General features: G+C 37.0%; 1 protein-coding gene, 1 long non-coding RNA gene, 1 other non-coding gene and 1 pseudogene across 13 annotated transcripts; all 4 read left to right on the forward strand.

The window, feature by feature from the left end:
• Positions 1-43474: 43474 nt before the first annotated feature.
• On the forward strand, positions 43475-876431 carry NAV3 (neuron navigator 3). Of its 11 annotated transcripts, none has more exons than XM_045463549.1 (40): positions 43475-43745; positions 279270-279678; positions 620473-620590; positions 621251-621303; positions 639869-639941; positions 642665-642848; positions 665438-665506; positions 668706-668845; positions 679077-680103; positions 696104-696219; positions 713602-713710; positions 714432-714815; positions 727024-727143; positions 783459-783591; positions 784511-784781; positions 785941-786649; positions 788711-789199; positions 794522-794563; positions 795962-796122; positions 801417-801605; positions 805125-805177; positions 810947-810970; positions 813533-813610; positions 821084-821167; positions 828479-828590; positions 835674-835795; positions 836804-836824; positions 837510-837682; positions 839296-839449; positions 840656-840830; positions 845521-845618; positions 848356-848451; positions 848721-848889; positions 850147-850382; positions 860796-860950; positions 861988-862059; positions 862665-862861; positions 864057-864175; positions 868922-869125; positions 873845-876431. In XM_045463549.1, exons 2-40 carry the CDS (start codon positions 279607-279609, stop codon positions 873962-873964), a joined length of 6921 nt encoding a protein of 2306 aa, XP_045319505.1. In that variant the 5' UTR covers positions 43475-43745; positions 279270-279606; the 3' UTR covers positions 873965-876431. The 11 variants fall into 11 exon arrangements, with proteins under 11 accessions (XP_045319505.1, XP_045319510.1, XP_045319512.1 ...); XM_045463557.1 differs by lacking the exons at positions 43475-43745; positions 279270-279678 and adding exons at positions 515555-516246; positions 837977-838042; XM_045463554.1 differs by lacking the exon at positions 788711-789199.
• LOC123592277 lies at positions 262088-262194 on the forward strand. Its single transcript, XR_006709675.1, has one exon. It is a non-coding gene; the product is annotated as a U6 spliceosomal RNA (small nuclear RNA).
• Positions 876432-919144: 42713 nt separating the features above from the next.
• Positions 919145-950204, forward strand: LOC123591879 (annotated as a pseudogene).
• Positions 950205-1099640: 149436 nt separating this feature from the next.
• LOC123589935 lies at positions 1099641-1128620 on the forward strand. The gene is made up of 3 exons (XR_006708520.1): positions 1099641-1099875; positions 1128184-1128247; positions 1128485-1128620. It is a non-coding gene; the product is annotated as an uncharacterized LOC123589935 (long non-coding RNA).
• Positions 1128621-1153433: the final 24813 nt, after the last annotated feature.

Consider the following 1153433-nt stretch of genomic DNA (forward strand, 5'->3'; position numbering starts at 1 on the left):
TATTCCTAAATACATTAATTTTCTCTTTTGCTATTCCAAATGTTCAATTAAATTCTTCAGCCTCTCCCCCCACTTCCCCCCTGCCCCCCACCTCAACCCGCACCAGGAGCATAACTTGAACATAGAATTAGTTCCATCTGAAGCAAGACTTTTAACCTGTTGTTTCTTGGGCTGCATTTGTACATTTTATATACCAGTTTTAAAATGATTCAATAGTGAATTTGCAAATCATGACATAAAGTAATACTATTAGTGCACTGAAATATGTGGCTAAATGAATGCTGATTTTTAAACCAGGATTATCTTTTAATTATCTTTCAATTAAGTTTTTTTCTAACTATAAACTTTTACAGCACATTTTTAGTCTGTATCTATTTTCATATTTATTTATGCTACTGAAAAGAAACTGCACTAAATGGAAAAAATTGATTTAACATAAAGACCCAGGTAGAGCTATGCAAATTGGAGACATAATAAGACAGTATAAATATGTATCCTTTTTTATGGAGATAATGAAAAGATGTTGGGATTTTATTGTGCTTTTATTTTATAAATTAATGGACATTGTTATCATTTGAATCGTACTTTGGAGAATGCTTACCACTTTTTTTGAAATGTCTGTTTCCTACAATATGTCTCTATTAAGAGTTAACAGATTTATGTGGCACTAAAGGAGTAAAAAATAATGTAATGAAGAGCCATCTATCATTGAAATAGACTCTCCTTTTGAAAGCTCATATTGGAAAATCTGAGGCAGAGTGATGTAAACAATATCTATAAACCTTGAACTTACAGAAATGATGAGTTACCATTTTTATGGAATCAAAATCAAAGGCCAAAAAGGAACAATTTGAGGCCATCAAAAAATCAGGGTCACTGCTTCATGTGCCTGCCCTGTTTAGACAACGGGTGAACTTGCTTCCTTTCTTTAGTCTTTGCTGAAAAAATTTCAGTGCTTTATATAGGAATTTGATGCTCCATGCAACCAGAAGGTTTTTACTTATATATAAACAAAGTAAAACATCTCTTTATAATTTAGGTATGGAAAATAAATTTATAATAGTAGTGCATGTAATTATATATATGTTATGTAAAGCAAAAATACCTATTAAGATTAAAGGAATCTTCGCAGACATACTACATGTAATGTGTGACTCTTGTTTGGATTCTGATTCAAAATGAGGTCTGAAAGGACACTTTGAGATACTGGGAAGATTAAACATAGTTTAGAATGTAGACAGCATTAGAAAGACTGTATTAAATTTTTTGGGTATCATAATAAAATAGTGATTAAAAAAATCCTTATCTGTTAGAGATAAGTAATGATGTATTTCTAGAAGAAATGATTTGGTGTGTGGGATTTGCTTTAAAATACTCCAGAAAAAAATCTGGAAGAAAGTTGAGAAGCAGGAACAGGAGAAAGTTGTTGGTTCTCAAAGCCGAGCAGAAACATCTGAAATCTTCCATAATGAAAAGTTGGGGGAAAAAAAAGCACTCCTGTCAGAATATACATATTCAAGGGAGTATTATCTTAAAAGTCATCTTGGAAGGTTGTATGCTTATTAAATAGTTATTCCAGCAGTAACAACACCAGTTAAAACAGCTCTGAAAAGCGTCATTTGAAAATGTGCTCATGACAGTGGAATTCTCAGTATGTGGCCCACATAGCTCACGTCAGGGTCTGGGTTTCCCCGGGGGAGCAAGGTACAGGAGGGAGTCCTGTGTCAGCAAACATACTGCATCCAAAGGTAAGAGGGGATTTTTAAGTCAGAGTCTATTTGGAAAAAGAGTAGTTCAAACATTGGAGAAATCATTGCTAACTTTCAGTTCAAAGAGCCAGAAGCGGAATCCAGGACTGGATTCAAGATCTATGCATTGGAAACAGGGTGGAGATGGAGAGAAAGTTGAGAAATACTATTGAACTCAAACAAGCTAAGTAATCTAATGTTACTAGATAATAATGAACACCAGTAGGGTGTCTGTTGCCCTATTAGGTGTGCTGGTGGATGGGCGGGGGATAAACAAAGGAGCCAGCATAGGAAAATTAGACACACTCCTGTAGAACTGCACTTCGCTTTGGAGCTCAGGGCATATCACCCAGTTTGGTCATCTACTTCTGATCACTGAACTTAGCTCTGAATGACTATTGTCAATTTTCACAAATTAGACACACCCTGAAGAGATGAAGCTTTGCCAGTCTGCACGATATTCAAAAGAATATGCCCCAGGTTCTGAAGTCCATTCCCAAATGAGGGTTTGCAAAAGACTAGAAAATAGAATCCTTGCAATAAACATGCAGCTTCTTTCCTTAAAGAGAACATAGCCTGTTTACGTAATATAAAAATTCCATTATGATTTTAGAATTCAGCCCTATCACTTTTAGTTATAGCTCATATTTGTTATTTACTGTAATTTCTAATTTAAAGATGTTAAGAGTGGGGTGCCTGGGTGGCTTAGTCCCTGCATCAGGTTCTGTGCTGGCAGTGCAGAGCCTGCTTGGGATTCTCTCTCTCCCTCCCCCTCTCTCTCTGCCCCTCCCCTGCACGCGCATGCATGTGTGTTTGTGTGTGTGTGTGTGTGTGTGTGTGTGTGTGTATGTGTGCGCACGCGCGCACGTGTGCGCACTCTCTCAAAATGAATAAATAAACTTAAAAAATAAAGATATTAAGATTAACTAGCATAACTAAATTATAATAATTCACAGGAAAAGTGTGTGGGTGTGTCTGTGTGTGTGTGTGAGAGAGAGAGACAGAGACTTTTACTTCATTGTCTTTGAACAGCTGGGGAGTTCTATCCCCTTACCTCCTACTCTAAAGGAGGAACCTATCTTGGTTCTTATAACCTTGACTCTATCATCAATTCATGTGAGAAGCAACACTAACTCATCTAAAAGGTTGCCATATTCATTCATTAAATGTCATCTGCCTTGCCATATATCACAGCATGAGAAACCCTTACCTTCCGGTTGGGAACAAGAAGGATAAATATAGTCACTTCCTTTCCTTCCCTTGGAATCTCTGACCACCTAAGCAAAGATGAGGGTGCAGCTGATAAATACAAAGCTTATGCCGACACACATCCCCATTAACACATTAGGCAGATGAACAAGAGCCCTTATGACTGCAGTCTAGGCAAATCACTGCGAAGGTGCCCTTGATCCTACAGGTCCCTCTTCTGTCGCCACCTACATGAGCTGGAGACCACTTTGCTAGTGACACTACCTTGGGGAAAGGAGGGAGGAAGACATTAGCAAGAGTTGCTTCTTCTTTGTAGTTCTCACAGTTCTCTTGCACACCTGACATCTGACACAATGAATGCATTATCAAATCATTAGCCCCCATCAAATAGGAGGTGACTGCATCTTCTGTCTGTCAATGCTGTATAGATCCAGAAGAGAAGCAGTTAAGTGTTAATGGATTTGCTTTAGGCATTTTACAACCTATTGGTCCTAATTAGACTGAAAAAGGGTTGCTATAGACAACCTGGAATTTAAATAATGTATTTATTCTCCGTTATTCTTCTTAAACATTTCATCGAGAACTTAGGGGAAAAAAGAGAAATATTGTGAAACAGTGTAATTTTGCTTTTTCAAAACAGAGCCTAAACCTCACTGAGTTATTCTGTGCCATTGATGACGTGGCTTAGCAAAATTTTAAAATAGTATCTTGAGCATAGTGCACTCAAGAAGCTTACGTGAAGTATCACCTAAACAATGAGGTTGCAAGAGAAATTTGAATTGATCACTAGAAACACAAAGCCAGTTGTAGAAAAGCAGAGATTCTCCAAACAAGGACCAGGGATGGTATCTGAAAGCAGCATGGGTCCAAGTAGCGTTAAGCCTGAAGAAGTAAGAACAGAGGGGTCACTTATTATACGAACTTTAATGAGCTGTCTTAAAGCAGCAACAGCAGAGGTCCTTTGAAGTACCCAGAACCCTCAGAAGACAACATTTGGAGAGATATACAGACATTTGCAATAATCAATAGGAACAGTGGCAAACGCATTAATTAAAGCTGTTGCAGTTCCTTGCAATCCAAGGAGGTTGAGGTTTCAGATAATTGTAGTACAGTAAATGGAATAAGGAAGCCAGAGCTCTTTGTCTCAGATGCAGGCCAATTTTCCATGCACAATCAAATTTTACTTCTTATATCCCCTAACAGCTGCTCTAAACCCACTGAGGATTTGGAAGTCATGATACAATATTAGTAAGAAAATTAGAGTGGTAGCAAATCACAAGTTGCTTTCTGAGCAACACAGTAGGAGGTCAGTTAATATTAAATATCCATAGCCTGTGTGTACACACTCACATTTCCTAGGAGACTCTAAGCAAAATACAGCCTTTGGGGATACACACTTAGTAGCTTTTGCATAACAATAACCAAGATGCTGATACCAGCTAATGAAATTCTGATGCTGAAGAAGGGCCCCAAAGGCTCAGAACAAAGGCCTCTAGGAAAATAGGGATAAACTTCTTATTTAAACAGTAAACAACCAATCTCATATATTTTTTCATTTAACATATATTTATCGAGGGCCTTCTTCCTATCACTTTGGATAGGCCCCAGAGAAGTCATAGTGAGAAAATACAGACTCTGTCCCTGACCTCAAGGAGTTTAAACTTAGAGGGAGACAGATTTCAATGAAACATTCACATAAATAAGTGTATATTTACAAGCTGAAATTACTTTGAAGTGACGGTACCTGGTGCTATAAAAGCATCTAACAGAAGACACTGACCTTGACTATGAAGGGTGAACAGGAAATATGAGGGATGACCAGGAATTCTAGAAGAAGAGGAATTGAAGAGAGTTCTTGTTTGAAGGGAAAGTATGTGCAAAGAACCTGTGGTCTGAAGGAGCATAATGCTTTAAGAAACTAAGATAGGACATTTGGGGACAGAGAGCGAAGAGTAAGATGTAAAATGAGGTGGAGACACACAGGTAGGCACCAGACCATGCAGGGCATAAGAATATTCTATCCTGTAATTACAGCAATGGGAAACCATTGAAATTTAGGTAGATAGCTGTTGTGAGCCTTTTGAAGTGATCACTTAGGATAAAGTGTGAAGAATGAGATGGAAGAAACCAAGAAGATTGCTATAGGCAGTGGCTCAAGAAAGAGGATGGCAGTCTGGACAAAGATGGTAATGAAGTATGTGGAGAGCCATGAACAATTCATGGAGAGATATTTAGGAACTAAAATAGACAGGAATTAAAGTGTTAGATATGAGAGGTAGTAAATGAGAGGGAAGTGTTGAAGATGAATCCTAGATTCTGACTTCCTTAATAGGATAGACAAGGCATTATTTCCTTGAATAGACATCCCTGGAAAAGTAACTGGTTCATTACAAGTTCATAAGTTTATTACAAATACATTGAGTTTGGGGGTAACTGATACACATAAGTGGAGATTTTTCATTCCTATTAGATATTTGGGTGTATAAATTTGTGTGTCATTGATATGAAGCTAGTAATTGAAGTTAGGGATGTACATGAAATCATCAATAGAAAGAGTAGAAAGTAAAAAAAAGAATATGGCTATGACCAAGTCTAGAAGAATTGTATTATTTAATACAGTGGCCCTCAAAGCGTGATCCCTAAACCAGCAGCATGGGAATCACCTAGGAATCCATTGGAAATACAAATAGAAAATTCTGGGGGTGAGGTTCAACAACATGCCCCAAACATGTCTTCAGGTGTTTCTGATGAAGTTTGAGAACCACTAATAATGGAAGGGTGGAGGAGACATGTCTGTAAATATTACTGAGATTGAGATGCTTAACAGATGATAAAAGGAAAACCAAGAAAGTCCTTAGAGCCAATGGGAAAAGGGAGGAAAGTAGTTCAAGGAGAAGATCAAATTCAACAGAGTCAAATGTCATTGGGAGATCAAGTGAAATGGAGATACTTTTGACTCTAGAGAAAGCTGTTTCAATCAAAGATTGAGATGAAAATATACTGGAGAGATTTTGAAGCATGAGTGAGAGGGGAAGAAGGGGATAAGTATAGACAACTCTTTTTTTTTTAAACTTTGGATAGACTGAATCTGGAGGAGAAAGTGGAGATGTGTTTTAAAATAGTGTCATGAACATGTTTTAATGCTGAGTGAAATGATCAGCTTGAAAGAGAATGCAGAGGAGACAGAGGTAGTATATCAGTAATGAGGGTTCTTAAGAAGGCAAAGGATGTGGGTTCCAAAGCACAGATGGAAAGACCGTATTCAGATCCACTTTCTTATAGCTTACAGATGAGTAGAGGACACTGTCTCATCCCATTCTCCTTCTTGCTTACTCTGTTCAAGCCACATAGACTTTTTTTGTTGTTCCTGAACATGTAATAAAGTTGTCCTTCTTCAGGACCTTAGTTCTTGCTTTCCTTCTTGATCTTCCCATGAATGACTGGTGTCATGTGAGTCATAACTCAAATGCCACCTCCTCAGAGAAGTTTTCCTTGACACTATATCTTATGTTGCCATCCTCTCTCACCATCTCTGATCAAAACCTCATCCATTACCCTATCTCTTATTCCTCACAGCACTTTTCCCTCTCTGAGGGTATCTTGGGTATTTGCCCACTGTCAGGGAACACCATGGGACAGAAAGACTTCCCTGTTCACGGCTATAGCTCTAGAGTTCAGGACAGCACTTGGAGTGTGGTGGGCATTCTATAAACATTTGTTGAAGGAAAGAATAAGAGAATGGGTGCAGAAATATCTATCTGTTTGTACATTCGATAGAAGGAGATGAGGTGAAAGGGTTTCTTTCCACTAGATTTTATTTTCTCTCCAAGTATGTAAGGGAGGTCATCTTCCAAGACCAAAGGTCAGAGGAAATAGAGGATGTTGATTTGCTGAAGAGTGGAGAATGTTTTAGCTAGTCCAGTCGGTGAGAGACTGAGTAGACTATATAATCCAGGAGTTCCAGGTGGTATTGAGAATCAATTTGAGAATGATAACCATGAACTTAGAGCGGGACAAATTGCTCTGCTGAATGACTTTCTCCAGTGATACTCAGATAAATGGGAAGACACAGGAAAAGCTGATAGTACATTGGGATTGGTGTTTTCTCAGGTGGGGCCAGAGACTGTAGAGTATTAGCAAGAATGTTACTGAGTACCAAGGACTTTAAAGGGTTAGAGAGTTTAGCAGGAACAGTTGATCAAGAAACATGGAAGTTGGGAAAGTTGTAACCAAAGATCAGGATGCCCAAATTAGACATGTTCTGAGTCACGCTTTCATGATGACAGGAAGAGTGTGAGGTTGAGGTGGATGTGGGAGAACTCATTAGAAATAAAGGTCAGTGAACTGAGTTTTTCACTTCTAAAATCTTTTGAAGGCCCGAAACATCTTATAAACCAACCAGATATTTCAAATCATAATACAAAATACTTAACTAAAAATAACAACAGGTAAAAAGTGTCTTACCATAATGCTACCATGCCATTTTTGTGTTGGTCTTAAAGTGGCATCTCTGAATTATGAATGATAAAGTAAAACCTCATTACCTCATTTCACTAATTAATAATTAGTGATAAATTATTTAGCTGGGCTGATACTTTATTTCATTAGTAAAAGCTACAGAGTAAGAAATGGATTTGTATATTGATTCTGTCACCTTTCTGTGGGTGTGTTGGCCTTGGGCTAGGTTCCTAACTACTGAGCCTCTGTTTTGGGATTTGTAAAAAGGAGGAAAAATTAAATGTCACACAGCATTATTGTGAGGTTTAAATGAGAACATGTAGGTAAAAATGTCTATAAATGATAGTTGTCATACAATTAGAAGGCCTTAGACTCTATAGAAAAGATATTTGTTATGGAAATAAAAATTATAATAAGACTCAGCCAGATGCTTATCTTTCTTACAATTTTTAAACCTTCTTAGAAACATTGTTTACAAATAATGCATATAATAATTATCATTCTTCATGAAAAATTTAAAGTGGACCAAAATAACTGTCCTGTTTGTCAACTGTACCTAAAATTTATGAAAATGTATATATTAAAAAATACTTTATAATCCTGATTTTTCCTGATGTCAAAGAGGCTTTTTTTCTCAGAATATACATTTATTTTGTTATTCTAAAATATGGCAATTCTAGCGCTATGCCTATGTGTGGGTAGGGGTGTGTGTGGGTGAAGGGCGTGGGTGGGTGTGTGTGGGTGAAGGGCGTGGGTAGGTGTGTATATATGTATATCGTATCTGTGGCTTCTATAACTCTTTTCTTTTCACATCAAACTTGATACTCATAATTTTTATTCTCATCTGGACTGGTTTAATTATGGAGGCATCAATTTTCAATATCAATAAATAGAATAGATCGATACAATGTGTTTACTCAAATCTATGGTCTGACCAGCTCTTCCAAATCAGAACGTGAAACACTTAACTGAAAATGAGAACACAGCATTATTACGTAAAATAGACATGGGATATTTTATTGCACTTTTGTAGTACTTTTTTTTTTTAATTTTTAGGGAGACATGCATTTACCCAAACCTAGTATTTGGTGTTGTGAGCAGAAAGAGACAAAAGCAAAAGGTAATTTATTGTTTTATCAAGGGATGAGGACAAACCTCATTTTTACAATATGATCAAGATTCTAAAATAACTCCAAATTTTCTCCTTACTGACTTGACAACATGTGCATACCTCCCCCGCACCCTTTTTAGTTGGTAAATCAATGGGATAGAATTGAAAGCAGACTAATGACTCCTATGTATGAAAAATTATGTCTGTCTGCTCTCCAGTGTGTGTTGTCCACGCACTGCCAAATGAAGATGCCACTTGAAAGTTCCCATGAATATTTGTTTTGATTACTTACACTTAGGTTGTCTCAAACTATTAAGAGCAGGAAGCTGTTTTTTTCCACATCAACTCACTAGAGTCTGAGCTCACCTATCCATCAAGTGAAAATGGTATTTAATTGGCAGCTGCTGAGAAAGTTCAAAGAACAGTCATCAATACAATTTCCCATGCTGTAGCTGTTGCCTGAATGAGACTTGCCAGGATGCCGGCAAATGTGAACCAATTTTCAGTAAACATTCTGTTATTTTAAAATCCTTGGTGAGGAAATTCTTAATATATGTTTTTTCCTCCTCTTATTTTTGGGAAATATCTCACTCGGGAACAATACAAATCTTTGTATCGTAGGTAGGAGTAAGGGAAGTAGAATATTTAAATGTTGACAGAAGGGAAAAACAGGTTGAACACAATAATATTTGTAACAATGATGCGTGTTTTTCTTTTTTCCTTTCAAGTTGAATACAAAGTAGGAAATGTAATTAGGTGAACTAGGTTAGTTTCTTATTAATGCTGTCTCGCGATTGAAAAAAGCAATGATGCAAATTCTCCTTCATGTTTTTCCAGCTTGTTTTGGAAAATCCTAGTATCTTGTCAAACATCCGTGGTGTTCCAAAAACTGAAACAGGATAGGTGAAGAGGCCTGTAGATAGGCTTCACTGTCCTCCAGGCCTTACTTTAAATGACTCTCTCAGCAATGCTTACTTCACTTTGGAATCTTTTTCCACCCTCTTCAGGGAAAAGAGCCCTTATGTGTCTGATATTCCCGGTGTCTGGCATCCCTACTAGAACATAAGAGGCATATAATAAATACCTGTTAAATGGATGAATGAATGAGTGAACTGCAACAACATATATACCATCTAACCTGGAGTTGAAATACAGCCCTGTTTCAATCATGAAGTCACATCTGTATTGATAAAACATCAGAGCTACAATGGCAGGGGAAGGTCCATGTGTCTTGTTTTGGTCTAACCATTGACTAGGAGGCCTTAAAATGGGACTTTACAGGCTGATTAAAAATATCTATGTGATGACTTGGTTATTATTTATAAAAGAGTAAGATGTACATGAATGATGGTATGAGTTATTATTTATGCAGCTCTAATTTTCCACAAATATTGAGCATTTGTGGCAATGAGTAGAAGTTTTAAAACTGAGAACAACAGGTTTTTTTTTGTTTTGTTAAGTCTGAAATAAATAGGGCATCAGCAAAGCCATCTGAGGATGCCTTGCTGCCTGAGTAAGAGGCGGTGGGAAGACACATTCTAGAATTCGTATCACTTAAGCCAAGGCAGGAGAAACTCCTGCCGAGGATCAAGTTTGGATTTAAATTTGATGGGAGAAAATAAATGTTGGCAAAGCTCAGAGAGGCTAACAGTCATGGATTTGGGCATCCCTCATAGATCCCCAGCAGAGGTTTGAGTATCAACTTTGAATAGGATAAAGGATTTTTATTTTAATAATTTAATAGTTTGTCAGACACATAGAATTTGGGGAAAAGTACCATTTTCATATTTCACCATGACGTCAATACCTCTGTTGGATTGAAATGTCTCAATCATGTTAATGTTACCAAATAGCTCTTTAATATAGTGCCTATGTTTATCTACACTGCTTTTGGTTTGTCCTCCTTTATCTCTTTTACCTGGATCACTGGGTAGCCTTCTGACTGGCTCTTATTTGATTCTCTTTTTTTCATTCTTCAGTAAATTTGCTGCACTCATTGATGTGATCATGTAAAACAGGAACTGGCAAACTCTTCCGACTGCTGTTGTAGTGTGTAAGCAGCCATAGACAATACGTAAATGAATGAACATGGCTGTGTTCCAATAAAATGTTTTCTATGGGCATTGAACTTCATATAATTTTCCTGTGGCACAAAATATTATTCTTTTGATATTTTCCAGACATTTAAAAATGTAAACAACCCATCTTGCTCGTGGGCCATATACAAACAGGAAGCAGGCAGCCTTTGGCTGGTAGACCATAGTTTGCTGATCCCTGTTGTAAAGCAAATTTAATTATAACTTCTTGACTTTCTATCTTTAAGTGGTAAGTTAGGTTATTAAATCACCTGCTGTGACAGTTGGCCACTATACATTGGCTTACACGGGGTTAAAGTTGATATTTATTTTTGTGTACCAGTCTAAGTGTAATTAGGCCAGGGTATGTGTGGAAGCCCTATGGAGCTGGGGACCCAGGCATCTTCACTCTAGTTGGTCCTCACTGTGCTGCCCTCATCTGCATGGTCCAAGTTGCTCCACCATCACTAAATTTACATTCCCAGTGGGAAGGAGAAGAAGGGAAGGAGAGGGCAAGTTTCCTTTTAAAAGCATGACTTCAAATTGCACATATTACTTTTGTTCACTTCACATTGGTTGTAACTTGGTCATGTGGCCACCGCTAGCTATTGAGGGAAGCTGGCAAATACATTCTTTATTCTTTGCCTTGAAGTGTCCAGTTTACAATCGTGCATGCTAATAGTATGAGAAAGAAGAAGGAATATGGGGGAGAGGGCAACTAGTGGTATTTGTTCTCTCTCCATTGTATTCTGAGGTAATACCCTGGCTTTACTAATATGGCTCGATTTCCCATTCCAGTGCAATTTTCCATCACTTCCCAGTTTGAATCTGTCCCTTGCTAGAATATGAGCTGCCTGAGGGCAATATTTTATTTCATCTTTGTATTCCTACTAGTGCCACTTAGAAAAATCTCCATCTATATTTGTTGAATGAATAAATGACAGGATGCTTTTGTCCAGCAATATTAAGCTGGACTTCGCTGGCTGTCAGGAGTCTATTAGACTGTGTGAAATGAAAAGGAAATAGGATTAGTTAGGGTCCTCTGGTTGGAAGGAAAGAAAATTCAGTCTCAAAAATTTAAATAAAGTAGAGCTTATCAAAACTACACTACCACACTCACAAAATCAAAAGAAATGCTTACAAAAATAACCAGGCAAGAAAGAAGCAAAGGTGCATGGAAGATCTTCGAGAGTTCTAACAATGGGTGCCCCAGCTCTAATGTCTTCAGTCTCTGTGGGTCTTAGTTCAGTTTTCAGACACCTGGGAGAGGGAGGATGACTGGCCTAACTTGAATCAAAACCACCTTGTGCGTAAGATACGGTGGAATATTGTCAGTGATATTTCCAACAAAGTAGAATGGAGTGGGTAAGGGGAAGTTCCTTAAAGAAAGGAGTTCATTGCCTAAAAACAACAACAAATAGAGGACCATCATAAAGGTTTTGGGCAGCAATGACATTTCTACTCCACCACTGCTCCTTGGAGATGCTACTCTCACTCTGCTGTAGAGATAGCGTATTGGTCTTGAAACTCTATTCTGAAATTGTGGCATGGGGGCTGGAAGGCAGTAGACTTTCCTTTCCTAATTTGTCATAAGAGTCTTAGCTTATGGAGATGAAAAGCTCTGTCCCCGTGAGTCTTGCCAGGGTATCCATTGCAAAAATTTGCCAGTCTCTCTACTATACTATCCAATACAAAAGAAGGATAAAAATGTAGAAAAATGCCTGATGACCTCCCAAGGAGAGACGAAATGCAAGAAATGTAGACTTCTTTTTTTTTTAATAGTCCTTCTTGGATCTAGTTATGAATCATTGATTCACCTTTTTGATTCGTTGATTTCTCCAACACAGGGAATAGAGACCATACTGAACAACCTTATTTTTGCTGCTGTGTTGTTATTGTTATTCTTCTTCCATAAACTCAAAGAAGAAGGATTTATTGTAAAATTTATATTTATCCAAGATAAAAAAAGAAAACTATAACTTCATCAAAATTGCAGAAAATATATATAACAAAATATCTTGAACATAAAAGTGACATCAGGATTGAGACAGAGAATGAATATAAGCAGGAATTTAGCAAAAAGCATGAGAGACTAAGCTAAAATTCGACTTCAGAGAGGAGACTCTTGGACAAAGATGTCCCTAGAATTTCTTGGACAATGACACAAGGTTGGTTGTAGAGCTTTGGAGGGGACCAAATTATCCTGAGGGAAATTGTGGGCAGACTCATAGGAAGCTGCATTAGGTGTAGCAGATACAGGCAAATGGACTACACAGAAAACGATTGAATACACTGAAAAATTACATAAAATGTCATCCATTGATCAGTTAGGGTTCATTCAGTGCAAGGAATTAAACACTACATCCCTTTAATTAGCAATCTATGAAATACATATGATTCTCAAGGTTGTTAGAAGGAGAGAAGAAGTAGGTTCTAGGATGGGCCTCCAGGAATAACTTCTGGAAGATTTCATAATTTGTTTAGGGGAGCTAGAACCTTTAATATTATAAGTGGTGCTATGAGTTCAAGAACACACCCCATAACTTTGATACCAGATTAGTCATCTATAATGAACCAGTTCTGTAATGAAGCTGCTGCTGTGGACAACTTTCTGTCATTATCCAGGAATCTAGAGAATGGGCCCACAATTTTGATCCAAAGATTAGAATGAGATGACACGATCATTTCTTAACAACTGTACAGCTGGTAAACAGATTCTGAATCATTGTTGCAGAAAGCAACTTCCTTTTCCATGACATTGATTGCCAATAAAAAGACCTAAGAAGGAACAAGACAATTCTTTCACGTGACTTTGTCTCCCAAATTTCACATAGGAGCATCCAATTGACATAACTGAATTTGCATGAAGAATCTTAGATTCAAAGGAGTCTAAATATTTTAAGTTTTCCAGCTTCTCCAACTAAAAGGAAGATAGAATGGAGCTTGAAAAAGCTAAAGCTAACCTCCAATACCACATACCTGTGATGTTTACTTACCTGTATTTATGTATACGTATTTGGTCATGTGGATGTATCATTTGTACCATGTGAAGCCTAACTATGCCTTATATGCTTGTGCTCTGTGTATATGTGTGTAGTACTTAATTAACCTATAACTGAAATGATTTCTGAGGAAAATAACACCTATAGGAAAAAAATATATATTTGTAGCTAAAGAGAGAAGTGAAGCAAAGTTGACTTTCTGTGTGGCTTAGTAACTAATGCATTTATACATAAAACAGGCTAATTTTTAAGAAGAGCTTCCAAAAGTCAATAACCTCCACCTTCAATGATTCTTTGAGTCTTTTATTTATAGATTGTCTTTCCCACTCTCATTTCCCCCTTACATCACAGGAACTCTGGCCTAATGTAAAGTGCTTCATCCTTGTGAGGTATCAGCTTGCCCTTTAGTTAGTCTTCTCCTTTATGCAGCAATACAGAGCGAATATAACCACAATGAGCTAATTTTTACCTAATTTCCTTCTCCCAGGGAGCAAGACAAGGGATTGTAGTTTGACCTCAATAAAACAAAATGGATTTGTATTAATGGCATACTAGTGAAAATCCATTAAAGTCATTTTAGATAAAAAAAAATTGTTGAGATTTTCAAACCATATTAAGGTTTTTAGTATAAAATAACTTTATAATTTTTCTTATCACTGAAATAAAATTAAAGTGGAGTTCTCATTTCTCTGGTTGGAAAAAAAATGCGAAGGGTTTGGGTTAACCACCCTACTGAGCTGAATGTACACAAATGCAAGTGAAGCTTTTCAAGATGCTAGGGGGCGATTCATCCAGGAAACAGAGATTCATTTGAGGCTATTCTTTAGCAGTACTTTTTGAGCCTAGGGAAGCAGTACATTGGGGAAGGAAGAATCATGCGTGAAGAGTAAAGGTTCCCAGATGTCTCAGATAAACACAAATAAACAAACATAAATATTAATAACTTTTTGTAAAATGAGGTGATAAAAGGATTAAGAAGGAATGCTTTGTGGTTGTTGCCACTGTGGGGATTTTTAATTGGCTTTTTCACTCAATGGAAGATAAAGGCCCTATTTAGCTCCTTTTCTTCTGCCTCAGAGAATGTCTCAAGACCCTTTAGTCACTGCAGAGCAAGAATATGTATCAGGCAGACTGACCGCAGAAGGGCAGAAGGTCATCAAAGCTAGAACAGAGAAAAGCCATTCCAGGTTAATAACTAATTCATGGCCAGCATTTTATACAGCACATTGGTTGGAGAAAATATACTTAGGAATAAAAAAAAATGGGTAAATAATTATAAGGCAAATTTCAGCAAGTCCACAAATGGAGATTGAAAATGATATCCTCAAGGCAAAAGGGTGACATCCCAGAATAGGGCAATGTGGACCAGTAGATGCAGGACGCTGTGGCAGAAACTGACTAGATACAGCTGTTTCAAATTCTTTCCCTTGGTATTTTGCTTTTCTAAATCTCTCTATCCATTGCATGTGATTGAGCTCTGATCAATGCATGCGGATAAAAGGGGTTCCTGCCATTATAATAAGAATGTGCAGATCCCTTTCAAATTTTGCTCATTAGCTGGTGTGCATCTAGAAATTCTATTGATGGGCTCTGAGGTTTAGTCACTACTAGATAGAGCCCAGCAGAGCCACCAGTTGGAAGGAGCCTATAATGGTGTGGAGTGGAAGACCCTTCCATCTCATTCAATCTGTATTAATTGTGACCCAAGAAAGAAAGACACCCTTCTTGGATTAAGCCACTACAGCCTATGGGTTGTTCATTGCAACAATCAGCCTAAAAATAAATCTAATAATTAATAATTTGATATTATTATTAAATTTAATATAATAAATCTAACTAATAAACCACAGAATAGCAGAACTTGGAAAGATGCAAGAAGAGATGTTCAGACAAAAATACAGAATAGAAACTAGAATAACCGGAGAGTTACCTGATAAGGATTTTCTAGCAGAAATCCTTGGATAGTGTTCACAATCACTAACCACAAAATTTCATCAAATTTATTAAGTTCTCATTCAGCTTTTAGGTTTACTTATTCTCACTTGACATTTTGTATTCCCTAAAGTGTTCCAAATTGAAGACCCTCTCCGGATTTTATTAAATAATTAAATCATTCTACCAAAAGTGGAAATTCCCTGAAGTGAGGTTCTGATGCTCCCAGTAGAAATATCATACGAGTATAGTATGCATTATGAATGCATGCTAAGATGCCATCAAAATCATTTGTTCATTCATTTGTTCATTCATTCACTCAATCAACAAACAGAAATGAGGAATCAGTTTCCAGGCACAATTACTGAGTGGGTGGGAGAGAAAGGTGGTGGCCCCAGTACCCCACCTGTGTTCCACACCCCATTATTAGTACACTTTTTCATTTCAATGTAGCATTTTGAATGGTTGCTTCTGAGTCAGTGACAATAATTTTGCTCACTTTTCTCTGCGATACCCATGTCTTTGACACACAGCAGTTTCATAGAAAACAAAGAATATAAATCCTAAAAGACTTCAGTGAAAAGCTAAGTAAAGATTGGTAACCCCAGTTTTCATCATGATTTTTTTGTTTCTACATGTTATTAGTCCCCTTAGATTATTATGCTTACTTGAGTAAAAGAGGCCAGCTCAGTTACCTGTGCTTTCTAGGATGTACACAAATATGATATACAAATAGGATGTTTATTGGTCCTGAGTAAGAATGCAAGTCAGAGGATAATATCTTTCATTTGCAAGATTGTAAATGATTTCTTTCAAGTTCAAATGTTGAAGCAACAATTTTGCTGCAGACATTTTTGAATGTGAGATTGAGCTTTTATTGCTTGAAAAGAAGGAGTCCTTTTTATACAAATAATGGAGCAAAACACCAGGAAACTTGATACAGAATCCCCAAATCAATTTTTACACCAGTTCTTCTCCCCACCAAGAAAATATCATAATTTTTCTTCTTTAGAGTCAGTATTAATTAAATTTCCCTTTAGCTTCTACTAGTGCTCTCCTCCAATGTCTACACAGGAAAAACAAAACAAAACAAAACATTTCTTTATATATTGTAATTACTCTTGCTTAGGATCTTCCTCACTAAAATTTGTTTTATGTTCTTTATGTAAATTGCGTTTAAAAATTCAATTCCTTGAATAAATATCTTTATTGAACACTGTGTGCCAGGAGGGGTGCTGATGATCATTAAAAACGCTATGGCTTTTCCTCATGGAATGGGGGTGATGATATTTATCAAATAGTCACATAAATAAAATGACTACTTTGATAAGTATAATGAAGGGGAAACACATGAAAAAATGAGAGCTGGTGAGTGAGCTGAGTGCTTTCCTGAAGGATGTGACCACACAGCTGAAATCTGAAAGAAGAAGGAATAGAGTATCCTTAACCACTTGCAAGGTAGGGTACTTCAGGAGTCAGGGGTGCAGACAGATTTTCACCATGTTTTAAGTCCTTGAAGTGGAAGGAAACAAGAACCTATTGGAGAAATCAGAGGAAGGGGCATATAGTAGATCACAGAAAGCTAGATAAGGTGGGAGGCTCTGGAGAAGGCATTTTCATAACGTGGAGGCACAGAGTTGTTTCCCAACCTCCCAATAATAATGAAAAAAACCATTGATATGATTAAAACTTGGGGGTGGGGGTCCACCATATAATTTGTCTTTGGCTTATTTTCTCAGTTCAAGATATTACTTTTAGAAAATTAATTAGAGTATTTCCTGTCATAATATATAGTGAAACACACAAATATGAGCTACCCCAGACATAAAAATAGGGTCAATTTCACTCTCCACAGGAGCAAGAGTATTCTTTTTTCAGAAACAACAGGATTCGGAATTGAAGAATCAAGGCACAATTTGTGCATACTGAAACCTTACCAAAAGCAGAGATAAGCCAGTCTATTCTAAAAAGTATTATTGCTTACTCGAAGGACCTTTAAGGTCTTTTCATTATCATCTTGGGTAAGATCATTCAGCTTGATGGGAGATTGAGTGTTGTGCCTAAGAAAATACTGTGAAGATGGTAATATTATATTCCCAGTGGATTGAAAGCTGCAGTTTCCATGAAATTATGTAAAACATATCAGGGAAGCTCACTCTTTATGGCGATCTATACTCACAGATTAAATTTTGTTGATATATGTGCAATAGAATGGAGAGATTGAATAATGAATTATTTCTTGATATTTCACATAGAAAGAGAGGGACTTTTAACAGTTGTCTAAGTGTCTGAACTGAAAATGTAAATGTGGATTGGAAAGACAAGATTGGCAGGATTTCTACTCAGAAGAGGAAGTGGAGAGTTTCATTTCTTTTCTACCCTAGAAAAGGACTCTTGGCTATATCATGGACAGCAACCTGGCAAAACTAATGTCTTCAGTCAAATGCCTACTCTGATACAAGGTGAGTAAAAGCTCCAATGCTTGGGAACACAATAGCAATGAGATTGGCAAAGAACCAAAAGGAAGAGCGTGACACTGTTAGGGACAACCTGGAGTTGTATGCATGACCAAGAGATGATTGGCCTTTCCTGACTTATTTTTTGAGCATTGATTTATATGTGTGGTACATAGTTTTTTCTCTTCCTGTTTTTCTCTAAACTAATTTATATTTCTAGATTCTATTTTTCCTAGAATGCTGTTATATAGGCAATTAAGGTACTTATATTTTCCATGAAAATGACTTTCCCTGAACTTCTCTCACCCACTAAGAGTAGAAATCTGATATTTGTGTTGTTGGAAGAAGGGAATGTGCTCAAAGGTGTTTGGATAGGCTCTTAGTTTTTGACAGACTTCATCCGTGGGAATTTTTTACTCATTAGTACACCTCATGGATTCAAGGATTCAGATTTCTGTCTTTGGTAATTTTAAGGTGCTTCCAGAGAAAAATGCTGGTTCTTTTCCTGTAAGGCTTGTATTAAGTGCAAACACATGGAATCCTAGCCTTCCTAAATTGAACAAAATCTTAGAAGTCATATCATCCAGCCTCTTGGTTTTAAATTTTTGAGAAAAATAAGGTTTTGGTATAAACAGTCTAATGAAAAGATAGCTGAACTTGAAGCCAGAATAGTTGTTTATGACTCATCCATTGATTCACTGTGCACTGCTTGCTTGGCCTTTAATCTCTACTATGTTTTGCAGTAAGCATATTATGGGAAGACCCACTAATCTGTGTAATCTCAGACAAATTATGTAAACAGAAACTCTGTTTCTTTATCTTTTAATTGGCGATAACAATAATAATCCCTTGTGGCCAGATTGGGTCAGAGGGAAAAACAAACAAGGTGGACAAAAGGTCCTTTGCAAATCCCCTATGTTTCTGAAACAGCGGATGGCACTGACAGAGACCCAGGGCAAGGTTGATAAAAAAGAGTTGGTGGTTTCTACCCTCCTTTCTGCAGTAAGTAGAGAAGAGTTTGCAACTGCATCTCTTAGCCTCTGGCCTCTGGCTAAAGCTGAGGTTTCTCTAGTTTCTTCCAAACTTTGGAAGTTTATTTGGGGGAAGGACTATTGGTTTTACTGTAAAAGGAGTGGAGCTGAGTTTGAAGTTTGGTTGTACCTATCAGCTGTTTGACCTTGAGCAAGCTTCAATATTTCTTGAACTTTGTTTTCCCATCACTATAATGGGGTTTTAGAACATCTGTATGCTTTAGCTAAAGCAAAGAGATATAGAAATGCTTTCTTTCTCAGGGCACCTGGGTGGCTCAGTCAGTTAAGCTTCTGACTTCAGCTCAGGTCATAATCTCACGGTTTGTGGGTTTAAGCCTTGCGTTGGGCTCTGTGCTGACAGCTTGGAGCCTGGAACCTGCTTCTTCTGTGTTTACCTCTCTCTCTGCCCCTCCTCTGCTCATGCTCTGGTTCTTTCAAAAATAAATAAACATTTAAAAAAATTTAAAAAAAATGATTTCTTTCTCTTACCTCTGCTGGGGTTAATCTTTTATTAGGTAAAGTTAGTTGGGTAGTATGATTTGGGAGAAGGTCTAAAATATCTGAGGGGCCCTTGAGTGGCTCTGTTGGTTGAGCATCCGACTTTGGCTCAGGTCATGATCTCATGGTTTGTGAGTTTGAGCCCTGTATTGGGCTTGCGGCTGTCAGTGCAGAGCCTGCTTCAAATCCTCTGTCCCCCTCTCTCTTTGTCCTCCTGCTCATGCTCTCTCTCTCAAAAATGAACAAATATTTTTAAAAATGTTTAAATATCATCTGATATTTCTCAAACTTCCACAAGTTAGGGAATATAAAATGGTACAAACATCGGAAAACTGTTTTACTAGAAAGTAAATATACACCTACCTTATGGCCCAGATTGATCCCCCAAAAGAAAACATGTGTCCACACAAAAATTTCTGCATGAAAATTCAAAGCAGTTTTATTCATAAAAGCCCCAAACTGGAAGGAGCCAAATGTCCATCAACAAGTGAATGGATAAACTATGGTAATTCCATGCAATGGAATACTATTCAGCAATAAAAAGGAATGAACTACTGAATGCATTTGCAACAGCATGGATAAATCTCAAAATACTATGCAAAGTGTAAAAAGGTCAGATGCACAAAAAATATATCTTGTATGATTCCATTTATACAAACTTCAGGAATAGCTGCAATTAATCTCTGGTGATAGAAATTAGAACAGTGGTCGTTTAAAGGAAGGTTAGAATTGATTGAGAGGTAACCTGAGGAAACTTTCTGGGGTAGTCTAAATCTTGAGTGGGATGGTAGTCACATGAATGTAGTTAATACCAAACTCTTCATATTTTGCATTTAAGACTTGTGTATTTTGCTGCATGTAAAATTTACTCAATAAAAATGTATCCGCCAGTAAAGATTCATTCAACTTGGCGAGTTAAAGAAGAGGAAGCAGGAAGCAGGAAGCAAGAAGCAGAGTGAATCGTTCCCTTCCTAGTGTGGGTTAGTTTATTGTTTTTGTTATTGTTTATTGCTTTTTATTATTATTGTTATTAGTTTATTGCTTTTATTAGTTTTATTGGTTTTGTTGACCAAGAGAAAGTTTAGAACTTGAAACACTTCTGTTGAGAGTAAGCTTGGAGTTGGTGAGTTATGCTGAAACTCTGAAAACAAATATTTTCAGTTTTATGTGTATATGGCTCTAATGATCATCCTAAGGTATGTTTGGAGCGACAGGTCTCACCTGAGATGGTGCGTATAGGTTAGAAGCTTGTGAGATTTTTGGATTGCCAATTACAGGGAGTATAATTAACTGAGGGTCGCAGGTGTCAGGCTCTGATATTCACCACCAAGTTTGTGCTGAGGCCATGCCTCCCACAGGCTGTGCTCAGCCAATAATTAAACACACCTGGGATGTTAAGGCAGGTCTCTCCCTGGGAGCGATGGGTCTCCTCTGATAGGCAACTTTGGCTTGAGGACCTTCCCACCCATCTCCCATGACCTTTCCAAACTTCTTTTTGAATGTCCTGCTAAGACACATCCTACCCTCCTCCCTTCTTTCTCTCTGCTCTCTTTCCACTGGGGCACACCTATGTCAACGTCTCACTGCCCTCTCAGCCTCTCCCCATTTTCTCTTACAGGTGGGTCCCTAATACATTTCTTAAATATGCCATTCTGTCATGGTGTCTGCTTCTTGAAAGATCTGACAAAAGCATGTGTGTTATGTGTATGTATGGGTGGAGGGAGGGAATCAAAATCTTGTGGTATCTTCTAACCATTCCCAACCTCCTGGCCCATTTCTGTTGGATACCCACAGGTTAACAGAATCGTTAAATTTCAGACACTGTGACAATATTGTAAAACATTCACTAAGCCCTCTCATGCTCTTTCTTACAATAAATCTGTAGCAGAAGGCCAAGAGAAGCTACAGCTAAAAAACAGTTCTTAGGCCATTCATAATATTTAATTAAAGCTAAATTTTCACCTGTTTTAAATTTTGCCTGCTTTCTTTCAGGTCCTGTGTTAGCATATGTAGTTGTATTGTGTACTTTTATTATGTGCTACTGTAAATCTAAATCTGGCTTATGTATACCTCTATATTTTTTCCTTAAAAGATAATTATCTTTATAATTATAGTGTACATATATAATAAGATACATTATTTCTCTCTGAGAATAAAATTTAAAAGGCCCTCATAAGATAAATCTAAATCTGGCTTATGCATACCTCTAGATTTTTTCCTTAAAAGATAATTATTTTTATAATTATAGTATATATATATAAAATAAGATACATTATTTCTCTCCAAGAATAAAATTTAAAAGGCCCTCATAAGATAAAGTTTGAGTGAGCTGATTATGGTACACAGAACATTAAGAGTAGGGCTTGCTGAAGATTATTCATTAGTAAGCTATTTTTAAAAATATGCCTCTTTTTCCAAGCTGTGAGATGATACCTACATGAGTCAAATGACTTGATTAAATCCACTCAGAAGATTTGGAGCAGGTTAGGGTTAATCCTGTTGGAGACCATAGTCTAAAAGAAAAATGGGAGAACTCTCCTATTAAGTATGAATGATTTGTGCTTTAATAGAAAGGGCTTTCTTTAAAAGGAGACTTGAGGTTATGTAAAATATTTCTGAAAAGGTACCCTCAAAGCTATTAATGCTGAGTGCTTCTGAGGACTGAAACAGAGACCTGGGCTTGGGAAGAAATTTATACTTTGCATCCTACACTCCTGTTTGCTGTTAAAAAAGAAAAGAAAAGAAAAGAAAAGAAAAAGAAAGAAAGAAAGAAAGAAAGAAAGAAAAAAGAAAAAACAGAAACCATGTGAATATCTTTTTAAATAAAAAAAAACTATTCAAATAAAATCTAAGACATGCAACAAAGGATGTAATAAGGATACAATTTTGGTGAATTCCGTTTACAGTTGTAAATGGAGATCAGGAAAATGAATAAGTGACTAGACATCTTCATGCTAACGTTTAGAAGAAAGAGTATGACTATTGCTAGAGAAATCAAGAAGGGGATTGTTCATTTATGATATATTTAAAAAGGCTTTTTACACAAATCATGGTTGTAATTCTATAACTGAGTCATTTGGTGTCTACTGGTGATTCATAACTTACTGGATACTCTGGTTAAAATGTCAACACTGCTTAGAATGAAAATCCGGTGGTACCAAAAAGAGAACTGCAATATTTTGGGGAAACCAGCAGACCATTACTCTGTGACCAAGCTCTGTTAAGTGAGCATGATCTCATAGTTTTCTGTGGAATCAGTCTCAGTATGTATGAGCGTGATTAATATCATGCATTATGAAAGCTAATGCTGTGTATCTCTAATGCTCATGACTCTATAACCACAGATTTAAAAAAAATTAACATGCAACACATATACAGGGATAAATTTCAAAGAACACTTACACATTCAGGAGCAACTTTATTAAATGGGTGTCATGTTTGTTTTCTTTCACTAGGTTCCAGAAAATCTTGATTTTAGAAATCTAAAGTTGATTTTTTTTTTAAATCAACAAAAGGATCTGAATATCCAGCTGTGTTCTTTTTTGCTTTTCAATTTTCCACCAGAACTCAACTGTGAATTGTATGGTTCCTAAAGCAGGATGTGATTCAGCTGGATCTTTCCACCAGCCTGCTATAGACCCAGTGGGGAAGGCCCTGGACAGGGACTAGAAGATTATTTTAGTAAATCTGTAATTCGCAACCTAATCTCCTGATGCCTCATTTTCTTCCCTGCCCTTTCCAGAGCATTTGTGAAACTAATGAGGTGATAGATTATCCAGGAAGTGTTTTACATTCTTAGGAAAAGGGTCTGATCTGTGAAGTGAGTAGAGTGGTAGCCCCGCAAAGGATGCATCCACACCCAGGACCTATGAATAGATTTAATTTTTTAATTTTTTAAATTTAAATGTTTATTTATTTTTGAGAGAGAGAGACAGAGAGCACGCACAAGTGGGGAGTGGCAGAGAGAGACACACAGAATGTAAAGCATGCTCTAGGCTCGGAGCCTGATATGGGGCTCAAATCCATGAACTGTGAGATCATGTCCTGAGCCGAAGTCAGACTCTCAACCAATTGAGCCACCCAGGTGCCCTGAGACTTTTTTTTAAAAAGGATTTTTGCAGATGTAACGAAGGATCTTGAGATCATCCTGGATTCTCCTGTGAGCCTTAAATCTAATGACAAGTGTTCTTATAAAAGACAGAAGAGGAGGGGTGCTTGGATGGTTCAGTTGGTTGAGTGACTGACTTTGGCCAAGGTCATGATCTCATGGTTCAGGAATTCAAGCCCTGTGTTTGCAGAGCTTGCCTGGGACTCCCTCTCTTTCTCTGCTCCTCTCCCACTTGTTCTCTCTCTCTCTCTCTCTCTCTCAAAATAAATAAATAAGTAAACTTAAAAAAAAAAAGAAGAGGACACAGAGAAGACTGTGAAGATAAAGGAAGAGATTGGAGTTCTGCAACCATAAGCCAAGGAACACCTGGAACCAGCAGAATTGGGGAAAGGCCAGGAAGGATTCTCCCGAATCCTCAGAGGGAGTGTAGGTCTATTGACACCTTGATTTTGGACTACTTATTTCCAGAACTGTGAGAGAATAAATCTCTTACTCTAAGCCATCAAGTTTGTGGTAGTTTTTATGGTAGACACAGGAAACCAATACCCTCTGGTCCTAAGTTATCATTGTTATCTGACATATAGTGATGATTAAGCATGTGAAAATTATTGGAAAAACTATACAAGTGCTATTATAAAGGTGGTATGATGTATGACAGGTTTTAAGTCGGGGTTGATTTTGCCCCTAAAAGACATCTGGCAACATCTAAAGACATTTTTGTTGTTATGGTGGGGGAGGGGCGCTGCTGGTATCTAGTGGGGAGAGCCAGAATGCAGCTAAACATTCTGAAATGCACAAGACAGCCCCTTCCCCAAGTAATCACTCAGCCTACAATGTGCAGGGTGCTAAGACTGAGAAATCCTCATGTATGAGAAAGCCTAGCATTCTGAGATTAAAACCTTAGTTCTGCTCTGAATATGTGAGCAAGATGATTTAGTCTGGGTAGTAGACCTTTTGGAGCTTTGTTTTTCTCATCTGTGAAACACTGTGATATTGATACTTGACAGTGCTGTATCAAGTGCCAATGAGATAATGTCAAGTCTTTAATAGTAATGGAGAGGATTTCATTATTGTTCCTGTATATCTTTCGTACTAACAAAAATAAACCTTTGATTTTTAATTAATATAGCTAGGAAGACCACAATGAATGGATTCACTGGGCCTCAGGGGACTCCCTTTTATATGTTTATGGTTATTATCTCAAAGAGAATAGTTCTCAGAAATTTCATGACTATTACTGTTTAATGATGTTTTTCAGTGGAAAAGATACTCTGGAAGTGCTCATAAAGTTTCTCTGGGGAGCTTATAGTTTATGTCAGATGAATAACAAAAGCGAAGCCAAATTGAGGGTTGGACAGAATTTTAATGTAATGCATATAATAAAAGCAGAGATAGCACTATGTAGCTTTTAGTGCTTTTTGGTATATTTCTTTCTAATAATGATTACTACAACAGTCCTGCAAAGCTAGTTGGACAAGAGTTATCTTCATCTGACTTATGAGAAAACTGAGGATTGGGGGAGTAATGTGCATAGTCAGCAAATGGTGGAGTTATAATTAGAACTCCTCTCATCCTTACTCCACTGCAGAGTATCCGTAAACACCAGCCCTTTAGAATATGGTTATGATAATAATCACTGAAGTGTGTCCAGAAAAGTGGATATTTACCTGAGAATAAAAGGCAAGAAATTATTTGATAGACATTTCTAGGAAGAAAGATTTAGTCATTAAGACAGACAGAAAAATAATTAACCTTGTTTTGAAAGCAGGCTAGGAAAATTTCTGTGATGACCAGTTCTGGACCTTCTTAGCAGAACGTTTAGTGAACACCTAAAGTGTAATGCATAGTGTCTCAGACACAGTGGAAGGGCAGAAGGGAGAAGAAATAGGCACAATTTTTTATTCAGAAGGGTTATATACTAACAAAAAAAAATCATTTAGATCAACTTAGGCCAAAAGGGAATGGGATATAGAGAATGAATACATTTAAGGTGGTATTTTTCAAAAATAAGATTCATGGGACTTATACCTTGAGATATAGTTCTTTAAAAAGTGAAGGATTCTTCTTTGGTTAGACAAATTTGGGACTAAATATATTGCCATTGATCCTAAGAGGAAATGTGTGTGCATGTGTATGTGTGTGTTTGTATGTTTTCAGTTTTAACATCTCTGAATTCAAGATGTGTCTTACAAATACAATCAGCTGACTGGCAGGTTCTAGATATGCAATATATTTGAATTCTTGGCTGTTTCCTAAAAATTTCTTTGACATCTAATAAAGAACATGCCAACTTAAAAACTTCCAAAATAGGTATAAGTGTCTTAGAAGCATATTCTAGAGATAATAGTGAAACACTTTTAAGAAATATTGCATTAGGAGAAAATGTTGTCTGGAAAAATGATAGTGAAACTCAGTTGAAAAGTGCTTCAGAGGGGCGCCTGGGTGGCTCAGTCGGTTGAGAGACCGACTTCGGCTCAGGTCATGATCTCATGGTTTGAAAATTCAAGCCCCGAATCAGGCTCTGTGCTGACAGCTCAGAGCCTGGAGCCTGATTCTGATTCTGTGTCTCCCTCTCTCTCTGCCCTTCCCTCACTCATGCGCTGTCTCTCTCTGTCTCAGAAATAAATAAACATTAAGAAAAAAAATTTTTTTTTAAATAAAAAAAAAAAAAGAAAAGTGCTTCAGAAAAGTCAGACTTGGAATGTGAAGAAATTTGTTAATAATGTGATCAGTAACTTTTCCTTATACTTTCCTTTTTATATATGTATGTGAATGATATATGATCAAGGCTACCTATAAATCTAGAAAAACTCAGTCAGTATTTTAAAAATCATAAGTGACTCAAAAAACATCATTTCCTATTTACTTGGCATTATTATTACCTGTCTAGTTGTACCTAAAGTGATACGTGTTAGCATTAGATGGCATTTAGATTCAGTGAAATGTGATATATTTCCTTCTTGGAATACATAGAAGGGTATATACTTTTACATATTAGCATACAGAGATGCTAATGATTAGTATATTAAAGACTCTAAGAAGTTTTAGAGTAGAAAAATTAATTTTCACATATATTTTATGATACCTCTCCTTTTTCTATAAAACTTACATCTTGGATGACTTAATTTTGTGTTTTCCTATCAGGTCGTAATACAACTTTGAAAAATGCACCTACCTAACTTTTAAAACCGGATTTTTAAAAAAATGTTTATTTATTTTTGTGTGAGAGAGAGAGAGAGTGCGCAGGGGAGGGGCACAGAGAGAGGAAGAGAGAGAACCCCAAGCAGCCTCCACACTGTCAGCACAGAGCCTGATGCGGGCCTTGATCACACAAACTGTGAGATCGTGACCTTATCCGAAATTAAGAGTTGGATGCTTAACTGACTGAGCCATCCTGGTGCCCCTTAAAACTGTGTTTTTGAGATAAATATTGCCTTCTTTAAGTAAGAAGGAGTATTTTTATTAACTTTAAAGGCAAGTACTAAAATCAATCAATGCTATTTGTCTCCTTAATTTATTATGGGTCAGGCTTGTAATAAATTAGGAGTTTGAAGTAAGTTATTTGAAATTATTTTAATTAGATTATTAATACCTGGCCGAAATAAAAGAACATATATATTAGAGTAGCAATAGCACTTGTGATGTTTAATGTTATGTGTCAAGTTGACTGGGCCATGGGGCGCCCAGATATTTGGTCAAAGATTCTTCTGGGTTTGTGAGAATGTTTTTGAATGAGATTAACCTTTGGATAGGTGGAATGAGTTAAACAGATTGCCTTCCTTAATGTGGGTGGCCCTCATCCAATCAGTGGAAGGGCTGAATAGAATGAAAAGGCTGACCCTCCCACAAGTACAAAGGCTCCTGCTGCCTGACCACATGAGCTTGGACATCAGTCTTTTCTTGACTTGGGACCCAAACTGAAACAAGACCTTCTTCTTGGGTCTTGAGCCTGCTGGTTTTCAGATTGGAGCTATACCACTGGTGCTTTTGGTCTCCAACTTGCTAACTGCAGATCTTGGGACTTCTCAGCCTCCATAATCATGTGAGCCAATTTCTTATAACCTATCTCTCCCTCTTTCTTATATATGTATATATGTATGTATATATGATATATAACATATAATATATATGTTTATATACACGATATATCATATATATGTTTATATATGTGTTATATATATGTTTATATATGTTATATATGTTTATATATATAACCAAGATTATATATATGTTATATATATATGTTATATATAACCCATATATATAACATATATATGATTATATATTATATATATGATTATGTTATATATATATGTTTACATATATAAATAACCAACAATTGCTGCTTATATATATATGTTTATATATATAATATAATGTTTACATATATAATATATGTTCCTGCTACTCAAAGATTGGCCCTGGATTAGCATTGACATCTTTGGGAGCTTACTAGAAATGCAGAATCTCAGGCCCTCAGGCCCCGTCCCAGACCCAGTGAAGTAGAGTCTGCATTTTGACATGATCCCCAGATGATCTGTATGCACATTGAATGTGAGAAGCACTTCTTTAGAATATTTTGAAGTCTTGCCTATAATTTGTGTTACTGAAGAAGAGTACAAGAGAACCTTATAATTATTTGACATTAATACTTCAGGAGAGACATAATAGGTGGATTGTAACAAGAAATTTTTTTTAAAGAATTCTGCATAAGATTTGATGAACAATTTTGCAATGACAAAAAAGAAAAAGATTATCTTCGAGGGTCGCCTGGGTGGCTCAGTCAGTTAACAGTCCAACTCTTGATTTTGGGTCAGGTCATGATCTCACGGATTGTGGGTTCGAGCCCCGTGTTGGGCTCTGTGCTGACAGTGTGGAGCCTGTTTGGGATTCTTTCTCCCTTTCTCTGTGCCTCTCCCCCACTCAAGCTTGCTCGTTCTCTTGTTCTTTCTCTCAAGATAAACTAATAAACATTAAAAAATGATCTCTGATTTTTTATTCTTAGAAAATTTCTAGATTTATCAGTTTTGAAATAATAATACACTGCAATGGACACCTGCTTATCTTTAAGGATTAACAAGAAGATGTCTGAAATTTGTTTTACAAAGAAACCTTACAGATATCAGTCTAAGCACCTCCAAACGTTTTAACATTTATTTAGAGTAGATTTCGTAACTGGCCTATGATGATGTGTGGCCAATAGTCATGACCATTTACTAATAATATCTTGAATTTTCCAATGCTAAGAATAACACTCATACAGCACTCTATTGTTTTTAAATCAGCTTCACATACATCAATAGCCCAAGAGATTCTTTCCGTAAGCTTGTGGAATAGCTATAGGGTATTTCTTCTGAAATACTTTTACAATTACTCCTTCACTTGTATTTTCATCTTTTTAAGTCAGAAAAGTCAGCTTGAATTTAAACATCATAAATATTTATTGACACTGTTTGAATAATTTTATTATTTTCAATTCTTTTTAGTTCTGCGGCCCACCAAGAGTAGACTGGCTTGTTGTTGACTGAATTCTACTCTGCTTTATATTTAATGTGGCAACGAAACCAAGAATTGCTGTCTTCCTTTTCAGTCTACCTGTCTCCTTTCGGTGTGCAATAGGGATATATCCACGTGTGATTCAGTGGCATCTCTGCTTCTGGTTTCTGGGGAAGTAACCATACTTAGTAATTATCACCCAAAAGTGACTGGCTATTGGGCAGAGATGAAGTTGCTGTTGTATCTGTACATCTAGGATAGGATTTAGTTGTAAGAGCAAATCATAGCCTGTCACACTGTAATTTTATCTTGCCCACGGGACATTTAGGCTCAGGAAGTTACCCAGGGATGCCAGGGAGCAGCTGATGCAGCTGAGACTGGTTCCCTGTCCTAGGGAATTGGGCTGCTTGTGTTTAGGGGGGATGACAAGGATGAGAAGGTACTTGTCTTGGTTTAGATAAGGCAATATTTTCCTCTGCATACAGGAAATAAACTGCCAGTTTAGAATGTTGCATTATTGGGGTACTGGGGTGGCTCAGTCGGTTTAAGCGACTTTGGCTCAGGTCACGATCTCATGGTTTGTGATTTCAAGCCCCGCGTTGGGCTCTATGCTGACAGCTCGGAGCCTGGAGCCTGCTTTGGATTCTGTGTCTCCCTCTCTCTCTGCCCCTCCCTCACTTGTGCTCCGTCTCTGTCTCTCAAAAATGAATACATGTAAACAAAAATTAGAATATTGCATTATAATACTTGGTATTTAGAAGAGCTTAGTAATGCAAGCAATGAGGAAATTACTTGTTGGTAGCTATTCTACTTCACAGATAGATTTTTATACTTTTTAAGCATACATCAGTGTGGTATGAGGCAAAATGATTTTGGGGGAGTAGGAGTATCTCTGCTATGAGACCAAACCTTTAAAAATGTTTTATTATAATAAATGATGTGAACAACATCTGGTTGTTTTTTAGAGAAGATTTGAAATTCCCTGGTGGATTTTTAAAAATAATTTATACACATAGAAATGGGTCAACAATTAGGCTGATTACTCAGAATTTATATTTCTTTGTAAAACCAGTTAACTGTTCACAAGGGTATAATGGAATGAAAAAGACTATGATTTACAAATGCAAAGCCATAAAAGCAAAGGGCAGGGAGACAAGGAGAGCTGATAAAGACCATAGACTCATTCCATGCATAATTATATGAAATTAACTCTTTGAGAGAGAATATAAAATTGCAAATTATTTTTAATTAATGTTAACATTTCAACTTTTTTTTAAAAGGTTTATTCATTTTTGAGAGACAGAGAGAGAGAGAGCATGAGCAGGGAAGGGGCAGAGAGAGAGGGAGACACAGAATCTGAAGCAGGCTCCAGGCTGTGAGCCATTGGCACAGAGCCCGATGCGGGGCTCGAACTCAGGTACTGTGAGATCATGACCTGAGCCGAAGTTGGATGCTCAACCGACTGAGCCACCTAGGTGCCCCAAAACTTCAACTTTTTAACACTTACCATTGTAATCACTCAGGTTCTATCATAACCCCTCCAATCTCTCTCTCTTTCTAGGTTTCTTCCCACTTTTAAGTAAGTACTTTGCTCCACCTTGTTACAATAGAATAAAACAAAATAAAAAAAACCCTAGCTTGACCCTACTGTTTCCCGAGGTACCGCTTTATACTGTTCAGTTCTTTCCCTGCCAAATTTCTCTGTCTGGTTTCCACACCCTAGGACACTGCCGGAAATTTTTCTTGAAACATTTCATGTAAGTAAAAACACCTAGCACATAGTTGGCATTCAAACATTTGTACCTTTTCCTTTGCATAAAATCCAAGGGTTTACTTTCAGACTCTGTCTTCTCTGATCCCCCCACGACATTCAATGCTATTGACTTCCATGTGGTTGAATTTCTCTTTAGGTTTTCCATGTCATCTCTCTTTTCAGATTTCTGTGTTTAACTGGCATTCATTTCCATTTCCAAGTCAACACTGCCCTGTCTTTTCGCCCATACTTTCTTTGACCTCTTTGATGACCCATCTTTTTCATCCTACTCTTTACCCTAAATAAGCTCATCCATGAGGCTATAATCCTCTAAAAGTGAAATACTCCCAATTCTGTGTAGTAACTTCTAATCCTCAACCATGCTCTAAAACTGTCTATTAGATATTCCCACTTGCAAGTTCTACTGTTAACTCAAAACTAGTATTTCTCCAACTGAATTAATAATTTCTTATCCTAAATCAGCTACATTTACTTAATTCCCACTCATTCATAGCTTCAGCATTACTCTCATCGCTCAGACTTAAAATTTTATTTCACACTTGACTTTATTTTTTTCTTCCCTTGTTTTTATTTTTTGATCTGTTAAGAAGTCTAATACATTTTTAGGTTCAGTAAAGCTTTTCTTGAGAAATGACTCTATATCAACTAGAGTCGATATACCATCGTTTCCACCCCCAACACCAACGTTAATACTTTCTCTAGTATTTGTTAAATCACAAGACACTTACTTGACAAATAGGAGACACCTTTCAATTATGTTAATATGTGCAGAATAGAATATCATATTTTACTTTTTTATTAAATCTCTTTCAAGAGAGGTGCCAAAATTTTGCCTTGGAATCATAAAAGGTGTCAACAGGCTTCATCTTCCTACAAAGATATAAGGGTTCTTCAGTAGTAGGGTAAAACCACATTTGATTCACAGTGTTACCTTCCTCAGAAGAGTATTAGCTTTGTGTTTGGAGAATATAAGATGAAAAACCGCCTGACACCTGGGGAGGGAAACTGAAGTGGTCTCTGGGTTGCTGACATTGAGCCAATCTGGACATGAAAATGTTGAAATGAAAGCTACATGCGGTGGGAGCTCAAGTAAGGGCACTTTATTCCCGTGTAGCATTGAGGGGGTAGGTTCCTGCTTCCTTGCAGAACCACAGTGGCTTGCACTTGGATCTGGATTGTCATTAATTCAGTGGTGGATTGACATTGACTCTGGAATTTTGTAGAACCTAGCTTCAACTGGGCCAACCATATAGCAGCGAGAAGCAGTGCACATGACTTTAGTGTTCTTCCTGTTCAGGTGTGCACATTGGGTTGTATGAACACTGGGGGTTATGGTTGATGGGGCAAGGGAGGGTTCTAAAGAAGGTACATGACTACCTATAAATAAAGACATTAAGGGCTCAAGATATTATTTGGAAAAATGGATGAGATTTTATTGTATTTACATTCCAAGTTTTTAGGGCATTTTATATTAGTTTCTTGTGCAAGCACACTATAATTTGTCAGGAATACAGGTTTGCTCAGGATGGTCTTAGTTTACAACAGTTAAACTGGTGTAGTTTTGAATAATTTTCTCTTTTACCTTCAAAGATTTCCTACATTGCAAGATACAGTCTTACCCTCTCTAAAAATCTCCAATTCTGTGGGCTTGGGTTGAGGAGTGGCTTTTTACATCCCATAAAGTCTCTAGATCTTGGGACTTCGGTCCTCAGACAAAAAATGTCTTGTATATTTTGAGTCTGCATGCATGATGAAAAAGTTATACTTGACCAACAAAAACCTACCTAATTAACGAGCTTCCCACCAAGGACCAGGTGGCTGCCTCACATGTCCATTTTTAGGCAAGGCAAAGAAGGAAAGCAGGTTTCCAGCTTCTTCCATCCCACCCAATGGGTGGGATGTGTGAACTCTGCTCTGAGGTGTTTATTTCACAAAAACAAGAATTATAGGATAGTTCTGTAGTGAAGGGGTGGGCAGGATAATTCATGCTTTTGAAAAACAGAGTTAAGGCCCACTAGCAAGACACAGCTCAATGAATCTCAGGCTCTCATCAACTGGATTCACCTCTCTCTTTTTTGGGTACATGTAAGAATGTTGCCTTTAGCTCTTTTTCCTCACAGGAGGAAATTTTATGGACAGTCCCCAAAATACATGGTGTATGTTCTTCAGGCTATGGTTTCCTGTTGGTGTCCTTGTTCCCCATATATCTCTTTTCTGATATAGTCTATGCTTAATCACTGCAAATGTAAAAATGAATTCAGTTGAATTTTCAGGGCTCTCTACTATTTAGACTCTATTTATGACCATAATCTCACCTATCTTGTTATTATAGGCCCTGAGCAAAGAGTGCTTTTTTCCTACCAGTACAGTCTCAAATTTCATGGGCATGGAATTGAGCTTGGGATCTGGTGAAAATGAAGATTCTGATTCATGGGTCTGGCTTGAGGCCTGAGATTCTGCATTCGTATCTAGTTTCCAGGTAATGAATTTGCTCCTGGTCCTCTGTACTACATTTGGAGTATCAGGGCCGTATATAGCCCAATTAAAAGCTCATTTTAAGCCCATTTCCTCAGAACATTCAAATTAAGTGTTGCAAAATTGTCTTTGGTTGTTCTTAATGGCAGACTACTCATTTGTAGTATATCTTCTCAAGTATTACTATTTAAGTGCTTCATTTTCACATGCTGTCACCCCCGGTAGACAAAAAGTTTCTTTACAGCAAGAATTGTTCTCTGTAACTCTGGCAATCTCTTCTAGTGGGGGTCACACTCCCACACAGTAGGTCCACAACAGATTTGCTGATTGATTAATCATCCTTAAGGAATGCCTTCTTACCATTCCATCCCGTGAGAACTCCTGAGATATATTTAAATTTACACTTTGGCAACAAAAAATGTTTTAAGCAAAATTATAAACTATAGTAAATGAGGAAATCTCAGAATACAGAAGAAAATGTATATTTGAATTATTAAATTACAATGCTTATGCAAGAAGTAAAGGCCTTTGTTATATTAAAGATAATATAAGTCCAAATAGGCTTTAAACAGGACGCCTGGGCGGCTCAGTTGATTATTTGACTCTTGATCTCTGCTCAGGTCATGATTTCGTGGTTTGAGATTGAGCCCCACGTTGGACTCTGCAGTAACAGTGCAGAGCCTGCTTGGGATGCTCTCTCTCCCCCTCACTCACATACTCTCTGTCCCTCTCAAAATAAATAAATAAACTTTAAAAACAAAACCAAAACAAACAAATAGGCTTTATGGACAAGGCTAGGGGAAAGTATGCATTAATGTATTATTGCTTTGATGACTTGATATGTACTCTGGAAAACTCACAAATCATGAAATTATAGGTTATAATCCTGATGATTATTTCCAAAATTATTTTAACTGATTCTTAGACACAAATATGATCAACTTGTGTGGGTAGATCACATCCTTATGGAGTTCCTGTTAAAGAGTTTTGAAGGATTTCAATAGTTAGATGGTCTACAGAAATAACATGTAAACTCTCTTCTTTTTAGAATTTGAAACAGAGTTGGAAACCTCCCACAGACATCAGGATATAACAGCCTGTAGAAGGGCTGGTGAAAAGTTTAGGGGAAAAGAAAAAAGTAATAAAATGGTCATAAATCCTGACTACAGACTTTGGATCTCAGTTTTCAAATGAATATATTGATTGAGTCATTTCCTATAACTCTCAAAGGTAGTCAGATGCTCTTGAGTAAATTTTATGGATATATGTGTTTCAAAATAAGTGCTTTGCCAGGGGTTTACACTTGCCTTCAGTAGAACAAATATCTGTCTGTGATAACTTTAAGCTTTTCCTCATCACTTCTTAAGGATCTCAGAGTTCAGGAAATAAATTGGAAGAACGATATATTTTCTTATCATTTATACAGCACACTCTATGAGATTTTTGTTCAATTTTGCTTCATTTTTAAATTAATGAATATTCCTTGGGCATGTGCCAAATATTCTTTGGCATAAGAATGGCCAGCAGTCCATTTATATTTCTGCACTCGAGCCCTGTTTGTAGCATTGGTAAGAAAGAACTGGTTCTTTTCTAGATGTTTTCAGATATATTAGTACAGATTTATTGTAAAGGAGATAATCATTTATCTTCACCAGCACCAGAAGCCATCATTCTAACTGGATACTGTATACAATTAAAGGTGGGAGACTTGAATAAACTTTGATTCTTATGCAGATTGATGATAACTGGTATTAACACAGAACAAACATAGTTGTTTGACAGGAGTAACTGCCACCTTTTTAGGTAAGACTCCTGATTAAGCTGGGAATAAAACTGGCTTCATAAGTGCTTATGACTTCAAGTTTATAAATTACTAGAAAAACCTCACTAGTCTGCAAAACATCAAGGAGACAGACATTAGCATTTCACATCTGCTCTCCTATGACAGTTATTACAGGAGCTGAGATATGACTCCTCATTCCCTGTCACGTGATTCAGTCCCTATCCATCCTTTTAGGATCTCGGATTGCAGATTGTGACTTGAACCAAGTGTTTGTGCAGAAGAGCTATGCTTTGAGTAAAGTGTCCGGGGTTTCAAAATGAAGTATCCGGGTTTGTCATAAGCAGAAGTGGGGTACTTATTAAGTTAAATAATATGTTCCTTTTAAGAAAAAGGAAATATTTAAGAATTTTTTGAGAACAGGAAGTCAAAGCCCATGTGTACATACATTCTCTCATACACATGCTTATGATCCTATTTGGGGGTCAATAAGGAAGCATTTAAATAGTGGATTTTAATGAAATATATAAATCAGAAATATAGCTCATTCTCATCAACCATGTAGACTGAACCCCACGTGTAATATATTAGAACTCAGGCTTAAAAGTTTTTCATTCAGTAAGTCAGATTTATATCTAATCTATACTATATAAAATGTAACATGTAGGTTGAATATTTTGGGATTGCATGTAGTGACAGGTAGCTGTGGAGTAGATGAAGTTAAGGAAACAAGATGTCTTCATCTTATATTTAACTTATTATTTTGCCTGAGGGCTGTATCCTCTATTTGTCTGTTATTCATATTTTTTTATAATAAGTTAATTTTCCTATGTTTGACTTCCTAACAGCTATGGTTAAGAGGGCATTTTGAGTGGAAGGAGCAAATCAATATGCTGGTCTGTGCTGGTGTTTTAGTTCCTAAAGGCACCTTGCCAAAGATATCAGAAAAAAACCAATAACCCATAAATGAGAGCTAATGAAATTCCTCCCCAAACTGGCCTTAGTCAATCCCTTGGTATTAGAAAAAGTTATACTCTTGTCACCATGCTTGGTGGAATAAAACTGAGTACAATTTTACTAATATCTGTCCACACTCAGTTACTACAAAGGTTCAGGACTCTTCCCCCACCCCCCACCCCCACGTCCCCATTCCATATAACTTCCAGTAGGACTTGGAACTCTAAAGACATAGAAATAAACAGGGTTCCCATTAGGGGAAATGAATTTTGCAAAAGATCTGTTGATTTGAAGGGCAGCACTCTCATGTTTCTGAGCTTTTGACATATTCAACTAGATTCTCTACAGGGCTGAATAATTAAGGGGTGACACAACCTTTTCATTTAGGACTTATTTTGTACTTATTGAGCTTTTCTTGAGAATGCAGCTCTGTATTCACTGATAAGTGCAATTCAATGTATGATTCCTCTCCCTATATATTGAACTACTCAAACAGAAATTCCCTTACCTGATTGTTTCTGAAAGGAAAGGAGAACACTCTTCTCTTGGTGTGTCTACCTTGCAAACACATCTTGAGATTTGATTTGCACTGTTAGTGTGAGGCAAGAAGTGGGGAACTTTTTCTAACTTTATCTTTTCTCTATATCCTCTGGCATGTAGAAAAAAAATCACTCTCTGTTCCATTTGATTTTCATGCTACCTAATTCTTCCATTTTTGCTTGTTTCCTCCAAAAGATAAGAAATGTGTGCAAGTCAGGGTTGACCAAATACTGGAAATCAGAATCTCTTTTTTTTTCCTCCCTCCTACTTAGAAAATCTAACAGAAACAGAGCAGGTGCCTTGAAGAAATTGAATACACCTGGTTTATTTTGCTTCCATTTTTTATTTGTTATTTATGGGAATGTGGGTCTGCTAGGGAATTCTAAGTCATAAAGCTTAAGGCAGGTGCCAACTTCCTCTTATTCATGATCTGGGTGTGACTCAGGGGTAGGGATTGATTGTTGCAGGGCTTTTTAGAGGAAACCTTACCATGGGTTAGTAGGATCAGCATCCATGCAAATGTAGCATTAGGAACGACATTTTTATGGGTCAAAAAATTCGTGAGAACAAGTAAAGGTGACTTAATGATGGAAAAATACATTAATACCGTGGACATAACATGGTTTTAAGGGTTGTGTACATTCTACATTTTCTAGAGGTTGATAATTTTACTGTCATAGTTGGCAGTGCAGAAAAGTATAAATCTGATACTGGTATTCAACTGAGTACCTCTGAGAAACTCACACAACTGCCGATAGCTCTTAAACCTGTCCTTAAAGAAGGTTCTTGGTGCTGCTCGTCTCCAGACCAACAATAAAGGTTGTTATGAGGCCTCTGGGAAAGAGAAATGTGATTCTGAGCACTGATGAGCACAGAAATGCAGGACTCACAGCTGGCCAGTCTTGCTCATTTTCTTCTGGGCAACCAAGGCTATAAACAAGGGGGAGTGGGAATGGCCTGGAAATCAATTTGCGGAATATTAAAAGGTCACCATGGTGCAGAGAAATATGCTGCAATACTTGGAAGATATGATGGGCTAGACGTGTGTGCCACATCTTTAACGACAATAATTGTTACACAAGAGGGGGACATGTCGCCAATCTCCTGTTAATGGTTCTTCAGAACAGACCGAAACCTATTTTCAGGACCTTCATTTTGAGCTCTTTTTCTATTGTGACTTTGGGTAACGTATTTTGCAGCACTTTTGTTAATCAATTCTTTTTCAAATAAGCTTTTTAGTTTGAAAAAATTTTAAACCCACGGAAATGTGACGTCTATTACAACTCGCATCTATTCCCCTATGTCACCTTTCATTAGCGTTTGTCACATTTGCATTTTCTCTCCTGATTATATCTATATCCAATCTATATATCTCTATCTATCTATCTATCTATCTATCTATCTATGTGGTGAGACACTTTCTTATTTTCATGTACAAATAAGAAACAAACCATCTTATTCTTAAATATTTGTTGTTGTGGCCATGTCCGTGTAAGTTCAACTGACTTCTCTTAAGAACAGGAACACTTTCTTATGTTACCTCACTGCTACTTTCAAATTCTATTTTTAAGAGTCGTCTGATTTGAAAATTTAGCTTTTTATTACCTTTTCCAAGGAGATCAACTCAAAAATGAAACAACCCCAGGTGTCTATAAATGACACTGTCCAAATGAAGCCCACCTTGTCATGCACAGCAGTCTCTTTCCCCAATATTCCTACATGCCTTTTCTTGTCATTATCTTTATCTACTTTTTTTTCCTTCTACATTTCCTCATCACAATTGATATTTTTAAAGGCTACTTACTGCTGTTCTCCATTCACCTAAGCAACTTAATTACATTTCTTGGAACTGCCTTGCTTATTTAAGTGTATATGCCTATAAAAAGAAATCTATGTGACATTTTGCAGTTTGGCGGTGACTATTATTTCCTTCAGCCTGGGTAGGAGGAGACTTCATTCAAACTTTAAGAGCTTTCCAGAGTAAGCAGTTCAGTAGCTGATGTAGTAATTAACATTGTGGCTATTTGAAAAAGCACAGGCAAATACAGGCTGGTAGATCACCCTTAGAAAGCCTTTTCTCTTGTCAGCAACTCGGCACCTGATGTTGTGGCTGGCAGCTCTTTCAGGACCCTCTCCCAGGAGCTCTCATTGGTTAAATACAGAAATGCCACTGATCCTAAAGAAGTCTCAGAAAGAAAATGCAGTTTAACAGTCTATTTCAGAACTTTTCAAAAGCAATTGCCAAGTAGAGAGGCAGGGTCTCCTACTCTAAAAAAAGAGCTTATCCCCAAAAGAGTCTCTCCTAAAGGATCCAGGTTAGTAGCCTGAAATCAATTCAAGCAGCTAAAAGGATGAAAGGAGATTTCATGGTCCGGGGTGTCTTCTTTTGAGTCTCTGGTTGGGGGTTTTCTTTGGCTGCCTGACTAGAGGCAAAGATTAGTGACACAGTGCTTGCTTTCAGTGATCTGTGCTTCTATGCTTTTCCCTGGAAGGAAGCCCAGGCTGTGGGAACGGGGGTGCTTTTAACATTTGTAGGTTAGGATGGACAGGATTTACATAGCTACATTCACACCAAGGCACCAAGAAGAAACAGTATTTACTTTTTGAGAATGACCAGGGTTTTCTTTCTTCTTAAAGCTACTACAGGAAGAGTAGCCTCTTTGGGGAAGGTAAATGGGCTGATTGGTGTAGCCAGAGAGGGCAAACTCTTCATCGGCTTTTATGCTCTAGATCTGGTGGTTTGGTTAGAGGAGACAAGGGATCATGTTTTTTTTTTTTTTTCCCTAAAGTTTTTGTGCAATTTAGTACAATCACTGAATTCTTCACAGCCGTATCTATAACTGTGGTGCCTGTACCTTTTAGTTCTGAATACTGATTTTTTTTTTTACCCAGTATGTAAGAGTAGGTAAAAACAAAACAAAACAAAACAAAACAAAACAAAACAAAACAAAACAAAACATGTTGTATACACAATCATCCCATAACTTTATACTTTGGGGATTAGGTACAAGAAATTTCTTTTAATAAGCTTGGTGCGGCCCCAACACATTGGTTTCATTTTGGGATAAGTTCTCAGGGAGAGCAGAATACCTGCCCCCAAAATGTGCCACTTTGGCATGTGGAGGATTTTGAGCTGAAGGTAATTAAGACCCAGCAGACTCAAGGAAAACTTTTTTTTTTGCTTCTCTTTTTTAATTGAAAATAATTTAGATAGAGAGCTTGTACCAGGACTGTATATGAAAGATAACTTTTTACATTAGAAATATTTATCTGTGTGGCATGGCAAACATTTGTTTACCAAACATTTGCTCTTCTCATCTTCCTGTGAATTGTCTTCTTCCCCTTTGAAGCCCCAGATCCCTAACCGCTTCTCCTTAGCTAGTGCCTGTCTAGCTTATACCTTTGGGGCTCCCATACATATGAAATTTGTTTTTTTCTTGTTAATCTGTCTTGGGTCGATTTAATTATTAGACCCACCTAAGAAGCCAGAAGGAAAGAAAGGAAGTTTTCCACCCCTGCAGTCCCTTTTGAAAACAAAAAAATGAAACAAATTTCAAGATTCCTAATAATTATAGGGATTGGCTCATAATGGGACAGTGGTTCTCAGAGTGTGATCCCTGGAACCACAGCATCCTCATCACTAGAAACTAGAAGTGACGGTCAGGACCACCATATTTAAGAGCTCAATAGAAGTTTGCTAAAGGTAATGCTGAATTCTTAAATCTAAAGGAGAATGATGCCACTAATACCGTGTTATAAGGCAGTGGGTCCCAAAGTTCAGTGTGTATTAGAATAAATAGGAGGACTTGTTGAAATACAGAGTTCTGGAACTCACCACAAACATTTTCATTCAGTGGGTCTGAGGTGGGAGGGAGTCAGAATCTGCGTTTCTAACAGGTCCCCAGATGGTGCTGCTGTTGTGGGGACTCTGCTTTGAGAACCATTGCTCTGAGACAGGTTTTCCTCAATAAGAACCTCTGCAGTTAGTGTGGGCGTGGTAGCCATTACAATTTCTCAGGTGATCTCATGAATAGCCAGCTTTGTGTCCCACTGCACATCATCTCAAAATAAGTGGTTCTCGGCACTGGTTGCCCATGAGAATCATCTGGAAATCTTTAAAAAAATCCTGACACATAGGGGCACCTGGGTAGCTCATTCGGTTAAATGACTCTTGGTTTCAGCTCAGGTCATGATCTTGCATTTTGTGAGTTCAAGTTCCGTGTTGGGCTCTGAGCTGCTGGTGCGAAGCCTGCTGGGGATTCTCTCTCTCTCTCTCTTTAAATAAACAAACAAAGTTAAAAAAAAATTCCGACATCTAGATGCCAGTCCTGGAGGTTCTGATATAGCTGTTTTGAGATGCAACCTGGGCACTGAAAGTTTTGAGAACTCCCCAGGTGGTCCTAGTATGCAGCTAAAATTAGGAACCACGTCCCTTAAAGATACCCTCCAACTGTCAGAATTTCATGATGTTAGCATAGTCCTATGTAAAGGACACAACACTCAAGGAAAACAAACATCCCTCTAGGGACACAAACATTCAGTCTATAGCAAGCATGCAAAGCGTTTAACCTAGTATCTCATACATTCAATAAATATTAATTCTCTCTTCCCCTCTGTCCTAATATTATTACTACTTCCCTTATGTCACTCTTTTGTCTTTGAACATCATTAGAATCATCAGTGATGAAAAATGTCATCTCTCCCTCTCTCCCCTGCCCCCATGTATTGAGCTGCAACTTTCTGACCAATGTGCTAGGCACTTGGGGATACAGGGATAAATAAGCTACAGTCCCTGCCCTTAGCTTACCCAGTCTAATGAGGAAGGAGACAAATAAATATGTAAGTATTATACTTAAGGTGTGAAAAGTGGGTACAGAGGCAGCACAAAGAGTGAGACCTAAACTCAGATGTGGGACCCTGGAGTGTTTGGGGAGGCTCCCTGAAGTTGTTTAGTTTTAGGGGTTGAGCAAGTTACCTAGATGCTGTACTGCGGGCATGGGGGAGAGTGGAGGGGAGAACATTCCTGGCAGAGAACAGCCTATGTAAGGTGGGGCTGAGTAGGTGCTATTTGGGAAAGCATAGCATAAGTTAGTAAGTTCACCTTGTTTGGGAACTGTGGGGCAGGTGTGAGGGATGAAGCAGGAGAAATAAGCAGGGGCCAGATCATCAAAGATCTCTGCCAGTGCTTCTCAAAGTGTGGGTCCCAGACTGACAGCATCAACATCACCTAGGATCTTGTTAGGTTTACGCATTCTTATGCCTCACCCTATTCCTTATTGAAAGGGAAAAGTTGAGCATGAGTATGGGGCCTAGAAATCTTTTAATAAGGCCTCTAGGTGATTCTGATACATGCAAAAACTTGCGAAACACTCTTCTATTCCATAATAAAAAAAATGGCCATTTTCCTTGAGGAAATGGTGAAGTATAGAAGAATTTTATAATTTTAGATAGGACTACTATATTTTGAAGGCTTGCTCTGGAAGTCAGGTAAAAGACAAGATGCATGTATGGAGCAGGTGTGAGTCCTGGGGGTAAGATCGTCTGGAGAGGTAAAGAAGAAATTTAAGACACTTGAGTTAGAATGTAGCCTCCGTGTTTGTGTAGGGCTCATAAAAATATATAAGGTCTAAGATATAGGAATAATATATGACTCCTGCCCACAGGATGTTGGTAATTTAGACTTCGATTTATTCCTTCTGAGAATACTTTCTATCAACCCCAAAGAGTGTCATTCACATTTATTGACACCACAGGGAGAGCCTCCTTATTGCCCCCCTCCCCCCAGGAAATTTGTGTTGAACTGGTACCAAAAAAGGCTGTTTAGTATATGAAGCAGTGAAAGGTGATTGTTTGAACAGCAAAATAAATTGATTGGATCATAATTTGATACTCCAAATAAATATGTGTACATTTCTAAACACATTCTTTGGGCTGTATGTGGGGAGCAGCACAAATGTGAGCCGCATTTGCAACGGCAGTGAGAGAAGTGGCCACTGAAAGCTGGTGTAGCTAGGGATAGCAAAGGGCCAGACTCGATGCTTCTTTCTGCTAGATTCTTGCTTATTCGCAGCAACAGAAGCAAGCTTGCATTCATGGCTGTAGAGAAAAGGTGCCAACTGGAGGGTGATCTGTCGGAGGACACTTAACTAGAGGCTGGAATATACATTCAAGCCTGTTCTCCAGGGCTCAGAGGGAAGAGAAAAGGAGAGGCTTCCTTGGTTGAGAGAGGAAGAGAGAGAGAGAGAGAAAGATTTTTCAAGACAGTTGACAGCTGTATCTTCCCGCCACCACCTTCGCTCCAAACCCATGTGTCTCTCTGCTTGGTGTCTGACATAAAACAAGGAATGAACCCGCATTTGTCTCTGTGCTTTCAATGAAAAAAAGTCGGTGCACAAGGACGAAAACGAGCGCAGCTGAAAATAGGTGCATGACTTGTTGAGCATACAAATCATTTCCCCCTTAGTCTCCAAGGGAGGGGGAAAAAAAAAGCCCTCTTACTCTCTCCTTGCAGCCTGTGTTCTGCATTCTGGAGAGGAGGCCGAGGCAGGTCTTCACGCACTCCCGCCGCCGTCCCCGCACGAAACTTTTCTCTCCCGGCCTGCTCTGTTCCTCCCGCCCGGGCAGAGACGGTGGGCGCCCAGCGTGCCCCTCTGAGGGCACGGGCCCCAGACCCCGAGAGGCGTCTGTCTCTTTAAATTCCAGCTGCGCGGTCGGGAAACAGCGCCACTCGGCGCCCAGGCCGGCTGGTGGCTGCGAGCTCGCTCGCGCTCTCGCTCCCGGCTGCGCGCCGCGGAGGGCTCGCTCGGCCCGCGGGCTGCTCGGCGGCGGCGGCGGCGGCGGCGGCGGCGGCGCGGGGCGGGGAGGCGCGGCCCGGCCGAGGAGGGAAGAAAGAGCGAGCCGGGCCGGGAGAGGCGCCGCGCCCGGTCCCGCGCCCACGCTCGGCGGCCCCAGCAGTTTCCTTCGGGGTGACGAGGATGTGCCTGGGCTGCGGTTTTTTTTTTTCCTTCTCAAGACGATTTCCATAGTAACCTGATCAAGTGGCTCAGTATCGCAAACCTGAGGATTTCCGCGGCCCGCCGGCTTGACCTCAGTCAGGTAACGCTGGGCTCCCGTTCTCTTCCATTGCAAACCGCTGCGCTCCTTCCAAACTTCCTTTTGTGGAAAATCGCCCAGCCCGACGCAGCCCGGGGTATTTGCAACAGCGTGTTCCTTCCCAGGTGCCTGCCACGGGTCTCCTTCCCTGTGCTCCCCCAGGACCTATGACCACATTATTAAAAAAAAAAAAAATTTTTTTTTTTTTTGGTCGTCTCCCTCCCCTTTTTGATTTTCCCATCTCTCGGCTTTTCCCTAGACTAGTGATGGGGGCGCCGGGAGCAGTCGGGGCGGGGGTGGCTAGCGCGGTCCAGGGAGTGGCGGGCTCGGCTGGGCGGGCTGCTGGGGGCTACTTGGGGCATCTCGGCGTGGCCTGCGCCGGGCTGGGGTCGCGGGGAGGGCTGTCCGCACCAGGGCGGCGCATCGGGGGAACCCCACGGCTCCAGACGAGAGAGCGAGGGAGGCAGGCTTGGGGGCGATGGAGCGCTCGGCTGGGTGGCTGGCGAGCGTCCAAACATCATAGCTTTCCTTCCTACTCCCCCGCCCCTCTTCGGGTTTCTCTCTTTCTCTTTCCCCGTTCTCATTTCTTTCTTCCTTTTCTCATCATCAGCTCCATTCTGTTCCCTCCCTTCCCTGTTTTTCCTCCCCTCGGTTCCTTTTTTCGTCTCCCTCTTAAAAGAAAGGGAATCGTTGGTAACCCTTCCCTTCTGCCAACATGGGAAGAGCCGTGAAACCTGCAGCGTGGCCACCTCAGCCAGGTCGTTTTCAGACTTGTCCTCATCCATCAACATATTTGTTTCCTGAGTCTATTGATCTCCCTCGATTCTGCAGAAATGCATTCTAAGCTGGGCTGTATGTCAGAATCAGAGTTCTGCAGCTCGCTTCCGTGCTCCAAGTATGACATGTATTGTAAGGGCTGAATATGTTTTTAAATCCTCCTAAACCATGGCTGTAAAGAAATCTTACGTTTTTAAAAATACGATCTTCTACAGAAAGTCTCAAATTATTGATCTATACGTACTCTTCTTTGAATTTTAATTTTAGGGCACTTGAGAGATACCCCCCTCCCCCAGTTTATGAGGAACATGCAACTTCTGTTGCCTTAATTACCTCCTCTTTAACCCTCATTCAGTTTTACACTTTCCAGTTACATGAATGAGTGGATCATAATTAAGGTTTAGAACCTTGCTTCCTAAAGTCCCAGCTGGCTGAAGTGGCATCCTCTGGTAGAAGGTGTAATAGAGTCAAGCGGGTAGAGGGTTCAGACAGACCATGCCAAGGAATAGAGAAGGCATAGCAACTCCTGTGTGAAAGACATGAGACCTAAAGACTAGATTCAGACTTTAGTCCTGAGGACATGATAGTACAATAAAACCCGACTTTTGCTTTGGTTCTTAGCATGTGTAGAGCTGTACTAGGTAGGTCTAAGTTAAAACTTATTTAAAAGTGGAGCCGCTCTAGTATGGAACCCGTTCTGCCTTGTTTATGTTTGAGGTACTTCCTCACTATGGTTTTATTTCTCCTTGAAACATGAGATGTCTGTATCATGTGGAAACAAAGGGATAAGACAGGAGAGCTTCCTTTTAACCAGAAATAGAAATTTTGTGGATTTTTGTTTCCCGAAAGATCTAGTTGTTACGCTCTCAAGTTTTCCTGAGGTCAAAAGATTTCATGGGTGAAAACAATGCTAATCAGTGGTTTTCCTCTGGTCTGTTTCAGTGGTATATAGTTCATATAGAAAAAGGTCTCTGTTTTAGTGAGGTCCCCTTGCCTCCTTTCCTTTGTCTGCACATTTGTTTTTAAATTCAACTATCATTGGATCTTGGGGCAGAGAATGGATCAGGAAGAAGAGAAACTACTGATATATTGGGAAGTATAACCGATAATTCTAATCAAGAAAAGATCATTACTGCCATGCCACTCCACACTGTTGACTTTTTTACCCAATTAAGAAGCTGTAGGTTTTAAATGTATTTTCATCTTCTTAATTCTACATCTAATACTTTTCATACCGTAGGTCATGTTTATCCAGTTCAGATGAATATTTACAGAAGACTTAAAATTCCCTTGCCACTGAAATCCAAAAGAGCATGTTTTTTCTTTCAACATTTTCTTCTTCCTTCTAGTGAGCAGCGATAGTAGTAATTAATGCTCCTACGTTGTTGTTTTCACCTGACTTCTGATGTTTGGTGTTTCCTGGTTGAGTGGGTTATCTTGACGTATGTACAAGATGTTCCTGGTGGACTGCATGGCACTTGAATGCACAGTTAATTATAGATTCAATGAAATGTTCATTTTTCTTGCCTTTGGTTTAAGAGATGCCATGCCCTCTTGTACATTTAATATTTTCATGTGACCGCTCCTCTTTTTGCATGTGTACGTGAAGGATTTAACGTGAAGTCTGTTCTGATTAATCCTTGCATGATTTGAAGTTAAATGGTGTATTAGGGACACATCATAAATTATTTACGTATTTTGAATACATTGATCCCCAAACCGTCTTTCCTCCTTGTGATTGCATCTATATGTGAATCATTTAATGAAAGGTTGGTAATAATGAGTTACCTGTTTTATGAAAGGGGGAGAATCCCTCAAGTTTACTTACTTCAAGTCCCCATTTTCCTGCAGAGGGATTAATAGATGTTTTTGATCTGATATTTTAATAGACTGTATTGCTGAGCACTGCTAATTACCGAGAATATATTTTGTTAATTCTGAAAATGGTACAAGATAAGACATCTTTCAAGTTGTCTGGAGGGCTTCAAGTGACTCATCCTTGTTACCCATGGCAACAGGAAGTGGTTGTCCTGGGTGCAAGCCGAAGTGTGGACAGAAATCCACACTTTGTGATCATTCAGGGACTTGATAGGAAAAGTGTGTTGGCTCCTATGAATAGTCTGATGTAAACTTTCTGACTTCACTCAGAACACTGATTCCCAGGCCTAGGTTTGCAGTTCTCCTTAGCTCCTTATTTACTTGAGGAGTGTTCTAAAATTCTCAGAAAACACCTGAGTTTACTGTTATTTTTGTAAGAGAAAAGAATTTATGGAGACATGTGCATATGTGTCTGACTTTGTGTGTAACTGGGATCATTAGGGTGAGAATATCACCAAATCAAATGAGAGTCTGTGAACCTTAGAAATGCTGGGAGTCAGGGAGCTATGCATGAAGTAGGAGCCAAGAGACCAAGGGTTATATATTCCTACTTGTCACTGGATCACAGTTACTCTTGGGATCGTCTCCTTATTCACAGATATCACTTAGTTTTGTTTTATCCAGGGGAAAAATGGGCACAATAATCTTTCTTTTCCTATTTTTGAATTCTCCAATATATGCGTAGATGACATATATACACAGGTGTACCTTTGTAGCCTGGTGGATGCTAGAAGATACACACTGCACACATTGAGAGGCAGCAGACAAGTGTTCTGAATAAAGGAAATCTTTACTTGTGCCATTGACAGATGGGTAATGATGGTGAATATTTCTTTCCATTCAGGAGAAGGTGATTACTCTCTATATTCTATGGATATGGGTAGTAGATGCTTAATGGCTAATCACATAACCTGGTATCCAGAACTGAACAATCCTAGCAGGTACCACCCTTTTACTTCAATGCAAGTAAGTAATAAATTTCTCCCACCTTAAAACAAAAAACAGTGTAAGATCTCCTCTTCCAACACCAACCCCCACCCTCCCATTTTGTAAGGAAAAGTAATTTTCTGTAAGGTTAAGTGGACCTCAGGGTAGGAAAAAAATCCCCAGAGGTATCTTTCTGCCCAGACTTCATTTTTCCTCCCAAGTCTGACTGTCAACAATAATATCTGATATGAGCCTCTGGTGGTGATATTTCCGTAGGTCATCATCCTTCTCTGTCCCAGATGAAGTCTCAGGACAAGCAATGCAGTAGCATAGATTCCGAATTTAATGCATCATTCAAGGTGGTTATGTAACTCAGCAGTCTTGTTAAAAACAAAAAAAAAAACAAAAAAACTCCCAAGTCTTTAAAAATTATACGTGTTTACTATTCTCTTATCTTAAAATGATTTTACAGTGTTCAGAGAAAATAACCCTGGTCCCTGTAGGGATTCAAAAGCTGCTTGTTCATGTCATTATATTAAACAGCGTTTGTACAATGATATTTTTTGTTAAACTATGCAACGTTTTCATAAGAGCATAGCGGTTGGGACAATTGCTAGTTGTGCTTGTTTGGATAAGTACTTGACAGAATGGGGACCTCGAGATTTCACGATCTGGAAATGCTGCCAATGCACAGGGCCAAAGTTTTTTTGAGAAAAGAAGGTAAAATCCGTGTTTTGACAAGAAGTAATTTGTAACACTTCAGGTGTAGTCGGGAGGATTTGAAACAGACTCGTGTATTTCTTTAGTCTTGATTTGTATATATTTTTATGTAGTCCATTCATATGTTGAACCATGGGCCTCCTATCCAGCTTTCAGTTTTCTCTACTGGGGAACATTAAAGTCTCTAACCTTACTTGGTACCTTTTGGTAGGTTTGTAGGGGTAGCACTGAGGAAGAAATGGTACCTTTTTATATCCTAATGTTGCAAATACAAGTGAGACCGCAAAGTCGGACCTTGAGGACCTTTTTCAATCAAAAGAAGCATTGTTATTGAACACCTTCTTACATTACCTTATTATAGGGAACCAAACATGATGGCTACTTGATTTTATTGCCCCATTTTAAGGCAGCACTGCACAGCACTTAAAGATGTAGCTTCTGGAGTCAACTGCTTGAGTTCGAATCTCAGCTCTGCCACTTACTGTGTAGGTTGTCACTGGTAATTTTCTTAATCTGAATCTGTTTCCCCATTTGTAAAATAGTTGTTTAGAAGGATTTTTGTGAAGATTAAACGAGAGCCTCTATTAATTTAATATTTAGGAGTGTTCCTGGCATGTAGTAAGTCTTCATTGCACATTCACTATCATTATTGGTGTTGCTGCTGCTGTGGCTGAAATGTATCAGAAGACTGTAGTTATTTTTATTAGATTTGTTTTTCTTTCCAAGTCTGATATGACGCATACAGAACACGTATCCACATAGGAGCTGTGCCACTCTCTTTCTTTCCCTCTTCTCCCCAACCCCAACTTCGCTTTTCCCCATAGTCTTAAGCTGAAAATACTGACCAGGTGCCTGGGAGAAAATAATACACGTTTTTGTTTGTTTGTTTGTTTGTTTTGGATCCATTCTTCAAGTTTCCAGAAAAGTTTATCCTATTCTTTTTTTTTATATGTAGTATCCAGATTATCCATGGGTTTTTTAAATTCAGTACTTGAAACCTGAAATCAGGATTAACTCCAGTAGTAGTATGTCCGTTAAACAACTTAACAAGCATAAAATTCCTACCTTTGGTATACAGTGCTTTTTAGTCACAATGACAACAGACTACTGTTACCCTAATGTAATCCTAAAGCAACAAGCTTTTGCTAAAGAGAGTTGCTGGACAGTTTTTGTGTGTGAAGTTATTTAAGGTCTTATGGATGAGAAGATGTCACTTGTTTAAAGATGTCCTGTTTCATCTTGGCTTTTTATCTTTTGTGAGTTCCAATATTAAGAGCTGCATTGAATAGGTAAGTTTCTTTATATGGTAAGGGAATGTCTTCATCTGTAAAATGAATGTATTGGATTAGTATGCTTAATTTTTTTTTATTATTATTATGGACTGTTTTGAATAAACACAAAAGTGGAAAGGATGGTATACTGGATTCCCAAGGACCTGTCATTCAGCTTCAACAAAGTAGGTGACCTCTTAAGATCCTTCCTGATTCTCTGACCATGGAAACTAACTTACTCAGGTTTTGAGAATCTAGAATATTTGATTTTAAAATAATATTGTTACTACTATCAATAATATGAATTCTGAGATAAAAGTTACTAGATTACAGGACTGAGCATTTAATGGCAAGTCAAAATAATAGACATATCATATTTAAGAATAGTTATTAAGGAATTGGGCTCTATAAAACCAGTCTGAAACTATATTGAGTGTTATCTTTCATTTGGAAGCTTATTTCAAGATTGCAATAATAGCCAGCCTGCAGATGGTCCCCAGTGGTCATTGGTTGTTGCTATTCATGCCTTTCTGAAGTTTCCTCCTACATTGTACCAGGGTTGTTCTGTGTGATCTATAGGATATGACGGAAGTGATGGCATTTGAATTGTGAGGCGAAGTCATAAAAGCCATTGCCACTTTTGCCTTGTTCTCTTGGATAACTCACTTTGGGAGAAACCACCTGCCATGTGGTGATGACATTCAAGCAGTCCATAGAGAATTATGTAGAAGTGAGGCCTTTTGCTAATTGCCAGCAGTTTTTCAGTTTACCAGCCATCCGAAAGGGGTCCTGTAACCCTGGGGAAGTACCAGATAACTGCAGTGCTGGGTAACACACTGTATACTCTTGAAAGACCACAAACCATCTAGTTAAGGCACTTCTGAATTTGTAACTCACAGGAGCTGCATGAGTTATTAAATGTTTACTATTTGTAATGGCTAAATTTTGGAGTAATTTGTTATGCAGCAGCAATATAAAAACCTTAAACTGCTTTAGGATTATTATTATAAATACTAGTTACTGTTTTATAGATACAGCTAATAGAGTTCTGGTCGACAGAATGCTGTTTAAAGTCTACACTTACCACAGTGAGTTATTGGCATCTCACCCTTTTATACTTTAACTCCTCAGAGTGACTCTTTTGTGGACATTATCCATAATTAAAGGAGCAGAAGACACGATGTTTCTTCTTTCATTAGTTGCTAACCTGGAACTTAATCCCAGCCCTTCCTTTTGGCAATCGTATATGTTAGCAATTCCACTGTTGTGGAATTTTGAAAGAAATCAGGGCTGGGGGTTGAGTACTCGGACATGTTTTAGCTTATATTTAGGTAAATTTTGAGATAGTATCATAGTCTACCTTCAGGTTACCCCCAGCACACACTAAGTCCTTAATGATGTAAGCTTTCATTGTCCTACAGACTTTTTTTCTGTTGCCTACTAAATAAGGTAAGATTAAAGTGCCCAAACTATAATATGCCCCAAATGAGACCCTGGTAACATTGTCTCTTGTAGCCATTCTTTATGAATTTGTATTTCAGGCTTTTGTGTGTATTGCTGGATTTCCCTTTTTTTAAAATTTTTTTTTTTCTTTAACGTTGATTTTTGAGAGAGAGAGAGAGCAAGTGGGGGAAGGGCAGAGTGAGAGAAATACAGAGTCTGAAGCAGGCTTCAGGCTTTGAGCTGTCAGCCCAGAGCCGGACACAGGACTTGAGCCCATGAACCGTGAGATCATGACCTGAGCCTAAGTCAGACGCTTAGGCTTAACCCACTGAGCCACTCAGGTGCCCTTGGGTTTCCTTCCCTTCTTAAGTGTGGTTCTGGATCATATGTATCGATCTGTTCTTCTCATTGTTTATCTCATTAAAAGTTTAATGAACTCTAAAACGTGGATATTTATCATAGGTAGAATAGGTTCTATGTAAGTGCAAGGTTTTGATATATCTGAAAATGTATGGATTAGAGAACCAAGAAAAGACAATTCCGTCACTTTTTACTTAATCTGTTTTATCTATGTAAATTACCATCCATAAAAATTTAAAAGGTGACTGAATCCTTAATATGTATAAGTTGGTGCTAGGAACCTTGGAGAATAAATACTAGGAAGTAAAGTTTTTAAGACTTTAGATTGGTGTGAGTGTTAGGCTCTTTTCATAAATGAGCCACCAGTCTTATGGTCTGGAGCATCAGGTGTTAGTACTTTTGCTGTGTGATTTGTTAGGTAGTGTAATTAATAGGATTCTTGCTCCTGAGAATTTTTCAGAGCCGTGGTTATCTTGGGATGAAACAGTAATGGTGTTCACTGACCTACACCAATATCATGCTCTCTGGGAATTGAAATTGATTTTTTTTGGGGGGGGGGTTCCTTGGCTATTTGAACAAACTTCACCTGGGAGGACTCAGAAAACCACTAAGCAGCCATTCAGAAATTAGTTTTTAGGCCCTCGGAAATAAGTTGCATCACCAGCCTCAGGAGAAAGTTAATGAAGTTACTAGTTTTTTATGTTTGAGCACAGTGTGCAGTAAGAACTACCTTTAGAATTGAGAATAAACAAACAGATCTGATTTTTTTGTTCTTTGTGAAATGTGTAGAAATTCAACCACTCCATGTTGCCAGTAAAAAGGATCTACAGCAGATGTGTATAAAGTCTGGGAGTGTTTTCTTAGATGTCTTTTGATAAGTGTGCTTTTGTGTATTTGATGGATAATGTGTCCCATCTTGTGTGCTTGTTTTATGTGCTATGCACATGTGGCATTGCATTAATTTACCCTACCCCATGATGTAAACATGATGTTTAAACAAAAGTAAAGTTTATAGATATACATTAATTGGCTTCTATGCTGTGATGAGGATATCAGGGGTACAGAAATGAGTAAGACAAGGTCCCTGCCCTGCCTTCGAGGCAGTTGAATGTGCTTAATTTGAATTTATTTTATTTTTTTTATTTTTCAGAGTGTTTAGCTGCTTATTTATAGCTAGACTTCACAATTTATAATGGTGAAGCCGCACTCAACCTAAGATCAGGTTGAATTATGTTACCATAATTGAGAGTTATCCTGAGTTCTACACTGTTAATGAATGCTAATGCTCTTTTGAAGGTCTCCTGTATATGGCCTCAGTAACCACAAAGGCTTTTCTGCCTCCAGCAGATAAACTCTCAATAATGTCACAGGAAGTTGCTTTAGAAATTATGCCATTACCTATAGCTTTTTCCTTTTTTGCGAACTAACTAATAATGTCTCTTCAGGGTATTCCCTATAGGGCAAATGTCTGTATCATACTTTGGAAATGCATTTCCACTCTGGTAGGGAAAAAATACATCTCATGAACTTTTAAACTTCCTGATGTTAGTGCTTGTTAAATGTAGAGTTTAAGAATTGAGGTGGGATTTCTTTGGTAGTATGTTAGGGTCCCAGAAATATCTGAATCGTCCTTGCCCTTCCCTCCATCCCTGTGCAAGGACCCCAGGGAAGATCTTTGCATGCAATAGCAGCCGAATGGTAATCAGAATACCATTTTATTAACGCCTTGAGATGGTGCAATTTTCCCTTGATGCAGGCTTCTTTGGAAGATGGTTTAGAATACATACTTTAGTCTTGAATCCATATATGTATATATATTTAGTCTTGATATGCTCTGGTCTCAACACAGTTTAGGGAGTGGACGTCAAAAAGAGAAAGAGGGATCCTAATTTAACTCAATAGCCATATAAAACCCAGAAGTCAAAGGAGAGTGAGAGGGAGTAAACCTTGGTTTTGTGCTCTTTAAAGCATAATCACTCTGCCCACTAATAATTAAAGTTAAGTCGCTGTTTTTGGATCTTTCCTAATAGAAGAGCAATTCCTCCTTTGAAGGGAGTGGTCAGAGGTGGCTTTGCTGAGGAAGGAGAGAACAAACAGTATGGATAAATTATGGCACAGGTCAGAATCTCTTACTGAAACCCTAGGGATCAGTATTTCAGAATGTGGACTTTCTTGTATTTTAGAAAGAAAATAGTGTGTGTGTGTGTGTGTGTGTGGTGTACACACACACGCGCGTGCACACACACACACACACACACACACACAGTGCATTATGTAACAATCTGACCATGGCCTGGGGCAGTGTCTCTTGGTTCAATAAATGACTATTTCTGTAAGGAAATCCATAAATAATCAGAATAAGTGGAAATAGTAGACAGAAGAATGCCCCTCTCCCAAAATACCACATCCCAATCCCCAGAACCTGTGGATATGTCCCTTTTCATGGCAAAGGGGACTTTGCACCTGTAATTAAGGTTTAAGGGGTTTGTGGGCCCAATCTAATGACATGGGTCCTTAAGAAAGCAGAGAACCTTTCCCAACTGTGGTCACAGGAGATGTGATGATGAGAACAGGGACAGAGAGGTGTGACCTGTCTTTGAAAATGGGGAAGAGGAGCATGGGTGAAGAAACACAGGTGGCCTGTAGAATCTGAATAGGGCAAGGAAACAGATTCTCACCTAGAGGCTCTAGAAAGGAATGCAGTTAGCTCAGTGAGACCCTGGTTGGACTTGAACTCCAGAACCTAAAGACAATACATTTATGTTGTTTTAAGCTGCTAAAACTATGGTAATTAATTATAGCAGTGATAGAAAATGAATATGGTGAGAGAGACTATATAGCCTTATTTTACTTTCTAAAGTGAAATGGGTTATAAAAACCTTGTTGATTTTCAGAGCTTTCACTATATGAATTGGATTTAGGGATTGTGGACCAGTAGAGAGAACCAGGAATCTTGATGTTTTTACTGGATGACTTGACTTTGAGGTTTCCACTGGATGACTTATTGGTGTTTGAATTTTTAGCAGTGGGAAGAAGAGCTTCTTAGAAGAAAGCCTTTTAATTGTTACCATCCTAATCTTTGAGCCTTTGCTGATTTCTTTGTATTCATTTCTATTGCCTTCCTGGATCTTACAATGGTTGATGGTTGATGATGGCTCTGGTTCACTGTCAATCAGATCAAGGTAATGTAGGTGAAGGAACTCAAACTCCAAGGTACTATGCAAATGCACATTGGTCCTTGTTGATTGTGTTCATTATTATTGAGCAGCTGCCTCCTGTCCTTCCTTCGTTCTAGCCTGGTTGCGGGGTAGAGGGGAAGAAATACTGCAGGATGATTTTGTGAATGTGGCAGCAGCACTGTCTCTTCCTCTGGGCTGCCAGAAATCCTCTCCCCTCTACTATACCTCAAGTTGCCTACAGTGTGTGTGGCTACAAGGTAGGCGGCACCTGGAATGAATGTCTTATCACAGCAAGGGTGGATACCCTTGGGCTCATCCATGTACCTCATTGTCAGCCATTTACCTTTAATTACATTAAAATTTTAAGTAGAAGAACTCTCCATATTCTGCTTCTTCTCATGGCAGAATCCAGGGCAAAGTCTATGTGTAGATGGTTTCTAGAAAATCTCCCACAAGGTATATAAAGTGCATTTTAGAACATGGGGCAGCAGTTTACGTAAAAATACGTTGTTTATTTTCTTATGATGTTGTGCTGTTGCATTATATCCCATTATTATGAAATGATTGTAGTTGTCGGATTCATGTTTGAAGGTTATTCCATGAAATCTTTCAGAATAATGATACTAGATCTGAGTCAAATTAAGATGCTTAACTTCGAGCGTGTCCCTTGCAGTGTCCTTGATTTGTAGCTGAATCTTTAGGATCATCAATTGTCCTATTGATTCTTTTGATGTCCAAGTGCTGGGAGAGTGAGTCTTACTTTGTTAGGTGCCTGGTGTATGTGTGTGGTTGTGTGAGGTTGTGTTCCTGTTTGATCTTCATTTTCAGTAAATTGGTAGGTTTTGAGCTGTACTTAATGACCAAATGTGTGAATCCAAACCTTATTCCTTAGTAAAGACATATCTCCTTTTTGCCCCAGTGCCTACATTGCCCTTATCAATAACACAAGACTTTTCTTCATCAACATTTTCAGTAGGACATTTTAAATCTTTTCTTAGCTTTTGGCAAAAGTGATTGCGATTCAAATACAACTTTGCAACTTGCTCTACACAAGTACCTGTTTTGAGACCTCATGTCTATGTAATCAATAATAAGATTTTGCTATTTATGCACAATTTTAAATAGTTTTATTTAGATCAGGGCCTAAGTGAAAATCCGGCACATTGGGAACTCTGGAGAGAAATTTTGTCCCTTGAAATCTATCCTGTAATTGCTATGATACATAATCATAAGTTTGTTTCAACACTTACTGAATACTGAATTTTAATTCAAGTGTATATTTAAAGTAGTTTCAGAACCTAGAGAGTGCCTTATTCTTCATGCCACGATGTATTGGGCTCTGGGCTATGTGCTAGAGATGATTGGGGAGCGAAGGATGTAGCCTTTGCCCTTAAGGGAAGGGAAGGGAAGACTTGTGGAAAGGAAAACGTGGCAAGTTCTGTAGACAAGTATAAGGATCCATGGAGGGGAACAGATAAAGGAGGGGAAGGCTGCTTCTGGATGGGGAAAATGCAGTATGCTTGATGGATTAAGTGGCTTTTGACCCATGAACACATGCAGAAGTACAAGGATGGATATTGTCATTGGGAAATGGGGTAGTAAAGTATGCAAGTAAACTTGAATCTGCTCCATGGCATACGGATCCCTGGGATTTGGCCCTGCCTCCTCTTGCGTCGGGTCATCTTTATCTCCCATTGAAGGCGTGTTGAGCTATTTGTAATTTCCTATAAGTGTCCTGCTCTTTCCACTTTGGATCTGTGCTAACAGGTACAGTTGCTGTACAGTGAGCTTTCCATATTGAGTTTTTTTTTTTTTTAAAAACTCCCCTTAAGATGTAGGCAATACTCCCTGTAAATCACATCTTGATAGTTGTTCAGTCTTGGGGTGCCTGGGTGGCTTGGTCGGTTAAGCGTCCGACTTCAGCTCAGGTCATGATCTCACGGTCCGTGAGTTCGAGCCCCGCGTCGGGCTCTGTGCTGACAGCTCGGAGCCTTGAGCCTGTTTCGGATTCTGTGTCTCCCTCTCTCTGCCCCTCCCCTGTTCATGCTCTGTCTCTCTCTGTCTCAAAAATAAATAAACGTTAAAAAAAATTTAAAAGATAGTTTTTCAGTCTTGCCAGCTACAAAGTTTAAGAGTTCCAGAGTTCGTAGTAAGGGATGTTTGTTGTTGAACACCACTAGTGCCTTTTATGTATTTGTTCCTTTGTTTTTTCCTGAAGCTCGTCTATTGCTGAAAAGGCACTGATGGCAAAGTAGCTGCTCTTAAGGATCTCACTGCTGGCGAGACCCTGAACAGTAGTTTTAATGTGAAACTTTCATAGCCAATCTAGATGTGTGAAGAAGATGCAGGGGAAAGCACAAGTGGGAGTGACCATTCCTCCTGATGGCAGGGCGTCAGGGAAGGATGCCCAGAGCGGAGATGCTTGAACTGAGTCATGAGAGATGAGTGGGAACCTGCCAGATGGACAAAAGGGAGTAGGATGTTTCAGCATGTGACTCCACAAGTGGAGAAAGACCTAGGGGAACATGAGAAGTTTGGGAACAGTCAGTCCCCAGGAGCAAAAATGCGCGCATGGGTCAGGTGCAACATGGTGAAGCTGGAAGGGGAGGCAGCCCAGAAAATGTATAATTCTAGATGAAGGAGTTTGTACTTTATTCTGGAGGTAGAAGCGATCATTGAAGAGTATTGAACAGGGATGCCATGTATAGAATTCTGTTTGAGAGGGGATATCACAATTACAAGATGGTAAAATTGTTTAGTGCAGAGCAGTACCATATAAAAAGTCTAGTCTTTCAATATGATAACACTTCTTAGAGACTTTGTGTATGTGGACAAGTGATTCAGTTTCTCCAGATCTTAGTTTCTTCATCTGTAAGTGGGAATGATAATAGCACTTGTCTAAGAATTGAGGTGGCAATTAGGTGGACTATTGTTGCTAAATAACCCAACAGCGTACTAAGTGTATAATAATTAAATTACATTTATTATGCATTTTGATTTTATTAAGAATAGTGAATAGGTGTCCAGCGAGAGGTTGGCAATGTAGAAAAAGAATGTTTCATTAGAAGTCAAATGCAGTGTGTATTATTGTAACCTCACAATAAAGGACAAAATCCATAAGCTGAATTTTAAATATTTTTTGAAATCTGAGATTGTCCTGTTTACCTGCCTGAGGAAAGAGCATTGGAAAATGAGATGTGGTATAAATTAAAAAGGAATTGCTAATGTGGCCAACGGTGTGTGGAACCCTGACTGGAATTAGTCAAATTTGAGTGAGGTTATTGCAATCTCATCCCATAATTAGCATTATTGTGTCCCTGTATCAGTAATGTAGAGTCATTTCATGAGGCAATCTACAAAAAACAGGGGATGTTTAAGGTTGAAAGAGTTTCCTCTGCCATGACTCAGTTGGTCCAGAGAAATGTGAGCTGAAGCCTAGGGCACCAAAATGGTATAAAGGTTGGTCATGGCTTCTGCTGGCCTTTTAAGGCTGAATAATTGTCAGTGACTTGTGGATAACCACAAAACTGTGTTTGAATATTCACTCGAAAATCATTCACATTATGGGTCAGCAGATAGTAACCATTTTTAAATGTAATAAAAAATATTTAGGAAAGAGTAAGACATAGATTTAGTGGTTCTGTTGGTAAAAATGTGTGTATCAGTGAGTACAAAGTATTTCATAAACAAAAACATTCTCACAATATCAGTACTCTTGTATACCAAGATGTATTATATGTATCATTGGTCTTTCTGTTAGTAAAATACCAAATGATATTTTTACAAAATAGGCTATGAAGTATCAATCTATGGTTTTATTAATTGATAATTATATTTTCCTTGCTATTTTAAAAAGTGTTTTGGATTATCTCCCTATTACCATAGCAAGATTTTTAAGGTAATTACCATGATAATTTCTTTGGCTGAGTGTGGTTTTATTTCACTGACTTTCCAAATGATGTTGAAACATTCTGCTTCTAAACAGCAGGACTTTTTTTTTTTTTTTTAATTTTTAGTGTTTGTAACTTCTTATATAATCTAATAGAAAGGTGAAGTCAGACCTTGGTCTTTTTTGTTGAGCAGTTACTAAAGATTGAATGATGAATGATTGTTACTCTCTCAGTCATGTGAATCACCAGTACCCAAGGAAGGCACAGTCTAGAGAAGTTTTTAATGATGAGTTGGTGCCATTAATGAAAAAGAAGTGGGTGGTAAATTATAGATCCAAGCCCTTGAAAATTAACCTCTCGCTCGTGTTATTAGTTGGATTTTTTGCCTAGAGCTACAGTTTAATTTTTTTGATAAAGCCATTTATTGCCCTCTAAAACATGTTTAAATTAGAAAAATACTTCTTTTGTGTTGCTTACCCAAAAGGAGCAATTTACCAGTGGCCATGATATAGTTGTTTTTCTCATTTGCATTCTTAACCCCCTCTTAGGGCTCTTGTTTGGAGCTGGTATAGATTTATTTGTAGAGGAGGACACATTGAATTGGATTTAGGATTAAATGAATTCCATGAATTAGAAGGATGACCTTGTAGACAGAAAAAGATTTCATTACACGTCTTCCCTGCTTCCACTATATTAGAATTTGTGTTGCGTGTCTCATGCTTAAACCTTTCGTGTGTGTGTGTGTGTGTGTGTGTGTGTGTGTGTGTGTGTGTGTATGTGTGTGTTACATCAAAAGAATAGATGGAAATTCAGCACCCAGGCAGTGGACAATAAATTGACTGAGTTCTAATTGTGAAGATTGTAGTACTGCATTTCATTTTCCCTCCTGTCATTCTCAGCAAATAATTCTATTTACATTTCAGCCTCCAAACATCTTTGTTTGGGCATGATGGGAATACCATGCGGGCAAATGGTTTTATGGTTAGAATGCTGGTTATATGGATTTTTGTTTTTTGTGTGTGTAGCCAAGTAGTGTAAAGTCTGGTGTTTTGCTCAGGTATTGAAGCTTTGCAGGACTGAGAGAGGATAAAATAGAGGGGGATGGAAGAGTGGAACTGCCCGTGTCTTTTTCTAGCAGAAACACGGTTCATGGCTGTATGCTAGAAGGGGAGGCTTTGGAAGCTTCAAAAGGATCAAACCAAATAGCAGGTTCTAACAATTTACTGCTAATTGATGAGCTTTAGGTATAAAGGTGTGCAATTACATGCAATTGCAGCCAACTGTGGGTTTTTTATTTTTTTAATTTTTGTTGTTGTTAAGTTTATCTGACTTTTAAACCAGATTCATTTGCTGTCTGTTCAAATTGGTTTTATTCTTCACGAGGGCCTGATTGATTTGACCAAGGACTGCACCTTCATGATAGCTAGCTGTTGACAATGGGGGGTAAATTAAAATAGCCTATGGCCAGGTCAGACTATCTCTGAGACGTAACTGAAGAGTCCTTTAGGCCTGGTGACTCAAAGTGCTCAAATTCTATTTTCTACTCTGGTTAAAAACAATTTTAAAAATGGTAGCCTTTAAAGTATGTGAGATACAATAAATTGCTTCCTCTTTCTACAAATTGGTTTAGAAAAAATCTTTAGGAAGTATACAAAAAAATATGTTCCCATGGCGGTTTAATGTTACCAGGAAATCACCTAGTTTGTATTTGTTGCATTGTTGCATTTATATGGTTAGTTTGGCATATAATAGTTTAAAGTTTGGAAGGATATAGTACCTGTATTTGCTCCCAATTTATAGGCAACTAAACTGAGGCTCAGAATAAAATTCAATCGTTTATTTGAAATCACAGAAGTGATTACAGTGGAATTAGAACCCTGTTTCACAAACGTCTAGACTTTTGAATTTGCGACTGTGATTAAGCAAGGCATGTAGTTAGTTGCTCAGGCAATGGCGCAGGGATTCTATTACAAATTATTTCTGGGGCCTTCTCAACCATGATAGGTCTTTAGTTATGCCTCTGCAGCACTGAGGGAAGCCAAACATATTTTAAAATCAGTAATGACAGTGGAAGGAGGAAAACAAGAAGCCTGATCTGCTTATTGTACTAGGCACAAACGGAAGGAGCTCTTCTTTTAAAACACTTTTCTGTTTGTGTTTTGGGATCAGTGTGTCTCATTTGTGACATAGGCTTCTGTAAAGTCAGTAGTTTGAATGAATGGTGAATTATAGTTACACAATGCAGTCTCTTTCTTCTATACATCATAAATCGATCAAATTTGACAATTTTTGTTTCCATTCTTGCTGAAAATGATCATTGTGGATACTTTGCTCAATTTCCCCAAGAGTATATGACTTAATATTATCATTTTTTTTTTCATTCTTGAAAGGAGCTAATAAAACCTGCCTCTGGGATGAATAAATACATTATTATAGGTGTTGAAATTGTTTAAATAGGAAATATTTATCCCCTCCTTGAGTGAAGCTATATTATCCCGAACATAAACATTGTCAGTGAAAGAGTTTGAATGTGCCCTTCAGTCAACTCAAGATCACTTTGTATAGCTAGGGCTCAGTCAAATATCACTTTTAATCATTTAATTACATAAAGGAGATCAGGTTTTCCTGCCAAACAAATGACTGGGGAGGAATAATTCTGTAAGTGGACAGTCCTGCATGCCTCCCCTCCCCCAAACAAAATAGTTTTTTGAGGAAACAAGGCTCACAAGGTTAAAGTTGTATATGCCTTAAATTTTGGAATACTCATTACTTTAGAAGGACCATGGGAACACTTTATTGTATTTAGGGAAGAAAATTAGTTTGGCATTCTGCCCCTTCTCTCCCACCATCCCTGCCATTAAATTCTTGAGTCTCCATGTTTCCCTTTCTGTATTAACCTTTCCTCTCCAATTCTTCCAGGTGTCCTTAGGCTCCGAAGGCCAAGAACACAACCTTCTCCTTGGTGGCAACATCAGTTTGTCATAGGGACAGTATCCTGTGTCTCCTAGAAAACCGTTTTCAACTTCCTGTGGTTCTTTTTTTCGAAGCCATATGCTTGCATAGGGCTTTAGATATTCACAAAACCTTATGCAGTTTACACAGTTAGTCATATGTATGTTCACCTCATTGAGGCCCAGTGAGGCTAAGAGATTTGCAGAAGCCATTTTGGAGTGGAGATAGGAGTGCTGGTCTGATCTTAGCATTTAAACTAGGAAATTCAAAGGTAGAACAATTGCCAGGGTGAAATAACCTATTCATCTTCCTTGTTACAGCGTGGTCTTGGTTGCAATAGGAAGTCCTGTCTCCAGCATCTATTACCCTGAGCACATGCAATAAATATTTTCTAAAGCTGCAAGAGTTGGGAAAGTAACCTATTGTTCCACTGCAGGGACTATTGAAAAACATGCCAGAGCTTTTCTCATCACTGCTCCATTGCTTATTGCCTACTTCTACTGTTGAGTTTTTCTTCTGTCACTAGTAAGGTTTCAGGTAAATATTAGGAGATGAGTAGAGATTGACAAGATTTTTTCACATCAGCATGTTAGAGTATTGCTGGGAACCTGAGAGTGTACGGTATTGGGAGTATATTGGTAAGGGCCTTGTAACCCTTGTCCAATTCTCTCTGCATTTGTGTTTTCTAGGCAGGCCTCTGGAGGTAGCAGGGCTATGCTGAGGTGATATGGCTGGGTCAGCATTTCCAGGGTACTGCATGATTTCATCCTGACTGAGGTTCAGAAGTCTCTTTCCCCTAGCTAGCAAGAAGTCCTGTTGGGATGTTAATGGCCCACATAGGATTTGTTCCTAAGGATTGGGTGTAAAAACTGATCCCTTTTCAGGGAGGCACGAAATAAGGGACGCCCCATACACATATGAGGTCACGTTCTGAAAGGCAAGGATAGTGACCATGCGGCACGTCAGGACTATCAGCCATAAAGAGTGGTGCACCTGCAGAAACATTTATCAACTCACAGTACTTTTAAAGATGGGAGAAGACTGTAGTAAATGTGTGCCCCGAGGTTCATGGAAACCGGTAGGAAAGTGCTATGAAATCTCACCTGTCATCCAAAATCTGAATGCAGGTTTTGCTTTCAACTTCATAATTTTTGTGTTATTGGTTACATTACTCAAAAACATAAAATTGAAAATGTAGACATAAGAACTGTTGATACTGGAATTCTCCTATCCTTTGGTGCATGTTTCTGGATCATCTTCAGACAGTGTTTATACCTTAAGTCCTAACTCTACTGAAAAAAAAATCCAACACCTGGCATAACTTTTCGAAAGGACCATACATGCAGGCTCTATGGTGTTTGGTTAATACCCAGGGTGAAGAGTCTGTGTGTTATAAGGGAAAATTTCCATTTAAATTTTTTCTATGCCCATTATTAGGTTATAATGGAATCATTTCCCCTGTTGGTGAAACATATTAAAACAAAAAGCAAATAAAACATTTATTTGATAAGAGAATAGTACCATACAGGAGGAAGACTTTTATGAGCTAGGTTCTGATACTGGCTGAACCATGTGAAAATGTGGGGTCTTAGGCAGATCTATGACCTTTCTGTTGTGGGTGACTGCATCATTTGTTGTCCCTTTGTGGAGGTGCTTTTCAAAATTACAGTGAGTCATCAGACATGAACCAGGACTGTCCTGGGCAAACTGATTACCCTTGCTTCAGTTTTTTTTTTTTTATGTTTGTTGGTGAAATGAGATGGGTGGATTAGGTTAGATGTTTTTAAGCAGTTTTTCCTTCAAGAAGCCCAATTATAAAACAAATAAGAGGCAAGTTCAATTTGAAGCATGGGCAGGGGGCAGGGCTCCAGTTCCCCACCCTCCCGCCCCTGCATACTCCGCCCGAAGATCCTGAGGGATCCCTGGAGCAGTTTGAAAACTCTCACACTCCAGTGTATCCCACCCATCAGTCGCCTCTCGCTGGTTTCCTGTGCCCCATCTTCAGGACAAGAAGGCAAACGCCAAATCTAAGTATTGGGCCAGTGCAAATCCTAGGAAGAGAAAGGATGTAATCTCACCTGAGGCAACAAGGTATACCTTTTGGGCTTCATCATCTTCTTTCTGCTTCCCCTTAACTATTTGCTTTTCTCAGGGGTAGGAGCTTGGGCGAATTTTGTTTCTTCTAAACTTACTGTTTTTTGTTGGAAACGCCTGAACCTTCAAAATGTAATTTTAGGGGTGGAGACATAGATAAAGCCTTTAAAAACAAATATTAAATGAGGAATTCTTCTGTGTGTGTAGGAAAGTGATTGGGCCATTCCCTGACCCTCCACACTCATCAAGAAGAACATTCCAGTGCTGAGACCACAGGTCAGACACAATGTAAGTAAGCATAAGGCTATTTTCAGGGAGGTGTATGAAGGTACACAAGAAAAGTAATAACCTTGACTTGTCTACTAATTTCCCCAGTGCAACTAATGAGTTAATTCTATCATTTGCTCTTTATCTCCTTGTTTCTCTGCTGTATTCTTTTCTCTTCCCAGTTTCTTTATTGCAGACATCTCCTCCATCTTCCTGCACATCATTTGGAGTGTTGTTCCTAAGATCACCCTAATCGCTGTGTCTCAACAGTTCTCTCAATTAAAGCTGCCTCTCCTCTATGCCTGTAACATCCAGACAGTAGGAATCCAAGGTCCTTGCAGAGGGTGGGGAATTAAGTCCCCCCCCCCCCCCCACCACACCACTGTTGTACTAGCAGATAAGTGGCTGAGAATGAATGTAACACTCCATCCACACTGGACATTAGCTGTAACAAAGGGGAGCAGAAACCAGCTTCTGATCACTCCTGTATTTGTATTCCCTCATTATTGACTGGGGCAGGCTCTTGCATTTTTGTGTGTCCTCCCTTCTCAGTGATCATTGGGAGGTTCCTTCACATGAATGTCATCAGATTCGTAGGCTCAGTGGTCTTAGACCTGACCTGAGGCAAGTGGACATTTTTTTTTTCTGTTATTTCTTTTTAATGTACTATGTTTTTTTTTTTTTTTTTTTTTCTGATTTAAGTTCTAGCACTGCCTTGGGCTAATAATATTCCCATCTAGGTTTGCTCATCTTTGGAATTCAGCTGCTTCTTGGTTGATGTTCCCTCCCTTTCCAGTGCATTTAGTTGTCTGGACTATTGCAGGGGCGATTATCTGAGAATGAACGGCTAGAGGATGATCCCTATCTATAACTGTTTGATATGTGGTAGGAGGCATCCATATTGCTACAGATAACAGACATGATCTGCAGTGGAAAATTAGATAACTTTGGTTTCTTGGAGAGGCATGAGATTGCCCTGGTTATGGACATCTCTCCAAAGTAATTCAGCAGCCATCATTTATTCTGTGTCTAATGTGTGCCATGCTTTATTCACATACTTTCCCACTTAGTATATCGATATCAGTTGTTGTTAGTATCCTGTTGCTGCTGTAACAAATACTACCAATATAGTAGTTTAAAACAACCATAATATGTCACAGTTAGGAATTGAAAAGGTCACAAATTTCTTCTAGTTATGAAGGTCAAAAGTCCTAAAATCAAGGTGTCAGCAGGGCTTTGTTCCTCCTGGAGGCTCTAGGGGAGAGTCTGTGTGCCTGCCTTTCCCAGCTTCTGGAGGCTGCCCACATTCCTTTGGCTCATGGCCCCTCCTCCATCTTGTAAGCCAGAAGTGGGTCATCTTCAAATCTCTCCTCTGACCCCTGCATTTGTCCTCACCTCTTTTTCTCTGATTCTGGTTCTCCTTCCCCCTCCTTCTCTTAGAAGGACCCTTGTGAGTCCACCTGGATAATCCTGGATAATCCTCCCGTCTCTGGATCCTTTATTTAATCACATCTGCAAAGTCCCTTTTGACATATAAATGACCACTGGATTAGAATGTGGCCCTTTTTGGGGGACCATTATACTGTCTGTCACAGGAGGAAAGAGCTCCTACCACTGGAACAGTAGCAGTAGTTTACAAGTAGGAAGTTCCTACTCTTCATCTTACTTAATTTTCATCACAACCATGGGAGGATGGCATCTTATGGTAAGGCACCGAGGCTTGGTGAGGTTAAGTGACTTGTCTAAAGTCTTGCCACTTGCCACATGGCTGCAGGCAAAGGATTGTGGTCCAGGCTCTTTGATGCCGGCGTGCATACTCTTAACCACTCCGCTATTCCACGTTTATTACCTTTCGGTACAGACAGGCGTAAGTGAAAACAGGGTGTTTTCTCTGGCTCACCCAGGTAGTCGATAAACAGGGTCACTATTCAGACTGGATCTCTTCGATTCCAAAGCCTCAGTCTGAAATGCTGTTGGCATGTGCTGATATTATACCTTTGTTCTACCAAGATTTTTGCTTTTAGCTGTGGTTCCCATGACCTTTGTTTTGTTTGTTTGTTTGTTTTTTCCTTTCCGGATTGTGCTTATTTATTGGTGAAGTCAGGTGGAGAAGGTTGTCACTTAGGTCATGATGTCACGGTGTTGACAGTTACTGGGCAAAGGCCTTTGGCCTGAAGCCGCTGAGCTATCCTGGTTTGTGGCTGCCGCCTGCTCTCTTCAAGTGGAGTTCTCGGACTGGCTTATAGGTTGAGGTGACCACTGCTGCCTCATTTGGAGCAGAGACCCTGACTTCCATTGAATTTTAAACACCGTCTCTGCAATGGAAAGCTAATGTTTTATGGAACCAGCCCCAATTTAGTTACCATAACAACTTGGTAATACTCCTTCTGTCTTGGCTTACTGCCTCAGAGTGTGATGTACAGCAGTCATTCTGGCCAGCTGAAATGGGCTCTCACCTTATTCTTGTCAGGCATATTGATAAATAGCTCTGTTTCATGACACATTTCAAAGTCATCACTTTTTTTTTTTTTTTTTTTTTTTTTTTTTATGTTGCTGACCTTCCCTTTAAGCTTCAGGTTGTATAAAGAGAAGCTGCTGGAGTCACACCATGATTGTGCTGCTTTTTTGTTTCTGAGCTATTTTCTCACAAAATCCTATGTCCGTGTGGTGGGGGAGGGGGATAAGGAGTGAGATAAGTAGATGATTGTGTTCATATTCTTGGAGCAGACTGTCGTAGAATCATAGCGGTGTCTTTATGTCATCTGCCAAAAAGAAAAAGAAAAAAGCTTGAAATAATGTTCAATTTAATCTCATTCTTTATGCAGTAAATTTGATGTCCTCTGGAAAAGGTGTGGGCAATACAATCAAAGAGAGGGTTCATTTCTTTCATTCAAGCATTTCGTATGCACTAAACCATTCATGTCTAGTATTGCCTTGATAATCAGTAACCTGTAGCAGAATTTAAATTTTGCATAGGAGAAATAGATGGGCTGGGGGAATTTGAGGGGAAGCAGACATAAGGATTTTGTCTTGTATTCTAGTAGGTAGGAGAGTGTTCTCTGTTTCAGGAAGGATTAATAGGTATTCCTTGGAGAGGTGGGGAGGAAAAGGCAGAGTAATGAAGCATTCTTTATTCCTCTCTGGGAGATACAGAATCTATATTCACATTCCAAGGCTCTGAAAAGTCCAGCAGCAGAGAAACCTATTTAATTAACTGTTTTATTCAGCTGCGGGGGCTGTAGGGGCCCCGTTTCCAGCAGAGCATCTGTGAATATCTCCTAGAGCACCGGGAAAATGGTGCTTTAGAACAATAATGATAAAGAGGAAACCAAAGCCAGGATTTCACCTTGTGTTCTTAACCATTTCTGTAGTGATTCAGCTATGGGGCAGACTCAATAATTTTATTCTTCGTTATGAGCTGATGTGTTGTCTACTCCCCTCTCCACATGTTTAAAATGACCTTTCCTGTGGTTTGTGCCTTTCAGGATTCCATATATGCATTGATTTTGAGCAATTTGTGTAACATTCTGTTCACCTTTTCTTTCTCTAAATATGCAGGTTTATTGTTAAGGAAGATTATGAAGTTTCCTTGGGAGAATTCTAAGAAAAAGTACTGACCATTTTTATGGGATGGTTAGAGTTGAGGCTTCTAAGAAACAAGTAATACATCTACTGAAATCTGTATTTTTATCCTAATGATTTCATGTAAAAACCTGGAGATCTAATGGTTAGTTATAAATCCTAAGCTTTCTGTGCTTTGGAGAGAATCTCAATAAGTTAGTTAATATCTGTCTTCTAATGTTGCAAAAACCTCATTACCTAAAAACCGGAGTTCTTCAGTGTCATCAAATAGGAAGACTGGCTGTAGAACTTGGAACTCTTGATTTCTGAGGAAGGCATTTCCTTGTTTTGTTATTGGTAATTTTCAGCAATTGAACTAAGCAAAAATACTTAGCGAAGACATATGAAAACCCTCTTCATGGCATCCTTTCTTGAAGAGACAGGGTGGAAAGGTCTGTGTCCTCCTTGATGTTGGTTCTTTAATATGTTGACTGTTTAAGATATTTTTTATTGAGGAATGGAGTTTTTAAGATGATTTTCACTGTATATGCCTATCCAAGTGTTAGTTTTTTTGTTGTTTCCATCCAAAAGATTGGAAAAAAGCATATTTGAGTAACTGGGTATGCAGGAACAAAGTTGTTGTCTACTATTTACTTCATAGATGTTCTGAGATCCATTCCTGGCCCAGCTGGCTTGCTGGATTAATTGACCACAATCCCATGAGTGCTAGTGGTCAGTGTATTGTATGTGATTTAGCAGAGTCAGTAGCTTTTCTAATTCAGAACAGCTTTTGTGTACTGTGTTGTCTACCCATGGTTCACATTATCCAAATAACAATGCCACACCATGGTTTTGAGGCAATTGGTAATCTCTGTCTGATGAAGCTTCCCTATGTCTCATTTGTTTGAATTTAATGTGCCTCTTTGTTCCTTTTTAATTTTTTTTTCAACAACAGCATTGTCTGGCATTTTTAGGTAATTGATTTTTGCATTTGCATTTTGGTTAGAAAAATGGCTGTGGTTCTAAGCAAGGGGGTTGGATTCATCCAGCACTGTCTATATTGTTAGCCAAAAGAATTGTACATTAGAGTAACTTGATAATAGAGCACCCAAATGTATACTTTCATTGAAAAATTTCAAGTAATTTCTCCTTTGGTGATACAAAATTAGAGCTAGTGACAATCAACGGATGATAACCCAAAGTGTTAACCCGAGATGTTTTGAAATATTTGGGTTATTATACACAGCTCAGGGAAAAGAAATAGCCATTCGTGTGTGTGACTGCTGAAATGCTGACCTTGTTTATTCTCAATAAACATAATAACTAGTTTCATATGAGTACATAATTTCTTGGAAGAAATTTGGAAGAGCTGTAGTAAAGTGGAATGTACATAAGACCTATATATTTACCCACCAAAATATACTTCCTGATACAGTCACTCAATTTTTATTTTTAGGAGGGAAATCAGATAAAGACAATGTGTTAAAAATCTTCCTTGGCTTCAGGAATGTTAGTAGTTTGCATATTTTTTTAGGTGCTGTTAGCAGGGTTACTCATTTCCTGGCATGATGTGGTGCAAGTATGTCTTCATGAAGATTAAAATGAGAAGGAAAAGAGATCTAAGGATTGGGCTTCTTGGAAATTATCTCCCAAGGCACGGGAGACAAAGAAATTCTCTATGTTGCTTCAATGAAGCTATAAAAATAAGACTTGCTGTGGGCATGAGTAGGATCAGAACCCAATGAGAGTCAGTTAGATGTAATAAAGACAAGAAAGAATTTGTTACATTGTCATTTCACATACTTTATTTGTATTTTTGTCTTTCCTGATTAGATGCTGGGAGAAAGCATCTGATGTATGTCATTACATCTTTGTGTGTATGTCATTGAATCTTTGTCATTTAATCTTTGGTTAATAGGAATATGATTTAGCTTTTCCAGTCTGATCAACATTTTTTGTCACTGATAGAATTGAGCTAGTAAGAATCATACCCTGGATTGTGGTGAAATTCACTGAGTTTTAAAGTATGCCCTTTGGGTGGGTAGCCAGCCTCTCCTTTTCAACACTCCATACTCTCCCAATAACTTCCAGAGAAAGGGTATGCACTGTGGGGGCCTGAAGAGGGGGGGAAAAAAAAGCCTACGTTTTGACTGTCATTTCTTGATAGGTGGTGGTTTCTAGGGTGTGGGTAAGGGCCATAGTAGTTTTCAGAGATACTTGACTCTTGTAGGATTTGTCAGAGTTTTCAGGAGGCAAGCAGAGGTGAAGCAGGAAGGCATGTGTAGGGTACTAAAATTGTGTTGGGAGTGCTAAATTGTTGGAGCCTAGAGCACATGGTTGGAAAGGACAATAGTTGAAGTCTCCAAGGGCAGACAGGGACCACACAATGCAGGGTCTCACCTGCTGTGCTAAGGATTTAGGGTCTGTAGCATTGGAGAGAGAGTGATAGGCCTGCATTTCATAAAGATACATTTGGGAGATGAATCCAAAGAGGGCTGAGGCTTGAGAGTAGGGATTTAGTTATGACACAAGGGGATGGGGGTCTAAGTTAAGGTCATAGCAGTGGAAATGGAGAGGGAGGGAATGGCTACTGAGAAATTTGGGTGCTGTGATTCTAAAGACTTCGTGATGTATTGGAAAGGGGGAGTGAAAGATTGTGGTGTGAATTAAATGAGATAATATATTTTTCATGTATTTAACACAGTACCTGGCACATGGGAAGCACACAGGAAATGGGAACTTGTAATTCTGTTATCAACACAGACAATAAGAAACCTGTTGGAGGTTCCTGTTTCTAGTAACAATAATACAGGGCTTCTACTCTGTATAGTCCTGCCTCCAAATATGCACGCTAGCAGATTTCATACTCTTATTTTTTGCTTGTTAGCGAGACTGTGGCCACATTGTATTCACTTTACCTGATGACCTGGCAGTAATACCAGTGCGTGCTTGAAATCCAGCTCGACTGTGGAGCACATCTGTTTACCTTTATGCTGTCATTAAGGGAGAAAGGCCCAATCCCCCAGTCCTATTTGATTATTTGTCTGAGGTTTTATCCTGAAAGTACTTTCTTTCCCTTCATGTCTTCAGAGTTATATTTTCATTCTTATTTCAGATAGGTTTCTTCCAGTTTAGTAAGTTAGGAGATGAGGTTATTCATAACTCTGTTGGTAGTTATGGCGAACAGTTCTTTGATAGGATGTTTTTGGTGTAAAACTAGTGAATTAGTGTAATTGGACTGCCATAACAAAATACCATAGACTGGCTTATACAACAAAAACTTCTTTTGTACAGTTCTGGAGGTAGGAAGTCCCAGTGAAGTCCAAGATCAAGGTATCCAGGGATTCTGTTCCTGGTGACGACTCTCTTCCTTGCTTGCAGACAGCTGCCTTTTCCCTGTGTCCTCACATAGAGGAGGGTGCTCTCTCTTTCCTTCTTATTATCCCTTCATGAGGGTCCCACCGTCACGACCTCATCTAACCTTAATTAGGCCTTCCAAAAGTCCTATTTACAAATACCATTATGTTGTGGGGGGTAGGTCTTCAATGTACAGATATTGGGGGCGGGGGGACAGAGTTCGGTTCGTAGCAACTGGGATTCAGAAATGTGAACTAGGGTGTTTGGAACTCTTATGCCTTATTTACTTTCTACCTTTTACAGATTTGCCTTGATGATTGTCTTAAAGCTGGTTGTGTTGGCTGTTTAAGATGTCTTAAAGACTCATTCATTAGCCATTCATCAGATAGTTATAGAGCTAGGATTCAGAAGCCAATAAGATAATTTTGCCCTTAAAAGCTTTTAAAGCACAGCTGTAGTTTCTTAACTGGAAGGAAACACAAACAAATGTGCCGATTGTTATGGGAGTAATTGTCTCTTAGGGGGTGGGAATCAGAGAAGGTACAACATCAGGATCTTGGCAAGAAGGTTATTCTCTGGAGATCGTTTTCAAGGCCAATGTGGTACTTTATGTGCTGCTAAAAATGATATTGTGTCATGCTATAGTTGTGTCCTGTGATTAAAGTAATGATGGAATTAATCTTCACTACAGGAATGGATAATTTCCCTTCAGGTGTGGCCCTAAATTTAAAGGAAGCTGTTAATTTAATTACTTTGTTAGTATAATTTTTCTTTAATGCCAAAACACATTTTCCCACATTTTAAGATCTCTGAAATCAAGATGTATATTACACTCAATGATGCATCTTAATTGGCACTTTTCTCTTTCCTGTTAGAGTATTTTATTTCTTTTATGTTGTTTCCTCTTTTCTTATAATATTATAGTACATTTTATGGTTGACACCGAATATTCATTGAAATACAATTGTAAAAGCTAGACTAACTATCTCGTTTAATGTTTACAATGACCTTATGAATTGTGTTTAATTTATAGAGGATTTGGTGATATTAAGTTACTTGTTGAAGGTCATTTTTTTCTTTAGTGGTTTAAATTATTTTCTTCATGAAATATATACAATTTTTTTTCTTAGCAAGATCACAAATCTTCTAGTAATTCTCCAAGACTGCATACTTTAAAGGAAAATATTGATGAGTTTTGCTCTGAATTTCATATGAATTTAAACGATGTAGTTTTCTGGAGGGGGAAATTCTATCTCCTTGTTTGTATTTGCAGATGTTCCACACACAATACAATACAGTAGTCTTGTCCTTCAACTCTATTAGAAGATGAAGAGTTCTTTCAGGACAGCTGGATTGACAGCCCTGGACCCTGGCTTCCTCCAATTCCAATCTTAATTCCATAGCTGGAGTGGGGGGTGGTGAATGGCTCAGTCGATTAAGCGTCTGACTGTTGATTTTTGGTTCAGGTCATGATCCCCGAGTCCTGGGATCGAGCCCCATGTCAGGCTCCATGCTCTGTTTAAGATTCTCAGTCTCACTCCCTCTGCCCCTCTTCCCCAATTGCCCGTGTGTACATGCTCTCTCAATCTCTCTTGCTCTTGCTCTCAAAAAAAAAAAAAAAAAAAAAAATTCCATAGCTGGGACTCCCCAGCTCTTGTATGTAAGATTATTTTCTTCCTAGTCTCTGAGGGGATTCTCTTTCTTAGAGGGAATTTCAGAAACCTAGGCAATTATCTTGTTTGGCTTAGCATAAAATTAATCATGATTCTGGTCTTGCTGTTTACAGTGGCCGTGTTCTGTTCACTGGGTTCTCTTGTGAACAGACTTTAAACCTAGTATAAATAGCTTGAGTCTACATTTTCTCATTATGCTGGAGCTTCTGTAATGGTTCTTTGAATCTTCCAGGATCCAGGGCCTCCCTGCCTTGATCCTCCCTGACTAAGGGCTGTGTCTCCTGTATCTAGACCTGCTGTCTAATGTTGAATACTTGGATCCGTATTCTGCCTTTCTTTGGGAAATTGCCTAGGGAGCCCCTCTGGGATTACCTGGCCCTGTTTCTGGTGGATGGGGTCTGGGTCTCTGTTCTCTCTATTACCTACCCTGGGCTCTGATTCAGATATCCGAGACCATGCCTTGAATACTACATAGATCCGTCTTAGTTATTCAAGGTTTTCCAAAATCTGTCTCTTGCTTTTCTTTCCAACAGTTTGCCCAGCACTATCAAACTTCTTTACAGTAATTTGTTTTTACTGTATTATGATTTTTGTGTTTGTACATTTGTCTAAATTTGTCTAGTATACTCTGAGCCCCTTGAACACAGGACCATGTCTCTTATATATAAAAGATAAAAAAGATCCCCCCATAGTACCTTGCATGTAGTAGTAAGCAGAATGAGTAAAGGGTAGAGTTAATGACTGTTGGGCACCCAATGTTTACCTGATGACTAAAAGCTTGTAATAAACAGAAAAGCATTCATAGGAAGTGGTCCTTGATCACATGATCTGTGCTTTTATGGGGCCATATGTCTGGATTTTGGAATGGTGCTCTTTAGCTTTTAAGTATTTGCTTATTTTTGATCCATCTAGTGTATAATTTATTAACTTTCATTAGAGTTTGGTTGTTTTTTTTTCAATGTTTGAGGTCATATTTTACCTATGATTTATACATGAAGTATATATGTTATATAGCCTTTCTATATAAATGCATGTTTAAAATGATTTAAGCTTTTCAGAGTTTAAGTACTTTAAGAACCTTTTATTTTTTTTTATTAATTTTTTTTAATGTTTATTTTTGAGAGAGAGAGAGAGGGAGAGAGACAGAGTGCAAGTGGGGGAGGGACAGAGAGAGAGGGAGACACAGAATCCCAAGCAGGTTCCAGGCTCTGAGCTGTCAGCACAGAGCCCGACATGGGGCTGGAACCCATCAACCGTGAGATCATGATCTGAGCCGAAGTCAGACGCTCAACTGACTGAGCCACCCAAGCGTCCCTTTAAGTACCCTTTAAATGTGTCACTAGAATATAAGCTTATGAGGGCAGTGGCTTTTTTAGTTTATTTCTACATTTTCCGTTCCTGGAATAATACCTAGGTACTCAACTATTGACTAGTAGGTGGCCCATAAATTGTGAATAAATAATTATAATAATCTCTGCTTTCCTGAGAGGAAAAAATCAGTGTTCGAAAAATTCTTCAGATTTCATATATTGCTTACAATTTGATTCAGCTTTAATTTCCAGGTTGTATGAGTTTATAGACTCTTAGGTTTGGAAGGGAACTGAAAGCTATATATAGTCCAGCTTCTCTACTGTGGATCAGGTAACAAGTGAGTATCATACATGTCAGTAAGTAGAATATTTCGTTCAGAAATTGTTACTGGAAACCTAGGACTGTGACACTAGTGAGGAAAGACCAATTCCTCAAGCACTTTGCCCCTGTGCCCCCCACTTAAAGGATTGTTTATATGGGGACTACAGAAAATTACATTATATTAAAGCGATTTGTGATGTCCGCTAAAGGTGCACAAAAGTGGCTTGTTGCTGATTTGAGAGATCAGAAGCAGTTCTTCTGTTGTGTTTATTCTGTTTCTGTTCCATCTTTTCTGCCAGTGGAAAATGGCCTCAGGACTAGGAGAAGGAAAGGGATATGAAACATTTGAGCTGTGTTTGGTGCCATATTGAATATTTGGAGCATTTATTTGCTTTGTTCGTTTGCTTAGCCCTATTTTGATTAAAACCATATTTCTAGAAAAAAGGAAATAAATACTAATAACTTTTGTAGTTGACCAGTTGGCATTGGCACCAAGTAACAGGGTAGCTAATTAGTCCTTAGAGTGTTTGAGAGTAGAGTATATCATTTTTCTATTCTTGGTTAATGACATTTCCAGTGATGAAATACAGTCTCTCTGGTCCAGAAACACCTGCAGTGTTATGGAGTCATTTCTCTTAAGCTTGAATTTTCTCTATAACCTTCTTCTCAGGTGTTCTTTCAAGATGATCCTTCTACACTAACTTGCAAAGCTTTCTCTGTCTTTAAATAATGCTAATTTTTCAAAATAAAAATTTCCCTTATTTTCATTGTCATTTGTTTGCAGAAATCTCTTACCCATTGTTACTAGTCTGATGTCTGGTGCTATCAAGAGCTTGTCTAATTCCCCTCACATATAGCTCCTTCCTTGAGTTTCTTGGTTTCTGGAGAAGCCAACTACAGACCTCCAGCTACTTCTCACATTCATTTGCTGGACCCCCTTAGTTTCTTAGTATCTTTAGATTAGGTATATCTCTTCTGTTATTTATTTTTGAGAGATTAAAAAAAAAGGACGACATGAGCACAGAGTCATTATGTTCTTGGATATAATCATAAGGGTTTTTCTTGAAATAAGTGAAATTTTGTGTGTCATGAAGTAAAAATTTTCTCTTAACAAATGAGGCAAACATCCTTTTCTTCAATTTGTAGTGTGTTTGAAAATGGTCTCTAGGCCTCTGTCCGTATCTACTCTTATGATCTTTACAACAATTCCGTGATCATGGGTTTTCCCTCAAATATAAACATTTACAAACAGAAGGGACATAAACCTGAAATTGCATAGCTGAGACTTAGTGCTAGAAAGATTGTTTAATAATGTATTTAGCATACATAAATGAGATTAAAAATGAGAAGCTGTATCCTTTGCGTTTGCTCCAGCCCAATTCTTGTTTGTTAAAATGAAAAATGGTTCAGTCTATTTTGGAGCATTGCCATTATAAAAATAAATGTCAATATGTTGCGTACTTGCAGAGTTTTAGCACTTGTCTACAAAATGCCAAAGGATGACTACACCAGTACTTCTGGGTGTGGGCAGTGTATTCACAGAGGAATGACCTCGATTACAAAAATGTAAGCTTGTGCTTGGCCTTAAAGGAGTTTCCCCGATGGGAAGTTTATTTGATGATAGCAAATGCATTCTTGATTGGTGAATTCTTAGAAGAAAGATAGGAACAGTTTAGGTGGGGAAGTATTTGGTGGTTTTCTCTCTACCACTTGCTGGCATCTAGTTCCCAGTCTTCTTTCATTTTCCCTCTGGCTTTTCTAACTTTCTCTTCAATCCTTTTTTTCCTCCTGCCTTGCACTGAGCAGTGTGGGTATTACTTTGTCCCAGTGGTGGCATAGGGATTTAATAAGATTGCTGACCTCTGGGCCACAATGACTCTTGCCTGGATGACAGTTGTTAACTCCTAGTGGGCTATGTAGGTAAGAAAAGTGAAGTGATAGAATTCACAGGAGCTGCTGAAACAGAAGGTGTTGAAGACGGGGGACCTCTGTCAACACTTTTTTTTTTCTTTTTTAGCACTGGGTCTGGGCGGGTGGTGATGTAATTCGTTCAGAATTAAATAACAGGAAGGGATCGGTAGATGTGCCTTCCATCTTGCTTTTAATCACATGTCTTCACTACACTCAAGGCCTTACATGTGGCAAAAAGGAACGAGAACAGGATAAAGAGGTGCTGAAAAACCATTTGTGTTTTTCTTGTTCTGTCTTTGGAGAAAGGTTTCTGGTTTTGGGTGTGGAGGTGGAGCTGCTATATAAGTGATGAGAATTGGGACCTGGAGGGTGGGTTTGGATGACCTGGTCCTGGGAGTGTTGGGGCTGAGGCCATAACTTCAAGGACATGAGCAGAGTGGAGACCTTTAAGAAAATATGAGTTCACTGTTTGCACGAATAAAGTTAAGCCAGCTTTGCAAATTATGTATTTCCCTAACTTAGTCCTGTTGACAGTAGAACCTGCTATGAGGCATACCAAAATTTCTCTCTAACTTTGGGAATTCTTACTACCAAATATATGGATACAGTGTTTTTAAATTAAAGATTCCATTCTAGAGGCTGATATCTTGTGACTTCCTAATACCTTATAATATGAATTCTCTCTCTTGTGTACCTGATTCAAAATAAAAAGCTACTACAAGCTATCCTACAAGGTACCTGTGAATTCCTAGTTGTGGCAACAGGCAGACCAGAATCAGTTAAATACTGCTTACTGATAGGTAACCATTTTCTTTTTTTTTTTTTTAATTTTTTTTTTTTTTAATTTTTGAGAGAGAGAGGGAGGGAGGGGCAGAGAGAGAGGGAGGGAGGGAGGGGCAGAGAGAGGGAGACAAAGAATCTGAAGCAGGCTCCAGGCTCTGAGCTGTCAGCACAGAGCCTGATGAGGGGCCTGAACTCGTGAACTGTAAGGTCATGACCGGAGCCAAAGTCAGACACTAACAGACTGAGGCACCCAGGTGCCCCAATAGGTAACCATTTTCTATAAAGAACTGGGAGCATAGTGGGTAAGTAGGTAGTTTTCTATAATCAATGAGTTTCTTATCCAGCAAAAAATCAAATAAGTAATCAATTTCTGTCCCTCTGCCCCTTCCCCCTCCAAATACTTGATTAGGATATATGATTTGAAATTTGAAAATAGTTCCTGAAACTATTCTGGAAATATTTCTATTCCAATTATTAAAAATGAAAAGTCTTTTGGTTTATTTGATCTTCCTCTCTGTCCCATTCACCAATAAAAAAATGAAACTTAATATCAAGTAAGCATTTGATTAAGTTAGCAGTGATTTATGGGGAGCTCATTAACGTACTGCACAGACAGGAATTATACAGATTTGATGAATCAACAAAGCAGAAAATGGAAAATACATTCCACTCCTGAATTTTTTAAGTGAGGAAGAATATATCCTTGGCCATGGTCATGCTTTAATATCAGTCCTACAAAAAAGAAACAGATTTTCACTTGCACTGATCTATTATGCTGTGAAAATACTGTGTGCATTTTCATCCTTAGAAAAGATTTCTGCAAACAGAGTTCTAAGAACTGAACATAAGTGATTGTGGAGATTGTTTTATTTATCCCTAAAAGCAATATTCTTCCTGTTAGAGCAAGGGATTTAGATGGCAGAATCAATAACTTGGCTGCCGTATGGGACTTGCTTATACACAAATTAATGTATGATGCTTATGAACTTGATAAGCTTGAAAGGCCATATTCTCTTGGTCCTTTATTGCCATGCAGTCAAATGAAACATTAGATAGAAACAATGTAAGGGAATGAAATGATATGTATCATAATCTTTGAGGGATGTTAATTCACATGTGTAGTGACGACAGCTGATATCTTTGTACTAGCTAGTTGCATGGCAAACTCTTGAGACAAATCACTGGTATAACGTGTGATGTGTTTTCCTAAAGCAAAAATCAGATAAAACCTGGTAGTTTTTTTTTTTTTTTTATAAGAACTCCTCATTCTTTGGCATGTATAATTGGAAAGCATTGGCAAATAGACACTATGAGATTCATTTCCTGAAATGCTCTTTTCAGAGTTCCATGTGAAAGGGTTAGCTGTGTCAATTAGTTGAGATGAAATGACATAATTTATTGACCTGTGGTGATAACTTCCTAAATACATTGAACATTTGGCGCCATATAACTGAATGCCTTGCTAATTGCTCAGATGCATGCCTGCTTTCGTAATCAATGCGCTACTTGGGCTAACCTCAGCAGATTTATTGCCTCATTTTCTGTTTCAGACTGCTTAACTATTCACTGGGTGGTATCCATGAAAATGACAGTCCCTAAGGATCAGAATCTGCGTGTCAGAGGGCAGAGGTCTCTCTGTTTCATGGCTTTGGAATCACTCTTTCATATTCTAAGGGGAAGGCAGAATTGGCAATTTGCATTTAAAGCACTGCTCTCCAAGGTTACATTCTGTTGAGTATATATTTCAGATAGTGGACATTTATCATAGTGTAGCTCTCAAACCTGAAATTGCTGCTGAAGGTATAGCCGAAGAGCCATCACAGTCTTGGAGAACAAGGTAATAAATCAGAAGCTGCCACATGATCACTATGGTAACCGTCAGGCCCTGTCACACTGCAGGCATTATTGAAGGGTAGGTTCAATGTTCAGCTCATCAAGTGTTTGTGATCATAAACCTATTGACACTATAGATTTGATATGACCATATTATTGTCTTTGTGAATTGAAAGGGACTGCTATCATATTTAAGGTAACATTTTATGACTGTAGATATGAATCTGGTTGTCAATGCCAATTGGTTTAATACAATAGTATGTAGTTTTTAAAGGTAAAACCTAGTTTTTCAACATTGTGAAACTAAACTTTTTTTTCTAATGAGACCATTCATGCTGAGCTGAACCTGTAGACCTATGTAATTATGTATCCACATTGATTCAAATCACTTAATTGGAACATTTTAAACAATATTCAACACTGTTATTTGACACAATTTCTTTATCATAATTTTCAGAATTTATAAACACGAAATCTTGCGATAATGATTTATGCTTTATTTTTAAATTCATGCACATAATTGTGTTTTAAAATTTTATAACGTGACATTTAGATATAGGTAGCATCTTGATGAACTTGTTGGGAACCATTAGAATACAAGGCCAACATCCTGAAAGGTAATTATTTTTGTTTATAAGAACTGTGCATTCCTGAAATCATGACAGCTTTAAGTAAATACATATGTTCTCTAAGAGCAGAGTTCATGTATCCAATATATTTTATATGAATTTAGTGAGTAGTAGTATTTTTCAATTACATTTACTTATAATAGAAGGTGATTCCTCAAAGTAGTTTTACCATAAAATTTTTTAGCATTTTATTTAAGAAAATAGATTTAGAGCTAATCAGAGTTGGGGGGGGACCTCACATGCATTATTATAATAAAGTTGTTAGTATTTTCATAATTATTACTGCATTTGAGCATCTTTCTTCAAACTGAACCAAAAGGGCATTACTAAATGTTAAAGGCAGTAACTATGGTAATTCCCTTGCGAGAAAGACAAAAACTCATTAAGATCATAATAAGGTAGTCACTTCTATACATTCCTCAGAAGGTTTTGAATTTTCTTCCTTCTCCTTTGTTTTAAAAGAGTGATCGAACATGAAGTTGGTAGGCACATATCCATCATGACATGTTGAAAGCCTCCTATCCAACTTCCCTATCCAAGGATACACATTGTAAAGTTTGTTCTGAGGATAGTACTTAGCTCTCTGTGTTGGAAGGCAGGAGGAAATGAAGGACAGTGGGAAGGGACATTTGAACATTTCCTGTCTCCTTTGCTGCACAGTGCAGGAGTTTGGAATCACTATATTTAGTGACTAGTAGAGGACGAGGCACTGCAGATATTTAGCAGTTTTCAAAAAAAAAATTTTTTTTTCCTGCAGTCCTTCTTTTTATATGAACGGCAACCTATGGCAGGGGCCTGTTGCTACTGAAATGTAGTGCAACTCGGTGATATGGCCTGTGCAGTAGAGTGTGAACTAGATCATGAGTGCTGCTGTTTCATGTGGGATGCTGAGCAGCTGGCAGATAGGAACTACTTTGCACCATTTATGGGCTGGAGTTAAAGTAGTAGGCTGGAGAGGAAAGACTTAGGGCCAGTCGGCTAGCTTCTGAAGCTCTGTCTGAAAGTGTTTATAAAGGCAGCAGTTATGTCCTATTTGTTATCTTCACTGAGTTCACTTTTCCTGGTCTCTGTGTCCATTATTCTTATTACATTATTACATTAGGTACTCAGAGCACTTGCTCTAGCATTTTTATACATTTTGAAGAAGTCCAGGAAAATTACGCACTGTAAAGGAAGAAGACTAACACTTCTCCCTTGCCGTGTGCTAGGTACCATGGTAGGTATTTGCATCCACACTTTAATCCTGAGAGCAACCTTAAGAAGTGTTACAGTTCCCGGTTTTAGTGATAAGAGGGTTGGGCCTAAGAAAGATTAAATGTGTGGGAAGTGGCGGAGCTGGATTTTCAACACGATATTCTTTGGTGCCAGAGTCTATATTCCTTCTATTTTTCCTGTCCTGTTTGCATGAATGTTCAAGAAGGCATAACTTCTTCCAATTGCTTTTTTATATTCTTTTTGTTATTGTGGCAAGAGCACTTAATATGAAATCTACCGTCTTAACAGTTTTTTAAGTATGCATTACAGTATTGTTACCTACAGGTACCATATTGTATGCCAGATCTCTAGAAGTTCATTATTTTGTACACCTGGAAATTTATACCCGTTGAATAGCAACTCCCCGTTCCAATCTTCCCCTAGTCCCTGGCAACCACCGTCCTACTCTCTGCTTCTAGGAGTTTGACTACTTCAGATACCTCAAATAAGTGGAATTGTAGTGCTGTGACTGGCTTATTTCATTCAGCATAATGTCTTCAGGGTCATTAATGTTGTTCTCTGTGGAAAACTTTCCTTTTTTTTTTTTTTTAAAGGCTGAATATTATTCCATTGTATGTACGTATCACATTTTCTTGATCCATTCATCTCTCAACAGGAACTCAAGTTGCTTGCAAGTCTTGGCTATTGTGAATGGTACTGCAGTGAATGTGGGACTGCAATTATTTTTTTTCAAGATCCTGATTTAAATTCCTTTAGAGGTATACCAAGAAATGAGATTGCTGATCATAGGGTAGTTCTGTTTTTTAATTTTTTGAGCAACCTCCATATGGTTTCCCATATGGCTACACCATTTGCATTCCCATCAACAGCACACAAAGGTTCCAGTATCTCCATGCCCTTGCCAAAAAAATCTTATTTATTGGTTTGATAATAGCCATCCTAACAGATGTGAGAGATGATATCTCATTGTGGTTGTGATTTGCATTTCCCTGAAAATTAGTGATGTTGAGCATGTTTTCATGTATCTGTTGGCCATTTGTATGTCATGTTTAGGGAAATGTCTGTTCAAGTGTTTGGCCATTTTTAATTGGGTCATTGATTGATTGATTGCTATTTGGTTGTTGGCATTCTTTATCTATTTTGGATATTAACCTCTTACCCAATATGTGGTTTGCAAATATTTTCTCTTCTCCCATAGGTTGTCTTTTCACTATGTTGATTGTTTCTTTTGCTGTGCAGCAGCTTTTTATTTATTTATTTTAAAAGATTTTTTTTAATGCTTATTTATTTTTGGCAGAGAAACAGAGACAGAATATGAGTCGGGGAGGGACAGAGAGAGGGAGACCCAGAATCCAAAGCAGGATCCAGGCTCCAAGCTGTCAGCACAGAGCCCAACGTGGGGCTTGAACCGTGAGATCATGACATAAGCTGAAGTCAGACCCGTAACTGACTGAGCCACCCAGGCACCCCTGAAGCAGCTGTTTAATTTGATGTAGTCCCACTGTGTGTTTTAGTTTTCATTGCTTGTTTTTGGTCCTATCCAAGAAATTACTACCTAGACCAATGTCATAAAGTTTTTGCCCTATATTTTCTTCTAAGAATTTTACAGTTTCAGTTTGTTTAAATCCTTAATCTATTTTAAGTAAATTGCATGTGTGTGTGTGTGTGTGTGTGTGTGTGTGTGTGTGTGTGTGGTGTAAGATAAGGATCCACTTTTATCCCTTTGCTTGAAGATGTCCAGTTTTGCCAGCACTGTTTGTTGAGGAAACTGTCCTCTCCCCATTGTGTATTCTTAGTACTCTAGTTGAAGATCAGTTGATAAGTATGCCTGAGTTTATTTCTAGGTTCTGTCTCCTCTTCAGTTGGGCTATGTGTTTGTTTTTGTGCCAGTGTCATACTGTTTTGATTACTATGGCCTTGTAATATATTTTGAAATCAGAAAGTATGATGTTTTCATACTTTCATACTTTCATACTTTCAAAGTATGTTTTCATACTTCATAGCCAAGATTGTTTTGGCTATTCAGAATCACTTGTGGTTCCATATGAATTTTAGAATTGTCTTTTCTATTTCTGTAAAAAAAAAAAAGTCATTGGGATTTTGATAAGGATTGTAGATCACTTTGTGTAGTATAGACACTTCAACAATATGAAGTCTTCTAATTCAAGAACATGAGAAAAATAAAAGGCATCCAAAGCCAAAGGAAGTAGTAAAATTATCTCTACTTACAAATCACATGATCTTATATGTATGTTGAAATCCCCAAAGATTCTACAAAAAAGTGTTAAATTAATTCAATAAAGGTATAGGATACTAAATCAGCATATAAAAATCAGTTGGGTTTCTATACACTAAAAACAAACTATCCAAAAAGGAAATTGAGAAAACAATCTAAGCGCCATAAAGAATGAAATACTTAGGAATAAACTTAAGGAGATTAAAGGCTTATACACTGAAACTGCATAACTGAAAGATATTGAAGAAGACAAGAATAAATGGAAAAGCTTCTTTTAGCTTTGTTAGTGTGTATTTGGATGTTTCTGCTGTTCATCAGTTCTTAGAATTACATTCAGACATTGTGTCTGGTGCTAGAAAAATCTGTCCAAATTGAGTCCTCTGTACTTTAATGGACTCAGACTGGGGTAAGAAGATCATGACCTGAGCCAAAGTCAGGCACTCAACTGACTGAGCCACCCAGGTGCCTCGTAAGCCAAAAAGTTTTAGATGAAGGTTAGTATTCATTTTCATGCACCTTCATGTATATAATATATTCAGTGATAGTGTAGGTGACATTCATACTAATGATATTTATATCTTCTTTCCTATTAGAGATTAATTGCTGTCTTCATTTATGCATTTAAAACTGAGCTATTACTTTGACCATTGGATGCAAATATGGAAAAGAAAATGAGAATGCACATTCTCCCCAAATCTAAATCTGTGCTACAGCCCTGAGGGTCTTTCACCATCGATCCTGGTGTCTGTGAAGAAGAGAATCCTGCTGATCAGAGTCAGGAAGACAGAGGCTAACACGCTAATCTCTAGTATTTCTCCAGGAATCGGTCATACCTCTGTGTCTGCTTTTGTTGATTTGCTTGCCTTTGTTTTCCTGTCACTCTCACTCTGCAGAACAACATCCTAAGATTTGTACTTTGTACCTTCTGTCACAATAATGCAGTATAAACCTTGCTATCCAGGGAGGGGCACTTGTGTCATTTCGTCTGGTTTGGTACTGTTACGTTGGCCTTATAAATGGCAGCCTCCTGATTTGTCCAGCCCAGCTCCTGGTGCAATTCGGGAAGCCTGTAGATACGGGCTCACCTCTCCCCTGGTGTGGACAGAGGCAGCCAGCATACTGCTGAGGGCCGCTACACGGAGGCGTTACGGTTACAATCATGCCATTGCCAGACTGTTTAGTGTTCTTTTGCAATAATGGCAATCATTTGATTAACTGAAAGATCATTCTCATAATAAAGGATTAGTTTTTTTTTTCCAAAAAGCATATTAAAATGTTTCAATCTTGTATTAACTTTTATTTGTTCAATACTGTCAATAGTGGCTTCTTTTTTTTACAACAATATTTAAAAGGTTTCAATTTTGCAATAACTCTTATTTGTTCAGTGCTGTCAGTTGACTGTTTTGGTTTTTTGTGTGTGTGCTTTTTATTTCAAAGGCTTCTGGATGTGTGTAGAAAGCAGATAAAATTCTGTAGGTTTTGTTATCTCAGGTAATGCTTAAAACAGAATTGCCATGGTAAGTCATGTTTGGGTAGAAATTCTGATGACATTGACTTTTCTTCTGTCATCCCTATTCGGCTCTCAACAACAGGCAGTAGCTTGAAATTCTTGTTCTCTGTTAGATGAGAACTCGCCCTTTTTCTGAAATGTTTGATTTACCTTGGCTTTGCCTTTCCAGTGGTAAACAAATAAGCATTACTGTTTGCAGAGCCAGACTAAGATTAAAACAGGCCTTTTACATTTAGGCATCTTGATCCTTGTTATACTAATACATACATTTTGCTTCCCTGCTTTCTAAGAAGTTGAAACAGAAATATACATAATTGATGATCTAGGGAATTGTGATTAAGTGCTTGATGTGTGTGTGCTTGCCTATTGGCTTCCTTGTTTCAAATGTAATTACTGCATTTCCTTATAAGATTTGGAAGAACTATAGCTTAAATGAAAGGCAACAGGAGGCTTAGGATATAAAAGCTACTTAGTTTTGAAACTTCTATATATTAAAAGTCACTTTTTTAATGTGTTGATTTATGAATTATGACAAATGGCATCAGCACAGTCAAGGTTCAGAACAGCTCCTGGCTTTGCCAAACTCCCTTATGCTGTCCCCAAATTCCCTTTGTAGTTCAACCCTTCTCCTGCTCCTAATCCCTGGTAACTATAGATTTGTTCTTCCCTATAGTTTTACCTTTCTCAGAATGTGATACATAAATGGACTAATATGTAGTGTTTCAAGTTAGAGCTTTTTTCCACTTGGCATGATGCATTTGAGATTCATCTAAGCTGTTGTATCAATGGTTCCTTTTTTATTGTTGAGTAATATTTCCACTGTATGGGTGTACTATAGTTTGTTCACTCATTTATCAGTAGAGACTTCTAGAATGTTTCCAGTTTGGGGCAGTTATGAATAAGGCAGCTGTAAACATTTGCATATAAATTTGTATGTAAATGTAAGTGGTATCTCTCTTGAATAAATACCTAGGAGTGTGATCGTTGGATCATATGGTAAGTGTATATTTACCTTTGTAAGAAATTGACACTTTTTTTTTTTTCAAAGTGGCTGTAACATTTTGAACTTCTCCAACCAGCAAAGTAATGAACTTCTCAGTTTCTCTGCCTCCTTGTCAGCACTTGGTCCTCCTTCCCTTCTTCCCTCCCTTCCTTTCTCCTGCCCTCCCTTCCCTTCCTTTCCTCTCTTCCAGTTTCGCTATTGCACTGGGAATGTAGTGTCTCATTGTAGTTTTAATCTACATTTGTGCTTTATTTGTGCTTCTTATCTGTATATCCTCAGTGAATTGTTTGTGCAAACCTTCTGCACATTTGAAAACAACAAAGTTATTTTCTTAACAAGTGCTGCTCCTATATACCCTGGATATAAGTCCTCTGTCAGTTATGTGACTTGAAAATACTTTTTTCTCGGTCTTGGCTTGTCTTTTAATTCTTTTAACAGAGGCTTTTGCAGAGATAAGTTTTAAATTTGAAGTCCATTTTAACCATATTTTCTCTTTTAAATTGTACTTTTGTTGGTATATCTAAGGACGGTTTGCCTAACCTAGGGTCAAAAAAAAAAAAAAAAACCAAAAAAAACCTCCTCCCATGTTTTCTTCTAAAAGTGTTTTATAGTTTTATAAATTACATTTAGGTCTGATCATCCATTATGAGTTAAGTTTTGTATAAGGTGTCAAGTTTTTGGGAAGGCTTTTTATTTATTTTTTTTTTAATTTTTTTTTTTCCCAACGTTTTTTTATTTATTTTTGGGACAGAGAGAGACAGAGCATGAACGGGGGAGGGGCAGAGAGAGAGGGAGACACAGAATCGGAAACAGGCTCCAGGCTCTGAGCCATCAGCCCAGAGCCTGACGCGGGGCTCGAACTCACGGACCGCGAGATCGTGACCTGGCTGAAGTCGGACGCTTAACCGACTGCGCCACCCAGGCGCCCCTGGGAAGGCTTTTTAAATTTATTTTTGTTTTTGTTTTGGATGTAGATGTTCACTTGTTCCAGCACCAATTGTCAAAAAGGCTCTTCTTTCTTTGAATTGCCTTTGCATCCTGATCAACATTGATTGTATTTGTGTGGTTTTACTTCTGGTGTCTTTACATTGTTCCACCTAAATGTGTCTGTTTTTGCAGTGTGATATTCTCTTTATTACTATAGCTTTAGAGAAAGCCTATGAATCCGGTGCTATGAGTCCTCCAACTTTGCTTTTCAAAATTTGTTCTTGTTATTTTGGTTCCTTTGTCTTCTCATGGAAATTTTAGAATCACCTTCTAGACAGTTATAAAAAAAATTCCTCCTGGGGCTCCTGGGTGGCTGAGTCGGTTAAGCGTCCGACTCGGCTCAGGTCATGATCTCGCAGTTTGTGAGCTCGAGCCCTGTGTCGGGCTCTGTGCTGAGAGCTTAGAGCCTGGAGCCTGCTTAGGATTCTGTCTCTCTCTCTCTGTCCCTCCCCCACTTGCACTCTGTCACTGTCTCTCTTTCAAAAATAAATAAACATTAAAAATAAAAAAAAATATTCCTCCTGACATTTTTATAGGAATTACATTGACTCTATAATGTAATTTCTATAGATAAATTTGGGATAGTCTACATGTAAATAACATTGAATCTTTTTAATATTTATTTATTTATTTATTTGAGAGAGAGAGAGACAGAGCATGAGCAGGGGAGGGACAGAGAGAGAGGGAGACACAGAATCTGAAGCAGGCTCCAGGCTCTGAGCTGTCAGTGCAGAGCCTGATGTGGGGCTCGAACCCATGAACTGTGACATCATGACCTGAGCTGAAGTCGGACACTTAACCGACTAAGCCACCCCGGCGCCACAACATTGAATCTTTCAATCCATGAACATGTTGTATCTCATTAAAAATGTTTTATCTTTCTTTCATCAGTGTTCTATAATTTTCTGCACATAGATACTCCATATTTTGTTAAACTTTCATTCGTCTAAATATTGTGGAGGGTGCTGTTATATATGGTACGTAAAATTTTTTTTGATTCTAGTTACTCATTGTCACTTAGGCTATCAGTAATACCAATATTATTGAATTTTGCATTTCTATGTTGTTTCAGGTGACCTTATGAAAACTCACTAATTATAGAAGCTTCTTATGAGGATTTTTTGAGATTTTTCTACATAGACAATCATGTTGTTTACAGATAGGAATAGTTTTATCTCTTCCTTTCCGATCTGTATGCCTTTTCTTTTATTTCCATCTTATTGCACTTATTAGGACTCTGAATGAGATGTTGAGCACAAATGGTGAGAGCCAGTATCTCTATATTTTTCTCAGTTTTAGAGGAAAGCATCCAGTCTCTTAGAAAGATTGATGCTAGCTGTATATTTATTTTGTGGATGCTCTTTGTTAGATTAAGAGAATTCCCTTTTTTCATATTCTGCTAATATGATTTTTTTTCTTAATTGTGAGTGGGTGTTAAATTTCGTCAATTTTTTTTTCTGTATCTGCTGATGTAATAATGGTTTTTCTTTACTAGTCTGCTAATAAGGTAAATTACTTATTTTTAGAATGTTGAAGTAGGCTTGTATTGTTGGAAGAAGCCCTAATTAATTATGAAGTAATTATGAAGTAATGTATATACACACATACATACATACACACACACATATGGGGTATGTGTGTGTGCAGATACACACACATAATCTAATATTTGCTTGAGAATTTTTGCATCTGAAGAATATCTGTACTTTTTTTCCATGTCTTTGCCTGGTTTTAGTCTTTGTGTAATGTCAGATTCCTGTAACGAGATGGGAGGTGTTCTTTCCTCTTCCATTTTCTAAAAGAAATTTGTGGAGTTGTTAGGACTTCTTCCTGGAATATTTGGTAGAATTTTCCAGTAAAACCGTCTGGGCCTGGAGTTTTCTTTGTTGGAAGGATTATGATTATGAATCGAATTTTAAAAATAGTTTCAGATCTCTTCAGGTTATCATTTTCAGTTTGATAGCTTGTCTTTCAAGGAATTATCCATCTAATTTTTGCTTTTATTAGAATTTGTCTTATCTCCTCTCCCTCCAGGAGTCCAGTGACACAAATGTTTGCCCTTTTGGTGTTGTCCCACATGTCTTTGAGATCTGTTCATTAAAAAAAAATCCAGTCTGAAGAACCGAGAAGATAATTTCTATTGCTTTGTCTTCAAGTTCACTGACCATTTCCTTTTTCATCTTGATTCTACTCTTGATAAAATCCACTGAATTTTTGAATTTCAGAATTTTACATTTCAGGGTTTTTGTGTGTGGATGTTTAAAAAATTTTTTTGCTCTTGGGTCAACATAAGGAGATAAAGAAGGAAAAACAAAACTAGTAAATATGCTCTCTTTTTTATGGTTTCTTTCAATTTCATTTCAAGAGTATGTTCATAGATACCACAGTTGTAATTGCCTCTTTAAAATCTTCATTAATTTTAAGATCAGGATCATCTTGGGCTGACCCCTATGTTCATTCATTTCCTTGTGAATTGGTCAGAGTTTCCTGGTTTTTTATATGTTGAATATGTTTGGATTAAATTTTGGACTTTTAGAATATTTGATGAGACTCAGCATCTTGTTAAAATCCTCCTGAGATTGGTGACTTCTTTTGTTTCTTTGTTTTAGCAGGCAGTCAATCCTGCTAAAGTTGTACCACTTCATTGGGTGATTTGCTCTATGTTCCATTTTCTAAGCCATTTCTGTACTGTTTTGGATCCATTTTGTGCATTTCCCATTCTTTTGGGATGTGGGTGGTAATTTTAATCTTAGCTTAATTCTCAAAGCCTTTGTTAGGTTTCTTTGTGTCTGTCTCACGAAAGCACTGGTTGGGGTGGACCTGGGACTCGTATTTACATACCGCATTAGGGGATCTCCTTTCCAGTTCTTTCCTCATTGGACTTCTCCAGTACTTTCGGACTCCTAGGATCTCTGTTTCTTTGGCTAAAAAGGCTAGTGTTTCTCTCAGTTTACCACCCTTTGCTGTTGTACAGTTCTGACTATCTGGGCTGCCTTTGGGATTGAGCAATGGGGGTGTGGTGGGAAGTTTGGGGGAAGACAGGGACCAGAAGAGAGATGCTGACATTCTCACATTCTTAAGATCACTTGGTTGGGTTCATTAGCTCCATTCCTTAGAATCAAGAGATAGGCATTTAGAATCTGGAAAGAAAACGTGTGTCAAAGGTGTGGCAGTAGTGCAACATCGTGGCTGCAAGTGGTCTCTAAGCAGGACTGGGGGAGGGAAAAGGAAGGATTCCCTCTACATTCTTCTGTTCCCAGGGGTCCCTTTTCCAGTCCTCTGGAGAGAAAAAGAGAGGCTTTCTCTTGAAGTTCTCTGCCATCTGTATCCACTGTATATTTCAGGGACTCAGGCCCAGCCTTGGGTCAAAGCCAGAACATAGAAGATCTAGAAACCATCATTGGTCGTTTCTTAAGTTTTGACTTCGCTCCTTAAATCATTTGCTCTTGTTAATTTTTCAGAGTTGTCAGGTAGCATTTTGTGTATTGTCCAGAGTTTTTAGTTATAATCAGTGGCGGGGAGAGAGAGTATAGTGGACTTACTCTATCTTAGCTGGTATCAGGAGCCCAAAAGAATGTTTTTAATATTAAATGTTATTTTATTTGCCAATCATCAAATAACAAATTACAGTAACAATATGGGAAATCTGGGAAATACAAAATTAAACTACCCATAATCTCACAACTTAAAATTAAGTACTCCTAGCATTTTTATGTATACCCTGTCTGCTCACTTTTAATGTATACGTAGCTGTTTTTCAGAAGCGACTATATTCTATACATTTGTGTATCTTTTTTCACTCATTACAAAGGAAGATTTTAAATGTTATGAAAATTACAGTGAGTTTACAATGAGTTCATTGAATAAATCCCTTATAGTTTATTCAATTTTTTCCCTATTGTTAGACATTTGTTTTTGAAGTATTTGCTACCGTAAAATTGCTGTGATTAACATCTTTGTGTATAAATATTTCCCTAAATTGAGATCATTCTTTAGGTTGGCTTTTTGGATGTATAATTAAAAACTCATAGGATATGAATGTTTTTGAGGGATTTGTTACCTAATTGTAAATTGTACAATACTAACTATCCCGCTGGCAGTATTTAAGAGTGCCTAATTCCTGGCAATTGAGGTAGCCCCACATATCTTCTAGAAGTCTTTATTGGGGCTCTGTCCATTCCCTTGAACCTTATGGACTTAATCAAGACCCCATTCACTATCCGGAACACTCCTATTCCGTCTTTTTTTTTTTTTTTTTTAACATTCATTTTTTGATAGAGACAGAGTGTGAACAGGGGAGGGGCAGAGAGAGAGGCAGACACAGAATCCGAAGCAGGCTCCAGGCTCCGAGCTGTCAGCACAGAGCCCGTCATGGGGCTCGAACTCATGGACTGTGAGATCAAGACCTGAGCCGACGTCAGACACCCAACCGACTGAGCCACCCAGGCGCCCCCGAACACTCCTATTCTGAACACTGTCTTACTGCTGTGCCTTAAAACTTTATCACATGTTGCCCTGGTGCCATAATGACTTATGCAAGACTTGTGCTATTTGAGACAGTCACTTGAGAAGCTCAACTGTAATCACCTCACTTTCTTTTTTAAAACCTATTAGTCCTCTGTTGCCGATGGGAAAAAGTCCAAGTTTCTTAACATGGCACAGAAAGCATTTCACTATCAGCCTTGTTTATTTGTGATGCTCCATTTCTTACCATTCTTGCATCACAAGTTTGGTTTGAGGCATACTCAACTGTTTGTTCATATGTTCTTTCTTGCCTTTGTATCTTTATTCATGGTCTTCGTTCCCATGTCCTGCCACCTTCTTCCTTCCCCTACCCCTGCCACATGATTCTGATCCCACACAAATAGAAGCAGACACACACACTTGCAAGTTCCTTTGTCTTGTATAACTTAGTTGGGGTGTCACTTCTTTCTTCAGAGTGTTTTTTTTTCCTGAACAAACCTCTGTTCCACTCCACTCACTACAGTCGTATGTATGTTTGTTTAAGCTGTATTCAAATTATTTGCCTATAGATTTTTTTCCTCTTCAGTAGATCATGAACCCTGTAAACTAGAGACTTTTTTTTTTTTTTTTAATACTATCAAAACCCAGCACAATACCTGATGGATGCTAGGACTTTAAGAAACACTGATTAGTTGAATGAATGCATATATGCATGCATGAATGAATGAATAGCTCTGAAATATCCTATTGTTCATTTTTCACATTTATTTAGTGCTTTAGAAGAACATCTTGTTGTTGTTTTGGTTCTCAGGTGTGAATATTTGTTACTGGCGATGATGGTCAGTGACATGAGGAGCCCTCTCAGCATTGCCCCATTGTGAACATAGTTCTTGATTCACAAAGTTCAAATGGAGACCGATTCTTGAGCACTTATGGCTCTGGAATATGGCAGCAGTACACAAATCTTTGTATATTTTGTGTTAACTGATGTTGTGTGCCATGGAGTAAATGCTTTTTGTTTTTCTCTTTTTTTTTCTCCACACTCCCCCTCCTTCAAGTTCTATATTTTGTGTCTGTGAAAACTTCAGGATGTATGGTTAAAATTATTTTAGAACTAGTCTGTTAAAGAGCTATGAGAACCATTTGGTTTCACTCTTGCAAAGTAAAAACAGATTAAAAATTATAAAATGTGTAAGTGGTTATTTAGGGAAGGGCATTTGAGACTGTAAAATTATTTACGTGTAAAAATATTACTTAGGCTTTCTGATTTTTTTCTCTCCTTAGTTCACTAGGACCCACCCAAACTCCATTCAGTACAGATTTTCATACTTTCAAATAGGTATTCAGTTTAAGGTAATAAACATCCCATAAAATGAAATGTAGGCAATTAAATAAAGCAAAATATAAAGCAGGAATAAAGTGAGAACAAATCTCACCTGACTGTCCCAGTACATGCATTTTCTTTGGATCTTAACCCCTTAATATGGACTGTAAGGTAAAAGTCGGAATTGTCATTTTCACTATTCCTTTTTTTCTGGTATTGTTTGTCATTTTCCCCTGTTGATAATTATCCTTCCGCATCCTTCCAGAAACACCAACATGGGACAGACATGTACTGTTTTCTTTGCCCACTTCCTAAAATATATTATGTGAGCTTGGAATTGGTGTTAGGTGGTCCTGAGTTCTTTAGGCGTGGACTCCAGCTCCTGTTATCTTTGGACCCCAAGGTGAGGTTAGATTTAGCATCCACCAGCTGGTTTGGTCTGTATTATTCATTCATTCACACACAAAAAAGTGTCCATTACTGTTTTACATGGTGAAAAGGCACAGGGTCTGCTCTTAGGGAGCTCACATGGGAAGCAGCCCAGTGATGAATTGACCAAATCAACGGGCAATTGTAGATGACACTGTAATGTACAATGTACTGGCAGAAGAGTGAATGGAAGGTTCTTTGAGTGCATCTAGAGTAACTTTGGTGGATCAGGAATAATTTCTTGGAGGCAGTGAGAACTAAATGTTGATGTTACTGAGTTATAATTTGGGATATAAAAAAAATCCTTCTGTGCTTTTGGATATGGGTGTTTAGCTCTTAGCACTGGGTTTCCAAGTATGTCCTTATTAGTCTGTACCTTACTACTCTACCAATCTGTCCTCTCTCTCTTCCTGGCATTGTATCTTTAACACGATGGAGCATCCGAAGAACTCTTCTTGGAACAAGTAACGAAATCCATAAGGCGCATTTATGCAGGGCACCTAGCTTTATCCCTCCCTCTCTGTATTTTTAGGCCTAGTGGGAACAGTATTGCCATCAGTGTTTGCCAAGTGCAATTGCCAGGAGGAATATTGCAGGGGGCTTGTTGTTAAGGTGAGGTTATGTGAGGCCCAGCTAAGTCTTTGGCTATTGACAAGTTGTAATTTGAATTACTCAGGGGGAAAAGAGGGAACTTTTGTCAGCAGTTTTGAATACAGGAGGAAGTGTTGTCTCTAGAGAAATTACAATTTAAAGCATGCTGTTTTTCATTTTGGAGCTGGTCCTAGTAGCTGTGTATATTTTTCCTTCCTCGCTGGGTGAATGACACTCTGTAGCACTCCAGCAAATTGGGGTGAGGCTTTTAGATCCATTCCCATGGTTCTAGCTGGCTAGCTGCAAGTGCCATGTTGACCACACATTCTCCCCTTGAACCGTACAAGTACGATAGGAATTGACATCACGAAACAAGCGAGGATATGTTGGCCGTGTAGATCACTTCTAAAAAGGATTCTTAAGTATAATTTTTGGGGGGGTACATTTAGACAGTTGTAATCTGTTCATAATTTGGTATAGTCAGTGGTAGTGTAGACTGTAGATCTACATTATCTGGGTTCACATTCTGGCTCTGTGTATCCTTGATAAGTCCATTATTTTACTCATGTGTAAGGTGGGAACAGTAATAATGACTTCTTGTAAGAATTAAATACATGAGTATATAAAGCACTTAAAATATTACCTGGCCTGGAAAAGTGCTCAAGTGCCATTAGAAATCATTAAAAATTAACGAACACTGAATTATATGGCATCAGAGAATGAAGAGCAGTGGGAATGCTTAGGGTTTTGTGATAAAGATCTGCAGAGCCATTCAGGGTTGCTTTGTGGGAGGCATTGTATAAATGGGCTGAAAAAATACCGGAGTCAGAGCAGTTTCTTTATCCACCGCTATCATTCTGGTTTTTCACGTAAGCCTCCTTTGCTCCATATCCAAGGAAGCATTTTTGTCCCTTGGAAATAGCTCATTCCTTTATCACCGTTAGTAATCATATAAATTAATTGGAATCACCTTTGAGGTGTTTGTCCAGCGGTAGCCTGTGGCAGCCTTTCTGGAAGAGTCTCCTCTTAAAACAGGCTTTATAAAATAAAGCTTGTTGCAGAGTGTTTGTTTGCCCTCTCCTGCATGTTATTTATGTACTTACTCTGTAATTTCTTTGGAGTGCCTTCTTCTTTTTGCTTGAAGTATGTTTTGTGAATTGAAGTTCTCCCTTTGTTTATAACCTTGTATTGTGATGCATTTTGTCCTTCGAGTTTTTCCTGTCTCATTCCTTTACCAATTGGAGGAACATTTTTTCTCTCAGTAATAAAATGAGTCTTGAAGTGAACGTAATTTGGTTTTTACATTGTCTTGTTCTTGTGTTCGCATGTGAGCAGTGAGTGAAGTTCAGGTTCAAGGACAATTGTTGCATTGCATGTGGTGTGCAGCTTTGAAAGCAGTATAAAGCATAATTGCCATTTGGTGAAATTTGACTGTAGTCCTCATCACTACAAAAGTTCTTTAAAATCACCAGGTTAGGTTCTTTACTGAGTGCTTTGTTCTATATATGGGTTCTGAATGTATGACAAATGTTTTTTTAATTTTTTAATGTTTATTTATTTTTGAAAGAGAGAGACAGACGGTGAGTGGAGGAGGGGTAGAGAGAGGGAGACAAAGAATCTGAAGCAGGATCCAGGCTGCATGCTGTCAGCACAGAGCCTGACAATGGGGCTTGAACTCATGAACTGCATGATCATGACCTGAGCTGAAGTCAGATGTTTAACTGACTGAGCCACCCAGGCTCCCCTATGATAAAATTTTTAATGACCATGTCTCATTATATATATTGCCTAAACTAAAAGGAACTTTTTATTAGGTGTCATTTTGGTCTCTATTCAGGGGAGACCAAGAAATATGCCCTTATGGTTGGCTTAAACACACCTCAGATCAAAGTTATTAAGCTTTCCCTATAATGTCCTTCCCATGGCATATATGGAAAATCTTACTTAAAAGGATTCTTAGTAAGGGAAAACATTCTGCAGCAGCTAGTAAGAAAATTTTGGTAAGGGTTCATTATGTAGGTACAATACAGTCTCATTTTTTCTGTATATAATGGAACTCACAGTTTATTTATAAACTCATTTCTCCAGTGTTTTCAGATACTGGCCCCTTCCACATAAGTATATTCTTACGTGCGTCCCTTGGTATGGACTTTTTCTGTTGAGTCCCCTTAATTTTATACCTTTTTTATTGATCTGGCAGCTTTGAACACACTCAGCTTATTTTGAATGATCCTTGGTTCTTCTAGTATTTTTTTTTCCTTCCTGAGATTCTGTAGAGTATAGATATTGTTGCTGAGTTGTGAGATATCAAATGGGTTGTTAAACATGGAAGTGCTTTGTTTTGCTGTTTCATTTACCTCAGCAAACATTTATTAAGTGCCTATGCTGTGCCAGGTTACCTAAATACAAAAGACAGGTCCCTGCTTTTGAGGTTCAAAACAGTGGTGGAGATCTCTGTAAAGGTAGAATTTCTGTACACAATGGTAATTATAACGATGGAAACATGTGGCAAGTGCTCTACGAGCTCAGAGAAAGGTCGCGCATGTAGCCAGCTTGGTCAGCCAGGAAAGGCTTGTCTGGATAAGCTAAGTCTTAAGGAGGACTAGGATTTAACTAGAGAGAAGCAATGAGCCTGAGCCTAAGATGTAGGACAGAACTCTAGTCAATGGGAATGATTTTACATAGTTGTGTAAAACATGAGAGTATGTATGTGGTCACTACAGGATGCAGTTATTTCTGTTATAATGGGACCTATGCATTCTTAAAAATCACTATTGCAAAATTACACAGTGAAAAGCCCCAAGGTCTTATGAGGAAAAAAGGGGTCAGGGACAAAGCACTAAAAAACCTTGTGTCACGGAAGAAAAAAAGCTAGAACCTAATAAATCTGAGCACAGTTTTACACGTTCAGTGGTTCAGAATTGTATGAATACTTCAACAAACCTGGTGCAGTGCCTTGCAGAAGATCTGAAAGATCTGAAATTTGCCTTTTGAAGCTGGCCTGAGAAGAGCTGCAGCTTGGGAATGATGGTGAGGCCGCGGCAAGAGGGCTTCTGCCCAGGAGTGAGAATTGTAATACCAGACAAGTGGCTCGTGAGGTGGCAGCTAAGGGGTGGTGGGTGTCGAAGTGTGCATGTGTGTGTGTGTGGGGGGGGGGTTGGTTTTTTATTTATTGTATTTATTGTATTCCTGTGTGGCTTGGTTTAATTGGGTACCCTTCTCTTTGTTCACCCAGTCTTTCCCAAAGATGAAATTGCACGGAAGCAAATGCAAAATTTGGTTATGCTAAATTATTTCCTACTATAATCTGTCATGTTGGGACACATTCGTGTTTTCAAAGCCAGTGCTGTTGCAGAAGTGACTGGCTTGTACTGGGGGAGGGTAACAACAGATGTCTGCAGTGGCCAGAAAGGTAGGGTGCGGCTCTGGCATAGGGCTTCCATCTCTGTGTGTGGCATCTTTTTAATATTTGCAGTTGAAGATTGTTGTGATTTCTTTAAATCTCTAGCAAATTCATCATATGATCTTTCATGATGCTACTGGCTTTCCTGTCCATTCTTTTCTCTTCAGTATCTTCCTTGCACCCCACTGGGAATTTTTACTGTGATCATATTATCTGTTTCTGACCCTTGTCGCTCCTGAGAGTGGCCCACTTTGTTGTCAGTGGCTGGGCTTTTTCCTGGGCCTTCCATCATCTCATGTCAGGCCTTTTTTACATTAGTGCAAGGGCTGCTGGGAATTTAGTTCTGTCCTACAACCACCACCCAGATCCTGCTTTCCCCTGAGTGACCACTTTGCTGTGGTTTGGTTTCTGTGCAGATTGGTTACTTGTACTTAATATGTCGCTGCTGGTATGTTTCGTGCTTTTTGAAAATTTACCCTCATGTGCTCACCGCTTGAAGCTGTGCTTAGCAATTACAGTGGACCTGAGGGGAATTAGGAGTTCTTTTAGATCATATACCTATGTAGAAAAAGTGAAACCTTGCATCTCTGTCAGCTGATGATCATTTAATTTTCAATAAGTAGTTGCAAACCTTTCCTGAATGTATAGTGTAAAGACAGGCACAGCGTCACATAGTTTACCTGGATACTTTTCTTTCATCCTCACAGTGGTCCTAGGACGTAGGTCCTATTATCTTCTTTTTTACACATAAAGCTACTGAGACACAGAAAGTTAAGTGAATTATCCAAGGTCACACAGACACTTGTTCAAGGTCACATGGTAGAGTGCCTATAGGAACCTGGGTAGTTTGATCTAGACCCTACGCTTTAAATTTTTTTTTTTTCAACGTTTATTTATTTTTTTTGGGACAGAGAGAGACAGAGCATGAACGGGGGAGGGGCAGAGAGAGGGAGACACAGAATCGGAAACAGGCTCCAGGCTCTGAACCATCAGCCCAGAGCCCGACGCGGGGCTCGAACTCCCGGACCGCGAGATCGTGACCTGGCTGAAGTCGGATGCTTAACCGACTGCGCCACCCAGGCGCCCCTAGACCCTACGCTTTAAACCATCATTGCGTAATTGACTTAGTTTCTGTCAAACACTACTGTGGGCACCTTGAGCTTGTACTGGGAAGAAGGCCTACCTCAGTGTAAAGGACCATGATACATGGATAGTTTACAAATCAGATCTACTAGCAGCTAAGTCTCTGCCCTCAGTTACATAGATGGATCGTTCATCACTTTATATGTTGGGCATTCATTAGAATATTTTAATAGTACTTCAATAGTTATTGGCTAAATTTTTCACCTGCATTTTTTTAAAGCATTTTTGTTGTTGTTGTTAACTAAACTCGGTTTGTAGTGGTAACATAGATGGTGAGGGAGAAACATGACCTCTTTCCTATTATGGGTTATAGAGCCCTTTCATGTATCAAAGCGTAAAGCCCTAATGTACATGCTGAGGTGGGGTTGGGGGCATGTGTGCAAAATAATCATAAGAAATGTGCTCAGATATGAAATAGGGGAGTTCATAACTAGAACTGAATCAACTACTTGGTTCTGTGTTGATAAGCAAAATGATAAAGATGGAAACTGAAAACAAGGAAGTTCTAGCGCCATCTTGTGGAAAGATCACTGCAGTCAGGTTCTGCCCCTTTGCCTGTGCTTCTGCTGGTGGAGTGTGGTGATGGGGTGGTGTTACCACGTGGATGGGGATGTCGTGGCATGCCTGTGCTGAGCACCTATGTTTCTAACCAAATGTTGGGCTTCTAAGAGGTAGAGATGATGAAATTAGATATCAAGCATACTGGGTAACCTTGACTGTTTATAGTGCCCTTCTATATGTATTATTTTATTTATTGCATATCTGTAAGGTAGGCAGGGAAGCTATTATTCTTACTTAATAGGTGAGGAAATGGGTTAATTGACTTGCCCAGGGTCACAACCAGTAAGTGATAAAGCTGTGACTTGATATACAATCTTTTGTGTCCTAACCCAGGGGATTTTCCTGTTGTACTGTGTTTTTCATAATGCGTGAGACTGTTGTATGTGCAGGCAGCGGCTGCTTCAGACAATTGCTTTTGAAGCTTCTTTTCCTTATTATTTTGTAGTATTTTGATGCCTTCATTATTTTCTGTATTACTGGAGGTCTGGGATCTGAGGGCTTCAAATTCTTGTCAAGAAGGTCCTAAATCTGTTCTTAGAGTTAGATGCATAGAAAGTGACAAGTCCTTAAATATACAGAATCTTTGTTTAGAATTTGCCGGGCAATGATTTTTAGCAGGGAGAGGGAAGCCCTTTCTATCTGAAAGGGAGAGAGAGGTTTCATCTTGATTTTTGACAGAGCAGAGGACTCAGCACGTGATGAAACCATGCTTTGCACTAGGCTTTTGTTTCTGTTTCAGCCTTGTGGACTTCAGGCGTTGGTTGGAGTCTTAGGAAAGTCTCATACTGCAGATTCTGTATCCCCACTAGTTTCTTAGTCGACTGAGATCAGGGCATCTGTGGGTCCTGTTGGTTGCTGTGTTCTCAGCATTTAGGAGGCACTCAAATAATTGAGTGACACATGAAGGAACTTTGGTTGTTTTCTTTCTCTTGGATCAGTGCTCTGATTCATTAGGAAGTTAGTGGGGCACAAGAGTTGAAGCTAGACTCTGGAGTCAGACATACTTAGATTTGATTTGATTCCTAACTGTGGTCCTTCTGATTAGTACCTATCTCTCTCAGGTTTTTCAAATGAAGTACAGTTGACATACAATGCTACATTAGCTTCAGTTGTGTAACATGGTGATTTGACAACTGTATACATAATGCTCTGCTCACCACAGTGTAACTATCCTCTATTTCCATACAATGCCATTAAATAATATTGACAATAGTGTCTATGCTGCACCTTTCATCCTCATGACTTATTTATTTCATAACTGGAAGACTGTATCTCCCACTCCCCTTCACCCATGTTGCTTATTTGCCCATCTTGATTCTCCCCTCCAGCAACCATCACTTTGTTCTCTGTGTGTATGGGTTTGTTTTTGCTTTCTGTTTGTTTGTTCATTTGTTTTGTTGTGTAGATTCCACATATAAGTGAAAACATTGGGTAGTTGACATTCTCTGACTTATTTCACTTGGCATCATATCCTTGAGGTTCACCTGTGTTGTCACAAATTTGAGCCTTGGGTTTCTTAATTGTAGAATGGATAGTTTATAATGACCACATAGTACTATGCATGTAAAGAATTTGGCACATACTTGGTACACAGTAAGTTTTAAATCAAGGCTAGTTGATATTGTCATAATCATCTGAATTCATTTGGACTTCCATACTTCTCATAGAACGGGCTAAAAATTCCAAGGTTATAATGGTAGCTTTTATTACATCTCTAAATATGGTTCTTAAGATTTTAGTATCAGTCTAACCCATAATTATTCATTGTGTCAAATCACTTTGCATGTTTGAGTGCCACTGTACTGACTCATGCTCATTTTCTTTGGTCAGTTGAGGATGAAGCCTTGGATATCAACTAGAGCCTTTCACACTAGTATCTACATTTTGGTATTGACAAAATTTTCGGGAAAACATAGGCCCGATTCTGGGCTGTGCAGATGAGCAGAAGCAAAGTGAAATCTCTGGTAAACCTTTTTGTACCTGGTAAGAGAACCTTGTTTGATTGTTCCTGCAGTCATTTTCCATATCTGACAGAAGTCTAGACCAGAGTTACTCAACCTCAGTATTGCTGGCGTTCTGAGCTGGATAATTCTTTATTGTGGGTGGCTGTTCTGTGTGCTGTAGGATGATTAGCAGCATCTCTAGCCCCATCTGCTAGGTGCCAGAAGCATTCCTCCCCTCCCTGTTGTGACAACCAAAAACATCTTCACATTGTCCAAATATCTCCCAGGGAACAAAAATCAGCCTGGTTTGAGAACCCCATATGTAAACCTTTCTATGTTAGTGTCTTGCCAGATACTATCTCCTTTCAACTAATGACTGACTTTTCTCCTTTAATTTTTTCCTTCTTCCTGTCATTCATTCTCAGCGCACTTCTTTTCCCTCTAAGAGTACTGATTTGCTTAGGTTCAGGGAATTACTAAAGTGCTCTCTGTGAGTGCAAAGGTTTTAAATTCAGAAATGCTCAGTGATTATAAGTCTCAAGGGTCATGTTTCCCAGAAAGTAAAAGTAGTAAGTATTTCTGCTTCTCTTTAGCAAAGGATATTGTCCTTTTGAAGGAAGGATAACATTTTGTCAACATGGAGGCAAGTGACGTTTGTCTTGCTTTCTGCTCTTTCTTTTATTTCCCAGTGCTCCCTTTCCAAAACTTCAAACTTAATCCTACTTACTTCTTGTAGTGTACAACCTTTAACTGTCCATCTTCAGTATATAAGGAGTTCCATATGTATTGGAAATCAGTTAATGATTAGGAGAGCCAGATGATCAGTCAAATTTGTTTGAAATTGGAAATAATTCATAGGAGTCACTGTATTGGGCCTCTTAACATTTGCATTTTCTTAAAAGCATAGCTTGCTAACTTAAGTCTCATGGGCTTTGCTATAATAAAACAAAGAATTGTCAGCGGACGATATTTTCAGATACGAGTCTTCCCTGCACTTAGTAAGTCATGTCTCCTCAACCACCGTTTTTTTTCTATATACAGACAACCAACATACGTTTCAAGAGTTTTCAAATAGAAGTTGTCCCACTTTCTGGCTACCCCTGTAACTTCTTGGGAGTATTTTTTTTTTGCTCTTGGTGGTGGAATGCTCTTCCATGTTCATGGTCTGTGAGTAGATAAGGATGTTGAGCGGAGGGACACGTTGTATATCCATGCAAGCTGCTGGAAGATAGAAAACCAAATTTTAAAATTGTATGTAAATGATGTGGCAGGCTTTGTAGAGGGTAGGGGTACAGTTCTGGTTCTGGGAATGCGTGAATTTATTCTGAAGACTTAAATAACTCTAGAGGAGAAAAGACAGCTGGAAAAATATATGTGGCCGAGTGGAGGACATTATAAGGAAGAAGAGTGGGGGTAGACTAGACAAACATTTGCTGCCTTGCATATAAGAAGAGGTCTATGAAGATTTATGTATTATCTGTAGAAGGAGAATATTGGCCTGCTTCCCTCTGAGTCTAGCACTCTGTTATTACTAGATGACATTCTTGAACAGCTGGGAAAGGGGCGGTGTTTGCCATTTAATACCCAAAATGCAGTAGGAGCTCTCTCCTCTCTGTACCTCATTACAACAACAATTATGTAGCAGAGAGAACTGCAGAATGAGAGTTGTCTTAGACAAAAACCTGGGCCTACATCCTCCTCTCCTTGGGTATGGTCTATGCTTGAGTATATTCTGTGCTCATAGACTTGAGACCTGCACATATCCGAGTTAAATTCAAAAGTGAATCTGTCACTTACAGTGTTTTCATGGGTTAATGAGGTTTCTTAGGTCTTGCTTTACTTCTGGATGTCCTAAAGTAGCCTATAATAATATAGCCACATTTAGGATCAATATTGCCTTTCATTATTTCTGAAATTTGTATAGGACTATCTTCAGGAACATGGCAACAGAGTGGGTACAGAGACAGTCAGAATAGCCTACAATCACAAATGGAACATTACATTAAAAAAAATAATTCTTCAAAAACCCTCTGTTAAGTGCATACAACATGCAATGTATTTTGCTATGTGCTGGGGCTGTAAAAGAGGAAACAAACAATCAAACAAACACAACAGCAACCATTTCCAAATTATAGTTTGCTTTTCTCAGTTTGCAAAAGCATGGTGATTAGAATAGAACCAACGCACAATACTAGAAACCCTGAGGCTTGGAATACAAATGCTCTTGAGGGCCCTTTTCTCTGGACATCTCCACATTGGGTCAGCTGCAGAGGAAGTTACTGAGGGCAGGAGAAGCGGAAACCGCTATGTCCATGTGGCCTCGAATGCCTCTGGATTCATTTTATGTTGTTCTGGATAGATTCTTGGAACCCTGCCCCATTTAAGCTTTTCGGAAAGCTTGATTTGGGGTTCAAGTGCCATATGCGAGGGGTGTGGTTTTTGGATCTTCTCTGGAATGTGGGAATTGACAAAAACAGATGAAAATTCTGGGGCAGGCGTTGCTGTCCTAGAGGGTCCTCCTACCGACTAGTGGTTCACCTGCATGCTTTTGCTCTTATGGGTTTTTCAGGCCAAAGTCCACCCTTCTCAATCTTCAAGGAAGTTCTGGCAATCCCAAATGGGCCAAGGTTGGGAGAGGGGCTCAGGACAGGAGGGTTAGATGCAGTTGTTAATGATGGTTTAATATAGTCAATCTTTAACCTGGTGGCAAAATGTCTAAATGGCAAAGGGATTGATTTCTTTCTCTGTCTTGCAGCCCCTCTGTGACCTTGGGCAAGTCACACTTCCTCTCCAGGACTGTTTCCACATCTATAAAATAAGGGAACTAGGGGGCGCCTGGGTGGCTCGGTCGGTTAAGCGTCTGACTTTGGCTCAGGTCATGATCTCACGGTCCGTGAGTTCGAGCCCCGCGTCGGGCTCTGTGCTGACAGCTCAGAGCCTGGAGCCTGCTTCAGATTCTGTGTCTCCCTCTTTCTCTGACCCTCCCCCGTTCGTGCTCTGTCTCTCTCTGTCTCAAAAATAAATAAACATTAAAAAAAAATTAAAAAAAAAATAAGGGAACTAGAGTAGGAAAATTTCTAAAGTTGATCAAAGGAGAAGTACCTCTAATTCTATGTCTTCTTGGTAATTCTCTTTTGAAAGGATAGGAATGGATCTAAAGCTGTCTCCTAGGACCCTATACTGACTCTTGCTTGTAAAAGTTTTACTTGTTTGCACTAAAGAGGGTAGCCTTTCAGGATGAGAACGAGCACCCATAAGGTACATCAATCAGTTTCTACTGCAAAGAGCAAGATTCTTCTTGATTCTTCTTGACTCTTCACTGATTCTTCTTATCACTGGTATCCAGAATAGTGGCAATGAAATGGGAAAGAATGAATTGGGTAATTATTATTGCTGCTTGAGCAGACAGAGGAGTATGGCTTCAGAGTTCCTGGATACCATTATTACTGTCTTGTCATTGTTGCCAGAGCTGTGAAGAAAATGCAGCTAGGGATAAGAGGTGTTAGAGATAAATTTTTTTTCAGACACAACTTTATTATTTTTTTCTTTTTTTTTTTTTTTTGTTCTTAAATTCGTAAAAGAAAGTGGGTTCTAGAAGCTGCAGTGATCTAAGCAGCAGCAAGTTTGTGCGTTCGTCTTTTTTTGGTTTTCTTTAAATTCGGTTAAATTTCCACACTGCTGGCACACCTCACTTGCATGCAGTTCCGGACCCTACATACTGAGTGTAGTAAAAAGTTACCCGCTCCCCCTCTGGGGTAATTACTCTGGAATAATAATTTTCACTGAAATCTAACCTAACTTCGTTAAGGGGGCTGTGACAAGATTATAAACGATATGATAAATAATATCAACAAGTTATTCTTTCTGTGTGGAAATAAAGGGGTAAAAATGGGGAATGGTATCCAACTTGAGAAAATGCAGGACTGGCTCGAGATGAAAACACCACGATGTCCAGAGAAATGATTATGTGTAAGTGGTAAGTTCTGACTGAAGTTGTCATCAGCCAGTGTTTGATGCATACCTTTTCTTTTACAGGAAAAATAAAAGATTAGTACACATTGCTGTTGGCATCAAAGAAGTAATCTGAATTTAAAGAGCTGGAATCTTTTTTTCTTGCATTATCTCCAAAGCTGTCAGTGATGTAAATTATGATTGCAGAACTTCTATTATTGTGGCAGTTATTATAAGCAGGAAGAATATAGCAGTATTTTCAGATCCCAGGTGGAATATGTCTGACTGGCACTTACAGCCCAGATTTTGATTTATAAAAGCAAGAACAAAATCATGAAGGGAGTGTACGTGTTGCCCCACCTAATCTGTCATTTTTTGAGTTACATCCAATTTTATAACTTCAGTAAAGTTTTTTCTGTTTCCCTCTTATTTAGAAAAAAATAAATGCAATGCTATCATTTTTAGAAAGAAAATTCCAAAGTTGAGGGTCATGAATGACTTATTTACTTTAAGAATGAGAGTTTCCAGAACAGTGATTAGAAAGGTTTCTAATTCTACATTAGAAATGTGGGAATTTTCTTTTGTGCTAAGCATACTTGAAAGAGTTATAATTGTACAGTTCATAGGAACCAATTAAAATTGGGTCATCTGAGTTTTATTCTCTTCATGGCAGTAGAAACCTTACATGTTGTGATATTTTGATTCTTCTTTTTTTTTTTTTTTTTTTACTTGCAATCAGAATGCCAACCATTATCGGTTTTTTAAAATAGTAGTGTTCCCAGACTTAATGTAGTTGAAACCATTCCCAAGAGACACATCTCTTAGCCCTTGATTAAACTCAGTTTTACTTCTACCTTGCTCAGACGACTGAAATGGAAATAGGGATGTTTAAACAGGAATGTAGCATCCAGTAATCACGAGTAATCCTTCTCCAGTAGTTTTTGCTGGAAACATCTGGAATATGACTAATGGTTTGGGAAATAGGACCTATGAGTAAAAGTTAACAGGAATTGAAAATTATTTCACATGTGGATAAATAAATGGTGATTTAAATACAAATTGTCAGTTTATGAGGAACAGTTGGAAGAAGGACAGTAAATGTGATCTATTCTTCTAAATAATAAAGAACATACATAACATCAGGAGAAATTTGTATTAGGACTAAAGACGAAGATTTGTAGCAATGGCCCAGAGAGATGTTAACTACTGTAGTGCATTAGAAAAAAGACCAATAGTTAACTATTAATAAAATATCAGGATTTGATCTTGGACAAAATTATTTCCAAGATCAGTTGGAAAAGTTTTTTCATTTATCAGTGAAGTGGTAAACATGTCCCCATAACCCATTTCCTTAACGTTTGTATCGCTTTTTTTTTTTTAATGTTGATTTGTTTTTGAGACAGAGAGCGTGAGTTGGGAATGGGCATAGAGAGAGGGGGACACAAAATCTGAAGCAGGCTCCAGGCTCTGAGCTGTCAGCCCAGAGCCCTATGCGGGGCTCGAACCCATGAACTGTGAGATTATGACCTGAGCTGAAATCGGACGCTTACCCTACTGAGCCACCCAGGTGCCCCAACATTTGTATCACTTGTATCCATTATTCTGCCCAGTTGTGATAAAGATCAGGTATTCTTGGAAGCACATCTGAGGTCCATAGAATGGTTGTTTTAGCATACAAATTTCGGGGGTCAGATATTCTCTTGGGTCCTGAGCTGAGTATGCTGGAGGTGTTCTGGCAAGAAGTAAACCACAGTAAGCTGTTTGTAACTAGAAGCAGTCACTAATGTCATGAGGCATGAAAATATGCAACTAAGGGAGGCATAATTTGATGTAGAGGAGTTGTGGGCAAAGAGAATTCATTGGTTTGAAAAGTATCATTGGAAATGTATTTTTTTTTTTTTTTTTTTGGTAATCAGACTTCCACTGCTTACAAATATGGTACACGTTAGGAGCTCAAATTAAAATGTATCAAGAGCAGTGTGTTGGACACAATGTTCGTATATTCTTGAGAAAATGTTAAACTCCTTGAAGATATTTCTTGGTTTAATGGCATTCTTTTTATTTCTTAGGATGATATTTCATGATGCACTTTTTTTTATTCCATAAGCACCTCTTTTCTTCCTCTATGCTTTTGTGTGGGATTGAAATAAAATAAAAAAATTTAGAGCTATACAATGCTGTCAGGCCCACAATGAAATCTAGCCTTATTTATGTGTGCTTCAAGGGTTTAGAGCAGTTTGAGCTGCTAACTGTGGTGTTAAACATTGTCTGATACTCCTCTCCCTTAAATCCTTTGAAAAGAGCAGATTTTTTATGTTCATGCAAAAGAGCCCTTAAAGGATAGTGAAGGAGGCATGTGGTTTGCTCATATATGGGATTATTTTATTATATGTAACCTTTGCAATTGTTAAAGGAAGAAGCAGCCATGGAGTAAAGTAATACTGAGATGTTTCCCATAAAGTCCAAGGGCTGTACCATTTAGGAAATTTGCAAGAAACCTTAATCATGCCTATAAATATGTGACCGATGTATTATGGCATAAATGAGATCATAGTATGAGAATGGAACCCAGATTATATCTCTCAGTGTATATACCTAACATAAATTACTTTAATTGAAATGACTGGGCAATTTAAGGTTTTCTAATAGCCCAGCTATAGATGATGAGTAGAGTGAAGATTTTTTAATGGGGCTTCATGACCTAAAGCATCTGAACTTTTCCCATAGAGAATAGCTGCCTTGATCTTACATAATCACAGCCTTACATTTGTATTGGGATGTTGTTTGTAACATGTGGGAAGGGACAAGGGCACCTCACATTTAGTCGGAAGAGTAGACACTAGAAGAGCAAGTGAGGCCTAACAATTAGAGGACTGTTAAGGTCCAGGAAACTAAAGGATGTATAGGAAAATGCTCTTCAAATGAGCAAGACCTGTAGCCTGGGCATCACCTGGGAGCTTGTTAGAAATGCAGAATCTGAGGAACAACCCAGACGTAGTGATTCAAAATCTGCATACACACACACACATATGCATGCAGATTTATATATATGTGTGTGTGTGTGTGTGTGTGTGTGTGTGTGTGTGTATACACACATATATATAAATATAAATACTTAAAAAGTTTTTTAATGTTTATTTTTGAGAGAGGGAGGGAGGGGAGGAAGGGAGGGGAAGAGAGAGACAGAGGCACAGAATCCAAAGCAGTCTCCAGGCTCTGAACTGTCAGCACAGAGCCTGACGCAAGGCTCGAACCCATAGGCGGTGAGATCATGACCTGAGCCAAAGTCTAATGCTTAACCGACTGAGCAATCCAGGTGCCCTGCAAAATCTGCATATTTAGCTCCTCAGGTTGTTGGTATGTGCTGTGTAGACTGAATGATGTCCCCCTCCCCCTGCCACCTGCCCCCGACACACCAAATTCATATGATGAAACCTAACCCCCCTTGTCATGGTGTTTGGAAGGGGAGCCTTTGGAAGTAATTAGGTTATGAAGGTGGGTCCTTCATGGTTGGGATTAATGCCTTTGTAACAGAGGCCCCAATTGGCTCTCTTGCCCCTGCTGCTGTGTGAAGTTATGGTGAGAAGATGCTGGTCTATGAATCAGGAAGCAGATCCTCATTAAACCCTAAATCTGCTGCCTTGATCCTGGACTTCCCAGCCTCCAGAATTGTGAGAAATAAATTTTTTATTTATAAGCCTTCTAGTCTATGGTATTTGGTTATAGCAGCCTGGACTAAGGTAATATGTACATTCAACTTTGAGGAACAGTGATCTACAGAATCCCTCAGATGGAATGGGCCTTAAATTGAAACTGAAGTTAGTGTATACAGAGTGGGGCATCTTGAACCTAGGATCAGGATCAAAGGGAGGGTGTGTGTGTTTGGATCTGTTTGTTTTAGTGGTGAGGAGGGTGGGTTAAGGGAAAAGATGGTATCTTGAGTGATTGCCATGGTTAAAACCTCCATTATTGCTTGGCATTTGGTTTTATGGAGTGTGCATGAGGGACCTTGTTTACAGATAGGGGTGAAACACACACTGGATGATGATGGAGTCTGGCAGTTATTAAATGTCAGGATAGATCAGAGACTTGGAAGTCTAGTGAGAGCAGAAGACCCCAGCTGAGTCAAGTTTGGGGAAATGAATGCTGTTAGCTGAAGGTGAGGCAGCCTCTTGGGGGCAGAAAACCAATCAAATCTTACTCCCAAGAGAAAAGGCATTTTACTGGTGGGATGTTTCCTGAGTCTGGCTTAGCTGTGTCCATCTCTCAGGTCAGATGAGGCACTATTGCATGCACGTGTTCCCACCAGATGCCAGTAAGCCTGAGACTTTGAGGCCAGGTCCAAAGATGGAAACACTAGTAACGCACGAATTAGGTTTTGCTAAGTTGATACATAAGAAACAAGAAGACATACATTTTCTGTCGGAAATAATAGGAAGCCATCCATCTCCTCGTTGGAGAAATGTCAATAATTTTTTTAATTTTATAGTTTTAAATTTTAATTTAAATAAAGGTGTAATTTTTATGTTGATTTTTGTTAATTTTGCTTAAAATTGCACACGTGTTAATAAAGAAATTAAAAGAATAGTGAGTAAAAATTTAAATCAGTCTGTACTATAGTGTGAAAATATTTAGTGGGTTGTTACCTCTTTATCTACATTCCTTTAAATTTCATTTACTTTTCCTCTCCATTGGTGACCATACCTGAGGCTTTGTATGTAGCTTCCCATATTTGGGGAGGAAAAAGAATCTTATTCATGATAGCATTTGAAATTTTCAAAAGAGAACACAAGAATCTTTTAGTAACAACAAATATTTTGAATAAAACATGTACAGGACTTCTTAAAACTGTAATAAGGACCAAAAGTCGAGATCTTTCTATGAACTTCTAGCAGTGTCGGCAGGAAATGAGGAGCTGGGTTGCAGTATATTTTGGTCTGTGCCAATTATGTCAATGAGATCAGAGGTATATATAAAATATATTTTTAGTGGTTGCACAGCACTTAAGCTGTGGCAGTCCTTATCCTACACTCTTGTGGTTTAGGTTGGCAGATCTGAGATGGGATGTAAGCCACAAAGGGCTATGGTTCTTAAGACAAAATGAAGTCATACGTTACAATCAAGGATAGGGAGGTGGAAAATCAACATTTCCCAATAGCCAAGCCCTTCACATAGAAATTTCAGATATATTTCACTCTTTGTGCCTTTATAGCCTATTATAACTCTGTAAAGATTGCCTTAATTTCTCTACCTGTGGATTTATGGGACTAAGTGTCTTGCCTTTGTTCATGTTCAGGGGGCTACCCGGTGCTGTATGGAGTCCTCCGAGGCAGTGACCTCTCACTCTTCCAGGTATATAGTGGGTGTTACATGAGTAATTCTTTTGTTGGGTGCCCATGGTGCAACTTGTTGACAGTGTAGCTAGGGAGCAACTACTGAGGTCATTCAATTGACCGGAGTAGGGAGTCTGGTTTGAGAGAGAAATATGGAGAAGTGAGGAGACTGTGGGTAAGACTCCAGACAAACATGGAGGCTGACTCTTACATCATTAGTGACCAGGCAGATGATGGCTCCACCTCTCTGGTGCTCACTACTTGGGATGCCACAGTAGAATATGGCCATAGGAGCTCTTGGACTATGACTATGTAGGATGACTGGGAGGCTGCCTTAGGTAAGTTAATGTTTCAACTTGGAAAACTGGAAAATTGTAAAATTTATCACTGGATTGTAACCATCCCTGGTAAAGGATGCTTTGTTGAGATAAGTCAATCTTGTTTGTGTTCTAATTACCTGTAAGTGTTAGAATGAGAAAATGCATGTGGTGATATAAAAACGAATGGAGATGTTCATCTTATGGTTGATTTTATTGTGCTTTCCATTCAGAATCATAATTATGCTTTGTTTCTGGGACCTGATTATATCAGAAAAGGTCATAATATGAATCCCTTGTAGAAAATGGCTATTTTTTTAATGTGAAAACATATTGGTCTTTTTCTTCTTAAAAACAAATTTAACTTTAGAGAGCAAGAATGTGCAAGTGGGGGAGAGGGGCAGAAGGAGAGAGAAACCATCTAAGCAGGCTCCATGTGAAGCATGGAGCCTGATGCAGGACTCGATCCCATGACTTTGGGATCATGACCTGAGCCAAAATCAAGAGTCAGCCATTCAACTGACTGAGCCACCCAGGCACCCCGATATTGATCTTTTTTAAGGGATAGATTGGTTGATAAAAGAAAAAAATACCCAGGGGTGCTTGGTGGCTCAGTCAGTTAAGCATCCGACTTTGGCTCAGGTCACGGTCTCACGGTTCCTGAGTTTGAGCCCCGTGTCAGGTTCTGTGCTGACGCTCAGAGCCTGGAGCCTGCTTCGGATTCTGTGTCTCCCTCTTTCTGTGCCCCTCCCCGACTCACGCTCTGTCTCTCCAAAATAAATAAATGTTAAAAAAATTAAAAAAAATGCCCATCCATTTGAGACATTTTCTTCTTGCATGTTTCTTGTTTTAGCTTCATCTGAGCCAGTGTTCTGTGCCCTGTGCCCTGTGAATTTGTCTATTATTCCCTCTGATCTGGAGGTACAGTCCCAGGTTTAAATCAATCTCAACTGTACACATTTATTATAGGTTCAGGAAGGGGAGCTGGAGACTATCCTCTGAATAATCCTGAGAGGTTTTTTTAAATTGTTTTTTTTTTTTTTTAAAGACACTAAAACATATCCTAAATTATCTCCACTAGGATTGGCTTTTGTTTCTGGTCATAGATAATTGAAAAGTAATCCAATTGTTATTTAAAGATGGGTTTGTTAAGATTTACCTGGTGGTGTTTTCTAAGAGAAAAAAAAAAAAAACATGTCAGCATTAAATTTGCTATTTAAGTATCCTAAGAATATACTGCACATTACATACTAAACATATGTTTGTATGTTAAAAATGTCTAGACTAAATTTGTTTAAATGCATATAAATATACAATTGTTTTATATTAATACCTCTGATTATTTTTGGTGCTCATGCTTTGAGCCACTGTTTTTGAATTAGTTAGTTACATGTATATTTGTTTTTTTAGAGACAGATGATTGTTCATGGGAAAGAGGCACATAGCCTTTTGTCTTTTGTAAGTGAATTCATATAATGCATTTTAGAAATGGATTTTCTGTGGCAAGACTTTATCCGACACATTGTTGAAACTTGTATTAGTCAAGCCTTACCAAATTTCCATTTAGCACATTTATCCCTCCATTTAAACGTTAGGACATGAAGAGAATTTAAATAGCCTAGAAAATTTACATATATCTATTCAAGGAATCAGGATACTTCCTTAAAAATTTCTTACTTGACCTTGTAATGAAAATTAGGTGGCAAAAGGTGATAATTTGTTAACAGGATAGTGTGGAGTAATGGAACTCTAGGGCACCAGTGACCGGTACAAAGAGTAACGATTTTAATGTGGATTTATTTTTTGGAGAGAGAATATTTAAGGTCCCGTCTTTAAAAACTGCCTTGACACTAGCTCTTAATTCAATTATATTTCTGCCTAAAAGCCCTTCATGTAATAATCAATTAGCAGGCCAAGCTGGAGGAAACCTCGCTGTGTGTAAATACAAAGAGCTCGTGTCTCTGTGCTCTACATGCCTGTGTATCAGTGGAACGGTGGAGCATGTATATGTGTGTATGTATGTCCTTGACTGTGTGTGTGGTGTGTGTATCTGTTGGGGGGAAGGGAGGGTCTTTGCTCCTGAAGATGCTTTGTAAATGTCTTTTGTTTTCATGTATTTCTCTTTCCCTTTGTGTGCAGTCCCTTGGATTCTCCTCTGCACCAGTGCCCTAAGTGACAGCCACTGGCAGTAATGAGGCTGCACGCTCCACTATAATTGAACCCTGTCAGCGCTGCCCATTAAGGCCGTGGTGTGCATGCCAGCTCTTTAATCCCAGACCCATTTCTTCTCTCCGTCATTTCCCTTTTACTCATGGCACCGGTTCAATTTCCTGATCCCCTCATTGTGCACGTGGAGGTTCAGGAATGGAGAGTAATTGGTGTTGTTGCACCCGTCTTAAGAAGCAACCCTTTCAATAAAGACATGTTCACATCTGCAAACTAAGATCATTGTGTCATGATTGAGCATTGTTTGGGCTTCCTAGATAGTCTATTTGCAGTTAGATTTCTTTATTTTTGGTGGATTCAGATGCAGCATCTCAGACTCTCAAAGTTGTGTGATAAAAAGACAGGTCTTTATGATGGAAAATACGCACACTTAATTTGCTTTTATATTAAAACTAATTAGGTATTGTGAAATCCCAGTATAACACAAAACTTCAAGGGATCGTTAGTTTTCTTCCACATGCCAGCATAAAAATAACAGGCTTCTTGATTAATACACTCCTGGTTAGTCACAATTTCTGAGAAAAACTTCTTTCTTCAGATAGTTTGGTTAAGTGTTACAATCTCAACATCAAAATAGTAACAGAGGAGTACCAGCATACTTTCATCTTTACTTTTTTTTTTTTTTTTTTTTTTAAATTTTTTTTTTCAACGTTTATTTATTTTTGGGACAGAGAGAGACAGAGCATGAACGGGGGAGGGGCAGAGAGAGAGGGAGACACAGAATCGGAAACAGGCTCCAGGCTCTGAGCCATCAGCCCAGAGCCCGACGCGGGGCTCGAACTCCCGGACCGCGAGATCGTGACCTGGCTGAAGTCGGACGCTCAACCGACTGCGCCACCCAGGCGCCCCACATCTTTACTTTTCTTATACAACGTGTTCAAATTTTGTCATTGTTTTCGTGTTTGTGCTTTGCGTATGTGATCCTTTTACATGTTCAAATTCTCTGGTACGAGCAGAGATGACTTAGTTGTCACACAGTAACATGTGTAACTCTGTTTAGAGTCCAACTTTCATCTCCTTATGCTAAATACACCCTTGTTTACACTCAAAATGTAATGAAATGAAATCCCTTTTTGCATAATTTTGAATCTAATCTAATTGGGGCTTATCTTTTAATGTGTTTTCTAAGTAGGAATCAAAGGAAATCTACTTTGGGCCTTGGTAAGGGAGGCAGTTCAACTCAAGTATCACCTAATCGAAATCCAGAAACGTTGACAATGATCCAGCCTCTATAGAGATAGTGAGGGGAAGGGTGTAGGAAGGTAAATGGGAAGAGGTATTGACAAGAATAGTTTAAAAATTCAGGTGACTATTTCATGTAGAAATTAATAGAGTCAGATTTATCAACATTATCACTTGCTTCTAGATAACTTTGAAGTTTTGCTTAATGAAGTGGGAACACGTTTTTAAACAAATGGAAATTCTTGATATTTAGTACATGTTGTTATCTGTTATTTTGTTAGGCTAGCTCAAGTCTGAATAGTCTAGGACTCACTTTCTATAAAAGTAAAAAAAAAAACAAAAAACCAGAAATAGTTATCAGGAACAACAACAACAACAAAACCCAGAAGTCAATTGCAACTTGAGGATGAGATTTGTTTAATGTTCTGTATTTAATGTTCTATATTTGCTGTAGTTGAGTGTTTGAACACGGTAAGACTTTTAATCACAATTTCGTCTAAACAATGAAAATTCTGTGTGGGTAGAGATTTTTGCCTCTGTTGTGCTTCTAGTTCTCAAAATGGCAGAAACAGTGCTCAGTAAATTTTATTGAATTTATTAATTGATTCATTTTATAATACAGACAAAAAGATTACCGTTACAACAAAGGTTTTCAACCTAGCTTCCTCATGGTAGAAAGCAAAGAGGAAGTTGTAGCAGAATAACCAGAGAAGATACCCTTTTATTATCAAGAAAAAATATATGTCCAGGATGAAACACAATCTCTAAAGTAAACTTTTAAGCTTTCCACAACCAGCAGACTTTGGAATTGTTTCTGTCCTTAAAATCACATGTCAACATTGTTTTGAACTCTATACATTTTTCTGATAATTTTTATTTGTTTCACTAAATGTTGTCAGCAAATATTTTTTTAAGTGTATTTTTTGAGGATGAGAGAGAACACGCATGTGAGTGCATGGGGAAGGGACAGAGAGAGACAGAGGGAGGGAGAATCCCAAGCAGGCTCTGTACCCTCAGCATAGAGCAGGATGCTGGGCTAGACCTTGCAGAACCATGAGATCAAGACCTGAGCCAAAATCAAGAGTTGGATGCTTACGGGCGCCTGGGTGGCTCAGTCGGTTAAGTGGCCGACTTCACCTCAGGTCATGATCTTGCGGTCCATGAGTTCGAGCCCCGTGTTGGCTCTGTGCTGACAGCTCAGAGCCTGGAGCCTGTTTCCGATTCTGTGTCTCCCTCTCTCTGACCCTCCCCCGTTTATGCTCTGTCTCTCTCTGTCTCAAAAAATAAATAAATGTTAAAAAAAAAAAAAAAGAGTTGGATGCTTAACCGACTGAGCCACCCAGACACCCCTCAGGTAAGATATTTTTTAAAGGTAACAGTAATAAAAATCAAAATTTAGTTATGTAATCTCTGTTAGAGGCAGCATAACATGTACTTGATTTTTTTTTCTTAAGAAAACACAGTTCAGAAAAGTCTCTTTAAGATGATGCAGTTAGTTGAGCAATGTGAAATTGGCACATTTTTACATGAAACCTACCAATTTATATCTTATTTCTAGATGATGAGGTCAGAGATATTTTTCTCCTGCTCCTTTCTCCTTCCCCCCACTTGCTCCTCTGTGTGTTTGTGTGTGAGTTTGTGAGTGTGTGTGTGTGTGTGTGTGTGTGTGTGTGTATGTGTAATGGGTGGTGGTGAAAAATTTGAACATGGAATAGGGAGCCCAGCACTGGTCACATGGTTCTAAATAAATCAACAAAAAACAAGAGTGCTTCAAGTCTCTTTTTATCCTAAAAGAGGAGTTAAGGTGGCTGTGGGAGTCCAGTGGACTCCACCCTCTAATTTCAGGGCTCTCATTGATTTTGGTGTCATTAGCAATTTGACCCTTGATTATAACCATATGACTGGGAACTTTGACCAAGATAGAGAAGTGATCCAATGTTTTTTTTCTTTTTTTTTTTTTAAATAAAGGCCCAATTATAGTGAAAGGAAAATAAACATATGTTATATGTCTTGAAAAATGCTTGAAGAGTTTATTGTGGGAGTTACAGATACTGTTTAAATGAAAACTCCGTATTGAAATTTGTTGCATTTTGAATACTTATGTGAAAGAAGTCATCAGCAGATGATTTTCCTGACATTCCTTCTCCTCCACATTTTTTATCCCAAATTTTTGAAACCAGCCACTATTATATCTGTTGCAGATGTCACAGTTATGCAAGGGTCCTCACACAAATGGGTGTTTCAGTGCCTGAACCTCTTGGAGCCTTAGACCATGTTGTCATAGGAGTGGATGTATTCTCTCAAGGCAGAGGCCATGACTTTTGCAGAAAAGATAATTAGACTAAAAAAACCCCAACAAAAACAGACAAATGTACCTATCTTCCCCCTTTTCCTGCCTTCATTTAGGCTCAAGAAGACTAATACCACCAAAGTCTCATTGAAATCCAGTTTTTTTTTAATATATGAAATTTATTGTCAACTTGGTTTCCATACAACACCCAGTGCTCATCCCAAAAGATGCCCTCTTCAATACCCATCACCCACCCTCCCCTCCCTCCCACCTCCCATCCAAAAAGCTCATCACATTCCTCTGAGACTCTCCCTTAAGACCTTGCTGGCCTCCTGATTTGCAAACGGTTATATTTTTAACAAGAGCGTGACCTAGACTAGGGTCTGTTGGAAATATCTTATAAATCAGAATGTAATTGACTGTCAGTAACTTAGTTGGGTGGACAAGTTGTTTGGGGGAATCTAAGGTCATGTCTGTTAGATGATGACTGACATTAGGTACAGTGGCCACTAATACACAGATTCTCTGTTGACAATTTGTTTATCATATCTTACTTAAAGAGCTGTCATTTCCACTGACATGAATGAGCTCACCATCCATTGTATACATTTATGCATTAAAAATTGATGATCTTATGAATCTTAAAGAACCTTGTTTACTGTGCTGGGATTGTTGCCCATTAAATTAATATGATATGACTGTTTTTGACTTGCCTACGTTTTTATTTATAATAATATTTTTGAAATATTCTCTAGTAATCTTTGCTAAGAATATTACCCATTGTATGGTCCTTCCACCTCAGAAAAGAAGGAACATATTGCCTTTTTCCTCAAGCACCTCACCTTTACCCCTTCAAACATTGCTTAGAACCTGACTTCTGAGTAAGATAAATGAGTCACTTTTCAGTGCATTATCATATTAATACTGTCGTTAGTACAGTATTAATTACAAGACCAAAATTTTACCTGATGAGACTCATTCTTCTTAGTTTTTTCACACATTGTGTTTTTTCTTTAGTATTGAGCTCTGGAATTCTTTTTTTTTTTTTTTTTTACCTTACTGGGTACTTGAGAACAAATCCTTGTTGTATGTTATTTGTTTATATGGTTGGTTTCGTGAAGGAAAGGTTAAATTTTGAAAATTGCTCTCAGTAGCCATTGCACCAGGTTGTTATTTAATGGATGGTATTTGTTGATGTTGAGGTATAGGGTAAAAATATGAGAATCTTGAGTACTAACTTCAGATTTGTAGTTAAAAGTCTGTATATTAGTCTTCTACACTACTTTTGGGGTAGGAGAGGTTGTAGCTTTTCTCAAGGACAGTTTGGAAAGGCTTTAAAATATCCAGGTTTTTTCAGAAATATTTCCTAAACTTTTAAGAATATGCACAAAGATTTGACCAGAAGAATGTCTCTCCAGACAGAGAAGAAAATGAAAGGGAAGGAAGAGTAATTTAACTCTTTAATAGTAGAGCCATTTCTTAATTTTTCCATATTTATAAAATGAATGCCCACATAGCCATTCATTATGAAGCTGTGTATTCTTATTTATACCAATAACATTAGGGAAAATGTAGCCTAGAGTATAATTCTATGTTTATTGAAAAAACAAGCATCTTGAAGTACATGCACCAAGGTACAAATGGACATTACATGTGAACCGTGAGGATTATGAGCATTTTTTGCATTTGTCTTTAGGTGCCCTATCTTTTCTAATCTTTTTACAGTAAGTGCATACTCAGTTGGTATTAAAATGTTGTTTTTCATTTAAGAGCCCTTCACATTATTTAAAAACATTTATTGAACGCTTCATATCTGCCAATTCTGTTCTAAGTGCTAAGGGCATGTGAAATAACAGCTGACTTTCCTGTCAACATTATATAACTCTAGCGAACTTGCTGCACCGATTAGCAGCCATTCCCTAATGAACACGCAAAAAGGCTATTACTTTTATTGTCTTCACAAAATGAACATGGGTATTTTCTACAGACTTGTGATTTTTATGGCCAAAGGTATTCCTATTGTTAGTGGTGGTTAAAAGATGTGGAGAACCATCTTTTATTTTCAGTGTTTTATTTGTAGAGTTCAGCCTTGTTCCTTTCTGAAATTTTAGGCCTGGAGGTTAACCTTGTCAAGACCTTGAGTGTACAGATCCTACCCTCTAACTTAGGCATAGTGTACACTTAAAAATCTCTGATTGCTTTTAAGCAAGGAAGTATGATTTTGTAAAAAGAGAACCGAGCCTAATTAGTAATTTCGTATACCAAGTAGACTGGTGATGTATTTCATCATGGATTTCATTAGTGGTGAGAAGGAGCGCTTCGCCAATCACAAAACCTTATCTAAATTAAATTCTAAATTAGCTTTATAATAAAATTGTAAATGGTATTGCTGTAAGACTCTAAAATACTGTGGTGTCCTGTCAATGTTTTATTTTTTTAAATTTAAATTACGTCTTATACTGATGTGTTTGAATGGCAAGACAACCATTCTGCTGTTAATAGGCTGAGTCTCATCTTAGAGAAACATAAATAACTTCTTGCAAATGAAAATTACTTGAACTATTCAGTAATAGTTGTAATAAATGTACTGCAGGTTAATTTTACTTAGTACTTAACGGTATTTTTCAAATGGCTGAAAAAGCAAGATCTCTTGATTAAATGCTTTAAGAGAGTGATTTCGTGCACTGGTATTCCACAAAGCACTATTTCTTGAGATGTGGTAATGGTGGTGATGTACAGTGAGGGGTTTTGATACCAAAAATAATTGGGAAATACTATATGCTATGTTCTCTTGGAGATCCAAAAGCATACAAGCCTTGAAGTCTCTGGGAAGTCATGCAGTAAAGAGGCCAATTTCAATTTTGTTTAATGTTTCTTAAACTTATGTATCTAGGAAGTTTTTACATTTCCTAATATGCCGCACTCTGGTATTCTATGAACCCTCTTTGGCCGGGATGATTTAAGTTCTAGAGTAGTGCTTCTGAAACTACTATGTTTAAGTGTCAACTTTTAACATTCTAATCTGTCATTGTAGACAACTGGTGATGACTAGTATATATATATAGCTTCTACCACGTGGGTCTGACAGTGTTTGAACTGGCTTATATGCTGTTTAATACGATGAGTCCAGTGATCCTGTAGTTGGATGTTACAACAATGTCAAGTCACAGTAATATTTTCTAAATGCTCATTGTTACTTTCCTCAATTCTGTACCTCCCTCATTTTAGACTGGTAACGCACACTTGCAGACCAGCACCGGTCATCATAGTACACTTAGAGTAGTGTGTGTCCAGAGCCTCACTTAAGGTTAGGTCTGCAGACCAGCCATATTGGGATCATCTAGAGTTTGTTGGAATGCCATACCTCAGGCTTTCACCCATACGTGTTGACTCAGGAATCTGCATTTTAAGGTCCCAGGTGAGTCCATGCATATTAAAATTTGGGAAACGTGAGTTTAGAACTGTGCTCTAATAGAAGTAGAATGCAAACCATGTATGTAATTTTAAATTTTCTAGTAGGCTGGTTAATTTTATATTTTTTACTTTTTTAACTTTCATATATCTCATTTAACTCACAGATAACCAATAATTTTAAGTTGAGCATGTCTGTATGTAACGATGATAAGATATTCTATATTTTTACAAAACATGCCTTTGAAATTTGGGTATTTGCATTTACAGCACATCTCAATTCCTGCTGGCCACATTTCAGGTGTTCAATGGCTACATGTGGTCCGTGGCTGTCTGTATTGGACAGCTCAGGACCTGGCATGATATCTGCTTAGGAGTTGGGAGAGAATGTTGATTGAAGGTCAGCTATGTACCAGCTGCGTTGCTGCCTCATAATGTGTAGTAGGATAGGTAGTTTTGACAGAACAGCACTTAGAACCAGGTCTCTGACTCCTTGGTTTACCACTTTCTCTTTAGCTCTTGAATGCTTTTATATTTTTATTTTCTTTTATTTTTTTGTGCGTCTCTTTACGTGCTTTCAGTAGAATTAAAAAAAAATGTTTATTTATTTATTTTTTTTTTGGGAGAGAGTGAGAGAGCAAGCATCTGTTCATGAGCAGGGTAGGGACAGAGAGAGAGGGAGAGAGAGAATCCCAAGCAGGTTCCATGTTCTCAGCACAGAGCCTGACCCGGTGCTCAATCTCAGATCTCACAAACCATGAGATCATGTCCTGAGCTGAAATCAAGAGTCAGATGCTTAACTGACTGAGCCACGCAGGTGCCCCTTTCCCAAATGTTCATAAGTCTGTTTTAAATCCTTCCTGGAAAAAGTTCAACTTTAAATAGATAAATAATCAAGACTGAGTTTATATTATTTCTTTGCCCCTCTGATAATTCCCTGACTATATATTTTTTGTTGTTGTTACAATTTGTAATTTAAATCTACCTTGGGAAAATTGTTCAGATAGTTTTCCATTCTAGAAATTCTTTCTCCAAGTTTGGTGGAGAGAAGGATTTGGAAATTGAAAGCAGCTAGTCAAATGAACTATAAATCACAGCACTTTTCTATACCACGTGGACCAGTGTGATTAAAAATACGGTTGATTCCTGGTGTCCAGGAGATGCAAAACCTGAGTGTCCTTGGACAACAGAACAACCACAGGATGCTGAGGTTGATGCTCTATCTACAGAATTCATTACCACAGGTTGTGTGAGAGTGGTAATTACAAGGTCTCAAAGCACAAGAGCATGAAGGACAAGTACTTAGTTATTTTCTCCTTATGTGTGCTGATTGGGTTTCTGAAAGAATCAAGAGAAAATATAAATTATTTCTTGTACTATCCCCTAACTTCTATTTATGAGGCTCATAAAATCAGAATATCGACTCTCTGCACCTCTTTTTTTTTTAAGTTTATTTATTTATTTTGAGAGAGCAGGGGGAGCCCATGAGTGAGGGAGGGGTAAGAGAGAATCACAAGAAGGCTCTGCACCATGGGCTCATGACCTGAACTGAAATCAGGAGTCAGATGCTTAACTGACTGAGCTGCCGAGGCTCCCCTTTGTGTGCCTTCTAAATAGGAATTCTACAGCTACTATTGCATCTGTTACCTACTGCTTGCTTTATTCAGTGAAATCTCCCAAGACAGGTGGTGGGATTTTAATGAAGTACCCATACTATGGGGCACCTGGGTGGCTCAATTAGGTATGTGTCCAACTCTTGATTTCAGCTCAGGTGCTCATCTCCTGGTTTGTGATTATTGACCCCTTTGTCGGGTTCTATGCTGACAGCATGGAGCCTGCTTGGGTTTCTTTCTCTGCCCCTACCCCTGCGCGCTCGCGCGTGCTCTCTCTCTCTCTCTCTCTCTCTCTCTCTCTTTCTCTCTCAAAATAAATAAATAGAGCTAAAAAAAAAAAACATACTATGCTATAGACTCACATGGAAATGTAGCAGATTGGAAAAAGATTGAATCTAGGAACTCTGGGCATCTCAGGTTTTAATCTTGGTGTTCCATCAAACCAACTTTATAAAATCTGGGGCACCTGGGTGGCTCAGTCGGTTGAGCATCCGACTTCAGCTCAGGTCATGATCTCTCAGTTTGTGAGTTCGAGCCCCGCATTGGGCTCTGTGCTAACAAACAGCTCAGAGCCTGGAGCCTACTTCGGATTCTGTGTCTCCTTCTCTCTCTCTACCCCTCCCCTGCTCATGCTCTGTCTCTCAAAAATAAATAAATGTTAAAAAATTAAAAAAAAATAAATAAAATCTCAGTTTCCTGATCTGTTAAAAGGAGGATAATACAAAACTTCCAGGATTAAACTGAGAGGAGTAAATGAAACAATATGTTTTAAGATACTTGGGCCAACAGAAATTAGTTATCCATGCTTTTTCCTGAGGAAGGGAGAGAGAAATGGGAATTTTCACATACCAAGGATTGGTAGAAGGTTAACCAGAACATGCTTTTTGGAAGGCAGTTTGACCGTCTTTTGACATAGCGGTATTGCCATTCATGTACTTGTGTAGCAGAAGAGTACGTTCTTGGGATCTATGAACAAGGGCGCTCATGATAGGATTGTTTTAGATAGCAAGTCTAAAACTGTAGACAACCGAACTGCCAGTACATTAGGAACCGATTAAATTATGGCAGATCCCTACAGTGAGATGTACAGACATTACAACAACTGACAGAGACCCTTGGGAAGATGTCCAAAACCTATTAAGTGAAAAGAAATTGCAGGATGCTCTTTTTTTGCACAGAAAATATATAAAAGAATATGCAATTATTAAGTGGGTCACCCCTGAGAAATAGAAATGGGGTCTAGAAGAGAGGAGGACTTGATTTTATCCCTTCTGTATGGTCTGAGAGTTTTCTTATGAGCAGGCATTACTTTTCCAAAGTACTTATATCAATATTTGTAATAGGGAATGTATTGCCTTCTAGCTAAGTACTCTGATTGTTGGATGAAAAGGCAATTTGGGGGAGGGAGCTCAATATTACAGTGGAGTAATTTTGAAATTTTGCCGTGCGAGAACTAAAAAACCAATTCAAAAGCCTGTGTACTCTGTCGAAGTTGATTCAGTGTGTCAAGTTTGGTCTAGGGGTGATTGTTCTGGAGCTTTTATATTAAACAACCCGGTGTTCTACATTGTGATTCAAGCGTTTTTGTAATGACTTAATTTGGTATTTTGCAAGGATTCAGATGATTAAAGTGGATGCGAAAAATGCAGACTTAAAAAAAGTCCTATCAATTCAGTTTCTCCTCACCCATCAATGTAATATACACTAACGAGGCCTGACTTCATTTTTCCAGAGGTCAGTTTCTAACTCATTTTATTTGCACTGCATAAAGAAAAAGGAAATTCAAAATAAATTCAAATTGATTTATTATAGGAGGGGCATACTCTGAATGAGTTTAGCTAAGTAGATGCTAAAACAAATGTGGCTTACAAAAAAATACAATAATGTAAGGATTTTTCCTAATCCTGATTAGATTTTAAATTGCCCTTTCAGTAGTTTGCATAATTATAAGGCACTGCCATACAGTGAGTAACAATAGAAAATAACTCATTAATGCCTGTTTCTCTTTGGCATTGTTCCAGGCTATGCAGCTTGATGTTTACCGAGCAGACAGTCTGTAGCATTTCCCTGTCTGATATGGAACATCAAAGATTGCTTGGATTTCTCTGTACTCAGACATTCCTGATTTTGTCTGAAGTGGTAATATCCCGAGAAGCCAATAGCAGCATGAAATTTAGAGTATTTTGGCACTTCCTAGTTCTTGTATTATTTTCAAACGCAGTGATATTGGAGAAGTAGATTGGGATTTCTTGGCTTTTAAACAAAGTGAACTGTTACAAATGTAGTTTCTGAGCCCAAGGTCATAAGGTCATTACAATGCTGGTGACAGAACTGAATCACTTTCCAGAGCTAGGTTTTTAAATATCCACCACTGACAAGCCACAGTGTTTGTTTCATTAGCATTAGCGCATTTTCAGTGGTGCTGAGACATTAGATATGCATCTCTAATAAATAATGAGATGTAGAATCTAGAGTATTGGAATTTTATTCTTCACTGTGCAGTATTTTTCAATACAGGTTGTGCTTCGCCTTAGTGCATCAGGAAATAGCTGTAAATATGGCTGATGCCTTGCAAATACTTACCAAATAAGCAGTTCCTGTCTTCATAGTCTTAAACCGTTGCCAGCCTCTATGGGGTTTAGACTGATCAGCCCACTTAAAAGGAGTGGAACCGAGGGTGCGTGGCTGGCTCATTCAGAAGACCATGTGACTCTTGACGTTAAGGTTGTGAGTTTGAGCCCCACATTGTTTTTAGAAGCTACTTAAATGAACAAATAAAGACTTAAAGAGTAGGACCCATTGATATATGGACCTGAATCCAAATGTGGGCCCTAAAATGTATATTCTTCATGGGACAGACTATATGGAACCAGTAAAGATGCTCTTCTTCGAATAGTTCAGTACTAAGATAGGGAGTAAATAGACAGTCTTAACCAATCAGCCATTTAACATATAAATCTTTCCACTGTTCTTTACTAGTAAATGTTTCATTTATCTATTTGAACCACTCAGGAATAATTATTCCTTAGATCTCTGCATATTTTTTTTTTTTTTTTTTTTTTTTTTAGAGTTAGCAAGCATGTGAGCAGGGGAAGGGCAGAGAGAGAGTGAGAGAGAGAGAATCTTAAGCAGACTCCGTGCCCAGCACAGGGCCCAATGCAGGGCTTGATTTCATGACCTGAGCTGACATAAAGTCCAATGCTTAACCTACTAAGCCACCCAGGTGCCCCAATCTCTGCAGTTTTTAAAAGTTCTTTGGTTGGTTATGTCTGCTTAAAAAAATACATTCATGGGGCGCCTGGGTGGCGCAGTCGGTTAAGCGTCCGACTTCAGCCAGGTCACGATCTCGCGATCCGTGAGTTCGAGCCCCGCGTCAGGCTCTGGGCTGATGGCTCGGAGCCTGGAGCCTGTTTCTGATTCTGTGTCTCCCTCTCTCTCTGCCCCTCCCCCGTTCATGCTCTGTCTCTCTCTGTCCCAAAAATAAATAAACGTTGAAAAAAAAAAATACATTCATGTTGTCACTATCACCCAATGATGGTTGGGCATTCAACAAGAATTACATAGTTGTTAGATTTTAAGTTTTTTTCTCTTATTCTGAGAAAGAGAACATGCACATGCGAGTGAGGGGGGGCGCAGAGAGAGAGGGAGAGATAAAGAATTCTAAGCAGGCAGTGCAGAGCCCGACATGGAGCTCAAACACATGAACTGGGAGATCATGACCTGAGCCGAAATTAAGAGTCAGGCACTTAACTGACCAAGCCACCCAGACGCCCCATAGTTTTTATATTTTTATGAGCGAGTAAGATATATATCATAATGAGATAATATGTGTATGTATATACACTCATAGACACTGCCTTTGTACAATAAATGTTATCAATATTAAATGGTATTAGTAGTAATAACTTCAATGTGTTGGGTATAGATAATTAGTTTAAACTTTGTTTTATTCAACTGGAAGAAAAAAGTTCATCCTTTCTCTAACTTTTGACCGTGACCACCAGGCTTAGACATTTGTGCAACATCTTCTTGGGAAAATTACCCTCTATGTTCCTCATCCAGATGTGTGCTTCCCCATTGGCATCTGCATACTTTCTGGCCCTAGTGGGTATGGGCCCTGGATAGCCATGATGACCAGGCCCCTAGTTAACTTATGTCTCCCTAAGGATGGAAGTCACCACTTCTGAGGTAGGACTGGTAAGAGGAATACTGCCCTTTTGATGATACCTGATTACATGGAAAGGTAACCAAATTCAAAGAGCAGTTTTTCTTCTGGGCCTCTTTATTTCTGAATTGTAGAATCAACTTTTCTGTCCACATACATGGATCCATGGATCCATCAGCCACTATGTACCTTTCTGACTTCTTAATAACTCATGCCCTTAGTTCACCCTGTGAGGAATTGCATTTTGTGCATTAAGAAAGTGAAAAGAAAAACCTCAATCAACACAGAGTAGTATCTCTTTAAAAAACATATGCACACTTGTGGCTCGATATGTAATTGTTTTACTCTTGTGACTGTATTTGTTGGCTTTAAAACAAGCTGACCATGACCTAGGATTTCAGAAAAGGATGATTCTATCAGCATTCTGCAGTAGCTACTGTGAAATATGGAAAGACTAATTCTTGTACGTAAGTTTTCCAGATGTGTAGAGTATCAAGCATAGTAAATCCAATGAGAATGTTGTGAGATCCTCTCTGTAGAGTTCTTCCATTTCAGAGTAATGCTCATCAGACATTGATAAATATATTTTCATTATTTCCCTTGATTTTTATATATTCCCCAAAAGATATGGATTTGCTAAATGAAATCTAAAATTCAACTTGTTAGGGGTTCTGGGTGTTTAAGCTTCTGACCCTTGATTTTGGTTTAGGTCATGATCTCATGGTTGTGAGATTGAGCCCCGTGTTGGGCTCTGTGCTGGGCATGGAGACTGCTTAAGATTTTCTCTCTCCCTGTCCCTGTGCCCCTCCCCTGCTCATGCATGTGTGCACATACCTTCTCTCTCTCTCTCTCTCTCTCTCTCTCTCTCTCTCTCTCTCTGAAACAAAACAAAACAAAACTCCACTTGTAAAAACAATATATAAATGATCCTGTTATGAAAGATGCTGTTAAAGAAAGTAATTTATTACTGGCATAGTTCATTATATGAAACCAACATACAAGAAAAGATATAAACCATGTGTAGATGTACCATCTGTGTTAGTTTCCTAGGACTGCAAAACAAGTATCAAAAACAAAGTACCAAAACCAGAAATTTATTGCCTAGCAATTCTGGAGGGTAGAAATCTGAAATGAGGGTTTTAGCAGGCCCATGCTATCTCTGAGTGCTACCAGGAACAATTCTTTATTGACTCTTCTAGCTTACGGTATTTGCCACCATCCTTGGTGTTTTTGGCTTCTAGATGCATCATTCTAGTCATGTGGCCATCTTTTCTCTTTGTGATTTAAAAAAAAATTTTTTTAATATTTATTTTTCAGAGAGAGAGAGAGACAGAGTATGAATGGGGGAGGGGCAGAGAGAGGGAGACACAGAATATGAAGCAGGCTGTAGGCTCTGGGCTGTCAGCACAGAGCCTGATGCAGGGCTTGAACTCACAATCCACGAGATCATGACCTGAGCCATAGTCAGATGCTTAACCGACTGAGCCACCCAGGCACCCTTTCTATGTGTTTTTACTTCATCTTTCTGTGCATGTCTTTTTCTTTGTCCAAACTTTTTATTTTGTTAGCACACCAGTCATACTGGCATACCCTAGTGACCTCGTTTTAATCCTATTTCCAAATAAGGTCAGGTTCTGAGGTATAGTGGAAGGTTAAGACTTCAGCATACCTTTTTTTTTGGGGGGGGGGGCGGAAATGATTCATCCATCTGCTGCTAGAAACGTGGATGGTGTTTATTCATTTAGAAACTGTTTACTGAAATTAAGTTATAGGATACAGACGATAAGCCAGGTAGTTGTAAACAAACCTCTGAATAATCTGTATTACTATTCATTATTTATTCAATTATTTAAATAAGATAGAGAAATCACATAAATTAAAGCGGGAGCAGAGTTAGCAGAAGCGTGTGTGTTACGAATACCGGTGCCATGAACTAATCAAACGAAAAATGGTATCAAATGAGAAAATGTTTCAGTGCCTAATAAATCTATAGAATGCTGGGTTAAATAGGTGACGAAGGGTTCTTTACTGAAAGACTGTTCAGAGCCTCGACTATGCTATTGTGCTTTGAGAATATCCAGCAGGAGGGTACAGTGTTTCTCAAACTTACTTGACCACATAACTCTATATTATCAATCATCTCAAGGAATTAAATTCCTAGGAAAACACTGGAAACTAATTTAGTGTCAAACCAAAATTTAGTTTAGAGAGCAGATCACTTGCTTTTAACTGGATTTTGGAATACATCAAATTTTCTGGATCAAAGACAGAATTCTGTTCACTAGTAAGTATTTTCTTGAATCTGTCATGAAAGAATTTGCACTCTCTTCACAAAAATTGAGTAGATTTACATGAGAGTTTTGTAGATTTCTGTGAAAATCTTTGGTCTGGTTTCAAGGGCTCTGAATTATATTTGTAACTATTAGATTACTACACTTCTTTTTTTTTTTTCAACGTTTATTTATTTTTGGGACAGAGAGAGACAGAGCATGAACGGGGGAGGGTCAGAGAGAGAGGGAGACACAGAATCGGAAACAGGCTCCAGGCTCTGAGCCATCAGCCCAGAGCCCGACGCGGGGCTCGAACTCACGGACCGCGAGATCGTGACCTGGCTGAAGTCGGACGCTTAACCGACTGCGCCACCCAGGCGCCCCAGATTACTACGCTTCTTTAATGATGTTTTAAATATTATTCCGAGCCTTGAAAACCTGTATGTCTTGTATACTTTTGAGACAATACCACATTACTGTTTATATCAATGTGAGGAAACATGAAGCTGTGCACCAAATTATATTAGGAAAATCTTACAGCAAATACACTTCTATTAGCAACTTAGAGCAGGAACAATATCTGAACTCCTATTCACTAGGATAATTTTGGAAAATGAGTTGGCTAAGTGGAAATCTTAACAGCATTAGAACCACAGATAGGCTGAGAGATGCTTAAGTGAGCAGCCTGGCCCTATGCAATTTGGATGGGATAGGAGTTATGGATGGGATAGGATTGGGGTGTTTCTAGCTCTTAGAGACAATTGTTTTATTAAATTTTTCCCCCTACCTTTTGGAAACCCATTTGGAGTCATGAAGTTATGGCCAATCTGAGGAATAGTGGAGACTCTGAGACCTAATTACCCTCCCAGAATATGGGATTGATGGTGAAAATTTCGTATGGCTTCCCAGGGACTGAATCCCCCAAGAATCACTAAATTGCTCTGCGCATGGTTTCTTTATCATATTTCCTGTCCCCTAATTCTTTACCTTCAGTGTTCCATACCTATGCATAGAGCTTAGTGAGGCCACCCCACCTCAGTGGTTCCACAAAAGAGGAGATAACATACCTTCTCTTTAACCACGGGTCAAATAACTGCAGGATTAAACATGAATTCTTTTGACGTCTAAGCCCCAGAGTAATGATCTTCCAAACTTCCAGACTCCAATATCTCATTAAATGTGTCTGTTTTGAATTTTGTGAACGTCATTGCTATTAAATAAAAAAATCCTCCTCGTTGATGTTTGTTTTGTAGTCAACAGCATAATGGTCAAAACATTCTATGTGCTGGCACAGTGTTGGTTGAATTGAGTGAAAGAGTTCCTGGAGAAAGAGAGGGAGAGAGAGGAGGAAGTGTGTGTGTGTGTGTGTGTGTGTGTGTGTGTGTGTGTGTGTGTGTGTATATTCCCCCCCCCACACACAGGAAAGCTATGTGAGTGCTCTGTGGAGTCAGACAGCAGTTTCAAAGGTTACAATGTTCCAGAAATTGAAAGCCACTGTAGTAGACAATGGTTCTTGGTGGCTTTCTTGGGGCTTCTATTGAGTCATCCAGCCTTTGGTGTTCTTTGGTTGCTGAGTAATTCTGGAGGGCTTGTTGGGTTCTTCTGTTCCACCTTAATAATGTCTCAGTTTCAAAAATGAATGTAGAGACTTCTGAATTTTCTAAAGAGTTTTATTTTATTTATTTTGAGAGAGCAAGTGTGAGTGAGAAACGGAAGAGACACAGAATCCTATGCAGGCTCTGTGCTGTTAGCTCACACCCCCAGGTGGGGCTCAATCTCATGAATCGCCAGAGCCTGACCTGAGCTAAGACTCCTGTATTTTTTTTTTAAGTCTGTCTCTTCAGATTAACAGCATAGAAATGTAAAGCATTTATTATTATTGATGATCATCTTACTCAAAGCTACCCCCTGTAAAGGGAGAAAACCAAGAACTTTCTATTCATTAAAAAGCTTCTTAGGGAAAAGCAGAGGACATGGAAGCAAACTGCCCTCCACTGTGACAAACCAGTATTTCCTCTCTACTGAGCTCCAGTAGCAGATTGTTCTTAATATCTGGCTGATAAATGGAAATGCAACTCATTTCAAAAACGCACAACATTGACTAGTGTTCAAACAGTAGTGACTGGGTGGAACACTTATGGATTACAGGCATTTTCTGACATTTTGTAAAAGAAGGTAGATTTGGGGGTTTATTGAAGAATACCATTGTAGTGTGCATTCAGCTTCTGGGAGGAATGACCATGTAGTTGATTCATTCCCGAGCATGAATCCACAAGACACTGTTGTTTTTATTGAGATCATATGCATAAGTTTTTGTTTACTTAAGTTATCCTCATTTAATTGGAACAGCTGTGGAAATGTATTTTGTTCACTCAGCTAAGCTTAGAGCAAACTTTTCATTAGGAATCCCATTGAAGACTGGAATTGCTCTTTTCCCTTAAATCAAGACTTGTAATTTTGAACACAAATCATTAAACGGTGATGTCCAAAGCTTTAGGTCTTCCATTTTGTATGTGCAACTCATCGTTACCCAAGGCAGTTGTCATTTTGGGCAACGAATTAAGATGCTTAGCGTGGGCGACTTGATGTGTCTTCCGCCCAATCCAGAATGTCTTGAAGGGTTCCAAAGTGACTTCTGTGGAGAGGTAGTACTCTAAGTCATACCAAATTGTGAGATAGCACTTTTGTTTGGCAGGACTAAAACCATTTACACATACAGAAATTTTTACCAGAAAAAAATATATTCTGACGTGGCCTATAAATACTAACGGGATAGAAAAAATAGAGCTGACCATAGTACGTCTGAATGATTTGTTGTCATTTCAGGCCATGAGTTCCTTGAGGACAGGGATGTCAGAGACTGCTCATGTTGCTGACTCAAGTAGTTCAGGTTGAACAACATCTTCAGTAATTTTGAGGGGCTTTTTCAATAACTAGTGAAGTTTTGCATCTGATGCATTACAACTTTAAAACCTTAGTTACAGACTGAAGTGGTATGAATAAAATTTGACTGCGATGGCAGTCACAACCCTGTGAAAGGAGAAAGACAAAGTTTCCTCTCCGTGTTTCGTGAGAGAAAAGCAACAGGAACAAAGAGGGTGCGTGATATTTTCAAAGCTGCAGCTAGGATTTACCTCTAAGAATCTACCACTCTGATTGACCTCATACACTTTATGAAAAGAATAAACTTTCCAACAGTCGTTAATTCTTTGCAGTTACCTGTGAACTATAAGAAATGAATTCTATGTGGCTTACCGGTTTTAAATGTATTAAAACTTGGAAAAGTAAAAAGACACCAAATAGGAATTTTATTAAAAATGTTTCAGTTTTGATAAGTTTAATTACGTATTGATTTAGTTAATTCTCTGGATATTTTTGCCTGCTTGTACTTATGAAGTATTTGGATGACAGTTCTACTTCCTTTACAGAATTGAAGTAAGTGAGGTATAATGTGTATGAAAACAACTGGAAAAATATAAGGCATGTCAACATGGCTTATTTCTAGGTGATTGGAACACTGATACTAGCTTTTGTGCTTCTCTGGATTTATTTATTTTTTTTCCCATTAGAAAATAAAAAAATACAGCCATGTAAGCCATTATTATTTTAAAAACTGAGTTAGGTAAACTGTCTAGACCCTAATGCATTCATCCATTGCAGTGTACAATTCAGTGCTTTTTTTTTTTTTTTTTTTCAACGTTTATTTATTTTTGGGACAGAGAGAGACAGAGCATGAACGGGGGAGGGGCAGAGAGAGAGGGAGACACAGAATCGGAAACAGGCTCCAGGCTCTGAGCCATCAGCCCAGAGCCTGACGCGGGGCTCGAACTCACGGACCGTGAGATCGTGACCTGGCTGAAGTCAGACGCTTAACCGACTGCGCCACCCAGGCGCCCCTACAATTCAGTGCTTTTTAATAAGTCTATAGAATTGGGCCACTATCACCACAACTCAGTTTTAGAAAATTGCCATCAACCTCCAAATCCCTATGAGCATTTTTGTAGTCCATCTCAGTTTAGCCAATTACTGATAGACTTTCTGTCTTTATAAATTTGTATTTTGTGGATATCTCATATAAACGCTATCATGGAATGTGTATATCTTTTGTGCCAGGCCTCTTTCACTTAGTGCTACCTCAAACATAATGCTATCAGTAATTCATTCCTATTTTACTATTATTAAAAAAAATTTGTTTATTTTTAAGAGAAAGAGACAGAGTGTGATGGGGGAGGGGCAGAGAGAGAGGGAGGTACAGAATCCGAAGCAGGCTTCAGGCTCTGAGCTGTCAGCACAGAGCCCAACATGGGGCTCGAATTCACAGACCGTGAGATCATGGCCTGAGCTGAAGTTGGACGCTTAACTGACTGAGCCACCCAGGCGCCCCTATTCCTATTTTATTATTAAGTATTGCTCCATTTTATGGATATGTCACATTCACTTACGTATGGACATTTGGATTATTTCCATTTTGGGGGCTATTACGAGTAATGCTGCTATGGGCATTTGTGTACAAGTCTTTGTGTGAACACGGGTTTTCATCCTTCTTGGATTCCTAGGAGTAGAATTGTTGGATCGTATGTCTGTTGCACTTTTAAGAAACGGCCAGTCTGTTTTCCAAAGTATTTAGATCAGTTTCCACCAGAAACATACAAGTGATTCCAGTATTTCCACATCCTTATCAACATTTGGTATTGTCCGTCTTTGATTTTAGCTATTTCAGTTGATGTATGGTGGTGTTTCATTATGGATTTAATTTGCATTTCTCAATGAATATTGATGTCGATCACCTTTTCATATGCTTATTAGCCATTCTTCTTTGGTCAACTATCCATTGAATTATTTTGTCAATTTTTAGATTGTTTGTCTATTTACTGAGTTTTAAGAGTTCTTTGTCTATTCCAGATACAAGTTGTTAATCAGATATGATTTACAAATAATTTCTCATAGTGTCTGGTTTGTCTTTTCATTTTCTTACTGGTGTCTTTTGAACTGAAAAAGTTTTTAGCTTCAAGTCCATTTTATGAATTTTTTAATTTTAGGGTTTGTGATTTTGGAGTCAAGTTATTATTAATTGGTATTATTATGTATTTTGAATTCAGCATCCCTAGTAACTTCTGTTTAGGTAATTAAAAGATAAAAAATGAAACTTAATAAACTAGGGCATGAAAGATGTCCTGTGAGAAATTTTCTTTATAAGAAATATTAAGGGAAAGAAATCTGAATTGATACTTAAACATGATTGTGAACTCTGTGTTGGCATCTGGGAATACTGGGTACCCGTGGAGAGTGCTGGTGCCCAGGGACTGTCCTGGCTTCATTAATGACCAAGTCCTTGTACTGACATTGGTTTGCATGAGAAAAATGATAAAAATTCTGTGGGAGACATACCCACTATATGCAGTCACTCATAGCATGAACACTCTTATGTTCTAGTTCTAACACATATAAGCTTACTTTTTTGTTTTTTTTTGAGAGAGAGAGAGAGCATTTGCATATGTACACATGTGGGAGTGTGGTGGAGGAGCAGAGTGAAGTGAGGAGAGAGAATCCCAACAAGGCTCCAGACTGTTAGGGCAGAGCCCCACACTGGGCTTGATCTTATGAAGTGGGAGATCATGAACGGAGCCAAAATCAAGAGTTGGACACTTAACCGGTTGAGCCACCCAGGCGCCCCACACTTACTTTTATAAAGAGCAAAATATGGGGTTTAACACCTTGCATAGATTATTCTGGTAAGAATGTGTCTCCAAGAAGTGTGTTTTAAAAGTCTTCAGGGTTTGTATTGTTTTCTTAGTTATTGAAATAAAAGAAAAGGTAAAAGATATTAATGATTCTCGAAGCTCCTTTTCAAAAGCAGAGTCTCATATAATTTAATTTCTTGCATTTCTTACACGCAGTGACACTATACTGTAGACTTTATTTTTCTCTCACTCTTAACCAGCATGCTGGTATTAATTAATACCAGGATTGAGTGATGCCTGTGGCAGTCGTGGCAGAGAAGTGTGCTGTTAGGGCCTGTTGTAGAGGATGCTGCTGCTGAAGAGATATTAGCATCAGGACAGAGGTAGTGCAGGGAAGAAAAGATCTGTCTTCTCGTTGCTTTTTCTGCCTTCTTCTATTAGGCCCACATCAAAACTTGTCTAACCCCTTGGTCTTTGGGTGAGGGCTTTAAGCTAACTTTGATTTGATTTCTAGCTCTTGTAGTTACTAGCTGAATGACCTTGGACAGGCTATTCAACCTCGTAAGCCTGCGATTTCATTGCTTGTAAAACGGGATTGCCAGAGCTACTTGCATTGAGTTTTTTTAAGTAGAGAAAATACACATAGATCACCTAACATCGTGATTAGCATATGGTAGATACTTTATTGGAAATTGTTATTATTGTTAATGTGTTATTTTCTAGATTTTTGATGATCCAGAGAACCCTTATGTACAGAAATATGAAGGAAAAATGATCATATTGGAGGTAGAACAAATAGACTGATCCCTATAATAAAACTTCAGTTTTTTTTTTTTTAAAGAGGTGTTGCTAATCTTTCTGTTTTTCCAGACATGAATTCATGCAATTCTTTTCTCAGGATACATATTTTTCTTTATATCCTTATAAATAGAATCTCTAAAAAGTTTAATTGGGTGTCAGAAAGACTCTGGCATGAACGTAGCCTATACTGATATTAGTCATTTGTAAAAGCTGTGGAGTCTTATGAGGTCTATGGGATTTCTGTATTTGAGTTATTTATTTTTTCTACACAAGGACCCTCAAAAATTACAAGGTCAGGGGAGCCAAGACTCCTGTATTTGCTTTTCTGAAATAGCACTTCATTTGATACTGAGTACGCGACATTCTTAAGCATGAACATGAAATTCTCTCTTCCAATCAATTATAAAAAAGGTGCTAAGATTTTGCAACTTTAACATAAAGTTAAAATTCTATTATATTGTGCTAGGCAAAGTTCAAACATCATTAGATAACTTAGACATGAAGTGAATAATTTCTCTCTTGATATGTGTGTATCATTCATTATTAAAGTGAGTTATTTAATTAACAGCTGCTCAGAGATTGGTTTTTCTGTCTTTTAATTTTATCAAAAGTGTAGGAAAACTATAAGATAAAATGACTGTGTGTTCTCATGCTTAAAATTCCTACTTTCTCTCCAACATATATTTCCCCTCATAATTACATGTCTAAATTTCTGAGCTTAAGTACAGATTTATCCATACTAATAGAAGTAAATCTTTCCTTTTGAATTATTGCTTCTTGTTGAATATTGTAAGATATTTAATTAGTTCTCCTATCTACCATTAAAAATACTGCTGAGATATCTTGACAACTAAGCCACATTACGTATTAAAAAACACTCCCAATTTATATGAATTTAATGTACGTGCAAGTATTAAGTATTAAAATTAGTTATTGAGACATGTAATCCATATAAGCAGGAGCAGACCTTGTACAGGCACTACTCCATAAATGGGGTGTAGACCTTGCTATGGCTCCTTCAGGAGAACAAGTCTCTCCCATTAGCCAGAGGATCAAATCTTTGCTTATCCTCACTGGCCCAAGTCAGACTGTCCTTCCATTGAAGGACTTTTGTTTTTTGAAGGATACTTTTGATATTTGATCTTTTTGTTAATGTTTTCAGTATTCACTACTCCAGACAAAAGAACTGGGAGTCATGTCATATATTTCTGCTTGTAATTGAGATGAGACAAAGACAGGAGAGATGTTGGCTGTTATAAGTGGAGTGATGGACAGTGTTCTTTCTTAATGCCTCATCAGCAGCAATTATAACAAATTACTTAATGCACTCATTAATATACTCAAAACATGAATAGTATTGCATGTCTGTTTAAACACCACCTGGTGGATATCAATAGACCACCAATGATCCTTTGACCATATTTTGATAATCACTGGTTTAGAACTTCAAATGCTTTGGAAGTGACACAAATAATTTAATTTTGATTTAAAAATATTCTAATGAGCTATATAAATGCCTGCTATATTTGCAAGTAGAATTACTTTCTGGGATGTTTACAGAAATAGGAAGCCATTCATATTTCATCGTTGGTGCAGAATTTTACCTTTATGATATATTTATTTTTTGGAGTCAGAGCCAAAGATTTTTCTAGTTCCTTTTGAATGATCCCATATACTTAGTTTCTTCCATTTGATCAGTATTGTGTTGGTTAAATTTCTTAGGTTGACTCCTGAGAAAATTGCAATGAGCTGAGCATTTTAATGTGAAAAGGCAACTGAGAAAACTATGCAGTAAATAACATTTAGGATATAATAAAATGGCTCCAAGAATGGTTGTAAATGCTTTCTATTTATTTGCCCCTATGTAGCTGAGATTGAAATACATCAAGCTTAAGCTGGAATCACTGCTACTTTAGTCATTAAACTACAACATGTGGATGCCACTTTATTAAATGTCCTTTCAGAGAAGACATCCAAACAATTTTTGCACTATCAAGCAATTTTCAGACACATAGAAGCATCAGATAACTTGAAAATATTTTTAAGATTAGGAATTTTATTAAAATGGCCCAATGGAGCAAATCAAAACTCCACAAATTTGGATCCGCAAAAAGATGAGAAAGATGAGTAAGATAATGTTCTATGTTGAAAAAGTATTTGGCCAGGCAGTTCACAATGTAGATAGGTAAGTACAACCTTTGGGGTCCTGAAGAAGAGAGTATTAGGGAATAAAAGGATAGTGTCTAAAATGAGATTTATGGTTTAATGAGCAGTTAATATTTGTTTTGCTTTTAAAAGCAGAGCCATATGCTAGAATTTATGTATTATGTTAAAATAAATTTTCTGGAAATGCTCGCTAAGTTTCTTCAAGCCATTTTGGGGGAAAAGGTCAATGTTTTTCTGTAAAGAAAACACCGTTTGCATGAGGATGCTACTTCGTAAACACCACATTTGCAGCGTTAAGTAGGTAATCAGAATGACAGTTCATCCAGTAATCATTGTTCTCTAGGCTACATATAGGAAAAGAGAATAAAACTCCTCCAGGCATTTAAAAGACAAGCTTAAACCCCATGTACTCCTCTCTTTTCCCCAAGGGTGGATTCCTAGCAGTTTTAGATTTTTGCTCTAAACAATTTGAGGAAACTTACAGCACATTATACTTTTCCAAAGAAACAATGCTTTCAAAGTGTGTTGAGTTTCTAAACAAGGACTAGATAGGTGTAGCAAACAAGGATGTAATAACATTGAGTTTAAACTAAAACACTATGGTCTAAAATACTAAAATTACACTTTTCAGCATGTGTTTTGGATTTTAAAATAACCATATTTCTATCGTGTAGGGAGTTTTAATACATTATAAATTAAATACATGCATGAAGTTTGATATACTTAAGGTAAATATTAGCAGGTATAGTTGTTAAATAATGGATTGCCTGTAATTTCCTTGCCTGAGCATTTAGAAGAATGATCAGTGATATGACTTGATTCCTTGAAATTTCTTTAAAATTGGTCACTCCCATTTGGTTGCACGTATTCACATTATTTAAATTTTTTTTTTCAACGTTTATTTCTTTTTGGGACAGAGAGAGACAGAGCATGAACGGGGGAGGGGCAGAGCGAGAGGGAGACACAGAATCGGAAACAGGCTCCAGGCTCTGAGCCATCAGCCCAGAGCCTGACGCCGGGCTCGAACTCACGGACCGCGAGATCGTGACCTGGCTGAAGTCGGACGCTTAACCGACTGCGCCACCCAGGCGCCCCGTATTCACATTATTTAAATCTCACAACCACGTGAGGATGTTTTTTAATCCCTTTGACTGTTCAGGAGACCCAGGCTCAGAGAGTAATTCATTTACAGCACATATGTTTTAATTAAGGTATTTTTGATTCCACGTTAATTAAAAAAAAAAAAGCCCTCTCAATCTATCATAAGAGATGTTTGTGGTGATGCAACCTCATGTACACTGAAGGCTTGGGAATGAAGTCCATTTGGACGATCCTGTGCCTGGCTTTGCAGACTGGTAGCTGATTGTCTCAAGTTATTTGAATGAAGGTAAACCATTCACTTGTCACAAACATGGCTGTAAGGGCAGTAAGATGAGGTCAATTCCTAATAAGGGAGTGTGGATAGGATTGGCATATCACAATAGAGCTGCTTGGAGCAGGACCAAAATCCACCTGCAGGCCATCTCATCCCAAGTCAAGGCCTCCCTCCCATGTACTTGGGGTAAAAGTGAAGTGATGAATGATTCATTTGAAGTACTTTGAATAATTTCATGGATCCTAGAATTTAAATTTTGATCATCCTTTTAAATAAAATATAGGACCTAAATATTTGAAAGCTTTCAAGATTTTAGGTGTGGAAGTTTGAATAGGATTTATTTTTTCTTTGATTTTTCCCTCTCCTCATAAATAACATGAATAAAACTTAGGAAAGTTAAATAAAAACATCATAAGAGCAGAGAAATGGAGTCAGACTTCTTTGCTGCAGTATTCTGGCTGTAGAGCATGTGTGTATGTTGTGAAGAGGGTGACAGAACCATAGGATGCTTGTATATTTATTAACCTCCAAAATTTAAGCTCTGATGGAAGCATCCTGTATCAGCATAGGCTACCGTATGCTGCACTAACAACCCTCACATCTTAGCTCTTTTTAAAAATAGAAGTTTATTTCTTAGGGAAAATTTCTGTTGTGATTCAGCTGCCACATGATTCCACATTGTCTTCGACTGATTCCCTGCCTGAAAGGCAGGAGAATATTGGTGGCCTTGGGGCAAGAGAAAGGGTTAATGCGCAATGCGCGCTGGCTCATAAGGCCAGAGATGGTGTCTGTCACTTCTGCCTAGATTTCATTGGCCAAATCAGATCATGTAACTGTGGATGAGTTAAACTGGTAAACCTTTTTGCAGGAAGGGGCATCACAGAGGGTGCCACAGAGCAAACATGTAGATGAACAGAAATCCCATCTGCCACAACCCCCTTCTGACATCTTCCCTCACACCCCAGAATCACCAGAGACAAGGGGGCCTTCACTGACCTTTTTTTTTGTAAAGTTAGTCAAAAAGAACATATAAAAGCTTATATACTTTTATAGCATGTATACATGTACACGTATATGTGTATATACACATTTAAAAGCTACATTTGTAGTCTTGAGATTTATATTTTTACCCTTATCAAGACTTCCTGCCTCTAGAGCGCCTGGGTGGCTCAGTTGGTTGGGTGGCTGACTTCAGCTCAGATCATGATCTCAGGTTTGGTAGGTTTCGGCTCTGACACAGGCTCTGTGCTGGCAGCTCAGAGCCTGGAGTCTGCTTCAGATTATGTGCCTCCCTCTCTCTCTGCCCTTCCCCTACTTGTGCTCTGTCTCTCAAAAATAAATAAATGTTAAAAAAAATTTGTTTAAAGACTTACTGCCTCTCATCATCAATATTTATTAAGCATTTGCAGTGTACTAGGCACAATAGAACATACAGACAGTATTACCCCTGCTGTTGAGGAGCTGATGTTCTAAAAGAAATACACACACACACACACACACACACACACACACCTCTTCATTTTAAAAACAGGCTTTACTTTTTGGAGAAGGTTTAGGTGAACAGCAAAATTAGAGGAAGGTGTAGAGATTGCCCATATATCTCCAGGTGAACAGCAAAATTAGAGGAAGGTGTAGAGATTGCCCATATATCTCCTGCACCCATAAATGTATAGCCACCCCCGCCATCATCACCATCCCCCATCAGAGTGATAGATTTATTGCAGTTGAGGAACCTACACTGACATCATTATCACAAAAAAATCCACAGTTTACATTAGGATTCACTCTTGGAGTAGCACATTTTGTGGTTTTGGACAAATATATAATGACCTATACCCATGTTGTAATATTATAAAGAATAGTTTCTCTGCCCTGAAAATCTCTGTGCTCTACTTTGTTCCTATCCCCCCCCCCCCCATACCTGGCAACCAGTGATCTTTTTACAGTCTTCATAGTTTTCCCTTTTCCAAAATATCATATCATTGGAATCGTATAATTTATAGCCTTTTTAGATTGTTTTTTTTTCACTTACTAATATGATTTTTGTTTCCTCCGTGTCTTATTCATGGCTTTATAGCTCAGTTCTTTCCAGCACTTATAAGCCTTGACCATTCGCTTATTGAAAGACATCTTAGTTGCTTCTGATTTTTGGCAGTTAAGACTAAGGCTTGTGTAAACATCCGTGTTCAGGTTTTTGCGTGGATGTGAATTTTTCAACTGCTTTTGGTAAATACTAAGGAAGGTGATGGCTGGATCGTATGGTTAGGGCATGTGTAGTTTTGTAACAAACCACCCAGTAGTCTTCCCAAGTGGCTGTACCATTTTGCATTTGCACCGGAAGTCGATGAGCGCTCCTGTTGCATCACATCCTTGCTAGCATTTGGTGTTGTCAGTTCTGGATTTTGGCCACTCCAACAGGTGTGTACTGGCATCTCATTGCTTCAGTTTGCATTTACCTGATGCCGTGTGATGGGGAACATTTTCTTAGGCTCATTTGTGATCCTTATATCTTCTTCAGTTAGGTGTCCGTTAGGATCTTTGACCCATTTTTTAATTGGGTTGTTTTCTTATTTTTGACTTTTAACAGTTCCAGTCCTTTAGCAGATACATCTTTTGCAGGTGTTTTCTCCCTGTCTTTGGTTTGGTTTTTTATTCTCTGGACAGTGACTTTTGCAAAAAACAAAAAACAAAAAAATGTGATTTTAATGAAGTCCAGCTTTATCAATTCTTTTTTTTCCCCATGGATTATGCCTGTGGTGGTACATTCTAAAAAGTCACTGCTAAACCCTAGATCATCTAGATTGTTTTTATATTATCTTCTAGGAGTTTTATAGTTTTGTATTTTACATTTAGGTCTGTGATCCACTTTAATTTTAGTGATGGGTATAATGTAATACCTAGATTATTATTATTATTTTTTGCATGTGGATGTCCAGTTATTTCAGCACTATTTTTTTGAAAAAACAAACTTTTAACATGGCATTTTTGTTAGATGTTTTCTGCAAAGTTCTGAGGAAATATTCTGGAGGGTGAGCTTTGGGTATACCTTAGCCCCATCGTTATTTAGAGAGTAGAGGAAAAAGAGGATTATTGAATGCTAATTCTGTATTAGTCATTATACTATATAGTCCATACATGTTATTTAGACTTTGTAACAACCTGAGTTGGGTATCGATCTACTCATCTACTCATACACTATAATTTGAGATGCAGAGCTTGAATACTGCTTCTAGCCGGGTTCTCTTAGTACACACATGGCAAGAGCACAGGCTCTGGGAACAAGCCTGGATCTGAATCTGAGGCTTGCCATTTTCTGACCATGTGACCTGTCAGGTTATGGAACTCCCTGTTTTCAGTTTCTTAGTAGAATGTGGGTAGCAATCATGTCTATCCTGTAGGAGTTTTGTAAGCATTAATGCATGGGAAGTGTTTACTGCCAGGCCTGGTACACAGTGATTGTTCAATAAACTAGACGTTAGCTGTCACTCACTCCCAAACATGCCCATTCTGTCCATCTGGTTATACTGGTCCTGAGAAGTGAAATAGCAGTGGTGTCATAGGCCTGGTTCTGTGGCTCGGGGAGAAACTGTCCAGGTTACATCTCGGGAGCTCGGACCCGGGCTCTTCTACGTGGAGACATAAAGTAATAAAAGTGGTATAAAATGCAGTAGAACACTTTTAAAACATATGTTGCCATAATGAAATAGTAAAGAAGATACCATGGTAACTGCAAATGGAGGACTAAAGCTCAATGTCAATATAAGACAACATCTGTCAAGATTGTAGCAAACTCTGATTAGCCTATTTTTCATAAATGAAAATGAACCCATATCTGCAAAGGATTGCCAACTGTTAATACACCATTTCACGGAAGCACTTTGTTTCATAATAGACTTGTGGAAGGATGTCTTAATCTGATGTTTTGTTTGGGATTTTTTTTTTTTTAAGGAAGACCTTAATGTAGTGGTTTCATCCGTAGCCAGTCAGACCTCTAGGAGTCTGTTGTGTTCAGATAGTTTTAGTAGCTCATCTTTGTGGAGGACTCACCAGGTGCTGGGTTTATCAAGTATTTGCTCATTTAATCCCTCCCAACAGTCCAACGAGGTAAGTGCCGCTGTCACACCCATTTTACAGATTAAGAAACAGAGATACAGAGAGGTCGAGAAACAGGTCCAAGATCATACGCCTGATTGGTATGTGATTATGGCTGAACTGAGATTCATATCCAGGTGGTTCTGCTCCCAGAGCCTGCTTTTAAGCACTCTCTAAATCGTGTGTAAATCGTTTTTATTCTCGAAACTCTAAGAGGAACTATGTATTTATCAAAGTTACTGCTGCATACGCTATTTAAACATCCTTTACTTTGGGCTGAAATTACTGCAAATTCTTTTGAAATACAGGATCTAAGGGGGAAAGGAACAAATGGGAAGACCTTGCTGAGGAACTAGGAGATAAGACTAATTGCAGGAGGAGGTAGGAATTGACGGGCACATGAACTGAACTCAGTCTGTGTAGGTGTTCGTTTACATCAAACGTGTTGTTTATTTATTTTTTTTTTAATTTTTTTTTTCAACGTTTATTTATTTTTGGGACAGAGAGAGACAGAGCATGAACGGGGGAGGGGCAGAGAGAGAGGGAGACACAGAATCGGAAACAGGCTCCAGGCTCTGAGCCATCAGCCCAGAGCCCGACGCGGGGCTCGAACTCACGGACCGCGAGATCGTGACCTGGCTGAAGTCGGACGCTTAACCGACTGCGCCACCCAGGCGCCCCTCAAACGTGTTGTTTAAAAAAACTTCAAGTTTGGATACATGTAGTCAAGATGTGCATTTAGCATCCTACCTCATTTCCTATCCTACCCGCGTCCTCTTCATTGAGGGTGTGGTCCCTGTAAAGAGAGGGTCTAAGTCAGTTTTCCAAAGTCTTTGTTGGTATTAGTTTTTCATTGAAAATAGTTCAGCATTTCTTTTGTCCTAGTTTTTCATTTACTGAACTTTTTGAGACAAGGTAGCTTTAAGTACTATAGTGTTTGGTCCTTGAGGTTAGGAAGTTGTGTTCACTGTACCTCTTTTGCCTATAATGTGATGAGCCAATTAATATCTTGATTAGTTAATCCATTCAATAATAGTGGCTTGTAGGTTCTATAAAGACAGATACCTTACAAAAGGGGGCTAGGATTCTAGCAGCTGAAGTTGGACAATTAACTCTTACATTCTAGCAGGAAATTCTCCGCTAGACCTCGTTCATCACCAAAGTAGTTTAGTAGAATGTAAATATAGCACTAAAATTTAAAAAGACAAAAAATGATGTTTACCATTGCATTTTTAAAAAATCCTTGCATGTACTTTGACTTCTATGTGAAAATCAAGGGACCTGGGCAGCACTTACTGCTTTCATCAAGCATTTTGAACCTTGTTGCCCATAGATATCGTCACATCCTGTGGGGGGAGGTAAGACCGTAGATATTTATATGAAATGTGTGTTTCATTGCCATAAGTTCAGTACATAAAGAAGTTGCTGAAAGGCTCCTAATTTTTTAAAGTTTATTTCATTATTTTGAGGTGGTGTGGGGGAGGGGCACAGAGAGAGGGAGAGAGACAGATCCCAATCTTTATCAGCACAGAGCACGACTTGTGGCTCGAACTTACGAACTGTGAGATCATGACTTGAGCTGAAATCAAGAGTTGGATGCTTAACTGACTGAGCCACCTGGGTGACCCAAAAAGCTCCTAATTTTGATTATAAGAAATTGTTACCTTGGTACCCCGTTGAAGCTTCAACTTTATTGTAGAACTGTTGCTAAATCGCCTCACAGAAAATGTATCTTCAGGAAAGAGGTTGAGAAATAAATACTGAACACTTTTAGTTCTAAAGAAATTTTACTTAAAATTTTTTTAAATGTTTATTTTTGAGAGAGAGACAGAGTGTAAGCAGGGGCAGGGGAGGGGCAGAGAGAGAGGCAGACAAAAAACTCGAAGTGGGATCTAGGTTACGCATTGTCAGCACAGAACCCTATGTGTGGGGCTTGAACTCACGAAGTGTGAGATCGTGACCTGAGCTAAAGTCGGACGCTTAACTGACTGAGCCACCCAGGTACCATGCTGCCCCTCAAATGCATGGGGTGCATTTGAGGGGCAGCATGGTATTAAGGACACAGACTCTAGTCTCACACTGCCTGAGATTGAATCCTGGCTTGGCCACTTCTTTGCTGTTAGTCTCTGTGCCTCAGTTTCTTCACCTGTACAATGAAGATAATACAGCACCACTCCTCATGCAGTTGTGGTGAGGTTAACCTGAGTTTAATATACGGAATCTGCTTTGAACAATGCCAGGCACTCACATATTAAAAAGATATGAGTGTTAGCCTTTATCATTAATGTTATCCTCAATGAGAACATCCTTTATTCTTTAATACCAGAAAAGAGAGACAACACTATAAGTATCTGTACAATAGAAAATAATTTATTTTCACACTCCTCATAATGAAGAGTCATCAAGGGAAGTAATCTCTGCAGTCCTTGAGAAGGAGTTTGTATTTACAAGCCCAAGTTATTTATGAAGTTCAAGCATCTCCACATTGAGGTCAAGGTTTCTGACTATGAAAGCATTCCTATCACATTTAAGGAGTACTCAGTTATGCAACTATTTTGAATGATACAGAACTGGATTGTCATCTTTTTATTTTTTTACCATAATTTTCAGAAGTAAAACGTGATGGCAAATAACTCTATAGTTGATAAATGAAGGAGAAATGAATGTAAAGGTTTTCATACCCCACGTATTCTGGAGCACTGATACGTTAATTGTTCCACACTGGCACAAAGTGCTGGTGTCATCAGTAAGAGCTGAGAGTAGGTCCAAAAAAAGAATGAAGCCAGTATAAATTTTGTAAGTGCTCACTTCTTAAAAAAATGTTTAATGTTTATATGTTTGAGAGAGAGAGAGAGAGAGAGAGAGAGAGAGACAGAGAGAGAGAGAGAGAGAGAGAGAGAGAGACAGCACGACCAGGAGAAGGGCAGAGAGAGAGGGAGACACAGAATCTGAAGCAGCTCCAGGCTCTGAGCTGTCAGCACAGAGCCCGACATGGGGGCATGAGCCCAGGAACCATGAGATCATGACCTGAGCCGAGGTCGGATGCTTAACCGACTGAGCCTCCCAGGCGCCCCTGCAAGTGTTCACTTTTGAATGGTAATCATTGCCTAAAGTTCACAGCAGAACTGTTAGCTTTGCTCAGCATATCTGGAGTTCGTGATTGAGTTTCAAACAAAAGTCCAGTTTTTGGATGTTGACACATTGAGAAGAGTATGCAGTGAGCTAAGGATTGACAGTTGTACCTGAGGATTGACAATAGTCATTACACAGTTATGCAAACTCTGTAGCTTCCTGTATCACTATAATTGCTTTGGGGCCACAACATTGCACTATAAAGTGCTCTGGTGAAGAACTGTAAATTTGGTATTTACTTTTGGCAGGAGGAATCCATGAGTCTGTGTTTTTCTCTGGGCCCAGGAGACAATGGATAGGGTTAAGTAAGATAGAAATAGAGAATAAGTGGGAGTTTTCTGGCTTGTGGACTCAATGGGGAAAGTGAAACAGTTCAGGCAGGAGTTAATTTTTCTATGGTTTTTCTATAGCAAAACTGTAAGTGGTCTGCGTAATAGGGGAAAGAAAAAAAAAAGTAGCTCTATTTTCACCACCTCCTCAAGCAGCTTGTAGACTCCTTATAGAAACAAGGTACTCGGGGCGCCTGGGTGGCGCAGTCGGTTAAGCGTCCGACTTCAGCCAGGTCACGATCTCGCGGTCCGTGAGTTCGAGCCCCGCGTCAGGCTCTGGGCTGATGGCTCAGAGCCTGGAGCCTGTTTCTGATTCTGTGTCTCCCTCTCTCTCTCTGCCCCTCCCCCGTTCATGCTCTGTCTCTCTCTGTCCCAAAAATAAATAAACGTTGAAAAAAAAAAAAAAAAAAAGAAACAAGGTACTCACTAAATTCTACTTACTATCCTTTGCACTCACTCCCTACTTGTCCCGTTTGGGTGGAAGAGGTGTGGAAAGCCATGAAAATAACCATTATTAAGTTATCTTGCATTAATAAACATTTAAAATAAACTTAGAATGTTCTTTTCCTGTTGATTTGTATGATTGGAATTCTCTGTGATGGACTGTTAACATTGGTTTCAAGGAGATATTTTGATATCTTAATGTAGCTTGTGTGAGATCTTGTCAATGTAAACTTTGACAACGTTTCATGCTCTTCCAAAGTAGAAGCTAGATTTTTTTTTTTTAGAGCAGTTGCTGCTTGTGCTGCAATTATTTGCAGTTCCTTACCTATGAGCTTATTTCTTGATTATTTCTGGCCTTGTTTCCTCTTGCATCTAGCAAGATATTTGGAATAAACCTTATTAATGTCCTGTGGGCTACATAACATGTGTTTGATTTCTATTTCATTACCCACAATACCTGGCAGTATTGGGCACTTAGTAGGTGTTCAGGAAGTATTTAATTCATCATTTATACTTTCTGACTATTCAAAGAGGAATTAGGGATACCTGTTACTTAGATTTAATCCCAAGAGAACTTTTTTCTTAAGGTATCTGTGGTAAATGGGGTTCCCATCTGCCTCCATTGTTGGGGTGTAAACCTTTTGCTTGTGATTACTAGCCTTTTCTAATTTCGAAAGGATTGGACTCCGTTCCTTATGGTTAGTCAGTTGCTTGTTTTAGCAGAGGCAGTATACAGTAGTGGCTGAGAACATAGGCTAATCCTGCTTCTGTCACTTAGCTGTATGACCTTGGAGGTCTTAATAGCACTTGACCTGTTGGAAGAACTAAATAGATGTAAATAACTTAGAAAAGAGCCTGGTATTTGTGTTAGCTTTAAGATTTTTCTTTAAATTTTATTTATTTTAGAGAGTGCCTGAGCAGGGGAGAGGGGCGGAGGGAGGAAGGGAGAGAGAGAGAATCTCAATCAGGTTCCACGCTAAGCCTGGAGCCCTCCGCAGTGCTCGATTCCACAACCCTGGGATCATGACCTGAGCCAAAAGATTTGGACACTCAACTGACTGAGCCACTCAGGTGCCCCTGTGTTAGCTTTTATTGGTAGCTTTTAAAAGCTGAGTTTGTGACCGTCATTTACTTTTATAAGCTATTGGAAAAATTGTCTGGAAATGCAAGTGCCTTTTTATTTAGGCTAGTTAGAGTCTTTTGCAGTGTGTTTAATTTCCTTGACCTTGGGTTCCTTTCTTTATCAGAAGCCTTTTTCTCTAAAGATTTAACTCCCAGGAAGGATAATAATATTTATGTTTAGAGGAGACAGGCTAAATTACAGAACATTCCTGATGTTCACCAGGTTTTTCCAGCACTTCATTGAATATAAGTTGATATGACCCTTGATAATACTAGTATGTAACCAGTTTAGACTTGAAGATTAGGAATTGTTGTTGCTTTCATGAAAAAGGAGTTTGGGGTCTTTTTAGCTAAAACAGTTTATTTTCTACAAGGAGAGCACTGCAGCCTGCTCTTTTCTTTTTTAAGCACTTTTAGACTATTTGATCTTTCTTAATTCTTTTTTTTTTTTTTTTTTTTCAACATTTATTTATTTTTGGGACAGAGAGATACAGAGCATGAACGGGGGAGGGGCAGAGAGAGAGGGAGACACAGAATCGGAAACAGGCTCCAGGCTCTGAGCCATCAGCCCAGAGCCTGACGCGGGGCTCGAACTCACAGACCGCGAGATCGTGACTTGGCCGAAGTCGGACGCTTAACCAACTGCGCCACCCAGGCGCCCCATGATCTTTCTTAATTCTTAATATTGAGGTATCATAAAGGAATTCATCTGGCTTTAGTGAGTATGATAACATTTAGCCAAGCACTATAGAAAGCCATTAAACATGACCTTCTAAGGGTCTGTGTAGACCATTAGTTGAATATTTTAGAAATAGATTTTATAGGTTAAAAAGTACCTTTTTCCCCCATTGGGTCTACACACATTTTAAATGACTTGGTTTTCATATCCTGATATTTTTGAAGTGAATTGATTCAGATCCATTATGAGGACTAGGGTTTGTATGGCCTTTCTCTTTAACTCCAGGGAAATCTGCCTAACTTTACAACTCATCTATGATGCCAAGTTATCAATTAACTGCCAAGTTTGCTGCTTTAGAAATCAAACAGCCTCTAAAATCCAACTCTAAATCTCAATAGATTTCTTTCTAACCACATCTGAATCATGGTCCACTGTTCTGAAGTGCTGAATTAAATCAACCACTGACTCTACTCCTCACTGTCAAAATGAAACTTCTAGTGGATCAATTAGGAAATGTATTGATTTTTTTAAAAAGGCTCTTATCCTAGTTAGAACTTATAAACCACAAGAGTATCTCTATATATTTATGTACAGACTTGATCTGTAGCTCAGATGGTTTCCCAGCCTTTGCCAATATGATTCTGGAGTACAATTTGCAGTGAACTATGGTCTGTTTTTTCAATGGGCCACCCATGAGTATTCACTGCTTAATGCAAGCAGGAAATAGAGGCACCATATTTATAGTGGGCATTTATTTTTGAACGCTACATTTCAAGATTAGAGATAGTAAAGATTTTAAAATAAATCCACTTTGCTTATTTACAATCTCTATTGGTTCTTGTCTCAATAAATTAATTCAACAGGTATTTTAGGTTACTCATAGTCCAAATTAGAAAAAAAAATCTATGTTCTGTGATAGTATTTACTAAAAGTTTTTTTCAAAAGCATTAATGACTCAATCATATTTGTGTTTTACTTAAAATATACCTTATTCTGAAATAAACATATACATAAAATGCATAACACAGTTGGATTGATTCCATATCATTTTATTTATATTTCAGAAGTGATGCTTATGACTTGTTGCCTTTTCCCCTGTGAACTCTGGCTTTATATAATACAACTACTTTTATAATGGACTGTCAAAAACCAAACAAATGAATATGGCTTTAAAATAATTATCACGTGGAAGGCCACACACTTTTTCAACAAATGTTGCTATCTCAAATGTTTTTGTCAGTGTTTTGGAATTGCCTAGAGTTTGAGTATACCAGTTAACTTCAAAGAACTGATTAACTTTTTACTAAGCTGTGGTACCAATCTCATTCATGAACTTTTGTTTGAATGACTTGGCTGTAACCAAATGTTAAGTCCATTTTGAAATATGCAACAGTGATATATGGATTCTACAGATAGTTCAGCTTTGGGGCCATAATTATTGATGACTCTGGAGACTTTTATAAATATAAACAGCTTTGCCAGTGTTCAAGGAGGCCAAAATTTGGAAAGGGTGCAAGTTGGCTTTTTGCTGGATAGGATAGGAGAGGGGGATATTGACTGAGCACTTGTTACCTTACCCCTGTTCTGATTATTTTCACTTTCTTTCCTTCTTTTGAATTTCTTAATGGTGTTGCCTAAATTCTCAGAATTGATCTCAGATCTCCTAATGAAATACCAGATTGGCTTTATTTCGGGGGGAGAAGTGGGAATGATGGAATAGCCAAACAATCTTTCATACCAAATTCATTATCTGGACAAATGCTCATTTGCAGGAGAATGTAAATTTATTTTTAGGTAGTTGACTCTACCCAGGCTTTAAGGGAAAAGAACATTTTTCTGTGTAATTAATGGCTGTAGGAAGATATTGAATCTAAAGCTGAATTAACCTCTCATGCAATGGTTGTGATTTAAGAAGTAAAGTAATTAAACAAGTAAAAAAATATTTATTAAATGTGAAATTGTCCTGGTCATTGTTGAAAACTCAAAATCTGGGCATTCTCTTTGTCTTCATATAATGAAGATGTGATGGGGATGTGAACATGTAAATCACAACATAAGAGCTAAATAACAAGAACTATGAAAAATAGCAGAAGGTGTTTTACGATTTATTGATAACACCTTACATCTCTTTTGTGTTTTGTAATTGTTGGACTACTTCCGCATACGTTATCTTGTTTGCTTTTCACAATTACCAGGTACACAGGCTAGATGTTATCTTCATTAGATAATAAGTAGGCCTGAGAAATAGCCAAATTATGGAAAGAGCCTAAATGTCCATCAACTGATGAATGGATAAAGAAGTTGTGGTTTATATACACAATGGAGTACTACATGGCAATGAGAAAGAATGAAATATGGCCCTTTGTAGCAACATGGATGGAACTGGAGAGTGTTATGCTAAGTGAAATAAGCCATACAGAGAAAGACAGATACCATATGGTTTCACTCTTATGTGGATCCTGAGAAACTTAACAGAAACCTATGGGGGAGGGGAAGGAAAAAAAAAAAAGAGGTTAGAGTGGAAGAGAGCCAAAGCATAAGAGACTCTTAAAAACGGAGAAGAAACTGAGGGTTGATGGGGGGGTGGGAGGGAGGGGAGGGTGGGTGATGGGTATTGAGGAGGGCACCTTTTGGGATGAGCACTGGGTGTTGTATGGAAACCAATTGGACAATGAACTTCATATATTGAAAAAATAAATAAAATAAAATAAGTAGGCCTGAGATTAAGGAGATGTACATGAAGTCATAATTACTAAATGTAGTACCAGGGGTCAATTCAAGATCTTTAAAAAACGAACTTCAGTGTTCAGACTGACATGTGCAGAAAAAAACTTTTAGAAATGGGAATATAAGGTGGATCTTGAAGAAGATACAAGTAGGATATTCTGCCAAAATATGAAAATGAGAAACTCTGAGTAATATCCTAGAATACAGCTGCGAGTCGAGGTAGATCAGAAGCTTTACTTTGGGGCCTGTTGAGAGAAGATTTCCAGAAAGGTGATTTGGGCCGAGAGCAGTGATTTTCAACTGTGGGTGAAAGTTAGCAGTGTCTGGAGAGGTTTTTGCTGTTGTAACTGGAGGGGAGAGGTGGGGCTGCTGGCATTTGGTTAGTGCGGATGAAGATGCCCCTAAATATTGTGCAGTCCACAGAACAGAACCACATCACAAATGATCTTCTGGCTCAGAATGTCAATAGTGAGGCTGAGAAATGCCGAACTAGATTGCAGAGGACCAAAATGTCCATTCAACGACTTAGAAGTTACCCCATATGTATTAGGGGGCCATTGAATTTTTTGTAGTTTTAACTAGGGAGTGCTGTACCTAGTGGAAGTCGGTCAGAAATGGTAATCTATGAAATAGATTGGATTTTCTAAGTTTTTCGACAGGAATAAAACTCTAAACTTCCTTATGCACACAGGTCTACAGAGGAGACAACAAAATCATTTTATGATGTTTTGCAGGGAAGAGATGGGTCTTGAAAGGTACTGAAACCTTACAGACAAATCCTTTCGAGGTGTGTGAGATAATGAGAATTCAGCTCACAGAAAGATGGGATTGAATAGCCAATGTAGGTTTCTTTCACTGAAACGACGAGGGAGGCTGCTGTCGCGCCCAGCAGAGCTGAAAGGGCACCATCAGGCTGCCGATGCCTATAAATCACAGAGATGGTTTATAGCAAGGGCAGACTGTGCTGACGTGATCGATGCTCTCCAAACCATCAACGGGTCATTCCTCGTTGTGATGAGATGTGAATGCTGCCAGGGGTCATGAGAATCTTGGATTTATCCAACCATCCTGGATTCTGAATAGCTTCATCAAGTGAGACTTCTCACAGTCGCAGCCCCCATTTTTAACCTTCTGCCGCATGAAATTTCACATCTATGAGCTACAACATGATGAAATGTAGAGGCAAGCATCTGCTACTTCTGTAATCATCTTCCAGTTTCTTTTCCAGCATTTACTTTTTATTTGCAAAATGCTAGATTTCATTGTCATTCAGCTTCATGCCAAAACTTGTTCCTTTCTTCTTTGCTGTTACATGCATTTCTCTATAAGACATTGTCATGGGAAAAAATCATATACTAACAATGTAAAGGTGTCTGTTGCTTTAATGGTATAGCTAGAAATGAAAGATAAATGCCAGGTTATCATTTGATGCTGTGCTCGATACCAGGATTAATGAATGTGTTGCTATACCTAAGCAACTCCCCTTTGGGCCTGCTCTCTGGGAAGACTGTGATTTATGTGATACAAACTTCTCCCAATTTAAAACCAGTGGGTTTTCCATTATCTAGGATAGGCTACCATTTGCTTTAAGCAAAAGTACACATTTACTACAGCTGTAAACCACCTTGAGGGCCCAGAAAATCCCAAACTTTATAGATTGCTTTAAACTAATTTAATCCTAGAGAAAGGTCAGTCTGCAAAAATTTAATTTTTATGTTTCCAAATCAGAAGGCAGAGAATGTCTGTGTCCTGAGGCATATGCATTAGCTCTAGGGCTGGTGGGAGTGGGGGGGGGGGAGGTGCGGTCATCATCTTTTATTAATATTCTCGGTTTTCTGTGGCTTTCTTTCAAGTCTGGCCAAATTCATCTCTGGACCAATGCTCATTTGCAGGGGAATGTACATTTACTTTTAGGTGATTGACTTTACCCAGTCTTTAAGGGAAAAGAATATGACCATTACTCAGGAAGATACTTTAAACCTTTTAGGTTTACTCAAGAAAATCACAAATGCAGGTGGACAAATGACTTAGGAAAGCATGGAGTGAAGTAGGTGACCCTTCTTTTAGGTGCATCAACTCAGAAGAAATCTATTGTAAATGCCAAACATACACCATGTGATAATGTGAGTTTAACACAAATTTAGCTATTAGAATAAAATGGCTTGCTGAATTTTATCAATTACACTCTTATTGAATACACACCTATAGTTATTAAATATCCTTTGAATGTCAATACATATTGCCAATTGAATGTTTTCCTTAATATGATGACTATGACAGTTCTCTCCTATTCTGAATAAATATTAAAACATTTTAATACAATCAGCCTGTATGGTTTATGGTTAGGTTTAAATTTTCTATTTTTATTTTCTCACCTTCTACTTCAACAAAAGTTAAAGGGTTAGATAAAAAAGAAATGTAACTAAAAATTCACAGTCACATTACTACTTGGCAAACTTCAGGAGTTCTGTACATTGCATAGTCAGTTTTGGGAAGACCATTCCTACTTTGAATATGCTTGAAAAAAGACGATAATTTGATTTGGAGAGTGTAGGTTTGCTCTATGGGAATTTATAACTTAGAAGAAAGTAAAACATGCCCAGGAAAAGTCTTAAAACTTCTTAAGAGGCCTGACATTGTTTTGATATACTTTTCAAAATTTTGCTGAAGAGTCTTGTATGAATTTTACGGCACTAGACTTGATGAGAAATAGAACTGCGGTTAAACAGCACCCGGGTAGTATTAAATGATATGTAATGGGATTGGGTACTGAAGTTTTTACTTGTGTGAAATTTTTTATGCTCTATATTACTGAAAATGGTTAAATATAGTATTGTCATTTCTATAAAAAGGCATTTGAACCTTGAACATAAGTGCAGTCTCCAATTACAGAGTAATACTCATCTTGCTTAAATGATGCTTATAGACTCTTCTTTCTTTTTTCAATATATGAAATTTATTGTCAAATTGGTTTCCATACAACACCCAGTGCTCATCCAAAAGGTGCCCTCCTCAATACCCGTCGCCTACCCTCCCTTCCCTCCCACCCCCCATCAACCCTCAGTTTGTTCTCAGTTTTTAAGAGTCTCTTATGCTTTGGCTCTCTCCCACTCTAACCTCTTTTTTTTTTCCTTCCCATATGGACTCTTCTTTAGAAAAACAATTAGCCAAAGGAGTATAAAAAATGTATTTTTCCTTTTTCTTTTGGTTTTGGGTTCTAAAATCTAGAATCAAAGGAGAGATCAATATTCTTAAACTGTGTGGGTTTGTATAATTTAAATTATAGTAATATGATCTGGGGCTATTACATAATGAGGTAATTATCAACACCATCTTCTATGTGTCTTTTAAAATTCAGTAAATGAGGGGCACTTGGGTGGCTCAGTCAGTTGAGTGTCCCGCTTCAGCTCAGGTCATGATCTTGAGGTTTGCGGGCTCAAACCCCACATTTGTGGGTTCAAACCCTGGTGATAGCAGAGAGCCTGCTTTGGATCGTCTGTCTCCCTCTCTCTCTCTTCCCCTCCCCTGCTCATGTTATCTCTCTCAAAAATGAATGAACATTGAAAAAAATTCATTAAATGAAAACAAAGTTTTAGGCAATTCATGCTTGTTGAGACATAACTTAGGTATGCATTGAAGTCCAAATTATTGTCAACATCTCATTTAGATAATCTTAGTCTTCATAAATAATATACTTAAATAATCATTTGCTAAATGATATTTAAATGTTTGCTAAAATGTAAGTCAGTTTGAATGACCCCCTTTGCCTTTATACTGCATTGGTTTATCTTTGATATATGCTTTGATACATACTTAAACACATGCTTTTCACTGAGACCTTTTCTCCCCATTTATTTAATTTTAAAAATCAGTTTGTGTAAAAGAATCATGATGTTTTAATGCCTACTGACGGTAATACCATAGATATTAGAAGAATGGAGCTTTGACCTCGAATAATAGAAATAATTTATATAAATTTTAGTGTACTCTGCCAGCATGTAATAGATAAGAAAAAATATTTTGGTACATTCAAATTGCACTTTACTATAGCCAAATTTAGTCATCCCTGTTGCTTTCTTGTGTTTACTTCACTGTGAGTATGCCTGTACTCATGATGGCTCTCTCTATGGCCAGCCACCCATTGGAGATGGTCAATGTTGCTTTTCACAAAGATGGTTGTGCTAGTTTTCTATTAATGCCATACCCCATTACCACAGATTTAGTGACTGAAAACAATATCCATTTATTATGTCACAGTTGTACGGGATAGAAATCTGGTTACAGTATGGCTCAGCTGGGTTCTTTGCTTACGATCTCATAAGGCCTTGTGTGTCAGGTGGGCTCTGTTCCTTTCTGGGGATGGGTCCACTTACAGACTCACTCTGGCTCTGGCTCTCATTAGAATTGTAGGATGGAGGTTACTCTTTCCTTTCTGGCCATCATCCAGGGGCCAGTCTTTGCTGCTGGAGTCTGTCAGCATTCTTTCATGTGCTTTCTGGGTTCCAGGTGTCTTTTCTTAGCAACAGTGGGTCCGGTCTGTCTCATACTTCAAATCTCTCTGACTCTAGCCAGAAAAAGTTCTGTGTTTTTTAAGAGCTTGTATCATTAGATTTGGCTCACCTGGGTGATACAGTTTAATGTCTCCCTTTTAAAGTATGTGACCTTAACCACATCTGTACAATCTCCTTTGCCATGTAACATATTCACAGGTTCCAGGGATTAGGGTGTGGGCATTCTTTGAGTGTCATTCTGCCTAGTGGGATGACAATACTAACAAACCAAAGAACTACCTTAGGTTCTCTTCAGTCTCCTTCACTAGCCAGTTGTATGAACTTGATCTTTCAGTTTGCTTATGGGTATGTTATGCCATGAACTCTTAAAAGTCCCTTCTAGTTGTTTACACCATGAAAGCGTGGACCTATCTCTCCACTTGCCTTCTTTCATTGTTTATTCTTTTTTTCTCCTTCATATCATTAAATTTTTGCTCAAACCATTTTATTTTCTCTATTATATTGGTTTTCACATTCCTTTGCCTTTTTTTTTTTTTTTTTCCTTTAGTGGTTGTATGCAATTCAAGGGACTCTTGGCTGGTAAAAGATTTTTTTTTCTTCATACATCATTTAATTGTAATATCTAACCTGAATCAGATGTGACACTCTTTATAGCCTTTATTCCAGTTGATGTATGTTGTAAGTGTTGCTATAGGATATTAATGTGTTTGGCTGTAGCATGATACTCTAACCTTGCCAAGAGTTGTGTAATAGATAGGATATTACCATATTACCTTCCTAAGATCTGAAAACTTTTGAGTTCTACAACAATCTGACCTCCCATCATTTTGGATAATGACAGCTTATTGGGTGCAATAGTCCTGTGTTGCCACAGAATGCCATGTGGTGTTATGACCTTCTTTCCCTCTTTAGGATGCCAGGTGTCAGACACTTGTGTTAAATTAAAATCAGTCAGATTTGTGTTTTGTTTAACTTACTTCTGAAAATTGCCCACCCCTTGTGCTAATAACACATGTTGCTTTTGAGAAGTAATGCCACAGAGCCAGGCCAGAGAAATACTCCAAGAGTCTGTTGCCAGAAACTATTGAGACACACAATGTGCAATAAACCATGGAGGGGAGGGGATCTTTATCTTTCAGGGATACGCTTGATTTTCAGTTAACAAAAAATTCGGGCATTGTTCCAGAATTTAAATTTACAGTGTTGATAGCCACACATGAATTTGAAAGTTGGAAGATTGTGCTAATCATGGTAGATTGCCGTAAGATGCACTGGACCTCTCCTATGCTAGATAAAAATTGTGATGGGAAAATTTACTGTGTATATATAGCAGTCTTGCTAATTTACTAATTTGTTTCATTTAGGATGGTGAAAATAATGCTTTTCTTTAGCTTATTCTTTTGTCTTGTATTAGCTACTGCTAACCCTTCATCTACTTAATTTCCTCACTTGATTTTTATTATATATTTTTTTATTTTTTTAAAGTTTATCTATTTTGAGAGTGAGAGAAAGTGCACAGACACACTTGGAGGAGGGGTAGAGAGAGAGAGAGAGAGAGAGAGAGAGAGAGACTCTCAAGCAGGTGGGGCTAGATCCCATGACCGTGAGATCATGACCTGAGCCAAAATCAAGAGTTGGACCCTTAAACCAACTGAGCTACCCAGGCTTCCCTCTTCACTGGATTTTTGAAAGCCTAAGAAAAGCTCATTCAAAAATAAATCTGGCTGACTTTTAGATTGTTAATTTGCAGATAAGTAATTGCATTTATTTTCTGGCAGTGTTACACAATTAATATTTAAGCCTAGAACCTTGTATGTTGGAGCTGTTGATACAGAGTTAAATATCTCCCAGAGTAAAGGCCACTGATATGTAAAAATTCCCTGCCCCTACCCTTATCCTTACTGGAATTTTATCTGATAAGCTCCAGGTTAGTTTTGTTATCTATAAGCCTCGGGCTCTTGTATTTCTATCAGGATTTATTAGGATCTGGTCCTGAGAATGTTGCTTGCATACCATGAGGTACAGACTACAGGATGAGAATGGACTATGAACTTGTAGTTTGTTATTTATGATTCTCCATGATTGCTGTGTTTTAGTTATGGTTCTCCCTGTCCTCCCCTCAGAGTACTAAGGGAAGGGGATAGTGGCATGGTTGCTATTGTTACTATTTTTCTTTTCTTTTTTTTTTTTTTTAATGTTTATTTCTGAGACAGAAACAGCATGAGTGGGGGAGGGGCAGAGAGAGAGGGAGACAGAATCTGAAGCTGGTTCCCGGCTCTGAGCTGTCAGCACAGAGCCCGATGCAGGGCTCAAACCCACAAACCTTGAGATCATGACCTGAGCTGAAGTCGGTCGCTCAACCGATTGAGCCACCCAGGCGCCCTGTTACTATTTTTCAAATAACCTGTTGACTGATTTCTAGACTGAAATAACCTTATTTGGATATACAAATACTCCTTTAAACGATACCCTCTGTGGCAAATGATTATTGTCTAAAATATGACTAATCATAAAGTTTTGTAACAGCATTGTAAATAATTTGATATTTTGACTTTCCTTTTCTTGGATGACTTCTTTTCCATAGAAAGCAAATAGTAGGTACAATGAAGAAATATTTTTTGCTACTTGTCCAGAACATTTTCACTTCTTTTGGGTACAGAACATTTATGGGGATTGAAATGTTGCTGTGTTATCTTAGTCATCATGAATGTATCACCTATTAGTATTTCAAAATGTCGTTTGAATCAAAACTATCTAATTCCTTTAAAAATGTTTATTTTTTTCACCTTCTGTATATTCAAGCTTAAGTTTGTCATCTAATGATAAAAGTAGCACTTTCTTGTTTTTGTCCAAAAACCTTTATCTTTTAAACTTCAAGATGCGTGTGTAGTACGGGTGGAAATTAGAGTTCTGGTGTTCTATGATTTGAGTGGTCTTCAGGTTACCAGATAATTCATTACACTTTTGATCAGATGTTTCTTCAGTTTTTGAGCATAAAGAACCGCTCCTCTTTACCCCAGTGGTTCTCATAGTTTGGCCTGAGGATGCCTGGAGGCCCCTTCTCCCCCCCCCCCCCAAATTTTTCTGAAGTCCACAAAAGCTTTCCTTTTGCAACTACATATCTCTGTGAGGTTAGATTATCTTCATATACTTCAACGAAAACAATATATCTCAATAGAATCCAGCTGGCTTTTATGAAGCCAGACAGTAAAAAGATTTACAAAAATGTAGAACAAAACAGCTCTTTTCACTAATTATTTTTGTTTTAGAAAATGTACTTTTCCCTAAAAGATATGTATCTACATTTTAACATGCAGTGGGCATAATATTGTTATTTAAAGTGCATTAACAAATATTTAAATGCTTCTCACTTTTCATATTTATAGCAAATGTTGATAGATAACAACCCATATAAATAAAAGATTGCTGTGGTCCTTAACAATTTTTAAGGGTTTACAAGGCTTCTGAGACCAAAAATTTGAGAAGGACCTGCCTTACACACTTTCATAAGGCCTCCTAAACCTGCATTTCCTTGAATTATTTTGAGTTCTAGCACTTGGATATAGGAGGCTTTATAAATATTTTCTCTTTAGTGTCTGATACTTTTATGTAGTTTTCTGATCTAAAAAAAAGATCAGAAGGGCAATGCTCTGTTTTCTGATAGATCCCCAGGAATATCTGACTGGTTTCAGGAGTTGTAATGGGGAGGGGAGTTAGCACAATGTTGGATCTGCAACTCTTCAAGTCAACAAGGAGCAAAGGAAAGAGAATGTTGCATACTCACCTCTCAACTTTACAAATCTCAAGATTTTGCTATATTTGCTGTTTGACTCTGACTGTTCTACTTCTTTCTTCTTGTAAGGACCCTTGTAATTACATCAGGCCATCTGGATAATCTCCCCATCTCCAATCCTTAATCAAATCTGGAAAATCTTTTTTGCCGTGTAATGTAATATATTCACAGTTTTCAGAATTAGAGGTAGATATCATTGGGAGGCCATTATTCTGCCTTGATATCAAGGGAGTACATGTCTTTAACTTTACTAGGTGTTACACCTTGCTCTCGAAAATTGTTCAGCTAAGTTTTTCTCCCACTAGCAGTTTAAGAATCGGTCACATTCCTTGCAAACAACTAGCTTATCAGAATTTAATATTTTTATTACTTTTTGGTATAAAAGACTTTATGTTTTCTTTATTGTTAGTGATATATTGTGTAATCATTCTCTTATATATTTTTTTTTCCAACGTTTATTTATTTTTTTTGGGACAGAGAGAGACAGAGCATGAACGGGGGAGGGGCAGAGAGAGAGGGAGACACAGAATCGGAAACAGGCTCCAGGCTCTGAGCCATCAGCCCAGAGCCTGACGCGGGGCTCGAACTCACGGACCGCGAGATCGTGACCTGGCTGAAGTCGGACGCTTAACCGACTGCACCACCCAGGCGCCCCCATTCTCTTATATTATAAATCACTATCTTACAAGTATAGTTTGAATTATTTTGGCTAAGATGTTTTTTTGTTTTTGTTTTCTTGAGAGAGAGAGAGCGAGCAGGCATGATCAGGGAAGGAGCAGAGAGAGAGGGAGATAGAGAATCCCAGGCAGGCTTCATGCCTTCAGCACTGAGCCCAGCGTGGGGCTTGAACTCACGAACCGTGAGATCACAAGTTGAAAATCAAGAGTCAGATGCTTAACTGACTGGGCCACCAAGGTGCCCCATATTTTGGCTAAGAATGTTGGCTCACATTTCTTTGCACTCACATAGCCTTGTGCAATCTTTTTGCAGGTTATTTCTGTGATTGACAGTTTACTAGCCAGAAATACTTAGCATAGTCTGCGAACAGTAAGACATTCATCAAGATGAAAAATAAAACCAATCTCAGTTTTAATGAAAATTGAAATTAATCCAGAGATTTACCAGAAAACTACCTCTTGTAGAATGCTATTGTTTGTAAGTGTCTCCTTGGTGATTTGAAATATATACATTCGTAGACCTATTATAGCTATATACATGATTATAGTAAGGACATTGTTGCTTATTGGTCTTATTCAGCAGGAACTCTTCCTGTGCTGCCTGACTTACATGAAGTCTGTATCTTTTGTAGCCTGGCATTTCCCATAGTCTCTTATCTGATTTCCCTTCCTTTAGTGTCATGCACTGTCTGCCCAATCTATACATAGTCCTGGTGCCAGAGTCATGTCTCCAAAGCATACCTTGAAGAAATTCCTCCTGCGGATATCCCCAACAGATTTCATAACATTTTTTAATTCATGGACCCTTTTAGAATTTAAAAACAGTTGTAGATCTGGGGCACCTGGGTTGTTCAGTTGGTTGAGTGTGCGACTTCAGCTCAGGTCATGATCTCACGGGTCGTGAGTTCAAGCCTCGCATTGGGCTCTGTGCTGACAGCTCAGAGCGTGGAGCCTGCTTTGGGTTCTGTGTCTCCCTCCCTCTCTGCCCCTCCCTTGCTCACACTCTGTCTGTCTCTCTCTCACTGAAAAATAAACACAAAAAATTTAAAAACAGTTGTAGATCCTTTCCCAGTGTGTATATATGTGGGTGTGTATACACACCCACTCCCACACCCACACACACACACACAATGTAATGATAGTCTCAGAGTGTTCAGAGACTACATGTAGGGTCTGTGTGTCCCAAATTAAAACATCTGACTTGAAGGAGAAAAACGGAACTGGCTAGCCCACGATCCTGTCAGGATGCCATTTATGATCTGATCCCTAGATACCTGCCTCTCCAGATCAATTTCCTACCACTATATCCTGCATTAACATTTTACTACTTGAAATTCCTCAAACATTCTGTTCTTATCCGTTGAAGCTAGCTCTGGATTAGTTTATAGGATCCTGATAGCTATTTCTAGATGTCTGATGGCCATATTAATAGGTAGAAAACTTTATGCCTTTGCCAAATGCTTTACGTAGCTTTCAGTGATTTTGTTTCCTCACTTTTTACTCTTAGTAGCTATTTATCAGTATGTTAGATTTAAATAGTTTTCATGTCAGCAGCTTTGGGCAATGGAAGACTTTTTCTTTCATAACAAGTAAAAGACTCTTTGGGATAATTATTTATTGCTCATTGTCTTCCTTCCTCCCTCCCTCCCTTTCTTCCTTTCTTCTCATTTCTTGATTTCTTGCAGTGCTTCACAAATCATAACTTTTATGTGCTGGACAATGGGAAAAGTGAGAGCTAGTATAGTTAGTCGTTATAAAGATGTGTTCTAGGGGCGCCTGGGTGGTTCAGTTGGTTGAGTGTCTGACTCTTGATTTCGGTCAGATCATGATCCCAAGCTCGTGGGATTGAGACCCGTGTCGGGCTCCACGCTGAGTTTGGGGCCTGCTTAAGATATTCTCTCTCTCTCTCTCTCTCTCTCTCTCTCTTCGTTTCTCTCCCTGTCTCCCTCTGCACCCCTCCCCACCTTGTGCACACCCAGTCTCTCTCTCTCTCTCAAAAAAAAAAAAAAAATAAAGATGTGTTCTAAAGCCAGATGGACTATATGAATCCGCATCCTGACAGTTGCAAGTTTCAGAAAATGCATTGCAGATTGGTTTAATTAAGGGCACTTGTTTTTACTCACGTAACTAAAAGTCTGGTAATATGTTCTCCTTGGGTATGGTTTGATCTCAGCTATAGCACCATTTATCTGCGATTGTCTTATCTGTATCCTTATTTTTGAAGTGTCTTCTTTGAAATACTTTCTTGTGTAGAAAAATGGCTGACCTAGTTCTGGGCCTTACACCCTATACCATGCAGTCTGAAAAAGTACAAAATGCTCTTTCTCAACCCTGGAATGGAAGTCTTAGAATTTATTTTATTTGGAACGACTTAGGCTATGTGCCAACCCCTGTGGTTAAGGAAATCTCAAGTACTAGTTGGCTTATAAAGGGATTAGTGCTCATCAATAAAACAATTGTCTTTGAATAAATAAGTAAAATTAGCATATTTAACAATGAATGTCTGGGCAAGAATATTTGAAATCAAATTAAATGAATAGTGTAAGACCCTACACTTTACTTGGTAGACTCTCATCAGAAAAATGTCTACCTCAGATGGTTATGAGTGTTAAGAAATGTGAACAATCTGAGATTCTACCCTACTTGGCCAGCTGATAAGTTAGCCTGCCACAATTCATGTTTGCTGGAAAAAGGCACAAGACTCCTGAATCAGATACAAAGGGTTTTATTACAACGATAGCAGTGGAGGAGTTTTAGGATTTGCACGAGTTACCTCAGACCCTGTTCCCACAGGGCAGTGCAAAGAGGGCCAGATGATACCTGCACATGCAGTGGGTTGCATTATATAAAAGGGACACCCCAGCCAAAATTAGGGAAACTGAATCTTTTATTATGTTCTCTAAGCAAACTGCCTGACCTTTGCCTTGGACAGAGTCATTATCCTTATTATACTGGACAGTAAACAAACCTGCCTTTTGCTCCACAGAGAGATAATGTTTCTGTCTTCTAAGGCTGTTTTCTTTACAAGCATCCTTGAGAAGATGCTGTGAAAAAGCGCTGTGAAATGTATCTCTGACTTGAGCCGAAATGATCAATGATACCAACTAGGCCCTGGAAAACATTCAGGTCAGCTGCAGCTCACTGACCAAGGCTGTTAGGGATGACAGAGCTACCCTAGACTTACTCATTTTGGGCTAAGGCATAGTATGTACAACAAAGGCTGCTAGAACAGTCTAGAACAAAAGCTGTTAGTGCCTCTGCTCGCAAGACATGCGTAAATGTAAGGGACCTGTGGAAAACCGTTTCCCAATAATATCTATCCCGCATTTCTGCTCTCTCTCAGGTTCTGGAGACTTGACCCATGAGAATGCTGCACCATGGGCTATTCTAATCTGGCCAACAGAAGTTGCCGCAAATCTGTTTAATTCATCTTATGTGGTATTTAATTAAGTCTGCTCTGAACAGGATTCCAAGTAGGGCAACCTCACCGTCCAGGGGTCCAACCATACCCTACAGGGTCTGAAACCTAGCTAGCTGAACAAATCCCATAAAACATCAGGGTAAATGAAAACCTTGTGCTTTCTCCTTAAGTTTCTGTATTGACCTTTCCACTTGATTTAGCATTGATTCAGGCAAGGCAGGATGTATTGGTGATTGTATATACTGTGCCTTAGCCCAAAATGAGTAAGTCTAGGGTAGCTCTGTCACCCATAACAACCTTGGCCAGTGAGCTGAAACTGACCTGAATGCTTTCCGGGGCCTAGTTGGTATCATTGATCACTTCAGCTCAAGTTAAAGATACATCTCACAGCACTTTTTCTAATTAGATGGCTCCTGGGAAAACTGGCCCCAGAGTGTGCATAAATAACATGTCAGTTATGCCTCTCGGCCACTCCCCCAGGTAATATGGATTTCAGCAGTTTCCTGAAGGTTTTTTTTTTTTATTTTTTATAATTTGTTTTTGAGAGAGAGAATGAGCAGGGGAGGGGCAGAGAGAGGGACACACAGAATCTGAAGCAGGCTCCAGGCTCTGAGCTGTCAGCACAGAGCCCAACATGGGGCTCGAACTCATGGGCCGTGAGATCATGACTTGAGCTGAAGTCGGACGCTTAATCGACTGAGCCACCCAGGCACCCCTCTAATGGTATGCTTCTAGAGGCAGTTGTAGGGTTGCTTAGAATCTTCTGTGGCTTCCCATATTTAATAGATTCTTTGAATCCTATGTGATCTGGCCTTTGTCCAACTTACCAGCTTTATCTTGTCCTAGCTTCTCCCTCACTCTCTGTATTCTCTAATTCTCTTGTATTTGCCATGCTCTCTCTTCATACATAGCCCCTGCACCAGCCAGGCCTTACATATAAAATGCTGTGAGTTTCCACTTAACTCTATCCTCTCCCATCCCCATTATCCTATTGTACTAGCTCTTGTACTTTTGAGGTGTTATGTATGTACTGCTTCATAGTACTTATCACAGTCTCAGTTTGCATCTATTAGAATTCTGTTAGTGTCAAGTCATTGCTAAACTATATGCTCTGTGATGGCTGGGAATGCATTTATTGTTGCTTATCTTTATATTCCTGTAGCTTCCTAGAACAATGTCTGGGAAGTGGCTAGTATTCAGTAAATATCTATTAAGTTAATTAGTGTTTTTTTTTTTAATTTACAATTAAATATTTGGAAAGGATATTGGTGTCAAGCTGTTGGGCAATAATTGCTCATGCATCAGACGTGGCTCACCATACTTGGCTGTAGCTTGATTGGTCAGGAAAGGAGATCCAGTCATAAGACACCCAGTAAAATACAGGATGGCATGATTAACAAAGAAACAATGAAGGTGGGCCAAAGAGATTTTTGCATCACTTAGGGAAACAGGGCTTAAGCTTGAAGAGTATAGAATTTGCTTCCTTGAACTCCACAGCAGTTCCCCAAATGTGCAGACAACAGTTAATGAAGAGGTGACCTAATACGTAACTAAATCCCAGGCTACTGGAAGTGTTAATAGAGAAGTCCTTTAAAGACCTGTCCTGCCAAGTACAGGAAATGGATGTTGGATGATTCTGTTCCTAAGCTGGTTCCTCAAGGGGTTCTGGGTAGGGAAGGTCTCCTGGTGATGCCTAGGAGTTGGATCTGTTCTGTTAAATGAATGATAGTGATTTTGTTCACTCAAAGCTGCCATTCCAAATTTATCTGGAAGTTCTTTTCGTTTTACTTGCATTTCTAGTTTTTTTATTAAGGTAGTTTAGGGAATTGATTAGATAGTGAAACAAAATGTTTACTTTCAATTGTTTGTCCATGTCTCTGCAAGCTGTTCCAAGTCAGGCACTCTTATTCTCTGTGTCTCATTTACCTGGGATAGTGCCTAGGACATACAGAGTAGTGACTCCATGGACTTGTGTTCTGGGGGGCTCCAGAGAGAGACTGTCTAGTTTCATCCAAGCTCTGCTGCTTCTTGCTGTGTAGCCATGGAAGTTGACTGAATCTCTCCTAGCTTCAGCTTCCTCATGGAGATAATAAAGCTTAGAGGGTTCTTGGGAGAACTGAATGGCATAATGTATAAGAAGCACTTAGAAGGTGCCTGGCATATATTTAACGGTCGATGAATATTAGCTTTCATTGTTAGGAACATAGCATCACACATCTATATTTTGATCAGAGTTTGGGAATCTTAAATCAGTTGGAATATTAATACCTACGTTAGGACAGGCAGTGGTAATTGGAAGGTGAGAGGCTTACCTGGGCTGTTCTTCTTCAAGTGATGACTCAGGGAACCAGAATCTTCTCTCATGGTTCTGTCTACTCTCTAGAACCTCCTTGGAATTCTAGCTGCATCCCCCTATGCAGCTGGCTGATGAGTGAAGAGAGAGACTAAGCAGGCCGATGTAGGGGCCAAGTGTAGCAGTGACAGAATTCTCCTCTACCCATGTTCTCTTGGCTAGAGTTCAGTTACAGAGCCCCTTGGAGACGCAAGAGTACTGGAGATTGGAGTCTTGGGTACCTAGGAAATGCTCTGAGGAACTCCCTGTACTTCTACTACAAGCTTTTATGAATAATCATCAAATATCCATAATTAGCTTGAAGTAATATCATTTTTACTGAATGTAACCTAGTTTTGTTGATGTTCCTCTTGTTGTTTTTATTCCATTTGTTTTCACAGACTGCCTGGTATGGCCATGTCCTGGCCATGGGCAGATTCAGTTTGACAGCTGGAAAAACAGTAGGAAAGCTAGAAAAAAGAGGGGACCTGCCTCCAAACAGGCACCATGAAATTGTTGAAGCCATTTTGTGTCTTGGGAATCATAAGAGCTGCAGAGAAATATCTTTATGTCTATTGATTTGCCATTCAATTCTCCTTTGACTATAGTTTTACATAGATCCCATTTTATACATTAATAAGCTCTAGCAGCATTATATTTGACTTTGAGATTCTAGTTAATCTAAGGCTTTGGTAGGAATATATATATATGCATATGTACATATATATGTGTGTGTGTGTATATATACATATATATACATATATATATATTTATGGTATGTCTTATTTATTAGCTATATTATATGCTGTTAGCAGTTACTTTTCTATAACTTTTGCTCCACAGGTCAGATACTATCTCCACTCCACCAAGTAGAGGTACTTAATTCTTACACTAAGGCATTTAACCATGTTAGTTTGACATCCACAGGCTCGTTGGCATTATTTTTAGTCATTCTGTATTCTCTCTGTATCCTTATGCATTTGATGAAGAGGGTTTTGGATTCCCCAAGCTAAGAAACAAAAGTGGCTGAGTGTCCTCCTTATTGCTTTTAAACCTGAGGGATTATCAGATACATTTCAACTCCGTAAAGCTCAAGGCAATTTAATAACTTGCACACTCCAAATCATAAGAACATATAAAACAACTAGGACAGTGACAGCTTAAGTAGGACATTTCCTTTCTAAACACTGAGAAGCAGCAGCATTAGACTGAGTCATAATGGAACTGAAACTCTGCTTCTACATCTTGAACGTTTGCAATCACTGAAACTATTTGTAGCAACTGGCTAGTGTACCTTTGAGTCTGACTAAGTGCTTTTCTTATATATCATCAAAAGTATATGTGATATATTGATAGTTAGAGTGATATGTGGGAAAACTTAGATCTGGGTCATAAGGTTATGTTAATATTTCTGCCTCTTAGGGACACATGCTTTTATTGATGTAATCCCCTGCTGTGGGACCTCTGCTCTGGGAGCAGGAAGCACACCAGAGTTGGGTGCAAGCCTTAAAATTTCTCTTCCTTGATGTTAGAGAGCTCTAAATTGAGATCATAAAACTGCAGTGTGCCTGGTGAATATTTTTGTGTTAGGATTCATCATATTAGGATTAAAGGCTCTTATGATTGAATATATTTCCCTCTAAGCCATATTCTTTCATATTCTGGGTCCCAAGAACTCCTAAAAATGGGCTGAAGTTGAAGTTAAAGTATTGTAGCTTTTATGTCCATGGTATCCAAGTAGCTCTTTATTCAGCGATATTTAGTGACCACATCCAGGAGCTGTTTCAACCAACTCTGTGTAACTAAGATCATCTTAAAGGGGTTTGCTTATCAGCAGGAAACTTTCACTATTCAGTAAGATGTCAAGGGCATGTTTTTGTTGGTGGGACCTTTCTAAACCTTGTCCGGAACCTGAGGATTCAGAAAGAATGGCAGTGTTGTTTTTCTTTGATTTATTTTTTTCTCAACTGTTGTATTTTTGTGTTTTATGTGTGCTTAGCAGCTCTGTGCACAGTTTTATTGACTTCTAAACTAAGCAAATAGAACAAACTCTGGTGGTATAAAGTGCTAAGTGAGTGAGCCACAGGGAGCACATTATAAAGGCTCTTCACTCACTCGGCTCTGGCTGCCAATTTGCTTTCAAGTGCAATTCAGGAAGCCGGTTATGCTCTATCAAGCCCTAAATAATCTAGGCCTTGTTCGCCCCAGAAATTAGCTGCTTTTTATACCATCACCACAATTAATCGTGGCCCATCATCCTCATATCCTATGTGGGGAGGTTCTGTAAATACTTTATTTGATGAACTCTTCCTACACCCTGTCCCCTTGTTTATAATGAGCGGTAGTGTAGAGGAGAGTTTAGGAGTTGGTCTATTTGAGACTGGGGTTCAAGATTCAGTTTTACTACATAATAGCTATGGGATGTTGATCAGCATACTATGACCAATGTTGCCAGTAATTTTAAGAGCAAACACATACCACTGTGTGTCAGATACTGTTGTAAGTTTTAACATATATTCTTTCAATTGTCGCTCCCAACCCTATCCTGTAGGCGTTACTATTTTCCCCATTTTGTAAATGAGGAAACCAAACATACTGAAACTCTGATTCTCTGATTCCTCAACTGGAAAATGAGAATAATAGTATTCATGTAATAGTAATATGGTAAGGATTAAATGAGATTTTGTTTATAGTAGTGTCTTTCACAAAATATGTACTCAGTAAGTATTGGCTACTAATATTATGGTCACAGTTGTAGTAGGTTCTCCAGAGTAACAGGACCAATAGGATATATATCTCTATATTATATAACTGATTAATATAATTAAGATGTATGTATGAATATATTGTGAAGAAAATAAATACATGTACGTGTGCATAAATTTATTGTAAGGAATTGGCTCATGTGATTATGGAGGCTGGGAAGTCCCATTTCTTCAGAGGTGGGCTGGTGGTACGGGACACTCAGGGAGAGGCGGTGCTCCAGTTCAAAGGCTGTCAGGCAGTAAGAGTCAATGTTGCAGATGAAGTTTGAAGGCAATTAGCTGGAGAAATCTCTCTTACCTGGAGGAGGCTCAGCCTACAGTCTGTTCAGACCTTCGACTGATTGGATGAGGCCCACTCATGTTATAGAAGGCCATCTGCTTTACTCTGATTAAAATGTTAATTTAATATTAAGGTGTTCCCATTTAAATGTTAATCTCACCCAAGAACACCCTCATAGAAACACCCAGGATAGCATTTGATCAAATATATGGGCACTTCATGGCCTAATCAAGTTGAAACTTAAATTGACCACCATCACAATAGTTTATCTAATTTAATAATCAATATGATGAGTATATTTTTCCATTACATATAATCTTCTCAAGAGACTGACCATGTCTAATGTATTGTTGATATTTTAGAGCTTTATTCTTACCTGAGATAATGTCAGGGGTGTGTGTGTGTGTGAATTTTGTTTTGAATCTAAAATCATCCATTTCATCCATGCGGACAAGGAGTATCCTTCTTAACTCCTGGATTCCTGGGAATGTGGGTATCCATGAGGGAATTTGAGCAATGACTCTATTTTGCTCCAGACGTGACTATTGTCAGGAGAGGATGTACCTGTCATTAGTATGAGTTTTCTAAGGCTGAGACCCAATAAAGCACTCTTGGATCAAAAATATACTTGACCAGGAGGTGGTTTTATTCATTTACCTTAGTATTTGGAAGAACTCAGTTGAAGTCCACACTTTTCAAACTGTAGTTTGATGCCTCTATTTTAGTTATTATTTATTTATTTATTTATTTATTTATTTATTTATTTATTTAATGTTTATTTTTGACAGAGAGACAGCATGAGTGGGGGAGGGGCAGAGAGAGAGGGAGACACAGGATCTGAAGCAGACTCCAGGTTCTGAGCTGTCAGCACAGAGCCCGACGTGGGGCTCAATCTCACGAACCGCAAGATCATGACCTGAGCCAAGTCAGATGCTTAACCGACTGAGCCACCCAGGCGCCCCTAGTTATTTTTTAAAAAGGAGAGGAAATGGTCCTATTTGTCAAGCTGTCCATGTTTTATGATCTCTCGTCACTGGAACAGCATCTAGTTATTTCAAGGCCTTGAAATGGACCCTGGAAGATGTAATTTAACTAACATTGTGTACAAACACGCAGCAACCATAACGAAACATATTTTGTCTGGTTCTCTATAATCACACAGTAACATGTATCTTTGTATGCAATTGGAATAATTTAAAACAAAACACCATTTAATCAGAAGACATCTGATAATTAATCACTTCTTATATCTACATTCCCCCCCCACCCCAGACTTGTTTACAAAACCCGGGCTTCTAAACATTCACTTTTATTCCATTCGGTTCACTGTTTTTTAGTACCTTTTCAATGCTCAAGCCGGTCTTGAATTTAATCTTTCATATAATAATAGTTACATTATTATCAATTATAATGTAATTATTAATATTATATATTAATATTATATATAATAATAACAATTTTTACCGAAGCTGTTTTTGGACCTTCAGAATCATGCTAATACTGAGATTGTGGATTGTAAAAAAAGTCAGAAGCAGGGATGAAATATTGAAAATTTGACTCCATTTAGCAGGTTGGATCTCTCTATTTAAATAGAACAATAGGATATAGTGAATGGAGATGTCACTATCTTACATGGAGGAAGCCAGGGTAGAAAAATTGTAAAGAGAAACAGTAAAAACAAAAACAAACACCCACAACATCTTAAACAAAAGACTAATAATAATCCTGCTCTTCTGTCAGTCTCTATTTTACGCAAAATAGGTCTGCCTAATCTTCTACTGAAAATTCTTTCAGTAAACAGCTGTAGGAAGGGAAAAGGAAAAAAAGAAGACCCTGTTACTAAAGAAAGTTTCCTTCTAGCAAATATAATGCCCAATCTCTCTCTCTTCAAAGCAATATGGTGCCCTATCGTGACTTTCTCTGTGTTACGGGATTTGTGTGTAAGGATTCCCAGTTGATTCCATTTTGTCAGTAGTCAGTAAGATGCCCAGTTCATTCTGCTTTGTCTTTGGCCAAAAAGAATGTTGCTTTCTTACTCAGAGACTGGCATGATACAGATTTAGATACAGTGCCTGCTGACTCTTGAAAGGATGCATCTAATAGTTCTACATCCAGGCAGTCATTCTGTACAGAATGTGTTTAGAGTTTATCAGTGGCTCATTATGACTCCTTAATGATGGGGACCCTCTGGTGTTGGGGTCCATAGTCTTGAATAAGGACTAATTTACCTGGTTAAAAATAAGCAGGCAAGCGGGGAGAAGATCAAAGGGTAGATAGAGTAGAATCTATTTCTGTTAATCTGGCTGGCTGGCTTGCTTGCTTGTTTGCTTGCTTTTCTTTCTCTTTCTCTCTCTCTCTTTCTCTTTTTCTCTCTCCCTTTCTATTTTTTTACAACAATGTCCAGATATAGTGACCCTGCAAATAATTTCACAGGTTGGCTTTTGCTGTTGACCTCAGGAGTCTTCTTGACAACTGTCTCTAACAATGAACTTGGGGGAAAACTTAGTGGTTTCCACCCCATTATTTGCTTGGATAAAGTCCCAGAATGATGATTGTCTAAACTTAAATGTGATAGCTACATACCATGATGAGAAAAAACCCAAATATTAACTGTCAGCAAGGTGAGATTGTTGCAGGGGTTTGAGAGAATAGACAAATATGGCAGCGCATTTTTCTATACTCCACCACAATAAAGAATGCCTGTGCTAAGTGATGGATGTTCTTGACTGAGCCTTACAGCTTCTGTACAGCCCTGAGAAGCAGAAACCTCTCCCTGAAGATTCATGTCGCATATTAACAAAATAGTTTCTATTGGTACCTACTCTTCTGTTATGATAATTCTGGGGGAGGAGCTATTCCAAAGGCCCTTGGGGCTCCTTTCTGCCTTAGGGCCTCTGAACTTAATATTCTCTTCCCCAGAAGCTGCTGACCCAGATCTTCTCTAGGCAGGTAGCTTTCTGCTGTTTGGAAATCAAATATTTACTTTTCAGACTCCTGGCCCCAGACAAAAGCGGCTCTCCGTGTCACTCTGTCACTTCAGCTCTGTTTTATGTAGCTTTATGTTAAAATGTAACAAAACATGTTTTAGCAGAACATTGTCACTGTTTGTGTGTCTATTGTCTATCATTCTCCATGTCACCACTAGAATGAAAGATCCAGAAGGAGGGAGCTTGCCTTTCTAGTTGGTGCTGCGTTCCCTATATATTTGTATAGTAGGTGCTTTAAAAATATTTGTTGAATGCGTTGTTGACACAAGGAAAACAGAGCCACCTCAGGGTTTTCATTTGTAGCCTTTCTTTAAAGATTTTGTTTTCAAGTAATCTCTACATCCAGCATGGGGCTCGAACCCATAATCCTGAGATCAAGAGTTGTGTGCTCCACTGACTGAGCCAGCCAGGTGCCCCTCGTTTGCAGCTTTTTATGAGTAACATGAATAGCACTAGCAACAACACTCTTTAATGTATTATGAGGGCAGCGTGCCAGGCGTTATGACTCAGCACAGTGCCTTACCTATATTTTCTTATGTCAACCTCAAAATAATCTGAAAATTTAGACAACGTCATTATTTCTGTTTTATGGAAGCAGAAACGGAAAGGTTCCTACCACTTGGCAAAGCTCCTGTAGCTGGTAAGCAGCAAAGCTAGGATCTGGTTAAGTCTTTGCAGCTAACTGCATATTTCAGGTCCAGAGGCATTTTTCTCTGGAACATGACACAGTTTATGAGCTTTGCTTTTATATGAATAATTAAGAATACTTGATGCTTGGCAGCATGATGTGCTATAATAGTTTCAGAATTTCATTCTGAGTTATACTGAATGACAGGGTCTCTGACAGTGGCTCTTTGTTCCCATATAGACACTGCAGTCCACGTTCTTAACCTTTTGTAGACTGTGCGAATGGTGATTTTTATTGTTTGGGGCATATTTTGAAGCAAATGTTTTCTGTCTTCTGTCTGCTGGCAAAATTTTTCTGCTCGCATGTATCAATGATTTGCATAACAAGATGCCCCTGTGCTTTTTGAGGCTTGTAGTGGTCTTAGCAGCTTTTTAGTTGTTCCCACATTTAGTCAAATGGGGTTCAGCCAAGAGCTTTAGGAAGAGTTTACCTGTGATCTTCATATGTAACCCAAACACAGGTAATATATTCTGTTAAAAATCCCTCAGATCTCACTGTTGAGACATTTGCCAGGTTTGTGTCAGATATACGTTGCAGCACCCTGTCTATAAGAACGATACTGTGGAATGGAAAATGTACCTTCGTTTGACCCGTAAAATCACTGCCCTGATATTCTGTGATTAGGGTGGTAAGGGGGCTTAACATGGCGGGTATGGGATGGACTCTCAAAAAAACATCAAAGTAGGTAGCTCCTCTGTCTCCCTTCGTAAATGTAAAGATGGTGAAAATACTGCATTTCTGTATATTCTGTAATGAACAGAATTCCCATTTGTGGAATGCAGTGGTGGGGTGGGAAGTTCCAACTCATTTAAAAATTCCATGTGCTTTCCTTTCTCCACAGTTGTGCAGAGCTCCCAAGGTTATGTACGCCAGTAAGATAATGATGTAGGCCCTCTTGACCCTGGCGATTAGTATAGTGGCAGTAATTAGAGGGATACCCGCATTTCTAGGCACATGTTTCCTTGGGATCCTCGCTCCATGAATTCCATACTGTAATTTGGGGTTTAGGAATCTTAAGCAAAGTTGAGAATCCAGGGGCCGTGTTACACAGGACCTCTTCTCTTCTTATGTTCCTCACAACAGTTCCCCTACTGAACCCTGCCACGTCCCTAATGGAGAACATGCTGCCAGTCACCAGACCTCTGTCCCCATCTCGGTCTCAGGAAATCTTCCTTCCCCACTTCAGGTCTTCTCACATTTACTTTCAATGGGCCAATCCGTATTTCCAGAATAAGGAATTACAAAGGAACACACCTAATTTAGTATTTCAGTGGATTATTTTGTCACAGTAAACTGAACACCTTCTAGGAAATGAATCCCAGGAAGCAGTGTGTCTTATGTCCACCTACTTTATATAACAAAAGAGCCATTTTTTTTTTCAACGTTTATTTATTTTTGGGACAGAGAGAGACAGAGCATGAACGGGGGAGGGGCAGAGAGAGAGGGAGACACAGAATCTGAAACAGGCTCCAGGCTCTGAGCTATCAGCACAGAGCCCGACGCGGAGCTCGAACTCACGGACCGCGAGATCGTGACCTGGCTGAAGTCGGACGCTTAACCGACTGCGCCACCCAGGCGCCCCAAAAAAGAGCCATTTTGAAGAGAAAGCTGAGGTCGACGTGATAACTAGGATGGAGATTTTAGTAGGTTTTTTATCCCCAATTGTTCAGAACAGGGTTCAAGATACTGCCTTGAAAAATGCTCTTGACATAGGAGCCCTGTTTTCGTCATGAGGGAAGTTATATTGGGTAGCACGAAAACACCAATGAACAAACCAAGGAAAGCATGTTTCTTTTACCGGGAAGGCCTTTGTGGCTCCCATATTCCTTTGGTTGATCCTCCTTTCCATGAATGAACAGACAACTAAATAATTCAAAACGGCAAACATTCTGTAGTAACACTGAACCACAGAAGTCAGTGACATGTGTCATAGAGCAGGTGGGTGGTAAGATGGAAGGAGAGCACCATTATACCCTTTCTGGTCTCCTCAGAAATTCCATTCCTTGGAGGAGCAATTTCTCCCATTTAGAGGATTGAAAAGGCAAGGCTGGCAGATATTTGACCATTATAATAGCATAAGCACCGGCTGGCTATAGACTCATATAAAACATACCTAGAAAGACGGCTTTTTATTGGTATTCATGTACAATTGATGAGAAAATATCTCCTCCCCCCCTTTTTTTTTATTAACAGCATTCTAAATATTGTCAGATGTGTTTGGCATTTGGATAAGAATTAGTATCAGTCACATTGTTTACTTGTGACTATTCTCTTGCCTTGCTTCCACTGTTATTTAAGCCTTATTTCTAATTTCACTTTGAAAAGCACATGAGAATGGAATTAATTTTGCTTTGATCTGGGGCCTTCTCTGATGACTGAATACTATAATTTACCCAACGCAGTGACTTTGATATGTTTTTCTTGGTTAAGCTTACATAGGTATTACATGTCACAACTGGTAGGGCTATAATAATTTTACTGTTCATTGAATGTCAAATTAAAAATGTATATGAGATAGCTAAGGATCCTATCCCATTAATTATTCTCTTAGGATTTCTGAAATTCTGTGTTAATGAGCTGTAACAGTCTGAAGACCAAATGCCTGAATGTATTAAAAGGAAGAGTGAGAAAACCTGCAACCTGAAAATTGCTCATGAAGAAGAATAAGCTAAAAATAAATGTGGTGCGATCATTTGACTTTTTTTTTTAATGAGGAAGTTGGTCACTTTTGGAAATGAAGATCACTCTTGTATTCATAAGTACCAATTTGTGTTGGTGGCTGTAAAATCCTGTGCATTGTAAAAACAAATCTATTCTCTTCATTGGAATTCAGGACCAATGAATGAATGAGTGAACGAACGAATGAGCCAGTAGATTTTTTATTCTGTTGTTCTCCTCATTCTAAAACTGGGGCAAGTTATTTGTTTCCCTGAACCACTATTTCCTCATTTATAAAATAAAGAAAATGGCTCCTACCTCTTAGTGGCTGAGACCTGAATAAATTGATTTACATATAATCGTTATATGTTTTCTAAAGTGTTTCTTGCAATATAGTTTTTTTTTACCCTCCCATTTGTGTTTGAATACTATTAAAATTTCCCGGAAGTCTATAGCCATTCTGATTCAACTGGAGGAACTTTGTAGAGTATGTTTATTCTCTGTGTTGGTACTCTTCTAGTTCATTGAAGGACAATCTGATAATTGCTTTTTCTATTTTTGGATAGGACTAGTTTATTGTGAAGTGTAGCTTTAACAGTTTATTTTGGGGGATGTCATAAGAATCCCAAAGACATTATGGAGAGTTTGAGCTCAGTAGTCATGGTGACATGATTTTGCTGTAAGCAGCCAGGTGGTCCCATATGGCAAAGGACCACTCTAAATGAAAGCTTTATCTTTGAAACTGTAAAGAATCTTCATTTTTAACCTCTCATTCATTTTCTCATGTGAGTCCCCAGAAGCTTTACTCAGAAATTTGTAGATGGTTATGCTTGCCTGGATTTCTCAATTATACGGAATTAGGATATGTGGCTTTATTCTGAGAATGAATTATTGCAGAGGAGTTACATGATGTAAGCCTGTATTTACTGTTGGAGGAGCAGTGAACATTTTCTTTTATTTCATCTTATTTTTGTGAACTCTGAAAAACTAAGAGCAAAAGGATGGCAGGAAAGTTACATGGGCTAGAAATGATGAGGAACCCGGGGTCAAGGCTGATGGATTCTTAGATATCTGCATTTTCTTTAATGAATCTTTAAATGAGACATTAAAGAATTAGACATTAAAGAAATTTAAACTTGAGGACACTTCTAAGCACAATCCAAATTACTTGGAAAGATGAGCTAGTACTCAGACTTCTTTTACGTTTTGAATAATGAAGAGGGAGTACATTCTGCAGGTGCACCAGCATGGACTGCCTTTCAGTGACATTGTTATATTTTTAGCTCTGTTCTTGCCTCTGTGGCATCCCTACTCCCTTACCTTTTGGCTCACGTTAAATTTTTTGCTGAATGGTACTCTATCTGATCTTACATCTTAACCAGAATATACCTGTGGTTACCATGCAGTTTCTTTTCTTTCGTTTGTTTAAAATGTGTTAAAAGAAGTTTCCATATTCTTTTATTTTTTAATTTTTTTTAACATTTATTTATTTTTGAGAGAGAGAGTGTGAGTGGGAGAGGAGCAGAGAGAGAAGGAGACGCAGAATCTGAAGCAGGTTCTAGGCTCTGAGCTGTCAGCACAGGCCTGATGCGGGGCTCGAACTCATGAACCGCGAGATCGTGACCTGAGCTGAAGTTGGACGCTTAACCAACAGAGCCAACCCAGGCGCCCCCAAAGTTTCCATATTCTTAAATTTCACTGACACTGTGCATCCATTTGAAGGCAGATTTTCCATGAAACTACCAAAGCTTAAACATCAGGGCCTCCTGTTTGTATGAGCCTTTACCTAGGCCTTCATAAGGGCCTACACAATAGTGTATTCACAATTTATTTTTATTTTTGTAAGTTTATTTATTTACTTTGAGAGAGACAGAGACAACATGAGCGGGGGAGGGGTAGAGAGTGAGGGGGAGAGAGAGAGAATCCCAAGCAGGCTCTGCACTGCCAGTGCAGACCCCACAAGGGGCCCCAAACTCATGAAACCATGAGATCATGACCTGAGCCGAAACCAAGAGTCAGATGCTTAACTGACTGAGCCACCCAGGTGCCCCATAATTTTCTTCTTTTAAGAATTAAAAAAAAAATTAACATTAATTTATTTTTGAGAGACAGAGAAAGACAGACCATGAGCAGGGGAGGCAGGGAGAGCAGGAGACACAGAATCTGAAGCAGGGTCCAGGCTCTGAGCTGTCAGCACAGAGCCTGACGCGGGGCTCGAACTCACGGACAGTGAGATCATGACCTGAGCCGAAGTCAGACGCTTAACCGGCTGAGCCACCCAGGTGCTTCCATAATTTTCTTCATTTAAAGGAGACTCTAAAATTGCTTAATATTTATGCCCCACAAGATCTGAATATGCCCCAAGTTCTATTGCCAATACTACTGAAACGTGGTTGCTAACATTATCAGTAACTACAGGATTTAAGGTTTTGCCTAACTGGGCTTCCTTGTATTTTATACTATTTATTAATCTCTTTTTCATGAAAAGCTTTTTGCTTTGGTTTGTATTTTTCCCAGTTAGTGTGGTTTGTTGAAAGTTCCTCCCCATCTGAGATACAGGCTGTTTTCTTATCATCTCTATTGGCATTATCCACTTCTAGTTCTCCCTTCTTATTCAGTTTATACTTTCCATGTAACACACACTTTCTCACGTCTTCAACCACCCCCAATTCTGTAGTGTACAAGACAGTAGCCACTAGTCACATATGGCTACTTAGCGGTTGAAATATAACTAGTGCCATATGCTGAAAAAATATTTTGGATACATTGGTTAAATAAAATATAACTTTATTTGTTATAAATATGTTATAACTTTAAAAAAATGTAGCTACTAGAAAATTTGAAATTTCATATGTGAGATGCATTATATTTCTATCTGAGAGCACAAGAAGATGCTGATGGCTGCCAAATCTCTGTCTCCGGTCCAGACCCCTCGATGGAGTTTCAAGCATGAAAACCCTGCTGGTATCCTTGTGGCCAACTGAAGAGGCCTCAGACTGAACCTGTCACCTTTGTAGTCAGATGCTCCAGTGTTCTTTATGTCCGCTGGAGGAATGCACTGTCTGTTAATTCACCCAAACTAGAGACCTGATATCATACTGGATTCCACCTTCTTGCTCATGCCCGTAACAAGTCCGTCAGAAGTAGTCAGATCTTAAAATTCTATTTCAACTGTATCTTTGTAATCCTCACCGTATCTATCCTGGTTTGAGCACTCATAATTTTTTTTACCTGAACCATTGTAACAACATTCCAAGTGTGTTTCCCATTTGGTACCTCTCATATATCCTCCGGTGACTGATGCTTTGTATAGGAGAGGCAATAGAGGCAGACTGTTGAAAAAACCAAAAGCCATGAGGCTTATGAGAGATGGCCATAACTGTGTGAGCGGAGAAGCACATGCTTCTATTATAAGGCAGGTGCTTTATGTGGAATGGATTGCTGTATCAAATCATTAATCGCTAGCCTCGAATTGCCAATCCAATCAGAAGATAGGCAGGTTTCTCCAGTCTCATGACCCAGCAAAGTGACTCTGAGTGCATTTTTTCCCCTTACAACAAAACTTACAAACATTTTTACGTAGGCTTTGCTCTTCTCTTTGCCATGCTCACTGGCAGCTGCTTATGTATACCACAACCATTATGTTAATACCTTTCTGTTGCTCCTCTTCTACGATGTCTGCTTTGGTGACTATTTAAGTTAAAAGTGCCTAGAATATTGAAAGTGAATTGTTGAAACAATTGTGTTGGAAATTGAAAAAATTATTATGATGATGTCATATTAACCTTAAGGCAAACACTCTGAAAAGCGAACATTAATTTTCAAATAGTGGAAGGTACTTGGTGAGAAACATTGAGTAACAAATTAACCAAGTATCTTCTTTTTTTTCTTTTTAGTGTTTATGTTGAGAGGGTGCATGCGTGCATGAGTTGGGGGAGGGGCAGAGAGAGAGAGAGAGAGAATTCCATGCAAGCTTCTCAACATCACCTCAGAGCCCGACACAGGGCTCCATCCCACGAACTGTGAGATCATGACCTGAGCTGAAATCAAGAGTCAGAAGCTTGACTGACTGAGCCACCCAAGTGCCCTTAACCAAGTATCTTTTAATTTGTTAAGTGTTACATTGAAATTCTCCTCTTTTTGGGCAATGCATGAATTCATCAGTACCTTCACTGATTTTTTCCTCTTCTGGATCTTTACATTTTGCTGAGTAAAATTGTTACCTGGCATGTAGTGATCCAAAGTGAGGTAGAAATACTAGAGACTCTACACTGTCTTTACCTGACTTGGAGAAGGAGGGTTGCTTTATGCATAGAAAATGCTCAGCCTAGTAAAAACATAAAAGGAGCCTTTATCTTTCAATATAAAAATAAATGATCTTTGCTATAAATCATGAATGCAGTGGTACATGGTTGTAATCATGCTTTGTCTTTCAAAGGTATAAAGGATCTCTGTTCTCTAATGATGACCCTCTACTCTGGTGCTATCCACTTCAATTTAAAATTTGTATCAAATATGCATTCAATTATTTAGATTTCAATACAACTTAATAAGTATTCTTATTAACGTTCTCTCTTGCAAACCCTTCAATTTTACTTCTGTGCTAAACCAGGCTTGCTGGGATGATTACATTAATAATACATCTCTATCCAAAACTGAAGTGCCGAGTAGAGAACATGCTAATGGGTTTCATTGATTTCAACTTGGAAATGGGTGCAGGCAATCAGAAAGCAGGTGCAAAACCTGACTAGCACTGAACGACTGGGAGAATATTGAGCCAGGATCTGTGGCAAGATTCATGGCTGTGATTTGAGTTGGAAAAATGTTAAACATAATGAAGTTAAAGCGATTAACGCCTTCTGGGAGAAATGTGAATGCTTCATTATGCTTTTCAGATGGTGGCTTTGAGGGATAAGAGTTCTACATTCTGTCTTAGTAATTTTATTAGTTTTCTTCTATTTTTCCTTCAAGTTAGCTGCATATAGACTCACTCTTCGTTTTCTAAAAACTTGGAAGATGAAGTTAAGGACACAGCTTAAAACATTCAAACAATCATACTACCCATGCACTTTTCTTTAAAATGATCTGGAGTTAATGTCACTGTTGGTAAAACTGCTGTGTCATTAAAGCTAATTCTGTACTTGAGTGTATACTCCTTTGTATTTATTCCTTTATTTCTGGCCCTAAAAATGAAAGAATAGATGATACTGTGCATAAAAAGTGATTTTAGAGTAAGTTGGAGAGAAGGGCTTCTTAAAATGCAAGGCAGAAACAGTAGTAATACTCCTAATTTCTCTTGTGTTTTCCTCAGTCCTGGATTCTCTTCTTTTTGAAGTGTGCCCCTTCTGCTTCATATACACACTTGCAGACACTGTACTTCTCTATAGTTTTGCATGGGTAATAATTCAAGTGATGATCATCAGAAACCTTCAGTAACACATAGAAATGGACTCATTCACTGGAAATTTAATAGGTTCATTTGGTTTCTTCAGACAGCTTATGAGAGGTGCTTGGAGGAATAGACTAATAAGGCTCAGGCCTCTGTGTTCTCTACCTGGAAATATCCCATACAATTCAGGGACTGCTATATGGGCATGGTCGTTGTAATTTGGAGCACATGCAGAGAATCTGCCTTACCTGGGTATTAATCCCCGCTCCAACGACTTGCCGGCTCAGTGACTTTGTGTCTTACTTAAGAAATGGAGCTAATATTAATACCTATTTATAGAGTTGTTGTGAGAAGGACGTGAGTCAATTCACTTAGATCTGTTGGAGCAATGCCTGGCACATGGTAGGCACCCTGTGACTGTGAACATGTGTGGTAGTAGTTGTTGCTGCTGTTACTGCTGCTGCTACTATAAGATCCTCGTTTCTCCTTTACCAAAAGTGGCCTTACATCCTGACCCAGTTCCCACTGTCATTCATTCTAGCTAAGTCTCTTTGTTTTGCACGCCTGCTAAAATACCATACTACATCTACATCACTTTTCATTCCTGAGAAACTTGAATTTGACATTTTGACGCTATCTACTCAATCCTTATGAGGGGATATTGATAATGCCAGGTAATGCATTGTATTCGCTTTATTGAATGAGAAGGCTGTCTGGCTTGAGCAAGGACCCAATCTACCTCAATGCTTGATTCTTACACCGGGAATGTTGGAAGTATATAAAAAAATAATTTGGGGGAGTGCCTGGGTGGCTCAGTTGGCTAAGCGTCTGACTTCATCTCAGGTCATGTTCTCGTGGTTCTGTGAGTTCGAGCCCCACGGCGGGCTCGCTGCTGTCCACTGGAGCTGAGCCCTCTTTGGATCCTGTCTCCCTCTCTCTACTCTTCGCTTGCTCACGCACACTCTCTCTTTCTCTCAAAAATAAATAAACATTAAAAACAAGAATAATTTGTTCACAGACGGGATTATCACTCCCGAGGCTGCCTTCCTGAATCTTCTCAGCTATTATTTTACTGGTATAATTTTAACTTTTGATGGTCGCGTATGTATTGAAAGAAAGAAGGTCTCTTTGGTTATTCATGCCACTTCCAGTTTGTGTGGTTTTAATCAGGTACCTTAACCTCTCTATGACTGTTTCTAATCTGTAAAATAAGAAATAGTGTCTACTTCATAGGATTGTAGTTAGGTTTTACCGATTCAGTGAATATTATGTCCCTGATACATGACGTGATCCTAATAAATTGTCACTAGTTACATCAGCCCAGAAAGAAACATATTTCATAGCTCTGTTCTTGCCAAGATTTGCCAAGTCCTTCAGGCTACTTCTCACTGTAGCACTTGGTGAACGAGCATTAGAGCCACAAATGGGAAATCTATGTAGACGTACCCCAGACTGCAGTGGGTGCACAGTCTGTTTGGTGGACCACACCTTCTTTTCTGCCACCTATCCATGGCTGAGAATGATCCAGATCCCTTCCACTTTTTCACACTTGATTATGAATATTAATTTGTTAATGTGTTCAACTGTAAGCATTGGTCTTGGTGAGCCAGTGTTCAATTGTGGCTTTCTTCAGAAAAGGGTAGTGGGGTGCCTGGGTGGGTCAGTTGGTTAAGCGTCCGACTCTGGCTCAGGTCATGATCTCACGGATCATGGGTTTGGGCCCTGCGTTGGGCTCTGTGCTGACAGCTGGGAGCCGGGAGCCTGCTTCCGATTCTGTGTCTCTTTCTCTCTCTGCCCTTCCCCCACTCATGCTCTCTCAAAAATAAAATAAACATTAAAAAATTTTTTAAAAAGGGTAGTATTTTAATATGTAATAACTAGAGCAAGAAAAATGTGAAGAGTAATAGTAGATGAAGAGGTAAAAGACAAGCATGATACACGGTTGCCAGTATCTTTATTCTACCAGAGGAAGAGTAGCAAAGCAGATTCTCACAGATCCACATTCTTGATTAATGACCAGTTAAAGCCTAAAGCCATCCTGGTAAAACCTTTCATGTGGTTCTCCTCCTGCTGATAACTAAATAAAAATGAAGAAATTTAGGCCTATTTCCCTGTGTAAAACTTTGACTGTAACAAGGGCAAACCCAGAAGTTCAGCCATTAGGTCATCGTACTCAAATTATTCCCTTGTGAATTTGTCTTCCATACTGGAAAGTTCTTAGTGTCATTATTAAGCATCTTATGAAACTCTATGTCATTGTTCCTTAATTCACTTGATCATAATGTTCATCAGAGAGTTGGTGAGGTGTAAATGAAAGGTGAAATTATCTGTGGTTAAGCTGCCAATACACATGCTACGATTTTCAATTATATAATAACTTCTCCAATTAGTCATTTTAATTTCTAAAGGCAAGGGTCACGAGAACCCATTTTCCTTGAATGAATAAGCACTAGGAATATCATTTGAGGCCACTGCATTAAACAGTAGTAGTCCATTTTTCTACCAGTGCAGAGAATCCAAGAAGCTTTGGGAAATAACGGTTTCATTTTGTTATGGCTGTCTGAAGAAGAAAAAGCTTGCGAAGCGTTGCCACATATTTCTTTAGCTACATTTCGGAAAGAAATTCAACTTGGTCAATTATGGATACGTATACTCTTCACAAATATTGTTCCTCTTTTATTAGATATTTGTAGACATGTTCTTAATTTTGTAATACTATAGTAGATTAAATGAAATGGCGGAGAATACCTTAGTAATACCACTATTAGAAAAAAGATTTACTACATGATTATATGCATACTTATTTCTAATTTTTCTCTTGCTACCATGAGTGTGTGTATGTGGACACATGTGTATGTATTTGTATTGACTCAAACACTTTGTCTTGGATTCCCCTCAACCATATTTTAGTTGAGGGACAATCTGTTTCTTATTGATACTTGACTATAGTTTTCTATTTTTGTGACCTCACTGGTGTTTGTAGTGTCTCTAGAAAGTATCATATGCTAAATTTGTTTTCCTTCCAAATCATTAAATTAAAAAAATGAAACAACAGACCCACGGCTGATTTGCCCAGTGAGCTGATTGTTGCTACAGGAAACAGATATTATCAAACCGACTTGATGAATTTTCCACCCTCCCAGTCTCTTCTCCCTTTTCTCACCCATTGATCTTCAATTGAATATATTTTGGGAAATTTTCACATCTCATTGTCTGGGGACAAAGAGGCCAGTGAGAGTCTATAGCACAAATAATTCATAGTTTTAATAAACACTATTTAAAGAAAAATCCAGAGTCCTGTACTTTGGCATTTGTTTATCATTCATTCATTCAACAAAGAATTACTGAATACCTGTGTTCAGATAGGTATAGCATAGATAAAATCCTGTTTATGGAATGTAACTACTTGAAACTCTTTTTAGTGTGTCCATTCTAGATTTGTGTACAGTACAGTAAACATACTTTCAGGTATATCCTATATGTGAAAAAATACAGAAATTAGAATACAGCAACACAGAATATAGAAAAGAATTCATGTGTATAGTAACAAGTACTATGGTACTGTCACATTTTCCTGTCCAGCAATTTTCTTTTATACACACACACACACACACACACACACACACACACACACACACACATATGATATTGTTATTGCTCTACACATTTCACATAGGCTTCAAAAACTGGAAATAATTTATTATGTGCTTTTATTTATCTTGCAAGGTCTAGAGTTTTTGTTGCTGTTGCCTTCATTTCAGTTGCTTTAGTGTATGTCTCTTGACAACTACTGTTTCATTTCTGAGTATACAGATATAGATCTTGTGCAGACTCTTGCAGGTACTTCCAAATGAATATAGTGAAAACAGGAGGTGATGTGTGAAATGCTGCAGCAGTATCGATTGCCCTGCCACACGAACAGGAATAAACCAAATTACTGCTGTTATGCAGGCCTTTTATAATTATGGGCAAAGGCCAAGGTTAAGCTGGAAAGTGAGTTGCTTTCAGAATACTGTATGACATATGGATTTTTCAGAAAGGATGGAGATTGAAGACTTGGAGAGATTGTGAACTTTGCCCTGTTACACGGAACACATTTGTTTGACCAAGATTAAAAATCGGTGGTAACAGGCAGACATACCTTCTTATTAAATGCTATCCTTTGAATTGTAAACAAGGTGGTTAAAAAATCATTACCAAAAAAAAAAACAATCACATAGTTGGTGATCAATACATATTACTGACAAAAGTTTGTGAACTGACATAAGTTGACTAATTTTAAGATACACCAAACAAAATACTGGGAAAATATTCCAACCATTCAGGTTGATAACAGTTTGAACTCTGGCTTGTATCCTTCTAAATATCAAATAAAAAGTTTCCAGTTTCCTGCTTTGAAGTTTCCTCAGGATTCTTTTAAGTTCTCAGGAATCTAAATTCTTCATATGTAAACATTGCATTTGCTTGCAAGCAATAAAAAAATAATCATGAATTTGTATGTGATTATATGATACCCGAGATATTCAAGGCATTGCTTCTAATCATCAAAATGTTAAGTCAAATATTTTTCTTTTGTTTTTCTGTAAACCGTTACTTTCCCATTTTTTTTTCACATTTTAGTCAAATGTATTAGAACAATATAGAGATAACCTTGTTGACTCTGGTTCTAGCAGTGAGATTTGGGATGGAAAACTTGATAGGCAATAATTTTTACTATGTTTTTAAAGGAAATCTTTATGGTTTGTGGTTATGGCCCATCCCACAAATGTCATCATTTGATTGTATTCTTCCTTTACATTTGGTCTTATGTTTTATATTTAAATGTCTTATACATGATGGTAAACTTCTTCAGGGCAGGGATCATAGAAAATCCCAATAATTGTCAGCTTTTCTGAGGCCAGTGCTCAATAATACAACTTGTGTCTTGCTGAGAGAGAATAAGAAAGGAAAAGAGAGAACAAATACCAAGTCCAACACTGTTTCAAAAGGCCACGTGGCCCAGAATGAAGGGGCTCTGGGGTAGGAATATTCCAGTCTCCAGTGCTGGACATTAGTGACAGGGGCAGTGATGGAAGAAAAGGTCACATCAGGAAAGCAGAAGAGGCAGCATTAGTGGTATAAATGGAGGAGGAAGGAAACAAGGCAGTGAGTAATAGTAGTTTTTCACATCCATAGATCGGAAATGCACTCTAAGTCAGGTACGTATTGCCTGTAGGTGAAAGATTATGACAATACAATACTATTGTAGGATTAGCTATATAATGAATAGCTATTGATTTACATTATCTAGACCAGCACTGTCTAGGAGAAATATAATACAAGCTACATATCTAATTTAAAATCTTCTAGTAGCTGTGTCTTAAAAGCAAAAGGAAACAGAGGAAACTATTTTAGTCATATAATTTACTTTACCCAATATTTCCAAAGCATCATTTCATCATATAATCAAATGGAAATTAGTCAACTACTTTGTATATTTTTTGTACCAAGTTTTAGAAATCTGGTCAATTAACAGTGTGCATCTCCATTTAGACTAGTCGCATTCCTAGTGCTCAGTATCTCTACACGGCTAGTAGTGACTATACTAGACAGTGAAGGTACATGTGTGTGTGTTTTAAATAAAATGTGTTCTTTCTTATATTCTAAAAATGGAAGTGTACAGTTTCTGGGCATTTTTCACATTTGTATGTTTCCATTTAAAATCTTAGGATACTTTCATATATAGGATGGAAGTTTATAAATTTTAACAGAATAGGCCCGGTGTTATTGAGGTCACACTGTGTCCTTGGGGTCTTACCCTGGCCATGAATAATTAGGAGCTCTGGGTAATCCCTGAAATTATAGCTGAAATTCTTCATGTGGATGTATGATATGTACATGCAAAGGTTCCCATCCGCTTCTCCTGGTGAAGGGGGTCTATACCTTTTATTCGTCTCTCAAAGGGATCGTTATACTCCCATCACCCCACCAAAAAGAGTTCAGAACTTTTGCGTGTTTATTTGCTTCAGGTAAAGAGACCAAATAGTAAATTGAAGTTGGTGAAATTAAAATCAGGACTGTGGTTGATACTGGCTGGAAAGCCTGCCGTGACTCTTATACACATTATAACAAATATATAATTAGGTCTATGGGTCTGATGCACAGAATGAACAAATTAAATTATGACATTCTACAATATTGTATTCATCATTAAAATTTGACAAGTAATTGTTTAATCCTTTACAGTTTTTAATGAGGTATTTACATAACTTGTAAATGACACATTAATTAACATAACTTATCTGAGGGATCCACAGTTTTGTTCTTTAATGACACATTTCTGGCAAGGCTACCTATTCAAAGAGCGTGATGAAAGTCACTTCAGTTCATCCAGGATGCTTCATTTCTGATTTAGCGTATGCTATATGCTTTCAATCTAACTTTCCTGTGGGAGAAAAATTGTAATTCTCTAGTTCTATCATCTGTGTTCCAAAGTCTCTTATTTTGACTTAAATAAATCAGAATTATAGTCCCACCTTGATGGAATTTGGGGTGAGGCGAGGTCTGTATTCCATTTAACTGCAAGAGGTGTCAGGCGCTAAAGTCTTTATCCCTTTATTTCCCTTTTCCTTTTCTGAATAATTCCCCATTTGTAAGTGCATTTGAATTGCAGAGACTGGAAAAAGGTTTTTTAGCAATCTGTAATTATTAATTGATTACCTTTATATTATACAAGCTCCCTGGTGACTTGGCTGGAGAGAACTGTAATAAATCCCAGCATTAACATAAATTAATCATGAAAGAAAATGTGAGATATGTGAAGAGCTGGAAATGAGATTAGAGGTAACATTTTTTTTTTTTTTAAATAAAAACAAGAGCAAAGGTTTTATCTCCCATGCAAGGAGACACAAGAAGCAAAGCCCAAGGATTGGGTAGTGTGAATGTGAGGAATGGGTAGAGACAAGGGTCCAGGTTGTGTGGACAGACTGCCAGGGAGGTGGAGGACAGTGACAAGCCAGTTAGCAGATCAAAAGATGAGAAGTGAAATCTAGTACAAAGCCATTTGGGAAGAATTAGAATGTAGTAGAGATCATTGTAGTAGAGAAGAAAGGAGGAGATTACACAGGATAAAAAAGGGAAAATTCAAGAGTGGAGCTAAGCCCCACAACCTGACAAAGCTGGCTGTCCCAAAGCAGAGCTCTGTCAGGAGGTTTTGATGAGCTCTCTTCAGGTGGCATCTGTCTCCAAACCTCCAAGGGATAGAGGCTATAAAGTCATGGTCGTAATTACGAGAAACGGATTTGGAACAGTAATTGTATCTTAGTCTGTTTGGGCTGCTATAACAAAATACCATAGGATAGGTGCCTTAGAAAAAAAAACAAATGTATTACTCAGTCCTGAAGGCTGGGAAGTAAAAGACCAAGGTGCCTGCAAATATCATGTCTATTGAGGGTCCACTTCCTGGTTCACAGATGGGTGTCTTATAATTGTGTCTTCATGTGGTGCAAGAGATGGGAGTGTAATGTGGGGTCTTTTATAAGGGCACTAATCCCATGCATGAGGGCTCTGCCCTTGTGATTTCATCACCTCCAAAAGGCCCTACCTCCTTTTTAAAAAAAAAAATTTTTTTTAATGTATATTTATTTTTGAGACAGAGAGAGAGCATGAACGGGGGAGGGTTAGAGAGAGGGAGACACAGAATCCGAAACAGGCTTCAGGCTCTGAGCTGTCAGCACAGAGCCCGATGTGGGGCTCGAACTCACGGACTGCGAGATCATGACCTGAGCCAAAGTCGGCCGCTTAACCGACTGAGCCACCCAGGCGCCTCTAGGCCCTACCTCCTAATGTGACATTGGAGATTAGGTTTCAACATAGGAATGGGGGGCACTGTTGGTCTATAGCAATTTCCTTCTTTCTTGTGATTCTACTGCAGGGGTTAAGTTTGGAAATCACATTGAATATGTGGGTGCACAGTCACATGCACAAGACTAAAATCTTCAGGGGTTGAATGTCTTGGAGGTGAGCATCACCTTGGTAGTGCTGCCATGCCTGAATCTGACAGATTTCAAAGGAGTCCAGAAGCTGATGTGTCAGGGCCTCTCCTGTAACTCAAGCAGATAGGTTTATGGAATGGGGGCTATGGGTAGGAATTTAACTGTAAGGTGGTCAGAATCATTAACAAGGAGATGGGGTTGGTTGATAGTTTAAACATCTTTAACACCATCACTGTCTTTCTCCTGCTGACCATTCCTTGCACGCGCGTGTGTGTATGGTGTATGTAGAATAAATAATGGCTCAGAAAGGGGAATGTGTTGCTACATTTGAACTAAGCCAACATTTAGATATATGGACAGTCTGCTTGAGAGTTGATTTATTAGAAGGCGTTTAACAGGTCTGATGCTCATATTTTTATAGCAAATATTGATGTATTAGAAGTAGAGCCAGAAAATTCTGAATCCAGACAGTTCCTGCAAGAGCAGTTAGAAATTGCTTTGTGCTCCAGAGTAGACAGAAAGGAAGGCTGCTGTCAAAAGCTCGGTAGTATTGGCCTTTCCCTTACATTGCAAAGACTGGTTTGCTTCCTTTTGATAAAGGAATTCATCCAGGATCTCAATAAATTGTTCTGAAGCTCTGCACTGAAAGTTCTCAACAAAACTTTGATCAACTTCTTCCCCCCTGCTACAAGCATGAGAATCTTCTCTAGCCTGTAGTACTTCTAAGACCACTGCAGTAAGATTCTAAGAGACAAGATAAGTAGATAACTTGTTACAGCTCCTTTTTAGCATTAATCGACCTGGCTTCTCACATCCACAACTTCCTAGAGACATTTGTAACCAATAAGTTTTAGAGTAAGTACATCATTACATTTTGAGTTCTTTTTTTTTTCTTTCCAGTTTTATTGAGGTACAGTTGATACAGAACAATGTATAAATTTAAGGTGTACAGCAAGATGACTTGATTTGGGGCTCTTTCTTTGGTCATTTATTTATATATTTTTTCTAACTGCATATCTTTTTTTGAAATACAGACTCCACATATTCTGGAAGTTGGAGCAATGTTGAATTGCCTACTATAACATGGATATGTCAGTCATTCCACCCACCATTTATATATTTGACTGAATGTCCCAGGGGGATAATAAAGCTGTGTCTTATTTTTAGCTACTATCTGGCCTTTCAAGAAGGAAAATGTGTGCTGATGAAGTCTATGGTTTTTAAGAACATTATAACAAAGTAGGTATACAAGTTCACATTTCCTGGCACACAGGAATAACTGACCTCTGACATAGCAGAAACTTTTTTCCCCTGGTCCCAAAGCCTGATGTCACCAGGTAATGTGCATAAACTTAAATGGTGATCTAAGCCATAAAATGCAAAACCTGTCTATGTCATCTTTACTTCAAGATACTAAGTAAATGCCGTGGGGATTTGTTTGTTTCTTGTTACTTGGAAAATGGAATCTTAGTAGAATATAAGGAATCTTAATAAATAAGATTAATGAAAGTTGGTAATCAGTGTATCTTATTCTGGGTAATAAAGTTTACCAACAGAAAAAATTTCTCTCCAGTAACCTTGTCAACAGTAAAATATTTATTAGTCTTCCTCATACACATGGTTGTATTCATTGGGAAAGGATTTTCTTCTGTTCAATATTTCAGTAGGTTACGTATTTTCTCCTCTGCATGTGGTATATTTTAAGAGAATATTGGCTTTGTTGTCTTAAAATATTGTGTGTCTAGAAGCAATATGATGCTTCAACTTCAGCCAAAATATTTGCATTTGAGAAACAGCCCATTTGTTTTATTAATTGTCTTCTATTTCTTCCTGTGTTTGGTTACTTACAAGCTCAGTCAAAAAATATATTAATGGTGCTAAGGTCTTGGATGTGGTATCTCAAACCAGTTGGATTTGTGTGCATTTTGCAGTGCTTTAGACCTACTGTTTTTGCATGTCCAATTGTAGATAAAGGGCTGAAAGGAATTTTAAGGATGGCATTCTCCTTCTAATTGAGACAGAAAACTGTGTGATCACTTATTCAATCTTCTTTTCACTGAATAAGGGAAAAACATATTGATTGTACTCAAGGTCTGAACAACTGCTCATCAGAAAAAAAGTAAAATTACCTTTTCCTCTGTGTTTCCAGATATTTTATGTGGCGTAGCGTATTAACAATCGTACCTGCCGATGTAAATTTAGAGACACTTACCCAAAATGTATTCTAGGAGTTGAAATGTATTGAGTGTACTATATTTTAAAAAGTAACTAACAATTTGGAAGTAACTTTTTCCTGTGTTCCCAACTCTTCATTTACATATATACAACTATGTTGTGTGTGTGCGTGTATATATATATATGTATATATATATGTATGTATGCATATATACATATACATGTATATGTATATACATACATGTATGTATATATATGTATGTGTATATGTATGTATATATGTATGTATATATATACATATATACATGTATATGTATGTATATATATGTATAAGCGTACATATATATAGCTATCTATATATATACAGCTATATATATGTACGTTTATACAACTTGTACATATATGCAACATATATCTTGTACATAAATACAACTATGTTTCTTGGTACTGCAAAGTTGGAAGATACAACTGAATGCTACTGATTTAGATAGTATGTGAGACAGAGTGGTTTCAAGAGAATTCAGGTTTAGACTGAACCTAAGTTAAATAAAGTTGGGGTAGCATCTAAAGGAGTATTTCTTCTGTATCCAATCGCTCATATACTTGCATCCATATTTCCTGCGTGTTCTACTCAAAACCATTTAACTCCCTACAGTGCGATGCTTCCACATCCCCATGGCTGTGCTTACTGTTATGCCCAGAATTCGTGATCCCCAAATACCGCCAGGGAGCCGAGTCCGATGCAAAAGCAAAGAGCCCTTATTCGAGCTAGCTCGAGCTCAATCCCCTACCTGCACTGACGCAGCGGTGAGATACCAGGGAGAGAGAGCGAGTTTCAAAAGCACAAAGGTTTTATAGGGGTCTAGGGGCAGTTGGTGAGGTAATGGCTGTGGCCTCAGCTGATTGGCTGGGGAAGGGTCGGAGTCCTGTTACGCAGGTCGCTGGGCGTGTTTTGATCAGGAAGTTTGAACGGGTGAGCAGGAAGTTACTCAAGGGGAGGAGGTGTGGTCTAGGTGAAGGACACAGAACAAGATGGAGTCGGCAGGCATAGGCCCGCCCTTTCACTTACTAGTGAAGTTCCACTGGTCTATAAATGTACATAGAACATCTGACAGCAAGACATCCAGCAAAGTAGCTTTTATGGAGCCAGAGATAATTCAGAAAAAGAGTATAGTCAGAAATTAAAGGAGCATCCTGTTCTCTGGGCATGAATATAAATTCTAGGGAGAGGGCCACTTTTTTGTGCCTCTTTTGATATACTCAAAGGAAATGAAATTAGTACCTTGAAGAGATACCTGCACTCCTGCGTTCATTGTTCCATTATTCACAAGAGCCAATGTATGAAATCAATCTAATGAATGGATAAAGAAATTGTGATACATCTATTGTGTCTGTGTATCTATAATGTTTATATATGTCTATATAAATATAAGTATATAGATATGAATAGACATATATAGATATGTATATAAATCTAGAATGTTATTAGATATAGAAATGTATATAAATGTCTATATTGGTGTGTATGTAAATAAAGATATTATGAAATATTATTTAGTCTTAAAAAAGAAATCCTGTCTCCATTCCATCAGTTGCCTTTTATTTTGGTGATTGTTTCTTTAGCTGTTCAGAAGCTTTTTATCTTGATGATATCCCAATAATTCATTTTTGCTTTTATTTCCCTTGCCTCTGGAGCCATGTCAAGTAAGAAGTCACTGTAGCCTAGGTCAAAGAGGTTGCTGCCTGTTTCCTCCTGCAGGATTTTGATGGCTTCCCATCACACATTTAGGTTTTTCATCCATTTTGAATTTATTTTTATGTATGATATAAGAAAATAGTTCAATTTCATTTTTCTTCATGTTACTGTCTGGTTCTCCCAGCACCATTTGCTAAAGAGACTGTCTTTTTTTCCATTGGATACTTTTTCTTGGTTTATTGAAGATTAGTTAGCCATGTATCTGTGGGCCGATTTCTGGGTTCTCTATTCCATTGTTCTGTGTGTCTGTTTTTGTGCCAGTACCATATTGTCTTAATGATTACAGCTTTGTAATACAGCTTGAAGTCCAGCATTGTGATGCCTCCAGCTTTGGTTTTCTTTTTCAACATTACTTTGGCTATTCAGGGTCTTTTGTGGTTCCATACAGATTTTAGGGTGGTTTGTTCTAGCTCTGTGAAGAATGCTGATGTTATAAAGAAGATGTGGTATATATAAGAACAATGGAATACTACTCAGTGACGGAAAAGAATCAAATATTGCCACTTGCAACAAAGTGGATGGAACTATAGGGTATTATGCTAAGTGAAATAAGTCTGTCAGAAAAGGATGTCATATGATTTCACTCCTATGTGGAATTTGATAAACTGAACAGATGATCACAGGCGAAGGGAAGGAAACATTAGATAAAAAACAGGGAAGCAAACCATAAGAGACTCTAAAATATAAAGAACAAACTCAGGGTTGTTGGAGGGGAAGTGGGTGGGGGGATGGGCCAAATGGGTGAGGGGCATTAAGGAGGGCACTTGTTGGGATGAGCATTGAGTGTTATATGTAAGTAATGAATCACTGAGTTCTACTCCTGAAGCCAAGACTATGCTGTATGTTAACTAACTTGAATTTAATAATAAAAAAGATTCTATCATTTGCAATAACAGATAAATCCAGAGGACATTATGCTAAGCGAAGTAAGCCAGACACAGAAAAATGCTGCATGTTCTCGCTTGTATATGGAATCCAAAAAAGTTGAATTTATAGAAGCAGAGAGTAGAAGGATAGTTGCCAATGGGGAGATACTGGTCAAAGGGTACAAAATTGCAGTTAGGTAGGATGAAAAAAATCTAGAGACATAATGTACAGTATGATGAGTATAGTTAATACTGTACTCACCACTGGACATTAGCTGAGAGTAGACTCAGGTGCTCTCACCACATACATAAAAGGTAAGAATGATTGAAGCAGGTGGATAAGTTAATTAGCTTGCCTATAGTAATCTTTTCACTATGTCTATCAAAACATCATGTTGTACACCTTAAATGTATACAGTTTAATTTGTTTTAAAGAGTGAAATCTTCGATTCTTGCCAAATTAAAGGAAGAAACAAACTTCAAGTTCACCAGGAGTCTCTGAAGCTAAGTTGCAAACTGTAGTAAGCTATACAAATCGCAGCTCCAGCCACGAGGCAAGGGACCACCCGCCTGGGCCTGTCTTTAAATGTGTGTGGATCATATAAGAGATTCTGGAACTTCCTTATGTTCTTTTAACAAATGGCATCATTTCCAATAGAATATAACTTGGAATTTGGAAACAAGATTTCCTCCCAGTATTTTCCATCTATTATCATTTTTAGATAATAAAGATATTTCCTTAAAAAGAATAAATATTTTCATGTCTTGCCAATTACCCTATAGGCCACTTACTCAGGTAAATGCTAATGTTAAAATCAGCAGCAGTGGGGGATGCGCCTGGGTGGCTCAGTCCATTAAGTGTCTGTCTGACTTTGGCTCAGGTCGTGCTCTCACCGTTTGTGGGTTGGAACCCCACATCAGGCTCTGTGCTGACAGCTTGGAGCCTGGATCCTGTTTCAGATTCTGTCTCCCTCTCTCTCTGCCCCTCCCCCACTCACACTCTGTCTCTCTCTCTCTCAACAAATAAATAAATAAATGGTGAAAAAAAAAAAAAAGAAGAAAAAATCAGCCAGCAAGTCAACTGCAGCTTTGTAAAGAAATATGAATAGAGTTGGCCCAACAAAGAAATTTGTAAGAGGAACTGTAAGACATCAGACCGTCACCCTCCTATTAGGTAGGTGCACCAGATCTGAGAGCCAGGTAAATACCAAATGCTGCTGCTAAGTTAAAGGGATATGTCATGTAGGATGAGTCCAAGAAGTATCTTTTGCTCCTTTTCCAGAAAAAGAAAATTCTAACCAAATCTTTCTTACTGGTGTTTAGTTGAAGATGTGTAGGATGGCACCCTTTGGGATCATACTTGTTTTAAACCAGAATTTGCAAACTTGAAGTCAAGAGATTCAGCTTGTCTTACAGAGATGCTTAGGGAAAAAAAGTAAGCTGACAGTTGAAATTGAGAGGTTTTAATTTAAATACTTGGGTTTTTGACTTCCTAGAAGACTTGGAAGATGAACCATGCAGAGCCTGCATTCCTACATGGCAATATTTTCCTGAAACTCAGTATTACTGCCATTTTTATTTATTTAAAAATTTTTTTTAATGTTTATTTTTGAGAGAATGAGAAAGTGTGAGCAGGGGAGGGGCAGAGAGAGGGAGACACAGACTCTGAAGCAGGTTCCAGGCTCTGAGCTGTCAGCACAGAGCCTGATGCGGGCTCAAACTTACAAACTGCGCTACCATGACGAGAGCTGAAGTTGGATGCTTAACGGACTGAGCCACCCAGGCACCCCAATATTACTGCCATTTTTTTTTAAATTTTGTAACGTTTTATTTATTTTTGAGACAGAGAGAGACAGAGCATGAACGGGGGAGGGGCAGAGAGAGAGGGAGACACAGAATCGGAAGCAGGCTCCAGGCTCTGAGCCATCAGCCCAGAGCCCGACGCGGGGCTGGAACTCACGGACCGCGAGATCGTGACCTGAGCTGAAGTCGGCCGCCTAACCGACTGAGCCACCCAGGCGCCCCAATTACTGCCATTTTTAAAGGGAACATGCCCCATAACTTTCTGTAGTTTCTCTAAAACGGAGGCCGTGTGTAGTGGTGTGCTTGCTGATGTGTCCTACTTGGCTCTTCACAAATAAAAAAACCCGATTTATAACATTTTATGATTTTCCAACATGGCGGATTTTAGGTTACCAATGCTATGTCATTTAACAAGGAATAGGGAAGACAGCCATACAGTTTGGTATGAGCTGGTTCTAGAATACCATGGGTAGTTTTCACATATCACACTTAGATTATTTTTCTTAAAGTAAAGAAATACTTCTTTATTCTTCCATCAAAATTGGAAACATAAAAGACAATTCAAAAGACTACATGTTTCAAAAAATAAAAAGATGTGTCATTGTGATTTACTATCCAGATAGCTGGCACAATTTATTAGTTTGTGGTTCCTGTATGGGCCCTCTGGGCATTTGCTACCTATGTCTAAGGGACCCTGAGGACATTTTGTGGATTCTAGGGAGTTTTAGGGAGGCTGTGCTGTAGTGGAAAGAACACCAGATAAGCTCTAAGGGGTTCATATTTTGATCTTCTACTAACTTGGTTGTTTGATCTTCAGCAGGTTATTAACCCCCCCTGGGATGTTTTGTATCAGAGGCCATTAGAATTGGAGGGAGCATAAGAATCCTTGTCTAACCAGCTGTATTGGACGCAGCTCTGTGCCTCCCCAGGCCTTGTTAACTTGCCTAATGGAAGGTCTCAGCACATTGTCACCACTTTATCTCATAATAGTCTGCTGGGATAAGGCCTGGCCACAGTAGTCCTGACACTCAGGTCTGACTTCGGGGTCCAGGCTAACAAGACCCCTGGAGGGTTCTCCTAAAACTTCCAGGCTTAGAAGAGGTGCTATGTAAACAATTCCTAGGTTTTGGCTTCTGCTCCAGCAGTTATGCAGAGGGCAGGATAAATGAAACAGGAAATATTAGAGGGTTTTGACTTGGGGCTGACTCAGACCAGTGAGTGAAAAATGACTGGAAGAAATATGTAGACAAAATGCTCTCCTATCTGATTGACCTAAGGGGCTGTGTTTCTACACAGTATCCATATCTGAGGGCATCTCTCTACTATGCTGGAGTCATGGCTGTGTTTTCTTGAGAAACTTTATATAATACCTTCTCTTCCACCTTGTATTTTCTTTCTCCTCTTCCCTACTTTTTCCTTTGCCTTGGAATCCTACTTTCCATTTAAGCTTGATTCTGAAATATTTACCTCAGACATGGATTTTTAAAGAATTAAATATTTATTTTTAAATTTTATTTTATTTATTTATTTATTTTATTTATTTATTTATTTTTTCAACGTTTATTTATTTTTGGGACAGAGAGAGACAGAGCATGAACGGGGGAGGGGCAGAGAGAGAGGGAGACACAGAATCGGAAACAGGCTCCAGGCTCTGAGCCATCAGCCCAGAGCCTGATGCGGGGCTCGAACTCACGGACCGCGAGATCGTGACCTGGCTGAAGTCGGACGCTTAACCGACTGCGCCACCCAGGCGCCCCTATTTTTAAATTTTAATTCCAGTGTAGTTATCATACAGCGTTACATCAGTTTCGCTGATGTGTGTACAATATAGTGATTCAACAATTCTATACATTACTCAGTGCTCATTGTGATAAGTGTTCTCTTAATTCTCTTCTATTTCACCTGTCCCTGCATTCACCTTCTCTCTGGTAGCCATTGGCTTTTCTCTGTAGTTACGAGTCTGTTTTTTGGTTTATTTCCTTCTTTCTTTGTGTGTTTTGTTTCTTAAATTCAACATATGAATGAAATCATCTAGTATTTACCTTTCTCTGACTTATTTCACTTAGCATAATATACTCTACTATCATCTATGCTGTTGCAAATGGCAAGATTTTGTTCTTTTTTATGGCTGAGTTACATTCTCTTGCCGTCTTCTTTATCCATTAATCTTTTGATGGACATGTGGGTTGCTTTCATAGTTTGGCTATTGTAAATAGTGCTACAAAAAACATTGGAATGCATATATCTTTTTCTAGTGTTTTTATATTCTTTGGGTAAATACCCAGTAGTGGAATTACTAGATCATATGATAGTTCTATTTTATCTTTTTGAGGACCCTCCGTACTGTTTTCCAGTGTCTATACTAGTTTGCATTCCCACCAACGGTGCACAAGGATTCCTTTTTCTCCACATCCTCGCCAATACTCGTTGTTTCTTGTGGTTTTGATTTTAGCCATTCTGACAGGTGTGAGGTGACATCTCATTGTAGTTTTCATTGCATTTCTCTGATGATGTGTGATGCTGAGCATCTTTTCATGTGTCTATTGGCCATATCTTCTTTGGAGAAATGTCTGTTCTTTGTCTTCTGCCCATTTTTAAATTGGGTTGTTTTTTTGATTTTGAGTTATTTCATTTTTTTATATATTTTGGGTACTAGCCCTTGTCAAGTATGTCATTTGCAAATATAAATAATGAAATATTTAAAAGAGACTAGTATCTCTCAGGATTAAGATACTAGTCTCTGGGGCACCTGAGTGGCTCAGTCGGTTAAGCAGCTGACTTTGGCTCAGGTCGTGGTCTCGTGGTTTGTGAGTTTGAGACCCGCGTCGGGCTCGGTGCTGGCAGCTCAGAGCCTGGAGCCTGCTTCGGATTCTGTGTCTCTGTCTCTCTCTGCCCCTCCCCCACTTGTGCTCTGTCTCTCTATCAAAAATTAATAAAATGTAAAAAAAGATACTAGTCTCTTATCCAAACAAATTCTAACAGATGACTGGGTGACTTCTACTTGAGTAAATATTTACTCTATTCTAAAAACTAATTTAATTGTTAAGTCAGGATTTCAACAGATATAGAAAATAAATGTAATTCCTATTTCACATGTGTTTAAAGATAGAGGAAGTATTGCACAAAAGGTTAAGAGTAGGGACCTCTGGAATCAGAGAGACTTGGGATCAAATCCTCTTTCTTGTACTTGCAAGGTGTGTGATTTGGGCAAAGGTACAAATTCGCTCCCAGCTTCAGTGTTCTTAAAATACAGGTCTATGACAATTTGATTCTGTATCCCTGGGCCTTGTCTGACACTGTCAAGGTATTGAGGGACTTGGCCATTGAGTGGAAAGGAGGGGAGAGATTGGAGGTGGTTGGTGAATGTGTGGTCCCGCTTGCTGCTAAGCACTTTGGTGTCAAATGGGTTCAGGTAAGGAGATGATCAGACAGTAGAGTCTGTGGTTGAGACTGGAGTTAAAAAGATTACGGTCAAAACTGGAAACTGCAGTTGTGCTTTTCAGATTGTCAGCTGAAAACCAACTAAGAGGTTAGTAAAGGGCAAAAGGGCATCCAGGAATGTAAGATAAGATGAGATATGACAGCTTTGCCAGGAGGTCGTCTTGGGGCTGTGGGAAACGTAGAAGTGGAAAAACACATTTTGGTTTCTCTCCCCTCTTTTTAGCCGTAGCCTGGGGAAAGCCTGTAAGTTGGAAACATCACCTTAAATATTGTGTTCTGTTTCTTCCAGGCAATTTAGTAAGCCCTGTTTTTCATTTTGAATTACTGAATATTTCATTTACAATATCCAAAATTCTAAGAGGAGGAAAGAGATGAGAAGGAGGAAGAAAGGAGGGAGAGAAAACATCTCCAACAGAAATTCATTTTCTGGCTAGCTGATGTCCATTAAAAGGAATTTTTTGTTTGTGGAAAACTACCCATTATCGTATTTTATCAGGTTATTAAGTATGATGAAGTTGGAGCTTCGTGACAAAAGACATTTGAGGTTAAACTATGTTTTAGAAAATATTTATCTCTGTAGTAAAACATGATCGATGCTGTATAAAATTTTTAGAACTACTCTCCATTATGTAGTATTTTCATTTTACAGAGAAGCAAATTAGTATTAGCATACTTTTGCATAGCTCTATGTGATTCTTATTCATGTTTATATGACTTTAATTTATCAGGACTTTATAGAGTCATAACAACTTACTTTACGTGAAATATATCTAATGGACAGGTTTGTTAAGCTGAGCTCTTAAATGAAGATGGGGGAATGACAGAGACTTTTAACTTCGTATATTGCCAGACTAAAAGTTTCCTCTCTTATTGCACCATAAAGGCGAAATCTCAATGTTGTATTTGGGAGTGGGAATAAGACTTGGAATGAAGCATTTGTGTGTATGTGCTTTGGTCTTTAGGAGTTTAGAACTACTGGTATGCTCTAAATTCTTAACTATATTTACAGTGATGGGGAGAGGAGATGATAGAGCATATTGAAAAGCCCTTAATCATTCATGCATTCATTCATCCATCCATCAACTGCTTATCAAGCAACCATTTTGGAATTTGGAAACCGTTGTTCTAGTGACCATTTTTAGGCTTGAATTGAAAAACAAACAAAACAACAACAACAACACATTGCAGAACTGAAGTATTCACGTATCATATATGACTTAATGTTCAAAGGCAAAAATCAAGTAAAATATTTAACACAAAATAAATGGCTAAAAGCTTAGCCAGCCTTATTTTGTGGAAAAGAAAAGAATGATATAATTTGAGGATCTATTTTGGGCCGAGTTCATTATTAGTAATTTTTTAGAAACGGTTTCATTTAATCTATAGACCATGAGAGGTAGGTGTGCTGTATGATGAGGACTGGTGGAACAAAGCTGATGAACAGGCCTCTGCCCTTGCCCTCAAGGATTTTATACTCTAGTGGGGACAGATAGGGATAATTTAAATGTAACATCTCAGTCCCACAAGAATATTAATCCATGCCTGTTGATCTATATGAAGTGAAGGAGGTCACATGCCAGACACATCTGACTCAGCCCAGGTCAAGTCAGGGACACTGTATTTCATCAGAATGTGTATGTGTGGGGCTAAGTAATTTGTCCATGGTTAGTGTCTTAAAGGGATATTCTGCAATTTGGGTGCTGCAGAATGGGAAAACTGAGATCAGCAGATATAGGTATGTTATTCAATATCTGAAGAAGGGTTAAGAATGAAGGATCAGAACTACCCAATGGCGTTCCCTATGGCCTTGGAATAATAATAGTATTGGGACATATACCCAGTACAGGGGAGCTAGTGAGAGTTGTGGGGTACCTACCTGCCATGTTTTTTGGACTTAAAACTGATGAGTAGGCACCCTGAGACACAGAGATAAAGTAACAAGACAAAGGTAACACAATTATTAAGTTGTAGGGCCAGGATTACTCGAGTCCCTGCTCTTAGCCATAATATTAAACTGTCCTTTTAACAACTACAGGTATTCTATACCCATTTTATAGGAAGAGAAACCTGAGGTTTACGGAGATTAAGTATGACTTCTTGCTTGAGGTCATATAGCTCATAAGTGGAACCCACTGGGCTTAATTCCATATTGAATTTGCTCTGAAGCCATACCACACTTTGGTTAATTATTTTCAGGAAAAACATTTTTTACTTCAACGCTGCCAAGTGTAGGTTATTGTTTCTGGCGTATAAATTGTCCAAATTCACATGAATAAGATTAAATAATTCTTTTCAACGGTGCAGCTGGGAAGACAACTTGAATATCATTTTGGGGGCTAATTCATTCTGGCAGGCCTTTCAAGAGGTGGTATTGTGTGCTAGGGGGGTGATAATAAAGGATGTTAACGTTTTCCTGGCCCAATTCAAGATTTGTTTGAGTTCTCTGGTACAGAACTGTGTAGGCTCAGCTTTGTACTGGGCTCGTCACTTGAGTGATTCCTACTTTTATTCCTTTAGAAAAACTTGAGCCTTCTCTCCTAAGGCATCTTGACAGCTTGTTGAGAGCTGAAGTGACCTTTCATTTGGGTGGAATCAGATGCCACAGTTTTGGGGTAAAGTGCCTGCTCGCCTCTTCCCTCTCTTGTTTCTGAAGGCTTTTACTCTCTTTCCAATGGATAGTATTATGTTTGTTCTTTGGGTACTCACTAGAAACGAAATCCTGAATGTACTGCTAGGTAGGTTACTTTGAAAATACAGGATACCCACAGTATTTTGGGCAGTATTTCTGAATGCAGGCTCTTATGAGATTGCACAGGCTACTTATCCATGAAGCTGGCCCTGATTTTAGAAAAATTATCTGAGGTAGTGATCCCAAATACCTGTGTTCTGGTGCTATTCTGTAGCGAAACTTTTACAAGTTATGGCAAATAGGAAAAACACATGTTAGAACAATTTGGTGATCAAACATTTGATAAAATTTACTAAAGGATTAACCTTTTGACTTAATATTCATACTTTTTTTCTTTTTGCAATTCAAATAGCCCTTCTTTTTAAAGTAATCATGATAGACATAAAAATATCCCTGTCAAAAGTAACACACAGAAACCCGTTCTACTTGTGTTCTTTTCTGAATTTACTCAGTAGAAATTCCTAGTGTCTTGAAATCACAGGTCAAAAGTACCTACAGACAATATTTCTTTGCATTCAGTAAATTCTTAATCATATATCTTTAAAAAAATTTTTTTTAACATTTACTTATTTTTGAGAGAGAGACAGAGCATGAGCAAGGGAGGGGCAGAGAGAGAGGGAGACACAGAATCCAAAGCAGGCTCCAGGCTCCGGGCTGTCAGCACTAGAGTCTGACATGGGGCTTGAACTCACAAACCGCGAGATCATGACCTGAGCCGAAGTCTGACGCTTAACTGACTGAGCCACCCAGACACCTCTTCATCAGGTTATATCCTAAGGAATATATTATTGAAACTTATGAAATTATTTACTGTATGTCTTTAGTCTTCATCAAACACTTTTATAAGAAATGGCCTTAAAAAGATAGTTTTCCCATCCCATATTCAAAAGATATTTTTTCATTTCATTTTCAACATCCCCCTTACATATAAGGATTCACAAAATGCATTCTTCCTAGGACTCAATGCCAACAAAATCTGCCTCTCAAATGAACTTGCCTGCAAAGAGTACTATAAAATCCATCACAAAATTTTAGCCAAGTGCTACATTTGATCGTGAATGGCAGAACCGTTTTGTACCATTTTCCTAGTATCTTTCTTCACTTCTTTTATTTATCTTTTTTTATTTTTTTTATTTAACTTTATTTTTTTTAAATTTACATCCAAATTAGTATATAGCAAAGCAATGATTTCAGTAGATTCCTTAGTGCTCCTTACCCATTTAGCCCATCCCCCTCCCACAACCCCTCCAGCAACCCTCAGTTTGTTCTCCGTATTTATGAGTCTCTTTTGTTTTGTCCCCCTCCCTGTTTTTATATTTTGTTTCCCTTCCCTTATGTTCATCTGTTTTGTCTCTTAAAGTCCTCATATGAATGCAGTCATATGATTTTTGTCTTTCTCTAATTTCACTTAGCATAATACCCTCCAGTTCCATCCACATGGTTGCAAATGGCAAGATTTCATTCTTTTTGATTGCTGAGTAATAGTCCATTGTATGTATGTGTGTGTGTGTGTGTGTGTGTGTGTGTGTGTGTGTGTGTGTGTATATACCACATCATCTTTATCCATTCATCCATTGATGGACATTTGGGCTCTTTTCATACTTTGGCTATTGTTGATAGTGCTGCTATAAACATGGGGATGCATGTGTCCCTTTGAAACAGCACACCTGTATCCCATGGATAAATGCCTAGTAGTGCGATTGCTGGGTCGTAGGGTAGTTCTGTTTTTAGTTTTTTGAGAACCTCCATACTGTTTTCCAGAGTGGCTGCACCAGTTTGCATTCCCACCAGCAGTGCAAAAGAGATCCTCTTTCTCTGCATCCTCACCAACATCTGTTGTTGCCTGAGTTGTTAATGTTAGCCATTCTGACATGTGTAAGGTGGTATCTCATTGTGGTTTTGATTTGTATTTCCCTGATGATGAGTGATGTTGAGCATGTTTTCATGTGTCAGTTGGCCATCTGGATGTCTTCTTTGGAGAAGTGTCTATTCATGTCTTTTGCCCATTTCGTCACTGGATTATTTGTTTTTTGGGTGTTGAGTTTGATAAGTTCTTTGTAGGTTTTGGATACTAACCCTTTATCTGATATGTCATTTGCATATATCTTCTCCCATTCTGTCAGTTGCCTTTTAGTTTTGCTGATTGTTTCCTTCGCTGTGCAGAAAGAAGCTTTTTGTTTTGATGAGGTCCCAGTAGTTCATTTTTGCTTTTGTTTCCCATGCCTCTGGAGACGTGTTGAGTAAGAAGTTGCTGTGGCCAAGATCAAAGAGGTTTTTGCCTGGTTTCTCCTCGAGGATTTTGATGGCTTCCTGTCTTACACTTAGGTCTTTCATCCATTTTGAGTTTATTTTTGTGTATGGTGTAAGAAAGTGGTCCAGGTTCATTCCTCTGCATGTGGCTGTCCAGTTTTCCCAGCACTACTTGCTGAAGAGACTGCCTTTATTCCATTGGACATTTTTTCCTGCTTTGTCAAAGATTAGTTGCCCATACGTTTGTGGGTCCATTTCTGGGTTCTTTATTCTATTCCATTGATCTGAGTGTCTGTTTTTGTGCCAGTACCATACTATCTTGATGATTACAGCTTTGTAGTATAGCTTGAGGTCTGGGATTGTGATGCCTCCTGCTTTGGTTTTCTTTTTCAAGATTGCTTTGGCTATTCGGGGTCTTTTCTGGTTCCATATAAATTTCAGGATGATTTGTTCTAGCTCTGTGAAGAATGCTGGTGTTACTTTGATAGGGATTGCATTGAATATGTAGATTGCTTTGGGTAGTATTGACATTTTAACAATATTTGTTCTTCCTATCCAGGAGCATGGAATCTTTTTCCATTTCTTTGTGTGTTCTTCAATTTCTTTTATCAGCTTTCTATAGTTTTCAATGTATAGATTTTTCACCCCTTTGGTTAGATTTATTCCTCGGTATTTTATGGTTTTTGGTGCAACTGTAAATGGGATTGATTCCTTGAGTTCTCTTTCTGTTGCTTCATTGTTGGTGTATAGGAATGCAACTGATTTCTGTGCATTGATTTTATATGCTGCAACTTTGCTGAATTCATGAATCAGTTCTAGCAGTTTTTTGGTGGAATCTTTAGGGTTTTCCATACAGAGTAGCATGTCATCTGCGAAGAGTGAAAGTTTGACCTCCTCCTGGCCGATTTGGATGCCTTTTATTTCTTTGTGTTGTCTGATTGCACTTCTTTTAAATGGTTTCTGATCTCTCAGAAATTTTTATTTTAACTGCTCTTACTCCATTTTAAATGTTCTGACATTTAAAATTTTTCAAATCTATCCTTTTCTTAAGCTTTAGGTTGACTTAGGTAAGTAGTCAAAAAAGAGTAGATACTGCGTGACAAGGGCTGTGAGTGTAGAGAAACATTTTGATGAGCTTGTAGAGGCTGGGTAATACTCAAATCAAAGTTACATGCGTTTCCTTCCTGGCACCTCCTGTATCTGCGTCATTAGCATTTTTCTCATATGGTTGTGCCAACTAGTAGAAGGAAGGAAGGAAGGAAGATGAGGATGAGTTAGCTTCTTGGGGTATGTGTGAATTCCAGGTGCTGAGACATTGATGATGAGGCTGTCGTTCTTTTTCCTCTGGTTTGGAGTCAGTGTGAAGTGTGAAGTATTATTTCTTTCTTCTCTGGAATTTAAGCTGCTTCTCTAAATTGTGATTTCAAACGTGAAGAGTAATCCTGGGTTCAGCTTGAAAATGCATGGGCAAAAACTGATGTGCCTTGAAGAATACTACCGAAGGGAGCCTCCAGCTAGCCTGGTGTTACCTCACCTACCTGCATCTTAAACATATGACCGTACGAGTGTTTCCTTTAGGTTTTTAATGGTGACCTATAGTAAAACAGATAAAAATTCAGTGAGAAGTTGTCTGTAATCTTAAGAGAGGCTGATGTACATTTTTCCTTGAATTTTCATGGTGGATTGCCATGCGATATCCATTAGGAAACACTTAGAATAGTGGTTATGCTTTCCAAAAGAGAGGGAAATAACTTCATTCAGTACTGCATGTGCTGAATTGTCAGGAATTGTCCATCAAGAATTGTCCATAGATTATTTTATTTAGTTTTCATAACTTCATGAAAATATATTGTCTCTAGTTTTTATGTGTTGGAAAAAGAGGCTTGGAGAAATAAATTGCCTGATCTGACAAGGCAGAACTAGGAATTTCTACAACTATAATGTGACTGTAGAGCTCTCGAATTTCCTCTGATTCCAGAGACTGCACACTTGTCCTTTAGAGTAAGGTGTAGCTGAGTTGGACATATGAGGCCTTTAGGCAGCTTGCGGGGAGGAAGTTGATGATGTTGGCTATTGTATTACAGATCTGTTGCACCAAGCCATACTTCACTGCATAAAGACTTACCTACCAGAGCCAGCCAGCCCTCATTAGAACTGTCAAAGCTCTTTGGAAAGCATACTAGTCATCTTTGAGAGAAACAAAGTTAGGAAGGTTTGGATTTAAGAGGAGGCATCTTTCTCCCAATGGCCTGTATTTGTGACCTCTCCTACCTTCATTTGGAAGAAAAAAAAAATCTTAACTATGTGCAGAGTACTGTGCCATATTACAGCATCCTGAAGATACTGTAATAAGAAGTGCATGGTCTCATTTCTCAATGAATTCATTGTTTATTGGGATAAATTAGTAAGCTGATAATCACATAGATAATTCATTAATTAGAAGTGTGATGAATGCCGTAGTGGAGAATGACAGGATGTTATGATCATGTAAGAAGTCTGACACTGAGTAGTGGTCAGCTGAATGAAGGGAGTGGGAGGAGCTGAGCATTCCAGCCAGAAGGTCCAGATAAGTTGGAGAAGAGCCACATGGAAATAAGCAACACATCTGGTAGGTTGCAAGATGCCAGAATAAGAGGATCACGGTTACATGGGCCATCAGACACTTTTAGTTAATACTTGTGGTAGCTCTGAATTCCATCCTTGCCCCAAGTAGTTTTGTAGCACATAGTATAAGCTAGCACAGTACCTGCATATTGTAGGGGTCGCATGTGTTTTACCTGTTACCTATTGCTGTGTCATAAATCTTTCCCAACCTTATTAACAAATAATTAACCTTTTATTAATCAGCTCTCAGGGTTCTGTGAGTTGACTGGGCTCAGCTGGGTGGTTCCAAGAAGCCCATGTAGAAGCTGCAGGACTTTTTCTCTGGTCTTGTAAGTTCCAGAACTTCACTTCTGCCATATTCTGTTAGAAAAATCACTAAGGCCAGCTCAGATTGAAGGGAAGGGGAAGTAGACTTCACCTGTTGGTTTAAGAGTGAATAGGTCACATTGCAGGGAAAGCATGCTGGCGGGAAGATACTGTTACCACTATCTTTGAAAAACACAATCTGCCAAGCTGAAGAAAAGAATTGGATGCTAGTCAGGACTGAGATACGCCCAGGAGGCTGGTTTGTCTGCTCCTTATGGTCTCAAGTTTCTGATCTGATTCATATTTTAGGAACTGCCAAGATTAGATATGTCTCCCTTATTTAATCAGATCCTACTCTGATTCATTTAATCCCTATGAGATGGCATTACAGCATCCATCCTTGCCAAGTATTTTTGATCAGCTTATATTATTTCTCTAAGTTTTTAAAAAGATGCTAGTGAAATCTAGACTATCAGAGTTCTTTATCTGCCACATTAGGTTGTGGTAAGGTTGCCAGTGATGTACTCATTTTTCAGCAAACAACATGACAGCAAAGGCTTAGGGTGCTTACTTTAGCCTGAAGCTGTTCCACTACTTTAAGGACTATATATTCAGTAGTACTTTTTTTTTTCTTTTAAAAAAATAATGTTTATTGAGAGACAGAGTGCGAGCAGGGGAGGGGCAGAGAGAGAGGGAGACACAGAATCTGAAGCAGGATCCAGTCTCTGAGCTGTCAGCACAAAGCCCAATTCAGGGCTCGTACTCAGGATCGGTGAGATCATGACCCGAGCCAAGGTTGGATGCTTAACCTACTGAGCCACCCAGACACTCCTATTCAGTAATCTTTGATAGCAGGACTGAGGAGCAGCTGTGTGCCAAGTAGCATATTCGTGCTGAGGATGTAAATATTAACAGAAAAATGTGCAGTGCTGCCCTTAGGAGTTTCTAGTTTCAAGACTGGTTAAATGTTCACACAAATGTGAACTTACATCTCAGACACAAAGGCATGTAGTGAGAAAATAACTTGATTTAACAAAGATATAGAAGCACCTACTTTGTGCCAGGCCTAGGTTAATTTAAATTGGTAGATGATGGTTTCTACTGTGGTTAATGTGTAAAGGTCACTAACATGTTTCAAGGAGTTTGGGGGGTGACCTGAAAAATTGTAAGATTCTGAATAGGTAAACTTAAGAAAGAAGCTAAAATAGGGATTTTATAATGAAATATTTTTGAGTGCTTCTGAAGAGTTTGCTCCTCATATTAATTTTCATGGACAGCTGTGACTGAAGCATCATGAAATTGCTTAAAAATGGTGTTTCTTAGCAGATTCTGTCATTTTTATGACAAATCTGCCCACTTTTCCCCCTTAGAAAATAAAAGAAAATAAAGTTGTCTTTCTGGTCCCATAACTTAGAAGTGTTTCCATCCCATAAAATAAGTAAAGCTACTTCTTTGGCCTTTTGCTAAAAGAAAAAAAAAATGCTTAGGGATATTCTTTAAAAGGCACAGTGGCACTGTTTAGAAAACTAAAACTTTTCTATTTGGAGCCTTGAAAATCTGGCTTTGAATTTCATCTCTACCTTTTCCTAACCAAACATCCTTAGATGAGTTACTTAGCACTTCTGAGCCTCTATTTCCACTGTCTGTAAAGTCAGGTAGTAAGATTTTATTTATTTATTTATTTATTTATTTATTTTTTTAAAGTTTATTTATTTTTGGGACAGAGAGAGACAGAGCATGAACGGGGGAGGGGCAGAGAGAGAGGGAGACACAGAATCGGAAACAGGCTCCAGGCTCTGAGCCATCAGCCCAGAGCCCGACGCGGGGCTCGAACTCACGGACCGCGAGATCGTGACCTGGCTGAAGTCGGACGCTTAACCGACTGCGCCACCCAGGCGCCCCAAGATTTTATTTTTATATAAACTGCACGACACTATGTAAAGCATTACAGTGTCACACAATTATCATTTAATACTACTTGGCACCAACTGGGACTGTAGAATGTTAGCCTTTGTATCTCCTGTATGTTCTATTTTATTTTAAGGTCAATAATTGATTTCAAAATAATACTGGACCTCGAGATCAATTGATGTTAGGGCTGGTGGCCATTTTGCATGTGAGATCATCTTTAATATGGTCTTTGGAGTAACATTAATTTGGTCATCTGTGGATTCAGTGACTAATCAGCTTATTTTTCTTTATGGTCCTAATACACAGAGAGTGCTTGATATCCATATATAAAGTTGGGTCGAGAGCAAAAATTGGTATACTATTAAGCTCTTTACTGATTATTATCTTAAAAAGTAGTCTCCATTCAAACATCTCTTACGCTTAATGATGCCATCTTTCCCTACACCTGGTGTCAAATTCTACAGTGGGCAGTTACTTGCTGAAATCTAATGCAAATTCAGTGTGGATTCTTGGGAATGGAAATGATCGTTTTTTTTTAAGTGAATCAGAAATGAACAATGCTTTATAAATGTTTTCACGCATTTTTTTTCAGAAAAAAATGTCTCTGAAATTTATATCTGATTTATTTTTGGTCAATTAAAAATATAGGACTTATTTTCCTTATTCCCCCCCCCCCCCAAATATTTTTAATCACTAATTAAAATATAAATTTATTTATATATTTTAATTGACTGCTTTTGGTAACATTATCCTGTAATACAGAGCACCTATTCTATACTAAATTAGAAGCTGGCATTGGGGTGCCTGGGTGGCTCAGCTGGTTAAGCGTCCAACTCTTGATTTCAGCTCAGGTCATAATCTCACAGTTCATACCCTACTTTGGTCTCTGTGCTGACAGCATGGGGCCTGCTTGGGATTCTCTCTTTCTCTCTCTCTCTCTCTCTCTCCTTTTCCCTCTCTCCCTCTCCCTCTCTCCCTCCCTCTCTCCCTCTCTCCCTCTCTCCCTCTCTCCCTCTCTCCCTCACTCTCTCTCTGCTCCTCTCCCATTTGCTTTCTGTGTCTCTATCTCAAAATCAATAAACTTAAAAAGATAATTTAGAACCTCGCATCCAGTTTACCAGTGTGGTAGAGGGATGATAGGGATCAAGAAACGAAATTTCAAAGAAATCAAAGAAAGAAATTAAATTTTGAAGGATAAGGTTATTTTCAGGAAGTTTAAAAAAATGGATTTCCTTTTCTTATTTATGTTAATTATATTTATTTATTATAGTTTACTTATATTTAGATTATTTATAACATATACCAAAAAATAAGGCAGCTTCTTAAAAATAGTTATTGGTTTACTCTGAATTTTTGTTACTGAATTTGGGTTGTTCAGTCATCAGTACTTTTAGGTCAAGACTCGAATTTGAAGAAGACTCAGGGAGGATTGGATAAAATTGGGTTTCTTATATCTTGCCCTTGTTGCAAACATTTCAGTTTAAATTATACCTTGATCAGTATTTCCTCTGACCCATGGTTCACAAAAACTTCAGAATCAACTGGGGAACTTCATAAAAGTTCTAATCCCCAGACCTCACCCAGTCCTTTATTTATTTATTTATTTATTTATTTATTTATTTATTTATTTATTTATATTAATTTTTAAAATGTTTTTATTTATTTTTGAGAGTGAGAGAGAGATAGAGCACAAGTAGGGCATGGGAAGAGAGAGAGGGAGACACAGAATCCAAAGCAGGCTCTAGGCTCTGAGCTGTCAGTACAGAGCCTGACATGGGGCTCGAACTCATGAACTGTGAGACCGTGACCTGAGATAAAGTCAGATGCTCAACTGACTAAGCCACCCAGGCGCCCCTCACCCAGTCCATTTAAATCAGCATCTTTGGGGGGGGGGAGGCCTGGTTGCTTTTTAAAATTTTATTTTATTTAATTTTTTTTTCTGTTTTATTAATTTTTGAGAAAAGAGAGAGCATGAGCAGGGAAGGGAAAGGAGGAAGGGTGAGGGAGGGGCAGAGAGAAAGGGAGACATAGAATCTGAAACAGGTTCCAGGCTCTGAGCTGTCAGCATAGAGCCCTATGCGACGCTCAAACCCACGAACTAAGATCATGACCTGAACTGAAGTCAGATGCTCAACCAACTGAACCATCCATGTGCCCCTAGGCCTGGCTACTTTTTTTTTTTTTTAACGCTTATATATTTTTTAGAGACAGAGACAGGGCTTGAGTTGGGGCGGGGCAGACAGAGAGGGAGACACAGAACTCTAAGCAGGCTCCAGACTGAGCTGTCAGCACAGAACCGGATGTGGGGCTCAAACCCACAACTGTGAGACGATAACTTGAGCTGAAGTTGGAAGCTGAACTGCTTGAGCCACCCAGGCGCCCCTATGCCTGACTACTTTTAACACTTGTCCAGGTGACTCTAATGTATGACAAGGTTGGGAAGTACCAACGTGGCAGATCCTGACAGTGGAATCACTCCCAAGGGGCTCTGGGATGGCAGTTAGTAACCGACCATTTCCTGGAACCCATTGTTCACAAATGTCTGCACCATTATTCTGTTCTCTGCTCTCAACTGTTCTTCCCATTGCTCCCACTTAGAAGATGTAACTGCCATTATTTAGAGCACAACTGGCCCCAGGATGCAGTTTTAGCAAGATTCCAGCTTGGCTGCCATTATTGACTAGAATTACTTGCGATAGAGCCAAGCCATTTTTCTCTCAAACAACTCAAAACTTAGTGTCATTGCAGCATGGTGAGGATGAAACAGCTGTCTAATGTTCTTTATACCCTCAGACCCTGATGTAGCTTTTTAGCTATTATATATTGCCCTTGAAATGGACCACTATGAGGTCATGCTGGGAATTTTGGTGATTTTATATCAAGGAGCCGCCCAGACAGGCTGTGAAGTGAAAAGACCCAGCTGCTGAGGAGGATGAAGCTGCCAGTAACAGCTTTTGGTTCCGAAGCCTGGAACCTGGTCTGTCTTGTTCACTGTGGGGTCCCTGGCTTCTAGAACAGTATCAACCACAGAGTGGGCACATGATGAAAACTTGTTGAAGGAAGACATGAAGCATGAAAAACCTAAGTGCTTAATGGCTTTGGGAAAGGCTTGTAGATAGTATCTGTCAGCCTCCCCCCATACTACTCAATAATAATAATAATAATAATAATAATAATAATAATTGTTATTACTGGGACTTTACATATACTGGACAATGCACTAACTTATATGTACACCTACATATACATAGGGACCCAGAAGTACAAGTATGTTACTTCCTCTTTACAACTCATAATAATCATCTTAAATAATTGTTACTATGTATTATTGTCCTGCCTTGTTTGGGGACACTGAGACTTAGGCCAAATAACACAACCAATTAAAAGCAGAAGTGGTATCAAATTTCATATCTTCCAATTCCAAGGCTGCATGATAAAATCACCAAATGAGGCTAATAAACTAGGTCTCTAGCTTCCTTAAACATTTCCTTTCCAGTTTCCTTAAACATTTCCACAGGCTTCAGCCATTCATGGCAGTTACAAATCCACTCTCAGAAGTTACCTTATTCCTACATCTGTTCACTTGCTGCCTCAGTTAGCTTCTAAGTTCAACAAGAGAAGGAAATTGGTTTTGTTGTTCACCACATAAGCATCTAGAGAGTAGTTAAGTGGGTGTTGGATGAATGAGTAAATGAGCCCACTCTCCTCTATGGTCCGTGTTTGATTGATAAGCCTCACCGTCCAGTTGCTCAATCAAGACAACTGGAGATTATCTTTGATCCATTGTTCATCCTCATTGATTGCCCGTGATTGGCCAAGTTATGTTTACTTCTCAAATGTTACTCAAATCTGTCCCTCCTCTCCTTCATTTCCCATGCTACTGCATCAATTCTGGCACTTAGTGCTTCCTCTTTTGTGGTAGCATTCTGATCTCTTGTCTGGACTTGAGTCAGCTTCTGATTCATGAAGCTTCCAGTGTGGTGCTTCTCAACTGGGGAAAATTTTGCCCACCAGGTGAGATTGGGCAATGTCACAAGACCTATTTTGTTGTCACACCTGGGGATTTGCTACTGGCATCTAGTTGGGAGAGGCTATGGATGTTGCCGAACACCCCACAATGCACAAGACAGTGCCCCCAAATGAGGAATTACCTGGCCAAAATGTCAGCAGTGCAGATGTTGGAAAACACTATTCTAGAGAAGGTTACTAAAACTTCTTTCTAATTTATGTATAGTCAAACCCTTTTGATGACTGGTCTCTGCCAGTAGGGTAAAATACAAAGTTCATAGCATGTAGAGTATAATTATGATTTGCTTCCATCTTACTACTTCAGCAACACCTCTCATTCTTCTGCCATATGTGCGGTGAAACTCCAGTTACTTTAAGCAATTTGCATGTTCTTGAAAGCTTTCAAGTGTTTCTTATTGTTGATTTGTTAAAACTCTCAGCAATCTTCTGAGGTGTCCTCTTACACTATCCTAGTTACAGTACTTGGGTTAACACTGAGTGCTCAGTGTGTGGACGCTATGGTAGGCATTGAGGATTACAGCAGTAAATACAATAAACGTGGTCCCTCACTCTTGGAGCTTCCCATCTGTATCTACTGGAGTTAGCTTAGAGTTGTGTAGCACTTAGAACTATCAGTTTACCATTATTAAGGCCATTAAATACAATTGAGTTGTCACTTCAGATAAAATGAGCAAGACGTAAAAGTCATGCTCTGTTCACAGCAAAATCACATTTATTTATCTTAAAAAATGTGTGTATTTTAAGCAGTAAATTTCTTCAAATCAGGTTTCAAACAAGATCCATTCTTTGTATTGGGTTATGTCCTTTGTCTGTTGTAAGTCTTTTGGGTTCTTTTAATCTAAAGACCAATTTCTTTCCATCATCCCTCATTTTCTCTCCTTCCTTCCATCGTTTCTTCCTTTCTTCCTCTTCATCTCTCTCTTCATTTCATTCTTCTTTTCTTTCTCCCATTCTGCTGTTTTGTAGAAGCCATCGGTCAGTTGTCCTATAGAAAGTCCCATATTTTGGAGTTTAGATTTCTGACTGCTCCTTTGTCTAGGTACTTAACTTATTCCTCTATTCTTCATGTTCCCTTGTAACTAGATATTAGATAGAAAAGCTTAATTAAACTTATGTATCTTTTTTGCAATTATATTTATAACTAGTGCTGTGTATTTCACAGTTCATCATATAGGTGGTAAACAATGTGTGGTTGCTGCACCTTTAATGATGCTTAAATTGGGTTTGGATGGTGACAGGTGACAACCTGATATCTTCCTTATAAACTTTCCTATCAACTTTGCATCTAATGGTTTTACCATTCATTGAAGAGCATTGTGTGAATCAGTTAATTAGATATTTTAAAATGTTGGCAGTCTAATTCTTCTATTCTGTTTGCTTTTATTAGGTAAAATTCCTTTATGTAGAATTTGCATCGTGGTTACTGTGAAATAGAATTTAAACAAGATCAGCAGCATAGATTTTAATTTTCCTCTTCAATCATTAATTCTATGAGAAATAATTTAGTACCTTAACATTCTCTGGTGGTATCTAATTAACTTTAATTTGTTTTTTTCTTTATCCTTCCTATTTATTTTCTTCCATAAGTATTATTATGAACTAATAGCCTCTTTATGCCTATATCTCTTTTTAAATGCATGGGGCTCTAATATTTAGTACAAAGCTTTGTACATAAGCAATGGATATTTGTGGGTTTTTTTCCCCTGAAAATTAAAGGAATAATCATTGTTTTAGAATTTGGGTACGAGTTTATTAGGGGATGAAATAAAATAGTTGTTACTTAAGACAGTAGATCTTGTGCCTGTTTTCTTGGATCCAGTAGACCCACTCTGACATGTACTAGACAACAGGCTAGATACTATTTTTGTCGCAGATTTACTTTTGGTTATAATATCTGTGAATTATTTACAATCAAATACCACTAGACTGTGCAACTTACTACATAATTTAGAGATGTCTCAGAAATTACACCCTTGGTGGGAGCTCTGGGGGATGATTGTGGGACACTGTGGAATCTTTCTCACATTATATAATTCCCTTGTGTGAACAAGCATTAGAGGACCTTGGTCAGTGACATTTTCTAGATGAACTGATTATAAAGGATCTAGCCAAGTTAAAACAGGACCATGAATTCAGAGTAGTTGTTTGAAGTTTTGGTTTTGCTGTTGATTTCCTAGACATGCTTGATCAAATCTTTTGATCTCCATTTCCCCCAATTTTCCCGCATTTAACAAATGGTGTTTATGACAGTCTACTTACCTTTCAAAGGTGTGGTATAGTTTAATCAGTGTTATAAAAATGCATAAGTTTTAATTGAGTTTCAGTATCCTAGTCCTGTATATGTTTTGCTGCCAAATAATTTTACCTGGCTGGTACACACTTGAGGTTTTTCTGTGCTGTTAGTGGACTGTTACATAGTTGATCACAGCTTAAATTACCTTTAATTATTGGAAATTGGAACACAAGGAATGATGTGGCTTCTTTTATTTGTCACCTCTCAATTTAAAAAATTATAATGAACGTAGTTATGTGAGCTGGCAGTAATAATGAGCTTACTGAATGCTCCCGGTCCTTGTCTGACAGCTTACACCAGTGATATTTTCTTTTGTATCCAATTATTTTCTCTTGACTAAAGTTGACTATGTCTTTGGATTATCTGCTTTAAAATATTTTTAAGAGCGATACAATTATTTAAATAAAAGTAACTTCAATTGATTGATTACTTACTATGTTCTTGGTCCTATGATATTGTACCTAATTTTAAAAATATGCCTTATAATTAATTAATTTTAATTTTTATAACAGCCTAATGTGTTTCCAGAATAAATTTAAGTATTATAGAGATTTAATAATTTTCCTAGTGTACCATGTATAGTTAGAAGTAAAGTTGAGATTAACTAAAGTCTGCTTGACTCTAAAGTTTATGCTCTTAACTATAAGCTACTGTCATCTTTGAAAAAGACCAATTCTTTTCCCACAGAGAGCTAGTAAGTCATCTTTTCCAACCATAATAAATGCTTGTTTATATAAGTGAGCATTTTTTTATAATATGCACATATTATGTGGCCCTTGATAACTTACACACCCATTCCTTAGTATCCGAACAGCATGGCATAAAACAAAGTGTATGGCCCAGGATCATTAACAATACATTCTACTCTTAACTTGCTTAACTTGCTCTGATCTTCAACAGACATTGAAAGAACCTAAAGATATAGCCCATAGAATTTATTCACTTTCCCTTTTCTCTTACAGCTCTTTTCTCCAAATCCCCCAAATTCCTTGTCACAACCTGCCTTTTAAAAATATTCCCTCTCTTCTGTTTTGGTTCTTTCAGTTTGGGAGAAAATTCCTTATATTTAGGAAAGAGGTAAGGGAAAATCAAATTTGTGATTTCAGCAGTGACTTGCAAACTTTGTTGACTGCATATAATAAGTGAAAAGTGTTGGAAAATAGTGCAGTGGCTTTAACACTTCTATGTTATTCCAGTCCATTCTGCTGCACCCTTACCCTGCTCTCTATCCCTTTCCCCCCGCCTATTTAAAAATTTCGGTTATGACCCATCCACTTGATTTTATGATTCATGAGTGGGTCATGGGCAGAAGTAAGAAACTCACTTAACACAATTATCTTCTATTGGAGAAAGAGAGAAGTCTATGAACATGGCTCAATTACTCATTTTGCTCCTATTATCCATATACATGCATGTCACATTAGTTGTTTTGCTAAGAATTACTTCAGTGGGAATTTATATTTTGAAAAGTCATATTAAAGTGATTATTAAGAAAAAAAGGATAATGATTAGGTCAGAGGGGAATGAAGTAAAACACTTAGAAAATAATAGGATTAAAGATGGATTATGGATTTAGTATATTTTTTTTCATTTAAAATGTGTTTGGTAGAGTTGTTTGACAACACAGGAAGGTCCATGGGAAGGAGGGTAAAACACAGTGAACAATTTTAATGGGGAGTAAAATGACCAAGAGAAATTATAAGTATTAATATGCATGTTTTATGACAGATAGTGAGAGAAGTGTTGGTGAGAGAAGGTCGAGAAATTGGAAACCTCACATATTGCTGATGGGAATGTAAAATAGTGTAGCCACTTTGGAAAACAGCTCAGTACTTCTTCCAAAGGTTCAATGTAGACTTAATATTTGGTGCAGTAAATCCACTTCCAGGTATAGTGTTGACAGCAATGAAAATATATGTCCACACAAAAACTTGTTCACAAATGCATGTTCACAGAAGCATTATTCATAATAGCCCCAAATTGGAAATAACCCAAATGTCCATCAAGTGATAAATAAAATGTGGTATATTCACTCGATGGAGTATTATTCAGCAATAAAAAAAAGGAAGTGGTGATATATGCTGCAAGATGGATGACTTTTGAAAGAATTATGACAGCTGAAAGAAGCCAGTCACAAAGGGCCACATGTCGTATGATTTCCTTCTCAAGGAATGCCTAGAATAGGCAGATTTATAGACATAGAAAGTGGATTAATGGTTGCCAGGGCTGAGGGTAGGGTGGGGCATGAACAGTGGCAGCTAAGGGATATGAGGTTTCTGTCTTGGATGACAAAAATGATCTAAAATTAGATCATGGTAATGGTTGCACAACTCTGGTAATAGACCAAAACCCACTGAATTGTGCATTTTAAATGGGTGAATTTTATGGTATATGAATTATACTTCAGTAAGGCTGTTGAAAAAGGAAATACATGTTTTAGAACTGAGTGGAAGTATTAAATGAATGGTATCATTTGATGAATCAAGTGATCATTTTTATGTTTTTGAATATTGCCTACTTGTTTTTCATAGTAGAGCCCTTGCTCAAGGTGCCTTCACATTGTAAAGAGAAAATTCAGCATAGCAGTTTGGCTCAAGTTTGTATAAAATCTGCATGCATAAGAAGAGAGGCAGTTAATAAAAAATGATATTTTCAGAAGGATATTTAAAACTAATTCCAATAAAATGGCAAAAATAGCTCAAGAGCAGAAGGACAGAAACTGTAAACTGAATTGTTTTCACAATGTAGACAGTACATCTCATGTTGCTAATTTTGATCCAAGATTTTTATAACTTCAAAATTAACTTTTTATTTTGTTCTCATAATTTAACTGGGGACTGATTGCTTCTGTCTTGCCAATAGTTTAACTGCGATCTGAGGTAATTTGGAAAAAGACATTGGGGTTTTTGTATCATTAAAAACAGTAAGTTTAATTTTAAATAAACTTCATTTTTTTTTTGGAGTAATTTTATATTTGTAGAACAGTTGTGAAGAGAGTGGACAGTTTCCTTAAACCCTTACTGATGTCCCTTAAGGTTAGTCATGGTATAAGTACTGGTCAAAACTAGGAAATTAGTATTAACTAGCACACTGATAGTAACTAAACTCCAGAATTTATTCGGAATTCAGTGTTTTTCCACTGAGTCCTTTTTTTTTTTTTCTGCCATTCCTTCAATCTAGGTTACCCCGTTGCCTGCAATCATTATGTCTTCTTAGTCTCCTCTCATTTGTGACATTTTTTTTAGTCTCTCCTTGTCTTTTGCATGACCTTGACATCTTTTAGGGGTAGTGGTCAGTTATTTTTTAGAGTATTCCTTCACTTAGTTTGGTCTGATACATATTTTTTATCGTCATTAGCTCTGAGTGACAAGGGTTGGGGAAGAATATCAGAGAGGTGAAGTTTTTTCCTGGTCACCTCGTGTCTGGAGATACATGGCATCAATATGACTTACTCCTGGTGGTAGTAATCTTGATCCCTTGGCTAATGTAGTGTTTGTAGGGTTTCTTTACTGAAAAGTTACTATTTTCCCTATCCGTATCCTATTCTTGGGAAGTGAGGAACCTAGTTTTATATGATAAATGGACTGCTTCATTTTTATTTCCCTGTATTTTATTTAGGCCCCAATATGTCTTTTGAATCTGTGCGGTAGGGTGGTTCTTTTTTTTTAAATCTCTACTTAAAACATCTTATCCTTTTTGTGACAAATTACAGTGCTTCTTAATCAAGTGAATTTTGATTTTCATAACACATAAAGATTCCACTCTAAGTTAGGTAGTTTTTTACAAGTGACAGTGAAGATATTAATATAAGATGAAAATTCCTATACCAAAAGGAATATATTTTTAGGGCAATCCAATACAAAAGCTTTTGTGTGAGTGCTGTTTCATACAAACACTAAGGCAAAAACACTCTACCATAAATGGCATTTTGCACTGTGTTTGAGTAGATAGGTAGCTCTAATTTTCATGTACATTTTTTCATTCCATTCATGGAATTCTGTTCTTCAAAATGGGAGTGTTTCAGTTTAATTTACTCTGTGCACTTTATAATATAAAGTCCTGCATAAAAAATTGTATTTTTTGTCCCAGAGACATGATGTGTTAAAAACCTGCAGGACTTCTATACAAGGTTAATTCCTCTTAGTTTGCTTGCTTGCTTCCTTCTCCAAGAAGGCTCAGCTTTAAAATGAGCATGTGTGGGGGTGCCTGAGTGGCTCAGTTGGTTGAGCATCTGACTTCGGCTCAGGTCATGATCTCACAGTTTGTGGGTTCAAGCCCTGCATCGGGCTCTGTGCTGACAGCTTAGAGCCTGGAGACTGTTGCGGATTCTGTGTCTCCCTCTTTCTGCTCTCCCCCCACTCATGCTCTCTCTCCTTCAAAAATAAATACACATTAAAAAAAATTAAAATGAACACGTGTGCCTGGGTGCCCGTGTGTGTGTGTGTGTGTGTGTGTGTGTGTGCACGCATGCACACACATGCATTCTTGCACTTGCACTCTTGGGAACACACACACACGTCTCTTGAGGCTTAACATCCCATGGTTTCTCTGTCTGTCTCTGTCTCTGATTGTATCTCTACTTTTTTCATTCTTCTCCTGAATCTCTTCAGAGGTTACATTTATACTTCATGTCACTAAATTGTACATTTAGAAATCGGTTAAAAGGGTAAATTTTGTTGTATCACATTAAAACCTAACGTAACCAACAAGAGGTTACGTTTATCTCTTCTTTGTCTTTATTTGCCATCTCTAACCCACTTTCATTCTGAATTGTACTGTATTCTCTCTGCTGAAATTATTTTGTCTGTGCCACCAGACATCTCTAATTTCCAAATCAGATGGGCTTTCTCCTACTGGACTTTGACAGTTACTGACATACGGTGTGTATTCAATAAATATCAGTTGATTGGGTGTTAAAGGAACTTCTAACTCTCCATAAAATATTGGTATATATAGAAATACCTCTCACAAATGTGCTTTCCTCATTTGTTTAATTTGTAATGACTAGTTTCCCCCATTTCTGTGTGGTACCTACTCATGTATGTGAATAAAACAGGAATATCTGGTATAGTCAGCGTCACAGCTTTTGCAATATATATTTGATTATTGTGAACTTTTTGTTCTCCACTGATAATTTTAGTAACTGCTTTGGGGCCCGTTTGGTTAGTCCTCAACAACAATATCACTTTCCACTTTCCCCTTTGGGTCCCCAAAGGCAAATATGTGCTTGTTTTGGACCAGGAGGAGTATACCAGAATAGCTATGTATTCTCTTCCCAGAATAGCTCCCTTGTTCTCTTTCCTAGGAAAGCTCAGTTAGTCACCTGAACTAAGACATCAATACTTAAAAATGAGGCAGTAGTTGTATCCTAGATCTTATAGTGGAGGTAAAGTAAGGTAGGTCACAGAAGCATAAAGAGTAACCAGACCTAACAGGGTAGGGTTTTTAAGCAATGTTAGAGAGCCTTTCTCTGGTCAGCCCTTATGTTGAGAAAAATTTCCCCAGGCCCAGATAAGGACTCATAATGGAAAACTTGTGCATCTTTAATATAAAGCCAAGGTGCTTTTCACAGTGAAGTTGTATCTATGTTTGTAGGGTCCTAGTGGGTCTGCTCAGTGGTTACCTCCCTTTCTTCTCTCATAATTATATCCCTCTTTAAACTTCTTTATTTCAAGACACATTGTAGAGAGAAATGGAATTATATATTCCTATTGGAGAGAGGTGCTTAGCTCTAAGCTCAGTATTGTCAGCATTTGGCTGGGCCAAGAATAATACTAATATATGTCAAAAATAGTAGCAGCATCAACAGCCATTTATTGAACCCAGACCATGTGCTTATGAAAGTCACCCAGGCATTTTGCAAACACTCTAACGTCAGGGATCATGTCCACTATATCACCGCTTTCGGCAGAGTCACTGGGACATAGAAGGCAAAACTTTTCTCACCTTCAGAACCATCCTGAACAGGTCTATTATAGTTTCTCTTGTATAGAAGGAGAAACTGAAGCTTACAAGTAAATAACTTGCACAATGCCATTCACTTAGTAATTATAGTGTCAGATTTGAGCTCAACTATATACAGCTTCAAGGCCAGGTATGTTTGCCCTATTTCATGGTGGCAAGTGAGCAGATGGTTAAAATAATAGAAGAGTGAGTGAATGAATACATTGCTCTAGCCCTATTTATTTGGATTTATTACTCAGCCATCCCTAGGCTACCTTTGCTTAGAATTAGAGAATTGTGCTTGCCACTGTGTAGAAGACGGCTTTGATTTCTGCTTCCTTGTTCTTAAGATCCAGAGCATCTGTGGAGGTCAAAAACAAAGACAAAAACAAAACAACAAAACAAAACAAAACAAAAAAACAGTGGGACCGTTGGACTCCAGGAATGTGCTCACACTGTGGAGGACAGACTTCTTAGGTAGCTACAGATATGGGAGCTCTCTGTGTCTCAGATATGGGAGCATGTTCTGAAGGTGCTCAGAAATATTTTATCACCAAGGAACTGGGTAGGGATAGTAGTGGAGGCGGTGAATGAATGGTCCTTCTGTCGGGTGCCCACATCACTCTTGGTGCTCTGTGAGTTCAGCTTCCAAAGAGTAATTCTGCTCTTTGCTTTGTCTGGCCCAGAATCTGGCTAACTGTCCAAACCTGGGGAGCTCACAAATCAAAACATCAATTTCCAAGAAGAGTGGCCTATTTAAATTCAATTCCAGGAAGGTACCGGAATCAGGTGGTGCTTAATAGGGCAGGTCTGAAAAAAAAGACTGAGATAGGCAAGGACAGGAAAAGGGCATTTCCGGCAGAGAATAATGTGTTTATTATCACACTTGGGTAACTTTAAATTTTGATCCTTCTATTTGTCTTTCTGGTATTTTACTAGAAATTGCTAAGGAAAATTGGCCAGAAAGTAGAAGAAGAGAAAAGGCCATACATCATCTAGAAGTTTAATAATTCATATTTGAGTCTGAAAACTTGCCTAATTAAGATATTAGATAATTAGATGGAATCAAATATGGAAGCAAAACTAAAGTAGCCAACACTCTGAGAGTGCTTTTGAATGACTTGTTGAGTGAGAGAGGCTTTTGTCTCTTGGAGAATCTTTTGCAGATTTGCAGCCCAAGAGAGTTCTGGTGCTAACGAGGTTGGTCTAATATTACTTCCCATTTGTTAGAGGATTGTAGTTGGTTAGCTGGAATACAGTATTTCAGTTGCTAGGCAAAATACGTCTGTTGTAAGCAGTAATGCTTTTACATATATTTATCTGAGATTTTGGAAGAAATTAAATTTACCCTGTCCTCATTTACATCTCTAATGCATGCCTTTTGACTGTGCTGATTCTAAAGCATTGGTTATGATGCTGTGTTATGTTGTTAATTTATACAGTAGCTCACTGTTTATAGACCATTGGCTTCTGGGATTTGAGGCAGTTTATGAATAGAGTATACTGCTATTGTTTCTATAACCTCTTGTTTAAATCAGTAAATATTTGAGATTGCTGAAGGAGGATTTTTTTTTTGAAGATCACTGAATGTACCTTATTTTATATTAAATCATTGGCACTTTTCTTTGTGTCTTTCTTTATATGTAATAACAAACACTTTACGAAAAACGTGTTCTCACAGATTTTCTTTTGTATCAGTTTTATGTCTATTCAACTTAATAACTTTATGAAAATGAAATAAGGCTATGTCTTTTAAAGGCATCAGGTCCTCATTAATAGTGTTTTGGAAGCGGTTAAAAGTATGTATGTTCTGAAGCTGAGCTTTCAGAATTCTTATACAACTTTAATAATTTACTGGCTGTGAGATTTTTAAGCAACTTAGACATCTTTGTGCCTTAGGTTCTTCAACTGTAACGAGATTATAATAGTACCTACTCACTAGTCTTGTTCTGAGGATTAAATGAGATCTTTTTGATAATGTGCTTATGTAGAACAATATCTGCCACATAGTAAACACTATATAATCACATGTCTTTGAAGTTTAATAGTTACTATTTGGTTTTGATTGGTAAGTATATTTCTAGTAATCAGAGTATTTGAATTAGACTATTGGATTATTGATTAGCAGGTTTTCATTTACTTACTTGAGATCTTATTTCAACAATTTGTAAAGAATATTTTTTGAGAAATTCCAAAGGTATTGTGCATGAAGATCAAATATCAAATAGAAATATATACATGCATGAAATCATTTAGTCATATTGTATTAATTGGAAATGTTAAACTATTTCAGCCTATTTCATCTTTTTGCAAGGTTTTCAGGTTAAAGTGCTTCCCTTGGAAATTCTTGTTTAAACTGTATGCTGTATTATTTTCTTATTTTCCTTGTTAATCTTAGCCATGTCCTTAATAGATGGGCACTTTACAATGATAAAATCACTGAACTAGAATCATTAATCTTTTATTTTGGTAATTTATGTTTTCATATTTGTGCCTGCTCTTTAGAGGAATATTAGGAAAGTAAGTTGTATGTTTGAAACCTATAGAGTCTATTTTTTTAAATGTTTATTTATTTTTGAAAGAGAGAGAGTGAAAGGGGAGGAGCAGAGAGAGAGGGAGACACAGAATCTGAAGCAGGCTCCAGGCTCCGAGCTGTCAGCACAGAGCCTGATGCGGAGTTTGAACCCATGAACCATGAGATCATGACCTGAGCTGAAGTTGGACGCTTAAGTGACTGAGCCACCCAGGCGCCCCATATAGTCTATTTTTAGGTATGTGATATAAAGTTCTGAGAAATGGTAATACCTTGATTTTGTAACATGTTGTTAGGAAATGATGTATTCTAGATACACATATTTTTAAGGTGATTTATTCCCCTTTAATGCATCCTGTTTTCTTTGTCTCCTGAAGCAGTGTATAGTGAATATAAATTTTTCCTTTAATACAGGGTCATCATTAGAAATTTTTATTATTATGCTGCCCAGTGAAAAAACACTGTTCTCAGGATATATTAAAATATGTAGTTCTGCTTGACCATGTACTAAATCAGTCCAGACAGCTGTCTTTTTGTGAATTCTCATGTCTACTGTTTTTCCTTACCATTGGCGATACGCTAACTTCTAGAAAGCCAGTCCTCTTTATTTGTTGGTTCTGACTATAAGCCATGCTATCTGGAATTGTGTCTAAAATAACGCTAGAATAGAGCTTGAGTAAGGACTTGATGTTTTCTCCTCAAGTGCAGTTCATAGGATGAGGTGTTAGTGTAGGTAGAGGAGATAATAGCTCCCTTAGAGAGCTCTGCTGGAAAAACTGCTTTTGATGTCTGGTACACTATCTAACATACAACCAGAGGACCTTTATTTATTAATTTAAATGTTTCTTTATTTGAGAGAGAGAGAGAGCACGAGTGCGCGCGTGCGGTGGGGAGGGACAGAAAGAGGGAGGAACAGAGGATCCGAATAAGGCTCTGTGCTGACAGCATGGAGCCCATTGCGGGGCTGGAACACACAAACTGCAAGATCATGACCTGAGACGAAGTTGGATGCTTAAGCAGCTGAGCTACCCTGGCGCCCCCTGATTTATATTTTAAATAGATGGCTAAGTGATGAACTTGAGTATAAATGTGAACATTACACATATATTGAGTAGATTTGCTAAGTCTGTAAATAAGAGAAACAGAGTTCTGAATTCGTAAATTAAACATCTTAAATATAATTATGCTAAAACTAGGAACAGGTATAATACATGTTCTAGAGGAGTCCCTCTCCCTGGAGATATTTCACGGCATAACTCAAGAATTACTGTCTGTTATTTTTAGCCAGCACTTTGGTGGTGGAGGCTTTATGGGTCAGATGACTATTTGAAAACTTTTTGGCTCTGCCTTTGTTCTCTATGTTGGATATGAACATTGACAGATTGATTCATTCAATGATTTTTCATGATTTTATCTACTCAATTAAAGGTAGTGTGGGAGGTACTGGAGAGGTAACTAAAACATATATGGCTCTTGCCCTTCTGAAAAGGGGAGGAAAATAATCACGTAAAAGAATCCATATTTATCAATTGTAATAAGTCTTATAAAAGTATTGGGTGCTGTGAGCTTAAATATTAGCAAGAAGAGGTAATTTAGATTGGCAGTTTAGGGATGAGTTGGTGATCAAGTTGATATCTGACAGGTGAAGAGAAACTAGAAAAAACAATGCTCCTAACAGAGGAAGCAGTGTGGGAAAACTCTTAGAGATGAGAAAGAGCTTGGCCCATTGTGAGATCTGAAAGAAGGCCCAGGAAACTGGAATGCAGTGAGCAAGGAAGAGTATCCTTTATGAGATAGAGATGGACACGTGTGTCAGTGATGGGTTGTGAAGAACCTTGGAGGCCATTGGAAAGGTTTTGAATATTTCCCCAGTGTAAAGACATTGAAGAGTCTTAAGTAAGGGGATGGCATCATCAGAGTTTAAAAAAAAACAAAAAATTTTCTTCTCTGCTATTCATTGATTAATGGAAGTTGGAGAAGGTGTGAGGAAGTGTAGAGACTGGCATAGAGGCTATGGAAGTAACAGAAGGGTGGCGAAAGTGATGATGGGCATAAGTGGACAGAGCCAAGATACACAGACCAAGTCCTCAGTTCCATTATCTGCAAGGTGGGGATAGTTGCTGTGTCTGGTACAGGGTTCCAGGTTCAGTAAATGGTAGCTTTGTTGTTATTTGTGTTATCCAGTGGAATTTTACTAGTTGATTAGTTAATTGAAAAAGCTGGCTAAGGAAGGAAAATAGTAAATAATGCATAAACACATTCTGTATTTTAACTTAAAATATACAAATACTCATTGCTAATCTTTGAATGTAGTGTTGGGATCATTTGCTGAATATAAATCTGTGAATTGCAGTTCTCAGTTGATTTCATTTGGTTTGGTTTTGTATGATGCAAACCCGTAGATATATCCTCTGATTTACTGGTGTTGTTCACTGATGGTCCAGCAAGAATTTAAAGACATCTGTAGATGTCTTTAGAAAGCAAGGATGAGGACAGAGAACTTTCTATTTTTTTTTCCAGTGTGTGATTTAAAAACAATTCATAAAATAATTTTTCTTGGAAGTTTTTCAAAATATTTTACATAGTTTTTGTGGAATTAAACGTTTTAAAATTGAAATTTTACCAGTTTATATAGTATTTAATTAGAATATATGATTTCAGTAATAAGTACATACTGATAGAAGCAGGTTTGGAAAAAAAGTATGCTGACTTCTGGCATTGATATCATTTGACTGTAGGGAATAATAATGTAGGGTGATACTAGAAATTAACTTTGTACTGGTGCAAACATTCCATGTGCCATGGCCATTCATCAGTGTCTTTTTATAGAAGTAATGGAGAATATCAGTAAATCTCACAAGTAACTGGAGAATAGTTAAGAGTGCTTTTACCAGGTTTTGGAAGTACTATTGATGGGACAGACCTTGATGAGGTGAGGGAAAGGAGAGTTCCAAGCATGTCTCCCATACTTCTGTGTAAGCAACCATTTTGAAGAAGGAATTATTTATCAAGATGGTTGGGAAGTTGGGGGATAGGCTCCAAATGTAGTTTCCAACTTAAGATGCCTGGAAGACATTCAAGTAGCATATTAAATAGGCCCTTGGCAGTTCAGCCCTAAATTTTAGAGTGATCTTGGCTGGCTTTGCTTTCGGAGCTGATGGGGAAGTGAGAGGAAGGCTTGAACCAAGACTGAGTGGCCCATGTGCCAGGCTGAATTATATAGCATGTGGAATCATGGTGGCTGCAGGCCAAGTGGTGAGAAGGAAGGTCTGAATGGTCCTTGTGTAACGAGGCAGAGTGACGTAGCTGCAGAAGTGGATCTGACTGCCGGGTACAAGGGTCAAAGTGGAGCTTCAAATGCAGAAACTAATCAGAAAATCACAAGTCTGCAGAATTAGTAGATAAGAAAGTGCGGCAAAAAACAAATTAAGGTAAACACTTCAGTGGTAAGACGTAAAACTGCTGGGGTATTAGAACACCACTTTTTTTGCATTGTGGTGATTGAACAGTGTGTAGGCCAATATGAGAACACCTCATACACAGTCAACAGGCATAAACATTGATTTGATTTCCTAAAAGTGTCAGTGGACTTTTCATAGTGCAGCCTCGATGCAAGGCTGCTCTTATAATCAGTGGTATGTGTTTATGGACGTGTTAGCTTCTGCTAGGGGTGCTAGATAAAGAAAGCAATTCTGAATTCCCTAAAAAGGGCCTATGCTCTTAACCTTGGTCTTATTAACATTATTCTGTAACAAAATAAACAAACTGATCCTACTGATTTATTACTCTGCATGTGCAACAATACAGACGTTTGTTATCACCAGTGCCTGAGAATCATGCTGATGTCCAAATCATTCCATTGTGTCGGAATTCATATGGAAAACACAACATATTTAGAAACTGGTGGAAATTATAATTAGATCTGAAAGTATCTTGTCAATCAAAATAAATATTGTGTTGTTTTACCCAGCTGAGTTAAGTGGCAAATTGTGGTAAGGAAGGAAGCGATTATTTTTAGTCGATGAGTATAACTAATCTAGCCTCTCAGTATAGGGTGGTTGGGCTGTGAGATGAGAGATAATTTGGCTGACTGGCCACATGATGGCTTGTTAAATAATTTCAAACACACCAGATTGAAGATTTTCATTGATTTCCCATTTCCTGGAAGACTAGAGAGCTGAATCTGGGTATCTTTTCTTTTTGAAGAGGCAGTCTCTTAAAGGATGGTTTCTTCTTCTGATGTGAATATTTATGTATTTAATGTTAAAACTGGAAATAGCCATGATTGATTTTTTTTGAAGAACTTGATATCTTACCTACATAGTGAATTTCTTAAATGTTTTAATCTTTACAGATACTTGATGTTTATTAAATTTTTTCTTTACCTATTTTAAAAACACCCCTGAAGAACTGTATTCTGTATGAAAAATCTGTCAATATCTCAGGTTTATAATACATTTTTTTTCCATTTTATATTTAGAAGGAGCCACACATCTCGTATGAATTAACAGCTCTTCTTGATTCCCTTTCTTGGGATCTGGTGCCATCATTCAGTCCCTTGCCCAAAGTGGAAAACTGGCCTTCATCATTGACTCCTACTTTGCTTTCTTCTATACTTAACTCATTCTAGAGTCTGCTCAGTATTCTCTGTCTTCATAGCCCCTACTTAATTCAGCCCTCTGCCTCTGCCCTACATTGTTTCAGCGGCTTTCTGGATTCTCTCTGCCACTACTTTTCAACTGATCCTTTCTCCGTTAGACAGCATGATGTATAATCATGCCATCTCCCTGCTAAAACATCAGTGGTGTTGCCTTTAGGGGAAGACACAAACTACTTAACATGTTGTATAAAGTGTTTTGAGGCCTGACCACCTCCTGTTTCTTCAGCTTCAGACTCCCTTTTTATTCCCTCACATTCTAAGCTCCAGGCATACAGAAACTTAGTTTATGTTCTCAAATGTTACATGCCTATGTGGCAACTCCATCTTCACGCATGATCTTCCTTTGGTTTACTGTCTCCCTACCTTCTGGCCTTCAGTGTAGGTGTCACTGCACAGAGGAAATTTTCCTTGAGCAACACAGACAAGATTATGTATTCATGTTACGCATACCCAGTGCAACCATTTCATCCATATTGTGGCACTTTTTATTCTTCACTGCTGTTGCGTCTTTACTTGTCTGTACCTCCCAATAGACTGTAAGAGATGAGACCATATCTATTGTTCTGGTTATCTGTTGCCACATGTTTTAGTTTTGTTATGGTGGCATCCCACTTCTGGGAACCCAAATCTGTTCCAGTTACTATTACAACAAGTAAAAAACCCTTCAAACTTAGTGGTATACATCATCCATCATTTCATATGTTCATGGCTTACATGGATAAAAATTTGGACAGGGCATAGTCCAGCTATGGAGATGACTGGTCTCTGCTCCACAGTGTCTGAAGCATGAACTAGAAAGACTAGAAGGGCAGGGAGTACAGGATGGAATTGTGTGAAGGCTTCCTTCCTCATGTGTCTGGTACCCAGACTGAGAAGACTTGAAGATGTGGTTCAGTCAGGGTTGTCAACCACAGTGCCTACCTGTGGCCTCTCAGTTTGTTCTTGGTATCTTCAGAGATTCAATTTCAGAATGCCAGATATGTTACATGCCCTCTCAGGGCCCCAGGATCAAGTCAGAAGAAAGTAGAAGCTGCATACCAATCTCAAAGCCAGCTGATTGTCAACCTTAATCCACCAACAACTTGAGTTTCCCCTTGTCATATAACAACATATTTATAAGTTTTGGCAATTGGAATGTTCACGTCTCTGGGGACTATTGCAGTCAATCCCACTCAGATTCAAGGTGACTCTTACCAACAGGGACTAGGTTTTGAGACTTGGCACTGGTCAGAAAGTCCTCTCATGAGTGGACCCAAAGTCCTTACTCACACAGAGACTGAATCATCGCTCTGAAGAGATCAGAGCCTGAGACTGTATTCTCCCCTCCATTGGTTAAGGCAAGAGGATATAAATTCACTCGTTGATAAAAAGAGGGTCAAGTAATTTGTAGCCATATTTTTAAGTTACCACATATGTTTTGTTCATCATCATTCTGCTTCATTGTTTAACAAATAATAGGTACTTAATGAATGCAGGGCACTTAATGTTTGTATCATGATTGAATTGAATAATGTTAATTCTTATGAAGGAGTACCAGAAAAAAATGAGCTATGAAGACTAGGAAACAAGTTTGTGCATCTAAGGAAATGCAGAGATTTTCAGTGGTTATCTCTCTAAATAAACAGATATGTTCAGTGACTAGTAATGAGAAGCAATGATGTGTCAGAGTTATTATTGTGAACACCCCAGGGAGGCATGCTCATTTATGTGTTGTGATATCTCTGGTCTATAAAAAACTTAAATACATAAGACGTAGCGAGGATATATGATAAATATAACAAGTGTAAGTTTATGGAAAAGATGAAATAAGAGAGGAACCAAAATGGACATAAAACACTATGGAAGTTTTAAAATTATGTCATGGGCTGAATTATCCCCCTGCCCCCAATTCGTATGTTAAAGCACTAGCCCCCATTGTGACTGTATTTGGAGACAGGGCCTTTGAGGAAGTTATTAAGGTTAAGTGAGGTGTAAGGGGTGACCCCAATCTGATAGAACTAGAGTTCTTATAAAAAGAGGAAGAAACATCAGAGAGATAGCTATGTCTGTATGCACAGAGGAAAGAGCATAGAACGAAACAAGAAAGCGGCCACCTACAGGCCAGGAAGAGAAGGCTCACCAGAAGCCAAGACAGATGGCACCTCGATCTTGGACTTCTAAGTCTCCAGAACTGAGAAAATGCATTTCTGTTGTTTAAGCCACCCAGTTGTTGGTGTTTGTGATGACAACCCAAGTAGACTAGTACTTGTATTTAAAAACTAAATGAATAGATTGAAGCTAAACTTTCTAAAGGATTAAGTCAACTTCGAGGACTTCATTAACTGGTGATCATAGAATATGTTTACTATATGGTGGTGATTGTTTCTTTTTCTTTTGTAGAAATGTGGCTCCAGGAAGTAAGGAATTTGAATCTTTAATAACTTTGGAACTTGTAATCTTATGGCAATAGGTCACTTCATCAGGTTAATGTGGTAGTTCCTGCATAGTGGGCCTCCATTCACAGTATTTGGGCGGGGAAAAAAAAACTTGTTAACTCAAAATTTTTTCTTATCTTCAAATTGAAAACACATGCCAATATTCATTTGTCCCCCTGGTTTTGTTATCCTCTATGATTAATGTTCCCTTGACAAGGGTGGCAAAGCAGTTTGGCTAACTTCAATCAGAAGTGTCTAAGTAATGTACACATGTACAGAGTTCTCTTAAAGTTAGTGGGGTGGTGTGTCCCAGATAAAGAGATAAGTTATGATATTAATGATATTAGAAACCACCTGCTTAAACAGGTTCACTAAATCAAGCAATTGTGTAATTTGTCTTAACCCAGCTACTAAACAGACTCTCAAAGATGATCAGTTTTTATTCATGGAGAAATCATACTAGAAAACAAGATCAAAATCGCTGGTAATGCCTTTGGAATTAACTATACAAATGAGGGTTCGTTTTTTTTCAAGCAGTGAATTACTGTGGTTAACTCAGTAAATAAATGCATTTATTTGAAGTTTAGGGTATAGTTCCCAATATCGAAAGTGATAGTATAAACCAGGCTTTAGATAGAACCAGGCATACTTATATGGCTCATGGGAACAGCAAAATTTCAATCCTCTTTCTCTGGCAGCTTTATGGTATAGGTGAACTTAAACTGCTTACCTGCCTTTGTACTCCCTTACGTGAATTTTTTTTTTTTTTAGATTTAAATTTTTTTGGGAGAGGGCAAGTGGGGGAGGGGCAGAGAGATGCTATGAAGCAGGCTCTGCCCTGACAGGCTGACAGAGGTGAGCCCAATGTGGGGCTTGAATTCATGAACTGCAAGATCATGACCTGAGCTGAAGTCGGAAGCTCAACCGACTAAGCCAGCTAGGTGGCCCTCCCTTACGTGAATGTCTAAGAGACAGAATTTTAGTTTGCCTGACACCTTACCTGTATATAGATGGCAAGAAGAAAGAATCAATGATGAGACCTTGAGGCATACCTTGGGAGTCCATAGTGGAAGAATCACCTTGATTTATTGTTCCACTGAAATATCACATAGGGAAGGAAACTTGTTTCCTAAAATGAACTAGATACTATTAGCAAAGCAGATGCCTTTCAGACAGCTTCAAGGCAAGAGCTATTCACTATACTGTTTCATTTGTTTGTTTTGTATTTATTTATTTAAATTCAAGTTAGTTAACGTACAGCATATTAATTTCAGGAGTAGAAGCCAGTGATTCATCACTTACATATAACACCCAGTGCTAATCCTAATATCTGCCCTCCTTAATGCTTATCACCCATCTGGCCCATCCCCCACCCATCTCCCCTCCAGCAACCCTCAGTTTGTTCTATTAAGGAGACTCTTATGGTTTGCCTCCCTCTCTGTATCTTATTTTTGCTTCTCTTCCCCTGTGTTCATCTGTTTTGTTTCTTAAATTCCACATCTGAGCGAAATCATATTTTTGTATTTCTCTGACTTATTTCACTTAGCATAATACACTCTAGGTCCATCCATGTTGTTGAGAATGGCAAGATTTCATTCTTTTTGATCACTGAGTAATATTATGTTGCATATATATGGCACATCTTCTTTATCCGTTCATCAGTCGATGGACATTTGGTCTCCTTCCATAGTATGGACCCACAAATGTATGGCCAACTAATCTTTGACAAAGCAGTAAAGAGTATCCAATGGAAAAAAGAGGGTCTCTTCAGCAAACGATGCTGGGAAAACTGGACAGTGACAGGCAGAAGAATGAAATGAGACCACTTTCCTATACCATACACAAAATTACATTCAAAAAGGATAAAAAACCTAAATGTGAGACCAGAAACCATCAAAATCCTAGAGGAGAAAATGGGCAGCAACCTCTGTGACCTCAGCTGCCGAACTTCTTAATAGACATTTTTCGTTTGTTTGTTTTTAATTTGAGGGCTTAAAGGTAATCTGGCTTTGCATAAGTAGTCCTGCTTTTGCTCATGGATCCCCTTTAAAAGAGTCAACGCCATAGTAGAACCTATAAGTAAATGAATACATGTGCTTTAGAACTTTCTAGTAGTGTTGTGAAGAGTCAATATATTATGGTTAGCACAATACCTAGCAAAAAAAATTAGACTTTAAAACAAGCCTTGCCTTTGAGATGAAAATTGTTTTAGGGTTCCTACCAGTTTAAATAGAAGATTTAGGGATAGAACCACAAAAAAATCTTATACAAATGAACTATAATTGTAAATATATTTAATAAAATAATTAGAAAACTCAGTTACAATGTCAGTTCTATTAAGGAGATACATTTGCCTCTAAGAAGATAGTGTTTAACAAGGGTGTCAAGATAATTTAGTGAGAAAAGAAGAGCCTTTTCAAGAAATGGCGCAGTGACAACTGGATATCTACATATGAAAGAATGAATTTGAACATTATTTCATGCCATATACAAATATTAACTCAAAATGGATCATTAGACCTACATGTAAAAGTGAAAACTATACAATTTTTTTTCTATAAAACTCTTAAAACATAGGAGTAAATTTCCATGATCTTGGGTTAAGTGGTGGCTTCTTAGATTTGACATCAGAAGTATAAGTAACAAAGGGAAAAATAAATTTGACTTACCAAGATTAAAAATTGTGTTTTTTTTTAAAAAAAAAAAACACCATAAAGAAAGTGAATCCACAACCTACAGTGTGTTTTACTTACTGTATTTTCTCCCACAGAACTATTCCAACTCAATAAGACAAATATCCCAATTGAGAACAGGCAAAGTACTTGATATTTTTGTAAAGAAGGTATGCAGACATCCAGTAAACACCTGTATATGTTATGAGTCATCAGAGAAATGCAAATCAAAAGGAGATACCGCTTCATGCCCAGTAGGATTGTTAAAATCAGAAAGATAGACAATAACAAGTATTGTGAGGATGTGGAGATACTAGAACCTTCATATATTGCGGGTGGGATTGTAAAATGGTGCAGTCACTTTGGAAAACAGGTTAGCAGTTCCTCAAAATGTTAAGCAAAGGGTTACCACGTGACCTAGCCATTCCACTTCTAGGTATATACCCAAAAGGAATTTTCCGCACAAAAAACTGTACATGAATATTCATGGGAGCATTATTCACAGTAACCAAGAAGTGGGAACAACTCAAATATCAATCAATTGATGAATGGATAACACAATATTATATGAACCATACAATGGAAGTTTATTTGGCATTAAGGAATGAATTAGTGATACGTACAACAATGCAGATTAGCCTTGAAAACATGCTAAGTGAAAGAAGACAGTCATAACAGGCCACATATTATATGATTATTTACATGAAATGTTCACGTTAGGCAAATGCTCACAAACAAAAAGTAGATTGGTGAATGCCAGAGACTGGAGGGATGAGGACATGGGGAATGAATGACTGCTTATGGTTACAAGGGTTTTTTTTTGGTTTTGTTTTGTTTTGTTTTTGTCTTTTTGAAGTGATGAAAATGTTCCGAATTATGTAGTGGTGATGATTGTACAGTTCCATGAATATTCTAAAAACCACTGACTTTTGTATGCTTTAAAAGAGCAAATTTTATGGTATGTGAATTACACGTTAATAAAAGTGTATATGAAAAGTGAGTTTAGCCAATAATAAAGGCTCCATGCTTGAGATTCTTTTCAAAGAGAGTTTGAATGCATATCTATTTGAATATTTTGAGAGGGATGTAAATGTCATTCTGTATTTTTAATTCATGTGTTGTATAATTTCTTGGATTCAAATCATGGCAATAAGGTATCACAAAATGTTAAAATGTAATGCTGTGTGTCAGCTATGCTTGAATTTAAAAGTGTTACAGTGAGGAGTTAAGTAAAAATACTTAATATTTTTTCAACGTCATGGGCACCTGGGTGGCTCAGTCAGTTAAGTGTCTGACTCTTGATTTTGGCTCAGGTCATGATCCCAGGGTTGTGGGATCAAGCCCTGCATTGGGCTCTGCACTGAGAGTGGAGCTAGCTTGAGATTCTCTCCCTCTGTCCCTGTACCCCTCTTCCACTCTCTCTCTCTCTCAAAAATTAACATTTTTCAACGTCAGTGCACATGCATAGGAGTGAAAGGATGTAGAAGCAGAGACTGAAGGAAAAGGAGAAAGACGGATTTTGCTAATAAATCTTCATTTGGGTTTAATATATGTCTACTCTACATGTGGCGGTAAGAGAGACTTATTATAATTTTTGATATAATGTTTGGTAGAAGCCAAAAAATTTAGTCCAACCAGCTATGTTCAGCAATATTTATGTTCACTGACACTTAACATAAAAGTGAAAGAGGAGGTGAGTATAGTCCTACTTTTGTATTTGCTTTACCTAGAAATTGGAAAATAATTGGTAGGAAAAAGAAGGTATACTATGACCTATTTAAGTGCATAATGTAAAGAAAAATCTTATGCCACGATTACTGCATATCTTTGCCACAATTGGCATACTATTTTCAGGTAAAAACATGGATATTGTAAAATTTCTGATTACCAAACAATACGTTACTAAATTCCCATTCATAATTTTTTTTACTGTTTATATAATCAAGATTTATTGGAGATGCACAAGAATTGGAAACAGAATTTTGAAGAGATATTTGTGCACTCATGTTCTTTGCAGCATTATTTAGAATGTCCAAGAAGTGTCCATCAATGGGTAAATGGATAAAGAAAATGTGGTATGTATGTGTGTGTGTGTGTGTGTGTGTGTGTGTGTGTACAATGGAATATTGGAAGGAAGCCTTTTTATATGCTGAAACATGAATGAACCTCGAGGACTAAGTGGAATAAGTTAGTCATGGAAGGATAAATACTGCATGATTCCACTTATATGAGATACCTAAAGTAGTCAAACTCAAATAAATAGAAAGTAGAATGTGGTTACCAGGGACTGGAGGAGAGGGAGAAAAGGGGTGCTATTCAAAGGGCATAGTTTGTTTTGCAAGATGAAAAAGTTCTAGGAATCTGTTGTACAACAATATGCATATAGTTAACAGCATAGTTAACTATAGTTAAGTATTTTATAGTTAAAAATAGTTAAGGTGGTAAATTTTATGTGTTTCTTTACCACAAAAAAAATTCCTAAAATAAATGTACATCTGGAGCACGTAGAAAAGGTATGACATTGTATTTAGAGTCTTTCTTTCTTTTTTTTTTTTTTTAAATTTTTTTTTTTTCAACGTTTATTTATTTTTTTTGGGACAGAGAGAGACAGAGCATGAACGGGGGAGGGGCAGAGAGAGAGGGAGAACAGAATCGGAAACAGGCTCCAGGCTCTGAGCCATCAGCCCAGAGCCCGACGCGGGGCTCGAACTCACGGACCGCGAGATTGTGACCTGGCTGAAGTCGGACGCTTAACCGACTGCGCCACCCAGGCGCCCCTAGAGTCTTTCTTTCTAATGGTGGGTGGTAGGGATATTTTCTCCGGAAACTTGGATTAAATGAGATATTTTATAGGTAAACAATAAAAAGGGTATATGAGTAAAAACTTCATTATGAAAATTTAGAACTGCAAATTTTGAGCTGGAAAAATTTTACTTTATAGAGAAACGGCCAGAAAGTAAAAATTGCTATGCTTATTAATCCAGGAAATTTTTCTGTTATGAAAGTCTGATCAATAGGTAATATCTTTATGTTTAAAAACACTGGATATGGATGGACAGGTAGAATTCCAGACTGACTCTGTCTTAGGTAACACACCATCTAGTGTGGGGAAACAGATGCCTAAACAATTAACGGTGCTCGCAGCGAGGGCACAGAGAGCTCAGATAGAGATACAGTCCTGGAGCAAAGAGGACGCAGTGATGGACTCTGCTCAAGTCACAGGCAACGGAGTCATTATGGTAGAGCTGGGATTGAAAGAATGAGCAGTCTCTTCCATGGTAGGGAGGAAAAAATGCCCTTAGGTAAAGCCCTGGAGTCATGAAAGTAGATCATGCCTTGAGGATGATGAGAGGTGCAGTGTGTGTAGAGTTTGAGGTGCAGAAATGAGAACATTTGGAGCCAGAGTATAGTGCCCTCCAATGGGATATCCTGTGCACTTCATAATTGGCTCTTTAGGTGTTGAGGAACTGTGCTATCAGTGACTATAATAGCTGCCATTTACTGAAGGCTAACCATGGACAAAGAATTAAGTTATTTGCATATATTATCTTACTCCCATTTGGTAGACAAGGAAGCTAAGGTGCCCGGAAGTTAAGTAATTTAATGTCACGTAACAGATGACTTGGAGAGCCGGGTTTGGAGCCACATAGTGTCAAATTCCAAAGATTCTGTTCTGAAATTATATAATGCTTGACAGCTTTCTGTGGCAGTATTTAAAGAGGGGAAATGTAGGTGAATGTGAGATGTCTTTTTGGAAGGTATTGCAGCAATAATGTGGAGAAAGCCCTGGAAGAAAGGAAGGTTACAGCAGTAATGCAGGTGGAAAATCGTGAGTCTGAATAAAAAGCATTGGTGGGAAGTTGTTGAATCTAAAAATGGTACAGTTCTGAGACGTCACTCTCTTTAGAAGCTAAGAGGTTTGCCTGTGAGGTAATGTGTGCATATATATATATGCTAACAGAAACACGATACCTCTGAATGAGAGAGAAGACCATTTCCTCACAGAGCATTTTAGCAGCACCACTCCTCATGCTGCAATTCTCCATAGGGCAGTGAAATGCAGACTAGATATATCTGTGCATGCAGGGACTGCACCAAAGGAAAGGAACCCCCCAAATTATGAAACTCAGAGTTTATGTAGGGCAGCAAGCATATCAGCCCTTAGTCCCCCACAGAGAGCTAAGTCCTGTCTGGGGAGGGGAGGGAAAGGTCCCTAGATTTTTATTACCCTTTAAATGTACGCAAGTGGCTCTGAGGGAGATAAGCCCTTAAATCTCTCTAGAAAAATTTATCTCTAACTTCCAATGTGTGGTTACTGTTCAGGCATCCTTTAGCCTAGCTGCCAATAATTTTTACTCAAAAGGTTCTGAATGTGCAGAAACGTGAAAATATTCATGGAACATAGTTTCTCAACAGTGGTATGAACAACCTATTGACAGTGGATAGAAGTTTTATACCTTTTATAAGATACTTCCACAAGCTTTAAAGAAATCCTCTTGATTATTCAAGTTATAGTTGTTGTATGTATATTCTTAATTTGAGTACCAATAAATTATGTTTGAGAAGAATCCTATTTCTTCTCTACTTTGAAAGTTGCTGAGGCCATACTGATTAGTGGTCCAGAGAAGGACCAAGGAACCCTGCTTTTATTGAGAAACCCAGGCAATTAACACAAGTTGAGGAACACAACAACATATCTCCAGAATAAATTGCATGTAATAAAGTTACATTGGATGTGAAATTTTAAAAAGAGAGTTTCCCTATTTCGGCTGATAATGTATATCATAAACTCTTTTCTAGAACACATAGTGGCACTCAGTTCTGTTTTCCTTAAAAAATAAAAAGATGTGAAGATGAATTCTTGTTTCATAGAGATTGTCTAGGCAGGTACCAAAAAGAAGAAATTCAATAACAGCATTAAATCAAGAGCACATTGAACCAAGCTGAGTCTGACATTTGAAGAGTTTAAAAAAAAAATCAGTTTCTAGTATAATACAATGATCTTTCATTTCCGACTTTGTGTGTGTGTGTGTGTGTGTGTGGATGAGGGAGGTTGGTTAAGGCATAAGTATCAGGGAGGGAATAGGATGGAAGTTGGAAATAAGCAAGAAATAAAAATGAAACTTCCAAGGATTTTTAAATCTTGGTTTGACAGCAGGTAACTTTTCCAACTCGTTACATGCAAAATAAAACTGTTAGGTTTTGTTTGTTTGTTTGTTTGTTTTCATGTTTCTCCCTCCTTTTCTCATTGCCAGAGATGATATTAGCCTTGATCCTATCACTTACATGTTAGAGAGGAGAAGGATATCAATACCCAAAACCAAGAAGTGCATGTTGGTTGAAGACCAGACTTCAATGTGTAGATCTTTTTTGCTTTTATACTTTTTAATTGATGATAATTAATACTTTTTAATTAATGATAAAATAGCAGTAAGTGTTGTTTTTTTAAATAAAAAGTTATACTGTTCTGTCACCATCAATTTGCTTTTCTGTATTACCTTGCATTTTAGATATACACACACATCCACACACAGCAGAGTTTTGGTAGTTATTAAGTACTTAATACATCTTTCCTATTAGCATTGTATTTGTTTTTCAAGGAGGTACAAAAAGCTCAAAATTGAATACTGAAAATTTGATTCAGGTGTACTGAGTGTTTTTAAGTCTGCCGGAGTAGCCCTAGGCTAACATTAGTCCTGCCAGTGACACGTTAAAGTAGTAATAGGCATAAAATGATCTCTTGCCACAGCTGTTAGGCAAGATGAAAGTGCCAGTTTTACATTTTTATGTTTCTAACCTCATAATAGTAATTTTATAAGATGCATGTATAAGCTTGATTGTTGCTTCATCAGAATAATTTATAGTTTCTTTAAATTATCAGTTATTTTTGCATGTGTATTCATACATGAATAACAATTGGAAGAGAAATGATTTTGATCTGTAAGTCAGAAGATCCTAGAACTGTTAAAAGCACTCAGACCTCTCCTGTATCTGGGCAAGTCTCCAATTTTGGTGCCGAGCCCGGGATGCTGCTTTAAAGTGGAGGTTCTTACCCATCTTGGAAGAATCTGGTTTAGTAGGTCAAATGTGAGGCCTACTAAATTTACATTAAAAAAAATTAATATTTATTTTTGAGACAGAGAGAGAAATAGAGTGTGAGCAGGGGAGGGGCAGAGAGAGAGGGAGACACAGAATCTGAAGCAGGCTGTAGGCTGTGAGCTGTCAGCACAGAGCCCGAGGCGGGGCTCGAACTCAGACTGTGAGAGCATGACCTGAGCCAAAGTCAGATGCTCAACCGACTGAGTCACCTGGGTGCCCCCTAAATGTGCATTTGTTAATTTTTTTTAATGTTTATTTAATTTTGAGAGAGGGAACATGAGCAGGGCAGGGGCAGAGAGAGAGGGAGACATAGAATCCGAAGCAGACTCCAGGCTCCGAGCTGTCAGCACAGAATCCTATGTGGAGCTTGAACTCAAGAACCGCGAGATCATGACCTGAGCCGAAGTTGGATGCTTAACCGACTAAGCCATCCAGGCGCTTCAAAATGTGCAGTTTTTAAATGTGCCCAACTGATTTTGATGCATGTGGTTGTTGGACCACATTGAGAAAATACCAGCTTAGAGCTCATCTTTTCAAGCACTTAAGAGAGAAAACTGTGGACTAGGGAGAGTAAGTGACTATCAGGAAGGCTGCAGGTGGCAAAACACATCTACCACTGGGTTAAACAATAAGAAATTTTCCTGTCTCATGTAAAGGGAAATTCAAAGGTACAGTGAGCTTGAGGTGCAGTTCAGTTAGGGCCCCAGCCCAGATTCTTTTTGGTCACTGAGATTTTTCCTTCTCCTTGTGTGACATCTCACAGTGCTTCTCGTAGGGGAGCGAGATGGTACATTTGCCATGTTTCCTCATTCATATTCTGCAGTCACTTCCTTTGATACTTTTAACCTTTCTTGAAACTTCCCATCTTATTGGCCAGAACTGGGTCCCAGGTCCATCTCTAAAATAATTATTGATAGAGGAAATAGAATTACCATGATTGATGTATACTAATTCTTTCTTAGACTTGGAGCTGAAGTCAGATCCGTGATCTGCCTTACCTACTACTCAGTGGGCAAAGATGGAATAAATGTGGTAGCATTTCAAAGCTAATAATGCCTTGTTTAAGAAAAGAAAGAATTCTCTTGAACTTAATTTTTGATTGAAAGTATACAAATAGTAGTGTATCTCTATTCTCGAAACCTTTACTGTTACCATTCTTGTTCCTTTTCCAAACATTATGCTTGGTAAATTTATTCCAGGATAACAATATTTTAACAGTATTTAACAAAAGTTCCATTAGGAAATTTAATTAATATATCACACCAGCTTGCTATTCCTATTAAATTTCATTATTGACTCTATTGATATGGCAGAGACCTTGTCAATGCTAAGACTATGGTGTTGAACCCAGATTTTCACATCCTTGTGCCCATGGAGTGTGCTTTTCAGTCGTGGGTTCCCACATGTATGCAAGTAATTACAATGTTGTTTCAGTTCAGGCTGCTGTAACAACACAAACTTGGTGGCTTAAATAACAGATATTTCCATTCTAGAGTCTGGAAATCTGTGATCAGGTTGCCATTGTCAGATTCTTAGTAAAAGTCCCCATCTTGGTTATATCCTCACAAAGCTTTTCGTTGGGGAATGTACTGAGAGAGAAATCTTGTCTTTTAGTATTTCTGTTAGGGCATTAATCCCACCATTGGGGCTTCATGACTTCGTCTAAACCTAATTACTTCCCAAAGGCTCCACCTCCAAAAGCCATTATGTTGGGAGTTGGGACTTCAATATATGGATTTGAGGGGTGGAGACACACACATTTAATACATATGAAGTATAATGTAGTAATTGCTATAATAGGAAGAAAGCAGCAGGTGCTGTTGAAGTTGCATTAGGAACACCACACCAAGAGTGAGAGGTCAGTGTCAGGAACCTGGAGGGAGTGAATTTAAACCAATGCCTGACCTTTGAGCAGAATTTAGGTAAGAAGGGATAGAATAGGGAGTTTCCAGGGGAAAAAAGGCAAAAACAACATGGTTTGGTTAAGGGAATTTGGCATTCAACATTTCACCATGTCAGTGTGTTTGGAGCAGAGATGGAATAGGTTAAGGTGTGGAGTAACCAGTGATGAGGGTGAAGAGATACTCAGTGCCAGATTCTTAAGAACCTTTGTAAGTTACACTGCAGAGTTGGGTTTCATCTGAAATAGTGGATTTCAGAAGGGTTAGGTAAACCATTTGGAACGTTCTTAGGGATTTCATCTTGGGGCAAATAGGGAGCCAATGAATGCCACTTAAAAAGGGAAGTGCTGTTATGGAATCTGTATTTAAATTTTTTTTAATGTTTATTTTTGAGAGAGAGAGGAAGAAAGAAAGGAAAGAAAGAAAGAAAGAGAAAGAAAGAAAGAGAATCCAAAGCAGGCTCCAGGCCCCAAGCTGTCAGCACAGAGCCTGACACAGGGCTTGAACTCCTGCACCACGAGATCATGACCTGAGCCCAAGTCAGCCACTCAATCGACTGAGCCACCCAGGTGCCCCTGGAATCTGCTTTCAAAGGTGACTCTCTGTGAATAGTGGATTTCAGAAAGGTTAGGTAAACCATTTGGAAAGTTCTTAGGGATCCCTGTGAGGAACGAAGGGGGCTTAAGGTCAGTCTGAGGCAGCAGAGCCATAGAGAAGTTAGGCTGAAGAGGAATTTAAGAGACTGACTCAGCAAGCCTTTGTGATTAAGTGGATATAGTAATTTGGGAAGAGGAAGCCTTGCAGGATTAATGCACAGGTGTCTGATAGGGAAAACTGGGTAGCTGTTGGTGCCGGCCACTGTCATGGCCATAAATTGAGTGATGCCTATGGATCCTTTCCAGCCCAGTGGTATCTTTAGGACTTGAAGATAAACATGAATGGGCCAAGTGATATATTTTGCATTATGTATCTTTTTTGTTCTTAAGTTTCCAGTTTTATGTCAGTATTGCTAAAATATTACAAACATTAAAAAAATATTCATACATGTCTTTTCAAACCTTCCTTGAAGCCCTTCTGATTTCTGTCACTGAAAAAACAATTATTAACTTTCTCTTTGGCACTTGTGTATTGCCCCATAGGTATGTCAGTTTTGAATTGTGTTGGGGTTTTGCTTATATTTTCTTGTGTCTTTGTTTTTGATTTGTCCTTATTGCCTTCATTATTAGGCGCTTGGGAATGCCTTATCTTGTATTCTTTCTGTGTCTTGTTAAGATACCTGATTGTTTTGATTTAGTAAAGGTTTTGACCAATTAAAATGTCTATAATATAGATTATGAATGTGGATTTTGGCAAGGATAAACATTATGTAAAGTTAGAACAAACTTATACTCCAGACCTGGGAGGTGAGATATGCTGGAAATTATTTCTATTCCCATTAATGTGTAAAGAAGCTATCAGAAAATTATTGCATGTGTAATTATTTGTTACATACCAGTTATATACAGAGGACCTTGTTGGAAGTACTTGTTGAATGAAGTATTTGTTGACAAAGGCTTTTGCATAGTAATTATTTTCTCATTACTGCAATGGAGAGAACTTTCTGAAATAAAATCAGGTCTCTATCAATAAATCCAAGCCAATCAGACTCATCTCACTCAGGTGTTTCATGCTGCTGATGGCGATCTTGAAATTTCTTGTCAGCTGTGAAGAATTTTACTGTGGCATCAAAAAAACGTTATGAAGGAAATGTATGATAATTCTTTCAATTTTCTAAGTTGAGCATAAATGTTGTGTCCTACATACACAAGCTCTTCCATGCTCTGATTTAGTATTCAAACCCTTCGAATCTTACGTTCTCAAGTTTTGCAATCATTTTTTCCTTCAAGGATCTCTTTTTTTGTTCAGGTTTTTATAAGGTACCTGGGATACCACTGTAGTTTATGGTCTCTAATGTTTTTGACAAAAAATACATAAAAAGAAAGCAATTAAACTCTTCCTTTCCTATAAATCCTATGAATATTTTCACTTTTAGAAAAACTTGCATTATGAATACCGTTTGGCTGAGTGTTTAAAGTTTTGAGCCGCAAGGCCGTATTGGCTATCCTTCTTATTTATTTCTTATCTGTTGAATGTATTATCTCAGAGCCAGTGTCTGTGGCCAGATTGCTCTTGTTTTTTCTTTGAATGTATCTTTATTGGAATGATTCTTTTATCCAGCTCAGCCCCATTGTTCTGTCTTTTATTATTGACGTGTATGTGCTGAGTCATTTCAACTGACCCTGCAGGTCATTATTTAGCTTTGTTTAACAATGTGTTAGGTAATTATATTTGTTCTATTTGTCTTAGTCTCTTCATCAAGACCATAATGAGTCTCATCTATATGTTGAAAATCAATTATCTTTAATTTTATCATTAACTCTTTGTTGTAGTCAACTTTTGTAATTTTCCTTTACATTTTTGGAAAGCCTGTCGAATTTGATAGTTGTTGATTTGAATTTTACAGCATTTATTACTTACTTTCTCTAATGTTCATTTGAATTGCACTGTGGCTTTATAAATGACTTATCATTCTTTTATCTAGCCCTGTGAGTACATTATTTTGCCATGTTAGCATTTATACTAATTAGGATGGATTAGCCTATGCAGTAGGAATAAATAACCAAACCTGTAAGTCTGTAGCTCAATGAAAATAGAAAGTGTATTTTTTTTTCTCTTGCTGCACTTTATCTGAAGGTGGCAGTGTGCTGTGTTTCACACAGCCATTCCATGACCCAAGCTGATGGAGCCCTACTGCTAGTTACCCGCACCATCTGGGATATGTTACATTTTCCGTCATAGCACTGTGATTGAGTTTTTCTGTCTCATTGGCTGTAAGCAGGCACTTAGCCCAGCAAACTATATGTACCTGGAAAGAGTGGAGAATTAGATGTGAGTAACACTAGACATCTCAACCAAAGCATAGGAAATTAATGGCTATTTTAAAGTCTGTTTGTTTGTTTGTTTATTTAGAGAGCATGCACATGAGCAGGGGAGGAGCAGATAGAGAGGGAGAGAGAATTCCAGGGAGGCTCCCTGCTATCAGTGCAGAGCCCGAAGTGGGGCTTGGACCCATAAACCATGAGATCATGACCTGAGCCAAAACCAAGAGTTGGAGGCTTAACTGACTGAGCCACCCAGGTGCTCCAGTGATTATTTAAATATCTTTTTTTTTTTTTTCAACGTTTATTTATTTTTGGGACAGAGAGAGACAGAGCATGAACGGGGGAGGGGCAGAGAGAGAGGGAGACACAGAATCGGAAACAGGCTCCAGGCTCTGAGCTATCAGCCCAGAGCCCGACGCGGGGCTGGAACTCACGGACCGCGAGATCGTGACCTGGCTGAAGTCGGACGCTTAACCGACTGCGCCACCCAGGCGCCCCTCCAGTGATTATTTAAAAGAAATTGTTTTGGGTGTATAAAGCAGATAGTGTCTAAATCTTACCTGTGTTTTGTGTTTCTGATGGTAAAACTTTTTTAGAGGTATGATTGTCTGCTTTGGCAGAATCTAGAATACAGAGTATGAGAATATCATGTTTTAATCAATGTATTTTAATATACTAAAATGACAGATATAAATATTACAGACATCTTAAATTGTTTTCCCAGGTTGAGTACTAGCCAGTCACCCCTATACCATTTATCGGGTTGTTTCTTCTCGCTTATTTGAATTGAATGAACATCTTTGTATACTAAATGCTCATATATTTTAAGCACCTGGTAGGGAAAAGCATTACCTTTTTTCTCCTGAAGTTTTCTTACTATTTGTATATATTTAACCTTCAGGGGAATTTTAGAATTATTTTCTCAGTCTAAGCTTTCTGTAAAGATGCACGAAGTGGCTGCACCTCATCAATATTCATAATTAGTAGAAAGTCGTAGAATTATCTTTTGTGGAGTCAGATTCCTAGGTTCTGATCTCAGCTTTGCCGCATAACAGCCATATGACCTTGGGAGAATACTAGACTCTATATCTCAATTTCCTCATCTGTGAAATAGGGATGATAATATCATCTATGTTATAGGGTTATTATAAAGGTAAAGGGTCAGTAAAGCTCTTAGTACAATGTGATATGTATTCTGTGTTAGTGGTTTTTTAAGTATAAATAAAGTAAAATTAAAAATGTTAATGCTGGAGCACAATAGAAATATGTGAGGTTTTTGAGAATACTGTGCATGAAGAAATACATTTGTTCACCCTGGAGGAAAAAGACATCATGTGTGAATGTAGGCAGTATTGTTCTTTCTGGTGTTGGTTTTCAGGGCAGATGAATTGTCATTGTACCTGATGTGATATGTGAAGTCTAATCTGAGATTAGAACATTTGATATACCTGAAATACTAAAATTCTTGTCAGCAGACCCATACATTCTTGGGGAAAGGCTACCCAACTCCCAGCTTAAAAGCATTGTTCTTTATAGTAAAGTTTGCCTCTAGAGGTCTGTAAGTACTCATCTTTAGCAGAAATAAACTCGTAGGTTGTGAATTTTTCTGACCAAAGACAGCACTTTATTAAAAAAAAAAATTACTATGTGCAGGCAACCTCTATATTATTTTGAATGTTTTACTTTTATGTCTGTTTGTTAAGCTATGCTAGAAGTTTTATGTGATTGTAAGATTGTTTAAATATAGGGTTTTTAAAAATCAGACTTTATCTTGAAGCATCATGAGATTTGCAAAGGCATAGCAAGATCGGACTAATGTCCTTTTTACATTAATATTAAAATACGGAGGTGTATGAACTGAAATGTGGCTATATTATTTGCATTGGCAACTGAGACGTCACATGAATCATTTTCATTTTTAAATGTTAAGAATCCTTTGCCTTCCACCGAAATAGCAAGAAGTATAGAGATAAACTGTTTATTGCTGTGCTAGCACAAAGCAATATACCTTTTTTATTACAGAATCAGGCAACAATCCTCTGAGATTCTTATTGAAGTAGAATGGAGTGAATTTTTATTGATTTGTTATTTCATTTAAGACATCATTTTGCCCTCTTGCTTTCTTGTAGTATGAGTGTTCAATAAATAATACATTCTCTCTTGTACATGGTGCCACCTAAGAATTTGTTTGGCTTGAAATAAAACAGGTGTTTCTACAGCCCACTGTTCTGGCTTCTCTGTCGTTTTGCATACCAGCTGTAAGGACTGATCTTCTTAATTATTTTATGTGATGTGAATTCAGGTTTTGATAATGAAGGTGGTCTGGGGTCAGTAGCTGAATGCCCTTTACTCGATGGCCATGTTGTGGACATGTGCTGCTTGTATTGTCCCTGGCTGATGTGTGGTGATGGTGGCTGACCTCTGCCTGTCGTGCGTGCCTGGTAGCCGATCGATGGAATCACCTCAGAATGATGATCAGTAACCGGGCCTGACAGCAACCAGATGTAAAAGCAGCTTTGCAAGTGAGACCCACGTTTCATGGTTTGATTCAACAGGGAGCATGGCTGTGATACAGCTGTATTTTCATAATCCAGAAGACGAGTGACAAGACAGGTCTTTCCAGAGAGGGTTATTCATACATTTCATCAATGGTTCCTTTTGGTTTTAATTAGAAATCCTAGCAGTGTCACTTTTTGATAGTTTCAGTTGGATTGAGAAAGAAGGCAAGAGGATGCAATTCTAAATTCTTTTTTTTAATGTTTTATTTATTTTTGGGAGAGAGAGAGAGCGTGGGCACGCGCGGAGGAGAGCGGGGGAGGGGCAGAGAGAGAGGGGACAGAGAATCTGAAGTTGGCTATGCACTGAAAGCAGTGAGCCCAACGTGGGGCACGAACACACAAATTGTGTTGTCGTGACCAGAGCCAGTCAGATGCTAAACCTCCTGAGCCACCCAAGTGCCCGAAGAGGATACAATTCTAAAATGGCAGATAGTAGGATTTCAGTGAGTATTTAATTCAAGTCAGGATTAGATTAGAAAGCATCTTTGGTTATTTCATGAAGCTCATTCCTCTTTGAAACTGTGAACACTGGAACTACCCGATGAAAATGAATTTAAATGGGAGGTACCACACCCATGTCAGGTCTTCTGATGCCCCATCTCAAGCCTTTCTTCAGGTAAAGAGTGCTGCTTATGGAGAACGGTATGTGGTTTGTATTACACTGATTGCATTAAACTAGGGGTCAGATTTTTGTTGTTAGCTCTCAAAGTTTTGGAGAAAACATGTTCATTTTTATTAATGTATCCCACTTGGTCCTTCACTTTTTAGTTTAATTTTATTTTTTAAGTTCATTTACTTTTGAGAGAGGGCACACGAGCCAGCGAGTTGGGGAGGGGCAGAGAGACAGGGAGAAAGAGAATCCCAAGCAGGCTCTGCATTGTCAGCATGAAGCCTGATGTGGAGCTTGAACTCACAAACTGTGAGATCATGACCTGAGCCGAAACCGAGAGTCGGGACGCTTAACTGACTGAGCCACCCAGGTGCCCCATGGTCCTTCACTCTTAAAAGAACCTCAGTTTACTATATTCCATGCTTGACCCTTAACACAGGTTGGCCCAAGCTGGAAGAATACCATTGAATACAGTGAAAACACATGTCTTCAAAGGTGCATTTGGAATGATGGGCCTCTCTGGGACCCTACTTACTACAAATCACCTTTCGTTTTCCAATAGGTGGCTGATAATGGATTTATGTAGTAGTTTTAAGTAAAAGCTCATTTTACTTTCTGCTTAAGATCTGAAATTAAAAAAAAAAAATTTATTTTGGGAGAGAGAGTGAGCATGCATGAGTGGGGGAGGGGTAGAGAGCGAGAGGCTGAAAGAATCCCAAGCAGGCTCCATAATGTCAGCACAGACCCTGACATGGGGCTCAAACCTATGAATCATGACATAATGATCTGAGCTGAAATCAAGAGTTGGATGCTTAACTGACTGAACCACCTGGGCACCCCTAAGATCACAAATTTAACATGATTATTAAATGGGTCACGGCACTGGGGTGCTTGGGTGGCTCAGTCGGTCAAGCATCGAACTCTTGATTTTGGCTCAGGTCATGATCTCACAGTTTGTGAGATCAAACCCCGTGTCAGGCTCTGTGCTGGCAGTGCAGAGTCTGCTTGGGATTCTCTCTGTCCCTCTTTTTTGTCCCTCTTCCACTTGTTCTGTCTCTCTCAAATAAGCATTAAAAAAAGGGTCATGGCATTGTAACCTTTAAAAAATAATGTATATTTCAATTAACAAAAAGCACTTTTTAACAAAATACATATTTTGAAGCTACACTGTGAATTGCGCATAATTTTCATTAGTCTTTAAATACGTAAATACCTTAGATCATAACTCCTTCAACATTTGAATTCTTTTTGGATTGCACAAGGACGTGCTAATGATGCTAATGGTGATACAAAACAGGGAAAACCGAGAAGACAGAAGGAAACTAAACAGCCAGGTATTGAGGAAGAAATCAGTATTTTAATCCTTATTTCATGTGTTGTTTACTGTCAGAGGAAGGCCTGTCCATTCTCCCAAGTTGAAAACAGAAAGATAATTGAAACAAGCAGTGTTAGTAAGAGATCTCTAATGCCAAGTCAGTAAGTATTATAATCATGAGCTATATTTCTTATTAATATTGGTTTACAATTTCTATTTAGTTGTTAATGGTCTCTTGGTACTGCCTTGGATTCCGTATTTTTTTGATAGCATTTACTGTTTTTTTTTTCCGCTAATATAAAAGAAAGAAATTGTTATGTTAAAAACTTTGGGAAATATTTACAAGAAAAAATTAATGAAAAGCATTTGTAGGAAAATGATAAATGATGAAATTTGCTTCAAAATGATTTTAAATGAGAAAAGAAGTGGGATCTAGTTGAAACTGTATTGGCCATGATAAATTTTGGGTACAAAGAGATTCATTATACTGTTTGCTTTACTTCTGTATCCTTTGAAAGTTACTATAAATAAAAGCACCTTTTGTCCCATTTCTCAGACATAAATGTTTCTTCTGCAGATATACACATTCATAAAAGCACATTATACATATTCACAGTTTGCAATTTAAACAAAATTGGATTCCTGCTCCCCCAGCGGGTGGTATATTCAGGAGAGACTCCAGTAGAAACTCTGAGTCTGGTAGAGATCAGGTTGCTCTTCTTAAATGTTCTTGGCAGCCTTGTGTACAGAGCATTCATTTGAAGCTTGTGACTTGTCATTGGATGGTCAGGTTTAGCGAGTGACTTGGGTATTCAGTTCTGTGGGTTCAGCCCTAAAACACCATGAACGGCTACATACATTGACAGTGAACTGTTGGAAAAACTTAGAATTTGCTTGTGTTTGGTATTGCATTTAGACAGCTTGAGTATTTTCCATAAGGTATGTGGGAAAAAATTAAAAAGCACGGAGGCTACCTCATTCTCATCATGTCTTCCTTTGTACTGTGTACTCATTCTTCCTCTGAAAGAAATGGAGGGGAAACTGAGTAGAACCTTAGAATGGTTTAACTCTGAGAGCAAGGTATGAAAGAATTAGACTGCCACCTGCTTCGCCTTTCCCCAGCCCTCCATATCCTCCACCCCAAGCCCCAGCATGTGTCAAGTTCATATGTACAAGTTCATTTACACAGTCCAGGCAATTAAAAAAAAAAGTATTTTCTGAAACATAACATTTCCAGGACAGATCTAGGTAACATGACTCAAGGGATCCTCTAGGTGCTACTGATACTTCCAAAATGATAATCCCTATACAGACATTTAATTATAAATCTTTCATTTGCTTCCAAAGTATCTAAAGTATCTTAACTTAGCTCCTTGGAACATATTCACATTCAGTTCATGCTTTGCATGAATGGTTTTATCTTCTGGAGGTATGTGAGAAGCATTCTCAGTATATTTGGCCCTCGTCGATGCTAATTTGCAGAACACTGAAGGAAGGTTTAGGTGCAGGTGTGGAAAAGAATCACATTGATTATGGGAAATTCATTTTGATTCATGATGCAAATGGCTGCATAATTTTAAAAGCCTTTTCTCAGTGGAACTCCTGTTCCTAGGACTAGCCTTCCTTTGCATGGGTAGGCATGGGTAGTCTTTGTTTCTTTTTCTTTTTAAAGTTTATTTTGAGAGAGAGACAGAGGATGAGTAGGAGAGGGGCAGAGAGAGAGGGAGAGGGAGAGGGGGAGACAGAGAGAGAGAGAAAGAGAGAGAGAGAGAGAGAAAGAAAATCCCAAGCAGGCTCTACACTCAGAGCAGAGCCTGATATGGGGCTCAATCCCAGGACTGTTAGATCATGACCTGAGCTAAAATTAAGAGTCGAACACTTAACTGACTGAGCCACCCAGGTGCCCCTGCATGAGTACTCGTTCTCGAATACTTTTTTCAGTACATTAGGCAAATACAAAGTTCTCACCATGCTAAGTATACCATTCCAGATACCATGAATTCTCCTCATGCCTATTTATTTTAAACATTTACCCTTACTAAATTTGTGTGTTTCCACACTGTGATGATAAGGTTTGATGTAGCGCTTGTGAAGCAGTTCTGGGCACTGAGCTCTGGTGGCAAGACACAAGAGAAACAGGGAATATGATGCTAAGGGAACAGTCTACACTGCAAAAGCATTGGTGAATTGCATTGTAGAATTTTGGAGCAAACAAGATTTGTGTGTCTTTAACAAAGTCAGTGACCCATGTTTGTTCATGGCATAGGGCAGAACTTAGGATATTTTAAGTAATAGCAGAATATTTTAAATCCTAACCTGGGTTTTAAAAGCCCTATATTTTTAGATTTGGATTTATTATGAATTATACTCACAGGTTAGTTTGGTTTGTGGCTTGGGACTATTAAATGACATCAGTGAACAACCAGAATTTATGATTAGTGATTTTTTTTGTTAATGCCTACTTTAAAAATCTGTGCTTGGTTGACTACAACTAAAAACAAAGTGTTTTTTAGTAGTGTTATATTCTATCATAATTTATATTTTTTGCTGTAATTGCAGTAAGATATGTCAGCATTTAGTAAAAATCTTAATGTTTCCTCCAAATATCATTTAATGTTGTCATTGTTTTGTCTACTTGTATTTTAATTTTCCGACTGAAACCCTGTAAGAAATTAGTAAAATGATCATGAACTTTGAATTTTCAGTTGTTATACAATAACTAAATTTCTGTTGAAAATTTTTACTGATTCCTGGACCCAAGTAAAATGTAGAAAAAAAAATTTTTTTTTTCGTTTATTTATTTTTGGGACAGAGAGAGACAGAGCATGAACGGGGGAGGGGCAGAGAGAGAGGGAGACACAGAATCGGAAACAGGCTCCAGGCTCTGAGCCATCAGCCCAGAGCCCGACGCAGGGCTCGAACTCACGGACCGTGAGATCGTGACCTGGCTGAAGTCGGACACTTAACCGACTGTGCCACCCAGGCGCCCCGCAAAATATTTTTTTAAATTATTGCCAGATTCTTTTGTCCAGATCCTGTGAGGCCAGCAGACCTGGACTATTCCCAGCATTAAGCTGGTAGCTTACTAAAAGTAAACGCTTGGTTGAATTACTTCTTGGAAATAAGGAATTTCCATTACTTCAAAAGGATTGTTTTTTTTCTTCTTTTTCTTCTTCAGGTTTTTATTTAAATTCCAGTTAGGTAACATATCATGTAATATTAGTTTCAGGTACAGAATTTAGTGATTCAACACTTGTATACAACACCCAGTGCTCATCCCAACTAGTGCCCTCCTTAATGCCCATCACACATCTAACCCATCTCCTGCCCCCCTCACCTCCAGTAACCATCAGTGTTTTCTCTGTAGTTAAGAGTCTTGTATGTTCATCTGTTCTGTTTCATAAATTCCACTTATGAGTGAAACCATATAGTATTTGTCTTTCTCTGACTGATTTATTTCGCTTAGGATAATACTCTAGCTCCATCCACGTCATTGAAAATGGCAAGATTTCATCTTTTTTATGGCTGAGTAATACTCCATTGTATATATGTATACACACACACACATGCATATCACGTCTTCTTATCCATTCATCAGTCACTGGACATTTGGGTTCTTTTCTGTAATTTGGCTATTGTTGGATAATGCTGCTATAAACATTGGGGTGCATGTATCCCTTTGAATCTTTCTTTCTTTCTTTCTTTCTTTCTTTCTTTCTTTCTTTCTTTCTTTCTTTCTTTCTATCCTTTTGGTAAGTTTCTGGCAGTACACTTGCTGGATTATAGGGTAGTTCTATTTTGAAATTTTTGAGGAACCTTCATACTGTTTACAGAGTGGCTGCACCAGTTTGCATTCCCACCAACAGTGTAAGAGGGTTCACCTATCTTGCATCCTTGCCAACACCTTTTGTTTCCTGTGTTGTCGATTTTAGCCATTCTGACAGGTGTGAGGTGATAACTCATTGTAGTTTTGATTTATATTTCCCTGATCATGAGTGATGTTGAGCACCTTTTCATGTGTGTGTTACCCATCTAGATGTCTTTGGAAAAATGTCTGTTCATGTCTTCTGCCCAATTTTTAACTGGATTACTTGTTTTTTGGGTGTTGAATATATTAGTTCATTATAGATTTTGGATGCTAACCCTTTATCACATATGTCATTTGTAAATATCTTCTCCCATTCCATAGGTTGCCTTTTGGTTTCATTGATTCTTTTGCTGTGCAGAAGCTTTTTATTTTGATGAAATCCCAATAGTTTCTTTTTGCTTTTGTTTCCCTTGCCTTGGGAGATATATCTAGTAAGAAGTTGCTATGGGCAATGTCAGAGAGGTTGCTGCTTGTGTTCTCCTCTAGGATTTTGATGGTTTCCTGTTTCACATTTAGGTCTTTCATCCATTTTGAATTCATTTTTGTGTATGGTGTAAGAAAGTGGTCCAATTTCATTCTTGTGCATGTCGCTGTCCAGTTTTACCCAAACCAATTGTTTTTTCCAATTGATATTTTTTCTTGCTTTGTCTGAGTTTACCATATAGTTTTGGGTCCATTTCTGGGTTCTCCATTCTGTTGCATTGATGTATGTGTCTGTTTTTGTGCCAGTACCATACTGTCTTGATCACTACAGCTTTGTAATAAAACTTGGATTCTGGAATTGTGATGACTCCAGCTTTGCTTTGCTTTTTCAAGATTGCTTTAGTTATTTGAGATCTTTTGTGGTTCCATACAAATTTTAGGGTTGTTTGTTCTAGCTCTGTGAAAAATGCTGGTAGTATTTTGATAGGGATTGCATTAAATGTGTAGATTGCTTTGGGAAGTACAGACATTTTAACAATATTTGTTATTTATGGGGTGCTTTGGTTGCTCAGTTGGTTGAGCGTCCAACTTTGACTCAAGTCATGATCTCACAATTCATGAGTTCGAACCCTGCATCGGGCTCTGAGTTGACAGCTCAGAACCTGGAGCCTGCTTTGCATTCTGTGTCTCCCTCTCTCTCTGCCTCTCCCCTGTTCATGCTCTCTCTTTCAAAAATAAATAAACATTAAAAAATTAAAACAAAAAAACCAATATTCTTTCAATCCATGAGCATGGAATGTTTTTATATTTCTTTTGTCCTCTTCAATTTCTTTCATCAGTATTTTATAGTTTTCAGAATACAGATCTTTTACCTTTGGGTAGATTTATTCCTAGGTATCTTATTAAGGTTTTTGGTGCATTTGTCAATGTGATCTATTCCTTGATTTCTCTTTTTACTGCTTCATTATTGATGTATAAAAATGCAACAGATTTCTGTACGTTGATTTTTATCCTGCAACTTTACTGGATTTGTATACCAATTCTAGCAATTTTTTGGTGGAGTCTTTTGGGTTTTCTGTAGAGCACCATGTCATATGCAAATAGTGAAACTTTGACTTCTCCTTGCTGATTTGAATGCTTTTAATTTCTTTTTGTTGTCTGATTGCTGAGGCTAGGATTTCCAGTACTATGTTGAATAAAAGTGGTGAGAATGGACATCCTTGTCTTATTCCTGATTCCCGGCTGTGGGTTTTCCTATATGACCTCTATTATGTTGAGGTATGTTCTCTCTGTCTCTATTTTCTTGAGGGTTTTCATCATGAATGGGTATTATACTTTGTCAAATGCTTTTTCTGCATCTATTGAGAGGATCATGTGGCTCTTATCCTTTCTTTTATTAACGTGGTATATCACATTGATTGATTTGTGAATATTGAACTACTTTTGCAGCCCAGAAAAAATTCCACTTGATCATGGTGAGTGATTCTTTTAATGTACTGTTGTTGAGAATTTTTACGTCTATGTTCATCAGGGATATTGGCCTGTAGTTCTCTTTTTTAATGGAGTCTTTATCTAGTTTTTGAATCAGCATAATGCTGGCCTCTTTGAGTTTGGAAATTCTCCTTCCATTTCTATTTTTTTGGAATAATTTAAGAAGAATAGGTATTAACTCTTCTTTTATTGTTTGGTAGAATTCCCCTGTGAAGCCATCTGGCCCTGGACTTTTGTTTGCTGGGAGATTTTTGATTACTGATTCAATTTCTTTGCTGGTTATTGAACTGTTCAAGTTTTCTATTTATTTCTGTTTCAGTTTTGGTAGTTTATGTTTCTAGGAATTTCTCTTTCTTTCAGATTGTAAGTTTGGTGGCATATAATATTTCATAATATTCTTTTACAATTGTTTGTGTTACTGTGGTATTGGTAGTTATTTCTCCTCTCTCATCTGTGATTTTATTTATTTGGGTCCTTTCTCTTTTCTTTTTGATAAGTCTGGTTAGGAGTTTACCAATTTTATTTTATTTTATTTTATATTTTTCAAAGAACCAGCACCTTATTTCATCTATCTGTTTTTTTTTTCAGTTTTTATATCATTTATTTTGCTCTAATCTTTATTATTTCCCTTCTTTTGCTGGATTTAGGCTTTGTTTGTCTAGCTCTGTTAGGTGTAAGGTTAGTTGTATATTTGAGGTATTTTTCTTGCTTCTTGAGGTAGACCCGTACTGCTATATACTTCCCTCTTATGATTGCTTTTCCTCCATCCCAGAGGTTTTGGAGCTTTGTGTTTTCATTTTCATTATTTATTCTTTAATTTCCTGGTTGACCCATTCATTCTTTATGAGGATGCTGTTTAACCTCTGTGTATTTGTAGTCTTTCCAAATTTTTTCATGTGGTTGACTTCAAGTTTCATAGTGTTGTGGTCAGGAAATATGCATGGTATGATACCAATATTTTTGTACCTGTTGAGGCCTGACTTATGACCTAGTATATTGTCTGTTCTGGAGAATGTTCCATGTGCACTTGAAATGAATGTGTTTGCTGCTGCTTTCGGATGTTTTGCATATATCTGTTAAGTCTGGTCCAGTGGTGTCTTTCAATGCCATTGTTTCCATGTTGATTTGTGTGTTCCAGACATTTTTCAGATTGCTGTTTTCGTGCTGTCTGTCTCTGGGTTGCTTCCCTGCCTGGAGCAGCACAATGCAATTTGGGCTCTGTCTCAACCGGGTCTGCTGACTTTTAATACTCCAAACTTTAGGACCTGGTGTGGGGGTCCCTGTGCTGGTCTTCTGGGAGAGTATCTTGCTGCATTGGGATGGATGCAGGTTTGACTGAGAAGGACAGTCCTGCCAGAGCACAGGGGCATGGAATTTGGAACAAAGCAGGCTAGTAGTGCTTGGGTGGCTCAGTCGGGGAAGTGTCCAACTTCAGCTCAGGTCATGATCTCTAGGTACAAGAGTTCGAGCTCTGCATTGGGCTCTGTGCTGACAGCTCAGAGCCTGGAGCCTGCTTCAGATTCTGTGTCTTCCTCTCTCCCTGCTCACATTCTGTCTCTCTCTCAAAAATAAATAAACCATTAAAAAAAACTTAAAAAAAAAACGGGCTAAACAGTTGGTGTCCAGGTTAGCCTCCCTCATCAGGTGTCTCTGATCCTATACAGGAGTGGGGGGTGGGGTGGGGAATGGCATCCACTGACTCCTTTACCCCTGGAGAGGTGTCTGCAAAAACCACCTCTCACAGATGCAAGAGAGAACAGTCTCTCCTTGTGCACCTTAGGCAAACCTCAGATTGCAGTGTCTGCCCTGGGGCAGCGTCCTCAGGGCTTTATGCCAACCAAGCCTGCTGACCTCTAAAACTCCAGTCTTTGAGCCCTGCTATTTGCAAAATCTCAAGAAAATCAGACCCACTCCTTTTCCCAGCCAATGGCTTGTTGGGTAAGTGTTCTCCTTATGTGTATCCCTGTGCCCTACACTTGCTCTCACCTTTCTCCCTGACCAGGGTTTCCCTCCCTCCATAGCACCTGTGATCCATTTCTCCTCCAAACCAGGTCTCCCCTTCTACCTTCTTTGATGTGGCTTTTTCTCTCCTTCTAGTTGTGCAGTTTGTTCTGTGAGTCCTCAGGTCGATTTCTTGGGTATTTGATATTCATATATAGAATGATTTGATAGTTATCTAGCTGTGTTTGAGGGATGAGGTGAACCTAGGGTCCTCCTCTGCAGCTATCTTACTCTCTCAGCCCTCAAAAGGACTGATTTTTAATCAAGGTAGAATTCTAAAACATTTTTTCAGGATTCTGTGTTTGATTTCCATGAATTTGGTTTCTGAGGCCTTTTCCTTTTAATAATCTTCCTTTCTGAATTTGGTTTTCCTTTACCAAGGGGAAAATATTGCTTTCCAGATTAAATGATAATCTGAAAACCAGAATAATAGAGGAATAAAACCTTCTATTTCTCCAACTTGGCTAAAAGAACTCCTTTACTTTATTGTATTTGAATCAATAAAACATTTGTTACTTTTTTTGAAAACTGAGCATGCTTACTTACTGAAGAATCAGCTTGGAGTTAGTTCTCCTTAATTTGCTCAGACCAGGTACTGGGAAAAGTCTTTTCAGAGATGTGGAAGGTATACCATTTGTTTCATAAAATTACTTTGAGTTTCCTTGGGGAGGCAGGGATTTGTTGTAATTTTCTTTTATTTACTTGTGTTCTACGGAAGTTTCAGGAAGGGGAATTGGAGCAAATATATGGGATTATAAGAACCTAGAAAATGAGACAAACTACATCTCTTGATGACAGATGCAAGAACTTCATACTGGGATGTTGCTGAGTGTTTCTAGGAACCACATTTGGGATTATAAAAAAATGGGAAACATAAATGAGTAAGAAGCAACAGCATCTACTCTCAAGAAACTCACAACCTAGTGAGGCACCTGTACTTGCTGTTATCCCCCATGGGGCCTATGTCACCACATTAAGATGATACACCGTCACTTTACTGACTGCAGTCTTTCTGTATCTGCCAATTATAGCAGATGATAAAATGATATTCCTCAGGCCCAATAATATCAGAGCCAGTAGTTTGGGCTCATCCAAAGCATTGACTGATTAGTGCATACAAATTTAACATGGTTCCTAGCTTTTATGACTAATACACAAATACTAAATGAACACATGAAAATATATCTATTAAGGTAATAAGAAAGATATTATATAAGGAAAAGGTGACAAGTGCTTACATGATTTAATTCATTGTGGTTTTTTAAATGTTTTTACTTATTTATTTTGAGAGAGAGAGAGTGTGAGTGAGGGAGGGGCAGAGAGAATATATAAAAATGTCCCTTGGGCATAGGAAAAAGGGTTCAGATTCACTGATGATTTGGTAAATGCCAATAAAATAGTACTGGGATACTATTTCTGAGCCATCAGGTGAATGAAAATGAAAAAGTGTGATGACCTATCCCATTGGTGAGACTGTAAGTAGGTGCTCTCAAACATTGCTGATGGGAATGTAAACTGGTAAAATGCTTCTGAGTGAGAATTGAGAAATACTTGGCAAAATTACATATGCTACTACCTTTTGACCAGTAACTACACTTTTAGGACTCTCCCTGGTAACTACATCTACAGCTTTTTGGAAATACCTATACAAGGTTACTCAGTGCAACTTAAATTAGAATTGGAGAACACTGGAAATGACCCAGATGTTGACAAATGCAAGAATGGTTGAGTAAGCAATGGTATATTTGCCCAGTGGAACACTATACAACTGCAGAAAGCAAAACAAAAACGAAAAGAAAGTGCAAAAGACTGTACTATGCAACTCTTTGTATCAGAAATGGGAAGTATAAGAAAATATAGTGTGTCTGTTTATTTGTCCCAAATAAATTTAGAAAGGATAAAGCAGAAACTGAGATTATTACCCACAGAAGATGAGTGAAAACAGGGTTGAGATGAGAGTGATCCATTTCTTAATATAGATTTTATATATAGCTGTGAGTCTTGGAAACATGGTAATCCTTCATGTATCTTCCCTGAGATAAACAATTAAAATTAACAGGACGTGGGGAGAACCCAAAGTGGAGTTTAAAGAGTAACAAATGAATATAAGCATATTATAGATGAATGACATCACTACACTGATGATGGGGAAGGAAAGATTTAGGCAAATTGGGAAAACAGTATTTGGCTATGTACTGCAGGGTTTGAGACAAAAATGAACATAATTCAAATATTATACTGCAGTTAATTGAGACATTTCTCAGAGGCATCTGGGTTGGAAATTCTAAACTACTTCATGTGTATATTAGAACTGAGTTGGGGCGCCTGGGTGGCGCAGTTGGTTAAGCGTCTGACTTCAGCCAGGTCACGATCTTGCCGTCCGTGAGTTCGAGCCCCGCGTCGGGCTCTGGGCTGATGGCTCGGAGCCTGGAGCCTGTTTCCGATTCTGTGTCTCCCTCTCTCTCTGCCCCTCCCCCGTTCATGCTCTGTCTCTCTCTGTCCCAAAAATAAATAAACGTTGAAAAAAAAAAAAAAAGAACTGAGTAAGTGAAGAAATATATTGTGGATAAATAAGAGCCAGGTTTCTTGGAGAAAGAAAATAGAAAAGAAAAAAGATACATCTCATATGAACCCATGGTTTTGGTGAGAATCAGAGCTATCAGTATGATCTCATGGTTTTTAATATATAAGTAATTAGAAAGATGGAGACATAAATATAGATGCATGTATATATGTGTGCATGTATGTTGGTGTGCATACTTATATTTCCATGCTTCGTCTGCTTGAAAGTGAGACTAAAAGTGGGAGAGAGATAGAGAATCCCAAGCAGGCTCCGTACTCGGCGCAGAGGAATCCAGGACCCTGGGATCATGACCTGAGAGCCGAAGTCAAGAGTTGGACACTCAGCTGACTGAGCCACCCAGCCGCCCATAAGATTTTTTTTTTTAATGGGAGTATAGTTGACAAACAGTGTTAGAATAGTCTCAATTGTACATAATACATAGTGATTCAACAACTCTATACTATATTCACCACAAGTATAGCTACTGTCTGTCACCATTCAGTAAAGGTAAACTATTTTAAAAGCTTTTTTAAAATTTTATTTAAATTTTAAATTTAAGTTAATTAAAATTAAATTAAAAATTAAATTTATTCAAATTTCAGTTAGCATACAGTGTAATACTAATTTCAGGTATACAGTGTAGTGATTGAACACTTCCATACAGCCCCCACTTCTCATCACAACTAGTATACTCCTTAATCCCTATCACCTATTTCACATACCCCACTCCCTACCGCCCTTCTGCTAACCATCAGTTTCCTTTCTGTAGTTAAGAGTCTGTGTTTTTGGTTTGCCTCTCTCTCTCTCTCTTTTTTTTTTTTTTGCTAACTTGTTTCTTATATTCCACATATGAGTGAAATCATATGGTATTTGTCTTTCTCTATTTCGCTTAGCATAATACTCTAGCTACATCCACATCATTGCAAATGGCAAGATTTCACTCTTTTTTATGGCTAATATCCCATTGTGTGTGTATGTGTGTGTATATATATGTATATATATCTCTTCTTTATTCATTCATCAGTTGATGGACATTGGTCTGTTTGCATAATTTGGCTATTGTAGATAATGCTGCTCTGAACATCAGGCTGTATGTATCACTTTGAATTAGTATTACTAATTAGCATTAGTAATTAGTATTAGTATTACTGGGTAAATACCTAGTAGTGCGATTGCTGGATCATAGGTTAGTTATATTTTTAACTTTTTGAGGAACTTCCATACTTCCATACTTTTCTTCCAGAGCAGCTGTACAAGTTTGCATTCCCAACAACAGTGCAAGAAGGTTTCCCTTTTTTCACGTCCTCACCGACATCTCTTGTTTCTTATATTGTTGATTTTAGCCATTCTGACAGGTGTGAGGTAATATTTTGTAGGTATATCTCATGTCTTCTGCCCATTTTAATTGGAATAATTGTGTTTTGGACGTTGAGTTTTGGAAGTTCTTTATATATTTTGGGTACTAATCCTTTATTGGATGTTTCATTTTCACATATCTTCTCCGATTCCATAAAAGCACACTTTTAATTCAGAATCAAGCTGCCTGCTTGTACCGTGTACTAAACAGATGATCTTTGGTAGACCTCAGTTTCCTTCTCTGTAAAATGGAGAGAATGAAAATCTCAAATTCGCAGGTTTCAGTGAGATGGTAATGATTCTGGTACAAAGCATGCCTTATAGAAAATGCTGTATGTTTGAGCTATTATAATCTCCATTCCATTTGAAAGGAGAACTTAAGGCTGAAAAATAACTCCTCCACTGGCAGCAACAGTACATATTCTTCTATAGGATCACCATTGAAGCACCGTTTCAGTCAGAATTCATGTTTCTTCCTTTGAGCTCACTATGTGTTTTTAGGTCCTGGAAGAACACTAACTAGTCCTTAGAAGCAAACCACAGAATTATGTTTATTGACAAGCTAAAGAAATTTTGTGTAGCATTGCTAAACAAATTGAGTGAGAAATTGCCTTTATGAAAGGCCAGCAAAAGAAAATGTATGTAGTACCTTAATATAACCATTTTTTAATCAAAATGGTACTCTGCCATGTAAGCTAATGTTGCTGAAATCATTTATGTAAGTAGAATGTGTGTTCATATTTTTACAGAACTAGGCAGATATTTCTGCAGTGTTTCTTGTTTGCAATTAGATATACTACTCATTGGAACCAGTGTTTTCCTCCAGAGAATAGCATCAAGGTCACCTGGTTTTGGTTGTTCTTTTTTTGTTTTGTTTTTGTTTAAAAATTGTATCATGCTAGTTGCTCTCTACAATTTGACTGTCAGGGTTAAAGCCATGCCATTTAATGAGGAAAGTGATGGCTTCGTTTTTCAATGAGTGGTAGATATAAATTTATTCATAAGTTAATACAGGTTCACCACTGATGTCCAAATAAATAATTCCTTCTGCCCCTGTCCCTGTACTGGAAACTTTTTTCCCTTTCTCTAGCTCTCTGTGTCAGGGGTTGCAATGTCAAGTGCATCAATCATGTTTAGAGAATAAGTAATTATAATCAATGTGTGGATGACTAGTTTTAAGACAATAGCAAGTGGCATAAGCCGGTTTATGGCAAACTGAGAATGCATGGTTTGCCTAGTGACGATTAAAAAAAAGCAAGAAAATAAAACCATAGCACCCTTCCTGACATCCCCACACCCTCAACACACCCTCTCTAATACTTAACCTTTGGGTCAGGTAGGCTGTCATTTTACAAGCCTTGCTAATGTCCTTTTTCTTTCTTTAAGCTGTAGGTCTATCAGTCTTCGTGGACACTTTCCCTTGGTTTCTTCTCATTTGAAACTACCCTGGTTTTACCAAAATGTTACTAATGCAGATAATTGGGATCAGAATTAATTTCACCATTTTCAACTCTTTTTTTCTAGAATACATTTGAGAACGTTTCATTTTATTGTGCATTTATAAAGTGAAGTTAATTCCTGGCATTTAGTAGGTGCTCAGTGCACATTCATTGAATGAAGAAATACCTGACTTGCTTTTATGAATAACAAGAACCATTTGTAATCAACACATTTATTACTTGTAAACAGATTACATGTAGCTGAAGTGCTTGGAAGCAGCTAGTTCTTACTAACATACTTTTTATACTGTTGATTTGCTCTGAAATCTTTTTTAAAAGTATTAAAGAAAAATTAAGTCCAGTATAATTCTAATTTCTAAAATATAAATTCTGTATCATGTGGATGAATTAATGGTGATTCAAAAGTTTTTAAACACTCTGTTTCCCCTTTATCAGGTAGTCTTTCTTGTTCATTATCTTGACCTATTACGTGAAGAGCCATATTTTCAGAAACACAAGCGTAGCAGAGGCCTTTACAAAAGAAATAACTATTAAATTTCTTTTGTTGGATAATGTATTCTTCCTCTCTCCCTTCCCGTTTCCTTATTTCCACAATCATTCGTTAAATTATGTGCTAAGATAACTTACTCCTGAAGAGTGAAAATAAGGTAGTGTTAACTGTTTCTTAAGTGACTCATTGTCTAGAGAGGTAATGCAGTGACTGTGAATATACTTATTTGATGATATTTCATGTTTCTCAAAATATTTGTTTTCAATGGATCATGAATGTTTGTACACAAAAGAGTGTATCTTCGTGTGTTTTTTTATGACTTGAGACCTAATGTTTATAAGCATATTAAAATGAATTATTAGAGTTTATCGAAAACTATTTCATAATGAGATTAGAAGTCAACGTAACACTAGACCATTTGAAAATCGACAAATCATTTGAAAATCGGGGTGCCTGGGTGGCTCAGTTGGTTAAGTGTCTGATTCATGGTTTTGGCTCAGGCTACCATCTCACAGTTTGTGGGTTAGAGACCCACATCGGGGTCCGTGCTGTGCAGAGTCTGCTTGGGATTCTCCCTCTCCCTCTTTCTTGGCCCCTCCCCCCACTTGCACTCTCTCTCAAAATAAATAAATAAACTTAAAAAGAAAATTGATGAACTGCATAAAACATACAGTTTATTGACTACTTTGTGCAGTGGCATGTTGTATATGCCAGCAGGCGCCGAAACTTTTATTGTGTTTTCTTTATTCAGACGTTACCAGTTCAACAACATTTCACTGATGTATGCGAAAACAAAACAGATAGGTTTTCAACGTGTGGTGATGACATTCCAGTAGAGAAGCAGAGTAGTGTGTGGTGCTATGGGATGATGGAGCCAAGGTATCCTTCTTGTATCTGTCAAGATAATGTGGTGATCAGAAATTCCAAATGGCTTAACAAAACACAGGTGTTTGTTTGTCTGTTTGTTTTTTCTCACTTGTATCATCGTCTGATATGCGTCAGGCCACTTTCCTTGTTGACTTTTCTTCAACTGTAAACTGAGGGATTCAAACTCTTCCCGTGTCAATTGCACGGATGGGAAAGAGTGATCAGAACTCGCACTCATCTTGGACTGTCCGCTTCCAGAGGTGAAACCTCACTTGTGCATCGGTGAAAACTAAGCAACGTATTCCCAGCCCTGTGACTGTGAAATGTGGTCTTCCTGTGATCACATGAGAAGAAACTGCTGTGAATGTAGAGATTCTACAACTGCGAATAGTGAGCTACAAAATTTTCTGCTGTTATCAAGAAAAAATATGCACAAAGAAGTGGTTTTACTAGACACCAAATACTACTGACTGTTCACTAAAGGGTTTCTGTCCCATCCTTTTATAAATCTCATCACATAAAGGAGTGACTCTCCATTGAGTGCTGGTCTTTCTTTGATAACTCTGTTCAAAATATTCCATTGGACCCTCTAATAGAAAATTTCCACAGTTTTATAGGCTGGATAGACTTTTGATTCTCTAGTTAACATGCAGTTTGTGATATTTAATAAGATAGCATCTGTTCCTTTGTGTTGCACTAGTGTCCAAAGATAGGATATTATAGAAATTAAAGTGTAGACCATTGGGCTATAAAATGGTAACAAATCTGGTTTTAATGATCTGAAATCAGGGAGGGCTCAGAACACCTCTTAGCAAGGAGAATGTCCTAAAAGTTGCAATGCACTGATCAAGACAGCCTTGGCTAAGAAAGTGGCAGAAATTAGGAGGCAGTGTATGAAATCTTAGAATATTAAAGTTGTAGGTGTCCTTGAAGATTGTATATTGTACCTTTTTTATTCTGAAGATCAGAAAATTGAATTGAAACCATGATGAGTTACACATAAAAGTTTTGAAAACTTTTAATTCCCAGTTTGTGAAGTGCACATTGTTTTCTGTGTCATCAGTATTCTTTTCAGTATTGTATGTTGCTTCAATAATGTTGCCCAACTTCACCCTATGCCCTTCCTCCCCAATTCAATAGCTTAGAAAAATAAGCATTTGTGTTCTTGTTAATGGAATGGCCATGCCTCATCTGGGCTCATGTGGTTTTGGCATCATGGTTGGTTACATGGACATGGGTCTCCCTTACATTTCCCCTTTTTTCACGGACCAGTGGCTACCTGAGGCATGCTCTTCTCATGGAAGATTATAGGAAGGCAAGAAGGCAAGCTGATTTAAAATCTCTGCTTGCAGTGCTCTCTTGGGCAGCACTTATACTAAAATTGGAACGATACAGAGAAGATTAGCATGGCTTCTGTGCATGGGTGACACGCAAATTCATAAAACCCCTGCTTGTGTTAATTCTCTCTCTAGTGTGCGCTCGCTCTCTCTCTTGAGCAAAGTCGGTTACTTGGACAAATTCTAAGTATTTGGACAGGGGAGATGAGAGAATATTCACTGAAAACAGTCCAATCTATCATGTTCTCTATAAGGCCAAGATTTCTGAATTTAGGGTAAAGGAGAATCTGCTGTAACAAAAGTACTGTGGTTCAAACAAGATTGATGTTTATTTTTCACTCTCATAACAATTTAGAGTAGGTCAGTGTTCCAGGGAAGGTTAGAGGTTCTGTTCCAGGGACCCAGATTCTTTCCATTTCATTGCTCTACCATTCCATAGGGTGGTGTCCTTGTCATATGACTGAAGCTGTCTGACTGGTACAACATTACATTGTAGCCCATGGGAAGGAGAAGAGAGAAAATCACTACACAAGCAGTATCCTTTTCAAGTCCGTGTTTGAAAGTTGGTATGTGCAATTTCTGCTTGCATTCCATTGACCATAGCATCATAGAACGGCAAGACCTAGCCACCAGGTAAACTGGTTAAGGCAGTCTCTGATTTCTGCATAGAAAGTTACAATGCTGCCTACAGTTAGAACCTTGAGGATAAATAGAGCGTGGACCTTGGGTGACAGCAGTCTTTGCTCTCAAGATAGTTTGAGCTAATTACGTATACGATGGAATGAGCATGGGTGGAAAAGATGAGGAATGCTCCTTTTGCCTAGGGGGAATTATGTAGGTAACTACCTTCCACAAGAAAAAAAACTGGAAAAAAAATTTAAAACTTTTTTTTAGCTCACCAATTCTCAGTATGTTTACTTTTATGATTACCTAGAAAAAAATGATTGTCTATTTGCTGTTGTAACCAGAAACAGCCATTGTTTCACATCTCCCTTAGGCGAGCCTGTATTCTGTAAATAACTGAGTCCATGTACAGACTAAATGTAAGAACCTGATTAAATAAAAAGCTTGATTAACATTATAAAATAAGGCACTGGATTTTTAAGCATACATTATCATTTTATGCACATAATGTGTGCCATATCATATGGGTTATGACCTGAATTATTGCATGTGTGTGTGTGTGTGTGTGTGTGTGTGTGTGTGTGTGTGTGTGTTTCCTTTCTCTTCAAGGCTTAGAAACTCCCATTTCAGAACTATTACTGAAGATCAAATTGATGTCAGCCAGGAAACTGTAATTTCCTGTCACTTGGCCTTGAATTACTACTTTGTGCAGACAATAAACAATTTAGCTAAAAGATGCAAGCTTTTTTCCTACTTATCATTAGTACCTAAGAATATGAATGTTTTGTACTGTTCCATCTCCATTACACATACACTTATTGGCTCAGAATGATGTTCAACCCTCCTTGTGTACTTTTATCTTGAACTAATCAAGTCCAAACTTCCTGCTGCTGAAAACCCATGTATGTTCTTTTAAAGTGGGCTACAGAGCCAATTCATCTGATAAAGCAAATAACCTACCATTTCCAGTACAGAAATGAAGCAGAGAAGCCACGTTGCAAGGAACATAATGTTTCCCCCTGCTGTTTTTATTTGTTCTGCATATTTCAAGTGAGAAAGATGGAATTTTACAAGAACTTCATTTGTGAAGGATGCAAGGCAGTTATGTTTCTTTAAATACTTTCCCCGAATACTTGGTACACGAGAGAGAAGCTTGTTTTGTCTTACATAATTGGGTTGCAGTTTTCTGAAAACTAACCCACAAAATTTGTGTTCTATTAGTGTTGACTTTCTGGTTGTCAGTTTCGCTACGATGCCACAAAAAGGGATTTATTTATTTGTTGGGGGCATTTATGGGACAACCAGTAGCACCAAGTCTGTTTAACTGTGTGTAGCTGAATCAAGTGAGCTTAAAGATTTCATGGGGTTAATGTGATGGGGTCCTCGGCTGAGGGGATGAACTGGGAATTCAGCTTAGGGGTTGGGACTAGGGCAGAACCTCACACATCTTTTCTCTCTCTGGTCCAGGAACAATCTCTGACACCTAGGAAGCTCAGGGAAAAGAAAAAAAATGTTATTAAAGCCAGCATACCAAGGAAGGAGGCCATCGTTTCATGAGAAGGGACTTGAGCTGACACTGTGGTCAAGTCAGTCATGTTCCAGGGCCACTTGGTATGGTGACGGTAACTGTCCACAGGAGACGTAGGGACAATTTTTCTTTGCTCTGGATTGTACCAATGCATTGTAAAGCATTTATCATTCTTCCCCTTCCTCCCAATAAATGCCAGCAGCACTCTTGGGACAACCAAAAGGAACCCCTTGTCCCCGACCACATTGTCAGATGCCACGTATGAGGAGGTCATAGCTCTGCAGAAACTTACTGGCTGTAGTCCCATAGTTACTTGTTTGGTTGATCGATTTATCTATTATAAATAAATACTTTAATAATGTCTTTTTAAAAAAAAACATTTCTTGTTTTTATTGTGAACTGTTTTCAGTGTTAGGAAAACCAAAGTGAATAATAATGATTAACTCTTGTGTACTCAACATCCAGCTTTACTTCATTTTAACATATTGCTTTAGACACTTTTTTTTCAGTACATGGAATACTGCATCATTATTAAAGCTTCCTTGGTAATCCTCCCCAACCTCATTTCCATGTCTTCACCTCAGGAAAAAACCTGCTGTTCTAATTTTGGTTTCATTACTTTTAACATGTTTTTATGCTTTTACCATACTTGCATGTATTTCTAAGTGGTATTTAGTATTTCTTTATATGTTTTAAATTTCTTATAAATGGTATCACACTCTATTCCTGCATAATTTCCCTACTTGATGCATAAGTATGCTACCAAGATTTGTCTATGTGGATATGTAGAGCTTTGGTTCATTCATTTTAAAAGCTACAAACTATGTCCTTATACAATTATATGCCATAATTTATCTAAATTTCTGGTTCTGGATATTAAGTTTATTTTTAATTTATTATCAATGCCAAGGATGCTGTAATGAACATTCTCATACACATCTTTTAGTGAATGGGTTTCTCCCTAGGAATTCAATTGATGCATAGTTGAATTTTACTAGATTTTGCCACATTACTCACTACAGTGCTTGCACTAAACCAGCACACCAGGTACCTACCCACCATCAATTCATGTAAGTTTTAGAATCATCACTTCTTTTCCATCAGTTGCTGTTGGTAACATTTAAAAAATTTTAACAATTTGTGACGTGGGACATAGCATCTTTTTTAAAAAATTGTATTTTCTCACTTTCTATTTCTCATGCGTATTGACCATCCATATTTCCTCTTGTAGGGAATGTCTATTCATATACTTTGTTCTTTTTTCTATTGGGTTGGCTGTCTTTTTGATTTTTAGTTTTTTAGTGAGAATTTTGGTTTTCATTTCTACACACACACATGCGTATACATATGTGTTGTAAATATATTTTCCCAGTCCCTGGCCTTTCTTTTCTATGTCCACTTTTTGTTGTATAGATGGCTTTAGTCAATTTTATCACCCTCTTTATTAGAGTTTATATTTTTTATATATTATACAAGAAATTTTTTAATGCTAGCTTTATTTTTCCTCATGTGGATAACCGATTGTTCCAAAATCATTTTTAAAATTGTCAAGTCTTTTTTATTGAATTGCATGTTAATATTTGTAGGCATATCTATTTCTAAGCTATATATTTTATCTCAGTAATTTGTCACTTTCCTTGTCCCTTACTTTGTCATTGTTTTTTTTATCAATTATGTTATCTTTGAAAGCATCCATTTTTAAAAATTATCTTGGCTAGTCTTACCCCTTTGTCCTTGCATATGAAGTTAACATCAGCTTTTTAAGTTACATAATAAAGTTATATATTGACATTTAGGTTGGGAACTGAAATAAATAAACTTATGAAATAATTGGAGGACAACTGATATCCTTATGATATTGAATCCTCCTACACATTAACATGTATTATCTCTCCATTTATATAGTTTGCATGTTTTTAAATTAAAATGATTTTCTATGTAAAGATCTAAATATAGTTTACTAGTTTGTTTCTCTGAGGACATTGTATTGTTTGTTTTTCTTACTAATGGAATTTGTTTTGAAATTATATTTTCTGTCACTGTTTTTATTGTTGCTGATCTAAAGTTTTTTTTTTTTGCTTGTGCATTATAAATAATAATCTTGTTTAATCTAAATAATTTGTTTATAATTTTTCTTAATTGCTCTTTGTAGTCAATATTATATGCAAACTTTTTTCCTCCTTTCTTATCCTTATATTTATTGATTTTTTTTGCCATACCATGGCAATGAGTGCCTATAATATAGCAGTTTATTGAAATGATGATAGCAGGCATCTTTATCTTATTTTTTTATCTTTATTTTATTTTTTTAACTTTGTAATTTAACTTTATTTTTTATTTTTTAAAATTTACATCCAAATTAGTATATAGAGAAGCAATGATTTCAGTAGATTCTGTACTGCCCCTTACCCATTTAGCCCATCCCCCTGTCCCACACCCCTCCAGCAACCCTCAGTTTGTTCTCCATATTTATGAGTCTCTTTTGTTTTGTCCCCCTCTCTGTTTTCATATTATTTTTGTTTCCCTTCCCTTATGTTCATCTGTTTTGTCTCTTAAAGTCCTCATATGAGTGAAATCATATGATTTTTGTCTTTCTCTGACTAATTTCACTTAGCATAATACCCTCCAGTTCCATCCACATAGTTGCAAATGGCAAGATTTCATTCTTTTTGATTGCCGAGTAATATACTCCATTGTATATATATATACCACATCATCTTTATCCATTCATCCATTGATGGACATTTGGGCTCTTTCCATACTTTGGCTATTGTTGATAGTGCTGCTATAAACATGGGGGTGCATATGTCCCTTTGAAACAGCACACCTGTATCCCTTGGATAAATACCTAGTAGTGCAATTGCTGGGTTGTAGGGTAGTTCTATTTTTAGTTTTTTGAGAAACCTCCATACTGTTTTCCAGAGTGGCTGCACCAGCTTGCATTCCCACCAACAAGGCAAAAGAGATCCTCTTTCTCCACCTCCTTGCCAACATCTGCTGTTGCCTGAGTTGTTAATGTTAGCCATTCTGACAGGTGTAAGGTGGTACCTCATTGTCATTTTGATTTATATTTCCCTGATGATGAGTGATGTTGAGCATTTTTTCATGTGTCAGTTGGCCATCTGGATGTCTTCCTTGGAGAAGTGTCTATTCATGTCTTTTGCCCATTTCATCACTGGATTATTTGTTTTTTGGATGTTGAGTTTGATAAGTTCTTTGTAGATTTTGGATACTAACCCTTTATCTGATATGTCGTTTGCAAATATCTTCTCCCAGTTTGTCGGTTGCCTTTTAGTTTTGCTGATTGTTTTCTTCACTGTGCAGAAGCTTTTTATTTTGATGAGGTCCCAGTAGTTCATTTTTGCTTTTGTTTCCCTTGCCTCCAGAGACGTGTTGAGTAAGAAATTGCTGCAGGCAAGTTGGAGAGGTTTATCATTTAATATATGAAATTACTTTTACTATATTTATCTGTATTTATAAATACTACCTAGTAATAATTTTAAACTTCATATAAATAGTATTCTATGTATTCTTCTTATAGTTCATCATTAAGTATGATATTCTCTGTTAGAGCTACTTCTTTCTATTTATATTTTCTTTTTATATTTTAATCATGAATGGGAATTGATGTTTATCAAAAAATTAACATTTTTTGTGAGTCATATTGTTCCAAAAGGTTTCTATTTTTATAGTGCTGGATTCCTTTAGTACATGTAACACTGGAGTCTTTGGTCTGGGACACATTAGTGGAAGGGCAAGGAGAACTTCTGACCCCAACATCTTCTTCTGCTGGAACAACTTTTACCCTGAAGGGTTATAGGATCCATCCTTTTCTTTGGGCCTGGATCCTCTTCTTTACACTTTAGATCTACTGATTTAGCCGTGTAAAGAATATGTAACAATTCAATACCAGAATTTAAAGAGCAAACAATGACCATTCACTTCTAATACTTAAAATTCCAAAAGCAATTTCTAGTCATTTTTGAATGGTTTCTGGATCTGTGATTTGTTACTTCGTCGGTAGTCTGGCACAGGAACTGTTGATTCTTCTTCATTCTCTTGGACTTGAATAGAGGTTCCAGAGCCTGGGAAAAATATGTGAAATAAAGCAAACTTTCTTATTTTTCTATTTGTAAAAGTGAAGAGTCCAGAAATCCTGAATTAGGATACTGAGCTTAAGATAGTTAGAAATCCCCCTGTAGAATTGGGTTTTATTTTGGTCAGTTACATGAATTGGGATCTGTAAGAAAACCATCCCCTCCATAGAGCAAAAGAATGAGTTCCCTAGTGCTACTTAAAATTACACAGATGGATCCTCCAGATTTAATGTTGAAAAAAAAAAAAAAAAAGGAAAAAACGTACAGGTACATGCTGTATAATTCCACTTAATATGATAATTTAAGACCAAATAAATCCACAGTGATAAAACAGAGTAGTTGTTACCTATTAATGGAGGGAGGAATAAAGGGGTCTTTTGGAATTCTGGAAATTTTCTCTTTCTTCATATGGGTGGTGATTAACTCAGTATATCATATGCTCTACAATTAATATTTTTGTGACTTACTGTATGCATGTGATACCTCAGTACAAAAGAGTATGGCTAAAATCAGAAAGGGCTTACTCTTCCTTCTAAGTGATACATATGTTTTTTCATAGGATGAGACAATTTTGGAATAACATTTTTAGGTTTATGAGAGATTGTTAGAATATGTGTGTATGTGTGTATGCATGTCATATGTTTTCTTCAGAATCACATGAATCCTTTAATGAATGGTGAGCAGCTTCCAGGTGTTGTGTTATAACTTGGGGATTCTAAGAAAGTATATCGGGGCTGACAATCTAGTGAGGATAAGTAATTAAGGATGTGTGAGAGCAGGGGGAAGTATTTAATGCCTCCTAGAACATTGGGGAAAAAAAGTGCCTGACTTGTTTGCAGTGGACTTGGGGGCACAGAGTGAAACCTTCTGAAGACATAGACTTGAGTCAAATTTTTAAGGATAAATAGAAGTCTAACAAAGTGGATTGTGTAGCATGTATAGATATGTTAGTGCTGAAGGTATGAAATGGCATTGTGTCCTCAGGTCACAACAAAATGTAGAAGCTGAGAAGTGTTAATATATTAAATTAGAAAGTCAATTTCATTTTTATTTGAGAGAGAGAGAGAGAGAGAGAGAGAGTGAGCGAGCAGGAGAGGGACAGAGAGGGAAAGAGAGAGAATCCCAAGCAGGCCACATGCTCAGTGCAGAGCCCGATGAGGGGTTCAGTCACACAACCCTGGGATCATGACCTGAGCCGAAATCAGGAGTTGGACACTCAACTGACTGAGCCATCCAGACACCCTTGAAATTAGAAAGTTTAAAAGGGATCATGATGGGAAAAGTTTTGAATGACATGCTAAGGAATTTTTATTTTTATTATTATTTTTTGGCTTTAGATGGTAGGGAAGCATTGAAGATTTTAATTAAGTGGTGTGATTGGGGTTAATTTTGGCTGTATTTGGCAATTTGGATCCTCTCCCTGGAGTTCTTTCCTTGGTGCTTTTTATTACTGTAACGTGTATGCATCATCTCCTCTGTAGACCAGTGATTCCTAAATCTACATCTCTGTTCCAAACTCCTCTCCTATGTCTTCAGACTCCTTAGCGGAATCAATTGTTTCTCTGTCCTTGGATGCAAATTTCAGTTGTTTCTTATCACTCTATGTCACAAAACTTCACCTTACAATTTACACTATTTATTCCAATATATTTATAAACATATGTTTCTTCAAAAGCTTTTTCCTCTTGACCCAAACCAAGACTGACTACAAGTGCTTCTTACTACTACATTCCTGCTGTTTGGAAAGGACCTTTGTTCATCACCTCCAGGCGCAATAAGGTCTCTGTAGGAAATGGGGAAGAGGAGAGGTACAGAGTGACATTTTCTTATTGGCTGATCCTGTGGTAAGGTGGCTTCATCCTCTAGGCTGGGGGGATATTTAAACTGACTCATTGTTATTTGCTTGAGATATTTGGAGATTTCACTGTAGGGTATCTTTGATCTTCCCTGCCTTGACCTGAGTAATCACATCTCTCCTCAGTTTCTTTCCCCAGTGGTGCCTAGAGCTGCCTCCTGGAGGAATCACTCACTTGGCAAATTATTCTTTCAAGCAGAGCCCCTTTTATAAAAAGATTCAGGCAAACATTCCTACCACAAATTCCATATCTTGTCTCTAAGATTTGTACATCTTAGATCTACAATCAGAGAAGACTGTGGTTTACTTCTCAGATGATTATTCTAGCCTGCTGCCACAGGTCTCTTTACCTTGCTTAGGTACTGGACTTCTTTGTCTCGTCAGCTGCAGGGAACGTACATCGGTTGCTCCGGACGATACAGAAACCCCATAAGTTCTCTAGAAAAATAAAACTATTTATATTTAGGCATTAAGAGACTTGATTTCACTACCGAATCCAACCACTGAGTTATATTGAGTAAGAATGGCGAAGAATTAGTATGATATATTGACCATTAACTTCATATAAGAGAATAACCTTTTTGAATCATTTTAATATACATAAAGTCACTCTTTTTCTCTCCACTCCTTTAGAATTTTTTAATAAATGTTTTTTATTCCACAAAAGTAAGAGGTCATATTATATTCTTTATGCATTTAAAATGAATCAAAGCCATATTCAAATTAATTTTTATTTGTACAGTATTCCATTAATTAATTCTATCCACATGAAATTGATTTTTATCCTTGATATGAAATCATCAGTATTCTAAAGTGTTGATGTTGGACTAAATTGAGGAGTATGCTGATACTCATTAGTTTTATTTATACCTGACTCCTTACTAAACTGTAATTTCCATAAAGACAAGGGATGAATTTGAAAGTTGACTGTGCTGAGTGCATATTAGGCACTCAGTGCTATGTGTCTTTCATATGTCTTTAGTGTTATAAGGCAAGATATTAGCTAAGGTGGATAAACTTGAATAATGTAGAGCATTCGTGATGCTTTGGCAATATTATTTCATATCAATTTCAAGAAATGTGCATAACAAGTATGGTCAATAGGCTATAATAACTCATTAAGGAAAATGGGAGATATGTTGGAAGTCTAGAGATGAATACATTTCCTGACACTTGATAGACCATGTATTTGTAAGGTTGACATTGTTCTCAGGCAAAAGTCTATGCCATAATCAAACAGTTGGTCATAACCTTAAAAAAAGAATGATGCCCACTAATAACAGGTTCCATGAGTCTAGGATACTTATTTGTTTCTTATTGGGAGCACTGTTAAAGGGAATACTAAAGACAGGATATATCTGAATTTTTTTCTTCCCAAAAAAAATACTAAAGACAGGATATATCTGTACTTTTTTCTCCCAAAACATACTAGACCTCAAGAAAACTGCACAGAATGTAAATTTACAGCTCACTGAATTGTTACAAAGGTAGCATCCATGTAATGCACCCTCAAGTCACAAAATGGAACACTAATAGCAACTCCAGTTAAATTCCAGTCAAAACTGGAATTTTTTATCCCCCTCACCAAAGGTAACCACTATCCTGACTTCTAACCCCATAGTTGAGTTTTACGAATTTTTTGAACTTCTATGAATGGAATCATGCAGTATATATTCTTTTGGACTTTGAATTCTTAAAATTTTTGATATTTATGTTGATAAGTGTCTCTAGTTTTCTCATTTTATTTAATGTGTGTTTATCTCTTGTATAAAAGTGCCACAAGTTACTTACCCATTGTAATGTTGGACTTTTGTATTCTTTCCATATTTTTGGCCATTCTGAAGGAACTGTCCTGCACATTTCTCTTCATGCACTATGTATACAGTTTTGAAAACTACAAGTCTAGGAGTATTACTGCTGGGCCATACTGTATGTGTACCTTCAAACTTGTTAGATTTGCAGTTAACAATTTTTGGTAAAAAAAAATTGTTACCATTTTTGAGTGTGTGTGTGTGAAATTACTGTACAAATTTATATTTTGGCCAGCATATTTATGTTCTTGTTTTTCCATGTCTTTGCCAGTAGTTGGTATTGTCATTTTAAAACATTTTTTCTAAGTTTTGAGTTTCAATTCCAGTATAATTAACATATGATGTTATATTAGTTTCAGGTGTACAATATAGTGATACAACAATTCTATATATGACTCAGTGCTCATCATGATAAGTGTACTCTTAATCCCTTTCACCTATTTCACCCATTCCCTCCCCCACCTCCCCTTTGGTAACCATCAGTTTGTTTTCTATAGTTAAGAGTCTGTTCCATGGTTTGTCTCTCTCTCTTTTTTTCCTTTGTTTGTTTCTTAAATTTCCCCTAAGAATGAAATCATAGGACATTTGTCTTCCTCTGGCTTACTTATACCGCTTAGCATTAGACTCTATAGCTCCATCCATGTTGTTGCAAATGGCAAGATTTCATTGTTTATGGTTAAATAACGTTTCATTGTGTGTGTGTGTGTGTGTGTGTGTGTGTGTGTGTGTGTGTGTGACACCATGGAATATTTATACACACACACACACACACACACACACCCCACCTCTTCTTTATCCATTCATCTATTGATGAACACTAGGGTTACTTCCATAATTTGGCTATTGTAGATAATACTGCTGTAAACATCAGCGTGCATGTATCTTTTTGAATTAGTATTTTTATATTCTTTGGATAAATACCCGGTAGTGTTGGGATGCCTGGGTGGCTCAGTTGGTTGGGTGTCTGACTTCAGCTCAGATCATGATCTCACGGTTCGTGACTTTGAGCCCCATGTTCAGCTCTGTGCTGACAGCTCAGAGCCTGGAGCCTGCATCAGATCCTGTGTCTCCCTCTCTCTCTCTCTCTCTCTCTCTCTGCCCCTCCCCCATTCACACACACACACTCTCTCTCTCTCTCTCAAAAATAAATAAAGATTTTTAAAAAATTAAAAAAAGTACCCAGTAGTGTATAGTAGTTCTATTTTAATTTTTTGAGGAACCTCCATTCTATTTTCCATGGCAGCTGCAGCAGTTTGCATTCATGCCAACAATGCATGAAAGTTCCTTTTTCCCCACATCCTTGCTGTTGCTTGTTGTTGTGTTTTTGGTTTTAGCCGTTTTGAGAGGTGTGAGGTGATTTCTCATTGTAATTTTGATTTGCATTTCCCTGCTGGTAAGTGATATTGAGTATCTTTCCATATGCCTCTTGGCCATCTGTAAATCTTCTTTGGAGAAATGTCTGTTTATGTCTTCTGCTTATTTTTAATGGATTATTTGTGGGTTTTTTGTTTGTTTTTGTTTTTAGTGTTGGGATGTGTGGGTCTTTATGTGTTTTGGATACTAGGTCTTCATTGGATATGTCATTTACAAATATCTTCTCCCATTCAGTTGGTTGCCTTTTAGTTTTGTTAATGGTTTACTTGGCTGCACAGAGATTTTTATTTTGTTGTGGTCCCAATAGTTTATTTTTGCTTTTATTTCCCTTGCCTCAGGAGACGGATCTAGAAAAATGTTGCTATAGTCGATGTCAGCGAAATTACTGCCTGTGTTCTCTTCTAGGATTTTATGGTTTCAGGTCTCAAATTTAGGTCTTTGATTCATTTTGAGTTTATTTTTGGGTATGGTGGGAGAAAGTGGTCTGGTTTCACTCTTTTCCGTGTAGCTGTCCAGTTTTACCAACACGATTTGTTGAAGAGACTTTTTTCCCTATTGCATTTTCTTAACTTTTTTTTGTTGAAGGTTAATTGATCATAGAATCACGGGGTGTTTCTGGGTTCTGTTCATGTGTGTGTCTCTTTTATGTGCCAGTACTATACTGTTTTGATAGCTACAGCTTTGTAGTTTATCTTGAAATTGTGATACTTTCAGCTTTGTTTTTCTTTTTCAACATTGTTTTGGCTATTTGGGTCTTTTGTGGTTCCAAACAAATTTTAGTGTTACGTGTCCTAGTTATGTGAAAAATGCTATTGATATTTTGGTAGGGATTGCATGAAATGTGTAGATTGCTTTGGGTACTGTTACCATTTTAACAATATTTGTTCTCCTAATCCATGTGCATGGAATATCTTTGATTTGTGTGATCCTCAATTTCTTACATCATCAGTGTTTTATAGTTTTCAGAGTACAAGTCTTTCACCTCCTTGGTTAAGTTTATTCCTAGGTATTTTATTATTTTTGGTGCCATTGTAAATGGGGTTGTTTTCTTAATTTCTCTTTCTGTTGTTTCATTATTGGCATATAGATATGCAATGAATTTCTGTACATTGATTTTGTATCCTGGACGTTACTCAATCCATTTATCAGTTCTGATAGCTTTTGTTGTTGGTATTGTTAGGTTTTTCTGTATTTAGCATCATGCCAATTGCAAATAGTGAAAGTTTTACTTCTTTGTGATAATTCAGATGTCTTTTATTCCTTTTTTTTTTTTTTTTTTTGTCTTACTGCTGTGGCTCAGAATTCCAGTACTATGTTGAATAAAAGTGGTGAGAGTGTCTTGTTCCTAGTCTTAGGAGGAAACCTTTAAGTTTTTCACCATTCAGTATGACCTTAGCTGTGGGTTTTTCATATATGGCCTTTATTATGTTGAGGTATGTTTCTTCTAAACCTTTGTTGAGGGTATTGCCATTTTTGAAAATTATAAACCTTGGTTTACACTAGCATTTTCCTAATATAAATGAGGGTGTTTACTTTTTCATGCTTGTTGGCATTTGTGCATCCTCTTTTCTTCTCACTTTTTATTTTTAAATAATTTCAAATTCATGAGAAGTGGGGGGAAAAAGTACAGGGAAGTTTTATTTCTGTACCTAGTTTCTCCAGTTGATAACACTGTGTGTAACTATAGTACGTATCAAAGCCAGTAAATTGACACTGGTACACTTATAAGAACGTATTCATATTTCACCAGCTTTGCACTCTTTTGTGTGTGTGTATAAATTTATTGCATGTATAGATTCATGTAACCACCTCCACAATCAAGATAGAATTATTCTATTAATATAGGGCTTCCTCACATCACACATCCTTCTCCCCATCCTTCTCCCCACCACTAATCTGTTCTCCATGTCTGTGACTTTTCTCTTTTTGGAGCACCTATTCAAATTTTTTGTCTGTTTTTTTTTTTTTTTGTCTTTTCTTAATTTTTAAATGTTTTTATATGTAGTTATATGTATAACAAGTACCTTTTCCTACTCTGGGTTGCATTTATATTTTCTTATTGGTGTAATCTGATGAATAAAAGTTCTTGATTTTAATATTATCTTAGCTACCATGTTTTCTTTATGTTTAGTGCTTATGACCTCTTGTTTCTCTTCCTTCAGATCATTAATATATTCTTGCAGAGGCATTATTATCTTGTCACAGGTATATGTACACTCCACCTGGAATTGATTATTGATGTGAAGCAGAGGTCAAATTTCACTTTGTACCCACATGAATGTCTAATTGAGCCAGAACTCTATTGAGAAAACTTCTTCCTTTCACTTTGCAATCCTACCTTTGCACTGAATCAAGTGACCCATATGTGTTAAGAGTTTGTTTCTGGGCTTCTGAATCCATTGGTTAACTTGTCTATCCTTGCATCAGTTATATCCCATTGTGTTTACTGTTGGTTTATATTTCTCAACATTTGGCAGAGCAGATAGTTGAAACTTGTTCTTCATAATGTCTTGGATTTTCCTGGTATTTTGCTTTCCCATATATATTTTAGAAGCATCTTCTGATGTTATAAAAACAAAACCGGGAATTTTGTTTGGTAATGGACTGTGTCTACAAATTTTTTAGGCATGAATTGGTGTTTCTGCAGTGTTAAATCTTACAGTCCATGAATATAGCATAGTGCTCTATTTATATTTTGATTTTTTGCTGTTTTATTGCTTCATTATAAAGTTTTCAACCATCTTTTATGAGATCTACTCCAAGATATTTGATATTTTTAATGCCACTGTAAATAGTATCTTCTTAAAATTTCATCTTTTTGAATATTTGTTGCCATTATAAAGGAATATAAAGGGATGTTATGCATTGATTTTGTATCCAGGAAATTTGCAAACTCAATTATTAATTCTAGTAATTTAACTCTTGATTCTTTGATATTTTCTGTATACATCATCATAACATTTCCAAATAAAAGTTATATTTCTTCCTTTCCAGTGCTTTCACTGCATGCCTGTATCCCTCTCCTTCCCTTTTTCTTTCTCTCATATTTTCTTGTATCACTGCATGGTAGGACTTTAAGTACAATATTTACAATATTGAAGAGAATTTACATTGGTAGTTATTTATGTGCTGTCCCTGAGCAGATGGAAAGTCTTTAATTTTTTACAAGTATGATGTTTACTATAGATATTTTGTGAATACACTTTATCAGATAAGGGAAGATTATAGAAATCCTTTTCTAGTCCTCCTTTGCCAAGGGTGTGTGTGTGTGTGTGTGTGTGTGTGTGTGTGTGTGTGTGTTTGCGTGATGAATCAGTGTTTAATTTGTCAAATTATATTTCTGCACCAATAGAGATGGGCATATCATTTTTCTTCCTTATTTCATTACTGTGAATTTTACTGATTCATTTTCAAACCTTAAACCAATCTTTATTCCTGGCATAGGACCAACTTGGAATTGGTGTATGATCCATCTTGTACATTGTTGGATTCAGTTCATGTTCCTTTAGGAATTTTGCTTCTGTGTCCATCGGTGAGATTGGCTTGTAATTTTCTGGATTTTAGCAAGCATCTTTTGTGTGCTTTACAAGTCATTTTATCCAAAGTGCTTCTCTTGGGGGATTTGCTGTTTTAGATAATGATATTATCCTTCCTGTGCTAATAGGAATAATGCATCCTTACATCACACACCCACACTCATGTCTAATCAGGTACCATTTCCATCAACTGTACCTTTAAAATATCATATTACTTAGTTTTGTCATTCCATTTCATCAGCTCCTGCACTAGTTCAGGATGCTACTGTCTCTTTATTTGATTGTTGAAGCAGCATCTATAAGGTTTTTCTGTCACAGGTTTTGTTCCCTCCCATCTATCTTGCATATTGCAGGTAAGATGAACTTTTAAAACCACAAATTCTATTATGCTTCATTTCTTCTTAAGAAATTTCAGTGACTCCTCATCGAATTACTCTGAGCTCATATGGGCCATGTGTTCTCTCATGTCCCAGACTTGGCCCATGCTGTTTTCTTTGCTGGTAACATTCCCATTAGTACATAAACTAGGTGTACCTCTGCAGCACATCAGAGGACTTGAGGAAGGAACAAGACTTGGGGAAATAATGGCTAGACAGGAAACTGTATGGAAAGGTACAAAAGGCAGTCAGGTGCTGATTTTTCAGACAGTATCTATTTAGTTTATCATTTATTTTATGCTTGGCCTGGCATGTTTTGTGGGACCTGGCAGTGAGGTTCTTAAAAGGAATACATCATGCTGAACCCTGGTGCTCAGCTCTTGATAGTGTAGTTAATGAGTCATGTAAAAAGTGAACCTCTTAAGTAAATAACCAGGGTGATGGGGAATTGGTGAAGGTGTAGGGATGGTTAACCTGGCTAAGGTGCTACTTGAAGACTTGTCAGATACAAGGGGAAATTAAAAATGTTTTGTGTACATTGATGACTACAAGGATATAAATAACCACAAATATACAGAAGTATTTAGGAATGCAGAATTGATCTCCAAATTAGGAAGACTTATTTCAAGGCCAGAAATTTAAAGACTGCTTCCATATGGAAAGAACTGCCTCCCAAGATAACTGTTTTCTCTTGTGTAATGTACTTAGGCAGTTGTTGGTCAATTATGTTAAGGGATTTTATATATTAGGGCAGTGGTTTGAAGACTCAGGCCATATACAGACTAAATAAGAGTCTTTGGGATGGGACATAAGAATCAGTAATTTTTGAAGCTTCCCTATGACTCCAAAATGGAGACAAGTTTGGGAAGCCCTACAGTAGTGGGAGGTCTCAATTCCTCAGTGGTTTCCTACATCAGGAGTGTTTCAAGGAAATGAATAAAAAAATGTACATTTCCAAGCACTCCTTTATAGCTTCTACGTTAGTCATGTTGGGTGGACCCAATAAATCTGTGTAATTAAGATTATTTCCAGATTATTTCATTTTCTAGCAGGGTTTGGAAACCACTGGCTTATATGACTTTTTAAAGGAGAAAATTGTGCATTCATAATTCAGCAAGGCACCTGACAAACTAATTTATGGTATGCTTGTGGACAAAATATATAATATGAATTGAGACATCTATGTCTAGGACAAAGAATGGGTTTTGTGGGACATCTGGCTGGCTCAGTCGGTTGAGTGTCTGACTCTTGATTTCAGCCTAGGTCATGATCCCAGGGTCGTGGGATTGAGCCCCAAGTTGAACTCCCTGCTGAGTGTGGAGCCTGCTTACGATTCTGTCTCTGTCTCTGTCTCTGTCTCTGTCTCTGTCTCTGTCTCTCTCTCTCTGTCTTCCTCTGCCCCCACTCACATGCTCTCTCTTGCTCTCTAAAATAAAAAACTTAAAAAATTAAAAAAAAGAATGGGTTTGGGTTCAAAGTTATCTGAATTCTAATTCTAGTCCTGTTACTACTTACTAGACTTAAAAAATTTGCTTACCATCTCAGTCTCTTCATCTTAAAATAGAGTAATAATAACAACTTTATAAATTCATTTTGAAATTTAAGTTATTTATGAGAGCTGTCAGTCTAACATCATGTCTAAGTATATTGGGCTCGTTTTAAATTCTTTAGTTCTGTGAATACTGAAATTAACGAGTGGATCCATGGAGCATATATGCATGTTTGATGAGTGTATATGTATTCCCTATTGACTTTTAGCTTTGATGTGCTGTGAATCCCTAGTTTTAATATTCTGCTTTGAGTCAGGTTGTAATTGGTATTTTAAAGGCCAGAGGGGTAAAGAATAATGCCTTTCACCAGCTATTGCTTTTATGTGAAATATAATCCATGCCTACATTGTTTTTCTAAATTGCACATTTTAGGTAATTTTTCATTAATTATACTGTAAATGATGGGGGTGAGAATTAACTGTGTACTTTTTTTTTTAATCACAGGTTAAGGGGAACTGTGTAATTATTTATTAAAATGGAAAACTGTGAAGAAAGAAAAAGATAGCAGTTGGAGTTAAAATTCCTGGATGAATATTTTGCTTTTTGAGACATCAACATTTAAAAACGATATGCTGATTTGGAAAGTCCTGGGAGTACATTGCAAAATTCATCTTTTCCATTCAATAAATGGACTTTTTAATCACTCCTTGGAGTTGAGGAAGTTCAGAGACAGTGTGTGATGGGAAATGTGGCATGCCGGTGTTTTCCTGGTGATTGCATCTTGGATTAGGTTGCTGCCTATTTGAAGAGATTCCATTTTGAAAAGCAAGAACCCACTGTGATGGATGTCTCTTCAGAGATGAGCAGACATGGGAAGAATCCAGTGAGTCACAAGCTAGAAGATCAGAAGAAGGTAATGCAATACATTTCTTTTTGTTTGGTCCTTTTTGTTTATGCTTAGTGAGAATTTTCTGAATTGCAAATGAATGTGGTTTAGGAGATAAAATAACATACTATTTCATGGAAATAAATCCCTCCATATAGCCATGTATAGCTTTGGGTCTGGATCTCATTACCAGTTGGTGGTTTTGTTTCTGAAATCTTCTGAATTCATCCATCCAATAGGTTGGCAAAGGATTCTGTGATGTTCTCTCACTCTTGACTGTGTTCTAGTGACCTGCTGGCCTGACCTCGTGGAACAGTTTTCTGAGATCCAGGATTAGGTATGAGTCATGGGGCATTGCTAGAGTAATGGAGCAAGTTAGAGTGCTCCTAAAAGAGAACACCTGCCTTGCTGCCAATAGAAGGTGTAGTTGGCATTTGAAATTCTCCGATTTCATGTCCTTGGGGCACATCAACTTAAGCCTTCTCATTTTTACAGCTGGCCTGGAAAGAGAGTCATGAGGAAGCTGTGAGCTTTGGTTTGACTCTTCATGTGTGATGTCAAAGGAACTAATGGAAAATATCAAAATAGTGCTGTGCTAATATTTATTTTTAAATGGGGTTAGAGAGGTTCTGAGTGAGAAGCTGGGAATTCAATGCTGAGGTTTGCACTTAAGCCTCATTTTTCTACCTTCTTAGAAATTCTTACCTGCTAAACTGCTGTGCTATAGTGAGAATCATCCAGAGAGTACTTACTAGAAGGGTCAAAGATGGTACCAGGAGAGAAATCCCACTCTTAATAAAATATATTCTCTTTTGTGGTGCTTTCATTGATTCCATTAGTATAGGAGAGGTGTGTGGGGACCCAGTGGCTAAGTCACAAAATCAAGGAATAATGAGATAATAGAAAGGATATTTTTATTTACACCTGGATCTAAGGGCATGATTAAAGTTTGTGTTTACATCTGTCTTAGAAATTTGTTGACTAGTCCTTTTGTACTCCCAGGAGACAACTAGCTCTTTTGCAGTTTTGGAGGTAGAAAGTTTCGAAGAGGCCATGTAGACAATAGCTTGTTAATTTGTTCTGACGTTTTGACTAGTGCCACTAGAAGAGGGGCTACAGTGATTGCTGTGCATCAATCCGGGCAGAAATGGATGGATTATTTATGCCCAACTGGTTCTTTCATTGGGTTTACCTGCAGTATAAGTAAGTCTTGGAAATACTAAGTAGCATAAAATCCAAGATGCCTAGAGTCAATTTCGACTTCAATGTGGATATAAATTTCTGCACAAATAAGTGTGTTACCAGGAATGTTGTTGGTGTTTCAAGTGGTCAGCATTTTTTTCTTCTGCTGATACTAAGGGTGTTATTCCAAATAGATGGCAAGATTAGTTTCCATCTAAACCACTCTCTGAAATTTCTTAACTACGGAGGGGCTGTTTGATCATTTTCTCTATCTATAATTTTTATTTATTTAAAAATTTTTTTCAACGTTAAAAATTTTTTTCAACGTTTGCAGAGAGTGCAAGCGGGAGAGGGGCAGAGAAAGAGGGAGGCACAGCATACGCAGGCTCCAGTTGCTCTGAGCTGTGGGCACAGAGCCCAACGTGGAGCTCGAACTCAGGAACTGTGAGATCATGAACTGAGCCGAAGTCGGACGCTCATTTGACTGAGCCACCCAGGCGCCCCTCTATCTACATTTTTTTTAATGTCCTTAACTATGATGGGTAATTTGCTTACTGTATTAGATTGGTTAAGAGGGAAGCAAGTAATAGGTAAGCGGTTGATAATACAAAAATCTGACTTTTGGAGGAAGTCCTGCTTTTCTGGCGGGAAAGAAAAGCACCCCTGCAGGTGCTATCATTTTCTTTCCTGAATAAGAGATTCTTTCTGCAAACACAGAAGGGATTGCAAGCTGAAGAATGGAATGAATTCTTCAAGTAATTCTGAAAATTCCTTGTATGAAACTTTAAACAATGGTCTCTAATGAGGCTTCGTTTCCCAGGCCAGTTCACAAAGGACTGTTCAGCTCATAAATAATACTAATAGAGTTTAGGCAAACTATGGAGAGCCATGGCTCTGTGGGAAAATTAAAAAGACCAGTGTGGTAGTGTGGGACAAGAGGATCCCCATTCAACTGTAGCCTTCTAGTCGGTAGGGAGATGGGAGGAGGCATGAACATTTTCAGTGAGCATTATCAAGACAGAAAATGGGATACTAATGATTTCCTGGGTGTCCGATTTGTGTGAGCATTCACATTGAGTCAGCTAGAAATTCAGATGTTGATCGATTAATTGATAAGGACTTAAGATTCAGATTGAAGTGTCAGCAGGAACCCCTAGTCTCAATGACAGTTTTTTGAGTTTGCATTGAGGAGAAAAATGAAACGTAACATTATAAATCTTCGTAGACTAAACTCTGGGCACAGCCCTGCCACCCACAATTGCCAACAGAGATTATAAAATCATTCATGCAATTACTTCGAGTGTTTGTAGTCCTTTGTGATGAATTAATTTAACAGGCACAGTGTTTCACAACAGTGAAATAAAAGACATTTATTCCAACTCGTGACTTAATCCAGAGGTGAAGCATCTTTTTGATACTACTGAAAAAATGTGTTCTTCTCACAGTGTTTGTGGCCTGCGGTAGATATTTAAAGCAAGATGCATGGAACTGACTTCAATATAGGCTCCTATTTTGAACACTGCCCTGCTGATTTTTTTTGTTCAGTCTACAAATAACTCGTTAGATTTTTGTTCTTTTTTTTTTCTTTATTTATTTTGGGGGAGGACAGAAAGGGGGAGAGAGAATCCCAAGCAGGCTCCATGCTGTGATTGCAGAACCCAATGTGGGACTCGATCTCATGAACTGCCAGATCCTGAACTGAGCCGAAATCAAGAGTCAGACACTTAACCCACTGAGCTACCCAGGCACCCCACTAGCTTTTGTTCTTGATTTAAAATGTATGAATTTGTACTTAGTGTGCTCTACTTCCAAATAGAAACCGTTAGGATACTGGGCACGTGAGTTTGTATGTGTGCGACTCTGGTGAGTAGGGAATGTCCTCAGGGAAGAGGTAATTTATGGAGTGCTTACTATGCCAGGAGCATGCTTGGTCCTTTCCAGTTCATGAAGAAAGTGTCTTTCTATAAAGATGAAAGGTGGTTTTACCTTTTCCGTCTCTCCTTAAGAAATTTGGTCCTGTAAAATTAATGACAAGTTCCTCAAAAATATATATACAATATATATGTATATACAATATACAAAAATAAAAATAAAATAATATATATACCATTATTCAAAATTAAAGCTTTCAAGATGTGTGTGACTCCTTAGGCTTCTTTAAAATAATGCCCCATCACCTGACTAAATCTGGAAAACATAGATAAAGTTAAAAGGTATATCTACAAGTCCTATCTGAAGAACTCTTCATTATGGATAAACCAGAGATGTGGATCTTATAGGAGCTGAGAATACTTCTAAGAATCTCAACTCAACCTGGATTAGTGTAGGGGTAGGTGGAATTCAATTCTCTTTTTGATTCCTGTGATTTTTATCAGTAGAATGGTCAGTTAGCGTTGGCCCATTATCTTGCACTTGGCATTCTCTTTCTGGAATGTCCCAGATGGGAAAATGATCCTGGCATCTCAAAGCTCCTGAATGCCCATAATGAGGTGTTTTATTTTTGAAAACTTGACCTTTTGACCCATGTTTGCTCCTTGTGCCAGTGAGTTCGGGATATTGCTTTCCACTAATTTTATTGCTTTGTGGGATTCTTTCTGCAGAAGCCCCTGGAACAGTGAAAGCCCAATAGGTACAAACGTCACTTCTATTTAATTAATTGTGAACTTGAACTGAAAAGCAGAGCTCAGTAGGTTTTACTGTCACTCAACTGCAGCAGTTTGCAGTTCAGACAGCCCTGGGACACTGCTTTATTGGTCCATGAATATTTTGTGTATTGAAACAAAGCATTTGTCATAGTCAACAGTTTGCTAGGTTGTGCTGAAAAAGGTAACAGGGACACACATTTTGAAATTATGGCAATGAAATGCAATAAATATTTAGTGACCTGTTGGAATAACTTTGTTTTCCTGTTCTCTGAAGCAGAAAGGGATGAAGAGTATTACTGAATATATGCAGAGATATTTACGTTTATGGAAATGTCTAAGATTGATGTCATATGTTTTTACTGCCTAAAATCATATCTTTTACATATTAGCATTATTTTCACACTGCCTTGCAAAAAGCTCGAGATAAATTCTAACACATCATGTCTTCTTAAGAGATGGCAAGGGGCGCCTGGGTGGCGCAGTCGGTTAAGCGTCCGACTTCAGCCAGGTCACGATCTCGCGGTCCGTGAGTTCGAGCCCCGCGTCGGGCTCTGGGCTGATGGCTCGGAGCCTGGAGCCTGTTTCCGATTCTGTGTCTCCCTCTCTCTCTGCCCCTCCCCCGTTCATGCTCTGTCTCTCTCTGTCCCAAAAATAAATAAACGTTGAAAAAAAAAATTAAAAAAAAAAAAAAAAAGAGATGGCAATTATTTCAAAAGTAACAATCTGAGTGTAGTGAATGGGAGCCTGAGATGTGGAAAGTCATGTAAAATGAGAGAAATGATTGTAGTAATTAAGAGAAAAGGGGATGCTGATATGGACAAAGCTTGCTATTTGAAGGGCAACTCCAGTGATGTTGTGGACTTAAAATCAAGTTTAGATAGGGTTTAGAAAAAGCATCATCTGCAAGTGCCATTGAGGGCTTCATCAGTGTCTCTCCCCATAGACTAGTTTTGTTTGTTTTTCAGTTGACATCAAACAGAAGAGTGTGGTCCAGGTTCATAACTGCAGACAACTATGTTAGGCTACTCCAATAATTTTACTGAAAACCTTGCTCACAATGATTACCAGTGCTTTATAGAGCAAAAATAATTTATCAGTTTAAATCTAGCCCAATTTTTCATTTACTATTTTTCTTTTAGTGTGCTGATTGGGATTATCCTCACAGGTGTTGAGAACTACTTGAAATTGTTGATGTTGGAAGCTGATTAAAAATCTGTGTTCTTAAGAGAAAATATGAAGATAAGTCCCTAGAAAAGGCTTAGAATAGATCTAGGCTTTTCATTCATTCTTTGATCTTCTTGAAGGATGGACTCATTACATGGTGCTTTATTTTCATAAATCTGCCTGACTTCTTTTTTGTTAGTATGTCTGAGATATGTTAAAAGGTCCGTAAGGGAGCACGAGGTTTCTGAAACAAAGTCACATCATTTATTAATCATCCAATGTGAAGCATGACTGCTAATATGAATCGATTATCTGTGGGTTTCAACAAAATTGATGAATCATCTGGTTGCTGATTAGCCAAATTTTTAATTTTTGAAATTCATTGAGCAGGTATTCGGCAATGATATTATATAAATCTGGAATCCATGTGGAGACACAAATATGAAGGCCACGTTCACAAAGAAACTAGTACTGGAATTGTGGCATTCTGTGATACTGCCCCTAATTTCTGCCCCTGTTGTGTGTCTTAAAAAAGCTGCTGCAAACAGCTGTCTCCCAGCCATTTTACCTGGAGTTCTCAAAGAATGAATTACATAAGGTGGGCTCTTTTTCTGCTGAGCAGTGATTCTAGAAACTTCTCTCTCAGATGTGAACTTGGATAAAACTTCTTTTAAAGCTTCTTCTATCATAGCATAGGTGGTCCTCAAATAGACCTCTTCTGAAAGTTTATATGGCCACTTGCCTTTTTGGTCCTGACCACATATGTTTTCAGTGTAAACAGTATTTGTGCTAACAGGAAGAATTGGTAATAGATAAAAGTGAATATTGTGTACCATGCTTAATGGTTCTACTCCTTGGTTCTAAACTAGACCATGTTCTGTTTCCTGATTGGTGAATTTTAGATGTCAACAGGTGTAATGACTGCATAATCTTCATAAGAATAAACAGATACAACAGGCCCAAGATGGATGGATGATACTTGAGTGATGTGATACACATTTTGAGCATTTTGAAGGCAAAATTACATGTTAGTTGTTGTTTGGTTATTACTTGTCATTAATTATGTTCTCAATGATAATAATGATTACTAAGATATAAAGTTTAGTAAGTTTTAATTCCTGTTTATTCTTAAATACTTTTTTCTGTTTTGGTATTAACATGTGAATTCTGGCTTTTATCATTCCATAAAGGAATGACTGAAACTAATTTTTTCATCTAAAATATATTGGAAAAATGTGACCACATGCAATACAGAAAACTTGGAATACATCAATAGACTGACTTGCTCTTACCTTTCAATACATATATTATTATATTTTTATGTGTTTATATCTAGTGTGTGTATGCATACACATACAACTTTTTAAAGCAGATATTATAATATTGTGTGACCTGTTTTGAATGGCCAATCATATCATTGTCAGTTTCTCTTTAAAATTATGTTCCCAAAAGGATTGAGACTTTCCTCCATTTGACCATATGGATAAATACTTTTGAACATAGCACAGTCATTTTATTTTTTAATTTAATTTTATTTTTTTAAAGTTTTTAATGTTCATTTTTAAAAATTTTTTTTAACATTTATTTATTTAAAAATTTTTTTTTTAACGTTTTTTTAATTTATTTTTGAGACAGGGAGAGACAGAGCATGAACAGGGGAGGGTCAGAGAGAGGGAGACACAGAATCTGAAACAGGCTCCAGGCTCTGTGCTGTAAGCACAGAGCCTGATGTGGGGCTCAAACTCACGGACCACGAGATCATGACCTGAGCTGAAGTCAGACACTTAACCAACTGAGCCACTCAGGCGCCCCACGTTTGTTCATTTTTGAGAGACAGAGACAGAGTGTGAGTGGGAGAGGGGCAGAGAGAGGGTGAGGCACAGAATCTGAAGCAGGCCCCAGGCTCTGAGCTGTCAGCACAGAGCCCTACGCGGGGCTCGAACTCATGAAGTGTGAGATCATGTCCTGAGTTGAAGTCTCTTTTTTTTTTTTTTAATTTTTTTTTTCAACGTTTATTTATTTTTGGGACAGAGAGAGACAGAGCATGAATGGGGGAGGGGCAGAGAGAGAGGGAGACACAGAATCGGAAACAGGCTCCAGGCTCTGAGCCATCAGCCCAGAGCCTGACGCAGGGCTTGAACTCACGGACCGCGAGATCGTGACCTGGCTGAAGTCGGACGCTTAACCGACTGCGCCACCCAAGCGCCCCGAAGTCTGACTTTTAACAGACTGAGCCCCCCAAGCACCTCATAGCACAGTAATTCTAAACTAATAGTTCACCTGTGTCCACTTGCCTCCTTCGAGGTTCCAGGTAATTATAAAAGGGTAGACTGAGATTTCTACAAAGCTAACCCTGAGGTAGCCACATGGACAAAAAACCTATAAATGCACATAAAAATACCATTAAAAAGTGCTGAACATCAAAATTGGGGGCGGGGGGGGGACTTGCTCATTTCCACGGGTCAAAGATTTGAGATTAATCATGAAATCAGAGTACACGTTGGCACCAGAATGGAGTGGGAAGCAAGAACATGTGTAAGCAGAGAAGAGTCAGAGTGGGATGCCATGAGCTGGGAGTGGGATGATACGGGGAGTGCAATGACTTGTCTGGTTTGTGTCTTGTACAGCAGGCTACTTGCTGGTGAGCAGAGCCATCTGATTTAATCACATGAGGACAGGGTGGCAGCATTTTTTGTTTTTTTTCCTACATGGGGACTGACCAGATGTCTCCCAGACATGATACTCAGTGAATACACAAATGCCCGGGACAAGAGTTACATGAAGCAAAGCAGATTTAATGATATGTTCTAAAAGCACCGGACATAAGAAATTCTGTCAGTTTTGTATGCAAAGTTGGGCAATTTTTATGAGAAATAAGCAGAAAATCATCAAGTCTTCTAAGAATGTTCTGAGGAACAGTAACAGTATTCTAATCAGAAATGTATAAGAAATGCGGAGTCTCGGGCCCCACACCAGAACTACTGAATCAGAATGTGCATTTGAACAAGATATCCAGGTGGTTCATTAATGCACAGCAGTATTGGAGAAGCACTGCCCTAGAGATCATGCCTGAGAGCTTCTCAGTGGGACTAAGCTTTTTTTTTTTTTTTTTTAAATATATTGTATTTATTTATTTTTAATTTGCATCCAAGTTAGTGAGCATATAGTGAAACAACAATTTCAAGAGTAAATTCCTTAGTGCCCCTTACCCATTTAGCCCATCCCCTCTCCCCTCCCGTAACCCTCTGTTTGTTCTCCGGATTTATGAGTCTCTTCTGTTTTGTCCCCCTCCCTGGTTTTATGTTCTTTTTGCTTCCCTTAAGCTCATCTGTTTTGTATCTTGAAGTCCTCATATGAGTGAAGTCACATGATATTTGTCTTTCTCTAACTAATTTCACTTAGCATAATACCCTCTAGTTCCATCCACGTAGTTGCAAATGGCAAGATTTCTTTTTTCTTTCTTTCTTTCTTTTTTTTTTTTTGGTATCTCATTTTTCTTTCTTTTTTTTTTTAATATATAAAATTTATTGTCAAATTGGTTTCCATACAACACCCAGTGATCATCCCAAAAGATGCCCTCTTCAATACCCATCACCCACCCTCCCCTCCCTCCCACCCCCATCAACCCTCAGTTTGTTCTCAGTTTTTAAGAGTCTCTTATGCTTTGGCTCTCTCCCACTCTAACCTCTCTCTTTTTTTTTTCCTTCCCCTCCCCCATGGGTTCCTGTTAAGTTTCTCAGGATCCACATAAGGGTGAAAACATGGTATCTGTCCTTCTCTCTATGGCTTATTTCATTTAGCATAACACTCTCCAGTTCCATCCACGTTGCTACAAAGGAGCAGATTTCATTCTTTCTCATTGCCACGTAGTACTCCTTTGTGTATATAAACCACAATTTCTTTATCCATTCATCAGTTGATGGACATTTAGGCTCTTTCCATAATTTGGCTATTGTTGAGAGTGCTGCTATAAACATTGGGGTACAAGTGCCCCTATGCACCAGTACTCCTGTATCCCTTGGGTAAATTCCTAGCAGTTCTACTGCTGGGTCATAGGGTAGGTCTATTTTTAATTTTTTGAGGAACCTCCACACTGTTTTCCAGAGCGGCTGTACCAGTTTGCATTCCCACCAACAGTGCAGGAGGGTTCCCGTTTCTCCACATCCTCTCCAGCATCTATAGTCTCCTGATTTGTTCATTTTGGCCACTCTGACTGGCGTGAGGTGATACCTGAGTGTGGTTTTGATTTGTATTTCCCTGATAAGGAGCGACGCTGAACATCTTTTCATGTGCCTGTTGGCCATCCGGATGTCTTCTTTAGAGAAGTGTCTATTCATGTTTTCTGCCCATTTCTTCACTGGATTATTTGATTAAGCTTTAGTTACCCACTGTTGGAGTAAGATGCCTTTTATTTTCTGTGTTCTGGTTCCTATCTCCCTTCCCAACTTCTCTCCCAGTATTTCCTGGCATCATCAGCTAAGTTAACTACTTGCACTTGAATTATTCTTTCAGATTCTACTCTGGCAGAAGCCTAAACTAAGACATTCTGTATCTGAGGTTCTGGACCAATATGGTGTATTTGTTTCCATCAGCTAGTGTTGGACTCTAAGTTAACACAGTTATTTGGAATTTAAATTTTTCAGGAATTCTATCTCGTTTATTTATTCCTATTTTATTTTTGGATATCCTAAGTACACACCCAGATAATGGTGGTGTGCTGGCCCTCGCTTGTACAATATGGCTGGCCCTGACTTATAAACACTCAATTAAGAGATGACCCACTCACAGGACAGCTGCTGCCACCTCCCACCGCCACCCCATTGTCAACGGCCTCTGCAGCACAAATTGTCCTAAGAAGTTGTTGAAGGAGCTGTGAGCTCCTTTCCCCATCTCTTGCCTTCTTCAACCTATTCACTAAAAACCAAAACACAATTATGAGACATTTACTGAATCTATTGTTTGGCATGGGTTTTTATATGAAATCTTCCTATTCAGTCTTCTTTTCCTTTAGGGTTCCTTGCTGGGGAAACTAAATATACACAAAACAATGTCTAAGTGGGAACAAAGAACTAGCTTTATGAAAAGAGCATGCATGTAAATGCTCCCAAACTCTCCTAAAAGTAGATCTTCTCTTAGATGCTATGGTGCTTCAGTTCCAGAAGCCAAATGTGGGTTTCCTACTACCCTCAAAACTTGGATCACTGCTCCAGTGAGCTGACCTAAAAATACTAACTATGTTAGTTGTGTGGATGAAGATGGACAGAGAACCTACCCAAAGAGGAGGACCGTGCGGGGGGGAGTTTATCACAGATGAGCAATACAGTGGAAAAAAAAGAAGTGATGATGCCCATGATCTTACCTTTAGTAGAAAGAAACACTGCCCAATAATAAAACTTGGCCCAATATTTCACTCATGACCTCACCCATCAGGCTAGCAACGTCTTTGGGAGGATCTAGTAAAAAGTAGTGTAATAAACAGTGAAAAGCAAAGGATCTAGAATTAGATGCCTGAATTTGATTTCTGGCACTTACTGAAATTACTCAACTCTGTCGTCTCCTAGTTTTCTCATTTGTGTTATTTTATAAAATGAGAATATTTAAAACAATTATATATAAAGCATTTGGAGCAATGCCTTGTACCTACAAAACACTCAATAATTGGTAGCTTTTGGGGTGAACTAAAGAGTTGGGCATGGTTTATTTTCCCATGTGCATAGGCCAGAATGTGAGTTAATGGGCACAAGTGTTCCTCCCTTCTCATCACTTGACTTCCTATGAGGTCCGGAAATGCTGGTCCTGAATGACTTCCTGGTTAGTTGTAATCACAGCAACTCATTTTAGACTTCTCTCTACCATCTGTGTTTAACAATTTAAGCACTCATAACATTAGCCTTCCCAAAATGTGAAGGGCTTCTTTATTAGGGAGTGGGAACAAACTCTCCCTCCCTGCTCCCCAAAACACCGAAGTGGAACCAACCAATCCTGGATTATGCACTAGAGCTTAAGGTGGGTGGTGGGTCTGAGCATTGTTTCTTGACTTATATTAAACTTGGTGTTAGTAGTTCATGTGAGTCCAAGGCTTAGTTTGCCTGTTTTCTGGAGAGAGTCTGAGGATAGTTGGTACCGAGGGAATTTCATCTGAAAGTATGGCTATCAGGTTAACTACGTGTGACTAGAGATCAACCCTAGAGCCAGCCAGAAAAGATGTCTGTGAGTTCAAAGGCTTTAATTTTCTTAGGATGACAAGTTTGATAAACCAAAATATTTTCTGGCCATGACATATTGATAAATACAGTTATCCTTAGCTCATGGTACATTTTAAATAAAAAAGTATTTTCTAAATCCTACATATTTAGGATGAGTTTTGTTTCTGTTTTCAAGAGGATATAAAGAACATTGAACTTGAGGAAAATTCTCAGTTGATGCAGGCTTTATTTCTTTCATTACCAATGTGAGATTGAGAGTGTAAAAATGTATGTAAATTTTTTTAACGTTTATTTATTTTTGAGACAGAGAGAGACAGAGCATGAATGGGGGAGGGTCAGAGAGAGGGAGACACAGAATCTGAAACAGGCTCCAGGCTCTGAGCTGTCAGCATAGAGCCCGACGCGGGGCTTGAACTCACTGACCGCGAGATCATGACCTGAGCCGAAGTCGGCCGCTTAACCGACTGAGCCACCCAGGCGCCCCGTAAAAATGTATATAATGAAGATATGTGATGAAGCAAACATGGTAAAATGTTAACCATACGTACCAACTAGTGGTATGTATAAAGGTGTTTACTGTAAAATTGTTTAAACTTTTCTGTATGTTTGAAGATACATATAAGACAACATGGGCAAATATATTAATAAGTGATGTTTGCCATCAAGGTATTAACATTCTAGTAGCATATGTATAGTTTCTGTGCTTTACTTCCTTGAGCTTGATTATCCTCCTCTGTGTAACTTGGGGATCAAGGGAGCTTAGAGGTTTTTTAGAGGGAGACTAAGGACTGCTATTTTATTAGTCTTTCAGCTGCACTAGGTAGTTTTTTCAATTGGCCTGGGTCCTAAGCAGTGTTTCTTACATGATATATACAGGAAATGCACTCACAATTTTCAACAACTGACTTAAAACTCATTTGGAGGATCCATCCCCATATGTATTGATTTTCCTTGACTTAAAACTAAGTTCGGTATATTCAGTCATTTGTATGTTTCATAGACATGCACAGTTATTGTGCTTTAATTTGAATCTGGAGATGTCCATTCCAAGCATTAATACAGTAAAAATAAATACCTTTTTCTCATTTTTAGAATCATTCTTTATGACCAATTTTTCATATTTCATGGAATAAATGCTTTTTTTAATTCTTTTTTTAATGTTTATTTATTTTTGAGAGAGAGCACGAACAGGGGAGGGGCAGAGAGAGAGAGAGAGAGAGAGAGAGAGAGAGAGACAGAGAAGACACAGAATCCAAAGCAGGCTCCAGGCTCTGAGCCGTCAGCATAGAGCCCGATGCAGGGCTGGAACCTATGAACTGTGAGATCATGACCTGAGCCGAAGTCGGATCTTTAATTGACTGAGCCACGCAGGAGCCCCTGGAATAAATTATTCTTTATAAATGTTTCTTGACACATATTACAGCAGAGCATGTACTTGTTAAAAATCCATTAAAAATGTTCAATGTTACATTGCTTGTTTAGAAGCAATTTCTTATGAGCATTTTTGCATAATGGTAAAGTGGTTCCTTAGTGCCTAATGGATATACTTCTTTTTTTTTCTTTTAATTTTTTTTTTAATGTTTATTTACTTTTGAGACAGAGAGAGACAGAGCATGAATGGGGGAGGGTCAGAGAGAGAGAGAGGGAGACACAGAATCTGAAACAGGCTCCAGGCTCTGAGCTGTCAGCACAGAGCCCGACGCGGGGCTCGAACTCACGAACCGTGAGATCATGACCTGAGCCGAAGTCGGCTGCTTAACCGACTGAGCCACCCAGGCGCCCCCCAATGGATATACTTCTACAGTGTATGTAGAAGGTTCTACATATTGCTTGCTATCTTCCAGGTTTTGATAACTCATCAGGTTTTGAGAAGTCATTGTTTCAGAGACAGAGATGGAGGTTAGTGGATTCAGGTTATTAACGTTGCTCTTTGTTTTACTATATATTGCATTGTAGCATAATATTTTGTTTGATGATGGAAATTATCAAAGAATCAACCACAGATTTAAGAGATATTTTGCGATCTTCAGTGTGTATTTGTGTATTTATGGAGTGCCTACTAGTTCTCTGTGGTAGGCAACAGTAATACAATTTACTTGGTTAACTGCATTACTAATGAATGGATGTATCCATTTGTATCTATCACCTCCTCTTTGCATAAAAAAGTGGGTTAGGCTCCTAACTAATATTTGAATAGCAAGCAATCTGTAGTTTGCAAAGAACTTTTACTTGTGTTTCTGTCCACCCTCACAACTCAGTGGAATTGTAGGTCCAGTAATTTTATGTCCATTTTAGCAATGAACTGGTCTCAGATGAGAGAACTCACCGGTTGCATCTTTTTATTTTGCTCAGTGATTTATTTTTTATTTTATTTTTTAAAGATTTTTAAAATGTTTATTTTTGAGAGAGAGAGAGAGAGAGAGAGAGAGAGAGAAAGCCAGCACAAGCCGGGGAGAGGCAGAGAGGGGGGGGGACAGAGGATCAGAATCAGGCTCTGTGCTGACAGCAGAGAGCCTAATGTGGGATTTGAACTCATGAACTGTGAGATCATGCCCTGAGCTGAAGTCGGACGCTTAAGTGACTGAGCCACCCAGGTGCTTCAAAAACATGTAACTTATTGATAGGTTGTTAAAAATCTGTTTGAAAAAATATAAATTTATGAAGACTTTTTGTTTTCATGTTAAATTTTATTCTAGGTGGGTGTGAGTATGATACACTTTCTTTAAGCAGATGTTTTTCGAGAGCTACTCCCAAATGACTTTGAAAAGATGTGAAAAATGAGGGTCCAGATTTGGGAACTGCAGTTAACCTGGTTTAGTCACGTTAGACTTGTCACGTTTGGGAAGTTGCACTCAAGGTTCTCCATCTATCTTATTAAAGGTGACTGATTTCATTAAGTCACATTAGGAAGCTTCATTTAATTGTTAGGAAAATATGTTGTAAGGGACACAGGTCATATTTAAATTTGATAGGCTACATGGAGAAAAATTATTGCCAGTCTACACAGGTGGGGCCACACTCCCTCTCAGCTTCTCAGTTTTGCCAGCCCATCAGCCACCAGCTAACCCATAAAGCTTGGCTACCTGGTCCCCTGACTGTGCCAATGACACATGTGAGTACACGCAGGTATGTAAGCCACCGAGCTCTCCTGCAGTGAGGCAGGATGTTCTGTTGGACCGCATTCACATTCAGAATCTGCTTACCAGGGTGGAAATGAATGGGAAGTGGGGTCTGTCCCAGACATACGCCTGCTAGCCATTTTAAGCCATATCTACATCATTTTTGAGAGAATATTAAAGAAAAATGGTTATCTGCCCATCTTTGGATCTAATTTATAGTGTGTTTGATTTATCTGATGCAAAATGAAGATGCGAATAGTGTTTTATACAAACGGCCCTTCTGACTTTCTACTTTGATAAATATCTTTCAACAATGCTACAGTTACGACATTTTCCTAATGTTGTTGTTTTCACTCATGCTAATGGCTCTAAGGTATTAATCCAAATGGGCACGTTTAGTTCTGAGGCAAGAATGTGACTGAAACTACATGAATTCACCTGAATACTTTCCACTTTTTGCTGCTGATCGTTAACTTTATACTTTATAGTTTTTATTAAAATTAGGTGTTTCCTCTGAAACTCTTACTGGCTGCTTGATTAAACAGTATTGTTAGGTGCGATGTAGTAGTTTTACTTCATGCTGTCTCGGTAAGAAGGGCTTGTATCTTTTAACAGTTGCTGGTCTTGGCAAATTGTAATGCTTGCAAATAACAGATAAACAACACCTTGTATGTGCTTGTTATTCTCTAATTAACACTGGGAAAGGATTTAGGGTTAAACTTGAAAAACAACATAATGTCTTTTTTTTTTTAATTTTTTTTTTCAACATTTATTTATTTTTGGGACAGAGAGAGACAGAGCATGAACGGGGGAGGGGCAGAGAGAGAGGGAGACACAGAATCGGAAACAGGCTCCAGGCTCTGAGCCATCAGCCCAGAGCCCGACGCGGGGCGAAAAACAACATAATGTCTTAATCTGCTTTGCTTTGTAAAATATTTTCATAGAATCATGAACCGATGCAGTGATTTCCACATTGCTTTGGGGGAAAAGTACAAAAAAAACGTTAAATAAAAATGTGCCTTTACATTTCTGTAATACTTACCATTTTAGAAATGTCTTTCATATCCTTATCAGGTGCTAAATTCGTGTTCCAGCTAAATATACGATACTAAGAATATCCATGGGTATAGCCATGATTTTCTTTTTAACACATCTAGATTTATCACTTACCTTCCTAATACCCTCCAGTGACCTTCTGGTGCATTTTGAGTACAGTCTGAACTCCTTAACATGGCCCATAGGGCGCTGCATAATATTTCCATTTTCCCCCCAAAGTCATCCTCTGCCACCTTTTCTCTCCCTCATTCTGTCCAAGGTGTGTTGGTGATCTGTCAGTAAGTTCTTTGAGCAATCAAGGGTTTTCTCACTTTCAGGCCTTGGCATTGACAGCTCTTTCTGCCTAAAGTACTCATGGCTCTATTTTTTGCGTGAATGACTTCTCATCATTCAGGCATAGGGTATTAACGTAATTTCCTCCAGAAAGTGCTTTCCCATCCACTCCATCACTGTGTTCTGTTGATTTTCTTTCTAGTAATCCTTTCAATATTTCCTTCTTACCCACTTAATGGCTTGCTTGTTTATAATCTGCCTCTATTAGGTTAGGGACACTGTCTGTCTTGGTCAACATTGTGTGGGAAACCTTGCATGTGATACAAACTCAAGAACTGTTGCTGTGGAACAAAGAAGAAAAATCTATATGAGTACTTACCAAATTGGGGTGCAATTTTTGATAAAAAGCTAAAGAAGAAAGCTATAAATCCCTGTATTGCTCTCAGGCTAGTATATTGTTAAATAAGAAAATAGGAAAACTTTAACTCACGACAAGGGCTTTTGGGTTAGAGTAAATGCTTCTGAGTATTATCTGCCTAAACACCCTCGTATCTTTATTTCTCTGAAGGAAGAGTGGAATTTTCAAAGCATGACTCTCTGTGCAGGTCCTTTATTTTCTACTAACTCTCTGAAGCCTTCCAGCTCTTGAAGATGAAAGAAATGATAGGTTTAAAAGTTGAACAACTTTCATTCCAAATCATCTAGCTATTTGTTTATGAGTTAATCCACGATATTTTGTAAGCAAAAGAGATGGCATCTCTAGGATTTAAAATTGCTGAAAACTGGTAATACACGTACTTATGTGATATTTGGACAATCTCCAAGCAGTGTCAAAAATTAAGGCTAACATTAGTTAATATTTAAGGTTTGATTGTTTTTACTCACAAACATAGGGTAAAAGGATAGTCAAATTTTATTTAAGTTTTGAAATGATTATAAATGCCCTTATCTATCATATTATCACAGACACTAGTTATCAACTTCTGAGTAGTATTCGAGAATTCTGATGGCACATTTGAAAGTGGAGGAGGGTAGGGGCACTCCTCCTTACCCACCCAAGTAGAGATAAACCCCAGTCTCATCAGTCTATGGCTTTGTGTTTTACTGCCAGATGGTGCTGACAGGTGTTTCTTCATTGCCTAACTGGTAATGCCTGCCTATTGGTGGTTCAGGATGTTTTTTGACAGAATATGATCCTGCTTCCTAGGGCCAAGCTGGACTGTGCTTTTGCTACTGTAGCTGTAGTATTCGACGTTCCTCCTTTTCAGGTCACATTCAAACTCACCTCCCAGGTGTCAGCCAGCACCAGGACCCTGCATCAGATCTGTTTCCAGGGTCTTTCCTCTCTAGGCAGTTACCCGTAGACATCAGCTACCATTTTCCTTTCCTACCAACAAACACAATTTGCTTGATTAGGCACTCTTTAGCTGGGTAGTTGGGTTCTAGTAGAACTTCCTTGGACCCTAGATGGAGTCGGTTTCAATGACTCCAAGGTAATTTCCAGCAGTTCACTTGCTAAGAAAGAGAAAACACAGATATGAAAAACTAAATTAAAATACTCTTTAATTAGCCATGCTACTATATAAAGTACACAAGTTAATAGGTTTGTTGATTTACTTATCTCTGTAGTATTAAGCATGTCCATTCTCAAAACTTCCTGTAATATTATAAATATATTGGCCACCAGCTCCTTGTACATGAAGTCTATTCTGTAAATTCTTATACTATCATTTGGCCAAAAGTATTAATATCTTTCCTTGAAGAAGGATTTTATTTTCGGCAGTTAGGAGAGCACTTTCCTGGATAAGAAAATATAATTATCCCTTTTTATGCTTGTTTTATATGGTTAGTTTCTTTCCAGTATTCAAAAAGACTGGGAGTCCATTAGTGCACAGTTTTGTTTTTGTTTTTTGTTTTTTTTTTCAGAGATAATGGGCTTTTCATACTCTTGTTTACAAACATAATTAAAAATAGGCTTTTGTGGAGAGGAAATTAATTCTAATAGAATGTTGATTAACTGAAGTGTTTAGTTTTTTCTAAAAGTCTTAGAGAGCACCTGATATAAATTTAGGATTATTCTAAGAGAAAGTAAAGTTAGAGCAGCTACTACAAAATAGAAACTAGAGCTTAAAAATTATTTGAATGCTCTGTCTGTGCTTGCTGGTGCAGTATCCACTAAGCATTGTAATTATTACAATTTAAATTAATAAAAATTAAATAAAGAATTCAGTTCTTCACTTGCACTAGCCATATTTCAAGTGCTCAGTCATTGCTTGTGACTAGTGGCTACCCTACTACAAAGTATATTTACATAATTACAGAAAGTTCTGTTGAATATTTCTATTGAAATATTGTCCTGGTTAGAATGTAGCATAGAATAAGAAGTTAGGGGAATCCAAGAGTTGGACTTCTTGTCAGAGGAACAAGAGCAGTAATGGAGGCATTTTTTCTTCTTTTTAGTGCATAAAATTGGAATGGGAAGCCACTGTTGTTCCATGATAAAGGAACAATGATAAAGGGGTCAATAACCTTTTTGCTTGCCATAAATTTAGTAGAATAAAGTGTTTGCAAAGATCTTAAAAGTCAGACCAATTACCAAGTTTATCTTTGAACTGTTTATCTTGTTTATTTTTGCTTAGATGGATTGCTTCAAAGCACCTTACCTTAAGAAGCAATATACATTGAGCAATGAGTGGGATAACCAGTTTTGTATTCTATATAAAGAAAAAATGTGAATTATCACAAGTTAGTATCCATAATAAATTATTTGACAGTAAACTTTCACTACTGAACCAACATGAAGACTTTCCAAAAATGCTTTCCATGACCCCGGGGGGGAATTGAATATGGTTTCAAATCTTAGGACATGATAAGGTTGTCAGGCAACAAATTAGCATCCAGGCAAAAGTACTGAGGTCAAAAAGAATCTTAAAGTACTTGCAAAAATACATGCATAGTAGTCTTTATCATTTTAGCAAATGATTTAACATCACGATTGTGTCCATTTATATTGTAGTTCAGTCGGCCATATATATTTTATTGTGTTCTTGCCAAAAGATAAGATCAACAGAGCCATATGTTTCCTAAGCTCCTCTTGGACAGAAATTTTACTAAAACCGGACCAAGTAAAATATTACCTAGTCAGCAAAGGGTATCATTAGTTAAATTTGTGTTTCAGGCAGTGCTGTTCCAAAATAGGTATTATCAATAAAAGAAAAATTATGATTTAACACAGCATTGTTTTCTGTTTGATGAGAAAAACAAAATTAAGTAACTTTGATACTTAAAAATTTTTTTCCAAATTTTATAAATTAAAAAAAATTAATGTTTATTTATTTATTTTTTAATTTTTTTTTAACGTTTATTTACTTTTGAGACAGAGAGAGACAGAGCATGAATGGGGGGAGGGTCAGAGAGAGAGGGAGACACAGAATCAGAAGCAGGCTCCAGGTTCTGAACTGTCAGCACAGAGCCCAATGCGGGGCTCGAACTCACAGACCGCGAGATCACGACCTGAGCCGAAGTTGGACGCTTAACCGACTGAGCCACCCAGGTGCCCCTAATGTTTATTTATTTTTGAGAGAGAGAGAGAGAGAGCAAGCGCGAGCAAGCAGGGGAGGGGCAGAGAGAGAGAGAGAGAGGGAGGCATAGAATCCAAAGCTGGCTCTGAGCTGTCAGCACAGAGCCCGATGCTGGACTGGAAGTGATAAATCATGAGATCATGAGTGAGCCGAAGTCGGACGCTTAACCAACTGAGCCACCCAGGTGCGCCTCTCCAAATTTTAATTACCTCCTCATCTGCTCAATGTCCGGAGAGCCAACTATAACAAATTCCAAATTTTAAATCCCTTTTGGAATGGAGTTGTAGTTGGCTCTCTGGACACTAAGCAGAAGAGGTGGGAATTGGGCTACAAGTTAGAATTGCGTACGACAAAGTAAAGCTTCGAGGTGATTGGTAGGAGCAAGCTAAAGACACTGTCCATGTGGGGGATACTCCAGCGCTTTAAGGTAAACAGCCCAACATCCAGGAATCTGAGTGACTCAAGGTGGTGTAGGAGCATCAAGCCCCATCAAAATCAAGTAGCCCAGGTTACCAGGAGGCTGGAGATAAAATATCTAAAAACTGAAAGAAAGATTGCTTTAGGAAGAAACTTTTTATAATTTTTCCCCTGTAGAAAGGTCTTAGTGGCATGAAATAGTAGGAAAAACATCGGCCTTGACAAGAGGCAGATAATAGTTCAAATCCTGGCTCTCTCACTTAGTAGATCTGTGAATTTAGTTCAGTGACTTAAACGTAGTGAGATTCAACTTTCTTCATCTGTAAAAATGGGTTTGTAATGTTAGTTCCCCTTTCCAGAACATAGCCTGCTTAGAGACTACTAGTCAGCAAGCATCATCTTCAATAAGGAAAATGTGGATGGTCTTTTTAAATCACTTTTATTATCTTTATTGTATAGATGACAAAAGTGACATTAGGAGTTCCAACAAATACATTGAATATCCTCATAGAAAAAAGAAATCTGCAAAAGTATACTCTTAAAATTTGCAAATAATATTTCTCCATGCTTGGATCAACAGAGTATTTGAGTGCACGTGGTATGGGGGTGTTTACTGTATTGTCCAGAAAGTACATTTTATAGATATCATACATACTGCACAGACACATACACATACATACACTCTGTAGTTGTCCAGTTGGGAATATCCGAAAATGACAGGTAAATTTATAATCAGAGAAATATCATATGTTACAAAACTCTGCTCCCTTAAGATATAAAAGTATTAACTTATATGGGGGTCATAGTTCAAACAAAAATGAAAATTATACTCTTCTTGAAGTCATGTGCCGGTGTCCTCATGGTGAGAACTTAATTTTGTTCCTATTTTTTGGACTCTTGTGACTCTTAGTTGAGTAGTGTGTAGGGTGTTGAGGGATTGCTGCTGCTGAAATCCCATAATTATGGAAGAGGATAATTGTCCACAGGTTACTGAGAAGAGCCACAAAACCCTGTCCCTGACAAAGAGGTCAGTGGACTTTGGAGAATAGAGTTTTGACATAGTTGATGACTTTGAAGTTTACCATCAACGCATATAAAGTCCTTCACTGAAGCCTTACCCAGTTTATTTTTTTTACACAGAAACTGTATGAAGAACCACAATAGAGGACATCTTAAACTGACCCTGAATTTAGTCATCTACTACGTATGTTTTACAAAGAATAGAGGTTAAGGCACAGGCTTTGGAGTCCGACAGGCCGAGCGTGAACACCGGTTATGCTCTTTCCTAGCTGCATCAACCTGATCAGGTGGCTTAATCTCTTCATGCTTCCGCGTCCTCATCTACAAAATAGGGACAGTAATAGCCTTTCCTCAAATGGTTGCTGAGGACATTCAGAGAGATAATTCACATAAAATTGGAAAAAGACTAAGCATTTAGTAAAGATTAGATTTATTGGCTACTATAATTCCTGAGTGATACAAGATTAAAACAAACTTAAAGCTCTATGGAGAAGAAAACATTAACTATATGGCAGTTATGGGAATTACCAGAAGAGGTTGTGTACCCAAATCTGCATCTGGCATTTTAGGTCAACCGATGGCAGGACCTACAAAACTGGAGGACAGGACCATGGATGGTTCGACAGTGATAGGGTAAGCTCCTGGCCTTCCTTTTGCTTGGGGCCTCCATGATTAAGATGAGAAGACCCAACAATAGATTCCTCAGCAGGAGGAATGAAGTTAAGACCTCACACTTGTGGTTTTAATTATTCACATCAGTGTGCTCATTTATGGAGATTGATCGTCAAGGTTTTATATATAGAAGCTTAGATGGAATTTGTGAATAGACAGATTTTGCAGTGATTAACAACCTGTTGTAGAGTCCTGCAGATCTGGATGTGAGTGTCAAGATTACTGCATCTTTTCCATGTGGTCGCAGCTCCTTTAGCCTCAGTTTATTCATCTGGAAGAGGGGGGCTTAGTAATATCCACCTCGTTAGGTGGTTGTGATAATAAGGGTGACAGGCCATGTAAGTCCCGTTGTATGATGCTCGCTGCTCATTTAAATCACTGTCTTCTTAACAAAGTCCCTCAGTGAATTATTTTCTATTTGAAACCTTATTTCTTAAAAGGAAAGTGGTTATTAATTTAGAAATCTGTTACTTTCATCCACCTCAATCACTTTGGAAGATATTTGTCTATTTTATTAACTCTTGTGGACAATGGGATAAGTCTTATCCACCAGATTTCCTCTGTAGGTTTTTAGGATTATTTCCTGTGGGAAACTTTACAGCATGGGAAATACTTGTGATGTTCCTTCTTTAATTATTTTGTGCCAACTCCGAAGTTGAAGATATTCCAGGAAGATGTATAAAATATATAGTCAATAGTATTAAACTCTACACAGATGGAAGAAGCTGATGCTTAGAGAATTACTAGCTTTTCGAAGCAGCCAGTGTAGATAAATTGAGTGATCAGGAAGCCTTATACATAACAATTTGATTAGTCATATTCAAATGTGTCAGTTGATTTCAAAACCATTTAAACATATAGCAAATTATTCTAGGTTTGCCTATCTAAAACTGAGTGCACCAGGAGGAAATCCTATATAAAAATATATTATTTAAATATAAAATAAAAAATATATTAAAAAATATATATGAGCTTGGATTTATGTGTGTGTGTTATATGTCTATTTCTATATGTATGTGTGTGTTTGTATGTATTGAAATGTATTCATACGCATATAAATACACCATCATACTTGATATTAATACTAATAAGAAAGTCTCCCCAATTTTTAGTAACATAAAAGGAATGTTACAAATTTCTGAGATGTTTTATGAATTATGATATACATTTTTCATTCTGTGGGAGCATGTCTTCTGAAATAAGATTCAGTGGTAGATTGCTGTGTTGTTGTTAGAAACTAGACATTCTGGGCCTCTTGTTGGGCAGGCTCTGCAGGTGCTTTGCATGGTGTCTGGCTCTAAAACCAGCTTTGGATCCTGCCTAGCTCATTGGGCTTTCCTCCCAGGTTTTCTGATCAGAAAACTGAAGGCCAGCTGCTGCCTGTCATTAGGAAGCTTAGTGAAAGTCAACATGGGACTGGAGGCTGGCTGGGGGCAGATGGGGCACTGTCCACACTCTGACTGAAGGTCACCCAGAGAAAGACTTTCTAATGCTGCCTAGGACTTGCTGCATAATGTGTCTGCTCTAAAGCAGCCCCAGAGAGGTAATAGCTCGTTTTCAGAATGTTCTGTTGTTGTAGATAGATGTTATATCTGGAGAATTTTGAACAAGGTTTGGAGTGAGAGAGTGGTCACTCTTTGATCTCATGTAAATATTATTATAGCTGAATCAACAGATTCCTTTTGTGTTACTCTAATTTTAATTGAAGTATCTCCCTATCCTTCCCCTTTCTCACCATGCCCACCCAATGTCTTTTGTAATATAGCCTTAAGGGCTGATTTATTTTCTGACCTTCCTTAATGAAGATAATCAGATTTTGCCCTGGAGCCTAACAGTTGTTCTAGTCTTTGGTCTGATATCTTGATTGGTGCTAGGACATATGTTGTGCTTATTTACAAATGCTAAATTGCTACACTTTTCTAAATTCCTCTAAATATTTTGGCTGAGTGATTTCCTCTGGCAGTTGATTAGCCAGGTTGCCCATATACTGGGTATTGTGAATTTGTTCTCCTTTTATCAGACTATTTTATACAGTGTTATGTGTTGTGTAGCAAAGCCTATTGAATGAAAAGAAAATGCTGACATTTGAATGGAAAGCCCAGAGGGCTCGGGAAATGCCAGAGGAATTCTACAAATACCCTTTCTCAGTGGCCTACACAATTGGGATCTAATTCTTCCTGGGTAGCAGATGGAGGTGGTAAAAACTGAGCTTCTAAATGGCCTGAGTCTCTGAGTTAAAGGGCTTGGTGCGATGCCATGCAAACAGCCCTGCTTTTTTCCAGCCTGCAAAGAGGATGGAAGCCAGCTTTCAGACAAGACTGGGCCTCTGAGAGAGAAGAGAAACCCAAATCGCCCTTGGGTGTCTAGAAATGATTATAGTTTTAAAAGTAATGGATCTGTTGAAAAGGAATGCCAGTGTTACACCAATGCTATTAACACTCATTACTCTGTGGAGTATGCATGTGTGCATATTTTTATCCCTTAGGTTTTAAACAGTAGAAAGCTGATTATATTTTATTCTAACACATTAACTTCTCTCTCTCAATCTGTCTCTCTCCCCCTTTCCCTTCCCTTCCCTTCCCTCTTTCCTAATCTCTTCCCCATCTCTCTTTTCCCCTCTCTTTCTCTCTCCCAAAAAGCCAAAAGGTATTTTTGTATGTGTGATTCTTTTTTTTTTTTTTTTGGTGGGGAGGGAGTATTTGCGGCAGGAGGAATAGAAATTAGGAAATTAGGCGTTTATAGCTTGTTTAAATTGTCTAATGTCTTAATGCTCTTTTCTCAATATTTTACCTTCTCTGTAACGTCACATGATTATTCTACCTTTGTAAGCTTGAGCACACAAAACTTACATATATACTGGCACAGCGTCTGTTGCATGTGTAGTTACTAATTTTTTTTTAACAAATTTTACATAATTTTTATCTCTTCTCATTTTCAGCAGATCTACTTAATGCCAATGACTAACAAATTCATAAAAGGAAAATCTTAGTAAGTCCCCTTGCTGTTGGAACAACAATAAAAAGATGCTAGTAAATTTTGCCTTTGAGAAGAGGAATTATGGGTATTGTCTCACACATTTACAATTGCAGACATTTTATTTAATCGTTTCTATTGCTTACAGGGGAAGAGGGGGTGGAAGGGAGTAGCTGGTATACACTATTGAAAATATTGTCATGGAAAAGAGAACAGCCACACAGAATTTTATAATCATCTTCTCTAATCATCTATCTGTGCTAAGAAGAAAGAAAAAAAAATAGCTTACCCTTTCTTCCAGTGCTTAAATAAACGTGCCCAATTATTTTAACCAGTTTCCACTGACTTGTCAAAAATCCTTGTGTACAATAATGGTCTGCCGGCGGCAAGACTGGACAGAAATACTGTAGAGTAATTGATTTTGTTAGTGAACATCTGGCAGAACAGCCTGGATATTTACTTGGAAGGAATGTTCCCCAACCGGAGTAAGTTCACTATTGGGTTTTAGGGCACTAAAGTGCCAGATCAGGCTGCACCAGGCATAAAACACATAGACGACAACAGGCAAGTAAAGCAGTAAAAGAAATGAGGAGAAGAGAAATAAGGAGAAGAAAATGAGGAGGAGAAGGAACACTTTGCACACATGGACTACAGGTTAGAGGACATGTTTTCCAGGACTTCCTGACTAGAGTTCAAAATGGAAACCAGGCAATATATAGTAGGATGATTGTTTTACTTCATATGATTTGTAATTAGCTATTCATTTTCTTAAATGGGAGTGTTTCTTTAATAAATGCCAGTAAGGAAAACCCAACTGTGGGGGAAAGAATAATTTACCATTAAAATATAATCTTTGTGGGGCAACTGGGTGGCTGAGTGAGTTAAGCATCTGACTCTTGATTTTGGTTCAGTCATGGTCTCATGTTTCTGTGGGATCAAGCCCTGCATTGGGCTCTGCGCTGATAGCACGGATAAAATAAATAAACTTAAAATATAATACTTACAAAATATAATACATCTGCGATGTTAGATACTGTTGAATGCAGTGTGGTACTGATTATGATAAACACCATCATTTGGTTTGTTTCCTGGCTGACACGCCTGGCGTGTGTATCTGTCCTTTTTGTGGTTTAGTTGTTATTCTCATAAGTGTATGATTTTGACAACCATAAGAAGTTCACAGTATGTTCTCTCTCACCCTATCTGATTTCTTTAAGCGGACTATAAGTTACAGATTGTGCTTCAGACCATAAAATATTGCTAGGGATATTTTTGTTGTCTATTTAATTCTAAAGATCATGTGGTAGCATATATATTCTTCTAGGACATTAAGAAAAAATGTTTTCCAAGGAAGTGGTCCCTTGTGCTATGCACAAACGTAGGATATGTTGGCATGACCTCCTTATTTGTATTCCTCTAAATTGCAGTCGTTAATTCATTGTACCTACTAAGATGGACTCCCCAGTAGATTGAGATTGCCTTGTGGGTAAGAATGTATCTTACCAATTTTTATACTCTAGCCCAGTTGCTGACATATGGTAGTTATTAAGTGAATACTTATTGAACAAATTCCTCCATGATTTATATTTATTTTCAGCACATCTTTTATCATGCCGAACAATCATATTACAAATGTGAAGTGTATTTGCTTTGCTAGGTATATGTATAATTTGAATATTTGTCATATTCCCATAACTCTAATTGGCTCTGTGACAGCTACATTTGTTTGGCGGATAAATAATAAAGAACATGAAGGTAATGCACTGAGTTTTAAAAGGATTTGTTTCACGGAGGGGGAAATTTACTTTAACGACACTGGATATTCACTGAATGTATAGTTTTACTCACTTGGTGCATTCTGGGAATCTCTGAGCAATGTGTAATTTCAGTCCTATAACTAGTGACTAAAAGGTTGGACTCTGGGGCCAGACAAGTCTGAGTTCAAATCCCAGCACTACCACTCTCCTGGTTATTTGGCATCAGACTGGAGGCTTAATCTCTCTGAATCTCTTGCAGTCAATGGGCATAATAATAGAATCCGTGGATGGTTACTAGTTAGATAAATGAGGCAATGCATTTAAGCCTTTAGAAGTGCATGATGTATGGCAACATCTTGAAAAATCATATTTTTGATCACTTGAGCAGATTAAAAAACTGGTTTTATTTTGTAAAGACTCCTCATTTGATCAAAATGTAGCCTTTTATCAAATAATTCTTAATATTTATTGGTTGGTATGTTATATCATAAATATTTTATGCTATAAATAATAGTAAAATAAAAATTTAAATGTAATGCTACCAAGATATGTAATTCACAGCTTAGATCCCAAGTAAAATTGCATAAAATCTTATTCTCAGATTTATTTCTGAACATTACATGTTACTCCAGTTTCATAGGCTATAGAGCAAGTCAGAGTATTTTAGCATGTCTTTGTATTTTCTAATTAAAGATTAAACAGTCTACTCATGAAGCAGTCATTTTAGATACAGCACTAGACGTTGAGAGCAGAGGATGCAATTGACACTTTCTCAGCTTTCGAGGCACATACGAGGAGAGAAAACTGATTTAATAGAGTAATCAATGAAACTAGACAAGCTTATATAATACACGGAGGTAACAAAGAGAAAATAGTGATTAACTGCTGAAGGGGTGGACATAGGTGGCTATTTTGTTGGGATACAAGTCAGAGGTTTTTTTTTTTTTAATTTTTTTTAATGCTTATTACTGGGGGGGGAGGGAGGGAGAGAGGGAGAGGGAGAGGGAGAGAGAGAGAAAGAAAGAAAGAAAAAGAAAGGAAGGAAGGAAGGAAGGAAGAAAGAAAGAAAGAAAGAAAGAAAGAAAGAAAGAAAGAGGGGAGGGACAGAGAGAGAGGGAGACTCAGAATCCAAAGCAGGCTCCAGGCTCTGAGCTGTCAGCATAGAGCCCAACACAGGGCTCGAACTCACAAACTGTGAGATCATGACCGGAGCCAAAGTCAGACGCCAACTGACTGAGCCACCCTGGTGCCCCAGTCATGGTTGTTTTTGAAGATGCAGAGACATGAACCAGGTTGGTGTGTTTGTGCCTCCATGTGCAGTATTACTTTGCCAGAAAGTAAAGATGATAGGTGGGGTGGAGAGAGAGAAAATACAGTTGTTGGTAAAAATGAAATCGTGAAGGGTTTCTCAGACAAGGTGGGCGTGGCTACTTCCCTGTGCAACCACCGATTCTGTTCTGTAATTCAACAACATGGAAGGATGAACACTTTTTCAACTCAAAGAGCAATATGCTGGTAGAGATCTGTGTCCATCATTAGTCTAAAATTGGTGAGCATTTGCTGGGCTCACGATAGATGGTGATATGTAACATGAAATACAAAAACCCCGAAATGACAATTAGTCCGTGTTAATGATATTTAAGATCTAAAGTGACAACTTTCTTCAACCTGTTCTCTATGGGGTAAGTTTGACATTTCTGAGGTATGTTATTGTTGACTTCTCTGTTTTCCCATATCAAGTTGCAGTGGCTCCTGTTCAGTCCTGGCCATATGATATGAAATGATTTGTTTCTATTCCTGTCTCTTCCACTAAGGCAGGAAGTTTTGAAAGCTCCAGCATACAGAGCAGGTAATAAATATGCAAATTCTTTATCTTCAAGGGTTAGTAATTTTCAGTGATACTACGAAAAATATCACTTTTAATCACTTGAATAAGATTTTGGCGAGCATAGACATTATGTATGGGATTACATTTTAGAGAATCTTGAGTTACTCAGTTGTATTTTCAAGGAGGAATTTTAATGACTTTTGTTCAAAAGTCACTGAACAGATTTTGGGTATTGGGTGCTGTCCTGAATGGCAGGATATAAATATGAAAATATATGTTTTCTGATCTCAGATAGTTTCCAGTTTCTGCCTTCTGATACATGCAAACAATTGAAATACAGTAAGAAAACAGGTGTGTTCAAAATGCAGGAAGATAAAGCTGTGTCCAAGTTAACCTGAGAGGAACAGAAAACTTTGACAGAGGATGTAACATTTGACCTAGTAGCGAGATAATAGTTTTCAGGTGGGTATGCGGGGGACAGATTGGGTTGCAATTAGGCTTGGCAAAGAAGAAAGCCTCCTCCCATCTCTGACCAGGTAGAAGAAGGGAAAAGGAAAGGGAAAAGGTGGGAACAAGATAGGTGCAGATGTGATAAATTTATGAGGAAGGCTGTAAGTACTGAAGAAATGCATGCCTGGTAACCATTGTCTTTCAGTTTTATAAAAAATCATGCCATCTTCCTATAAATAGCTTAATTTTTTTGTAAGTTATATAGCCACATACATACATTGTGGAAAATTAAATCATTTTTTCCAGAATGTTATTTTACCTCCTATTTTGTCAGTGGAAATTTTTGTTTCATGATAAAGTGGCCATTTAAAAAATATATGTGTTAGTCTATAGTATCGTTTTAAATAGTTGAATAGTCTTCTTTTTATGGACGTATCCCGATCTAATAACCGTTTCATTATTGTTTGGAATTTGATGGTTTCAACTTTTATTTGTGACAATTATGTATTATACCATTGACATTTTTCATAACTAAACATCTGCTAAGTATTTCAACATATCCTTTGTTTTTAGGATAAATTTGTAGAAATGGAATCATTAGGTGATAACGCATACATATATTTGAAGGACTATATCCTTGCTAATTAGTCTCTAGAAATTGCGTAACAATTTTAAGCATAACATTTTATTAATTTGTTTAAAATTAGCTTTATTGCAATATTTTTTTTTATTTATTTTTTATTTTTTAAAAAAAAAATTTTTTTTCAACTTTTATTTATTTTTGGGACAGAGAGAGACAGAGCATGAACGGGGGAGGGGCAGAGAGAGAGGGAGACACAGAATCGGAAACAGGCTCCAGGCTCTGAGCCATCAGCCCAGAGCCCGACGCGGGGCTCGAACTCACGGACCGCGAGATCGTGACCTGGCTGAAGTCGGACGCTTAACCGACTGCGCCACCCAGGCGCCCCAGCTTTATTGCAATATTATACAAAGTACATATTCAATGTATACAATTTGAATTAGGTTGTATCTATTCATACACCCATGAAACTATTGCCACAATCAAGGTAATAAACATACCTCCAATGTTGACTCATGCCCTTTTTTGTTTATGTGTTAAGAACACTTAATATGAGATCTGCCCATTTTAGCAAATGTTTTCATTGCATGATACATTCTCATTATCTATGGCATAATATTGTACATCTGATCTCTGGAACTTCTACTCATCTTCCATAACTGAAATTTTATACACACTGAACACCTTCCTCTCCACCCGCCCCTGGCAATCTTCATTCTTTTCTGCTTCTATGAGTTTTATTATTCTAGATACCTCATATCATTGGAAATATGCAGTATTTATCCTTCTGTGACTGGCTTATTTCACTTAGGATCATGTACTAGAATTTCATCCATGTTGTCACATATGGTAAGATTTTTTTCTTTTTTAATGGTGAACAATATTCCATTGTATGTATATACCACAATTTCTTTATCCATTCATCCACCAGTGGACATTTAGGTTGTTTCCTTAGCTTGGCTATTGTGAATAATTTTGCAATGAACATGGAATGCAGATGGTTCTTCAAGATTCTGATTTCAATTCTTTTGGATATATATCCAGATGCAAGATTTAAGCATGACTTGTGCGTATTCTACTATGGGACAATTTATTTGGTATACTTACCAGTAAGGTGAATTATAAGGTAATGCTCATTCCTTTTACTAAAATACAATTTGCATACCCCAAATTTTTCATTAGTCTAAAACAAAACAAAATTTTGTAGGCTGAAAACCATTCCAAGATAGGATATTTAATGTTTTGGTAATGGTGACATACATTGGTTCAAATATTTTAAAACACTTGTTTTTGGGGTGCCTGGGTGGCTCAGTTGGTTGAGCATTCGACTTTGGCTCAGGTCATGATCTCAGAGTTTGTGAGTTCGAGCCCCGTGTCGGGCTCTGTGCTGACAGCTCAGAGCCTGGAGCCTGCTTCAGATTCTGTGTCCCCCTCTCTCTCTGCCCCACCCCTGCTTGTGCTCTGTCTCTCTCTGTCTTTCAAAAATGAATAAACATTAAAAGTTTTTTTTTTTTAAAACACTTGTTTTTATCATCACTTTCCGTATCTCATACCTTTCTCAGCTTTTCTTATTTCTTTAAACATATTAACTATTATTTTTAAAAAGACTCAGATCAGGTTTCCTTCTCTAATAAAATGTTGTGATATACACTTGAGAGAAATTTTTAATTTTTAATCTGGTTAGTCTCTAGTTTATAAGGAGCCAAATATGAACAAACCTTAAGGAATATAGAGCAGGAAGGCACATTAGTGATTATCCAGTTTAAAGTCCAGTCCTTTTGCACTGTGAATAGAAAGTCAATTTGCAGAAATATTTTGCCATTAAGCCGGTAGAACAGCTTTTTAATTATTAAAGAAGCCTGTCAGATCTTTGAAAAACTACACAACATCACAGATTTTCTTCTCCTTTGTAGCCGTACTTGCTGTTGGAATATATTTAGAAACATTGATGCTTAAGCAAATGTGTAATACATGTGGTCAAAGTAATGCAGCCTAAGTGTAAGTTTACCCCAGGGAATGCAAAACTAGAGTTTTGATGTTTGTGTTGAAATATTTAGTACCCAGGCCAGCTCTAGGCAGAATCGGTAAAGCTTATCTTGGGCATTCTCATCTTCTTTCAGCTTTCTACGTAGGATTCCTGATGTACTGGGTCTCTTTTCTGATCTAGTACTGATCGCTGCCCCAGTACATCTCAATTCTCTGTTTGACTGAAGTTTCCAAAGCAGGTCCTTCTGCCCTCCTAACTGTCTATTCTCTCTAATTAATCCTGCAACCTTCAAGGCTTTCCCAAGCTTCAGATCCAACCTGTGAAGCAGGAATTTTGTAGGACAATGGGGTATGGGCTGTTCAGGGATGGGGGGAAGCCATAATGTAGATAAGGTCTTGAGATCAGACCAGAGACAAGAGAATTTAGCAGAAATGCAACCAGAGGGTGCATTATCTCTGAAGGGGTAAAAAAGCGTCATAGATCAGGGAATGAGTATGTAAACTGAAAGGTAAAAGAAACGCATCCATTGGATGGCAGAACTGGAGAGAAAAGGACAGAAATTTGGCCAGGGAGATCACTCTGGTTTATCCCATGATACGTGGTGATAGATTACCTTTAGATAGGGATGAATGTGTAGTTCAGGATCCATCTAGCAGATATTGGGCTCTGGCTTCCAGTATCTTTACAGGTATCTCTACAGGTTTCCATATGCTGGGCCTTAAAGTGGCAGACTTCTGCCAGCCATCCTGTAACCCTTAAAACTGAATAGATTATTTCTGTACCTATTACCCAGTTTTAGAAAGGTATCCCTATCAGATAATAGTGAGAAAAAAATACAAATAATTAGCCATCCTTGCTGTTCCTTCAAGTAGCCTAAGACCCTTTTTAGCTTTCTTTTTTTTAATTTTATTAAAAATGTTTTTGAGACAGAGAGAGACAGAGCATGAATGGGAGAAGGTCAGAGAGAGGGAGACACAGAATCCAAAGCAGGCTCCAGGCTCCGAGCTGTCAGCACAGAGCCCGATGCAGGGCTCAAACTCACAAACCACAAGATCATGACCTGAGCTGAGGTTGGACGCTCAACGCTCAACTGAACCACCCAGGCACCCTGGTCCTCCTTAGCTTTCTTTTCCCTTTTCTTTTTGAAATGGTAATAACAGCTAGCCCTTTTATAGTGCTTAGTGTAGAGGTTTCTGTTTTAACTGCATTGTATGTAAACTTATTATCTATTTTCATATTTATAACTTACTACAAATCCAAAGTCATGTTATCCTCACAAATACCATATGATTAAGAAAACTTATTATTCTGACTGCAGATGAGGAAACTGAAGCACAGAGAAGGTAAAGTGATGTGGCCCGGTGAATGACATGCTACCGGTTTGTGGCAGAGTTAGGATTGGAAACATGCACTGTGGCTTCAACGCTCATGCATGCGCTTTATGACTTTTAGGCCACTGTCTCAATTAATGCTTTTCCCTTTTATCACCAGAATGAGAGAGTATGATGGGAGGAGTCCAATCTGAATGTAAGGGAAGGCTCTCACCACTGTACATTTTTATACTGGTAGGATGCTTCCTTATGTTTATTACATCAATCTTTGCAGACGTACTGAACTATTGAAGGATTGATTCAGTTACTCCAAAATATTTATTATTGTCCAATACATGCCAGGGTGACCAAGTTACAAAGATGAATAAGAAATGCTTTCTATTCTTCAGAAATTTAGAGTAAGTCGGAAATGCTTTCTCTTCTTTAGAAATTATAGTGAGTCAGACATGCAGACAGGTAAATTAAAATATGATTTATTGCTGCTGTTACATAATAGAACACAGATAATAGAGCAATAATCACTACTGGGAGATTTCGAAGAGTCTTCATTGAAGATAAGACATTTATAATGGGATGTAAGGGTTAAGTAGGTGTTTTCATGACTAAGAAGAAAGGGCAAGGGGCATTTCAGCCGAAGAGACTCCATGAGTAAAGGCATAGTGAGGGTTGTAATAATTATGGAAATAATGGGGACCTCTGTGTGGCAGGAGCATGTGGTATGTCGTGAGGAATGGTAACAAGTGAGAAGGATTTCAAAGATCTGTGTATGCCACGCTAAGAGATTAGGATAGTATTTGGTACATATTGGGAAACCTTCAGAAGTTTTGATGCAGAAGAGTGATATCAAGAGATTTGTTTTATAGGAAGATTATGTTACTGGCTGTTGGAGAATAGGCCACAATGTAAAGGGTATCAGGTACGAGACTTAGAAAATTCTAAGCCAGACCCTTTTATATCTAGAGTTTGAGCAGGGTCTGTGCAGTTAGAAAAGAGGAATTGAATTTGAGATATTTTTCTATGATAGAATCAGTACGATTTGATAAATGATTAGAGGTAGAGGATGAAGTATATTGAGGAACAGTGCCTTTGAAATTTCTAGCCTTAAGAAAGAAGGAAATCCTGCCATTTGGAGCCATGTGGAAGAACCTAGGAGACATTATGCTAAGTAAAATAAGCCAGTTGCAGAAAGACAAATACTGGTATGATCTCTGCTATATATGAAAAACTAAAATATTCAAGCTCATAGAAGCAGAGAATAGAATGGTGATTGCCAGGGTTTGGGGGGGAGGAAAATGGAACGATGTTGGTAAAGGTGCATGAAATTTCAGTGATGCAAGATGAACTTACATACAACAATACAGTTACCAATACTAAATTGCATACTTGATGTTTGCTAAGAGGGTAAATCTTAAGTGTTCTCACCATAACAACAACAACAAAAAGAATGAATAACTATATGAGGTTATAGATATATTAATTAGCTTGATTGTGGTGATTATTTCACAGTGTATACATATATCAAATTTCTATGTTGTATACCTTTAGTATATATACTTTTAATTTTGAATTATTGGAAAAAATGCATACATTTATTTCTCTTTCAGCCAAACAGTACAGATTTAGCAGTCTAGAGATAATATGGGCTTCTGTGGTATTACGGATGTAGATATATTTTTGTTGGTTTCTCTCCCTTCTCTCAGGGTGATAAAACTCCATCCATGCGGTTGAAGAGGTCTCATTGCCAAGAGTTATCTCCATAATTCATGAAGTAGGAAAGAGCAAAGGGAGAAGTGGCATGGCCAGGAAGTCTCCTCATATTCCATTGGCCACAACTTAGTCACATATTTCTAGAAGTAAAAGAAGGCTGGGAATGGTTGCCTTTATTTTGGATGGCCATGAACCTAGCTAAAAATTGGGAGTTTCATTGTTAAAGGAAGAGAGGGAGAATGGATATTGAGGTACAATTAGTAGTTTATCTACAGAGTATCTGATGACCACACTAATAGCAGTCTGAGATGAACAAGGGAGAACAGGTTTAGGGAAATAATGAGTTCCATTTGGATATATGAAATTTTAGGTGTTTATGAGACCATCTGATAGGAATTCTTCTTAGGAATTCTCATTAGGATGCTCTTTCAGAGTTGTGGAGCCCATTTCACTATTCCTGTAACAGCAATCTGCAATATCCTGCACATATTACTGTGGCCATAAAAGTGATTCTACCTATCAGAAAGCAGCCTTCAAAATATGAGGGTCCAGTCACAGTGGCCTTCATCCATGGCCTCAGTCTATTGCTTATTTTATTCATGGAAGCAAAGACCACTGCAACAGGGGATTCTAAGCAATTTTGAAGCACTTAGTGCTCAATTCAGAGAATCAAATGATATAATATCTTTCAGTTTCTTGCAATAATTTATCATTTAGCTTCCTCAAACAGAGTCAACCCCAGCAGGGAATGTACACGTTATGTCGAGATTGCCTTATGTTATATTTCTATTTATTGTCATTGAGGAAATGGGAGAATCAATGCTGTGAGATCCCAGACCTTCTGATGCTGTACATGGTGGTTTCCAAGGCTGGTAGACTTTAGTATGACTCACTGGCACTGGCCCTCAGGTTCACCTGTAAGTACAACAATTTGAGCTTATTGGCATGTGAAAAGCAAGGATGGAGTGGTAGTTGAGAAGTAGGAAGTGCTGATGAGAGATCAAATAAGGTGAGAACTAAAACTACGGAATGGAGTATGACATTCATGAAGTCTCTGGTGATTTCAGCAAAAGACACTCTAGTGCATTGGGATTAGTAAAAGCTGAAGGATTGTTGGGAGTAATGCACACTGAACTGTGGATTAATGAAAATAAAAAAAAGTGATAATATAAAATTTAGGTTATGCTTCCATAGATTTTGCTGATGAACAGAAGCTGGAGGGATAGTCATGATGAAGGGGGCGAGATGTGATAGACCATTGAATCGAGGGCAAATCTATAATGAATTATATTTTTCCTTCTGACTTCCTCCTTCCCTTACTTATTTCCATTCAGAGTTTTTTTTAATAAGTTTATTTATGTATTTTTAGAGAGGGAGTGTGCGTGTGAGTGGGGGAGGGCCAGAGAGAGAGAGAGAGGGAGAGAGAGAAACCCAAGCAGGCTCCACACTGCCTCACAGAGCCTGATGTGGAGTTCAGTCTCATGAACCGAGAGATCATGACTTGAGCCGAAATCAAGAGTTGGATGCTTAGCCAAATGAGCCATCCAGGCGTTCCTTCCCCGTGTGGGAGTTTTACATGTATTTACAGGCTGATAGGAAGAAGCCAGTGCAAAGGGACAGCTTAAAGTATAGGAAGGAGATGTTTAATATATAGAGGAAGTCTTTCATAAGAAAGATAGGAGCAGAGGGTGTAAGAAAATAATCTGTAATGGGTAAGTTTAGAGATGGGGTTTGAAAAGATAAGTTGGGAGAGTTCCTGTTTGATATTTTTTTTCTCTGTGAATTAGAAAGCTGGCTAATCAAGTGAGTATATGGGCCGGTTGGAGTGGAGAACCTAAGAAGAGTGAAGGGGCTGTAAGGAGATGCAGAACTCAGTGCAGACAGAAGTGATGAGTCAGAGCAGTGCTCTTGGCTTACATGGAGGTAGAAACCATCCTACAACCAAATGGCATAGATGATATTCTCCAACACTTTCAATTGCAAGCATTGAGGACAGAACAATTTCCAGGGCATGCAGGCCAGTGTTTGTAGCAGAAGGACAAGAGAGAAAGCGAATCAAGAATGCTGGAAAATTTGTGTTTCTATACCTACTGATACCTTAGTAAAAGTATAAACAGAGGTGTCAGTACAGTACCTACAACAGTCCCTGGCACAGAGAAGTCACAAGTAAATATTCTTCAAATAAATGACTGTTTTTTCCCTCTAGGAATCATAAATTTATTCTTATATATTTTGGGGGGGGGACGCATTTTGAGAAAAATAGCTCTCTAGAATGCATTTGAGATGCACATTGGGCATTGGATTATGTGTGGCTTTTTCTTTGATGACATTTCCTTCCTGTTGAGTGTTTACTAGGCTGTTTAGCTTGTGCTGCTATGGTCCTCAATTCATTTATGTTTCTGTTGCCCTTATTTAGATAGACAGGTTTAAACTCTGTCTATAAATGGTGCTTATTGGTAAAATTCCAAGTAGGTTGGGGTATGTTTAAGTAGCATATTATGAAGATTTACTCACTATCTCTCACAGAACTAGACTCTTACATTAACAGTGCACTATGTGTAGACCTAAACTTTCTTCCTTTAAACTATAAATAAAGACTTGTTTAACTATTTCAGATTGTGCACTTAAAAAATGGTTGTTTGCTTTAGGATTTGACCTATATTGCTCTTCTTTATTCAACATTTACTGAGAGCCTAGTATTTAAGTTAAGTTATAATGTAAATTATGAAAGATGGATTGAGGACTCAATACTTAGGGGAGAAAGAGAGAAGAGTCTGTATCATCACTAATGATGAATCATTTCAAAAACAGTTCAGTTTTCTCTGCTGTAGAAGTGTCTCCTAGCTATAGCTATTCTAATATTAAGAAATTCTAAATAATTATAATAATTTATGAGATAAATTAGAATCCTGCCTAGCAAGATGCCTTATAGTCATTCATTTGGTCAAGTATTTGAGCTTGCTTAGTCTCAGTCTCATCATCATCTGTAAAATGGGAATAATCATTCCAACAAGATAGTTAATAACACCCTATGATAATTACCTCTAAATATTAGTTTTCTTCCCCACTTTCTGGTTATACTAGAAGATTCAGTCAGCCAATCCATTGATTCTCATTATATTCCCTTCTCAATGAAAAAAAAAAAAAAAAAACCAAGGGAGCAAAACTCCAAACTGGTTATATTTGTACAAATCCAAATAAGAAGAGTGGTATTACAGTTCTTTATTGTAGCACATTAATTTGTATTGGGACTTCTTTAACATGTTCATATTGTGCTCTAAGTTTAAAGATACAATCTTTTCCTAGAGGTAGGTGCATGAAATAATTGTATTTCCTGAAACTCTGATTACTGTAAAAGTGCACACTCTGGAAAAATAGCAATAACCAGCATTTGTCTTGAGTGCTTTATAATCTTTAACTTGCTTTCATATCCTGTATTGGATGTGACTCCACAGGGAACATTTCTGTCATACAGAAATGTATTTTAACACCCAACTATTTTACCACCTTCACTTTTTAAAATAGCAGTTAATTTTTGCCTCACTGAATTTGTTGACTTTCAGATCCTCGGAGATTGCTTCTTAAACACACCACAGGTAAAATAAATTACCTGGTTGTGGCCTCAGAGTCAGTACTTTGCATTTTGTCCACTGCAGTGTCCTTTCATGCCACACAATAAATGACAATCTGTTGCAGGAATGAGTTGGTGATTTCAAGGGGCTAATATTGGGTGAAAATATTAATATTTAGCATTTAAGCCACAGGCATGTCACATTGAGTGCAAAGCAACTAGCCACACTGCTGACTGGCAGATGGTCATCCATAAACCAGTGATGGGGTTTAGTCTGATGTTTGGATATCAAGTTTTTAAACTTGTTTTTATTGAACCAGTGCTGGAATGGATGCCCTTCCTTTTTAGCATTCCATTATCCTATTATAGTGTTTACTTTTTTTTTTTTTTTAATTTTTTTTTTCCAACGTTTATTTATTTTTGGGACAGAGAGAGACAGAGCATGAACGGGGGAGGGGCAGAGAGAGAGGGAGACACAGAATCGGAAACAGGCTCCAGGCTCTGAGCCATCAGCCCAGAGCCTGATGCGGGGCTCGAACTCACGGACCGCGAGATCGTGACCTGGCTGAAGTCGGAGGCTTAACCGACTGCGCCACCCAGGCGCCCCAATAGTGTTTATTTTCTTAATTCACTGCAACACTACTGATTTAGTCTTTTTATCTTTTTAACTTTTCTGCTAGAATATCAGCAACTTCAGGGCAGAAATTATGTCTCATTCCTTGCTGCAATCCTAGAACCTAGCACAGAGCATGTGCTCAGTGAACATTTACTGAATTCATTAGTCGTATGTTTTTAGTTGCAGGGAAAGGGGAAGCCCACTAAAAATGCCTTGAACAGTAAAATACTTTGACTTAATAATTGAGGCCCAATTTGATCAAGACTGCCTCCACCTCTTTTTGCAGTTTATTTGGCCCTTTACAGCTCCAAGCCAAAACTTCAGTCTTCTGTAGGCTTCTCTCAGGGAGTGAAAAGACTGAAACATGGGACCTTCCATATTTAGAGCAAGACATAGTCTGCCCCAGACTGCTAGAACAGTCCTAAAACTCACTCCAACTGGACTCTTTTAGGTCACATGCTGTCCTTGAACCAATAACTATCATCAGATACAGAATACACTGATCGGCTTTGCCACGATTATGTGTTCTGCTCCTGAAAACTGATTGCAGTCAGGGGACAAATGAATGCAAAAAAAGCTATAAAAAAATTCACTACAATTAATTAATGGATTTCCAAGTCTCTAGTGTATTTTAATGAAGTATAGGGGAATGAAACATTTTTTAAAAGTTTTAAATCTGAAGAATATCACCCTTCAATCATTTAAAATAGTTGCACCCCTGTTAAGACAAGTATATTTCAGTCTGTCCATAATACTTCTGCCTGCATATAATTACCTGAAATCCAAGACTTACCTTAGTAAACGTTAGAGTGGGCAATTGTCTTCATGCTGCAATTTAGGAAGAACCTTTCACTGCTCCCAACTCCTGTCAGTCTATGTCCTTGAATCTATGAGGAATTGTAGCTTTCAACAAGGGATGCTTTTTTTTTTTTTTTTTTTTTTTTTAATAACTAGATGAGGGAAGGCAAATCTGGGACAGGGAACATTGAGGGAATCAAACTTGGCAGACTCACATTTTTGCCTAGACCTATGCCAGATATTTCTGATTTCTTAAAAACATGATTTTGTGTGAGCATTTACATTTTGAAGGAGATAGATGAATGAATGAAGTGTCTAAGAGAGGGGATTGTAGCCAGGAAGCCAAAACCAATATTGCATGGTAGTGCTAACTTTATATAAAACTGAAGTCACACACATCTTCTTATAGACTGTGTGCTTATCAAGCCTTTGCCTCCATGGCAGTCCCTCTTTCTTCTGTTTCAACCCCATGCAAATCCTATTGCCTGATCCATTTTTCTCTTATTCCCACATTGCCTTGCGGTATCATTTAACTGTTTTCATTTGCGTGTTTTGTCTCCCTAAACAGAATGTAAACATTCAGAGAGCAAGAACTTTGTCTTGTCTTTCTATGGAATTAACTCCGGCATTTCGTAGAGTTGCTCTGTAAATAACTGGTGCTGAATAAATGCTTGTGGGGATTGGCTTATGTCATCTATTGTGCAATGATTGGGGCAAAGATGATTGGACCACAGTGATGTGAAAATGTTTGCCTAACATTTTTTTTCACTGTGAAATTCTGATTAAAACTTAAATATTGACATGCACAGAAAAAGATCCAATAAGAAAGGAGACTATTGAAAGGCTTTCAAAGGGAACGGAACCATTGAAAATACATTCATTGGTTTCCTGATGCCAGGTTTCTAATGACTTTCAAACAAATAGATAATAAAGGAAGACATTTTATGGGTGTGTCAATGCATTTATATTGCTTCCATAAATCTGTAAAAATGTTGAGATATGGACAGACTATAATGTTATTCAGACATTTTTCTTAAGCAGATGCAGGGAAAGGAGGAAAGATGGTACAATGTCATTATTGTTCCCATATTTGTTGTAAACTGCGAAGTCCTTGTCTTTTGTGAACTGTCAGCTTAGAATATTCTGCCAAAAACCTTCTAAAGCAAGTCCTTATTAGAATTAATCACAAGTGTCAGCTGAGACAGTATTTTCTTTTCTGGGTAATTTAAACAGACTCTTATGTACTATATGCAAAATACTTGCTTTGTTTTAGATGCAGAGTTGGGCCATAACAAGATGCTGGTATAAAAAAAAGAGTATCTTTGGCCCTGCTGGGTCTCAAAATGCTAAGCAGCTGAGGTCACTCCTTCTTGTATGTTGTAAAGATATTTTCTAGGTCTCCGACTTAATTTGTCCTGGCTGGTAGTAGCATTTCTGTAGTCACATAGACCTATGGATTGCAGAGTAAACTGGGAATTCTCTATTTTATTCTCTTCATAGAGTCACTGGCCATGTACTATCAGTTCTTTCTTTGAAAATTCTGGCCATCTCCTTTTCTGATGTGTAGTATGAAATACTGGGGATGAGGTATATACCCGGGAGATGTATGACCTTGGTTAAGTCATCTACCACTTTTTGGTCTCATTTTCCCTACTCTTAAGGTCCTCCAGCTGACCTTCTCTGAATCCTCTACAAACATCCTACCTGTCCTTTTGCTATATTACACTTACAGGTGGTAGTAACCTTTAATCTGGTACCTTTGCCCAGATCTCTGCCTCCTATAAGTGAGGGCTCCTGACCAATGGCATATAAATCTTTCTGAAGCATTGCCTTACCTGCTCACAAAATCTTCAATACTGGCTATTTTGCAGTAATTCATTGAGTTGGCACCAGTATGATTTGTGCACATTTCTATACCTGGATGTTATATGTCAACAAAAAGGTTAAAGAATCCCAACACTGAAATGGCTTTTTGTGACTCCCCGCTAAGGTCTGACACCTCAACCTTGAATTTAAGGCTGTCAGCAACCTGGCCTCAACTGAAGTTTCCATTTAAGCCTCCACTACTTCAGTAGTTTCCGAACCTTGCTGCATAGCAATATTACCTGGAGAGTTTTCTCTGCAGATTGAGAACTTCAATATGGAACAGAAAGGTGTTTTTCTTTTCTTTTTCTTTCTTTTCTTTCTTTTTTTTTTTTTTTTGTAATCCATTCTAGATGATTCTGACATTGTGAATCCACGGTTAAACATTTGAAAACATTGGTTTTGCCTCATTATACCTTTACTTATGATTCTCAAACCTCAGTCCACATCAGAATCACCTGGGATGATTATTAAAATTTAGACTGTAAGGCTTGTCAACATTAGGATTTCTGACTCAGTAGCTTAGGGTTGGAGCCCAAGGATTTGTAGTTCTAATTATTTCCCATATGATGCGGATGGTGTTGGTTTGGGGGCCACACTGTGGGAACCACTGGTTTATGCTAGTCCCTTGCCCTGGAATGCCACAATGCCTCTTTCTTTCTTTCTTTCTTTCTTTCTTTCTTTCTTTCTTTCTTTCTTTCTAAGTTTTTAAAAATGTTTTATTTATTTTTGAGACACAGGCAGAGCATGAGCAGGGGAGGGGCAGAGAGAGAGAGAGGGAGACACAGAATCCGAAGCAGGCTCCAGGCTCTGAGCTGTCAGCACAGAGCCCAATGCGGGGCTTGAAGTCACAAACCGTGAGATCATGACCTGAGCCGAAGTCGGACACTTAACCAACTGACCCACCCAGGCACCCCTAGAATGCCACTTTCTAACACTAACATCTTTACCTACCAACATGTTCATCAACGTCATGATACTGCCTTCATAGATCAGTTCTTGAAGTCCCAGATAGAAGGGATCTCTTTGGCTCATATACTGCCAACACTTTATTCTTGCCTTGATTTTCACTATTACCATACTTGGATTATACTATATTGTAAGCTCCTTGAAACTTTATCTCATTTCCGTAAAACCCCATATCTGTGGTTCAATGATTTGCACAAGAGAGGGAAATTCAATATACATATTTGAATGAGTGTCAACCACTTGAACATTTCTTTTTCCACATTTTTTTTCCTTCTTTTGCTCATGGATTTATTTTTTTAATCTAATAAGGCATTCTTGGAGTAATATTTCTGTTTAAAATTTTAAAAGGCCCTGCTGAATACTATTTTCAGGAAGATAAACTATGCCATTGAATTATTGATTTCTAAGATACACTAATTATTGCCTACATTTTAAAAAGAATGTTTCTCTTAGTCACTCTTAATTAACCTCAAGTGCCATCACTTACAATACATTTTGTTTGAAGTTATCATTTGGCCATGGTCCTGCTACTGCCCCCCTCCCTTTTAAACTACACCTTTGTTCTCTGTGTTTTCTTTGTCAGGTATCTGGATAGGTAAGTAGCTTTGGTATTATATGGTATTTTGTTCAGTCTGTTTGCTGGTGGACGAATTACAGAAAGTGGCCATCACTGACACAGTTCACTCAAGGCTAGAATTGTAATGTTGGAAGAGATCTGTAGGACATGGAATCCGTTTCACATTTACAGATAAGTAGGCTGAAGCCAGGTAAGATGGAAAGAGTTGCACTGGTCACAGATAGAATGGATGACGAAACTGTAACTCTGTGGTTGAGATCTCATCCTAGAACTCTTTCTGGAATCACTTGGATTCCATTTATTGAGACTCAGAGGAAAATTTCAAAGAACATCTCCTAAGTGCTTGGAACCAAGGCTTCCTCCCTCCTGACAGCCTGGAAAAACTTTGTCAAGTTCTGCAGATAGAACTGGAAATGGGATCCTAGTCTCCATGGACTCAGAAGAAAAGCACCTCTTGTTGGCTTTTTATTTGGAAAGTAGAATATTTTAAGAGGCAAGTATGTTAGATCAAAGATGTGTGTGATCTGTACACTTTTAGAAATAGACAAGAAAGTAGAACAAGAGACAAGTAAAGACTAAACTCTTGAGAATAGAGGATGTCCAATTTTCAGATGATTTTTATTTTTTATTTATTTTATTTTATTTTTTTTCAATATATGAAGTTTATTGTCAAATTGGTTTCCATACAACACCCAGTGCTCATCCCAAAAGGTGCCCTCCTCAATACCCATCACCCACCCTCCCTTCCCTCGCACCTCCCATCAACCCTCAGTTTGTTCTCAGTTTTTAAGAGTCTCTTATGTTTTGGCTCTCTTCCACTCTATCCTCTTTTTTTTTTTCTTCCCCTCCCCTATGGGTTTCTGTTAAGTTTCACATAAGAGTGAAAACATAAGGTATCTGTCTTTCTCTGTATGGCTTATTTCACTTAGCATCACACTCTCCAGTTCCATCCATGTTGCTACAAAGGGCCATATTTCATTCTTTCTCATTGCCATGTAGTACTCCATTGTGTATATAAACCACAATTTCTTTATCCATTCATCAGTTGATGGACATTTAGGCTCTTTCCATAATTTGGCTATTGTTGAGAGTGCTGCTATAAACATTGGGGTACAAGTGCCCCTATGCATCAGTACTCCTGTATTCCTTGGGTAAATTCCTAGCAGTGCTATTGCTGGGTCATAGGGTAGGTCTATTTTTAATTTTTTGAGGAACCTCCACACTGTTTTCCAGAGTGGCTGCACCAATTTGCATTCCCAAATTGGAATTTGGGGTTCCTGTTTCTCCACATCCTCTCCATCATCTGTAGTCTCCTGATTTGTTCATTTTGGCCACTCTGACTGGCGTGAGGCGGTGTCTGAGTGTGGTTTTGATTTGTATTTCCCTGATGAGGAGCGACGTTCAGCATCTTTTCATGTGCCTGTTGGCCATCCGATGTCTTCTTTAGAGAAGTGTCTATTCATGGTTTCTGCCCATTTCTTCACTGGGTTATTTGTCTTTTGGGTGTAGAGTTTGGTGAGCTCTTTATAGATTTTGGATACTAGCCCTTTGTCCGATAAGTCATTTGCAAATGTCTTTTCCCATTCCATTGGTTGCCTTTTAGATTTGTTGGTTGTTTCCTTTGCTGTGCAGAAGCTTTTTATCTTCATAAGGTCCCAGTAGTTCATTTTTGCTTTTAACTCCCTTGCCTTTGGGGATGTGTCAAGTAAGAAATTGCTACGGCTGAGGTCAGAGAAGTCTTTTCCTGCTTTCTCCTCTAGGGTTTTGATGGTTTCCTGTCTCACATTCAGGTCCTTTATCCATTTTGAGTTTATTTTTGTGAATGGTGTGAGAAAGTGGTCTAGTTTCAACCTTTTGCATGTTGCTGTCCAGTTCTCCCAGCACCATTTGTTAAAGAGACTGTCTTTTCCATTGGATGTTCTTTCCTACTTTGTCAAAGATTAGTTGGCCATCCGTTTGTGGTTCTGGTTCTGTGGTTTCTATTCTATTCCATTGGTCTATGTGTCTGGTTTTGTGCCAATACCATGCTGTGTTGATGATTACAGCTTTGTAGTAGAGGCTAAAGTCTGGGATTGTGATGCCTCCTGCTTTGGTCTTCTACTTCAAAATTACTTTGGCTATTCGGGGCCTTTTGTGGTTCCATATGAATTTTAGGATTGCTTGTTCTAGCTTTGAGAAGAATGCTGGTGCAATTTTGATTGGGATTGCATTGAATGTGTAGATAGCTTTGGGTAGTATTGAAATTTTGACAATATTTATTCTTCCAATCCATGAGCACGGAATGTTTTTCCATTTCTTTATATCTTCTTCAATTTCCTTCATAAGCTTTCTATAGTTTTCAGCATACAGATCTTTTACATCTTTGGTTAGATTTATTCCTAGGTATTTTATGCTTCTTGGTGCAATTGTGAATGGGATCAGTTTCTTTATTTGTCTTTCTGTTGCTTCATTGTTAGTGTATAAGAATGCAACTGATTTCTGTACATTGATTTTGTATCCTGCAACTTTGCTAAATTCATGTATCAGTTCTAGCAGACTTTTGGTCGAGTGTATCAGATTTTCCATGTATAATATCATGTCATCTGCAAAAAGTGAAAACTTAACTTCATCTATGCCAATTTTGCTGCCTTTGATTTCCTTTTGTTGACTGATTGCTGATGCTAGAACTTCCAACACATTGTTAAACAACAGCGGTGAGAGTGGACATCCCTGTCGTGTTCCTGATCTCAGAGAAAAAGCTCTCAGTTTTTCCCCGTTGAGGATGATGTTAGCTGTGGGCTTTTCATAAATGGCTTTTATGATGTTTAAGTATGTTCCTTCTATCCCGACTTTCTCAAGGGTTTTTATTAAGAAAGGGTGCTGGATTTTGTCAAAGGCCTTTTCTGCATCGATTGACAGGATCATATGGTTCTTTTCTTTTATTACTGTGATGTATCACGTTGATTGATTTGCGAATGTTGAACCAGCCCTGCATCCCAGGAATGAATCCCACTTGATCATGGTGAATAATTCTTTTTATATGCTGTTGAGTTCAATTTGCTAGTATCTTATTGAGAATTTTTGCATCCCTATTCATCAGGGATATTGGCCTGTAGTTCTCTTTTTTTACTGGGTCTCTGTCTGGTTTAGGTATCAAAATAATACTGGCTTCGTAGAATGAGTCTGGAAGTTTTCCTTCCCTTTCTATTTTTTGGAATAGCTTGAGAAGGATAGGTATTATCTCAGCTTTAAACGTCTGGTAGAAGTCCCCTGGGAAGCCATCTGGTCCTGGACTCTTATTTGTTGGGAGATTTTTGGTGACTGATTCAATTTCTTCACTGGTTATGGGTCTGTTCAAGCTTTCTATTTCCTCCTGATTGAGTTTTGGAAGCATGTGGGTGTTTAGGAATTTGTCCATTTCTTCCAGGTTGTCCAGTTTGTTGGCATATAATTTTTCATAGTATTCCCTGATAATTGCTTGTGTCTCTGAGGGATTGGTTGTAATAATTCCATTTTCATTCATGATATTATCTATTTGGGTCATCACCCTTTTCTTTTTGAGAAGCCTGGCTAGAGGTTTATCAATTTTGTCTATTTTTTCAAAAAAACCAACTCTTGGTTTCGTTGATCTGCTCTACAGTTTTTTTAGATTCTATATTGTTTATTTCTGCTCTGATCTTTATTATTTCTCTTCTTCTGCTGGGTTTAGGCTGTCTTTGCTGTTCTGCTTCTATTTCCTTTAGGTGTGCTATTAGATTTTGTATTTGGGATTTTTCTTGTTTCTTGAGACAGGCCTGGATTGCAATGTATTTTCCTCTCAGGACTGCCTTCGCTGCATCCCAAAGCGTTTGGATTGTTGTATTTTCATTTTCGTTTGTTTCCATATATTTTTTAATTTCTTCTCTAATTGCCTGGTTGACCCATTCATTCTTTAGTAGAGTGTTCTTTAACCTCCATGCTTTTGGAGGTTTTCCAGACTTTTTCCTGTGGTTGATTTCAAGCTTCATAGCATTGTGGTCTGAAAGTATGCATGGTATGATTTCAATTCGTGTATACTTATGAAGGGCTGTTTTGTGACCCAGTATGTGATCTATCTTGGAGAATGTTCCATGTGCACTCGAGAAGAAAGTATATTCTGTTGCTTTGGGATGCAGAGTTCTAAATATATCTGTCAAGTCCATCTGATCCAATGTATCTTTCAGGGCCCTTGTTTCTTTATTGACCGTGTGTCTAGATGATCTATCCATTTCTGTAAGTGGAGTGTTAAAGTCCCCTGCAATTACCACATTCTTATCAATTAGGTTGCTTATGTTTGTGAGTAATTGTTTTATATATTTTGGGGCTCCTGTATTCGGCGCATAGACATTTATAATTGTTAGCTCTTCCTGATGGGTAGACCCTGTGATTATTATATAATGCCCTTCTTCATCTCTTGTTACAGCCTTTAATTTAAAGTCTAGTTTGTCTGATATAAGTATGGCTACTCCAGCTTTCTTTTGGCTTCCAGTAGCATGATAAATAGTTCTCCATCCCCTCACTCTCCATCTAAAGGTGTCCTCAGGTCTAAAATGAGTCTCTTGTAGACAGCAAATAGATGGGTCTTGTTTTTTTATCCATTCTGATACCCTATGTCTTTTGGTGGGCGCATTTAGTCCATTTACATTCAGTGTTATTATAGAAAGATATGGGTTTAGAGTCATTGTGATGTCCGTAGGTTTCATGCTTGTAGCGATGTCTCTGGTACTTTGTCTCACAGGATGCCCCTTAGGATGTCTTGTAGGGCTGGTTTAGTGGTGATGCATTCCTTCAGTTTTTGTTTGTTTGGGAAGACCTTTATCTCTCCTTCTATTCTAAATGACAGACTTGCTGGATAAAGGATTCTCGGCTGCATATTTTTTCTGTTCATCACATTGAAGATCTCCTGCCATTCCTTTCTGGCTTGCCAAGTTTCAGTAGAGAGATTGGTCACGAGTCTTATAGGTCTCCTTTTATATGTTAGAGCACCTTTATCTCTAGCTGCTTTCAGAATTTTCTCTTTATCCTTGTATTTTGCCAGTTTCACTGTGATATGTCACGCAGAAGATCGATTCAAGTTACGTCTGAAGGGAGTTCTCTGTGCCTCTTGGATTTCAATGCCTTTTTCCTTCCTCAGATCAGGGAAGTTCTCAGCTATGATTTCTTCAAGTACACCTTCAGCACCTTTCCCTCTCTCTTCCTCCTCTGGAATACCAATTATGCATAGATTATTTCTCTTTAGTGCATCACTTAGTTCTCTAATTTTCCCCTCATACTCCTGGATTTTTTTTATCTCTCTTTTTCTCAGTTTCTTCTTTTTCCATAATTTTATCTTCTAGTTCACCTATTCTCTCCTCTGCCTCTTTGATCCGAGCTGTAGTTGTCTCCATTTTATTTTGCAGCTCATTGATAGCATTTTTTAGCTCCTCCTGGCTGTTCCTTAGTCCCTTGATCTCTGTAGCAATAGATTCTCTGCTGTCCTTTATACTGTTTTCAAGCCCAGCGACTAATTTTATGACTATTATTCTAAATTCACTTTCTGTTATAATATTTAAGTCGTTTTTGATCAGTTCATTACCTGCTGTTATTTCCTGGAGGTTTTTTTGAGGGCAATTCTTCTGTTTCCTCATTGTGGATAGTCCTTGGAGTAGTGGGAAACTGCGGGCCACTTCCCCTGTGCTATCTTGAATAACTTGCATTGGTGGGCAGGGCTGCAGTCAGACCTGATGTCTGCCCCCAGCCCACTGCTGGGGCCACAGTCAGACTGGTGTGTGCCTTCTCTTCCCCTCTCCTAGGGGCGGGATTCACTGTGGGGTGGGGTGGCGTGGCCCGTCTGGGCTACTTGCCCACTGCCAGGCTTGTGGTGCTGGGAATCTGGCGTATTAGCTGGGGTGGATCAGAAGGGTGCACAGGGGCGGGAGGGGCAGGCTCAGCTCGCTTTTCCTTCAGAGATCTGCTGTGGGAGGGGCCCTGCGGCACCAGGAGGGAGTCAGACCCGCCAGAGGGATGGATCCGCAGAAGCACAGCGTTCGGTGTTTGCGTGGTGCAAGCAAGTTACCTGGCAGGAACTGGTTCCCTTTGGGATTTTGGCTGGGGGATGGGCAAGGGAGATGGCGCTGGTGAGCACCTTTGTTCCCCGCCAAGCTGCGCTCTGTCGTCAGAGGCTCAACTCTCCCTCCCGTTGTCCTCCAGCCCTCCTGTTCTCGGAGCAGAGCTGTTAGCTTATAACCTTCCAGATGTTAAGTCCCGCTTGCTGTCTGAACACACTCCGTCCGGCCCCTCCGCTTTTGCAAGCCAGACTCAGGGGCTCTGCTTGGCTGGCGGGCAGCCCCTCTGCCCCTGCTCCCTCCCGCCAGTCCATGCAGCGCGCACCGCCTCTCCGCCCTTCCTACCCTCTTCCGTGGGCCTCTTGTCTGTGCTTGGCTCTGGAGGCACCGTTCTGCTAGTCTTCTGGCGGTTTTCTGGGTTATTTAGGCAGGTTTAGGTGGAATCTAAGTGATCAGCAGGACGCGCAGTGAGCCCAGCGTCCTCCTATGCCGCCATCTTCCCAGGATCCCCCTCAGATGATTTTTAAAAACGTCATTAAATTTTTTAGCTCTGCTTTGTAGTAATATTCATGTTTGGTAATTTTGAGCACTTTAATAATATTTGGGGGCCACCTGGGTGGCTCAGTCAGTTAAGCATCTGACTTCGGCTCAGGTCACAATCTCCATGATTCGTGAGTTTGAGCCCCACATCCGGCTCCATGCTGACAGTTCCAAGCCTGGAGCCTGCTCCAGTTTCTCTGTCTCCCTTTCTCTCTGCCCCTCCCCTGCTCATACTCTGTCCCTCTCTCTCTCCAAAAATGAATACACATTTGAAAACATTTAAAAAAAATAATTTTTCATTTTAAATGCCAGTGTGAGAAACGTTTGTCTTATACCTAATAACCCACATCAGAGGGTGAACACAAAATGCTTTAACCAGAACATCCTGCAGGGCAATGGTTGCCAGTGAAGTCTCCCTCCTGACAAGCAATTTTGCCTTCTAATTTTCTGTTTATTTTAATGTTCCATTTTGTTTATCTTTTCCTTGTGTCAGAAAGCTTTTCTCTTGAGTTGGAGAAAATTAGTTGCAATGTATAGATTTTTATAATTTACTTTCAGAGAAAAAGGAATTATAATTTCAATTGAGTTTGATGAGACTGCAAGAAAGTGAAATACTAAAAATAAGTAGTAGCTATTTATCCTCCTATAAAATGTTTTCTTACTTTAAAGAAGTTTAAATTTTATTTTAAAAGAAATATGTGCAAGTGCATAAAATTATATAAAATGAAAAGTCTTTTAAAAATCCTTTGTCAAGCCCCAGTTCTGCCTCCAGAAGCAACCATTGTGAACAGGTTTTTTTTTTTTTTGTATCCCTTCAATTTATGTAGTACGCACACACACATACACACACAGCCGAAATTGAATCATACCATACAAAACCTTGATTTTTCCTGAAATACTTTGAGAATGCATACTAAAAAATGATCAACAAAACTGTTATAATTAAAGGAAAGGAGAAATAAATAATTGAGAATCACTTATCAAGTATACTTTTTTTTTTTTTTTTTTTTTTTACCCCAAACAGATTAAAAATACTTTATCCATTGGGAGAAAAGGGACTGAGCTTCTTTTCGTATTTTAAAATGTTGATTCAGGAAGTTTTATTTATTTATTCAAAGACATTTGCTACCACTCATGGCTTTTCAAAGGTACATAAATGCTGTAAATGAGCTAAGGAGATAATGATCCCAGAAACTTCATATCAGATATTTTGGATTGTATTTATTGATATGATTTCATTGTACATTTCTATTTTGATTCTTATTTAAATATTAAAAAATCATTTTTAGGTGATATTAGAAAAGATTAGACATTATCATTTCATAATCCCATAGTAAAAAGTATGGACAGGCTTTTAGAAGCGTAATTGATAGAGAAACCATTTCATATTACAGTATTATTGTAAATATACAGGACTATGTGAACTGGGTGGTTATACAGCCAATATTTGACCCTCATTGAGGAAGAATCACTTTTCAATCACTCATGTGGATAGTGCCTCCAATCACGATCTGCACTTGTAGAAAATATGCAATTTTGAGTTTTAATAGAGTGAAACTTACGTATCTGATCCACTGTTGGATAAACAAGTAATGTCTGTCAGTATGCCTTTCTTCCTGGTAGACGTGGTTATGTGAAGGCGCATAGTGTGTGCCTTCTCACAGGTCAAGGACCTTGTCACGTTCCCCTTGCTTTTGCAGTCTCTTGTCCTCTGAATTAGTGTTTCCTTACCCACCCTGGATGTGGGAGGCAGTAGGAGAGACTGGGAATCTCCTTAGTTATATCATCGTTACTTTTCCAATGTAATTTGGCTTAATGTGGACATGCATTTATTTAAATTTATTGCTACTTGTAGATTCAGAAGGTACCTCAACAGATTTTGGAGCAAGGAGATATTTTTCTCTGATGCGACTCTATTCATACAATTACAGTTTTCCAGAAATAATATTTTCTTTCTTTTCATTTTTAAAAGTACCACCTCTGCAATTTGAAGGAGCCTTCTTTAGCAGCAGTGATCAATCTTTCATTGACCACTGGACTTACCTTGCTTGGGAGCAGAATAAGTAGATTTTATTAATCTGTTTATTGGTTAGTTATTTGCATACTTTGCTCAGAATAGAGTTATAAAGAATGCAATGAGTAGATTTTATGCACATATGAGTCTTCTACTGTTTTAAGTTGTTCTTTGTTTAAAAGGAACTCAACAACTTTCATTTCCCTTTAGTGGTGTTTTTGGTGTTGAAGGAAATTGATTAAATTGGTGTCTAATTAGGGAGCATTGGGAACATTGCAGTAAAGAGGGAAGTCTGGAAAATGGAGTTAGTAACCTTTAGCCTCAGGGAGGTGTAAGCAGCCTTTTTTTTTTAAAGGGATTCTCTGTTCTTGAAGTATGCCATTTCATTTCCCATTTTTTTCTTTTGCTATTATTTGATGTTTACAGAAAATTGTAGAGGGAAATTCTTGGTATTAAGTGCATCCAGTATCTTTCCAGTACTTTTAAGTTAGAAAAGGATTATTGTTTTCAGTATTTGTGGGTGAGGCTGGAAGAGTAGTTTGTGGAAAATAAATGGCCTTTTCACAGTATAAACCCACACACACTGTCATTTGTTTTTATATTTCATACGGTAATTTGCTGAAGTTTTAATACTTCTTTGTAGGGTTGTCTTTTTGTGTGTTAGAAACTTCAGGATTTTTCTTCAAAGAAACCATTTATTTAACTGCAAATCAAATTGATCTGATAGCTATTTATTCACTTGATAGGTGTCCAAAAGAACTAAGTGGCCTGGTTCTTTTTTTCTTCCTCCTGCTGTAGGCTTCTTCTGTATAAGTTAAGTGTATTATCCTATAAAGGGGAGCCTAGGCTTTGGACCAGGCTCCTGCAGTCAGGGCCTTGCTACTTTATTGAACCTGGGACCTCAGCAAAGCTATTTTGCCTTTCTAAGACCGTTTCTTTTTGAGCAAAACATTATAGTATATTGATTGGGATGTTTCTGCATTTCTTACCAATGGCCTGAACTAAATAGGTGTATTCAGTAAATAACTCTCCTTCCAATCAACCTTTGATTTTTATGTTCTAGTGTTCTCTGGGGTCAGTGTTCATCTTCCCAGGGATCATATTTTCCAAAGTATTGCTATCTCTCTCTTGCCCTTTGAATCTGTGTTTAGTTTTACTACTACTTAGGATGTAAAACACTATGGAGTTTGGAGATTCCTTAAATATTAATAAATGTATTAAAGTTTAGGAGGAGATAAATATTTCAACACTAGCTTGGTTTGTAACACTGCTGATATATTAGGCTGGGCAATGAGCTGTTGTGGGTGGCTCTTCCCCACATTATGGAACGTTCAGCAGCATCCCTAGCTTCTACCCACTAGATGTCAGTAGCATCACCTTTCCAGTTGTGACAGCCAAACATGTCTCCAGTCATTACCAAATATCCTTTGGGAAGCAAAATCACCCTTAGTTCAGAACCACTAGTCGACAGGGAAAGTAAGTCTGGGCATATATACCTCTTAAACACATAGCCTGTCATTATGCAAGTGTCATCCTTTATTGTGACATTGGGAACACCATGTCTTTTTTTTTTTTTATTTTATTTTTGATAGAGAGAGTGCTGGCAGAGGAGAGAGGCAGAGAGAGAGAGAGAGGCTCCATGCTTAGTGTGGACCCCAATCCAAGTCTTGATCTCATGACCCTGGGATCATGACCTGAGCCAAAATCAAGAGTTGGACTCTCAACCGTCTGAGCCACCTAGGTGCCCCAATCCTTTGTCTTCTTGAAACTTTTTGTCCTCAGTCTGAGTATACTAGTGTGAAGCAACTTTGTATTAATATTTACAATTATCTATCAGTAGACTATATTTCAAATCAGTTATTTTAAATATAATATAATATATATATATATATATATGTGTGTGTGTGTGTATGTATATATATGAGCTCCTCTATAAATCAGCACTGTCCTATGTAATGAGTATTCTGATGAATATATAGGCAGTGTTAATTTAGAAGTTAGGAGCTTAAGCTCTAGAGTCAGACTGCCTGAGTTCGAAGACTGGTTGTAGCATTTCTGGCTACATGATCTTCAACAATGACTATCTCAATTTAATCGTAAATGGTAGTACCATTTACTTTCATATACTTGCTAATAAAATTAAACAAAAACATAGATATAAATCACTTAACAGTACTTGATGCATAGTAAGTGCTTAAAATATCTTAGTTGTGTAGACCTTTTCATTATCTGCATCAACAGCATTATTATCAAGGGTGCTGTGCTCATTAAAGAGAACAGCCCCTAATTCTGAGTACAGAGGTGGTAGCAACATCAGAAGGCTTCCTGGCAAAGATAAACCCTGAGGTGTGCCCTGTAGATCTAGGTGAGCCAAAAGATTAGGAAGTGAAGAACAGGGTGAAGGGCACGCTGGCAAAAGCATTACATTTTCTTTTATGCATAATCTGATATAGAAACAGGTGAGTATTATTTGTTTCTTTGAAATATTTCAAAATGCAGTAATTTCTTTCAACTTTTATTTCTCAGCTTGCAACTCTTTCTAAGTTTATTTTGCTATTAGAAAAGTGTTATCAAGTGTTTTTTACACCAGTGAAGTATTGATTTTAAATGAATCCTTTATTTTTCCTTGAGAACGATATGATAGTCTTATCTGATTATAGTATTCCTTCTGAATCCTAACGGTTCAGACTGAGGGGAATCTAGGGTTACAGACTGAGGAGAGCCTGGTTATTTCCTACTTTTGTTTGCTTCTTTACAAATAATGTTAAAGCGTAGGTTTCATCTGATAGAGGTTTTTCTGTCTTTTAGCTACCTTATTTATTTGTGAACCTATAAGGGATCTAATTGGTGGGTGTTGGGGTGATGATGGGGTTCAGAGCCTACAGTCAAGAAAGAATTCTTGAAGACATCTTTGGTGCAAAAAGGTGATTTTATTAAAGCATGGGGGCAGGACCCATGGGCAAAAAGAGCTGCAATGGGGTTGTGAAGAACGGCTGATGATATACCTTCAGGTTGGGAGGGGGTTAGGGACAGCATAAGTCTCTAAAGAATTTTGGAAGCAAGGTTTCCAGGACCTTGAGGGAGCCAGCTGTTAGGAAAATGTCATTTATTACCATTTAGTAAAACCTCAGTCATGAGATCCTTCAGATATATATTAGGGACCATATGCTTGGAGTATAATTGCCAACATATACTTGGGGGTTAAAAATAAAGGAGGTTTGCAAAGGAATTTTTATGTGTTTAATGAGACTCACAGGATCCTGGGGGGGGGGTGGTCAGGATAATGTTAAGCCAATGTTCCCTTTTGCCCCTAGCAAAGTGTCATCATCGAGGCAGCTGAGCTCCTAGAGGAAGGTCACTCTGCCTCTTTCAAGGACTTGTCAATGGGCTGTAAGCATTAAGGAAATTTAATTTTTTCATTTTCCTTTGTTTCCCACATCACCATGGCAAGCACTTAAACCCCTTTACATCTTGATAAAGGTGATATTAAGGCTTCAGAAAACGGAGTCTGTAGGTTTCTGGAGATCAGGCTATGGATAAAATTGCCTTTTTCTTGCAGTTTCCTAAGTTATCCGTAAACTGAAGGAGACTCCTGTCCTGCATGACTGTGATCTCTATCAGTCAACAATTTTGTTTTCTTTCCTTCCCTTTGTTCTTGAGCAACAGAAGTGTCTGAGCAATATCATACATATCCCACCTGGGGAGGGGCAAGGTGCTGTTAGCCTGTACTTTGCCCTCAGTTTGCCTTATGCTCCCTCATCATTATCATCATTGGGCAGTTGCTGATGAATGCTTAGCTGCCCTCATGATTCAAGGATAATATTCAAAAACAAGTCATACCCCTTCCTAACATTTATATGACATGGTGCTCTCTCCAACATATGTGTTGGCTTCTGTGACCCATAACTAACCCATGGATTAGGTGAGGGCAAGTTTACAAGTGAGGAAATTGGGCTCATAAATGTTACTTGTCTAGGATGATGCGATGTCAGAACTGGGCAGGGAAACCAGGTCTACTTGACCCCAAAGCCTGCTATTCCTATTACATATGCAGTTATGTTCAAGTGTGCTCTATGCATTCGTATACCTCATTTTCAAAGACCTCTTATTAGCTATGAAGATAGAATGATGTTCTGAAGAACAGTTCAATATCTATTCTTCATTTCTTTTATATTTTATAATGCTAGGCTATTATTGAAGGACTAAAACTACTGATTATTTGAGCTTGTAACTAGTTTCATTACTTTATAAGTCAATAAGAACAGTTAGGATCCATTGTAACATTGACACAATTCCAAATAATCATTTATCTTGCTCATTCTAGTGAGCTTCCTGAGGACATCTGTGACTTTTCTTTTTTGACACATTTCATAGTTTCTCTCACCAAGTTCCATACCTACTAGAAGCTCTTTGGACAACTGGCTACTGGATTTACCAGAGTGGACCAGATAGTGTTAAAATTCGGACCGTCTTGTAAATTAGGTGATTGCAGTGTCCAGCCTCCAGATATTCCCCAGTAATTCCTATTCCCTGATATTTAGGCCCTTGAGCAGTTTCCTCCCATATGGAATAGGGATGACTCATATAACCAACAGAACAATGCTGGGTTGTAAAACTCATTATAAGCTTCCATCCTGCCGTTTTGGATCCCTTGTTCTGGGGGAGGTCAGCTGCCATCTTACAAGGTATCTCTGTGGAGAGAAGCACACTGAGGCCTACTGTCTAGACCATGTAAGTGAACCGTTAAGGAAGTGAATCCTCCAGCTACCGTCAGACCTTCAAGTGACTGTGAACCCTGGCCTGCACGTTGACTGTAGCATCATGACAGATACTGAGCTAGAAGTGCTCATCTAACCTGCTAACAAAGTCATAACCCACAGAAACCACCAAATAATAAATGTTTACTGTTTTAAGCCACTAGGTTTGGGGATCATTTGTTATATTGAGCAATAGTACTCCTATGGAAGGATTTTAAACTTCTTGATAGTCAGATACTATTAAAACACAGGTGGAATATTAAGTGCTCTGCAGATTATTTTGCTTTTTGAAATGGAATATGATTTTTGTTTATCTGTGCTCGATATTATAAACAATGATTCTATAAATTGGTTTTTTTATCATTAGTCATTAGTGTTTTAAATTTAAAATAAATGAGATATATGGAAAGCATTTATACAATAAAAATGTTAAACAATTGTAAATTATCAAAATAAAGTCACTTTAAACTCTTGTAATGTGTTTTTATGTATTCATAGGATTTCTCATAATATTAACAAAATAACTTGAAGAGATCCCCCCTTAAAAATGGTTGCAATTGTTGAATATTACTTGTATGTTAGTATTTTGTACAATTTGTTCATTAATTTTGTAATGCCTAAAAGAAATACAGGCAGAAGAAAAAAGGAAGAAGGATACTACAGTAAATATTATCAGCCCTTGTCAACCCATTGAGAATTGAAAGCACATCGAGTCTAAATAAACCGATTGTCAGTAGCCTAGAAGAGGTACCTTCTAGTGTTAAAGAGGCTTTTCTGTCTTTAAGTTGTATTGTCAGGCTAAGCTTTGTGTTATGTAACCAAGAACTGTGTTCTTGGTATCTAAGGAATATTAACTTTTACTCGGGAGATGGCCTCACAAAATAAGAATCTTCACATAATCATTGAAAATACATTTTTATAAATCAGTTTAGTAGTGTATTGAATACTCTTAGCATGAAACACTTCCTTCATAAAAGAGTTTTATTATACTTTGCCATCTTTTGAAAAAGTGGTTTATCACACTGGCACAACGTGATCACGGCCAACCATGATTCTTCATGCTTCCTCAGAAAATAAAGCTGTCCTTATCCCCACCCCCTTAAGTTTATGAATGCTATTAAAAGCCACAACGCTTCCTGAAATACTTAAAAATAGTGCACATCGATCAATAATATTTTTTAGATTCTATGCACTTCTGCTGATGAAGGTCATAAACCACATCAGACAGATCCAAAAAATCAGATTGTCTTTTCTACTAGCCCTTTGTTCTGACCAGAGCAGTTGCATTTTGTTATTTCCTCTTCCTCGACAATTTCCTCTAGTGGTAAAGTAAATAAAGCACATGTATTAAAAATATAGCTGTGAATCTGAGCATAGATTCTTGTCTTGAGCTTTGATTGCAGGTGTGCATAGCCTTCTAAATGGGCATTCCACAGTTGCTACAGATGGTGTGTCGGTCCTGTCAGCTGCGTTCACACATGATGTATGACATTAATTGTTTTTGGACTATTGAAGGAATAAATACTTTTGCTATCACAGGGAACACGTGGGAAAGAAAAAATGAGTAAGTAGAGATGCCATGGGGTGAATTACTTTCTTTAAATCACCATTTTTATGCATGTGTACCTCTTTTTCAAAAAGAAACACGAGGCATTCCATTCTCAAAATGACTTTGGAGTAGAAGAATTTTTAAGGGAAGAAGGGAATTGCAATTTTTGGATAAGAAAAATGTCCTAAGTCTGTCTGTCAGCCTGTCTCTGCTTCTTCCTTCCTCTCTCTCTCTCTCTCTCTCTCTCTCTCTCTCTCTCACACACACACACACACACACACTAATCTGGTTTGGAAGTTTTCAAATGTTTAAACATCCCTTTTGGGTAAAGAATTTTTTTTAAAGGATGTGAAAGATAATTCTGAATTTACTTTTACTGTTTGTAATTTAAAATTTTTAATATAAAATTAAGGGTGTTTCTCATTCAGGAAGTAACTTTTAGGCCATATCATAAAAAAAAGTATAAATTTTGGGAACACTTCAAACGTTACAGTCCAAAGCTGAAATTCAGCCTTTCTCACCTCCTGTTCCTAGCTTTGCCACTCCCTGGCTATGAAACCTTGGGAAACTTACTGATTATCCCCATCTCCCTGAGCCTCATCTTTCTGGTCTCTGTCATGGGGTTTTATGAAGATTATGGCTGATGAAGACTGGTTGTCACATGTTAATATCATATGTAGTTAGTTGCTCAATAAATATAGTTGTTTTTGCTAATCATGATAATGTTAGCAGGTGTTGCTGAGTCAAAAGTGCAGATATACAAATGGAATCCATTTACCCAAAGGTATACTTGTGCTTGTGTTCTGTCTCCAAAATTACACTTCAGATTTTGAACATCCATTTTGTGAAAAAGGGAGAAGGTAGCTAGCTGTTGAAAGAGTACAAAAAGAAAATATTTCGGTATTTATATCAAAGAATTGAACAGTTGAAAATTTAGCAAATTATGAAAACCTGAAGTCATCAAATATTGGAATCAGTTAAAAGAGTTGAGAGACATAAGTGACATATAAAAGTTTGAAACAGGCACAGATGTGGCAGCGTGAAGGGTAGAGAAGTTGGAGAAAATGAGGAGGAGTGAAATGGATGGCTCAGATTTTCAAGGCTCTATAGATAAGCTGTTCTTGAAGGATTGGATTTTTGATGTATTTGAGTTCATTCTGAAACTTAGTCTTTCTGTGAGATGTATTAGCAGACAATAATCTTTTTCATTTACAAGTTTATCACTTATAAAATTACTCCATATATGTTTCATATGTGTGTATATATATATATATATATATATATGATATAGATTAATATATATATAAATCAATTGCTACAAAATCCTAGGGGTTGGTTAGTTAAGAAGTCTTCCTACAACTGTTGGGCCCTATTTTGTTGCTGTGATTATAGACTCACACATATAAGCAATGCCCTCCTATTCAAAACATAGAACAACCAATCAAATCTGAGAAACGAACCACTGTAGCCTCCAGGTATAATCATCATTTTGTTTAAATCCTAAGGAGGAGGCTAGAAGTATGCAAATACAGCACCATTACTTCTTGCTCTCGCCACAAAGCTCCAATGCATATGCCACCTTTGAGCTCAACGAGGCTTATCAAAAGATGACCCCCCCCCATTACAATCACATAATACACATTTCACTGTCCGTTACTATTCTTTATATCTTAGAACCAGAGAAATAAGATGCGGTGAATACCATATACGGGCTTCAATGGGGATGGGGAATGATAGACATATTCAGATTTAAGGTTCATAGTCTGCTGACAGTAATATTTTGGCCCCCTTGTCTTTGCAGTATATAGTGCTTTCCCCAGTCATTATTATTATTTCATTATAAAGATCAGGCAGTTGAATAGAGGAGGCAGGAGACCCTTGCACCCAATTTCAAGCCTTCAGTGGTTTTCCGCCAAATCACATTGATCAAGGTCCATTGTGCTTTGTGTGATACTCAACCATATGAATTTTTCATTGGAAGTTGGAGGAGAAATGATCATGCAAACACTGAGAAAACATCATGCATCAGCTAGTTGTACTAGTTCCAGAATATTTAGAAAAGCAATAATGTTCTTGTATTTTAGTTCCTGACTTTGACACATTGTGTTATATTAATCACATTAAGTTTTAGATAGAGAATTTATGAAACAAAGTTAGATGATATGTATGTGTATATATATATATATATATACATGTGTATCTATAATTTATTAAGTTTAAAAAATTTATTTTTCCACCACATTATCGGGTGTTATAAACAATACTGAGATTTAGATGCAGATGTAGCAATTCTATTATCATCTAGATAGGTACAAAAGTGCATATTTGTATGTGCCAGAGAATGTGATTTACCGACCGTGATTTTTAGTCAATAATGTTTGTAATGCAATTTCATGTTAGGCAGTGTCATAATAGAAAGTGATGGATACAAAACTATATTGATGGAAGTGTGACTTGGCAAACATTGAGGAAGGGAGAGGAATGATTCATCAACATGTCTCCTTTAGATGTCTTTGTACACGATGGGCTTTGAGGTCAGAACACATTAGCATGAATATGTTCCTTTCAAATTAAAGTATAGTACTTTTCTGTTACTGAAAACCGATTTTTTTTAATTCTAAATTCTGTAAGACCAAAAATAAAATAACAACAATAAATTTAAAGATACTAAAGGTTTGTTTTTACCCAGTGTCTTTTAGGCACCAGAGGACCAGGGACATCTTGATTAGAATCACTTCAGGAGGTTAATCTGATGATAATATATACAATAGATTAAAAGGAAACAGAATTAAGTCAGACTGGGAGGAGAATATTCCAGAAAGCCAAAAGTGAAGCTCAAGGTCTTGTAATCTATCACAGATTCTTAACCGTAGGCATGTGGAAATGTTTGGAGACGTTTTTAGTTATTACAATGCCTGGGAATGCCTCTGGTATTGAATCTGTGGAAATATGGAAAGTGAAACATCTTCCATTAGGAGAGGTCACCTGCAGAACAGAGAGTTTTCCATTCCAAGTTCAGGCATAGCCCTACAGTGAATGGCGGAACAGAGTCAGTGGGGGTTTGGAGGGTCTACTCGGCAGCATAACTAGGGATGAGAAAGGTCACGACACTCTTGCTTTTTTCTGTGCACCATTATTAAGGTCTAGCATTTCCATAGACAAAGGGGTCTTATGCACTTGTTTTCACCTTAAAGAATACTCAAATGCCAGGGTTTTCCTTGAGTTTTCTGTTGGAAGAGAATCAGGATAATTCCTATCAGTAACATTAAGACAGTTAAACCTTTAAATATCGACGACATTTTCCAGAGGAAAATTATAGATAAGAGTATCTGTAAAAAACTTAGTGCAGAAGTTTAAGGATCATTCTCCTTAAAGAAAATATGAAGACAACGAATGAGATGGATTCCCTTCTACACTAGAAAAACGATTATGAGAAGAAATTTTGTATTTGACTTCATCCATGCTTTCAACAGATGTGTTCTCAGCATCCGTTGTGTCAGGCACTGCCCTAGGATTGAAGCAGGTAGCAATGTCTTCTGCGAACTTACATAATAATAAGGGAGACAGTAATAAATAATGTCAGGTAGTACAATGATGGAAAGCATTATTTTAAATGGGCTGGCCAAGAAAGGACTGAATGGGTGACACTTTGAGTAGAAACTAAATAAAAGGACACATGCCAGCAAATGAATATGTGAGGGGAACACAGTTCAGCAGAGATTAGTGAAAGCTCTAAGCACAGCTGGTCATGGTGAGGACCAGTAAGGAGACCACAGACCAAGGGGAAAGCTGTAGAAATAAAGTTGGAGAAGCAGCCAAGCTCCAAACATGCAGGAACTCCATGGTAGCCCATAAAACAGCTTTTATTCAGAGTTACCTTAAAAGCCACTGGGGGATCTTGAGTGTAAAAGGGATGCAATCTGACAAATGTTTCCAAATGCATCACTCTGTACTCTTTGTGGTTTTTGTGGTCTGGCCAGAGTGGAAGCAGAGTCTGTGACCATAGCCGATGAATGATGAAGGTTGACCTGGGCCAGATGGAAGGACAAAGTTGTAAGGTGACTGCTGAAGGTAGAGTTTTTGGGATGTGTTGATGGTTATAATGTAGGCTGGTAGAAAAATGAGAAGAATGAAGACTTGAAGGTTTAGGAATTACCCTCAGTTTATGGGATGCTCACTTGAGAAACACCGTATTACAAAATAAAAATGATTAACTCAGTTACATTATCTATCAGATTGAACTTCCTCAGGCCTTTCCAAATATTGCGCTATTACTCAAGGCAGTCATCCCTAATCCTCAGGGCTGTTTTAGTGACCTCTTCTAGATTGAAGATTTTTCTAACCTTTGACTTTGGTTTTCCATAGATTGGTAGTAAAATAGGCAATATGTAGGATGAAGTTTAAAATGCATGTAAGAAATACTTTATTGGGGAATGAAGTATAAATAATAGTGAAGTTGTTAAGAGTGTGAGTTCTAGAAACAGACTGTCTGGGTTTAAATGCTGACATCACTGTTAATGAGCTTTGCAACTTTAAGGAAATTAGTTACTCTCTTTTTCATCATCTGTAAATTAGAAATAATAATATTGGAGGATTGTGGTGAGGATTTAGTGCTTTCCTACATATGTAATGCTGTGAGCAATGCTTGGCACATAGTAAGCTCTTAATAAGTGTTAATTATTTTTTATTATCTGTTAATACTATTGCTGACAAGAACAGATATGTAGTGATTCAAATAAAAAAAAGGCAGCTTCAGAAACAAAAGGAACAAATAATCCATGAGCTGAAAAAGCCAAATGAAAAATTGAAACAGAGCTCTACATAAAAATAGTAAAAAACAGACTCAATAGATAAATTCATAAACAAAAAGTTTGAAATTATATCAGATTATTGGTGCTAACAGCATGGTTTAAATTTGTAACCTGAGAAAAGAAACACAATATCAGCAAAAGACACAATTTTTCAATTATTATTTGTATCATCAAACTATTATTATGTTACACATTGCTGGGTTTTTTTCCTTGTTTTGAAAATTTCTTTTCAGGAATCCAAAATCTAAATGTACCTTTTGTATTTTCCAGGATTTTAAATTTCCTAGTGTCATTCTCAATTCATGGGGAGTACTAAATTGAATGTACAAAGTAAAACTTAATTGCTCATATGTTTGAAAATAATTTTATCATTTTAAAGAAAGTTCTTAAGAATGCGTAAAACAAGAGTTTAAGATCTCTATTAATATCTATAGTACTTAGTAATAATTTAATCCTAGCGTAGAAATAATAAAGTTGTGAAACATGAGGCCTGGCTTATTTTCAACCTCATAAATACTGTCTTTCTTTAGAGTCTTGTCACAAGATTCCAAGTGGCTGAGATAGAAGTATTCAATAAATATTTGCAGTTTGATTAATGTTTAATTATGAGCTTCATGTGCTAAATGAAGTAAAATAGAAATTTTGAGAATGCTGTATGAATCACACAAACAGCAGAAAGTAATGTGACTTTTAAGTTGTAATTGCAGTAAGTGGCCTTTAGTTTGACATTTTGAAGGTGACCTGACAACATCGGGATCATCTACCAATGTTTACCATATACATTATTTAATGTGCGTTGTGATTGGACCTTGGGAGTTTCACTTGTAAAGTTGTAGGTAAATAGGGTTCTTCTCTGGTTCTCTTGATCCCTTGCTTAGACTGTCGCAATACATTTCTTTCTCATTTTTCCCTAGAATACATTTTCAAACATTAAATATTCCATAGGACGTACCAACTTCCATTTCTAAGTATTATGCTATTTATGCAGTAATACTCTATTTTACTGTCATTATATACTATATTTGTTAAATATATGCCATATTAACTTTTGTACATCAGTTAAAAGCTCACCTTTCTGTTTAAAATGACATTCTGCTTGTTACTCTGAGTTTTGGGTATGCTAGGAGTACCATGCTGAACAAAGCTGCTTGGGAGAACACAGGAGGAACTAAACTGTAGAAAGAATGACTGCTTGACAGATTGTTGCAAACAATAGTACTAGCATTGTCCAGTATTGTTAAAAATTTCCATTTTGGCATAACCAAGGTCTTTTTAAGGGAGTCTGTGTTGGGACCAGCTCGTGACAACAATGGTTCCAGAAGGGGTTGTTGGAGGAAGCCCCCTAGGTTTCACATAGGAGGTTATGGAACCTAGATGAGAGAAAAGCAGCAATCACAACCTGGACACAACTCTAGGACTCAACTGATGGGGGTCACAGATAAGGAAGCTGATGCCAGATTCTCTTTCAAATACTCTGTGAAGTTCAGAGTGTGAACAGCAGGCCATCCAACTCCAGATTCCTTTCACTCATGGTGATGGAGCCTGTTCACTCAGTGTCTGTACCATCTTATTGGTGGAGTTCAGGGATGGGGCTGCGCATAAGGATGAGTGAGTCATTACTTGTGGCAGCTCTGTGCACCTCAGTCCGCTGGGGGATTTACCACGCTTCAAAGATGCCGGCTGAAAACCATTTGCATCGGTCTCCTGGGCTAGATTTCATCTGTTTATCTTCTGTGTTACCAGGATCCTGCTTTTTTCCCCTCTTTTATGGTACTTAGTAGAGTTGGCTTTGCAACAGAATAAAACCATGTACCTTCAGATCAGGCCTCCACTTCTCCCCAGTACCCCTCTCATAGCAAGCACTTAATACGTGACTTTTGAGTGTGTTGGGTGTATGAAATATCTTAATAAAGTGAGGAAAGACCAAATTTTTTTCTTGACCGCGTTTTCCGAATTGTCTTAACTGCTGGTCTTTGAAGTTTTAGGCTTTAATAAGCCTATCATTCATGCTAAGATATATGGGAGAAAGATACATCTTTTATTGCTTTATTTCAATAAAATTTGCACATTCACACCTGATGATTTAATCATCCATTTTCAGGCCTCATTCACCTTATGCATGCTGGGTGAACAACTTGCTGCTCATTAAACAGATTGTACATTAAAAACTATAGAGTACAAAAGCAGAAATATCATACATTTGGTGATAATTAGTAGTGTTCATTTCCTTACTAAGTACTAGGGCATACCACACTGTTTCCATAGCAACTTCTATTCTGTTCAATTAACTGCCTAATGTGAATATATGAATAAGTTTCTGTGTTTAAGGAAAAAGCCCCCAAACAATGGGGTAATTTAAGAGTTTACAGTTACGGATATAAGCTTGTTGGTTTTATGTTATTTTCTGCTTTACTTTTGGAATCATATTTTTAATGTTTTCAGGTTCTGGTCATAACCAGAAAAAGCATAAGGAATGAATGAATTTTAATGAGTTTCTAAATGGCCTACTGAACCAGATTCTCCTAGTCCCTAGCTACTCCCTGGTTGTAAATTATGCAAATATACAAGCTGCCTTAACTCTTTCAGGACACTAGGGTACCATTTGGCAAATAGCAACTCCAGGGAAGTAATCCATCATGGGGGGTAGAAATAAAGAAAGAAACAAAGGCCATTTCATAGCGATTAAATATGTGTTGCTTTAATTTATTAAATGTTCCTGGAAAGCAGGATTTGCATTATGTTAATTTTTCTGAAGAGAAAAGCAGCTTAGATATTTTCAGCAGAGTCTCAGACACTGTGGCTGACAGTATGGTGTAGGAGGGCCAGCAATGACTTTGGAATCTAAAATCTAAGTTAGAATTCTAAAACCATATGCTAAGGCTGAGACTGGAAACACCAGCTTCCCTCATTGTGAGGATGATAATGATATTAACCCTGAATAGCTTCTTACTGTATACCAACCACCCTGTACATGATTATATCAAGGTATAATAATTATGAGTTAAGAACCATTGGCTTCTTGCTTTTATTTGGTGGAACCTCAGAATTGATCATTTTGGACCTTAAAGAGAGTAATTTCATACAGTTCAGTTTAATAGACAGGAGAGAGACACTGAGGCACAGAAAGGTCAAGTAAGGAAGGCATCTAATGTCATAGGGCCAGTCATTGTATGCCAGGGCCCAGGGCCTATTCTGTTCTCCTAAATCACTAAAACATCCTGTTTGTCTAAATAGCCAGTATAACCTGGTACATTGCAGTCACCCCCAAATTGTTACACTTTGTCCTTTTCTAGTCATTGGCTGGATCATGAATTGAATGTAGAAGAGAGCACAAGTAATGATCTGCTTTGCCTGTGTGATTTGGAGCTTTGTGGAAGGACTGAGATTGTTTTGGGAGTTGAGAAATTTGTTTCGTATCCTACTCATTCCATTAAGAAACACACCTGGGAGCTTAACCATGTTATTCCTCCATTTATCTAACTGTAATAAGGATGGCAACATATGTGTGTTTTTTTGAAAGGGTTGTAATCTTTTGATGTGCTTTGTAAAAAAGTCAATAATAAGTGTACATTTTCCGTACATTTATATATATCGTTGTCAAATGTTTATTATTATATCTATTATCTTTACTGACTCTTTCAAAGAAAAAAAATCTAGGGGCACCTGGGTGGCTCAGTCAGTTGAGTGTCCAGCTTCGGCTCAGGTAGTGATCTCACTGTTCATGAGTTCGAGCCCCGCTGGGGCTCTCTGCTGTCAGCACAGAGCCTGCTTTGAATCCTCTGTCCCCTTCTTTCTCTGCCCCTCCCCCCACTTATGCTCTCTCTTTCAAAAATAAATGAAACGTTAAAAAAATCTAAAGTCCATCCTTTATCCTACCAGTAATGAAGAGGCTTTTAAGAGCAATATATAAAGCTTTCCCCCTGTTCTATAAAGCTTTATATATAAACTATATTTGTGTGTGTGTCTTGTTTTATACATTAATAGAAGACTTATATATTAAAATAAGGCACATAGAAACGTTTTTGGATAATAATATACTGAATATATCTTGGGAAATACAAACACGTATATCCCATAATTTAAATTTTTTTACTAACATTTAGCATTAAACCTACTAAGCACTCAGAAATGTTAGCTCATTGCAACTGGTCTTCTTTTATATAATGATACTAATTTGAACAAAATTATTTTTCTAGAGAGTTCCAATTTTGATGTAGAGGTTCATTCAGAGAGAAATGAAAACATGTTTCTGTCAGAATAAACACACTTATTAGGTGAATTTTATCAATTTTTTATAATATGCTAGGCAGTATGTTAAATGTTTTACACATATTAACTCATTGTATTCCTAAAGGTTGTGTTTCATTGTTATCTCCATTTAGTATCTTAAGTCCAGATCCCAATTGTACTACTCTATGAATCCAAAACTATTTAACTATATATATATTTTTTAAGCAGAGAAAAGGGTTCAAAGAATTTGTCACCATTATAGGAATTAGACTCTTAAACACTTTTGTTCTTAATGCTTATTTTTAAAGCCAGTATATACCTAATAAGGAATAGCATTTCATTTTCTAAAGATAATCTATAATTGTTGCATATCAAGTATTCTTAATGAAGAAATTAAAATAGTCATTTTTCCTTTAAAAACTGATAATTCTGATGAAGTTCATAGAAAATGTTCATCAAAGGTAACTATATATTTTTCTTGACACTATGCTAGAAATAAAATCTAAAAGATTCAAAGCACTTTCCACATGTTAAATAACCTGCTTAAAAAACTTAAAGGAGAAACTAAATAAATTAATTTGCATCCCAGAATAACATGTTCTTATTGAGGCTGGAAATTGTGGAGTTAGCATTGAGCAGTTATTTTTAAAGTGTTAGGTAGTTCTTGTAAACATGAAGTTCTGTCAAAAAAATATCTCAAATATAAACCATTATTTTATTCATGAAAGCGTTTGCAAGATAACGATTTCCATTTGCTACGTATTTCTAAGGATATGTTTACATAAGGTAAAATATGCTTATTTTTTTTTAAAGCATTTTTTTTCAACGTTTATTTATTTTTGGGACAGAGAGAGACAGAGCATGAACGGGGGAGAGGCAGAGAGAGAGGGACACACAGAATCGGAAACAGGCTCCAGGCTCTGAGCCATCAGCCCAGAGCCCGACGCGGGGCTCGAACCCACGGACCGCGATATCGTGACCTGGCTGAAGTCCGACGCTTAACCGACTGCGCCACCCAGGCGCCCCTTTTTTTCTATTTGTAAAACAGTATTATTGGAGTGCTAATTGGAATCATGTCAAATTTATTTATTTTGAAAACATAACATTTTCATAGTAAATCTTCCCATTCCAGAATATAAAATGAATTTCTAATTGTCCAGATCTTGTTTTAAATCCTTCTAAATTATTTTGATGTTTTTTTCATATAATTCCCACCTGTCTCATAAAACTTGTTTCTCAGTGTTTAATGGATTTGTTATGTAAATGGAATATTCTTCTGTTTCTTACTTTTTTGTGTGTATTTTAGTCTTGTTTCCAGCCACCTTGGCAGATCTTCTTATTAATTCACCTTGTTTTACAAGAATCACCTTTTGAGAGATGTAAAATGAGATATATTGTTACAGAGCTTGACTGGTACTTGGTTCTGAGCAAGTCCTCAGTGAACAGTGGCTGTCGTCATTACCTGAGGTTCCACTTTCAGTCTGCATGGCCCTTATCTATATAACATCCTGTTCAGCATTAGTTGCATACATTGCTATTTTGATCAATTTAATTTTACATAGCATTTATTGAATATCTGTGATTAAATGCTAATTGCTCTTGCATAGATGATTTTTATACTTTCATGAAATAACACGAGCAGTATGTCCTTTGTTCTAGTCACTGTCATACCATAAACATTGCTACGAGGGGGACCAATCTGTAAAGTAATCTTGACTTGGGTCCACAACTAGTGTAATTAAGAAGGTTATAAAAAATGTTGAAAAAGAAGTGCTCTTTTCTTTGCAGCTTGTTCACCTTTAATCAGTGACAAATTTTGCCTTCTTAAGTACACAAAAATATGTTTTAATATGTAAGATGAATCTCGTGTGAAATTTTGTAATAAGTGTGACCTTTTTTTCTATCTTAGACTTGCTTTAAAAATATTCTGTTTATGTCAATGATGAAAATTCCATATTCTATTCTTATGCATTCTAAGGCTTTAGCAGTAATTAACAGAACACATTATCTCTATGACTGATAAAATTTACTAAGACAATAAACGTCTAAAAAAAGAAATGAGAAAATATTTCATCTCTAAAGACTTATAAGCAGTGATCTTCATAATCTAACCCTAGCAAATATTATTCTAAGGATAAATTTGCCTTCTAAATGAGAGGAATGGTTCTATAAGAATGAGAAATATAATTTAAGTTGGGAAAATATATGTAAATAAAATTTTCTCCTGAGTTGTTTATATGACAGCTTTGTGTTAATGGCAGTTGTTCATTGACAACAACAGCAGCAACAACAACAACAAATATGAAGGATGTTCTCAGATGCCATAAGCTTTCATAACAGTGACTTTACCTAGTACCTCCTAATAAGTTGGGATTGATTAACTTCTCTAACTTACTGAAGAGGCACCTTAAAATTGATTAAAGAGCATTTGACTGTAAAAACGAATACTGTCAGCTAACATTTATTGAACACTTAAATTTTTCTAGGCTCTGAGATTGAAAACTATGCTTGAATTAAGCGCATTTAATCTTCTCAACAAAAACAGTGTGAAGTAGGAACAATCACTATCCCTATTTTGAAGATAAAGATATTAAAGCTATGAGAATTAAATAAACTTTGCAAAGTTACAGAATTAATATAATGCTGCTACAATACTCAAATCTTAGTTTAATCTGGTCTTCCTCTTGCCCTCTATTCTACTACTTAACCACAGAAATAGTGACATACTTTTCATTTAAAAATATTCTACTAATTTATAAATATGCAGGGACTCATAATAGACTTAATATGTAAAATAAATCAACTCTATAAATGTTTGACTTTGAGATATTATGCTTGTGATAAAACTTGACTATAGAATTATAATATTTAAACCATCACCAGGATGTAAAAAATTATTAATGCTACTTTCAGTTGTAAAGATTAAGTATTTATTAGAATTTTTGCAGGAAAACATCCCAATGATCAGGAAAATTGTAACATTTCTTCAGTTTTTGATGTTCAAGTCTAGAATCAAAGCAATTTACAATATTGACAGAAATACAATGTTTTTCAGAGATGCAGATACTTTAGGTCATTTTTATCATACGGATAGGTAGCAATTTCTGTAGTCTAGAGACTGTCCTAAGCACTTTAAAAATATTAACTTATTTAGGGGCGCCTGGGTGGCTCAGTCAGTTAAACGTCTGACTTCAGCTCAGGTTATGATCTCCTGGTCCCTGAGTTCGAGCCCCACGTCAAGCTCTGTGCTGACAGCTCAGAGCCTGGAGCCTGCTTCAGATTCTGTGTCTCTCTCTGTCTCTGCCCCTCCTCTGCTAACACTCTGTCTCTCTCACTCAAAAATAAACGCTAAAATTAAAAAAAAAAAATGGGGCGCCTGGGTGGCTCAGTCAGTTAAGCGTCCGACTTCCGTCCAGGTCATGATCTCGCGGTTCGTGTGTTTGAGCCCCATGTCCGGCTCTGTGCTGACAGCTCAGAGCTTGGAGCCTGCTTTGGATTCTGTGTGTGTGTCTCTCTCTCCGCTACTCCTCTGCTCATGCTCTGTCTCTCTCTGTCTCTCAAAAATAAATAAACATTAAAATAAATAAAAATAAATATTAACTAATTTAATCCTCCTAGTCACCCTCATGAGGTAGGTATTATTATCCCCCTTTTAAAGAAGAGAAAATGAGAAAAAAAAAACTTGCTCATGTTCATATGGCTAGTAAGTATGGCCATTGGATTTAAATCTAGGCTAATTCCAGAATCTGTGCTGAATTCTGCCTCTCATACGTGTCTTCCAAACACCTAATTCAGTAGTTCAGTCAGTGTTTTATTTTAAATATATTGCATATATTTCACAGTGTTCTATGTTCTATTAAATTCATGTATGCCAGTTATAATTTCAAATAATGTCATTATTTTTTAAATTATACTGTGATAGGGCAGAATCAAGCTTTTTAAATAGTATTTCCTTATTTGACTACTGTTGTAGAAAATTTTTGAATTGACATTTTAATTAACAAGTCAAAGTTTCTCAACAGACACTATTTGCTGCATCATAAAGCAACCTTTGTGGTATATACTTTGATGCCATTTGTCATCTTATTTGTGCACTAGAGCATAGAACATAATGTTTCTTGTCTATGGGGATTTCTTTAGCAATTGATCATTAATTGAAAAGCATAGCAGAGCTAAGTCTTATGAGAGAAATTAATGTCTTGTCCCAATTAAATGCATTAATTAAAATAATAGGATCTTTGGATGATTTTTATGAATTGCCAAACTTCATTAAGGCAGTCTCTTGCCAAGAATAATGGGGAATTGTTTCTCCTGCTTTGTTTGAAAGCAAAGGACAATTTCTTGGAATTTGGCTTTATACATCTTGCCAGCCCCAAGAAAGGATAGTTCTTTGCTTTACTACGTCATTATTCTCTTTAAAGTCCAGGGATCTATGTAGTATACTTATTTTTAGCTCACTACCACCTCACGCCTATTCTGTTCTTCATACCTTTTCTTTGCTGTTGCATGTAGTGTGGGAGTCTGCTTCCTATAAGAAATTATGGGTCTCACATGTGTAATGAGTGTGCTCAGTCTTTCAAACAGAATCTAGAGACCATACTGCATGAGCTGCAATTCTCTCATTTACTAAGTACCTTCTCAATATTCTGAAAATAATGATTGAAAAATAAAGCAACTTAAGAGGATTCTTACACTATTTTTTGAACTTGAGACATGTTTATATACTAATAATTTTGCCGCCATACTTGAATAGATTCAAACTCTCCAAAGAACAACAAAATCAGTGATATTTATAGTGCTACACCATAGAAATGTCTGCAATGGCTACATTGTAGATATCATGAGCTTGTTTAATCTTGTATCTCTATTTGAATAGAACCATTTTTTAACCTTGAACCTGCTTTTTAATGTACTTATGAGGCAGTGTTTTCATACTCTAGAAAGGATACAATATTGATTTGGACCAATGCTATAAATATATATATTCTTTACCTCCACTATATTCCACATAGTTCTATTTAAAGGTCATTGATGTAATGGTATGAATATTCAGAAAACATTTTTTTTCACATGAAAAATATGTGAAAACTTTTTCACATGGTGGGCATATGGCACAATGAAACTTTAGAACCACTGAGGTAGATTCAGCAAAAACCCCTGTTGAGATAAAGTTTGGGATAGCTTTATCCCATGTCTCTGTGTGGATGTGGATTTCTAGCAGATGTAGGATCTGTAAACAAGTTTTTGTTTACCTTCATGTGTAAACGACTATGCGAGATTTCTTCATTTATTAATTTAGTCCGTTAAGCAGTTTAGTCTAGATGCCAGGCACCTGTCTAGGTACAAGTGACTCAGAAATGAACAAGATAGAACCACTCTGCTCTTTTGCAATTTACAGTGAAACACTGAAGCAGAAACTGAGTGATTCATTCATCCATTTACTTAATATATTTTATTTTTCTCTGTAGCATTCTTTATGATCTGATACATTGTAAATTTACCAGTTTGTCTGTGGACTGTCTCCTCCATCCAGACTGTAATTCAGCGAGGGTGAAGATTTGTCTACTTCGTTCATTGCTGAAATGTCACTGCTAGAACAGTAGCTGCCTCATGATATGAAGACAATGTCAAAGGAGAAAAATGATATTACTATTACTATTTAGCTATTTATCTATCACTATTTATCTATTAAGTATGAGGGTGCTCGGTGCCAGGTGTAAAGATGAATAGGAACCACAGGGATTAGGAAAGCCAATGTGACAACAGGCATCTTACTGAGAGGTGGTTAAGTGCAATGGCAGACAAATAACTCAGGTGCCTGGTGAAGTGAAAGGAGGAATAATAAGCTCCCATGTCAGAGGTGAAGAATAGCTTCCTAAAGGAAATGACGTCTGACTGACACAAGCAATCAGTGGCCTCAAAATCCAAGACTCTAGGTTTAGTGTTAATTCCCTCCCTACCTGCACACCCCATATACAGCCTCAGTTGCACACATAGAAATGCAGCGCATGCACAGTTGTTCGGTTGTCAGACAGAAAGCAGAAACTAAGTCTGGCTGGAGGCATAAAAAAGACCAGGAGAGCCGTTTGACCCAAGCATTCAAAAGGGGGCTCTGATTATATAAAAACAAGTTGAGAGTAACCCCCATGGCTGAAGGAATGGCACAGGCAAAGGTACTTGTATAGCATCTCCCAGACCATCATCTAAATTCTTAGATCCACATCTTAAGAGATTAAGGTTTGTTGATGATTCTTACAGCAGGCACCTTCCCCATTGTACAGATATGCTTCCTTTGTTTCCTTTAACTAAACATTATGTTATTAAAGTGTTCCAGAGAAGCAGATGATTATAATTGCCAAATACACTGTACAAAAGAAAAGATGTATTTGGAACGCTAATCACAGAGACAGAGCAGAGAGAAGAAAGGGACTTATTTTGCAACACACAGAAAGAAGCAATTCCTTGGTGGGAGATGAGTAATCATTTTGTAAAGGAGACTAGAGTAAAACAAAACTTTCTTCAAAGTGCTCCTGATGAAGAAAATATAAATTGCAAAAACATTTTGGAGAGAAGTTTGGTAAAACCCAGTGATCCTGAAGTGGCCCACGAGTTTCACTTCTATTAAGTTGAACTGTCTGAACCTGCTGATATGTAGCTGTTTTTAAACTTCAAAAATGGAAGTTTCCTGTGGCTTAATGGATAGGTACATAATCATTACACGTTCCTGTATACAGGTATATATCTTAGAGAAATTTATCCATGAATTGTGGCAAGAAATACAATTGTGGAAGCAAGACATTGGAAATAATCTAAATGCTGTCAAGAAGAGAATACATAAATTATGGCATAATCATACAATAAAAAGAGTTAAAAGGCTAAGTCTTTAACATCTTTACAGTAAAAAAAAGGAATTAGGGGAATGACTTTTTTTTTTTTTTTTTTTTTTTTTTTTGGTAAAGGGAGAGAGGCGCCTCTATGCATTAGGAAGGCTTTAAATGTCTTAGCTGGTACACCAAATTATATTTTGTTCTGTGTCTGCATCAGCTAAAATCACAGTAAGCTGAAGTCATTAGTCTTCTGTTCTGCAACCAGCTGTAGACTTGTAGCACGTCTTTCTTTGCTGAAACTGGATAGACAGTTTTTTTTTTAAATCTCAGAAATTTGAGAAAGTTTGGGACATGAGATTTTATCTACATTTACCCTTATTCCATCCTTCTAGAAACACTTGAAAAGGCACGTGATCAGAATCAAGTCACTGCTTGTTTAGTGCTGTTTCTGATTCTATTATATTTGATATAAAATGAAGTGATTTATTAACATTTTATAGCTCAACCTATTGTTAAACTGTACTAACTTTAAGGGATGGAACGAAGCAATATAGATACACCACTATTCCTACTAATATTACTACTGTATTATGTTTTACTACTGCAGAAAAATAAAGCCTGCAGTCAGGAAATTGCTTGATTTAAAGGCACAGCTCTACCTTTCCTATGCCATATAAAAGAGAAATGTGGTTTTCTGTACCTTAATTTACAGTGTACATCCCAGCTTCTCTTAAAACAGATGGGGGAATGCAATAATATTACATTTGGGGCCCCCACAACCAAGGAGAAACCTGGCAGCTGTTCAAAAATAATGATATAACAAAGAGAAGAAAACAGATCCTGATTTTTCCCTCATGTCGGACTCTGTATCACTGGCCAAACAGAGATTTTGGCCTATTTGAAAAATTATGCCTATTTGGAAAGGCATACTAAATAACATTAAGTGTTTCAGCTTTGTCCGGTAAAAGTAAGTCCTGATTTCAAAGGAATTTCTTTGGAACAGTATAAAAGCCAAGAAGCTGCTGGAATTTATTATCAAACAGGATCTGATCTGGAATTATGCTATAATTCAGCTGTAGTTTGAGACCTGATCCTTATTACTTTTTCAGAAATAAACACAGGCCCCCTTACATACATAGACACCCCTAATCTTAATTAATTGAGCTCTTGGTTGGTGTTTTAAGTCAGAAGCATCAAAGGTGGTGAACACTACAGACAAGCAACTTAATAGTAGTATTTATATTTCACAGCTTGTGGAGTCTTAGAGTATATTACTGACTGGTTATTAAATGGTAATAGTTGGATCAGGGCCAACGTGATTATTCAAGCCTTTCTGCTTCTTGAGTAGGAGCATGACACTAAGGGAAAGAGATATCTTCTGAACTCACTACTGTTCATCCAGTAATGAAGAAACTGTAGAAATCTACACCCATCAGGGCCCCTAATATATGTCATAAACTTTTGGTGACAGTTTGTTTTCAGTAATTATCTTACTTTGCCTCATGCATGAAAGGTAGACCTGATGAGACCTGCTCTACTTTCTCTGATGTGAGCATCCAGAACTTTCTACCTTTGCTGTAAGGTCCATTGGTTATGGTGTCTACTGGGGAAATACATTTTTTTTTCTTTTGGAGTTGATTATAAATCCTCTGATTACACCATAAATTGTCTCTGAGGTCATTAATTCTTCCAGCAAGTCATAGAGTAAGCCATTCGGGAACTAGGAAATTACAGGGAGGTGGTCTAGATAGAATCAGGCTCAGATGATCTGTTGTAATCATAGATTATCCCCAGTATCTGGGTTTCCTCCTTGCTGTTCCATCCTCAATTTCCTAAATAAATTTCAGAATTCAATTGGGATTAGACCCTGTTTAAACCAGTGGCTCTGCAGAGAGACCATTGCCACAACAGTGGACCGAGAAAGGAAATGAGAAGGTCGTTCATTCATTCAGTCAACAAATATTTATTGACCACCTACTATATGGGAGCATTCTAAGTACTGAGGACAATTTAGTGAACAAAACATAGGTTATTGTTGACCTTAGATTGTTCAAAATCTGATGATATTTATGTTAGTTTCTATGTTGAGTGTTAGTAATGAGAGAGAGATAATTGGTTAAATGTAACCTCTGTGTGGTAATACACTATATGCTATGTTATCTTTTGTTCAATTGTTATAATTTCAGGTTTTAATTTATCTTGTTTAATTAAAAGGCATAAATTAGCACATAGTGTTTTCATCAAATTATCAGCTGAGTTCTTGGATTATCTTTGATTCACAAAGTGCAATTCAACATACAGGCAGAGTAAATCAGAAATATAAATACAAACTTTCAATGTGAATTTTAAAATAAAAGCGAAATTCATGTGCATTGTAACTATACATTAATATGATCTTATTATAATCTTGTTTAAAAATGACTGTTACAATAGACTGAATGTGAGCGGTCTTCTGTAGTATGACAACAAGATCATTTTCCCTATATCATTTTCTCTCTGCTCTATGTTGTATGACTAAAGATTTTTACATATGCCTTTGAAAATGAATGGTTTAATAGTTCTTTCTTTTAAAAATGGCAGTCTACACATTTGTTTTCCCTTGCAATAGTTTTATTTTCTTTACCAAGATGACCTTGAGTTCCTCTTTTATTTCACTTTGGGCTCCTTCATGAATCATTTAGCTGGAATATGCCAAAACAAAGATCTTTTTGTTGAGATATAATTAGAGATGATGTTTAATTTCTGTGGCATGGCTCTGGTATCCTTCCACCCTGTCTTTGTCTTGTAAGTGTGTCTCCTCCATATTTGGCTCATGTCAAACCTTCTGTTTCTATCTCTCTTTAGGTATTTTCTAAGTCCAGGCTTTGTGTTGGATTCTAGGGATACAGCAGTAAACCTGTTAATCAAACCCTTCTTGGATTTGATGATAAAACAATGTTCCTTACATAACTAATTACATATAGTAATTTAATTTCTTGTTTTAGTATCTTTTAATTTTTTTTGAGACAGAGCATGAGCAGGGGAGGGGCAGAGAGAGAGGGAGACACAGAATCTGAAGCAGCCTCCAGGATCTGAGCTGTCAGCACAGAGCCTGATGCGGGGCTCCAACTCACGAACCATGAGATCATGACCTGAGCTGAAGTCGGGCCCTTAACCGACTGAGCCACCCAGGTGCCCCTAATTTCTCATTTTAATATCTTGAAAAAAGCATGAAGTATATTAAGAGGTGTACTGGGGAACTTACCCTAGGCTGTAGAGAAAGGGGTGGATCAAGAAAGTCTTTCCTGAAGATAAATCATTTAAGCTGAACCATGAATATTGGAAACAATAAAGAACCCTCCCGATGAGAAGAATCTCTGATTGTCACTCCTCTGCTGTCAGGAGATATTTCACTTGATGCTGAGTTTCAAGTACAGCTGGAAACCTTGTTACTGGGGATGCTGAAGTAATCTAATGAATGATTTGAAGAGAAAAGATTTAAGTGCAAAACTCCGGTGGAGAGAAGAGCATTTTGTCATATATTATGAACTATTATGTATTTCTATATGTCCTTGATATGACTTGTTTAGTGTGGCTTATTACTTCAAGTTAAAATTACATAAATTGTGACTCACTTTTGTAAAAGGATATTTAGTTTCAGGGGGAGAATAAGCTTGAAGATATTCTTGGAGGATATCAGTTATAGGTAAGCATTAGTTAATGACTTAAAATTCTAATTTATGGTATTGCTTAATAACAAGCTAATAAGGATCATAGAGATGGACTTCATAGTACGTATGATTAGGCCAGTGAAAAGGATTAAAAATCAAAATAAGCGTACTGATCATGATAGGCACTGCCTCCAAAGTTTCCACCAGTTTTCAAGTGATCTGACCCAATTGAGTAAGAGCACTGAGGATTGAAAACATTATATTCTTATAAATTTTTAGCAGCCATTGTAAATTTAGATGAAATTCATCCAGATAACTAAGACTGTTATTAAAAGTGGCAGGTCCTGGGGTGCCTGGGTGGCTCAGTCAGTTTTGTCTGACTGCATCTATCTATCTATCTATCTATCTATCTATCTATCTATCTATCATCTATTTAATTCAAGTTGGTTAACATATAGTGTAGTATTAGTTTCAGACATCACTTATATATAACACCCAGTGCTCATCACAACAGGTGCCCTCCTTAATGCCCATCACTTATTTAGCCCAACCCTTCACCTACCTCTCATCCAGCAACCCTCAGTTTGTTCTCTGTATTGAAGAGTCTCTTATGGTTTGCTTCCCTCTCATTTTAGCTTATTTTCCTTCTTTCCCCTATATTCGTGTGTTGTGTTTTTAAATTCCATATATGGGTGAAATCATATATTTGTTTTTCTCTGACTGACTTATTTCGCTTAGCATAATACACTCGAGTTCCATCCATGTTGTTACAAATGGCAAGATTTCATTATTTTTGATGGATGAGTAGTGTTCCATTCTATGTATGTATGTATATACACACACATACATACATACATACATACATACATACATACATACACCACATCTTTATCCATTCCATCAGTCCATGGACATTTGGGCTCTTTCCTAATTTGGCTACTTAGTTGATAGCGCTGCTGTGAACATTGGGTGGATTTGCCCCTTCAAATGAGCGATTTTGTATCCTTTGGATAAATACCTAGTAGTGGAATTGCTGTGTCATAAGATAGTTCTATTTTTAATTTTTGAGGGAGCTCCATACTGTATTCCAGAGTGGCTGCACCAGTTTGCATTCCCACCAACCTTGCAAAAGGATTCTCCTTTCTCCACATCCTCACCAACATCTGTTGTTGTCTGAGTTATTAATTTTAGCCATTGTGACAGGTGTGAAGTGGTATCTCATTGTGGTTTTGATTTGTATTTCTCTGATGATGGATGATGTTGAGCCTCTTTTTATGTGTCTGTTACCTATGTGGATGTCTTCTTTCAAAAAGTGTCTATTCATGGCTTTTGCCCATTTTTTTTTTTACTGGATCATTTGTTTTTTGGGTATTGTGTTTGATAAGATCTTTCTATATTTTGGATACTAACCTTTTATCCAATATGTCATTTGCAAATATCTCCCATTCTGTCAGTTTTCTTTAAGTTTTATTGATTGTTTCCTTTGTTGTGCTAAAGTTTTTATCTTCATGATGCCCCTGTAGTTCATTTTTGCTTTTATTTTCCTTGCCTCCAGAGACATGTCTAGTAAGAAGTTTCTGTGGCCAAGGTTATTTTGGCTCAAGTTATGATCTCAGGGTTCATGGAACCAAGTCCTGTGTTGGGTCCCGTGCTGACAGCATGGAGCCTGCTTAAGAATCTGTCTCTGCTTCTCCCTCTGCCTTTCTTCCTGCTCATGCTTTCACTGTAAGTAAATAAGTAAGTAGATAAATAGTCAAAAACTTAAAAAAAGTGTCAGGTCCCATCTTAGGCACATCAAAGTACAAATATATTGCACATTGCTGATACATTTTACTGAAGAATGCCTGAGAGGACCACAGTACCTTAGAGTCAAATGAATCATAAGACCTTTCTACTTTTCTGCCCAGATGCTTGCATAATTACATACTGGCAAACATAGCTCCATCAATTTCTTTAAAAAATTTTGGCCATTAAAACCCATGGGAATTCCCCATCATATTTATATTGACTTTAAAAAATATTGAAGTAAAATTTCTGCTTTTTTCTCTGTGACCCCTTAATCCTTTCATACCTATGCTGACTGATAGATTCTTGGGTTTTCTCCTCTGTGTTGGTGATTAGTTTGCTACTCCCAATATATTTTCCCATGCTTTTTCTTTTAATAGTTATTGCTGCTTATGGGTGATGATTGCAGTAGATTATATTATAGCCATAGGGATTTTAAAATACCTTCAAATATACACATACCTCCCCCCCACCACCACCACCAAAGTAAAACCTCTGAAACCGGGTCTCTGATTAGGGAAGCCTTTGCCCTTAACCTCCTGAACCCACATCCTTAGATGGTGTATATGTGCATATGAACAGGTGACTATCACTTCAGTGTTGGCCAGCGTTCCTTACATATGTTAAGGCTCCAGGGGCTAGAACTGGAGTATCAGCTGAACTGGTATTTATTTTTTAGACTACTGCAGTTACATACAAGAGAATACAATGTGGCCATTTAAACAAAAATTGAATTTGTGGAAAGGATGTCTGGTAGCTCATGTAATAAAAGGAATAGCTGAAGATCCAGGCTTTGAAAAAGAAAGGGTCAGAGATGCTCTGGGCTTTATATCTAGCAACTCACATCCAGGGCTTGCAAATCTAACTTTAGGGAGAATCTAGTTAACTTGTATTCAGTCAGCTCTCTAACTGTGGCTGGACAGGTACTAGTATGGAAAGAGTGGCTTTCAAAGCAGTAATGAGGGTGTGATGACCAGAAGAAAGCAGAATGATACAGGGAAGGCAAAAATGGTAGCTTTCTGCTTTGATTTCTGGGATTAAACTCTCTGGAATGTCCTGGTCTCTAATACGGGAAGAGTAGTACCACTTACTTCTCGAGTTGCTAACAGTAGTGAAACTAGAAGCACTTAGAACAGTGTTTAACAAATAATAAGCACTCGATTTCATTATCATCTCCATTTTATAAGTAAGAAATTATGGTTCAGAGAGGTTAAAATAACCTGCCTAAAGTCACGTTAAGGGAGTGCTTGAGGTGGCATTCAGACCATCTTATTACAGAGAATTCACTCTTTTTTTTATGTTTGTTTATTTTTGAGGGGGGGGGAGACAGAGAGCGAGAGTGTGCACAAATGGGGGAGGGGCAGAGAGAGAGAGAGAGAGAGAGAGAGAGAGAGAGAGAGAGATACAGAATCCCAAGCAGGCTCTAGGCTCTGAGCTGTCAGCACAGAGCCCTATGTGGGGCCTGAACTCAAAAACCCAAGATCATGACCTGAGCTGAAGTCGGATGCTCAACTGACTGAACCACCCAGGCACCCAGAGAATTTACTCATCAACACCTTGCCACATTGCTTCGAAGTCCAGAGAGCTTACTCCTGTAAGGTCAACTTTCTCTTTATTGTAGTATTTCTTCTAACAGCTGTCATTTTTTTTTGTAATTTTTTTTACATTTATTTATTTTTGAGAGAGAGCACAAGTAGGGGAGAGCCAGAGAGAGAAGGAGACACAGAATCCGAAGCAAGCTCCAGGCTCTGGGCTGTCAGCACAGAGCAAGTAATGGTGGCAGCTGAGCTTTGAGCTGAGATCTGCCCTATCCCGGAGCCTGTTGCTTTGACCCAGCTTTACTGCATCCTGGGAAACAGAAAAGTGCAAGAGGGTCCTTTCCTTTCGACTAACAAAGAACGATCTAAATAAAAAGAGCATCTGTTCAAAAAAGAATATGTAACCAGCATACAGTGAAGAATGGAAGCTTCTATAGCAAACTAGCATTTGGATATGTGTTTTGAAGTTCCAGACAGTATTCTAGGTCCTTGCACCGTAAGATACACATTAAATCCATAAGGTACATATTAAAATTATCTTTATTTACAGCTAGGGGCACTTAACACATTAATTTTGATACTTCCCCAGGATTATTTAGTATGTAGGTTGTGGAGCCAAACCTGTAGGCTCTGTGAGGATAAATCCAGTTACCTAATTTGTTTACCACTTTATCAGGGTACTCAATAAGTAGGTGTTGAATACATGAATGTCTTTAGGCCACAGATCCCAAAGTTCTGAATTTTTTTTTTCTTTTTCAGTCTTGTCAGAAGCAGTCAAGATGTGAGCAATTAATAGGAGTAATTGAAAGTCAAACTAGAACACCAAAAAGATGTGTGTCTGGAATACCAAGTAAAAAACACATACCCATCAAAAGGCACCCAAAACCATAGGCTCAAGGCCTTGTATTAAAAGATTAGTCAAATACTTGAGACAAAAATATAATCTTTGATTTTAGAAAAGGATCAGAAATAAACCTTAGGGCTAGGAGAAAGTAAATGTTATGTCCATCTTTGATAAAAGAATGATTTGTGAGATTATAGACTGTTCAATGTAACTTCCACACCAGCTGGCAAAATAGTAGAGCCCATTAGCAAGCAATCAGTGTTTGTCAAGCCACAAATGCTGTAATCAGCTTGACACTGAGAAATGAAAGCAATGCTAGAAATTTCCGCTTTTCTTTTATGAAAGAGTTACAGATTTTATATGAGGAATCCCAAGGTATTAGTATTTTTTTAAAGTGTGCTCAATGGATGTTATTAGGATTAATGGCTGAAAAAAATTCATAGTCAAATTTTAAGAAACTCTAGAACATAAAAGGTGAAAGTCCTCTTTACTATAGGACTACTCAGAACCTTTAATTTTGTTTATTTTCAAAAAGGGTTGTAGAATGCAGCATTGCTAAAACAAACCCTACCATGACTTGAGAATCTTATGTACCAAATTTGCAAAATACTTAGGTGGACTTATACAAACCCTCCATTTTGGACTCCTTGGCTGCTTTAGGGCAGGTGCTGTCCCTGTTCCTCTATCACTGATACCTAGCTTAGTATCTGATACACACAGAGTATTCATGGGGTATTTATTGGCTGTATGAATCACTGATAAATACTGAATAGCATCCTAAAAAAAATGATGGGCTACTTAATATCTTGATGATATGATCTAACATATATTTGAAAAGAGGAAGCTGACTAAAAACTGGATTAAAATTACTCTTTGTCCTATTAGATTTGAGAATGGAAAGTCTATTTTCTAATTATATTTGATAATAAAATTTAGATTAACTGAAAATGTATAAACTTCTTGATATTTTCATGTATTAGAAATATCTTCAGAACCAACTTTTTTTATAGTCATACACCCTTATTGATATGTGTAAAACAAAAGTTATAGCACCATTTGTTTTGAGTTTCTTCTTGACATGGGATATTGCTGGGAGGAGCCTCCAGAAGGCACTTTTGCCAGAGAATAGGTGTAGTGTTTTTGCCTGAATACCAAATAATGTATATATTTTATATTTATAAAAATTATATATTTATATAACATTTAATACTTAAAATATTTATATTTTATATTTGCAAACATAATTTTATTGTACAAAATATATGTACAAAATACATATGCATAAATGCATTATAGCTCTTTATGCATACATACATTTTTATGTTTGAAAACACGTATATGCATTTATATGGGAAGTATATTGGAAAAAATTTTGGTTTTCTGAGTGAAGAAAAACCATGCAAATGTCGCCTGAAGTAAGAAATGTCCGATAGACATCTTATTTTATGGTAATTACATAAATAAAATTAATGCATCAGAAATTACTTATAATGGGTGGAACAAAGTCTAATTGAAGTTTTACAGTCAGCTATCACCATCGTTTTAAAGATATGGCTTATTGCATGGGATAGAAAAATTTTACCAAGATGATTCCCATTTTTTCATTTTGAATTTAAGTCAAATATTGTGATATCATAAATATCACAATATTGGGACTTTGGAAGAAAATTGGAAAGAGTCACATCTGTGAACCAGTTCTGTATTTTTCAAATGGATTAGATATTTCCTGATTTTTTTAATGTTTATTTATTTTTGAGGAGGTAGGGAGAGAGAGCTTGCGTGTGCAGGGCATGCTCTCGCAAGTGGGAGAGGGGCAGAGAGAGAAGGGGACAGAGAATCTGAAGGGGGCTGTCAGGGAGCCTGATGAGATCATGACCTGAGTCAATGTCTGACATGCAACCAACTGAGCCACTACAACGCCTCGATATTTCCTCATTTTTAAAGTTTATTGATTTATTTTGAGAGAGAGAGAGAAAAAAAAAAGCATGAGTGGGGGAGGGGCAGATAGAGGGGGAGACAGAATCCCAAGCATGGCCCACACCAGCAGCTCAGAACCCAGCTGTGGCGCTGGAACTCCCAACCGTGAGACCAAGACCTGAGCTGAGATTCAGAGTTAGTTGGCTCCACACACTTGGATGGCTCAGTTGGTTTGAGCTTTGCACTTTGGCTCAAGTCATGATCTCACCCTTTGTGAATTCCAGCCCCACAACAAGCTTGCTGCTCTCAGTGCAGAGCTGGCTTTGAATCCTCTCCCTCCCTCCCTCTGCCCCTCCCCCACTTGCATGGTGTGTGTGTGTGTGTGTGTGTACGTACTCTCTTTCTCTCTCAAAAATAAATGTTAAAAAAAAGAGTCAGTTACTTAACCAACTAAGCCACACAGGCGCCCCTCCTCATTTTTAGACTGCAAGGTTTGTATGTGAATGCTCTAAAGATATTTATTTCAAACAACTTTGATAAGAGTAACTTACATACTATAAAGTTTGCCACTGTATTTGCAGCTTGACCCTTTGGAGGAAATACATACAGTCATGTACCATTACCTCTGTCCAATTTTAGAGCACATCTGTCTTTGCCTAAGGTTCCCCTGTGCCCATTTGCAGTCAGTCCTCCTTCCCATCCCTGGAAAATTATTTTCCAAAGTGGGCGTACCATTGTACATTCCAACCAGCAATGAATGAGAGTTCCAATTTCTCCATATCCTCAACAAAATTAGTTATAAGTCTTTGATTTAGCCATTCTCCTGTGAATAGCAGTATCTTATTGCAGTTTTAAGTTGCATTATATAATGACTAATGCTGTTGAGAATGCTTTTATGTACTTACTAGCCATTTATATGTTGTATTCAATGAAAGGTGTATTCAGATCTTTTGCCTCCTTTGAGTTATTCACTGAATTATTAGAGTTATTTATATATTGTAGATAGAAAAATTTTAGTAGATATATGAGCTGCAGTGTTTTGATTCAGCTTGTGTCTTTTTACCTACCTAATGGTGTTTTTTTGAAAAGTTTTTAATTTTGCTGAAGTTCAATTTAACAATTTATTTCTTGGATGAATCATGCCATTGGTATAACATGTAAGAAATGTTTGCCTGATCCCACATCTAAGCATTTTCTCCTAGTTGTCCTCTTTTCTTCTATTTCTTCCAGATGTTTTATAGTTTTTTTTTTTAATTTTTTTAACGTTTTATTTATTTTTGAGACAGGGAGAGACAGAGCATGAACACGGGAGGATCAGAGAGAGGGAGACACAGAATCTGAAATAGGCTCCAGGCTCTGAGCCGTCAGCACAGAGCCCGACGCGGGGCTCGAACTCACAGACCACGAGATCATGACTTGAGCCAAAGTCGGCCACTTAACCGACTGAGCCACCCAGGTGCCCCTATAGTTTTAAGTTGTACATTCAGATATATGACTGATTTTTTATTTTTTTTTTTTATTTTTGAGAGAGAGAAAGAGAGAGAGAGAGAGATAGCAAGTGAGGGAGGGGCAAAGAGAGGGGGAGACACAGAATTCGAAGCTGGCTCCAGGGTCTGAGCTGTCAGCACAGAGCCCGACACAGGGCTCAAACTCATGAACTGCGAAATCATGACCTGAGCTGAAGACGCTTAACTGACTGAGCCACCCAGACACCCCTATGGTAGATTTTTAGTTTATTTTTGTATATGATGTGAAATTAGAATCTAAGTTTATTTTTTTCATCTAAATATCCAATCATCCTAGTATCATTTACTGAAAAAGCTTTTATTTTTCTCCGCCCCTTGAGGTGCCTTGGTGCCTTTATCAAGAATCAATTGACATAATTAGAGGATATATTTCTGGACTTTCTATTTGGTTCCATCAATGTGTATGTTTATCTTATGAAAATAGTATCCTGTCTTGATTACTCTAGCTTTATATTGACTTTTGAAATCAAACAGCATAAATCCTTTGACTTCAACCTTCTTTTTCAGAATTATGTTAACTATTCCGAGTTCTTTGCCTTTCCATGTAAAATTTAAGATGAGATCGTCAATTTCTACAATAATGGTTACTAGGATTTTCATAGAGATTCAGTTAAATTTTACTGAGATCACTTTGGAGAATTGCCACCCATGATCTTGATTCTTCCGATTCGTGAACATGGCATGCTTCCCTTTCTTAGGGGTCTTTTAAAATTTTCTCAGTGATGTTCTATAGTTTTCAGGTACAGGTCTTGCATTTTTGTTAAGTTTATTCCCAAGTACTTTATTCTTTTAATGCTTTTGTGAGTAATTTGCTTTCTTAACTACATTCAGATTCTTTGTATTATAAAAAATGGATTTTTTACATTAATCTTGTATCTTATAAATTTGCTACATTATAGAACAAATGTCCTACTAGATTTTTTCATCAAACCCTTAGGACTCCTTAAAAGATATGAATGTCTCTTAGAAATAGCCTGTATATGCTCCTTGGGAACAGATACCCATGTCTGTCACATAGTGATTGTTGAATATGTGCTTGCTGAATGATGGAGTGGATTTTTGCATGTTTCTCCAAAGTATTATGGTTTCTCTAACTACATTTAATAGGTATTTTAGCTTTATAAAAATGAGATTTACATAAAAGCTTGATGATTATATATTTACATTTCATGACAATTAGATTGCATATGTTTTTTTGTGTTAGACTTCATTCCTAGGCTAAAGAGACAATGTGAAAAAAAAGAAAAAAAATCCTCAAGTTGGCAATAAGATAGATTTATTTTATCCAAGAGCATTTTGGTGATAAGAGCCACCTTTTACTTTTTTTTCCCAAAAAGGTGAGCATTTTAAGTCCATATGTGATCAATACTAAATGCATTAAGAATGAATTCCTTATTGTCAAGTTTTGATTTCATGAAAGAAAAATGCTTATGCCTTATCACGTTTATTGCATAATTTGCAATTTATAGCAAAAATGTATCTATTGAATTTTCACTTAAATGTTATAAATTACACTGGTTAAGGACACATTGAGTACAAATCTTTTTTATTCACTTGGTTTTTTTCTTTCCTGAACTAACATCCTGAGTCAGTTTAAACATCATACATTTTACTAAGATAATCTTTTTTTTCTTAAGTTGTGCCTAAAGATTTTTAATTACATAAAACACAAACATCTGTTTTCTACACAGTATTAGTTGGTATAATGCTAACATAGATCATAATCTGACTATGTGAGATATGTCAAAATATACCTCACTTTTCAAGCCAAAGACAAGTTTAAGGAGTTTTCAATTTGTCAGCTCTGAAACTGCATCAATTTGAAAATGAAGGACACAAAGGAAAAAGTAAACAAACACAAACAAAAACCTACAAAGCTATCTTTTTCAACTACAAGTAAGGCTTGTATTACCTGTGAAGCAACATCTCTTTCAAGTGTGTGGAATGAGCTTACACCATGAGTACATGGGTGTATACCTACAGCCGTGCTCAATCTCTTCTGTGTTCTAATATGATACCCAGTGTATAATCAACATTAACTTAAGGGCTTTTACCAGATACATATCCCTTCATGTCACCATTACTTCCCAACCCATTTCTCCTTACCACCTGCCTTACGTATTTGTTGCCACTGCTCCCAGAGGCACCTGTAAGCAACAGATAAGAGCCAGGACTTTGGATGGTATTAGCTAAGTTCGCATTTTGGCTCAGTCGCTTCCTGGCTGTGTAATCATGGGCAGTTTATTTACACTGCCATGTTTAATGCCATGTTTCCAATCTGCAAAATGGAGATAATAGTAGTACCTAGCTCCTCAGGTTGTATGAAGATGGAAATGTGTTTATCACTTTAGCCCTATGTGATATGTGTGTATGTGTATGTGTATATACCTATATACATATATATACCTGTGTATATATGTATGCACGCACAGACACAATACATATGCAGAATACATGTGCTTGTATATCTGTGTGTATATGTATAGATAGGTAGATAGATACTGTTTTGAATAGCAATTACTGGTACATAATAAGTGATTAGTATATCTTAGATATTATTAAATCTGGTTGCTCTGATGTAATATCTCTCAGAGTTCCTGCTGTGTAAACCATTTTTTAATTAACCTGTTGGCTAGTCTGATGATAGTAGACATATGGGAAATGAAGTCAACCAAATAGACAAGCAATGAAATTATTCAGGTTTTGGTCCTTGCCAATGGTAAAGTACATACATGCAATAGCTAGTAATATGTTTAATGAAGGTTTTTGATCCAAGTTATTTTAGCAATGTAAGAGCCTTAAAATTTTTAAATACCCATGAAAATCATCCTGCTGAACATGTAATTTTCCAGGCTTGCACCAAATAATTGTGATATTCAGTGAACAATGAAGTTCCATTTAACTTATTATTGCTTTTATTTCCTTAGAAGAGTTGGCTAAATAGTAGATTGGCATCCAGTGTTTCTTCACAATTCTTGAGGATATTTTAAAATACTTTTTTTCTTTTTGACACCTTTAATGTGCACTTGTAATTATATTAAAGAAATAGGTAATTTGACAGTCTCATTAATGAAGACAAATATGATCTAGTGAGAATATATTATTTTAATAGTACTCTGCTAAAGTCACAGATGACACTGTTCTCACAGTGCTATTGTGTTTGCTAATTCATATTATTTGTTGAACTTTAAAAGTAAAGCACTGTATTACTTGATGAATCTTTTTTCAAACTTATTTATCAGTTAAGATTTGATATCTTAACTGTCTCCACTTACATATGTTTATTTAGGTTAAAAAACAAAAATTAAAAAGCACCCTGAAATCTTGTTAATCTCTGTAGATTCTTGTCTGATAACACATTATCTTTGTACCTGAAAAATATTGAGTGACAGTTCCTGAATTCAGGTTTTCAACACTGTGCTGTATTGTACTTCACAGTTGTAACTTGTGTCAGCACTTCTGGAGTGGGGATACCTGAGGTTCTGTGGTTGGTTTGTGGACCCTTTTGAAAATCTGTGAAAAAATGTGTGAAAACCCTTGACTTTTTCCTCTCAAGCATATAGACACGCATGCAGATAAAATTTTACGTCACTTTACATCACTGGACCCCTTAAAGCTCAATCAAGGACATACTCCATAGTATACTTCTTACTACTTTATGAAGCCCAATTCTATTTCTGTGTAAATCAGAGACATTTTTCAGTAATTCACAATTTCTTGTATTTAGTCAGTATCGCAGAAATTTTACTGCCTTTTTGGTTTTACATTTTTAGTACGATGGAACAAATGATTATGGACGTGTGTCATTTCATATTACAGTTTTTTTGTTTGAAGATTAAAATTTTTATTTTTTTAAATTAAAAAAAAAAAACCAAACACTTGTTGATTTTTGAGAGAGCACAAGCAGGGGAGGGTCAGAAAGAGACAGAGACACAGAATCTGAAGCAGGCTTCAGGCTCTGAGCTGTCAGCACAGAGCCCAATGCGGGGCTCCAGCCCACAAACAGTGAGATAATGACCTGAGCCAAAGTCAGACGCTTAACCGACTGAGCCACCCAGGTGCCCCTGAGGATTAAAATTTTTATTAAAAAATTGTGTATTACTCTGGAAAAGAATAGCATCCTTTCTGAATCATATTTTCCTTATCTGCAAATAATTTGCTTTTCCATCAGGAAGTTGTGAGGAGGTCTTTGTTATTGGTCAAATATCCCAGTATCTTGGGAAAATGAAGACTGTTTAGAGTTCACATATCTTTCAAATCTTCTATGTTCTGAAATTAAGTTGTAAAATAAATCTTAACTATTACACATCGACTGCGTGCCAGTCTTTTATACTTGGCACATTTTTGACATCATTGCATTCATTTTCATAAAATCCCTGGAAGTATTGTCTTAGTCTGTGCATGCTGTTAAAATGAAAATGTCATAGCTTGGGTCACTTAAACAATAAACACCTATTTCTCCCAGTTCAGAAACCTGGCAAGTCCAGGATCAAGGAACCAGCAGGTCCAGTATCTGGTGAAGACAAGCTTCTTGGCTCATACACAGCGATCTTGCTGTGTCCTTACATGGCAGAAACAAGAAGAAAGCTCTTTGGGGTCTCTTTTATAAGGGTACTAATCCCATTAATGAATGCTCCACCCACATGACCTAACCTCCTAATACCCACCTCCTAATACCATCACATTGAGGTTTAGGATTCAACAAATGAATAGGGAGAGGGGGGATAAACATTCAGTCTATTACAAGTGTACATGATTAATCCTATTTTGCAGTTGAGGTAACCGAGGATAGGTTGAAGTAACTATCCCAGGATTACTCAGTCAGTAGTTACTCAGAGGACAGTTGGGGATCCCAGCCAGTTTGTCTGAATTTTTTGGCCCGGATTGTAAACATTCCACTGTAAGCTAAACTGATTTGCCTAGAATTACCGAATTGATGTTACTTTCATAATTTCTTAAGTCAAAAAAGAAATACACATCATATGATATCTCAAAGTCCTTGTAATTTCACTTTAATTCATTTATTCAATAAATATTTAGCTAGTTTTTGGATTATCTTACGTGACATTAAAAAAAAACAGGAATCTATGAAATTAGGTTTATAATTTATTGCTCATAACATAGGCACAATTTTTGTTTCTAATGATCTCTCTTTCTACAAATTTCCATATTCTTTCATATATATTCATGTAGACACACCCCAGGTGGCTCCCATCACCTGCATGCTTAGTTTATTTAAGAGACTTCTTTATTGTGTCTTTCAAACTACCCATTAACAATTTCTTCTGAAATTACTGGCAGAACAGTCGTCTTTGATTTGTGACATCAATAACTTCTGTTAAACCAAATGCCTTATACATACTAGACAGAGAACAAATAATTGTACAATTAATGAATGAATTTATAATGCTTAGATTGCACAAAAAGTCAGATTACTTACATTAAATGAAGGGACACAGTAGTTTAATCTGTTGTGTGTTGAAGAGGCCAGACGTCTTGAATATTGTCTGTTAGGAATATACTGCACAAGAAAATGATAGTTTCAATTTAATGTATTCTGAGATTGAATTCAAAGATTGTAGACCCAATGGCTTGTACTAAGTAAGTCTAAATATTCTGCTAAAGTATTAAATTGAATTATGAATTAAATCCTCTTACTTAAAGATATCTATTGTACTTCTGTGAAGTTTATTCTGTCTGGATTAAGGATTTTTGTTTGATATAGAATTCTGCCTTGATATTCACATCAGATAGGAGGATAGATTCTGTTTGAAAGAAATTCTTGTAAGGTTGATTTGATTCATTATACTTCTGTTGAACATATTCTATACTGTCATGGTTAGGTAACAGTGGGTTTTTCATGGAAGTAGATTTGTTTTCTGGGTGTTTCCTAGTTAATTTCTTTTTTTGTTTTAATTTTTTTTTAACGTTTATTTATTTTTGAGACAGAGAGAGACAGAGCATGAACAGGGGAGGAGCAGAGAGAGAGGGAGACACAGAATCTGAAACAGGCTCCAGGCTCTGAGCTGTCAGCACAGAGCCCGACGTGGGGCTTGAACTCACGGACTGTGAGATCATGACCGGAGCCGAAGTCGGATGCTTAACCAATCAAGCCACCCAGGCGCCCCCTTAGTTAATTTCTTAAAGAAGTCAAAATATGTAACGGTCACCTTAAAATGAGGGTATCCTACACATGAAGAGTTTATTAAGCACAAATTATGTAAGCTAAAATGGAGTTTGTGAGGATTGAGTACTGAGTTACTTGGAAATAATAACCTCAAGTTTAATTTTCAGAATGCAAAGAGGGTTTGTTAAGTTTCCATTCTCATGGATCATGTGAAGTGAGGACACAAGGAATTTTGCAATACTAGTTGTGGTTAGTGTGAAAATGGATTTAAAAATTTTATGACTACTTTGAAAGGTAATAAAAAAAGTAAAAACTTCCAAAAAATGCATGCCTTTTCTTTTTCCTGTTCTTTTCCCCACTTTAAAAAAATTGATATGTATTTGAACATTAATGATTCTTAGCTTTGTACAAATGAGTAGTTATTACTTGAAAGTGTTTTCTTATATTTAGTATTAATCAAATATATTTTGCTATATAAATTCTATTTTTAAAAACATTTTTTACACTTACTAAATCAGATATTAGTTTATCGACCTATTAAAAAAATTAAGTTTATTTATTTTGAGAGAGAGACACAGAATGAGTGGGAAAGAGGCAGAGAGAGAGGGAGAGAGAGAATCCCAAGCAGGCTCCACACTGCCTGTGAAGAGCATAATGTGGGGCTGGAACTCACAAACCATAAGATCATGACCTGAGCTGAAACCAAGTCTGACACTTAGTGGACTGAGCCACCCAGGTGCCCCAGGAACATCAATTTGTTTTTAAAAGGAAGCTTGATTTTGTTTGTTTGTTGTTTGTTTTGAGAGAGAGAGGGAAAGAGAGACACTAGGGGGGATCAGAGAGAGAGGAAGAGACAGAAATACCAAGCAGGCTCCAGACTATCAGCGCAGAGCCCGACGCAGCCCTAGAACCCACGAACCTTGAGATGATGACCTGAGCCGAAATCAAGAATCTCGTGCTTAACTAAGCCACCCAGGCACTTGGGAATATAATTTTTTTTTTCTCATCTTTTTGTTGAAGGATGTTTCTCTCTTCGAGATTAAAAAAACTCCATCGATAATGAGTTTTAGTTTCAGTGTTTATACATATATTGAATTTAAAATTTACTCTTACAATCAGATTGCATTGCAAGAGCCTTGTATTAGTGTGCTGGATGAATGATTCAACAGAGGTTAATAGCTGTAATAGCAATTTATTATGATTCATTGAAAGAAGAAGCATTAATAAACACTACTGGTAACTATTAAGATTTTCTTTTATACCCAAAGTATAACATATATTTTCACATTCCTATGTCAACTTTTAAGCATGAAATCTTTCTTGAGCCAATGAAGGTATTTATCTCAGAGAATATTAAAGATGCAATAATTTATTGAACACCCTTCCAAGTAATCTGATTCACACACAGCATCAAATTTATTTGGAAGTGAATATTTATTCCTGTATTTTTGTATGGTGTGTTTGTTTTCAGCTTCTCCTAAGATTAAGCTACTTAGAAATAAGTGATGAGGTAGTTGGAGATCCTTTTCTCATGGGAAGGATTTCATCAGGGAAGATTCATTTCGTAAACTGAAATTCATGGAAGAATTTTAAGCAAGTTCTCTTTCATATCTATTTTTCTTTCTAATATACTGTAGTCAGTACCTAATGTAATTGTGCTCTTTAAAATGGTATTTGATGTTCATTTTCAACCTTTTGTGTCAAAAGAACAAGAATTTGGTTAGCCTTAGATTGTGAATATAGGTTTTTATTAAACATATTTACAACTCCCTATATTCTCATTACCTAATTTTAACATCCAAATTAATATCCCAAGTCATGAGATGAATCATTATTTCCAAAGGGATCTTAAAATACTATTAAGAATGTCATAAAATGTTGTGCCATTTAGCTGTCTCAGAGAACCATAAAATCTATGTTTCTACATAAATGTAAAATTGGTGAACAGATTTATTAGGTCTTCATCTTGCAGCGTTGGCTTTAGGCCATCTTAGTTCATGTGATTTGGGCCCTATTAACTAAAAAAGAGTTTGCGATTGTTATGGTCTGACTGTATCTCTCCCCCCACTCCCCGAAATTCATATGTTGAAATCTAACCTCTAAGGTTATATATTGGGGATAGGGCCTGTGGGAGATGATTAAATTAGAAGGATGTAGCTTTCCTAAAAGGGATTAGTAATCTTATGAAAAAGGTCCTAGAAAGATCCCTTGCCCCTTCCACAATCCGAGGATACAAGAAGTCTGTAATCCAGAAGAAGGTCTTCACTAGACCATGCTGGCACACTGATCTCAGTGTGATCTCACTGATCTAGAGACTTCCAGCCTCTAGAACTATGAGGAATAAATTTCTGTTGTTTGTAAATTACTCAGTCTGTGTTATTTTGTTATAACAGCCCAAACTCACAAACACAGTGATATTCAGTGGGCTGCCAACACAGGCAAAGCTAATAATACCTGTATTTCTTACCTCTCAATTTTACATTCTAAATCCTACACAAGTTTTCTTTGGACAATACAGCTAAGGGTCAACTACCAAATGCAGATATTTTGAAATTATATTCAATTTTGGAATATGTGGGTTTTTTTAATCTATATTCTTTTATGCCCATACACATTTGTTCACTTAATATTTTTTGAGTATCCACTGTATGTCCTAGACAGTATGTTTGATAATGAGGCTACATTGGTGACCAAGTCAGACCTGGCCTCTGTGTACATAGAGCTTAAACTTCAAAGGGGAAGATGAATGAATGTTGAATAATTAAACATTCATTTCAACTGTAATAAGAGCTACAGGAGAAGAACAGGTGTCAAGAGCAGATCTAATAGCAGGACCTGAATTTGATGGGTGGTCAAGAAAGCATTCCTGCGGAGGCAGATCTTTAGATGGGTACTTGGAAGGAGAGGGAGTAGGAGAAGAGCATTCCAGGCAAAGAGGGAGTATGCATGAAATCCTCCAGGTACGTAGGGCTTATTTACACATACTAAATTATTCATGCTACAAACCACATGTGAAGAAAAATGTAGTATTTTATATCTTTCATCATTATTGTGGTCTTTTTTGTGAGTATCTGATTATATCAATCTGAGTTCAGCCAGAGATACGTATTAAGAGATTTATCGCATGTAATTGGCTTACACAGTTGTGGGGACAGGCTGGGTAAGTAAGGCAAATCCATAAGGCAGGCTTTCAAACAGGGCAGAATGAAACTCTGAAGAGGAGTTAAAGCTGCTGTTCAAAGGCAGAATTTTCCTCAGCTCTGCTTTTACGACCTATCAACTAAAAGGCTCACCCAGAATAGCTTGGATAATTCTTCTTACTTAAAGTCTACTGATTATGGAGTTGAATTATATCCCCCAAATACCTTCACAGCAACACCTAGGTTAGTGTTTAATTGAATAACTGGGAACTCTAACCTGCTCAAGTTGACGCATGAAATTGACCATCACACCAGTACAATTTAAATTTGTCCAATTAGAACATTTAAATGGTCCTTTTAGGTAAATTTTAGCCTCTCATTTAGATAAAAAATGTACTCAAACTACCTCCCTCTCACCTACTTCTGTGTCTGTGGTGACATCCAGGTGTCAGGGGGTGAGTGTTCTGGGAAGGTTGTGCCTTATGAGATGTGGGGGGGTGTGGGGAGGTGTGGGGAGAAGTGTGAAGTTCCCTCTCATGCTTGTCTGTGTGTACATGTGTACACTAGCTGGAGTTTGTCACCTCCAGGTTCTTGTTCCCAGTTTATGGGGTTGATGCACGCTCTTCTGTCCTGTATAAGGGTCCTGGCCAACGGTTCTAGACTCCTCTCAGAAGCTAGTAATGTAGACCTCAAGACCTCTCGTTACTTGCCATTTGGCCCTTGGTGTGGGAGTTTCCATAGTCCCTCACTCAGCAGAAGGGGTCAGTGGTAAACCGACTGGTTCTCAACATATCCACTTCACCTGAGAAGCCGCTTCCGAATGCTGGCTTTAAGACTATCCTTTGTCGGACGGGACTGCACCACCTTGATATGGTTGCTCCCTCCCTCTACAAAGGGAGCCAGCAAGGAGGTATCCTCCTATGGCCTCTTTTAGGCAGATGATAGCTATCCTTAGCGCTTTCCCCTGCAGAGCCAACTACATATCTTATTTTGGTTTTTATTTTATTTTACTTTTTCCTTCCCACAGTCTCCTAGGGTTAGAAAGGTGTGGGCTCTCTCGCTCACTCGCTCTCTCTCTCCCTTTCCCAGGACTGTTCTTGTGTGGCTTGCAAGCCTAGCCTTTTAATGTCTTTTGAAAGGCATAATTCAAATATCGATTATGTTATCCTTCACCTGGGGATGGATTGAGGAGAAAGGACTTATTTTTCGTCTGTTGGTAAACTGTTCATTAGGGTTAAGGAAAGTTAAGTACGTAGAGGTGAGATGAGGATTGAATGTATTAGAGGTGGGAGTAGGGGAGTGAGGAGTGCATTCTTGAAGGCTTTGCTTAGAGCCCCAGCATTTAAATGTCAGCTAGATAGAAATGTTAATTAGATTGTAAAAATGATTTCTCACAGCCATAAAAATTCCTAAACCAGCACAGATGAACGTGAAGTATTTCTACCAGTGGTGCGCATGGATTCCTAATGATTCATTTATTTTTTCTTAATCCATCCCCACATTTAACCAAAGGCATTTTCAGCCTGAGTTATTGAAGAGAGGGGTTTAGTTAGCGGCCAAGAAGTAAGTTTATTTATTCAACAAATATTTATTGAGTGTATCTAGGTGCAGCCTATAATATGAAATCTGAGTCTTCATTTATAATTGGCTAATTAGCCATTTTACAAAGACTTATTCTTTTAAGAATGTAATTTAGATAGATGAAAAAGATAGGATTTCACATATTTTGTGATCTGTTGGAGCAGAGGCAGGGCTGACTCCATGGGTGTACTTAGATGGGCCCACACTTTAAAAAAAAAAAAAGGTGGGTTGTGCCTGGGTTGCTCAGTTGGTTAGGTGACTGACTCTTGATCTTGGCTTATGTCTCAATCTAAGGGTCATGAGTTCAAATGCCCTCTTGGGCTCCACGCTGGGCATGCAGCTTACTTAAAAAAAAAAAAAAAAATACATACAAAATAAAAAGAAGGGACCACACTTGGTTTAATGCTCTGCTGCTGCCATCTTAAAGTTCTCCATCTTTGAATAAGGGTCCCCACATTTTCATTTTGTGCTGGTCCCAGCATATTGTGTAGCCTGTCAAGGGCAGAGGGATTGATCTTTTAATCCTGATGACACTTGTGAGCACTTAGGTTGCTTGGCTAAACTAAACCTTATTGCCTCATCTGTGAAATGGGGATATACCAGCACCTTCTCAGGATTGCTGAGAAGATAAATGTGTGACTGCTGTGATTCGTGCATTGCTCAGCGGTTACCAAGCTTGCAGTAAACCTTAGCAGCTGCTACCACTGTCACTAATACATAAATGAATGTGTTTTGGAGCCAAACTACGTTTCAGGTCTGAACAACCTACTAAAGTGACAAGTAAATTTCATTGCTCTAAAGTAGAAACAATATAGGGACACCTGGGTGACTCAGTCTGTTAAGCGTCTGACTTCAGCTCAGGTCATGATCTCATGGTTTGTGGGTTTGAGCCCCACATCAGGCTCTGTGCTGACAGCTCGAAGCCTGGAGCCTGCTTCGGATTCTGTGTCTCCCTCTCTCTGTCCCTCCCCTCCTCATGCTGTCTCTTTCTATCCCTCAAGAATAAATAAACATTAAAAATATAAAAAAAAATAAAGTAGAAACAATATAAAGTCTTTTAAAAAACATCCGTGGTATTACCCTAATATTGCCAACCTCTTTATTTACTGCTCACTGGTTAGTTTTTGCATAGCAAGTAATAGGCCTTCCCCCCCCCAACAGATTTAAATTAAGTTTAGAATTGTTTTTCTTGCAACTTTAAGATTGCTAAATAACATGGTTTTTTGAAGGAGAGGTAGCAGGCTCTGATATTAGGCCTCAGCACTGGTTTGCTGTTAGGGTTTGGCAATATTGCTTGTATCTTAAGGAATTAATATGTGATATAGATTTATAAATAAATTATACATAAACTATAAATAGAAAAGGACAGAACTAGTGGACAAATTGGAGTGGTAGATTAGGAGGAAGGAACAGACATAAAACAATAATGCTATATATTAAAAAAGTGTAAACTATTTGAGAAATGATTAGAAACAGAATACTTAACCCATGCAGGATACTAGAGGAATGGATAAATGAACTTTTGTCACCACTGAAGCTTAAACATTTAAACTTGCAATGCTTGCTTTAACATATTTTAATGGAAAGTAATTGTTTCTATGGAAATCTTAAGTATTACAGACATCTGATTCAGAAAATAGAATGTGTTAAGCAATGTGTTTCTTTTATGAGTTACCTCAAGGTCATCACTGGCCGTGCTTTATTTTTATTAGAAAAGATTTTTAAGTTTATTTTATTTATTTATTAAGTTTATTTATTTTGAGAGAGAGACAGAAAGAACGAGCAGGGGAAGGGGAGAGAGAGAGGGGGAGAGAGAGAAACCCAAGGAGGCTCCATACTGTTAGCACAGAGCCTGATGTGGGGCTCAAACTCACCAACCGTGAGATCACGACCTAAGCTGAAACCAAGAGTCTGTGCTTAACATTAAGCCACCCAAGTGCCCTGGGAATATCATGCTTTAAAAGTGTTTTCTCTTCTGTTTTCTCCCCTCCCTTTTTTTAGTGTTTTGTTTTATTTATTTTTTTAAAGTATATTAACATACAGTGTTAGCTTCAGGTGTACAATATAAGTGATTCAGTAATTCTATACATTGCTCAGTGCTCATCATAAGTGTACTCTTATTCCCCTTCATCTATTTCACCCAATCCCTCTCCCCCACTCTCCCCTCCCCCCCCCCCCAACCTTCTGGCAATCATCAGTTCTCTATAGTTAAGAGCCTGTTTTTGTTTGTTTGTTTTTGTTTTGTGTTAAGTTCTTAAATTCCACATAGTTTCCTAATGACTCTTAATTGATGCAAGTGGGTCTGTTTCTTCTGCTTCTCCCTTTCTCGGGATTTTTAAATACACTTGATTCTAATCAGTCTCTTTCTGGGGTTAGAATTAAGAGAGTTGTGAAAAAGCAGGAGCAGTACCTTAGCCATCTCATACCATATGGTACCCTAAGAAAGAGAAGTCTCCTCCCAGAGAGATCAGAAGTAAACAGAAGAACAAGGAGGAAAGAGAAGAGATGTAGAGAGTGTGCCCAGATTCCTGAAGGCTTTCTGGCTTCTGTTTCTAGAGCCTTGCAAGGTCCTGCTTCCTTTGAGCTTCTTTAAGTATCTCATTATCTTTTAAGCAATTGCAAACTTTAAGAAAACATATAGTTTGAATTTGCATTATTTTATCTGTGAACCAAAGGCATCTGAAATGTGATTATATTAGTCTGCTAAGCAGTTACTATTCAATGTTAACTCATGTGAATTTGCAATTCACTAGCTCTGGATCCTTCCTTCCTTCCTTCCTTCCTTCCTTCCTTCCTTCCTTCCTTCCTTCCTTCCTTCCTTAACCGAATTCAGCACTTTATATTTAGTTCTGTTAAATTTCAGTGTTACCAAAGTGATATATTTGAATATTGAATAGTCTGAGATGATGAAGATGTCCGTTAGTGTTAGGGCCCTAATAGAGGGTCTGAGGAAACTGAAGGATAGAATGAGATGAGGAAGACTTGATAGGACTTGGTGTTAGCTGGAAGTGATGAGATAAATGAGATAAATGAGATAAATGAGAGATTGAATCCTCAGGAGAACTTACAACTGAATGGGTGGAGTTTGATGACATTCACTGAGACAGTACATGTGAACAGGACGATAAGTTCTTTCTGGTCATGTTGAGTGGCTTCACTTGGAGGAGGTAAGCTTAGGAGTCTGGAGCTCAGGAGAGAGACCCAAAAGACAAAATAGCCCAAGAGCTACCCACGTTTAAGTGATTGTTCAACCCAGGGTGGTGAATGAGCCTGCTCAGCAGATGTATATAGTGTGAGAAGAAAAACGTAGAGATGCAACCGTGAGGAACACCACAGTGGAAAAAGAGGACCAAGTGCTGAGAAGTAGAGAAGCAGTAGCCTGAGAGGTATGAGGTTAGGAAAAGACAGCATCAGAAAAGACAACAAAGAGACGTGCTCAAGAGGGAATGGTCAACATTGTCAACTGACATTGAAGTCAAGTGGGATAAGAGGTGATACATGCCCATAAGCTTTGGTTACCCAGAGGCAGTTGCTGACTTTAGATACAGTAATTTCAGATATCAGCAGGAGGAAAGCTGCAGTACAGAGGACGTATAAGTAATGGGCAGTGTGGAAGTGAACATCACGCTATTTGCTCTTCAGAAGCTCAACTGAGACTGGAAAGAGAGGATTTATATATATAAGAGGATTCCTGGGTGAAGGAAAACCTTTTTCACGATAGGGATTATTGCTACTCATACTGAAGGAGGAAGGGAGCTCAGAGGTACAAGGGAAAGGGGAGATTAACTGATGGAGGGAGAATATAGGTTCTGGAAAATAACAGGTTCTGGAGATCCAGTGTCTGGATGAACTTCTGATAAAATTCAAAACACATACTTTTTAGGGGCGCCTGGTTGGCTCAGGTGGTTAAGCGCCTGACTTCAGCTCAGTTTAGCCAAACTCACGGTTCATGGCTTCAAGCACCACATCGGGCTCTGTACTGACAGCTCAGAGCCTGGAGCCTGCTTCAGATTCTGTGTTTCCCTCTGTGTCCCTCCGCAGTTTGTGTGCGTGCTCTCTCTCTCTCTCTCTCTCTCTCTCTCTCTCAAATAAACATTAAAAAACAAAACAAAAGACCCCACATACTTTTATGTTATTGGGGAGGGATGCAGCGGGCATGGGGGGTGGGAAACAAAAATATTCTCCTTTCAGCCCAATGGTGATATTTTCTTCCATGAGGAAGGAATATTAGAGTAACAAAGCTTCATTCTACCTTCTTACCCATACTTTCTCAGGGAAAGTGGGAGGCATAATTTAGTTAATTTGTGACTCTGGAAAAACTGGGTGTTAATAGCCCACTTTTCTTCATTCATTGCTACTGTGAAATCTCTCTCTGTTCCTAAGTTGGTAAAACTGCTTGGTTTTGGTTTTCTTTTCAGTAAGAACTTTTAATTAAGAACTTTGAGTCTTACATTTCAGCCATGGTTGCCAATGTTAGCTTCAACAATAGGAAAAATGATAATTTTTGGACTTCATTGACTTAATCTTATTTCTCAATTGGCTCAGTATTAAGACTGGAAGTATCCCTTCGTGCCCCTTATTGATTTTTTAAAAATATAATTGATATACAGTGTGACATTAATTTCAGGTATGCAACTGATTCACAAGTTTATATGTTATGCTATGTTCACTTCACGTGCAGATACCATCTGTGTGTCCTGATACATTGCTATTACAGTATAATTGACTATATTCTTTTTTAATGTTTATTTATATTTGAGAGAGAGACAGAACACAAGTTGAGAAGGGGCAGAGAGAGAGGGGGAGACAGAATCTGAAGCAGGCTCCAGGCTCTGAGCTATCAGCACAGAGCCCGACATGGGCTTGAACTCATGAACCACATGATTGTGACCTGAACCAAAGTCAGACACTTAACCGACTGAGCCACTCAGGTACCCCTCATTGACTATATTCCTTATGCTGTGCCTCTTATTCCTGTGATTTATTCATTCTATAACTGGAAGCCTGTATCTCCTAATTCCCTTGACCCATTTAGTCCATTCTCCACCCCCCCACCCTCTTCCCTTCTGACAACCATCAACAAATTTTTCTTTTAAGATGTGTGGAAAGCGGTTAATAATTGAAGATAAAATATTTCCATACATATATAAAGGTAACAAAGTCTTGACCCTTCCTAAGAGGAGGGGTCAGAAATGGAGTAGAATCTGAAGAGTGAGACAAATGTGGACACATAGGAAGAGTACTGATTGGCATTTTACATCCAGCTGAGAAAATTTATTAAAATAGTTTTCTCTTGGGGCGCCTGGGTGGCGCAGTCGGTTAAGCGTCCGACTTCAGCCAGGTCACGATCTCGCGGTCCGTGAGTTCGAGCCCCGCGTCAGGCTCTGGGCTCATGGCTCAGAGCCTGGAGCCTGTTTCCGATTCTGTGTCTCCCTCTCTCTCTGCCCCTCCCCCGTTCATGCTCTGTCTCTCTCTGTCCCAAAAATAAATAAACGTTGAAAAAAAAAAAAAAAAATGTTAAAATAGTTTTCTCTTTTATTCTTTACCAGGGTGACCAAGGTTATAAGATAATGTTTTTTTGTTCTTTGTTTTTAACTTTTTTTAATGTTTATTCATTTTTTGATAGAGTACGAGTGGGGGAGGGGAAGAGAGAGAGGGAGACACAGAATCCGAAGTAGGCTCCAGGCTCTCAACTGACAGCACAGAGCCTGATGTGGGGCTCGAACTCACGGACCATGAGATCATGACCTGAGCTGAAGTCAGATGCCCAACTGACTGAGCCACTCTGGCACCCCTGTTTTTGTTTTTTAAGTGACATTCATTGCCAGATTTCTGGCACTGGGATCTTCTCTATCCTTTCTTTAACTTTTTCTGAAGTTTTGTTGAATATCTAAATATTCCTGGAATTTCTTTCTTGTAATTAGCTCCAGAATAGCCTGATCAGCTCTCTGACAAGCTCGTTACTTTAAACATCTTTTCATTTGAAAATATTTAATATTTAATTTTGAAAATATTTCCCAGCTTACTTCATCTCTCTTCACAATAACATTTAAAGTCTAATGAAGAATAACATTAATTTCAGTAAACATACTTTGGATGCCTTTTGGTGAAAGGCAGGCAGGTAACATTTATGTTGACGATATCAAATATCATCACAAAAAATACCTTTTTGTGAATGGCGCAGGAAGTCCTTGACGTTCCTTTTGTGTCCTGTAAGTGCAATGGACAAAGAGCATCAATGCATAAGGACAGTAACTAGAGTGTATTTGCAGTAAGGTGAATGCTTATTTTATTACAGAACTGTCTGTTTAAAAATTTAATTCAAAAGAGAATCTTGCCTGGATTTAATCACCTACATTTGAGTGGCATTTGCAGTTGCGAAGAGGTAAGAGTGACCAGTATAACATGTTAAAAAATTAGCTTTTTTTCCCCTAAATAGATTTCTGACCTAAGGTGTCATGTGCCCCTGGATATTCTTTTTCTTTTCCTTTTTTTTTTTGGTGGTATAATTTAAGACAGTCAAATTTACAAGATCCTAGGAATAGTTCGATGAGTTTTGATAAATATATATAAACCATCTAACTAACACCTCAATCAAGATACAGACCATTGCTGCCTTTCCAGTTTATCCCATTCTCCCCAGAGCAGTGACATTTCTGATTTTTCTTTATAGAATGGTTTTATTTGTTCCTTTTTTTTTTTTTTACATTTATTTATTTTTGAGAGACAGAGCACAAGTGGGGGAGGGAGAAAGAGAGAAGGAGACATAGAATCTGAAGCAGGCTCCAGGCTCTGAGTTGTCGGCACAGAGCCTGATGTGGGACTGGAACTCACAAACTTTGAGATCATGACCTGAACCGAAGTTGGACGCTTACCTGACTGAGCCACACAGGTGCCCCTATTTGTTCTTGAATATTGCAACAATGGATTATACATTAGGTATGCTTTTATGTTTGGCTTCTCCTAAGAATAATATTTTTGAGATTAATCCATTTGCTGTAGATCAGAAGTTTATTTTTTAAATTTCTGAATAGTCTCTTATAAATAAGTTACAGTTGTCCTTTCTATTGATGTATATCTGAGTTGTTTCCAGTTTTAGGTTATTTTGAATAAGATTACCATGAATATTTGTGTTCAGTATTTGGGAGACATCTGTTTATTTATTTTGGGTAAATACATTAAGAGTAGAAATAATGGATCATAAGGTAGGTATATGCATAATTAAAAAAAAAACCTGCTGAATGATTTTCCACAGGTGTCGATTGGTTTCATGCTTCCCCCAATAATACCTGAGTGGTCCTGTTGCTCTGGATTCTCTCCTACATTAGATGCTGTGCCCCTCTTGAATTTTAATCATTCTTTTTTTTTTTTTTTTTTTTTTTCAACGTTTATTTCTGGGACAGAGAGAAACAGAGCATGAACGGGGGAGGGGCAGAGAGAGAGGGAGACACAGAATCAGAAACAGGCTCCAGGCTCTGAGCCATCAGCCCAGAGCCTGACGCGGGGCTCGAACTCACGGACCGCGAGATCGTGACCTGGCTGAAGTCGGACGCTTAACCGACTGCGGCACCCAGGCGCCCGAATTTTAATCATTCTAATGAGCATGAAAAGATATCTTGTTACGGTTTTAATTCACGTTTCTCTGATAAGTGTGATGAGCTTGTTTGCGTATGTTTTTTGGCATTCTGATACACTTTCTTCTAAAGTGACTCTCAAGTCTTTTGCCCATTTTTAACTGGCTTGTTTGAGCATCGTCGTCATTATTTATTTGCAGGTATAATTTAGATAACCTGAATATCAGTGTGTGATTTGCAGATACTCTTCTTCTATTTTATGGTTTGCTCTTTTGTTTTCTTAATGGTGTCTTTTGTTGAGCAGAATTTTGATGAAGTCGTATTTATTATACTTTTTCAATGGTTAGTTTTCTGTTCTAAAGAAATCATTTCAGACTGGTCACAGGATATTTTCCTGTAGTTTTGGGGCACCTGGTTGGTTCAGTCGGTTGAGCTCCCAGTTCGTCATTTTGGCTCATGTCATGATCCCAGTACTCTGCACTCAGCATGGAACCTGCTTAAGATTCTCTTTCTCCTTCTGCCCTTCTCTCCTATATGCACACATGCTCTCTCTGTATGTATGTATATATATGTGTGTGTGTATATATACGTATATGTATATACATATACGTATATGTATATATACGTATATGTATATTTATATATGAGAGAGAGAGGGAGGGAGGGAGAGAGAGATAATATTTTCCTACGGTTTCTTCAGTGAGCTTTATGGTTTGGCTTTTACATTTAGGTTTATAGTCCAGACTTAATTAATTTTTACATATGGCCTGAGGTATGAAGTATGTTCAGTTTCCACCCCCCATACAGATATAGTTTAGCAAAACGTGTTGGAAAGACTTTCCTTTCACCATTGAATTACAATTGATACCCTTGTCAAAAATCATTTGGATTTTAATGGACTCTTAACTGTGTTCCATTGATCTGTTTGGCCTTGTGTCGGTACCACACTGTTATAATTATTTTAGCTTTATGTTGAGTCTTAAGATCAGAAAATGTTAATCCTCCAGTTTCATGATTCCTTTTCAAGATTCTGAAGCTATAATTTTTATTAAGAATCACTTTATGCTTAATGTAGATCCTATTATTCTTCTAATTTTATGAATGTGTTACTGAAGGTAACACATGTGTAAACATGTATGAATCTTTTCACCATGTTCCCGAGAAGCACTATGCGACATGCCATGAGATTTGTAAAGTGTCTTAGAGCCATTCTTTTGTGCAGTGAAACAGGCTTCCTGATACGTGTGCCATCTGCTGATCAGTGTTTCCAACTGCATTATCTGGTGATGAACTCTTAACTGTCTTTCATCTCTTTGTTCACCCAGCATCTTCAAAGACAGATTCTCCAGCCCAATATTTATCACACTCCAAACACACACACGCACACACACCCACTTGCACAAATTTGCTGCTGTTTCTATATCTCATTTTTATCTTTGCTTCCTATTTACTTTTACCTTTTCCACCCAGCAAACAAGTTTAAGACTTTTTTTTTTTTCCCCACTCCCTTCCCAAGAGCCTTTTGGAATGGCCCTGAAGATTCAAATCTCCTCTGAGTAAGCTTCAGAGAACTCTAAAAATGCCTTTTTGTCAGGTCATTGCCAATTGTTTTAAGCCTCATTAAAATGAATTAATTTTAGTGTTTTTAAAGCTACTCTATGCAGTCTGAGCCTAATGGGGAGTAGGATCCATTAACAACTTTGCAAATTGTTATTGTATATAATAATTTATAAATGGAAAAAGTTAACCACATTGAATATATTTTTCTTCCCAGTACTCTTTCCATTTAGAATGCTTAAGAGACTTGAGAAAACTTTGACGATGTTTACTAGAGGTATGGAGCTATTACTGACCAGGAGAGTAGTGTTTTTGTTGTTGTTGTTGTTGTTGTTTTTGTTTTAGCATTGTTAACTAAATATAAATGTCTAGTTTTTTAAAGTCACTATTTAATTGGAGAGAAAGATATTTATTTAACTATCTGGATGTGGAATCCCTCTTGCTCCAACATGCCTGATTCTAAGTGTTCTGACATATGACTATCCAGAGCCTACCATGATGATTAAGCTCAGCCATAGTGATTATTAAGGATTGTTTATCGCATAAAGTTAGAGACTTTGTTCTAAAGTTGGTTTTGTACTTTGTCTTTTCTTAACACAATTGTTTTATACCATATATATGTATATATATATATATGTGTGTATATATACATATATATATATATTCATTGAATTATCAGATTTTTATTTGTAAGGCTACTTTGCGATTCAGAGTTGGGGTGCCTGTATGGCTCAGTTGGTTAAGTTTCTGACTTCGACTCAGGTCATGATCTCACAGCTCATGAGTTTGAGCCCTGCGTCGGCCTCTGTGCTGACAGCTCAGAGCCTGGAGCCTGTTTCAGATTCTGTGTCCCTCTCTTGCTGTGTCCCTCCCTCACTTGTGCTCTGTCTCTCTCACCCTCTCAAGAATAAATAAACATTAAAAAAAATTAAAAAAAACTCACAGTCAATGATGAAGCTACACATAGCGTCCCTGAGTGCCGAGTACTTTGCATGTATTATTTCATTTTATTATTAACCTCATTTATAGAGATTACACAATGCTTATGTGGCTGATGTAACTTATCCCAAATCATAAGTACATGGCAGAGGGAAGCCAGTGTTTTAATCAGGTCCATCTGACTTCATAACAAGCCCTTACAACACAATACTGCCTGTTTCTCTTTTTTAGACATTTATTCTCTTAAAACAACTTTCCATATAAAAGCTCTGATGAAGTTTTTAAATCTCAGTTCTTTTCTAATTTTTATGTTGTAATATACAAGCATAGAGTTGTAGGAGAATAATAATTTTTAAAAAGCCTAGTTGTGTATACATGTCCAAAACGCAATGCTGCCTCTTAGTGGGGTCTTTTTCCATAGCAGTCTTCACATCCTCACTATCCATTAGCCACTGTACATCTTACATTAACTACGTTTATAATTTCCTGAAAATATTAGCATATGCATAATTTTATTTTTATTTTTTGAGTTAATGAGATATAATTGACCTATAGCATTGTATAAGTTTAACATATACAGCATAGTGATTTGATACAGGTACAGAATTTGATTTTTCTGACATTTTCTCATGTCTTATCTTTGGTCAGCCCAGTTTTCTACTTCAGTAACTTCAGACTGGAAGAACATGAACCGTTGACATGCAGTATTCCCTTTTTTAATATGACATATAATCAGTTTCAAAAACAGAAAAAAAAAAGTGAGCTGGTGCGTTTTATCATCCCAGGTCTAATATTTGATTTTTATTAGGGATATTCTTCATTATTTGGATATACTTCATGTTCATATGTGAGAGTGTGTATGTGTGTGTGTGTGTGTGTGTGTGTGTGAGTGAGAGAGAGAGAGAGAGAGAGAGAGAGGGAAAGCTGTTTCAGAACACTTATTTATCAGTGAGTCCTTTAACGTGCACTTTATCCTTCCTCTGAGTCTATACCAAATGCATTTCTGAGAATCCAATATATAAAAAGTCCTCAAATGTCTGAATCTGTAGACAATCCAGGGTTTGGAAATAGACCCAGGAAATACCTAGGGGTAATAAGAGTGACTTAATTAATCAAGTTTATATCTGCCAGAGATTTATGTGGGCTATTTAGTTGCCCCCAAACAGGCCAAGTATGAGTTAAAAAGAACAGCACATGGAAGCATTCTAGCATAGTAAAAAGGGAAAATCATGAGAAAAACTGGCTTCTTAGGCTCTACCACTGAACAGTAATGTGAATATAGATAGGGTCTATGAGCTGTCTCTACTAAAGCCGTGCTAATGCCTTTCTTGATTATAAGCTACTTGGAGGTCAGGACAGAGTCCCATGTATCACCTTATTGCATAATAACAGCTTGTAAAAACATCAGTACGTCATACCCATTTTTGACTGATTATTTCTTCAAAATTATTTCTGTATATAGTATACCACAATCCATATCTTGATTTTTCCTTGTATCTCCAGAAGGATCAGATTTTAAGCATATTATAAATACTGCTTTTACATGAAATGTTTACACACTTTTTACTATTTTTTAATGTTTATTTTTGAGAGAGAGCGAGCGAGAGCGAGCGCGTGCTTGAGTGGGGGAGGGGCAGAGAGAGAGAGAGGAAGACACAGAATCCCAAGCAGGCTCCAGGCTCTGAGCTGTCAGCACAGAGCCCGACACGGGACTTGAACCTGTAAGCCGTGAGATCATGATCTGAACAGAAGTTGGACACTTAACCGACTGAGCCACCCAGCCACCTGTTTACACACTTGTAATTCCAGTGGAATATAAATATTGTAGCAAATTGAAACCCACTGATTATCACTTAAATAGTATATCTAAAAGCTCAATTTTAACAGATGAAAATTTTAAGTTATGTTTGCTTCGTCAAATTTTCCTTCCAATCTACTTCCCCTCCCACAATTATTATCAGTCCACAAAAGTTCAAAACAACATTAGTATATTGATAGATGCACAATAACTGTTTGTCAAGTTGATTTTTATTAAGGACTCAGTAAGGAAAGACAGAGTAAGAGCTGTCAGATACGTGACTAGAAAAGTAGAGTATCTATAAAAACCAGTGGTCAAATAAAACACAATTATTATAAGAAATAATTTATTACAGTTAGTTGTATAATTGTGGAGAATGAAGTTTCGGTGGAATGGAGTCAATGGAAGTTAGATTATGGAGAATATTAAAGACTGGTGGTTAATGAAGAAGGAGAGGCAGCAGAGGAAAAGAGAGAGTCACTGAAATTGAGATTTGTGAACATGGGGTTCTGGGAGGGAAGTGTAGTGAACTGTTCTGAGCAGTGTGTTATATAATCAATAATTTCTAAGAAGTGATAAGCAACCAAGTGAAATAGGAAAATCTGAATTATTGGTGGGCCAAATTTACATAGTTTCCTAGCTTTTTCCAAAAGGGCTCTACTGAAGCCAGGATAATAGAGAAAGTGGAAAACAGGGGTCATCCAGAATTTAAGACTGGAATAGCAGGGTTGAGGAGGCGATGAGGTTGAGGGCGTTATTAAAGACCTCATCAATAAGACTGAATATGGAAGATTTCAACACACACAGCAGACTATTTCCAAGTACTAACAAGTCTAAAAAAGATAACATTTCCTGCTGAAGCTGCTGCTTCTTTTCCAAGCAAAATATGTTATTCTCATGTCTTGAACATCTGCTGCTAGTAGAAAAAAATCTAAAAGCTCAATGCTGTATACCAGTGTTCAAGTCAAAGCAGCACTAAAATCTCTGAATGAATCAAGATGAGCTCATCCAAGAGTCCGTTTTAGAAAATATCTAGTCTTCTACCAGTGGTTGGAGGGCAATAAAAATTGTAAACTAAAAATAACAACCTTTTTCAATGCTGTACATGATGTCATCTGCTATGTATAACCAATACAGGAGAGCCCAAATTTCTCTAGGCAGTGACTTTCATGTCGTATGTTTCAGGAAGGTGGGTTAAGATGTCTGTGAACTTGAAACTTTTAATGAACTAGCAGATGGTGGTTACCTTAGCAACTGTAGCCCTGCACTATACTTAGATGTTTTTCTCTGAGAGCTGATTGCAGAAACACTATCCTGGTGTTCAGATGTAGTAAAGTGAAGAAAGAAATAGGAGCCTAAACTGAGGTAAGGGTTTATTACAAAGGTCAACATTTCCGCATGGCCATTGCTAAAGTTGAGCTTCTTCTTTTTTTTTTTTTTTTTGCTATTTTTGTTTAATTTAAGAAAAAAATGGTGAGTCAACATTTTTAGGAATGCCTTTATTTGGTACTATTAGAATTTTATTATACAATTGAATATTTTAATATTTTCAGAAATCACAGTAGGGCTAATTATCAGCAAGTCAACAATTTCGACTTTAGAGTTTTATGTATTAGTAGCAGTCTCCATCTCCAAGAGTGATGATCACATCGAAAATAAGTATGATCATGAGCAGGTCTTTTCTCCATTTGCCATTCTGAAATAAAATTGAACAATTATCAATACTGAGTTGTTGTTGTTTTTTTTTCCTGTCATAGGTAAGTGGTCCTCACACTTAGGGGAATATTAACATTTAGCTTTAGTAGGTTTTTCAGGGGCCATCTATACCAGAGTGATTTATGGTGTTTGATAAAATGCAGATTTTCAGGTCCTTAAGCACTCTGACTCAGTGATGCTGAATATGAATACTTTGTGATTTCACAAGTTATTCTGATACAGATGGTTCCTAGATAACACTTGAGAAACAAACTGTCTCAGCTTGATGCCCCAGGGAAGTCTTGGGTCACTTTGACAAATGAGAGACTTCACAGGAGGGAGGTAAATTTAGTGTTGATGTTGTGAGCCTGGAATATAAAATCGCTACTAAAATTTTTAGAAAATTCATTGTTTAAAAATGATAATGCTTGACTGCCATTACCAACAAAGTAATTAAAATACAATAAATCCTTTAAAATGTTTTGGTCCTTTGTAAACATCATTCTGATACAAATATATTTTAAATTCCTGAAACTTACATTTTTATTTCTTTCTATCTTAGGGGCATTCTTATCTTATTCTGCTGTGTATGGGGCAGTGTGGGGGAATGGAAAGAAGCTGGGTTACGCGTCCAGATAGCTATGCATTTCATTTCTTATTTTTTCTTCCTTCCAATATTTTATTTAAATTCAAGTTAGTTAACAAATAGTGTAGTACTGGTTTCAGGAGTAGAAGTTAGTGACTCATTTACTCCAGTGCTCATCACTAGTGGCCGAAGGATGTCAAGCAAGTTTTCTAACTTTCTAGAGCCTTAGTTGTCTCCTTCATTAAAGTAATTGTTTGGGAATAATAAATAATAAAATATATGTGTGTCTAAAATAATATTCACTCAAAAATTGCCTCTTTTTCCTTCTTTCCTCATGTGAAAAGGAGAACTCATTCAGTGTTAGTTTCTTAAATTTATTCTTAGTAGGTTCAGATTACTAAAATTAAAGCAAAAGTCTTAAACCATGCCTAAATATTATCAATAAATTGTTTCTAAATTTGTTTTGTCCTATTTTTAAGTTATATCCATTATTTTCCTTATATTAATCTTCCAGTTCTAAGCTCAACTAAATATCATTATTTTTATGTTGATAATAGAATCATTAAAGAAATAAAGATTCTGGATGAAATAATACCAGAAAAAATATTATTAAATCACAGTTGTCTTACAGACAAATAAGAAATAGATAAAATTTCATGCAGTTAAGGTAGGATCAATCCATTACTCTTTGTTTTCCTAGAACCTACCAGATTGTTTTGATAAATGGTTTGAGTGAATAGTCAGTGAAGCCTTGGTAAATGACAAATGAAATCAGATTAAATGGAAACCTCAATTTAATGAAGTAGAAAGTTGACTACTCTGTGCGTGTACTGAAAGGAAACAAGTAACACTATCCTGATAAGGATTACGTGAATGAGTATCTTTCCTATCGTGTCTTTTTTTAAATTCAAGAACACTTAAAATAGTACTTACAAATACAAAATTACAATTTTGAAGTAAAAATAAAACAGTAGCAGAGGAAACCAAATAGTTAGAAATCATAACATGGAGCAGCAGTTGGGAAAGCTAGTCAGAGAGATTTGATCATTCTGTGGCAAGTTCCTTAGAGCCATTAACAATCCATGATTGCCGTGAGTTATGGTTTCAGAATTCAATTAGTGTATGACATTCCCTTATGAATCAAATCCTTTGTTTTTGCTTAGTTTATTTGAAACTGCATCTTTAATAATTTAGGTATTACAATGGAAAGTTAGATGGCAGGATCTGGCATCAGCTCTGTAAAAGGTTTAATAGTGCTATTTCCTAGGAGGAAGTACCTACAAAACATATGAGATTGGATACATAGGGCACCGTTATGAAGCTATAAGTGAGTTTCCAAAGAAAATAAATAATTTATCTTGTAAATTTAATCAAAAATCATGTGATATTTATGTTTTGAGTGTTTTTTAAAGTTTATGTAATTATTTTGAGAGAGAGAGAGAGACAGCGAGCATGAGTAGGAGAGGGAAGGGGAGAGGGAGAGAAAGAATCCCAACCAGTCTCCATGGTCAGCACAGAACCCCATGTGGGACTGGGTCCCATGACTCTGGAATCATGACCTGAGCTGAAATTAAGAGTCAGATGTTCATCTGACTGAGTCACTGAGGCACCCCTATGTTTGTGTGTTTTCATTTGTTAATACAACTTTGTATGAATGACCAGACATTAATAACTGACCCTTTATGACAAATGTAATTTTTCTGTCTTCAAATTTTCATGTAATCCTGTAGCTTTATTATTTATTGTATTTTACTACTATTTTCATTTCTGAGTGATTAGTTTTTTAAAAATTGTTTTAAAAATTATTTTGAGAGAGGGGAGAGATAGAATCCTAAGTAGGTTCCAGGCTCCTCACTGTCAGCACGGAGCCCAATCTAGGGCTCGATCTCATGAACCTTGAGATCATGATCTGAGCTGATATCAAGAGAGTAACACTTAACTGACTGAGACACCCAGATGTCCTGAGGGATTACTTTATACTAGATAATACTCTGAGGTTGGTATCATTATATCATAATTTACGTATGAGATCATTGAGGCTCAGGAAGTAACTTGCCCCACATCGTACAGCTAGTAAATGCAGGATCCTGGATTTGAAATCATATGTGTCAGAATTGAAACCACTTAGGCTCTTATATCACTTTCCTACATCAAGTTTAAAATTAAACTCTTATCCTGTTTAAAGATAGGTACTATACCTTTCTTGCTATGGTGTCACTTTCAGCAGTGTTTCTAGATGCTTATCCATAGATGCCAAATGTTACTCCGTATCCAGCTCTCTCCAGTGATGCTAGTACACAATTTAGTTGGGAAGTTCCTATGCCCAAGATTGTGTCTCAGTAAACATTGGACTAAATAAATGAAAGACAAGGATAGGAGTACTGAGAGTACTAAGGGTGAAATATATTCATTCATACAATGAGTATATTACTTCATGGGGATGCATTGATTAACTTTTAATGTTACATGAGAAATCCATAATGAAATATTTTACATTTATGGTTGTACTATATGTATAAGGACTTATTTTATAAATATTGCTATTTTGAATGGATTAAGACTCCAGCAACTTGAGTCAGAGGTGCTGCTCCATCATTTAATAGCTTTATGGCATTAAGTAAATCATTTCTGGTCTAAGCTTTAGTGTTCCAGATTTGCAATAAGGAAATGTTATTACCAATCCTTACAGGATTGTGTTAAGCATCAGATGAACTCATTGAAGCTCTTTATTGAGCATGATATACTATATTCTTTGAACCTAGCACTATATACTACTCATACTGTGTCCAAAAACTCCTTTCCATCACCACCCAGCACCATTATTTAGTGATCGTTGTGAGCTACAGTGAATGCTTAGAACAAAGAAGCAGGTTTAGCTATTTATATAGAGGTATAGTAATTATATTTCCTTCACTCATTCAGCTATTCATTTTTGGTTGTTTATGAATGATATTATGGTATAAGGCAAAATGAGAAAATATGTGATTTTTTAAAAAGACAAGAATATGTTTCTGCCCTTATGGAGCTTCATAATCTGTTGGGAGAAAGAGATGTTAATTAAGGAATCATAGAAATTATCTTGTAATTATGGTAAGCCTATAAAGAAGAAGTACATAATTTTAAGAACATAGCAACAGGGAGACCTGATCTAATCTGGGAGGTCAGTGAAAGCTTCTCTGAGAAAGTTATGTCTGAGTCAGAACCTGAAGAATAAAATTTAACCAAGCACATATGGTGGCAGAAAATTAGTGGCATTCTTGTTAGAGGAACAATAGATACAAAAATCCTCCAAATGACAAAACGAAAGGCAGAGTGTCCAGGTCATGGAAAAAGAGAGGGTAGGGAGAGGTTGTCTGGGTCCAAGCCATGGAGAATTCTGAGGTGTGGCTTCTAGATTCCTATATGCTATGAGCAAGTACACTATACCAGTGTCTCAGCCCAGGAGCCCGAATATCAAGCCATGAGAAAATCATGTCCTCCTTTACATCTATAACCTTCTGTCCCGTATAATCCATTCTGTAATCTAGAAATCACTTGGACCAAGATCATTATCTAGCATCAGTTGAATGACTATGTTGTGAAACTGCCATTCTATGCTAAACATGAAATCACCCCTAGGTGGGAGTGCCTTTATTGACAACCTGATACTTATTATGCTTTCTAGTTACCTGCTGGGAACTCTGGGAAATCCTACTAGAGTTAGCTCTTCATACTGTTTTGGTGGAATCTTGGGACTGAACAACTTATTCCACCCTTTCTTCTGACATGATGCAACACCTGTTACCATCTGCTACATAGCTGATCAGCGCTGGTGATACCAGGCTCATAGACTTACTCTTCTCTCAAACAGTCATCATTCCCTATGACTTTTTGGACCACAGAAGTCCATTCATTTTCTTTTTCTATGTGCCCTTTTTAATTTAATGTCCTTCAAATAAGAAGGCTTACAACCTTTAATCCCAACTGACGCAATTGTTCTAATTTCTAAGAAATTAGAATTCTATTTCTAAGAAATACTTAAGATGCTCTCTTATCAGCAGGATAATTGGGACACCTTGCAGGGCCCTGGGCTTTTGCTATAGCATCACAATCCCCTATTCCATTCTTAATATCAAGATTTTTATGGTTCCTATATATATATTCCCATTTTCTTTTCTATACTCCTAGGACCTGAAATAGAATTTTCTTATTGAATGTTGTCGTGGCCAATATTTTCTACCGCAGGAATGGTTGTAAATGGAGTCCCTTTGTCTTTTGAAGCTCTAATGTGTCATGCACTCAAACCTTTACAACTAATTTCAGTGTCTGGCCCATGTGTTGACATTTGAAAGCCAACTGCCAAGCAACCTTTAATATGCATGGTCTTTCCTTGAGCTGTCTTCAGTTTTGCTAGACGTCCTCTGTAGTTCATATTTATTAAAGAAAAAAATATTCAGACACTTTAAAATGGTACAGAAGACTTCAGGGTGGACTAATGCAGTAGGTGTCAAGACTGTTGCAGTAAAGGACAGAGATAGGGCTTAGCTTTTATTATTTCTTTTAATTTTTTTGAGTTTATTCATTTTGAGAGAGAGAGAGAGCACAAGTGGGTTGGTGGGGGGGCACAGAGAGGAGAGACAGAATCTTAAGCAGTCTCCGCACCATTAGCACAGAGCCCAATACAGGTCTCTAACTCCCAAATTGCGAGATCATGACCTGAGCTGAGATCAAAAGTCAGACGCTTAATTGACTGAGCTACCCAGGGTTCAACTTTCAATGTAACAATGGCAACTGGGGATTTACAGCCAAGGAGCAGGGCAAGGGATCAGTGGATGAAAAAGACTATGAGGAGACATCAAGGGTGCAGTGATTCTTGTTAAATGGACTTAGGATTCTTTCTGCACCTGGACCAGGCAGACTGAAGGCAGGCACCAAGGATGAGTCCTAGTCGAACAACAGGCTCAGAGCAGCCTGTCTAAAGTTTGGTCAAAGGGAGTCTTTGTCAATGTCTAATCCTTGGTATTTTTTTCTATTTGTATTCTTTTTTTGCTTATTTATTTATTTTTGAGAGAAAGAGTGTGAGGGGGCAAGGGGTCGAGAGAGAGGGAGACACAGAATCCGAAGCAGGCTCCAGGCTCCCAGCTGTCAGCACAGACCCCGACATGGGGCTTGAACTCATGAGCTGTGAAATCATGACCTGAGCTGAAGTCAGACACTTAACTGACTGAGCCACCCAGGCATCCCTTTCTATTTGTATTCTTGTCTTTCCCCAACTGATAGCTTTCTGAGCTAGTTAAAGTTGGGGACTTTGGAATCAGAAAGACCAGTGATCAAAACACATACCCACCACTTATTCCACCACTGACAGTTTATTGCAAAGTGGATATAAAATAGTATCTAATATACAAGGTTATTAAATTATATAATGTATTCAGTAGAAGAGTTATTTAAAGATAAAATGCATGCAAAGCACTTAGCTCATTGACTGGCAGGCAGTAATCATACAGTAAATGTAACCTTTTATCAAGCCTCCAAATCATCACAGAAGCTCTCTCTCTTCCTGAATGTAAGGTTTTTAGAAACAGGGCTCTGTCCATTTGGATGCCAGTGTATTTCCTAAACATAAAGCAACGCTCTTAAAACAATAAATATTTGTGAAATGAATGAATGTAAAACTCACAAACTCACATTTCATCCATATAGAAATTAAAAGGAAGAAAAACTTTGGCCACTGCCTTCTGAAAAGATTTGCTACCACTCCATATAGTCTGAGCCTATAGCCTAAAAATATATCCTTTGCCCATATACCATCCTTCATGGTACTGTTTTGAATTAAGATACTCCTATGCTAAACCTCATTGGGTTTGATGAAACAAACCACTATGTTAGAAAGACTCATGTGGTAAGCGAGGCCTCTGGCTGGCAGCCAGCAAAACATGAGGCCCTCAGACTAACGGCCTACAAGAAACTGAATTTTGCCAACAACGATGTGAGTTCAGAAACAGATTTTTCCCCAGTTGAGCCTTCAGATGTGACTCTGCCCTTGGCCAACACAGCAAGGTCTGTCAATGCAGCCTGGTGAAAGACCCTGAAGGAGAGGCCCCAGTTAATTAATTCTACCTGGTCTCCTGCCCCAGCGGAATTGTGAAATACTAAACATGTGTTATTTTAAGTCACTAAGGCTGTGGTAAGTTGCAAGAGATGATGAATACATCAGGTTAGCCTTTGGCAACATTGGGAGGTTAAGTAAATAGCGTAGAGTTCTCTGTCTTAACTTGCTCTCTCACATTTTCCCCTAGCTGTGCCTCTACCTCAGGTCCCATTCTCCATGGCTATATTATTCTGAGTAACACATGCTGGAACAGCCTCCTCGTCCCTAGAGTGAATTCTTTTCTAGGCAGCTGCCTTCTTAAACCACATCCTGGGATTGGAACTTTAGGTGTATTAGTGGAAAGTGAGGGTTACTCATGGAGCTGATGTATTTTTCACAGAATGAGAACTCTAAGGGGAATTTTTATTTTATTTTTAATTTAATTTTTGAGAGAGAGAGAATGAGCTGGGGAGGGGGCATGGGATAGGGAGAGGGAGAGAGAGAATCTTATGCAGGCCCCATAGAGTTCGATGTGGGACTCTGTCTCATAACCATGAGATCATGACCTGAGCCAAAATCAAGAGTGGGACACTTAAGTGCCTGAGCCACGCAAGCACCCCATCTAAGGGGAATTTTTAGATGATTCCATGTCTACTCCTCAACATAAGCCATGACACTTTCCATCAAAGAGCTCAGTATCTAATATAGTAAATGAGGGCTTGAGGGCCATTTAGTGCTCTCTGAACTTTCTGTAGGAGCTGTGGCCAGCACAGAGGGCCCCTTAGCTAGGTGCTTCCTGAGTTTAGAAACCTTCTCTGGCTTCCTAATCAGCAGCACTGACTCCATCCTAAGTAAGAATTTTCCGTAAGTCATAGCCCTTGTACTGAAGATATTTTTCAACATTGTTAAACATACCTAAAGTAGCCTTTCTCTCTTGCTGTTGAGTAAGAATCTTCTTCCTCTCAGAAGCACATGATTGATGCTCTTATTCATTCTCCTTTCTGACATGTGGCAAAGTGCCGAGCTTCTTTAGTGCAAGGGTGATGCTGCTTTCTTCCCGTTATCTCTAGTGACTGTCCTTGTGGCTGAGACGTGATAGATACAAATGAATTTGCTGAATGAGTAAATAAAGACAAGGAGTAAGGCTTCCTTACACTTAATCTGTTCACCTGTTTATAATCGAATGCCGTTTCAATATACACATGTTAGAAATGAGTGTGCTTTATCACTAACTCCTCCTTGGTTATAGATTTTGGCTCATGCACATTCTCTAATTATTTCCAACCACTACCAGTTCAAAATCAGCATATGTTTAGCTCATTAGCTTCATCTTTGGTGATATAGTTGAAAACCTCTTGCTGGTACCCTACCTCTCCAGCAGCTGGGCTTTTCACCTTTTGCTGAGCTATATCTCTCTGCGTCTGACCCAGTTTCCTTCTCCCAGAGGAACAGCACATGTTGGTATCTTGTGTAATTCTCCTGGCCTGGGGTAGCATGGAATGAACTCCCACAGCCTTCCTACCTACCAGTTACCTCTCTCTTAAGGCTTCCTTGAGCCCAGTACTCTCCCAGCCCTCTCTGTGCCTCTAGATCACCATCAGTGTCATTGTCACCATCACCATCATCCAACTCCTCTTCCTTCTCCCGACAGCTGCCCTCAGTCTTGTCTTGGGGCATCTCCAGACAGTGATGGACAGTTTGAAATGGCTGCAGCTAAATGACTAAGCACATTAGCTAAAATTAGGCACATCGGAGTCAGACTGTCCTAGATACAAATCCTGATTTCTTGTCACTTATAACCATGGCTGTGTTGCTTAATCTATCTTTCTCAATTTTTTCATCTGTAAAATGAAGATGATAATGTTTTATTTTTGTTTTTTTTTGGACTCAAGTTCCTGTTTCCCACATTTTAACCTTTCAGGAATATCCTATTAATTTCATGTTTTTGTTGTTTCAGAATCAGGTATACTCACGGACTTGCATTCCACTCTCATTCCCTTAATCACTCATGAATTAAATAATTCTTTATAAGTGCCTATATATGGCAGATCTTATGACAAACACCATGGATAATAAGAATAGTAAGATATTATTCCTGCACTCAAAGAAGTTACAGACTGAATGAAAGGAATGAAGTTATATACGGTGCAAGAAGAAATAAAACATGTGCCAGAGCTTGAGAAGAGATGGGAACAATTAACAGGGAATTCCCAAGGCCTTCCCAGAAGAAGCTATCATTGAACTTGACCTTGTAAGATGGGCATTAATGTAGAAGTTAAAAAGTGGTGGAGATGATAGTCTAGTAAGAGAAAACAATTTGCTTTAGGTTGCTTATTTTTCTAACTTCTTCAGTTAGAAACCATTCATTTTTTCCAATATAAGCATTTAAATGTTTAAATTTCCCTCTACCACTATTAGAGTTGCATCTCACAATTTTTCTCAAGTAGTATTTACATCATCCTTGGGTTCCAAATATTTCCTAGTTTCCATTGTGATTTCTAATCTCTTTTTTTCTGTTTTTTTGTTTTTGTTTTTGTTTGTTTTTTTGAGAATGTTGTTTAATTTCCAAATTTGAATGGTTTTTCTCTATGTATCTTACTGTTAATTAATTCTTAAAATTCATTTATTTTAGTGGCCAGAGAATATATTTTGTAAGATTTAATTTTTTTTTTTTTTTTGGAATTTATTAAGACGTTTTATGGCCTACCGTATGGTTTACTCTGGTGAATGTCCCATGTGAGTGGAGCAAAATATATATTCTTTAGTTATTGGGCGTTATGTTCTATATATATCAGTTAAGCTAGTTGATAATGTTGTTCATTCTTTTTATATCCTTATTGACTTTTTCTAGTTCTGTCAATTATGAAGATTGGGGTATTAATGTCTTCAAGTGTGAGTGTGAATTTAATTTCTCTATTTTACAGTGATGGGTTTATGCATTTTTGAGGTTCTGTAATTAGGTACGTGAACATTTAGGATTTTCTGTCTTTTTGATTAATTGACCCATTCATTAGTATAAAATATCCTTCTTTAACTCCAGTGATCCTGTCTTGAAGATTACTTTGTCTGACATAAATATAGTCATACTTACTTTCAGTTTGCATATTATGTACTTACTATTTGCATAGTGTAATCTTCCGATTTATTTTTCTTTCTTTACTTCCTACCTTGATGTTTTTCTGTTAAGAGTCTGTCTCTTGCAGGGGCATCCTGGGTGGCTCAGTTTGTTAAGCATTGGACTCTTGATTTCAGCTCAGGTCATGACCTCATGGTTCATGAGATCCAGCCATGCATCAGGCTCTGACTTAACAGCCTGCAGAGTCTGCTTGGGATTCTCTCTTTCCCCATCTCTCTGACCCTCCCCTGCTCGTGCACATGTGTATTCCCTCTCTCAAAGTAAATAAATTAACGTTAAAAAAACTGTCTCTTGCCAAGAATATAGTTTAGGTTTGCCTTTTAATCCTGTAGGACACTTTCTGCCTTTTATTGGAATATTAAGTACATTTACCTTTATTGTATTTATTTTTACACCTGAGGTAAGTTTATTATCTCTATTTTCTTTTTTTTTAAGTTTATTTATTTCTTTTGAGAGAGAGAGAGGGGAAGAGAGAGAGGCAGAGAGAGAATCCTAAGCAGGCTCTGCATGGTCAGCATGGAATCCCATGCAGGGCTTGAACCCATGAATCGCGAGATCATGATCTGAGCTGAAATCAGGAGACAGGTGCTTGACCGACTGAGCCATCCAGGCACCACTTATCTCTATTATTTTCTATTTGTCACTTTTATTTTGTCAGATCTTTTCCTGGTTTCATTCAGATTAATCAAATTTTAATACTTTTTTACTATTATAATTCATTTACTGGCTTTTTTAAAATTATAGTTTTCTGATTTTCTTTTTCTAGTAGTTGCTCCAGGGATTATAATATTCATCCTCATCTGTTACAGTCTATTTATGGTTAATATTGTATCACTTCACATAAAATGTAACAGCCATATAAAAGTATACTTCTACTTATTCCTGTTCTTTGTGCTATTGTTGTCATATATTTTAGTTCTATAAACATTAAACATTCCACATACAGTATTATTGCTTTTGCTTCAAATAAACAAGTGCCTTTCAAAGAAATTAATGAGAGAATAGATAATAATTTACGTTTACCTGCATATCAGGAATTTCCCTTTCTCTGTAGCCTTTCTGTAATTTGAATTTTCTATCTGGTATTATTTCCTTTCAGCCCGAGGATTTTCTTCCAAAATTCTTATAATGTGATGGTCTACTGGTGACCAAATGCCTTCGATTTTGTGTATATGAAAAAAATGTCTCTTTTTTTTCCTTTTAAAATACTTTTTAACAACAGGTTTATTGCTATATACATAAAAGTCATTCTTTTGACGGTATAGTTTGATAAGTTTTGGTTAATATACATAGTCAGATATCTATCACAACAACCCAGATATAGAATCCCTTAATCCTGAAGAGTTTTCTTATGCATCTTTGAAGTCAGTCCCATTCTCCCCTTCTAGGCCCTGGCAACAGCTGATATATTTTCTGTCCCTGAAGTTTTTGTTTTTGTTTTTGTTTTGTGTTTTACTCCACAGTGTTATGTAAATGGAATCATATACTGTATAAGATCATGTGTCTGTTCTTTCACTTAGCATATTTTTGAGATTCATCCATGTATTGCATATATCAGCAGTTTACTTTTTTTGTGGAATAATATTCAGTTTTTTTAAATTTACTATAATGTATCCATTTATCAGTTGTGGGTATTTGGATTGCTTCTGAGTTTTTAACTGTTCTGAATAAAGCTTACATCAGCATTTCTATACAAGTTGTTTTGTAGACATGTTTTTACATTTACCTTGATAACAAACTAAGAGTAAGCTTTGTGGGTCACATGGGGACACATGTTTAACTTTATAATAAACTGCCCCAGTTTTGCAAAATATCTGTAACATTTTCTATTTCCACAAATATTGATGGTTCAGATTTTTGAGAGAACCATTTGGCCTGCTTTCAGCCATAAGTGCATACCTTGGTCAGGACAGGGTAGAATTCCCTTTTGACATTTCCACAAAGTTAAAATCAATGAGAAGGCAGTAATTCTCCAATGAAAACAAGATCCTGTCAATAGAAGAATGACTGCTGAGCAGGTAAAAATAGTGGTATTTTCTGCAGTGTAAGCCACTGAAACATGCCACAGAAGTAGACTGTTGGCTCACTGGACTTGACTTTGATACCACTCCTAGACTTCCCAGTCATCATTTGCATAATCTTCCATACCACGTTTGACTTCTCTGTGTTACTTTTCTCTCCCTTGTGATACTAGAGGAATGGAATGGATGATGTTGATGAGATCAGTGCCATTTTGAGCTGAATCTGAGCCATAGAGATGAATTAAACATGTATTGAATGAACAACTTTAAAAGAATGTGTAGCTGAAGGTCTTCTCTATTTTTATATCTTTGGTTCATTGTCACTTTTAAATTGGATAAAGGACTTTTTTCTTATTAGTTTTAATATATAAAGCTATTAAAAAGGTCTAAGGTTCGAAATCTGTGTGTGCCTGTGTAATACTTTAAAGTAATTGGCAAGTGATTCATAGATTGGATTAGTAGCAATAGTGCCAATCTGGAATTTATAAGATATTGTTAACAGAGCTTCCATTTTGAAGCACCAAGGAAAGCTGCCATATCTTACGTGCAATTCGGTCAAGCAGCCCTGATTCCTATTTGCTTGATTTCCAAACTAGTATTGGGCACACATGCTCTGAAAATCCCACAGTCATCCGGCAATCGTTGCTCTTCAACTCTTTAAAAATTTTATGCCATTCCACAAAAATTGCCTCATGGAAAGCAAAACTTATCATCTTTTTTTCAGAGGAAAATTGTTCCTGTTAATGAGAATTTTCCCATCATTGTTAATTACTAAGGGCATTAATAATAATGAAAATCCAACCTTTGATATTTGCTGAAGTGGAGTGAACTAGACTCCACTTTAACAAACTGTACATTAGTAAACTAGACTAGATGAAGCTGTATTACCAAAAAAAATAAAAATAAAAATAAAAAAATCTAATGCCCTAAAGAAGATGTATAAGAACTTTTTTATTTCCAACATTTTGAAGATTTATTCATCTGTCTTGCTTCCATTCTGTCCTACCAGATCAAAGACTTTTAGCCCATCTAGTAATTTTCAACTCAATGTGAGTTTCTGGAATAGCATTACTTTTTTCTATTTGAATTTCAAATCTGGTTTATGTTTGTGAAATAAAAGATTTTATGATACTATTTTATGATACTATTTTAGAAACTTGATAGTGAATAGTAAGTCATTTTTAAGGTGCAAGAGATAGTGATAAGCAGAGTGGAGAAATCTTATTGCTACCCTGATATTACTCTAACCCTATTTCTTATACAGATAAGGTGAATGGATCTTTGTCATATCTAGGTGTGTATTAAACAGGATCCTTTCTCTCATCATAGTGAAAGAAATGACAGCTCATTCTAGCTTGAAATTGAGAGGGAATATATTAGCTAACAAAACTTAGAAATTTAAAATTATGAAATGGCTTTAGACCCAAATTTCCAAAATTATATATTTAGGATACTGTCTTTCCAATCTTAGGATTACTTTTCTCTCTGGTTCCATTCTTGGGCACAGTTATTTGGGGGCGGTGGGGGGTGGTGGTGGAAAGGATATATATATATATATATATATATATATATGGTTATCAGCAGCTCCAGCCAGATGGACTTCATTAGTTAGTTTCACCTGGGTCATTTGGTGCCCCTGGGTTCAAGGATGGATTTAGTCCCTCTGAAATCATGGGTACTATTCTGAATTCTGAGAACAAAGAGTCCAAATTTATGCCATCATAGAGCTTCTGTCTTAGCCACAGATTGAGGAAGTAGAGCTCTCTGCTATTAATAATAGAAATTTCTTAAAGCTGGATTAGAGTTGCTATTTTTTTCCCTTAGTCTTATGAATTTTCCGACACAATAACCATCTCACTTCTGATTTTAAGTTGCATACTTTTTCACACGTATTTATTTTTTCAATTAGAATGAATCTTTGATGTGTTTATCCACTGTGATTGGGTTTTCCTTCCAGAGCTATTATGATAGAGGGTGGCCTTACAGTCCATGATATCTGTAACAGAAAATATGATTCTTTTATAAAGACAAGACAGTTATTATTAAACAACTTCTAGCTTTTATGATTCATAATTCAAATCAAAGAAGATTACCCTGTAGTGTAGCTAAGAGATATGAATTAATAAAAAGTTAATGAAATTTCAGGTAGACCTATCAGTGTGCAAACTACTCCAGAAAGCCTGGTTAATCATTTTGGGAACTAAATTAACAACAGATCTCCATTACAAATGCTGAAAAAAATAATGTGACTTTATAAGTACACACTGTATTTCCCAAAAGTTGTTCAAAGAATTTGAGATACTTTTCTTACTACACATAAAGAGGCTTTCTTCAAAGTAGGGGCCAACTCAACATGTTGACCTCCATTCACTATTGAGACCTGCTTTGAACCTCTACTTTTACTGTGCAGAGTCAAAGACCTGCTAGTAATAAGTTACCGTGATTATCTTGATTAGTCCTGATCAGTTTTTCCTAGAAAGCAAAAGATAGACCCAGAATGAGAAAACCTGGAAGAGAAAAGGAATGATCTTTTTGCATACTGATTTTAAGCAGATCTGTATATGTATGTTTTACCTGTTTGGGATGCTTTCCTTTCCTTTGTTTACCTACTAAACTCCTACTCCATTTTTCAGGGACCAGTTTGAATTCTACCTTTTTTCTTTTACTGCGAAGTAGTTTTAATTTACTTTTCCTCAATGCTTCAAACCCCTTCATTTACACTGACTATGTGCGTACTGTGAATCTGCTCTGTAAGGCACTGAGTGTATAAACGTCAAGCGCCTTTAAGAGTCATGCAGAAGAGAGGAAGGGGAACAGTATTTACAGGTAGACACCAGAGATACTGTGGGCTTAGTTCCAGACCACCACAACAAAGTGAATATTGCAAGAGCGCCTGGATGACTCAATCAGTTAAGTGTCTGACTTCCGCTCCTGTCATGAGCTCACGGTTCTTGAGTTTGAACCCCACGTTGGGCTCTGTGCTGACAGCTCAGAGTCCAGAGCCTGCTTCAGATTCAGTGTCTCCCTCTGTAACCCTCCCCTGCTCATGCTGTGTCTCTCTTTGTCTCTAAAAAATAAATGAACATTAAAAAAACTTCAAAACAAAGCGAATCTTGCAATAAAGTGAGTCAAATGAATATATTGGTTACTCACTACATATAAAAGTTAAGTTTATACTATAACATCTGTTAGGTTGTTATATGCAATAATATAACACAATAGTGTTATAACTAAAAAAGAAGAAAAAAAAAGTACTTTACCTTAATTTGAAAAATACTTTATTACAAAGAAATGCTAACCATCATCTGAGCTTTCAGTAAGAATCTTTTTGCTGGTGGAGGGTCTTGCCTCGACCCTGATGGCTGCTAACTGGTCAAGGCAGTGGCTGCTGAAGGTTGCAGTGGCTGTGACAATTTCTTAAAATAAGACAGCAATGACGTCTGCCACATACACTAACTCTTTCTTTCATACTAGTGATTTTTCTCTAACGTGTGATACTATTTGATAGCATTTTGCCCCCAGTCAAGTTTCTTCCAAAATTGGAGTCAGTCTTCTCAAACTTTGTTGCTGCTTTATTGACTAACTTTATGTAATATTCTAAAACGTTTGTTGTCATTCCTACATTCTTTACAGCATCTTCACCAAGAGTAGATTCCATTAAAAAACAAAACAAAACTCTTTGTTCATCCTTAAGAAGCAACTCCTCATCTGTTAAATTCTTATAATGATAGTTCAGCAATTTAGTCCTATCTTCAGGCTTCATTTCTAATTCTGTATCTCTTACTCTTTCCACTACATCTACTTTCTGCTGAAGTCTTGGACCCCTCAAAGTTCTCCATGGGGGGTGGAATCACTTTCTTCCAAACTCCTGTTCACGTTGTTATTTTGACACCTTCCCATGAATCACAAATGTTCTTAATGGCATTTGGAATGGTGAATCTTTTCCAGAAAATCATCATTTTACTTTGCCCAGGTCTATTAGAGGAATCACTCTCTGTGGCACTTATGTGGCTTTACAAAATGGATTTGTTAAATAATAAGATTTGAAAATTGAAATGACTCCTTGACCCATGGGCTACAGAAAAGATGTTATATTAACAGGCATGAAAACGTTACTGTTCTTGTACATCCCCACCAGAGCTCTTCAGTAACCAGGTGTATTGTCAAGGAGCAGTCATATTTTGAAAAGAATCTTATTTTCTGAGCAGTAGGTCTCAACAGCAGGCTTAAAATATTCTGTAAATCATGCTGTAAACAAATGTGCTGTCATCCAGATTTTATGGTTCTATGTATAGAGCACAAACAGTAGCTTCAGTGTAATTCTTAAGGGCCCTCTGATTTTCAGAATGGTAAATGAGCATTGTCTTCAACTTAAAGTCACCAGCTGCATTAGGCCCTTATGAGTGAGTCAGCCTATCCTTCGAAGCTTTAAGGTCAGGCTTTGACTTCCCCCTTTTAGTTATGAAAGCCCCAGATGGCATTTTCTTCCAATATAAGGCTGTTTCACCTACATTGAAAATCTGTTGTTTAGTGGCGCCACCTTCACAATTATTTTAGCGTATCTTGGATAACTTGCTGCAGCTTCGACAGCAGCACTTGCTGCTAGACTTTGCACTTTTATGTTACGGAGGTGGCTTCTCTGCTGAAACCTCATGTACCAGCCTCCGCAGCTCTCCCCTCTCTCAGCCTTCACACAATTGAAGGCAACGTTAGCTCTGGCCTAAGGGAATGTTGTGGCTGCTTTCATCATATATTCCGACCACTCAAACTTCCTCCGTTTCAGCAGGAAGGCTGCTTTGCTTTCTTGTCATTTGTGTGTTCACCGGAGTAGCACTTTTAATTTCTTTCAGGAACCTTTCCTTTGTACCCACAACTTGGCTGCCTATTTGGCACAAGAGGCCCAGCTTTCAGCTTGTTTGACTTTCAACACGCCTCCTCACTAAGTGCCTTCATGGCTAGGTTTTGATTGAAAATGATATGTGTGACTGTTCCTTTCACCTGAACACTTAGAGGCTATTGTAGGATTATTAATTGAATTAATTCAATATCTTGTTCTGTCTCAAGGAATAGGGGGCCCAAAGAAAGGGAGAGATGCAGGGAATGAGGTGGAGCAGTCATAACACGTGCAACGTTTATTAAGTTCATTGTCTTATGCCCCAGAACAATTACAATAGTAATATCAAAAATCGCTGATCACAGATCACCATAACGAATATAAGAGCAATGAAAAACTTTGAAATCTTGCGAGAATTACCAAAATGTTACACAGACACAGGAAGTGAGCACATGCTGTTGAAAAAATGGCACTGATAGACTCGCTCAATGCAGGGTTGCCACAAACCCTCAATTTATAAAAACAAAAACAAAAACATAGTATTTAACTTGGATGTAAATTTTAAAACACAAATTAAAGGCAAATTTAGAAAAATGCAGTATCTGTTAAATGCAATAAAGCAAAGTGTCATAAAATGAAGTAGGCTTGTGTATAAATTCAATGAAGTATATTAGGTGCCATAAAGAGATTTGCTTCGTACAGAAAGGGATCACATCAAACATAGTGTTTTAAGCTATAAAAACTCCTTTACGTATGAAATTTCTGCTTACTTACAAATGATGAGTTACTTACATATCTTTTTGATAATTTAAAAAACTGAGGTATTGAGAAATTAGGTAACATGCCGCTGTCCTGGTCTGGCAAAGGACTTTTTAAGGCAAGTACACTGTCTTGCATTTATCCAACCTCCTTGCTAAATTGCAGCCTTCAAAGTGATTTTGTATTTCTGGCAATTAGCATTGTGCCTGATATGGAGAAAACGCTGAATAGATTTTGTTTACTTACAAGGTTTCTGTTTTCCTTCCATATATATTTTCAAGCTCTCTATTAATTTGTCTCTGTTCAGCTTGCCACTATTGAAGACTCAGCCAAACCTTATAGATAGAGTTATATGATAAGAATCTAGATAAACTATACAGAGTCTTGAACCTTCTAGAGGACCTACTATGGGCATCAGTGGAGACCAATATCAGCTTGCATTACTCTTTAAAGTGACTTGTTTTCATAGTAGTGCATGTCTTAGCTGCATTTTGAAAGCCAATAGTTATTTAATAGTTCCTAGCAACAACAACAAAAAAATCAACCAGTGATTATTCTTATTAGGGTGTGCATTTTTTCTTTTTAAATATCCTAATGTATTCCAAACGTACCATACTTCAAATCATTAAAAGTTTAGCTCTCTCCAAAACACTTAAAATCACTTAAGAAATGAAATGCTTGTGTATGGACTCTCTCAATTATGACCCCCAAATTACAAATCTGATCATAGATTTAGCTTGTGAATCTAAAACTTTTGAGTTTTCCTGGACTTGATTTTGAGCAACTGTTACCTGTTTGGAGCTCTTGAGAAATAATTAACATTTTGGATGCCCTGTGCTTTACCAATTCAGTGGATTAAAAGCAGAAGTGGAAAACTGAGTTCAAGTTTGAATTTGCCAATGTTCTTTGTGAATTTGAAACTCATTCGTCCCCTGTACCAATTTTTACATCTGGAAAATGGATGTTAATGTGATTTATGCTCCCATAGGTGCCAGTAGAAATCACTTAAAAGTGATTGGAAATATATTGCACAATTGTAATTTAATGAACAAATTAGGAGATGTTGTTCTGTACTTTTTAGAGAACAAAGACCTGAAAGAGTATCTCTGACAGGACTTGAGTTCTTTGTTTCTGCTTTCTTGAATCTTCATAGAATTCCACTGACATATTAGAAAAATAGCACTGAGTGTTACTTATATTTCTAGAAACAATCTAAGTGTTTTCCTTGTTCTAGCTCTTGGCAGTGGATTAAGTGAACTAATCTAATATGCTTGGCAAAATTTCTTTGAGTAGGGTTTTCCTTTTTTGGCAGCTGCCTTTAAACATAGTTTAAAAAATTATTTCTAAGAATTTTTATTCAATTTTTATTGGTCAGAACTTTTGTACCATGACATTTCTTGATTCCATCCCAAACCAATGACCTTATAAAACTACAAGCTGACTTACAACACTTTTCAAATACTGTGTCACTTTGCTTTTCTCAAAGAAATGAAGTAACTGAAAATTGTGTGTTTTGGAAATAATTGCTGGTTGAACCGGTTTGGTACACAACAAAATTATTTGAGTGCTTTGCATTTTGTGAAACATCACGCCCGCTTAGAATGGCTAAGTCATGTGCATCCCTTTTGTGATTTTGCATTGGAAGTGCTAGTGTGAGCCACAGAGACTCATAGGGACTCACAGAGACTCACTTTTGTTAATGTGGTCTAACCCCATGCTTCTGGATTGAAGTAGAAGGTGTTTGTTTGTTTGTTTGTTTGTTTGTTTTAAAGCTATGGCCTCTGCCCTGACTTTCATTGTCTGTGCATCACTAGTCTCAAGGGAAGTTCCTAGTCTTTCTTTGTTTTTGTATTATGATTTTCCCTCCCTGACTTCAGGGGTCAAAACTGGAAGAGTATTGTGCCAATTTTCTTTTCTCATCTCCATACTTCTGAAATCTGGGAGAAGAGGCAAGCACTTTGACCTTGAAATTATAGCTTAAATACTGGAAGGAATTACAACTAGGACCTGGCCCTTTCGTGGGTGTGGCGTCGAGTATGTTGTCAGGGACAGGTGGAGGAAGGGACAGGCGCTCCTGATGGCTTGCCAGTCTTGTTTCCTCAGCTGCCTGAAGGAAGTGAGTCAGGATGTCAGTGGCACAGAGGATCTTAAAAGGAGGGAGGTATCCACAAACTGGAAGCTTTTGTCTGGAAAGATGTCTTCTCATTGGTGTGAATCTAGTGATCACTTTTTTATCACCATCAGCTGGGAGCTGAAAGAAGGCAGCTGTCCCTCCATGCTCTTGGTGCCTGTGTGTGCTTTTTTTCTGTCTTTTCCTCCCAGGGGTCCATGCTTTAAGTCCCTGGACCTTTCTTCTCACAGAGGGAGGACATCACAGCATGAAAGCTATATTTGCTTGTAGTAAATCAGACACAGTTATTTGGTTATACTTAGATGCAGGCATGCAATGTTTAACAATATGTTTGGGGACACTGCTCTCATTCCCACTTTCTCAGTTCTCTCATCTTGAACACTACTCCTGAACTAAGCTCTTTTCCAGCCCTGGGCTTTGGGAAGAGAGGCCTTCTTTCCAGTTGAAGTATCCTCTTTTAGCTGGTGGGAAGCTGCCATCCCGATAGCCACTAGGCAGCCACTAAATGAGCTCTCAGGAAATTGTCCGCTTAGTCTTCTGTACTCAGCCTCTATACCAACCAATAGATCTGAGGTTCTTTCTCCTTCAGTTTGATCTTCCTGTTTCCTATTCATTGCCTCCTGTATTTGGTTTTACCATTTCTCTGGCGGGCTATTTCTAGAGCCCTCTATGTTGAGTGAACTCAGTCTGTCTTCTCTCTTTTTTCCTCAAAACCCACAACTCTATTAAAAAGCTTTTAGTTCTTTGAATTAAGTCTGTCTGCATCTGTCCTTCAAACCCCCAGGTTATTTAAACCACCTGTAACTTGTAAAAACAAACACTGGTTTTAGCCATCCTGTGTTATTTTCTATTATTGCATTTTGTCATGTCTAACTTCGGTCTATTCCTTAAGCTACAGTCTTCTTTTCAGAAAGAAAGAGATACTCTTGTGAAAGTAAGCAGCAGAGACTAAGGGGAACCCAAGAGAGAAAAAAAATGCTGGACCAATGAAAGACATTGGAGGTTAAGGAGAAGGGGGCTATCATTCTATGTTTGTCCCTCATGAATTTGTTCTACTTGTGAGAGCAGTCAGTCATCATTTCCAGAAAACACCAGTTTAAACGCACACAGGCTCCCTTCAAAGTGAAATATACTAAAAGCCCCATTCTTACGTTAAAACTCCAGAAACAGGAAGATGCCAATCACTGATGAGTTAGGAACCAACATATTTTGAGATCCAAAAAGTGTTCTTAGTGAAAGTCCGCTTCTAATTAGAATTAAAACTCCAGTAAAGTATATATTAACCTAATGTCCTAGCCAGAATATATTTATAAGGAGCCAAAGGTGCCTACAACCTTAGTTTTGCCTGTTGAATTCTTACTCACTGATGGTTGTAGTGAGTCCCAGCTATGGATATTTCTTTTCAAATGGAGTTCATTTTAATTCACATAAAAGGCCAAACAATGCAGATCTCTCTGAGATAGCAACCATTGCCTTGCGGTTCTGTGGACTAGAGTTTGCATGGAAACAAAACGAACTCATACATACAAATTACTCATGTTGATGAACAGGCAAGCAAGTGGATAGAAATCACTTAACACAATTACTCACAGTTATATTTCATAAATCATGCTCTATGGCTAATAGCTGGTTTTCTCAACAAAGTGAACAATTGGCTCAATCCTGTGTGGATGTCTGTTTCTGTGATGGTTCCAGAGTTCACAGTTGCTTGTGGCTGTGGCCCCAACTGCCTTTAGTATGATATCGACTGCCCTACCGCCCCTCTGGAGTCAGGGTCCTAGCTGCAGCCAGCAGGGCTTTGTTTCTTCCACTTAAGACAGTGCTAGGACCAAGAAATGGCCTTTTCAGTTGGTTACATTTCATCTAAGTTGGCCTACCCATACATACCTATGCATATTTGCACGCTTATTTAAGTGTAAAAAAAACACAACTAATTTGATCATCTTAAAGAGGGAAGTTGATGTATGTATGCATTGGTTTCTGATTTTTTTAAGCATTTGTTTTTCTATTCATTCATAAAAACCATATATCTTCAAACAAAAATCTTCTACAAGATTGTATATCTTCTACAAAAATAAGGTGTGTTCAGAAATTATCCAGCCATGCTGTATATCTGCACCTATCTATTCCTTTAGTGATGGAGGTTTAAAATTTGGCTTATAATGTATGTTCATTTTACATCCTGTTTTTAACTTGTAGAGTGAACAGTTTGCCAACCTAAAATATTAGTCTGAAACTTTATTTTAATGATATGTCTGTTCTTAATTTCACATTTAGGTGAAAGTGGTGTTTAGTGAAATATATAGAGTATATGAAGCTCATGAAATGTTAAGAAGCCCTCCTGTTTATTTTGTTTTACTGTTTATCGTGTTTTAAAGCTTCATTTAATGATCTTCCTTAGATCTTTTCTATATTACCTTTTGAGGTTTTTATTTCCCCTGTTCCATCCTTACTTTTTTATCCCTTTCCATCCTAAGATGAATTATGGATTTATACAAGCCAGAAATGGAAATAAAACAAATGTGTATAATATCTTGTGGTGGCTAATGGCATGCATGGTCTTTGCAGTCAGACGCCGTGGATCTGAATCCCACCTCTAACATTTACCAGTTCAGTTGATGTTGTGGACTACGTAATTATTTATATTTATTTATTTAATTGTTTCTAAAATGAGAAGGGTAATATTTCCTAGCAAAATCAAGTGCTCAGTTGGTGTTGCTATTAATAATAATAATAATAATAATAATAATAATAATATATTACAACATTTTTGTATGAAGGAAATACTTTATCTTTTTCTGCATGGCAGAAAATATTCAGTTTTCTAGAGATAAAAAAGATGTATTTCTCTGTTTTCTTCTAGGAATATAGTTTGTTATATGTGTAATGCATGGCTTGTGATTGACATTTGGAGAAATTCCAAGTAAATTGATGTTACAGGCTCTGCTTCTCAAAACCTTGCTCAAAAATTGAGGATAGAAGGCATAGAGATGTCAAATTTTTGTAACTTAGAAGTGTGAGAATTGAAGCTCTGAAGAAATAGCCAGAATAATACCACATGAATGGGTGGAGAAGATTCAATGCAACCCTAAACCATACTCAAATTTACCCTTGGAAATTCATCAGTTGACACTGTATTTTGTTGTTCTTTTCACTTGCTCGATGCATGCTACATGTGCCAATAAGCCCTCTGCACAATCACTGCTTGATAGATCTAGTTCCTGATCTGTTGGAACTTGTTCAACTTTGTGCCCTACAGCCTATCAAATCTTCTTAGAATTGAAGGCACAGGCCCATGTGTGGGTTAGATTCCATTCCTATTCCTCCCATATAGATTTGAATAAGGCTACTTTAGAACATTACTGTAGTACGATTAGTAATAGGCATCTGTCCATTAGATTTTGAAGAAAATGTTAAAATATATTAGTGTCAATATCATTTACCTATGGCTTTGTTTATAATAAAACTTCTAAACATCTCTGAATCCAATTTTTTTTTGTGGGATTGAAAGATTTTGCTTTCAAATATATTATGTGCTGTCTAGAGGGAAATTTTCAGTTATTTAATTCCCTCCTTTTATAAAGTATCCCTTACAATTTGGGAATCTTTACTATTTGAAATAGACTATAGGAATTAAGTTTATATAAAGGTTATTAAAAGTTCCATTTGGCATAAAGAATTGAATAATATTGGGGCACTGGGTTGACTCAGTTGGTTAAGCATCCGACTTCGGCTCAGGTCATAATTTCATGGTTGGTGGGTTCAAGCCCTGTGTTGGGCTCTGTGCTGATAGCTCAGAGGCTGGAGCCTGCTTCAGATTCTGTGTCTCCCTCTCTGCCCCTCTCCCACTTGTGCTTTGTCTCTCAAATATGAATAAATGTTTAAAAAATTAAAAGAAATAATATTTATATTTATAACATACAGATTTTTCAGATCCCCCAAGTATCTTTACTTAAAAATATATTTACTTTTCATGATTTAACCCACAAGAATTTAATTTATATTAAGAGCCATATAAGTGTTGATAGGTGGCAAGTCACTCTTGGTAGTAATTTGGCTCTCCCACTGAAATTGTAACCACAACAACTAGAAGACATGAGTTATAATCTTGTCAATAGAACTGTTTTGGTAACCTGGCAATTGTGATGTTAAATCCATAAGAGAAAAAGGAGCATCATAGGAAGTATGATTTGAGGATTAAATTTGAGTAAAATGTATCTTTTTTTTTAAATAGATACAATTGACATAAAACATTGTGTTAGTTTCAGGTATGCCATATAATGCAATTATGCTACTAGGTATTTACCCAAAGGATACCAAGTACTGATTCGAAGGGGCACTTGCACTCTGATGTTTATAGCAGCATTATCAACAATAGCCAAATTGTGGAAAAAGCCCAAATGTCCATTGACTAATGAATGAATGGAGAAGATATGGTACATATGTAAAATAGAATATTATCCAGCCATCAAAAAGAATGAAATCATTGCCATTTGCAATGATGTAAATGGCGCTAGAATGTATTATGGTAAGCAAAATAAATCAGATAAAGATAGATACCATATGATTTCATTCATATGGGGAATTTAAGAAACCGAACAGATGAAATAGAGGAAGGGAAACAGAGAGGGAGACAAACCATAAGATACCTCTAACTATAGAAAACAAACTAAGTGTTGCCAGAGGGGAGGTAGGTGGGGGATGGACTAAATGGGTAATGGGTATTAACGATGGCACTTGTGGTGAGCACTGGGTATTATATGTAAGTGATCAATCACTAAATTCTACCCCTGAAACCAATAGTACACTGTATTTTAACTAATTAGAATTTAAATAAAAACTTGAAAAAAATAAACACACAATATAACAATTCAATATTTATCTATATTGCAGAATGATTCCAGAATAAGTCTAGTTAACATCCATTATGATACATAGTAACACATTTTTTTGTTGTAATGGGAACTTTTAAGATTTACTCTCTGCACACCTTTGAAATATGCAATACAGTATTATTAGCTAAAGTTGCTATGCTGAAAATGTACCCTATCTTTATTACACCATTGAAAATGACATCTGTAGTCAATGTTCATCAATATATAGTTGATATAGAGTGGAATCTAAATTTTTTAATGTTTATTTATTTTTTGAAGGAGAGAGAGAGAGAGAGCGAATGAGCAGGAGAGGGGCAGAGAGAGAGGGAGACACAGAATCTGAAGCAGCTCCAGGCTTTGAGCTGTCAGCACAGAGCCCAACCGCAGGGCTAGAACTCAGAAACTGTGAGATCATGACCTGAGCTGAAGTAGGACACTTAACTGACTGAGCCACCCAGGCGCCCTTGATACAGAGTGGAATCTAATCCTAAGTAAAAATGTCCACATTTCAGCTATTAAAATTAACTTTGAAAGTTTTATTTCTTTGTTTTATATTGTATCTACTTCCTATTTTTATTACTTTTGAATACAAATGCTCATTATTTTAAGAAATGTTTAGAACAACAAATATTTATGTCTATTTGTATAAGGTAGTTATTAAATTATTAGAATATTTATTTAAAAATTTATATTTATTTCATACAGTATTAAATATTTTTAAAATTTGTAGCTGGTGAAATATAATTTTTACCCAAAAAGAAATAGGGTTAATAAATTGTTATAAAATAGATGTTATCATGAAATGATATCAGTGAAATGAAATTGGCCATTACTGAGGACACTAATTTTTAGATACATTAAACCATCGATGATATTTGCAGTAAAGTCCTTTTGCCAATCTTTTGTTACTATACTGCAGGATGTCTTATTAATTAAGTAGACACATATGGGCTGAATATCAAAGCTTTGCTGACTCAGCTATTTTTTACTTCTTGTTGTGTATTTTCTCTGCATAGTATGCTATTTTTCTGAGTGAAGAAAAAATTATGGTAGACTTTAGTCCTTGTTGTCAGATGCCATTTGTTTGTATTATGAGGGCATGAGGTCTTTATAAAATTATTATTTTTTTTAATTTTTTTTTTTTAACGTTTATTTATTTTGGGGACAGAGAGAGACAGAGCATGAACGGGGGAGGGGCAGAGAGAGAGGGAGACACAGAATCGGAAACAGGCTCCAGGCTCTGAGCCGTCAGCCCAGAGCCCGATGCGGGGCTCGAACTCATGGACCGAGAGATCGTGACCTGGCTGAAGTCGGAGGCTTAACCGACTGAGCCACCCAGGCGCCCCTATAAAATTATTTTTTAGGTACATTTATAGGCACTACTTTATACCTATGCTGCAGATTTTCAGAGAGATGTAGAGCTGAAGCCATTATCCAGGTTTAGAGGCAAAAGGAAAATCATTGTATTTCACAAGTACAGTATATTTACAAGTTATATGTACAAGGTGCAAACCTATAACTGTAACTTTAAACTTCTTAGAGTTTGTCAGACTCTTATAATGAATTTCAAACAATCTCATTTTTCAAGTTTCTTTCCAGAGTGGAATCTTGAGGTCATCAGTATTTTTTCTTCTAAATAAGAGTTTATATACTGTAATATCTATCGGTTTTTAAAATAAGTTTTGCACTTCAAGAAATCTAATTGCATTTCCCAAAAAGGAATAATAAGATTTTCTTTTCTTTACACATCTGAGCAATTGCATTTGTCCAATCTAGAATATAGTCACTGATTTAGAGGAATAGAAGAAATAATCATGGCCTTTAGTTTTCCTGCACATTTTTCAGTTATGACATAAAAATTTATAAACACCTTATCTAAGCAACTGAAATCATTTCTCATTTATAAGTTCCCAGAGATAAAAAATGGCAGATTCATAAATGCTGGATGTCATTGGGAAAATGATACATCACTTTCTCAATGATAGAGAATTTTAATTTGGGCAGTAAATTGTGCTTTGTAGAAACATGTACTTTATATGAAATATTTATTTAAAAGTACATTAAAACAAAATTATGTGTAACACTATACTTGTACCACAGAGAAAAAGAATGGGCAAGAAATGTTATTGTTCTCAAGAAACTTGTGTAATGGTTAGGGAGAAATTACTAATTATAAGTTATATAGGGTTGGGCAAAGTATATTGTGCAAAATAATCACTAATTCTTGTGTTTCTATATTTTTTCAAAGGATTAATAGTTTTAAAAATTCATTTTTATATTATTACCATCATATAACTAAGTTTATATATTACTCACATTTTATGAGCTGTAAATATAGAAGTACAAGTGAAATTATTTTTTTCCCCAGGATCACATAGTAACAAATCGATTTACCAATGAATGAATCTAAATGCCCAGTTCTTCTCATGGACTGAAACCGTGGATAGAATCCTAGACTTAACAGAGTTCAACAGATATAACTTAATTCTAAGCCACCCTAGTTACTATCTCCTTACTTAAGAATTCTGTGCCTTAATTTTCTTACCTGCAAAAATGGGTATATATACAATTTATCACCACACCAGATTTTGATGAACATTAAATGAGATATGATTGAAGGAAACTAATGTGTCAAACAGATTAGACACTTACACTGACAGCAGAAATCTTATAGAACAAAGCTTTTAGGAAACTGCCTCTTAAGTTCATTATCCAGAAAGCATTGTAGTAAAGACTAAAGCAACTGTGCTATGCAGCTTGCTGAAAATTAAACACATGTTTGTGCATGAATGTGTGCATATGTGTGAATGTGGGGAATTATTGAACATCTAATTTTTTATGCTTCCTTTTTTTTAATTGTAGTAAAAACACATAACATGTAATCTACCCTTTAAAAATATTAAGGGTACAGTATGCTATTAACTATAAGCACATTATAGTACAGAAGATGTCTAGAACTTTCTCATCTTGAAAGACTAAAAGTCTATACCCATTGAACAGCAACTTTCCCATTACTCTCTTCCTCTAGCCCCTGTCTACCACCAATCCACTTCCTGCTTCTGTGAGTTTGACTGCCTTAGACACCTTGGGTAATTGGAATGATACAGTATATGTTATTCTGAGAGTGGCTTATTTCATTTAGCATAATTTCTTTTTTTTTTCAACGTTTATTTATTTTTGGGACAGAGAGAGACAGAGCATGAACGGGGGAGGGGCAGAGAGAGAGGGAGACACAGAATCGGAAACAGGCTCCAGGCTCCCAGCCATCAGCCCAGAGCCCGACGCGGGGCTCGAACTCACGGACCGCGAGATCGTGACCTGGCTGAAGGCGGACGCTTAACCGACTGCGCCACCCAGGCGCCCCTCATTTAGCATAATTTCTTAAAGGTCCATCCATATTATAGCATATGCCGGTGTTGGTGGTATAGTGGTGAGCATAGCTGCCTTCCATATTGTAGCATATGTCAAGATTTCCTTCTTGTTTAAGGCTGAATAATATTCCATTGTATGTATGCGTCACATTCTCCTTATCCATTCATCCATTGATGGATGATTGGAGATTTCTATCTCTTGGATATTTTGAATAATGCTGCAATAAATATGACAGTGCAGGTAACTCTTTGAGAGCCCGCTTTAAGTGTTTTTTGGATAAGTACCTGTAAGTGGGATTGCTGAGTGCCATGGCAATTCCATTTTTTTTTTTTTTTTGAAAGGAAGCTCCATACTGTTTTCCATAGTGGTTACACTAGTTTGCATTACCCCAAACAGTGCACAATGTTCTAATTTCTTCATATCTTCATCAACATTTGTTATTTTATTTTGTTTTATTTTTATTTTTTATAATGGCCATCCTAACAGGTATGAAGTGATAGCTCTTTGTGATTTTGCTTAGCATTTCCCTGATTATTACTGATGTTGAACATATTTTATATACAGGTTAGTCATTTGTGTATCTTCATTGGAGAAATATCTGTTCATTTGTCCAATTTTTAGTAGGGTTATTTGTTTATTTACTGTTTTATTGTAGGCATTTCTTACATGTTTTGGATATTAAAGACCGTGACAAATACATAGTTTGCAAATATTTTATCCCATTCCATAGATTGCTTTATAATCTGTTGGTTGTTTCCTTTGCTATGCAGAAGCTTTTTTAGTTTAACATAATCCCATTTGTCTATTTTTGCTTTAATTGCTTATGCTTTTGATGTCATATCCAAGAAATCATTTCAATGTTATGTTCAGGCTAGTGTTTAAAAGCTCTTTTCCCTGTGTTTTATTCTAGGATTTTTATGGCCTTAGGTCTTCTTTTTAAGCCATTAATCCATTTTTGAGTTCATTTTCATGTATGGTATAAGATAAGGGTCCAGTTTTATTTCTCATGTGAATGTCTTGTTTTCCCATCACCATTTTGTTGAAGACTATCCTTTCCCCATTGTTATATTGGCACCCTTATCAAAGATCATTTGACCAAATATGTGTGGGTATATTTCTGGGTTCTCCACTCTTTTGCATTGGTCTGTATGTTTGTCTTTATGCTAGTACCATACTCTTGATGACTTTTGCTTTGTAATATGTTTTCAAATTAGAAGGTGTGAGGCCTTCAGCTTTGTTCTTCTGTCTCAAAATTGTTTTGACTCTTCAGGGTCTTTGGTGGTTTCATATTAATTTTAGGATTTTCTTTCTATTTCTGCAAATATACATTAGAAAAAAAATAAACCGGGTCTCTTATAGATAGCAAAAAACTGGATTTTTTTTTAATCCACTCAACCCTTCCGTGTCTTTTGTTTGGCAAGTTTAATCTGATACCTTTGATTATTGTTTGGTATGGATTTGCTATTGCCATTTTGTTAATTGCTTTCTATCTTACAATTATTTTGTGTCATTTTCCCTCTCTTGCTTTCTTCCTTTCTGATTTGTTGGTTTTTTTGAAGTGATATGCTTTGATTCCATTTTCTTTTTCTTTTTGTGTATTTTCTATAGATATTTTCTCTGTGATTCCCATGACACTCCATAAATATCGTATAGTTCTAACCATATTTTTCAAGCGCATAACAACTTAACTTTTTTTTTTTTAATTTTTTTTTTAATCTTTAACGTTTATTTATTTTTGAGATAGAGAGAGACAGAGCATGAACAGGGGAGGGGCAGAGAGAGACGGAGACACAGAATCCGAAACAGGCTCCAGGTTCCGAGCTGTCAGCACAGAGCCCGACGCGGGGCTCGAACTCACGGACCGTGAGATCATGACCTGAGCCGAAGTCGGATGCTTAACCCACCAAGCCACCCAGGCGCCCCAACAACTTAACTTTAATTGCACACAAAAGCTGCTTTTTTTACTCCTCATTTTACCCACACTTTGTTACTGATGTCACAAATTACATCTTAATACATTGCATATCCATTAACATAAGTTTGTTGTTATAGTTATCTTTTACACTTTTGTCTTTTAACTTCTCTATACCAGAGTTAAAAGTGATTTATGTATCACTATTACAATATATTCTGTATTTGTATAAGTTTCATAGTGTGGTCTGAGTCTGATTTAGAGATTGGTGTTTGTTTATTGTTTTGTTTTGTTTAGTTTTTTTTCTAATAAAATTAGAGGACTTGACCCAAGGAATTCACTGTATGCTAGGGAGCTAGGGACAGTCATTCAACATGTCTGAAATTCTGTTCTGTCATTTGTAGAATTTGAACACTAGTCAAATATTCACCATTACTTTTGTAAGTACATTGTAAGGGTATAAAACACTAAATGAATTGTACTGATTGTGTGTAATGACTGTAGGATATATCCTGAATATGTGGATTTTTTTTTTTCCAACCTAATTCATACAGTTCGTTTTGACAGCTGCTATTTTCCCCTCAGTATTAGCATTGCAAAGACATTCAAGTCTACTGCAAATTCTGAGTAATTGAAATTTCATTGTATCTTCTCTTTATGTTTGGCTTACTGTCCTCACATGTATGAATGCATCTATATCCACTTCAGATATGTTAAATCCTAAAATTCAGTAATTTAGGTAGATGTTTTACATTTAAATTAGTGCTACCTGTAAGTAAGAAGCATGGATATAAAAACATGAGGCATTGAATCAAAAGTAAAAAGAGTAGCTTTAGTTATTTGTTTATCTTTGCTAAATCAGTAATTCTTATTATTTTTCCTTTATCTTAAGATAATTAAGTATTACATTCAGGATCTGGAATGCTGAAAGCCATATTAACTTCTACACACCCATTTTTGGAAAGTGCTCTGTAGGAATGTAGCAATTACCTAGTACATTTCCTCAAGGAATGCAAAGCAGATTGTGACTATTATCTGATTCATGTGAGGTAGCATACATTTTCCTTTATTTAAGATCGCAAAGTCTATTAATTGAAGGAAAATTCTCTTCAGAGGCTTTTCTGATTCAGGAAAACCAATCCAAACCAGGTCTGAAAACTGCATTGTTCTGGATTTTTGTGGGTAAGACATGGAAGAATAGCACACCTGAAAGAATTGTGATTTTACACTGTAGCAACAATTGCCAGTTCTGTGTGTTGAAAAGGAACTGAAACCCAACTCAATTTTCTGTTGGACAAATGTTTGCACTGAAGAAAACAACGATGAAACCCACGAACAACCCTTTCAACATGCATGTCTTTGTGTGTTCTCTTGTTTTAAGAGTGGGATTTCTATAGAAAATGAAAGACATGGCAATTATTTCAGTCATGTTTGGTAGTATTTTTCTACACTATCTACTGGCCTGTGACTGACATAGGTCATTTGATAGGAATTATAAAGCACCCTTCCTTCAGAAAAAGGGATTCAAGACTTCCTGTGATTAATATACTTGTACCGTTTTATGAAAAGTGTGTGCTGTGGATTTATATATTAAAGCACCAGGTAGTATAAAAATGTTGATATGGTATGTGATAGCTTTCAGATTTAGAATATTTAAAACTTGCTTCTACAAAGCCTCATGCTGGTAATGCTGTTTAGCAATAACTTTTGATTACTAAAGGGGTATGAGAATTTTCTGTGTTTTAAATGGGCAGTATTCATATTACACATAAATTGCAGTGATGGAAAAAAATGAAAACTATTTTGCTATAGTCTGGGAGAAATTTTGTTAAATAATGTTATTATATGGGTCATTGAGTCCTTTAGAGTCTTTTGAAGAGCATCCAGGCTATTTCCATGCTTTGTTTATATGGGGAAATGGTTTAAATAAAAGAATGATCTGAACTATTTTTGAATTAAGCCAAATATTTATCTTATGGCATTATTGATAGAAATTTTGTCATGTTCCTTGGAAATCATGAAATGTTTATGGGGATAGCAATTTTCTAGCCAAAACCTTACTCATGAAGTTCAGTTCTCTGACTTTAGGAATGATTGTGCTTTTTCTACTGCTTTGCCATGCATACTTGGCATAGACCTCAATGAGGCTCGGTCCAGATGAATGTATACAGTCTTTCTTTCTGCTGTGACTGAATACACGAACATTACCGTAGCTTTTGTGTGACTGGTTCTAGTGATTTTCCGTGTTTCTGTCTTTCAGATTCTTACTCAGTATTCTCTTACTTTGTGGTCCACTCTGCAAAATATGTAGCTTTGTATGTATATTGTTGTCCATTCTTCAACGGATACCTGATTGTCTACTATGTGCCACACACTTCGCAGAGTAGTAGGATGCAGAGGTGACAGTGGCACGGTCTGTCCCTCTTGGAGATGGTGTGATAGACCAAACCATCTTTTCTCAGTCCCCTTCCTTTCCCTACCTTTTATTGAAATGCCCATCAGTAAACTACACTGAAGGGTAAATTGCTGTATGCCTTAGCCTTTCGTCTTTACAGAATTCATGCCATTTAATTGTCACAGTTAGTGGTATCAGGAAGTTTTGAAAATGTTTGGACATATAGGATAGTGCTGCGCTGAGGGATTGTGACGAAGAGATGTCCTTAAAGAGGCTGGCAGGATGCTTCGGCCATATGGAGTCACTGAGCAGATATTTAGCAAGTCACACACACACTGTGTGCCCAGTACTCTGTAGGCTGTTGGGAAATCAGTAATAAACAAGGTAGAGATGATCTCTGTCCACTTTATGTAAATAAATTTCACATTTCAAATTATGACAGATGCAATGAAGGGCTTGAATCTTCTTGTTCATGCATCTTATCCCAGCAGGAAATCCAAGTACAAAGGCAAATTATAATTCCTTGGTTGCTTAATGATCATGGGAATAGAGGATTAATGCGATTAATGGGCAGATTCTGATCACTAACCATCTGATGCCCTTTCTGTATCTTCATATACATTTAGAGGTTATCTTATTGGTGGACTTAACATTTTGTACCTATATTTCAGTCACAACAGATACCATGATAGCTTGATTGTTTCATTTCTGCTTTTTGCATACATTGAATCATACAGTGAATGCTTTCAATATAGTGATAAGTCTTTTTCATGCTAAATTCCCAATGTTTAGTCCTTGATATATACATGATTTTAAGTAATGGATACATCCATTCATTCAGTTATTCATTGAATATGAAAGCTCATAGTTGTCTCTGACTTTAAAATTTTTCTATTTGTTACTTAAAAATTTGCCAAACAAATGATTACATCTTGGTATCCATTCAATGGAGATAATAATACTTATCTCATTATCTTACTGTGTAACCAAATAATATCATGTGTATGACATATTTTAACATTATTGCAGGTATTCATATAAGATCTCAAGAAATGTTATATATTAATGACACTAAATAATACCACATTCTAAATCTAATGAGGAAAAGTTTGGCACAGTTCTTATAAAAATGCTTCCTTTATATATAATCCCAGGCTGAGGCTGTATATATGGGTACTTGTGTATTTGTGTATAGTCTTATAATATTTGATCCTGCTTTTTTCCATTTTTTTTTTCTTTTAAGAGCAGAGGTTGAAAAACTCATGATGCCTACAAGTAAATTAGCTCAAAGATGTTCAATTTTGGAAGGAGACTTTAAAGTAATCCTTTGTGATATGCTCGTATTATGATTGCATACCTGGAACTACAGAAAAAGTTAAAAATGTATTTAGGCTGATTTAGAAGCAATAAAGATGTTGAGTAATACCTTAAGTGTTAAAATTTGCAGTAAATTATTTCTGTCAGTGCTAAAGGATTCAGCAATACACTGTGTTTGCCACCAGAAGGGGCTGGAGGGAAATGAAACCAGCTTCAATGAATGCTTTGCACTAGGTTTTTCCCTTTATTTTTGGTGTTCTCTCTCTCTCTAGGTAATTTCCTGTGCTCAGTGGCAGATTTTCATATGGTTTTGATAGGATATTTATGAAGTTTCAGGGAATTGGTCATATGCACAAACAAAAACAGATTCCTAATCTGTTAACCAGGAAATAACTAGAAAAGTCTTTAGGGAAAAAAAAAATTGTATGAGTTATTTAGGAACATGACATTCACATAATTGATAATATTTTATACTTCCTAAAAATTCTTTCATGTCAAGTTTGTGAAGAAAGCTTATGTTTTATGCTAATTTAAATTTGAAATCTTTCAAAGGTCAATTTGTCTTGCACTCACACTATGATGGAGATGAGAATGGTATTGCTGAGTGTATAATTGTGGAGTGCATTTCCTAATCTCATAAGTGAACTCACTATCCTTAAAGACTTTGCTGTCTTCCATCTTTCCTAAATATAAACTATCAGGTGTCCATGTGTATTTTATTCACACAGTATATTTCAGACAGTTTAAGCATCTAGGAGATGCTGGTAGTATTAAAAAAAATCATTGTGGGGCACCTGGGTAGCTCAGTCGGTTGAGCGTCCGACTTTAGCTCAGGTCACGATCTCACGGTTCGTGAGTTCGAGCCCCGCGTCAGGCTCTGGGCTGATGGCTCAGAGCCTGGAGCCTGCTTCAGATTCTGTGTCTCCCTCTCTCTCTGACCCTCCCCCATTCATGCTCTGTCTCTCTCTGTCTCAAAAATAAATAAACATTAAAAAAATTAAAAAAAAATAATTGAGGATTTGCCTTTTCTTTCCCATTCAGTAACTATGACATACTTCATAGATTCCAAAATCCATTGCTTGTTTTAGTACTGCTCGAAAGGTGCAAGAAAATGTTAAAACCGTAAAAGGACAATAGTATTATCCTGGGAGCTATTTCTGTCTTTCAGTGCTAAAAGTCATCAAGCTGTATAGACATTTTCTAAAGTCCTTTTGTAATATGAATGTACCTGATGAAAATGTATTCATTCATCATTTTAGCAAGAAAAATTATGAAATTTCTCTGGATATGTTCTGTCTACATTTTTACTTAACATGTCTTTGGGGAAAAAAAATGCTTGCGTTTGTGAGCCAGATAGTTTCTCCAGATTTTTTTTTTTTATTTCATGTGTTGAGTAGAAATATGGCAGTCTGAAGCACAGTGTTAGAAACTATACTGATCAGATAGGACAAAAGGTAGAGAAAATACAAGTTGCGGAGAGCTTGTCCGCAAAACCATATAAAATTTGAAAAGGAAAAAATACGTGAGAAGTCTCCTCTTCACAAATATTCTCTTATGTTAGCTTCCTGTTGCTGCTGTAACAAATTAGCTACTGCAGACTAATGTGTTAAAACCCAAAAGTATTTTCTCTTAGAGTTCTGGAGGTGAGAAATCCAAAATGGGTCTCATTGGGGTAATATTAAGAATGCAAGGCTATGTATTTCCTGGAGTTTCTGGGAGAATTTATGCCCTTGACTTTTTCAACATCTATAGGCTGTCCACAATCCTTGGCTCGTGCTTCCCTTGTGTCTTCAAAGCTAGCAGTGGCTGCTTGAGTTTCTCCCATGCAGCTTGACTCTCAATCTGACTCTTCTGCTTCCTCTTCCAGATTTAAAAGACCCTTGTGACTATATGGGGTCCAACCAAATAATCAAGGATAATCTCCTCATTTTAAAGTCAACTGATTAGCAACTTTAATTCCCCCTTTCCCACATAATGTAACATATTTACAGGTTCCAGGGATTTGGGGAAGGAGCCATTTATCTACCTGCCACATCTATCTTCTGTTAGAGGACTATGTATATAATTTGTATTTTTGTATTTTTCACCTGTAGTTCTGATTTGCATTTTCACACATCGACACTTTTTAGTGTATATTTTTTCACAGCGACAGAATACTACATGACAGGAATTTACTCTAATTCATTTGCCCACTTACCTAACGTTGGCCATTTCACCAATTCAAAAAATACCTATTGTGTTCCAATTATGTGAGAGATGTTCTGCAAAGAAATGTGGGTTTAATTATAAACACGAAAAAGCCTCTGCCTTTGAGGAATTTATGAGAAAATGGAGGAGAAAAGAGAGTAAGAAATTAATTAAAATATTATCAATTAAAATTCCAACGTAGGCATGAGAATAAAGAATAGGATTCCATAAAAATGGAAAGAACATTGCTCATGTGGGGAGTCAGGCATGAGTTCATGTGACATTTAAGCTGGGACTGGAAGAATGGATGGATTTATACAAGCACAAATAAAGACCACAAATCAGGAAGTAGCTTGGCACGTTGGAGGAATCTGAAGATGTCAGACAAGTCTCCTCCTTGTGAGGACGAGATCGACTTAAGATAAAGATAGAGAGGTAGACAGAGTCCAAATCACGGTAAGAATACTGAATTTTGTTTTGTAGACGGGAAAGCTATTGATTCCTTTTAAACAAAGGAGAAACCCAGTAAGGCTGCATTCAAAATGATCCCTCTGGCTGCAGCACTAACTAATCATGAATTAAGGAAACAGAAGTAAAGGGGTAGCAGGGGACTGTGTTGAGAAATGTCCACAGTTTGTTAATGGAATGGATAGTGACAGTGGCAAGAATGACCAGTAGGTCATTTACTTGAATAAGTATAGGCAGGGAAGAAGCAGTTGTGGTAGGAAGATTGGGTTCGGCCTTGAATATATGGAGTTTGAGAGGCCTTCGAGTCGTAAGCATGGAGGTTCAGTGGTGAGTTTAAGAATTTATTCAAGATCTCAGAGCTCACTTTGGGCTCGAGCTACATTTGGGGGAGTCTTTAGTTTACAGAAGGCAACAGTAAGCATAGCACTGAAATTAAGAGAGGGAGGAAAAGACATTGCTTCCTATTTTAGCTCTTAAGAGGAACAAAAAACATTTTTTGCAAAAATAATTGTGTTTTGCATCATTTAGAAGTAATATTACCAAATTGAAGGTATAACTGTTTCAATATTGAACTGAAGCTTACACGGCCAATAGGCAGACAAAATTAGAGAAAGGCATTCCAGAGAGAACAGCATAAGCAAAGGCCATGAGGCATGGAGAATGTATATGGTTCAGCAGAGTTTGGAAGACTCAATATGAGGAACGGGAGAAGAAATAATACTGAAGTATTTAACACGGGCCTGTTTGTAATGGGTTCTGTTGGTCATGGTAGGAGAATTCAGTTTGCATATACATGAATAATATTTATTTAATACTTATATGGAGATGAACTTGTTCTAAGAATTTCCTGCTTATTAAATTGACAAGTCTATGAGGTAATTAATGTCATTACTCTTATATCTTAGATCACTAAGGCACTCAGAAGTTAAGTAACTTGCCCTAGTTTTTTTAATTGACTTTTATTTTTTTTAATATTTTATTTATTTTTCGAGAGCAAGAGATGGAGTGTGAGTGGGGGAGGGGCAGAGAGAGAGGGAGACACAGAATCCGAAGCAGGCTCCAGGCTCTGAGCTGTCAGCACAGATCCTGATGCAGGGCTCAAACTCGGAAACTGTGAGATCATGACCTGAGCTGAAGTCAGACACTTAACTGACTGAGCTACCTAAGCACCCTAACTTGCCCTACTTGTATAGCTTCGGAGTTACTGTGCTGGAACTCAAGTCCAGGGAGTCTGTATTACATAGTGGACAGCCACTGTTGCCCAGCATTCTTACAATTACTCTTTTTGGGGGGAAACTGCTCCCTTGTTTATACTGCTGGCAATGATTTCCATTCTCACTGGCTATCAGAATGGGCAATGAACTCTAGCCGGCCTCATTGGTATCTTACTGTAGGATTTTAAAAATTAGAAATAAAGCAGTAGAGATCCTTGCTTCCCCAGTAGCAAAGCTGGTGCAATGTGCACTCCAGTTTGCAAGTGACTGTCATTCCAGTGTTGGGGACATAGTGTAGTTCAAATACCTAAGACACACCAAGAAAAGCATAGAAGAGATCTTAGAGAGTCTATTGAAGTTTTTTCGAATGAACCGCTGATTCATTCCGGTATGATGGGGGCAGGCATCCCTTCCAGCAGTTGGGTCATATGAATTAAAAAAAAAATGCCTAAAGTTGCATGAGTTGGTTACTATGGCTTGTGAGCAAAAATGTTTCATTACTTTTCAACATGCAACAACGTAAAAATTGTTTGGGATGGCTCTCACTTGTAGTAATATGGAAAGTGCAAGACTAGAGACAGAAAGAATATAATTGGACTATTTCTGTAGCCTAGGTAAATTGATGAAAAAATGGAGTAAAGCATTAGCACTGAAGGTAGAGAGGAAACAGATATATAAAACTCATTAATTCAGTCATACCTATTGAATTCTATTTTAATTTAAATTCAAATTAGTTAACATACAGTTTGGGAAGGGTAAGGGACATGGAGGAAATACCTAGATCTTTGGCCTAAGTGGTGAGTTGGAGGCAGTGATGGCTTGAGGGTGGATGAAACAGCCCAATTTTGTAAATAATGCCCAGAACACACTTGTATATGCTGATGTGAAGAGAGGCCCAGGCTTGATATATATAGGTTTGGACAATTATCAGTATATTGGTCTTAGAATGTAGAATGCCCTTATTGATCCTTGCTAAAACAGTTTTAGTGGCAAGAAAGAGATAGAAGCCTGATTTCATCATTGAAAAGGAAGAGGAAGTCTTCTACTTAAACACAGAAGATTGAGTTCATACGTTTACTTTTACTTCCTCTGAAATTCCGCTGAAGTGCAAGCAAAGATAAAAACCTACAAGGTAAAGAGATGGGGGGACTATATGAGTGAGATCTATGGCATGTGGGAAAGTGAAAAGGAAACATGGTCAACAGAGTACAGAAGTTGAAATACAATTCGTTGAAGAAGGGAGAGCCAACAATATACATCGTTTTACCTTAGGATGCTAAAATGGCTCAGGAATTGCAGGTCACAGGCATCACTGAAAAAGGGGATGAAAGATAGCTGAAATTCAGACTGAACAATTAGTCTCCTAGACTTGCTCCACAGAGATGTGATAAGTCCTCTTCAGTCCTGTAATAAGGAAGGTGGTTTACTCACAGGTGAAATTGAACCAGAAATAATATGACTTTAGGATATCACACACAATACAAGGCCTGAAAGAAGGTAATCCATTGATGAGGTAGATCCTAAATAGAGAAACATAAAATCCTTCTTTTTCCAGGATGCAGCATCCAAGCTTTTAACTCCTTAGATAAAAGAATGATAGAATTGTTTCTCAAGAAAGGTGAGTGAAGGATAGAAGAGATTTCTAGATGTTGACATCTGGAGCTTGTGTGATGAAAAGATACAGACTCTGCTCACTTACTTTCCTATAAGACCCATGAAGCAGTAAAGTCTACTCATTCATATTGACCTCTCAATCTACTTTTATATGCCTCACTTTAACATAGACTGCCAAGGAATCGGGTATTTGTGAAATTCCTTTAATGTGAAATAAAATATATGGGCAAAAATCAGGAAAAATAGTTACGGAGAAATGAAAACATTTGTAATACACATAGCAAAAATAAATAAAAAGTTTAGATAAAAAATAGAATATACATGAGAAAATAGGATGAGATTTTTTTTAAAGAGCATTTAGGGGTGCCTGGGTAGCTCAGTTGGTTAAGGACCCAACTTTTGATTTTGGCTCAGGTCCTGATTTCACAGTTTGTGAGTTCAAGTCCTATGTAGGGTTCCATGTTGACAGTGTAGAGCCTTCTTGGGATTCTCTCTCCCCCTCTCTCTGCCCGTCCCCCACTTGCTCTCTCTCTCAAAAATAAATAAAAATTTTAAAAGGAGCTTTTAGAGAAAAATAAGATTTTTAGAAATGAAAATGTATGATTCTGGAAATTAAAAAAAAAGAAATAGTAATGTGAGGTTTAGTAGTTAAAAGTGAAGAAGACACTTAGAAAACCTAAAAAAAATAACAAAAAAACCAACAGCAACCCAAAAGACATAGAATCATAATAGGAAAAAAAAAAAGAAAGTAAACTAAAAAGTCTAGTATCCTAATTGACATATTTAATCAATTTTTATCAAGCATCATTATGTGCCATTTATTGTTCTAGATGCTGGGGACATCTCAGTGAATAAAATAAAATCCTATTATCAGGAGTCCCAGTCAGATGGCATTCAGAAAATACAAGTGAATAAATTAGGAATGAAATAATTTATATATTGAAAAATCTGACCTAAATATTAAAGTTCCAGATTGAAATTGCACATCAAATAATGATTTTTTAAAAGGCGTGTCATCATGAGATTTGAAGAATCAGGATAAAGAGAATATCTTAAAAGCTTTCAGAAAGGAGGATAACTTTCAAAGAAGAATGTCTTAAAAGCAACAATGCTAGCAGTATTTATAAGGAATTTGATATTATGCTAATTTCTGAATTATATGAGGATTAAAAACAAAAGAAAACTTACAAATAATAAATCCCATAAGGGGTTAATATCCAAGATACATAAAGAACTTACACAACTTAATACTAAAAACTAAACAATTACAAAATGGGCAGAAGACCTGAACAGACATTTTTTCAAAGAAGACATACAGGTGGCCATCAGGCACATGAAAAGACACTCAACATCACTCATCATCAGGGAAGTATAAATCAAAACTACAATGAGATATCAATATCACCTTACACCTGTTAGAATGGCTAAAATCGAAAACAAGAAATAACAAGCTTTGGCAAGGGTGCGGACTAAAAGGAATCCTTGTGTACTGTTGGTAGGAATGCAAACCCGTGCAGCCACTGTGGAAAACATTATGGATGTTCCTCCCAAAGTTAAAAATAGAACCACCATATGATCCAGTAATTCTACTACTTGGTACTTACTTGAAGAATACGAAAACACTAATTCAGAAAGATATATGCACCCCTATGTTAATTACAGCATTATTTACAAAAGCCAAATTATGGAATCAACCTAAGTATCCAATGATAGGCAAGTGGATAAGGAAGATGTGGTATAGATATACAAGAGAATATTATGCGCCATAAAGCAGGATGATATCATGCCACTTGTGGCAACATTGGATGGATCTAGAGGGTATCATGCTAAATGAGATAAGTAAGACACAGAAAGACAAATATCATATGATTTCACTCCTATGTGGTATCTAAAAAAGAATAAACAAACAAAAAGCAGAATCAGATCTATAAATAAAGATAACAAACATGGTTGCCTGAGGGAAGGAGGTGGGGGGGTTGGCAAAATAGATGAAGGGGAGTGAGAAATACAAGATTCCAGTTGTGGAATGAGTAAGTCACAGGAATAAAAGGCACAGCCTAATGGATATAGTCAATGATATTTTAATAGTGTTGTATGGAAGATGGTAGCTACACTGATGAGCATAGCGTAATGTAAAGAATTGTCAAATCACTGTTGTACACTTGAAACTAATGTAACATTGTCAACTACCAACATTAAGATATTAACAAAAAGAATGGTGTTTCAAAAAACATGATATTGAAACTTTACCACTCACAATATTTACAGTCTATAAAATGAAGGGATTAGGTCAAGAATGAAGATAGCATGGTGTTCATGAATAAGGAGTCCTAACACAATAGGGGAGTGAAGGTGATTTCCAGGAAAAGGAAGTTCAGGACAAGGATGATGCCTGCATACTAGGCTTGTGCATTAGCTCCTCTTGATTGTTGGAGTAGGAGGGAGGGCTCCAGATGAAGGTCTTTCAGAGGAAAGAGAAGGTGGAAATGTTGGGTTATCTATCCTGTGTGCTGTATCCCAGAGATTTACAGAAGAATTAGGAACATAGAAAACTATGCAGATTTTTTTAAAGAGGCAATTAATTCCAAGAAAAATGAAACGGTGTGTAACAGAGTAAATGATTTTATGATGTCATACATGACCTAGCAGTAAACACAGTTACTTGGTTACTATAATATAAATACTGAATATAGATTTCTATCCAAACTATGATTGGAGAAAGCTCATCAGGGAGTAAAATTTGGACTATGAGAGAGAATCATCCTCATCTTCCATATAGGAATTCAAGAGATGGTTGAACTTTGAAATAGTAAATAGCCTGGATATTGTTTGTACATTTGAGATAAATTCTAGAAGAATGACTTAAAAGAATTAAAAAATAATTAAAATAGTTACCTTTAAGGAACTGAACTCAGTGATGATACAGAGGACTGTTGTCATTAAAATATTTCAAGTAGTATTTAATTTTTTAAAAGGTTTGCATGTAATATTTCCAAATATAAGATGTTTATATTATAATAATTAAAAATTAGAGAATGGCTGCTTGAGGAAGTGGAGACTGCAAATATAGCACAACTATAGCTAGAATTAAGTTACGAGGGGCAGAAGAAAGAGACATGAGAAACCATTGCTGCATTTAACATTGAGGAGAAGGTTGATTTTAGTATGGAGAGGTATGAACTGGGTTATAGGATACAGAGACAGAAACAGAAGTGAAGAAAAGAGTATGCAAACAAAGCAAGAAATAAAAGAACACACAAATTAAATTTCCTAAGTAGTAAGGTTTGCATTGAACCACCAAAAAGGATTGGGGTTACTGCAAATTTCTTCCTCTTTACCAGGGTTCCTAGTGCCTTCTCCCTGCTTCCCCCATCCCAAATTCAAGAACCTATTCTGCGGCCATGTGCAGGAGTGATGAAGTAGGGCTATATCAGTTGATGAAAATTTCCTGAAAAAAAAATATGGCCTTGAAATGGAAAGAAGAACAGATGGGGAGGGATTTATGAAGCTTGACATTAACTGAACTTGAGAAGAATATGCCCTTACAGAGGACATTCCTATACAGAGGGAGATTTAAGGAGAGGCTCTTTTCACTGCTGCTGAAGGTGTTTCCATGAGTGAGTGGTACTAAGCTATAGGACCTCAGCATTGCATCTAAGTTGCTTGATTATTTTTGTGAAGTACTCCCCAAACTTAGGTAGAGTTCAGCACTTCCTATAGGTATTAATACATATAATTTTGGTGATTATTGCTAACATTTACTGTGAGGCTACTTCTGGTCTTATTTTCATTGCTTCATATTGATTGTCTCATGTAATCCTCACCACAACTCTATGAGATAAAAATGGATTTTTTTTTAGGATTTATTTTTTTTTTAGTGAGAGAAAGGAGGAGAGAGAGAGAGAGAGAGAGAGAGAGAGAGGATGAATGAATGAATTAATGAGTGAATAAATGAATGAATGAATATCTTAAGTAGGCTCCCTGCTCAGCACAGAGCCCGATGCAGGGCTTGATCCCACAACCCTGGGATCATGACTTGAACCAAAATCAAGAGTCGGATGATCAACCGACTGAGCCATCCAGGTGCCCAGAGATAAAAATTGTTTTTATCCCCATTTTACCAATGAGAAGAACAAGGCACACAGGGTTTAGTTGGCAAATGACACCCAGCTAGAGAATGGAGGAGTTGACATTTAAATCTGCGTGTCCTGACTCCTCAGCCTGGTTAGTGTGGCTAGTCATTATCTATGTCACCTATAATTACATTGTCGACAGAGGAATAGCAAGCACACAGGGCATGAAGGTGAAAGAACAGAGTATACTTGGGGAATTGAAAGTAATTATGTAGAGTGAGAACACAGGATGTTTTGTGCACACGTTAAAGATGTATGTGGGAAAGTGGTAGAGAAAATCAGTAGACATCAGAGAAACTGATTCACAAAGAGCCTTGTTGTCATCTTGAAGACCTGTAGGCTTTACCCTGATAGCTAGAAGGATCCACTGAAAGATTTTAAGTGAGAAAATAATGTGAATGGAGAAAGGGTTCTCTGACATTGTAGAAGATTGTTGGAAAGATCTAAAGAGGGGATGCAGTGATGAGAACATTGAAGAGACTGACACTGATTGAGGTAGAGTTCCAGTAGGTGTAAGAGGAGGGAATGGATATGAGTGACAAGAAAATGATATAATCAGACTTAGTGGAAGAATGGGTAGGGGAGGAATAAGGGTATGACTCCTTCTTTTTTGGTTTGGGTAGTTAGGTGGGTGAAACACTATTCACCTGTATAAGAATACCAGGAAGAAGAGCATATGAGAGATAAGGAAAATATCAGTTCAGTTTGAAATGTATCAACTCTGTGTGACCTGGGAAACTTCTAGATAGAAATGTGACCAAAGGGGTGCCTGGGTGGCTCATTCGATTAAGTATCCAACTTTTGATTTCGGCTCAGGTCATGATCTCACAGTTTTGTGAGTTTGAGCCCCGCATTGGGCTCTGTATTGACAGCATGGAGCCTACTTGGGATTCTCTCTCTCTCTTCCTCTCTCTGCCCCTCCCCCACTCATGTTCTGTCTCTCACAATAAATAAGTAAACTTAAAAAGAAAGAACTGGTCACAAGTGCATCAGGATGAAAGTCAGAACTTGGTGCAGAAAATCTAGCAATCTGTCAACTTGATAGATTCTCTTTTTTTACATCCTGTCTTCCGTGAGCCAGTCATTTTTTTTCCTCTGAATTCTTGCTATATTTGTGTTTTCATCTGCATACTTAAATTGGTTCTGAGACCCAATTTCAACATGTGTGTGTAGAGGATTCTCCCCATACCTGCAGCAAGTAGTTCTTGCATCCCAGCAGGACACCAGCCGGATGTCCAAAAATTCAACTCAGTTCTAATGTTACTTACCCAGAGATAGCATCAGATTCCACAGGTTAAGAATTAAGTCTCACAAGACTATCCCACCACCCCACCACATGCACACACTTCAGAGGCAAGAGCCCAGGCTCTTACCTGTACTTCTGACCTACTCACTACAGACTGGAGGTTCCCACGACCCCCTCCTTAGACTTCAGAAATCGGTTACCAGTCTAGGTTGTTCTCTCTTATTCTGCGTGACTGGCTGCAAATTAGAGGTTCCCATAACCTCCTTTTTGGGTTTAAGTAATTTGCTAGAGCAGCTCATAGAATTCAGAGAAACTTTCACTTACTGGGTAACTGGTTTATTATAATAAGACATAACTCAGGAACAGCCCGATGGAAGAGTTGCATAACGCAAGGTATGAGGAAAGGGGCATGGAACTTTGCAAGCCCTCTCCAGGCATGCCATTCTCCCTCATCTCCATGTGTTTACCAACCCCAAACTGCTTCCTTTTAGGTTTTTATGGAGGCTTCATTGCATAAGACACGATTGATTAAATGGTCATTGATGATTAATTCAACCTCCCTCTCTCCCCCATAGAAGTCAGGGGGTAGGACCTCTAATCACATGGTTGGCTCCATTGGAAACCAGTCTATCAGTCTCTCCTTCCACGCTTTGGAAATTTCAAGGATTTAGGGAGCTATGGATGAAGACCAAATACATATGAGAAATGTATTCATTCGTATGAGCAAATATATATTTCTCATAAATCACAAGATTGCAATACTTTTTTTAAATCTTCATGATGAACTTGAAATTACAGGCCATGTCCATTTGTCCTTCTAATTCCCTAGATTCCATGTGTATGCTACCTGCCTGATAATCTCTAGGGAATATCTTGCTGATAGCTGGATCTATACATGTGAAATACCTGGCATAGAATGAAACAATTTTTAAGGATTGTCTGATGACCCTTATAGAAGTCAGAGTTACAGTAACTAAGTTTGAGGTTTTCAATTTGCGTACTTGGATATAATTTTGCAGCCTGAGCAGATGATCTACAACCTGGCCTCAAAGATCTGTATGCAGTAAATTGTAAGATGTGCCTTATTTTTTTTTTTTAACCTCCAAATGTGGAAGGGATGAGTCAGCCTATCTTGAATTTTAAACTGCCAGTTCCAGGGACACTGCACAACCCAAAGCCATGCCTCCAGCAAATTACTATTAAATATATTCTCTGCTAGGCAGGACTGCCTAATATGTCAACTGTGGCCAGTTCCTTTAAGTAAAAGCAAACATCAGGAAGCAAAAACAACAGAATTACTACTGAAGAGAGTGGGAAGGTTACTTCCTTCATTTGCCTTTGAACATCTGATGTTTTTGTTTTTGTTTTGTTTTCCTGCTGGCCTTGATGTTTTATAAGAAGAGGCATAAGTAACTCATTTTACCAAGGACAAGATGAAGGTGAATCGATTTTATCTCTGAAAAAGCAAATAGTATGCAAATCGATGTCTAAATGTCAGTGAGTACACTGTGTTTGTGCACTTGAATGGTATCATAAACCTTCCTTTGCACAGATACCAGGAACATGAGATTATTCACCTAATTACATATATTTAGGCACAACAGGATAAAGAAGATATTTTAAACAAAATAAATGGAAAATTATGCAGAATGTGACAGAGTCTTTTAAAGTCTTATTCCTATTGAAAATGAGTGCCCTGGAGATTTGTTTACAATATCATTTTAATAAGAGTGCTAGAAAATGATATTTACCTTTGAATATAAACACTTAGTTTAATTATTCTTAAATAGGATTTGTATGTCAATGCAAGCGAGTGTGTGTGAAGAATATTATTAATAAATAAGTTACCCTAAAGGAGAGTGCAGGTCACCATTCACCATAGGAGCTCAACAATGGTTAGCTGAATTTGAAGGATGTAAAAATAAGAAAAACATGTTAAACTCTCCTGTAAGCTGAAGATGCCCCCTGGCAGGAGCCCATTTTTTTTTGTTTTAGGTTGATTAAAGACTTTCTTAGTATTCAGGGTGATTGTTTATCTTGTAAAAATTTTTCTGTAGTTTCTGTACTATTAGAAATTATTTTATCATTAATATCAGAAATATATATATATTTCGATTTTTGAAAGACAGATTATAAAAACCTACTTCCTTACTTTGAAGTTTGATTTTTCATACCTGCCCTTTGAATCTGCTATTGTAACTCCAAACACAACTGTTCATAAAAGGAGGTGCTATGTGCAATGAATGAGTGAATACCACTACTTAAAAATGTAGCAAAATGTAGCATTTGCTTAAAAATGAAGCAAAATCTTTAAAATGTTTAAAAGAGTTATCAAAATAACAATAGAACGTTTTTAACACCACCATTCCTAGGTTTGATTAGTATGCCTGCATCCCTCTGATGTCTACACTTCCCATCTGCTACCCAAAGACAGATTCTAAAATGGACTTACCGATCTTGTTAGCCGTTCAGCTAACTATGTCTTCTTGCAGTGTATCTTCATTATATTTTGCAAAGACACTCTGGAAAATCTGTAATGCTTGTAGTTGACCACTATTACATTCTGTATAACGGATCCAAGTAAACATTGTTCAGGTCATATGGATTAGAAGCTATTTCAGAAAGAAAGGAGGGAAGGAAGGAAGGAAGGAAGGAAGGAAGGAAGGAAGAAAAGAAAAGAGAAGGGAAGGGAAGAAAGAAAAAAAAGAAAAAAAGAGAAAAAAACCTTATTTGTTCAGTCTTACCAAATAGTCAAGTAACGTTAAATCAGTTTTCTCCTACTGACGGTCAACATATACCACAAATAGATGTGAAAACCCTTTCCAGATCCAGGAGCTGTTTTATATTTTTGTTGAAATATAATAAATACCTCAAAACTTAATATCTTCAAAAAACAATCATTTGCTCGTGATTCTGCAGTCTGGGTTGGGTTCAGCTGAATGGTTCTTCTGCTGGTCCTGCTGGTAGTAACTAATGTGGATTTATCCAATTTACAGACTGGGACCTGGGATCCACTGGGCCGGTGAGACAACATAGCTTTTCTTTCTTCTATGCAATCTCAATACCTCTTCTCTCCATGAGGTCCTTCTGGAGGAGGTAGATATACTCCTTACATGTCAGTTAAGAATTCTCAAGAGTGCAATTTAGGCTTAGGACAGATTATAGTTAAAGTGAAACATAAGTTCACAGGGAGAGAACTCTGACAAAAGCACAAATACTGGAATTTGTGAATCATTGGGGTCCACTAATGTAATACTATTCTAAAGAAACTAAATTCAAGATGCAGTGTGTATGCTCACAGCCCCTAGGTGACACTGTAGGTCACTATTAGAGTCTTGGCTTTTGCCCAAGATTTAGGTCAATGAGTGACATAGTCGGGTAAGTCTCTTGGACAGTGCTGTGGAGGATGGATTTTAGAAGAACAAGACTAGTGTCAGTGAGGCCAATTCGAACGTAGTGCAGTAATCAGGTAAGATGTGCTTTGAGCCCAAAATTAGGCTACTTTTTTTTTTCTCCTAAAATTTCCTTCAGCCTTCTTTTAACTCTGGGAGAGGATGAAGAAATAAAGATGTGGGGTGAAAGACAAATTTAGTATGGTTCTCTGCGTGTTAACACTATCCAGTCAGATCAGGGAGGCAGAGAGAACATTAAAAAAATCTCTTGGGGTGCCTGGGTGGCTCAGTTGGTTAAGCATCTGACTGGCTCAGGTCATGATCTCGCAGTTCGTGGATTTGAGCTCCATGTTGGGCTCTGTGCTGACAGCTCAGAACCTGGTCCCTGCTTAGGATTCTGTGTCTCCCTCTCTCTGTGCCCCTCCCCCGCTCACTTGTGCTTGCACGTTCTCTCTCTCTCTCAAAAATTAAAAAAAAAAAATAAAAAATTAAAATCTATTGACTTTGATGTTTCTTTGGAGGTATAGGCAGAAATATGCACTAGGCACATGACTATGTGGGTTTGGAAGAAGAGAGATCTAGAATGGTGATAAGACTTAGGAGTCTTTAGCACAGAAATGTTTTTTTGAAGGCTCAGGAGAGATTGAGCTCACCCAAGGAGCTGTCACAACGGGAGGAGGGAAGTATATCAGGATTCACTAAGGGTCACTTATAAACTCTACATTCTAAAACTCTACCCTGTCTCCCAACATCACAGGAGTGGAGAAAGGAGCATGTGTACTTTGAAAAAACTCCCAGGTGCTTCTTTTATATTTTCTCCTCTCCCTGGAGATGTGGGCATTGATACTGTTGTAAAATCACTTCAGGAGATTCTGATATATGCCCAGGATTAAGAACCAAAACTAAAGGCATATAACAAGGGAAGAAGGGTGAGTATTCCATCTGGGGAAACAAAAGTCAAGGGAGCAAGGCCAGACTTGGTAACGTTATCTACAGATTGCAGGGACAACTAAAGAATATTAGCAACTGTCACAAATTTAAGGCTAAGCTTTGTATATGTTATTTCTGGGAAGGACTTATAGCGATTAATTGGGCTCTTCAGCTACTAGTAAACCCTCTGTCTTTTAGGAATTCAACGGTCATTGCTTTTCTGAAAGAAGTGTTTCCAGTATTTTCCATTGATTTGATGATTGAATCTGATCATTTTCTAGAAAGGTTCAAGCATGCTTTCCCGTGATTTTCTAGTCCTTTTCAGGTTAAAGTTTCAGTACTTCTCCTCTGAGCCTTTGCTCAGAGCCTGGAGCCTTTTCTGTCTTGTCTTCCCTTGATACCTTGCCCCATCCCTTTTAATGTGGGCATCCTTTAAGATTTCCTGTCTTCAAGTTAATCTTCCTCCTCACATTCCTGAGTGTATGCTTTAATTTTAGCTTCCTTCTCTTTATTCTGTAGTGAATCTCTCATGATAGGGAGTCTCATCTGCTTGGATTCTGGATTGCAAATCAAATTTAAACTGGTGATTATGGAATTCTTTCTTGGGCTTGAAAAGTCTCTCTTAATATTCATCAATCTTGTCATCTCCTTTTACGTCTTTACCTTTTAAATTTTCTTTTAAATGTTTATTCTGAGAGAGAGAGAGAGCGCGCGCATGAGAAGGGGAGGGGTAGAGAGAGAGACAGGGAGGGAGAGGATTTCAAACCGTTTTCATGCTCAGAGCAGAGCCCAACGCGGGACTAGACCTCAGGAACTGTGAGATCACGACCTGAGCTGAAATCAAGAGTCAGACACTTAACTGACTGAGCCACCCAGGTGCCTCTACCTCTTTACCTTTTGAACTTCTTAACTTTTTACTTTTTTTTTTTTTTTTTAAAGAGCCTAATTCACTCAAAGAACCAGAGCTCTTTAATATTTTTTTTTCAACGTTTATTTATTTTTGGGACAGAGAGAGACACAGCATGAATGGGGGAGGGGCAGAGAGAGAGGGAGACACAGAATCGGAAACAGGCTCCAGGCTCTGAGCCATCAGCCCAGAGCCCGTCGCGGGGCTCGAACTCACGGACCGCGAGATCGTGACCTGGCTGAAGTCGGACGCTTAACCGACTGCGCCACCCAGGCGCCCCAACTTTTTACTTTTTTAACTCTGCACTTCAGATCCTGATCTGCAAAATGGAGACAGTTGTACTGTCTTCCTGGCAAGGTAGTTGGGAGGGTTATGGAAAGTATTAGGTATAGAGCACCCTCTACGTTGGTGGTCGCTTAGCAAGTACTCTGTAAATATTAGTTATCACTGGCTTCTATTGACACTTCCTTTTTTCTCCAAGTTTATTAGCTTTTCTAAATAAGTTAGCAAAAGTACAATGAACGGGAGCTGGACCTAAAAGTGTGCAAGTGGGTGCACATACACACACACACATATACATACACACATATATCTTGATTTGGGTGGCGGTTGCCCAGGCATGTACATAAGCCAAAGTTTACTGAGCTTTATATTCAAGACTTGATGCATTTTCTAGATGTAATTATACCTCAGTAAATTACTTGGGATAAAAAGTGTAATTGGAAGTAGAATAGCAAAGTGGCTCATGTTGTGGGTTCTGGAACTGGGTTTAGGTTCAAATCTTGGCTTCGGTACTAATTGTGTGATTTGAGGCAAGGAATTGGCCTCTGTATTTCAGTTTCTTCTTTAGTTAGATTTTGATAAAAATACCTGTCTGATAGGGTTGCTGTAAACATTAAAGGGGGTAATTTAAAGTAGTGCTTGGCACATCTTACATAGTACAGAAATGTTAGCTTTTAATTGTTTTTAAATATATTTTCTTAAAACAAGGGCATTACATATTTCTAAATATGTATCGTGTTCTGTGTAATCCCATATCTTAGCATCTTTTTTTAATGTAGAGAATAAGGTTTTATACTGTTTTGTTACCTCTGTGTATGTTCACCAGTGAAGCATGAAGCTACATTTACTAAGAGGAAACTCAGCATTCATTGACTCAGTGGATATTGACAATTAAGGTCGTACCAGATTAAAAAAGAAGACAGTTTTTATTGGAAAAACTGATTAAATTGGGTGTTTCTAGCTAGTAGTAAAAATTGTATCTTAGTGATTTAAGCCAAATCCACCCAAAGCATAACTACTCCTTTAGCAGCAAATTTAAAAATGATACAAAAATAAGTTTGTGAGAAGTAAACAGATTTTATTTTAACCTCAACTATTCTACTCAACCTTTCAGATCCCAGAAAATTACAGTAATAATAAATTGGAATAATGTCAGATGATGGAAAATTCAAATCCACACGGATAATTGTCTCTCTTAAGTAGTGAGTGGCTATGGTTCTGGAGCTTTAAACATTGAGTCTAAAAGACAAATGTCCTAGCGTTTTATAATGAGTCACACAGTGACTTTTTTCACTATAATTTTAAATTGTTTAATCAAATCTTAATAATACAAAGTGTAAAAGCTGTTTGAGTCATTTGTATGAATTAGAATAATGTCATCAATGCCTTAAAAGAAAATTTATATTAATTTAAGTTGATAATAACCATATTATCAATAATAACATTATCTATTTTTTCAGTTATACAATCAAGAAAAAGATGCCACTTTATTTCTAGTTTTGGGTTGGGAACTTATAAATACCTTTTATTATTGCCTACCAATTATTTTCAGTTCCTATTCTTGGTAGATTTTGCATGTCTTTCTAAAACTTCCACAATGTAGTTATTATCTCTATGTAGACATGAGAAAACTAACATAGCACTCAGTTTAATGCTTAAATATGTTTCATTGGATCTGTGGACATTTTCCTCTTTAACATTTCTAATATGTAGAAAACTGGTACAAAGTATCTGAATAAAGACTAAGAAAATATCCATTTAGAAAGTGATAAGATGATATATAACAGAATAAAGACCATCAAAGAAGTCAAAAAACACATTATTGGTTGGAAGAAACCTGATTTTGCCAAAAACAAATCTATGGGAAATGTATATGCTATATATTGGGCTAGGGGTTGCTCTTTTATAAGTTAACTTTGAAAAGGTATGTTAAATAATTCATTTTGGAACAAAAAACAGGATAACAATGGAATTAGAACTCATCATACATTAATAAAGGCATATTTCCAGCTAAAGGAAGTATTTCACCTGTCATAATATACTGTTAAATCCCATTCTCAGGTTAAGACCACATCTTAACCTGCTAAAGGAAGTATTTCACCTGTCATAATATACTGCTAAATCCCATTCTCAGGTTAAGACCACATCTATAGTACTGGATGCATTCACAAGGGACATTTTCTAAAAGAATAAATGGAAGGGTAAGAGGTCTTGAATGGTCTTCAGTGGAGAGAAGCTGCCGTGATTACCCTGAAAAAGGGAAGGCTAGCCAGTAGACTACAGAAGGCAGAAGTAGAACACATGAGTGAATAATGCTTGGAGGTGAATTTCGGCTCCTGGAAGAGAAGCCTCAGCTCTTTTTGGCACTCTCCAACCATGATGCAAGCTTGTGTGCAAAGAGGTGAACTCCCAAATGCTGTGAATACTTTAGTGGGGTGAGGCCGTGTCAGGGATGTGAGGATCAAGGTTGGGAGAAAAGGGCCAGAGGAATCCTGAGCAACTTTTCTGGCCCTTGGTTTTTCAGATAAAAAGAAGTGCCTGGAAGTTTGCCAGGTGGATTGTGTGTTATTAGATTAAGAGAGTCCAATATAAAAAAAAAGATAGTTTATGGGGAGGGGTGCCTGGGTGACTCATTAGGTTAAACATCTGGCTTTTGACTTTGCCTCAGGTTATGATGTAATGATTCATGGGGTCTAGCCCTTCATGGGACTCTGTGAGGAGTCTGCTTGGGATTCTCCCTTTCCCCCTCGAACTCATGCACTCTGTCTCTCTCTCCCAAATTAAATAAATAAACTTAAAAAATAGTTTATGGGAAAAGTATTCCTTAAAATGTCATTCCTCACTGGCTGTAAAGATTGGAACTAATATTTGTTGATTTTAGAAATAATGTTAACAGGGGCTCCTGGCTCCTGTTATTAAAATGGTGTGGTGTGGATGAAAGCACAGATATATACATCAGTGGAAGGGAATAGAGCATATAGAAACAGACCCACACATGGTGAATTGACTTTTGACAAATATGCTGAGGCAGTTGATAGGATAAGGAAAGGTTTTCAACAAATGTTTCTCTAACAATTGTACAGTCTTTTGTTTTGTTTTGTTTTGCTTATAGAGAACCTAGTCTTCCCAAGCTGAAAACCCTGGTATCTCTCTCTCAAAAATGCCTGTCTTGCCCTGGTTTTCAAAATCTTAGGTTTCTGCAAAAGGGGCTATAGAAGTGAGTGAGAAGTCACGTGTATAGCAAAAGGACTTCTCTATTTAATAAGTGGAAGCATATACAGGACACTGAGTCTTTCTCCTGACTATTTGCAGGGAGCTTGTAAGCAGTGGAGCTTCCTAGGATTCTATATATCTCTTTGTTATGCTCAGATTTTCATTGTGGTGTGGGATTTTTTTGTTTGTTTTTGTTCTTTTTTCCCCAAGTGTTTTTAATGGTATATTTATTGATTTAAAAAAAAGTAGGGGGAAAGGTATGTCACAGAATGAATAATAATGTTTGAAATATTTAAATATTTATTATCAGAAATCATAATGGATTTTTGAAGATAATGAACTTAAAAGAGTGCAGTGGTTCTAAAATAAGTCCTCAGAATGTCCTTTGATGCTAGATAATTTCATCTGTCTATGTGTGATTTGCATTTCAGGGGTGAACAGTAACTATATCTCTGCATCTTGTTTTGGACAATGAGGTGTTAAATAACTGTGATGAGAAACTCTCTAGTATAACCATATTTAATTTTAAAAAAACTAGCAGTCTAGGACTAAGGTATTGTCTTTTGTTTAAAAACAAGTGTTGCAGTAATTTTTCTGATTTTCATATTATTGGAATTTATCAGACAAGTTACTAATTAAAACAAGCGCTTTATTAATGGTAAGTATTGTATCATCCATTCTTCATGAAACTGAGGCTATCTTCTGCCCTCTTATTATCCCAGTAGGAGTTTGGACCACTTAGCCAGGTGGAAATCATTGGTTCTTTTGAAAGCTGGAAATATATGAGTTAGTTGGATGGGTGAGAAAGACATGATGATAAAGGAGCAAAGTACAATTGATGGAACAAATTGCCTAGAAGACTGGGGTTAAGCCCAGGAGCGTAGATAAAATATGTTTCCTTGGAAAGGAGCTGAATGAAAGGATGTGTGCAGATGAAGCCAGCTATATCTTCAAGTGGGGAGAAAGGAGCTTTCAAGGTGTTATCTACAGAAGTCATGATCTAAATCAAGAAGGAGAGTTGTATGCTTAGTAAATAATCCTTGAATGAGTTGAGGGCACTTAGGGAGGAGAAGACTGAGAAGATTTGAGGATAGTAGGAAAGTTTGGGCTCAACTATGGAGGAGAATGCAATCAAGACTCCATTAGGACTGAATCAAAGGCTTGCTGACTAATCATGAGGTCTATGTGGAGTTACATGCATATTCTAAGTGAAACAGGATAGCATTGCACCTTTCTGGTAGTCCTTGATATAGAAGAACAAAACATAAATAAATAAACTTCTAAAATAAATGGGACCTTGATGAACTCTCAAGGAATACGAGAACACGGATCTATATGGGAAAATGGATTAGAGATCAAGACAGCCCTACTCTGAAAACTTACACTAGACATCCATGCAGACCCCACAAGATTAGCTAAAGACCTAAGGTCAAAATATAGGAACATACCCTAGGATCCATTAGTAAAGAGCAATAGCCTGATTCCCAATTGGCAAGCTGATAATAACAGTAAAATAGCAATTAAAAGAAAACCTATTGCTGTAGTACAGCTTCTATTACTCTTTGTTGAGATCTACTCTGTGTATTTTACCTACATCACGGGTTGATGAACATTTTCTTATAGAACTAGGTAGCATATATTTTTGGCTTTGTGGGCCATATTTTCTATCACAACTGCTCAGATCTACCATCAGAGCATGAACACAGCTTTAGTCAATATATAAATGCATTTACATGAAAACTGCAGGAGGTTGCCCAGAAACACTAGGAGAGCCCCATTAGAAATCAATGCAAAGACATTTCCGTGTAAGCTGTGATGTAAATCCTTGTAAAAATACAGTTCCTAGCCTGTGTTTTTTTCAGTCTGTGTACAGGTATGTATACTACTGTGTAAGTGTGTGTGTGTGTGTGTGTGTACATTATATTACATACCTAATACTGTTTCAGGCCTTATAAGAAATACATAGAAATAAAGGAAATGATTTGTCCTCCAAGATATGTCAATCTATTTGGAGAAGGAGTTGGAGAGAAGAAGATTGGGGAAATAGAATTATAAGATATCAGATAGTTGAACAATGAGTTATTGCTAAAAAATGTGACTAATGACTTTGAGTGCAAAGTGCGTATATACCAAACAGGAAGAAGATTTCTCTGTTTTTGGACTTAAAGTTTAAGACAGTACCCAACTGGGAACTCTTTTTCTCACATACAGCATTTCAGTTACTCTCGTGCTTTGGAAAGATGAAATGATGACTCATTTTTCCAGGATTATTATTTCTACTGCTTAGTTCTGCGAAATGCCGTATAGTCTGAATTGTTATTAAAGTTTGGAAAAATCTAAAAATTAAATAGACACTTTTCAGACTCAGTTGCACTTTGACACCCAAAACATTTGATGCCTTGAAAGTAGTGTCTTGCTATATATTGTAGACTCTTTTATGTTTTTTTAAAGTAAAAATTTATTGAATTATGAGATGCATTTATGTGACAATAGATTAAGTCTGTTGATTACATTCTGTCAAGTTTTGCCTAAGAAAAATAAAGATAGTAGATAAAATCTATGTAGTGTTTGTCGGATTAAAAGAAAAATCATTCTTGTTGGGATGAACACTGGGTGTCATATGTAAGGGATGAATCACTGGGTTCTACTCCTGAAGGCAAGACTACACTGTATGTTAACTAAGTTGAGAATAAATAAAATTTAAAAAGTTGAAAAAAAAAGAAAGCAGCATGTAAAAAATAAATGACAGTATTATAAATTTTCCAGTGCTATCACTTCTTACTAGTGATTCTTCAGTCAAACACAATCTGTGATTCTTAATGGAAAATTACAGCATCAAACATTCAGTGTCATGGTGGTGTCTCCACAAAGCTGCCTGAGCAATCTGGTTGTCACAATCAATATACACGTTCCATCTCCATTTGTGTTTTGCTTTATTCATTGTCAGATCCAAGATTTCCATTGTTATAGATGACAAAAAAATTATATATCAAGATTGTGGGTAAGATTCAAATTGGCCTTATAAGTTGATGCATGGGTGGCTCAGTCAGTTAAGAGTCCGATTTAGGCTCAGGTCATGATCTCATGGTTTGTGGGTTCAAGCCCTGCATCTGGTTCTGTGCTCACAGCACAGAGCCTGGCTGCTTCAGATTCTGTGTCTCCCTCTCTCTCTATGCCACTCCCCCACTCTTGCTCTGTCTCTCAAAAATAAGTAATAAACGTTAAAGACAAAAACAAACAAACAAAAATTGACCTTGTAAGTTGAGATAATTGTGATATTAAGCGTTTGCTAGAAACCATCCCACGTTGTTTACAACAAATTCTATGTTACAAAGTGAAATGGGAAAGATTCTCCCACTACAGTCTTACTGAGAACTCTTGAAAATAAATGTTATTATTTAATGATGACAGGCATGATGAAGGAAAACTTGATGTGAACTCCATTTCTAAAGAGTGATTCTCATCAGACTGTGCTGATGGACATCAGATGAACAGAGAAGGAATATAAAGGGAACATTACATTTCTAACAGTTCTGTTATTTTGAGGGATATCTAAACATCAGACTGTGAAGGCTTCACCCTGAGACTGGGTTTAACATTCATTTTTTTAAAATCTATTAAAACTTAGATAAAGGCATAAAAGATATTTAATCAGCTTCTGCAGATGATAGAAATATAGAAGGGAGCATTGATATGATGGGTGAGAAAATCAGGGCACAAAGTCAATAGCTTAAGTTGACAGACTGCATCAAATTATGGGATTAAATTTAAACATAAATATTTATTTTAAAAATCAATTTGGGCAGTTTTAAGATGGTACAGGCAGAGCTTTCTAGCAAATGATGCTTTTTAAAAAGGTTAAGCTGGGGCTTTTTTATATGACCAGAATGTTCATACGAGCCACTAGTGTGAAACTGCTGCTAAAAGTAAAAACCTTAGACACAATAGAAACATGGGAAAGATCAGAAGAGGTTATGGACACACTGCACTGGATGATATTTAGGCTGCATCCAGAAGGTTCTACTGTTGTCTGTTTGCCACATTTTAAGAGACTCCTAAGTAAACAGTTAGTCAAAAGGAGGCTGACCAGTTCTTTTCAAATATTCAAATTACCAGTGGAACAGATGCTGGAATATTTTCTTTCAAATAAAAGCTCCAAGAAGCCAACTTGATTCTCCCAAAAGTCATGGACCCCTGCCAATTGAGAGATACAGTAAATTGGATTCTTTGGTTTGGTAAAGATGAAATGGAATAGCTTCTGTTTTCCCCTTAAAAGTCAAAGATGCCATGATTATTTTAATACAGGTGAAAATTTTGAGAACGCAAAAAGAAAGATGGCCCTGGCTTATGTACTGAGGTGAGTATGACTGGGGCTCTCATTTTTAGTGAGATTTCTCGGTGTACTAAGTAAAGCAGGTTGTGTGGACCTCAGGTCTCCAGTTAAAGACCGGAATGGCCTTCACTAATTGTGATACACAGTGACAAATGATAGACTAGACTATCGCAAGGAATACCATTAGCATTAAAAAGGTGTCAGAAATACTTTCACATGGATTTTATCACAAATCAGGTAAACAAAAAAGGTAAAACAAAAAGCTCACAAGAAATGATAGTATATCCACTTTGAAGGTTTTCGAAAACTAACAGGCATGCAGTTTTTTACTTTATAGTTCACTTAGAATTGAAAACAAAGGTGCCGCTGGCTACATGAACGCCCTTCTAATTTGCTTAGTGATTGCTACAATCTCAAGACTAATTGTAAGAATTGTCTGGAATTCTCTTTTTTATTTTAGGGGTGATGGGCTAAAGAGTTCTGTTGTTTGTAACTTCCCAAAGAGACAGTAAATTTTAGTTTGAGCAAGTTGATTGTGTTATTTCTTTAGAATCTATTAAGCATATGAAAGTTGAGTTTGGTGTGGGGGTAGGGGAAAGTAAACATGGGACGCTTGACAACAAAGATGACTAATGTCTTACGCCCTAATAAGCCTCCCGACTTCAAAAATACCAGTCTTGTAGAGAGCTGTCTTTGAAAGGATTCTTTTTTCCCCTCTCTCAAACCCAAATCCACCCCAACCAGACACACACACAGATATATGTATACTTTACTTTCATGATCTAGAAATGCTATAAGAAGCTGCGAATACGTGTTATATTATTAAATCACACAGTACAAATAACACATTGTTCACGTTTTATTTTTCCTTTCACAACTGAGTTTATAGTCAGTCGTTCTGTGACATTAACACATTGCAGTTATTCTTAGTTTGTTATTAAAGAAAATCTTGGAAATATTAGATATCTTCAGGGAAGTTTTTTTAAAAAACATATTACCAGATGGGTGGACATTTATCCTTTCCAAGAATATAAAATTTGTGACTCATTTTTATCTTTGGTTTTCCACTGTAAAGAATGGGTGTCAGCTTCCTATGTAATTTTGATTTGTTTATCCAGCAGTTTTGTTTGTCCGTGCAGTCTTCTGTGTGCCAATTGTGGTCAATATTTGGTTTCCATAAAAGGTATGAGTTTTCTTTGAGGCTATCTTTCCTTGCCATTGCCAAACCCACAACTGATGCACCATTACTTTGACTTTTGTTCTTAATTTAAACTTGGCATAGACCCTCTCTTTGGTGTAAAACATGAAACAAACTCCATTTTGACATGGAATCTGGGGAGGAAATTATTTGCTTGACATTCTCTAAAGGAATAGATAGACAGGATGTTTGTGTTGCTCTTACAGGAACAGAACTGCTACCTGAATGTGCTGTTATGCACAAATTCAAGGGTTGGCACTGCTATTGAAGAAAAAAGAAATCTAGGCAAGAGTCCATTTTCCTTAGTTTTTAGGTAAAAGCAGATAAATGCAAAATGTCTCAGTTTAGTGGAATGCGCAACAATGCGGGAAAGACACTAAGTGCCCTTAAGTCCAATGCCTTTCCATGCTGCAATCCCACAAGACTGAGTCAGTATTGTATACGATTCAGATACAGACGGCTTGAGTTTGAATCCTGGTTCTACCACTTCTGTGCCTAGACAAGTTGTTTCACCTCCTTGAGTCTTTGTTGTGTGAACTCTAAAATGAGGTATCAAAAGTTTCGACTTCATGGAACTGTTGTAAGGATTACATAAATTAAGTGACCTAGCACAGTGCTTGGCACAGAATACCATCTTCCTCCTCCTCATTTCTCAAAACTGAATGTGTGAGCTACATTCCGTTTTGAAAAGACTTGGGATTAAGGTCTTTAGAGAGCTAACTTTGGCTTTTCTGGCTTCATTACCACCCTGCTCTAACTTCCTAACTCATTGACACAGTCTTCTACTTCTTCTATAGCAAACTGAATGATGACCTTGTAGCTTCAGAGTGCTAATACACTTCTAAGATGTAAAGCTCTGAATTACATTTTAGGAATAAGTTAGGTTTGGTAAGCTCAGTTCATCCATATTTTGGAAATTTTTAAAACTATCTTTAAGACCTATGGTGAAGCTAGAAATTGAAAACACATAGAAATAGTAAAAAACGAATTGCTGTCAACCTTTACCTGTCAAATCAATCCATTTATTCATATTTATTGAGTGTCTAGAACCTACGGGGTGGAAAAAAACTACTTATCATTTTCATGAGCTCCCTGCCTTGTACATTGTAGGCACCTAATAAAATTTGTTTTCAACTGAAGTTTATGACCAAGGTTTTCACAGTAAAGGTTCCTTTTAAAACATTCTCTAAATCTCTTCTTTGTAAAGTAGATAACCAGTCAGAAGTGGAGAAGTAGCAATTGCTGAGCTTAGCAGTAGCCAAAAGCAAACTTCATCCCTAAGTCTAATGACAGCTTCTTGGATGCAGCTCATGTGTGTTTCTTCTCTCTCTTTTTAAAGACAATCCCTAGGTCTGGATCTACTGCTGATTCTGCAGTTTTTACTGGTTAGGTCATATTGAGAATGATGATAGCATTAAAAATGAAGTGTTGCATTCTTTTTTATCCTTTACCACAGTTTAGTAAAGGGAGAGAAAAGGGGGAGATCTATTGGCATTGTTCTACAACACCAGACTCATAGCTTTTTAAGAAAAGGCACCAAAGTTGTATGCACTACATAAAAAAATTCTTGTCTGAAGCAAAATTGCTTTACAGATGGGGTGCCTGGCTGGCTCAGGGGGTAGAGCATGTGACTCTTGACCTCATGGTCATGAGTTGAAGCCCCACATTGGGTGTGGAGCCTACTTAAAAGAACTGTTTTGCAGATGAAGATAGTTAGTGATTACTAAGCTAATAATGCATTGAATTATATTTAAAGAAGAATTGAGTAAAATATGTTTTGCCATTCTACTCATGGATCACTAACCAGGATGTAAATTTCTACACATTGATCAGACTGCCATATTTAGTGCAATTAAATTTCACATAAGTAACTGTGATTTTGAGTGTGTGTGTGTGTGTGTGTGTGTGTGTGTGTAAAAGAATTAGGCTAGGTACACTTGAGTTTGTTTCAGAAACAATGATTTTAGGTTTATCACTGAAATTATTTAATAAATACTTCTGAATGAGCTTCTCCAAAGGCATCTCATAGACATCTTATCGGCATCTCCTCCTTCAGTATCACCAAAACTTTCTGTCAGTTTTATTCATTTCAAGCTCCTATTTTAGCCATTTACTAAAGGTTCTTCACTGTCCTCAAGTAGATGTTGACATAGCATGAGTCTACAAAGCCCACAGTCTACATGGAACCAGTATCAAAGAAATGAATTGAATTATCCATTGGCCTAATTCCCCATTTATGCTCACATGGGAAAGGGATAACAATATATGTGAAAGTCCTTTTAAAGCTATACCCCAGTACAAGCTATGGCTGTTATCGTTTTCCCACATTGGATTACTATGATGACCTTCACTGCTCCTAAAGAACTACTTTACCTGGTCTTTCTTTTTCATGGTCTCAATTCATAGCACATAATTGTAGCTCTCGATTTTTGTATAGTCTGGACTTTGAGGTTAATTAAGTATCTAATTCTTATCCACTAAAACTTGGACAGCTACAGAAACAGGTTTCTTAATCATAATTTCTGGTTTCTCGCTGCTGCTAAAACAGGCAGGAAGGCAACTCTGTTGACTAGTATCAGTGAGACTTTGTGAAATCCTAGGAAAATGTTAATGTTCCTTTTGGCTATGCTTCCAATGAATTAGCTGTTTATGTGAAACTTTGCCTGAATTGCTCATGAGACCAATGATTCTATGAGGTTTTTTTCCCCCTGCCTTGGAGAGCAGTGCTACTGAAGTCATGCTCCTTCTCCTTCTGTTATTTTCCTCCTGGTTTTACACTAAACCCAAAGACATAGTCAGATAATGGTTGCTTAAAAAACAAACAAACAAACAAACAAACAAACAAAAACATACAATTGTTGGCATGAAGAGAGAATCTTTTATCAGGAGACTTAAATATGATATCCTGCATGATTTTTAAAAATTTTTTTAAACTTTTTGAGAGAGAGAGAGAGAGACAGAGTACAAGTGGGGAGGGCAGAGAGAGCGAGGGAGGCACGGAATCTGAAGCAGGCTCCAGGCTCTGAGCTATCAGCACAGAGTCTGATGTGGGGCTTGAACTCATGAACTGAGAGATCATGACCTGAGCTGAAGTTGGATGCTTAACTGACTGAGCCACCCAGGCACCCCTCCTGCATGATTTTTATCAATATCAGGGCAAGTTTCTTTCCTGACTTTAAAAACAAAAATCTTGTAATTTAATTTTCCCTCATTTCTCAGTTGGTTGTGAAGGTAGACCTTTTGATACAGATGTGAACCTCACCATCTTGATGTATTTAAGTCTCTTCCTTTTTTCCCCCTGAAATCTACCCTATTCACCAAGTTTCTTTTTTTTTCCTAATAGGCTATTTCTGACATAGATACAGTCTCTTATATCACAATCCATAATTTTCAGTTTATATTTTCCTAATAAGTCCCAAGATATAAATGAAATGTACGACTTTACTATAGACTTTACTATAGATATTTTGACCCCTTTGCTCATTCACACCTACTATGTGCCAACTATGTGCTGGGCACACAAAGGGCACAAAGCCCTCTATGTATATCTGGTGGGAGTTACAGTCTCCTCTTTGAGAGACTCTTGGATAATAAACTTCAATAGTTTTAAATAGTCAAAATTTGAAAGTATTTTATAAAATATTTAAAAATAAAACGATGTCAAAAATCTTCATATGTTTATTTACTTAAAAAAAATTTTTTTTAAGTTTACTTGTTTTGAGAGACAGAGCAGAGGACGAGCAGAGAGATAGGGAGAGAGAAAATCCCAGGCAGGTTCTGTCCTATCAGTGCAGAGCCTGGTGCAGGGCTCAAACTCACAAACCTTGAGATCATGACCTGAGCCAAAATCAAGAATTGGACACAACCGAGCCACCCAGGCGCCCCTAAAAAATCTTCATATGTTTATAGGAAAGCATAGGAAAAAGTCTAAAATACTTAGAATGGTCTTTGGAACACAAATATCAACTTTTGGGGTTCCTAGTTGGCTCAGTCAGTTAAACGTCCAACTTCAGCTCAGGTCATGATCTTATGGTTTGGGAGTTGCAGTACCGCGTAGGGCTCTGTGCTGACAGCTTGGAGCCTGGAGCCTGCTTCTGATTCTGTGTCTCCCCCTCTCTCTCTGCCCCTCCTCTGCTCTTGCTTTCTCTCTCTCTCTCTCTCAAAAAATAAACATTAAAAAATTAAAAAAAATAAATATCAACTTTTGATTCTTAGCACCATTACTTAACAGGGACAAATCATAATTTTTCTATTCTCAGTTTGTTCTCTTTGAAATATAGAGGTACCAAAAGTATTCTCATGGGATTATGTGAGGACCATGTAAAATTATGTGCAGAAAGACTACCACAAAGTACGTTCCTAATGCAGTGTGCCTTTTATTATTATTCATGTTATTAAGAACAAGAGCTTATGGAAATTAAATAAAGTTATAAAAATTTGAAAACCATAGGATAGAATAATCTTGTGCAATGTTGGCTCAGATGGTTTTTGAAGTTTATTAATATCCTGCTTAACTGTTAAATTTATTTTTGAACTTTCGGTTCTCTCTCCTATCTCCAGGAAGCATGTATTTTTATTTTTTCACCCAGTATGTCGTCCTACTTATTATTCTGGATGTGAGAATAAAGGAGTGCTTGGAAATATCTTGATTATCTTGGCCATTCTCTTGTTACATTCAGTGATGTCAGTAAAACAAGCTTCTGAGTTTGGAATGCCGTATAAAAAAGAAATATCCATAACTCTAGGTTTTGGCTAAAGATTATGTAAAGATTCTTGGTTGGCTGTTTTTCAGGGATTGAGTATTTCAGTAATGGTTTAAAATTGATATTCTGAGTTATTCTCATTATATTATGTTCTCATTTTCTTGCTTGAAAGTAAAGTGTTCCTAACAACTAAAATGTAGATGTACTTTGGAAGTCTTTGAGATACACGATATCCACAGATTCTCCCCATCTATATTTAGTTGGTACATTGTAGCTAGGCTAAAGAAGACCTTTCAATTTTCAAGTTACTTTACTTCCCCCCTTTACTTCCATTAGGTGACTTTGCAACTTTACAGAGTGGGAATGAATTAGTGAAATCTAAGCTTAATTACTTGCCCATGTTAAATATTGTCTGAGGTTCCTCTTCATCCTGGGACTCCCGCTGAGTCCCTTATCTGGGCCATGCCCAGATTATAATAAAGGGAGATTGTAAGACTACATCCTGGCTCTTACCGGCAGGCATATGCCCAGCAGGCATGTGTCTCATTGCTCTTTACCTCATGTTTTGTTACCCCAAATCAGTCACATTGCCTGAAGACAACACGATGGAAGGTATAATCTTCCTGCAGCCATGGGCCTGGTGGGATGGTAATTGGGGACCTTGTGGGGGGGCAGCCGCCTAAACATTGTTATCTTTACATGTTGAAATGTGCCTTCCTCTAATTCTAAGTGGTCATGTACTTATTTTGTGAACATATATCAGATATCATCTGCTATCTGTTCCCCATAGTAATTGTATAAACTTTAATATGAAGGATCATATAGTATATACTTTGTATAACTTTGTATAAACTTTAATATGAAGGATCAAAAACTGAAAGAAAAATCTATCGACATTCTTAGTTCTTATTCTCTGTTATTTCTATACATACTGAATGATTTTCTTGTTTTCCTTGAAATTTTCATCTCATCCACATTTTATGATGCCAAATTTCAAATGACTTGGATGTTTTTAAGTGAGAAGAATAGGATTGGAATTCTACCCCTTGATTTATTAGCTATGTGATCTCGGTCAAGCTATTTATTCCCTTGACCTTCAGTTTGGTCAACAGTAGAGTGGAGATATTAGAACTTTTGGGATTAAATTACATAAGAAATATGAACCACTTGATGGGATGTGTGATGCATTAAAAATCCCTGTGCAAGTGATATCTTGTGTACTTCCATGAGAACCCTGTAAGATGTCTGATTTCGCTCAGAATTAAAACAGAAGTCCTCTTTGTTTTACACACTCTGAAACAATCTGGCTCTATGGCTCTCTCCCTTGCTTACTTCACTCCAGATATCTTGGACTTCTTGATAACCCAAAACATGCTCCAGGCTTGGTGCCTTTGCCACGATCCTTCCCACTGGAATGTTCTTTTCTAAAAAATATGTATGAGGCTTATCTTATAATTTTATTCTGCTTAAATGCCATCTCATTAGAGAGGCCTCTGACCACTCTGTATAAGATATCAATTCTTCTATCACTCGGTCCTCTTACCTGGACATATTTTTCTGTTTTGATTTCTCATCACTTTGACATGCATATGTGTTTGCTTATCGGTTTATGATTTTTCCTCCCTACAAAATTTAAACTTCTTAAAAACAGAGACTTTTTTTTTCTTTTTAAAAAATGTTTATTATTTATTTTTGAGACAGACAGAGCATAAGCAGGGGAGGGGCAGGGAGAGAGGGAGACAAAGAATCTGAAGCAGGCTCCAGGCTCTGAGCTGTCAGCACAGAGCCCGACACGGGGCTTGGACTCACGAACTCATCAGGACAGATGAAGTCCTGAAGTCAAACACTTAACCAACTGAGCCACCCAGGTCCCCTGACTTTTTTTTTTCTTTTTTTACCATTCACTGTAGCATCAACAATGGTACCTGGCCCGTAACAGGTACTTAACCAATGATCAGTAAATAAATATATCTTACACTCTGTCACTCAAGAGAATATATAATAAAACTGACCAAAGAAAGCCAGATAGGAGCTCCACATCCTTTTATCATTGTATGCACAAAAGCTGGCCTAGAAAAGATCACTGAGACACACGAATTGAATGTATATATTTATGTCCCAAATCACTAACCAATTAAATGCAGTCTAAATAATTAGAAATTGCTTGCAGTATAAAGAACTATAAAATATAAATGATTATAATACTTTCTATAAGATTTTATTTTACATGTTCTTTCCTAGGATAGAAACTGATTTGTTTGGAATGGAAACAACACTTCAGCCAATGAGCTAAGGATAAGAGGAAAATTGCTTTTTTTCCTTGGAAAACAAATGAGAGAAAAACATCAAATAGTATTTTGAATTCAGAGCAAAAAACTCAATAATAGGAAAGTTGACTTTATGAGATTTGAAAAGTTTAATAATCTAAGGTTTTTTATTTAATAAGCTAAGATTTTTCATGTAAGCCAAAGCACCATTTCAACATATCATCAATATAAAAATTGTTAATGAAGTCATTTGTATTTTTAATACTAGTTCTTTGATATCCGATGTGTATTTATACTTGCCACATATCTCAGTTTGGATTGACCGCATCCCAAATGATTAGTTGCCATTTGCGGCTGGTAGCTACCGTATTGAATATCACAATTCCAATCCAACCTGCCTTACCATTATATAGGATGATTTTTATAGGGTGGCACCTTTAATCCACTGCCAGCTTGTTCTTTTTCCCTATAAGTTTATAGGCAAAAACAGTGTTTCATCATTTTTAAATTCCAGTTTGGACTAGTAGGAAAATTTATCATAACCATAACCTCCTATGTACTAGGATTATAGTAGTTGCTTTATCAATGTTCTCTAGCTCTTCACCAAAAAAAAAAAAAAAAAAATGAGTGTTAAAATGAAAATGGGGAACAGAAACATTGTAAATTTTCCTAAAATTGCATACTTTAAAATGGTGGAGCTGGGATTCAGTTTTGGAACTAGCTTACTTTTTGACTGGTTTAGGTATGTGTGTAGATCCAGGGGTCTTGAAATCCCAGAAAGATATAAATTGAACTTAATTTGATAGGTAATAAAACTATGTTAACTGAAATATACGTGAGGCTCTGAATATGATCCTCTGACTCTTAGAGGACCTCTTATTCTCAGTAAAGTAGTTGGTCTGCCCAGTATTGCTATTTTTCTGGAATCTGGACCTCTGTCATGTAACTTCTACTTAAAGTTTTGCTTCAGTGTCCAGTGGGTTTCTGCATGTAGCAGGTACCCAAAGCACAATTGCAAGTTTTTTTTCTGTGTGTGGACGGGGGGGTTTCCTGGCATCAGTTATATGTCCGAGGGAACTGGAACCTTTCTAATGGTGATTTGAACATCTTAGACTTTTGAACATTGTGAACATCAGGAAGGTCTCTAGTGTAGAATATGTTTAATGTTTTGAATCTTGATTAGAATCAGTATTAAATCCAGATATGGCAGGAAATATCCATGTTTATGAGGAAAGCTATGTCTTTTAAGTCCTGAGTAGCAATGTAAAAAAATAAAAAAGACAACTTTTGAATCTTACTCCAAAATATTTTTCCTTTTGTCAGGATTTTAGTTACACATTCAGGTGGAGATAATTTTTAGGCTGAGCAAATATCTTGGCCTTGCTCCCCATGTCCCAAATGGAGTAGGAGTGGGCAGAAGGATTTCTGGGGAACCACAGAGCAGCATGCAAGTTTGCTTTGGAGACAGGGTTTCTTGCCATAAATGTGAATTTCAAAGTAAAATGTTAACCTTCATTAGCATCTCTAAGCCTTCTTTGTTGATTTTGGCTATTGTTTAGTGTCACTTGTATTAGCAGCAGTTGAAGAGCTTGAAAAGGCATTAGTAGTCTGGTTTTTAATATTGCTTGAGCTGTCAGTAAGTAGAACTTCAAAGACATCATTATGAAGAAGTTGTATTGAAAATGAATTCCATTTTAGATGAAATTCTTGGTGAAAGCAAAAGAAACATTATCAATCATAATAAGGTTTATTATGTGATTTTTTTTTTTTAGTATTGACTTGTAGGTTGATCTTAGTACAGTATGAGTCCAGGACAACATAGAGCATACAGAGAGAGAGAGAAAGGTAGATGATCATAGCACTGGACCATTAGAGTGCCACAATTTTACCAAACTCAAGTGTGAATCAAGCAACTGTGAGTACTAGGAGGTAGGACCATAATTAGTTCAGAGGGACAGGGTTTTCCCAGAGAACTGGACTTTTAGAAAACGATTATGTAGTGGCAAGCGCTGACCACTTTAAAAGCAAAATTGAACACACCCCTCTACTTGCTGACTCTCTGACTTAAGCTCACCCTCAGGCATCTAAAATTGCTAGTCTCCTCTCTACGAGGGGTCCAATCGATTGGGCACATCAGCAGGAAGTAGGTATGCAGCAGGTGGCAAGTACTCTGTGTAGAGTGAAGATGGGGTACATACAGAAGCAAAGTAGTCTTCCACAGAGAGTGCTTTACGTAAAGTAGAAGGGTTTCTTGGTGCCCATCCCTGGATGCATTTCAAAGTAAGGTCCTTGTCCCAGAATGGTTTAAAACCTTAGGAATGGTAATGAATCAGGGAAGCAGCACAGGAAATAGGGCAGTAGCCCAGTTCTTTTTACAGACTGCAATAGGGAAGACCAGGAAAATTGTTTTCCAATGCATAGGTCTTGGGTAATGGAAGAAACTATGGGTAATTTAGGACTCTGTATGATATAAAGAGCACTATATCTTGGGAGTGGACCGTGGGACCATAGGCAAGTACTGATGAGGTGATGATAATCTGAGCGAAGATTGACCCAGGCACAGAACCTGCAAAACAGATGTAATAGTGAATTTGCTATGATTGGTTACTATGGACATAAAGGATACATTGGCTCTACATTAGACCTATTAGGGAGACAGAAGGCATATATCTATAGATCACCCCTTAAGGCTGTTCCTAAATACAATGTGAAGAAGAAAAATAATTTACCATTAAAAAAAAGCTTGTCAGAGATTATATTAGTACAGTGCCTAACACGTTGACTTAGCCTTCCTTTCTTTTGCTATTCTGGTCTTCGCTAGGTTGATGCATGTCAAGAGAATAATAATAAGTAGTGGCCCTCTTAATAATCCCATTGAATTCACATTCTCTTAGAAGTCAAACAGAAGTTAAAAAAAAGAAGAAATGGAGTAATTGAGAATATCTTAGGCTTATTAATAGTAGCAGCAGTGGTGGTAGTAATAGAGTAGTGATAATAATAATCGTTTTGTCCAGAATACTTATAATTACACCTGTAAAGTGATTAAATTACTGGATTTTTCAGAGGAGAGAAGAATGAAGGAAATAGAACCCAAGTAATTTTTCAAACAATATTTAACATAGTTTCTCATGTGAAGTAGAATCACACAATGTTGGCACAAAGCAATGTGGTTTAGTTAGCATAACAGTAATGAAAGAACAGAGACTGTTTTAAAAATTCTCTCAAGGAGTTTTTTTTTTCAAAATTGACAAATACTGATATTTGAAATTCATAAACTTCTATCAGCTTCATGTTGATTTTGAGAAACACTAAGCAATGCCTTATAGAAACCTGGAGTTATATAGAAACCTCTTTGAAACCACTTTGGACATTCCACTGTCTCTCATTGAAGAAGAAGGTATCTAAGACCATTATAATTTAACAACACCTTAAAGATCATCTATTTTAATCTGCTACATGGCGAAGCTATCATATCCCAACATTGTTGATATTTGATCAGTGTTGCCTGAACTTTTTTAGCATGGAAAATGTTCGAAAGATGACTATTCTATGTATGAACAGGGATATTTGTTACAAAGTTTTGTTTTTTTTTTTAATTCAGCAGAGCTCTTCCTCCAAATTCTACCCATCTCTTCATGTTCTTTATTGTTAAATGCACAATTTCTGGCTAATTGATTATTTCTCACTGTGAGAAAGGGTAGCAAGGCTATTATTACCTTCAATCCCACAAATCTTCAGAACCAATTTGTATTGAAACAGTATGAGTCTTGCTTCTGCAGCGCATGATGCCATTCGGTTAATGATAGTTAGATCATTATTCATGACACTGTTTTATCCATTGTTCTTCCTATGAACATTGGCTTCTAGTGGTTCCCTCAGAAGTTATTTCCATGTACAATGATAACCATGAAAGGATGTCTTATTCAAAGTATGGAGGGAGAGGTGAACCATAATTTATGTTCTTGTCATGTTACATTTACTATTCAGATAAAATTATAACTGGGGTTATATGTATATATATATATATATATCATATCATATATATATGTTATATATTACATACACACAACCCAGCTATACTTTTATTAAACAAACAGACTTTAAAACAAATACTGTAGTAACAGACAAAGAAAGGTGTTGCATAATGAAGAAAAGGTCAGTCTAACAAGAGGATATAACATTTGTAAATATATACACCCAACATAGGAGCACCTCGATATATAAAGCACTTATTAACAGACCTAAGGGGAGAAATAGACATTGAGACAATAATACCAGCGTCTTTAATACCCCAGTTACATAATGGATAGATCATCCAGACAGAGAATCAATAAGGGAAAATTGTCTTTAAACAACATGTTAGACCAGACGATTTTAATAGATATATACAAAACGTTCCATCCAAAGGCAACAGAATACACATTCTTCTCAAGTGCACGTGAAAGATTTTCCAAGATAGATCACATGTAAGGTCATAAATCAAGTCTTAATAAATTTACGATTGAAGTGATATCAAGCGTCGTTTCTGACCACACTGGTATGAAGCTAGAAATCATTTCTACAAAGAAAACTGGAGAATTCACAAATGTGTGGAAATTAAGCAACATGCTACTCAACAACCAGTGGGCCAAAGAAGAAATCAAAAGAGAGATCAAAAAAAACCTTAGGCAAATGAAAACGGAAATATAGCATACAAAAATTTATGGGATGCAGCGTAAGTAGTTCTAAGAGGGAAGGTCATAATGATAAATGCCTACCTCAAGAAACAAGGAAAGTCTCAAAAAAACAATCTAAGTTTACAACTGAAGGAACTACTAGAGGAAAAAAGGAATAAACTGAAGGTAAAACCACTAAAGGAAAAAGGCAAATGAAGCCCAAAGTTAGTTTATGGAAGGCAATAACAAAAAGTAACTTTGTTATAATGGATATCACAAAAATAAAAAGGATCATAAGAAACTAAAAGGAACAATTACATGCCAACAAATTGTAAAACTTAGACAAAAAATGGATAAATTCCTATAAACATACAATCCACCAGGACTGAACATGAATAGAAAATCTGAACAGACCAATTATTAGCAAGGAGATTGAATCAGTAATCAAAAGCCTATCTGACAAAAGTCCAGGGCCTGACAGCTTCATGAGTGAATTCTGCTAGACATTCAAAGATGAATTAATACTAATGCTTCTCAAACTCTTCCAAAATATGGAAGAGGAGAGAACTCTTCTAATTACAAATCCAGCATTACACCGATACCAAAACCAAAGATACCACAAGAAAGTAAAATTATAGGCCTGTATCCCTGATGAACATAGATGCAAAAATATTCAGCAAAATATTAGTAAATCAAGTTCAACAATATAGTAAAAGGATCATACACTGTGATCAAGTGGGATTTATGGTCTGCAAATCTGTGAATGGCATACAACACATTCACAACATGAAAGATAAAAATTACAAAGGATGCAGAAAAAGCAATTTGACAAAAGTCAATATCCATTAATGGTAAAAAATCTAAACGGATTATTGAGGGAACACACCTCGACATAATAAGGGCCATATTATGACAACCCCACAGGTAACATCATATTAAGTAGTGTAAGTAAACCTAAAAGGTTTTCCTCTATGATCAGGAAGAAGACAAGGATGCCCACTCTTACCTTCTTATTCAATGTGGTACTGGAAGTTCTAGCTAGAAAATTAGGCAAGAAAATGAAATAAAAAGCAGATTGGAAAGAAAGAAGTAAAACTATCACAATTTGCAGATGGATATTGCATACAGAAATGTCGTATATAGAAAACTCTAAAGACTCCATCTCAAAAAGCTTTTGGAACTAATAAGAGAAGTCTGAAGTTACAGCATACAAAATCAATATGCAAAAATCTGTTGCATTTCTACACTCTATTAATGAACTATCAGATAAATTAAGAAAACAATCCCATTTACAATTCTGGTACAATCCTATGAAAGAAACATCACACTGAGCAGTGGAGGGGTCCCTTACCAGGCTGCTCGCCCATAACTACCATGAGATCATTAAGCCCTGAGATAGATGTGAGTCCCTAAGCTCTTCAGAGCATCTGGTTGACCCCATACTTGGGATAAAGAGTTGGAGAAGACCTTGAACAGAAGAAACAGGAATGCATCCCATGTGGTCCGGGGTGAATTTGGAATGCCATACCCAGATAGCACTGCAGACCCTAGTTAAGCTCAAGGCACTAGAGAGGAACTTAGGTTAATTTAAAACTAGAAAATGTGTTTTAGTTTTGCAAGATGAGTAGTTTCTAGAGGTCTGCTGTAGTACATAGTACCTAGAGTTAATAATATATCTGCATTTGTAAGTTTGTCAAGATGATACGTATCATGCTAAGTGCTCTGACCACACACACATAAACACACACACACACACACACACACACACACACACACACACGCGAAGGAAACTTTTGTAAGTGATGGGTAAGTGGTGGTGATGGTTTCATGGGTTTGTGCATATGTCCCACTCATCAAATTGTATACATTAAATACGTGCAGATTTTTTTATATGTTGATTTTATCTCATAAAATGAGATAAAACTATTTTAAAAAGAAAAAAAAAAAAAACTTCAAGGAAGTAATTTCAAGTGTGGAAGCCCATGAGGGCTTGGGCCTGTCTTGTCCAGCTGTAAAAGGTGGTATTACCCACGATAGCTGTTTAATTATGTGACAATAGTTTTCTTTCTTCCCTAAGTCATCTTTTCTAAACTTGTCCTCCTTGATTTAACTATTGCCACAAGTGGATGCACGCCTCCTGAAATGTAGCAGCATTTTAGATGCCGCTCTTTTATATGTGTGACCATCTGTGCTCATGCATTGCCTTTTCTAATTAAGTTGTACATAATATCATCTGCGCTGTTTATGTATTTGTTTGGCATTCATGTACAGAGTAATAGAATCCATTCAAAGTCAATAAAATCACCCCAATTGTCACTTATCAAAGGCAAATGTTATCACATAGGCAGTTGTAGAGATTTTGGTGCATGCTTTAAAATCCACTCATAGGAGTCTGGCCATTTGGTAATTGACAACAGTCATTGAAGATTTTGAAAGGAAGATAAAAATTACTATTTTTTTTATCTATTTAGGGATTTAAAGACAAATTTAACCCTGAAACGTTTGAAGATCACTTTAATAAAGTTCCAAAATAGACTTTAGCCACATTTAAGTTGATATTTCAGTTATTTAAACATGACATTAATTTTTTTTTATTACTTCATGGCATTAAAAAAAAGAGACTCTTTTTAAATTGGTTTTGCTCTGGTTTTAAACCCAATAAAATATTTCATTGTTGTTAGAATTATTGCATTTTGTTCTTTATTTTACTCTCTCACGGGAGGTCTATGCCTCTGAATTACCTACAGGATCTCTCATTTATAAATGGAGTCACTGGGTGCATAAATTACTATATATTCATGTCAGTGTGTGAGTGACATTTGTAAAAGCAAGTCTCATTGTTTTGGAAGGTATCCCAGTTCATGTAATGTATACCTCATCCAGGAAGTGTTTGCATATGCACTAGCAAACCAGTCCTCCTCATGCCCTCTTGTAAAATCTGTTAATGGTGTGTTGTCAGTTATGCTAGGTTAAGAAACCTGTTTAAAAGTTTTTATGAACATAAAATGTTATGAAGGCTATTAAATTTAAAAATGGTGTTTGGAAAGTGGAAATCCCCAGAAATCCTAATCTTTTAAACTTTCTTCTTTACTCAAATCTTGTTGGAAGAGCATAGTATTTTCATACCCTGGGTTGAAGGAAGCTTTCTGACATCGGTCTTGCTGCCAGACCTGAATTCCTCAGGCCCCAAAGTTCTCTGACCTTCCTGAGGCCCTTAGCCACAAATCCCTTTTTCAGCCACTTTGGCCTCAGCTCTGTGCTGTATTGCCTCTCTCAATATCAGTGTCGGCTGCTTGTTCCCATAACTGCAAATTTGCTCACTGATCACACTATCAAAAATTGATTGTGGGAGGGTCTCTGAATTCTAGGTACCATAACAGTTACTGAGGTGATGACCATAAATGATATCTTTTGAGATGCCTTTGAAGAGATTCTACTGGAGAAGAAGTCCAAATTCAAAAGAATGTGGTAGGTGCTGCAGACTCATGAGGACAAAGAAATAGCAGCAGCTGAGACTGTTTCAGACATTCAGTTAGGATGATTTTTAAGCTAAATTGCCAAGAAGCCAAAGAAGAGAAGGGCCATCTGAATAAAAGGAATAGCAGGAAGAAAGATCTGCAGTTCCAAAGGAGCACAGGGTATTGGAGGAGCAGTATGGCTGGAGTGTAGAGTTCACATGTCAGGTGGTAAGATCTGAGTCAGGAGAGGTAGAGACAGTACAGTTGAAGAAAAGGAAACAAGTTCCTCATGCAGACTGAGAGTAGAAAGAAGGCAGATGATGAAACTTTGAGGAAACTGACTAGAAGCGATGAGGGTATCAAGATCAAAGAATGAGATAAGGAGAATCAAGAGAAAATTATAACACAGAAATAAGAAGAGAGAGGCACTTGGGTGGCCCAGTTGGTTGACTGGCTGGCAGCTGACAACATGGAGCCTGCTGGGGATTCTCTCTCCCTCCCTCTTGGTTTCTACCCCTCCCCCACTCATGCATGCACGCACGCAGGTGTGCACTCTCTCTCAAAACATAGAAACATCAAGAAAATAAGACAAAAATGTAACAAGGAGGAAGGAATCAATGGTGAAATTTAAAGGAGGGACATCAAGGGGCGCCTGGGTGGCTCAGTCGGTTAAGCGTCCTACTTCAGCTCAGGTCACGATCTCGCGGTCCGTGAGTTCGAGCCCCGCGTCGGGCTCTGGGCTGATGGCTCGGAGCCTGGAGCCTGCTTCCAGTTCTGTGTCTCCCTCTCTCTCTGCCCCTCCCCTGTTCATGCTCTGTCTCTATGTCTCAAAAATAAATAAACATTAAAAAAAATAAAAAAAATATTTAAAAAAAAAAGGAGGGACAGCAAACCAAATGAAAAATGTGAAATGATTGTCAAATTTCAGAGCAAGATCTATCCCAGATGACTGGTTGGGAGAGAAAAAATTGCTTTAGGGTGGGAAATTTAAGAGATGTGAGAAAGAAGAGATGTTGAGTGGTCTCATTTCTTGAAGGAGGAAAGAAAGGAAATGGCAACTGAACACTTATCTAGGCAGGCTTGCATTGTTGTTGTTGCGCCCAGATAGAAAAATTTAGATCACATTTATCATACAAGAGAAGAGAAGGAGCTGGAAGAACGGAAGACAGTGAAGACACAGGAAATAGAAGAAATTATAATTGCTTTTAAAGGAGGTGCGGAAAATCTGTCAGTTCCTTTCACACATCAACACTACCCTTTTCTCTCTCTCGTTATTTCCTTTCCCAGTGAAATTTAACTCCCCTTTTGGCACAACTGTAATTCACCGACAAAGCTATTCTTTTATCTCAGTCTCAGAACCTGGCTCACACTTTGCTTAGTGGTTGGCCCATTTTATTTCCCGGTTATTGTAGCCTAATACATATTCATCTGATTACTGTCTACTATAGGTAATGGCCAAGATAATGCTTTTAACATTCAAAAAGGATGATTTTAGTATGAAGAAATATATTGATAGCTGAAGAAAGAAAAAAAAGGAGAGCTACATGGCCTCAAGACAAGATACTTGAACACACTGAGCTTCAGTCCTCTCCTATTTTTTTTACTTTGTTATAAGTTTTTAGGTTTGTTTCAGGTTTACAGTAAAATTAAGGAGGTTACAGAGATCACTCATATACCCCTCGCCCCCACACATTGATAGCCTCCCCTCATTATCAACGTCATTCACCAGAATGTACATTTTTTTTTTACCAAGGATAAACCTACATTGACACATCATAATCACCCATAATCAATCCATAGTTTGCCTAAAAGTTCACTCTTGGTGTTGCACATTCAATGGGCTTGAAAAAATATATGACATATATCCATCATTAAAATGTACAATATTATATCATTGCCCTAAAATTAAATGCCCTCTATGCCTTGCCTATTCATTTTCCCTACCTCTGCCCCCTGGAAATCACTTTATCTTTTTATTGTTCCATAGGTTTTGCTTTCTCAGAATGTTATATAATTGGAATTATATATAGACTTATCAGATTGGCTTCTTTCACTTGGTAATATATATTTAACTTTCCATTATGTCTTGATAGCTCATTTCTTTTTATTGCTGAATAATATTTCATTGGGTATACCACAATTTCATTTTTTCATTCACATTCTGAGGGACATTTTGGTTGCTTCCAAGTTTTGGCAGTTATGAATAAGGCTACTATAAACATCTACCTATAGGATTTTGTGTAGACATAAATTTCCGACTCCTCTGTGGTAAATACCAAGAAGAGTGATCACTGATTGTATGGCAATTGTATGTTTAGTTTTATAAGAAATTTCCGAACTGTCTTCCAAAGTGGCATATCATTGGGCAGCACCAGCAGTGTTGAGAGTTCTTGTCACTTCACATCCTCATCTGCATTTGTTGTCAGTATTCTGGATATTGGCCATTCTAAGTATGTAGTGGTATCTCATTATTGTTTTAAATTATTTTCTATTTTTTATAAGCTTATTTATTTTAAGAGAGAGGGAAAGCATGAACAGAGGAGGGCCTGAAAGAGAGGAAGTGAGAGAATCCCAAGCAGGCGCCGTGCTATCAGCACAGAGCCCAATGTAGGGCTCGATCCCAGAAACCGTGGGATCAGGACCCAAGCTGAGATCAAGAGTCAGACACTTACTGAGACCCTCATTATTGTTTTCATTTCTGCGTTTCTGTGATGTCCTATAATATGGGGAATGTTGTTATGTGTATTTGACATCTGCATATCTTCCTTGGTAAGATGTTTATTAAGATCTTTGGCCCATTTTTCTATTTGGGTTCTTTGTTTTCCTGTTGTTGAGTTTTAAGATACCTTTGCATGTTTTATGTAATAGACTTTTATCATTATTTTTGAAGATTCTCTTTGAGTGTGTAGCTTGCCTTTTTATTTTCTTGGTACTGTCTTCTGCAGAGTAGAAGTTTTTCATTTCAATGACTTTTAGTGTGACAATGATTTCGTTCATGGGATGTGTCTTTGGTGTTGTGTCGAAAGCATCACCATGACAAAGTCATCTAGGTCATCTTCTAAGAATTTTCAGTTTTGTGTTTTACATTTATGTTTATGATCCATTTTGATTTAATTTTTGTGAAGGGTGTAAGTTGGGTGTCTCCTCCTACCTATAGAAGTAACTATTTTGATTACATTATACTTAAGCAGTATCCCAGCTTAAAAATTTGAGGATTCTAAAATTTGGAAATTAAGAATTTTGTTAAATGGGAAGAAATTACTGTTAAGAGGTATGGTGGAAAGTCAGAGAGGTAGGCTCCAATCATGGCTTCTGGTGTGGTGGTTTTATACTCCTATCTAAGTTAATTAAACTCACTAAATCTTAATTTGACCTCTCCATAATGAGTAGGTGTATAATTTCCTACAGGACTATTATAAGAACCACATGAGATGATCTCTGTAAAATAGCCAGCATAAACATGGCACGTTGTGGTGCCGGATAGTATTTGCAACACTCATCTTCCTTAAGTTCATTTTGCTCATTGGCATTGCTTTATTTAGGAAAATACTAACAGGATACATGGAATGAAAATTTACTATGAATTAATATATGTTCTACATGAATTAATATGTCTAATCCTCATTAAAAACCAATTATTTCCATTGCCATCTCACAGTTGAGGAAGCAGACATAGAGAGGTGAAATAATTTGCTCAGGGTAACTCCTACAGTAAAGAACTGAGTCCCAATTTAACTTCAGGCAAGTCAGTTCTAGAACCTTTGTTTTTAACTACCACATATAGTTGCTGTATATTTATGAAATAATTCTTAGTCAAATCTGTGCTTGATATAAATTACATTTGATACAAAGCTCAGATATATAGGGCTTCCAAGCTTTCCAATATAATTTCTACTATAACTTTAGACATATGTAAAATGCACAGTTTGTTAGTAATAACTAACAGAAGAGCCCAGCTCCCAGAGTGGGCATGCCATTTGTCAGAAGCATTTTCTGATAGTACAATAGTTACTGTATTTGAAAAGAGGAATGTTGATCTGTTTTGTATAGTTAGTCAGATAACTGCTTTGACATCTGAAACTTTTTCTGTACATTTCCTTGCCCTGAAAGAGTATATTGTACATTCACATCAAAGAAAAGTTATAGGAATTCTTGATGAGACATTCTGATTATGGGATAATAAATATAGGTATTGCATTCTTATAAATTAGTAAGGTAAAACCTGAATCATTATAATCATTTAGTAATAATGTAAATTAAAACAACTTATTTTGTAATTAAAGTAATGTTTTTGATATTAGTGTTTTAAATATACTGCCATTATACAAAGTCAGCTGACTCAACAAGGAAGTGATTTTTCTTTTCTTTTTTTTTTTTGAAGTTTTATTTATTTTTGAGACAGGGAGAGACAGAGCATGAACAGGGGAGGGTCAGAGAGAGGGAGACACAGAATCCGAAACAGGCTCCAGGCTCCGAGCTGTCAGCACAGAGCCCGACGCGGGGCTCAAACCCATGGACCGGACCGCGAGATCATGACCTGAGCGAAGTCGGCCGCTCAACCGACTGAGCCACCCAGATGCCCCAGGAAGTGATTTTTCAAAATAGTTACCATCATTTTTACAAGACATTAATTGAGCGTACCCTATATTGATTTTGTTTCTAGTTAATCTGATAGTGAATATTGTTAATTTAAAGAAAAAACCCTGCCAGTTCCTATGTTGAAATAGTAGCTTATCATCAGTATGTATGTCTAGTGAAATGAATGTTTGATCAGTAACTAGGATATTTGAGTTACTGGAGTTACTTTCTGTTAAAACAGAGTTAAGGAAATAAATAAGAAAGGGAAGTTGCCTTTTTAGAGAAAGTGATGGCTTTGAATTTGGGTATGTTGTATTTGAGATGGCAGTAGTCATATGAAAATGTAAGACACAGAACATCTGTTAGGACTAGAGTTATAGATTTGGCTTTGTTTTGTTTGGGAGGGGGGCATTGGTAATATCAAGAGTCTTAGGATGGGGGTTGTGTTTTCTGGTTTTTGACAAAGAATAGTGGCCTTGAGGAGAACATTCATAGTGAAGAAATCAGAAATTAGGAAGCTAAAATGCCTCTGGCAATAGAGTAGATTGTCAGCTTACAGCCTTAAGATGGAGCACTTCTAACTGAAGACAAGTCTGAGTTAGAGACCTCCAGAGGTTTGCCACTGAAAGTAGCCTTGGAGATAGATGTCACTGTGGTTGAGCATGTCATGGAATCAGGCTAATCAGTGAGTTGTCCTCCCAGGTAACCAAGAGAGTATTATTTAGTAGGGACTTTTTCCTGAACTGCTCTAGAACTCTTGAGAACTCTTGAGAAAGTTGAATTTGATTTAGAGGAACCTTGCCCTAGTGGTTGCCCAGAGCTTCAGATCTGAGTCGTTAACGATAGAGTGTAGCGGCCACGCCTACAACACAACTTCCGGGGCTTGTCTGCTCATTCCTTGCTTTTATCTGAAGTCTAAGACTTCACCATTTGGTTTATATTAGCCCAAAAGTCATTACATATGACCAAGTATGAAAAAATTTATACCATTTATTCAACATTGGTATCTATTAATAATAGCTAATATTTATCATCCTTTTAAGATGTACCAGATACTGTGCTAAGGACTTTGCATGATGTAGAACTTAACATCAGCCTTGAATTGGTTAACATTGTTAACTATCTGCATGAGGATGCTGGGGCTTGGAAAGGGTATGTAAATTGCTTCAGGTGACAGTGCTAATTCTGGACCAAGCCAGTATTCAAACTTAGGTTTGTCTGATCTCTAAGTTACACTGATATTTCAAGAACTTTGTCTGCTTTGTACTTTCTGAAAAACAGATCATAAAATGATTAATGATTTATTTTTTATTAAAATTTTTTTAACATTTTTCATTTATTTATTTTTAATTTTTTTTAACATTTATTTATTTTTTGAGACAGAGAGAGAGAGCATGAACAGGGGAGGGTCAAAGAAAGAGGGAGACACAGAATCTGAAACAGGCTCCAGGCTCTGAGCTGTCAGCACAGAGCCTGACACGGGGCTTGAACCCACAAACCGCGAGATCATGACCTGAGCTGAAGTCGGACACTTAACTGACTGAGCCACCCAGGTGCCCCAACATTTTTCATTTTTGAGAGGCACAGAGAGAGCGTGAGTTGGGAGAGGCAGAGAGAGAGGGAGACACAAAATCCAAAGCAGGCTCCAGGCTCTTAGCTGTCAGCACAGAGTCTGATGTGGGACTCGAACTCACAAACTGTGAGAGCATGACCTGAGCCGAAGTTGGACGCTTAACCAACTGAGCCACCCAGGCACCCCTGGATGATTTCAAAAGAAAAATAGGGGAGATTTTTAAAATTTTGAAATCTTTTAGTTAATTATGAAAAAGCAATGACTTATGATCAAACTAAATCTTTTTATTCATTCCATTTCAACTCTACTTGTCACTTATTTTATGAATGTATGTCTTTGTATAAGGAAATTTCAGAAGCAGATCCTTGCTAAGCCTAATGCTAGTGTTAACACTGACAGTGACTTCTCTGAACAGAATTAGTAAGGAGATGCTTGCAGGTAGGGAATTTTATATTACTTGAAAACTGAACTGAGCTTTTTGGTTTGGTTATCCTTTTATCTTAAATTTCAGTTCTTGGTTTAAGAGGTTCTATTTCAATGGATAAACCTCACAGTCACATGAGAAGCTGTTTTAAAAGGAAAATCCTTGATGGTTCAAGCAGTTGGAATCTGTGTTGAATTCTAACTGAGGTTTAGGATGACTGTTGATGGCCAAAATGTGCTCGTGGGACACACATGTTACATGATAGCACCCAGACTTGACTTAATGCACTAAACAGATTGCTAGTCTTTCTTACCAGCTGTTCCTGTCTCCTTTAGTTGTTTGCATTATGACTATTCATGAACAACAGATAAATCTGTATGTTTCAAAAGCTTATATATTAAATGAAGACATTGTAATAGTGAAAAAATAGGCTGGTTTCTGAGACTCTGTCGTCCTGAATATTTAATCATCCTTGATGACAGAAACAGGTGAATGCTCCTATTGGCTACAAAGGCATCCTATAAAATAGATGACATCCTTACATGATATATATCTAGTTGGCATGCTCTTCAGTAACAAAACAATCAGAGATTTCTTTTCTTCCCAAAGTGTTGATTATTTACTGTGGCATCTTATCAGAACTCCCTTTGCCACAGCCATCAGTTTTGTACTGTTTTCTCTAGTGATAATGCTCAAAGATAAGAATGTATTGAAATTATTGTAGACAAAAGCCAAAAGACTATGATCATTAGCACCTAGATTTCAAAAGAAAAGCAACATAGAAAATGTCATTTATATTGGGAAAAAATCTATTTAATGTCTCTTTTATTTGACTTTGGTTTTTGCAAGATCTTTTATGCATTTTAAAGAAAATTCACTGCAAACCATTCTGTTCATTCCTTCACAGATATTTATCAAGTACTTACTAAGTGCTAGGAACATTTCTACACACTGAATATATAGTCTCTGGCTTGGTGGAGTGGGAAAAAAATTCTTTGTCCTAATAGAGTTTAAAATTCAGTAAGGGAGTCAGATTATAAATGAGATAAATAAAGTAAAATACATAATATGTTAAATGCTGCTGATAAGAGCTATGGAGAAACACAAGACAGGAAAGGCAAACAGAGCATGCTACTGGGGGGCATGGGGAGGTGCAATTTTAATAGAAGAACTCTCACAAGTTAGTTTTCAAATATGTATTTTGACAACCTCATATGTAACTTTGCCTAGTGTATACAGTATATAGCTTTGATATTTCACCTACTTAATTTTTTTCATTTATTTATTTTGAGAGAGGGAGGGAGGGAGGGAGGGAGAGAGAGAGAGAGAGAGATTGAGAGAGAGCGGAGGAGGGGCAAAGACAGAGGGAGAGAGAGAATCTCAAGCAGGCTCCATGCTGTCAGTGCAGAGCCTGACCCCAGGCTGGACCTTATGATGCAGGGCTTCATCTCATGACCGTGAGGTCATGACCTGAGCCGAAATCAAGAGTGGGATGCTTAATGGACTGAGCCATCCAGGTGCCCCTCACCTATTTACTTTTGTAATTACACTGTATCTTATTCTAAAATCTATGTCAACCAATCATTGCTGTCATGTTAATGAGTTAAAAAAGACAGTAGAATTTGGCAGATTCACAGGCTACTTTTCTACATTAGAATCTAATTGTCATCAGATATGATTGTTCTATTAATCACTATTAAGTTTTTTTTATTTTAATGCCACAAAGTCTGTTAAGTCTTTGCTGTACTTACCTTGCCTGTTGAACTCATGATAAGAAATGGGTCATGGGTTAAAAAGGCTTGAATGTGCATAACATGTTTATATTAATATTACCAAATCATTGTGAATGAAATGGTTTTCTGGAAAGTTACGTAACACGTTCCGGTTGTGATTTTAATGCTCAGGTGAACAGCATGCACGGTTGCTGATCTGCAGAAACTAGAAAGAATAAACTTGTCATCTACTCAGATGCTCAGATGGTAATACTCTTAAAAACTGCACAAGGACTAATAGGAAGTGACTTTTGTTATCTAATAATCGCTTTGATCCACTTCTGTTAAGAGTTAGAGTGGACTTTTTTAGCCTCCCTAAGTTGATGCTGGTCCTATCCTTGCTTACCTTTTTGTATAATCACTTCTCAATCAGGAACACACAGTAGCTGGATTCAAGGCACTTCTCAGAGGATATTATTTTGATACTACTGCACCAAAATGCTTGTCAGAACTGGAATGAGAAAGTATTTACGGACAATTCCTTGAAGGAGATACAGGTCATCCACTCCTCTAGATTGAGAATTATAAACTAAAAGGACTAGAAAGACCAAGGAAGTATCAAAATTGAATGAAGGCAACCATGTGACCTGTGGCATGTCGGAGGTCACATGCCAATCTAAGCAACAGTTATTCTTCACCGTCACAAAACAGTCTTGTAGGTTGACTCCTGCAAAGCAAATGATTGCTTTGAAACTCTGCATTCAATAGACTGTAATCCCTCTCTGATTAAGAGGGGTGGCAAAGGACTATATATCCAAACCACAGTATTCTAATCTCTGTTAAAATATAATTTTCTGAACATAATGTATTGTGAATCCAACAATCTCCATTGAAGAAGTTAAAAGATAAAGATTTATGAAACATATGGTTCTTTTTACTATATTTATATATCACAGTGTCCTCCTATGAGGACTCCTGGGAGAAATTTCTGTCTAGTCTTAGTAGCAGGATTAGTTGTGCTTCTACTGTGAATAAAATAAATAGATTTGCAAACTGCCATTCCATATCAGGAGCTGGTGGCTTTAGGCGTAGATATTCTCTTGAAAGTGTCTATTTGCTCTCTTGCAAAAGTTAATCTAAATTCATGATCAAGCTCTAGTCAACAGATCTCACTGCAGTGCATACTTGTCTTTAACTTCACTTTTGACCTTATCTTTCTTATCCTCATTTTCCTTCAACTTAATTTCTGTATTCATTTATTTAGAAATGTATATCCTGTTTTATTATATATATATGTGTATATATATATATACACACACACATATAATATACATATAAATATGTATATATATTCCATATATATATTCATATATATATATATATATATATATATATATATATATATAGTCTAAAGACCACCTTAGAATTTTGGGAACAGATGAGATTAAAAATAAATTCAGAAACAGCTTCCAAAATCTATGTTGGTAGACATATTTCTTTCTCACAATAGCATTGCACTCTAGTGTATTATGAGGTAGGTCACAAATGCCAATGTTTTTGTGATCAAACATAATAAAACAAGAGGAAGGTGTTTACATTTTGACATTAATTGGTGATAATTGGGTGGTTCTTGTAATGAGATCTTTAATAAGAGCCTTGTTCACTTTCTTCAATGTGATAGAAGAGGTACATTTACATCTAATGCTGGGAGTTACATGTAAACAGAAGATAATCCTTTTACACTTGATGGTTACTAGTCCTTGTGGTACCTTTGCATGAATTAAAAAAAGGACATCTTGTCCTCCCAGAGGATACAGCTGAAGGTCAGGACTTGTGCTTTGTGTTCAGAGCATGAAAAGGATTGTAGGCCCCATCTCTCTTTGGCCAGGAATTATTGGGGAAAATACAACTTGCTGGACCATTCACAAAAGGTCTGCTAGTGTGTTACATGTGAATTTCAACTGCCACCTGTGTCTGACCCAGGAAAACAAAGACTAAAAGCTGATGGGGTAAATTCTAGCTTGGCAACATTTTATAATCATATAAACAAAAATAAGCAGCCCTAAGCTCACAGAAAAGGAAGATAGGCAATAGGTTGCATATATATTAGAAATTACATTTTTTTGATATGTATTAACCTCTTCCTATATTTAATAGCTAAATCCTTTTTGTGGATCACAGACCTTTTGAAAATCTGATGAAAGCTATGGTCCTTCTATAGGAAGACACATGAAGGTATAAGCTTATAGACTTTTTATTGAATTTCTGAAAGTCATTGAATGCAGGAGACCAACTCAGTCTATTGATAATGGAGAACTTCATTCATTCAACCATTTGTTCAATACAAGAGTGATGATGACCTCCTTATGAAGGTACTGCACCTTTTTGAACTTACGCCTCAAAATCACCAATCCCTAAGCTCATTAAAGCCACGCTGTGTGATTGCACCACATATAATATGGCTTCTGTGTAAGTCTAAACAAAAGCAGAGAGTTTTACACCATTCAAACAGAACTTAATAGGAATAAATGTGAAGATTCTTTTCCTTATCCGTCTGGCCCAGTAGTTCAGAGTCGATTTTGTATATTCTAATGCTTAACAATATGTTTAATAGGAAAGCAAGAATTAAATAAACCATTATACATTTATTCCTTGAAATATTATGTGGTCATTTAAAAGGATATTTGAAAAGAATTAGTAATCACCTAGGGAAAAAAAATGCTTTGTCAAACTGTTAAGGTAATAAAGCTGATCCCATAAGAGTTTCAGCAGTATGATTACATTTTTTTCTTAAAAACAAAATTACCAAAAGTATTAGTGATTCTTTTTGGTAAAATTATAGATCATTTTTGTTATTTATACACTTTTCCACACTGTTACAATGAATGTGTATTATTTTACATTAAAATTGGGAAACAAAGTTCATTTAAAAATTATGGTAAGTAGTTTGCTAGAACAAGGAAAGTGTATTAGTCAAGTAGAAAATTTTCTTTAAGCAAAAGAATTCTGAATCCTCACTAATAAATGTGTGTGATTATATAGCATCAACTATCCTCTTTGGGACAAAGGAGACAGAGTCAATTTTCCTAGTAATTATTGAAATTGGATGTCTCAAATGACTAAATTAAGTTGTGATATAAAATGTGTGTTGTATTTTGTAATTTTCTCAAATTATTAATAAAACACATGTAGTGTTCATAGGCTTTGAAAATATAAATTAAAAAAGTCTCTTAGGTACAAGCCTGTGTCATTCTATAAAAGTGAGAATGTATTATTGGAGTCCATACTTAAAGTTTGTTTTTGTAGGGACACTTTTATGGCAATTGGTCGCATTGTTTCTGCTACAAGTGTCAGTTTTGGATAAATGTTGTGCAATCACTGAAATTTGTGGTTTGGGGTTGAAATTTTGTCACAACCCTGAAAAATCACACCCAGAGGGTATGGATTAAATTTTTGGCCTTTACTCATGAGTTGGGTGAAACCAACACTAAAATAACATCTCAAGGGGTATAAAAATAACCATTCCAATAAAATGGACATATTCTGAAATAGAATTCAATATAGCCTGTATATACTCAGATCATCCAGGACTGCTGAAGAAGAGAAATTTCAACTACTTTAAACTTCTCATTGGTAAGAACTGTGTACAGCTGGATCACCATGTATCACAATTCCATGAAGTTCAATGTGAATAAATATGAATGGTACCTCTTGGAATTGGGCAGACACTGGATGGAATTAAACAGACAAGGAAGACTTCATCCATAACTATTTCAATAGGGGACATGACTATTGCGATAAGGTCACAGACTATTTAATAGAGGAGAGAGACTGTTTTAATTCTGCTGAAAGAAAAGATGATAGAATTTTTTAAGCTCTGATCTGAGCTAGTGGAAAAATCCTGGAGGATGTTAGTGGAGAAGCTGGTCACCATGGTTGCTAAATGGCAGCCTATCTAAATTAGATTCCTACCCTCCCCCAGAGACTGGGAGATTGAGGCTCAATCCTTGTTGATTATGTTTCAAAGGTATGGCTCCCAGGTCCTTGAGAAAGACACTCTTAAGTAGTAGAATAGGCTAGTGGCTGGGAAAAAGGTTACATCTAAAAGGGGCAGAGAAAGAATTTACAATTGTAAATTTTCTGAAGTAAATTATCTAAGAAAAGAGAGGACAGAAGAAGAAACATGTCTACAAGTTTAATCAAGCTATGGGGTTCCTTTGAGCCCTCTTGGTCATATTCATTTTCTCTGGAAGCAATGTGAAGATAGAAAATTTAAACCATAAGAATTGGCCTTTATCCTTGACTCTGTCTTAGGTATACTTTTTGAGTGTTCGTTCTTCTCTATTAGTTGTTCATACTGCATAAAAATTGCCACACACTTAGTGGCTTAACATAAATTTATTTATCTCATAGTTTTTGTGGGTCATAGGTCTGTTTAGGATCTGTTGAAATCACTGTGTTGACCAGGACTGTGTTTTCTTCTAGAAGCCTGAACTAGGGAAGCATCTGCTTCCTCTCCTTGCCTGTTTCTTGGCAAGATTCTTGTCAGTTTTCTGTAGTTGTAGGATTCATACCATCTTGGTTCTTCAAAGTGAGAAAGGGGAGTGAGAGATACTAGGGAAAATTGGCTAGCAGGAAGTTTTGTATATTGTAATCATAGGAACGACATCTTTGCTGTGGCCTGTTGGCTAGAAGTGAGTAACATGTCCCATGCACACTCAGGAGAGGTTTTTACACAAAGATGTGAAGCCTAAGAGGCCAGCCTAAGTCTATGTGCCACATCCTACGTTTGTAAAATCAAAGCAATTCACTTATACTAAACTTTTAGATCCATAGTAGTACTGCAAGTTGCTTTTGGAGCAATTTGGCAATGGATGGTGAGCTCTGTTTTAGAGCTCTGGTTCTCTATGCCTACTCTAACCTAAGCAGCATGTTGAGATTTCTTATGAACTTACTCTTGTCTTCCCTTCCCTTCCCTTCCCTTCCCTTCCCTTCCCTTCTTTCATGAAGTTTTTCTGTTCCCTTAAAATATATTTTAACAATGCATTAGACCATGTAATAATTATGATCACCTTATTTGGAAAAGTTATGATTCAAATAAAATGTAAAATGAAAACTTGCTTCATTGAATTAAAGCTTCACCTCATGAATTTGACCATAATTATGATGTGATTCATCCTAGAAAGAATTCAAGATTCCCTGTCTTGAGTGAACAGCCTGTAACCTGGTAGCTTACTTTGCACAGAGACACATAGAAACATTTCAGTCAAACTTTTCTGCACGGTTTTTATCCTCTGCACACCCTTGAGTTTTTCATAGCTGTATCTTCTCCAGAGGGATCATCTCATTTGCAACAGGAAAGCCTAAGAAACTCCTAGTGGCACTTAAAGGAGTATCCAGATGAAAAGAGACCAAGTCACATGTTGCTATCATTCTAGAATATTTATTACATAGTTGAGCTTTCCACATCTGAGAACACACTTGAATATTTTCCTCTTTTTATTCGCAAAGTTATCTTTTCCATCTTAGTGTGAAGTCCTTACTGAGACGCTGACGCAATGTCCCATGCTGTGTTTACAGACTCTCTGGAGGTAAAGTGGAGGTGGGGAGGGAGCACGGGAAGAAGCAGTTCCTTAGCAATTGTTTTTCTCATTATGTTGTTAGGCGGCCCATCACAAATTATCCTTGGAAAGTATTTTTTTTTAAATTCATTTATATCATCAAGTCTTTCTATATATGATTGTTTATCTGTTTTTCAATTTGTAATAGGAAGGACACCATTTGAAATGGTGCTATGTTAACTTCAGTTTTTGGCTCTAGATTCCAGCTGCTGTTTAATATCTTGCTTTTTAGGGCTCTTGGAGCCAATCCTCCCCTTTGTACTTGTAAAGTATAAACACATGACCTTTCTAGGCCTGGTAGGAGAACCTCCCCAGATGGAGCACATGAGGCTTGCAATTAGGAAGGAAGAAGAGCAGCTGCAGATTTGGTGGCTTCGGATGGCCAGCATCTGACAACCACACCCCCTTCCCTCAGGATGTGCTGGGAATATGATCAGGCAGGGGTGCACTGAAGTGAATTCAGCAGTTGAACAGTTGAGCCTACCACAGAAGTGTTTGATACACAGTGGGCATATGGAGAAGAGAAGACCACAATGTGAGCCTCTGAGGAACTCAACATCTAGTTGGGTTGGAGAGGTATAAATTACGTAGCAAGAAAATAAAGTGATGCAGGAATTAAAATAAGAGGCAAGTTATTTCACAGTCAGGGATTGTGGCAGGCTTCATGGAAAGGTATGCCTTTGATCTGGGTCTTATAGAAGGAGTAGGACTGAATATGGAGTTTATAAGGGTGAGCGTATTTTACATTAGAGGAAATCACCTTGATAAAATGATTGCCATCTAAGTGTATAGCTTGTTTGTAGTTACATGCATTTTAGTTTGCCAGGAGTTCAGATTCCATGTGGCTGAGAGAGGTGAGGACAAAGGGAGGGATGAATCTCCAAAGGCATATAGAGGCAAATTATGGAGGACTCCATCACCAGCTTAAGATTTGCTGACTTTTTCATTGCTGTGTGTGTGTGTGGCGGGGGGCGGGGGGGCAGAATGGAGTCCTACTATAGTCATTAAAGTAACAGATTTTGGGTTCAGAGTAACTTGGTTTTCTATTCTGATTCTGTCATCTGCTGGTTATGTGAACTTGTGAATTTGTGTAGTATATAATGCATCTGACCTTAAGGGTGTTTTTTTTTTCCATCAATAAATGAGGACAGTAATGTCAATTTAAGAGGGAAATTCTGAGGATCGAATAAGATCCTGTACCTTAAATTCTTAGGCTAATACCTGCTGCTCAACACTCTGTGAGCTGTGATTTTGATAAATAGAAGGATGGCAATGCAACAACCTCAACACAAGTATCTTCCTCAGTTGTGGATGTGAATGTAACATCCCCTCTCTCCCAGATAAGTAGGAACTGACCCTGCTCAAACCAGCTTATTGCTAAATGGATGAGAACACTGGACTGATCAGGGAGTCCAATGATCTCATGGAGAGCAACTCAAGCCAAAGTCATATAGAATGTGTAACAGAATTATCAATGAAGAAAGGGAGAATCTAGAAGGCAACAAGAAACATAGGGAAACTAAAGAAGATAGAAAGTCTGTGGAATTCAGCCTAGAATGAATTCCTTGAAGTGACAGGGCTGAGAGAGATTTTTATGTACCTACCATTCTGAGTTGCTCAGGAGGGAATAGGCACTTTGCTGGTCTGGACAGAGGGAATGATGGCTCTTCATTTCTTCTGTTAACCTGTAATAGTCTTTCTGAATATCAGCAATGACAGAAGATTGAGGAACTTATTGACATATTAAGATACACACCATGAATGGAGGCTCAATCTATATACTGATTAGAGTCAGGATCCGAAAGTGTTGGTAGCTGGGTAGATAAAACTGTCAGAAGTTAGGCTATGGAACACAAAGCCAGGACACCATAACTAAAGGAAGAACAGGGGCACCTGGGTGGCTCAGTCGGTTAAGCCTCTGACTTCAGCTCAGGTCATGATCTCACAGTTCGTGAGTTCGAGCCTCATGTCAGGCTCTGTGCGGACAGCTCAGATCCTGGAGCCTGCTTTGGATTCTGTGTTTTCCTCTCTCTCTGCCCCTCCCCTGCTTGTGCTCTCTCAAAAATGAATAAACGTTAAAAAAAATTTAAAGGAAGAACAGTACAACTAGTATCATCTAAAGCAGAAAGTTACCTGCTAAGGGTATGTTAAGGTTAGAGGTTAAAGACGAGAGTCAGCACTAGAACTCAGCTCATGCCCAAAATTAGTTAATTTGGTCATGAAGCAGTTCCTTGCATTAGTGTCTTATGTTATCTATGGTTTTGTATGGCTGGAGGAGCAGTAAGTTGGAAGGATCAATTTGGGTGCAGTTGATACTGGGAGAGGTATCAGGGAATCTTAGAATCAAGTCATAGAGGCTAACTCACAAAAGCAAAATGGGAATTAATAAGGATAATGCAAGTTCAGTGAGTCAGTGGGAAGCTGGAGGTCCAGACTTGGAAAATGAACAGGAACCACAGGCACAGCAGAGGGGTGATCAGAAGGACATGTGGTTTTTATGCCTCCACTCTGACCTCCAGCTGTCCCCATATTAATTATGGTATCACTTACTCATTTAAAAACCTGGGAGAACCTCAGATTGACCTCTGCTCTTGACTGGCCCCTGTCCTGAGCAAGGTAATGAACATATTACTGTTTTGGCTTCCTTAGCGAGAAGTAAGCACCATTTCCCAAAATAATGTGAAATGAGAAGAGATCCCTTAGACAGAGACTGGGATGCTAATTGGAAAAGAGTAGTTGGGGTGTTAGATGTCTTCTTAGAGGCACTGAGGTAAAGAAGTACGAGGAGGGGATGGGGGAACAAAAGAAGATAAAGGGATAAAGAAAGAAGATAAGCTTCTCAGAGACAGTTTTCAGTAGTGTTAAAACAGAGCTGTATTACAGATGGGTTCCACGAGAAGGTAAAAACTGAGCTGGTCCTGAAGGGTCAATGGAGAAATAAGAAAGGGGACATTCCACAAAGCAGGACCAGTGTAAGTAGGAGCTCAGTCTGATGACAGTTACTACCTTGTTTCTAAGTATATTAGTATGTTTGGAGTGCTGGGTATGTGTGAACTATTTACTCTTTGGCTTTTCTTTTCTTTCTTTTCTTTCTTTCTTTCTTGCTTTCTTGCTTTCTTTTTTTAATGTTTGTTTATTTTTTATTTTTTTTTAAATTTTTTTAACGTTTATTTATTTTTGAGACAGAGAGAGACAGAGCATGAATGGGGGAGGGTCAGAGAGAGGGAGACACAGAATCCGAAACAGGCTCCAGGCTCTGAGCTGTCAGCACAGAGCCTGACGCGGGGCTCGAACCCACGGACCGCGAGATCATGACCTGAGCCGAAGTCGGCCACCCAACCGACCGAGCCACCCAGGCGCCCCTGTTTGTTTATTTTTGAGAGAGAGAGAGAAGAAAAGAGAGAGAGAGAGAGGCAGAGCACAAGCAGGGGAGGGGCAGAGAGAGAGGGAGTCATAGAATCTGAGGCAGGCTCCAGGCTCTGAGCTGTCAGGTGCTGGCCTCGAACCCACGGACCACGAGATTATGACCTGAGCCCGAGCCACTCAGGCACCCCTCTATGGCCTTTCTAATGAAAGGAATAATGGTAGGCTGGTGTAGTACCTTCAGGATGCCTTTTATTAGGGGCAATTTGCAAGGCACATACTTTGGAAACCCAAGAAACCTGTGGTTATCTCTCCTCTTTTACTTCTGGTACAAATCTCTTACTAACATAGCCTGTGTATACTGAGATGAAGAGATGTTTGTCATATTAAACCTTAAACAGTTGAAGGTTTAGGAGGAGCTGAGTGACTTATTTGATGAGTGTAGATTTATAAGAATTTGGGCTTGGAGTATGGAATCAAATTCTCTCACCTAACCTGTGGGAGCCCATGAAATCTTTCCAGGAAAAATGATTGCAGTTGAGATTTTTGCCAAATAGTACCTCTTAAAAAAATCTCTATTTAAGTCATTCCTCAACAATAACTGAATATGTCTATTTTGTTATGCTTCTGACTGCTATGTGGCACTATTTATTTCTTTTTGAGAAGTATGTGGTAGAGAATAAGATAATTCTGATTACAACGAAGTGAGAGGACACTCATGTTATTTTATTTGTTTTGTCCCCTCAGTTGAAGCTTTGTGTTTTTGGATTGTTCGTCATATACCCCTTTGCCTGCTATCATTTCCAAATGGTGACTCTTATACATGTATTTTAATATTCTTCATATGTCGTTTTAATGTTGTTCATCTGTTAAGGCTGAAGTGACTTTTTGTCTTTGTAACACTAGGATAATTTAAAGAGAATGTTTCTGAAGCATCATTTTATTTCACTGTAAATTGGGCCAAATAAAATATTTTTGTTCATTTGGGCAGCATGTCAACAGCTATGTATTTCAAACAAAAAGTGTGATTTCTTTTAACATTTTCAAGCAGTTCAGATGGAGAGGACCCTTGAAAAAGTTCCTGTTAAAAGTGATGTTGAGAGTTAGTAGTACAGATTGGAGGATAATATGGAAAAAAATCTCTGAATGTTTAACCTTCTCCTCTTTCCTATCCCCACACTGCCAGCTTCTATCCTTTCTAACTGCCCAGGGTCTGTCTTTTCCAGTGCTATGATTCCATGATGGAATTAAGGTCTTAGAGAATCACATTTTCTTCTAAAGGATGTCTTGGCCTTCAGTCTCTCAGCACACATCATCCACAGTTCTGTCACCACCTGTTGTACCTCATTACTTACAAATATCCAAGAAGAACTTTGAAGTTTTAGAACTATTCATTACTGTAGGTTGGTTAAGAAGTACAGTAAAACCTTGGGTTGTGAGTAACTTGTTCTGCAAGTATTCTGCAAGATGAGCAAACATTTCTAATGATTTTTAAACATTTTTTAAAGTTTATTATTTTAAAAGAGAGAAAGAGAGAGAGACAGAGACAGAGACAGAGAGAGACAGAGAGAGAGCATGTGTGAGCGGGGGAGGAGCAGAGAGGGAGGAAGGCACAGAATCCGAAGCAGGCTCCAGGCTCTGAGCTGTCAGCGCAGAGCCCGACATGGGGCTTGATCTCCCAGACCGCAAGATCATTACCTGAGCTGAAGTCGGACACTTAAGCGACTGAGCCACCCAGGTGCCCCTCTAATAAAGTTTAACTTGATAAATAAGTGATGTCTTGCAATACGTGTAGTATATGACACCAAATTTCACATGATCACAACTGAGCCAAAGGTTCTTGAAATTATCTTTGATATATGAGTGCTTTCGGTTACAAGCATGTTTCTGGGATGAATTATACTCACAAACCAAGATTTTACTGTACACCCTTTATCCTCCCATCTGCTTGGACAATGACATCCTGAGCCAATGAACACCAGTGATAACTAAGGAGGAGAGAAATTCTTATTTGTGTGGCACATATGTCCCACCTGTCCTTTAAGACAGCAGCACCTGGATAGATGTTCAGAGGATATCTTACCATAGACAGTGTTGTGATCAACATATTTTATTGGCATTTGCTGCTTCCGCCATATTTGTTGTCTAATGGATCTGAAATCATCAGCCTCCACCTGGTAGCAATTCCTGCAGCTAAGTTAAGTAGTTTTTAGAAACAGTCTTTGTGGAACTATTTATCTAAATGTAATTTACCAAGTTGGTTTGGTAGATTATCATGATATTAATATCAAGTGTACAGTTCAGTAGTTACATGTGTATGTATATATGTACATTCACACATATATACACACCAACACATTTTATTTTTTTAAGTATTTTTAAAATTTATTTATTTATTTTGGGAGAGACAGAGACAGCATGTGTGGGGGAGGGCCAGAGAGAGAAGGAGAGAGGGAATCCCAAGCAGGCTTTGAGCTGCTAGCTGCAGAGCTAGATGTGGGGCTCGAACTCATGAACTTGTGAGATCATGACCAGAGCTGAAACCAAGGGTCGGATGCTCAACCGAATGAACCATCCAGGCGCCCCACATATGCACACCTTTTTAAATTATTCATGGACTTACCTTGATAATGCTTAGGTCTACGTTTAAATGGCAACATGTTGAAAATATTTCCTGTATTATAATAATGTTTATTAGCGCTGTTATTTTGAGGCAAAAAGAACACAAAACATAAGAGACAATGTATTAGAGTTCAAGAATATAGACTCTGCAGCTAGATTACCAGTGTTCAAGTCCTGATTTTACAAGTTATTAGTTCTGTGACCCAGAGCTATTAGCTCTATAATGTTTTTGTGCCTTGTTGGCCTCAACTATAAAATATAAAGTATGGATAATCATCATGGAATTGTAGACCCAAATAATGTCCTTAGTGTGGATTTTATGGAGGTGTATTACATGAGCATATATACATCTCTTTTTTTTTGTTATTAGATAGTGTTCAGAATGTTGATGTGTTCTTAATAGAATTAGAAATCCCAAATGTCAGAAAGAAAAACAACAGGTGAAAATGCACCACATTCAATTCTCATTCTGTAATAGTCTTCACCTTAAGTAAAAACTGAGTATGGATGGTCAGCAGAGAGCATGCTGGGAAGACCCGCCCCGTGCTGGTCTCTCTTGTGTGGTCTTGGCCAAGTTCTTAACCCCTCTCTACTCCTGTTGCCTCATCTATAAAAATGCTCCCTTGGATTACATGATCTCTAAGGTGCTTTCCACTCTAAAAGTCTGTGAATCTTTCAGTATACTTTGACATAATGAGTTTTACACATGGAATACTCTTGAAAGCATTTAGCTTTTTTTTTTTAACAAAGAGTTTTTCAGGTGTTTCCTCTTCTTCCTTCCCACCTCCCTTTTCCTTCTCCTTCCTTCTATTATGTAGAATCTGTAGAGATTCCAAACATGACTACTGCTTTTAGGATGGTGAAATAGTAGGATTTCCATTTCTAAGACACAGTAATTGAGATTCCATGAGATGAAATCCTTATAGTAGGTTAAAGCAATCTTAAAACACAAAATTTAATGTTCCTCCTCAGTGATTCATTATCCTCTCTGTTCCCCAAACTCAGTCCTTCCCCTACTTTCCCTTACCTGATGGACTTCTTTCCTACATCTTTCTCAGCCAGAGTTCTGGTAGCCATCAGACAACTGTCCCTCTTACCTCCTGCCGCATCCACAATAATTCAGTAACAGAAGTCATGACTATGTTACCTAACTTATCTGATACATTATCCTCTCCTTTCCCTTTCTATTGCCACCACCTTAGCTCATGCTCTAATCATTTCTTGTGTGCATTATTTCAACTAACCTATTTCCCTTATTCTGATCTCAGATAGCCCCCATAAATTCTCTACTTCTCTGCCAGAGTGGTATTTCCTGGAATGAATGTCTGATTATCATATCCATCCCCTAATACACTTTTCTAGTTTCTTACTAGCTCTTCGTTGAATGCCTCTTACCAAAGTTGTCACTTGATTTACTAGTCATTAGCCTCCCCTTCCCCTGACCCTCTCCCCTTTAGCTATGATAGCTATTACTGAACTACTTTCTTTTCTTTAGTACTTTTTTGTTTGCTTGTTTCTGGTATCTACTGCCCAGCTGTATCCTCCTGTTCCTACTCTCAGGAGTACTTGTCTTCATCTGCCATGTAAATGCTCAGTTAGCTTTTCAAGATTCAGCTATTTCAAACACTTTGTGAAACTTCTTTTCCTGCTACACCATTTCAGGCTACCAGGAATAAGCTTGTCTTTGGTGCCTCTGCTGTTATTTGTAATAGAAATACCCATAAAAGAAATGATGGCAAAGTTACTCACAAAACAGCTGAGATGCACAGTGGACACAATGTTTCTTTTGTGGTAGTTTTTTGTTTGTTTGTTTTTAAGTTGGGTTCATCTCCTTCGCAAAGGCCCACAGTGGAAAAAAAAAATAGGTAAGCTATATAACAGTGGCTATTTAAGTGATTCTCAGCATCTCTGGGAGAAAGTATGCAGTCTTGGATATTTCAGTCATCTGCCCCTATTTTAGGGGCAATTTTTCCTAAACTAGTCTGGGTGTAAGGTGTTGAAGAATGAGTGAGTTGCATAATCTTATGGGTAAACCATTGGGGTTCTTGGGTACTAAGGCTTCTGGTTCCTCTGGTCCCTGAAGGAGTACCCTTGTTCACCTGGTTGCTAGTCTTGCAAGTGAGGACAGCTACTAGCATAGATTGCGGACTGGCTTTGTGACCCACCTTTGTACCCTGGTTGGCTAGACCTTCCTTGTCTTAGAGACTTGCTGGCCTTTGAGGCTTTGCAGCCTCCTCTCTCTGGATCTGAGATTCTGGACTTTTACCCAGTCTATGGGATTTACCTCCAAGAGGGCCCTTAGCAGGCCCAGTAACTTAATTCAGAGTCCAGGCAATGCAAGAATATTCAGGAGTGCAAACTAGAGCCTACTGCACTTGGCCACACCACTCTGGGAAACCTCTGCTGACGGAGGCCCACTTTATGTTTTTCTCCACTTATTTCATGTTTTTAAAGGCATTCTTCTCCACCACCCCCTTTTCCACATATACCCTTTCAGTGTGTTCCCAAAGAGAAAAAAGGCAACAACCTTGATCTCAACATAGTGCTTTCTTGGTTCCTCTAGGACGACAAAAAGGTCTTTCTTTTGTGTTGTTACTCCTTCTTTCTTGACTCCTTCTTATGGAAAGGGCTTAATGGTGGAAAAGAATAGAATGGTTTCTTGTATTACAGAACAGATTCTACAATAAGATTGAAGCTTATCTCTTAGAAACTTACTGAGTGCTTTAAATATATATCTCATTTAGTTTTCATGACTCCCTATGACATAGCTGCTATTATTATTATTGTTATTATCATTCCTATTTTACAGAGGCTCATAAAAGGCCATTAGTATCCCATGGTTCACCACAGGCACATTGGTAGCGCCTAATACCTGTATGGACTACTCTAAAAGCCTCCTAAGTACAAGGTACCTTACATGATTTCATCAGTATTATCCAGCACTATTTTCAGTGTCACTCTGTATGCTACAGCCAGACTCACTTTTTTTTATTCCCCCAAATTGTCTTAATTATTTTCTTTTTTATCGTTATTATTATTTCTGGACCATCTGCTGTTCCTTCTATTTGGAATTCTTTTTCCTTCTACGTGCAGCAAGTATAAACCTCAGCGTACAAACTCGGGTGGCAAGAAATAAAAGTCTTTATTTTATAATTCAATTTTGTTTATCTTTTAACCAACCTCCTGTCAAGCCTGCAAAGAAATAGTTTTCAGCCTTTCTTGGGGCCCCACCGTGGTACGCTTACCTACCATGGTATCCAAGTAACATGTAGGTCTAAGGCATTACATGTGGATCATAGTGGTCATGAGAATATACTCTCAGACTACAAATTACAGGGAGCATTACTGACCAAAAGCCCCTACTGCTGTGGTTTGAAAGCCACTGACACATTTATACAAGTTTCCCAGGGGCTTCTCCCAGCCAGTGAGTAAGTGTAGCAGGGATATTCAGGCAGACCTATTTCTGGAAGACATGGGATTTCTTTGATAGCCAGATTTGGTTCACAGACACCCGAACAATCTTGCTGAACCATTCTTCCATAACACCGCAGTCTAAGGCATTGCTTCTGTCAGCCTTCCTTCCGTCTTTCCTCCATTGGGAGATAAGACTTGTATTACTGTCTGAAGATAGTTACAATCTTTAAGGCTCCCTCCCTATTTTCTCTCATAAGTGTTTCCTTTTGTAAAATGTTGGCATATTTAATCCTGTCTTGGTATCTGGTCTGTTTCTAAGAAAACCATACTAAAATATATAGTATTTCGCTATCAAGTTGTCCCTTCCTACCAGAAACTACTAAGAGACCTGTCTCTCAGTGGACATGTTACCATGGCCCTTCAAATCTGCTGGCTCTTGGCTGTTTGAGTCAATGATTCCAGTGCAAGAATCTTCTGAGAGGTTACCTATGGTCTTCTGTGTCTAGTTACCCTAGGAAGTTAAAACCTTTCTTAGGCTTTGCTAATGCCAAACTGCCCTCACCAATACATCAAATGAGGCTACCCTCTATGAGCTTATATTTTACTGGGGAGAAAACAGACAAAAATGAAATGAATGACTGAGCAAATAAGTAAAATAGTTATAGCTAGTAATCAGTCTTATGAAAGAAAAAAATATATAAGTGTAATAAAAATAATTGTGTAATATTGCATTGAAATCAAGAAGGGTTTATTGAGAAGGTGGTATTTTGCTTAAGATTCAAAGGAGAAGTGATAATTATTTCTTAATATCTTCTGTTTAACATATAAAGTTATAGTTTCCACCTTATATATGAAGAAAAACATTGAGCTTGAGGTCAGGAATGTAATACTAGCCAAGTCCTCTTTTCTAAGTATCTATAAAATCTTCAGCAAATAAATAAAATTGTTAGGAACTCCATTATCTTATTGTTACTTAAATTAAGTGGTTTTTAAGATCCTTTCACCTCTAATAGTCCCTAAGTCAAGATCAATCAGCCACCCAGCTATTGATCTAGAAGATTGATCTTGCCAGCTATCTATCTAAAACCATGCTCTTTAACATCAACCTTTATATTTTTCAGAGCATAATGCAGCAAGGTCAGAGGTATTTGGGTTTGAGTAGTGGTTTGCTTTCATATATAATGTGTGAACTTGGTTCAAATTTTCAACTATAAAATGAAAATAATAGCCCTTTCTCATATTGTCTATGAGAGTGGAGATTATGTATGTACAATTCCTAGCACAAATGAACTAGATGCGAAAAAAACATTTTAAAGTATGCAGTTCAGAGACATTTAATACATTCACCTTGTGCAACTGCCAATATGATCTATTTTTGCAATCAATTTTTTTTTTTAATTTTTTTTTTTCAACGTTTATTTATTTTTGGGACAGAGAGAGACAGAGCATGAACGGGGGAGGGGCAGAGAGAGAGGGAGACACAGAATCAGAAACAGGCTCCAGGCTCTGAGCCATCAGCCCAGAGCCTGACGCGGGGCTCGAACTCACGGACGGCGAGATCGTGACCTGGCTGAAGTCGGACGCTTAACCGACTGCGCCACCCAGGCGCCCCGCAATCAATTTTTAAAATGATTTCTGTAACTCTGACAATCTTCTATCCTCTATTATGTACTTAGAAGAAATTATTTTTATCACTTTCTGTGTTCACCAGGATATATTTGATTTATCTAATTTGGGAGAGCAACACTGGTATATAACATTATAAAAATTTTCAGGTATATGACATTATAATTTGATACTTGTGTATACTGCAAAGTGATGATCACCATAAGTCTAGTTACCATCCATCACCGTACATTTGAGCCCCTTTACCCATTTTGCCCACCCCAAAACCCTTTCCCTTTGGTAATCATCAATTTGTTCTTTTTAATCCATGTTTTTTTGTTTGTTTTTGTTTTTGTTTTAGATTTCACATATAAGTTAAATAATTCCGTATTGGTGTTATTGGCCTTTCTCTTATTTCACTTAGGATAATACCTTTGAGGTCCATCCATGTTGTTGCAAATGGCAAGATATCTTCTTTTTTTATGGTTGAGTAGTATTGTGTGTATATCTATTGTCTATCTATACATTTCATATCTTCTTTATCCATTCATCCATCATTGGATATATTTTCTTTCTCTACTTGGCTATTGTAATGCAGTGAACATTAGGTGTGCATATGTTTTCCAATTACTGTTTTGTATTCTTCATATAAATACCCAGTGGAATAGCTGGATCATATGTTAGTTTGATTTTAACTTTTAGAGACACTTTCATACTGTTTTCCACATTGGTTGCACCAATTTATGTTAGGTGATCATAGGATTTTTATCTTTTGTTTGTTGATGTGGTGTATCACATTGATTGATTTGTGAATGTTAAACCATCCTTGTATCTCTAGAATAAATCCTACTTGATTACAGTGTATGATCTTTTAAATTCATTGTTGAATTTGCTTTGTTAATATTTTGTTGAGAATTTTTGCCTCTGTGTTCATTAAGGATATTGACTTGTAATTTCTTTTTTTGTGGTGTCCATGTCTTGTTTTGGTATCAGGTAAGGCAGGCCTTATAAAAAGAATTTGGAAGCATTACCATCTTTCAATTTTTTGGAAGAGTTTGAGAAGCTTAGGTATTAAGTTTTTGAATGTTTGGTAGGATTCACCAGTGAAGCCATCTGTCCCTGGACTTTTGTTTGTTGGGAGGTTTTTGATTACTGATTTAATCTCTCTTTTTTAAAAATTATTATTATTTTTGAATTCTTTTATTGTTTACTTTTGAGAGAGAGACACACATATACATGCAGAGCATGAGTAGGGGAGGGGCAGAGAGAGGGAGAGACACAGAATCCGAAGCAGGTTCCAGGCTGTCATCTCAGAGCTGACATGGGGCTCAAACCCACCAACGGTGAGATTATGAGCTGAGTCAAAGTCAGACGTTCAACCAACTGAGCCAACCAGGTGTACCTAATCTCTTTTCTAGTAATTGATCTGTTAAGATTTTCTATTTCTTCATGATTCAGTATTGATAGATCATATGTTTTTAGGAATTTGTCCATTCCTTATTAGGTTGCCTTATTTATTGGGATGTAACTGTCATAGTGTTCTCTTATGATCCTTTGTATTTCTGTGGTATCAGTTGTAACTTCTCTTTCATTTCAGATTTTATTTATTTGAGCTCTCTCTCTCTTTTGTTTTTTCTCTTGGTTAACCTAGCTATAGATTTGCCAATTTTGTTATCTATTCAGTGAACCAATTCTTCGTTTCATCGGTCTTCAACATTGTCTTTTTAGTTTGTATTTCATTTATTTCCACTCTGATATTTACTGTTTCCTTCCTTCTACTAACTATAAGCTTCTAATGTTCTTTTTCTATATCTTTTAGATGTAGAGTTAGATTGTGTATTTGATATTGTGTCTTGAGGTAGGCCTTAAGATACTTTCACTTTTTAAAAATTCTTTTTTCTTTTTGCTGCTTGAACTGAGTAATTTCCACTATCCTGTCTTCCAGGTTGCTGATGCATTCTTCTACTTTATCTAATGTGCTTTTGAATCCCATATATATATATATATATATATATATATATATATATATGTTTTTAGTTTAGCTCCTGTTTTCTTTAGCTCTTGGATTTCTGTTTGGTACTTTCTGATGTTTTACATCTCTTTTGTTTAAGTTCTCACTTTGTTCATCCATTCTTCTCTTGAGTTTGGTGAGCATCTTTATGATTATTACTTTGAACTCTTTATCAGGTTGATTGCTTATTTCTCTTTCATTAAGGTTTTTTGTAAGGCTTGTTCTTTTTGTTTGGAATGTTTTTCTCTGTCTCCTCCTTTAGCTTGATTCTCTATACTTGTTTCTGTGCATTAGGTGAAACAGCTACCTCTCCCTGTCTTGAAGGAGGGGCTGTGTATAGATGAACCTTTATGTGCAAACTTGCCCTAGCTTTTGGTTGGTTCTTGGACCTTTGTGATTATCTAAATCTTGATAGGTCCCAGTTGTTAAGGGTTTTCCAAGACCTGTCTGTGTTTCAAAGGAAGGGGTCTCAGAAAATGCCTACTTTCAGGCTAATTGTAAACCAGATTCTTAGGCAGCAGATTTTAATGTATGTAAATATAAAGTGTCTCTAGTTGATTGCAATTGTAAACCCTGCTGATTTTCAGACCAGGGGGTCTAGAGCTGTGCCCTGAGTGAAAGTTGCAAAAATTATGGCTTTAGATGTGTATATAAGCTCCTTTTTTGGAGATATCAGGGAGCCTTGATGGTGCCATAATAGGGCACTGATATGATATTTTCCTGCCCATGTTTTCTGGGGGCACCTCTGCAGCCTTGGGATTTGTGGCAAACCTGAATGTTGTCCCTCAGGCATGATGATGAGAATATAGGCTCTTTTCATAGGAAGACTGGGGATGTGTTTCAATCTGCTCTTTATGCAGTGCCCTGGAGGTGGTATCCTGCCAAGGACTCTTTTTCTGATTGTTCAGACCTGTGGGTCACAGAGATACACTCACCCTTGGCCACCACAGTCAGGCAGTCAAGGGGCATACCCTGTGTGGGCTATTTGTGTCCACTGGCTGTGTCATGCTGAGGCTAGGTGTTCCCCAGCTAGACTAGGGTAGGGCATGCTCCCTCAATGGTTCATGGGGGCTGGGCACTTGCTACCCAACTGCAGAATACAGACTTTTGATTATTGTACTCTACAGTCTCACAAATGTGCATATATATGTATCTTAAATATTAAATGATTATAATATCTTACCTTATTTTTAGTTATTAATTATAGTGCTATTGCATTGTTTGTCTGTCACAGAATCTCCACATTAATCTCAGGGAATACTGGGAATCAATGTCATAAAAAATTAACGCACAACCAGATTAATGTGCTAATAGGTTTGTTCTCACCATCACATCCACTTGCTTTCTGAGAGTTATAACTTAATTAAAACATGTCAAACTATGGGTGAATAGTAGTTTTATAATAATGGACTTGTAGTCTTGTGGAACATCAACAGCAGTGTCATGAAATGGCTTTTGAGGCCTTGAACTTGGCAGCCACTCCAAAAATTCAATTTGGCTTGCTAAGTAATGGAAAAGCCAAAAGTGAAAAGGGTAAAGCAGGAAGGGACTAGCTGTATTTATGGGTGGGCTTTAGAAATGAAACTGTTCCCAAAGCAGAAATGGAACATGGAACTCAACTCCCAAAGCTAATAAACTGAGGCATTCACATCTACAAATCACCCAACTTCAGTTTGGCTGCTTTTGTAGGAAAGTGTTTTCTAATATGATGTGAAGTAAATGGGTCCTAGTGAATGTACAATGGTCTGATGTTCTTGGGACTCATGTTTCTATTGAGGGAATGTGAAAATTATGATGGTTTCTAAATATTTATAAAATATTGAGAGCTTTTGCACCTCTACTCCCAAAGTCATTAGCTTGATATCAGCCTTAGTTTTATAATATTTACTAACAAAGAAAATAGGCATTTTTGTCTTTTGGTTAAGTGCAATAGGAGGAACTATGGTTTATAAACAATTTATACTTTTACTTAGAAAAAATTATGTAACTGTAATTTCAAAATATAAAGTAAAAACACAGTTTGACATGTGTTGAATTGGCCTATATATTACAGTTTATATCAGATTAAGTTGTGAAAAGTTAATTGGGGGAATATTTTTAAGATCTGCTTTTTAGTAAATACAGATTTAGGAGATAAAACCCATGAATAGAAAACTTTTCATTTATTTCTAATGCTTTTTATGGAAGTTAGATGCTAGCACTTATTAGATTTTTCTGTACTCTTAAGTCCTTTTATTCATCCAGGATTCTCCTCATCACTTTTTAGAACATTATGATTATTCAGAGATTATTCTATGATTTTGTTAAAGAGATAATTATGGAAAAACATGACAACCATCTTTTCTCACCAACCCGATACCTGTTTCTTTGCTTTGAGTGTTAGAGCATTAGAGTACCTGAGCATTAGCATCTGGGAGTGCCTGGGTGGCTCAGTTGGTTAAGCATCTGACTTGGGATCAGGTCATGATCTCACGGTTCGCAGGTTCGAGCCCCCACATCAGACTCTGTGCTGACAGCTTGGAGCCTGGAGCCTGCTTCAGATTCTGTGTCTCCGATTCTCTCTGCCCCTCCCCTGCTCACGCTCTCCTCTCCTTCCCTCTCTCTCTCCCTCTCTCTTTTTCTCTCTCTCTCTCAAAAATGAATAAATATTAAAGAAATTAAAAAAGAATCTGAAAAATATGTACTTTTAAATCCAGATTCTAATCTAGATTGACCTTGGGTACACCACTTAATCTCACAGAATCTAAGTTCCAACAACAACAACAACGACAAATATATAATATTTGATACAACCTCCCTCAGAGTGTGGTGGTGAGGATTCTGTGAGCTAAGTACATGAAAGCTACATGGCAGGGTGGCTGTCACATAGACATTACGCAGTAAGTGTTAATATCTTTCTCCCAATTATATGATCACATAACATACTGTATATATCATTTCTATCCTCACATAGCATACATTAAACAAAATGTGAACAAAACTAAACCTTAACTGAAAGCAGTTTTGGATGTGTTATGGATATTAAATTATTATGGGAGTTTTAATTTCCTCTCCTATTTTGCAAATCCACATCTTCACCATTTCTTTGTATTTCTCTCACACATATGTACATCCAGACAATGCGAAGGATATTTGTTCTTACCACGATCTCAGAATCTCTGGAAATTTCTGTTTTGAGAGCGTGTACTTCTACAATATGGATTTTCAGAGACTTAGAAAGCATTAATTTGTCTTTTTCTCCTATTATTTCCTTAGCGAATAAAAATTAATCTTGGGATATTTTTTCTTTACACTAAAACTCTGAAACAGTAATGCGTTCCATCCAAATTGGAAAACTAGGTATATAAAACCTAAATTTTACTTTCTTGGGTTTTGTTCTTACTAATACAACATCTTGGTGTGCTCACTGTAAGTTGCTTCCTATGACTTCAGGTTATTACCTGGTAGAACTAAGACCTGTCCCTAATGCCCTAGTTACTCCGTTCTTCAGCCTTTTGTGTCTAACACCCTTGGCGCATCAGAGACCTTCATGTTCCTCTCAAATGATTTCTAAATGAAAAGGCCCTTATCTTCACTTCCTTTTCAGTTAGTAAGTTACTGAGTGAGATATGTTATCTTTTACATCTCTCACAGTTTATGGCACTTTTGTTCATAGTTGCAGACTGAACATTTAATAAATGAGCAAATGTATGGATGGCCCCTATTGAACACAGAGATACAAAAGTAGGCTAAAACATTATTTAAAATAATCCGTCTTTTAAAAGAGGCCTCTGTACTTACAGTTTTTGTATAAATATAAGAATATGAGAAACGATTCTTCCCCATAGGGCTTGGGATATATTTTGATGCTACCTGTATATCACCTTTTTCTTCTCTCTTTGCCCAACTTAGCCTAGATGTCCAGGAGTTACTGGACAGGAATCAGCTAAAAAGACGTGCATAAATTTTTATAGCAAATGTAGTCATCTCACAATAATTGGCTAATAGAAAAATGAAACGTAGGAGATTTGAGAAGTTAAGTGTATCATAAGTTTTATATTACATTAATTGTGTGGTTTACATTTATAGCTCAATGAATGCTATCTGTGATTTTTTAGGAAGGAAATATGGAAAAAGAAGAAATGTTTTCGCTATTATCCCCAGGTATTCAAAAGAAAAACAGAACTCTTCTCTGAGAAATTCAAATAATTAGTTTCTAGAAATGGATCCTAGAGTAATGTAAATGTGCTTGACGTAAACTACATTAATGAAACCTAAAAAGAACTTTAAAAGCTACATTCTTCTTGTGAACTCAATACTTGAAAACCCCTTACGATAATTTAAAAGGGTACATTTATTATATAAAATTCTATGTTCAATTACATTTTAATAACAAATATCACACTGGCTAGCTCTCTTCCTTGCTTTATTTTTTATGGTTTAGCCAAGGAACCTGAGGAGTTAGTTACTCTCTTGTTTTTGTAGTTATGAAAAAAATTGAGAATAAAACATACTTTGTTGATGTGAGTTGTTTATTCTTTATATTTGAACTCTGTCATTTAAATTGGGTTAAATAGCTAATTTCCATTTCACAGCAAAACCACTGTTGTGTGGCTTTTTCCACGGTGAATTACAAATCATTTTGGCTTTAATGTTTGGCAGATATGTACTTGGTTTTTATATCAGATCTGCCTTTGGTTGGGTTCCTGGTTGCTCCAATGCAGCAAAAATTGAATTGCCAAATATTTTTATTGGCTTGTCACCTTTGCTGTTGTAAAAATATTAAATCAAGGATCTATTAAAACCAGATTCTGAAATGCCTGACTATTCAAACTGTTCTGCTCAGGATTGATCTGGGTTTTGCCTTCTTTTTCAGCTTAATTTTATTTCTGTTGGTCTGTTTTCTGAATTTATTAGTCATTTTATACATTTTTGAAATAAAATCTGTTACATGTTTTTATACTGATCAATAATCTGATCTGTTCTTAGTGAAATAAGTGATCGGTTTAAAAGGATATTGCATGATTTCACTAATAGACTGAGAACTGTTTTCAAATTAGAAAATATTTTAAAAATTAGGGCAATGTTGCAGCCCAACAAGGGTTTGAACAGATGCTCATTTCCAGGATTAAAGAGTGTTTAGAAATGTTAATTGGTGTAGAAGTAAGAAATTTCAAGTACAATGTCAGCAGTGCACTTCATAAAAATGTTTTAATTCTTTTTACTTAACAAATATTTCTGCCTAGACACTATGAAGAAGAGTAGGGCAATATTCCAATCAAGTTGTTTTTTTTTTTAATTGTCACAAGATTTCTTTATGTTAAATCAGTTTTTTGAAGTTTTTAAACGTTTATTTATTTTTGAAGGAGAAGGAGACAGAGAGTGAGCAGGGGAGAGGAGCAGAGAGACAGGGAGACACAGACTCCAAAGCAGGCTCCAGTCTCTGAGCTATCAGCACAGAGCCTGATGCGGGACTCAAACTCACAAACCATCAATTCATGACCTGAGCCATGTGAAGTCAGTTCCTCCAGGGACTGAGCCACCTAGGTGTTCCAATGTTAAGCCAGTTTTCTTATTTTAATTCAAAATACCTGCTCATTTAACAAAACAAAATATAAACACCCTCTCACTTTAAAACATGCAAAGTTTTAATATTTAAATAGCTTTATAATCACATCCCCTTGATATGACTACTGATAAGAAAAATTCAAAGCAATTAGATTTCTTAAATGGAAAAATTTAACCTTTTCAATTTAAAAGATGTGTCTCAAAAATGACATGGGCACCTGGGTGGCTCAGTTGGTTGAGTGTCCAACTTCAACCCAGGTCATGATCTCACAGCTTTAAGTACAAGCCCCAAGCCAGCTTTAGCTCTTCTGTCCCTATCTCTCTCTGCCCCTTCCCCGCTTGTGCTCTCTCAAAAATAAATAAAATAAAATAAAATAAAATAAAATAAATGACATGAAACACATATAGTAGATGAATTTTTAAAACTTTAAGACTAAAGTGTTAATTAGAATTGTAGTTATTATCTGTACTATTACAGATTTCTCTGAGTACAGTTTTTCATCCTCTGTTCTTATTGTCCATGAACATCTATTAATCATTTATTATTCTTTCATTCTTTCAGTATCACTTAAGAGCAGGATAATTTACATATTTTCTGGCCATGTTTTCTAGTATATAAAAGCTCCTGACCTACAGGATGTTATAAGCTAATTACAAAAACTGATTATAGTTATTAATAATTAAGAGAGTATAGGGCTGCCTGGGTGACTCATTCGGTTGAGTTTCTGATTCTTGATTTTGGCTCAGGCCATGATCCCAGAGTCATTGGATCAAGCCCCATGTCAGGCTTTTCACTGATGGTGCAGAGCCTGCTTAAGATTCTGTCTCCCTCTGCCCCTCTCCCCTGCTCGTACATGCTCTCTTTCTCTAGCATTAAAGAAAAAAATGAGAAAGAGTATATGATAAAACACATATGAAGAGAAGACTTTCGTGACCACCATGGTGTACCCAGTCTCAGGTTATTTATTTAGTTTTATGTCCTCAAGTAATGTTTCTTTTTATTAATGTGCTTTTGTTGATTTGGTACTAGGCTTTCTTTAGCTTGATTAAATAATTCTTTCCAGTTGTCAGAATGAGTTTACCAAAGTTTTTCCAATGCCCAGCATCTAGTGGGGTCTTAATAAATATCTGCTGACTGAGTGACTGAATGTGAAATACAACATAAACACTCAGGCAAGTGAAAGTCAATTTGGATTTGGAATTGACAAGGAAGGTCTGAATAAGTAAGTGGCATTTGAATTGGCTCTAGAAGAAAAAGACATGGATAAGTGGAAAAAATGAAGAGCGACATTCACTGGGGTGGTAGAAAATCAGATAACACAATGTTAACCATTTTAAAGTGAACAATTCAGTGGCATTTAGCACATTGACAATGTTGTGTTACCAACTCTATCTAACATTTTCAAACACTTTCATCATCTCAAAAGGAAACCCTGTATTCCTTAAGCAGTCCACATTTCCTTTTCTCCCCAGCCCCTGGCAACCACCAGTCTTCATTCTGTCTCTATGTATTTACCTATTCTGGATATTTCATAGAAGTTGGAATCCTATGCTATACAACCATTGTGTCTGGCTTCTTTCACTCACCATAATGTTTTCAAGGTTCATTCACATTGTAGCGTATATCAGTGCTTCATTCATTTTTATGTCTGCATATTTCATTGTATGTATGTACCACAATTTGTTTTTCCATTCATCCATTGATGCACCTTTGGTCTGTTTCCACCTCTTGGCTATTATGAATAGTGTTGTTATGAACATGCATGTGCATGTGATTTTTTTAGTATCTGTTTTTAATTCTTTAGGGTATATGTCCAGAAGTGAAATTGCTGGATCATATCTTATGACATGATAGTGATTTTAGGACAAATTATGACCTAATATTTATTGGGTATCATAAGAAAAGATTATTTTGTGAATGTTAAAACTATATTGAGTTTAAATTTTTGCATTAATGGAAAACTTGGTTTCAAGTTTATGATTGTTTCTTTCATAAACATATTCCATTGTAATTATTTTCTACTGCATATGAGTTTAAAATAGAATTTACTTCTTGCTTTGTTTGAGCCCTTAAGCTTTTTTTCTTAATACTCTAAATCAGCCGTCTCTTAAGATAATTCTTAAGTTAGGAGATGCTGATTAATTCAGTTATGAGTCCTGATTCCATTGTCATTATATTTTTATTTACCCTCAACCTTGAAATTTCTTCGTAATATTCAGCAAATTGGTAAACATAAGCATAGAATTTTTTTCCATTCTCCTTGGATTTTTTCATTCGTGAGATGTGTATTTTCCATTGTTTTCTTTTACTGTCCCTAGCCTGAAATAACAACTCATATCCTGTTGCTAAACTCCATGCAATTCAAATTCTTTAATTGGAACAAACAACTTCCAGTTCTATTCCTTCCACTTTCCTTATACCCTCCTTGGACTGGAAATATCTGGAAATCTATTCTGATGGAAACCCAACCAATTAGTCAAACATGAAGATAAATAAACAGTGAAGTGCTATTTAATAAATGACATTTCTTCCTACCCTGATTTCCATGATCACTTCAGAGATCAGAGATTTAGTCGCAATAAAGTATTAAGGAACTTTATTTCTGATGTAACAAAAATCACATTTGATCACTGAGTAAAACTCAAAAATTGATACGGGTATTCTTTGTAGATAAAGTTACCAGCGTCTTATTGGTAATGAGATTCTCTCAGCCATTGGCACCTGGGCAGTTTATGTATAAGCAAGGAACCTGTGTGCCTTGAACAACTTTTGTTTCCACCTGCCCCAAAGAATTTATTACTAATTCTTTTGCTGATAGTACACTCATTTTGCTTTTGGAGACCAGCCATTGCAGTTAGATACTGTCTTGGTGGGATGATATATCAAGGAACTCGACTTTCCTGGCTGAGGGATAGGAATGTGACCCACGTTTCGAGAATCAAATTTCTTTCCCAGGAATGTGATCTTTGAGTAGAGTAAAAAACAAATCTGGAATTGATCTTAGGAGGCCCTGAAAGTGCCCATTAGTTCCTGCCACTCATATCAGCAGGCTTGATTGATTTACTTTTTCTGTCAGTTTTGTTAGCAACTAACTCTGCATCCTCCTTGCAATAGTTATATTCCCACATGAAGGGGCTATTGCAAATTCTACAGCTATCCCAAAGAAAATAGCCTGGGAGAAAGAAGACCCCATCCAAACAAAAGGCTTTAGGGAAGACCAAATAAATTTGTATCTTAAGAGTTGGTTCGTAAAGAAGTATTAGGATATGAGTGGTCAGCAACCACATGGCCGGTACTAGTTGGTTCATATGACTAATACCAAGCACTCAAAAGATTAGAGGCTGGCGCTAATCAAAAATATTTCATTGAAGAGAGACAAAATCTAAAACTTCAATGTCCTCATATCTTTCAGTATTTTTTTTCGGCATTTAATGTAAATACATCTAAGTTATTGTCAAAAGTAAATCCTGTTTCTTGCTCTTCTCTTTATGGCACACGAAAGCCAGCGTAAGGTCCTGAGAGCAGCATTTAGGAACTTACTATCAAAGCAAATCCTCAGGACCCACCCATATCTACCATTTCAGAGACTCCCGGGGGGTGGGGTCCAGCCGTCTACGCTTTAGCAAACCCTCCAGCTGATTCTGAAGCCTGACACCATTAAAGAACCACGGACCTAATATCACGCAAGAGGTTCATGGACACTCACAGGTCTAATCTTTCAGAGGCAGTAATGTGTCAATGCCTAAGGAGACTCATGGTCTTTCATATGTCGAAAGAAATGTGATTTTGGGAGAACATCCCGACAGCTCTTAACATTTCCTTCCTATGATGAATTGCTCAATAATCCTTTGGGAAGATGTGGTCTCCAATTCAGACATTCTGCTTTCTCTGCCATGGTCTGGCATTGAACTCTGCTTCTACCAAACTCTACACCATGCAAATTAAAAGAGAAATAAATAAAGCAACACCAAAGCAATGGAGATCTTCATTTGAAATGTTATACCAAGAAAACAACAACTGGGAGAGGAGGCTGAATTCAAAAGGATCGGCTGGGTTAGAGCCAATAAAAACAACTGATGTGTAGTAAGCAGAGGCAGTTGCAGAAGAAGGGGAAAAGACAGGGTTTTGTGGAAAGGACTAAAAAACTGTGGGGAAGCAGTTTGCAACCTGAAAAAGGGAGTCCTCAATAAGCAGGCCTACTTTCCTCCTTCATTAGACTGGAATTGCCCATGAGTGGGACTCACCTGTGATTAAAAACCAACAACAGCAAAGTGGTAAAATACTGGATGTACAAGCTTTGAAACAAGACTATTTCTAAACTTGTTCACGATTATAATTCTGCTGCTGGTGCTGTCAATCAGTGAGGTTGAAAACTTTGAATACCTTCTTGAGTGTGCATCCCCAGTTTTGGGAGAGGAAGAGCAATTTTTATTTTCCCGAAGAGTTGAGATGTATGCAGTAAGATGTACTGACTTTGCCGTCATTTACATTGGCGCTGCTAATGGAAGGGTCCTTGAAAGCTGTCAGGGAGGGGAATCGTTCTGAGCATCAGAGTATAACAGTGTAATAGACAAGGTGGTGAGGACGGCTGTTGGAAGGATTACACGTTTCTTGAATTTTAGTTCTGGCTCTATTCACTGCAAGTCAGATGTTCTTCATTATCTCAAAGTAAAATTTTAGGCTGAATAAATAAATAATGCAAAAGGCAGATAAATGGCAGACAGTAACTTTAGTCATAACTTACTATTTAGTTCACTGCAGTCTTGTTATTTATGGCATTACAGTTACTTGTGTTGTTTATTTAGAAGCAAATGAAGATATCCCTTGATCAGGAGGATCCTAGAGTGGGCAGCGATGCAATTACTTTAAAAATCCAAGTGGTAACTTAAAAATCTTGTTCTCTGAAGATACGGCTATGTGATTATGCTACTGTTTTCTCATTGCTAGGATTACAGTGTATGTATTTTCTGGAACATATAGTAAATATTTGCCTTGCCTTTTCAATGTTTGGTGAGGCTAAGTGTCTCTACTATGATTATCTAAGTTAAATATAATGCATTAAAAATTCCTGGTATATGCCCTAATGAATAGCTTTCCAAATTATCATGAATATCATCGCCAGTAAGTTGCAGCTTTTAAAATTATGTCATAGTCTCATATAATTATCACTTTATATTAGAACTAAAATGCTCTAATATAAGTGTGGTCATGGCTTCCTGAGATGTCATAATTCATCAGATCTTTTCTTTCGTACATCTCATCTCCACATCCTTTTTGAACTGTACACTGTAATTTTTAGATTGCCAAGTATGATCTATCAAAACTAGAACTTGGGTGTGGTACTTAGCAATTTGTAGATATTTCAATAAAATAATCATCTGATGGCTAAGGAAAACTGCATAATTTTCTAATGATAACTTTTTGTATTTTGGGACCTCTTAATATAGAAGTGTATACCAGGGGAGGTGAGAAGCTGAAATGCACTGTATTATATGTTGAGCTAGTCTCATATATCAAGTGATTTTAGAGGACAGGGAGTAAAAGCAGCAGTATTGAGGAAATATAAGATAGAATTTCAAAGGCAGGAAGAAACTTGAGGCAAGAATAATTAAGAATAGATTGTTGGAGATTTGTGGATAATTACGACTCGATACGGAGGAGATGAAAATGGTAGTCCTTGGAAAGGGATTAAGAATAAAGGCTCTTAAATATTCTTGAAGCAGAAAGTCTGGTAACAGACTGGTATTTTATGATCTATCATAATACCAATATATCACCTAATGTATTCATCTATGTTTTCAGATGTGTCAACCACCCTCTACTATGATTAATAGGTAAACAAGTACGTTAGCTCCATCAGAGAAGAAGGTGTACTTTTGCAAAGAAAAGGAATTTGTCAGCCTTTTGAAAGGTGAATATACTAGAAAATCACTGTTCTTATTTTCAGGAAGGAATTGGTACTGGGTCTGTGTTTTCAGATAGGCTCTAAGATGTTGGAATTTATTTCCTTTTGCTTCCTTTCCTCTGAGTGTTTGTATCATTTAGGACTGTCCAGGAGTCCCACATCTTTATTCAGTGAAAGCACAAATGAATAGAAAAATGGAGGGTGAAAGCACCAGGTAGCCTCTGAGAAACATGATTACCTGTATCAATCTTGTACCCAACTGCGGACCTTGCAGTCCCCTAGCTGTGTTCTTGCACCCCTCTGTACATGGCGGGCTTTGAACATTGCTTACAGGCACGCTATCTTGTTCCACTTTGCTTTATGTTCACTTTGTTTTATTATTTACCACCCTTCCACTTCCTTCATTAGGCCAGGATCGGAGAAAAAAATAAATTTTATATTAATAGGCAAATATGTAAAAACGTTTGAAATAAGTAATGTGGGTTCAGGGCTTCATGTTTCAGCTCAGTTGTAAACATCTTTATGATCTCTAAACGAGGGAGAGAATGTTCATTGTTTACAAGTGAACTGTTAAAGCTAAAAGTTCAGAGAGAGTGGTAAAGTTTCATGGATGTGTTACAACTCTCTGAATTTTTCTGATTAGCAAACCGAATTGGGCAAAAGGAGACCTCCAGAGCTGGTATTTTACCTACTACTATCAAACTGCGGTTCTTTTATTTTCATTTTCTTCACTTCCTTTCCAATTTATTCAAATGCTCTTGCCTCTTCTGATTGGCTATTTATTGACCCTTAATCCTAGTTTACCACATATACTTTGGTGATACATTTATGGAATTTTTGTAGGGGCTCAGATGCGTAGGAAAAAATGGCACCAGTAAAAGGTAAATGGAGAGAAAGAGAAGAAGCAAACTTTAAAGCTCATCTAAATGGAGCTCACCATTTTAACATTGCCTGAAATTGCTCTACTCCCTTTAAGATTTACTGGTAATTTCACACTTATATTGAATATTCTGTGAAGGAATAATAAGCCTCATTCTTTGTCAGAGATGCTTTGTTTAAATCAAATTCTCTAGAGAAAATCTCAAGAGGAAAAGCTGCTGAGTTTACTTAATATAAAAAAAAAAAGTCTTTTTTTCCCCTTTACATTACTTGTTGATTAAAATGCTCTGCAAAGTTCTAGTGATTCTGTGAAGACCACACTGGACTTTCTTTTTACTGCAGAGGCAAATGTTAACCTCTCCTGAGGTTTTTCTAGCAAAGCATTTTCTCCTTTTCAGTTCTTAGCTTTGCCAGATGTGCAATTAAATGGCCATTTCACCTTTATTATAGTTTTCATGGTGTGTTATTTTCATTATTTTTCTTGTTTATGTACACTGTAGCAGTTATGGTCTCCACATGCTTGCTATGTATGATAGCTCTTAAAACCCAGTTGAGAGATACAAGCTGGTGGGGAAAAAATCAGCACTGGTTTCCCATTTATCTTATTTTAACCCTCAGAGGGAAATTCAGCTGGGTAAATGTGTTTCTAAGAATCTTTTAGTGATCAGGCAGTATTTTTGTGTACTTCCTCAGCAGTATGAAGAGGCCTACATCTGTAGAAACTGATTTTATCATTTAATAGCCTCAGGCTATTGAGAAAGTACAAGTAAGATGCAGTAAGCAGGTGAATTAGAAGCTGAGGTGTGGTGAAATGAATGTGTAGAAACTAGGGTGTGTGTGTGTGTGTGTGTGTGTGAGAGAGAGAGAGAGAGAGAGAGAGAGAGAGAGCGAGTGAGCAGGAGAAAGTTAAGGATTCCTTCTTGATGAATATAAACAAAAGGCAATTTCAAGGGAAATGAGAGTTTAATAATTTAAGTAACTCTTAGTAAGACATACAGTTGAATTTATTTTTCCTAATGTTATTCTCAGAGAAATCCCAAATATCTTGTTTCATGAGAATCTGGAATATGTACAGTAGAAAATGCAAATATGCCATTATTTCAGAAAGAGTTACAGATATAAAACTTCTAGAATGCACATACTTTCAGGCATGGTTTTTAAAACTGTCCTATGAAAATGATATATTTCTAATGAGCAGTTTTAATGTTTAACAGGAAACAGGGAAATTGGCTTTATGGGAGAAGAATCTATCCCATCCAATTAGAATTATGAAACTTTCCATTTATGTTTGTTCAAAGAATTTTGTTTTGCTTTGTTTGCCTGTTTTTTGTCAGAAAGTGTGGAAAGTTGGCTGTGTTGTCCCCAGGAATGAGAGTATATGAATGCTAACACCATTTGTTTTCAAAGGTCTCATGTAAAAGTTATCACTTCTGTTAGGAAAGTCTGGAATAAATCATTATATTTGCAAGGATGTAGGTTAGTATCTGATGGTGTCCATCAGCAAGTGTTGATAGGAGAGGAGAAATAATAGATTTTTTTTCATTTTTGACATTTCACCTTTCATCCTACATGCATCTGAAAGAAGAAACTTTTGTCCTGTCAATTCCAGAAATATATTTTTACTTTACTTATGATAAAGAGTATGAAAATAAATATACCTATTAGTAGCCAAGTTTAATTAATGAAAAGCTATATTATTTTCAAAGTTAGCAAATTGCTTATTTTCCTAAATCTATATTCCAAGTTCACATGTGATCTGTTTTGTACCCATTGTTGATAGATTTCAGCCCATCCCATTTTCAGCAAATCGAATGGTACTTTATTTCATTTTATTTTGGCTGTGCAAATTTCCTCCATATCCTTAAAATCCATTGCAGGCCTTTCCAGTGACTAAGGCGGTATCTGTCAGTGATAGTGGAATTGATTGATTTCAAAGCTTCTTGTTGCTATTATAGAACTTGGCAAAGAGAAGACTCATGGCAGCTATAGATGTATCTGGGAACTTTTTATGAGGCCAGTGGGAATCTTCTAAATATTTTTAGTGGTTCTCCCTCACCTCACTCCTTTTGCCTTCATGCCTGAACTGAATACTAACAAAACTATGGTATACATATGCTACTCATCCTGAAAGTACAAGAGTTGACTAATCATGAGAATTTTAAGCTGAGGTTAGTAAGAGTTGAACTTCCTCTTGTATTAGATGAAAATCTAGTTTATCACCAGCTACTTAATAGCAGATTATCAGCATTTTTTTTCTTCATTTTCATTTCTTGTAAGTTTGTGGACTCTCTCCAATTCATTAAAAAATTTAACTATTGAATAAAGAAAAATAGACTGAAATTTTGGATTACCAACCTTAGTTATCCATTTTTTTTCTATCCTCATCCTTGCCCACCCTCTAAAGCTTATAAATATTTTGTGGAAGCATTGTAGGGGAATAAGAAACAGAATGTTGTAAAAATATATAGCAAGCAAATATGGGTGCAGGGTAAAAAATTAAGAAAACAAAACAAACAAACAAAACTCATAGTCTTAGCCTAAAATTACAACTTTGTTAAAAACTCTATATAGAATGAATATATTTGAATATATATATGTGTATATATATATATATATACACATATATATATTCATTCTATATATCTTATCTTGATAGTGATAAAAATTTCCTCAATTAAAAGTCATCTTTACAGAAATGTCTCATATTTTTTCAACATTATTCTTTTCAGTTATTTTTACTTTTCAAGCATTTAAAACAGGAAAGAGGAAGATATTTTAGGTTAACATACGTGTTGTTCATAAAACCAATAAGCAAAGTATATATAAGAAAGAGACAGCAGTCTCTACTGCTGTCAGTAATCATCCTTTCTTTGTGAAATTTCAGGAAAAGAAACCCTTGAGACTCAGACAATATGGAAACGAAGGGAATGTATATATGTGGACATCAACATTTTAGTGAGAAAACTGGCAAAGAAAACAGATGGCAAGGTCAGGATGATAATAATGTCAGTAAAAAAAGTCTTTACAGACAACTATTCTGGTGAAGGCAGATGAAAAGTAAGAGGAAAACTTTGAATTCATTCATTCATTCAGATTTTTTTTCTTTTAAGGGTATACTTGAAGCTTGCATCTTTTTATGGTCTATTTTCTGCATATTTCTAAATCTAATGGATTAAATGTTCCTGATAGAGAAGCATGGTTCTCAGTTATTGGTCTCATTTTCTTTCTGGCCTATTGAAAATAAGTCCATTGTATACAGCTGAGAATAATGTGCCCTGCACCACTCCAGATGTAGAAGGTACTAGAACCACAAGTGGTGGCCTTGGGTCACTATTTTTACCCAGTGGAATAAACATGCCTATAATGTATTTGTAATTTTATGTTGCTGACCAAGCAGCTGAATAAAACACTCAGAATAGTAGGAAGTTAGTTAGTAGACCCCATGCTTTCCTTTTCACACTTTCTAATCCCCCATTCTTATTTTCATGTCTTAGGTAGGTTGAATAAGGAGTTATCCTGCTGAATCTCTCAATAGCCTCCTCCTTCCCCACTCTTCTGGCCCCATGCACACAGCTATTTTGAAATATCCCCAGAGTTCGCAGGAAAATGTTGCATGAGTTGATAAAGACCACCTTTGTGAAGCTGTTGGTTTGAGTGGGTTTTCTGGGTGGTCTTGTAGAATGGATATGAATGTTAGCAAACCTAAAATTCCCTTTGCTGCAACTAAGGGAAATATCTTCTGATCACAGGCAACAATTCATTTAATTCATCTTTGGGGTGGAAATTACAGGTGATTATATTCCTACCCTGGGTTAAAACTTGAAAATAAATAGCCTAAAAAGAAAACTTAAGAAAATATTTCTTTTCAGTTCCTAAAAGGAACCTGAGGCACCGTCAATATATCTGAAGTGAAACAGAATAGTTAACATTTTTACTCTGAAAGAATAAGGGTGATGGTTATATCGCCTGGCCTAGGGTTCTTGGGATGTGAGAATGTGCAATGTTCCAAGTGATTTTCCTAAAAATTCTTCACAACTCTAAGGTACAACCTTTGCAACCAACACTTTTATTTTTACCTTTTAAGCAGTTATATTTCGTTGTGTCATTCCTTTTTATTTTCACCAAGTCTTATTTGTATATAATATTCAAAGCCAAGCTAAAAATAATAAAAGTGGCAAGGGAACAGTAGTGAAAAAGATACTTTCATAAAACACTATTTTATATATTGTTATGGCTAAAACTATTTGGCTGCACTTTCCAGGACCAAGCTCTCATGATTTGGGTTAAGGTGCTCTTATTTATCTTTTTAGTGCAATGTATTTTTGTACATATATGCCAACAAGAATAGTTCCTTCAAGTGTAACTATTTTAAAAGTTGTCAATGTCCTTTTTGAGAGTTTCTTTAGATTTGTAAGATCTACTGCCTTGTTGGGGCCCTGAAATTTATCTGGCAAGACTATCGAATAGATTTTGTTTTAATAAAATAGCTGTCCTTTCTCCAGATGTATGTATTTTTGACTCTGGGGGATGATATTCTAAAAGAGAGAGTATAACATGCAATGCCATTTCAAAGCTCACTACATTTGCTTTTCATTATGCTTCATGGTTAAGCGGCCTTCTGAATTTGATGAATTTTATTTGCTCAATTAACTGCATCAGTAGCATATTGTAAGGAAGCCTGTAAGATGGTAAATGTATGCTGTAGAGCAGATATAACCAGCTTCCACCTTTCCTGAATTGTTCCTCATTTTAATGGGCATCATGTGCATTTTCAAATGCCCATTAACTGTTTTATTATTGGCTTCTTTGTATTCATCACCTGCCTTTATGTTTTAGACAGCTGGCTTACCTTCTTTCCCCCTGCTCAATACTATAATAAAGGCATATCTTGGCTTATTGCCCCCTTAAATATACTGTATGGCTAATACTTCTCTATGTATCAAATTTTTCCCAGATCCCTGAAAAAAAATGATGCCAATGGGGGTTCTGGCAAGAGATATTCTAAAATAGACCTCAGTGTTTTAAGTGTTTCAAGACAAGTCTGGAGAACTGTTTTAAATCCATGCTCACTATGTCTTATATTATTTTTTTTAATTTTAATTTTCTCATTAGGTTTGGAAGGCTATCTGATTCAGTCAGTCAAACACTTTGCACGCTGTTAGTACAAAATATTTCTTCTCTAAGGTTTAAGGGAAGTTCTTAGCTAGGTGAAGTAAACTAACAAACCAATGGAGGTTTTTGAGGTCTAAAGTGAAAACTAGTAACACCCAATGTTTTCAGGATGGATTGGAGAAAAATAAGAATTAGGAGTATAACTCTTTACTTATGCTTCTAACCATTGTAGATTAACAGGGATCTGATATATTCTCATACATTAAAAAACTAGCATCTGGCCAAAGTATATAACACAACATTATGCAGCCATTGGACAAAAGATAGCATAGGTCTATGATCCATGAGAGAAGGATAATAAAAGGAGAATCCTATTATTGTATCAGCTGAATTTCTGGAGACACTATCCAGATCACACAGTAGGGATGGAAAATTTAAATGGAGTCCAGGAGTCGTGCTTGAATATAGAGATTGAAATCAAAGTTAAGGGTGGTCTAGAGGTCTAAATTTTTTCAGGCACATTACTAGAAAAGAAGGAACTGTGGAGAGAGGGAGAAAGAATGAGAGAATGAGAATGAACACTCAAAACTTAGATGTTTCCTCCACTGTTTCATAGAGGACATAATTGTACATGTCTGAGAGGAAATAAGAAGACCAAGGAAGAAAGCACCAGAAAAACAGATGATAAACCATTCCAAGAACTCACACAAGTCTAGGAATACGTGGTATTTCCCCTAGCTAAAGTAGAGAGACCAATTAAGTCTTCAGGCATTTGTTAGAGTTGAAAAAAGTTTATTTACTTAGGAGTGGAGTTACATTAGCTCTAGACAATAAGCTCCTCTATGCCTTCTTTAACATAGCTTATAAGAAGATCTCAATAGTGGCTGAATTGTGTACTATTACAAAGTCAAACACACCTTGAAATCCAGCACAGAACATGCAGTAAAAATGCCTAACATGCAATAAAATATTACAGTGTATCAATGATTCATATCCAAAAGGGAAAAAGAAAGAAAGGAAGGAAGGAAAGAAGGAAGGAAGGAAGGAAGGAAGGAAGGAAGGAAGGAAGAAAGAAAAGAAAAAATCCATTAATAGAAACGTGTGAAAATTAAAGAGATGATGAAATCAATGCACAAGAAAATTAAACACATAAATATGCCTCTAAATTCAAGAAGGTAGAAGAGAACATAAATATGATGAGAAGAGAAATGTTAAATATAAAAGACACTGTGTAGAGCTTCTAGAGTTTAAAAATGCATTATCTGAAATAAAATTCACTAGATAAGCTTAAAACAGATTAAGTATTATAGAAGTAAATATTTGAAAAGTAAAGTGAACTTGAAAACATAACAGCAGAAATTAATGAATGCAAAATGAATAAAAGAACGTTAAAAAGGTTTAAAGAATAAACATAATATTAGTAACCTATGGAAGAAAAGCAAATGGTCCAACACATGTGTAATTAGAGCCCCAGAAAGAAAGAGGGAAGTAGACCAATATTTTTAGAAATAATTGTCAAAAATTTCTCCTATTTGACAAAACTATAAAGAAGTTCAGTGAACACAAAACATAAGAAATATATAAAAATTAGGTAAAGAAAAAAATATTAACAGAAACTGGATAAAATAGCCACAATACATAGAGAGGAACAGAGATCAGAAATACAACAGACTTCTCATTGGAAACTATGCAAGTTAAAAACAATACACTGGCATCTTTAAAATACTGAAGAAGGAAAATTGCTAACTTAGTTTAAAACACTGAGTTGATCCAACCCAGAAATTGTCCCACAATGATATGGTAAACTAATCTTTGATAAAGTAAGAAAGAATATCCAGTGGATAAAAGACCCATCTCTTCAACAAATGGTGCTGCGAAAACTGGATGGTGACATGCAGAATAATGAAACTGGACCACTTTCTTATACCACATACAAAACCAAACTCAAAATGGATGAAAGACCTAAATGTGAGACAGAAACCATCAAAATCCTAGAGGAGAACACAGGCAGAAACCTCTTTGACCTCAGGCAGAGCAACTTCTTACTAGACATCACCAAACACAAGAGAAACAAAAGCAAACACAAACTATTTGGACTTCATCTAGACAAAAAGCTTCTTCACAGTGAAAGAAACAATCAGCAAAACTAAAAGTCAGCCTACAGAATGGGAGAAATTTGCAAGGGGCATATCTGATAAAGGGTTATTATCTAAAATCTATAAAGAACTTATCAAACCCAACACCCCAAAAATAGATAATCCAATGAAGAAATCGGCAGCAAACATGAATAGACACTTTTCCAAAGAAGACATCCCAGAGGGCTAGAGACAAATGAAAGGATACTCAGTGTCACTCATCTTCAGGGAAATACCACAATACCACCTCATACCTGTCAGAATAACTAAAATTAGCAAACAAGAAACAGCAGATGTTGGTGAGAATGAGGAGAAAGGGGAACCCTATTGCACTGCTGGCAGGAATGCAAAGTGGTGCAGCTACTCTGAGAACAGTATGGAGGTTCCTCAAGAAACTAAAAATCGAACTACCCTATGATCCAGCAGTTGCATTACTAGGCATTTACCCAAAGGATACAAAAATACAGATTTGAGGGGGTATATGCACTCCAATTTTTTTAGCAACATTATCAACAATAGCCAAACTATGGAAATATCCATCAACTAATGAATGGATAAGGAAGGTGTGATATGTATCTATCAATGTGTATCACGCACAATGGAACAATGCTCAACCATTGAAAAGAATGAAATCTTGCCATTTACAATGATGTGGGTGGAGCTATAATGTATTATGCTAAGTGAAATCAGTCAGAGAAAGACAGATACTACATCATTTCACTCCTATCTGGAATTTAAGAAACAATACATGAACATATAGAAAGTGGAGGAAAAAAGAGAAGAGAGGGAAACAAACCAAAAGAAACTTCTTGTTTTTAATGTTAATTTTTGAGAGAGAGAGAGAGAGAGAGAGAGAGAGAGAGAGAGGAAGTGGGGGAGGGACAGAGAAAGAGAGAGAATCTCAAGCTGGCTTCTCACTGTCAGCCTAGAGCCCAATGTAGGGCTTGAACTCACAAACCATGAGATCATGACCTGAGCCTAAACCAAGAGTCAGATACTTAGCTGACTGAACCACCCAGGCACCCCAGGAGTGTAAATGATAGAGAACAAACTCTGGTTTGATGGAGGCACTTGAGTGGGAGATGGGCTAGATGGGTGATGGGTATTAAGGAGGGCACTTGTGATAAGCACTGGGTGTTGTATGTAAGTGATGAATCACTGAATTCTACTCTTGAAACCAGCATTAATTACACTGTATGTTAACTAAATACAATTTAAATTTATAAAAAAAGAAAAAAAAACACATTGAATTGATCAAAAGAATAAAGGGGAAAAAGAATAAAAACAAATAGAAAACTAATGGTATATGGTAGACTTAAACCAATCATATTCATAGTTACACGAATTTGAAATGGCTTAAGTACTCCATTTAAAAAGCACAGATTATCAGAAAGAATAAAAGAATAGGATGAAGTATGCATTATCTACTGGAAATCCACTTTTAAGTATAAAGATATATATTTAAAGTAAAAGGATGGAAAATTGATACCAAACACTTATGAAAAGAAACATCATATATTGCCAAAATAAACTTTATAATAAGAAATATTAACAAATATAAAGGAGGACTTTTCATCATGTATGTTAAAGGAGTCAATTCATCAAAAGGAAATAATAATCTTAAATGAGTATAAAGCTAATGATAAAGCTTTAGAACACATAAAGCAGAAACTGACGGCATTGTCAAAAAAAACCAATATCAACATGTCAAAAACTATGAAGGGTTTGAGATTTTACTCTGTTTGCAAACTAGTAAGTTAATGTGGTATATCTTCACAAAAATTGCCACTGACTCCTGAAACACTCTACTTGGCAGAAGGGATTAAAGTCCTCCCTTAGAGACCAGGGATGATTTATTACTTACAGCAACAGCGGTGGCCAGAATATCACATCTTTTTGTACAGGTTCCTCAAGCCCCAGTTTCTATAGGACAATGTGACAAGGACTAGATGATGTCTGCACATGCACTGCATTGGGTTATAGAAGAGAAACTTTGAGTCTAGGGAACACAAATCTTTTATTAGTTATGAGCAAAGCTTCCTGACATTTTTATCTGGAGGGAGGCATTATGTTTATTATAATGGGCAGAAAATAAGCCTGTTCTTTGCTCCAGAGGGAAACATCATTTTTATCTTTCAAGGCTATTTTTGTCTATCTTCCAAGCTTATTTGCTTGAAAACAAGCAAAATTCATGAAAATATAGTTCAGCATAAAAGTACAGTTAGTTATGGCCTCTGGTAACACGATTGCAAAAATGTGAGAAATATACCGAGCATTTTCTCTTAAACAAGACAATCTGCAAACTGGGAGAAAATATTTTTGAAATGTATATCTAAGAAAGGATGTGTATCTAAAATATGTAAAGAGCTGTTTAAACTCAATAATAAGATAAAAAAAAAAAGAGCAAACATTTTGAACAGACATTTCATGAAAGATGCTATATGGATTACATGGCAAAAAAACATAAGAATATACTCAACAGAAATAAGTTATTAGAAGAGTTTAAATTAAAACTGTTCTTATATACCACTGCACCTCACTAGAATGGCTAACTTTAGAGACTTACAGTATGAAGTACTGATGACTATGTGTACAACTGACAACTATCCATTGCTAGTGGAAGTTCCAAATGCCATGTTTTGGAAAATGGTTTGGCAGTTTTTTATACCATTTAATATATACTAATCTAATAAGCCAGCAATCACCTCTGAATTATATATCCATAAGAAATTATAAATATAAATGCAAAACATATTCAAATATTCATAGAGCTTTATTCACAATGTCTCCCATCTCATAAACAAGCTGTGCCATATCTTCACAATGGAACACATCTCCTCCATACGAAAGAAAGATCATTGATACACATAGTATGGATAAATCTCAAAAGCATTATGCAAAGTGAAAAAGGCCAGACACTAAAAGACTGCCTAATTTTAATTAAATGGATTCCTATAAAAAACAAAACTTGTGTCCGAGCGTATCTCTTTGGTTGCTTGAGTTGGCACTGGAGCATTGCCTATAAGGGGACATGAGAGATCCTTTTGGGGATGAAGGAAATTTTCCAATCTTGCTGTGGTTCTGGTTAAATTGAATTATTTCTTTAGAATTGTTGAATTTTACATGTAATTTTTACTTTAGTCAAGCTGTTAAAAATAGGAATGTGACTCTCTTATTTTAGCAAACATCTGAGTTGACTAACCAGTCCTATGTTTTTCTTTTAGCAAGAATTTTCTTGATGTTGTTTGATAGTCAGTTATTTTTTCTCTCTTATAAATAAATAGTAGTTCATAAATTGTAATTCGTGAGGTTTTGTTATTTATTTTTAAAATAACTCATGTTAAAGTTTAGCCAGGTTGGAATTCTCTTATTGCCTAAAACTCTACCTTGATTTTGGAAGGTCGTATGTTTTGGGAAAATGACAAGTAATTTATCTCATTTTAATTTTCCAGATTTCCCCCCTGAGTTCAGTTCTGGTGACCCTTATGATCCTGACAAAATTTTTTACTTATGCTTTTTGACCTTACCTCAGTAATTCTCAGGGTCATTATATGTCTTACCACATTAATGGCCAGCATTTATTGGCCATTTTTTATGTGGTGGATTCTGTTCTAATGGCTTCATACATTTATTTCTTTTAAGTCTCACAGCTATGTTGTAAAAGAAGCAAAATTATTTTTTCCCATTTTATAGATGACGAAACTGAGGCATAGCAACTTGCAAGTTCATATAGCTAGCAGGTGAGGAAACAGGGATTTGACTCCAGGCAATATAACTTTAGGCTTTTCCCTGAACTGTCAATCTACTAATCCTCTAAAAGAGAGATCTTGAAGTTTAGTGTCTGGGAAAATCAGTTTATTTAAATTCTATTGTCAGATTTTCTCCCTTGCCCTCATGATTCTTATTTGGTGGGTTTAGGATGAATCCAGTAATCTGTATGTTTAGCAAGCACTCCAGGTGGTGGTTTGTTGAACCCAGTTTGAGAAACCCCTTTTTCTGTGACTTTAAGCTAAGTGTCTAACTTTTCTGGACTTTTGTCTCCTATTTAAAGGTGATGTTCTTTTAGGATGGAATGTGATGACTACTCCTGGCATGCAATTCATTCTCTAGAATAAGTTAATTTGCTTTTGTTGCTCTTGGTGTAGGTGTTATTTCATAGAATTAGTCAACAGTGGCAACTGTTTTCAACCCTATCTTTCAGGGAAATGATATTATCCAATAAGCAAAAGGTGTTTCAAAGTGAAAAGACATCTTATTGAATGTAAATACTTTTTTTCCAATTTGATTATATCGGGAATTATAGCATGTTCTGCTCCAGCATATGTTTCTAAAATACCACCGAGCTCATTTGCAGTTGGTAAATAGAATTATGCTGCTATAATGTAGAAGTTGCATAGCCTTAACTATGATTAATTCTAGTCCAAAGGAGGCAGAATAGAGTTAAATTATAACCTTGGGCAGGAAAAGAAGTCCTCAAGTTTGATACTGAAGAGTCAACAGGAGCCCTTTTGGTTTTGTTTTAAGAAAATTAAAAACAAAACAAAACAAAACAAACAAACAGACAAAAACAAGTGTCTGTGCATTTGGGGCTCCCTGGCCAGAGGTACATACCCCTCGTCTTGTGTGGTTCTCAAATATTTGCAGACTGTACTGCCCCCTGTGCCTGTTTCACAGGGGAGCCTATTGGCTCAGAGTTTGCCTTCCACCTAGATTTTTCCCACCAATTCTAATAAAGTATTATCATCACTTCTTATCAATTGTATTTTTTTAAAACTCTGGGCTGGACTGCTTGCTTGGGTGGCCCAAATTGTCTTCCAAGGTACCAATATTATTTTTGCTAGTGATCTGTTCCCAAAGTTGCATGTTTTAGTGGTCTTCCCAGAACCTATTTTTCCCACAAGTTTTATTATTTTGGTTATGCCATTTTGTCTGCAATGTGGGGATTTCAAGATGCATATACCTTTTTCTTAATGTTTATTTCTGAGAGGGAGAGAGAGAGAGAGGTGGAGACACAGAATCTGAAGCTGGCTCCAAGCTCGGAGCTGTCAACACAGAGCCTGATGCAGGGCTTGAACTCACGAACTGGGAGATCATGACCTGAGCCAAAGTTGGACGCTTAACTGACTGAGCCACACAGGCGCCCCACAATACATATATGTTCTTATTTACTTTAAACCCCTATTTCAGGAACATGAACATCTTCAGCTTTGCAGTATTTTATAGTCTTTGGAAGGGACAGTGTGTTAAATGGTTTGTTAATTATAAAGTAACTTACTTCCTCAGAGGGATCACTTCGTTTCTCATTCCCACTAGTGTTGTATTTGTTTCTTATTATACCATTAAATCCCACTTGAGTTACTTTCTTTTTTAAAGTTGGCAAGATTTCTAACTCATATTTGAATTTCTTCTATGCTTATATCAAAAGAACATATAAATTCAACTTCAGTTATTAGCTTTTATCTGTAAATTACTGCTTCTTACTTAAAGTTATTTAATATTTTATAGAGCTGGAAACAGTAGAGAAAGAAAATAATTGACTATAAAGAGGTGTTTTCTACAGTAATAGTTACGATTCTTGTAATTGCTACCATTTATCGAATGTGCATTAAATGTCCACACATTTTTCTATGAACTTCTCTTGCAATATTACTAATTCTTAATATATTTAATGAATAGAACAGAGATTTTCTAAATAAAGAAAAAAATGAAGGGGCGCCTGGGTGGCTCAGTCAATTAAGCATCTGACTTCAGCTCAGGTCAAGATCTTGAGGTTCGTGGGTTTGAGCTCAAGCTCAGAGCCTGGAGCCTGCTTCAGATTCTATGTCTCCCTCTCTCTCTCTGCTTCTACCCCACTTGTACTCTGTCTCACTCTCAAAAATTAGTAAACATTAAAAAAAATAAAAAAAAAAAAGAAAAAAGGAGTCCACCTGTGTCTTTTAGATTCTTCAACAGAAACATGAGGAATATGAACTAAGTGAATTCCTATCGCTAGATAGGAAATTGCTGTTGAAATCTCAACACCGTCACATAAATATTATGTTTACGGAATGACAGAGAAACTTATCTAAGTGCAACTACTTTACAGACGATAATGCATTCATGACAGATGTTTTCTTAAAAACATACCCCTTGCTTTTGTTATAGTTCCTGACATGTTTTTTTTTTTTTCCAGAAATGGAACATAATCTAACCATAGTAAAATAATTTTATGGAGAGAAGCAGCATTATTCGTAGCCACAGAATATATATTTGGGCATTTATTACCTTAGGATTTTAGTTTGGACCTGAAGAGCTCGAATAACAGCATTATTTTAAGTTGTTTCTATGATGTTTTTTGAAGTTACTCTAAGTAGTAAAGGCTCTTCTAGTTCCTAATTCTATGACTTTGGTCAGATTATTTAAGAGAATCTGAGTCTTGGTTATCCTTTCTATGTAGTGGAGAAGACAAGTGTGTGTTCTTGAGTCATTTCATTGGCTGAATGTGGTAATACATAAAGTACTTGGTCCAGTAACTGCTCTGTAGTACGTTCCACCTACATGGAATAGCTGTGAATTTTTTTTATCACTATTGGTGTTAAATTTAGAAACAATGATTACTGATAGCAAATATGATTGCTGTCCATATTTACTGTGTTTTCATAACCTAGGCAGGTATAGTCTGCTGATTTAACAGCTTTGGCAAGTTGCACTATTGCATGAATTTAACTTGATTTCATGGGATAAAACAGAATGAGCACCGTGGTTCATGGCTGTCAGTAGTGAAAAATAGCTGGAAATCAGACAAACAGCTTCATTGCTGAGATTGTTTCCGGGCTAAAAGTTCTTCCAACAGCTGTTTGTTTTGGCCATTAATCGTGTTCATTCTTTTTTTTTAAACTGGGGGAAATATGATTTTCTTTAAAAAGAGAAGATAGGCTGGTTATTTCTGAAGTCAGGAAGGACTCCTGTCCTTCCACTATTGTGGTCTTTTGGCTGCCTTGACAGTTGGACTGAGGACGTTTCCTTTTGTTTCTCTCCACTTCTTTATTCTCAGTGCTCAGACTCAGACTGCCGTGGTAGGAGGGAAAAAAAGCAGGAGCTCTTTAATCCTAGAGAAGGAGCTTTGTAGCAGTTACCTTCAAGAAAAGTTTACTCCCCAAAGGAGTATTTAATATTACATAGACACTGACTCACTGAACAGAGAGAGAGAGAAAGAGAGAGAGAGAGAGAGGTTGAGAGAGAGATGAGAGAATATGAGAATTCAAGCCAGCAAGAAAGAAAGATACTTAACTGAAGATGAAGGGAAGTTTTGCCTCTTCCTGGAAGTTATATTATTAGGTTTTTTTTTGTTTTTTTTTTTTAAATCATGATGACTGCTAGTTTTGTTTAAAGTATTTGTTCTGGAAATACTAAAGTTGGAGTCTACCAGACTGAGGTTAGAAGCATTTTCTTTGGCAGCAAGAAGATACTTTTATAGAAGCCATGCCTGTACTTGGGGTTGCCTCAAAACTGAGACAGCCAGCTGTTGGGTCAAAGCCTGCTCATACTGCTCTTCTGATACCAAATCTTGGCACTACTGGGTCACAGCCCTGTTCTTCAAGACCTTTGGAACTTACTGAACCGGAGAGCTCAATGCTTTCTTGTCAGCTCACATTAAAAGCAACCTGTGAATTTGGAGAGAAGAAACCCCTCCAAGAGAAAGCTAAGGAGACAGAAGACAGTAAGGTTAGTGGCTGAAGGTTACTTGCAGACTTTTGAATGCAAATTTCCTTTTAGGTGGGATATAAAGCCTGTTGTGAAATGGGGAGTGGTAGAGGAAATCCGGAGTAAGAAAGTAAGTAGTTTGCATGACTGAACAGCTAAATATTTAGCATATGTAAAAGTGTATTGATAACTTACAGTTGTAGAAAAGTCATGAACAAATTTCTCTGAAAATGCATGTTTGTTATCACTGAGTACTTCTTGATAAAGCCCCTACTTAGTCCTAGATATCTTTTTTCTTCATTTCTAATAACCATAACCAATCACAAATATGAGAAAAGAGGGACCTATTTTTCATGCATATTATAGTATAAAAGAAGGATTTATCTGTAAAAATCCATATAGATGCCATCACTTTTTTCTCAATGTCATTTGCAGTTTAAACACTTTCTGCTTGAAAGTATGTATCTCAGAATGCTTAATTCATTGCATTATGAAAAAATGAAATATTGTTTTCCTTGATATTGTACATTTGTCTGGATTTTTCACTTGTAAATTGAAACCCTACTGTTTTACTTATTACTAACATCTTTTTCAGTCATTTAATTTATGATATTTTGGGAGCAGTGGCTCCTAGCTCTTGGTGTGTAAGCCATCCTGCACGTTTTCTCCAGATGCTGAGGGGTAACAGTGTCCTTCAGTTGCTGAACTTTAGGGGGATTCATTTGTACCTTGATAAACATCACTTTTTAATGCAGCGTTAATCAAAGTCAGCATTCTCACCTCTGGCTTAGGAAATGCTTTGATTTTACTTTCCCACCCAAATGTAATTTTCAAATGACTTCGGAAAAAACTAACTTTATATTGAAATAAAATCTACAAGTTAAAAAGAAAGCCATCCCGTTTGCCTGAAACGTCCACCTGTTCAATCAAATCCTCTAAGGAATAGCCAAATGCAACTTTTTCCCTAAAGTCTTTGCTAGCTACCCCTTACCCTCCTTTCCTCTCTTGTGATTCTTTGCCTGTCGTAATCCTTAAGGCACATTTATTTACATTGTGTTTTAATTATCTGGATAATTTATTTCCATTCCCACTGTGAAAATATGTAGATGGCAAGGCCTTATTTATGCTATGCTACAGCTCCCTCTGCCTAGTGCTTTCTGCCTAAGATTCAATAGTATTTGAATGGATTAATACATTAATGGATGAATCAATGAATGAATAATTATTCTGAGAAAGATTTGGTTAAATTCATTAGTCTCTTTGTATCATTTACTCTATAAAATATAGGGTTTAGAGTGAATGATTTTTAAAGTATTTGTAGCTCTCAAGTTATGTTATTCCTTCTGTGTTTTAAGAAAACATTAGAAAGTCACACAAGAAAAATCAGTTAAAAAATAATTGATTGTAGGCTTATAGTTCTTAGTCCAATATAAGCAATTCAGGGTAAAAGTAGAGAAGTATAAGTTATCAACAAAAGACTAAAAATATCTACCTTTATGCAGATAATTAAAAGCAAATACCGTATAAGCCTGTTCTAATGTTCTGTGTACCCACAATGACTCCTCTGGATTAGATGGAAAGAATAGGTAGGCCCTTTTTCTTTGCTGACCATGGCTATCATCTGCAGGTTTAGTCAAACTTCCACTTTGCTAAATGGCCCGGCCTAAGACTTGTGCACCATAAGTACTGTTTTCAATCCAATTTGGTTGACCTCTTTGGTTAACACACATATCAATCACACATCTGATATTCCAATAAGACTCTGGTAAGCAGTGTTGTATTTATGGGATGTTTCTTAACATGCTACTTATGAGATTAAAAACTTTTTCAAACAAATTTAAAGAATGACTTGTCAGCATTTCAGAATATTTCTCAACGTTACAAAAAAGTATATTTAAAGAATTTTATAAACCTTGAAAAAATAGAACTGAAGAAAAGAGCAAAAATGATCAAGGACGTTGTATTAGAGATAATTAGATCTGACTGCAAAGAGTAGAAAACATAACAATAGGATAAACAACATAGTAGTTTATTTCTTTTTCATGTAAGGAATATTTGGAAGTAAGCAGTCCATAACTGATAAAGTGGCTTCATGCAATTGCCAGGGAATCCATCTCTGTCTTTTGCCCATCATCACCAGTTTGTGGCATCTATCTCTCAGTCTTTTTTTTTTTTCTTAATTTTTTTTTTCAACATTTATTTTATTTTTGGGACAGAGAGAGACAGAGCATGAACGGGGGAGGGGCAGAGAGAGAGGGAGACACAGAATCAGAAACAGGCTCCAGGCTCTGAGCCATCAGCCCAGAGCCTGACGCGGGGCTCGAACTCACGGACTGCGAGATCGTGACCTGGCTGAAGTCGGACGCTTAACCGACTGCGCCACCCAGGCGCCCCTATCTCTCAGTCTTGAGTGGATAATTTGAGTTTTGTTCAATTAGAAGGACACATACTGTTTCATTAAGGATTCTTCCACATCCAGTTGGCCTGTGTACCATTCCCAGGCCTTATCTAGCTGCAGTGGAGACTGAAAAATGTAGTGTTTATTCTAGGTAGCCATGTGCCCAGCTAAAAATTATGGGTTCTATTTCTAAGGAAAAGGAGACACTGTACGGTACCCACAGTAGATGGCTATCATTAAGAAACATTTATGTAGTGCACTTTGCTAGTTCTTGCACCAAATAACCTTATGGTATGGTTAGAGGAAACAAATCTATATGTAACTGTCAGAAATGCGTCTTCAATCCAGCACTCCCTTCTCCTATTCTTGTTACTGATTAGTGTAAATACCACCATTCCAGTCACCTAATCTTGAATTCCTAATCTAATATCTGGCAATATACATTCTATAACTTGCTAGAAATTGGGGGGGGGTTATCTCCATATTAGAGCTTGGGTTTATTCCTTTATACACAGTCTCATTTACTGGCCCTTGTTACATTTCCTATTGATTATTGCAATAATTCCATAGTGATCTCCCCTCTTCTTGTGGCTCTCCACTACGTACATACAACACATTCACCATCCTGCTTACTGCTTGGTAAATTTGTCACTTCTGGCGTCTTAGAATTCTTTCATTCAAGCATTCCATTCTCCAATTGTTGACACCTCTTCTTCTTCTATTGTAGTTCCATCTAGCTACTATTTTCCAGATGTCTCCTTCCTGGGTGTCCCCAGTTGTTCAGAATGCTTAGTCTCACTATCCTTTACCAAATAAATAACATTAGTTCCAGATTCCGTGCCACACAAATTTGGAAACTCCATCACCCTATCTCAAGGACTTATGTTTTCTCTAGATGTCTCTTGTTCTGCTTTCTTCACTTCTTTGAATTTTCCAGTGCCTCTCTTCATATGGATTGGTTTTTCCATTCTTCCTGGGCATTCATCCAAATAAGGAAGAGAGTCACTTGCTTTGGAAATTTCACTTAAGAATCTAGAGATTAAAGCTGAGAAAGGGGGTTCTATTTTTGTCACAGCTTAGCAAATCACATGTAATTAAGGATTAGACACATGCTTGTTCTTCAAAGTCCCCTGGCCATACCTACCACTTCCTTCAGCCTCCTTCCCCCTTGGTCTGCCACCTCTCTTTACCTCTCATTTTTACTCTCATTTCAGTTTCTTTCTAGTTCTGGGCTCACTTACCTTTTCCCTCTTGAATTACCTATGCAAACTCAAGATTCTTTACATTACTTTCAAAACTAATTTTTTGAACACCTACCTTGTGCTTTATGGGAAATTTCTTTTTTTTTCCCCCTCGTGACATTTCAGAGAAGGCTCATATATTATCCACATTGACAGAGAAATAAACTCAGTGGGAGACATTCATAAGATCAGATGGTTAACTAGTACCAAGATCCAGAATTTGAATCTAGGTTTGTTTCTACAAAGGTTTTATTTTTTTACTTTTTATTTTATTTCATTTGTCTGTTGTGTTATGCTCTCTCTTCATGATGTAATTGCAGTAGTTTTTCTAGATATGCCCTACCTGCCAAATCTCACCCATTCTTCAGTCTGTTCAAAAGTCAAAGAAAAGAGTAAACAAATTGTCGAGGAGGTTAAAGGGAAGGAAAGTTTACATCCAGTTGGAGAGATCTAAAGGAAATTCTAAAAAGAGTAGTTGCCTTTATGTCCATGTTAGTGTGGACATTTTTAAGGACAATTAAGGTAGAGATATATTCTTAACATTTCATTCATGGAGTGCTAGCACTAATGGTTTAAAAACAGAAGATACTTAAGGCCTTACATTGAATATTAAAAAAAACATGAAGAGCAATATAGACGAGTAAATATATTATATGAATATTGTTGCTAATGAGGGCAATATGTTTGTCATATTTAAGGGATGAAAGAAATCCAATTTGGATGGAGCATTCAGCAAAGACTTCATCAAGTATTTGATATTTAATGGGCAGAGAGGACCCAGATATATGGAGAAAAAAGCATTTGTTGGAGAAGATGTTTGCACAGAATGCCCAGTGAATAAACCTTTATAACTTGAGGAGACTGTTTATGGAGAGGAGCAGGTTCTGGTCAAATTATACATGGAGGCAGACTTCATTAGTAGACATTGGGTAAGGCTCTTATGTAAGAATAGGACAGAATTACGCTGGCAATGATACTTAGGATAAATCATTACAGAGAAGGACAAATATTAATTAATGTTTACAGAGGTTTGTTATATGCCTGGTAGTGGGCCAAGCACTTTATGGAGTATCCTGTCAGTCGTCACAATAGCCTTATGAAATAAGCACTATTGACATTTCCATATCATAGATAAAGAAACTGAGGCAGAGAGAAGTTATATTACTTACCAATATCTCAGTGCTAGAGTGTGGTAGAAGAGGGATTCAAAGCAAGGCTGTGTGCTTCCAGAAGACGTCACTTTAACTACTAACACTGCAACAGTGAAGATTTTGCTGTGTCAGGGGGAGGAAAGAAGGGCTATTGATTGACTTGATTTCTATATAGACGAGTAAGGTTTGTTTTAAGTATTTTGTTAACACTGCTAGTGAATTGCAAATACATCATTGGTGTGCCCAAGTGCCTAGAATTATCAGGAGAAGACAATTAAATTGACACATGGTCTCTACCGAATTGCTCTAATAACAGAAATAAATATAAGAAAGCCCATGATAGGATTATAGCAGCAGATGTCAATAGAGTCGAATCTGGCTCTGGCCTCCAGCTGTTTCCTTCTTGGAGACGATGCCTGATTGCTAAGGACTGTCGACACTCCTGTTGGCTGGCTCACATGGTAGCACTTCCAGAGCTCGCCAGGCCTACAGCTGCACAGGTCAGCCCTCCGCTCCCTAGATGATTCCGCCTTCCTTGCCTCTTTCTGCTGTGCTTGCACATTTACTTATTTGTACTTCAAGAAACGTGGTTGTTTCTTTTTCTAGTTATGGCTCATGTTCCAAGTTTCACAGTTAAACTGTTGATGGTCGTTTTAATTGTTTTTGCCTTTGCGGTAGCAATGGTATGCAGAATGTTGTAATGATCCTTGAATTTTAACATTTTCTCTACTGGAAAAATGCTAAGCTTTTCAATATTGTACATTTATTTCTCTTGAGTAACCATTCGTAGAAATGTAGCAATTTAATGCTCTTGTCTGTTATTTTAGTTTGTGCTTTCCAGTCTTTAAAGAATTATATCTCATGCTTTAAACTACGAAATTACTAAATATTCTTGGGTAAATTAAAAGTGATTAAGTGTTATTAAAAATCCCATACAATTTTTTTTCATTGTTCTTCAGGTGTCAATATTGAATATATATTTGATGCCAATTTGCAGAACATGTCCTTCTGAGTTACTTAAATGTTTATAGGACTATAGATATGTTTCTCTTCTTTAATATAAATAAAGGCACTAAGCATGTTGTAGTAGAAATATAAAATCAATAGACATTTCATTAATTTTTAAGCAAAATTGCTTCATGGCTGCATGCTATCACATCTCCAAGAATTATCCTCAATCTTGAACTTAATGTATAAGGTGGCATAGTTAAAAGAACATCACATTGGGTGCTCAAAGATTTGAATGAAACTTCTGCTAGATCCTGAAAGGATAGCAGGATATCCTGAAAGGATAAGTCATTTAAACTCTCTGAACTTTAATCTCTGTATCCTCTAAAATGAAGTTAATATTTCTTGATAAATATTTCTTAAAGGTAACATGTTTATCTATTTCCTTTCTCCTTCTTACCAATTTTGTCCTATCCGTTATCTCTTTTCTCTTATTTTTTTCAATATCTTCCTCTCCAATGGATCCTTTGGACCAGGATTTTTCAAACTTGGCACATTTTGGACCTGATAATTTTTTGTTGTGGGGGTCATTCTTACTATTATAGATTATTTAGTAGCATCCATGCTATTAGTGATTACATACCAGTACCATTCTTCAGTTGTTACAACAAAAATGTGTCCAGACATTGTGAAATGTTTCCAGAGAGAGGCACAAAATCAGACTCAGTTGAGGAAACAGTATTTTACAGTCAGCTTCCAAAAATACTCATGTGGTCACTTTTTTGCCGTTGTTTAATACTGTAGTGTGATTGACACATTACATTAATTTCAGATGTACAACACAGTGTTTCAACAACTCTATACTTTATGTTATGCTCACCACAAGTGTAGCTGTCATCTGTCACCATACAGTGCTATTATGATATCATTAAAATATTCCCTATGCTGTATCTTTCATCCCTATGACGTGTTCATTTCATGAATGGAAGCCTGTACCTTCTAGTTCCCTTCACCTGTTTTGACCTTCCCTCTAGCAACCACCTGTATTTATGCATCTGTTTCTCCTTTTTGTTTATTTGCTTATTTGTTTTGTTTTCTAGATTCCACATATAAGTGAAATCATATGGTATTTGTCTTTCTCTGTCTGACCTATTTCACTTAGCATGATACCCTCTAGGTCCATTCATGTTACAAATGGCAAGATCTCATTCTTTCTTATGGATGAGTAATATTCCATTATATATATTATATATGTATATATATATATATATATATATATATATATATATATATATATATATGTATATACACACACATATACACATAAACACACACCCCATCCTTTTTATCCATTTACTGTCGATGGGCACTTGGATTACTTCCATATCTTCACTATTATAAAATAATGCTACAATAAATACAGGGGTGCATCTGTCTTTTCGAATTAGTGTTTTCTTTGGGTAAATACCCACTAATGGAATTACTTGATCATATTGTCTTTGTGTTTATTTTTTTTTACATTTTTTAACGTTTATTCATTTTTGAGACAGAGAGAGACAGAGCATGAATGGGGGAAGGTCAGAGAGAGAGGGAGACACAGAATCTGAAACAGGCTCCAGGCTCTGAGCTGTCAGCACAGAGCCCATCGCGGGGCTCGAACTCACGGACCGCAAGATCATGACCTGAGCCAAAGTCAGACGCCCAACCAACTGAGCCACCCAGGCGCCTCTATTTTATTTTTTTTGAGGAAACCCTGTACTGTTTTCCACAGTGGTTGCACCAATTTACATTCTCACCAATAGTGCATGAGGGTTCCCTTTTCACATCCTCACCAACACTTGTTATTTCTTGTCTTTTTGATCATGTATCTGTTGGCCATCCGTCTGTATGTCTCTTTGGGAAAATATCTATTTGGGTCTTCTGCCTATGTTTTAATGGTGTTGAGTTATATAAGTTCTTTATATATTTTGGATATTAACCCCTTATTGGGTTTGTCATTTGCATATATCTTTTGCCATTCATTAGTTTTCCTTTTTGTTTCATTGATGGTTTCCTTCACTGTGCAAAAGCTTTTTATTTTGGTGTAGTCCCAATAGTTTTAGTTTTGCTTTTGTTCCCCTCGCTTGAGGAGACATACTGGAGAAGTGTTGCTAAGGCCAATGTCAAAGAGATTACTGCCTATGTGTTCTTCTAGGAGTTTTATGGTTTCAGGTCTCTACTATTTTTTAATATTAGTATTATTTCCTTCAATCTGTTGCAGATGGTCACTCCTTTTTTTTTCAACTTTGCAAATATATTTCTTGAAAGGGTAGTTTGTATTCAATGCCAAGCTTTCCTGATTTCTGACTCCCCTTCTGTTTTCCTAGAGGTTACCAACAGGTTTTGAAAGACATCTCTTCTCGGTTAATATTTCTTTTGTATGTATATATGTATGTTAACATTTTAGCTCTTGTTTTCATCCTGTTTGCAGCACTTGACATCTGCTAAGCACAATTCTCTCTTTGGAACATTCCAATATTTACTAGCTCAGGGACCTTGGTGAGTCAATTAATACTGAAGTCTTAGTTTCTTCATTTATAAAATGAGGATAAACTGCTTCATAAGATCATTTTGAAGAATAAATGAGACATTGCATATAAACTATATTCCAACAGAGCACCCAATATATGGTTGGTGGTGAACATTCATTACCTATGATATAGTGTTATGAAAACATCTAGCAGTTTCACACAAAAATTCATGATGTTAAGAATTGGTAGTAGAACAAAAGAGGCAGTGATTAATTGTCCATGCACAGGGAAACTAATGTGTCAGCCATATTTTGCTGAGTCAATTTGTTTAGCCAAATATATTTGGAAAAAAGAACATTTTAGGTAGGCTAGCATTTACAAAGATGTATAATATTGTGCTGTGTTTAGAACACTACAGATTATTCACCAGTCCTAGAATGCAGGATGCAAGTAAGAGAGATGAGGTTGAGTTGAGGCATGAGGAAGATGGCCATTAGATTCCAGTAAGCTGTTTGAACTTACTTTTTAGCAGATGGGAGGAGGGTGTCAACATGAAATGAGTAAGTCTGTATATTAGAAAGATAATGATGAAATGAAACTTGGGAAGATTTAGTTAAAGGGAGAGAAGTTCAAAAATACAGAAGAGGAGACGAGTGCGGATAGAGCAAAATCTTGACTAAAATACAGAGCTTTAGAGCATTGGAAGAGGGTCAAATCTAGTACAGGAAGCTATCGATGTTTGGATTCATTTATTAATTATCACCAATTCACAAAAGTTTAAGGCTTGAAGGATAAATGCATTTTTTCAAACAAAAATTTACAGTGTACTTGGACATGATAACTTGTGAGCTTGGCAGCAAGTAACAATTAAAACTAATGATAAGCCCTAATACTTTTTGAGTACCTACCACATGCACATCCTCTACACAGTTTATTATTACTATGATTGAAAGCATATGGGAACTGAGTTCAGATTGGTGCTAAAGTGTAGCAGGAATTTCAACCTAGGTGTATTTGAGTCCTATGTCAGTCTCCCTCTCTGTTTCTCTCTGATTAAAATTCATAAATTAGAGGGGCGCCTGGGTGGCGCAGTCGGTTAAGCGTCCGACTTCAGCCAGGTCACGATCTCGCGGTCCGTGAGTTCGAGCCCCGCGTCGGGCTCTGGGCTGATGGCTCAGAGCCTGGAGCCTGTTTCCGATTCTGTGTCTCCCTCTCTCTCTGCCCCTCCCTCGTTCATGCTCTGTCTCTCTCTGTCCCAAAAATAAATAAACGTTGAAAAAAAAATTCATAAATTAGAATTAAAAACCAATGCTATTCTTTTCTCTCTTTGTGGATATTGAGTCACATATGGGGTGAAAAAAAGAAAGAAAACTATGGATCCTTGCCAGTAGTAATGAATTAATCTTTCACAAGTTTCACTCTTAATTCTTCCTTTCCCCCCAGCACCCACCGTTGCTCCATTTTGGCTTTAAAATGTGCTTTTCTTTGGATTTCTAGTCACTTGGGCCAATAGGGAAATTCAATATCTGTGGGAGAGTTCATTAACTGGATACATGGCAGGAATTCCCCACTGTTCCCAGTAAATGGAATGATTTGTTAAAAAGTGTTGCAATTCTGCCTGCAGATAAAGTCACCAGATGAGACAGCATTGTCAAACATTTACCATTTTCCCAATAAAATAACATGATGTAGTCTCCATAAAAGAAAAGAAACAAAACAACAAATCATTACTTTTCTCTATATTTCGATGTTGTAAAGAACTCTTTTGTAAAACTGAAAACCTGAGGGGGGCAGGTTCACAATTTTCCATCATGAAATGTGTTACATTTTATAAACGATCAACATAGCATTGTGTTAGTTAAAGTAATTCTAACTGCTCTAACACATGAGCTCAAGGTCTTAGTGGCTCAACACAGTAGGAATTTACTTTTCATTCATTTAGCTGTTACATATAGTGGGGGCTTGAGAAACTGTGGTGCATAGGTCACATCTGGGCTGGCACCCAAGTTTATTACGTCAAGTTTTATTGGAACACAGCCATGCCATTGGTTTGTGTGTGGCCTATGGTTGCTTTTGTGCTTTAACAGCAGAGTTGAATGGTTACAACAGAGACTGTATGGCCTGCAAAGACTAAAATACATACTATCTAGCCCTTTACAGGAAACGTTTGCTGACACATGCATCTGATAATTCAGGAAGCCAGATTCCTTCCAACTTTTGGTTCCATCATCCCACTTCTAGCCAGCCGTCAGTGAAAGAGAGAAAATAGAAGATTGCTTAAGAGACTTAGAAATTTCACATGTCACCTCTACTCAGTTATCTTCCACATTGTCAAGGTGTCCAGGGCACACTGAGTAACTGGAAGACCATCATTACACTCAGGTTACTAGGTGTACAGAAGGAAGATCTTGTAGTTAACTCATGTTAAAAAAAATAGACCAGGCACATCTAGATAAAAGTATCATATAACAAGCTCACTGTGGGGGTGCCTGGGTGGCTCAGGCAATTAATCATCTGACTTCGGCTCAGGTCATGATCTCATGGTTTGTGGGTTCGAATCCTGCAACCTGCTTCAGATTCTGTGTCTCCCTCTCTCTCTGCCCCTCCCCAGCTTGCACTCTGTCTCTCAAAAATAAATAAATGTTAAAAAATTAAAAAAAAAATCTCCCTGTGTTCTCATGACTCCTCTGACTGTTCCTTACCTTACAATTTTGTGAACTGCCTTCAATTTCTCCTGTTCTAATCTGCTGTTTCAAACTCAGATCCGGAAAACAACTCTGCCTTGGTTCTGTGCCCTTGTTTCTATTTGCTTTACTACTCAGTTTTTAGCATTCTTCTTTTGCTGGTTCTGGAAGCTCTCTATCAGTGCTGGAAACCAGAAAGACTAAGGCAGTGTAGGATGCGAATTCTAGAAGTGACCTTGAAAGAATCCAAATGGAGTCAGGCATCACAGCAGGAGGGAGGCATTTGCTGGCTTCTAGATATGGTCCAGTGGGTGGCGGCATAGTTGTCTGAGGGAGGATCTGCTGTCTTGGCCTAGAGATAGGATGTAGCTTTGGTCAGCACATTGCAAATTGGTTCCAAAGTGGACCTTGTGGGAATGTGTGGATGGGTCATTGACAAACCCACCACCAGCCTTGAAAGAAGCAACTCACTGATCTTTCGGACCAGGGTGAGCAAATATAAGAAGCAGTACCTGTAACAACCTCTTTTCAAATGAAAGATAAATTTCTAAATTACTTAATCGGTCTTTAGATTTAGTGTTGCATATGGGACTATCTCTACTCAGTTTTCTGTTTCTGTTTGACAATCAATTTAAATTGCTCCTTTTTTAGACTCTAAGAAATACACAGGTTGTGTATTTCTCCTCATTGCCCCTGAATGCTCTCATTTTTAATATAATTTTCTGTCCTTTCTTTTTTGGAAAATTTATTGAATTTCTACACAGTGATATTTTTGTCAGAACCTTTCATGTTATTATTTTGACCCATATATTTTTTTGGACTGTATTTCACATTTCCTTTGTCTCTAAACCATCTGCTTTTTATAGCTGTTTCTTCCTTCCTGTGGCTGACTTTTTGATATTCACACTTGTGAGTCGCTTTCTTCCATTGAACACAAGGTTTATCATCTCCAACAATATGTTCTCTCTGTTTTTTTCCCTCTGATTCAGGCTAGACCCATTGTATTCTAAAACCAGCCTGCTATTTCACAAATGTAAATCCCTCAATGGCTACTTCTAGGTATACCTCATGGATTCTAGGTGGCTTTTCTTGTGTTTGTTAGTCATTCATCCAATCAACTATTTATTGTCCATCATTACCTATTTATTGCATACTTGTCATGCAGAAGGCAAAGTGTGTGTGTGTGTGTTTATGTGTGTGTGTGTGTGTGTATAAACTGAGCTTACTTTAGCGTGATAGGCTTTATGGGAAATATACTTGCAACAACTAGGACTCTTTTAGAAATGTATATTCATTCTTTTTATGGCAACATTAAATTTTTAATTAATATTACCTAGAAATATCAATTGATTATAATTCCAATTTTCAATAATCATTACTTTTATTATACATTTAGAGTATGTCTGTTTTATTTAGGATAGATTTGTCCCTTCCAGTTGTGACAATTAAAAATGTCTCTAGACATTGACTTTCCCGGGAGAAAAAATTGCCCCCCGTTTAGAACCACTGATTTAGATCCTGCCTTGTTTGAAAAAGGATTTACTAGAATTTAAAAATGTATGTAACATAAAAGATTTTGAAACATATGCAAATAAAATGGGATTACAAGAAGAAAAAAATAGAAAAGGATAATGATACAGAAGAGGCTGTTGTATAAAATTTGTGCTGTGATGTGTTGTATCATTGCTGGAAGTCATCTACGCATTTGGATCTTAGCTTTTGAGTTACTGATACATAAAGGTTAAGCAAGTGATGTTTTAATCAGTGCCCAAAGCATGAGCTAATATTTGCTCAGCAGAGTCACATCTTTGTTTCTGGGTGAACAAAGAAATGTTTCCTATGGATAGCTATAGAGACATTCTTATGTAATTTAGGTAACAATTATCTCAACATTTTTATTACAGATTTTAGTTATTGTTTTCTGTATTTATCCCTACCTTCTATACAAAACCATTAAAATAAAATTTTCAATTAAATTCACTTAGGATGACCAATTTTAATGGTTTTCACAAGACTGTCCTGATTTTAGCATTGCAAGTCTCTTGTTCTGGGAATCTTGCAGCCCAGAACAAACTGGGATGGTTAGTTACTTTCATCCTGAATCAGATTTTCTTTTCTTTTCTTTTTTTTGGTTGTTGTTTGTTTTATTCTGTTTTTTTTTTTAAATTGTTTTAATGTTTTTATTTATTTTTGAGACAGAGAGAGACAGAGCATGAGCAGGGGAGGGGCAGAGAGAGAGAGAGGGAGATATAGAATCCGAAGCAGGCTCCAGGCTCTGAGCTGTCAGACAGAGCCTGATGTGGGGCTCGAACTCACAGACTGTGAGATCATGACCTGAGCCAAAGTCGGACGCTTAACCAACGGAGCCACCCAGGTGTCCCATTATTCTGTTTTTTTGAATTAATTATGAATTTTAATTTTGTAGATGAAAATATATTTTATATTAGTCTATTTTAAGATATTGCCTCATTTAATTAAGAATTTATCTTCAGACATTGTCAGTTTTCTATTCAGACAGAACAATCTATCTTTTGTTTAACAGCAATTATTCAGATTAGAAGTAATTTCTATGGAAGTTCTGCTTTTCAAAGAATAGTGATTTTTTTTATGAGGCTCAAATGTTTACATCTGTTCCTTCCTTATCCATACAATATTGTAAAAAAAATGTTTATTTACTTACTTTGAGAGAGAGGGAAAGCATGATTAGGGGAGGGCCAGAGGGAGAGAACGAGAGAGAATCCCAAGCACTCTCCATGCTCAGTGTGGAGCCCTGAGCCTTAAAACTTTCTATTATATTTAAGAATCATAATAGCATAATATCATTCACTGTAAGTTTGTGGAAAGCATTTAGTAAAATATTTAGCTTGTTGGAAAACATTTTTAACTTTTATTTTTAAGTTTGTGGTGAAGCGTAATAAACACGAACCAAAAGATATACATATCATAAATGTATAGCTCATGAATTTCCAGAAACAGAACACACCTGTGCAAGTAGCGCAGAACAGGAAACAGGCATTGCCAGCATCCCAGCTCAATACAGGACCCTGGGATCATGACCTGTGCCTAAATCAAGAGCAGGATGCTTAACTCACTGAGCCACCCAGGCGCCCCTTATCCGTACAATTTTAACTCATGTTGACAATAATGAATGTCCTCTCTTCCGTTTTGTGTGAAAGACTTAGAGCTGTCAGTAAAACGAATTTCCAACGTAATTTCCAACATGAGTCCTATGGGTCCTGAGTTGAATAGAGTGATACCTTGAGGTATGTGCAGTTAGTTCTTTCTACACCACAAAGAACAGGACTTTCATCTTTCTGCAGCAGCATACTTCTCCTCTGTAAGACAGACAGGATGTGGTCTGGAAGAAAGTCCCCACTTTAACAATAGACCATTGACAGAATGTTTGGGAAGCTCGAAAAGGAAGAGAGCATCTGTCTACACCCAGAATTATCAGAAGCATTTGTGTGTGTGAGAATCTTAGGTTTCAGAAATATGTTTGTTTAAGGGCACCCATTTTCCTTCTCTGTTTTTATTGGACAAGAAGAGTTGCCTTCAAGATAACAAAACATTTTAAAATCAAGGGAGGAATTGCATCACATTTTGTCTAGTTATCCCGGGCAGAAAATTAATTCCCTCAGGCACGAAACACATTTTGTTTAGCCCTTATGTATGGTCTATGTGAATCTAGCTGAGCAAATTTGGAGGGAGAAGATAAAATGCAACTGAAAGAGAATGTTGGGGAGAATTCAAAGGGAAAGAAGTCTTTCTAGGCAGAGTAACCTAGGTGCTGACTTTACCTACAATTCATTCTGCTTGCAGTAGGAGAAAAGATGCACAGTAGAGTGTGGATGTCACAAGCACTGACATATCCTTTTCTTCTTTCCAGCCTTGAAAAATAGTAATTCAATTTAAATCAAATTTACTACCTTAAGAAGTTGCAAGAAAATCTTTGTCATTTTATTCATGTTCATGCTTTTCCTTTTGTAGCTTATTTTGCTTCCCAGAGGAAAGTTCCTGTATACACCACCCTGTCACGATGTTGATTTGCATGAACGTATCCATTTAGTGTAGCTGCCATTAAGTTGAACATAGAGTTAGAGTGAGTGCCAATGCCTGCCTTGTCTTTGGCTTTCTTCTTTTCAAATGTGGTTGTGAAAAACTTTTGTTCAAATGTCTTACCACCTGGCTCCTCTTGTGGATGTGTTGCTAGTCTCCAAAGGACTTGGCAGTGGGGTACTTCCTGTTCAGCAGGCTTTCATTTACAGGACATCTGTAAAACCACAACATGAATAGTCAGAATAGCAAAAACGGTCTTCTAATGAACGTAGTAAAACTTCAGAGCAAATTCTTGAGCCAGGAGAAAGTGTCCCAAAGAGCAGATGTAATTTAGGATGAGTAAGACATAAGTCAAGGTGTGGGTCTTTTACTCTCCACCAGAAAATGCTTGGATTTCCTGGCAATGCAATTATGTAATGACTGTGGTTTTTTGTGGTGTACTTTTTTTTTTTTTTTTGTCAACTCTGTCTCAGACAGGGAGGAAGAAAGAACCAATTGGGTTGTGTAACTTTATAAATAGAAACAGCCATATTGAAATAACAAGACTGCTCTGAGTTAAGCTGATGAATTTTGCTTCTTGCTGCAAACTCAGGCTACTGAATGAATATAAGATCCATCCTGTGGAGTAATTTCTCAGGTTTGACCAAGAATGTTTAATGGGAAAAATCAGCAAGAAGTTCTTACCCTCCTTCCATTATACTCCCAAATATTTTAGTCCAAATAAATCAAAACCATTTCTCTGTTGGAAGTAGTCAAGTTGGAGACACACAAGAACTTTGTCCTCTACTACAAATAAGGAATAATGAGCTCATACTATTTTTAATACAGCCCATAATTTACTAAACACTGGGAACAGTTTATCCTGGCAGTGGCATAAAGGATAAAGAGGTACCTACCTTATCATCTGTGGAACAAAATGTGTCCTACATTTTTCATATGTTCTGGAACAGTAGGTGATTTCAATTCTATTGCCTCTTTAATTTAGAGGGCAGAACCCAGGTAAATAGAGAAAAATCTCCTTGAGAAGGTCCAAAAACATTAGTCTTCCCAGCATGATTCCATTCAATTGGATATATGCTCCGAAAGAGAGATTGTGCTATGTTTGCCAGTTAGCTGAGGTTTATAGATCATGGGTTCTGAACCTCTCAGTGATTGTATAACAGTAGTATTTTCTTTGAGTTTTGTGGCTATGAAAGTGATACCAGTCCTTCCTAGATACTGTTGAGAAATTAGTCTTTCCTAGCACAGCTGCAGTCTTGGTAATTTCAAAGTCCTCCCTAATCTGATAGAAATGAATGTTCTCATTTAATCCTTTACTGTAAGGAAAGGCCTATTTGATTCAAGTTGACATCCACTGAGATGTCGAAAGCAATGTATTTTTTGTAATTGAAGTTTCAAATGGATAACATAGTGATTAGACAAGTCTATACATTATGCTCTGCTCATGAGCATAGTCACCATCTGTCACCATACAACCCAATTACAATACTATGGACTCTATTCTCTACGCAGTACCTTTCATCCCCATGACTTAGTCATTCCATAACTGAAAACCTGTACCTCCCACTCCCCTTCACCCATTTTGCCCATATCCCCACTTCCTCCCACTTCCAACCAACCAATTTGTTCTCCGTATTTATGAATATCTTTCTGCTTTTTATGTTGGTTTCTTTGTTTTGTTTTCTAGATTGCACATATAAGTGAAATTGTATGGCATTTGTCTTTCTCTGTATGATGTATTTCACTTTACATAATACTTCTAAGTTTGTACATGTTGTCACAAATGGCAAGATTTAATTCTTATGGCTGAGTAATATTCCATTATATAAATTTTTATCCATCTTCTTTATCCATTCATTTGTTGGTGGACACTTGGATTGCTTCTTGACTAATGGACATAATCATGCAGTAAACGTGGGGAGGGATATCTTTTTGAATTAGTGGTTTTGTTTTCTTTGGGTACATACCCACTAGCGGAATGACTGGGTTGTATTGTTTTTCTATTTTTAAATTTTTTGAGGAATCTCTGTACTGTTTTCTATAGTGGCTGCACCACTATGAATTCCTACGAACAATTTATGAGCGTTCCCTTTTCTCCACATCCCCATCAACACTTGTTATTTCTTGCCTTTTTGCTACTAGCCATTCTTACTAGTATGAGGTGATATCTTTTTTTTTTTTTTTTAACGTTTAATTATTTTTGAGACAGAGAGAGACACAGCATGAACGGGGGAGGGGCAGAGAGAGAGGGAGACACAGAATCAGAAGCAGGCTCCAGACTCTGAGCCATCAGCCCAGAGCCCGACACGGGGCTCGAACTCGCGGACCGCGAGATCGTGACCTGAGCTAAAGTCGGACGCTTAACCGACTGAGCCACTCAGGCGCCCCAGGTGATATCTTATTATGCTTTTGATTTGGATTTTCATGACAATTAGTGATGTTGAGCGTCTGTTCATATGTCTGTTGGCCATCTGTATGTCTCTTTGGGAAAATGTCTATTCAGGTCTTCTGCCCATCTTTTAATCAGATTGTTTTTTGGTTTTTGGGTTTTTTTTTTGGTGTTCAATTATATAAGTTCTTTATATATTTTGGATATTAACCACTTATCAGATATATCATTTGCATATATCTTCTGCCATTCATTAGGTTGCCTTTTTGTTTCCTGATGGTTTCCTTCACTGTGCAAGAGCTTTTTATTTTGGCGTAGTTCCAGTAGTCTTATTTTTGCTTTTGTTCCCCTTGCCTGAGGAGACATACCTAGAGAAATGCTGCTAAGGCTGATGTCAAAGAGATTACTGCCTGTGTGGTTTCAGGTTTCACATTTAGATCTTTAATCCATTTTGAGTTTATTTTTGTGTATGGTATAAGAAAGTAGTCCAGTTTCATTATTTTGCATGTAGCTGTCCAGTTTTCCCAGTTCCATTTGTTGAATCTAGTACAATGCCCTGCATGCAGTAAGAATTTAAACATAACTGTTGAATGGAAAAATTGACAGTGATGTTTGTAACTTTTTTTCTTCTACCCCATGGTTTACCTCATGTCTGTATTTCACAAAGAGCTATCCTAGATTTTTTTCATGATGGCTTGGATATAAATTTTGGCTCTTCTATCCTGGTGTATTTCTGCTATTTCAGTGATTCAAGGCCCAAATATTTATAATTTTGGCCTCAGTGTATTATACTAGTCCTTCTTGAACAAATCTACACTAATTCAATGGTGGTCTCCTATGTCTCTAAATCTGCCTCACGAAATATTACATATTAATAGTGGAAGGGAGAGTAGAGGATCTCCTAATCCAAGTATCTCTTTTTTGCCCATTGGTAAAATTAAGTCCCAAAAAATTGAAATGGACTGTCTTAAACCAACTTCATCTTAAAAAGTGAATATAAAAGCCATGATCTGAGAGTCCTATTTGTTGATAACTATTACTTAGGCTATTCTAACAAACCTGTTTAGGAAAATGAATGTAACTTTAACATCAGATCCGAGACTCATAGTCTCAATAGCAAACCAGCCATGGCTTTGTGCTGAAGAACCACTAAGGAGATGGAATGTGTTCAAGTCATGCTTCAACACCTAAAGGCATCTTGGCATTCTTTGATATCCTTTTCAGTTAGAATATAAATGGTGAGATCACTTTATTCAGTAACAATGTCCATGTGCTATTGCCAGGGTAGGTTTATGGATGTTAGTAGAGTTTTTCTTGTCTAGGGTGATGTATGGTCTGAATCTTCCTCTAAATAATCACAAATCCATTGTACTGTAGTAAATTCAGCCAAGTGTATTGTAATTTATATGCTTTACTTAAAGGGCTTTAAGACCGTACTTCTTAGATACACAAGAAAATATAACTCAGTAGTTTCTCCAACATATCTCTTCTTGCTCTCAGACCTCCATTCTTGCTGATGATGATAGAAAAGGAGATTGGTAAGGATGGGAGAAACCTAATTTGATCTTTTTTTGGGGGGGGAGGGTGGTGGTAAAAAAGCCTCATTAAAGTAAATATGTAGTAATCTGAAGGTCAAACTTCTTGTCAGTGCTGTTTTCCTTTCTTCATGAAGTTTCTCATCTTTTTTCTTATTTATAAAAGGTCATCTGTGGATGTATGGATGCAGTATGTTTAGGGAAGTCTGTATGTCCTCGGGGCAATTGGTGCTGGAGTGAGAGAGATACTCTGGTTTGCTTGCTACCATCTGGATCCTTGCTGTTCTGTGCTGAGATAGTCCCATATGTCTGGTCACTGGGCATGCTGTATTATTCTTGGTTAAGACTTGGCCTTTGGGTACTATGTGGACACCCATTGATGGCTACCATTGCCCAAGTTCTCTATCTACCTGTCTTCATGTCAGCTCTCTTTGGGTACACTAGTCTGCTACACTTTTGCTTAACCCCACTGGGATACATAGAAACTTCTGCATTCATATATATCAGGAATGCTTTCTGCAGCTCCACTTGCCTAACCGTGCCCTGTTGCCATTTTTCCCTTTACTGTGGCTATTCACAAAGGGCAAAGGGCACGCTGCATTATAGATGGGAAACAAGATACAACTACTCTTAGGTTTCTCCCTGATCTTCATCCTACCTGGGAATTTTTCTTGTTCGATAGTCATGGGACGGAGTCAGGGGTAGTTCAATAGCCGGGTACGGAGACATCAGATTCCTTCTCAGATTCTAAAGCTGTTTTATATGAGACATACCCCTTCTGAATCTCTTGTCTTCTTTTCTGCTATTTGTACTTTTCTTTATCTCACCCTCATAGTTAGCTTCTCTGAAAATACCTCCTGCATCCTCTGTGTTTTGTTTTATCATACAACTCTGTGTTCTGGTTTTCCATTTGATAGGTAAAGGTTACATTTTTGCAATATGGAAAACACTTTTTCTTGTTGAAAGAAATTTGTTGAAAAGCCTGACTTTCAAGACTATTTTGTCACTATGAACTTAAAAATATTTGATATAAAGTTGAGCCATGAGTTTTGTTGTTGTTGTTAGCGGCTAAATTGTGTCTTCTTGAAATAATAAATGTCATCCTTTCAATGGATGGAGGAACCAAAGATCAGCTAAAAAAGATAAATAAGGACAAGAATATGATGTTTTATGTCTCAAAAATATATTCCCTTTTATATAAATATAGGGATGTATACATCATGATATGGTGAAATTCACAACTTATTGTATTTTTCCCCAACTTGCATTGTAGAATATTGAAAGCATTTTTTAATAGTGGTCTCAATATCTATATGTAACTCATGAAACACCACTGCTGATACTGGCTATCACTCATTAAATAATTCTCTCCAGACACTGTTGGGGATACTTTAAATGCATTTCCATTTAGGCTTTTTGTGTACTATTAGGCATGTGTTACCGACAAGGAAAGCAAAGAATAAAGGAGCCAAGTGACAGGAGTCAAATGACCCAGCTACTACTGCCTTTTATGTAATTCCTGTGGATTGTATAGAGGAATAAGAACTATTACTGTAGAAGCAGGAATTGAGTGAAAACTTCATCTGAAATAATCAGAGCTAGAGGATAAATGAAACGACTCTTAGGAAATAAGAGGTGATTTTTCAAAGTATGGGTAATCACGTAATTCAGGTTAGCAGTAGACTCACTGATCTTCAAAATGGAATAACTGTCCTAAAACTTTATATTCTATTTAAGAAGGATAATAGCCTAATATCATTCACTGTAAGTTTATGGAAAGCACTTGGTAAAATATTTAGCTTGTTAGAAAACATTGCTAACTTTTGTTTTTAAATTTGTAGCATAGTAAACACATAAATTTGAAGCACAGTAAACACAAACCAAAAACATGTATGCATATCATAAATATATAGTTGTTGAATTTTCAGAAACAGAACACACCTGTACAACTAGTGCAGAACAGGAAACAGGCATTGCCAGCATCCCAGAGCCCCCTCATCCCTTGAGTTCTAGTGATGGAATCCACTATCCTAATTTCTAACAGTGTATATTAATTTTTGCCTGTTTTGTCCTTTATATACAAGTAAAATTATGAAATATGTATTCTGTTTTACTTCTTTTATCCATCATTATGTTCACATATGTTTGCACATTGTTGTATCTGGATTTGAATGGTTTGTGCTAATGGATTCATGTTATTCCAGAGCGTGAGTTTCTGCCAAATTTATTTTTTTTTAATTCTGGCATTAATATAGCCAGTTAGGTGGTTTGTAGTTTAGGCTTTGTGAATAATGCTGTGAAAATTCTTGCACATGACTTTTTGTGAACATATAAGACAGTGTCTGTTGGGTAAATACCTAGGAATGAAATTGCAAGGTCATAGACAATGCATATACTCAACTTTAATGGATACTACTTAACCACCTTGCATTACCACTTATTGTTTCACATCTCTGCTCATACTTGATATCCTTATGGCTATGACACCACAAATTCTTAGTATCTTGTGGGTAGTGGGATTTCATTGTAGTTTTATATATATATATATTTTTTTTTTTTTTAACGTTTATTTATTTTTGAGACAGAGAGAGACAGAGCATGAACAGGGGAGGGCAGAGAGAGAGGGAGACACAGAATCTGAAACAGGCTCCAGGCTCTGAGCTGTCAGCACAGAGCCTGATGCGGGGCTCGAACTCACGGACCGTGAGATCATGACCTGAGCTGAAGTCAGACGCTTAACCGACCAAGCCACCCAGGCGCCCCTATATATAAATTTTTTAATTTTATTTATTTATTTTGAAAGAGGCAGAGACAGTGCAAGTGGGAAGCAGCAGAGAGAGAGAGAGAGAGAGAGAGAGAGAGAGAGAGAGAGAGAGAATCCCAAGCAGGCTCTGCACCGTCAGCTTGGAGCCTGATGTGGGCTGGAAGTCACGAAACCATGAGATCATGACCTGAGCCAAAACCAAGAGTCAGGCGCTTAACTGGCTGAGCCACCCAGGTGCCCCTCATTGTAGTTTTTATCTACATTTTCCAGATGTCTAATGGCATTGATCATCTTTTCATATATTCAATTGACCATTTGGATATCCTATTTTGTGAAGTGTTTGTTTAGGTTTTTTTCCTCACTTTTTTTTTTTAATTTTTTTTTTCAATGTTTATTTATTTTTGGGACAGAGACAGAGCATGAACGGGGGAGGGGCAGAGAGAGAGGGAGACACAGAATCAGAAACAGGCTCCAGGCTCCGAGCCATCAGCCCAGAGCCTGACGCGGGGCTCGAACTCCCGGACCGCGAGATCGTGACCTGGCTGAAGTCGGACGCCTAACCGACTGCGCCACCCAGGCGCCCCATTTTCCTCACTTTTCTAATGAGTGATGAGTCTTTTTCCTTAATGGTGTGTAAGATTTCTTCATATTTTCTGGATATGGCTCTTTTGTTGGATACACATTTTGTCAATATCTTTTCCCACCTTGTGGATTGCCTTTGCACTCTCTAGGAATGTTTTCTTTTGAAGGACATAGTTCTTAATGTAATCCCATGTATCAATTTTTCTGCATCTTGTTAAGATTCTGCCTATTCAAAGGTCACAAAGCTATTCCATGTTTAAAAAAAAAAAAAAACATTTGAGATAGAAAATTGAATATGTATAGTATATTTGATAGCTACTTTTATGTATTTACATATATTTACTAAAACATGCAGAATTATTCATGGTATAGAATCGAGATCATCTTGTCCATATTTCTAAAAATTAATGTCCATTCTATTTTGTCTCATATTATTTCTGAATTCGTGAAGTAATCTGGTGAAATTTCTTATATTAATGTAGGACCCCTTCAGTTAATTTGACAGAATCCTTCTGATGAAGAGGGGTTAGTGTCTCATGAAGTACATTTTTTCTTATACTGAGGTAAAAACTGCCTCTCTGTAATTTTCATTTACTAGTTCTCCTTCACTAATGTATTTTTTTCGTTTATTTATTTATTCAACAGATATCATATGAGTCATATTGCATCCCAGACTTTATAGGTGTCAGGAATACAAAGGTGAATAAAAGTCTGGAAGAGTGCGGCCTTTGACTTGGGAAGCAGGCATGTGAAAGGACACATTTTTTACAGCTCATAGCTTTACAGGGTGGTGGAAATATGAACATGTCTCAACTTTTTCTCCTCCTTTTGGGGCGAAAGCCTTTAATTATTCCATACATTATATGGATTCTTTACCATCCTGGTAATTCTGCTGTAGAAAGAGCCTAATTAGTTATTGACATCTTTAAATTTAAAATTAAAAGTTAAAGAAAGCTCCAGTCCCAGGATTTTTTACCAAGAAAGACACCATGATTCCAGCCTGTGTGGGAAATCAGCCTGTTTCTGTTGATTCAACCTAAGGAAGTTTTATCATCTTTTCAGCAGTGTTTCATACTATTTGTACATACTAAATTGAATTTAAAAAAAAAACCTCCTAGATCTTATGATTATTGTCAAGCTGACCTGACATTTTCAGGTAATTTATGGACACACAAAAGTTACTTGTCATTAGAAACTTTGCTTTCCAAGAATATTTAATGATGTAGGACTATATTTTTAATATAAAGGTAAATGAAAAAGGATATAAAGCTGTCTGATCACTGTAACCCAATTGTGTGCATGTATGTGTTGTCTATGTTGAAATAATTAAAGTTAAATCACCAAAATATTCATAGCATTTTTCTTTGGATAATAACATGGGATTTTAAATCCAAGTATGCTAAGTTCTCTTTGTTTACTTATCAATCATGCTAGCCATTTCTACTACCTTTTCTAATATTTAAACTGAATGGGATGCCATCTAATTCTTTTAAGTATAAGCATCTATTACTTAGAAACACTAATTAGTACACCCTTTTGAATGTTCCCTAAAAATATTTATGTAGACAGTGGTCTATTAGTCATCATTCTTTAATTATAATTATCTAAATATTTTTGAAATTATCCAACTCTTACATTGTATAGACTGAATTTTAGTATGTTTTTGTTTAAAAATAAATGATATCATCATCAAAAATTTTTGCTGAAATCAAATTATTTATGTCTTTGTCACTTCCTTGGCTACCAGCTTTGTAACACTGTCACAAAAGGAAATAAGTTTAATTTGCTAGAATCTGTTCTTAGTAAGTCTGTGATATTCCTAAAAATATTACATTATTTTTTAAAAATTTCTCATAAAGTGTTTGTTTAATGACATTGTGATAGAAAACATTCTACAGTACTTTGCAGCTCCCTCCTTCAAGGCAGGGTACAAGAGTCTCTTTATCTGCGTCTTGAACCTGAGCTGGCCTTGGGATTTGCTTTGAGCAATGGAATGTACTTGACTGACGAGATACTGGAAATTCTGAGCCTCGGTTTCAAGCTAAATTCTTTAGCTTTTCCACTTGCCTTTCTTGGGAACTGTATGTGAGTAAGCCTGGGCTAGTCCACTGGCTAATGAATGGCATATGACCCAGGGCCCTACCTGACAGCTAGCTAATGCTAGACATATGACAAAATCATCCACTACCCAGCATACCAGCATATTGTAGTTACCTGTGTGAGATTGGCCAAAACCAAGTGAATGACATCTGAGATGATTATAGCCCAAATTGTCAACCCATAGTACCATGAACTAAAAAATGAAAAAAAAAAAATCGTTGAAGTCACTAAATTTTTGATAGTGTATTATACAGCAAATGCTAACATACAGATATGTACTGGATTTCCATAATAATGCTATGAACTTTATTTGCATTTAAGTTTTATTATTAAAATTCTTTCTCATAAATTTTGGAATATTGTTAATTTCATATCAATATAATTTTTTCAGAAATCTGATTTATTCTGGCACCTGTGCTATGGAGTGAAAGGAGCACTATATAGTTATTTTTACCTTTCAGAAAACGGTAGGGCTTACAGGTTTTGGTCTTCTATTTACTAGAGGATTCTTCCTATTATTTCTTCTTGTAACATGTAGCTATTTAAATCTGAGTGAAAATACCACTTTATGAGGTGATAATGACAGGGTGAAAATTAGGAGGAAATACTGATAAATTGTTCATAAATTCTGAATGTTGGCTGTTGGCATCCTCTGAGTCTTGAGGGCTTTGTTCTCACACAGGATTCTTTGCCTTTGTTTTAAAGTGTAAAAATACACTTTGGAAGCTTAGATTTATTTGAATTAAGACTACATTGGGCTTATTTTCAGCTTACTATAATCTTTCAATTAAAGTTTTTAACTCCAGAAATAATTTAAAAATATTCTCTTGGAATATTGTCTAGTAGAAAAATGTCACAGGTTTGAATTGATGTAGCAAAAAGTAAATTAATAAAAATAATATTCTCACGATTAAATTATTTTATAATGTTTGGGAATATATAACATTAAAATGTTAGGTTGAAAAGAGGGAAAATATAGTTAATTATCCACATCCTTTTTCTGAATAGCATTAAATAATTGAATATTAGGGAATGCCTTTTTAAAAATTTTCCCCCAGATTGTGTGGAATTATGTGTTCTACGGTCTGAATAGTTTTTTTATTTAAAAAAAAAATTAACATTTATTTATTTTTGAGACAGAGAGAGACAGAGCATGAACAGGGGAGGAGCAGAGAGAGAGGGAGACACAGAATCTGAAACAGGCTCCAGGCTCTGAGCTGTCAGCACAGAGCCCAGCGCGGGGCTCAAACTCACGGACCGTGAGATCATGACCTGAGCCGAAGTCAGACGCTTAACCACCCAAGCCACCCAGGCGCCCCCGGTCTGAATAGTTTAATTTGGCAATAAGATGTGATATTTTCTGAATATTAGCTTTACACATCTTGAGTGGTTCTAAATTTTTACTTACTTTGGACAATGAAAGGATAAAAAGGATTAAATTCTAATTGTTTAGACTTCACTTAGCATTGTTGAATATTTAAAACTATTTTTCTGGCTTTGCTTTGAATAAATCTTTAACGTTTTTAAAACAAATATATTCATTTGATAACCTGAAAAATAAGATACCAATTGCAACATTCAAACTTACTTGTTTCTGATAAATTTGAGGAGTAATTCAAGCATGAATGTTGGAACCAGACAGTATTATATACAAATTCCAACCCTGCCACTTATTGAGGGAGTAATCTTGAACATATTTTTTAACCTCTCTGAGTGCTTGTCCTTTGTCTCCAAAATGGAGCTTATAATATGCCTTTTATGAATTTTTGTAAGGATTACGTATCTTTTTACAGGGCCTGGAATAAAGTGGCCCTTTAATAAGTGAGACTATTGTCATATACTTCAAGACTGTGGTTTCAGTTTTCTTTGAAATTATATGATAATCATGGAGGGTTTTTTGTTTCTTTTTCCTTCCTTTTTTTTTTGTTGTTGTTGTTGTTGTTTTGTTGTGATGATGGTTACATGAAATAGGAAAGTCGAAACTAAAACATTTCAAAAATATTAGGTCTCATTAATTCAGCTACTAAAATTAAAGTGTAATCAATTCTATTTCTTTCAAATATTCAGCAATACTTGTAATGATGAATATTCAGGTTTCATCATTTTGGTTCCCAACAGTTCCTTTTCTCTGAATTTTAAACTATTGTCTTTAGTTATATATGATATTTCTTGGATTTTTTTCAAGGACAAGAAGAAACAAGGTTTTGGGAAAAAGTCTGCCTTGTGTAATATTTTCCTCAAAGGAATTAATCATAGTTGAGGGTTGCAAAAAGTTTAATTAAATCCTCATATATAAAAACATGTCTTGAAACTGGGATAATAAAAATCTGTATTACACAGATGAAATATATAGATGACAAGTGACCACCCCTCACATGTACATACTTAAATTTGCTATGGAGTTGGTTACATTTTTATGACACAGACTTGATGTGTTTTGTTATTGTTGTTTTGTTTGTTTATTTGTTTTTAATATCTTGTAAGGATAAAGATTATATGAGTGATAAGAAAATTCACATTACATACCAAATGCTACCCCTGTAATTTGCCAAGAATAAAAATACAGTTTGCATTTGAGACAAAATACAATCCATATTTATTTCATGGGCTTAGGAATTTCAAGGGGTCACTTCTATAGGAGAGTTCCAAGGGAGTTAGGAATCTGGCCTGTGATTTTTACTTTTGGCAGTGGCTTCTAAAATAAAACACAATAGCTTATAATATTTCAGAAAGTTATCCATCATCCACATTGTAAAGTACATTGCAGTATTTTAAGCTCTGGAGTATGGCTTGAAAAATTCACTATTCATGGGAGGTGGAAAACATGAAAAGAAAATGAAAATGGGAGACAGGAGGTTTAGGGGGGGATTGGATTCCATGTGGATGAAGAATTTGACTCTGAGTACATATGTTACAGGAAATGTTTTGTGAGGACTGTGCTGTTAATTAAGATTTCCAGAGGTTCAGCAATACCTCAGGTTCTCAGGAAGTATACTGTTTATACCCTCCACGTTAATATCTAAGACTCCAGTTGTTTACATACATGATTTTAATAGAGATTTACCAGAAGCGTCAGTGAGAAAGCAGCTCTGTTGAAGAGAGATCGGGAACTTACAGCCATATTTTATTACCACTATCTCATTGTGGTTTTTCACACTGTGGGAATTCGACTTCCAGAAATAGGGGAGCCTCTCTACTTTCACTGTAGTATGACCACTTTTCTTCAGGGAAAGCAAAAGTTCACAAACCAAAAGTTTGCTCATGTTAAACCCCAGGAAAATATTTAAAAGGAAAATCCTGCACCATAAGCATGCTTATCCATATAACAATAGCTGCTCTACCAAAGCCCAAACCAATTGGAATAAAATCTAACAAAACTTCATTAAGTATACAATTGCACGTGCAGTGTTTAGAGAGGATATGTTACCTTGTATAAATTCTGTTAGTTTTCTACTGAGAGAGATGCACGTTTCTTTACCCCATATGATTATAAGATAAGGTTTTAAGATTATAAACCCTTTATGTTGATTGACTGGCATTATGTGTTCACAAGTATTTCTTCTAGTTTATTTTCATTACAATTATAAAAAATGTAGACCTTTACTCTATTTTTAAATGTGTTAAGGGTGTGTCATTCACAATGATGTAGTTTCAGCCACACTATCAATGAATGAGAAGTACAAGTCAGTATCACAACTGTTCGAGATCTCTCTTCAATCTTTTAGAGAGAGGAGAAAAAAATATCAATTTAGTTGTCATTATATTTAATTCATGAAACTCTTTGTATATTTTTATCAGACTAATAAACTTCCCTTTGGAATCGGTTATGCTCTTGTTACCACCTTAGAAATTATATTGTAAATCCCTGAAGGTTTTACTGCAAACGTATCTCAGAAATAACCTGACATGTGATGCTAGTCTTAGAATTATTCAGTTTTGTCTAAGAGAAATACATAGTTCCTTGAAATATAGCTTTTGGCCCCCAGGGCGAAGATTGTCTGATAGAGTAAGTAATTTTTCAGTCTTAAAGAAAATCATTGTGACTCTATTGAAAGAACAGGTTTTTTTGGTGATAGCAAACACTATATTGATAACCTTTTTGCTGTATTATTTCTGCTTTTCAAGAAAATGTTTAAAATGATAACTTTGCCTTGAATTTGAACTTTGACATGCCTCATAATTCTTACATTTATCCTATTCTTCTTTTGCCTACACTGTCGCCATTTTCATTTATTTTATGCTTAGTTCTATTTCGTCATAATTTAGATCAACTTCTATTAATAATAAAGCACATTTAAAATGTTTTGCTGTTCATTAAAAAGAATGTGATTGACCTACACGTAGTAATAATGAATGAGACTCAGGTCTCAAGTGGAAAAAGTAAAGCGCAGAACATGGTGGGAGTATACTTCCATTTTTGTAATCAAATACACAAAAAATATATTTATACGTACAGGTACATATATATTTATTTATGTACAAACAAGCTTTGAAAAGATACCTAAGAAAATAGTAGGGGCGTCTGGGTGGCTCAGTCGGTTAAGCATCTGACTTCAGCTCAGGTCATGATCTCACCATTTGTGAGTTGAAGCCCCATGTTGGGCTTTGTGTTGATAACTCAGAGCCTGGAGCCTGCTTCGGATTCTGTGTCTCCCTCTGTGTCTCTGCCCCTCCCCCACTTGTCCTCTGTCTCTCTGTCTCTGTCTCTCTCTCTCTCTCTGTCTCTTTCTTTCTCTGTCTCTCAAAAATAAATAAAATGTAAAAATAAAATTAAAAAAAAAAGAATATAGTCGGGGGACCTGGGTGGCTCAGTTAAGCCTCTGACTGGCTCAGGACATGATCTCACAGTTTGTGAGTTCGAGCCCCGTGTCGGGCTCTGTGCTGACAGCTGGCTTTGGATTCTGTGTCTCCCTCTCTCTCTATCCCTCCCCGACTAGTGCTGTGTCTCTCTCTGTCTTTCAAAAATAAATAAATGTAAAAAAAAAAAAAAAAAAAAAAAAAAAGAATATAGTAACAGTGATTACCTCTAGGGAGGAAAGGGAAACCGAGAAGCTTAGGGATCAAGGGTAGAGGGGTGCTTACTTTACTTTTATATATCTATAGATACACATATGTCAAACATATACATAAAAATACACATATATTTGTACATATAACACATACATATATAAATGTGTATACATATTACTATACATATAAACAGATATACACATATATAATATGTATTGTTAACCTTTATTATGTATATTAGTTAAAATTAAATAATTAAAATGTAGCTGATGTTTAAATAATAACTTTTACATCCTTTTTTATACTTGAATTAGAAATAACCATATCCAAAGTAGTGCTACACCAAAATTGATAATCATAAATATTCAAACAAAATAATACTTATATTTATTTTTCTAGTTGCTAAACAATATTTGTCTTTTTTCAATGTTTTCTGAATATAGGGCAAAAATTGCAATTATTCAATAAAGCGTTACTACTTTGAGATTGCAATAAATTGGCAGTCTTTTATTTGAATAAAATACAACACTCCCAAGTCTGTATTTGACATTTAAAGAAAATAAAGTTAGTTTTTACTGTCAAAATATTAGGTGCAGATGTGAATGCCTAAACTCAGGTTTAAACTTTTATATAGAGCTCCATATGGGTTTACAATCAAATGCAAAGGATTGCTGGCAGTGTCTCATACAATTTTGAATGGCAGTGAACTTAGTATTTCAGTAATCCTTAGTCAAGCTGTTTTAATTGGCCTATTGAAGGGAAATAAAGGGCTTGAGGATCAAAACTATCCTTCACAGGGTGGGTAAACTTGATCATTTCGTCTGAATTATTTGGCTCTACTCTACAATATTCATCTGAAGCATGTTTGTGAAGAAATGATGAGTCATTTAAAAGCATGGCATTGGAAAATCCCATTAATTCCTTTTTTTTTTTTTTTTTTTTTTTATCATGGAGACATTTGTTCTGAGCATTCATGAGCTCAGTTCATGAGAGTTCAGCTGGATGCCATAACCATGGTTGTCTCCTATGTAGTAGAGATAAAATTAACCAATGAGCACAAAATCATATAGCTCTGTGGTATTTACTGGGGTCGTGACTGATTACATCATTTTTCAGCTTAAAAAGAGAAACATTCTTCTTTTTTTATCTTTTTCCTTCTGTTTTGTACAAATAACTATGTACATCTGTCTGCATGAGCTCTCTTATTTAATCAAGGCTGTCTAGAGGTTTTGTGACTTTTTTCTCCTGTCCTCCTATTATATGGTGTCAGTCATGATTAGAGAGGACAATGTTTAATTATTGCCATTTATGCTCTGGTCAGATACCAAGGAATCTGGAAGGAAGTTCCAATGAAACCATCTTGTATATCTCTCTTAAGAGCACATTTAGAAATGCTTCAGCAAGTAGAGTTTCTTGTTGTATTGTGGAAAAATAAAGCAGATAAATAATAAATGAAGTATGGCCCATGGAATCTCCTCGACATTTGCAGCCTGCTATGTAAGCAAAAGGATGTGTGTCTTAGGATTCCTATTACCTCCTAGCCAATATCATAGAAGCCTACTGAGTTTTAAATTGTTATGGTTGGGGAGGGAGTAGATTATGGGGAAAAACAAACAAACAAACAAAAAACACCCCAGAATCTTGGAGGAGGCTGTAAAGAAACTTTCTGAGATCTTAAGTAATTGTCTCAAGCTTGTTTACTATGATATATTCTATCATATAGTATGTGTAAATTCTGTAATTGTAAAAATGAAGTTCATTCTTTTGAGCCATTAGAAAAATAATCCTTCTCTTACCAGGCTAATATTAATGTGAATAAACATTAGGTTGGATTTCAATCATTTTTGTCGACTGACATAGAAACTGTGTCTAAGTACCTTTAAAATATACAATCAAAGGTCAAGAAAGAATTCCACACACGAGAAAGATAGTGTTCTGCTGTCTCATTTCTGACATGTTCTCTAATTTTTCTAGTGTATAATATTGTGATGATTGTTATTTTAAATAATGGGCAAATATAGTTCTGTTGAGGTTTCTCCAGATGTGGGACACACATTAAAATGAATTATATTTCTGTTCATGGGTGTTTGGAGGAGTATTGAATAAAGTAACAATTCATTTTCTTTTCTATATCATTAAAATAATGTTTTTTAAAGTACTTTTAAGTGAACTGTAAAGAAAGGAGCAATTTATCAGTTGTCCCTGACAAGACTTTGGTCCAAAGGAATTTGGTGTGCCACTTTAATTAGTTTCATGACAAAGGTAATGAGGTATCTTGCCCTCTTGAATCAGTTCTGCTTGTCAATAAGATGAATTTGTTTAGCGTTTTTTGATGCCAAAGGAGTTTGTGGGGAGGTGGAGAGAAAGTTGGAGAATCATCTAAAACTGATTCTGGATCCACTGTGGCCAGCCTATAGAATCTGTAGAATAATTTGAGAGTATTTACTTTGGCTTGATGTTCTGTTTTTGAGATGGAACCAAATGAGAAAACATTTATTAAATTAATAATCCATTCTGTAATCCTTCCTAGCAAGCCCTAATGAGTATACTAAGTGAACGATAAAAAGTTATAAAAAAGACATTATTATTCTCTTTCTGTTTGAATTGCATTAAGTAAATGCAAGTACAAAGGGAAAGCATTGTTTCATTGGGGTGATGTGTGACCTTTTTTTTTTTTAACATTATTTTGATTAAATAGCTTATCTAATGTTTCCATATTAATCAGGCAGAAGTTTCTTGGATGAAGTAACTATTTATTTTAAAACTTGAGTGGGGGCAGGATGAAAGGGGATACTGTCACACTCAATTTTAGAAGGTCGTGAAACCTTTGCCTTCTTTTTTTCTCTCATCTTGAAGAAAAAACTGAACTGAAGTATTCCATTTCTTTATTTCTATCATATTAAACACTGCATGTTACCATTCCGAATTCCCTTTCTTCTTTGTTAATGAAAACTCTCTTTTGCCAGTGACTTGATGAACTGCATGCATATACTTAAGAAATTGACATCTTGAAAATCTTTGTTAAATTATTTGCAGCTGCTCATACCAAATACAACAGGTTTCTATTTAAAATGGGAGGGCTGGCAGTGCGAACTGTCCAAATACTGGAGAAACAAAACGTGAAGTGTAAACAAATAACACTTCTGCTCAAGATAGGTATATCAGAATACATGCTTATTTGACAAGGTTAACTTTTAAGTAATTTTCCTAAGGATTGTTACGATGACTCATCTGTATTTAAGGTCATAGAAACTCAGTTCTCTTCACCAATGTCAGTATATATGTGTGGAAGACCCTCTGGGTATTGGTTAAACTTTTGCAAACCTTCCAGGCATTGTGTGTGTGTGTGTGTGTGTGTGTGTGTGTGTGTGTGTGTGTGTGTGTGTGACAGAGAGAGAGAGAGACAGAGAGACAGAGAGAGAATCCCAAGCAGGCTCCACACTGTCAGTGCAGACCTGGATGTGAGACTTAAACTCACAAACCGTAAGATCGTGAGCTGAGCTGAAACCAAGAATCTGACGCTTCACCAACTGAGCCACCCAGGCACCTTCACCCAGTTATTTTTGATCCTTTCATAGTTCCTTCTTTATAATCGCTGTTCAGTGGACAAATTAAGTATTTCAGCTTTTTTGTTGTTTTTTTACTGGCATAAATAATAGCATAAGTTATTCTACCGAACATTTTAGCAGGTATTTTTAAAATCTGTTGGTTTGGGTCACGACATATCTAACTCTTTAGTTTTCTTTTTACTATGATTCTTTGCATTCATTGACATAAATGCGTGTAGGGTTTATTTTAGTTAGCAGTGTTCCTATAGTCTTTAAAGTATTCTTTTGGTTAAAAAAGTTTAAATTGCATGTATAAGGAAAAATCCTATAACCACAACAAATCATGTTTCAAGGCTACATTAAGTATCTGCAGACCTTTGAAAGTAAGGACATTTAGAGCTAAGGTTAAAGCAGTTATAGACCATTTCTTCACAATTCAGTGTTTATTTTGTTTTAAATAATAGATCTATTAAACCATAAGAACAGGAAACAAAAATCATTTAAAAGAGTCCTGTGGGACAATCAAGTTAATAGCAACAGATCTCCAAACACACTCACTCATTCTCTCTCTCTCTGTGTGTGTATATATATGTGTGTGTATATATATATGTGTGTGTGTATATATATGTGTGTGTGTGTGTATATATATATATATATATATACACATATATACATATTTCATTTTTTTATGTATATGAAAAAGATGCCTTTATGTATGTGTATAAGATGCCTCTTATAGCAGAGCCTATAATATAAATGGGACAGGACTGACACATCTTTGGTACATCTTAGAAGATATGTAAACAGAAATATTTATTTAAATACCATGATCAGGGCATCTCTAATTTGATTTGTGCTTTCATCCTGCTACAGCTCCTTCATGTACCCCTTATTTATATCTTCTTTTCTTTCCATTTTCAGACCTTTACTGAAGGACTGGCAAGTTATAGTATTTCTTCTATCCTTTTCAGTTACTCATCTTCTCAGAAGTAGGGCCCAATGCATCAAAGTAGGTTTCCAAACTCATCAAAGATGTAATGAGTTGTAATTTCTGAGATGGCCAAGAGAACACAGATTATATAAATTCTGTGGCTAATCTGAATCGAAGCAGACTCCTCTCAGAAATACATTCCAACACCGTCTCGGCTCACCTCCTGAGCAACCCTTTCCTTTCGGAAGTCCCCACCACCCATCCAGTGTATATCATGTTACCCTTTTAAAATTTCCTTCACAGTAGGTATTTCAGTCTATAATTCTCTTATTCATTTTGTTGAAGAATGTATGTACTATGAGGGGGAGAGGCCTTCCCTGTCCTATTCTTTTCCAACCCTGGCCCCTTTATGTCCTAAGTAGTGTCTTGCACAAAGCCGGTGCTCAATAATTTCCAATAAATAATAAATGAAGGAATATATGAATGAGCTAACCCAGGAGTAACCCAATCAAGGTTCAGAGCACTTATTACTCTCCGTGATTAGCGTTGCTGGCATCAGGCATATTTTATGATTTATTTTAATTTATAATGGACACGAAATGTCTCATAATAAGACCTATGAGAAGGGTATTTGTATTGTTTACATATGATGAATTTAGATGAAATGTGAATCGTTGGTGAGGAAATCTAGAATATGTTTATTTACATTAGCCTCTTGTGTAAAAATATGATTAAATGATAAGTTATTCACTCAGCAGTTCAAAACTCTTTTGTAGTTAACATGAATGAGTCTGTATGTTTTTATCCTATTTTGCTTTTGTGTGAAAGGAAAATCTGATATGTGAGACATTTCCAATGAATAAGAAAGAATAGATGTTTCCCTTTACCCTCATGATGTCTGTGTGACCACTGAATATTTCAAGTCCTTTTCCAACAGGCATAATGGAACTTGTTTTTGTTTTCTAATCTTCTATTATTACCAATATCTTTTACAAGGGAGAATTTGCACTTTGGAATTATGACTGTCTTTGAAGTATATCTGAGATGTGCTCGTTGGTTAATGTTTGATCCTTAAAATCTATTTGGTTACTGCTCTTGGTGGTAGTAATAAAAATTGTGTTCTGTTTAAATTTGTTATGTATTAAAATTTAAGAAAATAATGTTCAATAATAATATTTAGGAATGTTTATAAGTTGTAAGATAAATTATTTTTTTAAACTTTAAAAATGTTTATTTGTTTTAGAGAGAGACAGAGTGAGAGTGGGGGTGGGGCAGAGAGAGAGGGAGACATAGAATCAGAAGCAGGCTCTAGGCTGTCAGTGCAGATCCCAGTGCGGAACTTGAACCCGTGAGATGTGAGATCATGACTTGAGCCAAAGTCGGTTGCTCAACCGACTGAGCCACCCAGGCACACCAGATAAATTATTTAACAAAAACAAGTGAACAAAACTTCTGCTCTATAACTTCCTACAATATATAAACAACTGTTCTCTTCCATATGCATATTTTTTGTCACTCTAATCTGTTTGCTTAGCGACCACTACCTACTTCTCCCTTTTTCCTAAGTTTTGATGTCTCTTAACTTGTGTATAATATAGGTGATCAATGTTTGCCTTTATAAATGCATAAAAAGACAACACGCTGCTCTTAGGGATGTTGCTCATTGACCTCACATTATACAAGTTTGTCAGCCTACCACTAAAACAATATGTGATAACATTTCTTCTATTATTGTTTACTAAATGGATTTTATATAATGTAACAAAGTTCTGAGCATATGGTTTGAAGGCAGAAAAAGCAAAAATCTATATCCATAAGAAGAAGAATTTTTGAATGTAGTGAATTGAAATTGAACAAATGAGGCTTAAGTTTCAATTAGTCTGGGTTTGAGCATTCATACAATGATACCAGATGCAAGAAAGGAGTCTTTTTATAGACCTTGGTACAGTAGGAATGAGTTAGCTTCAGTGGCTACTGGCTCATGCAAATTCCACAGGCCTCCTGGTCTATGCAGCCACAGGGGAACTTTGATTTGAATCAGAGAAGGAAGATGATCCAGCAACCACAGGATGCTGAAACAAACATTTTTTTTTTATCCCACATCAAGACCAATAACTAAGATTTTATACAGTTTTAATTACTATCATAGAAAAACGTTGAGAAGTGACTTGAGATAGTTTTACTATGCTGGTTAGTTACAAAAAGTTTGCCTTTTTTTTTAAAGAAGAGAGTACTTTAAAAAATTTTTTTTCATGTTTATTTGTTTTGAGAGAGTACTTGGGTATACACGTGTGCACAAGTGGGGTAGGGGCAGAGAGCGAGAGTGAGCGAATCTCAAGCTGTCTGCGTGCTGTCAGCACAGATCCCGAGGTAGGGCTCGACCTCACAAACCATGAGATTATGACTTGAGCCAAAATCAAAAGTTAGATGCTTAACCACTGAGCCATCCAGGCGCCTCAAGAAATTTGCCTTTTGATTAGAATTTAAAATCTTGTAAGTTTGAGGCATAAATGATATATCAGTACTGTATATTCCTGAATAACTTAGGAATAACTCCTGTAATAGTTTTAAATGGAAAGAAATTCTCTTTATATCCAATCCATGCTTTGGTTTATAGCTAAATTATTCCATCGAGTAACCAGAAACATCCACCCCCAATGAAGATAAATTGTGGAAAACCTCTCACCTATACTTAGCTTCCTTTTCAATGTAACCAAATAGAACTATGAAAAGATGAACTTTTTCTTTAGAACATGCAAATAACTTGGTGTAAATTAAACTCAGTAACGTGACAGTCAAAGCAAGTAATAACTTTAACAGTTTAAAAGATAGCCAACATTTAGAAATGACAAATGCAAATATTGAAGGTGGAGATGGATGAAATCCAAGATAGTATAATTATTCTTTGTTCTGCTGGACCATTGTATTTATTACATGTTGGTTCCCATTAATCTTTTCTCTAAAAGTGTGTCTGGCATATCTAAGCTGAAAAACATACACAGGGCTTAAGTCATGTTAAAAATATGTAGAAGTTGCTATTAAAAAACAGGTTAGTACATAAGGTCCTACAGTTATTTAAACTAAGTGAAATCAGCATATAGTTGAACCTGATGGTTACAAGGAGGTGAGTGTTGAATGGCCCTTGAAAGTAATGAATAGATGGATGTGAGGAAAGGAGTGAAACAGATGTGCTTTTAAATAGGATCAGACATGTGGAATATTCTAGAGTATAAGAATAAAATGTGACCGTTTCCAAGCCTGGTAGCAGGCCATTCCTAGAGCTGTGACACTAAACCCTTGAGCAGATCCAATGGTGTAATGAACACTAAAGCAATTAGTTAGAGTAACTAGTATAGCAAAACAGAACAAAACACCAAACATTTTTTTAATGACAATAGAGTAGATGTTAAGGTACTATTGTGAGCCCACTTCTTAGGCCAAAAACAGTGTAAAAGGTATGTAGTCTGCAATTTTGCACTAAGCTGACCTAGTAGATTGCAGGGTGCTAAGGCCACTCAAGTACGGACGTGTGTCGGTGAGACACTGGAGAAGATTACAGTGGAGTCTATTCACACCAGATACCATCCTTCATCTCAGCCAGACCCTGCATTGTGGATTCATCAGTTCGATGGTAACCAAAGTTTGAGTCATTTTCTTTTAGGCTTCAAACTTTGCAGAGAGCTGTTAAAATTAGGAAGAATTGGAGGAGAATAAACAGCATGCTGAGATCACTGAATTATAATGAGAGAAACAGAGCCAGGGGAGGCATTCCTCTGGACTAAATATAGGTCTTCCTAAAAATTTCAACTCTTGGATGAATCCTCGTCAATTAAATAATTGTATGAATGCTTTAACATCACTGTGTGAAAACTACCCTTGCAGGTCAGTACAAGCCATTTAAAGTGATCATTTAAGAAGAGAGGGAATGTTCTTCTCTATTAGCTGAGAATGTGGAATACTAATTAATATGGGGGAAATGAGGTCAAGCGGGAAGAAGCTGGGCTTTGGACAGGGATGACTGAACCAGGGTTGCCCCTTATCAGCCCTGTGACCTCGGGCAAATTGCCTAACCTCTATAAGCATCAGTTCCCTAGCTGTTATAGGATTCCATTAAATAACGATATTAAGTTCTTGACATATAGTACGTAAATACCCTATTTGGGGCCATAAATATCAAGTAGAAACAATATTGTATTGAAAAACATGTTATGGTGGTGATGTTTCTGGTGAAACTAATCATCCAATGTAATGACAGTTTATATTCATGATCATTTACTAAGTAAATGAAAATTTGTCTTATTAGATGTGATCCTGGTCACGTGTGCCATTTTGAACATAGTATGCCCCCACTTCTTTCCTCATGATTTTTGGAAGTGCCATTATTATTTGGAGATTTCATCCCTTGCTTTTGACTTGGTTAACTCTAAGTCATTTTCAGATTTTAGTTCAGACTTTACTTCCTCAGGGCCAACTTCCATGACCACCTGCCTCCACCCTCCAAATCCAAATCAGTTTCCTTTGCTTTGTACTCTCTTTTGATATCATGTTCTTTTCATTCAGAGTCCTTATCTCGTTTTCTTAAATTTTGTTTCATTTCTATTTGGTTTACATACAGTATAATATTAGTTTCAGGTGTACAAGTTAGTGATTCAACACTTACGTACAACACCTGGTGCGCATCAGAAGTGTACTCCTTAATCTCTAGCGCCTATTTCACCCATCCCCCCATTCACCTCCCCACTGGTAACCATCAGTTTGTTCTCTATTGTTAACAGTCTGTTTCTTGGTTTATCTCTCTTTTTCCCCCGTGATTGTTTTATTTCTTAAATTCCACATATGAGTGAAATGATACTGTATTTGTCTTTCTCTGACTGACTTATTTTGCTTACCATGATACTCTCTAGCTCCACCCATGTCATTGCAACAATCTTTAATAACATACTGATTATAATTATTTGTTGAATATCTTTTTTTCACACTAGGCCGGATGCTTTATGGGTGCAAAATTTGTGATTTTTTTGCCCAAAAATATATTTCCAGTGTTTAATGCATACTAGACATACAATGTGATGAATGCATTAATGCATGATGTGTGCCTTCAATTCTATTTTGCGTATCATTTTTGTAATGGATATAAAATAACTAAATACACATATAGTCTTGTTACCCACTTCAAAGTTTATGTCCATGACAATTTACTAATAAAATATACAAATATGTACTGAAAAATAATATATATAAATAGTATATATAAAAACTTCTAATAGTCATCACATCTGTGTACTTTTCAGGAAAGAATATATAGAGGTAAAGTTTATATATTTTAGCTGATCAAATAAGTCAAAATAAAGCCTAGAAAATATTTTTAAAGGAAATTTCTACCAAAAATTTTCTAGAAAACAATTAGCTCCTTATTTGTGAGACATTAGGAATCAGAAATAGGGAGAAATATTGGGACTGAAAGTGAGATTTTTAACATTTTTAACAAGTCAGTAAGTTCATCATGGTGCTTCTGTTACTGATGCCACAGAACATGTGGACAGGGAGTGTATCACACACTGGGGAACGAAAAGGAAGGGAGCAGACTGGAAAAAAATAACCAGTGTTTAAAAAGAGTTGAGAAGAGAAAGCCAGACAGTGGCAGACCTGGCAAGAAGAAGCTAATCCATGAGGATCTAACAAACCAAGCAAGGAAGAGGGTTTAAATTAAATTCTGAAAACAACAGTCATTTTTCATAAAATTCAAGTACATTGATCATTTTTACTTAGAACCAAGGTGAAAGCCTATGTAAACATGGCTTCCTTTTCAACATTTTCACATTGCTTCTGGATTCTGTCCTATCCTTAGGGTTTTCTGGGGAAAACGGGGATAAAAAAAAATTGCACACCTGTGCATGGGCATGCCCACATGTGCACCAAACGGATGTGAGAAAGATGAAATAATCTAGCTGCAAAAGCAAGTGGTCCATGCTAGAGGTCCATTTATGGTAGTTTCAGCTCTTGAACCTAAGCATTTACGAGGGTATTGGAAGTGTATATGCCCAGCTTCACTAAACCTTAATAGCTTGTAGTCCATTTAAGTATGTGAAATACATTTCAATACAGATCTAAGCAGATAGAATTTTATATAAGAAATAACATTTATAAATCAGCATGCAAGAGGAGAATCAACTCTAGAAAAATTACTTTTGAGATTTTCCTAAATTGAAGGATAGCACACATGATAGTTTTGTGTACTGTATTTGCTTGCAGTTTATTGATCACGTTTTTTCTCTAGAATGGGAACAGATTGCCATTTCTTTAACTGAATATGAAATAAGGTAAGCCTGTGTTTGAGATCAGCTAATAAGGAAAAAAGGAGTCCTACGTGTTGCTGCCTAACTACAGTGGAATATATGTTAACTTTACCTGTATTATAACTGTAGTGTACGTGCTAAACTTCGGAAAAACAAAAAGATTTAGAGAATGAAGAGACCATTGAGTCTGAAAAATGACTGTTGTTTTCAGAATTTAATTTAAACCCTCTTCCTTGCTTGGTTTGTTAGATCCTCATTGAGTTAGTGGAAATGCAAACGTGAGAGCTGAGAGAGAACCTTGAAATGTTAGTTGTTTGGGGAAAGAACAGAGGCCTGCGACAGAGGCCTCAGGTACTGAAAAGCCGTGGTTGAAGATTCTAGGACCCCAGGCCAAGTTCTGGGATAAAATCATTAGTTCATGACATTCCTGCTGAACAAGAAAATGTATAATAGAGGCACAGATACTGAGAAAAGTCAATTGAAACATTTCATTTGTTTCCAGCTGAGGCCTTGGCCACTTGCATCTTAGATAATGTTTGCTAAGATTTTAGTATGTCTCCTTTATATGTTTTGAAACTTCTAGAACCCTCTAAATAATGTAATTATGGCTCTGGTTTAATCAATATGGAGTTGATTTTTATATCATGTTTTTAATTCTCCTATTGTGTCGAGTAAGTATAATGTATGCTCATTTCAAAGAATTTGAAAAGTATGGAAGAGGGGCGCCTGGGTGGCGCAGTCGGTTGAGCGTCCGACTTCAGCCAGGTCACGATCTCGCGGTCCGTGAGTTCCAGCCCCGCGTCGGGCTCTGGGCTGATGGCTGGGAGCCTGGAGCCTGTTTCCGATTCTGTGTCTCCCTCTCTCTCTGCCCCTCCCCCCGTTCATGCTCTGTCTCTCTCTGTCCCAAAAATAAATAAAACGTTGAAAAAAAAGAAAACTATGGAAGAAAGTTTAAAAGGCCTGTAACCTCACTTATCAGATACTAATCTGTTTTAACATATTAGTGTATTTTCAGTTTTAATATCTATGAAGATATATATCTTGTATATATCTTATAATATCCTTTAATATTCCTTAAATGTTTCTGCATATCCATTCATATTTTGAGGAACTTGATTTTAAATGATTGAAAGTGTTTCTTCCATAGATCTGTTAAAATTTATTTCATTAGATGGTTATTATTTAACATTTCTATTATATGTAATTTTTGCTTACAACTTTGTATAATGTCTTAGTAAAGAACCATTGTGGATTTTTTTTCCTTTACGGTAACTATCTAGAAGAGCCACACCGTGTTAACATTTTTAAACATATAAATTACATTGTATTATATTATAGTATATTAGATCATACTGTATTATGTGAAATTTCTCTCTATTGTATCAATTTGTTCTTTCAGTAAAAATGTGTAAGAGTGTTCATTTCTTTATAGCCTAGTCAATACTAGGTGTTAACATTACTTCTAAGTTTTGCAAATGGGATGGGTAGATTTTAAAAACACGTAAATTTACTTGCATTGTTTTAGTTCCTAGTGAATGCTTCTTTGTGTCTAAGATAGAAACTTAGGGATCTTCCAGAATGGCTTCATACTATAATTATAATTTGGGAGCTACTCTGAAGCAAGTTACACTAACCTGTGAGGCTTTAGATGTATGATCTATAAAATGAGGCTAATATTAGTAGCCTATCGTACTATATTATTATAATGAGTAAAGTATACATTCGGAGGTACCTGGCCCAGTAAATGATTATTTCATTCTTACCCTCTATCAATTTTGTTGCTCTGTTTGGAGTTAATAGCTTCCATGAAAAAAGACAAAAATAGGGGTGCCTGGGTGGTTCAGTTGGTTAAGTGTCTGACTGTTGATTTCAGTTCGGGTCGTGATCTCATGGCTCCTGAGTTTCAGCACCACGTGCTCAGCATTTATGGTGCAGAGCCTGCTTGGGATTCTTTCTCTTTCCCTCTTTTTCTACCCACCCCTCGCCCTTGCTCTCTCTGTTTCAAAGTAATGAATAAACTTAAAAATAATTTAAAAATGGCAAAAATATGTGTAGAGAAAATTAACCAAAGTGACACAACAAATTTATATTTCATTATAGGAAAAACACATTTATTTTAACTTTATAAATAGTAGTTGTTTCACAAGAGTAAGGGTTTTTGTTTTTGTGTGGCAAGATTTTAGCTGCCTTCAATAGAGGTAAAAGGGAGCTCTTTGTGGTTGTTTGTTTTTATATAGAGGAAGACATTATAAAGTATATTTTCTCCAAAAACATTTTTTTGGAGATCCCCTTCACCTTTAAACTGCCAAAAGGTTATAAACATTAGAATTGCTATTCTTGAACATTCCATACATAGTCACCTCTGGACCTTTGGACTGATTATGTCTGGACCTTTGGACTTAAGTGTCTTGCCCACAGGGTGCCTGGGTGGCTTAGTCGGTTAAGCATCTGACTTTGGCTCAGGTCATGATCTCCTGCTTTGTGAGTTCTAGCTGTCGAGCTCTGTGCTGACAGCTCAGAGACTGGAGCCTGCTTTGGATTCTGTGTCTTCCTCTCTCTCCACCCCTCCCCTGCTCACACTCTATCTTTCTTTCAAAAATAAACATTACAAAATTTAAAAAAATTAATAAAATGTCTTGCCCTTAGCTGTTTACAAGGTTCATTCCTTTATTTTATACAGTTTTCTGTACATTTATTTATTTAATTTATTAATTAATTAATTATTTATTTAATTTATTTATTTTATACAGGTTTCTGCTCAAATGGCATTTTTTCTAAAAGATCTTCTCTGAGTATACTTCTGAAAAGAACATCTTATCACTCTTCAACTCATTATCCTACTTTATTGTTCTTCATAGCACTTATAAATACATTAAAATTATCAATTAATTTTCCAATTACAACGTTAGTTCTGTGACAGCAAGGAGTTTGTTTCATTCACTGTTGTGTTCTCAGTGCCTAAAACATTGGCTGGCATAGAGAACATGCACAATAGATGTTTATTAAATGAATCTATGAATAAATGAATAAATTGAATCTAGTAAAAATGAATAAAACAGGTATCATTTGATTATCTAAATAGATACTATTTTATTATATTCCTGCTCATAGGAGTTATATATTTTATTGACTGGAAATATTTAGGCTGTGTGCAAATTACATGCTAGTTAATACATTTCAAACACATTATTAATGAGTGGTCCACAGTGTGCTTTTATGTCTCCATTTATAGTCTTGTCCAAATCCATTATTAATAAGTGGCCTACAATATTCTTCTGCCTCTATTTGTGTGTTCCTGTATCGATAAGCAATACTTACAGCAATCCATATGATTTCCTCTTTGCCTTCATAATCTTTTTAGAAAAATATGGCGTATTGAGGATGCAACTTGGCATTTCAGGTTTTAGTCTTTTTCCAGGACATAATGGCACCACGTTCTGTTATTGGCCTTCTTCCCATCAAATTCTAAAAGAAATAATGTAGGTATGAAAACAAATATGGAAATATAATTGGTTTATGGTTCTATCATTATTTTATAGTCATTGTTTTATATGTTATATAATTTTTTTTTTTACACTTTATTTATTTTTGAGAGACAGGGAGAGACAGCGTGAGCAGGGGAGGGGCAGAGAGAGAGGAAGACACAGAATCAGAAGCAGGCTCCAGGCTCCACACTGTCAGCACAGAGCCTGATGCGGGGCTCAAACCCACGAACCGTGAGATCATGACCTGAGCCGAAGTCAGACACTTAACTGACTGAGCCACTCAGGCGCCCCCCCCCCCCCTTTTATTTTTCTAAATTTTTAATGTTTTATTTTATTTTATTTTTGAGACAGAGACAGAGCATGAGTGGGGGAGGGGCAGAGAGAGAGGGAGACATAGAATCTGAAGCAAGTTCCAGGCTCTGAGCTGTCAGCACAGAGCCCCACGCGGGACTTGAACTCACGGATGGTGAGATCACGACCTGAGCTGAAGTCCTATGCTTAACCGACTGAGCCACCCCAGCGCCCCATATATTATATAATTTTACTGTGTCACAAATGGTTTCATAGTCAATTGTTTTGGATACAAAAGTTATACTAGTTCACCAAAGTTGAAGTTGGACCTTCCTACCATATGTTATGATTATGCAGATTGGCCATTACCCTTCTCCGTCTTTAACACTGATGGAATAGAGGAAAGCTAATGGGAAATAAATAATCCATATAGCTCTAATTTAAAGACCACTCAGAGCCCTCATGGTAGTCAGGGCAGGAAGATGGGAAAGTGGGATCAACATGATAATAATTTGAATTTATTCATGAAAGAGATGAATGGCCTGTTTCATGAGGAATGAGTTATTTTTTATTAGTGTGCCTTTAACCAAATTGAAGAGTTGTTCATGGTTTTCAATAATGCATACACACATGCATTTAACTTAGTTGGAAACTGTCACGAAGTATGATGAATCTATTTGTAACATCATTTAAATATAAAGAGGAAGATAATTTTCCATTAGCAGAAACTATTAAAGACTAAAGAAAAAAATCATAGTTAAAAGCGAATATGTTTTTAACTGCATTTCCTGTGATCAAATTTAAGAAATACTGATTATTTGGGGCACCTGAGTTGTTCAGTCAGTTGAGCATCCGACTTTGGCTTGGGTCATGATCTCCTGGTCCTTGAGTTCCAGCCCCACGTCGGGCTCTGTGCTGACAGCTCAGAGCCTGGAGCCTGCTTCGGATTCTGTGTCTCCCTCTGTCTCTGCCCCTCCCCTGCTCACACTCTGACTCTCTCTCAAAAATAAATAAAGATTAAAAAATTAAAAAAATGGGCGCCTGGGTGGCTCAGTCAGTTGGGCGTCCGACTTTAGCTCAGGTCACGATCTCACGGTTGGTGAGTTCGAGCCCCTTGTCCGGCTCTGTGCTGACAGCTCAGAGCCTGGAGCCTATTTCAGATTCTGTGTCTCCCTCTCTCTCTGCCCCTCCCCCGCTCATGCTCTGTCTCGTTCATTCTCAAAAATGAGTAAATGTTAAAAATTTTTTTTAAAAATTAAAAAAAAGAAATATTGATGATTTATAAGTCATTTTTTGACTCTTGGGTTAGTGTAAAAGTTAATATGGTGAACCAGTTTGTCAAGGCTTGTCCGAACAGTAGGTTTTGGCTGCTTACTTTTTTTTTCCTGCTTTATGTGTTTCTGATGAAAAGTCCTTTTTCTTCCTTCAGTTCTCCATGAAAATGATCATGAATTCTCTGTGCATTTTGAAAGATAAGAGAAATCATCCTCTGTGTCCATCATGACCGTGCTTGAGAATTGTCTTAATTTGGTACTTTGGGAAGATGGAGGAGGACCCTGAGTTCAACTCGCCCCTGGATACAATTAGGTGACACTCACATCAGTGTAAATAACCCAGAAATCGACCGGAAGACTGGAAGAACAGAGTCTCTATAGCTAACTGAGAAAAGAGCCCACAGTAAAGAGGGTAGGAAGGGCAGATATACGTTTGGAAACTGAATTGACCCATGGGACTGTCCATGGGATGGAGGGATGTCAGGGGTGCTGAGAGGGCGTGAAAACAGACCCTCAACACCAGGCACAGGGAATCCACATGGGGAAGACAAATCCCCATAACATTTGGCTTTGAAAACCAGACAGGCCAAATTTTCTGAGTTCATATAATCAGCAGGGCTTAATACCAAAAGTGGAACTTTAAAAATCAGCAGGCTGGTCTCAGGAGAGCTGGGAGGGCAAAAGGAAACCGATTCCTCATCCTTAAAGAGACACCACAACAAACAGCCCACAAAGACACAGCATAGAAGTAGCCGTTTGAAAGTGCCTGGAGTATATGGGAGGGAGACTTTTTTTTTTTTTTTTTTACTAATCTCAAAGTGTTCGTTAGGAAGGGCAGAAATCCTTGGGAGACTTCTCTTGGAACAAGGAAGCTGGCTGGTGCATTTCCTTGCCTGCCTCCCAGCCTAGACACGCAGACACATACAGAAACCAGTATCATACCACATTCCCCACTTAAGTTGTTAACAGCACACTCTCCCCCTATGTTCTTCTGCAGAGATACCTCTTTCAGCCAGGCCTTAGCTCCAGATCCCCTCCCACAGCAGACCCAAGCAAACCTTGCCAAAAATGTGTACCATATTCCCTCATGCTTCTGTGGATCTGCCTCATCCAACTCAGGCCACCTTGGTCTCCAGGGAAAGCAGGTCCCCTCCTGCAGTGTACCTGCATGGACTTTGCTGGGACTATGCCCTGCCCCCACGTTCTCCTGCAGACCTGCCCCCCTCCAGTATGCCCTTGGCCAAAGCCCATCCAAAGCTGAGCCTCAAGCCTGGTGGTGTGCAGTCAGCCCCAGCAGGGGCCAACATCATTCCAAAGTGATCCTGTCTCAGGAAGAGGGGAAAATAATCACACACACCAGTCTGTCTGGGCCCCAGCACAGGATTGGGGGCCAGATGTCTGGTCTGACTGCAGGCCCCACCCACCAGCTAAAGTTTCTCAGGGGAAGTTCCCCTGCAGTTCAGAGCCACCACGTCTCTGGCAAACACCTGATCTGACTCAACTTAAACCCAACGTGGCCCCAGACTGGCTCACTAACAACCCAGCGACCAAACCCTGCCCACAACAGGGAAAGAGAACCACTGCAGACAAATGGACTGAAGGCAAAAGTATCTCAGCCACAACAGGAGGACTCACACAACCCACATGGGAGACACCCTGAAGTGTCAGGTTCTAGTGAACAGGGGACAATGCACTGCAGGGCATCATAGGGTCTCTTAGAGTAATCAAAATGTATGATACTAGCACAAAAATAGACAAATAGATCAATAGAACAGAATAAGGAACCCAGAAATGTACCCGTAATTATATGGTTAATCTTTAATAGATGAGTTAGGAATATGCAATGGGAAAAAGATAGTCTCTTCAATAAATGGTGTTGGGAAAACTGGACAGCTCCTTGTAATATGTGAAAGTGGACCGCTTTCTTATACCATACACAAAAATTACTCAAAATCGTTGAAAGATATAATGTGAAACCTGAAACCATAAAAATCCTAGAAGGGAGCACAGGCGGTAATTTCTCTGACATCTGCCGTAGCACTATTTTTCTAGACATGAGAGGCAAGAGAAACAAAAGGAAAAATAACTATTGCAACTATATCAAAATAAAAAAAAATCTGTACAACAAAGGAAACGATCAACAAAACAAAAAGAGACAAGCTTTTGAATGTGAGAAGATAGATGCAAATTATATATTTGATTAGTACCCCAAATTTATAATTAAGTTATAAAACTCAACACCTAAAAAACTCTACAAACCAGTTAAAAAAATGGACAAAAAACATGAACAGACATTTCTCCAAAGAAGACATACAGATGACCAACATACACATGCAAGGAGGCTCAACATCACTCATCAAGGAAATGCAAATCAAAACTACAATGAGATATCAGCTCATACCTGTCAGAATGGCTAAAACCAAAAACTCAAGAAACAAGTGTTGTGAAGGATGTGAAGAAAAAGGAACCCTTGTTCACTGTTGGTGGGAATGCAAACTGGTGCAGCCAACCACTGTGGAAAAGTATGGATGTTCCTCAAAAAATTAAAAATAGAATTACCATATGATTCAATAATTACACTAGTATGTATTTATCCAGAGAATATTAAAACAATTTGAAAAGTAAATGGACCCCTATGTTTATTACAGCATTGTTTATAATAGCCAAAATATGGAAGTATCCCAAGTGTCCACTGATACATTAATGGATAAAGAAGTGGTATATATATATATATATATATACACACACATACATACAATGGAATATTAGTCATAAAAAGGAATGAAGTCTTGCTATTTTCAACAACAGGGATGGATCTAGAGGATATAATGTTAACTGAAATAAGAGAGAGATAGACAAATACCATATGATTTCATTTGTATGTGAAGTTTAGGTAACAAAACAAGCAAGATAAGACAAAAAAGAAATAAACCCAAAAACAGTCTCTTAACTATAGAGGACAAACTGATGATTACAGAGGGGAAGTGAGTGGTAGATGGATGAAATATACGAAGGGGATTAAGAATACCCTTAAGAGTAATGTATAGAATTGTTGAATCACTATAATATACACCTGAAACTAATATAACACTGTATCTTAACTGGAATTAAAATTTTAAAATAAATAAGTTAAATAAAAAAAGAAATTGTCTTAATTTGAAATTGTCTGATTTGGATATCTCACGAGATATTTAGTATGCTCTGTGAACCTCTACAACCCTTTCTCAACAGTGTGCAGAAAATTCACTGAGAACTTTTAGGTGCTATTTTACATTTACTTATCATAAACTACTGCTGTTTTATATTTTAAGTTTCATAAGAAATGCCAGAATATTTTAAGCTGTACAAAGTTTACAGTATATACATTATGTACATGAATGAATATGTCCCTATTATTTTCTCCCTACTCCTGCTGATTCCATCTCTACATCAGTATCTTTGGGATTTTAATTCCACTTTTTAACTATTTTTAAGTTAGTAAATGTATTAAACTTAATAATTCCAGTGGTCTTTGGTCACTTGTATCTCTTTTAACTCTTTTAATCAGTTTTTAAAATATGAGAATACATTTTCTACTAATTTATTCTAATATGGTTAGTATATTCATTAGCTTTGCATATCTGGAAATAATTATGAGTTGCCTTTATATGTAATTAATAGCTTGGCTGGATAGATATAAAAGCCTAGATTTATATACTTTTTTCTCAGAGCTCTAATGACATTGCCAGGTGTTTTCTTACATCTGATTTGCTGGTAAGAAACCTGGTAACAATGAATTTCATGCTTCTATGTAGATAATCCATTTTCCTCTAGAAGTATGTTTTCTATATAAATTGATGTTTCTTTTCATTGTTTCCATACAGTGCTTAAAACACTATTTTATTTTGATTTGGGTTGTATTAGAGGTATGCTCACAATCCTATGTGGTATTTAGTACATTTTGTAAACCCAGAATATGTCCCATCATTGTTGCTGTTGTTTTTGCTACTTTAAACCCCCTTGTAGACTGTGACATATGTTGTTGCTATGCCCTGAACATAAGTGAGATATATCTAATATTCTATTTATTGAAAATAGGTCCCAGAGCACTCTCTGTGACACCTGGCACCTGTGATGACCTTAAATCCTATAAAACCAGACTAAAAAACCTGCCAAAACTCGTCTGTTATGAGACTTGTAACATGGTAAGGGGATAGATTTCTTGCCTACAGAGGTTGCCTCCTCGCATATAGAACCTAGGAAACAGAGCAGATTCCATTCACGTTGTGGCTGCACCTGGCACATCCATTTGTAGGCATCTGGGGACTTTCAGAGTTACCTTGAATATATTTTCAAAGATTCCATGATCGTGTTAGATGCTGGTGGTGGTGACAGTGACACTAAAATTTGGGAATCAAAAATTAATGTGATCTTGGACTCCTGGGTGGCTCAATGGGTTAAATGTCTGATTTCAGCTCACGTCATGATCTCATGGTGGACGAGATTGAGCCCCACATTGGGCTCTGTGCCGACAGCTCACAGCCTGGAGCCTGCTTCAAATTCTGTGTCTTTCTCTCTGCCCCTCCCCCGCTTTCCCTCTCTCTCTCTCTCTCTCTCTCTCTCTCTCTCTCTCTCTGTCTCTCTCTTTCTCTCTCTCTCTCTCTCTCTCTCTCTCAAAAGTGAATAAACATTAAAAACAAAGTTAATGTTGGGGCGCCTGGGTGGCGCAGTCGGTTAAGCGTCCGACTTCAGCCAGGTCACGATCTCGCGGTCTGTGAGTTCAAGCCCCGCGTCGGGCTCTGGGCTGATGGCTCAGACCCTGGAGCCTGTTTCCGATTCTGTGTCTCCCTCTCTCTCTGCCCCTCCCCGTTCATGCTGTGTCTCTCTCTGTCCCAAAAATAAATAAACGTTGAAAAAAAAAAAAAAACAAAACAAAAACAAAGTTAATGTGATCTTGTCAGGTGGGAATTTTTAGATAAACAAGCGGATAGGCTAGAATAATCCATACAGTAATGGATTATAATTGGAGATACCCATTTGAATTCATGTGTAGCTTAACATAAATACAGATATTTAAATATAGAAATATTTATAGATACACATAAAAACATGGGATAGTATACACACATACATATTTCTTTGCTCTGTCAGTTGAGAGGATCTGAATGCAAGGACATCCCAGTAGTAAAGAGCATACCTACCATGCAGATCTTGGTTTTTCACACCATTCTCTAATCAAAGCATTGGTGAAGTGGCTGGTTTTAGAATAAGAAACACATACGATGATGGTACAGTATCTTGTAGTGCCATAAAATAAGGAAGTCGCCAAAACCCGAAATGAGTATATCATTGGTGGGAGTACATTAAAGCGACATACAAAAGTCAACTAAATGAACCTCCAATTACCAAAATTGAAATAATTTGAAGAATAAAATAAAGTATTGTTGTTTGATAGCTTATAGCACAATATAAAATACCCATGAGCCAATGCTAATATAAAGAATTGAATAAATAAATAAATGGGGAGAATAGACAACTCTTCTATGCATAAGAATTCTAAATAAGTTACATAGGTACACCATGCTAAAGTGAAAAACATAACTCCCACCTTCTTAATTGTGGGCTAAATGTAGTGACTACCTCCCAAAGAATAAGGTATGGGAAGTAGGTGGGGAAGAGGGTTAGGAAAACTTAACAGTGGAAAAACCTGATGAACACTACTTCAGTTAGGTGACTAAAGTCAACATCAAAAGACATCAAAAGTCCTAATCACGTTGGTAGTATTAACCTTTGATATGAGAAATATAGCACTTTTATCTTTGTGGTCTTTCTCTCCCAAACCTTCATACCAGTGTAATTATGAGAAAAACATCAGACAAGTTTCAATAGATGAATATCCTATAAAATGCCTTACCAGTGCTCCTCAAAACTGTCAAGGTCATCAAAATCAAGGGGAGTGTGAAAAACTGGGAAGAACCAAGAGAAGCCTAAGCCGACACACCATCTAAATTGTATCATAGTGTGCCAAATAAGATCCTGGAACAGAAAAAGGACAATCATTCAGAGCTAAGGAAATCTGAATGAAATATGGATTTTAGTTAATAATAATGTAGCAACACTGATGATTCATCAAATGTAACAAATATCCATAGTAATCTAAGATGTTAATAGTAGACAACATTGGGTGCTGGGTATATTGGAGTTCTCTGTACTATCTTCTCAATTTTCTATAAAACTAAAACTGTACTAAAAATAAGGTCTTTTTAAAACAAAGTTAATTTGATCTGTGATGTCTCTGTTGGATGGAGCTTAGACATGCTGACTATATTTAATCGCATAATGGTTTTCAGAATTCCCATTGTTTCTATTGTCTTTGCTGTAGAAACAGCCTTTGTCAGAAAAGACCTGAATTGCTTTCTGAGAATGGCTGAGAAAATTTAACTATATTAACCTCATACAGTTCAATAAGGTGTTTATAGGAGGGAGACCCCTATTTGTAGATTTCTGTTCCTGGTTGAGCATATTTGTGTCTATGCCTACGTACCCTTTGTCCCAGATAGCATTTTCTTCATTTTTACTGACTCTTGCAAGAGAGAGCAGCCCTCGAACCGAAGAATTTAACAGTGCCTCGAGGTCAGTTGTTCTGTGCCACCCACTATATACAGTTGATGCCAGAGGAGCTATTTATAAGTTAGGAAGGGAGAATTATAACAGTTCAATTAGGCAAGTAACTTTCGAAAGTCCCCAGGGTCAAAAATTTCTCCTCCACGCTTTCAGGGAACCATAGGGTTTTAGCAGGTATCTAAATCAGCTCTCTACGTGATGTAAAATTCATGTTCACAGAATTCATATTAAATGGGAATTAAAATAATATTTGCCCCACAGAGCTATATAGGCTAAATGAGATCATGATGTGAATGTTATTTTACAACTATAAAGTGCCTGTATGTAGACACACATAATTATTATGTGTAGTTATCAGAGTTCACTGCCTCACAAGCCAGTTTGGTTCACTGTTGGTTAGCTATAACTTTTTAAAAAGCACTTTCTCATGTTAAGTCAAAGTCATCTTTTCCATAATTTGTAGTACAAAGCAAGTGATAATGAAGTCCCATGGGTGTGGGTTCAAAAGCTGGCCCTCTTGCCTACTAGCCAGGACCTTGGATAAATTACTTGAGTTCTGTGTTCTTGGTTTCCTCATTGATACATAATGGTGATAATCTCTTCCTTTCAGGGATACCATAAATGAGATCATGTTTGTAAAAATGTGCCTAGCTTCAGTGCCTAATAAATGGTAGTAGTTATTATTAATATGAGTTTTCCTTTTATAATTCTGCAATGGGTTAAGAGTGATTAGGAGTCCCAAGCCTTTCCAACTTCCCAATGAATGGCACTTCACAAAAACCTGTCTGAACCTCCATTTCAAAGTAATAAAGATGTAATAAGTGGAATAATTCTGTTCCTTTTACTGTATTTCTCATTCTGGGAAGACATCAGCAGGGAGCCTGAGGGAGGAAACCTTTCTTTAGCAAATAACAGATGTCTCCTAGTGGAGTCGTGTCATGTAAAATGTGATTCCCCCTAATTGTGAAGAAAATGGGCAATTGTGAAGAAAATGGGCAATGCAGTTACTTTATAGAGACTCTTTTTTAAGTAGAAGGAGGAGAACCCTGAAGGCAAGTAAGAATCCTTTAAACTTCTCTGTCTACAGTCTCTATGAAGCATTGCTTAGACTGATCACTGTACAACTTTAGTAGATATTATCTACATAGACAGCATGTGAATGGCGCCCTCTGGATTCGTACAGTTCTTGGATGCTGTCATTACCTACCTTGCCAGTTAATGATATTTAATAATTATCTTTAAATCAAAATACCTAGATACTTGTGCATGCAACTTTCATTCAGGTTAATCCAGTGAATCTCAGGTAGAAATATGAGTGCATAAATATGAGTATATTATGGCCATAACATTTTTCAAAGGAATTTTTATTGTAGTGATTTTGACCTGAGGATCTGGCTTTAAGATTGTGTTTTCTCCCTACCCCACTCCAGTGTTGACTGCACTGTATTCCCAGGTGAAACCTCAAGCCACTACAGTGTTTACAAATACTTAGTAGCTCAGCTGGACTCTTCCATGAAGTCTGAGGATCATATTTAATCATCCATTAGCATTCGTTAATATAGCTGTCAGTCATTAACAGCTTTCCCACTGGTCAGCAAAATAATTTGAAATTATATTTCATTTGAAAGCTATTTTATTCTAACATGTTTGCCAGGAGAGAGCATGAAAGAGAGAGCATGTGCATGGACTAGCATATTTCACATTAAAGAGAATTAATTTCCTTTTTCTTTTTCTCAAAGATGGTATCGGTTTTGCTGTGACCTATATTGCTCAGTTTGTTTTTCTGTTTCTCCTTTCAATTTATCACAAGGAAATCAGAAATACAGGTCTAGCTGAAAATCTTTCCTAGAAAAGATTGGTTATTGTTTCCTGCCATTATTTTATTTAAAAAGTAGAAAACAAATTACATTTGGCCACCTAAAAATTTTTTTTTCATGTGATTTTATAGTAACTTCAGATAAAGTCCAAAGCAACCTTCTGGGAAGCCCAGCCCTCACTGTAGCCTTGATCTTTTTTATAGCTCCTTCAAGTCATGGAGACACATCTGCCTTCTAAGACCAGTCAGTTCAATTAAAGCTGGGTGCCCTTTAGCACGGTGCCTAAGAGCAACTATACGTCTTTATAAATGGTAGCTCTGATTATTTCCTTATTTCTTCAATTCTCAGATTTACCATCAGTTTAATGAAACTTTAGAGGGAGGAAAAAAGTATTGAAAACGCCAAATAATTATGAGATGTTCCCATTTTCCGAAATGATATTGTGAAAAATTATGTCTTATCACAAGTATGGTGATAAGGATGAGAATGATGATAGATGAAGCATTTATGGAATCTTACCTTGCTGTTGGAAAAAGTTGCATTCATAGAACACAACATCTACCGTGACTAGTATATCATGTCAAATTTTGTGTCTTTTGCTTTAAGGTAAAGGAGTCTAAACATCTAAGTATTTCATCATTGTTTCTGAAAATATAAGATGATTCCTATACAGATTAAGAAAGAAAAAGCAATTATAATATTAAACTTTCTAGAAGTTAGTAAGTGTTTTGTTATAGTGAAGTATGACTGGGTTTCCCCATATATGTCACAGGGTTGGAACAGCTCTCTTAGAATTCAGTCATCTGATTATACAAAAAAGTCAATCTGAAGTCTAAGAAAACCAAGAAATTTGCAGAGGTTGCACTGCTATTTGTTTTTGTTTTTTTTGTTTTTTGGTTTTGGGATGTTTTTTTATATAGCTAGGTATGTATATATGGTGTCTTATTTTCAGGAAAAAAAAATGATAGTTCACAACACTACCTGGTGCAGAGAAGTGCTCAATAAATGTGTGATAGTTTGTTGTATATAGAAATAATAGTCATGTTTGTTATACATGGAGGTTGCTTGCTTTTTATAGTTTGTATCTGCCGCAGAAGAGTATTTTCATGGGGGCACCTCAGTGACTCAGTCAGTTGAGCATCAGGCTCTTGATTTTGGCTCAGGTTTGTGGGATCAAACCCCACGTGGGGCTCTATGTTGACAGTGCAGAGCTTACTTGGGATTCTGTCTCTCTCCCTCCCTCTCTGTCTCTCTGTCCCTCCCCTTCTCATAGTCCCTATCAAAATAAATAAATAAACATTAAAAAAAAGAAGAGTATTTTCATGAATCAAAAATATAAGATGATGCTGTGATGTTCACTTCAAAGTGACTGCTAGTATTCATTCTAAATTTACCTACCTATGCCCATTTCCTTCATGTTAACATGAACTTCAATATATCAGAGGGACCACATTCCTAAAAGAGCATTGCTGAAGCAAAATGGGTCATCTCCTAACTGTCCTGTTGCCTAAGACTAAATTTAATCCAGACTGAGATACAGCTCTAATTTCATGATCTTCTTCACCTTTCCTGACAATGGAAGCAATGAAGTGTTTTCATTTAAGAATACTTTTATTTAAAGAAACAATCCATATTTTTTTTTTTGCCAATTCCTCCTCCCAGTTAAAAGCAACATCATTTATGTATTTATGTAAACCAAATATCTAGTCTTATTCCTGGTATCACATCAGTCACCAAGTCCTAGTATTAAGTATTTTTTTCAATCCTGCCCTTCCCCTTCTATCTCCATTATCACTGCCCTAGTTTCAGGCATTATCATTTCCCATCTTTACTCCCTAAAAGCACCTTTTTGATAGTCTCAATTCGGTCTTACTACTCCCAGCCAATCTTTCACCTGCTGCCTGAGAAATGTAGATGTGACCATACCACATCCATGTGAATGTTCCCTCTTGCCACAGGTGAAGTCCCATCTGCACAGCATGGCATCCAAGAACGCCATGATCTGGTCCCTGCGTTCATTTACAGACTCATTTCCCTGCTCTAGTAACACTGAATGGCTTCTCACACAACCTGCTGTTTAGTGGTTAAAACTTCCCAGCTCTTCTGAACTTCCAAACCTTCCCCTACGATCATCACAATGGATGTGGCTCTATCCTAGACTTATGTTATACTGAATATGCATTATCCATCTCTTAGTCTAACACAGTAGACTATAGGAGACCATGGTTTATTCATAATTTTCCAATAGGTGTAATTTATTTATTGTAATTAAAAAATCTCATAGTATAGTGGAAGAAAATTATAGTCTTCACATGAGCATAAGAAATAGTGCCTAATAGTTATACCATTCGTATGCATCTGGTATCTTCTTCAGAATATACAAAGAACAGGTGTTATAAATTTGGATTGTGTATAAATATATGTAGTAGATACCTCTCTTGTCCTGTAACTATCTGAGGCCTGGCTTGGGTAGCTATTTAAAACTGAAACCATACCTAGTGGGAGGAGAAAATAAGAGGAAAAACCTAAGAATGATAACTAAATCTTTACAATCCTTGTAATTTTTAACTGTATGTGTATTAGTCTCATATGGCGTCATTTTATGAATTATTGTTCTAAACAAATTATAATTAAAATTCAATCAAATCTCAGCTTTGACTAAGTATTTTTTGATGAATGAACTTTTTGTGTGAGAACTTTGCTATTTGCAGCCTATTTTTATTTCATTAGTTTCAAAGAAATTACAAAATAAAGAAAGATAAATACAGTTTTATGCCTTAGCTCATGTCTCCTTCATATCTGGCTATCCATGGTTGGATTTTTTTTTAAATGTCTATTTTTTACCTTTCCTTTTTAATTTCGAGAATATCTGTTTTGCTTTGGAATTTATACAGTACTTCTTAGGGTAAATAACCTGCTCTATTTTGACCTAGAAAATATTCCTAAATCTCACGATACGAACTAGAAGATTAGTATTTAAACCATGTAGATAACTTTTTGCACAAAGTACTCCACAATAAATGTTCATTGGATATATCCCAAGGTGTCTTTTTTTTTTTAATTTGTTTTAATGTTTATTTATTTTTGAGGCAGAGACAGAGTATGAACGGGGGAGGTTCCGAGAGAGAGGGAGACACAGAATCTGAAACAGGCTCCAGGCTCTGAGCTGTCAGCCCAGAGCCGACGCGGGGCTCGAACTCACGGACCGTGAGATCATGACCTGAGCCGAAGTCGGACGCTTAACCGACTGAGCCACCCAGGTGCCCCTCCCAAAGTGTCTTAAAGAGCTATATGTAAACCTTGAAAGAAAGCTGCAAGTTCTTATGAAAGTATCTTCAAATCGCACCAACACCTAGAATGCCTGTAACATTTCAGAAACTAATTCAAAGGGAAGTGGTGGTGCCCAACACCACACACACACACACACACACATATATATACATATACATATATATATGTATATGTATATATATGTATATATACACATATATACATACACACATACATATACATATATATGTACTTTATTATATTAATAATATAATAAATTATTTAATAATTTAGACACAACATGGTTCTCCAAAGCAAGGGTGGTTAGTCAAATATTTTCTACCCTCTCTTAAGCAAGATTATCCCATTTTATAAGTAGGACTCCTTGTTAAGTTAGTGTTTGTAATGAAATATTAGAACTTTTTCTTAGTATTATGGCTTTAAAGATAGGTAAGTGAAACCAAGTGAAATGACAAAATATATTTTCCTGGTAATTTAGATATGGTATCTTGTGTATCTATGTTGTGATTCAGTATGAATTTACTGCCAAAGTTCATTTTGATATTAACTCAGTAACTGTTTCTGTGGTGAACATTGTTTGCATATTATGTTGGACTCAAAATATGCCATAAAGTGCCTTGTCTCATATTTCCTTGCTTATATTCTTGACGGGTAATATATGTCTATTTGGCGGTAGTGGCCATCTCACTCTCAAATGTAGGCCTATTTTTTTTTTTTTTTTGAGGACTCTAACGAATTTCCAGTCTTATTATTTGTGACTTGTTACTTTTTTTGAAACAGTAACAACCTAATTTAAAATGATTTAATATGATTCACTATTTCATGTAAATCACAAACAGATATAGCAGTTTACTACCTTCCATGAAACAAGTTGAGGTGAGGGATCTGTGTGCAATCCCAAAAGTCAACAGCTGTATACAGATGACATTGAAGTCTAATGCAGTTCTTCCAATCTAATGCACTCTGTTAACACTGTGCTGCCTTCCAGGGATGAACCATGTATCTTAAGTCCATTTGTTTTTCTTCAACTTAAAGCTGTCATTGATCCCGTCATTATCTCCTCTTTGCTGCTCTGTGACCAGCAGGGTTGCAGGTATGATTTCTTAGCTAGTAGTCTAGCAGAAGCCTTTGAAAGGGCAAGTCGCCCACTCTGTTGGGTTCATGGGTTTAGAGGAATTGATCTACATGCAAGGGTTTTCAAACTTATCTGACCATGGAACACTTTAATGATGATAATATTTGGTCAGGGTATTATATTAACAATATACCCGCAGGTGATAAGGAGAAATGATCCAAACTAATCTTAAAATAGAAAGCAAAAATGGTCTTATTAAATAATTGCTTAATAAATTATCACAATATGACTTATGTTTAATGTACAATAGAGATGTGGAAGTTGTAAGCCAGTGACATAGCCTATAGTCACTGAATAGAAGAATTCAGTGCAAAGTTGAGTTCATTAATGCTGTCTAGATCTTGCTGGTGGAAAATTATTTCTTGTTGTATCAAATGATCGTGAAAGACTTCCCTAAGTTATAGAGGAGGCAAGCTCAACAGACTCTGAATTCATTTCAGCTTTACAATTCATTATCTGTATGATTTGAGAAAATTATTTAAATCTGTTAGTCCCCATTTTCTTTATTTCAAAATAGGAATAATATTGAGAAATTAGATGTCAAGTGCTTAGTACATTACCAGGTAAAATGCGAAAATATATGTTATCTATTATAAAGGTAAAGGAGAGGGAGGTGATAATTATTGGATAGATGACTAACTTGAATATTAGTTAAGTCACTAAAGTAGCGGTGTTCGTAAGTGATGAGTTTCAAGGTAATCATTTACTGCCTTTCAGTGACTATTAATATCAAACTGGGTGTTAGTTTACTGAAGAACAGTGTTTGGAAATACCAACATGGTTATAAGAAATTACTCTTGGGGCGCCTGGGTGGCGCAGTCGGTTAAGCGTCCGACTTCAGCCAGGTCACGATCTCGCGGTCCGTGAGTTCGAGCCCCGCGTCGGGCTCTGGGCTGATGGCTCGGAGCCTGGAGCCTGTTTCCGATTCTGTGTCTCCCTCTCTCTCTGCCCCTCCTCCATTCATGCTCTGTCTCTCTCTGTCCCAAAAATAAAAAAAAAAAAAAAAAAAAAAAAAAAAAAAACATTGAAAAAGAAAAAAAAAAAAAAGAAATTACTCTACATTTAACTGTAGTGTTTTTTGTTTGTTTGTTTGTTTTCTTTACATGGTGTAGAAAAGGTCTTTGTAAATATAAAATAGGATTCAAAGGAACATGCAGGTACTAATCAATGAAAGTTAATATCTTTAAGAAACTCAAGAATGAAGTAAATCATACTGTAATTTTTTTTATAAATTTTCTATTCTTAAATTTTACGGAGGTCCCACTCTATCAAATTAAATATTTTCTTAGGAGTTTACTATTAAGTCATACTTCCTCTGCTGTTCAATAGGAAGTTTTTCCTCAAGCATAAAACTCAGGAGAGTGACTAAGATAGTTAAGAAAGAAAAAAAAAAAAAAAAGAAGAAGAAGAGACACAGTTGAAGTCCATAATACTAATACATTTTTATTAGAATTGAATTGCATAGAGTACTTATAATGACATTATCTTATGCACATATTAATACACAATCTTAACCAAAATGAATTGATAAAAATAAATCTATTAATATAAACAGAGAATCAATCTAATAGGGTAATTTTTAATTAAAATTGTGTAGGCAAGCTTAATCTGACTTGTAAAGGGTGAGATTTGCTCAAAGATAAAATCTAGGGTACAAGATCATAGAGTTAAAGGGCAAGAATGATACCTTGCTCTGATAATACTTTCGAGTAGTGACTTTGGTAACTTCAATCAGATTTTTTCCCAGGGATGTTTAAAGCGGTGAGTTTGTCAGAGGCAGAGAAGCATCTTCCTCTTAATTGTTGGTATAAAAATGAAAACTTCAACTGTAATCATAAGTCTCCTCTAGTTATACTAATGCATTCTTTAAAAAAACCATAGACCAGGGGTGCCTGGGTGGCTCAGTAGGTTAACGGTACAACTTCGGCTCAGGTCATGATCTCGCTGTTCATGAGTTCGAGCCCCACATCGGGCTCTGTGCAGACAGCTCAAAACTTGGAGCCTGCTTCGTATTCTGTGTCTCCCTCTCTCTCTGCCCCTCCCACTCATGCACTGTCTGTCTGTCTGTCTGTCTCTCTCTCAAAAACATTTTTTGAGTCTGTAAGTAAACATTTAAAAAATTAAAAAAAAACAACAACATAGACCAAGAACTGCTTATTTCCTACAAAAAGTGCCTAGTATGATGTAGGGCAACTTATTTTTGCTCACCACTGCTGCCTTCTTCCTCTAACGTCTTGACACTTTACCTGGATTCTCCTTTCAAACATGTGATTTGATCTGAATTCCAGAACTTCAGCTTCCTATTTACCTCCTGACTTCCAGAAACTACAGCAGCTTAATTGTAGTCTGGTTGACATTGGAGCTTTGCCCAGGTATTTTTCCAATTAACTAACAAGAGGGTGTTGTCACTGTCCTCCAGGATGACAATTATGAACACAACCTGGAAAGGTTTCTATCCCTAAAATAAGACTTAAAGTTCATAAGCCAAGATAAAAGTTATAGAAAATATACATCTGCTATATATTTTTAAATCTCGCTCTAAGTGTTATTTCATGTTAAGATAAAAATTACAGTAATTTGGGTTTGGAGAACAATAATCTGCTAGAAAAACAGGCTTGGTTATTAGGGAAAAAATTCTTAGGACCTCATTATTTTAATCAACCCTACCAATTGCAGTTAGTGGAGTTAGAGAGAACAAGGCGATATCCAGCACTGAAATTCTAAACTCAAAGAAATGTCTACAGTGACCAGACAAGAAGAGTAAATGTGTAGAAAGCAACCAGGGATGTTGAAAAGAATTGACCAACTGACAAGTGCAGGCTCCATATTAAAAGAGCAGCTCCAGCTCTGTATTGACATTCAAGAATATGGGCCTGGTGTTCCTAGAAATTCCTGGTTCTCAAAAGAAGCCAGAAATCTGGAATTTTATGTGAAATATTCTGAGTTTTAAAAACTAGCCCAATTTTTTTTTTAAATTTCTTTTTTTCAACGTTTATTTATTTTTGGGACAGAGAGAGACAGAGCATGAACGGGGGAGGGGCAGAGAGAGAGGGAGACACAGAATCGGAAACAGGCTCCAGGCTCTGAGCCATCAGCCCAGAGCCCGACGCGGGGCTCGAACCCACGGACCGCAAGATCGTGACCTGGCTGAAGTCGGACGCTCAACCGACTGCGCCACCCAGGCGCCCCTAGCCCAAATATTTTTAAAACACTGTGTTTGTCAAACATGGCATCTTGGGAGGGCTTAATCCAGTTTTCTACCTCTGGTCTAGTAGCAGATAGTTCTCACATATTCCTATTTTCTCGTCATCAAATGTCCCACCTGTAGAGGAGTAACTCATTAAAGTATTACCAAATATTTGAAATAAAATAAGATCATGAATTCTGATAGAAACAAGATAAGGATAGCAATATTTCCTGAAAAGTATGTATTTTCACAGATTTATCCACTGGGGCCGTGCATATTTAGGACCCTAGACACAAAGTACAATGAAGGGAATAGAGATACAAATGCAAACAAAGCCAGTAGTAGGAACAAAATAGGTGAAGAGTCAACAGAGAGTTGCTGGTTTGTCTGGGGCTGACCGGATTTTAAAATAGATTTTAAAAAGAACGAAATTGCGGTGCACCTGCATTTTGTGGGAAGAGAGGAGGAAGGGAAAAGTAGATTGTGGATGGTAGAATTTTCAAAACTTGCCAATCATTTTATGGTAAACAATAAAGGGAACATTGTTTTGATTCTCAAACATGCTGTAGCATAGAAAACTTAAAATATACTCTCCGAATACAAGATAAGCATTTTGATTAGAACCTGCCTTCATATTATTTTGGGTTTGATTGTGGTTGTTAATGTTCTCAGCAGTTCTATTCTCAATGCAAAAGTTTATTTCTGAGCTTTTGAGTTTTATATAAAATATATTAACAGTTGCATATTTTCTTAACTTTTTAAAAGTATGGGCTGTAAGCAGGCATTATGATTTTGTTTCAAATCTGCCTTCCTTCATTGCCATTTCACTCTATACCGTGTATATATAGATGTAAAATTCTGTCTGGAAACATTTACCTAAATGTTTCTTTTTAAATAAAATGCTCAGATCTGATAAAGGTCATATGTCATTTTTCTTTGCAAAGAGCTCATAAAAAGTATAAATTATGATTTACAACTACTGAAAGTGGGATTTAATTTTATTCTGATCTTTTGAGGCAAATTTAGTTTCCTTTTTTATCTCAGTTTCCAGTAAATAAGGAAAAAAAGACACTCTTCTATGCATTTATTTGTTTATTTATGAGAGAGAGAGAGCTCACGTGAAAAGGGGAGGGGCAGAGAGAGAGGGAGACAAAGAATCCAAAGCAGCCTCCAGGCTCTGAACTGTCAGCACAGAGCCCAGTGTGGGACTTGAACCCACAAACCGTGAGATCATGACCTGAGCCAAAGTCGGATGCTTAACCAACTGAGCCACCCAGGCGTTCCACTTTTATGCTGTTTTTTAGGACAATGGAAATACGTCAAAATCTGAGAAAGTGCTAATGTTAGAAACTTAATGAATTAAGCAATATATGGTAAGGTTGCACTTTTAATTTTATCATATCTGATGCCAGTAACCATGATCTTTTCAAGAGGCAGTTCACTGTAGCCCCATCTAATATTTCAGTTCTTCAGTTTACAAAGTTCATCTAAAAGATTGTGAACTTAGGGGCTCACTGTAGGTAGATATATAGTACATGGATCTGCCTGCACGGGAAAACCAGTTTTATGGTGGAAACATTAATGTAACAAAACAGAGCACCACTAAAGGATTCCAAAACAATGCCCTTGATACTGAGTCTCTGTTTTCCATTAGAAATTCATTTCACATTATTGTTTGCTGGGCTGTGTCTTAGGTACTCGAAATCAGTAGTTGAAATAGACCAGGTGTTACAAAGTCAAAAATTTAAAGGGGATTGACAGATAATATAAATGATTGATACGGAAAATGTCTACAACATGATACAACTTGGATAAAGTTTATTTTCTCAGTTTTGACAGAGACATTTATTTCTCTACTGAACAAAATTAACCTAACAATTGCATGATGCTTAGCAAATGGCTCCTGGCTCTATCAGAGATGTATTTGGTAACCAAGGGGGTTGTGGGGGATTGGAGGGGAACATGCCTTCTCTAAAGGGGTGACTTTCACTCGGTTCCAGCTGACTGTTGACGTGTAACACTTCAGACCCAGTGATGCCATCTCTCCTAGTATTTTAAACAAAGCAGGAAACCCAATCTTTGGGTGAAATCTGCTTTTCATTTTTATTACTACTTTCCAATGTTTATTTATTTAGTTTTGAGAGAGAGAGAGTATGTGTATGCATGTACACAGAGTGGGGGAGGGGCAGAGAGAGAGGGGGCCAGAGGATCCAAAGTGGGTTCAGTGCTGTCAGCACAGAGCCCGATGCAGGGCTCAAACCCACGAACTGTGAGATCAAGACCTGAGATGAAGTCGGACGCTCAACCCAACTGAGTTACCCAGGAGCCCCTGAAATCTCCTTTTTAAATGTGGACTTTAAACTGTGTGGATAAAACAGAGGAAAGCTGCAAGAGGCCAATGAACAGCCACAGAAAACCCCTTTAGGCTCTCAAGTTGCTTATGCACCAGAACCTCACTGATTAAACTGTGGTCACTGGACACTGACCAGAGCATCACCTGTGAGTTTGTTAAAAATACAGAATCTCAGGGGCGCCTGGTGGGCTCAGGCAGAAGACCATGCAGCCCTTGATCCTCATGGTCATGAATTCGAGCCCCGTGTTGGATGTAGAGATTACTTTAAAAAATAAATAAATAAAATAAAATAAAAATAGAGAATCTTAGGCTCAGCCCCAGACCTTCTAAGACCTGCATCTGAAATGCAGATTCTGCACTTCAACAAGCCCCTGATGATTTATAGGCTCATAAATATTTGACAAGCTTCAGTCTAGGAAGGTATCAGAAAGAACAAATTGATTTTTCTCTGAAGGCTGTGACTTTGAATTGTAGGTCCTTCCCTTTTTCTTCTTGTGCTTTACCCATGCCCATTATTGATTGTCACTGATACTTGGTCTTTCCTAGACAACAGCTCATCTAAACTCTCATGGAAATAAATCTGAAGCCATTACAGGGTGTTTCATTAAATGACTAGTGCATACTGTCACATCACATCCCTCCTTTAACTTGATAGAAAGTTTGAGTATTTACTGGCATTCTTCATGCAGTGTTAGAGCTCTGACCTCATTCTCTCTGTTGTCCTTTCTTGCCTTTTTGCTTCGTCTCTGCTTTCTCATATTTCTTATACCCTGGAACAAAGGGGTCTTTTCCTAACTAGGCTTTGGTTACACCTTTGTTGATTTCAGTTGCAAGTTACTTTGTCAGAGCAATTCAAATTGTAAGCCTGTAGCCCTGCTAAGTACTAATCCGGCTGTTGTGGCTCCTTCTTTTGCATTATTTCTCCATGAATTGTACCTGTAGTTTTTATCAGTGAATTCTGGGCTCCTATTTCTTATTTTTGCTTTATGTTGTCATTTATGTGTGTGTTTGGTGGGGGAGAGGGGATTTGGCAGGTGCGTGTGGGGTATGCATGTATAAATGTCTGTGTTAATTAGTATTCATGTTATTGAGAACACTGGGAATTGTACAATTCTAATGAAGTCTCAGGGGAGGAAATCTATGTATTTGTTATGTATTCTCCTCTTGTTGAGCTCACCTTCCTGTTTTACACCCCTTTGCTTTTTCATAACTCTTTCACCAAGTAGTCCACATTTGACCTAATCCTGGGGTGCTTTAAATCACCAATATTTTTTTAAATGTTTACTTATTTATTTTGAGAGAGAGAGAGCATGCATGAGCAGGGGAGGGGCAGAGAGAGAAGGAGAGAGAGAATCCCAAGAAGACTCTGTGCTGTCAGCACAGAGCCCGATGCAGGGCTTAATCCCACAAACTGTGAGATCGTGACCTGAACCGAAATCCAGAGTCAGTCGCGCAACTGATTGAGCCACGCAGGTGCCCACCAATGATTTTTATTATAAATACCTAGTTTCACGTGGCATTTTATTGATTTTGAGATTTATATTCCATTTATTTCCTAAAACAACCATTACAGATTGGATAACTGTATTCCCATTTCATAGAAGAGATTATGTGGATTATGGAAATTAGCTAAGTAGACTAAGACCACACACTCTTTAACCGACACTAGATTTCTGGCCCTTGGTATTTCCTTGTGAGTGAGGGGATCGTATCCTATCACTCTTTCTCTCACAAGCATGGTAAAGAAGGTTTCTTATACTACATTTACATTTCATCTGTCATCAAACTAGTCAAACTCAGTGAATATCAGTTTTTTATTCAGTTAAAAACATGTGGTAAATATAAATTAAAGCATCAAGTTACTAGAATTTTCTGACACATCATACATAGAACGTAAGAGTAAAGGGTAGTCAAGGATGACTGCTGAGGTTTAGATGGACCAGTTGGGAGGGTACACTTGCTGTAAAATGAGATGGGAAAGAATGCATGACGAGCCAGTGTGACTGAAGCAAGGCTCAACAGCTCAGCTGTGGAAATGTTAAGTCTGAGATGTATGCTATGGTTCTTGAGAGAAACAGAACCCAAAGGCTATAATGATATCTGTTGTAAGGTGTTGGCTCATGATGTTAGCAGGCTGAGAAGCCCCTCTGCCAACTGAGAGCTGGGGACCCAAGAAATCTGATGGCATAGTTTGAAGGTCTGAGAGCCAGCCAGCCAGTGGAATAGGTTCCAGTCTGAGTCTGAGGGCCTGAACCAGGAGTCACAAAGGCAGCAGATCAATGTCCCAGCTTAATCAGATATGCATAGAGTGAGTTCATCCTTCCCCTCTTTGTTTTATTCAGTCCGTCCAAAGATTAGGCAATGCCCACTCACATTGGAGAGGGCTATCAACTCAAAATTCCCTCTGGAAAAATTCTCACAGACACACCTAGAAGTAATGTTTTAATAGGTATCTGGGCATCTTGTGGCTCCATCCATTTATCACGTGAAATTAATCATCACAATATGCTTTTTGGATATCCGAGTAGAAATATTGGGTTAGCAATTGGAAATATGCATCTGGACTTTGGGGTGGGGGAGGGTGATAACTATAGTTAATCATTTTGGAGTAATAATATACGGGTACTATTTAAAGCCAGGCAACCTGATGAAATCTCCAAGGGAGAGAGTGTTAATTGAGAAAAGGACAGGTTCAAGTACTGAAACTAGAGGAATGTCAATGTGTAGGGATCAGAAAGATGAGGAAAAAACATCAGTGGAGACTAAGAAGCAGGGGCCTGGGAGGCAGGAGCAAAACCTAAGAATGTGTCATCCTGGAAGCCAAGTCAAGAAGGAGCTCAGGGAGAAGCAAATGATCAGCTGTATCAAAAGCTGCTGACAAGGCAAGTGGATAAGAACTGGCCAGCAGATTTAACACTTGGAAGTCATTACTGACCTGGACAAAGGCCGTGGATAGGGAGGGGTGGAACATGGAGTCATAAAGTGCACGGGCAAGAGTTTTGTGAGGATTAAATTCTAGGGATGCAGGATCACTTGTCCAAGGCTTCTTGAGGAAATAGATTTGAACTGATTCTTCCTGAAGGTTTAATGTGAGTTTTGGAGTAGGGAAGCATATAAACTCTAAAATTTTCATAAGAGTTGAATCACCAAGGGAGGCATATTTTAGGTGTTCACAATTTTAAATTTTGTATACTTTTTCAAAACAAACTGTTCATTTCCTAGCTACCAGAGACCCATAACTTAATTAACTTAATTTCTATTCCTAATATCTTTTTCTTCTCTGTGTTCTGCTATGTGGTAATTGACCTTCTTTTCGTTGGCTACCCTCTTGAAATCTTGACCATCATTTTGCTCCCTTCACATCCAAATTTGCTAAATGGACTTCTCAGTACAAGAGCCCATTTTGTTCTCATCCAATTTCTTCTAATTTAGAATCTCATTAAGGCTTCCATGCGGGTTGGGCCTGGTGCCTGCCTCTTTGCTTCTTTATGGAAAGAAAACCTGGCAGTCGTATTGCTTGATTCCTTTGAGTATTTTTATTATTTATTATATAGAGAACAAATATATATATGTATATATATATGTGTGTACATGTATGTATATATATATATATATATATATATATATATATATATATACACATATGTGTGTGTACACACATAACAAATATACACACAGTAGTACTTATTAGACTTACTTACTTTAGAACTACTGCCAGATTTTCTTAATTCTTCCCTAACTTATTTTGGGCTCAGAGCCAAAAGTTGTTGTCATGACTCTTTCATTATACTTTTATCTGCTCAAATTTTCCTTCTATACTTTATCTGCCCAAGAGCTGTTGTTCTTCTTGTTGTTATATTCCTTGTCTCTGATGCAGATTCAGACTCAGCTGTAGCTGCCCTTTTCTACCAGTCTCAGCTGAGCTACCCTAGTTCCTTAAAGAGGCAGCTTCTTTTCTTTAGTTTCTGTTTGGAGTCCCTGGATTTTCATGAATATGCAGCTCTGAAATTCTCCAGTAATGTCTTTCTCCTTGGCACATGGAGTCACCGTCTGGCTTCACCAATCGTCGTCCACCATATGGATGTCCATACGGTGCTTGGAGAAGAAGGGCTGGGGCTGCATCATAAGTGATCTTATCATAATTGTCTTTACCTTCAGTCCTGTCTCTGAAACAAGTGATTTCTATTCTTAATTCTTATTTCTTGTATTAAATTTTAGTTGTTCCAAATATTACCTTCTGGAACTTTGACTAGATATTTTATTGATAGTGAAACTTCTCTGAATTATCTTTATTACTTCATCATTAATTAGGATGGTGCTACGACTGAAATTGGCTTCTGGACTGACCGTGCTGACTCTGTGAAATTGTTCCATCAATTCAGTTTCACAACACCAGTAGTTTGACGAGCTGATCAGCCATTAGATGGAATGAACTATTTTGTTGTTTGTATGTTGTGTAGACTTTGAGACTGGGGCTATGAAAAATGCAATAAAGATGATTCCAAAAGGTAGGTGGTCACAAAAAACAAGCAATGGGGAATAGAAAGGCACGGCAGTACTTATTAGATTTACTTTAGACCTGCTGCCAGATTTTCTTAATTTTTTCCTAACTTATTTTGGGCTTAGAGCCAGAAGTTGTTGTCATGACTCTTTCATTATCCTTCTATCTGCTCAAATTTTTCTTCTACACTTTATCTGCCCAAGAGTCAGTGTATGTTTTCCTTCTCTGCTGGTATTGCCATATGGTTGCATTAGTTTGAGCAAGTACCTTAGTTTTAAAAATACTAAGAAAGGGGCACCTGGGTGGCTCAGTCAGTTAAGTGTCTGACTCTTGATTTCCACTCAGGTCATGATCTCATGGTTTGTGAGTTCAAGCCTGGTGTCAAGGGCTCTCTGCCCCTCTCCCCACTTCTCTCAAAAGTAAATAAACATTTAAAATCCCAATGCTTAAGCAATGCCACACCAATTTAAAAAACATAGTAAGAAAAAGATCTGAAAAAATTATGTATTTAATGCACAAGTCAAGGAATGAAAAATTATTCTCATACTAACTTACGGTGATAGTAAATCCAGTATGCTCTTTCCCTGGTCTCTAAACACCTTTGGATATATCTGAAATTATCTCATTAAAAACTCCCCTTTTGGCATAACAAAATGTTATCTATGTCTTCAGGGACCTGGTTCTTTTTATTTTTTTTTTTTCAACGTTTATTTTATTTTTGGGACAGAGAGAGACAGAGCATGAACGGGGGAGGGGCAGAGAGAGAGGGAGACACAGAATCGGAAACAGGCTCCAGGCTCTGAGCCATCAGCCCAGAGCCCGACGCGGGGCTTGAACTCACGGACCGCGAGATCGTGACCTGGCTGAAGTCGGACGCTTAACCGACTGCGCCACCCAGGCGCCCCGACCTGGTTCTTTTTAAATGCCAACTGGAATCTCAAAATTCAGTTTAAGATGAATAAATGTATTACAAGCTATAGAAATTACTTTGGGGAAAAAAAACCCAAAATATATCATTTCTATTTCTATTATTTACTGGTAGTGTACAAGTGGGAATATGTTTTTCTTTTCCATAGATTTTTTTTTATGTAGTCAGTGAATCATTTTGTTTGAAAGAAATTATCTTTAGATTCTAGATCATTTCCTCAAGTACTATACTTATAGAAGGGAAAAAAAAGTGGCATATAATTTTAAAAGTAGAGAGGCCTTCAAAATGTATAAGTCAAATTATAGGATGGCAAGAACCTAGAAAACCTGAATGATTTGTCCAAGTTTGGTGCCATAACTACTTGTATTTTTTTTTCCTTTTTCATATTGACTTTCAGATAAACTAAGTTTATATTTTCAGTTTACATATTCAGTTATATATTTACATGCAGTGGATTCTGTTTCCTCGCTTAATGCATGTCTCACTCTTGGGGGTTTTTGAATTACTCAGAATGCATTTCAGAATCTAGAAATAATAAGTTTGTCATTTACAACTTATTGTTTAATAAAAGCTATATTATCTGTGACTGCCCAGACCCATAAAAATGTAAGCACAAATATTACCACAGTAATTAACTTAAATTTTTTTAAAGTTTTTATTTATTTATTCATTTAAGTAATCTCTACACCCATTGTGGGGCTCGAATCCAAGATCAAGAGTTGAATGCTTTTCTGACTGAGCCAGTAGGTACCCCTACAGTAATGTAGTTTTGTGTGTTGCTCACAAAGGAAACTTTCTGAGCTAACTGGAACATTTGGGTTGCTGATAAATTCTGGAGTAGACCTGTCATGGGTGCCTGTTTGCTTCCTTGAGTTCTCTGAGTGCTTTTCCCACAGTCTACTCAATAGGTAGCATGCTGTGCAACCTTACCCACTCTGGTAACTTCTGATTAGATAAAGGGTGGCTTTTTGATGCAAGCCCATTCTATTTCTTTTGTCTAGAAATTATGGACCATGAGTGTAAGTATTTAGGTAGAGTTACTGGTATATTAGTTCAGAAATATCAGACCTGGATTTGCCATGGATGTTAAGAGTAGAGAAGCCAATTTAGGCCCATCAGCAAAGAATGAAGATGGGAAGATATTAGAAAGAGAAACAGAAAGAGAAAGAGGAGAGCAGAGGAGAGGAGAGGAAAGAGCAAGCTTTTATTTCCAAGGGCTTTCTAGTTAATTTCATTTACCTGCTTATGGGTTTTCCAGACCCAGCACAATGACCTTAGGACAGACCTCTGCATCTTCATAATAAACTCCCTTTTCAGATAAATCTTTGCATGAGTTTACGGTTATTGCAATCCGTATAAAAAAGTGTGTGTGTGTGTGTGTGTGTGTGTGTGTGTGTGTGTGTGTGTGGTGTATTTTGTTTTGTTTGTAATTTGAATGACATATTAGGACAACCATCAATACTGCCAGGAAGGAATGATTACTTGAGGGAATGGACTAGGTTTAAAGGATTAAAAATTAATCTTGTAGCAGTGTAGCAAAGTATTAAAACTTTGAGCCAAACAGCCTGGGTTCAAATCCCATCTCTACCATACATTAGGTGTCTGATTTCAACAGTTTGTTTGTTTGTTTGTTTGTTTTTACATCCCTCTCTGTGTAAGACAGAGATAAAAATAGTACCTACCTCACAGAGTGGTTGTGAGGACTTAATGATTTAATTCATATAAGGGTTCAGATGATTATTTGGCTCACAGGAAATCAATATAGATGTTAGCTATTAAACTATTATTACTATATAACACTTTAATAACTGGAAGTAAAATAGCTAGCATTATATAACTTTAAAGAGAATAATGATTTCACAGTGATGAATAGCTACATAAAGTTAGTGGTCTGTGTACTAAACACAATGATTGCCACATAATTTTTTTCCATAATATCCTGGAAAGCCAGAAATAAACTACCCCCATGTCGAAACTATAGAATTGTGGTTAACCATGGTTTTTGGCATATTTTCTTATATTTTATTCTTATTTTAAAACATAATGAGGTTTTGTAGGTAAGTACCAATCACAGATTATATGTTTATTTGTCAGCAGGATGTTTCAAAATAACTTATATTCAGAATTGCTGGTTTCCATATAGACTACTAATTACATATTGGAAAATATACATAAATAATTGCCATACTGTAAGTATAAAACCACTGCATATGCATCTAGAAAGTATTGAAGCTGACATATTTTTTATGGCTTCTTACGGGCTGAATATATTGTGCTTCACTGAAAGCGTAGATATCTTTATTTATGTATTTATTTATTTCAGAAATAATAAAATGTTTTCCAAATGGGCATCACTTATCAAAATGTGCATGAACATGTTCGTTAGAGGAAAAAGAAACAATGCAACAAATATTTTTATGAGCGAGAAAATGCAGCTTAAAAATAATATATTCTTGTTACTTTCTGGCTTCTGGTGTCTAAATAGTTTTTGGTGATCATATCATTTTCATTTCATAATAATGGTTTGATTTTACACTGTCTTTTGAAAATGGTATTCATCATAAAAGTGTATGCTTTTTCTTGATAACTGGCTTAGATATAGCTAAAATACCTTGATTAATGGATGGATTTTTTCCACCGCCTCACTATTCACAGTGTTTCAGGGAAACATTCAGCACATCATTCTAAGGAATTTTCTCCTTTGCATAATTTATAGATCAGATTGCTCCTTATGTATAATAACAGCACTTTATCCTTGCCTGTGAAAATAGATTGAACAGTTTATGTTTAAAGACTTTGAAAGTAAAAACAAGCCCTAAATTCCATAGTTCAGTGAAAAGAGCATAGATGTGAAAATGGCAGACTGGATTCAATAACAACACTTCCATTTGTTGTTGGACACTACTCAAGATACTTACGTTCTCTTAGCTGCTGTTTCCTTATCTGTAAAACTTGGATAATAATATTTGCCTGAAAGTTTTGTGGTAAGCATTAAATTAGGTACTAGACATAAAGCTCCTAATATAAATACTAACAAGGGCTTATACTGTCATTATAAGATTTACATTTGTAGGTGCAGGATTTTGCAACAGTTTGATAATTAAAGATGACATAAATTTTAGAACAGGAAATAAAAATCAGTAAATGTATCAGAACATATTTGGTTGAAAAATTTTCAGGGACTTTTTTCTTTTTTGGCTTTGCTGGAACATCAGTTCAGAGAGGCATGTTTCCATCTATGTAATGACTCTATTTCACCCTGGTCAAGGTCGGTCAGCATGAATAGTGTGATAGGAGGAAGGATCACAAGAGATGCCAACTGAGTGTGTAAAAAGGGAAATCATGTTATAAGGAGATTTTGGTACTACCTGCTGGTGCTTGTAGTCACAAAAGGAAAAGCGGACCAGCTTGTTAGTTCTCTTATAAGTAGAACTTGTTCTTTTTTGGAACATTTTATTGGAACATATGACATACTTTTCTCTTTTAAAAATCAGCTACTGGCATGAAGTTCAGCCACCTTTTGTATGCATCATCCATTATCTAACATGATTCAATGGAAACGGAGAATTTATTTTCTACTTTTCTTGTACAAATAATTTTTCATGAATACTTTAGGTACAATTGTAGTAATTGGAATAATTGCACCAGTTTTTATGACTTATCACAGATTCTGTTGAAATGATTGGATTAGCCTCAGAGTCTACAGTTACAATGTATGTGTTTAAAGGTATCACAAGGGGCGCCTGGGTGGCGCAGTCGGTTAAGCGTCCAACTTCAGCCAGGTCACGATCTCGCGGTCCGTGAGTTCGAGCCCCGCGTCAGGCTCTGGGCTGATGGCTCAGAGCCTGGAGCCTGTTTCTGATTCTGTGTCTCCCTCTCTCTCTGCCCCTCCCCCGTTCATGCTCTGTCTCTCTCTGTCCCAAAAATAAATAAACGTTGAAAAAAAAAAAAAAAGGTATCACAATTTACTTTAAACACACAAAAATGAATGCCTAAAAATAGGTTTAGTGTATGTTTCTCTTGGTGGGATAGATAACTTTAGGGACAAAGATGTATAATCATATTTAATCATATTTAAACAATAATTTAAATGCCTTGTTGTCATTCTTTTTTTTTAAATTTTTTAATGTTTATTTATTTTTGAAAGGGAGACAGAATGTGAATGGGGGAGGGGGAGAAAGAGAGGGAGACACAGAATTGGAAGCAGGCTCCAGGCTCTGAGCTGTCAGCACAGAGCCTGACTCAGGGCTCAAACTCAAACCATGAGATCATGACCTGAGCCAAAGTTGGATGCTTAACCAACTAAGCCACCCAGTCGCCCCTTGCTGTTGTCATTTTTGAGACATCTTTACAATGTTCTTACTATTTTTAAGGTTCATTTTAGAACACCACTATTTTATTATTAACACATTCTTAAACTATGCTCCATAGAGAGTTCAATTACAGAGGACATTTGGGGTATTATGTTTAACAGATTGCTAAAAATTTAGTACAATCTAAAACTCTCTCTTGTGTTTGCCTAAATATATGTTTGCCCTTAACTTCAGCGACTTGCTAATGTATGGCCACAAGAAGCATTAAATCTTCCTATCAGGGAAACTATAGTTTTAATGACTTGCTCTGCACTTGAAAGTAGTGACACAGAAAGCCCAGTGCACGCAGACAAGTGACCTCTATGGAAAGATAGAACTGAAAGCACACAGGCCATGCCCTATAACAAATATGTTCAGAAGGGTCCCCTGGAGGTCAGAGAGAAAGTGTGCATCCTGATAGGATGGTGATATGCCTCCAAAGCTGTTTTACTTGAAAGCTGAGGCAAGGGGGAAAAAATGAGAAATGATAAAAACCATGGAGAGAGAGAGCTAGAGGGCTAGACAGTGAGGATACTTATAGATGCTAATAAATAGAGACAAACAACCGAAGAAGTAGAAGGAAGATCCCCCAAATATCTGTATTTAGGATAGAAGTGAGTGAGTGGCTGGCTCTCTTTTTATACTTTTACTAGCCTGTAGCATATTACCTAGGAAATAGTAGAGGCATAATAAAGAGACTGTGGGTGAGTGAAAGACTAAATGAGTACCCTTAGGGCAATGTGGTGTCATGTCAACCAAACATTGGCTGTAGAATAATTAGGTAGCAATGTGTCTGTGGAGAGAGCAAAGAGCCATCTTAACGAGAAAAGTGATCCAGTCCCTTAAGACTTCATGGTAAAAGAAAGTCAGATGGGTGGTCTGTCCTAGATTTTGGAAGATGTAGAGTTTCCTTGAGGAAATGGGATTAGAATCTGCCATTTTCATAAAGTGTACCTAACCTACTGATGACTGAGATCATGAAATCTTGCCACGAAATAGTTATAAAACTGTTGAACTATCTTGCCAAAATTAAGATTTCCAATCTCAAGCCTGTGTCTGTGCTTCTGTTAGAAGATAAACTAATGAGGACAGATTATGGGATATTTTGGTTTATTATCAGTTTCAATTCAAAGAGTTGCATCTTATCCTGGACTTTGTCCATAACAGCTTGGCGAATGATGTTCCATCCTATATGTGAAAACATATAATCATTCCAACAACACTTCTCTAATTTCTTTTTAACCTAAACATCATCTATAGACTCATGGAGTGAGTATTCACTCTATTGTTTGCCAAAAATCAGTCCTTTGGACTTGAGAAATGTATTTGAAACGAAAATTATTTATAATCCCCCTGAAAACTTTTCATTCCATTACAAAATGTTTTAATTTTAATATAAAAGTAATGTTTTAAGTCACCTGTCAGTAGATAAAGTTGATTTCCACAGAGGATGGACCATGTTAACCAAAAAGATTCTTATACCACTGATGACTGTATGTTTTATAACTCCAGGGCATTCATTCCCCAGTTTCAGAAATATAGACTTTGTAATCAAGTCGTTCCATTTTTAAATTAAGACTGCCTTTTACTTGCTGTGTCATTCTTAAAAAAAAAAAGACAATGTAATCTTAGCTGCATCCCCCAAAAGAATATGCTGTAGTCCTAACCTATTGTACCTGTGAATGTGACCTTATTTGGTAATAAGGTCTTTGCCAAAGTAGTCAAGTTAAGATGAAATCATACTGGATTAGAGTGGGCCCTTATCCAGTGATTTGTGTCCTTTTGCAAAGAGGGAAATTTGGATACAGGCACACAGGGAAAGACAGTGTGTCCATGGAGGCAGAGAATGGAGTGATGAGTCTACAAGCCAAGGAACACTTACTGACCCAAGTACAATAATATGGTCTTAATTTGAATTGACTTGTTCCTAGTAAAAATCTGATTGCTGTATACATCTTTTAACTTGCAAATGACAACAAATCAGTTGTTCAATATTTCACACATCAAGCTAGTGATCTGCAAGACATTTTCCCCGGTTTTGAAAACTGGATCGATCTCTATTTCTTATACTGGGCTTCATGCTTTCTATAGAGATTTTAAAAGTATGTTTCCTCAGTTCTTTCTGTTGATTGTACATATCCTTTCTGAGTCTGATGTGGATCTTGGGTTTTTCATACAGCTTTTTGTTTTTCAGCATTGTGCCTAATGTATAATAAAGATTCATTGAATTTTGACTTTTTGTTCTTAATTCTTTGTGATTCTTAATCATATCTAGACCCGAAGTTCCCCTCCACTTCTGAGCCATGACATGTTAAGAAAGCCAAGTTGAGGTTTTATGATGCTCTGCTTTTAATTGAATGAAAATTTCAGCAGATGTTTAGCTGGTTAATGCTTCCCATAATTTTTACATTTTGTATCTATGCCAACTTTTTAAACTGCTTCAAGGGAGAATCATCTAACAATCTCTTCTATAGACTAGTACTACTTGGTCTTATTGGCATGTAAAGACTGCGTGCCTTTGATTCCTAGAACTTCAAACATTTACTCACTCATCAAACAGTCAATCAGTCAATCATTTGAGAAGGTGGAAGATGTTTTTGGAGGTACACAGATGACTGTACTGCCCGTACTTCAGCTGGCCTCTGAGTTTAGCGGTTACTTTGATACCTTAGTGAGGAGTGCTCTCTAGTGTTTTACTGCAGATGTTTTGAAATTGCATGAAATTGCAAGATAAATGATTTTGCCTTGATCTGAAAATTATACTGGAAGGACAACTTCTTGTTTTGTGATTCCATTAAAATAAATTATGGTCCCAGGAATGGAGTAAATTTCCTCAAAGGATTTGTTGGTGCCCAGTGGGATAACCTGTGTGTCTTGCTTGTTTCTCATCCCCTTGCACGAAAATAGAGATGGGGTTTTGCCTAGTCTGTTGCAGACTGAAGTGAATAGCTTGTAAAAAGAAATTTTCAGATATCTGCTCACATTCAGAAAACAGATATTTTTAACTTAAAACTATACATGAAAACCTGTTACCAGTGAGGAAATGCATAAATGTTTTGTCTTTGTTTCATGATCTGGAGTTTTCCATTTTATGCCTAATGTGTGTGTTGTAGCATACATATTATTTACAGAATAGATTATTTGTAGGTTTTAAAAAATCCAAATCAAATACAGTTCATTAACTTCAGAGATCATTGAGTTTAGTTATGTAATATAAGTTCAGGAGCTAGGATACATCTTTTTCATTCCAGTTGTTAGAATCTTGAAAACACTATAAAAAAATCTAAATGTCTTCCTTCATGCCTTACAATCCTTCTCTCTTCCTGAGCTCCACAAAGATTTCTCCACCCTGGATTTACTTCCTGACCAGCTGCAAATTTTCTTTGACTCTTGCCTCCTCCCAGAGTCAAGTAGCTTACTTTCAATGTGTAATTGATTTTTATTTTTAAATGCGATAGCGAACGCATCACAGAATTTCCCATTACGTACTTTGTGCAGAAAAATGCATCACTAAGTTGCCATGTGTGTGGATGACTGAATTAAACCTCACACTTCTATGACAGTTAAAACTTCTTCCTGGCGTTGCATCGAGCTGCACGCAGAGTTTGTTTAGGGCTTCTATGAAATTTCCACTTGTATGGCCCTCTGGAGACTTGTCAAATAAATAACAGATGTAGAGATTATCAGTTACTGTTGAATGTTTGACAAAAACAGACATGCAATCCAGGCATTTCCCACTGGGTCTTTTCATGTTAAAAGAAAGAAAAGGTTTTCTAGCCAGAATCAAGTAATTCAACTAAATACTGTATTGTTTGCATCTTTTACTGTAATTATTGCCGTTTTTTTTCTGCAAGAAAATGTCAGGATCAGAAAGGTAAATTTTCTATGATCTTTGGAGATAATTACTTTATCTGGAAGAAATAATCACATGGACTGCAATGTTGTCCTCTCTGGTAGAGCTGTAACAATAAGGACGTTGTAAGATCGGTAAGATCTTTACTAGGTGTACTCTGTGGTGTCATGCATTCCTCATCCATTCATTTTATCCCATCAATATTTGTTTATCCCATCTTGTTCAAGCCGCTGGAGATACAGCAATGAACGAGGCAGAGTGACGAATGACGTGAAGCTTACATTCTACTTGAGGGGATGGAGGGAATTGGGAGACAAGTGTATTGTGTATCAGGTGATGGTAAGCACGTGAAGAAAATAAAGCAACATATGGTGTTAGGGATAGAATTGCAGTGGGGAAAGTATTTTATCCAGGAATTTCAGGAAGGCTTCCCTGAGGTTGTGACATCTGAACACAGACGTGAATGAAATGGTTACGCGAACGATGTATTGACGGAAGCATTATGAGGGAATAGAGGGATCAGTGAAAGCAATGCCCTGAAGCTAGCCTGGAGTTATGGAAATTGTCCATTGCACAGGTTTTCTTAATGCAGAAAATAAAGAACTATCTACTATTTGAAGATCATTGGAGGGGCGCCTGGGTGGCGCAGTCGGTTAAGCGTCCGACTTCGGCCAGGTCACGATCTCGCGGTCCGTGAGTTCGAGCCCCGCGTTGGGCTCTGGGCTGATGGCTCAGAGCCTGGAGCCTGTTTCAGATTCTGTGTCTCCCTCTCTCTCTGCCCCTCCCCCGTTCATGCTCTGTCTCCCTCTGTCCCAAAAATAAACGTTGAAAAAAAAATTAAAAAAAAAAAAAGATCATTGGAAAATATGTACAACTGACTTAATACTTCATTTAGAGAAGAGGAGAGAACAAATACAGAGGACTGTTTAGAAGCAGAAGACTAAAACCTCTTTCTGATTGCACCTTGTAGGAGTCCAGCTTTCAACTGAAAGGCCCAGGAAGCAAGGAAGAAGAAATTATTAAAAGCCTGCCAAGAGAGGGACCTATGGTGTAGAGACCATATTAGAAACAAGAGTAAATAAGTTCAGGCATCAGTTGAAATAGGAGGAAGGCGGGTTTTCCATACATCTTAGTATACATTTCAACGAAAGTACAAAAAGCACAAAATCAACCTCGTATCTTTTTTTCTGTTGTATTAAAAACTATTTTACTCAGTGAGTGCTTTTGGGTGGCAGATTTGCATCTTATGCAGTGGGTGTGTCTCATTTTCTGTGACCTTATATCCTGCCAGCTCTAGCTTCCATCACTTACATTTTGCTTCTAGGATTCAGAATACCACACTTAATTTCCCTCTTGCTGAATGGCTTCCTGCTCTTGCCAACACCTGGCTTAAACGTTCCCTGTTTGTCTTCATGACTGTTCCATCACGTTTGTCAATGGCCACAAATTTAATTCCTTCTATGTAAAGTATCTAGTGTGGATTCTGTTTTCCTGACTGGACCCTGACTCATGCAGTGATTTTGTTTTTTGCATCTAAACGCAGGGACCAGGTTGCCTTGCTGGCTCAGTCGGTAGAGCATGTGACTCTTGATCTTAGATTTGTGAGTTTGAGCGCCATGTTGTGTGTGGAGCATACTTAAAAAAAATAAAAATAAAGGTAGTGATCAAATGGATCCTTTCAATTGATAATGTCTATTATTTTTTTAATATTCATTTATATTTGAGAGTGAGAGAGAGAGAGCACGAGAGGTGGAGGGGCAGAGAGAGAGAGAGGGAGACACAGAATCTGAAGCAGGCTCCTGGCTCTGAGCTGTCAGCACAGAGCCCAACACAGGACTCGAACCCACGAACCGTGAGGTCATGACCTGAGCCGAAGTCGGATGCTTAACCAACTGAGCCACCCAGGTGTCCCGATATTTTCTATTCTTAAAGACGGAAGGCATGGGATGGCATTTAGTAAAGCTTTCATTCACCTATATGCAATCAACAGCATTGTTTTCAGACAGGAAGATCAACAAATTATATAAAGTCCAGATTGAACTCATCAAAATCAAACATTAGAGTCTTATTCCTAAAGAACAGTGTTCTGGCATGTGTCCTTCCATATGGAATGGTCAGTTGTGATATTTCTGTCTTCTCTCTGGACCCTAGGAATTCCCCTTGCTTTCATTGTTAGAGTTCTTCCTAAATGAAATATATTAAACACCACTTTGCAACCCTTCCTTTGGATAAGTTTTCATGGTCAAGGCGACTTTATTTTAGGAACTGTATTAGCAAGCTTATTAGATTGACATTCTGTTAGCCAGTGATCCATAAACAGAATCCATTTGGCTGTTACAGTCTATATTATGGAGATCATTTATGCCAGCAAGTCCAGAGCTATTAGTTACTGATTCTGTTAGTACATCCACACCTATTTTGAGTTATTAGAAAATGTATTAGGTAGCTTTTGATACAAAACCAACCGACCCCTAACTCCCTATCTTAGGACAACCACCATCTGTTTGGTTCACAACTTTGTGAGTTTACAGTTGTGCCGGCCTCATGAGGGCAGGTCCTCTCTGCTCCATGGGCTCATTCATATTTATGGTCAGCTGCCAGCCAGCTGGGTAACTGTTTCTAAGGGTGGTGTTTGATGGCTTCATCTTCTAGAGCTGGGGTGCCTGGGGCTTCTTGCCGCATGGTGTTTCCTTCAGTAGTCCAGACTTCTTCACATGGCAGCTCAGAGTTCTGAGAGTAGCAAACAGGCAGGGCCCATTGCACAGGGGTTTTCCAGGTTATGCGTATGTCATGTTGCCAAAGTCACACTGAACAAAGCCAGTCAAAAAGCCAGCCTCAATTCAAGGATGGAGAAATAGACTCCATATCATTATGAGGAAAGTGACAGTTGTGCCCATTATTGCAAAAATTACCAAAGAAAACATATACAATTAGCCAAGTGATTTATTAATGCCAGGTGAAAGAATGAGCCAGAGGGCTGGTTTGTAGGGACTATAAGAGAAAGGATATTTTCACAGATAATAAGAAGAAGAATTGGAATCTTCAGTGATTGAACTGGGGAGAGAAATTTAGGTTTGGAATGAGTATGACCATTACAGAAAGAGAACAAACGGAACAAATATTTGGTGCCCATGGGCAAAAAGAAATGGATGCATGGAGAGCAGGATCTTAATCATGGATTAGTCTGAGAGGAGATTCAAAGTGTGGTCAAAGATTTCTTTTTTATGCTATTTTGACCAGGCATCCACATGAATTGAAACATTGGTCAAACCAAATAGTGTAAACATAGATGAATGAGCCTGTGTAGAACTTTCGTATCAGAAGACTCACATGAATGTTACTGAATTAGACTTCAACTGTTGGGGTACAGGTAGAAAAGGAGACTTCATCTATTGGGGTCCAGCTTAGCTTATGAAAATGCTCACACCTCATTATCACCAATATGCTTAAGTGGCATTGGGGATAGCAAGGACTATATCATGTCAAATTAAGCCATGACCTTGTGTCTCATTTTTTAACCCCCTGTTTTATGAGTATAATTAAGAAAAATACTCTAAAATCTATGATTTAGCTTATTTTGTAACCTAAAATGTTACCTAGCAACCACTGAAGGACATCTTTGTATATTTCAAGGCAAAATAAATCATGTTAATTTAACAAACATCTGTTTTCTTATAAGAATAGATATGTTTTCATCCAGACAATCTGCATGTACACTGTGCTTAGTGGCAGTTATACTCCCTTAGCTTAAATTTGATCAGATCAACAGAATTCGGGCTCTCAGAGGGCCACTGTTAATTCGATATGAAAACCTAATTGAGCTTTGATTGTCTGGTGGCCTTTTGTCACTGTTGGACCTATGTGATTGCAATTTGAAGGGAACAACCCATGGTTTCTGTAGGCGACGGAAAAATTATTTATGTTTTATTTTGGAAACCACACTGTAAAATGGCAGGTGGAGGACTTACCACCATCTAAAGCAATATTCACCGAATGCCTTTAAAACAACACGTATTAGGAAGAGCTCCAGAGTTTGTTAGACTTGGTTAATAGTCTAGGCTCAGCCATTTCTGAGCACTTCTATATCGACCACTTGCTTAATATCTCTAAACTTAGTTTCCTCATCTGTAAAATAAGAGTAGTGATAGCACTGTTTTCAGTGCTGTCGTTTTGAGGATTGCATTAACTGTACCTGTTAGAGCATAGCACAATGCCTTCTACGTGGTAAGAGCTGAATACACTTTATTGTTACTATTACTATTGCTAATGGACACATATAATTGACGCTCTTAAACTCATAATTAATATTTAAATAAAGAATACCATGCTACATAGTGTACTTAATTTTCTCAATTGCTTCATCCAACTCAAACTGTTTTCCTTTATCTGAAAACATTGGATTTTGTTTTAAGAATGGTTTAATATTGGACATGAAGAAAATGGAATTGATAAAATTAAAAATCATACAATAAAAAGCCCAAAAACTATAAAATGAATTAAGTCCTAACTGACCTTTTTACTTGCAAATTTCATCGAGTAAATAAATAACTTCACTGAATTTTTCTTGAAACACAATTGACTTGGTATTATGGGAACTTAAAGTTTTATAGACATGTATACAGTTGACCCTTGGACAGTATGGGAGTTAGGGGCCACCCCCCTCCCATACACATTCTGAAATCCACATATAACTTTTGACTCTCCAAAAATCTAATAGCCTCCTGTTGACTGGAAGTAGTACAAGGGCAAGACAAGGACAAAAAGAAACAGTTGATTAATACATATTTTGCATATTACATGTATTCTGTACTGTATTCTAACAGTAAGGTAAGCTAGAGAAAAAATGTTAAGCAAATCATAAAGAAGAGCAAATGCATTTACAGTACTGTATTGTATTTATTATAAAACACCTGTGTAAAAGTGGATCTGTACATTTCAAACCTGTGTTGTTCAGAGGTCAGTCCTATTGTGAAAATTAGAACCGGCTGAAAGACAAATACAAATTGAACTCGCTTTTATGCCCCATTACTCAAACGCTTAGCTCATGTACCCAAATATTCGTCATCATTTTAGACTTGATTTGCAAGCATAAATCCAAATGTTAACCATCAGTGTTTGTCAAAAAAGTTATATTTTAAAAATTATACTTGAGATGCTACTTGTCTTGGGAAAGAAAAGATATCAGAGAATAAGATGGCATTAATGACCATTTTTCCTTGTGAATGGAAAGAGTATGAGACCTTCAAATATCACCATTCTATATTCTTTGGGGTTATCTTCCCACACCCAGGTCAGCAAAGGGAACGGAAGGGCTGTTGGTAATTCTGAGTAGAGAATTTTTGTTAGGAAAAGTGGGTTTTTAATTATCTCATTATAAAAACATGAAAAGGATACCCATTTTCAAGGCTCAACTGCCAGTGAAGAAGCTGAGATTTAAGGCTTGAGTTATGTGAAATATTCAATAGACATCTTGACAGAGGCTTAACCTTATATTTAGACGAGTTTGAGAAAAGATGTGAATTTTTTTCTCATTATGAATTTAGTAACTGAGGACATGTATCTTCAAGAAAAGATGTGAATTTTTTCTCATTATGAATTTAGTAACTGAGGACATGTATCTTCAAGATATGGAATTCTATAAACGTTAATTTTTATTCAAATTATAATTCGGGATTTTAGAGACTAATAAATGTTCTTCTGCTAAATTAATACCAACTGCAAATCGCTTATGGAGTCATAGAGATGATGATCAACATTTCATCTTTATTATGCACAGAACTGTTGGAGAACTACAGCCATGGGACAGTAGGGCCCTTTATAATTCCTACAGCCACGAATTAGCTCTCCATACCCAGTCATAGAGACTGGCATTGTGGAATAACCAATAAATTGTTACTGCTATTAACCCAAATATATTAGAGCCAGAAACAAAACAAAACAAAACAAAAACAAATGCTGTTTTTAAGAGCTGCAGCTTGGAACTGACTTGAGAAAGATTGTCTAACAATAAGTTTTTTCTCATAGCTAAATACCTTTACCTTGAATTTAATGAGGTTTCTAATGTGAAAAGATGGAAAAAAACTACTGAAAAATATAGGGTTAGAGTGACATATTCTTAGGGAAAGCAGTTATTCCACAGGCATATAAAGGGCAGTACAAGGACAAACACCTTGGAAAATGTAAAGTTACCTTTTTTATTGTTTATACCAACAGAGAAGATAGTATGGTGTCGTTGAAAATGCATGGGTGTTAGAGAGAAGCTGTTTCTAACCTGGCTCCTTGACTCACTGTTTGTTCACTTAGGGCCAGTTGGTAAACTGATCTGATCTTCAGTCATCTCCTATGTAAAATGAATAGACAATGCCCATCTCATAGGATGCTTTGGAGAATAAATGATACAAAACCTGTAAAGTGCCTAGCACGTGGGAGTAAATGCTATACTGAGGTGGGGTGCCCTTCATGACTTAGTGGGGACTGTGGCAATTAGATCAAAGCTGTATCTCTGAATCTTTGTGTCAGTAAATTTGCAGTGCAAGAGCTTCTGGTCCTTGGCTTAAAGGAAGCTGCTGCCTCCGTTAACCCTGAAGACACTCCTTAATTCAGCCATCAGTTCCAATTACCTGCTTTCCCTGAAGATGCCAGAGTAGCTACTCTGGGGTGGCTCACCGCCACTGTGTTTGAAAATCTTTGAGCTGTGAACCACTGCTTTGCATTCGATTCTCTAATTGCTTTTCTGTTCCCTGGGCTCCTGTGAACATCCTGCTTCTCATGTGATCCTTTGATCTTTTAGTTACTCACCTACCTCTGCTTTCTGCTTCTGGGAAAATCTCTCCTCCGTGTTTGTTCTCACTTAGCAGTCCCATGTGCCTGCTGTCTGTTGTTATCCTACAGAAGTATCAGTCTGACTTTCTTGACGTCAATGAGCCACCCCCGAGTACTTTGCCCTTGCAGGCCATGTGCCAACTTTGGCCCCTACCTTTGTCCAGAGTTGGCTTATCTCTTGTCAGCTTGACAGGAGTACCTCAACCTATGTGTGGTCCAAAACCATCTTGTTACTTGCGGCTCTCTCTATGGGAATGATGGTAAATAGAGTTCATATTACTGATTTGAATTCAAAGTCTCACTGTATAATTTTTCCCCCTAGAAAGCCAAAACATACTATAAAATATCCTCACTGATTTCTTGGAATACCTGAATGGTGATGCTTAGAAATCAGTTTTACTTATTTATGAAATATAGCATTACAGAATTTTCAAAATATAAAATTAAATATAAATTAAACATAACAAATTAAATATAAATAGCATATACTTATAATAAATATACTTATAATAAAAATAAAATTAAAATCTTTAAAAAATTCCGTACACCTAATCACCTTCATTCCAAATAGTGGTATACCCTGCATTTACTTCTAGTATTTTTTATATGCATATCTGAAGATGGTTTTATAGTCTACTTTTTTTTGCATCCTCCTTTTTCAATTTGCTGTACAAATATCATAAGTTTTGTTTTTCTTGGCTACTCAGTATTTCATAGTGTGAATAAATAATACTTAGTAATAATTTCCCTATTATTGGATATTTCATTTTTGTTTTTAAATCCCATGATTAATCTTTTTTTTAAATTTTTTTAACGTTTATTTGTTTTTGAGACAGAGAGAGCATGAACAGGGGAGGGTCAGAGAGAGGGAGACACAGAATCGAAACAGGCTCCAGGCTCTGAGCTGTCAGCACAGAGCCCGACGCGGGGCTCGAACTCACGGACCGTGAGATCATGACCTGAGCCGAAGTCGGCCGCTTAACCGACTGAGCCACCCAGGTGCCCCAATACCATGATTAATCTTATCAATGGTATTTTCTTGGCACAAAAATGCACATAAAGAGGAGAGTAAAGGAATGTCACAGGAGGATATGGCAAACATAAATCCAGTTTGAGAAATTAAAAAATACATTCTCTATCACTGCAGAATTCTACCAACTGGACTATGACAGTGAAGAATTCTGAATTTTAAAAGCCACTCTTTGTGGGGCACCTGTGTGGCTCAGTCGTTGAGCTTCTGACTTAATTTCAGCTCAGGTCACGATCCCAGGGTCACGGGATTGAGCCCTGCACCGAAGTCTGCACTGAACATGGAGCCTGGTTGAGATTCTCTCTCTCTCCCTCTGCCCCTCTCCCCACTCAAGTTCTCTGTGTCTCTAAAATAAAAAATAATAAGAAATTAAAAACTGATTTTTTGTGTTTACATACATTTTAAGCCATTGAATTTAATTTCATACGCAGACGTCAGAATTAAAATAGAAGAGAGGCAGCGATGGATTTAGAAATTGATCATCTTCGGGGCGCCTGGGTGGCGCAGTCGGTTAAGCGTCCGACTTCAGCCAGGTCACGATCTCGCGGTCCGTGAGTTCGAGCCCCGCGTCGGGCTCTGGGCTGATGGCTCAGAGCCTGGAGCCTGTTTCCGATTCTGTGTCTCCCTCTCTCTCTGCCCCTCCCCCGTTCATGCTCTGTCTTTCTCTGTCCCAAAAATAAATAAACGTTGAAAAAAAAAAAAAAGAAAAAAGAAAGAAATTGATCATCTTCCAGGGGTGCCCGGGTGGCTCCGTTGGTTAAGTGTCCAACTTTCGATTTTGGCTCAGGTCATGACCTCACAGTCATGAGATTGAGCCCCGCATCATGCTCTGTGCTGACAGTGCACAGCCTGGGCTGACAGCCTGCTTGCGATTCTGTCTCTCTCCCTCTCTCTCTGCCCTTCCCCTGCTCACATACATTCTCTCTCTGTCTAAAAATAAATAAATTAACATTTTTCAAAAAGAAAAAAAAATAAGAAGGACTATGATTATAACACCTACTCTGTTCAACTCAAAAGATTGTGGGGCGCCTGGGTGGCTCAGTCGGTTAGGCTACCAACTTCAGCTCAGGTCATGATTTCATGGTCCGTGAGTTTGAGCCCCAAGTCAGGCTCTGTGCTGACAGGTCGGAGCCTGGAGCCTGCTATGGATTCTGTGTCTCCCTAGCTCTCTGCCCCTCCCTCTCTCTCTCTTTCTCTTTCTCTCTCTCAAATAATGAATAAATGTTAAAAAAAAAAAAGAGTATTGTGAGGAACAAAAGACGTGATCCATTTGTAAATTCTAGAGCAATTAGATGTAGAGATATTAGATGTTTAATACTTCGTCCTGTTTTCATCATAATTAGTTGAAATAAGAAAAACACCAAAATATTATACCAAGTTTCAGGGATCCTGGATAAGAAAATTTAACCAATCTATGCCCACACCCCCACCCCAGGCCCAATAGTAACAAACTGAATAGAACTGCTGTGGGGGTCCAATCTTAGAACTTCAGAAAGAAGAGAGAGGAGTTCCTAGTGATGAAGAGCTTGTGCCCAAAAGATGCACATTCAATGAATTAATTAGAAGATTTCCAAGAATGAAGAGAAAGTCCTTGGTAAGGATTGTGGTTCCAGGACGTTGGTCTCTGGAAGGGAAATAGCAATATTGGGAATGGAAGTTAGCCCTCTATTGGACTCATTGTGAATGCTTGGACATAGGGGAGTGGTTCTTCAAAGAGTCTTTGGCTGCAAAGAGAGTGTCTCTGTAATTTAAATTAATGCCAGCCATGGGGTGCCTGGGTGGCTCAGTCAATTAAGCATCTGACTCTTGGTTTTGACTCAGGTCATCACAGGTCTTGAGCTCAAGCCCCACGTTGGCTTTGTGCTGACAGTGGGGAGCGTGCTTGGGATTCTGTCTCTCTCTCTCTCTCTCTCTCTCTCTGCCCCTCCCCCTCTTTCTCTCTGTCTCTCTCTCAAAATAAATAAATAAACTTAAAAAATATTAAAAATAAATTAATTATCGCTAGCCTGTAACAAACTCCTAGATTTCAGTGGTTCCTCACAATAGCTGTTTATTTGTCATACACACAGTCCAAGGTGTTTCCTGGTTGTTGGGTGTGGAGTTGGGATGTTCTGTTGTGTAGGGTCATTCAGAAACTCACACTGATGAAAACTGCCATTTTTATTATGTGGCTTTTATGTCCTGTTTAGGTATGTGTTTCCAGCCAGCCCCGAGGGCAAAAGGGATGAAGAATAAGGTGTGGGGTATTATATGGGTCAGGCTTGGAGGAGATTCCTATCACTCCAGCTCACATTCCATTGGTGAGAACTAGTCCACATGTCCCCACTTAAATTTTTTTTTCAACGTTTATTTATTTTTGGGACAGAGAGAGACAGAGCATGAACGGGGGAGGGGCAGAGAGAGAGGGAGACACAGAATCGGAAACGGGCTCCAGGCTCCGAGCCATCAGCCCAGAGCCCGACGCGGGGCTCGAACTCACGGACCGCGAGATCGTGACCTGGCTGAAGTCGGAGGCTTAACCGACTGCGCCACTCAGGCGCCCCATCCCCCACTTAAATGTAAGGAAAGGAAAGCTAGAAATGAAGTCCCTATCTGAGAACGGGGCACTGGGTGGGTGAGGGGGGGCTCAGTCGGTTGAGCATCTTGACTCTTGGTTTCCGCTCAGGATTGAGCCCTGTATCAGGCTACGTTCTCAGCGTGGAGATTCTCTTCCTCCTTCTGCCTCTCTCCTCTGCTCATGCTTGCTTTCTCTCTCTCTCTCTCTCTCTCTCTCTCTCTCTCTCTCTCAGGAAAAAAAAAGTCCCTGTGTGAGAAATTCCTTGCTAGAAATGTTCTATGCCTGGAAGGTAGAGCACAGATTTTGCCAAACAGCAGCTAAAGTGTAATAGGTTCTCTGACAAGGGGTGGCTGTGAGAGGACTGCCCGTCATAAGGAGGCTGGAGGGGCATTCCTGATTGGATCAACTCTTTATAAAATGTGAGGAGTAGTTGTACAATCATCCATTGTCAAAATACACAGATGAAACATTATAACCTTTCTTGAAATAGACTAGGTAATACATCAGAAATGGACAGGGAAGAAGTTCAAGACAAGTTTATTTCATGGTAACAAATTAGTTTCTGTGTTTCATTAAGGCGATTTAAAAACAAAGAGTAGTCTCCCTCACTATGCCTGTGCAATATTAGTTGAACTTATTGTATGTTTATTTTGGGGGAATGTGGTTTTGAATGTTATTCATGGGTAACATGTTACTGATTATAATAATGATGCCTTGCAATGTGTAACACATTTTGCTTTTGCAAATGTTTTTTACACAGTTAATCCTCATAACAATCCTATGAGAGAGGCTGAGTAGATAAGGATGTGATCCTTGCATGAAAAAAGAGGAAGCTCAGGATCCTATAGTAAGAGGTGAGACTGGGAAAGGAGCCTAGAATTTCTCACTCCAGGCTCCGTACTTTCCACTTCTGAATCCCTTCACAATTTATCTTTTTTCTTGGAGGGGTTAGGAGCTGAAGAACGTCAACTTAGATCAGCCTCCCTTCTTAGTGAGTTTAACTGACTGAGTCATCCATGTTGGATGAATGTTTCACACAGCCTTTCACATACCTCTTAAGGAACAACTTCAATCACGGGAATAGGTTTTATAAGGAAAACAGACTGTAAAATTTGGTTTATGGGCTTGAACTTAAAATACTGGCCGATTTAGAATCTTTCATTGTTATTTGCTTGCATTTGTATACAAATACAATATAAAATCACATGGTGAGAAAACTGTTTTTGTTCTCTTTTTTCCCATTTTATTTAATGTAGTGCTATAATTACTAAGGGCTTCAAATGGAATCCTTAGCAATCTGGCAATGGGGGTACATTTAAAATGAAAGAATTTCAGGAAGAAATACGGATGCTTTTAAGGTGGCTGCTAGTGTGACGATTTCTAAAGTCTTGGTGCTCTCTTAGTTGTCAGGAGACTACTAACGCGGTTGTTTGATTCTGTGAGCTGTTTTATTTGCACTGTGACAAAGCTGCACAGTCGCAGCCGTTGGCTGACGGTCTTGAGTTACGTGGCTCTCTAGCCCCCACCCGTGGTGATTTGGAGCTATAGCATGTCACTGCAGGAAGAGAAATCACCTGCAGGAAGCGGACAGATAATTGTGTCTGAATGGAGTGTAACTTGGATCTATCGAAGTGTCTTTATTTTATTTATTTATTTTTTTTAAAATTCATTTTCCCCTCAGAGTGTCTTTAGAAAACAGCCAACTGGATGGCAGATCTCACCATGTGTCATGCATGTACCTGTGTGTGTATTTTATTATAATTTGTGATAGCTTCAAACGTTTCAAATTATTTATGGAAATAGAATATGTTCTAGTAAGGGTCAACAAAATCTTCTACCTAATGTTGCATTTGCTTAGAGTTACATAACAAAAAAGGAAAGAAAGATGTCAAGAAAACAAATATTTTGAAAGGTCTCCTTTTTTCCTCCCAGAAATGTTACTCCTGCTGCCTCTCCATGGTTGGATGGATGTATTATAACCCCTAGGGTACTGCCTTTGTATTTCCATTACTTTCCACTGTGGCTTTTTAGCACAGCAGGGAGTGTGTTCTCTCTCGGCTTCCAAGTTGTGTGTTTTCAGCCTAAGTAAATGTGAACTGCTCCTCCTTCACCTCTTTCTAAATAAAGAAATGATTTTCTTTGGAAAAAAAAAAAACTTTGAAATAAATGCCTACCTCGATCTCTAATAATTTAAAGGAGTTAAAACATGAGGATGAATGTTTTGCCAAGAGCATTTATAATCGGTATTTTATGGGCTCCATGTGTTTTTCTTGGTAGCAAGAAACATTTAGGAGGTAAGGGGCAATAGTATATAAGCCATTAGTCTTTTGTTATCTTTCCCTTACAATGAAATAGCATTCTCTTTACATTAAAATACAATTTAAAGTGTTAGAAATTTGTGAACAGCATTCATTTATACCTTTGGTTCTTAAATACTAACACACAGCAGAATCACCTGGAGGCCATGTTAAAACTCAAATTACTGGCCCCCTTTCCAGAGTCTCTAAGTCAGTAGATCTGGGGTGAGGACTGATAATTTGCATTTCTAACAAGTTCCTACAGGACTCTGATGATGTTGGTCCGGAACGACACTTTGAAAACCATTGGCTTACACTAAGCGTTTTTCTATTAGTCAATTCCTCACTGCTAATTATTGGTATGCGATTAGAAATGCCCAGTTCAGAAGTCTAGAAACTCTGAAATGCTAAGACTTAGACATATTTATTCTCTCTTAACTTGATGTTTCATTAACATTATCTTCTCACATATTTTCTGCCATGTTATTTGATGTTTGAAGAGTGGTTGTTACTATTTACCTTGAATTCATTTGCATTATCAATTTACATCAATTACAGAGTGTGATAAAATGAAAGAAAAAGCAGCTCAGGGCGCCTGGGTGGCTCAGTCAGTTAAGCATCAGACTTCAGCTGATGTCATGATCTCAGGTTCGTAAGTTCGAGCCCCACGTCGGGCTCTGTGATGACAGCGCGGAGCCTGGGGCCTGTGTCAATTCTTTGTCTCCCTCTCTCTCTACCCCTCTCCCACTCGCACTCTGTCTCTCTTTCTCTGTCTGTCTCTCTCTCTCTCTCTCTGTCTCCCTCTCTCTCTGAAAAATAAATAAACATTAAAAAATTAAAACGAAAAAACTAAAAACAGCAACAACAAAAGAATCTCAAGTAACATGCCCCCCTAGAAAAGTGTGAGTACTAAAAATTCTTTTAACTGTTTTTCTAAAATACTCTTTGGTACAGTTTAATATGCAGATTTTAGCTCATGTTGTCACCTGCATTATTAGAATTTTGCAAGCTGTTAGGATGCATTCCCCATAGAGCATTCTATAAATGCCAGATGTTGTGGCAGTCAGATAAAGGAGGTTTTTCACCATATTTTGAGATAGATGTCAGAAACATTGGAAATAACTGTAGGAGGCTGGAATTAAGGAAGGCTCATAACTGAAATATTACCTTTTGTTTGGGCTGAGAGTGTGGCTTTTGAGCCAGAAAATCTGGGATCTATGCAGCGCTTACTGTTGTGACGTGGGGAAAATACTTCACTTCTCTATTTCAAGATCCTCATCTCCAAATGGAATGGAGCTCGTAGGGATCTTTGAGGATTGAGTGAGTTAAATCACTTTACATGTTTAAAACAGTGCTTTACTCTCAACACTATTATAAATAGATACTACATCTTGGAGAAAGAATTCTGTATAGCCCCTCCCCTCAGTCCTTTTTTTGTCATACTGCTGGTAGCAGTAGAAATGCAACTGAAGTTAAATGAAATAAAATCTAAGTTAATACTAGAATCATGCTACATAATTATAATATTCAACTCCCTTTTCAAGAATTCCCACAATGCCATGTTGTCTGTAGAAGAAAAAGTCATTAATAGGCACTGTGCATTTAAGATAGGGTAGATGGTTCCTCATTATATATTTAATTTCTGGTATCGTGTTTGATAGATTGTCTATACTGGTAATGAAATTGCCCAGGATGTTTGTTAACACTTAAGGTTAGGGGAGAAAATACTGACTCAGGAGCCAAAGTATTCATTACATTTGGAGTAGTAAGGATTAGAGAGTGACACATATGTCTACGGCCATACCACCCTGAACATGCCTGATCTCATCTGATCTCAGAAACTAAGCTAAGCAAAGCAGGGGTGGGCCTGGTTAGTACTTGGATGGGAGAGTGCCATACATGGGCTCAAATGAATGCTGAGAAGTCTTCGCAAGAATATGGGAAGTGATGATTTGGATAAAGAGTCTGGTGGGTGCACTACCACTCAGTAGGTGAGATGGGGGAAGACTAGGCAGTCATTATTGCAGAGATCTAGTAGGTCCTCAAAATTGGCTAACCTGTTCCCTTTCTCCTCCCGCCTTCCCTCCTCAAGGACAAACTATGCGTCTTATCCTTTTAGTGTTGCCTGTAATACCCAGCATAGCTCTGCTCAATCATTGTTGGCTGGTTTGAGTTGCTAATAGGATGCCACAGTTTATATATGGCCTCAGTTATTTTTCTCTGTAAAGAAACCACAGGTGAAAAAGATTAGAACATACTATAGTTTGCACAATAAGCCCCATCCTTTCTTTTCCTACGAGCTTACACTGAGGTCTATATCTGTTCATCTAACAGATCTAACATCTAACATCTATTCATTATAGTCCAAGCTAATAATTTGTGGCTATAAATTTAAACACATAAATATCAATATAATTTTGGTTCCAGTAAAATCTGAAACTTGAATTAAGGGATGCATTTTATAGCCACATATCAAGGAAGAGGATGGGTAGGATTGCCTGCATCAGAGTTGAAAATATTGATGTTGATTACTTGTTCCATCTGGCTTATGGTCACAATAAGTACAACAGACAGTTTAGGTGTATTCTTAGATAGGAATTAACTCAAAGAACTGGGAAACTTAAATGCACTAATAATGGAAAGTGATATTTATGCATGTAAATGAAGTTCAGTCATGTTTACTTAAGACTGGTAATCCCTTCACAGGGAATATATTATTAGTACTATATGTGACGTGGACTGGAATTTTAATATATTCATCAGCATTAGGGCGTTTTCATCTTTGCAAATAAAATCAAACCCTTTTTAAAAAGTATGAAAGGTATTGGGGTCCCTAGTTAGCCCGGTTAAGTGTCCAACTCTTGATTTCAGCTCAGGTCATGATCTCCCGGTTCATGGGATGCAGCCCCATGTCGGGCTCCATGTGGAGCCTGCTTGGGATTCTCTCTCTCTCACTCTCTCTCTTCCTCTCCTCTGCTCATGCAGGCTCGCTTGCTCTCTCTCTCCCTCTCTCTCTCTCTAAATAAATAAATATTTAAAAAATTAAATAAGAATTAAAACATTAAAGGATTACTTATATTTTCTTAAAACCTAAAACTGAAGGCATCTTTAGAGTACTATTATATTAGTCTGTCAAGATCACCACACACAACTGTACAACTCTAAGCGTATCCTTAATATCGATCACCTAAAGATGGTCCTATTATAGGCTATAAGCCAGACTTTTTTTTTGGAGCCTAAGTAGGAGACACCATGATTATAATTTTCTCATATGCCTCCCAATTTTCCTCTTTAATTGTATTTACCTCCTTCTGCAGGATCAAATTACCAGCCAGGGAATATGTGCAGTCATTCTTTTTCTCTGCTTGCCAAGTGGCATTTTATGTAATTGTCCCATATCAGCTTCTCTAGCCCACTCTCTCTTACCTGCAGGTGTGAGGTTCTGTGTCACTTACGCAGGATATTCAACTGTCAGGTAAACTGAGTTATTTCTCTAGTGTTAAAAGTTACTCTTTTCTCATTAAAATATACATTAAAAAATAATAATTTTCTTGAAGTTTCCTTTTGCCCCTGACTTTTGCTCCATTTTATTCTGACTTTTTCATCTGTTTATCTAGTACCGACAGTTTATTTCAGAGGCTTTCATAAAGCATTTGGTAACCCGCAACTCTGTTCATACATACGCGCAATCCTTAATGTCCTGGGGGATTCACTATAGGCTCCCCACTGGCCAGCTGGTTGATGGACTGGGTACCTTGAACTTCAGTGCCTGTTGGTCTTAGGTATGATCATTGTAGTCAGAGAAAGAGTTTCCATTTGGGGCTGGAATGAGGGTGGGAGATACACCACCCTGCATTTCTGAAAAAGAAGGAGCCTAGAAGGGAAGACAGTTGCTCAAGTCTTTATATCAGGAAGCATAATTTCACTTAACCTCCGGTTTTCATTCCCATGTCTCCACCTTCCTGTCTGACTGGTAAGTCAATGCTGGATTTTCCCTGGTCAACATTTACTGGCTCTTGATGGAGCGAGGGGGAGGCACGTAACCATAGGCCTCTTCACTCTGGTCCACCCCACCTTCCATCTGGTCTGATGCCCACACTTCCTGAGCTCTTCTGGGGTTCTGTGGGAAAATCTGTTTACATTGCTCTGATATCTCCCTGTGGTTTATTCTTCCTTTGTTCCCCTTTGCTAAATCATTTATCATTCTTTCATCGGTTTTCTGTGTCCACGTATTGTGGTCATGGGAAATAGAGTTTGAGTTTTATTTACTTATTTAATTAATTAATTAATTAATTTATTTGTATTCTGGCTGTCTGGAGGGAAATTTTCTAGAAAATACAGGGCAGAAAAGTACTGCAACTTCTAGAAAGTGGAAGTCTTACACTAGCCTCTTAAGTAGGCTCCCTTTGTTCAGTTTTTCTCTGCTCGAAACTATCCTCCATAGCGGCACCAGAGCGGCAGTTAGAAACACGGCCAGAGCTATTATTTTTACATCCCTATATATAAATAAGCTAACATTCACCTAAAAATATTGAGGCATCCCTCTTATATTTATATATGACTCCACCTGATTCCTATTCTCTTACTTCTAGTCTTTCTATGTGCCTCTTCCCCATGCTGTGACCAAATGGAATTATTCAATATTCAGTGAATTCTGCACGCTGTTTCATACCTGTGACCCTTTGTAGATTTCGTTATTCCTGTATCTGTCGGTAGAATATACTTTCCCCTTCTTACTGCTTATCAAATATCATCGTTTTGTGTGGCTTTCCTCAATCTTCATTCTTCTAGAACCTTCATAGCCGTACCTTCCTCTTTTCTTTCCTTTTCTTTCTTTCCTTTTCATTTTTCCTTTTCTTTCTTTCTTTCTTTCTTTCTTTCTTTCTTTCTTTCTTTCTTTCTTTCTTTCTGTCTGTCTGTCTGTCTTTCTTTCTGCCGCTTTTCTTAAAGCCAAATCACTTTTAAAAAGAATACATTGGCTTCATAAAGAGGCTCTTTTTCTGGAAGTAAATGGAGCTATTGGGTGATTTTTAGGTAGGAAGGTAAATTACTTGATCAGATTTGCATTTTAAAGTCATCACTAGCAATAGTGTATAAAGCAGTTTATTGCTTAGCCTGCCTACATTCAGACTGTTTTTAGGACTGGTAAAGCAATTTGGGTGAGAGATGATGAAAAGCTGAACCAGGGTGATTATAGCAGTAATGGGGCAGAAGGGTCAAGAGGCATTCAGGATATAGAATTAACAGAACTGGGTCAGAGATTGGATATGAGAAATAAAGAAAAAGTTAGAGGAAATTATCAGAATCAATTTTATGTTTTCTTTAGAATTTTCTTGCCTTTATAGACCATTCACGAATTTTCTGGAGTTGTTGAATCTTTAATAGTAATTTTTTTTTTAATTTTTTTTCAACGTTTATTTATTTTTGGGACAGAGAGAGACAGAGCATGAACAGGGGAGGGGCAGAGAGAGAGGGAGACACAGAATCGGAAACAGGCTCCAGGTTCTGAGCCATCAGCCCAGAGCCCGACGCGGGGCTCAAACTCACTGACCATGAGATCGTGACCTGGCTGAAGTCGGACACTTAACCGACTGTGCCACCCAGGCGCCCCTAATAGTCACTTTTAAATCAACCTTTAAACTTGAAAAAAATTTTTTCTCACACAAACTTAAAGTTTTATTTTTTTGCAGAATTCCCAAAGATTTAGATGGAAAAGTGAATGCTTTTCAGTACTTTTGGGGGTTATAATTAATGGTTATAAATTTAATGACCCCTCTAAGAAGTTGTTTTATATATTTTATTCAATTTATTTAAACTATACAGAAACTTAATTTTTTTTTTAATTTTTTTTTCAACGTTTATTTATTTTTTTTGGGACAGAGAGAGACAGAGCATGAACGGGGGAGGGGCAGAGAGAGAGGGAGACACAGAATCGGAAACAGGCTCCAGGCTCTGAGCCATCAGCCCAGAGCCCGACGCGGGGCTCGAACTCACAGACCGCGAGATCCTGACCTGGCTGAAGTCGGACGCTTAACCGACTGCGCCACCCAGGCGCCCCCAGAAACTTAATTTTTTAAAACAATTTTTATTACTGAAGAATAGCTGATGTAGATTGTTATATTCGTTTCAGGTGTATAGCATAGTGATACAACACATTTATACACTACTTGGTGCTCACCATGACAAATATACACCATGCAACATTATTACAAATCATTGACTATACTCCTAGTGTAATACTTTTTATCTCTGTGACTTATTTATTTCATAACTGGGAGTTTGTACCTCTTAATCCCTTTCACCTATTTTACCACCACCCCCCCCCCACTGTTTTCCCCTCTTGCAACCACTAGATTCTTCGCTGTATTTGTGGGTTTGTTTCTGTGTGTTCTTTTGTTTTGTTTTTTTAGATTTCACACATAAGTGAAATCACAAGATGTTCGTCTTTCTTTATCTGACTTATTCCACTTAGCATAATAACCTCTAGGTCCATCCACGTTGTCTCAAGTAGTAAGATCTCATACTCTTTTATGGCTGAGTAATATTCCGCATATTTATCTATCCATCTATCAACAGAAACTTGAGTTGGCTATTATAAATAATCCTGCAACAAACTTAGGGGGCATATATCTTTTGAAATTAACATTTTCATTTTCTCTGAGTCAATACCTATGTGGAATTACTGGATCATATGGTATTTCGATTTTTAATTTTTTGAGAAACCTGCATACTGTTTTCCACCGTGATTGTGCCAATTTACATTCCTACCAACAGTGTATGAGGATTCCTTTTTCTCCACATCTCTGCCAGCACTTGTTATTTTTTGTGCTTTTGCTATTAACCATCCTGACTGGTGTGGTATCTCATTGTGCTTTTGATTTGCATTTCCCTGATGTTGAGGATATTTTTATGTCTCTTGCCATCTGGATCTTACCTTTGAAAAAGTGTCTATTCAGGTCTTCTGCCCATTTTTAAATCAGATTGTTTTCTTTTTGATGTTGAGTCCTACGCGTCTTTATATATTTTGGATATTAACCACTTATCAGAATTAATTTGAAAATGTCTTCTCCTGTTCAATAGGTTGCCTTTTTATTTTGTTGATTTTTTTCACTATGCAGAAGCTTTTTATTTTGGTGTGATCCCAATAGTTTATTTTTGCTTTTGTTCCCCTTGTCTGAGGAGACATATCCATAAATATGTTGTTAAGGCCAGTGTCAAAGGCAGAGATTACTGCCTATATTTTCTTCCAGGAGTTTTATGGTTTCAGGTCTCACACTTAGGTCTTTAATCCATTTTGAGTATATTTTTGTGTATGATGTAAGAAGCTGGTCCAGTTTCATTCTTTTCCAGATAGCTGTCCATTTTTCCCAGCACCGTTTATTGAAGACTGTCTTTTCCCACATTTCATATTCTTGCCTCATTTGTCATAGGTTAATTGACCATATACACCTGGGTTTATTTCTGGGAAGTGGATCCTGTTCCATTGATCTATGTGTCTTATTTTGTCCCAGTACCATACTGTTTTGATTAGTATGGTTTTATAGTATATCTTGAAATCTGGAATTGTGATACCCCCAGCTTTGTTATTCCTTCTCAAGATTGCTTTGGCTATTCAAGGTATTTTGTGGTTCTATACTTTTTTTAGTTTAGAACTAAACTATATTTGTTTTAGTCCTGTGATTTTGATATAGATTTCACTGAATCTGTAGTTTGGTTTGGGGAATACAGACATTTTAATAATACTAATTCTTCTAATCCATGAACATGGTATATCATTCCATATGTTTGGGTCTTTTTCAATTTATTTTATCAGTGTCTTAAAGTTTTCACAGTATAAGTCTTTCACTTCCTTGGTTAAATTTATTCTTAGATATTTTATTCCTTTTGGTGCAGTTATACAGAGATTGAGAAACTCCATAAAGAGCCAGCATTTACCTTGATGTAAAAACAGAAATAAATCAGCTGAGTTCAACCATTTACTTGGTGAATCTGTTACATATATTATGATGATCTCAACATTACCAAAAGCTTTGAATGGGTTCACTTCCTACTAATACCACGTGGTCCTCAGTATTGAGAATTCTAGGTCTGTAAGGGTCATGAAATTTGACTCAGTGGATCTGGTGGTCATGCTAGTTCTGTAACATCAATGAAAGATTCAGTCTCTGATTGGCTTTTTAAACTAAAAATAGCATGTCTTATGTCTTAATTCCATGTTGTAATTTTCCAGCCTTCTTTATCCAGTATTGCATACATTCATGAGTTTTTGAGTACTAAACTTAGATGTGCAAAATTACAACTTTTAAAAATAATAAATATGTAGGTCCACCACCCAAGCCTTTCTTTATGTGAAGTAGTAGAAAATTTATTTCTCCAAATGCAAGATAATTCAGTCACTTCTGGTTTAAAGTTCAGTCTTGAGGAAAAAGTTCATTCAGTTCCAGATTCTTCCCCTTCCCCTGTGCATCTTTTCTCCCTGGAATGACTGGTTCAGGTTGGTAAGCATGGTTACTAATGATCATAGCACCACAATAGTTTTCATCTTTGTGGGAAGAATACTTATGTCACAGTCACATTTCCCTGATCTATTTATTTGTTAACTTTATGTAATTTGTCTTACACTGCTTTCTAAGATATAGAAGCCTAGTTATTGCCATTGAATTTCTTTGTTTTCAACCCAATTTCTATCTGTTAAAGATTTAAAAAATCCTATATGATTTCTCAAAGTTGATAATTTGAACATATCAGAGAGTAGTATTTTATAGGGATATATAACTACTGCTTGAATGTTGGGAAAAAAAACTAATATGTATAAATATGTGCAGGGTTAAAACTAGCTCAGCTAGTATGTAAAAATCATGTGACTACATTTATAATATTTTCTAACCAGGTTATAGATTTGCGTCTTTCTATTAAAACAACCTCTGGGGTTAAATGAAGTCTGTTTTTCTTCTACTACTTCTTTAATGTCTTTGATCATTTAATACTCATTAAAATATTGTATCTCTTTGAAATATTTATATATCTCAGAGTAGTATATGCAATAACAAAAGTACTCATAATTATTTTTATATTGCGGTTAGGTTATTTATAATACACTCATCAAATGCTAAATTAAATATTGGTTTTAAAGTTCAGGGGCAGCTTGCTGTGATATACAGATGCTGTTTGTTATATTGTCTGTAGTAAAAAAAATACTATAAACAAAAGCTTAGGACTCTGTGGAAAATTAGATCTTCTGATATTGTTTTACTATGACAAGTTCACTGGACAGAAGCAATATGGTGTCACATATATTGCCTTCTATTTGAACCCATTGTTTTATAATGAGAAAAAAAAAAACACTGTAAAAGAAATATAAGAGCAAATGGCTAAGCTAAGGGATCATTACATTTTGCAAAAGTTTTCCTTAGGTTAACTACATTTGGGCAAATAGCTAAGATTTAAGCATTTGAAATGATAATCGTTCATAATCATTATATTTAATATAAACTCATTATAATTAATATAGATGTAGTTTACATTAAAATAGTAATAGTGAATAGTAATATTTAACATTTAACAAGTACTTATTAAGTGAAAGGCTGTGTTCCAAAACTATAAATTCATTCAATCCTTACAATAATCCCATTAGTATGTAATACTATTGTTGCCATTTTACAGAAGAGAAAAACTCTGGAACTGAGAGAAAATAAACATTCAACCCATGTTCACACGGCTTTTAAGAGTGGGGCAGAAATTCCAACAATATGGAATATTTCTCAAGGAGTACGTAGTCTTGCATAATAGGCCTTAAAATTCATGCAGATCAATATGAAATATAAATTATGCCATGGTATCTTTGATTTTATCATAATGAATTACTGTAAATGAATTAATACATATATAATTTTACCTGAACTGAGTATTCCTTTGTTAAGTCTAATCTCATTAATTTTCTGAATCTCTAAAATATAATTACCATATCAGATAACATTATATTTATAATATTGCAGTTAAAACAGGTGAGGAAAATTGACTCCACATATTTAGAGATAAGTTATATTTAAAGCTTCAGCCAGACCTAGATGACTGAACATTAATTTATGATTAATTTGATATTGTTCCCCATCATATCAGTCTGTTCACTAAAAACCTATAGTTACTTTATAGCATAATCCTACAAAAAACATTACCACTCATTTTGTATCTCAAGTGAAGCTAAGTGGTTAAATATTGTGATTGTGTGTGTGTGTCTGGTAATGAACCAAAGGCAACTTTGGAGTTCAGATCCAAAATCTGGACATGATTTTGCCATTCTGTTGTATTTATTTGAACGATAGATTCTAATGTGACAGTTGATGAGGTTGTTGGTATCCTCTCTCACTGGAGTAGTACAGGAAGTTTATTGATGTGTTTTGCATATATTTAAATGCCATGTGTCCTTTGCTTGAAAACTGTCTCATTAAAGATACATCTCATATTTCCACTTATTTCTTCAATTTACATATATAAAATTTTAAAAGGCAAAAATAAATGTATGTGTAATATTAAAGATATACTTATAAGTTAATTTGTAATTGTTTTATATTTCATCTAGATAATAACATCCTTTCCAAAGGAAAGGTCTCAAGTAGGGTCTTATAGGGTCACAAGTATCTTTTACACATGTTTAAGAAATATAAGTAAAGCATAAGGACTTTTTTTAAATGGAGTTTTTTTTTTTAGTTTATTCATATAGTCCGAATTGATTTTGCTGATTGCAACTAAAGTCAGAGATTGTGGTCTGAGCAATGTTTCACATATTAAAGATGGTATACAAGTCAAAGCACTTAGGCTTGGGATTCCTCTGGAAGAAATCTGGACCAAGTGAAAAACATTTTATGAGCTAAATGAGAGGCTTTTCCAGTCAGTCTTGAAGGCAACCAGCTGGCTTCCCATCTGTTTCCTTACCTAAGTCCAGGAGCAAGTTGGATATAAGCTAAGGCACTGTTGACATGCATTTGGAGAATGAAAGTATTCTTGTTTTCATTTCTAATATATCCCATTCTGTGTATATTTAAATAAGTTTTTTTTTTTTTTTTTGCCTAATTTAATGCCATCATAAAACAATGCATGTAACCTAGAGTTTGATGGGGGTGGTGTCACAATGGAGGCATTGCAAACCTGAATGAAAACATGCCAGCCTGGATACCTTCCTCTGAGTTTAGATGGCAGACAGATCTGTGGCCACATTGAATTAGAAGGCAGGAGGTGTCAGAGATACAAGTAGTGGCAGAATTAACAAGGAGCACATTTAAAAAAAGTTTTTTTAAATGTTTATTTATTTTTGAAGTAGATAGAGAAAAAGAGAGAGAGAGAGAGCATGAGTAGGGGTGGGGGGAAAGGGAGGGAAACACAGAATCTGAAACAGGCTCCAGGCTCTGTCAGCACAGAACCTGATACAGGGCTTAAATTCAGGGAACAGTGAGATCTTGACTTAGGCTGAAGTCAGACTCTTAACCGAGTGAGCCACTCAGACACCCTAAGGAGCACAATTTTTTCAGTCTTCTGCCAATCCTCTAAAATTTTTAGCCTCTACAAAACAATAACCTTAGTAAATATTTGTTGGGAAGCCATCATAGCAAAGAAAACTAGATGCCATAATGATGATAATAATAGCAGACATTTCTTCAGGGCTAATTCTGTGGTGGATACTTTACAAGTGCCGTCTTATTTAATCCTGCCATAACCCTCCAATGTAGGTATTAATATTATGTTTATTTTGCAGATGAGGAATTTGAGGTTTAGAGAGGATAAGAAACTTGTTCAAAGGTCCCATGGGTGGTAAGAGGTCTCCTGGGCCTCAAAGCCAGGTCTACTGACTCCAGAACTCATGTTCTTCATCTTTGAGGGATCCTTTAAAGTCAGCCAACCGGTCCTTGTAACTCACTGCCGATGGAGACAATGGCACAAATCAAGTCTGACTCAACCTGAAATTTCTAGTAGAAGGCCAAGCAATTAATGTTATCATTTGCCTGGTGTGTAGAGGGGAAAGTCCTCAATGTTTTAGATTTTCAACAGTATACATCCTTGTAAAAATAAATTTTCCTATTGCAAAATAGTAAATACAAGTAGAATAAAATTTTGAGGAAAATGACCCCTGAATAAAAAAAAAAGTGTCTATCTAGAAATTGTGTGTTTGCTTTCTAATTGAGCAGTTATGCAAGTATATTTTCTTATACTAATATCTTTGGTATAAAGATTATGAATATGGTGAAAGGAGGTGTAACATTGCCGTCTCATTTATTTTTCTTATGCAACTGGATGCTTCCAATTGTTTATACTCTTTTAGGAAACTTAACACTGTGTTGCATTAAGATTCTACTTTATATTTTCTAAAATAAACATCTTCTTTGACTATACTGTATTTTGGAATGTTTGTACCTAGGATTCATTAAGAAAAAAAAAAAAAAAACCTAACAGCCCCACTTAGGTTTGGGTCCTATAAAAATAGGAGCATGAAAGTGTGAAAGATACATTTTTAAGGTTCTCTCTTATAACTTTATATGTAGTAGAGACAGATTTAAGCAAATTAAATATCTTTCAACAGGGGTATTGATATGTACAATATAATATCAAAAATAGTGAGACATTGGGGTACCTGGGTGGCTCCATCAGTTAAGCATCTGACTTTGGCTCAGGTCGTGATGTCTTGGTTCATGGGTTCAAGCCCCCTGTCAGATTCTGCACTGACAACATAGAGCTTGCTTGGGATTCTCTCCCCCACCCCTCTCTCTGTCCCTTCCCCACTCTCTCTCTCAAAAATAAATAAGCATTTAAAAAATATCTAAAAAATAGCGAGACATATGTATGTAAAATGGTTATAGCAGTGTTACTAAAATACTGTTACATAGAAAGTTGAAAAGTGCAGAACGATAAGTGAAATTTGAGACATTTTTGGTTAAAAATCCTATCGTGTGTGTATATATGTGTGTGTAATACGGTGTCATGTGGTCCAGTGTGTAAGCATAAAACAAAATTCTAGACCTATTCATACCAAATTATTGAAAAGCGGAAAAATTATTGAAAAGTTGTGAGGAAACTTTTACTTCTTAGTTTCTACACTTCTGACTTACTTTTATTTTTATGAAAACACGTATATTGGTTTTGTTAGAAGCAAAAAAGTAGTATTTTTTTCCAATTTTCTTGGCCTTCTAAAAGATGCAAGTTACCTCTTCAGTCTAATTGTCCTCATTAAGGCTTGCCACCTTAATTACAGATTTTCCAACTGTGCCCGATTCCTTTGCCACTCTGCCCTCCTGTACTGGTATTCTCTGTGGGGAAGGCCCTTCCCTTCCCTTCTTATGCCCAGGTTCCATTATGTTCCCTGTTCTAATTCCAGTGCTTCTCTAACACACTTTTATATGTGTATTTCTCAATCAATTCCCCTCCTCTGTTATCATTCCAGACACTGTGTTCTTCTGTTACATATTACATACCATAGTTTGCCTTGTAATAAACTTGACTAATGTATCTGAAAGAGCCGTCTGTAAAATTGAAACATCTTAATGCTTATTTATTTCCTTATACTTAGATTACATTACCTTAGGGGTGTCCCATAACATTTGAAAAATTAGTAGATTTTTATTTTTGTGCCATTTTTTGAACATTTCCAGCTTTTCTTTATATCGTAATTTACTTTCAGTCACTTCTGCTTTATGACAGATTGCCAATCTTGAGATTTATAATCCACTCCTACACTCTATGTTGCAATTTCTATGTAATAACTATATTTGCTTCTTCTATTTTCTTATATAAACACATTTCAAGAGGCTTAAATGGGAGATGGCAGTCCAAATAAAATAACTTTGGCATTTGCAATTATTTTATAACACGATGCCAAAATATTGTCACATGCAGTATCTCACATGACAAATCTAATAAAGTGTTAGAGAAACAGAAATTTTTATAATAGGTTCCTGTATGAATCAGTACAGGTGATTTCCTTTTACAAGGACAGGCAGGATTATTTTCGATAGGACAGAAGCAGGGGAAAGAGTGAAAACCCAACTGACTTGCAAACAGGAGTTTCCTGGGTAGTCATTGGGGAAGGGAGTTTTGCTGTGTCACAAGTGACTAGTCCCTGGTTTTAAAAGAGAGTGACTCATCCTCCTTTGAAACAAGAGATAAGTGGGAGAGAGAGCTGTATAAAATTATTTTACAACTATTTCCTTTTGAGCTATGACTTCTTAAACTGGAATGTGATCCAGAATAGCTTCCCTTTGAATCCAACATTTGTCTTAAGCATTTTTATTGTCTCTATTTTCTCTCACACCATCTCCCTTCTTCTCTCCCTCTGTTCAACAGATTTACACTGACTGGGCCAACCACTACCTAGCAAAATCAGGCCATAAGCGGCTGATCAAGGATTTGCAACAAGACATTGCAGATGGAGTGCTGCTAGCCGAAATCATCCAGATCATTGGTAAGACCTGCCCTCTGGGAAAAACCATGAAAGTCTCTCCCCCACCCCCCACCCCCACCCGCCTTGGTCAAACACAATTTAAGTTGAATGCATATGAACTTAGTCCCTGTGTCTCTGAGATTAATGTAGCTCTCCCGTGATTTAATTAAAAATGTTTATGTGAGAATGTTTGAAAAAAGCAGTTTGGCTATACTTTTAAATGGCTAGAACTGTATCTTTACATCCACTGGATTGTCAGAAATGAACGCTTCATTAAACCATATGTCTCCCATGTGTGCATTTCGTTAGCTAGGGCAACTCATACACTCTGAGATTCCTTGAAACTGTATCCTGATCCAGCAGGGACAATTGTGAAAGGTTTCATGTCAGCAGTCATTTGGCACAGGCTAAAGAATTAGCAGCAACTTCCTTCTCACTCACTTTTTTTTTTTTTTTTTTTTTTTGCCTGATTTGTGCATATGGAATTGGCGGCGGCTAACAAGTGTGTCCTCTTGTACGCGGCTGGGGAGACAGAGTGAATGTAGCAGCAGCATTGTGCTTGTTTTGGTTTTGGTTTTGGTTTTTGTGTTTTCTTAGTCTCCTTTTTTTTTTTGTGTTTCACTTCATTGCTTAAGCATGTCATTCTTTTTTTCTCTCTTTTATTTTATTTCTTGGCTTTAGCAAATGAAAAAGTTGAAGATATCAATGGATGTCCTAGGAGTCAATCTCAGATGGTAAGAATCAAATTTATTTTAAAATATAATGCTTACCTTCACTTTTGATTACACTGCATTTGTAAATGGACTAGAAATTTCTTTTGCATGCCTTCCTGCTTAAGAAACCATTCGATCACATTCTATCATACGTATTTCTTTGGGTGCAGTTTATGGGCAAATGATAGCATCAGCACAGCTGAATATGGATGACTCCTGAATAACATGTCTCCAGGTGTTTTATCAGATCCTTGACTTTTTGTTGTTGTTGTTGCTCTGATGGCTGAATAATTTAATACTGGTTTTGCTGGCAGTAAATCCCATTTCCAATTTTAAGTGGAGCCTTTTTGTCTGAACAACTGGTTTGAAGAACAGAGCTGGCCATGTGCATCTGAAAAATACATAAATAGTATTTTCCTTGTTCATAACAAAGTCCAGTGTAAACACAGAGACTCTTCAGCACTTTTGGAAATAGCTCTAAAGGCATGCTGCTGGACGTTTTCTGAACAGTGACTGATCATGAGATATGATTCATAGCCTTTTTCAGAAAGCTGTTGATCTAGAGGTCTGTGCCTTTCCCATCTCTCTTTTTATCTTTACCAACTGGTAAAGTTTATAGTTTTATAATGAAAAAATAGATTGATAAACTCCTGAGGTAAAAACTTACCCCTCTATTTATTAAATAGCCACAACTGAAGTTTCTAGGACAACCTGAAATACAAATGCCTTCATTAAAGTTATATCAGCAGATATAATCAGGAATGATAGCCAAAATCCATCAGATGAGGCTTCCTTCAAAACTCTAGCACAAAATAGACATTTTAAGTGAATGTAATGACTTCTTAATTGTCAGGGATTGGAGAATGAAAAAAGAGAACTCTTTTGATGTGCTGACTTGCTTTACTTAATGTCAGAAAACTGAAATCCAAAATAATAAAAGGAATTTATTCTTAAAGAGTGATTAACTAGCATGTCGTGTGTGTGTGTGTGTGTGTGTGTATGTATGCATGTGATTAATAAACACTCAAAGGCACTATTACAATACATAAACCCTGCATAACTGTTGTGAAAAAAAATCTCGGTAAAAAACAATTTTCTGTAAAATAATTCAGTTTTAAGGGGACTTCTTGATCTAATTATTCTGGGCACAAGCATGGCACTATGGAAATTAATTATAATTTTACTGAAAGCAATTATAATACCTTCAGACCCTGCTAAAATAATAGCTGTGTGATATTGGTAAATGATGTAAGCTCTCTGAGTTTCAGCTTTTTCATCTGTATAATGAACCCTAATTAGGATATGATAATGACCTATAATTATGGATATTCTTTACTACCAAAACTGATATGGAAATATAATAGTGCTGCTATAAGCTTTGTTAAGACATATTCATGAATTAACACATGTTAAAAGTTTTTTAGAGCTTTATATTAAAAATCTGTATAGTCCCTGAATATCATATTTTATGTTTCTTAAACTCAACACTTGGGTTTACTTTCATTATTTCAATTATAAGGAGGTGTTGGATAGTAAAATAGGTCTTCTCTGTTGTCATTCCAGTTTGATTCTGATTACAGAGAATCCAATAAACAGCCAAGCTAATATTTCATGACAGAAAAAACAAAACAAACAAACAAAAAACTATGAAGTTCATAACTATGGATAGGAATATAGTCCTTATATATTTATCTGAAACATCTGTACCGAAGATTCTACAAATCTGTGAAAACATTCTCATGAGTATTAGACTCTGTTAATTTTTTTTTATTATTTCCTAATCCTTATTAGCCCCCAAATGTCATGTAACATCTAGTATACATGTCGTGTTGATATTTCTGCTTTTGATTAACACACACACACACACACACACACACACACACACACACACACAAACACCAGAAAAACCAAAGCCTGAGGGATGTAGATGCTATGAAAAAGGTAGTTTTTCCAGCCAAACAGTATTAGTTGGAATCACTTTGGATTTTGAGTTAAGAATGACTTGTGTCCTCATTTTTTTCTGATGTGGTTGAATTTTGAATCTGAAGTTGACATGCCCTCCGTGTGTTGATTCAGAATAATGCATATAACAAAAATAGAGCTTTTTAGTTGAATTACTTTTGCCTCTATTCCTAAGAATTGGCATTGGCACTATATTATTAATGGATAAAAATCCAGACTTTAACTGAGACAAGAAATTAGGGAAAAGAGAATTATGACAGAGTATGACTAGGCTTATGAAGTTCTTATAAATTTCATATATCTATTCCAAACAGGATGTTGCCTGTTTCTTTATTGCTTAACAACCAAGAGGTGAAACATTAATAACAGTGAGTGCTATCCTTACTCACAAAACTGCTTTGACCACATCCTTTTGAATATCTGATTTTTTATGGTGCTTGCTGTTTGTGTGGAATACGGAAAGGTAAAGTAAAAACTAGGTATGCTCCTGTTTGTAGTCACAAATTATTTAAATTTCAAATTTGATAACTTTTATTGGATTGTTTTAAACCTTTAAGAATACAGAGTCTCTTGTGGTATGAATCTATAATATATTGATGAATATTTTGATGAATAGTAGTCAGGTAATTCATATTTAGCCAATATTTGCTGAGCACCTGAGCTACCAGATTGAGGGACCCTTGAGGATCAAAGGAGCAAATATTGAAATAAATAATAGCAACAGTGTTGCATAGATAAGAACAGAAGTACTGTGACGGGAGTCCACTGTGGCTTGAGTGCAGTGAGGTGTTTGTATGGGACGATGGAAGTCTGATCACACAGGGCTAAAGTATGGGGTTGGTTGAGGAGCCTTTTGAGGACTTTTAAAGCTGGATGTGGCATGATCTGATGTAAATATTAAAAAAATCATCCTAGGTGCTTTCTGGGAATTGTAGAATATGTGTTAAATCTTCATTTGGATGTGGGAGATGACGAATATAGGGAGGATGAATGTTCCCACAGTTTCTCCTGAGAAGTTACTATTAGACGTGATTACTACAGAGGGAGAAAATAGACTAAAGGTAGAAGGGGGAAGATGACAAATTCATACTTTGAAAGTAAAGTTTGACCTATCCATTGGAACATCAAGTAGGAGGTGACTTCAGACAATTAGGCATGTGTTCCTGAAGGTCATAATAAGGTGTTAGGTAGAATATAGCTAGTGCACAGGTAATGATTGAAGTCATGGATAAAGGATGAGATTTCAACAGAAGGCCTGTATAAAGTCAGGAAGGGAGAGATTTGAGGTTCTCACACTGGGGAATATCAATATGTATGTGGTGAGCAAAGGTGTAGGAATCAGAAATAGGGAAGAGTAGTGAGAGAATGAGCCCATCTTTAAGAGGATGGATCCACAGATGGGGATTATTGATCCTTAGGGTAGCTAGAGTAGCTTCAACTAGAGTACTTGGACTAGCCCAGTGAGATGGGGCAAAGTAAGATGAGCAGAATGCGGTGGATGTTGTCAAATGCTACTTAGCCAACTAGTTGGTGTACCTCAACAAAGAAGTTGGTTCTAGCAATTAGGCAGGCATTAATGACCTTGATGCAAATGTCTTCTATAGGGTGACCATGTGTTAATTAAGGAGTAAGAGAGATGCCCCTGTCTATTGAGATTTGGATAATCTTTCTAGGAATTTCCTGTTGAAGAGAAAAACAAAAATATATCTATAGTTTGAGAGGAAGGAAGGGTGAGGGGAGCTTTTGGAAGGGGGGAAATAGGGAGAGGAGGAGGAAGCAGTAAGGAGAGAGAAGAATCCAGGGGACTGGGGAGACAAAAGATGATGCCAAATCCTAAAGCAAGTGGCAAAGGAATAAATTTGAAGTCTGTGTAGAAGATTAAAATTTTTTTTAATGTTTATGTATTTTTGAGAGAGAGAGACAGAGTGCTAGCAGGGGAGGGGAAGAGAGAAAGGGAGACAGAATCTGAAGCAGGCTTCAGGCTCTAAGCTGTCAGCACAGAGCCCGACACGGGGCTCGAACCTGTGTACCTCCAGATCATGACCTAAGCCAAAGTTCGATGCTTAACTGATTGAGCCACCCAGGCGCCCCCTGGGTAGAAGATTTAATGTTGGAAAAGAATGAAGGTACATTTTCCTTTGTGTCATGTCACAAGGGGATATGATTGCATGAAATGAAGGTACCTGAAAATGGATTAAATAGAAATTGAAGGAGTTCATCAATAACATAACTGCAGAGTATTAGAGAATAATAATGTGCACTTTTCCGTGGGATTCTCTAATTATAATACCTTATAGAAAAACTCATGTATGTTGTCTTGAAATAGATGAAGAAAACAGTAATTCTTTCAAGTGGGCCAAAGAACATATGTTTAAGAGAAATATGAGCTAGTCAATGCACCAATTTATTAGTGTAATTTTTGGAAGATTTTGATTCATGTTTATTCTAAGTCTCAAAGTCATAGTTATCTTCCTTAATGAGCTGAGACTAAACTCATCCTGAAAAACAGAACTCAGTTTGAAGGAGCTTGTTCAACACTATATTTAACCTTATCCAAAGATGAAGTTACTGATATGGATAGCACCTGTTGAGTAATTTCTAGGTGGGTGGTTTCAGAATTCAAAATATATGCTGCATGCCACACTTTGGTGAGATTACGCGAGGAAATAAATTAGTAAACTATAAATACTAGGAATGTCCAGAATGCCTAGCAGATTAAAAATAGCAGAAAAATGCCCAACATGTATTTGAAATGCTGAGGCACAAGTGCTAGGTTCTTAGACAAAAATGTAAGACACGTTGGGGAAAAGTTGTTTTGAAGACAAATTTTCCTTTAGTTTAAAATAGACCGTTACATTTAAGGATCTTCACAAATGTGGTAGAGGGATTAGAAACTGTGTTTATGTGAAGTAAGCCAAAATTCTGATTCTACAGTATAGCTGAGGATGTGACAAATGTGCTTCACAGCCTGTCCTTCCTTTTTGCTGGCTCCTCCCATTATCTCACGGTAAGAGCTCCATTGTTTTCAGCCACAACTTTCCATCTTCTTTTGAACATACCATGTGGTTTAAAATTTTCTGAGATGGTGACTTGGGGAATGTTTATCCCTGTGCCTCTTACCCCTTTTTGTTCCTAGAAGATAAAAAAACAAAAACAAAAACAAAAACAAAAAATAGGTTCATTCTCCCTTAACTCTCCAGTTCCAAGTCCCACAACGTTGTGACTTCCAGAATAATAACATGATGGATTTTATTGGCATCTTTATTCCATTTCAATAGTTTGCACTCATCTGTACAGTGAAACTATTCTTCCTAGTAAACATATTTGGTGCTTTTATCAGTATTCTGTCCTTTAAAGTTTTAATTATTTTAGCCACTGCTTGTAATTGGTCCTCTCATAAAGGACCTATTTAGGTAAGATAGGAAGATGAGGTTTCTAACCAAATAGGGAAGAGATAAAATATTGGAATGCTCTTAAAGGTTTAATAAAATCTTATAAATGGCACACTGCAGGATTCTCGCACTATGACTCAGAGGAGTGGAATATTGCTAAGTTAGTCCATTCACATGATCCCCTGCCATTTTTGAAACTGTTCATCTTCTGGAATGGCTGGAAAAAGATAGCTTAATGAAGACAAATGCTTTACTACAAATATAACTCTGATCTCTAACGAAATGCTAAATGGAAATTTCTACTTTGAGGTTTTCTATTTAATTTCATTATTTTCATATAGGCTCACACTTTGGAACAAAAGAATAAACTACCAGTGTTAAGAAATGTATGCTTAAGTTATTACAATATCCTGATGATTTTTAAAACTGAATGTGTCTCTAGAAGTTGCTCTGTGTACTAGCATTTAAAGTTCAAACGAAGGACTTGAAAGATTGAAAGGAGGGGTGTTACACTGAAAGGACAGTAGTCACTGGAATTCAGTTGTGACTCTGTGACTGAGAAAAATATCCAGTGAAGGCTCAGTTTCTGGTCATTTCTGCATTGAGGAAATTAGACCAATAGAACTCTGACTTGCTAGATTGATTTAAAAACAGCAAACACCATGGCTCCTGTTCAGTGTTTTAGAGGTATATTTGGGGTTTAACTCTTTATAGCTTTTTAAAAGTATATTCATAGTGGGGCGCCTGGGTGGCGCAGTCGGTTAAGCGTCCGGCTTCAGCCAGGTCACGATCTCGCGGTCCGTGAGTTCGAGCCCCGCGTCAGGCTCTGGGCTGATGGCTCAGAGCCTGGAGCCTGCTTCCGATTCTGTGTCTCCCTCTCTCTCTGCCCCTCCCCTGTTCATGCTCTGTCTCTCTCTGTCCCGAAAATAAACGTTGAAAACTATATTCATAGTAAGGTGAGAAAGATATTTCCTAAATTATATTAAATCCAATTTAAAAGAAAAACGGTAGTATCATGAGAATTATATTTTTATGGGAGTTGTCTGGTCTGCCATTAAATTAAATAAATGTTGGGGCACCTGTGTGGCTTAAGCTGTTGAGCATCCGACTTCAGCTCCCACGTCCTAATCTTGCAGCTCATGACTTCCAGCTGTTCATCAGGTTCACTGCTGTCAGCCTGTTGGCGTGGAGCCTGCTTCGGATCCTCTGTCCCCTTCTCTCTGCCCCTCCCCTGCTTGCTCTTGCCCCAAAATAAATACATACTAAGGAAGTTAAATAAATGTTGAAAATACAAGAATGCTTTTCTGTATTAACTTTATATTATGGAATACACATTTTAAATGTTCTCATGAATATCAATATTTAAATTGGTTTGTGCTATTAGTAGGACAAATAGAAATTGGAATAAAGTGGGGTTCCTGGGTAGCTCAGTTGGTGAGGCATCCAAATCTTGATTTCAGCTCAGGTCATGATCTCACAGTTCGTGGGATCGAGCCCCACATCAGGCTCTGTGCTGAGAGTGCAGAGCCTACGTGGGATTCTCTCTCTTCCTCTCTCTCTCTCTGCCCCTCCTCCACTCATATGGATGCTCCCTCTTTCTCTCTCAAAAAGAAATAAACTTTAAAAAACAAAGGAATTGAAATAAAGTAAGTAACTTTGCAAAGAATTTATCTATCTATCTATCTATCTATCTATTTATTTATTTAGAGTGTGTGAGCAGGGGAGAGGGTCAGAGGGAGAGAGAGAATCTTAACACAGCCTCCAGCGCAGCACAGAGCCCAACTGGAGCTCTATCCCATGACTCTGGGATCATGACCTGAGCTGATATCAAACGTCAGACCCTCAACCAACTGAACTACCCAGGCACCCCATTTATTTTTTACAAAGAATTCTTTTTAAATAAAGTAACAATTCTGAATTGGATTCTGGATTCAGTATAATTTGTTTTTCTTTCTTTTTGGAGAGAATATATGTTTTTTATTTTATTTGAGGAAACTTAGTAAGCTTTATATATGTATGTATAATAACCATTGTGAACTATAGTTAATATTTCAACTATATATTTGAATATCAACCACTTTCTTAAACATTTAGCATGTTCTTTATCCCGACATCTTTAACTTAATTGCTGTTAATTGTATCCTACCTCTAGGCCAATATCCCAGTAAACACAAAGTACAATCATACCTAGTGTTAGAAAGCATATTTTGTAACAATCCTTTCATAAATTCAGTTTTTATTACCTTCAATAATCTGGTCTTTTTTAAAAGGACTTTCCCCTCCATGTTTTTCAATCCCCTTCTTGAAATTTATTAGAAAATTACCACTTACAGGGGCATCTGGGTGCATCAGTCAGTTAAGCATTGGACTTCGGTTCAGGTATGATATGATCTCACCGTTCGTGGGTTCAAGCCCTGTGTCGAGCTCTGTGCTGACAGCTCAGAACCTGAAACCTGCTTCAGATTCTGTGTCTCCTTCTCTCTCTCCCTCCCTTTCTCACTCACTCTCTCTCTCAAAAAAAAATTTTTTTTTAATTATCACTTATAGTAATCAGTGGTAAAATACCTAACAGTGGAACAATTTTATTTTTTAATTTTAAAGGTTTTTTTAGTGTTTTTATTTATTTTTGAGACAGAGAGAGACAGAGCATGAGCAGGGGAGGGGCAGAGGGAGGGGAAGACACAGAATCTGAGCTGTCAGCACAGGCTCCAGGCTCTGAGCTGTCAGCACAGAGCCTGACGCAGGACTTGAACTCACAGAGTGTGAGATCATGACCCCAGCTGAAGTTGGACACTTAACCGACTGAGCCATCCAGGCACAGTGGTTAATTATTCCAACAGTGGAATAATTTTAAAAACTGGTAGTTTGGCAAATAATATACTAAGATATGAGACCATTTTAAATAAGAACTATTTTTAAACCTATTAAAACCTATTAGATTAAATGATGCTCTAAAAATTACTTCTAGGGGCGCCTGGGTGGCTCAGTCGGTTAAGCGGCCGACTTCAGCTCAGGTCATGATCTCGCGGTCCGTGAGTTCAAGCCCCGCGTTGGGCTCTGTGCTGACAGCTCAGAGCCGGGAGCCTGTTTCAGATTCTGTGTCTCCCTCTCTCTGACCCTCCCCCGTTCATGCTGTGTCTCTCTCTGTCTCAAAAATAAATAAACGTTAAAAAAAATTTAAAAAAAATAAAAATTACTTCTATAAAAAGAGAAAAAGGAAATGAATTAGGGAGAATCTTATTCATCTGATCTCAGTATAATCATTTGAAAAGTTTATCTTGAATGAGATAAATTATTGGAAAGTCAGTAGATACACCCAAAGTAGCTGCTTTATTAATTATATTTAAATGATTTTAATATAAAGTCAGTTAAACTGACAGATGTGGATAGACATAGACAAAAATACATGGAATGCCTCTGAAAAATCATATTGCCCAATTGATTGTGTTAGCCATGTTTCAAACCTAGCAAAACATTTTGTGAAATCATATCATAGAAACCAAATTATACAGCATTCAGCAATATCAGCATCACTTACTGATCGACATGAATGATTAAATGTCAGTCATGTATATTGGGTGCTATGCTAGATGATTGGCTTGCAGTTTTTACGTAGTATTTTAGCAAACAGACAAAGGAATGGGGTCTCACTGAGCCTGCCTGGAGAAGAACCAGTGTTTGGTCTCATGTTTACCTGAGTCAAGACCAAATTGCTTAAACTTACTAATAAATAAACTTAACAGAAGAATTCAAGTCTTTGGATTTTCAACCCCTCCACCCCTCCTCCTCCTCTTTCTATTCTTCCTCTTTGTCTTCCTCTCTCTCTCTCTCTCTCTCTCTCTCTTCCTTCTTTAATGTTTTGGTCCCTCTTTCTTCCCTCCCCCCCCAAGCTTATAATATACATTATTTTTCTTTAATACCATACTTATTTTTCCTACATATGGAAGGAATATAAACTTTGGTTAGTTTGGGAGAGGGTGTGGGTATGTGAGCTAAATAAGAGTGCATAGATTTGTGGTAACATGCATTTGGCAAATAATTAGTTGTTCTAAGTAACTTTAGTCCTATATAGAAGTATGCGTTATTTAAGTTTAGAAAAATTTTATAACCTCATAGTAAGATTCTTTGTTTTGTTTTGTCTTCTGAAACAAACTGAAAAGTAAGAATTCATTAAAACCCACACAGTATATCTTCAGCTCAACAAATACTGCGGTAATATTTATAATTTTATATTTGTAAAAAAATATTAAACAATATTTATTATTCTCTAATTACCAAGCCAGTTAGAATAGTAGAATTTTAAAGAAAAAATAATTTTTTATCTGATAAAATACTAATGGATTTTCCATATCTGTGTCCATACCTATATATATGTATATATATACACTATACATATGCATCTGTCTAATCACGCATACACACATAGATTCTGTTACAGAATATATATGTTTACATAAAGCATTTCTATTATGGATATAATATATATATTAGATATATCCACGTATATGTAGATATATACACATACACACATACACCGATGCCTAGTATGGAACTCGGCTCTTTATAAATATCTTTAATCCTCGTATATTATGTGGAAAATATTTTTAATCCCATGGATTAAAAATCCCATGGATAAGGAAGCAGAGGCTTCAGGAGAGTAAAAACTTTGCAAATTTTTTACCTTGTATAAGTTGCATAAGTAGGATGCTAACCCCGTTTTACTTGACTGAAAAACTTTCAATTATTATACTCACTGCTTAATTAATAAACTGACTCCTTGAATCTAACCACAGACCACTCAGCACAAAAAGAAAGGGATGAGTGAAACAAAATTACTATCCCCTCTGCCTCTCTCTATCCCACAACACAAAGTAACTTGAAATGGAAAAGGGAAGTGGGTGGGTTAGCATTGCGGTGACAGGAGGCAACTATCCAAACTGCATGTTTTACCTTCCCTCCCCAAAGTCTTAACAAATCAAAACTCAGAGGGCAAAGCCTGGAAATGTGCCTGCTCACGGATCCCAGCTCATCCTTAGCTTTGCTAAAGTTTCTTTATGTCTACTGCTCTATCGAGTAGAAAATTGTTTTAATTACCTCTGGTTGCTGTTACAAATTATCACAAACTTGGTGGCTTAAAGCAAAAGAAATTTAAGCTCACACAGTTCTGGAGGCCAGAAGTCTACAATCAGTATGACAAGGCCAAAATGAAGGTATCAGCAGTTCTGTGCTCCCTTCTGAAACTGTAGGAGAAATCCATTCCTTGTCTCTTCTAGCTTCTGGAGACTGCCAGTATTCTTTGGCTTGTGGCCACATCAGTCATTCTATATGTCAATATGCCAGCATATAAAAGTACATTGGATATTTGAGAATTAATTTGGAAGCATTTAAACTTTGTGAACTTAGAATTTATACAGAACGAGTGGATTTTGCATACTATTTCTGTCTTTCCCCTCATACTACACAATTTCATCTTTACATTCAACCAGATATTTATTGAGCACTTATTTTGTGCCAGGCGCTGGGTCCTGGCTATCTGTCAGTCATGTAGAGAGCTTGAGTCAGCGGCGGGAAATGTCTTAGTCAGAATGTCTAAATGACATGGAAGTGCCTGGGTGGCCCAGTGGGTTAGCATCTGACTTTAGCTCAGGTCATGATCTTGCACTTTGTGAGTTTGAGCCCCACATCAGGCTCTGCGCTGATAGTTCGGAGCCTGGAGTCTGCTTCAGTTCTCTGTCTCCTTCTCTCTGCCCCTCCCCCATTCATGCTTCTCTCTCTCTCTCTGTCTCTCTCTCTCTCTCTGTCTCAAAGTAAATGAGCATTAAATTTTTTTAAAAAAAAATTTTACCGTTTATTTATTTTTGAGAGAGCGAGACAGAGCACGAGCAGGGTAGGGGCAGAGAGAGAGGGAGACACAGAATCTGAAGCAGGCTCCAGGCTCTGAACTGTCAGCACAGAGCCCAACGCGGGGCTTGAACTCACAAACCAGGAGATCATGACCTGAGCTGACGTCGAATGCTTAACCAACTAAGCCAACCAGATACCCCTAAAAAAATTTCTTTTAAGTGAATGTCTAAATTATAGTGGTAGAAAGCTTAGTGTGGAAGAAAGCTCAAGTTCATTGGAGACTGGCAGGGTTGAATTTGAATTCTGGCTCTGCTATTTTATTAAATATTTTTATTAAATATTAATATTAAACTTATTAAAAGTAAGTTATCTTTCCAAGTCTCTATTGAATAGGAAAAACTGTATAAAATTTACTGGAGTTGATGGTGAACATTGAAAGGGTTTTGCATTTGGAGTAAATAACCTATGTGCTTAAAACTCTGTGTGAACTCCCTGTGCTAGGTCATTGAGAGGTGGAGAAAAGAGGCTTCTAAGCCATTTTCCCTGCTTCCATTCGTGACATGTAGTATAGAGTTTTTTCCAAATGGGGCTTTTTTTGCCTAGTATGTTGTAAAGGCAATATGTTAAAAATGACATTTTAAAATGAAATACACTGAAGTATAATTTTGAAAAATCAGAGTGCATTGCAAAGAGTATAAATAGAAAATGATGTGTGAAACTTTTATTACTATCAATAAATCTGTGTATGTGCTGTGTGATCATGTCTTCAAAGCAACACTGCGCATTTCTTTCTTTTGCATAAAACACACCATTAGCTCCCTGGGCTTTGAGATGAGCCCAGACTCCCACCAGGGCACGGCACATGTTTTCCAGCAATGCTCTGTCTATCTCGATGGCCTTCTCTCCTGCCACTAGATTCTCCAGATTTCAAGATGCTTATGCCTGGAGTCCCTGCTGCATGATCTTTCCTCCTACTTTGAATCTTGAAACGGATTGAAGGTTATCACCTTTTGGAGCAGCCTTTATTCACATTGGTAAACAATGAAGTAGTGAAGAAAGATTTAGGTGACTTTTACTCTCAATATTCCCAGCTCTTCTGAATTCTTTGTCAGCCCTTTAACTTACGGTGTTTCTCAATCATGGCCAGTTCAGACAGTGTTCCTTCCTTGGATTCACCTCATACCACATCCTCTTATTTGGTTAACTCTTCCTAACCTTTCAGCGACTAGCTCAGTCTTCCTTTTAAGGAGAAAAATGTGGGGGTTAATGACATGGCTCTAGTTTTGATATATTCTCTCTTTGTGACTTTGAGGCTGTCCATTGAATGCTCTGATCAACATCTTTCTCAGTATAAAATGGAATAGTAATGGCAACTTCAGATGAAGATATCTTTCTAAGTGTTAGTTAAGTCTTAGTTACTGATAACTTTCCCCTTCCCTAGTTACTTGACCTCTGGTCAGGAATAGGCCTTTGTTCATGCTTCTCCAGGAGTCTGTGTTTTTCTGGCCATAACATTTCTTGCATTACATTGGAATTGCTTCTCTCTCCTATAAAACTATATATTTTTAAGGACCCAGACATGCTCAATGAATAGTTAATTGTTAAATCCATGAATTAAAATAAACATGAAGAATTTTAATCAATGCAGAAACATGACTGCATTTTTAAAATTCTCCAGATGAATTTATATCTGATTAAAACCTTTGGCTAAAATTTATATTACTGTTTGAATTTCGTGATGGGACAGGAGTTCACTCACACTGAGCAATTTTACCTTTTTTTTTTTTTTTTTTTGGTTGAAATCACATTTATTTCATTTATATAGTGACACTACCAGTACACATTTATAATGAAAAAATAAGATGTGTAGTTAATCAAAAATAGCGCAAGTCACAAGAGAATGTACCATCCAGAGATAACAAAAGTTAAATTTAGTCTATATTCTTGTAGACATTCTCTATGTATGATTCATAACAGCATTATCTGGCACTTCAGACATGCCCTAACCGGGATGCATTGCATTTGTAGAAAGAACTCAAACTTTGAAGGATTATGTCTGCTACCTGGTTTACAGTTATTTAACTTCTTATACTGCAGTGTTTTCAGAATCCAAGGGGCAATAGAGGCTTTTCAATTCCAGCTAAAATTCAGCTTTGTAAACGTAACTGCAGAGAGTAAAGACTGGCATGCTCTTTTCTCATGGAGCAATTTTGCTCTTGGGAACTCTGATGGGCGTGACCGGCCCTCCTTCTGATACCTGTCTACCTTATCAAAGTCAAACTTAGCCCTCAAGTTTCAATGATTGTTCTTCTATGAAGCTTTTCCCAGGTCTGTAGTGAAAATTGATAAGTCCATTCTCTCTACTGCCATAAAATATTGTTTACAATCCTTTTTCAGAATTTATCATATTATGCCTTGTGTTGTGATGATTTATGAATATTTTTTTGTCTCCAGCTATTTTATAAGCTCACAAAGGCAAAGACTTTATAATTCATTTTTATATCCCTTCACCATCTAGCAGAGCTCTTTGCATGTAATAAACAGTCAATCGTTGCTGAATGAATTTCTCATTCATTGTTAAGCGTTGGTGCCGATGTTAAATTTAATGACAAACTATAAAGTTGATATTAATCATACCCAGATATTTAGGACCTAAATATATTTTTCATTAAGTATCGATAACTAAAAGTGAAAGAAACATGTGAATGGACAGGATAGAACCTTGTTAATATTGTGAAAGATGCCTCCAGTCAGACTTTCCAAAACAGATTATACCAGTTTCATGGTAAAAATACTAAAAGGCTAGGTGTCATAAAACATGCAGCTTAAAATGTATGAGTTCAATAAAGAAATGTGCTAATTAAAATTCTGCATTTTTTGGAATAGCTTATGAAAAAATATAAATATTTCCAATATATCCTCTCACTATGTTTAATGTTGAAAATATATATTGACCCTCAGGGTTAAAAAAATTTTGAAGGCACAAATACACTGATGACTATCTACAGCTTTTGTAAGTGAAAATAATGAAAACCCTTCTCTTCCTCATTTGAAACCCAATTTGTGATTTAGCAATATGCATGCTCATATTTAGCAAGTTCACAAGGCTCAAGATAAATGTACATTTATAAAATTAGATGATCAGCGAAATTTGTTTTTGAAAAATGCCTTTGATTTTTCACAAGAGTGTGGAAAATATTGCAAATGAGTCAGTGCTCTTTAGAAAAGATCCAAGGGTCATGGCTATGTCTTGACATTTATGTTTGCAACACTGAGCATAATTCCATGCATAAAATAAGTTGAATAAATGCTTGATGAATGAATAAGTGAAAGGTTCGATTTTACAAAACATAAACACAATTAAATGATAGTGCTCCAAAATACTAATATTAATTATACAAATAGAAACTACTGAGGTAAAAATATGAACCAATTTCTATTGAATTTGTGTCGTCAGTAAGGAAAACATACAGCAGTCTGTTTTTGTATTTATTCGTGGAAAATTGTCTTTTTGTTTAGACATTGTGATAACATCAGATATTTTCATACAACCAAAAGCCTCAAGGCTCAGTGCACCCAAACATTTTGAAACCTCCGACTAGATCTTATTGACTGGATTTAGAACTTAGAAATTGGGTGTTATTGAGTAGATTTATAGCTTAGAAACTTTGTTTTATTTTTATTACAAAGTCAATATTTTTATATATTTTATGTAGCCATGCTTAAATTGAACAGGAAGAGGGAGGCAATATGGGTGTTCTGGGCCAATGAAACGTAAGCCACAAATAGACCCAACAAATTGTGCATGACGTAGTAGTAGGCAAATAAATAAAAGTCTTAGAGTGACTATCTAGGAGGTATGGATGGGACTTTTTCTTGAGCCATATGAGAAGGGTGGTGCCCACAGAACTGAGAATGAATTTTTCTGTATTCCTGCTATAAGGGATCTATATAAAATACCACAGGCATAGGATGTAAAATGCATGAATTCTATAGTATCATGGTCATCCTTGACTCTTACAGGCCGTATCTTCCCACCAGATTTCTTTAACTTACGTCCAGAATCTGGCTCACCTCCACAGCCACCACCATTGTCTTAAACACCATCGTCATTCACTTAATTACTTGCAACAGCCATCCATCAAGCCTTCATACAAGGCACCCATTATATGCCTATATTTTCAATAAAATAGGGGCTGATCATTTTATTTTTATTTTTAATTGAAGTAAAACATACATAAAAGAGTGTAAAGTACTCTAATATGAATTGAGGTTAATAAAAACATGGAAAGTATAAAAAATACTCGAATCTCAAGTATATAGGTGATTGCTTTTTTAAAATGTATATACCTGTGTTGTCACAGATCAGAACAAAGGACACTTTCAGCATGCCTGGTCCCCTCCTGCAGATTTCCAGACTTTACCCTTCCAAAGTTCATCACTATTCTGATTTTGTTTTCATTATTTACTTTTACACATCTTGGATTTCATGTAAACTGGGGATAAAAAGTATACACTCTTTTATTGGCTTCCTCTGCTCATCTTTATATGAGATCTCTGCAGGTTAGTTGCTTAATCTGTAAAGAGGAGGGTAGGCTGACCCTGGGAGCTAAAATTTGACAACAAATTGATGTTCAGCCCCAACCCACAGAATTTCTGATTTATATTGTCTGGAGTCAGGCACAGAGAATTCGTATATTTTTAAAAATCCCAAAGATAATTGAACCTGTATACTCTGAATCAAATGATGTCTCTCCCCTCCCCTTTCCTCCCCACTTCCTCCTTTTCTCTCCCCCCACCACCCCTCCACTCCTTTCTTCCCAAAGTACAGGGATGGGCTGGCCACTGCTCCTTTTTACCTCTATTCTTCCTGAAGTGTGCACTGAGCACCTGTCAGATACTAAACACCATCTTAGGTTGCTGAAACTACATGAGTCAACAAAATGTAGTTCCTATGTTCCAGGGGCTTGAAGTCTCAAAAACCCCATGCCTGAATATATAAACAAATATCATTGAATATATTATAATAAAGTAGGCTTTAATAGTCCTACTGGAAATTAAGTATTCAACTACTTGTTCTACTGCTGTTATTTAACTACGATACCAGTAATGCAGAACTGAATTAACTATCTTGAATTGTTGGTACTCATAATGAATAACTATAAAGGAATATCCCACAATGTTGAATGCCCCTGATAAATTGCTATGTAAGGAATATAGAATGTATTTTAAATATTTTTTTCCTCTACTCTTTGAGGGCCCTTTTATTTTCCTTTCTAATTTATGGTGCATGCTGAAAGAGCTCTTGGTCTCTGATACCCACTCCGGGCACCAGTTTGTTTTTAAGTGGTTTCAAAGGTAGCCAAAAAACAAAAACAAAAACAAAAAACAAAAACAAAAAACCTATCTTACATTCTTAATTGCAGACTCTATCTATTAACCTTTTGTGGTTCTTAACAGTGAATTAATCTGTTCAGGTATAATAAAAATAACTGAAATTTAGGCAATAATAGCCTGTGAACATTTTGCTGTAAATTACATATAAGTTTGGATCAGGAATCTTCCTATTTTCTGTAAAAGGTATTTAATTGCTATGGAGTTAAGAACAGCAAGACTATTAGGGTGAATGTTTGAAAATATTCAGTTCAATTCTCTTTCTCAGTATTAGACCATAGTAATTATTTAGTGTGTTTTTTTTACTTGTTTGTAATGGTCCTGGAAAAAAAAAGTTCAAAAGAATATTTTAGATGCATACAGTAGAATATCATCTTTTTCCCATTTCTTTTCCTTCCTCCTCAATTCCTTCCTTCCAAGTCTTATTTTATAGTAGCAAAGAGAAATGTAAATAAAGAATGTAAAATATATTTCAGCACCTTAGCGTTATTGGATATTCACGTGCTAATGAGCAAACAAGGTGTTTGATCCTGTTGGACTTAGTGACTTCAAATCTATTGTTTCAATAGAATAATTTAAATAAAACTTACTTTTTGTTTTTTAGTAAAACTTATTTTGAAATAAATCTGTAAAATCACTTTTCACAAAACAAATGTATAGATCTTGGCTGCATTTTTAAGCAAAGAATATCTAATTGAATGTTATTAATTTAGTTTTGCATAAAATTACATTTAAAATGGAATGTAAATTGTTGTCCATTTTATAAGGACAGATTTTTAATCTCTTTTTTTTCTTTTTCTTTTCTCTAAGAGACACTTTGACCTTGCTGTGAAGCTAAGCTAGAGAGGACATTGGCAGAACTTTGTATGTCCATATGCATAGATTTGGATGATAATTTAATATGACAGAAAACAATACCTTGCCAAGGATTAACTTTAAATCTTCTATTTACTTTAGAACTCCAAGATTTATGGAATACCAAAACAACCCAGGGAGATGACTCATAAAGAAATAGGACTTTCTAGTTTCCTATACTCTTTTACAAATTCTTAGCTGTTTAACTTTGTTGTATAACATGATGGTCAGTATTGAGGTCAACCTGTAAAGTAACATAAATCAGTCATTTGGGTTTTGTTTGTTTGTTTGTGTTTTGTTTTATGTTTTTTGTTTGCATATCATTCTAAATGGTTACAAGCTAGTAATCATATCAAAACTGTTTAAAAGCCATGGCATCACATTTTTTTTTTCAGTTGATTTATTTATTTGGAAAGAAAGAGCAAGCAGGAGAGGCGTAGAGAGAGAGGGAGAGTGAGAGGGAGAGAGAGAATCCCAAGAGGCTTCATGCTGTCAGCACAGAGCCCAACGTGGGGCTGGAACCCATAAACCGTGAGCCGAAACCAAGAGTTAGCTGAGCTACCTAGGCACCCTGGCATCACAATTTTACATTACAAAGACAATACCTATATTTATTTAATCAGAGGAATATACAATTGTAGAAATACAAATACAGTTTTAAAAATAGAGACTTGCTATGATTTAAGATGAAAATTCGCTTTATTTCTTTCATGCTGTATCAACCCTTCTGGCATATTACCTACCAAATCTCACTGATTGAATCTCAGTTACCTACATCCGGACATTCTATAACTTGCATAAGCAACAGTCTTCTTCTCTGGATGCTTTCGTTGAGACTTATTTGTGAAGCACAAAATCCAGATTTATGTTAAGTAGGTGGGTTGCTAATTTGTAAGAATGCCATTCTTGATCAGGCCTCTATGAATTGTTTGTAAATACCACACTGGACAATGCAAGCTTTATATTCGTTCTTCAGTTAGCCGGAATGATTCTAGCTAAACTCTGGTAAAGATCTGTAGTATGAAATGAATGTAAAGTATTCATTCTTTCTTTATCTTACTCTCTGGTTTCATTTTAGCTCATTTGTTTATTTAAAAATAACCCTCTAAGTTGCTTTTTCACTGCTTTTCATATTACAGATTGAAAATGTTGATGTCTGCCTTAGTTTTCTAGCAGCCAGAGGAGTAAATGTTCAAGGTCTATCTGCTGAAGGTAAGAAAAGGCATAGTTGTCACAAATAACACCTAAGTTTGTAAAAAAAAAAATTTTTTTTGTATTACAAGCAAAGTGGGAGCACAAAGCTTCTTAATATATAAAGGAAATCAGTAAAGTTTCTAAAATAATAGAAACATAAACGCAGTGGTTATTAACCTATGCTTTAATTATTTATATATGTTTCATATTTTGCCAAAACTGTTACTTACATGAATAAGTGTATGAGAGAGGTGTAGATTAACAAAAAATCTTTATGTTATTACCAGTGTATAGTATTTTTGGAGTCTTCAGTAGAGGGATAGATGTATACATAGATAACGCTGTGTAATAGTGGACCTAAATACAGGTAAAAATAGTATAATTAATTTGAAAATATTATTTTGTCAATAAAATTTCTATAATATAAAATTGGTAGTCCTAGTTGAAATATTTGGTGAGCTTAAATTACGCATCATGAGGTCTTAAATAATTAGCACTAACAATATTTAATAACTGTTATATATAAAAGCTTTAAAGTCATTAAAGGCTTAAAAGATCATCATTAAAATACAGAAAAGTGGGAAAAGACTGAACTGGTACTGTCATTTTTTTTTTTCTGAGACTTTCTCTTTCATGTATATTTTTAGGAAAACTTTTCAAGTGTTATTAATGAAATCTAGTTGTTAAAATTATGAAATAGCAAATCCTTTGAGATCTGCATTAAGAAAAACCATCTTATTAGAATGTTAATTTATATATAAATATTCTGCTTAATACTTGTATATACTCTGACAATTTAGATCTGTTAATGTTTCTACTATGATTATTTTCTCCGAATAGCCTTTTACCCGACACATACTAGAAATATCAGACACCTCTGTTTTAAAATTTTTGCTGTCATTGGAAAAAGGAATTATGTGGCTTCTGAAATACAGTGAACAGTTAGTAGAATTATTGAGCTTTCCCAATTTTTCTTCTATATTTATTTTTGTTGTTTTAAATTTCTTTTATCTTTTACATTTATATATGTTGCATAATATTAAATTACTCATTTGGTGGCCAACAAGTTTAGGTTCAAACCTAACTGATGGTTCTATAATTTTGAATAGAAGTTATAAAATTCCCCAGGAAAATATTTCACTTTTTTAGTGGTTAAAAGCAGGTTAGAAAGGCTCCAGTTTGTTCTTTTTATGTCTCTTCCTTTTCATGGGACATCCTTTATTAACATAAACCCATTGGTCTTCATTTATCTTCTAAAAGTATATGGATGCTCAAAATGATTTTCTAAATTAATTAAATATGCATATTAATAAAACCAGAGATTTTTTAAAACCGCTATGATCATCCAGGGGTACATGGGAACATTAATACTTTCTTACTGTAGCCTCTTATCGATCAGACTAATTCTTCTATATCATGGCCACTGTGAGAAGGTTTGGCGGGGGCAGGATTCTCATTCTCATTGTATATGAATAATGCCACTGTGGACTCCATGTGACATTTATAAACCATCAGAGAGCAAGAAATCAGAATAGTTTGTTAATGCCCCTAAACTCCAAAAAGGAGGCATAAAACCCTGACCTCACAGGAGGATGTATATTTTATTGCCAACAGCATGTTTTATTTAGAATGTGATTATAGGTTTCATAGCCTTATTTCAGACTTTACTTCCATCTCTACTCCTAAGTTTTAACTACAAGAGAAAAAAAGCTAGAGTCAGATTGTAGCTTACTTTGTACATTTAACTTTTTATTCAATATTAGAAACGTTTATAAAGGAGCTTGATGTATTTCTACTAGGATTTATACATTTACATTTATTCAGTTATGTTATCTAATGTCATGGTCTTTATTATTTATTAATATATAACATGAGTTATAAATAAAAGAATTGGAGTATTAAAAATTAATATGATGTTGACTTTATGATATCTATGTGTACTATATATCTATCTACGTCCATCTATCTATATTTATAGATAGATAGCTGTATTAATAAATTTATTTTTGGGTGATTTAGGACTGCTATAAATCCAGTTGCCATTACAAAGTACACCCATACCATCCTGATTTATAATGCAGGACAACCAACATTTAGGTGGCTTTTTTTCTCCACTTCAGAGCCATCACTATGTTGATAACAGCTGTGTATTTGTGAGGGCAGCAGAATGCTAAATCAAATGATCAGCACAAGACAGCCCATCCGTTTGTAGGGAGAAGCAAACTCCAGAAAAATTGCAGTTAAGGATCAGCAAAGAGCATTGCTCATCCGAGTTTTGTTCTCTGTACCCCCCATCCTGTGACTCAGTCCCTGAAGCTCCAAGCTATTCGGAAATGCTACGTGTCAGAAATTCACAAGTGACTGAGAGACTCTAGTTGCATTTCCATCTTCACAGATTTAGTCTAAGACAATGGCAACTAGAATTTCAGTTGTAAAACAAATAATAAAAAGGAAAGGGGTGCCTGGGTGGCGCAGTCAGTTAAGCGTCCGACTTCAGCCAGGTCACGATCTCGCGGTCCGTGAGTTCGAGCCCCGCGTCAGGCTCTGGGCTGATGGCTCAGAGCCTGGAGCCTGTTTCTGATTCTGTGTCTCCCTCTCTCTCTGCCCCTCCCCCGTTCATGCGCTGTCTCTCTCTGTCCCAAAAATACATAAACGTTGAAAAAAAAAATTAAAAAAAAAAAAAAGGAAAACCACATTCATTTGTATGTTTTTACTGTTTGTATATTTTCCCTTTGATACAGAAATAAGAAATGGAAACTTAAAAGCCATTCTAGGGCTGTTTTTCAGTTTGTCTCGCTACAAGCAGCAACAACACCATCAGCAACAATATTACCAGTCCTTGGTGGAGCTTCAGCAGCCAGTCAGCCACGCCTCCCCTCAGGCAGAAGCCAGTCAGGCCAAAAGCCAGCAAGATATGCAGTCCAGGTAAGGAGGGAAGCAGAGATGTGTTTGAAATCAACGTGTCTAGATACAATTCGTTTTTAAATGAGTTTTTGTTTGTGAGTTTGAAAAACCGATTTATGTCGTTGTATCAGTGTTATGATATTTTTTGACTAATGTGACACAAGTTAAAACCACTTTTCTTTTGGTTGGATGAACAACATTTATCACTTCGGGGATGAAATATTTGTGTTTGTTTTCTAGAGATGATTATGGTTTGTATCAAAGTGTGTGAAATGTCTTTCTTGTCAGCGATGCGGCAGGTTATTTCCTTCTGCAAATTATTACTTAGAATGTGCTATTGAGTCCTACTCTGTACTACTCTCTACTCAATTATCTTCGAGTCTTTTGATAAATTCATTAAGTCTGTCAAAAGTTTCAGATCTGTTAAACATAGGGATTTGAGTGGGGACATACTGTTTTTAATGTATGATTGTGTGTGTGTGTGTGTGTGTGTGTGTGTGTGTGTGTGTGTATTTATAAACACACATGTATGTGTTCGTCTGACTTGATACTGTTGGCTCATTGTAGACACAGCCTGGGGTGAGGTGCTGACAAAACACGGCACCTTCCTTACCCTTCCATTACTGCCGTTTTCCAATTTGGACTTTCTATCAGTCAGGGTTCAGCCAGAGAAGCAGAACCAATAAGGGATTAAGAGATTTATTGTGAAGAATTGGTTTACATGATCATGGGGACTCCCTAGGCAAGTCTGAAATCCTAAAGGCAGCCGAGCAGGAAAGGCAGGCTGAACTTCTCTCAGCATGAGCCAAAACTTTTATATACAGGTGGAATTTCTTCTCTCAAGTAAGCTTCCATCCTGCTCTTAAGACCTTTCAAGTGGGGAATCAGATCTACCCAGATTATCTAGGATAATCTCTCTTAAAGTCAGCTGCTGTGGATTTTAGCCACATCCACAAAATACTTTCACAGCAGCACCTAGATTAGTGTTTGATTGAATAAGTGGGGCTGAGTTGACACATCAAAAAATCATCACAGAATGAAATTAAGTTAACAAGTTTCATGCATACTGCTCATTTGTTCCTCATCAATGACCAGGGTATCAGGTCATTAGCTCTATTGTGTAAATAGCTGATTGTTTTTCCTTAGTGGGTGAATGTCCAATATGAAAATACTCACCATGTTGAAGAGTATATATACATATCAAACATATGTAAATATTTAACTTTTTCCATCTTAGAAGACAAACCTGAAACTTAGTAACACTCAGTTTACCTTGAATTTGTTTTTGATATTTAGTATTGACTCAAAAAGTTAAAGTCCAAATTACATTCACAAAGCACACGCCCCATCCTTATTGTCAAATATTCAACAGTTCAGAAATCTTCTTCTCTTTCACTTGTCAACTAGCCCTTTCTTCATATTAGGCAATATTTCTTTTCTCTATATGAACATGTAAGCTCTATTCCCTTTGGCAGATTTTATTCACTAATGAATTATTAAATCGATATAGAAAAATTAGAATTTTATCAAAAAATATAGGGTATACTACAGAGTTCATGGAGTGATAAAAGATATTTCTCATCACTCAATGCAGATATGTTTCTGTTCTTTAAGCTCGTCTGGGCTATTTATGATGTAAGTGAAATTATGCAAAAGTCACAGTGAAAAAAAAAATACGGAGTAAGTTCTTTGGATTTCCTTAAGAATGGAGAGGAGCGGGGGAAGGAAATAGCTTTTTATTATGTATTATTATTTGGAGGAGTTGGTAGAAAGAGATCTAGGTTGTAAAAACTGCCAGAAATAATAATTCGTAGAGTTTGGTGTAAGTTACTTAAACCACGGACAAAAGGCAGGAATAGTAGTGGAAAAAACATAGGAAGTTAAGTGGTATGTATTGTAGAAAACATGTGACCTCTGGAAGTGATATCGAGTATCGTTTGTCTTTGCTTTACCTCATTCTATTTCTGTATCTGCCATGTGGAATTTCTTGCCCAGAAGTTCTCAGTGGTTATGACCCTTTTGGGGAGATTGTTTTTCTCATTCTTACTGGATATGCATGACTGTTATGGAATTGTGTTTTTTTTTAAGATACAAAACCCTATATAGTAGGCATGGTAATTTTACACCATTTTGGAGAGAGCCTGCTTATTTTTTTCGCTGAAAGGTTTTGAGGAGTATTCTTTTCACCGGTATCCTTTAAGACTGAGGCACACTTCTAAATAATTTTTTCTTATGATAAATTTAATTACTTTTAATTACTTTTTAGACCAATAATTTATAAATGTGGAGTACTTGCTGTAGTAAATATAGCACTTATGTCTCTGATGTAGAGGGGCTACAAGTCTTAATTTTAATAGAATTTATTATATGTTTTGAAGAATATTATTTCAAACATTAATACTTATTTCCATTTGTATAGATTTGGTCAGAGAATAGCCTATGAATTAGAATTTATGTGGACTTATGTACAACAATCGTTGTATGTATTTTTCAAAAGCCGGTAGTGATAATATACATAAGAAAGGATATCTACTATATGTCTTTATAGTAGAACCAAGATAATTAATGCAGAAAAAAATAACCCAGTGACACATTTATCTTCATTCTCCTGAAGTGTGAGTCATAAGTCATGATTTATGAAGCCTTTGTGTTGATTCTAAATCTCTTCCCAAGTAAATAGCTTAAATAACTGGTTGCTACAGTATTCTGGATATTTAGCCAGAAAATGTTCTTATATTTTTCTCTGTCAACTCCAAAAAATTTTAAGGGCACATTGTTTCAGTTCAGTGAGAGTTTTATTTTGTTTTATTCTTTTTGTTTATTTAAAATAAATTGATGTAACTGTATATATTCCCAGAGTATTTTATACATTAAGAATTTGTAACTTGGTTTTGCTATTTTAAAAATAGCTCCAAATGTTTTCAATCATTTGGAACATCTTTCATTTAAACAGACACTTTGACCTAAAGGTTAATAAGTATACAAGAGAGAAAATAAAACATGGGCCAAGAGGAATCGAGTGTGGGTAACAGAGTCTCCTTTTTTGGTTTCTCAGCTCTTTCTCCACTTTCGTGTGCATGTTTGTGGGTATGTAGGCTCAAATACATGAGAGCATACCTGCGTGTGTGTGTGTGTGTGTGTGTAAGTGTGTGTATCCTGCTCAGGTGGCAACAAGAGCTCTAGTTATTCAAACTTGCCTCTAGAATCAAACTGCCTGAACCTGGATCCCAGTTCTCCCACTGCCTAATTGTGTGGCCTGGGGCAACTTGCCTGACGTCTCGGTGCCCATCTCATGAAGTTGTTTTTAGGTTCACTGGGTCAGTACAGCATAAGACACTGTGAACATATCTGGCACAGGTCACTCTGCTCAAAGCCTTGCAATGGTTTCAAATAGCCCAGGTTTTCTCCCACCTTAGGCAATGTGTTCTTGCTGATCCTTTGCCTGGAATACTCTGATAGCTGCTTGGCTAAATCTCTCATCTGCCTCAAGTCAGCCGCTCATCTGTTGCCTTCCCACTGTTGCTTACCTAACCACCCTTTTAACCCTGCCTGCGTCCCATCTCTGCTCCCCATTGCACTTCGCCATACTTTTTCTTTTTTCCCTTAGCTTAGCCTTAATCAACTTTTAACCTCAATTCACTTCTTATATCCGTTATTTATTATTGCCACTTCCCTCTAAAAGGCAAGCACTATCAGTACAGCAAGATTTGTTATATCTTTTTTTTTTTTTTAACGTTTATTTATTTTTGAGACAGAGAGAGACAGAGCATGAACAGGGGAGGGGCAGAGAGAGAGGGAGACACAGAATCGGAAGCGGGCTCCAGGCTCTGAGCCATCAGCCCAGAGCCTGACGCGGGGCTCGAACTCACGGACCGCGAGATCGTGACCTGAGCTGAAGTCGGACGCTTAACCGACTGAGCCACCCAGGCGCCCCTAGATTTGTTATATCTTAATTACTGGTGTGGTAGTACTCGTAACAGTAATAATAATAGTAATAATTATAATAATAAGCACAGGGCCTTACACATAGTAGTTTTCCACGATTATTTCTGCAATGAGATAATGTAAGAATTAACAAATCTGTGTTCCACCTGTTTCCAATTTTAAATAGAAAGATGGGTAGTTGCAAGTGTAAGTAGTTCCAAATGACAATTGTGTGTATTTATAAAATTAATAGAATGAAAATAATTAAACATATCCTTGACTTAGGGTGGTCATGTTATTAAAATACAATTAGTTTCAAAATGATGCAGAGTGGAAATTCTTATTATTCCTGGAATTATCCATTTGTAGTATCTATATTAAAATAAGGCGGGGACTCGGATTGTAAATTTCTTAAACGTTCCCCGGGAGTACTTGGTTATATCTGGAGTGATAAAGCCTTGATTAATCAAGTCTTCAGTTCTCAAAAATGTGAATATATTTAACATAAAAATTAAATTCTCTTTGTCAATGATGTTTGGAAGGGCTTTGCATGAGTAAAGATTAAAGATCTTGCTGGATTATGTAATGTAAAGCATCCTATTTGCATTTATTTAATGTGAATATACGACTAGTTCCTCCTATTTTTCTGGCTTTTCTTTTTATTTTGAAAATAGTAAAGACCCTTTCTTAAACCAACTGGAAAAATATGAGAAATGTTTTAATAAAATTGATAAAAATCTTTAGTAAGAGTTGAAGTCATCGTTCTTTTCTGTAAATTTGAACTAGAAGATCAGAAGATATTATTTCTTTTTCTAGAAAAAAAGTAGAGAAGAATGCTTTAATTTTCAAACTCAGAAAATTCATTTGATCAGTAGGTATGTTCTGGGCATTCAGGTTATTTCTGCTAATCATACTTTTCCATGTGTTGAGTTTTGACCATAGAGTTCTAGTTGACATGGAAGATGACAGGAAGTTTAATTTCACCCAAATCTTACACAATGTCTGACACAGAGACCAGCCAGCAATGAGCAGAATGCATATCATGAATGGATAATCTTCCTAAGAATATCTGGTAAATCATTGTAGTGAAAGAAGATTATAAAACAAAAATTTATTTTTCTTATGTCTTGGTCCAGCTATACATGAAGTGTTAACATGATACTATGTGTAAAAGATGATGATTTTTATTTGCTAAAAGCTTTAAGAAAGAGGGTTTTTTTTTTCTTAAAATGTGGACCTTTTTGCTTAATTTTTATCCAGATGATTAAATAACTTTCCTTCCTGTTATTACATAGTGAATTTTACCAACTCGCAAATAGTGATCACTGAATCACATGAACAGAGATTTCATGTTTTATAGAAATAAAACATGTGAAAAAGAAAAGAAATTAAGTGTAAAAGTAGAAATAGGTAAGAAATCACATAGATCATAGAAGTAAGAAAGGCAGCGACAAAGATATATCTTTCTGAACTACCATAACAGCTATTTTGAGAATTGGGGAGATTATGATTTCCGCAGCTGATCATTTGCCCTTCTTCTCATTTGTAGGAGAAAATCAAATATGTGTCCACTTGCAATTTATACGAACTTTCTCAGAGGACTCGCACGCCAAATAGCAAAATCTATGGACACGTGTTCTTTGAGTGACTTATCTGTTCCCTGTGCAGCCCCTTGAAAAGGTTCCCGCGACCCCCGCCACACACGTTGCTCTTGGAACCCTCTTTCCATTGAGGACATTTGCCTGTCTCTTTTCCAGGAAACATCATTTCCTTCTGGGGGATTCACTCAGAAACTGGGACGGCTTACAGCTTTTCAGCCTGGGGTTATAAATCTTGCAAAGTATATTAAGGAAGTTTAATTTAAGATGACAGGAAGGCTCTGGTAATTTAAGCCCTCGTGAACCTGGCTTCAATTAGTTTCTTAACTCAGCTCTGTGTTGTGGCGTATAGTGTGCTCTTCAAAAAAGTCAGTGAATCAATTAAACTTTAAACAAACGAAACGCAAAGGACATTTATGAATATTTTTTAAGTGGGACTTTTTCTTTTCTAGAGAGGAATAATTGAAGGGATAGAGAGTTTTTGTTAATTGCCTGATTTAGGAAACCAAGAGAGTGCAATAATAAAAGAGCCTATAATACGCACATACACAGTTTGCTTACGTTGTGCTTTTATTTCACTGTTTAAAAGGCTTGACGACTACTCATACTTCTGTTGTTATAGATGAAGCAGCATCTATACAGTTTTGGTTATCTTAGAGTCAGGCAAACATGGGTTTAAATTCTGCCTGCCAATTCCCAGTGTTGTGGCATTGAGCAAATGATTTTAACCTGTTCAAATACCAGTGTTCTTACCTCTACTATTGGAATGGAAGTAACTGCCTCATGAAGGCATTGAGAAGTCCTCAGAGAGTGATTCATGTATAAAGTGCCTCCTTAGCACAACTCTTGGCATGTAATAGACACTCAACTCAGCTACTGACACTATACCTTCTCCCCCTTAAATATCGTGTCATAGGTATAATAAAATATATGACCCATGTTAGAAACCTCAAGTCAGCCTCATCTGTCCCTTCTCACTTTCTCTGATCACTTCTGTCCATTCCACTTCTAACTTGTATTTAAATATGTGAAAGTAATTCAAAGTAATAACATCCTCATTATTAAAAACAACGGCCTGATGCCCAGACCGTCTCATGCCCAGTCTGATAAACCCTTTAGTTATTATTAAAGAGGTAAACACTTTAATTATTTCAGGTATTTCCTTTGGTAGTTACTCCCATGTAGCTAAATAAAATACTTCTACACTAGTTTGTATTCATTAATTTGGTCATTCTCTTTTGATTCACACACTCCCCATCTCTCCCATCCTCCATTAATGTGTTCAATACATATTTTTTAAGCACTTAGCATTCTTCAGACACTCTTCTAGGCACTTGAGATACAGCAGAGGACAAAAGAGATTAAAGAATCCTTGCCCTCTTGAAGCTCACATCTACGCTAGTAATGGGAGACAATAAAAAATTAAAATATGTATCACTAACTGGACAGCTGATGGTGGAGGAAAACAAACCAGAAAAAAAGATGCTGTGTAGAAGCCATATTCCTGCAAATTTAAATATGGAGCCCTCACTCAAATGACATTGAGCAGAGGAGGTAAGAGAACTAGCAGTGTGGCTATCTTGGGAGAGAGAGTTTCAAGCTGACAGAAGACAAGAGCTGAGACCTTGAGTTAGGAGCTTGTCTGGTTTATTTTAAGAAGAGTAAATAACCCAGTTGGGATGGATCAGAGGGAAGGAGGCAGGAAAAGAGTAGGATTAATTCAGATGAAGAGCAGGGAGACACTAGTGTGATGTGACCCTTTTGCCACTGCAAGGACATTGGATTTTATTCCAGGAGAAATGGGAAGCCACCATATTCCATAAAGAGGTGTAAACAGGTATAAAAATCAAGGGGTCACTCTGGCTGCTTTGTTGGAAATAGTTTTTAATGGGGAGAAGGTAAAAACAAGAAGGGGAGAAGGTCATGGAGAAAACCTTGGAGTACCATATTGAAAGTGGAGAGGAAGTTAAGTTCAAAATATATTTTGAAGGCAGTGTCAGTAGAATTAGCTGACAGATTTGAAGTGGGATTGGTAAACAGAGAGGAGATTCTCATTGGAAAGGCAATTCCATTTACTGCAAAGGGAAAGAATGTGGGAGGGGCAGATTTGGTATGGAGAAAGATATTTACTTATCGACATGTCAATTTTATGATGTCTACTAGGTATATACAAGAGGAAATACGAAGAAGGCAATTGGAATTGCAAGACTGTATTTAAGGGACAGGTGTAGGCCATATATGAAAATTCTATGAATACAAACATATAGAAATTATAAAAACTGTGAGCCTAGATACAATAAAGTCGCCAAAAATCTGTATGCAGATGAAGAGAAGATGAGGACTGGGGCCAAGAGCCAGACTGTATTTAGACAATGAGTGATTGCAAGACCTGCTAGAGGAAACTAAAAAAAGGGCAGCCTGTAGAGTCAGAAGAAAACCAGAATTTGTTTGCCTGGAAAGCAAGTGAAGAAGGTAGGCTAAGGAGACGGAGGAGATTAATAATAATAATTTATATGTAGCCCCAGTCACCATTCTAAGTACTGTATATACTTATTAATTATTCCATTCCTCACAGCAACCCTCTGATATAGCTATTGTAAGTAATCGTAGTTATCAGATTAAAAACAAAACTGGAAATCGAAAGACCAATTAGATTGCACAAAGTTTCATGGTTACTAAACTGTATATTTAATCCAGGCAATCTGGCTACAGAGTTTGTGGTTCTAACCATTGCCTACCTACCTGCAGAATGTCAACTGCCTCAAAAATTGCACAAAAGCAGGATGAGCACTGAGATCTGATTCCTGGATTTTTCATTGGAGACTCTGATGAGAGCTATTCAGTGGAGTGGTCACTGTGGTAACTTGATGAGAATCAAGGAGAAATGGACAATCAATGGAAAAGGAGAGAGAGAGGAATTAGAGGTGGTCATTAGCGTGCAGACAGGTCTTCCTAGGATGCTACTAATATAGTGAAATTTCACTCTTTTTAGCTCTTTTATTGGTTAACTTTGTAACTTTATATAATGAAGGAACATCTTTGCTTGTCTCTCACTCAACTGTAGAATATCTTTGGGTGTTCTGTATTATAAAAGATGGCTATTAACATTTCTATTCATTTCTCCGCCTCCACTAACAATTTCCATCCTCTGTCATCTGCACTCTTAAAATTAAGGCTCATAAGATTTACATTCTATTTTGTACAGATTGATTCCAAGATTTTTCAAACCAATGGAGTACTTCTATAATGGGTATTAGAAATATGTACTGCGGAATCAAAACATATACTGTGATTCTTTCCTTTTCAACAGCTGTCTTGAGTTTCTATTGAAAGTTGATATTTGTTTGAATGCAGTCATTAACTAATAGACAATTTTAAGAATGATCCAGGGTTGCTCTGTGCTGACAATGCAGAACCTGCTTGGGATTCTTTGTCTCCCTCTTCTCTGTCCCTCCCCCACTCACCCTGTCTCTGTCTCTCTCAAATAAATAAACTCAAAAAAAAAATTGAAAGAATGAGCCAATGTTCATTTAATGATGCTTTAGAAGGATGAGTCCAGGTGTATTGAGGAACCCCTCCATGCCAGCATTCCTTTTCTTGGATTATTCAGTTGTTGGTAGTTAAAATTGCTTCTTGTTTGTTTGGAAGGTTAATTAATTGGTTTGTTTATATCCGGCCATAGAGCGGTCATTGATAGTGATTGATGTGGATATTTGATTAATCTCCTTTTTGTAATCTCTTCATTTTACCTCCAATTTCCTAGTCCAGCTTTCCTCCTTATTCTTCTAGACTGAATCCTCCCTGCATGTGTACACTGGGATGAAGCTTCTCTTCCTATGTGTTTTCCATTAACATTACTCCCTTTATTTTCAGTTTTTCAAAGTCTGTTGAAGTCTCTTGTCCATTGATGGCTCTTGTCTTCTATCCTGTTATTCTTGATGTTGTGAACTTAAACCTTCAATATTCCCTTTTAAGCGTGCTAATGGCATCACATTAGGGAAAACAATAACATGAATTTGAGTCTCAGAAGGCATGGGCCGAATCATTTTTGGTTCTGATAACTTTCTTTTTTCTTCTTTAAAAAAAATAAAAATCCATTAACTGAGTCTAAGTCTCCAGATGGATAATAAAAATATTGTAGTTCTACCCTACTTTTTTGAGGGAGTTAGGAGAATATAATATATAAAGTATTAGACTGCCTACTAATTTCTATTTTAACTTAAGACTTGTGATTTTGACATAAATGTATAAATAAAAACAATAGTTAGCCAGTGTTTTATAGTTTGCTCTTAAAACAACCAACAATGTGATTTGTGTATCATCGTATCCTGTGACTCAGGATAACTTGTAATTTATTTCTTCAACATTTTACCATAGGTCATTTTCACATCCTTTTTATATATTTTACAAACATTGTCTCCCAAACACTAGATGTTGTTTGGTTCGATTTGATTTTTAGTATGTATGGGGGCACTTGTCAAATAGAGCACTGATAATGTAGACTTAATTATTATACCTCCGATTTTTATACCATATGAAATTATTTTATATTAATCTGTTTTCCACTAGAGACTGCATTCAACTTACTGACTTAACAATAGAGAATGCAACTGTCATAATAACTATAATAATCATGCCAGTATGACCATTGAATTATTTTCCCATAGTTAGAGCTACATAGAAAACCAAATAGTAATCAGGGGATGACAGGGTGAGCACCGAGTTAGATTTAGGGGACTTGTAAACATTTCTGTAGCTGAGACAGTCTTGCCTATGAGACTTCAACCATTAGTCAAGGGTCCCTCCTTATCATAAAGCGCACTGTTAACATTTGCCTCTTCATATTCCATTTCCTGAGCTTCCCCTTCTGACAACCCCCACCGTCTTCCCCTTTCTGACTGACCTCTTAGTCTGAAAAGATGTACAAACACAACCAGCCCTCTTTCCCTGCAAGAACTGTCAGGTAGACTCTGGACCAAAGCTCACCATCAGAGATATTTTGAGACCCCAGCCACTCCTTTATAACATGAAACTGAATGTATTGATGATTACATTTGTTTTGCAATAAATTGAGAATAGTCCAATTATAAGAACTCTAAAAAATTGACTTTTTCCTAGATCTTCAAACTGTATAAGCATTCAGTTACATATTATTTTATAAGTATAATAAAGTCATTTTCAGAAACATGTACTAAGAAATAGTTAACACATTTTGTGCTTATTAATAACAACACTTTTTAAGTCTTACAAGTATTAAGTAATTCAGATTTTTCACTGATCAGGGTAGTCTTTACCAAAGTAGTCAGGGTCCTGTTTGTGTGTGTGTGTGTGTGTGTGTGTGTGTGTGTGTGTGTAGTTGCATTAAAATGAACTTTTGGAATGGAGCATTCAATTTATTGTAATACAATTTTACTCCATGCTGAAAATTATAAGTGGCAAAGATCCATGGAGCAAGATAGTGCTTTGAGCTATGTGTAAGTAAAAGCATTGTTGGGAAATTTCATTTATGGTAAGATTGTGAGAGAAATATGAGCCTGGTTTCCTGAGTTGCCCTTTATCCTGAAGTTCTACGTTCCTAAAAAAGCATGAGACTTTGATGCGGTAATATCTTACACAGGCATCTCCCTCTCTAGTTACCGTTTTGAGATCCCACAAAAACAGACCATGCAGGTGGCCTTATTAACTGTCAGTTGAAATTTAAGATAACACAGAGGTTATAATCTATTTACATACCATATGTCACTAATGGGATAAGTTATCACAGTAACCTGTCTCACATATAATCAGGATGATATTTCAGCCACCCAGCTACTAAAAAGAAACACATGTGGATGAAAGCTAAGTTTCTGACTCATCTATGGATTAGGCAATAACTGTTTTCAGTGATGTCTCAGCTAAATTGAAGCATAGGGACAGAGTATTTTTATCACATACTCTGATGGTGAGTATAGTTGTTGCAGAATATCTTAAATATTTCTGAAGGAACATATTTGGTTTTGAGGCGCAAAAGATATTTTTACAGAAGTGGTTGAACACCTTCATCTTTCTTAGAGCCAATAGCTTGTCAGTTACCATTTTATAACACTGCACAAGGATCCTATAAAAGGGAAAATCTTTATAATAAAGGAAGAATTTGGTGTAGAGAATTCTTTGAATCTTAATTCTGAATGCATGGGTTTTTATCTACTCTTAGCAATTATAGGATATATAAGGATATATATTTTAATCTATTTCAGTCTTAAAATGTTAGTGGATGTGCTTTCCTATCTTCAAAACTTTTTTATTTTGTTGTATCTATTGTTGTCTAAAAATCTTTTAAGACTTTGTTCCCATGGACTTAGTTATAATATATGTTGGGTGACTTCTTCCAGATCTCAAGCTATTTTCAGTGTATTTGGAAGGGAATAATTTCTAACTTTTTAACATGATAACAATAGAAGTACAATTGGGATTTATAAATTGTCCACTAAAACCCATATCCAGGAAATTTCTTACTTTCTATTTTGTGATTTCTTTGTAGGTCTCCTTGGTCCCTTGGGAATAGTGCTGTTAAAAAGACAAATGTGATTTTATGATTAAGTGTGTTTTTCTCTTTCTTTGAGAATCAAAAGCACAAAATGTCTGACTACATAAAGGTTCTGTAGAGGGATTTTTACTCATAATACGTTTATGTGACTATAAGACTTAATGGTAAATAGACAAGAGAGGAATAAAGGGTGCTTCCAAAGTAATTTTCTCTCAAGTTTCTTAATATAGATGAGGAGTTAAAAGAATGTATGTAGATGAAAAATTGCCTTTATATTCTACCTTGCTCTAAAAAACTTAGTTTATTCAATCACTTTTGAATTAAGTACATACATTTTAACTCTTTTGTGCTTGATTTTTGTTTTAATGAGTACATCACTGTGCAGTTGGGCTTAGTCAAAGAATGCTGTATGGAAATGAAATGAAATATTTTAATGAAAGACGATATTGTTCCTAATGATTCTTCATATGTTACATTAGAGCCCAGTGTTCTTTTTCATTGGTGACTTAAAATTTCAGCTGTGACCTTTTAGCAAACAAAGAGTCAGTCCCCACTGTGTGCCAAGAATTATGTTTGATGTGTGGTTGAGATATGGTGATGATTTTACCATTCAAATTGCTGACAATGTAATAGAAAACCTAGATATTTAAACAGATAGTTCAATCAGGGTTTGCTAACTAATCCAACAGAGTTACTCAGTGACCGCAGTTAGAGGAAAAAGCTCATATGAAGTCACTGATGAATTTAATGCCATTTATATTCAGGAAACTGCAAGTATGTGGACAAGGAAACAGTGTGAATAGAAGTGTGTTCTGAGTATCCATTGCTGTTCAAAAAAATATCCCAAATATAGATGTGCAAAGCAATAACCATTTGATTATACTCATGAATTTTGTGAGCCCAGGAGCCAGACAGGGCACAGTAGAGATGGCTTGTCTCTGCCCCACAGTGTTGAGGACCTCTACAGGGAAGGGTGGAGTGGCTGGGGTGTCACAGACTACTGGGAGGCAGAACATCTGTTGCTGGAGAACCCACTTCCAAGGTGACTTTTTCACTCAATGTGTCTGGCAGCTTAGTGGGAATAGTGATTACACAAAGCTTCCCCCAGCACGGCAGTCGCAAGGACATTGTACTTCTCACATGGTGACCTGTTGGTCAATGGAGTGACAAGCCCACCCAAATTCAAGGAAAGTGTCAGTGGAACAAAGATTTCACCTCTTAATGAAAGGAGCATCAAAGAATTTATTATAGTTCTATGTTTAAATTGCCACAGGGTGTGATGAAAGATAAGACTAGAGAAGCAGGCAGAGGTCAATTTATGGAGGCTTTGGATGTTATGTCTAGGAGTGGGGACTCATTTCTTGAACGTAAAGGACAATTGTCCTGGAGATTTTTTTTTTTAAGCAGAGAAAAAATGATGCCATTTATAACTTAGGAACATGACCTTGGTGACAGAGTAGAGAAAAGATGTGCATTCGGGGGAGGATTGGGAGGGACCCTGCAGCTATAGTGGCAGGAAAATGAACAGTATAATGTTAATAGACATGAGGTTCTGACTAGGAAATGGACTTGGGGATTGTTTGGAGATAAGGGTGAAATAAAATTATCATCTTTCTTTCTTTCTTTCTTTCTTTCTTTCTTTCTTCCTTTCTTTATTTCCTTCTGACTCATTGGATAGCGATATATTTCAGTAAGGAAAAAAACAATACAATCATCAAAACAGATGAAGGAAATGGAGAGAAAAAAGTTCAGCCTTGGCCTTCAAGTTGATATTTCAATGGGACCTCTAGATGGCGGTGCCTTATGCATGGCTCTGGAGCCCAGTAGAGAGGTCAGGGCCAGAGATGCAGGCATGGGAACTTTGTTTAACCATGTTTTATTGATTGAAACAATAGAAGTGGAAGAGATTGCTCAGGAAAAAAGGATAAAGCTGGGGGGAAAAGGGAGCAAACTCAGAGCAAACTTTGGACAACCGCATTTGAGAGACTTCCTTTTGATTGTTTTGCAATACATTTGGAGTTATGGTAGTTTATTTGATATCTTCTTAAAGACAAATTGTTTTTGTTGTTGTTATTGAGGAATGCCTCAGCTTTTTGAGACATTTTAACCTTGTCTTTCAAATTGTGAAATCTAGAGTACAAATCTTTTTTTTTTTTAATGTTTATTTATTTTTGAGAGAGAGGGGGCAGACTGCAAGCAGAGGGAGTGGCAGAGGGAGTGGGAGGCACAGAATCAGAAGCAGGCTCCGGGCTCTCAGCTGACAGCACAGAGCCCGACACGGGGCTCGAACCCACAAACCGTGAGATCATGACCTGAGCCGAAGTCCATCGCTTAACCGACTGAGCCACCCAAATGCCCCTAGAGGACAAATCTAAAACAGAACTGTGGTTGAAATATTAAAGTAAATTTACTATATTTTATAAGCACATCAAAACTGTATTTTCATCTAACCACTATATTACAAACTTAACATTTGTTAAATTCTGTATTTGACACACTTTTTGGATTATGTACAGTGTTGAGAATTATGGGTTCTGAAAGTCTCCCCCTGTGCATGTTACTTTGGGAATGTTGTTTCTTGGATGTCCTTTGGGGACCTACAGGGATTCATACTGTTGAGTTCAGGAAACAAGAAGAGTGACTAGAATCCAGGGGATGTTGGAGGGAGAAAAGGACTTAATTTGCTTTCCACAAATCATGGTCCCAAAGTAATTATAAATTTGGAGACCAAGAGCCAGGGTTAAAAGCTCAACTACTATACTAAGAGGTCCATGCTTGTGAGATTTAAGAGTAAGAAAGTAGTAACCTCAAAAGTGTTAGGTGAGAACCAAAGGGCATGGCGTAGGGAAGACCAAGCACAAGAGAGGAGAGGAATTGTAGGGATCGAGGAACGTAGTTATGTTGTACTGAATTCACCAGAATATTTAGAGGTTCCTGTGAGGACTTAGTTCATTCATGGACTCTCAAATGTACACCTGAATCCCACTGAATTTTCTTTTCAACTGGCATAGCACTTATGTAAGCCAGACACCCTTTGAAGTGACTTACAGTTCAAACCTTATAAAAACTTGAGGTAGGCAAAGTTGTCATCCTCATTTAACAGATGAGGAAACAGACAAAGAGAATAGAAACAGCTAAGCTGGGATTTAGATAGAGCAGCCTGAGTCCAAATCCTGTGCTACTAACCCATATACTAGATTTTACTACTGACATTGGAGTTTAATAATTCAGAGAAAATGAAAATTTTAATGTATCACTTTTATGTACCTGCCTAATATTTGCACGTTGCTCCTTTCAAGCAAGTAAATTCAGTTTCCATTGAATATCAAATTATACTTTTTAGAAAGGAGTTTGAATTAGTATATTTGGTTTTAAGTGTTATACTTCTCACAGTAAAACCTAAACCATGCATGTGTAAATCTTATTTTTCCAAATTGAATTTTTCTAGCCCAGTGCCAGTACATATGGGTGGTCAATAAAAGTCTTTAATGATTAATTAACCTGTTGATTAAATCAACACATACATGCTTATTAGAATAAATACAACATAAAACTGAATCAAATTTCATAATATCTATATCTACCTTCCACTGTAAAAACTCTGAGGAATGTGCAGTTAATTTCCTCTTAAAGTGATCTTGACTTTAGCTCCACTGTAAAGGTGAGTTTATTCACCACTGAGTATACATCTTCCCAGTATATCCTGTTAATTCATTCACCCTGTGACTAGTGACATGATTGAGAAGTCGAGTCTTTATTTTTTTCCATTCATACACTATGCCAGGGATGTTCAGTCTGTTTTTCCTACTCTGCATGTATGTAACTATCCCGTGCAACTCAAGCCAGAGAACCAGGAGCCTTCCTAAATTCTTCCCTTTTCTTCAGTTCCTCCAGGTACAATTAACTTCTCTCATTAATCATTTACTTCTGTTTCCTGTGCCTCTGTCTTCATTCAGACCCTCTTCAAATCTAGCCTGAATTATAGCAGTGATTTCCTATTTGGTCTCTGGGTTCCAGCCTTGACAAATACCCCAACTTTCTCCCTCCTCTAGTTCCTCCTTTACACACCTAAGAGAAAGTCTCTCTAATCTGAGAATTTATCCTTTATTCTGCAGTCAACACCTTTTGGTATTCCCTACTGCCTCAGGACAGAGGCCCAACTCCTTAACAAGTTGCTGTGGTTCTCCAGGTTCTTAACTGGGCAAATCATGGGCGTTAAAAGGATATTTGTAGAATCAATAAATAAGAATAAAATATTTTCAAATGTCATAATAAGTATGTTCAATTATCGTAATAATTAAACACAGCTCAAATATGAGTTGTTTCAACTGATTTTTTTTTAGAAGAAACTTCGTAATACCGATGTAGATAAAGAATGACGGATTGTGTGAGACTCAGATATTATGTGTTGGTAACTTGTAATGATTCATGTGTTCTTTTTTTATGGGTCCAATTTGGTTTTGAAAATAAAAACTAAACATTAAGATTTTACATAATTTTTAAGATTATGTAACTTTCACTTCTGCATGGAGTTCTACTGTTCCATTAACTATAATAGAAATAGAATCTTCTATAAAAATCTGTACCGAGGGGCGCCTGGGTGGCGCAGCCGGTTAAGCGTCCGACTTCAGCCAGGTCACGATCTCGCGGTCCGTGGGTTTGGGCCCCGCGTCGGGCTCTGGGCTGATGGCTCAGAGCCTGGAGCCTGTTTCCGATTCTGTGTCTCCCTCTCTCTCTGCCCCTCCCCCGTTCATGCTCTGTCTCTCTCTGTCCCAAAAAAATAAATAAACGTTGAAAAAAAAAAATTAAAAAAAAAAAAATCTGTACCGAGCCACTCAAATCTTCTTAATGTTTTGATGAGACAATAAAGAGATTCAAATAAGTTTTTATTCTCATTCTAATTCTCTCACTTAATAAATTCTCTCAATTCAGGCAAAAAAGATTACCTGAGTCTTGGCCAAGGATTTTGGAGCTACCACAGGGCTCAATAGGAAAGAATTATGTGATTGACTGGTTAATCATCTGTGCAATGGGTATGGGAGCAGGAGGCTATAATTATTATGCCATATTTCCTAGCCCTGATTAAATGTTGCTTAACAATTTAAAAAAAAATTTTTTTAATGTTTATTTTTGAGAGAGAGAGAGCGCACTAGCACGGGAGGGGTAGAGAGAGAGGGGGGCACAGAATCCATGAAGCAGGCTCCAGGCTCTGAGCTATCAGCACTGAGCCCAGTGTGGGGATCGAACCCATGAACTGTGAGATCATGACCTGAGCCAAAATCAGATGCTTAACTGACTGAGCCACCCAGGCGCCCCTGTTACTTAACAATTTAAATGATATTGTTTACGTGGAAGAATTGTGAGGAGAGTTACTTCGGTACTAAAAGTATCTTTCTCTTTCAAATTGTATTATTGCCTATTCTAGATTTCTATATAAAGTGACCCATTGAAATTAATTATTAATATTACATATCTGAGTGCTAAAGAATATATTTTGAAAGTAGATGTCTTTGATACTGGAAGAGTTGCTATTTGTAGCAGCAATGAAGTTGTTGTTGTTGTTGTTGTTGTTGTTGTTGTTGTTGTTGTCTTGGAGATATAAATCCATAGGGCAATGAATTAATAGAAAAAGAAGCATTAAAATATTGCAATTAGTAATCAGTTTGCATGAAAACGATATAGTATAATAGAGCATAGCACAGATTATATAGTATCTAACAGACCAAAGTTCAAATTTTAGTACTGTTATTTTTAAGATGTATAATGTATACAGATAAGTGAATGTTTAAAATCTTTAGTTTCATAGTTTCAGTCAGGGATAGAGTCTCACCTTTGCAGGACTATTGTAAGGAACAAGTGAGAAAATAAATGTGAACTGCTGATCACTTACTAAGGACACAATGAAAATGAGTGTCTTTTTGTTCCATCCTTTAATACACTTCCAATATATCCATTCTTAAAACGATTCCTCCTGCATAAAAGTTGGGGATATAACATACCTTTGTTCAAAAATAACACTCAGTTAATATCAGTCAAGTATTCAGTGATTAAACACATATCACCCCCATGAGAGGAATTAGAATGCAAAAGTTGACATAACACAATTCCTGTCCTAGTGAACGATACATCTGCTCAGGACACAGGCAAATATCGTGATAAATTCCCATATTAACCTACTAATTAGAGAAGAATTAAGACCTGTGGACCATGGGAGGACGAAACTAACTTTGGGAAACTTGAGAGATGCTTCAACAAAAGGTGACATTTGAGCAGGATTTTGAAGCAGCGGTAAGGTTTTGTAATATAGGGAAGAGAAGGATTGGTCTTTCAGATGAAGGAAACCTCATGAAGAAAGCCATGGGCCCGTGGGAGAAGAGGTTATAGATAAGGAGCAGAGGTGTGGTGACAGTGGAGAAAACGGAGCAGAGATGTGCAGAGGAGACAAAGCTGTAAGAATCTGAGAAAGCAGAAAGAAACGCTGCACACCAAGTCACAGGGCTTGGATTTTACCCTGTGGGCAATGAGGAGTCAATAGCAACTTCAGGAAAAGGGGTTGACATTCATTCTGTCTTGGGAAAGTTCATTCTGTTGATTATGAGAAGAATGATCTGATTTGTCTGGAAATAAAAAATGGACTGATAACAAAGAAGAGCTATTATTAGGCTCTGTGGGAGAGATGACTGACAGAGAAAGCAAGTAGTAGGTAATGACTGAGGCAATGCCATACTGTCCAACAGAAAAAATGGTGACAGTCAAGTTACATGACAAAGAGGGAGGATGGTATGAAAGAAGGAGAATGAATTGTTATGAACATTTTGGGAATATCTGGGAGAAATCTAGGTGATAGATCCAGGTATAATATCTAGGGGATGTCAAGATGATATTTAGGAAAGGAAAGAGACCTCGAGGTTAGGGTTGAGATTTGAGTATAAAATGTACACCTGAGGTAAAAAGAATAGAAGAATAGATCGCCTGTTGCCTAGGATTACAATTTTGAAAATATTCATGATAATGGTACAAAATTTAGGGGGTGGAGATAGTCAATCTATATTTGGGAAGGAGGAGTAGCTGGAGAGGTAGCTGTTTCTTTAGGAAAGCTATGTGAGGTGAGGATTTCTAGAAGGAGGCTATCAATAGTATCTAAAGCTGTTGCAGGATAGGAGATGAGGCATGGCTTGAGATGTTTAGATTATGCTGTTTGACTTTACAGAATGGAAGGTGGGGTTTTTTTTTGCAAGATTGCACATTTGTGAGTATTCTGTAGAGCACAGCTTTTTCAATTTTATTATGCGTAAGAATCCTGTTAAAATGCAGATGAGACCTGAGGGTCATTATTTTTTAAAAAGTCCCAGGTGATGCCAGTTTTTTTGGTCTTTGGACGACACTTTGAGTGGTCAGGTACTAGCAGTTAGTAAAAATGGGTAAGTCACAATCAGGATCTGTTTACTCTGAGAAGCTTTCTATCCTCATAACAAGTGGATATTATAGTTCAACACGGGCATTTGCGCTGAAGTTACATTAGAAAGGTCTGGTAGTTTGGATCTTTCTGTGTGTTGAAGACCAGATGAGTTTTATTATTTTTTTAAAAAATTAATTTGACTGCCTCTAGTTTCTTCCTCTTGTCTTCCATGTTAGGGAAATAAAAAGCATTCCCTTGATATTTCACTTTATCAGCTAGATGAGCAGATACTTCTTTCAGTAGAACCCACAATGAGTCTCAAAATATTTCTTTTGTGCTTCTGTTTCTGATATTTTTATCATCCACTAGTTAGAAGAAGTCTCATTGAACAATCTTCCCAGGAAAAAAAATACATACTCTTCAATCCAGATGTTTTAAAAATTCCTAGTTTAATGATGTTCTGACTATATTTATCTACTGCATCTTGCCTCAGAGCTGTGTCTACATGTCCCTTGTGTTTGTTTTACCAATAAATTGCATTAGCTGTACCTCCTCACCTGTTCTATTACTAGACTGTACATCTGAAACTTGGGATATGGTATTATAAGCACTGTGGAGAAAAATAAGGAGCCAAAGGCATTGTGGGAAGTACTGGGGGTTTGAGTTAGTGCAGTAAACAAGGAAACTGAAAGAGAACATACATGCAAATGGACTTATAGAGGCTGAATCAGCGTGACAGCCTATTGAATGCTTATCTGCAATAATTACAAAGAAAAAGAGAAGAGTCAACTGTTGAGGTTTCAAGCCCATTGGCCTAAAGAAAATGATGATCTTGTGAATAGAAATCAAGAAATTAGAGGAGGGATCTGATTGAGACCTGGGGGGATAAAAGAAGGAAAATGGTGTTTAATGTGGTGACTTTGAAGATCATGGAAACGGGCATCTTTTACTCAGTTATTGTTGAGGGCTGGGGGTGCAATGCACACATTAATCCTATTTTATAATAGATTTTATTTAAAATCTTAGATAAGAAATGAATTGCTAAGTGAAAGAATGTATACAAGTGTGTGAGGAGAGAGGGCATATGAAAAATCATGCCTTTATGACCTTGATAAAGGAAAAGGACCCAGTGAAGGAAAGAGAAAATGGATAATAATGATGGTGGGCAAATCAAGTGAGCTCACTGGTGCTACACTCTATAAAGAGAAAGATTCCAAAAGGCAGAGTGAGCAATATGGCCAAATACAAAGATGTTAGAGTATGGTGAGAACTGAAGAAAACTCCGTGTTCTTCACATAACAGTTTCACAAGTGCAACGGAAGCAGAACAGAAGCCAAGGGTCAAAGGATTAAAATATGAGGGTTTGGTGCAAAAATCTAGGCAAACATAGAATATTATTATCTCATCATGAATTAGAAAACACATGGGCCATAAAAACCAAACTGATTTTAGCAAGTCAGTTGACCTCTCTAGATTTTCTCCCCCTACCCACTTCCCTCCTAGAAATTATTGTACTTCTTTAAAATCATGGAAGAAACCCCTATGAGGTGTCTTCGGTTCCCTTAAGGAGGATTTATTGTTTCATTGTCATTTCTCCAGCTCATATGTGTGTTCAATTTTGGGGAGTACAGGATAGGATATAGTAGTGAACCTTGAGGTAGGTCTCTTTCTCTTAGATTCACAAAGTAGACTGAGAAGTTCACAAAAAATGTTCCTTCACTTTGGGTGCTTTTATTTTAAATTTAGATTTTAAATTAATATCTCATTTCATTCACACACTTTGGTTTTTATTTTTAAATTATTCTCTGATGTCATTGTCACCCGGGGTAGTTTCAGCAGTTGGGGCCAGTTGTCTCAGTGTCCAGGGGAGTTAGAACGCAGATGTTATTATGTGCAGATAATAATAATTCACATGTCAAATGTGAAAAATAAGTGCTATGAAAAGCTCCTTAGCTATGCGGATTTTATTCTTTTCTACCCAGGCAGTGTCTAAAAGGTCTTCTTGCTCCCTAGTGGAGGGAGAATTAACTTAGGAAGCATGTCAACACCGTAAGAAATCCTTGCCTTGAGTAAAATCCCTGTTGCTTGGCAGCAAAGCTACTGGATGAACTGCATCAGGGCTCTTTTGACCCTTTTACCCTGATTCTAACACCCCCATGTTGTTCCTGTTTCCTCGGAGACTTTGGAAACTACATGCACATCATATACAGTCCTCACAGTTCACCTGAAAAGTGATTCTCCACTCAGGCATCAACGCATGACCATTACAGGGTATCTGAACATGTTTCAGGTCTAATTGGGTCTGACCATAGCCCGCAAAACACTAATTTTCGGAACATTCAGGTAATTCCAAAATTAGCTTAACTTCAAGTGCAAAATTTCATTTTGTTTGCAAAGTATTCACTGCTCTTTAGAGCTCGGTTTAAATAATGCTTTCTTTTGTGTCTTAGAGTGAAGATTTTGATTTAAAAAAATTATTAAGAATTATAGTTCAAGAATGCCCAGAAGTTGTCATTAACAGTTGTCAAGTTTGTTTTTGAAGAATTTAACTCTAGTTTAATCCATTTGACTTTTGCATAGCTCTCTCTTTAGAGAAACATCTTGTATTGTTCATTTCCTTAAAACATTCTAGGTGCATTCAAGGTACAATACATTACATTTGTCAGACACCAGATGTTTTAGTCATTTGGTTTTCAAGATAGCATTTTGGTTAAAGCATCAAATTAGAAGAACTTGTTAAAGAAAATAATGACTCTTACATGTTTTCTGTCCATTTTAACCTTTTTGAGAAGGAGATCTTTGTACCATGTAAAGTCAGACTTTAGCTTTCCTGAAGTTTTCATAGTCATTTACAAACATTGAATTTTTTGTGCAATGAACTACTACTTAAGATAATATGAACAATATCACACAGCCATAATTTTAACGTCATTGATGATACCGTGACAAGGGGTGCATGGCATTATTTCATAGTGTGTTCATTAATCAAAGTTCATGGTATATGTGTTGCATTATCATAATTTTCTAATTAATTTATTCTTTATACATGCTTATATATGTTCCAATTGCATTTCATTAACTCCTAGTTTTCTTGTAATTTTGTGCTTTCTTTCCATGTTCAAAGAATCTCTTTAATTCAATTTCTCTGTTTCTCCTCATACAGTCTGGCAGCCAGATATGCAACTCAATCTAATCACAGTGGAATTGCAACCAGTCAAAAAAAGCCTACTAGGTCAGTTAATATCTCTAATTTATTGCTTGTTAGTGATAATAAAGTAACTGCCCAGTGATATTTTGTCCTATCATTCTAAATTTTTTTCATAAATCACATACTTCTGGATGAAAAGTTTAGAGGGATGAATTCCTCCAACTGGATTTGCATACACATTCTCAGGGATGAGCATGTCTGTGTTAGATCATTAAATGGGTTTTGGCTTCTTCTGTTTTGGTTTTGTTACATATAGTGTTATAACTGGGCTGAAGTCTAGCTTCTAGGCTTAGAGAAAGTCAAGGAAAACATGACTTTGAAGGCCCCATTCTTTCCAGGTTACAGAATCTGGAAGTCACACAAGAATGTGATTGCTTTTTGAAATGGGCATGCATTAATTACTGCATGTTTTGAAGCAGAATTGAGGAATATTGGCAGGTATTTGTGGGTAGGTTAGCACCAGGTCACCAGGTTAACCTGGACTGTTCTTTTATCTATAATAGTTTAAATTGTTGCTTCTTTATGACATACATATTTTAAAGACAGTCTTATAGTAAATGACTGCATTATGGAAAATACTGCTTTATAACTGATGCTGAAAGTGATGTGTTTGTAAAACTGTTAAGTTACCAAAGGCACAGTGGTGCAGCTGAGTGGAGCCACAGCAAATGTGTTTTGCACCCCTGATTATTATGTGATTATATGTGCCACCTCTCTCACTGGAGGAGTATCTCAGGGGTGGCTTCCTAATCACTGCTCTGATAATGTATCATACATACTATGCACTGTTTGACCACAAGGACTGCTTCTGATGCCTTGACTTGAGGTATGTTCTTTTCCTCTTGCCCTGGTTTTCTAAGTTATGTTCATTTCCATAGTAATTTAAACGATTCTGGAGAGAAAAATGTAAAGGGTATTTAATTAAAAGTAAGAAAAATGATATGAATTCAGATGTGCAAAGAACAGTGACCTGCCATGTACAATAAGCATTTTTTATTACCACTTCTAAGGCTCATGCATATAAAATACACTTTAGTACTTTGATTTAATAGAATATCTCTCTCTCTTGTCTTTTTTTGGCTTCATTCTTATTTCTCTTTTTATTACTTTGATGAATGATCTGGAGCTCTGGCTGCCTGTCACATTAGGGTAATGAGAAGAGCAAATGGATTTTTTAATTTGTTTTAATTTGTTCTTCTGAGAACTGAAGATCATTTGGCTTCATGGGTCACGGTAAAGATTAAAATGTATTTTAATTGCTTTCTAGAAACAGGTCAAGTTTCATTGCAAGAAGGGCAAGTTTTGTGACAAAATGTGTTTATACATGTGAGTTTGGAATGAACTTTCTAAGTCTGTAGCTGTGTCTGCAGGAGTAGTTCTCAGATTTATTATGATTGGGACATTTGGCCAAATTAATTAATTGAGTTCTTTCTGCAGAGTGCAGTCACTGGTACTCAAAATTCTTGGTGTCTGTAGTTAATTGTGGTGTCCTTACATACCCTGTGGGTCCATTTGAGCAAAAGTTAATGCTGGAATCATCGAAAAGGTTCCAATCTCATGTGTGAGGCAATTTCTAATTGGCAAAACAGCCAAAGGAGCTATTTATTAGCCATATGTATTTAAACTCCAAAATGCAATCAACATTTTGAAATTACCAAGTATTCCAAGAAAGCAGAACTTCTGTTTTTAAGCTGGTACTTGAGTTTTCCTGATCTTCATTCCATGTTGCAATACCTGTTGCTATTTTTTAAAGGTACCTATAGTATTTAAGAGTTTGATTTCCTAATAATCTATGGAGATAATGTATCAGTTATAAAGGTGAGTTAAAATACGAATATAGTAACAACTTATCTTGAAATCATGATATATTGTGCATCAATATGACAGTTATTTTTATTTTATACTTTCATTTAAAAAATATAGTATGAGAGAACAGTAAAAATTTCAGTGCTTCATTTTCAAGTTCTGGATTTTTTTCTTTTAAAATAGAAAATGTCAGAGAAGTACACAGTGACATTCACACGATGGCAGCAAATGCTGGCAAAGATGCTGACATCCTTTAAGATCGTGTTTTTAAATATGACCTAGGACGCCAACATTGGTTCCTAATGACTAGTTTTAATTGATACAGATTGTTTATTATATGTACAATATGTTAATAGTATAAAATAAAATATAGTGATTGTACGTTTTAGGCACAATTCATGAAATAATTGATACTTGAAATTTTATTGTGGAAACTACTTTAGCAGTGAAATAAATTATCCACATTGGTATTTAGTGTTAGTCCATGTAAAATAACTCTAAATCACACCCTAATGTGAAACTTACCCTAATTTTAAGACAGTCTGTCTGTATTTCCTTGTGGTCTGTCTTCCATACACAAAGAATAGCTAAAGTTACTGTCACTGTAGGTGTATTTTACATTATCATTCTGCTCATAGAGATTTTCTTGTTCTGAGACCTTCATCCTTTCTTGTTATATCACCTCTGTGATCAGTTGGCCACACTTGCAAGATAACCAGTAGCGTCTTGGTACTTATTTTTGGTAAAACAGTTACAGAAAAAAAAATTTTTGAGGCAGACCAATGAAATATAAATTAATTCATGACCTTGTCTCTGCACCATGTTTTAATAAGAGTAGTTTACTACCTTAGATATACTATAAGCATTTGCTGTTAGCAGTTTTTTCAGTACCTTTATTTTTCTTGTTATTATCAAGTTGACTTAGGCTACAGCTATGTAGGATAAAAACAAATGCCCCATACATTGAACAGAACAACTTAATAATAACTGCAAATAGGTGATTAATACCCTGAGAACATAATACATTTGTGTTGTTATTTCCCTTGCTTTTCATGTAATTGTTATAGTACTTTTAAGTCAAAGTTTTATTATTATTATTATTATTATTATTATTATTATTATTATTAGGGGTATGGTAAGAATGACTTTTTAAGTTAAAGGTTACATTATTTCTAATTGTTCTACATTGTTAATATCATTTGAGGGAAGATTTATTGAAGAGTGAGACAAGATTTTTCTGAAGATTCTTAATCCTTGTGTTTAGCTATTTATCACTTAAGCCACCAATTTTCTGCTAAATAGATTTTAGAACATCCTATATTGTGCCTTTCCCATTAAGGCTTCCCTGCTCAGAACCTCCTACCCCTATCTTTTTGCAATATACAATAATGATGTAATTTTTCTTATACTATTTCAGGCTTCCAGGTCCCTCTAGGGTGCCAGCTGCAGGCAGCAGCAGTAAAGCCCAGGGAGCCTCTAATTTAAATAGGAGAAGTCAGAGCTTTAACAGCATTGACAAAAACAAGCCTCCAAATTATGCAAATGGAAATGAAAAAGGTAAGTGTTTGCCTGTTACATCATTATGGCATAAGGCTAAGGTATTAGCCTTGTAAATTACATACTAAGTCCAATATTTGAGCAGTGTTAATGGCTTTTGGAATGGAGTTCTTACCAGCACAGTTTCATGTTTTCAAACTGCCCCCTCCTGAATTCTAGCTTTCTTCAGGGCTTTTCATTCTAAAGAACATTTTAAGGAAGTAGACTCATACATTCTAAAGTGTTTAATTGTAGGGGTGCCTGGGTGGTGCAGTCAGTTAAGCATCCAACTTTGGCTCAGGTCATGATCTCGCAGTTCGAGTGGGTTTGAGCCCTGCGTCGGGCTCTGGGCTGACAGCTCAGAGCCTGGAGCCTGCTTCAGGTTCTGTGTCTCCCTCTCTCTCTGTCCCTCCCCTGCTCATACTCTGTCCCTTTCTCTCCCTCAAAAATAAATGACACATTACAAAAAATTTAAAGTGGTTAATTGTATACCCAAGTCTAAAATCTTTCTCCCAAAAATATTTCCTCCTCTTTTGCCTTCTCATGTTTTATGAACAATTATTATAAATTGATAAATTTATATTAAACTTATTTGAATATTTAGCTTCAGTTAACATAAATGCCGTAAGTCTTTTGGGCATCAGAAATTGAGGCATAATTAGGATAGATATTTAATCTATCACAGAAATAATGTGACCTTAGTTTTCCCTAAAGAGACAAATTATCCATGTTTGTTTTATTTTCTTGAAGAGTGCAGAATGGAAATATCAAATCACAAAATCATCAGGAAGAAAGGAGGTATAGTGGAAGTCTGTGTTAAAGACAAATTATATTCTCACTAGATGATACACAATTCTCTGTATTGTGCAGTGTGCATTTAACTAGGTGCTGGCTTGATACATTGCACTGTGGAGCATGGACACAAGTGAGAGCACGTTCAATGTATATCAAAACCGTGAGGGAATCAAGAAACTCTACTGTTATAGGCAGTGTGACTGTGTGAGGGACTAAGGCCTTCGGGTGGATTTTGTGGTAGTTTTTGCAAACCAATACAATTTTAACTTCTCTTTACAGTATTTAGCTTTACATGCAGCAAAACATGAAGTCCATAAGTGGAAAATATGCTTAGTTAATAGAATAGCAGGCAAACTCAGCCGGATAGGAACTTTATCGCTCAGATTAGATATCAAATTGTTTCGTAAGAGTGTCTGATTAGACAGCTTTCTCTAACTTAGACATGAACTGACAGATAATCTGTCAATTGGACATTTTTTGTGAAGATTTCCCAGCCATTAAAACAAAATTGGAACAGAGGCTCCTGGGTGGCTCAGTCCATAAGTTTCTGACTCTTGATTTCGGTTCAGATCATGGTCTCATGATTCGTGATATGGAGCCCCAAGTGGGGATTCTGCCCTGACAGCAAGTAGCTTGCTTGGGATTCTCACTCTCCCTCCCTCTCGCTCCCCCTTCCCTGCTCATGCATGCCCCCCCCCACCGCTCTCTTTCAAAATAAACAAACAAATATTTAAAAACAAGCAAACAGACAAAAAATTAAAACAGACCATAAATCCCTGAAGGCAAAGCAATGTCCCTGGATCCCTGCAATACCCTCTGTTCTTGTATCAAATGGAACAAAGGAAGAAAATAATGTATAATTCTAAGTTAGGAATTTCTTTAAAGTATAGAAGAAAGCTTCTGATTCAGGAGCCTGAGAAATATTACTGAAGATTTACACTTTTCCTGAGGAAAAGGGAGACAACAATTTTCTTTGTTTTGTGACTTTCCTAGAAAGTGTCATACAGAGCCTGAATGTGCTATGAAATTCTAAGGGAAAGTTTGTTTAGACATAGAGATATGTTGAATGAACTCTTCATATATCCAATTTAACTATGAGATTATATAATTATCTGAAATTTTTGTAAGAAATGACTAATAACATCGGCAAAAAAATTTAGAAATGCTTTGGATGAGCTAACATTTTGATATCATGGTGTATCTGAAGTTTTCTGTCATGTGAAATTATTTTCTGTATTTCTAGTGTCTAAAAGTAAAAATGTAAAAGTAGACAAGCATTTCTATTTTTCCATAGCCATTCAACCATCCTCTCTTACATATGTCTAGGAAGTAATGCAAAACTAGGATGTAGCAATATTTACAACCACCACAAGGTGGAGACAGATGACACACATTATGAAGTTTTTGACAATGTAAAGCAGATTTCCTCAGATCCATAACTGCAGCAAAATATCAGAGTTTTCATTACTTTTGATTCCAACTAACTAAAAGTTCTAAAGCATTAAGGTGTGTGATCACACCTTCACAAATATTATAATAGGCCCAATGTAGGCATTAGATGTCTGAAAACTGTCAAAAATGACTGAAACATAAATTGCATCATATGATTGCTACATAGTATTTTCTATTAACACGGAGTTACAACTTAATGAATACATCCAATATCAATGTTTCTATTAAAAGATTTTACTTATTTATGTATTCATTCATTCATTCATTCGTTTATTTCAAGTAATCACACCCAAGGTGGGACTCAAACTCACAACACTGAGATCAGAAATCATGCACGCTACCAACTGAGCCAGCCAAGCACCCCTCAGTGTTTCAAAATTAATCATTGTCATTCTATTTTATATTTCTAAAATATTATCTTAAGTTATAAGAGCAAACAAAACAATAACAAACATCACAAATGAAACCATTTACACTTTACTCTTTAGACTATTAGAGTGGTATATTTTTTGGGTAAGAATGTTTTACTTACCCTTTTGTCATGGATATTTATAGTAGTAGTGTAATTTATATAAAAATGTAAGATTCCTTCTGCTGACAAGCTTATCTCTATCACAGACTAGTTTGCATACATATACTAAATATGATCAAGTAAGGGGAACATTAAATAAGATTTTTCAAAGGTTATAGTGTTATAATGACAGAATTCAGAAAATACTAACTTGAGTATTCTAATTAATCGCTCTTCCTTTCTTAGTTATTAAGTTGTAATATTTAAGTTTAATAAATTAATACATTTTACTTGAGGTATTATCCACATTATCCACAACATGCTCCCTGAAATACTTCTAAGAGGAATTATACTTTCTACTTTCTTTAATAAGTCTTGGGTGATGAGTTACATGAACACTTGAAGAATCTCTAGAATTTGTAATCGGTAATAAAGATTTATTGACAGTGAAAACAGGTTCATTTCTCTATTAAAAAAATATACTGTGAAAGCGCAGCTTTTCACATGTATGGCACTGTAAAACTAACTTACTTGCAAACTGTGTGACTTATCTAATGAAAGGAAATCAGTAGAGAGTCCCCAACTTCCAAAGATATATCTAACATAATTTTAATAATAAAACAATTCAAAAAAGAGGGTGCTCATTTCACCATTTTAGCAAATGAATTAAATGTCCGTGAGCATGGCCATAGATGCTTGCTTGCAGAGAAGGCAGGAGAGAAACGTTGTCACAGCTGGGGGCAATGCCATGTCACCCTCTGTTGAAATTGAAAGTGGGAACAAATTTTTCAGAACAAGTGGGAAAATGAAGATAGCTCTGTTTGTAGAGAAACATTTCTTCCGAGAGTCCAAATTTCTTCTCTTGGCAACCTGCCATTCAGATACGGACATCGAATAATACGTTCTGACCCCAGCATTTATCACTTTGCCCATACACTACACACAGATCTTTGCTGTAAAAAAAATTAAATACCCATCTTGTGATCTTGTGAAGATGATGCCCTGGTTCATTTAGATACACACTCTATATGCCTGAAGCAAACTATCTTAAGAAATCATTCTTGTTGTATAAAATCTGGGTATTAAATCTGCAAAAGGTGACACAGTTTAATATTATTAGGAACGTAAATATCCCTAGCTTCATCTGGAATTCAGTTTCTGAAATATGATCTGTAAACAATTACTGCTTGACAGTTTGTTAGCAGAGAATTGTTTTTCTGTGTTGCTAAGAAACATGCCACAGTACCAGAGGGCATTTCACCATCTTTTCATTGTTTCTCCCAAGTGATTCTTACGTTGTACCTGTGTATCTACTAAGGAGATGTCCTTTCTGTTCTCCTGGATCCTAATGAAGTGTCTTCTGGTGTGGACGTGTTCACTTTCATTTACACTCAATATAGATTTAAAAGGACTGATACCGAGAATTTGGCAGCATTGGAAATGAACTTTTGAAAAGTAATGAGCTTTTGTAAAGCTTAATGTGAATGTTGCATCAGTCATGGAATGTTGACTGCTAAAACATAACTATCTGGTTCTTAAGTACTTTTTCCTTTTTTTTAATGCTCTGAATTATTATAGCATTAAAGAACTAAACTGTTGTATTTTCTTTTCAAGATAATGCAATTATCTTTTACTTATTACATTGCTTTACTAGTGATTTATTTATGTGTTCCACCATGACTTTTTGCTTTATTTCCTTGATACTTATAGAAGCCTAAAATATGATGTTAAATGAAAATTGCAGGTTAATCTTAGGGATTTTTCATGAGGTAACATAATTCGGTATGTGTATTAGATGATGTGAATCAATAGACTTGAGAATATATGTTTTTTCCTTATGTATAAATGCTCCCATATTGAGGTGTACACGTGTTATTCATGCCAGTCCATAAATTGCATACTTAAAAAAAAGTGGCTGGCAAATAGAAGTTTCCCTAAATTTCACAATGCTCCACAAAGTGGCACTGTAACATTGCAAGTGGTACGATATGAGCATGTGCAGAATGGATAGCACCTCTAGGGTTCCGGTAATACCATTCCATGTTTCTGTTAAGTCATCATAAAGTTGATGATTGCATTGCCTGTGCAATCAATGCATCAATTGCATTGATGATTGCCTGTGCATGGCACAGGCAATTGTTTATGGAAGATAGTGTGGTGAGGTGAATAAGGGGCCAGTTGGTAATAAGACATATTTGGATTTGAATTCTGCATTTTTTTCTTTTTACTTTTTAAAATGTTCAAATGTGTTTTGATATGTTATTGTGAAATGCGAGTCTAAATTAATTAATTGCCAGGGTCACATCGATAAATCATTTTCTTCCTTTCCCAATGACCTGTGATGTTAAAGTTGCCCAGTATTTAGCAGGGATCCTGTGTATCAAGGAGTACAATGTCTGCTACACAGCGAATACTTTCCAACGAATGGTGCTATTGTCATCATTTTGGTTATTTTGGTGTTGCTTTGTAAGTTGAAAGCTAGTTTGCTTCCATCTAAGCAACATACTCTTCAGGGAGGAAGAAGAGGTAAATAGGTTGAGGACCGTCCCTGTGTCCTGTCTCAGGGTAACAGCAGGCAACATGGCGCTAAACTCTAAAGCTAGCTGAAGTTCCACAGAGAAATGTCTTATCTAAACTTAGCCATATGCCTGTGTGACTGCCACACTTATCAACATGTATTAATTTTAGAGCTAGATTGGCACTTTTTCCAGGTCATCGATGTTATTTTTTTTTAAGATGAGATGACTAAAAATTAACTCTGTCAATGTACGTGTTTTCTGAGCATGAATTAAATACTATTCTTATGTCAACTCAGCTGGGTGGTTCAAGTAGAGTGCCCAAGGAGTTAGTATATAATGTACCAAGTAGAGAGTGTCTCCTATATTGTTCTCCCCATTTGTATTCTGCTTCTTGAGAAAGAAAGACACCATGCTTCAAGGAGGTACCCAATTAGCTTCACTATTGTGGCAAACGTGGCTTTCTAGAGAGCCACACCAGCAGAATTTCTGGGCGTGCGGCGAACATATGGGGAAAAAAAGAGAGAATGAAGAGCCTCCAAAATTTGGAGTCAGAAAAACCTGAGCTCTCATTTTGCTTCTCTCTTTTCTGAGCTTTACTATATGTGTGAATTGGAACAAGTTACTTTCTCTTTTTAAGTTTCAGTTTTCCCATTTATAACATGAGAAATCATAAGTATATTACAGGTTATTATGGGTGTAAGTGAGATCCTACACATGAAGAGCTTTAAACGTGATAGCAAGTATCAGAGTACTTGGAAAAAGTAAGCAGTTGATAAATAATACTATTTGGTTGTAGTGGGGTTGATGATGGTGGAGGTGGAGGCAGAGGAAGGGGAGGAGAGAAAGGAGAGCAAGTGGGAGAAAATGTCTCTTTAGAGGTTAGAGACAAGAAGCCAGAGCTGTAGACATAGATCCTGCAGATTCAAGACAGATCCATTGCAAGAATTCCCTTAAATATGTGCATTGGGTAGCTGTTCCTTTCCTCATACCCAGATAACAACCCGTTCATAGTCAGAAGCTGAGTTATCAACATTCAGAAATATATCCGTGAGACCAGGCTATTTAATATTGAACATGGAAATTGCACAAAGACTAGAATTCGTGGCGCTCTCGGAGCTACGGACCCTCCCATTTCAGTGGCTGCTGTTGTGCAACCTTTATGGTGAGGAGTCCGGGGAGACTCTTATTATTCCAGTGCCTTCCTGATGCACAGCAACCTATGATTTGCCCTCTTAATGAGACCCAAAGCACCTCACTGCTGCTCTATAGAGAGAGGCTGGGGACAGATTTAGAGTGGAGCTTAGAGAAGTGTCTTATATGTGTGTACTCATCTGAGAACAGTTTTACAGCTGTTGCAGTGATGGTGACCATGGTTTGGATATGGATGTCATAATTTGGAGTCCCTCCTGTCTCATTTTTGAGAGTGGTGATGTTGAAATTCCTCTTCTGTACTTGAACTGCTATAGCAGTCTATCTAGCTAATGGAAGAACACTTAAACATCCTGGTGGATTCTTTCCTACCTTTTCTTCTCATTCCCACCAAAGCTCCCAGACACGCAGGGACAGGAGTCTCCCGACTTCTTAATTGAGTTGCAAATACAAAGAGGATACACACTATATGTACGGCCGTCAGGAGAACCTGACGGGCTTCTTTTGTTTGCCATATCCCTAGCCACACATTGCCAAGCATCCCACGAATATCGAACTGGCCGAGCTCTGAAAGTTCAGAAGGCAAAGAATATTAATACTGCACATCTATGGACCATGTGACAAATTCAACCAAATTGGGTACTGGCATAAGAAAAATTCTTGAAAACTGATAATGTCAGCAACTGCCAGGATTTCCGAGTCTGTTCAACCTTTGTTACTCAAAACATGGTTTGTGACGCAGCAGCAGCAGCAGCAGCAGCAGCAGGAGCATCTGGAGCTTATTAGAAATGCAGAATCTCAGGGCCCATAGCAGATCTGCGGAATCACAATGTGTTGTGTGCTCAATAGGATCCCCAGATAACTTCTGTGCCCATGAAAGTTTGAGAACCTCTATGGAAAACACTTAGGGTGTTAGACATTCTATGCATAATAACAGACTTGGTCTTTGCTTTAATGGAACACAAAGTGCAGTATAGGAAACAGGCAATTACACTCGAGTAATAATGGTCATAAGGGAGGAAATAATAAGCTATGGAGAAATGTAAAGGAGCCACCCGACCCAGACTTGATGCTAGGATGATCAGAAATGGGGGTGGGGATAATGTTTTTGTGTTTTGTTTTGTTTTGTTTTGCTTCCAGAGGAAGTGAGGTCAAAGTTGAGACCTGACCACTAAATAGAAATTATTCTGAAGAAATATTTCGTAGGCATTTCTACCTGCAGGTCGATTCAAATTTTGGTGACATGGTGTCAGTCTCTGAAAGGGATCTTAACATGTGAGCGAAATAAATTTGGAACTACCTGTACTTAAAAGAGATTGAAGTAAAAGATTGAAATCCATTAACAGAGAGTGAATGTATTTGAGACTGGTTATTTTGAAGCTTGTTAGATTTGTTTGTCCTGAGTTAGTCGATACTCCTACTGTTTTTCAGAATACCTTAGTGTTTATATACAAACCTAATGGATTTCTACAGATATTCTAGAAATGGACACAATTACAGATATTACCTGAATATTGAAAAACATCAATTTATCATCATAGGCTGTACAATTTAAATATGCCATGTAAGCATTTTGACTTTTCAGTAGACTATTACATTTTAACATAAAGTATACATGCACTGTCTTACAGTAACTTTTGCCAGTTGAAATATGGAAATGTAGAAAGGTAATGAGAGTTAGAATTAATGTTGGTATACCAATTTTTAAAAGAAATATTAAAGAGGGCACTTGTGATGAGCAGTGGGTGTTTTGTATAAGTGATGAATCACTACATCTTACATCTGAAACTAATATTACACTGTATGTTAACTTTAATTTAAATGAAAATTTGGAATAAAAAGTGAATATTAACTATAAAATGCATTTGTCTATTCTTGGTAATATAAATTTCACAAATCTATTATATCGTTTTAGGCAACACTTATTTTTAAAAAGCTTAACTCACACAAATACTTAACTAATAATTTAACCTGTTTTTGTGTCTCTAATTTCTTTATTTTCTCCTCTGTTTTATATTAGTTTCCTTTTCTGAAAAATGGTTAAAAGTAGTTTTAGGTACAAATGGGCTTGATTACATATTATTTTCCCTGCATTTTGAAGAACACATTTAAAAATAAAAGTATTGTAGTTTTATAGTTGTAAATATTTGATGAAATTGAATGGGCTCTAATTCTTGAATATTAGGAAAAGGATATTATTTATAAAATATTTCCTTTGGACATTTCATCAAAAACAGCTCTGCATTTATTTGTCAATGTCTAGTGTGTTAACAGTGCTAAATGATGCCTCTGTTACATAAATATCTAATTTAATCATTGATCATTTCATGTCTCAAAAAAAAAAAAGATGAAAGAAGGAGGCATTTATGGTAGATGAAATTTAGAGTAAATGACTTGACCAGAATTATACTGTTCCTCAATGTTAAATAACATTTATACTGAGGTCTTTAAAAAAATTTTTTTTCAACGTTTATTTATTTTTGGGGCAGAGAGAGACAGAGCATGAACGGGGGAGGGGCAGAGAGAGAGGGAGACACAGAATCGGAAACAGGCTCCAGGCTCTGAGCCATCAGCCCAGAGCCTGACGCGGGGCTCGAACTCACGGACCGCGAGATCGTGACCTGGCTGAAGTCGGACGCTCAACCGACTGCGCCACCCAGGCGCCCCAATACTGAGGTCTTTAAACTCCAAGCTCAGTTCTTTCTATTCTATGCCCTCTTATAAAATCTCTTTTTTATTTAGTTTTTCATCCTTAAAAATGAGACTTTTTATCAGGCATTAATCAGTGTTAAAACAGTCATATAACAGTTCATATCATAATGAGATTTCTGAGTGGAAAGTAAGTAAAGTGAGTAAATACATGCGTTATAAAGTACTTTTTTTTTCATAGCCCCCCCCCCCCAAATAGCTTGATTTTTTTAGTAGTCTTTAGAGTTTGTTCATATCACTTCAGGAGGTATGTTAGTTAAGGGCACCAGCTCTGAATTGTGTTCAAATCCAGGATGAGTGACTTTGAACAAGTTACGAGTTTTTTATTTGTGAAACAGGAATAATATCAATACATACCTTATGGGGTTGTTATATAGTATATATGTAATTTATGTTGCATATATAACATATGTTTTATGTAATATATATTATATGTAATATATCTAAGTACCTATTAAATTATATGTAATATGTGTGGTATGTAATATATGTAATATATAACATATATTTTATGTTACATATGATGTATATTTGTATATGTTATATATAATGTGTGTGTATATACGTAACAGTACATTATCTGACCCATATAAGCATAGATTTCATGCTTTGTTTTTTAATTCAGATTAAAACAAACAATACTGAGAGCTAAATCATGATTCATAAGCACATTTAATCAGATGACAAAAAGCTAGTCTCCTGTAGGTTAAAGTAATTTCTCAACACTTATCATACAACTTATTTTATAAAACTATGTGGAGTATCAATTTACTGCTATGAACTACAGCAATAATTGGGAGAAATGCAAAGAACTGCTTAAGGAAAGGATAGTGTTTTCTCTTTGGATGTGTATGACTAGCGAAGTTCCTTTGGGTTAGAAAAATTTTAGAAGGGAAAATAATTGTTTTCTAAAACCAGTGGCTCTCAGATCCTGAATCTGTGATACGTGGTACAAAGACAACCATAGCACAAGAGTGATCGATGCCCCATAGCATGTCTCTTTTCTGCTTACAGGAGAGATCCTTTCCTGTGTCTGTCGTTAGCAGTACTCTGTGGTGTGAAATAAACGATCGAAAGTCATCAGCCTTTTCTTGATCATTTTTTTCTTCACGTCCAGATTCCTCCAAAGGACCTCAACCATCTTCAGGTGTAAATGGAAACACACAGCCCCCTGGCACTGCTGGGCAGCCGCCTGCCTCCGCCATCCCTTCCCCAAGTGCCAGCAAACCCTGGCGCAGCAAGTCCATGAATGTCAAGCACAGCGCCACCTCCACCATGCTGACCGTGAAGCAGCCAAGCCCAGCCACCTCTCCCACACCCTCTGCAGACAGACTGAAGCCGCCTGGGTCAGAAGGGGCCAAAACAGCTCCCTCGGGACAGAAATCCATGCTTGAAAAATTCAAGCTGGTCAATGCCCGGACTGCTTTACGGCCCCCACAGTCTCCCAGTTCAGGACCCAGTGATGGCGGGAAGGATGACGATGCCTTTTCTGAATCTGGTGAAATGGAAGGTTTTAGCAGTGGTCTGAATAGCGGTGGCTCAACCAACAGCAGCCCCAAAGTGTCACCTAAATTAGCTCCTCCAAAAGCTGGAAGCAAAAACCTCAGCAATAAAAAGTCTTTGCTACAGCCAAAGGAAAAAGAGGAAAAGAACAGGGACAAAAATAAAGTTTGCACTGAAAAACCAGTCAAGGACGAGAAGGATCAGGTGACAGAGACGGCTCCAAAAAAGACCTCTAAAATCGCAAGCTTGATCCCAAAGGGTAGCAAGACGACAGCAGCCAAGAAAGAAAGCTTAATCCCCTCTTCCAGCGGCATTCCCAAACCGGGCTCGAAGGTGCCAACAGCAAAGCAAACCATTTCATCTGGCAGTGCCGTGAGCAAAGAGTCAGAAAAATTCAGGACTACCAAGGGAAGCCCTTCCCAGTCCTTACCTAAGCCCGTTACCACTGAAAAAGCAAGCACATCCAATTGCCCTGCTCCTTTGGAAGGAAGGGAAGCCGGCCAAGCTTCTCATGCCGGTTCCTGTGCCGTGCTAGGGGCACAAGGCAGTGGGCAGACTGCGGGGAACGGTGCCGTCCACCTGCCTCAGCAGCAGCAACACAGCCACCCCAACACTGCCACGGTGGCTCCATTCATTTACAGGTAAGGTGGCCCCTGTTGGTCCACAGCTGTCATCTCCTGCAGGCCTTCATGCTCACAGTGTAAGAAACACGGTTACTAGCATTGTGTTTTGCGGTGGTCATTTTGGAACAATGTTTCATCCTGAAGATAAAGGCCTCGAATTTCATCTTTTAAGAAAAACATAACCCGTATTCTCTAGTCCTATTCCGCTTCCTCTTCCCTTCTTCTGCCCTCTTGTCTCCTCTTTTCAAGAACTTGAGGCTTTAGGAAGTTAACTTACTTGTTCTCAAAGGTGAAATGAAACCCAGATGCCATGACTTTTCCCTGTGTCTGTTACCATTTTTATTATCGGTCTTTTAAAACAATTCTCAGTTTTATAACGTTTACAGATAGTTTTCTTTTCACCCTTGGGAGCAAGTACACCCAAATGCCTAAAGGGGCAGACTCTAGAGTCAGACACACGTGGCATTAATGTCCTGCTCTGGCCCGCACCAGCTTTGTGACTTTACGACTCTTCGTCTCATTTTCTTCAACCGTCAAATAGGAATGACAGTATCTACCTTAAAGTGCGGAGAAGAGTAATAGGGAAAATTCCTATGTTTGCTATATATTCTGGAACATTGTAAGTGTTTGTTGAATATTGTTTATAAGATATTGGTTTTCCAGCATACAATTTATATTACTTTTCTCTGGCTAAGCGTTAGTTTCTAGGCACACATAATGATCTATATAATTATTATATTCGTGCTTTATTAATTTGTTCTTGCATTGTACTTATGTGTATTAAAATATGCCAACATGTGCTATATCTTAAAATATTCTATACAGTTATAAAAATGGCATATTTTGCCTATTGTGTGGATTGTCTTAATCAATTAGAAATATGTCAGTCACTGCTTTGCCTCCATTTTTATTCATGGTCTTTTCTGCGAGGAGATGCTTAGGGAGGGATAACGTCTGCCCTTTTGGCAAGTTGGCAGTTCAATAACAGGAAAGATGTTTTCTGAATAGGAGGCAGTACCTGCTATAATTAAGTCAGGGTCAATATTATATAGCTTAATAATGTATTAAATTTATTAAATGTATGGGGTTTTTTTTATGTAAAGAAAGTAATTATGAGGGTTTGTTTTCCTTCAGTGAGAAACCTGAGTGCTTTTCTGGTGCTTTATATACTCGGCGAAGCAAATTTAAAATTACTATATCTCAGCTTCTTTTTCAAGTCTGCTTTTCTGCCTTTAGGAGCAGTAATTCATTTAAAACCTTTGTATTTGGATCAGATGGGACTCAGCTCTAACTCCAGAGTCCCTGTGTGACAAATGAGAATTGAAGATGTCAAAATCATAATCCACATTTCACATATGTGAGAAAAATTATCAAGTGTTAAGTATGTCACACTCAGCACACATGTGCATCTCAAATATATTCTGTAGAAGCATCAGTCATCTCAAATCACCACAAATGAATTTCACAGGAAAGCGTAAATCTAAGCAGAAAGATTGTGCCTGCCAGGTTAGCAAGCATGTTTTTAGAAGTGGCAACAGGCTTTTTTGTTTGTTTGTTTGTTTGTTTGTTTATCATAAAGTATCCAGTGGACACAGATTTGGTCGTTTCCATTTGAAAAATGCAACTCTTGCTATTAAAAAGAGGAAGCAGCACAGCGTGGGGGTTTAAGTATGGATCAGTTGTGTGACCTTGCCACATTCTCCTACCTCTTAGTTTCTGTTTGCCCCTTTTAAAATGGAGATGATAAAACTGAGGTAATACAGCCAAGTAGCTAAGAGTATGGGCTATGAATTCTGCCTGTTCTACCACTGTTCAGAAACAACATCTTGTGTTGGTGAGTAGATGACCCCAGGAGCCAAGTTGGCTGGGTTGAAATCTTGACAATGTCCTTTGTTAGCCATGTGACATTGGGTAATGTATTTAAAGACTCCGAGCCTTGATTTCCTAATCTGTAAAATGGGGCTGATAATAAGAGAAGCTGCCTCCTAAGGCTATTTTGAAGATGAAATGAGTTGATATTTATCCAAGGCTTAGGATAGTTCCCGCCACATAGTGAACAGTCTTCTCCAAATTTCAGTGTATAATCCTGTGAAGTATGGTGGGTAAAAATGTCCGCTCGGGGTGTTTTAAAGATGAAATAAGGCAACCTCATGTAAAGATTTTAGCTCAGATCCAGATTCAGAGTAAATGGCTTATAAACATCACCAATTAGTGGTATTATTATGAATAATATAAGGTAGTTGAAAATAAAACCATCTGATTAGAAAATTTCACGTCATAGTCTGCGTATGAGGCAATAGTTGCTGGAGGTCTCTTATAAATTCAGAATAATTTTTAAATGATAATGTAAATCCCCTCAAGGTAGATCAATCAATATTTAAGCCTTTTAACTGTCAGTGAAAGATATTTATATTACAGAATCATGTTGTTTGGATTAGGTAACCCTTGATTTACTTTTGACTCTGTTGTTCCAGCCCCATGTAAGAATTCTTCCTGCAAAATGCCTGACTTTTCTGGATTGCCAATTGTTTGATTTCAGGCATAATTGACTATTTTATAATGTTCTTGAGTACTTAGTACAAGTCTGTATTTCACAAGATTTATGTTCATTTTCTCATTTAAACTTTATCATCAACAAATGAGGAAAAATGTTATCTCCGTTTCACAAAGATGAAGAATCAGAGATTTCAAATCAGAATAGTAATTGCCATTTAAAGTCACAGGGCTGGTCGGGGTTTGCCTTTGAACTCAAATGTGCTTGGACTAATAGTATCCCCTTCTTTGTTCACCAGTTCTTCCTGCAAGAAATAGTTATTAGAAAGATTCTGGCCAAAAAATGTCCATCACAGATCGCAGAATTCTTAATCAGAACCCATTCATGACAGGAAGTGCCAAATTGCTTTCAAGTTGTGTGTGTGTGTGTATGTGTATAATGTATATAGTTTTGATATTTAAAGATAATTTAATAACTTCTATAAAATGGGAAGATTTATGGCTGAGGGTGATGTTTTTCTCCTTTCTTCACCCTGATTCTAGGTCATGCTAGGCTATTATTACTTCTGGAACTCTAATATATGCTTCATAGTACTCTTTGTTACAAATTGAATGTCAGAGTTCTATAAATATAATGTTGAGTTCTGGAAGTTAATGGATTTCATATTAGTCCTACTTCCTATACAATGCAAGCATGTTCTAAATTAAGTTTTTGTGACTCATTTATCTCTATAGCGTGATAAAAGTAGTTTTCAAGTTAGTATATCTTTATCCATTTAATGAGTGGATATAGCTGAAATCAAAAGTGGAAAATTTTAAGAAAGAATGTTTTAATTTAAAATAAAAAGTTCCCAATATTTAAACCTATTTGAATGGAATAGACTGCCATTGTATTAAGGTGGCGACCAGAGATATTTAAGATTTGGTAGAATGATGAGGCGCCTGGGTGGCTCAGTCAGTTAAGCATCCCACTCCTAATTTTGGCTCAGGTCATGATCTCAGGGTTGTGACATCGATTCCCACATCAGGCTTTGTGCTGGATGTGGACTTTGCTTAAGATTCTCTCTCTCCCTCTACTGCTCATGTGCGCTCTCTCTATATATATATAAAAAGAAAGAAAGGAAGGAAGGAAGGAAGGAAGGAAGGAAGGAAGGAAGAAAGAAAAAGAAAAAGAAAAAGAAAAAGAAAAAGAAAAAGAAAAAGAAAAAGAAAAAGAAAAAAAAAGAAGAGAAATATGGGTGCCTGGGTGGCTCAGTCGGTTAAACCTCCAACTTTGGCTCAGGTCATGATCTCACAGTGAGTGAGTTCAAGCCCTGCATCAGGCTCTCTGCTGTCAGCACAGAGCCCACTTCAGATCTTCTGTCTCCCCTCTCTCTGCCCCTCCCTTGCTCTCTCTCTTTCTCTCTCTCTCAAAAAATAAATAAATGTAACGAAAAATAATAAGTGGTAGAATGACAGGTTGCCATTGTTTAGGTAAAGGGAAAACACCAAATACGTTTTCATTTATGTACTCATCATTCATTTTGCAAATACTATGTATTAAGAACTACAAAGATTTTTTTTAAAATACTTTGAGTTCCAGTGAGGGAAGGAGTCAAACCATAAGAAACTCTTAAATATTGAGAACAAACTGAGGGTTGATAGGGGGTGGGGGAGAGGGGAAATTGACTGATGGGCATTGAGGAGGGCATCTGTTGGAATGAGCACTGGGTGTTGTATGGAAACCAATTTGACAATAAATTACATATATATATTAAAAAAAAGACGTTGCCTTGCCCTCAGGGAGTTCAGTCTATTGGACATAATGATAAAATATAATAAAAATTAAAAATCATTGCTGTTATGGAAGTATATACAAGAAATAATGTAGAAAAGAGTAGAGGTTTGGGATGTGGGATTATTGAGTGGAAAATTCAGAAGAAAATTTGGAAAGAATCCATATTTTACTCTTGATTTTCAATCACTCTCTCCCTGCACATCTTATTTTCAGTTAGCCCTATCGGCTCTTCCCCCCCAAAACATACCCTCAATCAGGCATTTCTTTCCATTTCCACCCCCCTCTCCTGGTCCAAGTCATGTCACCACCAGTACTTACCTAGTTTCCAGTGAGTCTTCCAGATTCCACTTCTGGCCCTTTCCAACAGCATTCTTCACACAGCAGGGGCTCTAACCTCCTAAAAGTGTACGTTATATATGTCATTCCAATTTATGAGACAATCTATTGGATTTTCACTACACTTGAAAACAATGAAACCCAGACACCTTGCCAAGACCTACAAGTCCCTACATAATCTGACCCTCTATCTAACCCACAGGCACACTCATACCATTTCTCCTGTAGGGCACTAAACCCCTGCCTTCGTTCTGTTTCTCAACAAACTAACCTATTCTGCTTTGGTGCCTTTGTCATAGATGATCTCTCTACCTGTGACAATCCTCTTCCAGAGCAAAGCAGGCTACTTCTCATCAGATCTCTGCTTACATGCTACCTCTTCACACAAGCTATCTCCAGCCATCTAATCCAAAGAAACATTCAGTATGCCTTTAGCCAGAATTCTATGACATCATCTTCTTATATTTTATTCATAAAGTTTATTATTATCTGCTATTATTTTTTAAATATTTATTTTGAGAGAGTGAGAGAGAGTGAGAGAGAGAGAGAGAGAGCACACTCAAGCAGGGGAGAGGGGGAGGGAGAGGGAGAGAGACCATCCCAAGCAGGCTCCATGCTGTCAGCACAGAGCCCAATGTGGGGCTCGATCTCACGAACACTGAGATCATGACCTGACCGAAAACAAGAGTTGGACGCTTAACCAACTGAGCCACCCAGGCACCCCTGCTATTATTTTGATAACTTATTAATAAGTATGATTTCATGGCACCTGGTTGGCTCATTCAGTTAAGCATCTGACTTCGGCTCAGGTCACGGTTTGTGAGTTCGAGTCCTGCATGGGATGAGCTCGAGCCCCACTTCCAATGAGCAAGAGCCCTGCTTCAGGTGATCCCCCCTTCTCTTTTTCTCCCTCTCTGCCCCTCGCTCACTTGCTCCCTCTCTCAAAAAAAAAATTCAGCCACTTCCAGCTATATAAATAACAAGCTCATTGATACCAGCTCTTATATTTTTTATTTAGTAGTGTAATGCCCAGAACAGAACCTACCTACCATGGGCACCATGTGAAATTGTTGAATGAAACACCATCAACATGGTTTAGACTCACCTGCTATAGATGAATAGAACAATTAGCAGCAATGTATAATGAAACAGAGAAACTTCTGAAATCTCTTACCTCCTATAAATGAGCTAGATGGTTTAACTGAAATATAAACAGCTTTAAAATATTTAAAGAATGAAATTTCTTCTCTTCAGGACATTCATTCACTTATTTTGTTCTTCTTCCAGTAATTCCCTACTAAAATCTATTATGTATAAAACATGAGGATAGAGTGAAACATGACACATCCCAAATGTCATTTTCTTTCTGTTGTCCACAGTATAGTAGGCAAGAGACTGATTCAAAGATCACTACAAAATGAAGCGAGATGTCTAAAGCTCTCCAACAGCGAACCGGATTTGGTACATTGAGACTTCAAAACATGGAAAATTACTGCTAGGTGTCGGAATCAGAGAAAGTGGCACTTGAACTGGGTTCTGAAAGATAAGTGGGATTTAGGCATGCCGAAATGAGGGGGACAAGGAAGGAATTGCAACACTGAAGGAACCGTATAAACAGGATGAATACCAGATGTGTAGGGCAGTCAGCAAGTAAAATAGATTTCCTGGAAAATGAAGGTTGATTGGAGCCTAATTGTAACAGAAATTATTGAATATCAGGCCCTTAGACTTGTGTGTGTGTGTGTGTGTGTGTGTGTGTGTGTGTGTGTGCGAGAGAGAGAGAGCACAAGTGTGTGAAGCATGATTATGAAAATTGCTGTGTCTTCACTGTGTAAGTTAGATTGTTAATGGAAGACAACAGCATAGGTTAAAATGCTCAATGGCTATATGAGGGAGAAATTTCCTGACTTTTCAGAGGTAGCTTTGTTAAGATTTGAATTAGAGGTCCCAATTACAGGAGGAAAGGAAAGGGAAAGAAGAGCGTCGTTCAGAAAAGAAGCTTTTCATTCTTCTTGTTCTTTCTTGGTATTCTTTCTTGGTTTGACTATATGCCATCTTCTTCAAACTTGTTTTCCTCACCTGGAGTTCAAAAGTTACTACCTTTGCTCTATTTTAAAAAAATGCCTCCCCTCTACCTACATGTCATTTTTCTTACATAGCTTGTGTATTCATCACTTTAGAGCTATAATTCCTCGTGATGGTAAAGACATAAGTCAAATAGTGAAGTAAATAGTCAATTAAAGAGAAAAGAGAGACCTGTACATTTTTCCCAAACCTCAGTCTTTTTAGCAGCCCCCAATAATTTTCAAAAGAGCTATTAACCAGATTCTTAACTTGCTATTTTAAGGTCCACCTTCTTTTCCTTATTTTCTGACCACTTGTAGTAAATGCCAAGAAAACAGTGCATTGGATATAAAGCAAACATCTTAAGGCAAAGGGAGTAGAATCAGGAGTGGGGGTCGTTTGCACTTGCATGCACATTTGTGCACACACACACACACGCACTCACGCAGAAAGAACCCAACACATAGATAAGGCAAGACACTGTTATACAGAGAAGAAAACCATCATGCATCTTAAACCTATGAATTAAATATAGGAGGAGACCCTCTATACACACTTGAATTGTAAAATTAGGTCAGTAAAGTCTGAATGTAGAGGTTTCGTTTTTTTTTTTTTTTTTTTCTTCACAAAATGTATCTTATACGACAGCATCATGGGTTCTCAGGAGACATTTTTGTTGTAGCCAGTTTTTGTGAGAGTTCAGATTTGCCTAGGAAGTGACAAGAAAAACTGACACTTGAATATACTATGTTCTGAAAGGTAAAGAATGCAAAACGTTAATTTTGAAAATGCTTACGCACATGGTTTTAAGTTTGGCTAATTTGTTGAACCAGTAAACTGAGTAGGAGGAGCTGTGAGTATACCAAGATTGAAATGGAGAGCAGATAACCATCATGCAGAAAAAGCTTTTGTAAGCCCTGCAGCTACTATTACAGATTATGCTGCAATTGTGGTTTTATGTGAACTGGGCATAATTGGTCATCAGTACAAAGTGCAGCTTATTGAATGCCGGCCTTGAGAGCTTGTCTTTTGCTAGGTTTGAGATATATATGTGCATCGGGTAGCAGTTTAAACTCCTTCGCACAGCAGTATTTTTAAGATGGAATATAGAGACACCACTAGAAGAGGGCCTGTTGTGTGGGATAGTGCTAGGAGCTGGCATTCTCTCAGCGGAGAAGCTTCATCAAATACCTTCTGTAGTTGGCTTACGAGGTTTGCTGCCAGATTGCCCAATCAAACCACTGCTGTTTCTTCTTTCTATATTTTATTTGCTCTTGGAAAAATGTTAAGCTTACAGAAAATTTGCAAGAATAGTACAAAGAACTCCCATACATACTTCACTCACGGCAGCCAGAGACTTTTTCAAGTTTCACTGATTGTCCCAGAGATACCCTTTGACCAATTCAGGATGACTGTTGCACCAAGTTGGCATTTCTGCCTATTTTCCCTCAATCTGGAGCAGTTCTTTGATCTTTGCTTGACTTGCATGTTGCTGATGTGGTGAAAACAAGCATTTGTAGACTGTTTCTTAATTTGGGCTTGTCTGATATTTGCTTATCACTAGATGTGTATTATATATTTTTATTCAGAATGCCACAGAAGTGATGCTGTGGTCTTCCCATCGCATCCTATCAGATAGCAACAACACTGATACTTCCTATTTTGGTGATGTGAAATTTAACCCCTCGATTAAGATAATTTTGCCATAGTTTTTCACTCTATAGAGTTTTCCCCGTTTGTATTCAATGAGTATTTTTGTGGAAAGGTATCTTGAGACTCTTTGTAAAAATTCTGTTCCTGGATCTTCTTTTGCCTCTAGGATTCAGCATCCATTGAGATTTTTTTTCCATAAATTAATATTTTAGTTGAGTGGAGGTCAAATGACTTCTAATCCTATCATTCCTTCCACATTTCTGCCTTGGGTTTCTTTATTAAGAGACGCCCCTTCTCCTTTGCCTTTTCCTTCTCCCTCCCCCTCTTCCCCTCTCTTCAAATTGTATGGATTAATGGATTCCCATTGTATTAAGTGGATTTAACCCATTGATATGACTATTTTAATGCTTAAATTTTCTCAGGTTTCACTACTGGGATCCCCTTCAAGCTGGCTTCTGCCCCATGATTCTTTGAGAACTTTATTTCTTTTCAGCTCCAGGTGTTCAGGCTCATCTTGTACTCTCCCTATCTCTTGGCTGCAGCTTTTACTAAGGAGTCCTGGTTTCTTTTTGTAGACAGTGATATTTAGAAACCAAGATCTCACTGCTCCCTGGTTTCCTAAATGGTAAAATATATGTAGGTACACACACACACACACACACACACACACACACACACTCTTATATCATTATTTATCTCAGTGTCTGTGAGCTATCTATGATATATATACACACAGACAGATAGTCCTCCACTTAAAATGGAGTGAAAGCAAATACACACTGAGCAGAAACCATACTTTTGAATTTGGTTTTTGCCGGGGCTAGTGATATGCAGCACTGTCCTCTCTCGTGATGCCCGTCAGCAGGCGGAGCCTCAGCTCAGTCAGCCGGCAATCACAAGAGTCAGCAACCAATGCGTTGACAACCGTTGTGTCTCCATACGACTGCTCTGCTTTTCATTTTAAGTACAGTATGCAATAAATTACATGAGGTATTCAGCATTTTATTGTAAAATAGGCTTTGTATGAGATGGTTTTGCCCAACCGTAGGTTAATGCACGTGTTTTGAACGCATTTAAAGTAGACTAGGCTAAGCTATGATGGTAGGTCAGTTAGGTATATTAGATTCCTTTTCAACATACAATATTTTCAACTTACAATGGGTTTATAGGAATGTAACCTCTTCATAAATTAAGGACAATATATAGATATGTATGCAATTACATAATACATAATTTATGTGTATGTATATACACACACACATACATACATAGTTCCTTTCCATACTTGTATTTCCTTTTGTTAACTGAGAAACTTGGCTCACATTATTCTCCATATATCTTCTTATTTGCTCCACCCATCCTGAAATAACAAATTTCCCATCCACGCTTAATACTCTTCTTCCTGACTCATTTCTGTCCTTGGCCCTAGGTGTCACCTGTCTGCCTTCCCAACAGGAAGGAAAGAAGAGAGCAAAACCATGGTGGTTTTAGAAAGATATTTACTTTTCTTTGCCCTTGTTTGATTTATAAATCAAACTATTAGACTATTAATGTTGCTGTCTCAACCCAGCTGTATTTGTGCTTACATGTGTGACTATATCCATATTAAGATGAATCCAGGGGAGGATATATTTTAATATAAATTAATGAGCAAACACTCATATTTATGATATTTGAAATTTCCAATTGATAGTATCTAGGACTTACTGCTGAAGTCCTTTGAGTGGTATATATAATAGCTTCTTTTTTTGTAAGAGTACAAATTTAAGGTAGTAAAGAGTAAAGACTAATATTTAAGGTAGATCAGTAGCTATTGTCATTTTCAAATACTGTGTGTTATTCACTTAGTGACTGAAGTATCTGTCAGCTAAGGAGACCCCAAGTGTACTAAAATAGTGTCCAGAGGCATTTGAATGGTGTTAAACTGGAGGGTAGTGGTTAATAGAACAGTGTTTAGAGGTAGCCAGGGTCACATATGGGATAACTATCTACCAGCTTGTTATATAAGGCAAATTATTAAACCTCTAGAAGCCTGAATCTATGTACAGCACCTATATTATAGGTGTCTTAATCTGTTTAGGCTGCTGTCACAAAAATAGACCTGGTGGCTTAAACAGCAACCATTTATTTCTCGTGGTTCTGGAAGTGGGGAAGTCTAAAATCAAAGTGCTGGAATTTCCAAGTCTGGTGAGAGCCTGCTTCCTGGTTCACACATGACCATTTTCTCACTCTGCCCTCTCATGACAGAAGGGGTGAGGGAGTTCTCTGGGGTCTCTTTTAAAACAACACTAATCCCAGGCATGAACGTTCCACTCTCAACACCTAATCAGCCCAAAAAGCCTCCACCTCCTAATACCATCATATTGGAGATTAGTTTTCAATGTAAGGATTTGGGGGAGGAAACAGACATTCATTCCATAACAATAGGATTGTTGGGACATTTAAGTGAAATGCCATCAGTAAAATACCAGGCATAGTATTTGGCACATGGTAAGTGCACAGAAACAGGAAATCGCTTTTGTGTTAATCATCAGTGAACTCTACATTTTTCACCGCCACCACTCTTAGTAAGAGATACTAACCCTGAGAGCCTGGCTTGTTAATACTCTAATATGGTGTTTTTGCAATGCTATATTTGACAGTTTCAGTAGGTACTTGCAACGTGTTGGCCATGTTGTAAATACACAGTAATTAGTCTGCACAATTCAGGTCTTTTAAATATTTTACAGGAACATCATGACACTTTTTTTTTTCCTTTTTCCAATCAGAATGAGGAAAATGTAGTATCAGTTTATGTAGGAACAGTGAATGATGCCACTGCATTATTCACTGTGTCTGTCAAAATGAACCCTTTGATTGGAGAACAGTATTGATTCTGAAGTCTTCATAAATTGTTTCATGAATCAACCCCAAGCCCTTTTATTTTATCAGAGTGAAACATGCACAAAAAGAGAGGACATGTTGGGAGTCTTCAGAGATTTAACTGAACTTCTTTGATCATTTGTATAAAAGTTAAATCTTTACCAGTTAGCAGTGATTGCCCCTCTGGAGACTAGAGTTAAAATTTGAATCCACTCTAAAATACAATGAGTGGAAATCTGGAGAAATGGATGGTTTGTAACATATGTAGACCAGAGACCTAGATCCATTTACATGCATATATGAAACGAGATGTCTTGTAGGTCCTTTTTATAAATTATTTAAAATTTAACCCTTTCCCTGTTCCTTTCCTTGATCAATCTGCTTCCCTATTGTTGATAATATAGGTAATACCATGGAAAATACACCAAAGAACTTGAAAATAAGGTAAATAAGATTGTATCCTGTCGGGGCGCCTGGGTGGCTCAGTCGGTTAAATGTCCGACTTTGGCTCAGGTCATGATCTCATGGTTCGTGAATTTGAGCCCCTCATTGGGCTCTGTGCTGACAGCTCAGAGTCTGGAGCCTACTTCAGATTCTGTGTCTCCCTCTCTCTCTGTTCCTCCCCTGCTCACACCATGTCTCTCACTCTCTCTCAAAAATAAATAGGATTAAAAAAAAATCACCTCCTGTAAATTAAAATAAAAAAGATAATAAAGCGGGAATCAGCCAGAAATACACACTGACAGATTTTTAAAAACCAAAATAAAATGAAATGTTCTAATAGATCACTGAGCTGTCAGAAGTGTGCATACTTGGGGCGCCTGGGTGGCGCAGTCGGTTAAGCGTCCGACTTCAGCCAGGTCACGATCTCGCGGTCCGTGAGTTCGAGCCCCGCGTCGGGCTCTGGGCTGATGGCTCAGAGCCTGGAGCCTGTTTCCGATTCTGTGTCTCCCTTTCTCTCTGCCCCTCCCCCGTTCATGCTCTGTCTTTCTCTGTCCCAAAAATAAATAAACGTTGAAAAAAAAATTAAAAAAAAAAAAAAAGAAGTGTGCATACTTAAAAATATATGTTTGTTTATTTATTTATTTATTTATTTATTTATTTATTTATTTATTTATTTTTGAGAGAAAGCAAGCACACATGAGCAGGGAAGGCATAGAAGGAGGGAGGGAGAAAATCCCAGCCAGGCTCCTCACTGTCAGCACAGAGCCTGACATGGGGCTCAATTCCATGAACTGTGAGATCATGACCTGAGCGAAAATCAAGAGTCAGACGCTCAACTGACTGAGCCACCCAGGTGCCCCTAGTAGTGTGCATACTTTTTATAAGAGCCTCAGATAATAGGGCCTGAAGACAGCTGATGGGATTGAGTACCAAGTCTCATACGCTGAGGAAGATAGCTACCGTCAGCTCCTGAGCAACTTTTTAAGATCTGTTTATTCAGAGCAAAGCAGAATTTCTACTCTCAAAACACATTCAAAATACATTTTTACTTGATACAGATTTTTCTAGAACCTTTGTAACTAGCATGATCACATGCATTCAGGCTCCGGTAACAGCTACTGATCTTGTTCTCGTAAGAACCAATTGGCATTGGGCTATAGCCAGCCATCAAAGTGAACTACTTCATGTGACTCAGCTTCTGAGAGATCAGTCTATGAATACTGAGTCTGCAGGACTATAGGCCAATCCTGGCTCACAGCCAGTTCACCAAGGCACCCTGCCTTTCTGAGGCTTCTTGGCAGACAGCCAGTAAAGTTTCCCTGGGGTCTCCAATCTCATTACATACTCTCCATTTAAACCTCTTCAGCAAGTAATAAATATCCTTAGAAAACTTCAGCGGATTTTAACCCTTCATTCAGGGACAGCAGGCTAAGGAACAGGTCAGGGAGGTGCAGTGGCCCACAAGAAATAAGCCCAAGTAGAAGAACCGACTGTAGTGGGCTTTAGCATTGAGGAAGGTGGGGCTATCAAAAGACAGGGGATATAGGAGAACCTGGAGGCCAGAGAAGAAAAGAAATGAACTACGATTATTAGTAATAATAACACTTGAATTCAAATTACTTTGGAAGGCACATATTTTTCTTTCATACATGAGCAAACTGAGGTTTAGGGAGGCTAAGTAACTTAGCAAGGTCACATGAGTTAATAACTAGTTAGAGACCCAAGTTTTACATTGCATATACCATTATACCATGCTTCCCTCCATATGCTGTACTCTATTTTATGATGATGGCTAATAAGATTTATTCATTTATTTATCTAATATTTTCTCAGTGCAATACATTGCAAGACCAAGGCTAGGCGTTGGGGTACAACAGCAAGCTTAAACTTGGGCAGTGGAGTCTAGTTTGGGAGATAAACATTGATCAAATAATTAGATTTTGCATTGGAAGTGTACGAAGTACTGTCAAGATAGATACAGAGAGTAGATAATTACTTACAATTTGGGACTTTACCTGAAAATTAGAGATGGTTCTTTAAGAGTTACTTGAACTGAAGGGAGAGACTTAATTGGATGAAGAGAGAAGGAAAGTAATGGAGTGTAAAAGCCCGGTTGAGGCAGGGGGCTATGAGAAGTGGGTAGAAAATTCATGTGACCACAGAGACGAGAGATAAGAAGACTCACATGCAAGATGGTACTGGAGAGGCAGACAGAGATCAGACCACACAAAGCCACCTTATAGTTTCCCTAAAGGTTTCATCCAGGATACCATGAACAAGGGACATTACAAGTTTAGATTACAACAAAAGATTACAAGTTTAATTCTGTACATGATAGATTTGAGATATCTTTGTGACAACTAAGAAGTAATGTCAATTGAATAGCTGTGCTATACATCTGGAATTCAGTGGAAAGTGCTGGGTTAGAGCTAGAATATGGAATTCATGTGTAGCTAGGTAATCATGAATACAGTGAATGTGCTTGAGATCATCTAAAGAGACTACAATGAAAACTGGAAAAAGCTTAAGATACTGCTTTGAGGAACCCACAGTTTTGCCCTCTGTATCCCCTTCTTTCACTACCCAGAACCACATTTAATGATTGGGTAAAAGAGAGCAAAAGAGGGGGAAAGTGGCATCCAGAGAGAATGGGGAACAAACTGGAAAGTTTTTGTCATAGAAGCCAGGGTAGGATGACTTCACGAAAGGAATGATGGTCTGCTGTTCTAAATGCTGCCAAGACATCAAGGAAGGTAAAGACTAAAAGGTGTTGATTTTAGCAACGTTGAGGTCTTTACTGGCCTTTATGTTATGTCCTTTCACTTGAACGGTATATCCTCTTTCTTAATTTTGCCATGCTTTTTATATTCAGTTTCAAGTTAGAATAAAATAAGGACAGTCTGCTAGAAATCAACAGAGGCCATTTATATGAATTCTCACTTAGCTCTTTCTTTTGTGTATTAATTCCTATATATACACATTAGTCCATACATATAGCATAATGTTTTCCACGATTTCTTAAAATCCTAATGAGCTTTTCAGAGTTTCTGGATATGTCATTTCATATAAAGTATTGTGGATATCAGTGATTACACTTTATTTTCTCTCAAACAACATGAGGACTTAGAATAAAAGTAACATATTAATTAAACTTTGATTCAGGGGTACCTGGGTAGCTCACATGGTTAAGTGTCTGACTTTTTTTTTTTTTTTTTTTTTCGGCTCAGGTCATAATCTCACTGTCCTTAAGTTGCAGCCCTGAATCAGGCTGTGTGTTGACACTGCAGAGTTGGTTTGGGATTCTCTGTTTCCCTCTGGCTGCGCCCCTCCCCCCTGCTTGCATAGATGCACATTCTCTCTCTCAAAAATAAATAAATAATACATAAATAAATAAATTTTAAAGAAATTGATTCAGAAAAAAAAAAGCATACTGAATTCCTCTTTCACATATTTTGAATATTCTGTATAGTTTTTAAAAGTGAGAAATATTTAGTGGTCACTCACCATGGTCCAAACCCAGTAATACAAATGGGACTTCAAGGTTGCCTCCTCCTGTATCTTAGTTCATCCTCTAGTTTTTGTTTTTTTTTAAGATGTGGTTGTTTGGATCAAATATATGTGGATTTTGAAGCTGCATCAGGAAAGATCATGCCTCTTAAAACATTTGCTTGTGCATAAAAGAAGTAATGCATGAAGATTAGAATATCAAAATATATGCAGTCCATCTGTTGTGTACTTTCATCTGATGAGACCTACTCTCTACATGTTAATCACACACACAAATACATAGCCGCGCACATATACACACACAAATATAAAACATAAGGTAGATGAAATTTTAATAATGAGAATTTGGTTCTGATTGACTTTGGCTTTTCTGAAATTAAGACATTATAGCGATGTTTACGGCTCAGAACAAATTCAACATTAATTTTTTACTTATACTTTCTGTTTTAGGATATATTTTCTAGAATTTTCATGAAAAAAAAAACTATAGGGATGCTTTCAGTATTTGTATTCATTATTCTCACAAGAGTGCAATTTAGCCAGACTTTATCTAAAACTGCAGAAAAAGTTGGATCTTTTCAAGTTTTGTGCTTCCCCCCAAATGTAACTGTTGGTAATTACAGGCTTTCAAATGTAGAAAAGGCTAAGAAATATGATTTAATATCTCACTCCTACTTGGGTTGTATATGAAAATAAGGATTTTCTCTTACAGATAGTTTAGGAATGTCGTCGTCATAAGGAAGTGCTTACTTACCTTAATAGAAAACTTGACTTCTGCTTGTACTACAACAATAGAAACGTTGACTTCTGCTTGTACTAGGGAATTTTGAGTCACTGATGACAGCAATTGCTATTTGTTTCTGTCTTTTTGGTTAATTTCAGATCACATTCAGAAAACGAAGGCACCTCTTTACCATCTGCTGACTCCTGTACCAGTCCGACTAAGATGGATGTATCATATAATAAAACTGCTAAGCAGTGCCTAGAGGAGATATCTGGTAAGTGACCTGACTGATGGGTAGGACAGACCTCAGAATTTTTGCAATCTCTCCATAAGTCTTTTTAATAAAAGTCCTATCTGTGCCGTACTGTTTTTTCTTAAGCATAAATGGACTGTGTGCATCTTATGCATCAGAGATTCTTAGATATCTGTCTACTTTGCTCAGGGTGATCTCTTTGTTGTTCTGTGAAGAATTTTGTGAAGAATGGTAGGGCTTTTAGAGGCTGAGGTCTTCAAGTCATTGTTGCCCTCAGTCAAGTTCAATATAATCATAGAAAACCTGGGGAAGCTTCATTGTTAATAAGACAGCCCTTGAATATATTTGGAGATTTTAAAATATGTTAAGGGTCAGATGTCAGTACAAATGTTCCATGGCCAATCCCATCCTGTTCTGTCTTCAGTTCTCTACTATTTAGAACATTCCTACACAATGGCTCCAAATGTGTATTTAGGAAAAATTCTAATTATGGAAATATTTCATTACATATAAATAATGTAAGGAAAAAACATATATACAATTTGTTAGGTTTGTAAGTATATAAAACCAGCTTCTCTGCTTTAGTCCAGTGTGTTTTTATAGGACCCAAATGAGTGTAGGCATATATGGAAGACCTTTGGTGTAATTAGATTATATATATTATATATATAATATATATTAATTAATACTTATATATAAAAATCTGTCTTCATGAACAACTAAAGAATTTTTTAGAAAAACATACTAAGGGGAAAGAGAGTTTGAGGATAGTTTTTCTAATTCTAAGAGTAAGAATTCATAGAAGTAGAGGTATTCTCTTATTCCAATAAGTTTCTGGTCAGCCTTTATATTTTCTGAAGAAAAAAAAATGAAAGAACTATTTAATTTTTTAAAAAATTGCTCTAGTGCTCGAAAGATTCAAAATATTGTCCTGAAGTTCATGAAAATAAACATATTACAAATTTGGGGGTTAAAGAGCTTCTTTGGCAGAAGCTCTTTGGCAGATTTGAACACTGTGGCAGGCATTAGCCATTCCTGCAATATCCACTAGGAGATATTGATCCCGTTGACAACACAACATTATGAGGGTTCCTTTGGAATCATCAGTGGTATCATCAGGCATCAGAGGTTTTGTGTGAAGATTGCAATGGGCCAGTTCCGGGTAGAGGTAGATATGGTAATGCTAAGACATAGCTATTGGGATTGTATTTACAGAATTTTCAAGTACTTGGGGGAAGTTTTGGCTTTCCCATAGCTCCAGATAGTCTCATAATGAGAATGATGATGCATATCTGTATTGTGACTAGATATTTTTAAAACCTGGTGTGGCATGGAGATGCATATACTTCACACATTTCTTTATTCATGAATGTCTTCAGTTATGTATCAGTATGCCTATGAAATACCAGAGCTCAAATATGTAGGATAAAATGCTTTTATACAGTTTGAATTTTAGGTTTTATGGGAATTTCACAAAGGAACATCGTTTCTTTGAATTTAATATATCACTGAGTATCTGTTTAAATAAATAATCCACATGTGAATTTTTCCTCCAGTTCCTTACTCTGTCCATCATTTGATCATTTCTTTCACATTTTTAGTTGATATTTCCATTTAACGTTCTGATGTTTTTAAATATAACACTTGAAAGTGGGGGGCACCTGGGTGGCTCAGTCGGTTGAGTGTCAACTCTTGATTTAGGCTCACGTCATGATCTCAAGGTCGTGAGATTGAGCCCTGTGTCAAGCCTCGTGTGGGGCTCTGCAATGAGTGTGGAGCCTGTTTAGGATGCTCTCTCTCCCTTTTGTGTGCGCCTTCCCCACTCGCTCTCTCAAAGTAAATGAACATATTAAAAAAATAAATATAACACTTGAAAGTGAAATATAAAGTAGACTTTAACATAATATAATAATTTAATGGATTTATCACAGGATATAATATTATTTTGCATTTTTATTAATTATTTCTATAGAATAATAGATTCAAGTCTGTGATTTAGATAGGAATAAAAGAAAACAGCATAAATGGTGAAATTAGTCTTTCCTGATTGTGTCATTTCTGTTAACATTTGTTTAAAATGATAATAAAAATAATAAAATTTATCTCAGTGCAAGCTTGGGATTTCCCAGAACAAAGATGATATTCATTTATGATTAGTAGGGTAAAAATTGAGTACTATAATTGGAAGAACACAGATGAGAGTATACCGGTAGACGAGTGATGAGAGAATGATTAGCATCCCCTGGCCTTTCTTCCAATGAACTTGTCTTCTAATCCCTCCTGAGCTACTTATTTTCACTGGCACACCCTTGAGCTGAGCATCATCAGAATCTGTGGCTTCTCTATCAGTTCACTTCTGTGTACCCCATTCTTACTGATTAAATCCTAGCTTTTCAGTGGTCTTCCTTTTGTTCCATGACTCTACCACTGGTTCTGCTAGGATTTCTAAATTCATTGATCCTACAGCTTTTTACTGACCCTCACCAAACTCTTCATATTCTTTCTTACCACCCTCCCCCACTTAATCAAGTGAATCCCTGTGGTAACTGAATGCAATTTGACTTTTGCATATACTCTTTACTGTTCCTCCTCTCTCACTTCATTTGATGAAATCACAGACCTGGTTACATTAAACTCTCCACCAGTTCCGTACCAGAAGTGAATGAACCTGGAGAAAAAAACATGTCCCATGTGGATGTGATTCACTTTACATTTATGATCACCAACCTCAAATGAGTATTTGTTGCTGCCGAGCAATCATTCTGTATTTCCCCAGTCCATTCACTCTTTTTTTTTTCATCTAAGACCCCTCTCAAGTTCTTAGATGATAATTTCATGCCTTTTCTTCTCAAATTTACCATACCAACTCTCCCATCCTCTAACTTATGACCTTGATGTTGATTTCACTGAAAAAAAAAATTAAAGCAGAGAGAAAAGAATTTTATACAACCCTGCCATCACATCTACCTATACACAACATTTATACCCATTCTTATCACCTTTTTTTGGATTACTTCCTCTTCTACCTCCTTAAGAGCTCCCTCTACACCAAATCGTTCTCTTTAGTCCTCAGGATATGACATCTCTCCAGTTTCAATTTTTGAAAAACAAAAAAACAACTTCTCTTAACCCCTCCTTTCCTTCTTTCTTCTCTTCCTGATTTCTGTTGTTGCCACTTACTACATTCTGGCTGCTAGAGAAACCATAGACCACAAAATCACTGGAAATTATTGCCAAGTCCACAGAATATTCCTTTGAAGACAAAATGAATTAGGGGAAATGAAATGTTCTAGGAAGTAGAGAAAATAATTTTGGCCCCTGCACTGTCATTATTTAGCTGAATTGTTCCTTGGTTTCCTTTGTGTGTGTGAGAGAGAGAGAGAGAGATGACTGTAATACTTAATAAACTCACAGGATTGTTCTAAAATACAGTTTCATTCATCCATCCATATTTTCAGTAATCTTCACCTGGTTCCGTATACATGCCAGTCTTTCCAAAGGTTGGGAAGACAAACATGACTAAGACATGAGTCCTCCTATAGAAGAGTAAGAATTAAACTTTAACACCACAAATAATTAAATTACTAGATGCCTAGGGACAACTAAATTAGCTGTAAAGAGTTATATAGGGCTTAAAATAATATTCCAGGAAGAAATAACTTCAGTAAAAACAATTTGAAAAATGAAATTCTACTTACCTTATTATTTTCATTAGTTTCTTATTGTAAAACTGGGCACTCAGTTGACTGAAATCTTGGTAACTCGCTGGTTTTCTATATAAAAAATATCAGGGGCGCCTGGGTGGCGCAGTCGGTTAAGCGTCCGACTTCAGCCAGGTCACGATCTCGCGGTCCGTGAGTTCGAGCCCCGCGTCAGGCTCTGGGCTGATGGCTCAGAGCCTGGAGCCTGTTTCCGATTCTGTGCTTCCCTCTCTCTCTGACCCTCCCCCGTTCATGCTCTGTCTCTCTCTGTCCCGAAAATAAATAAACGTTGAAAAAAAAAAATTAAAAAAAAAAAATTAAAAAAAAAAAATATCAATGCTATTGCTGTTGTTGAATTCATACTGCTAATGGTTGGTGTGGCATCCTCCCTGGGGAAGAATTCTGTTCTGTTCTCCAAGGGAGGTAGACTTAATGGTATAGAACTCTGATGGATTTAGTCTTGGCAGGATAAGATCCAGGTTTTGTGAATTTTTGAAGCCTATGCAATTTGAGGGAACCTGAAAATAAATGCAAAAATAGAAATATAAAATTACATGTAGTATTTTAGGAAGGATCTTAAGCTGGTTAGACCTCTGTATCTTAAGAACCTTTGGCTTCACAATAAATACACCTTGATGTCCTGGTGTACTTTTGCCTGACCAGCCTCCCTTACCCCATCTGCTAATAATAGCACCTTAATATTTTTTTTTCTTTTTTGGTGGGGGAAACCATTTCCCTATCAATCAATCACTGTCTAAGTGGCTCAAGTGACATTGACCCAAGCAGATCAAATCAAAACAATCTTTTCCCTTGACCACAGTAACTCTTTCAGGAATGGACATGTGACCCAATTCAGTTTAGTCAGAACTAATGAGAATAAATCTCAGAACTTTCCCTAACACTGTTAGAAAAGAGACACTGTTTATCCACGAGACCTAAAGCTATCAAAAGAAGCAGGTAGCTGCTGGCAGTTACCTTCATCCTCAAGTGAAACAAACATTGAGAAAACGGAACTTAGAACAGAAAAGAATGAGCTCAAGGTCATTGTAGGGGATGTCTGAGCCTCTGTGAACAAGCCATGCCTGATACTATCCTTCCCTCCATCCCTGCACTCTTCTGCAAGGGAAAGGAAAATCCCTGTTTGTGCTTAAACAATGTGAAAAACATCCCTATTGCATTACCTACAAGATGTATGACACATAAAGGTTGGTGATACTGTTAAGGAGCAAACTTGAGTGGTTCACACTGAAACGCAGGTTTGCTAGAGACATTCACTAAGTCAGGAAGCTTAGGTGTTTACACTTTGATCTACACAGTAATTCACATAAAGCTATATAAAACACTGTCTTTGTGATTAAATGGTACTGGAAGTTAAATGTAGTTAAATTATGGTGTGAAGAAATGTATCAGAAATGAATAACAATAAAATGGCATACTGAAGAAAACTCGAGATTTTTACAATTTGGAGACCTTATATCCCTCCGAAGTCTTTTACATATATCATTCAAGTGTCCTATTATTTGTCATTTTCTCAAGGGAAAAAAACCTAATGATATTTACCCAATCTAATAATGGTGGTCCCATTAATTATTACAGTCAGGTGGAATGTTATTAAATAATTTGTGGCAACAGGTGAACAAGCTTCTTGCTTCCAGCCTATCCTTTAAGATTCATGCCACAGCCTTGATACTGTAAGTCCAGCCAAAATGATGGTTCAGATATTATTGTTTTGGCTCGGGTTTCATTCTTACGTTCATTGACAAAAAGAGTTTGGCCTCAGAGACCATCCCATTCATTGAGTGCCAAGAGATCCTGCCAAACATAAAGGAAGCTTTATTTTTTAGTCCACGGGAATCATTCAGGAAAGATTTTAGTTTAGTTTTTTTTTTTTTTATATAGGTTCACACTTGCCCTTTTGTGTGTGTGTGTGTGTGTGTGTGTGTGTGTGTGTGTGTGTGTATGCGCATGCGTGCACACACACATAAGGCTTTTTACCAACATGTATAACATTTGTTTAATGCCCTTTTTAATCTTTATCTAGAATTTATATTCAAATGAAAAACATTGAAAGATGCCAGGCTGACTTAATATTAGCAAAGCTGGCATACCATATGTAAAAAAGTAATAAAATAATTTGACAAATTCAGGAAATCGTTTTAGACGTAAGGATTTAAGTGAAGCAGAAGGATAAGTTAATGGTTACATGTGTTTTCTTTTCAGACTTACCAGACTTTGTCTTGAATAATGGTCAATATCTGGTGTTTAAGACCTTTGTAAATGATCACTTAAGTCGCATTTTTCTTGAATTTTTGTAAAAATTAAGAAATCAAGCTCAGGTAATTTAAATCACTTAAGGTCTTTTACTTAAATAGTCACTTTACAATTATGTTTACTAAAACACTGAGAAAAATTCCTTTTTAGAACATTACAGTAGCTATGCTTTATGTTAAGTCTTGGCAAAATCAGAGAGTTTTAGTACTGATTGTGGATATTCATCTCCTATGCACTGAAGCTTCTTCCACCTCATGTAACATACATTTATAAGGGTGAATACAAATAAGTATAATTATACCCATATGTGAATGCACATCCGAAACAAGCAGGTATAGCTGCCTCTAGAGAAGCAATGAGTGGGATCCCCATTGTTGTTCAGGGTAAACTGATAAACTGATGTCGTTCCAGGGGAAAAACTTCTGTAGCTGTGAGTTGACAACAATGTTTTTAGACAAACAAAAAAAGTACCCTTTTGAGGTTTTCTGTTAGGGTTATTTCTTCAAAATAACTAGCTCCTCCTTACCAGCCCCTTCCTGGGTTCACCCCTACTGGAGGATTTTACTTCCTGACCCACTGAATCAGGAGGGCCCGTGTGATTTGATTTGACCAATGAAATGCGAGTGGAAAGATGACATGGGCCGTTCCTGAGCAGAAGCTTTAAGAGCCAGTGCTAAGATCTCTCATGTCTTTTTCCTCTGTCATAAGATCAACATGTCTGAAGACTGGTATTGTGCTTTTAGCATGGGTCTTAGTATATAGGGTCCCTGAATCAGAGCTGCAGCCAACAAAGTGAACATTAATGTGAGCAAAAATGCATCTTTGGGTTTGTAAGCCACTGGAATTTCGAGAGCACTTGTAAATTTAACATAACTTAGTCTAAGCCAGAATTTCTCCACCTTGGCACTTGTGACATTGTAATCTGCATAATTCTCTATTGTGGGGGGAGGGGGTGTCCTGTCATTGTAGGGGGTATAAAAACATCATTGGCCTCTACCTACTAGGTATCAGAAGTACCACACTCCCCAGTTGTGACAACAGAAAATGTCTCCTGATGTTGCTGAATGTCCCCTAGGGGGGAACCAGTTGAAAACCACTAGTATCAGCCTAGGAGTTAACAAAGTGGAGTCCCAGAGCCAACAGTACCTGCATCACCTGGAAATATGTAAGAAATGTAGAGTTTCAAGCCCCTTTCAGACCTGCTGAATGAGTGAGGATGGGGCTGGGGCCCTGCAAGCAATAATTTAATGAGCCCTCCAAGAGTTCTGAACATGAAAGTTTGAGCTAGTCTAAACTGACTGGTACACAAACTCCTTTGTATAAAGAGGACATAATTATTGCCTTCCAATATTTTGATGTCTAAAGCATAAGAATTCCCTTTGTGTGTGTGTGTGTGAATCTAGAAGGCTTTCATAAGTCTTATACTACATGGGTGCTTTAGTGTAATACACGTCAAACGAAGTGAAGTATTGTAACATCAGTATATTTACTGTAGTCTTATAACCTGGTGATTCACTAGGTCACAGTAATTGCAAATAAAAAGAAATGTTTTGCTTAGGAATCAAAAGGGGAGCGGCATTTTGATCTTTTAAAAAACTCTTTGTAAAATGATTGTTTTTATAAGGATAATCATCAGTTTCTGTGATTTGACATTTGTACCCTCATTTAAGCACATTTTATAAAAACATTTATAAATTTTATAAAAAATTTTTTTAATGTTTATTTATTTTTGAGAGAGAGAGAAAGAGAGAGAGAGAGAGAGGGAGACAGAGTGCAAACAGGGGAGGGGCAGAGGGAGGGAGACACAGAATCAGAAGCAGGCTCCAGGCTCTGAGCGGTCAGCACAGACCCTGATGCGGGGCTTGAACTCATGAGCCTTCAAGCCATGGGACCATGACCTGAGCTGAAGTTGGGGGTTTAACCGACTGAGCCACCCACGTGTTCCAAAACATTTATTTTTAAAGACAGGTGTATTGAGAATCAGTATTCACAATCACAAGTTTATGTGTTTGCTTCATTGCAAAAAAAAATTTTTGGAAATAATTGTGATTTTCATTTAAATTCCCTTTTATATATGTGTGTAAAACGGAGGATTTATGTATGATCTGTCTTGAGCCTGGGTAGAAGAATTAATTAACTTCGTAAAGTAGATTATTATCATATGTAAAGGTGTAGGTAGTGTGCATTATAATGCTAATTTCTATAGTTAAGAAATTGGGGTGTTTCCCATAGTTGAGGTAGGCGGTATGAAATAGACTCAGAAGTAATTAGATGATAATTAGTTCAGAAAATGACAGGGACTTACGTAACAGTTAGAATGGCACAATTATTTCTACATATTTCTCCATTTTCCTCCTTTTAATATGGAATGTTTATGGGCAGAAAACCTCAAAAGAAAATTGATAGTACTTTTCTCCTTGGCTCTAAATGGTACACATGGTCCCTACTACACCTAATAAGTGTTTTAAAAGTTTTCCTGGGGCACCTGGGTGACTCACGTGGTTAAGGCTTTGACTCTAGGTTTCAGCTCAGGTCATGAGCTCACAGAAGGTGAGTTCGAGTCCTATATCGGGCTCTGTGCTGACAGTGTAGAGCCTGCTTGGGAGTCTCTCTCTCTCTCCCTCTGTCTCTGCCCCTACCATACTTGCTCGTGCTTAATCTCTCTCTCTCTCTCTCTCTCTCTCTAAATAAATGAACTTAAAAAAAGTTTTCCTAAAATCAGATTTCAGGGTGCTGGTGTCGTATATATACATAAGCAGTGTGAGATAAATACAATAAATTTATCTTGTACCTTTTCTGTTTTATTAAAATATCAAAAAATAAAGAGCTGATGATGCTACAGTAGGTTAATAGAATAGACCAGAGAAAATGCTCAGTATCAAAAACCATATTTATATTTTTTGTCACATCATTATATTCTACTTACTTGGCCAACAACTTTTAATTTTGTGCTTTGAGTGAAAATATTGTGTGTGTGTCGGGGGGGGAACCCTCTTGAGTTATTTTCTTGGCTATTTTTTCTGTAAAGAAATCTCGATTTTTATTGTCGTGGTAGGATTTTACCAAATAGTTTCAGAATAATAAGCCCTTGAGAGAGGAGGTGAAGTCTTTCCCTTTAAAGCATTATCTGCCAGCCAGTGGAGAGTGTCATGCTACGTTTTTTAGGTCCTTTACACTCTTGAATTTGATTTGTGCTTTTACAGCACAAATCCCAACATTCAGAAGGCAGATCTGCCTGCTTCAGCTGCCTGCAGCTATAGAGAATTAGTCTGTCATTCTCCAGAGTCGGAGAATGTGTGTGTGCGAGTGTGTGTGTGTGTGTCCGTGTCTGGGGCTGGGTGGCCAGGAGTGATTTAAATGTGCATAGGGTGAATAGTGTAGCATCTCATTCAGGCTTGGCTTTGAAACCTGTGGCATTCTGGGCTGGACAGCCGCTTCAGTGCTTCTGTTTTAATTTAGCAGGATGTTTGCTGCCATGGCAGCCAGCAGCATCCACTGCAGCAGCAAGGAAGGGCCATAGATCTGAGAATGCAGGTGGAATACTAAAACACCAGACGCTCGTGCAGCACTGGGCTTCAGTGCTTAATTTCTGCTCTTAGGGGGCTCTGCTGTGGAGGCTGTACATGCTGCGCTGTGTCAGCTCATCTAGAGTCAAGGGCTGCAGACCTAGATCAGTGAAGGGCTGGTGAGAGGTAGGAAAAAAAAAAAAAAAAACAACGTGAGCGAGATCGCTGGTGCTTCACTACCTCGCGTTTGAGAACATAGAGGTGATAGAGGGAAATGTGGACCCATCGTCCTGCTGAGATATGTGATTGGATGAAGACTGGAAAATGTAGTTGGCTTCCTGTGCTACTTTCAGCTGGAGCCGTGTCTTTGGTGAACTCTTTTCTGCTTCAGATACGCTCCAGCAAAATGTTTGTAAGTACTGCTGATTAGGGGGAGAATGTGGCAAGCTAAATCGTGGGCAACTGACTGATTGTACTGTCGCTCTAGAATCTTATGTGAATGTTGGAGCCTGCTGGGGCTTTTACTAAAGTGCATGTGTTAATTAAAACCAAAAAGCGCCGGTTGCCATCTCCGTGTAAAAAGACAATGTGAAGTCCAGTTGAAAAGAAGAAGCCCCTAGAAGAGCCATGCAGCGGCCGGCTGAACTCTCTGTGTTTCGGAGCAAAGAAGTAAGGAGAAAGGGAGCCTGCCTTCAGAAACAGAAGTCTCTGACCAATCTTGCCCTCACCAGCGAGGGGGACAGGAGACCCACTGTGCGCATTTCCAACTGGTTTGGAAACGCTGCAAAGGCCAGCCAGAGAGAATCCGACTATGCAGAGAGGCGCTCGCTGTCCAGATTTCTCTCGCGCTCTGTGCAGTCCCTGTACCACGCCAGCGGCCCCCGCACCTGGAACCTCCTGCCTGCCGGCCAGTCGGGCAGTGAGAGCTTGGAGGACTGGTCTTCCAGAAAAGGCTTGGAAGGGGAGAGTGATGAAGACAGCAGGTCTGAAGATGAGAACGTGTCCTCCAGGCAAAGCAGCATCAGCAGAAGCTGGGCTGAAGAGGAGGGAGAAAGCTGCCTGCGGGAAGGCACAGCTCATCTGGATGAAGACGTGATCCTTACGATGCTGGGTGACCTGGAACAGGCACTTTATACTGACTTGTTAGGTAAGTCAGGTGTGTTCCTAAGATGAGGAGGGGATTTGAAGAAGCTGCACATTTGCATTAGCCAAATAGCTTCCATTCTTCTGACTGGATTTTTAAAACTGTCGTTACTCAAAAAAAATGTTTTTAATTACTTGTTGTGATTATTGGCTTTGTAAAGCTAAGCTGTGAGAACCAGGTGTAAAGTCTTTTGGGGGAAAATAATTAGCAATCTGCCCTGGGCATTCTTGGCCTGATGTCCAGGATATTCTAGATATCTATAAAGGAGTGGTAATGTCTTAAAATTCCAACATGTTTTTTTAGTTAGTAATTAACAGGGCCTAGTTTTTTAACTTCCCTCAAGGTGACCTCGCCACAAATATGGAATGAACAATGAAGGGCCTCTTGGGTAAATTTGTAAAGTTGGTTTTCTACTGCCTCAGTGGCATCCACATAGATGGTCCTTGTTTGTGCCTCAGTGATAAGTACCATGTATTCTAGGAACACTTCCAGAAATGCAGAGGTATCTTTTGACAGCTTTGCTCACGCACCACTTTTTGGGGGGAGGGGGTGGTGATTGGCAAAAAAATTCTCCTGAGCGTGTATGTTGTAACTATTGAAACTGTTATGTAGATGACCATGAACTGTTTGTTCCCACAAAGTGGGCTTTTTGATGACATAGGTCTCAGTGATACCTTCTGACATAATCTTTAGTTAACTAGATATGGAGATGTCTGAAGTAATTCTTCAGTGTTGTTTCGCTTTCCACTTTGCTGCCTGCCTAAATAGCCAGACTGCATACATTTTAGTTGTCATGTCTAAATTGAGCGCTCTACCAAAGGACATTTATATCACACAGTTCCTTCTTCAAAAATCCATAAGTTTTAAACCACTGACTACGTCATATTTGGTTACCATGTATGTTTACAAAAACAAAAAACACCTCCCTATAGGACTCCTCACATGTAAAAGAATTAAACCTGACCAGTGATCTCTTTGTTTCTGATTCATACAACTGATGCTAAATGTAGATGTGTTTTTATTCTGTATGTAGACCCTCCTATTACAAGATGTTTTATGAGGCTCTCCGGAATCTTACTGAACCAGCTTTAGAAGAAGAAAGCCTAGAGAGACAGCAGAGGCAAATATTGCTCAATTTTTCATGTCAGTTTGGCTTTAAAAGAGTAATGTTTCCACAGTTGTGGGAATAGTGATTCCTGAATCTGAATCTGAATACACCAGGTGCTTAGACATAGAAGATTTACTTCTTCACCATTGTGTGATTTCTGTGATGAACTGTTTCTCATAAAAGACCTCTATGCAGTACAAAGGCAAGAGAGGGAGTATTATTCCTTAAGGATCTTTTTAATTTTTTTTTTGATCTTCTGAAACTGTGGAATCAAATAATATTCATATTTTGCCTTTAAAGTAGTAGCATTTGTCTTGTTCTAAGTACCTCTTACATAAGTATTTTCAAAGATATGAACAGAGAGCAGTCCCCTGGCAGGATTTGTTGGTTGCTCTGGTAAATTATAGCATGCTGTGCGTGGGTGTATATATGACATTCGCCTTTTTGTGCATAAATAACTTGGAGCATTACTGTCAGAGGGCAGTCTCTCAATAGAAGTCTGTATGTTCCAAGGTTTTTAAACCAAACATCTGCTTATTATATTTATGGGGTTATTCTTTTTAAGGCTTCCCCCCACCCCAACTTATGCCAGTTTTCGAAAATGCAAGTGAGAAAGTAAGGAAGAGTGTATTCAAATAGTTGTGACATGAATAATCATGTCAGGATAATGAAGCACTCCAATGCAGTTTCCTAAATAATGATGCATGTTAAGTTGGTAAATATATCCAAGCCCAGAGCACATGGGAATGTCAAGATTTCTACCACGTGCTTGACTGGGTTCTGCTTCTGACTCAAAATGGCCTCTTCCAAGTGAATTTTTAGACAGAGTTCCTTGAGTTCCGCTCTTTAAACTTGTGTATCCTAATAGATTAGACTAAGGTCTGTGCTATAACTTTACATGGGAATTTTAAAAGATAACTAGCCATGTTTTTGCTATTTTCTGCCCAAAATATCTGGCTTGAGATGAGTTGAAAAATTTCCATCCAACTCATTGTTGGGGTCATCTACAAAATTAGGGTTCTCAAAATACATCAGGCAGCTGTACTCTAAATAACATTTGCAAAGTGGTTGGTGTAGAGGATATAATTCTTTGTGAACCAGGTTCATTCATATATAATTTGATTTCCTATTAAAAGATGACAGTGCTGACAGTCTTAATTACAATGTATATAATTAAAGCCTAAAATGTAAGAGCAGGACCACATATTAAGCAAAAATGCAGAAGCCACTATTTTTCCTGAATGAAGCCTCTTGAGTGTCAGACAGGATAGTAAGGCCTTACGCACATTTTCCCAAATGGTATATTCTGTGATTATCTTCGAGTTTTTAACATTGTTGTAAACTGCTTTCTCATTGCTTATAAAGTGTCCTTTGTAAGTGGGGCTAAGAGTAGGGCTAAACTGAGCCTTAGTGGAACAGAGATTATGAAAGTGAGAGGGGATACAACGCTTTTGAGACTAAATTAACTTATCGCGTGTTTTTTCTACTAACTTTTGTTGTTACTGAATAATTCACTTTATTTGTGCTTTTACATTTGGCCTTTTCAGTTGAACTTCCTTTCTCTCCCCCAATCCTCTAGACATCATTTGGATACACATTTATAGGATGTTTTAAGATTTGTGCAATCCTTAAGGGGATTGTAGGTGTATTTAATTGTATTTTGCCTTTTATGGGTCATTGAGAACATTTACTGTGATAAATGTTGATTTGGTTGTTATCTTTCTTAACATGAATGAGGCAGAAATTATGTTTTGCTCAATAAGGACCGGGAGAAAAGATCCATTTGTCTGATTGTCATGAACAGTGCAGTACCCTATGAGCAGATATCATGAATGAATAAAACCAAAGGAGGGAAGAAGGTGTGGTTTTGTAATATGAGAGAAGCTATATAAACAAAAATGGATTCAATTGGAAAAAATTAGGATCTAAGATGCCTGTTGGATTGGAAGAAGGACATTTAAAATGAGCTGAGGGGTGCCTGGGTGGCTCAGTTGGTTAAGTGTCCGACTCTTGGTTTTGGCTCCGGTCGTGACCTCTTCGTTCATAGGCTCAAGCCCCACATTGGGCTCTGTGTTGACAGCGCAGAGCTTGCTGGGTCTCTCTTCCTCTCTCTCTGCCCTTCCCCCAAAAATAAATAAACTTTTTTAAAAAGTAAAAAATAAATAAATAAATTAATTAATTAAAGGAGCCGGGGTGCCTGGGTGGCCCATTCAGTTAAGTGTCTGACTCTTGGTTTTGGCTCAGGTCATGATCTCATGGTTTTGTGGGTTCGAGCCCTACGTAGGGCTCTAAGCTGACAGAGTGGAGCCTGCTTGGGATTCTCTGTCTCCCTCTGTCTCTCCCCCTTCCTGACTTGCATTGTCTCTGTCTCTCTCAAAATCAACTTAAATTAAAAAGTATATAAATAAAATAAAACATATAAAAGGAGCTGAAGAAGATGTGAAAAACACTTAGTGAAATGGAATGTCTGAAAACACAGGGTTTCTATAATTTATATTAAAAAGATATTGAGGGGCGCTTGGGTGGATAAGTTGATTAAGCGGTCGACTTCGGCTCAGGTCATGATCTCGCAGTCCGTGAGTTCGAGCCCCGCATCAGGCTCTGTGCTGACAGCTCGGAGCCTGGAGCCTGTTTCAGATTCTGTGTCTCCTTCTCTCTGACCCTCCCCCATTCATGCTCTGTCTCTCTCTGTCTCAAAAATAAATAAACGTTAAAAAAAATTTAAAAAAATAAAAGATATTGAAAGAAATTAAGATATTAGTGTTATTATGTGAGTTGACAAGTGGCTGACAGGCAGCCTGATTCCAGTGTAGAAGTTCTCACAGAGGGAAAGGGACCAGGGCCAGGAGACATGTAAAGGTATATTCTACCACCTCGTGGAAGGTCAATGACTACATCCCTTCCTCCTTCCAGTAAAGGTCATCTCAACAGCTCCCTCCTTTAAGACTTGTCATTTCTTGGGGGGCCTGGGTGGCTCACTCGGTTAAACTTCTGACTTGGGCTCAAGTCATGATGTTGCAATTCGGGAGTTCGAACTCCATGTCATGAGTGCAGAGCCCGCTTGGGATTCTCTCTCTCTCTCCCTCTCTCTTTCTTCCCCTCCCCCACTTGTGCATGCTCTCTCTCTCTCAAAATAAATAAATAAACTTAAAAAAAGAAGACTTGTCATTTCTTACCATCATTTAGAAACTTAGGTATATTACTGTATGAAATCTTATATTCTGATATTGGCTTTAGTGCTTCTCCGATTTTGTCCCATTCTTCACTATTTCTTTTGCCCACTTTGAGTAAAATCTCTTCTTGACCTCTGACTTTCCTTTCCTTAGCCAAAGTAAAGGGCTTAAAAGCCCTATAAGATTTTCCTTAAAAAATCCTTCTTTGTCTTCAGGGTTTTACCAGATTATTTTGAAGTAAAAGGTAGGCTTTCTAGCCATTTCTAAAATACGATGTTCTATTTATGAGAAGGATGGGAATAGGTTCCAGAAGTATCATGATTAGAATCTTAAGGGTTATGGGGCGCCTGGGTGGCGCAGTCGGTTAAGCGTCTGACTTCAGCCAGGTCACGATCTCACCGTCCGTGAGTTCGAGCCCCGCGTCGGGCTCTGGGCTGATGGCTCAGAGCCTGGAGCCTGTTTCCGATTCTGTGTCTCCCTCTCTCTCTGCCCCTCCCCCGTTCATGCTCTGTCTCTCTCTGTTCCAAAAATAAATAAACGTTGAAAAAAAAAGAATCTTAAGGGTTATTAACAGTTCTGAGTCGTAAAGTGATGTTAGTTTATAAGGTTAAGGATTGTGTTAACTTGAGTTAGTGTAGGAAAAGTTGATGCCATGTGCATGAGGGTACGAAATATATTTTTCTAGCTCTTGAAAATATATTTAAGGACCGTTTTTATACTTTCGAGTTTGAAATAATAATGCTACTTTTAAACATATTTTAATTATTCAAATAATTTATAAATTAAAAAGTAGAAATTTATGGACTGGAAGCAAAATGATGGTAGTTTTGGCAACCATCCAGGAGGAGGAATAGTGAACAATGTAGTAATGTTTGGGTGAAGAGGAAAATAGAGGAATCAGCAGTTGTGTCTTCTGGTATTTAACTGCCCATGGTGAAGGTAGTATAAAGTTGTTCTGTCAGTTTCAGAGCCACTAGGACCTCTGGATGGAAATGAAAGGGAGGCAAATTATTCATCCTCAGAAATGTTTTCACAATTAGAAGTTTCTAATAGAAGGAGCCATCTCTTCCTGAAGAGGAAGGCTTTCCAGTCTTAGAGGTTTCAGGCAGAGCCACATGGCTGTCACCCGTGTGAGGCATAGATCATGTGAGGCATAGATGAGTTTCCTCACTGGCTGAGCTAAGAAGAAGCATTCTCTGGAATCCCTACCAACTCTATGATTATACTGTAAATGTTAAATGGGTGTATTTGTTGCGTATGTGTCTTTTTTTTTTAATCTGGCATAAATTCTGAGGAAGAAAATGAACACGTCAAATATCTACTTCTATTCTTGAAACAGATTGTAGATATGCATCTTGACTTGTCTATAGTGGCAGTCTTCATACTGGAGTTTAATATATGCTGTTTTCTACCTTCACTTTCCCTTCACTTTTTCCTTTGCTTCCATTTCCTTCTCCTTCCCACCATCCCCTTCCTTTGCCTTCCTTTTCTCCCCCTCTCCTTCTCATACCTTCCCTCCCTTTATCAGTGCCCCGCTCTCCCTTCCTGTCCTCCCTTTACTCTATCAGTGTCCCTCTCTCTCTTCCTGTCCTCCTGCATCTTTCCTTCTTGTTAAAATTTCCCATCATGGAACATCCTTTTGAGCCCAAATTGAACAGAAGAGAAACTGTACTTCCCCTGCCATCTCCCCATGTTCTTCTCATTATCCAGATAAGTTTCAAATGGCCACTGGCCTGGAAGGTGTTACGTCGCATAATCAAACTGGTTTTCTGGCACCTCTACCTCCAAATGATGGGTAGTGGTTGTGTAAGGCCAGCATTTGTCACACTGGCAAAGCTGCTTGTCTCGTGCCTATTAAACACATGCTGACTTGAGATGCCAAGGACTTTACTGGAACTGTAATGTCACATGTGGATGCTGTGAGTCCCTGTGGAAAGCGGGGAAGGAATTGAGAATAAAGCTATCCGATGTTGTGAATTTTGATCCATGAGTCTAATAAAATAAAAGACAAATGTATTGCTTCTAAAAAAAAAAAAAAAGGCCTCTATCTTACTCCCCAGAGTCCAAATGTATAATTGCTACCAGGTAAGTTTATCTTACTATTCTGAATATACCTAGAAATAAGTAATTATGGTGATAATTAGAATCCCAATAATTTCAGTTTTTTTTAAATTAAGCTCAGTAACATGCAGTACTCTACAGTGTATTGCTGAATTAATCACTGTCACTTTGCAATGATTAAGGTCACAAATCTATAAAGTATTATTGGATTATCATCACTTCTTATCATCAATTTATTACTTGTAATGTCACATTTGTTTCCATTCACATTTTATTTGTAGAAAGGAGAATCATAATTTTCAGATAATAGGCATTTGGAATGTCCTACCTTTATTTTATTTTTAAGGAGAGGAATTTGTATTACTTATCTATGTATACAGTTATTCTGAGACCGGGAAATGACTTGACTAACAAGTTTATTATTATGTTACTTTTTTAGGTGAAGATCCTGAAACAAGAAGAATGAGAACAGTTAAAAACATAGCAGACTTGAGGCAAAATTTAGAGGAGACTATGTCCAGTCTTCGTGGGACCCAGATAAGCCACAGGTTTTTTTTGTTGTTGTTGTTTTTTGTTTTTTCTCAGTTCTACATTTCTTTGCTCCAATAAAGACAAATGACAACTGAGCACTAACTTCTTATAATGATAAAGAATTTAATTTTCCTTAACTGTTTTCTCACTTAAATTTTACATGACATTCAACTGGTGACTTCTTAGCACAAACCCAGGGACTTTTTTTCTCCTATCCATCTCGTCTTTAATAGAGGGTCCCATTCAAACTGAATTAGCTACTGAAATTGCCACCATCACTACTAAGTAGATTCGCATGCCTGTGCCACAGAACGGCGATGGACGTTGCAGTTGAAATGCATCTGGCAGGGGGGAGGGGAGGGGAGAGAGACTTTCAAGAATAATTTTGGTCAACTTCCAGAATCGTTCTGAGAAGCTGTAAGGGGTTCGGTTCAGGGTTTGTTGAAAGTGTGAAACAAAAATTTGCTTTATCTAAACTGTGATGATGGCCTTTCTTTTGAACGCATGAAAGTAAAACAAACAAACTTCAGAGTGCCCCTCCCACATTTTGACCTTTGCAGAGGTGTCTTGCATCTCATAAGAATGCCAAGATAACGTCTCACGATGAGTGCATCATTTGGCTTGCGTAAAAATGGCATGCTTCTAAGAAATCTAGCCTTTCCAGTCCTCATGTAGTGCATTCTCGGTCTATGACCCCAAGTGAATCAGAGTATAGTGACTTCTTCGCTTTGTTGACAGCACCCTGGAGACAACATTTGACAGCACTGTGACAACAGAAGTGAACGGAAGGACCATACCCAACTTGACAAGCCGCCCCACTCCCATGACCTGGAGGTTGGGTCAGGCGTGTCCTCGACTTCAGGCTGGGGATGCCCCTTCCCTGGGGGCTGGCTACCCTCGCAGTGGTACCAGCCGACTTATCCACACAGACCCCTCGAGATTCATGTACACAACGCCTCTCCGTCGAGCAGCTGTGTCTCGACTGGGAAACCTATCACAGATGGACATGAGTGAGAAAGCAAGCAGTGACCTGGATATGTCTTCTGAAGTTGACGTTGGTGGATACATGAGTGACGGTGATATCCTTGGGAAAAGTCTCAGGGCTGATGACATCAACAGCGGGTAAGTGGCCCTGGGCTCTACCAGCATTATGCGAACAGGGAGGGTGGTCTCCTAAGATGCATTAGCTATAGGAAAGGTATATAGGTGAGCTCACAAAGTCATTAGAAAACATAATAAATCAAAGGTTATTTGGGGGTATGTCAGGCCCTCTCGTCTGCTCTTTCCTGAAAAGTAAAATATCCAAAATTTCTATAAAATCGTTTCATTGTGAGCCATTAAATTTTTCTATTGTTAGTTTAGAGAAACAAATGTGCCCTGGGCTTTTCAGAGTGATTTTCACATGCTTCTTAAGTAACAGATTTTGTAGTGAAAGACGTGGGAAGGGGACAGGAGGAGTTTTGCTGAGCTGCTGCAACTTTTTTTTGTTTGTTTTAATTTGGCTTATCAAAGCTGCCTATAACTGCTTGGAGGAACAAATATTTTCTAGCATTCTTCAGTTATGCACCTCGAATTGAAAGCTTCAATCTCTTTTGATGAGATTTTTTTAAAAATCTTAGCCTTTGTTGTTGTTTTTTTTTTTTCTGTTTTCTATCATATTCCAAAAAAAACACTGTTGTGATTATAAAACTTTTAAAGATTTTGGCAGTTTGGAATATTTAGTTCAATCTGAGGATGAACGAAGGCAATAGGAAACTCTATTAAAACTGCTTCTATTAATTGTAATTCCCTACAGACAAGAAAACTGGTCTGAGCTGGCCACAATTGTGTAATGCTGAAGAAAGGCTGGACTTGCATTAGAACTCAGATATATCTGACTTCAAAACCTAGGGTCTGTGATATAACAAAAAGCTTCCCAATCAATTTTGTCATTTTCATGGGAGTCTGGGTTTTGACTTATTCTTTGTCCTTAGACATCTGAGAGGACCAGTAACGGAAATCATTCTCCTGTATGAGTAACCCTGACTTCATTCATGAAAGGAAAGGAAAGGAAAGGAAAGGAAAGGAAAGGAAAGGAAAGGAAAGGAAAGGAAAAAGAAGAGAAAAGAAAAGAAAAGAAAAAAGAAAATCTTATTTGAAAGGTGACAAGACCTTAAAATAATTCAGACAAGCTTTAGATCAGATTTATAGCTCTGCTCTGTATCCAGTGTTTCCTTGTGACCACCTTACGTGGTGGCTAAATTCCAACAATTTAGATTTAGGGAGACGGATGGTGGTCAGTTAGGGTAGGAAATAGTTGAGTTGCCACTGAAGTCAGAGTGCAATTTAAATTCCTTTTGACCATAGCTATCTGTGGACCGCTTGGGGCCTTAAGTTATCCAAACTCCTTTTTGTTATCTGTAATAAGGATAAAATGGCAGAATCTCTCCAAAACCATTAGGAATTGAGGAAATAATCTACAAAATTGTACTTCCACAAAGCCTGTCACAGTATGAGTGTTGAAGAAATGTGTCACTATCATAATTCCATTTATTATCATTCACACTCATACTGATTTATGGATGCTATTGTTATCATTTTTGTACACATTAGATGCCACCTAGGAGGGAGTGCCCAGTGTAGGGAGCATGATGGCAATGCAGGAACATCTAAGGCATGAACTTTTTCTCCCATCTCTCTCCTTTCTCACCCATTCTTTCCACTCTCCCTCCTATATCCTCTTTTTTCTTTCTTTGTCTCTTTAAATGAGAGCATATGTGTGTATTCATTTTTTATAGTTACTACTGGATGAAGATTTAATTATACACATAAATATCATATTTATACACACATGTATATGCATATTTATATATACAGAGACACATATACATATACGTGTATATATATAATATACAGACACATACACAAGCCGTCAATCTCATTATTTACAGTAGTTACATTCTATAAAATCACTACATACACTGAATTAGTGAACACTGAACCATTGCTCCTAGGGGAAATACAGATATAGTTCCTGTGATCTTTTGGTCATAATAGTTTCATCAAACCATCAGAATATAGTCTTGTTGTATGTGTATTTCAATTTAAAGCGAGCTTATTTATTAGTACGTATTGGGGATACATATTGTAGATTCATTATTGTAGGTATTATTAATACATATTGTACTGTTAATACATATTGTAGATACATTAACATTGAGCTCATGCCTAAAAGCAGTATAATCCATGCCTGCATGAAGCTCATCTAACACATATTTTTCCATAAGGCACATCGCAGCCTTCCTACACTTGGGAACACAAGGGCACTTCAGCACTACACTTGGGGGCCATCTTAACACCAGAATCTCAAACAGGAAGCACAAAAATGTGAAAAATGTGGCTCTAAATAGACTAAAGAGGACACATTGGCAGTAGGAGAGCTGAATCAAGAAGGCAGAATATCACCTTATTTGACCTCAGCCTGGAATGTCCTCGTGAGCAACTTAAATTTCTCTCTGTTCTGTGCCTGTCTGTGAGTGACCATGAATATGTTGCAATTATTGATTTGGGGCTTCAAATTTTAGCCAGTAAGCAAATTTGCAAATGTGGTATTTATGAATAATGAGGATTGACTATATTTACTTATAAACAAGTAAAATGTTTATCTGGAGAGGGAAAGCATATCTTGGGAGCAGTTTAAACCAGAAATCAATGGACATTGACAATGTAACGTGTGAGTCATTTCAAAGGTCTTGTACAGAAAAAAAAACTGAGGTAAGAGTTCAGAGTAGGGAGAAAGTGCTAAATACAGGCATGAAATAGAAAGGAGGGAATAAGAAAAGGAAATAGTTTAGTTATAGTCTCTGATTTATTTTTTTATTTTTTATTTTAGAAAAAAGACAGAGCAAAGGAGGCGCAGAGAGAGAGAGAGAGAGAGAGAGAGAGAGAGAGGATCCCAAGCAGGCTCTAAGCTCAGCCGGAGCCCAAGGCAGGACTCTATCCCATGATCCTGGGATAATGACCCAAGCCAAAACCAAGACTCTGATGCTTAAACCACTGAGCCATGCAAGTGCCCCTACATTCTGTCACTGAAATAGCTATGGGAGTGCCTGGTTCCATTGGTTGAGCACCCAACTCTTGATTTGGGCTCAGGTTATGATCCCAGAGTCATGGGGTCCCTCCCCATTCTCTCTTGTGTACTCTCTCTTTTTAAAAAATAAAAATAAATAAATAAATATCTAAAGAGGAGGGAAATGTGATAAGAGCATGTTTGTAAGAAAAGTATAAATATTGTAGAAAGAATGTCATTTGATAAGCTTCACTAAAAAAATAATTTTCAAAGTCACAGGGACACTTAGATTGGATGATATTCACTGACCTTTTCCCCAACTGAGATTCATGGAATCTGAGTACTTAATTTTGAGAGATGGGGACTATTGTGACCGGACCTCAATAACATTATGCTAAAAAGTTTACACAGTGTACTCTAAACAATTGAAAGCAGATTATCGAATAGTCACAGAATAAGATATGATGATGATTTCCGAAAACCCCCTTTAGGGTAAATCTGCAAAATGGATTGAGGGGAGCAGCTCTGACGGCAGGTTTCAGACATTACTGCGAAAGTCCACGTCCAAGTTTTGTAGTCCTGAAACATGACAGTGGCCTTGACAGGGGTGAAAGAAGGAAAGAATTTGAATGGGAGGTACCAGAGAGGAGAAATGTACAGAATTAATGATAGGCTACTCATGAGGGCTTCAGAGAGGCAGAGAATTCAGATACGATGCCCATTTTGTAAGCACAGGAGGTAGGAAACTATACCTTTAGAGAAAATAGGCAGACAGAGAGAAATGATTTTTATTTTTGAGAAAGCAGAGAGGAGATGCTGAGTGTAGAGTTTCCAATGTAGAGTTGGAGACAGTGTGGTATAAAAGTTTGTTGTTGAAAATGCAGAAGTAGTTTTCGGGGTAGAGCTACGATGGAGAGTGTGGTCTCAGAGAAGACAGTAGAACTTGTGGGCGTGAGGACTCCTGGGGAAAAAATGGAGAGACAGAAGAGGGATCTTCAGCTGAAGTAAATACGGGTGTATGTATCCAAAAAATATCTCTAAGTTCATCCTATGTGCCAAGCAGCATTTTGGGACCGTGTGTGCAGTGGTGAGCAATAGAGACACAGCGCCATGTGACTTACGTGCGGCCTTTTTTGTTTGTTTGTTTGTCTGTTTGTTAATTATCGTCAAGGTAGCTAACATACAGTGTATACAGTGTGCTCTTGGTTTCGGGGGTAGATTCCTGTGATTCATCACTTACGTATAACAACCAGTGCTCCTCCCGACAAGTGCCCTCCTCAATGCTCATCACCCATTTTCCCTCCCCCCCGCCCATCAACCCTCAGTTTGTTCTCTGCATTTAAGAGTCTCTTATGGAATTGCCTCCCTCTCTGTTTGAAACTGTTTTTCCCCTTCCCCTCCCCCATGGTCTTCTGTTAAGTTTCTCAAGCTCCGTATATGAGTGAAAACATATGATACTTGTCTTTCTCTAACTGACTTATTTCACTTAGCACGATACCCTCCAGTTCCATCCCTGTTGTTGCAAACGGCAGGATTTCATTCTTTCTCATTGCCAAGTAGTATTCCATGGTATGTATAAACCACATCTTCGTTTTTAAAATATTTTTGTAGACGCTCGTTTGTTCAGTGAACGAACGTGTCCTATATACACGCATGTGTGTGAGTGTGTGTGTATAGATTCTTGGATCAGGAGTTTTTCCTTAAGGTAATTTTTTGAAACAGCTGAGTTCTGTATGTAATAATACATATTACAGGCATACTTCATTTGGGAGTGTATACCATATAGTCTCTCAGAGCATAAGATGGATGGAAGTTACTCTGCTTCTGGCCCACCAGGTTTCCAGTGTCACCCTGAGCATTGATATTCAACAGGCAGATGGAAAAAGAGAGGAAGAACTGCGGTGTGAGAATATTCCCTACGTATGAGATCTGGAGGTTGCGCGTATGACTTCTACCCACACTTCCTTATCCAAAATGGCTCTGTTGCCACATCTAACTGTGAGGGAGGCCAGGAAATCTGGGTTAGCTGTGTGCCCAAGAGGAAGAGGAAGTTGGTTGAGGAGGGCTAGCTAGGTTCTGCTGAATTCACTCCTGAGAAACACAAAAAAAGTCATATCCATTGTCCTTCCTACTTGTTTCATACCTCAGTGGAACCCATTTCAGGCTTCTGTTCATTTTTGTTCCTGTCCGTGTTTCAAATGAAGTCTTGGAGTGTTTTACAAATGGGCCCATTTAAGTATCATCACTGGTTCACATGTTTTATTTTTGTCATCAGTATTCAGTATATTTAAAAAAGGCTAAAAATAACACAAATCCTGTATGAAAACTTCCCCTGGTGGGGTTGACCTGTTTGGCATTATACATTTTCTCTTTGCCATGGCAGAGTACAGAACATGGACATGTAAGAAATGACTCAGGATGCTGTCCCCTGGGCAGAAGGTGACTAGCCGTGATCAGCAGGTGGTATGGCTGGTTTCAGCTCAAGTGGGATTGAGGGGTCTTGTGTGGAGGACACCCCACGGTGTGCTGCACTTAATTGCTCACCAGTCTACACACAAAAAAATTTGGCATCTCTAGGATGTAGCCTGATGCCTCAGCCTAGAGTTAAAAGGTGGGAAGACGAGAGGACTAGAGACATCCCAGGAGAATTTTAATTTGATGATGTTTTAAGCAAGAAAAGGGGGCATAGAAATTGCGCTACAATTCATGAAGAAATTGAGTCACAAGGTTAATTTTCTGTTCCCAATTTTTAAAAAGTACGTTTCACTGATTAAAGGGACAAAGAGCTCAAAAGACATAGTAAAGAATGAAGGTGTTTAATTTAGGATTTTTTTTCCTCCTGTAATCACAAGGAATGTCATGAAGTGAATGGGAATGGAGTTTCATTTTCTCATGTACCTTAAGTAGAACTCTGAAAACTAGTTAATCGGCATTCTGAGAATTCAGAATTTCCTGAAGCATGTAAAGACTTATCTCTTTCTTCTCTTTTTAAAATTACTTTAAACACTTGGGGAATGTGAATCTGCCAGTAATTAGGAATTAGTCAGAGAAAGCCTCTTGCTTATAATGAGGCCCTGAAAAAGTCTCCATTTATGAAGCAAAGAAAGAACATGCTGGAAAATTGGGGAGAAAGTTACATATTTTAACTGGGTGGAAATTGAAGTTATCTGCAGATGTCGCAGTGTAAATAGCCGGGCCAGAATATAACCTGAAATTCTACTTAAAGTCACATGGCCCAAACACAAAGTAATTTAATTCTGGGCAATTAACTTTTTGGAAAGGGAGGTGAATGCTTTGATCCTTCTCTCTGGATCCTCCCTCAATTCACACTTAGTAAACTTGGTGATAGGAAGTATGACTAACATTGGAAAGGGCAGGGTTAAAGCAGTGAGTTGAAAGGGTTTATATGGCAAACCACAGATTCCTAATCCTAATGCTTCAATTAGTTGCATATTCAAGATATGAGAGTTATGTTTAGTGAATGTGGAGATCCTAATGGAAAAATAGCTGGTAATAATAGCCAACACTTACATAGCACGTACGAAGTGCTAGACAATGTTCTATGCATTTTACATGTGTTAACTCACATATGATTCACCATAACTCCAACAGGAAGCCTATCATTACTATCTCCATTTTATAGATGAAACAACTGAGGCCTGGATAGTTTAAGTGACTTTAGCTAGAACTCAGAAAATTTGTTAACTGGCGTCTGGGAATTCAAAATTCCTTAAAGCATGCAATGCTGGACTTGAACCTAAGCAGTTTGGCTCCAGTCTGTACTCAGCCATCATGACATACTGACCTTGTGAGATTGTCTCCGTGTCTACATGTACACATTTCTCTCCTAGGAGTTGATTTTTTATAATATAACAGAGCTTCACAGCAAGCATTCATTATTGGTATAGTTTTTTTTTTAAGCTAGCATATTTGATCTGGGGGACAATACTTAATAATTATCTGTGTTCAGCTAAAGGAAGATGCTGAACTAGAGTGCCTTTGAGGTTGAAAAATAAATCCAAAAACTTTAGATGCCTCGCATGTTCATGTCATTAAAAAGTAGTTCATTGTAGGGGCGCCTGGGTGGCGCAGTCGGTTAAGCGTCCGACTTCAGCCAGGTCACGATCTCGCGGTCCGTGAGTTCGAGCCCCGCGTCAGGCTCTGGGCTGATGGCTCAGAGCCTGGAGCCTGTTTCCGATTCTGTGTCCCCCTCTCTCTCTGCCCCTCCCCCGTTCATGCTCTGTCTCTCTCTGTCCCCAAAAAAATAAATAAACGTTGAAGAAAAAAAAAATAAAAAAAAAAAAAGTAGTTCATTGTAGCAGTCGCTGATAAGAAATTCGAATGTAAAAACACAGAATTCTAGTAAGTTGTGGTGCATTATCAGTTTTGAATTTTGCCAAATCCCCACAAAAACAGAAAAAGCAACTAAACCGCAAAGCAAAATCATAATTATTGTTTATACATAAAAGATGATGACAGGGGCGTCTGGGTGGCTCAGTCGGTTAAGCGTTGACTCTCAGTTTCGGTTCAGGTCATAATCTCATGGTGTTGTGAGTTCGAGCCCCATATCAGGCTCTGTGCTGACAGCTCAGAGCCTGGAGCCTGCTTCTGATTCTGTGTTTCCCTCTCTCTCTGCCCCTCCCCACTCATTCTCTCTCTCTCTCTCTCTCTCTCTCTCTCTCTCTCTCTCTCTCTCTCTCTCTCCCCCTCTCAAAAATAAATAAAAACCATTAAAAAATTAAAAATAAAATGGATAAGACAATGATACACATGAGAATAGCTGATTATAAAAATGTAATTTTGAGTGAAGGAAAGAAGTCACAAGAAAACATGTAGTGTGACTCAATATATAGGAAGTTCAAATCCAGGAGATGCTAAACAATTTAGTTTTAAGGATACATGCCTATGTGGCAAAGATATAAGTAAAGGAATGCTTACAAAATCCAGGACATTAGTTATCTCTGAAGGGGAGGCTTGGGGATATGAGGGGTGGGAGGCTATATGACCATTGCAAAAACTGTAAATGTCCTATTTCTGAAGCCAGGTAGTAAGTACATGAAATTTGATATTATTTTTATTATTATTTGATATGTATTTTTATACCTTATATATCTGAAAAAATATATATCTCCCTCTAATTTTTTTTTCAAAAAGCATGAAATTGCTATGATGGTACAATTGTATATCTTTCTGTTCATTGAGAAATGAAAGTAGGATTAAACAATATAAAAAATAAGATTTTTAGGGGAGCCTGGGTGGCTCAGTCAGTCAAGTGTCTGAGTCAGTTTCAGCTCAGGTCATGATCTCATGCTTTGTGATATCCATGCAGAGCCCACTTGGAATTCTCTCTCTCTCTCTCTCTCTCTCTCTCTCTCTCTCTCTCTCTCTCTCTGCCCTTTCCCTGTTCTGTCTCTCTTTCTCAAAATAAACAAATTTAGAAAAATAAGATTTTTACAAAGTTTCTCTATTGCAGTGAATTCCAGACATAATTAGAGCATAATGATACCGATTCACAGATTTCGACTCCATCTTGTAATAGCTGAGTGTGGTGAGTGACAAGCAGCACGTATCTATATTGTTGATTGGGTAGACGGTGTCTTTGCCTTTAACTATACTAACACACACACAAGGAACACGAGCCTTAGTGATGAAGATAACATATGGTCAGTTTATACTAGATTTGAGATGCTTATGAGACATCCACCTATCCATGCCTTGGAAGCAATTTAATACCTTATTTTACAACAAGGTGAAACGATATGGGCTAGAAATACTAATTTAGGTAATAGACACCTAAGGCAAATATGCCATAAGTATGCAAATTTGCCTGTACAGAAAGAAGCAGAGTAGCAGTGTAAGTGAGGAAGAACTAGGAAATACTTTGTGAGACTATTTTTTCATGTGAATATTTTTTTATTAAAAAAAAAATTAATGTTCATTTATTTGTGAGGGGGAGAGACAGAGAGAGAGGGAGAGAGAGAGAGAGAGATGAGTGTGAGCAGGGGAGGGGCAGAGAGAGAAGAGAGGGAGACACAGAATCCGAAGCTCAGGCTCCAGGCCCTGAGCCGTTGGCATAGGGTCTGACACGGGGCTCGAACTCATGAGTCATGAGATCATGACCTGAGCTGAAATCTGACACTTAACCGACTGAGCCACCCAGGCACCCCTCATAGCTTATAGAATTTGAATGTGACTAAAATTACTCTAATACTTTCACATTTTGAGATAATTTATTTTTTTTGTCAGTAACCTTCACGATTCTTTTGCAGTTTTTTTGTGCTAACAATCTTCCCTGTGATTGTTATCTCTTCTTAAACTCATCTTGGCTGTCAGTTTTGCAGTTTAGATATAATGTTCTTAGGAAATCATTTTTCAAATTTTACATTATTCTTTCAAAATGATTCCCTAACATTTATAGCTCCCAAGACTATAGCATAATTCTTGTAGAGGAACTATAAAATTCATGTTCTTTTAGATTTTTAAATCCTCCAGAAAGAATGAAAAGAAGGAAGAATTACCAAGATAATTTAAATCAGAAATTTGTCTTGTGTGGTGCCTGTATGTTGTTTTTTAAATAACAAACTCATGGTGGGATGCCTGGGTGGCTCAGCCAATTGAGTGTCCGACTTCGGCTCAAGTCACGATCTCACAGTTTGTGGGCTCGAGCCCTGCATCAGGGTCTGTGCTGACATCTCAGAGCCTGGAGTCTTCTTTGGATTCTGTCTCCCTCTGTCTGCCCCTTTCTCTCTCTCTCTCTCTCTCTCTTTCTCTCTCAAAAATAAACATTAAAAAATAAATAACAAACTCATGGTTCTATTATGAAGATGCCCTATCAACATTCAAATGAGAGTATCTGTAGACAGAGGAATTAGAACTGACTCATTTTTTTGTTTTAATTGATACCTGTTGGAAACCTATTTGATATTACTTGGAAAATCGAGGAGCCCAAGAAAAAGGAATATCCTTTAAAATACTTTTTGAAAAAAGATTTTACTAAATTTACTGAAGTTTTAAACATTTTTTTTTCCTTTTTCAAATTAGTTTTCAAAGCAGTTGACCTTTGTCTATAGAACTCACTTTTCTGTAAGTATTAAATAATTGAAAGGTTATGTTTCTAATAGAAGTGATCTGTCATCTTATTTCTTGTTTCCATGCATCACCATCATGGGTAAAGTTGCCCCAAGATCTGCTATGATGCTTTCTTTTTACAATATAGAAGCCTTTTAAATTCAGCTGAACAAATGTTCAATATATTTGTTGATCCCAAATGATATACAAAACATTGTGCTAAACACTGTTGGAGATACGCAGATGAATAAGCAGACCAGTGAGACATACATGAAACATAACTTGTGTACATTGTTATAACTTCCTCCAGAAACTAAGTTTAGGATTAAGCATGTTGGTAAAAAAGAAAATGAAGAAGAAGAAGAAAAAGAGTGTCTCACTTGTCTGGAGAGAAGATTTCTACCACCCTCAATCTTTTATTTATTTTTTATTTTTCAGAAAGAGGGAGAGAGTGTGCATGCATTCACGCACCCAAGAGCAGGGATGGGGCAGAGAGAGAGACAGAGACAGAGAGAGACAGAGAGCATCTTAAACAGGCTCCACACCCAGTGCAGAGCCTCATGAGGAGCCTGATGTGAGGCTTGATGCAGGGCTCAATTGCAGGATGGTGAGATCATGACCTGAGCCAAAATTAAGAGTTGGCTGTTTAACCACTGAGCGACCCAGGTGCCCCTTCCCTCAAACTTTTACAACACAGTTTTGAAAGAGTGAGAAAAATATTTGCCACTAACTAAACACTTTTACCTTATTACCTATATTACCTTATAAGGATAATTCAGAATGACTTAGTGTTGTTTTGTAAATAAAATGCATATATTTCCTTTTCAGAATATGTGGGAGAGACTTTGTGAATCACAAGTAGCTACTAGTTATAGGGCTCTCATATTAAGAGCTTTGGGTATTCTTCCTTTAATTTTCTTAAAAATCTATCTGCAGATTTTATTCTTCCCAAATTCAGTGGAAGAAATTGAGGCACAGGGTAAGAAACTTGTTCAAGGCCCTTCAACTAGTAAGGGCAGAATTCATAGTCATCGAAGCAATTTGCCAGTTTGATAATCCTAGTTTAACTATTTGGTCAGTCTTCAATATGGCCGTGATTGAATATTTTTTTTATTCCAAAAAGTGAAATTGACTCCAATTTGCTTAAACAGATTGGGAACATGATTGTAAAGAAGGATATCTCCTAGAACCCAAGGACAAGTTGAAACCACATGCCCAAGTGTCTGCTTCCTTTTGTGCATCTGTGCCATTGTTTTTACTTTGCTGACCAACTTTCTCTGTGACTCCTTACATCTTGTGGAAATAAATACATCTCCTTAGTTTTCATGATCATCACCTCTGTTCGCATAGAAAGACTGATGACCTATCTTTTAATCCTAGTTCTCAAGAAAGAAAAATTTGATATATAGCCCAGCATGAGGCTATATAAACAATGTGTTCTAATCCTCCATAGCCAAGGAAGGAAGATGACCATTAGTAACATGACGATTTGGGTCTACCATCACTGTGAAATGGTGATGGTCCCATGATGACAGGGAAGTATCTCTCAAAGGTATGAAGTGGGGCAGTGTGGCCCTTCAGTTCAGACAGTGATGCATGATGGTTCAGATCATTCCTAGATTTATTTCTTAATTCTGCTACGACTGATTGAGTAACACTGGGTGACTTAACCTTCTCATGTTCACTCATTTTATCTCTAATGGGACAGTCGTAATGTTATTACATGTAAACTATTTAGAACAGTTAATGGAAACATTTTAAACAATGCATCTAGGCTATTATTTTATCATAGTGGCCAATTGGTAGCATACATTTTACTTATCAAAAAAATTCATCTAATTTTAAGTTTAATAATATTACATTACTCCTATGACCTTCAATCTTAAAAAATGAGATTTACAAGATGAAATGATCTTGCTCTTACTTTGCTAAGAGTTATATTATCTCCAAGCTTGTTTAAAATTTTGATAACCAAAGGGAAGTAAATGGAGGTTTTACATAGGCTAGTTATTTGGTGTAGCAAGTAAGACTGGTTTCCTAATAAACTTGAAAAGATGCTCTAACTTTTCCTGGTGGGTAAAATGTTTATATAGAAAAAACTGTGATAGGGCACATTTACATAATTATTGAAAATTATGAATACTTTTTATGAAACTAAATTATACAGATGAGATCATTTAATTTTCTGTTGATTAATGACACATTTGTTTTCAGGTACATGACAGATGGAGGGCTCAACCTATATACTAGAAGTCTGAACCGAATACCTGACACAGCGACTTCCAGGGATGTCATCCAAAGAGGGGTTCACGATGTGACAGTGGATGCCGACAGGTAATGCTGTCAGTAATGTGATGGTGAGAAGTGCATAAAGCAATTTCCTGAGTGAGGTCTGAGAAGTTTTACAGTATAAATGAAAGGACTTCTAATATTTATGTAATAGTCGTTTTGGAATATTTTAAAAACTAAGGTGGGTTTTCTTACAAGACTTGTTTAGCCCTGTATACTTAAAACAATTGCACTGGTGAGAATATCGAACAAATTTCAGTTTACATGGTGGCAAATTTTAATATCCGTAAAAGCAAAATTGTAAACATAGACTTACGTTCTTTACTTGAAAAGAACCCTGGCTAATAAGTTCCTTTCAGTTCAGATATTCTCAGATTTACCTGGAGGCTAATGATACAAAGATTGAAACATAATTCAAATTATCAGGTACAATAAACAGGATGCTTTTCTTGAGGGGTTTGTTGAAAGCATAAAACTCTTGCTTTAGGCTAATTTCTGTGTTGTAATTGTTTCAGATTGTTTAAAGGTGTGTGTGTGTGTGTGTGTGTGTGTGTGTGTGTGTGTGTGTTTGATGCATGTGTTAGTTATTATTTTGCCAGGAGTTGTTTTGTCACTTTGATCACAATCACTGCTGTTAAAGAATCTTGTTCTTGTAAAATACTATTGTAAGGCATACTTCTGACCTGATTTTTCCCTCTCATCATTCAGAATTTTGACTTCATTCGTCGGGAAGGGATTGTCGTTTCCAAAACTATGATATATCAATACCTAGAGTGGTTCTTTACTAAAGTCAGCATTTATGAAGACAAAGGGTTGTGGCTTCATGTATCTGCATTCTGAAATAAGAACTGTGTACAATTCATTGTGCATTTCAACATAGCCAACTCTAGAGGCTAGATTCTGATATTAGTCGTCAGTTTCTCCTCACTCAAATGGTGTTGATATATTGGCGGGGGGATGGATTGAGGGCTCTCAATACGCTTTAAATAGATATTCAGTTGGTCCTTCTGTTTTTAATCCTGCCGTCACACCCATTTTCAGAAATACCATCACTTGTTACATATTTGGGGGTCTTCTCTGGGTTAAGTTGGCTGCTTCTCAGCTTTTCTTACCATGTGTTCAGAAAGCTGCTTTCTCAGATCTGCGTGAGGGTGAGGTTGAGGGTATGTGCCTGGTATCCTGCAGTTCAGAGACCTGTCCAGGGGGTTACAGCTAGTGTTAGGCTGGGGGGTATGAGTTAGGGGTTTGGATATGTGCCTGGCATCCGTAGATCAGAGACCTCTCCAGAGAATAAAACCTCAGACATCTGCTGGAGTGAGAATCGACATGGCAGCCATTTACGGAGCTGAGGCAAGGAGGGGATTTGGGGTTCTGAATACTCTTTAAATGATGCTGTTGATATTTTAACTCCTGTTGGCCAGAGGGCAGTTTTCCCCAGGATATATATATCCTAGTCTCCTAGTCTGCATACCAGCTGTGTGTGAGAGAATCATGTGGTTACAAAAGGAGTATGAACAATTTTTGTTTCCCTACGCCTAACCTGAACTCCTCAACCATTTTCCCTTGCTGACTCCTTCAACAACCCTGGACTTCTTTCTGCCCTTGAATTGATGCTTCCTCCGCCTGGAATGCCCTTTTCGACTTTCTCTACATTGTTTTCTCCATCACGACATTTCAGTTCAGCTTTATGTTTCCTTCTCAGAAAAATGATTCCACAGAGGCATACATTTGATTTCCAGTCACTTTCTTACCTGTGACCTTGTATTATTTTCTTCAGTGTACACATCCCTTCTTTATATCATACTTAGTTGTATACGCGTTTGTCTTATATATTCCCCATTCCAGTGTAAGTGCATGAATGCAGAATTTTGTCATCATTACACTTTGAGCCTTTAACAAATGCTATGGAGTGAATGAACCAAGGGATGAATATAAGCTCTACATTCATATAGACTAGCAATAGAGTCCAACTAGGTACACAGGCAAATGAGGCCAGGAAAGACCCAACATACTGCAAGGATATCGTATAAGAGAGGGAATGGATTATGTAGAAATACAGGAAGCAGTGATTTGAGGGGGAAAAATCTACAGTGTGGACTACATTTTGAGACTAATGACCTGCACATTCTTAGCAGACAGTGGAGAATATTAAAGGAAGGGGAAAGTCTATTGGTCTTTAGGAAATGAGATTGTGGAATCAATACAAAGGTGCCTTATTTTGGAGACAGTTGGGATAACTCTCTTACTCCTTTAAGACTCCAGATTGGGGGGGCGCCTGGGTGGCTCAGTCGGTTAAGCGTCCGACTTCAGCTCAGGTCACGATCTCGCAGTCCGTGAGTTCGAGCCTGCGTAGGGCTCTGGGCTGCCCCGCGTCGGGCTCTGGGCTGACGGCTCAGAGCCTGGAGCCTGCTTCCGATTCTGTGTCTCCCTCTCTCCTCTGCCCCTCCCCCGTTCATGCTCTGTCTCTCTCTGTCTCAAAAATAAATAAACGTTAAGAATCCAGATTGGGGCCTGGCCGAGGAACCTCAGAGCAACAGAAAAACCCAGATGTGTGTCTAATAAATTGGGGCCTGTGAAAGCAGCAGGTCTTAACGTGTGGTAACTGCGTCAGCAGCATCAGCAGCGCTTGGAACTTGATAGAAATGCAGATCAGCTCTATCCAAGACTTACTGAGTAGGAAGCGCCGGGGTGGGCCCAGCAATCTGAGCTCCAGCAGGCCCTCCAGGAGATTCTTGTGTGTGCTCAAGTTAGCGAATCACTATCCTAAAATTAACAAACAGATGCCAGGTGTATGAAAACACGAACACTTAACATAAACATTTAAACATTAAAAAATGACATATTGAAGTTTTTATTCACTTCATTAGCTGTGCTGTGTCAAGGGAAAGACAACATAAAAACAACAATGGCACTAATCTTTAAATTAGATCAAATAATGACATGTTGCACCAGAAATAAATTGTCTCCATTCATTGGATTCAGCTTCTGAGAATTGCCTAAGAGGTTTGTTAAAGAATTATATAATTTAAGGAATACAAAAACCACTTTAGTCACTTGTATATATTAAATACCAATAAAGTCCTAGGGAAAATCCTGCAATCAACAGAGATAGGAATTTGTCTTTTATTATAGATAAGTCCAAAGCTCTTTTAAAATTCTGTGTTCAGGATGTGAATCAGGATGTATATAACTTTAAAAATGCAAGTGCACCTGGGTGGCTCAATAGGTTGAGTGTCCAACTCTTTTTTTTTTTATTTGACATTTCCTTTAATTTATTTATTGTTTAATTTCCCTCCAAATTAGCATATGATGCAACAATGATTTCAGGAGTAGATTCCTTAATGCCCCTTATGCATTTAGACTCTCCCCCCTCCCACAACCCCTCCAGTAACCCTCTGTTTGTTGTCCATATCTAAGAGTCTCTGATGTTTTGTCCTCCTCCCTGTTTTTATATTATTTTTGCTTGCCTTCCCTTATGTTCACCTGTTTTGTACTTAAATTTCTCATATGGCAAATATCATATGAGTGTCCTACTCTTGATTTCGGCTCAGGTCATGGTCGCAGGGTTGTGGGATGGAGCCCATGTTGGGCTCCATGGTCAGTGTGGAGCCTGCTTGGGATTCTCTCTCTCTCCTTCTGACCCTCTTCCCTGTTCACACTAAAAATAAATAAGTAAGTAAGTAAATAAATAAATAAATACATACATACATAAATAAAGAAAAGAGTTGTGTAAGTCCTTCTGTTGCACTAAATAAATAAATAAATAAATAAATATTATAGTTGTGTAAGTCCTTCTGTTAATTTAAAAATCTCCTTGTACAGGATGTTGTTTCATAAAGCTTTCTTAATTCTGATATCCATTCCAAATAAGATAGGCAAGAATAGCTGTAAGGTGATACCTCTTTGCTCAGTTTTACTTAAAAAAAATACTGAGAAGTTCTGTACTTAAAAACTGCTTAACTTTTTTTTAACTCATTGCTTCCCAAAAGCTTTTTTTATCACTCACTGATTCCCCTGCTTTTTTCTCTATAACAATTTATTTTTGTGATATTTTGAGAAATACTATTTTGCTTAATGCCTTCGTTTAGTGGATCTAATTGTACAAGGACTTAGATCATTTACCTCCTGTATTTATGGTTTCCCAGCTATCTTAGTCAAGGTTCTTTTAAATAATATGAAAAGTATTAGTGCTTGGTTCATTTTAGCAAATTGGCAAATGTAAGGCTTGCAATAATTCACTGGTAAGAAAGCTGAAGAGCAAAAATAAACCCAGCAGTTAAGTTTTCAAATTTCTTAGGTATTTTTTCTATAAGCTATATCAATGAAAAAGCACTTACATAAGAGCAAAGTAGCCAGCTGGCTAGGATAGCAATGGATTTGAATTGCTTGTGTTTTTTTAGTCAAGGTTATAAGGCTCCCCTTTGATCAACGTCTGGTTAAAATCTGATGGGCCATAGACAACAGCTGAAATCTTCTTCCCAACAATTGAAATGGCCCCAAAGTAAAGAGGAGGGCTTTGAACAGATAACTATGGTATATTTTAAGTATTTTAGTACTCAAAGATACTGCAGTTCGTTCATTTTCCATATCAATCCAATACCAACCCCATTTCTTCACTACAATGACTAAAAAAAAGATTACAGAATGGGACTAATCTTTGTAGACATGTTGGAGATGCTTTGGGAACTTCACAAATAAACTCATAGTAGACAAAATATGTGGGCTTTACCCATTTGACTCTGGTTATAATGAAGTCAATCCTAATTCATATACACTTATACAGTTGGGTTGCACTATATTTGAAAGGTAATTTGAGGGGAAAGTTGGGGAATAGCTGTTGTTTGGGTTTTTATTAACTCCTTTTACTGTCCTGACACTAGTTCCTCTGCTAGCATTAACAAATATTTGATTAATAAATGTATAATTACCTCCTAAGTGCATGACAGCATAATAGCACCTTGGGTAAAAACAGGACAAAATAATAAAGATGAGAGACCCTGAGTTTAATGGTCAGACAATGCAATATAAGCAAAAAATAAAAGTGATAATAAAATCGAGTCAGTTGTAATAGATGTATATACAAAGTACCTTAGAAACACCCCAAAAGGAAGTAGTTATTCCTACCTGGGAGAATAAGGAAAGACTTCAGAAAGCAGTGTGATTTAAATGGGGCCAACATAAGACTTTTTGACATATGGCCCAGGAGATAGCTGAAGAAATGTGGGGGTGGAGAGCATAGAAGCAGGGAAGAGTTTAGTTTAAGGGCATGTTACAGAAAACCAGATGTGGGCCATTTTTAAAGCAATGAAAACAGATTTCATAAGGAACTCTAGTAATAGGGGAAAAGAGATCTTCGTATACAACTGAGCTCAGTTCTGAGTACAACAGGAACAAGTGGGGATTCATAGCCAACAAGCAGAATGGCGGGGCGTGGGTCAGTGGATGGAAAATTACTGAGAGCAGACATCGAGGGAAGGGGAATTCTTGTTAAGCCCACTTAGGATCCCTGCTGAAGACAGCCCAGTGTGATCAGATCCTGAGCATGGGGGATGAGGACCACTATCAGATTATCACAGGTGCCCCGATATCACAGGCAGAGGATTCTCTCAAAAATGCCCTAGTAAGCAGTATTCTTGCTAAAACTGGGCTATGGAAGCCCAGCAATGGATCAAAGTCAAGGCCTAGTCCAAGAAGAGACCTCACAGGAGATTAACTAAAGTTTGGTCAAGAAGAGAGTCTTTGTCAGACCCGTTAATGATGTGATTTTGCTGGTTCATTGGGAATGTGGGCGAAGGTGACAAGAGACAAAGGACCTGGAGGAACTATAAGTATAAGGGGCTATTTTACTATTTTAATTCATTTTATTTTTAAATTTCAAAGCAAGAGCATATGTTATAATTACTGTATTTTAAAAAGAACTCCCCACAGCAAATAGTGAATAGAGATGGCACAAAGACAGGCAGACGGCTCAGGAAGTGACTTCAAGAGTCCAGTGAAAGAAGATGAGCTCCCAACTAGGAACCTGGAATGGGGGCACCATTTCTTCTTGTTTTATTTATTTTTTTTTAATTTTATTTATTTATTTATTTTGAGAGAGAAAGCATGAGTGGAGGAGGGGCAGAAAGAGAGGGAGACAGAATCACAAGCAGGCTCCTCACTGTCAGTGCAAAGCTCTATGTGGGGCTTGCACTCATGAACCTGAGATCATGACCTGAGCCAAAGTCGGACGCTTGACTGACTGAGCCACCCAGGTGCCCCAGGGGCACCATTTCTTTTTTTTTTTTTATTTTTTTTTTTAACGTTTATTTATTTTTGAGACAGAGAGAGACAGAGCATGAATGGGGGAGGGGCAGAGAGAGGGAGACACACAATCGGAAACAGGCTCCAGGCTCTGAGCCATCAGCCCAGAGCCCGACGCGGGGCTCGAACTCACGGACCGCGAGATCGTGACCTGGCTGAAGTCGGACGCTTAACCGACTGCGCCACCCAGGCGCCCCCCAGGGGCACCATTTCTAAAGGAACGTGGGTTTGGTCTGTGGACAGTACTCTGCTTATGCACAAAATATAGCAACTGGGTGGCCTAAACAACAGCTATATGATATCACACAGTTCTGAAGGCGACACATCCATGGTTACAGTGCTGCAAAAGTCATTATCTGGTGAGAGCTTTCTTCCTGGTTTGTAGATGGCTACCTTCTTACTATGTCCTCATACCGCCTTTCCCCTTTGCTCCCTCAGGGAGAAAGAGGAAGATCTCTCATGTCTTTTCTTGTTCTTAAAAGGACACCAGTTCTATCGGAGTAGGGCCCTACCATTATGACCTCATTTAACCTTAATTACCTCTGTAAAGGCCCTACCTCAAATATAGTCACATTGATGAATAGAGCTTCAAAATTGGCATCTGGGGGCAATGGGGCACAATTCAATTCATAACACTGTATCATTCTGAGGTGGTTTTCTCCTTGGAGATATAGGTTAGTCCCTGTATAAATGCTGGATTAAAGTACTGACTCTATATAGTATGTCTATTATTAATCTCTAATCCCTCAGGGATCAGGAAGATCACATGAAATGAATAAAGCAGAAGGGTTATGTTCAACATGATCAATCTGAAGGAGGTAGGCACCCTTAGCTCTAGAGGTTGCCTGTGGAAATGCAGAATTGTGGAAAGGAGGGGCTAAAGACTGCCAAGCCATTTGATTTTTCAAGTGAAGTCAGACTCTGGACTTTTGTGAGAAACCTTCCAATTTTTAAATATCTGTAACTGAACCTTAATAGGTCTATAAGATAAATAGGTAAAGATACACATTTTCTTCAATGGCAGATAACGTAGGAAACTACAGAGAAGCATATATAAAGCAAGAGACAGTGAATGTTCTCATGTATGGTCATGTAAACTCCTAGTGCCTTAAAGATTCCCACAGAGATAACACTCTTGATGATATTGGCTGTACGGAAAGAAAATGCCAGCAGTCATGAGAAGCCAGCCTACCAGAGGCAAGTAATTGAGGCAAACCTATCTGAGCACATTCCCAAGTTTGTAATGCATGACAGGACAATCTCAGGTCAGTTTCCCAGCCTTAGCATCCCTCCATGGAGCTGGCCGGAGGCTTATTATGATGATAACTAATTAATTTAGTTTAAACCACTATGTGAATGAGCGCTGTGCAGGCTACGAGCACATTTGTATCTGTGATGTGGAGTGGGAAAACAGGCACTGAGAATGAACCCTTGGCATTTAAAAAGTGAAGAAAGGGAAAGTAACCATTGGCAAGAGAGAGAAAATAGCTCCAACACAAAGCTGAAGAACAAACGGGGTTTTCTGATATTTTTGAAATGGAGAGTAGAGGAAATGGGCAACAATGTCAAATTCCATGGGCAAATGAAGTTAATTGGAGGTTTATGCAAAAGAATAAAATAAAATAGTATGAAACTTAACATTTGAGATGATTGAGCGAGGTATAAGCAATAGCCTGAGTTACTCAAGTAAAATGTCCATAGAAGTCAAAATTTGGTTAAGATGGATTATCCATGTGACCGTCAATTCCATATAATGACAGAATGAGTCTCAAAGGAGAGGAAGATAAACCGCCAGGTAACAAACTCTTTTTTGGAAAATTAACAAAATCCCATGTATTGTAATGACAAAGATACCATTCTCCAGGTCCATTTTGGATTATCTATTATGTTACTATCTAAAGTATATTTTTAAATACAGTGATTGTTAATTTGAATTGTAAGCTAACCAATTTAACTATTGACATTTTTACTGATTTCTGCTTGTTAAACCATGACCTTTTGAAAAGTAAAAGCATAATGCATCATAGAAATTATTTTTGTAGTATATTCGCTGATAGATTGGTTTTATTTGTTACACTATAGTCCAGATGCTGAAATCGTGGCTGATGGAAGAGTTTACAAAAGGCATTAAGGGACTGTCATGATTTTACATGGCTCTCAGGTTATCAGTCATTATAACTCAATATGTTAAGGGAAGCCTAGGTTGAAACGTCTAGTCGTACTGAATCCCTTGTTGTGGGCAGTCAGGGACTTTTTCCTCTGTCCTCTTAGGTTTAGAGTTTGGGGCCTGCAAATACAATGACAAAAGGAGATTATTAAAAAAAAAAAAAAGACAGATTTTTTATTTGCATATGTATGTGGGAAACTGACAGAAAATGTGATTCAAAGAGGAAACTAGAATTTGGGACTAAGTACCGTCTATTTCCCCCCCAGTTTATTAAAAAATAATTGACCTACATTGCCACATATGTTTAAGGCATACAGCCTGACAGTTTGGTTTGCATGTATTGTGAAATGATTGCCACATTAGGGCCGACTAATATCCATCTTCTCATATGGATACAAGGAAAAGGAAAGAAAAGAGGAAAAAAAATTCTTGTGAGAAGAACTCCTCGGGTAATGGGCATTGAGGAGGGCACCTGTTGGGATGAGCACTGGGTGTTGTATGGAAACCAATTTGACAAAAATTTCATATTAGAAAAAAAAGTACTCTTCGGATTTACTCTCTTGATAGGACAAGGGGAGAGGGAGAAGGGCACTTGTGGGAAGACAGATGACTTCTGGGAAAAATAAATGGACACTTAGAAGAAGAGATGAGAGATATGTAGTTTCATAACCATGTCTAAGTGATTATTGTCCTTACTTCTCATCTCGGGTGGTAGGATTCAAACTTCTCTGGTTACAGAACTCCCAGAGAGGGGATTTATGACAGTTGAATTATTTTGGGAGGCTCTACTTTTAGGCAATAAGAAAAGTTCAGGGAAAAAAATCCAACAACCTCTTCACAGTGGTATATTCTGGGTCCCTTTGCCCTAAATCTACAGTTGGTATCAATGTGCAGAATACAGTACTGCCTTTACAAAGGGAGCCATGCGACATGCAAATTCTCACAAAATCCTGTGAAGAGTTAGTTCTAAGAATGGGAGGCCTTTGATATTTCCACAACTTGTCCAAATAGGAGAAGTGAAGGCAACAGAGATTTCTCCTAAGCCATCAAGCAAATATCTCCAGGGGTCAGATTCATGATGCTTCTCACTAGTGTGTGTACATTCTAATAATTCATTCTATTCTGTGTTGATTTGTCCTAGCATACTCACAGAATCAGTAGAGTCCCGTATCTTAAGTATTTCCTTCATTAGCTGACTAGCTTTCCGTTGTAATTAAAAGCAAACACAAAAATGATTAATAGGCTGAGATGGAAATAGATAAAGTAAATATAATTATTTCACTTCATAATCAGATGGTCTGCCTTTTTTGCTCTTGTTTCTTTACTCTTAAGTAGAAAGAGACCAGTGCAAATCATTAGAGAAGCAGAAAAAGTCTGATTTGTCCTTTCAACTTCCCTTTGACACCCTACTTACCACTGCAGGTTTATGAGCTGCTGCTGAACTTCTTTTTGGGGTTCCAATTCTCAGAATTAAATGACCTCATTGTGAATAATCATATAAACTTCCAGTACTTTTAAGTAATACCCCTCACAGAATTAATTCACACCGGAAGCACTATTAAGAACCTACCCTCGGGGCGCCTGGGTGGCGCAGTCGGTTAAGCGTCTGACTTCAGCCAGGTCACGATCTCGCGGTCCGTGAGTTCGAGCCCCGCGTCGGGCTCTGGGCTGATGGCTCAGAGCCTGGAGCCTGTTTCCGATTCTGTGTCTCCCTCTCTCTCTGCCCCTCCCCCGTTCATGCTCTGTCTCTCTCTGTCCCAAAAATAAATAAACTTTAAAAAAAAAAAAAAAAAAAAGAACCTACCCTCTACCAAGCACTGTGTTCAATCCTGGGGACCCTGTTTTCAAGGGAATTCGAGGACAAATTATTAAAGTTTAAAAGGCCATTGAGATTGAAAGGATAGTGGGACAATACAACTAGCCCGGGCTATAGATATTTTTGTTTAGGATACTGCTTAATGTTTTTCAAAACATGCATACAGGTGACTTTAAGCTCTCCCACCTCCTGACATTAAAGTTGGCTGAAGCTAAACTTTACTATTATAGAATATTCTTCCCATTGAAGAGGTATTCCTCAGTACTCTTATATATGCAGTAGTTTTACCTTATCTCTTTCCCAAATAATTTGTTAATAATCTTATGAAGATGGTAATGAGGAGAAAGAAGGGGAGGAGTCAAGGTTGTTATAATAAAACTTAGCTGTAGTAGCTTTCAGCATTGTGGACTAGTTATGTGTAGCCAACATGCCATGTTACTTAAATACATTGTTACAACGGAGATATCACCTCACACCGGTCAAATGAACAAATCAGGAGACTATAGATGCTGGAGAGGATGTGGAGAAACGGGAACCTTCTTGCACTGTTGGTGGGAATGCAAACTGGTGCAGCTACTCTGGAAAACATTGTGGAGGTTCCTCAAAAAATTAAAAATAGATCTACCCTATGACTCAGCAATAGCACTGCTAGGAATTTACCCAAGGGATACAGGAGTGCTGATGCACAGGGGCACTTGTACCCCAATGTTTATAACATCACTTTCAACAATAGCCAAATTATGGAAAGAGCCTAAATGCCCATCAACTGATGAATGGATAAAGAAATTGTGGTTTATATACACAATGGAGTACTACTTGGCAATGAGAAAGAATGAAATGTGGCCTTTTGTAGCAACGTGGATGGAACTGGAGAGTGTTATGCTAAGTGAAATAAGCCATAGAGAGAAAGACAGATACCATATGTTTTCACTCTTATGTGGATCCTGAGAAACTTAACAGAAGACCATGGAGGAGGGGAAGGGAAAAAACAAACAAAAAAGTTACAGAGAGGGAAGGAGCCAAACCTTATTAAGAGACTCTTAAAAACTGGGAATAAACTGAGGGTTGTGGGAGGGAGGGGAAAGTGGGTGATGGACATTGAGGAGGGTACCTGTTAGGATGAGCACTGGGTGTTGTATGGAAACCAATTTGACAATAAATTTCATATTAAAAGATACATTGTTACATTTTATCTTTACAACAGCCCTATGAAGTTTTGTTTTGTTTTGTTTTGTTTTGTTTTGTTGCTGCCACTTTATAAGGCTAAGAGTTCTTAGATTAATAAACTTGCCTATAGACACATTGTAAAACTGTAGTGGTAAAATTTGAATCTAGTTCCTGTGCTCTATTATTTGTAATATCATTAATTTAGAAAAAAAAATTATTTTTTAAATGTTTATTTATTTGAAAGAGAGAGAGAGAGAGAGAGACAGAGACAGAGACAGAGACAGAGACATAGAATCCGAAGCAGGCTCCAGGCTCTGAGCTCTCACCACAGAGCCCGACACAGGGCTCAAAGTCATGAACCGCGAGATCATAACCTGAGCTGAAGCCGGACACTTTGTTTTTTTAAAATTTTTTTTTTAATGTTTATTTTTGAGACAGAGAGAGACAGAGCATGAATGGGGGAAGGGCAGAGAGAGAGGGAGACACAGGATCAGAAGCAGGATCCAGGCTCCGAGCCATCAGCCCAGAGCCCGACGCGGGGCTCGAACTCACGAACCGTGAGATCGTGACCTGAGCTGAAGTCGGACGCTCAACCAACTGAGCCACCCAGGCGCCCCTGAAGCCGGACACTTTGACTGACCTGCCCAGGTGCCCCTAGATAAAAGTTTTTTGTTTGTTTGTTTGTTTGTTTTAATTTGCCTGGATATACATTTTCTGATTTTGTAAATTGTTTCCTTTTTCCCTTTGGTCTAAACATATCTGTAAGATATGAACAGGTTTATGTTTTTACTCAACTTCATAAATGTTGGTTAAGTTCCCTCAGTATATAATCCTATTCTATTTTACTGCAGATTTTTGATAAACCTAAAAACAGAACTGACAGAACAATATTTTCACATGTGTTACAGCTTCTAAAATGCTGGCTAGTCTGTTAACATGAGTAAAGCAATTTAGCAGTGTTTTGTTCATATATATATATATATATATATATATATATATAATCTATCATAGTCTTAAATCCCAATGTCTGTTGAAATATCTATTTCTAACAGGCTCAAGGAAACATTAGAAAAAATAGAAAAGGGAGAAATATGTTCAGCTTATATACAGGAAAATATTAAAAGTACTTATGAGAAGGGAAAAGCAAGGTGGGATTTTATAGGACATGAATTTGTTTTTCATAAAGAGCAAAATATAGGAGAGACTATATCAGCTAACTTAACTGTTTAATTTGATTCAAGACATTGCATCTATACATGAATCACTTGTGTATTTTTTTTTTCCCCTGCAAGAACTAGGGATGAGTTCTTTTTTTAATAGGCCAACTAATGGAGTGAGACATTCAAGTTGGGATCATTAAATTGAGAGCTTCCGGCTGGCAGCTGATAAATTCTGCATCTTGCTCACTCCAGCTGTAGAGAGTGGGCTACATGGACTTGTTTAATAGTCATGCATGCTTCGTTTATATTCTTTTTCCTTGCTTGACTTAATTTGTGTTTGAAATGGTTAAAGTTATTTGCAGCGAGCTGCGGTTTTTTTAAGCATTAACAGAGCTTCCATATGTTTTTTTCAGATAAGTCGCAAATGAAAGTGTTTTCATTACAAATGAATGCTTATTTTCTGAATTAAATAGTTATTTTGTTATTTTAAAGCTTTTCTGTGATTACTGAGGAAAATTCACAGAATACGTGTAAGCATAAAGAAGAATCCAAAGTAATCCATTACCCTTCCATCCCCCAAACAATTGCCTTGACAGATTTCCTCCCAGGCATGTTCCTCCCCTCCATTTACATAGTTTGGGTTGTACCTTCTATACGATATATTATCCTGCTTGCTTAACTTACATAATAAACAATATACATAGTAGTAAATATTATTTTAAATTATGACTTGTAGTGATGGTATGCTATTCTGTCATGGAATGAATTATATCTAAGGAGTTTGTGTAGTCAACCATTAAATTTAAGATATTCATCAAAGTTCTGGTTTAATTGGTAGAGTCATTAGCAGAATCTTACCTATCTGATTGTATTTTTATATCTATGTATTTTTTTCTAAAAAGATTAAATTTTGAACTTACAGAAGATCCCTAAGATGTCTACATGGGCATGTTTGTGTATATGTATGTATGTGTGTGTGTGTGTGTGTATACACATACACATATGAACATTTGGAATTTTATTTTATTTTTCTGTGTAAATATCATTCCTTAAGATTATATAAATTATTTTCATTTTAGATTTTTTTCTAATTTCAAGTATATATTTAGGGCTTTGTACACTATTAGGATTCATGAGTTTGTTATAAATTTAAAATATTTTGTTAGCCAGGGGCACCTGGGTGGCTCAGTCAGTTAAGCATGCAACTTCAGCTTAATTTATGGTCTCATGTCTCGTGGGTTCGAGTTCCACATTGGGCTCTGCACTGACAGCCTAGAGCCTGCTTCTGATTCTGTGACTCCCTCTCTCTCTGCCCTTCCCCTGCTCATGCTCTGTGTCTCCCTAAAATAAATTAACATTAAAAAATGAAAAATTAAAATAAAAAACAAATAAAAAATAATAAATAGTTAAAAATTTTTTTTTCAGCCAGATTTTGCCGCTGACAAAATAGAAGGGAAACACTGTTGCCTGAAACTGTGCTTCTACTTTAAATTTAATTAAATGTTTTTATTTATTTATTTATTTTTAAATATAATTTATTGTCAAGTTGCCTAACAGTGTATACAGTGCGCTCTTGGTTATGGGGATCAATTCCCATGATCCATGGCTCACATACAAACCCAGTGCTCATCCTCACAAGTGCCCTCCTCAATGCCCATCACCCATTTTCCCCTTTCCCCCGTCCTTATCAACCCTCAGTTTGTTCTTTGTATTTAGGAGTCTCAACTTTATTAAATATTGGGGCGTACTTTATTTCTTACAGAATAAAACCTTATTATTTGTTTCTCTAACAGTATATTCTACTCTGACCCTGGCCGATTTGTCCCAGCCATGTCCACTTGATAACCAGGACATATACTAGCTAAAATTAAACATAATTTGGGGCAGGTGAAGTAAAACAAATAAGTGGAATCAAAAATGACATTAATGTATATTTTTATTTTGAAATCTTTTCCAGCTTCAGTTTGACTCAGTAATTTAATTGTCCCCTGACCTTCTGTTCTAAGCCAGATTGATCAGCTAATGGCTAGAACAGGTTGTTCCTAGTAAAAACCGATAGAAATGCTGTTCTGATTCCAATTAACCACTAAAGTTTTAGAATAGGTTGATGCTGGGGCGCCTGGGTGGCGCAGTCGGTTAAGCGTCCGACTTCAGCCAGGTCACGATCTCGCGGTCCGTGAGTTCGAGCCCCGCGTCAGGCTCTGGGCTGATGGCTCAGAGCCTGGAGCTTGTTTCCGATTCTGTGTCTCCCTCTCTCTCTGCCCCTCCCCCGTTCATGCTCTGTCTCTCTCTGTCCCAAAATAAACAAACGTTGAAAAAAAAAAAAAAAAAAAAAAAGAATAGGTTGATGCTGTTGATTTTATAGCAGGAATATTTTCAGATTCAAATATCATGCCAGTCCTAATGCTATTAAAAACTGTCCAAATATTTTAGTGAAAAGATTTTCTTGAATGTATAAAGCCACAAGGGCCAGAATACAGAGGGCAAAAATGGTAAAAACAAAACAAAACAAAACAAAAAACTGTGCAAGTGGCAAAACAGAGGAAGAATGAAGACTGATTTAACAGCCCCAGGAAAGCACTGAGTGAACTGTAGAACACTGTGGGTAAGGTCAAGAAGCGATACAAGTCACATCGTAGGCATGCCAAAAAGCTTAGGAATTTTAGGATTATTTACCTTGGGATGTAGGGATGAATGTGAAGTAACAATGGAAGGAATTGCATTAAAACGTTTTTAAGAAACAATTAGACCCCCAGATTCCCAGCCAAACACATGAAAAACTAGGCAACTGCCCCTTTTCAAATATCATAGCAAAAGATGAGATTATTCTCTGGAGCGGGAAAATACGGAATCTTGGTGGGATGACCACGAAGTAATTAAATAAATTTTGTATGATAAACATGGAACTTTCCCCCTTACTTAGCCCCATAATCATGGCAACCAGGTGTGAGTCCACTCGATCAGCACCATCATTTACCCTCCACCTTTGCCATGTATCTACCATGTACTTACCATAAGTCGTTAAATAAGCAGTATACATTTGGAGAAAATATAGTATTGTGCGATAGAATTTAGCATAATTGGTTATTTAAAAGGGTGTTCGAGTTTGGATTCTTGGTTTGATCACAGCTAAGCTAGTGGCCTCTCAGCCTCATTTTGATACTTACAAATTGTATGAAATACTAGTAACAACTAGTAATAAATACTGTTAGGTCTTTCATCATTGTACCTGACAGAAAAATCCTACCCAAACTGGTTTAAGAAAAAAAAAATGCGTTGTTCCGATAACTGAAATGTCTATAAGTAGTTCTGAGTTTAGATGTGGCTGAATAAAGTATCCAGTTTTCTTTATCAGTTGGCTGGGCTGTGGTATTTTGCATGGGTAGGCTTAGTGCTCCTCTTATTACGGCAGCTTATTCTCAGTCCTTACATAATTCAAGGCTCAAGTCCAATGGGGAAAAAGCATGCTTCTGCCAGATTCCTAGAAATTACAAGGATTGGACAGGCTATCATATGTGCATTCTTGAACCAGTGAACACAGCCAAAGACGCACATTAACTGCCTAAGTCTTTACTTACATCTCAACATGCTTACTCTATACAGTTACCAGTGCACCCTTTTCCTCCCTCCCTTCTCTTCTAAACCTGGGCATCCTGGCTTCTGTTCACAGCTTTACTTGGTCTCAGGCCTTGCCTGGCCTTACAGTTTACACTTTGAAAATATCGAACTCTTGGGGAGCCTGGGGTGGCTCAGTGGGTTAAGTGTTTGACTTTGGCTCAGATCATGATCTCACGGTTCATGGGTTTGAGCCCCATGTTGGGCTCTGTACTGACAGCTTGGAGCCTGGTTTGGATTCTGTGTCTCCCTCTCTCTCTGCCCCTCCCCTGCTCACGCCGTGTCTTTCTCTGTCTCTCAAAAATAAATAAACGTTAAAAAAATAAAAAAGAAAATATCCAACTCTTTATCACCTCACCAACTCTGCTGTTTTATGCCTTTGCTTAGACCTGGAATCCCATATTCAATCTGGAATACTCATTCTGTTTTCCTTCATAAGTCTTACTTATTCTGCAAGACTCACTTCAGATGTTGTCTCCTCTGTGAACTCCCCTCAAAACCTTAGCAGTTTCGGTGCACCACCCCTGTGAACTAGGTTGTACTTCAACTTTATAATTTACTATACTCTTTTGAAGACTCTGTTTATGTCTCTGTCTCTCCCAGAGGCCTGTGATGTATCCAAGGATAGGGACTATGTCCCATTCATCCCTGTAACCCCAAATCCAAATGCAGTTCTTGTTACCAAATATACATCCATTGTCCTGAAACCCCATTTCATCATGTGCATCCTTGTGTTATATAATGCCCTACACATCATATCAAAAATATTTTTCCGTACCTTATGTGACTTTATATTTTTGGCATTTAGCACTGAGCCTGATGCCCTGCTGAATCTCAATAAATATTTATTTAAATGAATGAATAGATGAATGCATTAATGCTTTATTTTGTGGAGAGGTTTTTTTTTATTTTTGTTTTTTAAAATTTTTTTTTTCAACGTTTATGTATTTTTGGGACAGAGAGAGACAGAGTATGAACGGGGGAGGGGCAGAGAGAGAGGGAGACACAGAATCGGAAACAGGCTCCAGGCTCTGAGCCATCAGCCCAGAGCCCGACGCGGGGCTCGAACTCACGGACCGCGAGATCGTGACCTGGCTGAAGTCGGACGCTTAACTGACTGCACCACCCAGGCGCCCCATATTTTTGTTTTTTTAAAGCATAGGTCTAAAAAGAAAAATGTAGTTAAGGTTGTTAACACTTGAAGGCACTATGGAAAATAATTTATTATGTGTGAATGTCTTCCAAAATCATATCATCTAGATTATTGCTATTTTCTTCTTTAAAAAAAAAGACATAAGTGGCGTATAACACTGTATATGTTTAAGGTTTACAATGTGTTTATTTGATTCTGGCTGTTGATGTTTTAAAAATTTTGACCAAGACACTCAAACCAGAAATTTAAATAGCAAAGTATAATACTAGGCTATCTGATGGCGATTTTCCTCAGAAATCCTGAAGTATATTTTGATTTTGTCTAAAACAACACAGAACTGATCTCTGAGTTTAGAAAATTTATAGAGTAGAAGTACAGACTTTTGAAATTTGGTGTACATATAGTTTATATTAATATTTCTGGGAAAAGCTATAATTACATGTGTATGGACATTTCTACATATCTCAAGTTATCCCACGTTGTCATTTTTTGTTTATTCCTTGATACGAATTCTGCGAAGTGAGGAAAGTTGTTAAAAAGACTTATTCTATGAATAAAATTAGGAAGGGTCAGTGAGGTTAACTGAACTTGCAATAATTAAAAGGTAAGTTGAAAGTGAGCTCAACTTGTTCCTTATCTAGGCCAAGGATTAGCAAATATTTTCTGGAAAAGATCAGACAGAAGATATTTTAATCTTTTCAGGGTGAGATGTAAAATCAAGAAATCGGATGATAAAAGAAACGTACAAGTATTTTCAGCTCTGTCAAAATGTAAAGGCCAATCTTAGTTCACGGGGTCTACAATTTGGATTTGGTTCGCAGCCATGGATTGCTGACCCCTCTTCCAAGCCACTCTTAGGCCTAATATTTATTCTCTGTATGATTGCTAGGGTTGCCATAACAACCCTAAAGTGGGTAGCTTAAACAATAGAAATGTGTTGTCTCACAGTTCTGGAGGCTAGAAATCGAAAACCCAGGCGTTGGCAGGTTTAACACTTCTGGGCCGTAAGAAAGGACCTGTTCTAGGCCTCCCTCTTCAGCTTGTATTTGTTGCCTTCTCTCTTTGGCTTTACGTTGTCTTCCTCTGTGTGTGTCTGTGTCCAAATGTCCCCTTCTTATAAAGACACAGGTCATCTTAGATTACTGCACACCCTAATAACCTCAGTTTAACTTAATAACTTTGTAAAGGCCCTATTTCCAAATAATGTCACATTCTGTAGGTTAGGACTGAGGCACATTATTTTGGCTGGGGGAGGGAGTGGCATACCATTTGACCCTAACACTCTCATTCTCTTTGTACTACATCAAACCCCATTGCCAGGAGGTAAAGTAACAGGAATGAGTTGTGTCTCATTCTTTCTGCCCTTCTGAATTTAAGGCCATAGCTTCTTTCTCAGAAACCCTGCAGCACGGTAACAGACAACTAAAAACAGAAAATGGAAAGACGACCCTGGGAGACCTGCTGCCTCAACCTTACAAAGCACCCAGAAGAAAATGGGGCATAGTCTCAGTCATCTGAGTGTTTAATCATTTTAGCGAATGGGCTAATATTGTTGACAAAAATCGATTATAGGGAAAAAAATTAATTTTGATTATATTTCTGATAAATATTCCTCTGTTTAAGAGCCTTAACTCACTGGTTCCCTAAGTCTATCAAGAAGACTCACACAAATCACATCCTCCTGCGTCCAAGCAGCAGACAGAATTGACCCTAAAATAAATCTGTCATTTGAAGTCCCCAGCTGTGAATATGCCTTGTTGTTAGGAAGTGTCAGATCTTTTGTCGTTAGAGCTGTCACAGCAGGCAGAGTCTACATGCCATTGAGTCTTACAACCAGGTTAAGGGTGGGTTAGTGCAGGAATTCTAAAGGATTTTTTTAATGAAAATACTGTGTGCGTTTCTTAAATATAAAGACCTAGATTGATAGCTCACATACCTGAGACTGTCTTGAGAAAAATTAGTCCATGGAGATCAATTTTTAAAGAACTATGCTTTGAAACAAAGCATGGTATCATCTTCCTTTGAAGCCTACCAATGACTTATGTGTTATTTTCATGACTGATGAGTTTTTTATCTGCAGAAACAAGCAGTGTTTTTTTGGTATGTGTTGTTTGACATCTGGTGTTTAACATCTGCTTCATCATTTCAAAAACGTCCATGGTCAGTAGGACCATTATAGAAAATACATGAGATACGCGAAAAGTATTTACCTCATTTCAAGAACAATGCCCCCTTTTCCCTGTCTTCACAGAAGAAAGTGTCGATTTTTAAAAATGCTCGCTTCTGTAAAAATAAGAAAACAAACGTGAATCTTCTTCAGTTGTAGAATGGTTAGATACCCTGGTGCACTGATCGAATTTCTTGAATGGAACCATCTTCAAAGAGAACACGGGGAAGTGATTAGGCCTGTTCACCAAGTGGAATTTCTATCAGTTGCATGGAGGATAAGTGAGGGCTATTCCCTATAAATGGAAGAAGGGGAAAGAGACTTATATTTGTCTAACTACATAAAAGATGCTGTGCTAAGTGCTTTATGTTACTAATCGAAAATATTACATTCTGCATTTTGCAAATAAGGTAACTAAAGCACTGAGAGTGAATACATTTATAATATTAAATGGGTTCATTTAATATTTTAATACCTTATGAACATGGTCCTTCTTACACACACACACACACACACACACACACACACACACACACCCTGTTGATAATAGATCGCAGACTGTATCCACACGGGCTTTCTTTCCTGACATTTCTGACTAGAATAGTTTAAGGATGTGGTATAGTTCAGATTTTTCTCACTTGAAATTATCTTTTCCATAGTATATACTCAAATGGTATGGGTTGAGGTATAAAGGTACAAAGAAAGTGTGAGAAGAATATCGCATCCACTTGACAAGCAGGCATCAATTGTAGAACAGGCCTCTTTCTCTCATTTTCTAAAGATCAGTAGGAACACTTTTGTAAAATTAAGTCGTCCGTGTGATGTATAGAGTGAGCTGTAAATTAACTTTTAAATGTTTTTTTTAATCTTGAAACATGCTTTTAAAATAAATTTTCACCTGCATAAATGCTCTCTTTGGATTAAAGGCGTAATCACTACACTTTGAAGAGATACTTTCTTAACTTTCTGATTCCATTGTTATTGTAATAACGGCAACTCATTAACCCAGTGGGTGTCTGTATTGATTATGATTTTAGATTTTACTTTTTCCCACTATAGTTTAGTTTTTATCTAAAATAGATCATAACCCTTGATTGGCTGCCGCCTTGGAGTTTTTCCAAGCTCCTGGAGTCATGGTAAGATAATAGTGTTGAAATTGATGCTGGTAGTCACTAGGGACCCTGGACTTTTTTCTCCTACTGTGGTGCTCTGTTTCACAGAGTGTGATAATATGTGTAGCCTTCAATACAGAATTAATCATGAAAGTCAAGTGCATACTGCAGGTACAATCAGCCCCATCTAATTATCTCAAACTTGTTTGTCTTATGACTTTATTTAGCAGAGCACACGCGTGCGGTAATAACAAATAGGCTAATTCGAAATCCTGTCAACTACAGGCAATTTAGTAATCATAAATGGAGTCTGGCGCATTTTAGAGATTGTATGTATGTGACACGCTAGCAGGTCTGAAGGGGAAAAGCAATAAGGCAGAAAATAAAAAAGTCTCAATTGGTTCCCCCCCCCCCCCACCTCAGGAGAAAAACCTATCAAGTTATAGGAGTCTTTGTTTAAAGGGTATATGAAGCATTCAGTTACTTAAAGTGTTATAATATCTCTGATATCCTATGAAGTGTGTAACACCATAATGTGCTAAGAGAGACTGAGGTTGATTTTTCAGATTCAAAGTGATGTTCTTTTCTTAAAGGAATATCTATTGATCAGAGTCAACAAACATTATTGAACCTTTTATTGTGCATAGATAAGCACAGCTAATGAGCCTGTTAGTTTAGCTCTGCAAGGCTCAGGGTGGGCCTCACACAGACACAGGTCTTGGTGCTCAGCACAGCTCGAGGGCCCCAAGGTACCGACTGCAACCCTTTATGGGATGTGAATGGCAGGAGATAAATAAGGGAAGTGTATGCTGTCATTAATGCCCCTCTCAGCTTATTTTAGCTGTCTGTCCTCCTGACAGTCTCTTGCTCACTGTCAGCGATCATTCACTCTCCTTGTCTCTTGTTGCTTTCTCTTTGAACCCCCCTGGGCGGACCTATTTATACATAGCGGGTATTTGAGAGGGGCAGAGCTTGAAGGAGGAGAGAGTCTTGTCTGAGGTGCTCTGCTGTTCTTCTTACGTAGAAAGGATACTGTTTTTCCCTGTCCCAGGAGAAGGGCCTAGGGCCTCTGTGTGTCCTCCCTGGAGTCCAGCGTCTCAGTGCTGAGTCCTCCACATTTCTTGGTCCCTTTCCCTTTGGAACCCACACTGTATTTTTACCTCTGACTACATTACACAGAGAATTTTCCATTTCAAAATGCCAAGCTTCCTAAAGCCGGGACGTTAATTAGCTATTTCCCTGGGTGCTATTTAATTTAGTTCATTCCCTGGCATATGCACATTTTCAAATATAAATGTATGGGCTGATGAATTATTTTCACTCAACTGTTTTGAACTCAAATTAATGACCTGTTTTGAAAAATATCTGTGCACAAGTTTTAAGAATAGCATGTTCTTTCAGATAGAGCTCTGTGCGAGGCCCACCCTGAGCCTTGCAGAGCTGAACCAATAGGCTCATTAGTTGTACCTATCTATGCGCAATAAAAGGCTTAATAATGTTTGTTGACTCTGATCAATAGATATTCCTTTAAGAAAGGTAAACACTCTCCTTCCTTGAACACATTTTCTCTCCTTCTCCTCCCTGAAAACATCGAGTTTTAAAAGACCATCCGTCTACATCACCTACCTATCATCCCTCCTTGGTGTTGCAATTCCAAGATCCTTAAGCCACTCTCCCTTATTTATTCAAGATTTTAACTCCCATGCCCCCCTTTTTGGTCACTTTCTCTAACACTGCTCCTGCCATAATATGATATCAGTAGCTACATATACTTTGCAACAGCCTAGCTTCTCAGAACCTTGGCACCTTATCCTCCAATGATCTTGCCTTCTACTTGAGCTTAGCCACACATTCCCACTGTTAATAAAAGCTTCACCCTCTCCACTGAAATGATTTTGAGTATCATATTTTCAATAACCGCTTCTACTTTTCCACTTCACTCTTTTTATTATCCCAGCATCATGAAAAATAGTCTACCAGCACCTACAGTCCACCGATTCCAAATTTGTCAGAATCCCATACTTTCACTGCATCCTCAAATTCTTCGTTGTAAAGGTTAGAGTCCATGGTCCATAAAGAAAACTCTCTTTATTGGATATAGACACCCCTCTACTCCACTTCCTCTTTCTGTCTTTGCTTAACTGGCTAGCAGAACTTCAACCTTTAGTTAAGCCCAACATTTCATCTGTTCTGCACCTTCCCAGCTGAATGTGATGAGAAAGTTTGAAAAATCTGACAGACTGGTAGTAATCCCAAGTGGATTTCTAGTGTTCCCAGAAATCCTACATTTCCCTGGTCCACTTATTCTTCCATTCTCTTGACAAATAATTCACACTTGATCTTTCTCCTCAAACCGCTGATCTCTTCTTTCCATTCTGATTCGCAGTTAGCATGTTTAAGATTTCTCTAAGACAAAAAAAAAAAAAAAAAAAAAAAAAAAAAAAAAAGCAGTTCAAATACAGCTCTCATCACCCTCGCAACCTCCTTCCTTACAACTCACTTATATTACCTCCTGTTGCTCTGTAGGAACTGTCTGAGGTACTATACGAGGCCAAATTCTCCAGTTAGGCACTGGGTCCTATCCCCTCTCTTCTGTTCAAAAGTATAGCTCCATTATTTCTAAGCTTTCTGCTACCATCAATTTGTGTTCGTTTCTTTCTGCTAGGGTATTGGCATCAGTGCACCAAAAGGTTGAAGTTTCTCTGTCCCCACAAACAAAATAAGGCAAAACAAAGCAAAGCCCTCTCACCTAATTCCATATGGCCCTTGAGCCTGCCCTCTTTCTCTGTCCTTTTTATTTTAACCAAAACTCTTGAAAAGAGATTTTTTAAAAATTATCCTGCTATCTCCAATTTCTCTCTTTCTGTTGTCTCTTAAATCCACTCCACTTTACCCCAAAAGTGTTCTTACTAAAGTAATAAATGACTTTCTTAGTAAGGTTAGAATGATTTTCATTCACATCAGACACATGTTGCTAAATCCAGTGGTTACTTCTCATTCCTCTTCTGATTGGACCTATAGCACTATTTGAAAAAATGATTACTTAGTCTTTTGTGAGACCTCCCTCACCCCAACCTTGGAGAATCATTTATGGTCTTTGAATAGGGATGTGAACTCATCAAATTTCATTTGAGAAAGAGTTATCTTGATAGACAAGAAATTAGAGAAAAAGACAGGCATAAAGAATTGCAATCATCAGAAATGGGTAAGGTAGTATAGAATAGTGGGGGTAGTGGTAATGGTAGTATATAAATAAATATAGAAGCTACATTGCAAATGTAGAACTAAAGAAAATTGCAATGGATTTGATATCCAGGTGAGAGTAAGACAAAAATCTCTAATGGTAGTAGCAAGAAATAATCTAATGTCAGTGGCTTGTCATAACTAGCATTTACTCCTTGTTTTCAATGCTTGCCAAATTGTGGGTTGAATGCTGTGGCCTGACTTGTTTTCTCACGCCTAGATCTAGACCAAACAAGTAGCCCCTGTTTGCAATATCTTTTTTTTTAAGACAGAGAGGAAGAACAAGAGAGCTGAGAGAAACGCTCGTTGCTCCCTAAAGAATGTAGGATACGTCATACCTGCTTCCATTTCATTGGCTGAACACATCACATGGCCAAGATCAAAGTCAAGGGGCACCTGGGTGGCTCAGTTGGTTAAGCGTGGTCTTTGGCTCAGGTTATGATCTCACCGTTTCTGAGTTTGAGCCCCACATGGGGTTCTATGCTGACAACTTGGAGCCTGGAGACTGCTTTGAATACTGTGTCTCCCGCTCTCTCTGTCCCTCCCCCACTCAAGCTCTCTGTCTCAAAAATAAAATAAATGTTAAAAAAAAAAAAAGATCAAAGTCAAACCTAGACATGTATAAACCACATAAAAGGAAGAGGGTATAGAACATTTATGAATAATAATGCCATTATTATAATGATTGTGGTGATTCACACTAGTTTCTGTCCACCTAAATGATTGTCAAAATAATAAGCAGAAATAGAAAATCTAATAGAAAGGATGGATTTGGGAAGGAAGAAGATGAATTCAGCAAGAAATATATATTATACAGGTTGAATATCCAGGAACATCAGGCAGACAGTTTGAAACGAAAATTTGGCACTTAGGGAAAGATCAGGGCTGGGGATTTTGAACAAAGCCAAGAACAGATCATTGAGGAACACCTACATTTGGCAAAGAAAGATGAAGGGTGTAACTATAAGAAACAGAGTAACCTGGTTCACAAATTTAAAAAAATCCAAGCTCAAATGTGAAGTAAAATGCTTTCTGATAGACATGTGGATTGGTGATCCACTATTAAATCACGTCGACACACTCAGCAATATGTTCCAAATTACGTGAATTTATCAGAGATACAATATGGCATAGAAATTGAAAACACATGCTCAGGGGTCAAAGATAGGAGTTTACCTTCCCCTACCACCATCTTATAACTCTTTCAGATTGGGCAAATTATTTCATTGCTCTAAACCTGTTTCCTCCTCAACAAAATAGTAACAATAACTTTTACCTTATAGGATTGTTGAGAAACTTAAATGAGATTATGCCTGTAAAATGTTAAGGCAGCTCCTGGCTTGTTTTGAATATTGAATTGGTATTAGTAGTATTGTTAACGATTACAAAAAGAAAACATTGACTCTGATTTTGTTTACCTTTGCGTTTCTAGAAGCCTTTCCTATAAGCATATGTTCTTTATTTACTAGTGTTAAAGATTCATTTGACAATTTAACAAGAATGCCTGGGATTTGTATTATTAGCCAATTATGTGAAAAATGCAAATAAGATTAAATTCAATTAGAAAATGTATGCAGGACTTTGAGTAATAACATATTTATTTCCAGATTCATTACACCCAAATGCTCACTTCTTGTTCCTTGCAGGAGTATGACTGTGCAGCATGCATATTTATTGCTACCGATATTTTTATCACAGTGAAATTAGGAAAGACAATTTGGACAATGTTGTTACTATTTACCTTCACCTTTCTTAAGCTTTATGCTTAATGAAAAATCATATCGTGCTGAACAATTTTATAGTCCCCCATTGAGGGACTATTCCGTTTAGCTTGAAGAAATAATGAAGTCAACTCTTAAAAAGTGGCTAGAATTAAACACTTGAAAAGATGTATCTATTTCACGCTTGGTATTTCCATAGCCCACTTGTGGCCCAGATTCGTTTTTGCATTTCATTCTCTGCCATCACTTCTTTCCATTGAAATATGGTTTCCATTGAAAGATATCTGTGTGTTAAGGATATAGTGGTTTCTTTGGCCATCTTTCATACTAGTAAAAAAAAAAAATAGTCTTTAGTGAAGAACATTCCATTTGCGACACCAACACTTTTTCCTATTTTTGAATTAAATGCCTATAAAGTCTTCAAAGTTGTCAATGATACAGTATGTATTCTAGAGCCTGGGGCCCATATTGTTCTTTTATTTTATCTTGTGGTTTTCCTGTGAAATGGTTTTTGGTGTTTATTTTCTTGAAGGATCACTAGCCATTTGTTAGACTGCAGGGCTGATTAAAACCCAGACTCCCATATGAGGCCTACAGATGTCATAGAATTAGAGGAAATTAGCTTCAGGTCTGGCAGTGATTTTCTAAAAATGGTTCTCTTGATCTCACTGAAATTGGGGATTTCTTTGCTGAGCTGCCAAGATGCATAAATCTTCTATGAGAGCTGAGTTTGTAACAGACCTTGACATGTATGATCTAATTCTAGAAATCAGACTTTTAGCTGAAAATCAACAGCCTCAGGGAGGATTAAGGATGTTGTTGGTATCCACATGTGTATTCTATCTTCTCCTGCACAAATGAGCTTAGAAGGTAATTGGTGTATTCAGAAGGAGCCCCAAAGCATCTATACGTTACCAGCGTAATCCCTCCAAATTACAATGCACAGCCAAAGAAATGGGTATTTAGGAACTGTGGTGGTGACCTGGGTGGGCTTTAGCATGCAGTTTTAAATTGTTTGATTTTTTTTTTAATTTGATGACAGCTGTATTAGTGGATATTAAAGTAATCTAACTATGGTCAAAAAGATTCTTCATAAAGTAGAAGGTCTCACCTTCTTGTCTGTTTCTAGAAATAATAGTTTATAACATATAAACACTAAAATGAATTGTTGTCTTTTGATTTTTTTACCTTGTAAATTATGCAAGGTATTTTAGAATTACAATGGCCAGCTGATTATTTTGCATAGTCTTATACTTTTTATTTAATTAGGATATATTTATTTTCTCTGGTTTTATATAAGAACTCCTATTAGAAGAATAATTTGAATATTCACTTATAGATCAACATGATTAATACAAACTATTTTTTATTGCAAAAGTAATAGGACATCATAGGAAGTTTCTGCTCAGTTAAAAAAAAAAAACAACACATCTCCTCAAACACAGTTGATGTTACTCTTTTTCTTTTAGTTTCCAACCTTCCTATGCATATTTGGGTTTTAAATTATTTATTTACTTATTTGTTTGTTTGTTTGTTTATTTATTTAGAGAGTAGGCACAAGAGCAGAGGCAGGGCAGAGAGAGAGAGAGAATCCCAAGTAGGCACAGTGCCATCATGACTTGAGCTGAAACCAAGAATCAGAATCTTAACCGAGTGAGCCACCCAGGTGTCCCCCCCCCCCAATTTGGTTTTACATGTATAGTATATAAGCTTCATTAAATTTTATATATTGGTTATTCACCTACTATATAAATCTTTTTATGATGATAGCAATAATATTATAGATATATAATTCATGTAATATATAAAATACATTAAAATCAATTTAATGGTTCTGAAATGTATGTGAAGAAAAATAAATGTATAGCATATTATAGACAAAGCTAACAAATTAAAAGGTAAAATTCATTCAATTATTCTTTTCTTTCCAACAAAAAATAAAACACTATTATTATCCAACGAGTGAATGGATTGTCCCTACAAACAGGGCGTTCTCAACTAGGCAGACTCAATGATCACATTACTTTTGCAACTGTCCTTTTAGACTTTTAGAAGTTTGTTGAAATGCACGAGTATAAACTCACAGGTGATGCTAATAGTGTCCTCTCTAGAAGAGAGAATCAGATCTTTATACCATTTCTTTCTCTTTCTGTCCTTCTTTTGAGAGAAGCTCAGGGAGCAACTGAAGTCCTCTAACTCAGAACTTCATGTAAGTGCAATTGCCCTTTTGACTACTGATCTCTCAAGGTCCTCCTTCTCCTAGACAGCAACTACCAGCTGGGGTCCCCAGAGAATTTGAAAGTCACCCAGAATCTGAGACCATGATCTGGATCAAATCACTACATAGTGGAACCAAAGACAAACTGTACCAGCAAAGATGGGGTCCAAGAAAACATCTATGCATATTATAACCTCCTAAACATCTCCTCCTGGTGTTTGAATTAGTGCTTTTAGCTTTTGACCTTTCATAAGAAATTGTGCAGTTCATTGATAGTAACTGCTTATTGATCTTTTAGAATTCGAGATTATGAATGGACTCTACCCTCCATACATTTTGAGATCAGCATAATAGGCATGATTGTGTGTTGTACTCTCTTTGCAAATATGGCAGGGAGAGTAATTTATATTTGTGATTTAGTGCACCGGCTCTTCATTGTTCCCTACCACTGCCCTGCAGAAAAACAACTGTGTAGAATTCAACCCATTTATAAGCTCATATTTCTTCCCTCTGAGTTTTCAATTCAAGTAGAAATAAAGCTAATACAGGTGAAATAAACAAGAAAGAAATCAATGCTAAGCCATATGGTGAGATCTTCAGATGAACTTATAACCATATTAAACTTCATCTTAACATATTGAAAGAACCAAGACATACTGGTGTTTCTAATTTGTCAAAAAGTAGTCCATAGTGTCCTGAACAGTTTGTTTTTTTCAAATATATACTTGGCTTTCCAAAGGTTTTCTTTATCTAGTTTCCTTCCCTTATTTCTTGATGAAATAAACTTCAGTTCAGTTATCCGATTAGCTGGGTTGATGGTTTTTAGGTTTAGCATTACGAATGATTTTTTTTTTATCCAATTCAGTATTCAATTTGAATGTACCAGTTAGTAACAGAATTAAAAATAGAAAGTAAGACTTTGGAGTTATGATTAGATACTAAGTGCCTGAGGAAGTTTTTGTTTTTCCCTTCTCCTTCCTTACCATATGTAGGTTGATACCTGTGATCCCCACCATACATCGATCCTGCTTGACCATTCTTCCTTAGCCACTATATCTATCTCATCTAATAAAAAATAATTTCAGATCCAAAATGCCCTAGTATATCTATTCAACCTCATCTTCTATTCTTTTTCAGTTTACATCTTGATTTCCAGATGGACTGGTGTCTACAGTCCCTCTATGCCTTTGCTCTCTCTTCTGCATCTACTAAACATTACCCACTTCTCAAACTCTGATATAATCTCTCTCTCTATACTCTCCACTGCCTGACTTTTATATGATTTTGTTTACTTATTTTATTAATTCACCTCTGTCACTTTTTTGCAAAATTAGAATCATAACATAGGTTTCTCCTTCTCTTGTATCTCCACTATCCCCTGCATCAAGTGATGGCTACTGTACTTTGTATACAGAACCATCCAAATATTTTGAAAGTTGAATTAATTTGCAAGTGTTCTTATAACCATGCTCTTTGCTTCGAGTACTGCAAATGAATGTAGACGGTATCATATTAAGCAATAGAAAATTTATAGGTGTTGAGATATTTATCCAAGATTCAAATGTAAGCTTATCTGAAATTAAAGCCTCGGCTACTAACATTAGCCACATTACCTAAAGATGCCTGTCAAATCTCACTATAGAAATTGTGTCTTAAATGATTCCAAACTGTTAGAAAAATATGAAGTATAGGATGAATGAGCTTTTTGGAATATTTTCCCAATGGTCACGATACCATTGACATTAACCAGAGCTTTGTTGTTGGTATACTGTGAACTTTATTCTAGAATAACCCTGGGCTCTTGCTTTGCATGTTCTTAAAATAACCACCATGTGGGGTTTTTTGTTTGTTTGTTTGTTTTAAATTTTCTCTAAAACAAAAACTTCTATGGCTGACACATCATACAACTGTCTTTATGACCTATCATTAAGGTGCTAAAGAAGACCCTGTAATAGTTGCCTTCCTTTTTCAAAAATTCATTGATTTTAGAGATAAATGTTAAAAAGATGTGAAAATACCCTACATCTTTTCATGGGATCCATCCTTTCACTTCCAAGCTCTAACAATAAAAGTGAAAGATGAATAGTATCTTGCAAAGTGTCAGAGTTATTTTTGCCTTCTCTCTCTCTCTCTCTCTCTCTCTCTGGGAATATATCTAAAGAGATTTGGCCTTTTACTCAAGTAACTATGATATTGGAAAATAGCATAAAATAATTGAAAAGAGTGTAGTTTACATTGAAAAATGCCTTTTTGAAATACAACTGATTACTAACCTAGTTAATCAAGGAGACTCTGCTGAAGATATATGCCTGAAGTGTTAAAGATCATAGGAATAATACCTACTGATTCTTATTGATGTTTTGACGTTTATTTAAAAGCTCTTTGAAGATAAAGCCTTCATTTTGTAAACTTCAAGTTGGCTTCAGGAGATGATTTTGCTGGGTTCTTTAGAGGTGCGTTATTGGCCCTTTCTTGCTAAAATAAATTGTTCTTTGATTAATGTTGAAAATTCTTAAACTGTTGAAAATTACTAATTCAGCAACTGATCCTATGATAAATCCTCATTACTCAGCAGATTCAACTGACCAAAAATTTAACTCAAAATAAATGTTAAGACAATGTATTAATCATAGTACAGCAAGAAATTTATCTGTTAATGGGCTACATTTCTTGTTCAGTTTCTCCTTTTCTTCCTTTTTGACTTCTTTTTAAAGCCAGGCATCATATAAAGAAGCACTATCATGCTCAGTCCATTCTCAAATTAGCTCTCACTTAAAGAGCGGTAATTATGATAAAAAAAGAAAATGGTATTTTGATTTTCCTAATATTGTTTCAGCCTTCAGCATCCATTCATTTTTCTTTCAGCAATACACAAGCTACTGTATACAAAGCACGGGGAATACAGTAACGCACAGGATGAACCAGGGGCACAAATTCCATTTCACCTGTTTTTTTGCTGAATTTCCTGAATTTGTGGAAAGTTCACATTCAAATTCAAGGCCATTTTAAGTAACGTTGCAAATGGAGCCTGTGTAAATGGGGAGTTGAGAAGGCTGGGAGAGGTCAGCCCCATATGAGATAGTTGGCTTATATTGGAGGGGCATTATAGTATATAAAATAAACACATCTTGAAATATGTGCTCATGTTGGTATGGTAATATTTTTCTAATGCAAGAAAGAAACTCACCCTTTGAAAGTGTTTATTATTTTCCAAACTGTCTCATCCATGCTCATGTGGACCTTAAACCAAATTCTAAGGCTATTTCCTTCTAAGGGGATGCAAACATTGTGTTTCTCCCTGTTGCATAGCACAGAGAAGGTATGTATTTGATTTTCATATATTTGATTAAGTATTAGCTGGTTGGTTGGTCAAATCCCCCAAAGAAACTTGCCTAGTCATGTCTACTTCCTGCAGTAATTTTCATTTGGTCACATCCTAGGTGGCTGGATTTTGTTCTGTTCATCTTTGTAGGCTGAGTAACTGCCGAGTAAATCCTTGGAGGAGGATAAATAAATGAAAGAAGAAATTATTTAACAATAAACAGTGAATATGATGCATTGAATAAAATTCTCAAATTTCTGTGGCCAAATCAATGACTGCCTTTTTGTGAGAATAACCAGATTCAGATGTAAGTTTTACATAATGCATTCTTATTCTTCTGTTATTTGACTGAAAATAAGCAAAAATTCAGGTTCTTAGTTACAGATGTTTACCATCTATCTTTTTCTCCATCCTATATGTTCATCAAAGACAAAATCCAATTTTTATTTACCCTTTTATAATCCATAGTTAGTACCAAGCCTGGAATATAGTAGGTGCACAATAAATCAAGAATGGCATAAAAGAACAGAAGGGGCATTTTCTGCTTTGATTAGGAACTCTAAAGTACTCTACCTCTAATAGTATACAAAGTTGTGATGGAAGTAATATAACAAATCCACACACATACATACACACACACATACGTACTTACATACATACATACATATATACATACATACATACATATTTGGAAATAAAACAAACATTACCATGGTATAAAGATTTGCAGAGCAGTGGAAAAGCTGTGGAGACTAGAAGCTATAAACTCTGTACTTCAGTTTGGCAAAACAAAAGGACTCTAGGGATTAACAAAAACAAAAGGACAGCAGAGCATTAAGTGGAAAAATAGACAAGCTTTTTCTTGCCCAGTAAACATTATCCCCTACCCAAAATCATCTTTACTTTTACATTAGGAGATATATTAATTCCAGAGCACATTCAAAGAAATGTTGTTTAGTGACATGAGTCTTAAAAATAATAATCATTTTATTTTATTCCTATTTTTTAAGAAGTTCTAAAGTACCAATTTCAATAGAGAGGATTAGTCATTCATGCTGTCTCCCTTCATTTAAGAGGTTATTAAAAACACTAGAGATATTTGTGAAGTCTTGAGCCAGCTGAGAATTTCCTTCTAAGATGCAACAATGAAATTGGCTTGTCCTTAATCCCAGAAGCAATCTAGAAAATATTAATTTCAAATGCCTTACATTTAACATTCTGTCCAGGTTGTTAAGTAATGGGCTGTTTATTTTTAGTTGAAATGATTCAATTGATGTAATAACATTTTAATGAGAAGAAAATAATTCCTCAAACCAAAAATTTGTACTTGATAGACTACAGACAATTACTGAGATGACTGCAAATTGCACATTTAAACTTTGAGGACTACATTAACCTTGCCATATCATTATCAATATCCTAAAGTACTTAATTCTTTGAAGTCATAATTATAACACTTCATAAATACACAGCTATAAATGTGTGCTATTATATTCTTAAGAAAACTCAGGAATATGGTAAAGATTGAAGAAAGAGATTGAAGAAAAAGTAAAGGTGTTGTGAATTGCCAGATTATAACTTAGAAACATATAACACCTTGTATAGTGCCTTGCACATCAGAGATATTACAAAGTATGTCTTGATTTGTTATAATTGATACGATAGCAAAGCGTGTCATGCTATGCATTTACTCTGTCAAGACCTTGCACACTACATGAGACCTCAGTTCCAGAAGGTCTTGCAAGTTATGAAGATGGAATAAGAAGACAATCCAGTTTCTGGAAGCAACTTCTGTAAACTTCCTCAACGAATTCAAACTCAAATCTTGACAGAAGAGTAAAGTGAGAGAGAGAACATGAAGGAATCTGGTTTATAAACAGAATGGAAGTATTCCTGATGTTCATTTCAGCACTTCACTCAAAGAGCCCACCCTCTGGAGTGAACACAGATGGGAGAGTTATATTTGTAGTTCACTTAGTCTTAGTTTCTACTTGTCTTCTCTAGAGTGAGACAAACAATGCTTCTAGTATTGGAGATTCTTTTCTTTCATGTATTTCAGCCACTCGGTAAAACTTAGCTACTTCATAGAGACTGAACTGAAGAAATTGCAATATGTTGTAATGAGATTGAATGAGACCATCTAGGGAGGAGGTGGGAGAAAGAAAGGAAGATCAGAAGAAAGACTGTGGTGTAGGAATGCCAACATCTCTACCCTTTGCCTCATTTGAATTCTTACTGCTCTGAAATGAATCTTTCGTGTGTGCACATTTGAGGAAAAAATTAACAAATTATTTTATTTTCAGAAATTTTTTCTAAAAGATAACCAGGGATTAGAGGACTTGTCGTTTTTTAGGTTTCTGAGCCTGAAATCCCCCAATCTTGTATAAACCTATTACTAATATAAGTTAGGGTGTTTGTATACATGTAAATACACACACATATATAGGCAAATACATATAAAGGTTTACAAAATTTATCATGTAATCTGAAATCTGTCCATAAATACCTGCGAGCAGATCACATCCCAATGAAAAATATAAAATATGCAATATCAATTTGGTGAGATAAGTGCTATAATGAAAATTAAAAGTATTTGAATTGGACACTCTCAGAATACATAAGAAGGTCATTTAGAGTCTGAGGTGTTTGAAGGTTTTTGAGAAGGAAGACAATTTAACTGAGGACATGTGCCAGTCTGGGAAGAATGTATGTGTAGAGAAACGTATTAGTGAATGCATGAATTCGTCAAACAGAGAGAACACTTGAAGTACAAAGTAGCTCAACATGACTGTATGCAAGGAAGCGATAGGGAACCAGGCTGAACCATACACTTTCAAGAGTCTTTGTACCATGCCAAGTTTTACAAACCATGTTAAGTAATTTATTCTGGGTCTTTGGAGGATACATTGGAAACCCGGACCCAAGGCAGGGATAGCAATTATGAGGTGGCAGTAGTCTACTGGGAAGTGGTTAGATCACTAATTAAGAAAGTGGCAGTGGGGGTGAAGAGGTGCAGATGGAGGGACTACAGATCAGATTGAGCTTGGGGACCAACTGGATATAGATTAAGGTTATGCAAGATGGAGAAATGCAGGTTCTTGTCTTGGGCAAATGCTTCCATGATAGTACCCAGGACGGTCATGCAGGATTGCACAGGTTGTACACAACCGAGTACACATGGCTGAATGACTGTGTAGCTGAAACCTAGACCACACTACTTTCAAAACCATGTTCCCATGGAACTATATAAAAGTACTTGCTACCCAGGCTATGGGCAGCCCTAGAAAGAACCCATATAAAAAACAGGAGATAGAATAGATTGGTATAAACCCTACTGATAAAATTCAGTTTGATCCTAACATTTTACCTCATTTCTGCTTGAGAAGAGTATTTCATATATATTATTACTGAAATAACACAGAGTGGTATTAAATTCACTATTTGGAAAAAAGAGATAGAATTCTCAAGACCAATCCTATGAATCAGCACCACATAGGATATGCCCAGCCAATGGACTTCCCCCATACTTATAGGATACAACCTGGCTCTTCTCTCTTGAGAAGAGCAAAGAATAACAACATACCCTGTATCCCAAACAACCAGGAAAAAAGTTGCTTTCCTCCCCATCTTTACATCATTCTGCCAAGCCCTTCTGTTTGCCTTCACCAAATCCTGGGAAGTTGATTTCTGTTCTAGTGATATAAATGCTTCCTTTTTCAGATGAAACACTGCTCCATTTGCCAAAGCCTTTTTTTTTTTTTTTTTTTTTTTTGTAAAAATTACATCTGGATATCACATCTTTTCTTCTGTTTATGTTTTGAGTCTTTTCAACTCCTATAAATCTGCTAATTTTGCACTGTGCTAGGACCCAATGACCTCTCTCTTGCTTGCTTCTGTTCTACCGCGACTTTCTTCTTGGCTGTGTCATGACTCCACTTTGTCTGCCTGGGGTGAGAGATGGTCTGTTGACCAACCACTGCTTCATCATTTTTAATGTTTATTTATTTATTTTTGAGAGAGAGCAAGAGTGAGCAGGGGAGGGGCAGAGAGAGGGGGAGAGAGAAAGAGAATCCCAAGCAGACTGAGCTGTCAGCGCAGAGCCCAACACAGGGCTCTAACTCACAAACAGTGAGATCATGACCTGAGCTGATATTGAGCTGGATGCTTAACTGACTGAGCCATCCAGGTACCCCTGCTTCCTCTTTTAAGCATCATATTTTATGAATCCTCACTTCCTGCTGGGAAGAACACAAATAAATCTGATCAGGCATTATGGTTCAGGGTTAGCAACAAAAGCCTATCTGGAAGAAAGCAGAAAGCAAATGAGAATGTCAAGGCACAGCTCAGAAACATCAACCCAGGCTGTGAGAAGTGTGATGGTTGACCAGGAGTGGCTGGCAACACTTCAGACCTGGAGATAGTTTAGGCAAACCATCAGCACGGGGTCAATGCCTGGGAAATCTCAGGAAACTGACACCTGGCCAGGGTCTTGTTGTCACCTCAGCCTTGCCCTTCCAGTTTAATTCTTTCCCTGTTACGGCAGTTCACATGTCATTTTTTGCATTTTTTTTTGTCTTCTCTATCCATGCACACAATACGAGGAGACAACAGTTAGCTGTTTGTGATAGGAAATATAAATGACCATTTTGAAAGTGTGCCAGACAGGATCTGCTGTAAGTTGTCATTGTTACTGCTGCCATCTGTTGTTCTTCAGTGCTGAGATGTGATTTTCCTGGCAAATGTCTCTCTCATTGTGAACTATCTTTCACCCCTTCCAGAGATCTTCACTCACTAGACTGACTCTTTTAAGGAATGTTCAAGGCAGTGTTCCCAATGTTTTAAAATAGAAGAATCTGGGATGTTTTTATATTACATATTTTATATATCTCAAAGCACAAAATATTTCTGATTATTAATATTTTTTCTCTTAAAATAAAAATATTTTAATGAATTCTTACTACTTTAGTGTAGGCTCTATCAAGCAAGATAACACAGAACAGATTTCCATTTTCAACCTTGTTCTCAGTTAGGTTTGTAGCTAAGTTGGTGAGCTTTGTCTAAGCTCTTTTATTTCTATATAACGTTTCTCTTTTCATGCAACCTTGAAATTATAGTAATTTGGGTATTTCTATTCTTCTGAAAGAAATAACTAGTGCCAAAAATATTTCAAGTGATAAAGGTTTTTGAGAGGGGAGACAATTTTGCTGAGGGTTAATAGCTAGGACTGCTATTTATTAAGTAAAATGCCTATAACTAAATGTTCAGATATCAAAAAAAAAAATAATCTGAACTCTCAAAAGTAAGAATTACACATTTTCCACATTTAAGCAAATGTTTCTCTGTACTATCACATTGATTTCTATATTCTCAATATCTGCCATAATGAAACCATTTAATAAATGTTTTATGCATTACTGAGTAGAACTATGGATGGTAATTTTTTTTAGAATAATAGCTAACTTCTATAATTTGGAGGTTTTTAAAAGGTTTGAATCCTTAGTTAAGTATATATTTTTAAGTCATAGTCTGCCTTAAAAAAACTCATTATAATAATTAGGGCAGCATGGTATTACTAGAGAAATCACCAACTAGGTCAGTGGAACATATTTAATAATCATTAAAAATACTCTAGTATATCTCATATATTAAGACTTGATAAGTGAACCATAATAATAAATAGAAATAAATATTTATCAGAGTTTCTCACCTTAGCATAAAAATGGAATATCAAAGAAGAGGAAGGAAGAGGAATAGAATTATATGCACAAAAATTCTTGGGAGAAGATCTTATAGAAGCAAAGATTTATAGAGTTGGCTATAATATTTTTGAACCCTGTATATTAAAATACCATCAATCAAAGTAAAAACCAAGAAACGGAGGGGGAGAATATTTGAAGCAATTTGTAATACATAAAAATCTAATACAAATGAGGTGTTTAAACTCTGTTGAAGGAATACAGAAAGGACATAATTTAGGGATATAAAAATAGCCAACATACCTATAGAAAATTTGTAATCTCACTCATAAATTAATCAATGTAAATTAAAAATACACTGATCAACTATTTCACATTTGAAAATTTTCAAATTACTGACGAAAGCCACATGACCTGAAACTACCCAGGATTTTGTAAGGATATCAGTGTCATATGACTGGCAAGAATAGAAAATGATGTGTTCTTCAACTGATATGCTGCATCTGCAGTGTTTCAAATGTTCATATCCCATGAATTAGTAATTCTCTTTCTAGGAATTTATCCTAGGAAAATAATCATAAATGTAACCCGATATGTCAACGTAAATGTTCAAAGGTATTCATTGCAATGATAAAGTAGTTAGAAAATTATAAAGTTTTCTATATTTCCTAAAACAGAAATGATTAAAAATATAATAGTTCATATGATACACTTATGTCAAAAATATTTTAAGAACTTTAAAATCATTACAATGTCACATAAAACAAATGAATAATGAGCAAATATTATAATCAGAAGGTCTCAACCAGGTAAATTTACACCTGTGCGTATAATACATCCAGGAAATGAATGGATAGAAATCATCAAAATGTTAATGGTGGCTACTGCTGGGTGGATCGCAGATGATTTACTTTGTCTCTTTCATATTATTTATGAACTGCCTAGTTTTCCACAATGAACACATATTGGTTTTTAAATTAATATAAGAAATAAAAGGATACCAATGGACCTTAATTAATCCTTGAGTTAACTTTCATTGCGTATGTTATATTCTCAGCTTATCACTAACAGAAGCTTTTAAATAAACTTGTACCTATTTCAACCATATAATAGCATCATGCAAATGAACACTGGAGGAAGCTAGCAAAATTACAATAAGCATTGTTCCAGTAATGTGTTTCAGCAAAGTAATTTTAAGTAAGGTTATTTTATCTCTTTGATTTCAGCTCGTGTTATAATAAAAACAAAAATAGATGTTTCTTATCTGCCTCAGATATCATTAAAACATAAAAATCTGCCTGACTGCATAAATTCATTTCAAGCTAACATCATTCATCATTTAACCAAATCTACCTAGGGCTTTCTTTTATAAAGAACAGGGCCTTTCATTTTTCATTTATCTTACCTTATCTGATGCTACAATAGAATAAATCTTCATTATTTGTTTCCTAGAAGAAAGAAAAGGGAATGAAAAGTTCAGTGCATAGAGTTTATTGATTGCTCTCCTTACCCAAAACGCACATGGTATTAATATAGTCTCTATAAATATTTCATGGATAAATACATAGCATTTTGTGCATACTAAAAATAATGAAAATGGAAAGACTTTATATTTATATGAATTGCCAGTTTATCAAGGGTTATACACTTAAATTATGATATAGTAAATTCATATCAGTTTCTCTTGGTATGTAAAAATAATGGTACTAAGTGCAAACTGAATTTGGGATTAAAATTATGTCTTGAATACTATTGATGGATGCTTTACTTTTCCAAAAAAATCACTCATGTCTCTATTGCCAGTGGAAAGTATGCAAAAGATCTAAAGTCTTTTTCTTTTTCTTTTTTTTTTTTTTTCTCTTTTACCACATTCCAACTAAAAGAAAAATCTCTATTCATGGAATATTTCTGACACCAAATGTTTGGGATTTTTTTTCTCACACTGACCAATTCTCTCGCCCCAACTGACTGTCCTATAGTTGAATTCAAGTCAGTTCTGGCACAAACTACGTGGAATGAGTGTCAGATCCCATAAGTTGAGGGCTCATTCCCTAAGACTTCCCCCACTTAAATACCAGTTGCAAGTCTAGGCCTCCTGTATTTTTGACTTACTGACTACAAGTTGGGGGTTCCCATGTCTCCCTCCACAGGTTTGATAATTTGCTAGAATGGTTCACAAACTCAGGGTAACACTTATTTTTAATTACTGGCTTGTTATAAAGGATATGACAATGGATACTGAACATCATCTGAACAGCCAATTGAATGGGTACATAGGACAAAATATAGGGAAGGAGCCCAGAATTTCCATGCTTTCTCCCAGCACGCCATGCTTCCAACACCTCCATGTGTTCACCTTCCTGGAAGTGCTCCAAACTTTGTAATTCGTGGATTTTTATGGAAGCTTTATCACATAGGCACGATACATTATTAACTGAATCTTGTGCCTCTTTCCCATCCTGGAGGACAGAGGTGTGGGATAAATCAATAAATGATCTGGTCTTATATGGTCACAACATTAAGGCATTAATCTGTGATTTATTCACTTATTCTTTAAAAAAAAATGTTTAATGTTTATTTAATTTTGAGACAGAGCATGAGCAGGAGAGGGGCAGAGAGAGGGAGACACAGAATCTGAAGCAGGCTCCAGGCTCTGAACTGTCAGCACAGAGCCCGACGTTGGGCTCAAACCCACGAATCGCAAGATCATGACCTGAGCCAAAGTCAGACACCTAACCAACTGAGCCACCCTGGCACCCCCTGTTCACTCATTCTAATGCTTAAAAGTGCGAATAATTATGAATTGGGGTAAAAACAATCAGTGAGCTATCCAGGAGCCAATCAAGTGTTCCCTCATTAGAACAAAAGATGCTCCTATCACCCAGGGAATTCCAAGAGATTTAGGAGCCCTGTATTATGTACTGCAGTCAAAGACCAACTATTAGAACAAAGACGATCCTAGTACCTTGTCACTCAAGAAATTACAAAAGTTTTAGGAGCTCTGTATCAGGAATCCAGGATAGAGACCAAGTATATAGAGACCAAATCCCACCATTTCTACCTCCAAATATACCTTGAAACTGACTTTTGTTAATTTACTTGTATCCCGTGATCAAAAACTAAAGAAAGTCACAAGGGCCTCCTCATGGAGCTTCCTGCATCCAATCTTACTTACCTCCAATATATTCAAAAGACTAAAATAGTTGAAAACTATATATCAGCTCATGTCATTTTACTGCTTAAAGCTATTTGATGACTTTTTATTGTCCTTCTAAGGAAGTCTTACTTCTCAGCACTGTGTGTAAGACCTACTTTTTCAATCTCAGAACTTCCCTTGCCTGCTGTACCTTGACCTCTGTTGCTTCCAGGTTTTCACACTTGCTGTTTCCCTTTCCTTTAATGCTCTCTCCCCCACCACTTTGATGGAGGGCCTTTCTTCACCCTTCACTTGTCTGCTTAATGCTTATTTAAAATGACCTCCTCTGGGGCGCCTGGGTGGCGCAGTCGGTTAAGCGTCCGACTTCAGCCAGGTCACGATCCCGCGGTCCGTGAGTTCGAGCCCCGCATCAGGCTCTGGGCTGGTGGCTCAGAGCCTGGAGCCTGTTTCCGATTCTGTGTCTCCCTCTCTCTCTGTCCCTCCCCCGTTCATGCTCTGTCTCTCTCTGTCCCAAAAATAAATAAACGTTGAAAAAAATAAAGTAAAAAAAAATAAAATAAAATGACCTCCTCAAAGCACTCATTCTTTCTTCACCCAAACCTTAGCAGGTCCCTCTCGTTTTTTCTCTTACTTTTTCCCCTTGATTTTTTTTTTTTTTTTTTATTAACCACAATTTAAGGTTATTTGCCTGTTTAAGGGTTAGAATGAGTGAATGAATCACAGACTAAGGCTGTAGATTGTGCCTATGTAGGACTAGATCATTTATGCATTTATTTCACAAACATTGAGAACCTTTCACGGGCCAGATGCCAACCTGGGCACGGAGACTCCAAGAGACAAGCCACTCTCCTTGCCCTCAACCATGACCTTGTGACTGAAATTGCTTTGTAATCAGATCAACTGCTGTACAATGGAAGCACACTAGTAGTAAACACAGTGTAAAAGAATTAAAGTTTGCTTGGAAATCACAGGAGGCTTCATAGAGAAAATGGCATTTCAACTGAATGTAAACCCACTACTCAAACTCTACTGTATCGCATAATTAATGAAAAGTGGTAGGATGAAACACTTTTGAAGGTAGAAGCTAGAACAACAACAAAAAAATCCTTCAATTAAAAACCATAAATATTTTATTGGGGCGCCTGGGTGGCGCAGTCGGTTAAAGCGTCCGACTTCAGCCAGGTCACGATCTCGTGGCCCGTGAGTTCGAGCCCCGCGTCAGGCTCTGGGCTGATGGCTCAGAGGCTGGAGCCTGTTTCCGATTCTGTGTCTCCCTCTCTCTCTGCCCCTCCCCCGTTCATGCTCTGTCTCTCTCTGTCCCAAAAATAAATAAACGTTGAAAAAAAAAATAAAAAAATAAACCATAAATATTTTATAAATGGAAGAGAATATCTTACCATAAAATTATAAAATTATTTTTAGTATGTTGATGTTGTTATGTAGTTAGGGTTTTCCAATTCAGAAGTCCCTTTAAAGACTGGTTCTTTTTTCTTGGTAATAAATTTTTTTCCAGGGAAATGCTGAATAAATCTTTGTTGAAATACACTCCATTGCTTTCTGTCAATGACCCTGAAGTACTACAGAATTTACACTTGAGTGGTTGCCATGCTCAAACTTGACAGGTAGTGTAGTGTGTTTGTTGATTAAAAAAAAAAAAAAAAAAAGTATGGTGTAGGTCTATATGGTTTTGTGTTTATTTAGTTTTGAGGAGAAATTAATTGATTTAACATATTGATAGCGAAGCTCAAAACCTACCCGGCTGACTCTTAGTATTTTTAAAATTATTATTGCAAATGCCATTGTGTCAAAGTATATATTAAAGGTATCTGTATCTCCTTATGTGCATTATTTGAATTGCCATAAATAATGGAAATAGAAAACAAAGCTATCCTGAAACAGGATATTTTTTAAAGTGGTGCTTTCCTTTTGTTTTCAAATGTTATGTAGTTTTCCTTAGAAACAAGAAGCATATCCAGAAGTTTTTACACAATGATTCCTTGGATAGCTAAGGTTACTTCATTTTTCTCTTCATTCAATAATTGTTATTAGTCTTGGGGCGCCTGGGTGGCGCAGTCGGTTAAGCCTCCGACTTCAGCCAGGTCACGATCTCGCGGTCCGTGAGTTCGAGCCCTGCGTCGGGCTCTGGGCTGATGGCTCAGAGCCTGGAGCCTGTTTCCGATTCTGTGTCTCCCTCTCTCTCTGCCCCTCCCCCGTTCATGCTCTGTCTCTCTCTGTCCCAAAAATAAATAAACGTTGGAAAAAAAAATAATTATTAGTCTTAAGAAATATTTAATAAAGTAGTTAGATTTTATACTTTGTCATATATTGTTAAAAGGTTTGCCAATTTTTAGGTTGGAAGAGAGCAATATGTCTATCGCATGAGAGTTTTTACAGTGCCTAAATACATCTACTGTGTCATCCTGTATATATGAATGTTCACAGGTCTCAACACTGAGATCAACACTTTACATTTTCTACATTGATTACAAGTGGCAAACATGACTCCAGAATTTGCATTTCAGTACTATATAAAAATGTTGAGTTTGCTTAACCTTTTTTTTAATTAACATTTTTAAAATGTTTGTAATCTTGAGGTTCTTGAAAATGGGACCAAGTGTATATGAAATTTAATTTAGAATTCAGAGTGAGGTTGTGGTAGGGGAAGGATTTAGAACTTGGTGTAAGACCTGTCCAATAAATCAAAGTGATATCTTAGGGGACTGAGAGACATAAGTGGAGGTGGCACCAAGGATCTAAAGCATGTATAATAATCTATTCATGGTCTATCCAGAGTCTAACTGGACAATTACTGTCAGCATAAGAACTGGGTGGATATCATTGGATAGTAATGAATGAGGGAGTGTGATGTGCTGGTACCTGGAGGAAGAATTTATACTCTTGAAACGCTATGGCATACCTCAGGCAGTTGTTCCAACAGCATTGTCCTAGAAACACTCAGATACTGGCAAAATTTTGTAATATCTACAGTTATGTTTTCTAAACAGCCATAATATATGTAATCAAAGACTCAAGAAGATATACATTGTTTATATGGCTATTTCTTATTTTAACTTATAATAAAACAAGCTAACAAAAAAGTATATTGTTAAATGATTTGGACTAAGAAGATGTTTTTATAGAAATCAAAAATAATGTCACCTTAGTAGACAACATTCTCATAACTGGAATTGAATTGGGGTTGGCACACAGTACTACAGGAATTGTTGGTGAACCCATGTTCATTTATTTATTTGTTTGTTTGCCTATTCATTTGTTTGTTTGTTTTTAGTTTATTGTGAGAAAAGGGGAATGAGCAGGGGAGGGGTAGAGAGAGAAGGAGAGAGAGAATCCCAAACAAGCTCTGCACAGTCAGCGTCAAGCCAGGAGATCATAACCTGGGCTGAAACCAAGAGTCAGACACTGGGGCACCTAGGTGTCTCAGTTAGTTAAACATCCAACTCTGGCTCAGGTCATGATCTCAGTTTGTGAGTTTGAGCCCTGCATCAGGCTCTGTGCTGACAGCTCAGAGCCTAGAGCCTGCTTATGATTCTGTGTCTCCCTCTGTCTCTGGCCCTCCCCCACTCATGCTCAGTATCTCTTTCTCTCTGTCTCTCTCTCTGTCTCAAAAATTAATAAACATGGAAAAATTTTTTTTAAAAGTTGGACACTTTCTGACTGAGCCACCAGGGGACCCTCATTTATTTCATTAATGGAATATTTAATGAGCTAGCAAATTGAGATTGAGGTTACTATTGAATGCCTGAAGTATAGGAATTAGTTATTTATTGAAAGAAAATCTCCTTCTCACAGGTACAGGTATAAGTAGGACAGTTGACCTTGCAATATGAATTGTTGAAGAGCCTGACCAAATACCTCCTGTATGAATTGCTAATACACCCAAAACAGGATTGTGTTGAAAAATTACCTGTAAATAGGACTAGCATTTTTAAATATGCAAACTTATTTTAACTATTTTTCAGTTAATATTTCAGAATTCTTCATTGTAAAAAGCAGAAAGAAAAAAAAAAGACCTTGAATGTATAACACATTTGTTTTCAATCAGGTCTACTTTTTTTTATTATTTTATTTATTTATTTTTGAGAGAGAGAGATAGAGAGAGAGAGAGAGAGAGGCAGAGAGTGAAAGAATCCCAAGCAGGCTCAGCATTGTCAGTGCAGAGCCTGACGTGGGGCTCAGACTCACAAACCATGAAACTGACCTGAGCTGAAATCAAGGGTCGGACGCTTAACTGACTGAGCCACCCTGGCGCACCTCAAACAGTTCTACTTCTAAGTGTAAATCCAGAGGGGAACATGAGGGTCAGAGCTACAAGTGCACTGCCAGATAAGTAAAATAGATACCTGGCCCCACTGAGTTATTGAACATTTAAAATATACATAGCAGGGGTGCTTGGGTAGCCCAGTAGGGTAAGGGGCTGACTCTTGGTTTCAGCTCGGGCCATGATCTCACAGTTCATGAGTTTGAGCCCCTCACAGCTGCTGGTATGGAGCCTGTTTTGGATTCTCAATCTCTCCCTCGCTCTCTAACCCCTCCCCTGCTCACACTGTCTATCTCAAAATAAATAAACTTGAAAAAATAAAATATATATAGTAAAAGGCATGCCAAAAAATCATTTTCCTCTTAGAATACTTAGTAATCTTGTGTATATCTAAATTGTAATTTGTCAACAGGCTAATTGGCTACATTTTTTGTTTTTCCCCTACAGCTCTGAGTTTTGACATATGTATCAAATCATGTATGTCCACTATATATCTTCCCACACTTCTGACCACTGGCCATCACTGATCATCCTGTATATCTGTAGTTTTGCCTGTTATAAAATGTCACATAATTGGAATGTATGTGAATGTTCTTAACAGCTTCAATCATAGTATTTCAGAACTGGGAACAATCCAATGTGTAAATGCAATCTGTGTGATAACATCCACAGATCTGCAATTTATAGAGCTGTCCTAGATCGTTGAGAAAAATTTAGCAGAGTGACAGATCTGTAACTTGGAGGAGAAAAAAAGTTGCCCTTTTATAAGGACTATCATCAAGAATTCTTAGCACATCTTAATGAAATTAAAAATGAAAGGAGGGAGAAAATATATTGATGAGGCTTGAGACCTACTACTCAGAGCCAATTATAAGAGTAAATTATCATTTTTTTCAGGAAAAAGAACTCTATTTTATGAAGCTTTTCAACTTAATTAAGTGTGCCATAATAAACAAGATTAATTGCATCCTGGCTAGGGAGAATTCTGGTATCTACAAAATCAAAGATGAAAGTCAAAATCACAGAATAGATTCTGGAAATAATGTTGTCATCAATCAAAATTTGTTCCTTTAAGTTTGTTTACCAAAAAAAATATGTTAAACAACATTTTCTCAAAATCTACGTTTATTATTGGATTCAATTCAATTTAGCATTACTGGATCGAAGCAGCATTTTCAAAAGTAAAATTGTTTCCTTCATTTAACAAGCATCTACTAGTCATCTGTTCAATAGTAGACGCCATGGTAAGTGCTAGGATTATAAAGATAAATCAAATACAGTCCCTGGCTTCAGGTAATTCAAATCATGATCAAGAATATAGAAAAGTACAAAAAAATGTGTATCACAGGCAATATACACTACAATACAGTGATTAACATAGATTTCATCTGATCACTCTATGACCTTCCTATTGTGAAATAATTCTTCAACTCTGCAAGTGAGAGTAGCTTTGACATGCCATACATACATTTAACACACACTTCTATTACAACACTTACCATTTTATATTGTAACCACTTGTTTAAGTTTTTGTCTCCAACAATAAACACTGAGTTCTTCAAGAAGAAGAATTTATTCATCACTTAATGAATAAGAGCAGATACTTACTAATAGCTTTATGGAAGGAAGGACAAGCAGAGGCAGTGGATATGTGGAACAAAAGGGTGGCCCAAAAGGGTGTCACCTGTGGCCAGGGGGATTTTCAAGGTTTAGAGACAACTAAGGATGGAGCCAAATGAGAGAAGAGAGGCAATAACACTTATATTTCATGGCAGAAAGGTTAATAGGTAATGTCAATAACTGAAAGGGAGAAGAATTTTTAAAGAGAAATTATGTAATCTAGGCAGAGTGATTTGAAATGTTGACAGGACATCCACGACAAACTGTCCAGTAGAAGGCTGGAAATGGTGATCTGGTAGTCAGGAATAAGTCTGATTACAGATGTGAATCTAAGTGTCCTAATGATACAGGTGATATTGAAGTTGTGGAAGACTAGGGAATTTCCAAGGAAGAAAGTAAAAGATGAGTTAAGATTAGTTTCTGAATATTGAGGAATTCAAAAGAATCCCAAATAAGAAGAAAAGGTAATGGGTTTGGAGGGATCTGTGAACTTTGCAAAGAGCCTGTAAAGACTCATCATTGATATATTTCAAGAGAGAAGGGGTGAAAAGATGGGAGGCAGGGGAGCATAATGCTAATCAGCTTTGGGACAGAATTCCTGCGTTCAAATCCCAGCTCCATCACAGGCTCTTAGGCTCATCATTTAACCAACCTGAGCCTCTTAATCTTTTTAAAGCTTGTCTCATAGTTTTGAGCATTATATAATATAAAGTAATTGGAAGAGTGGGACACATAGTAAGCATTCAAATCATGGATTAATTGACCTCTGTAAAAACAATTTCAGTATTAGGAGAAAGAGTTTGGAATACAAAGGAAGAAGAGAAATAACGCTATGCTTCTGGAATTTGAGGAAAATGACTTCTTTTGAAGTTTTTATTTTAATTCCGATTAATTCACATACAGTGTTACATTAGATTCAGGTATACAATCCAGTGATTTAACAATTCTGTACATCACCTGGTGCTCATCACAAGTGTATTCATTAATCCCCATCACCTGTTTCATCCCCCTACCTATCTTCCTTCTGATAACCATCAGTTTGTTCTCTAGTTAAAAATCCTTTTCTTGGTCTCTCTTTCTCTCCTTCTCTCTCTTTTCCACGTTTGCTCATTTGTTTTGTTTCTTAAATTCCACATATGAATGAAATCATGGTCTCTGACTGACTTATTTGCTTGTGTAGGGTAGTTCTATTTTTAATTTTTTGAGGAACCTCCGTACTGTTTTCCTGAGTGACTGCACCAGTTTGCATTCCCACCAACAGTGCACGTGGGTTCTTTTTTTCCATATCCTTGCCAACCCTTGTTGTTTCTTGTGTTGTTGATTTTAGCCATTCTGATAGGTGTGAACTGCTATCTCATTGTAGCTTTGATTTGCATTTCCCTGATGGTAAGTGATGATGAGCATCTTTTCATGTGTCTCTTGTCTATCTGGATGTCTTCTTTGGAGACATGTCTGTTCATGTCTTCTGATTATTTTTAATAAGATTATTTCTTTATTGAGAGTTGAGTTTTATAAGTTCTTTATATATTGTGAATAGTAACCCTTTATTGGTTATGTCATTTGCAAGTATCTTTTCCCTTGTGTAGGTTGCCTTTTATTTTAGTTTTGTTGATTGCTTCCTTTACTGTGCAGGAGCTTTTTATTTTCATGTAGTCCCAATAATTCATTTTTTTCTTTTATTCCCCTTGCCTTAGGAGACCTATCTAGAAAAAAAGTTACTATAGCCAACGTCAAAAAAGTTACTTCTGTGCTCTCTTCTAGAATTTTTTTGGTTGTAGGTCTCACATTTAGGTCTTTAATCCATTTGAGTTTATTTTTGTTTGTCATGTGAGAAAGTGGTCCAGTTTCATTGTTTTGCACGTGTCCAGTTTTTCCAACACCATTTGTTGAACAGACTGTCTTTTTTCCAATTGCATAGTCTTTCTTATTTTGTGAAAGATTAATTGACTATATAATTGTGGATTCAATTCAATTGTGGGTTTTTATTCTGTTCTATTGATGTATGTGTCTATGTGCCAGTACCATACTGTTTTTGTTACTACAGCTTTGTAATATAACTTGAAGTCTAGAATTGTGAGGCCTCCAGCTTTGCTTTGCTTTTTCAAAATTGCTTTGGCTATTCAAGGTTTTTTGTAGTTCCCTACAAATTTTAGGATTGTTTGTTCTTTGAAAAGTGCTGTTGGTACTTTGTTAGGGATTGCAGTAAATCTGCATATTGCTTTGGGTAGTATCGACATTTTAACAATAGTTGTTCTTCCAATCCATGAGCATGGAATGTCTTTCCATTTCTTTGTGTCATCTTCAGTTTTTTTCCCAGTGTTTTATAGTTTTCAGAGTACAGGTCTTTCACCTCTTTCATTACGTCTATTTTAGGTATCTTACTATTTTTGGTGCAATTGTAAATCGGATTGTTTTCTTATTTTCTCTTTCTGCTTCATTATTGGTGTATAGAAATGCAACAGATTTCTGTACATTGATTTTGTATCCTGTGACTTTACTGAATTTGTTTATCAGTTCTGGCAGTTTCTTGGTAGTCTTTTAGGTTTCCAGTATATAGTATGATGTCATTTGTAAATAGTGCAAGTTTTACTTCTTCCTACCAATGTGAATTCCTTTTATTTCTTTCCATTTCCTGCTTGCTGTGGCTAGGACTTCCAGGACTATGTTGAATGAAAGTAGTGAGAGACAACACCCCTGTCTTGTTCCTGACCTCAGGAGAAAAGCTCTCAGTTTTTCCCCCATTGAGTATGGTGTTAACTGTGGATTTTCATATATGGCCTTTATTATGTTGAGGTATGTCCCCTCTAAACCTACTTTGTTGAGGGCTTTTATCATGAATGGATAGTTTGTCAAATGCTTTTTCTGCATCTATTAAAATGATCATATGTGTCTTATCCTTTCTCTTATTAGTGTGATGTATCACAATGATTGATTTGCAAATATTGAACCACCTTTGCAACCCAGGAATAAATCCCTCTTGATAGTGGTGAATTATTTTTTAAATTTATTCTTGGATTTGGTTTGCTAGTATTTTTTTGAGAATTTTTGTATCTATATTCATCAGAAATATTGGCCTGTATGCCTGAGTGGCTCAGTTGATTAGGCATCTGACTCTTGATATCAGCTCAGGTCATGATCTCATAGTTCATGAGATCAAGCCCTAAGTCAGGCTTTTTCCTGACAGCGTGGAGCCTGCTTGGTATTCTCTCTCTTCCTCTCTTTCTGCCCCTCCCCTGAGGGGGATTTCTTAAATATTTCTTAAAAAAAAGAAATTTTGGCCTGTAGTTCATTTTTTTTTTTTTTTTTTTTTTTGTGGTGTCTTTATCTGGTTTTGTTATCAGGTTAATGCTGACCTCATAGAATGAATTTAAAAGTTTTCCTTCCTTTTCTATTTTTTGGAATAGTTTGAGAATAGTAGGTGTTAACTCTTATTTAAAGTGTTCAGTAGAATTTGCCTATGAAGCCATCTGGTCATGGACTCTTTTTATTAGAACTTTTTTTTTTTTTTTTTAATTGGTACAATTTCATTGCTGGCAATTGGTCTGTTCAAATTTTCTATTTCTTCCTGTTTCAGTTTTGGTAGTTTATATGTCCCTAGGAATTTATCCATTTCATCTAGCTTGTCCAATTTGTTGGCATATAGTTTTTCATAATACTCACTTAAAATTATTTGTATTTCTGTAGTGTTGATTGTTATTTCTTCTTTCTAATTTGTAATTTTATTTATTTAGATCCTTTGTCTTTTTTTCTTGATAAATCTTGCTAGAGGTTTATCAATTTTATTGATTTCTTTTTTCAAAGAACCGGCTTCCAGTTTCATTGATGTGTTCTATTGAGTTTTTTACTTTCTATATAATTAATTTCTGTTCTAATCTCTCTTATTTCCTTACTTCTGATGGTTTTAGCTTTTTTTTTTTTGTTGTTCTTTTTCTAGCTCCTTTAGGTGTAAGATTAAGTTGTTTATTTCAGATTTTTCTTGCCTCAGGAGGTAGACCTGTGTTGCTATAAAATTCCCTCTTAGAATTGCTTTTGCTGCATCCCAAAGGTTTTAGACTGTTGTGTTTTCATTTTCATTTGTTCCCATGTTCTTTTTGTTTCTTCTTTTATTTCCTGATTGCCCTATTCATTGCTTAGTAGCATGTTGTTTAAACTCCATGTATTTTTGTCTTTCCAGATTTTTTCTTGTGATTGATTTCTAGTTTCATGGAGTTATGTTCAAAAAAGATGCATTGTATGACTTCGGTCTTCTTGAATTTGTTGAGACTTGTTTTGTGGACTAATATGTGATCTATTCTGGAGAATATTCCATGTGCACTTGAAAAGAATGTGGATTCTGCAATTTTAGGGTGGAATGTTCTACATATTTCTGTTAAATCTATAGGGTCCATCCAATGTGTCATTCAAAGCCACTGTTTCCTTGTTGATTTTCTTTTTAGATGAACTGTCCATAGATATGAATGGGGTGTTAAAGTCCCATACAATACTATTATTGTATTATTGTCAATTATTTCCTTTATGTTTGTTATTAACTGATTTATGTATTTAGGTGCTTTCATATTGGGTGCATAAATATTGGATTTATGTTGTTATATCTTCTTGTTGGCTTGTCCCCTTTACTATTATATTGTGCCCTTCTTTGTCTCTTGTTAAAGTCTTTTTTTAAGGTCTTGTTTGTCCAATGGAAGTATTGCTGTTCTATTTTTTTTTTTTTTGACATCCATTTGCATGTTAAATATTTCTCCATCCCCTCACTTTAAATAGGCAGGTATCTTTAGCTCTAAAATGAGTCTCTTGTTGGCAGTATATAGATGGGCCTTGTTTTCTTTATCCATTTTGTCACCCAGTATCTTTTGACTGGAGCATTTAGTTCATTATATTCAAAATGATTATTGATAGATATGTGCTTATTGCCATTTTATTACTTGTTTGTGGTTATTTCTGAAGATTTTCTCTGATCCTTTCTTCTCTTGCTCTCTTTCATGGTTTGCTGGTTTTCTTTAGTGATGTATTTGGATTTCTTTCTCTTTATTCTTTGCATATTTCTTAGTGGTTTTTGATTTGTGGTTACTAGTAGGTTTATATGTAACATCTCCTGCATATAGCAGCCTTTATTAAGTTGATGGCCATTTAAATTTGAACCCATGTTTAAGGTACATGGCATTATATTTTGCATCCTTTTCATTTTGTTAGTTCCTTGACTGTGTTTTTATAGAAATATTCATTTTTACTGCTTTTGTGTTTCCTACTTTCATACTGTCATTTTTGGTCTTTCCTTTCCACTGACAATGTCCCCTTTAGTATTTCTTGCAAGGCTGGTTTCATGATCATGAACTCCTTTAGTTTTTATTTGTCTGGGAAACTACTTATCTCTCCTTCTATTCTGAATTACAGCCTTGCTGGGTAGAGTATTCTTGGCTTCAGATTTTTCCCATTCAGCACTTTGAATATATCATGCTAGTCTCTTCTGGCTTGGAAAGTTTCTGTTGAAAAATATGCTTGTAGCCTTAGGAGATTTTCCTTGCAGGTAACTGTCTTCCTTTTTCTTTCTGCTTTTAAGGAGTTTTCTTAATCACTACATTTTGCCATTTTAATTACAACATGTCTTGGTGTAGACCTGCTTTTGTTGATTTTGTTGTGGTTTCTTTCTGTGCCTCCTCAATTTGGACATCTGCTTCCTTCCCCGGATTAGGGAAATTTTCAGCTATTACTTCTACAAATAAATTTTCTGCCCCCTTTCTCTTCGTTCGGGACTCCTACAATACAAATGTTATTATATTTGTTGGAGTCACTGAATTCTCTAAGTCTATTCTCATTTTGCATAATTCTTTTTCCTCTCTTTTGTTCAGCTTGATTACTTTCCATCACTCTCTTCTAGGTTACTGATTCATTCCTCTGCTTCTTCCAGCCTGCTGTTCATTCCATCATTAATTCTGATTTCACTTATTGAGCCCTTTATCTCTGCTGTTATTCCTTATTTCTGTGTTTAATGGTTTCACTGATGCCTTTTACTCTTTTTCTCAAGCCCATCGAGTATCTTTATGAACATTACTTTAAATTCTCTATCAGGCATGTTCCTTATATCTGTTTCACTTAAATCTCTGGCCACGGCTTTGTTCTGTTTTTTCATTTGGAACAAATTCCTCTGTCTACTGATTTTATCTAAGTCTCTTCCTACTTCTGTGTGTTGGAAATATCAGCTAGTCTCCTGCTAATAAAGATAATGGCTTTATGAAGAAGAGGTCCTCTGTTGCCCTGCAGTCTGATGTTCTCTGTCTCTCAGGGCCTGTTGCTTTAGGGAGTGTCTCGAATGTGTGCTGTGTGCACCCTGCTGTTAATGTCCTTGCCACTTTATCCTTCAGACCAGTCATCTGCAGAGGTTCTGTTTGTTTATTGCTGAAGACCTATTGCCACTGTTGCCGGAACTGAGGCTCTGCGAAACTCCAGGGTTGAAAGGCACAGTATGGAAAGGTGTTTCAGCCAGTCTTCTGAGAGAGGGGCCTTCCACGTTGGGACAGAGACAAGTGTAACTGTGAGAGGTGGTTCCACCGAGCAGGGGAGTTGGACTGGGAAGAGGGGCTTGGTGTATGGAAGTTAGGTAGCAAGTGTGGACACTGCACTGGTTTCCACAGGTGACTCTGTGCTTGTGCAGAGGAGCAGGAAAAGGAAATGGTGCAAGCTAGTCCCTTTGCTCCTGAAGGGGTCTCTCCATGAATGCTGCCTCTCTGGGACACACTCCAAGAAGAGCAAATGACCTCCACGCTGTGTGCCCCAGGCACTCTTCAGATTGCTGTTTCCATGCTATATGGCCCCAGGCTGTGTGCCCTCCCCTCCCAATAAGAGCAGTGCAGTGCCCTCTGGGTTCTCCCTGAGGCAAGCCCACTGACCTTTAAAACTCCAGGCTCTCAGCCCTGCTGGTTGCAAGAACTCCTGAAATTCAGCCACTCTTGACTTCCAAGCCAATTGTTATGGGGAATTGTCTTTCCTGTGCACACACCTGTGTGCTACTCTGTCTCTCCCACTTCTCTGTGACTGCGCTCCCTTCCCACCACAGTGGCTACAATTGATTTCTCTCATGTCTCGGCACTTTCTACCTTCATTGATGAGGCCTCTTCTCTGCCTTTAGTTGTAGAGTTTGCTCTGTCGGTCTTCAGGTCATTTTCTGAGGTAGTTAGCATGATTTGGTAGTTATCTAGCTGTATTCAGGGATCAAGGTGAGCCTAGGGTCCTCCTACTTTGCTGCCATCTTCCTCCAAACCACAGGAAAGTTACTTTAGGATAAAACAGAATTTCTAAGTAGCCCTGAGAAATCATAACAGTGATTTATTTTATATAATCAAATGTATATAATAAAATACATATTATATTAGTTGTTATAATTAGCGGACTTTCTTGTATTTTTCAAAAAAAAAAGAATGGAGAAAACATATATTTAAGTAATATAAAGTCAAGACAGATATGGAAGACTATGAGGGTGGCAAGAACTAGAAGAGTAATGGTTGCACTATTATTTTAGTGTTCCTTTTGCTTCAGCACCTTTGCATCTTGCATCACTTGGTAAAGAGCTCACTAAAATTAAAAAAAAAAAAAACAACACAAGAAGGCTGGTAAAAATGCCTAAGAGGAACTCTCTATAAAGTTGACATAAAAATTAGGAATCAGTAGATTTTAGCTTACTGGAAATACGGAATATCGTGGTCAAAAAATGTGATTGCAGAATTTGAGATCTTGGAAGAGATGGAAAAGTATAAGGTATTATAAAATAGTTTATGGAAGTGATTCATTTGCTTCTCACACAACCCTATGAGCTAGTAAAGTCAGAATAGCAAGTAAACATACTAGCTGTGAACCTCTAAAGAAGACTCACATGAAAGACTTTGATTTTTTTATTGGGCATAATTGACATGTAGAGTTATATGAGTTTTAGGTGTATAACATAAAGACTTTAATTTTATGACTCTATTTGTCTTTTTATTACACTAAGCTAAATTTGGAAAATTTTTCTTTATGTTCTTATAATGATCTATGATATTTAACTTATTAATTAGATATATTTTACTATACTTTTTTTTTTTTTTTTGAGAGAGAGAGGCAGTGTGAGCAGGGGAGGGGTCGAAGAAAGGGAAAAATAGAATTTTTTTAATGCTTCTTAATGTTTATTTATTTTTGAGAGAGAGAGAGAGACAGAGCATGAGCAGGGGAGGGGCAGAGAGAGAGAGTCACAGAATCTGAAGCAGGCTCCAGGCTCTGAGCTGTCCTCACAGAGCCTGACGCCAGGCTCCAACTCAGGAGCCATGAGATCATGACCTGAGCCAAAGTAGGACGCTTAACCAACTGAGCCACCCAGGTGCCCCTACTTTTCTATTTCTAGATTGCAATGTTTTTATATTGTTTGGGATTCTGTCACTTATATCATCTAAACCATCAAGCTATTGTGTTCATTTGAGATTTTAAATGGTTGTAAAATATAAGTGATGGTTATGATTACCATAAGAGTTGTGGCATTCGACTTTATAGTCACTGATGCTAAGATTGACAGTGGAAGAGGCTATTAATAGAAATACCAATTCTGGACACACCTGGGTGGCTCAGTTGGTGGAGCATCCAACTCTTGGTTTAGGATCAGGTCATGATCTCATGGTTTGTGAGATGGAGCCCCATGTCAGTCTCCACACTCACAGCATAGAGCCTGCTTGCAATTCTCTCTCTCCCTTTCTTGCTGCCCCTTCCTGCTTGTGCTCTCTCTCTCTTTCTCAAAATAAATAAATAGACATATATATAAGTTGCCTGGAGAGTAAATCTTAAAAAGTTCTCATCACAAGGCAAAAATTTGTAACAGTGTGGTGATGGATATTCCCTAAACCTATGGTGGTAATCATTTTGCAAAATATACCTATATCAAATCATTATTTGCATACCTAAAAGTGATATAAGGTTGCATGTCAATTATATCTCAATTAAAATACGGTCATTGGTAACAATCTGACTTATAAATATCTTTGGTAATCATGATGGTTTATGCTATCAGTAGCTAATATTGCAAACAAAATACAGCAGGGGCGGGATCATCATTAACAGTGTGTATACCAAAGTAGGAAAAGTATCAGTTCCTCTGTGGTTTGCTTATGCTTTCATTAAGGATATTCTCTTGGGGCACCTGGATGGCTCAGTCAGTTAAGTGTCCAACTTTTGATTTCAGCTCAGATTTGTGGTTCGTGAGCTGGAACCCCGTGTTAGGCTCTGCACTGAGCACGGAGCCTGCGTGGAATTCTCTCTTCTTCTCTCTCTGCCCCTCCCCGGCTTGACCTCTAAATAAGTAAATAAATAAATAAATAAAACTTTAAAAAGGATATTCTCTTAATATATGGATTACTTGTAGAAGGTTTTTAAAGCGACTTGTCATTTAATGAGACTTAACTTTTGTCTGCCTCTAACATATGTATCCCATGTGGCTGACTTTGTTTAACAGAGCACAGGTAAGCAGCAATACATCACAATAGACTGAGAAACAGACAATAAAGAAGAGAACCATGTCCCACTCCTTGGAACTGTGGAGCTGCTCTTCTCATTCAAGTTACCCTGCTTATCCTACATTACTTCTGCATCATCTGGCACATTGACTAAATGAGGTTGCACATGTTAGCCTGCACATGAATATTAATATAGCTTATGTGATTGTTTTCTTCTTTAGATTAAAAACAAATGTATTCAGAATTGCAGATATTTTTCTTACACCCCAATGGATTGCTTTGTCCATCCTGTGTGGCAGGTGCATTTTATTTTGGAATCTATGGCTTTGGTAAAGAGAAGTCTGTGAAGAGGAGGGGTGGCATGGCCAGATGTGAATTTTTGATCATTTTTACCCAAATTTAGCAATGAAGTTGTATTGAGAAAGACCAAAGGCAGGAAGGCCAGATAAGAGGGTATTGTCTATTGTCCAGGCCAGAAATTGTGAGGTATGGCAGGAGTAATGATATGCTAGAAGTGAAGCTCAATGTTCAAAAGTTGGTGAATCATTAGAAGTAGTTACTAAGGTAGGAGGAAGAATGAAGAATTACTTTGATTCCTAACTAAAGCACAGTTCTTTTTTTTTTTTTTTAATTTTCAGAACAAAGAACATTCTTATATGCAATGTTGCTTTTTCCAGGGGAAAAAAGTCATTGTTAATTTTATTCTTTCCTAATACCATGCTGTATTTGTAGTGGTGTTTTCATTCATTCTAGAGACACTCCCTTGGAGGCCAGATCTGCGCTGATTCTTTGCATATATCAGATGAGGTTCAATTCTTATTTAATATGATTCTCCAAAAATGGAAAGTCAATAACTTTTCATCATGAGGTTTAAAAAAATGAGGATCATCCTTCCAAGACATAAGTGTTAGATGGAAATATAGGTGACTTCCTTATGCATCCTGTGTTTAGTTCATTGCTGCTGTGTGTCTTGCCTTTAGCTGGGATGACAGCAGCTCTGTGAGCAGTGGTCTCAGTGACACCCTCGATAATATCAGCACAGATGACTTGAATACGACATCCTCAGTCAGCTCTTACTCTAACATCACTGTCCCTTCCAGGAAGAACATGCAGGTGAGAATTGCCTTCTTTCTTTTTCCAGTGCTTCTGCCGGTTTCTTCCCAACCGCCCCCCCCCAACTATTTTTATTGGATTAAAATGTAGCACAGGGGTACCTGTGTGGCTCAGTTGGTTAAGCCTCCAACTCTTGATTTTGGCTCAGGTCATGATCTCATGGTGGTGAGATCGAGTCCCACATCAGGCTGCATGCTGAGCATGGAGTCTGCTCAAGATTCTCTCTCTCTCTCTCTCTCTCTCTCTCTCTCTCTCTCTGCACCCCTCCCCCATTCACATTCTCTTTCTCTCTGTCTCTAAAATAAAATTTTATATATATATATATATATATATATATATATATATATAGCATGACCCCTTAATCTGAAATAATTGCATAAACTGAAGCAGCTTGTGTATATGTATTTTTTTCTATTGATTATAAGCAAACCCAGAAAGACTTGTTTTTACCATATCTGTTTTTGTAATATTGATATTTTTTAACTCAAAAAATATTTTAATAGTCTAACTTTAAATAGTTCTTCATTAATTTTGTATTGATCTCTGAAATAAATTACTACATCTCTTGAGAATCGTAAATCAAGAATGGATATTAGATAATTAAGTTTTATCTTGTCTTACTTTTCCTTGTTAGATTTGACATAGAAAATTTCTTCCTCTCTGGAGTATGTAATTGGGGTTTTCTGCACATATTTATTCCGACATTCTCTAATATGTGCAAGTGAGAATTATGTGACTAAAATTAATGAAACTTAAATTAAGAAGGCAGAGATAAAAATAGGAGTCTCTGGGATTCTTTTGAAATATAAATCAGTGCTGCTTTTTTTTTTTAACCAGTTATCTGAAAGTACATTGCAATGCCTATTCACACTTCATAGATTTTTCCGCACAAAGTTTCTTTGTAATATTTTCCTCATAGCTGAAGACAGATTCAGAGAAACGTTCTACAACAGATGAGACATGGGATGCTACCGAGGAGCTGAAGAAAACAGAAGAGGACCTCGACAGCCATGGGGATAGTGGCGGCAAGTGGAAGGCTATTTCCTCAGGACTTCCTGAAGACCCCGAGAAGACAGGGCAGAAGGCCTCCCTGTCCATCTCCCAGACAGGTTCCTGGAGAAGAGGCATGTCTGCCCAAGGGGGAGCGTCATCTAGGCAGAAAGCTGGAACAAGTGCACTCAAGACCCCTGGTAGGCTTGTCATTTCACAGCTGTTATGCAAAAAGGTTTTAATTTATAGCTTCCATTCAGTCTTGGTTCTCTTTAATGATAGCTTTATTTTTTAATTAAGTCCTATTCTTCTCTGTATAGTTATTTTTTTCCTATGTAAATTTCACATACTTTACCATAGAAGTCCACATGAATACAACAATTTGGCATTCTCTAGAGAGCACCATCATAATCTGGGGCTATTGAGTGTCTATTCTGCCACTGTCATTTCTGTTCGTGGGCAAATAAAAGAAGTCTGCCTAATAAAAACAAGATTGCATTCTTTCTGACTTCCTCATGAAAGTTGGGAATATTTATGGTAAGCATACCTCTAATTTTTACTACCACCACTGAGAGGCAAGAACAATCACACTAATCTAATGGGTTGGAATTCTGGAGATTTGAAACATCATTTGTGAATTACACTTTATGAAAGAAGAGAGTGAAATAATTCTGCCAAATTTTACCATCTTTTTTTTCTTTTTTTTTAAGATTCTCTCCCTGTTTTTAAAATGGTGCAAAATTTTATGGGCACTTAGTTGGTTAAGTGTCCTACTCTTGATTTCTGCTCAGGTCATGATCTCATAGTTTGTGGGTTCAAGCCCCACGTCAGGCTCTGTGCTAGGAGCACAGAGTCTGGTTGGGATTCTCTCTCTCCCTTTCTCTGTTCCTCCCCTGTTCATGTTCTCTCTCTCTCTCTCTCTCTCTCAAAATAAATAAATAAAGTTAGAAGAAAGAAAAAAAGGAAATGGTGCCCAATTTTAAATAATGCCACCTGAATTAGTGATGTACCAGGGTACTCTAAATATAATAATCTTACATATATTCAAGTGAATTCTTTTTCCGGCACTTAGCTTGATAAGATTAAGTGCTATCCTGATAAAAGAAGAGAATTGTGAGATAAAAGACAATAATAAATTGCAAAAATATGTGTTTCCATTTTATCTCCATCACTCATCACATTTCCTCTAAAAGCCATAATTTTATAGCTTTGTACTCAACCCTCTCAATATATTAATCCATATTTTGGAACTGAAGTAACATAAAGATGTGTTCACATTTTTTACACATGGTTTAGAGAAAGAGTATTATGAAATCGAAGCGTGCCGGCATGCATATTTGTGTATTTCTCGTTAATTAGGGAAAACCGATGATGCCAAAGCTTCCGAGAAAGGCAAAAGTCCTCTAAAAGGATCATCTCTACAGAGGTCTCCTTCAGATGCAGGAAAAAGCAGTGGAGACGAGGGGAAAAAGCCCCCGTCGGGCATTGGAAGATCTACTGCTCCCGGCTCTTTTGGATTTAAGAAGTCAAGCGGGGTAGGCTCATCTACTATGATCACGAGCAGTGGAGCCACAATTACAAGCGGATCGGCAACACTGGGTAAAATTCCCAAGTCGGCTGCCATCGGTGGGAAGTCCAGCGCCGGGAGGAAAACCAGTCTGGACGGCTCACAGAATCAGGACGACGGCGTGCTGCACGTGAGCTCCAAGTCGTCCCTGCAGTACCGCAGCCTGCCCCGCCCTTCCAAGTCCAGCGCGAGCGGCATCCCCGGCCGAGGCGGCCACAGGTCCAGCACCAGCAGTATTGATTCCAATGTCAGCAGCAAGTCGGCTGGCGCCACCACCTCGAAGCTCAGAGAACCTACTAAGATTGGGTCAGGGCGCTCGAGTCCCGTCACTGTCAACCAAACAGACAAGGAAAAGGAAAAAGTGGCCGTCTCAGATTCAGAGAGCGTTTCTCTGTCAGGGTCCCCCAAATCCAGCCCCACCTCTGCCAGCGCCTGCGGGACACAAGGGCTCAGGCAGCCGGGATCCAAGTATCCTGACATTGCCTCACCTACGTTCCGAAGGTAAGAGTGTGTAAGATGATGCTGGGAAAATAGAGTAGGCTATGCCGTAGGAGACATGTAAACTGTGTGTCCATAAAATATGTGTGTCCAAAATCCTATATCCTGAGTATATATACCCTGCATATATATTGTAAGGCATGTATAATCTTAGAATCTTTTATTCAGTTTCTGAGTACGGTGAGTTTTAAAAAGCTGGTCGTGTAAATAGCCAGCAAAAAATAAAAAATGGAATTCATTTTGAGAAATGCTCAAGCTTCCCAGTTCCATTCTCATCTAATATTAGCAACATAAAAACAGCATTTATAAGAAACTTAAGAGCAGATGGCAATACCTAGGGGTAGTGATAAAATAAAGTGATCGCTTATAAAATTTCCATAGATTTCCATCTCTCCACAATTACAAATAAAGCAAAATGGGCCTTTATGACTGTTGGTATTTGTTTCCAGTGTTTATTATCTTGCTGGCTCTTAATGAGTCAAATGATCATGAACGTAGACGAAATTGTTTTTCTTGTAAAAGATTACATTGGACAGATTGATGTAGTACCCGATCTTGACAGATTAATGAAAATCAAGGCACGATATCATGGACGGAATTTGAAAACATTTGGATATTTCACACAGGGTTACAACTAAGGAATGAGCTAGATTTTCTAGCTTCATCGCTTTCCTTTATATGACTGATAAGCAGCATAACTTAGTTTCTATACGAGGACTGTCTTCGATATTAAATATGTGGAATTCTGCTGTGAGATATCATTGTTTTTAAATACTACTGTGTTTTAAGTGGCAGGGAAATACATGTGGTTAAAGACTTGCGACAACTGGTTGAACCTCTCTGGGTCTGTTTCCTCATCTATGATATGATAGAGTATGATTTATAGTTCATTACGTGTTAAGTATGTTTAATGTTTGTTTTTATTATGATGACCAAACTGGGAAATAAAGGGTCTTGAAACATTTACTTTTACATTTCAAGCAATCTCAGTTACATGATTGTTTGAAGACCTGGAGATTATATTCCTCAGTAGCAATATTAATTCTGAAAAACTGGCTTTTTGAAATGTTGAATCTCATCCGAAAGAATAATGACTTATCGTGGGAGGAATTATTTCTCTTGCTTAAATAAAAGCCAATAGTGCCCTCCAGTGGCCCATTACCTATGAAACAATTTCTCATATTCGTCATAAAATACTTCACTGTAGGAAATATGGATTTCATTGCAACTTAATTAGTTAGTAATCATTATGCCATTACTCCATATCACTTTATTTCCATATTTACATAAATTCGATGATATCATCTGCTTCATTTACAAAACTAAAATGTTTTCTGAACTGAACTCCAACATCCAAGTTAGCACCACCTCTGTTTCAAATCACTATTATAAATATGTATTTGAATAGCACTGGCAACTGACATAAAACCCTTTGGTCTTTCTTGAGGAAAACGTACACAAACCAACATGTTGCCAACAGTGTCCAATATTGTTTCTAACCAACTGCTCTCTGACAGCCACTCAGGCCACCAGCCACATAACATAACCTCCCGAACCTTGCCTTAAGCATTCCTTTTAGATTTTGAACAGACTGTTACAACGAGAGAGAGAGAAAAAAAAAAAAAAGAGACAGAGAGAGAGAGAGAGAGAAAAGAGAGAAAAGATTTTAAGTGTTACGTACCGAATGCGTAGAAGTTGTTTCATTATAATGGCTCTGTAAATAGGTACCAGCAAATGTGCTCAAGCTCTCTTTCTTGAAAGACTCATGATCACTTAAACTGTGAAAGCCTGGGACTTTCATGTTTGATCTCCTTTTGTTCTGCCCGCTTCCCCCCACCGTGCGGGCGGCGGCCCAGTACTGACTGACCCTTATGGTGATACGAGACATTTTTTGGCACGACATTAAGAAGTGCAAGCTCGTAACGTTCGTTGACACGGAGGCGGGAAGTGCTTGGTGGCTGGGCACACCGAAGCACGCTTGGCTCTGTGTACTGTAACCCTAAATATTGAGTGTGGATGTCGGTTTCTTGGAACAACTGAAGTTGTTATTTGTTTTTCTTTTAGGTTGTTTGGTGCCAAGGCAGGTGGCAAATCTGCCCCTGCACCTAATACTGAGGGTGTGAAATCCTCCTCAGTAATGCCCAGTCCTAGTACCACTTTAGCGCGGCAAGGCAGTCTGGAGTCACCGTCGTCTGGTACGGGCAGCATGGGCAGTGCTGGTGGGCTGAGTGGCAGCAGCAGCCCTCTCTTCAATAAACCCTCAGACTTAACTACAGACGTTATAAGCTTAAGTCACTCGTTGGCTTCCAGCCCGGCGTCGGTTCACTCTTTCACCTCGGGTGGTCTCGTGTGGGCTGCCAATCTGAGCAGTTCCTCTGCCGGCAGCAAGGACACTCCGAGTTACCAGTCCATGACTAGCCTCCATACGAGCTCTGAGTCTATTGACCTCCCCCTCAGCCATCATGGCTCCCTGTCCGGACTGACCACAGGCGCTCACGAGGTGCAAAACCTGCTCATGAGAACGGGTAGTGTGAGATCTACTCTCTCAGAAAGGTGAGCTTTCCTAGAGGCATCGACGAAGTCTTCGCCGCCTCCTCCCTACGCTGCGCCTACCCTCCTGCCCCACTAAATTCCCTTGAGGTCCATGGGAAAGCCACTCCGCAAGGGAACAGACGATTGATTCAAGGGATGTGAGATTAACGGGTCTTTTGTTTGCGCATATTACCAAGTATGTAGAAGGGGGGAAAAAAAAAGCCATCACAGATAGGAAGGATAGTTGCATAATTAAGTTTCTTAATATGAATGCGTACATATATACCAGATAGGCGATTTGAATAAAATTCAAAGCCTGTGTTTGTGTATTAAGTGATGTCTTCTCCAGACATGTTAACGATTTGGCCTGAGCTCCAAGATAACAGAGCTCCTTATGATAATTTGAGTATTTTTAAAGACCGAATGTAAATGGATTTGACAATCATGCTCTGAGCAATATGTTAAGTTTGTTTTATTATCACTTCTCTGGGAAAATAGCAAAAAGATCACTGGAGAATCCTAGCTGAATTGGAAAAAAAAAAAGTCAATTGTCAGGTATGAATGCTTAGAGAAAATTAGTAGCAGCAGTGATATTTTTAATAGACCCCTTGAGGTGCCTGGGTGGCTCAGTTGGTTAAGCGACCGACTTTGGCTCAGGTCATGATCTCGCAGTTTGTGGGTTCGAGCCCCGTGTCGGGCTCTGTGATGACAGCTCAGAGCCTGGAGCCTGCTTCAGATTCTATGTCTCCCCCTCTCTCTACCCCTCCCCTGCTCATGCTCTGTGTCTCTCTGTCTCTCCATAATAAATAAACGTTAAAAAAATAAAAAAAAAATAGGCCCTTGAGAATAAATCACATTACAAGGTGTTTCCCATTGGTTTAATGAGATTTTTTTTAACTTAAAAAGAACATAAGAAGGTATTCCTTACCTAATATACTTACCAGAAAGTGTCACTGCTGACCAAAATGCCTTTAGATTCTCTCATCCCAAAAATCCTTTCTCAGATACTTTGGTACTGACTCTTTCCCCCAGGAAAATGCCCTGAAATGGCCACTTTCTCCAAGATTAATTTAATGTTATTTGTTTCTTGACACACCTACAACTTTTCAGAAATGGTCTTGGCCATATGTCTTAATTATGTTATTGGGGAAAGCACCACTAGCCGATGAAAATGCCTCAGATCATTTCCTAAACTTTTGTTCAGTCTGTTAGTCATTCTGACATATCACCTCTTTTCCAGACTTCCAGCCTTATTCCCAGAATCATTTTTTTAAAGGTCAACTAAAGCTCTTACCGCATGGCACTGGTTATCCCTTAATCCGGGATTTCCCGTTGCTCTTCTGTTTCTCTTGCCTTTGTAAAATGCTGAGCATTGCTTCCATCCCACTGTACATCCCTGCCCCCTCATGGTACATGGACAGCAATGCCCATAAGACATCCCCCTGATCCAAGAATTTTAGAACTGAAATATTTATGCTTGATAGTTCCTATGGTGGGCTGCTAATTACAAAATAACATGTTTCTTCATAAATAAATAACTGGGCCAAGAGACACAAGACAAAGAACTGGGTAATAGAGATTAAACTGTAGGTGTTTGCATCTATATACCTTCTAGTTTTCTCATGATAGATAGCAGGCATAAAGACCAGCTGCATACACAAAAAACAATGGTTGTAAGTACTGTTTCATTTCATTTTCTATCTCAGAAGTTAGGCTTTCTACAGCATCTTAGATTTGAGTTTCTGCCCTTTCAGGTGAATGGGTATCCTCATATGTCATTTTCAAAACTTTTAACGAGTAAATCAAATGACAGCAAAGCCTTGGTTTGCAAGTATAATTCATTCTGGAAACATGCTTGTAATCGAAAGCACTCCTATCAAATCGAATTTCAAGAACCATTGGCTGAGTTTTGATCATGTGATGTTTGGCATCATGTACTACTCGTGTTGCAAGACATCACTTATTTATCAAGTTAAAATGTGTTAGAAAGGTTTGCTCGTCTTGTAGAACACTTGCAAAACAAGTTATTCACAATCCAAGGTTTTACTCTATATTGAAAATCTGTTAACAGTCTATAGTTTGTATCTTTGATTGTGTACTCATATGTTATATGAGAAATCCAAATAACACTTTTATAACCAAACTAAGCACACTGCAAATAGGTGATTTTTTATTAACCCGAATCACCCTCCCAAAACACTGATTTTTTTTTAAATCATAAATATGGCTGCAACAAGTTGACCCTTGAGCCATCAACCTATTTCTTTGGCATTCAGATATCAAAAATAGCCAAGTAACTATTTATAACCAAGTAACCGTCAAATCAAACCAGATGATAACATTGAGGTTTATAGATATAAATGCAATGTTAGTATTTTACTTTGATTTATATTTTAGCAGTAGCCAGTATACATTTTCACTTAGAAATACACCAGCAAATATGCAGTTACTTATTTTCCTTAAGCAAATCTTTTGTTATTATTGTTGTTCAGTTTTTGAAATAGACCAGTTTTACCAATGGAAGTATCCCAGTATTAAAAATATAATTAATTTTTCTAAAATAAATCTTAAATAGACTAATTTTATTTTTTTTTATTTTTTTAAATGTTTATTTATTTTTGAGAGAGAGAGAGAGGCAGAGCACAAGCAGGGGAGGGGCAGAGAGAGAGGGAGACCCAGAATCCGGAGCAGGCTCCAGGCTCTGAGCTGTCAGCACAGAGCCCGACGCGGGGCTTGCATCCACAAACCATGAGATCATGACCTGAACCGAAGTCCAACGTTTAACCGACTGAGCCACCCAGGTGCCCCAAAAAGACTAATTTTAGGTAAATGCATATTTTGCCCTGGATTTTTAGTGAAATATACTGATGAATATTAAATTTGAACAATAAAATACTTTCAGAGGTATAATATGTGATATAAATATTAATTAGTTCCTCCTAGTAAATTACTGGATCAAAATAATTTTTGATATGACAGATTGTACTTTTCCTTTCTTGGAAACAAAACTGCAGGCAGTAGCAATTTATTCTAATCCTTTAAAGTGCATTCAAGAAAGTTTATGATCTATTGAAGAGAAAATTAGATCCTATCAGAGATCCTGGCTTAATTCTAATTAAGCCGGGAGCAGCATGTTGGGAACACTAAGGAAACCAAAGAGCCATCTGAGAGAAAGTGTGCTAGAGTATAAATATTTAAAACAAAGTAACTAGAATGATATGATAGAGATGTGTATAAGTTCATGCCTTACCTGTTTATCTACAATTTCAAATATTTTATTGATATATTCACATCTCAATGTTATTGAATCAGTCGTTTTTTAATTTAAATTCCTCTTCATTAAAATATCGTAAAATAATAAATAATAACCAAAAGCTCTTCAGTAATTTTCTCTCTAGCTGCCCCAGATCATTGATGGCCCTGGAGCCACAACTAGTTTACGGTTATTTTGTTTAGTTTGTTTTCTTTTTTTATAAAATAACCAAACTGTAAAAATAATTTTGAGGTGCCTGGGTGGCTCAGTCGGTTGAGCATCAGACTTTGGCTCAGGTCGTTATCTCACAGTTCGTGAGTTCAAGCCCCACATCGGGCTCTCTGCTGACAGCACAGAGCCCGCTTTGGATCCTCTGTGCCCCTCCCCTGCTTGTGCTCTCTCTCTCTCTCAAAAGTAAATAAACATTAAAAAACTAATTGAAAGTAGTAACCACCTTTAGAAATTGCTGGCTTGTTTTTACATATCACATGGAACAAACTTGCCTGCACAATTCTGCACAGCGTCTATTGCCTTTAAACAGACAGTACGTGACCTCCTCAGACTGCTGGCTGAGAGCCTTACTTCCCTCGTTCCCACTGCCTGCTGGCCCTGCAAGCAGTGAGTTTGTGACCTTTCGGGATATGTGAGAAGTGTCTACATTATAAAACCATTAATATCCAGATTCAAACAGATGTTTCTACTTCAAGTTTTAACTTAGATTGGTAAATTTAAATGCATTTTTTCTGAGTTTTTTTTTTCCATTAAGTTCTCTGTGTGCTAGAAACATATACATGTTATACAATTGATAATGTTGCAAACAATGCCTCTTTTCAATTTCCTCTGCAATGTTAAGCTTTAATAAATTTGCACACAAGACAAAGGTCATCTTTAAAATGGCTTGTGACCATATTAGTGCTTTAGCACAACCGTAGTTCATATTTACAGGTTTTTCATATTTGTTCAATACGATTCCTTTTTGTTTGCCTATCCACACTATTCAAAAAACTTCTGTAGTCAAAACGTACACTAGAACTAGCCTCTACATAACTGAGTAATTACCTTAGGTGGACATTCCCTATAAATAAAGTCATATAATGCCTTTGGTGGCTTTCTACAGCAGTGCTAAATAATGGAGTACCCACAGAAGAAAACATTTTAGCTTTGATTTTGAGTGATTGATTTTCAAGTCGATGTGTTTGCATTTGTGTTATATCATTCCCATCATGCATATCCTGTGTATTTAATTTTGATCATTGGGGGTTCTACTGGAAGAGAGCTATTATTCTGCAAATTCAAATTAATTTTATTCTTTGGTTATCCACATGCCAGAGATTATAACAGAAATCCCTAGACTTGTCCCGTTTAGCTCTTGACACCCTCTTCTATTTTTAGAAAGGCCATTTCTCATTTTCTCCAGACACATCCTTTCATCTCTTTCTATGACCGATTGAGATTCTTTAAAATAGTGGCTGATACAATGTATAGCCTTTGAAATACCTAACTTATAATTTCCAAAAGATGGCATAATTTCATTAAGTATTTAAATAAGTGGTGCCAAAAAACGTGACGTTTCAGGCAGATATTTATTACATATTATTTTTCTTCTCTTACATGCAAATAGAATAAATCTGCCTTTGTTTTTCATAAAAATAATCTGAATACAAAAGTAAATATCAAATGGTGTTTTACCTCTCCTCTGTCCATTAGAAGTGGTCACTTTAACTTAGGCAGAGCAGATCTATCTGATTTCCACACATGACTCTCCTACATATGAAATCACAGTGAGAGTCTAGTCAGTTACACAGGGAAGCAAAAACTACCATAGGAGGAAATAAATAGAATCTACTGGGGAATAATGTTAACATGTCATTTAATCTACCTGCTCATGATCCTGTCACTAAATTGTCATTGAGTGTGTTACAACAATGGACATCTGGTCACCTTTAGTTGTCCTTTTCCAATAAGTTAAACATTAAATGTGTGTTACAGAAATTTTATTTTGTGTAGTTTAGTGAATCATTTTTGTTGGATGTGTAATTTTGAGGTTTTTGTTTACATTATGTCCTTAGGGGTTTTCTTTGTTTTAACAGCATGCAGCTTGACAGAAATACACTACCCAAAAAGGGACTAAGGTATATATTTCTCTCAGCACAATTGCTGCCTTTCATTGTTGTTATGTAAACTTTGCGTGCTGTCTCTCTCCCTCTTCTTTCTTTGTTTGCAATGACGTATCTGCCATTGAGGATGGCATCACTTTTCATCCTGATGTTTTCTCTGGCCTGAGGATTTGGTGGGATAAGCCTCAGGTTAGAGATACCTGTAGGGCTCAAGACTCATTAAATCCAATGCAAATACCATTATTTGGGGGTAGCAACATTTGGTAGGTTTCAGAACCCAACTTCTGTAAATTAAAAAAAAATTGACTTCCCTAACTTTAGCATCTTGGAGGCATATGCTTGCAAAACCTCAACCCATATAGTCTACAGATGTGGCCAGTTAATGTTGAAAGGTTGAAGGATGCTCTAATTTGAATCAAAGAAAATATATTTTCATCATCAGAGGACAAATATTGTAATTAAGGTATGAATTTTTACAGAATCCTTTTGGTAGAAACTCAAGAATTTTAATTTCTGTTTTTCAGGAGTGCTGGTCAATTTAGATATGTATTACTCCAGTATTACGTAATAATATCAAAATAATCATTCAGTTCATCATAAAAACTAAAATGAAAATTTAATCCATGGCCATCCTTTACTGTACACTCTTATCTGAGGAGAGGATATAAAATGAACTATGAATAGAGGTATAACACATATGAACACAATGAGTTGACTGTTCTTTGATGCTAAGAACTTACTTACTCTGGTGAAAATGAGCACTGGCCAAATAGGTCTTTCCCTGTTATCTTTTTTTTCCCTCTTCAGTCCCTGAGTAATAGCAAACAGCTTGTAATTAATTATTCCATTTCAATATTTTGCTTCAGAAATCTATTTTGCACTAAAGTGAGCCCATTTTTTTTCTTTTTTTAAAAAATCTGGACATGATGTCAAGTGGCATTTTAATGAAATAAATGTTTATTTTATTTTATTTTTTTTTTCCCAAAAAATTTCTGTCAGTTTGTGTTCCATTTCCTGTGCTTTTCTGTATCCATCACTTCAGTTCTCTTGGCTTCTGGCCTACCACTGTCTGCCATATTTAGTCCATGCTTTCACCCTCTTCACATCCTTCCAAGCACTGTGCTTTTGAGTCCTTCTCAATTAACTTGGCTGTCTGCTCATTGCTTATGATTTTCAACTACATGTCTCACAGAAGCATAATTTTCCTTTCGAAATCCTTTATTTTTCTTTTCCTGTGAGATTCAAACAGATGGTGTCAGATCATCTGGAAGAACTAAGCAATTATAATTAGATTCAATCTGTTGGAGAATGTTGTTCAATCTGAATAGTAAGCTCCTCTCAATTGTTTTCTTGTCCTGGTATTGCCTTGCCCTTGTAGATGTGCTTACGTGTCTTAGCTGTGCTGTTTTGCAGATATACCCCATCGTCTCGGCAGGCCAACCAAGAAGAGGGCAAAGAGTGGCTGCGTTCCCATTCCACTGGAGGGCTGCAGGATGCTGGCAACCAGTCACCTCTGCTCTCCCCTTCTGCCATGTCATCTTCTGCGACAGGAAAATACCACTTTTCCAACTTGGGTAAAATAGCCTAAACCCAATTTCATCGTGTTGTTTTCACCACTTACCCTCACAGGAGTCCTCGAATCTCTTAAAAATTCTTCGCTTAAAGACAAGACAAAGATACCTCAACAGTACCTTTTATTTGTTTGATGGCTTACTATTCACAAAATACTTCCCAAATGTTATGCAGGTTATTGCTCATGACAACAATGTGACATAGGTACTACTGTTGTTACTTTACAGTCTAGGTCCAGAGGCACAGAGAGGTCATTTCACGCAAAAGAGAAAAAAAAAAAAAAAAAAAGAAAAGTCTCTCCACTCATCAGGGGCACAAGCAGTAACCCAGAACACCTGACTTCAAGCCTGTGGCGTTTTCTCAGAGTCCTCTTAAAAACCAATAAAACAGCTGCTTATTTTTTGTTTAAAATGTTTTTTTAAAGTCCTTAGCAGAATTTCTCATACTTTTGTAGAGAAGCATAAAATATAAAGAAAAAAAAAAAAACAAAACCCATAACTCCATGACTCTAAGATCGCTTCTTCAAAAGTGATCAAAATTAATACCATTTTAAAGCTAAAACTGTCCTTTAAATAAACAGAATTCCATGGGAACATTTTAGGATAAGTGCAATGAAAAAAAAATGATAATTTAACCATTGGGCTACTTTGTGTGCTTAGCATCATTTGTATGACATATAGCATCATTTGTGTAAATGTCACAGAAAACATTGGGAAGCATGATAAAATAAAGAAAGAAGTCTAAACGTACCAGCTATAATTTGATAGAGCCAATGCTTTTAAAAACAGATTTATGTTCTATAAATTTACATATAAAGTAGTCTCATTTTTTTTTCTTTTTGCTTCAAAACTTTTTTTTTTTTCTAATAATGGACCCACCGGTTGTCCAAATTCTTCAGTAGTTTGGACTTTTCAACATTTTCAGTCCTGTGAGGACAACAAAGGCTATTTCTTTTCTCTTGTAACTCTTCCTGCTACACAGAATAAGCCTCTGGTAATGAGAAACCATTATTTCAGTCATGGTTCCATATGACCTAATGAATTCCTATTAGACACAAAGTTTTTGTTGCTACACATATACACCTACACAGTGATGAGACTTCTTTGCCTCATAATGGCAAAGAATGGTATAGCTTTTACTTACTTTGAATTGTAATTATAAAACATGGCAAGAAGCTTAAAATTTTAACTTCAAAAATGGATTGAAAAGGTTTTTTATGGAGTCCTAGAAATATGAAATAAACTCTAATTTTATGCAACATTTGCAACAAACCCAAACCACCTGGAATGCTGTTTGCTAGGTATCTTATGTCTCCTACCATTCTTTTTAATACCTGATGTTAATTTGAGTAATTGAATCCTTACCCCACTATTTTTTCATTTATATTATTCTGATGAAATCCATCTGTTCCATTATTATTTGGAAAAAAAAAAAAAACCTCACCACTTACTATGTCTGACCTCGACAAAGTCATTTAGCCTCAATTTTCTCAACTGTGAAATGGACCCATAAGACCTAGGTTATATTATGAGGGACTGATTTAATGTATACCAAAACTGAGGAGAATATAAGACTTGATAGACTCTGTTACCTCATCATTTTTATTAGAAAACATGCCTTACATTATCAGACACAATAGCTGTAGATTTCAAATTGATCTTACTGCCTCTACTCTCATATTCAATATTTTCACTCATTGATACTTATGATGTAAGACCTTCCCATACATGACAACATATTAGGCAAAACAGTGGATACTATTAAAATAATCATAAATAAGGATTATTTTATCATTAAACTTATAAAAATACACCAAATGGAATTTTTTAACTTGAATATGGGTTCCATTGTCTTGCATTTTGCTTTGGTCATCATTTGTTTTCAATTTGAACATTATCTCTTCTGAATGATCAGCAACTGATTACTACTAACAGTCAGCATTTGCAATGTGTTTCTTTATCATTCCTACCTATTAAAATATATTAATAGATAAAACTTTTAGAAATATTGCCATAAAAAGTCACATATAACAAACAGAAATTTAAGAGAACTGCAGTTACATCATTATATGTAGACTACCATAAGCTATTGCCAAAGTAAACTGGCTTGTGTGCAATTCCCAGCATGTATGTTACCTATAATAGAAACTGTTCCACTCAAGAGAACAAATCGGAATAACTTAGTAAGCAAAATACATCTTAGGATGAAACTTTATTTACTCTTGATCATTGTCCTTGCAAGGCATCTCATAACCTGGTGAGACTCATTGTCATCTTGCTGTGAGTGACGATTACTCAGCTTTATTTCTCACCTTGCTGCACGTTTAGCATGTAGAAGCATTACTATCAGCCTCTCACCTATGTATTTGTGGACCCTTTTGCGTATAGAGGATTGTTTATAAACAACTTTGTGTGGGAAGTTTCTATTTCCCTCTCCATATTCACCTTTCAAGCTATTTAGAATTAACCCCATTCTTCTATACTCCTGAGAGCATAGAATCTTGGAGATGGGAGACGTCTACCTATGGTTCAATTATTCATCTTTTAGTTAAATTCTTATGACATCTCTAGCTTCTTGTCTAAACCCACCCATAACAGAAACTACCTAAATGTAGATATATTAGACTTTTGAAGTTCTTCCTTTAAAAGATCAAATAAAATTTTCTTGAATCTCTACCTAGTTCTTAGAGTCCCAGATTCCACAAAATAAGTTAAAATTAGCGTTCATATGAATATTCTTATTTTAAAATAATATCATAAACCCAGTAACTAATATGTCAAGATATAGTAGCAAAGTCGAGGGACTCTGAGGTATTTAAAAACCCACTCCATATTTCTATTAGTTCCTATCTCCTCAAATCACCACTAATTAACATTTAATTTAATTTAAAAAGTGGCTTTGCTCTGAAATATAAGGCAAAGTCAGTGGGTCCCTTTTTTCTAATATATTGTCACATCTACATCTCTCTTATTTAGAAATTTGGACGTGTCTCCTGGATTTGAATGGGTCCTAGAGGTCATTTATTCTGCCGTTTTTTAAATTTATAATTTGTGAAGAAATTGAAGGGTAGAGATTGGAATATTTGCCTGAAACAATTGGAAAGCAAGGCCACCATTAGAAGGCTTGTGCTAGTTTGTGTCCCATTATAGAAATTCTCTTTTTCCATCATATTTTTGTCTTCTATTTTATAATTTTTCTTGGTTTATTCACATATTAATTTTTCTACTTTTCAGTCAGATGCCCAGCCCCCCTCCTCCACCCCCTGTGGCCATTCTTGCATTCAGGGCCATGCCATGTTGATCTTTCTATGCAACCACAGCACCAAAAAATCAGACCTGTCATAGATATTAACTGAATATTCTTAAATAGCATAGGGGTATAGTTCCAAGGGATACACTATCAAAAGTATTTGTAAAGGCAAATTAGTTGCTTTAAAATTCACTCTAATCCTCATTCCTGTTTCTTGAATGAGTTAAGTCCTATGTTTTGAAATTATAGAAGGACAATTTACTTGGCTAGCTCTGCAGCCATTTTGGTAAGAATTATGCAAAGCCAAATAGTGAATAAGATGTCTTTCTAACCTCTAGATATGTATTGACATAATACATTTATTTATAAATGTGTTGAATATTTCATTCATTTAGCAAAGAGACAGTTCATACTGTGAACATAGAGTAGGATGATTTACTCCAATCCAGGTACTTTAAACATAAATATTCAAGTCTAGAATGTTCTTCAGTGTTATCTATTGGCAGTCAGTCAGCAATCAGATTGAATTAGTCACTGCTGGCTAAAAGATCTCTCTGTCTCTGTCTCTCTCTGTCTCTCTGTCTCTCTCTCCCTCTTCTCCCTCCCTCTCTCCCTCCCTCGCTCCCACCCCCTCACTCCTTCTCCTCTCTCTCCTTGGTCTCCCTTCTTTCTTTCCTTCTTTCCTACAGATTGTACACTTTGCAAATCCATAGTTTCTTTCACTTTTTATTATATGTAATATGCATTCACAATATAATTCTAAGTCTTGTATTTCTTTCCTTTTTTTTGTCCTGTTTTCAATCCAGTCCACAACTGCTCTATCAGAGGATTCTTCTGTGTATTAATTCATCAATATCTATTAAATATTCAGCATAGTGCCTGGAAAATAGAATGCATTCCCTTTTGTCTACCTCATAGTATATAGGCCTCCTATTTTACATTGTTTTGAAAGCCAGTCATTATATATTAAGAAATGTAGTGCCTGTGTCAAAAAAAAAAAAAAAAAAAAAAAAAAAAAACCTTGGAGATTTTGAAATGATATCAGATGAATTTTAAGCCAATGACATAAATTCTTTAAGGCTTTGAAAGCACCCAGCAGCTTTTGTGATTGCTTAAGAGGTTCCTGCCTGCTTCATCAGATACTTACAACAGCTTGCTTGTCTTAAATATGAGCATTTATGATATATTTCTTAATTTTCTGCTTTGCTTTTACTCCACATTTAAGTTAGTATTGTTTCAAAAGAAGTTGTACATTCAGTCAATCACATCTTTCTTTAAATTCATGACCATCATTTGGCCTAAAAAATTGAGTGTTATTAGAACTCTGGCAATTGGCACTAAGTACATAAATTTGTATTTCAAATTATGAACATAAGGTACAGCTTGGGAAACATAACAGGTTTGTACTTCTGACAGTCTTACTATGGCACTGTGGTCTTAGACACAGCAGAAAAAGTGATTGATTCACCTTATGATGAGCTATAAATACCACGTATATTACATTTCATTAAAAAATTATTTTCTTCTCTTATAACCTAACTCTGATAGCAGTGATGGTGCTGACCATGAACTGACATAAATTCAGAACTCAAAATGACTAAAAGTCTTTGGTTGGGAACTTCAAAAGGATCTTCTTGGGAAATTTAGATTCCTTGTGTTTCCTTTTCATTTTTGTTTTTGCCAGATGTATTCTTCTCTAAAAGAAACCTGATGACTCTATGAAGGCAGTCTTTTCTTCTTAATTGCCAGCAGAATATACTTGTTACTGTATTTCTAGCATAAACAGCAGAGGTTGCTTGGTGGCTTTGTTTAATGTTGCTTTAGAAATTGACATATTGCTTGCCATGAAAGTGTTAGGAGAAAAGAGGGACTCCGCTGAAACTGTTATCGACCCTTTCAGAGGCAGACTCTCAGCCTACCTTAAATAGAGACACCTGTTAAAATCACATTTCCGTAGAATTGGGGTCACATTCTCACTCTCCATCAACCTACTACTTTCATCATCCAAGCCTCAGAATAATGAGGCTGTGTGTGCTTTGTTTTTCAGTGAGCCCAACCAATCTGTCTCAATTTAACCTTCCTGGGCCCAGCATGATGCGCTCAAATAGCATCCCAGCCCAAGACTCTTCGTTCGATCTCTACGATGACTCCCAGCTTTGTGGGAGTGCCACATCTCTGGAAGAAAGGCCACGTGCCATCAGTCATTCAGGCTCCTTCCGAGACAGCATGGAAGAAGGTAGGCGAAGGGGGAAATAAAGACGGAGTTAACTTTATTTAACTCAGAGATGAAAACTGTCACATCAGACACATCACAAGGATTTCTGAAGAGTAGATAAATGAGTAAGTATAACTCTCATTTAGGGAGCCCTGAAGCTTGAAGAAGTTTGAGTCTGCATTACCTTCGGTTTCTTTTCTTTTCTTTTTTTTTTTTTTTTTTTTTTTTTTTTTTAGTGTTTATTTATTTTTGAGACAGAGAGAGAGCAAGAGCGGTGGAAGTGCAGAGAGAGAGGGAAACACAGAATCGGAAGCAGGCTCCAGGTTCCGAGCTGTCAGCACAGAGCCGGACCAGGGCTGGAACTCCCGAACCCTGAGATCATGACCTGAGCTGAAGTGGGAGGCTCAACCGACTGAGCCACTCGGGCACCCAATTACCTTTCTGTTTCTCTATGCATTTGCAAATATGCCAGAAATTGTTTTGATTATTACTTTGTTCTAGAATAGTTCAGAATAAATTCAGTGTTTTCGTAAAGAAAGCTTCATAATTTTAGAGCCTGTTTGTCCTGGTGTGTCAAATATCAGAGCAAATGTTTTGTTTGACATCTCAGTTAAAGAACCATAAAGATACATAAACCAGAAAAATTATCTTATGAAACTACCACACGTTGACAACTTGTATTCTCAGAAACTCCCTCTGGTGTTAATGTCTGTTATCATATCATATTAGAATTCATATTTTTTTTGTCTACTTTTGCTTCATAAGTTTCATTTCCTTATCCAATGCAATAAGGTTCTATGTGAATATTTTATAAAAATTCTATTTGAAAAAGGCTTCATTGATATTTAAACATATATAATTTTCTACACTATATAATCTCAAGTGTGAAATTTGATAATATTTGAGAGACTTCCTCTTTGATTTAATGAATGAGTTTTTAAAGTATCCATAAAGGAAAATTGTGGCACACATATTATAAAGCATATCAGCTATGGATAAAATACAGGTAAACATAAAAGTTTGAACAGATCACAATAAAATCAGACATAAAATCAGACAACTATCCTAGTCCTTAATAATAACATAGAAAAGAAGGACTCCAGATCTTAAAACATACCAGGTTTTAAGCCTCTAGCCACCCATTTATTTGTGGTATGAACTTGTGCAGGATTTTTAACTTTATTAGTCCTAATTCCTGCAGATGTAATTTTACAGGTTTGTCATGAAAACAAAATTAGGGAACAGTTTCGTTCCTTTCTCTTTCACCTCCCTGCTTTCTTAGAGTCTTTTCTGATTAAAAGTTTAGATGGTTATGGGGGCACCTGGGTGCTTAGTCAGTTAAGCATCTGACTTTGGCTTAGGTCATGATCTCATGGTTCATGGGTTTGAGCCCATATGGAGCTTGCTTGCTTCAGATTCTGTGTCTCCCTCTCTCTGTCCCTCTCTCACTCGTGCTCTCTCTCTCAAAAATAAATAAACATTTTTTTTTTTAAGTTTAGATGGCTGTGAAAATTGATTTAATGTTTTCAGGCCACCACTGTATGCTTAATTTGCTGGCACTAATTTCGTTGACCAGCATTGCCACTACCTTCTGTGATATTAAGCAAACCACTGAGTTCATTGTGACACAGAGTGGATTATATCCAGAGAGTCTGCTGATTGTGGCAGAATAGATAGACAGAATTGACCTAATTGGCAATATAAAGTCATAGCTTTCTTGAGATGATTCTATCACTCTCTTCACAGACAGGCATCTTACAATACTGTGAAAATAATTTGCCAAGCGTACTGATGGCTCTCTAGAGTGCTCATTTACAGATAGAATACTGTTCATATGCTGAGAAAGTCTGGCCTTCTGTGTATGAGGATTAAATAATCTAAATGGCTGAACAGCACCCTGAGTGGGCAAGATGGCTTCTTGATGCCCATCCATTGAACACTGAACAATTATTATTCTTACAATATGGTCTGCAATCAAGGGATTATTGAACTAGTGAGATGGGAAGGGCTTTATTGATGCCCTCCCTGCTCAATGCTCACAGTGAAGATCAGGAACGTGCCACGAACTAGGAGTCCATAGACCTATAAATAGTAAGTAGCAGGAACAGACCAAAAAATGGGATCTCCCAATTCATTGCCCGCCTGCCTTCTGTACACCGTGTTGAAAATCTTAGTCCATTCTGGTGTTATTACAGGTTGAAAGAATGTGGGATTTTGTTTGGTTGTTTTGTGTTCTTTAGATGACTAACATTTTGCACATCTCACACAGTGGTAGGAGGTGCTCCAGCTGGAGATCTGGGGGTTGTCCTTCTTTCCTCTTTGACCCGCATTTATAGTCAGTCAGTTTTAAAGAGGTTCTTCCTGATGTCCCTCAAATTCATCCCTTTCTTTTGAGCCACACTGCCACGATCCTGCACGGCTTTGCCAGCCTTTCCAGACCAGGTTGTGAGCACCTCCCTTGTGTCCTTGCTGTACCCCTTGCATTGCTCTCAGTAGTATTTATGTTACTCTTTTTTTTTTTTTCAACGTTTATTTATTTTTTTGGGGACAGAGAGAGACAGAGCATGAACGGGGGAGGGGCAGAGAGAGAGGGAGACACAGAATCGGAAGCAGGCTCCAGGCTCTGAGCCATCTTATCTTCTTAGTTGAATATCTTTCTACTTCTTTTTAAGCTCCTAGGATTGTGTCATAATTTTTATAGTCCTAGGATCCAGAAAGGACCTGTCACATTGGGTGGGACCAACTACTATTTAATGGATGAGTATGCAGAAATAACTTTATATTATCCCACAATGAAAAGAAGAAGGGCTTTTCTATAACTATAATTAAGCACAATTTTATCTACCTTTTGGGCTTAACACATTAGTTGCCGAGAAATACAAAGCAGTCTACCACTTGCCTACGATGTTATTTTGGTATACCTAGATAAAAGCCAGTACCCAATTTCCATTCTTAATTTCATTGAGACACCATCTTGAAATAAGTAATTTTCCATTACTAAAACTACAAAAGAAACAATAATTCTCCATTTAAATGAGTATTATCAACTCATCACAGATAATGTTGAAATAGCAAGTTAAATAAAATGCTTATGTCCCTGAAAGTATATGGAGAAAAAACATTGAAAATGGACCTTTGTTGTATATAAATGAAATTAAATAAATGCAGAAAATGTATAAAATAAAGAGATTTTTTTTAAGTTCATAAGTTTATGGCAACTTTAGGTTTCCATGATTTTCTGGTAATTTATTATGTGGAGGTTTACTGTAACTTTGAATCTGTCAACAGCATGCCTACAGGGCTTGTATTGGCCAAATCCTCTCCCTAACATGATGAGGGAGCTATTTTAGGAAAACAGGTACCTTCCCATGTCTCAACATTTTGACCTCCAAGAAATGGCAGGAGAATTGTTCTCAGATCTTTGTATCTAGCTGTATTATTTTATTTCCCTAATTGCCTAGTCTCCACTTTCTAGCAAAGGCCGGGTGTTTCTGAGCACGCTTCATTATTTTACCTCTTGTTCGTTTTTGCTTTTTCCAGTTCACGGCTCTTCATTATCACTGGTCTCCAGCACTTCTTCTCTTTACTCAACAGTAAGTATCCGTTGTTAACAAGGAGCTTCTGCCTCGGCCAAGCACACAGTGATTAAATAGGTTGACATTTACACAGAAGTTGCACAGTGAAATGAGGGCATACGCTCAGCTACCATAACCAATAGCTGGCGGGTGCTTTCCCGGACCTTCTGTGGCCCAGTTTTATGCGCTTTCGCTGGACTTTTGTGTACTTATTAAAATCAACGAGTGCATGAAAAACTGAGTTTCGTAAAACCTCTTGGGGTATAACTGGGAATCGCTGAAACCATGTACTCTCCCATAAATTTATATTATTGACTGGTTTTCCTTGTTTGGTTCTCTGAGCCATGACTGGTAATTCTTCAATGGTATTTTCTCCATTTTCTTATTTTAATTTTTCAAGTTCCTCTGTGCCAAAGTGTAAAGGCGTAAAAGGCCTAGAGACTCTTAAAAATATATACCTTCTGAAATAGAATGATTTTTAAAACTATTTCTGCAAAGAGAAAAATGCCGATGTTTCAACTTACGTTCCTGATGTGTGCAGTTATGATCTGTTTTTGCCAAGATGAGCTTCCTGTCCACTTAATATAATTTCATTTTTTTTTGCAAAAAAAAAAAAAAAAGAAGAAGAAGAAGAAGATCTATAGGATGTTATATTTAATAGGAGGGTTCCTTCATGCCTAAGTAAAAGTGAGGTGTATTTCATTTACTGAATCTGAGACTTCAGCAGTGCAAATAGTTCTTAGCCAGAGCTGAGGTTCATAAAAAGTTCAGTCTTGGCCATCACTGAGCAATTAAGCCCGATGGGCAACGCTAATTGTTTCACTCATTTCATTAAGCTTAAATGTTAGGGCCCTCATTTTATAAGCTCATCTTACATATTTATTGCTTTGGATAGTTACACAAGATCAGAAATATTACTGGGAAAAGCAATATTTTTCTCATCATGTCTCCTTTTCATGATTAAATTTGCCAATTACACTCTGTAAATGAAGAAATCACTATTATTGTTTAAATTTAATCCTTTAGGCAAGTGGATAAGAAGTCGAAAGGTGAAATGTTTTGGCAAAAACACATAAAAGAACTGTGTTAACACTTAACCCTCCTCATTGGCCCAGGGCCGCTGTGTGCTCAGGAGATGACCTCTGACCTAAAGCATTGCGGCCGAAGTCCCTACAAAGCATCAAACGATGCAGCATGATCATAATATTTTAAATATATGCAAAACCACCATTTGGATAAAACTGCCTTCATTCAGCCTGAGAAAGATTCCAGAAGAAAAGGAGCTTGGTTTGAGGGAAAACAGATGGCTGATTAGTATGTACCAGAGTCCGGTAGAACTTTATGCGACAATAAGAAGGTTTTCTAGCTGCACTGTCCAGTACAGTGACCTCTGGCCACATGTGGCTATTGACTGTTTGAAGTGTGGGGTAACAGAGGAACTGAATTTTTAAGTTTAATTAATTTAAATTATTAAATTTTTATTAAGTTAAATTAAATTAAATTATTAAATATAAATGTAAATTATTAAATAATTTAAATTATTAGGCACGTATGTCTAGTAGCTTCTATATTGGGTATTGCAGGTTCATAAGGAACAAGGGGCTTCATTTTAATAATTGTAGATAAGTAGGAGTAGATGTCGTACGATAAGGACAATCAGAAAGCATACATGAGGAGTATGTAGTAAGAGTGCAATATGTGATAGGAACAGAGACGAAAGTGACTACATACGTATACCTATATGCCAAAACTTAGAAATGAAATATACCTTTGTGTTAAGTGTGAAAAGAATGTATTAGGTCTTCAAGCCACAGAGACTGTGCGCGGTTGTCCTGAAAATGATGGAAATTATATTCTTGAGTTCACAAATAACCTATAGTTAAACAATTCAAATAAATGCATATTTGGAGGACTAATAAAAAGAAAAACCAAAAATCAAAGATGATGAGGAGTCATTCTGACTTCAGTCCCCCATTATCATTCACTTAGATTCCACTGACAATGAGAAAATATCTGTGAAAGTATTTTTTAAACCATGAGGTAAAAAGTCAGTTTGTCATTATTTTTCATGCCTTCTTAAGGACTCTACATCAAGATTCAGTTGATTTGCATTCTTGCCTAACTCTATCAGCAATTACTGTGTGACATCAGAAAAGTTGCTAAGTTTCTTTGGACTATACCTGTAAAATCAAATTGGAAACAACAGCCAGATCTATCCCATCTGTCTCAAGGGTTTTGTGTAATTAATAGGGAAGACCAGAAATGTTGTATACCAAAAATAACAAAAAATATAAATTTTTGATACATAGTGATTCTAGGAGCACCATTTATATCATAGTTGATGTGAATTGCATCTTTTGAATTTATGCAGTGTAGTAACATAGCTGTGCATGGTTATTTCCTTCATCAAATAATTCAAGTGTCTAGGGGGAGAAAAAGTTCTATTTTTAAGTAGTATATTAGACACTATCTGCTCTTACTAGACAAAATACTGCTCTCGTCAACCATGAGTATAAACCATGTTTACTCTAACATTATCCATATAACATTAACACTTATACAACTTACAGAATTATATATTTTGCTGGATGTATTGCACTTCAAGATATTAAAACAAACTAATAACAATGGCCTGTTGCAAAGAACATTTGACTATAAAATCACCAATCTAACAAGTCTCATTGGAAGGATTCTTTACCTATAGATCTTTTAACGCTTCTACAACTTATAGTTTGGTAAATTTTTCAAAAGTATTGTGTTGCAAAGTTGAGGATTATCACCTGATAGAATATTCCTGAGCAGAAAGGGAATTTGCATATTGATCAGAAATCATAGGCCTGATCTAGGGGCACCTGGGTGGCTCGGTTAAGCATCTGACTGACTTCAGCTCAGGTCATGATCTCACGGTCTGTGAGTTCGAGCCCCACATCAGGCTCTGTGCTGGCAGCTCAGAGCCTGGAGCCCGCTTCGGCTTCTGTCTCCATTTCTCTCTGCCCCTCCCCTTCTCATGTTCTCTCTCTCTCTCTCTCTCTCTCTCTCTCTCTCTCTCTCTCAAAAATAAATAAACATTAAAAAAAAAATCATAGGCCTAATCTGATCTGCCAAGTTCTTACCTTTGGCACACTTAGAGTTTGTGTGCTTCTTTTAAAATCCAAGCCAACACTGTGAAATTCAGAGCTTTTATCTAAAAATTCAAATTTCTAAGTTCTTTTTAATGTAACCTGAATATCTAGTAACACTGAGATGAATTCCTCCAGGTTTACAGTCACTTGGCATCATCCCTTTAGATGCTGGAGTATGTTCTCAGGCCGGTTCCCGCCTCCACAACCTTTTTTCTTCCTGACACTGAAGCTGAGTTCGGGTTTTTAGTTATTATTGTGCTGTTTAATTTCTCAAAGGAAAGACATACTCCTTATTATCTGTATCTTTATGAAAAGTAGGGAAAATAAAAGCCTAGGGAGGCTGTATGATTTTTTTTTAATTCCCAGAGCCTTTTATATTCTTTATATTCCTGGTCCTTTTAAGCACTGAAATTGTTGATCCTTGCAATAAATAGCTTTTTTTTCTGACTGGACTTGTATATTAAAAACTTGATTGAATCTGTTTTGTACCTGGAATCTAATTTATATTGATTTAATAAGAGCAGGGGCCATGTTTGGTTTGTTGTGGATCCCTTTAGCATGTTTCCTAACACACAACTAATACTAAAGTAATTTTTGTAGTAAATTTGAATGGGTGAATGAAAGGCTAATTAATGATTTATGGAGTAAAGAATCATCTGATATAATTTTATTTAGGCAAAATGTTTTATACTGTCTACCATTCTCCAGACATTGAGCTTGGTTCAAAACCATCATTTAAAAATGGCAAGTAATCATATTCCTTCATGATGTTATTAATTCTGTGCCTGAATTGCTGAAAGAAGTATAATATTAATATTCTGCCTCAGTGCTTCCACTTTATGGTAACACCTACCTAGTACTAATAGCCATGAGGTATGAAAGAAGGCAAAGATTAAAGGAAAAGATAGTTGTGAAAATATAGCAATGAGAAAAATCATTATATACAATCCATATGGAATTAATATGTAATGGTTATACTTATGAGTTTTATAAATAACTTATTCAAGGTTTTTTTAATGAGGAATATGATGAATATCTTTCTTGACTTTTTTGTTAAATAGGATGCATTGTGTTTTTTAAGATACAAATTATTTATTATCAGTTTTATATAATGCTAGCAGGCCTTGAAGCAGGATTTGGGCAAAATATAGTGGCAATAAACATGCCAAGTTCTAGGGAAAACAAATCGTCATAGCTAATTGTGCCATATATTTTAAGGCAAATAACTTCCAGCTTTCTTTAAGATGAAGTTTCCATCTTAAAATTAGTTCCCTACTTCTGATTCAACGCCAACTGTTGAGGAAACCTTAAAACTATTAGAATTAAAAAATAAAATCTTCACTTAAAAATTAAAATTGAGATGTAAAATATTCAAGCTTTATGTTAGCATTTATTTTTAAAACACAGTTTTCTTATAAAGACTATTAGGATTTTACTATGTAACCACTCTGTTATTCCAACACAATATTACTAACGATACATTATTTTTAAGAGTAGAGAAAATACAGGAAAGGGAAAACTCAGAAATGCTTATGCATAAAAAAAATACCTTGATGTTTATGTTGTTACTTTGTTTTATTGTATATTTTCTAAAAAAAAAAAAAGTGGTTCAGGTACTTTTGTATCAATCAACCAGGAAATGTCCCCAAAAGAAAGATAGGAAATGAGATTTTTTTAAAATTTTTTTAGCTTCGAAATTGATCAGTGCAATGAGCAGATTTGTACTGTTCAGCGGTATTATTCATTCTCCACCTTTTTCCAGAATAAGGGAGCTTCCCAAATGTAATGGTGCACATAACTCATTTTCTGGCATTTTGCAGCCCAGCACAAAGAAGAAAAACAGAGCTGGGAATTTTCTGCAATTGAGTCCAAAACAGCCTTCAATTTCCTAAAGCAGTCCTTATTTGCATAATGTGTATGACCAAAGATGTTTGTCAGCCACTTTCATCACCATCTTGACACGGAGAATTTTAATGTTTTGCTGACTTGCAGCTCAGTAAACTTAATAATCATTAGCGACAGTAAAAGAAGACAGAAACTAATAAAGTGATTTTACCCAGTTATCAGTAGAGGTCAATATTTTCCCTTCAGCTTTATTTGGCATTTTTATGATCTGTAAATCACAGAATAAAATTCTGACTCCCAAGTCGTGGCTGATGATGTCTATAATATCATGGAGTGTATTTTCTAATATGTATGAAAAAGTCCAATATTTCATTTTTTCCTACACCCATCTTTTTTAGAGTGAAATGTTATGATTACTTTTGTTATTGTTGCTTATGGTATGAATCTTAGAATAACATTGTCTTTTAATTCTAACTTTGCTTTTAAGGCATATTATATATCCATGAATCAAATAACCTACATTTTCAAAAAATTTTATCATTTGTATATAAGGAAGTACTCATTTGCAATCTTAACGGTTCCTGTTATAATAATAGAATATTAGTCTAATATTTATAACATGTAAGCATAGTATAAATATAACAATAATTTATAATAGTATGAAATTTTAACATGTATTTTACTATAATAATAATAATTTATAAATAGTCTTAGGTTGGATCATAATATTTTTAATACAGTACAATTATACATTTATACTTGTGGAGCAAAATGACATTAGTCACTTATAGTTAATTTGTTTTCCTTTTGTCTTTTACAGGCTGAAGAAAAAGCTCATTCAGAGGTAAAATTTGTAGCATTTTCATATTCCACTCTTTGTTTACATCTGTGATGAAATGAAGGTACCACTAGAGGGCTGTGTGATACAGTAGCATAGCTCTCCAGCACTGCCAACAGAAGTGATCCTCTAGTTGATAAATGGTCTCGGATATTTACTCTTAAGGAAAATGAAAGGAAGTTTTTAAAAGCAAACTTACCTCTTACATTCTAGAATGGAGTTTTAGATCAACAACCAAAAATTTGCCTGTAGTAGTAAGCACTCATTAGATCTGATGAATGAATGAATGAATGTGTGGTCTTTCCAATTCATTGTAGTCTCTTTTCCCCAAGCCTGTGAGACTAACTGCATAGGATTAACGAAACCGTTGAACCTTAGGCATCAGACCTCCATAACAGAGCTACCAGCATCACAGTCCATCTGTTTCATGCCGGGACTTTGCCGCTCTAATCACCGCTTCATGTCTAGTGTGGTATATTGTTCTAATCACACACATTTCACAAATGCACTTTGTCTCAATCATGTACCAATAAGATTGCAACCTGGAGAGAGTATCCTTTTTATTTCACTTTGTAAAAGAATTTTCCTATCCAAGGAGAGCAGGAGGACTTTAATTAGGACTTTTTCAAGGTGTGGTAATGATATTTGATTGGTTTACACTGAGGCAGTCAGACCACACAGAAAATCAATGTCTTGGCAATAGCCTTTGCAAAGGTTCTCTGCCCTTATTAGCCCTTAAAGGAAAATTTATGCTATGCTTAAAAATACTGAAATAGTATTGATTATAGCATTTGATCTTTATCATTGCTAGACCAAAATGTTAGTATGTTTTTTTTTTTTTTTTTTTAAACCTAAAGTGTTTTATTTACATTGCATGGACCTGACAGTGCTAATTTGGTCATAATATGGCTGCTGACATAAACAAATGCTGCCTATTTGCCTGATTAGTCCTTACCCATCTCCCCTTTTTGTCATCTCTGCCTCCTAATGGATCACGGTTTTTAAAAAATAATTTCCGTTCCTTTCAGGTTTCCTGGGTTAATTTGTAAAGGATCATGTAATAGAGGGTATTATCTTGAGAAAGGCTCCTTAAGTTTGTATTGGTTTAGAATAAAGTATATGGTCTGTTTTCTGGGACTGTCTGTGGTCATCATCATTTGAATGCAAGTCAGTGCAATGCTATTTGGGGCTAGTGTATCTATTAAAAAAAAAAAACAGGAGTGAAATGGGATCACATTTGCTGAAATTATATAAATGTTCACCGTCTCTGCTTCCAGTTAAAATTCACAAGGTCTTTAGAGTCTCTCAACATTGACTACCATTTCTTTTCTGCCAAAAAGTTGGGGAGAAGACGCTGAACTGTGTCAAGAATGCTCTTTCAAACTGAGACAGTATTCCAAAAGTCCAACCACAACAATAGAAGATTTCTTTTTAAAGAAAGGAGAAGAATTAGAGTAGAATGTTTAGCAACTAAGTAACTAAAATCCCTGGAGACCAGAAGTAGACCTGTAGACTTAGTCTCAGATGACTGTAGATGTTTTACCCTTACTAATCGCTGTTTACATTTCTTAGCAACATGAGACACAGAGTTTTAACTGCAGAAAGTGCTTACATTAACAATTTAAATGTGATATGAACTACTCTCTTCCTCTGGTTCAGTTTTGGTGCAGTGTGAACTTAGCTAAAGAGGTAGACATTTTAGCATATTTATTTTATTGGTTTATCTCATTATTTGAACAGCAGTACTGATTTTTTCCCCTCTTAAGCTATGGTTAATCTATAAAACATTTTTAGTCTGAGCTAATAGTAACTCAATGAATAAAAGGCATTATAATAAAGATTTGGGAAGGCGTCTCTCAGAATGTCAGCCATTAAAACTCCAGCTAATAAAATTATTTTCAAATATGAAATCATTACACATTGGATCGGAGCCAACTTTCAGTGGCTAAGGGATAGTCTAATGCTGGGAAGTTGCCAAACTAGAAAATTTTAAAAAGCACATACTAAAAAAAACAAAACAAAACAGCAACAAAAAAAGTATTTTTTTTTTCTTTGCTAAAACTCCATGCTAACCTCCATGCTAAAACTTTCAGTACATTCCTTTAATTTGCAAATTTGAGGGGCGCCTGGATGGCTCAGTCGGTTGGGCATCCGACTTCGGCTCAGGTCATGATCTCGTGGTCCGTGAGTTCGAGCCCCGCGTCAGGCTCTGTGCTGACAGCTCAGGGCCTGGAGCCTGCTTTGGATTCTGTGTCTCCCTCTCTCTGACCCTCCCCCGTTCATGCTCTGTCTCTCTCTGTCTCAAAAATAAATAAATGTTAAAAAAATTTTAATTCGCAAATTTGAGTCCTGACCTTGAACATAGTCACTTCTCTTCTTATACATGGTATTTGACTGTTACTATATAGCTAGTGTTCACATTTCTTTGGTTTTTCGGGAATTGGTGCTGATACACTAATTAAGGGGCTGCATGAGCGGAATATAGTATTTGCTTTCTTGGATTGAATTCTTAGTTTTAAGTAAAAATCCACTAGCATATTGAATTGATTTTTTTTAAATTACATTCAGCAAATCCATAAACTGCGGCGAGAGCTGGTTGCATCGCAAGAAAAAGTTGCTACCCTCACATCTCAACTTTCAGCAAATGTAAGTCACTCTTGATTTTTTTTGATATATTAGAATAGATTTTTATATAGTAAATGGAATAATTTTAGCAACAGCCTCACAAACTTTAAGTGTCCAAAAATAAAACAGACTTCAGTCACTCATACAAACGTAAACTTCCCTGCATGCCGAGTAATAAAATGTAAACCCAAATGGACGTGGTTAAAGGGCTTTTGTTTCTTCTTAGGTTGGAAACATTAGTAAGAGTTACATGGGCTATTTCTTTTCTTATGTCTTATTTTTATTACTCTCCGTAGATATTTTTCAAACCACAATACAGTTGGTGGTTGACAGCAATTAACTTTGGAAGATAAAAAATTCTATGTGCCCTGCATTCTTCAGCACAATTTATTGGGCAATTAGTTAAGCACCCAATTAATTATAAAAAAATTAACTTAGGTCTACATTTGGGTATCCAAGCTATATTGGAAATGAGAGAGAGTTCCCTTAAAAACCTGGGCAGTCTTCTCATAGCAGTTTGACCAGCTGAGAATGGCAAAAATGATGCCAATGAGACCATCAATAGTATTAACATTTATTGAATATCTTTCAATGTGCCAGGAATATTCAGAATAGATGCAGAATAAGAAAGGAGAGCCTGTGACATTGTGCCTGATCCTAAGGAACATTAGTGTTAGAAACACCAGTGAGGGGTAAGGAAGCTCCCACTGTTTTGCCATACGCCCTGCCACCTGCACTCAACATTAATCTGCTCAGTTGAAGTGTGTAGCTCTGGGCCCTTCCTCTGCCTCACCACTCTGCTCTCCATTGAGGTTTTCTATCTCCTAGACAAAGCATGACAGGGCAAGAGAGAGCAGGTGTAGGCCCATGGGGTACAAGCTGATTAAGAGAGATTTTAAGGATAAAAATTATTGTGCAATATAACTTCCACAGTATAGAAGTAAGTCTTTTTAACCCACCATGTATTCATTTCAGCACTGGATTTGAATTGATTTTATCTTTTCAACGTGGGAAGAATCAAATTAATTTGGGGTTGGCTGTATTCGTTTTTATCGATATTGTTAGGGGGTTGTTAAAAATAATGGCAGGTTTTAGAGAATTTTTAGGCAGTACTGAAAGAGGACAGAATTATTTAACCTGTATTTTATGTTTAAGAATAATTCTTAAAGAAATAGTTCAGAAGCAACTATAAATTTTATACTATAGGCTAGATGAATAACACTGTAAAACACTCAGTCTAGGTTCCTGACTCAGCACCCAGAGAACATATTACAATGTAAATGCCAGAAACACATGAATTGTATTTATCTGCAATGAGGAAGGCTCAATGATAGACCCTATGGATTGGAGAGTCAAGATATTTACAGATGTCTTTAATGATTACTCAGGATTTTATTTTATTTCATAAATGTCTCTTGCATGGGTTTATATATTCAGATGTTAGGATGATAAATGTCTGCTATACATTATGGAATTTGGGCTTTTACATGGTATTTTTAAAACTATTTCCATTTAAAACACATTATATTAATATTCTGTTAAAAAGGAAAACTCAAACTAAAAAAATGGATGCCATAAAAAGTGTATATTTGTTTTTCCTTCAGACACTCCCTTCCTAAACATGGTTGTTGGTTTCCTTTTTTGGGGGGGAGGGTATAGTTGACATACAATGTTACATTAGTTTCAGGTGATTTCCCAAGTTTATACATTATATATATGCTATATACTATATCACTATATACATAGTGATTTGTATATATCACTATATACATAGTGATTTCCCAAGTTTATACATTATTCTATGTTCATCACAAGTGCCATTACATCACTATTACAATATCACTGACTATATATGACTGTATTCCTTATGTTCTGCTTTTTATGATTGTGACTTACTCCTTCTATAGCTGGAGGCCTGTATCTCCCTCTCCCCTTCACCTATTTGCCCAGCACCCCCACACCCCGTTCCCCTCTGACAACCATCCATTTGTTCTCTGTAGTTACAGTTCTGATTCTGCCTTCTGTTTGTTCATTTCTTTTAAGATTTCATGTATGAGTGGAGTCATGTGGTTTTTGTCTTTCTCAGTCTGACTTATTTCACTTAGCATACCACCCTCTAGGTCTATCCATGTTGTCTCAAATTGCAAAATTTCATTCTTTTGCATGGCTGTGTAACATTCGATTGTTGGTTTCTTATGTATCTTTTCAACTTTGATCTTTTTATTCCCATGAATACATAGATGCAACACACACCGGCAAAGGCTTGTACACACGCACGCACACACACACACACACACACACACACATGAGCAACCAAATTTTAACATAAGGGAACAGTCCTGAAATTCGACTCTGTGCCATTGTTTGGAAAGGGAGCAAAAATTTTTTAAAGTTGTCAGCCATTGGCTACCTACCACTTCTCCTTTAATCATGCATACCACACTGTTTTCACTGATGTGTTTTCATGACTTTGGCTCACATATTCTCAGCTGAGCATTGATATGACCACCAGAGGGTGAAAATTGGTTTTTTTTGTGGTTAAAAAAAAACTTACTCTTTTTATGCACAAAGCACAGATATACATGGGAGCACAGATATACATGGAGTGCATAAAAAAGTATCCAGCATATCTCTGGTGCTAAAATGTCATGGAGGAAGGGTGCTATTAGAAGAAAAAGCATCTATAATATCTCCTCAAGGAATAATAATGAAAAAAAAAAGAATGAATACAGATTTAGAGGGGGTAGTGTCAAATAGATAATTTTGTTTAAAAAGTGCTAGTCTTAGAGAAAATGCCCAAATGTATCCAGCTTCCTCTGGCTACATCTATGTTATCATTAGCAAAACTTTTTGCACATGAAAAGGAGCCTAAAATTATATCCTATTTTTCATGCTCCTTTTTTTTTTTTACTTCATAATGCATTTTATAAATCTTCTGAAATCACCTGAAGGTCATGACCTTAGGGTTCCTGGGCTTGAGCCCTGCATCAGGCTCTGTGCTGACAGCTCAGTGCCTGGATCCTGCTTCTGATTCTGTGTCTCCCTCTCTGTCCCTCTCCTGCTCAAGCACTCTCTCTCTCTCTCTCTCTCTCTCTCAAAAATAAATAAAAATTAAAAAAAAAAGGAAAGGAAAGAAAGTATGTTGTCGGATCTTCGCTAAATCAATACCCCACACATGCACAGGAAGAAAACAGAAGCCCCACAAGCAAGCAGCTGCAAATGTATAGTCACATCATACAGTCAGGTGCCCCCTGGCCTTTCACTCACACCTTTCTGCAGCCAAGACATGTGGGAAGCATTTCTTTGTGTTCTAATATATTTTGTTGTACAAATCTCAGCTCTTAGATCATCTAGAAGTAGGTGCTGAGGCTAGTTATTGTTACCATTTTTCAAAGGTACCACTGAATGAACATGTCACAAAAAAAAAAGGTACTTATTTTTTCCTTTCAGCACATTGGTCTTTTAGCCCCAAATCTCAAATGTATTATTTTGTTTAGGATTGTGTCCTATTTTTTTTTTTTTTGCTTTATTTAATATTTTTATATAACCTGGCAGTTACTCTTGCTTTTCTGCATCTCCTTTAACAGAAAACAGTTCTGCATATACTAACAATGACAAAAACTGAAGGGACAATTTTATAATGTGTAAAAGAAATGTGAAACCTAGGGGCGCCTGGGTGGCGCAGTCGGTTAAGCGTCCGACTTCAGCCAGGTCACGATCTCGCGGTCCGTGAGTTCGAGCCCCGCGTCGGGCTCTGGGCTGATGGCTCAGAGCCTGGAGCCTGTTTCCGATTCTGTGTCTCCCTCTCTCTCTGCCCCTCCCCCGTTCATGCTCCGTCTCTCTCTGTCCCCAAAATAAATAAACGTTGAAAAAAAAAAAATTTAAAAAAAGAAATGTGAAACCTTAATTATGATAGTTTCATTTATTTTCAGTTCATCTATTGATTTTCAAAAGTAAAGTCACAGATATATATATATATGTATATATATATATATATATATATATATATATATATATACACAAAAATCTATGTATATTTTTTGGTTGGTGGACCATTACTAAATTCTGGGGGAACAAATATAATGCAGGCATTTTTCATAATATTTCACCTTACTGTTTAGCAGTACGATAATTCTCTTTACATGTCTATTCAGATTGTATTATAGGATTCAAAAACTGAAGTCAGTATGTGTTAGAAATACCATCCGTAACTACTCTTCAGTCTTGCTTATTTTATTACCTTGACAGACTTCACCTAACACACATTGGGATGTAGTCATTATCATATTGACACAATCTTACTCTGGCTTTCAAATTATGCAGCTGGTAATGGAGAAGTAAGGCCCAAGTAAATCATGATCAGTAGTCCCTCTAAAAATCCACAATTTTTGAAAAGTCATAATTTTGTTAAGGTTTTCAGACAAGATATATTGTCCTATAGTTTAATCAGTTTTACTTTCCATTTTAGTTTCTTTTATTTGTATCTTGTACTCTCTTTCCATTAATCCAATTGGTGAGAAGTTTATCCTTTTATTACCTTCAAAGTAACAAAGTTAGTAAGCCAAGACAAATAAACTTAAAAGCAGTATTTCACTAACATACCTCTAACATATTTTTCATGGAGAACGATGTGACTCAAAATGTTCTTTGGTAACCAGTTATACATGTCTTATGAATAATTAATGAGTAGCAATGTTCCAAAGATTGAAAACTGACATTCTCATAGTGAACATTTTGTATTAATTAATAGCTACAAATTATAGGCAATATATTTATAGCTACAAAATACAGACAATATATTTATTCAGCATACTCACATTCCTACATTCTTTGTCATTTTAACTCCCATTCAACTGATAAAATATGCATAGAAGGTAAAGTATAAATTTTCTTCTAGTTTTTACATCCAATAATTAGGCATTACAGTTGTTTGAGAGAATTAAAACTGCAATATTGAGTACATTCTTACATTTCTTTTAGTACATGTTAACAATGGTTTTCGGCCAGAATTTTCACTATTTTAAAAGAAAATGAGCAATTTTATTTTAGGATTTAGAAACCTATTGTATGCTCACAGCATGATTATTGATTATAATCTAAACTAGAATCAGCACAAAATGGTCAATGATAGGCAAATACATTATAAACCACATAGAGCAATGCATTACAGCAAAATCTAACTCCTGCTACTTACCACTGGATGAATCTCAGAAACTCAATGTTAAGCAAAAGAAAAGTCACAAAATAATTGTGCCATATGATTCCACTCTGAAAGTTTTAAAAATAGACAAAGCTAAAACATAGTGTTTAGGAATGCAAGCTCAGTGGTGCAACTATAGAGAGAAGCAAGACAATAATTACCACCAATGTTGCGATAATGGTGGTTATCTTTGGGGCAGGGAGAGGCGACAGTAATAGGGGAGAGGTAAGAGAGAACTTCTAACATCTTCAAATGTCCAATTTCTGGATGTGGCTGGTGACTGATGAACCAGTGAGCTCTGCATTTTCACTTTGTTCAATTTGAATATGGCAGGAATTTTTTTATATTAAAAAAGTTTACGCGTGAGAGAAAATGCAACATAACCTTATGTTAATTTCTGAAATATTAAATCTGATGTAATGCTATTCCTTGCCATTGAAAACATTTTAAACTACAAGATACAATTCCTTCTTTATTTTTTAATTTTTAAAAAAATATTTAAATTCATTTTTGAGAGAGAGAGAGAGAGAGAGAACGAGTGGGGGAGGAGCAGAGAGAGAGGGAGATAGAATCCAAAGCAAGCTCCAGTCTCTGAGCTGTCAGCACAGAGTCCGGTACAGGGCCAGTACTCATGGACCACAAGGTCATGATGCTTAACCGACTGAGCCACCCAGGCGCCCCTACTATTCCTGTTTTTAAAAGACTGTTATTTTTCCAATTAAATCTGCTAATGAACCCTGGAGTATAACTCTCAAGGGTGTGTGTGTGTGTGTGTGTGTGTGTGTGTGTGTGTGAGAGAGAGAGAGAGAGAGAGAAAGAGAGAGAGAGAGAGAGACAATTTGGGGGGGGAGGGGGAAAGAGAGAAGAGGGAGTGGAAAAAGAATAAAGAGTTGTTCTGGTAGACTGAAGATTAATAGAAGTATTCTCCACCAATTATCTTTCTCTATATAGCAATGTCAGGAAAAGAAAGGGAGCCCAGCCCAGCGTAAGTTCAGAGCTAAGAACAAAGACACCTTTGTGTTGTGATGCTAATGGAAGGGACTTGTACATTCTAGCTGTTGGCAACAATGAAATAAACCTCTAGCTCTTACCAATAATGGAATAAACCTCTAGCTGTTATTAATAATGAAATAAATCTCTAGCTGTTACCAATAATGGAATGTTTCTAGTGCCCTAATTCCTTGGACTCCTGTGATTCATCTGATAATAGTTACCTCAGCGTTTCAGCTCTGCTAGAGTTACAAGGTGATGTATTTTAAGAAGTCCTTTTACTCCCTTCCCTCAAAGAATTAATCTTTTGCCGAGGATTACCAAATTTCTTCCCACACATAGTTCATTGTAGATGTAGGGTGTGAAATATTCCATCATTGTACCTTTGTAAGGGCACAATAAGATTGGATGAGTGTGAGATAACACCCCTATAGCTCTCCTCAAGCTACCGTGAAAGCTTGAAGGACCTCTTCTTCGTGCTTAATATTCTGTGGGTGAAGCTGTTGGATAATGGCATGTCGACAGAACTGGGCCTATTTTAGAGCTGTAAGATTGTCAAATACTTCTTAATCATAAGAGTTATGGTTTTATACAGCAATATGTATAATTCCGGGAGATTTAAAATAAAACCCGAAAGCCATGAAAACTTAAATAAAATATGACTGAGTGTTATTTCTAGCCGGCCAACCTGCACTACCTTAGTTGAAGGGAATAAAGTAGAAATAAAAGCCATTTTATTAAAAAGAGTTTGGAGAATGAAGACAACTCTTTTCGACTGAATTCTTTGTAAGCACAAAAAAAGGAAAGATAATGTTAAAGCTGTCAGCAGATGTCTGACACTTGAAGGAGGGTGTCATTACAATAAAGGAACTAACAATATCTCCAAAGGTCATCATGCAGGTATAAAAAGGAGAAACATTTGTCCATTGACTATTGCAGTGACCTCCCCTTGAGCTTGAAGTCTAAAAACTTGGCAATTCAGAACTTTATTCAGCATTTTGGGTGTCAAATCCTCTGTGAGATGCAGGCCGGAAGGTGTTATTATTTGCAAAATGCCATCCCTTTTCAGAAGTTGAACTCACATTAAATGTCAAGAAATGGAAACACTGAATTTAAACTGAAGTTTAGAAATAATAAATAAAGATTGATGTTAAAGGAGAGTCATCACTGAGAGCTAACCAAGATGGTCATAGTATTTAAAGAATTAGAGCACCTGAAGTTCAGCATTTTATAAAATGAAGAGTTTTCATCCATCTGCGTAAGGTCCTGACATTTAAAATGTGTTCCTTCCGTTTTGTTCACAGGCTCACCTCGTAGCAGCTTTTGAAAAGAGTTTAGGGAATATGACTGGTCGACTGCAAAGTCTAACTATGACAGCGGAACAGAAGGTATGTTCAAGAATCACCACAGGGGATTCAAATAAGACAGCAAGTTACATAGGATGTTTAAACAATGCCTGAGATGCAGCTCCTTAAATATAATGCTTCAGAGGATCCCTTCCTTATTAGATTGGAACAATGACAAGATAATACATTTTCTTGTCAGATTTTAATTTTTAAAGACTTATGATTCAGATTCATCTATATTAGAACACACACACACACATACACGCAAAGTTCTTTCTAGGCCATCTATTTCACTTCTGACTAGACCCATTAAAAGAATACCAAATGTTTTAAGAAAGAGAAGCAGTTGTATAGGGGAAGAGTTAGAATATTCCAGGAACAATTTGTTATGCAGTTGACAAGAATTACAGTCTGACAAGAATTTTCACAAATGTATGGTCTGTAAACCCAGTTATGGACCATGGCTATAATCTGAGATAGGCGTGAGGAAAGTCTGAAGGAGAGTGAGGACTCTGCAAAGTAAAGGGACTCAGGGTACAGCATCTGTGAGATGAGACTGAAACACTGATCCTGAGCTGAAGTTTAGAAATGCGGAATGCTAAATGAAGATTTGGGTCGTTTGCACTAACAAGGACTAGTTGGCATCTGGGGATGCTGTCTTTGACAAGTAAAGCTAATTTATATGAAAAGCTTTAAAATAAACCTGACGGGTTTTTACGGAGTGGGAGAAGGAGTTCTAAAAAGAAAGAAACAGAGTTTAGGTCACAAGGCAGACATATCAAAAAGGTTCACGTTGCCTAGAAAGAGTATGGACAGTTTCCATGGGGTGACCAGTAACTTACCTCTCTGCCATTATTTTGGCCCTAACCTGGGTCCTTGGATGGGTGTCAGAGACAGATGCAGTCTCTAAAATTGTATGGAAACATTTGTAAAACCTGCATATGTGCATGATCTGAGCAGATGTCCAGTTTTCATCTAATTTTCAGAGATCCAAAATCTGAAAAGCTTTGGCTATTTTCAGAATCTGTACCTATATCTGTCCCTAGAGATGGCTTCAGTTTTGTCTTTAGTTCCGTAAAGTATGTCATTAGCTTTAGAGAGCTAGCATATGTTACCATTGTGTTCGTTTACCAGTTTTTACATAAAAAAAAAAAAAACCCTGAATGAACAGCCCAATTAAACTAAAGAGAAAAATCAAATATTCCTCTTGTAGCCTGGTGTAATTAGCAAACTCTAACGTTATTTGCCCTTGTCTTCGATGCTCCTGTGTCACAGATTTCCCTCTTGCCCATGAAAGAGAGCACTATCCATCTCTGTCAAACCTGTTCTGTAAGGGAAGATGACAAATGCCTTTTGAGCACAGGAATTTTATCTTAATCTTTTCTGAAGAGGAGAGGGGCAGTACAGTTTACCACTTCACTGTGTAACTTGAGAACTTGGCAAATAGGATTACAAAGGTCTTTTAGGGCAGCCAAGTGGGAAAGAATATAAGGAAGCTTGAGTGTGGATCTCAGCGGAACCTCTTTTTGTTTGTTTGTTTGTTTATTTATTTATTTTGAGAGAGAAAGCATGCACAAGCTGGGGAGGGACAGAGGAAAGGAGAGACAGAATCCCAAGCAGGCTCTTTCCATGCCTTTAGCACAGAGCAGATGCAGGGCTTGGACTCACAAACTATGAGATCATGACCTGAGCTGAGATCAAGAGTCAGCACTTAACTTAGCCATCCAGGCACCCCATCAGTGGAACCTCTGTAAGGGCTGAGGAATTTTCCTTTTCTGACCCTCAAATTCATCATTTTATTTATTTATTTATTTATTTATTTATTTATTTATTTATTTATTTTAAATTCATCATTTTAAAAATCAGGATTATAATAACTACCTTACAGAAGCATTATGAGGAAGAAATAAGGTACTATATAACACTACATACAGTGGATAGTCAAAAATGTTACCTTTCTTACATTGCTTTCCGTTTTCCCCTTAAGAGATATAGGATAAACCAAGTTTATCATTGTCCATATGCCAGGCATATCACTAGAAATCATAGCTAGTATTTAAGTCTCATATCTTTAAGAAGTCAAAATTAATGTTTTTCACCCCCCCATATTTCCTTTAATTACTTTATATTTATAAGTAAAATTTCTTACAAAAATTGGAAAACTACGCATTGTTAATTTTTTCATAATGCCTATGAATAATGCCCAAATATTTTTAAATACATCTGCATAGTACCTGGAATTTTAAAATTATCCATAACGTAACATTGCCAAAATTATGAAATTTTCTCAGAAGATGCCATGATGTCTGAAATTGCCTTGCCCTTTTTTAACTGAAAATAAAGTGATTGCTTGTCTCATTGCAAGCTGTATGCACACAACAGTGTTAGTAAGTAATTTATTTTATTAATCTGAGATGTATAACTTGCCTATATCCAAGGTGGTTTTGAGAATCATAAAATTAATTGTAATACAATATGGCACAACTCAGTAACAGAATCTAGTGAAACCCAGTAGAAGAATGTATATAACAAGACGCCTGAGCCTATGTAATTACTACTGCAAAGCACAAAATGGAATTGAATGTCAAAGAAGCCAGCACACAAAGGGGGATTGCTTGGCATGTGTAGCTCTCATTTTTTGACCAGAAGAGTATAATTTAGATCGGAGAGACAAACTTTTTGGCACTGAATTCAAGGACAAATTTATTGTAAAGTTTTTAAAATTGGGGTCATGGAATAACAAAAGACAAAATCGCTGTTCAAATAGACATTTCTCTAAAAGCTGAGGGCATAACATTTAATCATATTTCAGTAAAGTCATTTCTTCAGGGAGCTGAGATAAAAGGGTATATTGCTCTCTGGTGATCCAACAATCCTGGGAAAAAGATTAGAGCATATAGAGCAGAGGTTTTGAAAGTCTGTTCTTGGAGTTCCAAGGCTCATTTGTCCATTTAATCATTCACCAAAGTTATATTGAATTTCTACTCTGTGTAAGACACTGCTCTAGCTACTGAGAATTTAGCAGTGAACTATATGTATATGGCATATATTTTATAGTGTACATATATAATATATGCATTCTATATATGTAAACTGTGTATAACTGGTTATAAGAGTATATATTCCAGTAGGTGACAGATTATGATAAAAATATAGGATTTCAAGGGACACCTGGGTGGCTCAGTTGGTTGAACATCTGACTCTTGGTTTTGGCTCAGGTCGTGATCTCACAGTTTGTGGGTTCAAGCCCTGCTTGAGATTCTCTGTCTCTCTCTGTCCCTTCCATAGGGTAATTTGAATCCATAAATTTTTCATGGATGCAAGTTACTTATACTACTGGGATTTGATGAACTAGTGTATTTTCTTAGAATCAGGGCTGGCTGGGTTCTTTCAGTAGAAACATTTACAAGATTTCAAGGCACACATACGGGGATGGGGAGTAGGATGTGTTCAAAGAAACTACAGCTAGATAGTGTAAGATTAACTGAATGTCAGTGTGATGAAACCAAAGACAGGTTTAGCAGAAATTTTTAAGAACCTTGCCTGGAAGGTCAAGTTGGTTGATGAGATTTATTGCCAAGCTTGTAGGAAATTTGCAAGTTTCCAGGAGAAACTTGGAAAGAGGTCAGATGCAGTTAGGAAATTAGGTTGGAGAGGATACCAAGCAAGGTGAGTATTATGACAAACTATTTGATCATCTCATTTTGAAGCATTCCAAGCCTGACCTTGATACTTATTTAGCCTCAGAGACATGTACAAAACAATTGGAAAAGATACTGCCTCCATCCACCTTCTTGTACACAAGAAACTTTCATGGAAAACTGGAATCTTACATCAATGGCAGGTATTTGGGACATCATTATCTACAACAGCTTATTGTAGGTGAATGAATTTTTGGTTCCCACGTTTTAAAGTACCACGTTTGAAAAGTGAGAAACATCAATGAAATATGATCTGATCATCTATTCCCAAGATCCTGTACAGAATTATCCTATCCTCAATCTTCTCCTTAGTATATATGAAGAGAGTAGGAAAATGGATACTACTGAATTAGAAGAGACTTTAAATCCTTATCCTGATGGCATATACATTTTCCAGTTTTGTTTTTTTTTTTATTTCCTGAAAGTGTAATATTCTTAAAACTCAAATATCTTCTATTTGGTCATTTTCAAAATAAAGACACTATATGAAAATATTTCAGAGTATCAAATGATTTTATATTTGGCTATTTCTAGAACTTGCTTCTAATTATACGGCAAAAAAAGAGGAATTCATAATTGTACTTGGAAGCAGCATTGCAATTTCCAAGCATTATAATCACCTTAGAAAAATATGGCTTAAAAATAAATGTGAACAATCAATTATAATTATGAAGGAGAAGAAAAGGAAAACTAAAAATAAACTATTTAAAAACAATTTATATGTCTCAGTCAAGTTTTCACTTTCAAGTGCCTTCTATTAATCTTTATATACTTACTACTGGAAAAGAGAGAAAGGATAACCCTGACTTTGTTGCCATCCCAAGGAAATGATTTCACTGATTTAGCCATATCCAGACTTTCTGTTTATAATGAATAATAAAGTCACTGATGTTTTTATATGGCACCATAGGTGATCAAACACCCTGTTGTTAAAATATAAGTAGAATTCAAACTTTACATTATTCTTAGGAGATAAACACCTGTTTAACATAGACCAGAACATTTGAGCAAAATCACCCCAACATTTACTGAGATCCTAAGTCAGGTGAAAAGATAAAGTCTACAACAGCTAAATAAGCTGAATGCTTTAAATGATCTGGAAGCACAGAGAAGGGCTTTAGTTTTTCTGAAAGGCAAACTAAGAGGTTTCAAGCTCATTCTACCATGGCCTTTAATGGTGAGAAAAATATTTAAAGCAAAGGGAAAAATCATATGGGAAGACTCAGAGAAAAGGATAGCTGTAGTTTGAAGTGATGTGGAAGATGGATCTCATCAACTGAAATAAGGAAGAAGGAAGGAATTTTTGCATGTATATCGAGATACCTAGTTCAGGTTTGAACAGATTATCACTGTCAAATTTACCTATCTTTTTAATTACAGACACTGGAATATTTTATAGGTGCTTACATGTACTTATGAAGTTCCCCTAAAGAACTACTAAGATGAATTTGGCTAAACTAATTTTTTCATGTATGTGATTTTCCCAAACTATGTAATGAATATATCTGTTACCTAGATATTCTTCCTTTGGGTCTACTGTGCCATGCTGCATAATAACTAACGTGCTTAGTATGTTTTTTTTAGAAGATACTTAGTTTTAAAAGTGAGCATTCTTCTACCTCACATTAAAAGCTATTTTCTGAAAAAGCAATATTCCCTGAACATTCCACTTGTAATCTTTGTTATAACAGTTTTGAGAAGAGATTCCCGTAGAAAACATTAAAGTTTAGACCCTGAAATAAGTCCGCTTATTCATAAAATTAAGTATGAGATCTCATTTCCATTTTACTTCTTTCAACTTAAAGCCACATATTTCAGCAGATTTTAATCTACGGTACAGGCACTGTGGATTTTAAATTCAAGGATGAAAATCTGATTTTAATCAAAATTTAACTTGTATTCTAGTTTACACGTTGTAAAATTACTCTTTAAATTATGTGATTGATTAAGTATGTACAGTAGATCTCCTTTTGTGAATAATTGTCTGGTAAAGGCAGAATGAATTTTCAGTAAACATTTTATCTACTGGGAAATTTATTTTAAATGGAAAATACGTTAAATTTTGGTAAACTTACCTAGTACTAATTGAGCAAGGGACAAAATTTAGATAGAACTTGGAGAGACAGAAATTATGACGAAATTTGTATTATGACAGTGGAACTTTTCCACAAACCTGTTTCTTTTGTGAAAAATACATGCAAATGAATTACAGTCAAGTATTTAAGGATCCATCTATGAATCCACAAGATTGTTACTGATTTTCATTATGTAATTCTTTGACTTACAAACTATTAGAAGTCTGTAAAAGGGTTTATTTTTTTAATATGTGTCCATTAGAAATACGTCAGATATCCAGTGACAATAGTTACAGGATGTGCTAGGTATCTATTCCAAACTTGGATATCATTACAGTTAGCATTGCCCCCTTTTTTTTTTAAGTGTCTAAGTTTCGAATAGTCTCTGGATGTTCTCATATCTGAAGCAGTTTCCTACAAAGGCAATGTTGTGATCTTACCTTTTTTTGTATATTCGGAAGACAGAGAGTAGGAATAAGCTACTGACTATGGAGGGAAGAACCCAAGCCTGATTCTTTGGATTTCTGCCAACGATGCTAGAGAAAATGATAAATGACAATTACATTACCTAGGAATTCTCCAAGAGGCTGACAAAAATTCTAATTTTTAGAGTTGCTATCACGGCCAAGAATTCTGGATACTCCTGGTTTGGGGGCTCCCGATGGAAATACTGCCAATGCTAGAAAAACACTCTACTTCATTTTGCAATGAGGCACATGTCTTCCTGATGCTGCCTCGTAGTCACTTGTGGTTAAATAATTCATTTAGATAACTGTGAAAGATCATATTTGTATGTTCTTTGAGACACATCTTAAAGTTACCCTAAGTTCAATAAGAAAACAGATGTTGTATAAAAAATTGATTTGTAAGCTACCTTTTTTTTTTCTTTTTGATGAACTATTATTTAAGGAATGTACATTGCATATATTTCTATTCACTTTAAAAAATTCCTGTGTTGTTTTGGCTTGGTAAAATTGAGGTCTCCATGCTAAAAATCTTACTGGATAAAAAGTAGCAGAATCTAAGACAACCATGATTTGCAAAGCAGAATTTAATAATATGATATTTAGTAGCAATGAGTTAGGGATGAGTACCTCTTTTTATACTTGGGTATGAAGAATCAATTCCCCAAGTGTAAAATCAAAGAGACAAAATCTGAAGTCATTCATTCAGGGTTTCCGGCTGACAGTAAAATGCAGTCTGATTCACTAGTACAATCCTGATAGCTAACCCTGTGATGTTATCTGGTGGTATTCATAGGTTTGGTATAAAATGAGCCATGTGACATCTTGCTTTGTGTTGAACTGTGCAGCTTTAGGTGCCACCCTTTGAAAGGAATAAAGACCATTCAGGTCACATTCATAAAATAGCCAAGGCATTTTTTTGTTTTTATTCTCCTTTACATTTAACTAAATGAGAAGTTGTTAAATGCAACTTGACAAGGTTAGTCAGGCATCCAAATCTCTCAGGACGTTCGCACCACGTACAATTGAACCCAGTTGGTAGTGAATTAAAAGCAAGGACATTTTACTTTCCTCTCTAGGTACTAAAACCTCTAAATTCTATTTGTTTCACAGGAGTCTGAACTTATAGAACTAAGAGAAACCATTGAAATGCTGAAGGCCCAGAACTCTGCTGCCCAGGCAGCTATTCAGGGAGCACTGAATGGTCCAGACCACCCTCCCAAAGGTATATTTAGAAGTATTGCCATTTTTCATTCAATGTAATGAATATCTATTTGATTCATTAGAGTGAAGCTGCTTTTACTCAGTGGCATTGTCCTTTATAAGGAATAAGTTGGTATTAAGGCAGTCAGAATCCCAGAATTTAAGAACAGTAGTTTTCCTCATCAAATAAATTTTTAATTAAGTTTAAGGAATTTGCTTCCATAGTAGGACACACCTTTCTCTCCATTTGGTTTGGTGAAAGTGGGGCTGGGGAGGTTGGCTAATACATTTATCTCTGACTTGAAGCAAAACAAACCCTGTAAAGACCATCAAAGTCTAGATCTGTAAAGAAAATAAATTAATTAATATGGTGAAATTCCAAGGAGAAGGTGTGTGGAACAGCTCCTTCTGGGTGGAGGTATTAAAAAGGGACACTTCTTATGAAAATGCTAAAAACAATAGGAAAAAGGACTAAAAGTTAGTCTACTTTTAATTATTACTATGCTTTGTCAGTTCTAAACAATAATAAGATAATCTCCTTTGACATCACCCCCACCCCTTAGTTTCCCACTGTAGAAATGCTTTGTGTTAATGTCATGTCAGTTTTTTCTTTGCATAGGTTCTACTTACTCATGCCCTACCTCTTTTCAATGGCATTCAACATGCTCAACTCTTCACCAGCTAAACAAATGCTTTCATAAATCTTGAATGCCCTATCATGTATGTTTCCATTTCCAGGGGAATTCTGGGAACATTTTATGGAATCTTTTAATGTTTCCAGCAGCCAGTCACACTTTGGACTCCTGGAGTGTGGCATCTCTTACCATCAACCCAAAAGGGTTCTCTCCAGGATCAATAATGATTTACACGACACGAAATCTAGTACCACATTTAAAATTCTATGGGGCGCCTGGGTGGCGCAGTCGGTTAAGCGTCTGACTTCAGCCAGGTCACGATCTCGCGGTCCGTGAGTTCGAGCCCCGCGTCAGGCTCTGGGCTGATGGCTCAGAGCCTGGAGCCTGTTTCCGATTCTGTGTCTCCCTCTCCCTCTGCCCCTCCCCGTTCATGCTCTGTCTCTCTCTGTCCCAAAAAAAATAAATAAACGTTGAAAATAAAATAAAATAAAATAAAATTCTTACTGTATTTAACATGCAGACCGCATTGTATACTGATGTCCATTCCATCCTAATTGACACCTTGATTTCTTGTAATGTTTGTAATATTCACATTCTTAGTTTTTTCTCCTGCTGCTTTGAAATCTCTTTGAAAGTTTCTTTTGCAGTTTTACTCATTTGTATCGTTTTGTTAAATGCTGATATTTCTTAGAACCCAGTCCTAAACTCTCTTCCATTATGATTTTGTGCATTGTGATTCCCTTCTCCTATCTAAAAATCTATAAACTCATCTAATACTCTAGCTATAATTATCATTTATGCATTGATAACTGTCAAAAATATTTCTTCAGGCCAGGCTCATCTCTTGAGTTGCAGATCTATAAATTGAGCTGCATAAGCGAGAGCTCCACTTGGTTATCTTTGGATGTCTCTTTGTCATGTTAAATTCAACATCTCCAAATTTGAACTTGTCATCTTCCCTCTCAGACCTGCTTTGCCTTCAGTGTTCCTTGCCTCAGTAAGTGGCACCACCATTCTTCCATATAGCCAGCCATAAACCTAGATGTTCATTCATATATCCTCCTCTCCTCATTCATTAAATCACCAAGTTCTATTGATTCCACCCCTTAAATATCTCTTGGACGTGTTCCCTTTTCTCAGATCCTACTATTACCATCCCTTATCTCTCCCCTGAACTGTGACCACAAACTCCTAAATCCTTCCTGCCCTTCATCTTAACACCACTTTGTATCATTCTTCACACTGAAACCAGAGCATTAGTCAACAACAAATATCTATAGGTATCCCTTGCCTTTAGGATGAAATACAAACTTCTTAACATGACATAATTTCTCTTCGTCATCTTTGTTCATTCAACAAATATATAATGATTATCAGTTATTTGCTAGACACTGGTCTAGACCTTATGCTTTGCTTTTTTGTCACATTGTATATTTCAGCTACCCTGACTTCTTCTAATTCTCTAAAAGTTTTTTGTATGTTCTGTTTATTTCTACTTAAAATTTTCTGCCTTGTGTGCTCAGCATAAAAATGTTTTGAGACCTAAGAGAGTTAGCCTAAATATGCCTCCTTGACCCTTAAAATTAATGAGGTCCCCTTGTGGTATGTTTCTGGAGATAACTGTAGTTCCTCTATCAAAATTTGCATTGTACTTTGGTGCCCTAATTTATGTAAGGTCTGCCTTTTCTAATCAATGGTAGGGTGGTATGTTTTCTCAATCCAAGTGACTGTGGGGGTGCTGTACACATAAAAGGGGTTTATTTGAATTTTAATTTAAGAAAATACAATTTCTGGTGTGCCTGGGTGGCTTAGTCCATTAAGCATCCAACTTTGGCTCAGGTCATGATCTCACAGTTCATGGGCTCGAGCCCCGCATCAGACTCTGTGCTGACAGCTGAGAGCCTGGAGCCTGCTTTGGATTCTGTGTCTCCCTCTCTCTCTCTGCCCCTCCTTTGCTCATACTCTGTTTCTCTTTCTTTCTCAAAAATAAATAAATACTAAAAAAAAAATTTAATAATAAAATAAATGCAATTTTTTAAGTACTAGAATTCAAATTTTAGAAAAAAATTTATAAAGTGAGAGATACTTAAATTGAAGGACAAACTAGTCCTCTAGGGGCTACTTCTGTTAGGAATTTAGCAACTTTCCATGCGGGGGAGTTGATTTATATGCTACATGGAAAATTACTGCATATTTAAAGCTTATCTTAGAGCTATAATAAAGCAGCTTATGTTCTGAATCTTCATGTTGTAAATAGGTCCAGAGAAGGGATTGAAAAAGACTTAATCCTTTCTTTAACACAGTACAAGTCACTGAAGTAAAACTTTCTGGAAGGATTCCTTTTATCTTAGGCAACAAGTACCCTAATGTATCTACTGGAATTGAAAAAAGGAATTCCTCTGCTCACTAATGTGGGAGGGGTACATAAAATGAGTAAAATGATAACAGTTAATATTCAAATTGGTCAAGAAAGATTAAAAAATATTCTTATAAGATTTAAAACTGACAAAAACAAATAAGTGTATATAGGATATTTATGTTTCAATAATATATATTCAGTGAACACAAACTGATTCTTACTATCTGACCATTGGCATCACATACAGAAAATAAAGTCTGTTGGACTGTTTATGTATCTTTCCATGGGTCATTATGGTGATTGTATAAGCTATAAGCTATAAACTTATAGTCTGAAATCATATTGAGATTTGGTTTTCAAGAGCTTTACACATTTATGTCAGGTAAATTTGTAACATGTAGTCTTACAATATATATTTGGAGTGAGGCAACAGTTTTATAGACAGGTCAAACTGAGACAAAATCACGTAATTAATGTAACTTTCTATTTTCTATGTGTTCATCCCATTTATTAACAGAGCCTGATAAATAATAGCAGTCTATAATAGAATAAATTTATTTGTTCATGCACAAATGTTATCTGAGTAGCTGATATATACTAGTCGCTCTGTTAGATCTTGAAATACAAAGATAAAAAAACAAAGCCCCCTACTCTCAAGGACTCACAGTCCACTGCCACAAAAGGTTATAAATATATCTCTGTGTAAATTTAATGATACAGAGATACATATATATATAACCATATATGAAAGGTAAAATAATAGAAAATTTTACTTTTATTTTTCAAAATATACTTTTTTTAAGTCACTACCTCTGTATATAAACATAGAATAGTTTTTCCTTGAGATGTACCAATTTAACAAAACACGTAGTAAATTGCTATCAACAGTGAATACATTTTTAGGAATGTTAGGCAAACAGATGTGCTGAATGAATAAGAATAATATTGCCCATAAGCACTTATTGATTGCCTACCATAAGCCATAGTGTGCACAAGGTCCTGGATATACAACGGTAAACAAAACAGATATAATCTTTGTCTCCATTAAACATTTACATTTGGGGCACCTGGATGGCTCCATCAGATGGGCGTCTGACTTCTGCTCAGGTCATGATCTCACGGTTTGTGAGTTTGAGCCCCACATCCGGCTCTCTGCTATCAGAGCAGAGTCTGCTTTGGATCCTGTTTCCCTCCCTCTCTGCCCCTACCCCACTCTCTTGTGCACTCTCTCTCTCAAAAATAAACATTAAAAAAAAATAAACCTTAAATCTTGTGGGAGAGCAGAAAATTAGCAATTGTTGTGATCATAGGTATAGCTGAATATGCATGGCAAAACAGTTATAAGTTAAAAAATGGACAAGAATTAGTGCTATAGAAAGCAAGGGTAGCAGGGAACCTGCTGGAGGTGCATAGTCAGGAAAGGCCTTTCCCAGATAGCCACATTTAAGGGGAGATCCAAGGAACAATTATCAATGTATATGGCAAATATTGAAAGAGGAGTATTCCAGAAGAGTCTTGAGGTAGAAAGCAGACTATTGCCTTTATGGAGCTGATACAATGAGCAGAGGTAAAATAAGAAGAACCAGGTTAGAGAGACAATTACTGACCAGATTACTGAGGGACTTTTAGGCCATTTTTAAGAGTTGAAATATTTTCTTTCTTCTTAAAATGGTAATCTACTAAAAAGTCTGAAGTAAGGGAGTGATGATGACATTTTCCTTTTAAAGATTTCTCTAGCTACTGTTTACAGAATGGTTTGAACTTGGACAGCTCTTCTTGCTGTAAAGCAGAGAAGCGTTAGTAATAGCTTCAGCTGGGGCATCGGTGGTAAGAAGGGTGGGAAGTGGGAATGAATGGATGAACAAACACGTAACTGAAATACAGACTTTTAAAATAAGCTTCTCCGTTCGTTCATAAGGTTCACATCCATTTGGTCAACCGTTCTTTTCCAAGCTCTATAGTGTCACATGTACTGAATCAAATACTTACAAACACTAGCAAGAAATTGTTAGAGGTGAATAAAATAAATTCCTTTCATTCCATGATATTACTGAAATTTGCTTTTCAGTATAATGAATTCGGTTCATAATAATTCAACAAGTATGTTTTATGCCCAGATTCTCTTTTTATTCTTTATTGGTGAGTGCATTCATAACTGAAGATAAATAATACCTACAAGGACTACTTTTGACCTATGATTATAAGAATTTACCTCTCTTCTCAAATTTTGAAGGTTAATCAAAGCCAAATACAATTTATTAATACTGGATATAATAAAAACTCTTGAGTACCTTAACATCCAGTACCATTGCTTTAGTTGTGAAAGACAATTACTAGGAAAAAACCTAAAAAATAATGTATCTTGATCACAAAAGCTTATAGCCAAGCACAGCAGAAATGTAAGATACAAATAAGTACCAACATATTCTTCTTTTCTTTATTCATACAACTTCTAGTATTAGTTGATTAAAAGATACTATAAATGCCTTAAGTCGCGACATTGGTAATGTTTGGGGGCATGTAAACACATCATTATTTTTTAAAGCACTTTTAAGAGGCCACAATCTACAGAGTCTGAAAAGTAGTTTTATTTTTGGCTCCTATAAAATTTGTTAGCGTATTTAATATCTTAAGGGAAAAAGTTAAGGTATATGTTGATATATATGTATATGACTAAGGATGGAGATATGTATACATATATTACATACCCACACACATGTTCACTGATTATATGTTTTAAAAGGAACCAGTTATAGTTTCATTGTCGTGGGGCATTGTACTGTTAAATACATCTGTCAACTGGAAAGCTTTGATTTTATACTATTGTTTCTATGGAAACTTTTTGAAAGCTATATAGTGATTTCTGACATAAGTTCTACTAAAATTTTTTGCTCGGCTAATCTGCGTTGATGCCAATTAAATATAATAATAGATTTGACCTTAAAGTAGACTGGGCCTTAAAAGTAATTTTATGAATTGGTGGTGTCTCCGCTAACACTTAATATTAGTTCACTGTAAGCAGTAAGTAAAATTTCTTATTTAACTCTCAGTAAAATTTCAATTTCAACAACTGTAAATTAATCTTATAGGCTGATTTTATGGAGTAAGTGGATATCTTCAAAATGTGAATAAATGTCAAAAGTTGTTTTTTTTTTTTCAAATCGTCTTGTGTGACTAGAGAAACACTACATGCTTTGTAGAAGCACGGCAAGCCCGTATCACATGGCAGTTAGCACGACAAACATTACAATCTGTCCAGGTCTCGGCTTGGCTCTGCTGTGTTTCAGCTCTGTAACTCTGGTCAAATGATTTTTAGTAATTAAACTCATTTCAACACTTTGCTTTAAGAATGAAATTAAATAATCCCAGGTCAGAGTCAACACAGAGTAAAAGCTAGGTTTGTTATTACCTGTGGTTATTATTACTGTCACCATTACTATTCCACATCATGGGCAGGGATTATGATGCGTTGTCTTAAATATGTGCTCCGTTTAGTGTATACATGTCATCTACCCAGATTCTCTCTTGAGCGTCTTCCCCCCACTGACTCTTTGACCTCGGTCAGGTTACTTCTTTGCACTTCAATTTCCTCATCTGTGAATTGAAGTGCTTAAATGACTTCCAAGGTTTGTTTTGGCTCTATCATGGTATGATTCTATGAAATGGAAAATTAATATACTTGGCTTCGGTAGCTGTATCCAAAGCACTAATATTAAAAAGACACAGTTAATTCTCATGCAGTTATGAGTTTCCATTTACTCCATGGGAGTAATCATTTGGAATAAATCACTTGGAAGATCTGTTTGATCCAGGTATTCAGTGGAAATCAGTAGCATAGCATTTCATTTTTGGGTAAAAACTCAGAACTCATTAAACCACCAATGCTACAGACTTATATGAGATGTTCAATGAATCTTAATGAAGATAACGCATTTAATTAAAGCAAATAAGGTTGTATTTTATTACACTTAAAAACCAAAGCTGCCCTGAAACGATTTGCACAAAGCCGTGTTGACTTTTATTAGCAGACTTCCTCTCAGGAAGCCTAATGGTCTTATTTGTTCCCAGTGAAAGTGTATGAGCTAATGTGATATTGTCTATCTGTTGCTAGATCTCCGTATCAGAAGACAACATTCCTCTGAAAGTGTTTCTAGTATCAACAGTGCCACAAGCCATTCCAGCATTGGTAGTGGTAATGATGCTGACTCCAAGAAAAAGAAAAAGAAAAACTGGGTAAGTAAGCTGTGGTCATTTCATCTCATTCAGAAGCATATTATTGCACAATGAGTCAGGTTTTTGTTTTTGTTTTTGTTTTTGTTTTTTCCTTATGAGATTTAGAAATCTGTAGCGGTTTACAAAGACTGTCATTCAGGTAACTGGCCCCTTGAATGCCGGACTCGTCACCAAAATTAGGGTGGCATGGTGCTGAAGTCAGGACCAGGCTTGGGTTTGAATCCCCACTCTGCCACTTACTACTGGGATCGTAGGCAGGCTCCTTCACCCTTTGAGGGGGCCTACATTTTTCTCATCTGTAACAATAGGATCATCAACACTGACTTTATAGAGTTGTTGTATGGAAAAATAAGATAACGTCTGTTAGTAAATGACAGGGCAGGGATTTATCGTGGAGGAGAGAAAGAAGGAGAGATGGTGGGAGTGGTGGCAGTGGTGGTGGTGGTGGTGGTGATGGTACTGATGGTGGGGCTGGGGGAAGAGGAAAAGAAATAGATTGTAAAAGTAGGGACAGAAGAAACCTTGACGGTCTTCGCACCTCTCACTTCCACGGGGCTTATAGTGTAAATAAAGCTTCGCCTCACGAGAAATGAACTACATGAGTGTCTGCTTTCTATCTTTTTTTTACCAAGAGAATATAGCAGAAACAGAGAAATGCTTCAACAGAGCACTGCCTTACATTTGCTAGAGATTTAATTTATGATAGCACAAAGCATTTGGTAAAAAAACGGAGAAGATGCTATCACAGCAAAATGTTTAAAAACCACGAAGTAAAGGGTTTCTTTGAATGCCATGAAACCAAGGTCGATTTTTGAAAGAAGTACAACTCTTGATGAAATCCAAAACGTTAAACCATCAGAGGATTTTACTGGAGTGCCTACTATAAATAATGAAAGAAATATTTTTTTTTTTTGTTTAAAAAAATGTTTATACAGGTAATATTTTAAAATACTGATCAGCCTTCCTTCCCTTGATTTGTAATTCCACACTCTTTCATGTTTCTGCAAGGTGAACTCTAGAGGAAGTGAGGTGAATATAAACCGTGGACAATTTGGCATGCATCTATAAAAAATACCCTACCTTGGCATGAATGCTATTCATTTTGGCAGTAGGCTTTTTATACCTTTTAAAAACAGATTACCTTGTATGTCTTTTCTTTGTGTCTTTTCATTTTAATCTCAAATTTTCCAGAGAAGAGGTAAAACCACTTTCTGAATAGCGCTGTAGGGGATACCAATTCTGGTTTTGAATAGTACGGGAATTGAAAAATTTGAATAGAAAATCACAATTAATGAAGTGTTAGGTGAATTTGATTTCATTTTGCTTTTTAAGTTTATACTGTCAGCAGGACATGACTTGATTGTAGCGCTAAAGTGGCCATTTAAAACAAATTGCCTTGAAGAGAGAAGCATTGGGAGTGGAGATCCCTTCAAGGTACTTAGTTTTAAATGAGTGCTCTGACAGCCATGCCCTTGACCTTGCACTATTTGAAAAGCCTTCCGTGTTTGCGCTGCGCTGGATTAATATAAGAATAAGACAAACCACAAAACATGGTATCATTTTTTTCTAGAGATACCGTGCTGCAACTCTTAATCCTCTGCTTGTACATACTGACCCCAGGCAGTGGCTAGGATAGCATCTGCAAACTAACGCCCCAAAGCAAAATTTGCCAAGTGCAAATAGACAAGAAAGGTAATTTCTGTCCTCTTTGCAGCTGCGAAGCTCATTCAAACAAGCCTTTGGGAAGAAAAAGTCCACCAAGCCTCCTTCCTCACATTCGGACATTGAAGAGCTTACAGACTCATCCCTTCCAGCATCCCCTAAATTGCCCCATAATGCAGGTGACTGTGGGTCCGCGTCCATGAAGCCCTCACAATCCGCCTCAGCGTAAGTCACTCCGTCGGCAGGATGCTGAAGTATTTTTCAAAAGCAACTTCGGGCCAAGCCCATGTTTGTGTTCTAAATGCAGTCCGGTTGTACTTTCACAGCGGCAACACCATCTGTGCCGATCATTTTCAGATCTTCCTTAGAACTATGGACAGCATTTGTTTCTCCTTTGCTTTTCACATATTAGAACTGGCATGTTTTTGAAGTTCATTCTCCACTTTTATGAGTCATTTATTCTCACTTCTTTTCACTTGCGTTTGTCCGTGTATCTGTCTCACTGTGCATTCAATGCAGGTCACCCCTTGTCTGGCCACCAAAGAAACGGCAAAATGGCCCTGTGATCTACAAGCATAGATCCCGGTAAAATGGCGTGTGATGCATGAAATTTGCAAAGACCCAGATTCTAACCTAAGCAGCGTCTGCTTTTGCTCTTTCTAAAACCACTCACATGCATTTCAATAATAAAAACCTCTGTCTTTCTCTTTTTGAAGTCAAAGCTGTTTTCCTAAAACCAAGCTGTAATCCATTTGTCTTTAATTCCACGAGATAATCTAGCATAGCATTTTTATCGTTGCTATTTGTTGTTACAAGAATGAATGAAACCTTTGGATGTAGAACATGTACTCGGATGTGGTGATTCCTTGTTTTAGATACTATTTGAATCAAATTTTCTTGACTGTGACTAGCAGAGAACTCTCACGTAGCACAGAGCCACTAGTAGGACCATTTAAGACATTTGTAGATCCTAGATAATTCCATCACGTGTATAGGAAGGAGGAACATAACACTATCATTTTGGTAAGCAACAAACAAAGCAAAAATGTAGTCCTCGCATTTAAATGGAAGAGATATCAGTTAATATAAAACAAGTTCTTTCACCATATTTCCTGCAAAACTGGCCACAAGACAACAATAGCAAAATAATAAGAAAATAATGTATATGACTTTTAGGTAGCCCTCGACTAGCCTGCTTGCATGGGTTGAAACCTGTGATTTAGCTTCATTAGTCCCATCTCCTAAATCAGCTGAGCCTACCAGGAGGGTTGTATAACCCTCCTCCATGAGTTAAATATCCAAAACTAATCTCTCTGATTTATTTTCTACAATATCTATATTGGATTTTCATGGTAACTTGAAGACATTGTCGTGGCAAATAATGTTATTCTTCGGCGGTTTACAAAAAAAAAAAAATCAATGTTTTAAGAATATCATAACTGCTTTAAAAAAAGAATGTTTCATAAGCTGCAAATATTTAAGTCCCTTGAACAATGGTAGAATGAAATGGTGTCATACTATGACTCCACAGCCCCATGAATGTGAGCAACAAGGGAATTTTGAAGATTACTTGGTATTCAGTAATAACGGATTGTTTTTAAAGTTCAGAAAATAGGAAGAAAGGATTAAAGGAAAAAGACAGCTACTGTTTTCAGTTTTGAACCTGTGAATGTGTTGCCGTTTGTAAAACTCTTTCTCCTTCTCTTTAGGTGTTGCTGGTGGCAAATAACTTCTGTAGCTGCTGGATAATATTGCAGCTCAGCCTCAAAAGAAGCACTGCTTTTCCGAATCCTCTGGCTTTCCCCTACCGCTGATTTTGTGTTTGTTTCCTTCTTCAGGATCTGTGAATGCACCGAGGCTGAGGCAGAGATAATTCTGCAGCTGAAGAGCGAGCTCAGAGAAAAGGAATTAAAATTAACAGATATCCGACTGGAGGCCCTCAGCTCTGCTCATCACCTTGACCAGATCCGGGAAGCCATGAACCGGATGCAGGTCAGTGCTGAAACACCTTCAAGGAACAAAGAGGAGAGATTTAAAATATTGTTTATTTTCCACTCTTGGTTATTATAAAAACAAATCTCACTTTTAAACCCACTGTGGAAACACAGTCTGTTTATTCAGTCTTTGCACCTCATTTCTTAATATTGAATGGAGCATTCTGTCAAATCCAAGGCTGGAATGAGGAGTACAGACTGGCCAGTTGCACTCAAGGGCCATTCAAGACACGTGGACTAGTGATTGGATTCACTTGAGGGCCGAGTTTTTAAAGGAACTACTACAACCGTTGTGTCTACACTTTTCCACGATTTGCCTTTGTGTTGGTTTTTTTTCCGTTCTTTTGACATCTGACTTTCAATTACTTTTACCTATTTTCTATTGGGAAAAAAACGTAATGAGGAAACTACAGAAATTTAACACAAGCCTTCTAAATATGCAAAGTAACAGTGGTGTGGAAGGCCATCTGTAAAAGTAAAGCTTTTGTATTTTTGGGGAAGCATCTGAAGGCTAATTGCAGAACCAGGCTGGGCTCAGACTAAGTTTTCATTTTATTATTGTAAACCGATCATCACTCCGTACCACAGTTGACTGAAATAAGAAAAACTCACTGCTGAGCAGATTTATCTGCTACCATATGTATTCATCAAAAGGTTTTTGTTGTTTTTATGAGCTTAGTGCTCCATTTTGAAGGAACAACAACTTTTCAGATGTTGGCTAGAACTCTGCAGTAATGTTAAGTCACCTTAATGATACTGTTTCTGTTTTGCTCTGGTTGTCGACTCTACGTGAGTTCAGACTATTACAAATGACGTTATTTACCTGTGAGGTTTAACAATGCATTTAAAATGAGAAATTTTGCAAACTCTTCAAATATATGACTCTTAATTCAAATGGGACCAAGTCCTAGAAGACCCCTCAAATATATGATACATTCAAAAAATACTTATGTAAATTCTAAGGGTTAGTGTGTCTATATTCGTGAATACATGAATCTATGTATGTAAGAAACAGAGACTAGGTTAATAATTTACCTTCTTTGGAAGAAAATCCTGTTTTCATAATCTATATTTGTTTACTTAACATATCACCACATGCTTTATTTAATAAACAAAATAATTACCTCTGATGAAAGAGTTGGTGCCATTTTCTCACACAAACTGGCCGGATTTTGTTTTCCTGTATTTTCCGTCTTCACAACAGAATGAAATTGAAATACTGAAGGCCGAAAATGACCGCCTGAAGGCAGAAACTGGTCACGCAGCTAAGCCTGCTCGTCCACCGTCAGAGTCCTCAAGTAGTTCGTCCTCCTCATCTTCACGCCAGTCACTAGGACTTTCTCTGAACAACCTGAATATCACAGAGTCTGTTACCTCAGGTAATTTTGTGCACACACCTGCCTGAATGAAATCATGCCTATGATTTCATGAGGGGGGAGGGGGCTGGCATTGGAGAATTGTGCCCAGCACTGTTCTTAAACTCACTCTCCTAAACATGTTAGCACTCTGAATTCTCAGAAATAGTCTTATTCTTCTCCTAAAAATGTATTCTACCCTGTTATACTTTTAAAAGAATATGCTCTGTGAAAGAGCGACAGACGTAAGACATAATGGTTTTCATATCATTTTAAAAAATTACTTGTGCTTGAGAAATACTTCCTTGGTGATTACAAACACAATAAAGAAATGATATTCTCAGTGGTGATCGTTAGTATTTATGAATATAATGCTAATAATCCCACACAGTCGTACAGTATTTTAAGTGTACAAAGCCCATTTACGAGTGCATCAGGACCTATTCCTAAATTTGACCAGATGATCGTGCATGACGTTACCTGGAGAGAACATAATGCTAGTACATCACAGTTCTATTAAATTTTCAACAAATGTAAAGACTTTACTGGATTCTGTTATTGTGTGCAGCGGTACTAATGATGGAACCAGGGTACAGTTTTACTTCATCGCAAATAGAATCATATGACATAATGTTGTCTTCGTATCTGATGAACTATCAGTTATAAAGTATATAGCAGTGAATCATTTTATGTACATAAGATTTAGTTTAGGAAAGAGTTACATGAAGATCTGTGGTAATTGCAAAGCATAGCCACCAGATGACGCTTGGAAACCAATGATATGCATGTTCCTGGGTAACTTTGGATTCCATTATACAACTATATAGTTCTTCCCGGCTTGCCTTAAATTACACTAAAATAGAGATGAAGAAGAGAAACAGAGATACAGCATGCTGATATTGATGAAAATTTGTAATAAGTCATACCTCTTCTAAAAAGTCAGAATGTTAACAATTCTGTTACATCTGCTGTTCATAATGTAAAATGAAGGGCTTAAATATATAACTTGCTTTCTTCTTAGAAGAGGCAAGTGGCAACTAAAAGACAAGTAGGAACTCCCTGAAATTCAGGAAAACACTGTATATAACATTTGGCAGGTATTGGGGGAGGGAAATGAATTCTGAGACTAAGCATCAAGTAAAACCAATGTTAGTAGCCAAGAAGAAACAGAGAGGTCATAATTAAACGAACTTAAAAATCATTCAGTGGAATCAAACTATGGGACTGTGGTCGTAACTTGAATGTGTAAATTGTCTGTAAGGTGTCATCACCCACACTCTTCAAAAGATGCCAACAAAGAAAAATAAATAAATAAAAACTTTAAATGTATAGATTCTGGTGGCCCTGAGCAAAATCCTATATGTTGTCCGTGATGAGCCTAACAGAGAAGTGAAAGTAGGGTCCACAGCCAAAGGCAGTCAGTGTCTGTGTCCTCGCTGGACTCCTTAAGGAAAGACAAGCAAGGGCTGTTACCTTACACGGTGGCTTAATGGCAGGATTTCACTGCTTGTTATGTGATACTGTTTCATCTCATGGAAATACAGTAAAGTTTAAAGGAGGCACAGTTATACTAAAGATAGTTTAGAAACAGAAGCCATGTAAAAATGAAACTAAAAATTCATGTCTAGGAAAAACTAAAACTCATAAAGATAAATATAAAATATAATAAATCAAATTTATAATCTCTGTATTCATCAGCCTGAAAATACTGATGTCCGTGAATCAGAATTTGGGGCAAATGTTTTGAGGGGGTTTCAAAGATGTACTTTTTAAGTATACATTTTATCTTTAGTTCTATATTATTTTATTTCTTTAATCATTTTTCATTAGTAATAATTGTATCTGAATTAAAAAAAAACATTAAATCACATGACTAGGATACTGTTTTCATTGTCCTCACTCTTGTTTAGTGGATTCAGAATTGGAAATCAAAAATGCCTTTATGCTGTGGCTTTTTAACAAAAAAAAAAAAAAAAATTCTAGGCGTCATGATTAATTTTTTTTAAAAAAGGAGAGAAGTAGGCAGGAGAGTGGATAATTGACAAACTTTCATTTCCTGAAATATACCTACACATTTCATACATCTAGGAAAGACATAAATTTGAAAAGATTTCATTTTTTTTTTGTCATAACTTCATTGGATTGTAACCAAAATGGCAGATCTTTTTATTCTTCCTTAAGATATTGACAGAGAACCATAACTTATTTTCCATTAAGGAAACCCCACAGAGAACTCTTACCTCAAATTTGTTGGTTTTCATTTTTTTCTTGGAGTTGTTTCTTCAGGTGATCATCCTATCGATATGGTGAGGACAGGAGGGGACACGGAGTGAGTCAGGATGTACTCCTCCCACTGTGCGGAGAAGGGATTACAGTAAACACCTGCACAAAGTGAATAGTGGTTACAAAACAGCTGGCGGTATTAAACACTGGGGAGAAAGTGTTGTAAAAGCATTATCTCTTATGGTCTCAGTAACCCTATGAAGTAAGGGCTGTTTGAGCCCCATTTTACAGATGAGGAAACCAACACTTAGGAAAGAAACTATAATGATTTGTTCGAGATCATGCAACTAGTAAGATGTAGAGTTAATATTTGAACCCAGGTCTGGATGAATCCAGCATCTGACCTTTTAACTCCCATACTCTTTTCCTTTAAGTAGCCGTATGAAAAGCCAAGGACAGTCATTCATTCATTTACTGGTAGACATGTACGTCACTGCCTTCAGGAAGAATTTCACAGTTCTGGCAGTTTTTAAGAGTGAACATAAAGTGAAATAAGAAACATGCTCCAGGACAAACTTGGGCAGAGAAGTAGATCAGAAATTAGATTAAATACCTTGATGTGGAGTACTAGGCCACTCATGATCTGGCCCTTAGCTACCTCCACATCATTCCATACTAGTCCCCCCAACCCCTTGATCTCCACCCTCCTACCACCCAAACCCTTGAACACACATATCTCTTTCATCGAGGGTTTTGCATTTGTTCTTGTTTTCTGGACCTCTTTTCCTTGGTCTTTGCTTGCATAGCACTTCTCAGCCACCTGGTCTTATCTCCAAATACCACCTCCCCATGGAAGCCTTCTAGAATGCCCTATCTGTCTAGAGCAGCCTCCCTTCAGTTACTCTATTTCACTGCCTCATGCCTTTATTTCTGGCACTTAACACATGCCAAAAGAGCAAGAAATTCATTTTCCTTCTCACCTTTTCACCTGAATGGGTATTCCTTCCCAACACCCAGCACAGTTCCTGGTATCTTTTAGGCTTAAGAGGTATTTTTGAATATTTATGAACATTTAGAACTAATTGAGCAAAGTACTAAAGAGATAGATAATTTGGTCATGGGATACCAGAAATTTACATGCATGCAGCCAACATAAGCCACTCTAAACTTCTAAGAAAAAGAGCAAGAAGATTAAATGACACTTAAAAAAGGGTTTTATTTTTGACTGAGATAAGCAAAAAAGTAAGAGATTGTGAGGATGTTGATCTGGCAAAAGAATTGAATTTCCAGTAGGGAGATTGTCTTTGATATTTTAAAAATTTTTGGCAAAAATATCCATTTTTCTCAAAATCTGTGGATTTTTTTATTGTTATGATCTTAAGGCATTTTTTTTACTCTTTCCTTTGTGAAATGATATATTCTTAATTATTAAGATAATAGAACCATTCTATTTTCAAAAACTATTTGATTAAATTATTGTTTCTCTGCGAGTACATTCACAGCCCTTTTCTCTATAAATTTAGTCACAGTAATTGACTCCCCTTGTCACCAGGCTCATGTGCTCTTTAGCACGTAACTGAGTTCCTTTTTGCACAAAGCACTATCTTCATATTAATCATGGCTCTATAATAACATTATCCTCAAAGCCATATTAAATGTGGCTCTATAGTAACATATATGTGGGATAGTTGACATTAATAATTATTCAAATTGGATGTTAATCTCATATGGTATAGTTTGAAAATTAATCTTCAATTATATTTGAAGGCTGGTGCTTGCAGGTTAGCTAGCTTTATCAGGCTTCTGTAAGTCTTAGCTGATTACTAGAAATACTGTTTTGGTTTTAAAACCATAAGCATAAAGGGTACAGGAGAGTGATAATTAATATACTTCTATATGGAAGTATAATGCTGTGGTTGAAATTCAGTAACAGTACCTAATAATTATAGATATAAGGTAAGCAGTAACATAGCTGGATATATGCCAAATGCTTAGCAATAATTTTAGTTGACACCCAATCTCAGCACCTTAGCTTTCATAAATTACATGGGTATTGAGCTTGGATATTTTAGGTTGGATGGAAAAACCAAATGGCTTTTCAGTGTGTCACAGTTGCAATGATGGTAACTGAATATTACCCAGGTATTACTCAGACGTGTGTGCAACAGGAAAAGAAACCCTTCATTTCCCCATCTGAGGGCAATGGCCCAGCATGTGAGTGAAGATCTTTGGAAGCAGAAATAAATTCTTAGACTGAACCTTCAGCCCAACCACAGTAATTCATCTTCTTGAAAGCTGAGATTTTTCAAACCAGTTTGGCTAGAATGGGAAGCAAAAAGGCCATATATTCCTACTGAAAGATATAAAACTATGAGGGAGAAAACAATGATAGTAAACAATTCCAAGCTAATATGACTCTATTGTGTGTGTGTGTGTGTGTGCGCGCGCGCGTACGTGCATGTGTTTACTTACTTCTTTGAAAATTTGGTAGATATTTTGCTCGACGATGCTGGTGATACAACTGGACACAAAGATGGCCGCAGTGTGAAAATTATAGTCTCCATAAGCAAGGGCTACGGCCGAGCAAAGGTATGTTTTTAATCTTAAATTCTAAATATTCCTAAAGGATGAACATGACCATGAATCAAATGTATCTTATATTGGATATTTGTCCTGGTAAATATGCTATCAGCAGTGTGCATCTTGTCATTCACTTAATATGTCATAAAAGCATGAAAGTTAGGGACTCAAAAGAAATTACATCATTATATAGGTAGAAATATGTCTCAATATCTCATGTTCATTCACTGATGACAATAGTGATTGTCAACCACTCTCATTTCTATAGCTTCAGAAAAGAATCATTATTTTCTTTGACATAAACATCTTGTCTAACATTCTTTTGGTGTCATCTGTAAAATACAGGGGATATTTAGGATGTGTAGTAACATGTTACCAGGGTTGTCAATATAGTTTTTGTACAAAGAAGAGACTATATGCTAGATGAATATTCTAGACACTAGAAAGATGTATTTACTAAACTTAGTATGAAAATTCTATTGATGCTGTGTGTCATTTATAAGCAAAGTCTTAGAAGATAAGGCAAATATTTTAATTTTTCTGGAATCAATTATTGCTATCAAATTGACAATGTCCTTGTGACTCAAGTCTTTTTTGAAAACTAAAAATATTATTTCAAGTTGAGTTTGTAGTCGAGTGTCCAAGAATACAAATCTGCAAGTATCCGAATTTGTTCCCATCAAACAGAAAAACAGAAAAGTCCTTTGGAACTTTAAAATAGTTGAAATATTGAAGTTTAAAAAGTAAGATAGCACTTGTGAATTTTTACACTGAGAAAATATTCCAAGAATTCCAATGCCATAAACTTTCTTCTTGAGCTGTAGATTTTTGCTTGATTTTCCCAAGTGGGTCTTCACGTAAAAGATTCTAATAGTCTCAGTGAAGCTTAAGCTATCTCTAATTTGAAAGCAGCTACTTACAAAGCATTGTATGAACACATTTGTTTTGACTGGGTTATAATACTACTAGAAAGCAAGTTTTCTATTTTAACATAATTCTAAAAGGCAATGTTTTTGAACATTGAAAGGAATTGTTTTAGTCTTCTTGGGCTGCCATAACAAAATACCATAGACTGGCTGTATTACAGATCAAAAATTTATTTTCACACCATGGTAAAGTCCAAGACCAAGGGGCTAGCTAATTTGGTTTCTAGTGAGGACTCTTTCATTGCGTTGCAGATAACCATCTCTCAATATGTCTTCACATGTCTTTTCCTCAGTGTGTGTACTTGGGGAGAGGGAAAGTTGGGTGTCTCCCTCTCCCCACCCCCCCCCCACTTATGAGGTCACTAATGCCATCATGAGAGCGCCATTCTACTGATTTAACCTGATTACCTCCTAACGGCTTCATTTCCAAATATCACACAGGATTGTGTCTTTAACATGTGGATTTGGGAAAGACACAAACACTCAGTCCATAAGAGTAGTAAAAAAAAAAAAAACAATCACAATGGTTTGTTGTGAATTTCTTAACCTTTTCTGAAAAAGGTATTGACTTCTAACTTGGATTATATCTAAATAGTGGTAATAATCATTTACCCTTATAGAGGCAAATGTTATAGATGAAGAAATCAAGGCTTCTTGATGAGATGGCTAGGTGACTTATCTAAAGTCACATTTCTTAAGCGAGGTGGTAGATATTGTGCATTGTAGAATCCTTATCTTCTAATATCTGATTCAGTTGTTATTCTACCACCTCTTGAGGATGATACAGTCGGTGACTAGAACCAAGATTGTAACATAGCAACTAGCTAATTATATCTACTGGAGTCATGATCACTATTTTATGTAACCATTTCCAGTCATCATAAAAGAGGCTCCACTCAGACTATAAATCTCAAATTGTTTATTTGTCCAATATATGTAAAAAGTCCTCAAAATCCCATCCCACAAAAAAAGATAATAGGGGCACCTGGGTGGCTCAGTCAATTGAGTGTCCGACTTAGGCTCAGGTCACGATCTCACCGTCTGTGAGTTTGAGCCCCGTGTCGGGCTCTGTGCTGACATCTCAGAGCCCGGAGCCTGCTTCGGATTCTGTGTCTCCCTCTCTCTCTGCCCTTCCCCTGCTCGTGTTCTGTCTCTCTCTCTGTCAAAAATAAATACACATTAAAAATTTTTTTTCGAAAGAAGATACTAAATTTGGGACCATTCTTTGCTCGATAAAATGGCTCCTGTAGGATTCCCTGACATGTTCTTGTAGTAAATTTTTTGATAAATTCAAAGTGGAAACTGTTTTGTAAATATGTGAAGGCCATGCTACTGTGGATAACTTAGTTTTGAAAGCTGGATTTGATATCATCTAAATCAATACATGAAAACAACCTGAATTTTAGACTTAACAAAGATCAGGCCACAAAAATATTAGGAGGAAGTTGTAGGTCTCATATGAAATAGTTCTCTTGCCTCTCGATCACCGTTTCCCTTCTACCAAGCTGCATCTACTCAAGAATGCACCCGCTGCATTAAAGCAAAAGCTATTTTCCCTATTACCAAACAGGTCATGAATTAGTTTTCCATACCACTTCATCTCATCTCTTTCTTTCTTGTTTTTGTTACTATTGATGTTACTTTGTTTGTTGGGATGTGTTTTATTTTATATAATATACCATGCAGGTCTGTTACAATAAGACCTATAGGCTTAATAAACATTTTAGTCCTTAGTAGTAGTACATTAATATGTTTTAGTAGGAAATATAGTAATAAGACATATGACTGGGTTTTATTGGGTTTTATTTGTTCTTATTTAGGATCAGAAGTCTCAGGCCTATTTGATAGGATCCATTGGTGTTAGTGGAAAAACCAAGTGGGATGTCTTAGATGGTGTAATCAGACGTCTCTTTAAGGTAAGTTGTACAAAATTTCCTGATACTAAGTTTCACATATGTTTTATTTTACATGATTTCCTTAGCTTTAATAACGTGGACTTTGCTTTTCCTACCTCCCTTTCAAATAGTAAGGAAAGCTTTCTCGTTGTGCTGTGTAATATTAATAATTCTTTTATTGCCCATTTCAAAAATCTTGACAGCTAGTTTCATATCCCCAGGAGTTTTGTATTTGTAGTAGATGAGTTGAATCTCTGTTTTGACTTCTTTTTTTGTGTGTATCATTTTAGGAATATGTGTTCCGAATTGATACATCCACTAGCCTTGGTCTGAGCTCGGACTGCATTGCTAGCTACTGTATAGGAGATTTAATTAGATCCCATAGCCTAGAAGTGCCTGAACTGCTGCCTTGTGGATATCTTGTTGGAGATAATAACGTCATTACTGTGAACCTGAAAGGTAAAAAGAAAAATGAAAAGAAAAACACAACTGTATCTTTTAGCCAACGTTTCTTTCTCCTTTCTTTCTTTCCTTCTTTCTTTCTTTCTTTCTTTCTTGCTTCCTTCCTTCCTTCCTTCCTTCCTTCCTCTTTGTTTGCAATTTCACTTCAAGTTTTTGTTACTTGAAAGCTCTCTTAACCACATCAATGGTTTTAATATGAAACGAGACATACTTACTTTTAAAACACTAAAATCTTACTAAAACACTAAAACCCTACTAAAAACACCAAAATTGAAGTAAATGAAATTCTTTGAGTTCTGGGATGTGAAATTTTGAAGATTCTCTAAGTCTCAAGAAGAGGAATGTGATGAGGGAATTTCAAATTTCTAGGTTTTCTCCAGTACCATCTTTCATTTAGGGAGGATTCAAAGAATTCATTGCATATCCCAAAGTAATATATTAATCACTGTATCTTTGATTTTAAAATATGTGTGTGTACCCAATAAATACCCACTGGGGATAGAGAATAGATGTTAAGAATCGGGGATGAGAAATTCTGTTTGCTTTGGATGATGTGATTAATTATAGGCAAATGGAATATCTAAAGTATACTTGTCTCCATAATTCCTTGCTCATATATGTTAAAGAGCCAGAGCACATCTACATAAACTGGATTAATAGAGGAATTTGCCAATATTTGATTTTGTGATTAAGGTGCTTGGGTTAGTAAAAGGAGATACTGTTGCTCTGCTTCTTAATTCCTTGCCAAATATCACAATTTCTATTCTTCAAAAGCTTAAGTGGTTGTACAGCTAGGATTTGTAATGAGAGATAGGAGAAAACAAAGAGAAGGGAAAAATAGAAAGAAAAGGGAAGAATGTACACATATGCTTTAATATTTACATTTATTCTTAGCAAAACTATCACCTTCAAAGGCAAGGAAAATATTATGATAGAAATGATAATAATTCTTCCATTTCTGTCTGGAAGCCTACTTGGGAAACATGAAGTAGACAATAGAGCTAAGCCTGAACCAAAGGAAACAGCTAACTTTCTTTTGGATGTTCACTCTGCCTTATTACTGATGTGTTTGTTTGTTTATTTGAGGGGGGGGGGCTAAAATGGCAGCACATGGTTGTGAGATAGAAATATCAAGGAAAGAATTTTACAAGGCCTGCATCCCTAAAACTAATAACTCTGTTGTCAGCACTGTATTTTAAATCCCAGCTTATGTAGAACAATAAGGCATGCTATTCCCTTTGTTTCTTCCTTCAGGGGTAGAAGAAAACAGTTTGGACAGTTTTGTTTTTGATACACTGATTCCTAAACCAATTACCCAAAGGTACTTTAACTTGTTGATGGAGCATCACAGAATTATACTCTCGGGACCTAGTGGTACTGGAAAGACCTATTTAGCAAACAAACTTGCTGAATATGTAATAACCAAATCTGGAAGGAAAAAAACAGAGGATGCAATTGCCATTTTTAATGTGGACCACAAGTCAAGTAAGGTAAGTCACAAACTCCTAAGAGAACTGTCATTGCTTACTTATGGATTTAAGTGTCTTAAGCAATTAAGCTATAAGATTGTGTGAGACCCATTACCCAATTTGAACATGGAGACATATCTATCTCTGACTAAAACTGAAATCTGATGGATGACGTCACCCTGTTTCATGAATTTGAGCAAGACATATTCAGTAGCATTCACTTATCAGGCAACTTCACAAGCATTGGGAATATACAGAAGAAAATGATGGTGTCTATTGTCCGATTTCTCTTAGACATCCATTTAAGAGGTGTTGGAGTAGAAAGAGATCCATGCAGAGTTCTATAGAAGCAAGAGGGAAGAATAACTCTTCTGTAAGAATTAGAGCTTTATAAAAAGTTAACTTGACCTGGATCTTAACAAATAGGTGGGAATAAACTGGGGTATTATAACAAAGGGGATATGGGTATGATTAGAATAGTCTAAGCAGAAATTCTGGGAACAGCAATTTGCTTACATTATATTTCTATTAGAATTTCTGCTTAGGAACCTTAGGAAATTGAATGATATTTCATGTTGCCATCAACTAAGTTCTAATGTACCATAATAATCAGCTTGAACACTCTCAGCTATTAAATAGGCATGAGGAAGCTATAAAACCTAGCCAGTAATTTCATATATTATGAATAGAATAAGGAATCCTAAACAGAAAATTGTTAATGTTTAACATATTCCTGACATTATAATATTTTTGCCTGTAATAATTAATTACTTCCTCAATCAATTTAACCTAAGCATCTCTTAGGAAACTGTATCTGTTATAAGCAATAACTTGATGGAATCCACATGATATTGGGTCATGTTATTTTTCCAAAGATAACCTGGTTAGATGATCCAAACTGACCCAGTCTCTCAGAAGCTTCAGCCCTACAAATTTTCAGAAATAAACACACGAAAGCAACCCAAACCCACGGGATTCTTGAAATAAACCAGACGTATAGCTTAGTAAACAAAACATTCTTAATGGTATGAATATCTATATACTAACAAACTGGACAACCTAAGAGAAATGGAAAAGCTTTTAGAAACATACTTGCTACAACTGAACCAGGAAGAAATGGCAAATCTGAATAGACCAATTACTAGTAAAGGGATTGAATCAATCATCAAAAATCTCCCAAAGAAGAAAAAGCTCAGGACCAGATGACTTCACATGTGAATTTTATCAATCATTTAAAGAACACCAATTCAAACTCTGCTGAAAATCTGAAGATGAGGGAACATTCCAGAACTCATTCTATGAGGCCAGCATTATCCTGACACCACTAGAAAAGAAAACTACAGGCAATATCCCTGATGAATATAAACATAAAAATTCTCAATAAAAATACTGGCAAATCAGGGGCGCCTGGGTGACTCATTCAGCTGAGTGTCCAGCTCTTGGTTTCAGCTCAGGTCATGATCTCACAATTTATGAGTTCGAGCCTCCTGTCAGGCTCTGCACTAACAGTGCAGAGCCTGCTTGGAATTATCTTTCTCTCTCTCTCTCTCTGCCTCTCCCCTTTTTTCTCTCTCTCACAAAATAAATAAATAAACTTAAAAAAATACTAGCAAATCAAATTCAGTAGCACCTTAAAAGGATTATTCACCATGATCCAATGGGATTTACACCTAGGATACAAAGATAGTTCAGCATATAGAAATTAATTAATGTGATGTGTCACATTCATAGAATGAAAGAGAACAGATCATATGATCATCTCATTAGATGCAAAGAAAGCATTTGACAAAGTACAACATCCATTCATGATAAAAACTTTTAACAAATTAGGCATCAAAGAAAAACATCTTAACATAATAAAGGCCATACAGACAAGCCAATGGTTAACCTCATACTCAGTGGTAAAATTTGAAAGCTTTTCCTTTAAGATCAAGACCAAGACAAAGATGCCCACCCTCATCACTTCTATTTAACATAGTACGAGATATCCTAGCTAGAACAATTAGGCAAAAAAAGAAGGGAAAGAATAAAAGGTGTCAGAATTGGAAAGGAAGAAGTAAAATCATGTCTATGTGCAGGTGACATTTTATATATAGAAAATCCTAAAGACACACAAAAAAACTGTTAGATCTAATCAATGAATTTAGTGGTTGCAAGATATAAAATCAACACACAGAAATCAGTTATGTTTCTATATGCTAACAATGGATTTTTGGAAAAAGAAATAAAGAAGTCGATCTCATTTATATTAGCATCAAAAACAATAAAATACTTAGAAATAACTTTAAGGAGATAAAATATCTCTGCTCTGAGAACTACAATGCATTGATGAAAGAAATTGAAGACACAAATAAATGGGTAGGTATCTCATGTTCATGGATTAGAAGAATTAGTATTATTAAGGTATCAATAGTAGCATAAGCCATTATAGATTCAATGTAATCTCTATCAAGATTCGAATGCATTTTTTATAGAAGTCAAAAAAAAAAACCCCACTCATAAAATGTATATGGAACCACAAAAGACTCTGAATAGCCAAAGAAATCCTGAGAAAGAAAAACAAAGCAGGAGCCACCACACTTCCTAATTTCATCTCTACTCTATAGTCATTAAAACAGTATGGAACTGGCACAGCAACAGACATGTAGAATTGACAGACACAATGAAACAGAATCAAAAGCCTGAAAATAAATCCAAGCATATGCCATTATCTAATGCTGGATAAAGGAACCAAGAATACTCAATGGAGAAAAGACAGTTTCTGCAGTAAATGGTGCTGGGATAATTAGATATTCACATGCAAAAGAATGAAACTGGGCACATATTTACATTACTCACAAAATTAACTTGCAGTGCATTAAAGATATAAAAGTAAGACCTGAAATCATGAAACTCCTGGAAGAAAACATAGAAATAAAGCTCCTTAACATGGATCTTGATAATGATTTTTTGGTTAAGACACCTAAAAGTACAAGTAACAAAATAAAAAATAAACAAGTGGCAATATATCAAGCTCAAAACGTCTGTACAGCAAAAGAAACAAAGTGAAAAGGCAACCTACAGAATGGGAGAAAATGTTTACAAACCATCTATATCTGATAAGGGCTTAATATCCAAAATATGGAAAAAACTCACACAACTCAATAGCAACAAAACATTTGACCCAATTAAAAAGAGGACAAGGGACCTGAATGGATATTCTCCATAAAAGATATACAAAAGGCCAACAGGTACATGAAAAGATGCCCAATATCACTAACTGCTAGGGAAATGAAAATTAAAACCACAAAAAGGTATCACCTCATGCCTGTTAGAATGGACATCATCAGAAAGACAAGACGTGATAAATACTAGTGTGGAAGTAGAGAAAAGGGAACCCTTGTACACTCTTGGTGGGATTGTTAATTGGTATAGTCACTATGGAAAATAGTACAGAGGATCCTCAAAAAGTTAAAAATACTGCCATATGATCCAGCAGCTCCACTTCTGGGAATATATGCAAAGGAAATGAAAACACCAACTCAGAAACGTATCTGCACCTTCCCATGTCCATAGCAGCATTACTTACAATAGCCAAGACATGAAAACAACTCAAGTGTCCATGGAAGGATAGATGGATTTAAAAAATGGTATATTTGATGGAATTCTAATAATATAATGGAATATTATTCATCCATAAAAAATGAAGAAATACTACCATTTGCTACAGCATAGATGGACCCTGAAGTCACTATGCTAAGTGAACTAAGTCAGAGAAAGACAAATATGTATGATCTCACTTATATGTGGAATCTCAAAACAAAACAAAAAAATTACCTGAGGTAGAGTATGGAGAGATGGAAATTGTAGGAAAATGGTTAAAAGGTACAAACTTCCACTTACAGGGTAAATAAATACTAGTGTTGTTATATACAACATGATGACCACGGCTAACCCTGCTGTATGATATATAGGAGAGTTGTTAAGGGAGTAAATTCTAAGAATTCTCATCACAAGAAAAATTTTGTTCTTTTTTTCTTTTCTTTTTATCAGATCTATCTGAGAAGGTGGATATTAGCTGAACCTGTTGTAATCATTTTACAATATGCGTAAACCAAAACATCATGCTATTCATCTTAAACTTATACAGTGATGTATGTTAATTCTTTCTCAACAAAAATGTTCTTGACAAAGTAGTTTTTTAAGTCCCTATCACTGACCACCTGTGGAATATAGAGCAGATTGCTGAATTTCCTTTGCCATGGTTTTCCCAACTGTAATATGGTCATGGCAAAAGCTAAGTGTCTGTGTGTCTGTGTGTGTGAGAGAAAAAGGGAGAGAAAGAGGGGAGCAAGGAGAGAGAGAGTGGAGGGGAGGGAGACAGAGGGGGTAAGGGAGAAAAGGATTGAGAGAGCAGGGGAGGGACAAAAGGAAGAAGAGAGAGAAAAAAAACAGTACAGGTAGCAAACACAATCAGTATAAGGGTTGCCTGCAGTTATTAATTATATAATTAATGTAAATAGCTTTCAATAAATATTTCTTTCACAAGTACAGACCCATACAGACACCAGCCCCCAAACACACACATAGACCTTTGTTGAAAGTTATCTTGTATGTACTTTTCACAGAGAACAGTGATGTACATAAAACATGCTGGGATCTCTTAAAGTTAAATAAACGTTATAGCACATGAATTCTGAATATTTCCTTGGAACTCAGCACCATTCGAATTGTGGTTGAACCACCCATTTTCATTTCAACTAAGGAGAGACATGTAATCTGCGGCAGAATATTTGGCCCTTCTCTCAGCAGAAGTAGGAAGAGCTCAGTTGTTTGTTTGCTCCAGTCTACGTTTTTAATGCTTCCTGTGAATCTTGGGTCTCCTCAGAACTTTACTTAAAAAGCATTTACCACCAGTATTTTTCTTTTCAGCCAGAATGATGAAAGGATTATGTCCCTTAGCCATCTTCAGTGTGTTCTTTGGATTTCCCCCAACGTTGTTGTGATAGAACTCTTGAGAAGTTTCTTTATGAAAGGCAAACAAACAAACAAATAATTGTAAAAGGAGAAGAACAGAGTTATTGCAAGTTCTTTTGATAAAATTGTGGATCACTTAAAATCAAGTTTTTAATCAACTGGAGTGATTTGGGCTTCATTAGGATGTAGTTTAACATGGCATAATATAGTCAGTTAATTTATACTAATAAAATGTATGCTTCTAAAATTACTTACACTTAATTTGCACTTATAAAATTTGCCTCACACCCAAACCCACTATTATATATAGGTTCTTTTTATTTCAGTTAAAAAAAAATGCTTAGTGTTTGGAGATGTTCTTAATAATATTATATGAATCTTTAAAAAAATTTGACCAAATATAACCAACACTCTTGTTTTCTTCTTGTTCTGAATAAAATCACTTGTGTCATTAATGGGTCAGTTTAATGTTTCTCATTACAATATAATGAAAAATCATTGCTGAGAGCATTGGAACAGAATGAATGATGCTAGGAAACAATAATAGGAAAAACCCGTGGACAAATCAGGTGGCATTTGGCACCAAGAAAGCACAGAATACAACTAACAAATGTTTATTGTTTCTTTCTGTTTGTAAGATATGAATGAGCTGTGGGCAGCGCTGGATACAATTCTTGCTAGAGAATTTAGCCAATTCTTGCCAAGTTACCAGAGAATCCACAGTGGTTTTTGTTTGCTTTGCTTTGCTTTTTTGTGAGGTGGGGGTCGTGGGAAGGCTATAAAGGACTAGGGATGACTAGCTGAGACTGAGGGACAGCTGCTAGCAGTGTGGAGTTACTAAAGTAACGTGTGAATGAGGCATGAAATAATAGACCCCATCTCTGAAAAATGAAGCCGTGTAATGGCTGACGTGCATTATGCTTTGCTGCAGATAACACGGAAGAGACAAAGCCAAAAGGCACTTGCGGATTAAAAAAAATCGAACAATAAAACCATCAAATGGAAAAAATCTTTTCATGTGTTCAGTACCTCTGCATCTTACATTCTGTCCTCTTCCCATTGTCCCAGCCCTCCCTCAAACTGCCAGCTGGAATATTTTGATGGAGAGTGGTACACATAAACAATTACACTTTGTGACATTTGATATAGCGGGCCCAGAAGACTAGAGATGGATTTAGTAAATAATACGTGGCCAGCTGAGAACACTTGGAATGTTAGGTGGGAAAAGATCAGAAAACTGGACTTGGCAGATTCACTTTTGATGTGTCTGGAGTCAAAATCAGAGAAAGCAATGATCAACAGTTTTTATATAACTGCAGGTTTCCATGTGTATTTTCAAAGTATGAGATTTCATCTCATTATCAGTTTCCATCTGGTAGATATACCTGTTTTCCTTTGCTTAATTAGGTCTTGGACATGAAACTTTTAATGCTAATGCATCAATACTTCAATCTAACATTTAAACCCAATTAAGCTACAGCGGGGATCATAAAGTGATTTCAAAGGGGTCTGAGAAAAACTCTTTTAAGTTACATGACAAAATTATTTGTGTATGCGTATTTCCACTCGCAACTGGTCTACAGCTTTCATTAGGTACCCAAAGAGGTCTACTACCTTTCTCAAGATGAGATAATTATAATAGAATCTAATGGCCCTTCTTTTCCAGAATCACTCAGTGATGTCTTAATTACCAAGTTCATTGCCCTTGGCATCTTTTCTCTCTCTCTGGTTTTTGCTGATGTATAGCAAATTGCTATAGGTAATCTTCCCTTTCTAGAAATCCCTCTAATTTTCATGATTTATAATTCTCTCCTGGTTTTCTTCTTTCCCTCTAGTAAACTCTTTAAGAGTCTCATTCACTGACTGTTTTCCTTCACCTACCAGTAAATGAAAATATACCCCAGCATTCTATTCTCTCCCACTTCTGTTTTCCCCTGGATGACTCTCCTGGTTTCAACTTGTATTGACTCCAGTTGGACACTGTCAGCCATGCCGACTCTTCCAAATAGTAGGCCTTTCTCTTAGCTTACACATATGTTTCTATCAGCATATGAGGTGCACATACTTAGAAAACCCAGTTTCAGCTCTGAAAAATATTAAATCCATCTTTTTCCATCCATCTCCAGAACCACCACCCTCCCACCCAAATTAACACTATCACTTGGATGACTGCAATTGTCTTCTACTTGCTTGATTCAGAAGTTCTATTACATTTTCCTTTTATCCCTTCACCTCATGGAAAACAGAATAGTTTTCCACTGTTGAAGTCTGACTGCATTAAAATCCTGCAATGTTTTTCCACTGCTTTCCATACTAGATCAAAAATCTTCCCACACTTCTACTATCCCTACTGAATCCCATAGTGTCTCTTGGCTTCAACAATTTTGTTATTCTCTTTTGACTGGTTTCTATTCCTCCTTTACACTATACTTACCATACTTTGAAATCATGATCCTGGCTACATTGCTCAGAACCCCAGACAAACATTCAATGTTTCTTTGTTGCCGACGGGAAAAGTCCGGTAACCTTTCAAATCATTCAGGGTTGCAAACTCTTCTTTCCAATTTACTTATCATTATTCATATACGCAAAACATTCTACTAGTTCTTTCCTGCTTGGATAGTACGTGTGTGTGTGTGTGTGTGTGTGTGTGTGTGCGCGCGCGCACGTGCTTCGGCCTTTGATTATTCTTCTCCCTCTAATTGGAAAGCTCTTCTTCCATTTTTAAGTATCAAAACGTTACCTAATATTAAAAATAAAAGGTTAATATCAAATAATACTACTACCAGGAAGTCTTTCCTAGCAGTACAAGTAAGGTTTACATGCTCTGAACAAAATCTTATGTGTATGCTTTTTTGATATATTTTTACTGTGAATTTGTTTTGTTTTGTTTTTATACACGCACATGTGTAACCCTCTATTCTAGGCAATAGGCTCTTGAGTGTTTTTCCCATTTCTAATTAATCATCATTTCCTTCATATTTGTGTTTCCTTTGATAAATAAACTGCCCTTTCCCTACTGAAAAGAACATGTCAATGGTTCTCATTTGTTTATATAGTAAGATCCAAATTTTTCTGCACGGACTCAAAGTTTTTCTATTTTCTTTTTTATTGCAACCATCAGTACCATGTACCATTTCTCTTGCAACAACAGAACACTTATTTCCCCAAGCACGTCATATGCTCATACCGTCCAGCTTTCACTCATTATTTGGACTTCAATAATTTGTCCCCATGTACCCTGTTGTTTCCCGAACAACAAGCCTGGATCAGGTGCCTCTCTTAAATGTCCCTGTAGTGTTTTGTGCGTTTCGTTAACCACACTGTGCTTTTGATTTACTTGTTGACCTGCCTTTCTGCTTATCAACTCTGAATTCCTGGAATGCAGAGATTATCTTGGAATCCTTAGTGCCAGAGTACCTGGAACATAATAGGTGCTTGCTAAAGCTATTTTGAAAGGATAGATTAACTACATACTTTTCATTTGGAAGCCCATTCATTGTTCAAAATTCATCTCGAATTCTACCTTGCCCTGGAGTCCACCAGGATCCCCCAGTTGGAATTAATCCTTTTTCCTTCTACAGGCCACATCCCTCCTTTAACCTTTCTCATGGGATGTTTTACATTTCATTTTGTGAATTTATTAGTTGTGGCTGTTCCTACCACCCTCCCAAGTTCCAGCATACCTCTTCTGGAAGGTTTTCCTTGATACCCACTACCTAGGCAAAATCTCCTCCCCTGACCTCTCATAGCTCCTAATACACTCGTACCTTGTTTTCAAATGATTTATCATATTTAAATTTTAGTACCTAACGTGGCATTCTTAAAGCCTACGAGGGAAGACTTTTTTAACCTCTATGCTCAAAAAAGTACTTGATTCAGTTCATAATTCATGTTAAACTAACTTGAGCAGTGATTCATTATTTTTGTATACCCCAGGGGTTTGTCTAGGACTAAGAACGTAATAGAGAGGCAGTCAATATTTTATAAATCAATGAATGACAATATAGTTAGATTATTGATATAAATTCCATTTTTGTCTTTTAAGGTAAATGAAATTCTCCAGACCATTCATTAGTTTGAACATGTTTGTCTGTATTCTCTGATTTAGGCAATATTTATTCAATGTGATTGGCTCAGTATAAGATTAATAGTGGATTAGTTTTCCTAACAAATTTTATATTTAAACTTAAATGAATATATTACTAAATGCCTCAGAATCCTGGGCATTGCTTTTATCCTTTTCTCCTTTCTTTCCAAGTTTATTTTTATTTATTTTCAGAGAAATAGAGAGCAAGTGGGGGAGGGACAGAGAGAGAGGGAGAGAGAATCCCAAGCAGGTTCCACACCGTCAGCACAAAGCCCAATCCGGGCCTTCAACTTACAAACCATAAGATCAAGACCTGACCCAAAATCAAGAGTTGGACACTTAACTGACTCAGCCCCCCGGGTGCCCTTATCCTTTTCTGCTTTTAGTTCTGAAAATGGTATTACAGACAGAGAGAGGTGGCATCTAGGGTGAGGAGTTCAGATATTTACTGGCAGGCAAAAATTGGAATCATGGAATTGTTTTTTAACCCTGAGCAAGATTTACAAATTGAAAATGTCGTTGTAAATATGCAAATATTATGGAAATGCTCTTACTGATTAGGATAATTCTAAGAAAACTAATTATGTTCCTGGTCTACCCATCTGTGAGAGCAGTCAAACAGTAAACCGGTTATCATATTTAGATTAAAAGCTATCAGAAAGGAATAATACCTGTTAAAAAACTCAAGAAGTTCAAGAAATGCTGATGTCAAGTGACCCAGTGAAATATAAAAATTTTTGTCTTTGTTTAAAATCACGGAAGTTTCATGCAGATTATAGATAAGTAAATAACCCCACTTTTGGCTACGTCCTGGGACGGCGCTTTCATGCATCCTATCAAAATAAATTGGAATTAAAATAGTTGAAGTATTAGCACAAACTTAGCTGTGCCATTTTGGATTTATTCTAGCTTTGAAATTATAAGGTTTGCTTAAATCCACTTTTATCATTTTAATACCAAAAGCAAGAATGGTATTTGTCTTGATGTTTGTGGTTTATTGTAAGAGCTCATATCCAGAATTCTCTCTCTCTCTCCCTCACTCTTATTTATTTATTTGTTTGTTTGTTTGTTTGTTTGTTTGTTTGTTTATTTTGCTCTTTCTTAAGGGGAGACAACAACTGGAAAACATGCTTTTGTGTTTACAGTTTTATATTTGCTGCAGGCATTGTGTTTTGGCTTTTCTCTTTGCTCATTTCTTTATAAAATATATCCTTTCAGCATCATATGTTTTTTTGTTTTGTAGAATAAAGTTTTATATCACTGGAATGACCTATGGGTTTTTAAAAGATACTGGATGGAAGACAAAGTGTGCTCTTCCTAAACGATGAATTGCTTACCACTGATATAAATTTATCATTGATATTTGTTTTCTTTTTTTTTTTTTCAAGGAGTTGCAACAGTATCTAGCTAACCTGGCTGAACAGTGCAGTGCTGATAATAATGGTGTAGAACTCCCTGTTGTAATAATTCTTGATAATCTTCATCATGTGGGCTCTTTGAGTGATATCTTCAATGGTTTTCTCAACTGTAAATACAACAAATGGTATGCTTATGAAAGGTTTGAATGATGTAATGATAATAAAATTTGCTTTCTTATGCCTTTAAACCTTTTACAACCCATGGTTTTCAGTGGATGCTATTAATTTGAGAAGCTTCATTAATATTATAACGCATTTTTAAAAACTCCCTGTGCATTTTTTCAAACGTCTGTTTATTCCTTCAACACTTAGTCCCAGGCAACTTTTATGGAAACATGTTTTATTTGATGGTGTTAGCTTCTACAGATATGCTGAAGGTCTGGGAGACCAGTATCCATGACAGAATGGATCAAGGAAATGAAGAACTAAAATGAAGCTTTAGGGCTCTGGTTTCATTTTTATTCCATATCAAAGTTTCAATTCATCCTTCCCATAAAGATAAACTTAATGCATTCAGATATATCTCTTTCCATTAATGAGTGTAATTTTTAACTATTTACTCTGAAAGTAAAAGGTTGAAGTCGGATATAACAAAATCTGAAAACCCACTAAAGATTCACTATAGTATGGTCTCTAAAGAAAGGGTATACAAGAGCAAGCTAAATATTAGTTTTAATGGTGCAAATATCCCAATTAATCTCTGCTAGAGACTTTTTAAATTCTAAAAATAGATCAGCATAAGCACTGAAACAAGAATGCAAATTTTCTCATGTTATCAAGAAACTTTAAAATATCTATGAAATAATAAAAAAAGGAAAAATTAATGCATTTGATTATAGTCATAAGAGCCATAAGATATCATAGTGAAATGAGGCTACTGTGATTATTCTATCTAACCTTTTTATCTTATAGATGAGTAAACTCAGATTCAGAAAGGTAAAAGAATTCTCCTAGGATGCCAGACCTGAAATTAGACTCCCAAATCCAAATTTCCGCTCAATGATCTTTGTTATTTTCCAACCTAACATGACAGTATTACCCTTTTAAAGCCTAATGTTAAAATGGAATAATCCATATTTACCTAAATTTTTTCTTAAGGCAATTTTAATGTACTAATCTCTTTTACCTTCAGTACATCCACACATTTTATTTTATTTTCCAGTCCATATATTATTGGAACAATGAATCAGGGAGTTTCTTCATCACCAAATCTAGAGTTGCATCACAATTTCAGGTAAAGATAAACCGAATGTTTTACTTTTATTATTATTATTTATTTTATTTTTTTGTAGCATCTCTTTCTCTTTGCTTTCGGTTAGTGTTCTTCCATTTGTACATTGACAACTCCTGCCCTTGGTGACCTGTGGTGTGAAAATAATTCTCACTTCTTCTGACATTCTTTCTCGAGCAGACGTTTTGTAATCCTCAACCATAATCAGAAGTGTTTCTTTAAAAACGAGAAAGAGAGAGAGAGAGAAAAGAAAAGGAAAGAAATGTTTGTCCTGCTCGCATTGTCACCAGCTAAAGTAGAGCATTTTTCTTCTAAGTGTGAGGAATGTGAAGAGAGTTCCTATTTCAGGATTTGTGATTCTCCTACAGAAGACGACTCAGCGTGTATACTCCCACTCACTTCTGACACACAAGAGCTTCCCTTTAGCTCAAAAAGAAAAGTTAGTTGCTTTATATGCCTCTAATGCTAATGGATCTGTAACGCCTTTGAGCATTAAAGTGAGCCACCAATTAAAATAGGAACATTCTTAATTTTAATTGGAAAGAGAATGCTGTGGGCTTAAAACTTAATTTATTTAAAGATTTATGATTTTTTTTTTCCTTTTGTAGGTGGGTGCTATGCGCAAACCACACAGAACCAGTGAAAGGATTTTTAGGCAGATATCTTCGAAGAAAACTGATAGAGATAGAAATTGAAAGGAATATACGCAATAACGACTTAGTCAAAATTATAGATTGGATTCCTAAGACATGGCATCATCTCAACAGTTTTTTGGAAACACACAGTTCTTCTGATGTTACCATTGGTGAGTTCCAAAATTGCAATATGCCATTTTCCAGGAACTAAGAGTACGGTGCTGAAGATGGCCAGATTGGATGGTAGAAAATAACAAGTGAAGCTAATTTTTTCAGGCTTCCAAAGATTTAAGTTTTCTCTTTCCCTTCTGAAAGTTTGCCTTCTTCTAAGCTTATATCTCTGATTACATTCATTTTGGCTGACAATTATGGTTTCCTAAGATTTGACTGAAATCAAATAAGTTTAACATAGACAAATATTTAAAAATCAGATAATCATTTGAAATAAATTGTTATCTGTTTCAAGTCCTTTCTTATGCTAAAAACAAATTTTATTTTATTTTTTTATTTAAAATTTTTTCTAACATTTATTCATTTTTGAAAGGCAGAGAGAGAGAGAGACAGCATGAATGGGGGAGGGGCAGAAAGAGAGGAAGACACAGAAACAGAAGCAGGCTCCAGGCTCTGAGCTATCAGCACAGAGCCTGACGTGGGAATTGAACTCATGGACTGCGAGATCATGACCTGAGCCGAAGACAGCCACTTAACCGACTGAGCCACCCAGCCACCCCTAAAAACAAATTTTAATCAGTGATTCACATCAAATATAGTTGTGAGAGAAGATTTTAGTTAGAAACACTTTAGGTGTTTTATGGATAATTGAAGTTGTTTTATATTTTTCATTGAGATAAAACTGAATTACTTCCTGTTAGTTGACCTAAAGATGTTTATTTTTCTATTCTTCCTTAAATTGCATGTATAAAAGTCTCTTTCCCATACTGATGGATCATAAAGATGCAGTCAATAAGATACAATATAAATGAGAAGAAGAATTTAACATTTGAGATCAGAAGACCAAAGCTGAGTCCCGTTTCTGCAAATAATGACATATTTTATATTTGGCAGTTTATTTCAGCTCAGTTTCATTATCTGTAAAATGGGGCATGGGGTTTGGATTATGACATGTAAGGTTTCTCCAACTCTAATATATTTTAGATTAAGATTTTAGGGTCAAAGGAAGGGGAATTCAGAAGAGTGAGTCATCAGTAAAATGTACTTTGATAATAATCAAGCTGGGCAAGACTATAATTTCTTAAGAATCCTGCAAGGCATATTATTACTTCCCAAAAATGATGTCTGAATATTTATGTGTTCAGTTTGTTAAATGTAATGCTTCTCAAAAATGGTTTGTTTTCTTCTTCTTAGGTCCCCGACTTTTCCTTCCTTGCCCTATGGATGTAGAAGCTTCTAGAGTTTGGTTCATGGATCTCTGGAACTATTCTTTGGTTCCTTACATTCTGGAAGCAGTGAGAGAAGGTCTTCAGGTATAGCACTCAATGTTCTTTACTGTTTAAAACAAACAAATAATATCATCCTTTTGAAAGCCAAAAACACTTTTTTCTCTCAGTATATATACAGAAAACTGAAGGCATGAACTACATAAAAATACTGGGAAAATTCTAAAGATCAGCTAATATATCGCACTTTATCGATGTGTTCTCTTCTGAGAATAAATACGTAGAAGAAAGAGAAAACACTTATTCCAACAACCACCCATTTAAAGCCAAATTTATTGCCATGGATAATAGCAGTTAGTTGATAGCCAGTTAATTGGACAGTGCTACATCTTATAAGACAGGCATGTTTACATGGGTCTTGAACACTTATTCTTTTATCATGTAATTTGCAACAAATAGTTTTTGCTTACAGGTTCCCTGTTTTTAGCATGTTTCATTTTTTGAAGCCCTTTAACGTCACTTGTAAGATCCTTTACTATCTTGAGGGAGTGCTCTAAATTCTAAGGCAGTTGACTTTTTAAAACCTATGGTAGGGGAGGGCCTGGATGGCTCAGTCGGTAAAGCGTCTGACTTCGGCTCAGTCTTGATCTCACAGTTTATGGGTTCAAGCCGTGTGTCGGGCTCTGTGCTGACATCTCAGCACCTGGAGCCTGCTTCAGGAGATTCTGTGTCTCCCTCTCTCTGCCCCTCCCCCACTCATGCTCACTCACTCTCTCAAAAAGTAAACAAACACTAAAAAAATTAAAAGTAAAATAAATGAAAACTATGGTAGGGTCAAAAAGAATGAAATCTTGCCATTTGCAGTTTCCTTCCCCTTTCTTTCCCAGCATGCTCTTCTCACCTAGTATAACAGTCTGGCAGTATTTGGAACCATCATGATGGTTCTGGTGAACATGATAAATATTATGTGGATGAGGATGTTCAGAGATAATAACCCTAGAGAATGCTATCAACTGGTTTGCAGATTTTTTTTTTTTAATTTTTTTTTTCAACGTTTTTTTTATTTATTTTTGGGACAGAGAGAGACACAGCATGAACGGGGGAGGGGCAGAGAGAGAGGGAGACACAGAATCAGAAACAGGCTCCAGGCTCTGAGCCATCAGCCCAGAGCCCGACGCGGGGCTCGAACTCACGGACCGCGAGATCGTGACCTGGCTGAAGTCGGACGCTTAACCGACTACGCCACCCAGGCGCCCCTGGTTTGCAGATTTAAATAATCCATTTTCGGGGCGCCTGGGTGGCTCATTCAGTTAAGCGTCCGACTTCGGCTCAGGTCATGCTCTCACGGTTTGTGAGTTCGAGCCCCGCGTCGGGCTGTGTGCTGTCAGCTCAGAGCCTGGAGCCTGCTTCAGATCCTGTGTCTCTTTCTCTCTCTACCCCTCCCCTGCTCTCACTCTGCCTCTCTCTCTCTCTCAAAAAGAAATAAACATTAAAAAATAAAAAATAAATAAATAAATAAATAAATAAATAAATAATCCATTTTCGTATTTTAAGAGTATGAGCCAATCTAGCCCCAGTAAATGGTTTCAACAAAATAAAAGACTATACCAAAGGTTTCTGTTTTTTAAGTATAATATATCACTTTTCTGGATTCCTCTAAAACTATTAGGCTAAGATGTGAGTCTCTCAATTTCAATCATTTATGCAAAAAAAATTATATGAAAATGTATAATATTCTAGAAGTCATAATTATGAAAACTAATATCTAAATGAATTATATGCTTTCTTCAGATAGTTTCAGTATTAATAAGCTATCATCCAAGTCTTTATATATAAAATTCTCTTTATTTTGTACTTGCTAATATATATAAAGAAAAAGAAGCTTTTACAAACTCAAAAACAGTAATACCTAAGAATACTGAGCTTCCTTAGATATCATTTTTGAAAAGGGCATAAGTTCTAGGGTGCCTGGGTGGTTCAATCAGTTAAGCATCTGACTCTTGGTTTCTGCTCAGGTCATGATCTCAGGGTTTATGGATCCGAGCCCCATGTTAGGCTCCGTGCAGACAATGCAGAGCCTGCTTGGGATTCTCTGTCTCCGTCTCTCTCTGCCCCTCCCCCACTCATGGTGTGTGTGTCTCTCTCTCTCTCTCTCTCAAAATAAATAAACTTCAAAAAAAGTACATAAGTTCTTTTTTTAATATTTTAATCAGTATTATTTATAAAACACTATTCTGAAAATTATAATTTTATACAGCTTCCATTTAGGCAAACGCATGACCATTAGAGTAATGTGTTTCCCAGACTAAAACTGGGAGATATTTCAAAATTACTATTTTTTTAAGTTCACTTATTTTGAGAGAGAGACAAGCGTGCATGCGCACAAGTAGGGGAGGGGCAGGGAGAGAGAATCGTAAGCAGGCTCAGCACTGTCAGTTAAGAACCCAATGTGGGCTTAAACTCATCAATCTATGTTCAATCATGACCTGAGCCAAAATCAAGAGTCGGTCACTTAACCAACTGAGCCACCCAGGCACTCCTCAAAATTATTTTTGAAGAGGGGTAGAAATGTCTTGTTTCTTGCTGTGGGTGTAGATGTTTAGTAATAGGTTAGTGTGAATACTAAATCAACCATGATGCAGGGAGTGTAGAGGGGGAAATCTAACACAATGGAGAGATAAGAAATCCAGAAATCCATTGGCAGATGATATTCCTGGGGTGGTCCACATATACGTTTTCTGTAAGAGCAGGAAGAAAGGGAATCGCATGTGTTATAAACCATTCCCTTGGATTCAAAACCTTGAATTAGAACAAGAGGTGAAAAAACAAAGCCTGACTGCAAAGATGAAAATATGAGTTGAGAGGAGTGGAAAAATTTCTTTTTAAATGAATGCTTTGATGAGGAACCATATGGGGATACTCTCTGCCAGATGTTCTAGTTGGAAAAATAAAAAAAAAAACCCTCTGGTGATAACAATGGATTCTGATTTTTATTCTGGTGATTCTACCTTTCTTGAAATGTGAACAATCTACTTATAGTATTCTAATATATCTAACTATATCTGCTTTCCATTACTTTTATATAGTATCTATTTTACTCTGAAATATAGAATTGGACCTATTTAGCATTTTATTTATTTATTTGTTTATTTTAATATAAAAACATTTCTTTTTTTTTTTTTTTACATTTTTTTTTTTTGAGAGACAGAGACAGAGCACAAGTTGGGGAGGGGCAGAGAGAGAAGGAGACACAGAATCCAAAGCAGGCTCCAGGCTCTGAGCTGTCAGCACAGAGCCTGACATGGGGCTCGAACTCACAAACCATGAGATCATGACCTGAGCCGAAGTCAGACACTTAACCGACTGAGCCACCCAGGCACCCCAATATTTAGCATTTTATTAGCCACCTCCAATTTTGCTCTCCTTGGTGATTCATTAAAAGGTTGGCATCAGTTGATTCTAGACTTTCATATTCTTTTTGTAACATATATTTTCCAAGAAATGTAAATTTTCATTCAATTAGCTTAACTTGTAGAGCATGCTTTGTCTTACAGATCTATAAAGTAGGTTTTTAACTAGAGAAAACTTTTGCTCCAAAACAAGAGAACTATAAAAAAAAAAAAAAAAAAAAAATCTAGGATTGCTACTCCTGCCATCATCTCCCAGGAAATACACAGATATCAGGACCTGGCCTCCTCTCTCTCTCTCTCTCTCTCTCTCTCTCTAAGTCAAGGCTGACACAACCCTGCATAGTTCCTCCAGGAGAAACCCAAAAGATAATTCGAAGGCAACCCATGTGTCTTTTATGGTGTCAATGTCCACCATTTTGCTCTTGTCTAACTGAACCACAATAAGCCATAGAGAACAGCTCACAGTATGCTATCTGGGACCAAATATGCGCCTGGTAACCAGGATTGCCCTCAGTCGAGCAGGTCAAGGAGAAAGGGAAGTACATCAAAGAACAAGTTTGCCCATGTTACTGCTGTCTCCTCTTCATTTTAGCTTGTCTTTCTGTCCCCCTGCGGCCTTGTGATTGTTTACAAAGTCCCCTCTACCTCTTTCTCTTCGGTGTGCCCTTCTTAATAGTTTCATTTTTTCTTCCAGCTTAAAAAACTTTTAGCATATCTTGTACTCGTCTTCTCCCCTCGAATCCACTGCCAGTACTTTAACAAGGCTTTATTATCTCTTTCATACTGACTCTCCTTCCACTTGAGTCCTTCCATTTCCCATTTTTCTCTTCTTTTACCACTGACCTTATAAATATATATCTAAAAAGAGTTTTTACGGGGAACAATGAAATTATTGGGGGAAATTAGTCCAAAGAAAATGGCTATCAGAGAAAGGATCCTTATTTTCAAAGAAAGTTTGAGTAGAATGAGGTTGACAGAGAAAAAGTCTCTTATTTGATTTATCATCTTCCCAAAGTGCACTTTAGTAGAGAACTCTGTTTACTGTCTAGCATGCCTTGTTTCAGTTCTCCCTCACTGGAACATTCCTTTCTCAGCTGTGAGTTTTCTTTTGTTTAATAAAATTACTAATAAAGATAAATGTGCGCCATGATATTTATATGCGTTTTACATAAACGTCCCTCACCCTGTCTCCCAAATGGTGACCACCTAGCCCAAATGGTCAGCTTCATTTTGTTTCTCCTTCAAGTTTCAAGAGAGATATGTACACAGATGTGTATTTATAATCTGAAAAGTTGTATACAGACACAATCCGCTTGAAAGGCCCCTAAGAACTCAGGGTGCAAAGGAATCAGTAAGTTAGTGTCACCTGTTTTACTGAATAAAAATATATTTTATATTTATTAAATATGTAACCATTTTTTAGATGTATGGGAAACGGGCACCTTGGGAAGACCCCTCAAAGTGGGTGCTTGACACATATCCATGGAGCTCAGCGTCTCTGCCTCAGGATGGTCCAGCATTACTTCAGTTGCGACCAGAAGATGTTGGGTACGAAGGCTGCATAGCCACTAAGGAAGCCACAACCTCAAAGCACATTCCACAAAGTGACACGGAAGGGGATCCTCTGGTAAGAAACTGATGTGTGATCCTTCTAATATAAGTTTAATTACAGTGTGTGGTCATCACTATTTAGTCATTTGTACCAAGGATATAGTTATCTTAGGTAGGATTTGGTACTGTCCTGATATAGGTATTTAGTTTTAACTCTTACCTTTGGCCTGCTTTCATTGGGTGAAATTCTTAAAGGCCAACCTTGAGTGCTTAAAAATCAAGAAACACTAAAACTAGGCCATATTCTTTGACCCTAATTTTTATCTTATTAGGTGTAAAACTATGTAAATAAATTAATAAATCTTCAACATTACAGACTAAATTCACTAGGTATTTAAAAGAAAACTGAATTTTGTGTTTAAATTTTAAAAAAGAAAATAATGTAACATACACTTGGAGAACTAAAGAATATTTTACATATATCAACTAGTTTGACTAAATTTAGAATTAGTCTTTTGTTGCCTGTGGTAAAGAATAAACTAACTTGGAAATCAAAGGGGACTTATTCTCCCTGATTCTCCCTGTCCTGCTTAATTTGCAATTGTATGTAGCTTAATAAAGATGAGTAAAACTCCAAAGTATGAGTACTCTGAAAATATTAAGTAAAGGGTATTATTAGGAAAATATTTTATCTTTATGTATTTATTTTTTTATGTTTGTAGATGCATTTGTATAGATTGGTATCAAATGTAGTGTGTTTATTAGCTTACCATTCTAAAGAAATCACTGGACTTGCACATTCCACACAGAAAGAAAAGATACTGAAAAAAAAGCCATTTTGCTACTTAAAACAAATGAACAAAAAAGAAAATGATTAAAAATCATAACCTATGATTATACCCAAGAACATAAAATGACTTGATATTTTCTGGAATATTCCTATACCCTCAACCTCAATACATATACAACGTTATCATCCCAGATGACCATTCTTAACATTTTGGGGGTTACATGTGAACAGCCTCAGAGATTTTTAAGATCTTTTCCCCAGCAAAGTGCACTCACACACAGGAAAATTTGCATACTATTTCAAAGGCTTCTATAGAGTCATGGAAGTATACTTATAGACCTGCTTAGAGTCTGGGGGACTCCTATATAGGACTTCCTATATTGGACTTTTGCTGTAGACCATCAAATCCTTAAGGGCCTAGACTTGTATTTTTATTACAGGTAGCTGGCCCTTTAGCTTGTACGTAGCTTGAAATCAACAGTGGTAGAGGGATTGGTTTGGATGCAACATAATTGTGAGCATACACTAATTAATTGCTTACAGAATGGTTAACATTTAACAGTAAATATAAGCTTTAGAGTACAAGTATGGGTTATCACATATGAATTTTTTTTATTACTTCTAGTCTTACCTTTGTAGTGTTGATAGACTGTGTCTGCAGTAGGGAGAGGTTTTGTAGCGCTTGTTTTGAGAATTATACTGTAGAGTAATTTATGCCCTCAGCTTTCCCAATTCCCACACTCCTCATCAGCTAAACCCTGCAATCTTCCCTGGCTCTAAGTGCTCTTGTCTTCTAGTGTGGAAAAGAGGTCCAGAATCTCCCATACTGAGGGAAAATTAGGGTTAAAAAAATCTGATTCTTAAACAGCTGCTCAACTAAATATCTTAAGAAACAGGGATTATGAAATGTTAAATAGAAGACTTATCTAAAAGTAAATCTTTGAATCAGGCATATTCTGATGAAAAAATAAATATCCTCTTGATCTGCTTTTATTTTGTTGTAGTTCTATAATTACTAACATCAAGTAAAATATATTTGCGGTCCAATCTAAATAAAAAGTATTTGGGAAAAAATCCACTATTTAATGTCAGAAATATATATTTGAATATGAACAAGGATTCAGGTTTTTGATGCATCTCCCAGTATTTGATTTATTATCAATAAACTCATTCATAGTTCCATAAGTATTAATAAGTATGTACTCAGGGCTAAGACCTGGTGGTCAGGACATAAATAAAATATCATTTCTGATCCCAAGAAGCTCACAGTCCATTAGTGGAGAGAGATGTCTACTTATATAAATTATAGTTAAAGAATAGTAGTCACATGCTAGGTGAAGTTGTGAGTCCATTGAGGAAGCGATTAGAAGAAAGCTTCACAGAGAAGGAGATACTTGAGCTGCATCTGGAAGGATGAATAGAAGTTCATCCTTGGCTGGAGAACATCCAAGATTAAGGTTGGCTGGAGAACATCCAAGATCAAGGAAGCAGCAGGGGAACTGTGAAACAGTATAATAAAAATGATGAGTTTAGGAAGCTATATGCAGATTGGTGAGATTAGAACAAAAGGGACAAGAACAATTGAAGCTACTAAAGTCTGCAATTGCTACATTATGCCCAAGGCTTTTTTATCTTTGAAGGAATCACACAGATAATGAGGCATTACCAAAGGTGTTTGGGCAGGGCACTTAATTTACCTTAGCTAGATTTGCAAGTTATAAAGATCGCTTTGGTAACAGAACAGAGGACAGATTAAAAGAGAGAGGCTGGAGGCTGGGAGCCCAGCAGATTTGTAAATAGCAGGGGTGATAAGGACCTGACCAAGGACAAGGCAGAGGAGAGGAGGGACATTCTTGTGCAGAAAATAATGATTTATCCCCATGACTATTGGTTCAGATGTAACCTTGCCCCCTCTTGTAATCTCCTTTGACCTGAACTGTGAGAAAGCAAAGTAAATCCCTTGTGTACATTTATTATGGATCTGAGACTTGGAACTTATTCCAACAAAATGTATTTACTATATGGCACAATTTTCAGAGATTAAGACTTTAATAACACTTCTGTTATATCATAAAACGTTTATAGCATTCAGCATTCAAGTGATTGGAAACATTTATGAGTGAGATAGAATAATAACCCTTTAAACAGACTTCATTTACAATTTCTACTCTTAGTAAATCAGGAGGACGCTCAACACGCAATTGCGTTTCACAGATTCTCTTTACTCAAATGCTTGAACATACAGCTGGCGACTCATGTGGGAGGAATTGACACCAGAAAGGAGAGAGACAGTATGAATGTGCATGGAGGTTAGGGTGTGTGGGTGAGAGAGAGAGAGGGAGAGAGGGAGACAGAGAAAGGAAGCGTTGATGGAGATTTGGCTTTTTGCCTTATTGGGTTTGAGAGATTGTCACTACTTTCAAATCTGTATGTAGCTGATTGAATAAATTCAGAGAGTTAGACTAACAATTATGTTGAAAAATATTGTCCTGAAGAATATGAAAATGACTTTAAAATGTACTATAAACTGTGAACTTCTTGGTGAGAAAGGCATACTTGCTGTAATTGGTGATTATCAGTTTATCATTTATTTCAATAGCATTTATTGAACACACATTTTACACTGAGCCCGTAAGCATGCATAGCCTAACGTATCACTAAGGGATCCTTTTTTAAGATTTTTTTTCTTTTGTTTTTTTCTTTTTTCTTTTTTTTTTCTTTTTTTTTTTCAACGTTTATTTATTTTTGGGACAGAGAGAGACAGAGCATGAACGGGGGAGGGGCAGAGAGAGAGGGAGACACAGAATCGGAAACAGGCTCCAGGCTCTTAGCCATCAGCCCAGAGCCTGACGCGGGGCTCGAACTCACAGACCGCGAGATCGTGACCTGGCTGAAGTCGGACGCCCAACCGACTGCGCCACCCAGGCGCCCAGATTTTTTTTCTTTTGGATCAGATTCTCTATTTCTCTAGGTTGGAAAAAAAAAAAAAAAAGAACAACTCTGATGACTTTATAAAATAATACATTAGTCTGCATTAAACAACAGAAAGATGATTACAATTTATAGAATCCCTCGGCAAGAAAACAAGTCCACTCCTTTCATGAAGACAGGTGCCAGTTTTTCTGCGCCTTCTCAAATGGTTGCACAATCCATCCACAATTTGCTTTTAAACAATTTTTCTTTTGTCTCCAAAGTGGGTCTGCAGATCTTACCACAAGCCAAGCAAGGTGGCTGCCTTTTATTTTGTAAGACATGGAAACGCTAGCTGTCTTTCACGCATATGCCCCTTTTACTGGAACACATATTACCATTGTCCTATCAGCTGGGAGACCTGAGACAGCTGCTGCTGTTCCAGAAGGCGGCTCTTGTTTTCAGTGGCGTAACAATCATATTTTAGCCAGAAATTGCAACAACGTCAGAAACTTGACAGGGATTCTTTCCTTCTCCCTCTTCCAACACTCATGGTCGGCTTCATTCACTCACCTCCTTGGAGGTCAGCTCCTGAACAGCAGATGGTGTGCTTGAGTGCCGGAGCTGGCTTCATTCCCCTCCGTCCCCTCCTTCTCTCAGGGGAGCGCGAGTGGGCGCCAGTGTGCGCGTCTGCGTGTGTATGAACATTCACGACTTTCTGTTGCTATTCAATGCTTTCTGCTTCTCCCCGCCAAAAAGCTAGGCAGCTTGGCGAACTCTCCAGCAAAGAGCCCAGATGTCCAGCTGTGATACGGTTTCCTTCCCAGTCGCCCTGCTGGAGCAGTATTCATTCACGACCCCAAATAAAAGAGCTGTCTCGAGGCCCTGTTTTGTCCTTATGGTTTGGTGGTGTAGCCGTGTTTGGGAGAAACCGTGTAGGAGCTGGAGGCAACTAATAAAAATCTCAGATTGTTTTCCCATTTCATTTGGACGGGATGAGACGGTGCCTCGGTGTGGCTCAGGGCCGTGTGTTTTGTGGGGCTGGCTCGCTCACTGCATCACTGCCTACATCGATGTCTCTTTTTCTTTCTTCAGATGAATATGCTAATGAAACTCCAAGAAGCAGCCAATTACTCGGGCACACAAAGCTGTGACAGCGATAGCACCAGCCACCAAGAAGACATTTTAGACTCATCTCTCGAATCTACTCTCTAGAGGGTGAAAAAAGTTAGGGGAAGAGACTCATGCTTTTTCGAAATGTGTAAAAAGTAAAGTATTTTCACTAAACCACTGCCAGTATGAAAGCACCCTGTCAGGGGCCCTGACCCAGAGTTGTGGTCTCCAAGGAGGCAGCTGAACCGAGTCTGAACCGCCAAGATGCTAAATTGAGATGGGAGCTTAACTTTATTTTGTTTCTAGGCGTTTTTATATCCGTGGAGTGACATACGGCTCCACTGCTCAACTGGAAAGGACCCTAATGACAGGGCAACCGAATAGATTGCACACGGGATAGCCAAACTGGACTTTATTTTTCTCCTCTTTAAAAGTTTACAGTGCAGACCTTTTTTTGTCCCCTCCTTTCCGTTTCCTCTGACGGGCCGTCCTCCCCAGGCAGGGCCCCTTCTCCGTCCAGCCTCCTTTGTGCCACATGGTGCTGGTCCCAGGGCTCCAGTAGTGTTTGTGTGGTGCGCTCACCCCATTGCAAAATGCAGCCGCGAGGCCAGCCCTCCATCAGCACAAGGGAATTGTGCTACCACCAGGAAAACACTACTTCGGCGAGCTGGATACGTGCCAATGTGATTCCTAACTGCCACGTTCACACGATGTGCTCTGCCCACTTTTCCGTGTATGAGTCACAGGTTTTATAAGGTTGTTTTTACCACAGTGGTCTTTGTAAACCACCTGCCCACTCCCTTAACAAGAGTTTTATACCAATTAATAGTCGACACTGACAAAAGGCTTTTTTAGGGCTTCGTTCGTTTGAGCCTTTTCAGTGAAAGAAGGAACATTTCCTATGGTGCTGTCTCACTGCCTTAAAACAGATTTCTACAACAGTTTAACAGCTGGTTTAAATCCTAAATCACTGGTAATTTCCACTGTCTTTTCATTTACAACCAAGCAATGCCAGTTAATACAATAGCCTCATCTCTATATATCTTTTTTTTTTTTTTTTTTTTTGGAAGAATTGGTTAGGAGAAAAAAAAAATCAGTATTTTTACCTGGGGTATTTAGATTGCCCTTCCTCCAAAATGTTCAAGTAACCCGGAAACCCTCTCTGACCGTCACTTAAAAGCGAAGACATGTGGCTGAACTCCATCCAGTTATAGGCAAGAGAGTTTTAGAAGGAGGGAGATTTGGAGATGCAACATGAGCACAACTGTCTGGCTTTCCTCCCCGATTCCTTTTCTTCTTATTACTGTTACTCTTAGTTTTGAGCATGTTGTTTCGATTGCTATTGTCGTACACGAGAAATTCAGCATTAAAGAACACTGAAGCAGTGTAGTCACTGTGGAAGAGGAAGCGTTTATACTGTAAAAGAAGGTTAGATTTGCACAGTCTACTGGGTAGGTATTGTAAATAATCATTTTAAAAACTCGCACAAATCCAAACAGACACACACGAAAATGTATCTTATCCCGTTGGTGTTAAGCGGTGTTTCGCTTGCTGAGATTTCCTGTACATTGCGAACAAATACAGAATGCAAACCCTCGAAGCTGTTATTATCCGGCGTGTTTGTCCTGTACTTACAGTTGTTATGACTATGCAGGAGCTATCAGTGCTAGAGTGAGCATGCTTCAAAACTGTTCATGAAGCCAATACGTATTTGGAAAAGAAAAATGTCCAAAAGTGCATCTGTTGTGGCAGGCTTTAAAGAGAGTGCATGAAAACTGATGGGAATCATTGGAGAAGTTACCACCATACACAGGACGGGTCTTTAAGTTTTTAGAACCGAAGGGCTAGGCCATGGTGTAGACTTGTTCTATGCACGTGAAAATATGTTGCTTTCAGGAGGTGCAATTGGTGCTACTCTCTGTGACCACCCGTGGGTCAGTTGCTCTAGAACAATAACAACACAAGACATCTGTGCAGTTTTCAGAGTGTCTCTAAGTCTCTAGGTCCTACCCGGTGCTATTGCCCTAAGGGAAATCTGAACCGAATTTATGCACATAGAATTGTCACCCTGACTTTGAAGCCTCAAACATGGATCAAAGCTGTTTTGAAACATCACTATATGTAGCTGGATGAGTGACTAGTTGCCCTTGTATAATACGTGATCTAAAACAATTGCTAATCTTTCCCTGCCATTTCGAGAAACATAGTCCAAACATGATCATAAACAGAAATCCCTGCAATACATCCCAGTAGGTTCACCTAGTTTACAACTTAAACTAGTTTGTGAAACATTTGTCTGTAAACATTTTATATTTTGTACATTTTTGATGTAACATATCATGTAAATAGGCAGAAACAGTGAAATAAATCATCTGAAAAGTTTTGTAGTCTTTGTAAAGCCCCGACAATAAGTACTTGGTGTCAATGGACTTAACTGGATGATGTATTTTCTATTGGTTTATTGTTCCTCTAGCTTGTAAACCAGCTTGCATATATTTTTTTGCAAACGTGCACCCTGTATCTGTCTAAATTATTACTTTGCCATTAAAGTGGAATTATTTATTGACAACGAGGTGTGGTGTCTGCGTATGGAGAAAAACTGAATAACCATGTGCCAAAAGTGTCAAGCTTTCAAACGTTGCTTGTACTATTAATACGCCATCAACAGGGATGTGTGTAAATTTTCATTTTTTATATCTTACAGAAAGAACCACATAGATTTTAATAAACTGAGGGTACTAGAAATAAATGAACTGAGGGTACTAGAAGTATTTTTTAATGAAATTTATTCAGTGAGTATTTTTAGAAAACTCTGACTAGTGTAAATGTTTGATTATAAAATAAGAATTGATATAAAATAGAATATTGATATTACCTAAATCAACTTAAGTGTTTCTTTGTTTAAATTTCATTAAATCCTCAATTTTCTAAAATACTTATTTTGAGAGAGAGAGAGAGCATGTGGAAGGGGCAGAGAGAGAGGGTGGCTCTCTCTACACCTGGGTGGCTTGGTTGGTTAAGCATCCAATTCTTAGGCAAACCATAAGAGACTCTTTTTTTTTTTCTTTTTAAGTTTACTTTTGAGGAGGAGGGTGGCAGAGGGAGAAAGAGAGAGAGACAGAGTATCCAAACAGGCTCTGCGCTGTCAACGGAGAGCTGGCTGTGGAGCTCCAACTCACAAACTGTGAGATCATGACCTGAGCTGAAATCAAGAGTCAGCCACTTAACCAACTGAGCCGCGCAGATGCCCCAACCATTAGAGACTCTTAAATTCAGGGAACAAACTGAGCGTTGCTAGAGACGTGTTGGGTGGGGGGTTGGGCTAAATGGGTGATGGGCATTATAGAGGGCACTTTTTGGAACAAGCACTGGGTGTTGTTGTATGTGAGGAATCACTAAATTATATAGCTGAAATCACTACACTGTATGTTCACCAATTTTGATTTTGATAAAAAAATAAATAAATACTCTCAAAAAGAACAAAAAGAAAAGAAAAGCATCCAACTCTTGATTTTGGCTCAGGGTCATGATCTTACAGTTTTGTGGGTTCAAGCCCTGCATCGGGCTTTGCAAACTGACTGCGTGGAGCCCACTTGGGATTCTCCCTCTCCTCTCTCTCTGCCCCTCCCCTGCTCACGCTCTCTCTGTCTCTCAATAAATAAACTTTAAGAAACTCAAAACCCTACTTATATTGGGGCACCTGGGTGGCTCAGTCAGTTGAGCGTCCCACTTTGGCTCAGGTCATGATCTCACAGTTCATGAGCTCGAGCTCCACATTAGGCTCTGTGCTGATAGCTCAGAGCCTAGAGCCTGCTTCAGATTCTGTGTGTGTGTGTGTGTCTCCGCCCTTCCCCCCCCCCACCTCCCCGTCTCTATCTGTCTCTCAAAAATAGATACACATTAAAAATTTTTACAAAAACCTACTTATATCATCCAAATATACATTATATTTACTGGAGTTGGAACCTAAGGTATTTTGAAAAAAAATTCTAATATAAAGGGAGTTTTTATAATCTCAATTAAAAAATTAGGCACCCCCCCAAAATTATTCTGCTTTAACATATTTTAGAACTAAAAGTTTAAAAGAGGATTTAATGAGGGGCACCAGAGGGGCTCAGTTGGTTAAGTGTCTAACCCTTGATTTCGGCTCCGGTCATGATCTCACAGTTCGCGAGATCTCACAATTCTCTCTCTCCCTCTCTCCCTCTCTCTGTCCCTTCACATTTCACTCTCACTCACTCTCTCTCTCTAAAAATAAACTTAAAAAGAAAAGCATTTATCTTTTAATTTAATTTCCTCATGTAGAAAAGAGAGAGAGTAAGGATACCAACCTGTAGGGCTGTTGGAGGACTGAGTTAAGATTTGTAAAGCACTTAGAACAATGTCTACATTCATGAAACTTGGAATAAATGTTAGCTGCTGCAATGACATGGCCATGATAAGAATTATATCGGTAGTATAACATATTCTCAGGATTCAATTTGTAAACTGGTAATATTAGAGTCTTGCTAAAAATATGTCTTCCATCCAATTTTCTCACCTATAAAGTGGGATAATTATAGTATCTATTCATAAGATTGTTTTCAGACACTGATAGAATGAATGATCACATGAATTATATTTGAATTCGGAGAAATTCAAATGTCTTCATTTCAGCCTTTTGGATTTTCACATTTAAAAAGGCCCTATGTTTTTATAAGAAATAAGCCACCTTAAAAATGTCTAGTTCTATGTCTTTGATCAGTGAAGATGTTTAAAAAAGAAGCTTCCGTTGTGTTTTGCTTTATTGGGTTGTAGGGTGGCACCAACAAGTAAACTATTTCATTACAGAGTGCAATATTATTTTTAGTTTAGTGGAAATGATCTGGATAATGATGCAGAGGATTTCTTCGTGAAGTATCCGTTATCTCTTACTTAGGTAGGAGTTCATCAATAAGAAAACATATCCATAGAAATTAAACATAACACATTCTGAACTATTATCTTAGTAGAGGAAAATGAAAGTTGTCAAGCTGTTTTCCATAAAATTGTGAAAAATAATAATAAACTTTCCTTTGTCACTGGAACTTTTAACAATTCACCTTAATATTTTAGAATAGCATGGTATTAAGTTGATGAACAACGGAGTAAATGATTTTTTACATTGATTATATATTAAAATACTGTTAATATATTGGGTTGTATTAAGTATAGTAATATAAGTAATTCACCTGATTCTCTTTACCTTTTTAACGTGGCTGCTAGAAAATTTACCATTAAATATATGTTGCCCGTATTTGTGACACACATATTTCTATTCCTGTTGGATAGCACCAGTATTGAAAGACTGATCTTTATAAAATGTAAATGTGATCACACACCCCCTCTCTTTTATATCTCGTGTTAATGAATAAGATTCCAATATCAAAGGACAATTCCTTTCTCAACTTGGATTTTGCTTCTCCCTGAGCTGCCTTTTTCACACATCCAGTGCCCCTATTTTGGTTCTGTTCTCTGTTATTGTAACCTAATTGCAGACGTGGAAGTAATCACTGAGACAATAACCACAGCTTTCCAGACAATTTACCTATGAGCATGTGTCAGAGTTTTATTATAATCTTGCTACATGGGAAAAACCTCTACTGGGCCAATTTAAAAGCTTCTCTCCTTCACCCTTGAATGTCGGGTGGAGGCAGGAGTGACTGGTTTCCCAAGACCAATATTTATCCCATAAATAATTAAACAATTATGGAAATTGCGAAACAAATTACCAGAGTTCTGAGCTATTCAAATAAGGAGATTGCTAATTATATCAAGTGATAACATTTTGTCCCAGACTAGGTTTGAAACAATATTTCTTTTACAGTAATTTACTTCCTTTTACCCCAAGGCCTTTACACAGTCTCCAATCCCATTACCTTAGATAAGCCTTTCTGGTCCTCCAGACTAAGTCAAGAGTCTGATTTATTTGCTTTCCTAGAAATTATATATAATCATCTTACATAATATATATATTTTACAGGCTTATGCCACTTATCATGCAATCTCAGGGCTTAGAATATAGCAATATAGTGTATTCTGAATGCATACATATTGAAAAAACTATTTCTGTACATGGAGATAGCAACGGAACTTCAGCTTTTGTAAAACAAAAACACTGAACCCAAGAAGAGCCACTATTACAGGTGAGGAGCTTCCTGGGAAGCCATATAAATTAAAATCTATGACCAAGAAGGGCGCTGGGTGGCTCAGTCAGTTGGGTGTCCGACTTCAGCTCAGGTCATGATCACACACTCCGTGAGTTCGAGCCCCGTGTCAGGCTCCGTGCTGACAGCTCTGAGCCTGGAGCCTGCTTCGGATTCTGTGTCTCCCTCTCTCTCCACCCCTCCCCTGCTCATGCTCTCTCTGTCTCAAAAATAAATAAAAACATCTAAAACAATTTTTAAAAAAAGCTGTGACCAAGGAAGGAAGTGGATAACCTGAGGGTGTGTGTAACCCCGTACAGACAAAATACTGCCTCCCACTTAGGATTTGTTTTCCCTTTAGATGTAATGTACTACCATACTTTCTACCAAGTTTTCTTTTTCTTTCTGCTTTTCAAGTTCTTTGAAGATGACTTAGTTATATATAGTACAATTTAAGCGTGTGGGTTTTTGGGGAAATGGATAAAACTTTTGGAAGTGTAGTGCTAGAGCCTAGAAGACAAGTGGAGGCTGAAAAGATCAAAATAGGAATTCTTCACATAGAAATGAGAAGTGGAGTTGTGAATTTCATTCTGGGATGTTTTCCCACAGGAAAGATGTTGACCAAGTCAAGAAGACTGGGAATAAAACTTGAGAGGTGTGGTGGACATCTTTATAGTTCACTTGGCCTTTATTTTCCAATTTGCATAATATATCTATGCCCATTTAATGTGACATTTATAAAGAAGGGGTATAATGTAATGGAAAGACCATTAATTTGAAGTCAGAAATCTGTATCCTTGTGATGTTTTGTGATTTGTCCAGGAAGAATCAACTAACCCATCACCTGTGTTCATCTAGGTTTTATCCCCTAAAGATGGTGATAGATAATTAAATACGTGTAATGTAACAGGAGTCATTCTAGACATCATTGTGATACAAATGATGTGTATTTATCAGTTCCCAAAAACCATATTCCCAGGGAATAGTAGAAAATCTAGAAGTCTAGTCATAGCCCATCCATGAACACTTGAGTCCTTGTATTTTCAATAGCTGTATTCAGTGTGTCAATTTGAGGCAGCTGGGTATAAGATGTCCAAGGTATAGAAGCTGGACCAAATTCCCAAATGGTGGAATGATCATTTGCCTAACATCAGCACCTCTCCGAAGGTGAGTTGCCTAGTTCCCAAATGGCTGTCCTGGTAAACTGCTTTCATTCCCTTGTCTAGCCCTTCTGCGAGTTACCACTGGTTGTACGGACTGGCAATCTCTGTAGTTGGTTTCTGGTGGGCTAGAAACTCTGAGAGTGATGGGGAAATGCAACCAGGAGCCTGGTATTGGTTGAACTATGAAGGTCAAAAGCAAGCACAATGAACAGCCAGCGTCAGGCTCAAAGTGATTGGAGATACATCCTCCAGTCTGGCCACTGGAAGCTAGAGGAGGGTGTTTCCCATACCAGTGGTTTCTCAGAGGAGGGAAATACACATGGACTATGTTTGCTGGGAGGCCTCATATTCTGGACTCTTGCAGCACCTATGATAGAAATAGAGCCACACACACAATTTAAAATTTTTCAGTAGCCATATAATATTAGAAAAGTGAAATTGATTATAACAATGTACTTTATTATTCTAACATATCAAAAATATTATCATTTCATCATATAATCAAGCTGAATGTTATTTTATTTTATTTTATTTTAATTTAAATGTTTATTTTTGACAGAGAGAAAACCACAATGCGAGTGGGGTGGGGTGTGTGCAGAGAGTGAGGGAGACACAGAATCTGAAGCAGGCTCCAGCCTCTGAGATGTCAGCACAGAGCCCAAGGCGGCCTCGAACTCAGGAATGGTGAGATCATGACCTGAGCGGAAGTCGGATGCTCAACTGATTGAGCCACCCAGTTGAGCCATTCAGCCTCAAGCTGAAATGTTTTAAAGAAGATGTTTAATATATTTTGCATTTTCTTTTATTTTTTAACTAAGTCTTCAAAATCCAGCATGTATTTTATACTTATAACGCATGTCAATTTGGACACAATCTTTATCAGAAGAACCGGATTTGTACTTAGAATTCAAAAATGTACAGTTAAAAAGTAGATTCACATAGGCAACTTATTCCAAACAGAGTTAACATAAATTGAGCATCAGTTTTAAGGTTAGATTTTTGATAATTACCATTAAGTTAAAAATTAAGTTCTGGGGTGCCTGGGTGGCTCAGTTAAGCGTCTGACTTAGGCTCAGGTCATGATCGCACAGCTTGTGGGTTCAAGTCCCACACTGGGGTCTACGCTGACAGCTCAGAGCCTGGAGCCTGCTTCGGATTCTGTGTCTCCCTCTCTCTCTCTGCCCCTCCCCCATTTGCTCTGTCTCTCTCTCTCTCTCAAAAATAAATAAAAACAGTTAAAGATTAAAAAAAAATTAAGTTCCAAATTGCTATATATACTTCTTATTCTGTAATCCCACGATAAATGATGCCTACTCATCCTACATTTGGATAAAGAAGGAACTTTCTTCAAATTGTTTTGTTTTGTGGGTTTTTTTTTTTTTTTTTTTGGCCTGTCAGGAAATGATTCTCTTCTTGAGATTAAAAACAAAAAAAGAAAGAAAGTGCAACCATTCAAAGACATTTTTAATAGTAGAATGGCCCCCAAAGCGAGATCCGAACTTCACTGCAAAACTATCAATAATATTGACATATACAAATGCAGAGAATGTTTTAAGAGATTAGAGACAGAATAAGAGAAATATCTACAAATACATGAAACATGGGTTTGTGTACTAAATATGAACGAGGAGAAGAAGCAGATTAAAGCAGTGCTTTCCCTGATCTGCATAAAATATCCCTCAGGGCGATTCACTTTCCTTGCCCACATTCACTGTTCACCAAACAACATTCTAATTGCTAATCTGGTTTCCTAGAAACCCTGAAACCTATATAAGTATTTCTCAAATATTACGTGGGTTTTTTTTTTCCCTTTTTTCCCCTTATATATTGAAGTTCAGTGATTATTTCTTTCCTTGACTACATTTTTTTAAAGTTCTCCTAGAAATTTAGTTCATCTGCAGAAGCCACAGAGCAGACTATAAAGAACATTCCGCAAGTAGTCCTCTTGCTACTGTAGCACAGTAATTAGCCTTTTCTTTTTTTAAATAGTGTGCTCTTCAGCTGTTTGCTTTTTTTTCAGCATCAACCAAGAGTTTTATTAATGAGCTTGAAAAAAAAAAAAAAACATGTCCGTCATACTGGTGGCACATTCAGAAATTTGAAATTATTTTTTTTAATTTTTTAAACGTTTATTTATTTTTGAGACAGAGAGAGACAGAGCATAAATGGGGGAGGATCAGAGAGAGGGAGACACAGAATCCGAAACAGGCTCCAGGCTCTGAGCTGTCAGCACAGAGCCCGACGCGGGGCTCGAACCCACGGACTGCGAGATCATGACCTGAGCCGAAGTCGGTCGCTCAACCGACTGAGCCACCCAGGAGCCCCCAGAAATTTGAAATTATTAATAGCCCAAGCACACATTGGGGTTGAAGTAAAATGAATTGATGATTCTACCAAATAAAATTATAACTGGTACTAATGTATTAACTGTCAGCCTGAAAATAAAATGCCATTGGCATAAGACACGAGTGAAGAGGAAAGTTTCTGGGTGACCAGCTGGCATGAGAATGATTCCTGGGTTGCTCCTGCAGGACACCATGGATTTGCAGTCTGCTCTGGAAATTTCCTCCTCACAGAATGAATTGCAAAAGATATGCAGGACCTTCAGAGAACTAGAAAATAGACCATGTGCAAACAGATGAAAACATTTTTCCAGCCAAGCAAATATTGATACTGCTAGAACCCGACCTGCAGTTACTGTGTGACCATTAATTTCAAAGAAAGGTCAAGTTGCAGATTTTAACATCAGTAAGGCAAAAGTGGGACAGGAGTTTGAACATTGTAAGTTTGAACATTCTATAGAAAAATGCCATAGGCAATTTTACATTGCTACCTTTCATTGAGAAATCAACCCAGGGGTTAATTTGAAGGGGGGAAAAAAGATTTTGTGGCCAAAGAAATTGTAACTTCTGTAACGTTATGATGTGTTCATAATAATATCATAGAGATATACCTACAAAGTAGTGTATCCAATATTTAGAAAGTATTAAAAAATTATGTTAAATAACTTTATATAACTCTTCCAATAAACCTAAAGAACAAGTGGAATCCTAGAGTAAACTCTACTGTCCAATCAAAGGAGAACAAGTTAATTAAATGCATGCGTTGTTTAATATGCATAGGACGCTAACAGGAAAATGCCAAAAGAAACAACAATGATAGTGTGACAGTTATATTTTATGTAAGTTTTAGCACTTCCAAACAGATACCAAGAATCCTCTGTGTTCTCTAAAGTTATGATATTTGTTTTATTTAATGAACATCCATTATCTTATGACTCCGCTGCATAAACAAATGGCTAATTTTGAAGGCACTGTAAGTGCCAATGAAAGGAAATGTTTCTCCTTGCCCCACATTTTGCCCTTAGGCCATAGGGAAGAGACATTTCACCTGGGAAGAGCAGTAGAAGGACACTGCATCTTCCCACCCCCCCCCCCCAAGGGTGAGGGGCTTGTGCAAATAAAGTCCTAATATTCTGGAAAGGAAGAGTGAGGTGTGGTGGGCTGGGGGGTGGGGGGTGGGGGTGGGGCGCTAAGCCAGAGCCCAAAGAAGTTGCATTTGTAAAAATCTCACATGAAGATTATGACTTGGGTTACCCTTAAAACTTCTCCAAGGCCCTAACCTGCTCTTAAAAGCCCTACCCTCACTTGAACTTGCCCAGAGCAAGAGTAATTTATGTGAATATGACACGCAACTGTTCACATTTATCTACCAGAGGGCAGACCAGTCGCTTAAATCCGCTTGTGTGCAAATCCAGTTTACCAGCTTTCAAGCAGTAAGCATCCTTGGGCAGAGTCTCTGAAAGCAGTGGGAAACACATACTGGGGAGACGCTGAATCTCCCCCAGCTTTTTCACCCACAGCTGAGTCCAACTGTCTTTTGTCTTCAAGTTGGTTGTGTCAGGGGGAGCATAGTTGGGAAATCTTGGTAGCATCTTAAATAGAACTCACATAGGCCCACTTTTAACTATAACAGAAAAATTTGAAAAGAAAAGGAAGTAGTAAGATACTTGAAGCTAGATAGCTATCATGTCTTTTCAGTCGTATCTGTCCCTTCGCGTCCTTGAACAGTGCCTTGAACACACTAGGTGTTAACTACACTGAATAAATGAGAGTCTTCTAAGGGCTGCAAGAGAAGGTACTTACTGATTAATCATATTTACATTTAAGAAACAGTTTAGCCAAAGAATGTTGTTACTGGGTCATGAAACGAGAACAAATTTATTCCCAGAGCCACTTGGAATAATCTTCCAAAATTTGTTTGCCAAAAGAGAAACTACCTCCTATGGAGTTTCTAAGCTTTCCCATATTCAGTACTTGGTATTCAAGCTAGAAAACTTTAGGGATGCAAATAGTCACCATTTATTTATTATTTTTTTATTAAAAATTGTTTAGTGTTTATTTATTTTAGAGAGAGAGCACATGCGAGTGGGGGAAGGGCATGACTTTCCTTTGTGCTGACAGCAGAGAGTCTGATGTGGGGCTCGAACTCATGAACCATGAGACCATGGCCTGAGCTGATATCGGATGCTTAACCGACTGAACCACGCAGGTGTCACTGGTCGCCATGTATTTAAAGATACATCCTCGTATCCTCGATCAAGAATAAATAAAACTGATTTGTTTAGGGGGACATTAAAGGGTTTTAAGGACACAAGTATCCCCAGTTCATTCTTAGGGGAAAAAAAATGTTAAGGAAATTTCCCATCCTTTTGATTTACCTCAGTGACCTAACATTTACCTCAATGACTGAATATACAGAAAGTATCCACAAAGCCAATAAATTGTCTCTATTAATGCACTCATGCATTTCTTCTAATGCTTTCACCCATTAGCCAAAATGTGGACAATTTTATTTGCATTTCAAGTCAAAAGATTCTTTTGAATGCCTTTAAGTAATGAGCATGAGAAGCACTGTGCATAGTTTGTTATATTAGAAGATGGAGGAAAGCTAGACCCCCTTCCATCCGAACTGGCTCAGCTCACCTTAGTTACACCAGAGCTTGCAAACTAATGCCTCTTTGATTGATGTGTACTAACTGATCTACTCACAATTTTTAAAATAATTTTAATTGCTTTCTATATTACTTTCCTGTTGCTGGGTAATAAATAACCACATAGATAGCAACCTAAAACATCACCCATTTTTTAGCTCACAGTCTGTAAGTCATAAGTCAGCTGGGCTCCATTGGGTTCTCTGCTCAGGGTCTCACAAGACCAAAATGAAAGTGTTGGCTAGAAGGAGCTCTTGCTTGAAAACTCCAGGGAAGAATTCATTTCCAAGCTTATTCAGGTCTCTGGCAGGATTCAGTTCCTTGTGGTTAAAGGACCAAAGTCCCCATTTTCTTCCTGGCTGACAACCTGGGACTAATCTCAGCATCTACGGGCTTCTCGGTCCTTGGGTTCAGCCTTCTATAGCTTCAAGGCTACCAAAAGCCTGTGGTATCTTTCTATTGCTTTCTTCCTTGGATAGTATGTGATGATATTAGGCCTACCTAGATAATCAGCCTTCTGCCACAAGATGTAAAAGTCATGGGAGTAATAATACCTCATCATAGTAATGGATACCACCCACATTCTAAGGGAAATTATACACATGTAATTATACACGTGGAAGAGGGTCATCAGGGGTCATTCTTAGAACTATGCCTACCACACTTACCAAACTTCAACAACAGGGTATAGATATCCACATATCTGATTCCCCTTAAAATCGTAATTTCTAGCAACATTGGGCCACATTCCACTGTTACGACTGACTACACTGGATAAGTTGATGATGTCTTTCAGAGGAGCATTCTCCAATGGATTGTACCAGCCCCTATTAGTGCACGTCCACCTGGTTCACCCTGTACATATTTTAGTTTTCGACAATTGCATTACACAATAAGTAACACTGCAATGCAACATTTCTGACAGAGTGCATAGTCATACCTCTTCAAGCCTAAATTTATCCAGGAAACTAATCATCTCAATGCTATCTGCACTTTAAAGATAATGAGACCATCTCAAGCTACACACTAATGTTCCGTTTGCCTCTCAAGACTGATTCTTGTAATAACATCCCAATAACTTAGTAATTCTGAGCATGTTCTGTCTTTGGGGCTAAGTGAATAATATTGCACAAATGAAGTGCTACCACTGAGTTAGCCCATGCAAAGGACACAAATGCACTCTCAGTGGACAAATGTATTCCCGTGTAATCATGCCAGCAGCAGAAAATGGAATCTGTCATAAAAAATAAATTATCCAAGAGTCAGACCATGTTCACACAGCTCGGCACTAAATTCCATTTTCCTTGTTCTTCAGCTGAGAGTCTAAATAAACACTTACGAAACAGTCTGAAAGATCGCATTGTTAGTTAAAGTTGGATTCTACAGCCTCTGAATTCAGATGTATGAAACCGTGGCAGTTGGGAGGCCTGCTGCTTCTCATGTGCTGGTTTCTCTGTGATCAGGCCCTCAGTCAGATTTTCCAGTTTCAGAAGGTGTACAGGTGCAGAGAGAGGTGGTGCAAAGCGAGTTGGGGGTGAGTGTGGAGGGAGGTTGGGGTCAATGAGCATTAAAGTAATGGGATTAGCTACAGTTGTGAGCTAGATTGTGGAGGTTCGACATGTCAAGGTAAGAAGTTTGGAAATCATTCTATAGTGAACAGGGATCTCATTTACAGTACCAAGACAGTACAGCAGCTAGAAGCATAACCTTTGGGGGGCACCTGGGTGGCTCAATAGGTTAGGTGTCCAACTCTTTTTTTTTTTTTTTTTTTTTTTAGTATTTATTTTTGAGAGAGAGACACACACACAGAGTGTGAGCAGCGGAGGGGCACAGAGAGAGAGAGACAGGATCTGAAGCAGGCTCCAGGCTCTGAGCTGTCAGCACAGAGCCCGATGTGGGGCTTGAACCCATGAACCATGAGACCATGACCTGAGCTGAAGTCTGATGCCTAACCAACTGAGCTACCCTGGTGCCCCTAGCATCCAACTCTTGATTTCAGCTCTGGTCTTGATCTCAGGATCGTGAGCTCAAGCCCTGTGTTGGGTTCTGCACTGGATGTGGAGCCTACTTAAAAATAAGCAAGTAAATAATAAACAAATAAATAAATAAATGCTAGATTTAAAAAAAGAAATAGCAGCAGCAGCAGCATAGCCTTTGAAGCCAGATTGTGTGGATTCAAATGACTCGGGACAAACTATTTTTATACTGTGTCTTAATATTTATATGAAATATTAATGAAAGTATTAATACTATACAATTATATTAACAGTATTAATATTAATATTTCATATAGACATTCAGCTAAGCTACTTTCAAATTCTTGACTATGTGAGCAAATAAACACTTGTTGTTGTAAGGCACTAAATTTCATGGGTAATTTGTGATGCAAAAAGTTGCTTTAGTAATATTTTGGAAAGCCAACATTTGACAGGTATTCAAAAAAAAAAAAAAAGGTACAGCTGTGCTGGCTATTACAGCAGCTGCCAGCCACATATGGCTATTTAAATTTAAATTAGATAAAATTAAATAAAATTTAATATTCAATTTGCCTGTCACATTAGCTACATTTTAAGTAACTCTATAGCCACATGTGGTCAGTGGCTATTGTATCAGATAGTGCAGATATAGGAAATTTTCATGAGCTCAGAGGGTTCTACTAGATAGTGTTACTCTGGAGCAATGAGGCTCAAATTGGAACCTGCAAAGACTTAGGAAAACATGAATATATTTTGTTATTTTTGTTTGGATTTAAATATATGAGATGTTTGGCATGATGATTATTTTTTAAGAAATAAACACCTTCTGAATCATTTAGACAACCATCTTAAAACCAAATACTGTAAATGAACTTCTGTGCTTCATTAAGACCTTGAATTTGAATGTTTATAATGGAGTTCCAAGCAGGCAGTGCTGCTCTAAATGTTGAGGGCTATTGATAGAAGAACTAAGTCAAAGCCATTTTATAACAATGGGTGCATAACATGTTGGTAACGTTAACCCCATCATGTCAACCATGCTGAAATAAAGGTTAGTCATGGGAAAACTGGTTCATCGTCATAACACTTTGAGCATTCAGTGATTTACTCTGAGCAAAACAACATTCTCTTCATATGATATTTATTACCTTAATTTGACTATTATTGATTATATAGTTTTTTTATATTTGTAACTGGATAGTGGTTATGAATACATAGTTTTATTCTTATCCATTATTTTGTCTTATTGTAGAAAAAAATTATTATGATCATACCAGAATTCCATGATATTTTTCTCATTTAAAAGTGATGCCTACAGGGGCGCCTGGGTGGCGCAGTCGGTTAAGCGTCCGACTTCAGCCAGGTCACGATCTCGCGGTCTGTGAGTTCGAGCCCCGCGTCGGGCTCTGGGCTGATGGCTCAGAGCCTGGAGCCTGTTTCCGATTCTGTGTCTCCCTCTCTCTCTGCCCCTCCCCCGTTCATGCTCTGTCTCTCTCTGTCCCAAAAATAAATAAACGTTGAAAAAAAAATTAAAAAAAAAAATAAAAGTGATGCCTACATAATTCAGATCTGAGGGGAAAAATCCTAGAGCTATTTTATCTATCTCAGTTTGCAATTCCCTATTTCTGTGTATCTCAGTTTCAATTTTTCTTCAACTTTTTATTCAAATTCTAGTTAGTTAAATAGGATCATAGTGGTTTCAGGAGTAGACTTTAGTGGTTTATCACTTACATATGACACTCCATGCTCATCACAAGTGCCCTCCTTAATCCCCATCACCCATCTAGCCCATCCACCCCACCTCTCCTCCATCAACCCTCGGTTTGTTCTCTATCATTAAGAGTCTCTTATGATTTGTTTCCTTCTCTCTTTTTTCCCCCTTCCCCTATGTTCATCCGATTTGTTTCTTAAATTCCACGTGTAAGTGAAATCATATGGTATTTGTGTGGAACCACAAAAGACCGTAAATAGCCAAAGCAATTTTAAAAAAAGAATAGCAAAGCTGGAGGCATCACAATTCCAGAGTTCAAGCTGTATTACAAACCTGTAATCATTAAGACAGTATGGTACAGACACAAAAACAGACACATAGATCAATGGAACAGAATAGAAAACCCAGAAATGGACCCACAACTATATGGTCAACTCATCTTCCACAAAGCAGGAATGAATATCCAATGGAAAAACGATAGCCTCTTCAACAAATGGTGTTGGGAAAACTTGATGGCAAAATGCAGAAGAATGAAACTTCCTTACACGATGCACAAAAATACAATCAAAATGAATGAAAGACTTCAGTGTAAATTCTTAAGCAAAAGATTTTGATTAGCCTAGCTGGAATCATGTATCCTCCCTTGTCCAGTGAGCTATGATCAAGACAGCAGGTTCACAGTAATAAAACATTTCTATCCACCCAACTCATATTAATGGGGGTTCTTCACAAAGAAGATAAGTTGGGGAGATAGCCCCACATTGCCATCAACAGGGTTATTAACCATTAGGTATGAGGATACTGCCTAAAAAAAGAAATCTCGTTTTCCTTCCAGTAAGCAGTCTTACATTTTAAGCTGGGACTTCAAGGAAAAGACTGCCTAAACCTGAATGTCTCTGCAAAGCAGATTCCCCCACACCCCACCCCGACAGTAGCAAGCCCAAGAGGGAGGAATTTTTAAATGGGGAACCTCTCCTTGTACTTCACAGCATATCCAGTAGGTGGCCCTGCCTATGCGTTCCCTAATGCATGTAAATACGAGTGTTTCTTTGATGATGCATTTCAAGAGCTCTGTGAGACACCTAAAAACTTATGCAGAACAGGCTTCTAAAGAGAGAAAGGCTTTTGATGAATGCACTAGAATTATATTAAGTAATCGGCACACCTTTTGTTATGTTGATTGTGTCTTGGTTTTTATTGAACTGAATGAAAAATAGGTCTGAATTTCTCCCTCAGCTATGCACATGCCATTCTTTCCAATAGCTCACAGAGCTGTGTCAATCCTTGCTGGGTAAAACAGACTGGACTTGGGACATGCTGTCTTCTCCAGTTCTCTTTTTCCTACCTGTGCAATGATGGCCTCCCTTTGTTATTGATGGGAGCAACCAAACTTGCTTTAGTAACTGCTGTTCTGAATTTCTCTGCTTTTGCTTACTCTGTCCTCTTCTCCCTCAAATCCATTTACAAAAGTCTCTGTCACCTCCTTCCACTCTGCCTACTCCCCACATTACCCTATTTTTCATTCCTGTGTAGTTTATTTCCCTTCAATTACACTTAAAACCCAAACCTGTGTTTCACTTAGCTTCTGAGAAGTCTCTCCAGGGTTTTCCTCTTGAATGTTGCAATTAACTTTTTTTAGTAGGTGCTACTGACTTTCCACTGTCGTCCATTTCCATGGTAATGCTATCTTTGTGATAGGTTTACTCAAAGAAGAAACAGGACCTAGCTTCATAAGTTTGAGTAGGGGAAGTTCCCATTTTCTCACTAAATTATTTCCTGATGCTACAGAATAAATTGCATCCCCTTGGAATGTATTATATTTCCCATAGGGGCAGTTTCATGACTGGGGATGTCACATGTGACAATGGACACTTAGTTACATATAAGACATTTGCATCAGAGCCACTGTCATTTTCCTACCTATTCTATAACTTAGAGCAAATATACCTGATTCTTTGGGAACTCCAGTAAAAAATGAAATCTTACTGTGCTTTCTAGAGCAGCTCTCTCCTTTCAGTTTTTTTTTAATAAAACTATTTTGTCTGTGTGTCCAAACATTCATCACTAGGACACTCAATGGTCAGGTTAAGGTACTTAGCATAATGCCTTCTACCTATATAATAATTTAAAGTAATAAAATTAGGTGGCAATTCTCTAAATGGGCACAATTGTATCATACTTATTTCTAGTACAAAGGTGTCTCCCATTCCTTAAAACATTGTCAAAAACGAAACTCCACACACTGAGTAAAACAAAAGCAAAAGATGAGTTTGTTGCAAGGGTTTCAATCTAAAGACTCAAGGCTATGGGAACAATGAGTTCTTAGTTGCTTACAGCTGGAGTCTTCACAGGGCAAATGCGGAAGTTGTTTGGCTTTTCTAGCTGATTGGTTACCCTAGTTGTCTTCTTCCTCATTTGGACGAGGCTGGTTGCGTCTGGGAAATAAGGACGTCCAGTGCTGGTACAGACTTGGCGTTCAGGGACTGGCAGGTGTCCTCTGCTGATGTCTAAAAAGAGCTGTAAATTCCTGCAACTTAGGTAAGGCTAAATTTTATTTTCTTTAATGCCTGCATTGGCTGCCTCCATTTTATTCCCAGTATAAATGACTCTGTGTTAGTTTGTTTCTACAACATTAAAAATTAAAACTCTACTCATGTGTAGAGTTGGATCACTGGGTAATGAAGGACCTATTGAAATTTTATATTGTTAAAAAACTAAAATTCAACAGAGTAAACCCTAAGGATTTTGATGGCTTCATTCAATGATTCACGAACTGGGTAGCATCCAATCTAGCAGATAGGAAGGAGTTCTAAGGAACTGTACAAAAGAAAGACTTCTATAGGCAGAAGGTAAGTGTGAACAAGGAAGTTATGGTAGACAAAGAAGCGAGTTGGTCACTGCAAGGTCATTTTCCATTAGGGGATTGTAGGGGTATATGAGGCAGATTACCTAACTAGGGCTGATCAGGTGATTCAGGTATGACTGGTTTAAGATTTTATTTCTGGGAGAGCTGAAACTGATTAAGTTAAGCCTTGGTATGGTGGTATGGGGCATAAAGGGCTCCATTTTTTGGCCTGTTGTCTTGTTTTTAACAATATGCTTACTAAAATAAATATAAATTAAGAATGGCAAATAATATTTTTCTTGACATTTTAGAATACAGAAGTTTCATTTTAAAGAGCCATATCTTTTGATTGTTGGTTTCTTTTTTAAAAAACTATCCAAAGAAGTTTATACAGATAATTTGCCCATAGTCAATATTCAAAATCCTTTCATTGATCTTTTAGTGATATTCACATCTGTGGTCATGCTTTTCAAAATAATCTCTGAAAGATTGGAATTATTAGTAAGGTATGTTAATAGTTAACGGGAGTTTCTAGAATGCCTTTTGGCAATGAATATACTTTTACATTTTGCAGTTGAACTGACAATTTCTCGAAGTTACAAATTCAAAAACCACATTTTTCTTTGGCCTTTAAGCTATTTTTCACAAATTGTATGTCATTTATAGATCTAAAAATTGTATTTGAGAAAGAGCAGTCACCTTTACTCTTTTGCTTATTCTTTAATTAAAATTGATTAGCTCAAGTCTATGATTTAAACTCTCTTGAACAATCAATTCCTTGAGCAACTTAGTTAATTAAATTCCCTTAAGTATTTTAAACAGAATTTATAAGTCTAATATCTTCAATTTGTTGTAAGCACTGACCTGAAAAACAGCATTTGAAGATGTCAGCAATGATCTACCTGCTCCGTGCCTGAGTTTGAAACTTATTTGTTTATATTTCGGTTGATTAATTTAACAAACACTTTATATAATGCTTAGTCTCTCTCAGGCTGTCCTGCCAAGATGATCTTATTGTCAGCAGATCTCTTACTCTGAAGGTTACCATATAAACAATTCACTCCTCTTCCCCTGGAAGGCAGGGGACAGGACAGTGGAATTATCTACTGGAGCTTCTGCAGATGAGAAGGGGAAACCAAGGGAAAGACATTCCCTAACTCACTTGGTCAGCAGACACAATTGCCCAAACCTCCAGTTTTGTATGCTTGTTCCTTTTTGGGCTTAACCATTAAAACTATTCTTAAACAGGTCTGTGACTTTCTCCATCAGTGGAGAACATCAGCCTGTGATGTCAAAGACAATTGAACCTGACGGAGTTCTAGAGACAAGGGAGACATTATTCAAGGCTATTACAATAGGAGTCAAGGTTATTGCAATAGGAGAGAGGGAATGAACTAAATTTCACTGAAACAAAGGGTGGGAGAGTTTTTAAGCACTGGAGTGAGCTAGGGGGAAAGTAGTGGAGAATCCTAGATGTCAATGTGATTAGGCCATCTGAATTTGCTAATTGGTGCTTATAAAGTTAGGCCCCAGTCCTCTCACAGAGAGTGGGAGACTGACACCTTTCTTTCTTTCTGTCTTTCCTTCCTTTCTTATTTCCTTTCTTTCTTTTTTTTTTTTTTTTTTTTTTTTGAGACCATCTTTCTTGATGATTACATTTCAAAAAGGTGGTCCGCAGGTCTGAGAATGGCATTTCTGGGTTGTAGAAAATTTATATCTCAAACAGTCAAAGAAAGAATGAAGTAAATGCTCTAAGAAAAGTGATGTCAGGAGCCTATAGTTAGGAAGAAAACTGTCTAAAATTTAGTCAAGGTGGATGTATTGGTTTTGCAATCAGAAGATTCAGAAATGGATGAAAACGGGCGCTAAATCAAATCTGAGTCAATCTGTATCCAGGCAGAAAGAATGAGGAACAGGCAGCTTGTTCTCTTGTCCAGGCTAATATTTGGGAGTACCTAAGAGCTCTTTGTACAATAGATCACCTCAGAGCTATTCTATTCTTTAATGTGCTTAAAGTTATAACTATATCCTTCTGTTTCTTCCTCCCATTTCTCAAATGCTACTTCATCCTTTTTTAGGAGGTACTGAGAGAAGTGAATAAGAACAGAAATGTATATTGATAGTCATGATACTGATATATTTAGCGAGTATTCTAAAGGGTGCCAATTTGTTTCTTGACTGTAGTGTAATTGTAAATGAACCAAGTTCTATGCTCTGAGAAAAAGGGGAACAATTCATATTAAGGATAATTCATGCCTGGAGAGTTTAATTTTTTTGAAAAAAAATTATTTAGTCTTCTTCATGATATACCAAGCTTTTGTACCAACTTGAAATTTAATTTTTCAGTTCTTTTATGGCAGCTAAACCTACCAAGGGCAAAGTCACTGGTTTTGATTTAATGAAAGCAGTGGGTATCTCACAGAAGGTGAGACAAGGTGGATTCTATTCATAAGGGAGGAAATTAAATTTTCAAATTTTGATTGATTCTGGAATCCACACTTTTTTTGTGATAAGTTGATAAGATACTTTAACTGAAGAAACACTGAATTTAATAAAGTGCAAGTGTAAGTATGCTAATTGAAAAAAGTTAGAAAGTGTTAGAAAATCAATTCATTTTGTAAGTGCACTGATAAAGAAGGCTCTGCAAGGGGATTTATGTAAATGTAATGAATTAAAGCATTTATCTTGCAAACTTGATAAACAGCAGTAGGCACTTTAGAGGGGGGAAATAATTAGTTCTTCAGCTCTCATGTGTACCCAAATCATTGTTACAATTATATTTGTTTATTACTTCAAAATGACTTTTTCTTTCAATGCAACACAGACTTAGAAACCTATAATCACATCATTTTTCCCTAATAATTTTTGTTTATATTTAATGTAGGGGATGGATTCCCATCTTTAATAATGTTGTTGGCCCTTTTGTGTCTCTCTCCTTAAGAAGACACAATAATGCTGAGAGTTAACTAATTGTAGGCAAGATCATTTTATAAACAACAGTTCCTCTTTAGCCCTCTACTACATTGTCTAAATTGGAATTGATGATTTTATTTTTTAGAGTGAAAATAAGGTCTGTTGCTTCCCTTAAAATTTCCAATGTCTCTCCATTATCGTGCATAAAGTTCCCATAAGGCATTTTATATTCAGCTCCTGCAAACTAATCCAAATTCATCCCACACTAATTGCCTCCACCTTGAACTTTGCATTTCAGTCAAATAAACTCTTAGGTCCCTTCTAGAAGTTGTTGATCCTATTGGTGCACTGCTTCTCCATAGAATTCTGACTACTATAGCTCCAAAGATTTGGGCCATGTGAAGCTGAAATGATGTCACCGTTTCTGCCATGGTAACTAGGGCAGGAGGCGGCTGGTAGGAAGAATTAGGAGGTCAAGTTTGACATATTAACTTTGAGATATGGGTTTGACATCCTAGTAGAGATGCCTGGTGACACGTTCCATACACAATATGTTGTTCTGTGGAGTAATCATGATGTGGAAATGTGGGGGTTTGGAGTGAATGGTCAAGAGAGAATTCTTGAGGGATACCTGGGTGGTTCAGCTGGTTAAGCATCAGATTCTTGATTTCAGTTCATTTCATGATCCTACGGTCGTGAGTTCCAGCTCTGCATTGGGCTCCCCACTGAGTGTAGAGCCTGCTTAAGATTCTCTCTCTCCCTCTGCATCTGTCCATCCCCCTTTCTCTCTTTGACAATCACACAATTGATTATATACTTTCAAGTTGGGATGGAGTTAGGAATAGTGTAAGTCTCTAAAGAATTTTGAAAGCAAGGTTTCCAGGACCTTGAGGGGGCTAGATATTTTTAGGAAAAGATCATTTATCACTGTCTAATAAAAGCTTAGTCATGAGACTCTTCAGATGTTTATCAGGGGGCCATATGCTTGGAGGATGATTGTTACCACATATCTTGGGGGGTAGTGAAAAAGGAATTTTCCAAAGGAATTTTTATGTTAAAGTAGACTTATAGGATCTTGGAGGTAGGGCTAATATTAAGCTAAGACTGCCTTTTGCCATTAGCAAAGTATTAAAATCAATGTAGTTGAGTTCCCAGAGGAAGGTCACTCTACCTGTCTCAAGGACATGTCAGTGGCCTGTAAGTTATTGTAAGTAAATTTATGTTTTTTTTTTTTTAATTTCTTTTGCCTTTGTTCTCCACGTCAATCACATCTGGATATTATGAAATCAGACCCTCTTCAACGAATAGGACTCCGTGTAACTAATTCAAAACATTAAAGGAAACTAAAATAACAAAAAGATAATCTGTTTTACTTACTTGGTCATCTTAAACTTTTAAGTAATGTTCAGTTACATTGGGGCGCCTGGGTGGCGCAGTCGGTTAAGCGTCCGACTTCAGCCAGGTCACGATCTTGCGGTCCGTGAGTTCGAGCCCCGCGTCGGGCTCTGGGCTGATGTCTCAGAGCCTGGAGCCTGTTTCCGATTCTGTGTCTCCCTCTCTCTCTGCCCCTCCCCCGTTCATGCTCTGTCTCTCTCTGTCCCAAAAATAAATAAACGTTGAAAAAAAAAATTAAAAAAAAAAAAAAAAGTAATGTTCAGTTACATATTTCTTCTTGACCTTCTGAAAGAAACAGGTGATTTTCCCCCATATCTTCAAATGTATATTTGAATGCTTTTCAAACAACTGCTCCCTTTCAAATAGCCTTTTAAAGTTTGTTTATTTGTGAGTTCAAGGCCCTCCTTCTTCTGTGAATCACAAAGGAAGCCCTAGTGTGTTTCAGTGTGGGAGGCAGATGGGTAACAGGAGATATTGTGCATGAGAGAAAACCCATAAAATTTTTGTGAAGTAAATGCCAGCTTCTAGATGACATGACATCTGAGATTTAAATCCAAATTGGCAAGTTGTCACAGTGTAGATGGTATGGGAAGCCATGCTACTGGATGAGATCATGTTGGGAATGAGTAAGGGAGAAAAGAGAGGAGTCCAAGGACAGAGCCCTGGGGCACGCTCACATTTAGAGTTCAGGAGAGGCAAATATACTTAATAAGAGAGTATAGAAAGACAGGAAGAATTCCAGGTAGATACCAAGAGACAAAGGTATTTTATAAAGAAAACATCATCAGTGGTATTGAATACTATTGACATTTCCTCTTGCACATCTCAGTAGTAACTCATATTCATCCTCAGCTCTGCTAAGTTGGGCATGAAGGGTGCAAGAATATGCTACCTCAAAATAAGCCTCCTGGCATTTGGATTGTTTTGAGTTAAAGGCAATTGAGAAGAGAGGCAGAAAAGGCTCTTTACTTTCCCCTAACTGTCTAAGAATAGAGTATACATTTTCCCCTTTGTAAAGATAATTTCTGTTTGTAAAGAAAATCTGCTTATCAGGAAGGGAGCTACTCATGGAGACAACTTTTATTACCTGAAAGACTTACCTGCATACTATTTTTTTTTTTTTTTTGCAACTCTTACTTACCATACTTTCCTCCCTTCCCTTTCCCATAACTTGTCTTCCTTGCCCAAAACCCCCAATCCCCTCTTCCTTTGTTCAGCCTAGGTGGAATATAAACATCAGTCATCTGGCTGCCTCCTTGAGCCACATGTTTCCTTGTGAAGTTTTGTGCATATTTACTTAAGATCATATTTTCTCTTATTAATCTGTCTTTTTGGAGTTTGATTCATGGGCCCCAGCCATTGAACATAGGAGGATCGAGGGAAAAGATTTTCCTCCCCCACAGGCGCTTTTTCCCTATTGCCATATTTCTGTGAAGGGAACCATAAGCAATGCAGTTACTCAAGACAATAACCTAGGAATTATTCTTGATTCCTACTCCTTTCTATCTTCAACTCCTATTCATTACTGAGCCTTGTTGATTTTATCTTTTAGATTCCTCATGAATCCACCATTTCTATTTCTATTTAGACTGCTGTAATAACCTCTGCTCTACTGGTAGCCCCTCAGATTGGTTCTCCACACGATTCTTTGGAAATACAAATCTAATCTCCAGTGACCCCCTCAATAACCTTCAATAGTCTGTGGTGCTTTTAAGATTAAGACAAAACTTTTTAACATGAACTACCTATACCTCTAGCTTTATCTCATCACACTTCATTCCTTGTTCACTCAGCTCCTATCCCGCTGGCCTTGTTGGAGTTTTCCCCACTCACCCTTTTCTTTTTCTTTTTTTAAATTTCAAGTTTTTATTTAGATTCTAGTTAGTTAACGTATATGGTAAAATTGGTTTCAGGTGGAGAATTTAGTGATACATCAGTTACATGTAACACCCAGCACTCGTCACAAGTGCCCTCTTTAGTACCCATCACCCATTTAGCCTATCCCCCCGCCCACCTTCCTTCATCAACTCTGTTTGTTCTCTATAGTTAAGAATCTCTTCCTGTTTCCTTCTCAATCTCTTTTTTATTTTCCCTTCCCCCTATGTTTATCAGTTTTGTTTCATAAATTCCACATATGAGTAAAACATATGGTATTTGTCCCACTTACCTTTTTCTTACTAGGTTTTTGCACATGCTGATCCCTGTGTTCAGAACACTTTTCACATCTCCTTGTTAATTCATTTTCATTATTCATCTCAGCATACATCTAACTACTTCAGTTAGCCTTTCTTGAGTTCCCTGACCAGTTTAAAATTCCTCACTTTGTATTTTCTTAGCACCATAGCCATTACATACTTCAGCAGCATTGTAGGCTCTTGATAATGGTTTACATAGCCTCAATAAAGACAGGGTTGCAACCACCTTTTTGCTCTCCATTTTTCTGATTGGTACATAGTGGGCACTCAAATAGTCATTGAATGAATAAAGACTGAATGCTTTCATCCAGGATATAATTGTTTCTTTATTCTTCTTTTCTGCCACCAGACCTTTAGGTCCTGGAAAGGAAATCATTGTGTTCAATGAACTTAATCACGTAAGCTCAGCAGTCTACCAGTAAAGATAGGCTAGGTTTTGCTGCAGTAATAAATATTCCCAAATGATAGAAGCTTAACACAACAAAAGTTTGTTTCTCTCTTGTTTAGTAAATATCCCTAATGACTATAGCATATGGGTTCTAGTGTATATATGGGCTAGACACAAAGAAATCAGTTGACCAATAATTCACAGAAAAATCAGAGGAGAATTAATTCTTTATTTAGGTAACAATCTAAGGATGACTTTCATCACTTCGATACTACAAAAGGTAATCACTTAAGGACATGTCCAATAGGTAACACAGCCATGTGGGAAAGCGCACAGGAGTGCAAAACCAGCACTTGGAAAATTATAGCTTTCAAGGAACTGCTAGAACCCAAGGAAAGAACTTTAGGAGTTACTCTAGACTTCCAGACAGCTCTAAATTGCATGTTGACAGCAATGTGAGTTATGCTAGCTAAAAATAAATAACAGTCCTTTGTCTTCTTGTTCTCTGCTCTTCATGGGTTATTAGACAAGACAGGAAATTAAACATAGGAACCAACCCAATGTTTTCACTTGACTGGATTCATCACACCAAAATGATTTTACCAAATAAGATTTGTTTTATTGTTGCTGTTGTTGTTGTTTTGAAATATTTGTGGGTGATAAAAAATTCTCAGTGTAGGCGGAATATTCCTAAGTGCTGAGAGACAAGAGGAAAGATACAGCATAGTCCTCACTTTTAAAATACCACAAAAGTGGGGCACCTGGGTGGCTCAGTTGGTTAAGCCGCTGACTTCAGCTCAGGTCATGATCTTGCACTCTCTGAGTTCAAGCCCCACATTGGGCTCTATGCTGACAGCTCAGAGCCTGGAGCCTGCTTCAGATTCTGTGTCTCCTCCTCTCTCTGCCCCTCTGCCTCTTGTGCTGTCTCTCTGTCTCTCTCAAAAATAAACAAATATTAAAAATTTTAAATAAAATAAGATACCATGAAAGTACCGGAGAAAATGGTTATTTGAAGGTAACTTGTAGACAAAGTAGAGTGCTATGATTAGCACAAGAAAGGTAAAAAAAATTAGTGCCAGGGGAAGAAAACAATTAAATTATAGCCAGGGTTTAAATTAATGGTTTCCAGGTCTACACCATCATTTCTTTTGTTGTTATTGGTTTAAGCTAAAAAACATACTTTTTAATTACAATCACATATTTATTCAGATTGTGTTTAAATCAAAGAAGATTCATACAAATATTAAAGCCCTTATATGATACCATATTTGCTTGTTTTTCTGTTTTCCTACAAAAGTATGAAATTCTGATGGGTGTATTCTCCTTTCTCTCTCTGTATATAATTTTCAAATAAATAAATGAACATTTGAGTGGAAAAAATGAGAAGGAAGGTCAGAACAGTAGATAAATTTCCATTTCTTTACAGTTTGCCTAGTTCTGAACTAGTCCTAACTATCATTACATATGTTTGCATTCTGATACAGACCCACATCAGAATCAGGAAGTTTTTCTCGTGAACTGAGAGAGTCAGAAGGTATTTTAACTCTTATTTTTTAAAATTAATGCTGTTGAATCCTGGTGGAGATAGAGAGGATTGGGAGACACAATAGATAGCGAGAGAGGCAGAGATAAGAGTGAAGAGAGAAATAAGCCAGAAAATTAGTGTTGAAGATTCACAGTGAGGAAATAGATATTTCCAGTGAGTAAGCACCTCCCGTTTGATATCACTGTTAGGTTTATATAACTAAGTACAGAAGAGGCTTCCAGGTGTAGTCACACAGGAAGTTGAGTCATGGCACGTTAAAATTAAAAGCAGTAAAAATTATTATCAAAAGCCAGCTTCGTCTCCTATTACCATTTCTTCTGTCCAAATCCTTGTACTTGGAATGAAGAACTTCTCTAAATTTTAAAGCTTGTTTTAACTTTTAAGACAACAGGATGTGAGCATTTTACATTACATGAAAGAGAAAGAGCTCAAATAGAACACGCTTTAAATTTTTTTCTTTGAATACATTTTCCACTTGTATAAAGAAAAACTAAACCTTAAGAATAGATTTGAAAAGTTGTTCTTATACACTAGCCAGTGTCAGTTATGTTTCTTTGATTACAAGCAAGCAGAACTTGATTTTGGTTATCCTGAGCAACAACAAATGTATTGGGTAGCTACCAGTCAGCAGGGCATTCACTCAAAAGAGAAGCCAAACAACCAGGAGTCTTAAAAAATAGATCAGAGGATAGTTCCAATACTTTGGGTTGCAAGAAGAAACAATAAGATTATTTTGGACATTGCTGTTGAGATAAATCAGAGCTCAACAATTTTTAAAAATAATGTTTGAGGTAATTTCAGACTTACAATTTTAGAAAATTGGCAAAAATAGGACAGAATTTCCATACGTCTCTTCCTTAGAGCTCTGTACCATACTGCAACTATTAAAACCAGGAAGTGAACACTGGTGTAGTCTTAACTGAACGAGATACCTTATTTGAATTTGACCGGTTTTTCCACTGATGTTGTGTGTCTATTCCAGAATTCCATTCAGAATCCCATTTTATTTTAAAATGAAAAAAAATAACATTTTATTTCTCCTTAGTCTCCTCCAGTTTATAAGTTCCTTTGTCTTTTCTTATTTTTTAGAAGTCTCTCCTTGTCCTTCATGATCTTGACACTTTTGAAAGTTATCAATTAGTGATTTGTCGAATATTCTTGAATTCATGGATGTCTGAAATTTTCTCATAATTGAATTGAAGTTATATTTTTGAAGTATACCACAGAAATGATATGTGTTCTCCTCCATACATCGTATCATGGAGTTCGTGATGTTGATATGTTTGATTACTAGGGATGCTGACCTTGATTGCTCGCCTAAGGTGGTTTCCGTTGGATTCCTCCACTGTAAAATTACTGTCATTTCCTTTGTAATTAATAAATATCTTCAGGAGTTACTCTGAGACAAATCCACTTTCTCTTCAAAATTTTGACCAATAATTTTAGCATCTATCGGTTGATCTTATCTGCAAAATGTTATTACTTTGGTGTCTGTCAATGGTGATTTCATATTTCTCTCTGTGTTACTCATTGAAATTTTGTGTTCAAGAGCTATCTTTTTTCCTAATGTGTTTATTTAATTGTATTTATTTGTATAAATATGGACTTGTGGATTTCCTACTATTCCACAAATACTTGTTTTATTGAAGTATATTTGACATACAATATCGTAATAGTTTTAGGTGTTGATAATAGTGATTCAATATTTTATACATTATTAAAGGATCCCCATGATAAGTCTGGTCACCATCTGTTACCATGCAAGATTATTACAATACTATTGGCTATATATTTCCTATGCTATACATTATATCCCCATAACTTATTTATACTATAACTATATCCCCATAACTTATTTATATTATAACTATAAGTTTGTACTTCTTAATCCTCTTCACCTATTTTGCCCACCTCCCTAAACTTTTATTCTGGGAACCAACAGTTTGTTTCTAATATCTGTGAATCTGTTTCTGTTTTGTTTTGTTTTGTAGATTCCATATATAAATGAAATCAAATAGTGTTTGTCCTTCTTTGTTTGCTGTGTTTCACTTAGAATAATATCATCTAGATTCATCCATGTTGTCAAAAATGTGAAGATTTCCTATTTTTTATGGCTGAGTAATATTTCAATTTTTATATATACCACATTTGTTTTATCCACTCATGCATCAATAGACACTTAAGTTGCTTCTATATCTTGGCTATTGTAAATAATGCTGCAGTGAACATAGGGGTGCATAAGTCTCTTCAAATTGAGGTTTCATTTTCTTTAGATAAATATTCTTAAGTGGAATTGTTGGATCATATGGTAGTTCTCCTTTTAACATTTTGGGGATATTTATTTTTTATGGGTTATAATCTAATGTGTGTGTGTGGCCTCAAATATTTGGGCTTAGGCCATCAGAAACTTACTTAGATTGGTGCCTATGTTTTTGACAAGTCTCTATCTTTTTTTTTTAAACACTTTCATACTATCTGTTAACATGTATTTTTCAGGTTCGTCTTATATTTTCACTGCCCCGGTCCTGAAACCAACTATTTCTCCAAGGATCCTTGGTTCCTTTTATTGAAGGGAGTGTTTAGAAACCAGATCTGGGTGGGGCACCTGGGTGACTCAGTCAGTTAAAGAGTCAGACTCTTGATTTCTACTCAGGTCATGATGTCACAGTTGCTGAGATTGAGACCCATGTTGGGTTTTGCACTGACAGCACACAGCCTACTTGGGATTTTCTTCATCTCGCTCTTTCTTTCCCTCCCGTGATCACATGCATTCTCTCTCTCTCTCTCAAAATAAATAAACCAAAAAATAAAGAAACCAGGGGCGCCTGGGTGGCTCAGTCGGTTAGGCTTCCGACTTCAGCTCAGGTCACGATCTCGCAGTCCGTGAGTTCGAGCCCCGCGTCGGGCTCTGGGCTGATGGCTCAGAGCCTGGAGCCTGCTTCCGATTCTGTGTCTCCCTCTCTCTCTGCCCCTCCGCCGTTCATGCTCTGTTCCTGTCTGTCTCAAAAATAAATAAACGTTAAAAAAAAATTAAAGAAACCAGATCTGGGCATTATGTGTGCTCATTGTTACTGATATATCATTGCTTTCCACCTATTTTCAGACAGAGGTAAGGGACACATGTATGAATACTAATTCAGGCACACTCAAATATTTATGTATCTATCACTTGGACGTATATTAAAGACCATGAGTTTTCACTGAGATATTGAATTTTTAATCCAACAAAAGCTTCATTTTTGGCTTTCATCCTTTGCTTTTTATCTTTGTACTCTAACAGTGACAAACCTGGCTCTTACTACCTACCATATGTTTACTTATTTATTTAAATCTAGTATACTTAAGAATTGTTTCTGAATTTCTCACTCATATCTCTGTAAGAAACATTTTTATCACTGGATCACAGCACTTATACACACTTTATATACACTTATACACTTTGGCCTTGAAGTATCCCAAGTTATATATGTAAGTTCTTTTTTTCCTACCTCTCTCCTACTGCAAATAAATGTGGTTGCTCTTCATATGACTCATATAATAGAGTTCATTTGTTGGTGTTTATATTCTATTTTGGGTTCCTCCCCAACCTCACTGGTTTTCATTTGTCTCTTTTTTGAGTATGTGAAACATTACTATGGATCTATACATCAGAGCTATACCAAAAAATACCCTCAGAGAAGTGTGATTTAGTCCTGTTCCTGCTACCCTGTTGCTTTCCCGCGCCCCTTGTTGCCATCCCTTTCCCTCACTCTTTATAGGTAATCAGTTCTTCTTAGTTTCTGGTTTGACCTTCCAGTACTGATTTTGCACAAATGAGCTTATAAATGTGTATTTTCTTAGATCCCCTGTTATCTTATGCTTTGTGTTTTTCACTTAACAGCATATCCTTGAAATCATTCCATATCAGTTTGTAGATGTCTTCCTAATGCTTATATTACAGCTATACAGGACTTGCATCATGTGGATGTGTTAGAGTGTACTCAACCACTTATCTATGTATGGATGGATGTTTATGTTGTTTCAGTATTCTGTTCCTACAAACAATGAATGACCTGATGCATATGTGTTTATTCTTGGTGGTGCCTTTTTACAGCAGATTTCTAAAAGTGTGATTGCTAGGTTGAAAGATGTATGCATATGCAGTTGTGTTGCATATGGCTAAATTTCTCTCCAGAAGGGCTGTTACATATTTGCATTCCTACCTGGCAATTTCCCGTGACAGTCTCACTTACAGAATGTTCTATTGTATTTTTTTTGCAGTGTGATATATGAAAAATGATATTTTAGCATTGTCTTAATTTGCGATTCTTTCATTATGTGTGAGTTTGAACTTTTTTTCCTTGTGTTTGAGGAGAATTGTGTGTGTGTGTGTGTGTGTGTGTTGACAATTGTTTGTTCATATCTTTGTGACATTTTTATTGGGTTGTAATTTTTCTCTCAATTTTAAGAGTTATTTATATGCTAGGGACATTAGCTGCTTGATATACATTGTGAATAATTTCTCTCAGTTTTCTTTATACTTCATTTATGGTGGGTTTTTTCATGCAAATTAGAAAAAAAAGAAAAGAAAACAACTACAGTCAAGTTTACCTATCTTATTGCCTCTGGATTTTGAGACACAGTCAGAAAGCCTTTGCTTATAATGAGGTTAAAGAGGAATTCATCTTTGTTTTCTCTTATTATTTTTTCGGTTTCATTGTTCAATTATATTCCTGATTCATTTGTTGTTTATTCTTGTTTATGGTGTGAGATATGGATCTAATTTTATTTTTTTCCAAATGACCCCTTACTTGACCCAGCACTATTTATTTCAGAATGTCCAGCTTCACAGCGCTATCTTTGTCAGATTTTAAGTTTCCATTTGTTTGTGTCCAGTTATGGACTTTCTATTCTAATCTACTGATCTATTTGTCTAGAAATCTACAGTAACACACTCTTAATTATAGAGACTCTATAAGAGTATGTTTTAATATCTACTAGGCTAGCCCTCATAAATTTTCTTTAGCCATATTTTCCAGATTATTCCTGCACGTTTGTTTTTCCATATGAATTTTAATAGCATATTATCTAACTGCAAAAATAGCTTATTTGCATTTTTATTTGGATTGCATTAATTTTATGAATCAACTGACATCTTTATTTTGAGGCATTCTATTCAAGAACAGGACATGTCTTTCCATTTTTCGTATCTACTTTATGACTGTTGGGAGTATTTTATAGTTTTCCTCATAGAAATTTTATACATTTGGTATTAGATCTATTCCTAAGTAGTCTATTTTATTTGATGCTCTTTTAAATGTAATTTTCCCTCTACCTTTATGCTTAACTTTATTACATGTGTATATGAAGGATATTGATTTTTCACGTTAACATTTTGTTTCTTCACTGAATTATCTAATTGTTTGAGTTAGTTTTATCTGATTCTCTAGGGATTTTCAAGTGCACTATTTATCTGCAAGTAAAGATAGTATTCTTATTTTTATCCTTTTGTTGACTTCTCTTGTCTAATTATTTTGGCTAATAATTCTAGTACAATATCAACTAACAGAAGAGATAGTAGAAATGCATGTAGTATTTTCCCATTTAAATAAGATAATAGCTTAAGTACAGTATACACACACACACACACACACACATTTTAAAAAAACATTTATGTGCAAATTCTTACTTGGGTTTTTTTTCTTTTTTTTAAATAATGGGTGTTGAATTTTGTCAAAGGTAGCACTTATGAATATAATCGTAATTTTCCCCTAGAAATAATATAATACCTGAAATTAATAGATTTTTTAATATTAAGCCAACTTTGCATTCCTAGAATGAATCCTACTTGGTGATAGTGTATTATTTTCTTAGCCCTGACCTCCAATATTTAGGATGTGATTCTAATATTTGGGCCTTTAAGGAAAAGATTAAATTAAAATGAGCTCACAAGGAGGATTGGCCTATCTCTTCTGTCACTAGACCCTCTTCCTTATCTCTCCGACCTCATATGCTATTCTGCTTACTCACTTCACTCCAGCTATACTGGCTTCCCACCTATTCATTGAAAACATGGGAACATGCATTTCTCAGCACTTCTGTAATTGCCATTCTGTGTTCATGGAGACATCTCCCCCCATACACACAGGAGCATGGCTTGCTTTTTTACTCTGTGGTAGGCTCAGTAATGGCCCCCAAAGATATCTGGTTTCTAATCCTTGGGACCTGCAAATGTTCTCTTACAAGGCAATGGAGTTTTTCAGATGTGATTAAATTCAGGATCTGGAGATGGAAGGATTATCTTGAATTATCCAAATGGGTCCTAAGTATAATCATGAGTGTGCTTATAAGACGATGCAGAGGGAAATGAGATGCAGACAAAGCAATGTGATCACGAAAGCCACATACTGTATTTCTGGCTTGAGAGATGGAGAAAGGAGCTCTGAGCCAAGGAACGTAATCTAGAAAGTGGAAAAGGTCAGAAAACAAATTCTTCCTTAGGGGCCCCAGAGGAAGCGTAGCCCTACTGACACCATGATTTCCTCCCAGTTAAACTGATTTCAGACTTCTGACCATCAGAAATATGAGAGTAAATGTATATTGTTTTAAGCCACTCGATGTGTGATAATTTGTTACAACAGCGATAGGAAACTCATATACCAGTATTTGCTTAAATGTCACCTTGTCACTGAGCTCCTCTCTGGCAGCCTAATTGAAAACCGCAACCTCCGTACCCCCTCTCTATTCATTTTCCTGGATTTTAATTTTCTCTGTAGCCCTTGCCATCCTATTAAATAATTTACCTGTTGTTTTGGTTGTTTCTGTCTTTCCCCAATGAAGGTATGTTATATGAGGGAAGACTTCGGTCTGCTTGGTTCACTGCTTTGCGTGCAGCACCCAAATAGTATCTAGGAAATAGAATTTTCATTCAGGAAATTACATTGAACAGATGTATATCTCTTAGCACAGGGTGTGTGCAAAAGAAAAGGGACACAAATCAAGAATTTATCAAAGATATAGTAGACTCTGAACTTGAGAGTGTGGCAGTCCTGAATAGCCTAAAATGAAAGAGGGAATTTGCCTACAGGAGGATTGGATGGATGGATGGGTGGATAGATGGTTAGATGGATAGATAAATCCTATTAATTCTGTTTCTCTGGAGAACCCAAGCATGTGTGTGTGAGGGCGGGGGGTGTAAAATAGATCTGGGAGATCTGTTATAAGGACTTGTATCATGTGACTGAGGTTGAGAAGTCCCAAGATCTGTATTTAGCAAGCTGGAGACCCAGAAGACTGATCATGTAAGTTACATCTGAGTCAAAGTCCTGAGAACCAAGAGAACCAATGTCTCATCTCTACCATCAGGCCAAAGTAGTACCTTTTTACACAGCTTTTTTGTTCTATTTAAGTCTTCAACTGATTGGATGAAAGCCATTCACCTTAGGGAAGGCAATCTCTTTTACTCTATCTACTGACTCAAATGTTAATCTTATTAAAAAGCACACAGAGATACTCAGAAGAATGTTTGCCCAAGTGTCCAGGCGTCCATTTTTTTTTGTCCTTTGTTTTTTTGAAAATTCAAAACTATGCATTGTATGCAGCATTGGATATTGTGACCACAATCTTCCCAGTATTAAGAAAATCTAAAGACCCTAACGCAGCTTTATGTGGAGTACAAGCTATGATTTTTTTTTTTTAATTTTTTTTCAACGTTTATTCATTTATTTTTGGGACAGAGAGAGACAGAGCATGAACGGGGGAGGGGCAGAGAGAGAGGGAGACACAGAATCAGAAACAGGCTCCAGGCTCTGAGCTGTCAGCACAGAGCCCGACGCGGGGCTCGAACTCGCGGACCGCGAGATCGTGACCTGGCTGAAGTCGGACGCTTAACCGACTGCGCCACCCAGGCGCCCCTAGCTATGATTGGTTTAAAAGTGGGTGTTTCAGAAAACCTTGTATTTAATTGAAATATATTTAAAAACAGATGCAAAATATACTCAGTATTTTTGTTTGGGTTGACGAAAATTTGCTTACATTAAAATGGATAAAATTACATGTTAGTGAAAAGCTTTTTAAAAAAGTTGACACATAAAATTTACCATCACAGGTCCATCTCTTTTCAAACTGGTACCCATACACATCTCCTTAAACCATACTTAATCTTCAAATAGAGACAATGACAAGGTCATAAATCTGACTAACATGATACAACTATTCTATGTCCTACATCTGCTTTACCCAGTCTACTGATTCAAATGCTAATCTCATTCAAGAACTCTCACAGACACACCAGAATTATGTTTGACCTAATGTCTGGGCATCCAGTGGCCTTGGCAAGTTGACACATAATATTAATCATCACAGGGTATAATAAACTCTTTGAATGTAGTGGACTAAGATGGGGGTGGGAGACTGGATGTGCTCAAAACTAAAGGTCTCCACTTTTCCTTCTTTAACCGTTTTGTCGGGACTCCTTACAGAAAGATTAGCTCCAGATGGGGAGGATTGGGATACATTCTTTGGGGGCAAAAGCAAAAGAGGCAAAATAAATCCTTGTAGCTCCATTTATTTTTTATGAGAATGTGATGGGAGAAGTACATAATTTCCGTAACGGAAGAGCCCAGCATGCAAGTTCTCTTTTGAAGTAGCAGAGAGAGGAACAACTGCATTCCTTTCAGGACTGGTGCAGAACTCCTTCGAGGGAGAGAAGAGTCATGTTTGGTTATAAATATGAGGATGAGACCCTTTAGGCATGAGCAGCTGTTTTGCAATAAAACAGAGGGTCAGCTAAATTGTTCTGCAACAGAAATTATCTAAAACATTGGGTGGGAGCTACGGCCGAGTGAGTTTGGTTTGAGGAAAAAGGGGGCAATATGGTGCAAAGCTAAAATCCTAGTAAAAAAAAAAAATGATCACTGCAAATTCCCTGGATAAGCTCAATGACTTTTAGGGCTAGAGATGTCTAATAGTCAATGTTGTTTTTCCTGTGCAGCTAAGTAAACCTACCTCTCCCACTATTGTCTCTAAATTCTTAAGTAAAAACTGAAATATTTGTCATCTTGGGCTGGAGGAATTGGGGAGAATAAATGTATCAGTCTGTGACTAGAAGAGGTTGTGGGGTATAGAACAAAGTATTATATACATGGTAGACATAATTTGGAATGGAGATTGACAAGCAAGCTGAAATAATATGGAGAAATGTATCTTGCCCTCCACATCTCTACCCAAATAATCATAAGGGATTTGAGGAATTCAAGCCAATGTCCTGCAAATAATTAAGGATCTAACCACCACAACCAGCTGGACAAATTAAGCATTTCTAGATGTTTATATTACAAGAAACATTCCTATCACAGTTCTTTATTTGACTTTCTAAAAACATTGTTGGCCTATATAGGAAGCCACACCTGGGGTGAAAGTCAAAAGGATTATGAAATCTTGCATGGGGTATTTTGGCCCACATTCCTTTCTTTCCTCTTAAAAACTAAGCTCTGGCACATTTGTTCTGGGTTGTTTTCTCTTCCTTTCTGTGGCTCTGTGTACATGCTGTTGCTTTTATATTTGTGCTCAGTGCTGTGTTCTCTGAAACTTGTATCAGTCAGAGCCTTCCTTTCAAAACAGAACTGACGTGGAGAAGATCTGGAAGTCCACGTTGGGGTCTCACTTGGAGACGTGCTTGGAAATCAAACAGTCAATGCAAACCATGTTATTAATCAAAATAGGCTCAAAGGATATTTGTCTGGCAGCACTGGAGAGCAGTAATAAAATTATATAAATGCCTGTGGGTAGTTACAGATGAAAAAAATATTTCTTTACTTGTACAACGAGAGATAAATGGTAAAGCACATTAGGGTTTGAAGGGCCCTTTTGGAGAAGAGCTGTCAGAGTGGCCATTTACATACCTCAGCTGGTTGTCAGAGTCTTCTGTGCATCCTAATAGCTCCTCTGCTGTGACTGCCAGGGACTGTCATTCACATCTCATAAAATAAGCTAAGAGTCGGCATCTCTTCATTGTTTCAAACTGGAGGCTAAACATTCTTCAAGGCAGTGACACCTGGAAATGAGAACTAAGTTATGCCTAGGATTTGGAACACAGCTGGGTCTTAGTTTTTTTTAGTCTTTCATTGGTTCATTCATTTAGCCAACAGATTCTTCCTGAATTCATCATAGGTACACACTTCTGTAGGATACAAACGTGACTTAGATGCATATTCTTATATAAAGGAACTTCCAATTCAAAATGAGAGAAACAGTATGTACACATATAGTCAAAAGTGCTACAGGTCAGAAGTTAAATGTTATGAAACTATCACTAGGTGTATTATTTTAATGACTGTCCTTATTTTGTCTTTAGGGACTGCCATGGATAAGGCACTATAGATAAGAGGTCTATGCTTCCTGCCCCCAATTTTTCACCTTTTACTGATTCCTCAACCCACTGTGGTCTGACATTCACCCTCACCAACCCATAAGAAATGTTCTTTACAAACATCACCAATGACCTCCTAATGCTAAAACCTTCAGTAGATCTCCACTCTTCAAGCAACTTGATGTTCATATCTTCATTTCTTCCTTTATTTTCTGCTCAGTCAGTAGTTACAAGATGGACAAACCTTTCCATCAATAAACTGGTTTCACCCTCAGCTTCCAAATTGGGCCTGTCCTAGTTTTTCCCCCTGGCTTACTGACTTCTTTTTTCTAGCTCTCTCCACTGGTTCTTCTCCCTAGGTCTGAGATGACAATGAAAGTGTCTCCCCAGTTTTTATCTTGGCATCCTTTCCCCTTCTCTACTCTTTCCTGCTCCCCTTTCCTTGGAAAACCTCACACATGAACACAGCTTCTTCTATCCGCTTTATGCTGTGGACTTCCAGATTTCTATCTTTAGTAGTAACATTTTTGTGTATTCTCTATTTCTAAAGTTCCCAGTGAGTACATCCTCCTAGATAATTCTCAGGCATCCCAAACTCTTAGTTTTAAAATTAAACTCATTAAATTCTTTCTATCTGTACTCCCCATCTGCCCCAATCTGCCCCAATCCTATCTCCCTTATCTCCAAATGATTCTACCATAGTGACAGCAATGGTTAAGCCAGAAAGCTAGGGGTCATACTTCCTTCGTTCTGCTTGACTCTTGTCAAATCGTTAATATCATCTGAACCCACCACATCTTCGTCTACAGAGTTAATCATGGCCCTCGTTATATTTTACTTAAATTTTTGAAATAGCTCCTAGTGAATCTTTTTATTTCTTAGCTTCTCCTCCAACCTGCCCTTCACACTGGTAGCAGAATTATCTGTGAGAAATTTCAAATAGTTGAAGTGGCTGCCAAGTGGTTACCTATGTCCCTATGTCCTGGTGTTTCTTTCCAGAACAATATAGATCAATATGGAGGGAAGAATAAAACTATACCAAAACAACACCTTCAGCATAATTTACAGAGAATAATAAACTTATTTATAATAAGTAAATTCTAAGAAAGCTAAAACAGTAAATCCAAGTTGAGATTTCTAACACTGCCATTCAGTACCTCCTACCTCAAGGCCTTGCGGTAAGCAAAGGAGGCCATGAACCATTATGGAGGGAGAAGATGGGAACTAGAGTTAGCCTAGAATTGATCCAAAGCTACTGTGGGAAATATCAATTCCCCCTAGGAGGTCTGAAAATACTAAACTTTTGCCCAATAGATCCGAGTGTAGACCGCAGGAAGGAGTTTGAACATTTGTGAGATTTTGGGGGGCAGTCTTTGAAAGGTATAGCTTCTGGGGAGAAAAAGGCAAAAGGCAAGGTAGAAGTGCCACTTTGCGATTAAGTGGTGTCTTAGTTTGTTCAGGCTGCTGTGACAAAATCCCATACACTGGGTGGCTTATACACAGCAGACATTTCATGTTTATAGTTCTGGAGACTGGAAATCTGAGCTCAGAGTGACAGCATGGTTGGGTTAGGGCCCTCTTCCAGGTCACAGACTTCTTGTTTTATCCTTTCATGGTGGAAGAAGTAACATCTGTCTCTCGGGGGTCTCTTTTATAAGGGCAAGAATCCTATTCATGAGAGCTTTACCCTCATGATGTAATCACCTCCCCAAAGCACCACCTCCTAATTCCATCACTTTGGGGTTTAAGATTTTAACATTGGTATTTTGTGGGGAACACAAATATTCAGTCTAAAGCAACATGTGTAAAAATTTCCCCTCCAAAATAGCTATCTTTTTCATAGATTTTCAGAAACATCCATCAGCCAAAACATCTTAAGAACCTTTGCTTTTGATAGAGGTAGGGAAGGTCTGTCAAGATATGTCAGTGCCTTGGGAAAAGAACTATTAGAAAAACACCATATGAGCTTTGGAAGGAAGTGAATCAGTGGGAGCATTTATTTCAGATGGTCAGGCAAAGAATAAATATATCCACGATAATTAGACTAAAGGTTTTCAGTGAGGACTGATACTGTGTAGATTACCAGATTAAGTCTAGATTATTCTGCCTGGAGAATGATGAACAATGAGGAAATAATTTCAAAATACAAGAAAAATACTGAGAGATGATTTATTTCTGAGCTAGACTAAATGATGGAAGGCTGACAGTAGGCATCCTATATTATTATACAGAAAGTACGTAATAGCATCAGCTATTGGACTATAGCCACAAGGACAGACTGGGCTCTTTGTGGTATCCTACCAGGGAATGAAATTTACCCAAAAGATGAATCAAACATAGCATGTTTGTTTTTGAGTTTTTGTTTATTTGTTTGGCTCCATGTGGAAAGTGCTCATTAATCTACCTAATAGCAGGGTTACTATTATTTCACAACAATAGTTACTACTATTTCACAACTAGTCTTTCACAAGCCTCATACCAGAGGCTTGGCTATAGAATTTCTATATCTAGTTTCATTATTATCATCATTATTATCAGGGCTAACATTTATTTGCTCCGTGTTTCTTACTGTAATATGAAGTTAAATGCACTATCATATTTAATCCGTAACAAAAGTCCTCACGTGATATATGCTATTATATCAGTTTCGGGGAAAGGAAAACTGAGTCTGAGAATAAGTAGTTCAGTTCCCACAGGGAGTACACACCTAGGTCTGTGTTATGCTGAGACCCATTCTGCTATGTTTCTGGCAGTTTATTTCCATTTTACTTCTGAGGGAGCATTGGACAAGAGAATTGGCATTAAGAGAACTTGGCATCATCTCTTGCCTGGAAACAGTGATTCAGAATGATGTATACTCTAAAAAAGAATGCAAAACGTTGATGAGGATTTGCATCAAACCTCAAAAACATTGCAAAGTAGCACAACAGAGCAGTCCCAGGGGAAATCGCAAAGGGAGGGGGAAAGAATATGGAGACTTCGAGAAAAGGAGAGAAAGGAGGATAGAGAAAATAGAAAAAGGAAAGTCAGTGAGCAGGGACTGAAAACGTCTAAGAAGAACAGGAACATGCTGCTTCCCCTTCGTCTCCACCCACAGAAGCACTTGTGCTGAACTGTGTGAAAATCTGTGAAGGATTGAGGAAAAACCCACATTTTATTATCATCTCTTCTAAGTTATTTATTGAGAATTATTATAGAAATCAAGAAAACCATTTCCTTTCCTATATAGTTTTCTGCAGTTTCCTAGCTTTTGGACCTTTTACTTCATAAATTTTTGTTGATTTATGAACTCTCCAAAGCATAATTGTTTAAGCATAATTTTTAACTACTGGCTTAAACTGTTTTTCCTACATATTTTGTGTGTAACTTTTAAAAATCATTTCCTTTAACATTTAATCAGTACAAATAGAATAAAGGAATTTATGTATTCCAGAATTATAGATAATTCCCTTGTCAATGAGTTTTAAATAATAGAATTTTCTATCCCTGGCAATTGGCTAGCAATAATAATGGCAGCTTCTGAGTGCTGACAATGTATCAAGCACTATGCTCAGAGTTTAACATGTATTAACTCATTTAATGAGCAAATCAGCACTACAATCCTGTGGGGAACATTGTGGTAGAGAAGGCTGGTTGCCTACAAATCTACTTTTCCGTTTCTCCTTTGCATCCAAACGTTATCTAAGTGACACAGCCCTCGCTAAAGGACTCAATTTCCAAGCCCACCTTGCACCTTCACGCACCCACATGAATGAGTACTGACCTGTAGGGTGTGCACAGATCTGCTGTGTGAAACTTTAGGCCATTGGGAGATCCTTCTTTGTGAACCCACCCTCTACCCCCACTTCCTCTTTTTTAACTCTGAAATGCAGCGACGATTGCTAATGGTTCAGTCGCTAGTATGGGCCATGGTAGCTTGAGGATAGAAGCCAGTGCTGAGCATAAGTGAACAGACAGATCAAAGAATCCTGGGTTCTGGATAACTTTCTGGAGCCATTGTACCAGTTGTAAACTGCTTATATCTGTACTTCTTTTACGAGAGAGAGTTAACCATCAATGTTTAAGCCATTGTTGTTTGGGAGAGTCTTTTACGTGCTATCCCACAGGATTCTTAATTGCTATGCAGGTATTGTTATCTCAGTTTTATGGAAGAAGAATCTTATAGCTTAACCATGTTATGAGGCTTTTATAGTATTTGGGTTCAAACTAGAGTCTGTTTGACTCTAGAACCCAACAATTTGCTACTAGATTAATATTGATAGTATTAATTTTATTAATAAAATTAATTTTAATGTCAATACCCACATCATGTACAATTCAACAGCATTCTTTTCAAACCAGTAATAGTACTTTATGCAGGGGTAGAGACCGTAGCTAATCAAGCCAAGGTCGTGAATACCTTTCCCAAGGAAGTTGGACTTATTTCAGTAGCCACAATCTGTTGGTGCCTTTGGCTATTCCTCAGCCCATGCCACAAGCTGCCTAGTAATCACAGAGGAAGCTGGATTAGGGTGTGCACAACTGCTCACCACCAGTGAGAAACAACATAGAGTACTGCCCATGAGGCACTGCATATGTGTGTGTTCACCAAAAGATATGTATTCTAGACATGTCAATCAGTTCACCTGCTGCAATCTACTTTTCTTTCGTACATATCCTCGAGTGTAACCACAGCCATTTACTTCAAGACCCTCTCTGCCCTACTCCTGCTCCAGAGGCTAATTGGACTATGGCAGCACATAATATTAGCCAAGCCCTCCATAGATCAGGCTAAGTCAATTAGATTGTCCGTTCTAACAAGAGAGACCATAGCCTTCCTTGTAACAGCCTAATGGTTGTGTAATTTCCAGATTTGAAGTCATCTGTATTTCGTGTCTATGTAAAACTTATAAATAGCCGAAAGAAACTTCTTAGGCAGAAGAATGAAACACACATATAAAAGAAGGGGTTTAGACAACACACAGTTGTGCTAGTTGAAAGTTCATAGCACCACTTGCATGATCACCTTCCGTTTATTCTCAAGATTCCAACCTCTGCTTCATTTCTCAGAAGGCTTTACTATACACTCAAAATCAACTGAGCTCTGCATCTAATATTTCTACTCTGTACAATTTTACTACTTTTAAAGTATTTTCAATAATTGGCTAATGTCTCATTTTTCTGCTGCTTAGAGAGTGCCTGGAACATAGAGGTTACTCAATATATATGTGTTAGAGACACTATGACCTGAGAGAATGAGGTAGTTCTCTTAATCCATGACGTTCTTGTCATGGTCCCAGTTAGATATAATTGTACTTTGGTTTCTATTTCTGAGTGTCCAATAAATTACAATGTTTATGATTATCATAATAACCCTACTTTCTCTTTCTGTTTTGGCTTAATATATATCTGTTTCTTGAAAACAAAGGAAATATAATTAGAGAAAGTGTGTATAAAATAAATAGGCGGTTAGGTAAACAAAGAAGGGAAAGACCAAAAATTTAGAAGGTGGAAATTGCATCATGTGAAATAGTAGAGATATTTGGTTCATTCATTAATACATGTTTAAAATGAGTGTAATTATGATTCCTATGATAACATCGTATCAAACTTCCATTTAACCAGCAGTTAAAGAATATCCTTTGACTCCACACTATTTTTAATAAATGGTGACATTCAAATTGAAGAATGATGTAGATTTTCTTCATTGATCTTTTTTTTTTCTTATCCCAATGAGGGAGAGGTATAAGAATTAGCAGTGCCAGAAATAAGTGAAGAAAACTTATAGGAATTGATGTTTATTAGAAAGTTCACATGGGTGACTGGCATGCCCATGAGAACCTCCTGACTGAGGAAAATAATGGTTTAAAAGCCTCTGTTCAACCTAGCAACTTAAATGTGAATTTCCGTTATATTTTGCAAATTCATTTAGATATAAATGATAAATAATAAAAAATCATAGATCAGGGTGGCAGACAGGGAATAAACAGGTTTGTGTCTAGCACTTTGGAAAAAGAGGTTGACTAGAACAATTTAAGCTAAGAGATGCCACACCATTGCTTTTCTTGAAATCATGCTTCATAGGTAACAGATGGCACAAAATCAATAGCTGATTAGAGAATAACACTTGGCATTCTATCTTGTGGGTGGGAGGAAAAGGGTGTTTAAATTTTAAGGAAAAAACAGCTCATAAGCAAGATTGGCATACAAAGACTGAGAAGAATGCTAAAGGAAAGAATCACTTTTTTTCCATTTAATGTCCAGAAAAGAAATGAGCAGAAATCTGTTTGTCACAGCTTAAGTCAAAATGATAATTTCTTATGGGCTTATTTCCTAGAGCTTATTGTTTAATTTCAAATTATTGGTACTATTGGGGCCACATTCCCTCTTTCCTTGGGTAAACTTACATGACCATTTCTTTATGTGATTTTGTATACAGAAAAAAAAAAAAATCAAGGACTGAGGAGACAAATGGTGCTCAAGCCCCATCAAGGGACCTTACTGTCATTTCACTAGCCATCTTGTTATACTAAATTATACGTCTTCAGGGGAAAAGTTCCATGAACTCTTGTCTGTCTTCCTCTTCTCGTCTCAGGTTATTCATGCTGAGTTTATGTAGACCCGCTCTCTCAGGTGTGTTGTGTCCCTTCCTCTTCTACTGGTCATCATTACCAGATAGCAAATATAGAAGAGAATATTCAGAAATAATGATAGACGGCCTGTGGACTTGCGTGTGTGTGTGTGTGTGTGTGTGTGTGTGTGTGTGGAGAGAGAGACAGAGACAGAGAGAGACAGAGATTGAGTTATGGACAAGGTTTGAAGTTAGTTGATACTAAGACTAAAATTCAGCAAAACCCAGGAGTTTATATAAGAACCTTGAGTTTTTGAAGGTGTATATGGCAAATTAGCACAGACTTTATAAAGGAAACATTCATTACCTCTGGAAAAATGCAAAATCAGATTTCCAGTCTAAGAAATGTGGCAGGCAGCCAGACATTTGTCTGTAAAAGTACAAATGAGATGTTCATCTTGAACCAAGATTGGGGAGGACAAATGGACAAGAAATACATGGGTGTGTGTTTGTCATTACTGCCATTCCGTTTTCTTCAGAAAAGCTTTTATGACAAAACTTCTAATGCTGTTAATCTTACAGGCAGAGGACCAGAATGAGGGAAGTCATTACAAGTTACTAGAGCCAGATGGGGGTCCAGGGCCAGCCCCTCTGAAGATCTTTAGCTTTTGTTGGAGGGACCAAAAACAATGTTTATCATTTTGAAGTTGAAACTGTCCTGCTTGTAGGTCTTCTATTAATGGCCTCAGGTATGAGATCTGAGCCCATCTGTAGTTAAGAAAGGTAATAGAAACTCCCTAAAAGTACCTGGAGCTACATCTTAGTGTGGGATAGGTTCTAAAGTTAAATTTAAAGTGAAATTCTCATATATCCAAATTTAGGCAAAAGTAGTTTTGGATTTTTATGTCAGCCAATTTAGACTATGTTGTCCTGCAGTAATAAGTGGCCCCCAAATTCCAACCATTTAAACACAAAGATTTATTTCTTTTTCATGTTAGATATTGGTTAGATTTACTTGCAGGTTGATTCTATGGGTCCCCTTCATTCTGGGATTCAGATTTCAGGAACAGCTCACTTCTGGTACGTGTTATTTTCATGGTAGAAGATGAAAGAGCCAAGGGGAAACCTATTGGTGACTCTTTAAATTCAGTTATAAAAAATTTCACCCCTGCTTGTGTGCCACTGGCCACAGTAAGTCACATGGCCAAGGATGAAGATGATGACAGTGGGAACGATATTGCTTCCACTGGGAAAGATGTGGCAAGTCACATGCACTGAGTGGGGGTGTGTGATGCTATTATTGGGAGTTGCAGAGAACAACAGGGAACAGAATGGAAATCTGTAGCACAAATGGGATCAACGCAATCGAAGCACAATGTCCCTTTGGAAGGTGTCACTTTGGCGATATATGATGTCTTAGTATCGAGTGATGTAAGATGCCTTAGTTCCTCCATATGTGTACCTGATGAAGCAGTTGTATTTGGGGAAGTGGAGCATGAGCCTTAACACAAGAACCACACCCACTTCTCTGGGAGAAGTGCTGGCTTTGGGGAGGCAATTGGGAACCAAGACTGACTAATTTATGGGAGATTCACATTTCTCACTTTATATTGATTCCAGGACTAATCTCCATTGATTGGAACGGCAGCAGAAAACTTCCACACTATTGAATTTGTTTTCCTTTTCCTGTCTCCTCATTGTTGGTCCATGTTACTGCTTCTCTGTCTTACCATTTCTGAAGCCAGAAATGTGGGACTCATCTTTTCTACTTCATTCTTCCTTATTCTTCATTTCTATCTATTTTCCTCTATAAATAAGCATTTTTATCCCTGTCCACTCCCACTAAATTGGTGCACAGTGCTGTCATCTTCCTGGACTAAGCAAAAGTCTACTTCATGGTCTCTCTGCTTCCACTCTTAACAATCAGTTCTCCACACAGCATAGAGAGAGGTTTTCTTAGAGAGGTAAATGCTGTGATAACATCTCCTAGCTTAAAACCCTCAGTGATCCCCTATCACTCTTAGAGTATGGTCTGAGCTCCTTAATGCCAACAACAAAGCCCTCCTGATCTGGCCCCTCCCAGCCTCATGTCAGATTTTCTTTGCCATTGCTTTCTCTAGCTTGGTCACAGTGGCTTTTATTCCATTTTTCAAGGTCTTCCTACTGCCTCTTTCTTCACAGTTTTCACACCCAGTGTTCCCTATGGCTTGGTCAAGATTTTCCTTACCCTTTCCACCGGCTGCCCCCACTTAGCTGATTTATGTTAATTGAGAAAAACATAGGTTAAAAGTCAGTTCCTTAGAAAAACCTTCCTTCCTTGCCAGCTACGATGCCCTTGGATAATTCTTATGATTTTCTTCTCTAGCACTTATGCAAGAAATATGCATTTAAATGATTTTTGAAACCTACTGGATATATGAGTGTGGTTATTTTTTGCCATGATTTAAAATAAAATAAAAGGAGTCCCTCAAAATCTACCTTCAAACCTTTCCCCTCTTGGATATAAAGCTCTTGTATGGACTCCCCAAAGAATTTGTCCTGAATATTGCAGGTTCCTCAAAACCAATATTTACTGGATGCCCAGATATAAACTTGTATCATTATATTTATTTCAAAATAAATCTTTTAACAGAGCAGTTTAAAAACAATTAAGACATGGTAGTCAGCACAAATAATTTCTAAACAGGCATTTTCTGTTCTCCTGATAGTGCTTACGTGCTCGGGAACAGGGGAAAAATTAAAACAGATTTAACGTAGTAGCATTACCGCATCTCCTTGGCTTGTCACTGGGTTATAAAAAGGAATCTTCTGGGTACATTCTGAATTGTCTAAGGAATCAAGTGGAAAGAGAGTCTTGACTGAGAGTCTCTAGGTATATGGCTCCATTGTGTTCCTTTTCTAATCAGTAGTCACTTTTTTATAGGCTTCTTGTAAAGTATGAATTTATATCAATCAATAGTAATATAATTTATGGGAATTTTGGATATACCTACACTTTGTTTCCCAAAGCAAGAGCCCATTCCTCAGGTTTAATTGCTAACAAAAACACTTTTAATAACACGCACTGGAAATACGGTGTGAACTGGCATGAATTAATGCTCATACCCTCTTTCTCCACATCCCCCTCATTTCTCATTTTTCAATGAGCAGAACTATCAAGAAATATTGTTATTCACTGTTCCCGTGAATATGGGAAACGGGTTCAAAAGAAGTTCTTTCCCAACACAGAAGTAGCAATATTTCTTTTTAAAAAATTTTTTTAAATGTTTATTTATTTTTGAGAGAGAGGGAGAGACAGAGTGTGAGCAGGGGAGGGGCAGAGAGAGAGAGAGAGAGAGAGAGACCCAGAATCAGAAGCAGGCTCTGAGCTGTCAGCACAGCCCGTCGCGGGGCTCGAACTCATGAACCACGAGATCCTGACCTGAGCCAAAGTTGGATGCTCAGCGGACTGAGCCACCCAGGCGCCCCACAATTAGCAATATTTCTGAACAAACTTTTTGACTTCTGAGAAATCACTGTGTACCAAGATATGACCATAAAACCAAGGTAAAGCATACAAGAAAATTACATCTTTAAGACCTGAAACTGCAAGTTCTGAAGTAGAGTTCACTGCAGGAAAGCTGACGAATTAGTCATTTTAGGACATGCCCAGCAGACACTTGGTGAAGAGGTTTCATAGCCAAACTATATTGCCATTGTATTTGAAAATTATTATCCCCAATATTTACTTCTTATGGTAAAAGACTCACAGCATATGCTTTCTTCCCCCTTAAATAGAATATTCCGCTGATTTTCTTTCTAAGTACACAAGTCAAATGTTCTTGTAACAGAAAGTGACTAAAGCCTGCGAAATCTTTAATTGGTGCTTAAATTCAAGCAGCTGTCTTTCTGCAGATAGGCTGGGCCTGGGAGAACCTGACTAATGTAATGTTCAGGCTTTGTTCAAAGCAGCCTCCCCCACTCTATCTCTGGAGCTGAGATTTGCATGTTTTCCCCAAGTTAGCTTCCTCTTTTAGAAACCAAAGTGTGTGTGAGAAGCTTCTAATATAAAATGCCCATCTTGTTTCCTAAGCTGAAGTCAGTCTTGGCTGAAATATTATTTCTTGAGTTTGTACCTGTAAGCTGATGGTGGACAGGGTTTAGCCCTTAAGTCCAACAGATTTTAGAAGTTTGGACGCTTACTGCCGTGTCACCCTCACTTTCACTGCAGAACAATCATAAGAAAGTGCTTCCTAGCGCTTCCTTTTTTTTTTCATTTTGACAGGCTTTCAAATTATTATGTAAACCATGCTTTTGTTGTCTTTGAGCTCTAAACCACATTGATTTAGGAAAGGTTTCATGTAATCATAGGAATGAAAGGGGTTTATTCCATCATGCTGGCCTGAAGTGAGATTTCAAATTACTCTGCTGGACTAATAAAGTTTCGCCTGCTTTAAAGATGCTCAGGGAACCAATTTTAACCCCTTTAACCACAGACAGGATCAGCAGTATCAGCTCCACCTGATAGCTTTTTAAAATGCAAATTACCTGACCTCTAGAATCTCCAGTGCTGGCTGCATTTGTGTTTTAACCAGTATTGTGAGTGATTCTCTTGTCTGCTTAAATTTGGGATGGATGGAGCTGCACAACAGATCAGCTATACATGGTGGATAGGTCAGAGTGTAGACTGTAGAGTTTAGATCATCTGAGTTCAAATCCTTTTTGGGGGTCTGAAGTTTTCCTATATGCACTAACATTGTATACATTGCCAAAATGTTCTGCTCTGATGGATCTTTTCTTTTTATTGAATCTTGGTAACCAAAAGGGCCAATTTTCTCCTTTGGAAAGTATTTCTTAATAAGCTGCTACAATCAAAAGCCAAGCAAAATGAAAAGTGGCAATGAAATATAATGTATTCTAAAGTAACAGTTATTAATAAATTCTTTGCTGAGATACATGTATCTACTCTTTTAGAAAAAGAAAATCGTTTGAAAACAGGAGCTATTATTTGTTAATGGCATATAACTATCAACATAATTCACAACTAATTGGGACAAAGCAGTTAAACCACTGCAATTGATAATCAGAAATTTTAGAGAGTGATTATATCTATATAATATAAAATTTGTGATCACACACACACATATGTGTATATATATATATATATATATATATATATATATATATATATATTCATGCTGCAAGAGTATTTGTAAACTTATGGCAAGCAATGTGGTTTTGGAGAAGAAAAAATTTGACATAATTTTGGTTAACTTGGTATACTGGTATTTGCATAGGAACATTTTTTTTATTTCTTTAAGTTTCAAGTGGAAAAATAAAAATAAACATATCATCTATATCTTTGCCCAAGCCACAAAGAAGAAAAACAAAAAACAAAAAAACCCAAACACAACAACATGTTAGTAGATCAAAGTAAAGAACTGAGTTGTGCAATATTCCCCCATAAAAGGTGTGTGTGTTGGGGGGGGCGGGGGCGGGATCCCTTAAATGAAATAAATGAAGTAAGCTTTAAATAAAGTTAGCCTGCTATGACTTGCTCCATTTTGTCACAAGTCACAGCACTTAAACAATTAGTTTGGAAATTTTTGAATCAGAACCACATAAATTCTGACTGTAGGTCAGGTAATACTCAGAATATAGGTACCATGTAAGCAGTGAGGGCATTTCTCTTCTCACCGATGTTGCTCTAGCACCTAGGACAGCGTCTGGCACAGAATGGAATTACAACAAATATTTGTTGAAAAATGAATGAAAAATCTATCCCTGTTTTCTTTTTAAAAATAGAAAATCGTCATTTGCCACATTTCAGATTTCCTGCATCATTCCCAATCTCTGTAATTCTAGTTTTTAATATTTATAATATTTCAAGGGCATGCACACAAAAGCATACAGTATGGACATCAGTGGGCTTACCGTCAAGATGATGAAATAAAACATTACAGATATTTTTGAAATTGAACTAACCGCTGGGTTGAATGTTTTTTTAATCTAATTCATCTTTTAAACATAGTTTTACCAAATAATATGAACACATAAACATATATAAGTTATTTGGTTTGATTTGAATGTTTTATAATTTTATATAATTTGTATCAAATTATACAGGCCTCAGGCAACTTCCTTTTATTTTCTCTCTTTCAACATTGTATTTGTGAGATTTATCTGTGTTTATAAGATGGCTCTACTTTATTAATTTTTACAACTATGTGCTATCCCATTGTATGGGTACCCCAAATGTGCTTCTCCTTTGATAGATTGGACTTCAGTTTTCTATTATAAACAATGCTGATAAAACATTCTTGTCTCTGTATTCCAATGATAAGTGTGTGAAGGTTTCACAGGTATTTTAAAATTTATATTATTGCTAAATTACTCTCCAAATAAATTGCACCAATCCATACCTCTATGAGCACTACGTAAATGTCTCTACTCTCTTAAAAACTTGTATAATCTTCAGGTGGCTTAAAATTTACTAAACCCTTTTTAAATTTTTATTTCGCATTTTCAGAAAAACTGAGTAACTCTTAATTTACTTTTTGAACATTGTGGATTTCCCATCTTTATTGTCTGTCCGTATTATATGCTCAGTTCTCTATTTTATCTTCATTTTCTCATTAATTTGAAAGTTTTAAAAACATTTTTTGGTAATAATGCATTATCAGATGAATCATTGCATATGCTTTCCCCTGTACTGTTGTCATTTCCATTTCTTACAGTGTCTTGGATGTGCAGAGACTTATCATTGTTAATGTAATCCAATTTATTAGTCTTTTACTTTATTCCTTCTGCTTTTTGCTTCCTGTTTACTCAAAAGCTTGAAAAATGTTTTGTCTTTTATCAGAAACATTGCAGGGGTGCCTGGGTGTCTCAGTTGGTTAAGTGTCCAACTCTTGATCTCAGCTCAGGTCTTCATCTTAGGGACATGAGTTAAGCTCCATGTTGGGCTCCATGCTGGGCATGAAGCGCACTTTAAAAGACAAAAAGCAAACAAACAAAAAACTGAGGCACCTGGATGGCTCAGTCAGTTAAGCATCTGACTTTGGCTTAGATCATGATCTCATGGTTTGGGAGTTTGAGCCCTGCATTGAGCTGTCTGCTGTCAGCACAGAGCCCACTTTGGATCCTCTGTCCCCCAATCTCTTCGTCTCCGTCCCTTACTTATACTCTCCTTCTCAAAAATAAACAAACATTTTTAAAAATTAAAAAAAAACAAAAACAAAAACATTTCAGTGTTTTACTTTAAATATTTATTCTATTTTAAAGCTATATTCCTATACAGTATGTAGGAATATAATTACTATTTTTTCCTTACGGATGAATTATTGTGTCAAGATCATAACACATCCTTGACTCACTACTTACTAATGACACTTCTACCATTTATAATTTGTGAAAATATGAATACATGTTTCTAGACTATTCTGTTGGTTTTCATTTAGCCATATCCCTACAACAATGGCACATTGGCTTAATGTCTCTAATTAGGTCTTGATAAGTAGTAGGGCAAGACCCCCAACTCTTGTTTATTTTCCTTCTCAGATTTGTCTTGACTATTCTTGGCTTTTTACTCTCTGACATTAATTTAGAATTAGCTTATTAGGTTTTGTGGAAAGCCTTGTAATTTCGATTATAATTTCATTAAATTTATAGACTGATATTGGAAAAATTATTTGCTTTATGATACTGAGAATCCTTCTCCATTTGCAATATCTCTCCACTTACTTGGTATTCTTAAATGTCAGTCAATAAAATATTTTCAGTTTTCTCAAATAGGTCTTAAACATCTTTGCTGGGTATTCTTGTATACTTTATGTTGACTTTTTACTAATGTACATATCTTTTTAAGTAATTGAAAAGTTTTGTGTTTCTTTGTGGTATATAAAAATTATTTTTATATGCAAATTTTATATTCAGATTATTAGCAGGAATGGTTTTGTTCTTCCATTTTTTATTTTTTGTTAATTCTCCTAGACTTTCTTTTTTCATTCTAGATTTTCTATGCAATCATGTAATCTAAATGCAATTTTATATGCAATCATATAATCTTTAAATAAGTTTCCTCCCAATCCTTAATACCATCATCATTAGCACATTTATCATGCTTCTTCTTCTTCTCATTTTAGTATGATGGGTAAAATCTCTAATATAACTTTGAGATGAAATGGCTGTGATAGATTGATACAAAATGATCCCCAATGAACAAATTCTTCTCTGTACTCACACCTTTGTGTAATCTCCCACACTGAATCTGGCCTAGTATTTAGCTTAATTTAGATTTTTTTTTTAATATTTATACTTTTTGACAGAGACAGAGAGAGAGAGGGAGAGAGAGAGAGAGAGAGAGAAAGAGAGAGAGACAGAGCGTGCATGAATGTGGGAGGGGCAGAGAGAGAGGGAGACACAAAATCCAGAGCAGGCTCCAGGCTTTGAGCTGTCAGCACGGAGCCCGAGGTGGCTGGAACTCACAAGCTATGAGATCATGACCTGAGCCAAAGTCGGACTGAGCCACCTAGGCATCCCAGCTTAATTTAAGCTATAGAATATCGTAGATACAGTGGCATCTGAGTTCAAAAGCCTACACTTGAAAGCTTGCAGTTTCTGCTTTTGTCCCCTGAGATTTCTGAGATGCGATGTAAAGGAGCCTGAGCAATTCCACTGAAGAGGTCACATGGAGAGAAGGACACTAGGGAGTGAAAGCCTATCCAGGGAGAAAGTGCCTACAAGTAGCGAGAGAGGACCCTGCTATCCCAGGGTAGGAACTGGGCATGTGAGTGAGACCATTTTGAGTTCCTCCTGCCAAACTAAAGCCATATTAGCAAGCCCAGCTGGGACTTAGGTGGAGGAGACAAATCATCCCATCTGAGCTCTGCCCAGTCAATTCACAGAACCCTGAAGATGAGTAAATCATTGTTTTCATAAAGCACAAAGTTGCGGGGCCATTTGTTCACAGCAACAGGTAACTGTTACGGTGGTAATGGTGAGATTCTTCTCTTCTGGTGACTTTATTTTTTATTTATTTTTTTTTCAACGTTTATTTATTTTTGGGATAGAGAGAGAGCATGAACGGGGGAGGGGCAGAGAGAGAGGGAGACACAGAATCGGAAACAGGCTCCAGGCTCTGAGCCATCAGCCCAGAGCCTGACGCGGGGCTCGAACTCACGGACCGCGAGATCGTGACCTGGCTGAAGTCGGACGCCCAACCGACTGCGCCACCCAGGCGCCCCTCTTCTGGTGACTTTAAAGAAAATCTTTCTCCTGTTTTACTACTAAGCATAATGTTTTCTGTAGTTTTCTGGCAGGTACCCTCCAACAGGTTAAATAAGTTTCCGTTTCATCATAGTTTTCAAAAAGTTATTTTTTTTCCGAATCTCTTTCTCATTTCTGTTGCAATTATGTTTTTTCCTTTCATCTATTAGCATAATTAGTTACATTTTCATATATTAAATAATCTTTGCATGTGTATGGTAAATCAAATTTTATGATATTTTTATGTACCTTGCTTCATTTTCTTTGACAATATTTTATTTAGGATTATATTATCTATGCTCATAAATAAAATTCTTGCAGTGTCTTTTTCCTCAGTTGTTTGTATCTAGACTTGTATTAAGGTTTTATTGTCCCCATACAGTGATTGTTAATATGGGCATCCTTTGTTATCAATGTCTAATATGTACCTGGATATATGTTAACCTGAACATTCTTGCATATTCTATTTCAATTTTTAAATGGTACACAAAATGCATTCTCAGGCCACCCAGAGCCCTTAGTCAAGTTACTCCACATACCACTAAAACCTTGATATAAGGCTTTTTGTATAATAGAAAGCATCTAAAACCATTTATTCCATTATTTTCACTGTTAAACAATGATGCAATATCAGATGGAAATGACATTTGTAATGTATACATTCTACTAATGCATACATACATTGTATGTTCTATAATAGAAATAATCAATGAAATAGTAGGTTATAGATAACTAATTCCAACCAGATCCAGGTTGATACTATGCTAAGTTGCTCAGTATAAGCAAACCATAGTACCCAGGGAATATATGGGAATATGTAGCAATTGTGCAGAGTCATTTAATGTAATAGGAGATCAAAATACTATCCTCGGAAGACAATCCAGTATAAAATGAAGCCACATTGCCTTCTATGGCCTTGCATAGTGTATAAATTCAATACTTTTTCTGGTATACAAATAAGGATTTTTTATAGGGAGTTTCAATTCAGGTAGTAAATTTTGGCAAAAATTTGCAATTTATCGTTTTGAATATTCATATCAGGAAAAATTGTGTAGTGAGGTATACTTGTAAAGCTCTGGCTTGTTTAATAACTTTAAACACGCAGCATTTTCACATTTGAATATTTTGAATCATTCTAATTTCTATTATTTTTTAAATTTATGAGCTGCTTAAAAAGCTATTCATACTTTTCAAATGTGTGTGTGTTTTTTAATGTGTTTCCTAAGTTATTTAAAAATAATGTATACCTAAATGAAGTTCTTCACCATTAAGAATATAATCTATATGATACTTATTTTTGGTACTTGTTTGAAAATCATTTTATTGTTTGGTGCACTATAAGTTTTTTTGTACATGTATCATGTGAGTTTACAAAAACTGTGGAGTCTTTAATTCTTGGCATGGATAGTTCTCTATATGTGTCATCAGACCAAATTTGTTAATAGATATGTTCAAATCTTTTATATTCTTATTGACTGTTTATCTGCTGAATATTCCAATTCCTGGAGGAGGTATTTAGATATTTCTGTCTATGATAGCAGAATTTCTAATTTTTCTAGATAATTATCTCAACTGTATTCTGAGGTTTCTTCTTAGATATATGCTGATTTTAAATTGTCATATTTACCAGTTAAGTATTATTTTTATTACTACATAGAGACCATTTTTTATCTCCTAATTGTGCTTTCTATCTTAAAGCATATTGTGCTTGTCATCAATGCGGTCATGCCAGCTCTCTTCAGGCTAACATGTTCACGGTATTTTAACATCTTTTTAAAATTTTGTATCTTACTCTTTTTGCCAACCATTCATTTTTATTGGTCACAATTAGGTTCTAAATAATCTCCCTTGGATAAGTTCTCCTCTCTTCAGGAGTTTTAATTTTCAGCAAAGCTAATATAGAACCTGTAAGACCCTCTTTTTTTACTCAAATGATTCTTTCAACATACTACTAAATCTTACTCCTGAGAGAGTTTCTTATTCCCCATTTGGTGGCCCTAATCTTAATTTTGCCCCTAACTCCAGGACTAACCCTGCGATCTAACCTCTAACCCCATAGCAAAACCTCACTGGGGCAATCATTGCCAATATATATACATATGCATACACATATATACATATATATACATAAATATATATATATATAGGAGGACATATATGGATATGTATATATACACATATATACATATATATATACACATATATACATATATATATATATATATATATGTCTCCTAGATGTATGTATGTATGTATATGTGTATATGTGTGTGTACATACACACACATATAGGTGTTCTTCAGTAATCATTACTTCTTAAGACACTGGGTTTTTTAGGTGAACATGAAACAATTCCATTCTTTGTAGGTCTGTATGTCCTTTTAACACTGTATTCCCCTCTTACAAAACTCTACAATGTCTACACATCCATTTTAATTGTTTTTTTCTTAAAATTTAACATTCACATTACTTGGGACCTGCACAATAATATATATTTGCATTTGGGTTATAAGTGTAATTAATGATTTTTGGTCCAATTGGTTTCTCATATGACTCACTAGCACCTCCCACACTGTTTTCCTTTCTTGAATATCATAGCCACTGTTTTCCATAGTAAATTGATTTACATATTTATCTAGATGTTTTTCTCCTCCCTCATCACATTTAGTTTCAGTTCCTCTTGATTAGTTTATCTAGCCTCTGGGCAAACACATTCTCCAAGGAAAAAACAGAGCTTGATAAATCTTGGAAAATAAGATGAAAATAAGGAAGGCATTCTAGGTAAAATGGATGATGCAGAGGTAGAAACATAAATATGTGACTAGAGGACATTATGTGAATAATTGCAGTATTTATGAAAGAACACTAGGAGCTTAGGTAGAAATGGTAGGTATAGGCCACCAAAATAGCCTTGAATTTCAACTTAGAAAGTTTAGATTTATCCTGTAGATTTAAAAGTTTTATCTGAAGTTAAGCAGTGTTGCTCAATGACATCTAAATAAATTGCTGTGCAAATGGCATGTAAAAGACATAAGGGATTAAAACCAGAGATACAGGTTTGCATAAAAATCCGGACTGCTATTCTAGAGAAAATGAATAATAAGTGAGGAATTGAGAGGTACCAGAGTGGCTTAGTGGGTTAAGCGTTCAGCTCAGGTCATGATCTTATGGTTTGTGAATTCATGCACCTGCCCCCCCAAAACCCCACACCAGGCTCTGCACTGACAGCGCAGAGGCTGCTTTGGATTCTCTATCTTCCTCTCTCTTTCTGCCCCACCCCCCCCCCCACTGGGCTCTCTCTTTCTCAAAAATAAACAATACACATTTTTTAAAAAGTGAAAAATCAAAAGGATAATGAGGAAAATGGACAAGACTAAAGTGAAACAGATAAGAAGGAAGAGACTTTGGTAAGATTTTTAAGCTTTTCAACTTTGGGGGAAAATAGTATCACAGAGACACATAGGAGGTTACATAGGAAAAGTAATCAGAGGTTAAAGGATGAACTTATATGTGTTACACATGGTGAATTAGAGGCATATTCAAGTAGACTTGGATGAGAAATCTATTAAACAAAGATGCTTTGTACCAGATAGAGTTTGAGAGACAAACTCAGGGTTTTCTGTATTAGGAAGCACAGATGTGTGATAGTCTAAGAAGGATGCCAAATCACATTTTCAGTTGCAAGTGATGGAAACCTAACACAAATTAGTTTAAGCAATAAAGAAGATTTACTGGAAGGGGACTGGAATGGTTCACAATATGAAGGAACAACTTAAGGACTTGAGCACTTCTGGAGGTTTAAGGAATAAAAACTGGGGCTTGGCCACAATCAAAACTTTTCCCGTCTCCCTCTCTACCAACCCGGGTCTCTCTTTGACTATCTCTCTTTGATGGTTTCTTTCTATAATAGACAAGTGTTTTCCTTGTTGTAAAAATTAGGGATTATGGGATAGTTTTGGAAGCATATTATTAGAGACTTTTTCTAAAGAGGAACTTCTAGCCTTGGGTCCATAAAATCTGGCAAAGGGCTGATTGATTTGGTTTGGGTCATGAACCTATTTCTGGGCTACTTACTGTGGTCAGGAGCAAAGGACACTATGACCAACATTTATCTTTGTGAACAGGAAGGTGGAATGTATCATTATGGAAAGTGATGGGGGTGGGGCGACATGATGTCTACTGGAAAAAAAAAAAAAACTACAGATGGCTCAACTTGCACTATTTTATGATATGATAATGATTAAAACATATATTTACCTCTTTATCACTGTGCAGGATGTTAATACCAATGCATGCTACACTAGCTAACTGGCAGCAACATCAATAATAATTAAAAGAAAACAAAATGAAAAGCTGATGGACTGACACAGAAGTAAAAAAGAATGTAAATGAAATGGCTACATACTGTGTCTTAGAGCACATCTATATGCCGCTTAACCAAGTAAGGATATCATCAAAGGCATTGTCTTTTCTTTGAAATAATTAGGATCAAACATAGGGAGACATCAAAGAAGAGGTTTCAGGATGAGCAAAAGAAAGTCTGCATTAGGAAGAAAATTGCTTGTTATATAGCATTAGAGTAGGATGAAGTCAAAAGCATGAAAACAATAATCCATCAACCTATGATAGCTTGACTCTGAACAAGTCAGAAAGCCAATGATCTAAGTTAGACTCATCTGTAACGAAAGCCATGAAGCAATTGATGTCTATGAAAAGCAGAAATCATGGAGAAGATTAAAGGCAGTTAGAATAGAAAAAAAAAAAAAAAAAAGAAACACATTGGAGAGAGAAACAGAAATGGAACTATTGAGTCACCATTATGTCAGGGCATGAGATATTTGAGTTAATTGAGGTGCTGCTGAAGTTGTTTTTATACATTGAACAGCATCTCTGTTCTCCATAAGGTCTGACTATATGGCAGCTGGGATTGCTTCCTTTAGTTCTTAATTTTTCCCATGTGTCTTTAGAATAGACCTTAGTAAGTGGTATCATTACATTTTACTTGTCATTGTTTTTCAAACAATCTAGGGTTTGGGGAGCCTAAGAAACAAAAGTAAATTCTCCACCTGAGTTCCGAACAACTGAGGTATATGGATGAAAGAGTAAAGCAGCATTATTGATAAGACTGATATTGTGGATGGTGGCTTAGAGCTGAAGGAAGGTGGAATATCTAATACAGAACCAGAGAATTAGATAGACTTAGCCACAGGCAACCCTGGCTTTAGGGCTAGGCATTCATGCTTAGGGTATGAACATAGCGAAGCAAAGCAAGTATGTGTATCCTGCAAACACTGTGGTTCCAAAGAGAAAGAGAAGGTGAAGTGAGTGAACTGCAAAATAAACAATAATTTTAAGTCATCATTTACACCTTGGGAGAAGTGAGTCATGGAACAGAGAAAGGCTAGAAATGTTACCCTATTGGAGTCTCCTCCATGAGAATGGGAACACCAGAAGAATGAAAAAGTATCCTCCCCACCCTCTCCCAAATAAAACACATTTATTTACTCTGTTTTAGTCTTGTAATTTTTTATAAGTCCTAACTCTGTCTTGTATTTTTGACATGAGCAATTGTCAGAATATATCGTATTATTTTGTAGATATAAAGACTGAAAGACTAAGTCTAACAAAGTATTAATTTCTTTTTCATTTTTTCAAAATAGGCATAATTCACTAGGTAATGAGGAGAAAAGTAGATTGTTGCTTGGAAAGAAAACAAAAAGATGGTGGTGGTACTAGCAGAATAGAAGAACTGCTTTTGCTATGTGGGCTTTGGAAAGTTTAAGAAAAGAGCATCAAAACGTAATGGTCTTGGGAAGGTCTATTATGAAGGAGAGGGCAAGCCCATGGGCAAGCAGGCCAGAGTGTCTTCCTGAGTTCCACTGTGCTCATGCATGGAGTTTTTAGAGGATGAACTGAACCTAGAAAGATCATAGGTAGTAAAGTACAGATGGGTAAGTTGGAGAGATATCCCCAGTTCTGAATTTTCCTCCTTTGGAAAATTCACTTAAATATGATAAATTTGGGGCCAACTTTTCCTTACCAAAAGCTGCCCAAAGATCCCTTTCCTCTAATGCCAAGACTCAACCAAGGGATGGGTGCTAACAGACTTTTGAGTGGGTAACAATTTGTACACAAACTTCAGGTGGTGTGGAAATTTATGAGAGAACCATTGAGAGGTAATGTTTCAGTAGAGTCTGGTATTCACGCAATGCCAAGTGGCTAACAACTGTAAGTTGCTTCTTTGATTGTGATATTTCTAGATTCACTGAAGCTGGGTGCTTCTTCCACCTAACCAATACTGTTTCTTAATAATTTTTGAAAATGTGATTAGATGGTGAGATCACATCTGAAGGAAGCCTAGCTTCAGTGGAATAACCTCAGTGATGTAGTGTTTCCATCTCAGATGTTTTTGGCAATTGTTAATAGGCAAGTCCTGGCACAGGTGGTTAATACTGACCATAATGGCTTAAGTTTCAATTCCCTTCCAGTGAATTCAAATCAAATGTCAAATTCATGGAGAAGAAATTGAAAAAATTCCAAAGGGTGGAAAAGATGAATTAAGATGTAGGGGCACCTGGGTAGCTCAGTCAGTTAAGCATCGAACTCTGGCTCAGATCATGATCTTGTAGTTCATGAGTCCAAGCCCTGTGTTGGGCTCTGTGCTGACAGCTCAGAGCCTGAAGCCTGCTTCAGATTCTGTGTGTGTGTCTCTCTCTGCCCCTTCCTCTCTCTCTCAAAAATAAATAAATATTAAAAAGGTTTTAAATCTAAATTAACGTTCTGCAGGATTTGAGGGTGTTGAGTTGTATGAAACAAAGATTGTGTTTTTTAAAAATTTTTTCAGTGACAATAAAATTGTTAAGTAATTGTTGTATCCTAACAGAATAATTGGGTACAGTTTGCTTCCCAGAAATTATCTGGTACTTATTGAAGATGAAGTTGTGACCACTCTAGAAAAGAAATACTGCTAGAAAACATTAAATTTTTAAGAGAGAAGAAAATGTCACTTTTTAAAACAAGACAAAGTGATTTTTACTTGTATTTTCCTTTGCTGATCAATTTAGGACTCTAGTTCTTTGGTGTGACTCATGGTCTTTGTTTTAGAAATGTACTGTTTAGATATTGTTGGGATCTTGGGAATTTTCTTGGAGGAGCTATTCCTAACAACTACATCGAGATAAAAAATCATTATATACTTTCTTCAATAACTTTCATTTTGATGACGTTAAATATTTCTTAAAAGATTTCTTTGCCTCCAATAGGACCCAATAACGTTTTCCAGAAGGGGCTCTCTCAAGAATTTCAAGAGGGTCTGGAGAAGTATCTGTTATGCTTTGGTTCTAGTTTATATGAAAGAATATTAGATATTAGTCTCCTATGTAAAAACTAATCATGGAATATTTACGTTTGTCTTGCTATCTTGAGAATTTAAAATTCCTAGTTTCTAAAATATCAGTCTTCAGGTATACAAAGTTGAACTGATGTAAATGAGGATACCTGGCTGATTAATAATGCAGAACACTGGCCTCTTGATGTATGTAAAGCATTCTCCCTGATGAAACTTCTCATTAATGTCATTTGAGAAGGTACTTAGTGCTCAGACCTCTATTCTTTAAAGTTGAGAGGGTCTTTATTTGGACGAAAAAAAATCAAAGCATATCTTTGCCGCATTGTTGTGCTATCTTGGCTGCCAGGTGAGGTAATTTTGCTAAGAGGATGCTGATTCAGAGTCTTGCTTTCTTTCCTCACTCTTCCAAGAGTAGTGATTTTTCATAAGCCCAAATAGAAGACTGAGATAGGTGGGTGGGTTATCAACCTCTACTTGTTGTACTTTCATTCGTTCATCAAGCAGCTGTGAATGTTTTGTTTTGTTTTGTTTTAAGATAGAGCAAGATCAAAATACCACAGCCTTATTACTAATAAGCTGAAATAGAAAATGTGCTTCAGATATGTATCTACAACCAGACTTCCTCATATTTTTCCTTCAAAATAAAATCCATACACTCAGAGATGCAGACATCTCAGAGGCAGATGCCTCATTGACAGAGGCAGAGCCTGCTTTCAGAAAGCAGAGAAACTGTGCATCTTGAGGTGAAGCTGCTAGAAAGAAATCTTGGGGCAGGGATTGACAGGCTCGGTTTCTTCCCCCTAATTAACCAATTAGATGTGTCACTATCCTCCTTGGGAAGGAGCGGGCTCCATGTGCTTCCATGTTTTTTCTCTAATAGTTGTGCACATTTTCCTTCATTTGTCTGAAAAATATGAGATAGAGACTTGACTTCACCTCCTCATCTCTGCCCTTTTCCAAGTATGTGTTCCAAGTCGACAATTCATTAGGTGTTGTGAGAGATGAAGGTAGGAAACTCAGATTCTCTGCCCCTAAAGCAATCTGGTATAGAAGGGAACTTGATGCCCAAAGTGCAAAGTGTGAAAGAGACATATGTTATTACTTCTGGCATAAGAGGGACATCAAGGTAGGGAGAGCTTTTAAGCTGGACTTTGAAAGATAAGTAGGATTTAGTCAGGAAGACATGACCAGAAAGGCATTAAAAAATAGGAACAAACACAAAGTAATAAAAAATCAGACAATAGTTGAATTAAAAAAAAAAAAAAGATGGATGAGGGGTGCCCAGATGGCTCAGTTGGTTAAGCATCCTACTTCAGCTCAGGTCATGATATCATGGTGCATGAGTTCAAACCCCGCATCAGGCTCTTTTCTGTCAGCACAGAGCCCACTTTGGATCCACTGTTGACCTATCTCTCTGTCCCTCCCTCACTCTATCTCTCAAAAATATATAAACATTAAAAAATAGTTGAGAAGATGGATGCAAAGCACTTTGAAGGAAAAATAAGTTATGCAACAGAAATGGGGAGAATAAGATTATATCTATCTATCTATCTATATCTATATCTATATCTATATCTATATCTATATCTATATATAGATATAGATATATATATCTGCACACACAATAAGAGTGAGTTTTAGAATGTTGGTATGCTGGATTTCATACTGCTGGATTCAACTATTTAAGAACTACTCACAAAATTTCATGGCAATTCTAAATGGCGTTATTTCTACCTCATAGGTTTGTTCTGAATTTCACAAGTATGTATGCATGTAACACTACTTAAAATAAATATTGATTGTGTGGCCTATGAACTTAGGGTTCAGATCATTTAGCTAAAGACCAAACCCACAAATCACTTCCAGAATAATGGTTGATGTGAAAATAGTTTATTTTTTTTTTTAAATTTTTTTTTCAACGTTTATTTATTTTGGGGACAGAGAGAGACAGAGCACGAACGGGGGAGGGGCAGAGAGAGAGGGAGACACAGAATCCGAAACAGGCTCCAGGCTCTGAGCCATCAGTCCAGAGCCTGACGCGGGGCTCAAACTCACGGACCGCGAGATCGTGACCTGACTGAAGTCGGACGCTTAACCGACTGTGCCACCCAGGCGCCCCGATGTGAAAATACTTTAAAATAGTCTACTCTCCTCAAACCAGAAAGTTAAGATTTTGTGCCCTCAAAAGGCTCTAAGAATACTGAGTCCCTCTCTGCAAAATTTTAAATTGTGGCAGATGAGAATGAGGAAAATAGAACACCATATTGAACTCTCTTCAGTTCTCAAACACAGACTTTTGTTTCAATCTCAAATTCTAGCTTTCTGCCTGGAGTGCTTTTACTTTAACTGTTTCATGACCACCTCCTACTCCTCATTCATGTCTAAACTCAAACAATACTTGCTTAGAAAATCCCTCCTTGAATACTCTGAAGTTGTTTCCCTCCTATCTTAGACACCGTGTTACAGCATCATGTTTTATTGTCAATCAGAACACTTGGGAAATTACCATCTTTCATCGTCAACTAATATTTTTTTTTCTGTCTTCTTCCTCTATGCAGAAATTCTTTGGGGTTAGGTAATGTTTTGTTTCCCTGTGTACTACTTTATTCCTGACACACAGAAGAATTCGTATGAATCAACATATTATCAATAAGTATTTGTTGGATGAATGAATAAATGATTGAATGTATGAAAGGGCCATCTACTTGCAGAACTGACAGGTGTAAATCCTACACCTTGACTAATTTGGGAGCAGTAAGTTAATCTTTGATACATCCTTATGGAAAAGATGAATCCTTAGAGTAATTATCTACATGGTTCATTTTGTTTTCAAAGAAAGATGTGGAAGTAAACAAAAAGCTTAAAGAAAAAGCATTTCTATTGTTCTCACTCTTTGGTAATTTTCCCGTTTTTGTCTGTCAGAGCCTTGCTTTGCTTTGGCAGAGGTAGTTCCTAGTGTATATAAAGAACTGATGGTTGATGGCTATATCAAGAAGCACCTGGATATAGAAAAAGCCAACCAATGAGTTACTTTCCCAATGATGCCATGCAACCAATGAGGCGAGTGATTGCTCTAAGCGGCCACATTTCCTTGATTCATCAGGGCATAACTGCTGTCCTGGTGCCCTTGCTGTAGAGTATCATCCCCTGAGAAAGATACCAGACAGTGGATAAAACTCAAGGAAAAGAGTAACAACAAATAAACAAAAAAGTTGAGCTGAACCTTCTAAAAATTTGTATTGCTGTCGTATCTCTTGAAACAGTTGTGAAAAACATGAGACCTTTTAATGGAACTTTTAGGCCCGTGTTATGTATCTCTGCGTACCCGAACTCCTATGACAGTAAGGCCGATTCCAAGTGGAAAAACAAACAGACAATCAAAAACAGATGGACCTGAAAAAAACTGAGCAACCCAGCATTTTTTACTATTTTGTTAGTCATTTCGAATTTTATAGTAAGCATTCATTATTTTCAAGTTCATTTATTTTTGAGAGAGACAGAGACAGAATGAGTGGGGTCGGGGCAGAGAGAGAAGAGAGAGAAAATCCCATGCAGGCTCTACACCTCCAGCACAGAGACCGATGCGGGGCTGGAAGTCACAACTGTGAGATCATGACCTGAGCCAAAACTAAGAACCAGTGGCCTAACTGACTGAGCCACCCAGGCGCCCCTATAATAAGCATTTGTTTAAAAGAGCCCAAACACCCACATTAATCCTCAATAGATGAATTCCCAATCATATTGTTTTCTGATGCTTTTCCCACTATACTAAGAAGTTGAAGACAATTGTGATTCAGAAGCTACAAGTAAAAAATATTTGAAACTAAACTTTCATCAGGAAAGACCTTTATATATGCCGAGCGCAAAAATGTTTCTGTTTTAACAAAGCATATTTTTAGGAAACAAATAGTAGTCATTTTAAAACATTTTCTGATGCCTTAAGTTTTTAGAATTTTCTTTTTGGCCACTATAATTGAAGATTATTAACTCAAGGTTATTGGGTAACTATTGTTCTAAATTCTCAAAAATAATGTTTGTGCTCTATCCGAATGTTACACTATCCTAATATGACATGGCGTGAATTCACATGCCTCAGAAAAAAATATTATATATGTAATTATATGTATAATCTGTTACTTAGATATTGGCAAGGAAGAATAAGTGTTGGAAGAAAAAGAAATAAATTTTAATGTAAGATGCCTGAAGAGTTTCAAATTTAATTTCTATGTCAAAGGACACTAAAATATTTATTCTTGGAATATAATAAACAAGGATTCTACATGGAAGCTTAAATGATTCAAAAGCCATAAAGGATAATACAAAATACAAAATAAAAAAGTGTTTTTGGCCAATGCAATTTTAGGAACCAGTGATGGAATTACAAGTGTTTATAATTGGCATAATGTGTTATTTCACCATTTACTATTTTTCTGTAATAAAAAGGGAGATGACAAAGCATGGTTTCCAAAGAATGAATTTATTGCATTCATAGAAGCACTCAATTACAAAATGTTTGCTAAATCCAAGTACATGGAGAGCTAAAGTCAGCTTTTAGTTGTTCGTACTCAGTATCCATAATAATCTTTGAGATCAATTGCAATTGTGATTCCTAAGCAAGAAGGGTTTGCTGGGAAACGCAGTTTAGATGAGAAGTCTAGAAATCAATATGCTAGCCTTAAATCAGGTCTCGTCTCTTTCCTGAGATTTTGTTTTCTTTTTTCCTAAACTTGTGGTTTTCCCCTTGGCTTATGATCTCACTGCATTCGCACTTTGTTTTTTTTTGTTTTGTTTTGTTTTGTTTAGAAAACAATATTATTGTTCGAAGAAACACTGGTATGCACATGGAGCCCTCCTGATTCAGTTATGCAAGCTTTAGAATGTCAGCCTGCTCTCAGCTCTAAAATTGTATTTGCCTCGCTGCGTTATTTCTCTTTCACAAGGGCTCTCGTGCCTTGGGATCCGGCCCCAAGATGGAAGTCGTGAAAGAGCTAATCATGAATCATAATGGTCGGAGGAGTTCAGAATAAATGGATGAGAACCTATAACAGCACCTTAGTGTTACCATAGAAAAGAAGTGGTCTTTGGGTGTTTGGTTTGATGTCTGATTCCTCCATTGACTGGTGACAAAACAGTCAGTAGAGCTAGAGTGTAGAAAAAGAGAACGGAAGTTTTGCCCATAAAATCTTGACGGCTTCAGGGAAGAAAGTGCATTTCCTTTAGTATTCATGGGAAGGAACTCTGGCTTGCTCTAAGACTGGTTGTTATTTTACAGTTCATTAATCACTGAGGGTAAAGGGCTCTGGAGGAGCGGAGGGAAGCTGGGGTCAGTCAGCCAGCAGACAGCCCACGGTAATGACAGTGTTGTGGAGGTCTCCGGCTGAGGGCAGCCAGCCCAGGCACAGGGACTGTTATGATTAGTCACCGTAACCGGTTTGGCTCTGTGTGCCCTCTGCTTTCAAAGAAAGCAGCGCTTAAACTTTCAAGTCCCCTGATGTAAGCATCCAATGCAAATAGATTTCTCAAAGTTACAACAGCTGAGAGGGATTGAAGAGATAACGAGTGTATCAAAAGGTACATTAATGTTCCTTTTCCTTAAAACAGTTGCCAGTTGATCTGCAAAAACGTTGCAGATTTGACAGAATAATTATCACTTGTTCAATATTGAACATGCAGTTATTGTACCACAGGTATATTCTTTTAGTTTCCCAATTTTTTTCTTCTTTCTCTTATTCCTCCCTGAACTCAATCTGCAGTAAACATTATATAAACTTGATTTGCAGAGCTCTTATGGTCAGAAATCCTGGCCAAAATATTGGGGCTGTAACTCGATCAATATAATAGTTGAGTATTATTTACAAAAACAATAAAAAAAAACTAACACTTTCTTTGTAAAAGCCTTAAAAGAAACACATTTCTTCTTTCAGGTAAAAATTCTTTATAAATACCAGGAAAGTGCCCAGAATTGAATGCCTTTCAAATAATATCAGACATTTTCTGATATATGATGGTTTTATTTAAAGGCTTTGGTGATAGTTTTCATGTTATAAATTTTGCCATCAATAATTTCTATTGTTTTGTGTCCTTATATAAAGAGCATTATATTAATAGAAAACTCAGTATTACACATATTTGAGATTTTAGTTGAGAATGCATCATCTTTCATTTAGCACCGAATAGGAAGTTTGCTTTTGCATTTCACGATTAGAAGTTTTGCTAAAGAAAATGGATTATTCAAAATGAATTGTTAAGACAATGTGTCTTTTAATTTTTTTTAAACATTAAATTTAAGGGAGCAGAGGGAAAGAGAGAATTCGATGTAGGCTCCACGCTCAGCATGGAGTCCAATGTGAGGCTCGATCTCACAATCCTGGGATCATGACCTGCTTCAAAATCAAGAGTCAGACACTCAACTGACTGAGCCACCCAGATGTTTCACCAAGAAAATGTTTTAAAAGAACTAAAATATACTGAATATTGTGTTTGGAAACATAAGATATAGAAGTATGCATTTACTCATGAATAATTGAATTCCTAACTTTAAACCCTTTATAATGTATTTTAAATACCTATAATGGACACTGTTAACCTTTTGCAGTCATTCATTATGTTTGAAGGAGATAATTTTTTGATACATGGTAACATAGCATCCCTCTTTGGATTAATTTTTTTCCTAATTGAGCATTCAATAAGTCTATGGAGAGACACATTTAAAACTTATTTTGATGTTTATCTTCCCTGAGGGAAATTGTTTAACTATGACAGTGATAGCATATATTATCTGGTCTTTGCTTCATTTTTTTAGACATTCTTTTATTCCTACCATTTTAGAATAATGCTCCATTAGTCAGCTTGGCATAGATTGATAACAAAGAGCCTCCAAATCTCAAAGGCTTACAACAATAAATAATTTTTAAAATCACATGACATGTTGCCTTCACTTCGGCTGTGACTCTATTTCACATCTTCAATCCAGGACAAAGTTGGAACAACAGACCTTAACATCTTAGTACATGAAGCTCATTTGACAGAAAAAAAACAAAGGAAATGAGAAATGGCAGAGCCTCATGAAGGATCTTAATATTGTGCTCAAAAATGCCATGTGTCAGTTTCACTTACATTGGCCAAAACAAATAAGATGGCCTGATGTGGGGTAGAGAGCATCTTTTTTTTTTTTTTAATTGAAGTGCAGTTGACATATATTATTAGTTTCAGGCATACAGCATAGTGATTTGACAATTATGTACAGCACAAAATGCTCACCATAAGTAGAGTTACCATCTGTCACCATACAAGGTTATTACAATATTATTGACTATATTCCTTTTGCTGTCATTTTCATCCCTGTGACTTACTTATTTTATTGGTCTTTGCTTTCTTTTTAATTTTTTTTACATTTTTATTTATTTTTGAGAGACAGAGAGAGAGCACAAGTAGGGGAGGGAAAGAGAGAATGAGGCACAGAATCCGAAGCAGGCTCCAGGTTCTGAGCTGTCAGCACAGAGCCCGACGCAGGGCTCAAACTCATGAACCATGAGATCATGGCCTGAGCTGAAGTCGGACACTTAACCGACTGAGCCACTCAGGCGCCCCTTGGTCTTTGCTTTCTAGTTCTCCTATAATACTATATGGATCCTAGAGGACTCCCTCTTAGGCAGCCTCAAGCCTTCAATCAGATCTTCTACCTGCCAGAACTCTGATCAACCACAAAGGCACATGTATCTGATAGAAGGGAATTTGCGAACTTTAAAGTTTGAAACTTCATAGATACAATGAGGGGCTTAATAAACCAAGAGACATGCAGATTTACTTAGGAGATGAAGATTACATAGACCAAAAAGTGGCACCTAGACCAACCTGCAGCAAAGCTGGTCAGTAGAATCAAGCTGCTTCCAGATATAAATCAACTCATTTAGTAGAATTCTTATTCTTGGTCGGAAGAGTTTTGTTTGTTTGTTTGTTTTTGTCTGAGCTACCCTTTGCTTCTCCTGTCTCCCTGACAACTATTCAAATTGTTTGCTGATGTCTGGGTTAATTCTTATATAACAGACCATAACAAACATTAGTGTCTTCCAAGTTTTGCCTAGAGTAATAGAAAAATCCAGCAGATAAATTATGGGTAAGGGAGACGTTACATTTGTAAAAGGTTTCACCACAGGAATTCTTTAAATATTGTACTTCTCTAATGCAATTGAAATAATTCCATTAACTTTAAAAAAGACTTTCAGAAAGATATCCATATTTAGTTTTAGTTAATGCTTGTCATGTAGCTATTAGCACAGTGGTAATGTTTTGAAATTACACGAAAACTGAGGAAGCTTTCCAAGTCCTCTCAATGTTTATAATTTGTCAGGTTTAGACATTTTGTGGAATTAGTCAAAAATATTTGTGGAGTATTTATCATATAAAAGGAATTGGCAGATTGAAAACATCTATATGCATATACATATACACGAACATTAACAGTTGGTTTCTTGTAAAATATACATATATTTACTTTCATTTCATTTTTGAAAATAATTATGAAAAATCATTGAAAATCCACAGGACTGGAGATTTCTACGTGTGAAAACTTTTTCAAGAATAGTACAGTAGAGGTTTTAGGTATCTTAAAGAAGAATAAATTCATGTTGATTTTTTGGCAAAAAATTTAGAGTAGATGATTAAATGTTTTTCCTACCAGCTAAGATTTTGTTTGGTTGCAAGTAACAGAAATTGGACTACCGCTACTTAACCTACCAACATTTTATTTTATTTATTTTTTGCAAAAAGACGTCTCAGTCTAGACATTTATGCTAACTCAGTGATGCTGAGTGATCCGGGTGCTTCTGTTTCTCATCCCTCATTTGTAGCTTTCTTCCTCATGTTCCTCAGATTGCTGTTCTACTCCCAGGCATCACGACTGCAGAAGGTGTTTGCCCACCATGTGGATTCCTTTTCATCCAGAAAACCAAAGCAGAAATTATCTTCTGCTTGCATCTCAAGAGCCAAGACAATATGACATAACTGTCTTCCAGATACACGTTACTGCTTCTCACCTAGTGCTCACAAATTGACCATTATTACATCTCTGCTTTGCTTTGACCAAACTTTAGTCTGGCTTCTGTCTTCACCACAGGGCCCTGAACATCAGTTCGACCCCTAAACAAGCACTAAAATGCTGAACACACTCCCCCTATCAGCTTAGGCGGCAAAGTAGCTGGCCACAGCAAGACAGGTACTCTGTCAAACTGCACAAAATAGGCAATCCCCCTCCTTTTGCCAACTTCTTCCTTACTGCTTACCCCTCCCTCTATAAGAAAAGCTTTTCTCTTTTTGATTTTGAAATGCTTCTAGATTTCTGAGATCCGGGAGCTTTTTCTAATGGAATAGTCTTTCTTCTAAATAAAGTCTCTTCTTATCTAAGCCTGGGTTTGTTTTTATGACACTTGGCTTTCTGGTTTGGGTGAGTAGAGAGAAAGAAAGGTAGTGATATTGGGTATTAGATTGACCATGTAAAGTATCTACTGAAGTTTGTAAGTACTTAGCAGTGTTAAAGCAGAAGCTGGCCTGTTTGCCAGCATTGTTATATAAGGAAATCATTCATACATTGAAAAGAGGCTTGACCCAGATGATCTGAGTGTTCCTCTCCAACTCTAGCAGAGTACAATTCTAAGCATGATTCACATAAACCCCAAAATCAGCTTTCAGGCAGAGATCATATCTAATTCTAATCAATTGAGAAAATATTTAGGAACAATACAATTTAAATTGGATTTTAATCAGGTGTATAATTTTAATAGTTGAGACAACAGCAGTGCATATTTAGTCAGGAATATATTCAGGATTTATAGTTCATTGCCATGAAGCTGTCTGGATCCTGTATTTAACCACCAATGATTTTCCAAGCGCCTAGCTTTTATGAGGATAATAACTACATTCAAGGTTCCCATACAGGCCAATATTTGACCCCCAAATATACTTTTTTTGGTTTAAAACATTGTGCTCATTCCCATTTTAGTTTAGTCTAGTCTTGGAGAGAAGATAAAACAAGTATGCAGTTTTCTCTCCTTCAAGGAAGCAATGTGATAAAACTATATCTTGAGCTCATTGAGAGTAATTTAAGTCATCTAAAAGTGTCAAATATCTAATAAAATTTGGAACTAGGATAAGAAAAAAAATCCTTCACTAATTCTCTGGAAAAATAATCCTGTTTTATGTATGCTGAAAGGTGTTAATGCAACTTTCAGGCAGAAGATATATATGGTTCTGTGTCTTAGCAGAAATGAATGCAATGTTTATGAAAAAAATAGAGATTGTTAAAAAATACATTGGGAAAACTTGAAAAATATTATTTTTCTCAACACTTACCTCACTTTACTTCATAAACACTTTTCAGTCACATTAGCTTATTTGATTGCTTTCTGATTGGTTAAAAACTATCACAATTTTATCATATACTTGAGAGTCTATATTGACATGTCATTTTAATAAAAGGGACAGAAAATCGCTTTGGTAGTTTTTACTTAAGATTTTAATCCTATTGTAATATTTTTCTACTTGCTTTTAAATAGACTTTCATATTTTCTGGCTTCCAAAAGCAAATATTTTGGGGCATATACTCTACGAAACATTTCTGCTTGGTTCTAGGAATGAAATACTTGTGTCCAACTTGTATTTATGAAAATTGTTAGTAGAAAATTTATGTTGTTGAGTCATGTAGTAGAATATATTTTTCTCTTCAGAAACATGAAGCTCATTTTATTGATTTGTTTATGTATTGAAAAGTTAAAAAAAATACAGCAAGGTACAATAAGTAATATAACATAAACCAGTATGCCCACTACACAAAATTGGCCAATATGGACATGTTCTGCTTTCTGTATAAATATGAATCTGATTTCTATCCACTTATTCATCTTTTGTATACTTTAATATATTTTTTTCTTTGAGTATCTCACACAATTTTTGTTAAACTTACTCCCAATAGGTACTAAAGGTAAATAGAAATTTCTTTGCTACTGTGAATGTTCATGTCTAGTATAGCACTTACTAATTTGTCATTGCTTATTTATAAGAATTCAAATGATTTTGGTATGTTGATATTCTATCCAGCAAACTTACTAAACTCAGATTGTCTAAGATTGTCTAAGATTGTCTTAGATATTCTATATAAATGACTCTTCTGTAACTCCTTTTTAAATTTGTATGCTTCATATTTATTTTTCTTGAATTAAATATTGGCCAGGACATCCCATGAAAAGTTCAATAATTGAATGATGATAAAACACTTATTTTATTTCTGACATTAGTAGGAATGACTCTTACATTTTACTTGTAGGGATAATATTCCTAAAGATTTTTCATAGTACTTTATTAGGTAAAGATGTGCCCTTCTACTCCTAAATTGCTTTTTAAATAAATGGGTGCTGAATTTTCTAAATGATTTTTTTTTCTGCACCTATTTTTCTCCATCATATGATCTATCAGTTTAACAGAGCCATATTTTATATTAAACTGCTATTTTTTTTTTAATGTACCAACCTTGCATTCCTGGAATAAACATTCATGGTATTTTTGAGTTCTTTTATTTTTATTTTTTATTTAAAAAAAAAAATTTTTTAACGTTTTATTTATGAGACAGGGAGAGACAGAGCATGAATGGGGGAGGGGCAGAGAGAGAGGGAGACACAGAATCGGAAACAGGCTCCAGGCTCTGAGCAGTCAGCACAGAGCCCGACGCGGGGCTCGAACTCACGAACAGTGAGATCGTGACCTGAGCCGAAGTCACACGCTTAACCGACTGAGCCACCCAGGCGCCCCGAGTTCTTTTAAATTCCACATTGAGTTGACTTTGGTTTCTATATTTTCTTTTGATTTCTTCATGTATTTTGAAAGGTTAGATTTAACTATTATACTCTTGCCTAATTCCCATGTATTCTATTTTAGATTCATAAAATGGGTAAGGTATTTTTCCATAATTTTTTGTTTCTAAAATAATTTGGTAGTATAAGGATTACTAATAACTTTAATATCTAGCAAAACTGATATTAAATAGGCAAAACTAGCCTATTTCAGCTATCCCAATATGTTCACATAAAGTTATTTGTAATATTATCTTGTGATAGAACGATAATCTCTAATGGACTATTACCATTTTGTTTCTTGAAATTGCTAATACTGTTTATCTGTACCCTCTTTTTTTATTACTATTATATATATATATATATATATATTTTTTTTTTTTTTTTTCGTAATCAACGTTGTTACTGGAACCCATGCCTAAGCCTGTCATGCATGTAATTTTGTAGCCATAGTAATTATTTCAGGAATGGGCACCTGCCCTAATATGTGACCGTGGCAAAGGGGGAGAGGTTTTCTGGACCCCTTGGAAAATATGGGCTTTCCCTCAAGAGATAGATACAAAAAGAGGTGACTTGTTTCTTCTGAGCATTTTTGGGCAGATTTGTGGTTCCAAACTGCTCTAATCCTATTCATATCATCCCAATCAGAAAAGGCACTGAAACAGGATGAAATAGTCAAGCAAATATCAGGGAGATTTAGATTCAGCTACTAAATTAAATCAACAATCCTATCTCTGAGCTTTCAGATAAGTGAGGCAAAAAAATTTCTTACTGTTTATGGCACTTGGAAAAAGTTTTGCTTATTTAAATCCTAACTGTTGGACCTCTATTATTTCTTTTCTGTTATGTCCTTTAGCTTTCCTCTATTTTTTTTTCCCTTAGCAATCTTTGTTACAGTTTCCACATAGTTGCCTCTATACCATAATGTACATTCAGAAGTTGGTCAGTAAATGTTTTCCATGGGAAAGAAGAAAGCCACCATTTTTCTTCCTCCTTAACTCCATATTTGTAAGTTCTCCAACAAAATTCTCCGTCAATGTCCCTCAAGGCCACTGGCTGTTCTCCTTGCCCAGTGACACCACTATGGGTGGCCAACAACATCTCTAGTTTGGGTGATCACAGGCCCCCAGAACTAGACTCCTTGACTGGCCACCCTCCTTCATGTTACAAACGGCACAACTAGACAGATTGTCCTAAACTGCAAATCTCTGCTACTTTTCTGCTTATAATCCTTTAAAGGCTGAATTGTCAGGAAATTTGTTGCAAATAAGAGCAACCAGCTGTAGCTAAGACTATCTTACAGGCACATTCTTCTCTGATTGACTGAGTTCAACCCCTCATAGGACCCCAACTTTCCAGGGTTTGGAGGAGGGAATATCTCTATGCCTTCCTTTTGGGAATTCTACCAAAAGGAAGAATGTTCATATAAGGCATTGTCAAATTGACAAATGAAAATCGACAGTGGTCCTCAAATTCTCCAGTCCAAACTGCACAACATGACTTATAAAAGAAATAAATTGAGCTGCCCATGTTTTTGTTTCTTTGGAAATGTTCTTCTGGCTCTCATTCACCTTCCAGTTCTCAGCTTAGAATTTGCTTCCTTTCACTGGAAGCTTTCCTAAAACCCTCATGTCCAGGTTGGGAGTTCTTGTATATTCTCATAGAACAAGTTGTACCTACACCATCTTTATTATTTTGGACATAATTCTACATCTCCTTCACTGGACCTCACACTCTCCTTTATTTCTTCCTTGCACATAAAATGATGCATAGCACAACTACACACTCATTAAACATGTATTGAATAAATAAATAATGTATATGTGAGCATTCAGTGGAATTCCTAGAAAATAGTATTCAGTGATGCTCTTTCTTCCTTCTTTTGTTTTTCTCCTTCCTAAGGTTGAAGTTGAGATCTGTTGCCAACATGAACACAAACCCTGATGTACTAAAGGTGAACCTGGGACAGGAATTTTGACAGCCTTTAAAACTGACCACAATAATAATTTAATCCCAGTAATGCCTGTTAGGATTTTACTTTCCATCTAACCAGCAACCCTGGGTGTGAGGTCCAGCGTATACCTAGGATGCTTAATATCTTGCACGGTGTGGTAGCCTGTATTCTTTGCGATTAGAGTGGCGTCTTCGTGTGCTGGTGGAGACACATGCCAACTGTGTAGATTTCCTTGACTTTACCGTCTTGACCCCAACATGCCTTGCATGATGGATTTACAAATGATGGTCATTTTCTATCTTACTTGGTGATAATTGAAGTTTTTCCCTTCTACATAAAATAATTTGGATATTTTTTTTTTAGTCAGAAACTATTATTTTCAAAATAGAACTTCACTCTGTAACTTTGAGAGGCAGGCTATATAGTGAAAATTACCTCATCTATTTATTCAGTTGATCTTATGTTAATTTGCATGCTGGGGGACCTACTAAGTTTTAGGCACTGGAATAGGCACAAATGGTACTGAGGTAAGTAAGGGTCAATCCCTTTCTTGAGGGAGACAGACACATAAACCATTCATCCTAAAACAAGCAAACAAAACAATGAGTAAAGTGGAAGTACTGAGGAGAGGTATCCCTGGGTAAAGGCAACAGTAGAAATTCTGTGTTCTTGATAGTCAAAGAGCGATAAGGCATAACAGAGTTTAATTGAAACACTAAGTCTTTCCTTGTTAAGTTCTCTAGTGCAAAAGAGGTCAGCTGTGGAGAATTGGTTAAAACAAATGTCAGCTGTATTCTACCCACGAAAATCAGACAATAATTGTGAAAGCTTTTGCCCAGAGGTATCTAGAAAACAGAACATTTAAAATCATAGTAACTGTGGACATAATTTCTAAAATAATTATTACAGATATTACTTATGAGCCATTAGGCATTAAGTAGAGGAGTTAGGGAGAGTTTCCTAAGAATGACTCAAGATCCATGTGTTCCTTACTAAAAAAATAAAAAAAGACATAAAAACATAAAAGAGTGGCTTGTGTTAATAGATACACAGTACTAACAAGAGAATGACTTATAGGCCAGGAAGCATTTATTTCCTTTTTATTTTTATTTTTAATTGAAGTATAACGGGCCCCTTTAATACGTGTTCATGTGTCTGCCGGTCCACACATCCCGCCCTTGCACACACAGCATTCAGTCAAGGTCTCTGGCAACACGCATATCCAAAAGCCCACTGCAAACTTCCAACCACCTCTTTGGTGGATGGCGCCTTCAAGGAGGTGAAGCTTTCCAACTACAGAGGGATTGGTCCTCTTTCTGTCTGTTTGCATCGTGGAGATTATCACTTTCAGAGAGCATGCTGAGGACTTCTCCGAGCTGGGTTGGGAGGTGCTGGGGGTCTCTGTCTACTGAATTCACCCACCTGTCTTGGATAAACATTTCAGAGAAGGAAGGAGGTTTGGGCCTCCTGAACATGCCTCTGCCGGCAGATATAACCATAAGCTTACCCCAAGATTATGGCATACAGAAGGAAGATGAGGGCATTGCCTACCAGGCCTCTTTATTATCCCCAGCAAGGGTGCCCTTGGCCAGATCACTGTCAATGATTTGCCTGTGGGGTTCCATGGACAAAGTTCTGGGACTGGCCCGGGCCTTTCAGTACTCAGGTGACCATAGGGAAATCTGTCCCACTGGATAGAAGCTAGGCAGCACCACAATCAATCACGACGTGGTCAACAGCTAGTAATACTTCTCCAAACACAGCTAGGCTGACAGGTGGAGAGCTTGGGCTCTAGGCCCCCACCTCTGCCCCTACGTGGATACCGCTGCTGACCAGGAAAGGCTAGATCTGCCCCTTTAAACCCTGACCCAGGAAGGCTGGGCCAAGGCCTTCTCTTTCTTCTAGCTGGGAGCTGGTGAGTGGTGACCCCCACCCTCAAGCCCACTTAGCTAGGCACAGGCCTAGAGGTGCCCAATGAAAAATTAGGACAGACATAATTGCTATCCAGCCAGCTAGAAGTGCAATGAACATGTAGTGTTAGTTTAGTTTTAGGTGTACAATATAGTGATTCAGCAATTCTATACATATCTTAGTGCCCATCAAGCTAAGAGTACTTTTTTTTTTTTAATTTTTTTTTCAACGTTTATTTATTTTTGGGACAGAGAGAGACAGAGCATGAACGGGGGAGGGGCAGAGAGAGAGGGAGACACAGAATCGGAAACAGGCTCCAGGCTCTGAGCCATCAGCCCAGAGCCCGACACGGGGCTCGAACTCACAGACCGCGAGATCATGACCTGGCTGAAGTCGGACGCTTAACCAACTGCGCCACCCAGGCGCCCCATGGAGTACTTTTTTTTTAAGTTTATTTATTTATTTTTAAAAAGCAATTGAGAATACAAGTAGGGAAGGAACAGAGAGAGACAGGGAGAGAGAGAGAATCCCAAGCAGGCTCTGCACTGTCAGCACAGAACCCAATGCAGAGCTTACATTCACAAACCATGAGATAATGACCTGAGCCGAAATCAAGTTGGTTGCTTAACCCACTGAGCCACCCAGGTGCCCACGGTAAGTGTACTCTTAAACTCCTTTATCTATTTCACCCCTCCCCCTACTCATTTTCTCTCTGGCAACCACCAGTTCTCATTATATAAGAATCTATTTTCTTTTGTCTCTCTCTCTCTCTCTCTTGTTTGTTTTGTTTCTTAAATTACACATGAGTAAAATCGTATAGTATTTGTCTTTCTCTCACTGACTTATTTCACTTAGGATTAATAGTGATATATATGTATGTACATATGTACATGTGTATATACACATATACATACACACACACACACACCTCACATCTTTATCCATTTATCTATGGATGGACACTTGGGCTGCTTCCATATCTTGGCTATTATAAACAATACTGCAATAAACATAGGGGTACATATATCTTTTCAAATTAGTGTTTTCATTTTATTTGTGTAAATACCCAGCAGTGAGATTACTGGATTACATGGTAATTATATTCTTAATTTTTTGAGGGGCCTGCATCCTGTTTTCCATAGTAACTGTACCAATTTCCATTCCCACCAACAGTGAATGAGGGTTCCTTTATTTCCATATCTTTGCCAACCCTTGTTATTTATTGTCTTTTTGATTCTAGTCATTGTGACAGGTGAAAGGTGATACCTCATTGTGGTTTTGATTTACATTTCCTTGGTGATGAATGACCTTGATCATCTTTTCAAGTGTCTGTTGGCTATACATCTTCTTTGGAAAAATGTCTATTCAGGTCCTCTGCCCATTATTTATTTATTTAATTTATTTATTTATTTATTTTATTTTTTATTTTTTTCAATATATGAGGTTTATTGTCAAATTGGTTCCCATACAACACCCAGTGCTCATCCCAAAAGGTGCCCTATTCAATACCCATCACCCACCCTCCCCTTCCTCCCACCCCCCATCAACCCTCAGTTTGTTCTCAGTTTTTAAGAGTCTCTTAGGCTTTGGCTCTCTCCCACTCTAACCTCTTTTTTTTTTTTTTCTCCTTCCCCTCCCCCATGGGTTTCTGTTAAGTTTCTCAGGATCCACATAAGAGTGAAACCATATGGTATCTGTCTTTCTCTGTATGGCTTATTTCACTTAGCATAACACTCTCCAGTTCCATCCATGTCGCTACAAAGGGCCATATTTCATCATTTCTCACTGCCACGTAGTACTCCATTGTGTATATAAACCACATTTTTTTTATCCATTCATCAGTTGATGGACATTTAGGCTCTTTCCATAATTTGGCTATTGTTGAGAGTGCTGCTATAAACATTGGGGTACAAGTGCCAATGAAAGATGCTCAACATCGCTCCTCATCAGGGAAATACAAATCAAAACCACACTCAGCTATCACCTCACGCCAGAGTGGCCAAAATGAACAAATCAGGAGACTATAGATGTTGGAGAGGATGTGGAGAAACGGGAACCCTCTTGCACTGTTGGTGGGAATGCAAATTGGTGCAGCCACTCTGGAAAACAGTGTGGAGGTTCCTCAAAAAATTAAAAATAGACCTACCCTATGACCCAGCAATAGCACTGCCAGGAATTTACCCAAGGGATACAGGAGTTCTGCCCATTTTTTAATTGAATTAATATTATTTTTGTGTTGAGTTGTATAATTTTTTATATTTTTTTAATATTAACCCCTTATCAGATATTTCATTTGCAAATACTTTCTTCCATTCAGTAGGCTGCCTTTTTGTTTTGTTGATGGTTTCCTTACATAGAAAACAATTTTTAAATTATGCTAAAATTGTAGAATCTTTCATTATATAGAGTTTAAACATTAAATACTCTATGTTGTCAATATTTTATAACATTTCCATGAATGCCATAGTAAACTGTATTATTTATCTATAATTCCTCCTTTCTTCTCCTCCCTAGCATGATTCATTGTGAGCCTAGTATACTTCCTTGTGCCGTTGTCTTTGGCTTGGCCATGTGACTTCATTTGGTAATGAAATGAAGGTGCATTGAGAATATACCAACCCTGAGTTGAAGCCACAAGAAACATTAAATACTTTTGCTCGCTTTTCTTGGAGTCTTCCATCTGAAATAAAAAGCACTTGACCTGACTACATATTTAGTAGACTAGAATGAGAAAAATGTGGTCCTGAATCTAATCTTCAGTGTGAAATAGAGCTTTCCCAGCCAACCTACAGACCTGTAAGCATGAATTAAATGCTTGTTGCTCTAAGCCATGGAGATTTGGGGATAGTTATACAGCGTATGTCAACAGAAACATGACAAATACATATAGCTATTTCACTGCCTCTCAAATATATCTTTGTATGAGGATGATGAAAAGTATTAAGCCAGTCCTAGATACTGTTTTAGACACATAACATAATTATCTTATTAATAGTATAGCTTAGTGATTAAAATATCAGTTCATTTTTCAGCTTCATCACTTAACTACCTGTGTGTCCTTGGGAAAGTTAACTTAATATTTTAGTGTCCAGTTTCCTTGTTGATAAATAGAAAAATAATAACAGATTTTATCTCACTAGTTCTTTTGTGGATTATATGAGATTTAAGGAAAAAAAGAAAAATTGCTGGATACATAATAAGTATTCACCAAATGTGAGCTAGTATTATCTTAATACTCTGTCATAGACCAATGAGGCAAGTTTTATTAAACAGATTATAAAGATTAAAAATTGAAGATTTGTAATAATAACTATTCTTGCATGGTTTTGAACTCAGGTTTATTTTATTATAAAGTCCACACTTACTGCACAGACTTGTGAGTTAGAAATCTTTTTATCCTACAGATTCTACATTTAATAAAATATCTTAAGGCTTTCTTTTTTGTGTCAAGTTGCTTTTGGGCAAATGTATCTAATTATATCAAATTAATCTAAAATATGTGGAAAAATCTAAAAAATGAGGAATAATTCCTATGAGAAAATGTAAAAGGAAGAATATTTAATCTGAGGAGAAAAGGAGAAGAGGAAATTTGGGATCTCTTTCTGATTATATAAAGCATTTTAAGAAGTTGTGTTGGTTTTTTAAACATAAAAAGGTAAAGAGTATCATAAACCCCAGTATACCCATAACCTGATTTTAATAATTATTAATATTTTCAAAGTATTTTTAAATATAAATGCTAATCACAAGATGTGAAAAGACAAGTTAATTCTACTTTGCTAGGGATAAAAAAAAAAAAAAAGTGAGTTGTCTATTGCCATATAGCAAATTGACCCAAAGCTTAGTGGCTTAAAAGAACACAATTATTATCTTAAAATTTCTCTGTTTCTAGAAGCTGAGCACAACTTCACTGGGTGCCGCTCCTAAAGGTCTGTCTTGATGTTTTAATTAGGCTGTCAGTTGTGGTCTTATCTGAAGGCTCAAGTGGGAGAAGATTTACTTCCAAACTCAGGAATTTAGTCGTTGGTAAGATTCAGTTCCTCACAGGATTTAGTTGTTTGATGGCTTGTTGGCAGAAGAATTTCCTCGTTGTTGTTGACAGGATTTAGTTCCTTAACATTTGTTGAGCAGAGACCTTCTTCATCTCCTCTCCATAGGGCAGCTCACAATGTGGCAAATGGCTCCCCTGGGAACAAATAAGTGAGAGAGCAAGAGAGAACAAGCAACAAAGTGGAGACCATAGTCTTTTCTACAACTTTATCTCATAAATGACATTCTTATTAATTTCAGTATATTCTACTTGTTAGAAGGAAGTCAGTAAGCCTAGCCCATACTCAAGTGATGCAAGGGTGTGAATACCAGGAAGCTGGCTGTTGGCAGCCATCTTGGAGGCTGCCTTCCCCAGGTTAGGTATAACTTTAAAGCAGAAGATGCCTAAAACACCAAGTCTATAAATATAGGAAGTGGAAATTAATAAAAATTCTTCTCTGACTTATACAAATGTGTGTTTAACAGGTGGCAACAGGATTCTGGCCCTGGTTGGGGGATCCACATTCACAAAGCTTTTTATGAGGATATCATTTTTTATCTTAAATCAACTAGGCCAGTGTTTTTCTATTAGGTATCCTTGAAATCCTTGGATGTTGAGAAATGCTTTCCTGATTTTCTGCTTTTAGAAACATGAAGCTAATATGGTTTATAAAATCTATCCTTCTAGGCCATTTAAACAGTCAAATCTTTAAAAAAATGTTAAATAAATCCTTGAATGAGTAAATGAAACTCATTTGCCTATCAGGCATGCTGATATGATAGGTGTCATTTAGGATTCTTAGCTCTGACATTAGTTATCTGAAAAAGGAGGTTCTTCTTGAATGAAAACAAAATATGTTGCCTTGTACTTTCTTACAAATTTTCCATGGACTGCAATATCTAGGAATTGACTTTGTATTAATGTTTTTTTTCCTCTAAAATAAACACTAATATTCTATTTGCATTCCTATAAGTTCTCCTTAAAATTGTATTGATATTTTGGTTACATTTAACTGACTTAAAGATTTTCTAAGAACGGTGAAAGGAAAAATTTTACATCCAGGCTTCAGTTATGTTTTCCCAGTGATTGATGACATTGTGAAGTTAGATTTTTACTTTCCTGTGCAAAATCAATTTTTCAACTAGAGTAACCTGCAACGGTAATGAGTTTGGAAAAATCTTTCTGGTTTCATGCTGAGATTCCATTAGCTGCATTTAGAGATAGCTATATACACAGATGCACAGTACCGATGGAATGCTGTTTTTCTGTAGTTGCCCCAAACCATTCAGTGGCATAAAGTTTGAACAAGTGTCCTAAAATGACAGCCTTTGTAGAGCTTTAAGTCTGGAACAAATGTTGTGGTGTCAATTAATGCAGTTGTCTTCAAACCCATAAGCTTATTATTCCAGAGTAAATGGTTTACTTGGGTAACTTCCAGAAATAATAAGCTTCCAGTACCCAGTGAATTCTCCCGCTAAAAATGTCCCTAAAATATCTATGGTTGAGAGGAAGCCAATTCTTCATTGTTTTTTTTGGAAAATCAACAATGCCAATGCAAAATACATGTATCACATTTCATAAATTAGAAGGAAGTTAGTGTTAAATTTTATTTGAAATTAACCAAATTTTAGCAGTAATAATTTTATTCATATTGCCACATACTCTGGTGTGAATTAGTTCGTTTAACAAGTGCAGCTGAGTCAATCAAAGATTTTACTAGTAGCATTGATAGTAACATTTATAATTGTCATGAAAGAAAATTGAGAAGTAAAATCTCAAATCTCTGTAGTTACAATACAGTATTTTATATAAATGTTTTTCATCTCTTTTCAAGACTCTCTTTCTTTGGTTGCATCCTCTTTCAGTAGCATGTGTTTAAAAGAAAATAAGTTTTTTGATCCTTAATCTCCTTGTTTACATCTTGTTTACATAATGACAATAATTCTAATTTTTTCCACAAAAGTTCTTAAAATCACCAATATTCTCCATCCCATATATTCACAGACTTAGAATGTTTAAAAATTTGGGGGCACTTGGGTAGCTCAGTTGGTTAAGTGTCACACTCTTATTTTCAGCCCAGGTCATGATCTCACAGTTACTCAGATCGAACCCCATGTTGATTTTAGGATTCTCTGTCCCTCTCTCTGCCCATCTCCTGCTTACGTTTTCTCTCTCAAAATAAATAAACATTAAAAAAATTGTTCTGAAGATGACAAAAGGGAATTCAACTTAGTATCTCTGGGGGTGGGGAATGGCAGTGAATAAGTCTTACACAAAGCATGGAACATGAAAGAAAATTTGTGAAGAAATGTTAAAATATCCAGAGATGAGAGCAGAGAGAGAATAGTGTATGACCTTGCATTATCCATCCAACTGTATAGCAGGGCCGCACAAAATGCCATTGAAGTTTCCCACTGGATACAACTCCATCATATTACCTATTAGGTTGGTGACAGGCTTTCTACTTAGGTTGCCCTTGTGAGAAACCCCTTAGAGTATTAAATTCAGACTTGGACAGCACGATACTAGAGAAATAGAAAGACTGAAGGGGGTTTTAAGAAAACAACACGTTGTAGGAAATATCATAGGATCATAGGGCTGAGAGAGACCCAGAAAGGTCATCTAATCTCTCAGCCTGCCTCTGGGCATGATTGCATTTAAACGATTGAATCTCCTTCGAGAAAGGAATGGTACAAGATTTCTACTGTTTTTAATATTTCAGTTGCGTATTTGGGACATTTAACCTAAACTCATCAGACTAACTTTTTTTTGTTAAATTAAAAAAAATTGCAGCGAAGTGCACATATTTTATGTTTAAAGCTCCACGAGTGTTTATAAATGCATACACTTGGAATTACAAACCAGATCAAAACATGTACATTCTCAGCCTTCCAGAAGCCTCCTTGAATCTAGTACAAGTCAATAGCTCCCCCATATAAACACACTGAAAGTAACTACCATTTTATTTCTATTACTAGTAATTAGTTTTCCTATTTTTGAATTCATGTAAATATAATTATTTTTGTCAGTCTTTGTTTCTGGGTTGTTTGGTTCAACATAATGTAATTCTGTCCTGAATGAAGGAATTTGCTTTGTTGTTACTGTTCTAGGACATTCTGTTAAATGAATATAGCACAATTTACTTATCCATCCTATTGTTGATGAGTATTTATTTTTCCATTTTATCTACTATGATTAAAGTTGTTTTGAGCATTCCTGTATATGTCATTTGGTACAACTATGTATGTGTTTCTATTGGGTAAATACATAGGAGTGGGATTGCTAGATCACATGTTATGCGTATGATTAATTTCAGCATATCACCAAACTCTTTCTCAATTTATATTTTCACTATCAGTGCATATAATTTCTGTTCTTTCAGTCTTACCACTACTTGGCACTGTAAGTTATTTTTAAATTGTAACCATCTTGGTAGTATGCATTGATATCTCATTGACGTTCTAACTTGCACTTTCTTGATGACTAATGAAGTTGAGTATCCTTTTATATCCTTACTGTATATTTTGATAGTCTCTTTTTAAATACCTACTCATGGGGCACCTGGGTGGCTCAGTCGGTTGAGCGTCCGACTTCGGCTCGGGTCATGATCTTGCGGTCTGTGAGTTCAAGCCCCACGTTGGGCTCTGTGCTGACTGCTCAGAGCCTGGAGCCTGTTTCGGATTCTGTGTCTCCCTCTCTCTCTGACCCTCCCCCGTTCATGCTCTGTCTCTCTCTGTCTCAAAAATAAATAAACGTTAAAAAAAAAATTTAAATACCTACTCATGACTTCTGCTATATCTAATTGTGCATTTAAAAATCATATATATATATATATATATATATATATATATATATGTACATGTGTATGTGTATGTGCATGTATCATTTTAGATCTGAGTCTATCTTTGATATAGGACATCCAGATTTGCCCTGGGGGTTACTCCATGAGAGTCAATCTAAAAAAAGAAAGAAAAGGGGGGATTGGGAGAGAAGGGAAAATGGGTGATGGGCATTGAGGAGGGCACTTGTTGGAATGAGCACTGGGTGTTGTATGTAAGCCAATTTAACAATAAATTACATTTAAAAAAATAGACCTGACAACCAAAGTCAAAAAGAAATAAAAAAGAGAAAAAGGAAAGAAAAAGAGAATGTAGGATTGCATGAGAACACATTTCTAAGGAAGGCCTGAAATTGATGTATATCACTTCTATACACATTTCATTGGTCACATTTTAATTTAGCTACAAGAGTACCATTAGTTCCAGAAAAACATAACCTTATTGGTTAACCTTGATATAGAGACTATAAGTTGTTTGAATACCTAGTCAGTCTCTGGCTGGTAGTGAAAAATATTCTGCAGAAAAATTTTTAGCAAGCAAGGTATATTAGTGCCATGATTAAATCAACCTAACTTGCTAACTGGAATCCAAAACCATATCTGTGTTTACTATTCAGTGCTGCTTTTAATCATATGTAATATATACTTTTTAATGAATGCATTTCATCTAAAATTTTGTTATATTGAACAAATGTTATATAAATTCTTGTTATATTGATTTCTCAGTCTTTTATAGAATCCCAGAGTTGAAAAAGACCACAGAGGTCATCTGGTACAATCCTTATCCATGCATGAATCCCCTCCAGCTGGTTAAACTAATTTTTAATTCCAAAGCTATTCTCCAAGCTTCTAGTCATTTCATCAGCAAACTTAATTAACAGGGACTCTATTCAATCTATTGACTCATGAGGCCAGCTTAACAAAATTAATAAATATATAATTTGGCTGACTGCACAGAGAGGTGAAAGATGTGGGAGTAATGTGCATTACTTCAATGCCTATAATTCCTTTCATAACATTACGAAGCAATATTAGATAATCTTCAATTCACTTTGCCATTAAAAAAATGTGTCGTTACAACAGCATGCTGCTGGGAGATGAAAAATAAAATATTGTCTTGTAAGTTAAAATGTGCTAGATGGTGAATTAACATTTCAGATGAACCATAGTAAGCAAAAAACAATTCAGTAACTTTATGACTTTTCTCTTGAAAAAATGTACCATTTTTAGAAAAGTTATTATGCTTATCGATGATCATTGGCCAAGCTGCCAATCTTAGGTCGTACTGTTTATATAAACTGTAATATGAAAAGTATGCCCTGGGGTCGTATAGTTCACTGACAATTATTCTTCACCAGTTTATTCATATTCAAATCTCAACAAAGAGTAAAATAAAAATTTGGATATGTATTATGCAACATTTGAAATTTAAATATAGTAACAAAGATCCCATTGAAAATATCTGAACTCCAGTTATACAGTGGGTTGGATAACTTTATTTTTTTTAAGTTTATTTATTTTGAAAGAGAAAGAGTATCTCAATCAGGCTCTGCACTATTAGTGCAGAGCCTGAAGTGGGGCTTAAACTCATGAACATGAGATCATGACCTGAGCTGAAATCAACATTTGGGCACTTAATCAACTGAGCCACCTGGGCACCCCACTTTATTTCATATTAATGAATATATCTTATATGAGCATCATGACAGTTTTCAGAAGTCATACCATATCCAGTGAAGATCACTGACTGATCAATTGCATGTGAAAACTTGTTTCCTTGCAGAGGCACAATAGGACCCATGCTATGATTGATAATATCTGTTACAATTTACCAATAGTGTAAATTGGGATTATGAAAAAGTAATTTCACCAATTTTTAAACTTTGTATTATTCAAGTATATTTTTGATGCCTTCCAAGTGGCTTTTTCAGACACAAAAGATTATTCAGTGGTCAATTTTGGTTTTAAAAGCTATATTTTATTTATAAAAAAGCTAGGGGAAAAAAGAAGCTAGATCTTCCTTAAGGATTTAATCTTAGTTTATAAATATTGTTATTTTGTTTGTAAGTCTAGTAATTGCGAACAATCACTTGTAAGAAGACATTTGATTAGTATGTTGTCACTTTTATAAACTTGGAAAGTTAAATGCTTTTAAACATTTTAAGTTATAAGGCACCTGGGTGGCTCAGTCAGTTGAGTGTCTAACTTCAGCTCAGGTCATGATCTTGCAGTTCATGAATTCTAGCCCTACATCTGGCTCGCTGATGTTAGCCTGTCAGCACAGAGCCCACTTCAGATCCTCTGTCCCCCTCTCTCTGCCCCTCCCCTGGTTGTGCTCTCCCCAAAATAAATAAATATAAAAAGAAAATACTTTAAGTTATAATTATAAACTTTAAAATATCAACTAAGAGATTGAGAGATAAATCTTGAGACATAAGTCTTAAGAGATAAATTCATTCCAAATAATTTAGGAGTGTCTCCACAGGACAAGTTTTTTAGAGTTGCCTTTTTAGTTGATATTATTTATCAACCAGAGTCTAATCCAGGGATATATCAGCCAGGTGCTCAAAAGTAAGGGGATTTTTGTTGTTGTTTGGCATTCTTTTGACTGCTTCAGTGAAACCCCTTCTGAGAGCCGTTTGCTACTGAGAACGTTAGTCAGGTAGCAAAAAATGGAGGACTTCAGTCTTAATATTGTCAATTTACAAGTCAGATTAGAGTCTCTAATCTTCAGTGAGGTAAGACTATGCCACCAGTTGGATATAACTAATGTGTTTCCTCAGTCATTCAATTCTGAATTTTGTATACTTTTCTTTCTTATCTGTTGGAACCATAATTTCTGCAGATAATAAGCATATTAACTAACATTAGATATTTTTCACAGATACATTTGTACTTTACATTCACAACTGTTAAAGTCATCCTACTGAGATAAAATCAATTATGGGGATTAAAAGGTAAAAACATCCACTTATAACACAAATAAGTCATCAGGATGTAATATGCAGCATGGAGAATATAAATAATAATATTGTGACAACGTTGTATGGTGACAGATGATAGCTACGTTTATTGTGGTTATCATTTCATAATGTATATAAATAATGAAGTATGTTACTATGTTGCCTCACCGAAACTAATGTGATATTGTATGTTAACTACAATTCAGTAAAAAAAGTTTAAACTAAAACCCAATATGTACTAATTTTACATACAATTATCTGATGTATTCATTTCATATTATATGCACAAAGGTTGGGGTGGGGGGAGGTAGGGAGTCGGGATACAGAAATGAAGTCACTCTTGATCACCAAACACCTCCCAGTTACTATCTTTAGATTTGGCTGGTATTTCATCTCTCTTATTGTTCTAGCTATATCTTGCAATGGACTTTCTTAAAGTAGTAGGAGTTTTCTACCAAGCAGCAATAACAGCTAGAATACATCCAGAAAAGACACCTCCTTGTCTATTCAGGGAAGGCATCATACCACAGCACAGTTTGAATAAAGAAGACTGAAGAAGTCTATTCTATGCAGCCAATTCTCTGGTGACCTGGCTTAAACCAGGGGTGGATTTTAGAGCACTTGGACTCATGCTTCCCAAACTAGAGTACCTTCCAGATGACACTCGTGGAAGCATGACAATGAGTTTCTACAGGATACTGTTGTTTTCTGTAGGATAACCACAATGCATTTCACTTCAATGCAAATTTTCCATGAGTATTTAGAGAAAAATGGTTTTGAAAGCATATAGCCTTTAAAAGTATTTTAATACATGCTCATACGCAGTCAGTAGAATCCTACTTTATTGTGTCAGCCAATCTCATAGATGTTTTTTAGCAGTGAGTGGTTTTGTGATACTAGGGAATTCTATGGTATAGCTGTTATCAGTGTGAACAGGGTGCACTAGTGTAGATTAAACAAAGTCTACTAATGTATGGCAGAGATGATCTGGGAAGATTTCTTGCTGAAGTGAGAAAGCTAGAAGGGTGATCTTGAAAATCTCTTTTGTAAATGTTATCACCTTATGAAATCTTAAGTTCATAAGGTTCAAACCTTTAGATCACCTTAAGTTTTGGTTTTAACTACCTAAAAATAAAACAAGTTGACTCTCAAAAATCCATTCTTCTTCCTGATTGTGGATCACATCTTTTGGTCACATGTTGTATTGCTTGTTCTACTTTCTCATCAATAAGAGTATCAAATAGTCTGCGACTTGTGATTCGGTTGCATTCATAATTTTTCATTCACAACACTTCATTTAAAACCTGTTAACTTAAAACAATAATTCAGAGATTTAGAAAGTTGAAGAAACTTAGAAGTATGAGAATGAATCTGCTAAAATGTGTAACAACACCGTAAGTTTAAAGGAACATTAAAGTTTTAAGACAACAGCAAAGAAGATGCTATCATCATTCCAATTATAACAGGTGACATGATGATAAGTGGCAACAAACAATTAATAAAAAGTAGGATGTGTTTACATGTTTACTTAAAATATGGATACCAAAGGGGTGCTTTGGTGGCTCAGTCAGTTAAATGTCCAACTCTTGGTATTGGCTTAGGTCATGATCTCTGGTCATGGGATCGAGTCCTGCATTGGGGTCTGTGCTGAGCATGGAGCCTGCTTAGGATTCTCAATCTCTCTCTCTCTCTCTCCCCCTCTCTCCCCCTCTCTCCCCCTCTCTCCCCCTCTCTCCCCCTCTCCCTCTCCCTCTCCCTCTCCTCTCCCTCTTCCTCTGCCCCTCTCCCCTGCTTATGCTTGAACTCTCTTCCAAAATAAATAAATACTTAAAATATCAATACAAAGATGAAAATAAATCAGCCTCCTGAGAAAAAAATTATATAAATTTATGTCTTTTTGTAGCATATAAATGATAATCTGGACAATTTCAATAAAAACCATCAGAAGATTTTAAAGATAAAGAGAGAAACATACAGTTTATAGAACACAATAAAAATAATTTAATAAAAATAACAAATAAAAAATTGCTTAAAACTTCTTGCCATTTTGTCCACTAAATTTTATTGTTTAATATATTGATTTTAAGAAGTTACATGATATATATCACAACTTAAAGAATTTTTAACAATTATAATCATAAAGTGTCAATGCTTTTAAAATGCTTCTTAATTTCAAATATACCAATATATTAATATAAACTATATATAGTTTCTTACGGGAGGAAAATCATTTTTAGAATTCAACATGAGATCTCAAAATATTGAAAAGGAAAGAAAACATTGCCTATTATAAAAATATGATACTTAAGGTGGGTTTTTCTTAATTCAGTCTTATTTCTGAAGTTGATAGATATGCTTGCAAGCATCTTTAATGAAACAGATCAGAAATTTTTAAAAAATTACTTTATGAAAATTAAGATAAAATCTTTGTGTTTTAAAATAAACATACAAATGTATATTATGTAATAGAGCACAAAAATATTGTAAGCATGATACACCTAGTGTTCTTTTGAAAAGACTTTGAGAATTACTGATTGTGAATAATGAGTAAATTTTTCATCATTTTAGAAATTATTTAAAATAATGATCTTTTAACATGTTTTGAGTGGTGGCTAGTTAAACATTATTATATTCCCTGATGAGTGAAAATTTGTCTAAATAAGTGAGAGGAAAGGCTTTGTAAGCATGCATGTATCCTTTTAGTTTCTGATTTTCATTAATTCAACAAGTATTTAGTACCTCTGTGCCAAATAGTATAGTGAAGACTAAAATCGTAGTTCTCCCTATACTACCTGGTGCTGAAGGTACATTGATGCAGCGTTCTTATTGCAAGGTATATAACATATCACAATGAGATAATTAAGGGCATAAAATGTATCATTTAAAAACTTATGGGATAAAGGGTATAATGCAAAAAGAATAAGGTGGTGAGGATATGATAGAAAATACTCTGGTTCTCTCCAGAAGGTGAAATACCCTTGGCTTGCAGTGCTGTTGGTATCTTGAAGGCACAGAGATATAAGAAAACATGACCTATTTAGTCTGATACTTTAGTCTAGCTAAAGATGGAGAGCTAGAAAGTAGCATTGGCACAAAAACAGATCAATGGAACAGAATAGAGAACCCAGAAATGGATCCACAAACGTATGGACAACTAATCTTTGACAAAGCAGGAAAGAATATCCAATGGATTAAAGACAGTCTCTTCAGCAAGTGGTGCCAGGAAAACTGGACAGCCACATGCAAAAAAATGAACCTGGACCACTTTCTTACACCATACACAAAAATAAGCTCAAAATGGATGAAAGACCTAAATGTAACACAGGAAGCCATCAAAATCCTCAAGGAGAAAGCAGGCAAGGACTTCTTTGACCTTGGCCACAGCAACTTCTTACTCAACATGTCTCTGGAGGCAAGGGAAACAAAAGCAAAAATGAACTATTGAGACCTCATCAAAATAAAAACTTCTGCACAGCGAAGGAAACAATCAGCAAAACTAAAAGACAACCGACGGAACAGGAGAAGATATTTGCAAACAACATATCAGATAAAGGGTTAATACCAAAATCTGTAAAGAACTTATCAAACTCAACACCGAAAAAACAAATAATCCAGTGAAGAAATGGACAAAAGACTTGAAGAGACACTTCTCCAAAGAAGACATCCAGATGGCCAACTGACACATGAAAAAACGCTCAACGTGACTCTTCATCAGGGACATATAAATCAAAACCACAATGAGATACCACCTCACACCTGTCAGAATGGCTAACATTAACAACTCAGGCAACAAAAGATGTTGGTGAGGATGCGGGAAAAGAGGATCTCTTTTGCACTGCTGATGGGAATGCAAACTGGTGCAGCCACTCTGGAAAACAGTATGGAGTTCCTCAAAAAACTAAAAATAGAACTACCATACGACCCAGCAATTGTACTACTAGGTATTTATCCAAGGGATACAGGTATGCTGTTTTGAAGGGGCACATATACCCCAATGTTTATAGCAGCACTATCAACAATAGCCAAATTAGGGAAAGAGCCCGGATGGATGAATGGATAGAGAAGATGTGGTAAATATGTGTGTACACACACACACACACACACACATACACACACACACACACACACACACACACACACACAATGGAGTATTACTCATCAATCAAAAAGAATGAAATCTCGCCATTTGCAACTACATGGATGGAACTAGAGGGTATTATGCTAAGCAAAATTAGAGAAAGACAGATATCATATGACTTCACTCATATGAGGACTTTAAGAGACAAAACAGATGAACATAAGGGAAGGGAAACAAAAATAATATAAAAACAGAGAGGGGGACAAAACATAAGAGACTCTTAAATATGGAGAACAAACAGAGGGTTACTGGAGGGCTGTGGGCTAAATAGGTAAGGGGCATTAAGGAATCTACTCCTGAAATCGTTGTACTATATGGTAACTTGGATGTAAAAAGAAGAAGGAGAAGGAGGAGAAAGAGAAGAATGGCCCCCAAAGATGGCCACATCCTAATCCCTGGAATCTTCAAATATGTAACCTTACATGACAAAAGGGGTTTTGCAGATGTAATTAAATTAAGGGTCTTGAGATGGAGAGGTTATCCTGGATTATCTGGGTGGCCTGATTACATTGGGCCTTTTACTTGAAAGAGCGAGGTAGTAGATCAAAATCAGAGAGAAATTTGAAAGTGCTACATTGCTGGCTGTGCAAATGGAGAAAGAGGCCATGGACTAAGGAATGCAGGAAACCTTTAGAAACTGGACAAGGCAAGGGAACTTTTCTAGCGATTCTCCCGTAGAGCATCCAGAAGGAACACAGCCCTGCTAACACTTTGATTTTAGTCCGTTTAGTACATTTTAGTCCATGTATTATGTAAGATAATACATTTCTGTTCTAAAAAAATAATGAAAAGAAGAAATAAAAACAATAAGACAGAAAATTGGATTGTTAAACAAAAAGAAGAAAAAAAGACAGTAGTGTTACAGGGATAATCACAAGCCAGGTTAAGTTTTACAACCATGTCAGTGAATTGTGACTTTACAATGTAGCCTTAACAGGGCTAAAAGAAGTGTAGTAAAAGATAACAATGAATATGATCAGATATTGCAGGTGCTTTCAAGATCTCTTAATACTAAAATTGGCCCATGCACCAACAGGTCTTTGTTTAAAGAATAGATGAAGTGTTCTTTTGTGAAGTAGATTACCCCCCTTCTTTTTTATCATTCCATTTAACAGATGAGGAAACAGACTTCAAGAAATTGAATAATTTATCCATATTCACATAATTATTAAAAGATGAATCTGGTATTTAGTGGGTTAGAAATCCAGAACCTGAGTCCAGAGCCTCCGCTCTAATATTCCCACTCAACTGCACACCCTAACCAGAATCATTGGTATCATCTGAAATTTCTTTGGAAATACAAAATTTTAGGCTTACCCCAGCCCTGCATTTTTACATCCTCGGGGAAATTACATGCACACAAAAGTTTGAGACCCACTGCACGCTGCTTCCGCATCCAAGACGCGTTTGGGTGGAGGTAATTCTGGGTTCATAGAATACCTTATGTTCCTATGGCTTTTGTTAAGATTTTTTAGTCAAGGTCAGAGGTTACATCCAAGCAGTATCAATAAATCTGGATGAATATAAGAAAATTCATCCTGAATATTTTGTTTCCACCCTAAAATGATTGTCATGCTTCTGCTTTATCCTCTTAAGTAGAGACACCAAAATTGGAAGTTCTGTAGACTTCACAGATCCAAATGAAATAATACAGCGTTGCTGTGTAGATGTAGAGATGTAGATGTAGAGATAGTGCTGGATGTAGAGAGATCTGTGAGGTGGTACATGGACACAGTGTTTCATAGCAGCGACTGAGAACATGACTCCATGTCCAGTTGTCTCTCAATCCTCTGATCAACTAAGATCAAGCAATTTTGAGACTTCGTCCTAACGCTTTTCTACTACTCTCTCTTTTACAAAGGGAGAAATAGCTTTTGACAGACAAATATAACAAAGTAGGTTTTTAACCATTGTTTTGTTTTTATTGCACTTTTACTTATAATTATTTTCTGTGTATAGTTTGAAAGTGTGGTAGATTTGAAACTGCCTTTAATATACATTTTAAGTAAACAATTATCAATTTTAAAGAAAGTGAGACAATAACAGTAGAGTTGATACACGGAGAGGGCAAAAACGATGATGAATGTGTGTTAATACTGAAGTGTAAGACCACTGATGTCTAGGATCATCAGCGTTCAAAAAAACATACTAAACACACAAACGTAAGACAGAATTTAGTCTCCAAGAGTTTTAAGCAAGTTTAAGAATTCTTTTCAATGTCTTTTATTTCTTCCCTTTGTTTACAGTAGGGTATAAGCTGAATGCCCTTCTAACAGGGTCTGGGTCATCATATGACTCTCTGCTCTTCCTTCCACCAAGATGACACCTGACTGGAAGCAGAACACAGTGCACTTGGTTGAGATCAGGACACATATTTCCTTTTGACAGGAGCACAGATTTTCCCCTCTCTGAGAGGATCCCTAAAGACAGCAGCTAGTGACTGCTCAGCCTCACCTCTACCACATCCCTGACCTTGTCCCTTTTGGAAGAGGGCTAAGAAATTCAGGAATGAGACAAAGCTGAGGATATACTATAGAAAAGATCCTTACAATAGAAAAAGTGCTAAAGAAAAATTGATGAGATATATTATCATTGTTGTAAGAAGAAAATTATCTTCCCCATATTTAAGTACCAAATAGAATAAGGGAGATAATTTGGACTCTGATTTATAATTTTTTTCTTAATCTAAAGCTTATTTAAATAACAACTAACTCCTATTTATAGCCACAGAGATCTATAAATCACTATATTTTTTAATGCTGAGGAAAAGAAAAGATTACTTCTAAGTGCTTCAAATCCCAGCAGTGTTTTTAATGAACCAAGCTTGATTTTAATCAATACCTAAGCTATGAGGGTTTTATTTTTTATTTTTTTATGGTGTTGCTTTTAGATTTGTGTGCTTGCAAAGAGATAATAGCAAATGTCATGCCTGGAAAAAGGAAGTGACTTTGTTGCTGCAAATCAATAAGAAGCATTGTTCGGCTAAGTAGGACAGATAAAAATGAAAACAAATGCCATTTCCCAATCTTATAAGAAATCGCCATTGTGATGCGTCCTGTGCAGGTGGGCACTGGAACGTGTAGACTCTGAGCCTGGAGCTTTAGGATGTTTGCAGAAATCTTTTTCAGGTTAACATGAATCTAGTGGAATGCATTCCAGAGCTAAACCTGTCTTTAATTGTTAATCTCTTTTATTTGTAGACCATTTTATTGTATACCAAGTGATTTTACCTCACATTACATTGTTTAGATCTTACAACGATCCCCACAATCTGGTAAAGTGGGGTTTATTATACTCATCCCACAGATGGAAAATTGGAGATGCAAAGATATTAAGTCATTAGCCCAAGGTCATAGATACTGGTATACTGCCATACAGTATACCAGTGGCAGACCCCAACGAGTACATAATTCATGTGCAATGTGAGGAGAGAGAATGTGTCCTTAAATTTCCTAGCCAAAATTTTCTCAAAGGTTATGTTGAAGAGTAGGGACTAATAACAATTGCACTTAGTTTCACATATAAAACTAATTAGATGTAAATTAATGTTTTTAAGTCAACCTAATCATTATTAATTTATTCAACTAATATTTATTGTATGCTGACTACTTGCTAGACATAGTTCTGACATTGAGAATAGGGCAGAAACCAAGACAACAGCAGTCCCTAAGCTTGAGAAATTTAGTCTAACCAACTACGATTAAGCATTTTCCTTGAAAATTTGTACCTAGTTTTCTATTGAAAACTAAGCATAATCGCTTGGCATAATACATTCATATTTAAAATGAATAGATTTACTCTCTACTTTTAAGCAACTCTACTTTTAAGAATTTGTCATAAATAATCAGACATACACACATAAAGATGTATACACTAGATGTGCTCACAATTTTATTAACAAAAATTTGAAATACGTGCATCAGTATAGGATTGTTAAATGTGATACAATCGCACAGTAAATGTTATTTCATTATTATAAATTATTCTCTTGATTGATGGTTATGGATATTAAAATTTGCCCATAAGTGATAATTATTTGTAACAAATAAGTTAGAGTATGTAACTTTTGTTTTATAAAATTTATGTAATGTTCTTAGTATGTGTAAACATAATGGATTTTCTGAAAAAATAACCAAATGTTAGCTATTATCTCTGAATTGCTAGATTTCTTGTTTTTGCTTTCCTTTTAAGCTTTTGGTATTATTTTATTTTTTGGTAATAAGTATGTTGTATTTTATGATTAACAATAATACCATTTTACTTAAATGTAATTCATTAAATATCAATTATTTAAAGAGCATGCAGTCTTTAATGAAAAATAATTTTAGGGGAATTTTGGAACATATCTTTATGATCTAAATATGCAGGATTTCTTGCTTATAATGCCTTGTTCAATTTTTCAGATGATTTTGTTACTTGAATTTGGAGTCCATTAGATTATAGCATATATTTTATGTTAGAAGTTTATATTGTTATTCTTTCATTTGAACTTGGTTATTCCATGGACTGCATTATACTCTCTTCTTATGGTTAGTTTCTGACTATCAACATTTTCTACATGGAATAAAAAGGACAACTTCTCTTTTCAACTACCATCAGAACCATGCTAAAACCTCCGTGAGGATTTTTGATTCAGTGTTTATATTTCTTTTCAAGTAGTATTTTCCCACAATTTCAGGTACAATTTATTCCACTTTCTGAGGCCTGGCCTTAATGTATACAAAAAAAAAAAAATCAGTTTTGTTTTGCCTGAGATGAATGCAGAAAAGAAAATAATCTGTTTATTTAATGACTTGACTAATATAACACAAAAATCCTGAAGCTTTTATTCCTCCTTTGGGAATCTGAGTTTGGAAACGTTGTTTTAACCTTCTACTCATAGAAACTTCTGTAAAATCTCATGTACAGTCTTTAGATTGCCAAAGGTGAAGGTTTGGTGCTATTCTTGACATGAATGAACAGATGATCTTTATTGATATGGTACAACATATCACCAAAGATTGTCTACTATATCAATGCCAGGGGCTGGAAAAGGGGGACATAAATAACATTGGAGAAGTCATAATTTTGAGCTCTCAACCTCAGGACTCTGGTCTGTAAAGCTCTTTAATCTCTGTGTTGAGAAAAACACAGAGGGGGAAATAAATGTGTGGTTTGAATTCCCAACTTCTAAAATAGGGAGTGATGCCCATTTCATATTTTGAGTTGGTCCAAAGGATCTCTGTTTTGAGGCCAACTTTTCCACATATTATATGTGCTTTAAATGGGAACCAGCAATTATGACTTGTCTTGGTCAGAGCCATTTAACCTCATATATACATGTAATTACCTTTTCTAGAATGACATTGCCAACATTTTGTACACAGGGATGGTGACATTGACTTGTTCATGGTGGCTGCTGGAGCCTGATGAGGAAGGCTTTGAGGGCCAGCAGGAGCTCATTGGCAGAGTACTAAAATCCATCAGTGATGTCTGCCATCTGCAAAAACACCCTGCATTTGCCCTCTGTTGAAGTTGCCAACTGGCAGTCTACATTCTGGAAAGTTACATGAACCAGGCTTCCTTGCCTGGTTTAGAAGAGAAATCCTTAAGAATTAAAGTATTAGTGAAAATTATTATTTTAGGGGGGAAAAAGAGGCAATTTGCTGTGGGGATTAAGAGAACAAGACTCAAAAAAAGAAAGAGAGAGAGAAAGAAAGGAAGGAAAGAAAAAGAAAGAAAGAAAGAAAGAAAGAAAGAAAGAAAGAAAGAAAGAAAGAAAGAGAAAGGAAAAAAGAGGACTCCAACCTAGGTCTATCTAATCTGTGTGACTTGAACAAGCCATTAGAATTCTCTGGGTTGCTGTTTCTTCATTGGCAAATTGGGATGGTAATTGTCTTTCCTCAGAAGATTGTTGTGAGGATATTTTCAACCTTTCACTCTGAGCCATGTACTTTGTGCTACACATTATATTTGTCTTTAGTGAATAAACTGAGTTCTAATGGATAAAATAGATCTGATGGATTAAAAGTTTAGTGGTTGAACTAGATTTTAGTAGAGTAGCAAGAGTGGTAAATGGTCTTTTACATTGATAAGGCCAAGTTTGTCAGCCTTGGACAATTTTGGCCAAAGTTACATTAATATCATCTCCATAGCAGTGAGCACAACTAGTGCATAGATTTTGATTATGAGGACTCTTGGGAGACATGACTGATTCTAGGACAACTCAATAAATACATATGAGCTGGAGCATCTTCTAATTCCAGAAAGTAAGGCAGTATTATCACACACACACAATGTGATGGGGGTATGTCAAAGTGACACAGGAGCCAACTGTTCTATGATTTTGGTGACTTTTTTTTGTTGTTCTATGTCTGCCTATATCTGAGATCTATAATTACTTTTAAATTATTCATCATTATGGCTTATATTTTTCATAGCTTTGACTTTCTGAGAGCTTTTGCAAATTTCATCAGAATCTCTCTGCAGGCCTCATCCTTAAAGAATAATCTGGTTGATCTGCAACTTGACCATCTGGTTCAAGGAATGCTTTGGGGGCAGGGCTTTTTGCTGCATAGACCAGTGGCCATCCTATAGTTTGGTAGTCAATGACATAGCCAACATGACTGTAGGCAACAGGACAGTGAGGGATATTCATACCAAATAATTCTGAAGAAATTTCAGATTGATTCCTGTCCCCTTAGAAGATACTTACAGATATCCTGTGGGTCAGAAAATGAAGAAACTTTTTCGGGCAGTTACCTTTAGTTAAGTGGAATAAATAAGCCCACCAACCCAATCAAGGAGGGACACAGGGACCCAGAGCACAGTGAAACAAGGCTTTAGTCAATGTTCTTGCAAGAGTGAGTGTCCGATGGACAGGCACACTCAGGGCAGTTACCACAGACAGTTTATCTCCTAGTGTGCATGTCCATCCCTGGATTCCTCATTGGTTGAGTACTACAGAGGTTACAGCCCTATCTGGAGGTCACCTATGCCCATGTAAGGCAAAAACTAGTCTGACTGGAACAAATGTACATTCCCTGAGGTGACACAGAGACTTTCATTCCCTCCTTCATTTGTTCTTTGGTGCATGCTCATTGCAAATCCCGTGAAAGTAAGCCCAAAAAATGAAGAGGGAAAGAACCAGGAAGTGAAGTGTCTAAGGGTTTGGGACTCCATTGTTGGGGGGAGTGGAAAGGGTCGTACATATTTCCAATAGGTTGTAAACCTACTGTTTACTAGACAGCACAGCTTTTATTTGGTATTTCTGAAAATGAATCATCATTCTTATTTCTCATATTAAGGATGGGGGCATTGTAGGGGTGCCTGGGTGGCTTGGTCGGTTGGGTGTCTGGGTGGGTCATCTCAGGTCCTAATCTCGCAGTTAGTGAGTTCGAGCCCTGTGTCTGTCTCTGTGCTGACAGCTGGGAGCCTGGAGCCTGCTTCAGATTCTTTGTCTCCCTCTCTCTTTCTGCCCCTCCCGTGCTCAAGCTCTATCTCTGTCTCTGTCTCTCTCAAAAACAAACAAACATTAAAAATTTTTCTAAAAAAAAAAAGAATGGGAGCATTGTAGGCTATACTCCTGAATGCCACTTGCCTATGCCACTACCTTCAGCAGAAGGCAACAATGGACCTGAACATTTTCTTCAGAATGGCCTGTGGGCCACTGCAAGTGATGTGGTTTTGGAGTGGTGGGGGTCTGGAGCTGATGGTCAAGAAAGAATTCTGGAAATGTCGTTGGTGCAACAAGGTGATTTTATTAAAGCCTGGGGAAAGGACCCATGGGCAGAAGAAGCTGCACTGGGGTTGTGAGAGACTGAGAGAAAAATTACCAGGTGTACTCACAACTGCAAAGAAAAGACCTCCCCCCCCCCCCCCCCCCCCCCCCCCCAGTTCCGAAACCAGCCAGGGCTGCCCTGTTGTAGTCTGACATAAAGGCGGGAACCAATCAAGTTCTGCTGAATGGTTTGAAATAAAGGCGGGAACCAATCAAGTTCTGCTGAGCGTTCAAATTTAAATGTTAACCAACAACAGCTCTGTAACCTCTGAAAAATATCCCTAACTTGTTTGTGCCTGTCTATAAAAGAAGCTGTAAGATCCTTACTCCGGGCCTCTTAGCGTCACTGGCAACGAGTGCGCGGAGGACTGGGTTGGAACCTGCAACACTTGCTGCTTGGCTTTGATTCTGGACTCTGCTGGTTTGTTTTCGGGGGGGGGGGGGGGGGGGGGTCTCTCGAACCGGGGCATATCAGTTGCAGTGGGTGACTGATTATATACCTTCAGATTGGGAGGGGGTTAGGCATAGTGTAAGTCTCTAAGGAGTTTTGGAAGCAAGGTTTCCAGGACCTTGAGGGGGCTAGCTATTGTTAGGAAAACAATTTGCTTATTGTTTTTGTTTAGTAAAAACTCAGGCATGAGACACTTAAGATGTATGTCAGTGGGCCATAAGCTTGGGATATGATTGCCAGTCTATATCTTGGTGGGGGGTGGGGGGGGCGCAGATAGAAATAAGAGAAGTTTCTGAAGGAATTTTTATATGTTAAAGTAGATTTACAGGATCCTAGAGGGTCACTATAACGTTAACCTAAGATTCCCTTTTGCCCATAGCAAAGTGTCATCATCATTGAGGCAGCTGAGCTCCTAGAGGAAGGTCAGTCTGCCTCTTTCAAGGACTTGTCAATGGGCTGTAGACAGGGAATTTAATTTTTCGTTTGCCTTTGTTGCCCATATCAGCAAGTACACTGGTTATTTTTTATCTGTCTCCTACCTTTGCCATTCCTCCCAAGACTAGAAATAAGTTAATAATACAGTAATAAAGTGTTTGTAAAGTTTGTTCAGAATTAGGGCCCAACTATGCATACAAGGCAGTTTTGTGATAGGTGCACAAGGAAGCTTGGAAACCACATATTCCTTAGAAAACCCTAGTGACGGAAGAACCAATAGGCTCTGAGCATGGGACTTTTATTTCTGGAGTGAGATATGCCATTAGAGGCATATGGTTTTCTCCTCTTTTTACCTAGATGTTTTTTTAGAGGTCCTATTGTGCAGTCACATTCATTTCATTCAGATTCTTTTCGATCATTAGCAGTTCATCAGTGGTCTTTCTTAACTCCATAATAGTCCCCCAGCCAAGAGGTTAAGGCTTCTAAATACAGCACTGTGGTTTATTCTGATTATTTAATTTCCATCATTAATAAGTTGCCATTTTTATGATTGCAAATTTTTCTTTTATTTCATGCCTTTCAGTTTGAGTTTGATTCCCTCTGTTTACTATGTGTAACTAACTAAATGTGTAACTAACATTTTTTGGCATGCACTTGGGGAATTTTTATAATGTTTTAACTAAAAACATAAATATAATAAAAACATTCGACTCCATTACTACGTATTATAATTATTGGAATTTCATTTAACTGTGTTGTACAAATATGACTTCTAAAAAATTCTCCGTAATAGAGATTGGTTTCCTTCAGAATTTGTATCAAAGAACATCAAAATCAAGTCTAATATTAGAAAGGAACTCACAAAAGAAGGCCAGAAATTGTAATTTTCTACCAACTCCATCTAAGGTATATTTTGTTAAATAAAGCATAAAATTTACTGGCAAACGTAATGCTATAAGATTCTATATATACTCAGGGTATTTTTGACTAGTTTTTCTTCTTATTTTTTATAGTTAAAATTCAAATGCTAAAAGCTTATTTGCATTTTTTTTTATTTAAAAGGTATACTGGTTAAATTTTACACACTGTGATGATAAAGTTTATTTTTCACCTTGATGTGACCATGGAGACTTGAATATCTTCTTTTTATTTCTTCTCTGAGATAAATTCTATTTCATCAAAGCTCAAAGGTAATGAAGACCCCAAGCACTGCAGTACTTACTATTTCTTTAAGTGTAGAATTGGCAACAATTCCAATTCCAGTTTGAAATACACACATACACACACACACACACACACATATATATATATATATATATATATATATATATATATATAGTCCAGCAAGTTGTATCACATATGAATTTACTCATGTGGATTGTTTATTGAAAACAGGTAATAATTGCTGTTACTGTTATTATTAAAGATGAGTACTTGGAACCACATTAATGATCTTATATTACATAGGGCTTTTCCAAAGTCTTAATGGATGTGTTTTGCTTTTTTTAATAAATAGAATATTTAAATGCATAAAATTTAAATAGATGAGCTGCTTGAATACTATTCTTTCTAAAACAGAATTCTTTCTCAAGTTGTCTCTATTAGTCCCTCATTATCTCTGACAGCTAATATTTACTTTGTATCCTCAAGCACTTGGCCAAGAGATAGAAACCATATTAGGCTCAACCCAACTAAAGGTCTAGTTCTAAAATAGGGAACTGTTGTCAGTTTTATCAATTCCCACTTGGCTATCTGAGTCATGTCCTACTTGTGTTTCCAATGCGACCAACATCATTCAGATCCTTGCACCCTTCTTCCCAAAAGTTTCAGTACCTCTTTGAACTATTAGTTCAATAGCCTTGAACTATTCAAGGCATCCTACTCATGGCTTCCAAATTAACATATTCAAGCACATTTTCCAATCATGTAACTTTCTTACACATGAAAAGTACTACTGAATAGTAGTAGCTTAATTAATGTAGTCATTTAATTAAGTCATTTAATTTAACTCAATGATTATTTAATAAAGAGATACGGTAAGTACGTACTAAATTAAGGAATTGTGTTCGATCTTGCTAATATAAAGGTGAATAAAAGAACAATCTTGGCTTTGAGATGTTTACAGATTCCTGGGGAAAAAATATTTAGTATTTACTATGTATAATTTATAGAAATTAAATCCATAATGTATGGCTATATTGATATGCCTGTATGTATATTTAAATACACATTAGGCATATTATGAAGTGACACAGAGTTAGGATATGTAGAGTGGGTATAAACCTGAGTCCACAGATGATTCTTACATTTAAATAAAAGAAATGATTTTAAAAAAATTAAAAAATAAAAATTAAAAATAAACCTGAGTCCAAAATAACATTGTACCTCATATAAACATTCGATTTCCAGTCTGAGCTTTCATGCTACTCACATGACAGAACTGTAATAATGGGTTGAACCCTGTCCCCTTTACTAGGGTTGTGGATAATTCTGGAAGCTTATGTACTATCTCTGCTATAGACTCAATGTGTCTCCCCAAAATTTCTATGTAGAAACTTCATTCCCACTGTGATAGTATTCACAGGTGGGGCCTTTGGAATGTGATTAGGTCATGAGGGCATTGCTCCTATGAATAGGATTAGTGCTCCTGTAAAGAGATCCCAGGGGAGACAGCTGGAAATCATGATTGGCAAACCGGCGCCAAGGCCCATGAGGACAGTAGGACCAGAAGGAGTCTGATGGGAACCACCATTTCAATCTCCTCATCAGTGACATAGGTCTGGAAAGCTCTGGCTCTAGGAATATGATCTGGTAAACTAGGGCAAGGCCTATCCAACAGGCCAGGAGGGCCCGACTGAAGGCAGGTGTGTGGGTGAAAACTATGTAGGTGCCTGCCTGATGACTCAGCATTCAGGCTCCTTAAGATCAGTCCTGGGTCTGGGGTAGGTAGAAGTAGGTCATGTCGCAAGCAGGGGCTTCTGGGGGCCACACCTGGTGTGGTCTGCCTGCCAGTTTCTATTTTAAAAAAAGGAAAGAAAATATAGACACCCCAGACAGCTTCCTTGCTCTTTTTGTGTGAGGACATGGTGAACAATTGGCCATCTATGAACTTGGAAACGGGCTCTTCCCAGATGCTAAATGTGACTGCATCTTGATCTTGGACTTCCCAGCCTCCAGAAACATGAGAAACAGTCACATAATCTATGGTATTTTTGTTACAGCAGTCTGAAGGGACTAAATAATTCCTGTAGAGGGGGGCATATGGTCTTATGTGTTGTCTGAGTATGCAGGTATTCACTTAATTGACCCGTCTGGTCCACACAGGTCTCTTAAAACATGCTTTATTCTTGTTTATCTGGGCACATCAGGTCTGATCTGACAGTCTTCTAATTTTTTCTTGTTACTCCTAATTCTGTGTCTATTCTCTTCAACCTACCTTTCTCAAAGAATTTGTTTGTGCTTAAAATTCTCTCCTTCCCCCTAAAGTGACTACAAAGCTTTTACAAATTGCAGCTAAGTGACTTCTCTTTTGCTTTGCTTTCCACTCCCTGAGTAGGAACTGAACAGCCCAATCACATGAGTAGAAAGGCCGTGCGTGGGGAGGCAATGTGTGAGGGCAGAGCAGGAGCCGAGAAGCAGAGGGCGAAAGAGGAAATTAGCAAGGGGGAAATTATTTACAATTTCAAAAATATTGTTCTACCCCTTATAACCTGCATGGTAGACATTAGTGATGTAACCGCATACTGGTCCCTGTGTACTACAGCAGGAGTTGTAACCCTATCATGTCATCTACAACACTTTTCAGAGACATGGGCAGAAGTGGCATGTGCCATAATGCAAAGGCCCTCAGATATTTCCAATAATGCCAAATATTAACAGTATTTATGCATTTCCATCTAATTACATTAAACTCAGTACTGTTAGCTGAAGTCTCATATTCTAGACACCTGTTAAAGAAACTTTTTCAGAAATCTGTAATCTGATACAGAACTGAAGACTTTTATTTTTAAACCAATATCCACCCTGGTGTATTATAAAATATTGGTCAGTTAACCATGAGCGGAACTCTACGATCTTGATGCTCACTATTGCTTTCTAATCTGCTAACACAGATGATGACGGTAAGGACGATAATTCTTTTAACTTCTTGATTGAGTATTTTGTTCCAGCCATAAATAAAATAATTTTATATGAATTACCTTATTTGACCCTAATAATGATACTGGTATACTTTTATTATATTGATTTTATATATGAAAAATTAAGGCCTCAAGGGGTAAAATAACTTATGCAAAATTACAGTTAATTATCTGAACTCTACTTTTAGACCCCAGCAATTATGTCAAGTTTTGGGGAGGCCGTGGAGGGACAAATGGACATAGTTTATATATATCTCAATCGTGGAGTGTTGCATATTGAGAATAGGTAATGCATCTTAATCTTTCAGCATGTTGACTGGACCTACAAACAATTCAAGCAACGTTATTAAATTTTTCTTGAAATGATTTGGAGTAACTATACGTGGAATAATAGTTGTGCAAAGATTTTATTTCAGGTATAAATAATGTAGCATAGGTGGCGTTGAGGCATTACATCTCACAAATTACTAGTGACCAGTGATGTGATTAATCATGGTGTTGCTGCCATGGACAGGAATATTGCTTGACTCTCTTTTTACCTTCTAATAACCTCAGTTACCTTTTTTCTTCATACACGCTTTGCCTCCCTTCTTTTTATAACGTAATCTTTCTCTCTCTCCTCTATCTCTGTGTCTCCCCATCCTTTTTGCTTCAGATTGTCCAGCAATTTTCCTTGGTTTCTCTTTCTCTGTATCGCCGGTCTCCTAGCCTGTTAGAATTGGTGGTAGCATTGCATTTGGGAGCATGCCCAGGATTTTTTTTATTTTTCACATAGAGCCTTAAGGATTGACTTTTCCCACCAAAATGTTAATTGGACAATATAAATTTTAACAGATGAAAATAGGTGGGAACACTCTTCTGGCCCTAAAATTCTGAAAATTCAGGAGGAAATACTTCAGTTTATGTGTAGGAAAATTGTTTTTCATTGTGGAATCATTTTTCTAAAAATTACATTCACATCGAGATATGTTTCATAATAATAACTTGCTATTATGATGATAATGATGATGATGGAGATTATGTTACTTCTTGAGAACAGCTATGTTCCTATTCCTTGTGTTTCTAACATCCAGCAGAGTGATTGGCACATGGTAGGTGCTTCAACAAGTATTGAAGAAAAGAATACATGATAATTAACTATAACTGCAATAATTACGTAAGTATTAAAATATAATAATAATTACAGTGTGTGAATCTGTACTCCTTTTTTGGGCAATATACCTGTTGACAATGCTCAAACTCGGGTCTTATCTAGTCTGGGAGACTTGTGGATAGAAATTCGTACATACATGTACTTCATAAATGCATCCCAAACCTAATTTAATCGTAACTTAAATACTTGCCTCCTTCTGGAAGCCCAACGTTGATGGCACTATGCACAAATCCATAGGACTCTCCAAAGAAGCCCAACACAGCTGCTTCATTGTCTGAGAATGTCCCAGGATTAAAGCTTTGGGGACTTTCTTTTCTGTTTGCAGGCATGTTTTAGCTGGCCTACTTGAAATATTGTTAAGAGGCTTAGGAAATCCATAATTATTATCTGAGAATTCTATGTTTATATTTTTGGTTATAGCAAAGAGACATTAAAATTTGGCTTATAAAGGACTCTGAATGCCAGATTATTAATATTTTACAAAACTGAAGATCAAATCCAGAAGCAAAGGAGTTTATTACCCTTACTAAAATAAAATTACTAATGTGCAAATATGAGAAAGGTCATTGTGTTTGATACTTGCATTATGCATAAAGAAATAACGCTTCTTTTGAAGTGCTTATTATAATGATTTGCCATGGGACTGAGTTATGAAATCACTGTGTATAATTAAAATACAGTCTTTGTGTTCTATAGTAACACACTAGAGGTTTAATACGACCTAGGACACACCCTTGGCTATTGTGAACATACTTTATGTTTAGAGAAGAAAAAAGAATTACCTATCTATGCACCAGATGAGTAATCTCGTAATAAAACATAATTGCCATGAGACAGTTGACATCTCAATATGATCTGATTTCTTCCTATCTGGTACAAGATTATTCCATGGGCTTTACAATGGGAGTGTTACATTAGAAGGTTATAGAAAAAAAAAAACATAGAGTGGTATTGTGATCTGATCTACAAACTTAGAGTCTGAGCACAACAATTCACATTCTGATTTTCTTTCTTCTCCTTCTGATGAAACTGGGCAGATATCAACCTTCCTGAGGCAACAATTCCTCATCTTTAAATGGTGGAAACAGTATCTGCTCACCTAACACACACACACACACACACACACACACACACACACACACATACTTCTGGACTGAAATAAAAGAAATAAATTGTAAAGTGACATAAAATGCTGGTTAAACGTCACAAGTACTAATTTTCATTATTACAAAGGACTAATAAGAGGGAGACATTCTCTGTGACCGCACTAAGGTAAACATGGCTCCTAAGATACTTGATGACTTCTCTATGACTCTTGCAGAATCTGTTACAGTTCTGAACGATATTTGTCCAAATGTGATTTTTTTTTAAAGTTTATTTATTTATTTTGGGAGAGTGAGACAGACGCAGAGAAATCGCATGAGCAGAGGAGGGGCAGAGAGACAGAGGGAGAGAGAGAATCCTAAGCAGGTTCGCACTGTCACCACAGAGCCCTATGTGGGGCTTGATCTCAGGAAATGTGAGATCATGAGCTAAGTTGAAATCAAGAGTCTGTTGCTTACCCAAATGAGTCCCCCAGGCGCTCCTGTGAAAATGTGGCTTTAGTTTTAGTTCTTAATCTGATTTTCAATTTTTTGTGTGTGCCACTCTTTTGGAACCAGGCAGATTTCCCAAGCATTTTACCATTTACCTTTTAGCATCTATGCAAGAGACTTATGTGTGCTATTTTTGAAAGGTTTCTGAGGTAATACTTGGACTAATTTTATCCTATTGATTATTTTTGTTGGTTCAGTTAAGAAGTTGCCACATTACTTAGTGAGTCCAAAACTGAGTATCCTGTTTGTGTATCTGTGATAGGTAATGGATAATAATTATCAGCTCAAGGCCAGCAGTATTCACTTGAGAATAAAAATTATATTGATTTTCTGACTTGATTAAAAATACCTTCTTCAGAAAACGTTAGGACAATTTCTTCTTCTTTCTCTTTGTAACTGTCGTATCTCAGTTCCACAAATTCAGAGTAAAAATGAACTTAGAGTCATATTGAGGATAATTATCTCAATATTATATGTTTAGTTATTTAAATCATTTCTGTACTTGAGAAGATGTGGAATCATTTCTGTACTTCTGTACTTGAGAAATCATTTCTGTACTTTCTTAATTAATGAAATTATTTTCTATATACTTTACTGAAATAAACCTTTATATCCTGTGCAGGCACAACTAGAGTATTTAACAAAATATCTGGAGAATATGGATTTAGCAGTCCTGGATTACCAGCTGCGTAACCTGGGGGAGTTAGCTAACCTCTCTGACCTTCAGTTTTCTCTTGCGTAAAGTAAGAGAAGTAATAATACCTTATCTAGTCACACAGATTTGTGGCAGAGAACAAATGATGCTTATACATTGTATGTGGATGTACTGTAAAGTATTACATATGATACATACTTTTTTTTTAAATATGAAATTTAGTGTCAACTTGGTTTCCATTCAACATCCAGTGCTCATCCCAACAGGTGCCCTCCTCAATGCCCATCAGCCACCTTCCCCTCCCTCCCATCCCCCATCAACCCTCAGTTTGTTCTCAGTTTTTAAGAGTCTCTTATGTTTTGGCTCCTTCCCTCTCTAACCTTTTTTTTTTTTTTTTTTTCCTTCCCCTCCCCCATGGTCCTCTGTTAAGTTTCTCAGGATCCACATAAGAGTGAAAACGTATCTTATCTGTCTTTCTCTGTATGACTTATAACAGTGGGTATCTTTATCACACTACAAACACTTAAATACATTTCAATATGAAATACATTTCAATATTTTGAAATGCCTTTGTTGAAAGAAAGGCTACCAATTTCTGGCTATCATTTTTGTTTCTATACCTCTGTATAAGTAAGCATCATTTAGTATTTGATCTCCTGTCTTCACTTCTTGTAGTCTTACTGGTTGAGATTTTCTGCAATTCACTAATCCATCTGGCCCTGACTGTCTCTGGAATCGTACGTCTCATTGTGGATAACTGTTAACAACATTCATCCAATCACTCATGCCCGAAATAGTTCCTCCTCTTTAACTTACCAAGGTTTGTTAAAGTCACCACTCAAAGAAAAAAAAAAAAAGTTATCTCTCAAAGATTTCCCAAATCTTTTTATAGACACTGTATGTGTTCAGGTCTCTTCTACTTGGACTGTTAAAATAGCTTCCTCACCTCAGGCCAAATGCATCCTCCACCATTCTGCTGGAGTTATCTTTCTAAAACACTTTGACTTTGCTTTCTCACGCTTTGTAATTTCTTGATGGGTTCATGTACTGCATAGGACAAAGTACGGATTCCATATTATGGCAAACATTTTTAACACTGTTTTCCCATCTGCACTTCATTCTAGGAATCCAGACCTGGTGGGATTTCCAGAAGAGGGTATGAATTCCCCAGTTTTGTATCTGCGTATGCGTCCTTTCCTTTAAATAGTCCCCCTCCTTTTCATCCCTCATTGCCTGGGAAAGTGTGTGCCTCAAACATAACTTCTTCTCTGGAGTTTTATCTGTGCCAAGAGGCTCTTGGAGGCCTATGCTTCTTTGTGATTTTATGGACTCTTTTACATTTCAGGACGAAAGCCCTTAAGTCAATTGTAATATAATTATTTTTCTCACATTTGCCTTCCTCTCTAGGCTGAGCTTATTTTTCTCTGATCTTTTTCTCTACCAAAAAATAAAAATGCTCATTACATGTTTACTGGGAGAATGAAAAATGGCAATGCAGTTTAGCTTTTCATTTCTTATCACTTCCAAAACACTAAGATAAGGAGAAGGCAAGGAAAATCTCGGGAAGAAGGGAATCAGGGTAGGCTGCCTCTTACCCTGTTTGTTTCCTGCTTCAAAAGAGATTCTTTTTGGCTCAGGCTGTTTGTGACAAGTTAGGGCCTGTTCTTTGTTCCTCTCTCTCTTTTTTAAAAAGCATATTTGTAGACATTATTGTCTAATGAATAATATATCCAAATAAATATCTGCGAGGGTTCAGATTAGCAAATGGGTTGTCGTAGAAGCATTAAAAACTAGTGATTCTGACAAGCGACACATCATTTTTGAACAATAGTCTCTATTTCTCTAAAGATTTTGCAGTGAAGTTCACAGTTAACACAAGCATTAGATAAAAACATTTTAAAGGAAATCATATGTAAAATTTTTTATGCTAGATCATTTGCCTGACATTATATCTATTTTTTAAGACTAAAAACAAACATCTGAGTAATAAATTAATAAGATTTAAAAGCAGCACATTGTTATCAGAGAGCCCTGAAGTACAGGGTATGATCATATTCCAGAAGCCCACGATTCATGATGACAGGGAGCTAGTATATCATATCGTCATGGCAACAGGATGTCTTCTTAGGTTTAAATTTGTTTGTGTTGCAGATCCATAACTTTAAAAGCTTATCCAAAGCTTTTAAAGAACAACTTGTATCACTTCCATGGTTCATGCTGTATGCTAAAAATTCATGGCTATTTTGCAAATGGTAATTTGAGTGTTCTTTACTTTTGTTCTTTTTGTCTACAAAATGCACAGTTATCAGACTAAAATGGTTATGCTTGACTGTTTTGTTTTTTTTGTCACTCACGTTGCTTCAATATAGAAATGTAGGGGTAATGATTTTCCTCCCCATATTTGCTGTACAGAGACTCTGGATTTATGTTTTTAGATGTAAGTACGTATATTTCTTCACTGAGGCAACAATGATGAAAAGCAAACAGCTATTTTAACGTGCTGAATATTCTGAACTATTATTAATAAGCCTCATGTGTTGTTCAAAAAAGCCAAACCCATGCAACACTCTCAATTCTTTCTGACTGGCAAAAGCACTTCTTTTGCCCAGAGATTCTCTGTAAACAGTGAAGATAAACAATGATCAATGGTCCTGTTCACTGCCTAGCAAAATGTCCTTGACACCCCTCCCATCACAGCACAATGTGGACAGCTGGGTCCTCATTTAAAAGCTGGGAACAGAACCCGGGAAGTGGGAACCACAAAGGGTGAGAAGGAAAGAGGAAGGGAGGATGGAGGGAGGAGAGAGAGAGAGAGAGAGAGAGAGAGAGAGAGAGATTGAGAGAGAGACACCAAAGTGAGAGATCTGCTTATGGTTGCCTTTGCAATTGTTAACCCGTTAAGAGTTAGGGATGGAAATTTCCCACATCAATATGCATTGCATTATTCCCTCCATTGAAGCAGATTGTTTTTGTAAGTTACCTTTGTCTTTAAAGAAGCATACAGATGAGGGTGAGGGAGGGAATGCGAAGTAGAGAAGGTGCTCTGTGATGGAATTAATACTGAATTGAAAGGAAAGGCATCTGCAGAATAAAATAACTAAGCTGGAAACTAAACTCTGCAATGTGCTGTTTTCTTTTTTCCATTGCCAGTTGTTTGTCTCAGTGTATACATACATGGGTGATGAAAAAGACAAGGTGCAAGACATCCAGTAGGTTTTTGAAATGGATCTCAGGTGTTTTTTTTTTATCATGTTACTATTTTTGTTGCATGATTTTTTTTCTGCTTCTTCCTGGGTATGACATAGATGACAATTAAAACCTTCGAGTTCTTATGTCCATTTATCTACTATTAGTTGGCCAAATGTAATGACTTCCATGAAGTCCATTCTAGTATTTGTAATTTGATTTTAAAAACTCAATTAGTGGGTCTGATTGTCATTAGTATTCATAACTCCTTCTGAAGATCTTAGCCATATGCTTTAGGAAAGAAAATGGGAAGCATTCTATCAGATAAGAATTGAGAAGCAACCCTTTGTTTCGTCGCCAGTAATTAGTCCTTCACCTCTAATGTTAGGAAATTGACTAAGCTTCTAACATCCCTGGTGAGGATGCCTATTGCAGAAACATAGACAATAACATTTAAATATCACATCAAGCCAGATGTTCAAGGGCAGGATTTACTCTGGTCCTGGGTGCAGATTAGACATTTCTTTTTTTAGTTTGTTCATGCCTGGGATTTATGACTATTATACACATTCAGTAGATCCCTGGTGGCCTGAGAGAGTGAGGATTTATTCTAAACTTGCAGCTTGTCCTAAGAAAATTGCTTTTGGTGATGGAAAGGGTGTGTTTTTTTTTTTCCTTTTCTTCACATATTTCTTTTGGTAGTATCATAATATTAAGAAGCCATCCTTAGAGCATTCCTCAAAGAGCTGGGATTTTATATGGGCTGGAGAAAAGGTCCAATCTTTGTAAAGTGTAGCTGGATCCCACTCTGTTTCTTCTCTCTCCCCCAACCACACTTGCACTAAGGGAAGACCAAGTTCAAACTCATCTGAGGGAGAGAAAATTAGTCCCAGATAAAGAGACCATTTCACTTCCATCACAGACTGAATTTATGAGAAGTATTCAATCAAGATGTAGTTGGTTGAATGGTGCTTCCTGCCCTTTGCCTAAAAGATACACACTTGTCACACCCTTGGAAACAATTAACGTTACCTTACTTAGAAAAAGGATTTTTGCACATGTGATTAAGTTAATGATCTTGAGGTGAGATTGTCCTAGATTATCCTAGTGAGCCCTAAATCCGACGATAAGTGTCTATAGAAGAGAAAGACAGAGGGAGATTTGAGAGAGCCAAACGGGGTGGGGGGGGGGGAGTGATGTGACACATAGGCAGAGATTGGAGTGACACAGCCACAAGTCTAGAAATGCCAAGTGCCACCAGAAACTGAAAGAGGCTAGGAACAGAAGAGTCTTTCTTAGAGTCTCTGGAGGGAGCACAGCCCTGCTGATTCCTTGATTTCAGGCTTATAGCCTCCATAAAGGTGAGAGAATAAATTTCTGTCTTGTTTGATGGCACCAAGTTTGTGGCGATTTGTTACAGCAGCCACAGGAAACTAATCCGTAGAGGACCATGGGATGAAATATGTGATGTACATGCAATATTTGAATATGTGGTAGGTGTGGCTTCGCCAGCATCCCTCCACTCACACACACCCCTTGTATGCAGAGACCTGAGAGAGCACGAGCTAGTTGGAAACTGAGGAAGCCATCTCACTGGCTTTGAATTATTTCTGTTTCCTTCTATAAACACTCTCTTTTGGCTCTTAGGCATCATCCCATTCCAAATCCACCAACTTCAGCATCAGTGGCTTTATTTCTCATGTATATCCTCCCTTCTGCCTTCCCCTCTTTGCTCTCGTTATCAATCCCAGACTTAGGTTGATAAAATGTATTTTCTTCCAGGTAAAATGTTGTGTCTCTTAAACCCTCTGAAGGTTGTTTTTGTTTGTTTATTTGTTTGTTGTTGTTTTTAATCAAAGCTCTTGCAACTGCTGGCCTTTGCTGGAGAAAATTCTAGTTTAAGAACTGATCATAGCATAGAGGAATGCCAATCAAATGGAATATACAGAAAAAGGATGGCTGACAAATGTAAGCTCTCCTGTTTTTAGTGATATGTGTATTTTTTGTCCTCTTGTGATTATCAATATCCTTTATGTAATATATGTAAGCTAGTACCTGCCGTCCTCCTAAAAATCATAGCAGACTGATTTAGACAGTAACTGCTGAGTTTGTTTCTTTCCAGCATTTTTAAGTCGAAAAATGTTGAGAGATTCTGGTCATAAATAATAGAAGTTTTTTGACTTGTCTTAATAGCAACAAATAAAATTTCCCGAGCGTTTTAGAAAATAATTGACTTAGACGAGATAGAGTGCTTATGCACATTTGCTTTCACAGCCAGGGGACAAAGATAGCACTGTAACTGCAGTGGTTTAAAAGGCTGGACAAAGCTGTTAGCTCTTTTGGTTTCATCCTTTACCACAATCTGATATATAAAAATGTAGTGACAAAGATTAGACTTTTATGTGTGGTAGCTGATGAAACTGACTTTTTCTAACTATATATTTTTGATGGTGTGTATAGAGCATGGAGACTGATGGCTAAAGATGGAGAAAAGAATTGAGAAAAGAGTAGAGATGGTTAAAATGTCAGCAGATAATGAGAATATGTCACTATTATGCCTCCCGTGGGAGTACCAAGTAAAAATCCCATTTATCAATGATGCAATTCTGACGCAATTGTTCTGTTACATAATAGTTGGGAATTGTATTAACAACCGAAAGCAATTCTAAGTCTAAGCAGGAATCAGTGTAATAAGTAAGCTCATGATCTTTGGAATCAGATAGGATTAAAATTCTGGCTCTGAAACCGATGTTGAGATTTGTGTGTCATCTGACTTATTTGTGCCTCCTTTTACATTGGGTACAATACATCAAAGAGTGGTGGAAATTAAAGGAGGCAGCAGCAAATAGAGCAATGGTTGTCATGTCATAAGTGCTCAAAAAATGTGTATTATTGCTATTTCTCTCTATCAAACCCTGGAAATTCTCAACTATCTTACATAAATGCATAAAAGATGAAATGGAATATGTAAATTAATGCGTTAAGCATTTTCTGCCCTGCTCAAGGTCTTAACACTAATTTAAGGAAGCATTAAACTCTGGAAAGGGGACTGACTAAAACACAAAGAAAGAAAGTAGTTGTCTATGGAGTGACTATGAATTTAAACACTAATAAATAAAAATAGGAAATGAATGAAAGTCAACTTAGAAAGCTAACAGCATGAAAGAATCCTTTTTCAACAGAGATCTTAACTTTACAACAATTATACTCTACTCCAAGATAAAACACAAAAGTATAGTGAATTATGGCACTTCCCCATAGTATCTGTTTTTAATCTTTATTTTTTATGAAATACTAGGATAATCAGAGATAGGAGGAGGAAGAGAGGAAAGAGAAAAAGCAATCAGCAGAATTTCATGGCTCAATGATGGGACATGTTAGAGATGTACTCCTAATAAAAATACTAGGAGGCAAATTCCATTCTCTTTATAAATGAAGGAATTGTGGTATTGAGAGGTTAAATTGCCTGCCTCCTATCCTCAGATTATAAGTGGTTTCAAAAAAAGTGCTGTCCACTTTATGAGAGCGTAGGGTTGAGTTGATAATAATGAATAGGAAATCTGGGGGACAGTTTCACCTGGAAGAACTGGCCTTTCTCTTTCTTTTATGCCCTGAATTTAGTCATCTTAATGTTCTTATTTATAAGCATTCTAGGTGGTATTATGGGGAAGAAAACACTCAATATATGCTTCTACAGGAAGGAAAAGAAGATGAGGAGGAACCCTCTTCTCTCCCTTGGATTAAAATTCCTATGTAACTAACTCAGTGGATGGGACATTACCTCATCAAGGCTCATCTCAGATGTCTGTTTAGATATCCTGTTATTTTGTATAATTCAGGAATTTAGGCAAGTAGGCCAACAGGTCTCATTTTCACATGAAGCAAGAGATTTCGGGCTTTCAAAATCTATGCTGTTAGCAAAAATTACCATTTTGGGGAGGCAGTAAAATAGTTTGCCATTAAAGAGTGCAGAAAATAATTTGAAACCTTGTTCTTGGTGGATACCCTAAAGCAGTGGGGTTCTGAAACTGTGTTTCCCCTGCGAAGACAGCATCAACATCACTTGGTACTAGTTAGAATTGCAGATTTTCGGACCCATCTCCAGAATCAGAAACTCTGGAGGTGGGGCCCAGCAATCTGTGCTTTAACAAACCTTCCAGGCGATTCTGATTCAAGCTAAAATTTGAGAAGCACTGACCTAGAATTGCAAATGAGGATTTCAAGGGAGGGAAGGAGATGAAGAGAGATCCACAAATCCTGCTGCAGAGGTTCTTTTTAAGGAAGAATGTGAAAGGGTGATGGAAAGACAAAGAGAAAGGTCATCTCTTATAAAAGTCTTTTGGAAATGACTTAGACATACGTTCAGGGCTCCAAAGGTAGACTTTTGCCTTCGCAACACCTTGTAGTGGAGGAACTCAGAGGACTAGGATGGAAAGACATAATTCAAAATACAAAGAGAATTTCAAAAAAGGCTTGCACCCACATTCTTCTTCCTAATGCAAACAAGAACAGAAATCTTGGAATCTTGGAAGCATTGCAAAGCCGGTGGAATGAGCATAAATTGCTCCTATCTCCAGACCCTTTCAAGGGGCCTCTGAGTTAGCGCTGCAGATGTCTGTGTTGTGAAGTGGCTGGACTGTGTTCCTGAGGACTGCCCTCTCACCTGAGGATGAAATCTGTTCCTCTGCTATTCTGCCAGATGTGGCTGTGCAACTCGGTCTCCTTTGTCATTGTTTTGTGAGTTGTTGTTCAGAGCCACCTTATTTCCATTGTTCAACACCCATCAGGGCACTTTGAAATAAATGCTGACTACCTGTGCCCTCTGAGATTTCATGTTGGCTTTGAAGGTCATGTATGTCACTACAGATGTGATAGAATAGAATCATGGAAACAACCGGAGTCTTTGAAGTCTTCTAATCTGAACTCCTCACATTTCAGATGAGGAAATGAAAGTATGGAGAAATTAAATGACTATTCAAGGCCACACAATAACAGAGGGAAAGCAACTCCATATTTTCTGGTCTTAATTTACTCAACAACTACTGATTAAGCATCTTTTAAGTGGTAGGCAGTAGGGGAGAACAATGACGAATGAGGACTCTTGTCATCTAGTGGACAAGCTAGAGAAGAAAAGCAATTATGTGGAATATAATAATTTTAATAATAAAGTAAGCTTGTGATGCTATATGACAGCGTAAGTGGGACACCTAAGTCATCCTTGAAGAATGTAAGTTCCCTGAATACAGAGATTGAATCTGATTTAATTACAGTTGTGTCCACCATAGCAATCACATAGTAATGACACTCAAAACATATTTGTTGCATGCATAGATGTGTCCTGTAAGTGATCTTTCTTACTGTGACTAAGAAAGTAGGTTTTTGTAATTCCTCAGAATGAAAGCCTTTGTTGAAACCCTCACTGGAAAAGAGTTTCTCTTCCATAGTGTGTAGGTGGGACCAAATTATACCCTTACTTCCCCATCTCCTCTGCAACATGCATCAACAGTTACCCCAGAAATGTAAATTTCTTGTTTCTTTACCAATGAAGCAATGTGAGGGTGTTGGGGTTAGGAGCTGCATAGGACACATTTTCCTCTACTATGAATAGCACCGATGTTGTTACGAACTGAATTGCATGTGTTATGTACCCACCCCCCTTCCCCCTGCCTGCCTTACATGTACTCCATTTTGTTGAAGCCCTAACCCTCAATGTCACTGTTTTTGGAGATAGGGCCTTTAAAGAGAGAATTAAGGTTAAATGACATCATAAGGATGGGACTCTAGTCCAACATGACTTGTGTCCTTATAAGAAGAAATCTACAGAGACAAAGCCAAGTGAGAACCATGTCTGTGAGCTATAATGGCTTCCCCATGTAGCCAGAAATATTCAGGATGCAGCCTCATCCTTTAGCCTGCAGATAGAGTTTGAACTAGCCCTTGTGTTTCTCACACGGAAGATCATAGATTTTCCTCTCTGCTGCTCCATTATTGCATATGAGTTAAAAGGAAAATATTGCATGCTGATTATTTAAAACATGCTTTTCATTAAAAAGTAAATACTGTGCATCCGAGGATAAGTTTAAAACTTCATATAATCCACACAACCTGAAGAACAGGTTTGTTTTGAATAAAGGCATTAAAATTCCTTTGGTAAAATGTGAATTAAAAAACTGAAAAATAGCCACAAGACATGTGAATAAAGTATGTCATCCTTACAATAGAAGCTTTATAGAATTTTGAAATAATAATTTCCTCTTATGGTAAAACTTAGTAAACACACAATGTACCCAAGCTTATATAATAAGTGTGGAGACAGTGAGAATGTGAAAAACACAGTAAACAGAGAGGCAAAGTGGAAGGCAGAAACACATTACTGAGGCAGAGATTCAGATGGAATTACGATGAGTAAATGCTGGGCTTGTATCTTTTTAGCTGTCAGTGTTTCAACATTTAGTGCATTATTTTAGCAATATAGCATACATATCTCAAAAGTGACATGAGCCACTATTTACTTACAGATCTATAATTCTGGGAACTAGGAGGATGAACAATAATTGCCTTTGTGTACCAAAGCTGTCAACTTTTGGAGGTGCAAAGCATGCTAAAATGTCTTTTCCTAAGTTCCTCATAGTAAAGTTTTGCCAAAGTTGGAAATAATTGCTGTGAAATCCTAACTCTGGTAAGACATTCTGGGAAAGAATATGAGGTTCGACAGAAATGGAGTGGGGCCGTTGCAATTCCTATCTTGCAGGGAGATAGCATAAATTCTATTCCCAGATAAGGATATAGGGACTGAAGCTTCCAATGACTTGATGAGGGTGACCCCATAATAAGAAGTAGAGAATTCAACCCAAGGCATATCTAATCTCAAAGTCAAGATATTTTCCCATGATACTTGTCATATGGCCAGAATGTTCTGAGACTTCTGAGGGCTTACTAAATTGTCAAAGGGCTCCTGAATAAAAACATGTAGTAGGTATCAAGATTCTCCCTTAATCCACTAATTTGGGAACAGATTAAATAGTCACGCTAAAACATAGAAGATATGCACCATAAAAGCTTATTGTCCTCCTCATCATTAGGGAAATACAAATCAAAACCACCTGTCAGAATGGCTAACATTAACAACTCAGGCAACAACAGATGTTGGCGAGGATGCAGAGAAAGAGGATCTCTTTTGCACTGTTGGTGGGAATGTAAGCTGTTGCAGCCACTCTGGAAACAGTATGGAAGTTCCTAAAAAAATTAAAAATAGAACTACCCTACAACCCAGCAACTGCACTACTAGCATTTATCCACGGGATACAGGTGTGCTGTTTTGAAGGGACACACGCACCCTAATGTTTATAGCAGCACTATCAACAATAGCCAAAGTATGGAAAGAGCCCAAATGTCCATCGATGGATGAATGGATAAAGAGAGGTGGTATATATATACAATGGAGTATTACTCGGCAATCAAAAAGAATGAAATCTTGCCATTTGCAACTACATGGATGGATCGAGAAAGTTATTATGCTAAGCAAAATTAGTTGAAGACAAATATCATAGGACTTCACTTACATATGAGGAATTTAAGACACAACACTGATGAACATAAGAGAAGGGAAGCAAAAATAATATAAAAACAAGGAGGGGGACAAGATATAAGAGACTTTAAATATAGAGAACACACTGAAGGTTGCTGCAGGGGTTGTGGGAGGAGGGATGGGCTAAATGGGTAAGGGGCATTAAGGAATCTATCCCTGAAATCATTGTTGCACCATATGCTAACTAACTTGGATGTAAATTAAAAAATAAACAAATTAAAAAAATTCTTGTTCTCTCCAGGATGATGACTGTAAACCACCTGTAAAACAACCAAATATCAAGCATGTATCTGAAGAATCTTGTATACAGAAAATACTCCGCACTAAATAGGGCAGTTCTAATCTATTTAAATAGACACAACTGATCAGAGACTCAATAAATCCACATCCATTTTCTTCTCAAGAGACTTAATTTGAGGAAGGAAGAGCACCATGAGTTTTTTTTTTTTTTTTTTTGAAGTGAGGGCCCAAACAGTTTCAAAACATTGGTTTTGTGTATTTCTTGATGTTCCTTGGCAGCATGGGCCTCATATTCCCAGCGGGCTGGTTAAGGAGAAATACTGAAATCTTTTTCATGAGGAGTAAAACCAGGAGTTTCAGAAAGTATAGCTTAACATAAATACCAAAATAGATTATCAAACATCGTGCTATCACCAAAGTTAGTGTTATGTCGTAGCACCGTTAGTGAAGACAGAGTTGTGTTGACTAATGTGAATAAAGACATGATTATTGATTTTATTTTTTTTATTCTGCTTAATTCTTATCATCTGGACTCTCCCAGTACATTAAAAAGACAGATATGGTAGCTATTCCCTTGTTCCCTTCTTGGGCTTATGATTAGATGAGAGAATTAAAATCCATTTGATTAAAGCAAGTTTCATTACATGGAGCTGATTCACTAGTTGATACCCAATAAGATCACAGCATAGATAAATATCAGTGGCTCTGAATCAACCTGAGTCACATTTCAGGTGACAATTCACACAAATATTCTCTATCTTATTTGATAGTTTTGTGATAACCTGGTGAAATGAATCAAAACTGGCTACTACATTTGTAGAATATAATAATGACGTAGTCACAAAATATAACAGAATTCAAAAGAAGAAGAAACATCAGTGAGTAGGTACTAGTAGTAAAGATAATAATTTACAGTAGGAAAGAAATAGCTTAGAGAAAGAGTAGAGCATTTTTTAGATCCCGACATAAATATAGCTATTACTGTGGTTCTCTGGTGAACAACTAATCCTTTTTACCAATCTACTAAAATATGCCTGAATTGTCACATGTAGCACTTGGAAAATAATCCTTCCATTTTAATTTCCATTAGTCAAAATCTTTATGTTGCACAGGAAGCGAATTTTTACCTTGATCCTCTTAGGGTTTTTCGTCTGGGCCTGAGAATTAAACTGGCAAATGACAGATTAACAGAAGAAAAGCACACACATTTATATTAAGTTTTATGGGACATGGGGTGATCATAAAGAATGAAGACAAAGAAATGGCAAAACCTACTTGCTTTTAATATTAGGTCAAACAAAGATAATTGTGAGGAAGCTAAAGGCAGATAAGAATTATTTTAACCAGGCATATAAAATTCTCTATCTCAACTTCTTGTTCCTAATAAGAATGCCCCTTTGCTTCTGGTATAGGCAGGACATCTTTCATATTGGAATTTCACCTGCTTTTAAGAAAAAAATGGGAGGCCAGAGTGATTCTCTTGTATTTGGTGTTTTTCAAGTGCCTTTAACTCACAGTAGTCAGTATGAAAAGCAGCATATTTTGGGGTGACACGTTCTGAACTCCTTCACTGTATAGTTTATGTGCATATTTGATCATTACATTTTAAAGACATGTTGAGAAGCTAAACAGGATTTGTACAAGAGTGACAGTGACATAATGATTAAAGGGCTGAAAAGTCAGTCTTACATGGAAAGGTTAGAAGAATTGGCATTTAGCCTGGAGAGGCGTAATATGATTACTATCTTCAAATAGATGCAGTTTTTGTGTGTGTGTAACATTGTGGTAGACTACAAAAATTGGTTACCCTGTGGAGAGAATTTATTACCTATTCAGTACATAGTTTTTGAAAGCTACCAAGTGCCAGGCTCTGGATTAGGTGAATAAGTCATTTTCTTTCCTTTAAGAATTTCACAGTATAGGATGCTATACTGATATAGACGAGAATAATTGTATTCCTTAGGGTAAAGGCTAAATTACCTTATCAATGAGATCCTCAAATATTGTTATTCAAATATGCTGGGATTCAAATGTTTTAAAACTTCATAATCTAGCCAGTCACAGCTAGGTGAGGCAGACTAACTCAACCTAGGAGGTGGTAGGGAACATGTCCTTCGATTCTATCCCTCCTCCCTCAAAGGTAGTGTATGGTTGAAGCTAGGTCACTACCCACTCGTGGAAGTTGATAAAAACAACAAATGGATGGCATCAATTTCATTCAAAGTAAGTGAGGAGGCAGTTGCCAGTAAGCTCACATTCCATTGTTGTGACTTTGGTCATACGACCATACCTTGCAAGGGTGCATTCTTTCGAGCTGGGTAACCACATGCTCAGCTACAATCCTATTATTATGGAAGAAGGAGAAAAGGATGTTAGGAAACAACTAGCAGTTTTCCATAGATAAGAAATATTATCATAAATATTAGCATATCAGTATTTCCATTCTTAAAAATCATGTGGAGCAGCTAACAATGCTCCTGGATAATTAAGATATACTTTGCCTGAAGTCCCCATCTGCCTATACCAGAAGCAGGATCTTGTCTATACTTTGTGTAAAAGTGTTCGGGTTATTTTTGACCACTTCTGACAATTTGTTTCTAAACTCTTTTTGGCCTCTGAGGATTTCTGTCTATAGAATTGTAGAGAATACCTAAAATTTCTTAAATTCTATGAGTGAAAAGTATGACCAGAGTGAATTCAGTCCTGGATCTCTCTCTTCATCTGCCTGCTATGAGGCTTCTGGTCCTAGAGACACTTCTTTTCCCAGCCAATGAAGGGGACTATAACCAAGTTGTTCTGCTTTTGTAGACAAAGCATTTGGGTCACCATATTCTCTCTCAACATCTAATAAAATTCAAGCACGGAATTTTATTGAAATCTCTCTACAATGGATACTCTTCATCTACATTTTTTTTTTTTTGGCATTTAGTTTAAATGGGTATTTTCTTCAAAATCCTATCTGATCCTGACATCATAGGCAGTACATTGGCAAGGTCTCATATGATTTAATAACACTGTCAGACTCAGAATTAATTTAGTTCAATTCTTACAGCTCAAATTCCACAAGCACTGTAACAAACAATTTTATAATGCATGGCAAGCCTATTAAAATAATCAATCCAAAAAACCAGACTCTCAAAAATCCTTCTAATGAAATTGTTTGTAATTTATTTACAAGAAGATATTATTTCAAATAGAATAAATCATATCCTACATCATCTTGTAAGTACTGTATTTTTTTTTGCGGAGTGACATATATGTCCTACCGGTGGATCCATCTTATAACAATAATTGGAGACAGGAATTCTTTGAAAAAAAAATTTTTAAATGTTATTAGATTAGATAAATGGACAAATACTTATTATTAGGTCGAATTTTTAACTCGCATTTGTTCATGTCTAAAACACAGTGATTAAAGATATATATTCACTTAATAGACTCTTTTGCATGAAATGTCCAGTTAATTTAGTTAAATAATCACTCTTCTTAAAAAAGTCCAGTAAACTCAAACAAAATTAGTTTGACTACTTTTTGAACTGACTGAATAATCAAGTAGTCATTTGGAGCAAGATGTTCCTATCAATTGTGTGTATAATTAAAAGTCAGTATATCTTTTGTCTCAGTTCCACTAACTCCTAACTAATAAAGTTATGATTTACATGAGCTTAAGGAATTGAAACTTAAATTATATATTACAAAATATAGTCAATATCTAGTCAATTAGATTTCTGTGGCTAAAATATGGCCTCCTGAAACTTTACATATTCCAAAATTATAGCCTTAGCACTTGCAAAACTATTTTAAATAATCACAGAGGAAAAGAAAACTTAATGTACTAGGTACAGCTAGACCTATGCACAGAGAAAAATTCCTCCTGCCCTTTTATGCTCAATTGAAGTGATTCTTTTCAAATTTGTTTGGCTATTGTTTAATGCAACTATAACAAATTTCTAAATAACTGACTCAAACCTGTTACTATAGTATCTACAATATCTGATTGCTGATCAACTTTTTTCCCATCTTTTTGATTTCCTGACAGTTGCCTAGAATAATGCCAGTATGATTGGGATAAGATTCAGCATTTTAATGTTGAACTTCATTGCTATGAGTATTATAAGTAACTACGTTCTTATGTTTATGATAGTGTAGATAATGGAAGTATGGAAAAGCTACCACATCTGGACTACAACAGGACATTTAAGAGGATTTATCATGAAAACCTCATGTTTAAACTTTGAGTATCAGCAAAAAGAAGAAGTAACTTACTAAATGAGAAAACAAATTAGAACAATTGCTAATCAGAAAGGAAGTATCCACTGGTAGGCTTGAGGGTATATGATCCAGTATTGTTACTCACAGATAGGGGATTTATATAGGCATATTCATAAAATTGTGATACAAGATATAGATTTATAAATGCAATGTATTTTTATATCAAGATGTCAAATGCCATGGCAGTTTTTTGGGCTGAATCAAATAAATCAAGTCCAGGACTTCAACTTTTTTTGTAACATCAACCCTTTCCCCATTGAAAGAAGGACAGTGAGATTGAGATATGGCTCTGAACCAAAAAATGACAAAAAAGACTTTGAAATCTAAGTGAGATTATCCAAATTGGTATAATATCTCAAATCAGCCTGGGCAAGATGACTATTTTCATTAGTCAGTTTATGACCAGAATTTTGATTTCCTATGTATCTTTTTTTAAAAAAAATTAATGTTTATTTACTAGAGAGAGAGAGAGAGAGAGAGAGAGAGAGAAGTGTGAGCTGGGGAGGGGCAGAGAGAGGGACAAACACAGACACACAGATTCTGAAACAGGCTCTAGGCTCTGAGCCATCAGCACAGAGCCCGAAGGGGACTCGAACTCAGGAGCCCTAAGGTCATGACCTGAGCTGACCTTGACCTATGTGCATGCCTATAGTAAATCACACAGTGAAGAGACAAAAAGAAGGATTGAAGGCACTAGGGATGTTCATGCTACAGAAGAGAAGATTTAGGAGAGACAAAAAAAAGTTTTCTTCATTGTCACAGGATTAGAGACGAAGCTTACTCTACATGGCTCCAAGGGTATAAACAGGAAACCAAGGGTTAGACAGATTTAACTTTGATTTAAAGGTGAATTTTGTAAAAGAGTTGTCCTGTGCCAAGATAGAGTCACTGAAGAATAATGGATTCCTAATTTGGGCGTATTCAAGAATAGGCTAGACCATTATTGGGTAAATATATAATTTTAGAAGTTCAACTATTAAATAAATAAGATAAAATGATAGATGATATCCTTTCCAAGACTCTAACATCCATCCTACATATTTTATAAGATTTTTCTGGAGATTAACTGAGGTAATAAACATAGAAGTACTTATGAAAAACTTATGTTTTGAGGGAAGAAGTTTAAGTCTTTAATTTTAATAGTTCAAGTTCCAAGTTATACAGAAGCAATTTAATATAAACTTATTTTTTTCGAAAAAGTAGTGAAATTAAAATTTAATAATTATCAATCTTATGACGTAATTGAAAATGTTGATAGAGCCTTCTACAATTAAAAAAAACTTGTAAATTCTTTTTATAAGATATAATAAGATGAAAATAAGACAAAATGGAAAGCTATTTTACTAGATACAAGCAGTTAACATCTATATTATATAAAGAGCTCACATAAATATACATTTTAAAATTCTGAGTGAGAAACATGGAAATAATAGAACAATTTTCGCAGAGTAAACAAATATTAAATATAATTGCATGGAAATAATTATAGTAACAGATGTTGATTCAACCTTGAGAATAATTCTACACCTATTAAATTAATAATATTATAAACATGATTTTATCCAAGTACAGATGAATTTATTGGGAAGGTTATACATATAAACTCTTCACAAGGAATTTGCAAATTCTTACAACTTCTTTGTGAGACAATATTATAACATAATCCTTCATTTGGTATTGGAAGATAGTTCTTCACAGGACTCTCTCATTTCTGTACATCTTGTGAACAGAAGCACAGATGGCTTTTTTTGTGGATAATCTTTTTAAGATTGTTTTATAGCAAATAGCCTTGGAAGATAGGGATAGTGCCTTTTTACTATTGAGTATAATAGAAATAATATCGCCCCCTGAGGCAAAAGGCAGCTGCACTTATCAGCCATTATAAGAAATTTGGATTATTAAGAAAACTGAGGGTTCTTCTCCTGTAACACAGCCCATTACATATGTAGGTGTTACCTGCCTTTTTTTATGTCACCCTGAGGGAACTGGGGCTTGAGGAACTGACCCATGAAAATTTATGATATTCTGGGTATTTCTGTTTTGGTGAGTAATAAAGTATCATAGGTCTCTGATCCAGGAGTCTTCGTGTGTTCTGCCAGCATCCACGAAACTATGGCAGTCTAACCTGTTTGTTTGGAAATCTCATTTCTTGGCTTTTGGCATAGAGACAATGCAGTGTGATTTAGAAGGAGCCTAAACTTTAGAATCAGACCATCCATATTCAAGTTTGATTTCTGCCACTAGATAAATCATAAAACCTATCCAAATCCCAATTTCCTCATTTCCAAAATAGAGGATAAAAATGCTTAATTTTTAATGTTTATGAAAACATTAAGTGAGAAAATGAAAGCCACATATTCCTGCCACATATAAGAAATATAATTAGGGGTGCCTGGGTGGCTGAGTTGATTAAGCCTCTGACTTCTGCTCAGGTCATGATCTCACAGTTCGTGAGTTCAAGCCCCGCAATGCGCTCTGTGCTGACAGCTCAACGCTCGGAGCCTGCATTAGATCCTGTGTCTCCCTTTCTGCCCACTCCTGGTTGCGCTCTGTCTCTGTCTCTCAAAAATGAATAAATGTTAAAAAATAAAAACAAATATAATTAATGCTTATCTCTTGTCTTTCCCTCCCTCTGCCATCCATCATAATTGTTATCCAACATTTCAATACCGTGACAAATAAATGCCCTATCAATAGAAAATAATTGGTTGCTGTCTGTGTAATTGTAATTCAGCTTAAGGATATCAATCAGCAGAAGATGAACTTGTACTCTATTAATAAATGGCATTTATTGCATATTAGTCTCTTTTTTACCGACAAGATCTGGAGGTCTGCTGCTTGGCAAGTAAGACCATATTTTGGTCATGTAATATGTAATATGTTGACTATGTAATATGTTAAAAGCTTTCTTACCAGTAACGAATCAAGTTCTGAAATGTTCCTATACTGTGTTAAGACCAACTGCAAAAGTGTCTGGAGAGACACATGTAACTTAACAATCCTATCAGGCAACATCTTAGTAAATCTATCCTAACCAGGCTAAGTAAGGATAGGAAAGAAGGTTGCATTTGCTTATTTGTGGGTTTTGTTTGTTTTTTGTTTTGTTTTGTTTTGATTCGTTTTTGCCTGAGGTATTTCCTATCTCCTCAGGTCTCTGACATTACTCTCAAATTATGAGGCAAATTTTTCAGCAAAATTATCTGAAGTACTTATTCTTTCTCATCACGTCTGCAAGACCTGGGTATCTTTCAAATGACTCTTCCATCTGTTTCTTCTTCTAATGCCAGGACCTCCATCCTCTTCCTTAGAGTTATATTTCCTTTTGAACACTAATTACTGCCTGGGACGTGGCTCAAGTTTGCCTCCCTCCCTCTGACTTGGTGACTGTGCCACGCCAGATTCTCTCTAGAGCAGGGAGGTCATGTGAGTTCTGTTGCCCTGTTTCCTCGGCAACCTTTAATTTGGTTCCATCTGGGTCTCGCTGACTCCCAGAATTCCATGTTGTCACAGCCCAATTTACATCATTTCCCCTCTAGGCTGGGGCATGTTATATTGGGGGAGAGCAGTGAAAACAGGAAGAAAAAAAAATCCAACCATAGGATAGTGGCTGAGTCAATTATGCTATATGTACCTTTTGATAGATCATTGTTGTTTTTCTTTCTCAGTCTTTTGCTATATTACAGAAAAATGTTAAAAGGACATGCCATATTGTACACATGCACGTAAATTGGCAGAATAAATTTTTAGTAGTTGGGATGGATGGATTGAACAGTATCTGCATTTTTGTTTTCAGTCATTGTCAAGTTGCCTCCACAGGGGTTGCACCATTTTACTCCCACTAGCAATATATTAGAGGAATTATTTTCTCACAAACTGGCTAAGAGAGTTTGCTATAAATTTTAGATTTTTGCTCTATCTATATAGGTTAAAATTATATCTTGGTATAGTTTTTAGTTTTCTGTTTTTTTTTTAATTATGAGAGAGGTTGATGATGCTTTCCTATGTTTAAGAGACTTTTAGCCTATAAATGTTAAGTTCATATATTTTGCTCATTTTTCTAATGAGTGTTGTTTTTTTTAACTTCTTAATCCACCAGGAACTTCTTATCTATTTTTTCTGTGAGATATATAATTTGAAGTTTTGTTTGTGATTTGCTTTTGCTTATAGTGTTTTTCATACAAAAGAGCTTTTAATGACTTCTGGAATTGAGGTCATACTTTGGAAGGTTTTCTCTACTCCAAGACTATGAAGAAATGTGCCCATATTTTTTCTCTGGTATTTACATGGCCTTGTTTTCCCTTCTAGACTTAGGTTACCATCTGTTCTGTTGCTCTGTAACAACGTGATAATTTACTTCTGACTCAATTTGGGTTCTCAATAAGGAGTCAGTTCATAGTGTAGAATACAGACATAATAAAATGAATTTGAGTTAATAAAGTTATGGTTTTAAATTCATTTAATATTGGAAAAATAAGAAAGACTCCAACATATTATAAGAGTGAAACAAATGATTTCTGTTGACCATTTCTGGACAACTTGTGGAAAAAGTAAGGGTATCTTTGGAATATATATATATATATATATATATGACTACATTTCCTGTCTTTCAAAGTAGGTTGTTTTTGATTTTGTTTTTGTTTTTTCTGGGAAAGACATGGCAGGCTATTTTCAGACAAGAAAGGCCCAGAGTGCTTAGTTATCTCCAGGTGTATTCCCAGTGAGGCCTAGAGGAGAATGGTCAAAAGCACAGCACACTAGGTATATCTCCCCATCAGTTGCTATTTACCTCTTAGCTTCAGTTTCCTCATAGGCAAACTATGGAAAAACGATGCCTTCTTCATAGCACTGAAAGGATTAAATGAGATGAAACAAGTACAGTGCCTGGCATATACATATCGTATATTATTCAACAAATAGCTCTTATTCGATATTGAAGCCATTTTATTTTAGATGACTCCATATTTTTAAAAGATGGAAATATTGGGGCGCCTGGGTGGCGCAGTCGGTTGAGCGTCCGACTTCAGCCAGGTCACGATCTCGCGGTCCGTGAGTTCGAGCCCTGTGTCGGGCTCTGGGCTGATGGCTCAGAGCCTGGAGCCTGTTTCCGATTCTGTGTCTCCCTCTCTCTCTGCCCCTCCCCTGTTCATGCTCTGTCTCTCTCTGTCCCAAAAATAAATAAACGTTGAAAAAAAAAAAGATGGAAATATTAATAACATACACATTTAGTTCACCCAAAGTAAAGGCAGCGTTGAGGATATATGACAACATAAATCTTCAAATGTATTGTCTCATATCACTGATTGAAAATGGCAACTTTAGGGGCGCCTGGGTGGCGCAGTCGGTTAAGCCTCCGACTTCAGCCAGGTCACGATCTCGTGGTCCGTGAGTTCGAGCCCCGCGTCAGGCTCTGGGCTGATGGCTCAGAGCCTGGAGCCTGTTTCCGATTCTGTGTCTCCCACTCTCTCTCTGTCCCTCCCCCGTTCATGCTCTGTCTCTCTCTGTCCCAAAAATAAATAAACGTTAAAAAAAAATTAAAAAAAAAAAGAAAGAAAATGGCAATTTTAGTCTATTAGATGAGACCTTGGAGATACTCATCTTCAAAGTTTTTGGAGAATAACCTTGCAAGAACTCACTGGCTGGTGACAGTAATTCAGTTAGTTCTACATCTTTCTAGTGGAATCTAGAGTAACATATACAAAACCAAGTGATAAATTTTGAAAAAGTCCCTGGTATGGCAGTGCCGTGCATTTTAAGTGTACATCAAGCCTTCTGGAGACAGTTTGAGATGGATGTTCAGTGTGTTGGTGTCACATTTTTAGACATGTTCGCAAGGTCTCTTTTTTTTTTTTGTCTCTTCATTCTTGCATTTCAGCAGCTGGAAATGGCTGTGCTGCTTCAGAACCCTGTGATATCTTTTTACTATACATTTAGATTTTTAAATGCCATTGTCACTTGCTGAATGCATTTGTAAGAAATGTGCAAATCAGCAAGTCTTTTTGAAGTGTATTTTGGCTAAATTATCTTTACTTAATGAATAGTTCCAAAACAAAAGGCACGGGTGATAATCATTATCCTTCTTTTGTTCTTGCTACCTTGGCAAAACTACAGGAGCCAATAGGAAACAGACAATTGTTCTAATTTATGAATAGTAATGAATTTTTGTTACTGTGGCTTCTAGAATTTGGCTTTGTTCACACTACTGTTGGAGAGCTAGAGCTGTTGAAATATAAGTGGTATAGTAACAAAATGAAAATGCATTCACAAATACGCATAAATAACACCTTGCTCAGCCAGTAGCCAATTATTTTCTGTTGATAGAGCACTCATTTCAGCGGTGGTATTGAAATGTTGAATGGCAATAAAATTAACATTATTAAATGTCCCTATGTAATTATAAAAGTGTTTGTGAACTGTTACCATAAGAAATACAGAATGCAGCATTCAGCTTTAACATTCATGAGTTGAGTGGATTTTTAAAAAATTATGAACTGCTATGATCCTTCATTTCCTCCTGTGTTTAACATGGATAGTAGTACCTACCTCATTAGATGATTATGGGAATAAAATGAGAATTTGCATCTAAAGCTAGAAATACAGTGTCTAGTTTATAGGAAGCACACAATTCTAGTTATTCAAATAAAGACAGAAAAAAAAGAATGCATGCTTGTGTTATAGGCACAGATACCTGATTTGTATCTCCATATGTGTGTCTTCATAAGAATTTATTTTAGACATGACACTTATTGACATACTTTTATAGTTGTAGATTAAGTGGTTGATTTAATAAAAAAATCATCAAAATAAAAACCATATATATTTACAACCAGATTTTTGTTCTGAAGATCTGTTTATAAATCTATTTGTACAGTGGCTCAAGATTTACAAAAGATAATTTAAGTTTATAGTTGTTTAAAAATTTTTTTTAATGTTTGTTTATTTTTGACAGAGACAGAGACAGAGACAGAGCACGAGCTAGGGAGGGGTAGAGAGAGACAGAGACACAGAATCCAAAGCAGGGTCCAGGCTCTGAGCTGTCAGCACAGAATTGAATGTGGGGCTTGAATCCCCAAACTGTGAGATCATGACCTGAGCTGAAATCAAGAGTCAGGCGCTTAACTGACTGAGCCACCCAGGCACCCCAAACTTGATGTTCTTTAAGTTTATCTTAGAGTTGTGCTATCCAGTAAGATAGCCACTTGCCACTTAAAGTTATTTAAATTTAGACATAAATTAATTAAAATTTAATAATATTTTAAAATATTTATTTGCAAAATAATATTCGATATTTATAACTCTATTAAAATTAGCAATTTCTTTAGTCATCCTAGCCATAATTTACAACCCTTAATAGTCACACGTGGTAAGTGGTTATTGTAGTAGACCACGAAGATACAGAATATTTCCATCATTGCAGAATGTTCTATTGGCCAGTGTTCCCTTGCAGAATTTACAGATCTACTTCTATATAGATGGAGAAAGAGACTCTGGCCTTCTGTGGCTTGAAACATTTTTATAATCAGACCCTTCTGCAGTCTTAAATTTAAGGTTTTGAATGAATTCCCAACCTTCTCCTGCCTTAACATTATACTAATTGGCATCTGGCATTAATGCTATTACCTTAATTCAGTGATCCGCAATCTTGGGAGTACATTAGAACCACGTGGAGGGATTTAAAAAATCTAGATAGCCAGGCCACATACTACATCACAGGCTAATTAAATTAGAATCTCTGATGAGGGGCAGGCAGAAATCAATATTTTTAATGCCCTCACAATGAATTCAACATCTGGTGAAGTTTGTCAACTATGGATCTAGCCACACAGATCTGGTTTTCCCATTTCCCATCGCTTGGTAATTATGTATTGTAAAGGCTGGTAGCTCTTTCCATACATTGCATGATTTACTCTTTTTTTTTTTTAAAGGTAATACTTCCTACTATTACTTCTTTCAGTACATGCAACATTATTTTCTCACAGATTGCTGAGTTTCATCTTTTCTACTTTCATTCCAAATCAGAAGTCTTCTTTTCCAAGAACTTTTCACATTCTCACTGCTTTTGTATTTCTCAAAGTTGGTAAGCATAAGTTCATAAAATATGTAAAACCAATTCTAAACAGGAAAAAGCTCTCCAAAATAGGTGGAAGAAAATGAAATAACCTTATACTATCCTTCCTCCAAATGCTTATAAAGAGTTATGGTACTTTTGCCCTTGAATGCAGCTTTTTAACATGCACAAAACTTCTTTATTTAAAAGTTCATGAGTATAGGAGCTTCTGTATTGACATTCTTCCAACCAAAATAATTTTCTAGGAACAAGTTTTAAAGTACCTCATTATTTTGGGAAGACTCATGGTGCAAGAAAGAGTTTATATTGAGAACTTTAGGCAAATGCTAGCATATTCTTAAAATAACAGGTGAGGAAAATCTGTGGATGGTGATAATTGAGAAATACACTTGTTAAATAATATTTTAAGCCCATGTGCCACTAAAAATTGTATTTTTTTCATTTACCAAAATAAACTCATATGTCAGAAACTGCTAGATGTTGCCCACTATCTATTCATTTCTTGCATAATAATAACACTTATAGTTGAGCATATTAAGATTTTTTAAATGAGAGAGTGGGAAAAAAATGAAAACTTTATATATTTAAAGGACCAAATATCATATATATATATATATTAGAGACAGAGAGAGAGAGAGAGAGAGGATGAATGCTGAATTATTATGGGGGTGAATGAATATAATAGTTTAAATATTGGTTCAGATCAGTAGCAGAGAACAAAGATAATAGTGGCTTGATCAAAAAGGATTTTTTTCCCTTTCATGTGAAAGCCTAGGAACTCAGTCCTGGCTAGCATGGTAATTCCACAAATGTCAAATATCCAGGCTCCTTCTATTCCGTTGCCCTTTCATCTTACAGCTTCCATCTCATGGTACAATATGGATTTTGCTAGTCAGAGAAAAGGAGAATAAAAATGGAAAACAGAGGGCGTATTCGCTTCATTTCTGGTCATGATTTGGAACTCGTACATGACAACCCCATTCACATTTTATTGGCCAAAACTTAGTCTTGAGGCCACATGTAGCTGTAAGGAAGTGAGGGAATGTTATCTTACATTAAGCAGATTTGTGCCCAACCACAACTCCTACTATTATGTAAGAAGGAAGAGTGGATTTGAGAGCACATTAGTCTCCACAATAACACATTCCAACATCCAGACACATAGTCCTCCCTCTATCTTATGCTTGCTCCCTGCACCCTTCCTCAAATGTGACAACCATTTATTGAACTCAGCTCAAAATCCAGGATTTCTTGAGAATGTATAGTCTTTCTCTTCAGATTTCACACCACAATTTCAAATAAAGATTTCATCCATGGTGGTTTGGAGTCTGGCTTTTTGTTAGGAAGAACCCACACAGAGTTAATTAGAAGGAAGAAAGCATCAAGTGTTCCTGTTTAGACATCTTCTGAAAATATTATTGTCCTGTTTGAGCTGCTATTTTATATTTCTCTAAAAAATGAAAGTTATAAAGACTGACAATGAAATACCACTAAGGGTTCCATTGCCAAATTATATTCACAAAATCTAGAGATCTGACCCTGTATCAAACTTTTCTATAACTCAAAGGAAATTGAGGTGAAATACGGTGAAGTTTGCGACTAACAGCAGTTTTCTATGCCTTTTCTTAAAACGTTAGTATCCACCCTGCCCCAGATTTAGTATAATTCTAAGTGATGCATGTAGGGCATTGCTGACACAAAGAGAGATGTGATGGTCATAAAATTCTTAATTTTATACTTTGTTAATTATGTAGCTGGCATGGCATTTTATAGCTGGCCATGCCTCATAAATTCATAAATTCCAGGTTTGTTTACCATTAACAATCTGAATGATCAAGATAGATTCTGTTAAAAGCATCTAGAGATAAGAACTCTCCATTACCTTTCTACCTGGAACTACTAGTAAGATGTATAATTAAAATGCTTATTTAGACATTTAATCAGGTCATTTTTCCCAAATAAAGATGGCTTTACATAAGGGGAAAAAGTAATAGATCAAAGTGTGTACAAATGTAGAATGGCTCCAAAATTGGTTCAGAGACTTTGTCATAATATCAGGGACTCAAGTTCTTTACCCCTTTCTGCTCTGCCATTTCAGTGTGTTGGCTTCTATCCATAAGTTTGTTTCCTCATGATCACTAGAAGGCTGCCATATTCTCTTTTTATGAAGAACAAAAATGTTTCTCAGGAACCTATCAACAAACTTAACCATGGATTTCATTAATGAAGATTGAGTCATGTGCCCATGGTCTACTTTAGAGATGTGGAGTGACTATGTGGCATTTTTCACCTCTATAATGTGGAAAGTAGGATCTACCAGCAAAGAACAGGGCAGAGAAGGGAATGTCTATTTAAGCAACTGAAAAGTGTCCTCCTCCGCACCTTATAAATGTCATTTCTAATGTGAAATATAAAGAGCAAGACTGTTGTCATTTTTTTTTAACTCTGCACGTCTTCCTAGCCCAGAGCTTATCTCTTATACTGAACTTTGATGAAATTTCATTTAAAATTGCCATTGACTGGAAAAATTGAAGGCTACCCATGAGAACTCACTTGTGGAATTAACTCAGAACATCCTTAAATCAAATTAATCTCTAAGCAGAGATAGAAAGCAAGTCTCGGGGCGCCTGGGTGGCGCAGTCGGTTGGGCGTCCGACTTCAGCCAGGTCACGATCTCGCGGTCCGTGAGTTCGAGCCCCGCGTCAGGCTCTGAGCTGATGGCTCAGAGCCTGGAGCCTGTTTCCGATTCTGTGTGTCCCTCTCTCTCTGCCCCTCCCCCGTTCATGCTCTGTCTCTCTCTGTCCCAAAAATAAATAAACGTTGAAAAAAAAAAAAAAAAAAAAAAAAGAAAGCAAGTCTCAAAGATGGTTAAGAAGAATTTTTGAATTAGTGCTACTATACTGTCCTTATTAGTAATTCACCACCACTATGAACAGGTCTATAATTTAAAAATCATGCTGACGTATGTAAGCCTACACATATTATGTGAAAAATACAAACCCTAGGTGGTGTTATTGTCATTATGCTTTAGGATAATGCCTTATGCTTTAGGATAATGATATGCACCTTTTAAGTAGGCCATATGAAAACATTATTCTCTTACTATTTAAAAAATATTTTAACTTTCTGTTTTCTTCTTCATTAGTGGTTGTAACACCCCTTAACTTGATTAATGCTCAGTATACTCAGTAACATTTGCTCATATTAAAACTGTATTACCCTCTTTGCTCTATAATTGGAGCTCCGACCTCCATGAGGAAATTTTGGATGAGTATAATGGGGAGATATAGCTGAAAACCAGTATCTGGTGTAAGAGTAATTCCTCAGCACACTGTTATTTTGACAAAATTCTCAAATTGATAAAATTGTTAACTGAATTAATTCTACCTGGTTGCTTTCAAATGAATGATTGCTTAGTCTTGGGAAGTATTTTCATTTCATTATTGAATGCTGCCCCAAGATTGAGGGTTCCTCACAGATTGGTAGAAGAAGAGAGAGCTCTAGTTCATAGGCTGTGAGTAATTTATTGGAAGTAAGGAAGTACCACTACCTTAATGCAGCTATAATGGTGGAAATTCAGGAGCAAGAAATAGTACAGTGGAGGGAAGGATGAGTTCTGAGCATATGGAGTCTTTGGGAAAGCTGGAGAGAAGACAGTTGTTAAGATTCGGTGAGAAAGAAGAAGATATCAGTACTGGATTTGGGGAAAGTAGAGTAAGGGAAGATTCAGGAAAGGAACATATTGGGACAAATATTGAGATGGTTAAAGTCTATGTGATATAGAACGGGAAGATAGAAGCATTAAATGATGGACAAGATCTGTCTTATCTTCCCAGCTTTGTTTCATATGTTTATTATTTTAGCCTTTAAACACCTATAGCACTTTGCGCATGTAAAGTGCGCATGATTCTCTTTTGCTGCTTCAAAACCACCACACCTACACTTGGAGCTCACTGCATAAAAAGGAAAACCGATGTCCCATCTTTAGCTGCCTTAGATCTGAGCTCACTTTGCAAGTTTACAAATCGGATCATGTCATATTTTTGCATAAATGACTGCATTGGCTTTCCACTGGTCCTATGAGAAAAACCGAAATTCAGGAAGGGACCTATAAGATTCTGCATGACCTAATTCTGCCTATCTCCCCAACCTTATCACTCCCTGTTTCTATAAGCTTCTCTCTTCCCCTTTCTTTGCCCCTGGTTCACTGGCTTGTTATCTGTTTCTTCAAGGCCTATTTCAGGGTCTTTGTGCATGGTCTTTCTTCTCTTCCTTTGTGCCTCTTCTCCTCCTCTTTCAGACTTCAGCTCAACATTCACCTCCTCCTTTCACAGCACTTAACAGAATTGGTAAACACATATTTGTGTAACATTATTATCTATCTCCATTGGAACCAGGCTTGAATATATTTCCAGGAATCGTAAAAGTTTGGACACGTCTAGCAAGCAGTAAGAGATTTAGTAAAAACATATTTGCAAAGGGCAGAGAGTATCCTTAGAGAAAACTCATTTTAAGCAATACATTCCCAATGGAGGAGGGATAAAGCAACTCTTCTCCAAAGAGGCACATCTGAATTACATGGAGGTGGGTATCCTTAGCTGTCGTGTAGACTGATACACCCTTCTCCAGAGATGTGGCCCAGTGAAAGCACACATTAAAGTAGTTTAGCTATTGTTTGTCCATGATGGAAAGATGGTATATATTTCAGGGGTGGGAAGTAGAAAAGATCCAATACCTCCTCTCCATTCTGCAATCTCAGTTTCTTATTATACTGAAGAAAATAAAAAGCAATCAGCAAATAATTTCCATCACATCTGCCATTACATATCTACTATTACCATGGATTAAATGCACTTGCCCTTATAGAAGACTAACTCTCTTGTTTTCTCATTGATTTTTATCCCCCCCCCGCTTTACCTAAGAATATTTCTCCATTAATTTCCCTTTCTCTGTCCAGTATTTTCATTTTTTCCCCATTTTACTGGGTCAGTCCCATAGAAATAAAACACGCTGTGATAGCAATCATGTTAAAAACAAAGCAACTTCCTTGACACAGTATTTATCTGTAACTGTCCCTCTACCCTGCCATTCTCCAAAATCCTATTCAACAAAACTCTATGAAAAGGTCTATAGTCTGTCAAATTTTTCTCCTCACATTTTTCCTTGAATTTTCTTTAATTAGTATCTCATCCATGCTATCCCTCCAAAACACATAAATGTTACTAAAGACCTCCAAATTGCTAAATCCAGTCAACTTCATCTTGTGAAAAATCTTGAAGAGAATTTGACACTTGATTATCCCTTCCTTCTCAAAACAGGTTTTTCATACAGCTTTCAAAACACTATAGTTCTCTTTTCTTGCTGACTTTTCCTCTGAGTCTTTTTTATTGGTTTCTTCACATTACCCTGACCCCACAATGCTGCAATGCCACAGAGCTCAGTTGAACTTGTATAGCTCTGCCCCCTCTCTAGAACGACCTTATACAGCCTCATGGCCTTCAAAAAGTCTGAAATCCACCAAAGATTTCCAAATATATATACTTAGGGACATATTCATGTAAACTACTTGCCTTTCAACACCTGGATATCTAATAGATACCGCAGACTTAATTAGTAAAAAATCATACTACTAATGTTCTTCTCTCTTCCCCCAACCTGCTTCTACCGTGCAGTTCAGCAGCTGTGGAGGACCCTTTAAGATGTAGGTCAGGTCAGGTCACTCCTTTGCTCAAGGCTTTTCAACTGCTTTCTTATTTTACCTCGAGTAAAATCCAGATTACTTATAGTGGCTTATAGACACCTGAATCAATCATCTCCTGCCTTTTACTTTTCTGGCCTCGTGTCCTACCACTATGTACTGTGTTTCCCCCAATTTCATATTTGTCTGTGCGGCATCCACTAATCACAGGGACAAATTAATGGCCAAGCCTGCTTATAACCCTCTGTAATCCAGTTTTCACAGGCACCTGAAAATTGTATTGCAAACCCTCCAGCCATTCCTGAGCCCATATTTCCTGAGCCTCCTATACCTAACTTCCACAGCAAGCCAATATTTCTCCTGCCCCAAACCAAATGAGGGCCAGACATCAGAAAACTACAGACAGCCCCAATGTTCCAAAATCTGCTAGAAGTATTGAAACTAGCCAGTCCTAAACTGTTTACCCTTCCCTGCCTGACCTTTCACACAGAAATCCCAGTAACAGCTGTGTTCTGTGCTTTCCCCTCACTCAAGCCTCCACCTCCTGATCAACACTAGTCTTCCCAGTGTGGCTTTGTGTGGTGTAGCATGTCGTTTTCCCTGGAACTGCCAGCAATGAATTCTTTCACTGATACTTTCCAATCTGTGTCATCACTAGGTCTCCTTAATAAATTAAGACCCAGGCACAAATCACATGGTTACCTCACTTACTCCCCTCCGGCCTCATTGGCCAATCTTTTTACTCTTCCTCAAATAAACCAAGCACTCTCCCTTCTCAGGTCCTTTGTCCTGCTCTTTCATTTGCCTGGAATTCTCCTCTCACATTTATTCACATGGTTCAGTACTCCTTTTCTTTCAGGATTTGCTCAAATGTCATCTTATCAGCAAGGCCTTCACTGAGTCCTCCTTAAAGATAGCCCTTCCCCTTTACCCCACCCCAACCCTAAGTTGACACTATCCTCCTTAGTATTCTTTGTTTTCCCATAAAATGTCACCTGAAGTATCTCCTATTTGCTTTTCTAGAAACATAGCCAGAACATAAGCTCCATGAGGAAAAGAGATTTGTTCACAATATATCTCCAGGGTCTAGAAGAGTATTTGGAATAAAATAGGTTTTCAGGAAATATTTATTGGTTGGGTGAATGAATGAATGAATGAATGAGTGAATGGAGTATGGCCACTTCCAGGTCAGTTTAAGATGCTATGAACAATAAGTGATCGGAAACTAAATATTAACCCTTGTCCCTGTATGCCTGCTGTAATGATCCCATCTTGTCCCTATTCCTCATCAACCATAGATAAACACATGCTTCAATCCAATATGGAAGGAGATTGAATACATTTAAAAGTGAAAGAGAAAAGCTAATTACATAGAAAAGGATTCCCATGATAAAGTAATAACTAAAGCAACAAAATACAGCAAAAAAGGGAGACAAATAGTCCCCTGGGGCTACCCTTGGCTGGCTGATCGAGCGGCGGTAGCATTCAGTAAGACCCCAAGGGGCCCAGGTGACATGAAGACACTAGAAATTAACTGGCATTCTATTTGTTCCAGTATCTTGCAACAGGATGTTGAATTGAGTTATGTTCAGAAATGTTACATAAAATGGAAACAAAAATCTGACACAAGTCCTGATGCTACATAGTATGTTGAGGGCTTTCCTTTCACAGATGGTGCTGGCTTCTCTGTCACATAGAGAAACATAAACTACTCAGATGTTTTCTTTCTAATATTCATATACACTGGGTAGTATACCATGTTATACTTCCTCTTCTTTCTAGGTGGCAACAAATTGATCATCATATGATTTCTTTATTTTTTCATTCAGATATAAAATTTAATTTCTGGATTAATTCTCCCTCCTTTTTCATGCAAATCTTTCCCAAGATTGAGAACTCATTCTGGCCCCCAAAATATACATTTTTACATATTATTTCCAGCCATATACTTTATATATAGACATTGAGTGATTCTATACATGAATATGCAGATAGGCTTTTTAATGGTTGTGGTCTTTGGTGGTTTCTCAGCTGGGTTACTAAAACCTAAAACCAAGGCAAGTGATTACTGCTATCTCTTTAGTTAATCTGGTGTTTACAGAGTACAATTTTTCATACTTGACCTTTAAAAAAATTCATTAAATGAAAATTTATTAAATGTGTGTAGGCCTTGTTAGATACCATTTTTAAAAGATGTTTATTTTATTTTGAGAGAGAGACAGAGAGAGAGAGCACGCACGCGTACAAGCAGGGCAGGGGCAGAGAGAGGAAGAGAGAATCCCAAGCAGGATCTTGCTGTCAGCATGTGGAGCCTGAAGCAGGGCTTGGTCTCATAGACCCTGAGATCATGACCTGAGCCAAAATCAAGAGTTGGGTGCTTCAGTGACTGAGCCACCCAGGCACCCCTTTAGGTAACCTTTTATGCCAGAAAGAATAAAACCATGTACATCTATACTGTTATCCAGTTGATATGGTTGTTAGTGTTATAAAACTACATCATTTAGAAACTCAAATACAAGTATGAACACAAATGGCTGATTGTCAAGTAGAAACATCAAATTAATGTGACAGGTGGTTGCAGCCAAGCTATTTCTCCCTTCAACTGGCTTGTTTGTTTTTCATTCCCTACTTTCACTTCCTAATTTTGAGATTGGTTGGCTCTCTTCTCAACCATCTCTACCATTTTTCTTTTTTAATACTCTTTAATATAGCTAATAGGAGAATATTTCTACATCAGTGTACTAAACGTGTATGTTCCTGCTAAAAATCCTCTGAAGGTGCCCCATTGTCAGTAAAATAAAGCCCATTCCCTGGTATGGAACCCAGGCCCTCCCAGTTTCACTCCCCGGAGCTTTTATCTCTTGCTTTTATCCTTCCTCTGCATTGCTCTTTCCTCAAATCATGATGTGTGTCGAACTTTCTACGTGATCTGAACTTTTTTAGAAAACCTCTGTGTTTTGCTCAAGCTGTTTTCTCTGACTAAAAGGTGTGGATGCTGTTCTTCTTCTAAAATGGCCACCTCTTTTAAAGGGGTGCCTGGGTGGCTCAGTCAATTGAGGTCCGACTTTGGCTCAGGTCATGATCTCATGGTCCGTGAGTCCAAGCCCCCTGTCGGGCTCTGTGCTGACAGCTCGGAGCCCGGAGCCTGCTTCAGATTCTGTGTCTCCCTCTCTCTCTGACCCTCCCCCGTTCATGCTCTGTCTGTCTCTGTCTCAAAAATAAATAAACATTAAAAAAAAACTTAAAAATAAATAAATAAAACGGCCACCTCTTTCATGCAGTCTTCCTCCCTACCACTAGTTAGAATTAGCTGTCTGTAATTTTTACCTGTAGTGTTTTCATAGCACTTACAACATTCATTATTTCATTTTAATTGCTTATTTCAATTGCTTATCACATTTCACATTAAACTACATCTTTGAAGCCAGACTATTTTCCATCCGTAGCCAGTTTTGATCCTTGAATATAAAAGACCCTTAAATATTTATCAAATCAGAAAGGATATAGTTATATTTAATATAATGAAGTTAAATAATCTTTCCTGTCTTCATGAGCATCCATATGTTTGATTTATTTTTTACTCTTTTCCTGTCTTTGAAGCAGCCTGGCTAGGAACTAGCACATACATCTCGCTGACAGGCCTTCTGTCAACATTTTCTCAGAGAGATCTCATTTTGAATTTTTAATGTCTCAGTCTAGTGTAGTATTGAGTAATACTACATTTTAAATGCAGAGATCATAAGAATCGGTGATTAATAATAATTAATTACTTGGTAAATTGCCAGGTAAATTGATAAATGTAAATACACTCCCCACAGATGGTTGCCTCATTGTTTTTATGTCTCTTATTGTGGCCTCAGTTTCCTCTTCCGAAATATGACATAGGTGATCCCTTCCAACCTGTGCATCCTGCTCGAGTAGTATTGTCTGTCCAGACCTGGTTCAATTTTGCCACTTTTATTTTCATATTCCAAAGTTGATGATTAAAAACGGAGTAAACAATCATGATAGAAACATTGTTTTCATTAAAACAATGATCATAGTATTAACTATCCAGCCCCTTTTGCTGGAGGACAACAGATGGACTCTCGGGTGGGCACACAGTTCCACACCCATCCTGAATGAGCAAGCCAGCTTGCCAGAATCGCCTCTCATCTGTCTTGAGAACTGATTGAAATTATGGATGGGAAACGGTTTAGTAAGGCCTAACGCACTCGCCACATCTAGGGGATCATTATTATTACTGTTGTCATCAGCTTTGTAGTGTGATTATATGGCTGTGCCTTTTTTGTTTTAAACAAATTTACTAGCACTTATACATGTGAATGAGTTTTCGCCTCTTCAAATAATATTTAGGAAGGTATTCACTTACTACAACAATGCTGTTATTCCTCAAACATGATGTAGAATCCATTCAAAAATAGAGAGTCATTGATAGTGGTCCCACGGTGACTTTAAACAAAACTAGTTGTCTGTATGGCATAATTTTACACATTAAAGCTACATAATGCTAAATACATAATTCTGGACAATTAGAAATTTAATGAAGAATGAAGTAGAGATCGGGAACTTAACTTCACAATAAAAGAGACTATTTGACTTTTTTTTTTTTTTTTTTGTCTTCTGACATGATGCAGTAAGAACTAACTATACAATACAACCTATGAAATATTCTCACCATGAATTTGAACCTGAGTCTGATCAGCGTCTAGCTCTAAATACCAAATTAGAGGAGAAACACAAGAGAAAGAAATATTAAATGGTAAGGAGGAGATACAGTTACCAAAATCCACAATTCAGATAATTCTATAGGACAAATAATCCATTTTCTTTGAGTAATCAAAAGGAGTAGGGAAAAAGAAAGAGGACCTAGGAATTGTGAGAGATTGAAAGAAATTTAAGTGACAGATCAAACAAGTGCTAAATTTAGTTGAACTTGTGTGGACACTAAATTTAAACAAATCAACTATTAAAAGACATTTATGAGACAATTGAGGACAGTTGAACACTGATGGGATATTTGATAGTATCGACAAATCAATTTTGTATTGAACTTACATGTAACAATATAAATGGTTTATTGTTATATTATGAAAAGGTGTACATTTTTCAGCAGTACATACAGAAATATTTACTAATGAATGTTACATTGTTTAGAATACGCCTTTGTATCCTCCAACAGTGTAGAATGAAAAAGGGAAGTAAAAGAGGAGAGTAGAATACAGAATATGATAATTGAAGAAGATGAACTATAGGTCATTTGTTACTAATTATACTGTTCCCTCGAATTTTGTATAGATTTGAAAATTTTCATAGTAAAAAGTTTAAAATAAACACACAAAGTAGGCATATAAAGAGAAGAGGAGTGAGAATATTTCTGGACTTCACAATATCCCAGATTGCCTCCTGCCCTTGCGTTGCATGAGATATCCTCAAATGTGTCTCTTGAAATTAAATTTGCACCGAGGTTCTATTTGCCTCGGTGAATCCCTAATGAATACATTGAGCCAGCCAAAAAGAATGCTCATGAGCTTCCTTAGTAATCATATTAGAGAACTAAAAATGTTTCAGTCCAGGAGCACCTGGGTGGCTCAATAGGTTAGGAGGCCGACTTCAGCTCAGGTCATGATCTTGTGGTTTGTGAGTTCTAGTCCTGCATCAGCCTGTCTGCTGTCAGAACAGAGCCCGCTTTGGATCCTCTGTCCCCCTCCCCTCTCTCTCTGCCCCTTCCCTGCTCATGCTCTCTCTCTCTCAAAAATGAATAAACAGTTAAAAAATGTTTCACTCTATTTTAAAAATACTCTATAAAAAGTAATGCTTTATATAAATATCACTGTTTCCATTAAAGTGTCAATCATAGTCTTAGATACATATTGGGCATATTTATAATCTAAAATAGAATTAAATAAAATTGAGACTATTGGAGCATCACTAAGAGAAAAAGAAAAATCTAGAAATACTCAAATCAGTGATTCTCAACCAAGGATGACTTTGCCCACCAGGAGACATTTTGCAATGTCTGTAGACATTTTTGATCATCACAACTTTGGGGAATGAGTGGGAAGAACCAGGGTAGGGGTGGGGTGGGGGGCGCTACTGGTATCTAATGGATAAAGGACAAGGATGCTGCTAAACATCCTGCAATGTACAGGACAGTCTCCTTCCCTGCCCCCACATACAACCAAGAATTACCCAGTTCAAACTCACTAGTTAAGTGATATTACTTTAAATGTGAAGCAGCCAGACACTCCTCGAATTTCTTCATTTATTTTAACACCTCTTAATGTGTCGATCACTACATACATTGTGTACATCATACATGAAAATATAGAAAACAAATCTATTTTTTGTTTTAATTAAGTTTGGAAAACAGATAAACTGTAACCCTGAAGAAGATAGTCAATAATGATTATTTTTCTAGCAAATCAAAAACTGCTATTTGCTACCTTTAAAATTATATCTTTTCACACATTTGGAGTCACTAATCTTTGCTCGCTTGATGAGTTATAAGTAGTAATTTTTTATCTGTCCAAGTTATAGGTAATTACTATATTGATTTTCAGCTGACCTAGGACATGATTTATCAAAAGGGTGAAAATGTGTATTTTAGATGTTTCTAGTTGGAGCTTTATTTCATTTTGCAATCTCTAGACAAATACTATACTAATCATTTAAAGACTATCAAAGTTGCTTCAGTTATCTCTTATAATAACAGTATAATTTTCATTTATAATTAGCACAGAAAATGTACTGTTAAGAAAGCAGCTTCTTGTCTTTGTGGCGTCTTAAAGATTTAATTTAGAAGATAAATTTCTTACTTAAAAAACCAATATGTTTTTCAGATATTAAAACAAAAGGAAAAGAAGAACTACTATTCTTTCCCTTACTACCTATTATTGTATAAATAATACATGTCACCTTTTAGCGGGGATGGGAATACCGTTACTTAAGATACTTAAAAAATAATTTATAAAAATATGCCATGAATTTAAAGACCTACCCAAAGGATATTTTACTCTTATAACCACTCTTATGATTTTCTTGTAATTCTTTTCCCAGACTGATTCTTGTAGACACGCGGTTATATGTGAGCATGCTCTTATATTTTAGATATGTCTTTTGTAAATGATATTGCTGTGTTTTACTTTCTTATCCTATCTTTCTCTTTCAACTGCTGAATTTATTTTATTTATTTTTTTTTTAATTTTTTTTTTTAACGTTTATTTATTTTTGAGACAGAGACAGAGCGTGAACGGGGGAGGGTCAGAGAGAGGGAGACACAGAATCCGAAACAGGCTCCAGGCTCCGAGCTGTCAGCACAGGGCCCGACGCGGGGCTCGAACTCACGGACCGCGAGGTCGTGACCTGAGCCGAAGTCGGCCGTTCAACTGACTGAGCCACCCAGGCGCCCCTAGTTTATTTTAAAATAAATGGTATATTAATACCTGCAACCACTTCTTCCATCTCATTGTGTAGATTCTTCTTGTGTGTTTTCCCTTTATTTAGGTATTTCTTCCTTATTTATTGCTTTCTTTTTTTTTTTTAATTAAGATTTTTGTTTTTATTTTTTTTTCATGTGTATTTACAATTTTTGGAGAGAGAGACAGAGAAAGACTGTGCACCCTTACTAACAAGAGAGGGGCAGAGAGAGAGGTAGACAGGATCTGAAGCGGGCTCTGTGCTGACAGCAGAGAGCCCAATGCGGGATTCGAACTGACAAACCATGACATCGTGACCTGAGCTGTAAGCAGATGCTTAGCCGGCTGAGCCACCCAGGCACCCCAAGGTTTTAGTTTTAAAATCTATTTTGCCCCCTAATTAATTTTGGGAAAACACTTCCTATTTCTGTTATTTATTCATCCTGATTTTCACATGCATGCTTAAAATCTGCTGTTAATACCTCCATGATATTCTTGGACCTTAGAAACTTTTACAGTCACCCCAGTCTTACATGTCATTAATTACAAAACTATAATCCTAACTTCCATTTTTTTACCACAATCTAAGTGATTTAAATAACAGAAATTTGTTGTCTCAAAGTTTTGGATTCTGGATATCCAGAATCAAGGTTTGGTCGGATTGGTTCTTCCTGAGGGCTGGGAGAGGAGGATCTGTTTCAGCCACTCTGCTTAGCTTGTAGAGGTCATCCTTTCCCTATGTTTCTTTGTATCACCTTCCCTCTATGCATGTCATTGTGTCCAAATTTCCCCCTTTTATAAAGACTCCAGTCAGATTAGGGCCCACCCCATGACCTCGTTATGACCTTGATTATGTCTGTAAAGACCTTATGTCAAAGTAGTGTCAAGTTCTGAGTGACTAGAGGTTAATGACTTTAATATGTGAATGCTAGTGGACACAGTTCAACCCATAACACTACCCAAATTTGACATTATCATGATGATAACGATCAACTTTTGTTGTTAATGTTTCCTTAAATTTATTCATGGTCATTTTCTTTGCTCTAAAATGAAATGTTAGATTCTAAGATGTTTCTGGATCTGTTTCCTCGCTTTCCCCCGAACAAGTGGTTTTAATGAGGTTTTATTTGTAATAAAGTACTCACCTTTATCTGAAAATGTCTGTATTTTGCCCTAGCTCTTGAATGATTGTTTATTTGTGGACTTGATTCTGTGTTGACAGTTCATTTATTTTGGAAGTTTGAAGGTTTTGTTTTGTCTTTTGGCTTCCTTTGTTGCTATGGGAAGTCTTTTCCCCATAATTACTTGGAAATCCCCCCATTTTTATCATGTTTTTAAAAAAATGAAATGTTTATTATATATATCTCTATATATTATATATAATCTGTATATATTATCTATATAATATATATATTATCTATGTATATTATATTTATTATATATATATATATAGAGAGAGAGAGAGAGAGAGAGAGAGAGAAGAAGGGAGGGAGAGAGAGAGAGACACCATGGGGGAAGGGCGGGGGGGGGGGGTGAAGATAGAGGATCTGAAGCAGGCTCTGCACTGTCAGCACCCAGCCAGATGCTGGGACCCAACTTATGAACTGTGAGATCATGACCTGAGCCAAAGTCAAACACTTAAGCAGCTGACCCACCCACGTGCCCCTGAAATCCTCCCCTTTTTAAAGTGAATTTTAAGTGTAACAAGTTTAGGTTTCGATTCATTTTTATGCATTCAGCCTGGGATTGGTTGAGCTCCCTGTACCTTAAGAATCATATCTCTTTAAATTATAAAAGTGTTCACACATTATTTCTTTGAGATTTTGTTTTTCCTTGTTTCTTTGTATTCTGCTCTTTAAACTGGAAGACATGTCTCATCCTCTCTCATGTTTTTTCTTCTTTGTTTTATATCTATCTCTATTTTTCTGTGATTTTTGAAAATATTTCTTAGTTTTTTTTTGTGAATGTATTTCTGTATTTTTAAGTATGTGTTGAATTGTATCTAAGGTATGGATTTGTTTGCTAAGGTTTTTTAAGAAAATTCAGTTTTACATAAATGTTCATCTTTGCAGGGCTCAAGACAAGTGTGCAAATAGAAACCTATATATTATATCTCTACACATTTAAAACACTATAGCTCATTAAATAAAATAAGTTCTATCTTCCAGTCTTAACAAATAAACCTTCATAATGATGTGAAAGGCCAAGTTTTGAATTTAGAATGCTTGGACTCTTCATTTTCTGTGCTACAAAGAAAGCCATCTTCTGGCCCTAGGGCCCCTGGCCTGTGTCCTGCTCTCCTTCTCTGTCCATAATTGCATCCATCCCATAAAATGGGGGAATCCCCTCAGGCATGTGTTGACATGGCATCCATGCATCCAGGCTCCATCCCTGACCCTATTCACAGCTTTCCCTTAGACACCCCTCCAGCCTAGTGATATGAATACCAGTTGCTAAATCTGCTCTTAGGATGATCAACACAAAGTGTGGGACAGGTTAAAGCCACATAGACATGGAATTTGGGTTCCTGTGTACCCGGAGGATGATCTAGAAGAAAAGGATGAGAGACTCCAACTGGGCAGGTCTCCTTGAATCCATATTCCCTACACTTTGAAGATGGGTGTGGCAGAAGAAGAACCATTTCAGGCTCTTCAAAGTGCTGTACTCGGGCATAGGCCTCTCATGCATAGACCTAGAACCATTATTCCTGGAAAATAGAAGCATCCTTATCAAGACCTTAAACTATCAGGAGCTTTTTCTGAGCCCACCACTTTACTAAAAGTAATCTGCTTGTGGATAATAAATACAACACATATAGCCAATATATATTTAATAATTTCTATTTGCAAGGCCCCAAGCTTGTGTTTTTATATATTTTCTCATTAACATCACTTGATTTAACCACTTCCTATCTATTTTTACCATCACTGATTCATTCAAGCCTTTATTATTTTTTTCCTGTACTGCTGGAATAGTTCTCTGCGGGGTCTCCCTGTTGTATCTATTCACAATTTATTTTCTGGCTCTTTGTTGACTTTAAGATGATAGTCCAACACCTAGTGTGATTTGCAGAGGCATTTGTGATATCATCCTTTACCATCTTTCCTACCTTAAATCCTTTCAGCCCATCCTTACATCTTCCAGCTGTATCAACACATTTGTAGTTCCTCAGATATCCTTTTCTATTTCCTGACCCCCATCTCTTTCCTTTCTCTGCCTTTTTCACATTTCTCTATGCGTTATTTGTTCTATGAAGACTTTCCTTGATAAGCTGATGGAATTCTTTGTGTCCCCACTGTATGCCGAGAGATTGGGGAGTGTTTAAAATGGATTATATCTGGGGCGCCTGGGTGGCTCAGTCGGTTAAGCAACTGACTTCCGCTCAGGTCATGAACTCATGGTTTGTGAGTTCGAGCCCCATGTTGGGCTCTGTGCAGACAGCTCAGAGCCTGGAGCCTGCTTCTGATTCTTTGTTTCTCTCTCTCTCTCTCTTTCTTTCCCTCTCTCTCTCTCTCTCTCTGTGTCGCTCAAAAATAAATAAACATAAAAAAAATGGATTACATCTATTGTCTCACATGTTTTCCCCCTGCTGGAGTATGGGCAACTTGTTTTGACGGACTGTGGCCTCAGATGTTAGTACTTTGTGATGTACATACCAAATAGTAATATTTTCTGAACAAGTAAATAAATAGCAATACAATTCGATCTTGCTGACTGATTAATCCTAAGATAGATCGTTATAGCCTGTTTTGTTTTTTGTTTTTGCTTTTTTTTTTTTCTTCTTTCTGTTTGAGTCAACCTTGCAAGATAGTGTAGGGAAATGCAAGGTGCAGGAAAAAGCAACTGGTTATGAGAAGGACTGAGTTCCTTAGGCCTTCTTACATCATACAGACCTGGCAGGAGCTTTGTAGCTGAGTCAATTCCTCCAGGTACCCTTTGTGGAATAACTTTAAAATCCAGGTTCTTTCTCAAGGGATCGTGGTTTGTTTGTTTGTTTGTTCCAAATTATCTGTCTTTAATATTAGGAAAAGAAATCAGACATATTATAGCAGAAGAGAGAAATGCTACCTCTTATCAGTCTGGTTCAGAGAAGGCCTTAGGCAAATCTTCCCAGGAACAAAACAGTTTTCATTGTTTTCCATTATTGTTCCTTATTACTGTTATTATTATTGGTATATAATGTATAATGATGTGAGTGACTTTTGCTATGTGCTATGGCATATGCTGTTTCATTGTAAATGTTAGAAGTCTTAGTTTTTATGGATTAAAGCCTATCTGAGGGGAAACGGTGTATGAATGATAGCTGTAGCCAAAGAAGCTATAGAAATAAATGTAAAACTCTATTGAAATTTTAAAAAATGATTCATTTACCTATTGTTTCCTCTATTATGTATTTTATTAGTAAACTCAATACTCAACCAAATATTATATCATTACATTCTTGTCAAGACTCATAGGACCATTCCGATGACTTCTCCACACAGCTTTATAATGGCCAATTCTAGACTCTTCTGGAAGGACTTTTGATGGCTTGGAAGATAGATGCTAATCACCAGAAATCTTCTGTTTTCTGCTAGCTGCCAGCCCAGGAATGTCAGGTGATAAAACTTGGTTTAGCGTCAGAATCTGATACTTAAAGATGCCTGTTACTTGGCTTGGGCAAAATCTCAGTCTTTACAAGTTAATAAACATGTTTACCCAATTCAGCCCTTCTGTATTTTATAAATCTGGTTGTAATTGTATCCAAATCAGCTTTAAGTTTAGAAAATGCCTATGAGTCAGAAATATGAGATGTGAATGTTTACAGGTGACTTTCCTGTAACACAGTGTGTTAAACATTCTCCCCCTTCATACTCCACCCCCTTCTGCTCCTTCCTTTCCCACTCCAGGAGACTGTGTGTTCTGTCTGTTACAAGCACTTTCATATTCTTATGTTTATGAGCTCACTGGAGAAGTCTTCATCAAGGCATTATTATGTATGGTGCTATTCTGGACACTGGCATAAATGAGATGAACTAGGTACGGGCAACATTCTTAACTCATTCATGGTCTTAAAAAAAAAGGCAGTTATGAACCCAAACAATTATAGTGTGCACATTAAGCACAAACTGCAGGGAAGCATGAGATTTTAAGGGCACTTACAGGAAGGAAGTAGCAGTGGGGTTACTGAAAGCAGGAAACGAATTACAATTAAAGCAGATGCTGTGAACAAAAGTTTGAGCTAGAGCTCTATAATGTTTAGGTTGATTGCTCATTGCTCAAGTTTCAAGTACAAGGTAAAGAGGGATGGGATTTGAAGGTAACATTTGTGTGCATAGATGGAACTAATGTGGGTCACTACGCAGGTTGTGTGAGCCTAATAACCCGGGTAGGTCAGCTTAACTCCTCTCTTCAGTGGCCAAAGGGGAGTTGGGTTAGGGGTAAAGGAGAGAGTGAACATAAACGAGTAGTGATTCTGAAATATAATTACTTAAATGCCATCTGTTACGAATTACTGCTTGTCTTCTTATATGTGTTAGAAGAAAAATGTGCACTTTATGAAATGGCATCTTCTAATGGTCAATGGTAAATTAGTTTCTAGATATAATACCTTATTATGCCAAAATACTGGAAATAGTACAGAGGTGAGAGTCGATTACAGAGAATGGCTGAACTGAAGAAGAATGAAAAGCAATAAATATGTTAAGATACAGTCTTCATGACTATGAAGGGGGGCTGCTTCATTACAGTGGGAGCCGCTGGAGGAGAAGCCAAGATTCTTTGTTAGCTTGTTATGATAGGCAAAATAACACCTTATTACTCTGAAATGGATTTGCTATTTTAGATCTGCTTTGGAAATACTTATGAGATATTGAATTTGTTATTTCTTTGACTAAAAATCTTAATGGCATATGCTATTTTATTTTTATTTTTTGACATATGCTACTTTAAAAGCAATTTCATTTAAATAACCATAACAATAATAATTTAAAAAAAACGAAGCATCAACGTTCAGCACTACCACCTTCTCTGAAGAGTAAATATATTACTTCAAACTGCATTTTTAAAACAAAATTTTGTCTAAAATCCCTTCATTCATTCATTCGCCTAAAATTCATGTTTGAACTTGCAAGAGCTTGTTCACTGTTGAAATTTTCATCTACTCAGAATCAGTGTTTATTTTCCACCAGATTTCATATAAATCCAAAATTGAAATGAAAAAAATCAAAAGGAAAATAATTACTTTTTAAAATTATACATTTATATATATTTTTTTGTATTGTGAAGCCATATGGAGTACACCCTCAGATCTGTTCTAAGAAAAAAAAAAAACAGCTGCTTTTTCCTGTCCTAGTCATGTGCTGGGGATAAATGCATTCTGAAAAGGACTAGGATAAATGCATTCTGAAAAGGATGAGATTGTGAACTCAGAGGGATCCTAAGAATTTGAGGTATGGTAATAGGGGTATTATTATTTATTTTGAATAGCAAATGTAGTAGACTGTAGTTAGCCTGCTGAGTGTGAAACCCATAGAAACTCATTCACAGCCATGTGTTTACATGTTTAGGTACTTTCCAGGTACTTGCACTTCTAAGCTTTTTATATTCAAGCGTGAAAGACTTAGTTTCCAGTTAGAGGTTGATGGGAGAGATTCATTTTCCCTTTCTTCTCTTTTGGGCTTGTTGTTTTATCTTGTATCTGGGAGTAGGCCTGTGTTTTGTTCCTGAAATCATCCTACACCTGTGATTACATGTAAGCTTCCTTTAATAATCAAGAATGCAAAGTCTGAAGCTTAACTTTGCCTTCTAGACCCAGATTTCCAACTGGTGGTTTTGATGCATTAATGAATTGAGAAATTAACTTTGTGGGTTTGACTAGCACTTTTCTAGAATGGACTCTAGTAGAAAATACCAGAGGGTAATACAAATGTTAAAGTAGGCAGTTAGTTACGTTCTGGAAGGATGTCTGGAGGCCAGTGAAGAGGAAATCCTGGCCAGCTATAAGGAAGTCAGAGAGGCCTGTCCTGGCAACACTTTGAAACAAAACCACAAGAAACTGGATCAGACCAGACAGACCCAGGATGGCTGACAAAGTAGGCCAGAGTTCACATTATTCCTTCATTACACTACATTAACATGCTAAAATTATGTCCCTAAGGTGCCCTGACAGGAAACCCCTGACCAAATAAGGAAGAAACACCTGTACCCCTGCTTCAGAGAAATCCCCGCCTCAAGTAATGACTGTTCCATCTTCTTATTAACAACTGTCAATAAAAGATAAGCTCCAGAGGGGGCAGCTCTTTCTTGAGCTCACCAGGTCTCACATCTTGAGAGAATACTTTCTCTTTAATCAACATTCCTTCTTGTATTGCTTGTCCCTGTGTTATGTCTGCCCTTGAATTCATTCTCATGATAAGACCAAGAGCCTTTAGCCATATCTTTTAGATGGGCTGGTTTGAGGCCTCAGACTCAAGGTGCTCCCCTGGCAACAAAAATAGGGTGGGTTTCATGTTATTCAATTTCTGTTTCAGTTATACATACAAACGAATGGAAAAGATTTCTAGATTCTCCCTAGATACCTATTCTTCTCTTCTTAAATAATAAATAACTACATTTCAACTACATTTCCCAGCTACCCTGTAGCTGTATGGGCTTAAAGTTCTGAAGGGTACCATAATATGCCACCGCAAAATTGACTCTTTGGCATATGGATGCATTTTGGGCTGAGAGCCATTGAACATCAGCATAGGCAGGAAGAGCTCTAAAAATGGGGCACACATTTTCTCCCTGTAAGGGTATTTATATTCGTAAACGTTGTCTCCCTCTCCCATACCAGGAAGTGGAGGACTGTTAACAATTTATCAATGGAAAAGGTGCCCACTTAAATGTGTATGCCAAATCTTAATAAATCATTTGTTTACCATGCTTATCTGGTCACCTTCCCATAACTTAAATCCCCTGCTGCCCCAAACATCTTTTCCTTTGTTTAGGCTAAGGTGGTGCATAAGCCTGAGTTCTAACCAGCCCCTTGGGTTGCACATTGATGGGTGCTTCCATGTGCATTAATGTGTATGTTAATAAACTTCTGTTTGTCTTTCTTTTCTTCATCTGTCTTTGGCCAGTCTAATTTACAGGTTTTCAGTTGGAAAACCCAAGGTGGATAGAGGAAAAAGATTATTTTCCTCTCCTACAACCTAATTGTGGCTAACAGGATATAAATGGAAGTGAGGTGTGCCACTTTTAGGTTGTGTCTTTGAGGGAAGGAAAAGCAACCTCCTCCTTTCTCTCTACTTTAGCTACAGTGCACACATATTGATGCCAGCTGGAGAAGCCAAACCACTAGATAGAAATCTCACACTGAGAATGGCCAGACAAGAAGATCGAATGAGCCTGGATCCCTGATTATTATGGAGCCTTTACATCAGCCCGTGACTCTAGCTAACTTCTAATTAAGAGATAAACAATTCTCTTGTTGAAGCTTTTATTATTTTGGATTCTAACCATGATTGAATTGATGTATCAATTAGTACAGATCATGGTATCTGGGAGTGGAGCTGTAGAAACAACACCTAAAAATATTATACTGGCTCAGTGATTAGGAGGGATGGAGGGAAGATGCAAATGTTGGGCTAGAAAGCTGTTGACAATACCTATATTGTAATAAAACATTTGCCAAATTACTTGGAGAGATCCTGGATGTAAGATTATGTGCCAACCAAACCATTAATACTTTTATTACTTATAGGCTGTGTAGGCGCCCCAGGGCAGGCTGCCCCAACATGGGTCACTTTGGCATGGATATTATTTTGAGCTAAAAGTAATAAAAACCCAGTAGATGCAGGAAGAGCTCTTTTCCTGGTCCTCAACTGCCTAAATTTACATTGGCAAGGACAGCCTGTACCAGGCAATCAACAGAGACTTTCCTTTACCTAAGAAACATGTCTGCTAAAAGGGCAACCTTTGTTTTTCATAATATCTCCTTTTACCTTCCTGCTAATGGACCTTCTCCCTTATGTATCCTCAAACCCTTTCCCCTTCTTTAGCTCATATCAGCTTCCTGTTGCCTCATTGTCTTTGGAATTTCATGTTTGTGCAGATTGCCTGCAGGTACTCTTATTAAATTTTATTTTCTCCCGTTAATCTGTATCATGTCAATTTAATTCTAAGTCCAGCTAGAAGGACCTTGTAGGGCAGAGGAAGGTCTTTCTCCCCAATAACTGTTTATATTTTTTAAATTAAAAAAATTTTTTTTCATCACTTGACAGGTCCTACCAGAGAGGTGAACTCAAGTTATAATTGGCCACTTGCAAAGAGAAAAAGAAGAGAATGAAGCTCTGGGAAGGTAGGTTTTCTGTTTCTTTGGCCTGCAATCTAAATTGAGAGTCTTATAATGAAGGGCCTTATAAATCAGTTCTGACAGGAAACAATGCCATTTGTGCCCAAACTGAGGCAGTGATAAAATGAGTCTCTAAATCAAGAAACAGTCTTTGCAGGAGATAAGACTGGACAAACCGTTAAGACTATCAGACAGTGGGAGCCAGCCCAGTGGGAAACATTAGATTAAAGATGTTGCCTTCCTACTGAAGCCAATTGTTTTATTTGGCCTGAAGGTAGTCACTATTAAATTGAGCAAGAGAGTGATTGACAGGGCACAGAAGCAAGTAAACAAAAGACCAGAATTGTCAGGCTAAAAAGCAGTGTACTGATGAGAACTTTGTCTTTATTTACTTGCAACCAGAACTGCTAGAAATAAAGAATCTGTTGACCTTCTAAAGTTTTTCATTTCATTGTGTTACCAAAGAAATTCTTGACCTTCTAAAGTTTTTCATTGCGTTGTGTTACCAAAGGAATTGTGGACCAAGCTTGCGAAATTCTATTAGCGTTCACCCCTTAAAACAAACTTTATCTCCTTAAACCTGTCCAACCGGCAGGAAGCAGCCTTCTGACATTTTGAAGTTCCTAAGTTGGGAATACTCTGTGATGTGTACCTCTCATGTGGCCATGAAAATAATGGACAAGCCAAGTCAAACATTGGCAAGATAATGACCAAGAGGGTGTGCCCCAGAAAATGGAACCAAAGACTGCCGGATAGCTTAATGCAGGAAATTACTGCCATGATAGTGAGTTCAGTTACTGTGGTGTTCCCCTTACTCTTCCCTTTTCAGAATTGAGTTCAGTGTGTTGATCTTGTTCCTATTTTACTATTGTGTATTAGTCTGGCAAGTGGGGCAGAAACTCAATTTTGATTAATAGATTGTCAGTTCATGCAAAGCCACTCCCAGTTTTGATGGGAGTGCACATCACCCAGAGATGCCAGACTTAGAACAGGATGCAGGACCTACACGAGACTTTGGGGTTGTCTGTCTTGGAGTGTGGAAGGGAAGGAGGATGTTCTAAGATGAATGGGAAGGGAAACGTGACCTGGATCGACTAGGATGGCCAAGACTGAAGTAGACTCACTATCTGTTCTTTTCTATTGCAGAGAAAGTCACTTTCCACCAAAATTCATGTTCCCATTCATAGTACACACTTGGTCTTGGGAAAGGGTTGCCCATTTAGGGATTACATTTTCTAGCCCCTCTGATACCCGATGGGATCACATAACTACTTGCCAAAGAATGCAAGTCCACTTGACTTGTGGAGTCTGTCCTGTCTTGATCAGGTTGTTTAAGACACAGGAATACTTCTGTCTCGTGCACTCTCTCATGACTGGAAAGGAAAGGACAATCCTTCCCTCACCCCCAGCCATCGAATCCATGTATTGAAGATGACAGAGCATCAGCCTGAGTTTCTGAACAAATGCTAAACACGACATGAGGAAGGAATTTTTATTGTGTTTGACCTATTTTGCATTTAGAGAGGCCTGTCTTTTTTTGTTTTTAAGTAGCAGCTAGTCTTACCCTAAGATACCTTTTTACATGTAGTAAAATAGTAATAGTAATAGTACTTTGGCACATGGCCATCCAGCTCAAGTCTGTATTTTCCAGTCTTTTTTGCATCTGGATGTGACTACATGACTAAGTCCTGCCAGTCGGACAGGAGCTAAAGTGGTATATGTAACTTCTGTGGCATGTCCTTTAAGAGAAGAAGTATATCCTCCTTTTTATTTTTTTCTTCCCCCTAATAGAGTCTGGGCATGCTGATGGGAAGTGAAATACCCAGGAGCACCTGGGTGGTTCAGTCTGTTAAGTATCTGCCCCTTGATTTTGGCTCAGGTCATGATCTTACGGTTCATGAGATCTAGCCCTGTGTTGAGCTCTGTGCTGACAGTATGGAGCCTGCTTGGGATTCTCTCTCTCCCTTTCTCTCTGCCCCTCCTTCACTTACACTGTCTCTCTCAAAATAAATAAACATAGAAAGAAAGAAAGAAAGAAAGAAAGAAAGAAAGAAAGAAAGAAAGAAAACATTTTAAAAGGAAGTGAAATACCCATCGTACACAAAAAGTGGTCTGATCAGGAAGATAGGACACCAAGATAAAACAGTGTAGGCCTAGGTTGCCTGTTTGGAATTTCACATGGGAGAGGAACTTTTCTCTTATTTAAATCATTGTTATATGAGAAGTCTCTCTGCTACAGCATATGAACAGATAGCTTACCTTATGCATATACATGTGTATGATTGACAATAAAACTTATTTTTGCGGGTTGCAGTTTTAAAAAATTTACATTTTTCCATTGTATTAATAATTCCATGAATACTCTTTTAATCTGATGTCCATTTATTTCTCCTATGCCTCTCTTCTTTATAGCGCCTCAGTAGTTAAAGGGCTCATAAACTCAGTGCCTCTCTATGGTAATTGTGCTGTCAACCTCCCCTAGAAATGACATTTGTAGTCATGTAGGAGAGGTAAAATAATTTCTCCTTAAACCTTCTAGGTTCGTGGCTGAGACCCCCTGTAATGAAAAGCAGATTAACAGAAAAACAGGAGTTTAATAACATGTATACGTCCTGTATAAATGGGAGAGACCCAGGAAGACCCAGTAACTCCCTGAAATGGCCCAAGCCACCACCTTATATGTCCTCTCCAGCAGACAAAAGAGGATGTTTGTGAGGGCTGGGCAGGCAGTTTTGGGGAGTTGCCAGGAAAGGCATAGTAAACAAAGGTATGGTTGTTATGCAGATTTAAGTAGTTGCCTTTTCCATTAAAAGCATTTCTAGAGATTTGGTCCTCCTTTTCCTTGTTGAGAGAGGAAGTAGGCCTTGCAAATGGTGATTTCCCTTATAAACGTTAATGTCTCTTACAAAAAGGTATCTTAGTTTTCGGAGCTTTTCTTGTATCTGTAGTTTCTCAAAAATAACCAGCTCAAAATAATCCTTATGCCTAAGTGGCATATTTTGGCATGGTAAATTTTGCTCCCTTTTATCAATTTCTCCAAATGCAAAATGCTTTGAGCTCTCTGGTATGCAGATTTCCAAAGGTTTGGCTAAGGGAGTTAGGTATCCTATCTATTACGCCTAAGAATTGGACAGATTAGACAGATATAGGAAGCCATGGGGAGATTCACAGGATGACTCAGCTGTTTCCTATCCTGGGAATCTTGTTGATTGAAGAATAAGGTTTAGGACTTTTGAGTTTTAATTTTATGTATTTATTTAAATTTTTTTAATGTTTATTTATTTTTGAGAGAGAGAGAGAGATACAGAGTGCGAGTAGGGGAGGAGCAGAAAGAGAGGGAGACGCACAATACGTAGTGGGCTCTGAGCTGTCAGCAGAGTCCAGTGAAGGGCTTGAACCCACAAACCATGAGACCATGACCTGAGCCAAAGTCAGATGCTTAACCAATTGAGCCACCCAGGTGCCCCTTGAATTTAAATTTTTGTTCATATCAATAAAGTGCCCAGTCCTTTTTGAATAGGAATAATGTAAAAATTGATGAATGAATTAAATGAGCAGTGTTACTGATGCATATAAAGAGGAAGTAAGGTAAAAATCAACAGAAAAAAATGAAAAATGTGTGACTACATGAAGTTACGTTTTTCGATAATTTATGATTTATTTCTATTTCTCATATAACCCAGATGATTAGCTGTCTTACTAAACAGAGGTCAAATTAATGTGGTTTAGGTTTTCTTTTTTTTTTTTTTTAATTATAATGTTAACAATACATCAACCAATATTTTTTTAAATTTCCTTTTTTTAAAAGGCAGCAGCTCTGGACCTTTTTGGAGATAGATATCAAAGACTAATAAAGGATAAGTATAGTAGTTTATAAAATAAGCACAAAAATCAATCAGTTCACTTACTCTTTTTCCTTAATATTTACTTACCTTCCACCAACAACAAAAGAGATGTAGAATCTTAAAGTCAATACTGTTGACTCACTTGTACTTGTGTTTTACTCCTGGGAGACTGGCTAAGTGACTATTTACAAGGTTGGGAAGCATGTATGTTCTGCTATATTATTGGGAACAGGATCTTGCAAGTATGAAGTCATTCCATTGGGAGATAGGGACTTGTGTCTCTTGGATCTACCACTATTAAGTTATATAAAAGGGCAAAGTGTCGCAATATTTGGACCTCCATTTCATCATCTCTGCAATGAGGAGCTTATGCTAGATGAGCCCTACAACTCCTTTGCGTTCAAATTATGACTTAAAGGAAATAAAATGTAATTAAAAAAAGAAAGTGACACATCATAATAACAGAACTGATTTTGAAGGAAAGGAATGGATTTAGATGTATTTATTTTACGTGTGTTAAACAACCCCAAGTATAGCACAGGACTTTACATTGTCTCTTAGAAACATTCTCATGGCTCTCGATTTCTTCAGATTGTTGTGGAGTCTCACCCCTCCATCTCGGCTCAACAGCATATGACTGTTAAAATTTTATCCCCCAGATGGCAGCACAGCATTCTAAGTTTAGAATGGTCTGGTCCAGGGCTCTGGCAAAAGGCAATACAGGCTTGTCTCTGGCACATTTATGTGCCACGTTTCTTCCTTTTGGAGGAAATACGCTACGATTCTGATGTTAGGAGATTTGAGTGATCAGACACAAATAGCTCATTTTGAAGCGAACACAGCACCTATCCAATTGCATGTTTGTGTAGTTCCACTTCTGATAAACAGTACGGAAGACAATCACACAAAGTAAACTAATGAAATGATGGGAGTTAAATATATATATATATATATATATATATATATATATACATATATATATATATATATATATATATATATATATATATATATATTAGGTTGAAGAAATGACCTGAATTTTTAATTTTTCTTTACATGTTATTTTATCAGAGTTTGAACATATTTACTAAATGTAATAGGATTAAATAACTGCTCAGCCATTACTTTTAAAGGACACAATTGAAATGGATAGGATCTTCTATCACCTCGGCTGCAAGCTGCTTATGCTATGACAGTTGCTAAGACTTGCTTAGGAGACAGATAGAAACAAACAATATAGCTTCACAAGGTGAGCATGAAAGAAGTCAGGGGAAGATCTCTATCTCTGTTTTATGATTCAAAAGCCAGTGGAATCAACTGGATTGAAACAATATCTGGTCATTTGTATGATGGCCAAAGAGATTAGCATGAATCCTTTAAGTTTCCAGTATATAGGGAGGAAATTAAATGTTATACATTCATAATACTAAAACAGTGCTCATTGGTAACACCATGAAAGTAGCATAAATAAAGATGGGAAAACAAAGTGTAAAAAGGCTATAGAGGACCATCTTGAAAATAAGAAATATTTCATTTTGATGGGCTGTAAAACATGATCCTATTTGTATGTTTTAGAGATTCCTTTACCTTTAGGTTCAGTGAAGGCTTCTTTCCAAATAGAAGGGAAGCAAGGAAAAAGGAAAATGTAGGCCCAAACATATATGTTAAAGACGTTTCACATTGGGCTAGTTAGGAAATACTGCTTAATCAAACAATATGCGATGTCACTGAAGAGTTTTTACACAAGACAGGGACAGTCAGATTTATTCTATAAACACAGGGTTCTGGTAGCACTATGAAAGAGAAGTTGAATGTAGAAGGAACTAGAGACAGGGAGATCAGAGATGAGCAAGGAAACACAGTCCAGAATAATAGGAGCAGCCATCATCATAGTTTGCAAATAATGATTGGTTGGCTTGCCAACAAATTTAAAAATTGCATGATCTACACAAAGTCCCTTTAGTAGCCTGCAAATTTTTGCATGTTTTTCCCATCAGGATGCAGATTCCCTCCCCTTCTCCTGTCCACATAGCATTCAGATGCCAGGTTTAAATATTCTACATAGAGGGGCCCCTGGGTGGCTCAGTCAGTTAAGCGACTGACTTCGGCTCCGGTTGGTCATGAACGTAAGGCCTGTGGGTTGGAGACTCTTGTCCTGCTCTGTGTTGACAGCTCAGAGTCTGGAGCCTCTTGGTTAAGCATTGGAATTCAGCTCAGGTTATGATCTCACAGTTGGTGGGTTCGAGCCCTGTGTGGGACTCTGTGTTGACAGCTCAGAGCCTGGAGCCTGTTGGTTAAGCATTGGAATTCAGCTCAGGTTATGATCTCACAGTTGGTGGGTTCGAGCCCTGTGTGGGACTCTGTGTTGACAGCTCAGAGCCTGGAGCCTGCTTCGGATTCTGTATCTCCCTCTCTCTCTGCCCCTCCCCGACATGTGCTCTGTCTCTCTAGAATAAATTAGCATTAAAAAAAAAGAAAATTATACGCAGAATTAGCTATATTTATCAACAGGTGTCTCCTTCCTGCCCCACCAACACTTTATACCCAAACACAGGAGAAACCTTATCTTTTCTTCATAATTGCAGTTTGTTTGCAGGAAGATTGAACTGGTTGAGGCTTATAAGAGCAAACTTTTTTTTCTCCCTTTGTTTTTGATGCCGCCATCAGTGATAAACTTGAGCAGCCAGCAGAGGGCGTGTTAGATGGAGAGAGTACAGTGTCTGCCTTGCCCATTTTTTTCTGCCTTGTTTTCCCTTTCCACCTGCCTCTGATTTGTTTCTTTCCCTCCATCGTCAACTTCTTTTTTCCTCCCTTCCTTCTTCCTAAATTGAATCAAAATATTTGAAAACTTTCCTCTCCTTCCCTCTTCTCACCACTAAGACCAGAGGGTCTTCATTTGGCTAATGGGTCTCACTGTTCTGAATAAATATTGTGATCTGAAATAAAGCAACAGGCAGTCCAGATGGGATAGTGGTTCTTGCTCCCTGTTGCAATCGTGGAAGAATTGCCTGACTTACTGAGTAGAAACAGTATAATTTGAACTCCTGAATCTTCACTAGAATGAATTCAATTATAAGTCTCAGGAAGAAAAGCCACAAATGGCCTCCACATGAAGCTCTCTGTAGGAATTTTTCCAACTCCCAGCTTTGATCAGAAGACTGTAGTTACAAGAAAAGTTTTATTCCATGAGAAAAGAACCAGGAAATAGCAGACCTTCTGGAAACCAAGCTCACGGTCTATCTCTGTGGTCTCTTGGTTACTCTCCTGGGACATCTGTCTGCTTACCCACTTCAACAAACTGGCTCTATTTACTTCCACCTGCATGTGAACAAAGGAGTATGCTCCAAGCTCCTAAATCGACGTGTCCTCAGTTCCGGAGGTCAGCAGCAAGAGGTTGGAAACTGGTTAAACAAGAGTGAGGTACTGTCACCCTTGGGCAAATTAACTTGAGTCCTGGAGTCATAAGACATGGCTCATAGAGACTATATTAGTTATGGTGTGCTACTGCCATGATAAAAAAAATAAAAATAAATCAAGGGATTTTGTGACGTCAGCCTCTTTTCTGGTATCAGAGCTCTCCCCTGGGTCTTCTGCAATGGGAAAACCAGTAAGTGAAGACAGAGAGCGGGTGGAGGATCCCCTGGAAGGGCTTTTAGGCCGGAGGCTTGGAAGTGACATTTATCACTTCCACCTCCTTTTCATTGCCAGAGCTCAGTCACAGGACCCATCTAAGTGCAAGGGAGGCTGGGAAATTCAGTCTACCACGAGTCTAGGAGTAAAGGAAATGGAATTATCTTTCCCACAGGGACCCATCTTCGTTGGTCAGCAGGGAAGTTGTCAGAAAAACAGTGCTGGGCAGATACCCCAAAGACGTCTTCTATTATGAGACAATTGTCCGGCTTTTCCTGGGGCTACAGCAACGCTTCAGTCAGCCTGCTCAGTTTCTGTAGCCTTGTCTGAATTACTTGTTTCAACCGAATGATGTTATTTTCTTACAGCATTCAAGAGAATTAAAAAAATGACTTTACTTCCTTTCACTGCTACTCATCTAGGTTCTCAGATCGTTTATTGGTAATCTCTATTTCTTTTTAATGTCATCTCGAGGAGAGAAAATCCTATTTCAGCCAAGAGATTTCATTCTGTAATTACATCACAAAGGATCACTTTGTAAGGAAGGCATTGACTTTGAATTTCTGTCAGCTTCAATTTACGTAGATGGAAAACTATGGAATATATACCATAAACAACAATCTTTTTTTTTTAAGGCTTTGCAACCAGGAATATTTCAGCTCTCTAAGTCAGCTGACAAGCTTAGGACCTGGTGCTCATCAATCCTGTGCCTGAATAGTTCAACAAACACTTTGTTCATAGAACACAAAATGGGTATGATATTTCAGACCATAGGGAACAGAGCTGTCTCGCAAAATGAGGTTCTGTTGTTTCAATATATCAGATTCCCTCCCAACCCCCAACTAATCTAGCAAGGCTGGCTCCAATTGCTATCTGTGCTAAACTTCAAGAAATCTATAACAATCAAACCTTTAAATTACCTCTTCTGTTTAACACAGATCTGCCAGGGAATGCACTGTGGGAGTGTAGAAGGAATCCTAGCTGTTAAGAACCATGTTGCAGAAATGTGATTTTCACTATTACTACCACACCAGTAGTAAAAATTTAGGAAATGAGCCTTTTCGTCTCTAGTTACCCATCTCTGCTGCTAAAGCCAAAAAGAGGTCCCATTGGTATGCAATCTCTTGAAGTCCAGAGTGCACTGTAGAAGCATATAGAACTGCACACTTGTGAGCCTAAAGCTACTGAATGCACATGTTGCTATGTAGACAGAAAGCTAATCCCTAGATTGTCTTCAAAGAATCCAAATTCCACATCAAGGCAATATGCCTAAGCTTATGCATTTTCTAAGCCACTTAACACATTTTAGAATAAATATATCAGATTTTATAGACCAGAGACACCTGACTAGAGACAACTTGTTACATTGATGCAAGGCTGAAAATTGATATTACGAGTTTGTTTTGAATTATAAACAATATGTTTAAAGGCACCACAAATCCTACCTCTCCATATTCACTAAACCAGGAACCTGGGAGACATCCTTTTCTCATCTCCCCTACCAATCAATTATGAAGGCCTACCGAAGTCTACTTTCTAAAACTCACCTGAACAAATCACCTTTTCTTCCAGCTGTCCTGCTATCACCTCATCCAGTCTCCAACATTTCTTACCCAAGAGCCTTCTACTTGCTACTCAAAGTGAGGACCTCAGTTCATTAGCTTCAGCATCACTCAGGGGCATAGATATAAGAAATCTCAGCCTCCATCAGAACCTATGTATTAACTGCATTTCGGCATAGTCCCAAAATAATCTAAATGCATGCTACATTTTTTAAATTTTTAAAAATTTTTAATGCTTATTTATTTTTGAGAGAGAGAGAGAGAGAGCGAGCAAGGGAGGGGCAGAGAGAGAGGGAGACACAGAATCCATAGCAGGCTCCAGGCTCTGAGCTGTCAGCACAGAGCCCCACGTGGGGCTTGAACTCACAAACCATGAGATCATGAAGCAAGCCGAAGTCTGACGCTTAATTGACTGAGCCACCAAAGTGCCTCTATGTGCATTTTAAGAAACACTGACATATCTTCGTTCCTCTGACTTTATTTATCTTCATTCCATTCTGAATACCAAAGCCAGAGCAATCATTATAAAACTTAAATATGATCATGTCAGTATCTTGTTAAAACCCTTCAATTTCTTCTCCTTGTCCTTTGACTAAAATACAAAACCTTCAAATTAAATTATAATGCCCCTCATGACCTAGATCCTGATTATTCCTCCCATCCCGACCCCAGCTTCATCTCAATAACACTTTCCCTTCACATACTACACTGTAGCCATCTTTGTTCCAAATATGGCCTTCTCTTTCTCTAATGGGGTCTTTGCAGCTGCTGTTCCCTAGTCTGGGATATTCTTTCCCTCACACTGGTCAATCTCAGTCCTTTAGAATTCAATTTAAATGTCAGTTTAGTAGGAACCCTACCCTCAGACCACCTAAGTCTCATAGCATCATTTCTTGCTTTGTCATAATTCTCAATATTGTATCAACTTGTTGAATACATAGACTTCCAAATAAACTTTAATTTCCATGGGGACAAGGACCATGTCTGTCTTGTGCAGAGCAGTATCCCTAGTGCTTAGGACAGCAACTGGCACATGGCAGTTGTGAAAGAGCAACCAAATAAAATAAATACCTTCTCAAAAAGATGAATGGGCAGCTTTCCACATCCTTAAGAATAACTGTCTTCCAAAATTATGAGATGCTGTCATGGGGAAGATAAATCAGATGTATTCTGATGGGCTCCAGAGGGCAGAAAGATATAAGCAGGGCCCATGAATGACTATACCACTGTATCCTAGCATTTTGTTGGAGCCAAAATATCTGTTGACTAGATGAACCAAAACTGGTATGTAAAAGTTTTAGGAAGAGAGAAATCATTAAAGTAGTCACTCAGTATCATTTGCCAGGTAGTAGTCATGGAATGGATTGTTTTGTGAGGAAGTTCAGATTGTATGACTGTTCAAAGGCAGGATACGGAATAAAAAAATTCCTATCTTAAGAAAGTATTTGAAGTAGATAATCTCTCAGATCCTTTGCAACATTAACAATTATGTTAATCATAAGTGCTAGCCTTAATTTTTTAAAACAATGTAACTCACACTTGTGAATGATGGTGTTACTAGTTTTATGCAGAGACTGGTAGTAAGGGGTGTTACTTGGCATAATCAAAAGGACATTGACGAAAGGACAAATATTTCCCTATTTGGTTGTCATTAGTCATCAGACTTCACCATTAGAGAGTCATCCGTTAGAAAATGTTCCTTCTCCAGGCACCAACAGTAAGAATACAAATGCCACAAGGAGAGGCAACATATTTAACTATTATCCATAATTTTTATCTTTATTTGATTTATTTTATGGTGACCCATTCTTATAGTTGAGAGTAAGGAGTAGAGTGGATAGGGATAGTGTGGTAACATTCGGAAGGTAAGAGGCTCTGGATATTATCATTTATTTAGTCTCAGCTAAAATATTTCTCCATCAGAGATGATCTCAGATACCTCCATCTAAATGATATGTCTCTCCATGGGATTCTCTCTTGTATCAACTTTCGTTCAATGAAGATGTATTTATCGAGTTCCTGTTATGTGCTAAGCACTGTTCAAGGTACTTTGGATACATCATTTAATCAGAGACAAAAACAGACACACATAACCACCCTTGTGAACTTCGCATCTTAGTGATGTGTGTTCCAAGGACCAGGAATGCCGACGTCACCTGGAAACTTGTATGAAATATAGAATGTGGACATTTCCCAGACCTACTGGATTATATTCCGCCTTTTAACGAGATGCTCCGATTACACAAACATCTGGATGTTTCAGTTTGAGAAATACTTTTCTGGTGTACTTGCCCTTTATTTTGGACTATTTTCACATGTTTACGTAACATCTGTTTAATGCTTAAAGCCTGTTTGGCCCACTAGACTAGAAGCTGTATGAAGTCAGGGACGAGTGGGCAAAGATGGATGAGATAGGGAAATGTCAGTAACAAACTTAATCTGTTATTCAGCTCTAACAAGGCACAGACTTGGCTCTGCCCAGACTTCTCTTTTCATTCTCGCTGGCAAATTCACTTACTGCCCAACAGGCAGGGCAACTGAAACCTTTGCAGGAGAATCAGCTAACGCTTGTGAGTTCTTTCCCACCTTCTGTCACAGCTCCATCATCTCTTGCATTTTTAAAACTTGCATGAGAAAAAATTTACTAGCAGGGTGCCTGGCTGGCTCTGTGGGAAGAGCATGCGGCTTTTGATCTTGGGGTTGTGAGTTCGAGCCCCACGTTGGGTGCAAAGATTGCTAAAAGGTAAATATGCTTAAAAAATTACTAGCATAAGAACATTTGTAATAAAAAATGATGGTGTTAATTGCTGTGGATAAAAAAAGAGGACTTCTGTTGTTTGTGTTACATGCAAAATCAATCTGGTAGTCTTGCCTCTTTGTTCATCCCTACAAATCTCATCTAAGAGTTTCTTTTCTATTCTAGTTTTGTAACATATCTCTTTAGCGTGGACAGTAGGCTTTGGTGGCTGATAGGGTTGCCCCTACATTGTACCTTCTGTAACCCATACTTCATAGGAGTTGGCAAACTTTGTCCCATGGGCAAATTCTGACAGGCTGTCATTCCCCATCCATTTTTATGTGACCAGTGACTCTTTTTCATACTTTTAAATTGTTGGAAAAAATCAGAAGAAGAGTGATATTTCATGACACGTGAAAATTATATGAAATTCAAATTTCAGTGTCCATAAATAAAGTTTTATTGGAACACAGCCATGCTCATTCATTTGCATATTGTCTTATGGCTGCTTTCATGCTATACTGACAAAGATGAGTAATTGAAACAGAGACCATATGGCTGCAAAACCTAAAATATTTACTATCTGGGCCTTCACAAGAAAAAAATTGCTAACTTCGGCTCTATCTTACTATTGTCCAGTGGAAATATAATAAGCCACCTGTGGCATTTAAACTTTTATGATAAGTACCTTAAAATGTTTTTAAAAAGGTAAAATTAATTTTAAAAATATATTTTAGTCACATATATCCCAATCATTATCATCTCAATATATAATCAATATTAAAATTATTGAGATATTTTACAATCCTTTTTTGTGCTAAGTCTGCAAAAACCCAGTGCATATTTTATGCTTCTGGGACAGCATAATTCTAACTCACCACTTCTGGGACAGCATAATTTGAACCTCACCACATTCCGAGTGCTAATAGGCCCATATGGCTGGAGGCTACCATATTTGCAGCCCTAGAGTATGTAGTTAAAAGTTGAATCATTTACCTTAATTATAGGACAGGATTAAAAATTATTATAATATTAAAATTAAATATCATTGATATACATATGGTAGACAAAGTTCATACCTCATAGCTTAACGCAGCACTACTCTAACCTATCAGGGAGGCAAAACCTCATGGGCCCATGGTAAATAGCATCCTAAAAGCGAAGTATCCAGATTACCTGATTCTCAAGTTTGCATAACAGAAGAGAATTTTTTCCCTAAAGTTTCTGTAATGAGGCATAAAATTTTGGTAGGATAGAATCTCTTTGCCAGGGGAAAAGGAGATAGACTTAATCTGTGGTTTAGAGTTTTCTGAATGCTCTGTAGAAATGAGTGGGAGAGAGAGAGAGAGAGAGAGAGAGAGAGAAGAGAAGAGAAGAGAAGAGAAGAGAAGAGAAGAGAAGAGAAGAGAAGAGAAGAGAAGAGAAGAGAAGAGAAGAGAGAGAAATCATCTAAAAAGTGCAGTTGTAGCCTATTGCTTAGGGTAATCCATTTTAAATAGACCACTGAGAAGCCCACCTGCTATTAAAAAAAATGTTTGAATTGAACCCCTTGAAAATAGGACACTGAGGGTATTTTAAATATAGGCCACCCTTTACAAAGAAAACTATTTTTACAGCCTCCTATAAGGCAGTGTGGCTTGCTTTCAATGTCTGGAATTTCTTTGCTATTTAGCACGCAGAACAGCACCTGACAGCCTTCCCAGCTACTAAAGGAAGGCCTCCGCCTTCATCCTTCCTTCACTTACCATCTGTTCTTTTTCAGAACCACAGGGCCTCAGCTGTGCTGTGGAAATTGACAAAGGTAATGACTTCCAGTGCGGCTTCTGTTTCCTAGCACTAGGTAGCTCCAATTACCTTTCACTGTCTCAATTTACCCACCTGTTAAATGGGGATAATGATGATCAAATGAGGGGCACTGCGGAAGCAGGGGTTAGAAGTGTTTGCCTAGAGGAAAAGAACATAGTGTTAGTATGGTAGAAAAACAGAAAATGTCCTTTGCTATTTAGCAACTCATATGCTTCCCTGCTCCAAGAGATCTAACCTCCCTTAATTAAGTTTGGCAACAAATGGGCATCTCCTTCAGGTAAAACCTGCTTCATAACAAAAATAAGAGGATTTGACAAGGCGCTGGGACAGTTCCCAGTTCAGGGCAGGGCAGTAGAAGATAATTCAATGAAAGAGATATAAGGTCTGAGAAGCAAAGGATAGCTCCTGATTTTACACAGCAACAAAACATGTTTCGCAGCAGGCAAAAATGGGCATCAGACAAGAGGATTTTCGTAAGGAAAATGTGCTCACACCTGAAGAGGATTTGAGGTTTTTGTTTGTTTGATGTGGCCCTATTCTGTGCTGACAAAACACATTCTTTTGTATATTATTCTTTGTGGTTCTTTGCTCTTATGGCCCGGAGCCCTATAATGATGTATCATTTCTGCTGAGGGCCGGGTGTGCCTGATGATGGATGAGAGGTCCCACAGTGAAGGAGATCCATCATCCGCTACACTTGAGTTAATTGAAGTGACTCTGCCTGTGGCCAGTTGTCTGAAAGCACACTTTAAAAAAGAACCTGGATGTGGCGTGACATGTACTTTATTTCTGGAATGTGGCTGACCCCCAATAAAGACCTTAAGTAAACCGAAGTAAAAACCTGTAACCAAGTGCCAAGCTAAAATAAGAAACAAAACCATGAGGAGGTGACCTGTGACGATCTTTGGACATTCGACTGAATTCCAGAAAAGAGCAAAATGTGAGCCTGAAAAGTGCTCATTTCTCCTAACTGGACTGTAGAGCTGTCGAATATGTCAGAAAGAGCCCCTGTGGGAAACTTCTGAGTTTTATAGTGTAACCAGTGAATGAGTTTTCATAGAGCGTGATCGATGAAGAGATTTTCATGTATCAGAGTGATTACATAATAAAAACCAGAGATAGTCCTCAGAGTTTTCCAATTTGGTATGTAAAATTTAAACCTTGCTCATTTGAGATCAGCAAAACTTGACATAGAAGAAATATAATAAGCCTGGGGGGAAAAAAAAAGCTTCTAGTTGAGGTTACATTACTCTGTAGGTAGGTAGCCTTGAGGCGTTCATTTTCCCCATCCGAGCCTCTGTTTCCCTTTTTCCGTGAGTGGGAATTGAACCTGATGTGCTCCCAGGCTGTGTGGTGTGGTATTGGAACCGCCCACCACGTGTGGCTCTTGAGCTCTTCACATGTAGTTACTGAGAGACTACCTTTTAAATTGTATTTAATTTTAATTCGTTTAAATTCAAATTTCAAAACAAATGCAGCATAAATCTGTTTGAATATCGATTACTTATTAAAATAAAGCCTGTTTAAATATTGTATTAAAATTCATTTCTCCTGTTTCTTTTGACTTTTTCTTTAAGATGGCTGTTAGAAATGTTAAAATTGCCAATGTGGCTCTCTAAGTTCTTTTGGACAGTGTTGTTCTACAGGAATAATTTCCATTCGTATCCTACTTTCATGGGCATTCATAAAAATGGCTATATCTGTTCCATAAAAATATTAATGAGCTATATTTGTTCTCCTTTCTATAAATGTAGATTTTTTTTTAATTTTTTCCACTTTAAACATCAAAGCAGTTTTCATGAAAGGAAACCCATATGTTAGATGAACAGGAGTAAAAATATCACTTTCCTTAGGAATATAAACTCTTTGGGGCACCTGGGTGGCTCAGTTGGTTAAGCGTCCAACTTGGGCTCAGGTCATGATCTCATGGTTCATGAGTTCGAGCCCCATGTCGGGCTCTGTACTGACAGCTCAGAGCCTGGAGCCTGCTTTGGATTCTGTGTCTCCCTCTCTCTCTCTCTGCCCCTCCTTTGCTTGCTCACTCTTCTTCTCTCTCTCTCTCTCTCTCAAAAATAAACCCTAAAAAAATTTTAAAAAGTAATATAAGCTCTTTACATTTACCGTTAATCAAGGTCTCCTCTGAACCACCACGAGGGACACTTATCTCAGATTTTACTTCTCTCCTTTTAGGAACATGCTTCTGACACATCTTTTAGAGATTCAAGACTACCTTCAGGAGAGTTGCTAAGTGTAATAGTCCTCTCTTAGTTGAAGGAAAAAAAAAAGCGACGGAGGTTGGCCCATTCTCGTAATTTGGGGAGCATAAGTTTTCTAGATTTTGAAAAAAAAGATCTGCTTTTTATTCATCAGCAGGGAGGATCCTGGTGCTGCTGGGTCTTCAAGAGGAGTGTCTCGACCTTTTCTGTGCAGCCTCTGACATTTAAAGGCCGGGGCCATCCAGCCCATCTCAGAGGCGAAAGCTGCCAGTTCCAAGTTTCATTGGCCATCTTCTTCTGGATGCCATATTCATGGCGAGGGATTAAGATCCGCATGTCATGATGCCCTAAAGATAGTACAGAAGAAAATGCATTTAGACAGATGGTTCCACGTGGGCTGTAGCTTTCCAGAATAGCTGAGATTGATATCGAGGCTGAAATCAGGCATGCTTATCAAATGGTTATAGTTATCAATTCAGATACTATTGAAGATAATACTGCCATATGAAAATACTTTCTTGGCCACCTAGAAGTTTGCCCTCAGAAAACATCCATATTCCAGACATCTTATAATTGATCATCCAAATTGGAAGCTTTGCCCCTTTCGTTCAGAATAGTATACTCTATTTTTGAAGGTTGAGACTACTTTCTTATTTTATTTTTTTGTTTCATCTTCATGCTGAAAAAAACTGGGACTTTTAGGATTCTGTGGCTGCCCCCGAATAGTATCTAATCAGCATCCTTCAAAGCTCTCTGTTTTGTCTTTATCTGGTTTTTTGAGGGAGAGAAGCCTAGCTTCTTTTCTGCATCTATTTCTTACTTCTAATCATTGTAATTTCAACTAAGTTCCTCAAAGACCAAGAGATTTCCTTCACCCTACCTGCTTTTGAAGAGCTTCTGAAGGTTAATCACTCAACAGTGGAACGGCATTGCTATACCTGACTGCTTTTATATCTTTCATTCATGTATATTTTATTTTTCTGGAAGGAGAAAAGGTAGGAAATGGTTCATTGAACTGAGAGTGTTTTCTAATTTCTACCCCCTCCCCTTCTAAGAATGATAATTACTAAAAATATCTTTTTCTAGGACAAGATGTTTGTGTATCCACGACGTTAGGACTCTCCTCTATTTGCTGCTGACTTCCGTCTGAGGCATTTGAGCACGGACTATCTCTTGAAGAGGAAATCATTTTTCACAGGCAAGTCAGAATGACAGACCTTGCAAATAAAGATGTTGTGTTGATACAGATATGAAAATCAAAGCCTACCCGCAGCCACAATTAGGTGTCTAGTTAGCAGAGTATCTACCAGTCTTCTTGAAAGCTGGCCATCTTTCATCTAAATATAGAAGATGAAAAATTATTGGTGGGACAGACCATCTTTTTAGACATAGCATACAATTAAGGCTTCCATAGTGTGGCTCAAATGGAGAAAATATCTTGATATTTTAATTTTCTTAATCTGGTATAATTTGCCGGTTTACTGTCTGACATTTTCTAACACCTAGTGAGCAGGAAAATCCATCCATATTTTATTTTAAAAATACTTATTTTTTTTAACTCTGAATCATTCTCAGAAAGTGCATTCTGAAGTTCTTCATAATATTTTTAACAGGAAAAGTGATAGAGTAAAACATGTCAATTCTCTTCTGAGGCTACTGTGAAGTTTATCGCTATGACTATTATCTCTCCTCTCCTCTCCTCTCCTCTCCTCTCCCCTCCCCTCCCCTCCCCTCCTCTCCCCTCCCCTCCCCTCCCCTCCTCTCTCCTTCTTTCCCTCTCTCTCTTTCTTTCTCTCTCCCTCTCCTTTTTTTTTCTCCCTCTCTCCTTCCCTCCGCTCTCTCAGGATTACTGATGCTAATATTATTTCTTTCCCATACTGCATAATTGTGCATATGCACCTCGTCACCTCCTTTTAGTTTAGATATGATCTATCAGACATGTTATATAGCAATAAATAAAACAAATAATTCTCATAAGTCACAATAAAAGCCCATTAGCAACTACTGGAAAAGAAAGGAATACTCAGTTGTTTACACTGTAAAATCACTCCTCAGTACCAGCACTTCAAGTACAAAATGAGAAGTGAAGTGGGAAAATTTGGGCTTTGAACCAAAGAACATTTTGCCTGTGTTTAATGTTTTTCATTGGACCGGGGAGCAGTGCTTTTTTTGTTGGTAGGAAAAAAAAATTAAATGTACGTGCTTCTTACAGAAAGTGGAATAATTATATGTGGTTTCACCAATTATGGTCTTCACTCTTGGTTCCCTGTATGAAAATATGCTAAAAGGAGAAAGCTCACGTTATTACAAAGTCATGGCTTAAACTTGGGTGTGATCATTTTATTTAACAGCCTTGGATAAAATCTGGCTAACAAAGGGAATTTTTAAAGCAAAACGATTTCTAGGTCTTGTTGCGTGACCACAATAACAATGATTTGTTCACTGTTTATAATTAATCCCTTATAATAAATTAGCTTATTGAATAAATTCTTCTAGAGGTTCTAGTGTGTGAATAATGGCTAGTTACTCCCTTGAAATAAATTGTCACCTATTTTCAAGGCATATTAATGGAGGGCACATCAGACAGCATAGGTTAGGTGATTCTGTGCTAGCAACAATTACAAAGTATTAGTGACTTAAAAAAACAAAAAAGATGTATATCTTTTTCATGCTACATATCTGTGGCAGGACCGCTGTGGCCACACTCCATATTGTCTTTATTATAGGATCCATGATGAGGTAGCCCCTCCTTGGAACACTGCCCACTGACTGAGTTGACAAAGACATTAGAGAACACACAAACCACGCACTCACCCTTAAAGTTTGGTTCAGAAGTGACACCCATCACCCCACTCACATTTCATTGGCCCCAACGAATCACATGGCCAATTTGTTAAGCAGGGTGGGGATAGAACATCTTTCTGCAAGAAAGAGCTCTGGGAGGAGGCACCAAATATGTGTGGACAGAAATAAAATCTACCTCAGAGATTACATAGCTTCCTCAAAGAGGGGGATGGGAATTAAAAAATAGCTGGTTCCTTTATGGTTTTACAAACTAATTTATCTTGTAATCTTTCACCTTACATACCTAATTGCCTCAATTGCATGTACCAATAGGAAATCAGCATGTTTATATTTGTAAAACCTAAATTAGAACAAAAGTGTGCATAATATCCAAATGCTTAGAGTAGGAAAAAGGCAAGTTGTAAGGTAAAGGGAGGAATGGGATCTGACTGTCCCTCCATTAGGATTAAAATTAAAATAAGATTGTTATTGACCAATTTACCAAATAAAAACTTGGCACATTTCTGTGCCAGAGAAACTAAAAGTTCGGCACAATTTTTCATTTTTAATGAGCTGTGCTGTAGTTCAATATTCTTTTGGGTTAAAATATGGATTATTTATTTAATAACATTTATTTTGAAGAGCTATAAATAGGGAAACAAATTCATAGGAGTTTCTAATCCTTTGCCCTTAATATTTGGTTTAACAATTGTGAAAGGCTCTATGAAGAATTTATACACTTTAATAGACATTTCTTAATAAATCACCAGTATGTTTTGACACAGCAATGCCCAATATTGGGAACTTTTAGAGAAATTTACTCACAATTGGAGGAACATATTCATATACTCTCTATTTCTGCATCTGGAGATCATGTTATGTAATTTGGCATTAATATTCTTATTCCAGGCAATCTGTATGAGGATACTCCTGGGAAACTCCCTCCTTAGTTCTGGATTCATTAAATCATCACTCATTTCTTTATCTTCTTGGAATCAGAGCATAATGTTAAAGTTTAGCTATAGGTAATCATTTTTTACTACTTGATGAAGTAGGGACTTTTGTTCAGAAATTCAGCACTAGTAAAAGGTAATTTCATAATTCCTTGGTAAGAATTAGCCAATGTTTGTAAGTGCTAGACTTGAAGGTTAAAGTCATTCCTTAGGTGTATGGAAAGAGCACCTCACTGGGGAGAAGCTCAGAGGTTCTGAGAATTTGAATCAGAGCCAAAAAAAAATTGAAGAGTACACCTAAATTGACAAGTTGCATCACATGGACTTCATTCTCTGGCTGTAATGTTTGTGTTCCTGTGTATCTTATTATGTATTTATGGAGCATGGCTAGGATGTTTGGTGATTTATAACAGCATAGATGAAACACAAGTCTTTACTCTCAAGAGCTCAGAAACCAAAAACCAAAAACTATAAAAACTCCTAAAAACAAAACACACCAGCAAATATGCAGTATCGTAGGAGGGAAACGGTGCCCGTATTTATTTACTTTTAACTTTTAAATCTCTATTAAATCATCTCTGTGCAAAATATGCGCTGTCATGCTTTCTTTCTGGCTTATCTTCACTGCAGAGTTGTGGAAAGGACAGATAACTGTTTCTTTTCTCCACAATGTTCAAGGTTATCAAAGCAGGACCTCATCTTGTTATCCTCAATATTAGATTTAGAAATTGACTTTTATTAGAACAGTTACTGCTTATCTTATTTTGCATGAAATAAAACTCTGAGTTTTTAAACCATCGTGCCAGTTTACAAATATCTCACCTGCAGTAGCTAATGTGTCTTTAATATAATGGGCGAATATTTTGCTATCTTCAGTGTTTTGGTTTGAATTGTGTCATTTTATATATGAATGCAAGACCAAATGAGATGCCACAATCAAGGTTTAGAGTTGAATATTCAAAACAGGCTAAGTAAAGAGGAAGGCCTTGCAGATAAGGATGAAGAACAGATTTCAGATTGTGGAGTGCAATAAAGTATTATGGATACCACCCTAACTCTACCAGAGGGACTTGGGAATTTTCATGTTATGCATATTAGTATTTTGTCTTTGTGTTTGAAACCAATTTTTTACTATCAAATTCAGGAAATGAAAAATGAATCTCACTGTATAAGTATGTGAAGTATAATGTAGTATGGACACGAGTGTGAGTTTTGAGGTTCAAATACTTCCTTAGTTCTTTGAGAAGTTAATAGTTAATATATATTATTACAAATTTTTTAATATGTATGTTTATTTATTTGAGAGAGAGCATGCATGCATGAGAGAACAAACAGGAAGGGGCAGAGAAAGAGAGGGGACACAGAATCTGAAGCAGGCTCCAAGGTCTGGGATATGGGGCTCAAACTCTTGAACCGTGAGATCATGACCTGACCTGAAGTTCGACGCTTAACTGACTTAGCAGCCCATGTGTCCCTAATTTTTTTTTTTTTTTTTGAGAGAGAGAGAGAGAGAGAGAGCATGCACATGGGTGAGGGAGAGACAGAGAGAGAATCCTAAGTATGCTCCATGCCTGGCAGGGGAGGGGCAGAGAAAGAGAAGGGACACAGATTCTGAAGCAGGCTCCAGTCTCAATGCAGGGCTTGAACTCCTGAACTGTGAGATCATGACCTGAACCAAAGCTGATGTTTAACTGACTTAGCTGCCCAGCTGTCCCCAAAAATATTTTTTTTTGTTTTTGAGAGAGAGAGAGAGAGAGAGAGCATGCACATGGGCAAAGGAGAGACAGAGAGAGAATCCTAAGCAGGTTCCATTCCCAGCTCAAAGCCCAATGTAGAGCTTGATCTCAGGACCATGAGATCATGACCTGAGCCAAAATCAAGAGTCAGCGGTTTAATCAGAGAAATTAATATGTGTAAAACACTTGACATATAATAAGTAGCCACTTACTAGTTATGTCATTGAGCAACTGTTTTGGCATCTCTGAGCTTTCCTTTTTATATCTATTAAATTGGATTAATGGTCACTTCTCAAGATTGCTATCAGGATTAAACGACTATTGACAATGCCTAGTGATGTTTCTCACAGTTTGTAGGTATTACATTAAATCCAATTGTCATTGGTTATGAATTTTTGAGTTATTCAACTCACTTTCAAAACTAGATTGAGGGTCAGAAGTTCTGGTTTTGTATTTCAACTCGGTCACTTGCCAGTTTCATTTTCTTGGGAAAAAGATGTAACCACCTCATTTAAAATATGAAGATAATAATAGCATATCTCAAAGCTTTATTATGAAGTCTAAACAAGGTCATGCTGTATGAATAATGGCCGAAGAATTCTCCCACAACTGTGGATTGAGTACTTGCTGTATGATGTTACTCTTTTAGGTTTAGGAGACACAAGAATAAGTAAATTAGATGTGATTTTTGACCTTAAGTCATGCTATAATAGGCGATCATTGATGTATGTTGAATTTGACCCTACTAATTCATTCTTTCTTTCATTAAACAAGTAATATTTTAGTACTTTTGATTTGTACCTCTAATCCTAGGTTTAAGCTCAAGGAAACTTTCAGTAGGTCATGGCCAGGTCTGCCTAGCAAAAAAGACCCTAGACTAGAAAGATTTTATGTAATGTGGAAAACCTCTCTGTTTGAAAACTCTGGGATGCAAAATCCTATTTCCTGTGACATTTATGGAAATTGCACATTGAGAAAAACCATCCTGTTGGCTTCAGGCAACTGATCGTTCGGGCACTTGTTAATTGATTATCATGGTGATGATGTTACTTTTCAAGAATAATTAAAAAAATGATAAAAATTTAAGATGGAAGCTATTTGATGCTCCTCTGAACTGGCTGGACCCTGGATGCTGCACTAACTATTCAAGCCTACCCAGGGATAAGAGAACTTTAAAATCTAATCCTTAGTTCTAACTGGCTAAGGCACATTATCTTTCTCTCCTACATAAAACAACTCTTTCCTAGCTTAGTATGGGGTTGAGGGGGCTATTCTTGCTGATTTGTTTATTAATATAAGATAGCTTGGGCTTCCATAGGAATGTATAGAACTTGGATTGGATCCCTTGTATATGCCTCACTCTTTTACCAGTAGGCATCCAAGGATTTATTTCCTGGATAAAAATTGGAAGTGCAGTATATCCTCCTTTCAAATTCCAGTTCTGTTTTTTAACCAGGTGTGTGATTTTGGACAAGCCTCTTCATTTCTGGTAACCTTAGATTGTTTTTTGTTTTTTTTCATCTGTAAAATGGTAGAAAATAAAAGTAAAAGTTTCCAGTCGCTTAACACAGTAACTAGTACAGATTAAAGATGCAACACATGTTAGCTATACGGTCCTGATTCCAGGAAAAGTAGGAAAATAAGATATAGGTCATTTGAGGGAGAGATACCTATTCTCATTCAGAATACATAGTTAGAAATAATGGCATTTGTATGGTTTAGCGTTAATCACTCTAGGTCATAAGAATTTCCAAACTGATGATACAGAAGGTACTTGGTCTCCCACACTGTGCCTGTGCCAGAGCATTAGCTCTGTATAATTTCAGGAGACACTATTCATGTTACGGATCGAACAAATGATGCCTTCCCAGAGTTGGCAGTGCTTGGTCTGGGTGGCTGTGCATCTTAGCCCTGCCCATAGTAGCACTGAGTGCAGAATTTCACAACTGCACACCTAGTTGCAGAAACTAACAAAAGTATTTTGACTGACTCAGGAAAATATTGCTGGCAAAGATATTAGTTTATGTAGACTCAAATGCTTTCTATCCCACAGAAATGTCCACATGTGACAGTACAGGCATTTATATTTCCAGTAGAGAGTATACAAATTGTCTTTGAATATACTCAAAAATGCGATCACTTCATGATTAGCAAGAGAAAAAAATATTTCCCGAAGGATAGTAAAACACAAAAGTCCTGAAAATTTTTATTTTTTTCAAGAAAAGGAAATTAATTATAAATATATTTTTTAAGTTTATTTTTATTTTTGAGAGAGACAGAGACAGTGTGAATAGGGGAGGGGCAGAGAGAGAATCCTAAGCAGCCTCTGCACCAACAGCAGAGAGCCCAATGTGGTGTTCATGCTCACAAAACTGTGTGATCATGACTTAAACAGAAACCTAGATTCAGACCCTTAACCAACTGAGCCACCCAGGCACCCCCAAAAAAGGAAATTGATTAACATGGGTTGACGAGTTGCCATGAACAGTTGACTCTTCCTTATGAGTAAAGAAATATCAAATTCTTGAAAAAAAATGAATTCACATTTGTTTTGTTGCTTTATGAGCATCAATTTATATGATATGTCTTTTTCCTCTCCCTGAATTTTATACAGGCAATATATTTCACCACACAACTGAAAAGGTATTGTACTTTTACAATCGTAATATATAGACCAGAAAGTAGTATTTATACTGAGGTTTAGCATTTCTCTCTTGCTTACATAATGTATATATTTGTAAGTTTGTTTTTGAGAGAGAGAGAGAGAGAGAGAAGAACATGTGCACATGAGCAGCAGAGGGGGGGAGAGAGAGAGAATCCTAAGCAGGCTCTGCACTATTAGCATGGGGCCTGATGCAGGGCTAGAACTCACAAACAGTGAGATCATGACCTGATCCGAAATCAAGAGTCGAATGCTTAACCTACGGAGCCACCAGGCGCCCCAGCTTACAAATTTTTATCCTGAAGCATAAGCACAGTTCCATGGACTGATAGGTTATATGAGAATGGGAAGCTGCAGTTTTACATTGAGAACTGATTGAACAATAAGCTCGGTTAATGTAGAAAACCTGTCCTGGAAGCCTTCGCTCAAACATTCCCTCATCACTGTATTGCTCTGGCCATAATTTATTGTTTTTTTCATGTGTGTTCTACTGGCATTTTATGTATGCATTTGTTATATTATCTATACTGTTTATTACTTGTGTGTCTTTCTCTTTTAGTGTGTTGAGAGCTTGTTCTTATTTTGAACTTTTTCCTCTTTAAAATTCATTATTCCCAAATTTAGTGCTGTTACACCAGCTAGGTTCTTAAAAATGGTTGATGAATTGAATAGTAAACGATACCGATACTGCTTCTATAATTTAGGAATTTTCTAGATATAATAACCTTTCAGGGACAAAATAAAATTATTATTAGCTCCATTTTACAGATGAAGAATGTGAGAGAATTTTATGGGCTTCACCAAGGTATACTGCGTCTAGGTTCATATGGTTAGGAAGTACAGATTTGGGACTCAGATTTGGACATTCTCTCTCAGGCCTTTTCCTCTGAGTAACTGAAATATAAGAGCTCCCAATTGATAAAAATATTCATATTTGAATTGGAAAATATGGGTAAAGTTTAAATGGTTTTTAGGTTCCTTAAAATAAGAGAGCATCATATAAAATATTATGACAAATAGAACAAAAACTAAAGAGATTTAAATGGCAAAGTGGTATGGATTTAGATCAATCTGTTGTTTTCAGAGAGGAACACTTCTAAATTTGGGGTGAAATTATTACATTGTTTTAGTTAATTGTTTATATACTCCCTTCATTTTTATAGAGGAAGAAAAAATTGATTTATTTAACAACTTCCTTAACATTTTCTGACATGTTCCCATGTTGAAATATTACTGGATCATGGAATTAGAAGACAATGTATTCCTTCACTAGATTGTATCTTTGGATAGTTCAAGAGTTTCTAATAGATAATAAAAACGAGTCTTAGTGGATACCATGAAAGTGCAGAAAGATTTTGTACACATATGTAATATGCATTTTTCTGGGAAGAAGTTTATAACTTTGTTGAGATTCACAAAATTGTTCATGATCATGAAGAGGTCTTGTAGAGGAAAGTGCTTTGGCATAAAAACTGTTTGGATCCTATTTTCAGGTTCTTGCATTTAAGTTGCTTACCTTAGGGATGATTTGCCATTTGCAGATTCTTGCATTTAAGTTGCTTACCTTATGGGGCCAATGAGGAAATTAGATGATACAGCATAAGTAAAGAACTGGTTTTGGAAGGTGTATGATACACGCAATCCAGAGTCGTTCTCAATGTCATTCATTGCCTGGGGAATAAATTCCAAATTCCTCAGCTTGGTATTCAAGAACATGCAGGATGTTTATCAAACCCCCTTTTCTGGCTTCCTTTTCCCACACTCTGTTCTCTAGTCAGACTGGATTGTTCAATCACAAGGACCATATCTGCCTTCTCACGCCTCTGGGTTCTTGTTAATGCATCCACCATGTCCAAAATCCATCCTGCTAATTTCTCTTACCTATATTTTGCCCACATGTTAAGGCCCAATTCAAGGGCTCCTACCTCAATAAAACCTTTTCTAATTTCTCTGTGAAGAACTATTTTTTTTCTTTTTTTAAATTCTCTCAATTTCATAGCACTTTGTAACTTCTCATAATTTTGAATATATTTTATTTAACAAAAAGGATATATGTGTATCCCTTAATTTATCTTAGGCTATTTTCCTTGGGTTTGAGTTTGCTTAAAACCCAGAAGAACCTGAATATATATTTGTGGAATTACTGAATGATTCTGGTCAACTCCATTCCTAGGCAGAAATAAATCTCTAATTTTCTAAGCATGTGTATACATCTATATTATCCTATAGTGAGCACTTACTGTAAGTCCTTTATGAAAGACATAAAATTCAAATTCAAGAAATAAAATATTTCCTTTTCCTTCAGAAGAAACTATAATGGAATTCATGCAGCACCTAAGTCAGCATCTGAGCCTGCACATACATAGAGTCCTAAGATAATTCAGATTTGCATGCTAAAAAAAAAAAAAGACATCAGAGTATGTTTTATAAAGTTAGTTAACCTTGCCTTCAAAGTAATAAGACTTCTATTAATATTAACTACAGAACCTATAATTGTTTTCCTCCTTTTACTTTTGGCCCATTAAAATGAGTCTTTTGTGAAATAACTTTTGTTTCAGAACTGGCTGTCCTGACTTCCTAATCAAATTACCACCCACTCCCTTCCTTGCAAGCTACATCTCCCTGATCTACTTCGATTCCCAGCCCTCTTTGTTTGCATTAGCTGAATATTTCAAGAGAAAATGTTCCAGGCAACACTATTGTAGAATATTAAGAAGAAATATCTTGCCAGTGGGAAGCCATTGCTATTTTAACCTCTCATAATTCCACATAGAAAGGACAAAAGTTCAAGAGTTTTCTTTCAGTTAAATAGAAACCTGTAAAATTATGACCTATTTATAATTAGTTTTAATAGTGTGTATTGATTATTGGATACTCTATAGATATATTAGGTATGGACCTTTTACTTTTATAAAGGGTCTTCACTTTTGTGTAGCCAGAAACTCAACTTTAACTATATCCCTATTTTCCAGAGGTCAACACTTGGTAAAGAATTATCTGTCATAGTAGCTAATCACCTTTAGTTTAGTTTTTTTCCCTTTCCACCAAAATGTTTTATGAAAAAGAGAGAGAGAAATACAGAGTGGGGCATGGGGAAGACAGGAAAAATTGTGTTGGGGATAGCACTCAGTGATCTTAGGTAGAATAAATTCCTTGCCTGTGATGAAACTAATCAATCTCAGGAACATTGAGAAACTTATTTATTGATCATAAGGAACATTGCAAGGAAAAAGATATTAGGAGAGATTAAAGTTATCACCAAATAGTTCTAGAAATTGGCTTCGCTCTCTTGAGTTGCTGCACATTGTCTTTATCCATTTATTGAAACACTGCTTCCAAATACAGATAAGGTTGTAGGAAATAGAAAAAAAACACACACGTACATACAACACACACACACACACACACACACACACACACACACACACAAATCCCCAAGAACCTTTAAATGGGCAATAAAATACTTTGATAAGAATTCCTCTAATTCTTTATATTAAGACAATGGTTTGTTTAAAAGAAGATGAGATTTTGATAAACCTTGATAAACCTTGATTTCACCGCATTAATCAAGTAGCCTCTGTCTGAAAAAGTGAAGGCTGTACTAGGATATTTTTAGAACCATTTTATCATACGTTTCATGCCTTTACAGCATGTAGTTGCTAATTTTCCTAATAAGGTCACCTTTCAGTAAATGGCATGTGTCCTCAAATTCATGTGGGGGGACTTGCCTAAAAATAAGGCCAATTCGTGTGAACTAAGGATCCTTATATTATCTCACCTGTCTTTCTTATTTCAGTATTACCAAATCAGAGGAAGAAAGTGGCTTTGTCATCACTTATTCATATTAATTTCTGTGTCATTCTCTGTATAGTCCAATAAAAGAAGTAAGTGATATAGGAATTAGCTTGCTTAGGTTTCTTGCCTTTAGAGATCTTCAAAGGTAAAAACAATCCCCACCCCTCACCCCCACACACCCAATTCTTCTGTATTGATAAACAGCAGGGCAGCACAGACTCTCCCTAGAAAAGGAGCTCAATAGATCTTGTTATTTGGTGACTGGAGACACATAGTCAAATGGGGAAAGATTAAAGAAATGTTCTTACCTTCTCAACTCAAGGGCAGGCAAAGGGAGAAGGTAGGTCTTGTAATCTAGCTGATGAGGAAGATGGTAGGAATCAAAGGCTCTTTCATTTGGAGAGCTGACAAAATGTGTTCCTAGCATTTTCACCTCAACTGTGCCCTAATATATGGACTTCGTTATTTTGCTAAGCAGCAGGAGGGACTGGTGATGACTTTCTTCGAATGTCTTGGCTAAGGTCTTCCACCGACTTGTAATTTTCATCCCTATGTGAGCCTCTTAATAAAAATCCTAAACCTTTTACCTCTGAACAGTCAAAAAACATATTTCACTCTGAAAAGTGTTACGGTTTCAAAGAAACTTTCTACTGAAGATAATGAGTGTTCTAGAGCGCTAATTGAAACAGCAGGAGAGAATGGTTACTTTCCAAATATCCCAGGGGAGTCCTGTGTGCCAAGGTAATGACATGAATAAGCTAGACCAATGGACTTTGGTTTCTTAAGCCGTAGGTCGACTACAGAAATTTTAAGGAAGAATACTTTTTCATATCATAAAAATTTAATAAACACCATTCATAAATTAATATTAAAAATCTGTTCAACCCAGATGAAAGGACTCTACCATATGTTAGTGTTTCATTTGTTTAGAATCTGAGGTATAAATACTCTTATTTTGATGCACAAGTTTTCTTCGATATGAAATAATTAGTGGATTCTTCTGATTTAATTCATATTTTAAATATCTGAGTGATACACAAAAAAACTATTTTGGTCTGAATTGATTCATCTGTGAATCATTACTTACTGAACACATACTATAAAGAAAACAGTGAGGTTGCAAAGATGGATTAGACGTGAATCTTGATCTCAAGAATTTACATATCAGAGGATAAAATATGTACGTACAAACTATAGAGAAAGTATAAAATGATATATGCCATATAAAAACACAAAATGCTACTTATTCCAATGTATTTGGTCAAAACTTTGATGACAATGTATTATCTAGATTTTCTTGACTTGTAAATAAACCTTGCTAAACATTATTGGCTATTTGACATTGGAAAATTTACAATTCCTCTTCCTAAATATTACTCCTCATTACACAACAATATAGAAAGCAACGAAAGTGAAATGAATTATTTGTAACCGTACAACAATACATGTAGCAATAATCATGCTGAGAGTAACTAGGTTCTGCTTAGATAATTGAGGTATTTCTATATTGTATCTTAGGTACTCTAAAATAATAAACACATTTCCCATTCAATTTTAAGACAATATAATAAGATCACAAATTTGAGTGAGTCTTAGTGTTTTGAGGACCTGAATTATTTGTCATTATACGAACAAAATAATTAATAATTTGAAATTATTGTCAATTAAAAATAACTTACTTAATACACATACTGATTGCCAGTATTTCCATTGCTTTCAAGGAACTTGGTATTTACCAAGAGGAAAAAAATATTTTTTTTGAACTTCCTTCACTAAGGACAATTAACATAAAAGAAATTAAACCCAAATAAAATTAGCACACAGAAGTGAATTTGTGATAGAGTAGGAATTAAAGTGAAAGCACTTGGGTTCAAGTCCCCACTGTGTACAGTAGACAAGTCAATCAGCATACTGAAATCTACAAACCTAGTTCACAAGGTTGATAGCATCAACCAAAAGAGAGTTGAGAAAAGTACATAGCAAACATTGGTTGTTTTGTATTTATCATTATTATTTCTCTGAAATTATTGTGCATTTAATATTATGCTTCTTTTTATCCCTAAATGGAGTCTACTTTTCAAATGGGTAATGGCCTCTGAGTATTGTCTTCTTTACAGGAGAGAAATCACCTGTCCTCCTCCAGTTTGCTGGTTATTCTCAATTAACTCTGGAAGAGACAGTTTTTAGATTCTCATGTATTATATTAGTTTACTAGGGCTGTTATAACAGACTACCGCAGACTAGGTAGTATTTTTATTACCAGAAGTTTTATTTTCTCATGATCAAATTGTCTGCAGGGTTGGTTCCTTCTGAGGGTTGGGAAGAAAGAATCTATTTAAGGAGTCTCTCAATGGCTTGTAGACGGCCAACTTCTCCCTGTGTCTTCACATGGTTTTCGCTCCTTACATATGCATGTCCACATTTTCTCTTCTTACAAGGACACTAAATTGGATTAGAGCCCACCACAATGACCTCATTTTAAATTAGTCATGGTATTAAAGACACTATCTCCAAATACAGTTACATTCTGAAGCACTGGGATTAGGTCTTCAACACATAATTTTTAAGGAAGGGGACACAATTCAGCCCATAGCATGTATTATGATGGATTGAGAGAAATTTGTATTATTTCTGTGGCAAAGATCGGCACACGGCATAAGATCTAGAAATCAGATTAAAATATGAATATATATACATATATATATGTATATATATATGTATTTCTTACTTGAAAATATTCTGTTGTGTTCTACCTGGTGAAGTGGAATTATTGTTACAAAATAGGTTCCTTCAATGATCCAAGGAAAGAAAGGTGTCTATTCAAATAGCAAACATATCAGCAGGCATCTAATGCCAGTCTAGTGCCCTCTGGAGATGCTCTATATTGGCTTGCAGTCTATTTTCTTCTAACCATATGGTTTTGTGCAGATGATTTAGCACAAAAATAACCTTCTTCAGTGAATAGTGGTACCGTGTGCAGAAAGCATGCCCTTCCTTTTTTAACCACTCACAGAGATGTAACCCCCACAGGAAAGGCATCTGTCCTCCAGCAACAGTTCAGAATATGGAGGTTATAGATTTGACAACTCACTGAAATGTCACAAAGAATCATTTTCTAAACAGAAATTTGCCATTTCTCTATATTGAAGTTCAGAACTTCACAATGAGACACAAGTGTTTTCTAAATCTGTGGGGTTGCATTTAAATATAATTTTTTTAGCATTTTAATAAATATTTTTTTCTGCTGATCCATTAAACCAATGTAAAATGATATAGCCTACTACTTTTCCCCCTTTTTCTTCTTTTATTTGTTCTTTACTTAAAGAACAGAGACTTGTGGGTGAATAAATACTTTCAGTATTTAACATTATGCTGCCACAAGAAATTATACATAATAGTGCTGTATGGTCCTAAGTCTGTTTCTGGCTTTATTGCATAATTCCTTTGAGACTAGAAGAAAATGCAGTATTTTTCAAACCATACAATTTATGTTTGTAAAATGAAGGCAGGGATTGTAAATTATGGCAAATAGCTAATACAGAGACAAAATGCTAGAACCAACAATGAAAACCAAGTCAGCTCCCTGTGGGCTCATTTCTATGTGACAGGAAAAAAGATCCTGGTTAATACGGGTTCTGTTCAATTGTTCACCAAATATGTTGTGCTAGGCATTATTCTATATTCTTAGGATACACCAATGAATAAAACAAAGACCTTTATCATTGCAGATTTTATATTTTTGTAGGAGAATATCTGCAATAAACAACAAACATAAAAAGATATATAAATTACATAGTTATTTTAGAATGTACAATAAGGAAAAAGAAGAGAAAGTTAAGGCTAACAGGATGTTGTGTTGGGGATGAGGGTTTGAATTTTAAATGGGTGGTCAGGATAGGGACTCAAAGGTTATTGTAAGTCAGATCATTTTCTGATAGAAAAAAAATAGTGCCTGAAACAAATCATTTTATTAAGTCTCCTTCCTTAAAGACAGAATCAACTTTCAGAGTAAGGTATGAAAAATTTTGCAAAGTATGTCTAGTGTTTAAGATATTTTACTAAATAGTGTGCGTCTTCCTCTGTTTAATAAATGGTAATGCTTTACTTCTGTAGTTTTCCATTGTCCCTAAGAAACCTGGTTTGAACCAGCTAGCTAACTAGTTTCCCATTCCCTTCTCCGAACTTTAAACCTGTGCCTCACATTTCAGTTCTATATCTTTAGATGTGAGAATGCCACTGATACTGCAACATCACAAGGCATTTGTTTCTTCCAGGCAACTCTCTGTAGTCTTTATTCATTTTTGTCTAGATGCCATGTGACATGAAAGGGAAAGAAGGCCAACCTTCAAAATAAAAATTATCAATGGTAATGTGTTATTGGAACACCCCAAGGTGCATATTCTCCCAGGTTAATTTGCTGTTAGCAGCGCTGATGTCACCAATTCACGGTTTTGTGGCTAGGTCTTAAAAGAAAGTACCTCAGCCCATGAAATGCTAGCAAAAGGGCAACATTGTGTTTTTAACAAGAGAGGCAAAAGAAGATAGAGAATCACAGAAGCAGAGAGGGTAACTTTAAAATATACAATGCTCTATGAAGCTGGCAAAACATTATGAGACATCTAATTTCAGCTGTCAAAGGGGCTCACATTGATTTTTAGGTTCATTATATGCACTCTTAGGGTCCTCTAAAAGGAGTCTTATTTATTTGGCTCTTATATAACCTATCTTTCTCAGGAGAAAGTTAATAGTACTTTCTAGTAGGAAAATAGCACCTTAGTTTGGACTGGAATCGTTGAGAGTCCATTTTACTTCTGTTTAGATTCAAGAAAATGAAAAGGCTTTGACTTTTTCAGAGTAAAGAAGTCAACAGAAGTCCAGGAACCCTAAATCACTGCTCTAAGTGCTAGCCATTTTTGTCTAACTGTGCATGCTTTTGTTAGTTAGTGTCTGATCTATCTATTTTCTGCCTCCCCAGCCCTGATTGCTCAAAACTACTTCTGAGAATAAACAGAATATCATGACTCAGGTAAAAATAGCTCTTTTGTACAAAAGCATGTAAAAATTGGCCAAAAATTAAACCCAGACCCTGATCAAAAGAATCTGTTTAGAAAATATAATGTGTACTTATGGATGACTCAGTTCTGTTGTTGCAAAATATTCTTTTCTTAAAATACCTTGGCAGTAGTTTATTAAAACAAGCCATTTTACTATCTTACTTTCACAATATGGCATAGTTATTCTAATGGTACTCATAAGTGGAAAATGTAATTGTTTTCCTTTGGGCATTATATTTTCTTTTGTCATTTTATATTAAGTCTATTTATTGCAGAATGAGGGGTTTGTCTTTAGAGCTCTTGTAATGAGTTTAATGGGTAATTTCAACTTCTGATGTGGTGTGCAGCATAATCCCAAATGTTAGACTCTAGAATCTAATCATGCTTTCACTGGCCTAATTGTCTAAAGATACAACAACAGGTCAAGTGATATTTTATAGCTTAATTAATTACAACAGAGACAGAACAATTTTGTAAAGTTCCAAAAAATGATTGATTTTCTGCAATCAACGAAACCCTCACAATGGTGGGAGTATGAGTAACCATTGTGTTTATTAAGTCAAAATTTTGAATCTGTGAATCCCGATACATAGCTGGAACAGGGCAGTTCTGGGGTTTGCATTACATCTCTCAGATCCCCGGAAGTCTGTTTCACATGTTCTGCAATATTACCCACTTGTGTGGATTCTGAACAGATTTCATGAGATTAGGAGGAAGGATAGATGATGCAGAGAAATATCTTGGAATTCCTTCTTTGCATGTCCTGGAAATCTTTCAAGGCAGCTTACTTTAGGGAGTCAGTCTCAATTCCACAGACACAATAGGACCTCTTTCAAATGTACAGCAATTCTAGAATGTCAGAGGAAACATCTTGGGGATGATATTTTGGCTCTTTGAACTCAGTAACTCCTGGGACAAGGATGATATGCAGAAATCTTGTTAAAGGAAGAAAAAATAGGCAGTGTGGAAGAAGTAATAAGCAAAATCCAAAAATTGATGACTGAAAAATAAGCCTAAAGTTTTCTTAGGGAGGCACACTTAAACAACCTCTTACCCATACTATTGAAAACCGTCCTATTCCAGAGGCCGGTCTAGAAGAGGTCAAAGAACCATTAGTAGCATCCAGATGCCTGGACCAATATAAGATGTCTTTTTCCTTCCCAGTGTTTAAAACTCCAAATGAAACTTTATATCATGATAAAAATGATTTTATTTGTGCTTTGCAGACACGTAAGAAAAAAGTATGGGAACTAATGCACCCATAATGTGTGAAGTGCTCTTATATATGTTACCTAATTTCACCACACATAAACTCCATGACTTAAGTACAATTTCCTCCAGCTTAGAAATGAAGAAACTGAGGTTCAAGTGTCATGTGGCTTTGCCAGTGATAGAACAAAAAAGTGGTGCAGGTAACCATGAACCTGGTTATGAAGCTTGTACTGTGGCAACTTCAAAATGCTGGTACTGTGCTTGGAACTTGAGTTAGATTACGTTATTTATGTCTTACAGCAAGTTGTGACACTGACATCACTGTCTTATTATTATCCCATTCTAATAATCACTTTCCAGAAATGGAGACAATTTCAGAGATGTTTTGAGGACTGGTTCCCAAAATTCAGGGACTCATCAGAATTGAATGGCACATTTTTAAAACTTGACTCAAGGGATCCATGCCTAGATATTCTTATTTAATCAGTCTTTCCTGAGGTATTTAGAATTTTTTTTAACTTTCTCGGGTGATTCTAACAAGCCACTAGGGTTTGGAAATACTGACTAGTGGGCACTTAATAGTTGGAGGAGTAGGGATTTGAACTCTCGTGTATCTATGCTCTACCATGGTGTGAAGCTGAGATATAGGTCATGTTTGTATGTTATTATCAGTTTATTGACACTGTGTAACTTAGTGTTGACACTGAAGCTCTGTAAGTATTTACCACCTGGTGGTTAATGGACACACATACAATTCATGTCCCGTTATTTATTGTTGTCTAACAATCTTACTACAAATGTATCAGCTTAACATAACACATCTGGGGAATTCTACTTCCAGGAAGATAGAGTAGATGTAACTTTTCCTATCCCTTCTGCTAAGTAAAAGTAAAATCCTGGATATTGTATATAAAGCAGACAGAAGAAAACTGAAAGATGGAAAGAAGAAGGTAGACTGGCTAGGGAACTCAGGACCTAAAAATTGACATGGTTGTAACTTTTCTGGGTTTTTTTTTTCCCTCTCTCTCTCTTTTAAAGATGCCCTTACTTATTTTCCAATATGATAATTTATAATTTAATCATATTTATATTTTTAAAAAACAGTTTATTGAGATATAACTTACCATACAATTCATCCATTTAAAATGTAAAATTCATTGGTTTTAAGTATAATCACAGTTAAGGGCACCCATCACCACAATTTTAGAACACTTTCATTGCCACAAAGAGAAACACCATATTGTAATTTAACTGTCATCCGCAACTTCCCTGCCTCTTAAGTTCTAAGAAACCATTATTATACTCTCTTTATCTACAGACTTACCTAGCTTGAGTATTTCATATAAATGAAATCATATAACAAGTGACTTTTTTCCCTGGCTTCCTTCACTTAGCATTGTATTGTCAAGGTTCATATATGTTGTGGTATGTATCAGCACTTTATTATTTCTTATGGCTGAATTGTATTCCCTTGTATGGATATGTTTATCCATCTATTTGTTGACTAACATTTGGATTGTTTCCACCTTTGGCTAACATGAGCAGGACTACTGGGAACATTCATTTATTAGCTTTCATTTGAACACATGTTTTAAATTTGGGGGGGTGGTATATGCCTAGGAGTAGAATTGCTGGGTTATAGGCTAATTTGATGTTTATTTTTTTTGAGGAACTAGCAAGCATACACTTTATATCCTAACAACTTATAGTTCCACTTCTCCACATCATCACCAACACTTGTTTTTACCTATTATTGTTAGTATTATTATTCTTACAGCTATATTAGTTGGTGTGAAGTGCTATCTTATTATTGGTTTGATATTTATTTCCCTGATGATTGATGATGAACGTTTTTTATGTGCCTGTTGTCCCATTACTATATATGTGGGAAAACTTTTAATCAAGTTTTTTGCCTATTTTTGTCACTTGGTTGTTTGTCTTGTTTGTTGTGTTGTAAGAATTCTTCATGTGTCTGAATACTAGAATTTCGCTGGATATATTATTTGGAATCAAACTGGAAATTGACAACAGAAAAATGACAGGAAAATTTCCAACACCTGAAAAACTGAATAGCACATTTCTAAATAATCCTTTGATCGAAGAGAATGTCACAAGGAAAATCTAAAAATATACACTGAACTGAATGAAATGAAAAGACAGCATATTAAAATTTGTAAAGTGCAGTTAAATCAGTGCCAACAGGGAAACCTACAGCATTAAGGAAATATATTAGAAAAGAGTAGAAGTTCCAAACCAAGAAGGTAAACTTCCCTCCTATAGAACCTAAAATAAGAAAAGAAAAATAAGCTCAGAAGTAAGCATAAGGAAGGAAATAAAGATGAGAGTAGAAATCAATAGAACAGATTGAAAAGAGCAAAACAATAGAAAAAATCAACAACACAAAGGACTGGTTCTTTAAAAAGATCAATAAGATAGGCAAATCTTGAGCAAAACTGACAAAAAAAAAAAAAAAACAAAAACAAAAACAAAAACAAAAAACAAAAAAAACAAGGAACCAAAGAAGACACAAATTACTGGCATCAGGAATGAAACAGGGTATATCACTATAGATCCTGAAGACATTAAACAAATAATAGGGGAATGCCACGAACAACTCCATACATACATATTTGAAAATAGACACATTTAAAAAAAAAATACAAACTGCCACAAATCACTCAATAGGAAATAAGGAACTAGAACAGCCCTATAAATGTTAAGAAAATCAGGCGCCTGGGTGGCTCAGTCGGTTGAGTGTCAGACTTTGGCTCAGGTCATGATCTCGCAGTTCAGGAGTTCAAGCCCCGAGCCCAGTGTGGGGCTCTGTGCCAACAGCTCCGAGCCTGGAGCCTGCTTCGGATTCTGTGTCTCCCTCTCTCTCTGCCCCTTCCCCATTCATGCTCTGTCTCTCTCTGTGTCTCAAAAGTGAATAAATGTTAAAAAAAATTAAATATTAAGGAAATTGAGTTCACAATTTAAAATAAAAAGAAAATCTAGTCCCAAACGGTTTCACCGGAGAATTCTACCAAACTATTGAAGAAGAATTAACACCAGTTCAAAACACCTTCCAGAAAATAGAAAAAGAAGGATCATTCCCAATTCATTGCGTGAGCTAGTATTACTTTGGTACCAAAACTGGACAATGACACATAAGAAAAGGGAATTATAAACTGATATCCCTCATGAATTAGATCTACAATTCCTTGAGAAAGTATTGGCAGGTAGTATTTAGTCATAAATAATTATCCATCATGATCATTTGGCTTTATTACAGGATGCAAGGCTGTTACAATATTTGGAAATAAATAAATATAATCCTGCATATTACCAAGCTAAAGGAAAAGCCACATGATCACATCAGTCATTTCAGAAAAAAAATTTTGACAAAATTCAGCACTCATTTACGATAAAATCTTTCAGAAAACTAGCAATAAAGGAGAACTTCCTCAACTTGATAAACAACATCTACAAAAATCCTGCACTAAAATTGTACTTCACAAAGAAAGACTGAATGCTTTCTTCTTAATTTCAAGAATGAAGCAAAGATGTCTGTTCTCATCATTCTTATTTAGCACAGTACAGGAAATTTTAGCCAGTACAAGAAGAGAAGGAAATTAAAAAACATGCAGATTAAAAAAAAAAAAAAAAAAAAAAAAAAAAAAAACTAAAACTGTCTTACCTTATAAATGACATCAAAGTCTACATACATTATTCCAAGAATTCTTAAACAACAACAATTTAATCAACATCATAGGATACAGGATAAATGTACAAAACTCTATTTTATTTCTAAATGCTAGCAAACACAGGGACAGAATTCCTAAAACAAACAAACAAAAAGAATAACTTAGGTATAAATCATGTACAGGACTCATGATGAAAATGACACAATGCTGATTAAAAAAATCATAGAATCTAAACAAATGGAGAAGCATATTGTCTTCATAGATTGGAAGGTTCACATAGTAAAGATGTCAGTTCTCTCCAAATTGATATACAGATTTAATGTGATACTTACAAAAATCCCATAGTGACATTTCATAGAAATAGACAAGATTATTCTAAATTTATATAAAAGGCAATGGACCTAAAACAGGTGATCAGTTTTGTAAAAGGTGAATAATGAGGAGGAATCAGCCTACCAGATTTTAAGACTTAATATATAACTCTAGGACAAGAGGACAACATAAGGTTCCTTATAGTGATGCGAGTTTTTGTACCTTGACTGATCAATGTCAGTATCCTGTTTGAGATATTATACTGTAGTTTTTGTAAAAATTTCCATTAGGGAAAACTGAGGAAAGGATGTCTCTGAGGCACTTCATACAACTGCATGGGAATCCACAACTGTCTCAAAATTAAAAGTTTAATAAAAATATTTGCATTAATTATCTTACATTTTCTGTGGGTTAGAGCTCTACATATGGCTTAAGTTGGTCCTCTACAAGGCCATAGTCAAACTGTCAGGCACGGCTGCATTCTTATATAAAAGATTGATAAATGTGCTTTCAAACTCAGGTAGTAATTGGCAACATTCACTTTTTGTGGATTGTTAGGCTGAAGGCTTCAGTTTCTTGTTGGCAGTTAGAGGCCACTTTCAGTTCCTTGCCAATATGGCCACTTGCTTTATTAAAGCCAGTGAGAGAGGGTGACTCTTAGCTGGACAGGTGTCATAACTTAATGTAAGGTAATCATAGAAGTGACCTTCCATCCCCTTTGCTATATTCTATTGGTTAGAAATAATTTACAGTATCATCACACTGAAGGAGAGGTGATTGTACAAGGTTATGAATACCAGAAGACAGGGATGATTGGAACTATCTTAGAGTCCTGCATATATGTTTATATACAATCCTTTCAAAAATCATAGGTTTTGATGTAATTGGGAATGTGTTTCTTACTTCTTAAGTACTTGGCAACTGTACAGGATGATTTAAAGTATTACCACCTATGTTCTACATTTAGAACATCCACAGTAGAGTGTGGAACTGAAGGAGGCTAAAATATTTTTATCATAGGAAATAAAATGTATAAAAGCAGGCTGGGAAATACTGCATCTTATTTACATTGGATATTTGTAGCTTTTGGTACCTCTTTTAGACTTATAGAGAACTCGGTTATGTTGCTATGTTTGTAACTTCGTAATCTGGACAAGTTAACGTTGTATCCCCAAAAAACAACATTATCACATGGAAAAGGTTTATCCTTTGGAAGAAACTTTTCTACCGCATCTTACCTTTGTAGCAAATACTGTCCATTTTAGGGGTGCCTGGCTGGCTCCTTTGGTGAATGATCTCAGGATTGTAAATTCAAGCCTCATGGTGGGTGTACAGATTATTTAAAAATAAAATCTTTAAACAAAATTGTCTTTTTAGAAAATTCAGTTGTCTTAAGAAGCTTAGAAATCTCTTCAAAATAGAAAAAAATATTCCAAATTATTATTATTTTCTTTTTGTAGAGTGAATCTATTCAAGTTCCTGGTGACCTAGTAAATATTCAAAGTACAATTCATCAGTCAAGTCCTACATTTTAGGTTTTTGTGAAGATTTGGATTTGTAACTTATCTTTATATACTATAAAATATTTCCTTTTTAGAAAATTATGATGTGACATTTTTCATTCCTCCTATACCTGTTGGGTACCCCAAGATTTCTTAAATATTCCTTATGGGGCGTCTGAGAAACATTTTCAAATATTTATTAATGTTGAAATCATGTAGATCACCTGGAAATAATAAAACAAAACTATCATCATCATTATAACATTAATAATTCACAAAAATAGTAACTGGTATCTGAATAGCTCTAATCTCTTTAAAAGAAAATGTGGAGATCAGAAATGAACAACTCCTTCTGCTTTTCTTTTTCCCAAAAAAGAAAAAAGAAAGGTTTTCCTTCCTCTAGTACATTTGGAAAAAAAGAGATTTGTCTCATATCCCTGATGAGTCACTCTCCATATGGCCCTTGCTTCTGTGTGTTGCCTGATCTAACCATGCACACTGAATTTTCAGGCTGCTTTGCACCCAGCTGATCACTGGCCCCTTTTGCCTTATTCCCCATGATACTGCTAAACCAAGACTGCTGTAGGAACCACCTTCTACTAAAATTTTAGAGGGGTCTGTAGCCCAGTACTGAACAAAGAACAACTTATGTCCATTGTTATAATCAGGGTTTTTATGAGTCTTACTAGCTTTCTCTCTGTTGGAGAATATATCCTTGACCAGGATTCTTATCTGGCCTCTGGTCTTTGTCATGATGCTGGGCCTCCACTCTGTGGCCTTGCCCATCTCTGCAAAATTTCCTCCTGCATCCAGACATGTTTTATTATTATTATTATTATTATTATTATTATTATGGTTATTATGCACAGCACTCAGCTATCCTCCTAAAACATATCCACAAGGCCTTAGCTTTCCTAATTCTAAAAGCATTGGTTAGATGTTTTTCTAGATAAAAGTAATTCTTATCTAGAATTTTCCCTCCAGCTTTGTAATGATAACCACTACCCTTCATTGAGACATAAAATGCTGGTAAATATTATTTATTGAGCTCTTTAATCATGCTATGGACCACTTTATGTATTTCACACTCTACATATTTTGAGTCATTTAAGTTTCAAAATAACTCCCTTATTATTCCATTTTAAAATACAGTGATTGTGAGAAGAGGCTATATGCTTTAAAAGCATGTGTATCCTAACAACACTACTGGAGAAAACATTAATTGTCCCCAGGTTTCAAGAGTGGGGAACTCCTATATATGGAGTTCCATAATTTCTCTTGTAAGTAGGACAGCCAAGTATTTCTGGCTACAGAATCTCCCAAATTAATCATGAGACCTCACTACAAACAACCTGGATTCCTAAAAAAAAAAAAAAAAAAAAAAGTATACTTTTATGATATTATCTGTTGTGTTACCTAGAATACTGTCTACCCTATACCCCAAGATGTCTATATCCTAGTTCCAGGAACCTATGAGTAAGATTACAGGACAAAGGGAAATTAAGCTCATAGAAGGAATTATTTGCTAACCAACTGGCCCTAAAATAGAGAGATTATCCTTGATTATTCAGTAGACTCAATGTAATTAATAGGGTCTTTTAGGAAGAAGGAGAGAAAGGAGTCAATGTCAGAGTGATTCTATGTAAGCAACACTTGATTGGCCATTACTAGCTTTGAAAATGGGAGGAAGATATAAACCAAGGAATGCAGGCAGCCTCAAGAAGATGGAAAACATGAGACAATAGAATCTTCTCTAGAGTCTCCAGAAAGGAGCAGAGCCCTGTTGACACCTTGATTTAGCCCAATGAGACCCATTTTTGGACTTCTGAACTTCAGAACTGTAAGATAACACTTTTGCATTACTTTAAGCCACAAAGCCTGTGGCAATTTATTGTAGCAGCAATGGGAAACTAATACATCTGTTTGACTTTTTATTATCTCTTATTTCCTGTTTCCAGTTTGAAAATTATGCTTTATTGATGTCTCAATTGACATATGATATTGATACTGTTCCTCTTTCACAATTTTCCCTCTCCTTGACACTTTCAAGTAGAGAACTTGTATTTTTTTTTTCTTTTTGATCCTAACTAATTCCAGTGCTCATTTTACTTGCCATTAGCAAAACAAAACAAAACAAAACAACTCAGTCTTCCTTGACATTTAGGCTTCCAAATTTTATTTTAGCCAAAGGCATTAGAAGGTATGGCCACCAAGGGCTCTTTAGATGGAATGAAGCTTAGAGGAGGTGAAACATAAAGACTGTGGAAGATTTTTTTTTTAATTTTTTTTTCAACGTTTATTTATTTTTGGGACAGAGAGAGACAGAGCATGAACGGGGGAGGGGCAGAGAGAGAGGGAGACACAGAATTGGAAACAGGCTCCAGGCTCCAAGCCATCAGCCCAGAGCCTGATGCGGGGCTTGAACTCACGGACCGCGAGATCGTGACCTGGCTGAAGTCGGATGCTTAACCGACTGCACCACCCAGGCGCCCCAAGACTGTGGAAGATTTTAAGGTATACGTTATGTAGGTATAAAGGGGAGGGAAACAAAGTAGAGTCAAGGCACCCAGGTGCCACAACATAATCCAATACACAAAATGCTCAAAGTGGAAGATCACTGGAACAAAGTAAGAGAGTAAGGTATGAGAGATGGGGAAATATCATAACATGTCAGATTGTATGGAGGTATGATTGCCCTTCGAGAAAACTTGGATTTTATCTTGGAGGCCATGGTGAATCTGGGGAATGTTTAACCTAAGAGGAACTTGACCACGGTGGAGTTTGGAAAGCAAATGGTGGTGGCAGTGCAGTGAATGGAATTATGCAGCAAGCCTAGAGGCAGGCAATTGTGTCAAGAGGCTTTTGAAGTACACTAGGAAAAGAATAACGGTAGGTACAACATATACTGGTGTCCTTTGGGGAGGTGGAAAGAAGTAAAGAGATTTGAAAGACTTCAAGAAGACAGAATCAATAGTATTCAATGACGAAATGTGGAGTGTGAGAAAGTGAAGGAAGTCATGTTGCTGGTGTGGAGCAATAGAATGTATGGTGTGTTCGCCAATCTGGGAACGCAACAGGTTTGAGATAGAAGATGTGGTGTTCAGTTTCAGTTGATTTTGAGTTACTCTGGATCATTCTATTGGAAATGTGAATCACTGTCACTTTCTTCTGGATTTTTACTCTGTGTTCCTACGGAGTATCTGTAAATTTCAGGACCTACTCCTTGCAAACTGATAAATGACCTGTCTTCCTTTGACATGTATTGTGTCAGCCTCTGCCAAGTAATGTGTCGTCATGTGCATACCTCTTTTGCTAATTCAGTTTTTTTATTTAGCAAATTAACAAAATAATTAAACATTGAAACCGCATGAAAACATAGTGGGAAACCACATGCAGGCTTGATATTTAATAAAGAAGTAATAGTACAAATTAAAGTTTAGGAAATAAGAAAATGATACAACTGAAGCAAATGTAATAGACAATGATACCACAAAGCCTGTAAGAAGTCACTATGACATTTGGGACAATTGGTGTAAAAGTTTTGTTGACTGCTTCAATATTGTAGTTTGGCCACAACAAAAACCCGTGAACAATTTAATGTCAGATCAATGACAATAGAACCTGTTAATCTCAATCTACTTACTGTTTTGCTTATTGAACTGACAGGGGTTATTATTTGTACCTCACAAAGTAAAAATGAATTACTGAACTTGCTCTAGTATTAAAGGCTCATTGTTAGTACCTATTGAGGATTACCTATGAACATCTGGTACTATGCTAAATGCGGTAGGAAATTAAGAAAATTAGAAGATGGAACCCCTGTCCCAAGGGAGCTTACATATCTTTTAGGAGAGGAAAGGTTAACAAGCACAGGAAACCATTAAAATAAAAAAAAATAAATAGAATCAATTATCTATGTATCTTATATATGGAGAATTCAATAAATGCTAGCTAAATTCATCTGTTAACATTTTATTTTATTATTACAGCAATTCTAAAGAGCAAACGTTTATTTGCTTTATGGAAATAGAACAACTGTTGAAAAAAATCTCGTATGTATTACATGAAAGTTTCTAGAAAGTAAAGATAATATGCTATTTAGGTAACTAACCAAAGTATCAAGAAAGTATATCTACTAATTGCTGATTGTTACATTTTAGTATGTAACTTTCGCATAATTCAAGAATATCCTGTAACAATGAGAGCATGTACTTAAGCTAATATGATTTTAATTGAGGCTTGGGGGCCTTTGAAAATGTGCCTCTATAAACAGCCCCAGGAACGATGACTTCCTACAAGGGGAAAGATGGATATTTTGAGTCTGGGAGAGGCTGTCTAACATGTTAGTCTCTGCGCTGCAGAGAAAATCCCTGGCATGCTTTAAAAAAGACTGATTTTTGATGTAAAGGCACATTTCACCATAGCTTTGAAAGTCTAAAAATTGTCTGTGAGGGTTTGCTTCTTGGTGGATTGGAAATCTACTAGTATTAGTAGTCAAGAGGTCACTGAATAACAGAAATCAAACTTTTCAAGTGTTCTGATGCCAAATTTGATGGGACATACCAAAGTACTACATTTCTAAGAGCACAGCATTGAAGCTCCACTAACAGAAATAAGACTAACAAAATACATTCTTATGAACATATTATTGTGGTCATGGTTCCTCCATCTTCTAGTAAAAGGTAACCAACGCTGTAGATATTTCAAAAAAAACCTGAGCTTACAAAAAACATTACCATCTAGAAAAAAACTTGGTGGCATGGGCCATGATGTTCAGTGATTCTAGGTTCATGCACACCCACAGTAAAACAAGGTATGTGCTTTATTCCTTATCATTCAAGTTGTATTTCTGTACATTTGTAGTATATTGACAAAATGTCCTAACAGCCCACAAGACAGAGTAATTCCTTTTGTGTCTTCTCTCAATTGGTCTTATAGTGCTAATTTCTGAAGCATTCCCCCTCTTTTTTAGCTTGATTCCATTTTCATTAATTTTCCTCTCTGTCACCACAGTACACACTTTAAAATGCAATCCAAATTATGTCACCTACTGCTTCAAATCCTTCTATCAACACTATTACCATGAGGCTAAATCCAACACCAGAAGCTGTGAACTGAATAAGGCAAATTACTTGGATGAGCAGGCAGCGAATGTATGCTAGCTCCCACACTGGCCTCTACACTGCCCCCCCCGCCCCCCCCAAACAAGAGATGTGGTGGAACCAACCACGTGGGATAGCAGTTGGGGGGGTGGCAGTTTCTAGGGCACGTTTGTTATACCAAGAGTCCAGATTAAGCTGGTTAGTTTTAAAAATGCACAGTATAGTTGAAATTTTGCCCAATGTGTTATTTTTATATCTTATGCGCTTATATTTATTTATAATTTCTACTCAAATTCAGGAAGAGTTAAGTTTGCACATAATAATTTACAAATAACTATTAAAATGAAGACATAATGAAAGATAAACCATATGTGAAAAAGAAGGTGTCATTTCAGTTACCTTTTTGTCGATGTACATGGACTCCTCCCTGTTTCACCTATCCTGTGTATTAAGATGACTTCTTCAAGGATATTTTTTCCTTCTCATTTCCCCTAATTTTTGTCTTTAGGATTGGCATCCATTTGTATTTTATTCCTATTTACTTCATTTTTTTTTCAGTTTATTTATTTGGAGACAGAGAGAGACAGAGCAAGTGGGGGAGGGGCAAGAGAGAGAGGGAGAGAGAGAGAATCACAAGCAGGCTCCACACTGTCAGTGCAGAGCCTGACACAAGGTTCAAACCCACAAACTGTGAGATCATGACCTGAGCTGAAACCAAGAATCTGACACTTAGAGGACTGAGCCACCCAGGCGCCCCTAGTTCTGTTTAGTTCTAATTTCCTCTGTACATCTTCTTTTTAAATCTGGGAGTCCACATTCTTCCATGAATATGTAAATAAGTGTCATTACTCTCCACAGATACTGTATCTCTTTACTTTTCCTCTTCACAAAGTCACTACAACTCACAATCTCATAAAAAGAGTTCACAATTCTCAGGAAAGAACCTAGGAACTTTCCTTTAATAAAATTCATGCCCTTGACTCATAGCACTTCCTTTGCTGTGTTGAAGTCACCTGCCTACTGCCCAGAGAAGGTTTTAATTCTTTCCTCACTGATTTCAACCTTTGCTTCATAATCCTTTACTCTAGCCTGTATTTTGACCCTGTATCTGAAACTACTAATTACCTTACAATTATGTAGATTTCCAATATGCACTCTTCATTTCCTCTTTTGAATAAAGAACCCCATTATATTTATAGTGCATTGTCAACCAGCCAGGGACTACATATCTAACCTTCTTTGCAACTGTTCCTTTCTGCCATCTTCCTCAATGTGCCATGTGACCAAGGTCTGGCCAATGGGCTATGAGATAAGACCTGTACTGCTTCCAGATCAACTGCTTACCCTACGCTTCCCTTTTACTGCTTCTTGAAGACTATTTAGAAAAGGAAAACAGCCTAGGGATGGTAGAAGAACAAAACAGAGAGAAGCAGAATTTCTGGATTACTTTGTGGAGCTAACTGCCTACCCACACCTGCCTACATTTGAACTGTAACTTTAGGGAGCAGTATACTTGTTTGTACAAGTGTATTTTGGGATGTGTTGGAAAAGCAGCTTAGCCTGTACACAACCTAACAAAACATCTTGAAGGTAATGCTGAAATCTCTGAGAGCATATTCCCTCTGTCCAAAGACTACCATTTCTTTTTCTGTCTCAGCCACCTACATATCTTAGCATTCTCTGTACTCCAAGAAGTAAAATATCAAAATCTCTTCTCTGGTTCTGATCTTCTATGCACATTGGTCTTTGTATACTCTAACTTACTTCCAAGCACGGTCTGCTCAGACTCGCTTAGTGTAGAATGACTTGCTTCTTTATCTACCTGGATGCCAATTTAAGATGCCAAAAGAATAGTCAAGGAGGAAAAAGGGAGCATCTGTTTGGAAAAAAAAAAAAAAGAAGAAGAAGAAGAAGAAGAAGAAGAAGAAGAAGAAGAAGCAGGAGGTATTTGCCAATGTCATATGCTACTGAAAAGTCAAGTAAGATGAGATGTGCGTGTTATAGGAAGGTTGTAGATGGACGTAGAAAGCTCGGGGGTGTGGTGCGTATACTCTGAGGATTTACTTGGAGGAATAAGGAGACACAAATGATGTTAATTCTAGAGAGCTGGAAATGTAGGGGAAGAGAAAGCAAAAGATAATAAATGTTACTTTATCACATTTCAGGTGGGAAATTCTCTTGTCCTCCATACTCTGTAGCTCCATTTTTGTTTCCTCTGCTTTTCCCCAACACTTTCTTTTGTCTTACTGTTCCACATAGTGCCATGTGTCCTGGCATCTTTTCCAACATTCTCTCCCCGAAAATCACCACTGATCGAATCCCCAAGCGCTCTGATCTGCATAGACGTCATCTGCCTTAGCCATTCCACATTCTTCTTACTTTATTCTTTTTGCCTAGATTTTTAAAAAGTAGGCTTAATTTCTCTATTGACAGAAACAGTATCTACTAACTATAAAAACTTGGGGGGCGCCTGGGTGGCGCAGTCGGTTAAGCATCCGACTTCAGCCAGGTCACGATCTCCTGGTCCGGGAGTTCGAGCCCCGCGTCAGGCTCTGGCCTGATGGCTCAGAGCCTGGAGCCTGTTTCCTATTCTGTGTCTCCCTCTCTCTCTGCCCCTCCCCCGTTCATGCTCTGTCTCTCTCTGTCCCAAAAATAAATAAACGTTGAAAAAAAAAATTAAAAACTTGGGAATGAACATAAAGTCATTAGAGTGACTCATAACTTTCAAAACAACCACTGATAAGGTTATTATGAATTGTTTAGGTTTTCTTAGTGATCTCTTATATGATCTATTTTCAGAAATGTTTCCCTGGTTATAAAAATTTTGTTTTTTTTTTAAAGTAAAAATATATAAGCTCAATCCTACCAAGTACATTGTTAAAATACTTCATATCATTTTTTATTTAATATAAGAAATAATAATGTGTGTTACATCTGCCCATGATATGGTACATCTGTAAAGTAACATTGGGCTACTACAGATATTATTTTATGTATTTTGTTGCCATTTAAAGAGGACAGGATATTCTTTCATATTGCCTTCATTTATGTTATGCTTCATTTATAAAATACTTTGTTCATTTAGTGCATCTTATCATAAATTATACATTGTTTATTATGAATGGTGTTACCCTGGTGTTTCAAAATTCTGTTTGCTTATGTGGATTTTCCCATTATTCTAACTTTTTACATGCCATTTTCGATTGTTTCCTTTCATCCACTTATACATTAATTCCCTTATATAATATTTATTCTTGTGTCAATTTTGTGTGTTGCACTAAAGATATCGTGTATAGGACAGGCCCTGTGCTTGCCTTTACAGGACTTATAGCATGGTGGGTGATACAAACAAGTAAATGGGTGATTATAACACAATTGATAAGCATGGTAATTGGGGAATGCTGTGTGCTGTGAAACCATACAATGTGTCTCTGAATTAGAAGTAAAAGAAGTAAAAGACTAGGCTGCCTGGGTGGCTCAGTAGGTTAAGCACCCGACTCTTGGTTTCAGCTCAAGTCATGGTTTCATGGTTACATGAGTCCGAGCCCCACATCAGACTCTTAGGATCTTCTCTCTCCTTCTTTTTCTGCCCCTCCACCTCTCACACACATCAGACTCTTAGGATCTTCTCTCTCCTTCTCTTTCTGCCCCTCCACCTCTCACACTGTCTCTGTTTTTCTCAAAATAAATACATACACTTAAAAAAAAAAAAGAAGTGAAAGACTAATGAAAGATTTCTGGAATGGTTACAAGGGGAAGAACTCAGTGAAACAGGTAAGGAATAAAACAGTGAACACTAGACAGGTTGAAATGACCCTTTCAATTGTATGGAAAAGGTTGGGCTTTATCCTAAACACACACACACACACACACACACACACCACAAACACACACACACACACACACACACACACACACACACACACAAAAACCATGAATCAACGGATCCATTCAAATAAATGAAATTATGAAAACAGCACTTTAGGAGAGATCATTCTAGTCTCAATGTGGAGTTCAACTTGGAGAAAAGCAAGAGGAGCAGTCAGGAAAACTATAGGAGGCTATTTAAGTTATCTAGGAGAGAGGTAATTATCACCTAAGTTAGGTGGTAGCTCTGGGAATAAAGAGAACTGAAGCATTTGAGAGACATCTAGGAGGGAAAGTTTCATCTAAATGAGGAGTCTATCAGTAGTTAAATGTATGAGTCTGGAGCTCAGGAGACAGATCTAAGTAGGAGATCAAGATTTGAGTCATAAACCTGTGTGATAGATATTAACTGGATGGATGGATAAGCTCATCCAAGGAAGGTGTGTAGAATAAAGTCTCCAAGACAAAATCCCAGAGAATGACAGCATTTCAGGATTTAAGACAGTGATTCTCAAGGCAGAGAAAGGAATGGCAGTGGTGAGGTGAGTTGGGGGTTCTCAGGGATAAGAGAATGCCCAGGGAAAGAGTAGAGAATCTATAGTTTTAAAATAAACAACACATTATTCCTTTGTCTTCTTTCCAGTCATATTTCATTTATTTTTGACATTTCAAACATTATTCTTAAAAATAATAAGTGAAAATAATAAGTGAAAATTTTAGGCTAAACACAGGAAGTAGGTAGGTTTTAAAGAGCTAGGCAATAGAACAAACTTAGCCAGAGAAGTTTGGAGAAGAGAGTGAAGGACTGAGTAGCTAATGGGAGATGATTAAATATTTGAGGGCAGAATTTGGCTGTGAAAAGAGGAGAGTGGTAATGAGGTAGCTGAGAGGGGAGGCAGGATTGAATCAGGGAGGTGCATCCCAGAAATGGAAATACCTGAGTATGTAACTACTGAAGAGAAGTATTCACTAGAGGGAAATAAAGTATAATCTATAAAACAAGTCACTGTGAAAGAAGAAAAGGAATCTCAGAGCACATATGAGCATTGTCTGTAGACAAAAATTGTAACATGTCTTCCACTGTAACTGGAGGGAAGAAAAAAAAGCGATCAAGTTATATGTGGCTTTTAGGTTTGGTGACAAAAAGTTTAGAATTAGGGGGGCCTGGGTGGCTCAGTCAGTTAAACATCTGACTCTTGATTTTAGCTCAGGTCATGATCTCAGCATCCTGAGATCGAGCCCCATGTTGGGCTCCACACTAAGTTTGGAGCCTGCTTGAGATTCTCTCTGCCTCTCCCCAACTTACGTGTGCTCCTAAGCACATGCTCTCTCTCTCTAAAATAATAATAAAAAATGTATGCAATTAAATTTCACTCTTCCATTTTATCTTAGAGATTCCACCTTTTTATAGAGAAATTTAAAATATTTTTCATTGTTCTCAAACCTGTTATGTTGTCTTAATTTTATTTAAGTAGTCCCCCTTATCTGCAGTTTCAGTTACTCAAGGTCAGCCAGGGTCTGGGAGCAAATGATCATCCTTCTTATAAATCCTCACAAGGTCAATAGTAGCCTAAGCCATAGTCACAATGCCTAAATCATTCATCTCACTTCATATCATGATATAGGAATTTTATCATCTCACATCATCACAAGATGGAGAGTGAGTACAGTACAATAAAATATTTTGAGAGAGAAAGACCACATTCACGAACTTTTATTACAGCATATTGTTATAATTGTTCTATTTTATTATTAGCTATTGCTGTTAATATCTTACTGTGCCTAATTTATAAATTAAACTTTATCACAGGCATATATGTATAGGAAATAAACATAGTACATACAGAGTTCAATACCATATGTGATTTCAGGCATCCACTAGGGGTCTTGGAACGTATCTCCCATAAATAAGGAGGGACCACTATGTATATATATGTTTACATATATGTATGAGCATTTGTGTCTGTATAAACAAATGTATTTATTAAAGTATCCATGATGATGTATGTATGTGTGTGGCAGAAATATATATACTTGTGTTTGCATGTGTAAATGTCTGTAGGTTCCAGATAGCTTGAAAGTTAAGAATAAATAAAAATAAATAAATAAGATCATGCATTTCTAATCCTGGCTTCACTATTTACTAGGTTTGTGACTTTGGGCAAGATACCTCATTTCCTTAAACTTTGCTTCTTCATCTGTGATAATGAAATAAGGAAAATACTACTACTATATATTTCATATGATAATTTGAGGATTAAATAAGATAAGCCACACACATAGAAAGCAGGGCACATAATACTCTCTATGTTAAAAATGTTATTATTTTTTTTATTTTTACCCTTTCTAATATTAAATATATATATTTTTAAATTTTTTTTAATGTTTATTTTCGAGAGAGACAGAGAGAGAGAGAGACAGAACATGAGTGGGGGAGGGGCAGAGAGAGACAGAGACAGAATCCAAAGCAGGGTCCAGGCTGTGATCTGTCAGCACAGAGCCAGCCATGGGGTTCGAACCCAGGAACTGTGAGTTCATGACCCAAGAAGAAGTTGGAGGCTTAACTGACTGAGCCACCCAGGCACCCATCTATATTTTATATTTTATTGCTTCCTTTTATTTTTCACTTCCTTTTATATATCTTTGCTTTATGAAGACTCACTTGTTTTTTTATTTTTTTTTAATGTTTATTTATTTTCGAGAGACAGAGAGAGAACATGGCGGGGCGGGGGGAAGGGGCAGGGAAAGAGGGAGACAGAATCTGAAACAGGCCGTAGGCTCTGAGCTGTCTGCACAGAGCCCAACGCAGGTCTGGAACTCACAAGCCACAAGTCATGACCTGAGCCAAAGCTCAACTGACTGAGCCACCCAGGCACCCCTCATTTGTTTTTTATATTATGCATATATTTTGAAATTAGTATCCTATTTGTAATTCAGATTGTAAAAATAATCTTAATTCTATCTATCTATCTATCTATCTATCTATCTATCATCTATCATTCTCCATGTTGAATGAATAAAGCTTCTGTTATCTTCTACATCATCCTCTGCCTGGTTTAAGATTACACGCCCAGCTTTTAAAAATGTTAAAAAATATCTTTCAATAAAAACTCTGTAAGGTTAATATTTTGCAAACACATTTGCCACACTTTTAGTTGTATCTCTGTATTTTCTGTACATTTAACTCTTTTCAATGCCTATCACTAGTTTTCCTCCCCAAATTTACCATCCTTGATCTTGTTTGTTTCATCTGTCAATTACCTATGACTTGCTTTAGACACACTTTTTCAAAATAGTTTATTTTATGAGACCTCGTCTAGCTCTTGCCTTCACATTTGGCGGGCAGCTAGGCAGAATGTGGAAATTATGGGTCACAATCTTTCCTTTCAACCTCTAGGGGTGTTGTTCCCTTGTGCTCTGGCATTTGGTGTTTGAAAAGAATGTTGGGCCAGTCTTACATTTTGCTTTTTTTGTGTTTGGAGCATTCTTTATGCTTAGAATTCGCTAATGTCACCAAGCTATTTTTTGTTGTGTAAATGTTGTTATTAATTTGCTTGGAACATGACTAGTCTCTCAATCTCCAAATATTGATTATTTTTTAAAATTGGATAATTTTCTAGAATTCCTCTTTGATTATTGTTACAACGGACTTACTCTGCTTTCTTTTGGAACTCTATCTTATATTAGCTGCATTTCCATTTGACTTGCCATTATTCTCATTTTCTCTGTCAGTATACTCTCTGCCCTTTTCTTCTAGATTCCTCAGTTTCTTCTCAGTCTTGTCCAGTAAATTGTTAATTAAGTTTTCTGTGATGTCAAGTCTGCTAATTATTGATTCAGACTAAAGTGTTTTTTAATTCAATAAGTGTACTGTTTATCAACAGTTTTTCCTCATCTTTGTCATCTGTTTCTATTTCATATGGGCATTGTTTCACTGATTTGTTTGTTTCTGTTTTTCTTTCTACTCCTTAAGAAGAATGTGAACCTACTGAATCAGGCACTGTTGTCCTTCTCTTGCATTAAAACCCTTTCTTACATGCTTTTTGTTATTTTTCTTCTTTTTTATCTTTTTGGTTTCTTGTTTTAAAAGATAAATGTACATTTAAGATAGTTTTATAATTATACATTGCTCTGGGTTTCATTACAAGTTCTCACAATTCTCTATCTAAATCCTTCACAAAAGGGGCGCCTGGGTGGCGCAGTCGGTTAAGCGTCCGACTTCAGCCAGGTCACGATCTCGCGGTCCGTGAGTTCGAGCCCCGCGTCAGGCTCTGGGCTGATGGCTCAGAGCCTGGAGCCTGTTTCCGATTCTGTGTCTCCCTCTCTCTCTGCCCCTCCCCCGTTCATACTCTGTCTCTCTCTGTCCCAAAAATAAATAAACGTTGACAAAAAAAATTAAAAAAAAAAAAATAAATCCTTCACAAAGGACCCCATCAAGTTGCCAGTGTTTTAATCTGCCTCCTGAAAATCTTAATAGAATGTCTCACTTTTCACACAAAAGTAACATGCCCAGACTAGACTAAGAATCACCTTCTTCCCCTTCTGAACTCTCACAACAACTATGCTATCATTCTGCCAGTCATTCAGGTTTAATTGGAGTATCTTTTACTTTTCTTTTTGGCCCTTTCGTAAGGACGGTTTCCTGTATTGCGATGGTTCGTGTGGTGTTTCCTTCATATTTGTGCTGTTCTTTCTCATGTCACAAGTTAATAACTATTTTAATAAGTATTTGGTCTTGTCCTGCTTCAGAGCAACCTGTGTAATATTATCAAATTATTCAACTTGAATCATGCATTCTTTAGAAGCTTTTTATAACTCTTTTTGCTTACTGAATTAAGTACCTCTTCCTCCCCATGCGGTCAAGGCTTGTCAATATTGATCCAATCTACATGTAAAGACCTATCTTCCACCAGTTAATGTGTACCACATTCTAGATTGATCTACTGGTCTGCAAGAATGTCTGTGGCTACCCACCTGCATTCCCAAAGAAGGCATTCCTTTCCCAGTTCATATTTTATTCTATGAACTTATTGAGGTTCTATTATGAGGTAAGAAGGCCTAGTTAAGTTATTAGAAATTAAAATGTAAATATGATGTATCTTAACTAACAGACAATTCTGACATATATAGCTCATACTATAACATAATGGTAGCCCAAATCAAGTGCAGTGAGAGCACAGAATAAAAGGAAGAATGCTTCCAGGGAATTCGGATAGGCTTCACAGAGAAGGTGATTTTAGAGCAGTAATAGGAAACATGAATTTGAGTTTACTATTCAGAGAAGAGTGAAATGGTATTCCATAAAGTAGAGATAATGTGAGAAGAGTAACAAAAAAAAGAAAGCATAATTTATGATATATTTGGGACAAGATATATACTCTAGCATACTCATCTTTGAAGTATTTACAAGGTTTAGAACATGATCAGGAATGTATTATGTGCTCAAATAGGTATTTGTTGAATAAATGAATGAAAGACTGCCAGACGAAAGTATTAAAGGTACATAATGGAAGATAGGATTGGAAACAAAATATGAAGCTGTATTGTAAACGGGTGAATGCTAGCTCAGAAGTTTGGGCTTTATCTTATGAGTAATTGGGAATCAGAGACTTTTGCACATGGAATTGAATGTTAAGGTGAAAGTTTCAGCCATCATTTTAACAATATATGTACCATACCAGGTACTGAACTAAGCAGTAAGACAGACCATCCTATAGAATTTTCAAAAACAAGAATTGGCCACAAGTCAGCTTAGCCACTCTTGAATTGGTCGAAAGGATATCAAGTAAACATAAGTTTCATTGAGTGGAGACTGTTATGTGAGTCTCCGTTCCATCCATAATAAGGAGAGTTGGGGGGGGGTTGCTTTTCCTTCATCTCAAGTCAAAAAGTTGTGTTTTAAGACCACTGCAGTATTTTCATAGGCACTTTCTGCAATGTGGAGAGAGGTCATAGACAGAGTGGGCAGATAGCTGACTCCCACTTTCAAATTCTAAAAGCAGAAAAACAACTGGATAAGTAATCTAATAGCTAAAGGAGAAGCTATTTCTTGTTGTAGCAAAAATGATTGAATGCTTGAGTGTTTTCCAGGGGCCCCAGATAGGTCAGGAACTAAAGGAAGCCTATGGGTATTATCTTAGATCTTGTGTAAAGGGCTGCCTGCAGGAGCAAACAGACATCACTTTCTGGAATCTGGATTATGTGGGATGTAGAAGGAATAATTGAGCACTCAGTATAAAGATGCTTTTGTTTGGATTTAGGGAACTGCCAGGGAGAGATCATCAGTGATTGAGCACTCTCCAGAGAGCCCATGAAAGCACTAATGAGGGAGAGAGTCTGTTCTGAACAGCTGCCAGGCCCACTGAATGCAGCTCAGGACAATAAGTTCTGCTATGCCCTCCATTCTGCTCTGTCCTTCCTGGACTTAACTCTGCGGTGTTCAGAAACTAATGTTTTCAAGCTGGGCCGAGGAAAGGATAAACTCAACCATCTCCCTCTCTTTATTGTGAGCTCCCTTCTCCTCTCTGCACCAATCCCCCACCCCTTACCCCCTCAGTGGAAGGATACATGTCTATGTTAAATCAAGTTGTACTTAGTATTTTACTTATAATGGAATAGTAACTTTGTTTAAAAGTGGCCATTTCCTTAGAATGACCAAAAAAATCATGAGACTGTCTGATTTTTCATCCAGTGGAAAGAAAACAACTAAATACAAGGACAATGTGAAACTAAAATAAACTTGTTTTATGATCACATCTTATGAGTCATACTTACCCACTATATGGTTACATGGAGAAATTTTATGAACTTAGCTGTGTTTGAGAAATATCTTCCACATGCTGAAGAGTAATAATCTGAAGTAGGATAGATGAATCAGGAAGACCATCTCTTCCTGTCAAAGTTCTTCTTTATCATCAAGTTATCACCTCATGCATTAAGTCATGAGTGCTTTTCTTCCACTGCCTTACTCTCCATTCAAATCTGATCGCTTATCAATTTATTCAGTAGGTATTTATTGAGCGAATACTATGTTTCAGATATTGATGTGATGCTTAGAATGAATCAAGGAATTAAACTAGTAAAAGTCCCTATCCAGATGGGGTTTATATTCTATTTGGTAGAGATGGACATGATACCTGAGTACCTTTCACAGTACACTAGAAGATAATAAGCATAATACCATAAAGAAAACAAGAGAGTAGGATAAAAAAATTTGAAAAAGATGTATTGGAGATAGTACCTTAATTTTAAATACAAAAGCCATTAGGCCTCCTTTAGAAGGTAAGATTTGAGTGGGTCTTGGGAGAGGTGAGAAAGTTAGGCGTGTGGATATATGGAGGAAAGAACCAGTTCCCAAGGCTTAATATGGGATAGAGTTTGGTGATTTGTGAAACAGTAAGGATCCTTTGCGGCTGAAGAGAGCAAGCTGGAGGGTTGTAGTAGATGAGGTCAAAGATATAATAGCAGCCAGATTGTGTAGGACCTTGAAGCTCATTGCAAGGACTTTGACATTTATATTCAGTGAGACGGGAAGTCATTAGAAAAGCTCGGCAGAGGAGTGACATAATCTGACTCATGTTATAAAAGAATTGTTCCTTTGATCTTTGGTAGCCTTTATTGTTCATAGGACATTTACCATAGCTGATTTTTTTTGCAGTGTGGTTATTTGTGTGTAAGTCTTCTCTTCCAAATTATGAATTCACAAATGAAAGAGTCTAGGTCTTACTCAGCTTTGTATCACTTATAGTGAGAAGCCAGTACTTTGCATATAAATGATACTCAATCCACATTTGTCAGAACACAGTTTTACATTCCTTTCGGCAAGTGATACTGATATTGTCTGACATTCAAAGAATTATTTCATCTATTAGAATATCTTATTATTCTGGACTCATTATTCTCTTATGCCAAATAGCATAAAATTGACTATAAAATTGCATTTTCTATATGTTTGACTGTAGTATACAGCTCAGGTCATTCTACTCTATCCTGTTATTCTATGCAATCATGAACTGTTTCTTTCTCTATCATAGCAAACTGTTTAATCATACGTGGATTTGATTTTTTAATTTGTTATTTTCCTTCTTTATTTTCTGGGTCTTCTATACAGGCCTATCTCCCTAAATATCTTATTCACTGTTAAATCCTTAGTGTCTAATTCACTGTTTGACGCATAGTAAGTACTCATAGACATTCTTGAGTGCATAAAAGAATCAAAACTGTCCTGTTATCATAACACTCTTACAACTAGAAAGGTTAACCCAATCTAATGTGAATCATCCAGGTTTATTTCCATATGTCTCCTGGCTAGAGTCAGATGTGTAGGGTAAATCATGGCATTTCCATTACTTCTGAAGAAGAAAAAAATAATGAAAGAAAAAAGGAAGAAGAAAGAAAGGGAGAAGAGAAAGAAAGAAAAAAAGGAGTGAGAAAGGAATGGAGGGAAGGAGGGAGGAAATGAGGGAGAAAGGGAGGGAGGTGAAGGAGAGCAGAATTTCCCACTCCAAAATATATCTCTGTAGCATATAAGGGTTATTTTAAATTTTTTTTTTCAACGTTTATTTATTTTTGGGACAGAGAGAGACAGAGCATGAACAGGGGAGGGGCAGAGAGAGAGGGAGACACAGAATCGGAAACAGGCTCCAGGCTCTGAGCCATCAGCCCAGAGCCCGACGCGGGGCTCGAACTCACGGACCGCGAGATCGTGACCTGGCTGAAGTCGGACGCTTAACCGACTGCGCCACCCAGGCGCCCTATAAGGGTTATTTTAAACTAGGATATGGGAGAAACTCTGAAAACTAGGTAGAAGTGACCCTTTTGTAGGAGACATTTACATTTATAAGAGAATCTTCCTTTGTAAGGGTGTCTCCCTTTCTGTACCAAGAAGAGAAGAATGACTAAATCTCTAGAAATTCTATCAATGGAGAAGACTGCTGGCTTAAATTTGCATGATGATCATACCTTGTTTGCAGTGCTTTGCCCAATAACCTCCGATGATCAGGCCTCCCATCCCCCCACAACATCTTTTGTCATTAACTGAGCTTGTTATTTAAGGTGGTGGCTTGGGCCATTTGGGGGAATTACTGTTTCCTGAGTATTTCGCATGTATACAGGAGGTATACATGTTATTAAACTTGTTTTTTTTTCTCCTGTTAATCTCTCTTTATTACAGGGGGCAAGAGAGGGGTGGATCTTAGCCAAGAACCTAGAAGGGTAGAAGGAAAATTATTTCTCATTCCCCTCCAAGGAAAAGAGGGAAATAGGAAGGAAAGCAAATTTCTCATTGCTGTTGAGGCGAATTTTCTACCCATATCCTTTTAAGTTCCCCACATTATCCTCTGTATACAATATTGCTTTGTACCTCACCATTTTTAATGGTTAAACAGTGAAAGGTACATTATGAAATAATACTTTCTGACTTGCTTGACATTGAGTGATCAAAAAAAAAAATCATTTCCCAGTGGGATTCTTATTCTGTAATAAAGAATAAAAAAACTACAGCTGCTTGTCAAAGAGTTGGTAAGATTTACCCAGCCTCTTTTACATATTAAGCAGCAAACATGTAGAACATAACAGCTGAGAACCTAGTGATTAATGTAGCTGACTGTGGAAATCAACTCCAGTGAACTCCCTTCATTGTAGAATGCTTCTAGGCCAGAACCTAATAGGCACTTTGGTGTTTTCATCCAGTCAGCCTGCTGTGTGCAAGATGAATGCAGGTTTAGATACATTCATTACATTTGGAATGTTCTAATTCAGAGAGCTCCAAATTTAAGATTTGAACAATTTATGTTCATATGACTTTATAGATAGTCAGAGATGGTAAGGCACTATTTCTAGGGAGATAAAAGGAGACTTTAAGAAATCAGGTATTCTAAGTCCCTTACCATTAAAACTCCTAACATAAAGAAGGTACCATGGCCATTATTTTGATTGCAATGGAGAATGCAGGATTTCCAAAAACATCAAAGAACTGAAATCTTATCCTGCCGACATCTTCTTGTAAGGTGTCAAATACATGTTATCTGTGGATCTTTTCAGAATCTTACATGATAAATATAGCATTGGCATTGTCCAAGAGGTAGGGAAGGAATCCTGCAGCAAAGCATAACAGAAAGGCAGAAATAGAGGTCAACAGACCTGCTTTCCCCTGAGAAAGTATAATCCAACCTTTATGAACTAAATTATCCAGACACTGATCATTTGCTCTATTAGGTATACATTAATTTTAAAAAGAAAAAAGAAGGAAAATAATAAAATAAGCCTTTTTACTGAGTCTTTATCAACAATTTTGTTGACATGAATCAACAATTCCTTTTCATGATATTATCTTGTTATTGGTCTGAATGATTTTTGTCTGTCTTGCTCAAACTCTATTATTGGTAACACTTACTTGACTGTATTTGATTCATTAAGACACTAGCTTCTTTTTATGTCTTGTCTTTGTGTCAGATGCTAAGGAGTAAGTTCTCATTGGTTAGAGCATTTATCCTGTAATCAGGCAACCTGGGTTTCAAAGTTGAGTTAAATTCTGACATGTCCTAACACCTTCTCTTGATTTTAATGTTAATAAATCATTAATTGTTCTGAGCCTCAGCTTTGTCATCTGTAAAGTGAGAATAAGTATAAAACTATCTTTAATAGTGGTTATAAATATAGAAGAGGAAGTAAAGGTGAAACCTCTTTTTAAACCATTAAAAAACAAACAAACAAACAAACAACCTACAGATGTGTAGGGTGATATTATGTTACCAAATGGCCAAAACTTAAGCCCATATTATTTGTGATTGCCCATCTTCTTGTTTTCTTGTTTACTTTTAAAATGGATCCTTGCTATAGTGGGTTGACTAAGGCACCCCAAAAGATGTATGTCCAGGTCCTAATCTTTAAAATTCATGAATGTGAACTTATTTAGAAAAGGGTCTTCTTAGAAATAATTAAGGGTCTTGAGATGAAATCATCCTGAATTGGGTTTGGGCTCTACATCCAGTGACAGGTGTCCTTATAAGAGAAAGATAGAGGGATATTGGAAATACAGATACACACAAGGACAAAGTGAAATACGGAAGCAGGGATTGGAGTTCCGTAGTGGCAAACCAAGACATGCCAAGGATTGTTGACAGGTGCCAGAAGTTAGAACCGAAACATGGAACAGACTTTTCCTCAGAGCCTCAAAAGAAGCTAACTCTTCACTCACCTTAATTTTGAGCTTCAGGCATCCAAAACTGTGACAGAATAACTTTCTGTTATTTTAAACAAATTACACACTTTGTGGTGATTTGTTACGGCAGCTCTAGCAAACTAATACAATTGCATTAGGGCATTTCTAGAGTAACCACCCTAGACTCTTTCTGAGCTTACTAAATGTATTCTGCCTTCAACATTAATGATAATTAGGGGGAAAAATTCCAAGATGCTTTTCAAACTACATTTCAAACACTTGCACTAACGGTTATGAACCTGTTAGACGAGAAAGATTGCATTGTGATTATATTGAAATTTGTTCTCTTTCTTTCAAAAATCAAGTAGGTTAAGTTTCAGTTCTTATTTGAGGTGCAAATTTATATTTCATATTTGAGGTGCAAAGTTATATCTCATTATTGCAGTTTAGGCAAAAATTATTTGAAGAAATTTCAGTACCTTTTCAACCTCTTGTAAAGTAACAGTCAATATCTTTAGAGTTTCAGTTTTGATATGCATAGCTATCCCAAATATCGTGTTTGTTTTATTTACTTGGGACTATTTTATTGGCAAAAATAATTTTGAAAAATATATTCTTTGGATCAATTATCTTAGTAATAGACTTAATTATTAAATGTAATTTGCAAGAGATTTAACATTTAATTGTCAAAACATTTGATACATAGTAATGAGTAAAATGTATAGCCTGTTCATTTTTTTAATATAATACTTATATATTTTCTCATAAAATGAAGGAAAAATATTTTTACATCTTCCATAACAAGCCATGCTCCTGATTCTGTCTTTACTCTTACAAAATAATAATAATAATAATAATAATAATAATAATAATAATAATAAATTAGGTGGAAAAAGTAAAAGGGGATCAGCTCTTTTATGAATCACATTTTTTGTTTTCTTTTTCTTTTGAACGTGGATAGATAGCTCTTGCTGACCTGATATCATTTATTTTTAGCCCCGTACTAAATTAGAGAAGGAAGTAGGGGAGCAATCCAAAATGTTAGTGAGGAGATACTCAGCAAAAACACTACAAACGTTCTCTTGTTCTCCTTCTGGATCAGAGGAGGCTTTGTGAGTGAACCATTGTACAGATGAAGAAACAAATACTCTCAAAGATTTCTGCAAATGAATCTGTTTGAATCTTGTCAACTTGCAGGAGCTCTACAGAGGATGCCTTGGCCTGTCCTTGGGCCTGCCCTCTTCTTGTGGTTACCAAGGATTAGGTGAGTGGTTCTTGACCTATCTTGTGCCACATAGCCCTTTGGTAGTTGGAGGAAACTTAAGGACCCCTCTTCTGAGTTATAATCTTTTTAGTTTTGTGTTTTGTCTGTTTTTGACTTTTCATTTTGGAATAATTATAATCAGGAATCAGGAATAATCAGGAAGTTCCAAAAATAATGCATGGAATCTGTATATGTTTCATCCAGCTTTCCACAGTGGCAACAACTTTTATGACTGCAGCACAACATAAAAACCAGGACACTGACATTGGTACAATGTTAACTAGATTATACAATTTTCTCAATTGTCATAGGCTTTTCACATGCAATTAATTTTGTGTGTATATGTGTCTATCTCTGTAGATGTATCATCTTTTTGTCAGGATTGTTGACTTTGAATTTATTGCCTCATACTACATTTCTTATATCAGATCAAAATTTATCATACATCTATGTCTTATGCCACATATTATCATAGTACCTTTCTAACATCATCTCTATAATTATCTCAGATCTACAAACACTGATAGAAAGATAGGAGAAAGTAAAAAAAAATTAAACATAGACTAAATATTTTCTCATAAATAAAGTGAAGCCCACCTGTATTTATAGGACACTTGATAGGTACAAAGTTGTTTTGATAGGAACTGGGAGATTGTCTTCCAAAACAGGAAAATTCAGCTCCCATGGCAAAAAGCCGTTAGAAATAATCCACCAAAGAGAAGGAGAGAGTATCATTAGTTTATTGTAAGAATCTTCCATTTTTTCATGATATTTAGTTTAGAAGTCAAAGAATGTTACTTTGATTGAAGACTTGAATTTAAGACCCAATCTCAACTGTATGGCCTAAGGTAAATCACTTAACCTCTTGGAGACTCAGTTTATATAGCTGTAAAAGAGGAAACCAGTGGCTCTAAAAATACTATGAACACAAAATAATTTTTTTTCACAGGCTGTGACAGTTATGTATTCAGCAAAACTATAAAGTAAGAAACTTTCTCTTGGAGATTTCACGTCCCTTTGCATTGTGGCTCTCATTGGATTTCTTGCTAATCTGACATCCCTCCTTCAAAGTGCCTTACCATTTTAACCTATTTAGTTTCCCTTGTTTTGAAGCATTATATGCTGTTGGCGAGTATTTCCCAAATCAATTTGACTACAGATCCTGCTACCCCTTTCAGCAAAATCTATCAGCAAGTCACTTTGGGAAATGTTTTCCTCTGTCTCTTTTCCTCTGGCATCTTGACATTTTTATGTATCTATCCTACCGTATCTTCTTTTAGGAAAAGATATTTGATAAACCTATTCATTTTATTCTAATGGGGGAGCTAATGTGTCTATGTGCAGTTAACTTAGTAGATTTTTAAAAATCATGAATCAAAAACCACTTTTTGATAATCTCTAAATCATAGAGGAAATATATTAATGGAGCAAACTTGTTTTCCACGATCAGTATTTTGTGTCATAGGACCTGCAAGATTTTGATTGGATGGGCATTATCTTCTCTCACATCATACAAGAATCTAGTGTTATTCCACCACTTTTATTTATATCTATTGATGTATTTTTCCTATGTAGTTATCTTAGAAAGCATTTCACTTGCATTTTTGACATTAAAAAAATATCTGACTCAATTTAATTTTTCAGCTAACAAAAATCTACCTTCATGCCTGAGCAGGTTTGGAAAAAGACAAGTCAGACATTTTCATACTGGCAAATATTATTTTCTTTCTTAGCTTTCCTAGTAGCAAGGATTGTCACTTAACGCTGGTGACATTCTTGACTTGAAATTGAGCTTCTCCTCCCATATTTTACATTCACTTCTGTGTTTTCCATCTGATGGATTGATCTGACATCTATCATAGTGGCCTCCTGTCAGTTCCTCCACTACATTATCCCTGTAAAGCTCTTATACATACTTTACATCCTGTCATTCTCACAACTATAACGATCTTCTAAAAATCTGACTTTTTAGCCTCAGCATAGATGCTCTCACTCCTGATAGAAACGACTATAATCGCTGTGACAACCAGAAGGTACACAAGATCGTCATCAACTCTTGAGATATAAGACACCCCATATTGATCTGACACTTTATCTTTCTTCCATTATCTCCCTAGTTCCTCAAACCATTCTGAGAGCTATCCATGGCAGGTAACGTTATTCTTTACAACTTTTTGGAGGCATAGAGAAATTAAATGACTCACGTATCACACCAAAAACCTGGTTCTAGTCAGTTCTCCTGTGTTCCAAGCAAGAGGTTTTCAGTGGACTGTCTTTGTAGTGCCCCAGCTCATATGAGACCAGTCATGCTTCACGTGTTTGAGAATACATTTCAGGTCCTAAAATGTTCATGCCATCTCAAGACAATATGCTGTACAACTTCAACAGCACAATATGCATCTTCCCCAACCTGCCAGTGAGTTCTCATTTTTGTTCAGATTATTAGTCTACATGCTTACATGACCTGCTCCTTCCTCCCTTAATTTCCACATTGCCTACGGCTTTTATCCTCACTGATTCTATGCATACCCTCCCATACTGGCCTTCTTGATATTTTTTAAACTTAGTGGGCTATTGTACTGGCTATTTCCTCTCCCGAAATCATTCTTCTCTGAGGTATGAACCACTCAGATATTCAAATGTTTCCTTTTCAGTGAGGCCTGCATTGTTTACCATTTCTTTCAGAATGGTAACCCCCCTCCCTCCTTCCATCCTTCTTAGCATGCTTTATTTTCTTCGCTTGTACTGACCATTTTTAATATACGTATGTGATACATGTATTGTGTGTTATCTGTATCCCTCAACTGGAAGGTAAGCTATTGGTGGGGACTTTGGTCTCTTTTGTCTGTTGCTGTATCTGTTGGAAAGGAAAGATTTTCTCTACTCTTCAATATTCTTCTAGCTGGTCTAACAGTTAAATTGACCTAAGACCGATTAACAGGAGAAAACAAGGAAACAAACAAACAAACAAACAAAGTTTATTATGTGCACATGGAGACCCAAGATTGAAATTGAGATCCAAAGCAGTGATGAACGCAGGCAGTTTTACACGTTTTAGACAAAGAAACGTAAATCTGTGAGCAATTGACAAGAAAAAGAAAAATATGAATGTCTGAGAGCTTCAATTAGGAAGGAATTCTAGAATTTGGGCTGAGGTAGTAAATTAAACAAACAAACAAAAAACAAAAAAAACCCACCAAAATAAAAACAACAGCAACAACAACAAGAAACCAGGTTTGTTTATACATAGTTTTTAGCTCTGAATTTCCTATGTCTGACAATAAGGATGTCTCTCTCCCCCTGGTACAGGGAACCCACCTTTCACATGGCAGATTTATTTCCTACTTTCTGAATGCGAAGGGGGTCAGAGTGTTCTTTTTGTACTAGCTTCTTCTTAAGTAGTTTTAACTCAAAATAATCCGTACGCCAAAGTGGCACCTTTGGGGGCAGCATGCCCTTGGCCCCCACATATCCACAGCATTTACTGGGCTCAATAAATAACAGTTGAATAAGTGAACACACACTCTGCCAGGCTCTCTATATGTTTGCAGATACCGCCTCCCCTCAGAAGTAGGCTTTGGGATATTGCCTGCATTTCTTAAGTTAGAGGGGTAATAACCCTGAGCTCCCTCAAAGGAGATTGTAGCAGAGCAAAAAGCTCACTTTTGCAGCTTGAGGGAAATCCAATTTAAAGAGCCACCATATTCCATAATAGAATATAGTTTGATAAAAGATTTTGAAAATAATTTAAAAGCTTCCTGGTCAGCATTACTTTTATCAGCTGATATATCTCTATACTGTCACTCTTCTTTTCAGCTTTGAAATTGTAAAATGTTTTTTTTTCCTCTGGCTACAAGTCTGAGGAAAACAGTATCTAAATGCTATTCCTCTGAAAATAGAGTGAGCAAGCTATGGAGAAACCAACATGCGGCATTCTAATTTTTACATTTTTCAGTAACTAAAATGATTGTCTTCATTCATGGGACTAGTTTGCAAATACCTAGCTTTCTCCAGTTAGACAGTTATGTGTAAATGCTTTTGGCTTGTGTGTGTGTGTGTGTGTGTGTGTGTGTGTGTGTCTACCTATGTTTGGTGAATTGGTCATTTAGGACCTTAGTGATTATTTCAGTGCCTGGATGAGCATTTTGGCTGTTTTCACCCTGAAAGGGGGTATAAACTATGTTCAGAGAGATGTGCTTTGCTTCTTACATATTATGAACTATTCAAGGTCTACTAAGCATCACAGAACGGCATTTCCAATTGGAAATCCTGGACAATGATTACTTCAAAACAAATGGGAAATATTTTAAAGACTCTGCTTCTTCTTTTAAGTGTTGGCTCTAAGAGAAAAAAAAAAAAAGATAGTCACTTAGGTGTTATCCTAACAAGCCCATCCAAAAGATTCCTCTTTCATCAACTTCTACCTTGTTTCCTTAAGATGTTGAATGGAGACAAAAGGAACTTTATTTCAGTGTGGATCTCCCAGAGGAAATGTTAATTGAGGGCAATGGTATTGTGTAGCAATTCTCTGGCTCTGTCAACTGTTCAAATTTGTTGATTTACTTGGAAAATGAGAATTGGGAAGGTGTGTTTGTGGATAAGCACTTGCATTTTTTCAGATTGTGTTGGGCACTGTAAATGGAGGTGAGGAAGTCAAAGAATTTTTTTTTTTTTTAAAAGGCAGAGGCATGTCTCAGGAGGACTATCTGGTACAATAAGTGACATGCTAATTTTTTCTCTGAGTATTACGTTTTTATTCTCCTTGAAGTTTATCATCGAGTAAAGGAAACAACAGCTTACTCATTCCAGTTTTTCATAAAGCCTAAGAACAAATACATCTCTCTCTCTCTCTCTCTCTCTCTCTCTCTCTCTCGGCAAAACAAAAAGGAAAATTGACTTTATTTCAAGATGTATATCAAGTGGAGTAACAGTGTACTGTTTGAGACAAACATTAGGTGCACTCTTTCAAGCTATTTCACAGCATAGCCCATTTCTTGAAAAATCAGGTGAAGTTAGTCAAATAATAAAGAGAATGTCCTCAATTTTAAAGTCAATTATAGTGGATCTGAAGCAGTTTCTGCAAGTATAGTAACTTAGTAGAGTTTTGGATTTGGCCCCTAGAACATGACGTTACTTTGGAGAATAAGACTGATGTGCTGAGCTAACAAATTCACGTTTCTGTGGGAACATCTGGTATGTGCATACAAAGTGACTGCACACTCATGAGATTGGTAGCATAGGGTGGGGCAGGTGGAGGAGTTTTGGGGAGAGCAATTCTTACTCCTAGTACATGAAAACAAAAGGACAGTCCTTGGTTTTTAAATAAGAGCTGTAAAACTATTTTTCTAGGGGGTTAAGTAGTAAATATTTTAAGCTTTGCTAGCCATGGAGTCTGTCACCATTACTCAATTCTATCAACACTATACTGTGAAGGCTGTGTTTCAACAGAACATTATTTATGGACTGGTGAGCCTGGGTAGCTCAGTCGGTTAAGCGTCCAACTCTTGATTTCAGCTCAGGTCATGATTTCTCGTTTCGTGGGATCAAGCCCCTTGTTGGACTCTGTGCTAACAACACAGAGATTGCTTGGGATTCTCTTTCTCTCTGCTCTCTCTGATCATTCCCCTGCTCGCTCGCTCTCTCTCTCTCTCACTCTCTCTCTCTCAAAATAAATAAACATTTAAAAAACATTTATGGACATTGAAACTTGTATTTTATATATAATTCTCAGGTGTCATGAAAAAGCCTCCCTTTTTTTTCAGCCATTCAACACTGAACAACCCATTCTTAGCTCATGGTTGTGTAAAACCCAGGATTAGGCCACAAGATGAGCCATGGGTTGTTGACTTCTATCTCAGGGCAACAACTGATACATGTAAAAACTAGTAAAGGATCCGATACATTTTTTAAAAATATTTTTTAATGTTTATTCATTTTTGAGAGAGACAGAACGTGAGAGGGGGAGGGACAGAGAGAGAGGGAGACACAGAATCCAAAGCAGGCTCCAGGCTCTGAGCTGTCAGCACAAAGCCCGATGCAGGGCTCAAACTCATAAACCACGATATCAAGACCTGAGCCGAAGTCGGATACTTAATTGACTGAACCACCCAGGCCTTTTGTGGATTACTTTATCACAAAAACCATGAAACTGGCCTTTTGTGGATTACTTTAATCACTGATGACCATGGAATTAGCTCTTAATATACAGAGGAACATTCTTCCTCTATACATTTAACAACTTTTCTTACAGGAGGTAAATGTTTCTTACAGGAGGTAAAGAGAATTATATCTAGTTTCTTATATTCATGCCCCTCATTTCAAGCATAAGTTCCTTCACCACCTCTAACACTTGTCTTCACTATTTAGTGCTTTCTGTGTCCTAGGCAGTATGGTAAATTCTTCAGAAATGTCATTTTTTTTTAATATTTTCAAAAACTCTTTAGAAATGCTTTTACAGTTCTCAGTTTGGAGGTGATGAAATTGTCTTACATGGGTTGTATAACATACTCAAAGCCACACTGCTGGCAAGGGGTAGATCTGGATTATGGAACAGGGCTTTCTACTTTCCAAACCCATATTTATGCTACATTTTTTTCCTATAGACATTAGTACAGTATTAGCAAATCTATGGGTCTCTAAGGACTCTGGTGAGCCTCAGACTGATTGACCATATGCATTCATTAAAGTTTTTGATTTCTACCATGCAATAGGTGTTGGGGTTAGACTGGTAAATAAGTATAATTCCTGTATCAAAAAAGTTTTAGTCTGGCAGAAGAGACAGATACCTAGTAAAATATAATTCCCCACTCTAGCAAAGGTAGGTATAAAAAGTAGATACAGAAATTTAGATCCAGTAGTGATTAATTTAACTGAGGAGAATGGAGAACTCTGGAGATACTTGACACAATTTTGTGAGATTGACCAGGACCTTGTAGGACTAAGCATGAATGAGTGATTTCTGCTTCCTAGACTGATATGTTTATAGCTGTAGTTCCTAATATTCCTAGTTAAGGCAGCGTTTGGAGCTGTAATATTTGTTCCAATTCTTCTGTGAGAATTGGATTGTTTTCTGGATGTGCATTTTAGAGAATAAGCTAATGTTTTCTGCCCAAATAAGATAAAACACCAAAAGCTTTCCAAACCAAATAACGTATTAACTCTCTTTGGCAGAAATCAATTGGAACACCAAATGAGTAATTGCTTATACTTCTGAAAAGCATCATAAACTATAATGGAAAGAACAGGAGGGCTAAAAATAAAATACCAGAGGCAGTTTCTTCATCCATTTGATCATTTATTCAGGCAAATATTTATGGTAAGTTTCCATTAGAAGCCAGTGACAGTTTTGGATGATGGAGATATAGCAGTGAATAAATTTAAGAAATCCTTGATTACTGGAGTTTACATCTAAGATAAGACATAGAACACATAAACACAAAATAAGAATTTAAAGAATAAAAGTGCACTGAACATAAAAAAGAAACTATTGTAATGGAACAGTAAGTGAACTAGGAGAGGAACACTTTCTTTTTTTAAATATAATTTGTTGTCAAATTGGCTAACATACAGTATGTTATAGTGTGCTCTTGGCTTTGGAAGTAGATTAGGACAGGAACACTTTTAAGAGGACAGCCAGAGGAGGCTGTTCTGAGGAAATGATATTTCCACTGAGATTTCAATGGATATTAGAAGTCAGCTATGGAAACCTTGGAGCCAGAGAATTCTGGGCTAAGGTCATATCAAATATAAGAGAAGGAGCTTCGTGGTATATTCTGGAATCAGGAAGAAGTCTTGCTTAATGGAATATACTTACTAAAAGAGGAGGTGGTTATGAACTGAGGAAGAAGGAAATATAAATCTTTAACAAACATTATTTTTAATAGTTTTATCTTCATTCTCATTGCACTGGGAATTTATGAAAGGGTTTCACACAGTGAAGTGATATTTGATTTGTAATTTGTAAACTCTGCTGTTATGTAGAACATGAAATGTAGTTGGGCAAAGGTAAAAGTCTATTGCAGTTGATTATTAGTTCTTATTATGGGTAGAATCTTTGTGCCAATTGACTGGGGTAAAAATGGTAACGATTTTTATGCTTCCAAATGAGTCTAAATGTTTTCTTGAATTTTGGGGTACAGAGAATTGGTCAATTGGCAAACAAATTTGCATATTGGTAAATGGACCGATTTGCACATTTGGGCCATTAACATGTACAAGAAGGTGGACCTACGTGTGTCATAACCGAAACCTCACTGAAGTGTTTATTGAAGCCTATCACCAAGATTCTAGTCAAAATCTGACTTAAAAATATTTGTTGGATGTCTTTTTTGGGCAAAGCACTTTGTTTGGGCCAGGAGGAATATGAAACTGACATAATTCCCGCCCTTAAGAGTGTGATCTACTGCCCAGGGAGCCAATCTTAAAGAATCAGATTTTCACAGTGCTTATGTAACCCTTACGAGTGCACCGCTATTGTCCATGTTGCTGGCAAATCCCCCATTTTCTTTTCTTGATAAATGAAACATTTGGCTGGCCCGCTGTAATTAATGGTCCATTTCCAATAGTTCCTTTTGCTGTGATGAGTGTCACTTTAGGGTGGTTTAAGATCCTTCTCTTGCCACAATTAAAGTTACTCTGGCAGTCCTTTATTGCCACAATTCAAGTTTCTACATAAGTCCTATTCTTACAATGTCTATTAGCTGAGTCCCTGGTGAATAATTGCATCCCTGGTGATAAAGTAAGTGTTTGAATGAATGATTCTAGAGGTTAGGTAATAATACTCAACATGTATTGTATGCTCACTAAAGGTCCATCACTGTACGAAATGGTTTTGCAACTCTTATTTTGTACTTCTTATAAATGAGGAGACTGAGGCACAGAGAATATAAGTAATTTCCCCCAGGTCTCACCTGACTCAGCAGCCTGCACTGAGCTGGGACCTCTGTCCTTTGTCCCCACAGACCTGAATTGGGAAAAATTCCTGAATGAAAGGCAAAGAGGGAAGCCTGACCCTGCCTACCTTTGCGGCTACGACTTCACTTATACTCCCCTCCCAGTCTAGGCTCCCTCACAGCAGGACCACGCCAGCTTCCCTAGGCACACCTCTGGCTCATGCTTCTGTGCTTGTGAATGAGGACATGCTCCATGAGCACGTAACCTGGGTGGTTGCACAGGACGCCACACACAGAAGGGCCCCCTGCTTCACTGAATGCTGTGCCATTGTGGTCTGAGAAGTCTTCATGATTTTATCTTTGAATTTGTGTTCATTTGGTGAAGTTCCAAGGAACAAGGGAGCATGAACATGAAGAAAGAGAATAAATATCATCTGTGTCTGACTTTTCTTGCTGCTCTATTTGCCCAAGAGATGCCCCATGAGTACAGCAAGTATGGTGGACCCACAGTGTATTGAAGGTCCGTGCAACTCCAAACAAAGTACATGTATTAAGTCTACAACTGAGGCAGAAGGGGCACAGGCAGGCAACCTGAAAGGCCTCGCTTTCTGATTGAAACTGAACTGGCTTTAAATGCAAAAGGAAGAAAATGGCATTGTAGGAAACTCAAAATACCAAGGAGTACTATCATATCTCTTGTTACTTGTATTATTTCCCTGTATATTAGTCAACTAATAATACGGGAAAGGATGACATAGAAAGAAAGGGAAAGTTAGGGACAGCCCATAGGTCCTTTTTCTTTCAGTTCTTCTCTTCTGTAAGCAAAGTAGAGAGTGGTGGAATGTGTTGGTATCAAAGAGTGAACTAGGGGCGCCTGGATGGCTCGGCCAGTTAAGTATCTGACTTTGGCTCAGGTTATGATCTCGCGGTTTGTGGGCTTGAGCCCTGCGCCGGGCCCTGTGCTGACCGCTCAGAACCTGGAGCCTGCTTCAGATTCTGTGTCTCCCTCTCTCTCTGCCCCTCCCCCTGTCTCTGTCTGTGTCTTGCTCTCAAAAATAAATAAACATTTAACAAAATGTTAAAAAAAGTGAGCTAGAATTGACAGGTTTTTGAAGCACTTTTATTGTTTGGTAAGAACAATATATACACACATATGAACCATGAAATATGAATCGTGTGATTCTGTGATTCCACACTCAAGTTAAATGCTCTTATATTTTCGTTTAAAACTCATATTGCAAAAAAGTTCAAGATGAATGGCACAATTGATGCTTTAATTTAAATTTTTAATGGTTTTCTACTTAGAGCAACGTTAAGTAGCAAACAAGAAACATGACAAGAAGTGGAGGAAAGGCCATGGGAGACAGGAAAAGGTGTGTATTTTAACGCCTTTTAACACCACTTTCCTCCCTACTTTTTGAACAAAGTCTGATCTCATGTTTTCATGTTGTGCTGGGCCCCATAAATTACGTAGCTCTGCCTAGCACATACTGTTCCTATGGTCAACACACCAGACTTCCCTGGCATACCTGGCAAACAGCTAAGCAAACTCCAAATCTGTCTCAGATGACACCTGTGTAACAAGTCCTTTTGTATCTCTTAGAGATAGAAATTAGGTGTTTCATTTTCTGTCAACTCACAGTAATTAGCACCTCCTTACTTGCTCAGATTCACGTGTTCCACAAATATTTGTAGCCTACCATATCGCAGGTGCATTTTGTACCTTCTTTGATGGCAATGTCCTTCTCTTGTATTTGCCTTCCTATCTTTTCTGCTAAATAGAATGTCCGTGTAGATATTTACTGTGTCACATCAGGTTTTTTTTTTCCCAACAGGCATTCTGTTGAGTGCCTACTACATATCAACCACTGTGCTTCATTAATGCTTTTTTTTATCCCCACGCAAAGCAGTGTCTGAACAGAAATTGATAATAAATATTTTGTAGGCAACCAAGTTGATGAAATAAATAGGAGCCATAAATGTAGTTGAGTAAATAGCCAAGTATCAGCATGAAATTGAGTAGAAAGAATAAATCCAGGGGCACCTGGGTGGCTGAGTCAGGCTCAGGTCATGATCTCACAGTTGTCGAGTTTGAGCCCCATGTTGGGCTCTGCATTGACAGTGTGAGCCTGCTTTGTATTCTCTGTATCCTTCTTTTTCTGCCCCTCCCCTGCTTGCACTCTCTCTCTCTCCCAAAAAAAAATACATAAACATTTTAAAAAAGAATAAACCTAAATTAAAGAAATGCATTCTTCCATGATGATTTTATCAGTTTTCTTGCATCTACATTTCTTAGTTCACTGCCAGAGAATGCAAATAGGCTTCTGGATGAGTCACATTAGAGTCATCTATGGTTCATTATATGGCAAAACTGGAACATCAATGACAGACTCCTGGATGGCAATGTCTACCATCAGGGAAGCCAGCCTGCTGCCCTTGAACTTCACTGAACTAGATATGGGCAAAGAACAGATGACAGGAAGAAGTTACTAATACATAAAAAGGAGGAAAACAGTCCTTAGGACATCCAGGGGCATCACTTGAGGCAATGCAGCATAGCTGTGAAATCTTCTGGGGAGAACAACAGGGTACTCAGTAAGCCAATATACATGATCAGTGTGAGCACAATCTTTCTTTATTTTTTTGTATCAAAGTGTCCAAAAATGGATGAAAAGAGGCAGAACCACAGGCATTAAGTTGTCTTGAATTCAGGCATTGTGATTGCAACCCAGAAGAATTTCTTGTAGTCTTTGTGGGAAAACTATCACAGGAAGAAGAAAAAGCAATGTCGAGTGAGATGGATGGTGGAAGGTGAGTTTAAAGAGTTATGCCAATGTCAGTTAATTATGTCAGTGTTCCTAAAATATTTACCTGTATTCTGAAGTCAGGGAAGGAGTTAGCAGAAGGTTTTAAATAGAATTCAGTGGTTATGCTGGCAAAAGGACAAAGTGATGGAGTGCAGTTTGCACTGAATGAGTTGGAATAAGCCAAGTGGATATCTTGGGAATAGCATTTTAAGCAGAGAAAACAGGAAGTACAGTTAGGAAACTGCAGGGTGGGTGAAGTGGCTGAAACAAAGTCATTAAAGAGAAAATTTGTGGGAAATAAAAATTATGGAGGTCTTCCAGATGGGCCAGATCATAGAAGAGCTCATAAGTTATGGTTGGGACTTAGCTTTTTATTCTAATTGTGATGGGAAACCACTGGAGTGTTTGGAACATGTGAGTTTTCTATTTGAGAAGGATCACTTTGCCTACTATCAATAGACTCAAAAGTAGAAGCACAGAGGTCAGCGAGATGATAAGCTACAATAATAACTTATATCGAGATGTTCATCATGGAAAGTAATAAGATTCTAGATATATCTTTAAAGTAAACCTGACAGGGTTTACTGACAATTAAATGTGGCATCTAAGAGAAAAAGAGATGAGTATAATTTCAAAGCGAGGTGAATGTGGGGGTCAGGATGGGAAATGGGGCAGCTGTGGGGTAGGGGCAACCCAATGGTAGTGAGACAATTTCAAAGTTCAGTTTTTTTATATGTTAGTTTGAAATACATATTGGATAATCCAGCATTCCTGTCAGCTATGGAGTTGTATATGATTTGGAGATGAAATTCTAGATGAAGGAGATCAATTAGAGAGTGTAATTGTAAAAGAGCACACTCTCCCCCGCCCCAGGAGGGTAATGTGTTTTAAGTCTATTAAGTACCAGAATGGACTCATACTTAAATTATATTATTTAATCCCCATCATAACCCTGTAAAGGAAAGTAATATCCTCATGTTACAAACAGGGAAGCTGAGATGCAGCAAGATTAACAATTATCGAGTGGCGAATTCGTCATCATAAAATTGGCTTCCATCACGACACCTAATAATCTTCTCAACAGTGAAGGAAAGTAGCAGTTATGGGGTACAGCTGGGGATGAAATGAAATGTGATGACCAGAAAGAACATTCAAGTTCCAGGTTTGGGGAACACTCACCCACTCCCATGGGAATGTATTCAGAGTGTGAGTCCACGCAGGGGTATATAGAATAAAGGTGGGTCATTCCTGGGTTTTCCATATGGATGTGCCTCCTGACTGAAGTGAGTGTTTCCCAACTTCTCAATGGATATTTACTTTGAAGAGTAAAGCAATAATCAGCTAGACAAAAACTGAAGGGCATAGCATGGGCTATGCGGCTCAAAATTAGGTACGTCATCTCTTCATATAACTCTTCTCATTTTGCCAATGGAATATTTGTAACATTGTTTGATTAATTTCTGCCTCTTCTACCAGAACTTAACATGTCTGAAGACAGGCTCTTTTTCTGCTTTAGCTACCATTATTACCTTAGCCTGCAACACAGTGACTGATACGTTTTAAGCACTTAGGTCATGTTTATTGAATGTGTCAGTGAGTAAACAAAAGACTACGGCAAAATTCACTTGCATCTCTTGAGGCGGTATGACTCTGCCTTTCTCTGGTGTTGCCATTCCTTATGAAGGAAGACCATGTATGATTCCTTTTCAAACGTTCTATGATATTCAAGGCAGTGGCCTGAAGAAAATTGAGAGTAAATTTTAATTCAAGGATGGTGAGTAATAGTCTCTCTAGAAACAAATTTAAGAAGCCCTTTATGTGTATTTTTAAATACATGTTTAATTTGCACCATGAGCTTGACTCCTTCATTTCAAGCCCCCTCTTCTTCTTCTTCTTTTTTTAATTTTTAAACATTTATTTATTAAAAAAAAAAGAAAGAAATGTTTATTTCTGAGAAACAGAGGCAGAGCATGAGTGGGGGAGGGGCAGAGAGAGAGGGAGACACAGAATCCGAAGCAGGCTCCAGGCTCTGAGCCCTTAGCCACAAAGCCTGACATAGGGATTGAACCCACCAACCACGAGATCACGAGCCGGAGCCGAAGCTGGACGCTCAAACCCACTGAGCCATCCGGGAACCCCTCAATTCCCCCTTTCTTAAAAAAAGGGCTTGGCTCAAGCCTCACAGGATAGTCTTGGTAAACATTTGTTAAATGCATGACCAAATCCTGATAGGATTATGTATTGATTTAAAGCTCTGAAAAGCAAAAAGCTGCGAAGTGTTATAATGGGTTAAAAAAAATTCACCGACTATCACGGGGCTTCTGTTAGTTTTCATACTGTTCTTTGCCATATAAAGACAATCTTAGCACTTATTCAGGTACTTCTATTGACCCGTCTGAAAGTTCTTTGATGTGTGAAATTCTCTTAGCCATAAAATAAAGCAAAAGTTTGAATATAAGTTATTCAAAGAAAGACCATAACTGTGATAGGACAGCATGGGCCTTGCAGAATTTTTTAGTAAAGTGAAAAAAGGCTTTTCAAAGCCCAGCAGTTGCTACTATGTATTTGACCCACTGTTTCAGCCTGCAATTTCAGATGTTGTGGAAACTTGGATGGAATATAACACGACCAAAAGAGCAGTGTTCTTTTCCTGAACCTTGCCTCTTGCTGGTAGAATATAAAGTATAATAGCAAAGAAAATTTTAGGCTGAGACTTGAGCTTCAAAAGACAAAACATAGAGGTTGTTTCTTAGCAGGAATGAAACATATACATTTCAATGAGAAAATGGGAAGTCAGAGGTCACAATTGCTGTGGAACACATCTCATGATAGAATCAATATCAAAATGATCACTAAAGGTACTGTGGAGGGCACAGAAGGCCAGAACAATAATGCTTCAGGACTCTGAAAAAAAGGCGAGGCAGGAAAAGCTTTCTGTCTGTCAGGTAAATGTGCTTTTATTTTGTTTTTGTTTTTTTTTAAATACCCTCAAATGTAAAACATCACACTCTAACAGTTGCAAAAAGTTTTTTAATAAAAATTATTAAAATGGGTATAGAAATACAAATACTCTTTTTTTTTATCAAGTAGTATGTTCCTAGCAGACAGTCATTAGGAAACTTTCTGTTTATTTTATTTTATTTTATTTTATTTTATTTTATTTTATTTTATTTTATTAAAAAAAACCCTTAATTCCAGTATAGTTAACATACAGTGTTTTATATTAGTTTCAGGTGTACAATATAGTAATTCAACAATTTTATTCATTAGTCAGTTTTCACCATAATAAGTACACTCCTTAATCACTATCACCTATTTCTCCTACTCCCCCCTGCATCTCCCTTCTGGTAACCATTGGTTCTCTATATTTAAGAGTATGGTATTTCATTTCTTTGGGTTTTTTTGTTGTTGTTGTTTTGTTTTTGAGGGGTGTGTCCCTTTTTTCTTTCTTTGTATTGTTTTGTAAATTCTACATATGAGTGAATTCACACAGTATTTGTCTATCTCTGACTGACTTATTTCACTTAGCATTATTCTTGCCTTTTTTGTTGAAGATTAATTGACTATATAAATGTGGATTTATTTCTAGGGTTTCTATTCTGTTTCATTGACCTGTGTGTCTCTCTTTGTGCCTCTGCCATACTGTTTTGGTTACTACAGCTTTGTAGTATATGGAAACAGTCTGTTTTAGGGAATCGACTTTCATGACTGATGAGGTTGACTTTGTGTGGGGTATTGGAGAATAAGGAGGAAGAATTAAGTATGTGAGGCAAGACTGATTTGGTCAATTGGTTAATTGGCAATGCCGTTCAGTGAATTAGGAAAGACAGAAAAATGAATGGATTCTGGTGAAAGAGTAAGCTTTTCTGGGGCATGTTCTGTCTGAGATATCTGTTTTGTTCACTACTAAATAACCAATGCTTAGCAGAGACCTGGCACCTAGCAGCTGCTAAACAAGTATTTGTTGAATGAACAAATGAATGAATGCATGCATGGATGAATGAATAAATGAATCAATGAATGAATTAGAACCATTAGAGATAGAGTTGGAGAAATTTGGTTTGGAAACAGTATTGGAAATCACCAGTATTTAGGTTGTAAATTAAAGGAATTTAAAAAGAATGAGCATAGAAAGAAGTCATAAGACTGAATGACGACAGACTTTTGAGGTAACATATCTTTTTTTTATAGATAACAAATTATCTCTAGCTCCTAGAGTTGGGCAAACACCTATTAAGCCCTCATCTAAGAACTTTCTGGAAATGGTGCCCATGCGAACAAAAGATTGTACATGGAGTCAATTTTGTGCACTGAGTCAAGGGCAAGTAATAGACAAAACCAAGATAAATAATTTGAGCTCCTATTGATACTGTGTTGTTACAGCTTTTACAGCCATCTCATTTGATCCCCACATGAACTTGGTGGGGAGACGCAGGGCAGATATTAAGCTGGCATTCATTATCTATATCTGTCTTTATTGGTCACACTTCTGTCCTGATTGGCTGGAACTTGTGCCTTACTAATTATTAACTGTTTTAATATCACCCTTGAAGATAGACATGATTGGTCACATTTGACAAGCAAGAAAAATGAGGCTCAAAGACTGAAAGTCCAAGGTCACGCAACTTATAATTCTTTTAGTTGATTGTGAACTGGCTGGACATTTACGCAATTAAAGCACAAAAGCTTCCCTCAGCTTCCTTCTCTGTTTCTCCCATTCCAAATGGAAGAGAAGACATTTGTTTACTGAGCGTCAAGAACTCTTTGTTTCTGGAGATTGTGGCCTCTGTCACATTCACCTCCTGAATGAGTGTCCATTTAATAGACCAGCGGTTCTTAACAGTTGGAACTCCCCATGAAAATATCATGGGTATTGGCTATTTCTGTGTAGACTTGTAGAGACTTCCTGAATCCTGGCTGTTGCATCTTCTTACTTTAGTTTTTAAGTCACTGAATCTAAAGAATACGACTAAAACCTGCCTTCTTTGTTCTACCTTGTTCTGACTCCTTATAGCTGCCCTCAAAGCAGCACAAAACACATTTTAAACACGTGGTCTCTTTAAGATAATATAAGATAATACATTTTATGTAACACAAATAGTACGAAGCAGACTTTGTTGTCCATGCTGTTTGATGAAGTCTAGATGTCATAAGTTTTAAGTGTATAGACAATCATGAAAGTGGTGTGTCAGTAAAATACTGAAGAGCATAGTTAAATGGGATCTGGAATTACTCTGTCAAGGAATGTTCAGGTACAGATGACAGCTACTTAAAGGGATTCATTTAGGTAATTTAAATTGCTTGCATATTGTGTATAAAACATTCTATCTTCTTTAATAGTGAGCAACAAGTTGAAAGACTAATGGAGGAGGCAAGACTGAAAAATGTTCATTTCCAAGGGATCCTTTGATTAGCCTCATCTGAAATTTACCTTTTATATTTAGTATCCTTAAAAGTAAACAAAGAGTTTTTTCATTAGTTCTAATGTAACACTTCTAATGTGTTTCAAATACCTTTTGCCGAAACTCTTTTCAAGCTTTAATTAAGGGTATTTTTGAACAGTTAAAATCAAATAACACAAACATTTCAGAGTTATGTTCCTTTTCAAGGACTCCTAGGAATACCTTTTTAAAAGTTTCTGCTGAAAAGTCAGCTGTAAAGACAATAACAGTATTGCAGACTCACAATTTTAATTAACATTGCATTAATTAACAGCACATAGATTAAAGTCCAAGAAAATGTATGCCTGTGTCTTTGGGTGAGGGTATATTAGTGCAAGTTTCTCAATGTGTTCGTTGTTTTAATTATTTCAGAGAGATTTAGCATCTACTTACTTGGATCTTATGAATACAGAGACTCTCCGGAGAAAGTGTGAAAGTATCTCTAACATCAGGCTCAGTTGTGCATATAAATGGTGATTTTAGGGGCAGAGGAAGGTAGAAACTTCCGAGTTGGCATCATCTCCTCTGTCTCCCCACCATACACAGACCCAATCATTCAGAGGCCTAATAGATTCTACTAAATAAATGATTTCACATTTTGTTCCTCCTCCTGAACTCTATCTAATTTAATTTCGGTTATTATCTTTGGTTTTGACTGCTGTCAGTTTCTTTTCACTCGATTCTTTAGTCTGCTAACAGAATTACTTCTGTTATATATATTTTTGTTTCTGATACTCAGCACTCAATACTATATATATATATATATATATATATATATATACACACACACACACACACACACACACACACACACACATATATATGTATATATATATACACATATATATGTATATATGTGTGTGTGTGTGTGTGTGTGTGTATATACATATATATATGTTTTTATTTTTTTTCCTTTTCAATGAGGGCACCAAATTCCCCTACCTACAGGATTGCTTTTGATGGCTATTCGGCCACTCCTGACCAGTCAACTTCTGCCTGTCATCCCCTCTCAGCCCCCAGCACAGTGATTTATTTGTTCAGGGGCAGGACCATAAACCAAGTTGGTACAATCAGATCGGTTCTTAGAATATGTGGTCAAGCTAGAGAAGAAACACTCTCTAGAGCCTGGGACGATGGGGCCCGGGTGCAGTTGGTAGCTGTTTGGACACCTGACAGAACTGTTTGTGATTCAGAAGAGAGCTATGGAAAATTGACATTGTTTTCTTTTGGATTAGTACTTGGCAAGAATGTAGCTCTAACTCTCTGGCAGTTTTATTGCCACCAGATGGAGCCTGAGATAAAAGCAACATGGAGGAAAGCAAAGATGTCAGAGAGTGAGTCCTGGGGACAGGGTGTGATCTCCTAGGTCAACCAGCCCCTGAAACTACTCCCATGAGACAGTTTTATTTGAGGTTTCTGTCCCTTGCAACCAAATGGATCCTAACTGCTCTATCCTTAGGCTGAGGTGTTAACAAGTTAGCAGAATATTCAAATTCCTTCACAGTGGGGCTCCAATCACTCTTTCAGGACCACCTCTGTGCTTAATAGCTGTACCATCCAGCGCTCAGGAAGACTGCACTGTTTACCATTTTCCCATCCTTTAATAATGTTTGCCTTTGTGTACTTGGTATACTACTTATCTTTTGACCTGCTCAAATATTACCTTTTCTAATAACATTTTCCCTAATGCTCCAAGGAGGAATTATCTACTGTCTTTGATTCCCAAAGGTTTTTCCTCATAGTTCTATCACTGTGCTTAAAATTCCTCTGTTTCTTGTTATTCTTCCCTCCTTACCGCTCCATTATTGCAAAAGCAGCACCTCATTCATTTTTCTATCTCTACTTTCTGGTACAGTAACTGGGAAAACCTGGTATGGTCTTCTGTATTTGATGGGTATATATAAGTAAATGTCCAAAATATTCAAAATTACCACTTCACTTTAGGAGTTTTGCCACTGAATGTCCCATGAAAATGCAAACAAGAACCTGAAGAATACAAATTTAACAATCCATAGTCTTTTGGATTTATTTTAAAAATTTGTCAGCTATCTCAGCTGGTTCACTAGAGCCCTAGGCTTTCCCTAAACTGATTATCAATCACAATCATCAGGAAGGCAAATTTAAACATTGTACCTTAATCTCAGTCATCTGGATTCATTTACCTAGGGTGGAGCCCAGAAATGTGTATATTTTTAAAGATACCTAGATGATACTGATTCTCAGACATGTACTAATACATGTAGAACATGGCACTTTAAATTGAGAAGCTTTGGGGCACCTGGGTGGCTTGCTCAGTTACAGGATGAACTCTTGATTTCAGCTCGGGTCATGATCTCACGGTTCATTTCCTGAGTTTGAGCCCGATATTGGGCTCACTGCCGTCAGTGTGCAGACCCTGCTAGGGATTCTCTGTCTCCTCTCTCTGCCCTGCCCCTGCTTGTGCTCTCTCTCCCTCTCTCAAAAAGTAAATAGATAGATAGATAGATAGATAGATAAGTAAGTAAATAAATAAATAAATAAATAAATAAATAAATAAACAAACTTCAAACAAAAATAAGTTCAGAAGTTTAGATGGTGGAGTAGGGAGGATGAAGAAAATCTTGAAACATAAATTGACTTGGAGTCAAGGAAGGGTTGCAGAGACTCCACACTTGGCCCTTGGAGGGAAAGAAGGAGCCATGAAGAAGTGAGGGTGGAGAGGACAAAGTGACATGGTGTCAAAGATAGACCGTGGCTTGCGTCTCATTTTTCCACCTCAAATTGCTTTTTTATTTTGCCAAAAATAGTCCTTTTTCATAAATTTTCAAAATATAACATGATTATTGTGTGGTTGGGTTTAGAGAAGTAGCTTAGTGATCATTTTAGTTAATTTGTTTACCAGTGTTTCCTATACATTATAAACTGAGCTAATCACATATTTCATCAGTAGAGAGAACCCTTGATGTTCTTTTTGTTTTTTTTGTGTGTTTTTTTTTTTTATTTCACTTCATCTGTAAAATGGAATCTCTGTGTTATAAAAGACATCAGAGGTTACAGGAATGCTATCAGAGTGGCAGAAAGAAAAGTCACTGAGTCTCTAATAATCTGTTGATAGCTTCAGACCTGAGAACGTTTCATGAATTAGGTTAAATGTGCTAACATTTGGAAGAAACTGGAGGATTAATTTTTAAGCTCATTAGTTCTGCAAATGGCTAAGAAATAATGCCCAACTGCTAAAAATAGATCAATTTCTTTTTCCTGAAGGCTTTAAGTGGCATGTTTATTACTTCTGCACTTAGTACTTTTCTTCCTTGGATTTTCATTTATGTGTATCTGGTGTTTTTTGTCTCTTTAAAACATTTCTGAAATTGCCTGAACACAACCCTGCTATAGAAATGCTGGCAAAAGCAAATGTGAACTCTCCCATCTGTAGCTCTCTACCTTTAAAAGCAATATCATGATTGACTTAGTTACCTTTTGAGGGAGAAATAAATATTCTTTTCTAATTCATAAATTTTTCATGACTGCGAGTTTGAGGAATTAAAAGACAAAATTCTAAGCAATTAATTATTGCTAATTATGGACGACAGTAGACTATGTGCATTATGACTTATGAAGATAGCAATTGAGAACAAAAGGACGTATTAAATAAACATATACTAAAAAATATAGGCTATTTGGGGACATAGATGCCCCACACCAGCTTATTTTTGTTTATACTCACCGTTATACCCATTTAAATGATTTTAAATTAGTATTTTATTATAAAAGTATTAGAGTAATTGGAAACTGTGCTTATCTAATAAGATTACTGACATAATACTTTCTGAAGCTAGAATTATTGATTTGTGATATATATTTAAGTAGTAAGAAAAGCTCTAAATTGCAGATTAAACTGCTTTTAACCCAGCATTCCTTTTCCCCAAATTATAGTTGTTTCATATAAATTTCTCCCCGCTACTTTACTGGGATGTAATTGACATATAGCATTGTGTAAGTCTAAACTAGGCAACATGATTTTTTGAGATACATATATATGATGAAATGATTACAATAAGACCAGTTACATCCATCACCTCACATAATTACTTGGTGTGTATGTGGTAAGAGCATTTGAGATTTACTCTCCTAGCAAACTCTAAGTATGTAATGCAGTATTGTTAACTGTAGTCACCATGTTGCACATTAGCTCTCCAGAAATTATTCATCTTAAAACTGAAAATGTATGCTCTTTGCCCAACATCTCCCCATTTTCCTCAGTCCTTAGTTCCTGGCTACCACCATTCTACTCTTTGAATCTATGGTTTCAGCTTTTTGAGATTCCACATGTAAGTAAGATCACGTAGTTTTTGTCTTTCTCTGTCTTACTTGTTACACTTAGCATAATCTGCTCAATGTCTACCTTTTTTGTTGCAAACAGCAACAAAAGGGCATATTCCTTCCTTTTAATAACCAAGTGATGTTCCATTATATATATATCCCGATATTCTTTATCCATTCATTCATTCATTCATTCAACACTTAGGTTGTTTACATGTCTTGGCTATTATGAATAATAATGTAGTAAACATGGGGGTGCACATATCTCTTTGATATAGTGATTTCAGTTCTTTTGGACATAATCCTAGAAGTGGGATTGCTGGATTATATGGTAGTTCTGTTTTTAATGTTTTGAGGAATTTCCATAATTTTTCCCAAAGGGCTGTACCACTTTACATTCCCTTGCATGGTACACAAGTGTTTCCTTCTTTCTGCATCCTTGCCAACGCTTGTTATCTCTTGTATCTGATAATAGCCATTCTAATAGCTGTGAGGTGATATCTCACTGTGGTTTTGATTTGCATTTCCCTGATGTTGAGCATCTTTTCATATGTCTTTTGGACATGTGTATGTCTTCTTTGGAGAAATGTCTATTCAGATCCTTTGCTCTCTTTCACTCTCTTATTTTTTTCCCTATTGAGTTGTAGGAGTTCTTTATATATTTTGGATTTTAAACAGTTACATATGATTTGCAAATATTTTAATGGCATCAATTGTAATGTCTTTTCTTTCATTTATCATTTTACTTGACTCTCTTTTTTGTTGGATAGTTTATCTATAGTTCTGTCAATTTTATCTTTTCAAAAAAAACAACTAGTTTCACTGAGTTTTTTAAACTGTCTTTTTCCTCTCTATTTAATTTATTTTGCTTTGGTTTTTGTTATTTCCTTTTTTCTGCTATGTCAGACTCCGTTTTTTCTTCTTTTTCTAGTTTCTTGAAGTGTAAAGTTAAGTTGTTTGAAGTTTTCTTTTCGTTTTTTAAATGTAGGTATTTACTGCTGTAAACTTCCTTCTTAAAATTGCTTTTGCTATGTATCTCTTAAGGTTTGATATGGTGTGTTTCCATTTTTGTATGTCTCAATATACATTCTGATTTATTTTCTGATTTCTTCTTTGGCTCACTGGTTATTTAGGAGTATGTTGTTTAATTTCCACATATTTGTGAAATTTCTAATTTTCTTCCTGTTCTTGATTTTTGGTTTCATGCCATTGTGTTCCGAGCAGATGCTTGATATAAAATCAAGTTTCTTAAACATGTTAAGACTTTCTTTTGGCCCAACATCTGATTTATCCTGGAAAACGTTCCATATGTACTAGGGAAGAATGTGTATCCTGATGCTTAGGAATGAAATGTTCTGTATATGTCTATTAGGTCCATTTGGTCTGTAGTGTTAATCAAGTCTGCTATTCCCTTATTGATTTTCTGTCTGGATGATATATCTAATTTTAAAAGTGGGGTAAGAAATCCTATTATTATTGTTATTATTATATTGCTACTTATTTGTCCCTTCAGTTCTACTGATATTTGCCTTGTATAAAGCTATTGTTGGATCTGCAGTGGGGCCAATGTTTGACAGGCTTATTACTAGGCTGTTGGGTACACATGGATCCTGCCTGGCCCCTAGGTGGGAGGGACTACCTCCAGGACCTTGTACAATAGGGCGGTGCTAGCACAAGGATCCACCTCAGAGTCTGCAGTTGGGTCCTTATACAGCAGACCTGTCACCAGATATGTGGCTCGTGTCAGGTATCTGGGAGGGCTTTGCAACACTGGAAGTTGCTGAAGTCTGCGTCTGGGGCTGGCAGACCTGTTCCTGACCTGGGGCCAGGAGGGGCTGGAGTAGAGCTCTTTCAGATCTTTAGCCCAGAAGAGAGTGTCTCCCACCAGTCCCCTGCCAGCAGGACCGCTCATAGACTGTAGTGGTTTAGTATAACTCAATGATATTCTTTATTTCCACAAAATAACACTTCACTGGACTAAATACAGCATTAACAAAATAGTATGTGGTTCTAATTGCTGTAAGTTTTACTTGAGACCCAATGCCCACATGGGATAGTGAATTTTCTCTCTCTCCTTGTTTTCCCTACGTATCTGCCATGTATATTCTGGCCTATATAATCCAGTTCAGTTTGAAGATGGAATGTACATCTTCATTTTCTAGTTAAGTAGATGGCATATCTAGTTAAGTGGATAAATAAATGAGTATATAAACACATGAATGGAATGAAGGTTATACAGCAATCATGGAAATATTGCTGGATATTCTTTTATGACAGTCAATAAAAGGACTACAGTACTGATCAATGGAGCTCTTGAATTGCTCTTTTGGTAAGGGAAAAATTTAACCCTGGTGCTGAAAGCCTGGCTTAAGATGTATCCCTTGCACTCTGCCTTGATATTGAGCCCACATGATGAACTTAAATTGATTAAATCTAGGATGCTATGTGTTAAGTCATGAAAATGCTGGCTTTCAGAAAAGATAATAAATTATTTTTAGAAGAGAAATCAGGTTATTTGAGAGAGTGAAGCAGGGGTGGGGGATAAAGAGGATACTTCTGTTGAACGAGGTATTTGGAAAAGTATATTAAGAAAAAAATTACAGTATATATATCTAGGTCTGCCATACCTATATGACCATAACTGTGATTATATCCAGATTTCAAATAGGTTTGAATTCTTTTTTCTTATTGAATTCTTATTGAATTCTTATTTTCTTTCCTTTATTTTTATGTTTAACTTTTTTCTATGTTTTTCTTTTACAATCAGTAAAGAATAAAATTGAATTAAAAATACGTGAATAAAAACGAACTAATGTTTGGTAAATAGTTAAGAATAACTGCCTGAGAGCTAACAAGTTCTTTCCTGTATTTAGAATACTCTCTTTTAGTTTTAACCACAGAAATGACAACATACAGGCTTAGGATGGAAAAAAAATATCATCGGGGCATTTCACCTGAAAAATGATTGAGTACCCTTTACTCCTTATATCAATTAAATATAAATGGCTAAAGTATTTCCCACTTAGTTATGACTCTAGAAAATAAATGTTCAGGTAAACATTTCCTAAACTTGTTCAATGAAACATTAATATCTTGAAAATTTGCTCACAGGCATTCCTTAGAACAAGGGTTTTATAATCCAGTTGGTCTGGAAAATTAACTTCAACGAAATTAAACAGCCTTATTTTACAGATAGTTTCTCAGAGCCATTTCATGTAATAATGTGCTTTGTGATTCTCCAGGAGGAGACACAACTTGTAATGTTTCCTAAACCTTCACCAAGAATTCCCATTAACACATGGCATAATACAGTTTTGGGAAAAACATGATGGCAGATGTCTGCTGCTACGTTCAAGTGGGACATAATGCTCTTCAGTGTTTGGTTATCTCTAATTTTACATTCACATTGTTTTGTTCACCTTTCATAATTTATCTCTATCCTCAAATGCAAAATGATCTTGCATTGCTTTCTTTTTATTTTTGAGAGATGGAACCAATATATCTTTTTTTACGAGAAAGATTTGCTATGAATTGTATTCTGTTACAATAAGAAATCTAGAGAATTTATTCATTTGTTTATTTTTGATTATAAAATTTTCAAGTAAAGAACCATAAAGAATTAAATAGTGAACTTGTGTAAGCAGCTCCAAAAAATAAAACATTACAAGAAATGTTTCCTTAGACTCCTCCTACTCCATATCTACTATGTCTAAGAGGTGGGCATCTTGAATTTCAAAACTTAAAATACAGGTTTTTATATATTTACAGGTCTTTATATATTTTTATATATTTTACTTTTACTTAATGTTTTATGTGAATGGTATGACACTATATGTGTTTACCTGTCCTACAATTTTCCCCCTCCGTGATGTGTCTGTGAGTTCTATATTAATGCTTTCAAGGCCACCATGATCGATCAAACAAACAAACAAACAAACAAACAAAAATTTGGGGTGACTGACAAACTCAGTTTCCTGATGTGGAAGTCTTTGGTTAAGGCTTGATTATTCGACCTAATATATCATTAATTAGGATAAATGTCCCATTTGTTCCTGAAACACAACTATTTTCCAATTTTTGAATGCTGTTTTCTATATGCCTATGATACATGGGCATGTTTTTATCCTTTTGGTTCAAATAAATCCACACATTTATTCTGTTTGGTGATCTCTCAACTAAGAGAGATGTTTGAAAATTTTCTGCATCCAAGTACTTATAATTTCCTCACTTTAACTTAGCTTTGCCAATTTCTTCTTGTAATTCTTTCATTTTTTGCTTTATATCCTTCATAGTTTGTGTTATTAGGTGTAAAATAATTTAGAATTATGGTATTATGTCTTCCTGGGGAATTTAACTGCTTAATCATGATATTGTATCCCCCTTTATCTTTACCACACCTTTCTTCTATTTACCTTTATTTTATTTGATAGTAACATAGCTATACTTAATTTTCATAAACTTCAATTAAAAAAAATTTTTTTAATGTTTATTTTTGAGAGAAAGAGTGAGACAGAGTGTGAGCGGGGGAGGGCCAGAGAGAGGAAGATACAGAACCAGAAGCAGGCTCCAGTCTCCGAGTTGTCAGCACAGAGCCCAATGCAGGGCTCGAACCACGAACTGTGAGAACATGACCTGAGCCGAAGTTGGACGCCCAACTGACTGAGCTGCCCAGGCGCCCCACAAACTTTAATTTTTAATATATTTATAGGTCTTTATGTTTTAGATATGTCTCTTTAAACAATATAGCTAGAATATTTTAACAATCTGAACACACCTATTTTTTAACTGATAAATTTCATTATTTTATATTTACTGTATTTATGAATATACTTGCCCTTATTTCTATTAGTGACTTCTAGCTTTCAATTTGTCCTGCTTTTTTCTCCTTTTTTTAAGTATTAGAGTGCCTTTCTTTGGAGCGTTTCAGATATGTGTTCCTGTGCTTATTTGGAAATTATACCTCAATTCTTTTCTTTAGCAGTCACCCTTAAACATTTAATTTAACATGCATATTTAACACAATCTAAAGTTAATGAATATCTCTATACTGCTTCTGAGTAATTCAGTATGCTTTGACTTCCATTACTTCCTTCCAATTTATGTAGTATTATTTTCCAGTATTTTAGTTACACTAGATCAATCTTGTTTTTCACCTCCCAGATTGTTACTAATGTTGTTGCCTTAAGCAGTCATCATTTGCTTAGACTCATCCATACCTTTATGATTTTCTTTGATCACCATTACTTCTTTCATTGTACTTTTTCCCTTTTGGTTCAGTTTCTTCCAGAAGTTCCCTTATTGAAGGTCTATTGGTGGTAAATGCTCAGTTTTTGTTTTTCTGAAATGTCATCACTTCACCTCCTTTCCAGGTGTAAGTTTATGATCATACATCATTCTAAATTAACAGTTCTGAACAGTTCAGAAGTGTGTATCAGTATCCCATTCTCTTCTGGCCTCTACTCTTCCTGCTGAAAAGTCTGCTTTAGTCTATTTGTTCTTCCTACGATGTCTCTCGATTGTGACAGAGACAGTTAACCATTGGGTTCCTGAGTCATCTTGGACTCAACAAGCTGCAACCTAACGCCCAATCCTCTATACATTAAGAGACAAATCAATGCTGCCTCATTCTTCTGAAACACTGTGGGTTTAGAAGGGATTTAACCCTGAGAACTCTGGAAAATTTTAATAGCCCTTTCCACTTTCAGTTCTACCCGTTGCTTCCCACACCATTGACAGTGAGAGAGTTGAAAGATATTTAGATGAAAAACCTCAGAGCAGGTGAGGTATGGTCGCTCCATTGGACATTAGCCTGGGAATGAATATCTCTCTGAAAATTTGAAAATCAGGCCACCAAGATTCCTTGACCCTGTGACAATTAAAAAAGCCTGGAAAACAACCCATCTTTTTTTTTTTTTTAATCTAGGGCATGATTTGCTGGCTGCATCAAGAGTCGGCCAAGCTACATTAAAATGCCCCTTTAAAGGAACTGGATGTGCAACCAGAAGGTTTGGGAGCCATTGAGAGGAATTGACAGGGCTTCTCTGTTGTGCACTACATACAGAAGTTGGGTGTTTACTTTCTGAGTCGTTAGAACATGTTAGATTCTGTGCAGGTGGAGAAATGATAATGCGATTTCTTATGAGTGCTAACCTGGGGGGAAGGGTACAGACCTAAATTGATAACACAAGATTATTTTGAACCTGGACTCCTCAAGCTTCCTCCTGTTGTTTCAAGAGCAGTGTGTTTTAAGTGTGTGTGTGGGTGGAGGTGTGTAGAGAGGACCAGGGTCGTCTCACAACTTCCATTTCCTTTCAGTCCGTCCTGTATGATCTCTAGCTCTCAAGTGACTAAATTGGCTTTTCCTGGCTTTTCTCACTAATTCATGTGCCATTCAGGGAATCCAGGTGGTTTCCAAGAAAACCATATATTGCCTGACCTGTGTAGGTAATATTTTTACCACTGTGACTATCCTTAGGTCCAAGGTAACACTACCTCATCGAGAAGCATCTCCTCTTTGGAAGGGGATTTAGACCCCAGAAGCGAGCCTCAGTGAACTGACAAACTTTATGTTGTTTGGGAGCAGAATGCTTTCTCCTGCTGCCATTATCCTCATATATCTCCCCTCAGAAAAGTGGTAGTTCTGACTGAGCCTACTGCCTGCCAGGCAAGCCATCCTAACAAGACTTTTCCTCAGCATCACTCACCTTTGGCCAACCAGGGTCTCTTACATGCCTTGTCTCCACGCCTCACTGGCACAAATGACACAGCTTACATTTCAGGGTAGGGCTCTCACCTGTTTCTTGGGTTCCCTGTGCACTGCTTCTCTTTAGCTTGAGCCTTTGTTTTAAATTGAGCAACCATTTTCTTCCCATTATCTGGATTTCATCTTATCATTCGGTCACAGATCTCCTCCTCACCCCCAGAGCATCTGTCATGTCTACCTGTCCACTCGGATCCTTCCAATCTCCATTAGTTCATTTGTTTAAATTGTTTGCCTGTATTTATTTGTGTATCACATTGTTTTGGGGAGAGGGAATAAAGAATGATTCACTAATTTCCAAAAAAATATTTTTTCTTTGTTTTCCATGTTTCCTATGTGTATTGTTGTCTGAAACACATGAGTCTCCAATTTTTTTTCAGTAGTTTAAATAAACAACATTATTCTCAGAGTGAAAGACTTCTTTAACATGAAGCTGCATGAAATGATATTGATAAATGGCCTGTCAGCTCTGTGAGTAGGGCAAAGGCATGAGTTTTATCGTGGACATCAAGAAAAAGAAATGGAAATTAGGCCTAAAGTCAAATCAGTGTTAAAGACAACCAAAGCAATTGACTGAATGGAAGCATTTTATAGGACCTGCATTAATAAATAAAGTAGATATTGATGTAGCTTTAAGAGATCTGAAATGGAATTCTTTGAAAATTAAAAATACATCTTGAAGCATTTTGTCCTTTCCCCCCCTTTCCCGCACTGATGAATACCCGACTGGAACTTTGTGGCACATTTACGGAGTAAAACTGGAATTCATGAATTATTATGCACAATGTTCTTAACCGCACATAGTCTCTGTCACTAGAACCATTGTCACCCACCCCCACATCTTGTCTCTCCATCCAAAACAGAGAATATTTGTGCTCTGAGACATGTTGTATTGAATTACAGGGAAGCAATATGAAGAATATCCAACTCTCGACATCCAAAACTGAAGCACTAAAATTGCACATTAAATGTATTGTTCAGATGAAAAACACCACATTTTCCTTTGATTTTTACAATAGTTTATGCTGCTTGGAAATTATGGGCTGGCATTTCAAAGTAACATTTTAGAAGAGGAGAATGGATATTTTAGAAGAAGATTTCTTTGGCATAAACTGTGTCAGAATGGATTTTTTTTTTCAAATGGTGAAAATCCCTATAAGGTTGGAGTCTTTGAAGGCAGACAGACAAGATGGAAAATATTATGTGACTTAAATACATCTTTCTGTATCTTAACTCCCAATTGTTTCTTTATGAATGACCTCAGAAGGACTGATTTTACTGCTACCGAAAACTGTCTGAAGATGAGAAGCCATTTCAGTAAGAAAAGCAGAGAGTAAACAAAGCTAAGACATGAAGTGAATGCCATGAATCCTGAATAGAACACATGGATAACCTGATTTGTTCCATTTTATTAAGTTACAATGAAGTAGAAGTTTGTGGGACTCTACTGTACATAGAGGTCAAAGTGGTATGTGTTTTTATCAAAATGAATTCTAATTGTTCAGCTGTATGAAGGTGAATCCTGGCAATATAGCACAGTGGTTAGAAGAGAATGAGCTTTGTGGTCAGACTGAAACTGGCTTCAAATCCCAACTCTGTCAATTGCTAGTTAAGTGCTGGCAAATTACTTAATCTAAGTCTTATGTCCCACATTTGTCTGTGTCACAGGATAATTGTTTATTATATGAAGAGTGAGAAGTACATAAGGTATCATCAAAATTAAGTAAAATTCGGGGTGCCTGGGTGGCTCAGTTGGTTAAGCATCAGACTTCAGCTCAGGTCATGATCTCACAGTTCACGGGTTCGAGCCCTGAAGCAGGCTCTGTGCTGACAGCTCAGAGCCTGGAGTCTGCTTCATGGATTCTGTGTCTCCCTCTCTCTTTGCCCCTCCCCCACTCATACTCTGTCTCTCTCTCTCTTTCTGAAAAATAAGCAAAACATTAAAAAAAACTTAAAAAATTAAGTAAAATGAAAGAACTTAGTGCAATGTCTGGCATGCATATATTAAGTTCTTAGTAGATGCTACTTTTTATTATTATTATAAGACAAAAAGATTGTTATATAGGAAGTAGGCAAATTCTGATTTTCAACTTTTCCAATTTTTTATAGTAAATTAAAGTAGGCTCCTCCTGCCTGTGGGGGCTATGTTTCGAGACCCCCAGTGGATGCCTGAAAACAACGGATAGTACCAAACCCTATATATATATATATATATATATATATATATATACACACACCTATACACCTATATATAGGTGTGTGTATATATATATATATATATATATATATATACACACCTATACACCTATATATAGGTGTGTGTGTGTGTGTGTATATATATATATATATATATATATATATATATATATATAGGTATATAGATAGATAGATAGATATAGGTATATATATAGGTATGTGTACATATAGGTATATATATAGGTATATATCATAGGTATATATGTGGGTATATATATATGTATAGGAAAAACATAGTTATATATGTATATATATTATACATATATATTATATGTATATTATGTTATACATATATTATATATATTATTATATATATTATATTATAAATATATTATATTATACATATATGTTATATATATATATAACTATGTTTTTCCTATACATATATATATCTATGATCAGTTTAATTTATATATTAGGCACAGCCAGCAATTAACAATAATAAAATAGAATGATTATGACAATATACTCCAATAAAAGTTATGTGAATGTGGTCTGTTTCTCAAAATATCTTACTGTGCTGTGCTTATTCTTCTTGTGATGATATGAGACGATAAAGTGCCTGTGTGATGACATGAAGTAAGTGAATGATGTAGGTATTGTGATGTTGAGTTAGGCTGCTACTGACCTTCTGATGATATGTCAAAGGAGGATCATGTGCTTCGGACTGTGGTTGACAGTGCATAACTGAGACCATAGAAAGCAAAGACACAGATAAGGGAGGACAATTCTAATACTATTAATAACTTCATAGATGAAAGTTACCACAAACTGTAAGGAACTGTGGCAAAAAAATTTTTTTAACTTTTTTGCATTATCTCAGCTCTACTTTACCCACTTCCCTGATTATTCATAAGCTTTGAAAACTTCTTCCAAAAGTAAGTACTTGTCAGTCTTCTTAATGGCCTCCAAGGAGAGAGATGTCAGGAAATTCACTTGAAGACTATCTTGGTGTTTAAGCCTGCTGAGCTTCTGTCTCTACAATTTGACATTCAGTGGAAGCAATAAATGGTGATCATATCATCAAGAAATTAGATTCACCCTTCAAAACATTTTAGTGACCCATTCATTTCACATTTCTCTGTGGAAAGATTTATACATTTATACTCAAAATGGTTTTGTGTGTGTGAGCACGCGTGCACATGTATGTGTGTACGTTCAGAATGCCAAGTCTGAATCTTTCACAGGTCTGAAGTGGAGTCTTCTCATGGCATAGCCATGTGTTTGTAGAATTGTGCTAAGTTTACCATTTAGTCAAATAGCATAATGCATTTTACCTATGTGCTACCATATTAAACAAATCCCACACTTTTCTTTATTTAATTGCCTACACATATGGAGAGACTTATCTGAAAGGCTGTCGTTAATGGGATAAAAAGTCCTACTATTCTAGATTTTCAGTTCTCCCTAAATTGGCCAGGGCTGTTGATTACAAATATGAGAAATGAACTTCAACAAGATTATGAATGGAAGAAATTTATTATGAGAAAGATAGGACAGAGACACTTCATGAACCCAAAGGTGGAAAAGTACTGAAGTTTCAAAAAGAGGGATTGCAATTAGGAATTAGATAACCTTTAGAACTCTTGTAGCCTACCTCTCTATACCTGTTGTATTATTTTAGCCTTAAAGGCTATTTCTTTTTTCTTTCTTTCTTTCTTTCTTTCTTTCTTTCTTTCTTTCTTTCTTTCTTTCTTTCTTTTTCTTTCTTTCTTTCTTTTTCCTATGTGTTTTGTGGAAAATGGCTGGCTTATATTTGCTTATTCATGTTTAAAGGATAAAAAGAAGAAAATCAGCTTACATTGAACTAGAATTCTTTATTTTTTAAAAATCTATGTTCTCAGGGGGAGAGAAACTCAGGAGGAAGACGTTTGGGTCAAGTATGCAACAAGAGTTCAATAAAGTTTGGACATAGAGGTAAGGTTATGTAGTATAAACATGATTCCCTAGTTGCTTCCCTATCATGTTTTTGAGGAGGTAAATTACAGGGTCATAATGAGCTATGTTGATACCATAACGCAAGTCCACTACTCTTTCTCATCCCAGTGTCTGAAGAAGAGCTCTGCGTCTCAGAACTTTATATGAGGTGTAATCATTTCACATCTGCTTTGCACCTCTCCCCCCAAGTTTTCTTCTCTGTATGTGTGGAAGTCTCTCATCATAGTTGTTTCTTCTGAAAAATATTCTTTTTTACTTTGACTACTTCCAAAATTAACCGTGATTATATTGAATCATATTTCTGTGTTCTATTGGCACTATATTTATAACCGAATATTCTGCTATTCATAATTTTAGTAAGATATTGTTCATTCTAGTATTTATGACATTCATAAATAATATCCCTGTCTCAGCTTTTAGAGCATTACTAAATATGTTGTCCTGAATGGATGTACACATACTCAGCCATAATGCACCAGGTTGTACCATTTACATTTATCAAACAAAAGCCAAGGTATAATAGATATCAGTGTGTGTGTGCACGTGTGCATGAGTGTGTTTGGTCGGAAATAATGTGGCATAATGGTATGTGGGAGCTGTCAAGCATGCAAGAAATGTAGCCTTTCTCTTGAGAGAAATAGGGGGGAGATAGAACTATACCCACATCTCTTACGATCTTGAGGAACTTGCATAGATTTTAAAACACATAAGAATCAAGTGAAATGAGTATAATTGTCTATTGCAATGTCTATTTGAGCTCAGTTTCACAAGTTTGAGGTTTTCATGCTTAGACTACTATTAATTTGCTTGGCACACTATTTTCCTAGACTATAAAAAGGTTCCTACTGTCTACTTCAATCAGCTCTCTATTTAACAGAGCTGGCAGTCAATGCGCAGCTTGAGCTAGTGAGACTCCCAAGAGGACTCTTAAGGACATCTGTTGCTAATCTCCATTCCCTCAATTTTCCGAAGATTCTCTCCCTTCCCCCCCTCTCTCTTAGCAAATAGTATTACTTACAGCATTCCTGAGAAATGAAGCTTATCTGACATGCTTGCATCATTTTTAGTCTATGTTCTTGCTCTTATCACTTCCTAAATCTGATGAGACATTACTCCAAAAAAATCTTTCAATCTTTTTTTTCACTTTCACCTAATATGAACAAACTCCTCCCCTCTACAAATACATTCCTATTTGATCCTTTAAGTTACTGCTCTTTTCCCCTCCCTTCTCCACCAGACATCTTAACATAAATGTCTACACACAGCCCCCACTTCCTCACTACCCACATTTTATCTTTTTTAAGTAGGTTCTATGCCCAACATGGGGCTCACTCACAACCCTGAGATCAAGAGTCACATCCTCTATACTGACTGAGCCAACCAGATACCCCCACACTACCCACATAATTGAGCTCTTACAATGCAATTTCTACACACACTACTCCTATTTTTTTTGTATCAGCTGACTACTATCATAATTTTCTAATGTGTATGACATAGATAAAATGCATATCAATTTTATAAAAATATTATTTTGGGAAAAAATAACTTTCCATCAGGGTGAGTTAAAAGTATGTTTATAATAAAATTATTAATTTAATTACAATAAACTATAAAAATAAAATCCAATAAGAAATCAAAATTTCTGACTAGATTGTAGTAGTCTATTAAAGACTTAAAAATAAAAATATAATTTAAAACAAATATAATGGAAGCAATAAATACTGATACTTAACAGGGTTATAATACTTAAATTGAAAGAGACCTGGGAGGATTAAAAGTTTCCCACTCTGTCCCCTGCATGCCCTCAGTACCCACAGCTGTTCCTCTCAAACCCCTCTTGAACTTGACCACTAAATGTTCCTTCCAATAAAAATATAATATTAGATTAAGAGGTATATACAGTGTGATGATCTTAAATAGGGGTTTGTCTAGTTTGTTATTTTTTTAAACCACTTTATTGAGGTTTGATTGACATACAAAAAGGTATGAATGTTTAATGCACATAATTTAGTGAGTTTTAAGATAAGTGCATGCCTGCAAAACCATCATTATAATCTATTCCATTAATATATCCATCATTTTTAAATTTTTCTCCCATAATTTTTATTTTATTACTATTATTATTATTAACACTTAGCAGTAGATCTACCCTCTAGCAAATTTTCAAGTACATAATATGCTATTTTTACCTGAAGCTTCTATGCTTTAGAGTAGATCTCTATGACTATTTATGTTGTATAACTAAAATTTTAAAATCTGACTAATATCTCCCCATTTCCATCCTTTCCCAGCCCCTGGAAGCCACCATTCTACTCTGCTTCTGTATGACTAGTTTAGAGTCCTCTTGTAAGTGGTATCATGTAGCATTTGCCCTTCTGTGCAAATCTTATCTCACTTACCATAATGTCCTTCGAATTCATCCATGTGTCACAAGTGACAGAATTTCCCTTTTTTTCAAGGCTGAATAATATTCCATTGCATGTACCACATTTGATCCATTCATCCTTTGATGAACATTTACGTTGTTTTTATGTCATGACTATCATGAATACTATCGCAGTAAACACAGTAATGCAGACATCTGCTCGAGATCCTGATTTCAGTTCCTTTGGCAATGACACTCAGAAGTGGAATTGCTGGCATTATCAACAATAACCAAACTATGGAGAGAGCCCAAATGTCCATTGACTGATGAATGGATAAAGATGTGATATATATATATATATATATATATATATATATATATATATATACACACACACACACATACATATATATATATATATATACACATACACACACACACACACATATATATATATAATGGAATATTACTGGGCTGTCAAAAGGATGAAATCTTGCCATTTGCAATGACACGGATGGAGCTAGAATGTATTATGCTAAGTGAAATAAGTTGATCAGAGAAAGACAGATACCATATGATTTTACTCATATGTGGAATTTAAGAAATGAAACAGATGAACATATGGTGAGTGGGAGGTGAGTAGAAGAAAGAGGAAAACAAACCACAAGAGACTCTTAATGATAGAGAACAAACTGAGGGTTGATGGAGGGAGGTGGATGGGGGGATGGGCTAGATGGGTGATGAGTATTAAGGAAGGGACTTGTTATGATGAGCACTGGGTGTTGTATGTAAGCGAATCACTGAATTCTACTCCTCAAACCAATATTGTACTGTATGTTAACTGAAATTAAAAAAAAAAAAAAAAGAAGTAGAGTTGCTTGATCACATGGTAGTTCTATTTTTTAATTTTGAGGGAAACCTCCATACTGTTTTTCATAATAGTTGCATGAATTTACATTCCTAGCAAGGGTTCCTTTTTCTCCACATCTTCAGCAATATTTATTATCTTTTGAGGGATTTTTTTTTGACAATAGTCATCCCAACAGGTGTGGGGTGATATCTCATTGTGGTTTTGATTTGCATTTTTCTGATGATTAGTGATGTTGAGCACATTTTCATCTACCTGTTGGCCATTTATATGTCTTTGGAGAGATGTCTTCAGTTCCTCTGATCACTTTACAATAAGATGACGATGATGATGATGATGATGATGATGATGGTGATCTGTTGGGTTGTATGAATTTCTTATATTTTGGATATTAACTCTTTATTAGATATGTAGTTTGTAAGTATTTTCCTCCATTCCACAGGTTGCCTTTTCATTGTGTTGATTGTTTCCTTTGTCGTGCAGAAGATTTTTACTTTGATGTAGCCTCATTTGTTTATTTTTGCTTTTGTTGCCTATGGTTTTGGTGTTATATGCAAGAAATCACTGCCCAGACCAGTATCCAGAAGCTTTGCTCCTATGTTTTTCGCTAGGAGTTTTATGGTTTTATTTTATTTTACTCTACTATTTGGTTTGGGGTCTCTTGAGAATATAAAGTATCTGTAATATTTCCCTACCTGAAAGTAGTGGAATTAGATGTAATTTATTTATTCTTAATTTTTAAAAATTATGTAACACTTGATGCATGCAAAAATATAGGCTAAAAAGAGGATACACTTACATATAGGGAGAATAAAACTTGTTGAACCATTTGATTCCAACCTCATACATGTTACTTCATGGAATTATCTTATGGGCACCTACATATCTGGGTTCTAAGAATAAGACATATTAAAAATAGATTTGATTAAGTCAGACTGAGAAAGACAAATACCATATGATTTTACTCATATATGGAATCTAAGCAGAAAACAAAGGAATAAACAGACAAAAAGCAGAATCAAGAGAAAAAACTGATGGTCGACAGAGGGAAGGGGAGTGGGGTAATGGGCAAAATGAGTGAAAGGGAGTAAGAAACAGGCTTTCAGTTATAGAATGAATAAGTCACAGGAATAAAAAGTATGACTTAGGGAATATAGTCAATGACATTGTAATAGCGTTGTATGTTGACCGATGGTGGCTATACTTGTGAGTGTAGCATGACATATAGAGATGGTGAACAACTATGTTGTGCTACGTAACGTAATCTGAAACTAATGTAACATTGTATGTCAACTATAGTCAAATAAAAAAATTAAAATAACTAAATAATGAAATAAGATTAAAATAGATTTCATGAATCTTGGCTACTTTTGACACTGTGAACGCACGCAAGGAAAATGGTTAGAAATTTTGTGTGTTACCGACTTAATTTAATTTTTGAATATAGCAATTCTAGCTATTCAGCTATACGAGCAACTTATGATTTTTCTTGGCATCGAGCAGACTGTTTTTGAATTTCTATTTCAAAAATGTTCTGAAAAATATTCAGTGACCTCATGGACCAGTGGTATGAAGTATGTATTGGAATAGGTTTTTGTCTGGACTTGTTTTTAATAAAATCTTCAAGCGGTGTCCCTTACATCTCAGAAAAGCCCAGAAGAATATTTTGGTTTGTGGTATAATGATAAAATGAAACACTGTCCCCTGTACACTTTAGGGAGCAATCGTACATTGGTCATAAAATATAGTTTCTCTGCCTTCACAAATACATTTTTTTTTAAGTTTATTTATTTTTGGGACAGATAGAGACAGAGCATGAACGGGGGAGGGGCAGAGAGAGAGGGAGACACAGAATCGGAAACAGGCTCCAGGCTCTGAGCCATCAGCCCAGAGCCTGACGCGGGGCTCGAACTCACAGACCGCGAGATCGTGACCTGGCTGAAGTCGGATGCTTAACCGACTGCGCCACCCAGGCACCCCTCACAAATACATTTTTGATGTAACCTCTTTGTTGATTTTCATTATACTTGTGGGTAATTTGTTGGGGATTTCTTTCTAAGCCTATGTTCATACAATTAGAACTTTACAAGACAATTAATTCCAATGCAAACAACTTTAACATTAATTTACATTCTGTAACATTAGTAACATATTTTATTCTGTAACCCTAGTAACATTTTTCTTTTGTTACGGGGTTACTCAAATACAGTTGAGTAACATGATTATATTGTCCAGATAACTGCAAGTGTCTGTATTAGTAATGTTATCAATCTCACACTCTGGGGAAATGTAGTGGTAATGTCTTTATTCCACTGTTAACATTGGTTGTTTATCAGGTGGGGCAATGAAAATCTTTGGGCAACTTCTAGAGCCCCAAAAGGTATAGAAGACAGAAGAAAGGAAAAAAGAAAGAAAAAAGAAAAACCCATAACATTTCTAGCATTTGTTTTTCCTCCTCTAACACTTCTGAACACCTAGTTCCAATTTTTATCTATTTGGGAAAAGGCCAATCAAGATTAAGCTTCCTCATTTTTAGGGTGAAGATAAAAAGGCCCTGAATGCCATTATAAAATTTACTCGTCTTCCATTTAATCATTTTACTCCCTTTGTTTAGCTAATATATGCACATTGTAGATATTAAGTAAGTAAATGCTGATTTGATTTTAAGAGAGTTGAATTTAATTTTTTTATATTCTCAGTTTATTCTTAAATTGTTTTTGCAAAAAGAATTAGAAGTTGCCTTCTTTTGCTTCCTGAAGAAGCTTTATCTTGTAAGCCTTGGGACCTCTTGAAGTTCACCACTTTTGCTTCCTTGTGATTTGTGTCCATTGAGCTCAAACCTTGCATTTTATCATTGCTTCTGCTGTGTTAAATTTTGGGACAATCTGACTATCATGATTTATTGATAATTTCATAAGAAGTTATCTTTTCAACTCATTGGTATTGTCATTTAAAAAAATCAGATAAAATTAGGGTGAAATTCAACCATTGAATGTCATGAATCATGTATTTCAAGATTTGCCTCCAAGTTTAGAAAGTATGTGCTTCACTTGGGTCTACTGGGAATAATTATTTCATGCGAATCTTCTTTATATGCCAGGCAAGACATGGAACAGCTTGTTTCTCTTAGTATACAACTTCACAAAGTTTTTGTTTCTTCAATAGGAAGGAAAGAGATCATTAAACTTTTCATAATAAATTGCTTCAATTTAATTGATTGATATTGTTTACAACTTAACTTCTATCCTTGTTATATTAATCATAAAGCTCTTATTAAACTCCACAAGGAAACAGTATAAATTGTAATATTTATGTGAAACATGAACTTAATAAGCAAGATTTAAGCTTTGCTGCAGTCAAGTAATCATTTTCTTAGTGTAAATAAATGACAAGTGCTACTATAGAGCTTAAAGAGAAAATGTCATTACAGAATCATCCCTGATATAACATTTGCCAAGCTGCTTTCCCAAAATATTTCCCACAGAAGGATCTTTCTTTCACATCCTGGTCTTAGATCAGTCCAACAGTTTCCTTTTCAATAAAGATGAGGATTTCTTGGAAATTTGGGGAATTATGATTAGACAAATATAGTGTTGATACAAAGGAAACAATAAATATCTTTCTATAATTATATAAAGAATGAGTGAAATAAGTCATACAGAGAAAGACAGATACCATATGTTTTCACTCTTATGTGGATCCTGAGAAACTTAATAGAAACCCATGGGGGAGGGGAAGGAAAAAAAAAAAAAAGAGGTTAGAGTGGGAGAGAGCCAAAGCATAAGACACTCTTAAAAACTGAGAACAAACTGAGGGTTGTTGGGGGGTGGGAGGGAGCGGAGGGTGGGTGATGGGTATTGAGGAGGGCACATTTTGGGATGAGCACTGGGTGTTGTATGGAAACCAATTTGACAATAAATTTCATATTAAAAAAAGAAACAAGTAAAAAAAAAAGAATGAATACTGCTTTAGACTTTAACATTGTGCACATATTAGCATTTTATTTTATTTGATTTTAGTTTAGTTTAGTTTAGCTTTGTTAAAAAGGATATAAATAAAGGGAGGCGGTTGAGTAAAAACAGTCACATTGACTGTTTGCAGGTAGCTCTAACTCAAGAGGAAAGTAAATAGGGCACATGTACAAAGGCTTACATTTTATGTACGAAGAAGGAGAAAATCCCTTTCTTTTCAGCACATTAAACATGTTTGGCCCAGGGCAAGGCAAGAGGGTTATACACTTGGTCTGTTTCTTCATAAACAGAGGTCCTGCTATTTCACCTCTATGGCAGTTTTCTAGGCTATGTCTTTACCATTCTTGAAATGAAAAGGAAAGATTTCTGATGTACCCTAAAAGCAGGATGATTGTTTTTTTTTTTTTCCAGGAATATAGTGTATTATCAGCTTGATGTGTGATTGGAGAAACCAAAGGGGTCACTTAGTGCAAAGGTGAGTGAGTGCACCTAAGTCTGTACAAAGAAGCACTGTTTTCAACATTGATAGAGATGTTCAGTAACTCATAAATCTTCAGGAAATATTTCCATCAGAAATGGGTGTTTCACCTCTTTCTGTTTTGTTACTTTAGCTCAATATTTTCAGAATGGTCCATGTTATTAACTCTGTTCATCATCATTGTCTTTATGAAGCTTTCCTCTAGTGGAAATCTCATTTTGTTTTTCTATTCAGTCAGATGAAGGGGCATCCCGCCTAAACAGCACGCAACTACTGGATGTCTGTTCTGCTCCAGATGAACTCTTGGTAGGATTCCTAACCGGTACAATTTTAATATATAAGAGAGACAGTACAAAAAGATCCCGAAGACCTTGACAAACATGTAAGATAGTTTATCCAAATTATGCAAGCTCTATCTATTTTTAAGTGTTGTATTGTGTGGTATAAATATATGACCATATGTTACAAAACCAAAATCAGTACCCTTGTTCCAATAAATTATTTTTGTTTCATTACTGAGTATAAGGAACTGTCTGGAAAAAGTAGTTTAAGTGCTGCAATAATGGAATTTTCAGGATGTTTTAAGAGTTTATGGGGAGAACAAACATATTTGAAATTAGATTTCTCCCTCAAAACCTATGATATAAATGTATTTTGGAAATTCAAACGCAACCAAGAATGACAAAAACTGGAATTTTACTCCTCAGGACTTTAACACTCAGAGTGTTAGTGAAAAATTTTTCATGGATCAACATTTGAAAAACTGGTCTTGGAAGTAATGCAAAATAAACTTATAGATACAATAAACTGGATTGCTTAAGCAAAGTGGATTTTGGGGAACAGGAAGGATTAGAAGACATGTTGGGTTGGGGGAATGAAATCTTTGAAGAAATAGAATTCAGGAAGAATCTAACACATGATGAATGTCGAACCATTGAAGTAAAAAGTACGTACTGCTGATTAGAGGACCTGAGGAATCATCATCAACAAAATGAAACCAGGATTATGGCAGGCTTGAAAGATGAGACAGAATCTGGGCATGATGGATTATCTGGATTATTTATACACTCTGATTGCAGTCAGGCATAGAGTCAATTTTAAGATGATTATGATGACTATATTCCTTTAGAGGTTTATAATAACAGGTTAGTGTATCTTGTGGTGACTATACCTTGATAGTGTCCTAAAATTTGAGTTTCCTTTTTAAAAATCATTTAAAATATACAGAAATAACTTCTCCTATCCTTTCTCCTCGTTCTTCTCTCTCCTAGTCTCTTTCTCTCTCTCTCTTTCTTTCCACATACACATATATACCCCATATATGCATATACATACACACATATATGGTATTCAAACATGACTGAGTATACAGAAATCAATTGATACTTTTGCAGTGTTTCTTTTATTTCCTGGGTGATACTGTCGTTGTCCCCTTGTCCTTATGCCCTAAAAATGTTTTTGAATAATAAAACAAAAACAAATCCCACCCTAATTGTTGGAAGGTGGTGGGAAGAAACTCATATGTATTAAGCAAAAACTACTTGGTAATCACTAATCTGGATCCTAATATGCACACATCTATTTATTCTTCTAAGAAATCACAGTAAAGGATTATCTCCATGTTACAGATGAGAGTATTGAAAATTGAAGAGGTCAATCATCTTGCCCAAGAGCACACAATAGGCTAATGAGAGAGGCTGGATTTGAGCTCAGGTTTTACTGGCTCCAAAACCATCATTCACTTATCTGTATAATTCTTTTTTTTTTTTTCCCCAAGAGTAACATTATTGTAATCTTATTTTACTTTATTTTATTTTATTTTATTTTATTTTATTTTATTTTATTTTATGTAATTTATTGTCAAGTTGGGTAACATACAGTGTATACAGTGTGCTCTTGGTTTTGGGGGTAGATTCCCGTGATTCATTCCTTACATACAACACCCAGTGCTCCTCCCAACAAGTCCCCTCCTCAATGCCCATCACCCACTTTCCCCTCTCCTCCACCCCTCTCCCCCATTAACCCCCAGTTTGTTCTCTATATTTAAGAGTCTCTTATGGTTTACCTCCCTCCCTGTCTGTTTGTAAATATTTTTTTTTCCTTCCCTTCCCCCATGGTCTTCTGTTAAGTTTTTCAAGTTTCACATATGAGCGAAAACATATGATATAATTCTTTACTCAAACAAAATATTGCCACCATAGAGTTAGTGATCTAGAAGATTAAGATTAGTTTTTTCTTTTCAATACCGCATTTGTTTGCTTAATTTAGCGAAGTGTGTGTTTCTATTTTACCTTTCAATTATGGACCATGAAACAGTCACCTTCAATGATTTTAATGGGAAAAGAACACAACAAATTATTAGAGTATTTGTTCATAAGAAGCTGTAAGATAGGTTCGAATCATGGATCTCACCACTACTCTTTGTAGTCAACGGAGAAAATAAACTGCAGGCAGTTTTCCTGATTATAAAAAGTGAAAACAGTGATATTGGTAGGACAAAAAGAAAAAGTTAACAAAATAGAATTAGCTGTTTTTTTTTCTTTATGACTGTCTGCCATCTACATTCTTATTGCTAATGCTGTCCTGTTATCTGAACAGTGGTAGGTACCAACAGGAAATCCCCATCTAATCATACGTTAATCTTATAACACAGACCCTAATCTGTGAATTTTCTGAGTAGTAAATGCTTCCCTCATCTGCTTTGTCCCTGTCTATGTATCAGACACTCTGAGTCAGCTGATATTTTATTAAGGAAAAGAGAAAAAAAAAAAAACCCTAACCTTTGCACAACCCTTTTGTTCTGTGCAGTAGTTATCATTCTTACCATCCCTGATTTGTAGACGTGGAACTGGTTGTGGAGTAGGGATTTGAACCTGGGCACTCTGACTTTCAGGGCCAAACAATTAAACAGAACATTGTATCACTCAGTGTCAACAAGGAATTTGAGTCTCATTTTCATTATTGTTAAAATGTAGAAAATATTTTCCAACTTTCTGAATTAAGATTAAATTAGATATTTTATTACGATGATTACCATAGAGCCTGACACAAGGTATTTTCTCAGTAATAGCAGTTTCTATTAATTGTATTTTATTTAATGATATATTAAACTTAGTTATTAAACATAAGTGAAATATGAATTATATATTATTATCTTCACTGTTTTTATTTTTGTTCTGACATGCCTGTCTCCTATTATATATAGGTACAGAACAAGCTTTGTTCTTATTGATTTTGTACTCAAGATGAATAGTGTCTAAAACTTAGCAGTTAGTTAACATATGTTGAACCAATAAGAGATGTGAAAATTGCTTAAGTAATGCCATGTGTTTTGAAAGCTAGTTTTGGAATTACTTTATACTTTCCATATTATAGCTAAACCCTTATAGAATGTAAGTATTTAAAGCCCCTTAAAATTCCTTAAGAGGGGATATACCATGTGTTTTATAATGAGGGATGAAGAATGGCAAATTTGGATTATTAAATTAATAAGGAAAAATACTAGAAAATTGAAAAGCATACAAAAATGTTTCTGGTGACATTTCCTACAATAGATCTGCCTGACAGTGGAAACTTCAGAAACTTTCAGATAAAACCTAGATATTTATTTCACAGTGTTGGCAAAGAAAGGTCCGTTTTGTCTAATTATAAACAGCATGAATGTGTTTTCTGAGAGTATTATAAATCAGGGAAGGTAATTGCAGATGATGGGATATATTTAAAAAACTCTGATGTACTAGTAGCTTAACTATATATATATATATACATATATATATATATATACACACAATATATATAAATTATATATACACATATATTTATACATATATTTATACATATATATACATTATACACATTTATAAATATATATATACATGTATCATTTATATATTTATACATGTATATTTGTATATGTTTATGTGTATAAATATACATGTATAAATATATAAATTGTGTATATATATACATATATATACACATATATTTATAGATAGATAGATAGATGCCAAATAATACAAATGTCAGCTTTATGAACTTACAGGTCTAGAATGAAATCAGTGAAGAATTTCTAAAGCCTATGGGAAGACATTGGGATGCTGACACAGTATTGAAACTAGTAAGTAAATTCAGAAGCACCTGATTTCTTTTTTCTTTCATTATCTTTTAATCATTTGTTTGTTTTTCCTCATTCTTAGTCTCACTCAAGTATGGAATTTCTCTTCAGTTCATCCTCCTTTTCCATCCATCATTCATGTATTTTCTTAATTTCTTGTTCTTTCCAGGTTCCATAGTAGAAATGGCATTTGCTCACTTGCACAATCATTTGAAAAATATGTATTGAATGTCCACTAAGCAGATAGATTTTGGAATGTGACACTTATGGGTTCAAATCCTGATTCAACCACAAAGCAGCTGTATGATTTTTCTTTTCTCGTGATCTAATTATCAAATCCCTGAAGTTGGGAGAAACAAACCACTGCCACACGTGAAGAAGGCCACTTGAAATAAATCTCAGATATAAGCAGAAGCACGCAAACAAACAGAAATGTAAGAATGCGTTCTACAAACTGTACAACACAATACAAACGTTTGCAGGAAGAGGAGAGAGATTCGCCCAGTTTTCAGGGATATGTGACATTTCCTACTTCAAACCACTGTTGACAGTCTGGGTCAAAGATTGCACTAAGTAAGAAAGTGAGAACTCTCAGAAGTAAAATAAGAATGTTCTATGGGAAATTAAGGTATTCATAATATTCAGAGTATGTAAGTCAGAATTTAGGAATGGAAACCTTGTGGAACATTAGAAGTCTCTTATACAAGGTGGATTAGCGAACATAGCATTGTAGTCAACATAAAGTGTGTTCCTATGTTTCCATTTCTCAAGCTCATGATTCCTCTTGATTTAGTTCAATGAATCCAATTCATATAAATGGGGATTAGTGTGACATGTAGCTCCTGCAGGAGTAAGATGGGGATTTAAGAAGGGTGGCTTTGTTCGTAAAGTGCACGAGAACATCCAGGAATGGAAGAACTGAACCAATCTGAGAAGTGAATATAGAACTTGTTTACTGTTTACCTTACATCATGAAATAATATTCAGTCCATTTGAAAAATGGACCTCACAGATACCTCTCTTTCCAAAAAAAAAATTATTATTACAAACAAGCCTGACTCTCTTCCCTTCTTTATCCCTCTACCCTCTCTCCCTCCTTCTCAAATGTTTCAGCATGAAGACAGAGAAGTTCAATAATCATTAATTTTACAAAGGCTATTTGAACAATGCTGATACTTTGAACAAATAGCATAATATATACTCATCTTTTTATGAGGAAACTTTAAAGAATTTACTGAAATCCAGGAAAACACAATGACTCAATTTCACAGCTAATGCACACATATTTATAGTTAGTCACATCTTTTAATGTGAATCCCTCTATTTGCCTGAAGGCAACAGAACCTGTCAGGAAGGACCTATTAATAATTCCTTGATGCCCTGAGAGTATCTTGCACTTTTACCTTGCCTTTTTTTGGCTCTGTGCTCAGACTGATCCGGAATATACGACTGATACATCCTTAGCATGCTCTTTATACCAACAGGGACAACGCCTTTGCATAGGTAGAGAAAATACATTATTTTTTTTAACGTTTATCTATTTTTGAGAGAGATAGAGAGCAAGAGCATGTGCATGAGTGGGAGACAGGCAGAGAGTGAGGGCGTTGCAGACTCCAAAGCAGGCTCCAGGCTCTGAGCTGTCAGCACAGAGCCCAATGTAGGGCTCGAACCCGCAAACTGTGAGATCATGACCTGGGCAGAAGTTGGATGCTTATATCATTTTATATATTATATTATATTATATTATATTATATTATATTATATTATATTATATTATATTATATTATATTTTATATGTATACATACATACATATATATATATACACACATACATATATACACACACAGTGGAATATTACTTGGTGATAAGAAAAGAATGAAATATGCCATTTGCGGGGCACCTGGGTGGTTCAGTTAGGCGTCTGACCGATTCAGGTCATGATCTCGCAGTTTGTGGGTTCGAGCCCTCATCCAGGCTCTCTGCTTACAGCTCAGAGCCTGGAGCCTGCTTCAGATTCTGTGTCTCCTCCTGTCTCTGCCCCTCCCATGCTCATGCTCTGTCTCTCTCTGTCTCTCAATAATAAATACACGTTAAAAAAAAATTAAAAAGATAGAAATATGCCATTTGCCATTTGCAACAACATGGATGGAAATAGAGTGTATTATGCTAAGCGAAATAAGTCAGAGAGACAAATATTATATGATTTCACTCATATGTGGAATATAAGATACAAAACAGATGAATATAAGGGAAGAGAAGCAAAATGATATAAAAACAGAGAGGGAGACAAACCATAAGAGACTGAATTACGGAGAACAAACTGAGGGTTGCTGGCAGGGTGTTGGGTGGGGGATGGGCTAAATGGGCAAGGGGCATTAAGGAGGACACTTATTGGGATGAGCAACGGGTGTTATATGTAAAGGATGAATCACTAAACTCTATTCCTGAAATCATTATTAACTAACTTGGATTTAAATTTAAAAAAAAGAAAGAAGGAAGGAAGGAAGGAAGGAAGGAAAGAAAGAAAGAAAGAAAGAAAGAAAGAAAGAAAGAAAGAAAGAAAAAGAAAGAAAGAAAGAAATTAGGCTTAAAGAATGGGCAAGGACCATATTAAGTGGGACTTCATAGGTTGCAATAATTTTTACCTGTGTCCTAAAGGCTGTAGAAAATTATTAAACAGTTTAAACAAGAATAAATAAATAAGTAATCTCTTTTGCACATAATAGAGTAGATTAGCTACCTCCAACTCCTGCTGGAGTTTGAATCCCAGTTTAGCTACTTATCAGCTGTGTTATCTTAGAAATGTGTTTCACCCTCTCAGGGCTCAGTCATTTTTTTCAGTGATAACAACATATTCAGGTATGAATATCTTGCAAATATTGAAATAATTGATTCAAATAGATTTTTGAAACTTACCTATTTATTATGTATAAAAACCAAGTTTCACTAGAATGAAGTTGGTGGTGGCAAAAGACTTATTTATAGATAGGAATTAAGGTCATATGAAATATTATAAAATTAACTTCCGGGGAAGGAGACCTACTTCCTACCAGTTTCCTTTTATTTAAAACAAACAAACAAAATAAACAACAGTTCATCTGTTTCATTTTAATGACAAAGTCAATATTTGGTAATTTGTGATATATTTAATAGGTTCTAATTCTTTTCATTAGTCAACAGTTTAGGGGCAGTTCATTAGGTTTTGATAATGAGTTCAGACTCTGGGTCATGCTTTTAGTTTTGAAACACTTTCGATCTCTCAGTTGCAGAAAAATTCTGGCACATTGAATACTCTTTTGTTTGTGTTTTTAGACAAAAATGCATTAAAATGATACACAAACATTCTTAAAACCTATAGATTTGCATACTGGAGTGTATTTCCCCTGTTGATAATGTATTTCTTGGAATATATATTTTTTATGGAATATGTCCTGTGATATACAAATATTCTTTGAATAACATCTTCAACAATCTCTTAAAGTTTCAGTGGAAATGTACCAAATATGTGGTTTTATTGATATTAATTATATTTGCAAACATTCATTTATAATTTTTTCTCATGAAAGTCAAATTTTTTGAGTGTCGCAAATTGACGCAGTTTGATTAGTCTCTGTGGGACCAAAGGAGTGTATTCTGGGGCTTCAGTCATGCTGGGACCAGAACTCTCTCTGGGGAGAAAATTAGTTTGACTTATGTAGGAAATTTCATAAAGAAGAACTTGTTATTCAAAAAAAGATTTTGTTTAGAAACAGTGCTTCATAAAACAAGAGAGAGGGTTGTTTACCAAGAAATGGAATTTAGGGAGATAATTTATGTCTACAAAGTGAACAAAGATATGTATTTCCTGTCCTCATTCTTTCACTCTTTACTTCTTTACCATATTATCTGATTTTCTACTTACATTAATAAAACAATCAAGTCCAACAATGCAAATTAGATTGCCAGGGACAAAAATGTGATTTTAATTAAATTTGAACTTTTGGTCCACTTCATTCTCTTAGGATTTGAATAATCAAAATTCCTTTTTAAAAAAATATTTATTTATTTATTTTGAGAGAGAGGTAGCGAGTGGGGAAGGGCCAGAGAGAGAGGGAGAGAGACGATCCTAAGCAGGCTCTGCACTGTCAGCACAGAGCCCAATGGGAGCTGGAGCTCCATCCCACAAATTGTGAGATCATGACCTGAGCCGAAACCAAGAGTCAGATGCTTAACTGAGTGAGCCACCCATGCGCTCTAATTAGTGTTCCTTCTTGATGACAATTCTCTTGTGCATTGACAGCTGACATGTCTCAAACTTGCCATTTTCTCCAAGTCCTTGGAGAGTTTTCAAGTGTATGTTAAGATATTATTTCCGTCATCACCAGTAATAGGCAAGAGAGGTCCTAATGGCAACTTCACATTAGTCCTATCTTTAGCCTGTTGGTAAGGCGCAGTTCAAACAATAGCTGCAAAGTCAGATTTTTGTAAGTGTCCCATTTATTAGCCGCATGGTCTTAAGACAATTCCCACTCAGTTTTCCCAATCAGCGATACTGTTAATACCTCTTAGGGCTATGATGAAGATGATGTGAACAGACGTATGTAAAAGGACATATATAAAGACTTAGCCCTGTTCTGGGTATTGTAGTGATATTCAAGAAATGTATTTATATTCTTCCTCTTTTTCCATTTCCTTTCCTTTCCCTCTGTCAAACTTATGAAGTTCTTACTAAAATAAATTGTATTGATCATCAATATTCTCTATTTGGCAGAAAATTTCATACATGTCTTCTCCAACTTTCCTTGGAATATACTTTCCATTCTGTGTTGAAAGGGAAAAGAAACATGATCCAGTTGGGAATCATGATAAATTATTTCATGTTCATGTTAGTGAGGGGAAATTCATAAACTCACTTAGAATGCATTTATTTCTGGCATGATTTAAAAATATTTAATAGCTTTCAATCAATTGTATTGAGTAAATGCCTCCTAGTTGTTTTTTTTTTTAATTTTTTTTTTCAACGTTTATTTATTTTTGGGACAGAGAGAGACAGAGCATGAACGGGGGAGGGGCAGAGAGAGAGGGAGACACAGAATCGGAAACAGGCTCCAGGCTCTGAGCCATCAGCCCAGAGCCCGACGCGGGGCTCGAGCTCACGGACCGCGAGATCGTGACCTGGCTGAAGTCGGATGCTTAACCGACTGCTCCACCCAGGCGCCCCACCTCCTAGTTGTTTTGATAGCAACTCACATCAATTTTTTTCCTGCGACTTAATATGACTTAATAGTGGACTTGTCTCAATAATGTGTTTATTTAGAATGCTTACTTGATAATGCTATTTGAATGGTAATGATACATTTTCATATAGCCTGTTGGTACGTAGGCATGAGGAAATTCAGGAGAACATATGTATAATAGTAAAGAAAAAGCAGGCTGATGGTATAGATTTTCTCTGATTAAGGCAAATTAGTGGGAGGGAAAGGAACTTCCTTCATTCACATTTAAAATTCATTTGATCTCAGTACCCAGGTTCACCTAAAAGCCAAAAATATGGGGAAAAAAATAAGGAAACTAGCTCTAGCATACTTCTATTTAAAATGCCATTAGGACCCATCCCTCCATAGATCCTTTAGAAACACAAAGATGAATTAATGTATTCTTTATTAATTCACTCACTCAGTAGCCCCAACTATGTGCCTGACACTTTGGGATACTTAGGATACATAATATCCCATGCAGAATATAATCCCTGGCCTTATGGAGCTTACGTTTTATAGGAAGATTTGGTTAGAAAAGCAATAGGTATTAAACATAGTAAGTAAGATATATACTTTGCTTAAGGGTGATAAATGCTTTGAATAAAAAAAAAATCAAGTAAGGGGGCATTCAAATACTGTGAAAAAGGGTGTGTTGCATTTGCCCCACTGATGTTAATTTAACATTACAACAAACAGAAGGTCAGAAAATTAGACCAGAAATAGGAGAACGCTATTCAAATACAGTGAGAAAATGGTTGGTTAGTGTATCAATGTTCTCAGGTGAAAACAGGTAGAAATTTATTAAAAGTTGTTCAAAGTATCCTCTGGAGAGCCAATGACTAAACATGAACAATGCCCAACAATGCCATGTGAAGTGTTGTAGAGAAGAAATCACTGTCATCCCCATGCTGCACAAATAGCATGGTTTTGAGTCAACACAGTTTGTGCCAACAATGCCAATAATGGCCACACCACACACTCGTACCATGGCTACTCTCAAAGGGTCTTACCCCTTCACCATGTCACTCAGTAAAAGATGGATTCCCTACATGCCTACATCCTATTTTTTCTTATAGAGACTCTTGTTCCTTTTAGTTGCCTCACATAGGTGTGTCTAATTGGCAGAATCTAAGTCACCCGATGCCGTAACAGTAAGGGAACCTGGCACAATGAGTCCTAGGATTGACTTTAGAAGAATAAGACTCAGAGTATGAGAAATTCCCCAAATACCCAAAAGATATTCCAATGATTTGGGGCAAACCAAGCATGACAAATATACAAGGAATCATTGATTAGCTTCAGAGTCATATAATCTTTTTTTTTAATGCTTTACCTTACCTTTAATTATTATTTTTCCCTCTCAGACAGATTCATAAGAGTGTAGCTCTGTGTCTTTCAATAGCAGGGTTTGGGAATATTTTAGGCTTTCAAGCAACATGGATTTTTCTTTCACATAGGTTAAAGACAGAAAATCCGTTGATATTGCTGATAATGGTTTTCATGGTGATTGTATTTGAATACCTAATAAAAGGTGAGAGAAGCTTCTTGACGACTACAAACAGTTGTAGTTTTAATCACAAAACTCTAAGGGTGCTTGGGTGGCTTAGTTGGTTAAACATCTGACTCTTGGTTTCAGCTCAAGTCATGATCTTATGGTTCATGAGACTGAGCCCTGCGTCGGGCTCTACCCTGACAGTGTGGAACCTCTGTGGGCTTCTCTCTCTCCCTCTCTTTGTCCCTCCCCCACTCACAGTCTATCTCTCTCTCCAAATAAAAAAATAAACACAAAACTCTAAATTTTGACATGCTGTGGGAATTTGGTACTCTAATTCAGTAATCTCTCTTTTAATACGTTTATTCCTTCCTAGAAACAGGTTAAAAAATATATTCCTCTCTCCCTACAGATGGTTAAGATTAGATGATGATTGAGTGAAATATTGTCTTTGAAAACATATATGCAACAACTGTAAAAATCACAGTTGTAGAGTTATACACATATGCACATCAGTGTAGGTATTTTAGTTGTGATTTATGAAGTATATATTTTCATTTATGGATGAAATATTTTTCTTCTTAGTTTTTTCCCCTCCTTCCTTAACTTAAATCTAATTTTAATAGTTCTCATCTGTATTTATCAAGAATTCTTAAATATATATTATTCATTTAGATACTTTATGTATATTTTTAAAGAAGTCAAGTGCACATAAATAATGGGTTGTTTCATTACGTTTTTTTTTTTTACCTCATTTAAGCAAAATGTAACTGAGCCAAAAACCGTAGTGAAATATCTTTCCCGAAGAAAGATGAATTCAGAACAGAGTTTTCATCATTTAGGTCATCATTAAAGAAAGGCAAAGGATGAGGCTAAAACAGGAGTCAGAATGGAAGGGTGGCATGGGCAAGCATGTTGAAAAAGTGCTGGTAAATTGCATTAGAGGGAGGAAGAAACTGGCATAAAGTGAACACACCGAAGGATGGAGGGCATGGGTTTATTAGAGACAAATTCTTCTTTCAGCATCATTTCTGTTTGGAAACCATTGAGGGGTGCTAACGTTCCCTGCGCTCACCCCTTTACTGTCTGGTTTATTCAGTCCATACACCTGACTGTGTAGGAAGGAAGAATTCCAATTGTGGCCCTTGTGAGATTGTGAAGCAAATGTTACTTACTTCCATGAGCTTATTACTGGGTGTTTCTATGCAAAGCTGGCAGAAAATTGGGCCACGCATGAGCTCCTTTTGAATTAGTCAGCCAGACTACAACTTACCACAATTGAAAAGACTTCATAACAGTTGCCAAGGATGTTTGGACAAGCCAGATTTCCACAGCTTCCCACAGGGGAATTCTGACACATTTTTCACTTCCTAAATCAATCAGTGGCCTTGTTGTTTTGCTAACTTTACCAATGGCAGGGCTACTGTCCCCAGAGATACTGAGAGCCAGGCCCAGGGGGCTGGGCAATCTGCCGAAATATGTACCGCAGCCAGGACTGTGAAGCTGCATGAGTTTTCCCTTGAGCTGAGAAACTTCAAACACTATCATGATGCAATGCCTTGGACCATAAGCAAAGGAATTGTCAAAATAAAGCATTCTTGTATGTTTGGCAGTATAACAGATGCAACATGCAGAGAGATTAATCTGATCATTATCCAAAGAATACAGCAGAAGGTAGAGCCTGGCCTAGCACACCTTTAAGTATGTCAAACACAACACAACAAAACAGTCTATTTGGAACACACTTTATGTTTTTTTACTGCTTTCTCACATGTATTAGTTCGTCTGACTATAACAGCCTCGCGAGACTAGACAGTGTAGCATGTGGCTGAACACAGGATTGGGAACCCTAAAATGTGGATCCAAGCCATAATTAAATGTGTGTGTCACTAGCATCTGGGTGCCATGTGTACAAGATAATGTGAGGATAAATAAATGATGAATGAGCAAGTGCTTTGTAATGGCCCTGCAGAGAGAAAGCAGTTATATTATTATTAAGTGGACAATACCCTAGTAAACAGGATTGTGGACTATTATTTATATGACCTAGAACATCTGTAAAGATTCCCAGAAATAGATGAAGAAGGAAACCCAGTTAAAAACCAGACCCCCATGGTTAAGCAAGTTGAGGATTTGGACTATTCTTATTTGGGCTTTATAGGAAAAGATGACCCTTGAAACCTGGAGAAATCTAGGACATCTGGATTACATAAGCAATTCTTTGAAAGGCCGCTATTAGTCTTGGTCAGATAACACTACAGGAAAGTTTTTATAATTCTGTTGTATGTGGAACGAACAGTACCTGTCCAGGTACTGAAAATTGAATGATGTTCCTTATTTGTAGAAGCAGGGATAGATAGCAGTTTTGACATGCCTCTGAAGCCATGGACATAAGTAGAAAGAGAGAGATTATTATCCAACAGACAGTAATTTTATTTTCAGTCTCTAGAGCAGTTTGTCTCAATTTCCCATGAAAATATTAAATGTGTATGCATGCATATGCACACACATCACAAATGCAAAAAAAAAAATGCTTACTATAGGGCAGGGCTCAGGAATTTGGATGAAAATTGTGAGCAGCACTATTGAAGCCGGTCTAATTTTAAATTCCCTCTTGCAGCTGCAGCATCCTGCCCTAGTCTCTATGAATACAACACATTGATTTAAATAAAAATAGTTATCTGCATCATGCTTCCCTTTACCAGCTGCAGGACTTTCATAAGCCTTTGATTTACTCTCTATCAGAGGTATAGAAATAAAGTCATTTAAGATTAAAATAGTAATGTCTCTTACTCCCGTCCCTAGATCCTGTCAAATTTAACCTAAAGTCAATTAATGTGACTGGTTTGGTATTTCACAATGGGATGAATCTGGTCCTTTCTGTAAAGTAGGGAGGAAATCTTTTTGAACAGGGCCCTTTTCTCTGTTGTTCACAGGTTTTGTCCTAAAGTTGATTGCATACTCGGTGCCTTTTGTAGTAGTTCCTGAAAACCCCATGGTCTTTCCTCTCTTTTTGTGCTTATAAAGTTTCTCCCTCTTTCTCCTATGCATTATTGGAAAACCTCTCTTGACAATACTTTTCATCTCTTACCTGCTCCCTTACCCAGAGGGTACACAAAGCGGGTGTCCCTCCTTTGTGCTTTCAAAGTGCTACGAGCCTCACTCTGTGGAAGCCTTTCTTTAGATCTCAGTATGAACAGAGGACCTATCTGTATTTCTCCCATCATTGTATCTCTAGCACAGACAGCACAGTACATGCTTAATAAAAATAATTGCAAAAATAGAGAGAGAAATGAGTACACTGCCTACTTTCTTGCTTGCCTTTTCTAGTGCCTAATGCTGTGCTAGCACAAAATATGTGCTTGGTAAGAAATACGCACTGAAGGGGCACCTGGGTGGCTCAGTTGGTTAAGTGGGCGACCTTGGCTCGGGTTATGATCTCGTGGTGCGTGGAGGTGCGTGGATTTGAGCCTCGCATTGGGCTCTGTGCTGACAGCTCAGAGCCTGGAGCCTGCTTCAGAATCTGTATTTCCCTCTCTCTCTGCCCTTCCCCCATTCCCGCTCTCTCTCTCTCTGTCTCTCTCTCTCAAAATTAAATAAATATTAAAAAATTTAAAAAAAGAGAAAGAAATATACATTGAAGAAGCAAATCCAGTGTGTTATAGTGTTTTTTACTGGTTTGTGTTGACCACAAGAGGAAGAGCACTGTGAGGGCAGAAGAGAAAATACTCCCTTCATTAGTTTCATTGCCACTAGAATAAACTCAACAATACCTAGCATGGTTAAAGCCCATCTCATTTCAAAGCTTGCTCACCTATCTGCTTTCACCTCTTGCCTCTTGCCAGAGTTGTGCTCTGTACCCCAGACCACTCCCTACTGCATAACTGCAGACCTAATGTATCCAGCCCTCTTTTCGCCAGGCCATTACGTGTTTTACTTCTATCAGAAATATCTTTCATAACCTCTTCACCTTGCTTCCTCAAATGTCAGGTCTTGGGATCAACTTCACTCTTTCAGAATACTCTTCCCTAACATACCGGGTTGGTATGAAGTAAGTTTTTGTGAGTTCTTTTTGGCCTATTGAGCTCACCCTACTTCAGCCTCCATGTTTGGTTATAAATTATGACATTCCTGGTCTTTTAAATCCTTTTCTATTGTATGAATTTGAAGGTCATTTCATTTAAGATAAAACTCAAGTTTCTTAAATATGGAACACAAGGTCCTAGGGGATCAAACCACTATTTGTCATTCCAACCTCACCTCAGCCTTAGGGTCAGTCACTGTAATGTACCTCACGGTTGAAAGCTTCTTTAGCCTTCCCTCAAAATTCTTTCTCATATTTCAGCCCTCTCTCAGAGCATAGAACCTCTTCAGTTAACCCACTGACTAATTAATTCCTAGTTCAAAATATTTGTTTCACAAATGAATGACCTATCACTGTGCAGCTAAGTATAATGATCAACACAAACAAGATGTAGCCATATGATATTGTTAAATCATAATGCTTTTGCAAATTATTCAGTAACTATATGCTTTTAAAAAAAAAAAAAGGTCTAATACTCTGAAGATGCATCATAGATCTATGTGCACGTATGTGACTTCTCTCTGCCTTCCTATCAGGCTCTAACAGTTAAGACCCAGGGGTTTGTTGGGTTGTTCTTGCCTCACTTATGTCAATTAAAGCCTTCAACAAGGAAATCAAGGTATTACAGAAGGGAAAATGTTGTTTAGCCCACTACAGCTGAGAGTTCATCAGTTTAATCCTCATATCAATACATAATCACTGCAGGGTTATATTATTCACCCGTACAAATTGTGCAAGCTAGATCCTCATTGTTTTAATTAAGCTCCAGAGCCATTCCAATTAAGGCAGCTATAGAAAGATGTGAAGGGAAAGAAAAGTGGAAGGACATTTGAGTGTGAACAAGAAAAGAAGTGATGGGGAAACTGAACAATCAATTCTATGTTACATAACAAAATCAGTTTAAGAAGTCAGATCGTAAGAACTGGCTGTCTCAGATTTTTATACGGCACCTAGCATAGTCTGTATATATGCCTTAATGATCTGAGTCCTTCCTGTGCCCACGGATCCTCTACAGGAAGAACTAAGAGCTGCTTCGTGAGCCTGCTGCGCAGATACATGAAATATTAGGAATAGAAATTAAAATGTTACACAGAAGGCAATGGTGAGTCAGTGAAGGGATTTAAAAGAAGAGATGAATAATGTGTGATTATTTCATGTGAGTTTTAAGCTGATTGAATTCAGGGGTAATTAATAATGCCTCAAAAAAAGATTTGGAAATATCATGGGCTCTATCTCCTACAGATATAAAAAATTGATGATATTAAATATTCAGTTCAACCACATATTAAACTCTTGCTGTATATCAGTTCAACTACAAGATTTCTGTATTTTTATGTCACCTGCCCATAACTCTCTAAGACTCGGGTTGGTATTATTACCATTTCAGAGGTGAGGAAATTAGTAACTGCTCCCATATCACATACATATTAGATGTCAGAGCTGGAATTTGAACCCAGGATGGTTGCACCCCACAGACCAGGAAATTACCTTTCCACTTAGCACATATTATTTGTTTATTTCTGACAATAATCCTATTGAGACAATGTCATTATTCGCATTCTGTAGTTTAGAAGATTGAAGCCTGGAAGAGGTCAGTGACTAATGGCCAGTCAATGGTAGAGCCAGGACTTGAACCCTTCTCTTCTTCAATCCTGTGCACAATCTTTTTTTTTTTCCTACTAGATTAGCTCTGATGTGGTAATCCTATACCATCCTCTGGTAACTCGGTGAGTAAGGAAGCAAACAATCATTTCACTTTTACATAATTGAGAATGTAACAGTCAAATGGGTAAGTAAACAAGGTAGTTGAAAATTGTGGCTACACATAATAAAGATTTCTTAATAGAAAGCTCACTCATACCAGTTTACATTTCAATTTAATTTTGCCATTTGGAAATTATTTCCCTTTACTATCTATGCATTTGAGATAACTTGGTGCCAAGAACTATTGGATCAATTTGCTGAAATTCTGAATTGATTTATTGATTGATTAATTTACGGCAATCCAGCCTATCCTGACTGAAAAAATCTTCCCAACTCTGCCACATTCTAGCTAAATAACGTTGGATAAATTCTTTAATCTTTTCTGTACTTCAACATTCTTGCCTGCACAGTGGGGTTAATCATAATGCTGATCTTATAGAGGAATTGTGGAATGAAACTAGTTAATAGATTTATGGTTCTTAGAACAGGGTCAGTACAAAGTAAAAACTCTTCTCTTGCTTGAATCTCCCATTATCTCAGCTGCATATAGATAAAAAAGCTAGAACACTTTGTATGGTCAAAGAAGTTAACCAGGCTCTCTTCAAAGTAGTCATTTCAAAGCTTCTGCTGAATTTTTGGACCTGTAAAGGGAAGCCCTGACCTGAGTTGACAGCAATGGCAATGGTGAGCAAAACTTCTCTGCATTAGGAAATGGGAAGGATTGTTGGTAGTGTCATTACTGGATTTATATCTGTATGTTTTTGCTTTTATCATGAAAAAGATGATAAAGGAGGAATGAGCTACATGGAATCACTGAATCTCATAGTGGTTAAGGACAAGAAATCATCATCATCAAAGATGTTTTTGTTCCTCTGATGCAATACCATTTTCATCTCCTCCAAGACTTTCAGTCACATGGAAACCTTTGTAAGTATTGTTTTCTTTTTTTCTTTGTTTTGGTGTTTGCCTTTGATTTTTATTCTATGGTTGAAATGATTTTTTGGAAGTCACAGAATGGAGTTGAGGACAATGCCATAGCAGAGATAAAGGAACATAACTAGAAGAGTCAGAAATAGGAGCTAGAGAAAAATGTTGTAGAACATCATCTATGGCCTAACTATAATATATTCATAGTTGATACCAGTGTTAGTCACCAACATCCCATAATATTATCAGAAACTATTAAGATTGTTTATTCAAAAGAGATTTAAAAAAACAAAAAAAGTAAAAGATACCAATGGCATCAAACACCTACACTCTCCATTCCTCCATCCTTTGTCCAAGGAAGGATGAGTTTCATGAATCTGGCCTGCCTCCCACAGGGATGGATGAGGATTCTAGACCATGATTAAATCTTGGAAGTTTCCATCTTTCTTCTCTGAAAATAGTAGACTCTCCAAAATTAAGGAATGAATATTGGGTCAACTCAAATAGCTCCTGTCTGTAATTGTTCACAATTTTTATTTCACTGTCAACACAAATAGTACCTGTCTCTCCTTCCACTAGAAGATAATGCATTTCTCTTAGGCTGTTTATTTTAAAACAAAAGACTAATGTTTCCTGCTGGTTTATGTCCTCCACAGTTCCAACAGAGGAGAGGGGCCTGATATCTGTTGGTTCGGCATTTTTATTTTTTATATAAAGAAATAAATTTATTGAAGTAAAATATTTTCTAAGTGGACTATGATCAAAAAATGAATTTTTTTTAATTCATAAAACATTTAATCCAAATATACCATTTACTTATTCTAAAAGAAGAAAAGTCACATGCAAAAGAAAACTTACATGTTCAGAGTAAAACTTACTTCGCCCCTTTTAGGGCAATGTTAGATAATAAAAAGCATAATTTCAATAAGTGTATTCTTTAGTAAAATTTAAATATTACCCTCTTATCCCTTTTTCTCTCTCCCTTTCCTCAAATATAGTTTTGGTGAAGGTATTGGACTGTTCACAGGATGCAGCATAGGAATTCTAGCCAATTTCTTCTGACTGTCAAGGGGCAACTGACAATTGTGTGACATATGCATTATTTTATTTAATCTTCAAGAACCCTGTGGAGATGATGAAATTGAAGTTTAAGGTGGGTATTTTTCTCAAGTCACAAGCTGATGAGGATAGAACTAGGATCTCTACCCAGAGCCACATCTGCATTACTGCAATGATGACTCCTACAACAATAGCTTCCCATGAATTAAGTACTGATTATATAATAGCTACTATATTAGGTAATTATATTATTTTATCTTCAGATCAATTTTGGAGTTGAAGTCATTGCTCTCACTTTAGTGTACTAGATACTTTCCTCATTTGAACCTTATAGCTAGGGAAACTTGGGGTCATACAGCCACAGCCAGTAAGTGGTAGTGCTGTGAATTGAATCTATATCCCTTGGTTGCCAAAGTTTTCCTTTTACTGCAATCTACATCTCTCTGCCTACCTTCTGTTCTTATTCCTTAGGTTCTAAAATCCTCCTTGGAAGTTTTTGCTACTCTCTCTTGTTTTCTGCTGCTTCCTATCTGTTCATGCCACCATCTATGAGGTCCTTGCTCCACTAATAATGCTCCATTAGGAATGGTGCTTCCACTGAGAAATTCCAGCTTTATCAGTCTATCATAAAATTTCTGGCCCTTATTTAATTACGTCTGTTTTAAGCCAGTGCAAAATGGCATTTATAATGTCTTAAAGAAGAAATTAGATTATTTTACCATAGTTAGAGCGGAAGGCATTTAAAGTCCAACAACTCAAAGTTGAACACATCAGATTCTCCTAGCCTCCCAAAGAATTGCAAGTCTCATTCTCTGAAATTTTGAGATATTACTTCATTTCTCAGGAATCTCTGCCCTCAAAAGTTGGGGTGCTGATTACCTTCCTTTTTTCATAAATCTTGATGCTACTAAGATCCTAAATGTGCTAACATTGGTATCATCTTACTTCATAATTATGCTTGTGCTGCTTGAAGTGATATAAAGTTCCACTTTAAAATAGGAAGCAGGACAAAAGTCATTTTACCCTCACATATTTAATAAAGAAATACGAAGTATCCACTATTGTAAGGATGAATCAAGTGCCCTGTCTTAAAGAGACTTTCCTTATTGCAGGTGAGATAGTTATATACAAATAACTATAAGATAAGATACAAATGATGAGTGTAAGAAATGAAAAAAAGTGCGATTGGAATTCATAGAACTCAGAGAACACTCATAAAGCGGCGATGGAGAGTAGGAAGAACTGTTTTGAGGAGATAGTATTTCAACTGGTTACATGGGATTTGTATTAATAGTGGATATACAGGAAGGGCATTATTGGCACAAGATATGAACTGATCAATAGGAGAAATAAATCAAAGGGTACATATAGGAAGCAGTATTTTGCTGTTACTGGAAACTGAGGTGCATAAGAGGAAGTAATGAGGATAAAACGAGAAAAAATACATTTGTGAAATATTGAATACCAGGCAAGGACATTTGGGTTTGTTCACGATTTATTGGAGAGTCACTGAAGCTTTTGAACAAAGGACATATACGATCAGAATTGAGCTTCAGGGATGTTAGTCTGACAATAAGGTCTAGAGTGGATTAGAATAAGGAAAGTTGAAATAAGGAAAGTTAGGACACTAGGACAATGCTTTGGGGAGAAGGTAAAGAGAATCAGAACAAGTGCAGATTAGGTGAAGGAAATGCAGATCAGAATGAGATCCAATAGCACTTGGTTATCGATTAGATATTGAAGGTAAAGAAGGAATAAAATATGACTTAATCCTAGGATCAGTAGCAGAATTAAGGAAGCCAGAAAAGTGAACAGGATTAGGGAAAGGAGTTGGGCTTGATATATACTGACTCCGAGGCTCAAGTAGAATGTCCAAGTGGAAAAACCCAAGAGAAATTGGAAATGTAGTCTGGTTTATGAATTTCTTTGGGGGAAGAACACAGAGAATTTTCTCTTTTTAGAGTATTTAAAAATGTATTTTTAGGCAAGCATGCGCTTGCCGGTTCAAGATATTCTGGGAATAAAAATGTTTAGAATATGGGACAGAAGTGCTTTAAAATTGTATTAGATAGCTGATAAATCCGATTGGAAAATATTTTAGAGATTCGTTCAATGTATGTTTTCTGTTTCTAAGTCAAAGACATCTATTCTCTTAAATAGCTTTTGGGAGACAATTCCAACTCATGTTTAAAATTGGAATGGTCAAGGGGCGCCTGGGTGGCGCAGTCGGTTGAGCGTCCGACTTCAGCCAGGTCATGATCTCGCCGTGAGTTTGAGCCCCGCGTCAGGCTCTGGGCTGATGGCTCAGAGCCTGGAGCCTGTTTCCGATTCTGTGTCTCCCTCTCTCTCTGCCCCTCCCCCGTTCATGCTCTGTCTCTCTGTGTCCCAAAAATAAATAAACGTTGAAAAAAAAAATTAAAAAAAAAAATAAAATTGGAATGGTCAAGAAATGACCACAATAACTCTTACAAGCTAATGTAATTTGTTGTAATTTAAAACTATTTATACTCATTTTTAGAGACATTTTCTATTATTAAATTGCACATTTTTCTCAAATCTTATTCATTACTTTCTATCATCTGCAGATCCACTTTTGTAATATTTGTATTTTAATCTTGAATTCAAACTTACAGAGATGTATTGCCAGGAATTTCCCATTTATTCCTTGACACGTTTAAAAGATTTTCAATTATCTTCTGTTTCATTGTATTTATAATGTACATCAGTATAGCATTACCTTGATGTCTGGTTGAAATAATTTGATGGTTCAGTAATTTAGTGAAGATATTCATGACAGAACACAGAAAATCTATTTCAACCTTTTTGTGGTCTCAAATGTTTGGAGGCAAAAAGCAAGGATTACTTAGGAACCACTGAAGTGGCATTTGGGGAATGTTTTTCTTCTTATTTAGATGTGATTTTAGGCATAGATAGGAAACTCCTGGGGGTGATTTAAGTGTTTAGTAGGGCGCCTGGGTGGCGTAGTCGGTTAAGCGTCCGACTTCAGCCAGGTCACGATCTCGCGGTCCGTGAGTTCGAGCCCCGCGACGGGCTCTGGGCTGATGGCTCAGAGCCTGGAGCCTGTTTCCAATTCTGTGTCTCCCTCTCTCTCTGCCCCTCCCCCGTTCATGCTCTGTCTCTCTCTGTCCCAAAAATAAATAAACGTTGAAAAAAAAATTAAAAAAAAAAAGTGTTTAGTATACTGGGCTCCTCCTGCTCTATACTTAGTTTTATGGGGTAAGTGTTATTCTGCATTAGGCAAAAAGAGTAGCAATTTTATCTGGAAACTAATTGTAAAATGCATATCTGCATATGAAGGAAATCATCTAGAATCTATTAAATCTATTTAAAATCTATTAATAATTTAACCTTAGACATAATTCTACTTTATCATAGATAGTATCTGTTCTCTTGACAGCATGTGAAACAATGTTCATCCTGTCCCTTTATTAGACTTTCTCTTCACTTAACTTCAATAATATTGAATGGTGATGGTTTTGCTCCTATGACTCGGAATCACCTTGTGAACATTTGGTTGACTTTCTCTTTTCATCCTAAATACAACTCCGAGGAAGTTTATCATTTCAAATGATTCCATCCACTCTGCTAGTGATTCTCTAATTTTCTACCTTGGATAAAGATTTAGTCATCTTTGACTCTTTTATATTTCAGTTGTAGTCACATCCTGTCTAATCTGTATCCTAAATAATCTCTGTGTACTCCTCACTGACTCCATTGGTACAGTCATCATTTTCTGGATTTTTGAAATCAACTTCTAATTGACCCTCTTACTGTGTCGCTCGTATCTACCTTGCTATGCCAGAGTCTAAGACATGTATCTGTAGCATACACTGAGTTCTTCCAGAGCTTTCTTAACTTGCCAGCCAATGCTCTGGCTGTGCTTGCCATAAAATACTTCTCAGAGCAACCCAAATCCTCTCCCCCTAGCAATAGGTATTCTTTGTTGATGAAGGTGTACCTTGGTCTTATTGTCCCTATTCCTTTTCTCATGATCTTCCATATTTCCGGGAAATACTTCTACTGCCTTCTCTGCCTAGTAAATTCTTACCCATTTTTAAAAGCTTAGCACAGTTATCACCTCCTGTAGTTTTCCTTGATTCTTCTTCCAGAAATAAGAGGAAATTGCTTATGTACTTGACTTCTTGTAAAAGACTGAAAGCTTCTCATGGATATATGTGCCGCATTTCCCTATGTGTCTGATGCCAAGTATAGTACCGGAAATTACCAGACTCCCAATAATTGTCTGAATCACTATTGTGTCATATTGAGAGGCATAGAAAAGCCAACCATCTCTAAGGAAGAATGGAGAATCAATTCTAAGAGTATTAAAATCTACTGAACTTTAATTTTGTTTCACAGAATTATTATTTGTAAGACAAATGTCATTAAAAGGGTATAGAGAGTAGAGCAGCAGCCCTTCTGAAGTGAAAGCTGCCCTTGGGCAGGTTACACTATTGGTATGTTTTAGAGGAAACAATTTTCTTGAGCAGCTAGCCAGTATGGACAAATGAGGATAGGGGTGAAAACAGCACATGAGTATTAGTGACAGAGTATGGCCTTTAAGAGTCTAGTAATAAACTCAGTTTACTGAGGTTTGGGACAGACAGACTGCCCGTAGCTACCCATTGGATAAGATCAGGCCTCTTTGTACTCAGGTATCTCCCTTCCCTGTACCATCTCTACTCTTATTTCTCCCTTATTCCTCCTCTTATGTTCACATTCTTCTTCTAGATTAAAAAAGAAATGTGGGGGGGGGGGGGGCGCCTGGGTGGCTCAGTCGGTTAAGCGTCCGACTTCAGCTCAGGTCACGATCTCGCGGTCTGTGAGTTCGAGCCCCGCGTCGGGCTCTGGGCTGATGGCTCAGAGCCTGGAGCCTGCTTCCGGTTCTGTGTCTCCCTCTCTCTCTGCCCCTCCCCCGTTCATGCTCTGTCTCTCTCTGTCTCAAAAATAAATAAACGTTAAAAAAAATTTTTAAATAAAAAAAAAAGAAATGTGGGGGGGTTAGGAGGAGAATAAGATTAAGAACAACAACTCATAAGAAAGAATTTCTTGAAATTTACACATGCCTGTTCTCAGATGCCTGTTTATTATATACAGAAAGGAATGCTAGCTATATTACCAAGTAAATTCCAAAATCTCAGTGGTTGAACACAGTGGAGGTCTGCTTCTTGCCCACATACGTTCCAATTGGCAGTCTGTGTGTTGGAGTGACGGTGGAGTGAACATGTGGAGTGTGTGTAGTAGAGGAGATTTCTACTCCAGACATTCATTCAGGAATCCAGGCTGATAGAGACTCTACTTTGTTCAGCATAGAACTCAGTTAAATGGCCATTTCTAACTCTAATGCAGTCTGTAAAATGAATGCTAGCGTGTGCCCAGAAGAACAAAAGAATTGGGTCCCTGAACAAGTAGCCAATCTCTGCCACACTACATACAAGTAATGCTACCGAGAGTTAGCAAGAAGAAAATTTTAGCTGTTACATTCATATGGATGCATATATGTGTGTGCATTCATATAAAAAGCCACAAAAGCCATGTTAGGGTATTCCTTAATACCCTTAGCAATAACTAATTGCATATTTTTTTCAAATGTCTCCATATGACATCAACTATGCTTCGGCAAATTCATTTTATAGTTTAGAGGCAGTGACTAGAATATTACATATTTATTTTTTGTTTATTTTTCTAAAAGCAGAGCAGTGAGAACCTTAAATCACACTTGCCCCAGCATTCAGAAGTAGAGATTTGTGGAGGGAAGTAATTTATGTGTCATATAAATAACCTTATTTCTGGTTTGAGACAACTGAGGCAGCATAAAAAACAACAATACATTCTACTGAGTGCTGGAGCACTGAAGAGTAAATAACAGATTTGCTTGATGTTTGCATAGTTAGAGCTATAATTTCTACAACAATGAGACGTATTTTACAGAAAAATTAAGCCAAATGTTGAAATAAAAAAGACAGTTATGTCCAAGTATAATGAATAATCTGTCAGATTAGCTCATTTCTGTTTGTCTGCAAAGTATTTTCAGACGTACCATCCTCATAATTACTCAACTTCAACCCTGGGCAATTTACAAACTCTGGTTAGAAAGAACCGGAATCCAACATTGCAGTTGATGAAATACAGTCCCCAAATTATTTTTCTTAGTGTTAAGAAATGACACTAATATATAAGGGCTTCACTGTTTTTGTTTTGTTTTGTTTTGTTTTATATGGTCCCAGGACTGATTTATTGTAAGCTACTTCCCCACAAGTCACACTTACTTAACTATAGTTGTACAGGATTTCGGGTTTGTTTATTTCACCTCTGTGACGGATCAGCAGTGTGATTCAGGCCTCATGTCAGGGGGCCAGTGCCCTGTGTGCTCCAGTACTGGATGAAAGATGCTCTCCCTTGAAGTGGACTTCTTCATGCCTTTACTGTTCATGATTCTCTCTACATTCAATATGCCAAATTCAAGTTAACCTGTGCCCCAGGTAAAACGGTAATTGCATTTGATGCCTGGAGGGGTGAACATCAATTAGTTACAAGTGTTCAA

The sequence above is a fragment of the Leopardus geoffroyi genome, chromosome B4 (genome assembly GCF_018350155.1).
Source record: "Leopardus geoffroyi isolate Oge1 chromosome B4, O.geoffroyi_Oge1_pat1.0, whole genome shotgun sequence".
In the NCBI taxonomy this organism is placed as follows: domain Eukaryota; kingdom Metazoa; phylum Chordata; class Mammalia; order Carnivora; family Felidae; genus Leopardus; species Leopardus geoffroyi.

What these genes read in the sequence shown, in the direction of transcription:
- NAV3 (XM_045463557.1), top strand. Translation starts at nt 516,004, where the DNA reads ATGCCTGTACTTGGGGTTGCCTCAAAACTGAGACAGCCAGCTGTTGGG. An exon ending in AGATCTACTCTCTCAGAAAG is followed by an intron (nt 789,200 to 794,521) that starts GTGAGCTTTCCT and finishes TTGTTTTAACAG; the next exon opens with CATGCAGCTTGACAGAAATA. An exon ending in CACAGAGTCTGTTACCTCAG is followed by an intron (nt 840,831 to 845,520) that starts GTAATTTTGTGC and finishes AAAATTTGGTAG; the next exon opens with ATATTTTGCTCGACGATGCT.